The sequence below is a fragment of the Lissotriton helveticus genome, chromosome 10, assembly GCF_964261635.1.
Source record: "Lissotriton helveticus chromosome 10, aLisHel1.1, whole genome shotgun sequence".
Classification (NCBI taxonomy): domain Eukaryota; kingdom Metazoa; phylum Chordata; class Amphibia; order Caudata; family Salamandridae; genus Lissotriton; species Lissotriton helveticus.
Window position 1 is genome coordinate 207,221,737 of NC_136071.1, and position 1,153,433 is coordinate 208,375,169.

A 1,153,433-nucleotide genomic window follows, 5' to 3' on the forward strand; every position below is an offset into this window, starting at 1 on the left:
AGATTGGCTTACCGTATGGTAATACAATATTATGTTAAAAAGCACAAAGGCTAAAATGACTTTATAGTTAGGATTTGCAATTATATCCTATTTTATATTTTAAAAAACCTTAGAAATTCACTAAAAAAAACAAAGGTTATAGGGACAGTGTAGTTAGGTCAAAACGTTGGCTAAAACATGCCGTTTTAAACAAAGAACACCACTGAAATTCTCCAGTTATAGTTATCTATAGTAACTATAGCTCTTGCCCTAAAGGAACTATAAATCGTACCCTCCTCATGCACTGGTAATTACCTCACATATTATATAACTCATGATATGTTTAATGACATCATTGATAACATCACTGTAACTTCTGAAATGATATGACTGATAACAACACTATGCATGGTGGGCCTGTCCAAGGATCTGGAAGGGTGGACGGTGGTCCAACTCCCCTTAGTATAAATTGTCGGTCCTTGGGAATGTCGTTCCCAGGACTGTGCAAGGCTTGGGATGGAGGGACCGCATGCCCCCTCCCCCAAGAAATATGTATGTGCCGCCCCACTGAGCCCTGGCCCACTGGGGCGTTTATTAAAAAGAAAAGAGGGACACCAACACATTTTTTTTATTGGCTCCTCGGAAACTTTGCGGCTCTGTGTCACCGATTAAAAAACGAATCGCTGCTTTTGCCTCTCAGTGGGTAGGGTGGTTATTCTGGGACCACCTACCAGGCCTGGGGTCATGGTATCCCTATCCTGCTCACCTATATCTTGTTCACACTTATTCTAAGGACAGGAGGCTCCAATAGTCTTTAAACGGCTGCCATCACATCTTTTTTGATGTGGTTGCTGCCAGTCCTATCTTATGATAAGATTTACAGGCTCTGCTGATTCTCTGCGGCATTAAATTTGGCAGAAAGCTAGATCTCACCCAGAAAGTGTGCTTTTTGTGATTTGGTGTAAATCCATTCAGTAGTTTTTGAGAAATTAAGGTTCCACAAATTTGCATATCGGGCAGTCCGGTTCGCAAGACTCTCGCAAGAGTCTAACAGTCGCGCAAAATAAAAAATAGAAAAATCTGATTAGTCGAGAGGCCTTTTTTCCCTAGACGGTCATCATGCCGTTTCAGGTGGTGTAAAATACTTATGATCTGATTGGCTGGTCGTAGTGTGAAGAGAAATGTTGTGGCTGCCATTTCAGGACACAGGGACTTGGTTCCCATGTCCTGAATTATTTTTAAAAATACGGTATAAGAGGACAGTCTAGGGGGTACCCTAACTTCCTGGACCATGTGGGTGGTCCCTCTGATGACAATTTCTAAAAACGTATTTTCTTTGGATTTCTGTGATCCTGCAGGTGTCCAGCAGGAGACAGCCTGGGCACCTTTTTTAAAGGAGGTGATCCTGTGTGTCTATGGTGGGGTGCTGGAAACAGCCAATGGCCGGGCGCGGCATGGTGTTGGCTGCTTATTAGGGGCCAGGGGGGCTTTGGCCATTCACTGCGGAATGTTGACCTAACATATGATGATCAGATATTACTTCACGTTAAAAAAAACAAGAAATTCACTGGATGGCCCGCCTGACATTCCTAATACTGACAAAAGTTACTCAATACAAGGGTTGTAATGTGTCTCAGAATGTGATCTGAAATGTGTAGTATGTTTCATATGCCTCAAGCCACCTTGTATTAATATAATGATGATAGCATAAGCATATGTGCAAATGTATAATCTGTAATTTCACAGTGGTTAATGACCGCTTCCCCCCCACCCATATAGACGTTCCTGCTTTCTCTCCTTGTCCTTCCCATTGGTGTTCTATATGGTAGTTTGATCGACAAGTTGGTCATAGAGATATAGGCATTGTATACTTGAAGCTAATATGTACACGCACTGTATGATTGCTTTGTGTTTCAATAAGGAAATGTATCCACATTGGAATGACTTTATTTCCATGATAGATTAAGGGTAAGATCAGTTACGTCAGAGAGACAGATAGATGATATTTATGTGTCCAAATTGTTGTTTTCATGTGTTGAATACTCTGTTCTGGAGCTTGTCTACTGGTTCTGTTGATAATGTATATGCCTAATAACTGCATGACATATGTAAAAACCTAATAAACAGATAAAACAAAAAACAAAAAAAAACAAAAAAAACGAATTCACCAGGAATAAAAACAAATCTTACCGTCAAGTTATAGTTAGGTATGGTAAACATATCTCACTTTGCATTAATGAAAACCACAGAAATCCACTGAAAAAACACATGTTAAATTGACGTTATAGTTAGGTAAAACTGTCAGTTTAAATGTCACGTTTTGAACTAAAAAACCACACTGAAATTCAAAAGCTATGATTATTTCAAGCAACTATAACTCGCCGAGCACTACTTCTGACTTCACATATTGTAATACTGTGGCATAATTGATAACATTACTCATGACAACTGAACTGATATCATTAACGACAACACTGTGTGTGGCGGGGGCACAACTTTTAGTTATTGAAATAACTATAAACATTTAATTTCAGCGGTTTCTTTAAAAAAAAAAATATATATATATATATATATATATATATATATATATATATATATATATATATATATATATATATATATATATCAAAGCACCAAGGTTCCCACCTGTTGGAGACGCGCTCTGACATCCACTGCAGCAACCTTCATGAGGTAAAAGCCGGATCGGCGGACGGATCCAGTTCACAGCATGCCTGTCGATTCATGCCTGACGCGTTTCGTGCTCATTGTACTCTTCAGAGGCGCGACAGTCATTTTGGCATAGAGGCCACACCTCCCACTTAAAAATATGAGCCCTCCAATGGGCGACTCGAATGAGTCTGAGTTGGTTTGTGGGTCTCCAACAGCGGCACATAACTGAGGCACACACTACAAGATCCACAAACCAACGTGGACTCATTTGAGGCGCCCATTGGAGCGGTCATATTTTTAAGTGGGAGGTGTGGCCTCTATGCCAAAATGACTATTGCGCCTCTGAAGAGTGCAATGAGCACGAAACCCATCAGGCGTGAATCGACAGGCATGCTGTAAACTGGATCCGCCTGCCGATCAGGCTTTTACCTCATGAAGGTTGCTGCAGAAAATGTCAGAGTGCGTCTCCAATTGGTGGGTGTGAGAAGTTGGCCTGGTATATGATGTTCACTATTCTAGTGAGCACCTTGCACCAGTCCAAACAACCCTTATGGTGATGGTTGTAAAGTCAACCTTATAGACCAGCTATCCTAGTGGTAGCATGGACAAAAGCAGCCTTAGGCTAAACTCAAGAGGGCATGTGAAGACAGCTGTTTTACCATATGCAATCCCTTTAATACCAAATGAAAGGACACCACACAGGTTATATATTCAAAATATATATATATATATTTATTTCTAAAACAATCCTCTGTACTCTTTATGAGAACAGAAGCACAAGCGCATAACAAGTTACTTAATATAACATACAAAAGTTGCACAAATATGGATAGGTCCTGGTGGCCCGCTAAACCATATACTAAAATAGTGGTGTAAGAACCACGTCACGAACAATGGTAAGGCCTAGGGCCTTGGGAATCGCTTGGGCTACACTGGACTAACAGTTGTTAGGGAGCAGGAGGCCCACGGGATGCGGGTGCAGTGTCTAAATGCACACGCATGCACACATAGAAGTCAATGGGAGCGTAAAGTTAGAAAGTTAAAGGTTTAGGAGTCTTCCGAATGGACTAGAAGCTAACCACTTGAAATTAGGACACTAGGAGAGTTACTCTCTACAGGAGCAACGCAGTACTCGCCTTACCTCACCCACAGGAAGCGGGTGCATAGGTGTCAAAGTGTGTCGGGTTTCGTCGTGGAGTTCTATGGAGCCTTGGAGAAAAGATGCTGCAGGCGACCAGGAGAGAAGAGTCCGGTTGGATCCAAGGGTGGCTCGAGGATGAAGAGTACCTGAAAGCAGAGGGGACAGAGTCTGGGTCACTAGCCAGTGACCAGGAAGGAACCAGGAAGGAACCAGGCGATGTTGGGAAGCAATAAGGTGATGTCGTGAAGCTCGTCTCTGCAGCCACGTGGACCAGGAGGTGTCGACGATGACCAGGAGCTGGATACGGACGGTCTCACGAAGGCTCTCGCTGTAGGCGGTGTCGGTTCTCGATTCGGAGTCAACAGGCCTAGGCAAATGCAACCCACGCAGGAATCGAAGATGGCTTCTGGATCAGACCAGCAAGGTCTGATGGGCTGCTCCTTTTCAGGGGAGCAAGGGCCAGTCTGGGGCAACCGGACCAGCATTGGAAATTCAAAGGTTCGTCGTCACAGAGGCCCCTAGTCAACGGGCAAGTGACCGGACAGACGCGTCGAGCAGGAAAATGCAAAAGGGCCCCACGCAGCACTCGGTGAGTGTGGAGAGGTGATCTTTGGTGCAGTTGGTGCTCGGGGCTGGGGCTTCTCAATCCCCAATGCACAACTGCGAGGGTGCCTCAGAAGTTGCACGGAAAGCAATTCGCTGGCTTTCCAAGATGGCCAGTCCCACGTCTCTCGTCGCCTCCACGGGTCTCAGCTTTGCTGTGGCTGTGGATCGGGCTGTCGGATGTCTGGAAGTCTGGGTCTTGTCAGGCTCTGTCTTCAAGCTCCGGTGGGAGCAACGACAAAGCAAACCGTTGAGCGCTTGATGGTGCCTGCTTGCACAGGGTGGTCACTCCTTGAACACAAGGGAGATTCTTCAGTCTTCTACGTCGAGTAGGATGTCGAAGGTCCAGAGTTTCGTATCAGAGTTTCAGTCAGGATATATCTAAAGTCTTGGGACTCAGCTCCTACCTATATACCAAATCTAGGGGCTGGATTACCTGCTAGGTCCCTCCTATGGGTGGGACCCAGGAAGGAGGTGGTTCCACCCCTTTCCCTTTGTCCAGTTTTGCGCCAGAGCTGGGGCTGGAGTGCCCCAGCACCGGTTTGAACTGGACTATGCATGGAACACCTTGTGTCCCCCAGGCAGTGTCTCATTTCATCCAGCCCTCCCTGCCCCAATACACTATAGCCTGTCTGGGGTGGTGCTAGCACCTCCGTGTGACAGGAAACCTATTGTCCAAGCCTCCCTCGCTGGAAGGACTCCCAGCAGCAGGAGGTCAGACTTGTGTCTGTGGCAGCAGCATCCATTTTGTTCCATTTTGTGATGCTGAGGTTCTGGTTAACTTTAACCGGGATTTATGGAAGTAAGATGTCTTCTCCCTATAGAATGGTGGAATGCTACCCCTGTCGCCAGGACTGGCGAGGGGGTAGTATTCCAAAGCGTATGACACCTTACACGACATGTTTTGATAAAACCAAACCAAAGTTAGCATCTGACCACGAGGTACATAATGCACTTAAGAGTATATGGTATGGCAATATCCTAGAACAGCTATAAGGACATGTTTCCGAAAGCTGCAGACAGGCTCAGCTCATGCTAGAGCACCATCTCACATAAAACCAAGCACTCTGCCTTCAGGATTGTTAAGGCCTGCCATAGGAGTGACTTATAGGTGTATATGTGTCTAGATATAAGGTTAGACATAGGAATACTATATCTAAGCAAGGGGTGATTACACGACCTTGCCCCAGCTGAGTGATCAGCCAGTTATGTCAGTTTGGATGGCCAGCCAGGGGTGGCAAAAGATATGCTGCAGTCCGTGGTAGGCCTTGGGTGCACCTATGCCCTGGGTACCTATATTACACTGTACAGGGGCTCATAAGGTGACCCAATATCCAATTAGGTATGTACCTAAGGTACATGGAGAGCAGATAGCCTGGGACCCTGATTAGCAGGTTCCCAGGCCAACTAAGTCGAAAACCAGCTAAACACAAGGCAAAAAATCTGGGGTAACCATAGTCAGGTATCCACCTTCCTACAGTGGGAACCTTGGAGCTTTGATTTATACGCGGCCTCCCAGCCGCAGGAGATGCACCACCCGGAAATTTGGGGCCATGGAGCTCCGAATCACGGAGTCTCAATGTGGAGGCATCCATGCAGGATTGACAAGCTGGATGTGCAAGTGGAGGCCCATTGGTGGGCTTGAAACGTCTCAGACAGCGGCACATAACTGAGGCACACACTACAAGACCCACAAACCAACGCGGACTCATTCGAGTCGCCCATTGGAGGGCTCATATTTTTAAGTGGGAGGTGTGGCTTCTATGCCAAAATGACTGTTGCGCCTCTGAAGAGTGCAATGAGCACGAAACGCGTCAGGCGTGAATCGACAGGCTGCTGTAAACTGGATCTGCCCACTGATCCGGCTTTTACCTCATGAAGGTTGCTGCAGTGGATGTCAGAGTGCGTCTCCAACTGGTGGGAACCTTGGAGCTTTGATTTATACGCGGCCTCCCAGCCGCGGGAGTTGCACCACCCGGAAATTTGGGGCCATGGACATCCGAATCACGGAGTCTCAATGTGGAGGCATCCATGCAGGATTGACAAGCCAAATGTGCAAGTGAAGGCCCATTGGTGGGCTTGAAACGTCTCAGACAGCGGCACATAACTGAGGCACACACTGCAAGACCCACAAACCAACGCAGACTCATTCGAGTCGCCCATTGGAGGGCTCATATTTTTAAGTGGGAGGTGTGACATCTACGCCAAAATGACTGTCGCGCCTCTGAAGAGTGCAATGAGCGCGAAACGCGTCAGGCGTGAATCGAAAGGCATGCTGTAAACTGGATCCGCCCGCCGATCTGGCTTTTACCTCATGAAGGTTGCTGCAGTGGATGTCAGAGTGCGTCTCCAACTGGTGGGAACCTTGGAGCTTTGATTATATATATATATATATATATATTTACTTAAACCAAATGCTGTGCGCAGAAGTAATTTCACTTTTTTGCACTGAAGAAAGCTACAGGCTGAAACGCGTCTGCACTTAACAAAAGCTGAACTTAACTCATCCCAGGAGTGCCTTGCATGTGCCGAAGTTGCGTATGTTGGAGCTGTAATATATATATATATATATATATATATATATATATATATATATATATATATATATATATATATATATATATATATATATATAGAGTTAGTTTATGATTTGAGTACACTTCATAAATAAATGTTACATTATGAAACAGTTCTTGTGGTGGTATCTGGTGACTGAAATACAAATATAGAAGTGTGTGCACTCAGTGTTCCACAGTTTAGGAGTGCTACTGATATGCTTTAGTACTCTCCCTGTAAAAGTATGCAAGTCTAGCTGTGAAGGGCTGGTACTCTCCATTTCTAATGAAAGACGTGCAAGTGTTCCTTAACTGTAAGTACCCACCTACTAACAGCACTAGTTATATCTCGTATGTTGCGTTATCTCATTCTTATTTGATTTGATTATTTATAGAGCGCAACAGATGCCCAAAGGTGTCTTGGCACTAGTGTCTGCGATATCCCGTACTAAAATAGCAATATTTATAGGAATCTATAGCGAAAGAGAGAGAAAAGCCACGAGTTGAGATGTTTCCTGAAACAGGTCAGATTCTAATGACATCTAAGATGTCAGGGCAATCAATTCCAAAGATGGCAGGGGGAGTGGACAAAGCTTCTACCACCCCAGGATGCTTTCTGGATTTTAGGAACTATAACTGTTTTGGAAGCAGCAGAGCGCAGGCATCTTCTTGGAGTGTACTATAAGAATTTCTTCCTTAAATACTCCGGACCTATACCGTTGAGAGACTTATGTGCTTAGCGCTTTAAAAGACACTCTCTTTTTGACTAGGAGCCAGTGAAGCTCCTATTGTGTCTAAGACTGATTTCAACTTTAGTATTCCCATAGAGAGATGATGGGCAGCTCCATTCTGCAGCCTCTGTAGTTTATTTAAAGAGCATTGATGAGTGCCCAAATAAAGTGCATTACAATAATCTAGCCTCGACAAAACCAGAGAGATGATAACTGGCTTCTGTATATCAAAGTGAATAAATGGCAAAAATGTCCTCAGTATTCTTAACAGAGAACAACAAGAAGAGGGTAGTTTATTGATCTTATCAATGAAAGAAAGATTAGAATCAAAGGTTACCCCAAGATTCCTGACTTTAGGTAGTGCCATCGAAAGAAGGCCCAGGGTCTGAGGCAACCTAGATTGATTCCAAAATGAGATGTCCTTGCCAAAATAGAGCTCCTCCTTTTTCTCCGAAACCAAAATAGCGAATGACCTTGGCTAAGGGAGCCACATAAATGTTGAAGAGTGTAGGATTCAGAGATGACCCTTGCGGGACACAACAAGGGAAAGAGAAGGATATGGAGGGACATTTTCCAAAGGTGACCGATTGCTCTCTGTTAGTAAGAAGTGAGCAGAGAAGATTGCAAGTCGAACCGCCGATCCCAATCGCCACTAAGCGCTTCATCAGGACAGAATGGCTCATGATATCAAAGGCTGTGGATAGTTTCAAAGGGACCACCGCAGCCTTCCCTCCATTGTCCATGATGTGTTGTATCTTTTCGGTAGCCACTCCCAGAGCCGACTCGGTACTATTGCTTTTTCTGAAGCCAAATTGTGCTCCATCCAGGATCTTATTTTTATGAAAGAGCAATATTAAAATGTCTCTCAAGGATTTTTTACTGGAATAGGTAGGCGCGAAAAGGGGTGATAGAGATTTTCCTCATTCGTAATGAAATAGGGTTTTATTTTTAGCAAAGGGAGGATGGAAGGCTTTTTCCATTGCGTGGGAAAAACACCTGCATTGATAATGCTATTTAGTAGGGTGGTTAAGGGATAGCTGCAGTTCCAGCTACGTCGTGAATAATTTTTGGCAGGCACAGGTCAGAAGGGGTTCCAAATTTAGTATATCCGATTAGTTCTGACTCTCGTTCCACAGTGAAGAGTGGAAAATTGTGGAGCTCAAAGTTGTTATGACCAGATGTGCCCTTCCCTAAAAGCGGAGATCTTGCAGAACGGCTAGCATCAGATTCCCCATAGACTGCCTCTACTATGTTTTTGAAAACTTCTGCAACCTCATTGCAGAATGTTTGACCAGGAACCAAGGCATTAACAGTGGATGGGCCAGAAAGCATCTGGACTGTTTTAAAAAGCTCTCTGGTGGAGTTTTTGGCCAAATAATTTTTTTATGGAAAATACTTGTTTTTCTCCAAAATAATCATTTGCTTCTAGTCTTGATTATGTTGTTTTTACCTACTACTTTCCTCTATGCAATAGTTACTTTTCCAAACTTTCTCCTGCCTTCAACGTTTATGTTTCAGTTCCCTAAGCTTGGGAGAAAACCATGGTGGCTTAGGCCTGCTTCTGTGATTTTCAGCTTGTCTTAGAGGAGCCAAATTGGTAACTGCCGCATTGATCCAATCTGAATATTTCACTGCGGCTACGTTGGGCCAAACACTGAGTGATGGTTGAGTCCCATTTAGAATGTTTGTCAGTTCTGTCCTATTGATTCTCTTCCAATGACAAACCATTTTGCGCAGCCCAGCTTACTTCACTGAAGGTTTTATGGTTGGTATATTTAAACTAAAACTAACTGACAAATGATCCGACCAGGTGATTGGAAGTACAGCTTCCAGCTGTAAGTCTGGATAATTTGAATAAATACCATCTAAGGCGTTCCCCGCTATATGAATGGCAGTATTCACCAGATGTTTTAAATTAAAGTTGCTCAAATTATCAATTGGTAGTGCTGATATCTTTGTTTTTTAAGTCCTCCAAATAAAAATGTATATCATCCAATATGATATCCTAAAATTGCATACATTATTCTATAACGCTTAATTCATCTAAATTTTTTGCTTCAGGGCTCAGGGGTCTGTAAATCGGTAAACATGGAGATGTTGGTCAGTTTTATATTTAAAAGAAAGGGCTTCACAATCTGCTATTTTAGAAGGCTCACATATGATCTCAAGATGATTGCGGTATACAACCGCTAGGCCTCTGCCGCGTTTGCCAACCTTGTCCAATCTAGTAATGGCATACCCTGCTGGCAATGCTGCAGCTAGGTGTGGATCCGAAGACTCATCCGCCAAAGTTTCAAGAAGAAAAGCTTTATTGGGGGAATGAGTATCTGAATGATCCAAGAGATCATAATTAAGCTTCCTAGCTGAGTGTGTATTAATCAAAATACAGTTCAGGTTAGTGGTATAGGAATCCGGCGCCACAGAATGAGGGCGGAGAGGATGCAGCTTATGCAAGCCAGCTGACAGGAGAAGTGCAATTATTACAAATAAAATTTCTTTGTCCCTCACAAGGGTTAAAATTACTGCACGACAAATGCATACCTGACGCCTTGAGCTGAAGTAAAAGATTTCTTGTGTACTTTTGCAGAAGAAATTGGCCAGGGGTCCCGGCGCAGGGCGCAGTCCGGCCTTGGACATGCGCAGATGAGCTGTTGCGCTCTGTATTTGAATTTCATGCCCGGCATATGGCGTGGCCAGGGGTGTGGCTAATAGTTGAGTGTGAATCAGCGATACAAATTTAAAATAAGCATTTGCAATGCTATAGGTCCCGCATTTGCGAGAGTTTAAGCTATTGGCATGGCAAATGACAATGCCTTTTATTTGTCTATTTTGATCATTACCTCTTGTAAATGCGAGAACTATTTAATTTCAAAGAAGCGGCGGACATTGTCCCGGGCTGTTTGGAAAGTGAAAGCACGCATGTTGCAGGAAAGCATGTTGTGCCTGCAGTAGGAGAAACTTGTCAAAGAAAATAGTGCTTACAGACTAAATATGACATGCCGTGTAGCAACAGAACTAAAAGGGCCAGTCCTCATGGGAGGTTACAAATGAAGACAAGGCGGTACTAAGGATGGGCTAACAAGCCTATTAACGAATCAGAAGCCAGCATTTACAAAGGATGATGACACAAGCCAATAAAAAATATGGGTGGAGAGTGGACGGAGCTTCACATGCATACTCAAATACAGCATGCCTCGCAGAGCAGCGCTTGCGCTGCCCAAGCACAACCTAAAAACAATGGAATTAAGACAAGAGCAAACCAGAGGCCAGCAAACCCTGACTCCTGATTCAGGCTAGCCTGAACCAGGAAAATGCTAGGAAAGAAATATACAACAGTGAAATAATAAAATTTAAATAACCAGGCCAAGCCCTTTCCGTGTGGCAAGCATAGGAGCCAGGCACCTCCTGAAAGGGACACACAGGTGTCATACAAGGACAACAAATATTGCCAGTAGAGCAGATAAGCTGACAGACTGGCGCTCCTTTAATATAAATCTGTTGTGAAAGGTGCACATGTGCTTCAATTCATAATAATTATATGTAAGCGAACAGACAAAGAAAACAGTGCCAGAAAGAAAATGGCTGTGCTTGCATGGGGGCTCACATTTCTATAAATACCAGAACAGCTCTGGAAAAATAGTGCCACATTGCAACCTGCATTTAGCTTCAGCTTTGTTGTGCTCTTAACTGCAAATTAATACTTTTCACATCATCTTCAAATGCATTGAAAATACACGTGAGGATGTATATTTCTGCACAATTTTAGAAGGTCCCAGAAAGCAATCCAGGAATTCAATGCAATAGAACAGCGCAAACTACTGCTCAAGTCAAATACGTTTTATTTTTAATAAGTAACATTTTACATCTGATATAGGACAATGAAATCCTTTATTATACCCTACTACTCCAGTAGAGACCAACAGAGACCTCAAGGCTCACGTAGCTTTATTTACACACAGCAGCTGTGTGTAAATAAAGCTTGCTGGCAAAGCGTTCAGCTTTGACACACACTCCCAGGCGCTAGAATGGCAGCAGTCAGGTTAGTCAAGCACCCTATCGAATGTTGACACCTTTACAAGAGAAGTTTACTAGTTTCAAGAGTCTCCAAATGCCTGGATATGATACCAAATAGAACTGAAAACAAAATATTATTTGTTTGTTAGTAACATGCCATTTCTGTACTTGTTTACTTTAAGTATTAGTCATGGATCAGTGCTAGAACACATTTAAAAGTGCTTTCTATTTATATTTGTTCTTTGAAGTTTTTACAGAAAAAAAAATATATATTTACCAGCTTTAGGTGATTTTTTTGTACCAGCAACAGAATATCTACCCTCTGTTCATTCCATCTCTGTAGCATGTGATCACCTGTTGGGGTGCAATAAAGTGCAATGGCATGGGGGTGTGAGACGTTTTATGCAGTGGCGGCCGGCACAGGTAAGAGCAGTTGGGCAGGGTAAGGGACAGGTAAGTCAACATACAACGGTAGAAGAAAAATTTAATTAAAAAAACAACAAAAACACTTACCTTACGCTCTCCGCCTTACCGCTCTTACCTGTGCCGGCCGCTACTGGTTTTATGATGATCTATTTACTTTTATACCTTCTGGATAGAAAATAGTTTTGTATCAGTGTTTTAGCCTTTCCTTTCAAGTCAAGCGTTTTGAAGCAGTTTCAAGATAGTTTAGGGCTTCTCGTTGCTCAAATGGGTGTAATTTCTGATATATATGTGTTTCCTCTACTTTTGCTCGCGAGAAGTTGTCACTCATAGTGGTAGAATGTCACTCATAATAACACTGAAATTATGAAAATGTCACGCATATGCAATCAGCCTGCACAGTGCAAGGTGCAGGCCACTGACCTGAGGCCAGCATGCACTGCGCAGGGTGCAGACCACTGACCCGAGACCAGCATGCACAGGCAGCATGCACTATGCAGGGTGCAGGCCACACTGACCTATGACCAGCATGCACTCCGCGGCTTGCACGCGCAGCCCTGATGTCCTCGCACGCAGCATGCACTCCGCAGGGTGCACGGCGCCTTTAAGAAGGGGATCCCAGCCTGGCAGCCGGCCTCGGCCGGGGCGCATCACATGACTGCAGTCTTGTGACTACCTCAGCAGCAGAGCACGGCCGCTTCCTCCGCTGCTGGGAGTTTGCTGCGAGTTTGTGGCTGCCGTGGAGCCGGGCGGGGAGCAGCAGGTGAGGTCCGCGGGGAGCTCCTGGGGGGCACAGGCGGGAGGGAGAGGGCCGTAAAGTTGCAGTTGGGTGGATGTGGTGAGTTGCCTCCCTGAGCCTCACGCCCTCTTTGTGTCTCCCTCCCCCCGCAGGATCAGCAGGTAGTAGTGCCCGGGGAGGCAGCGGGACGGAGCTGCCGGGAGGAGCATGGATAACAAGCCCCTGCTGGAGCAGCGACCACCCGCCTACAGCCCTGCGGGGCAGGAGGGCTACGCGCAGCACACCTACGGGGCCATTAACCCGCCGCCGCCGGGCTTCCAGCCCGCCCAGCCGGGCTTCCAGCCGCCGCCTCCGTACCCCTACCCCGCGGCCTCAGGTGGGTTTGTATGCAGCCTCTCCAGGAGGAACCCCCTTCCTCAGCACCGAACTCCCGCTCTGCCCCAGAGAAATGTATTTATTTTTTATTTATTTAATGCGATTTTATATAGCGCGAACATAACCCGAAGGTGTCAGAGCGCTTTACAGAAGAACCAGTTGCGTTAAATAAGGACTTTGGATTACATAAGCGAATCAAACAGAAAAAATTGCAAATATACAAGGTGTAAAGTCACTCAAGGAAGAGATAAAAACAGGGATAAATTGCACTAGTACAAGTTGAAAGTCGCCCAAGGAAGAGATACAAACAGAAACTCTAAAATCACATCAATCCGGACAACCTGCGAGGGACCCCTGCCTCGTTCACTAGATCCTTGCTGACCTGTTACCCCTATTCCGGCATGGAAGCCCCAGATCTCTGCTCATAAGCCTCTGTCAGCAGCGCTCCTTTCTTTCCATTATTCTGTCTCCCTCATCTGCACTACTTATAACACTTCCACCCGCAAGAAAAACACTTCACTTAATTTTACCCACCCCCCGCTCCATCTTTAACTCTACTTTACGATTTACAAAATTTTGATTTACCTCTCGTTATCTTCCAACAGGGAACGCCCTTTTTTCTTGTCCCAGGTAGTAACAACCTCGTTTCCACTCGGTGGGAAACACTGTTCCTTATCTACTACCTTGTTGTCTGCAGCCATGGAGTGTGATTACGTGCATAAGAGACGCAGTACTGGCACACGGTTCTGTTTGTCTTGTTGTGTTGTGTGTGTGTGTGGTTGGCATGTAGTGTTTGCCCTTCTTCTGTCTTTGTTGCCATTTCCCAGGACAGATGGATGAGTTGGTCTAAGAGTTGAACCTGCCTCTTTTCAGTATTTGATTCCTAAGTCACTAGTGTTGCTCTTACCTTACTGTATTTGAGGCGTGAACCTGTAGTTATGTTAGGATAAAGTGTTTGGTAAAGTGCCGCAGATACCCCTATGGGCGCCCCGGCACAAGGAGAGGTCTGAAAGCAGTGCAAGTCCAGTTAAGAGTTTGTTTTCAAGACATTCAGAAATGCTTGTTGTCAGAAAATCCACAATAAACTGTCCTATCCGGGCATATGGCACTATGTAGCAAACGACGATTTTTTTTTTATGCTGCAAGTAAAGTCAAATAATATGGCTCAGTCTGTGGCAGTAATATTTTATAATTTTAATATCTATTACTGAAGTAATAAAAGATATTAGTCAATAAAGTAAATCCCGTTTAGGAAACTCAATCATACACCTCAACACATATATTCAACCCGTTGGATTATCACCAAGACATAAAATCCTACCAATCCTTTACCATCAAGGGGCCATGTGTCAACAAAATTAAAATCGACATTTTTATTATAGTCTTTACCAAACAAATGATCGTTCATAGAAAATATTTCCCATTTAATATTTAGAAAAAGACAATGTGTTAAAAAGCCTATTAAAAAAACTTCAAAAAACTGTTGCACATTACACATAGTTTAAAAAATAATGTACAAACCACAATTGTACATCCACAAGCAAATCAGTGCACATTGGGAGAATCTGCAAGAAAAATATTTCTAATCATAAAGGCGCAAACATCTGAAATGGATCTTTTAATACAGTTAATTATTGTTCAAATAGTTCAATAATTCAAAGAAAAGAACCCCACAGTCTAGACTGTGCCTTTTTCTGTGAGTATCAACACGTTTTGGTGGGTCCTATTATTCAACCGACACCTTCCAAAGGGGTGAATATGTGTTGAGGTGTATGATTGAGTTTCCTAAACAGGATTTACTTTCTTGACTAAGGTCTATTTGGTACCCTACCCCTTTGGTGTTGATAGGGCCCCTCTCATTTATTTGAGGTAGTAAAATATATGCCTAATATCTGCCAATTTAACACCTAATAGCAACAATAGGTGATTGATCAACCCTTCAATCAGGGGTTTGAAAAGCGCACTATTTGGCCATTAGGGTCTCAAGGTGCTGCAGGGGGGGGTTCCAGAGGGGGTGGTTGGAGCAGCTCAGTTGGGGGTCATCTGAAGAGCCAGGGCTTGAGGTCTTTTCTGAATTGGTGCAAAGTCAGGCTTTGCCAGAGGTGGAGGACGTTCCAGGTCTTGGCTGCGAAGTAGGATAGGGACTTTCCACCCGCTGTGTTCCTGTAGAATCGTGGGATGGTGGCTATTGAGAGGTCGACTGAACAGAGGTTTCTTTCGGGATGGTGACTGGTGAACCTTTGTGAATGGTCTGCAACTGTACAGCACCATGTGTGGTGATTTTTGAGTAACTTTTTATCCATTAGACCTAAAAAAAAATAAGAATCTGCAAATGGTTGATTATGTGGCAAGCGCGGTAAAGCTGTAACTATGTAGAAAATACAACGGGTGCAAAATCACAAAGTAACTTTCCTACTGTTCCTTGAAGAGAAAACGAGGCGATGTTGCGGGTATCCTGAGCAGTGCCCTTTCTGGGTACATCTGACTTTGAATTTATCAAGCCATAACTCAATTAGGAAGTTTTGAGACTTCATTTCACAACTGATTCAACAATAGGTTTGCTGGTGAAGGACAAGGCCACCTTATCTTTTCTTCTATAGCAGGTAGGTGAGCCAGAACTCTGTATGAGATGGCGGACCTTGCAGGCCCGGATTGTGTGCGATAATGATAGACCCATGACGATGAAACTCAAGACAATGAGGATAACATGAATCCAAGGAATCTGTTAATTGTGATCGGCAGAGTTTACTGTAATCAGCTTATTACTCTTGGCAGTGTCTCCTATTTGGGCATGAAATTGGTGTGTTTGAGCAGGAATTGGTGTTTTAAAAATCTAATCCTCACATTCTGTTCCCAAGGGCTGCTGCATTTTGTGGGCATTTGTAAACATTGACTATTTGAGAATTAGGTAAAACATATCCAGTCGGAATTAAAGAGGTTAAGTTTACTTAAGCAGTCTGCAGTGAACTGTGTGTAGACCCATGGTCACATGTTTGAATCTTGGTTTAATTCTGCACTTCTGAGACTCTTAAAATGAGTACCATTGGGTTGAGTAACAGGAAATACCTGTTAAGTACGAGTAGCTCTAAGAGACACCTTACTGGTTAATGCACTCTACAAAAATGCCTGTTATGTTAAAATTACTAGGTTCTGGTGCTGTGTTTAGGAGAAAATCCACTCAGAGCAAATATACTTTTTCTAAATAGTTTGAAAATAACACATTTTTTTTTTCTCCTGGCAATTTTTAATGAGTAGCTCGTAATCTAAACGATCGTTGATTCAATGGAGAGAGTATATTTTTTGAGGTGGTTGGGAGGACGGAGAGTGATATTTATCCCTTAACAGAGAATTGTTGTTTATTCATGAATATCTCGTGTTCGCTATGTATGTGTATTAACATATATATTTAATCTAATGTGACCCTTTTTATAGATGAAACGATCTATTTCCGATTGTTGGATCACAGTAACATGTCCCAGGCCACAACTAAAGCCTAGACTGTAAATTGTGTATGCAAAAAAGGTTGATCAAAGAGATGACACTAGTTAGTCAAGTTTTATTTATTTGTCATCTGTAATGTGCTCGTGCAGCTGAAACCTTTGTCTCAGAGCATGTATGTGAATGGAACAAGACCAGAAAAACAAAATATATATTCAGTATGCAAGATGCTGCTGTACAAGAAATAATCTCTACAGAATCACAGCGACAATGCTAGCATAAAACCAGGCTACAAGCTTTTCATGTTTAGCTTGTTGCCTATGCTGTTTTGGTATACCACATTGCGAAGTCATATTCTTGTAAGAAAGTATATAATATATGGGATTCTGTAATCATCAACTTGTAACGCACCCAGCCGCTGATTATCAATAAATGACGTCGAAACTCAACTGTAATAACTTATTGCAGTTGAGTTCTGGCATCACAGTGCTGCTGCCAGCAGCCGAGGGGAAAGGCAGGTCAAGTCAGAGCATAAGTAAAGCAGCAGTTTAAAGAACGAAAAGGAAGCATTGCGTTTCTTTCTTCTGCTCTTTTTTTTTTTTTCTAGCTGTATATTGACAAAGGAATTTTTTTGGGTAACATGTTTAAATTTTGCAATCCGTAGGTTATTGTAGAAGAGTGAGACTCTTTCTGCTTGTTTCTACACATTCTCAGCTGAAACACTGTTTCTTTTTTTTTTTTTAACTGATGTGTATTGAGCTTTTTCAAATATCTTCTTGCAATACATTTCTAACAGCTTTTTTGATACATTTTTACACTAGAGATTCTATTTAAATTCATGTTTGCAAACCTGCTCTTTCGTATGAAAGAGCTACCCACCGAGGTTTTAAGTGGTTTGTGGGAAAGGTGATGTGACCATGCATTATAAAGAATAAAGTACCCCTGCCTGATATAACTATATTGCGAGTCACCTTGAAGTTCCATAACCTTAGAAAGGAAATGTGCCTTTGGCCTCATTCATCTATATGGCCATGGAACTCCTTGGCGACGTGCTAAATCATTATAGTTAGGCAGGGCGGCCACATAAGACACATTGAGCTGGGTATGGCACACCCAAGACCATGCATCAGGACATTAAAAAAAGTAGTAATTCTAAATTGATTATAGACTACCATACCAACAGAATACCCATCTATACCTCAAAGTATCGATGCACGTTACAGAAAAGGAGCCTATAGTATTTTAAATTGCTACACGTAATAAGGGCGCCTGCTTATTTTAGAAGCATACTCAAAATTTGGTTTGAAACGTGTCCTTCCAATGTTCAAGGATACCTCATTTTATAGAAGACGCATGCTTGACAGTTCCAAGGACCATCGTCCTATTCACATTATTTTACTCTTTACATCATTGACGATGATTAGCCTTTGAGAGTGTCGAGGCGATACATCAGTAACAAAGTGAATTCTTGGCTTCCACTTATTGTTGACCAAGCAACAATTACAGTAGGACGATATCAAGACTCCTAATCTTCCTCTAGTTTTACATCCTACTATGAGTTTAGTTACCTCAAATATTTTCAACCACACAGGCAATAAAACTGTATGGATGATGTGTGTTTTTGTTTTTGGGGTCTTTTTTTTTTTTTTTTTTTTTTTTTCCGATGGTTACATACAAAGTAGATCTTTGACGTCAACCTTCCAAGTTTGATCCCTTCAACTCCAATACATCATGTTTTTGTGTTGACCAAAAACCTATCCGGTGCCTGGTGGCATTATGCTTATTAATAACAGATGCATCTAAATCCAGCTCTATTTGCATTATTGTGATTCATGAAGTAGGCATGGGTTATAGATCTGGCTCGAATTTAGGCCTAGGGCATTGACCGTCCTTTGTCTCTAATCCACAGATCGCCCGTGGAGGGACAGACCATCGGATATAATCTCTACTATGAATTGTTAATTGTATAAAACGTGATTGAATCCGGACTCATGCTTCATTGTTTTATCATTTGTTGCACAGGTCACTTTAGAGTTTTTTGCTATTTTAATTGGGCAAGTGTGCAATTGAAGATTAATTTCCTTTAGTATGTATGTTTACACTATTGCAGTAGTCACTCTAGGGTTGTAAGACACTTTAACTGGACAATGCTCCTATATCTAACCCAGATATAAGATTTCAATATGAATCTACTTCTAATGGGGCATTTGGAATGTTTCATAGTTGTAGGGAAAGATCGGGTGTTTGCCAGTGTCAGTGAGTTTCCACCCAGTACAAGTTTCATAAAATAGATCTATTTCCAAAGATCATTTCTGACTTTAAATTGCTCCTGGGATCTCCTCCAAATTAGGAAAGACATGTTGAGCATCCAAAATTGTTGTACCACTGCTTTTAAACTTTTTAGGTCTCGCCTACGTAGCACGCATGCGCTGCATAGGAGACCTGTAGCCGTCGTGCAGCTGTTTTTCAAAGCACTTACTCGTGCTTGTGGCGGCATACAGCTTGCTGGAGTGCGCAGCGGCGCGCCACAAGCACGAGTATGTGCTTTGAAAAAGAGCTCTACCCAGTATGCAACGCTGCAGCTACTTTCACTTTTTGCCGCCACATGCGCACCAGTCGCGGGACGCTGCAGACGCCGCGCGCACCACTCGCGTGACGCTCCCTGTTCTTTCCACCAGTAGTCGGTCGCTAAACCTCCTCTCTTCCTCCTGCCTCAAATGCAGGTTCAGCCATTCGCCTTCCCCGTCGCTTGTTGTTTTTGATACTCTAGAGTTGGGTCTGTTTCATTTCTTGTTTTACTTCCAGTACCCTCCTTGTTATTGAATGTTTCTTTTACTGCATGATATTTTATTAACTTTAGTTTTAAGATAAACTTCTACTTGTTGATTTATTAGCAAAAAATAAATGCCGGTGTCCAAAGCGATGCTCAGACAAACACGGCTGGCGCTATGAAATGTCAGAGCACAAATAACATGGGTGTGCATTCATGAGTCTACCTCAGGCCTCTTTAATTCGTTGCCAGGCACACCCTGCCCCGTTGTCTCATTCTTACAAGTTTCTGGTTTCTCCCTTGGTGATGGATTTAATGTATTTCCTTTCCTCCGTCTTTTCGTTTTATTCCTTTTTCCCTCTGTTGGTCTCGGGAAATGCCTGATGGCGGGAAGTAAGTGCCGGTACCCAAAAATAAGTGCTGGTGCCCCCCGCTGGCTCAAATCAAGCACTGCTTACACTTGTCAATTTCAGTTTCAACTAAATCATAATGTATATCTGGGCATCTCCAAAGGGGTTCCTTTGTGACAAATTGTTGATTGGCATTTCTAATCCTTTTTCCAGTTCATCGGCTTCCCATACCACGTTTCCATTAGGTTGCCTCTGCCTGCATCTTTCCTCCTTTTCTTGTTTCTCTCCTTGGTTTGTTCCTTTTGTGTGACCTGTTCTCTTCATCTGGTTGGATTCTGATCCAGTTTTAGTAGGTTAATTTTGTCTGAAAAAATAAACCGAAGTGCTTTTATGATTTTTGTGGCATACATGCCTTCCTCACACGATTTAATTTCAGAGCTATCCGTGCTCTCACTATCCTTGTTTGGGCTGTGAAGCCCCTCTTTCGCACCGTGCCTCAAACCATTTGGCCAACGTATATACCTGCCTATTATCATCATTTTTATTCTCCATTTTCTTACTTTAACCATTTCCTCATGTTTTTTTAAACTTTTCACCATTTTGTTTTGTTTTCCGTACTATTTATTCCTTTTTTCCAGATAATTATTTTTCACGTGCGCTTCATTTTTGAATCTAGAGCACACCATGTTGTCATCACTCAATTATTGCAACTTATCTGCACTACTCATCATGGTTGCTCTGCATTAGCAAAAATATCAAAGCCTCATGGATTCCGGTTTACTTCCAGGTACTTTTCTAATTAAGTGATTTCCTACCAATTGTTTATTTCCTTAGTTTTTATGGCTGAGCTTGACAGCACAGCTGTTGTCAGGACACTTGTGTGTCACCAGGAGAGGGATGGCTTTGGTTCCACCCACACGTTGGGAGCCAGGAGTACATGCTTTAGTTGTGAAGAACTTGTGCATCTCCACAAAAAAGTGCTTGCCCTACAGATAGCTGTGTTCATTTTCTTTATTCATCCTGCTGCCTGAGCCTGACCTTTTAGGGGCACGCACATGCCATTGCAATGCTAATGAAGATTCTTCTATAACTAGATAATTTATGGCACTTCTCTCTGGCAGCAGTACAAATCGGAGAAGAGTAGTTATTAACGTACATGGATTTTTAGGTATGGCTAGAAGCCAGACCAGCTGGCAGTGCCAATGCTTGTTGACCTTGCTAATAGCTTTACTATCTGTTGTCAAACTCATCTGCAATCCGTTTTTCTTTTCTTATCAAAGTCCTTAAATCTAATCCCTTCTGTCAGTTTTTTTTAAATCAAACAGTTCTGTTGTGGCTCACGACCTCCCAGCCTTCCTAGTCTCCAGGTAGCCATTTTTTAGGTTGAGCCTCCGCAGTGCATGTGCTGCTCTGACAGGCATGCTGTACTGTAGTGTGGACTTGAAGTCCCGCCCACTCTATGCCCATATCTGTAATTTACTTGTCATTGTCCTTGGTAAATACCGGCTTCTGAATCATTAATAGGCTTGTTAATCCCTCCAAAGCACAGCCTTGTCTTTATTTGTAACTTCCCATGAGGACTGGCCATTTTACTTCTGTTGTTACAAGATATGTCTGTAGGTCTTGCCTTTGGGACCTTATAAGTATTTAGTTATGCAGCACAATATCCTTACTGCAACAACATTAACTGTTGCATGGTGACAACAATTCACGAGACAAACCTTCCCTGCAGCAACTGTTCTGTAAAACATACAGAGTCCTAGGCAACATCACCATTTTAGCTACTGCCAAACGGCCCATAAGAGATAGCGGGAGGGTGTTCCAGAAGGAGACAGAGCGCTGGAGGGACTGAAGCACCCTATCAATATTGCAGGCCAGGGATCTCGCCTCTGTGGGTGCCACCTGAATTCCTAGGTAGCGAAAAGAATCGGTTTCCCAACGGAGCCAGAGGTCCGGCAAGTCGGACTCCGGGACCGAGTCAAATCCCGACAGTGGGTACACCAAAGACTTACGTCTGTTGAGACACAGCCCCGACGCATCTCCAAACCTGTCCAATTGTTCGAGCAACAGAGGGAGTGCCTCCCTCGGGGCCCTCAGATAAAATAAGGCATCATCTGCATACAGGGAGACGACGTGATACGTATCTCCCACCCGTATGCCCCACTGCGACATCTCCAGACGAATTCAGACAGCGAGAGGCTCTACCGCTAGAGCGAAGAGAAGTGGCGAGAGGAGACACCCCTGTCGCGTACCGCGCCCCAAACACCATTCCTCCGAGAGCGCCGTCCCCAGCCGCACCCATGCACTGGGGGAAGCATATAATATACGGACCCAACGACAAAAGTTCGGGCCCAGGCCCATTACCAGGAGAACCTCCTGCAGGTAAGCCCAATCCACGGTATCGAACACCTTAGCCAGGTCGACTGATACAAGCTCCATCTGCTCCTCCGACCCCCGGGCCTCGTGCATGACATGATTCAAACGCCTCAAATTCATGGCGGTGTTACGTCCGGGAATAAAACCGCATTGGTCTGGATGAACCAAATGCGACATATGAGGGGCCAAGCCGGTGGCCAACAACTTAGTCAAGATTTTCAGTATTTATCATGGTGATAGGGCGGTACGCAGAAGGGTGAAGCTTGTTTCCCCCCACCCCCCCCTGGTTTCAGAATCATACATATGTCCCCACTGGACATGCTCGGCGGGAGCGCCCCAGTCTCGAAGGCCTCAGCGTAAACCTGGACTAGAAGAGGCGACACCACGTCCCCGAACTCCTGGTGAAACTCCGGCGGGTATCCATCATTGCCCGGTGTCTTTGCCCGTGGCAGGCGGGCAAGAGCTGCTCGCACCTCTGCTACTGTTAGCGCCGCATCCAATTCCTTCAGAACGGGCGTGGAGAGAAGGAAGGATCAATAGGGGAATAAGAGGCCTCGGAGATGGCCGGGTCCGCGGCATACACCCGCCGAAGATGGGACCCAAAGGTCTCCAAGACCTTTCTCCGAGTGGACCACCACGCCAAGGGCGGCCCTCAGAGCCAATATACGTTCCGGGGTGTGCTCCCTATGGAGGATCCAGGCCAGCAGATGCCCCGATTTGTCTCCCTCCCTGTGAAGTCTCTGCCGGTATTGGCCGAGGGTGTACTTGTCCAGTCGGTCCAGTATGTCTTGTACCTTCGCTTGGGCCTCCCGCTCGTCCTCACGCCGGAGGTCGTCAGGGAACCCGACAGACTGGGCACGCAATAGCTCCTCCTCTGCCGACTGCAAGTCCCTGATAAGCTGTTTACGTACTCCATACGTCAATCCCATACAGGCGCCCCTCACCACGGCCTTCAAGGCCTCCCATTTAGTGGCCAGCGATAGGTCCCCCACCTCCCAATTGAGATCTACATAGTCTGTCCGGGCCTTCTCAACATGTGCCTTGCCCATGGAGTCACTGAGGACGTCCGCGGGGAACCTCCAAGTACGTGGACGGGAAACCTGAGCCCCCCCAATTTACCAAGCAGGTTACCGGGGAGTGGTCGGACAAATAGCGCGCCTGATGTGTCACCACCACGGACATGCTGCTCACCGCATTAGCAACCAGCACCCTATCCAGGCAGCTGGTATAAACCGGTATAAATCTGCAACGCCGGGTTGGCCTGTCGCCAAATATCGACAGCCCCTATGTTTTCCATAACCGCTCGTAGCTGTCCCGTCATTCGGGGTTTCGTGCCCTCTCTCGGCAGGGACCTATCTAAGACCAGGTCCAAAACACAATTAGTCACCCAGCCAGAAAAGTGGCGCTACTAGGTCATCTACCAGTACATCCTGCAGCGTTAAGAAAAAGCCTGTGTCATCTAGATTCGGGGCATACGAGTTCAGAAGGACGACCTCCATACCATCCAGCCTACCCCTGAGGAGCAAATACCTACCCTGAATATCCGCCTCCACATACTGCAACGCAAAAGGAACCCCAGGCGCCACCCAGATCAGGACCCCTCTAGCATATGAGGAATAAGAAGAATGGAACACCTGGCCCCGCCTTTTTTTAGCCAATTTCTGCGCCCCCTCAGTGAGATGAGTCCCTTGCAAGCAGGCAATCGAAACCTTATGTCTACGAAGCCAAGACAGTATTCTATATCTTTTCGTGCAGGTACCAAGCCCCCTCACATTCCAGCTGACCAAGTTGTATCCCATTGTCCTTTTATGCATACCACCACCCCTCCACACAGCAGACTCCGCGTCCTTCCAATCCTGCGCCCAACGTGTCACACATGCGATGACATCAACTCCCCCCAAAACCTTCCCCCTTCACCCCCACCCACGAGCAATATACTAGCAACAACTAAACCTGCCGATATGCCCTCCCCCCGCTGGTGCCAGGACGTAAACAGCTGCCCCATCAACCTTCTACAGAAAACGAACGCAGAAGCAAAAGAAACCCTGAAAACCAACTACCCCCCCCCCCCCCCCCCCCACCAGGTTGCCCAAGTATTTCTATGGGAGATTGAGTTTGTGTGGGGGTGGCTGGAAGGTGTGTGACTCTGTGCATAGATGTGTGAGCAGTTTATTCACTAGGTGTATGAGTTCAAGAGTGCATGTGGAAACCGCTACATGGGCAGTTGACTGTGTGCATGAGTGTATTGATGAGTGAATGGATATCTCAATGCTACATGTCATAGTAAGTACATATGTAAAACACAGTACATGTGAGAGTTGGCATATATAAATAACTGTGCATGAGAGCCACTGAATGAGTGAGTGGTTGTATCGATCATTGTGAACTTGTATCAGGGATTGTATAAGAGAGTAAATATGTGTTAGTATATGTTTCAATAAGTAAGGTGTGTATAACTGTATAGTTGAAGAAATGGAGGTGAGATTGTTTCTTTGCATGACTGACTGGGTGTGTGAGTAACTCCATGGATGAGTGGCAGTGTGTGAGTGTCTGTATACACTGAGTGTATCTAAGGTTATATTAGAGTCTGAAGAGGTTTATCGTATTAGCACAAGAATGATGTCAAATGAGACGTCATCAGTGATGTCATCAGTGATGTCACTGACCATGTCATGAATGATGTAATATGTGACATCATCAGCAGTGGATTGCGGGTGCGCGATATATAGTTAGTGCAACTAACTATATATGGAATTTCAATGGTTTTGTGTGAGTAAAATAAGGTTTTTTAAATGCTAATTCCTAACTATATATGGTCTATAACCTATGGTTTTTTCAGTGAATTTTCAAGGTTTTGTAAATGCTAATTCCTAACTATATATGGTCTATAACCTATGGTTTTTTCAGTGAATTTCAATGGTTTTTTAATAGCAAATATCATAAGCTGTCGAATGTCAAGTACGTGGTAAGTAAAAACATTTTCGTGTTTATGCACACTGATCTGCTTTGAATGCTGCCCCCCACCCCTCATTTCTATTAGGAGTACTCTCTCTTTGCAGATAGTGAAGGGTAGTTAACGCAGGCCTTTGCCCCCGTTGTAATCCGTCGTGCCTGCTTCTCTCTCCATTTGATTGATTGTTCTCTTTGGTTCATTCTCTATTTACAAACAAGCACAGAGTCGCAATACTCTGTTTAGTCTTTGCAGATAGCGAAAAATCGTGTAAAAAAACAAAAGGAATCGAGCAAAATCAGTAGGCCACTAATGGGATCTCTTTTTGACCTCCCTAAAATAGAAACATTAGGAACAACCTGTTGATAATACCAATGTGTATGTACATAAGCGGCGTTCATTTGTGTTCACAGTACCCCTTGTTGATTGTTTGAATCGAGCATTGAATTGTTCGAAGTTGGTTCTCTTAAGAATCTTCTCTGCCTGCAAACGAGGAAGAATAGGAATATTCTCTCTCCCTTTGCAGATAGTGAAGGGTAGGTAACGCAAACCTTTAACACGTCGTGCCTATTTCGTTCCTCATTGATTGATTGTTTCCCCAAACATTGACTGTTTGGGAATTGGTTCTTTTTGGAGGTATTCCCTGTTTGCAAATATACGTAGGAAAATCTTTGCAAATAGTGAAAGGGTACGTAATGCGGACCTTTCTCCCCCGTTGTAATCTGTCATGCCTATCTACTCCCCACTGATTGATGCACCTGTTTCACCCGGACCATTTACTAGAGATAGGTCATCTGGCCCGACCAGAGAGCACCCCTAGTGAAAAGGACATATGCAATAATAACGAAGTGATCACTGTATCCTGTTAACAGAAACTTTAGCATGAAACAACCTGGAAAGAAAAGAATAGGAAAACGAAAATCAGTAGGCCACTGATGAACATGAACTTTTATTAAACAACGAACAAAGAAACGATAACATAACGTAATGATAAAACCTATTAATGTCCTAGAAACAAGAAAACGTTAGAAATATGCCAGTGGTGAGAGACCAGAAAAACAGTAAGAGAAACCAAATCACCCCTCGCTGTCCCACCGCCTGCCACGCCAAAAAAATCGATAGACTAGGGAAAATGCAAGTCAGTAGAACATCCGCCCCCACTCTGGAAACTTCCAAGGTGGGGCAGGGTTGCGGCTACGCCCAGCCGGGAGCAGCCCATATAAGGCGGGTCCTGCTGCCACGCCTCGGCCAGGAGATCCTAACGTAGGGTGTAGCCGGAGGAGAGGCCGAGGCCAGCGGGACCCGGCCAGGGGATTGCCTTTACAACGCTGAACAGTTGCAGGGGGGGGGAATGTCTCCTCGACCCTCCCCTCTCTCTCCCAGTCCGGCCGCGGTGGCCCTTGACAGTTTCAGGTAGTCCCGCCACATGCTCTTCCGGTCCGGCCACCAACGGTCGGGGGGCCGAGGCCGACGGGATCCGGCTGCAGCCGATAAACCAAGAAACCCGTTCATGGGGCCAGAGCCAGGGGCGTCCGGCCGACATCTACCGGAAGCCCGGCCCGAAGACAGACGGGACACTTCTTCTTTCTTGAATAATGGCTGCGACAACACTGGGGGGGGATGTCTTGCACATGCCTCCGACCCCCCCCCCCCCCCCCTCGTCATCGCCTGGTCCGGCCATAACAAATCTCAAGCGAGACGCCGTGGGGTGCACTGGGAGGGAGAGACGGTGCGAACAGGCCTCTCCCGCCTCCCCAGGTGGAGGCTTCCCAGCTGCACCCTCAGCGCTCCAGGCGCCCGGAAAAGGGTTCTTCTACTGTGGCCATGCTGCAACGTCTCGCCCGGCAGGGTGGAGCCCGTCCGCTCATTTGACCCCGCGATCGCCAGTAGCTACCGAACTCTCAAAATGGCGGTCGACCTGGCAAGAGCGGGCCCAGCATAAAGAAATGGCCCGGTCACTGGTTGACTCCACCACCGTAGTCCTCCACGACCTTGAAGATTCTAGAGGAGCCGCGGGAGTCTCCGACCCCCGATGGGGAATGACTGCCATGATCGCCCGTGGAGTGACGAAACTGTATCCGCGGGACGTCGGCGCTCCCATGCTGGCGCCAGCCTCACTTTGAATTACTAGAATCCTGCAGACCTCAGTTCCGGTGAAAGCACAGTGTGACCCGGTAGGAAAAATTGTTGCACCCCCTCCCCTTTTTGACTGATAGTTCAAACCACCGATCCTTTCCTTTGCCCTTTTAACGGAACTTTGGACTGCCTCCCCCTCTTTTACATTTTCTAGAGAAAACAAAACATTAACCACTACATTAGCATAGCAGTTGACACCAGAACTGTATTCAAATTGAAAACCAACAACATCTTCAACAGAATCCTTTTTGTTTCTGCTGTGACCCTGCTACAGCACAGGCATTGTCCCCAGCAGTAATTCTGCAATGCCGGTAAGAATAGCTGTGGTGCCTACTGGACTCACTCACCCCCGCGGCGCCCCACGCCGTTATTTGCTGGGCGGCAACTTACTAGACATCACTTTCGTGCCATCTAGATTTCAGCGCGTTCTGCTGCCTTGGAACTATTCGCACAACAGACTGCTACTGACGACCCACCCCCAGGCAACATCTTCTGAATTTTCATAATTTGAAAGAACTAGTAACATGTCCTCATCAGGAATTCAAAAGAAATTGCCACGGTCTCGTCGTTGTTTAAATGTTTTTACTGTTTTTGTTTTGTTGTATATATTTATATGTTATTAAAGTTTTATATTCCTACTACTTTGTTGGAGTGCTATATATTTTTAATGTGACACATAATTGTAAAAACTTTGATGTACAAAGAGTCATTCCTGGAATCTTCCGCTTCAGGCTCGGTCCCCTCCCCAATCACAATACAGGATGGTTTTCAGATAGTAGGAACACGTGTGGTGTGACGGATCTCATCGGGTGTGGGCCTTGATCTACTATAACTCCTTTGAAGAGGGGTGATTCTTTACAGCTGGGGCCATAAACTACATCTGCAGGGCTAGATGATAGCCTGGACAATCGGACACAGAGGAAGAGGAGTGTCGGAGGGTGCGGTAGTGAATAGGGCGAAAGGGAGGTGTCGGGCGGGCACAGAGTGTGATTTTCAGGGAAGAGCAGCGCAGATGGGGGGAGGTTTATTGCCGATGCATAAGACAGAGAGCGGGGGTGACCAGTGCCTGGGGAAGATGCTTGCGAGGGTGGGGAGCCATGCTACGAATCGACAGTGTGCAGAGAGTGGGTCTGGTCAAGGCATCTAAAATGGCTGCCGTGCACGACAAAAGTGTGGCATTTCAAAAAAGGCAAGATGGCGCAGACAATGTTTTTCAACACTTCCTCATTTCCTTCGAATCGAACGTTAACAGACGTTGGTGCATATTACCAAAGTTAAGCGATATTTATCCCTAACGATGCTTAGCAACGAATTTTTTACCGCTAAGCATCGTCAGAAATTATCGAAGATAAACCTTGCTATTATCAAGGTTTATCGCAAATGCGATAATAAACGGCCGCAATGCATGAATATCGCTAAAAAGTCAGCGATATTCATGCATTACCGAGCTAATGCTCTTAGCCATGTTATCCACCTCCCATTGGATAACATGGCTAAAAACTGCTCAGGGCAGGTGTTACTTTTTGGAGATATTCGCGCTTAGCGCGAATATCTCAAAGTTGGTAATAGGAGATAGATATCTTGCATGTTGTAATGCAAATTATTGTGGTATATGGAACTCATACCATAATCTCTCAGGAAAGCAGAAACTGATCCTTTTGGGACCGCCTAAAAAGGCCTAGGGGGTGAGGGGTACTCTACTTTGCCCCCTTTTCACGTTCCGAACTATTTTATTTTACTCTCTTCTGTAATTACACAAAATAGCAGCGATAAGATGCATCGGAGACACACAGTGAGAGAAAGGAGGCCGGAGATGAAGAAGAGATGTCAAATACACATTGGAGATAATATAGTGGCAGAAGGGAAGTAAATATGAGTAAACTTACCATGTAACATAAAAATGTTGCACTCTATACTATAAGTCTCATTTTATACTACAATCACTTCGCTACAACCTCATAAATTAAAAATAAAAATGAATAATGTCTCAAACAATTTTTGATTTCTAAATATAAATTTATTCTTCAGAATTTTCTAAATTTGAAAGAACTAGTAACATGTCCTCATCAGCAATTTCCTCATGAAAAGTCTGCAATGATGATTCTTGTAACTCTATGGTCTCCAAACATTCGATAAATTCGCCATCAACAGATTGATCAAAAAAATCATTCAAGTCATCTCCTCCTTGTGACAATATTTCATTATTGGTGCTCTCAATTTCAATCAATGTAGTGGAATCATTCAAGTCATCTCCTTGTGACAATATTTCATTATTGGTGCTGTCCATTTCAATCAATCTAATGGAATCATACAAGTCATCTCCTCCTTGTGACAATATTTCATTATTGGTGCTCTCAATTTCAATCAATGTAGTGGACAATTCAAAAGAAATTGCCACGGTCTCTTCATTGTGAGCCATTTTATTTTGAAATTGCTTGCTGTAAATTGCAGAAAAAAATAATCACTTTCATTTATCGTTTTTAGTAATACATAATATAAAACTAACTTTATCAAGTATTTAGTATAACAGAAGGACTGCAAATAAATAACAGAAAACATTTTTTCAAATTATCTTTAAGTGTACAACATAGTTCCCCTTACAAATTAACAACTCACCTTTTTAAAAGTAGGAGAAGTGTTAGTACTGTGTAAATCAAACACCAGAAATTCACCACCAAAAATTCCTCACAAATGTACCTCAGACAGTAGTATCACAAAATGGCTGTGGTTTCCTCTCATTTGACATATATACATAACCAATTAACTTTCATCACACACAAATACAAAACCAAAGTAACATTTTAATTGGTTCTAAATTTCAACACTTTCAAATGTGTTTTCCCCATGCAATTTTCCATAGGACATTTACATACGTCTACAGCCTGAATGGCTGAACGGAATTACACCAAACTTGGCAAAATGGTACATCAAACCTAAGAGGTCAGGAAGGATCTACTATGCCCCCTTATGGTCATTTCCCCCTTCGCTTTGGCCTCCTCTTGTCTCTCAATCCTACCGAGAGACAAGATGGCGGCCGCTACGGACTGTTTGGAATGTTGACAGACGCCGGAGAACCAATCAGCTTCGCAAAGCTCCGTAACGCGAAAAGTACGCGAAGCGGAGCGCTGTTACAGATATATATCTTTTTTTGAACGTTAATTTCTCAAAATCCACTGGAGCACACATATTGAGACCTAGCAAAGGCACATCGGGCTACCAGTCCCTAATATTTAACCAAGTTTCGTGCAAATCCATTCAGCCGTTTTATTATTATTATATTTTTTTTAAAACCTCCACATCAAACCTAGGGGGTCAGCGAGGATCTACTATGCCCCCTTATGGTCATTTGCCCCTTCGCTTTGGCCTCCTCTTGTCTCTCGATCCTACCGAGAGACAAGATGGCGGCCGCTACGGACTGTTTGGAATGTTTAGACGCCGGAGAACCAATCAGCTTCGCTTCACAAAGCTCCGTTGCGCGAAAAGTACGCGTACTGGAGCGCTGCCCGGTCCGCTGTTACAGATATATATCTTTTTTTAAACGTTAATTTCTCAAAATCCACTGTAGCACATACATTGAGACCTACAAAAGGCACATCGGGCTACCAGTCCCTACAATTTTGCCAAGTTTCGTGCAAATCCATTCAGCCGTTCGGGCTAAAAGTGAGGCCAACCGCCCTATGGAAAACTCAATGTTAAAAACACGTTTTGGGACCCCCCTTTTTTCTCGACCCCCCCCTGGACGAACCCCCCCCCCAATTTTCAGGGGCTGCTCAGAAACAAAATGTGCCATTTTCCTGAAAATTTCAGCCAATTCCGTCCACAAACGCCAAAGTTATTTGACATAGGATTTTTTCTCTATGGGATTTTTGAAAATTCTAACTATATATACCTACTGGCGACCGCCAGTAGGTTATATATATATATATATATATATATATATATATATATATATATATATATATATAGTGATTATCTTGCGTGAAGAACTAAATGTATTTCCTGTTTAACAGATGTTAATGCAAGATACAAGGCATTGGCTCAAGCACATATTCACAAGAAATCTCCCAGGTTATTCCCAGAACATACAGAGTAAGAATTACCCATTGGTTATTGATACTTACCAGCCTAGAGTGGGAAATAGTTATTAACGATTTTCCTGTCTTGTTTATAAACAGAAAAACAACGAACACCTAATACTACAATACTATGTTCTACCGTCCAGAGAATCAAATTTATTTTTTTTTTGTAAATATGTTTTTATTGCAGGAAAACAAATAAAATCACATTATTGGCACCTGGTAAGTGATCTAAATCAGTGCCGGCGACACTGGGACGGACTATACACGGCCATTCAGCCCACAACCCGGGGGTTGGGCGGCGTGTGCCATTCTTTTGCAGTGCATATCCCCCCGTTCTGGCAGGGTACATCAGGTGGTAAGAATAAGTCTCTTCTGCTTTGCCAAACAACCCAAATGAAATACCCTCCCTTCCTTAAACAATCCTACCCCCCCCAGAGGATTGAATTGTCATTCTCTATGGTACAGAGCTCTGATGCTTGATGGAAGCTAATGATGCTCCCTTTCCTCTATCCCCCTCCCTCCTCCCCTCTCGTCATCGGTAGTTTATCATATGGTCGAATAGTATGTGATAAGAGGCGTAGTTCTCCTTATTGTGTATAATTCACCAATAGCATGTTATTGGGATCTAGGCTGTTCCTCATCCGTACTGTCTGAGTCAGTATGTGTGTTATGGTCGCGCAGGGCCTGCACTAATGTCTCCCAGGCTTGCGCCGCCTCTAGAGCCTGCTCATCTCGTCGTCGCCTCGCCTGTTGGTATCTCAGCGTGCTCTCACTCCCCGCCCACTTGAGAAGTTCATTGCGCCACTTAGTGCCTGTTGGACCAACTCGCGCCTTCCAGTGTCTGGTGATTTCTCGTTTGGCCAGAAGCAATCCTAAATCGATAAATTTACTAGTAATTTTATTTTTAGGGGTATGTGGAAACCAGTGTAAAATCCCTACAGCCGCATCTATCTGCATCGGTCTTCCAGTCACTTCGGACAGCGTGTCTCCTACAATCAACCAGTAGGAGGTCAGCATAGAACAGAACCACAGCATGTGAAAAAGGTCCGCTCTGGCTGTCCTGCATCTAGGACAGGCTGCCATCTCCAGGTCGAAATATTTCTGTAATTTCTCCAGGGTCAGATAGGCTCTATGTAATATATATAGAAATGGACCAGTTGGAATCGGGCACTACGCGTGCCTTTCCAGGCCCGCCGCAGTAGCTGGGACCACGTGGGTTCTGGAATTTCCTTCCCTATGTCAGCCTCCCATCGGGCCTTAAGGACCGCTAGGGGGGTCAGTCTCTCATCGATCATTCTGGAATATAAGCATGACACTGCTTTAACCGTCCCCGCGGACATCATGACGTACTGACACGCCGCCGACAGCTGTGGTTCCTCATGACCAGTTTTCCAGTGTGCCTGGAGTGCCCTTGTGACCACCGCGTGGAGCAAAAAGTCGCCTCGAGGGACGTCGTAGCGGTCCAGAAGCGCCTGGAAGGGCAGCAACGCTCCGTTCTCGTAGAGGTCACCTATGGTCTGTATACCTACCTCTTCCCAAACTACCAGTCACCGCCATGGGGCAATGCAGTGAGCATTCCCAGCGGGATCTCCGGGGCATAGGGTCGCGGCCTTCCCAGTTTGCGATGCACTCGGTTCCAGCACGAGCGTATGGTGCGTTCCTCCTGTGTGAGGTCCCTCAATTCGAGCCTCTGTTGCAGCGCAATATATGATAAGACATGTCTGGGTATGCCACTGCCCCGTGATTCTTCCGGGCCCCGACACTCACGCGCCACCTCCTGGGTATAGGTCTGTAGCTGGGCAGCCAAATAGTACGTCTCAAAGTCGGGCGCCGCCAGCCCTCCTTCCGCCCTTGGTCTCAACAAGGTCCTGAGCGCCACTCTGCGGCGGCCCGAGCCCCATAGGAACGCCACTATCATAGTCTAGGCCCTGGAAGCTAGATCTAGGGATCCATATCGGGAGTGTCCGGAAGTAGTACAGTAGGCGGGGCAGTGCCACCATCTTCAGTAGTGCTATTCGTCCCGCCACTGAGAGGGGTAGGGTGGACCAAAAGGACATGCTACCCTTGAGCGCCCGGATGCCTCTGGAGATGTTACCCTCGAGTGTGTCAGCAGGGAGATGGTAAACATGCACCCCCAGGTACCTAAAAGAAGCCGGCTCCCATCGGATTTCTCTGTGAATGTCCGGCTGGGGACTATCACTGTGGACCGGAAATAGGCAGGTCTTAGCCCAGTTCAACCGGAGTCCCGACACCTCACCAAAAGTCGTGAGCACTGAATCCGCTCCAGCCAGGGCCGTTCTAGCGTCTTCGAGGAAAAGCAGTAGGTCGTCAGCATACAGGGAAATGTACTGGTGACCCGACGGAGATTGCAACCCCCTGTAATGGGCCCCCGTGCGGATCGAAATGGCCAGCGGCTCTACTGCAAGGGCGAATAGCAATGGGGATAGCGAGCAGCCTTGTCTCGTGCCTCGTTCTACAGGGTATTGTTGAGAAATCAGCGGGCCCGATTTCACCCTAGCTACCGCCGATGTGTACAGCACCGTGGTCCATCTCAGGAATCCCTCACCTAGGCCGAACCGCTCAAGGACCCTGTGGAGATAAATCCACTCCAGGCTGTCGAAGGCTTTCTCCAGGTCTATCGAGAGGATCATAGGATCGGGAGCATTCGAGTGATCACCCTCTAATAGTCTAAACAAGCGTTGGATGTTCATCGTAGTATTGCGCCTGGGGATAAAGCCCGCCTGGTCGGTATGTACAAGAGAACTCATGTGCTCCAGCAGTCGTGCGGCTAATATGCTGCTCAAGATATTATAGTCGACCGTGAGCATTGAGAGCGGTCTATAAGATGCTGGTTCTGCGCCCTCGCGATCGGGTTTAAGTAGAGATATCACCAGTGCCTCTCGCATCGAGCCCGTTAGTCGTCCCAAAGTCTTCGCTTGTTTGTAAACCCGTAGGAGTTTGGGGGCCAGGAGGTCTATGTATGTGGAATAAAACTCCACAGAGAGTCCGTCGAGGCCCGGCGTTTTATTTCGCGCCATTTTTTTAATGGCGCTTTTGATCTCCCCCAGCTCCACATCTCGTCCCAGGTCTTTCGCCTGTTCCGATTCCAGAGTGGGGATCGGCAGATCGCTCAGGAAGGTGTCCGTCGGGGTAGTATCCGGCGGTAAGCGACTGCGATACAGCATCTTATAGTAACTCCAGAAGCAATTAAGGATCTCGGGCTGAGTATAGACCTCTTTATTCTCTGCAGTCCTCATTGCCACAGTGGGCGAGGTTCGTCTCGTTGGGTTAGCAAGTCAAGCCAGCAGCGTACCCGATTTGTCGCCCTCAGCCAACGATCTAGTCAGGTAAGCTTTGTGGTCATAACTGCGTAGCCGCTCAACCTCTACAGCCACCGCCTCCTTTGCCGCCAGGGTCTGCTGTTGAAGCTCCGGGCGGCCAGGGCGGGTGATTTCCAGTTCGCGGAGGACTCGATCAGCTCTAGCCAGATCTTCTAGGAGTACACGGCGCACTCCAACTTTCTGCGTTATACAATAGCCTCTAACCACAACCTTAAAGGCGTCCCATTCCGTGGCTCTCTCAGCAGTCGTGCCCTCGTTTATCTCAAAGTATCCCGTGATCTTGTCCTCCAGGTCCCCGCGGAACACCTGGTCTTCCAGCAGTTCGGGTCGCAATTTCCAGGTTGGCACACAGGGGGTGCACTGGAGCCACCGGAGATCAATCAATAACGGATTGTGGTCGGAGATAGTCCTCGTCAGGTATTCAGACCGCACAGCCGAAGAAGCCACTACTCCCGACCCCAACAGGCCATCTAGTCGCACATGCAACTCGTGCATGCCGGAAAAATGGGAGTAGTCCCGGGTATGCGGGTGTTGTGCCCGCCAGATATCCGTCAGTCCCCCCTTAGTCTGCCAGTCTAACCTGCCCCTGGCCACCCGATGTGTCGGGGAGTCCGGGAGGGGAGGATGAGATCTATCCAGGTGAACGTCGAGCACCGAATTAAAGTCGCCCCCTAATAGGATGGGTCCCCCGAGGTAGCGGGCCAAGGATCCCGATAACGCATTTAGAAAGGCGAGCTGGTCCGTGTTAGGCGCGTAAATGCAGCAAATGTTCACATCTCTTCCCCCCCCCCCTAGTTTCCCTGCCAATGCGACGTACCTCCCCTCTGGATCCACAGTGTGACTATCGACCTGCAAGGGTACCCCGCCTTTATCCATATTAGCGCGCCTCTTGCATAAGCTGAATAGGTGGTGCTGTATACCTGCCCTCGCCATCTACGCTGTAGCGCTAGTCCCTCAGATTTGGTGAGATGTGTTTCTTGCAGCAGTGCGATCTGTACACCTCTGCGCACCAGATAAGCATGGACTTTATGTCGTCTGGACATGGTGTGCAGACCCCGCACATTCCAGGTGATACATTTCAGATTTGAGAGATCAGCCATTGTCCCATGTCGTATCTTCCTGTCTCTCCGAGCACACTGCAGTCATGGGTAAGCACCCACTGAAATCCGTACCGATGACGAGTTCCCCCCTCAACAACAATAAATCAACTTTCAATCATGAAACCCCCCTCAACCCCCCCAGAACAGGTTCCAAATAGTGCAATCTAGTCCCCATCCAAACTGTACCCTCCAAAAACCCCCCTCCTAGTAACCTGACGGTAGCCACCGTAGGTGTGCCTTAAGGGCAATGTGGGGGCCGAGCGTCGATGTGGGGTCCCCCCACTGCAAGCTGTATTGCGACCGAGCCCTATAACATCAGGGTCAATATAGGGAATTCCCGCAACCCTCCTTGCAGTCAGTGAATTAACAGTTCCCCTGATGAGTCCCATCCCCCCCATGTAATTGCCCCCTCCTTCAGCCCCCCAACCAGAACTGGCTCACCCGAAAGCTTCATTGTTCATCAAGTAGACCTTCTGCTGTCTCTGGGGTGACCTTCGGGAGCTTCACGCTATCCGTTTCAGATCCCTCCGTGTCCGAGTGGCCTCCACTCTCTCCAGGTTCCGATTGTGCAGTTCCATGGCCTTCCTGAGGGCCAGACATGGAAGAGACCATCTCCAGCACACCACGTCGCTCCGCCGCAGTCTCTACCGTGGAGGGATGAGTAGGCCTGCCTCTGCGATGTCTGAACCTCTTAGGTTTCCGTTGTAGTATGTCCTCCGTCGTGGATTGGGAAGAGGTCCCAAAACCATCTTTGCCCGCCCTGTATAATTCAAGCCAACTACACGCATCGTCCGGGGTGTCTAAGAACTTGGTGGAATCGTCTATGATGATGCGGAGTCGTGCCGGAAAGAGTAGGGAGTACTGGATGCCCTCAGCACATAGTTCCCGTTTGACGGCCAGGAAGGAGGACCGACGTCTCTGCGTCTCATAAGTATAGTCCGAGAAAATATTCACACGGCTGTTGTCCACCTGATAAGGTCCCTTCTGCCTGGTGGCCTGCAGTAGGAAGTCTCTGTTGCGGAAATGGAGCAGCCGCGCCACCACCGGACGGGGTGGTCGGCCTTGTAACGGCGGTTTGGCCGGTACTCTGTGCGCACGTTCCAATGTATAGAAGGGGGACAGCCCCTCCGGCGCCACCGCCGTCCACAGCCAATCTTCCAGGAACGCCACCATGTCCCCACCTTCAATTTTTTTCCGGAAGGCCTACTATCCGAATGTTATTTCTCCTGTTGCGCCCTTCCGCGTCCTCCCCACGTTTCTCTAGGGCTTCTATTCGGGATAGAGCGTCCTTCACCGTTGCGTCCAAAGCTTTCTGCGCGGGTTCCAGGTGTCGCACCGAACCCTCCACCTCCTTCACCCTGTCGGAGAGCTTACCATGATCAGCTCGAAGCAGTCCCAAGCCCGTCGCAACTTGAGCAATGTCCTCTCGGAGGGCTGATCTAGTCTCAGTGATCGCCAACAGGATTTTGTCAAGTTGTTCCTGAATATGTGGATTCCCTGGTCCTTCTAGGTGTAGGCGCTCTTCGTTGTCAGGCGGCTCCGCGTCAGATGCGGTCTGGGTGCCTCCCTTAGGTCCCCTCGGTTTACCCATGGTTTTCAGGGTCTGCAGGAGAGTCACAGCAGGAGCGGGGGACGATCAAGCCGGGGGTCGTCGTCGTCGATGCGGCGCAGCCACCAGAAACGTCGTTGCTCAGCAGCCTGTTCCCTCGTGGCCCCCAGCAGCCCCCCAAGAAGAGCAGGTCCCCAGATGGCGGTCAAGACGAGTGTCTGCCGGTAGGTCAGTCCGGGACCAAAGAGCAGGGCGCAACGTCGGCGGGTCAGATGCCCCTCGCTACTTCAAAGCGTTGATCAGACGTATGCGCTCCGTCTCAGCATTAGGGGCAGGGGAGGCCCCGGATGGGCGTGGGGAAAGTTCAGGGAGCAGTGTGCCTCCAAAGCGCTCTGGGTCTCTACCTCGCCGTTCGGCTTCCCCGTGGTGTGCCTCGGCACTACGCAGTGTGACCTTGCAGCTGTGGGATGATGGGGCCGCTCCACAGAGCTCAACAGCGACCCCCTCTCAATCAAGTCAGGGGCCAGTGCTAGAGCGACGGGCCGCCCCGGCAACCACCTCACGGTGTAATGGTTTCCAAGCAAGTTCCGCCGGAGCGTCAGGAATCGATGAGTAGTCCACAGCCTTCCTCTACGGCCTTCTGACTCTATCAAACACTAGAGTATCGAATGGCTCACCAGGGGAAAACAGGGAGACATAACAAGGAAAGTGGGGGAAAACAATAGAGCTTGACTGTGCACTTCTGGTTGGATGCTGGATAACGGGTAGGCTGAAAAGGAATATAATTATTATTATTATTATTATGGAGGAGGAGGAGGAGGAGGAGGAGGAGGAGGAGGAGGACCGTCGCTCTAGCACTGGCCCCTGACTTGATTGAGGGGGGTCGCTGTTGAGCTCTGTGGAGCGGCCCCATCATCCCACAGCTGCAAGGTCACACTGCGTAGTGCCGAGGCACACCACGGGGAAGCCGAACGGGGAGGTAGAGACCCGGAGCGCTTTAGAGGCACACTGCTCCCTGAACTTTCCCCACGCCCATCCGGGGCCTCCCCTGCCCCTAATGCTGAGATGGAGCGCATACGTCTGATCAACGCTTTGAAGTAGCGAGGGGCATCTGACCCGCCGACGTTGCGCCCTGCTCTTCTCGGGGGGCTGCTGGGGGCCACGAGGGAACAGGCTGCTGAGCAACGACGTTTCTGGTGGCTGCGCCGCATCGACGACGACGACCCCCGGCTTGATCGTCCCCCGCTCCTGCTGTGACTCTCCTGCATACCCTGAAAACCATGGGTAAACCGAGGGGACCTAAGGGAGGCACCCAGACTGCATCTGACGCGGAGCCGCCTGACAACGAAGAGCGCCTACACCTAGAAGGACCAGGGAATCCACATATTCAGGAACAACTTGACAAAATCCTGTTGGCGATCACTGAGACTAGATCAGCCCTCTGAGAGGACATTGCTCAAGTTGCGACGGGCTTGGGACTGCTTCGAGCTGATCATGGTAAGCTCTCCGACAGGGTGAAGGAGGTGGAGGGTTCGGTGCGACACCTGGAACCCGCGCAGAAAGCTTTGGACGAAACGGTGAAGGACGCTCTATCCCGAATAGAAGCCCTAGAGAAACGTGGGGAGGATGCGGAAGGGCGCAACAGGAGAAATAACATTCGGATAGTAGGCCTTCCGGAAAAAATTTGAAGGTGGGGACATGGTGGCGTTCCTGGAAGATTGGCTGTGGACGGCGGTGGCGCCGGAGGGGCTGTCCCCCTTCTATACATTGGAACGTGCGCACAGAGTACCGGCCAAACCGCCGTTACAAGGCCGACCACCCCGTCCGGTGGTGGCGCGGCTGCTCCATTTCCGCAACAGAGACTTCCTACTGCAGGCCACCAGGCAGAAGGGACCTTATCAGGTGGACAACAGCCGTGTGAATATTTTCTCGGACTATACTTATGAGACGCAGAGACGTCGGTCCTCCTTCCTGGCCGTCAAACGGGAACTACGTGCTGAGGGCATCCAGTACTCCCTACTCTTTCCGGCACGACTCCGCATCATCATAGACGATTCCACCAAGTTCTTAGACCCCCCGGACGATGCGTGTAGTTGGCTTGAATTATACAGGGCGGGCAAAGATGGTTTTGGGACCTCTTCCCAATCCACGACGGAGGACATACTACAACGGAAACCTAAGAGGTTCAGACATCGCAGAGGCAGGCCTACTCATCCCTCCACGGTAGAGACTGCGGCGGAGCGACGTGGTGTGCTGGAGATGGTCTCTTCCATGTCTGGCCCTCAGGAGGTTCACGTCAATGGACACCGTCTCGATCTGACGTTCCAAGGCCGAGTGGGACCCCTGTATAGCCTTCAACAATTCCGCCCGTGATGGCTCCTCTGGTGCCGGACCCCCCTCCTCCTGCACCGACTGGCGGGTGAGTCTCTGCGAAGGGAGCCTCTGTGTAGTGTATTGTGTAATGGTGTTGGGCTGCACCGCCCAAGGTGTTCTGTCCTTGCGCATCATGTATTGTGGCGGCGGTCCTTCCAAATGTCTGCAATCCGCTAGCCCGTCGGCACAGCAGCCCACTCAGATGTCTCACAAAGTCCAGGCACCAGGCTCACTATATCCTCAGCTGGGCCCCCCACTGACCAGGGGCGTCACACGTGCAGCTCCGGCTTGCGTATCCCCTGAAGAATCGTCCCGTAGGGGCCGGCACGTGGGGCCACGGCCACCTATCCGAGCTAACCCGCACTCAAGCCGGCCAGGTCAGGAGAGGGCTGCGGGGATGCGTCCCAGGATCCGACCTACCACACGGAGAGGCTAGGTCCAGCCACTGAAACCAGTCCCGAGCGGCGCTATGCGTGGGCAAACACCACAGACACCCACCTCCATTAGCCGTAGGTCAGTCTCCTCCAGGGTTCCTCCTCCAGGCCACCGGACATCTAGATGCCCTACCCCAAAACTAATGCCCCAGGTAGAGACCCAGTCCAGGGGGCTTAAAATGTCACTTCCAGTCTGGCCACAAGTGGCCCCACCCTCGGGCAGTTGAGATGTAGGCCTCCTCTGATCCGCCGTGCACCAGTACTTATAGGGAAGGGGGAGAGACCCCTGATGGCGGCAACTGCCCCGAAGACCCCTCCCCCGCAGTCGCAATGGGCAGGTTCAGCTCCGGGCCCCAAGCGCACTCGGCCCTGTCCTGATGTGAGCAGGCTGCTCCCGCGCCGCAGGGCTGGGGCACCAAGTCCAGGACCGGGACCCAGACAGCAGGATGCACCACGCCGGGCGGCTCCCCAGTCGCGGCAGAGAATCTCGGACCAGGCGGGTTCCACCCTCACCAGGCTGTCCGATCCGGCACTGCCACCGGCAGCTCCTCACCACGTCTCTCAGGCCAGGCGGTACGGCAATCCAGGCTCCTCCCACTGCCACTGCAAAGGTCCTTGATGGTGGTGGGGCCCTCAAACAAGCCCGCATCGCCTCCGCAACTAGGCCCGATCCCCGGCCTCAATTTACGATAGCCGCTGCCTCCACAGCGGGTCCACAGCCGGTCAGCATGGATGCCCCACCTGGGCACCCCTACTCCCGATGGTTCCAGCGCCACTCCAACTCCCCGGCAACTGCGAGGGGGGCCTGATGGCAATGCGTCCCCCCCGTGTCCAGACCAGACGACGGTCAGGCCAGGCCGCAGTCCCCGGCCTAGATTACAAGCAGGCCCAGCGTCCAACCGGTCAGGTCGAGCCCTCCGACAATCTAGGCGCCCACAACGTCCAGGGCAGAACCGGAAGGGCACGGTCTAGGAGCACAGGAGCTCAAAACAGCACTCCGAGGTGGGTTGTAAGGATCACTTATTCAGGATGTAAGCGGCGGCCGGCAGGGAGCCGAGGGAGCTCACGTCCTGTCGGCCTTGCTGCTTGGCCACCGACCTCTCAATACTTAATATGATCATCCTCTCCACACTCTTTGTGAAAGTAAAATCCGGACCCCCTTGTGCTCCAGCACAACTGCTGCATAAGGTAAAAGAAACCATACTCCCTTCACTATTGGAAGTTCTCAACCTGTCCCTATTTACCGTAACCGTACCATCAAGCTGTAAACATGCCATGGTCAAAGCACTCCTGAAGAAGCTCAACTTTAATCCAGAAACATGGAGCAACTACCGTCCCGTATCTCTGCTCCCCCTGGTCAGTAAGATTCTGGAAAAACACGTAAACACCTCCCTCTCAAACTACCTTGAAGTCCATAAAATTCTACACACTTCCCAGACAGGGTTCTATCCCAAACGCGGCACAGAGACCGCTCTGATAACAGTAACTGAGGAATCGAGGAAAGTCCTCGACTTGGGGGGCACGGTGGCACTCATCCTATTGGATCTGAGTGCCGCATTTGACACGGTACATCATGGCACTTTACTAGACCGACTCAAGGAGGTGGGAGTGACAGGAAATGCTTTTTTCTGGATCAAGTCCTTCCTAACGGACAGAACATTCCAAGTATTTGAAGGCAATCATACCTCAAGGAAGATCCCACTCACCTGTGGGGTGCCTCAGGGGTCCTCGTTGAGCCCCACCCTATTCAACATGTACTTGAGACCCCTTGTCGATCTAGTCATCCCATATGGAGCCCAGATAGTAACATACGCCGACGACACCCAACTGGTGGTAGCCCTCAACCACCCTGATGGGAGCACAATTGACTTGGAAGAGTGTCTGACTAAGGTGGCCATCTGGATGGACCAGTCTTACCTGAAGCTTAACGGGGATAAGACTGAACTCATGATCCTCGGTAATACAGCTAGTGGCCCTACGGACTTAAGCTGTCCAGCATGCCTGGGACCAATCCCTGAACCCAAGGATAGAATAAAGAGCCTTGGAAACTGGCTGGATAAGTCACTTAAACTAGACCTTCAAGTGGTACAAGTGGCAGCCACATGCTTTGGCATTCTAAGGCAACTTAGGAAAATACTACCACTTTTCCCAGATACCGCATGTAGAACGATGGTACAAGCACTTATACTCCCCCAGTTGGACTATTGCAATGCACTTTACCTGGGCAACCCTAATTCCGTAATAAGAAAACTCCAAGTGGTACAGAACTGCGCAGCCAGACTATTATACAACTTCCCCAGAAACCAATCAGCTAAGCCAGCACTGAGAACACTGCACTGGCTCCCCATATCAGAGCGCGTTATGTTTAAATCACTCTGCATTGCACACAGGACCCTCTGGGACACAGGCCCAAAAATTAATTCCACCCTTGTCTCCTTCCACCACCCCCTGCGCACTCTGAGATCTGCCAATCTGTTCCTAGCCAAAGATCCGGAGGGTAAGAACGGGGGGGACGTATGTTTTCATACAATGCATCCATTCTGTGGAACACACTCCCCCCAACAACTTAGATCCACATCACAGCACCTCTTTCAGGAAACAACTAAAAACATGGCTTTTCCAGAAGCTGCAGTAAAACAGGAACGTGTTGTGCTGTCGCAACCAGCACTGGGATACTTAAGGGTAGCCATGCGCTCTACCAAGAACCAAACCAGCTAATAACGCCATTGTGATTCTCAAGACAACAGACTACAACAACAAATGCCTACAGCAACTGTCTTAATATAGATACTAAAGACACCTTGCTATTGATCCCAACTGACACTCTTTTGACCAGGATAAAGTCCCTTTTGAATTCGGATGGATCACAGGGATGGACATCTTTAAAACGAAGCAGGGTTCCTGATCAACACAGATCCGAGGGTTCCTTACTTCAACATCCTACCCAAAATTCATAAGTGGATTCGACCGCCTCTTGGACGACCCATCAATTCGGACATAGGATCTCCCTTGGAACCGCTGAGCAAATTCTACTTCCTTCAATCACTTGTGAAGAAAATTGAGAACATCTCTTGTGTCTTGTAGATTGAATGCAATCTGATCGCCGACAGAGACCGGAACAACGAGATTAACCATTTATCTGATCACTTTAGATGTGGAGGCTTTATACACCAACATCCCCCAGGAAGCAACTAACTGTAGTGGAGACATGCCTGTTGGCTGAAAACTGGACCTCGCAAACCCCTGTGAGTCTCATTATGGAATGTACCACAATAGCATTGAGAGAACATTTCTTCCTATTTCAGAATACCCTCTACCACTAGATCCAGGGGACTTCTAAGGGCAGTACATATTTGACCGTCAATACATGGCATTGTTACATCGATGACCTCTATTTGCATGATGATGAGATCTGTGACTCCTTCAACGAATGGATCAAATTACTCAACCCATTCCCGAAGTTTACGCGCACTGCTTCGGACAAAGATCAATGTCCTAAACCGGACGATCTCAATGAGGGACGGCCAGCTTTAAACCACCTCGTTTAAAAAAAACCTACAGATTGCAACAACTTGTTGCGCTATAACAGCCCACATCCTAAGCCCTTTCGGGATCAGCTACCCTTCGGCCAGTTTTTATGCCTACGCAGAAATTGCAGATCAACATCTAACTTTGACAAAGAGGCTGAACTACTCGGCAGGAACCTAGAAGTCGGGAAATATCCAACACCTGTGATTAACAAGTCACGTAAGAGGGCCAGAAATAACAGAGTGGGCTCTTCTCGAATATAGAATGAAAGAAAAAGAAGACCTGATTACCTGCATCACAACATTCACTCCCAACTCCAATCAGATCCAGAAGGTGATACATAAACACTGGCAGATTGTGCAATCAGGGACCCTGAACATCCCTATGTCATGATTGGCTTTCAAGAGTACTAGCAACCTCTGTGACATTTTGGTTCATACATGTCCAGCAGCCAAACTCCAACCATCCCAGAGAGCATTATGGAAAATAACACCCATCACTGGACACTTTCCTTGTGGCCAGCGTGGCGTATGCCACTCGACGAAACCTTCTAAGGAGGTTACTCTGAACAACAACCAGATATGGACTCAGAGAATGCATACAAACTGCAATATAAGAAATTGCATACATCTCATTGAATGTCCGTGCCAACTTGGATACATTGGCATGACTACGAGTCCAGTCAAAACACGGATAATCTAACATCGCAGCAACATTCGGCACCAGAGAAATACAACCAAAATGAGCCCACACTTCATCAAACTCCAGATGACATGAGTTGGACCGTACTGGATACCAGCACCTCATGGCACAAAAGAAAACTGTTTGAAATAGAGCAACGTTGGATATTTTGTCTTTCTTCACAGACCAATGGGTTGAAAGACGAAATTCCGTGGCATGAACTGAACCAGTAAAATAACACCTCTGATAATCTCTTTGCACAGGTGTCTTACATTTACCATCTAGAAGTTATCTATTAGGACATAACCTTTAAAACTGGACTTGTCTGGTATGTGGACTGCAATGGCTCTGCTCAGTGAGTGCTTTAGCGAGTGCTGGAATATGTACCTCATACAACATATGAGATTTCAACTTTTTACTCCCTATCGCGCTTCGGGTCTGTCACCTTGATCACCGATGTAGAACTTAAAGGACCGTATTCATTTTGAATTTGTCTTAGCACATCTGGTATTACCGCCATGGACGGAACACCATGTGTTTTTGTGTAAATGGAAGCAAAGACTGTGCCCCAAGTGTCACAGTCCTCCACATGTGGTGCGATCCCCATCGGAAGACAGATAGTCAGATTTCTGTGTTTCTCAACAGGGGTAGTATCTGGAAACACTGCCTCTATTTGAGCGATTTTTTTGTGCTAGCCAGAATGGAATTTGTTACCGTTTTATGGGTACTTTACCTAGACATGACTGTATGTTCTGTGGTGTAATTTTATTTGTGTTCCCCTGATGCGGGGTCAGCTGTGGAATGTTAATAGCTGGTTGGACTGTTGAAGTCCGCATTACATATTGGACTAATTGTCTATGTATTTTAATCAGTTGTTTTAGCTGTTCTAAAAGTTCTGGTATCGACATTTTTTCGATGTCTGGATGTGGTGTGTAGCTGGCTAGTACCGGCCACGTTGCTCCTGGTCTACCTAGTGGACAGAGCCTGGTGATGTGATTATTATGTTTTAGGGCGCCTTTAAACCAGAGCAGGTGCTCTTGGTATTTTAATGGGATTTCCACCTCCTCAAAAGGAGTGTAGTCATCCGGAGGTTCCTCTATTTTATAATAGTGGAACTCTTTTGTGACTGCGTTTGCTGCTGGAAAGTTTATCCATGAATAGAATACCTCTGTCTGCCGACATTCATGTGCCTCAATTACGAATATGACTGTACCACCTCTCGTATTAGTCCATTTTCTATAAGTTTAAGAGTTATAGTTTTTCTTATGTTGACCGGGATGAGTATTGCATCCGGGTCAGTCTGCAGGAGACTTGTGTCATCCGCTAGCAGTTGAGCTGCTATTCTAGCTGCCTCCCTTTCTCCTTCGTTGTCTGACATTTTATTGGCAGGAAGATTTTTTTTTTTTGTTGCAGATCAGGTTTCCAAGGAGACAAAGATTAGGTGCACAATATTTTGGAACACTGTATCCTTCAACGTTGAATAAACCAAAACCCATACATAGAAATCTCTTTCTACTAAGTTCCGGCGGATTTTAACCTTTTACCCACTCCAGACGTCTTTGGAGTATTTACGGGAAAAAAGGGTCTGTGTGAAAAAGCACGACTGAGTTACTCTAATGCCTTGCGTTAGATTTATCGCCTTACCAAACCGTTTGGCGCCATGTAGTGTAGTTCCTATATTCCCAATAGGCTCTGCGCATTGAAATATCTTCAGTAGTGTAGACGTAGGACAGAGGTTAACTAGGTCTTCTACTGACTATATTAGACTTAAGTTTTGTGTGCCAGCTAGCTCAGAGTTCACTAGAAACTTTCTCGAATAGGCAGGGAGGAGTTTAACCTCCCTGGATAGACAAGAAGGGATTTAGTTTCTGACAACCATAGAACATGACAACTTTGCTCTCCCCTAATCAAGAGTGTATCTCTAGAGTCGTGTGAAAACAAGACCGCTATTTTACTCAGTCAATACGTGCATACTTAGTTTCACCAGATTGCAGAGAAAAGAAGACGGGCGTTTTCAATAAAAGGTGTTATTTATTGAGCAGTCACTTTTCTCATACAAGAGAAATGAATCGCTACAATTGCAATACTTAGTACTTGCGATACACCTATTTCTAGTGCCCCATTACATGATGATTTTCCCATGTATGTGTGTGCATGTATGTATGTATGTATGTATGTATGTATATGTGTGTGTGTATGTATGTGTATATATATATATATATATATATATATATATATATATATATATATATATATATATATACTTTTTTTTTTAATACCTCTTTACAATCTGTAAAAATCTTATTTCTTCTCTGACACTTTACTATTCCGACTCATCTTACTTGTGGCCTATTACATTTAACACAGTGCGAGTGTAAATTTCATCTGGACGGGCCCGTTTACTTAATCACACCCACTCAATACGGCCACCCATTTGGCCTGAAGTCCTTTGAGCAGCAGCGGCTTTCCGCGGCTCGCACTATTTTGACCTTTTTAGTACCCGTCTACATGATGTCAACTTTAAGACTGGCTCTACATTACGTGCCGTCTCGCTCTGCCCCGGTGTTTACAGGCAGTTCGGAGGAGAGTAGGTTGAGCGGCAATGTCCCGGACCACCAAGTGAGTGCCTGCCTGATTTACTAATGTGTATTGTAGGGCTACGAGTCTTCGCAACGGGGGTTGTCCAAAATCCTCAAGTACACATTTGTGTGTGTTTATATACGACCATGTCCCTACCCCGTTCAGTAATTGCATGCCAACTTCACTAATGTGCATTCTTGAGCTGCGGTTTCTAGCAATGGGGCATGTTTAAAATCCTCAAGTACACGTCTGTGTGTGTTATTCTACAACAATGTACTGGACCCCCCTAAGTGAATGCACACCAGCACCACTAGGGTGCATTCGTGGGCTGTGAGTCATAGCAACAGGGGCTGTTTATAATCCCAAAGAACATGTCTGTGTGAGTGTATCTACAACTCTTCAAATGCATGGCAGTGTTTGCCTCTTTCTTTCTCTCATGTTAAGATGTCCTGTAGTTTCACCGGGTTCCTCCGCCTTGCCTAAGGGGGTATTTCCTGCTCACCTTGGTAAGTTTATAAAACAGTTGTGCGCGTTCATACAAAGTGCACCAATTTAATATGTCTGATGGCTGTCCTGCGCCAATCATTATACCGACTTGAGAGATTCTGGCATCAACACATGTCTTCATGTGTGGCAGAGTTTTCACAAGAGTGCTTGCCATGAGATTTTTAAACTTTCTTCTCACTTGTTGATCATGGAGACATACACCATTACTGATGAGTGCACATATTAATGATCAAAATCATTTGTACTACTGCATGTTGGATATAGGTTCCCTTCCTAATTATGTTGCATTCTCTTTTTGGGCACACCTGTAGGAGACGGGGACTCCTTTTGTGCATTCCAATGTTAGTAATTAAGGTGCGACAACACAAACATCTTTTTTTCATTGGTAATCCATTTATGAATGAGTTTATTTCGTGAGTCACATATTACATCATAGTGACTTGCTTGATGTCCCTATGCATTTCGGGACGTGGCCCTTCCTCAGGGGACAATTCACAATCAAATGTTCTGCGCGGGACGCGCGCAATCGGTCTAGCCAGTAGGTCGACCTACTTGCTAGACCGATTGCGCGCGTGCCGCGCAGAACATTTGATTGTGAATTGTCCCCTGAGGAAGGGCCACGTCCCGAAATGCATAGGGACATCATCAATACAATCGGATGTTGTTGATTGGTAAATTGCGTGCACCCTTCTGCAACAGTCACTATGATGTAATATGTGACTCGCGAAATAAACTCATTCATAAATGGATTACCAATGGAAAAAAAGAGGTTTGTGTTCTCGCACCTTAATTACTAACATTGGAATGCACGATAGGAGTCCCCGTCTCCTACAGGTGTGCCTTAGGAAGTAGTACAAGTGACACCTGCACTCCCCTTATTCTTGAGTAGAAAATTCGAGCCCCTACTGGCCGGGAGGGACTCTTTCCCTGGCACCCAAAGATACGATCACCACCGTATTGATACTGACCTATTTGAACGCTTACCCAGGTGTGCCGCCATCCCTATATAACTTGTTGATGCATGCTCTTTTTGCAAATTTTTTTTGTTCTCCCTTAGGTGGAATTATTGTGCTGCAACCATCCAGGTGCAGTAGTGTACTCATGGAGTGGCCACCCTTTACTAGAAAGGGGATCCCCTGCCCCTCATGGGGCAATATTCTACTGTTATTTCTTAGTTAGTTAGTTCCCTTTTGTCTAGTTGAGGAGTGCTGTGGGTAGAGCGTTCCAGGTTGAGGGACCAAGAAAGGAGAAAGACCTACCGCCCGTCTGGGCTAGTTTGAATGTAGGGACGACGAACCTTCCTTCAGTGGCAGAGCGGAGATTTCGGGAAGGAAAATAAGGACCGACCAAGGACTAAGGTTAACGAGGGGCACAACAGGATTTAATTTTGTGCATGTAACTCAATGCCTTGGACTTTATTCGATTTTAAGCCAGTGCAGTTTGCATTGATAGGTCGAAATGGAGGTGGTCTTAGGGACTCCGCACAAAAGTCTGACAGCAGCGTTTTGTACCATCTGTAGTCTATGGACTACAGATTTGTTTGAACCCAGATAAAGTAAATAGTCGAGCCTCGATGTAATTAAGGCATTGACTACGGTTTTTATGGTAGACTCCGGTAGCATCCAACAGATTTTCCTTAACCATTTGAGGATGGTGAAACAAGTCGCTGCTAGAGAGGAGGGGGACGGAAGATCACACATTTCACATGGCCAGTGTTGGGGGATCCAGAGATCTATTTTTTTTTTTTTTTCTTCCGAACACCAATATCTCAGTTTTCTCATCTTTTAGTTTAAGAAAATGTTGCTGCATCCAAGATGCTATTTTGTTTAAGCCAGTTTTGAGAATCGACGGAGCATTTGTTTTCTGTGAGGAAAGGGAGAAAATGATTTGAGAATCATCTGCGTAAGAGAAAAGGGATAGCCCTGATTTCTCGGCTACCTCAGCCAGTGGTCTTACATAAAGATTGAATAACAAGGGGCTGAGGATGGATTCCTGTGGCACTCCATGGGCAAAAGAATGGACTTCAGAACAGGCTGTTTGTGAGAACTGGGAAAGTGCGTTTTGAAAGGAAAGCCTTGTGACTTGTGTGTTAGCACAGCATGTGACACCGTATCAAAGGCAGTGCTTAGATCTAATAAAATGAGCGCAACGGTGTCCCCATTGTCCAGATGTTGCCGTATGCTTTCAGTGACCCCAAGTAAGATGGTTTTGGTAGAAAAACCCGCTCTGAAACCTGACTGAGAAGGATGAAGAAGACCGTGTGTTGTTACAAACTGAGTCCGGTGTGAGTGGATATGTTTGAAAAGACAGAAGTAAAGATATAGAACGGTAATTACTGGACACATCAGGGTCGGCATTTGCCTTTTTTAGAAGGGGATGGATCATAGCATGTTTCCATGATGATGGAATGATGGCTTCCTGTAATGAGGCATTTAGGAGATTCGTTATCACAGGTAGTGAAGAAGAGCTCAACTGCTTTAATATTGAAACGGGTAAAGTATCATTTGGGGATCCAGATTTGATATTGTTTAAAAGTGTTATTAAACTTTTTGTTGTGAGTGGAGGCCAAGTTGTAGAGAATGTTCAGGGAGATCCAGTTGTTCCGCTTGATTTAGGAGCGAGTCAATATTTCCAAGAGGGTAGAGGTGAAGGAGCAGCGGAGACATTTCTTGCCTGATCAAGCACAATGTCTTGATATATATTGTCAACTTTTTTAACAAAAAAAGAGGCCAAGGCCTCACATTTAGGTTTAGTTAGTGCAGGGGGCTGTGCTTGAGTTTTGGAGCCCGCAAGTTCCTTGACCGTATTAAGAGTTTTGGAACAGTTTACGACATTTACAATAGTAGTGGAAACCTAGTCTGCTTTAGCTAGTTTGCAGTGTTTATGATAGATTTTTTAAGGCATTTTTGTAAACCGATTTAGATAAGGAAGTGTAATTCATTCTCCACTTTCTCTCAAACTTTACAGTTTGCTTTTTCAATTTTCAGTGACTCATTGAACCATGGAGCCGGTGGTCGATGGTTATGAATTTCTTTGTTAGTAAGAGGTAAACAAGTGTTTATGGCATCTAAAAGCCAATTTTGCACTGATAACTGGATTACTTGTTGCGAGGAACAAGGTTTGTGGAAGACCAAAAAAGTATTTAGGGCAGCGATGTCTAACTTTTTCCAATTTCTATACTTGGAGACTGGCATGCTGGAAGTAGATGAAAAGTGTGCTTGTAGTGTTAAGTTGAATTTAATAAGATAGTGATCTGACCAGCTTGTTGGAAGGGCCGGAGAGCAAGAGATCTCTGTAAGGTCTGAGGAAATGCGGGCCAGGAAATGCCCTGCTACATGTGTAGGACCGGAATTTAGTAAATGAATATTCAAGGAGGCCAAATCTGAAATAAGATTAAGGCTGTTTTTACATGTAGTATTTTCTAAATGGAGATTAAGGTCTCATAGAAGTGAAAAATTAGCTGTTTTCATAGCTAATGATTAAATACCTACTGACCCTTTGGGCGAGTAAGGAATGAAATATGTCAACCTTACTTTCATAGCGTCTAGGTACACTTTGACTGAAGGATAACACCACTGTTTAGATCTCGCTGATCTAATGTGCATGCGTTGATATGCGTGAGTTTAGTAAGGGACTTTTAAAAATGCTCCCAAAGTCTGCAGGCGGATCGGGCACAGTGCATGTGCGCCCGGCGCGTGCACCGTTTGTCCGCCTGCAGCTTTGGGAGCAATTTCGCCGCCGCTTTGATGTTCTCAGTGAGCCGCGGCGGCCACTGAGAACATCAAAGCAGCTGCAAAATGCTCACCATTTGCCACCCCCTCCCTTATCCCACTTTCTGCTTGTAGTCTGCTGCAGTGAAAAAAAAACAAACTCTTTGGCGATATATTTTCTTTCATTCTTCCTGCATCTGTCGTCTCCGTTCTTTCCTTTCTCACGCTGTCTCATTATATCTCCTTTCATTTCCTCTCTCTGTCTCGCTTTGTTTCACCCACAACCTTTCTTTTTCTATAATTCTTTTCTTTGCTTGTTGTTATTCCAGCCCGCGGGTCACGGTGCCTCCTGTGTTTCCTTGTCCCCGATGCCTTTCCCTCTGTGCACTTGTGTACATTAACACTATGCTTCAGGATGCATCTGCCTATTTGTAATTGTGCCCTACACCTTAAAACGGTCGCCGTCCTTCGTCCCTCTGCTGCTCTGGTCCCATGATCTCGGGTCGCCTTTCCTCTTTGTGCACGGCTAATTGTATTCTGCCTGCAGCCACGCAGGCCTATTATAGATGCACAGCTCCCGCAAAGCCTGTATTTTGGGGAAACTTGTTTGGTACATCAGGCTCCAAGTCTGGAAATGTGAGCATCCTTTATTTTGAGTTATGGCCACAGCGTAGTGCAGAGCAGATGTGGCCATCATCACTGCAAAGGTAGACCAGAGACTAAGTACAGTGCCCCCCCCCATTGCGAAGTATGCTCACATTTTGTTAACATGCGTTTACAGTGTATTGTGAAACTCATTGCTTTGAATTACCAGAAGACATACTTTGCTCCCAGAAAGTGTTGTTTACATTCTACTGCTAAATGTTACATTACAGGAAATACACTATAGCGTGGAATGGAAGCTATGGCACGCATCTCCCGCGCTGATCTGGCATCTTATACCAGAGAAGGCCTTGCAGTGATCTGTGTGAACTCCACGAGTAGAACATGCTTCATTTAATTACACTGCGGTTTCGGATGAATAGGTGATGCGACGTGAGGGCCGGCACTAGCAGAAACGGCAGGCTGGTCACCCATGCCACAGCCCTTAAAGGCCAATCTCAGAAGCAGGCCTAGAAATGTATGAGGCAGGACACATAGAATGATGGCAATGAAACTGCTGTAACTTTCAAGGAAGTGACATAATCTTTTGGCAATGTTCCATGAAACATCGCAAGGAATGTAGAACATTCTGGCTTAGTGTATTTTTCAACCAACTAATCTCTCACACACCCGCAAATACACATACTCTTACTCTGCTAAAAGCATTGTGGGATTTAAACAAAAAAATAGTTCGGCCTGTTTTTTTGCAGTTTTATGTAAAGCAAATTCGTCCCGAAGGTATTGGAGCGCTTCACACAAGCACCAGTTACATGACACTAGGACATATCCTTTTGTTTGAGACTTGGGCAGTTTTAAGTGATTTGCCCACAATCGGATGATGATGAGCTGACGCCGAGACTCCAACGGGGTCTCCTAGTTCGATAGATCTGGCCTTTACCCAATGCTCACATCCTCGCCCCTTGTTCCCTTAATTGTCACAGAACTGTTTGTACGACTTTAAATAGTTTCGCTCTCAATTTGCTTTTTATTTGCGTATTTGGAAACGTGATTTGCTCGAAGGTTCCTCCAGATCATGTGGCTTTTTGTAATTATGTATTCTCCTCTTTCTACAGAACTATCAATTGAGTAATTTGAGCTTGTAAAAGAGTGCAATTAACTCTGCCACACACACACAACCCCCCCACACACACACCCCCCCACACACAACCCCCCCCACACACAACCCCCCCCACACACAACCCCCCCCACACACAACCCCCCCCCACACACAACCCCACACACACACACACAACCCCCCACACACACAACCCCCCACACACACAACCCCCCACACACACAACCCCCCACACACACAACCCCCCACACACACAACCCCCCACACACACAACCCCCCACACACAACCCCCCACACACAACCCCCCACACACAACCCCCCACACACACAACCCCCCACACCCCCCCCCACACACACAACCCCCCACACACAACCCCCCACACACAACCCCCCACACACACAACCCCCCACACACACAACCCCCCCACACTCAACCCCCCCCCACACTCAACCCCCCCCCACACTCAACCCCCCCACACACTCAACCCCCCACACACTCAACCCCCCACACACTCAACCCCCCCACACACTCAACCCCCCCACACACTCAACCCCCCCACACACTCAACCCCCCCACACACTCAACCCCCCCACACACTCAACCCCCCCACACTCAACCCCCCCACACTCAACCCCCCCCCACACTCAACCCCCCCACACTCAACCCCCCCACACTCAACCCCCCCACACACTCAACCCCCCCACACACTCAACCCCCCCACACACTCAACCCCCCCACACACTCAACCCCCCCACACACTCAACCCCCCCACACACTCAACCCCCCCACACACTCAACCCCCCCACACACTCCACCCCCCCACACACTCCACCCCCCCACACACTCCACCCCCCACACACTCCACCCCCCCACACACTCCACCCCCCCACACACTCCACCCCCCCACACACTCCACCCCCCCACACACTCCACCCCCCCACACACTCCACCCCCCCACACACTCCACCCCCCCACACACTCCACCCCCCCACACACTCCACCCCCCCACACACTCCACCCCCCCCCACACTCCACCCCCCCCACACTCCACCCCCCACACACTCCACCCCCCCACACACTCCACCCCCCCACACACTCCACCCCCCCACACACTCCACCCCCCCACACACTCCACCCCCCCACACACTCCACCCCCCCACACACTCCACCCCCCCACACACTCCACCCCCCCACACACTCCACCCCCCCACACACTCCACCCCCACGCAACGCCCCCCCCCCCGGCGCAATGCCCCCCCCAGCCTCTATCGATCTATCGCCCCCCCCTATCTCTATCGATCTATCGCCCCCCCCTATCTCTATCGATCTATCGCCCCCCCATATCTATCGATCTATCGCCCCCCCATATCTATCGATCTATCGCCCCCCCCTATCTCTATCGATCTATCGATCTATCGCCCCCCCTATCTCTATCCACCACAACATCACTGAACGCCACCATTCAACAACTGCTGGCTCTAATATGTTCTCTCAATGTTTCAAGCTTTATTACAAATGTCACAAAAAGATGTTAATATTTCACTTCTGTTCTTGGATTTTCGTCACAATAAAATACACTGAACATTATCTTCACAAAAGTTATTTACAAAAGTTTAAGCTATTGCCATTATAAATTACAATCACTTTTATTTAAGTATTTAAAAAAAATTAAAAGCCATTGTTTATTTGTAATATCAATACATCTAAGTCACGTAAATACAACACATATTGCATTACAAATGCTATAGGTGTCACAAGTTATAACTATTGGCATTGTAAATGACAAAGCTATTAATTTAGCTATTTTCAAAACCAACATATAAATAAAAAATTTCATTTACAATACCAATAGCTCAAACTTTCCTAATGAGAGACCTATTGCATTGCAAATGCTTGTTTTATTTAGTCCTGGTACACCTACCCCATAAAGAATTGTTTTGGAGTACCGGAGTCTATTTTAGACACACTTTGCTTTTCACCAGAAACACATCTGTACTGTCCCCTCTCATGCATTCACCTAAATGGTGTATTCGGATCAAAAGATCTCCGACAAAGAGCCACCAGGCATTGCAGCGCTGGCCAGACTAGGAGCGCCCAGTGATGAAGCCGGACACCCCAAAAGGTCTGTAAGGGCATTAAGGTCTGGCCTTCTGGCCCCCTTGCGACGATATTGGCCAGCCTTGTGGCTTTACCCTTTGCGTATGAGTAAATATAGAGCTCTTCATCCCTTCTACTTGATACTAGTAGCTGTGATAGTCACATTTTATAATCTGCCTGGGAGGCTGCAACTCTCCAAGACAAACACCCGATGAAGGCCGAGTTTGGAGGCTGCGCTTGCTGTGATTACCTTGCTTCACTGAGCCTGGGAGGCCGCACCTGCTGGAGACCAACGCTGCCCTGCAGGCCTTCCTTTGCTGATTCCTGCTAATGGAACTCAACTGAGGCTAGTGCTATGTAGGAATGGGTTTTTTGAGTGTCCGTGAGCTCCTCTAACGACTAAGCTCCACCAAAAAGGTTATGCATAAACAGACTCAGCAGGCAGAGGAGTCTGCTTTGTGAGCACTAGATTGTCTGCATGAACTGTAAAAGCCACCAAACTGATCTACGCATTTGCCAGTTGGATAAAAGCGCCAACTACCCCTGTGCTGGAGTTATGCTGATGCCCATATGTCTTGTAGGGGACAATGGGCATTAGAACGCCTAAAGAGGGGAGAGGCCACTGGATGATGCGCAGCACCTCGCATGTAACTGTACCATTATTCAACTATGCGCTATATCATTTTGCTATTTGATTAAAATACTTTATTTTTAACTAAAGTTAAGAAGTGCTGGGCAGGACATTTCAATATTAGGTCTGTTGAATGACGGCTGAGTTCAGAGCTCTTCCCCCAAAACACTACTTTCCTGAGAAGCAAGTGACTGCTTGTCCTCACGACCCTGGCAGTCGAGTTCCAAAGGGTTCAACTTAGCCTAGTTTGCAGAGTCGTGCTTGGAAGGACCCAGTGGCAAACCACTCCAACCACCACAGTTTCGTCCAGTAACCTCTGTTCGCCCTGTGCCCACAGATTGGGGTCTGGCAATCACCCGTAATCTTTGTGCTCACCCAAAACAGCTAAACTTTCTGTATTTTGCTGTCTCATTAAAAAAACTTGGCATGCAAAGACATGTATTTAGTTCAATGCTTCTTCGAAGTTTTCGCCTTTTAGCCCCATTGTCTGGAATTTGGTCGAAAAAGCATGTTTTTTTTATTTGTCTCGATGACTGCTTTTTGCTTTATTTTCCTTCTCCACTTTTTAGAAAGTTATTGAAAAATATATTTCTTCCCGTAAAATCACGTCTATTTGGGAGAATTTTAAAAACTACAGTAATAAGTCTTGACTGGGTAGCAGCGTCCTTCCTCCTTTGTCACATTTTATGCACCTTTTCTAGGATGACATTATTCATTTTCTCTGGGCAGCTAGACCACTTAGCAGGATGCTTAAAGACCCCATCCCCAAGCTTTCTGCTTCCTGTACCTCGGTTATTTTAAGCATAAGCTGATCGCGGTTTGATTTGCCTGTAGTCCAGAAGTATTTCTTGTCAACCAGTCCTCCTAGTCCAGCTTCAGCCCTCCTGTGCCCGGAAGCAATCCTGAGCTTGGCCTGCAGAGGAATAGATTAGTATGTTTCTCAAAATGCCCGAGTTGAGCCTTCAGTCTGTGAAAAACTGCCCTCCAGAGTTTTCAGCGCCCTTCTCGCCAAGTGCCGTTCACATATCCGCTGTCTTTGAAGGATAGAATTGCCTAATTGCCCCAGCTCCGTGGAAAGCCCCCTCTCGACTCCTTGACCAAGTTTTACTCTGAGACTCTTTATTGTGTGGAGAGTTGTGCCTCTGTTTCTTGTAGTCTGTGGACATTTGGCTAAATTAAAGTTCAAGTGGCAGGCAGTTCTGGAATCCTACCAACTACTGTTTAGTTGAAAATGACTTCACGTCTTTATAAACTTTTGGAGAAGTGATTGTGCACGGAAACGTTTTTTTTTTTTTAAGCCACTTCCTGTTTTTGGAGAAAAAAAGGGCGTTTCTCCGAGTGAGTTAACGCTGCTATTTTGAGTTCTCAGCACAGAATAAAAGGCTGTGCTCTGAGTTGTGCTCCTGTACTGGAGTTGGGAATGTTTTTAGGCTGGTCGGAGTTTATATCAAGTAATCGACCAGCTTCTAGATTGACACAAGATAATGTTTCACTTATGCACATTTTCTTTCAAGCTGACATCCATTTAAATAGTAAGATAGTGTCAGTTTGAGTCGACATCCCAAACCAAGTTTGAATATTACATTCTAGTAAAAAATTTTAAGCAAATCTTTTGGGGAACATAAGACCTGCATTTCTTAAAGCTGCAGATTTCTCTTACATGGTTCTCTATAGGAGCAATACTGCTGTGTTGCTTGATGCTTAACTAGGATGGTGTTGCACTTTCAGAAAAACCCAAACAGCACAGCCGACTTTAGTCCTGTCCACACTACATTACAAAAACATGCACCATTCCTGCGTCCTAGTGATAGCCTGTCATTGCTAGACTCACAGCATCAAAATCCGTAAGCCCTTGTTTAGCCGACAAACGCAGCCGATGTCCCATGATCTGCCTAAACCTTTTCAGCAAACCCGAAGACCTACACCATTGCTTGCATGGCAGCCCATACATCTGACATCATTCACGAAATGCAGCACATGGTTACTTCACATCAAATGTGTCAGTTCAGACATGTTTCCTTGGTCTTCTGTGTCGAACGCAGATTGTCGTTGGCCGGGGTAAATGATCAACCAGGTTAGTCAATAGTCACTTAATTTTCTTTGTGTCACACTCAGCCGCCACTTCACTCACAAAGTTTTGAAAATAATTCCCTAGTTTACCGTTGCCAAGAATAATAAAATAAATTGTTCAGTAGATGCTTGATACTTCTTGAAAAACGTGAGTACAACTGAAGATCCCTTTCTGCTCCTTCGGCTAAATTAATTGCCCCTAACGACAACGCGAGGTTCCAACATCAGGCCTTCCTTTGTGTCCAGGATTGCAGTGGGGCTGTACAAGAATATACAATAATAAAACGTGTTTTTTGTTTTTTTTCTCGTAGAGTTTGCTTTGTGTTCTAAGGCAGAATCACGACCGTCAGGCATTTTCATCTACCGGTAATAAACTTGGACACCTGAGTTTGCATTGACTCTTTCTCAATTCAAAATTGAAATAATTGTGTAACTTAAACCTAGGTGCTCTTTGGTTCAGAACCGTGAAAGGAGACTAGATTATGTTGACATGTTTGAAATACACATGGAAATAAAACTCGTCTATCCTCTACATTTTATTTTTTAGAAAAAAAATCTGCCTATCAGTATCGTCGGATGTACAAATGAGACAGCCTAGCTCCTAATTCTGACGTGTGATGTGAATATTTTTGGTTCAAAACAAATTAAAAAAAAAAACACGAAACATTAATTTTGAATTTGTAAGATGCATCCATCATTTGAAACATACTTTCTCCTTTTCAGATAGCTTATTTTATAAATGTGCATATTTGTTTTGATTGTTTTCTTTGATGTAACAGCGTAGTTCAATGCATTACAGGTATACATCGCCATTTATCTTCCATATTACATTTGCAGTTGTTTACAATGTCATGCACCTATTGCATGCTCTAAAATAAGCAACACAGTCACACAACAAACAATAGCTGACCAGAAGTTCTTCAAATGTGTTCGACGCAGCTCATAAAAACACAACCTCAACAATAGATAATGAGATACAAAGTTATTTTGGCCAATTGATATCACCGCAACTCAGTGAGGAGTTTGGGAGGCTCTGTGGGTTGGTAACTCACCGGGTGGGTTCATGCCGCCTTTTCATCACACGTCTGCACTAGGCTAATTACCGACCCTGACATCTGCAGGTGCCATCCCTGGGTATGGTGTAGTGGGGACATTGATCCGCACAGATTCAATGCTGCAAAGGCCATGACCGGCGATGGCTTTGCCTACATTTTAGTGTTGGGGAGAGGATTGCTGATTGCTTCAGTCTGTACAAAACTGTGGGCCTGATTTAGAGTTTGGCCTATGGGTACTCTGTAACAAATGTGATGGATATCTACTCCGCCCACTGGCGTAACAACTTGAGGGCCCCCCCCACTGCAAGATACGTGGAGTGGCCCCTTCTTAAATATTTGGCTATACAATCTTAGTCGTGGAAAGTGTTTGTCGACTTTGTATGCATTGGGAGGAAATTAGTAATTAATTGTACATCTAGAAAGCGACAACACTGCCATTTGGAGAACAGTGATTACCATGCAAGTATGGCGGCAACGTTTGATTTACAAAGTGAGAACACAGTCCTTTTATGATAGCCATTTATTGAATTTTCCAATGGGATCAACATTTGGAATCTTTTTAAATTGTGAAATTGGCTAATGCTTGTTGTAATCCAGGCATTGATAAAGGCATTGCCCTAAACATGTCTGTTTTGTGGATTATCAAATAAATGCATTGGACGTCCTGTGAGTGCCCTGAGCTATCTGTGTATACTACATGTTTCTTTGCGAATCCTACCTTCATGATTCTTATACTTCACGTATGTTCATTTCCCAACATTTTTCCCAGAGGATCTTTAGTCCTCTTTGTTTGATGGTGATCCAGCGGCCTATAGGAAATATATCATAAACAACGCCACCTAACTCTATAACCTACTTCATAATTTACCACTCTAACTCATGGACCCATTAACCAAATATGACATATTTTGGCCTACTGAATCAGGTGGTCAAATTAAACCTATATACACCTTATTTACAAATTATATACATCTATATACATCCGCGGTAGATGATGACAACATATGAACAGAACCTAACTATTTAAATGACCACCATGGCGATGACATCTAGCTAATAGTAACCTGCGCTTCTGAATAACCAAGACCAGCTTGAGTTCAAAAGTAAAATTTTATTAACTAATTGTAGATATTTCAAAATATAGTTTCATAAATGTAATTTTATTAGCATTTAAGCAAGCATGTATGAAAAGTATCATGAGAAAATATAGTTTAAGCAAGAAAATATAAGTTTAGCATTTCTAAAATCTAAGTCCCTAACTAAGCTAAAATAAATGGAAATAAAGTACAGTTCTTTGAGGATTCTTACGTGCTCCACGCAATGTCCATCAGCACGACACCCTCATCAGAAAGTCAGAAAGCAGCAGCCAGCCCATCCCTAGGGGCATGGACTTTTATACCTTTCTATGCTAGCTAATCTAAGTAAAGGAACATTTTCTGCAAACAACGATGTCTCATTGGTCCGAGAGTGACAAGTGACATGTCACCCACATTTCAAAACTTCCATTAGGTCATATTCTTTAGGACCATTGTCTTTCTTGTACGTGTTCCAAAACTTCCTTAGTTTGCAACAATTTAAGACCACTGTTCTCACTGACTCCATTCCACTTCCGCGGATTGCCAAAATGATCAAAATTGTTCTTTTCTACCGGTTTCTGACCTTGGCCACGTCCGACAGAATGATGACAACACATCAGCTTTTGTTCAGTGAATGCGACTTTGACGAACACTTTTTTTCAAAATGGACATCTCGTGATCCTTGCAGAAGTAAAATTCATCTTTTAGCAAACTCGAGCAAACTAGGCCCAAAAGCAGGCAACTTATTTTTCTAGTATAAAACAAACACAAGAAAAGTATTAATGTAAGAATTGTCATTTATTCTGTATCCACCCTTCATTTACTAATTGATTAACCCACCCAATTAGTCTAATGTTACCTAGCACCAAGCAACATATAAGCAGCATTTTATATCTACCAGTCTTCATGAATCCATGAAACCTTATGTGCACCTAGAATAGTAGAAATGACATCACATAGACAAGGAAAGCAAAATAAGCACATGCAACTTTTATATTTGCTGCAGTTAGTAATGACAAAACGAACGACAAATTAATTTATTATTTTGCACGAACAAAAGATGCAACGTTTATGCACGTTTATGAGCACACATGTTACCATCCCCATGTAATGAGTTTAATCTAGGTTGTGTTAGCAAAACATATCACAAATCATTAATATTATTATTTATGTTATGGAAATGTGACTTCACGAGATCAAACAGATTTCTGTTTTCTATCTCGCTCCATCAATGGCTCCTGTGCCCCCTCTGCTCAGTTTTAAGGAGCTACTTTTTTTTTTGTTTAAGCACTACATTAGAGTGCATGTGATTTCCAAAGATCTCCCTCGCGCGCTTTTATCCCCACCACTGAGTCCACTTGCTTCTCTCGTACCACCCACACTTGTGTTGCTCTTTTGCCCTTGTGCTTCTTCACCCCCACTCCACGTTACTTTCTTTTGCCCATTTTATCTCCCACTTGTTGCTTTTTTTAAAAAGCTCTTTGAGCTCCATTTTAAAACCACCCGTTTGCGCTACCTTTTTATTTTTTATAACCAACTTATCCATCTCAACTTGGTAAATAAAAGGAAAACGGTGCCTTTTTGTAAGTGGGTGCATTTGTGTTGAATACATGTGTATGCCTACAAAATGATGCAACAGTCATGTTTTCTTTTTTTTAATTTGGGATTTTTTTTCTTCTTGTGCGAGGCATCCATGACGCTCTTCAACATGGCTAAAAACTTTATCAAAGCTAATGGGCCATAGACCATCTGGATGTAACAATATGGGGTATAGGAATTGTGTAAAGCTGCGGAATGCAGTGTGGTGAGGGAAGCCGCCATGCAACGCCTAAGGAAGATTGAACGGGTTTCTCCCCATGTTTTCGAAGCTTCTTCCCTCAGCCTAATTCAGCTCTTATCATTGAACTTGTGTGCGTTTTTTGTGTCCATGTTGTGTGTCTACCCATTTGTTTTGAAAGTTTTGATCAGGGGGGAGAAAACGAGTCCGATTACCTCAGACAAAAAAAATCCTCATTCTGTCCATCACTTGGAGCCTTGTTTCGATGGCGATCAGACAAGTGCACGACAGCCATCTCAGCTGGATGGATACCGGCCGACAAGTCGTCAGCAGTTCCACCCTCCATATTCAGATGAGACTCCAGTGTAGGCAGTCAGAACCATGCCTTTTACTACTGCGGCTTGTGCACAAGCCGCAGTAGTAAAAGGCATGTTTTTAAACATCCACGCACCATGTGGTGATTTGTATATGGTGCGTGGATGGTTTTTTTTGGGGTGGGGGATGGTGCACACCACATGTATACCACCCACCCCCCGGCCACATAGCAGAGGCCCACGGTGGGATGGGGCCCTGCTAGTGGCCCCCCCCCAAGCTCATTTTGTGGGAAATGGACATCGTAATACCTACGGCGCAATCTGCGCAGGCACTGCCTTCATTGTAGGGATTACTGTCCGACTGCCTCCCCGACAGGCTCCTTGAGCATGTCGGAGGCGGCGGTCTTTTGGCCCTGCCCGCTGCACTCTGACCACTTGTATCTTAATTAAGCGGCCGGCTGTTGCCCTTGATATCAGGAAGACCGTTGCCACGGATGTTCTGTTGGTGGCGCTCCGCCCGACGACCAATGAGGTCCTTGGTGTCAGTTAATGAACTTAACTCTTTTTGATCAGTCTTTTTAATTTTGTGTGAGGAAGTGATTCTTCATGATGAACTATTAGGTTGATGAAAACAAATAAACCGTAAAGAGTATGTACAATATTTTGATTCCTAAGCTAGATGCAAGTTGATTTGCATGCAACTGAGAGCTTTTTTAGGCAATGTTGTAAAGAAGTGTCAAATTACCTGGAATTCTACATCAATCTGATAAGCTGGACTTCTTCCTTGTGTATATAGTATTTCTATAGCGCAAACCTAGCCAAAAGGCAGGCGAGCAATTTACATGGTCAAAAACTAGAATAAAGTTGACGAGTAATATGAGGGATCTGGACATTTAATGCATTGTGATGTACTTCAGAGGCAAGGCTTCAACTCTTTCCTGAATTGGAGCAGTGTTTGGGTCCTGATGGATACAGGGATGTTGTTCCAGATTTTGTGTGTCGCAGGCGGTGTCTTGACTTTGTGTGTTGAACCACCAGAGATGGTGAGTTTGTCTGATGGCTTTGTAAACGATGCATCTGGTTTTGCGGATGGTGCGGGACAGAAAGGAGAACCAATGGAGTTCCATCAGGAAGGATAACAAAAGCTGTTGGGCGGGACTTGAGTTCAAAGTTGGAAGGACTCTTTGACAATGAGGGGGCTGAATTTTACATGTCCACCATTTATGAGAGCAGGAGTGCAGCCAGAGAGGATATCGTTTTCTTACGTCTGTGTGTGAAGATCTGTGTGCTTGGGGGCAATGCAGTGAAGTGTTTTTATTTGGTTGGCTAAGAAAAAGCACAAAGCCTGGTGCACAGCACAGTGAGATAGCTGTCTTTTGAGATGACTGCAGGATTACTACATGCTGTTTGTGTTGACTAGGCAGATGAATATCTCTGACAACCTTTTATCAATAATTTATGCTTTCGGTAATTAAATTTGGTTTTACCTTCACTTGGTGAAATGCATAGAATATTATTAATTGGTAACTGGTTTCAGATAAATTGGTCTGATTTAAAGTGAAACAAAACGCACATTGGCCTGCAAACTATTTAGATTAGGTATAGCAGGTTTGTTTAGTATTGGATTGTATTTCAGCATGTTCGAGGCATATGAGCTGCAGATCGTACACTTTTGCAATAGATCACCACCTGGTGTTGGACTCTGATGCTTGCAGGTTGTTGTCTTCTTGGAAGAAGTCTTTGTAGTCACGAGATAGGGGACTCCTCCCTTGGACAATACTGCGCATGGTCATCGACTCCATCCTCAGATTGGTTTTTTCCGCCACTGGGTTCGGATGAAAGTTTTCCGCTCCAGCTAGAAAAGACTTTTCAGCAACTTCGAAGCGTAAAAACTTTATAAAAACATTATAGACATCGAATAGACTACTTTCGACATCAGCTACATTCCGGTGCGTCGACGCGGGCCGTTGGGCCTATCTGCGCCGTACGGCCTACGCCTCATGGACAGAACTCCATTCAAGAGATGCCCGGTATGTCGAGCAAAATTCCCTCATAGCGACCATCACAAGGTCTGCAAACTCTGTCTATCGCCGGAACACGACAAGTCGACCTGCACAGCTTGTGCATCCTTCCGATCGAAGAAGACCATCCGGGATCGGAGGGCACGTCGACACGAGATGAGATCAGCACCAGCACCGGAGGCCATCTTCGAAGAGGAGATCGTCGAAGAAGATGTCTCCAAGGACGAAGATCCACTTGGAAGACATCTCCGAGGACGAGGCTCCAATCGTCGCCGAGGAAGACTCGCCTGATCTCCAGATCATATCGGGGGCAGAGGACTCAGACGACTCGATTCCATCTGCAACCCGTGAGTACTCTTGCCCCTGCACAACAGACACTACCAAAGGCAACGGTCAGCACTCCGCCCATGGGGCCCAGTCGAGACCGAAATATCCCCTCAAACGCCCCGCCTTCGGGCTCGGCTCCGAGGAAAACAACTACGCCTTCCGGTGCCTCGGCACCGACCAAAACCACATGTGCCAATTACACCTCCTCCATTCCTTCCGGTTCCAAAAATAAAGATGGAAAGCCAGAGTCCGGCGTCGCAAGGCCAACGAGACCTGTCTCCACTCCAAAATCTCCAACCTCTGTACCAAAGACTCCAAGGCCTGATACAGAGACACCTAAACCCTCTAACAAGCCTACCAAGCCTACACCACCTTCGGCACCGAAAAATTTGCCACGGGACTCAATAACGCCTCCTACAGCAAAAAACACAATACAACCCCTGTCGGCACCGAAAAAATAGACGCCGAAGAAGGTTGTAGAGGAGGAAGAACTGTTTAGACCAGATCCTAAACAAAGAACAGTCCATATCAATCCAAAAACTGGACATGTGGAAGCTATTCCTTACAAGAAGAGACCAGCAGACGCCACTTCTACCTGTGGTTCCTGCTAAAAAGGATTGTGCAACTTCTCCAATGCACCCTTCCTCTCCTTCACCTTCTTCCTCTCCTATCCCTCCTTACATCAAACCTACAGTTTCTCCTGTTCAATCTCTTGCATCATCACACCACACTGACGAAGAGTATGATCTAGGTGGGGGAAATGACATACCAGAGCCACATGCATACCCTTTAGATGAAGATGTCAATCTAGAATATCCTAAAGATGACGATATATATATGGCTTCCCACCACACAATGTGCCCGACATTCCTGATCCTCAGTCCTACCCAACAAAACCTTCCCCTTCAGAAGATAGTATTGGGTTTAATCATTTCTTAAATAGAGCTGCCCTTTACCACAGGGTTTCAATGCACTCTGATGCCATTGATGAGGATTTTTTACTTGATACATTTGAGCAGTCACAAAGGTCTACGCAAATACTACCTATGATCAAAGGAGTCATTAAACATGCTCCAGAAACATTTAAAGACCCGGTACGATGTTAAATCCAAGAATAGAAAAGAAATAAAGACCAGCACCATCTGATCCAGTCTATAGTAAGGGACATCTGCCACTAGACTCTTTAGTAGTGTCTAATGCACGGAAAAGAGCCAATTCCCCAACTTCCGGTGACACGCCCCCGCCTGTCAAAGAATCTAAAGTTATTGATGCGTCAGGGAAACTGATTGCTGCGCAGGCTACAAATATATGGCTCATAGCAAATACACAAGGCCTGCTCACGCTATGACAGGGCTCACTACGACCAATTAGAAAAACTGATGGAGCACCTCCCAGATCAATACAAAGATCAGGCAACAAAGCTCATACAAGAAGGCAAATTAATATCCAATGCCTCAATTAAATGTGCACTAGATGTAGCTGACACAGTATCCAGAGCAGTCAATACTAGTGTTATACTCAGACGACATGCGTGGTTTCGCATTTCAGGGTTTAAAACAGAGGTACAGACTACCATCTTGAACCAGCCCTTCAATCAAAACCAATTGTTCGGGCCGGAAGTAGACCACACACTAGAAAAGATGAAAAAAGACACAGCTAAGTCTATGGGTGCATTACAATCCACACAGACTAGAAGTTCTTTTCGCCGCTCCTTTTATAGAGGAGGCTCTAAGCAAACCGGCGCAGATACATCTTTTAAAACGCACACACAGACCTCCTCTAACAAAGGCTACTTTAGAGGAGGATACAGAGGCAATAATAACAAGGGAAGAGGTAGAGGTAATAACAACAACCGCACCTCTTCCACTCCCAAACAGTGACTTCCCTCTGCTTCCCCTACAGCATTCCACTCCTGTGGGGGGCAGATTATCACAATTCCTACCTGTCTGGAATTCCATCACAACAGACGGGTGGGTGAGACAGATTATCCAACATGGCTACTGCCTAGAACTCACAGCAACCCCTCCAAACATACCTCCCAGGCAGCGTCCAATGTCCACAGACCACATGACTGCTTCAACAGGACGTTCTAGCACTTCTACAAAAGCATGCTATTCAAGTAGTTCCTTTTAGAGGAACAGGGAACAGGAATTTACTCTCTGTACTTCCTAATTCCCAAGAAGGACGGGACATTACGACCAATTCTCGACCTCAGGCCTCTAAACCATTACATACAATCAGATCATTTTCACATGATCACTCTGCAACAAGTACTCCCACTTCTACAACAAGGCGATTTTCTTTCAACACTAGACCTAAAGGACGCCTACTTTCACATTCCTATACATCCTACTCGCAGGAAGTATCTAAGGTTTGTCATACAAGGACAGCACTATCAATTCAAAGTCCTTCCATTCGGGTCACAACAGCACCACGAGTGTTCACAAAGTGCTTAGCAATAGTAGCGGCACATCTCAGAAGACAACAGATACATGTTTTCCCTTACCTCGACGATTGGCTCATAAAAGCAAAATCGTTCAGCCAATGTGTACAACACACAAAGCAAACAATTCAGACATTGCACAACTTGTAGTTTACCATAAACTACACCAAGTCGCACCTAGAGCCTTCGCACGTTCATCAGTATCTAGGAGCTACCATAGACACATCTACAGCTCTAGCATATCACAGTCCAGCCAGGATACAGCGCATTCGGACCTTCGTCTCCATTTTTCAAAACCAGCAGTCTCTCCAAGCCAGTGTTCATGAGACTAATAGGCATGATGGCGTCTTGCATCTTCATAGTTCCACATGCAAGACTGCAAATGCCCCCATTACTAGAATGTCTAGCACAACAGTGGAATCGGGCTCAAGGTCAGCTCACAGACCTGGTGTTGGTAGACAGCCTTACATATCGCTCTCTGCAATGGTGGAACACCAAAAACTTGACAAAGGGACGGCAGTTCCTAGAACCTGTTCCACAGATAGTGCTCACGACAGACACATCCCTCACAGAATGGGGAGCCCATCTCTTACACTATACCACACAAGGCCAATGGAACAACAAACAAAAACTGTTCCATATCAACCATCTAGAGCTGCTAGCAATTTTCCTAGCACTCAAAACGTTTCAAGTGCAAATACAAAACAAAGCAGTCTTAATCCAGACGGACAATATGACAGCCATGTATTATATACAAAAACAGGGGGGGGGGGGGGGAACACACTCTCTCTGCAACTGTCCCAGCTCGCACAGAACATTTGGAGATGGGCCATTCCGCAAAACATACAGCTGACAGTAGAACACCTTCCAGGAATTCACAATCAGATAGCAGATCTGTTGAGTCGACCGTCAAAACAGATTCACGAATGGGAGATACATCCACAAGTTCTTCAGCCATTCTTCCAAATGTGGGGGCATCCACAGATAGATCTGTTTGCCACCCATGAAAATGCAAAATGCCCAACCTTCGCGGCCAGGTTTCCACACCCACGGTCGGAAGGGAATGCAATATGGATGAACTGGTCAGGCAGATTTGCGTACGCTTTTCCGCCTCTCCCACTCATTCCACTAGTAGTGTGCAAACTCAGACAACAGTCTCTCAAACTAATACTAGTAGCTCCCACATGGGCATGTCAGCCGTGGTTCACCTCACTGGTTCCACATCAAAAATTACGGCTCACACCCTCCCTGTTAACACAGAACCATGGAGAAATGAGACACGCAGAACCAAGCCAACTGAATTTGGCGATCTGGCTCCTGAATTCTTAGAGTTTGGTTACTTAAACCTACCACCAGACTGTATGAACATAATTAAAGAAGCTAGAAAACCCACTACCAGAGCCTGTTATGCCGCTAAGTGGAAAAGATTTGCAATATATTGTAACAATAATCACATTGATCCACTGGATGTTTCCATCCAAAATATCATTTGCTACCTTCTACACCTACAAAGGTCCAATTTAGTTTATTCTTCCCTACGCCTGCATCTAGCAGCAATTGCAGCCTATTTACAGAATAGACAACCTCGATCTCTCTTCAGGGTCCCTGCAATCAAAGCATTTATGGAAGGATTAAAACAAATAATCCCACCTAGGTTGCAACCTGCTCCGGTATGGAATCTAAACGTTGTCCTTACAAGACTTATGGGACCCCCTTTCGAGCCTTTACACAAGTGTGAATTACAATTCTTAACATGGAAAACTGCTTTCCTTGTTGCCATCACTTCTCCCAGAAGAGTTGGTGAAATACAAGCATTCACAATACAAGAACCATTTTTTCAAATACATCCTAACAAAGTGGTTCTTAGGCCTAATCCAAAATTCCTGCCAAAACTTATCACTCCTTTTCACCTTAACCAATCAGTGGAGCTACCTGTGTTTTTCCAAAACCCGGACTCTGTTGCAGAAAGGGCTTTACACACCTTAGATGTTAGAAGAGCCCTGTTATACTACACAGACAGGACTAACCTCCAGATTCATCATTGTCCTCTTTTGCGAGTCCTTAATAGCGATTATTAAGGAATCTCTATTAAAGACTCGCAAAACGGGATGCATGTAGAAATCACAATTAATTTTGCGATTTCTACTGCTTCCTTATTTGCGATTCGCTAATTGCTAATCGCAAATAAGGAATGGCTTTCCCATTCATTCCTATGGGCCTCAAGGCCCATAGGAATGAATGGGGAGTCATTCCTTATTTGCGATTAGCAATTAGCGAATCGCAAATAAGGAAGCGATTTCAAGGGTGCCAGGGTGTCCAAAGGACACCCTGTAGCACCCCTGAAATGCAAATGTACACTGGTGTTGCGCACACACATGTCCAAAGGACATGTGTTTGTGTAACATACAACTTACAAAAATACACTAAAGTGCATTTTTCTAAGTTTTCGCTATTTACCACGAAGTTACACTTCGCGGTAAATAGCGGCCCCATATTGCGAATTCGCAATTTTAAAAAGGTTCATGAATAGCATTTAAGGAATCTCTAATTGAGATTCCTTAAATGAGATTCTTCGCAATATAGCGATTCCTAGTGTAGCGATTTTTTGCATTTGGGATGATGAATCCCAAATGCAAAAATAGCGCTCGCAAAGGGCCAGATTCTCAGAATCTGGCCCTTTGCGAGCCGTTTTCAGCTTGATGAATCTGGCTGTAAATCCTTCAGAAAGACAAACCAATTATTTGTATCTTTCTCTCCCCCACACAAAGGCAACCCCATCTCTAAGGGGGGAATTGCCAGGTGGATTGTAAAGTGTATACAAATATGCTATCAAAAAGCTAAACGTACACTGACAGTTCCTCCTAGAGCGCACTCCACTCGCAAACTAGGAGCCTCTATGGCTTTCTTAGGAAATATACCACTAGAGGACCTATGCAAGGCAGCAACATGGTCTACAATACACACCTTCACTAAACACTATTGTGTTGATGTGCAAGCCAAGCAGCAAGCTGCAGTAGGCCAAGCTGTCCTTAGAGCACTGTTTCAGAATACTGCAACGGATACAAGCGACCACCGCTAGGGGAGACACTGCTGCACAATCGATGCAAAAGTGTACGATCTGCAGCTCATATGGCTCGAACGGAAAATGCTACTTACCAGTATGCATCTGTTCTTGGCATGTAGAGCTGCAGATTCGTACACGCCTTCCCACCTCCCCGGGACTTGTATCCGTTCCAGTTCTCATCTTACTTAGATGCACACGCATGGACATCCTTTTCTCTTTACTTCTACTAACTCCATCATTTCCCATCATGGCGAAAAGCAAATCTGAGGATGAAGTCGATGACCATGCGCAGTATTGTCCAAGGGAGGAGTTACCTATCTCGTGACTACAAAGACTTCTTCCAAGAAGACGACAACCTGCAATCATCCGAGCCCAACACCAGGTGGCGATCTATTGCAAAAGTGTACGAATCTGCAGCTCTACATGCCAAGAACAGATGCATACTGGTAAGTAGCATTTTCCTTTTATAGCGCTTACTAGCCCTCAGTGGTCATTGAAGCGCTTACCTACATGTGAAGTAGCAAGCCGTGCCATATCGGTTGAGTTTCTGAAAGGGTTTTTGCTTTGTTTTGTTATCCTACATAGGCAGTGCTTCTCTGTCGTGATTGAGGACCCTGAGGTGTGGTTATCTTGTTATGGGACTCAGTTCATAGCAGTGTGGTGTACATGGTTAGATTGGGATCAAAAATAGGTTCGGGCTCGCAAAAAAAAAGTGGCCCCTATTTGCATATTGCTTTCCCCAAAACACTGATTCAGCAAAGTTTTATGAAAAGGGGGAAGGCCTCTGGCAGAGGCAGGTTTTCTTAACTACATTTATATAAATAAATAATGCACGGATTTTTTCACACTGGTGAAACACACCTGAATGCAAGTAAGGCCACTTCTGCTCAGGCCCCCTTGTCCCCGCTCAATCTGCATTAATTGGCCGGGCCAGCAAGAGAAAGGGAGTGACACCTCTGCCCTGTTGGTAAAACCGAGGTAACCGAGGCCCATCTGTCTCCAGAAATGCCACTCTGGCTCCCACTAGGCCGCTGGTGGCATATGAACATGACAGACCCAGCCCAATTCCCCCCCCCCCCCGCCGCAAAAAGCAGCACACAGCTGGAATTCGTAAAAAAAACAAATGTAAATCCGTATTTATTAATCGCGAACTACTCACCCTTCCGGCGCTGGGGGCTGTCGTGGAAATTAAGTGAGCTATTGCCCAGAGTCACATGGTGCTCAGCTGCCACCGGAGCCGGGGATCGAACCTTGAACATTGTGCTCCGAAGGCAGCTGCCCTGGCCGCTGCACCACACCACACACATCTCCACGGTATATACCGGCCCCTCGGATATTGCCTGAGTGCCCGCCTTACCAATCTGACCCCGAGTGGTGGGAGACAGACGCACAGTTTTATGGTTTTTCAGTGTGCTGGCAGCTTTGAAAAGCTCTGAAGGTCCCGTTGTGGTAATTATAAAGTCTGTTGAACTGGTTACAGCACTGGGCTGTCCAATCTGAATTATTGGAGTTCTGTGATGGTAAATTAGAGTTTAAAACCTGATGGTGTGGGGTTTTTGTTTGTATGACTACACATATTTAGAAAATTAAAACTGCCCTGGGTTGCAGGCCATTTTGGATGTAAAATTGTCCGTAGTCCAGAACAACTAGACTTTCGTTGTCCACATAGTTTGTGCTCGTTCAGAAACAATTCATAACCAGAGTTAAGTTTCAGACTGGAGTTAGAATATTCCCACAATGTAGTTCAAGAGGAGCTTTCCATGACATTTATTTGAAATTTGCCTTTCTTGCTGGCAGTGTACTATACTATGATGGTGCTTAAAAGTGTGTGTGTGTCTCTCTCCCTTTCAGGGTATGCTACTCCACTCCCACACCCGCCATATCCAAGTACATATACGATCATTCAGCAGCCGACTACTACCACCTCCGTTGTTGTGGTTGGCGGATGCCCTGCATGCAGGTACACCAAACCTTTTTTTTCTGTTACTTTAAAATAAAATACTTTTTAGTATATTATGGTTGACATTCAATTTTTAAATGTATGGATGGTTACATCGTCTTCTTTTTTTTTTTTTTTTTTTTTTTTTTTTTCATGGCAATTTTTTTTCAGCTTGGTTTTGTCAGAGGATCGATTTGAATGCACAGTTCCTGATTAGTTGCAATTAACAATTTTTTTTGGTTGAATGTAGAGCTCTACATCAATAGGCCAGGAGTATATCGGGGACATTTTAATCCTTTAGCCATTGCTGTACTTATATGGCTGCTAATGCAAAATGAAATTGGAAACTGCATTTTGAAATGTTGAATCTATTTTAGATAATTCTCCTATTTAGTAGTTGTGAATGGAAGTATTGTTAGAAACAATGTTTTATTTTGGTTGTCACAATGGGGCAGAGTCGGTATAACTCCGCAAGAAGAATCCCACAGCTCAGGAATATGTATTGGCATTTCCATTCCTTTTTGTACTGGTGAGTTCAGATGTGAGACCGGGCACTTTGGATTAATAGCCTGCCTCTGTGCTTTCCAAATTTTTTAGAACCACAACCCAATTTTTTGAAAAGAAAAACATTTGTATCCCATTTGGCTTTAAAGGACATAAGACATGTTTTTTTTAATATAACTAAAGCATAGTGTGATAGCTCAGTGTTATTTACAAAGAGCATGTTTTATTTTGAAATAGCTACTAAATGTGTACAGACATGTAGTTTCACTGATAAAACTACGTTGCACACATTGTGTGTGAACATTGGGTTTCAATGAATATTTATCATGTGTGCTTCACCAAGTAAAGTGTCTTGATTTGCTTTGCTCCTATTAAATTCTTTGTTTCCATCACACTTAAGAATTACAAATGTATTTTACTTAATTTGTGCTTTCCTTACTGCTGATTGTTTCCAGTTCATTTACAGGTATATACATTATGTTGTGTGTTACAAACAAATGCCATCCTAGGGCCTTTCCTATCAAACTCCTTGTACCCCAGCAAGATTGCCTTATATGTCACTTTACTTTTCTTTCTCTGACTGCAAAGGGAGAGCAGTTTGTCAACACCAATTACCATGTTTAAAAAAACGTAAGCAGCAATTTGTCAGAAGACCTATGCTGACATTTGACTACTGTTCTTTGAAGCACAGCAAATGTGACAAGGTAAAGATAGAATTCAAAGACTTCTTTATTTATTGTTTGAACTTTTGCGACCCACCAAAAATCGTATCACGACTCACCAGTGGATCGAGACCCACAGTTTGGGAAACACTGATCTAAATCAAACTCCAGACAGAAGTCTTCAACCATAGGAGATTTTGGTTTGGTAATCCAAGTTTTGGGCTAATAGTTTTCTCAGAGGCCCTTCGCCAAAATCTGAGGGTTATAGTTTATGGAGAACACTCCTTTACATTTTGTCCTAGTTGTCCCCAAAGTATGCAGCTCCTAACGAGCACTGGGGCTTGCATCTTAAGCCGACCCTATGACCATAAGTTTGAGGGTTGTGCAACATGCTCTTTTCCTTCCCTCCCTTTGAAGACGATGATTCAGGTGGCATTAAAGGGTCCAAAGCGATAAAGGGGGAACTACTTCATGAATCCGATGTTAGGTTTACCACATCAGACAATTTCGAATTCCCCAAACCTGTGAAAAAAAGGAATTTGGTAGACTTTGAAATTGGCCACAGCATGCAGAGCCTCTGAACAAAAAAGAAATGGTGCTTTATCATTAATTTTCAATAATCAAGAAATGTACTGAAAAGACAGTTCCCTCGGAGTCAAAACAAGTACACCAACATGGTTTAATGAAAAATACCTGTTGTACTTTGAATGGTTGAGTTAAAAAAAAAAAACTAAGTTGCACCTCCGTCTTGCACATAAAGATGCCAACATCTTCGAAGTTTGAAAAGGCTTTGAAATTGTTATTTTGTCTCCAATATGGGAGTTTTGCTAAAAAGGAGTTTGATTACGCATAAAGTGTAGTCAAGATAACTACTCAAATGGAAAACATAGGGAAGAACCAAACAGGGTAGGGCTGAAAATACAGGTAAATAATCTCACCTCCATGTGCATTACATTGAGTGCATAATGAAGATGAAGCCAAAGGGGGGGAGATGGTACAGCCCAACTCGGCAATGTGAAACTTACCCGGTGGGCAAGAGGAGATCCACATATGGCAAAATATTGGAACTGCTCCTCCACATTAGGAGATGGGACAATATCCATTCAGACCTTTGGCACAAGATGATCTGGCAGTTTTATTGTGTTGTATTTTTGAGAGCAGCTGAAAGAGTAACAAGGCGGAATCATTTACTACCGAGCAGTCTCTCTACATTACCTTCTGTGCTAAACCTGAAAACTGCAGCTACTTCCAAAGCCCTGGGAGTGTTAAAACACCAAAAAATAAAAAAAGCCTTCAGCACAAGATCCCTTACATAGTAGAAATTGTTCAAAGGCGGGCTACATCACTGAAGAGACCAAACGGCAGCATCTGGGCCTCCTAGTTATAAGTAAAAGATTGGAGTGAAAGTTGCAAGAGCAGCAGCCATCCTTTTAATTCTGAGCAAAAACAGTAAGCCAGATCGCAATAGCTAGTACGCAATCTAAAAATAACTGATTGCGTTAGTCTGTTCCTAGTGGCTTAACATCAAAAGGGTGGGCACACTGAAGAATTACGTGAAGAAATGGCATACATTCACCTCCAACAAGTGAATATTAAGTATTATTAGATTTAGCTACACCATAGAGTTGGTGAAGAAACCACCTACAGTAAAATTAAGACATTAAACAGAACAGATCACATTCCTCTCCTACAGTAAGATACAAAAACTACTGGTCATAGGAGGCATAGAAAAAGTATAACACAAGGAAAGAAACACCAGGTTGTATACTTAATACCAAAGCATGACCACCATTTCTAGATTTGCACTTTTGATCAACTTAGTGAAGACAGTCTTTAAATGACAAGACCGTCTTCAGATGACAACTGTGCAACATGCTATCCACTCTCTCCCTCCCTCTCAGCATTCATAGTTGTCAAAGATGTCTACATACGGATACCGATGGATAGAGAACACCGAACACATTGCAGGTTAATGATGAGGGTTCAGGATAAGATCTCATCGTGTTGTGTTTTGGGATAAAATCAGAAGAAGTGTTTACAAATCACTTGGCACCGGTGACTGCACATCTAAGGTGAGAGACCATACACTTGTGTGTATCGACACGTGTCCATATCTGAACAACTGGTTGGAGAAGGGAATCTTGTTCCTGCAATGTCAGAACAGCATCAGTCGGGTGATAAATCTCCTGCACCAAGCCAAGTTTAGAGGAAACATGAAACATTTGTCACCCAATCCATTAAGACGTTCCTACTTGCATAGATGAATATGGCACAGCAGTGGTTCTACCAGCAAGCAGGAGGTTGGCTAGATTTCAGTAACAGCTTTACCATTGCTGGACACCTCCACCTTAGACATAGAGATCTGTGATGAAGTTTGGAATGATATCAAGATTGCAAATGCAACCTAAAAAAGAAAGGTTGACAAACCAGTGGTCAGACATTGGTGGGCTGGGAGGATCTAGAGGTTGTCACCAGCAAGGTTCTGCAAAAACTGAAATGGCAAAAGGAAGAAAGTTTAAATAAGTAGTGCCCGAATTTAAAATGCCAAATGTTTCACACATGGTGTGGATGTGTGCAGCTCAAAAGCCTACAACTCGGGAGTCGGATTAACCAGACAACATGATCAAACATATAACTGTTCTAGAACGTGAAATTGTATTATTGCATCTAAAAACGGTCTGATGTCCAATTCATAGCAAACTAGTCCAACATGCATACATACAACACCATAGCAATGCTTTACATAATCAAGAAATGAGAACTAAAATCCTGCACACGTGCAAGATTGACACAGGACATTTAACACCAGATTTAATTTGTGCCAATAACTGCCAGACAAACCAAGAGTAACGGCAGGTATACGGATAGGCACTTCCCATGAATGACAACGCTATTAAAAAATTGAACGCCACATCTTCTCAATAGGTGTAAACACTCTCTCCCCCCCCCCCCCCCCCCTTTACACTTTGCATTACCACAAAGGTGCGACTGTCGTAGGGAAGCTGCAAGCTGCGCAGCCGTGTTGTGTGCCAAAATGAATGTTCTTTATAAGGTGGGGATAGGAACAGTGACTTTCAAACTTCGATAGGATGAGTTAACATTAGTTACTTTGTATACTTAATAAATGCCTAAACGTATTTTGTTTCACGTATTGGAACACATACCTGCGATTGCATAATACACAAAGGGTGTCTCAGAGAGCGACTGATTGGAAGGCCAGTTATTCCGAGATTTCTTGAAAGGAGCAAATGAAGTGTCCCTCTTCCCTTATAGTTTCTACTCCAACTTGAACTTAAATTATTATTATTATTGGGATACAAAGTATTGCAATCTTGAGACCTTGAACATGTCCTTTTGAATCCATGTATAAAGCAAGTCTAAAAAATAACTTTAAAGACTGAATTTCTAATTGCTATCACATGATTAGAGAGGTTGGTGAAATTCATACTCCGCACAAGAACCTTAAATTCTCAAGTTCAAGGTGGGTACAGGACAATGTGAAATACATTTCTATGGTTGTATCTAATTTTTATATGAATCCAACAATTCATTTACCTTCATTTTTCCAGCTTCCAAGTACACTAGATGAAAATGTAGTACATAATATTAGTGTCACCAAGGCTGTCATCTGTTGCATGCAGAAAATGAGAAAAATTAAGTGTTTGTGTGTCTGCCTCTGGTAAGATAAAACATGTTAGATGGATTGTACAAACCATATAGTTAAGCTACTCTCTAATTGGTCAGGCTGTAGAAATTAAGCGAAAGCCACACAACGCGCAAGAAGGGGGAATCATTGGCCTATATTGGCAACTTCTCCATTAATGGCATTTCTTTAGCAGCAGCACGGGCCTCTATAAGCCGGTTCACAAAGCACTGCTGTGCTAACAATCTCAAAGCGGGGGCTCTGCAAAGTATTTCAGGTGGTTTTAAAATATTTTTTGGGTACTGATCACACTTCACTCCCTTAACCATGGATAAAATGCAGTGCTATTGTCTTTGCATAGCAATTAAATCTAGACACGGTTTGCTGCAAAAGAAACCAGCTAATTATCACCACCAGTAGTTTCGCAACTTGAAACTGCTAGATTCACGTGATCATCTTGGTGAAAGAAGTAGTCAGTGGACAAAAATGGAAACCAGATTTAAAATAAACAGTGCAGAATCGGGACATACATTCATCAACAAAAAAGAGAGAGAAGTCAGATGCCCTCTGGATCACAGTGGGCCTCTGGTCAAGATCATAGCAGGTCATGCTGACTCTGCCTATAGTCGACACCCAAAAATAAAACTTCGTTTCTTTCAATTAATATTTCTGAACCATGCTGTGGCAGCATAAAGCACAGCATGTGACTCTAGAAACACTTTCTAAAAAAAAACATTGTCATCAAGAGGGTGAGATGAACAAGTAGAAAGACCAGGCGAAAACTTGGGTATATGATCATGTTAGAATTTCAAGCATTGGCTACCTTAAATTGATCTAAAGACTTAAGAAGGTTAAAACATGGGATGGTTCGACAAATACCTCTACTTTGTAGCGAATTGGAATCCGTAAAACTACATGCAACAAGTGATTGAAACTAAATTGCCATCCAGGTGAATAGTGCAGTAAATATTGTGGTAAAACTGATTGTGGCAAGAGCTAAAAACACTAACTTTGTATCTGAAGAAGTACTGTCATCATAGGTAGACCAGGAGCCAGAGATGTAGTCAAGTAGATTTAATAGTGATGTAAGATGGTACAGGGTGCACCACCGGGAGCAGCATCCTGCTGCTCAGTCTAACTGACCATTCCTTCAAAGCATGCACACACAGCCAACATTCTATGACCTCACACTCATGCAGGCGGAGCAGCCAGGACTAGGAAGCATAGGATATAACACTATGATCATTTTTAGGGTTTTCTAAGTCTTAGAATGTGCTAAGACTTTCTGGCATTCTCTGTCAATATTTACATAAGGGAATATAGTCCGTTTATGTGAGCAAAATCTGTCTTTTTATTTTTTAATTATTTAGGAGATACATGTCTGATTCAACATTGATGCGTTCTGGGTCATGTGGGTGGGATACTGTCACAGAGAGAGAGTAAATGTAGTCGAACAAGAAATCTACTTCCCAGCTGGATTCTATGCTCAAGTCTTCAATTCGAATTATCCTTGAAACAGACTGTGCCAATCTGGCCATCTCATTGCTCATAGGAAGAACAACCAATTTACAGCTAAAAGTCTGCCACTGCCATCCAGGTAGCCAGATCCATTAACTCCAATCTGCACGTCTTCTGCAAAGTAACACTCCCCCGAATTTACTCGGTCCGTGCAGCAACCAATGCATAGCAAATGTGATTCTACTCCAAGTTTTCCAAGGGTTTTGATCCATCTGCCCACTTACTGATCACTTTGAGGTCATTTACATTTTCCCGCGGGCGGAGCAATAAATGAAGGAGGCACACCCAATGCTATGAGCTGGTATGGGGTGGGTTGGTGGTGGGGTGGGCGTTATTCCTCCCCCGCCCCTCAAATCTCCCATGTGTACACAAAGCGTGTGGCCCTTAAGCAGAAGTTTAAGATGTATCCGATCTGTGTTTTTAAGCACTAGACACCCGCAACTCCTCGACAAATGGAGCGCAGGACTGCCTAACGCCCTAATGTGCTACCAATCACCATAGCTGGTTTGCCTGTAGCGGCAAACAAGTGGCAGTCTTACTCGGTCTGTACTGCAGGGTCCCAAAACGTGGCAGACATCAGCATCACCCAAGTTATTTTGTACTGTTCGGTTTGAGCAAGAGCTTCGTCCAAATTACCACCGTTTATTGAGCGCGCAGAGCAGTGTGGCTTCCCACACACACTCAATCCATTTCCCAAGCAAATATGTGTCTAGTTTCCTCCGTAACGTTAAATGTGACTGGATTGTCCGTTTTTAATTTTTTTTTTTTTTTAATACATTTGATTCTGAAGGTTGAGCAATTGGCGTCTGTTAATTTACAGTGAGGTAAAAAGGGAACATCTATGCTGTCAAAGGATGGCAAAGGAGATGTGGCTACTTCTCTACACAAGTCACACAAGGCCCTGCAATGTTTAACCATTGTCATTGTGGGCTTTCCCCTAGGGGCGTGAAATAAAAGCGAAAAGATGATAGCTGCTTTATTACTATGAAACGCAGAATTTTCCATACCCATTATTTAGTTGTTACTACTCTAGGCCACTTCCATATTCTCTGGACCACGACTGGCTTAATAAAAAAAATATAAAAAATCTGCTAATTTTATTGATACAGGTTTGGAGAAACTATTTTTATGAACACCTTACATCAGTTTTACATTGATTTTCTGTTAGAGGATCTACATTGAATGAGGGTAGGTAGCTTGTGTTTTTAGTTTTTTATTGTTCCGTTCATATTTCCTTTTATGGTAAAACAAATGAGACCAACTTAAAAGAACAATCGGTCATTACAAATATGAAACTACTGTAAAGTAGTTTTTTAAAAAGTAAAATGACTATTACATTAAAACCTCAACGAAATTTAAATCAAAATTGCACGAAAAACTGCAAAATAAATCACACCATAAAAATGTTCAACCATAAAATTGAGGCAAGCCTAGGGGTCATTAAAATGTACATAATCTGAAAGAGACACGTTAGTATTAGATTCCTTACCTTAGAATATCCCCAGGCGTCAGACTGGATCCGGAAACTTTTGCGTAGCAGTACCCTTGCGTGTCGTCTGCGGCTCCGCGTCCGTCGTCGTGGACGCCGTGATGACGTCGTCTGAGTACTTAGACGCCGCCTCCGCGTGCTGACGTCAGTTCTTCTTTTTTCCGCGCCAGCAAGCGCAGATCTGGAAAAAGCAGTAACCCGTAGTCAATTTTTGACTAACTTTTTGGATCTTTTTGATCATTTTTTGAAGTCTTCACGACTCCGATCGTGCCGTAGGGATGCCTGGCTTTAAACACTGCGAGGATTGCGACCGCACGATGTCGGTCACGGACCCTCACCACCTGTGTCTAACTTGTCTAGGCGTCTCAGACACCAAAGTGAACTTCTAATCTTTTTGTAGCTTTTGTTATGTTAGAGATCGGATCCTTTTCCTTCAAACTGCAGAATAGGCATGAGAGGGTGCAATTAAGGGCAGACTCTTATGCTGTAAAGTTGTGGTTGCACTTCTTCGTTGTTGAGGTAATCGCTTCAGGTTTAACTGCGCCCGGGTAGCCGCCATCATAGTGTCGGGCAACCTGAGTTTTCTACTAATCTGGGAGGTGGCGGTCTGCAGGGTGGGGTGCCCCCCCCTCATCACTTGTTTGCCCCAGGGAGGGGACAGTTTCAGGGACGCAGGGTGCCGCATGGGTACTCCCCGCATATTTTTTAAAACCTGTCCCTGGGATTTGGCCCACACGGGGCATATTATAAAAGACGTGCTGGAGCCCACGAGTCTTTTTAAAATTATTTTGCAGCGAATATGCGTAGTTTTTAAAAAAAAAAAAAAAAAAGAAAAAAAAAATGTTATTGCTTCAAAACGCCGGCAACGGTATCCGAGAAACTCTTCCCGACCCCATATCTTTGGTGGGGGGGGTGTCTGGGTATTCCTACCTTTTCTTACATCTGTACTTTGTGGTACTCTGCTTCAAGCAGAATCCCAAGATGGCTGCCAACACTTCCTACTGGAAGTGTGGGCAGTCAATCAAATTTCAGTAGGATTTGGGCTCCCAGATATCATCTATATATTTTTTTTCCACTTAAATCGCTCTGAAACTACTGAACCGATTTACACCAAATCACAAAAAAGCACGCTTTCTGGACCAACATCTAGCATTCTGCCAAATTTGGTGTAATTCCGGTCAGCTGTAGTCTTGTTTAAAAATCAATATGAAAAATCCCCATAGACATAACATGGGGAAAACTCCTTTTCGGATCCCTCTTTTTTCTAAGCCCCGGCTTAACAGATCACCCCAAAACTTTCAAAATAGCAGCTGAACTAAAAAAGGGAAGTTTTTTTAAAATTTCATCAAGCGGCGCCAAAAGTGTAGGCAAAACCAAAAACGCTTTTCCTATGGAAACTTTGGTCCCAACTATAACTACCTGATGTCAATGGCCAGTAGGATATATATTTCATTTAGCAGTCAGTTGACTTCCAGCTGCTGGCTGCTCATGTGTGAGACACGTATGTTCTTTATCTTAATAAGCATTTTATCATTTTTTTTTGAGAGTTTTTTTATATAGCGCGAACTGGAACTGAACCGAATCAGTTATCAGAGCGCTTTACATAGCACCAGTTACGTAACATGATGACACACTTTCATTTATTTTTTTTAATTATTTTTTTTTAGGCACGGGGAGATTAAGTGGTTTGCCCAGAATCACAGGGGGTTTTTGGCGTCGTTACCGAGACTCGAACCAAGTTCCCCAGGTCCGAGGTCGAGCGCCTTAGCCATCAGGCCAACCCCTCTCCTCTAAAGGAAACTGCTTTTATTTATAAGGGACATGGACAATGTCTATTTCCATTTTTTTTTTATGTAACAAAATTTAGCAAAATTGTTTTTTAGGAAAATGACAGTGTGAATAGAACCTAAAGTGGTTTATCGCCGATATTTCGAACTAAAGTACCCAATCGGTATAAATTATTTTGTGAGGCAATCTGTGTGTTCTTTTTAGCCCTTTTAACCCATTTTTTTCAATCTCTGCATAAGTTCATGATTTACTTTTTTATGTTAATTATAGCCTTGAGAAAGGTCTTTCTCAAAAGACATCTACTGTAGGAGCAGAGATACTGCATTTCAGAAATGTTAGGTTTGGTTTCTAAGAGTTTTCAATAAAGAAAAATATGAAAATAAATAGGATTAACACAGATTTATGGACTATGGATTGATGTGCACTAATTGCTTCATAAATTGTGATATGGATAAAAATAGTTGTATGAACCTCGAGTTACTGTACATGATTGAAAGAACGAATTCTTTCAGGTATATGTTGACTAGAAGTGTTGTGAAAGTGAATCCTTGTGGAATACTCATGACAGAAGTGAACTGAGAGAACGCAATTTGAGGGAGGGTAATTATCCGACACTTTCTGTCAGGCAAGAGTTTAGATCCTCTGTAAAGCAGTACACAGTATTCAAAGATTACTCAATCTCTGTAATAAATTCAGTAAGTGAGCAGTATTAAAGGCAGAGAAGAGGTCCTGTAGTAAAAGGGCAGTGGCTTAGTTCAGGTCAGTGGTGGGCTTGAGTGATGGCTAATGAGAATTCCATGTCCTGGCCAGTACAAAATCCAGTTTGGTGGTCTGAGAGTAGGTTTTCTTCGACGGAGATAGAGAGCAGAATGGAAGCTAACAAGTAGCGGTCTGCTGGAGATCAGCCTGAAGTCAGCCGAGTCAATCCAGCCTTGCTTCTTGAGGAGGGGTTTGATACCTTGATTTGACATGGAAAGGTGTCACGCATAAGGGGACGTTTGGGCTATCGATATTGAGAGAAAGATTTCCTCAAAGATGTTTGAAGAAAAGGGGTCTACCATAGAACCGGCTGTGCTCTTTGCGTTCTGCTTTTAGCGGTTGTTCATAGTGAGCAAGTCAAAGGAGAGGAATTTGGGTGCTGCACCAATTTGGGTGTTGGATGTAGTGTGTGTTTTTCAAGGTATGTGTTCTGGTGTTAACAGTCCACGGCTTTGGGTGATGAGGTAGGCTGTCAGAGAATTGCAGGATGGTTTGTGACTAGATCTTACTTGGCTAGTGCATTCTATATTCAGGAAGGCTATGTTTTTATGGATTTTGTGTCTGGACCGGTTATGTTGGCGAGTTGTTATATACAGAAACGTCCTTGATTTTTGTGAAGGAGACCATATAATGGCTGCTGTGCTGTTGGAGGCCCAGCGTGTCATTCCTTTTGTTGGTCTTCTTCCTGGTTCTTTCTAGGGCTCTATTTTCAGTTTTAGCTGCCTTTTTGTCCCCAGAGAAGATGTTGCGCTGGTGTCTGTTTCACATTCTGTTGATCTGTTGAAAGTGTCAGCCTGGTGCTATACTGTTGTGTAAACTGGTGTTAGAAATTGGGTTATTAGTTCAGGGGGGTGTTAATCCTTGTCAAGCAATAACCACAATCCTAGTTGGGAAGAACCACAAAAGTCTCTAAAAACAGTCTGTGATTAACCCTCTGGTAGCTTGGCACAAAAGCAGTCAGGCTTAACTGAAAGGCATTATGTTAAGTATTTAGCAGCACACAAACAATCAAGTGAAAGCACAACACAGTAAAAATCCCACACCGATTCTAAAATTTAATAAATGTGAGACCAAAAAGACAAAAGTCCAGTCAGTAGAACCAAAGATATGACTTTTTAAAGCTTAAAGTGAATAATGGCACCCAAAAAATCCAAAGCTGGCCACGTGAGACCAGGGCTAAGTTGAGGCTGACTGTGATGGAGCACAGTTTGACCACATGGAGTGTAGTGGGCCTGGTCTCTGCTTAATATCAGACTTAGACTTTTTTCTTCAAACTTTCTTCTGATAAGGTAAAGTCCAAGACTCAAGGCAGCTTTCGGGAGGAGGCATCAGGAAAACCGCTGCATTAAGTCACAGTGAAGATTTCTACATTTAGACTTTGTCAATTCTCTGGGGTGTTATGAGTCTCCAGGGGAACACAGCTGCAGATTGTAGCAAAATAGGGCTCTCAAGTCCGGATACTGTTCCAGAGAGGCGCTGTTGAACAGGAGTTGCTGGTGAGGAGGAAAACGTATCTGAAGCTACCGCAAATTCAGGGTCACCGGTGATGCACCTCAGGAGGATCTGGGAGCAGGTAGGTACCAGCCTTCTGTCAGTTCTCAGGCTGCTTTTTAGTAGAAAAGTCCCATGTTCTGGTATTTGGCTGTTTGGGCACCTGCTGCACCACTTCCAAGGGTCCAGGACTGGATGATCACCACTTGGAAGGCATGACTCACTTCAGGCGAGGTTCAGGGTTCAAGTGATTAGAGCTTTTTATGTCTCCGAACAGAAGGCCAGCCAACAATCCCTTGGAGTCCCTCTGATAGTCCTAGGTTCAAGCAGCAGGACAGTCATCTGAGGGTACAAGGCAGGCTTCAAAGGACTACCCTGCTGCTGCCAGAGGACTGTCCTGCTTGAAGTATAAAGCATAGCTCAAGCAGGTCCGCCCTCTGAAATACAAGCCAGTGCTTAGGAGAGTCCTCTGTAGTTCCAGGAGTGATATGAGGAGGTGGTCTGAGGCACCATTATTTATACCTGGTGCCAGCCTCTGAAGTGGGAGAAACTACTAGACCCTACTACTGTCTGGTTCTGGGAATTTCCCCACATTTTGTAGGCCTCATTGACCAGGAAGGCCACTGCGGCTTGGAACACACTGCCCCTTGTCCTACGCAATATTCAGGACCCGGCGGTATTCAAGACAAATTGGAAAACCTATCTCTTCGCTTAAACAGACACTTCTCCCTTTGTTGGTTTCACGCCGGGACACTCTTGAGTATCCGTGCACATAATAAATCAAAATAACATAACATAACTTCCCCTGTCCGGGATCCAAGAGGTCTAGAGTGAGAAACTACTGGTGTCATGTACTTTGTAAGTGTGCTGGAGGCTGCTCCTTTGAAGTGTAAGTGGCGCAGAGAGCAACTGCACCCCTTTAATCTTGCCGAAACCTTGTCCCCTCTTTTGCTTCACTGTCTGGGAGGAATACACCAAGGCCAGCTAACCACTACACCTAGTCATGAGACCCAGGACACAGCCAGCAGGCACCAAATGGTCAGGGCAAGAAAATAACTTTCTGAAAGGGCTTTTGCAGAATTGTGACTTTAAATCAGACATTAAAAAGGATTTTATGTCACATTTCATTACAGACCAAATTTGTCCTATCTTTTCCAGATAAATTTGCACTAATACAGTAACCCAATGTCATTGTATGGGAGAGATGGGTCTTGCAGTAGCGAAAAACTAATGTGAGTTTTTCACTACCAGGCCATGTAAAACCTAAAGTACATGTCCAATTTCTTAAATACAGGGCACACTGCCCTATGGGTTGTTTAGGCCCTACCTTTGGTGTGACTTTTAGTTGTACTAAAAAGGAAGGTCTAGGCTTTGCATCAGTTATTTTGACAAATTGAAGTAGCCGTTAAAACTGCTCACCTTCTACAACGGCAGGCCTGAGATGTGTTTTGAGGAGCTACCAAAGTGGGTAGCAAAAGTGCTGCATTCTCACAAGGAGATGATGGATGGACTTTTAAGACATTCGTGAGAAAAGGAATCCCTTGGGGACAAATACTTACGACACACAATGGTATTTAATTATCAGTTAAGCCCATATATTAGAAATAGCTGTCCACAAACCAATCAATAAATTGTATAGTTATTCTTTTTTTTTTTTTGTTAAAAAACGTATTTAAATTTTACCACAAGATTAAAAACAGTACATTGCAAATGCATTCAGAAACATATACAAAAACATTACAGTACATTTTTTTTTTAACTAAAAAGGACAATCCTTTGTTGGAGGAATTTGCCAGTACATAAAAATAAGCAATACAAAATCATAAACAGAGGTAAGGAGAGAAAGCAGCAGACAATCCTATTTGTCATATGAATACATATCAGGGAACCTTAATGTAAAACACTACTCCAGAACACACTCTGATTTTGGTGTCTATGGGGTAAGCTCTGTCCCTTGATTATGTGAACCAGGCGTCGACGCGTTTCGATGGTTTAAAAACAATCGACCATCTTTTTCAAGACCAAATAGATATGTCTCTCCTGTATCAGGCACTGGATGGTTGCCAATTTTGAGGAAATCCTTATATCCTATTCATTTTATATTCCATTTATTCTGGGTTGCATTTTTAGTTCTTGTGATCCTTATTCTTAGTTTTTCCGGTCATTCACATTGGGTCTTCTATTTTAAATTTTCCAACTTTTTCTGAATGTTTCCTCTTCACTCAAAGATTCTGGTCGATCACAAGAACTAAAAATGCAACCCAGAATAAATGGAATATAAAATGATTAAGATATAAGGATTTCCTCAAAATTCGCAACCATCCAGTGCCTGATACAGGAGAGACATATCTATTTGGTCTTGAAAAAGATGGTCGATTGTTTTTAAACCATCAAATCGCGTCGACGCCTGGTTCACATAATCAAGGGACAGAGCTTACCCCATAGACACCAAAATCAGAGTGTGTCCTGGAGTAGTGTTTTACATTAAGGTTCCCTGATATGTATTCATATGGCAAATAGGATTGTCTGCTGCTTTCTCTCCTTACCCCTGTTTATGATTTTGTATTGCTTATTTTTATGTACTGGCAAATTCCTCCAACAAAGGATTGTCATTTTTAGTTAAAAAAATGTTAATGTAATGTTTTTGTATATGTTTCTGAATGCATTTGCAATGTACTGTTTTTAATCTTGTGGTAAAATTTAAATAAGTTTTTTAACAAAAAAAAAATAAAAGAATAACTATACAATGTATTGATTGGTTTGTGGACAGCTATTTCTAATATATGGGCTTAATTGGTAATTAAATACCATTGTGTGTCGTAAGTATTTGTCCCCAAGGGATTCCTTTTCTCACTATTGACTAGTACTCTAATCCCCTGGGTGTAACAGGGTCTCTCTCAAATTCTTTTTTTCTTTTAAGACATTCGCCTGCACTCACAGATCTGGGTTAAATCCATCATCGTTTTTTAGCTAACTTTGCCATCTCAGTTCAGACCCAGCTATATGCAAATCAGTCTTGACCCTGTGCCTCATGGGAACAGTCCAGCCCGAACTGCTAAGTCCGGTCCTCCCTGAAACGGAAACAAGCATCCTGGGACCGGTTTCTGGGTAACACCCTTCAACAGCCAGGCTAGCTTGAATCCAGTGGCAATGTGAGCAAGGGACCCACGTCTGGGCATACGCTGCCAACTTAGGGCAAACACAAGGAGATGATGGACGGAGCGATGAAAGTTTTCAGACAGTCACCCCCAATCACAGATCTGGGTTGAATCCATCATCATTCTTGCAGGCCTGAGATGTTTTGAGGGGCTACCAAAGCGGGTAGCACAAGAAGTGCTGCATGCCCACTAGTAGCATTTATTTTGCAGGCCCTGGGTACCTAAAGAATACCACTCTACTCCGGCCCGGCTCCAGGAATTTTTATTTAGGTGGGCCGAGGGGGCATTTGGGTGGGCCACTGCGGGCTCGATTTGTCCGCATATATGTCTGGGCATGCTGGTTCAGGGCCCTCCTGTATCTCTTCTTAGTCTTACAAGGCCCGGTAAAACGCGCTCTTTTCCAAATCATTCTAAATATTATCACTCTCAAAAAGTGTTTTTTCCATGTAATGTTCCATTGATGGGAAGAGGAGGTTTCTGAGGTGGGACTATCAGGCAGGTGACACATCTCGGGCTCCCTCTGTGCTAGCCTTCAGGGAGAATCCCTCTTCATTACCACCTCCACCTGACCCCGGACTCTGCAACCCACTCCCTTACAGACTTGATTATCCACTACTCCTCTCCAGTGCACCTTACCTCACAGCTGACCTTGGGCCCCAGCCCCATATCCGGCACCATCGGGCTCCACTTTCATTTTTCCCGGTAAAAACATTAGTAAAATCACCTTCAAGTATGTTCCACAGTAGCCCCTATGACCCGACTGCTAATGAAATAAACAAAGACAGGAAGGCCATGACCGGGCCGGCTTTAGCGCTGATGCGAAAGTCTTTTGGCGCCACACCAATAACCTCTTTCTAAGTAAATACCTTTACTACCACCTTCTAACTAACAGTACCCCTCATCCCTCCATGGCCCACCCTGTGACCTCCTCCTCCTCTGATTCCCTCACTGCCACCCTCCAAAGCGCCCCTCATCTCTCCGTAGCCCCCCACCCCTTGACCTCCTCCTCAGACTCCCTCACTACCACCCTCCAACAGTGCCTCTCATCTTTACGTAGCCCCTCTCTCATATGCATTTCATTTGTTGTATAGCACTACTCGTATCCGTGTAGGGTGCCACAGTACTTTACATCACGCGCACATTATTCAGAGACAATCCATCATACAAGTATGTTAATCAGTCTACAGGGAATGTCACATAAGCCAATGAGGATTACAAGGTGTCGGAATCACCTGTCATCCAAACTGGTGGGCAGTATATTTTAAGAGGGTTTGGTCTGGGGAAACACAAGCTTAGGATTTAAAGAGTATTCCATGGAGGTAAGCTTTACTGATAAAACTGTATATCTGCCCAAACATACTCATTTTAGCAACATTAGAATAATGAGACTGAGGAAGTTCTAACTATATCACAAAACAAAAAAAAGCTTTCAAGTTTGTATGCAGCTCTTTCGTGACAGTTCATTGGTCACTGTCATATGTTAGGATTGTACCTTCTGAACTGCAAGTAACACCAGGATCTCTGTGACAAAGGCAGTAACCCACTGAGCTATCCACATAAAATACAGTTCATCTGCATTTAAAAACTACTAACTTACAAATGATTGCTCATTAATCACCAGCGTCATCTGGGCATTTTGTATTGTCTTATTGTTGTCCTGCACCAGCCATGATAATGATAAACTGTTTAAATGAATCGCACACGAAGTATGTGTCCTGCTGGGCCTGTGCAGATTTAAAAAAGAAAATCAAATAGTAACACATTCTCTTACCTACTACTCCATTAGTCAAACTTTGTGTCACAGCCTGAGTGATAAGCAGCTGCAGGGGTCAGGAAATGTGAATAGGAATAAACAAACTTCTTTTCTCCTGAGCTGCATAGAAAAAGAAATATCCACACCGCAGAACAGTAGGCAAAGATTATTGTTTTCAAAGAAAGGATTTGTTGCCTTTTGCCATGTGGTGATGAAGGGGTGAAAAAATAAACAAAGCATCCTTAACATGTAAATGGTCTTTTAAAGACCTGTGAAGTACTCTGGTGTGGCTGGGATCATCTCAAAAACTGTCTGTCTGCCCCCAGGAAGCTGTCTCAGCCCGGGTGCAGGCACACACAGACAGCCCTTTGAGCACAATGGCGTTGCGCGCCTGCCTTCAAGCCATCACTGCGAGGGCCAAGGCATCTGTTTGGGTGGGCCAGGCTCATGTTTGGGTGGGCCTGGCCAACCCGCTAGAACCGGGCCTGCCTCTACTAGAGACTTATAAGTAAATTAAATGTGCTAATTCGGTTTAAGCCAATTTTAACATGTTTTAAGAAGTGAACACAAGTACTGTAGTACTGGTTAGCAGGGGTAACATGCACAGAGTCTCAAGGCCAGCACAAATTATTTCAGCAAGGAGGATGGGAGAATGGAAAACGTTTAGGGGAATGGGTCTAACAACTGGTATTTTGAAATTCCAATACAAAAATGTACATGCTAATTGTGGCTCCGGTTTTATTTTATTCAATTTCAATGCACATGTTTCCCCGGAGCATAAAGATAGCTTTCAGAAGACACTATCTGGGTCAGTGGTCAAGCTCGTGACAAGAAGCATGACTCTGTAGGGGAGACTCGTGATGCCTTGCAGATCTTCACGCAGCGTTTAACTTGAACTTGTTGAGAAATCCTGGCCTCGGGGCTGTCGGTTCACTGTCCTTGTAGAGCAAGAGGTGACTGCCTGTCTAATTGACAGCGGTGACGTCAGCCTGTGCTCACTTCAGCTTTGGCTGTTTTGTGTGTCTGCCTGTTTTGGAGAAGAAGGTTGCTAAGGAAGTGTAAGGTCGTTGAGGAAGTTAATTACTTCTAGAACAAAACACCCAGTCTTGGGCTTCGGTTGTACTTAATCCAAGTTACTTTTAAAGTGCATGTCGATTTTTAGCTCCTGGTTATACTCTGAGGTCTCCCCCCCCTTTCCCTGCCACCATAATTTCATCTTAGTTTTGGGGAAATTTTTCTGATTCAGCCTTGCACACACTTGATAGATTTTTTTGTTGTTTGTCATGTAAGCTATGACCTTGATGTAACTTGTTAAACTTCCCTAAAAGATTAGCTGCACATGCTTATGTTTTTTAACTCCTTGATCAGCTCATTGCTCGGTCTATCTTCCCTTTGTGACATAGGCTTTTTTTTGAGCGTTTGATCTTATCTGATATATATTTTTTTCCCCTGCTCCATTGAGAATCTGAAATAAACTTTTTATTGAAGTCTCGTGCACAGACCTTCTAGTTATTAGTTAAGCTCTTTCTTCTAAATATTCTTCTCTCCGTGTTCTCCACTATCCTCTGACCATTTTATTCCTGCTGTCCCCATGACTTTAAACACCTTGCTTCTTTTATTGGCATGCTTTCTCATTCTTAGATGGAATTTTAATGTGATGCTTAATCCATGGGTTTTAACATGGGGGTTTATGCGTGTGTCGATATTTATGAATATATATATTTTTGTAAATGTGTGAAGTGCATTTTGTGAGAACAGATAAAGTACGTTGCCCATGATTGCATGCACAGAGCTCACTACTCTTGCATATTATATGCCTTCATCTCGGCTCCTATTTTTTCTTTGATCGTAGTAAATCTAATGTCTATGCCCGGCTGGGTCGCTGCCAGAGACATAGAGCTTTCCTTTCTTAATCTGAAATCTGGATTTTCTCCTCCACCATCTTTTTGGGTGTAGGTCGGTCTACTCCTCTGCGTCTCTTTTAGGGGATCCGCTGTTAGCTCATCGGCCTCTACATGGAGATACTGAATCTAACAGACTTACCGGGCAGCTGAGCCAGACCGAGCCAAGGGTCTCGCTTGGCTATTGGGGCCAGTGCATGAGCAGAGCCCTGAAAATGTTTGCCATGCAATAATCATGTAAAAGCAGGGCCGGACTGGTGCCCAGAGCAGCCCTAGCAAATTTTGTTCGATCAGCCCCTGTAGGGTGCATAGCAAGTGAGCCTGACCAAGACCGGGAACCCTTAACGACATGAAAGGGTTTTATCCTTGCTGGAGGTGCAAGTCTTGCGCCTTCAGCAAAAGGGTTTTAACATATAAAAACAAGGGTTTGAAACCAGATGGAAAGATCAACAAATTTATGACGTGCCAAACAACGCATGCTGTCTATTGCCTAAAGTGCCCCTGTTGACTTGGATACATAGGGAGCACACTACACAGTGTGAAACTAAGAGTGTTAGAACACATGCGTGCCATAACTAAAAAGGATTTTAATTATCCAGTGGCATGCCATTTTGCCATTAAACACAGAAGTAACAGGGACCTGTTACGGTATTTCAGCATCGATTGTGTACCTCTAAATACCAGGGGAGGTGATAGTGTTGACATTGAGGAGACTAGAGTCCCGATATATCATAGACTTGCAGACAAAATCCCCCAATGGATTGAATAGCGGGGAAGAATTGACAGTACATTTTGGGTAATTAACTAAGATGCTGCTAAGAAGGGTTGTTGCTTTTATTGCTATGTTATGTTATTAAAATTTCTATAGCTCGCAGCTGCCCCAGCAAAGGGGCGTCCTGGCGCTTTTAGACTAACAGAGGAACTCCAGCTGTAATGTCAGAGGCAGAGTAGCACAGCAGACTGGTGCATGTTACAGAATCAGGGTTTAAGAGGGAACAGATGGGTTTTTATCGCCTTCCTAAAGGGAAGAAGATGATCCAGGGCACGGATATGAGCTGGTAGAGAGTTCCAGAGTTTTGCCGCTAGTACCCGGAAGGAACGGCCTCCGGCTCTTGATCGTTTAAAGCGCGGAACTTCCACCAGATTTTGTCCTGAAGACTTCAGTGAGCGAGAAGGCGCATAAGGTGTCAGCAGATGCTCAAGGATTTGGGGGGAGGCCTGTTTAAGAATCTTAAAGGATAGGCAGAAGGTCTTGAATTCTATCCTTTGCGCTACAGGAAGCCAATGTAGCTTCCGGATGGTATCTCTCGCTGAGCAGAATCCAGGGAGGCCTACTAGTACTCTGGCTGCGGCGTTTTGAACGCGCTGCAGTCGAGCTACTTCAGCTAGGTTGGCTCCCAGCAGAAGTGAGCTGGCATAATCCAGCCGTGATGGTACCGTGGCTTGGATGATGAGTTGTCTGGTTGAGGCATCAAAGAATTTCAGGATAGGCCCGATTCCGCGCAGAATGCCAAAACACTTGGCCGCAACTTTTTTTGTGTGTCCAGCGAGACTGAGGGTGGGGTCTAGCCAGACACCCAAATTTTTTACCTCGTTCACTGGAACGGGGGCCTGACCCAGAGTCGCGGGCCACCACTGATCTCCCCATAGGTTAGTGTGTTTACCTACGATCATAACCTCGGTTTTGTTGGCATTGAGCTGGAGGCAGTTAGCTGTCATCCAACTAGCCACTGCCGCCAAGCCCTCCCTGAACCTGGAGGCCTCCAGGTCAGAGCCCCCTGAAAGCGTAACCGCCAGCTGCGTATTGTCAGCATAAGAGACCAAAGTCATGCCCCAATGCTTGGCGACCGCAGCCAGCGGCTGCACATACAGATTGAACAGCGTGGGGCTGAGCGCAGACCCCTAAGGCACACCCTGTTCAATAGGATAAGCCTGTGATTTATATGGGGGAGTGGCGACCCTGAACGATCTTCCAGAAAGCAAAGACCTGAACCACTCAAGGGCATGATCAGTGACCCCTGATTCCTCCAGACGCCGGAGCAGCACTGCGTGTGAGACCGTGTCAAACGCGGCACTGAGATCGAGTAACACCAGTGCCGCAGTCTGACCAGAGTCCAGCACCCAGCAAAGATGTTCCGTCATAGCAAGGAGAGCAGTCTCGGTGCTATGACCAGCCCGGAACCCATTTTGTGAGGGGTCCGGGATGTTGGCAGTCAGCAGATGTTTAGAGAGCACGTTGTTAGCATGTGCTTCTGCCACCTTGGCTGGCCAGGGGAGAAGGGAAATGAACCAATAGTTTTCCACTTTCTTGGGATCTAAAGTGGGTTTCTTCAAGATCGGGTTGACATAGGCTTGTTTCCACTTAGCCGGAACAGTCCCAGAGGCAAAGGACAGGTTAATAAGCTGGCGAAGAGGAGGTAACAACGTCGCATCTCTAAATTGAGCGGGTCTAAGCGGGTCTGCAGGAGAGCCCGATTTTTTACTTTGGATGTCAACCTGTAAAATTCTACCTCCGTGAGTTCAGGAAAGATGGTAAGACAGTTGTTATTGATAGCAAAGGAGCTCTGTTTTTCATTCACGGGGTAGGTGGTTGGGAATGAGCTATAGATAGTGCGCACCTTCTCGAGGAAGAAGGTGGCAAGATCTTCGCAATGTGTGGTTGCCAAAAGAGCCCCTATGGCTGAGATTTGTTCAGTGAGATCTTTAAGGACTTTAAAAATCAATTTAGAAGGATTAGGGCTGCGTTTAAATTCAGTGGAATAATAGGCAGCACGTGCTCTACAAATGGCTCTATTGACCCAGAATAATTTTAATGAGGAAGTCTTATTTACTGTTCTTCCTTATTATCGTTATTTTTCTTTTTCTTGAACAATTAATTATGGGCCGATACAGGGCATTATTACATGGAACATAGGGAATATGCCTGCAACCGGCATAATAGGTTGCGAATGCCGATCCACGGCAAGATTTATTTGTTGTCAAACCATTTGTGCAATGCATTAAATAGAAATATTCTAGGTCCGGTTTTCATACACATTCCTTGACGTGCAATATGGTACAATTGTGTGTTTGACTAAAACAGTTAGAGATTTACTTGCTTAAGATGGCGCACGCTATGTAGCGACTTTGCGCCAACCCTTGTTTGAGTCCATGAAATTTTGCATGATGCTTTAACCCCTTCGGGGCTGATGACGAGCTCAGCTCGTCATGGGCGTAACCTGCCCTACGCTGATGACGAGCTGAGCTCGTCACGTAACGCGGGTTTTTTAAAATCGCAGCGCGCAGCGGGAAAACCGCTTGCGCGCATGCGGTTAAAGATGGTGCCCGCTAGTGTGTTTTATAAACAACACTGACGAAGGAATGTCTCCGAAACTCGTCTGTTCTTTGAAGATTAAACTACTGCTGTAACAAAGCCCTGTGAGTGTCGTTTTCCTTTTTTCGGATGTGAAAGGAATTTGGAGAGTGAATATTTTTGCGGCGCATCACCGCAAGACCAGCACCCGTCCCCAGCGTGCCCCGCGTTTGATGCAAATTGGAGCGGTGTATATGTGTGTGTGTGTAATATATATATATATATATATATATATATATATATATATATATATATATATATATATATATATATATATATATATATATATATATATATTCAATTAAAAAATAAAGGTTACAGTGACATTATAGTTAGGCTCAGATTTCACTCCTACAAAACCAGTGACACTCAGCAGTTTTATTTATCTGAGCTAACAATAATTTACGTGCCTCGCAGTGCACTGCTTATGAACTCCCATATTACAGTCTTATGCATGCATACGCCTTATGGTGTTTGCCATCATGCGCCTTTTACACCTCTTGTTAACGAGAAGAAGCCAGTAGCCCAGAAAGATGTGCAGCGGCAGCCTGGACTCCGCTGCTGTGAGTGGCCCTTGAGCCTTGAGCAGGATGCACCTCACTGAGCCAGTAGAAGGATGTAAGTGAAAGTACAGGCACAGATGAAATGGAACAGTATTGGCTTTTTGGCCTACTAAAATATGCCCCTTTCACTTACAGCTACAAACTCAATGACTGTGTTTTTTTATTTTTTAAAAATGTATATATACATTTTTGCTGAGATTCGTGACTCTGTTGTGATTTTGCGGCAACATTTATAAAATAAAAACTTTTTGACATGTCACGGTACTTGGAGCACCCCAGCATGCGTACAGGGGGTCAGGGTATTCCCACCCTACCTCCCCTCCCCCTTGTATTTTTTTTTTTTTACGTGACAGGATTCCAAGATGGCTGCCAAGACTTCCTGTTGAACGTTGAAGTGTTGGCAGCCAATCAGATCTCAGCACAGGATCAGGAGGGTTCGCAAAGACTTTGTCCCTTGATATCCAAATTAGATTTTTCTGGAATATCATCCAAACTATTGTACGGATAACACCAAATAACTAAAAGCACTCTTTCGGCACCAAGAGCTACCTTTCTGCCAAATTTGGTGTAATTCTGTCCAGCAGTTTAGACTGTAGTCGTGCTCAAAATCACTATAGAAATTAACATTGGATAAACACTTTTTGGAAAAACGAGGAGGCAAGATGGTGGCCGCTCCATCGGCTGAGTAAGCACTCGTAGATCATCCCCCTTCTCTTCCCCTCTCAGCATGTTGGAGAACGTTTTTGTGAAAGAAATCCGTCCAGCATATGCTTGCATATTGCGGCTGACTTTTAGTTACGTGTATAAGGAATGCTGTGGACTATTTTCACCTCTCGGTTGGCTGTGGTTTCGCTTGCTTGTCTGGCTTGGCTCCGTCCTCATCGACTCCTGACTGAGAGCCAGTCTCCCAGCTCTGCTGTAGCTACTATGCCACCGAAATCTGCCAGAAGGGGCAAGACCCCTGCCGCTGAAAATTCCTTAATTCTCACAAAGGTCATGGAAACGGCCCAAGACAAACCACGACGTGGAGTGGCTCCTAACACCGATGTCGTTCCGGGTAATGAAAGCAGTCTGCCTAGCGGGGGAAAAAGACCATTCCTGCATTCTTTTTGCCCCAGAGAAAAGAAAAGAATTCCAAAGCAGAGGGCTTTCAACTGGAGAAGAAAATTCCTACTGCCAATTTGGACAAGGCGAGTCCTGATAGTTTGGGGGATACCGGAAGGGGAGTTGATACGGAGACAATACCGGGCAAGCAAGGGAACCTAATTGTAAATGTGCCAGGGCATGACATAGCTGGTAGACCAGCACAGCAAATAATGGAAGGACCCTCTAATTATACTCGGGAACCCATATCTGCTGGGTCAGCAATGGACGTTTCCCAATCGAATGGGGGGGGGGGGGGGGAACAACACATTTTGGATTTTAATGTCCCTTTGGATTTACGTGAGGCTGGCATTGGCAACACTGGCGAGTATTTCTGTTCCTTATCGGACCATTCCAACTCATTAGGTGATGAATTGTTGCAGATGTCGAAAATGCCCTCGGGATTGGGGTCCCCAAAGGGACATTGGAGTGAGACCTGTAGCATACAACAGGATGAGGAGGAACCGGGAGCCCGAACTATGGAACTGGAAACGGGTACTGTCTTCACTTAATCTGGGAGTGGAGCAAGACGAAGGGGCGGGACAAGGGCAGGTCTTCGCACTTGGAAAACATTTCTCTTGCGTCATATGAGTCTATTATGACACCTAGAGACGAGACTTGTGTTGAGTCAAAAAACAGTGTGTGTTTCGTAGGTTACTAAATTCACTTTTCCGTGTAGCTAAGTCCTGTTCGGAGTTCGCTGAGAGGATAATTGAAGCAGAAAATAGGATCTCCACAATCGAGGATTAGAGGACTACTCATAAAGCCGCTACAGAGACCCTGGTGGCACAGAAGAATGATATAGCTTGGAAACTCAAGGACATGGAAAATCGCCTTCGGCGAAATAACTTGAGTTCTTAGTGTACCGGAGGGTGTCGAAGACTCAGATCCTCAAATTCATTGCTGAACTTTTTACTGAAGCTTTCCCAGAATTGACAGTGGACTTGGGATATGGTGGTGCAACGGGCACATTGGCTTCCTCTTCGACAAAACAGTCATTCTGGCTCTAGCCAAGCTACTCCACGACCTAGAGCATCTAGCCAAGCTACTCCACGACCTAGAGCATCTAGCCAAGCTACTCCACGACCTAGAGCAATTTTGATATGTCTGTCTGACTTTTTGTCTAGGCAAGCGCTATACGATCTGGCGAGGTCTGATAGGAAGAGAAAAAGAAATGGATTTGAGTTTTTTGTGTGACCAGATTACTGTCGTACTCCTGTGGAAAAAAGGTGGCAACTGCAACAGTTAATTGATCCTTTTCAGAGTAAAAATGCTGAAGTGTTCTTCCTTTATCCCACCAAACTTAGTTGTATATAAAGTCAAAAAACATTTTTTTACCTCTGAGGTTAAGGCTAGGGAATTCTTACAGGGCATTAAACCGTAGGAAGCTTGTTGATGTATGATAGGAACTGGTGGGTCTAATATTGTATGCTGAGGACGGCTATGTATAAAATGGGGCGGGTGGGATTGTCTGTTACGAGGCTTCCATCACTCTAGACCCATGGGTCTGTTGGCCTCTTTTTGTGGGGTGCGAGGGGGCGCTTCTGCTAGCAGAGGAAGCGTAGGGGTGGGGGTTGGGGGGTGTTTTGGGGGATTGGGCTGCTTTAGGGTCACAGGGTGAAAACTGAAAAGAGCCAATAAACGATTTACAGCCAATACGTGCAAATAGTGTGATGTTGGGGTGTGGAATATTTTCAAAAATGTTTTAAGATGGGGGAAATGTGGAAAAGTAAATTTTGCCATGTTCTGTGTCCCTACGTGTTCCCCATCTTATGTTATATGTGCATGATTAATATGCATATGTATTCCCTTATGATCGATTAAAGACGCAATTTTAGTTGTGTCCATCTCTAGTATGCCAGTTTTCAGTTCTCGTTAAAGCTACGAGTATTAGGCCTATGTAAAGTTATGTTGCCACGTTTTACAGTGTGCACGTTAATTCATTGAAAAGTCTCCGTTTCTAGGCCTCAAAAGGGCCCGGACACCAGATTCAGCTCCTGTCTCCTGAACCCTCGCTGAGGAGCGATACAGCCCCCACCTGTATCCCTGACCCTTCACTTACTTCCTGCCTCACAGTGCCGGGCTCGGCCTGGCTCTGCCTGCCAGTCTGCCAAGAGTATGTTATGATTCTAGTTATCAGTCCAGCCCTCCTTCTCTGCATTCCTAAAGCTACTGAATCGCATCAATAGTTTCAGTCATCGTCTAGCCTTTACGTCTCCATGTAAGAGAAATACTGTATTAATGGTCATTTAATATTCCTCAACACGCACTACATATAGAATGATGCATGCACCAGTCTTAGAGTCTGTTAGCCTTTACCCTGATAACTTTTGGATTCTATCAATATGTTCTCTAAACATCAGATACTAGATAGTGTTTAGGTACATGTTGCTCTGACTCTCCAGACTTCAGTCTCTTCTTCTAGCACAGAAGTCATAGCCCCCAGTTCCTCCTAGTAACACGTCATTGCCAGTTTGCGCGCACCACTAGGTTAAAGGTCCCAGCTCCTCAGGTAGCCCCCTCCATGTTTCCGCCCCGTTTATGACATATTCTGTTACGTTTACATCACATGTCTATGTATACGCCTCTTGTTCCACCCACTTTATGCCTTATCTTTCGCGACTGCTATGAACTCCACCCACTGCTACGCCTACTATACTGAATGTAATGCAATTGTTTAACTATAAATATTGTGCACTGTTATTAAAAGTTACCCCTTATGCTCCCAGATCCTGCCCCCCGGCAGCTGCCATCCCATTCCCATGCAGGTTGTCCTGTTCCTGTCCTTTATGCCTGATTAAAACCTGCAAACTCCAGCTACCTCGAATCTTGACTCTTATTTATTGAGCTATCTGTTATTGTATATCTAGTCAAAAATAGAACAGGTATTTAATTATTTATTTACCACATAATGGCGCCCGAACAGGGACTTGCCCTTTCCCCACGTGCCGGAGAAGCCTGCCAGCCCCCTGACCCTCTGCAGCCGTGACGGAACCATACCGTGCACGTGCAGATATTTCTGCTTCAAGTATCCCTCAGGCCCACGGAGGAGACGGAGGTTGCGGTCCAGCATCCAGACGAGGCGGTGGAGGAACGCGGCGAGTCCCGACCAGAGCCCAAGCCGAGAGTCCAAGGTCCGAGGTATCCGGAGGCCCACCCGTAACTGAAGTCCGAAGTTCGTAGTCCGTCGTCGTAGCAGTCCAGTCCAGTCCGAGGCCTTCCGTTCTTGCTGCCCGGTGAGTACCGTTGCTGGGGTAGTATCTAGACAGGGTCAATTAATTTGTCTCTGGTCTGTGGGTTTGGGTACGCAAATCCAACACGAAGTATCCACCTAGGTGGATGCGGGTCCTGACGTGTCTCTTTATGAGACCGGTATGTTTCGTACTGTTTCAGCAGTGCATCTAGTAACTCTAGTAAGTTCTAGTCTCGAGAAATTCATGTGTTTCTGTTCTCAAGTATTCCAGGTAATGTTTCTGTTCGAACTGTTATTTTAAATGTCATTTCAATGTGTTTTTAATGTCGTGGTATGAGTGATCAGTCTCAAGTCATTATTGTGTTCATTGTGTATTGTATTGTGTCCAGATCCCAGTTCACGTCATGCCTCTGTTCTCAAAATTACGTCAGTTAAGAACTAGAAAAGGTCTGCTCGAGGAAGCAGTTCCTGTCCCACCTAGGGACAGTCCAGGTCATTTTATGTATCATAAGCATGGCATAAGTGCCATATTATATCTAGACTTATGGGTCGAGTACACTAAGGAATTAGAAGAGAAATATAGATGGCCTGTATCAGGCACATGGGATGCCGAGTGCATCATGCGAGTAGAAGAAGTATTATGGAAAAAGAAAGCCAGACAGTCACAGAAAGATGCCATCGAGTTATGGCGCAAAGAATCTCATAAAAGAACCGAAAAAGAAATCAGAAAGTCAGAATTAAGTAGAGAATCCTCAGAAAGAGCCCAAGAAAGGGAATTAATCGAAATAGGTGAACGAGTTAAAACCGAACAGTCAGACAGACAGAGGAATGCCCTTATTAAGGGTATGTACCCTCTTCTTGCCGAGGGCTTGCCAAAAGCAACCCCGGAGGCATCCAGTAATTTTCCGCCACCCTTAGTTCCGACCAAGCTATGTCACAAACCGACCGCAGCTGATATTTTTCTCTCGTCCTATTTGGACGACAGTCCCAGAATATGCAAATCCTGTTCCGCCAGCTCCTGTAAATAATGTAAATCCTGCTCCTCCAGTCACCGGGGCACCTGTCACAGCACCTGTTACGGTACCCCCGGTCCAGCCTACATTACAAGTACCCGCTACACTGGTCACTCTGCCAGCACGAAGAGTATCAGTCGACGATTCCAGTTTAGGGGCCGCGGGAGGAGGTCCTCCGGGAACCCCCCCGCCACACAAACGTGTAACGTCAGTCGAGTTACATGAACGTGCGTTACAGCGCACGCCCAAACATCAGTCTGTTGCAGATATCAGACGAGCTCTTACCGAATGCCGTTATGATCCGGTCCCAGGTGATGATAGTATGGTTATATATTCATTACGTGTAAGACGGGTGACCGAGTATTTGGACACCCTACCAAATATGAAAGAAGATCTAGACAGAATATATCGTTTCATTCGTACAGGAACAGACCCAGAAAGTATTGGCGAAGTCATGTTTCTAAGAAAAGCTGAGATTCAGCTCATGCTATTAAAGTTTCTAATTAATTGTTTAATAAGGGAACAAGATTATCCGACTAAAGATCCGACCGAAATGAAAGTCCTGACAAGGTGGAGTGATAATATAGCCGAGGGAAGACACAGGACGCTCAGTTGTATAGAGTATGTACAAGAAAATTCGTAAGGAAATAATAAGGTTACACGAGAAACGCAAAGCAGCACAAGTAAGCGAGAAGGAAAACGACTCTTCTACTGAAGAGGTAGACGACGAGAATACCGCCAGAATAGCGTATGTAGGTAAAGCTAGACTTCCCGACCGACATTCACGTCTAGAACACAAGAAAACTGTTCCTCTTCCAGCACCAGAACAAGGTTCTCTAGAGCAAGTATTTCAAGCTACCGATCACATTCTGAAATCACGAATCGGTTATAGTGAACTTAGTACCATGCATGAACAAGAACTAGCCCGATCAGCAGTCCGATGGGCTACTGATTCTACCACTTTTTCAGACGAAATAGTGGCACAAATGTTTCTGAAACTGCCCCCAGCCGAGCAGCGACTGGTGGGTATGTATATGATCCAGCACCTCATTACATTGTATGAGGGTCAGCATTCCGATCCAGGTCCGTTACATGATGTTCTGAACGAGTTACTCCAGTATAAATGGAGAGGTCTAGGTACCGACTTAATTAGTATCATTCTAGAACAGCGCCACAAATATAGAACGTTTCTGAACCCGCATTTTGTTCACGTCTCACCCCCAGAAAGTAAACCCTTTTACATAGACAGACAGCATCCGTTACGAGAAGTACACCCAGTTAGGACAGCGGGTGGTGAAATGCAACGAGTATTTGTTTACACCCCGATTACAAAGATGGAACTCTTAGAGATGAAAAAGTTAATTCCCTGTCACGATAAAGATCCAGCAGGGTTCCACCGTGAATTAAAAGACATGCTCCGTATGGGAGAATACACGTATCCAGATATAATTAAAATGTTAAAGGTCCTGTTGCCCGCGGGCATATATGAAAAACTCAAGGAGAAAGAATGGGAGGTGGGAGAGAAAAAGATAGATTGGGCAGCTCTAGAAGCTGAAGAAAATACACGTGTACCAGGTACCGGTCAAGGAGATAAATGTAAAGAATTACCTGAACTGTTAATACAAGTTTTGCCAAGATTACTAGCCACGAAAAAGGAAGACTGGGATGCAATCTCAGCCTGTAAACAGAAACAAGACGAAGACACTAGTGATTTTTATTCCAGATTCGAGAAATGTTTTATCATAAACAGTGGTTTAAAGACGAGTAGTGAGTCATACCCTCATCTTTTTGTTACTAAACTAGTCGAGAATTCAAGTCCACAAGTTAAGAATCGAGTTTTGAAAGTCGAGAGTACCTGGCAAGCTAATACTCCGTCCCAAATGCTCCAGATGCTCCAGTACCACCAGAATAGAATCAGAGAAGAGCAAGAACACGAGAGAAGACGTATGAAAGACACGAAAATGAAAGTATTAGTTGCACAATCTGTTCCACAGGACAGTCAGAAGAGGGGTCCAAATCAAGCCAGTCATCCTGCAGTTCCTGTTAAAGGGACCTGCAATTATTGTAAACAGCCAGGTCATTTTATAAACGAGTGTGCAGTTCTGAAACACAACATAGCCACTGGTAAGACTAAAGAAAGACCACGTCCGCCTAGACAAGAACAAGTTTCACAGACTTCCCAGTTACCACAGAATACACCACAGACAGTTACAGCACCGCAGCCTATAGCTGCAACACAGCATGTTACACAGCAGATGTACCAGTATGCACAGTCCGAGTATCCAGAGTACCAGCCGTATTCATGAAACAGCCTAGAGAGGGAGGTAGGCTTGCCTCTCATCGAGATTCCTGTAGATCAAGAGGGTCCCTATGTTCACAGTCAAGTATTAGGGAAAGACAGAAAGTTTCTGATTGATACAGGGGCAAGTAGGACTACTATCAGTCATGACGAGGTTCCAGGGGCTCCGCTCTCAGGCTCTAGAAATGTTTCCCTTGGATTTTCAGGAAAGCCAATTGTTAACGAGATTTCCAAACCAGTTACTCTAGAAGTAGGTCCATTGTCCCGAACTACTGACCTGCTACTCACGAAATCATGTCCAGAAAATGTGTTAGGCATTAAGACATTAAAAGAATTAGGTGCAGTTATTTGCTGCTCCCCAGAAGGAATACGTTTGTTTTTACGTGACTTTAAGGGTCACTATGTATTACGTGATTTTGATCCAAGATTATTGAATGTTCCGCAGCATCTATGGGCACAAGGTCCAACTGATGTTGGTTTTATGCAAATCACACCCCATCGTGTGACTCTCAAACCAGGTGTAGTGTTACCACGAGTCAGACAGTACAGATTGCCACCTGAGGCTGTAGCAGCCTTATCCAAAATTATTGACGAGCTCATTGCTCAAGGAGTAGTTGTAGAAACTGACTCCAATGTATGTAATTCTCCTATCATTCCAGTCATGAAACGTACTGATCCAAATGCACCTCCAGTATATCGATTAGTGATTGACCTTCGAGAACTTAATAAATGTATCATTCCCCAGTACCCAGTTGTCCCAGATATTTCTTCCCTATTGACAGCCATTGATTCTGAGGCTACATTTTTCACAGTCATAGACCTCAAAAACGCATTTTTCAGTGTCCCCATTCATCCAGACAGTCCGTTTCTTTTCGGATTCTGTTTAAATGGAAGGAGCTATAAATTCACACGAGCTCCTCAAGGTTTCACAGAAAGTCCTAGTATTTACAGTCAAGCACTTAAGAGACAACTAGACAATATTCACATGCCAACTGACACTGCCCTGCTCCAGTATGTCGATGATCTACTGATCACAGCCCGTTCTGAACGTGCCTGCGAGCGTGCGTCACTTACAGTCCTGTATTTCCTAGCCGAGATGGGGCACAAGGTGTCCCCTTCGAAGCTTCAATTCTGTGTCCAGCAAGTGATCTACTTAGGCCACTTACTGTCCAAGAGGGGTAGGCAGTTGACACCTGACCGTATCCAGTTAATAGCGAGTCTTCCTCAGCCCAAGACCCAGAAGGAGGTACGAGCTTTTATCGGCCTCACTTCTTATTGCCGACAATGGATTCCTCAGTATGCATTTCTAGCCAAGCCACTGATACAGTTAACGACACAGGAGGCAGCCGTATCGACTGTTCTCCCTTGGACATCTGAACATACACTTAGTTTTAATAAGTTGAAGAAAGCCTTATGCCAAGCTCCTGTTCTAGCTACTCCGAACTACAGTAAGCCTTTTACACTTTTTGTCACAGAACGTAATGGTACAGCATTATCTGTTCTCACACAAGATCAAGCAGGACAATACAAGCCCTGTGCTTATTTCTCGAGCACATTAGATCCAGTAGCCCAGGCTCTGCCTGCGTGCCTCAAGTCAATTGCAGCCACAGCACTAGCTATCAGACAAAGTGATTCTATAGTGTTAGGACATTCCCTGACAGTACAAGTTCCACACTCCGTGGAAGTTCTTTTAAACCGAACCCAGACTCAGCACTTGACCATTGCACGTTTAACAGGTTATGAATTGACACTGTTCCAGCCACACATAGAAATCAGACGCTGCAACGTTCTAAATCCTGCTACACTGTTACCGTCAGTTACTTCAAATCCTGCCACACATGACTGTGTGGAAGTAGTTAACACCATGACAAAGCCAAGACAAGACCTGACAGATATTCCATTACCAGATCCCGACCTGACACTTTATGTGGATGGTTCATGTATGAGAACAAGTACAGGAGAACTAGTAGCTGCGTATGCAGTGACTACTGAGACTGAAGTTATAGAGACACACTGTATTGACACTCTGTCCGCTCAAGCAGCAGAGCTAGTTGTTCTGACCCAAGCCTGCATACGTGCCAAAAACCTGAAAGTTAACATTTACACAGATTCACGTTATGCATTCGGAGTCGTACACGACTTTGGAGTGCTCTGGCAAGAAAGAGGTTTTATGACTTCTCATGGAACCAAGATTCAGCATGGTCTCCTTATCCAAGCTCTGTTAGATGCAATACATTTACCAACAGCTATCGCTATCATGAAGTGCAAAGCACATACGAAAGTCACTGACATTATTTCCCAAGGTAACGATCTAGCAGATCGAACAGCCAAGTTTACAGCCCAGACTCCAGACATTCCAGTTAACGCAACACCGACACACACTCCAGATCCGACTACATGTATGACAGTTAAGGACCCCACTCAAGATGTCATAGATATCCAGTCACATGCTACTCCCGAGGAAATCAAGAAATGGTCCGAACAAGGAGGGGTCCAGACAGATCAGGGATGGTTGACGAAGGGAAAAGCCACATGGTTTCTCCCCGACTCAATGGTTCAAGTCATTATTAATACCGCACATAGTCCTGCCCATTTAGGAGAAAAAGCCATGTTAGACAGTATCCAGAACATTTGGTTCAACAAGCATTTACGAGCTGCAGCCAAGCAGAAAGTCCGTACCTGTATGATATGTTGTCAGTTCAATCCAGGTAAAAGTGTCCCGGTGGAACAAGGGGGATTCCAGCCTCCTGACCACCCTTTTGAGGTCCTCCAAATGGATTACATTCAGATGGAGCGATGTCGAGGTTTTAAGTATGTCCTTGTAGTTGTATGCGCTTTGTCCAGGTGGACAGAGGCATATCCAGTCCCAGATTACACAGCCGCGACCACTGCCAAGCAGCTGGTTCGTGAATTCTTCCCCCGTTATGGACTCCCTAGGGTCGTGTACTCAGATAACGGCCAGCCATTCTCATCAGAGTTGATGAAGTATGTTTCCCTTCTGTTAGGGTACCAGTGGAAGTTTCATTGTGTACGCCATCCTGAAGCAGCAGGTCTCGTAGAGAGACATAACCAGACATTAAAAATCCGTCTTGCCAAAGTCTGTAAAGAGAAAGGTGTAGACTGGCTAGTAGCTCTGCCAGTCGCCCTATTTTATATGCGCATGGTCGCACATTCCAGATCAGGTCTGTCCCCTTATGAGGTCGTATTCGGCCGCCCCCCGAACATGTGGGGTACACCTAGACCCCGAAGTATTACAGATGTTTCCAGTAATATGCTGACAGATTACTTAGCTTCCTTGATGTCTGCCCTACACTCTTGTCGTTCACAGGTTGCCGCCGCATTTCCAGACAATACCGAGGTGAAACCACATGAGGTCATTCCAGGCGACCTAGTCCTTGTGAGGAATTTTGATCGTTCAAGTCCGCTGGAGCCCCGCTGGAAACTGCCTCAACTTGTCCTTCTGACCACCCGCACGGCCGTGAAGCTGGAAGGCCGCAAGGGGTGGGTCCACCTGTCTCACGTCAAGAAGTTTCATGGACTCCGAGAAAAAACTTTTTCCAAGAACATTTTTAAGGACTGCCAGAATTCTAAAAACTGCCCTATTCTCAAGGACTGTCCCGCTACAAACTTTGATTCCAAGCCTCCCCTGTTAGAGGAAACTCCGCAGCAGGAGTATAAACAGAAGCTCCGGTCTAGTAAAATAAGTCAGCCAGTTTAATTGTCTAAGTCCCCCTCGGGTGAAACGGTTAGACAGGTTTCTGACATGTATGAGATAGACCCCCATAGTGAGAGAGTTAGTCAAAACTCCATCAGATGTATTGTTATTTTATGTTTTCTTCTATTTTTGAGTTTGATGGTTACCTGCACAAGTTATGCATTGCATTTGTTTTTCAATTTCTCATGTAAATAAGTTTTCTAATGCTACAGTAGAACACACATTTAGTGATCTGCCTCCTCACGAGCTATCCTATCGTCTTGCTATGCGCAATAACACATTTATCCGTATGTTACACTATTCACACCAGACCAGCAATGCCACTAATTGTTGGGTGTGTGGTCGACTCCCCCCTTTCCAGACACCGAAGGGAGTTCTGCCACTCTTTCCTTATCCGTTTTCACATAATGGTTCGTGTGGAGCGTGGTCCACGTTAACGTCATCCTCAACTGATATGTCCCTTCTGAATAGTACATGTTTTCCAGACAAGCAAGGTCTCACCCATAGAACCGGGTTAGACCTAGAAAATGAAGTTTATAATTTAGGTAATTATTCTTCGAATTTTATGGTCCTGAATGTTCAGTCTGATACTACTCCAGATATACCTGCTATTTCAGTACTACCAGTCAAAGGCGAATTATGTGTCCGAAAGAATGGTTCCACACATGTAGGACATAGTGATTGTACTACTATTGTCAAGTATAGTGACAGTGGGAAATCTATTTTCAAAGCCTCACGTCATTCTTATTTTGTTTGTGGTCAGACCGCATATGTTCGTCTGCCCCTCGATTGGGATGGAACATGTTACATTGCCTTCCTACTGCCACCAGTTTTCCTAGCCCCATCCGATTATCATAGAAACACACATCTAGTACACATTAGACATAGAAGGGAGATTGAGTCCCCGATTGTCGATCAAACTGAAACTGCTCTAGAACAGTATACAGACTTCAATAGAGGTTTCTTCTTCTTTATAGGACCTATCCAGAATAGTAAGTTAATCCGTAGGTTAACCAGAACCCTTGAAGCAGTAGTGAATGAGACTACTTCTGCTCTAGGTAACTTAACCGAAGAGCAATCTGCTATGAGATTTGTCGTGCTCCAAAATCGTCTCGTTCTTGACGTCATACTGGCCGATAGAGGAGGAGCATGTAGAGTCATCGGATCTAGTTGCTGCATTTTCATTCCTAATAACGCGCCGTCTGTTTATTCAGCTATAACCAGACTTCATAAAATTGCCCATCAGTTACACCAGAATCCAGGCACCTGGACATGGTCCGGTTGGCTCTGGAGTATAATCTCTGCCTGGGGATGGAAAGTATTGTCATTCCTAGGTATAGCAGTAATGATCATTTTCAGTTGCTGCCTCTGTTTACAATGTGGCCCTGCGATTTGCGGCATTTGTGCTACATCCTGTATTCCAAGTCCTAGTCCTAAGTCCCGTTCCAAGACAATTCGAGACGAGCAAATGATACTGTATGAAATGATAGATGGTATCATGAATATTGATGTTTCCTGATGGAAACGTAGTGACAAGGAGGGAATGTGGAAAAGTACATTTTGCCATGTTCTGTGTCCCTACGTGTTCCCCATCTTATGTTATATGTGCATGATTAATATGCATATGTATTCCCTTATGATCGATTAAAGACGCAATTTTAGTTGTGTCCATCTCTAGTATGCCAGTTTTCAGTTCTCGTTAAAGCTACGAGTATTAGGCCTATGTAAAGTTATGTTGCCACGTTTTACAGTGTGCACGTTAATTCATTGAAAAGTCTCCGTTTCTAGGCCTCAAAAGGGCCCGGACACCAGATTCAGCTCCTGTCTCCTGAACCCTCGCTGAGGAGCGATACAGCCCCCACCTGTATCCCTGACCCTTCACTTACTTCCTGCCTCACAGTGCCCGGCTCGGCCTGGCTCTGCCTGCCAGTCTGCCAAGAGTATGTTATGATTCTAGTTATCAGTCCAGCCCTCCTTCTCTGCATTCCTAAAGCTACTGAATCGCATCAATAGTTTCAGTCATCGTCTAGCCTTTACGTCTCCATGTAAGAGAAATACTGTATTAATGGTCATTTAATATTCCTCAACACGCACTACATATAGAATGATGCATGCACCAGTCTTAGAGTCTGTTAGCCTTTACCCTGATAACTTTTGGATTCTATCAATATGTTCTCTAAACATCAGATACTAGATAGTGTTTAGGTACATGTCGCTCTGACTCTCCAGACTTCAGTCTCTTCTTCTAGCACAGAAGTCATAGCCCCCAGTTCCTCCTAGTAACACGTCATTGCCAGTTTGCGCGCACCACTAGGTTAAAGGTCCCAGCTCCTCAGGTAGCCCCCTCCATGTTTCCGCCCCGTTTATGACATATTCTGTTACGTTTACATCACATGTCTATGTATACGCCTCTTGTTCCACCCACTTTATGCCTTATCTTTCGCGACTGCTATGAACTCCACCCACTGCTACGCCTACTATACTGAATGTAATGCAATTGTTTAACTATAAATATTGTGCACTGTTATTAAAAGTTACCCCTTATGCTCCCAGATCCTGCCCCCCGGCAGCTGCCATCCCATTCCCATGCAGGTTGTCCTGTTCCTGTCCTTTATGCCTGATTAAAACCTGCAAACTCCAGCTACCTCGAATCTTGACTCTTATTTATTGAGCTATCTGTTATTGTATATCTAGTCAAAAATAGAACAGGTATTTAATTATTTATTTACCACAGAATGACAGTCTATTTGTTCATTTAACATACATGGTCTCAATGATAGAGATAAGTGGCTAAAAGTAGCCCAGGATTTCAGAATGATGTGCTAGGATGTGGTTTGTCTACAAGACACACCTACCATGGTGTAATTGTAAGGTTATCACTGAATTAGGGTATAAGCTTTTGGTATCTATGTCGCAGGGAACTACTTTAAGAGGTCTGGCTATTCATGCCAGGCCGAGTATTTTACCCTGTGGCAGGGCTCTGGCGGACAAAAGTGGGCGGTGGGCAATCGTTGAATGTTCATCCGGTAATAAAGAAATTCATAGTATGTTCTTTATATGGTTCGAACTACGATGAGTCTGAGATATTGGAATATTTAAACCTAGAACTGGCCTCTTGGCCATCTCCTTTGATACTCTGCGGGGATTTTAATATTCAATTAGAGGAAGTTACACAATGTCCTGCTGGTAATAAATATGGCAGTCGGAAAACCAATGTTTACAAAGCCTTACAACAGCTTTTGTATGAACATGGTTTAGTAGACGTATGGCCTAGGTTAAAATACCCTGATCCGGGGTTTATACACTATTCTTGTCCGCATCAAAAACTAGCTAGACTAGATTATTTTTTTTGTAACCAAAAATTATTTAGCGGAGGCGCAGATACAAATCTACCCCAGGGTCACTTCAGATCACAACCCATTGTCAAAACTTGCAATGCAGGGCTTGGGTTCGGAGCCATGGGACATTTCATTTGATAGAAAGCTAATTTTTCATCCTTTTATTTCTCATGTTCAACAATGGCTAACCCAATTTCTGTCTACTAATAGTATTTCTACCACTCATGGCATGGTTTGGGATATTTAAAGGCGGGGCGCCGGGGGGAAATTCTGAGTTTTGGACTGCATGATCAAAAACAGCAGAGACCGGTCACACAGGAATTATCTGCAGATCTTCAGAATGCAGAATAGGCTCTTATTCAAGCCTTGCAGGCAAATCTTGACATTACCCAGGTACAAACGGAGGTAGCTTGTTGCAAGGCTAGGATTAACGCTCTTTGGTCAAAAGAAAAAGCTAAGAAAGATCATCTTTTTAGAAAAGATTGTTATGAATATTGTAAGGTAACAGGCAGCTGCTTGGCCAAAAAAATGAGGTGCAAGGAGGTAAAATGTACAGTTACTGCAATTGAAGATTCAGCTGGGAAATTAGTTGAATCACCCACAGAAATACTTGAAGTTTTTAGGACCTGCTATGCGGAATTGTATAAGGAGGGTTCAAGTAGTCTGGAGAAAACGCAATCCTTCTTCAAAGATCCTTTTAGATGGAAGCTTTGTTCAGATGACCAGAAATATCTGGAAGAACCTATAACATTAGAAGAGCTTGTGGAGGCTGTTGTCTCGCTAGCTTCAGGCAAGGCCGCCGCGCCGGACAAACTACCATTTGAATTATACAAAGCCTTTTTGACTAAATTAAAATCAGATATGGTCAGCGTGTTTTTGGAAGCACAGAAAGGTGATGCACTGGCATTATGGGATGTAACTAACCTCATCATTTTTAAGAAGAAAGATTAAATCGCCCTTCCCGGATCATATAGGCTTATCTTACTTTTAAATTGCGATGGGAAAATATACGCGAAGACTCTTGCCACGCTACTCTCCAGAGTGATTACTCCCTTAGTTTCAATGCGTCAACATGGTGTTATCCCAGGAAGAGGCACGGTCAACCTCGTTAATAGGATGGTTGCTTTGCTGGATTACGTGGCTGTTCAGCAAGCCTCATGCGGAATAATCTTATTAGATGCAGAGAAAGCATTTGACCGTGTCTCCTGGGAATTATTATGGGCAACTATGCGGTGGCAAGGGTTTGGTCTTGGCAATAAGAACTGTGCATAAGTCTCCTGTAGCTTGAATATGCGCGATGGATCTTGAATCTGACTAGGTCCCAATTCTTAGAGGTTCTAGACAAGGGTGTCCATGCTCCCCTTTACATCAATCCATTGTTAATCTTACTGGAAAATAGTTTAAACATTCCATATATGAGGATTGGGCAAGAGTATGTTAAAACACTAGCCTACTCTGATGTTACCGTAGTTTCATCAGATCCAGCTAAGGCTGTGGTGGATATCGTGCGGTTAGCAACATTATTTGGGCAAACTTCTGGCTATAAATTAAATATAGCCAAGACACAAATAATTTGCTCGACGCATGCTCTATTTACTGATTGTAGGGTTACTGAAGAGGCCACTTATTTAGGGATTTGTGTCAATGCTTCTTTGGATGAAATGGTACTCTCCAACTGGGACCCCATGGTCCGTAAAACAAAAAGGAGCTTGATCGGATAGAAAGTCTACACCTTGCAATAGTTGGTAGGTGTAACGTTTTAAAAATGAATATTCTCCCCAAAGTTCTATATTATTTTAGGTCTGTACCCCTGGAACTTACCAAAAAGCAGCTTCAAAAACTATAGTCTATATGTAGCAGTTCTATGTGGGCTCAAGGTAAACCTTGCAGAGCAATAAAATATTAAAATCTACCACGATCCCGAGGGGGCTGGTCAGTACCCAATTTCCCTTTTTATTATTGGGCATGTTTACTTCCGCATATGGGAATATTATTGATGGGAGAAGGAGAAGCTGTAGTAGCGGAGCTTCCTCAGATCTTTCTAATGCTTCTAGGCTCTGAGGCGGAGAGGGGCTTTGTATTAAATATAGAGCCTAGTTACTACAAGAAAACTCACTTTAAGGTGGTGCGCACAATAAGGTATGGCTTTGGGTGCGACGGTATATGCAGATAGGGAGGATTCATTTTCATACACCCACCGTATCGTCAGCCCTATTGCCATCCATTTTTTTGGACACCATAATGGCTAGATGGAGACGGAAGGGTGTTCTAACTCCGGGAGATTTAGTGGCTAGAAGTGGTATACGGTCTTACTCCTCGTTGGTCTCTGAATTTGATTTGTCAAAGGCTGACTTTTTTTTACATATCTGCAAGTCCAGGATTATCTGCTAAAAAAACAAATGTAGGATTTTTATCTCAGAAAAACAACTTATTAGAGACAATTAGGGGGCGGGGGAAGATTGGTACCTTATATCAACTTCTCATTGAGGTGCAATCTGATGATTTGGAGGTGCAGAATTTAAAATAGAATGTCAGACTGTTGCAAGCTGGGGATTTATTACATGACTCAGTTACTTTGGTTGAAAAGCTTTTGGTATCGTCCAGCCTTCAGACATAGCATTACAAGACCATATTTAATTTATATTACACCCCTGCCAAGATAGCACGTTGGGGTGGGTTAAATAAGGACAAATGTACATGGTGTGGGGGGAACCAGGCTGACTGCTTACACATGTTTTTCATCTGCCCAGAGCTAAAGCATTTGATTTGGAGGATAGAGGCCTCCTTAACTGAGGTTACAGGAGTTCAGATTCAGATTACTCCTACTGTTATGCTACTGGGAGTTTTGGAAGACTCCATGGTTAGTGGCGCGATGCATAAATATAGGTATCTGGTATTTATAGCCGTAGCAGTGGCGCGATTATGCATAACGACACTATGGCGGCAGAAAGAACCACCGCCATTTGAAATGTGAAGAAGGTTATACTCTATCTGTAACCTAGAGTACAGTTTGTATGCTCTCAAAGGGTGGCATAAACCGTGATTGGGTATGAAGATTTGGGATTTGACCGTTGGAACGAGTCCTGGTGGCCTAGGAGTCTAGGCACCGCCCCTGCCCCATAACCTGTAGTGAAGAACTTAGGTGTTTGGTTGAACGCGTCACTCAATTTTCAGACTCAATTTAAAAAGGTGGCGGGAACCTGCATTGGTCTGTTGCGCAGACTCAAACCCATTTTGGGCTTTTTGATGCCCCTACTAGGCAGATCATTATCCAGGCTCTGATTATGTCAAGACTTGACAACGCCAGTTCACTGTATCTGGGAGCCAATACGTCCGATACAAAAGCTACAGAGAGTCCAGAATGCGGCCGCAAGAGCTCTACTCGGCCTGCACAGAGCCTGCTCAGTGACCAGTGCCATTCGTTGTCTTCACTGGTTGCCTGTTGCTAGGCGTATTGAGATCAAGGCACCTTGTATAGCCTTTAAAATCCTGAAAGATGCATCTCCGGAAATCTTAACTGATTTACTTCTACCCTACACTCAAACGTGTCTGCTCCGCTCTATGTGACAATGCCTGGTAGTGGTCCCTCGCGTGCGTAGGGTTCGCGCCGGAAGTCGTTTCTTTAGGAGTAGAGCTGCCATCCTTTGGAACTCTTTGCCGGCCCACATTCGGGGGCTCACTAACTATCTTCAATTCAGAAAAGCTATCAAAACTTTTCTCTACCCCCTTCCTGTTGCCCTTCTGTGCGTGGTCATTTCACTGCCTTTCAGCGTCTGGACGTCTCTTTGCTGGGGCAGCTGTCGCGCTTTACAAACCTATAACATATACCCCCCTCCCCCCCGGATTCTGAAATTGTGTACGGCTGTTGTGAATATTTTGTTTGGTAAATGTATTCCATGTATTATTGGCTTATCAATAAAAAAAGGAAGAACACTTTATGAACCCCCATCCCCTTTTTGGGGATTCGCCAAAGATGTGGGCAAATCAAAACAAAAATTATTTGGGAAACAAAGGTCCTAACTAGTAACTACCTACTGGCAAGTGCCAGTAGGATATATGGTGTGATCTATATTCTGAGTTTCTATCAAAAGTAATTTTCAGTGGCCTATATCCTTGGGGTCGGTTGAATCTCCTTGAAATTTTCCAAACAAATTTACCTGGTACTTCAGACGCAAGCCTACAGCCCGTAACCACTGGACGGAATTACACCAAATTTGGCAGGAAGCTCCTGCGATGTTCTGGGGTGCCCACCCACAGGACATAGCTGTTTGCTGTGGCTTTGTGGGAGCTTTACTGCTCCCTCCAAGCCACAGCTTCCAGCAAGTGAGAGCATTGAAAATGCTATCGCTTACTAGAAGCGGAGCAGAATTTCTTTCACAGACCGGGAGCTGCCTTCCCAGCAGCTCCCTGTCTGTGAAAGCAATGCTGGCTCCCACAGGGGGCAGGGAGCTGACTGGGACCGCATGTGCCTTCAGGCTCCCGACCCCCAACATCCAAGGGGACTTAATCCCAACCAGTAGTGTGCCAGGAGGTGAGTTAACAAAGTGGTGGGGAAGGAGGGTGTGGCCTCTGAAGACCCCTCAGCAATCCAGCTGTGTGGGACTTTCTGCAAGTAACAGTTGGGGTTGTTGGCCCCAAAGAACCCTCTGCAGCCAAGAGGACTTCATCCCCCAACTATTAATGCACCAGGTGGCGCATTTGCAGAGTGGTGGTGAAAGGGGAGGGAGCCTCATACAACTTGCTGAGGCCTGCTTTTTTTTTTTTTTTAGAAGGAAGGCTGAATGCCCCCTTTTCCTGGGCCAATTTTGGCCCTGGGGAATCTAATCTCATGGGGCCCAGCCTTTTTTGGAACTGATTGTTGTGGCTTGTACCGGAGACCTGCATCACCTCAACCCTGCAAGAGTACAACCCAACTCGACCTGCAAGTCACTGCATTGTCACCAGTGGTGTTTGCCATTGACCGCAGTCTTATCTTTTCCATGTATTATATTGCACGGATTTAATATTGCTTCAGCAAAATCAATAACTCCGGTTTTATGCATGTTATTCCGTTCCTTTTGTTGTCTACATTAAGATAACAATATTTTAATTATAAACTGATGTCAGTTTTCTATCAGGCTGTATTAATTACTTACGTTCCATAATGGTGCTGTAAAATGCTTAAGAGTGACCCCTGTTCCTCTATTAAAACCTGACAGATTAGCCCTGTTAGTGTCAAAGAGCAAAAGATTTAAGAGTGTGAATCCAAGGACCATCTTTGGGGTGTTCTGATATCACGTGCTAATGCTACCCAACCATGTCACATAATATTCTACATTGCCCAAGTAGCATTTGCTCCAAGCAACAACAACAAAATGCTTTGCAAATTAAATTTGACCTTTTTTCTTCATCACCCCTGCAGAGTTTCTGCTATACTCGCGTGATGGGTGACTGCCCCTTCACTCGGAGTAGACATTTGAACAGCTAGTAGTCTGCAAGGAAATGTTAGATGTATATATATATTTTTTAATGTGCAACCTGAATAAGATGCACTTCATATGTAGTGTCACCTGGTTGTTAGACGTCTATGTTCTTTCCTGCTTAAAAACAAATAGCCCTACTTCTCTGTTCACCTGATTTCTTGGAAACATCACTCTTGCGTTGCATGTCGTGACTTTTTAAAAATTATTATTAAAGGTACAGTTGATTTGTTGCTTAAGTCCTTTTCACGGGTCAAGTTATTGTAATAGGGGAAATGAAGGAAAACTAAGGTGCCTCATCTTTTAGATTCAAAATACAGAAGTGATGATGTTTTGAAATATATAGTCCGCATTTGTTTAACACTCAACCTAAAAGTAGTTGACTGTGCTTTACATTCAAAGTTTTGCTTTACTTGAACGTTCAGAAGTGTAATGTTGCCAATGAACCGAAAATTTCGGTATTTCATGGTAGCCATGAACCAAAGAGTATCCCTTTCCTGCCTGATGTGGTATAGTTAAGAAAATAATCTGCCCTGTAAATGACCATCGCTCATAACATGCACACATATTTGCAAAATTGAGCTAATTATCAACGCACTTTAATAATTCCGCTCGAAGGGACCTCATGCGGCTTTACTTATTAAGCTACCAACAGCGGTTCTGGTAAGGCTCGATCACGTGTACTTTTGGAAACGTGAACTTTTGAACCAGCCAGTAAAAAACAAAAAACAAAAAAAAACTGATTCTGTGCTTGTATCACCCTAATTATGCTGACTTTCATTTTCATAATCGCGGTTGTATATGTAACTTGTTAATATGTACATTTCACCACGAATACCTTATGTAACTTACTTAGTTCTATTTTGAAGCGCTCCGACACCTTTGGGTAATGTTCGCGCTATACAAAATTGCATTAAACAAATGTAGTCCTATTTAATGTAACAGCGCCATCTTCTGGCTCTAACTTTCTTCACTTAGTTCTGAGTATTTTCCCCATATTTGTCGCTTATCACGCCTTCTTGACTGAAGGAGGTCTTTGGGCGGATAGCTTGCGTCTACGGATTCATGATGTAGGATGTGTAGGCGTAAAAAGTAGCTAGGTTTCGTATATTTTGGTCGCCAATTAGCCTTTTTGATAATCCGCATCCGCCATCTTTTTTTTTTTTTTTTTTTTTTTTTTTAATAAAAACTTTTTATTGTTGCATTGAAAGTATCACAAATGAAAAATGAGCACACGGACTGGCTTCAACATTCAGCCTTGTCCGTCAGTCACGCAACTTTTTCTTTTTTAGTGTCCCTGGATTCCACATGTGTCAACAAAATGCGTGGATCTTTAACAGACAACATATTAAGAACGTAGGAAAGGAAAAACAATCCCCAAAACAGCAGCCCCCATGCCCACCTCCTCCCCCCCTCTCCCGGGTCCATCCCACCCCCCTGATATATTCCCACTCACTGTTCGTATCGCATCCGCCATCTTGACCTCCATAGCCACCCCTCCCCCCCTTTTGGTGCCTCTTGCATAATATTTTCGCAACACAGAATCTGCTCAACTGGAGAAACTAGGTTTAGACATCTATTTTAGCAAGACTTAATTTGACAGACTTTCTCTCCTCTGTTTGGAAGTAAACATCTGTGTTCTTTGTGTATCATGTTTATTTACATTATTAATAAAGTTATTACAAAGCCTAAATACATTAACAAGATGGCCTAGTATGAACCTACAGTTGCCAAACAGCTTTAATTTAGCACTCAAATATTTTATTAATAGTGTTTTTATATATTGCCCCTCTTTCAAAGTTGATGTGTTTTGGATAATATAACAATGCGCAACGCTTTATAAGCATGTAATCCACCCCAACTTTTTTCCCCTTGTCCCACAGGGTTGGCGTTTTGGAGGATGACTTCACCTGCTGCGGGATCCTGTGTGCGATAATATTCTTCCCTATTGGGATTCTCTTTTGCCTCGCGTTAAAGCAGAGAAGATGCCCCAACTGTGGTGCAACCTTTGGGTAGGGGTCGTGGACAGACCAGACCTCTGCGGCCAATACTGCTGATGTACTTTTTTTCTCCATCCGATATAAATGTCCTGTTCTGTGTACACTATTAATTGATTAAAGATATTTCTATTGGAAAGTGTGATTTGATAGTTACTGCATGCGAATCCATTTGTTTCACCAGAGCAGTTGTGATGCACACAAGCAAGCTGGTGCTGCCACGTATAAATTGTGCCTTTCACATGGCTTGTGGGGGAAAAGGAGGGTGGGTAAAAAACTGTGTCTGCCGATGATTGCAGCTCAGCCCCTCAGAATTTCCATAGGACAGTTTTTAGAACTAAATGGTGGAGTTTCTCTTTGATGGGGTTTGAAAAATTGTAAGTTTGCATGATTGAAGTCCCTTTACAACATGGATAAAATGTACAGTATGAATTTTTTACGAAGCAAACCTTTTTCAGATGTTAATGATATTTCGATATTAATGTATGTTTATGTTAACTGTGATTTGACTAAAGTTGAGTACAAAGAAATTGTTGATTGGTAACTGGTGTTACGGATTTCACGACCTGCCTATGAAATAGGACGTGTTTAATAGGAATATTTGATTTATTTTTCTGCATTTTGAGACTGTTTCGTATGCCCTGGCATTTGGCCAACCTGGGTGGCAGCGACCGCTAAATGTCGCTCTAAGAAGAACCAATAGCAGATGGCGCAAATACAATTCTGTAGCATCCAAACTGATATTCTACTATTGTTGACTGCCCACGAAATTTAGAAGCAGTAATCATTTCATAAAAATATTCAATGAATGTGAGCTTGCACTTTTATTTTTAAAAACCACAAATGTTTTGCTTAGTTGCGTTATAAATGTCAAATTTTATAAGAATGTTTAATAAACATTTCAAACACTATTTCTGCATTTTATTTTAAGCCCAGAATGGTAGTTTGTACGGCTGTAAATATTCACGTCGGTGGGGGACCAATGTTCAGTCATTTGTAACAGAGCATAATCGTTAGACTAGTGTCTCTTGAATTTCTTTTTTGAACAAAAATGTATTTTTTTGTCATTTACCTCTTCAAAGGTCTAAAAAGAAAATGCCCTTCCAAAAGGCTGCTTTAATGTATCCACCTGAACTATAATGAAGCAGCATGTCTAGTCGATGTTCTGTGCAATTGACACCTCATTTTAATGCACGTTTTTTTGTTTAGGTTACAAACTAAAAACTTCATACAGATTAGTCTGAACAAGCTTGAAGTACAGGATGCCCACTCAGAACAGGTGTGTAAGAAGTGTACTGCAGTGGTCCCACAACAAAGCTAATGAAAAGGTTTAGATAAATATAGACCAGGAATCAGTACTATATTAATTATTGTCCAGCCGGACAATAGAGTAGTATAATAGTTTCAAATACATTTATTCTGACAGAAAAATATGGTGAGACACAAGCCTGCATCCTACCAACCATATTTGACAAACAAGGGAAGAATAGCAAAACAAAATTGTGGAATTTAAACAAAATACATACAATACAAAAATTATTACGTAAAAATAATAAGCAAAAAGGACAAAAGGCTCAGGCAGGAAATTTTCTGTTTGCAATTTGAAATGAAAGTAAAGCAAACGCGTATGACTTTCATACACTAATATACATAAAGAATGCTTGAATGAGCAGGTGTATAAGGTGCGCATATTGGTCAACAACGTTTCGATCCCCTTTACAGCAATAATGGTATCATCATCAGGACATTAGTTTACATGCCTGAATATAAAGCCGTATCAGTTTAGGAGGGGGATGATGAACATTGGCCACATAGGTACAGGCCGTTGTGTAGGTGAGAAGGGAGACGCCTTTTGCTAATACTCCACTGAGAGGTCGACCGAGACCTCCTGTGGTCCTGAGACCGCGGACGCGGCTCCTACGGACTCTAATGCCTGACAACGATCAGCAGATAAATCGCTACATGAGGGCGTCTCCCTTTTCACCTACACAACGGTCCGTACCTATGTGGCCAATGTTCATCGTCCCCCTCCTAAACTGATACAGCTTTATATTCCTGCATGTAAACTAATGTCCTGATGATGATCCATTATTGCTGTAAAGGGGATCGAAACGTTGACCAATAAGCGCACCTCATACACTTGCTCATTCAAGCATTCTATATGTGTATTGGTGTGTGGAAGTCATACGTGTTTGCTATACTTTCATTTCAAATTGCAAACAGAAAATGTCCTGCCTGAGCCTTTTGTCCTTTTTGCTTATTATTTTTTCTTAATAATTTCTGTATTGTATGTATTTTGTTTAAATTCCACAATTTTGTTTTGCTAATCTTCCCTTGTTAGTCAAATATGGTTGGTAGGATGCAGGCTTGTGTCTCACCATATTTTTTCTGTCATAATGAATGTATTTGAAACTATTAAACTGCTCTATTGTCCGGCTGGACAATAATTAATATAGTACCGATTCCTGGTCTATATTTTTCTAAACCTTTTCATTAGCTTTGTCGTAGGACCACTGTACTTAAAAGCTAATGATTACCCAAGGTCCCGGACCATACATTTTTGGGTTCCCTTGTTTTGTAAAACATAAGAAGTGTACAACACGAAACAGCAGTCTCGTTATAAGGTATATATGAATGGAAACACCACAGATATCCAATTTACAGTTCCTCAGAAAATGTCAAGATGTGTCTCCCAACAGGCAATTCAAAAATGTGTAAGGCGTTCCCTTATACACCTGATAAGGTGTTTTGCTTCATCCTTATGCCTCCTCATTTGCTAAGAATTATATAATGGCGGATGGGCTTGATGTGTGCGTAGAAAGCACTTGGTAAAGCAAATAAGGAAGATGGGATCCATCACAGGAGTGAAAATGGACCTGAGCCCTTCGAAACTCAAGGGGCACTCTACCGCGGCAGCACTGGATGGCGCGTCAGACTAGGAAGAGTCGCAATGCTCCTGAGCAACACAGGGAGAGGAAGGCACCGAATTGTGCTCATTCAGCATGTGCAGACTGAGTGAAAAATATCATAATTTTTCTGTACAAGCGCCTCATTTCGCCCTTTCATTTTAAATAACGTCCACGCCCATTTCTTTGATGACCTGCCTCTATAGACCGTGGCGCTGCTGCCATTATGTTAAAGCACCTAACGGGGTGCTTGTAAAACCAGCAACACGGAACGAAAACCGAAAGCAGCCCGGGCTGAGTGAGAGGGCGGGGGCTGCCCGCGCATGCGCGCTCCGAGCCCCGGCGCCAAAGCGGAGTGCGGCATCTGAAGTCCCGGGTCCCAGGAGGGGGCCCGGGTGAAGACCAGCGCTGCGGAGGATACACGGAACACGCTGAAAGAGCCCGGTGAGTGGTGGTGGTGGGGGGGGGGGGCGGGGGGGTCTGTGGTGTGTGTGGTGTGTCTGCCTGCTTGTGCATGTGTTGTGAACAGCCTGCCGGAATCGGAGCGCGTGTTCACGCGCGCGCGACTTGATCCGATTCCGGCAGGTTGCGTGCGCGTGCCAGTCTCTTGTCCAAGTCCTTTTACTCCTTGAAAGCTGACACGATCGCAATAGGCTCGCTTTGCGACCAGGGGCGCTTCGCCCCTGCAATCGCAGTGAGACCTAATCAACTAGGTGTTTCAAGTATCCCTTTTACTCTGGCGAGTTCCTAGGGGATGGTTAAAAGTATCATAGTCGTTGCATCAGAGGGTATTTAATCCTGCATCATTCTGGTCGATATGTTTCTGCCCAATGGGCATCAGCTGCATTTGTCAGGACCAGGATCCCTTCTATTTGAAATTTTGACAACCCATCTATTCAAACAGTCAAATTGTTTTAGAAATGTTAGCACATATAAATCACGCACATCTTTTTCTTTCTCTTTAATTCTTTCTCCCTCCAGTGTGTCCACTACATCTTGTATATGTTTATATATGTATGTGTATATATATGTGTGTATATGTGTATGTATATATATATATATATATATATTGATTTAAATGAGCACAAATTTGTGAACTAATATTACTGTTTGAATCATGACACCTGGACAGGTGTGTGAGGTCGCTCCTTACCATTTTTTGATGAAGATGCATCCAATAAGTTTTGTCTCTGCACGTTTTGTTGCTTTTTCCACTGAAGCCCTTATTTAATTTTCGTTTTCCTTGGCTCGTGTTTTGCCCTTACAACTTAAACGCGCTTATCTGGTTTTCGTTTGCGTTGGCTCGTGTTTTAGGATTGTAGTTGGCATGGCTAGCCATGTTGTTTTCCCTTAGAAGTGGCTTCTCCTTGAGGCATTTCAGGCTGTCTGAGTTTAATTTCGGCAGCCCCATATCCCGGAATTTAATTTTGTCCTCTGTGTATTCTGAATATTTTAGATCATTTATGCAAAACGCATAGGCAGAATAAAAGTCAAGCTTACAATTCACAAACATTCTCTAAAGTGCATCAACAAATAAATCTGTTGAACTTTCCCTTCTTCCTTCACTCTTCATTTATCAGTCGGAGGGTGTTTGAATTGTCAGAGCGCTTTCATCTTCAGAACCCTGTGACTTTTGACGACATTTTTGTTAATACAAAGGAGAAATATTACAAGAAGATGTTTGTATGTATGAAGCTGCAGCATCCCCTAGTGGTATGTAAGGTACTTTGTTTAAATTCAGTCTAAAACCTTGCATAGTGGCTGTTTTCTGATGTGTAAGTTCTTTGTTTTTTCCCCGCATGTTATTGCGCCGCATTTCAACCTCGGTTTTCCTTTTCCTCCAGTTAATTACTAGTTATAGCAGTTTTTTGTAAAAGTCGTTTAAATGAGGAACCCATCAAATGCACCTAACAGGACTCGAAAAATCTACTCGCCCGCCCGTTATGGCGAGCCAGACTTATTCAGGAGGAGCTATTTTTAGGACCTACTTTCTCTTTCTGGCGAGTAGGAAGACAAACTGACTTTTGACTTCTGCCTCTGAAAGTGCAGCAAATCTGATAATAAGTTTTAAAGGCATTTTTATTGCTCACAAAGTGAATGAGCAATAAATATGCCACTAAATTGTGTTATCTTGTCACATTTGTTTGGCTTTCAGAGACGGAGGTCAAGTACGTTACAGGTGGGTTGAGTTGATTTTTCAAGTTACTAGATTTGCAGGTCTAGTAAAACTTGTATGATTTTTCGAGCCCCGACTTATTTTTGAAGTTAATTTAATGCATTCACACGCAAACAGACTTAGTAAAATGGAGACAGAAAAATAGAATACACTTGTCATTAATCCTCTCATTTGGCAACAACATCTTGCAATGCAAAATGTCAAATCATTTCAAAATTCACGATTTTACTTCTCTGAATGTGACCGATCTATAGTGACACGACCCATCCGCTATTGCAGTGTTTCTAAGCTACTACCATATGACGCACATCCATTATTTTTCTCATTTGTTAATGCTTCCTATACAACATGCACGCTTTTAGGGACATCATAGTGATACACCGTGCTCTGTCAGTACTTTGGCAGGATGACTTTCCTTTTAAATTATCATTATTTGGAGACGTTGAGAATCTGTAAAGTCAGTGTTTCATCACATTGCAAAATTAAGGGAGGCTTTCCACTAGATGTAGCATTTTTATATCAGCAAATTAATTGGATTCATTGTTCTCCATTTTTTTCATGGTAACCATTTAAGATGGTATAAGGGTATTCGCAATTCACTGAAAAGTCATTGTGGGCCTAAATCCGACCAAATTCGCTTTTTGCAATAACAACCTCACGCAGATCCAGTTAGTTTCTCATTGTGTATAAATCGCGCCTTTCAGTCATCCCATACGAAATATAATACAGAGGGAAGCATGTAAGTCCCAGAATTAAAGTATGAAACTGCAAGATTTGTTACTGTACACTGAATATTCTCAAAAAATTACTCTCGGATGCTATGGTCGCTAAAAAGGAGACTATTAATTTATATCCTTATTGCAATATACTTGCTTCATTCTTAGCAGTGTTGCTGTACTCCAGTTGTCTTAAATAAACGATCACAGGCTGGGAGAATCTGAAAACAGACTGGTGTATGTCTCTTCAAATGCAGCATGCCTTTTAAGTAAAATGATTCCCCTTATTAATCGGGGTCTGATGTTTAAGGTAAAGCAATATACAAATAAAAATGTTATAGCTTCTAATGTTCTCTGATAGGACTGGTCTTCTTGTGCCTGTTTCAACCAACTTTTATGTATTCATATATGCTTCTAAGTGTCAATACAAGGACATCAAACCTTCTACCACATGGCGTGGCAAGCGTCCTCATTGGGTCTGTTCTTACTACACCCCTTCACCTCATCCAGCCTACACTGCCACATACGGCCCTACCACACATACACCATACATTGACACCTTCCTTGCACTACCTATGTGACCTCTAACCCAACTCTGTAAATCCTTAGCTTACAGCAGCATCATCTCTACCCTACACCAACGTCACTACCAGCACCATTGTAGGACTACATATAATCTTAAATGCACAAAAGGTGATGGGAGTAATAGTTACAAATAGTCTAATTACTAGCAATCGAGTGGGGGTAGCATTCCAACTCCACACATGTTTTTTCCCCCACCATGCCACCTCAGCTTAGACCCAACCATATAAAAATCTGTCTTGGTCCTCCTCTAACACGAACTGTCAAGCCAGGTCCTCTCCCAGCCAGAATACAAGCAACCTAAGACTGGTGTCGGCCTATTTTGGCCTTTACAGTAAGGTGAATCTTTTGTGTGTTTGACCACATATACCCATAGAACATGCACCGCCACAATAAATCAACCCCTTTACAACATTTCCCACCACAGTCTGCATGCAAAACTTATCAACTATTAGACAGAAGCTTAATGCCTACCAAAACAAATCCCATTCAGAATAACTAGCACACATCTTTTATCAAAGATAAAGAGTCTCACAGGGACCTCTCCCTGCCTCGTTGGCCCCCGCGCAGCCGAGGTAGACGCTGCAGCGGGTTCAGGCTTCCTCGCTCGCTGCCATCAGCGAGCCGCTCCCCCAGCCACGCCCACTTTCACCTGGCCACGCCCTGAACGATACTACTAATCATGTGTTTCCCCCGTACGCGCAGCGGACGGGCGCAGCGGGCGTGCCGTTTGCGCGCCTAAGGCAAGCCCGTCTGCGCCCGTCCGCGACCGGCCGGGACCAGGGGCCATAGACCCTGCCCAATCTTTGTCATACACATCTGCGCAACTATCTGCACTCATGGTCCCCAGCCCTCTCTCTCCTTCACTGGCGCAACATCTCGACACACTTGGTGTCCTCGCATCCCACCCCCCATGCTCACACCCCCTTCCTCATCTTTCCACCTCCTCCCTTCCCGCTTTCCCGGTAGCATTTCCCTCCCAAACTCCACCATCTGCAGCTTCTGCTCTTCTGCTTAACACTCGGTCGGCAGTTAAGCACCAAATCGAGCTTTTCAATCTTTTAAGTTCGGATTCTCCCGATTATTTATTCCTCACCGAAACCTGGTTCTCCACAGACTCACTTCCCGACCTCCTGGCTATTCTCCCCGACACTCATTATGCTCTTCGCGCGGACCGCCCGGCTGGAAAAGCCGGTGGTGGCGTGGCAATGATTATTCGCTCCTCGCTTAAATTCCAGCTTCTCGATCACCCACCTATACCTAATGTGGATTTCCTTGTAGCTCGGTCTGTTAACCTTACTGATCCCCTCACTTTCGTGCTCATGTATCGTCCTCCCCTGTCCATGTCTCAGTTTGTTCCCTCGTTACAGGACCTCTTGGCCACTTTGGCGGTAAACAACTCGTCAGTTGTCCTACTTGGGGATTTTAATTATTGGCCTGATGATCCCAGAGAAAGCTCTGCATCTAAAGACTTCTCTGCTACTCTTCAGTCATTAAATTTTATCTCTCACATCACTGCCCCCACCCACGATAAGGGCCACACTTTGGACCAAATTTGATCATTGCGTCGCCAAATTTCTCCTCCTTCTATCCTTCCGTGCATTTGGTCGGATCATTTTATTATTTCTTTTAGCATTTTGTCTGCCTCTTCTGCTAAACCCCTTCTTTCCAAGAACGTGTTAGCCCGTAGCTGGAACCAGACGGACCTTATTCTTCTTTCCTCTTCTCAGCGCCTGATTTGACGGATCTCCCTCTCGAATCCCAAGCTGACGCCATCAGCACTTGGCTTTCTTCCTCCTGTGATATGGTCGCCCCCTTCAAGAAAGTCAAATCTGTCCGGCCACATGACGCACACAGATGGTTCACAAGTGAACTTAAAGATCTTAAACTTAGTCTCAGGCGCTCGAAGCGCCACTGGAGGCGAAAATATTGTCCCCTACTCCGCGCCAAATACAAACTTCTGCTTAACAGCTATAAGAAAGCAATTGTATCGGCCAAAACACACTATTTCTCAGAGAAAGTTGCTCTTTCTGTAAACAAACCCCGTGAGATTTTTTCCCTTGTTAAGCAGCTTGCAACCTCCGATCGCACGAACATCAGCCCCGCCCCCTCCCAATCATTCTGCCTTGTACTCAATAACTATTTCATCGACAAGATTGCCACCATTAAAGCCAATATCCCCGCAGTCTCTCAACCTCGGGCACCTTCCCCCTCCCACCGCCGCCTTCTTTGCTGGACCACTTCCCTCCTATCTCTATTGAAAGATTTCTTCTTTTGCTTGCTAAAGTCAAGTCCGGCTCTCCGGCCGACTGTGCCCCGGCCCGGATCCTTCAAACCCTTTTCACCTATTGTCCTGAACCCCCTCTCACTCTTCTTAACTCTTCGCTGGTTTTTGGTTCCGTCCCTTCTTCTTTTAAAACCGCAATAGTTCTCCCCATTATCAAAAAAACTGGTCTGGATCCCTCCCCCCCCCCCCCCCCCTAATTTCAGGCCCATTTCCCTTCTTCCCTACTTGGGGAAGATTTTGGAAAGCCACGTCACATCTTGCCTGTCCTCACATATTGAGGAACACTGCCTCTTGGCCTCCCATCAGGCGGGTTTTCGCCCGGGCCATTCCACCGAGACCGTGGTCACCGCTGTTTTGGATGAGCTCAAGGGAAAAGCGGACTCTAATCTTCCCCAAGCCCTGGTGCTCCTTGACCTGTCGGCTGCGTTTGACACGGTCGACCATGCCATTCTTCTCGACCGTGTCAGCGCAGCCGGCATCAGGGGAGTGGCACTTTCTTGGCTAGCGTCCTTCCTTCAAGGCAGGTCCCAGGCCGTTCATTTTGCAGGATTCTCCGCCCCCCCCGCTCTCTTGTGTGTGGGGTCCCCCAAGGTTCCTCTCTCTCTCCTCTTCTTTTTAATCTATACATCTATCCTCTCATTCTTTCTCTTCGTGAGCTGGGGGTCTCCGTGTATAACTACGCGGATGACCTCCAGCTCATCTTTGATCTTTCTACTTCTGATTCTCCTCTCTTTCTTAGTTCCACCCTAGTCTTTATCTCGGAATGGATGACCATGAATCATCTTAAGCTGAATCCGGATAAGACGGAGCTTGTCCTCACGGGTGGCCCCACTAATCCCTGGTCCCAGACTCATTGGCCCCTTTCCTCTGGCCCCACCCCCTACCAGTTCCCTCCGTCCGTACCCTTGGCATCAAGGTCAGCAATGACCTTTCCATGCATGCTCAAGTCAGCTCCGTCGTTTCATCTTGCTTCCTATCCCTCCGCCTCATCCGAAAAATCTCCCGGTTTTTCTCCACAAATGCCCTCAAATCCATCGTCATGGCCCTCATCACCTCCCGCCTCGACTACGGGAATGGTCTTTACGTGGGCATTCCGGCTTTTGAAACACGACTGTTACAGGCCATTCAAAACCAGGCAGCCCGTCTCATTTTTCACCTTCCCAAATCCTCTCACATCACGCCTGTACTCAAGTCCCTTCATTGGCTCCCTGTGCACTTTAGATCTTTTTTTAAATTGGCTTGCTTAGCCTTCCTGGTTTATACCCACTCTGCTCCCCTTTTTATTGTTTCTTTAATCACTCCCTACACCCCGGCTCGCACCCTTCGCTCTTCATCTCTCTTTCTTCTCCAAGTACCCCGTTTCCGTAAATCCCGAACTGGTGGCACCCGTTTCTCGGTTCTGGCCCCCCAGTTCTGGAACAGCCTTCCGCTGTCCATTCGTTCTATCCCTACTTATCCCTCCTTTCGTAAAGCCCTAAAAACTCTCCTCTTTTCCCAGGCCTTCCCCTGTTAGCCCCCTTGGTTGCTTTGTAGAATCCGGTTCCCACCCCCAGCGCCAGGAAGCCGCTTGGCCGCAGTGCGCTTTAGCAAGTTTCTTTTCATTTCATTTCATCAAAAAATAATATACACAACACTACATACTAACAAACATAACACAAATAAACAGCAACTCATTAAATATTATTGGATTAACAGAATATACACTTAATGTCCACTTAACTACAGTTAAACAAAGGAAACAAAACAAAAAAGCTGAGGCAAAGGCGAGACCTATTGACTTCTGCCAGTGCTTTTTAATACCTATGGCAGGCGAGCCAGTGGTCGAACTGCAAAGGGAAAAACCACACAATAGGCCTAGGTACTGTGGGAAGTTTGTCCCAGGTCTTCAAGAGAAAATCGACCTGGGTATTGTCCTCGAACACACTATGCTTTTGAGGTGAGGGACCAATCCCCGATTTTGGAATGCAAAAGCCTTACAGCAGCTGAAACAAATGGATGCTTGGAGGTCAATATTCCCTTTTATGTTTATTAGGAGTAACCTTACTGGCATATCGTGGAGATCTCTGATTTGGAAAGCCCAGCGCATGGAAAGGATAGGCTCAACATTTTGGGTTTATGCGGTGAAAAGGGTTTATAGGATACATATTACATGAAAGCATGTCCCCTGAACAGGCACTGTTTAGATTTTCCTTCATTTGTTTAGTGATAATCAGCAATCGCCCACAGGTTTTACCATATTAAAATGCCTTGCTTAATCCTCTGCCAGAAGAAAGCCAAGTGTAATGGTGAAGAAAAGAAGAACCCCCCCCCCCTCCCCCAATTGCTGAACTCAAGAATTTCTGACCGCTTAACAGCGATAGTGGAGATTGTTGAATAGTGCTCTTCCCTACGTGCCTTGGAACAAAACACTGCTCTAAAGTTAATGGTGGCATTCTCTTGATGGAGAAATTCAGGTAATAGACACTTGCTCTTGTACCGTGTGGTTGAAGAGCGCAGAAGATGTTGGAATTCGTGGCCACCTGGAGAAAACCAAAATGACCACTTATAGCTGGGTATTTCTCTTATCTGAAAATGTGCTTCTTTGTCTGGAAGAGTGTAAAAAGGTACAATAGTCAAAGCTGATACTGCTGCGAGAAATCTCAGGACTTGGCTCTGGAAATTGTGCTGCAGACCTCAACTTGATACTTCTAATCACAGAATTCCCACTTTTAGAATATATTGCACTGGTAAGTGATGTTGTGCAACTCCATAACACACTGGAATTGAGCATGTGCTATGTAAGTTCCTTTCTTTGCACACTTTCCAATGCTATTCCACAGATCTGCTCCCAACTTTGTTGGTCTTCTGATTAATCCCAAAAACGGTTCACATTAAGGCAAAGCTGTACATCGCCAAACATTAGTTGTCACAGTTCCTTCTTCAAGTCCCTGGCCTGGTTCCAGTCACAAGACCATTCCCGTGACTGCTCCACTTCTCGCTCAAAATCTTCAGGTAAGTTGAAGTCTGATTCAAAACACAAGCATAAAAAAGTGAAGCTGAATTCTGTCCTATCCCGCTACTCTGGTTCCCAAGCGAAAGCACAAGGGTGTCAATAAGGCACACTTCTTGGAAGTCATTGTCTGCAAAACTAGTAACCCTGATCTGCAGCTGAACTGCTCATGTGCCGGGAGTTCAGCAGGTTGTCAAACAAGTCTAGGCCTTCAACGAGACTGCGCAAATCTTGTGTTTCTGGTGTGCCTTGGGACCCATGAACCACAGGGGCCTCCAGTCAGCCCTCCATCTACAATCTCTGTCCTCCAAGAGACCCTTTAGAGGGCATTTAGTGACTGGTACAGAATTCCCCAATGACCAGAGATCCACATCCAATCCCTGATGCCAACACCAAACTCCAGTGGTGCTGTTAGATGACTTTGCTCAATACCCATGTTGAATGCAGAGCTCGACTGGCTACATAATAACCAGTTTTGCTTTCGTGATCGTGTAGACCGATGTCTCACTCTATCCCAGTGCCTCTACCATGAAGCAGCTATCAGCCGGGACGCCATTCTTTTTGCTTCGGACTCTGATCCCGAACAGGAAGCACCCAGGATACTCCTGGCCTGCGAGTTCTTGCCCATGGTTCTGGAAGAGCTTAGGGCCTCCTTTGCCCAGACTAGCCATGATGGTCAGGATGCAGCAAAATAATCAGCCCCGTAGGCTTAGACACCACAGATCCACTGACACAACCGGATATGTCAAACCAAATATTCTGGCAATGATCAGGCATCGCTGATGGACATACCCGTTGATGGGTCTCTTCTCTAGAGAGAAGGCAGACTCTGCCCCGGAACAGTTTAAAGATAGTACAGCCGTAGCAAGTTCTTTAGGACTTTGGACTCCTGCAAAACAATTCCTTGATCAGCTCTACAAATGTAGGGTTTCTCCGAGGGTCTTATCCTGTAGGCAGTAGCAACCTTCCCTGCCTCTGATGCAACAGCCAGCCCAGTCCTTTTTGGGATGCGCTATTCCATATAGCGCACAGGCCAGAAGGGGCACCAGTTCTCAAGCTGCTCTTTTCCCTGCTACAACACTTCATCCTCAGTGGCTCTCATGTGACTGGTGGGAGGCAGGATTCCTCCCACGTAGGCAATCTATCACGACTCACAGATGTATCCGTCTAGAATGCACAATGAGAATGGTTTTGCATGTTGGAGTGCAATAGTTAGGGCACGTATTCCTGGAATGGAAAAGGACTCCTGTCCAACTTTTCGCTGCTACCTTTCCAGGCATGAGTACCAAAGCTAATGGAAAACAACTGACCCAAGTCAATCTAATTACCCTGGAGTGGACCAAGTTAGTGCGGCACTCAGAACTCCTGAGTATGAACATCTGCACTCTGATCGGTCTGCCACTTTGGAGGTCCTCCCGTGTCCACAATAGAATGGGTATCTTCATACAAAACTCTACAACTCACACCTCCATGCAAGGACATTGAGCAGTGGCAATTGACTGATTGAGGTGGTAGATGTAGTCCTTGCTGACAGACACCCTTCCACAACACGTATCTGTTACACCTTGCACCATTGGCATGGGTCTCCTTTCATTTTTGCTGTTGCCTCATGTATTTTTGCTGGTGTTAGATGCTTTGGGCACTGTGCCACTGCTGTCCAGTGCCACAGTGCGAGTGCTCCCTATTGTAAACGAAAGAATGGATTAGTGATTCCATGATTGGCTATTTGGTTTACTTGTCAGATCCTAGTACAGTGCACTGAGTGTGCCCAGGGCCTGTAAATCCAAATGCTGCTGGTGGGCCTGCAGCACTGGTTGTGCCACCCACAGAAGCAGCCTTGTAAAATGTGTCTACGGTCTGCCATTGCAGAGCCTGCATGCAGTCTGGTACTGTCATGCTGACTGGGCAAGTGCACCCACTTGCCACTCCCTAAACCTTCCCTTTTCTTCATATCAGACACCTCTATGGTAGGCCCAAGGGCAGGGTGCATTGTAAGTATAAGGTAGGACAAGCCTGATGTGTGCGGCATGTCCTAATAGTGAATTACAGCTATTTTAGTTTTTCACTATTGCAAGGCTACCTGTTCTCCATAGGCCAGAATGGGCTGTTAAATTATTACATTTTTATAATCCTAACTGACTCAGAGCACATGGTAGAAATTCGAGTTTAGTATGCCTGAACTCAGAATGATAAAATACATCTTTTAGTGAAGTTGGTTTTAACATTCTGTGTTTGAAAATACCACTTTTAGAAAGTAGGTATTTTTAACTATCCAAAGCCTGCCTCTGCTAGGTTGTGTATTCCTTTGTCTGGTTTTGTGAGTGACAGGGCTGGGGGATTCAAAGAGACAGGATGAGTCAGCCCAGTGGTGAATAGAGAGATCTGCATCTAGATGGGAGGGAGGAGTTGCACCTGAACCTTGAATAGGGCTGTGCCTGCCTTCCACAATGCTGGCTCCACCTCCTGGGGTGCGGCTGATGTCTCTGCCCTGCACACTGAAAGAAGAGAAGGAGTCCTGTCAGCAAAGTGCTCCATGGCTGTATTTGCCTTCCACAATGCTGGCTCCACCTCCTGTGGGGCGTCTGATGTTTCTGCCCTGCACTGTGAAAGGAAAGGAGAAGTCTGGTAAGCAGAGCGCTTCAGAACTGGTTTGGGCTGGGCAAAGGCCCATCTCCCCTCTGAGAACAAAGGATTTTGGGGTATAAATATTGGGACCCTGATCCCATGAAATTAAATCACTTTTGGACTACAAGAAGAAACCTTTACTGAGGAGAGGAACCTGAAGAAACTGAGGAAATACTATTCCTAAGATGAAGTGCTGCTTGGGGGGATTGGCCTGCAGTGGTTGCATGACTGCCAAAGGAAGGAGAAAGGAACTTTGTGTACTTTATTTTCAACTTGTGAAGGATCTCCAAGGGCTTGAAAAAGAGCTTGCCTCCTGCTGAAGTCTCGGGTACAACAGACTTCAACCCCCAGCTCTCCAGAGTTCTTTTGGAAGTGCCTGCTGCTCTGTTGGGCCTTCTGAGGGACTGCGTGTCGCAAGGAGCTGGAAGCGATACTCAACAAAGCCGAAGCGTGTCGCCGTCGCATTTCTGAACAAGGGTGTTGCCGCTGGAGTTGTCGCACTGCACCGCATCGAGAGAAGCGTCTCGCAACGAGGAGGAAGTGCGTCGCCGTTGCTCTTGCTGCCATCTAACTTCTGAACAAGGGTGTCGCTGCTGGAACTGTCGCATTGCACTGCATCGAGGAAAGCGCCTCGCATCCCCCGAGAAGCACGCCGCTGTCGGAGCTGCTGCCGTCGCATTTCTGAACAAGGATGTCACCGCTGTAGTTGTTGCATTGTGCGGAAGCTTCATGCAAACGAGCGAAGAGTGTCGCAGCGGAAGCTGTTGCCGTCGCACTTCTCAACAAGGGTGTCGCCGCTGCAGTCCACGCATCGAACCGAGAACTTCTCGTATCCCCAGAGAAGTATGCTGCATCTGGAAGATCGTCACGTCTTTATTTCTTTGCAGCTGAACTTTGCTGCATTCCTATCGCTGCAACATTGCTTGTCGTGGAAGCGCAACGCATCATAGGGTACATTGACGCAAAGTGTCTCATCGTAAGAACTAAACTAAGCTAAAACTACCATCTTAAAGTAACAGTATTGTGTATTTTTGTCGTTTATGGTCTTGTGGTAAATCTATATAAAGTATACTTATTTTTTTTATATAAAACCTTGTGTGGTGTCCATCTGTAGTGTTGTCACTGGGTTACTGTATGTGGTCACAAATACTTTACACACTGCCTCTGAGATAAGCCTTTCTGCTCGTGCCAAGCTACCAAGGGGGTGAGCAGGGGTTATTTTAGGAGTGTACCCCCTCACCCTGACTAGAGGCAAGGGTCCCTGTTTGTCACAAGTGCCAACTAGAGACCCCCAAATCTAACATCTATGCTGTGCACTGCTACAAGTTAGTTAACCTGGTTTGGTGTCTGGTTCTCTGACCCTTTACAGTCGAAACTGTCTGATGTTCTCATGTTTGTTCTGTCTTTAACCCTGCACAACACTGTAAAAGGGTTCTTGTCTGCCCTTTTAGCCTTTCTATGTTTGCCCGGCAGACCATACTTGTTTAAATCCTCAGTTTTGAGGTGGTTTATTTAATGTTTAACATACATGCTCCTTCCAAAACCATTTGTGCTGCCCCAGTCGGACCTTAACGTGATCTTGACATATCTTGTGAGTACATTCTTTGAGCCTATACTTACTTGTGGACTGTTTTTCTGGACTGTGAGAACGGTCCTATTCATTCTGAGTAAGCTAATTATGTGAGCGAACTACAGGCACTTTTCAGTGAAACTGCCCTACTCAAACTTCTTGTCAGACAAACTAGTGCTGAGCACTATGGTGGCTTTTTTTAACCTAATAATGTGACTCACTTCTACGTTGGTCATTTGATCACTTTACCTACATTCTTTGCTTCCCGCCCTTGAAAGAGAAGAGTCTCTATCAGTTTGACTTCCACAGGGCTCTAAGTTTTATATGGATTGTGCCAAGGTCCATCGAGTGGACAATCAGCTCTTTGTGAGATTTCGTGGTGTACAGAAAGGGAGGGCTGTGCAGGTGATAACCATATTGAGGTGGATAGTCTTCTACATTAAGATCCTCTACGCACTGTCCAAGAAGCATCTCCCTATGGCTATCCTTGATATCTGCCAGGCTGCGACGTGGGCACTATGCACACGTTCACGAAGCACTACTGCTTTGACAGTCTAGTCTGGCGTGAAGGACTTTTAGGCCTCTTGAGGACTTTGTCATTGAATTTGGTATCTATTCTAAAGGCAAGACATCCACAGTTAGAAGTATTCATCAAAAGAACAAGCTGGTTACTTTTGGTAACGCTCCTTTCTGTTGACTAGTCTATCTAACCACAGAATCGTCACAGCCCTCCCATATCACCATTCTGTGGAGTGACCTCTGCTTAATTTCTGAAACGACCCTAGTTAAAGATCAGCACTCTCAGCAATTGTTTTATGGTCCACATATTGAGGACACAGAAAGGTAAAAGAGAAGAAACTAACATCAATGTGCAGGGGTGGTGCTTTGTATATGGCTGTACTCAATCACTTCTGAAGTGGTATGAAGTCAACGTGGGGCAGTATGACCTGTGGGAGCTTTGCTGAAAAAGTCTTCTGATCCACTCTGGCTCCTGGGGGATTTCTAAAGCTGACGAATCTGTGGCGGCTAGATAGAGTATATACTTGACAGAGTGTAATAAGGTAATTAACTTCTTCATCTACAACATCAAGAATACTTTGTCAGAAGGTAAAACATTTTTCTGTCCTGAGCGATTAACTTTTACCCAGCCCCAAATTCAGCAGTGCCAGCTGCGAAAGTTACCTAGGTCCCTTCTGTACCATACCTCATAGAATAACATTGGATTATCACTTTTCTATTTTTTAAAGGACTTGATTTTTGATATAGCCTTTGATTTCCAGATAAGATTGTCTTAGTTTTTTGTGACAGCATACTTTTTTCTGTATCTAAATTGGCTTGGCTTTTTACTGTATAGCTGTTTTTTGTCATGCATTTACTGCATATATATTTATGTTCTCCAGCAAGGACAACTTTGCTGGAATTAATACTACCAAAGATGAGTTATTCTGCAGCGAAGCAAGTTTACCCCTTAACAGGAAAAATTTGTTTGGGGTACAGTGGCCATGCACATTGAGGTTGTAGCTTTTCCACCAAGGTTAACAGTGCAATGTCCTACTCATAAGAATGGGATATATTGGGTAATATTACTAAAATCACTTTTGTTGATCAGTTTCCTAAATATTCCCCCCCCCTCCGGGGTTAAAGATCTGGATATACTTTGTGGAACTAATATAATTCCAATCAGACAATCCTAGTATCTGTAACCCTTTGGGTCAGTTAACCATCTTAGTCCGTGAACTGGTGAAATGACTACAGTATTTGCAGTCTTCGAGGTTACACTTACATATCCCTAAACCAAGCCTGGTACAGCTGCCCTAGTAGTGGCCACGATCCTGTTAAAATATTTTAAAGATGTAGGATTGTCACATAGGATTTTTTGGGTGGGGCGGGGGGACTACACAATTACCAGAGCAATCTTTCTCGATGGAAGAAGGCTTCCAAATAAGTATACAAAAGTCAAGGTCGTGATGATCCAGACTATATTAATATTGCTCCCCAAAATAATTCAATCATTCCAAACATTAACTCACTATAGGTGTAGGACATCTATCATTGTGAGGACTTTGACAGCTGATTGTGAGCTGGCTCTAGCTAGGATGCTCATTGGTCCCAGAAAAATATCTAAACTGCCCTGTGTCAAGTTATGACTATTTTCTAACAGATGTTATGGAGATTGTTGCCATAAGAACTGTTTAGTAAGTGCTATATTCTCAAAGCAGAAACTTTAAACTATGCCCATGGTGAAAGCAGAGTTGACTATACCGAATCATTATTAATACTCCTTTGTCAAAAACATTTTTACATTTCAAACTATAAATTAAAGTGAGAGTTTTTTTCTTCAGTGCCTATGGAAGCCAGTGATTACTAGAGGTAACCAAGGAGGGGTGCTGTTGATTGCCATTAAAGACCTCCGAGTATTTCCTTGGATGCAGCCATACAGCAATTGAATTCAATAATTAGTAATTTTAAAGAAAACTAGTTCTTCTGTAACTGTGATAGGGCCCTACATGTTCTGCTGCATCCACATTCCGCTGCTATCTACTAGTTTCCATGAAGGTAAGGGCAAAACTATGGAGATGTATCACAAAGGCTTCAACAGTTTTCGTATCCCCTTCTTTACAGGTTTGGGTTCCTATGCTATAGGTAAAGGAGTGGATCTGTCAGGTAAACTACCGCACATCTCAAAGGGCTGTGTTAAACTTTGTTTTTGAGTGCATAGTGATCTAAATTTCTAGGATCCGTAAAAGAGGAAAAACCTACAGTTGGTACTGGATGAGCAGCAACAGCTAATGCGGTCAGGTTTTTAAAGCCTTCTTCAGTTTCCAGTGATTAGCGTGTCTTTGTAGTGAGGGTAGTAGGCATGGAGGCAGAATTCAAAATGCTAAATGTGCAAATAATTCTAAAAAATTCTCACTGCATTTTGTAAACCAAATTGCCTAGAATGAGCTCATCCCAATATTCAACAATTCACAGACCAACTGGTAAATCATTACACAACCCATACAGACACGTTTGACTCCTATTTAAAACAAAGAAAAACCACCAGCTCTGACCAAAAACACCTCCAAAAGTAGGCTAACCCAGCCTCTGCATTAATTCCAACAAATAACACACAATAAATTTATGGACCTGGTCAAAAACAGCAGGCCTGCCGGCATCCTTTCTGACCCATGTCCACCACAAACCTTCAAGAAAATTCTTCCAACTACCTCCGCTCCCATACCAGTAAGAAGAATCATCAGTAATTACTAAACTACAGCAATATTTCCAAAAGACCTAAAAAAAGCCATGCACACCACCATTATTAAAGAAAACAATCCTGGGCCTGCTTAACCCCAACAACTACAAATGGACCTTTCCTGGGCAAACAGAGAAAAAGCAGCATTCGCCCAGATGTCACAATTCATTGAAGATAATATATAATTTCAGATATTATTCTGTCCAGGAAGAGGCACAGAATCTGCCCTCATTGCCATCTGGGATGACCTTAAGAACACAGTTGACAGCAATGGGGTTGCTGCACTACTCTTGGACATCTCAGCTGCCTTAGACACAGTTGACTACTCTCTATTGGATCACATCGTACCTTCAAAACAGAACTAATGTCATCCATACCCCCGTCCAAAGCGTACTTCACAAAAGCAGGGATTCCTCAAAGCTCTATCATCTCATCTAAGCTTTTTAACATCTACAAGTCATTACCAGCATTGATCAATGAATTTCACCTCATGTGATATAACTATGCAGATGACACACACATTCTCCTTAAACTGGAAAGCCCCAGAGGCATTAGAAACTCACACATTTTCAGTTGCCTCAGAGCCGTTGATCAGTGAATGACATGGAGCCATCTCAAGTTGAATGCTTCCAAAACACATACTCGCATGTAGTGATTGGAAACCTTATGACCCGCTTGGCCTGACTATCTGGGAACACTGCCTAAAGTATTCAAGGAAGTAAGGGGCATATCAGCAACGCTTTGCGATAACTATCGCAAAGCGTGCTTAGCGCTCCTTTCCCTAACGCCCACTATCGCAGGTTTTTATCGTGGAGATATCGTGTTATTAGCAACGCGTATCTCCAAGGCGATAAAAATTCCTGTCATAGCGGGGAAATCGCTGTTTTGCAGAGAACATCGCTGGTTTTCCAGCGATGTTCCCTGCAAAACGGCGATAACCTTGCTGATACGACCCTGTGGTTGTATCAGCAGAATCCACCCCCTATGTTATGGGTGGCTAAGTGAAGCATTTAGCAGACGTTAGTTTTTGGAGAAAACTGCAGTTTTCTCCAAAAACTAACGTCTGCTAAAATGCTAGGGCATTCTTGCTGATAGCACGAAGCCGTGCTATTGATGTCCTGACATGTAGTGTATGTCAGGAACGCCCACTTTGCATCTGCTTAGAGATGCAAAGGTAGGCATAGTGCAAAAGGGTGCTAACATGCGAATATGCATGTTAGCACCCTCTTGCTGATAGGGCGATGGTTTTATCTCTGCATTTCAAGCCAAAAAAGCTAAGATAAAGCCCTTGCTGATATGTCCTCAAGAAACCTCTGAATTACATGGACTCCAAGCTATCAATGAATGCTCAAGAAGAACAATTAGCAAGATGCAGCTTCATTACTATGAAACCTCTGTGAGGCATCTTCCCCTACCTGGAATTTTCACACAACGGATTCAGAACTCTGCTGACAAACTACTCCTACATCTAAAGCCACAAGCCCACATTTTCCCTGCCTTGAAGGCCCTACATTGGTTACAAGTTGCCAGAAGATCCACATTCAAGCTGCTTTGTATCACCCACAAAGCAATACATGGAACAGGGCCACTCTTCATCAGGAATAAAATTACCAAAGATTTTCTACATAGGAACCTCACAGTAGATTGGCACCTCGCCTCAATATCAAGAAGAAAACATAGGTGGCACATCCTTCTTTGTCCAAGCAGCCAAACTATAGAACTCTTTACCACCAAACATAAGTGCCATATATAACTACCTTATCTTCAGAAGACTACTCAAGAGTTGGCTCTTCCCCACATAACCAACATACTCAAACATGTAGTTATATTGATTGTATGTGTGCCTGGATAGGTATTCTATTCAATCAATCAGTGCTTGTTGAGCGCGCGTACTCACCCGTGAGGGTCTCGAGGCGCAGGTGGAGGGAGGGGGTTGCAGGTCTGACGGGCGCTGTGGTTTATTTGAAGAGCCAGGTCTTGAGATCCTTCTTGATCTGTCTCAGACGGGTTGAGCCTGAGGTGGAGAGGCATGGCGCTCCAGGATTTGCCAGCAAGGTAGGAGAATGATTTTTCTCCGGTCCTGGTCTTGCAGATCTGACAGACCATGGCAAGTGCCAGTTGGGAGGTGTCTGCGTGTAATCGGAGGTGGCGGTGCAGGTATACTGGCCTAGCATTGTGGAGGACTTTGTAGGCGTGTGTGAGGAGATTGAAGGTGACCCTTTGTATAAATGTGTATAATAATCATGTGTCTAACTATATAGATATTTGTTAGTTCTGCTTAACAAATGTACATATCACTTATGGTTCTATTATTCTGTGTTTAAAATGTATATAGGTCTCTGCATAAATAAGTGAATTTTTATCAAAACTATATCTACAATTGCTTCACTATTGAATAAAAAAATGAATAAATTAGCTTAAAGTACAGCAACACTTGAAAGTCTGAGTTTATTAAATACAACTTAAATCAAGATATATTACCTTACTTATACATATGGACCTTCCATGTAGTTGTGTTTTTATATTTATTACTGTACTCCTAATTCAGCATCTCCAGTGCACTACCCTATATCGCACCTATACCTCTCTCAATCTATCCTCTACTTCCACTCATCCTAAACCTCAATGTACTACCCTATTTCTCACCCTACACCTCTCTCAATATATCCACTACCTCCACTCTGACTCATCCCAAACCCCATTCTACTACTATGGTCCCCAAACTAACCCTTTCTAGACTATTCCCTCCTCTACTCCTTGCATCATCCCAAACCCCCCCCCCCCCGCCCAAACCTCCTCCTGCTGCTATGATCTCCAAATAAGCAAGACTCACATGTCCATTCAAATTTCCCTATACTAATTCACCACTAATCCTGTTTGGGCTCCGGAGTAGTATGCTACTAGTCGAAAAGCCCTTTGGTCCCTCATCGGGGTACCAAGGGCTTTATAAAGGCAAACTCGCCCCTCTTCTATCCCTCCACTATCCTTTTTTAATCATAATAATAGACTTGCATGTCCACCGCTCAAATTAATTTTCGTATTACCCTATACTAATTCACCAATAATCCTTTTGGGTTCCGGATTTGCGGGCTACTCGCCGAAAAGTGTCTTAACGCCTCGTCAGGGGTAGTAAGCGCTATATAAATATTAATAATAAAACCATTTGTAGAGCGCATGGTTACACTATAACAGTGTGTCCCCGCGCTATGGAGGAAAAACCATCCAGCAAGCAAGACCTTCAGCACTTGGTACCACAAGGGAGGGAAGGGGTAAAAGTACTGGGCTTAGGTTTGAGGGAATAGGTATGTTTTCAATTTAAGTCGGAATCTTGCTTCCAATGGTTCCATGCGGAGTTCGATAGGGAGCTCATTCCATCTCTTGCAAGCTAAGTATCTGAACAAGCGACCTCCCATTCGTGCTTTGAAGATGCGAGGAACCTGAAACAGCATGCTCCCAGATGACCTCAAATTGCGTTTTGGGCGATGGATCGTAAGAAGCGTTTGAAGATAGCTTAGCCCTTTTCCCTGGGCTACACAATGTGTAATACATAGTGATTTGAATAGGATACGTTCCTGCATGGGTAGCCAATGGAGGGTCTTAGGAGCCTGTTTCCCTGAGGCTCTTCCAGACAAATTCAGGACCAATCTGGCAGCCGAGTTTTGAACGCGCCGCAGCTGTTGTAACCCTTTCTTACTCAGGCCAATAAACAGGGAGTTTCCATAATCCAGGTGGGGGGTAACTAGTGCATGTATGACAGATTTCCTGGTGTCAATGGGTAAATAGTCGAGTACTTTACGTATGGTTTTAAGGACTCCATAGCATTTGCCCACAAGCCTTCCAAGTGCTGTCCATAGGATAGGCTGGAGTCCAAGAATACACCGAGGTTCTTCACCGTTTCTGAGGGGGAGGGTGTGGGCCCCAACTCAGATGGCCACCAGGCTGATGACCAGATTGTGGGAGCTCTTCCAATCACCAGTAACTCGGTTTTATCGCCATTAAGGCGTAGAGAATTGTCACTCATCCACTCAGATACCTCCTTGAGGCAGGAGGAAAAGTTCATTGCTGCCTCATTCTGGCCTTGGGCGAGGGTGATCATCAATTGCGCATCATCTGCGTACGTCACGATGTCCACTCCGTACGGTGCCACAATTCTAGCCAGGGGTTCCATGTATATGTTAAATAGCGTCGGCTCAGACTCGAGCCCTGAGGAACGCCATGCCTTAACCATTTAGGGGAAGATTTAAACGGTGGACAGTGAACTTGGAAGCTTCTATCTTCTAAAAAGGATTGTACCATTCATGGGCCGGTCCTTCCACTCCTATTTCTGTAAGGCGGGTCAGCAGCGGGGTATGAGATACGGTGTCAAATGCCGCACTCAGATCTAATAGTACCAGCGCTGCCGTCTGTCCCTTGTCTACTATTTGTCTAAGCCTCTCTGTAGAGAAGAGAAGGGCTGTCTCGGTTGAGTATCTAGCCCTAAACCCAGACTGAGACGGGTGAAGACGCTGGCCCTCTTCCAAGAACTCCATGAGCTGAGTGTTGACAACTTTTTCCACCATTTTCATACAGAACGGGAGAAGAGAAATAGGGCGAAGATTTGCAAGCTGAGAGATGTGGAGGGTAGGTTTCTTTTTCAGGGGTATCACCTGAGCCCTCTTCCATTCATCTAACACGTGGCATTCCTTGAATGAGAGAGCGACCATGTTGCTAATATGGTCTATTACCACCTCAAGCTGGTTCTTAAGACGCTTGGGTAAAGCTGCATCACAAGGGGAGCCTGATGAATACTGTTCACTAGTCTCAGCATTTCCTGTCTGGGAGGTACTGTTAAACACTTTAAATACATTTCTTTGACAGGTGTCGTTCTGTTGTTAGAATGATTAGTAAGCCGATCAGTCTCAGCCGGAAAGGAGGTGTATATTTTCTCTACTTTATTCACGAAGTGGTCCGCAATTGATTAGCAGATTTCTTCGGAAAAGATGTCTTGGGCTGTTATCCTAGTTGGAGCCGTAAGCTCTTTGTATATAATAAACAGTTCCTTGGATGAATTATCCGCGGATTCTATCCTCTCCTTCGGGAATGCACCTTTTGCTATTTTTATGAGTCTATGGTATTTTTTCAGACTGTCTTTATATTGCTGTTTGCACTCTAAGTTGTAGTTTTTACGCCAACTACTTTCAAGACATTTGCACGCCGCTTTGGCCGCCCCTAGCTCTTGATTAAACCACGGCGCAGTTTTAGTCCGCCTGGCCCATGCCTTCGTTGTCCAAGGCGCAACCATATCTAGGGCCTTCGCCATCCATTCTTCATGGACCCTCCAAGCCCCGCTCAGGGTATCACTCAAAGGTGGTGCCTCCTTAAGCAGTGCCAGTTTATAAGCTTCTTGACTAAATTTTTTACACTTCCTACGTTTAGGGTGCGGGAATTTCGACTCCTCCCGTTCTACTTGGCCTAGATTCAGCCTAAAAGGAATAAGACAGTGGTCCGACCAAGGTACACTAATGGGGGGCGAGACCTCCACTCCCTCCCAATTCGAGAAAATGGGGTCCAGCAGGTGTCCACATTGGTGCGTGGGTATAACTGACTGAAGTTCCAGCATTAGGGGTGTCATTGCCATCACGACCTCCTGCGCCTCCCTACAGTTTGTATCCTCAAGGTGAAGATTTAAATCCCCCAGGATTAGGAACTTGCTGTAGCGTAATGCAGGCTGGGTGGCAATCTCTGTCAAGCTATCAGCAAACTGTGAGGTCGCACCCGGGGGTCGGTATATCAAAAAAACAGTAATCGTATTTTTCGGGGAGATTTTTATGGTAAAGAACCCCGCCTCGTTATTCGTGATTTTTATATAATCCAAAGTGCATGGTAACTCCCTTTTGTGTATCATCGCAATACCACCACCCCGCTGAATCCCCCTATCGACTCTTAACAAACAGTAGTCTAAAGGGAGGGCCTCCAGGATTTCTGGGGTGGATGTCTCGTCCAACCAGGTTTCGGTTAGGAAAAGCCCATCCAACCGGCGATCTAATAAAAGGTCGTAAATTTCTACTTTGTGCTTCTTCAGTGAGTGGCAATTTAACAACGGCATGCGCACCTTATCAGCCTCCTTCTCCAAGCCCTTAGGAATATGAGGGGTAAAGGCGCAGCCAGTGCACTGGAACGGGAGACTATCCACGTGCATCTTGTGCTTACATTCCTCTTCAATCCTGGGGCGCAGTTTCACCAGTTGTTCTCTAGTGTAGCAGTCTTTCGGTCCCTCGCATATCACTGTGGGCATGGGTTCTGGCCCCTGGCAGCGACTGGTCGCAGACGGGCGCAGACGGGCTCGCCGCTGGCGCGCCCGCTGCGCTCGTCCGCTGCGCGTCCGAGGAAAGGTGAGCATCTTATGCTGGTGAGGGTGGGAGGGCCGAGCAACTAGTCAGCTCACCCTCTACTCACCCAAGATGGCGTCCAAAGGGAAAGCTCAGAGGCAGCACCTAGTCGGCTGCTGGGGGGGCAAAATTAGCAATACAGGCAGTGTATGCACCAAGGGGAATTTTAAAAGAGCAATTCAGTGCAAAAGGAACACAAGTGAGTAAAAAACGAAACTATTACGATTTGTACAATTTTTAAAATTAAAGCACAGTAATTACGTTCCCGGCTTCCGCCTCAGGAACCAACAAACATTCTGTCTGGCAAGCTAATCGCGTGTGAACCAGCCCGATTTTTATGCTGGTGAGGGTGGGAGGGCCGAGCAACTAGTCAGCTCGCCCTCTACTCACCCAAGATGGCGTCCAAAGGGAAAGCTCCGAGGCAGCACCTAGTCGGCTGCTGGGGGGGCCACATTAGCAATACAGGCAGTGTATGCACCAAGGGGAATTTTAAAAGAGCAATTCAGTGCAAAAGGAACACAAGTGAGTAAAAAACGAAACTATTACGATTTGTACAATTTTTAAAATTAAAGCACAGTAATTACGTTCCCGGCTTCCGCCTCAGGAACCAACAAACATTCTGTCTGGCAAGCTGCTATAACAATTACTGCAAACAAAATGCTATTGAATAATATAGGAGTGTAAATCTCCACCTCGCCTATCTTTTCTATTGGAGATCCTCACCTATGTAAGTTTGCTACTTAGTAATAACCATGGGAGGGACCAGACGGAATGGCAGGCAAAAGGAGGAATAATTACTACTAAATGGGAGGGGTTTAGAGTAAGACCTGCATGTACTCATCCAAGAGTAAGCCAAATGCTAGTCACAAATCGCACTTATAAAGTTAATAAAGCCAAAAGGGGACTTAAAACAGCAGTAAATTACTCGGGCGCAAAACTGGAGTCAGTGGAACACCAGACATGGCCACCCAAAAATATAAATATAATTTCATGTTTGAAAGAGATTAAAAAATTAAAACATTTATTATTTATAAAATATTTAGAATATAATATTTTGAATTTATAAATTCATGTAACATTAGGGGTGGAGATCTAACTATGGTTAACTATAAGAAAAATTTAAAACGTTTTTTAAACTCGAAAGAAGTTAGTAAAATATTTTCATGGTAAATATTAATGAACTTTGATGAGGTCAATTCTAAGGACACTATATCATTGGTTGAGTCACTTGGAGCATGTGATTTCGCCCAGCTTGTGAATAGTTCCACCCATTTGGCTGGGCATATACTTGACGGGGTATTTTCTAATGATACCAGGCTTTCTACTGGTCCCCGTTACCGTTGGTTTGGACAGATCACTATGCCGTGCCACTGGAACTTTCCCTTCCTGTCTCAGGCTCTATTAATGTGGTAACCTCGCCATTCACCTTGAGGAGAAATTTTAGGAATATCTCGGATGAGGCTCTTGCCCCTCTTGTTTCCACCCCTGAATCTCTATCTTCAAAAGATGCAGCCGATGCAGCTCAAGATTTGATGGACTCCATCTCTAATGCTGTGGAACAACTTGCCCCCTCATCTCTGCGCTATGTAGCTCGCCGAAAGCCTACGGCACCTTGGTTTTCTGATCAGTTGAGACTCTTGAGGCAAGGATGTAGGAGCAGTGAGAGAATCTGGAGGAAATCTTGGGACTCTAATGATCGAGAGGCTCACAAGTTTGCACTACGGGAAAACAAACGAAGAGTGGTAATAGAGAAACAGGAGTACTTCTCTAATCTCACCAGCTCTCTCTCCTCTTCCAGGGAGCTCTTTAAAATCGCTGACACCTTATGCTCCCTGCAACTCCCAGATCCCGTAGTCAGTTCACAAGAACTTTGCAATAGTATTTCTGACTTCTTTCATAATAAATTTTTTGACATACATGTCTCTCTGGAAGCCCATTGCCATGCTCTGGATCAGAGTATCCCGCCTGTCATTGCCAGTCTTGACTCTTTAGGTAAAGGTCCTTCCCACTTACTTATGGAATTTCCATCTCTATCCCTTGAAGGACTGAACTTGTTACTTGACAGGATTAAATCTGCTTCCCCCCTGGATCCTCTACCTCTGAAAAAACTGAAAGAGTGTAGAAACAGCCTTCTTCCTCCTATGCTTGAGACTATGAATAAGGCTATTACCCAGGGCTCTTTTCCGCCCGTATGGAAGAAGGCGATTGTGAAACCTCTTCTTAAGAAACCTTCCCTCGATCCGGCCCTTTTGAAAAACTTTAGGCCGATCTCCCTTCTCCCTGCTCCTGCTAAGATGCTTGAGGCGCATCTGAATCTTCATTTGTCTTCCTTTCTTGATTCCTCTGAATACCTCGATAACACGCAGCATGGTTTCAGAAAACACCACAGCACTGAGTCCGCCCTTACTTGTGTGGTCGATAACATCCGACGCAAAGTGGACTCTGGCCAAACTACGGTGCTGGTTTTGTTGGACCTCACGGCCGCGTTCGACACCCTGTCCCCCGCCATCCTTACATCTCGGCTTAGGGAAGCTGGTGTCATGGGGACGGCCCTGAGTCTCCTCAATTCCTTTCTGTTGGAAAGGGAGCAGAGAGTGATGCTTGGGAACTACCTCTCCCCTGCTAAATCATTGCAGTGTGGGGTGCCACAAGGGTCGGCTTTAAGTCCGACCCTGTTTAACATCTATGTGGCTCCCCTGGCAAGACTAGTTAGATCTCAGGGGATGGAGGTGGTGTCCTACGCAGATGACACCCAGATTATGGTGTCACTGGCTCACTCCCCCGTCAGGACATCTGCCGCCAGTTTTAGGGTATGCATGCAGTATGTGGCAGACTGGATGACTATAAATTCCCTCAAACTGAACGGCGAAAAGACGGAGGTGCTGATTTTTGGGAAGGACCAAGATGTTTGGTCGAGTGAGTGGTGGCCACCTTCTCTTGGCATCTGCCCCACTCCATCCCAATCTGCCAGAAACCTTGGTGTAATATTTGACACCTCGCTTTCTCTATCCCTTCAAGTCAACAGGACCGTGGCCACCTGCTGGGGTGTGATTAGGATACTGAACAGAATCCGCGGGTATCTCTCCCCCCAGGCGCGCAAACAGGTTGCAGTCGCCCTGGTGGGCTCGAGGTTAGACTATTGCAACTCTCTGTATATGGAAGTCAATAAGAGTCTTTTACACCGCCTGCAGATTGTTCAGAATGCTGCAGCGCGTTTTGTTCTGGCTCTTCCGAAAACCTCTTCTGCCACTGCGGCTAGGAAGGACCTTCACTGGCTTCCTGTCCAGCACAGAATCTCTTTTAAAATTCTGTGTTTGGCCTACAGAGCGCTGACAGAAGGTTCCTCGAGTGCTATTGGCTCTCTTATTACGTGTTATGTTCCCACAAGAGGTCTTCGCTCCGCGGGACTTTGTCAACTTGTCGTGCCCCGTGTCAAATTCGCTAGATGGGGAGCCAAAGCCTTCTCCGTGGGTGCCCCCAGCTCTGGAACTCTATTCCTATTGAAATAAAAACTCTTCCTTCATTAGAGTCATTCAAAAAAGCTCTTAAAACTTATTTTTTTAAGAGTGCCTACTAATGAGAGAATGCTGCAGAGAGGAGGTCTTAGCTTCTATATTTGATTTAGGCGCCTTGACGCCCATCGGGCTAAGTTTGCGCTAGACAAGAATCGTTTCATCATCTTCTTCATCATCAACATTCATTTTATCTTTTAAATTGAGAACAAAAGCAAAAAAAGCTACAGCATTATTAACAAATTTTGATAAAATCTTTAAATATATAGAATTTAAAATTACTTTCCAAAGTTTAAATAAAAATAAAAAAATTCCTCTAAAGCAAACATGTTTATTATGGTATCCTGCGAGGACTGCGACCTGTCCTTAAGTTCTTCGACCCCCCCACGCGGCAACTGGTGGTTCAGGCCTCCATCTTGTCGCGACTGGACTACGGGAGTGCTTTGCTACTTGGAGTGAACCAGGCTGAGGCTTCTAGGCTTCAGATTGTGCAGAACGCTGCTGCACGCGCCATCGTGGGCCTCCCGAGACGATGTTCTGTCTCCTCTGTCCTGATCTCCCTTCACTGGCTTCCGGTTAGACAGAGAATCAAATTTAAGGCTCTCTGTCTGACATTTAAGATTCTGAAGCTTTCCTCCCCTCCTGCTCTTGTGGGCCTTATTTCTCCGTATTTCCCCACACGGTCCCTCAGGTCTGAATCTCACCATCTGGCGATTAAGCCTAGGTTCAGACTGAGTAGGATGGGAGGGCGCTCTTTTCGTGTTCTGGCGGCTGATTTATGGAACTCCCTCCCTGTACACATCCGTGCCCTGGATAGCCTTACTCTTTTCAGACGCGCCATTAAAACTCACCTGTTCGCTTCTGTTAATTGATCTTTCTTCTTTTCAGCTCTGACCTGTTATGTTGTGGTATCTGATCAGGCGCCAGGACGCCCCTTCGCTGGGGCAGCTGTGCGCCGAATAAAAGTTATTAACATAACATAACATGCATCGATAACTATTAAAATTGATGTGCAGCATTAAGTTATTTAATTATATTTTATTATTAAGTGTTACATTAACTTCTCTGACAATATTTTATATGGTTATTAATCCACGCGGCTGGCCCCGAGGGGTTGTAAGCTGTATAAGACGCATTTTGTACAATAAAGGTCTTTAAAAAAAAAAAAAAGTGTTACATTAACTTCTCAATTAAATGGTAACATATTTTAGATCGTTTTTATTTATATATGTTTGAACATTAAATTATATTTATTTTTAACTAATTTATATAATTTACTATTCCCCATGGGGTTTTATTTTGAGTCCCTTCCTCTGTAATATTTTCTATGGTAGGGTGTTGCAGGTTCAGTGGTTGGTGATGTGTTAAGATGGACGTACCATTTTTTTTCTTTTAGTTGTTTATAGGGCTCGAACAGGTTGTTGAGCCCTAATGGGTCATTGTTCATATTGGTGATTTCTGGACCTATCTACTTTAGCATGTAAGACAGGACTGCAGCTATCGGGAAAGTGATTTACATATATGCTTAATGTTCACGTATCTTTGGAGCAGAAGTACAGTCCTAATTGAAAAACTATGTATGGATAAGACACCTCTTTCACTGAAAATCCAATCAAATTTTTTTACAAAATAAAAATAGGACAATACAAGCATTTTATGCTGGGAGCCTAATAGCATTTTTATAAGAGGTCTACAGAAGTATGAATCTAGTGTATAACATTTTCTTTAAATTAAGGTTTACTCGTTTGAGGAGCTTGTTTCTGCACAAATATCCATGTAATATTTTTCAATGAAGTCCTGCATTTATGTGAAACCCTCCGCTTGTGACGCTGGGATGCCATGTTTGGTCGCTGCTGCCACCTCGTGGACATACTGTGTATGATGTTTAAACCAGTTCTCAAAACAGTATTTCCTTATCGCTCTGAAGTTGCTTGATAATTGTAAAGTATTGTGCTGAAGCCAGTTTGAAAACGATGATGATTTGTATGCATTTATTTTTACTTACAAATTTGAGTAAAATGCATTAATTTATTATGCCTCAATTGTTTGCATAGATTATTTTGTTATCTGTAATTAGCCATGAAATTGTAATGTTCCTTGCCCCCACACTGTACACTGAGTCTCAGTAGGTGTATAATATTCTTTATTTCCTCCAATAACAAGCAATCTGAGCATAAGGGCGCCGAGCGTCTGCACAGTGACAGCTCCGGTCGCCAACTGCCGTTCTCCCCGTTCGCGCCTTTCCAAACTCGCCTTCTGCGCATGCGCGCGTATCGCGCTCCTGTCTATAGCGTGACGCGTCATCGCGTTCACGCTCATAGACTAGAGCGCATCCTACATATCTCCCCTTTTCAACAATAAACAAATTAACTTTTCTCAAACTCTACGGTATGTCCATGGTCCCCAATGTTCTCTGGCTGGCCCACATGTCTGACACGCCTATGATTAATGTCCACTCATTTCAAAGTCTCTATATCGAGAGGGCACAGTGACTGCCCTGCCACTACGGGTGTGTCTTACCGGCATGTTCTCTTCCACCTCTCTTTCTCCGCCTGATCTCGCTCCATCTCTCTGATCTCCACTCTGTGTTACGCCCGTCGGTGTACCATCTCTGGCTGTAAACCCTGTGCTGGGATTTTCCATCTCACTGTCCTTTCCTATTCCATCGGGAAGGACTTCATCACCTTGCTCTGGTTGAGGCCTGGTTTCATGGGAGTCCCTTTGTGTCTCTATCTCCTCCAGCTTGGGCCATACAACTATCTTGTTTACTCTGGCCATGCGGTCTTGGGACCACACCCTGCCATCGCTGAGGAGGGCTGCTCTGCCTCGCACCTCCTTGACTTGTAACGGCTGACTATATTTGCTGTCACCTTTCTTTTGTAGGGTAGGGAGTTTAACCCTAACCCACTCTCCTTCCTCCAGCTCTGTTCCTTTCACATTCCGACGTTTGTCATAGTTTGCGGCATAGATCTTCTGGGCCTTTTCCAAGTTGTGCTGAACCACCGCAGGGGACCATTTGCTGGTGATGGTCTTCTCCCTCCATACTACATTGTCCCGAGTGAACGGATGCCGTCCTCTCAGCACTTGAAATGGACTGTACCCCACAGCCGTGGGGGTGATCCTGTAGGACCACAGCATACTCATCACCTCGGTCTCCCAATCCTTTCCCTGCGTGATGGCCGCCTGTATGGAGCCCATTAGCACACGGTTGAACCGCTCCACTTGACCATTGCATGCCGGATGATATACTGCCGTGTGTTTTGACTCAATCCCATTCCTCCTCATAAACCTAATCCATTTGTCCGAGACAAACTGCGGGCCATTGTCACGGAGGATAGTTTTGGGAATGCCTTCTCTTAAGAACACTGTCGTCAGGAATTTCAGAATCGTGTCAGTATCCATGGATTCTTGAATGTCCAGCTCAGGCCATTTGGAATACTTGTCCATTACCACACATAAATACTTGTTCACTCCTTTGCTGTCCAGGACAGGCCCTAGTATGTCGATGGCCACGTTCTCCCAGGGCCCCTGTGGCGTGTCAAACTTCCCCAAGGCCGGTCGGAGTGGTCTAAGCACTTTGTCAGCGCCTTGGCATTGGCCGCACTCCCTTACTTGCCTTTCAATGTGGACATCCATGCCTGGCCACCAATACATTTGCTTGACACGTGCTTTGGTCTTTACAATACCTAGGTGGCCCTCGTGAAGTAGAGTTAATAATCTGGGTATTAGTGAATCTGGCGGCACGACCCTCTCGCCTCTGTAGATGAACACTCCCGAGTCACTCAGGGACAGTTCCTCTCGTATTTCATAGAACCTCCGTACTCCATCGGTGAGCCTCCTTTTGTCTGGCCAGCCCGACGTCAGATGACTCTTTATCTCCACCTTTTCCACGTCCTGATCATAGGCGGCCGCCCATTCCTGGATACTTATTGACCTCTCATGATCCTCCATGCTTGCCACCATCTCTTCCTTATCCAGGGCATCCTCCGGCGCCACTTCCATCGCCGCAGCTCTGCTGAGATAATCCGCGACCCTGTTCTGCGTTCCTGGCAGGTATTCGACATCATAGGTGTAATCGAGCAGCTTCAGAGTCATTTTTGCTATTCTCGGGGTCGCCGTCTCATGACCCGAGGAAGTCAGGACTTTGATCAGGGGTTTATGATCAGTTTGCAGCTTGAATCTTGTGCCCCAAACGAACTGCCGGAACCTGCCCAAAGCCCAGGTGACTGCCAGCATCTCTTTTTCAATGACGCTGTACCTTTGCTCCGTCGGAGACAACGCACGTGAAGCAAAGCTGATCGTTTCAGTAGCTCCATCATCCCTCACCTGTGCCAGAACAGCCCCTAAGCCCTTATCACTGGCATCTGTCGTCACCACGGTCTTGCCCGAGGGGACAAACCCTTGCAATGGAACGGCATGGCTGATGCAGTCTTTGATCGTGTCAAATTCCAATTGCGCTTCTGAGTCCCACTCAAACTTTGTCTTGTCTCTGATGAGTTGCCTCATTCTGTATGTCCTGGTGGCGAAGTGTCTCACAAACTTGCTATAATACTCGGCCATTCCAAGGAACGACCGCACTTCCTCCTTGGAGCTGGGAGCCTTTGCATCCTTTATGGCCTTCACGTTTCGTTCCTTGGGTGAAATTCCACTTGTACTGATCTCATGCCCCAAGTATGTCACCGAATGGGTCCCAATCTTGCATTTGCTCCATTCCGCCGTTAGTCCCTTGTTTTGCAGCACTTCCAGAACTCTATGCAACTTCCTGTCGTGATCTCCTTTGGAAGAGCCCATCACCAGGATGTCATCCTGAAAGTACTGTACCCCCGAAATGTCCTTGAACAGCCGATGCATCAGCTTCTGAAAGACAGCCGCTGCGGATGCCAGGCCAAAGGGCATCCTCCGGAACTGGTAGCACCCAAATGGTGTAATGAAGGCGGTGTACTTCCTGCTCGATGGATGCAGCTCAATCTGATAGTATGCAGACGTGAGATCTATGGTGGAGAAGTGAGTTACACCTTTTGTCTTGGCGAGCATCTCCTCAATTCTAGGCAGGGGAAATCTCTCCACAATGAGATTTTTGTTGAGCTCGCGGAGGTCAACGCAGAGACGAATCTGTCCATTGGGCTTCTTGACCACTACCAAGGGGGATAGCCACTCCGCACTGTCCACCGGCTCTATGATGCCTTGCTCCTCCAGCCTCAGGAGTTCTTGTTGTACCGCTCCGCTGGTGGACATGGGTATGTTCCTGACTTTGTGCACCACTGGTACTGCGCCCTCCTTGAGGACCATTCTGTGGACGAACCTGTCCAGTTTCCCAACTGAGCCATCAAAAACTTTGGGGTATGCAGACTTCCAATCTTCATCTCTCGTGAGGGGCCACTCGTCCGTCAAAAGAATCTGCTCTTTTCCTCCCGGGTTGAGTATGATTCCGAGATCTCCTGCGTCTCTCCACCCCAGCACTGAAGGACCTCTCTCTGCTACATACAGGGTGCACGTGGCTGACCTCCCTCTGAATTCGAATATGAAGTCTCGGCACCCCACTAGTGGAATGGCATTCTCAGTATACGAGATGGGTCTGATGTCCGGCGGCCATAGGTTTGGCCCCACCACAGGCACAAAGTCTTCTTCCCATATGGATCTTTGCACGATGGTCCAAGGAGATCCTGAATCGACGGCCACATGTACCTTCACTCCCCCTATCAGCATGTCCGTGCGAGGCTTATCTTTTCGCTTCCCCGTCACTTCTAGCACTTGGTCCTCGATGCATAACACCAAATCGTCGTCTTCCAGGTCATCCTCCCCGCTGACGTCCGCTGTGGCCGCATCGACGCACTTGACCGTGGATTTCTTCCCCTTCTTGCGGCACACCTTTTCAAAATGGCCGACCAGGCCACAAAACGAGCATCTGGCGCGGAACGCGGGACAGCGTTTATCCTGCGCCGAATGTGCCGTGCTGCCGCATCTGTAACACGCAAACTTGTTGTCTGAGCCAGGGCGGACCGTCTGCTTCCCTGTCCATCTCGAATCCTTCCTCTGGTCTCCATGCATCCCTCGGGGTTTGCTGGGCTGGGGTGCCTCGTCTATCTTGTTAATCATCTGTCTCGGTGTGCTCTCACGTTTGGCTGCTTCAGCACCGCGTTTTGACATCTCAGCCTTTTTGACCATAGCAACAACTTCTTTAAGCGATGTCTCGCTCTGCGCCCAAAGTTTGTCCTGGACAGCCCTGCACGTGGTGTGCATGACAATCTGGTCTTTGATATACTCCTCCTGAAGACCACCGTACTGGCACGTGATGGCCAGGCGTCTGAGCGCCGCCACATAATCATCGATCGATTCACCAACCTCCTGCTTCCTCTGTTGGAAATTATACCTGTCTATGGAGACACAAACTGCTGGACGGTAATGGCTGTCCAAGTCATCCAGGGCATTTTTAAAGACATCTGTTTCAGTCGCTCCCCTCTCCTTGGGCACCAGGTTCTTGAACACTCTCACCCCCTCCGGGCCCAGGTTGTGGAGTAACAGTCTCTTCTTCCTTTCCGGGGTGAATGCCCCTTCATTTTCATCTTCAAGTGCTTCAATGTAGTTTTGAAAGTATTCCTTCCAGTCTTCCCATTTTAGCTGTGGTTCACCCGGTCTAGGCAGAAATGGGACGGGGGCCATCAGAGCCGACGCTTGATTCGCCATCCTGGCCTCGCCTCTGGGGTCTACCACCTGGGCACTGTGCTGAATGGGTACACCGGATGCTCCTGCACTCCCTGCCGTGTTACCTTGCCCTCTGGGACTACCTGGGGTGCTATCCCTTGTAGCCTGCGTGGGGTTGTCGGTTTGTGCCCCTTCCTCTGTCTTGGGGGCGATGCCTTTGGCTGCCAGGGTGCTGGCTGTGCTCACCTTCTCTAGCCCGGCACTGACCTGGTTATTGGAGCTGTATTTGGTTGTTTTCGTGCTTTTCCGCTACTGCCACACCCTCTGCTCGTCTCTGTTGCTGTTTGTCCTTCTGCTGGTTGGTGTGGGGCTGTCGTGGAGTGCCTACTCCTGACCACTGTACTCCCTGGTGTTCGTGGTCCCAGCCTCGTCGCCAATGTAATGTTCCTTGCCCCCACACTGTACACTGAGTCTCAGTAGGTGTATAATATTCTTTATTTCCTCCAATAACAAGCAATCTGAGCATAAGGGCGCCGAGCGTCTGCACAGTGACAGCTCCGGTCGCCAACTGCCGTTCTCCCCGTTCGCGCCTTTCCAAACTCGCCTTCTGCGCATGCGCGCGTATCGCGCTCCTGTCTATAGCGTGACGCGTCATCGCGTTCACGCTCATAGACTAGAGCGCATCCTACAGAAATGCGTCGCCATCATTCGCACTGTGAACGAGGTCGTGGCAAGGACAAGAAGGTAGCTCTTTAAAAACAAGATAAAGAAACACGAATAACTGACGGGTGAGGAGGGGGGATAAATTAGGACACGCAAACAGTACCTGAGTCAGCACGGGTGCACTAATTAAAACGAATACATCTGTGGTGGGGCTATGCGCCCCAGACCAAACAGGAAGTGGCGCCACGGCCCATACTGGCCAAGTAGGAGACCGCAGGGCTTTAAGTGGGCCGGGTCTCAAGGGGTCTGAGCACCGGCAGTTTTTTTCAGGGGGCCTCGAAACGGGTCTCTATCGGGCTCTGTTTTGAGCCCTGGCGCAGGCGGTCCGTTTTTCCCCCAGATTGCAGTGACAGCAGTTTGCTGTCACTGCAGTCCGGGGAAAAAGTGCCAGGATGCAAAACAAAGCCCGATAGAGACCTGTTTCGAGGCAGCAAGCACATCAATGTGCGCTGCTCACACTGCTCGCTATTGGAGAAGTTATGGCATGACGTCATGCCAGGTGAGCGTTGTGGAGGAAGGGAAATCCTTTAAAGAGTCATTTTCTTTCTGGATTTCCCTTCTCTTTCTAAAACGCAAGAGCAGCAACATTGTGGTAGGGTCACCAGGGCTTTAATTGGAAGCTTTGTCAATATTATATACAAGCCATAGTTGCAGCTTATTTATCTTCTGCAACTAATAACCATTGACAAAGCCAGTAGTCCTCACTTGTTGTAGGTATGACGTTACTTGTTGTATCACAGATCTGGATGCCATGACCGAAACAGCAAAAAAACAAGTCGGGCGGCACAGTATGCTAAGCACAGATTTTAAGTGTGTGTTTTAAAGCCACGCCCCTAATTACACTGGCCACGCCCCTTTGAGAGACCCCCCAGTTTTTTTCATCCCACTTAAAGCCCTGGGAGACCGTAACAAGTATTTGCAATGCAATAGGTCTCCAATTTCCGAGAGTTTAAGCTATTGGCATTGTAAAAGACAATGCCTTTTATTGATCTGTTTTGCTAATTAACACATAAGGCATTATTTACACTGGCAATAGCTCAAACTCTTGTAAATGCAAGATCTATTCAAAGAAACCACCATTGGCTCGGTTGCTCGGAAAATGAAAGCACGCATGGCGCGCTGAATGTTGCAGGAAAGCATGTTGTGCCTGCAGTAGGAGAAACTCATTAAAGAAAATAGTGCTTACAGACTAAAAAAGACATACGGTGTAACAACCGAAGTAAATGGGCCAGCCCTCATGAGAGGTTACAAATGAAAAGAAGGTAGTACTAAGGAGGGACTAGCAAACAAATTAACGAATCAGAAGCCAGCATTTACCTAGGACAATGACAAATATGGGCAGAGAGTGGGTGGAGCTTCTATTCCATACTCTAATACAGCACGCTGCAGAGCATGCGCTGCTCAGGCTCGACCTAAAGAGTGGCACAGGGGCCAACGAACGATAATCAGTGGGCGGGATGCAAGCCCCGTACTGAACACAACAGCTTCTCGAGCGCTGCTCACACAGGCTCAGCCCGAAAGACTACCGAAAGTAGGCTTCCAGAAGAAAATGCAAGTTTTATAAATGCCACAAATGGGAAATCAAAAACCTCAAACCAACTGCAAAGTACAGCAAGATGCAAATGTCAGCCAGCAGTAAGGCCATCCCACACTCATAGGTAGTTAAACGGGACGAGCACCAGAGAACCCTGAAAAAATATGCCATCATATTACTGTACAAAACAACAGTTGATGGACAGAATGCAGAACAATGTCATACATTCACCCCAGTACAGAGATCTGGGCCTAAATCCATCGTTTTTTTGCACTCCACACCACCCCAGTTCAGACATGGCCATATGCAAATCAGCCTTGACCCTGTGCCTCATGGGAACAGTCCAGCCCGAACTGCCAAGCCATGTCTTTCCTGGACCGGAATCAAGCATCCTAGGACCGGTTTCTGGCTATCAGCCGGCTTCAGCCTGGATAGCTTGACTCCAGTGGTGTGGAGAGCATGGGACTCACGTCTGAGCATACCCATCCCACTCGGGGTGACAAATGCAAAACAACAGTTGATGGACAGAATGCAGAACAATGTCATACATTCACCCCAGTACAGAGATCTGGGCCTAAATCCATCGTTTTTTTGCACTCCACACCACCCCAGTTCAGACATGGCCATATGCAAATCAGCCTTGACCCTGTGCCTCATGGGAGTTAGGGCTGGACTGTTCCCATTTTGCATTTGTCACCCCGAGTGGGATGGGTATGCTCAGACGTGAGTCCCATGCTCTCCACACCACTGGAGTCAAGCTATCCAGGCTGATAGCCAGAAACCGGTCCTTGGATGCTTGATTCCGGTCCAGGAAAGACATGGCTTGGCAGTTCGGGCTGGACTGTTCCCATGAGGCACAGGGTCAAGGCTGATTTGCATATGGCCATGTCTGACCTGGGGTGGTGTGGAGTGCAAAAAAACGATGGATTTAGGCCCAGATCTCTGTACTGGGGTGAATGTATGACATTGTTCTGCATTCTGTCCATCAATTGTTGTTTTTGCATTTGTCACCCCGAGTGGGATGGGTATGCTCAGACGTGATTCCCATGCTCTCCACACCACTGGAGTCAAGCTATCCAGGCTGATGAAGGCTGATAGCCAGAAACCGGTCCTTGGATGCTTGATTCCGGTCCAGGAAAGACATGGCTTGGCAGTTCGGGCTGGACGGTTCCCATGAGGCACAGGGTCAAGGCTGATTTGCATATGGCCATGTCTGACCTAGGGTGGTGTGGAGTGCAAAAAAACGATGGATTTAGGCCCAGACATCTGTACTGGGGTGAATGTATGACATTGTTCTGCATTCTGTCCATTAATTGTTGTTTTTGCATTTGTCACCCCGAGTGGGATGGGTATGCTCAGACGTGAGTCCCATGCTCTCCACACCACTGGAGTCAAGCTATCCAGGCTGATGAAGGCTGATAGCCAGAAACCGGTCCTTGGATGCTTGATTCCGGTCCAGGAAAGACATGGCTTGGCAGTTCGGGCTGGACTGTTCCCATGAGGCACGGGGTCAAGGCTGATTTGCATATGGCCATGTCTGACCTGGGGTTGTGTGGAGTGCAAAAAACGATGGATTTAGGCCCAGATCTCTGTACTGGGGTGAATGTATGACATTGTTCTGCATTCTGTCCATCAATTGTTGTTTTTGCATTAATCATATTACTGTACAGCAAACATATCTACAAAGTGAAGAATTTACATTTCATGTGTGGCACTTATAATGTAAATCCATAAGGGATGTGGTGGAAATACTATAGAAAAACTCCGTCTTGTTTCAATGTCTGAGAGCCACTTCTCACAGTCATTCAAGAATACAAAAAAAAGAAATCAGTTGTCAGATCAGACATATTGGGACATATTTACAATAAAATGTCAGAGAGCTGAGCTGCGCTAAATTTGGCAGAACTGCACTCTGACATTTTGAAAAAGTAGGGATACGCCGTATTCACAAGAATAAGGCGCACCTCTGTTTCCCCTAGCGCTGGTGCAAAAAAAGCTGCCTCGCGCCAGCACCAGCACTGGCACCCTGCTGCCATGTTGCGAAAGTGCCTGCGCTGCAGGGACGATTATTTATGTGCCGAAAGGGACACCTTCCTGCACATAAACACTCACCTTCTATGTGTCCTTCAGAATACAGTACACATGGAAAGAGCAAAAAACGAGGAGAAATTAATCATTCCTCCCCGTATCGTCATTCTAATACCTGGTACTCCATGGTGTTAGTTTTTGGCGCTGCCTCAGCCTTGTAAATCTGAGGCAGCGTCAAAAGACAATGGGTGTTGCGATGGAACACCCAAAGCAAAGCCCATTGCATACCCCTTTGCGGCAGAGGATTGTGGTGGAAAGGGACATATTTACAAGGGGACGTTAAGCCAAGCAAAGTGGCTTAGCGCCACCCTGTAAATATGGAAAATGGCACTGAGCCACCGGAGCGCCAAAAAAAGTGGCGCTCCGGTGGCGGTGAGGGCTTGTAAATATGCCCCATTGTGTCCTTATAAAAATAGGCTGAAGGGGTAAGATCCGATAAATCATCCATGCGAATGTTAATGATTTTTTCCTATTTCCCCTGGACCTTGTTTGGTCACTAAAAACCACCCACAGTGCACATATGTCATGAATTGTTTTTTTTTTTTTGGTAGCCTTGTTTCGTTCTCTAGGCAAATTTAAATAAGCAGTCGCAAAGCCAATAAATCTTGCCTTTATGAGTGTGCTATTGTTGCTTGTGCAGCATTACATAAAAATCTCAACAAAAAATACCATTCAAAATACTGGAGGAAAAGCAAACATCTGAAGGCATCTCCGAAATGTACAATACATTCACTATTTTCAAGCTTTACAAATGGCATGGTTTATATTTCAAATACTATTCACTCGGGAAACTCAGCAACAGAATTTAAGAAGGATCGGAAGTTTACACACTTTCCAAGGGCTAATTTACTTTCCACAAGACTCAGAGCTGAAACATGCTCCAGCCATTTGGTCTTCTGTAGTGGACTAGGGTGTATATATATGGGCCTCCAGGAGAAGACACATCTACTTTTCAGTCATGCTAATTACATCTTTTGCCTCAAACGCCAGCTTAGTGAGTGCAGCAGCTGGGCTGTCAACAGCGCCGTAAAATCCTTTGTGCGCCAAGGCCTGAGCTTTTGTGCAGGACTAGGAAGGCAGAGATAAAACAAACTACCTGTAAAGACTGCTCTTTAGTGATCCCCTGGAAAAGTAGACCTGTTGCTGTGTGTTTACAGACAAGCTGAGGAGGACCACGTGTTAGCAGTTTGTAAAGCACCTGGTTACTCCAATCTGGAGTGTCCCCGTGCTAGATTTCAATCACCACAACTGAAATCCAGATTCCCTCAGTTGTTTAATGGGCATGGCCCTTTCTGAATACCAAAGTTTTTAGATGCTTCTCAAAAAGAGCCTCCGAGGGCTCCAATTTAAGATGGGAGGGCAAACTATTCCATTGTTTTGCTGCCAAAAAATCTAAAGAAGCAGCCTCCAAAATGCATTCTACGAACTTTCAGGATGTTGGATGGACCTATTCCTGCTGATCGCAAGCAGCGGTTGGGGAGAGAGGGCTGAATCAGAGGATAGAGAAAGCCAGGGCCTTTGTATGACAGATCCTGTGAACGAAACACATGGTGTTGAAAGAAATCCTTCCCTCAATGGGAAGCCAGTTGAGTTTTGTTAAGGCTAACCCCGTTGGGGCTTGTCTGGGTATAATCAGCAGCAGATAACCTGCTGCCTTTTATATACTGTAGAGCATTAAAAGGCACCTCTTAGAAGCCCCTAAGTAAAGAACGCAGTAATCTAACCGTGCTATCACGAGTGCCTGGACTGCAGTTCTTTTCGCAGAAACCGGGAGAAACCCCCAAATCTTCTGGAGCATTTTCAGGGAGCCAAAAAACATATCTACAATAATTGAGATTTGATCTCCAAACGATAGAGCGGAGTCGAATCAGACTCCTAAATATTTCACTTTAGGTTTCGGAGTCAGCAGCGGGCCTAATTATTCTGGCCACCACGATGAGGACCAGATGGACGGTTGTTTACCTACCACCAATATCTCAGTTTTGGCCGCATTCAGTCACAGACAGCTGTTCTTCATCCAGTTGGCCAGTTCTACTAAGCAGAGTTTAAAATCATCCGCTGCTTGGTTGCTCTCCTGAGCCAACATGATGATCAGTTGGGTGTCACTCGCATAAGTTACTGTTCGAACGTCATGTTCCTCAATGAGAGCAGCCAAAGGTCGCATATAGAGATTAAAAAGAGTCGGACACAGAGTAGAGCCCTGACGCACTCCCAGCCGCAGTGTCCTAAACTTGGATGAGTGAGACTGTTGGGTGACCCGAAATGTGTGGCCCTCCAAAAATTCCACAAACCAACCCAGCACGGTGCCATCCACCCCTGAGTTTTGTAACCTATCTAACAGCAGTCCATGAGAGACCGTATTAAAAGCTGCACTTAGGTCAAGCATGACAAGTGTAGTTGTTTTGCCTTCATCAGCTGCTTGGCGGAGAGATTCTGATGCAGATAGCAGGGGAGATTCAGTATTAAAGAGTGGACTAGAACCAGATTGTGTATCGTGGAGAAGAGCTTTTTCTTCCACAAAACTCATCAGTTGTTGATTGACTAATTTTTCAAATGTTTTAAATCTTGGTAAAAAAAAGGCAGCAGGGATATTGGTTTTAAACTCTCAGGTACGGAGGGATCTGATTTGTGGGTTTCTTTAGGAGTGGAATCACTGTATCGTGCTTCCATTCCTGAGGGACCAGCCCAGAAAGAAACGATAGGTTGAGCACCTCAGTGAGTACGGGTACAATGGCTTCTCTGACTCGCTCGAGTATAGCCAGAGACGCTTGGTCTATAGGTGATCCTGAAGTTATTTTAGACATTAAGCTGTGGGTCTCAGCCTCTGGGACATATAGTGAGGGGCTAGTATTTGAGGGAGAGTGGGAAGCTTCACACTAGGGAGATATTTAAGAAAACACATGCACTCTCACAAAGTGTTGAATAAAAAAAAAAAAGAACATCCCCAATTGTGAACAGTGGAAGGATACAAGTCAGCCAGTCAAAATAATGGTAAAAAGGCTATGCTCTATGGGAGGGACAAACACAAGAAAAGGAAGACAAGTCATGGAATAAGAAACAAGCAAATAAGTGACCATAAATATAACTCATGGTAAGCAATGGGCAGGCTCCAAGCCCACTCACCTCGATTTTGTTATGGCCACAAGAGGCTTTCACCTATAGAGACCTAAAAATACTTTTCCTGGAGCGTCCCCTGCCCAGCTTTGTCAGTTCTACGAAGCACTGCACAGCCTTTGTGGGCAGCCGGACTCCGCAGGTGAGCCTTTGAAGCCCCATGGACTCGGCTGGGGGCCCTAGGCCTTGGATGCCGGCAGCTCCGGAGCCCCAGGGCCCCCATGGATCCAGGCCTGGATCCAGATTAGTGCCGGTCGACCTCACAGTACCTTCCCTGGTGCAGATTCTAGTGAAGATGCCCCCGGCACCTTTTGCACTCCCAACTGGAGTCGACCTCGGCCTCACCTCCGAAATGGACACGGCACTGGACTGACGTCAACCGACATCGGTACTGGCGCCGGAGGGTACTTTCATCCACTGTTCATTCCTGGTGTTCCCTATCACCCTGACTGGCAGCCAGAGGAGGACTGGTAGGGGTCTGGTGACCCTCTAACTGACCAGCTTGAGAAGCCGGACTGGCGAGATGAGTTGGGTGATGCCAGTGGTTTGGATAACTCCCCAGACCTTGGCATGCGCTGCCCCCTACCGTGGCCACGGAGGAGGCAGCATCCTACGCTGTGGTGTTGTGTAGGGCGGCTGAGGCCTTGGGCCTTGAGCTTCATATGGTGTCAGGACTAACGTCTTGACTGAGGTGCTTCAGCCAGCAGCGGCCTCTTCGGAGCCCCTGCTATCGTTCAATAAGGCCCTTACAGACATACCTCTGGGCACTTGGTCCAAGCCTTGGACAGGGGCTCCAGTGGATAGGATGATTGCCCAACGGCACCGCCCTGCCCTGGGCGACCCACTTTTCCTTTCCCAAAACCCTACTCCAGAGAGTTTAGTAGTACAAGCCTCTACCTCCAAAGGTGCGTTCCCTACTGCTCCCCCAGAAAGGAAATCCAGGAAGCTGGACCATCTTTGGAAGATGTTTTCTTCTGCCAGCTAGGACTACGGTTGGTTAACACCGCATGTCTCTTGGGCTGTTACAACCACTCTATGTGGGACATGGTTGCACAAGGGCTGCCACAGTGCCCAAGGGAGGCCCGGGCTGTACTCTCCTGTGCGGTCACAGAGGGTACAGACACAGCAAAGTTCGCCATCCGATGTGGGCTGGATACCGCAGACTTGCTGGGTGGAACAAATTCTACGTCAGTAGCCCTGAGGTGCTATGCCTGGCTGAGCTCCACTTGCTTCTCTGGGGATGTCCAATCGACCATTTTGGACATGGCCTTTGATGGCCGTCGCCTGTTTGGCAACAAGGCGGACAATGCGCTGGAGCACTTCAAGGATTCTAGGGCTACGGCCAGATCCTTGGGCCTCGCTGCCACCTCTCGTCCAGTGCAGTCTGCCTTTTGCCCCTTTTGTGTCTACGGAAGGGGTGCCCACCACGTTCTACCCACGGCCACAGGCCTGCGCAAGCTTCCCAGCCTCTGCGCGGCTGGGAAGTGGGACCCAGCGCCATGGGTCTGGGGGCCAGCGGGCAGGCCAGTCCACTAATGCCCCCTCTGCAGCAGCCTCCAAACCTTCCTAGTTCGACCTTTCAGGGCCACCACTTGCTTGTGGGCGGCAGGATCCGCCATCACCTCCCCCACTGGCGCACCATCACGTCAGACAGGTGAGTTTTGCAAATAGTCTGAAGGGGCTACTCCCTCCCCTTTGAGATTAACCCTCCCTCCATGCCACCTACACTCCATCACATGTCGGAGGATCATCTGGCCCTTCTCCGTCAGGAAGTTATGGCTCTCTTGGCCAAGGGTGCCATTGAACGCGTCTCTGTGTCAGAAGTAGGTCATGGTTGCTATTCCCACTATTTTCTGGTACCCAAGAAGGACTAAGTCCTGCGTCCCATCTTAGACCTCAGGGACGTCAACCGCTTCCTCCGCAAGGAGAAGTTCAAAATGCTGACTGTAGTTCAGGTCTTGTCTGACCTCGACCCTGGGGACTGGATGGTAGCGTTGGACTTGCAGGACGCTTATTTTCATATCCCCGTCCAGCCTCCCCATCAGCGTTACCTACGGTTCATAGTAGGCCACAAGCATTTCCAGTTTACCATGCTCCCCTTTATCCTTACCAGTGCCCCTCGGGTGTTCACGAAAGTGATGGCGGTGGTCGCAGCTCATCTGCGCAGATCAGGGATTCCAGTCTTCCCTAATCTCGACGACTGGCTGCTGGAGGCGGGCTCGCTCCAGGCGGTCGTCTCTCACCTCCAGACTATGGCAGACCTCCTGCATTTGCTGGGAATCACTATCAACGTACCGATGTCGCACCTCATTCCCTCTGTGAAGCTCTATTTTATTGGAGCAGTTCTGGATGCAGCGCAGTTTGGGGCCTATCCTCCCGAGCAGCGAGTCCGGGATAATCAAGCTATGATACCGATGTTTCAGCCTCTATCCCAGGTTTCGGTGAGAATGACCAAGAGGTTGCTGGGCCTCATGGCCTTCTGCATCCTGCTGGTAGATCATGCCAGGTGGCATATGTAGGCTCTGCCGTGGGAACTGAAGTTCTAGTGGGTGCAGCATCAGGGGAATCTTTCCGATGTTGTCCAGATCTCGGAGGGGGCTGCAAGTCAGTTGCAGTGGTGGCTCATGAACCAGGATTGGGTCAACAGCAGATCCCTCTCCCTTCCCCATTCCAACTCCACAGTAGTGACGGATGGTTACTCCCGGGATGGGGTGGCCACATTGGAGAGGCGGAGATTAGAGGACTCTGGGCTCCACACCAACCTTCTGGAGCTCCGGGCGATTCTTCTTGCACTGAAGGCATTCCTTCCATCTGTCATAGGAAGAGTAGTGCAGATGTTCACGGACAACACCACTGCCATGTTGTACTGCAACAAACAGGCATGATGGGGTTGTGGACCTTATGTCAGGAGGCTTTTCGCATCTGGACATGGCTGGAACATCAGGGCATTACCCTGGTGGTTCAACATGTGGCAGGCTCTCTGAACAGCAGGGCAGATAAATTCAACCATTGGTGCCTAGTAGACCACGAATGGCGTCTTCACTTGGAGGTAGTGCAAGGTCTCTTTCAGCGGTGGGGACAGTCTTGGTTAGATCTGTTCGCCACAGAAGAGAACACGCAATATCAGCAATTCTGCGTGTTGGAGTTTCCAAGGTGGCGCTCGCTTGGCAACACTTTTCGTCGCGAGTGGAGTTGCGGCCTCCTGTACGCCTTTTCGCCTGTACCACTTCTACCGAGAGTGATGAAGTAGATCAAGCGCGACCGGGCCCAAGTCATTCTTGTGGCTCCTTTCTGGGCATGAAGAGGCTGGTACCCCGAACTCTTGAGCATGGCCATTGATCCTCTGATCAGACTGCCTCTTCGGGAGGGTCTTCTGTCGCAGCAGCAGGGGACGGTCCTCTCCCCACACCTGTCCAGCCTCCACCTCCTTGCGTGGAGATTGAGCGACGACAGCTGACAGCTTTCGACCTTCCTCCCGAAGTCTGTAATGTAATCTTGGCAGCCAGGCATCCCTCCACTAAAAAGGTATACGCCTGTAGATGGAACCCATTTTTGGCATGGTGTACAGCAAAGGCTGTGGATCCCCTTTCTACCCCTCTTTCAGAAGTTATCCTCTTTGTTCTTTCTTTGGGGCAGCAGGGCTCCGCTCTGGGTACTCTTAAAGTCTATCTTTCGGCCATTTTGGCCTTTCTTCGCATTCCTGATCATCCTTCTCTTTTCAAGCCCCCTATTGTTAACTGATTTCTGAAGGGCATTACTCATCTCTTCCCTCCTTCTCCCTTCGGAATGCCCCAGTGGGACTTGAACCTTGTTCTCACTTTTCTTATGTGTGCTCTCTTTGAGCCACTACATAATTGTCCTCTTCGTCTCCTTACATTGAAAACTGCTTTCTTGCTTGCCATGACCTCTGCTCGCAGGGGAGTGAGCTTGAAGCCTCATTTTCAAAGCCTCCTTTTCTTTCTGACCATCTGGACAAAGTTGTCCTCTGTACTAGGCTTTCTTTTCTGCCCAAAGTGGTCACCTCTTTCCACATAGGTCAGACCTTCACATTGCTCACCTTCTTTCCGCCTCCGCATCCCTCCAAAGAGGAGGAGAGACTCCACTGTCTATTCCTAAAGGTGGGATGTCTTTCTACCTTGACTGCACTGATGCATTTCGGGTGGACGATCAACTCTTCGTCGGTTATGTGGATGCCTAGAAGGGTCAGGCAGTGCACAAATGTACCATCTCTAGATGGGTTGTACTATGCATTGAAATATGCTATTCTTTAGCTAAAAAGGAACCTCCAGTAGGACTGCATGCCCACTCTACCAGGGCGAAGGCGGCCACTACTGCTTTGGGACGAGGAGTTCCCTTACTTGACATCTGCCAGGCTGCCACGTGGGAATCCTTGCACACTTTTACAAAGCATTGCTGCCTGGACAGCCAAGTCCAGAGAGACCGCTTCTTCGGCCGTTCTGTTCTCCAGGACTTCGTGGTGCGAACTTGGTTCGCAGATCCTGTAGGAAGGTGGATACCCGACTATGGTTACCCCAGATTTTTTGCCTTGTGTTTAGCTGGTTTTCGACTTAGTTGGCCTGGGATCCAGCTAATCAGGGCCCCAGGCTATCTGCTCTCAATGTAAAATGGACTCCATGTACTTTAGGTACATACCTAATTGGATGTTGGGTCACTCTTATGAGTCCCTGTACAGTGTACCATAGGTACCCAGGGCATAGGTGCACCCAAGGCCTACCAGGGGCTACAGCATATCTTATCCCACCGCTGGCTGGCCATCCAAACTGACACAACTGGCTGATCACTCAGCTGGGGCAAGGTCGTGTAATCACCCCTTGCTTAGGTATAGTATTCCTATACCTACCATTATATATAGACACATATGCACCTATAAGTCACTCCTATGGCAGGCCGTAACAATCCTGAAGGCAGAGTGCTTGGTTTTATGTGAGATGAGGCTCTAGCATGAGCTGAGCCTGCCTGCAGCTTTCGGAACCATGTCCTTATAGCTGGTCTATGATATAGCCATACCATATACTCTTACCTCGCGGTTGAATGCTAACTTTGGTTTGGCTTTATCAAAACATGTCGTGTAAGGTGTCATACGCTTTGGAATACTACCCCCTCACCAGTTATGGCGACGGGGGTAGCATTCCACCCTTCTAGAGGGAGAAGACATGTTGTTCCTACTAATCCCGGTTAAAGTTAACCAGAGCCTCAGCATCACAAAATGGATTCTGCTGCCACAGACACAAGTCTGACCTCCTGCTGCTGGGAGTCCTTCCAGCGAGGGAGGCTTGGACAATAGGTTGCCTTTCTTGGGAGGTGCTAGCACCACCCCCAGACAGGCCATAGTGTATTGGGGCAGGGAGGGTTGAATGAAATGAGACACTGCCTGGGGCACACAAGGTGTCCCATGCATAGTCCGGTTCAAACCGGTGCTGGGGCACTCCAGCCCCAGCTCTGGCGAAAAACTGGACAAAGAGAAAGGGGTGTAACCACCCCTTCCCTAGTCCCACCCATCGGAGGGACCTAGCAGGTAATCCAGCCCCTAAATTTGGTATATAGGTAGGAGCTGAGTCCCAAGACTTTAGATTTATCCTGACTGAAACTTGAAACGAAACTCTGGACCTTCGACGTTCTACCTGAAGATAGAAGACTGAAGAATCTCCCTCGTGGTCAAGGAGTGACCACCCTGTGTAAGCAGGCACCATCAAGCGATCAACGGTTTGCTTTGTCGACGCTCCTGCCGGAGCCCGAGCACAGAGCCTGACAAGACCCGGACTTCCAACAGCCCGATCCACAGCAAAGCTGAGATCCGTGGAGGCGACGAGAGACGTGGGACCGGCCATCTTGGAAAGCCAGCGAATTGCTTTCCGTGCAACTTCTGAGGCACCCTTGAAGTTGTGCATTGGGGATTGAGAAGCCCCAGCCCCGAGCACCAACTGCACCGAAGATCAGCCCTCCACACTCCACAAGATCTGCGTGGGGCCCTTCTGCATTTTCCTGCTCGACGCGTTTGTCCGGTCACTTGCCCGTTGGCTAGTGGCCTCTGTGACGACGAACCTTTGAATTTACACCACAGGTCTAGTTGCTCCAGACTGGCCCCTGCTTCCCTGAAAAGGAGAAGCCCATCAGACCTTGCTGGTCTGATCCGGAAGCAATCTTCGATTCCTGCGTGGGTTGCCTTTGCCAAGGCTTGTTGACTCCAATCCGGAAGCCGACATTGCCGACAGCGAGAGCCTTCGTGGGACAGTCCGTATCCAGCTCCTGGTCATTGTCGACACCTCCTGATCCACTTGGCTGCAGAGTCAAGCTTCACGACATCACCTGATTGCTTCGCGACATCGCCTGGTTCCTTCCTGGTCACTGGCTAGTGACCCAGACTCTGTCCCCTCTGCTTTCAGGTACTCTTCATCCTCGATCCGCCCTTGGATCCACCCGGACACTTCCCTCCTGGTCGCCTGCAGCGTCTTTCTTCACGGCTCCATAGGATTCAGCTACGAAACCTGACACACTTTGACACCTATGCACCCGCTTCCTGTGGGTGAGGTAACACGAGTACTCCGGTGCTCCTGTGGGTATTAATTATCCTAGTTTTCAGTGGCTTTCTCCTAGTCCATCCCGAAGTGACCTAAAAGAACTAGTTTCCAATTCTTTCGTTCCCATTCTAACTCTATGGTAACTCGCGTGTGTGTAAAAACACTGCACACGCATCCCGTGGGCCTCCTGCTCCCTATCCTTTTGTAGTACAGCATAGCCCCAGCGATTCTCCAGGCCCTAGGCCTATCCGTTGTTCGTGACATGGTCCTTATACCACTATTTTAGTATATGGTTTGAAGTGCCCCAAGGGCATTACTGTATTTTGTGCAACTTATTGTATGATAATTAAGTATCTTGTTATGTGCTTGTGCCTCTGACCTCAAAGAGTTCAGAGGATTAATTTAGTAATAAATACATATATATTTTATATATATAACCTGTGTGGTGTCCTTTCATTTGGTATTAAAGGGATTGCAAATGGTAAAACAGCTGGCTTCACATGCCCTCTTGAGTTTAGCCTAAGACTGCTTTGTCCATGCTACCACTAGGATAGCTGGTCTATAAGGTTGACTTTACAACCATCACCATAAGGGTTGTTTGGACTGGTGAAAGGTGCTCACTAGAATAGTGAACATCATATACCAGGCCAACTTCTCACAAACCCACCTCCGGGGTTAGTATTGCTGGGGTATCTATTCTAAGGTATTGAATCTATAACTAATAGTCTCTTTCAGATGAGCAAGTTACTTACCTTCGGTAACAATATATCTGTAAGAGACATATATTAGTTATAAATTCCTTACCGCCCCGCCCCACCCCACCCCACCCATCCTCCCCGTTCTGCGAACTGACTTCTAGGGATACGTACTCCCTTCCAGGGCCCTAGTTTTGTGCACTAGTTGTCAGTGTCTTGCATGGCTCTGCGCTTCTGGCATGGAAAGTAGTGTCAGAACTGACGTCAGCGTGCAGGGGCAGCATCTAAGTAGACACCGCAACGTCATCCCGGCTACCACGATGCCGACGGAGGAGTCGACGGACGCCACCTACCGACGCACAAGGGTACTGCTACGAAAATATTTCTCCGGATCCAGTTTGACGTCTGGGGTAGTTCTAAGGTAAGGAATCTATATTTATTTTATGTCTTTTAAGGATATATTGTTACCAAAGGTAAGTAACTTGTTCTTTAATGTAAGTGGAAAACACGGTAGTGGGCAATACCATAGAACACATGGTCCGCACATACTGATCAAGGCTGATTCCTTCCGCACATACTTAACATCACGCCAGAACTGAAAAACTCTGCAGTCACCCTAGAGCTTCAGGCAGAGCTGGCTTTAGCACTGGTGGCGGCCTGTGTGACAATCTTTTTTGGTGCCCCCCATATGACCTCCTCCTCAGATTCCCTTGCTACAACCCTGCAAAAGTGCCCCTCATCTCTTCATAGCCCATCTGTCAAATACATTTCACTTGTTTTAAAGCACTGGTAAAAGCTGGCTTTACTAATCCACTCAGCAATCCACACAAAGTACATAACTGTTTTTTACAGCGGGCATATTAACCCTCCACGCTACTTTATGGAGAGTCAAAACTGCCACTAGACAAAACTCTGAACTCTCTCTCTAGCAGGAACATTGATCACAAGAATTATCTTGACATTTTTATTTCTGCCCGAAAGCTGGACACACAAGTTTGTCATGAGTCACAATGGAGCTGTGCTCATGACGAGCGGGTCTCGTCATAACGGCTCCGCCTCCCACGCGCGATTGATTCCTCGCCTATGAAGGAGAATGAATCAGTGGGCAGAGTCGTGACGAAACCAGCTCGTCATGAGCACAGCTCCACCGTGACTCATGACGAGCTGGTCTCGTCATGAGCACCGCGCTCACCCCCCCACCCCCCTGTACCATGGGGGAATTACCCCCGCAGGGAAGGGGCTAAACACAGCACCCTCCCCTGAAGTCAGTCCCCCCGCTAGGTCAACACCCAGTGCGGATGCACCAGTCCCACCGCTCTAAAGCCGGCCCTGGAGTGCATCATAATCAGCGGAACATCAGGGGAGTAAGGGATTTTAGTTTGTGTTCCGAGTAGACATCTATGTCAACAATGTCTTATGGTTACAAATTCCATTGTTTCATTAGCCCTGGGACGAGAGATGCTAAAGTAGTGCAACTCATTGATCAGTACCAGGTAGGGCTGGTCTCTTGTTTCTCTCAGTGGTCAGGTGCCTCTTGATCTGTTGTGTGAACCACTGTAACTGAGTATCTATTTAGTATGTCTCCAAGTTGGGGAACGCCAGCCCACTCATGCCCGTCGGCCGCTGGAGCATGGTCTGAGATAACTGTCTTCGACCGGAGCCCCATAGGAACGCCACCTGCATGGATTCAAGTTCTTTGAACATTGTACGTGGGATTTTAACTGGCAGTACTGTAAAGTAGCACAGCAGACGAGGTAAAGGTGTCATTTTTAATAACGCTACTCACCCTATCACTGAGACAGGGAGAGTGTTCCAAAAATCCATGCTCTGCTGCAAATTTCTAATCGTCTGTTTGACTTTGCCTTCCAGTAAGTCTTTAGAATCATGAAACATATGTACACCCAGATATTGGTGGGCACCCTTTTCAAAATGTCTAAGCCCCTCAGTGGGGGTGTACCAGCCTGTGTTGGAAAAAGGCACAACTTTTGCCAGTTCCCTCGCAGGCCAGAGACTCTACCAAGTGATTTAATAATTGTCTGGCTCCATTTAGATCATCAAGGAGTTAATTGGCATATAATGTTATGTTATTTTGAGTCTTATATAGCGCTCAGCTACTCCGAAGAGTGTCCCGGCGCTAAAAACCCGAAGCAGTACAGAGCATCCTATATGATGTTCTCCTCCCTCTGTTATAATTCACCGATACATGTCCCCCTCTGCTGCCGTAACAAGCCAGGGGCTCCATCGCCATTGCAAATAACAGCGATGACAACATGCCTCCCTGTCTCATAACGTGCTTCACGTCATAAGTCTCCGATATGTATCTCCCAGTCTTAATCCTAACCTTGCAGGCTGTATAGAGTAGTTTAGTCCATTCGAGGAATCCCCTTCGCATGTGGAAGGCTGCTATGACCTCGCAGATAAAGTCCTATTTAAGGCTGTCAAAGGCCTTCTCTATATCTAAAGCAAAAATCGCAGAATGTGAGCGAGAATCTTTCTCCAGAATTGTCAGGAGACAGCGGATATTAATCGCTGTATTCCTACCTTGAATGAATCCCGCCTGATCCTGGTGTATTGATCTAGGCATGATTGGAAGGAGTCTGGAAGCTAAAATCCTACTGAGTATCTTATAGTCGAAAATCAATATGGAAAGGGGGCGTTGTGCTCTTTTGTCCTGGGCCGACTTCCCAGGTTTCTGAAGTGGAACTAGGAGGGGCTCTCCAGTGGAGGCTTAAAGGGATTTTAAGGTCCTAGCCTCTTTGTATAGAATCCACTAATGTGGGTGCCAATATATCTGCGTATGTTGCATAGAACTCTACCGTGAATTCTTCAGTACCCAGAGTTTTCCCCCTAGCCAAATGCTTACTTGCTGCCCGTACTTCTGGTAAAGTAATGTTGCCACCCAGGATATAGGCCTTATCAGGAGTCAGAGTGGGGAGTTTCAAGGGGAAGAGGAAGTTTTAATTCCTCTGTCATAGCTGCACTTTCATATAGAGTAGTAGGTGTTAAATTTCCTATTGATATCAGTTTGTTTATACAACTTGACCCCTTGATCAGTCTCCAGTTCAACAATTACTGTACCCCATTTAGCAGGGTTTGCAAGCCATGCTAGGAGTTGTCCGGTTCGATCCCACTCTGCTTAGGCTTTGAGCATATAATTCCTGTAATCAAAATAGTGGAGTTGTTCTATGTGATCAGCCACCCTCTCCCTTGCCTCTAATAAGGCTGGTTGTAAATCCAGGGCATTTGGTCTTTTGATCTCCAGGGACCTCAGGACTGTTTCAGCTGATTCAACCTCTATCCGTAGGGTCTTATGATTCTCCACAGATACAGTTATACATCTGCCGCTCAAAGTTACCATAAACACGTCCCATTCGACGCTCAGTCAAGTTGAAGTGGCTAAGTTGTCCTCAAAGTAATTAGTAATTCTCTGGGCTATAAGATCCCTGTAGATTAGGTCTCATAAGGTCTCTGGTTTCAACTTCCAGGTGGTAACACAGGGTGGAGCAACTTCCCAGTTCAAATGCAGCAAAACGGTGTCATGGTCGGAGAGTGTCCTAGTGAGATATTCTACAGTATGAACTAAGTTGTGGACATCCGGAGTGTAAAGGAATGTGTCAAATCATACATGGAGATCATATAATGAGGAAAAGAGTAGTCCCTGGTCTGTGGGTTATGCGTACACTACGAGTCAATTAATCCCCAATCTTTTTGCCATTTATAGAAGACACTGGCGTTTTTTAAGACTGGGGAGTCATGTAGGGGTGGATGAGAGCAGTCTAACGCAGGGGTTGCCATACAGTTTAAAGTTTCCTCCTATAATAACATCTCCTACTAGGTAGGGAGCTAGTTTTCTGAATAGTTTGAAAAGAAACCCTGCCTTATCTGTGTTTGGGCATAAATGTTAAATATGGAAATGTCCCTCCCATCCAGTCGACCCGTGAGTAGTACATAGCGACCGTCAGAATCTAAGAGGTCCCATATATGTTGAAATGGGCACCCCAGTTTGATCCCTATCAGTTTCCCCCATAACGAACACTGAGTAGCGTGTATAGAAGGCATGGCCTCACCACCTCCTAGATATGGCTGCCTCTTCCTTAGCATCTAACTGGGTCTCTTGAAGGAGTGCTATGTGGACCCCTCGTCTGGCCAGGTATGAGAAGACTGTACCGTTAAGACATTGTGTGTATGCCAGTCACATTCCACGATAGCTTTAATTTAGTATGGGTAGTCATTCTAGAGGCTTGGGGTACACATTACAGTGTAATTAGCGGCTAGGTGTGAAAACACCGGTGCGGCTCGCCACTTCCTATAATCCATTGTGTTGCTCTGGTGCACGATAAGCAACAGCATCCCCAACATACAAAGATTAAACATCCCAACTCCCCAAGCCCAGGACAAGCATTGTACTTCACCCATCCAAACTAGTGTCAAAGAAATCTGTATAGGGTGTGCCCACTGAAATATAAATGGGGGATGCAAGGTGGGCGGGCGGCACACTTTCATTGAGTCCCTCCCCATCAGTGCATTTAAGCAGTTGCCTGCACTGACCACGTAACAGGTATATAACATATGAGCAGTTGGAAACACCAGCGAAATGGCAAGACAGCGCTTAATATCGCTCCGGCGCAGTTCATATAAAATCATCTCTGGTTCCTGGCGTCACCACCGGCAATTCAGGATCAGAGCCATCAGTTGAGCTTCCATCAGGTTCAGTTATTAAGACTTCATCATCTTTGCTCTCAGCTACCCAAGCGGAGGGGCGACTACTTTTGCACCAGGAAGGCAAGCAATTGCCTCCAGTGCTCGCTGTTAGCCTGTATGTATCTACGCTTTTGACAGTGTCTTTCCATGGGGTTCCATAAGTATATGCTGCTGCTGCTGACATTTGGAAGATCTTCCAGAGGTGCTTTGGCTGAACTCTACATGTGGGTTCTGTTCTATCAAGTCCCACGCTTCCTGTGGGGTGACAAAGAATGTACTCTGTCGGGTGTGACCACCCTGAGCAGGGCAGTCAAAAGCATTGTTTATATCATTCCCATCTGTCTAAGGTGGGTTTTTACTGCTAGGAAGGTGGCTCTCTGTCCTAGTAAAGTCCGGGAATATCATTATCCTGCTATTGTCAGCCGACAATTCTGGTGTCTTCCAGGCTTGTGCTGGTATACAGTCTTGATCTCTGCAATAGAGCAATTTCGCCACCACAGGACGTGGTGGAGACCTGGACGAGGTGGGTGGAACAGCACCCTGTGTGCTCTCTCAAAGGCATAGAAAGGCGACAAGTTCTCCGGAGCTAAAACTTCTGACCCACTTCTCCAGAAAGGCTACAATATCCCTGCCTTCAATTCGTTCCGGTATACCTATCACTCATACGTTATTCCCCCTACATCGATTTCCAGCGCTTTCCATTCCTTGGTCAAGTATCTGGACTTTCCCCTCGATGTCAGTCAATTTCTTGTAAAAGACTTAGCATTCAGGGTAGAGGTCTAATAGAGGTATTTCAGTAGTGATACTCATTCAGCGAGCCGCCTGTGAGCGTCTTTAAGTATTTTAAATTCAGCCCCCAATGTCTCAATATTCGTTTCTTGGGCTTCTCTCATGGAGGTGATTGCCTGAAGTAATTCCTGCAGCATGGGGCTGTCTGAGTCTACTCTGTTGTCATCATAGGTTTCGGGTCGTGCCTCTGAGTTTGTGGGCTTGTGCAGTGTGGAGGGTCCTATTCCCTGAACCTTTCTTATGGTCATTTTACCCATGGTAGTAGTGTTTGTGGGCTCTTGTAACCCTCTGTGCCCAATCGCAGAGCTCAGCTATAACACCGAGATAGGGTCCTCCGAGGAACACATAGATGTAGGGTTGCTGTTATCAAGAGATTTCTTGTCGGCAGGTAAGTACAGTTTTGCTAGATCGCTCATCCGCTCAGCACACTGCTAGAAGGGTTGGTACTCAGTTGCTATCCGAGTAAGCAAGAGGGGTGAGAAAGACAACACCTCCTCTCAGGGCATTCCTGTGCCTGTGGATATTCAGTTTCTGGTGTTGTGGTCCTCACTTAAGCCAAACCTCCCCAGAACCCCGGGATAGTCAGGACCCCCTATTGCTTTGCTTGGAAAGAGTCAGGGAGAGCACCAGAAATACATCAAATGGAGCTCCATATAGGCCAGGGTTTTACATCCAATGTTCGTCCTTGTTATTTCCGGGTGGGAGTCACAACCGATCCAAGTGATAGCCAGGAGAAGGGCATGCAGTGGTGGCTCAGTCGTTCATGGAACAAGTGTCTTTCATGGGCCTGTGATAGCCCGAGTGGATCTGAGAAAATAGCAGAAGGGTCTCGTGCCTACTCATCACCTTGCCATGCAGCCATAGCCAATTTGGGATGGAATCATAGAGGTTTATAAGTTCTAGTGAGCGCTTATGAGTTATGATTAGGGCTCCCTGTTTTCCATTTGAACTGATTTTTACAGATAAATACAGACAGAAAACCATTTATTTTCCTGTCTGTATTAATTTTAAAATGTGGATAAAAACGGAAATTGGGTTATTTTTTTGAGCGATTCTAAATGCTGTCAATCATGACTATCAGGCCAATAGCTCTGTTGATCTAAAAGTAAGAGGGTTAAAACAATAAAATAATTTTAGTAAAGAGCCTTAAACAGCAATATATATGCTTGTATAAGAAAACATGCACATTTTAATATCAAGGTTGTGCATATTTTATCATCCGAGTGTTTTTATATGACTGAAAATGGTCAGTCTTTCAGGCAGGAGTGCATATTTATCAGACAAATAAATGTGGAAATACACTCATTTCAGATTCATTTTGTCACAAAACCCAAAATATATGTGGATAAATACAGATACAATTATTAAAAATAAATATGGTTAAATACAGACGGAAATGCTAAAAAAATAAATACCATCAAACCTGGAGCCCTAGTTATGGTGTAGCCAGCCGTTGGAGAGGCGGTGGGGGCTGTTGACTATGTCCAGGACTCATCAAATATGTAGCGACTGCGGTCTTTCAGTCGTACCTGTAGTGAGATATGCAGTTTTGGTGCAGGTTATGGTTATGTGCCTGTCGCCCACAGATTGTGGGTCCAGGTGATCAGGTCAATATCACCCAGTGAAGGAAAGAGTCAGTAGGTGGTGCGCTGATCTTGGGGCTCACTCCTACCTCTCGGTGGCCCTCTTCGTGTGTCCCCACTGGCAAGTCCCCAGGAGGGGTCTAAACCTGTCCTGGAGTAACCAGGTCACCACCTAGCAGACCCTATTCTCCAAAGGCCCTCTTAAGTGGTACAGCACATCTCGGAGGGACCACTCCCAAATTCTCTTCCGCCAGGTTCCAGCACCGGAGGCAGTCAGGCTCCCTCGCCCGTGGGATCTCCTTCCAAGCATGCAGGCAATCTAGAGCGGAGTCTCTCTGATGCCGCGGTCCTCTGTGAACCCTCGCCGCCGCCGCCATCAGCCCTGCTCATCTCTGGGTATACCTAGGAAGGTTGATGGTAGGAATGGTAACGCTGAGGTAGGGCCCTGTAGAGGGGGGCCATCAGGCCTGCATAATGCAGGATCCCCCACCACCGGGGCACTGAAGGCACATCGCAGAGTCTCTGCTCATTCTCTGCCCCGGGAAAGCCCACGGGCAGTACTAGTCTCCCTCTCAAGCACTGCTGCCATTTTCCAGTGCGCCATCGGCACGGACAGAGCTCGTAAGGTCGTTCGAACTGACTGGATTTCGTGCCAATCCAAGATGAAAAATTATGACACAAAAGAGGCCAGATGATATTGGGGGGGCGGGGGAGGAGGGGTTTGGGTGACTCAGCAAGGATATTGGGGCTTTGTAATTGAAGGATGCACAGGATTTGCAGGAGGATTCCAGTGGGCCCTGGCAGATCCCAGAATTCCACAACTGCTCGTGCATCCATCTTGGCCATGGCCCTAACATCCACCCTTTCAGTTGATTCCGTACTTAGAATGGTCTACCTTTAATATAGAAGCCAGAATGGCCTTTAGGACTAACTGGATCGCTTGAAGCTACCAAAGCTTTAAATGACTCTGCTCCACCTGGGATCCAAGAACTCTGGTTTTCTCCTCTTCTAGGAGACCTCCCCAACTCAGAGATGATTCATCAGTCACTAGTGTTAGCTCCAGAGGCAGCAAGGAAAATGGTCTGCTGTGCATTGGATTGGGAAGGCCTCCAGGGTGGCCGTGGGACAGAATGTCCCCGGTAAAAGGAATCATCTCCACTAGTCAGATTTAGGCATGTTTCTGGAGAACCCCAGCATGGACAATAAAGGCAGTGTTTTCTGTAGGTGGGCCAAGGCGAACTGAGTCGAGCATGCATTAAGCAGCTAATTGTTGAGGAACAGAAATAAATGTAAGCCTGACCTTAAAGAACAAGCTGCAGATTCCCAACCTCTTGAATATTCCACAGCTGTAAGACTTGATCCAGAAACTTTTAAGAAGTACCTCTGGGTGCAAGAAGGTGGTGCCATGAGGCTCTGCACTGACATCCTTCCTTTCTGGAAGTGACTTTTGGAGCTTATATAGGCACCACTCCTGCGCACTGACTTCTGAAAGGCCCCCCAAGGGTGAATCCTGGGTAGATTCTGGAGCGCCAAGCAAGCCAATGGTGTTTTACAAGTCAATATGAAGTCCAGCATCTGTACAGTGAGGAGCAAGCAGATTTTCTATCCCCTGGTTGTCATTCTCATCATGTGGAACATATTGGATGCCTTGAATGGCATTCAAATCAGATCCCAAAAATGTCTCCATCTATGGGAAGTACTGCTGCCTAGGCAGAGAGAGTTGAGGTATCCCCAGCGCCGGCGGCAGAAAGAGCTAACTTCACCTGGGGTCACCTGTTGCTGGGGAAGGACCAGCAAGCGGAAGTTAGACTTTTTGAGCAATGTGGCAGAGGTGGCCAGAAAGCATGCCTGAAGGACGCAAGACCTTTTTGAAGATCTGCAGCCGGCCTCCTTCAAGGTCTATTTACTGCGGAGACGATGATGGCCCAGGAATGCAGACTGTATTATCTCTCTCAAGATTATGAGTGTCTATACATTGATGAGCTCTGGATACACTTTTTGTACTTGTATGTTGACTTGTCTTTCAGCTTAATTTTTTTACGTACCTGAAGGAGCACACCTCAAATGAGATCATTCCATTTCATAAGTCCCACAATGTGGAGCCTAACCTCCCATTCAATGATGACTTTCGGGTGAATGAGGGAACACTTCATGCAGGACTTGGAGTCATTATTGGACCCAGCATCATGTGGGTCCGTTGTCAACATCTGCTTTTGACATGTGTGGTATGATTTGAATGCGGTCTTTGGTGGGCAACATCCCTGCACACTGCCAAAACAAAATTGTAAGATTTGTGTAAAAAAACAAATTGTTTGGAGAAGAGCTCCAGATACGTCTCTTCAGGTGCAGAAGCAGAGGAACTGATATCAGTGCACCACGTGGCACCTTTATGTGGCTTTGTGTGATCATGTCCGAGGAGGGACAGAGGTTTATGGCACCACCAGTGGTGAACAGGTGATATTGTAAGAGATTCCAGCTGGTGTCGAGGAGATTCACTAGGTGAGGAATCCGCAGTTCAAAGCATCCATCAGAAGAAAAGAGTTTTATGATTCTAACTATTTAATACAATAAATAACTGAATTGTTATCTTGTGATTTCCATTCTGAAGTTCAACTAAAATAGTGATACGATTCTCCTGAATAGCAGAAGTCGGAAATGTATGCATGTTATCACTTCATTAGTCTGCTATTTTGAGGAAAATTATAATTGGAACCAAAAACCATGTTTTTATAACCTACACTGAAAAACACTAAATGGAAATACTCTTTCAGAGCACCGATTTTAATTTACTAATACACTGGCTGAATACATAGACGTTTCTATCGGTTAATCTTTGATCCTTTATTTAACATTGTTTTGGCGTTATCCAATGGATTTGCAGGCAAATCTTGAACCCCAAAACGCCATAGAAAAGTTCAGAATTCTGGGTTTATATGTATTTATTTGTAATTTTGAAATATTAACCTATGAAAGTGTTTTAAACAATTTTCTTCCACCTGATCGCAAAAAAACATGCAAATAATGGTGCATTTTCAACAGTATAAATATTTATTGCTGTTTTCATCATATTACATAATTTACTTCAACAAATGACACCAGCCACACAGTAACAGTTTAGGCATGAAACTCAAGGCATTAATTTCTGAATTTTTGGTATAATGAAGCATCTTATCCATATGGCCTGACCCCTGATTTGCAAAATGGCATTTCAAAACGGAAACTGTGGAATAAATCCGTGATTCTGCTTTACAATAGTTAAAGAAGGAGTTTAAAAATAGGACTGCTAATAATTACAGCATTTTTAAGTTTTCTATACAGTATATCAACACATTTTCTAGAAAAACAAATAGTAAAATTATGCAGAAGTAGTAACTAAATCTAATGGCTTAGCTCAATTTGAAGACAGTATAGATTAACTGAGAGAAAATGCCCTCTCAAAATTCTGGTACTGTACAATCATGTAAACATAATAAAAAACAAAGCAAAAGATTTGAGAAAAACAATCCTCTGTTGCAGATCAGTCAAATTAAACTGTATTGGCATATTAATGTGATATACCACTTAGCAAAGCAAAAATATATCTTTGATCCTATACAGGTTCTTCTTTAAAAAAAATATATCCAATTCCTTAATGGACACTGACAGGATTTGGGGCAATAGGAACATGCGCTATGTTACATGATGTAAATGTTGTACTCCTGAAAGTGCTCACACATGCATGCAATCAGTGCACTGTTTCCATTTGCAGTCATTATTATGTATATACATACACATTAGTAACTGGAAGGCTTGCATAAAACACCTATTTCCAAAACGCATACTAGAGGAAACATCAAACAATCTGCAATAACGACTCTGGGACATTGGAATGTAATAACTTACTGGGCTGCTGTTTAGTATGCTACCGACTGGTACGAACAGTTCAATTAATAAAAGTGTAAATTAACCATTTACAAATCAAAATCCAAGCCACTACACGCGCACCCAGGCCATGATACGGAATGGTACACCAGTTTCATCTGAATTGGAATGAGGAAGAAGGTATGTCACTAAACAATACAACGGATAACATAGCTCCAAAGTCATACTAAGAGTAATTGGGATTTGCCAGCTCGGAATTCCTTGCCCACATAAAGGGCAAAGACCATGCAATCCCATGTGTCTATGTGGGGGCTTTGGATATTTTTTTTCTATTTATTTATAGATTAAAAAACTTAAGGGTCAACTTTTTTCATCGGATGATTGGAGCTGATCTATCATTCGTCACTGTGGGTCGAAGCTTCACTGTAGCAAAAGGATTTTCTCCACTGTAAAAAATAAAAATTAAATCTCAAATTAGTGACAAATATACGAACGAACAATATAACAAACAATCATCACAGTGCAATTTTTTTTATAAACTGCAAAAAAAACAAATGAGAACGTCTCTCCTGCTGTTGTATTTTCTTTGCTTGTCTAATTTACATTAAGAAATATATTTAAAAAAACAATGTACACATCATAGGACTATTCTTTACATTGGCGCTAGTCAATACCTCTTGGATCTTCTCTGCCAGAAACACTATAACACAGAGACAATTAATAACAAGAGCAACTGGCCAACTCCAAAGTTAATACAGATAGCTAGCAGAACATTAATGTGTCGCCTTTTTCCTTTACAGCACCCGGTTTTCACTATCTCTTGAATGCCCTTCTTCAAGTCTCCTTCACTTCACCACCTCCAAACACACATTGCACACACACAAATGCAAGCTCTACATTTCTTATAATTCTCCTTGTCAATATTTTTGACAAGTATGCAACTTCTCACACATTTGCCCAGAATCACAATTGCTACTGGAACACTTAACCATTGGTCTGTGTGCTGTGCAGACAGGCCAAGGATTGGATGACTATGTATTCTGAACATCTTTCTGACCCACTGCATTTTTCCTTCTTTTTCCTGCAATTTCACACCTTTATTGCTCATCATATGGTGTAATGCAGGCTTAAAAACTATTCATTATGGCTCATCAGTGTATCTCCAGGAAAACATTTAACCCCTGATGTGCTATTGCAGGGTGTTGCTCATCATAAGGACAGATGGACCACGACACTCTGTACGAAATTTTGATGGACAAAATACATCTATGAAAAGTGCGTCAGGGTTGACACATGCAGTGGGGAATTATTCTAGTATTTATGACTATCAATGAAGATCCTACGATACAGAGCCCACTGTTTCACCAGAGACACTGGACCGCCCTAGCACCATACATGCTACACAACCAAGGCAAAATGGCACATGTTCACACTGGAGAAACTAAACCCAGCCTCTGTGAAGGCAGCTCCAGAATGTCAATCTAAGCTACAGTCCCTCTGCACATGTACGGAGGGAGCAATCTTATCATCAATCCCCCTGCCTCTTCATTTGCACTACAGTAGGGGGCACCAGTGGCGTAACAAATCCAGTCCGAGACTCTCAGCCCAGGGAGTTGCCAGTGCCAGAGGGGGCCCCGGAGCTTGCCGCCCCCCCCTCTCTCACACACACATCGTGGAGGCCTTTGTTACACCATTCTGGGCAGACTGCTAATTATCTCAACAAAGAACTGAAAGAGCACGCCCTCAAACATGAAGAATCTGCATTGTCCACCCCTTCAAGCTGACATCATCTTCAAAACCTGCTGCACCATCTTCAAAGAGCAAGAAAGGGTGTGCAACATACCAGCCATAAAACCTAACATGAGGCGACCAAGCAACACAAAAAGACAAGATATCAATGGATTAGACATAAACAAGTACACAAAGGGCAAAGTAGAAGTTAAGCCTTCTGCTACTGTGCACAGAGGGTATGGAACAACATTCAGCCCACATCTCACTTGCATTTTCACTCGTGCTGTTCAGAAAGAAGTGATGGCCCAACTCTTCTTGAAACCATATAAACCTTAATACGGCCCAGCGGTCTAAGGCTTACAACATTTAAAAAACGCCCCTCCCTCCCTCTCAAACTATTGTACACAAGTTGAATAGTCCGTCAGTCCCAGGACTCAGCTGCTTTTTCTATTCCCATTGCTCCCTAGTTCGGCTCAAGCAGCACATTAATACATAATATTTTATTTTAAGTGTACGCTTGTACCTCAAAAACGGGGGTTTCATGAGTCCATTTGCGTTCGGTTGCTGTAAAAGAACAATGAATGACATGTATTAAATTACTGGAAGCCACATAATCAAAACATTTTTGGAAGAGCTCGAAGGGTTCCATGTGTATAAACTGAGTGTATAGCAAGCTTTTTCTGGTAGATTCAGTATCTGCCTGTGGATTCCTCGCCTTGTGAATATCCCCCTGCGTCAGCAACGCTCGGAAAACTCTTTTGTAGCACGCCGGCGTGGACGACGTCACAGGAGCACGGCCTCGCGCGCGACTCCGGCTGACGTCACCGACTCCTTATTAGGCCTATGTCGGTGTGATGACATCAGTTCCGCCCTTTTTTCCGTGCCTTCGAGGCACCCGGACGGACCAATGACAGTAGATATACATACATACAGTGTACATAGTACATACAACTCAAAACTGCACACATAGTGCGAAGCAAGGGTATGAAAAACTCAATATATATACAAATATAAATACAAATATACATAAAAATACATAAACCCAGGTATAGCAGAGTGGACAACGGGGAGGCGGGTGGGGTCAGTGAGGAATCCACAGGCAGATACTGTATCTACCAGAAAAAGCGTTACCGAAGGTAAGTAACTTGTTCTTCTGATAGATACATCTGCCAGTGGATTCCTCACCTTGTGAATAGAGTCCCACAGCAGTCCCCTCTCCCAGAGGAGGGTGGCCACTCTCCTATACCAGAAAATCCTGGAGGACAGAGCGCGCAAAGTGGCCGTCCCTCCTCACCTCGGCATCCAAGCAGTAATGCTTGGCGAACGTGTGGAGGGAGGCCCAAGTCGCGGCTCTGCAAATATCCTCAACGGGTACACCCCTAGACAAAGCAGATATAGCAGACTTTGCTCTAGTAGAGTGAGCTCTTATACCCTCAGGAGGGTCCTTACCCGCCAGGGAGTAGCAGATCTTGATGCATAATATTATCCATCTTGAAAGAGTGCGCTTGTGCACAGATCTTCCTTTCCTGCAGTCAGCAAATCCAACGAACAGCTGGTCATCCAACCTGAACTCCCTTGTTCTGTCCAGGTAGAAGCTCACCCCCCTCTTAGGGTCCAAGCGATGAAGCCTCTCCTCCTCCTTGGAAGGATGGGGGGGAGGATAGAAGGTAGGAAGGGTAACAGACTGCCCCAGATGGAAAGGAGTTACCACCTTAGGCAGAAAAGCAGCCCTGGTCCTGAGAACCATTCTATCCGCATGAATGGTCAAGAACGGGGGCTTAGAGCTAAGAGCTTGAAACTCACTAACCCTCCTTGCCGAGGTAATTGCGACCAGGAAGACCGTTTTGAAAGACAAAAGTCTCAAGGGACATGAGTGTAAAGGTTCAAAAGGAGAACCCATCAAGAATGTAAGAACAAGGTTCAAGTCCCATTGAGGTACAATAAAAGGTGTAGGAGGAAATTTATTAGTAAGGCCCTTAATGAAACGTAAAACAATTGGAGATTTCAACAAAGAGGGCTGGTCAGGCAAACAAAGGAAAGCCGATAAGGCCGACAGATAACCTTTGATAGTTGCCACTGCAAAACCCTGCGGGGACAAAGAAAGTGTAAATTGTAAAATATTGGACAAACAAGCCCTTAAAGGGTCAATGGACTTCTCCCCACACCAAGCAACAAATTTAGACCACCTATAAGAATAGATGGACTTGGTGGAATCACGCCTGGCTGATAAGATGACATCCACCACATCGTGAGGGAGAGAAAAAGAACTCCGGTTGCCCCGTTCAATCTCCAGGCATGAAGGTGTAAGGTCTGGAGGTGGGGGTGTAGAACCTGCCCCTCCAACTGGGAGAGGAGGTCTGCCCTGTGAGGGAGACAGAGCGGCGAGCACGAGGAGAGGAGGAGAAGATCTGTGTACCACACCTTTCTTGGCCAATCCGGGGCGATCAAAATAACTTGGGCCCGGTCTTGGCGAATCTTCCTCAGAACCCGAGGAATCAAGGGTATGGGAGGAAAGGCGTAAAGGAGTTGCGAGTCCCAACTCAACTGAAACGCGTCTCCCAGAGCTCATTGCATCGGAAACTGGAGACTGCAGAACGACGGGCAGTGAGCATTCTCGTGAGTGGCAAACAGGTCCACCTGAGGAGTTCCTCACGTCTGGAAGACATGACGAACCACCACCGGGTGAAGCCTCCACTCGCGGTCGGCCGAGAACTGCCGACTGAGACTGTCTGCACGTATGTTCAGAACTCCGGCCAGATGATTTGCCATCAGACAAATCTGATGGTCCTGAATCCAGGACCAGAGACGCAGAGCCTCTCTGCAGAGACAATGCGACCCTACTCCTCCCTGCTTGTTGACATACCACATCGCGGTGGTGTTGTCCGTCAGGACTTGAACCGACCGACCGACCGCGAAGGGAAGGAAGGAAGGAAGGCCTTGAGCGCTAAACGTATGGCCCGCAATTCCAGAAGGTTGATGTGAAGCAACCTTTCCTCTGGAGACCAAAGACCCTTGACCTCCTGGTCCCCCAGATGTGCACCCCACCCTAGAGTGGATGCATCCGTTATCACTGTGGCCACCGATGGAGGCAGCTGGAAAGGCTTTCCTTGAGACAGATTGCCTTCCACGCCCCACCAAGACAGATCCGCCGCAGTTTATCTGGAGATCCTCACTGACTCCCTGAGATCTCCGTTGTGCTGCTACCACTGCCTGCGGAGAGGCACCACTGGAGTGCCCTCATGTGCCAGCGTGCATGGTTGACCAACAGAATGCAAGAAGCCATCAGACCGAGCAGACGAAGGACCTTCAGGACTGGAACGACCGCTCCATTGTGAAATAAAGGAAACGTTTCCTGTATGTCGCGAATCCTTTGAGGAGGAGGGAATGCACAACACACAGTAGTGTCCAGTACTGCACCTATGAACAGGTTGCGCTGGGAGGGCCCCAGGTGAGATTTGGGTAGATTTATTGAAAAACCCAACCTGTGCAACAACTGAGTTGTCTCTTGCAAATGATGGAGCACCTTCTCCGGCGACTCTGCCTTGATCAGCCAGTCGTCTAGATAGGGGAACACTAGAATCCCCGACCTTCTGAGATGTGCCGCCACCACAGCCATCACCTTGGTGAAGACCCGAGGCGCAGTAGTAAGTCCAAACAGAAGGACCGCAAACTGGTAGTGTTGCGAACCCACCGTAAAACGGAGATACTTTCTGTGAGACTTCAGGATCGGAATGTGAAAATACGCATCCTGCAAGTCGATTGACACCATCCACTCTTCTTCCAGCAGCGCTTGAAGAACCTGCGCAAGGGTGAGCATCTTGAACCTCTCCTGTTTGAGATAGAGGTTCAAAACCCTGAGGTCCAGGATTGGACGAAGTCTGCCATCCTTCTTGGGAATCAGGACATACCGGGAGTATATATATATATATAAATCTTTATTCGGCTTGTTCACAGTGGAAAAAACCATAAAAGAACACAGAATAACATACATTTATAAAAATACACAAGTTACAGACAATTCAGATAAAATTCATTTCATAGTTAAAAGAGAGAAAGTTATTCAAAGTGTGCAAGGTGCCGGTTGTGATAGATATGACATGGTTTTTTTTCTTTTTTTTTTTTTTAGAGGTTTTTTCTATGTTTCACGATACACTTTAGAAAGCTGCTGACAAAATAACAGACATTCACTGTTTCTAACATTTGTAGTCTTAAAAGAGCAGGTCGACACTGTCTCAGTCCCCAAGATTTGAGTATCGGTAAAAGCCAGATCTTTCTATGGGCTTGATGGTATTTACAAAGCAGGATCACATGCAAGTTCGACTGCGCTGATAGTCCGTCGCAGGAACAAGGCGGCAATATAGCGTCCCAACAGTTTTGTGTCGGAAAAGTGACCATTCTAAAAAAGATGTTTAGCCTAAATCTCGTAATTAACATTCTCTCGTAAGTTGTTAACTGTAATTCAAGATACGGGTGAATGACAAAGGCTACTTGGATCATGTTTGCATGGATCACTGCCGTTTTCGAGGAATTGGACGCAAGTCTTAACAGTTCGAGGTGACTTAGTGCTTTCTGTTTCAGATCTTTTTTTGAAATGTCCGTAATGGAAGCCGGATCAAGATAATAATTCTCAAGGCCTAAATCATTGAAAAAATTCCTGACATATAAGAGCCACTTTATTTTCAGAGAATTATCCAGACTCATTGAGTCTGCGATGATAGCTTGTGACAAGGCATTTTTATTTGACAACCAAATGCGGCGCCACAGCATCAGAGGTTCGATTTTAATTAGATCCTCCAGGTAAGGAATGGCTAATTCTAGGTGCATTGCGTAAATTGAGGTGCCTTTGGGGGTAGCTAACAAAAATCTTAAGAAGGTGTTTTCCACCTTCTGGATGGGACTGGTGTCTGTATACCCCCAGACTCCTGCACCATATGTTGCAATTGCCTGGCATTTGGCCTTGTATATCTTGAGGAGCTCTACTGATGGTCTTTTGCCTAATCTCTGGGAGAAAGATATTAATGCGGCAATTGATCTCCTAAATAAGAGTGCCCTAGTGTTAATTGCTTGCTTCCAACTAAGTTGATCATCTATCATGACCCCCAAGTAGGGATAGTGGGGGGTACGTTCTAGCTTTTGGTTATTCAGCAGGGTAGGGTATGTACGTTTTCGACCTCTGCCAACTGTCATGACGAACGTTTTTTTCACATTCACCTTTAAATCTAAGTTGCCCATAAAGGACGTGTATCTGCTCACTGCTTTCTGGAGTTCTCTGGGGGTTCGTGCTAAAATAACCGCGTCGTCCGCGTAGAGCAGGGCGGGGACCAGGCGGTGATTTATGCGTGGGAGGTCCTGGGCCCCCCTCAACATCTCCCCCTCTAAGCCATTGGTGTAGAGAGAGAAGAGGAAGGGGGCCAGGACACATCCCTGCCTGACCCCACGCTCTACACTAAACGGGGACGTCAGCTCACCATTAACGCCAAAGCGAACTCTGGCTGTGGCCCCTGTATAGAGCTCTCTGAGGAAATCCAACAGGGGTGGATCTACTCCTAATTGGGCTAAGACCTTCCACAGCTTTGTGTGTGAAACACAGTCGAAAGCTGCGGAAAGGTCTACAAAGACCATATATATTTTGGTAGGGATGGCCTGTGTATATTTCCCCATTATTAGGGTGAGGTTGAGGACCTGCTCCAGGGTACCAAAGCCTTCTCGGAAGCCAAATTGGATATCCGAAATTATGCCCCTGTCCTCAGTCCACTGCTGGAGACGCTCGAGTATCACTCTCCCCACTACCTTTCCGAGCGAGTCCAGCAGTGAAATGGGCCGGTAGCATTTTACGTCTTGCCGGTCCCCCTTTTTAAAAATGGGGACCATTATTGACTTTGTCCAGGAGGTTAGAATTCCCTCACTCGCTGCTGCTATACATACTCTAGTTAAAATAGGTGCCCATAGATCTTGGTTGCTTTTAAAAAGGTCCACCGGGACCCCATCGGGTCCTGGTGCCTTACCTGATTTACTGCTCTGCAAAGCATCTATGAGGTCTGGAATGTCAAAGGGAACCAGAATGGGATAGTTCACATTAGGGGATAGGGATTCTGTTGGTAGGGTATTTTTAAAAATTTCCCCAAAGTGAGAGACCCATGTATTTTCGTCGATGGCGACCTCTATTTTCGGGGTATCCTTTTCTGTAAGGTACGGGGATCTGACTGTACGCCAGAACAGGTCACTGTTTTTTGAAACTGCGCCTTGATGGAGATCGTCCCATAGTTTTTGTTTAAGTTGGGCCGTTCTCATCTTTCTTTCCCCTATATATTGGCGCCTCAGGAGCTGGATCTGGACCACATCACGTGGGTTATTTTTAAGTGCAGATTTTAGCTTTGATAAGGCCACTGTGCAATTATGATTGAACCACTTTGGTTTGTTGTCACGATTTGACTTAGGTTTTGAAGTAAGTAGGTCCTTTATGACATCTAATATTAAGTTAAAATTTCTAAGGACTTCCTTATGGCTAGTTGTAAGATCCAGGCATTTCACTATATTAGGATAGGACCGAGTTATTAATTTTTTCATTATGTCTGCTGGGTTGATTTTGGCCCATTTAATAGTCAGTCCATTGTGTTTACCAACCTGGATCCTATTCTGCTTAAGGGTGATCGCCATCTCCAATTTATGGGAGGCATTAGCTGGCACGGATAGTGTTATTGTTAAGGCTGCATGGTCGCTGAGAGGGGTGACTGTGACCTCAAATTCCTTCATCTTCGTCATTAGGTTTTGGGAAAGAAATATAAAATCTACTGTGGTCTTGTGTCCTCTACCCACATAAGTCGGAATAAATTCGTTCGGGTCTGCTTTTGAATGATTGGCAATCTGAAGATCCAAATCTGATAGGGCGATATTGATTATATTTCCTAGTTTGGTGTGAGCGAAGTGGGATAATGGAGCGTTAAGTTCGTCCACTATCCCACAACACACCAGATCAGGAGCTGTGCAGGGATGGAGATTAAAATCACCTCCCCAAATTATATTGGTTGCCTTATTTGCAGGGCTCCGATGATGAATTTGTTTCAATTTGTCTGTTAAAGTGGTAAGAAGAATTATGAAATTTTCATCGGACAAATTGTTATATATGTTAACCAGGATGATTGTGTCCTTATTGGGAAGGGTTAGTGCTAAGATTTGATGATTGGGGTCCTGGGAGAGTGTGGCCACCTTGTTAAAAGGTAGGGAATTTGAAATGTAGGTAGCGAGACCAGCTTTTGGTCTACCCATAGTACTGGTTGTTGCTGGGACGTTATAGGTTTTGTAGCCTTGTAGATGTAATTCTTCTACAGACCATGTCTCCTGGAGACAAATTATTTGATTTGGGGTTAGAAATTCCTGCGCTGAGCCATCGTTGATTTTATTTCGTAGGCCCGCAATGTTCCAATAGGATACCATAATATGTAGGGAATCATCGCCAGAATCTGCTTCTAGGGTTGTGGAATCTTTATTACCAACAGCTTGGAAAGTGATAGCAGGCTGTGGCGAGGAAGATAGTTGAGTATTAGTAGAAGAAATTTCTGATAATGGTCAATCGACCAATTCTAGGCCACTATACCTATTATTTAGCGGGATGTTAAGCCATGGGTCCCATCGTGATTGTTCTCTATGTGGGGGCCATTGCGTATAGGGTCTTCTGTCATCCCACCTTCCTCCCTGATGGCGATGTCTCACTGTATGCCAGGAATAATCTGGCTCATAATGATTGGGAGGACCGTGATATCGGATGTTTAATTGGTCGTCCTGCCTAGGGAAAGGGATGGACCAAGGAGGTTCCTGCTCCTGTATGTATCCGTCCACTTGCCTAAAGGGATAAAAGAAGGAGAGTGACTTGATCTTGATTCCTCCATTTGGGGTAATGTCTTCCCAGGCACAAACATAGTCCGCTATTCGAGGATCCTCGAAAGTGATTGTTATGCAGTCCCCAGGAATTGTTTTTCTAGTATTACCCACCCACGGTACCCTGGCTACAGATCTAATTCTTCCGCGCCAAGAAGATGGAATTGGGCGGTTGGTCTGGAGCCAATGCTGGGCCTTATTTTTTAAGGACCAGACCGGTTCTGAGGTAAGATCTGTTAATTCAGGAACTCCAGCCATGACCACCACGTAGGGTGAGGCCTCAGGAGGGAACTCTGCTGGGAGTCTTGGAGGACCAGGATTCCTCGCAGTATTCCTCTTGGACCTGTCCACAGGTGTTTTTGGCGGTACGGGTGGAGGGGGTAGGGTTTTCGTTGCTGTTTTATTCGAGTTTTTCGCTGGGGTTTTATTGGCTGTAGTGGTAGGTGCCTTCTGGGTCAAATCAGTGGTCGCGGCCGCAGCTGGGGCGGTCGAGGCATTTGTTTGTTGTAGGCTACTAGTGGAACTTTGGGCTGACGCTGTTTTTGTGATTTTAGTCGAATTAGTGGTGTTTTTGTTTATGGGCAGGTTTGGGGTGGTTATTCGGAGGGTCTTTTGTTGTGGATTGGGCATAGATGGATTAACATTAAATACATTAGTGTTGGTTGGTTTATTACTGTTATTACCAGCCGGTTTTTGAGGACATGGCGGAAGGAACTGCTGTTGATTTTTTAATAGTTTAGAGATTTGCGATTCTATGACTGCTAACCTGTGTTCTAAAGGTAGTAAAGCATGTTTAACTACATTAGCTATGCTAGGGAGAGTTAATTCCTGGGCCTCAGCCAAATTCAAGTCAGCTTCAATTTGTTTAGTGGGTTGAGGGTCCAGGATTATCGGGCAAGATAGTTCCTTCTCTACCTGATGGACTGATGCTAGGATCTCAATATGTGACACCCTATCGTCTTGAATTATTGGAATGATTGGTGATATTATCGGGTTTACTGTTGTATTTGGATTTCCGGGTGCCCTGTTTTTGCTAATTGCTCCCTCCCTCCTGCCCCTTTCAATTCTTTTTTCTAGTGAGGAAATTTGCACAGATGTTGTTGGAAACAGTTCTGGGGTTTTCTCTAGGTCATAGCTAAGTTGAGAATCCGCTATTTGAGAGACTGACAGATCTACTGTATTTGGTAGGCTGCGTCTCTCCCTAATCGGCACCAACTCAGCATTTGAAGCTACTAATGTTGGAGATCTAGCTTCCGCCAAGGTACCTAATGAGGATCTTTTTGCGAATGCCAGATCTAGGGAGACCCTTTCTTCGATTATTGATATACTTTCATCGATGAGCGTGTTGGCCTTCGCTAGAAAATCGTCCATGGGGCCGAGCATTTTGCCCGCTGCAGTGGGGGCTTTGGTTTTGTTCCCTCTCGTGAGGACCATTACTATTACTATTGAGTTATGGATCACAGGGGATGCGTAAAATAGTACAATGGGAAAGAGTCAAATTAAAATATAAATATCAGGGGGGTGGCCCAGTCCAGTCTCTACCAGCCTCTAACGGCCTAAAACGGCCCGGTCTTTGCCCGGGTCTTCGCCCGGGTCTTCGCCCGGGTCTTCGCCCCGGGCTGCGACCCGCGGCGCGACCCGCGGCGCGTTAGAGGCTGCGTAAAAATAGAGGGAGGAAGGGGGGCGTGGCCGCCGGGGGAAGAGGCGCCGGCTGCAAGGAGCGGTGGTTCCTGGGCCTCGCAGTCCCCCGGTAGGCTTTTCCAGGGCACAAGCAACGCACTGCAACCTGGGCGGGTCGCGCTGAGAGCGAGATGAAGAACTGCCGATTGCAGTCACGCTCCCACCAGCCGACCTCCGCCTCAGGGAATGCGGGTTGGGAGATGGATAAAAAAGCAGTTCCTCAGTTGGACACAGAAAGCAGGTCAGTGAGCGGCACCCGCGCAGCGGGTGGCGCGAAAGGTTTTTAAAGAGCGTTCAGTTCAGTGGGCGTGGCCGCCGGGGGAAGAGGCGCCGGCTGCAAGGAGCGGTGGTTCCTGGGCCTCGCAGTCCCCCGGTAGGCTTTTCCAGGACACAAGCAACGCACTGCAACCTGGGCGGGTCGCGCTGAGAGCGAGATGAAGAACTGCCGATTGCAGTCACGCTCCCACCAGCCGACCTCCGCCTCAGGGAATGCGGGTTGGGAGATGGATAAAAAAGCAGTTCCTCAGTTGGACACAGAAAGCAGGTCAGTGAGCGGCACCCGCGCAGCGGGTGGCGCGAAAGGTTTTTAAAGAGCGTTCAGTTCAGTGGGCGTGGCCGCCGGGGGAAGAGGCGCCGGCTGCAAGGAGCGGTGGTTCCTGGGCCTCGCAGTCCCCCGGTAGGCTTTTCCAGGGCACAAGCAACGCACTGCAACCTGGGCGGGTCGCGCTGAGAGCGAGATGAAGAACTGCCGATTGCAGTCACGCTCCCACCAGCCGACCTCCGCCTCAGGGAATGCGGGTTGGGAGATGGATAAAAAAGCAGTTCCTCAGTTGGACACAGAAAGCAGGTCAGTGAGCGGCACCCGCGCAGCGGGTGGCGCGAAAGGTTTTTAAAGAGCGTTCAGTTCAGTGGGCGTGGCCGCCGGGGGAAGAGGCGCCGGCTGCAAGGAGCGGTGGTTCCTGGGCCTCGCAGTCCCCCGGTAGGCTTTTCCAGGGCACAAGCAACGCACTGCAACCTGGGCGGGTCGCGCTGAGAGCGAGATGAAGAACTGCCGATTGCAGTCACGCTCCCACCAGCCGACCTCCGCCTCAGGGAATGCGGGTTGGGAGATGGATAAAAAAGCTGTTCCTCAGTTGGACACAGAAAGCAGGTCAGTGAGCGGCACCCGCGCAGCGGGTGGCGCGAAAGGTTTTTAAAGAGCGTTCAGTTCAGTGGGCGTGGCCGCCGGGGGAAGAGGCGCCGGCTGCAAGGAGCGGTGGTTCCTGGGCCTCGCAGTCCCCCGGTAGGCTTTTCCAGGGCACAAGCAACGCACTGCAACCTGGGCGGGTCGCGCTGAGAGCGAGATGAAGAACTGCCGATTGCAGTCACGCTCCCACCAGCCGACCTCCGCCTCAGGGAATGCGGGTTGGGAGATGGATAAAAAAGCAGTTCCTCAGTTGGACACAGAAAGCAGGTCAGTGAGCGGCACCCGGAGTAGCATCCCTGACCCCTCTCCTGCTCCGGAACCACCTCTATCGCACCCTTTCTGAAAAGAGCCAGGACTTCTTCCTGCAAGAGGAGCAGGTGGTCCTCCGAACAATAACCTTGGCAAAGAGGGTAATTGGGGGGAAATTCCCGAAAGGGAAGAGCATACCCATTCTCTATGAGATTGAGAACCCAAAGATCTGATGTAACCGATTCCCAATCTCGTAGAAAATAGGTAAGCCGACCCCCTACAGGACCCGCATGATCCAGAATGGTGGATCTAGGGCTGCTTTGCTGATGTAGGTGGGGGGTGGGTATTAGAGGAGGAAGTTGAGGAAGAGGAGGCTTGACGACCTCGGGCACAACCCCTTTGTTTACCTCTGTAGGACTTGTACAAAGGATTCTGCTGTTGCTGCTGCTGTTGGTGGTTCTGCCTATAGGCACGAAAAGTAGACCTTCCAAAACCCCTGAATTTCCTGGTGGAAGAGCCTCTAGCCTGTAAGCCCAAAGACCTTGCAGTCACCCTGCTATCTTTAAACCTTTCTAGGGCAGCATCAGCCTTCTTCCCAAAAAGGCCAGTACCATCAAAAGGCAAATCCATCAGAGCAGCCTGGACATCAGATGAAAATTCAGACGATTTTAACCAAGCGGCCCTTCTAGTGGGGACTGAAGATCCCATTATTCTAGCCACAGAGTCCGCCGTGTCCATGCCACTCAGAATCACCTGGCGAGCTGCAGCCTGCGTGTCAGACACAACCTCATTGGGATTCTTCCTATCCTCCTCCGGAAGATTAGATGATAACTGCTTAACCGTGTCCATCAAAGCATGTACATATCTGCCCAGCAGACAAGTAGCATTTGTCGATTTCAAGCCCATGCTACTTTGACGAGAATAATTTTTGGGCATTCTGATCCAATTTTTTCGAGTCCTTATCACCTGGAACCTGGGGAAAAACACCAGCTGACCTCTTTGAACAAGCCGCCTGAACAACCAGACTTTCTGGTGAAGGATGGGAAGTTAAGAACTCAGGGTCACCAGGTGCCACCCTATAGCATCTCGCCACAGTTCTAGACACCGCAGGAGCAGTCAGAGGCTTTTTCCAGACTTCCATTATTGGTTCAGTAAGAGCCTCAGTGAACGGGAGAGTCGGCTCAACAACAGAAGAAGGTGAATGTAGAACCTCAGTAAGGATGTTAGATGTAAACTCTACAGAAGGCAAAGTCAAGTTCCGCGGTTCTGCAGCCTTTTTAATCACAACATGGTATGGAGCCACATCCTTAGAGGGTGCATCAAAAACTGCAGGCAACCCCCACTCTGGTGAAAATTCCAAACCACTTGCACTATGCAGATCCTCAAAATAATCTTCCTGATCCTGAAGTTCTCCTTCCTCTACTTCTGGATCCTCATACTCCTTCTCTTCCATGAGACACTGTGCTCTATGCCTCGACCACTCCAACCAAACCGAAGTCATCGGATCCGGTAATGACTCCGACGGAGTCGGGGCCGGCGTCGAGTGAGGAGCTGGAAGAGCCTGAGGATGGGAAGCTGGAACAGGCGTCGAATCTCGAATCCGATCCCGAGGTCACTCCGGAGTCGGCGAAGCCGTGTGCGGAGTCGATGACCTCGGTGGCGCCGAACCAAGCCATGGTGGATATGGCATCGGTAAAAACGGCAGAAAAGGCGCCGGGCGTAAGCTTAAGGAACGCCCAAGTTGTAAGATAATGGACTCATGGGACCAGCCGGTGCACCAGTGGGGTACATTGCCCTGGCATACACGCCATACATTGCATTAAGGAAATGCGAGGGGTCCAGGAAACGGAAGGTACGAACCCACTGGCTGCCCCAGAGGAGGCTGCACCGGAACCGTTTCTTCTTGACCCTCCTGTTCTTCTGGGTGATGCACCGGAGACGCCGGAGCCTGAGGATCTTCAACGTCATCCTCCTCATGCGCAGAAGACTGACACGGATCCAGAGTCGGATTCGGTTTCGGATCCGGAGATGGCCCTCGGGACTGAAAAGGTGAGGCTACACCTTCATGCTCACGAGATGGTGATGGAGACATGAAGTCCTTATGATGCTTACAAGATGAAGACCTCTTCTTCGAATCCGACTCCCTGCCGGAATGATGCCTCGAGCTATGCTTCTTCCTCTTATGTTTTTTCTTCGAGGATCCCGAAGCATGACCCGAAGCTGACTTCGACGCCGACTCCGATCGGGATCTCGACCTCGATTTCGACTTCGGCTTTGACCTCGAGCGTCTGGATCTTGACCTCGAAGACCTCTTGGCATCCTTTCCTTTTACCTTGGCCAGAAGTAGTTTAGCCTCTCGTTCACGCAGAGCCTTCGGGTTAATTTTGGAAAAGGATCGACAGCCTCCGACATCGTGGTCCGAGCCCAGACACCACAAGCAATCATCATGCGGATCGGTTATGGACATCATCCTGGCACACGAACCGCACTGCTTAAACCCTGTCTTCTTCGACGACATCTTCGGCGAAAGACAGTGGCTCGAGAAAGATACAATAACACACAAATAGCAAGAAAGTTACTATCCGCAACACAAGAGATCCCAAAAAACCATTCACGTCGATGACGCGGAAAAAAGGGAACTGATGTCATCACGCCGACGTAGGCCTATTAAGGAGTCGGTGACGTCAGCCGGAGTCGCTCGCGATGCCGGCGTGCTACAAAAGAGTTTTCCGAACGTTGCTGACGCAGGGGGATATTCACAAGGTGAGGAATCCACTGGCAGATGTATCTATCAGAAATTAAAGCACCTTACAAGGGCACACGAAAGCAGATGGGTAGGGTGCGGTACATTGATGCATACACACATGTACGAGGTTTAAACAGCTGTAAAACTAGTTTCAAGTACTGCAAAAAGGCAGCAGGGACACAGACAGGCAGAGAATAGGAAAGAGTGAGGACTAGAGAGTGCACTGCATCACTGTAGTGCATTACTGTTAATGCATTGGCAAACCGTTTCAGAGGATAGGGTTTTAGAGACCACATGAAGATAGGTTTGACAGTTAGCATGCCACGCTTAAAGGTCATACAAGTAAAAAAGAGTCTGCCTCTTCACACTCTATGAACATAAACTACTATGTTCAGTTTTCTTTGTTAACAGTATTCAGGAGAGATTGAAATGTCACCTTTATATTAGTTCATATGTGCTTTTTTTTGCCTTAATTTTTTACAGATGCAAAGACACCACTTGCGTCTACGTTCTTCTCCATTCATCTTTCCTCGCCCCCCCCCCCCAACCTGGAATGACCTCCTAGTGGCCACCCCCACCTGAACTGATCTCCTTGTGGCCACCCCCAGCTGGAATGATCTCCTTGTGGCCACCTCCACCTGGAATGATCTCCTAGTGGCCACCTCCACCTGGAGTAATCTCCTAGTAGCCACCCCACCTGGAATAATCTCCTTGTGGCCACCCCCACCTGGAATGATCTCCTAGTGTGCAATCATTCCGAAAAAAGGGTAGCCTCAGCTGCAGCTTTGGATCAGTAGATGGATATTCGACCAACCTGTAAGAGGTCTTTGGGCCCTGTGAAGCAAGAGACTATCAACCTGGATATGGAATGGCCGCACAGGTAAGGAGGAGTCAAGCTAGGTGTATTAGCATTTGGCAAAACCAGATTCTCTTGGCCAGAGTGTCCTCGTTGCTACTCCCTGCCCAGCAAAACATAATTTGTGTTACTATAAATCTTGATTCAGTGTTAGAATATGTAGGAAGAGAATACCACTTTTTATCACTGAACACACAACATACATACAGTTCCCATTTACAGGGACAACATTGAATTTTCAAGAAAAATCTTCTAGAGCAAACTTATTGGTGTCCTTCACCAATAGTATATGGGGAATATACTAAAATGAGCACACACTCGTACTTTTAGATATTTACAGTCAAAATGTTGTTGCATGCTTCGCGTTTTCTGCTTATGTTTCCCTGCTGCATTTATTTATGTCCTTGACTGCACAGTTCTCATTTATAAATGCTTTTCATTTAGTGTCAATTGTACACATTTATCATATAATGTTTGCATTATTATGGGTTGTTAGTGCACCAATTGCTCACATATCAATATGAATAATAGGTAGCAGATTTTAGTGACTATGCAACAGAGGTGCGCATTAATTATTTCATTTACATCATTAATCACAAGAACTAGCCTTTTTATAATAACCAGAAGAACGAGTTACTTACCTTTGTTAATGTTCTTCCTGGTGGATAATCAAACTGCAGATTCGTCACCTTAGAATACCCCTGATCCGGCAGACTAGACGACAGACACAGAGCAGAACAACGCCACCTACCGGCCCGCAGGGGTACTATTTAAAAATGAGCAGATTCAGTCTGAGGCCTAGGGATAATTCTAAGGTAAGGAATCTGAGGCTAGAAGTCTTTCTCAGATGCGATTGCGCGAAGATAAATATAAGCGTCAACCGTGCACGCTGAAGTCAGTGTCTTGCTCGTCTCTTTCCGCACCCGGAGACGCAGAGCATAAAAAATTGATAGGATAGGACCAGAATGCAAACTCTTAACTTGGGAACTTTTTAGATGTAAAAGGAGGCCACTCTATAGAAGGTGGAGGTAGGAGAGCAGTGAGGAATCTGCTGCCACCAGAAAGAGATTACCAAATGAAAATAACTTGTTCTTCTAATGGTTACTTCTAACCGTATCCTCATTTTAGAATACACACCAAAGCAGGACCTCCCTCTGTAGTCTGTGGAGTGGACTCAGACCAAAAGGCCTTGTAGGACTGAGCGGGTAAAACCCTCCCACTGGATCTAGCTGTCAAGGCAGTAGAGCTTGGTGAACATATGCATTGATGCTCACATTCCAGCCTGGTAGACCTCAAGGGTTTGGCCCTCTGCATGACTACGAAGTGGTAGCAACTGTAACCCTGGTGGAATGGGCTCTCGGACCCAACCTTGCTGGTTGAAGCTGAATACCTGATTCTGTAATTTGATATTTAGATTTGCACCAGTCTGGCCACTTGCCTATTTACCAGTGGACAAGAACAGAACTTTGAAAGGTGCCCATTAAGGTATCAGTCTTAACCTCATTGAAAGGGATAAAGCCTTAAATGTGTATGGCCAAGGCAATAAGATTTCCGAGAAGACATTATTATTAGTTTCAATAAATGGCAGTTGTAGGTCCAACACCTCAGTTTCTTGTCAGACTAAAACTGTGAATTATACACTCTCTTCCATTAGGCTGCAGAAATTAGAGTCAGTTCTGACCTGGTTCGGAAGGCATACTGAAGCTTGCATTTCTTCCCCAGCCTAGCAATCAGTATGCATCCAGTTTCAGGGTTTAGCCTACAGGAAAGGCCATTTTCTCACATGTAATCCAGGACTGGCATTGTCCGGGTTACACTTTTGTTTTTTTCTTTAAAGTCGGCCAAAAAATACTTGTTTCCAACAGTGGCCATTGGCAAATTAAACATATGAGCCACCCTATCCACCAGAAAGGTGGCTAAATGCATCATGTGACAAAGTCTCTCTTGGGGCTGGTTATAGACTTCGCTGCACTGAGGGACACAGTCCGCCCACTCACAGTCTATAATGTCATAGAAACTTACTAGTGTAACAATCTGAGTGCCAGTCATTTTCATCCTGGGCATTGACGTATGATGAGGTCATGGTTGGTATCCATGATGAGAATTTGAGGCGGAGTAACAAGCTCTTCTGATGGTAGTGTCCTCAGGCGGGATATGTGCTGAGCCTGCGATGTTGTAATTGGTCGTGGATTCAAATCTGATGGTGTTGCCTTTGGAGTGTGTGTGGTTGTGCTGGAGCAGTCTACCATTGAAGTCCTTCATCATCGTCTTCAGTGAGCGCAAGATGTCTATTGGCACATTTGCCATTTGTGAACTAGAAGTCAATGGGATTTCTACTTCCTGACGATGACCATAACAGGTTGGCTTGCTGTGAACATGCGCTGGGAACGGGGGGTTAGATGTGGAGATAGCTATTGTGTGTCATTTCGGAGTGAATGGATTTTATTAGTGGTGCCGGGGGGCGGGGCACTACAGCGGGAGAGCAAGGCCCCAGGGGACGGGCCTGAAGAAGGGAGGGACGGCCAGGGGTAGGCTGCAGAGTAAATGTATATCGTGCCTGGTCAGGCAGAGTCCCAGCCAGTACGATGTGCATACGGAAGGGTGAGCGGGGCATTCGCCAAGTAACTTTCTTAAGGGGGCAGTGTATCATATCTGGGAGTCGATGACAGCAGCTGCCAGAAATCAAACCAGGGCTCTGCTATCTGATGTTTCTGCAGATCCCTGCTCTCCTCCCTGTGGGGTGCCTTGCTTTCAGCCAGTGCTCATCTCAGCAGTTCTGAAACCCAGGCTGTTATGGCTGGCGTCGCCGTGGATACCCAGTGGATTGTCATTCGCCCTTTGTGTCAACAGAAATGCTAGGTGAAAATGTCTTACGTTTTGGAGAGCGTTGGAAGATCCCCAGGGTCCAATGTTCCCAGGAAGGTGCAATGAGTACAACACTGCAATGTCAGAGTCTGGAATACCTGAGTCCAGAAAGCTGTTTTGGAAGACCCAGAGCATGTGGTATAGGTCTGCCGGGGAGTGGTGCATCCCAGGAAAAGTGTGATTGAGCCACGCTGGGGAGTGGTATGCTCAGTGGAGCACATAGACATGGATCAATTGAAACTTTGCATTGCGCAAGATGGTGCGTGGGTATTCAAGGGTGGTGGTCCCTTCTTTAATTTTTAACCTATGTTGGAATCCAGTTGCCCATGTCTCTCGAAACATTGCAGAGGGGGTTGTGAGCTGGAGTTTTGTAATCTATAGAGTCAACTAACACAGTGTCTAGTAATGCCTATGTATAGGGTGTGAGTCGGTTGGTGTGTAGTTGGCTCTTTAGCATCAATTGCACATATGAGTGTGAGTCGGAGGTGGGCGTACATTAAGAATTGGCCTTCGGCAAGTGAATAGTTTAGGGTAAGGTCTTGGAAAGATGGTAGTTGGCTCTTTTCAAATAATTCTTCAACTGTGTTTATTCCTACTTCTGTCCAGCGCATCAGATGTCAATTGTCTAAGTGTGTTTGTTGGTGTGGGAGGCCAAGAAGTGGAATGTTGAGGGCGTATAGGGTTTGAGATTTTGTAAGGGTACAGAGCCGTGTCAGGGAGTTGAAGGCCACATCGACCAAATGGGGGGAAGACCCCCAGGAAAAAACAAAACCAGGAAAGTGAGGTTATATATCGTAGCGGAACAGCGGAAGAGGAGTTCCAGTTTCCTCTAGGCCCTGTCCCGTGAACAATCTGTAGAGCCTCTGGAGTTGGGCTGCCATATAGTATGCTTCAAAGTGGGAGGGCTGGGACATCCTGGATGTTGCCCTCGGTTCCTCCCACACCTTCGGGAAGGCTTCATGCATCCAGTGTCTGACAGTGGCTGCCGGGTCCATGAAGAAATATGATTTCTGGTTATAATTTTGAGGCAGGCGAGGAATATCAAGGAGTACTGAAGACTATGCTCTCAGAGATGCTCCTTAACCCCCAAGAAGGAAACCATCTGGAGTTGGAGAGCTATTCTATAATCCAGGACAAGCATCAGACGAGAGCCTTCTTTCATCAGTGGAGCAGCCTGCCGTGCTGCCCGCAAGACTGTATCAAGGTCTTGATAATGACGGATACAGTCCACCAAGGGGTGCCGTGGGCCCTGGGATAGGAGGAGGCAAGGGGGTGAGGGCCGGCACCAGGTGGGCATTCTCGATGGAGAAAAAAGTAGAGAGGGTCGTCGGTGGTGTGAAATCCCAAAACCATGCCTCTAGGAGTGCCACCGCATCCAAGCCCTCGGTTCCTCATAGGCCTTCAGGAGGGCTTCATGCATCCAGCATCTGACAGTGGCGATGTTGTCTGGGCAGCCATATGCACCCACCCCTGAGAATTGGCCCAGTCAAATGCCGCTGTCGGACCATGAAGAAGAAAACCAGTTACTTACCTGTAACTACAGGTATCCAGTATTGGGGTTTTTCATAGATGCACATGCCTGAATCATTCCCCGTTGCCGAGGTGGGAGTCCCACCGTAAATAAAATAGCAGTGCCAAAGGTAAATAACAGTAGTAGGCCCTAAAGAAAAAGGCCTGAGGCCTAACTCTTAGTAGCCTATCTACATCATTATGCTAAACAGCCAAACTTTTGGTACAACCAATCAGCTATCAGCATCCTCTAGAACCCTCTCTGCAGAGCCAGTTCTCCTCAGATTTTCGTTAGCACAAGTGGGAAATAAATATCCCAAAATAGAGAACTGACTCTCCGGGGAGGAGGGTGGGTGCATGTGAAGAAAACAAGTTACTTACCTGTAACTTTGGTTCCCCAGTATTGGTAACTTTCATAGATTCCCATGCTTTTGTATCATTCCCCGTCGTCGGAATGGGAGTCTCGCCTCATTCCCTTTTGTAACATATCAGCCTCTTTTTGTAAAAGAGACCAAATCTTAGGCATCAGCCAATCAGAAGAGCCTCACCCCTGGAACCTTCCTGAAGGAACCTCAGAGCCTCAGATTTTCGTAGCCGTTGTGTGCTAGACACCCTACTTGCTGAAGGCTGAGCTTTCCCCGGGGAGGTGGGTGGGCGCATGGGAATCTATGAAAGTTACCAATACTAGGGAACCAAAGTTACAGGTAAGTAACTTGTTTTCTTGCCCCAGTATTGGAACTTTCATAGATTCCCATGCTTTTGTATCAGAATAGCAAGCAGTAAACCATCATAAACACATTTTGTAAATAAGTACCTCATAACATTAGAAATGAAATCACAAAATGTGTTACCAAAGGAAGGTGGGATAGAAAGGAAAGCTCACCAATCACTTGAAGAGGTTCCTCAGGACAGCCTGGCCCACCGCCGCATCATCCTGCTGCGATGACTCTAAGCAGTAATGCTTAGTGAAAGTGTGCACGCTGCTCCAGGTAGCAGCCCTGCAAATGTTCTTTATATGTACCCCCGCAAAGAGGGCTGTTGAAGATGCCACTGATCTTGTTGAGTGAGCACGGATCCTGCCCACCAGAGGTTTTCCTGCTATGTTGTGGCAATGTAGAATAGCACTCGAAATCCATCTTGAGATCCCCTGTTTGGACAGAGGGAGACCTTTGCTTGGACCACCAAAGGCAATGAACAATTGCAAAGTCTTTCTAAATTCCTTGGTACGGTCAAAGTAAAATTTTAGACATCGTTGTACATCCAGAGTGTGCAATGTCTTCTCCGCTGGAGTGACTGGGATTGGAAAAAATTTCTTTAGAATTACTGGTTCATTTAAGTGAAAGTCTGTAGGAACTTTAGGAATGAATCTTGGGTTCGTCCGCAAGATGACCGTGTTCCGTTTGAACTGTAAAAACGACTCTTGGATAGTAAGAGCCTGCAACTCCCCCACTCGCCTAGCCGATGTCAGGGCTAAGAGTAGAGCCAATTTCCATGACAAGTATCACAAGTCTGAGCGGTGAATCGGCTCAAATGGTTCCTTCATCAGTTGAGCCAGGACCAAGTTTAAATGCCAAGTTGGAGGAGGAGGTCTCACTGGTGGATAGACCCTGAACAGGCCTTTGAGGAATTGTTTGACGATTCTTGAAGACCATAATGAAGGGCCAGAGTCAGATCTCCTGAATCTTGAAATTGCCGCAGAGGTGCTCTTGCCTGGGAAAGGATGTCCTTGATCTCCTTGGAAAGAGGGACATTCATGAATTCTCGCTGGTCAGGAGCCATGCAGTCAGGTGTAATGATTTTGGGTCTGGATGCCAAACCTGTCCTCCGGACATTGTCAGAAGATCCGGAACCTCCTCCAGAAGGAATGGAGGAACTACCGACAGCAGATGTAGTTCTGTGAACCAAAATTGTCTCGGCCATGCTGGGGCTATTAGGAGTATTTTGCATGGTTCCGTCTTCATCTTCCTGATGAGGCGTGGAATCAGGGGAATTGGTGGAAACGCATAAAGAAACCTCCCCGTCCAGGCTATCGAGCCTTGATGGTGGAACCTGCTGGCATATAACCGGCATTTCTTGTTGGTTGGAGTTGCAAATGGTCCACCTCCAGTGTGCCCCATGTTTGAAATAGTAGATCCAGAACCTGCTGTTTTAGTTCCCACTCGTGACTGACTGAGGATAACCTGCTCAGTCTGTCGGCGCCTTCGTTCAACACTCCTGGTAAGTGCTCCGCCTTTAGTGAAATTCTCTGAAGAATTGACCATTCCCATATCTGTTGAGCTTCTCTCGACAAGAGGAGTGATCTCGTTCCTCCTTCTTTGTTCACATAATGCATAGCTGTGGTGTTGTCTGTCCTGATGAGCACTTGTGAACCCTGGAGTCGCGGAAGAAAAGCTTGAAGAGCTAGCCTGATCGCTCTCAGCTCCAACAAATTGATATGCAGTTTTTGCTCGCGAGGAGATCCTGCATCACTGCTCCCCATCCCTCAAATGACGCATCTGTCGTTAGTATTTGAGGCGATGGTACGCTTGCGAAGGATAGACCTTGGCACAAATTGTCTTGATGTGACCACCAAATCACTGCCTCCTTCATCTCCCGAGTGACAACCACCTTGTCCTCGAACGATCCGTGCACTTGTTTCCATTGGAGGTCCAGTTGTTCCTGCAGGGGACGCATCCGCAGTCTGCAGTGCGGAATTAAGGGAATACATGATGACATCACCCCTAGCAGCGACTTGTAACTGCGTACAGAAAGACACCTTTTTACCCGAAGGTTTCGTGCCAAACGTTTCAGTTTCTCTATCCTCTCTTGAGTAGGAAACGCCCTCGAGAGCTTTGAATCTAACACTGCTCCTAGGAACCGTGCTCTTCTTGAGGGCATCAGCGAGGATTTTTCTCTGTTCAAAGTGAGCCCCAGATTCTGGAACAGATTGGTGCAAGCCTGCACAGCGTCCTGCGCTAACCTTCTGGATGGGGCCTTCAGTAACCAATCGTCCAGATAAGGGAAGACCTGGAAGTGGTTCCTTCGCAGAAATGCTGCCACCGGTGCTAGCACCTTCGTGAAAATCCTTGGGGCAGAGCGAAGTCCGAACGGCAGAACCCTGAACTGAAAATGGCTCTTGGCTACTGTGAAGCGTAGGAACCTTCTGTGTGCTGGGTGAATCGGGACATGGAAGTACGCGTCCTCCAGATCGAGCGTGGCCATGAAATCTCCCGGACTGATCATCTTCAATATATCCTGTAGGGATATCATCCGGAAGGATAGGGAGACGAGATAGGTATTTAGCTCCCTGAGGTCTAAGATGGGGCGCCATTTCTCCAGCGTCTTTCTCACCTGGAAGAACCTGGAATAGAAACCTTGGCCCTGTTGTTTGGAGGGGACCGGCTCTATCGCCCCTTTGCGGAGCATGTGTTGTACTTCGAGCCTTAGGAGACGCAGATGTTTTGATGGAACGGCTGCAGGGGGCCTGGGTGGAGGGACTTCCATAAATTCCAAAGTATGTCCTCGCCTTATGATGTTATTCACCCAACGGTCCGATGTTATTTTGGACCAATTCTGAAGGAATTTTGACACCCTGCCTCCAACTGGTGATTTCTTGGAGGAGGGAACAGTAGGCAGAGCCAGGAGGCCGCTATTGGCGCTTGGACGTGTCCCGTCCACGGGCAGCCTGCTTGCCCTTACTGTAAGGCCTCGAATAACCCGAAGATTGGCCTTGCCTTTGCTGGTATGACTGGCGATTCTGCTGGTATCCTGAGCTGTTCGAAGAATAGCGTTGTTGCTGTTGTTGGTATGAACCTCTATAACCACCTCCTCTGCCTCTCGAACCTCTGAAGGGAGATTTGCGATACTGGAGGGTACCTAGAGACCTGGCTGTTTCTGTGTCTTTTTTGATCTCTTGAAGAGTATTATCTATCAATTTCCCGAATAGGGCTTCGCCATCGAAGGGCAGATCAAGGACCTTGTTCTGAATTTCCGGTCTAAACCAAGTCGCCTTCAGCCACCCATGGCGTCTTAACACTGCCGCTCCTGCCAACGCCCGAAAGGACGTTGTGGCAATGTCCATGGCACAGTCTATAATTTCCATAGAGACCGCCTCGCCCTCTTGTAAAGTCTTCTTCGCTTCCGCCACTGACTCAGGTGGAAGCTGTTCCAGATATGGAGCTACATCACACCATAATTGGCGATCATATCGTCCTAATATCGCCAAAGCATTGGCGGCACGTATTAGCAGGCTAGCCATCGATGAAAAACGCTTGCCCGTGTTATCCAGTCGCCGTCCATCCTTGTCAGGAGGGGCCGTTAAAGGAGCAGAGGGGTTCCGCGACTTCCTCTGTGCTGCCTGTGAGATGACAGAGTCAGGTTTTGGATGGCCCGTCAGCGCTGCAGATCCATCATCTGGTGCTTTAAACTTCTTATCTAGACGTGGTAGTACAGGGACCACCGTCGCTGGGTTTTTCATAGCTTTCAAACCTTCCTCCCACAAATGATCCACAATTGGAATCGACCTTGTCGTCTTGCGGTGTGTTTCCTTGAAATCATACAAGAAACAGTCCGTGGTTTGAGTGGGCATTACCAGCTTAAATCTCCCGGCTGCACGTTCCATCAGCTGGTGAAAACTGCCGATGTCAGCAGGAGGTGAGTCCACCAAGTCTGGATGAGGCAAAGCTTGGTCTGGGATGACGTAGTCATCATATTCATCCCCATCACGATCCGACTCTTGGTTATCATTGGATGATTGATCATCATCGCCATCCCCATCCGGGTCATCGGCTGGCTCTGACGGAGCCTGAGGCACCGGCCGATGAGGTTGAGGTGGCGTCTGTATCGGAAGTACCGGAGTGACTACAGATGAGGGGTTCCTCACTGGTGTCGAAGGAGCAGACCTACGTGGTGTTGGTCTTTCTGCTCTTGATTTATAGTCCTGCAACATCTTGTGGAGGTCATGCAGGAATGTTGTGGGAACCGAAGTCATGTCTTGTTGCACATAGCCCTTAGAGTGGGCCATGTGATGATATTCTCCATCCCCTTGGTCATATGCCCCTTCTGAATCTGTCTCTTGACTCTTGATCAGTAGCTGAGACGGGCTATTGGCATAGTCATAAGCATCCTGTCCGTCTTCCTCAGATTCTCCCTGGTCCAACAACAAAGTTGGTGGTAAAAGGGCCACCCTTCTCGGGGATGTCATCTCAGGAGTGATTCTCGTTATAGAAACCGTCACTCGTCTCTCCGTAGCCAGTATCGTCGATGGTTCCGTCGACGCCGGAGATATCCTCGCCGACGATATTGGAATTACCGATGTCGTCGTCGACACTGCCGTCGACGAGCCCGCCGACGTTGTAGATATTGTTATAGTCGTCGATGCACTCGTCGACGACACCACCGTCGTCGATACCGTCGTCGACGCCGTCGTCATCGCCGTCGACGATGATGATGGTTTCCTCGTCGACGATGTTAATGCAACCGTCGACGGCGCCTTCGTCGACGATGTCGTCGGCACATCTCCCGTCGACGGCACATCTCCCGTCGACACTGCCGTCGACGATACCTTCTTCGACGACAAAATCTTCGTCGACAATTCTCCCGCCGACGAGCCCGTCGACGGGACCAACTGGAGTTTGGGCTTCATTTTCTTCGTCGAAGGACCCACCGTCGACGATGTCTTCGTCGTAGAGGACTTAGAACTCCTCTCTGAAGAATGTGAGGAGGGTTTTTTGAAGGCTGGGTCTGTCTTCTCACCCTTAGGAGGCAAAACCAGTTCTGCCTTATCCTTCCCACTGCGGTGGGGGGAACTTCCTGAACCCCGGCTATCAGACTCTCTGGGGGTCTTTTTTGAAGCATTTGAGGGGCGCCCAACAGAGGAAGATAGGGAACCTCTACCCCTTTTCACTGATCTTTTTGAGGAAGCAAATGAAGAAGATTCTTTCTCATCACTGGAAACTCCATGTTTCCTCTCCTTCTGCCTCTGTAGCCATGTAAGCAGTCTTCCAGCACGATCTCTCAAGGTCTTGGTGGAGAGAGTGCGACAAATTTTGCAGTCCCCCGCCTTGTGATCCGGATAAAGGCAGTAAATGCAATCCTTGTGTTTGTCCTCCACAAACAGCCTTTTCTTTCCACAGGTGGAATAGGGCTTGAAAAGGGCTTTCTTTATCTCAACTTCAGACATCCTTAAGAAAAGGAGAGATTTTGGAAGTAAAACTGAAGAAATCCTGAAGAAAAAACTGTAGAAATATACTTGAAAGAGTTGAAATAGAGCAGAGCTCAATGGAGACTCCCTAGCACAACGTGCGGTAGAAAATCTGAGGCTCTGAGGTTCCTTCAGGAAGGTTCCAGGGGTGAGGCTCTTCTGATTGGCTGATGCCTAAGATTTGGTCTCTTTTACAAAAAGAGGCTGATATGTTACAAAAGGGAATGAGGCGAGACTCCCATTCCGACGACGGGAAATGATACAAAAGCATGGGAATCTATGAAAGTTCCAATACTGGGGCAATCTATGAAAGATACCAATACTGGATAACTGTAGTTACAGGTAAGTAACTTGTTTTCTTATCCAGTATTGGGGTATCTTTCATAAATTCACATGCCCGAATCAGAGTAGCAAGCAGTATACAACGTATACAGTTGGTTGCGGATGGTGGGAGACCTGTGCTGATTAACTCCCAGTTGCATCGATCATCTGTTAATAGAGGTATGAAAAACCAAACCTTAAGATACTACATTAGAGCTCAGAAAAAGAGACATGTCTCGTAATATCAATACATGAACATGTAAGCCTTAAGCACATATTATGTATATATATATATATATATATATATATATATATATATATAAATACATATATAAACATGCATGAATAAAGACAATGATAAATAATATCTTTAAAAAAGAGTGGTGTCACACAAAAAGGTGGCATAGGACAGCCTGTCCAACTGCCAAATCCTCTTGACATGCAGATTGAAGACAGTAATGTCTGGTGAAGGTGTGGACATTTTTCCATGTCGCAGCTCGACAGATATTTTCTAGCGTCACTCCAGCGAATATAGCTGTTGCCGCTGCTACAGTTCTTGTAGAGTGGGCCTTGACCTTCCTTTGCAATGGCCGGTTAGCTTTGTCATGACAGAAATGGATAGTAGACGCTATCCAACGGGCAATCGTGGCCTTAGTGACTGCAGTTCCCAAAGTTGCTTGACCATAGGCCACAAATAATTAGTCAGATTTTCTAAATGTGCTTGTTCTTTGTAGATAGAATTTTAAGCATCTTTTGAGGTCAAGAGAATGTAAAGCTCTTTCTGCTGGTGTAGATGGATTTGGGAAGAAAGTCTGCAACTTTATTGCCTTTTTTTGCCTTTTGCGGCGCGCCAAAGGCAAGCCCGTCTGCGCCCGTCCGCGCGTGGACCAGGCCCAGGGCCACCGCCCCTGATCCATCCAGCAGATTTCCTAGTGCTAATCCAATAGTTTACACGACAGAACATCTTAAAACATTAATCTCATCCTGCAACTACCCCCGTCCTGCCCTATTTATAACCTTGAAAAACCTGTCCACTATCCCATTTCATGCTGCCCTAACTATTATTACTCCTTAGACTCTCCTCAGTCACACTACCCTCCTTCTAACACTATCTCCCTTCATGCAAACATCCACGCTGCATTGATAAACACCGCTCCCTACCAAAGCATAAATACGAAATTCAGAATTTCATTGAAAATCATAATTTGGCCCTCCTGTTTATGACTGAAACTTGGGGTGACCAGGCCTCAGGGCCCGACTTCTATACAGCCACACCAGAAGGCTTCTCCGCCTGTAGATTCGATAGACAAAAAAGAAAGGGTGGCGGCCTTGCTATCTTTTACCGGGAAACTATTCTATTAAATCAGAACTTGTCCCCACCAATATCTCCGAAGCATGTTGCTTCTCGATAACAATCCCTCACCTTTTAAAGGGATTCTTCTATACCGTCCCCCAGGATCTCGTACAGAATTCCTTTCCTCTCTAGGTTGTCTACTAGAATTGGTGGCAGGTGAAAATAACTTCTCCATTTTAGGAGACCTTAATTTCCATTTGGAATTGAAGGATGACCAAGACACCTCAGCCTTATTAGCCGATCAAGATGCTGTAGGTCTTACACAAATGGTCACCTCTCCCACTCATTCAGCCAGACACACTCTAGACAGACTTTTCTCCAATCACCAACGCATGGTCCTAGGAGATGTTCTAGCACTACCTTGGACTGACCATCATGCAGTACTTTTTCATATTCAACCCAACACAAATACCCTCCCCCACACAAATCCCTCGCTCCCTAGAAAGTTTAAAGCCTGGAGCAAGATCGACCACCTGGAGTTTCAATCTTCCTCACTCACACTTCAGCCTGATTTTCCCCCAGATGATCCTGAGCTGGCGGCTAATCTCTATACACGCTGGATTAGCAATACAGTTAATAACGCGGTACCTACCAAACATAGGTCCATCAATCGGCTCATGGTCTCTGCCCCTTGGTTCACTGAAACCCTTAGGTGTGAAAAGCAAAAATGTCGACACCAAGATCGTCGCTGGCGTCTAAACTATGATCCCACACAAAAAGAGCTTTATAAACAATCTCTTGGTAATTACAAACGCCTTCTGATTGCAGCCAAAAGCAATTTTTACTGCAATCAAATTGAATCTGCAAAAAACTCTGCCAAACAACTCTTCCAAGTGGTATCTAAGCTCTCGGAGCAAGGATCAACCCTCCCCATCACCGCTACCCAGACACTCTGTAACTCACTAGCCACACATTTCCAAAAGAAAGTCTGCACCATATACAATAATTTTTCATTAAATAAATCGTCTACCACCTCCCAGAACCGACACCAGTGAAGCCATTATCCCCACAGGCTCCCTTTTCCCTTTAGATTCTACTCTCACTAACACAGTTCACTCCCCAGTTTTCGATGAATTCAATCAAGTTTCCCCAGATTTCATTATTAATTTTCTTTCCACTATAAAATCAGGATCCCCAGATCCGGGTACTCTTAAACTTAACACTGCTATCATAGGATCCAACCTGGCCAATATAATTAACTCTATGTTTAAAACTGGTATATACCCTTCCATCTTGAAAAAGACGGTCATTAAGCCCCGCATCAAAAAGAAAAATCTTGACCCAACAGACACCGCTAGTTACAGACCTATTGCATCTCTGCCATTACCAGCAAAAATTGCAGAGAAAGCCATGAAAGGGACACAGTACGGAAACCGCCCTCATTAAAGCTTCTGATGAAATTTTTAAAAATCCTGGATGCAGGAGTAGCAGCGGTTCTCGTCTTGCTGGACCTCTCGGCAGCATTTGACACGGTCGATCACGCCATCTTGATCGACCGTGTCGCTGCCTTGGGTGTCAGCCACATGGCCAGAGCCCTTCTTGCATCGTTCCTGTCTAACCGCTCACAAACAGTCACACTGGGTAACTTCACCTCCCCCCTTTTTCTTTCCCATGCGGTGTTCCTCAGGGATCCTCGCTAAGCCCGACACTGTTTAATATCTATGTGTCGGACTTGGCGAGGGTCATCAAATGTTACAATCTGGGCCTAACTTCCTATGCTGACGATACCAAACTAGTGTTGGCAATACACAACGACGGGACAAGGGTTGTAGCCAACTTTCAGAAAGGAATGTTGGCCATAAGTGCCTGGATGGCTAACAACTCCCTCAGACTGAACTCTAGCAAGACGGAAGTAATGATCTTCGGTAATCTTACACCTTCTTGGTCCTCCCTCTGGTGGCCTGCAGAATTAGGACCACCCCTATCACCAGTCAAAGAAGTCAGAAACCTTGGAGTAATCTTTGACACTAAGTTATCATTCATGCACCACGCCAAATCAATAGTCTCATCAGCTTTCTATATCATCAAGATCATAAAAAATGTTCTCCCATACCTCCCTTCTGCAGCCGCCAAAACATTGATCAGTACTCTAGTCATGTCCAAAGTAGATTATTGCAACAGTCTATTCATCAACACGCAAGAAAGAGTTCTCAACAAACTACAACTAATACAAAATGCTGCAGCCAGGCTGCTGACAGGCACTCCCAAATTCAAGCCCATCTCCAAAGTAGTTCGCCATCTCCACTGGCTACCTGTCAGAAGCAGATCCAAGTTTAAGGCGCTTTGCATTGCTTATAAGGCCATTTATTCCATCGGTCCTGACTTTCTTAGACAATCCCTTCGCCCCTACAATCCGCCCAGACAACTACGTTCCCCCTCTGCTAATCTTCTCATTGTTCCCGTACAAAAAAAGTATCTTGGGGTGAAAGATATTTACTTTGCGCCACTACTAAACTTTGGAATATTCTTCCCCCCCCCATATCAAATCCAGTCCTACCCTGCCTACCTTTAGGAAGCAGATAAAGACATGGCTTTTTAGTCAATAACTCACCTATATACCCGATTGCCGTCAGTCCTCAGCGCCGAGACACCTACGGGTATTTGTGCACTTTATGAAATGCAAACTAAATAAAAAGAATTGGCTCATTGAGGTGAAACTGTGACGGTACCTTAGGTATAAATGTAGGATTAGTTCTTAAAGTCAAGTAATCCTGAGAGAAATGTAAAAATGGTTCCTTCACTATAAATGCCTAAATTTTACTTACTCTTCTGGCAGCTGTTATAGCTAGAAGTAAAGCAACTTTCCATGTGAGAAATTTGAGCTCGGCTCTGTGGATGGGCTCAAACGGATGTTTCATCAATTGTGTGAGGACTGTGTTAAGCTCCCATTCCGGAGGAGGGGGTTGCACCGGAGGAAATGCCTGGAACAGAATTGTTTAATTAATGAAGATGAACGTAAGGAAGGCCGTGCATCACTTTTTCTGAATCTGGATAGTACGGCTAAATGGACTTTAACCGATGAAAAAGTGAGTCCAGATCTCACTAGATCCAGTAGATAGGGAAGAATTTGTTCCACAGGAGCTTCTGTCGGATGAACCTTGTTATTTTCACACCAACAGCAAAACCTCTTCCATTTAAGACGATAAGTCTTAATTGTGCTTTGAGCTCTTGATTTAGCTAGGATGTCATGACAATCCGGAGGTATGTCGAGGTCCTTGAACTCAAGGAAATCAGGAGCCATGCGTGTAAATTTAAAGACTGAGGATCTGGGTGAACCACCTGTCCGTTGTTCCTCGAGAACATTGTGGCTGTTGGAAGAAGACTGATAGGCTGGTCCTGGGACAACAATAGAAGCTCTTGAAACCAGTACTGACTTGGCCATCGGGGTTAAATCAGGTTGAGACGGCAGTTTTCCGATTTTATCTTGCGTAACACTCTTGGGATTGGAGGTATTGGGGGGAAAAGCGTAGGCACAGATCCCTGACCATCGCATGGACAGGGCATTCCCTCTTGACCCCTGTTGCGGATATCTGCTGGCGTAATATCGGCATTTCTTGTTGTGTTTCATTGCAAACAAGTCCAACATCGGTTTGCCCCAAGTCTGGAATATCCTGCTCACTTGAATTTGTTCTAGATCCCACCCGTGACAGTCTGAGAGGGACCTGCTGAGTGTGTCCGCCACGGTGTTGTTGAGGCCTCTGACATGCTCCGCCTTGAATGTTATGTTGTGTAGCGTCAACCATTCCCACAAGTCTTGAGCCTCTCTTCACAGAGTTGCCGATCATATCCCTCGTTGCTTGTTCACATAAAACATGCTGGTGGTATGGTCTGTCCGAACCAGCACTGATGAGCCGGCAATCCTTAGAAGGAAAGCTTGCAGGGATAGAAAAATTGCTCGCAATTCTAGGCTGTTGATGTGTTGTTGTTTGTACTGTTGCGAGCATTTGCCTTGTATCTGCAAATCTTGGAGATGACCTCCCCATCCTTCCATGGAGGCATCTGTGGTCAGAACAAAATCCGGAACCTCTTGCAGAAACGTGAGACCTTGTGCCAAACTGACTCTCTGTGACCACCAATCAAGAGTGTTTACCATGCGTGGTGTGACCTTGATGATGCTGCTGAAGGAACCTACTGCTTGTTGCCACTGAAGGTGCAGTTCCTCCTCTAGAGGTCTCATTCTGAGTCTTGCCAAAGGGACGAGATTTATGGCCGAAGAGCCCATCCCAGGAGTGAGGCGAACATGCGGACCGAAACGGACTTTCTTATTGAGACCCGAAGTGCTAGCTTCTGAAGACTAAGCTGTCTTTCTTGTGACAAGAATGCTTTGCACTGAACCGTGTTCAGACAAGCCCCAAGGAAAGGAAGAACTTGCATTGGACGTAACTGGGATTGGCTTTGGTTCACAGTTAGCTCCAGAGAGTTGAAGAGATGGCGACACATTGCAATGGAAGTCCTGACCGATTGCTCTGAAGGACCTTTGTTTAGCCAATCGTCCAAGTAAGGGAATACTTGGATTCCCCAGGATCGCAATGCTGCCGCCACAGGAGCGAGGAACTTTGTGAAGATCCTTGGAGCAGACTTCCGTCCAAACGGGAGCACTTTGAACTGATAGTGGACGCACCCCCGCAGTGAAGCGGAGAAACTTGCGATGTTTGGGATGTAGAAGTAAGCGTCTTCCATGTCCAGAGAAGCTAGAAAATCTCCCTCGTTTAGGCAACCTAGGATCTCTGAGAGGGTGACCAAGTGAAATCCTTGTTTTTTGAGGAATCTGTTCAGGTTGCAAAGATCCAGGATCAGTCGCCATGCCCCTGATTTCTTTTTGATCAGGAAAAAACGAGGATAGAAACCTGTTCGTCTCTGATGTACGGGGACCTTCTCTATGGCGTTCTTGAGGAGCATTGTACAAGCTTCTTTGAACAATAATTGAAGACGAGGGGGAGGGGGTCCCCTGGGCGGAGTGGTAGGTGGCTTGGTGACAAATTCTAGGGTATGCCCATTTTTCACCAGCTCCAGATCCCACTGATCAGTGGTAATTTCTCGCCACCTGTCCACAAATGTTGAAATCTTCGTGCCCATGGGAAGGGGAGAAGGTGTGAATGGCGTCCTGCTGAGATCACTGCTTCCTGCTAGAGTCTCGCCCTTGGTTCTGGGAGCGTTTTCGACCTCCCTGGCGAGAGAATCTAGCCGTATTGGATTGGCGATACGATGATTGATAATTCTGCCTATATTGGGGCTGGTCCTGCCTGTTCTGCTGTTGGTAACCTCCTCTCGAGGAATAACCACGCCCCTTAGCGCCTCTGAATGTTCCACGTTTATATTGTAGGGAACCTAAAGATCTTGCAGTGTCCTTATCGGTTTTAATTGTTTGGAGGGCCTCATCAATGTGCTTGCCAAACAACGATTCGCCATCATAAGCCATGTCCAATAACTTCGTCTGGACTTCTGGTCTGAAGGTGGTGGCTTTAAGCCAACCTTGACACCTGAGAACCGCAGCTCCAGCTAGCTGTCTAAAGTTCGTTTTTACGATGTCCAGTGTGCAGTCAATCGTTTCCGATGCAGCGTGTTCACCCTCCAACAAGATCTTCCGTGCTTCCTGCCTTTTGTCTTCAGTAATGAGATCAATCAATCCAGCCACATCTGACCACATTTGGCGGTCATAGCGTCCTATGACAGCCAAGGAGTTAGCAGCTCTGGTGGAAGCAGCTGCCATAGTTGAAAACTTCTTCCCAATGAGGTCTAATCGACCTCCCTCCTTGTCCGGCGGTGTAGTAATTGGTGTTGCCGGATTCTTAGGCCTTTGTTGGGCAGCTAGGAGATTACCAAATCTGGTCTAGGGTGACCAATGAGACAAGATGGGCTAGTAGCTGGGGCCCGATATTTCTTGCCTATGCGTGGAATCACAGCAGGCACAGATGCAGGGTTTTTCATGATCTTGACACCTTCATTTCATATGTAGTCAATTATAGGTACGGCCCTGGTGACCTTTCTAGACTCTTTTATAAAATCATGAAGGAAACATTCCGTGGTTTCCACGGTGACCCGGAGCTGAAATCTGTCAGCAGCTCTCTGCATGAGATTGTGAAAACCCCCTATATCTTCTGGTGGTGAATCAGATGGTTGGGGAATAGGTGGCGAAGGCATAGGGATAATACATGAATCCCATGGATCCACATGAGGTTTCTCTTGTAATTCTCCTTCTTCAGCTTCCTCTTCAGAGGATGTGTCTGGATCCTGAGGAGGTTGCGAAGGTTGACGTTCCTCAGAAGGCTCTGTACACGGAGGCATAGTTATTGGAGCCTCAGGTGGAGGTAAAGAATCTGGAACTGCCACAGGAGGAGGTGGAGGGATCACCTGCTGTGGTGAAAATCATTGTCTGTAATCTGCAAGCATGGCTTGTAAATCCTGGATCAGATTAGGAGGCAGATGGCTGGTGTCAGACTGATGAACTTGTCTATGATTCACCTTATGGTGTGGAAACACAATGTCCTTCTGGTAATAATGCTCACTGTAATCCTCTTCTTCTTCCTCTTCATCTTGACACTTTATATGTAGCTCAGAAGGATGATCTATTCCAAAAGGTCCTTCTTCATCCTCGTAATCATCATCCTCTTGTGCATATGTATCTAAAATATGCGACGGAGTAAGAGGCGAAATAGTACAATATTCATGTCTTTGAAATGTCTTCAGTTGAAAACTCCTAGATGGAACAGGAGTTGAGTAAGTTGGAGCTGCAACTAAAGCCTTAGCTGTAGCAGGCAATAGCATTGTAGATGGCATGGTCGTCGACGGGATCTCCGTCGATGGACTCGTCGTCGACAGGCTCTTAGTTATCATTTACAATGGAAATGTCGTCCACAGGCTCGCCGTCAACGGAATTGTCGACGACGAGATGGTCGTCGGCAGAATCATCGTCCACAGGCTCGATGTTGACGGACTAGAGGCCTTCGTCGACGAGGCAGTCGTCGAGGGAGTAGAAGGTACCTGTGTCGTCGTCGACGGTACGTCCCTCGTCGACGATACAGGCTTCGTGGATGGAGCTTTCGTCGATGTATGCTTCGATCAAGACTTCGTCGATGGGGCTTTCGCCGATAATTCTTCGACAGCGGTCTTTTTTGAAGTCACAGCAATCCTCGTTGACAAAATAGGAGATGTGATTGACGAAGTAGCTATAGTCTCCGTCGACGAAGGAGCAGAAGAAGTGACAGAAACGGTTGACGATGGAGGGAAAGCCAGAGATTTAGAAAGGCTTTTACTCACTGTTTTTTAAGATTGTTTGTGAGAGTGCTTGAGAGCAGAAGTCTGTGGAGACTTTGAAGGCCCAGAGGACGTAGGAGGAGACCTCTGAGGAGGGCCAGAAGTAGAGTGGGAGAACTTTAGATGTTTTCTCCCCTCACTAGAAGAACTGTCCTGAGATCTGTCTCTCTTGCTGGACGTTGAGGCTCTGTCATCTTCTTCAGCTGAGGAGGATTTAAGCCACAGCAGGACTTTTGCCTCCCTATCCCTCAGAGTCTTAGAAGGGAAGGGGCAGTAGATTTTACAATCTTTAGCCTCATGCTTGGGGTAGAGGCAGTAGATACAGTCCTTATTTTGATCATCAACATGGACTCTGTTCTTGTCGCAGGTTCTGCAGGGCTTGAACAAGGCCTTCTTATCAGACATCTTGAAGAAAAAACTGAGCTGGCACTCAGGAGGACTCCCTTCCACATGACGTGCGGTGAAAATTTGAGGAGAACTGGCTCTGCAGAGAGGGTTCTAGACGGTACTGATAGCGGATTGGTTGTACCAAAAATTTGGTTCTTTTAGTATAATGATGTAGATAGGCTACTAAGAGTTAGGCCTCAGGCCTTTTTCTTTAGGGCCTACTACTGTTATTTACATTTGGCACTGATATTTTATTTACCGTGGGACTCCCGCCTCAGCGACAGGGAATGATTCAGGCATGTGCATCTATGAAAGATACCCCAATACTGGATAGATAGGATTTCTGCTTGGGAACAATTTTGAGGCAGGCAAGCAATAGCAGGGAGTACTGCAGGACATGCTCTCTGGGGTGCTTCTGAAACCCCATGAAAGAAACCATCTAGCGTTGGACAGCTATTCTATAATCCAGAAATAGCATCAGCCGAGAACCTTCTTTCCTCAGTGGAGCAGCCTGTCGCGCTGCCCACAAGACCATATCATGGTCTTGATAGAGATGGATACAGGCCACCAAGGGGGGGCGGTAGGCCTTGGGATAGGGGGAGGCAAGGGGGTGTGAAGGCTGGCACCCGGTGGGCCTTCTCGTTAGAGAAGAAAGTAAAGAGGGTCATCAGTGGTGTGAACTCCCAAAACCATGCCTCGAGGAATGCCACTGCATCCAAGCCCTCAGTTCCTTCAGGCATTCCTATAATTCGAACATGATTGTGGCAAGACTGCCTGCCCCTCTGCATCCTCAGCCCTGTGTTCTGGGACCTTAACTTTCTCCTTCAAGGAGTGGACTTGTTGGGTAATCTACCTTGTTACGGGTTGGATTCGTGCAAACTCCTTTTTGGTCTGGGAGAGTCTGTCCGTCAACTTCCAGCGATCGTCCCGAATAAGGTTAATGTCAGTGGTGATGTCATCTATTTCCGATTCCTGCAGCATTTGTGATGTTTTAATGGAGAGCTTAGTTTAGTTCAGTTGGTCATGTTCCGTTGGAGGGGTTACGAGAGAGTTCAAACTGGACGGAACACAGAGCTTCGATCTAGTGAGACCTATTTTTCAAGGGATGTTCAGTAAGTACTGGGTACAAGTCCAGGAGAGAGGTCTTAGAGACTCTGGAGACCCGCTTGCCCACATGATGAGGGGGGGGGGGGCGAGGGGGGAGGGGCAACATGAGCAAGTAGAGACAACAATGATTATGGATGTTTGATTTGATATCTTGAAGAAGATGAAAGGATAGGATCAGTCAGTCCAGTGATGGACATGTGGTGTAGTGATTCCGGTCCCACTTGCTCCCCCACATGGTTAGCTGGGGGCAGCACAAGCAGTCTCCAGTATTCCCAGGCACAGTGGTACAAGTGATTCGGGGGGAGCTCATGCAGCATCCTCAGTATGAGTAGTGTGGACTTGGAATACTGGTGAGGACCTCTGGCTGCGTGCCCTATGGTCATGAAGGACATTAGGAAGTAACATACATCAGGCTAACGAACAAGTTACTTACCTTCGGTAACGCTTTTTCTGGTAGATACTATATCTGCCTGTGGATTCCTCACCTTGTGAATATCCCCCTTGCGTCAGCAACGTTCGGAATTTTTCTTCGTAGTACGCCGACGTGGGCGACGTCACAGGAGCACGGCATCGCGCGCGACTCCGTCTGACGTCACCGACCCCATATCAGGCCCATGCCGGCGTGATGACGTCAGTTCCTCCCTTTTTTCCGTGCCTTCGAGGCACACGGACGGACCAACGATAGCAAATATGCAAATATACAATGTACACAGTACATATAGAACAAAATCAATACAATAGTATAAACCATATATACAGAAAGACCAGGTATAGCAGAGTGGACAACGGGGAGGCGGGTGGGTCAGTGAGGAATCCACAGGCAGATATAGTATCTACCAGAAAAAGCGTTACCGAAGGTAAGTAACTTGTTCTTCTGATAGATACATCTGCCGTGTGGATTCCTCACCTTGTGAATAGATTCCCACAGCAGTCCCCACTCCCGGAGGAGGGTGTCCACTCTGCTACACCAGGAAATCTTGGAGGACAGAGCGCGCGAAGTGGCCATCCCTCCTCACTTCGGTATCCAAGCAGTAATGCTTCGCGAAAGTGTGGAGGGAGGCCCAAGTCGCGGCCCTGCAAATATCCTCAACAGGTACACCCCTAGACAAAGCAGATGTTGCAGACTTTGCTCTAGTTGAATGTGCTCTAATACCCTCAGGAGGGTCCTTACCCGCAAGGGAGTAGCAGATTTTGATGCACAGGGTTATCCACCTGGAAAGAGTGCGCTTGTGCACCGCTCTGCCCTTCTTGCAGCCAGCAAAGCCAACAAACAGATGGTCGTCCATCTGGAAGTCCTAAGTCCTGTCCAGATAGAAAGACACCGCCCTCTTAGGGTCCAGGCGATGCAGTCTCTCTTCCTCCTTAGACGGGTGAGGGGGAGGATAGAAGGTAGGAAGGGTAATGGACTGCCCAAGATGGAAAGGAGTCACCACCTTAGGCAGAAAAGCAGCCCTGGTCCTAAGAACCATCCTTTCAGCATGAATGGTCAGGAATGGGGGTTTGGAACTTAGAGCTTGAAGCTCACTTACCCTCCTTGCCGAGGTGATTGCAACGAGGAAGATAGTTTTAAAAGAGAGAAGCCTCAATGGACACTTGTGCAAGGGTTCAAAGGGGGAACCCATTAAGAAGGTCAGCACAAGATTCAAATCCCAATGAGGAACAACAAAAGGAGTAGGAGGGAACATATTTATGAGACCCCTCAAGAATCTTAAAACCACCGGAGATTTAAAGAGAGATGGCTGATCCGGCAAACATAGAAACGCCGATAAGGCTGAAAGATACCCCTTAACCGTGGCCACAGCCAAACCTTGCTGTGCCAGGTAAAGAGCAAATTGTAAAATATTAGATAAATGAGCCTTCAAAGGGTCAACATCTCTCTCCCTGCACCAAGAAACAAATTTTGACCACCTATAAGAATAAATGGACTTAGTGGTGTCACGCCTGGCAGAGAGAATGACATCCACCACCTCGTGAGGGAGAGAAAAAGAACTCAAGTTGCCCCGTTCAATCTCCAGGCATGAAGGTGTAATGTCTGGAGGTGGGGGTGTAGAACCTGTCCCTCCATCTGAGAGAGGAGGTCTGCCCTGTGAGGGAGACGGAGCGGCGGGTGAGAGGAGAGGTGGAGTAGGTCCGAATACCACACCCTTCTTGGCCAATCCGGAGCGACCAATATGACTTGGGCCCGGTCTTGACGAATCTTCCTCAGAACCCGAGGAATCAAAGGTATGGGAGGAAACGCGTAAAGGAGTTGATCTCCCCAACTCAACTGAAACGCGTCCCCCAATGCTCCTTGCATCGGATACTGGAGACTGCAGAATGACAGGCAGTGCGCATTCTCGCGAGTGGCGAATAGATCCACCCGAGGAGTCCCCCACATCCGAAAGATGTCGTGAACAACCTCCGGGTGAAGCCTCCACTCGTGGTCGGCAGAGAGCTGCCGACTGAGACTGTCTGCACGAACGTTCAGAACCCCGGCCAGATGATTTGCCACCAGACAAATCTGATGGTCCTGAACCCAGGACCAGAGACGCAGAGCCTCTCTGCAGAGACACTGCGACCCTACTCCTCCCTGCTTGTTGATGTACCACATCGCAGTCGTGTTGTCCGTCAGGACTTGAACCGAACGACCGCGAAGGGAAGGGAGGAAGGCCTTGAGCGCCAAACGTATTGCCCTCAATTCCAGAAGGTTGATGTGAAACAACCTTTCTTCCGGAGACCAAAAACCCTTGACCTCCAGGTCTCCCAGATGAGCACCCCACCCGAGAGTGGATGCATCCGTTATCACTGTGGTCATTGATGGAGGCAGTTGAAAAGGCTTTCCTTGCGACAGATTGCCTTCCACGCCCCACCAAGACAGATCCGCTGCAGCTTCTCTGGAGATCTTCACCGACTCCCTGAGATCTCCGTTGTGCTGATACCACTGCCTGCGGAGGCACCACTGGAGTGCCCTCATGTGCCAGCGTGCATGACTGACCAACAGAATGCAAGAAGCCATCAGACCGAGCAGACGAAGGACCTTCAGGACTGGAACAACCGCTCCATTGAAAAATAAAGGAATCATCTCCTGTATGTCGCGAATCCTTTGAGAGGAGGGAATGCACGACACACAGTAGTGTCCAGTACCGCACCTATGAACAGGTTGCGCTGTGAGGGCACCAGGTGAGACTTGGGTACATTTATCGAAAAACCCAACCTGTGCAACAACTGAGTTGTCTCTTGCAGATGATGGAGCACCTTCTCCGGCGATTCTGCTTTTAACAGCCAATCGTCCAGATAGGGGAATACAGGAATCCCCGACCTTCTGAGATGCGCAGCCACCACTGCCATCACCTTGGTGAAAACTCGAGGCGCAGTAGTAAGTCCAAACGGAAGGACCGCAAACTGGTAGTGCTGCGATCCCACCGTAAAACGGAGATACTTCCTGTGCGACTTCAGGATTGGGATGTGAAAATACGCATCCTGCAAGTCGATCGACACCATCCAGTCTTCTTCCATCAGCGCCAGAAGAACCTGAGCAAGGGTGAGCATCTTGAACTTCTCCTGTTTGAGATAGAGGTTCAAAATCCTGAGATCCAGGATCGGCCGAAGCCTGCCATCCTTCTTGGGAATCAAGAAATACCGGGAGTAGCACCCTTGACCCCTCTCCTGCTCTGGAACCACCTCTATTGCACCCTTTCGAAACAGTGCCAGGACTTCCTCCTGCAGGAGAAGCAGGTGGTCCTCCGAACAATAACCTTGGCAAGGAGGGTAATTGGGAGGGAATTCCTGAAAAGGAAGTGCATACCCATGCTCTACGAGATTGAGAACCCAAAGATCTGATGTAACCGATTCCCAATCTCGTAGAAAATGAGTAAGCCGACCCCCTACTGGCCCTACATGATCCAGAATAGTGGATCTAGGGCTGCTTTGCTGATGTAGGTGGGGGTTGGGCATTATTGGAGGAAGTGGAGGAAGAGGAGACTTGACGTCCACGTCCACGACCCTTCTGTCTACCTCTATAGGACTTATATAGAGGGTTCTGCTGCTGCTGTTGGCCTTTCTTGAAGGGACGAAAAGAAGATCTACCAAATCCTCTGAATTTTCTAGTCGTCGACCCTCTCATCTGGAGACCCAAAGATCTTGCGGTGGCACGGCTGTCCTTAAACCTTTCCAAGGCTACATCAGCCTTTTTACCAAAAAGGCCAGTTCCTTCAAAAGGTAAGTCCAGCAATGTAGACTGCACATCCGCAGAGAAATCCGAGGACTTTAACCATGCGGCCCTCCTGGTTGCAATAGAGGAACCCATAATTCTGGCAACAGAATCCACAGTGTCCATGCCGCTCTGAATGACCATGCGCGCAGCAGCTTGAGTGTCAGAGATCACCTCATTAAAGTTCTTCCTATCCTCCTCAGGAAGTTTAGGTGACAATTGCTTCACTGAGTCCATTAGTGCATGCACATACCTTCCTAAAAGGCAAGTAGCATTTGTTGACTTAAGAGCCATGCTCCCAGAAGAGAAAGTTTTCTTCGCAGACTGATCTAATTTCTTTGATTCTTTGTCCGCTGGCACTTGAGGGAAAGAGCCTGCAGCCCTATTAGAGCAAGCCGCCTGTACCACAAGGCTTTCTGGAGATGGATGTGAAGAAAGGAATGCAGGGTCATCAGGAGCCACCCTATAGCGTCTTGTAATAGCTCTCGAAACTGCAGGAGCAGATAATGGCCTCTTCCAAATCTCTTTTATTGGATCCGTCAAGGCATCAGTAAATGGCAGTGTAGGTTCAACAATTGAAGAGGGAGAGTGCAAGACTTCAGTGAGTATGTTGGGCTTGTACTCCACTGTGGGCAGCTTCAAGTTAAGAAGATCAGCAGCCTTCCAAATAACCACGTGGTAGGGTGCCACATCCCTAGACGGAGCATCAGAAGTCGAAGGTAGACCCCACTCAGGAGAGAGTTCCAGACCACTAGCATCCCGAAGTTCATCGAAGTCATCATCATGATCAGGAAGCTCGCCTTCCTCCACATCTGAACTTTCATCATCCCTTTGTTCGAGAAGACGCTGAGCTCTTCGTCTCGACCACTCCAATCGAATCGAAGTCGACGGATTCGGTAACGACTCTGACGGAGCCGGTTCCGACGTCGATCGAGGAGCCGGAGCAGCAGGACGAGATTCATGGGCAGGTGTGGTACCTCGATCACGACTACGAGGTCGATCCGGAGTCGGCGAAGCCGCATGCGGAGTCGAAGACCTCGGTGGAGCCGTACCGAGCCAAGGTGGAAGAGGCGCCGGCATAAAAGGCATAAATGGAGCCGGGGCGTACGACTGGGGAATGCCCAAATTGTACGATAATGGACCCATGGGACCAACAGGCGCTCCAGTGGGGTACATCGCCCTGGAATACACTCCAAACATCGCATTGAGAAAATGCGAGGGATCCTGACCAGGACCAGGAAAGGGAGGGTACGGACCTACCGGATGTTCCAACGGAGGTCGTTCCGACACATTCTCACTCTGACCTTCTGGGTCTACAGGAGTCTCCATTGGAGTCGGAGCCTGAGGAATCACCTCTTCTTCCTCTTCATGTTCCGAAGGATGCGAGGATACCGGATCCGGTTCCGGTTCCGGAGCCGGAGAACCTTCGATTGACAAGGCAGGCGAAGGAGAGACAAAGTCCTTACGGTGTTTGTGAGACTTTTTCTTCGAGTCAGAGGATTCCTTCCCTGAATGATGCCTTGAACTGTGCTTCCTCCTCTTATGCTTTCTCCTCGAGGAGCTCGAAGCGTGACCTGAAGCCGACTTAGATCTAGACCTTTCTCTGGATCTTGACTTCGCTTTAGATCTCGACTCCTCTCCAGATCTCGAACCCGCTCTGGATCTCGACGCCGATCTCGACTTCGATCGAGACCTTTGCTTCGACTTCGATCGCCTCGACGTCGATCTCGAATATCTTCCAGTATCCTGTTTTACCTTCGCTAAAAGTAGTTTAGCTTCACGCTCCCGAAGCGCCTTTGGGTTCATTTTAAAACAGGAACTGCAGTTTTTAACGTCGTGATCCGAACCAAGACACCACAAACAATCCTTATGTGGGTCAGTGATAGACATCATGCGGGCACAAGACCTACATTGCTTAAAGCCTGTTTTCCTCGACGACATCCTCGGTGAAGAATTAAGTCGTAAAAGAGAAACAGTGACAATTAAATAACAGCTAGATACTAAGTATCGCAGAAGATCCCGAAAACCGTTAGCGTCTAAGACGCGGAAAAAAGGGAACTGACGTCATCACGCCGGCGTGGGCCTGATATGGGGTCGGTGACGTCAGACGGAGTCGCGCGCGATGCCGTGCTCCTGTGACGTCGCCCACGTCGGCGTACTACGAAGAAAAATTCCGAACGTTGCTGACGCAAGGGGGATATTCACAAGGTGAGGAATCCACACGGCAGATGTATCTATCAAAAAATAGGCACAGCCAGTGCCAACTATGAACCATTTCCAGCCACCACTCACGCTGTCAGTGAAAAGAGGGAGCAGCATGAGCGGTCTATGGTACTCTCAGACACAGAAAAAAGAGTTGTCTACTTGCAGCTCCAATAGTGTCCAATAGTGAGCTGCCCCTGGCCAAGCATGGGGGACAATAATTGTAAATGTGCATCCAGGGGTTTGTGGGGACTAGTGTGGGGGCCAATGAGTGACCAGGCCAGTGACAGACTCGGACTGCTTGCCACCCCCAGTGTTTCGCAAGAAAGGGCACAAGCAGTCCACAGTTCCTCCAGCAATTGGGAAGGCATTAGGAGCAAAATGGAAGTAGAGAATTGTCTAGGGCGCCGGTGATCGCAGTAAGGGACAGTCACTCCTGGGGCTCACTTGGCACCAAGCCACCGCTGTCCCCCCTCTCAGGGCGTAGTCAGCACTGGGGAGATCTCCAGAGCACCAAACCATACAGGGGGAGGGCAGGCTGGTCAACAATTCCACACCCTCAGCAATCCAGGGGCAGAGAAGGGGCCCAAGTTCCACCCATTCAGGGGGGAACCCCAGTCCTCAAGTGCACCCCGCAGCACCTTCAGACCATTGGGTTTATGAGGGTTCACATAATATACTCTTGCCTGCATAAATCAATGATGTCAGGAGCTAAGATCCCTTTTGTTAGACTTCGCATCTTTGGCGTAGTTTTCCCTGACGTTTTGCCGCTACATCCTGTTTTTTTGATGCTGTGCTAGATTTCGTTTTTGTTGGCTTCGATACTTTGGGCAATTTGCAACTGCTGATCAGTGTCAAAGTGCAAGTGCTCCCTGTCCTAATCGTCCTTACAATTGGTTCTCCCTGATTGGCATATTTGATTTACGGGTAGGTCCCTAGTAAAGTGCACTGAGTGTGCCAAGATATGTAAATCAAATGTGCCTGACAAAAATGAATGTGTCCTCATGTAATGCCACTGGTGCTATGTAAAGCGCTCTGATACCCGATTCTGTTCAAGTTTGCGCTATATAAAAAAATGCTACTAGTGGGCATGCAGCACTGATTGTGCCATCCACATGAGTAGCCCTGTAAATATAACTCAGATCTGCCACTGCAGTGTCTGTGCGCAGTTTTGAACTGCCATGTCGACCTGGCTTGTGCACCCACTTGCCAGGCCCTAACCTTCCCTTTTCTTATATGTAAGGCACCCCTCTCGTAGGCCCAAGGTACCCCCAAGGACTGGGTGCAGTGTATGTGAAATCTAGGGCATGTACTGGTGTGTGACATATCCTGATAGTGAGATACTGCCGCTTTCGTTTTTCACTATTGTAAGGCTATCTGTCCCATAGGATAGCATGGGAGATACTTTGTAACATCTTACAAGTATAACTTCCCATTGGGACAAGATGGAGGAATGCAGATTGGGCTCTCTGAACTCAGAATTTCATTACTCAAAACACCTTTTAGTAAAGATGGTATTTAAATTGTGTGTTTGAAAATGCCACTTTAAGAAAGTAGGCATTTTCTTGTTTAACCATTCGGTGTGCCTCTGCCTGTCTATGGATTGACTGTCTGGTTTTGGAGTGACAGGGGCTGGGGGTGTGCATTCACTGTAGACAGCCACTGGAGGGGTTGAGGTGTGCCTGTCCCTTCCTGGATAACTCTGAGCTGAGCTGAATAGACCTTGGCTGCATTTAGAGTAGGGGAAGGAGTGTTCCTTGCACCTGAATAGGGCCTGTCTCCCTTGCACAATGCTGTGTCCACCCCCTGTAGTCATACTGCACCAGTGAGGACAGAACTAGTCTGGACAGGGCTCAGAGACCCTTGCACAAAGACGAACAAAGACAAAATGGGGTAGAAGTAGTGGACCTTAAACCTCAGAACGTTAGATCACTTTTGGACTCAAGAGGAAACTTTAATAAGGAGATGAGCTGGAGAGCTGTGAGGAGGAGTACTCGCCCTTTGCTGTGTGCTGTTTGGGGTAGGCATGCAGTTTCTGCTTCTGCCAAGGAAAGGACAAAGACTAGAACTTTGCTGAGAAACCTGCTTGAAGAAGAATCTCCAAGGGCTTGTGTGTGCTGGCCTCCTGTTCTGAAGTCTCAGGGACACAAAGACTTCACCCCCAGCTCCCCTAAACTCTAGAGATGTAGTCCTTTCTAAATTAACAGGCCCACTCTTCAAGCCCATTTGCAAAGCCTCATTGCAGCACCTGACTTGGAAGACCACTTTCTTAGTGGCAATTACCTCTGCTCCCAGAGTGAGCGAGATTCAGGCCCTATGTTCTAAAGAGCCTTATCTCATTTTCTATGCTAACAGAGTAGTCCCGAGAACCCACCCAAGGTTCCAGCCTAAGTTGATCTTGAATTTTCATATTAATCAGACTATTACTCTCCCCACCTATTTTCCAAATACTACCATCCCCCCTGAGAGGGCGATAACATTTCCTTGACCTAAAAGGTGTTCTAAAATTTTACTTGGATAAAACTAAGAGCATGAGAAAGTCGGATCGTCTCTTTGTGAATTATGGTCCGATGCGTTCTGATCTCCCTTCCTCTAGTCCAGTCAATCTCCAATTGGATAGTGTCTTGTATCACTTTATCTTATCAATTAGCTAACAAACAGCTCCCTGGTAGACCGAAGGCTTACTCCACAAGAGGCAAAGCCTCCACTACGACCCTTCTCAGGAATGTGCCAATTCAAGAGATATGTAAAGCGGCTACATGGTGATTGGCACACACCTTTGCCCACCATTACTGCCCATATTCTAACACTCAGGCAGAAGCCCAGTTTGGGCAAGCTTCCTTGACAAATTTGTTTGGTTAACATGTTGTTCAGAGTGTGCTAGCTATAATTGTGTTTGTTCGCAGGGTCCGGGGATGGGCTTGCTACTCTATTCAGTGCTTTTAACTATTGATGAGTATCTCCTGGAAGAGAAGGATATGCTACTTACCAGTAATCCTAGTTCTCTTCCAGGGGTATACTCAAAGTAATAAGCAATCCTCCCTCCTCCCCGGACGAATACCATCTTTATAACAGCACTCCGTCTCCTTAGGATCACTACACAGTGTAACACGCCGTTAAAAAATACCTGACCCGTCACCTGTGGGGCATGATGGGAGCATGGAGTCTTACAGGCACAGCACCTGTTTTGTTATGTGTATTCCATAAGGCAGACTTCTTGGCTAATTTGCCTGCTATTACCTTGCCTTTTTCATTGAAAATAAAGGCTATGTTCAAACAAGATCAGAGTAAATTTCTCTATATTATGGAAAAAGTTGCATTTATGTGTTTTATTTTAAATGAAAAAATACAATGCAATATTGGCATTTTTTAGCATAATTTGCTGTTTAGGCTGCATATATGTGTGTGTGTATATATGCATAATATATAACTATTGATGTATATTTCCACAGGACTAGTCCTTAGATTTGGTTAAAAATGCATTTATATGAACAAGTTACTTACCTTCAGTAACGTATCTGTAAGAGACATAGAGACATACATTAGTTATAGATTCCTTATCTTAGAATTACCCCCAGGCGTCAGACTGGATCTGGAGAATCATTCTGTAGCAGTACCCCTGCGCTTTGGCAGGTGGCGTCGGTCGACTCGGCGCCTGTCGTCAGTGTTGTGGTCGCCAGGATGACGTTGCGGTGTCTACTTAAGACGCCGCACCTGCGCCCTGACTACAGTTCTAATACAACTTTCCGCGCCAGAAGCGCAGAGCCATGCAAAACACTGACCACTGGCGCTTATAACTAGAGCCCTGGAAGGGAGTCCCTATCCCTAGAAGTCAGTTCGCAGAACGGGGAGGCTGGGTGGAAAGGTAAGGAATCTATAACCAATGTATGTCTATGACAGATACATTGTTACCGAAGGTAAGTAACTTGTTCATTAGAATAGATAACCCAGCAATGCCAACCACGAGGTGGGTCTGCAAACTAAGTTCACACCAGGAAGTCCTGGAGAACAGAACGGCCAAAAAAGCCATCCCTCTGGACTTGGCTATCCAGGCAGTAATGTTTTGTGAACATGTGCAGGGATGCCCAAGTGGCTGCCTGGCAGATGTCAAACAGCAGAACTCCCTGTTCCAAAGTAGTAGTGTCTTCCGTCACCCTGGTAGAGTGGACACACAGTCCTACTAGTGGTTACTTTTTTGCCCAAGAATAGCAGATTTTAAAGCATAGGACAACCCATCGAGAGTTGGTACGTTTGTGCACGGCCAAACCTTTCTTGGCGCCCACATAACCCACAGAGAGTTGATCGTCTACCCAGAAATCTTTAGTGGGAAGGGTGCGGAGGCAGAAAGAAGGTGGGTAATGTGATGGTCTGACCTAGGTGGAAAGAGGTAACCACTTTGGGCAGAAAAGAGGGCCTAGTGCGAACGACCACTTTGTCCGGATGAACAGCAAGAAAGGGAGGCTTGGAGGACAGAGCCTGAAGCTCACACCCTGCGAGCAGACGTGATGGCAAGCAGGAAAGCGGTCTTCAAAGTAAGAAGACAAAGAGGACAATTATGTAGTTGCGCAAAGGGAGCACATATAAGATAAGTAAGGACAAGATTCAAGTCCCATTGGGGCATTACGAAAGGAAAAGGAGGAAAGAGATGAGTAATGCCCTTTAGAAATCTATTTACAATCGGGGACTTGAAAAGAGAAGGCTGATCAGGAAGGCAAAGAAAGGCAGATGGCCGAAAGATAGCCTATAAGGGTGCCCAGAGCAAATCTCTGCTGGGCCAAAGATAGAATGAAGAGTAGAACCTCCGAAAGAGGGGCAGAAAGGGGATCCACAGCCTTTAATGTGCACCATGCCATAAATGTATTCCATCTACAGGCGTATGCCATTTTAGTGGAGGGACGCCTGGCTGCCAAGATGACATTACAGACTTTGGAAAAGAAGGCTGTCAACTGTCACTGCTCAATCTCCACGCAAGGAGGTGGAGGCTGGACAGGTTCGAGTGGAGGACCGTCCTCTGCTGCTGCGACAGAAGATCCTCCCGAAGAGGCAGTCTGATGGGAGGTTCAATGGTAATGCTCAAGAGCTCAATGTAGTAGACTTTTCATGCCCAGTCCAGAGCTACAAGAATAACTTGGGTCCGGCCGCGTTTGATCTTCTTCAGCACTCTGGGTCGAAGTGGTACAGGCGGACAAGCGTACAGGAGGCTGCAATTCCACTTGCGACGAAAAGTGTCGCAGAGCGAGTGCCGCCTTAGAAACTCCAACGAGCAGAACTGCTGACATTACGCGTTCTCTTTGGTGGCGAACAGCTCTAACCAAGGCTGTCCCCACTGCTGAAAGAGACCTTGCACCACCTCCAAGTGAAGACGCCATTCGTGATCCATCATGCACCAGCAGCTGAGTTCATCCGCCCTGGCGTTCAGGGAACCTGCCATGTGTTGAACCATCAGGGATATGCCCTGATGTTCCAGCCATGTCCAAAGGCGAAGAGCCTCTTGACATAGGGTCTACGACCCCACCCCGCCCTGTTTGTTGCAGTATCACATGGCTGTGGTGTTGTTCGTTAACACCTGCACTACTCTTCCTTTGACAGAAGGAAGGAATGCCTTCAGTGCAAGACTGATCTGCCGGAGCTCCAAAAGATTGATGTGGAGCCCGGACTACGCCAGAGACCAGAGATCCCCGATCTCCACCTCTCCCATGAGATCGCCCCATCCCAAGAGTGACGCATCTGTCACCACTGTGAACTCTGGTTGGGGAAGGGAGAGGGATCTACCGTTGACCCAATCCTGATTCGTGAGCGACCACTTCAATTGACATGCAGTCCCCTCCGATATCTGGATGATATCGGAAAAATTCCGCTGATGCTGCGCACACTGGAACTTCAGTTCTCACTGCAGAGCCCGCATATGCCATCTGGCATGATCTACCAGAAGGATGCAGGAGGCAATGAGGCCCAGCAGCCTCAGGGTCATTCTCACAGAACTCCGGGATAGAGGCTGAGATATCGGTATCATTGCCCGAATATCCCCGACTCGCTGCTCGAGAGGATAAGCCCTAAACTGAGCTGTATCCAGAACTGCTCTGATGCAAAGTAGCTCCTGAGAGGGCATCAGGTGTGACTTTGGCATGTTGATAGCAAACCCCAGCAAATGCAAGAGGTCTGCCCTAGTCTGGAGGTGGGAGATGACAGCCTGGGGCGAGCCCGCCTGCCCAAAAGGATGTTGGCTAGGGCTTCACTGATTGGCAGCAGGGGCTCCGAAGAGCTCGCTGCCGGCTGAAGCACCTCTGTCAGGAGGTTAGTCCTGACTGCCACTGTAAGAATCTTAAGGTGGAGAGCCTTGGCCGCCCCTCGCAACACCATTGCGTATGACGCTCCCTCCTCTATAGCCACGGTAGGAGGAGATAACATGCCAAGGTCTGAAGAGGTATCCAGACCACTGGCATCCCCCAGTTCCTCTCTCCAGTCCAGATCATAATCCAACAGGTCGGTCAAAGGGTCCCCAGACCCATTCCAGTCTTCCTCACCTTCCTCTGGCTGCCGATCTGGATGAAAAGGGCCAGGGTAGGACAAAAGTACCCATCAGACCCGGGTCCTGCGTTGGCCGACGACTGTCCAGCTCCTTGTCCACATCGGGACAGAAGCCGGTTTCACACCGGCTGGGGGCCACGCCGGCTGGGGGCCCAGCCGGCTGCCAGTGGAGGTGTTATGAGGTCGACCGGCGTCACAGTCCGTGGGGCCCAAAGGCGCGCCGGCGGAGTCTGGCTGCCCAAAGATGGCATGCATCGATTCGTAGAACTGACGAAGCTGGGCAGGGGTCACTCCCGGGAAGGGAGGGAAGGCCTGAGTCGACCCTGTAGGCTCTGCACGTGGAGCCGCTGGTGGGGCACCACCCACACCCTTCATCCCGTCGGGCGACGGACGAGTGGAAGTCGAAGAGCAACAATGCTTCTTCGACGACTTCTTATGCTTCGACTTACCTGACCTCGAGTGAGAAGACTTAGAAGAGGAGTGATGATGGTTCTGGTCCTCCCACACAACCGAGACCTCGAGCGACGTGGAGCCGACTGCCAGGCCTCGAGTAGCTTTCGGGACCGCTCCCGCGAAGACTTCGGGGCCATGGTTCGGCAGTCGGAGCACAACTTGGGGTCATGGTCGCACTCAAGGCAGTAGAGGCGCACGCGGTGCGGATCCGTCACTGACATCAGTCGGTTACAGGAATCACAGGCACTGAAGCCGGGCATCCCTAGTGCACCAGGATTTGATGGACTCAAAAAACTAAGTCGACAAAAGTCGAGAAAAAGTCAGTAAAAAAGTGACTGGAGGTACCACTCTCTCCGGATCTGCGCTTGCTGGCACGGAAAAAGAAAGAACTGATGTCAGCATGCGAGGGCGGCGTCTAAGTAACTGCTGCGATACCGACGGTGAGCCGACCGACGCCACCTTTCGACACGCAGGGGTACTGCTGACGAAAAACTTTTCAGATCCAGTCTGACGCCAGTGGGTAATTCTAAGGTAAGGAATCTATAACTAAATGTTTCTTTCAGATCTGTGGGTTTATGACTGAGTGGACTTCAGGATGACCAAGCAATCTATAATGTTGGAGGTTTATACACCGAGGATAGATCTGCTGAGGTCTCATAAGTGACCCTTACTTCCTGGAGGAGGTGGGCTGTAGACTGTTGTGAAATACTATACAGGAAGAAGTTATTATTGCTATGGTAGTTATTTGTGAAAGAGAAATTTAGAAAACTTAAAAATAATAAAGGTAATTCCTTGCTTTGCATTGACACCACCACACAGAAACTTTCCTGGAGTGGAAAAAGAGTGTTCATAACAACCGATTGGTGGTGTTTTTCTTCAGAATTATTTTAGACCGGCTACTGGGAGTACTGGCAAAGCCAAAGGTTCTGGCTTTTAATTAGTGAAAGTACTTGGTAACTAACGGGTGTGCTTATGTGTATGGGTTTGTATGCATGAACTTGTCACTGGAAGCAGTAGTTATGTGAGTGAGTATCTGTGGATGGATAAATGGGTGGGTGACTGGATGAAAGGCTGGATACGTGGATGAGTAACAAGCAGTAGCAGCAGAATGGAGAACAGCTCTTGCTATACACATGACTATGACCATCCATGAACTCCATCGATCCATCTATTCATTCATTCCAGTTTATGTTAATGTATTTACTCTCATATTCATCCATTCATATAGGCACACTTCAATCACACATTAATGCATACATCCAGGCATTCATCATTTAATCCATTTGTGCATTCACTCTTTTAGAATTCTGCAAGATGACAAAACAAATTGGAAACGTAGAAATACTTTTTTTTTCAGAAGCCACACCTATTGGCTATGCCAGTGCCTGTTGTTTAATTGAATTGGAGCCACAGCCTTTGATAGCAACGGATATGTACTTCTTGCTCCATATAGTCTGGGCAGAACTGATGCAGGAGGGGCCTTGACCTGGATGGCATTATGGTAAATACTCAGGACTCAGTGCCACTGACAGACTGAACTATTTACCTTGCTGCAGTATCACCCTCAGGAGGGGGAGGGGGAGAAGGAGGCATTGCTGATTGTTGCCTACCTACGTTTCCCTCAAAGACTGACTTCTGTTGCCCCTCCTGCCTTCTTTTGGATTGCTTTTTGAGCTTCTAAGGCTGCCTCTGCTGCTATTGTAGCTTTAAAGAAAGGGACAAATCCCTGTGGTGATATCCATTCTCAGACTATCAGTAGTAATCACTTAAACACAACCCACTAGATCCCCTTAATTGACACTAATATTTTTACTTCACTCTTGGTTACATCCATTTGTCACATGAGCAACTCTTTCTTACGGTAATTCAAAATTCCCACAAGAAGGGGGAGGGGTTCTTGCTGCTTTGTAAGTTGACGCAACTTAATTATTTAATTTTGAGTGTTCGAGAGCCTTTAAGTTCACAGAAATTATTCCGCAAGTGATGAATATGGCAAAGGTTGCTTGAAGGACAAACACTAAACACTGCTTCTCATATGAATTTAAACGCTGACTCAATTCTGCCTTAAAGTCACCTGTCTGTGCAATTTAACCTAAAGCCAAGCACAAAGTAAGTCATTGCTTGGTGGTTGTTCTCATTAAATTACAATGTGTGTACAAAGTTGGTGTTTCCATACTCGGAGGTGTCGGAAGAGGCTTTTGCAACTTTTAAGGGATGCCTCCGAGATGTGGCCAGATGGATGAACGCCAATAAACTTAAATTGAATGCTGAGAAGACTGAGGTTATCTTCTTTGGCAAGGGGTTGCCCCCCCTGCAGAACTATGGTGGCCGATGGAAATGGGAACACCTCCGTCACTGAGCCAGAGCGCGAAAAATTTGGGAGTCCGCTGGGATAGCAGTCTCTCCTTCGCTTCCCATATTCAGCAGGTTGCTGGTTGCTGTCTTACCAAGCTGAGAAACCTACGCAAGATCTTGAGACTTCTGCCAGTAGAGTGCCGCAAAATGGTGGTCCATGCTACAATAACATCGAGGCTGGACTACGCTAACGGACTCTATCTGGGCCTCCCCCGTTATCTAATCCAGCGCCTTCAGACGGTGCAGAATGCGGCTGCGAGACTGCTGAGGTGCATTCCTTTCAAACACTCTGTCTCTCCGCATCTACGGGCAATGCACTGGCTACCAGTGGCCAGCCGGGTTAAATTCAAAACCCTGACGCTGGCCTTTAGGTCCCTGTTTGGCACCTGCCCTAACTACCTGAAAGTCAGACTCCCCAGGTATCACCAGTCTCGATCCCTCCGCTCCAACGGGCAGGTGAAGATTGTGGTTCCTCGAGTGCGAAGGGCACGGTTGGGCGGAAGAACGTTCTCGGCCAATGTGGCGGGGCTATGGAACTCTCTTCCTTCCGCTCTCCAACAGGCCCCTTCTGAAGCCTGTTTTAAACGATTGCTAAAAACCTGGCTTTTCACCTCACAACGCTAAGCTATGCCACACAACTTTTATGGCCATTCTGTTCCTACAGCGCCGGGATACCTCCTTGTGAGGCAACTGTTCGCACTCTATAAAACTCTTTATTATTAATGTGCACTTCTGGATTCAAAATCTGTACAGGATACTGGAAGTGCTTATGGTCAATAAAACCAGTGGGTGACATTAGTTTAACTGATTTGGTCTGAAAAGTATTTTGGTTCTGTGAAACTTATTTGCAATCCTTCAATATTGCCTTGGAAACTCAAGAGGTATGAAACAGTGGCAACATTTAACTTTTTGGAGAACAACACATCCCCAATATTTTTTTTATTTTTTTATTTTCAATGCAGCATATAAAAACATTTCACATTTCCATTTTCTTTTCAAATATTGATATAAAGTGCACATAGAGATCAAAATTCATACCGTTAGCTAATATATGATAAATCCTGACAGAATTGCTCATAAATATTAAAATATTGACATTAATTTCATCTGCATATACCTTGTCAAATGTCGTGATCCTCTAAAATTTATTTCCATTCCTTCCATATTCTATTTAATTTGATTACAGAGCTTCTTGCCCATATAGTTTCCCGTTTAAAAAAATTCTCTGCATTTTAATTAGCCAATGGGAGATTGTTGGTATTGTTACTGATTTCTAGTTGGCAAGAATTAATGATCTTGCAACCAAAAGAAAAATAAAAATAAATTGGCGTTGAGCCAAAGTGGGTTCATCTCGAGCTTCTACTCAGCCTAAAAGGGCTACAGAGACCTTGGGAGGAAGATTGAACGGCAGCCTCCAGTCGATTTCTGAGAAAAAAAAATCCAAAAATTCATTACATGGGTGAATGTAAATACCACATGTAGCCAATCTCCTATTGCCTGTTGACACCTAAAGAATCGAGGATCAACTGCTGGATACATTTTATGGAGTTTGGCTGGAGTATAATAAGTCATCCATTTGCTAAAGAATGCCATCCTCCTTAAATTAGCCGCTCTTGCTGCCTTACAACACATTTTGTTACAGACTTGCCATTGTTGGAAATTGAGGAAACAGCCAGTTGACTCAAAAACTCTTTCTAGGTGGCTTGACACCATTTGTTTATTCGGAGTAGACTTGAACAATTTATACCAGTTCCCAGTTGCTCTGATTCTCAGCATAAAGTAAGCTTTGCTCAAAAGAGAGCCTTCACAGCTGTCGAAATTTATTAACCCTGAACAAAAATTTTTTATCTGAAAATAACTTAACAAAAGGGACATCTTTATGTTGTTATGTTATGTTATTGAAGCTTATAAAGCGCACTTCTACCCAAGGGTGTCCTGGCGCTACACACTGACTCACTGTAAGCTGGGGTGCCTAAAACGAGAATAACCAAGTCTTCAGCCCCTTTCTGAAGGAAAGGAGCTCCGAGGCCCTCCTTAGATGCACTGGCAAGCTGTTCCAGGCTTTCGCCGCACAATAGGAAAAACGTTTGCCTCCACAATTGGCCTTCTTTATTCGGGGTACGGCTACTAGTCTTCCATCGGTGGAGCGCAGTGCTCTGCCCGGAACATACCATTCAAAGCAGCTGGTCCAAACTTCCGGGCCATTGGCACTCAGTGCCTTAAAAACCGTGCACAGAGCCTTGAATTGTGATTGTTTTGTAACTGGTAGCCAGTGCAGTTGCCGGAGACCATCTCGAGCAGAGGCACACCTAGGTATGCCAGTTAGCAGTCTCGCCGCTGCATTTTGTACTGCCTGTAGTCTGACCAGATTTTTTTTTTCAAGTTCAGGTACAGACTATTACAGTAATCAAGGCGGTACAAAATGAGGGCTGAGACTGATGTCCTGAAACCATCTACTGAAAGGAGAAATTTAACTTTTCTCAGTATCCTAAGGAGATAGAAGCAGGTAGACACCACACCGCTGACCTGGTCCCCAAAATCGAGTTTATGATCCAAGATCACACCCAGGTTTTTAGCTTTCTCTACAGGCGCTGGAAAATTTCCCATAACCTCGGGCACATGTCAGGAGACCAGATGTGGGGATTATTCCCAAATATAATGACCTCGGTCTTGCCTGCATTCAGTTTCAGGCAATTAGAGGCTATCCACCCAGAGATCCCTTTCAGACAGTCATGACATCTGGCGGCCATCATGTCTTTGGTCCCTCTTTGAATGGACAACACAATTTGTGTGTCGTCTGCATAAGATGTTAGTTGCAGCCCGAAGGACCTTATCAGTGCCAACGGACTGACATAGACATTAAAAAGCATGATGCTCAGGGAGGAACCTTGCAGCACCCCGCATGGGAGGGTAAAAGGTTTGGATTTGTCCTTCCCCATCTCAACTGTTTGGATTCTGTCCGCCAAGAAAAATTTCAGGAGGTGCCAGGCCCTCCCCTCCGACCCGACCTTCGACAATTGGTCCATCAACACAAGGTGATGGACCGTGTCAAGGCCGCGGACAGATCCAGCAGGATCAGGACACTACTACACTACTTTATACTACTGTTCCGCTCTATAATTTCCTGCCAGGCTAGCAAGCTTTCGTTTTTAAAAAAAAATCTTGAAGCTTGAGAAATCCGAATTTTGCCCAAAGTTCACAGGTCCGAACAGACATGCACAGTCCCAGCGGAAGGCAATATACTAATCTCAGTTGAGGGTGTAGCAAAGGGATTCTGAAGGCCTCCCAGATCTTTTGGAACTGAGAGGATATAATCCTAAAAAATTTATACCGCAATTATTTCGGGAGTATGGGAATTTGCAAAAAGGGAGATAGGGCAATCTTGGTTGCCTCCAGCATTATAATCAAGAAAAAATTAGTGGAAGATATTTCTTCTGCAATATTATAATTCAACAAGTTGATAAGTGAGGCTTGATACTACAATCGAAAATTAGGTAACGCGAGGCCTCCATCTTCCACATCTAGTTGTAATGTTTCTAGTTTCAGTGTATGTTTTCTACCCTGCCATATGAAGCACCTTATTTCAGAGTTAATCGGGTCAAAAAAGGACTGAGGGACTATCAAATAAAAAAATAGAAAAAAAAAAGAGGTAGTATATTCATTTTAATAAGTGCCACTCGTCCCATGATTGTTAAAGAGAGGTCCTTCCACTGTACAAGCAGTTTCCGCATCTTATTAAGTGTACGGATAAAATTAAGCGAGAACAAGTCTTCCAGGTTAGAGGTGACAAAAATCTCTAAGTACCTTATTGGCTAAGTCATTGAATATTTATGTCCTCGCATTGAAGGAGGTAATATATAAAAGGAGCAATTAAAAAGCAGGGCCTCTGACTTTGCATGGTTTATTTTATATCCCCCAATAGCCGTAAATTCACTTATTTTAGTAAGGGTGTGCAAGATGTTAATTTTCCTCTGCCGCAAAGTACAAAGCCATGTCATCTGCGAACAGCAGATGATATGGCAGGATTATACTATATTACCCCCGGTTGCAGGTTATCTGAAACAGCAACCGTGGTTAAGATAGTATAATCCTGTCTTATTGCACAGGCTAGTGGTTCAAGAAATAAAGAGAAGTGTGTTGGAGAGAGGGGGCAGCCCTGGCGTGTCCCACGACTAATAGAGATGTTACCGGCTTTATTCCCATTTATAATGATGGTCGCCCGAGTATAAATTTCTCACTAATTGACAGAATTCAGCTGGAACCGCAAATTTATGCAGAATAGCGAATAATACATTCCACTGATTTCTGTCAAATGCTTTTTCAGATTCTAACATTAAGATTACTGCTTTTATTTTATTAGTATTAAAAGAGTCGATCGATTGACATAAGTAGTGAGTATTAGTGGCTAGAAGTCTGCCATGGACGAACCCATTCTGGTCCCTATGTATAAGGGATAGAGTCGCATGAATTAATTGACTAGCAAGGACCTTCGAAAAAAATCTTACAGTTGCTGTTAAGTAAACTTATCGGACGATTAGACTTGTCCTCCTCCTCTGATTTTCCTTTTTTAACAAAGCTGACTACTACAACTTGAGTAAAGAAAGCAGGCACTGATTCACCTTTAAGAATTCCATTAAATAATATTCTCAAAAAGGTGGTAAGCTGAGGTACAAAAAAACGTATAAACCTCACTTGGGATCCCGTCAAGCCCGGTTGTTTTTGCAGATGGTGATAGCATCACTTCGCGATTAACTTCCGATAATGTGATATCCGTAAGCAAAAGATCTCTTTGCTCCAGCGAAAGTAAAGGGCTGTTAATCATGTTAAGCCAACTAGCAGCTTCCTCTATCGAAGTATCGAAGAGCGCCATGAAACCACTTGGTGACCGTGCGCGGTAAAAGTCATTTTAACATAACATAACATAACAAGTAGTGTGGGGGACAGAATAGTGCTCTCTATAGTGTTCGAGGAAAATAGCTGGAATTTCCTAAGGATGAGATATAAATCTCCCAGTAACTGGGACTTTTATTTTTTTTTATACTATTCTTATTAGCTCTACGTTTTACTGACCAAGCTAGTTATCTGCCAATCTGATCATTTTCTTCATATTTTGTTCCATGAATGCAGTCTTTGTGATAAAATATGTTTTGTGGTAATTCACGTTCTTTCACTTCCCATTTGTATATTACAGATTTCTGAAGCATGCCTTTAATATATAAGATCTCATCCTATGAAAGAAAGTAACTGCATCATGAACAAGCAGCACCAGTCACAAAAGTTTACACTGTATAATAAAGTCAGTAGTACTGAGTGTTTCCTTTCCGGGTTTTACTCACTTGAGGCGCGCTGCTAGGTAGTGGTGGGGGTGTCACTTTGTCAACCGTCCTGTCAATAGATGCTCTTGGACTGTCAGTAGAAGCTCTTGTTGACGGCTGATCCAGGTAATCGGGCGGAGGGAGCACAACATTGCTTTTATCAGTCAGGTTTATTGTACTGACGCTTCGGATTGCTGAAGGACTAGATAGGAAACCGATAAAGATACAGTATGTTAAAATCAATCAGCGTGGTCTAGCAGTAATGCAACACCTAAATGAAAAACAAAGTGCAAAAATATGAAATAAGAAAGGATTACAAAAGCGGTTTCTTGCCCTAAAATGGCTTTCCGCTAAACCAAGTCTTGACCAGATAGCCGGAACAATGGATTCCAACCATCCTTGGATTAAGGAGTCCCGGACAGGTGTGGGAAGCTTGCTAAAACTGCAATCACACTCTGAAGGAGGAAATGACAACACTTACTGCTTGATTATACCAAACACCCTTAGGTGCCGATTAGGATCGCGGTGAATCCGCATCCTCCGGGCCGGCGGAAGCCACCGCCGGCCCGGAGGATGCGGATTCACCGCTACGGAGGCTCCAAAGACCCACTGCCAGATTAGGATGGCTGGTGGGTCAGGAAGCCCGTCCGCCGCTTTTCCGCCGCGGTCGCATTCCGACCGCGGCGGAAAAGCTCTGATATGGTGACGGTGTCTATCAGACATCGCCAGCCATATTAGGATGGGGCAGAAGACATGCTTTTCCGCGGGGGCTTTTCCGCCGCGGAGAAGCATGTGGTCTTTCGTTTTTGGGGGCTCGTTGCGAGCCCCCAGGGTGTTGGGGGGTGGGGGGGTGCACATGGGGGGTACCTATGGTACCCCCCTGCATATGCATGCACAAAGCGGCAGGCACCGCGCGGTGCCTGCCGCTTTGTGCATGCATGTGCAAAGACTGCACTTTTAACCTTGCGGCGGGCGCTGCTTCAAGCAGCACCCGCTGCAATGTTAAACATAGGGTATGTGACCGCCAGGGTGGCGGTCACATCCTAATCTGCATGGAGTGAACGCCGCAGCCCCTGCGGACGTTCCCTCCACCTCGGGGGTGGCGGACGGAAGCCTACACTATACACCTCTTTTAGCTGTATAGTTGCCAAAGGCCTTTTATTGGCTATACCAAGAACCAACATGGGGCTTAGCGCAAAACCAGTGCTTCGATTGGTTGGCTTTGTCACCCTTTTTCCTGTGCTTCTTATTCAATGGCTCTTCTTTCCCTTCTAGTGTTTGCCACTCCAATGGAACACACCCTTTTTGCCATCCTTTCGACTGGCAGACTTGTATCCTTCCACTGCTTACTTTGAGGGAACTACTGATTTCTTTTTGTTAAAGATCTCCATTAGAGTGCATATGTTTTGAGGATCTCTCCCTTATGTACAGCTTCCTCTCCCCCCAAATCCCTGCACTGCCTTCCCCGAGTGTTGTGTTGCTCTCTCACACCTAGACTTACTTTCACCTGTATCCTGCTTTTTATGCCACCCAGACAACACACTACGTGTTTTGCAAGGGGAATATCGTGTCCTTGGGTGGGCTTCCAGCTTATGAAGAGATGCAGGGGGAGGTGACCTAATCCAATGTGCAAAAATAATTTAGCAATTGCCCCCATTGTTAAGCTTATTAGAGAGACAACCAATAAGTAGGCGTCCCCTAGGTTTTCTCACCGTCTCGTTTTTCAGAAAGAAATGCTAGAAAAGTGCAAAATAGACCAAAGAAAAAGAGGAGTGCAAATAAAAGCATAATCGTATTAAAGAATGGCATTGGACATGAACAGCCAATATCAAAAAATAATTTTCGGGAGGGTAAATAGGAGAGCTAAGAAGGGGAGTACTGGACTAACAGAACAATTGCAAGAAGGTCAAAGTGGGTATGGGTTATTTCATGAATCTGTAAATGATAATTATATTCTGCTAACACAAGATCATGCATTCAATACTGTGACAAAAAGGCAAGGGCCCTAAAACCTCTACTATTCGAACCAATTTTGGTAAACCATAAAAATCATAAACATGATTTCAGTCCTGCATGGAAGTCTGATTTGGTGACAAAGGTTTATCACATTACATTTAAACTGCACTGTGGGTTAATACTATTAATAACACATTGATTTTTGTATAGTGCTTCTGCTGCTTCTAACCACTGTAAGTATGTAACAATCATCTAATTTAACGGAACTTAAACTACATACCTCTGAAGGGTGGATGCATTACCAGGATTACAACTCATGACCTGCAGATCGCGGCAAAGAACAATAGTTACTTACCTGTAATCTGTGGTTCTCCAGTATTGGTGTATTGCATAGATTCACATGCCTGAATCATTCCCCGTATTCGGAGTGGGACTCCCACTCCGACGACAGGGAATGATTCAGGCATGTGAATCTATAAAAGACACCCCAATACTGGAGAATCTCAGTGCCATGTTTATTTTACACTGAGCCACCCTTCAGATGCCCCGGAGCGCCCAGTGGCCATAAATCCTGTCCAATTTGCGCCAGACTCCTGTAACCTAGTTACCTACTCATCCGAGGAGTTACACCGGCTCAGAGGTAATTCTCTTACCTGTCCGCTCCCCGACCTATTAGTAAGCGACCTGGCTAAATGCCCTCACTGTAACTTCTCCTTCAGTCAGGAAATTATGTCCACAGTGCCTTTGACCTTACCTTATAAATTTTGGAGCATTAACTGCCGATCCCTGTCAAGAAACAAAGATCAAATTTTTTGATCTCCTGTCCTCTGCCCTGTTCTTGACCGAAACTTGGCTTCATGCCAGTTCCGGCCCAGATGTGGCTAGTGCTCTACCAACCGGCTATGTCATTGTCCGACAAGACAGGGACACTGGGAAAGGTGGCGGGATAGCGATTACTTTCAAGGCTACTCACTCTTGTCAATTGGAAGCTCTTCCATTCCCCGACTGCGAAGCCGCTCTATTTAAACTCGCAGTCTCCTCCCAATTGACACTTTCGGGAATACTTATCTATCGCCCCCCGACAAATCCACCCGATGGCTATCATCATTTGCTGAACGAGTAGCCCCGCTTGCACTGAAGTCAGCCAATTTTACGATCTTGGGGGACCTAAACCTCCACTTAGAAGATACTCAAAACAGCTTAAGTAGTATGCTCTTATCTGATTGTGAGGCTATTAATTTAATACTTCGCAATCAGGGCCCGACTCATCAGGCTGGCCATCTACTTGACCCAATCATCTCAAACATCCCAGTTGACTGCAGCACCCCTGCTCTTCCCCATGAATGGTCAGACCACTTTGCTATCTTTTTTAGCCTGATTGTAGAGAGTACTAGGAAAGCGTCCCTTCCTGTTACTATGAGCAGTTATAGAGTCTGGTCCAAACTAAATATTCCTGCGTTCAATGCTACACTTCTTGCCAGCCACCCTAACTCCAACTTAATGTGTACTTCACTGAACCAGGAAGTCTCTCACTGGCTGTCCTCCAACATTAACCGTCATCTGCCGTTAAGCTCCAGACGTCCCATCACCCATCACCCTCCAGCTCCATGGTTCACAGATGATTTGAAAATCTTGAAGTCCAAATGCAAACAGCAGGAAAGATCCTGGAGAAAGACGTATATCCTAAATGATAAATTAATTTATCGTTCTGCACTTAGGCAGTACCATCGAGCCTGCAGAATGGTGAAAGCCTCTTATGTCTCGGAGTCCATCAACAGCGCCACTAGCCGGCCGAAAGCTCTATTCTCAATGGTGAAAAATCTAGCAGGTTCAAATACCTCCCCTACCCCACCGGCTTTGGGGGAAACCCAATGCAACGAAATCGCCGATTTCTTCATCTCTAAAGTTGACACGATCTACAAATCGCTCTCTTCGACTTCCCCCGGGACATTGCATTATCCTCCCACCCCGGGTATACTTGGCCCTTTACCCTCGGTGGCACAGATCTCAGAATGGCCCCAGTTCCATCAGAGCTCGCTTCGTGACTGCATGGCCAAGGTAAATTCAGGCTCTCCCCTTGACCCAATTCCCATTGATATTCTCCGACAGCTCTCTCCAGACCTACTCCTGGTCATTCAAGAGCTCCTGAATTCCTCATTACGTGAATCTATTGTCCTGGACGAATGGAAAAGAGTCATGGTGATTCCACTCTTAAAAAAACCTGGCGCTGATCCCAAGACATTTTCCAACTTCCGCCCCATTTCCCTGCTGCCAATGTTTTCTAAGATTTTGGAGAGGCATATTAATATTCACCTTACCTCCCACATCGAGGCTACAGGCTTCTTACACGCGTCTCAATCCGGGTTTCGTACCCATTTCTCCACAGAAACCACCCTTTTGGGGGTTACTGAGAACTTGCGTTCCCGCCTCGACCAGGGCAAAACCTCGGCGCTTATTCTCTTAGACTTAAGCGCCGCATTTGACACGGTTTCACACCATGATCTTTTAAAAACATTGAAGGCGGCCGGGGTGACTGGCCCTGCATTGGCCTGGCTTTCCTCCTTTCTGAGCGGTCGCTCATTCCAGGTCTTCTCTTCCAACTCTGTCTCCTCTGTTCGTTCGTCTGCGCATGGGGTGCCCCAGGGGTCCTCACTGAGCCCTATGCTCTTTAACATCTATGTGAGGCCCCTGGCAAGCATCGTGGAAGACTCTGGTCTTTCCCTTTACTCATACGCAGACGACACTCAAATCATCTTCTCCCTCTCCCTGGCTAAGACGTGTTCCCCCGTCTGCTCTCAAACTAGGGCTTAGCCGAGTGGCGGAGTGGATGCAGACTAATCTTCTGAAATTGAATGGAGACAAGACGGAGGTGGTCATCCTAGGTAAAACATAAACATCTCTGGGGCCCTCAACATTGGCCACCAGAAATGGGCCCACTTCCCCTGCCTGTCACGCAGGTACGGAACCTTGGCTTTGTTCTGGATGAGGCACTATCTATGCGGCACCAAGTAGTCAGAGTGGCAGCCACCTGCTTTTCCATCCTAGGGTGGCTTCGCAAAATCCTCTGGATGCTCCCGGACTCGACAAGGCGCACTGTAGTCCTGGCTTTAGTTATTTCGCGCCTGGACTACGGTAATGTACTTTACCTTGGAGCCACGGCGGAGTCTCAGAGGAAACTCCAGCTTGTCCAGAACTCGGCCGCTCGTCTACTTTGCAAAGTTCCTTGGAGATCCCCCATCTCCCCTTATCTTAAAGATCTACATTGGCTCCGCATCGAAAGCAGAATCAAATTTAAGGCCCTCTGCTTTATGCACAAGATCAAGCAGGGGTTAGCCCCAGCCTACCTCCAGTCTCTCGTTCAACCCTACTCTCCCTCCCGCCTTCTCAGATCTTCGTCCCAAGGGAATTTTCTAATTCCACGTTTCAAACTGGCAAGAATGGGCGGACGCTCTTTCTCCTGTCTTGCCCCCAAACTGTGGAATTCTCTTCCAGATCCACTAAAACTCGAGCCTTCCCTGACGAAATTTCGTAAAAAGCTCAAAACCTTGCTTTTCCGTCAGTGAGGATTGCCTGACCCTACCACTACTACCTCTAGCTGGCGCCGGGAGACCCCATGCGGGTAGCTGCTCGCATTATAAGTTTAATTACAATACAATACAATACAATGTCTTGTGAAGTGTGACAGACTTTGATGATTCAGGGTAGATTTTACACTCACAACTCCAACCCGAAAAACCATGTCTTTTTAGAGTCAAGCCACCGCACAGACCAGTAGAATCAATAATTGTAAATTCAAGCCGTCATAGAGAAAATAATGCTGGAAGTTCAAACGGTTTGAAAGAGTATAGCAGTTATGAAGCGAATGAGGATGTAGGACAGTAAGTGTCAGGTGTCTAGAACCAGAACCAGAAGTTGGGAACAGTGAAGAAGTTGGTCATAGATGTCAAGGTTTTTAAATTAATGACTGAGGACAAGGATCAATTAATGCAACAGGTCTTCCTTTTCATGGGCCTTCTGGGGAAGAAAGGCCAAGCAAGACACAGTATTTAGTTTAGCTGCCTAATAGAAAAACGGTATGCTTACGACTTCATGAAATGAAGAATGCTCTACTGGACAAGGCAGAGTTCCCTAATACAGCCACTGAAGATAAGAAATTGTATTCCAGACCCATACTGACCAATAAAATTCTGGTTAAAATCAGGGAATGAAGGAAAGGAAACTCTGAAATATTTGGACTCAGAAACTATGAAACCTCCCTTTGTAGGTGGTAGATAAAACAGTTAAAAGATGTTGTGGAACTGTCTCAAGATACTGGAGATACCAGGTAGTGTCCTCCATATTACCTTTAATGTCTTTCCCTCCTTCTTGTATTAGGTAGATCCCTGGGTCTCCAGTGGTGTAAAAGTGCAATGTCATACCATCAGTATGGAAAGTGGGGCCCAATATAAATCTGAAGAGGCACCACAAAACTGGAAGCCTCTCTCAGGTTACAGAACCACATATACAAATAGGGGGAAGTGAGAAGCAGATATGGGGATGCAGAAAAGAAATGTGCAAAGAGTGCTCTACTCGCACAGTTCTAACCCAATGAGCCAGATAAAAAACTCATACACCAGAAGCACGTCCAAAGCGGTTACATAAAATCAGTCTCCACCATGATGAACATTGCCACAGTTTTCGCGCATATGTTGGATTGTTCTGGCACATGTGGTGGACATGCTCATTGAGGGAAGCCTTAGCTGATTTGCCAGATGGGTACTGGTGTTCTTGGGACTGACTCAGAGCAGAAAAGAGAGTTAGGACATCACTAAGTTGTTCAGTCCAGGGCTGATGCTGGTACTATGTTACTATAACCAGTAAATCTAGTACAATGCCAGTAAATGAATGCACAATTTATGTAATTGGGTCATGACAGCGAGTAATGTGAGAGATAAATAGGTACACAATGAACAAGGAGGGGGGATACGGAACATAATGGATTTCCCTTCTGAAAGATTACCCCTGTGAAAAATAAACTGTCATAATACCTGAGCTCCTTTTTAATGAGATGTATTTTAATGCTGTCTAACTAGATACCTTTGACCACCAGACTATAAAATTAGCTTCTGTGGTAGGGGATATCTGTGTATAGTCATAATCTAGAGAATAGTCCCGCCCATGTGCGTGGACCCCGGAGCAATCAAAAATAATCTCTTAAGGTGTCGAAAAATGCAGAACTGCACAGACACTTAAGAGAGAATTTAAAGACAGATAATGCAGCCTATATCCACAGGCTACACTGTCCAGTACTTCAACTAGAAATTCCACCAAAAATACACAAACAGCAAAGCCTGTCCAGATTTCCCTTGCTTTAACAGCAAAAACCCCTCTGGAATGATAGAGAGGAAGACATGGACAGACAAGCCCCATAGGCTGCCATTATGTGGCTCAGAGCAGGATACTGTTCCTTTAAGAGAACCTTCCAGAACTTCACAGTATCCCAGAATGCACTGCAGGTCCCTTTTACTTTCAGTTCTCTTTTCCGGGTCCTGCAAGAGGACCCTGGAGCATTGAGCTCTCCCTTTTCAAGGGTTTATTGGTGATTTTTTCACTTTTTTCAAGTTATTTGAGTACTTTTCTGAAGTACTTTTGTGGTTTTTCTTCCTGTTTGTCTTTTGGTGCACTCTTTGATTGTCGAAATGCCTGCATTATTCGACAAATGCCCTGAGTGCTCCAGGAAGAAGGCCAAGTCGGACCCACACGAGGTGTGTATCATCTGCCTTCCTTCATCTCATGTCCCAGAGGAGTGTGACATCTGCCAGGGTTTCTCTGGCAGGACCCTGAGGGATAGGATGAAGATCAGGCTTCAGGGCCTCGAAGACAGAAGACTGAAGGCACAAGGTGGGTCTGGAGGGGCTTCCTCTGCCCATGCTGAGGCCTCTGGGGGGCTCCCCAGGGGCAGGAAGACCAGCAAACGTCCCCATTCTCCACCTGCGTCGATTGCACCGACGACGGCGTCGAGAGGGATGACTGCAGTCTGTTCCCCGTCTCCCCAGGGCTCTGGGTCGAAGCGACATCGACGTCGAGGGAACTGAACAGACCGCCGTCGAGGTCTCCGGTGACGATTTTGTCGTCGTCCTCGTCGAGGACTCGACGTCGAGAGGTGGACTGGCGTCGGCACTCGCCGTCACGCCGACACCGCCGTCGTCGAAGAGGAGAAGGTCGTCGTCGAGGGATCCTCGACGTCGAGGAGAAGATCGGTGCCGAGGCGAAGGTCGCCGTCGAGGCACGGGAGATCGCCATTGAGGCGCAGGAGGTCGCCGGCGAGGTGTAGAAGGTCGCCGTCGAGGGGCAGAAGGTCGCCGTCGAGGCGAAGGCATTCGACGTCGAAGAAAGGGCGCTCGCCGTCAAGGAGAAGAAGCTTGACGTCGAGGGGCCGACGCTCGCCGTCGGGTCGCCGTTCTTCGACGCCGAGAAGGCGTAGAAGGAGTCAGTCTGGCAGGCGTCAAGTGCCTTTGGGAAACTCTCCAAAGTCCCAGCCTGGTAAGGAGGGCGGGTCACCGGGCTCGGTGTACTCTGTTGTGTATACCCCTGCTAGGCCGAAGACGGTTACGCCTCCTCCTCCGTTACCGAGAGGACTTCCTCCGCGGGCTCCCACCCCGCCTCCACTTCCGCCGCTTCCTCCTCGTCCTCAGCCTCAACCTCAACCTCAGCTGCCGGCTGACAAGCCTCCTCCGATTCCTCCGAGGACGGGTTAATTACCACGATTTCCGACCCCTCCTAAGGGGACCCCTCGGCCGAGGGCCCCAGCCAAGCCAAAGTCCCCCGGTCGAACCAGCAGGGCGACCGAAGCCAAGGAGGTCGCGATCCCGCTCCGGACGGAGGGGGAGATCGCGCAGTCGTCACAGATCCTCCACGAGGTCAAGACGGCGCCACAGGAGGCGCGGATCACGGTCCTGCACGGACTCTTCCAGGACCAGGTCCTACTCACCGACCTTGTCGGACTCCCCGGGGACGAGAGTGTCTCCTGTGGACGACATCAGCACGTTCCAGGATGTCCTCCTGAGGGGTGCAGCAAAACCGGGAATCACGGTGACGGCTCCAACACCTACAACGTCAGTGATATTTGAGACGCTACATAAGAAGCATTTGTCTCGCCCTTTACTACCGCTCATACCAGGATTGGTAGAGCCTGCGGAAGAGCTGTTCCTCACGCCTGCAGTGACGAAAGCCGCTCCATCCTGGCTCCTTAAGAAGTACAGGGCCCCGGATTCCGACCCGGCTTTTCTGCGGATAGACCCGATTCCGGACTCAGTTATTGTGACGGCAGACAGGAAACAACACTCTACCTCTCCGTCTTCTACCGTGCCTCCTGATAAGGAGAGCCGATGGATCGACTCAGCTGGCAGGAAGGCCTGTGGGACGGCATCTACGGCCATGAGGGCCTCTAGAGATGCGGCTTTGCTGGGGCGGTATAATCGTGCCCTGTGGGAATCCCTCCAGCAGTTCACGGAACTCCTGCCACGAGATAAGAGGGAGGATTTCCTGGACATCCAGAAGGAAGGGATGCTGGTTTCGAACCAGGTCATCAGCGCGGCCGCTGATGTCTCTCTTTTGGCGGCCCATGGGTATTGTCATGGGATCAACCAGCGACGCCATGCTTGGCTCAGGCTCACGTCACTCAAGCCGGAGGCCCAGCAGCGAGTGGCCAATCTGCCCTTCTCGGGGGAAACCCTGTTCGGCAAGCATGCGGACGATGAGATGGCCCGCATGAAAGCGGAGGCCGAGACTCTCACGGGTGTGGGTTTGGAGAAGCCCAAAGAAAAGAAAGCCTATCGCCCGTTCCAGAGACGGTTCGGGGCACAGGGCAGAGGGCTAGGACAGGCTTCGGGACAGCAGCAGCACCAACAGCAGCAGTTCCGGAGGCCCTTTCAGAAGTGCCAGAAGGGTAGAGGAGGTCAGCAGTCCTCTACAACGAACAAGGGCGCGGCCGGGTCTCGACCCTGAGCGGTTACTTCCACTACATCCGTTACCCGCTCCGGTGGGGGGAAGCGTTCAATATTTTCTGGCAGAGTGGAGAAAATTACTCAGGACAAGTGGGTGCTGAATATTGTTTGCAATGGATACAGTCTTCGATTCACCAGCCCACCTCCATCAATTCCGCCGGTCCGCTCGCAGTTTCAACTGCGCGAGCTCCAGGCGGAGGCAGATATTCTGTTAAGGAAAAGGGCGATAGAAGATGTACCTCTGTCTCAAAGAGGAACAGGTCTGTACTCCCGGTTCTTCCTGGTTCGCAAGAAGGACAAGAACGAGTTCAGGCCCATTCTGGATTTGCGACAAGCAAACAAGTGGATTCGCAGAGAGAAGTTTCGCATGCTGTCGTTGCATCAGATACACTGCGTAGCAATCACAGATGTGGCAATTGTCACGCCTGTGATTCAGCTATAACAAGTGATACCATTCGATACAACAATATTAATATAACATTAAAATCATTTACTAACTGTAGGAGTAAAAATGTTATATATTATATTGCCTGCCCATGTGGACTTGCATACATTGGTGAGACAGGGAGAGAGTTCCGTCTTAGATTCAGTGAGCACAAGTCAGCTGTAAGAACTCGTAAACTGACAGCACCCCTGAGCCAACATTGTCTTGATTTAAACCATAGTGAATCTGATCTCCAATGGTGTATTTTGGAAAAAGTCCTCCATAAAAATGGAGAAACTATGGAAAGGACAAGGAAAAAACGGGAATGTTTTTGGATTTTTCATTTGGACACAGTGAGAGTGGGCCTCAACGAAAACATTTCTTGGTACATAACAGGATAAATTTACTGTATATATAGAGAGCGTTGAGTTCCTCACAATGATTCTAAAAACATAACTGTAGTATAGATCCGGATAGACCAGCATATGAGGCCTAGGACATATAATACTGGATACTAACATCAATAGATACATAGGCCTTGTAAAGTGATAACCAGCAAAGTGTAGTTATACTCACTAACCCACGAAATATTAGTAATAAAAAATCAGATGTATTGAAAGAACTTCAACAACTGATGTAAACTCTCCATCTAATAATATTCGGTTTTGTGAATAAGCTAGCAAATAACTGAGTCTGTCGTGGTTTAAATGTAAACTACAATAACAAAAAAAATATATCTTTTTGTGGAGGATTAGGGCATTTATGCTGTACCTCGTCTTTGCAATATCGCCCATTTAATAATGGCGCACTCTTTTAACCGCCTGCATACAGGTTGGTAATGGAGTAATGAATTCCAGTTTCCCATTTAACAATGGCGCTTGTGGTGTAACTTCAGATACATCGCTTGAAAATGGTGATACAATGTATATTCACCATTCGAAAATGGCGCTTATTTTACTAACTTCATCCGCCAATCAGGGATATGTCAATTACTGAGGTGCGCTACGTCTCACTTTTGTTTCAAAGAGACGACTTACAAATGGCGCCATAACGGTAAAATGGTGTGTATTATTCTTAGTCTACCTGGCAAGCAGGGATATGTTAATCACTGATGTCAAGCGTGCTACGACGTGTTTTAACCACAGGCACACCACTTAGGAATGGCGAGACTATGTTTCTACCATTCAAACATGGTGCGCAATAAGCTCACACCACTTGCCAATTAAGCGAATGTCAATTATTGACATTTGGCGCGCTGCGACTTTCTATTTAAAGGCAAGATATGGATCCGTAGCTTCGTCTGTTGGATCCACATGTGAGGAGGCGTTTGTAGGCGGCTCGTTATTTTCACGAAGGTGAGTGCGATACTTGCACATTAGGTTAAGACGCCGCAATCTTTTTTAGGTTTCTCCGTTGTGTTTGGTGCACCATGTGTAATACCGAGCTGGGTTGTTGCGAGAGGCATTTCTGGAACCGCGTAGGTAGAATATGAGTGTTCTTAGAATTAACTTACCGGTAGTTTTTGCGATTTTAAACTTTGGTGTAATAATCATCCAAAGTAGGAAGCCGCATGCGATATGACTGCTTAAGTTTTGTCTCATTTCTAGTTACGCGACCCCCAGCCTATTGTGGACACAAAAAGACACGCCTGGAACCACAAGCCGACTTAGCCGACTCGGATATACCTGGCGGTTACTTGAAATACATGCAAAGACAGATTGCGTTAAGCAAGGTTAGTAATCGCTGCCCTGAGGTGACATGTTGAGAGATAGGTGTAGAACCATATCCAGGATTGAATTCATTTTGTGAATAGATATATATTTATATCGTTTTCAGGGAATCCACCCATCTCTGGACGCTCCTCATTTCCATGGAAATTTATAAAATCCAAATAGCAAGTTGTTGACTTGCAGGTAAGATCTGCAATCTTTTGTGGACCAATGCTTAGTAATGACTGACTACTACCGAGTTGTCAAACAAGATTTAATTACTGGAAACAACTAGAAATGTAGTAGAGAGTCTTGTCCTAGTCGATTAGAACCATGATAAGATCTCGGTTAATAAGATATATAATCTTTTCTCACGCAGAGTCGTATATTTATATTTTTTTAGTGGATGGCTTGCATTTGGTGCTCAAGCCAAAACCAGAACAGACTAGTGGAACCACTTTCCTGTATTTCTATAGGTGAGGATTGTATTCATTTTTTCTCTTTCTTTATGCTGATCTGATGTACACTGGGAGACTAGTGATAAACTGTGGAACATCCTTTTTAATTATGCCTTCTGTGCCTTTCTATTCTTCTTCTTTTGCAAATCTCCTGTTTCCCCCAATTTCTCTTAATAAGTGAAAATAAGGTGCCTTCTTTGCAGTTCTGGAGCTATCTCATAGAAACTTTAAAAGTAATAAAGTATAATTGTTCTAACTGTTATGATAGATGCACAAGGTGATGAAAATATGTAAACCAATGGAAGAAATTATATATATCATGTACTGAATGTTATTTATTATTGCAGATATCGATACAGAAAGTTTTATGTTTTGCGGAGTGAACGATTGTGCTTTCAAGAGGTCCTGAGGAAGGTGGTCACAAACCCACCGAAACGCGTCGACCTTGCGTATTAGATCACACAACCATACGTGATCCCTCTAACATAGATTGCAGTATGAATGCTGTATGAATGATAATGAGTGTATGGATGTATTATAAATGAATATTTAGGTTTCTTTTTCTTTTTGTTTTGTACGATGTCTATGGATGAATTGTTCTAAAGATTTTAAATGCTGTTTTGTAAATCTATGTCTCTGTGAAATGAACAAATAATCTACAGAAATGACAAAAAATGAATAAATAAAATAAAAATTTAAAAATAGTTATATTTTGAGTCACCTTGTGTATGGTAAATAAGTGGATATAAAAGTGTCTGGTTGAAATTGTAATAGGTCGTGAGGGAAATATTGTATTTTGTTGTTGTTTTCCCCTCTTTCCCTGACCTAGAAAATATTTGTAGAGGGGGTCCCATATTTATGCTAATACATTCACGGTTTTTTAACTGTGGGATTCAGTTGGCAGATCAACTGACATCAAGAGAATTAGTTTTTGTGAATAGCTCCTCTCAGTAATTTGGCACAATCTGGGGTTAATGTGTGGTTTACAAGCGGTTATCTTCTCCTGAATCTTGTGATTAAATCTTGTGATTGGGTGTATTATCTTTTCTCACTCCTTGTCTTTTCTCCCTTTTGTGCTTTCCTTTCTTTTAGTCAATATCGAGAAATTAACTTATCCATTTTTGCATAATTCACAATATAAACTATGGAGAGATTGGAAACCTTTGGTTTTTCAGATGCAGAATTCAGTTCACTACTAGGACATGTAGTCGATACAAACAGTACCACCGACACACTGACAGGTGATAATGGTGAATGGCAGAATCTACTCAACCTTAGGAAAAGGGCCAAACGTATTGAATCCCACGCCCACTATATGCGGGAGTACTTGATTTATTTTATTTATTTATTTTATTTATTTATTTATATGCTTCTATAGCGCATGAATAGACCCCCGAAGGGGTATCTCCGCGCTTTGCCATACAAAGGAGACCAGCTACTCTGCCCATAAACATTTTTAGTGGGTGGTAGGAGGGGAGTGAATTAGATGCTGGAAAAAAGGTACGTTTTCAGGGTTTTTCGGAAAGACAGGTGATCAGTACTAAGTTTTAATGCGAGGGGCAGGGTGTTCCAAAGAACAGGCCCTGTGTATGCTAAGGCCCTGCCTCCTTGCCGAGTTTTTTTAATTTTTGGAACCTTAAGGAGCTGGAGGTTGCTTGATCGTAGTGAACGTCCAGGAACATAAGGGAGGAAGGCTGAGGTGAGATATTTCGGTCCTTTCCCCATCAGGCACTTGTGAATTGTACACAAGATTTTGAATTTGGTCCGCAGTCGCACTGGCAGCCAGTGAAGTTCTATCAGTAGTGGCCGGGAGGGAGTCCTAGATGGAGCATTCATGACTAACCTCGCGGCCGTATTCTGGACCACCTGTAGTTTGTTAAATTGGCCTTCATTAGCTGACAAAAGAAGGCCATTACAGTAGTCCAGTCTACTGACGACCAGAGCCTGGACCAAGGTCTTTCTGTGGTGATCTGGGAGAAAAGGAAACACCCTTCTCAGCAAGGAAATAACCCCGAAACAGGTACCAGCAACCTGGTTGACGTGTTCTTTAAAGGTCAGTGACTGATCAAACAGCACTCCCAGATTTCTTATGGTCTGTTTAGGAATAGGGGCAGGTCCTAGTTCAAGCGGCCACCACTCATTGGACCATAGTGTTACTGCTTCCCCATAGAGTACAACCTCTGTTTTGGTCACGTTGCACTGTAAGCAGTTGTTTGTCATCCATCTGGAAACTGCCCTCATGCCTTCTGCGAAAGTTCTTTGTAAAGCAGGAGAGAAGGTCTTAAAAGGGAACAGAAGTTGGGTGTCGTCGGCGTAGGACACCGGTATAAACCCATAGGATCTCACCAAGTCAGCCAGGGGGGCCACGTATACATTAAACAATGTGGGGCTTAGGCATGAGCCCTGTGGCACACCCCTGGTGAGCTCCCTAGCGATGGATTTATGGGAGCCCAATCGGACTTCCTGAGAGCGACCCGAAAGAAAGCTCTCCATCCAGGACAGGGCTGTACCTCCCAGTCCTATCTCTCTCAGCCGACAGAGAAGCAAATCGTGAGACACCGTATCGAAGGCAGCGGATAAATCCAATAGCACCAGAATCATCGACCCTCCACTATCAAGCGTCATCCTGATGTTATTGGTGACGGCCAGTAGGGCGGATTCGGTGCTATGGTTGGGCCTAAACCCAGATTGTGAAGGGTCTAGGCCACCCGCTGTCTCGATATAGTTAGAAAGGTGGGTGTTCACGTGCTTCTCTGTTAACTTGCCGATGTAGGGCAAGAGAGAGATAGGTCGGAGGTTAGATAAGTCCGTCCAGGGTAGGGTCGCCTTCTTCCGGATTGGGTTTACTACCGCAGTCTTCCATTCCATGGGGACTTGGCCTTTGGCCAGGGAGGTGTTGATAACTGCCTGGATCGAGGGGCCTAAGATGGAAATCAAAGGGGCCACCATTTTGGCAGGAAGGAGGTCGCTGGGGGAGCCAGTTTTCATATGGCCAATGAGTGTTGCCAGATTTAAATCTGTGACGGGGGGAATGACAAACAGGGAATTTGTGGCCTGAGTGCCGAGTTTAGCTTCAAGAATGGGTGTAGTAGCCCCACCCTTAGAGGTTAAAATTTTGTTATAAATCAAATTAATTTTTTCCTCAAAAAACTCAGAGATTTCGTCACAGAGTGGTTGAGAAGCATCATCGGTACTTTCAGTGGCTGTGGGTTTAATAAAATCTTTTAGAATTTTAAATAATTCGCGCGGACAGTTCCCTGCCTCCTCCAGTTGCGCGGAGAGGTGGACTTTCCTGGCTAGTTTTATATTTTTATAATATGCTGACTGAGCCACGTGAAAGGCTTCCCTGGCCTCTTCATTTTTTGATGTTCTCCAAAATTTTTCTAAACGTCTGCATTTTTGCTTTTCTTTCCTAAGATCAGCTGTATACCATTTCTCCTGTTTGGTATGGAGAAATTGTTTGTGTAGTTTAAGGGGGGCAATGGTGTCAATAGCAGATTTTAGGGATTGATTAAATTTCTCTAATGCAGACTCAGCAGTATCTGTCTCCGTGATGGTCGGTTGCACCCAGTATTTGTGCAAGTTGGTTACTGAGATTTTATGCCATTCTCGACGAAGAATAGGCGGGGGCAAGGCTTTCTGAGGTCGATTGATTGGTCCAGCCAGATGAAACTCAATCAAAAAATGATCTGACCAAAGGATGTTTTTAGCAGGAAAACAACGTATTTTGGGACAGTTTGAGAATATAAGGTCGAGGGTGTGCCCACCTATGTGTGTGGCACCGTTGTTGCTTATATTGAGCCCCAGGTGGGATAGGTCAGTAGTCAGATGAGTGGCTTCCGGCAATTCTGGGACGTCCATATGTATGTTAAAATCCCCGAGGAGGATAAAATCCTCCTTGGCTTTTATATGGGGAGCAAGTGTTTCCAGAAGGAGCAGGGCGAAGTCCGGATTGGGAGTGGGTGGACGATACAGAAGGGCTCCTCTCCAGGAAATATTACCTAATGTGATTTTAAAAATCATGATTTCCAACATTGGACTACATATTTTATCTAAAATAGTTGTCTTAAACGTGTCCTTACATATAATCGCTAAGCCACCTCCTGTTTTAATAGGCCTATCAGCATGCATAATTCTGTATCCTGAGGGAACACCCAACACAACAGCAGGTGTAGTGTGGGGTTTCATCCACGTCTCAGTAAAGAAACAGAGATCAGGTTGTTCCGCGTGAATGAGATCCCAAATCTGTAGTTGGTGCTTAGGCATGGAACGCACATTTAAAAGGAGACACTTAAGTTCCAGGGGAGTGGTGGGTATATTATCTTTGTCGCAAAAGCTATTTCCTGTCGAATCTGACTGAAAACGGCATTGGAGGCAAGAAAAGCTCCCTTCGAGCTGTTTATATAGTAACCGAGTATCACACTTCACCCTTGGCTGTAACAGTCGGAGGGTGTGGGGTGAGTAGGTAACAAGGTTAATACCTTCACTGTCGGGAGGCATCGTGGGGTCGCCTTATAGCCTCTGTTCTGCCTCGTCCTGTCGCGGACGGGCGCAGACGGGCAGCTCTTTGGCTGGTCTTCGGCGTGGCTTCGGCGACGCTGCGCGCGAACGCTGCGCGCTCACAAGGGGCGATGGCTAAATAGGCCCTCCAGATAGGTGCACTAGAGCGCTAACCGCTCGTGGAGTGTCCCGGCAGGAAGTGACTGGCTCTCCCTGGCCCGCCCTCCGCGCAACGGTACTGGTTACCGCGTCGGAACGGGGCGGGTCAGGAGGAAAGACGAGCACAGGCTTCCTTGGGTGAGTAAATATCGTTCCCCTCCTCCTTGTATTCAAGAAAAGGGCTATGGGGTTTTTAATCTCCCCAGTGTCAAATACGTGCGTGGTGTAAATGAAATGCGAGTCAAGTGTCAGTGCTCAGTTAAAAAAACATCGTTAGTGAGTCAACAGATGTACTTTTAAAAACGAGTTATTAAAAGACAGGCAATTCGCGTTTTACACCCACCACAAAATAGAAACATACACGGGCACAATTGCGGTAGCTTTGAAAGGCTGAGCGGCGTAGAGACTCTGCCACCGTCTCACGTCCGCAGCTCACCTGAGTCAGGGCTCCGCCTAAATAGGCCCTCCAGATAGGTGCACTAGAGCGCTAACCGCTCGTGGAGTGTCCCGGCAGGAAGTGACTGGCTCTCCCTGGCCCGCCCTCCGCGCAACGGTACTGGTTACCGCGTCGGAACGGGGCGGGTCAGGAGGAAAGACGAGCACAGGCTTCCTTGGGTGAGTAAATATCGTTCCCCTCCTCCTTGTATTCAAGAAAAGGGCTATGGGGTTTTTAATCTCCCCAGTGTCAAATACGTGCGTGGTGTAAATGAAATGCGAGTCAAGTGTCAGTGCTCAGTTAAAAAAACATCGTTAGTGAGTCAACAGATGTACTTTTAAAAACGAGTTATTAAAAGACAGGCAATTCGCGTTTTACACCCACCACAAAATAGAAACATACACGGGCACAATTGCGGTAGCTTTGAAAGGCTGAGCGGCGTAGAGACTCTGCCACCGTCTCACGTCCGCAGCTCACCTGAGTCAGGGCTCCGCCTAAATAGGCCCTCCAGATAGGTGCACTAGAGCGCTAACCGCTCGTGGAGTGTCCCGGCAGGAAGTGACTGGCTCTCCCTGGCCCGCCCTCCGCGCAACGGTACTGGTTACCGCGTCGGAACGGGGCGGGTCAGGAGGAAAGACGAGCACAGGCTTCCTTGGGTGAGTAAATATCGTTCCCCTCCTCCTTGTATTCAAGAAAAGGGCTATGGGGTTTTTAATCTCCCCAGTGTCAAATACGTGCGTGGTGTAAATGAAATGCGAGTCAAGTGTCAGTGCTCAGTTAAAAAAACATCGTTAGTGAGTCAACAGATGTACTTTTAAAAACGAGTTATTAAAAGACAGGCAATTCGCGTTTTACACCCACCACAAAATAGAAACATACACGGGCACAATTGCGGTAGCTTTGAAAGGCTGAGCGGCGTAGAGACTCTGCCACCGTCTCACGTCCGCAGCTCACCTGAGTCAGGGCTCCGCCTAAATAGGCCCTCCAGATAGGTGCACTAGAGCGCTAACCGCTCGTGGAGTGTCCCGGCAGGAAGTGACTGGCTCTCCCTGGCCCGCCCTCCGCGCAACGGTACTGGTTACCGCGTCGGAACGGGGCGGGTCAGGAGGAAAGACGAGCACAGGCTTCCTTGGGTGAGTAAATATCGTTCCCCTCCTCCTTGTATTCAAGAAAAGGGATAGCTGGCGTCATACCCATCGGCCTTAGAGTGAGAAATGCTCCGGCTCTCTTTATAGAGATTAGAAAATTCCTGGAGCGATGGTCACTAATATCCAATAGATGCTCCAGGGATTGGATGTTGTTGATAATAGAGACAGCCAGAGACATCCTTATTTCAGTCAATGAGGAGATCTCTAGGCTGGAAGAGAAACTCAACTCATCTAATGCTGTTGAGGAAGCAAAGAACAAATTGGATAAAATTCAGACCGACATGAAAGACTTTGAAACTTACCTTATGAACAAAAAAACTGAGAAACTGAAAAATGACATTCGTTGGTTCTCGAAAGAGAAGATTTATCCCTACTTAAATCCGAATTACTATCAATCAGGAAATCAGGGAGATCACATCTCTAATCCTAATCAGAGAAGAAATTACACCAACTTCTCTGATACTGGTTCATCAGACTCAGATAATGACAACTATGGACATCAAGGTCCAAGGGGAGGGCGCTTTAACTCAGGATCATTCAGAGGAAGACAGGGCCAACACAATTACCAACAGAGAGGTTTTTTACCGAGAGGCCCCTACAGGGGCAAACAGGTTCACTGGCAATCGAACAGAGGTGGCCCCCAGACGTCGAGTCCTCAACCTCAGCAACAATACGTCAGAACGAGAAACCAGCAATATTGGTGGTAGAGTCAGGAGAAAATGACAACCCATGTAGAGATCAACTCCCTATTTACAATCTGTCATCAATGACACTCAAACCTGTAGAGTCATCGGTGTTGAGTAGGGGACTGTCCTTTGTTCCTTTTACAACCATTGATAAATTTAAACTTCATACGGACCTTCATGCCTTCTTCAGGAAGGTTAGATTAAAGAAATTTTTTGAAGGTAGAGAGACAAGGGACGAAACCGATAATTTGTCAAAATGTAAGCCACCTTCCACGTTCACTCCGACCCTGGACATGGTCGGACCAGAAGTCCAAATTTTTGAACGCCAGATACTATCAGAGGTTGGCAAACTGCTATCCAAACCGCAAAAATACAATTTCAATCTAAGTAAAGAAGAGAATCTGGCTCTGACTGACCTTGAGAATAACTCTCAGCTGGTAATCAAACCATGTGACAAAGGAGGGGGAGTATCGGTTTTTAACAAATCGGATTATGATAACAAAATGAAAATTATGTTAAGTAATTTGGAGCACTATAGACCCGCCAATATGAGAGAAATACAAAGACTTGGAGCATCCATAAATGAGATGACACATACTGCATTGGAAGAAGGATACATTTGTGAGGAAGAATACTTATTTTTAAATAAGTCATGTCCGGTCACCCCAGCCATGTATGGCTTACCAAAAACACACAAAAACGCGAGTGATCCCCCAATGCGTCCGATTATTTCAACCATAGGCTCTAGTACCGAACCCCTCTCCAAGTATGTTGACTCATTTCTGTGCCCGTTGACACAAAAGTATGAGTCCTTTGTCCGAGACACAGGAGACATGATTGGGAAGATTGAGGGTTTGGCATTTGATTCAAGGAGTGACATCTTAGTAACGCTTGACATTGAGGCGTTGTATACCAACATTCCTCAGTGTCAAGCGTTACAGGCAGTCACTGCACTCCTACAGAGACACCCAGAAAACAGACCAGACCAATTTATCGTTCAATGTTTGGAGATAGTTCTATTGAACAATTATTTCGAATTCGAAGGGACCCTCTATAAACAGATCAAGGGCACAAGTATGGGAGCATCTTGTGCCCCCAGTGTGGCAAATACATACATGGGAGAGTGGGAGAGGAAGAATATTTATAATACAGCTGCCCCTTTTTTTGAGAATGTTTCTGTGTGGCGACGATTTATTGATGATATTTTTTTCATTTGGCATGGTGATACAGCACAACTGGACGAATATATTTTATGGCTCAATGCGAGTGACAGCAATCTGAAGTTCACTTCGAACTACAGCCATAGCAGAGTAGAATATCTGGATATTGTAATTGAGGGAAAAGAAGGCATGCTGACTGTGAGTCTTTTCCGTAAACCAACGGCCAAAAATACAATTCTGGAATTTAATAGCTTTCATCCGCATTGCCAGAAAGACTCTATCCCTTTTGGGGAATTTCTGCGTATTCGTCGCAATTGTACCTCCCTATCTGACTATAATACTCACAGCTTAGCTCTGAAAAAACGTTTGGTCAATAGAGGATATCCACACCGTCTGGTACGTCAAGCTCTAAAAAGAGCCAAGTACTATGACAGGGATGCCTTACTGAACCGTGGAAACAGGAAATCACAAGACAAAATAACATGTGTGATAAATCACTCCACCTTAAACTATAAGATAAAAAATGTAATCAATAAAAACTGGAGAATTCTCGAGGTCGAGAATGAGAGAGCTTGGGAACGACCACTGATAGCCTATAGACGCAACAGGAACCTGAAAGACCGGCTGGTCCACACAAGGAATAAAAGCAAGGTACGTGAATCCCAAACCACCTTGACAGGCTTGGATACACTGCGTGGCAATCACAGATGTGGCAATTGTCACGCCTGTGATTCAGCTATAACAAGTGATACCATTCGATACAACAATATTAATATAACATTAAAATCATTTACTAACTGTAGGAGTAAAAATGTTATATATTATATTGCCTGCCCATGTGGACTTGCATACATTGGTGAGACAGGGAGAGAGTTCCGTCTTAGATTCAGTGAGCACAAGTCAGCTGTAAGAACTCGTAAACTGACAGCACCCCTGAGCCAACATTGTCTTGATTTAAACCATAGTGAATCTGATCTCCAATGGTGTATTTTGGAAAAAGTCCTCCATAAAAATGGAGAAACTATGGAAAGGACAAGGAAAAAACGGGAATGTTTTTGGATTTTTCATTTGGACACAGTGAGAGTGGGCCTCAACGAAAACATTTCTTGGTACATAACAGGATAAATTTACTGTATATATAGAGAGCGTTGAGTTCCTCACAATGATTCTAAAAACATAACTGTAGTATAGATCCGGATAGACCAGCATATGAGGCCTAGGACATATAATACTGGATACTAACATCAATAGATACATAGGCCTTGTAAAGTGATAACCAGCAAAGTGTAGTTATACTCACTAACCCACGAAATATTAGTAATAAAAAATCAGATGTATTGAAAGAACTTCAACAACTGATGTAAACTCTCCATCTAATAATATTCGGTTTTGTGAATAAGCTAGCAAATAACTGAGTCTGTCGTGGTTTAAATGTAAACTACAATAACAAAAAAAATATATCTTTTTGTGGAGGATTAGGGCATTTATGCTGTACCTCGTCTTTGCAATATCGCCCATTTAATAATGGCGCACTCTTTTAACCGCCTGCATACAGGTTGGTAATGGAGTAATGAATTCCAGTTTCCCATTTAACAATGGCGCTTGTGGTGTAACTTCAGATACATCGCTTGAAAATGGTGATACAATGTATATTCACCATTCGAAAATGGCGCTTATTTTACTAACTTCATCCGCCAATCAGGGATATGTCAATTACTGAGGTGCGCTACGTCTCACTTTTGTTTCAAAGAGACGACTTACAAATGGCGCCATAACGGTAAAATGGTGTGTATTATTCTTAGTCTACCTGGCAAGCAGGGATATGTTAATCACTGATGTCAAGCGTGCTACGACGTGTTTTAACCACAGGCACACCACTTAGGAATGGCGAGACTATGTTTCTACCATTCAAACATGGCGCGCAATAAGCTCACACCACTTGCCAATTAAGCGAATGTCAATTATTGACATTTGGCGCGCTGCGACTTTCTATTTAAAGGCAAGATATGGATCCGTAGCTTCGTCTGTTGGATCCACATGTGAGGAGGTGTTTGTAGGCGGCTCGTTATTTTCACGAAGGTGAGTGCGATACTTGCACATTAGGTTAAGACGCCGCAATCTTTTTTAGGTTTCTCCGTTGTGTTTGGTGCACCATGTGTAATACCGAGCTGGGTTGTTGCGAGAGGCATTTCTGGAACCGCGTAGGTAGAATATGAGTGTTCTTAGAATTAACTTACCGGTAGTTTTTGCGATTTTAAACTTTGGTGTAATAATCATCCAAAGTAGGAAGCCGCATGCGATATGACTGCTTAAGTTTCTTGTCTCATTTCTAGTTACGCGACCCCCAGCCTATTGTGGACACAAAAAGACACGCCTGGAACCACAAGCCGACTTAGCCGACTCGGATATACCTGGCGGTTACTTGAAATACATGCAAAGACAGATTGCGTTAAGCAAGGTTAGTAATCGCTGCCCTGAGGTGACATGTTGAGAGATAGGTGTAGAACCATATCCAGGATTGAATTCATTTTGTGAATAGATATATATTTATATCGTTTTCAGGGAATCCACCCATCTCTGGACGCTCCTCATTTCCATGGAAATTTATAAAATCCAAATAGCAAGTTGTTGACTTGCAGGTAAGATCTGCAATCTTTTGTGGACCAATGCTTAGTAATGACTGACTACTACCGAGTTGTCAAACAAGATTTAATTACTGGAAACAACTAGAAATGTAGTAGAGAGTCTTGTCCTAGTCGATTAGAACCATGATAAGATCTCGGTTAATAAGATATATAATCTTTTCTCACGCAGAGTCGTATATTTATATTTTTTTAGTGGATGGCTTGCATTTGGTGCTCAAGCCAAAACCAGAACAGACTAGTGGAACCACTTTCCTGTATTTCTATAGGTGAGGATTGTATTCATTTTTTCTCTTTCTTTATGCTGATCTGATGTACACTGGGAGACTAGTGATAAACTGTGGAACATCCTTTTTAATTATGCCTTCTGTGCCTTTCTATTCTTCTTCTTTTGCAAATCTCCTGTTTCCCCCAATTTCTCTTAATAAGTGAAAATAAGGTGCCTTCTTTGCAGTTCTGGAGCTATCTCATAGAAACTTTAAAAGTAATAAAGTATAATTGTTCTAACTGTTATGATAGATGCACAAGGTGATGAAAATATGTAAACCAATGGAAGAAATTATATATATCATGTACTGAATGTTATTTATTATTGCAGATATCGATACAGAAAGTTTTATGTTTTGCGGAGTGAACGATTGTGCTTTCAAGAGGTCCTGAGGAAGGTGGTCACAAACCCACCGAAACGCGTCGACCTTGCGTATTAGATCACACAACCATACGTGATCCCTCTAACATAGATTGCAGTATGAATGCTGTATGAATGATAATGAGTGTATGGATGTATTATAAATGAATATTTAGGTTTCTTTTTCTTTTTGTTTTGTACGATGTCTATGGATGAATTGTTCTAAAGATTTTAAATGCTGTTTTGTAAATCTATGTCTCTGTGAAATGAACAAATAATCTACAGAAATGACAAAAAATGAATAAATAAAATAAAAATTTAAAAATAGTTATATTTTGAGTCACCTTGTGTATGGTAAATAAGTGGATATAAAAGTGTCTGGTTGAAATTGTAATAGGTCGTGAGGGAAATATTGTATTTTGTTGTTGCATCAGATTTATCCTCAGCTGCAACAGGGAGACTGGCTGTGTGCTATAGACCTACAGGATGTGTACTTCCATGTGCCCATTGCACACAAACACAGGAAGTTCCTGCGATTCCAAGTCGGCGCCAATCATTATCAGTACACAGTACTGCCATTCGGGCTGAAGTCTGCACCCAGAACATTCTCGAAGTACATGGCAGTGGTAGCTGCACACCTAAGGAAGAACAAGGTGTTTGTCTACCCGTACCTGGACGATTGGTTGATCAAGGACTCCTCCTTCTCGGAAGCTCAAGCGCACTTCCGGAAGACGTGCGTTCTCTTGAACAAGCTGAGGTTGCACATCAACATGTCCAAGTCTGTCCCGACTCCGGTCCAGTGCATACAGTACTTGGGAGCCTCCATCAATACACTGTCGGCAAGCGTGTCTCCTTCGGAGGAGAGACGATTATCACTCCTTCGGAAGGCTCAGGCTCTTATGACCGCTCCATCTACAACAGTGAGGACGGTGTCTTCTCTTCTGGGGTCGATGGCCTCTTGTATCTTCCTCACGCCACACGCACGGCTGCACATGAGACCATTGCAGGAGTGCTTGGAGGATCAGTGGGATCAGAGGAAAGGATCTTGGGACGACAGGATACGACTGTCTCTGCATGCTCTTCAGTCTCCGAAGTGGTGGTGTTCAGCGGAGAATCTTCTCAGAGGGGATGCGTCTCTCCACGGCTGGGGGGGCGCACTCCGGATTCACAGATTCAAGGGACGTGGTCCCCAGCGGAGTCCACGTACCACATCAATTTCCTGGAACTCAGAGCTGTCCACTTGGCACTGAAGGCTTTTCGTCCGTCCTTCCGGACCAACTCTCTGCTTGTTCAGACAGACAATACGACCACGATGTATTACCTCAACAAGCAGGGGGGGTCCAGATCGCGCACTCTGTCGCAGGCGATCTGGCACTGGCTTCTGGCCAGAGGACTGACGATCACGGCTACCCATCTACCAGGTGTGCAGAATGTTCAGGCAGACACACTGAGCAGACAGATTCAGGAAAACCACGAATGGGTCATAAACGACGAAGTACTAGGAGATGTCTTCGCAAGGTGGGGGACTCCAGATGTAGATCTGTTCGCCACCGCCGAAAACAGCAAATGCCGAGACTTCGCCTCCAGGTACTACCAGCCGGGAACGCTGGGGAATGCGTTATGGATCAACTGGTCGAACAGCTTTCTGTACGCTTTTCCACCCATTCCCCTGATTCCGACGGTGCTCATCAAGCTGTCCCAGTCCAGGGTGCGGATGATTCTGATTGCCCCGGATTGGCCCAGACAGTGGTGGTTCACGGACCTGCTTCACCGGTCTCTCCTTCCTCACATACGGCTGCCGTGCAGGCCGGACCTTCTCACGAGGTTCGGGGGGCAGATATTGCACCCCAACCTCTCGTCTTTGAGTTTGGCGGCATGGCTCCTGAGATAGTGCAATATGGCCATCTGAATCTACCAGAAGATTGCATGGACATACTGAAGGAGGCTAAGCGGCCTTCCACTAGGACTTCTTATGCTTACAAGTGGAAGAGGTTTTGCATCTGGTGCAAGTCCAAGAACTATGACCTGACGACATGTAAGGAAGATGTCATCCTTCCATATCTTCTACATCTGGCGCAGTCTGGCCTTAATGTCCATTCCATTAAGGTTCATCTGGCTGCATTGACTGACTACAGGAAATGCCCTTCACAGACTTCCTTCTTTCAGAACCCTGTGATCAAAGATTTTTTGGAAGGCTTGAAGAAAGTGTTCCCTCCTGTCCGGCTTCCTTCGCCTTCATGGGAATTGAATGTGGTGCTGTCCAGATTGATGAAGGAGCCTTTTGAACCTATTCATAAGGCTTCGTTGCAGCACCTGTCCTGGAAGGCGGCGTTCCTCTTGGCCATTACATCGGCCCGCAGGGTGAGTGAAATTCAGGCGTTGTGTTGCCAAGAACCTTATACTGTATTTCATGCTCCTAAGGTTGTTATGCGTACTCACCCTAAATTCCTTCCTTAAGTTATATCTGATTTTCATGTTAACCAGACCATAACTTTACCTACGTTTTTTCAGAATCCTTCCTCTCCAGCGGAAAGGTCCTTGCATTCCCTGGATGTCAGGAGGGTGTTAAAATTTGATCTGGATAAAAGCAAGGATATTCGTAGGTCAGACCAATTGTTTATCAATTATGGATCAGTCAGGACGGGTCTTGCTACCTCTAAACAGTCCATTTCTAGGTGGATTGTGTCCTGTATACAGTTGTGTTACCAAAAAGCTGGTAAGACCTTAGGGGGTAAACCTAAGGCTCATTCCACCAGGGGCAAAGCTGCCACAACTGCTTTGCTCCGTAATGTTCCAATTGCAGAAATCTGCAAGGCGGCCACTTGGAAGTCGGTCCATACCTTTGCTAAGCATTACTGCCTGGACTCTGATGCCAGGGCAGACGCTCAGGTTGGGCAGGCTTCGCTGCTAAATCTGTTCGCACAGTAGTGGTGTTATTTTCTCTTTTCTCCACCGCCGCTTTGGTGCGGGGATGGGCTTGCCATTCTATTCACTAGATTAGGACTATACACAGAGATCCCCTACTACAGAAGGAGTTGTTTCTGTCCTGTAACTCCAGTTCTGTAGTAGGGGTATCTCTGTTATAGTCATAAGCGCCCGCCCTCCTCTCCGGTGGGGAGAGATATTCATGTAAGGAATGCTACAGGTCTGGCGTTTTACGCCTTCAAAAAGAACTTAAAGTAAAAGGGACCTGCAGTGCATTCTGGGATACTGTGAAGTTCTGGAAGGTTCTCTTAAAGGCACAGTATCCTGTTCTGAGCCACATAATGGCAGCCTATGGGGCTTGTCTGTCCATGTCTTCCTCTCTATCATTCCAGAGGGGTTTTGCCTGTTAAAGCAAGGGAAATCTGGACAGGCTTTGCTGTTTGTGGATTTTTGGTGGAATTTCTAGTTTAAGTACTGGACAGTGTAGCCTGTGGATATAGGCTGCACTATCTATCTTTAATGTCTCTCTTAAGTGTCTGTGCAGTTCTGCATTTGTCGACACCTTAAGAGATTATTTTTGATTGCTCCGGGGTCCGCGCACATGGGCGGGACTATTCTCTAGATTATGACTATAACAGAGATACCCCTACTACAGAACTGGAGTTACAGGACAGAAACTACTCCTTCCTTATGTGTGGAAACTATCACATTTGATTTTAGAGGTAATTCGACCTTAACCTGTCCCAAATCTGCAATAGCCCTACACACGAAAAAGGCTCAATCCTTGATCTAGTAATTTCGAAAGCAGACTCAATCCAGCTGGAATCGATTCTCCCTTGCGATTGGTCCGATTATTACATAATCACTTTCCATATCAGGGAAATAGTTAAACTACTCTCTGTACAACCATCAAGGACAACAATCTGGAAGAGGAACCTATAAAACATCAATCCTGCCCTATCTCGCATCTGCCAGTCACATCCTCACACCCCCACCCGATGGTTCCAAGGATGTACAGGACATAACCACTAACTTCTTTAACTCCATGAACAGGGTACTTGACACCTTAGCTCCCATGCAACTAAAAAGAGTCACCACCAAAATCTCAAATCCCTGGTATGATGGTAGATTAAATGAGGAAAGAAGATCACAGAGCTATTGAAAGGCAATGGAGAGCCGCCCCATCCGCTACCCACCTTAAAATACTAAGAAGCACCAGAAATACCTACTACAGAAGGATTAGACGCACAAAAGCTGATTTCATATGCAAACAATTAGACCAAGCAAAAACCGCCCCAAAAAATTGTTTGAAATAATCAAAGCTCAATCTAAGGATGTCTCACACTCCCCCCAAACCAATCCGGATACTCTCCCCAATTACGAAGATCTTGCCTACTTTTTTACAACAAAAACTGAAAACTTAAAGACTGACCTTCTAAAACGACCTATTATCCCTGACTGACCCACACTCAATCTCCTCGCTGTCCACACCTGGGACACCGTTGAACTGCTCTACAAGGCTCGACCTCAAGAACAACGTCTCCTGGACCACCTTCAACTACTATAGCGAAGAAACTATCCTAAACACGCTCACTATTTGAATCCCTCCAATCCTTTCACTGACCCTCTCCCAGCATCCAACTTAAGGACCCTCATTCCACTGCTGGTGCCCCTATGGACTAAGATTATAAATACCCCTCTTGTACAAGGTACCATCCCAGACATCCTCAAAGCCGGTCAGGTTTCCCCCATCCTAAAGAAAGCAACAGCAGACCCTTCACACTTGAACAACTATCGGCCAATATCGAACATCTCAACCCTGGCCAAACTGCTCGAAAAATGTGTGCACATGCAGCTTAGCAACCACATAGACCATTTCAACCTTCTTGATCAATTCCAAACAGGCTTTCTTGCCGGGCATAGTACCGAATCAGCCATGACCCACATAATAGATGACGCATCACAAATACTGGATCAAAACAAAGCCTGTTTGCTAATCTTACTGGACTTATCCTCAGCCTTCGAAACAGTCAAACACGGCAACCTACTGGATCTCTTGAAGCAAAGAATGGGACTATCTGGTCCGGTGTTAAACTGGTTCACCTCCTTCCTCCAAAATAGAACACAAAGATTCAAGATTAACCAATCCTTATCGAACCCCACCCCAGTCACCTTGGGAGTACCCCAGGGATCTTCCCCAACACTCTTCAATGTATTCATGGAACCACTCACTGAGCTTCTCAACTCCGCAAATATCAATTACCACATGTACGCCCATAACACACAGCTCTACATTAAGGTCCACTCTCTCGAAGACATCAAGTCCCTTAACTCTATGCTCCAAAAGACACAAACCTGGCTAGCTAGGAACCACTTAAAACTAAACACACTAAAGACAGAATTCCTCTTAATCGCTCCCCCCAACCAAACAACCACCATCCGCGATTGGATGAAACACCTAACTGCACTTGACGGTCACCCTCTCATCATCGATTCCGCCAAATCCCTAGGTATAACAATTGACAATAAACTAAATATGCAGAAGCATATCAGCGCTGCAACTAAAGGAGCACATTTTCAGATAAATACCCTGAGAAAACTGAAACCCTTCATACCCGCAAATGACTTTAAACAGGCAGTCCAAACTCTAGTAATTCCCAGAATTGATTATGGAAGTGTCGCTCTCTGCGGCCTTCCTAAATCAACGAGCGCTCCGCTAAGAACCGCAGTCAATACAGCTGCTAGACTAGTCACTGGCAAAAAAAGAAACTGACACATTTCACCTGACCTGCAGGCCCTCAATTGGTTACCTTTTGAGGCCAGAATCCACCTAAAAATCGCCAGTATGACTCATAAGGCATTGCATTAAAAAACCCTGAGGTACCCAGCGGAGAAACTAGTACTATCGGGTGGTAACAGATCTACAAGGAGTTCGGATAATCTTCTACTTAAACCACAACGTTTTTCCAAGAAGAAAACATATAATCGTACCTTCTCAGGAATGGCTCCCAGGATCTGGAACGCTTTACCCCCAGAAACAAGACTAATTCCGTCCGAAGCCTTTTTCAAAAAAGAAGTGAAATCGATACTCATGTCTAAATTCACTTGAACTGTTACTTGTACATTCCTATAGATATATGCTAATTTTTAATATTTATCAGTACTGTACTCCCATAATTCTGTGTTTTATATGTATTTGTCTTCCTATATTTGCCTTGTAAAGCGCTCCGATTCCCACAAGGGTCTTGTTCGTGCTATACAAAACCGTCAAATTAAATAAAAATAAAATAATACTATATCTGATACTGTGACCTTTATAGTGATCCCATAACCTGTAAGAGGATATGTTTCAATTTTTGTTGTTTTACTATGCACTTAAACAATGCAAACATTTGAAAGAAAGGCCCTTGCAAAAAGCAAGTATGCCCTTTACAAAACAAATATACCATTGCGAAGTGGGTTGAATACACAAGGCGTTCTGCCAGCAAATTACAGTCTGCGTAGAAAGAGCACTCTATTTAGGAACTAGGTGAAACAGCATCTGTTTGTGGTTTCGGCCTGAATCATCCAAAGAGCACTGGCTATTTGAATGTTAAAATATTTCATAAGATGTGTAGTCTGGAAAGCAGTCCCACTGACTAATAGGCGATAGCTCAGGTACTGATTATGATGTCAAAACATTGCACTGGTGGAATTTTTGGTTCTTTTCAGTGTTGGTCCGAGTGAGCCCAATTACTTAATGCATGCATTCTGAGCAGATACTTTTTCAAAAAGTCTTACATTTTGGTAAATCCTAAATTTGGAATACTTAAAAAAATGCTAAAATGAAGACCATAGTGAAGAAGGCACTCAAACATTAGTTAGATGTATGGTTATTTGGCCATACCAGCAAAGGAAGGATGTATGTATGTATTATTCAAAGCAATATCAAAATAAGTCGTCCCTTACATATTTGGTAGTTTAAAAGGCTCATTATTCTCAAGTGCGCAAGTTTTTCAGATAATTCTCCATTGTTAGTAATTTTAGTGTGAACTAAAGAGATCCACAAACCAGAGCAACTACTTCGAATATTCTCAGATTACCTCCAAAAAGTTAAATTGATATGAGATGGGCAACTGAAGAATTCTTAAAGTAGAATTTTGAAAAACAACTCCTGGAAGATTATTTGGTTATGATATTAGGGAATTAGTTTTACTAAAAGTAATATAGAGAACAAAAGCAAATACAGTGTTGGAAGAAAAAGTGCACTGATGTAGTAAACAACACGAAGTAACTGTAGGATCAAAATAACCACAACTAGGTCTCACAATGGTTTAAAAGGAAGCCATTCATAAAAGGAAACAGTAATTTACATATATAATAGCTTTGGGGAATAATAAATGGTTGTGGAAAAACAAGACCGGCTCTGGTACTACTGGTATGAAAAAAAGAGAAAATAGGATGGGCATCATAAAGAATCCCCAAACATAACAAATATTTAATGATTCTGAAAAAACTGCTAAATTACACTTGTGGCATAATAATAAATTATACCCAGAACACATGACGAAAAATAACTTGAAGGGAGACTGATGCAAGTTAAGAATTATTTTGCTAGATTCAACTTGTGAAAAAATACCTAGAGAGATAAAGTTAGGCTGGCAATGTATCAAATGCAAAACAACATGTTGGGAGAAGACCTTATTACAATCTCGGGCCCTGATTCATGAAGGGCCTCCGCAGTCATGGCAGAGGCCCCACAGTAGCGTGGGAATCTCCGCACTCGAGCAATATCTCCACCATGAGAATTGCCATTGCGGAGATTTAACCCCAAATGTGGAGACTCCCCAATGACTGTGGGGCCTCAGCCATGAGCGCAGAGGCCCTTTGTTAATCAGGCCCAAGGTTTATAAGAATATGGAGGCAAAATGATACCTTCGATATTGAGAAGGACTAATCATGAAAAAAGTAATGTGGAATTTCCTAAAACTCTCCAGGCATGGGGTGAGAATATTCTGAAGCCCAGGAAGCCGAAAATAAATGCGGTTCATGCAGCCTATTACATTATTAAACACAGATTGTGAAACACTGGCCAAAATAATAGCTAATTGTTTGGTATAACTTATTTACTTGTCCATACACAAAAGCCAAGTTGGGTTCCCACCATGCAATCTGTGTTAAACAGACAATTCATCACTAAGACTATTCATTAAGCTCAAATGGAAAAAAACAGGTGTAATACAGTAACTATCCAAAATACAGAAATGCAGTATTATGTTTAAAACGACATAAAATATGACATTTTCATCCCAGCTCGCCAAGGTGATCTCCTCGCTTTATTGTAACTCAGAAGAAGACACAGCCTGTTGTGGCTGGGGGATATCAAGAGCACCCAAATTGCATGCAAGAAGTTAAATGTTGTCTATCCTCTGAGTTATTTATCGAGTCTTCTTTGCAAAACTTACCTCTGCAAATGAATTCTAAAACTTGGTCAAATAAGCAAAGGTTACTTACATGTGATGTAAGTTCTTCTTACTGGGAATCTTCATTGAAGTCAAGAAAATTGAATAGCTCTGTTCGCACAAAGAAACCCTGACCATATTTCTTATTGAAAAAAAATATATATATATATATATATATGTCACACCACTCCCTCCGAGGAAGAAGAAGAGACCACAGACGGGGAATCTTGGAGGCATTTATTATCTGGGGCTGTAACATGGCAAATGCATTTTGGCTTTCAGCAGCCTTCTTCAGTGCCGGAGGTGTTCGCAGTCAATAGGCGCATTTCACAGATTCAAATATCCCGCCCTGACCTGTGGCTCGTCACTTGCCCCGCCCTCAGGTAAGTTTTTGTGCGGCTCGGTGTATGAAGCCTGCAAGTCCCAGAGTGCATTGTTCAAGCTCTGCAAGGAATCACGGGGGGGGGGGTGGGGGGATTGTTATAACGCCACCTGTAATAGGCCCTCAATGAATGTTGACAACTTCAGACAGTCAGTGTCTCCTCGGGTCCCCAAGACCACATCACCCCCAATCCAACGGGATCCTCTTCGGCGGGGGCTCGGTAGAAATCCACCATGCCTGACGTGCAGCTGAATGGCGGCAACACCGCCTCAATTTTCTCCCAGGACCAGGGGGGACCTACGGCAATTCCAGTACCCTGGATACACAGCAATCCGCTGAAACAGTGAGCCAGCAATTCCGTGGTCAACTTGGCGATGTGGGGGTCTCCAAAGCGTGTTGCTGGCAGACACGCGACAATATGTCACACCACTCCCTCCGAGGAACAAGAAGAGACCACAGGCGGGGAATCTTGGAGGCATTTATTATCTGGGGCTGTAACATGGCAAATGCATTTCGGCTTTCAGCAGCCTTCTTCAGTGCCGGAGGTGTTCGCAGTCAATAGGCGCATTTCACGGATTCAAATATCCCGCCCTGACCTGTGGCTTGTCACTAAGTTTTTCTTACGGGGAATCTTCATTGAAGTCAAGAGAATTGAATAGCTCTGTTCGCACAAAGAAACCCTGACCATATTTCTTATTGGGAAAACATATCTATATATCTATATATATATATATATATATATATATATCTATATATATATATACTAAATATTTTAGGGAGGCCATTATTAAAACAAAAATATAGAGTTGATCTTCTATCTGCATTCTATATTGTCCCTGTTTCTGTCAGTGACTACGAAAACTATTTCAAAACACTTTTGAAAGAAAAACAGGGCAAATTTAGCTTGACAGACTGTAGCCACTTGAGACTACAAACCAACATCATACCTATTTAAGAGAGCTCAGTATCTCTTCATGCACACTTTGTGGCAGTCATATCAGTTCAGATTTAGGATCCTGGTTACTAATCAACAACTTCTATGTTCTTTCCATCAAGGAGAAGGGGGTTTATTTATTACTTTAATGAAAATATACCAGAGAAAGGACCAGGATTACAAGTAAGTAACTCTTCCTTCTCTTTCGGGGATCTTCATTTAAAGTTATATACTTTAAACAGAGTAGTAAGTCTATCCTTTGAAAACAAGGTGGAAAGAAACACCGACCCAAAGACGTCCTTAAACGAGACCTCACCTCCTTAGAATCAGCACTAGAATTTAAGTCCAGACAGTAGTGTTTCATAAAACGTTACTTGGATCTCCAGATCTCTGCAATAGGTATGTATCTTAACAGGGCAACAGACTTTGCTGTAGCCCTCTCAGTAAACCCATTTAAGTCTTAACTGTGTTTTGGTAGCAGCAGATGTTACAAGAGACTCCCCATCAGGAAACTCACTTTTTTGACATGGCAAAACCCCTGGAAATGGGCCAGTGTTGACAAATAAATGCTTACATTTCATACTATCTAAAAACTATCATAGAATCCTGCATACGAGAAGAGCTGTCAACCAAAGAGGTAGTGTTTTGAAAACAGGTTGGCTAGGACATATACTGGATAACACTGAAGTGCCGAACTACATTAGGAAGAAAACATGGTAAATCCTCTTGACTATCCTTATTCTTAGGGGATATTGAATATAGCTCCTGAGAGTATAAAACTTCAAGCTCTTTTACTCTATGTGGGTGAAGCGATAGCCACAAGAAAATAATACAACGTTCTAAATAAGCTTTGTGGATATGTTTAACTTCAGGATGCAGGGGGCTTCTAGAGGACTAAATTCAGGGATGACAAAGACTTGTGATTGGAAATTTTTTGGGGTATATCCTCAAGAAAATTATTAACAGAATTGTGGAAAAAATAGGGTAGTGAAGGATATTATCTGTGTGCACTAATAGCTTCAAGGTGTATATTCATCGTAAAAAATCCAGCCCTGACCTAGTCAAGTGGAGTATATATGGAATTGCTCTTTCTTCTTGACATTTGGTTAGATCAAAATTCATCTGTAAGCATCAGATCCAGAATTACATCCACTTGAAGGGCTAGGAGGCCCTTGTAGCTGGATGTCTGGCATCCTCTACTGGAAAAACCACCAAAGGGTCAGGGCTCCCAACGGCACAGCTTGCCACATCCTTGGCATCCTCTACAACATTCATGCACTTCTGTGGCAGATTCACATGGTTTCATAGTAGGAGTTCAAGAATCATTCTACCAAGAGCAACAATGGAATGCTGGGTTGGAGGATCTGACCCAGAAACTTGTGAAGGAAATGAAGGAGATGTGGTCTGCAAGGCAGCATCTAGTGTGGATGTCCCAAGAGATGGAGGTGGATGGAGAGGGAATGGTTTCTTATCTGTAATCCTAGTTCTCTCTTAGGGGAATCTCCATTGAAGTCATAATCAATTAAAAGTTCAGTCCAAGCATTGGGATGCCGGGGCACTTTTCCATAATATATGTTCTTAAGTGTAGATATTCGCCTTTCTTCAGGAAGGCCCGTAGAAACACTTAAGAAAAATACATTATGTAGCCTATACGAGCAGGCTACAATAGCTAAATTCTTCAGATTGTACTTAAAGGGTTAAGAAACCTATATACATGTATAAATCTGATAGAGACATCTAGCCGCCGATTCCTTAACTTAGAATATCCCACAGGCTTCAGTCTGGATCCGGAGATTTTTCACCAGTACCTCTGCGTGCCAGGGGACGGCATTGCATGGCTCCGCCCTGATGTCTTCCACAGGTATGACGTCAGTGGAGCCATAAAAGTCCCTCCCGATGCGCTGACGTCAGTTTCCTTCTTTTCCGCCGCTTTAACACGGATCCAGGAGAAGCGGTTCCTCTGGCCCGTTTTTGTTTTCAGGCCTTACCAACGCCTTTTAGCATCCGGGAACAGTGTGTGATGCCTTCGGGCTTCAAGTTGTGAGAGACCTGTATGCGGCAGATGTCGACGATGGATCTACACACCATTGGTTTGTGGGGCTTGGGAGAGCATTACGACTCCGAGGAGTGCAACCCCTGCTAGCAGCTGAAGTCGAAGTTCCTGCGGGAACGTCGGATGGATTGTTGTCCTCCGGGTGTCCTGTTCGGAGTCTGCGAGTCGCCGGTCTCCGTTTCGAGCTGGGGCTCCTGTTCGGGACAAGTCACAGAGTCCTTCCTGCGGACGTCACTCGCTTGATGCAGGTAAGCACAAGAAAAAGTCACAGAGGTCGTCGACCTCACACAGACGTGATGCCGGGGCCTGCTGCTCCCTATTTTCGCCAGCCCCAGGCCCTCAGAAGTCGGACCCCACCTACCCACCATTTCCTGGCGGCGGGGCAACTAGGACCCAGATGGAAGCCTATTTTCAGGCTTTGCAGGCCATCTTTGTGTCACCCCTCTCTCCCGGGCGAGCCTTCGGGCCTCACAGAGGGGGTAGGGACTCAGATTGGGGATTCGCCAGCGGCGTCAATTGAGTGCCCTGGCTCTGGTTCCGGAGTCATTGCGACATCGGGACACAGCCCGGAGGGGCTTCCCAGTCTGACATCAGGCCGCAGTCCTCCTGCTGCGCCACCACACAGCCCTGTGGGTCTCACTGCGCTGACATTGGATGCGGCTGTGGCAGAGGGCTTGACTCTGAGTCAACGCCGTTCCACACCGCAGTCTCCCATCTCGGTGGATGTTGAGTTGATGCTGGCCCGATGCCGGGCGGTCATCGGATGATGACTTGACAAGCTAGTTGTACAAATATGGATCTTTCTTTTGTCCTTGAGTGCCATAAAGTGGTGGCACCGGTGGCCACGCACTTCATGAATGTGCAGGAATCTGACTTTAGTGTGAAAGGAGTGCTTTCAGTCAGTAGTGCTGCCCTTCCACATGAATTCAGAGAAACTGCCTGTAATTCGGGTATTTTTGGCATGGAAATAAGCGTCTGTGTGATCCAGGGAGTGACTACCCTTCCTGAAGCCCCAGAAGGACTTCCTGCGTAGTGACCTTCCAGAAGGAATGCTTCTTCATAAACCTGCTCAGTTCTTGAATATCTAGGACTGGTCTTCTCCGCTCTGTTCTCCAGGAAGAACTAGGAATAGAAACCCAGTTTACTTTGGTATTTTGGCACTTTCAAGATTAATCTTTTTACAAAGAGGAGAAAAATTTCTTGTTGCAGTTCTCGCAAATTCATCTGAAACTCCATCTTGGGTGTACAACAGGCTTTTCTAGAAATTCTAGGGTGTCCCCAGATGAACAAGTTACTTATCTTGGCTAATGCTGTTTCTGCTAGAGACTATCTAACAGCAGATTCCTCACCTTTTGAATAGTCCACAGACATCCGATTGGATTCGAAAACTTTTGAGCAGTACCTCTGAGCGCTGATAAGTTGCGCTGTGTGGCTCTGCATGGACGCCGCGCCACACTGGAAATGGCATCAGAGGCCTATATAGACACCAATACCGTGCACTGACGCCAGTTGCTTTCGAGAATGTCCTTGCCCCCAGACCCAGAGCCACTGGCTTTTACTTGGGATCTCATTAATGGATAGAGACCAAATCATAGAACATGGAGGGTGGGATGGGCAGATAGGGATCTGCTATTAGATAGTCTCTACCTGAAAGTGTTATTGAAGATAAGTAATTTGTTTTTCTGATAGAGACTTCTAACCGCAGATTCCCCACCTTTAGAAGAGATTTCATAGTAGTACCTATTTGCAGGAAGGTCTGTGAATTGGCTCAAACCATAAAATCCTGTAGGACTGAGCAGGCAAAATACCCCTCTAGGCAAACATAACTATCCAGAAAATAGTGCTTCAAGAATGTATGGAGGGTCACCCAGGTAGCCGTCTGGCAGATGTCAGAACAGGAACTCCATTTGCCACCCCTTGTTGCACCAACTTAGGCCCTGGTGGGATGATTATAACCAAGAGAGCAGTGTTGGCCTTAGGAGAACCGCACTTGTGTCAATTTCAGCAATATTAGACAATGGTGCTCAACTTCCTACAGCCCCACTGCTTGGAAACTTTTAGAATTTGTACACAACCTTATTTGAAGATGGAACACTGAATATCACACAATTGTATCCTTCTATACAATTTCAAGAAAATTCAGTGCAACATTTCCAGCTTTTGTTCTAAATATGAGGACCACGCGACTATTTTGTTGGACCGATCCCATAGGGGAGAGAATACTTGTGCACGGTCACATAGGTACTGATTGCATTTGGACTGCTGCATACCTTTATATTAATTGCCACAATGGTTTCCCATTTAAAGCAACTAGCCTGATATGGATCATTACATGCACTTTTGCGAACGCTGATGAAGTCCTTGACAGAAAGTGACACTTTGGCTTGGCTGTTTAAAGTTTTCAGTATTGATGGAAATTAATAAAGATGTTATTTTTTGAAAAATCTAATCTCTGCTCCCTCCTCCTATTCGGAACAGAAGCTGGAAATGTTGCGCTGAATTGTTTTGAAATTGTATAGAAGGATAAAACTGTGTAATATTGAATGTTCCTTCTTCAAATAAGGCCCTGGTGGCATGAGCTCGGAGTCCTTCTGAAGGCTCCTTTTTCATAACCCGCAGGGTATAGCGGAAAAAAGGATACGTTACTTACCTGTAATCCTAGTTCTCTTCCAGGGGTATCCTCATCAAAGTCATAAGCACTGAATATTCCCGCCCATGTGCGGGGATCCCGGAAATAATACAAAATTATACATGGAATACCTATTTAAACAGATATATATATATATATATACACACACATACATATATCATTTTTTCTCATACCAATGCAGCTCCCATCTAGGAGGCTAAACAATGTAATAACACACATAAAAACTGCATTTGCAAGACGCAAGAGGGCAAGTAGTACTTGAACTCTGATTTTAAGGAGTAAAACTCATGAAGAAAAAACTGCAAATAAAGCAGACATTGTTAGCCTACAGGCTGCATTTTAAACCAATATCATAGAAAATGAAAGCATTTTCATACAAAAACTGGCACGGTGCCTTTAAGGCAGCCATGACCCCTAGCTTCCCATCATGCCTCAGGGGTGACTATTAGGTCAGTTGTTCTTTGCGTAACTCTGAAGAACATAGCACAATGATATTGCTTAACCATGAGGAAAATCTCATTTGCCTGGGTAGGAGGGTGTGTTGCTTATGACTTTGATGAGGAAATCCCAAGAAGAGAACTAGGATTACAGGTAAGTAACTTATCCTTCTCCTTCCAGGGGATCCTCATCAATAGTCATAAGCACTGAATAGAATAGCAAGCCCCATCTTCCACCTGCAGGCAAATGAGAGTAAAATGACCCAACAAATTATAACAGCCGCAAACAGCTGTTGAACAGATTCCTCAAGGAGGCCTGGCCTACTTGGGTGTCTGTTCTGGTGTCTGGATCTAGACAATAGTGCCTCGTAATGTATGGACGGACCTCCAAGTCGCCACCTTACAGATTTCAGATATAGGCACCTTATGAAGAAAAGCAGTCGTAGCCGCTTTTCCTCTGGTAGAACGCGCCTTGGGAGTAAATCCAAGGGGCCTTTGTGCTAACTGATAAGCTAGCTTGATACATGAAACTATCCATCTGGAGATGGACCGCTTTGAAGCTGGAAAACCCGTTCTGATCGACCCATAGTTAACAAATAGTTGATCAGATTTTCTTGTGGACTTGGACCTATCCAGATAGAATTTTAAAACTCTTCAGGTCCATGTAGTGTAAAGCCCTCTCAGCTGGAGTGGAGGGATTAGGGGAAAAGGTGGGCAGAGAAATTGTCTGACTTACATGAAAGTCTGGCACCACCTTAGGGAGGAAAGAGTTATGAGTCCTCAATACGACCCTATTAAGATGGAAGACGGTATAAGGTTCCTTAGAGCTGAGGGCCTGTATTTCGCAAGCTCTGCGAGCTGACGTGATCGCTACCAAGAAAGCCGCCTTCCAAGAAAGGTATTGTAAGGTTGCTTTGTGTATGGGTTCGAAAGGCGGATCCATCAATTTTGATAGCACCAGGTTTAGCTCCCAGGGTGGTGAAGGAGGACGGACTGGAGGGTAGACCTTCTTTAGACCCTGTAAAATGTTTTTAACAACCTGTAATGGAAAGAAAGAAGGTTGAGAAGGTGATCGTCTATATGCAGTGATAGCTGCTAAATGAACCTTAATGGAAGAAAACTTCAAGCCTGCTTTCACCAGATAAAGCAGGTATGGAAGGATGACCCCATCCTGTCCTTTGGTTGGGTTACAATTGTTTTGAACACACCACATATAAAAACGCTTCCACTTGCACGCATATGAGGGTCTCGTGGACAGCCTAAATGGCCATACTGGAGGACCTCAGGAGCCATGCTGCCAAGTTCAGTGAGGGAAGGTTGGGGTGTTGAATCCTCCTGTTCATCTTGGACAGCAGGTCCAGTCTGCACGGCAGCCTCCTGTGAGGGCATTCCGACAAGTGCAGAAGGTCCTGGTACCACCATTGTCTCGGCCAGTCTGGGGCAATTAGTATCATCCTCGTGTGGGAATGAGACAGCTTGTTTTTTTTTTTTTTTTAAACCTTTATTTATTGGTATTTTCTTTATAGCTTACATTATATACATATGCATCCAAACAGTGCAGCAAGAAAGTAACAATCCCTTTATCTAAGCCCCTTCTTTTTTCAACACGTCGTTCAGTTCTAACCTTTGTGCGCTCCCTCCCCCCCCAACAGTCCAACTTACAACTCCCGCCCTCCCGCCTTCCCCTCCCTCCTCATTTCCGTAGGTCTTACAAGAGGTATTCTCCGCGAGTTGAGCAAAGTCTGGCTTCGAGTCTATGACTTATTTCAGTACATAAGTTTGTTATCCTGGGTGCTAGCGAGCGTGCAATGCTTCTTGATGTGCACCTGTCCATTCATCTCACTGCATTTCAATTTTATCCATTCCCCCCCCCCTCACTATGATCTCCCCCTCCCGCTCGCCCTATTCCTGGTCCTGATCCAGCCCTTCCTCTTATCACACATCAGCGTTCTCTTCCCCCTCCCCTGTGTCACTAGTGTCCTCCTCAGCTCTCTGCTTAGCAAGGTATGTGATCAGTGGCTCCCAGATATCTTTCGGCCAGGATTTTAACGGCAGTTGCTCTGCATAGGCTTGTAGATTTTCCTGCCAAGTGGTCCATGTCTAATATCCAATGTTTGAATATGGGCACCCTTCCCCTGCCCCACCTACATGCCACCTGCCTGCGTGCTAGCATTATGCCCATTATGAGGAATTTGCGATGTGGTGTTTGGATATCCGCCACCAGGCCCAGTAGACCCCTGGTGGGCAGTGGTTCGATTTGGATCCCCAGCATTTCAGTAAGGCCCCCAAAGACCTCCCCCCAGTATGCAGCAACTGAAGAGCAGTTCCAGGCTAAATGCATGAAGTCTGCCGGGCATTGCTTGCATCTAAGGCATTTGTCATCGTCCCTGAGGTGGAGTTTGCGTAGGCGTGCCGGCGTGTGGTATAGTCGGTGCAAGAACTTAAAATGCAGCTCTCGTAATCTACTACTGCCAGACACCAATTCCATCTGCTGACACGCCCCCTCCCATTGCTCATCAGTAAGCGGTTCGGTCAAGTCTCTATCCCACTCTGCCCTAGCCCTGATTTGCGTAGTAAGGGGGGGCGAGCGTACCCGGGCATATAGCATTGAAGTGACATGTGCAGGGGCTTCCTTCTGCAATACCAAATGAAGTGAGGTATATATCTCTGGTTCCTTTGGGAAGTCAGGCTCTTGGCTCGTACGCTCTGTCGGAGTCTGGTGTACAGAAATAGGTCCATAAATGTGTATGGCGCTTCACCAAAGAATTGTTCCTTAGTGCGGAACTCTCCCCCAACGTACAGGTCTCCACAGGTACCATATTGTAATCTAGTCAGTAAGTTCTGGCAAATTTTTTCAGTTGTGACTAGTAAATGTAGGCTGTTACATAGTGGTAATCTCGGGGAGTAGAGTTGAGTTACCCCTCCCTTTTTTGCCAGCCAGTGCCAAGCTTTGATCGTGCAGTCCACTGTGGTCGGGTCTCTGTCTCTCTCCTTATAAGGCATAAATATATATCCCGATGCGGGGATAGGGGCCATGTGACCATCTTCCACCGCAAGGTGGGGCATATAGGGAGGAGGGTGATACCAATACACCGCAAAGTGCGCCTGCGCATTGTAGTAGTATTGCTCAAAATCAGGCACGTCAAATCCTCCATACCTATATGGCAGCGTTAGTATGTCTAGCTTCAGCCTCGCTGGCTTCCCTCCCCATATCAACCTGATTAACTGAGTTCTCAGTGTGGTGAAAAAATGCGCTCCCGGATAGTAGGATATGTTGATAAATAAATATAAGAATTTGGGCACAATCACCATTTTGATTAATGAAATCCTTCCGGCCATCGATAGGGGCAATTTGAGCCAACTTGTGATGTTATCAGTCACCTTATTCATGACTCGCCCATAATTAGCTCTCAGTAAGGTGTCCCTGTCCCTAGAAATATGAATCCCCAAGTATTTAAATTCCTCGTCCTCCCACTTCAGCGGGTAATCCAGAGGGAATGGGGTAGTACTGTCTGTTAGCGGGAATTTAGCCGACTTCCCCCAGTTCATTTGTACTCCTGCAATAGCTCCGAATTTGGTGATTTCCCGCAATACAGGATTTAAGTTGACTAGCGGCTTATGTATGTAATGGGTGATATCATCGGCGTATAGGGAAACCAGGACTTGCCTGGAGGGGTAGATAAGGCCTCTAGGATTGTGGTGCTGCCTCAGCTTAGCTGCCAGGGGTTCCGCCGTTATAGCGAACAATACAGGGGAAAGAGGGCACCCCTGTCTCGTCCCTCTGGTAATGGGGAAGGCGTCCGAGCGGGACCCATTTAGGAGAACTCTAGCCCTCGGTGCAGTATAGAGTAGCTTGATCCAGCTGAGGAACGCCCCCGGCATTCCCATTCGCGCCAGTGTACCAAACACATAGTCCCACTCCACTGAGTCGAACGCCTTGGTGGCGTCCAGAAAGACAGCCACCGCGGCGCATTTGGGGTCTATGTCCTGGATGATTGCCAACAGGGTCCGAAGGTTGTGGGTTGTGGCCCTGTTGGGCACAAATCCTGTCTGATCCGGCAGCACTAGTTTTTCTAGGAGGAGGATCAATCTGGTGGCAAGTACGTTAGCAAGAATTTTAGTGTCACTATTCAGCAGGGACAGAGGGCGGTAGGAGTCGCATAGATCTGGGGGCTTACCGGGATTGAGCAGAGACAAGATGTGAGCTTCTCTCATGGTTTCAGGCAGGGCACCTTCTTCCAGCGCAAAAGACCGCTTTGAGAATGGGGGCTAAAATAGAGACGTAGGCCTTATAAAAATCTATAGGTATCCCGTCCGACCCAGGAGATTTACCTGACTTCATACTCATTATAGCCTCAGTGTTTTCATCAACTTCAAGATCCAGAGCTAGGAATTTACGTTGAGTATCTCCAAGCCAGGCGAGCGCTATATCCTCAAAATAGTCCTCAAGGTTTAGCGCCTCTTGTCTCTGTGAAGTGTATAGTCTTTTGTAGTAGCTAGTGAGTGTGGACAATTGATCCAGCAAGGCCCTGCAAGGAGTGCCTGTTCATTTTGCAGTTCAACTACATAATTGCGAAATCTAGGAGGTCGTACCGCTCCTGCTAGAGATCACCCTGGTCTATACCCTTCTCCAAATACCCTGGCAGTGTAGTGCTTCCCTCGGAGCTTACACTCCCTCTCGGCTGTCTCTTTATACTCCGTCATTTTCTCCCTCATTTTAGCCTTAAGGGCCCCTTGACTCGTCCCGGCTGTGGATCTCCCTCTCAAGCTCTTTCAGCTCTTTCTCCAGTGTGCACAGGGTCCGACGCTGGTCTTTCAGAATGCCTCCCCGCTTGGCTATACATCATCCCCGCACAGTCACTTTGAAGGCCTCCCAAACGGTCGTGAGGCTATCTAATGATCCCGTATTCCTAGGGAAAAATTCCAGTATCTCCTGCTCTATTTCTGCCTTGAACACAGCATCCTGCAAATGTAAAGGATTAAGTCTCCAATTGCTATGCGGTGCCACATCCACAGGAGGTGTCACGCTTACTATCACCGGGGAGTGGTCTGAGAACGTTTTGGCCAAATGAGTAGCCTTTCCCACCCAGTGTACCATGCCCTTCGCGACAAACACATAATCTAGTCTGGCCCAGGTGCCATGCATAGCTGAATGGTGCTTCCCTTCCATACTGGATGGGTGAGTGTGGCGCCAAGTGTCAACAAGTCTGTCAGTGGCTACTATGCCCTGCAAGGTACGCTGCGCTGTGGTATGGTGCGCAGCAGTGGCTAGGGATCTATCCAGGCTAGGGTTAACTACGGTGTTAAATCCCCCCCATACAGTGTAACTATAGTTGAGTGTATGCAGCTTGCCCTTTAATGAAAGCATATGATGCGTGTCGTCAATGTTCGGGCCGTAGTAGTTTGCAAACACTATGTTGTGTGCATGAAGCCTACCCCACATCAGACAATATCTCCCTTCGGGGTCTAAATCTGTCCCTCCCTCCACAAATCTAACTCCACGCTTAATTAGTATGGCTACCCCCCTGGAGTATGATGCAAAGCAGCTGTGAGCTGCCCATCGGGCTGCGAAGCGGGGTGTGCTCCCTTTTGCCAAATGTGTCTCCTGTAGGAGGGCAATGTGGACATGGTGCCTACCAAGGTAGCCTAGTATCTTTTGCCGCTTCCTGGGGTCATTCAGCCCCCTCACGTTCCAGGAAATGATATTGAGATCTGTACTGTCCCTACTCACATCAGTCATGGCTGTCAGGATGTACCTGCTGCGTAAGATCTTGGTCTCTTACTCCACTTACAGACTCACGGTAGAATCCCCTCTCATTATTTCGCCCCTCCCCCCATATCCCACACCAGCTACCCCAACTCGCCAGGAAAAAACATCCCTCCCCCATCAGTACCTACCCATAAACACATCTGCTGAGCTATTAGCCCCTGCCCCATTTAAAGAACACCAACACCCTCAAGGGGAAAACCCTCAATATGGGGGCCGCTAGGGGCTCCCGCCTTTACTAATCAGCCTCACTTTCTCACCCATCTACGACCTCCCAACTTCAGGGATCGTTCCGACGGGATGGAGGCGAGCAGCCGGGCGGCTGTCTGAGTACTGTCCTCAAAATCACAAGTTATACATCACCAGTCAGCAGAGCTTCCTTTGAGCGATTCCATGTCCAGCCGTAGAGTTGTCAGCCCTCCGTGTTCAGCAAGCTTCAGGAGGGTTCCGCCAGCGGCGAGGAGGATCTCGATCGGCGTCTTGCGTCTTCGTCCCTGGAAGTCGATCGCCTGTCGTGCTTGTGGTAGTCCTCCGCCTGCTGTGGGTTATTAAAGATGTGTTGGCGTCCTCGGTGGTGTATCCGCAACCTGGCAGGGTATAGCATTGCATACTGAATTCCTTGGGACTGCAACTTTTTCTTCACAGCAAGAAATTTGCGTCGTGCCTCCTGTACTGTTTGGGTGAAGTCGGGGTAGAATGATAAAGTCGTGTTCTCGTACTTCACTTCCATTTTTTCTCTCGCTAGCCGCAGCAGTGAGTCTCTATCGCGAGAGTTTAAAAATCGCATTATAACCGGGTGTGGAGGAGCGCCCGGGGGAGGCTTTTTCGCTAATGATCTGTGGGCTCTTTCAATGACCAGTTGGGCAGAGAACGCGTCTTTCCCAAACAGGTCCGTGATGAGGTACTCCATGAAGTCTTCCAGCCTGCCTGTATTGGTGGTTTCAGCCAGGCCTAGCATGCGTACGTTATTTCTCCTGGAGCGTGCTTCCAACTCCTCGTTCTTATCAGCTATAACTTTCAAAAGCTTATCCATTTGCGACAGATGCTGCTTACTCGACCCCGCTTCGTCCTCCAAGTCCGACACCCTATGTTCCGCCTCTTTCAGCCGCTCTTCGTGCTTGTCCAGCTTAGCAACAACGTTATCCAGCCTGTGGCTCATCGAGTCAATTTTCGAGTCTATGGAGGTGAGACTCTGCTGCATACCCACCAGCAAGGCCTTCCACCCTTCCTCTCTCGTCTCCGGAGGGTCATCGTCATGCTGATCCTTAGATGTGGAGAAGGGTGTCTTTCGGGCGTCGAACGCCAGCTTGGACTGTCGTGGCTCCGTCCTACCCATGCCAGCGAAGTGTCCACGGTCCGAACCTCGGCTGCAAGTCGGAGGGGTAGTCACCCAATGTACTATACCAAACGCTCGAGTCCAGCCCTCAGAGACTACTGGTCACCAGCTCCGATATCCCCTGTTGAGCCTAATCGCAGGTGGCAACAGTTTGTTTGGTAATAATTCCTGGCCTCGGGGGGGTCCTGCAGCTTTTAATCTCAGTGTTTGCCCTCCTTCTCTGCCCTTGGGCGCCGACCTCTCCCGCTGCTAGCTTTCACAAGCCTTCCGTTGCTAAAATGGCGGCTATCTTCAGTCTCTACAGAGACTCTATGCAATGTCTCGGGCTCAATATACTGAATTAGGGGTGATGAGCCCCCACAGGGTCAAAGTCTTTATATCTGGGCACCCCCTGGGCCTAAACGCGTTTAGAGTGCCACCTCCCAGCTCCAGTGCGCCAACTTCGGGATCCTCAGCGTGGATGCGCGAACAGACGGAAAATGGTGGCTGTCTCCCGTGTATCCCGAAGCCAGCTACTCTCACCTCCTCCGTTCCGCCCCTCGCTGCCCGGCACAGGTTCTCGTCCCCTCGCAGATGCGTCTGTCCGGCCTCGGAGGGATTCCCCAGCGATATCTCCGCGGCCGTTTCCGAGATCAGGCCGTCCCTGAGGCAAGGTGCGCTAGTTGCAGGCTCAGTGCGGCAACGTCAGCAGGGCCGCACAGAGGCCTCCACAGCCTCGGCCTTGTGTGATCTCCCCAGCCGCCGCCGCACTTCACTTCGCTCCACTCTCTCCTCCAGCGGCAATTTTCATCAGCGGGTTGCCGCCTCAGGCTATCGATGTTCGGTTTAAAATTCGCCTCGTAGCCACCAGAGACCCTCCCGAAGGTTTTTGTGCTGACTTTTGAGGATTTTAAATTGCAGGATGGGGTTTATGGATGAAAATGCTCCCGGCCCAGCGGGAGCTCTACACCAGGGCAGCCATTCCTGTCCGGCGCCACCTAGCGCCCCCCCAATGAGACAGCTTGTTCACCACCTTCGGGATGAGAGGAAGGGGTGGAAAGGCGTACACAAATGCCCTTGACCAGTCTATCAAAAGGGCATTCCCTTTTGACCCTGGTCGGTAGAACCTTGAGGTGAAGTCTCAGCATTTTGTATTTTCGTCGTCCGCAAAGAGGTTGAAGGTGGGACGACCCCAAGCCTGGAATATGTCTTTGACAACCTCGTCGTTGAGAACCCAGTCTGGTCTGTCTTCGAAGGGACGACTGAGAGCATCCGCTCTCGTGTTCTGTTCTTCCGGCAGGTGGACTGCTGTGATTAATAGGTTCAGTGCCAGGAGCCAATGCCAAAGAGTTTGAGCTTCCAGTGACAGTGTGCGTGAGCGAGTTCCCCCTGTTTGTTCAGGTAGTACATGGTTGTGGTATTGTCCATCTGTACTAAGATTGAACTTGCCTGAATCGAGGGGAGCAAAGCCTTGAGGGTCAGGTGAACTGCTCCCAGCTCCAGCATTTTGATATGAAAGGACCGCTCTTTTGGTGACCATAGACCTTGTTTCTGGAGAGATCCCATGTGGGCTCCCCAGCCCTGGAGGGAAACGTCCGTGATCAGCGTTTGAGAGGGAGGAGCTTGATGAAAAGATATCCCGACTTGCATATTGTCCTTCCTCATCCACCAAGGGATGGAAGCTCTTGCAGCATTTGAGAAACTTATTTTGTCATCCCAGCGAGCTGTCTGCTGGTCCCACTTGTCCTCCAGATCCTGCTGAAGAGGACGCATTCGTAGTCTGGCATTGGCAACCAGGAAGATGCAGGATGCCATCAACCCTAACAGGGAGGCAATCCGACAAACCGACAGCCTTCTGTTGTCCAGAACTAGCTTGCATTTCTGTATGATGGAACACTATCTCTCCTCCAAAGGAAACACTTTTCCTATCTCAGAGTCTACCAGAGCACCTAAATAATGGATTCTCTGTGTTGGTTGTGGAGTTGGTTTGTTGAAGTTTACATGAAGGCCCAGCCAGTGACAAAGTTCTAGGCATTGCAGGAAATGACTCCTCATGCTGTGTGGTGAGGACCCTTCAACAGCTAGTCGTCCAAGTACGGCTACACGAAGAAGCCTTTGCGGCGCAGTGCAGCTGACACTACTGCCATGCACTTCGTGAACACTCGGGGAACTGACTTCAACCTGAAGGATAGTACTTTGAACTGGCAGCGAGAAGATCCCACCAGGAATCTCAGGTATTGTCTGTGATGCTGATTGACCACGATGTGAAAGTATGCATCTTGCAGATCCAGCACACACATCCAATCTCCCTGCCTGTTATGTGGATATATTTGATGGAGAGCCAACATGCAAAACCTCTCCTTTCTGATTGATTTGTTGAGTGTTCGCAGGTCCAGAATGGATCGGTATTCTTGTTTTCGACCCTTCTTTACCAAGAAGTATCTTGAGTAAACCCCTGTCCCTCTTGAGATATTGTCACCTTCTCGATGGCTGACTTTCAGAGAAGGGTGGCAACTTCGTTCTGTAAGATTTTCAGCTGGTGACACGATGATGGAACGTAGCTGCAGCGTAGCTAACACCCACTGGTCCTTTGTGATAGCTCGCCACTCTTGGAGATGATTTGCAATACTTCCCCCCACTGGAGTGGTGCACGGCGATGGAGGAAGTGGGCACTCATTCTTTGGTCTGCGTCTTCGCGGAGGTGTTAGCCTGACGCTGGTTTCCTCTTCCTCTGGAGGAACGCCTGCCCTGATACTGAGATCTTTGCTGACCTTGCTGATTGTGATTTTTCTGCCAATGAGCGGTTTGAACCCTCTTTTGGGAGGATAGCCGATTGTAAGGCCTGAATCGTTTGCAGAATTCTTTCTTTTTTTCTAGACCCACGGCCTTTAGTGTGTCCAGCTCTGTTTTCATCTGGGACATTTCTTCATCCGTGTGAGCCCTGAACAGAGAGGAACCGGAGAAGGGAAGGTTCAGGGTGCGTGACTGCGCTTCTGGCTTGAGCGCTGCGAGTCGGAGCCAAGATGTTCTTCTAGCGCATATTCCATGCGTATAGGCATGGGCCAAAAGAGAAGTCCCATCAGCTGCAGTGATGATAACTTGGTTAGCCACCAAGCTGCCTTCCTGCAAGATCTCTTCAAAGTCCTTGCGGTCTTCCTGTGGCAACTTCTCTGTGAATCTCTGTAGAGAGTCACACAGAGACCTGTCATACCAGCCCAAGAGAGTCGATGCACTGGAGATCTTCAACAAAGAGGCTGAAGTGCCACAAACCTTCCTTCCCCACCAATCCTGCATTTTACTCTCCTTTTCTGGTGGAACAGTAGAGGAGGAAGCAATAGCATGAGTCTTTTTTGCTGCAGCAATTATCACAGAATCTGGAGAGGGATCAGATCTAAGGAAGAGTGGATCATCTTCCGGTGAGCGGTACTTCTTCAAAATTCTAGTTGGCGCAGTCTTAACTGTCGATGGCGTGAGAAAAATGGCCATCACTGGCTCTATGAGGCCCGGTACCAATGGTAGCAGAGGTCTAGATGCTGCCCTTTGGTTTAAAGTCTCAAAAATCACAGAGGACTTACTCTGACGAGTCAGCATAGGAATGCCTAGATTTGTTGCCCCTCTGCCAAGAATGTCCTGAAAAGTGGTAACATCATCCACCGGAGAGACCATGGACGGCGGACTCTTAGGAAGGGTAGGCGAGTAGTCTCTGTGAGACGTGCAAGTGAAAGAGGAGGATGGAGTTGGAAATCTGTGTCTTCTCCTCCTGCTTCTAGATCTAGACCTCCTTGTGTGGGAATGCGCAGGAGTGCTGCTGCGAGCTCTGGCTCTTGAAGGATGGCGTTCCCTATCCACAGCCAGTACCAGACGAGCCAACAGAGATCTGTGAAGAGGGCACGTATAATGCTGCGCCCCTGTGGCTGTTGCCGTGGCCCAGTGATGTAAAGGCCTGTTCCATCGTGGCGAAAGATGGATGGAAGGTGATCTTTGCCTCTCTCGCCCTTCAGGAGACTGTGTAGTGGGAGGAGAGTTTACCTCTTCTGGTGCAGGTCTGGTCAGAGAATCTTGGTGTCTTCTGGACACTGGACTGCCAGACGTCGAGATCACCAACTCCGGAGACCGTGACGTTGAGCCTCTGTGAGAGCTGGGAGAACCTGTTCTAGACGTGGGTGTTGGTGATGAGGACAGGCTTACTGGACATGAGGCCTCTTTGGACTGGTGCTTCGACGTTGATCTGGAATGCCTTTGCACAGATTGTCTTCTCGACCGAGATGCCTGCCTCAATGTCGACTTTCTCCTCTTGGATGGAGGGCTCAATCTTGTATTCGACCGGCCTCTCGACGTCGGACGTCTACCTGACGCCGACGGAGTACCGTGTTTCGACGTCAGCTGCCTTTGCTCTTAAGACCGGTGTCTCGACGTCAACTGGCGGTGTGCTGCCATCGACGGAGATCTCTGCTTTGACGTCGAAGATCTTTGCTCTGACCTCAACGGAGATTTCTGCCTCGACATCGACGAAGGTGTCCTGTGCCTCGACATCGGAGAGCTTTGGATTGATCTCGACGGAGAGCTTTGGATTGATCTCGACGGAGACCTGTGTCTCGACGTATATCGCCGTTGACGAGGCGACGACGGAGTGATGTGTCTCGACGTCGATCGCGTAGCCGGCGTCAACGGAGACTTGTCCCTCGACATTGATCGTCGCCAGGTTGACGTTAACGGAGGACCTGTTACCTTCGCCGACGTTGATCTTGTTGTCGATTTCTGAGAATGAAGCGCCGGCATCACCGCAGTCTTCGATGCAGATTTCTTCGTCGTCGGCAGCTTCGACGTGGATACAGACGCAGATGAAGAACAGGTCGGAACCTTGCCTCTAGACGTTGACAGAGTTCTCTTTTTCTGCTGCCTCACAGGAGACCTACCTCTTTCAGAGAGGCCATAAAGTCGAATTCTCTCCATGTCATTGATGGTCCTTCTCGACAACTTCTTACAATGATGGTAGTTGGTAGAAGAGTGAGAATCAGGGAGACCGAGAATACACACAGAGTGTGTGTCTGATCTGGCCTTCTTGCCACAGGCAGGGCAAGGATCAAATAAAGAAGGCATTTCTGAAGAAAATAAATCTTTTGTGGAACTTAAAAAAAGGTATCATATTTATATATAGCTGTATATATATATATATATATATATATATATATATATATATATATATATATATATATATATATATATATATATATGTTTTCCATATATAATGTTTTATTATTTCCAGGGACCCCGCACTTGGGCGGGAATATTTTGTGCTTATGACTATTGATGAGGATCCCCTGGAAGAGAAGTAGGGAATTTTGCAGCAACATTTAGAGAGATTCTGTGGCACGCTATGATGTTTTTAGGGAGCGTAGTTGAGGCACTTAATTTTTCAATCCTCTAATAATTATACATACTTCTGGTTTGTGATTTCAGTTTAAATCATGAACCATTGTTATAGCTGATATGTGATTAGTCTTTAATCTACATAGCTGACAAATCTCGTGTGAGACACCTTATGATAAACAAAGGTGGTTTAGCCACATGCACTTTATATGCTGAGATTTCAACCCTGTATTTTCAATTTTAATAGTGAAAATATAAATCGCAAAATGCCCAGGCCAATGGTGTCACATAACATGAGGCCACTTGGCAACTATGGTTTGCCTTTATGTGAATGGGGTTTTGCTCGCCACAACTGGATGAAATAATTCAAATGAGACTCCCCTGTGTAAATTAAAAGCGAAAGTTGTCAAACACCTTAATGTGAGCGTACACATGTGGCCAGTAATCTGAAAGCATTTCATTTTGGTTCGGGAACAGATCCCTTTCGAAGGTCTGGCACTGGAGGGGGATCCCAGGTGGGGGAATTGGATTCTCTCCTTAGTGCACTGATGCTTGAATTGGACCTGAATAATTGGAGAACTATCTTCCCGGTCTGCACAGAGGCTGTCAGCATGGTGGTGCTATGAGTGAGATAATGTGTGACAAACAGAGACATTTATTAGTCAGAGGGGCTGATGCATTACCATCCAGCATACGAACACCAATGGGGATTCCTCAACACCAAACAGCGTGGCAATAAGGAGAGATTGACGAACAGAATAGCCAATGGTGGGAACTATTGCCAGTGACTGAGAACATGCTGTGATACAGAGGCAGCAATCAGACGTCAGTGGTAAATCACCCTGGCTGTGGATATGTTGCAGAAGGAAAATAAACAGCGGAATAGAAAAAAACTGGACTTATTTACTGCATATAATCCACATTAAAGGGGGTACATGATGAGGTTCAAAGGGTTCCTGACCCTGCAGATTATGTATTTCACAAGGTTGAAAACATGAGGATGGTGGTTATAGATGGACCTTCAGTCCCCCAGCTGATGGAGGTGGAAATGACATCTATGCAGGAGGTGATGAAGTTCAAAGGCTGCATGCTGACGAACAAACAAGATGTGAAACATCTGGACAAGTATGTTTCTAAGTTTTGAGACAGAGAAAAGGGGAATCAAGACACCAAGAGTCAGGACACCAAAATGCTTTTGAATAATGTGACACTTTTAGAATGGTGTGGGTGTAATTGAACCTGAATGTACTTCTATAAGTTCTTCTGTGTATATATATATATATATATATATATATATATATAAAAACGAATGTATGTCTGTCTGTTTGTCCTTTATGTATTAGTACACCATTCATCTGATCGCCATGAAACTTTGGGAAGTTGTTGAGTACACTCCCGCGAAGGTTTATGGCATAAATTGTTTTTAAAGATCGGCCCCCAAGGGCCCTCATAATCTTTCGAATAAAGAATTTGCAACTGCGACTTTGCAACGGTACAAGACTTTCGGTGAAAAAGATGATGAACAATGTAATCGAAGCTACAATTTTGAATGGGAAATTCAAGGGGGAAGATGTACTGTTGCCACATATTCCAATGATCCCAAAAGATATGCCATTTGAATTCAAACGTTTCCGGTTTCCGGTGCGACGCGCTTTTGCAATGAGCATCAACAAAGCACAAGGACAATCGCTGCAAATGTGTGAACTAGATATGGATAATCCGTGCTTCTCACATGGACAACTGTATGTGGCCAGCTCACGCGTCGGAAAACCTTCTGATTTATTCGTGTACGCACCAGACGGAAAAAACAAAAAATATTGTGTATCCACAAGCACTCGAATAAATAAATAGAATTAAAACAACACTTTGAAATGTTTTACATATTAAAATGAATAAGTTTCAATAAAAATGACACAATGTAAATTGAATGTTATCATACCGAGTTTACTTGAATTTCCTTTCTTCTGAGATTGCAGCAATGCGCGACGGGTAAGCTAGTTCTTAATAAAACTGTGGCAACCCTACAAAACAAGTTACTTACCTTTGGTATCGCCTTATCTGGTAAAGACTCTATCTAGCTGGATATTCCTACCTTAGAATTCTTCCCAGGCATCAGACGGGATCCAGTTTTTATTTTGTGAGCAGTACCCCTGCACACCAGTAGGTGACGTTATTCGCTCCGCGTGGCGTCGTATGCATAGGAAGTGATGTGCACTGTGATTATATAGGCTCCACAACAACCAGCTGATGTCAGTTTCGTTTCGCGACTTTCCTCTCCAGAAGCGTTGAGCCACAAACAACACCGGCCACTGGTGCATGAAAGTAGGCTCTTAAAAGGGAAACATCCTTTCACCCTTAATTTGTTTGCAGAGCGGAGAGGATGGGTGGGTCAGTTAGGAATCTGCAGCCAATTATAGTCTCTACCAGATCAGGTGTTAACGAAGGAATGTAACTTCTTAATCTGAAAGAGATTTTTAGCCACAGATTCCTTACCTCAGAATAGATACCAAAGCAATACCTCCCTAGAGGTGGGACTGCAACACAGATTATACTGGAAAGTCCTGAATGACCGAATGGGCAAAATGCACATCTCGATGGACATGACTGCCAAAGCAGTAGTGCTTCATAAACATATGCATGGAAGCCCACATTGCTGCCTGCCAGATATCTTGGATGGATTCTCTGCACGCTAACGCAGTGGTCGCAGCCTTGGCTCTGGTATAGTGAGCTTGCAAACCTTCAGGAGGTTGCTTTTTGCCAATGCATAGCAGATTTTGCTGCAGAGCACTATCCATCTTGAGATGGTCGGTTTATGCACCGCCTTTCATATTTTGGCTCAGACATACCTTACAAAGAGTTGATCATCCACCCAGAACTCTTTTGTGTGGTCAAGGAAGAATGACAACACTCTTTTTTGGTACAGGCAATGGCTCTTCTTTAGAGTGGTGAGGCTAAGTGGAAGAAGTAGGCATGGTGATGGACTGGCCTACATTAAAGGGAGTGAACAACTTCGGTATAAAGGATTCCCTAGTCTGAAGGAGCAGCTTGCCTGGGTAGATGATCCGGTATGGAGGGTGAGATGAAAAAGCCTATAGCTCACTGACCCTCCGGGCAGATGTTTTTGCCTCTAGAAAGGCAGTTTTTATTGTTAGGAGCCCGATAGAGCAGTTGTGTAACAGCTCGAAAGGAGTGCACATGAGAAATTTTAGGATTAAATTAAGGTCCCACTGTGGTATAATGAAGGGTGATCTATGAACAATACGGGATTTCAACAAAGATGGCTGATCTGGCGCAGAAATGCGGAGATGGCAGAAAGATAGCCTTTTAAGGTGTCCAAAGCAGAGCCCTACTGTGATAGAGTAAGAATAAACAGAAGAACCTGGGAAAGGGGTGCAGACAGGGGGTCAACTTGCTTATCTGTACAGCAGGTCATAAACTTGCTCCAGGAGTATACAATCTTGGTGGAGGTACGCCTGGCTGCCAAGATAAGGTTGCAGACTTTGGGTGGAAGGTCGAAAGCTATCAACTGTTACCGCTCAGTCTCCATGCATTAAGGCAAAGCGTTATCAGGTTTGGGTGCAGGACCCTGCCCTGTTTCTGTGACAGAAAATCCTCCAGAAGAGGCAGGTTGATCGGAGGACCCATGCATATGCTTAACAGCTCAGGATACCAGACTTTCCCTGCCCAATCCGGAGCCACCAGAATGATTTGGACCCGGTCATTCCTAATCTTCTTGAGCACCCTGGGTACAAGTGGTATTGACCGAAAGGTGTACAGGAGGGCCTGAGCTCCATGCAAGATAAAAAGGATCTCCGAGTGAAGCCGCCTTGACAACTCTAATGCCAAAACTGCTGACATTGTGCATTCTCGACTGAGGTGAATAGATTCAACTAACGCTTTACCCATTCTTGGAAGAGACCTTGCTCCACCTCTGGGTGAAGGTGTCATTTGTGATCAGCTAGGCATCAATGGTTGAGTTTGTCCGCCCTGGCATTTAGAGTGCCTTCCAGGTGTTGAACCACCAGGGCAGGCCACGCCCTGTTGTTCCAGCCATGTCCAGAGATGCAGAGTCTCTTGACAAAGGGTCCATGACCCCACCCACCCTGTTTGTTGCAGTATCACATGGCAGGCGTGTTGTCTGAGAAGCCCAACCATGATGGAAGGAAGATCTTAAATGCCAATCAGATTGCTCAGAGGATGATGTGGAGTCTGGCTTCTGCTGGAAACCAGAGTCCTCTGATCTCCACCTCTTTCTCATGGTCGCCCCAGCCCTGAAGTGGGGCATCTGTTACCATAGTCAGCTCTGGGTGGGGAAGGGAAAGGGGTCTGCCACTGACCCAACTGTGGTTCATGGCCCACCACTGCAGGTCTTTAGCGGTTCCAGGTGAGATCTGGACCATGTCGGAGAGATTCCCTGATGCTGTGCCCACTGGAACTTCTGGTCCCATTGCACAGCCCTCACAAGCCAGCGAGCATGTGCCAGAAGAAGGATGAAGGAGGCCATGAGGCTCTACAGCCTCAACGCCAGTCTCACTGAAATCTAGGCTGAAACATTGACATCGTAGCCTGAATATCCTGGACTCACCGCCTGAGAGGATAGGCTCAAAACTGCACTGTATCCAGAACAGCGTTGATGAAAAGGAGCATCTGAAAGGGACTCTGGTGTAACTTTGGCACATTGATAGTGAACCCTGCAAGTGCAGGTTCACCGTAGTCCAGATTTGGGAGACAACTGCCTAGGGTGAACTTGCCTTCAACAGCCAATTATCGGGGCAGCCTTCGGATGTTTTGCAGAGGGATCTAACAAAAATTGTACAATGGAAAATATCTCCATTGTACATTGTATTGGAAGCACAATCCATTCTGGTGGCAAAGGAGGCAGCACATGCCTTCCAATGCTTTTATGGTCAATCCTGATGGCCTCTTTGAAATTCTTTCCGTCCCTGGCAGCATAGTTTTTACACCCTTCTCTTTCCAGTACTTTAACGCCTTTTTTATAGTCACAAAGATGTGACTCAAACCAGGATGTAGGAAATGTAACAGTGGTTCTAGGACAGTTAGTGAGTGGGACCAGCATGTTTAAGGAAGTCTTGAACCACTCTTTGATGATGAAATCAGCTTCAGCTGCCAACTGACCAAGATCAGGTTTGGATGATAGTAACATCAAGCAAAATTCCGAAGGATCACACCTAGGCCATACTTTTGAGGTGTTCATCAGAATGGCCATGAATAAAGATGGACAGTGGAGAGTTACAAGGATAGGCACGGCAGAATGATCGGTCTATATCAGGGGGCACAGGAAGATCAACTTTCAGCTCAGACAAATTTGAAAATACTGGGCCTAACATATGCACACCCATGTGTGTGGAGGTGTTTACAAGCTGCTTCAGCTGAACAGTTTCTAAGTCCTGAATAAGGTTACATTTCAAAGAGCAGTGTGTCGGCTTAAGATGAAGATTCATATCACCAAGAAGCAGGACATTAAAAAGCTGGAGTATGTATTGGCAATAACCAAAGCAAAGCTTGTAAGAATACCGCAGTGGAACTGGAGAGGGAGAGGCAGTATTATCAGAGCGCCAGAAAATGATAAGATTGATGAAAATTTCAAGGAGAAAACTATTGCCTCACAGTTAGACACTGATAATTCTGCTGAGTCACATTTTATGGTTGATTGATGTTAATACCACCCACTTCCATATCAATGTCTAAAGGCTAGAGCGGTCGACTTCGGAGCTGGGGAACTGGGTTCAAGTTTTGGAAGGGACGCTCAATATCCTGTGATTCTGGGTAAGTCACTTAATTTCCTCGAGCCTTACAAAAATGAATGTGTCCTTCTGTAACGCAACTGGTACTCATGTAAAGCGCTCTGATACCTTCTGGTCTAGTTCGCGCAATATAAAACTCAAATAAAAAAAATAAAACTGTACAATACCCCTCTGGAATTCCACAACAACATATGGCAATGGTCTCTCATTTAACCATGTTCCTGTTAATGTCACTGCGGATCACGTAGAGGTTCACAGAGATTCTGTATTATAACTGAAGAATGGAAAATTACCCTGACGAAGGGCATTGTCCGAAATGCACTGGGATTGAGTTAACTGTGATTGAGTGAACTGTTGACTCACTGTGATTTGTGTTTCTAAAAAACACTTTTAATGAACTTTTTCAATATAAAATTGGTAGACACCAACTTGATGAGTTAAATAAATACTTTAACGAAGTGTACACAATCTACTGAAATTTATTTTGGAGTGCCTAGCGGGGCGTTGTTCTAGTCTTAGACGGCGCAACTGTTTCTATATTGTGTTCATGCCCTGGATCAGAGGGCTATACCCACAGGCACCCAACACCTTATTGAATTGAATACTTGATCAAAACCACATACCTGGGAGTGCCACAAATTCATAAATTTCATCTGTTAAAAACAGGTCATCAGTCCTCAATGAAGCTCAGAATGTCAAGCTGGTGTTTCACCACAGAGCGGCAAGTACTAGAAAGCAACCAGCTTTTTAACTTATGGGCCGGATTTTTGGTACTTGCATATAGGGTAACTGCAAGGAAGACGAGGAGTATTTGACATTTAAAGAATGCATGCAGAAGCTTCAACAGCCTACACTAAGAGCCAGCTTGTCTATGGAGGAGTAAGATAAGTCGTTCTTGGTTTGACCAGGGTTTATGACCTCCGGCACCGGTCAGTCTGAGCCAGGCTGTAATGGCAGCTGCCCGGGGCAACGCCAACGCCTCTGTCCAGTCGTCATCCTTGAGTACCCACATCTGTTACCCATGTAGCCTTAAGGACTGAAAAGGTGTCCGGGTTGTTTTATATATGTGTTTGGTAAATCTTGGCAACTTTATGGTCTCCCAGGTCGCCAATAAAGAGTTCTCCCTCTAACAACTGCTTCAGGTTTAATGACAGATCATACAAATATACACAATTATGACAATAAATATGTTCAATGACTAGTATTCAACATAGCGGTTAAAATACAAATAACCTCTAACTCTTTTGCTTTTAACCTAATAAAATCGAAATTATATTATGATGGTAAAGTCAGAAGAGTGTTTCAAATTCACAGTATAGAATAGTATTTTAAAGGAAGGAAAATAGGCTGCCAGTAGTATTTTTGTTTAACATACACAACCTCTTGATAAATCCAAATATTTTACCTTGGCACATGCACTGTTTCTTGAATTGTGTCGGTCAACATCCGAGTGTATGATGAAGGAAACCAACCTCTCCTGTGAAAGATATAAAGCAAGTGAAATATTTTCATATGTTTTCCATATACTTCAAATGCTCTTAAAACAAACACATTAATGCACAAGTTACTTCCCTTCAGTAACAATATATCTGTAAGTTAGTTATAGATTCCTTACCTTAGAAATACCCCCAGGCGTCAGACTGGATCAGGAAAGTTTTTCGTCAGCTGTACCCATGCGCATCGGAGGGTGGTGTCTGTGGGGCTCCGCGTTTGTGGTCGGCGGGATGATGTCGTGGCAGCTACTTAGACGCCGCCCTCGCGCGCTGACATCAGATCTGTTCACGACTTTCCACGCCAGTAGCGCAGAACCATGCAAGACACTGACCCCTGGTGCACAAATACTAGGGCCCTGAAAGGGGAGACCTTAACCCTAGAAATAAGTTCGCAGAACGGGAGGATGGGTGGGGCGGTAAGAAATCTATAGCTAACCTATCTTTCTTACAGATATATCGTTACCGAAGGTAAGTAACTTGTGCATCTGAAAGAAACACTTAGTTATAGATTCCTTACCTTAGAATAAATACCCCAGCAATACCAACCCCGTAGGTGGGTCTGCGAACCAAGTTCACACCAGGAAGTCCTGGAGAACAGAATGGCCAAAGAAGCTGTCTCTCCGGACTTGACTGTCCAGGCAGTAGCGAGTAGTGAACGTGTGCAGCGATGCCCATGTAGCCGCCTGACAGATGTTATTAAGAGGGACTCCACGTCCCAAAGCAGTGGTAGCTGCCGTCGCCCTGGTGGAATGAGTGCATAACCCCACTGGAGGCTTCTTCTATGCCAAAGAGTAGCAAGCTTTGATACACAAAACGACCCATCGATATTGCTCCGCTTGTACACGGACGACCTTTCTTGGCACCCACGTAGCTTGGAATTGTTTTGTGTGATTCAAATAAAATGAAAGCGCACATTTTTGACCCAGACAGTGGAGCCGCTCTTCTTTTGAAGGGTGTGGAGGTAGAAATAAGGTGGACAAAGTGATCGTTTGGCCAATGTGAAAAGAAGTAACCACCTTTGGTAAAAAGGATGGAAAAGTCAGGAGGACAACCTTGTATGGATGGACAGCAAGATAAGGAGGTTTTGAAGTGAGAGCTGGTAGCTCACTCACCCTGCCTGCAGAGGTAATGGCCACCAGAAAGGCAGTTTTGGGAGTTAAAAGTCTCAGAGGACAGTTATGTAGCAGCTCAAAGGACGCGCACATAAGATAGGTAAGAACTAAGTTCAAGTCCCACTGAGGCATTACGGATGAGTAATGCCCTTAAGAAAGCGATTACAACTTGAAAAGAGAAAGCTGATCAGGAAGCCTGAGAAAGGCTAAAATGGCAGAGAGGTAGCCCTTTAGAGTGGCCAGAGCAGTGCCCTGCTGGGCCAAAGAAAGGAGGAGAGCAAAAAGGGGATCCACAGCCTTTGCTGTGCACCATGCCACAAATATGTTCCATCGGCAGGCCTATACCATTTTTGTGGAGGGACACCTGGCTGCCAAGATAACATCACAGACATCAGGAAGGTCGAAAGCGGTCAACTGTCACCGCTCAATCTCCACGCAAGGAGGTGGAGGCAGGAAAGGTTCGGGTGGAGGACAGTCCCCTACTTCTGCGACGGAAGATCCTCCCGAAGAGGCAGTCGGATCGGTGGATCGGTGGCCATGTGCAAGAGCTCGGCATACCAGATTCTTCGTGCCCAGTCTGGTGCCACAAGGATGACTTGGGCCAGGTTGCGCTTTATCTTCTTCAGCACTCTGGGCATAAGTGGTATAGGCGGAAAGGCATATAGTAGGCCGCAACTCCACTTGCGACGAAAAGCGTTGCAGAGCGAGTGCAGAATTGCTGACATTGGGCGTTCTCTTTGGCGGCAAATAGATCTAACTAAGGCTCTCCCCACTGTCGAAAGAGAACTTGCACCACATATGAGTTCAGACGCCATTCGTGATCCATCATGCACCTGCGGCTGAGTTCAGAGGCCCTGGCGTTCAGTGAACCTACCAGGGGTTGAACCACCAGGGATATGCCCTGATGTTCAAGCATGTCCAGAGGGTCCACAACCCCACCCACCTTGTTTATTGCAGTACCACATGGCGGTGGTATTGTCTGAACACCTGCACTACTCTTTTCCGGACAGAGGGAAGGAATGCCTTGAGTGCAAGACGAATCATCTAAAGCACCTGAAGGTTGATATGGAGCCCGGACTCCGCTGGAGGCCAGAGTCCTCTGATCTCCTCCTCTCCCATGTGGCCGCCCCATCCCAGAAGGGATGCATCGGTCACCACTGTGAACTCCGGTTGGGGAACCGAGAAGGATGTGCCTATGACCCAATACTGGTTCGTGAGCCACCACTGCAGTTGGTGAGCAGTGCCCTCCGAGATCTGGATGCAATCGGCCAGGTTCCCCTGATGCTGTGCCTCATGGAACTTCAGGTACCACTGCAGAGCCCGCATATGCCATCTGGCATGATCTACCAGTAGGATGCAGGAGGCCATCAGGTCCAGTAGCCGGAGGGTCAGTCTGACCAAAACCCAGGATAGAGGCTGAAAGATTGGAATCATAGCCCGAATATCCCGACTCGCTACTCTGGAGGATAGACCCAAAACTGTGTTGTGTCCAGAACCGCTCAGATGAAGAGGAGCTTCTGAGAGGTAGTCAGGTGTGACTTTGGCATGTAGATGGAGAACCCCAGCGAATGCAGGAGGTCGGCCGTACTCTGGAGGTGGGAGATGACTGCCTGGGGCGAGCCCGCCTTCAACAACAAATTGTCAAGATAGGGGAAGACTGAAACCCCTGAACTGCGCAGATGAGCTGAGACCACCGCCATCACTTTCATGAACACCCGAGGAGCGCTGGTAAGGCCAAAGGGGAGCATGGTAAACAAAGTGCTCGTGGCCTACCATGAACCGCAGGTAACGCCGGTGGGCCGGCAGGACGGGGATGGGAAAATAAGCGCTCTGCAAGTCCAAAGTTACCATTAAGTCTCCAGGGTTGGGGGCAGACAAGACCCGAGTGAGAGTCAACATTTTGAACTTCTCCTTCTGGAGGAAGAGGTTGACATTTCTGGGATCCAAGATAAGATGCAGGTCCTTGTCCTTCTTGGGCACCAGAAAGTAGTGGGAATAACAACCACTACCTACTTTTGGGGCAGGAACGCGCTTGATGGCTCCCTTGGCCAAGAGAGACAAAACTTCTTGTTGGAGAAGGGCCAGGTGATCCCCGACCTGCAATGGTACTGGGGTGGCATGGCTGGAGGGGTACTCTCGAGCTATCTGCAAAACCCACTGGTCCGAAGTGATGGTGCGTCAGTGGGGTAGGTGATGTTGAATCCTGCCGCCCACTGACGTTTGATGGCCCTGAAAGGTCAGACTAGGAGGGTTTGGCAGCTGCTGCAGAGGGAGGCGGTGGTGGATTGGCCCGCAAGCTGGCCCAGCGGAACCACGTCGGTTCCCACGTCCCCGGCCGCGCTGGGTCTGAACAGTTTGCGCCGGACCGTGGTTCTGAAAAGAACGTGTTGGGGCACCCCTTCCATAGCCACAAAAGGGGCGAAAAGCAGACTGTGCAGGGCATGTGGTGGAGAGGCCGAAGGACTTGGCCATAGCCCGAGAGTCCTTGATACTCTCTAGTGCACTGTCTGCCTTGTCGCCAAACAGGTGACCACCATCAAAGTGCATGTCCATTAGAGTGTTCTGGACATCCCCCGAAAAGCCAGTCGATCTCAACCAGGCGTGACTGCGAAGCGCCACCGACGTTGAAATGGCCCTACCCAGTGAGTCGGCAGTATCCAGTCCACAGCAGATTGTAAACTTTGCGGCGTCTCTCCCCTCGCCAATGGCACGGGAGAGCATGGCCTGGGCCTTCTCCGGACACTGAGGCAGCAGTTGCGCCACCGTATCCGGCACGGAGTGGGAATAACAGCCCAATAGACATGCGGTGTTTACGGACCGCAGTCCTAAGCTGGAGGAAGAAAACATCTTCTTCCCAAGCTGATCCAGCTTTTTGGATTCCCTATACGGTGGGGTGTATAGGGCATGTTCCCTACACCCCGGCCCATCGCCATCCCTCTGGACAGTTTTGTATGTATATCATTACACCTTAACGTTGTTTGTACTCCTCTGTATATCCTGTAAAGCGCTCTGATACCCTCAAGGGTCAAGTTCGTGCTCTATCAAACACTAAAAATCAAAATAAATGAGCTCTTGGACGTGGAAGCTTGGATCACCAAGCTTTTGGGAGAGGGATGTTGGGAAAGGAAAGATGGGTCGCCCGGAGCCGGGCGGAGGTGTCGGGCAACCATCCTATCCACAGGAGCACTTGTGTTGGGCCTGGACCAAGTGCCAACAAGGATGTCAGTGAGGGCAACATTGAACAGCAGCAGGGGCTCTGAAGAGCTCACTGCAGGCTGAAGCACTTCTGTTAGGCAGTTAGTCCTGACTGCCATTGTAGGAAGCTTAAGGTTCAAGGCCTCGGCGCACTTCGCAACACCACTGCGTAAGACGCTCCCTCCTACGTAGCCACAGTAGGAGGAGACAACATGCCAAGGTCTGGAGATGTATCTAAACCACTGGCATCCCCTAGTTCCTCTCTTCAGTCTGGGTCATACTCAATCTGGTCAGTTAAAGGGTCACCAGATGGCTCCCAGTCCTCCTCACGCTCCTCTGGCTGCCAAACTGGCCAAAAAGGGCCAGGGTGGAACACTGGGACAAAATGACCCATCTGTGTCCGATCCAACATCAGTCGATGATTGAGGCCAGGGTCAACGCCGGCTGGGTGTCCAGCCGGCAGCGGACATGGTGCCGGTGGAGTTGGAACAAGGTCAACCGGCGCTGATCTGGATCCAGGCCTGGATCCAAGGGGACCCTGCAGGTCTGGAGCCGCCGGTGCTGTAGGCCTAGGGCCCCCAGCCGAGTCCGCTGGGCCCGAAGGCGCACCAGGGGAGTCGGGCTGCCCAAAGATGGCATGCATCGCTTCGTAAAACTGATGAAGCTTGGCAGGGGTCAAGTTTGGTCCCGGAAAGGCCGGGCTCGACCCTTGAGGCTTCGCACACTGAGCCGCGGAAGTGGCACCACCTGCACCATTCGCCGCTTCTGCCGACGGGCGAGGGAAATTCGAAGAGCGACGGTGCTTCTTCGGCTTATTCTTATGCTTCGACTTCCGTGACCCCGAGTGCGAAGGCTTCGACAACTAATGATGATACTGGCTCCGCGACCGGTCCCATGACCTCCCACGGGACCGGGACCTTGAACGGTGTGGAACCGACTGCCGAGCCTGGAATAGCTTTCGGACCGCTCCCAGAAAGACTTCGGACCGTGGTCCGGCAGTCGGAGCATGACTTGGGGTCGTGGTGGCGCTCCAGGCAAAAGAGGCACATGCGTTGGGGATCCGTCACCGACATCAGTCGGGTACAGGAACCACAAGACTTGAAGCTGGGCATCCCTACGTGCATCTGGAGTCAATGACCCGAAAAATTAAGTTGACAAAAAGTCGCAAAAAGTTCTTTAAAAAATGACTAGAGGTACTGCTCTTCCTAGATCTGCGCTGGCTGGCATGGAAAAAGAAAGAACTGACGTCAGCAGGCGAGGGCGGCGTCTAAGTAGCTGCTGCGACGTCATCCCGGCGACCACGACACCGACGAAGAATGCGGAGCCGACTGACGCCACCTTCCGAAGCACAGGGGTACTGCTGACAAAAAACTTTCCGGATCCAGTCTGACGCCTGGGGGTAATTTTACAGTAAGGAATCTATAACTAACTGTTTCTTTCAGATTGGTAAAACATATCAGTGCATGTTTCACTTTGTTATGTAGAATATCTTATATTGTACTGTGATCATTTAATGACTGTAAACTAGCAATGACTTATAGTACAAGTTACTTGTGTTCGGTAAAGTGCTTTGTGGTGGATACTCTACCTAATGGCATATGACTCACCTTTTGAATCTTCCCAGGCATATACTTGATTCGTAACTATTTCATAACAGCTTCTGCACACCAGCAGGTTATGTGTTTGTTGGATTCTGCCTGGACCAGCTCTACTGCTGGAAGTGACAGGGAGAGCTGTATATATATTCTCCAACCCAGAGCAATTATGCCAGTATATATTGGACGTCTTTCTCGCCCTCCGATGAGAACCACCCGTGAGAAAATTTAAGAGTGACAGTGTGAGAGCTAACGTGAGATTTCTTTTAAGCCCTAAAAGTCCATTTCACACAACATGAAGGAGGAAGCATGGTGGGGGATCAGTGCTTAGGCAGAGTATCCATCAAAAAGAGCATTACCAAAGATAACTTGTTCATATAACCACAGATTCCTCAGCTTTAGAATAGATACCAAGCAGTAACTCCCAAAAGGCAGACTATCTGAGAAGTGGACTTGCACCAGGAAGTCTTGTAAGTCCAAGCAAACGATATTAATGCCTGGTAAAGGTGTGTACGAACGTCCATGAAGTCTCATGGTCGATCGCCAACACCAAACAACCTGTCACCAACTTCATGGTGGAAGTCTAGGCGTTAGTGCAAAGGTTCTGAGGGTCTTCAGGAAAAACCCTTTTTAGCCAGGGAACAGCATGTCTTAAGGCACACAAAAAGCATGGTTTGTTTCTGGCCTGCCTTTGCTTTCTTAGCACCAGCAAACGCAATAACAAGCTGGTCACCCACCGTCTTTTGTGTTCTTGATGTACAAGCTAAGAGATCCTTAGGGGGGTAAGAAAAATCTAAATCAAGCTAGGTGCGGTGAACGATGTATTGTCCTACTAGTAAGGACAATACCTCTTTTGAAAAAAAGGAAGCACTAACTCACAACAGTAAATAATCTAGGAACAAGGTAATGTGAAGGCAGTTGCACTGACAGTGCCTGAAGCTTGCTGACATGGAGCACAAAAGTAACTGAATTGAGAAATACCGTCTTGATGATCAGCAATGAGCTTGAAGGGCCAGCACACTAAGAAAGAAAAGACCAATCTAAGGTCTTACTGATTAATGAACGATGAGGGGAGAACGCGTGCAAGAGCCTTAAAAAATGCATCATAATTGGTGACATGAATATTGAAGGGTGAGCAGGCAAACATAGAAAGCCCAAAAGGACAATGCACACCGCAAAGTCTTGCTAGGCCAGAGTTCAAAAACAGACCATCCAACAGTTGGGTCTGCAGAGAGTCAAATTTACTATCTTCGTACCAGGTAACAAACTTCACCCAACGACTGGAATAAATGGATTTGGGAGATTGGCGTCTAGCCACAAGCGTAACATCCACTACTTCAGCAAGTAAATCTAATCCACTTATTTGGAACTGCTCAATCTCCACATAGCGGTTTAGGTTTTGGCGATTTAGATGCATGACACTGCCTCTTGCTAAGACAGCAGTCCTTGAAGAAAAACGAGGCAGACCGGGATGGGTGGGGGTGCAAATGCTTTTGCTCAGCAGATCAGAATATCATACTCTCCTGGCCCAGTCAAGAGCCATCAGGATGAGCTGAGACCAGTCTGCCCTGATCTTCAGAACTCGAGGCAGCAGTGCCAGAGGTGGGAATGCCTGTCTCTCACTGAAGGCAGAATGCATCTCCCTGGGAACATTCCAACAAAAATTCCAGTGCGTAATATTAATGGCAGTGGGGAAACAATCCAATAAAAACATGTCCCACCATGCTCTTGGTCATCTCAGGATGGAAATGCCATTCGTGGCTCACCAGCCAAACTCATCTACCCAGACGTTCAGACATCCGACAAAATTATTTGCCTATGCAAAGATCCCCTGAGTTCACACTGCTCTGCTTGTTGCAGTACCACATGGCGGTTGTATTCTTCATTCAGATCTGAACCGGCTTCTCCTTAATAGATGGGAAAAAGTCTTCAGGGCCAACCAAATGGAGCAAACGTCTCCGACTCTCTAGGGGAGTGAAAGTCCCTGAAATCAACCATGTCCAGTCTCCTTTGAAGTTACTCTCCTGCATAGGTTGCAGCTGGGATTTCAGCTTGCTGATGAAAACCCCAGGTAAAACAGAAGGGTGACCATCTTCTGTAGGTGGTCCACTACTTATTGCGGAAAGCTCGCATTCAACAGCCAATCATCGAGATAAGGGAACCTGGGACGTAACCACCGCCATCACCTGCATAAATACACAAGAGGCAGAGGTAGGGCCAAAGAGTAGAATAACAAACTGGAAGTGCTCAATCCTGACCTATGACCCCAGGAAGCATTTGTGGGACAGCAGAATGGGTACATGAAAGCACGCAGCCTAAAAATCCAAGGACACCATACAGCCTCCTGATTCCAGGGCACAAAGAACCTAGGCCAAAGTTAACATCTTAGTTTGTCCTTCTAAAGGAAGGTGTGGAGAAGATGATGGTCTAGTACCACGCCTGAATATGCTTGTCACGTCACAACAGAAATTGGCTAATATCAAACGCAAAGGTGACTCTTCCCCAAAAAATGCAATTGCAACTGATCTCTCAGACTATCTCCAATTAGATAATGGCTTGGCACTAAAAACCCATCCGATTACACAGTCGATATTACACAACATCTATGATTTACTTTTGCGGATTTCAAAGCACTGTATACATTACTTGATGCACAGCTGTTTAAGCAAAACCTACTGACTACCATAATTTCTTTTTTAAAGCAGCTGCCTTTAAAAGCCTACATCTCTAAATGTCACAAGAAAACAGGAGGTTTGTGAATTTGCCTATGTGGTAATGCTTTCACCAGGGTAAGGGAGATGAGGGCCACATGCAAGTCCCACTGCACGAAAACATTGGGCCTGTCACACCCAAACGTAAAGTAATATCATAGTTATAGGACTAATGCTGTTGTACTTATGCTGAGTTTCTATATGGCAAGGATGTCCCTGTAGCTCTTTATGGAACGGAAGTATGAAGGTGGGAACTCTCAAAAGGACCACTACTTTTTGGGCAGATGCCAGATAAGCTTAAACCCTTCCGTGCGGCCGCGATTCCCCCCGTGTGCGGCCGCCGAACGAACAGGGCGGGGCCGTGACGAACCCCAGCCGTCATCAGCACACGAGCACCGTGGAGCGTGACGGCTGGGGTTCGTCACCAGCATGCAAGGGGTTAAGGGGAACTTTTAGCACTTAGAGCATGAGTCTGACATCACGGAAAAGCCTCCTCATGTTACACTGCCTTGTCCATTGTAAAATGTGGTATATTTATTCCCCAGAAGCAAGCGCTGGGTTGGTGAACTGGAAATGGTTATTCAAAGGCTTTGTTAATTAGTATGCAAAATGTGATTTTAATCACATGGGCAAAATCTATCAAAAAATGTAATTTGTTATTGTTTTGTCATTGGTTTCAATATTTGCATTTTATTTGTAAGACAGCTTGTTTGCTGACAAACCTGTTACAAATAAATGAAAACATGAATGCCAAAGAAGAACCCAAAAAAGGCATTTTCATTTTTTTTTCTCTGCCTGACTCAAGAGTTGTGAGGGAAACATTAGATACAACTGGGAGACATTAGGCCAAAAGTATAGCGCTGCCAATTCTTCTTAGTTCTTAGCAGCCCTTATGATCTGGCCAGATCGCTAAAGCAGTCTATAATATTTCAAAAACACTATGGGTGTAAATACTCATGAGGATGTTGGAGAGCTAGCGTTTCTCGCAGCAGTGGCAGATATTCCCACCAATAGAGGTCATCCTACTGCTGCCTTTTTCCACAGGAGCTGATGAAGTAGAACACAGTACTATAGTGCTTCCTAGCTTCTGAGACAACCACAAGAATCTGAGTTTCTTTAAGAAAGAAGGAGTCTGATCATGGAGCGCTACATTTGTTTTCCATGAGCCAGATTTATGGATAATAGTGTCACAAATGTGGGCATTGTAGGCTAAAACTAAGGTGACAACTGGCCTGGTTTGCACCTTAAGTAGAAGTATTTGAAATATTACTGAGGTTAAACCTTTTGACATCCACTAAGATCTTTTTTGGATGCACGGGCCGCACATTTAAGCCTTTATAGCTTTTTTCCACAAAAGTTATCCACCCCAAATTTGTGTCCTTTTTTCCCTAACATTCTAGGGATTGTGAAGGTACCCAGGGTTTCAATATTCCCCTGAAGGGAACTGAGAACATAACCAAGTATATATCATTCTTGTTATTGTAGGAAAAGTGGGAAAAAAGTGCTGTGCAACAAAGCATCAATAAAATATTTGCTGTGCTGTGTATCTCCCCAGCTTTCAGGAACAAACTGAGTTGTATATATAAAAAAAAAAACATTTTCACAGTTGTTGCATTTTTCTAAGAGGTAGTTTATTTTTCCTAATTTATGTGGTTTCAGGTTACTTGCAGTTTGTGGTGGAAACAGGTGCGATAACCATGGGTGATCCCGGAGAGCTATACATTTCTGAAAAGTAGACAAAATTCTACATTCAGCAAGGAGGTATCTATGTAGATGGAGCCCTTCAGGTTTTTCCAAAGAAACTAACCCCTTGTGGCAACACCCATTAACCCTAGTTTGATTCATTCCTGTTGCGGGCACTAAGCCCAACTAAATAAGTAGGGTAGGGTTTTTAGCGGGACAAGTGGGGGAACGCTAGGTGGTAGAACCTGACCAGTGGCAACTGGACCAGGACTGGAAGTGCCGTTGGGCTCTGCCTGACGACATGTGAGCCTCTCAGTGACTCACCAGAGATCCTGAAGTGTACCCATGTGGTGGCTTGGGACTTAAAAGACTGGGTCAAAAGGTAAAATATTTGACCAGGACAAACCTGGTAGGTGTATCCAACCAGTGCTACTTTGTGGTCAGCCTCAAATTGCACCTTGGTCCCAGTCTACAGTGACCAAAGAATATCATTGGCTATTCCTACTTAAAACTTGAAAAATTCATATCTCTGGTTCCAGTTATTGGATCTATTTTGCATTTTGTTTCTCAAATTTTACTCTATTTTTCTAATTCGATTTGGGATTTTTATCTGTATGCATTTTAACCTTATTGTTTTGGTACTCCAGCAATACTTCACACATTGCCCTAAGTTAAGTCTGGCTGCCCAATGACATAGCTACCAGGGGGTTGCATTCAGGTTAATTAAGTGATTTTAAGGTTTCACCCTGACCAGGATTGTGATTATTCCTTGCAGTAGGTAGCTGCTACTCCAAATAATAATACAATTCGAAGCTTTTTTTCTCTGTATTTGATTCTGCCACTAAGCACACATAGTCACTACTTATCAGTTCTTCTAACATTACAATGATCTAGAACAAGGAGTGCAAATAGATTAATGACATCTAGATGAAGACTCAAACTAATAATATTCGAAAGCGTGGCAGCACTCTCACATGCAACATTATTTATCAGGAGTTGATCATTGATGCACTGCCTTCATGTAAGTGAACAAACAAATGAGGAAAAGGTAGAGGGCACTTCCTCAAAAAGATGTCTTTGTTTTGGGTCTGTTAATAATTAAAATATATGACACTTTTCGTTGGGCCTGTGGTAAATATAGAACAAACTCAAGAATACCCAATACTTGAGAGATTTGGGAAAGTATGCCTTGATGATGCTAGGATTAAAGTCTAGAGTACTTCAGCACCGTGGAGCTCTACGTAGATGATGGTATAGCCCATTAAAATTTATTTTAAGAGTTATTACAGCCTGGAACCTACTCTTAATTCCCATACCTGCTTTAACTGTTTAGTTTTATGCAGAGGGATATCTGCTACAGATACATAATAGATGTGGTGCTGCCTGTGGCTATCACCAATACTGTAGCCAACAATAATAGGAATTAGGCCTTATTGGTTAGGCAGTCTGTTTTATTCCTGCACAGTGATACATAGAAATGTGTCTTCTAAACATCATCTTCCACAATACTTTTTTATATAATAAAGCAGGAAGCCCTTAAGGAGCAACGCATTATCCTTCTCAGTCAATAGCAGGGCTGCAAGGGTCATCCATAGTAGGATTAAAGAAATGTAAAGAACTAGTCCCCAGTTATTCACATCCTTTCTCGTCGATGAGAAAAATCCTGAGAAGAACTCTCTCTATAGAAGCAGCCCAGCAGTAGAGTTTCCCAGGACATAAAAAATAACTCTCCAATAGAACTTCCTTTCCCGTAAAATGCTAAACAATCTTATGCTACTATTTTGAGGTAAAGTGGTCATCAGAATAAGTCCAAATCTTTAAGCAGAGTACACAGGCTTTCCTTATGACTCTTTAGCATACAAGGTACAGTAAGAAAGGATTAGTTACTTACCTGTAATCCTAGTTCTCTTCCAGGGGTATCCTCATCAAAGTCATAAGCATTAGAATATTCCCGCCCATGCGCGGGACCCCGGAAACACTATATTATATGTGCCCCACATATATATAACCATATATATATATATATATATATATATATATATATATATATGTATATATATATATATATATATATATACATATATATATATATATATATATATATATATATATATATGAAAGCTCGAAGGTACCCACAGGTAAGGAATGCACTCATCCAGCAGTCCTAATTTAAGCGGGTAAAAGACATCACCGCATCCCAGTCTGCAGCTTCTCATGTCTCGGTTAAAAGCCTGACGCGTTTCTGAGCCTACGCTCGTCTTCAGAGGCTCGACTTGAGTTTCTGACGCTTAGACACTCCCACTAATTAGTCAATGAACCGCCCTCCAATGGGCGATGTGGGACTTGTAGTCCGTGTCTCTTCCCTGTATGGGTGCGTATTCTGCCATTTCACAGCCCTGGATGGGCCCCAGGATGTGGATTTCCATAGATCCCTCGGCTGCTGCTTCACAGTAGGCTCGGCGGCTTCCGGCCCGTGACCCCCTATGATTATTCAGCAGGGGGTGCACACCTTCGCGGCTGGGCTGCCGCCTGTAAATGAAAGCTCGAAGGTACCCACAGGTAAGGAATGCACTCATTCAGCAGTCCTAATTTAAGCGGGTAAAAGACATCACCGCAGCCCAGTCTGCAGCTTCTCATGTCTCGGTTAAAAGCCATATATATATAAATATAAGCAATAGCAGCCTACTAAACACTGGAGCTGAATCATGCTGTAAAGAATTTCCACCATACATGAACAAACATGCATTATAAACATGAGAAAACAACAATAAAGTTTGTTTTAGAACTGTTTTAATGCCCCGAAAGCAGTAGAAATTCTTATAAAACACTGAAAGCATAGGAAGCTCCCAGGCTGCATTGCAAATCCCCAGTCTAAAAAGACTGGAAAGCTAACCTGCAGCTGAATGCAATAAACTGACACCGTGCCTTTAAGGCACCCATGACCCCCAGCTTCCCATCATGCCTCAGGGGTGACAGTTAGGTCAGTTGTTCGTTTCGGAGACTGAAAAAACCATGAAACAATAGGTTAACAATATCTCCAAGTTAAAGTAGTCCTTTGCCCGGGGAGGCGGGAGGGTTGCTTATGACTTTGATGAGGATACCCTGGAAGAGAAGGATTAGTTACTTACCTGTAATCCTAGTTCTCTTCCAGGGGATCCTCATCAATAGTCATAAGCATTAGAATAGAATAGCGAGCCTCACCTAATCTCCCTGTGGGCAAAGGATCAATAAAACAGTATATAATTCATGAGCCTAGACAAAACTAAGCTCGAACAGGCCGCAGGGTACCCAAATAGATTCCTCAAAGAGGCTTGCCCTACTTGAGTATCAGTCCTGGAATCAGATTCTAGGCAGTAATGCCTTGTAAAGGTATGAACTGATCTCCAGGTTGCAGCCTTGCAAATCTCTGACATAGGGACATCATGTAGGAAAGCTACTGTGGCCGCTTTCCCCCTAGTAGAGTGCGCTTTAGGTGTCAACAGCAAGGGCTTGCCCGCTAGCTGATAAGCCAATTTAATACAGGAGACGATCCATCTGGAGATGGATCGTTTGGCAGCTGGAAAACCCGTTCTTAAGGAACCATAGTTGACAAAAAGCTGATCCGTCTTCCTAATACTCTTAGTATTTTCCAAATAGAACTTAAGCACTCTTTTGAGATCTAAAGAATGTAGCGACCGCTCAGCAGGGGTCGCAGGGTTTGGAAAAAAAGATGGAAGAGAAATAGACTGATTAATATAAAAATCAGACACAACCTTTGGTAGAAAGGATGGATGAGTCCTTAACACTACTCTATTGTGGTGGAAAATAGTGTAAGGCTCTTTTGTACACAATGCTTGGATTTCGCTTACTCTGCGCGCTGATGTGATAGCAACTCAATTTCAAATCTTTATTTCGATCATGAAAGATCATAAAAGATATTCACAGAATAAAATAATCATTAAAATGCATATAAAACCCAATAAGAACAGTATATGGATATAGTTAATACAATACAAATCTAGAAAATGGGTGAGCCCAAGTAAAAGGGGAGGAGAAGAGGTATTCACAGTGTTGTGATGCCCTTGATTATACGAGCACGTGCCAGCCACATTACAGTCAGGAATTTTGCCATGGCGAACACTGTTGGCGGAAATAGATCCGACTTTAGTACTCTATAGGCCGGAGCATATGTTCTGAAGCCCAAGTTTTTTAGATGATGGACCAGCCAATGTCTTCTAATTCTGGTATAGGCTCCACAGAACAGGACCACATGTAAGTCATTCTCCGATTTATAAGCACATGCCGGGCACGCCCCTGACTCCGATCCACCTACCCAAGCCTTTGTGAAGGACCTTAAGGGGAGAGAGCCATACCTCCATTGCAGAAAGATCTTCCTTGTAAGCACCGGTGTCATGCCATCCAGGACACATTCATGGCTGTACGAGTCTTTGATTTTAATGAAGAGGTCTGTTAAGGACCCCTCCCGAGTGGTATCCAATGTTTTTTGGAGCATGTGATTGTAGAACAGAATAGTCAGTGCTTTTCTGGGCATCCTCGTGCACGCACTTTCGGGATCTGACCATAAGTCAGGCACTCCAAGAGTCTCACACATTCTCCTTAGCAACTAAGAAAGCGACCTTCCATGATAAATTCTGTAACGTTGCTTTGTGGATAGGCTCAAAAGGCGCTCCCATCAACTTGGATAATACAAGATTCAACTCCCAGGGAGGTGAAGGATTTCGAACAGGGGGAAAGACTTTCTTTAACCCCTGCAGGAAGTCCTTGACCACTTGCATCTGGAAGAAAAACTTTTAAATTGGCGATTTCCTATACTCTAATGGAAGCATACTTCAAACCAGACGGTGCTAAGGAAAGAAGGTATGGAAGAATAACATTCTCTTGACCTTTAATAGGGTCAAGATGATGTTCCCTACACCAAATATAGAACCTCTTCCACTTGAACGCATATGACGCTCTTGTGGAGGGCCTCGTAGCTTCCTTTAAAATGCGCATACAATCAGGAGGCAAATTCAGATGACCATACTGCAGGACTTCAGGAGCCATGCCACCAAGTTCAGAGAGGGGAGGTTGGGATGTAGAATCGTCCCGCTCATCTTGCTCAACAGGTCCGGGCTGCAAGGTAGACGTATGTGTGGACACACAGACAGATGAAGAAGGTCCGGATACACCACTGCCGTGGCCAGTCCGGAGCTATTAGGATCATCTCCATGTCCGACTTGAGGAGCTTGGAAACCACTTTCGGAATCAGAGACAGGGGAGGAAATGCGTAGGCAAATGTCCCTGACCAATCCATCAAGAGTGCATTCCCCTGCGTCCCTGGGCGGTGGAACCTGGACGCGAAGGCGTGGTATTTTCTGTTTTCGTCGTCTGCAAACAAGTCTATGGTTGGACGACCCCAACAACGAAAAAGCTCTGCCACTACCTCGTCGTTGAGCACCCAGTCTGGTTGATCTTCGAAGTGCCTGCTGAGTGTGTCTGCCTTGATGTTTAGCTCGCCTGGAAGGTGCACTGCTACCAGCGAGAGGTTCCGGGCGAGAAGCCAGTGCCAGATCGCTTGGGACTCCAGAGATAGAGGGCGTGATAATGTGCCGCCTTGTTTGTTCAGGTAGAACATGGTGGTCGTATTGTCTGTCTGCACCAAGACCGAGTTGGCTTTGATCGCAGGGAGAAAGGCTTTGAGAGCGAGATGCACCGCTCGGTGCTCCAGCAAGTTGATGTGGTAGTTCTGCTCTTGCACCGACTACCGACCCTGTATTTGAAGGCACCCCATGTGTGCCCCCCAGCCTTGAAGGGACGTGTCCGTCACTATTGACTGAGTCGGAAGAGGTTGGTGAAAAGGAACTCCCACCAACAGATTTCGAGGTCGAGACCACCACTTGATAGAAATTTTCGCTGCCTGGGAAAGACTGATCCGGTCTTCCCAGCATCCTGATGCTTGGTCCCACTGGTCCTCAAAGGCCGCATCCTCAGTCTGGCGTGTGGTATCAGAAAGATGCAAGACGCCATGGAACCCAGCAGGGAGGATACCTGACGGACTGTTGGACTTCGGGTCTCGAGCAGAATCCTGCACTTTTGCTGCATCGAAAAAAGTCTCTCCCCCGAAGGAAACGCTCTTCCCAAATTTGTGTCCAAAACGGAGCCTAGGTAGTTGATGGACTGGGTTGGCTGCTGGACTGACTTTTCCATGTTGACATGGAGGCCGAGATTGTGCAATTGTTGTAGGCAAAGGTGGAAGTTGCTCCCTACTTGCAGAGGAGATGGATCTTTTATGAGCCAATCGTCTAGGTACGGAGAGACGAAAAGCCCCTTTTTGTGAAGAAAAGCTGCTACCACTGCCATGCATTTGGTGAAGACTCTCGGTGCTGATTTGAGCCAGAAGGGTAGCACCTTGTATTGGTAGTGTTTGTTGTCGAAAACAAACCTCAGATACTTGCGATGATGCAGCGCAATTGGAATATGAAAATATGCATCTTGCAGATCCACCGAACAAATCCAATCGCCTTCTTGTAGATGTGGACATATTTGGTGAAGAGCCAACATGCGGAATTTCTCTTTGACTATGACCTTGTTTAGCAGACGAAGGTCTAGGATGGGACAAGAAAATATCTGGAGTATACTCCCATTCCTCTTTGCGAGGGAGGTACTTCTTCTATAGCTCTTTTTTGAAGAAGAATTTTAACCTCTCTCCGGAGCAGATCTAACTGGTGAGGACGAGATTTCTTTGGAGGAATGTTCTTTGGGAGAGCACGGAAATGAAGCCTGTATCCATTGCTCAGTATATTTAGCACCCAACGATCTTTTGTGATGCTGCGCCAATCTGCCAGTTGTTGTGAAGCACTTCCTCCCACTGGAGTGGGCAACGGCGCCAGAGGAAGCCACTGCTCATGACTTACCCCCCTCTCGTTAATGTAGAGGATTGTTGCTGATGACCTCCTCTACCTCGGTTGGATTTACCACCTCGAAACTGGGTCCTTCCCTGATTTTTGTTCTGGGACCACTGAGGGGTTTGAACCCTCTGTTGAGCCCCTCTGCCTCTGTTGATCTTAAAACGGCGCTTGAACTCCTTTTTCTTCTCTAAACCGACTGCTTTGACTGTTTCTTGCTCGGCTTTCATTCTACTCATCTCCTCGTCAGTGTGTTCACCGAAGAGAGAGGAACCAGAAAAAGGAAGATTTAAGATGCGCTGCTGTGCATCGGACTTGAGGCCTGTCAGGAGCAACCAAGACGACCTTCTGGCGCAAATTCCATGGGCATAAGAATGTGCTGCAAGAGCTGCGCCGTCCGCAGCCGTGCTAATCATCTGGTTCACCACCAGACAGCCTTCTGTTAATGTCTCTTCAAAGTCCTTCTGGTCTTCTTTCGGCAGTTTGGACTTGAAACGCTCCATGGAGTCCCATAAGGCTCTATCATATCTACCCAACAGTGCAGCTGCACTGGAGACTTTCAGTGTAGAAGAGGCAGAGTTGCAGACCTTACGACCCCACGAGTCCTGTGATCTGCTGTCCTTATCTGGAGGGACTGAGGAGGTAGCCGTGGCTGAGTGTGTTTTTCGTGCTGCTGCTACGATCGCTGAGTCTGCAGGAGGGTCAGTCTTGACAAAGACCGGGTCAGAGGTCGCTGGATTGCACATTTTTTGGATGCGAGCCGGCACCGCTTTAATGGTCGCTGGAGCCAGGAATATGTCTTTGACAGGGTTCATAATCCCCGGAACCAATGGCAGCAACGGACGAGAAGCAGACTTCTGGTGAAGAGTCTCAAAAATCACTGTGGTAGTGACTTGCGGTATGGACTGTCGGGATCCAGCTGATGCGCCTACCTAGACAGGAATTTTGACTACCGAAGAACTAGGGACTACAGGTCCCAGAAAGCTTAGGGGCAGGAGGAGGTAATTTAGGCAACACGCGCGCACGTAGCCGTGCGCGTAATTCTGATTTTGAATTCATCAGCGGTCCGGGAGGAAGACGCCGACATCCGGAGGGAGCTGTTTGGTCTTCGTGTTCTGGGATAGCGTGAGAGACACTGCTGGGAGAACAGCCTCGAAGGAGAAAACGGCTTCAGGTAGGAGAGAGGAGCGGCTGCTCTTGCTCTCTGTTCAGAAACTGGGACGAAACGTTAGAGAAAGCTGCTGTCGGCTTCGTGAAGGAACGAAAGGTCCGAACTGCTCAGTAGCTCCGTAGCTCTTTGGCTGCGCTGACCGAGGAAGGCTGATCATGTCTCAGTGAAGTTAACGGAGGGGAGGAGAGCCTGGTTGGTGTGCTAGCCTCGTAGCGTACTCACACTATATTGTAGTGGAAGCGTGTTGATCTCCCAGAGAGGAGGAGCGCTTGGAATTAGGTTTAAAGAGAGAGACTATTCCTTGGAATGCGTGTTGATTCCCATAGAGGAGGAGCGCCCACGTTTTGGTACTAGGAGCAAGTTCTTCTCTTTGGAACTTAGTACTCTGACCTCTATGGAGAAAGTCCACTGGGAGAACTAAGGACACTTAACTAGTGCCAAGACGCTTACTTTATTGGTTGATTATAATACTAAAGGAGGGAAATAACCTTGAGTCCTTATGAGCAAATATTAGGACTAAACTATATGCAGGTGGATTATCGTCACGAGTGGTGATGACTTTTGTGTTGTTTCTTTTTGAGTAGCAGAGGATCTGCTTTGAAGGTACCCTATTCTAGCGAGAATAACTGAGAGTAGTCATTTGTGAAAGGAATGAGAGGGGTGTGCTAATCTTGTTTTGCTTATGTTTTACAGATCCTTTGTCCCTGCAGCCCTTTCCCGTCCTTTGTCCCCTGTCCGATCCGACCGCAACTCAGTGTGATTCGTATTGAGTTCGGAACGATCGGGAAGCGGAACCCTTTTAGCATCACACCGATCCTGAGGAGCAAGAGGAGCCTAACAGAATTACGCGCCTACAAATAAACCGCTCCTCCTGGTCGGGTGGTGGCTATAATGACGACGCTCGAGGACCTAATGCAGGCCTTAGAGGTAATGCAACAGGAACTAGCGGCATCAAGGTTAGAGACAGCGGCCTTACGTGAAAGAGTGGACAGAACCGCTCGTAACCCTTTTGATGTCAGTGCAGCGGCTATACCCCCTATACAGGTTTCGGTAGCCCCCCCTATACCCCTGGCGACACCTGAGAGATTCACAGGGGATCCGCACACGGTGCAGGTGTTTCTCACCCAGTTGTTGATGCACTTCTCGTGTCGACCTTCGTCATTCCCAACCAATCACTCGAGGGTAGCCTTCGCTATCTCATACCTTAGCGGAGATGCAGCTAACTGGGCGGTGCCCTTAGTGAGAAATAACGACGAGGTTTTGTCGGACTGGGAGGAGTTTAGACTCGCTTTTGAAGGGGTATTCGACCGGAGAACTACGTCCTTTAGCGCAGACAAAGAATTGTTGACATTACGCCAAGGTAGAGGGGATTTGGTCACCTATCTAACACAGTTTAACAGACTGGTAGCGGAGGCAGCGTGGCCTGAAGAGAAGCGCATGTCTCTTTTCTATCAGGGCCTATGCGGAGAACTCAAAGATGTGATAGCCAGAATAGACCCCCAACCGCGCACTTGTGCGGACTTGGTCAGCTTAGCGTTGCGCCTGGATGGGCGCATTCATGATCGAGGTACCGATAGAGGTACCAAAAAAGAGAATACCACTAGCGAAACAGGTCCTGAGCCCATGGAGTGAAGTGCGGTCAGGGCACCCCTTTCGCGCACTGAGAGAGAGAATAGGCGAGCACAGGGCCTGTGCATGTATTGTGGAAAACGAGTTCACTATGTGAGGGAATGCCCATCGAAACCTAAGACGCAGAACCCTTCAGTGAGACCGAAACGAGCCGCAGCTTCCAGTATAGGAGCAGAAGTTGAGAGACAGGACAAAGGCTCGTTCGGAGGAAAGAACAGTTATGAAGATACCTTCACAAGCGTCAGACCTTACGTCACCCTCGGAGGCCCACATAGTGTTGCATGGAAGTCTGGTGGTAGGTTCTAGGGTCCATGAAGTATCGGCTATGCTCGATTCAGGGGCGACCGGCAATTTTATAGATAGCGGGTTAGTCAAGGAGTTAGCTTTGGGGATAGTGGACCGGAAGTTTCCTGAGAAGGTAGTGGCGGTAGACGGAAAACCCCTTAAGTCAGGCCTGATCACTACACAAACTGAGGTTCTAGAATGGACTCTAGTAGACGGAAAGAGAGCCCATGTGGAAGAGATAGCACTGACCATCATAGACGCCCCCCAATACGAACTGATTCTGGGCATGCCATGGTTTTGCAAGCATAACCCAGATATCAACTGGGCAGAAAGGACTGTGAGCTTTAAATCCGAACTCTGTAGAGTACAGTGTCTTAGAGAAGGGGGAACTATTTCTCTTGCTTTGGCCTCGTCTTGGTGTGTGGCTACAGTAGTAGAACAGGAAGTGGCGCTGCCTGAGGAATACAGTAGGTTCGCGGAAGTCTTTAGCAAAACCAAGGCTGAGGTTCTTCCTCCACATAGGAGGTACGATTGTAGGATAGACCTGATAGACGACAGCGTGCTACCTTCATGTAGAGTGTACGCCCTCTCTGAACCCGAAACGCAACACCTCAGAGCATACTTGGAGGAATACGTAAGATTAGGGTTCATCCGTCCCTCCAGATCCCCCGCAGCATCACCTTTGTTTTTTATTTCAAAAGCGAATCGTGATCTTAGGGCGTGCTGTGACTATAGGATGCTAAACAAAAATACGGTCAGGAACAGGTACCCCCTGCCCCTCATAAGTGTGCTATTAGATCAGGTCAGGGAAGCGGTGGTATACACCAGATTAGATCTAAGGGGTGCTTACCATTTGGTAAGGATAAGGCAGGGGGATGAGTGGAAGACAGCCTTCAAGACCAGGTATGGGCTGTATGAGTACCTGGTCATGCCGTTCGGGCTGTGCAACGCCCCTGCGGCATTCCAGTTTTTTTTTAATGAGGTGTTGGCTGAGCTCGTGGATGTCTTCGTTATTGTGTATCTAGATGACATACTTATTTATTCACACCGAAAGCAAGACCACTATAAGCATGTGTGTGAGGTGCTTGAGAGGCTTCAGCAACATGCCCTTTTCTGCAAGCTGAGCAAGTGCGAATTTGGGGTGCAGGAAGTAGAATTCCTAGGGGTCAACCTTAGTCCATCAGGATTGTGCATGTCAGAACGCAAGGTAACAGCTGTGCTGAACTGGCCGGTGCCAAAAAACGTTAGGGATGTCCAGAGCTTCCTGGGGTTCGCGAACTTCTATCGCAGATTCATAGGGGGGTTTTCCTTAAAGGCAGTCCCCATCACGAGACTGTTAAGAAAAGGAGTAGAATTCCATTGGGACTCCGAAGCAGACCAGGCTTTCAAGGTCCTGAAGGAAGTGTTCACATCGGCACCGATTCTTAGACATCCAGACCTGGAAGCTTCATTCGTGGTGGAAGCCGACGCGTCTGATATGGCTATAGGAGCGGTACTCTCTCAAAGGGACAAAGACACCGGAAGCCTACATCCAGTGGCGTATTTGTCGAAGAAATTAGACTCAGCCGAATGCAACTACACCATCTCGGAGAAGGAGCTCCTCTCAATCAAAGAGGCGTTCCAAGAGTGGAGGCCTTATCTGTTGGGGGCACGCCATCGGATAACTGTGTATACAGATCATAGGAATCTCCAATATATGCAGTCGGCTAGGCATCTCACCCAGCGCCAGATGAGATGGACTTTGTTTTTTGCGGAATACGACTTTTTCATCACGTACCGTCCAGGAGTGGAAAACCGCAAAGCGGATGCCCTTTCTCGTCAGGAAAGCACCGAAGCCACGGAACGACATGCGCCCATGGCCATCATACCTACAGACAGAGTGGTCAGTGTGGTGAGAAGCAAAGAATTCCTTACAGACCTACAAAAGAGCCGTTCACAGGAACAGTGGGAAAGTTGGGTAAAAGCCGGAGTAGATAGGAAGTTACGAGATGGGTTACCGTTTGTCAAGAACAAGTTGTACATCCCCTCTATAGAGTTAAGGAAGAAGGCGTTTCGTTGGTGCCACCAATCCCCGTTAGCTGGGCATCCAGGGGTAAAGAAGACCACCGAACTGATACAAAGACACTTTTGGTGTGAAGACATGACCGTAGCAGTCAAGAAATGGGTAGCGGAGTGCGAGACGTGTGCTCGCAATAAGTCGGATCACACGAGAGCTAGAGGAAAGCTCATTCCCATGCCCACACCGCCCTTTCCATGGCACACCATCAGTCTTGACTTTATCACGGGGTTACCCATGGAAAAAGGGAATTCGGCTATAATGGTAGTCGTTGACAGCCTGACGAAGATGGGACATTTCGTGCCTTGCAGGAACCTACCCACAGCCGGACAGACGGCTCAGATACTGATGGAAGAAATAGTCCGTCTTCATGGGTTGCCGGAGGTGATTGTGTCAGACAGGGGCCCACAGTTCGTGGCTAGCTTCTGGAAATCTTGGTGCAAGGCCTTGAGGATCGAGACAGCCACATCTACAGCGTTCCATCCGCAAACAGATGGGCAAACCGAGAGGCTTAATCAGTCACTGAAAAAGTACTTGCGATGTTACTCAGAGGAGGCCCAAGAGTCCTGGTCTTCGCTGCTGTGGCTAGCAGAGCTATCGTATAACAACGCGTTGCATAGCTCCATTGGGGTTTCTCCATTTATGGCCAACTATGGATACGCAGCCAAGACCCTTCCGGTAACGTTGCCTGAGGAGGTAAGAAACCAGCCTGCAGTACAAGAACGTGTTCGTGATCTGTTGCAATTGCATCAGAAAGTGGCCAGGAATCTAAAGACGGCTAAGGACGCGTACAAAAGTCGGGCGGATAGAAGGAGAGTAGATGGGCCTGACTACAAGGTGGGCGACCGGGTCTGGCTGTCCACCAAGAACATCACGTTCAAACTCCGGAGCGTTTTTCATCCAAGGTTCATAGGCCCTTATGTGGTGGTGAGAAAAGTGAACCCCGTAGCCTACAAGCTTCGACTGCCCGGTAGCCTGAGGATTCACCCGGTTTTCCACTGTGGGTCGCTGAAGCCAGCGGGGCCGGTGAGGCGAAAACCTGTTCCTCCGATTCACACGTCGAGAGGTCTAGAATATGAGGTGCGGAAGATAAGGGACTCCCAGTATCGCCGCGGAAAGCTGTGGTTTCTGGTAGCGTGGAAAGGCTACACGGCGGAGGAAGATTCATGGGAGCCCAGCAGTGGGGTGCATGCCCCCCGGGCGGTTCGGTCCTTCTACGAGAGGTGCCCCGGGAAGCCTGGTTGTAAGAAGGCGCTGGGAAGGGGGGCCTACTGTCGGGATCCAGCTGATGCGCCTACCTAGACAGGAATTTTGACTACCGAAGAACTAGGGACTACAGGTTCCAGAAAGCTTAGGGGCAGGAGGAGGTAATTTAGGCAACACGCGCGCACGTAGCCGTGTGCGTAATTCTGATTTTGAATTCATCGGCGGTCCGGGAGGAAGACGCCGACATCCGGAGGGAGCCGTTTGGTCTTCGTGTTCTGGGATAGCGTGAGAGACACTGCTGGGAGAACAGCCTCGAAGGAGAAAACAGCTTCAGGTAGGAGAGAGGAGCGGCTGCTCTTGCTCTCTGTTCAGAAACTGGGACGAAACGTTAGAGAAAGCTGCTGTCGGCTTCGTGAAGGAACGAAAGATCCGAACTGCTCAGTAGCTCCGTAGCTCTTTAGCTGCGCTGACCGAGGAAGGCTGATCATGTCTCCGTGAAGTTAACGGAGGGGAGGAGAGCCTGGTTGGTGTGCTAGCCTCGTAGCGTACTCACACTATATTGTAGAGGAAGCGTGTTGATCTCCCAGAGAGGAGGAGCGCTTGGAATTAGGTTTAAAGAGAGAGACTATTCCTTGGAATGCGTGTTGATTCCCATAGAGGAGGCGCGCCCACGTTTTGGTACTAGGAGCAAGTTCTTCTCTTTGGAACTTAGTACTCTGACCTCTATGGAGAAAGTCCACTGGGAGAACTAAGGACACTTAACTAGTGCCAAGACGCTTACTTTATTGGTTGATTATAATACTAAAGGAGGGAAATAACCTTGAGTCCTTATGAGCAAATATTAGGACTAAACTATATGCAGGTGGATTATCGTCACGAGTGGTGATGACTTTTGTGTTGTTTCTTTTTGAGTAGCAGAGGATCTGCTTTGAAGGTACCCTATTCTAGCGAGAATAACAGAGTAGTCATTTGTGAAAGGAATGAGAGGGGTGTGCTAATCTTGTTTTGCTTATGTTTTACAGATCCTTTGTCCCTGCAGCCCTTTCCCGTCCTTTGTCCCCTGTCCGATCCGACCGCAACTCAGTGTGATTCGTATTGAGTTCGGAACGATCGGGAAGCAGAACCCTTATAGCATCACACCGATCCTGAGGAGCAAGAGGAGCCTAACATGGACAGCTCAATGTTGAGCTTCTGAGCTCCTCTTTGCAGGACATCATGGAAAGTATTGATGTCATCAACCGGTGAGACCCTAGATCAGTGGTTCCCAAACTTTTTTGACCCATGGCTCCCTTGACCTAATTGGCAGTTGGCCGTGGCTCCCCACCATTCTTTTACCGGTGGGCGGGAGTTGGGGTGTAAGCACGAACACGGTAGTACTTCCTGTCAGCTTCCTAAAGTAATTGGGATGCAATGAAGGTATTATAATCATATTTGTAACAAAATAAAAAGATAACAGTGGCAGGTTTCTTCTTCTAGCTCACGACCAAGAAGGCATCTTTGGAAAGTGTGAGCATCCTTTGGTAAAATGGCCTGTATCCCAGAGTAGGGGGAATGTTAATGTGTTAGATCCCTGGCTCCGAGTGACCACTGACTGTGACACCTGTACTACTGGAATTAAGATGTTTTTTTCTCTTTTTCACCTTGTGTCACCCCTAATTGGCAAGCCATAAATCTAACGCATTGGACCACCAGAGCGTTTACGTATACTCCCCAGCCTGCAGCCATGTCCTTGAAGTAAGGGCCCGACGATGGGACATTGTTTACATCTTTCAGAACTCTTATATATGATTAGTTTCATTTTCAGTGTGTAAATTCAGTAAAGTTTCCTTTTCACCAGTCATGATACTAGCCTTTGTATCCACACCCCCTTTCTTCAGGTGCAGTCATTTTCAGAGATTGAGGCGCCTATAAGCTCGTCTGGTCCTACCTGAGTAAAATGAGTTAGGGGGGTGTGTATGAGGCAGCTCTGCTGACAGTTTGCACGTGGAGCTGAATCAGAAGGGGCCACTCGCCTTTCATTATTTATTTATTTAAAACCTACAGACTCCTATTGCACCCAGGCCTAAAAGTTGAGGTTTTGAAGCCTCACAACTTCCCCCAGTTAAAGATGTAAAACAACACCCATTACAAACTCCTCAGGACACTTGATGATAGAGGTAGAGGTGAGCTGTCAGATTTTGGTTGTCAAACAGAATTCAAAGGCTCAAACAACACAACCATGACATGAAACAACTTAAAGGGACCGACAGTCTCAGATGCAACATATTGAGAGTATGGAAAGAATTTATTAGCATAGAAATAAAAGAGAGAGACATGTCTTTCAAGTTGAATTTACATTCACCATCAAGAAATTCCGGACTGTGTAAAAGGATAATAAAAGCACCATGATGCCGTGGATGTCATTTAGCGGTCACCAGGAGCCACAGCTGCAAGCCCTGTCTTGCCCTTTGCATCCCCTGCCACTGCCTTTGCGACCCCTGGCCCCTCGCAAATTCAGTGCCTGAAATACAGAAGCAGCTCACCCTAATGGACATGATTTGGAGCTCAATTTTCATGGTTTTCTGTCAAAACGTTTATTACACAAATAGTTAATAATATCATTCATTATTAGTATTCTAAAAAATGGAGTATAATTAGCTGGAATATGACCCCATCTGACAGATAAGGTAAGAACTAATGCTTTTAAATGTATGTTGTATGCATATTTTTAGGTGAGTTTGTTTATCTGAGAATGTGTAAATGTGTGTGTATGTTTAGGCATGTGCGTGTGCGTGTGTGTGTGTGTGTGTGTGTGTCCCATCCACTCCATCAAGTAGTTAAAAGCCGGCCATGGTAATTTCAACACCAACGTACTTTGAAGCAGAGGGACAATTAACGCAAAGTTTAAACACTTTCCGCAAATGCCAGCATAGATTTATTAAAGGAAATCCGGTTACTTCCCCAGCAACTTGTGGATGTGCCCTCCAAATAATCCACTTCTTCATTCAGGCACACGTGGGTTTGGACTGGGTTGGGGAGTTTAACTTGACACCACAGCGTTGTCGTTTATGATAAGGCACATCACACTTACACAGGATCCAAACCAATTGAAGTTTATTGAACAGCTGCCCACTGCAGCCCTCAGTAGCATCCTCCCCGCAACAACTGCCAGCAGTGCAAATCCCAACATTAAATGAGCCCGTATGTCCAGCGAGCACGAGTTAAACTTTAACACTCACTCTGTGGAGCCCGCCTTTTTACAGTACAATTATTAATCAAATGTCATGCCGATCTTCCCACAACCTCCGTTTTACACCCGTATCACCAACATTATTTTTACTTACAGTAACAATAATGATCGTGATACGAGTATAAAACGGAGGTTGTGGGAAGATCGGCATGACATTTGATTAATAATTGTACTGTAAAAAGGCGGGCCCCGCGGAGTGAGTGTTAAAGTTTAACTCGTGCTCGCTGGACATATGGGCTCATTTAATGTTGGGATTTGCACTGCTGGCAGTTGTTGCGGGGAGGATGCTACTGAGGGCTGCACTGGGCAGCTGTTCAATAAACTTCACTTTCCTACAACGTGAGCGCGGCGCCCCTGGCACCTCATAATGGCGCACCGGGGTGCCGCGGCGCACAGTTTGGGAACCACGGCCCTAGATATAGGGCTATCCGTGAGTGTGGGAGAATAATCTCTCTTGGAAGATCGGGTAGAGGAGGTAGAAAAAGTCGATGGTGTCCTCCTACTCCTGCGCTGAACACTGCGCCGCCTTTCGCGTGATCTTCCTGAACATTCCTCCCTTCTGGGAGAACGAGATCTAGTAGGCCTCCTCACAGGCGATCTCTCAGCTTGCACTCTGCGTCTGTCCCTTTCCTCAACTAGTCTCTGAAGCGGAGATCTATGTGCAGAACTGGCGTAATCTTGCATTCGCCTCGTAGCCCCTGAATCTCGCCAATAATCTAATGGCAGATTCCATCTAGGGGACAACCTCACATTCGCAGAAAAGGGGTCTCGCAATGGTGAATTGCGGGCAGGGCTTCTAGACTTCGAGGCAGCTCGGCCAGGCGAATGCGAAGACGAGTGCCGGGAGGCTGATTCTGTCACTAGAATCACCGATTCTCTGGATCTTCTTGAAGCGGAGTGCCTCGACGCCGATCTAGACCGCTCATGATGTCTCGACGTCGGGTGTTCTGACGTCGAATGCCTCGACGGCGAGCGATGCAAGGATCGGCGATGACTCGACATCGAACGGCGATGTGAAGCCGACGACGGAGCCCTCGACGCCGAACGCCGCTGGGGCGATGGCGGAGCAGTCAATCTCGATGTCGAATGTCTACGCGACGACGGCGGAGGGGTATTGGTCACCCTCGACGCCGAAAGCCTACACGACGTCGACGGAGATCTCTTCCTCGACGCCGATCGACGTCTGTCTGTCGACGGCGGAGGATTCTGGACTCTCTGCGGCAGCAGAGGTGAGCCTCTCCTCGAAGGCGAACGTCGTGACGATGACGACGGCGGAGGGTCTCTGCTCCTCGACGCCGATCGTCGCCAGGTTGACGACGGCGGAGAGGTCACCGTTCTCTACGCCGATCGTCGCCTGGTTGACGACGGCGGAGGTGTGACGGTCCTCGACGCCGATCGCCGCCAAGTTGACGACGGCGGAGGGGTCTTGGTCCTCGACGCCGATCGTCGCCGGGTTGACGACGGCGGAGGGGTCTTGGTCCTCGACGCCGATCGTCACCGAGTTGACGATGGCGGAGGGTCTTGAATTCTAGAAGTCGACGACGTACCTGAATTTTTTCTTCTCGACGGCGAGCCCGTCGTCGAAGGTCGTTTTTTCGATAAATGACCCACCGGTAGTTCTTTCCTCAGCGCCGAGCCCGACGCTGAAGCTGAAGGCTGCGTAGACTTGTCCTTTGAAGGTGTTCTAGCCCTCTTGGAGCACTTCCTTACCGGAGACCTACCTCTGGAAGACTTTTGAGCTAGGCCATAGATGTGAATCCTCTCCCTGTCCATCAGAGTTCTTCCTGACAGGGTTTTGCAGTGAGGACAGGCCTTTGGGTCATGATTGTCAGGTAGACAAAGAATACAGACTTCATGGCTGTCTGTCTTGGCCTTCTTGTTGCCACAAGAAGGGCAGTTGTCAAAACGGGAAGGCATTTTAGAAAAAATACCCACCAAGCTGTCAAGAAAAAGACAGATTCTTACTTGACAGGATGTAAAATGTCAAAGTAAGTAAAAAACTGTGAAAAATGAAGCACATTTCTGTCAGAAAAACAGAAATGAGTGGAGCTGTGTTGCCAGGATCCTTCCTGAAGGAGCCGGAAAGAACAACTGACCTAACTGTCACCCCTGAGGCATGATGGGAAGCTGGGGGTCATGGGTGCCTTAAAGGCACGGTGTCAGTTTATTGCATTCAGCTGCAGGTTAGCTTTCCAGTCTTTTTAGACTGGGGATTTGCAATGCAGCTTGGGAGCTTCCTATGCTTTCAGTGTTTTATAAGAATTGCTACTGCTTTCTGAGCATTAAAACAGTTCTAAAACAAACTTTATTGTTGTTTTCTCATGTTTATAATGCATGTTTGTTCATGTATGGTGGACATTCTTTACAGCATGATTCAGCTCCAGTGTTTAGTAGGCTGCTATTGCTTATATATATATATATATATATATATATATATATATATATATATATATATATATATGGTTATATATATGTGGGGCACATATAATATAGTGTTTCCGGGGTCCCGCGTATGGGCGGGAACATTCTAATGCTTATGACTATTGATGAGGATCCCCTGGAAGAGATTTGAATAACTCTTGAACTGAGGGATAGACACTACAATCTCATTTGCCTGGTCGGAAGGCCCCAGCAAGCAAAAGGATGAGGTATTGTGTTAAATTGGTTACTTTTGTACTGCCAAGTTAAATGCAGCAAGTATACTCAGCCTTACAAAGACAAAGATTTCAAAGCATATAAATGATCCAATGCTGTAGAAAATAACCCACCACCATGAAGGACAGCATACACATAGTGCCATTTTCATGATATTTGCAACGGAGATCAGATGCACACGGATTTAAAAGAATACACCAGAGCAATGTTACCACAGCGAAAATACAGTGATACCTCTCTCCGACTAGATCCTCTCAAGAGGACACTGTACGGAGCCATTTTTGGATTGAAATTATAGCTAGATTAGAAGTATATGTGCTAGATTACGGCCAGCTTTTACTTCTGTGCATTTGGAGATCTCCATTATTCAAGTGTTGGTCAAATCAGTAGAGGATTCCTGATCTATTTCCTAAGGTATTAAACACCACCCTGGTGAGAAGAAAATATGATCTGGACTATACATTGAGAACCAGGAACGGTATGCAATGTTAAGCATGGTGTCCAAGGCTGCCATTTATTACAGCTTCCACCTGCATTTCAAGTTAGTAGCCTAGAGAATATCTTACTCATAACCGATTTCACCAATCAGTAATGGAGCAATCATACAACTGAGGAGAAATATTGGCCCTATATTGCATTTCCCTACAGTAGCTTCATTTTGGGATGTCCAATATTCTGCCTGCTCTGCTGAAGCAAATGACTAGACCAATGGTTTGGTTATTTGTCTGGAATTTGTTGCCCAAGGCACCAATCTTCATAAGGAGATTGTTGCTTTGACATTTCCCTTAGTAAAATATTAATGACAATTATTCATATAACCCTCATGTGGTCACGCCAGGTGCCCCAGCATCCTGACACCATGTCCTGGCACAAAAAGGATAAGTTACTTACCTGTAATCCTAGTTCTCTACCAGGGCTATCCTCATCAAAGTCATAAGCACTGAATATTCCCACCCACGTGCGGGGACCCCAGAAATATTATAAAAATATATATGTAAATTACATATAAATAGCTCCACAAATATGTATGCACATATATCATTTTTTCTCACACCAATGCAGCCCCAAAAATGAGGCTAAACAATGTAAATAATCATACATGCACTGCATTAGCAATGATACAATAAAACCACATTAGGACAAATAGCCGTTGAACTCTGTGTTTTAATGAGCAAAAGACTCATAAATCCTGAAAATTGCTAATTAATAGACATTGTTAGCCCACAGGCTGCATTGTAAATCAATGACATAGAAAATGAAAGCATTTTCAACAAAACTTGCACCGTGCCTTTAAGGCAGCCATGGACCCCTGGCTTCCCATCATGCTTCAGGGGTGACAGTTAGGTCAGTTGTTCTTTGCATAACCCTAAAGTCAGGGCTCAGCCATAAGCCAGAAACACACAAATCTCATTTACCTGGGGGAGGCGGGTGGGTTGCTTATGACTTTGATGAGGATACCCCTGGAAGAGAACTAGGATTACAGGTAAGTAACTTATCCTTCTCTTCCAGTGGATCCTCATCAATAGTCATAAGCACTGAATAGAATAGCAAGCCCATCAACCACCTGCAGGGAAATGAGAAGTACATGACCCAACCAAATAAATTGCCACAGCCGAGAACTCAGCTGTTAAACAGATTCCGCAAGGAGGCCTGGCCTACCTGGGTATCTGCTCTAGTGTCAGAATCAAGACAGTAATGTCTGGTACATGTATGGACGGACCTCCAGGTCGCCGCCTTACAGATCTCAGACATGGGCACATTATGGAGAAAAGCTGTAGTAGCAAAACCCTAGAGTCCTATGCGCCATTTGGTAGGCAAGTTTGATACACAAAACTATCCATCTTGAAATAGAACGTTTCGAGGCTGCATGACCTGGTCTGATCGAAACATAGTGGACAAATAGTTGATCAGACTTGCGTATAGACTTGGACCTATCCAGATAGAATTTTAAAACCCTTTTCAGGTCCAAAGAATGCAAAGCCCTCTCAGCTGGAGTAGAGGGATTGGGAAAAAAGGTGGGCAGAGAGATGGTCTGATTTACATGAAAATCTGACACCACCTTAGGAAGAAAAGAAGGATGTGTCCTCAGCACCACTCTATTCAAATGAAACACAGTATAGGGTTCCTTGGAACAGAGAGCTTGAATTTCGCTCACCCTACAAGCCGACGTGATTGCTATCAAAAAAGCAGCTTTCCAGGAAATATGCTGCAGAGTAGCTTTATGAATGGGCTCAAACGGAGGACCCATTAATTTTGATAGCACCAGGTTCAGCTCCCAGGGGGGATAGACGGAGGGCGCACTGGAGGGTAAACTTTTTTCAACCCCTGCAGGAAGTTCTTTACAGCTGGCAACTGGAAAAAAGAAGGTTGTGAAGGTGATCGCCTACAAGCTGTTATAGCAGCTAAATGCACCTTAATAAAATTAAACTTTAACCCTGCTTTAGCCAGAAATATTAAGTAAGGCAGAACAACTTCTTCCTGACCCTTAATAGGATGATGACCATTCTGCATACACCACATATAGAAGCGCTTCCATTTACATGCATAAGAATGTCTCGTGGAAGGACGTGCCGCTTCTTTCAGGATGGACATGCATTCCTGCGGCAGCCCTAGATGGCCGTATTGTATGACCTCAGGAGCCATGCTGCCAAGCTCAGTGACGGAAGGTTGGGATGATGAATCCTCCCATTTATTTTGGATAACAGGTCCGGTCTGCAAGGCAGCCTCTTGTGAGGAGTCACTGACAGGTGAAGCAGGTCTGTGTACCACCATTGCCTCGGCCAGTCGGGGGCAATGAGGATCATCGTTGTACAAGAGTGTGTCAGCTTGCTCACCACCTTCGGGATCAGTGGAAGGGGTGGAAATGCGTACACAAATTCCCCTGACCAGTCTATCAAAAGGGCATTTCCTTTCGATCCTGGCCAGTAAAATCTTGAAGCGAAGTCTTGGCATTTGGTGTTTTCGTCGTCCGCGAAAATATCTATGGTGGGACGACCCCAAGACTGGAAGATGTCTTCGACTACCTCATAGTTTAGAACCCAGTCTTCTCTGTCTTCGAAATGCCAACTTAGCGCGTCCGCCCTCATATTCTGTTCTCCTGGGAGGTGGACTGCTGTGACTGACAACTTGCGAGCCAGAAGCCAATGTCAGATGCTCTGGGCTTCCAAGGAAAGAGTTTGTGAGCGTGTTCCCCCCTGCTTGTTCAAATAGTACATTGTGGTGGCGTTGTCCGTTTGTACTAGTACTGATGCTTCTTGAATCGAGGCAGGAACGCTTTGAGGGCTAGGTGGACTGCTCTCGACTCCAACATGTTGATGTGGTAAGTACGTTCCTTGGAAGACCACAGACCCTGCACCTGGAGATGACCCATGTAGCCCCCCCAGCCTTGCAGAGAAGCATCTGTGATCAATGTCTGTGCAGGAGGAGTTTTATGGAACAGAACTCCCACCTGCATATTCTGCTGTTTTGTCCACCACGGAATGGAGGCTCGAGCTGTTGCTGACAGAGTAATTTGGTCGTCCCAACGAGCTGACCGTTGGTCCCACTTGTCCTCCAGATCCTGCTGAAGAGGACGCATCCGAAGCCTGGCATTCGGGACAAGGAAAATGCATGACATCATCGGCCCTAGCAGGGAGGCAATTTTTCGCACTTTTTTAACCTTGTTGCGGAGTACCAGTTGACACTTCTGAGCTATAGAACACTGTCTCTCCTCCGAAGGAAACACTTTTCCTACCTCGGAGTCTAGCAGAGCTCCTAGGAAGTGAATCTTCTGGGTGGGCTGATAGACTGACTTGTTGAAGTTGACATGCAATCCCAACCGGTGACAGAGCTTGATGCAGGTCAGGAACTGATTTCTTACACTGTCTGGGGAAGGACCTTTCAACAGCCAATCATCCAGGTAGGAGTACACAAAAACACCCCTGCAGCGTAGAGCGGCCGCTACCACTGTGACACACTTCGTGAACACCCGGGGAGCTGACTTCAACCCAAACGGAAGGACTTTGAACTGGTAGAGGGAGGTCCCCACCCGAAACGGAAGGAATCTTCTGTGATTGAGGTGTATCGGGACATGAAAGTAGGCATCTTGTAGGTATAGCGAACACATCCAATCTCCCCTCCTGAGATGTGGATATATTTGATGAACCGCCAACCTGCGAAACCTTTCTTTTTTGATATGCAGGGTGAGTGCTCTCAAGTCCCGAATGGGTCTGTATTCTGCCTTTTGGCCCTTTTTTCTGACCAGAAAATATCGTGAGTACACTCCTTTCCCCCTTTGAGAAATTGGCACCCTCTCGATGGCTGACTTTGAGGAGTATAGCCACTTCTTTTTTCAAAAGGTTTAGCTGATGATTTGATGTTGGCATTGGAGGAACGGGTGGAGGCAGATCTTGGAAACGAAGACAGTATCCATTCTGAAGTATAGTCAACACCCATCGGTCTTTTGTAATGGCTTGCCACTCTTTCATATGATGCGCGATGCTTCCCCCCACTGGAGTGGTCAACGGCACTGGGGGAAGGAAGGACTAATTGCTTGGACTGGGCTTTGCTGGAGCTGTTGCCCTGGCGCTGATTTCCACCTCCTCTGGAATTGCGCTTGCCTCTGAACTGAGACTTCTGCTGCCCCTGTTGGTCCTGACCCTTCTGCCACTGAGGGGTTTGAACCCTCTGTTTAGAAGAGCCCTTATTGTAGGAGCGAAACCTTCCCCTAAACTCTTTCTTTTTCTCAAGCCCTACGGCTTTAAGAGTGTCCAACTCTGACTTCATTCGCTGCATTTCTTCGTCAGTACTTGCCCCAAACAATGATGTCCCTGAAAAAGGCAAGTTCAAGATCCGAGCCTGAGCTTCTGGTTTTAAGGCTGTAAGACGCAACCAGGAGGACCTTCTTGCAGATATCCCATGCGCATAGCCATGCGCTGCAAGGGTAGCTCCGTCCGCTGCGGCGCTGATGATTTGATTGGAGACCTGGCTGCCCTCCAAGAGAATCTCCTCAAAGTCTTTTTGGTTGTCTTGCAGGAGTTTCCTGACAAAACGCTGCAGAGAATCCCACAGGGACCTGTCATACCGCCCCAAAAGGGCTTCCGCGTTGGACACCTTGAGAAATGAGGCTGAGGTGTTACAGACTCTTCTTCCCTTCTTCCCCACGAATCCTGCAATTTACTTTTCTTATCCGGAGGCACTGTGGAGGAGGAAGCTACAGCACTGGATTTTCTCGCCGCTGCGATAATGACCGAGTCTGGTGGTGGATCGGCCCTGAGGAAAAGAGGATCCTCTTCTGGCGAGTGGTACTTTTTGAGAATCCTCGCTGGGACTCCCTTTATTGTCGCTGGCGTGAGGAACACCTCCATCACGGGTTCCATAATCCCAGACACCAAAGGTAACAGAGGTTTGGGTGCAGACCTGTGATGTAAGGTTTAGAAGATCACCGAGGTCTTGACCTGGGGAGTTGTCATGGGAACTCCCAGTTTAAGAGCCCCTCTGCCCAAAATGTCCTGAATAGTAAAGATGTTGTCTATTGGAGAAATTCTCGATGGAGGACTGCACGTCAAAGTCAGAGAATAATCTCTATGAGAGCGGGTCGGAGAAGAAGAAGAAGTAGTAGTCGGAGATCTGCGTCCAGCCTCCTGCTCCTAGACCTGGACCTCCGTCTGCTGGAGCGCACCTGGGAGCGTGATCGTTCTCTGGGCCTAGAAACCTGCCGCCTTGATCTTGCAACCTGGACACAGTTTCCTTGTCTGGAGCCCAGTGATGAAGAGGCCTATACCATCTTGGAGATAGTCTGATGGGAGGCGACTTCTGGATGTGCTCCCTCGCTGGTGAACGCGCCGGAGGCGGTAAATTCGTCTGTTCATGCAGCGAACATGCAGGAGAATGTCTTGACCTCTCACTGTTGGATGAATAGATGACCACATCCGGAGACCTATTGCGGCGAGAAGAACGAGAGCCTGAAGTGGATGAGGAAAGGCTCACTGGAGGCGTGTTTTCTCTTGAAGGGTTCCTATTTTATTTATTTATTTAACTTATAAAGCGCACTGTCACCTTGCAGGCATCCTGGCGCTGACTGGCTCAACGGGCAAACAAGTATCAGACAGGGCATGACCAAGCAGTAAGTTACTTAGGAAACAACCAGGTTTTGATCTTTCTCCTAAACGGGAGAAGTTCCGTGGTTTGCCTAATCTCGAACGGGAGCAGATTCCATAACTTGGCAGCGGTCACCTCGAAGGTTCTGCCCCCTGCTCTGGCCTTCCTGAATCTAGGTACCTTCACCAGCCTGGCCGCTGAAGATCGAAGCAGCCTGGTTGGTGTATACCAAGCGAATTTCGATTGCAGGGAAACAGGGCCGATTCCATGGAGAGCCCTGAAAACCAGGCAAAGGGCCTTGAATTGTATCCTCTGTCGCAGAGGTAGCCAATGCAGTTTCGCAAGGGCAGCCGGCCCATGTGCTCTTCTAGGAAGCCCCAGGGCCAACCTAGCAGCCGCTGATTGCATCCTTTGAAGCCTATCCAACAGAAACTCAGGGGACCCCAGCAGAAGGGCATTGCAATAATCCAATCTACTGAGGATTGTGCACCTTGCCACTTGAGCACATGCCTGGAATGGTAAAGGGTATCCTAGAGGGGGATCTTGTGTCACTCCGAGAAGCACTATCCTCTGGAACTCCCTTCCTTTTAGCAGGATGGCTCATGCTCACTGGAGAGTGTTCTACCGCTCTAGACCTTCTCCCTGAGACTGATTCTCCTTCCGCAGCTGAAACCGATCTTGGAGACCTCTGTTGCGGCCGAGGCGTATGACCTGGCGACGGAGTTGGCAAACTCGACGTAATGGTTTGTTGGGTCGAAGTCGACATGGGCAGAGACGGCCTCGACGCTGTGGATTGAGACTGTGCCGAGGGCTGAGAGACTTGCCTCGACGTCGAAAGCCGATGTTTTGATTTCGACAACAGATGCCTCGACGTCGAACGCCGGTGGTGTGACGTCGATGGAGAATGCCTCGACGTCGAACTATGGTGATGTGACGCCGACGGAGACCGTCTCGATGACGTCGATGACTGGGCGCCGACGGAGGTTGCCTCAACGTCGAACGCCGATGACTGGGCGTCGATGGAGGAAGCTGCGACGATGAAGACTGGTGATAAGGCTTCGCGACGGCTGTCTCGATGTTGAGCTCCTATGCTCAACGGAGACCTCTCTCTCTATGCTGCACATCGCCCCGTTGACGGTAGAGGAGGTACCTTGTCTCTCGACGCTGAAGTCTTCGTCGTCGAAGGAATGTGACTCTTCTTCGTCGTTGTGGACGGAATCTTCGACGCCGATCCAGACGCCGAAGGAGACCTACCTCTCTCAGAGAGACCATACATCCTAATCCTCTCTCTATCTTTGAGGGTTCTCCTGGACAAAGCCCTGCAGTGTTCACAGGTGTCTGCAGAATATGTCTCAGTGAGACAGAAGATGCACACAGGATGTGTATCAGTCCTGGCCTTCTTTTTCCCACAGAAAAGGGCAGGTGTCAAAAAGAGAAGGCATTTTGACAAAAATTATCCTTTTTTGAAGCTCAAAAAAGGCAGCACTAACCCTCTAAGGTCAAAAGCTGTCGAGTGAAAGCAAAAATTGAAGAAATTCACCAATAATTTTTGACAGAAAATCAAAAAAGGTGGGAGCTGTTAAACCAGGGTCCTGACAGAAGGAGCCGGAAAGAACAACTGACCTAACTGTCACCCCTGAGGCATGATAGGAAGCCAGGGGTCATGGCTGCCTTAAAGGCACGGTGCCATTTTTGTTGAAAATGCTTTGATTTTCTATGTTATTGCTTTACAATGCAGTCTGTGGGCTAACAAGGTCTATTAATTAGCAATTTTCAGGATTTATGAGTCTTTTGCTCATTAAAACACAGAGTTCAACGGCTATTTGTCCTAATGTGTTTTTCTGGTCTCATTGCTAATTCAGTGCATGTATGATTATTTACATTGTTTAGCCTCATTTTTGGAGCTGCATTGGTGTGAGAAAAAATGATATATGTGCATACATATTTGTGGAGCTATTTATATGTAATTTATATATATATATTTATAATATTTCCAGGGTCCCCGCACGTGGGCGGGAATATTCAGTGCTTATGACTATTGATGAGGATCCCCTGGAAGAGAATCTGAAGTATTGTGATTACACCCAAGAAAATGCACACTCTGCACTCTGTAGCCTATCAAGATAACACACCAAAAAACTATTTTTAAAATATATATATTTGGCTGATACCAGAGGGAATCCCAATCAAGTGGCAAATAATTCCATCTAGCATCATCTCTCCATAACATGACAATGCAGACACACCACCGTTCTATTATCACTTTCTTTACCAACAATATTATGAATCTGAAAAGAATGATAGCCGAATATGAACTGCAAAGCACGCAAATAGTTTTTCATTTCTTTAATTGTATGTTTGTTAGATATATTTCACACAACTTCAGGAACACCCAATAAATTCATACGTTTACATGTAACCACATTAGTGCAAGTGATGCTACATGCATACTTTGACAATAAAGCAACTGAACTTACGATTTGGTACTTTCGTGTTCTCCATACAGCCAACCATCCTTATCTTCGGAAATAAGAAGTGTGATTATATCTCCTTCTGCAAAACTGAGTAATGTCTTGTTGTTTCCAGGGTTATGTGGAAAAATTGTTTTAACTTTTGATCTCTTCATCATGTTCAATCCTGTTGCAACGGACATGGATCTTGGTAAAGCCACTTCCTCCGAATTATCTATGAAAAGTTCAGTGGAATTAGTACATTGAATAAAACTACTTGACAAAAGAAAAGCTGGTCACCATTTGACTTTCAATGAAGCCCCTATGCCTCTTAGCTTTAAAAACTGCTCGGAATACTGTAATGAGCAGAGGCTGTAAAAGCAAATTTCACATGAATAACAGCTTAAATTCAGTGTTTCTATTTTGACCACTGACCAGTGAAAAGATTAACTATCCTTTGGAGTTACCACACCTGCCTCTCAAAGCTATTATTGTTACTTCTGGAAGCTAACAAAGCAAAAAAGCATTCTTCCCAGACATTGGAGAGCTTGCTCCACATGCCTCGGAATGAATTACTTATTAACACTGAATTTGCAGTTTGAAATCTGGTACAGAGTCCTATTCCTTGCATTATTGTGCACACTAAAGGATGAATTCAGAACCGACACAATTTTATGAAAAAACATTAGCAGTTCACTGAGGGGGGTGTCTGTAATTACACTCTTTCTGGTTTGACAGAATCATTCCAAAGGCCATCCTCAGGTTGTAGAACAGGATTGTTTTGTAAGGTGAAAATTTGACTAACCACTAACAATGGTTGCTCTCCAGCACGAGTATCCCTCAGCAGATTTAGAAGTTTTTAATGTCTTCTATGCAGACAAGAAAGATGGGGAAATCGTTTTTGCCACACATTCTCTGTACAGCGTTCATCCATGTAAACACGTTGCTAAACGCAAGATGTACACTTTCCCTTTAAGAGGTACCCTTGGTGTTAATGTAAAGGATGAATCTCAGGATGTAGTAGTGCAACAATGCATTTTCTCCAGTTTTTATTTACAAAGCACACTGTCAGGGCAGGCTTCAAAACTGCCAACTGACATACATTTCTGACCATTTTGCACGTTTCCAGCAGTTTTAGCTTTCTTATTTGTCTCAGTTTATTTTCACCACAGTATGCATCTACGAATTTTCCAAACTTTTTAACACGAATTCAATGATATGAGATCTGTATAAGAAATAAAAGTATATAAGACAGGAATGTGCGAGGAAAACATTATCTGTAAGTATTTCTTAAGCATTGGTACCTTTTATAGAATCACACCCTATACTCAATTAGTCCCATATAGGTTGGGCATCCTGTAAAATTTCATAAATATAGCAGAATTGTTCAACAGCGTTCAACAGCAACCTCATCCTGTGGACTTGCACTGTAGCCACTGAGGTAGTGAAGTAAGAGGCTCTATTCTATATAGAGACTATCATAACTTTTCTTTTCATTGGCCAAGGGGGACTTTGGTATAGCCACATAAAAAGGGGAGGTTACTTGGTTGCATGCATATCCGTGAGATACCAACAGTAGATAAAGGGAAGTAGTTTACCTACAGCAATAGGTCTCCATCATGGATATACCACTGAGCATCACTACCAACGTGCAGGACGAGATTTACAGCAGAAGAGAAAAAACTAGCCAAAGAAACCACATATTACTGCTTATGTAAACGCATTGCTCTTGCTCGAGTCTTTACCTTTTATGCACACTTATTTATGTATTCATTTATGGAGAACGATTTTAATGAAAGGCATCTATTTGCTAAAAGCAGTAGAGCTAAAAGAGTGGAAGAGAGATAACGAAAAGACAACAGGCAAAAAAGATGGGCAGGTCCGATGTGGCAAAGATTGGTGACCTAGTGTACCTTAACGGGAGGCAATACAAAGCTGGTGACCAGTGTCCTTAAGTTCCTACATCCAATGCAAACATTCCTAAAACGGGGCCCTTCACAATATCAACAACACTAGAGCTTCAGACAGAAACATGAAAGAATATAAGAGGTCAGGATCCTTCACAAGAAGGAGGGATTAGTCTAAAGAAGGCTTTGTGTGAAAAAAGTGCTTTCTCTGTTTTATCAGAAGCCAATGAACGAAGAGAGGTACCTGCTTTATGTGGTATATAAAGAAGTTCTTGAGTCATAATATATTTCATGTAGTTTTATTTATAGATAGTTACAGGTCCAATTCTTAAGGTAATTAATAAGAGACCCCATCAGGAGTGACCTCCTTGTCACTCAGCCTGCCTGCAACTGTCAGTAGGCTTAGGCATTCACTATAACATTCTATGATGTCATTAGGAATTATTACATTGACATCAACAGAGCAACAAGGAAATGCATAGTTAAGAGACAGAGACAAAGTCCCTGTACAACACTTTACATGGCTCAAGTTGTGCAGCTGCACACAAGACTTCCTGGTATGTTCTATAGGCACTGAAGCGTAGCATTACGGTATTCCTGAAGTCCAATATGAAGGCAGTGCAATAATCTAAATGAGAGTTCAGACAAGCATCCAATCATGTGGCACAATTTTTGAAATGGATGAAGGGAAAAACCTTCAGCATTTGAAGTCAATGAAAACCAGTGCACCAGTCCTTTTAATTGTGTGGTAAAAATGATACAGTGATGTGCAAAATAAAGGACACCCTCTTAAGATTCTGTATTTATATATGTTAAAAAGTATCTGACGTGCATCTGCGTCATAACAATAGATAAAGTGAAATTCAAGAGATAAATAACCCACATACCTTTTAATTTGTCATATTGTATTAAACAAAAGAATCAGCTCAAGGAACTAGGGCTGGTACCTGATTTGGCTACCCTTTTAAAGAAAGGCAAACAAAGATTTACCCACCATTTCGGGTTCTGGTCTATTACAAAGGAAGGAATGCGGTCTTGGATTTATCTCTTGACTTACCTTCAAATCCATGATTTAGCAATTATATTAATTGCAAATACGGAGTCCCAGGGTCTACTTCATTACACTAAACTGGCGCCTCATTGCAAAGCAAGGAATAAAGTTCTAATCGATAATTCTTCCAAAACTCCAGCACCAGTGTTCCTTTACCTTTCTTCTCTCTCAGAATCTTTTTCCATCACCCTTATTACCTATTACATTTATTCCAAGCAATGGGTGAAGTTTTCATTTTTATTTCATAGCCTCAATACACCAATACTATGTTCCTTACTTCTTGTAAATGTTATTAGAAATAGTATGAATTCACTTGTTTGGTAATAGTTATTGTAGGTTCTAACTTTCCAGGTAGGTAGGAAGCTCTTTTCATACTAAGGATTTATGATCCTTACACTCCTGCCAAACCGTGAAGTTCGATTTAGGTCTGAGCTAGATACAGCTTAAGCTGTCTCTCAAGAATTATTGTAAATAATTCACAACATACATATTATGTAATATACATAAAGAGGGACTTTGTGTCAGCCACTCTTTGCTGGAAGTGTCATTCATATTTTTGTTCAACGCCTACCATTGGCATCTGGAGTATCCGACATTGTGAGTGACAGCATGCTGCCTCATAAGACAGCACTAAAAGGGAAGAGTCCCCTTCTTTCACACTGCTGACCACGAACACACCGTAGAGAGGAATGGGGACGCGCTGATCCAAGCATCTCTTATTATAGTGAATGCATTTCCCATGAGAAGCAGCACAAGCAGGATGGAAAACACAAGCCTCTTGGGAGGATGGAATGGAAAACGCTTTCCCGGATGGCTGCTGAGTTTAATATACTTCTGAAAAGATGACCACATATTCTTACCGGCTGCTGTATTTTCTCCGTCTTCTCTACTTCACATTTGCTAACAAGTAGTAGTACAGTCAGTTTCACAAGTTATTTCGTATTCCAGACCTTCACTCTGTCTCCATATCAAACTAAACAACCCAGAATCGTGCGTCAGCTGCCCAACTGAAGAGCATCTTTCAATAGGAAGGCCTATACGCACAGAACGGAAACAGCACGTATGATCCCTGACAACGCGTGCATATCACGTCACTCTCCTCGTGCAAGGGAAAGCTGCGTTTGTGGGAATGGGATAGACGAGCGGCAATGGCCAGTGCACGCTTACACATGTTCACTAGTGCACATTGGGAAGGCAAGGACCATACAGTGTGTGGCATTTCTCGAATCCAAAGGTCTGCAATAACTGCTCTCTTCTGGCACTGAAGCACTTTAAAAGTTCTTTTATGGAGTTCATTTACCTATAAGTTGTACTATTGTTCAAAGCAGTGAGGTCATCGACGATGTCACGTGATCTCATAAAAGGTAATCAATGAAGAAATGCGTTACTTACCTGTAACAGCAGTTATCCAGTATTGGTGTCTTTCATAGATTCACATGCCTGAATCATTCCCCGTCGTCGAGATGGGAGCCCCGGTAATAGAAAAGTAATGTCCTATAGACATACATAGAGAAAAATAGGCCTAAGGGCCTTGCCTTAGTAGCCTATCTATGTCCTTTTGTAAAAAGGACCACATTTCCAAAGGTAGCCAATCAGCTACCACCTCCCTCTAGAACCTTCCTGCCAGGAGCCTCAGTCTCTCAGATTTTCGTACGCACCAAGCTAGGTAGACGTAACATATGCTCTGTAGTGAGAGATGAGTCCTTCCTGGGGAGGTGGGAGGGTTGCATGTGAATCTATGAAAGACACCAATACTGGATAACTGCTGTTAGAGGTAAGTAACGCATTTCTTATCCAGTATTATGAGTGTCTTTCATAGATTCACATGCCTGAATCAGAATAGCAAGCAATACATTATGCACATATGCGATGGAATATAACAGTCTGAGATAATACATATCATGTGACTAGATACCATCAGTAATATAAAGAGTAAAGTAAATAAATGTGCATACCATTGCAGGACGGTGGGAAGTAGGAAGGCTCATCTTACTGGAAGAGATGGCGAAGTACAGCTTGGCCCACAGCTGCATCCTGCATCAGTTCCGTGTCCAGGCAGTAGTGTCTGGTAAAGGTGTGCGGCGATTTCCAGGTGGCCGCTCTGCAGATGTCCAGAATCGGTACACCAGCGAATAGTGCTGCCGATGTGGACACAGCTCTCGTGGAATGTGCTCGGACTGAGGAATGTAATGGACGTCCGGCTTTGTCATGACAAAATGCAATTGTTGCCGATATCTATCTGGAAATGGATTGTTTGGAGAGTGGCATGCCTTTTCTCGGCCTGCTGAAGGCAACGAAAAGTTGTTTGGTCTTTCTGAAAGCTTTCGTTTTGTCCAGGTAAAATTTTAGACATCTCTTAATGTCCAAAGAGTGAAGAGATCTTTCCGCCACTGTGCCTGGGTTCGGGAAGAATGAGCGAAGCACAAGTGGTTCATTGAGATGGAAGTCCGAGGGGACTTTAGGAATGAAACGGGGGTTGGTTCTCAATATGACTCTGTCCTCTCGAAATTGCAAGAAAGGATCCTGTATCGAAAGAGCTTGCAACTCACTGACTCTTCTGGCTGATGTTAAAGCTAAAAGAAGTGCAGTTTTCCAGGAAATGTATTTGATTTCAGCCCTATGGATAGGCTCAAATGGATGTTTCATTAATTGATTGAGTACAATATTCAGATGCCACGTTGGTGGTATTCGTCTTGGTCTAGGGAAAGATCTGTAAAGCCCTTTAAGAAACTGTTTTATCAGTCTGTTGGACCATAGTGAAGGGCCTTTTGAAGACCTTGTGAAGCGTGAGATTGCTGCCAGGTGTACCCTGATGGAAGCATGCGCAAGACCTGTTTGGGCCAGATGCAGGAGATAAGGAAGTATCTGCTCTGGAGTGATCCTGAAAGGGTGTATATTGTTGTCTGTACACCAAATACAAAATCGTTTCCATTTCAAGGAATAAGTTTTGTTCGTGCTAACTGCTCTTGCTTTAGCTAGGACTTCCTTGCACTCCTGCGGGATGCTTAGGTGACAGAATTCCCGGTACTCAGGAGCCAAGCCGATAATCTGAGAGATTTCAGATTCGGGTGGAGTATCTGGCCTTTGGACATCGAGAGTAGAGAGGGATGTTGAGGCAGTTGGATTGATGGACGGACTGAGAGGCGACGGAGGTCCGCGAACCAATGTTGTCTCGGCCAGTATGGGGCAATGAGAATCAATGTGCAATGCTCCATTTTCATCTTCCGGATGACTCTGCTTATCAGGGGAAATAGCGGAAATGCGTACGCAAACACGTTGCGCCATGCGATGGAAAATGCATTTCCTAATGACCCCTGTTGGGGATGCCAACTTGCGAAGCTGTGGCATTTTTTGTTCTCCTTGGTGGCGAAGAGGTCTATTTGTGGTTTTCCCCATGCCGAGAAGATGTTGTCTAGAACTTGTTGGTTCAGTTCCCATTCGTGGGACATTGACCTCTGTCTGCTGAGAGCGTCTGCTATGACGTTGTCTTTTCCTGGGACATACTCTGATGTTAATGTGATGTTGTTGAGCAGAAGCCAGTTCCAAATTTTTTGTGATTCGCGAGACAGCGTCAGCGAGCGTGTCCCTCCCTGCTTGTTTAAGTAGTGCATTGTGGTCGTGTTGTCCGTCCTCACTAGCACTGCTGAATTTTTGATGCGAGGGAGGAATGCCTGTAGGGAGTGAAGGACTGCACGTAGTTCTAGGAGGTTGATATGCAGAGCCTTCTCTTGCTCCGACCATCTGCCGCTGATTTGTAAGTCTTGAAGGACTGCACCCCATCCTTCGAGAGATGCGTCCGTCGTTATGACGTGTGGAGTTTCTGGTAACAAGAACGTGAGACCTTTGGATAGGTTCTTGAGCTTCATCCACCAACCCAGCGTCTCGGATATTTGTCGAGTGACGACAATGTGATCCTCGAAGGAATCTGTACATTGGGTCCACTGTTTGGTCAGGGCCTCCTGAAGGGGGCGCATTCTGAGCCGACAGTGAGGGATGAGTAGAATGCAGGAAGACATCATCCCTAGAAGAGATTTGAAAATCCTTACTTTGATGGTTGGGTTTGAAGATATTGCGGTAGCTAGAGTCATCAGTTTGTTTTTTCTTTCCAGAGACGGGAAAGCTTTGGAGGAAATGGTGTTTATAGTGGCCCCCAGAAATGTTATTATCCTGGTGGGTTGTAAAGTAGATTTTTCGAAGTTGAGAGTCAAACCTAGGTTCCGGAAAATATCGAGACAGGCGTTGGAAGACAGCTGCGCGTCGGTGAGAGATGGTGCTTTCACCAGCCAGTCGTCCAGGTAGGGGAAGACCTGGTGATTCTGTTGTCTCAGGTAAGCTGCCACAGGAGCCAGGCACTTTGTAAAAATGCGAGGCGCTGATTTGAGGCCAAATGGGAGGACACAAAATTGGTAGTGGAGACCTGCTACTTCGAATCGTAGGAATTTTTTGTGTCGTCTGTGTATTGGGACATGGTAATATGCATCTTGCAGGTCCAAAGATGTCATAAAGTCTCCTTCCTCCAGGGAGCCTAGGATTTCCTGGATAGTCACCATTCGAAACGATTGGCTTTTCAGGAAGGCATTGAGCGCCCTGAGATCTAGAATGGGCCTCCATTTCTTCTTTTTCTGTTGGATTAAAAAGAAGCGGGAATAAAATCCCTTTCCCTTTTGAGCTGATGGGACTCGCTCTATTGCTCCCTTTTTTATCATGGAAGAGATTTCCTTCAGTAACATACGAAGGTGTTTGTGATGATGTTTGTGAGGAGGGGTTAACGGTGGGATGGAGTTGAATTCCAAGGTGTGACCGTGTTGAATCAATTGTAGTACCCACCGATCCGTCGTAATCATTTTCCAATTTTGGAGGAAATGTGTCAGCTTGCCACCAATTTTGAGCGGACAGGACGGTGGGGGGACTGGCTGCGGGAAATGGTCATTGTCTTCCGCCAGCCGTTTTCTTTTGCGATTTGCCCCTGAAGTTCTGTCTCCCGTAGGGGGTCTGACGACTTTGTTGTTGCTGTCGCTGCGGATATTGTGAGCGATTTTGATTATATGAGTATGTGGATTTGCCTTGATAGGATCCTCTGTATGTGGATTGTCCTCTTCCTCTGTGCCCTCGAAAGGACTGGTTTCTGAATTGTAAAGTCCCGAGGGCCCTTGCAGTATCGGTGTCTTTCTTAATCGTCTGCAAGGCTTCATCTATTTTAGCTCCAAATAGTTGTTGTCCGTCATAGGGCATATCTACAACTTTGGTTTGTACCTCTTGCCTGAAGGACGTCGCTTTGAGCCATCCTTGTCTGCGCAAAACTGCGGCGCCTGCAAGCTGTCTGAAGCCTGTCATGGCGACATCGACAGCTGAATCTATGATTTCTGATGCTGACATTTGACCTTCATGAAGGAGTGCCTGGACCTCATCTTTCAAGTTGTCAGGCACGTGCGTGAGATATGGAGCAATATCTTCCCATAGTTGCCTATTGTATCTGCCCAGCAGAGCAATGGCGTTGGCCACTTTGACCGTCATGGCTGACGTTGTGGAGAAGCGTTTGCCTATGCCATCCAATTTCCTGCCCTCCTTGTCTGGTGGTGCTGACAGTGGCGAGGAAGGGTTTCTGGAGTTCTTCTGGGCGGCTTGAGTGACGACCGAATCTGGTTTTGGATGTGAATTAAAACAAGTGGGTGCCGTTGACGGAGTTCTATATTTTTTGTCCAGTCTAGGGACCACTATTGAAACAGATGCAGGAGTTTGCATGAGTTGTAGCCCCTGTTCCCAGATATGTTCTATTATGGGAATGGACCGTGCCTCCTTCCTTATGGGGTCTTTGAAGTCATACAAGAAACAATCCGTTACTTTTGTTTCCATTGCCATGTGAAATCTAGTGGCCGCTCTCTCTATTAAATTGTGGAATCCACCGATATCCACTGGTGGAGAGTCTGATGTGCTGGGTTCCGGTGTGGCCGGAGAATGAGCAACGTAATCCTCATCATCTCTGTTTTGAGAGAGGTCATCTCTAACCTCACCTTCCTCAGGAGGTTCGTCGTCATCATCAGAGGATTGTATGTTGTGAACCTGTTCACTATCTTGAGGAATAACCAAAGGCGCTGGTCTTGCCCTTGGTGATCTTTGCTGTTTGGAAGATTCTTGAGAATTGTCATGTGAAGGTGTCGCCGACGATTCTGGGAATCGCTTTTTATAGTCTGTGATCAGGAATTGAAGATCATTAACTATCTCAGCCGGCAATACGATCATTGGAGTGACTTGAGTATGTACCTGAGCCCGAACAGTTTCTTCCGTAAAAATAACATCATCTCCGTCATCGTCAGTACTCTGGCATTTGACATTGAGATCTGACGGGCTAGTAGCTTGTTGGAATTGTTCATCATCTGATTTGTCAGCTTGTAGTATGTGAGAAGGAAGCAGTGATTGAACCCTACTGGGTGATGTCAATTCGGGCGTAATAGGGAGTTTGGTGACCTTTTTTGATGGAATTAACTCCGCTTTTTTCCATGGCGTCGATGATGTCGTCGTCGACGATGTCGTCGACGGTGTCGTCGACGGTATCGACGTCGATCGTTTTTCAAGCGTCGAGTGTCCCTTCGCCGATGAAGCTGTCGTCGTCGACGCGATCGTCGACGGTGCCTTCGCCGTCGTCGATGCGGTCGTCGACGGTACTTTCGCCGTCGTCGATGTGGTCGTCGACGGCAGTTTTGTCGTCGGCGGCGTAGTAGCCGTCGACGGTGCATTTGTCGTCGGCGGTGCTCCTACCGTCGTCGGTGTCTTCGTCGACGATGCGGTGGACGTCGACTGAATTCTCGTCGACGATGTCGGTGTTTTCTGTTTTGTCGACGTCGACGGTGATGACGACGGAGTTTTGACAACGATTGCTGTTTTTTAATAAGTACAATCGACGATATTGGCTTACCCGTCGTCGACGAGTGGGTGGTCGTCGTCGTTGAAGTCAAGGCTGACGATGCCACCGTCGTCGAGACTGTCGTCGTCGATGTGGAAATCGTTTTTCTTGAAGAGAATGTCATGGAAGTAGACGACGAGGACTGCGATGGCTTTCTGAAGGTTGCAGCATCCTTCACAGACGTGTCAGATCTTGCCTCAGAAGACTTTGAAGTAGTCTTTTTGTGAGGGACGTCTGGATGGCCAGGGGAAGCCTCCCTTGGCCTTTTTAAGGACAGTTTTGAGGAAACTGAAGCCATTTCACTGCCCTCCGAGGAGAGCACCTCATCATCTCTGGTTTTGAGTCTGTTTAACCAGAGGAGCAGTCTGCCTTCTCTATCCTTAAGTGTTTTGGTAGAGAATGTTCTACATACCCTGCAGTCCTTTACTGTGTGGTCAGGGTAGAGGCAAGTCTCATGCTTGTCGTCGACGTGCAGTCTCTTCTTGCCACAAGAAGAACAAGCTCTGAAGAGTCCTTTTTTCTGTTGTTCAGCCATAGTTGAAGTATAATCCAAGTTTTTTTGAAGAAAAGTAGAGAATTTGAAGAAACCTGAGGAGAGCTCAGGTGGGGACTCCCTAGCACAACGTGCGGTAGAAAATCTGAGAGACTGAGGCTCCTGGCAGGAAGGTTCTAGAGGGAGGTGGTAGCTGATTGGCTACCTTTGGAAATTTGGTCCTTTTTACAAAAGGACATAGATAGGCTACTAAGGCAAGGCCCTTAGGCCTATTTTTCTCTATGTATGTCTATAGGACATTACTTTTCTATTACCGGGGCTCCCATCTCGACGACGGGGAATGATTCAGGCATGTGAATCTATGAAAGACACCCATAATACTGGATAAGTTACTTGATATATCAGTACTGTCATTATAAAGTGCCATCAGTGAATTCATAGCAGGGCGGTGAGTTACAGTTGAATAAGCAGCCAATTTCCATGGTTTTAAGTTTTTATTTCATAAACATCAGACACTGTTACCGTTTTTCTTCAAGCAGTTCCTAACTTGTGTTTCAAATACACTACTTTTTAGAAGCCATAAAAACCCTACATTTTCCAGTGATTTCTTTTTATCCGATATACTATATTAAAACTCCCCTATTTTCAACGCTGTGAAGTTAATCCTCTGCTCATTTAGTATTGGCGTACTGCCTCCGCTGCAGTCTGCACACTGGGCAGCCACCTGTGCCGCACACAGCTTCTGGTCACACACTTTGGGGCCTGGCTGTTGTCCGGACACTCCGCTCAACCTCCAGGGCAGTTTACCGCTTCTGCCACAAGGCATCCCAACATACTAAGCCTGGGATGGCGACACTGGAGGTTAAACACTGGGTTTGGCCATCTGGGCCCTGCTATACAAGGCTGATTGCTTTGCGATAGTGCCACATGGCGTCAATTTTGATCCTGGTATCATTAGAAATGGGTGCCGTTGTGCTCCTCCTTCAATTGTCACTCCTCTTCCCCGGCTTACTGCATGCAGCCCAGAAACACTCACTCACTAGAAGAAGAGGTGCAGAAGTGGGGAAAAGCACAAGGGAGACTGTGGCCGTTGAGGGGTGTGGCAGTCTATGCAGCAGAAGGCTACCGGATACCCCAATACCATGGGAGGAGCTGGAAGTTGCTGGAGGCAAGCTCTGCTTTTATATTGCAACTCACTCTAGTGGAGCTCCACACAGCACACCTAAAACCAATCAGGGAAAAATCTATAGTAAAAAGAAACAGCCACAGAAGGGCAGAGTCTTGGCAAATTCCTCACTAATAGATGATTAGCTAAGACTGCTCCGATTGACCAGACCTGCCCCTACTTCCTGCCTTGACTGTTCAGATATTTACATTTTGTACTGATTGTTTTTCTGGTTCCTACCTTAAGTTCCTTCATCTTTAAGAAGACTTCCGTAGTTCTTGTTCCTACCTGCCTTGGATCACTCCACTGCCATCGATTATGACTAATTTTAAATTCTGATCAGTGAAGCTATCCTTCTCTGAGTGATTACACGGACTTGCGTTAGTGCCAGTTTACAATCTGGAGGGATTTATCATAATTTCTTTGAAATTGCTGCTTGGGATACCGATTGAGAGCAGTAGCAGTACATTCTGTATCAGATCCCTTGGAAGGTCTGCCAGGAGGAAGGGTGGTTGACTTACCAAGAAAATATACTAACATTGCACTATAAAGGTAAAACATTTTACTGATTATTTCCCTTGCCTAGTTTCAGCTCCCTTAGTTGGTGTCATCGATATCTGTTCCTGTACCCCTTGGGTTGGGGATAAGGCATGGGTTCCACCTTGCTGTCCGATATACTGGTGAGCAAAAGACCATAAGGATGTAGAAAGGCGCCTCTTCAGATCTAATAATGAGTACATTTATTTCCAGTAGCTGGAACTGGACAAGTATACACCTAGAATCCATAATTCTTCACCAATTAGACATCAACGTTTTGTAACAAACCTCCTATCAGAATGCAACAGATTCTGTGACAATATTAAAATGATGTTTCTAGAAAGTGAGAAAATCGAAGAAACAATGCTATATTTTAACTAATATCGCCCGGTCATCAAATTAGATGTTTGTGTTTGTTTTGGGTTGTTTCTTTCAATTTCTTTATGGCGTTTCTTTATTAGACTTTAGTAGCAAATTGCTATTTCAAAACTACATCGCAACAATTTTCACAATAAAATCGATGCTGCCCAATATCGCAATGCCCAGCCAGTAATCTTGCTTAATAAGAAAAAGTATGTACATATACCATTACTTAATATTACACAAATATATGGAACATTGGAATGCAAGGATATTACTAATATACTATTATCCAGAACTTAAGGAAATATGCGCTCCATTGGAAAAAATGAGGAAAAGTGCTGCTTTGTTAAGTGGGCAGCCTTCTGTAAATTCAATGACTCTAGGGGTAGTATCTGTAATAGATTGTTTGCCAACAAATCTAGTTTGTTGCAGTTCTTCAGCTGCTTGGATGGGAATATTTGATGCACAGTAAATATGCAGTTTCCCCTGCACTGAGTGCCTGAATGATGATACTCTGACTTTTGATTTTTGGACCTGGAGCTACAATAATGTAGCGGGTGTGCAGACGCCCTGGACAATCCCCGACTGAGTAAATCCAAGTGTGCACTCATCTGTTGATAATGGAATTCAATCTCTGTCATGAGCTTAGCATATAGAGCTGTAGTGCCAATAAACTATGTTTTGAGAATCACCAGTTTGACCAGACCTTTTCAACTGAGTCAATGGAGTGAATGCCTACTGGCCCATTTGTGTAAAGTTCTACTTCTATACGCTTACACAGTCCTTTGCACTAACATCCTGAGAGCAAGTTAGGCTTGTTGATGTGTGCAACCTGCATAGTTCATGCATGACGTGAGCGGGAACCAGAGTAATGGAGACTAGTGGGATCCATTCTGGATTACCTTCCTGGCCTTGTACAATGATAGAGCTGAGGACAATGTTCCATGTCAGTGAAAGTGTAATGATCCCCTTCCTGTAGCTGGAAGTCCGTCAACAGTCACCTGACCCGCTACCTTGAGGAGAACAGCATCCTGGACCTGTCCCAGTCCGGGTTCCACAGCAACCACAGCACCTAAACTGCCCTCATCGCCGCCACCGATGACATCAGGGCTCTGCTGGACAACGGCGAAACCGCGGCCCTCATCCTCCTGGACCTATCAGCCGACTTCGACACTGTCTGCCACCGCACCCTATGCACACACCTTCACAACGCAGGGATCCAAGACAAAGCACTGGACTGGACCACCTCCTTCCTCTCCGGCAGAACCCAGAGCGTCCGCCTCCCCCCTTTTCGATCCGAAGCCACAGAGATCATCTGCAGCGTACCTCAAGGATCATCCCTCAGCCAGACATTGTTCAACATCTACATGGCACTACTCACTCACGTCGCCCGACTGCACAACCTCTACATCATCTCCTACACCGATGACACCCTGCTGTTCCTCTCCCTCAACACGGACCCCCTCACCACCAAAACCAACCTTCACGAAGGAATGAAAGTTGTTGCCGAGTGGATGAAGAACAGCCGTCTGAAGCTGAACTCAGACTAGACGGAAGACCTCATCCTCAGCTCCTCCCCGTCGGCTTAGGACGTCTCCGCACTAGGAGCAGGACCGACACCCAACGACCACGCACGCAACCTAGGCTTCATCCTCAACTCAACTCTCTCCATGACCAAGCAAGTCAACGCCATCTCATCCTCCTGCTTCAACACCTTCTGCAAGATCTACAGGTGGATCCCCACCAAAACAAGAAAAACGGTCACCCAGGCCCTTGTCAGCAGCAGGTTAGACTACGGAAACACCCTTTACGCAGGAGCCTCAGCCAAACTCCTGAAACGACTACAACGCATAGAGAACACCTCTGCACGCCTGATCCTCGACATCCCCCGCCGCAGCCGCATCACACCCCACCTGAGAGACCTGAACTGGCTTCAGGTCAACAAGAGGATCACCTTCAACCTCCTCACCCACGCACACAAAGCACTCCACAACACCAGACCGGCATACCTCAACAGACGACTCACCTTCTACAGTCTGAACCGCCAGCTCCTCTCCGCCGACCTCGCCCTCGCCACTGTCCCCCGCATCCGAAGAGCAACCACCGGGGCAGATCATTCTCCCACCTCGCCGGCAAAACCTAGAACACCCTCCCTATCCTCCTAAGGCAGACCCAGGACCTACTTACCTTCAGGAGACTACTCAAGACCTGGCTATTCGAGCAGTATCAGCACCCCCCCCCCTGCAGCACCTTGAGACCCTCACAGAGGAGTAGTGCGCTTTACAAATGTTTGATTGATTGATTGAATTAAAGAATGAAGTGAGGGCAGAGGAGACAGACCTTCCTTCTATATATTATTATATCTTTTGCTATAAAGGAACTGCTGGTCAGTCTACCTGAACACTGTCAATTGGTGGATGGTAGTGGTGACGGGTGGGTCTGCAGATTCTATTGTGAATGATGGGGAAACCTTTAGATGAACCTTGCCCTTTTCCATTCCCCTCATTACTACTTCAGTTTGACTGATGGCAACTGTTTGCGGAAGTCACAACCTGTTATGTCTCTGTTTGGGTTTCCCAGGGTGGCGATGACCTTTCTGTGAGGAGCATTACTCTACACTAGGGTAGAGCCTAGAGAACAGCCTGGAAAAAACATTTGGAATGTGAACCACCCACAACCGATTCTACAGTTTCAGACAATGGATTTGCATCTTCTGTCTGCCAGTTGGTAATGAAAGAGGGACACGCAACCTCATTTGTTTATTCCAGTTCCAAGTCTTTTATGGCTGTGGAAGGGAGTGCTCCACAGAGTACTTAGAGGGCTGCTGTGCAACCAGGGCTGGTGTCTGCCTGAAAACCAGTCTCTCAGAGGTGACCGCAAATTACCTGAAGTCTGGATCTTTTGTTGGACAAGCTGTGCAACATTCCTGATGCACCTAGAAGCATGTCTACCTTGCTGCTGAGAAAGAGAAGGAGGAGCCTGCCTACCTTGGTGGAGGAGAGACTGCCCAGGAAGGAGTGAGGTGCAATAGGTCCCAGAAGGCTGTGTGCCACCCAGAAGAGCAGACTGCTGGACAGTGATCTGGGGGGACCCGAGCATCACATGGCATCGCCAAATTCTGGTTCCAGGAGGGAACTGCGAATTCTGTGACAAAGTATTACTTAGGCTTGGTTAGGGTTGTGATTGTGTGTTGCCATTCAGTCCGAGATAAGGTTGCATCTACCTAAACGTTTGCAGGGCTGAAACTGTTGAAGTTGTGATTGGCTCATGCTGGGTTGTAACTACTGACGTTGTGACGGGCCCGTGCCAAGCTACAACTACAAAAGTTGAGAGAGACCCCTGCGGGGCTTTATCTGTGGTACAGCCAGCCTGGCCCGGATTGGCAACTACAGAGGCCCAAGGGATGACACTCATGACCCTGTAGAGGTTTGCTCAAGACAGCTGCTTTCTTGACCCATGTGGAAGAATCATTGAGGGCATGTAGCTCAGCCCAGCACCTTAGGCAAGAGGTTCTCTAGAACAAATTGCTGGTGTGCTGCGGCTCCTCTGTGTAACCAGGCATGTCCAAGTGTACCTAGTTGCCTGGGAAGTACACTGAAACAATTCATCTGTAAACTGGTAAGAAACTAGGATTTAGCACACATTCTGTTTAAAAGAGTCTGAACCAAACGTGTGCTAGAGTCACAAAGTTCCTGCTTTGCGGCAGATAATGAGGAAATATCCTGGGACACGACAGAGAGCCTACGGAGTGGAGAACGGAGACAGAAAGGGGAGGAGGGAACAGGAGACATGGGTGCAGTACCTGTCAAAGTAGCAGCTAGGGGCACAGACTTGATTTGCTACTAGTTGCATGTAGTATTGAGTAACGTTGTGTCAATAAAGTACTGTCTTTGTTGAAAAGTTAAGCACAAGGCTGGGCTTTCACCTTATGGGGTTGTTGACTGTAGAACTCTGAGCTCAAGCACCACCATTCTTTAGCTCACTCCGCCACCCCAGTTCAGACATGGCCATACGCAAATCAGTCGGACCCTGTGCCTCATGGGAACAGTCCAGCCCCGAACTGCCAAGCCATGTCTTCCCTGGACCGGAAACAAGCATCCTGGGACCGGTTTCTGGCTAATCAGCTGTCATCAGCCAGGCTAGCTTGAATCCAGTGGCAAAGTGATTTGCATAAGGCCATGCCTGAACTGGGGTGGCGGAGTGAGCTAAAGAATGATGATGGATTAAACCCAGATCAGTTGACTGGGGGGTGAGTCCATGCAAAGTTCAACACTCCGTCCATCGTCCCATTTGGTTTTGCTTTGTTCGCCCTAAGTTGGCAGGGTATGCCCAGACATGGGTCCCTTGCTCACTTTGCCACTGGATTCAAGCTAGCCTGGCTGATGATGGCTGATTAGCCAGAAACCGGTCCCAGGATGCTTCTTTACGAATGGAATTGGAATTGTTTTGTGAGGCAGTAGAAATGCTGTACAGTAGGACAGAAATACTTTTAGGATGTCAGTCAAGCAATAGAAAACTTAGCATTTGTAAGATATAGACATTCAGTGCAATAGGCTAAAATGCAATGGAATTCCATAGCAGGAAAACAGTTATATGTACATAACTTACCCTTTCAGTCTTCAGGGGTTTAGACCAACACTGGGCAAGGTTCAGTGTAAGGTTGGCTCAGGCACTTCCACTAGCTGGAGATGCCCTGGTCAGCAAAACAAAGGGGAGGAAACCTTTAAGGCTCAACGCCCGAATGCTGTTACTGCTTGGGGGTAGGCGAGAAACACCTCCATCCCAAGCAGGCTTTGTTCCTGACCCACGAGAGCACAAGGGCTCCCACATCAGGGGGTCAGAAAATTTGTCTGTGTGTGCCAGGCTGGTGCAGACCTGTCCGCTGCACACTAGCACGTTTTTCAGGGGGTATCTCTAAGATGCCCTTCGAGTGCATTTTGTAATAAATCCAACACTGTCATCAGTGTGGGTTTATTATGCTGAGAAGTTTGATACCAAACTTCTTAGCATTCAGTAAAGCCATCAAGGAGTTGTGGAGTTCGTAGTGGCAAACTCCCATCCCAAGTACTGACATGGACGAATAATGTAAATATTTCTCATTGAAAGATTAGAAATATATATTCTTATCGCATCACGAAGGCTGATACTCTTGGTAAGCAAAAGGAACAAACGATGGATGGAATGCTGAACAATGCAAACTCTCCCCCTCAGTCACAAGGATCTGGGTTTAATCCATTATTCTTTTGCTCACCACACCACACCAGTTTGGACCCAACCATATGCAAATCAGTCTTAAACCTGTGCCTCATGGGAACAGTCCAGCCCAAACTGCCAAGCCAGGTCCTCCCTGGACTGGAAACAAGCATCCTCGGACCGGTTTTGGGGCATCATCCCTCATCAACCATACTAGCTTGAATCCAGTGTCGCATTGAGCATGGGACCCACTTCTGGGCATAATCTTCCCACTTAGAGAGGCAAAAGGAACAAATGATGGATGGAATGCTGAACAATGCAAACATTCACCCCCAGTCACAAGGATATGGGTTTAATCCATTGTTCTTTTGCTCACCACGCCAACCCAGTTTGAACCTAGCCATATCCAGATCAGTCTTGACCCTGTGCCTCATGGGATCAGTCCAGCCTGAACTGCCTTACCAGGTCCCCCCCCGGACCGGAAACAAGCATCCTGGTACCCGTTTTGGGGCATCACCCCTCATAAGCCAGGCTAGCTTGAACCCAGTTAAGAGCAGAGGTCTAGAGGCTTCTCTTTTCACTTGATGTGCAAAAGAAGGAGATATGTCAGAGAGTAGAGCTCACATCCTCCGTTATTGGATCTTTCATAGATTCACATGCTTGTATCATCCCGTCGTCGTAGTGGGAGAGAGAGTGGGAGAGAGAGTGTGTGAGTGTGTGTATGTATGTATATATATATATATATATATATATATATATATATATATATATATATATATATATATATATATATTCACTGAAAAAACCATAGGTTTCACACTCGTTATAGTTAGGAATTAGCATTTAAAAAACACCTTTGAAATTCACTGAAAAAACCATAGGTTTCACACCAGTTATAGTTAGCTGAACATTTTACTCATACAAAACCATTGAAATTCCCACGTTATAGTTAGTTGGCCTCACTATAACTCGCGCGCCCGCAATCCACTGCTGATGAGGTCGCATATTACATCATTCATGACATGGTCAGTGACATCACTGATGACATCTCAAATGACATCACTGATGACATCACTGATGACATCCTCCATGTGATAATACGATACACCTCCTCACACTCTAAACTAACCTTTGATACACCCAGTGTTAAATACAAACTACCATTCCTGAAATTATTGACACACCAATACCCTTAACTACATACGCACTCACTGATTCCTAGGTCTACACACACATCCACTCATTCACCCATACAATCACTCATACATACAGTCACTCATCAATAGAACACTATCATATCCACTCATACACCTATACAGACACTCACACGCTGACACTCATCCACAAAGTTACTCAAACACCTACTCAGTTATGCAAAGAATCAATCACACTCCCATTTCCTCAACTACACAGTTTTACACACTAAACGTTACTTATTCAAACATATACTAACACATACTTACTCTCTTTTACAATCACTGATACAAGTACACATTGATCCATACAGTCACTTACGCAATCACAGGCTCTCATGTATAGTCAATTATATATGCCAACTCTCACAAGCACTGTGTTTTACATATGTACTTACTTGGACATGGAGCACTGAGATAGCTATTCACTCACCAACACACCCTTGAAGACAGTCAACCACCCATACAGCTCTTTCCACATGCACTGTTGAACCCATATACCAAGTGAATCAACTGCTCACACATATATGCACAGTCACACACCTCCCAGCCACCCACACACACACTCACCCTCACATACAAATACTTGGACAACCAATCAATAACCCATATAGCCACTCATATAGCTACTGATCAACACATGCAGCAGCTTACACAACAACAGACATAATGATGCACACATTCAGACAGTTTAGTCACTAACCAATGCATTTAGTAAGACACATTTAATCACTCACTCATACAGTAAGTCACGCACCTACTAAATCCTTCATCCAGACACTCATACATCCACTCATTCTTCAATATATAAAACATATATTTACTTTTCAGAAACACACATTCACTGGATGATGTCATCAGTGATGTCATCAGTGATGTCATTTGAGATGTCATCAGTGATGTCATCAGTGATGTCACTGACCATGTCATGAATGATGTAATATGTGACATCACCAGCAGTGGATTGCGGGCGCGCGAGTTATAGTGAGTCCAACTAACTATAACGTGGGAATTTCAATGGTTTTGTATGAGTAAAATGTTCAGCTAACTATAACTGGTGTGAAACCTATGGTTTTTTCAGTGAATTTCAAAGGTTTTTTAAATGCTAATTCCTAACTATAACGATTGTGAAACCTATGTTTTTTTTAGTGAATTTCAAAGGTTTTTTAAAAGCTAATTCCGAACTATAACGTTTGCGAAACCTATGTTTTTTTAAGTGAATTTCATAGTTTTTTTAAAAGCTAATTCATTTGTATATCGACTTTGTAACCTACGATTATTTTTTTTTGTTAGCTGTTTTTTACAACAATTAATTATATTTAAAAAATATATATATATACTTGTTCAATGTATATATATATTTTTTTACATTTTTTCCTGGTGCGCTCAGGGTGCGCGCACCGGTAAGCTCTCCCGAGAGTGCACCAAGAGCGCTATTTTTGCGTTCGTAAAAAAAAATATGTATGAAAAGTAAATAATAATGGAAGACATTTAGTACCATACTTATAAAAGCAGTATTTTTGATTTACGAAATGAAAATGATTTTGCATTTCGGTAAAGCTATCAAAACGTCACTCAGACGCGCCGCGTTAGCCCCCCCCGGAAGCGCCTACGTTCGCGCTGCGTGAGCGCCCCCGGAAGCGCTCCGGTGCGCGCAGCGTAAGCGCGTCAAGTCATGTGACCTTAAAATAACTCTATTCATTGGTTGCTAACAGTTTTTTTTACAAAGAATGAAATCCCCACCCATTTCCTTCACTTCTTCTTTCACTTTTGTGACTGCAAGACCTGTCTTTTTGCTATCGAATCTATCTTGGATTACCATGGCTGCCAGAGCATCCAGCAGTGAAGATGACAGAGAGGGATTTATTGATGAAGAGGTTCCTCAGCCGAAGATAAAAGAACACTTCATATGGAAGTTTTTTTCCATTCCAAATGATCAGAAAAAAGTAAATGCTCCAAAGGTGGAGTGCAGGATTTGTCACACTGTCCTGTCACGGGGTGACCCCACCAAGAAATATTCATTCGGAAACTCCACTATGATTCGCCATGTCGAGAGGAGGCACCCCCCAGAACTATGCCCGGGAGAGTGTCAGGGCTCTGGCACGAGAGGCTCCCAGTGATGGGGCCTCTACTTCAACCGGAGGACCAACTACATCAGTGAGGGGGCGATCACAAAAGCTGATCCCTAACATTCAGCCTGCTTTTAATAGAGGCGTACTTAAATGCAGCGATTGTGATCAGCTACTTTGCTATGGGGAACAAAGTGTTCTGCTCATGGTTCGAGCATTGGAGAACCATCGCTGCCGTTCCCAGCACTAATTTTTATTTTATTTTTGCTCCTGTTGAGCAGTTTCCCATTCCCTGTTTTTGTTAAAAAAAGGAAAAAAGAAGAGAAAAAAAAGTTCTTTTCAGAACTACCTCCAAATCTCATCAAAGAGCTGTATTCTTAAAAAATGAAAAAGAGTAAGTGAAGTGGAGTGCATTGAGAGAGGAGAGGAAAATGAGTGAGAAAGCAAAGAAAGGGATGAGAGGAGAGGGGAAGTGAAGTAGGGGGACTGAAAGAAGGTGAGTGTGGGGAAGGAGAGTGAGGAGAAGGAGAGTGAACATGGGGAATGTGGATACTTGAAGAAAATGTAGTAAAGGAACGGGGGTGTGGAAGGGTAAGAAAAGAGCAGTGATGTTTAGGAAAGAGTGGAGATACAGACTAGATAAAGACAACTGAGTGTAAGACCAGGTAAGTAAGGCAGTGAAGAAACAGAGAAAGTGAAAGAAAAAATAAAGAGTAGAAGACTGAACGCCTCATTTTTGCACCTGCCTCACAGCAGGCGTAACACTGACGCAGGCCCTTTAACATGGGCCTGGCCCCATGTGGAAGGATGCATTGCTGGGGTTGTGTCACTTTTGTGACACACTCCAGCAATGCATCACTTTTGCGCTTACAGATACGTCAGAAATACTGACGTATCTGTAACTCCTCGCGACATAATGCGTCATACATTAAATATGACGGATGAGTAGAAGACTGAAGGCCTCATTTATGAGGCCATGTGCCACTTTTACGCCACCGGTGTGTCACTTTTTGTGACGCACCAGTGGTATAAAAATTGCACCTTGTTGAGTCATATTTACAAAGTGACACATCTACGTAGATGCGTCACTTTGTAAACCCTTGCGCCACATTATACCTGCGTCAGGTGTAATATATGCAAAGGGGGCGTATTTACGCAATAAAGGGTCGTAGAGGTGACGCAGTGTATTCTATGAGATTTCACTGTGCCATTTTCAGGACACCGTTGTGTCAAAATTTTGCCCCTGCCTTACAGCAGGCGTAAGACTGACGCAGGCCCTTTTACATGGGGCTGGCCCCATGTGAAAAGATGCATTGCTGGAATTGCGTTTCTTTTGTAACACACTCCAGCAATGCATCACTTTTGCGCTTACAGATATGTCAGAAATACTGACGTATCTGTAACTCCTTGCGACATAATGCGTCATAAATTAAATATGACGCATGAGTAGAAGACTAAAGGCCTCATTTATGAGGCCATGCGTCACTTTTACGCCACCGGTGCGTCACTTTTTGTGACGCACCAGTGCTGTAAAAAATGCACCTTGTTGAGTCATATTTACAAAGTGACGCATCTAGGTAGATGCGTCACTTTGTAAACCCCTGCGCCACATTATACCTACGTCAGGTGTAATATATGCAAAGGGGGCGTATTGACGCAAAGAATGGTCGTACAAGTGACGCAGTGACATCTAAGAGATTTCACTGCGTCACTTTTACGACGCCGTTGCGTCAAAATCTTGCACCTGCCTCACAGCAGGCGTAAGACTGATGCAGGCCCTTTCACATGGGGCTGGCCCCATGTGAAATGATACATTGTTGGAGTTGTGTCACTTTTGTGACACACTCCAGCAATGCATCACTTTTGTGCTTACAGATACGTCAGAAATATTGACGTATCTGTAACTACTTGCGACATAATGCGTCATACATTAAATATGACGCATGAGTAGAAGACTGAAGGCCTCATTTATGAGGCCATGCATCACTTTTACGCCACCAGTGCGTCACTTTTTGTGACGCACCAGTGCTGTAAAAAATACACCTTGTTGAGTCATATTTACAAAGTGACGCATCTAGGTAGAAGCGCCACTTTGTAAACCCCTGCGCCACTTTATACCTGCGTCAGCTGTAATGTATGCAAAGGGGGCGTATTGACATAAGGAAGGGTCGTAGAAGTGACGCAGTGACATCTAAGAGATTTCACTGCGTCACTTTTATGACGCTGTTGTGTCCAACTCTTGCGCCTGCCTCACAGCAGGCGTAAGACTGACGCAGGCCCTTTCACATGGGACTGGCCCCATGTGAAAGGATGCATTGCTGGAGTTGCATCATTTTTGCGACACATTCCAGCAATGCATCACTTTCCTCTAAACACTCTACATTATTTTTTTTACTCTAATTTTTTACACTGTTTTTCCCCGTGGTGTGCTCAGGGTGCGCGTACCAGAGAGCGCACCCGGGAGCGCACCCAGCGCTTACCCCGCGAAAATAAATAAAAAAAAAAAGTTTTTGCCCTTCAGGGTCCTTCTAGGCCCCCCTCAGAAAACCTAGGGGGTGTCTACTATGCCCCCTTTTAATTATATCCCCCTTTCTTTTTCACCTCTTGTGTCTCGATTCTACCGAGACACAAGATGACGGACTCTCCGGACTGTTTAGAATGTTGACAGACACCCGACAGCCAATCAGCTTTCCGCTCGCGCACTCCCGTAGCGCGCCGGGTGCGCTCCCTGGTACGCGTACCCGTGAGCGCTCGGAGCGCGCCTATAGATATATATGTGTTTTTGAAGTTAATTTTCAAAAAAACCACTGGAGCAATTTTCAGCAAATATAGCAAAGGCACATCTGCGTACCAGACCCTACAATTTTGCCAAGTTTGGTGTAATTCCGTTCAGCGGTTCGGGCTGTAGACTTGTCAGACCGTCCTATGGAAATTAACATGGGGAAAACACGTTTTGGGACCCCCCTTTTTTCTCAGCCCCCACTTCACGAATCTCCCCGAAACTTCCAGGAAAGAAGCAGGGCGGAGCTGGCCAACATTTTGGAAAATTTCACACAAATTCCTCAACCGGCGCCAGAGTTATTCCCAATAGAATGTTGCGGATTTCCTATGGTAGCCAATCCTAACTATAACTACCTACTGGCGACCGCCAGTAGGTAATATATATATATATCCCAACAAAGAGCAAATCAGCGCGCTCTCAGGCAAGGAGACACAGCAAACTCCAAAAAGTGTCAAGGATGTTTGATCCTTGACACTTTTTGGAGTTTGCTGTGTCTCCTTGCCTGAGAGCGCGCTGATTTGTTCTTTGTTGGAATTATTGAACCTCCGGTTCTCTCCGCCGGCGTGCGCGCCACTCTTCACGGGTCCGGAGTGGTCCACAAGGAGTAACTGTGTGTTTGGATATATATATAGCTACTTTCCAGCACCTCCTTTCAGCACATGGAATCAATGGACCACCAGGCAGCTTGAAATAGCAGGTAAGTTTTTATTTCTCCTTTTTTCTCTCACTCCTCGCATGACGCGTTTCGGTCAACGAGTGCCTTTGATCATATATATATATATATATATATATATATATATATATACACACACACACACACACACACATAAGCAGTACCAAATTACCGTAGGCTGCCATGCAATGAATGGTCAGTGCCATAGCCTATCCACCTTCTTTTGTATAAAGAACCAAAACTAATCAACAGCCAATCAGGCAACAGCACCTTCTAGAACAATCCCAAGAGAGGCTACGTTCCTCAGATTTTCTACCACACATTGTGTAAAAGGGAGTCTCCCTGAGCTCTGCTCAGTTTTTCTCTGTTTTCTTCAAATTTCTCTCAATATTTCTTCAAGAAAGGTCTTTTCAGGTCGTGTGGATCGTGTGGAAAGAAGAGGCTGCATTCAGGTATGCAGGACTTTTTCTACTAAGACTCTCAAAGATAGAGAGGGTAGATTTGACTTCAAAAGCTTAATGCAAAATCTGATGTTCTCTCTGAGGATGAGGAGAGCTCTACCTCATTGACATCTAGAGAAACGCCTAAAAGGAGAGAAAGATCTCTTGATTCTCCTGAGGTGTCAAAAAAGAGAAGGCTTCAAAGAAATCTCGCCATGAGGAAGAAAGTACCTCACAAAAAGGAAAGTCAACATTTCCTGCTGAGGAGAAAAGCCTTAAAAAAGACAAGGAAAAATATTCTTCTTATCAGTCAATGGAGATATCTGTCTCTAAGAAGCTTTTGCCACCGACGGTGTTAGTTTCTAAGGCTTCGTCGTCGAGGAAATCATCTCTAAAGCAAGTTTCTCCTTCATCGTCGACTAAGAAATTTCCATCGCCGCCGACGGTTTCGACGACGATCCAGTTGACGACGCTTCAGGTGACGATGAGAGCTGTGCCGCCAACGATTTCATTGTCGACGACAACATCCACAACGACAACTGCAACTTTTTAGTGGGTGTCCTAGTCGACGACGGGGATCTCGTGGACGATGGTTATCCCGTCGACGACAGTGATTTCGTCGATGGCTGCGTCTACGGCCATGACGACGACAATCTCGTCGACGATACTGACAACGGCTGTATCTTGTCCAATCATGTCCTCGTCGACGATGAAGACACCTTTACTGTGGACAAAGTCGTTTTACACAATGCCTGGTACCAAGTGACCATCTTCTCTTCAGATTACACTGTTATACAGACCGTCGACGTTCTCGTCGACGATGCAAATTTTACAGAATCCAACAATAATTTCTTCTTTACCTCCTTCAACATTCCTGGAGGAATATGATGAAGATGAAGGAATGTTTGTACAAGCAGATAATCCATCACAGTTACATGTGAAGTATCAGGATGATGATGAAGAGGATTATAGTGAATACTATTAAGGAGAATATCGTCCTCCACAAGCAAGGATTCAATATGTGGAGCCGGTCTCCGAACCTATGGTTCGCATGCCTGTTGCAATGATTCAGGATCTGCAGGACCTGTTACGAGACTATTGTACACGCTTTCCTTTGGCTCCTGTTCCTCCACGTCCGCAACCACCATTGACTGCTGCTTCTCACAACCACTAGTCAATACTCCACCTCAAACTTCTGTGCTGGTATCTGTACCATCCCTGAGAGGAGGTACTAGTGTACCACAGCTACATCCAGATACCTCTGATGAAGGTCAGATCGAAGATATGCCTCCTCAGAAGGACGCTCAAACAGGAGACGAGTGGGATGATCATATCAAATCTACACCAGCTTCTCCTTCTCCTCAAATGGTAGAATCTCCGCCAGAGGACATCAGTGGTTTTCACGCCTTAATTGAGAGAGCAGCAACAAGCTTCCAACTGTCTCTTTCAGTAAAGCAAACAGATTGCTTTCTTTATGATTTTAAAGACACTGCTAGGAAGTCGATTGGATCTATCCCTATCATTGATCACATATGGGAGGAAGGACTGAAAATGATAAAAACACCAGCCACTGTTATTCCGGTTTTGCCTAGAATTGACAAAAAATACAAGGCTCTGGATGATGCGCCAGCGTGCCTTGTAAGTCACACTAAGCCTGAATCTGTCATCTCACAGCTGCGCAGCGGAGGTCGAGGAATCCTCCAACGCCTGTCACTGCTCCTCCTGACAAGGAAGGGAGGCGTTTAGATAATATTGCAAAGAGATTTAGGACCACATATTGGGCAACTGGTAGAGCTGCAAATGCTATTGCGATTCTGGCCAGGTACGATCGGCAGATGTGGTCGGATATTGCTAAATTTTTAGAACCAATACTGGAGGGCAAGTGAATGGATGCAAGAAAACTACTTCTTGAAGGAGGAAGGTAGGCCTCCGAGATCATAGACACATCCATGGATATAGTGTCTCTGGGTTTCCGCCATTTGGCCGGAGCGGCTGTTTTGAGATGTCAGGGTTGGCTAAAGCCAACCATGTTATGCCCTGAAGTACAAGGAAACATTTCGGATATGCCTTTTGATGGCGAGTTACTATTCGGCAAGCATGCTGATGATGCTTTGCAAGCAATAAAAACAGACACGGACACTGCGAGAGCCCTAGCAGCGCTACAATACTTGAAAATACCATTTCGTGGAGCGCGTGGCTGAGGAAATTATTCCTTTCGAGGAGGTTATCAAGATACCAACCTCAATTATACACCTCTTAGAGGCCAATTTATCAGCAGCAACAACAATGTTGAGTACCACAACTGGCTGCTTATTCCAGACAGCCGAGGAGAAAGCAACAGGTTCAATCTAGAGACACAAGCCGTAAGCAGTAACAATGCTTTGCTGTCTGCCGCTCTTCTGTCTTCCAAAAAGAAAGTCCCTCTCTCCCTTTTCTTGGACCAACGGGAGAGTATAACATCAGACAAGTGGGTCCTGGATATAATAAGGCATGGCCATACCCTAGAATTTACCACAACGCCACCTCATCACCCTCCCAAAAATCGACAACTTATCATCTCCATTTATTAAAGAAGGAGGCTTTAATAATGCTGCAAAAAGGAGCAATAGAGTTTGTCCCACGTTTTCAGAAAGGGAGAGGATTTTACTATTGTTTCTTCCTCGTAAAAAAGAAGGAAACTGGGGATTGACGTCCCATTTTAGACCTCAGAAAACTCAACAAATACATGTTGAAGAAATCCTTTCGCATGGTCACCCTTCAAAAGATTTTACAGCTTTTGAATCATCTGGATTTTCTAACGAGCCTGGATCTGGAAGATTCCATATCCCGATCCACCCCAAACATTGCACATTTCTATGGTTCACAGTGGCAGGCGGCACTATCAGTTCATTGTCCTCCTATTTGGCCTTAGCTCAGTTCCACGGGTTTTACCAAGTGCCTTTCCCCAGTGGTAGCCTTCCTGAGACTGAAAGGCTTACAAGTCTTTCCATGCCTCGACGATTGGTTGGTAAAAGCTTCTTCTCTTCGTCAGGCTTCGGAAGACATCTCTTTCTGTCAACAACTGTTCTGTTCTCTGGGTCTGGCAGTCAATATCAAAAAGTCCATTCAAGTTCCTTCTCAGAGGATAACGTTCCTAGGAGCACTGATAGATAATCTACAAAACAAGGTATACTTGTCAACGGAAAGAATGAACGCCATTTTGTCTCTGGCTCACGACAGTCACAGAAGAAGTGCGCTTCTGTTCATCTTCTCAAATCCTTTCTCGGAATGTTGTCTTCCGCCATTCTCATGGTTCCTCATGCTCGGCTGAGAATGAGACCACTTCAAGAACAATTGGATGCTCTGTGGCTTCAGATATCAGGATCATTCGACGACATAGTTCGGATAACTCCGATCATGAAGGAAGCACTTCTTTGGTGACAATCTCCTCTCAATCTATCTCTGGGTCAGTCATTCCTTTCTCCTCTTCCAGAATTTGTTCTGACAACAGATGCATCTTTGGAAGGTTGGGAAGTTCATCTGCAAGACCTGCAAATCAGTGGCAAATGGAGTCTCTCTCTCTCTCCAAAATGCATATCAATTTTCTGGAGCTACGGGCAATTTCTCTAGCCCTTCAATTATTCCTACCAAAGATAAAAGCATCCTCAGTCCTCATACGCATGGACAACACTACCTGCATGCATTACCTCAACAAGCAGGGAGTGACGACATCCCCGATTCTATCTTGGGAAGCTTAGAAGATATGGAAGTGGGCATTACAGCACCAGATAACCATCAAGGTATAGCATCTCCCAGGAATAAAAAACAACCTAGCAGACACATTGAGCAGGTTAACTGTATCGAATCACAAATGGCAACTAAACCAAATGATTCTCAACCGCATATTTCGAAAGTGGGGAACACCCAACCTGGATCTATTTGCATCTCAGGAGAACCAGAAATGCCGGTTCTATGCCAGCAGGAATCCTCAGCCAGGGTCATGGGGGAATGAGTTTTCAATAAGATGGTCAGGGATCTTTGCGTGCGCTTTTCCCCCATATCCTCTAATCTCCAGAGTGTTGATGAAAATGAAGAGGGAACCGTGCCAACTCATCCTCATTGCCCCACATTGGCCTCGTCAGCACTGGTTCACAGAGCTATCGCAGTCCAGTCCTTATCGCCTTCCTCCATCTCTCACGTTGTTGACAATGAACAAGGGACAGATCCTGCATCCTCATCCAGCTTCACTGCAATTGCATGCATGGAACCGGAGCACAATGAGTACAAAGATTGAGACATTCCTCAAGATTGTAAATTTATCCTGACAAACGCAAGAGGTGAATCGACGTCACAAACGTAGAGACTGAAATGGAAACGTTTCTGCTCTTGGTGCCATCGCAACAGTAGTCACCCCTTTGACTCTACCCCAGACAAAATCCTGCCTTACCTTTTATCCCTGGCAAGGTCAGGTCTTGCTTATGCTTCAATAAGAGTACATCTTGTGGCTATCTCTCAATACAGACGAACATCGGATACCTCTTCTCTTTGCTCTGCTTGCATCATCAAACAGTTTATGAAAGGCCTTTTCAGAACTTTTCCTCCTATCAGGCCTCCTCTGCCTGAATGGCGCCTGATTATTGTCTTATAACAGTTAATGAAGCCGCCTTGTGAGTCAGAGCTCAAATATCTCTCATTGAAGGTAGCTTTGCTGCGTGCGCTCACATCTGCTAGAAGAGTGAGTGAAATCCAAGCATTCACCATCAAGGAACCTTTCTTACGTTTCACAGAGGATTTTTTAATGTTGCGAACAAATCCTAAATTTATTCCAAAAATGCCATCCCAGTTTCACCACAATGAACCAGTATTTCTGAGCATCTTTTCTCCGCATCCTTCATCTCCGGCAGAGAAATCTCTTCACTCTCTGGATGTAAAAAGGTACCTCAAATTCTATTTGCAAAGAACTAGGAATCTACGCAGAACAGATCAACCGCTGGTATCCTATGGTCATGTTAAGTTGGGATCTGCTGTTACTAAAAGGACTGTCGAACGTTGGATTGCTTCTACTATCCAACGATGTCATGTGAAAGCTGGTAAACCCCTTAACTCCAAGACCAAGGCGCATTCCACAAGAGCAGTTTCTTCTTCTGCTTCTCTCTTTGCGGGTGTCCCTCTTGACAAGATTTGCTGTGCCGCTACTTGGAAGAATGCTCATACCTTCACGAGGCACTACTGCCTAGACATGGCATCTTACAGCGAAGCAGCAGTGGGGCAGGCAGTCCTACGCCACAGGTTTCAATAAGGTAGGCCTCTATACGTAGAGATTTTTTTTGTTATCTAATGTATATATATATGTTTATATATATTTTTCACTCCTCCGAATCAACGAAAGTAATGGGCGCACACGCGCTGCCTTTCCACAATTGAATTTATTATTAATTATTCCAGCATGAAAACAAACAAACGATCAACGCGTTTCAGTGCCTGATCCAATATTGGAGAAGAAAATAAGTTACTTACCTGTAACTACGGCTCTCCAGTATTGGTATCTTTCATAGATTTACATGCGACCCACTCTCCTCCTTGGAGAGGCTTACTTTATTCTCTAAGGTTTCTACTTGCACACTTGTGTGGGAAAATCTGAGGAACCTAGCCTCTCTATGAAAGATACCAATACTGGAGATGCATAGTTACAGGTAAGTAACTCATCTTCGCCTCTCCACATCATTGGCTTTAGTTTGAGTCTCAAAATATACTGTACAAGGTGCAAAGTTAAATGAGTTTTTAATCTTTGATAATTCTTGCAAAGGATTTCCACCCTCGAGAGGGGAACAATTTAGGCACATTAAATATGCAAGGTAAGTGATGGTGAATAACTATTTATTAGGTTAGTTGTCTAAAACATACAAGTCGAGAATTGGTCCTCCAACACCTAATTTTCCTACACTTGGAGGAACAAAAGAGTCCAGAGCCGTTCAATTAGGAGGTCAGTTCTTTATTTCATGTTAGACCCTTGGGCTACAGCCATAGTTCCTGTTAGGGATCAATTCTAACTATAATTGTAATCAACTCCCAGGCATCCTTCTTCAATCTTGGGCACAGTGACTGCTGCTGACTCGGCCCGTAATCTTGGCGTCATGTTCGGGCCTAGCCTGCAGCTTGACGCTTTTGTTAATAAAACCACGACGACCTGTATTCTCCTGCTCCGTACTTTACGGAAGATTCTTCCGTTACTTCCAACTGCGGCCAGGACAGAAGTGGTGCGTAGTACCATTCTCAGTAGGTTAGACTACTGCAACGCACTGCTTCAAGGAGCCCCTAACATCTTTGGTTTCTAAGCTGCAGAGGATTCACAACATAGCTGCCAAGCTGGCCCTCTCTCGTCCACGCTCAGCGTCATCGTCTTTGGCGCTTTCGGACCTTCACTGGCTGCCTGTTCAGCAACGGATTTACTTCAAGGCCTCTTGCCTTGTTTTTAGGGCCTTACATAGGCTGGGGCCAGTGATGTTACAAGATCTCTTCTCCTGGTACTCAGCCGCAAGACCGCTGAGATCTTCCTCAGCCTTCCTGGTAGTTGTCCCCAGGATTAAAAGGGTGAGGATGGGCGGCCGGTTGTTCAGTTTTGCAGCTGCAAAACTTTGGAACTCCTTATCTCTGCCCCTGCGGAGCTGCCAGGACTTGGCGGCTTTTGAAAAGGGTTTAGAAAGCTATCTCTTCCCAAGAGTAGTGTAATGCGTAACATCTGTCGGTAATGTTTTGGTCACAGCGCCAGGATACCCTTTTGGGTGACAGCTGCGCTTAATAAATACGTATTACATTACATCCCCCACCATGACAACACCAATATTCCATGCACCATCACATTGTCACTGCATCCTCATTCAACATTATAAGTATGCCCGCTCAGCCCATACATACACAGGCACACTACAGTTATCATACAAGAACAGACAAGCAGATGACGGAAAAGTGAGGTGCCTCTGGAAAGAGCCATAGAAGCGGAATGGGCGCCTTTCTTAGGCAGGGCATGGAAGATTTTGATAATGAAGAAGACGCAATGAGCAATGGTGCTTTTGGACATTGCATTGCAGTTCTTGGCTACAACGCATTCCCCAACAGCTGAACATTTACTCTGTCTTGATGAGTGCAATCAATGTAGTAGGATACTGCATGCCTGGGTTCCAATTTATGCTATCTTTCCTTCTCCTTGTTGATTGGATGAAGAGGAGGGAAGATAATTTTAAGAGTAATTTTCTGGGCCACATGAAAGACAGAAACCACACTGGGTAAGAAGGATGTTCAAATGTAAACAACCAACTTATCTGGATAGAAAACTACTGTGAAGAGGGGGCAAAACAAAAGGGCATGAAGTCTCCGACCCAGCAAGCAGAAGTAATCACCACCAACAGAACTAGTTTTAGAGCGAATCGCACAGCTGGAAAACTGTAAATCAGCTTAAATGGAGATGCCATCAAGAAAGTCAAAACAAGATGCAAGCCCCAATAAGGGACAATTAATTGAGTGGGAAGGGACAATTAATTGAGTGGGAGGGAACAAGTGAAGAAAGTCTTTCAGAAAACATGCCCCTAGTGGAGACTTAAACAAGGAAAGTTGATCAGGAAAGCCCATAAACAAAGACAGAAGCGAGATAGCTTTCAACCATAGTCACCGCCATATCTTGATATGAAAGGGACTATGCAATCCCCAATGTATAGAACATTCAAGATTTAAAATTATTGACACCCAACCAACTCCACGGTACAAATCTGATTCAATAGTCTGTGAAGATCTTTTTTTTCCAGGCTTTTGGGCCACCAGGATGACATTTGTCACCTCAACAGGAAGGCTAAAGTATTCCAGAATGCATTGCTCCATCTCCCCGCATACAGCTGCAAAATCTGGAGAGATTGGAGTGGAAGACATGACCATCCTGCTATGAGAGCCAGTCTGCTCTGTGTGAGGTGAAGAGGAGGCCAAATGATTAAAGGCAACAGATTAGCATACCAAATCCTCTTTGCCCATCCTGCAGTAAGCAGAATCAGATGTGTCCAATCCACCCACACTTTCTGCAATACCCCTGATACAGCAGGCCCAAGAAAAGCAGAACCTGATGTAATCCTAAAGCGAACCACCAGCAGGAAATACATGGCACAAAATGAAGTACACTTCCAGTTCCCAGCTGCAGAGTAGTTACTTTCGCAGTCACATTGAGTGTAGCTTCCACTCTCCAGTGAGAGGTGACAGAGAATCTGCCCTCACAGTATGGGAGCCAGCCAGATGAGCTGCCACCAGAAAGATTACCATCTCTGTACCCACCCCCAAAAGTGAATCGCCTCCCAAAATAGGGTCCACAATCCCACTCTGCCGTATCTATTACTTAACAATAGTGGTGATATTATCCAATAGAATGTTGTTGAGAAAGGAGGAAGGAAAGCCTTCAGGGCAAGCTAGACCACCCGAAGCTCAAGCACATTTATTTCTAGTTGCTTTTTTTACATGGACCAGAGGCCCCTTGCTTAGGCGTCTGTGGCCATGATAGCTTGAGCTTGTGGTGGTCTGAAAGCACAACCCCCTTTAGAAGGATGGAGGAGTCCATCCACCAATGCAGATCTAAATGCAACAACTGGAAGATCTTTACCTGAGCTGAATGGATACCGTAATATTGAAGTCACAAACTCGTCAGACAACAATGAAAGGACATCACCCGCCTTATGGCACGATGTACCAATAGGATGCGAGAGGCCATGAGGTATAACAGTCACAACAGCTTCAGGTCCGGGATCCTAGCTTATGATAGACGTATTGGAGTGATCTCTGGGACAGACTGGTTCTGTAGGGAGGATAAGAAGAGAAGTACATAGACCTTCATGTCAGTTGGATGACCCATCAGTCTTTCATGACCACCTTCCAATTGGTAACAAAAAAAAGACACCACCCCCAAATAGAAGATTGTGGGAAGGAAATCAGAGAGGCTTAGAGGAAGCAGAGCCCATACAGGACACTGTGGACTTGGTCTACTACTGCTGCCAAAGCTTTCCAGATCCAACCCTGGCTTAGGTGTGCTGCTGGGACAGCTCAGTCTTAGAGTAACCATAGTGGTTACAATATTGTTGTTAGACTTGCAGGTTTCCCCATCGCTCGGGCTCAAGCTGTCACCTCCTGTCCTTGAAGCACTGCGAGAACACTAAGCTGTCTCCCCAAATAGTCATTCTCCATTAAATTAAATGAAAAATAAATGTATATAGTGGCCTAACCCCGCAGGTACCAAGTTGCTGCATCTGGGATTTCAACCCCCCCCTCCCAGGAGACAGCTGACCTAAAAGAGAAAAGGGAGAGAAAACAATGACCCCAATTAAAAAAAATAGATGGAAGAAGATAAGCCTATAATCCGCCAGGACCAGGGAAATCTAACTAAAAGGAGAAGAGCCAGGTTTTTAGGTGTTTTCGAAAGGAGGTGTAGGAGTCAGTCTCTACAATGTAGCTTGGCAGGTTATTCCATAATTTAAGTGGCTGGCAGGCCTATACAAATGAAAGGATGACCTAATGGCCAGTGAGCCTGTGCCTTGCGGATCTAGGTGGACTGTGCCAAGCGCCTTAAAGATAAAGATCACCCGCTTCTTGTTTGGGAGCCAGTCGAGATTTCAAACGCCTTCTCTCACTGAAAGGTATTTCGAAGTGTTGAGAATGAGACGTGCAGCCACATTTTGTACTATCTGAAGTTTGCTAAGGGAGAAGCTGTTTAGGTTGAGATACAGATCGTTACAGTAGTCTAATCCCGAGGTGAGCCACCGATTTACGAAATTCCTCTGGGTTAAAGGGAAAGTTATTCCTGAGGGATCGAATAATGAAGAAACAGGTGCTTGGGGTTCAATTTACCCGCAGGTTGAAGTTGAGGGAGGTATCAAGCAGAACCCCTCAGTTATATACTGACTCAGCTGGAGTAGGGAGGGGCCACAAGATTCCAGCCATTGATGAAGTGAACCCTGACAACTTCTGACACTGGGCCACAGCCAACAAAGCCATAAAACCAGCAGAGGCTTTCACCCCCTAGGGAATAGCCCAAAGAGTTGTTGGGCTATCCTGAAAATCCAAGATAGCTACCCAGATGGCCTTGACCTGCACTGGGGGACTCTGGCTGCAACTTCTTAGATGCCAGGGGTTCTCTCAGACTTGAGGTAGAGCCCACAATCAGCAAATGGTGTAGTTCCTCTTAATGGTTCACTGAATGGGATCCTTTCATCGAGGAAGAAGAGGATTCATCCTGTGGTGCTTTGTGTGGGAAGATCTCCTAGGGGAACGTTACCTGCACAGTGACTTACCTTTAGGAGATCAAGTCTGCCTGGGGGTGGGATTGAGTGGGGGCTCTTCCTCAGGGACTCAGGAAAGAGTAACTTGACTGCATGCTCCCTGATAACCTTGAGTTGCAAGTGTCACAATCTGTGGTGTCGTGTCCCAGCCCCAGAGACCATATTCAGTCATGAGGATCCATAAACAACGTCTTACTCCGCTGTCAAAAAGGATTCAAGTCTCAGGAGACATTTGACCTTGTTGGAGTAGAATGCTGGGAATTTCTTTGTGGAGACACCAAGCAGCAGCGCCAGGCTGTGTCCATGTGGTGCAGAAAAACAGGAAATGACGTTAGGGCACCAGTTGGCATATGATATACCTTTGTGGCATCACATACAGAAGTGGAATCATTGCTGGAGTCAGATGGTGCCACATGGCTATGCTGGGGTGTTATTGCTGTGGAAAAAAGGTTTCCAGAGCAGGCTGAAGCCTGTGATGAGTCTTCATAAGGTGAGAAAACTACGGGAGGATGTATCCACCAGGGCCGCATCATGATGGGCTTTGCAGTCTCAGAACCGACCAGAGCTCCTGTATTTGTATGAAGTGTGTAAAGTTAATTGATTTCACCCAATATTTCTCAATGTAAGTGCAATGTTTTCGATAACACCGCTTAGAAAAAGAAAGAGACAAATACTGCTCACTATTTCCAAGCCATACTGTCTGAATATGAATCCCTGACTCCGAGAAATATCTGGTTAAACGTTTTATTGTATTAAAAGCACCATATATGGCTACTCCTTCAATCAAACTCCTTCTGACCAGAATTTCTAAAAAGACAAATCACACAAAAAGGAGCCCGAACAAATAGATAGGCAGGGGTAGAAGAAACACGTAATACATCTAGCATGAACCCCACTGCCTGAAAAGTATTACGAAAAAGTGCTAATCGTCACTGATACAACACCAAAACAGCAATGTCACATCCCCCCAGGATAGACAGTACAGTGTGCTAGAGGCCAGGGAGGCCACACGTCTTGCAAGGTACTAACAAACTTCAACCATGTTTTTTGATAACAGTTATATCAAATTTATTGTAACAAATCTCAGAAAAGCCATACTGAAAGTAGTCGATCAGTATTCAATAATATACAATACAATGCAAGAAAACCCCAGCGCACCACTCATACTAAAAACCACTGATTCTTTCAGACCAATTCATACTCATTCATTCGCACTTACCTAAAAATCACACGTGTCCTACAATGTCCAAATCCCATCTGTTGGTCACCCCCCACAGAAAGCTTATGACAATATGGTACCTATTATAAACCACAAAGTGCTATGTGATATAATAGTAGTACCGTCAAATCAATCTATCATAATATTATTTCATTGGATTAGGCAAAATTATTGACACTATTTGTTTAAACATTTCAATGAATGCCACAGATAGATAATCTTGGGGTGACCGTCCTGTTCCTAACAGAAGCGGTCGCTCCTCACGCTGCTCCCCGCTCTGCCTGCCACCTGGACTGCTGTCTGATACCTCGCCTCGCTCTCACATTTACCTCTGCCTGCTCGAATATCGCAAGTACACTGTAGCGCTAGACTGCTAGTTTGCTAGTTTGCTAATTAGTTTGATCATTTAAAATCGTAGCGCTTTGATTGCCGAAGTACGCTTTATTTTTATTTTAAATATTGCTGCGGTGCCTGTAATATTGATTGCTGCCTGATTGTGCCGGTGCCACTGCCATCTGCTTCGCGTTCACGCTGTTTGTGCCCCAATACTGTAGCACTTTTGGCTCGCTGCCATTTTGTTGTTGTTGTGGTGCCCCACTCACCGGATCTTCACCCCGCACCCGCCTCCCAGCTGATCCTCCCTCGCCCCTCCCTTTCCACTATCCACATATGACAGATGCCTAAGCGCGCAGCGTTCACGCGCAGCGGTCGCGCCCCATGCACGCCGAAGGTGCGCCAAAGGTAAGCCCGTCTACGCCCGTCCGCGCATGGACCGTGCCCAGCGCCAGACCCCCTGGTCCTCGCAAAACCCTTTCCTCCCGCATTATATACGACGCCGCTACGCTCTCAGCACTCAACCCCAGCCCACTCCTAAACTGCTACCGAGCCGCTCCAGGACACACCCATGGACCCTTCACCTGCCACTCCTGCAAGTTCGACTGCATCAAGACCCACACCAAATCCACAAACTCCAAACAGATCTCGGATACTAACCACCTAAAGTGCTTACTGCTCAACACCCGCTCAGTCCACAGACACTCCATCGAACTCTGGAACCTACTCGACACCACATCACCGGACGTCGCCTTCCTTACAGAAACCTGGATGAACGCCTCATCAGCCCCCGACATCGCCATTGCCATCCCGGACGGCTACAAGATCATCCGTAAGGACCGCATCAACCAAACAGGAGGAGGCATCGCCATCGTCCATAAGAACACAATCCGCATCACGACCAGCTCCGACGATAACCTCGCTACCGCCGAACACCTTCACTTCCAGATTCACACTGACCCCAAAACCACACTCAGAGGCACCCTCATCTACAGACCACCAGGACCCCGCACACAATTCAGTGAAGACATCGCTGACTTCATCAGCCCACATGCCATCCCATCCGAGAACTACATTCTACTGGGAGACCTCAACTTCCACCTGGACAATAAAAACAACACCACCACCACCACCCTCTTGGACAACATGGCCAATCTCGGACTCAAACAACTCGTTGACACCCCCACCCACGCTGCCGGACACACGCTCGACCCTATCTTCACCTCCAGCAAGCACATCTCCTTCGACCACACTACAGCTCTCCATTGGACGGACCACAGCTGCGTTCACTTCCACTACAGAAAACCCTCGACCCATAACGCCCCACAACCTATCCCCCGAAGAAATTGGAACAAAATCACCACTAACCAGCTCTTCTCTTCAACAAAACCCTCCTGCCAATTCAGCGGACCCAAACCAAGCAGCCACCAACCTCACACAATGGATCACCCACAGCGCAAACGAACTAGCACCCTTGAAAAACCATCTAATCAAGCAAGGTAACAAAAAAGACCCCTGGTTCAACGATGACCTTAAGAAATCCAAGAAGTTCTGTCGGACTCTCGAGAAAACCTGGAGAAAAAACCCTACCACTGACAACCTGGACTCCTTCAAGAACGCCACCCGCAAACACCACCAACTCATCCGATCCACAAAGAAATCAGCATTTAAGGATCGACTTAACAACAATGCCCAAAACAGCAAGGAACTATTCAACATTGTCAAAGAATTCACTAACCCCTCCGCAGGCACTAACGACATCACCCCCTCCCAAGACCTCTGCGACTCTCTATCATCTTTCTTCCACAACAAAATCGCCGAAATACATAACAGCTTTCAAAACCATTCCGATGACCAGCCCTCTCCACCCACCTCCGAACCTAAACCCCCCTCTAACAACCTCTACGCCTGGAACCCAATCACCACTGAAGACACCACCCGCCTGATGAAATCCATCCACTCAGGATCACCAACAGACCCTTGTCCCCACCACATCTTCAACAAAGCAGACTCCATCATTGCACCCCAGCTTCGAGACATCATCAACTGCTCCCTCAAGTCCGCCACCTTCCCGGAAAACTGGAAACATGCCGAACTCAGCGCCCTTCTGAAGAAACCCACAGCTGACCCAACCGAACTCAAGAACTACCGCCCCATCTCGCTCCTCCCATTCCCCGCCAAAGTCATCGAGAAAGCCGTCAACAGTCAGCTCGCCGCCTTCCTCGAATCCAACAAATCCCTCGACTCCCCTCAATCAGGCTTCCGAGCCAAACACAGCACCGAAACCGCCCTCATCGCAGCAACAGATGACATCCGAACACTACTGGACAACGGAGAAACAGTTGCTCTAATCTTACTTGACCTCTCAGCAGCCTTCGACACAGTCTGCCACAGCACCCTCATACAACGCCTCAGCAACATCGGAGTTCAAGGAAAGGCATTGGACTGGATCATATCGTTCCTCACCGAAAGAACACAGAGTCCGCCTCCCCCCTTTCAAATCAGAGGCCACCGAAGTTATCTGCGGCGTTCCACAAGGATCATCACTCAGTCCCACCCTCTTCAACGTATACATGAGTCCCCTCGCACCCATCGCGCGCCAACACAACCTCAACATCATCTCCTACGCAGACGACACCCAGCTGATCCTCTCCCTCACAAAAGACCCAAACACCGCCAAAACCAACCTACACGAAGGAATGAAAGAAGTAGCCGAGTGGATGAAGAACAGCCGCTTAAAACTAAACTCTGACAAAACAGAAGTCCTCATCTTAGGACCATCCCCCTCTGCCTGGGACGACTCATGGTGGCCACCGGCCCTCGGAATCGCACCCATACCTACGGACCACGCACGTAACCTGGGCTTCATCCTCGACTCCTCCCTCTCGATGACCAGACAAGTCAACGCCGTCTCATCATCTTGCTTCAACATCCTACGAATGCTCAAAAAAATCTTCCGCTGGATCCCCACCGAAACAAGAAAGACAGTCACCCACGCACTGGTCACAAGCCGATTGGATTACGGCAACACCCTTTACGCCGGAACCACAGCCAAACTACAGAAAAAACTCCAACGCATCCAAAACGCCTCAGCCAGACTCATCTTGGACATCCCTCGGCAAGCCCACATTTCCGACCACCTGAAAGACCTCCATTGGCTCCCTGTCAACAAGAGAATTACGTTTCGTCTCCTCACCCACGCACACAAAGCCCTCTACGACCTAGGACCCGAATGCCTCAACACGCGTCTATCCTTCTACACCCCCTCCCGCCAACTACGATCGTCCAATCAAGCCCTCACCGCAATTTCGCGCATCCACAGATCCACCATGGGGGGAATATCCTTCTCCTACTTAGCGGCTAAGACCTGGAACTCTCTCCCCTCCCACCTCCGCCTCACTCAGAACCACCTCGCTTTCAGGAAGCTACTTAAAACCTGGATATTCGATAAGTAAATTCATCTCCCTCCCACAAGCGCCTTGAGACCCACTGGGTGAGTAGTGCGCTATACAAATTTTTGAACTTGAACATCGAGAACCGAGGACTCCAACGCCAACGCGAGTTTTGGTGTATGACCCCAATTTCGTCAGGGCGCAGAAAAATATGATGACTAGGTGAGAAAAGAAGGAGCGCCTGAGTTTCCACAAAGTCAATCGAACGCAATACAAAGCCAGTGTCATCCTGGTATAAAACGAAGTGAAATGATTTAACAATATGCAGTGAAAAAGGAGAGCAGTCACGCGGTATTATAAGAAAAATGGTCTGCCGCAAAGGACCACCAGCGTCAGCCCAAGAACCAGGGAGGTTAGAACATCACGTCCTGGGTAGTAGCACCCATCTCTTCATGGTGAGGAGAGGAATACTCCTATCCAGTGACGTCCTTAATAGATACACCCAGATAAGGGACTCTATGTAGATCCAGGACATGCAGATCAAACAGTCCTCAGAGATATGTAAGGACATAGACAGCACGGGCTGGATAGGCACTGCTGTTGCTGCTATCATATAATTCAATCAGGTGACTTAAGTTAACCACCTTTGCCGGGCTTGCACTCCGATGAGGCTAAAAACGAAAATATCAATTCCCGTACGGATACACGGGAAGAAACCGCCGGGAGGCCGCGGGATCACATTCCCTCCTGTGTCAATAATTTTGCTTCATCCAATGAAATGTAGATTGATTTGATGGTATTCCCATTATACCACATAGCACTTTGTGATTTTTAACAAGTACTAAATTGTCATTAGCTTTCTGTGTGGGGTGACCAACAGATGGGATTTGGAGATTGTAGGACGTGTGATTTTTAGGTATGTACGAATGAATGAGTAGGAATTGGTCTGAAAGAATGAGTCGTTTTTAGTATGAGTGGTGCACCTGGGTTTTTCTTCCATTGTATTGTATGTTATTGAAAACGTATTCTCTATTTGTAGTATGGCTTTTCTGAGATTTATTACTGTAAATTTGATATAACTGTTTTCAAAAAACATGGTTGAAGTTTGTTAGTACCCTGCAACACGTGTGGCCTCTCTAGCCTCTAGCACACTGTACTGTCTATCCTGGGGGGATGTGACATTGCTGTTTTGGTGCTGTATCAGTGACGATTAGCACCTTTTCCTAATACTTTTCAGGCAGGAGGGTTCTTGCTCGATGTATTACAGAATTTCTATGCACCAACAACATAGAAACTCTAGAGAGAATTCTACACCTCACTCAGCTAGAACATTACATCCCAGCACAACACAGAATAAAAAAAAATGAGCTAGGATCTGAAGATGCACTTAGTAGGATTTCAAAGCTGCTGTGCTCATTCATTAATGGAGACCGATTGTTTTCATACAGTGGTCCTAGACTCTGGAACAGTATTCCATTGTACATACGTTCTGAATCTGACCATTTTAAGTTTAGAAAAATTGTGAAAACTTTCCTCTTTCAGTAGGTGCCTCGTGGTTTACCTGGTCTCGTAGCGCTGGGATGCCCTTGGGTGACCACGGCATTACAAATGTTCCTTCATTCCTGTGTCAACCCTCATATGAGGGTGAATACCCGAAAGGGTTAAAGCTACAGTACTTTCCTGACCAAATACATAGTTCTTCAAAGCGAACAGTGGTAATGTGGAAGATAAGACAGCCTTTGTAGATCAGATCTAAACAAAAAAGTGTTAGGACTATGTTGCATGCTGCATTCCATTGATTAAAAAAGCGTGAGGATACTTGCCTTCTTTCTCTTTTAAGGTGAGGAGTATTTGTTTAAATGTTAGCTAGCCCAATGTACCAATGATACACTTCAGGTGGTCAAGGTTTTTCAGAATGAAGCATGCTTGGACGTGTAGATTCACTTTTAGTTACACAAGTGGGTCTGGACGCCGCAGCATATTTAGTGCTGTTGGCTGAAAAACAAGCCTCATTGAAAATTACCCTCAATACATGGTTCTATTGACTGTCATGTATCAAAGTCTCAGATGCTATTCAAAAGCTACCGAGAAACACACAATTGCTCTCGTCCACCAAAAACCGCTATGATTTAGCTAGAAGAAAGGCAAAATCAAATTATACTGTACACATTTAGGAACATGCCATTTTTCCTGGTTGTATCCAGTTACTCGATTAGACAATGTAACAGTCACTTTCCCGAAACATTAAAAATACAGTTAACGCGAAATATGTTTCACCACCATTTGAAATATTTCATGCAAATGTTCAGTATTAATAAAATAAATCAGAAAAATAATAACCTGGTATTTTTAGTCTTTCATAGGAATGATTCTTCTGAACGGGTGGTGGATCGTTAAACATATCAACTAAAGGACTTGTATGTGCTTTGTTCTGTGGAGCTGGGGGCATTCTTGGAATGCTTTTTGACATGGAATCATAAACATTGTCAACCTACGTATAAACAAAAACACAATGTTATCATTGGGAGACACATTTAAATACTTTAAAGCAATCAATCCTAGAGAAGAAAACTTAAGATTTTGCAAAAGAAATACTCGTCCTGGATATGTTACCGTTTGCACTACGCGGTCACTTTTTGAAAATCTAATAGACTTCTGTTAGCTATCAGCCTCTGATTTCTTTGCTCCTGAGCTTGTGGCACATTTTTAAGCATCTGCATCACTGCTAGGTTAAGCAATTTAATTTAATTTCAATGAATTCCAGCTTGGTCTGGAAGCTGTGCCTTCTCGGTATCAGTCGAGAAAATGGTGACGAAAAAACATTTCAGATATCGGCCAGAGAAGATTATGAGAATAATCGTCATTTACGCACAACACCTCTGCTCCCCAAATAAATATAGTAAAACATTCACGAATCGCACAGAGAATACTGCACACTCCGAAAACTCACATACATATGGATTAGGAAAACTTCATTGTCACAATTCCCTATTTTGTTTCTGATCCCGCTTTTATTGGTTTTTTTTCACTCTGGTTCTCTCTTCTTGAAGGCCTATGTACATTAAGGCTGGCATGACCGGTAATGCAAATTTTTGCTGACTGTGCCAGTTGGAAGTGCTAGGCAGGCAAGAACTGTGCGGATTCAGAGACGTGTGTGATAAGAAAACAAGTTACTTACCTGTAACTTTGGTTCCCCAGTATTGGTAACTTTCATAGATTCCCATGCTTTTGTATCATTCCCCGTCGTCGGAATGGGAGTCTCGGTAACAAAATAACATAGCAGTAGGTACAAAAGAGAAAGAAAAAGGCCTAGGCCTCATTCCCTTTTGTAGCATATCCACCTCTTTTTGTAAAAGAGACCAAACTAAGCATTAGCCAATCAGAAGAGCCTCACCCCATAGAACCCTCCTGAAGGAACTTGTTTTCTTGCCCCAGTATTGAAACTTTCATAGATTCCCATGCTTTTGTATCAGAGTAGCAAGCAGTCAGCAATAAACACATTTTGTGGCATAAACATACATTGCAATAGCCATCATTACATGAAGATACAAAATGTGCAGTAAAAAAGGAAGGTGGGATAGAAAGGAAAGCTCACCAATTAGTGGAAGAGGTTCCTCAGGACTGCCTGGCCCACAGCCGTGTCCTCCTGTGTCAAGGATTCCAAGCAGTAATGCTTTGTAAAGGTGTGCACGCTGCTCCAAGTGGCAGCCCTGCAAATGTCTCTGATGTGCACTCCCGCGAAGCGAGCTGTCGAAGAAGCCACCGATCTTGTGGAATGAGCTCTTATTCTGCCGGTCAGCGGCTTACCCGCTGTCGAATGGCAATGGAGAATGGCACTGAAAATCCATCTCGCAATACTTTGGTTTGAAAGAGGAAAGCCCTTGCGAGGACCACCAAAAGCAATGAACAATTGGGAAGATTTACGGAATCCTTTGGTGTGATCCAAATAACATTTCAAGCACTGTTGTACATCCAGAGAATGCAGTGACCTCTCCGCTGGTGTGGAAGGGTGAGGAAAGAAAGATTTAAGAATAACCGGCTCATTCAAGTGAAAGTCCGAGGGCACCTTGGGTATGAACCTAGGGTTAGTCCTTAAGATTACTGTATTCCTTTTGAATTGGAGAAACAGTTCCTGAATTGTGAGAGCCTGCAACTTCCCAATGTGTCTCGCCGATGTGAGGGCAAGAAGGAGAGCCAATTTCCATTAAAGGAATTTCATGTCCGTTCGATGTATTGGTTCAAATTGGTCTTTCATGAGCTGCGTGAGGACCAAATTTAGTTGCCAAGTAGGAGGCGGAGGCCTCACCGGGGGATAGACACGGACCAATCCTTTAAGAAACTGTTTAATTATCCTAGAAGACCAAAGAGAAGGCCCAGACGCAGACCGTCTGTACCGAGAAATCGCTGCCAAGTGAACTTTTATGGAGTAATGGGCCAGCCCCGTCTTAGCTAAGGACAAAAGATAAGGCAGAAGTTGATGAGGTTGAGAAGAGAAAGGGTCAACACCTTCTTTCCTCCACCAAATGCAAAATCTTTTCCATTTGAAACGGTAAGTCTTATTCGTGGCAAGAGCTCTAGCCTGGGAGAGAACCTCTCTTATTTCATTTGAGATGGGAAGGTTCATGAATTCTCGCTGCTCAGGAGCCATGCTGTCAGGTGCAATGAAGCTGGATCCGGATGCCAAATTTGCACCTCGGACATTGTGAGAAGGTCCGGAATGGTTCGCAAGGGAAGAAGAGGAACAAGCGACAACAGGTAGAGTTTCGTGAACCAGAACTGTCTCGGCCAATCAAGGGCTATCAAGATCATCTTGCATGGCTCCACTTTGATTTTCCTGATAAGTCTCGGGATCATTGGAATGGGGGGGAAAGGCGTAAACAAATGTCCCTGACCAGGCTATCGAAAGAGCATTCCCCAATGATCCTTGATGGTGAAGCCTACTTGCATAAGACCAGCATTTCTTGTTGGTCAGTGTGGCAAATAGATCTATTGCAGGCTTGCCCCACTGTTGGAAAACCTTGTCCAGAACCCGCTGGTTCAGTTCCCACTCGCGACTGACCGAGGATAGCCTGCTTGATCTGTTGGCATTTTCTTTTAAGATCCCTGGCAGATGTTCCGCCTGCAGTGAAATCCCGTGAAGGATAGCCCATGCCCAGATTTCTTGAGCTTCCTGAGATAACGGAAGAGACCTGGTTCCTCCTTCCTTGTTTATGTAATGCATTGCCGGGATGTTGTCCGTCCGGATGAGAACCTTCGAACCTCCTAGTCGAGGGAGAAAAGCTTGAAGAGCCAGTTTGATTGCCCTGAGTTCCAAGAGATTGATGTGAAGCAGACGATTCTGAGGTGACCAATGTCCACTGACATGCAGATCCTGCAGTACTGCCCCCCAGCCGTCCAATGACGCATCCGTCGTCACAACCTGAGGAGACGGATCGCTTACGAAGGATAGACCTTGGGACAAGTGATGGAGCAAGGATTCGCACGTAAAGCGACTTGCTTGAACTCATGAACCTCGAATAACGGTAATTAACTAATCAATATGTTTGACTTATTAATTTGCTCTTTTCCGACACTTTTGGGGTGTCCGAGTGAAGCTTGCTTATGTGTTTACTAATCCTAATACGCTTGCAACCTAAAATGGCTGCTGCTACGCGGGAATTTCTACTGCGCATGCGTCGGTCATCATGAAATTCAGATGTTCCTTTTCTTTACCCTCCTTTAGCCGAATTAATGCGTTTATTTTGAATTTTTAGCGTGTTCCATATTTTTACCTTTCCCTTAACTTCATGGTTAAATCAGTGTCGTCATCAAAATTTGTGTTCCTTTTCTCTTACCCATCCGTAGAAGAAATTAAACCGTGACTATTAGCATGTCCCTTATCTACCTTGTCCTTTAAATAATCCATTCAAGTCTGATTTCTGTGAGTTCATTACAGTATGTTCCCTGTTCATACCTTCCCTTTAGCATTCTAAATGGTTGGTATAATATATCTAATACATGGTTATACTCTTTTTATGATTCTGGTTATCGATAGTTTGCTTGCTGTAAACCTTATGCTTTCAACACTTGACGAAGATTAGATAAAGGTTTTCAAAACTTCTCGAGTCTGTGGTTATTAGAAAAAGTGCAAATGTTATAAATATTATTTCACTGTCTTTCTTTACAACTAACTCCCTGATCCATTGTGGTCATAGGCACCAGTGACAAGGATTGGTAAGTTAATGGTATAGAAACCAATAGGAATTAGTAGGATTAAAGAACTGATAGTAGAGAGTAGGTTACCCGATTAGATAAATATGGTGAATTGAATTATGGGCCCAGGTGTGCAATTGGTAAAATTATAGTCGGGTGACCTGCGCGCTCTATCACAAGTTCTCCTGCTTAGTCCGCCACAAGGCAGCTTTTCTCATTACCGAGGTGATGGTCACTTTGTCGTCGAACGAACCGAGAATCTGTCTCCACTGGATGTCCAGCTGCTCCTGAAGAGGACGCATCCACAATCTGCAGTGTGGAATTAGAGGAATGCGTGAAGAAATCACTCCTAGAAGAGATTTGTAACGGCGTACTGAAAGACACCTTCTTCTTCTTAAGGCTAGCGCCAAAGTTTGTAGTTTTTCCTGCCTCTCCAAGGTTGGGAAAGCTTTTTTGAGATTCGAGTCCAAAATGGCCCCCAGGAAGCGAGCAGTCCTGGACGGAACCAGAGATGACTTCTCCTTGTTTAGAGTGAGACCCAAATTCTGGAACAGGTTTGTGCATGCGTTGACCGCTTCCCTCGCAGCCTCCCTGGACGAAGCCTTCAGCAACCGGTCGTCCAGGTAAGGGAAGACTTGAAAGTGATACTTCCGTAGAAACGCTGCCACTGGTGCCAGCACCTTGATAAAGATTCTTGGGGCTGAGCGAAGACCAAAGGGTAAAACCCTGAATTGAAAGTGGCTCTTGGCTACTGTAAATCGTAGAAACCTTCTGTGTGCTGGGTGAATCGGTATGTGAAAGTACGCATCTTCTAGATCGAGCGTGGCCATTAAGTCCCCTGGATTGATGAGACGTAGTATGTCTTGAAGTGAGACCATCCGGAAAGATAGGAAGATGAGATAGGTGTTGAGCTCCCGGAGGACTAAAATGGGGTGCCATTTCTCTAGCGTCTTCCTTATCAGGAAGAACCTGGAATAGAATCCCTCTCCTCTTTGGGCGGAGGGGACTGGCTCTATAGCACCTTTCAGGAGCATCTGATGAACTTCGAGCCGCAGAAGACGCAGATGTTTCGATGGAATGGCGGTCGAGGGCTTGGATGGTGGGATTTGCGTAAATTCCAAAGTATGGCCCTTTCTAATGATGTTTAGCACCCAATGGTCTGATGTTATCTTGGACCAATTCTGAAGGTATTGAGACACCCTGCCTCCTACTGATAATCTTGCGGAGGTGGGCAGAGTAGGAAGAGCCAGGAGGCCGCTATTGTCTCTTGGACGTGTCACGTCCTTGGCGAGTTTGCCTTCCTCTATTATTAGGTCTTGAGAAATTCGAGGACTGGCCTTGTCTCTGCTTATAAGGCTGGCGGTACTGTTGCGAACCTGAGCCATATGATGAGTACCTTTGCTGCTGGTAAGAGCCCCTGTACGAGGTACTCTTGCATCTGGAACCTCTGAATACGGTACTGAAGCGTACCCAGAGACGTAGCCGTTTCAGTGTCTTTTTTAATATCCTGGAGAGTGTCATCTATCAACTTTCCAAACAATGCCTCGCCATCGAAAGGTAGATCCAGGATCTTATTCTGGGTTTCGGGACTGAACCAAGTCGCCTTGAGCCATCCCTGGAGACGAAGAACTGCAGCACCAGCCAATGAACGAAAAACTGTTGTGGTGATGTCCATGGCACAGTCTATAATTTCCATTGACGTTGCTTCCCCTTCTTGTAAGATCTTCGTCGCCTCTGTTTTTGATTCTGGAGGAAGTTGATCTAAATGTGGCGAAACGTCGCACCATGGTTGGCGATCGTACCTGCCCAATATAGCCAATGAATTTGCTGCTCGCACCAAAAGCCATTGAAGAGAACCTCTTCCCGGCGTTGTCTAACCTCCTGCCTCATTTATCTGGAGGAGTTGTCAAAGGAGCTGAAGGGTTGCGTGACTTCCTTTGTGCCGCTTGCGAAATTACAGAGTCCAGTTTTGGGTGTCCCGTCAAAGACGCCAGACCGTCATCAGGTGCTTTGTATTTTTTGTCGAGGCGCGGTAGTACAGGGACCACCGTACTGGATTCTTCATTGCCAGCCGCTCTCTCCATCAGCTTATGGAACCCCCCCTATATCCGCTGGCGGGGAGTTCACCGGATCCGGGCATGGTAAAGCTGGGTCTGGGATGACTTACTCGTCCCATTGTACATCTTGATTAGGTCTGCCACCAAAATTTTGATCCTCATCCGAGGAATCATCATGAGTGTCCAGTGGTATCAAAGATACCTGTGGGACCGATGTCTGCGGCTGAGATGTCACCTGAGCCGGCACTTCTGGAAAACCACTGTAGGAGCCGCAGGGACAGGCAGGGCATGCGTAGTCGGAACAGCCGCAGGCTGTGAACATCTAGATTTGTAATCCTGCAGCATGTTGTGGAGATCCTGCAAGAGAGAAGATGGTACAGACACCATGTCTTGCCTCGCATACTGTTGTGGCTGGGCAAACTGATGATACCCATATTCCTGCTGGTACGCCCCTTCGGAATCCATCTCCTGGCATTTAACCATAAGCTGAGATGGACTGTTTGCATAGCCATATGAGTCCTGATTATCATCATCTGATTCGTCATCATCCTCCTCTAACAGCAGAGCTGGAGGCAAAGGGGTAACTCTCCTAGGAGATGTCATGTCAGGTGTAATTCTTCTCATAGAAATATTAATTCTTTCCGTCGACGACAGACTCGTCGACGATGGAGCTGTATGTGGTAATACTACCGTCGGCGTCGAGATGGGCGTCGTCGACGAGACAGTCGACGCTCCTGCTGTCGTCGTCGTCAATGTTGTCATCGTCTAAGCCCTCGACGCGATACTGTCGTCGCCACCGTCGACGTACTCCTTGTCGTCGCCGACATCTTCGTCGTCGTCTCTGCCGTCGACGTCGCTGACACTGCCGTTGACGACTCCATCCTCGTCGACGATCCCGTCGACGTCGATTGTACCGTGGACGAGCCCGTCGACGGTACCATTTTAAGCTTAGGCTTCAGCGCCTTCGTCGACGCAGCCTTTGCCGACGAAGCCTTCATCTGCGTAGTCGACAACTTGGAGCTTCTGTCAGAATTCCCAGAAGACTGAGAAGGTCTTTTGAAGGTTGGATCAGTCTTCATCCCAGAAGAAGGTGTAGATGGTCCTTCCCTCTCCTTTTCACCATGGTGAGGAGATTTGACCGGACCCTGGCTCTCAGACTCTCTGGGGGTCTTTGTTGAGGCCTAAGATAGACGCTCCATAGAAGGAGAAGGGGAACCCTACACATTTTGACTGACCTTCTTGTAGATGAGGCTGTAGAAGAGTCTTCACTGTCACTGGAGACTGTGTCTTTTCTGGACTTCAACTACTGGAGCCAGGTAAGAAGCCTACCCTCACGATCCCGAAGGGTCTTGGTAGAAAAGGTGCGGCAGATATTGCAGTCCACAGCCTTATGATCAGGATAGAGGCAATAAATACAATCTTTATGCTTAACCTCAACAAACAAAAGGGCCTTCTTCTTCTCCTTATCAGACATCCTGGAAGGGACAGCCAACAATTCTGAAGAGAAATCCTGAAGAAAAACTTCTGAAAAGAGTAGAAATTGAGCAGAGCTCAAAGGAGACTCCCTAAGCACAACGTGCAGTAGAAAATCTGAGGCTCTGAGGTTCCTTCTGGAGGGTTCTATGGGGTGAGGCTCTTCTGATTGGCTGATGCTTAGTTTGGTCTCTTTTACAAAAAGGCGGATATGCTACAAAAGGGAATGAGGCCTAGGCCTTTTTCTTTCTCTTTTGTACCTACTGCTATGTTATTTTGTTACCGAGACTCCCATTCTGACGACGGGGAATGATACAAAAGCATGGGAATCTATGAAAGTTCCAATACTGGGACAACAGCATCTACTAATCTTTACTGGAGTCTATGTTGCCTTGGCAGGAGGCTGACCACTGGCAAAGATTTTGCTAGGATTATATCATGGCCCGTATTTGTAAATGCTGCTAGGCATGGCAAGACTTTGCTATTCCACACTGTGGTGGGCTGCAGATGGCGAGGAGATATTCATTCAGCTTTTCCCTGTCCTCAATGAGATTATCCAGTAGTTGGTACCACCTATCTAGATAAATGTGGGTGCTGGTGCTGACTGCTCTGCCATTTGCTATCCATCAGGGTGTTGGACCTTTTCGTTGTCCTGTAGGTGGTGGGCCTCCTATTTCTGAGAAGGAAGAAGGCCACTCTGAGGGTGAGTTGCAAGGGCCTACTAATGGAGACTGTTAGCTTTATTTGGTTTCACCAACTGTCTACTGTTTAGATGCATTTCCAGAGTTTCCTACTGTCAAGGAGGGCGCCCTATCAATAATCTACAGGGCAGGACTCATATTCCATTTATCTGCACAGTTGAAGCACGTCTCTTCCTGTCTACTAATGGGGTGTGCTGCACCACAATGTGCTAGATGGTTGGCTCCCTGTCAACATGCTGGGAAAGAAATACGATTTTGGGACAAGCATGCTCAAGTGTGACACTTGAACTTTGTGGGTGACAGGACAGGGGGATTACAAATTGTTTGATAAATAAAAGCTTGACTGTGCTGAAGTAATAGGACACATCAAAAGCGAGCAGGGTCATTAAAGATTATGCTTCACACTTTCAATTCACCCGAGATGCAGGTGGTTCCACTATGAAGCTGAAGGGGACGGGAATGAATCCTTGACAAGCTGGGTGTCTGTCTAGGTAGGCACAAAGGCCAACAAAGTTGACTCGTTCTAGACAGCAGCAATGAGTTCCTGTCAGGCACCATGCTTCAAAGCATAGCCACCACCAGGCGGATCTGAATTTGAGCTAAAGTCCATTGTGACCATCACCAATTATATATACAAGCATGCAATTAAAAGACCTGTTCTTCACCCTGGGGAATCATCACCCCCTGCTACCAATGGATCTGAAAGTCACTCGTCATCTTTTTCTAGAACCAGGTAGGGTGCCCACCAGAAGACTCGTTTTGAATTCAGTGAGCCACCATAGGACGACACATCACTGCAGTTTGGACTGTTGGTGCTCACACGCCACACAGAAAGAGCAGGTCTTAAAAAGATCTCAACCCAAATAAAATCAGCAGCCATACAGTGTAGGTGATTGTAGGGCTTGACACCTAAATATCTCTTCTCCCACTTCACAGCTGATGCATGGCTTCAGCTTACACTGGAAATGAGGGGTCCACACACAAAACATACAAATGTGATAGTTACCTCATTAACACTAATACGTTAGCCTGCTCACAATCCCTCAAAGAAGTGACTGAGCCGCTCTGTGTCTTTCCCCAACATTCAGGGACGTAGCGACCATTGACTATATTTCTTCATCAGAGACTCACTGATCACTAGACCCAGCACCTTTGAAGTGGATGACAGGATGGAAAGAGAGAATATACCTTGTGATTATCTCTGGAGCTTGCCTCTAAGCAATCTGCCAAGTTACGGGAAGTAACGGGGCAGATTGCTTAGAGGCAAGCTCCAAAGATGTGCTCACTGCTTGAGCTGAGCTTTGATTTTTCCCTCGTTTCTTTGCCACTAGGAACCAACAGGTGAAGAACTCCTCAAAGTCCCATAAAGAATCAAATGGAACGACAACTCCGGTGCAAATCTGGATAACTGGATTGCATCAAAACAGACAGACGTCTTTGCGCTTAATGCCTTATCTCTACTACAACGCTGGGACAACAGCCTGGCTTATATTAATTTTACCCTTGGTGAAGGGTCTGGGCCCCCCCCAGAACAAGTCAAATCTCATGACCCGCTCCTCTCCAAATATTCTCCAAGGAATTATTCATCAGCAAGTGTAATATCCGAAGAGCCCTAGTGGCCCACAAACAAGGTAAAAAAACAAAGCTCAGCTCAGGCAGTTAGCACATTCAGAGCACTACACAGGCAGAATGTTTGGCACCTGAAACGTAAGAAGGCCAATCCCGATTGAGGGGCATCGTAACAAACTGAACCATTTTTCCCAGGAGAACGGCGTGACTGAATGGAACTGGATAATGCGCGTAAAGAAACTATACACCAACGACCAAGCAAACAATCAAAATCTTAACCTGATGAAAATTGTTCCCAACTCTTCTGATCAGCCAACCAACCCCATTACAAAAGCCACCATTTTAGCAGCAATAGGGAAAATGAGGAATGATGGTGCCCCCAGGCTCAACGGCCTCCCTGCAGTAATATTTAAATCACCGCAAGACTTCTGGACAAGGCCACTGACCCCACTCTTTAATCTGTCGTTCACCACTACCTCGACCCCTGAATCATCGAGGGGCTCTATCATCATCCCAATATACAAAAAGGGAGACTCCTCTCACCCCGCCAGTTATCAGCACATCCTTTACTAGACCTGGAAGCGAAGGCTTATGCACGATTTCAGTTAGAAGAATTTGAGACCTGGGCAAAAGAGAGCATCCTTTCTTTTTTCAAATGAGGGTTCAGGGCAGCGGCCTCCACTGTTAATAACATCACAGCACTTGTCTACCTGACAAAACAAGCGCCAGGGAGAAACAGATGCAGCGTTTTTGCTGCTTCATTGACTACAGCGCCGCTTTCAACAGGGTGGACAAAGCAACACTGGAAGAAACTACTGACATTGGGGTCCACATCCCCACTCCTAAAAGCAATAATGGCCCTATAACAGGGAACCTGAGTTTGCATGAAAACTGGCCCCTCCACAGCCACTGCCAAACTTAAACCAATAGTGGCCTTAAACAGGGATGTGTGCTGGCCCACCTCCCCTTCAATCTTTATACTGCTGACCTAGGCAAAGCTCTTGAATGTGTCAACTTAATCACTCCCAGGCTAGGATCATCAAGACTAACCACGCTGCAGTATGCAGATGATGTTGTGATCATCACACACAGGCAGGCCTGCAGAGAGCACTAAATTCACTTCCTAGGTATAACGAGGACAATAAACACCAGGTGAAGCAAGGCAAAATGAAAGTCATCATTTTCAGCAAGTACCCATAAAAACAATATGCTCATTGGCAGCTTGGGGAGCTACAAATAACCAGAGTAACGAACATATCATCATTTAGGAGTCTGGTTCTTAAAAGGGGCAAAACCAACGGCACACCTAAAGAATGTAAATATCAAAGGGTGCTGGTGTCGTTCTCTGCCTAAACCGCCTTAATAGCTTCCTGCAGAGCCAGTCTGCGTAACCCATATTAAGAGTATAAAAGGCCAGATTGATTCCATCTTTAAACTACGATCATCATGCTTTCCCCAGTACGCAATCAACATTACAGCTTATACAAAAATCTTCCACGTACCTCAGCACGCACACGGGATGAGGCTAAGACTACAGCTAGGCCTCGTGAGACAAGATCTGGAATGCCAATGTGCAGTACTGAAATATTATATTAGGATCTTGCAGGTTCCAGAGAACTCCCTAATGGCGTGATTCAATGCAGTTTTTGAACTAGCCGGCAACCAGTGGCATAACTACCGAACATAAGCCGTTGAAAACCGAAAAATGTATGCTCGCAATATTAAGTGCTCTGACACCGACCCGACATCGACCCCAACACCACCCTCAGAGGAACCCTTATCTACAGACCCCCCCGGACCCCGATCACAGTTCAGCGACTCCATCCCTGACTTAGTCAGCACACACACCCTCACCTCCACGGACTACATCCTCCTCGTGGACCTGAACTTCGACCTCAAGAACAACGACGACACCAACTCCACCACCCTGATCGACAACCTAGCCAACCTCGGACTCAGACAACTCGTCACAACACCCACCCACTCCGCCGGTCACACGCTTGACCCCATCTTCTCCGCAAGCCCCCACATCGCCTTCAACCACACCAACAAACTCCACTGGACCGACCATCGCTGCATCCACTTCACCATCAAGAAACCATCCACCTCACCCAACAGATGCCTCGCCGCTGGTGGAGCAAAGTCACCAAAGACCAGCTAAACACCACCCTTGCCCAGAGCCCACCGACCGAACCCAACACTACCGCCCGCAACCTCAGACAGTGGATTAACGACTGCGCCAACATCCTCGCCCCGATCAAGAAACCCTCCAACAGTCACACCAGCAAGAAAGCCAGCTGGTTCACTGAAGACCTCTGGGCCTCCAAGCAAACCTGCCGAAAGCTGGAAAAGATGTGGCTCCGTGAACGAACACCGGGCAGCCACACAGCTCACAAGAACGCCACCCGCAGACACCATCACCTCATCAGGTCCGCCTAAAGGGCCTCCTTCAAAGACCGCCTAGACAACATCGCGCGCAACAGCAAAGAGCTCTTCAACATCATGAAGGAACTCTTCAACCCCAGCTCCAACACCAATGACGTCCTACCTTCGCAAGGCCTGTGCGACTCGCTGGCCACCTTCTTCCACCGCAAGATCGCAGACATCCACGACAGCTTCAACACCACGACCGCCCCGACAACCACAGACCTCCGCCCCCACGTCCACCATCCGCACCAACCGCCTGCTCTCCTGGACCAACATCAACTACGACGACACCATCAAGATAATGAACACCATCCACTCCGGATCTCCGTCAGACCCATGCCCACACCACATCTTCAACAAAACCAGCACAGCCATCGCACCCCATCTCCGGAAAGTCATCAACACCTCTTTCGAGACAGCAACCTTCCCGGAGAGCTGGAAGCATGCAGAGATCAACGCCTTACTCAAGAAACCCAAGGCGGACCCCAAGGACCTCAAGAACTTCCGGCCCATCTCCCTGCTCCAGTTCCCGGCGAAGGTCATCGAGAAGACCGTCAACAAACAACTGACCCGCTACCTTGAGGAGAACAACATCCTGGACCCTTCCCAGTCTGGGTTCCGCAGCAACCACAGCACAGAGACTGCCCTCATCACCGCCACCGATGACATCAAGGCCCTGCTGGACAACGGAGAAACAGCCGCCCTAATCATCCTGGACCTGTAAGCCGCCTTCGACACGGTCTGCCACCACACACTACGAACACGCCTCCACAACGCCGGGATCCAAGAAAAGGCCCTGGACTGGACCACCTCCTTCCTCTCTAGCAGAACACAGAGCGTCCACCTTCCCCCTACCGCTCCGAAGCAACCGAGATCATCTGCGGCGTACCCCAGGGCTCATCCCTCAGCCCAACGCTGTTTAACATCTACATGGCACCGCTCGCCCACGTCGCCCGTCGGCACGACCTCAACATCATCTCCCACGCCGATGACACCCAGCTGATCCTCTCCCTCACCAAGGACCCCCCACACTCCCAAAACCAACCTTAACGAAGGAATAAAGGCCGTCGCATGAATGGATGAGGAACAGCGGCTGAAGCTGAACTCGGACAAGACGGAGGTCCTCATCCTCGGATCCACCACTTCGGCCTGGGACGACTCCTGGTGGCCGACCGCACTGGGAACCGCTCCAACACCCACCGACCACGGACGCAACCAAGGGGTCATCGCCGACTCCACCCTCTCCATGACTAAACAGGTCAATGCTGTCTCCTCCTCCAACACCCTCCGCATGCTCTGCAGGATCTACAAGTGGATCCCCACTAAAACGAGAAGAACGGTCACCCAGGCCCTCGTCAGCAGCAGGTTGGACTACGGAAACGCCCTCTACGCAGGAGCCTCGGCCAAACTCCTGAGACTGCTCCAACGCATCCAGAACGCCTCTGCACGCCTGATCCTCGACATTCCTTGCTGCAGCCACATGACACCACACCTGAGAGACCTGCACTGGCTCCCTGTCAACAAGAGGATAACCTTCAAGCTCCTCACCCACAAGGCACTCCACAACTCAACGTACCTCAGACGACTCCGCTTCTACACCCTCACTCGCCAGCTCCGCTCCGCCGACCTCGCCCTCGCCACAGTCCCCGCTTCCGAAGAGCGACCTCTGATGGCAGATCGTTCTCCCACCTCGCCACCAAGATCTGGAACACCCTCCCCATCCACCTACGGCAGACCCAAGACCAGCTGACCTTCAGAAAACTCCTCAAGACCTGGCTTTTCGAGCAGTAGCGGCAGCATTCCCCACCATCCAGCGCCTTGAGACCCTCACGGGTAAGTAGTGCGCTTTACAAATGATATGATTACATCTCATTTTCAGCCTGCAAAAAGATAGCGAATGCTCAGGTTAGAAATATCTTGCTAGAAGAGGACTTGAGCAGACTACATTGCTTCTTGTACACGGATGCACTTGACGCTTCTTACATGGTCGGGAAAGCGCAACCCTATATGTATCCATCGTTAGCTGGCCATACTCGCAGTAAAATTCTATACACACTCCTCCTTGCCCTTCTAATTATGGACTTCAACCCCCTCTTGGGCATGGGAAGACGAAGAAATAGCCTGCAGGCTGTGCAACTACTGCAACAAATCTTGGCCTCATCTGATGTGCTGCTGTCCCAAATTTGACCGTGACCACCATCGCCTGCCGATTCCTCTACTATTGGCTCAAGGGACACACTCCTACCAGGTGGCCAAGGCCTTGTGGGTTTCTCAAACCACTCCTGCGACCCTAGCAAGGTTTGGGAAATTTACCAATGCCATCTGTTTGTCATTTCATCTTTCGCAGGCTGGATCCAACGGTAAAGTCTTCATCTTACTCCTGTTTTGCACTGTTAGACCTGTCAGCCTTAGGGTGGTCCTCCATCAAACTTTTTGCATCCTTACCTCCTCTTTTTGTTGATTCTTTTTGTTGGCCTTAGGACCCTGAGCACTTTACCACTGCTGATCAGTGGCTAAGTGCATACGCTTCTCCACTAAAACATGGCAACAAGGGTTTATCCACAAATTGGATATGTATCTGCAGGTCCCTAGTAGGGTGCACTATCTGTGCCCAGGGCCTGTAAATTAAATGCTAGTGGGCCAGCTGCACTAATTGTGCCACCCATACAAAATAGCTCTTTAAAACATGTCTCAGGTCTGCCACTGCAGAGCCTGTATGCACAGTTTGACTGGCATGTCGACTTGACATATAAGAGCCATTACCAAGGTTTACACTCCCCTTTTATTGGCCATAGGTCATCCCTAAGATACCTAGGTAGACCATAGGGCAGGGTGTTGTGCATGTAAACTGTAGGACATGTACTTTGACGTTTTGCATGTCCTGATAGTGAAAAACACCTACATTCATTTTTCATTGCTGTGAGGTCTACGCCTCTCAAAGGGTAACATGGGGAATTCCTTAGTACACGTTTAAGAAATAATTCCTGATTGAGAAGGAGTAGCCCTATCATGTTTCATATAATTGGAATAGTAATGATAAATCATCTTTGCTAGAAAAGTCGGATTTAAGATTACTATTTTGGAAATGCTACTTTCAGAAAGTTTGCATTTCTCAGCTCTGAAATATGTGTGTGCCTTTAGCCAGTATCCAATACATGTCTGGGGTGGGTGACAGCTTGACTTTGTGCATTCCCTCTAGACAGCCACACACAAAAGAAGGGCAGGTGTGTCTGAGTGTCCATCTGTATTCTGATGGCTCATCCTGGGCAGGATAGGAGAAAGGAGCCGACATACCTGAATGGGCAGTGTCCTGTCCCCACACAAAAGACTGATTACCCCCCTGTTGTGAGTCTTGAGCCAGGGCTAGGAAGAAAGGTTCTCTGTGTACTTCAAAACACCTTCTTTGAAGACACCCACACTTCAAAGGCACAGCTGGTATTGGGCCTCTAACCCCACAAAGAACCTTTTTTAGAAGAACTGCTGTGCTACTACGACTGTCACTCTGCTGGACTGCTGCTCCGGAAGAACTTCTTTTATGCTGTGCTGCCCTGCTGTCTGACCCAGCTGAGTGAGAGCTGGATGTGCCTTGAACCCATAGTGATCTCCCAGGGCTTGTTGGCTTGCCCTCTGTTTTCTGAGACTCAGGGGCATCAAGATCTCAACACCTGTTTCTGTGCCTGGTCCACTGGAAAACCGACATCTGCAGTCTGCGTTTAGCAGATCCGGCACATCGACCCTGTAGCACTTCACACTCTGAACCAGTACTTCGCCTAAAGAACAGCTGCATCGCCGCCGCTGCAGTGTGGTAAGACGGATGCATCCCCTCGACTGCATAGAGAAACCTGGAGCATTGTCTACTCTTGGCTCGGGCATCATCTTTGGAACTGGCCCATCGCAATCACAGCATAAAGAAAATCGATGCATCACCTCGCTTGCGGGATCAACACTGACGCATCACTCGTCTGCACCCCACATCTCAATGTTGCAACCACGATCAAGGTACTTTGTTCAGCGGGCCTTACGTGGCTCCTTTATCCGGCTCGCGCTCAATCGCGATTGGCCTGAACCTTTCACTTTTCCTGGGTCTAGTGCGACAAGATAACCCACGTAGGCGCTTACTGCATCAAAGTGCTACTTTTACATTTAATCTTTAAAAAATCATATCCCAATTTCTACTAATTGTATCATTTTGCTCTTGTTTTATTTATAAAATCGTAATCTATTTTTCTAAACTGGTGTTGAGTATTTTGTGGTGTTTTCATTCTGGTACTCTGTGTTGGGATGCACAAATACTTTACACATTGCCTCTTAAGTTAAGCCTGCCTGCTCTGTGTCAAGATACCAGAGGGTGAGCACAGGTTAATTTAAAGTATGCATCTGACTTACCCTGACTAGGATTGTGGTTCCTGCTTGGACAGAGTGCATACCTCTGCCAACCAGAAACCCAATTTCTAACATGCACCCCGGAAGGCCAAGGAAATGAACTTTAGTTAAATTTGCAAACATGCCTCTCAATACCTGCACTTTCTCAAGGTAGATCTCTAATCCTGAGCACTTTCTATCTTTCTAAAGCCATTTTAGACACCCCTAGTTTATCTATGCATTCTATATCGCACTCAGTACTTATTTAGGTGTCATATTATTTCTTTGAACTTTAAGTATCAGCACTTTAAAGAGAGTCACTACTTTTACAAAATATACAATGACGGTTGAAATCATTTTAACTCTCTTGTCTATGCAGTCTTGAATGCACTCATATTAATTTCTTAAGAAACCTTGATTTTATATTTCTTCTTTTGATTTTAGCAATATCTCTGGGTTCGCTTTCATCAGGTATCAATTAAAATAATTATTGAACATGAATAAAATTGGGTCAAGATGGCGGCCGCTGTGTCGGCTGTGTGAGCTGCCGTTCCTCCGCTCCTGGCGGCCGCTGTGTCGGCTGTGTGAGCTGCCGTTCCTCCGCTCCTGGTCAGAAAAGGAAAAAAAAAGCTGTTGTTCACCTTAGAGGTCCTTTAACGATGGCTGTTGAGTGACTGTATCCCAGGTTTTGCTTTGAGACTGAATCGAAAAGTCAACGTGAAGTTTCTTTGGCGTCTCGGCGTTCTGGCATTGTATGGTCTTCCTGCTGCTGCTTACCGGCATTTTGCATTTGCCGGTGTGGCGTCTTTCTCCCCTCCTACCTGGATTGTATTCGACTAGTTCAGCAGGTTTTAGGACAAACATGCCACCGAAACCCCCCCTGAAACCCCCAGTCACTAGGAGTGTTAAAACAAAGGTTCCCGCACAGTTAGACGCTGCGGGTCCCGAGGACGATGCTCGAGTGGCGGGTGAGTCTGGGGAGACGGGTGCAATGGTTAATTCACCAGCTCAGCTACAAATTATGCCAAATCAAAAGAAAGGAGGGGAACGAGCTAATAAACCCTGAAATGTGAACCAGGCTTTACAAACTGTACCTGCGATGTTTGAGAAATAACTCATTAAAAATACTCAGCGTCCTGAGAGCTCGGCAACGGATGTTATTGAGGATCCGGTGACTGGATACTAGGGAGATTCTCAGAGTGGCATGGTCCAGGATGAGCTTCCCTTGGAAGTATCGGATGATATACCTATGGAAACGTTATTGCTTGATTCCGAAAAAACTAATGGAAAAAGACCATCCAGAGGCATTGTGGGAAATGAAGTCCGGCTGGTTTCGGAAGTAGTTACTGAGAGCTCCGGTGGTTTGAATCACCTACCTGAGGCAGCAATATTATCAGCATCAAATGAAGCTATATGTCCGGATCTTACAGGTCTTCAAGAAGTCGCGGATAGACTTTTCTCGATGTCAGACCACACGTTGGATGAAAGCATCGACAAAGATTGGGCAGATTATCCTGGTGATAGTAGTATGGACGATGAGTCAAGAATTAGTGAGACTTCTTCGGCTCTGCCATAACCATTAAAAAACATAAATTCGGAAGACACAAGGCACTAGAAATAAATCTCTTGACCCTGATGGCATATCACCTGAAGCTGGACCTCAGTCTGGTTTTCTGGAAGAAGGGCACACACGCTCTGAGGAATATAGCTCTGATCAGGAGGTGACATTAGCTATGATTTAGAAAACTATGATGACACACAGAGCAGAAAAAAAGATCAAAATTGCCCGTGGACAAGCTACGTTTCGTAAGGTCCAGAATGCTGTAAGACGAGTCACAAAAATCTGTACTGATATTTCTTCCCGGGTCACCGAAGCCGAGACTACAATATCCGCGCTGAAGGACGAAGTGGCTGCACAGAAATCAGAACTTAGCTCCATAAAAGAACAACGAGATGATATTAGCTTTAAGCTTACTGAGTTAGAGAATCAGTCACGTAGAAATAATTTACGTATTTTGGGTGTTCCAGAAAGTTTGGGTGGACCAGATGTGCGTAAATTTGTGTGTGAGCTTTTTTCCGAAGCATTCCAAGGAACTAACATTATGGGACTGGTCACTTGTAATTGAAAGGGCACACCGCTTTCCTATTACAGTTAATAAGGTTAAACAAACAGAGGCTGATCGCCCAAGAGCAAAATTGGTTAGATTCAATAACTTCTTGGGGAGAGAAGCCGTTTTTGGTCTGGCTAGACCTGATAAGAAGAGGATTGCGAAAGGCTGTAATTTTTTTGTAGGCCGGACTTCTTTCAAGCCACTGTATCCAAACGATGGCATTTGCGTCAATTAATTGCTGGAATTCAGGAAAAGGGGGCAATGGTGTATTTGCAAAACCCGGCTCAGTTAAAAGTTATTGTAAAGGGACAAACAAAGCTTTTTTTCTCTGAAATTGTGGCAAAAGAATACTTTATGACACTATAACATTAATTGAAGATGATGTTGTCCCTTTATTTTCTGAGAACCTTCTCTGTGAGGAGACCATGCAGGGCTCTGCAGGGTCTTCGTGGACCAAATATTTAAAATTATGTTTTTTTGGAGTGCGCCTTTTGTTTCTTCAATAAGGTGTAGTGTGTTTATCTAGGTACCTATATCGATACTCCTATTTCTGACCCTTGTCCGGTTAATAATTCACTAATATCCATACAACGGCACAGAATCCGGTTTTCAGATTAAGTCATAGCGCATGCTGTCACATTAAGCAAGCCCTATTCCTCCAGCCCCCTAGAAAGCACACCGACTTCTCAAAACAAACCAAACCTCCAGCAGACCTGGGAAATCCCCCGTAGCTATTGTTTTGATTTCGTTCGAGAACTCCTGTAAAGAATGCAAGAACGACCAGTTCTTATGACATCCTTACTGACGTATTATGTCCATCCTTACGTCAAACACAGCACCTTTCAGGTATAAATATACCAACGCTGCCCTAAGCAACGACACGGTGGTGATGAGCTTGGAGCAGCGCTACTTGCCGGAGAGCCCAGCTGACGCAGGAAGCCCACGGACGCTGCCCCTCCCTTTTGACGCGCTGAGAGAGACACTGTCTTTTCTCCTGCCGAGAAATCCAGCCTCCGGCGTTCCCGGCTTACCTTCGCGGGTAACTGGGATACCGAGTCCTGAGAGAGAGATACCAGCCCTCCTGCCTTCTAAATCCCAGGTACTGAACTGACTAACCCTTTACAGAGAATTCTTGAGTCAGATTCTTGGCAAAACAAACTTAACTTAAACTGCTACTTACTTACTCCCTCCCACGTATTAGGCCTAGGTCAGGTACACCGGGGTAGGCGTAGTTAGAAGCACCAGTTGAGTACGATTTGTCAATGTATATATGTATGTATATCTTTTATCCATTTTAAAGTATCATATGGCTAAGAAACCATATCAATGCTTTTACAGTATTATTTTATTATCCTGCTTTTACTGTATGCACTTTACTTAACCTTAAGTATTGCTACTGTAGCGATTAATTTCTCTTGTATGAGAAAAAGAGACTGATCAATAAATAAACATCTTTTATTGAACACGCCCATCTCTTCTTTCTCTGCAATCTGGTGGAACTAAGTATGCACATACTGACTGAGTAAAATAGTTGTCTTTTGTTTTCACACGACTCTGGAGATATACTCTTGATTAGGGAGAGCAAAGTTGTCATGTTCTATGGTTGTCAGAAACTAAATCCCTTCTTGTCTATCCAGGGAGGTTAAACTCCTCCTCGCCTATTCGAGAAAGTTTCTAGTGAACTCTGAGCTAGCTGGCACACAAAACTTAAGTCTAATATCGTCAGTAGAAGACCTAGTTAACCTCTGTCCTACGTCTATACTATTAAAGATATTATTCCAATGCGCAGAGCCTATTGGGATAATAGGAACTACACTACATGGCGCCCAACGTTTGGTAAGGCGATAAAACTAACGCAAGGCATTAGAGTAACTCAGTCGTGCTTTTCCACACAGACCCTTTCTCCCATAAAAAACTCCAAAGACGTCTGGAGTGGGTCAAAGGTTAAATCCGGCAAACTTAGTAGGAGGAGACTCCTATGTATGGTTTTTAGTTTATTCAACGTTGAAGGATACACTGTTCCAAAACATTGTGCACCTAATCTTTGTTTCCGTGGAAACCCGATCTGCAACAAAAAACCTTCCTGTCAGTAAAATGTCAGACGGTGAAGGAGATAGGGAAACAGCTAGATTAGCAGCTCAACTGCTAGCGGATGACACAAGTCTCCTACAGCAAGACCCGGATGCAATACTCATCCCGGTCAGCATAAGAAAAACTATAACCTTAAAACTTATAGAAAATGGACTGACATCAAGAGGTGGTACAGTCATATTCATAATTGAGGCACATGAATATCGGCAGACAGAGGTATTCTATTCATGGATAAACTTTCCAGCAGCAAACGCTGTAACAAAGGAGTTCCACTATTACAAAATAGAGGAACCACCGGATGAGTACACCCCTTTCGAGGAGGTGGAAATCCCACTCAAATACCAAGAGCACCTGCTCTGGTTTAAAGGCGCCCTAAAACATAATGATCACATCACCAGGCTCGGTCCACTAGGTAGACCAGGAGCATCGTGGCCGGTTCTAGCCAGCTACACACCACATCCAGACATTGAAAAAATGTCAATACCAGAACTTTTAGTACAGTTAAAACAACTGATTAAGATACACAGACAATTAGTCCAATATGTAATGCGGACTTCAACAGTCCAAACAGCTATTAAAATTCCACAGCTGACCCCTCATCAGGGTAACACAAATAAAATCACACCACAGAACATACAGTCCTGTCTAGGTAAAGTACCCATTAAAAGGGAACAAATTCCATTCTGGTTAGCACAAAAAATCACTCAGATAGAGGCAGTGTTTCCGGACACTACCCCTACTGAGAAACACAGAATTCTGACTATCTGTCTTCCAATGGGGATCGCTCCACATGTGGAGGACTGTGACACTTGGGGTACAGTCTTTGCTTCCATTTACACAAAAACACATGGTGTTCCGTCCATGGCGGTAATACCAGAGGTGCCAAAACAGATTCAAAATGAATACGGTCCAGAACCTGCTTTAACTCTAGGTATGAAATTATTGAAAGACTTCAAGCAGGTCTCGGCAATATTACTAGCCAACATAAAGGGGGAAGCAGCAACTGTGGCGATCCGCCAAAGATTGAAAGAAACAGATATAGCAGAAAAACCTTTTGAACTTGCCAGAATCATAGAAAAATCCTATGAAGAACTAGGAAGAGATAGTTTGGGTGGAAAACCAGTGAAACCCAACTAACTGAAAATCCTGAAAAGGTATTTATTAAAAATAATCTAAACACTCCAAAAAAGAGCTGGGATGGAAATAAACAATCCACTCCCAAAGAGAAGAAATTCCAGTCCAGAGGAAGGTCTCCTCGGCGGAGAGAAAGATCTCCAGACCAAGGACACAAGTCTCCCCAGAGGGAGCCCTCTGAGAAAAAATACAACCTTAGAAATAGGGATAATTTGAAGAAACCTGATAGATATCAAGATATTGATACACATCCATCTCGATCTTTTCAGACTTCCTCGCAGAAATCGGAAAGAAGAGGACGGTCAGAACACAGGGTAGAGCACGTCAAGACCAAAGACAAGGAACCTGCTCATCAAAATAAAAAGTTACAATTTCCAAAGTAGAAGGTAGCCAGTATTAAAGTAATCAAACATGCCGAGGATCCTGAGGACACAGCTGAAAAACGGAGAGTGGGCTCAGACAATGCTAGACAGCGCAGCAGAAGTGAGCATAGCTCGCAAGATCCTGATGAATCATCTGGAGACAGTGGACACGAATTAGTACATTCAGGTGGAAACTGCAGATACCAGAGTTAGCAAACCTCATAAAATATATGAAATAACTTTACGTATAGAGGGAGATAAGACTAGGAAAATAAGGGGTCTATTTTGGGATAATCTCTCCAAAGGCTATGAGATCCTTTTAGCTGAAAAAGACTGGCCACCAGAGTTTGTCAGGGAGTGCCCTCATGGCGAAGAAATGATTATGCCTGCCTTCTCAAATCACATTCCAATACATAAAAAATATACACTTGCAAGAAAGTGGGCAGTAGCCCAAGCTCCTGCATTATATAAAAACCACGTAGGATGGGATGAGGACTCACCTCCTCACAAAATCCAGTTAAAATCTCAACCAACTGCACAAAGGCAGTACCCAATTAAGCAAGAAGCTAAAAAACAGGTCAGGGAGATCTTAGATCAACTTGAATAGCAGGGGGTGATTGAAACATGCACCTCACAAATGAACAATCCTTTGTTTCCTGTCTCCAAACCAGATGATTCATATAGTCTAGTTTTGGACTACAGACACCTTAACTCATGCTGCAAAACCTTTGCAGTACAAAATTCACACAGTGCAGCACTAATGAATAGCATAGTGCGCAAAAAATACAAAACAACATTAGACATCTCTAATGGATTCTTTTGTCAAAATATAGCACCTGAAAGCAGATATTTGACAGCTTTTTCAATAAATGGCTCGCAGAAAATTTCTGTCGTTTGCCCCAGGGGTTCAAGAACAGCCCAGGATTATTCTCAGCGAGAGTAACAGAGTTACTACAAATGTATGATGACGAGGCATTATCTTATGTCGATGACATCTATCTAACAGATGATGACTGGGATACTCACTTGAAAAGAGTGAACACCATAATACTTGGGTTCGCAGCAGAGGGTTACAAATTCAACTTCAAAAAGTCAAGAATTGCCCATCTGACTGTCCTATTTTTAGGATATGAATTATCAAGTGAAGGCAAAAGCCTGGCAGACAATTTCCTGGAGAAATGTGCTGTAATCCAAGCTCCAAGAACGCTGAAAAACTTACAATCAATTCTAGGTTTCCTGAATTTCAGAAGAACATACATTCTAAATTACGCGGAGAGGGTTAAACCTCTCTATGACTTAATAAGACCAGATTTTAAAAGAATCATTTGGACTCAAAAACACACAGGAATTTTGAGATCTTTACAAACAGACATGTTAGTTAAAACAAAACTGCAAACACCCGATAGCACACGCAACCTTGTGATTCGGGTCATCCCAGGAAGATGCGGATTCACATACTTAACCTCTAATGAGGGAGAAACGGTACCCATAGCATACAAATCACATTTGTACACAAAAGCTGAAATAAAATTTAGCCCGACGGAAAAAATTCTAACAGCGGTACAGACTGCTGTAGCGAAAGAAAGATCCCTAGCACAAGGTAAACGAATAATCATCGTTAAACCAATACCAGCCCTAGAGGCGGTAACAAAGGCAAGCATTCCAAATGCTAAAGCTTTACATCCGAGATGGATACAGTGGGTTAATTCTCTTGCTGCAACAGACGTGGTATACGAGTTTGATCCTAATTTAAAAACACAAGAATTTCTCCAATATGAATTTGAATGTACTCTGCCGACCGAAATCCTGACTCTAGAACATTACGGCTGTATAATATATACGGACGGACCAGCACAACCCGCAGTTGGGGGTAAACAAGCTTACAGTGCTGCGTGCGCGATTGTTAAAGGTCGCTGGCACAAAGGAAAATTTAAAATACTGGTCACTAAAACGCAATCACTAGGAGACTGTACAGCTCAGCGAGCTGAACTACTAGCATTTAAGATGGCGCTTGAAAATACGGATCGCGAATTCCCCACACTCATAGTGTGCGATTCATATTATTGAGTTCAGTCTTACAATGAATACTTGCAGATCTGGATTCAGAACGGTTTTAAAGATGCAAAAGGTGGCACAATCAAGCATAAAACGCTTTGGGAACAAGTAGTTCTTTTACAAAAGGAACTACAAAAGACTCACGTGATACATACACTGAGTCATCAACGTGATGGCGTTCACGTTGTAGGGAATTCATGGCTGATGAGGCAGCAAAGTCAGCTGTCCTAACGGCTTCCGTAGCTGCCATCACCCGGTCAAAAACAAAAATAGACAGCGAAATATTGCAGGCTGTCAGCGCTACAGAAAAAAATGCAATAAAAACACTCCCGAAAGGCTTTCCAGTAAAGTACTCATACATAACTGATGCGAATAACGTTCCATTTGCTCGAATCCCTGGAGTGGGGTATAGGGCAATTCCAAATATGGAATATAGGTTAGGACTCATTATAGCGGCACACGAAGGGCTTGCTTCTGTACATGCTGGCGTTTCAGCCACAGTATCTTTATTAAAACAGAGATACTGGTGGCCACAAATGAGAAGACAAACTAGGAACTATGTTCTAGAATGTGAAATATGTCAAAAAATGAAGGTATCAACAGTGAAACGACCAGCACAGACGCCCCTTCTAATCTCAGATAAACCATTAGCCTGTGTTTACCTGGACCACTGCGGTCCCTTACAAAGGGACGGTAACTATAAATATATCATGGTCGCAGTGGATTCATGCACGAGATTCATTTGGATGTGGCCCCAGCGCTCGGCTGACGCCAGAACTGTTATAAGAGATTTGCGAGTCTTTATCGGCACATACGCAATTGGCATGCTACATTCTGACCAGGGTCCTGCGTTTAGCTCTCGAGCTTACAAAGAGGCCATGAACAGCATGGGCATTGCATTGCGGTACTCTTGTCCCTTTCATCCTGAGGGAAACGGAATTGTGGAAAGAAAAAACCGTGACATAAAGCAATCTATAACGGCAAAGGTATTAGGTTCGGGGGCTGGGTGGGTCAAACATTTAATAAGTGTCCAACGTAGTCTTAACAATCTGCCAAGAAATTCTCTGAGGGGTCTTAGTCCATACGAACTATTGTTTGGGACTAAAATGTTAATCCAGGACCTCGACAGTCAAACTTCAGTGGTTAAAGAAAAATGCTTTGATATCAAAGATCGTTTGGCTATTTTACAGGACTTAAACGAAAAAAGAAAAGACCTGAGCAACATAAAGTTGAAGCAACAGCCAACAACCACTGAAGAGCAACCACCTGTCCCAGCAAGGCCTGTCTGGATTCCAGAAATCGGGGATCTGGTCAGAGAAAAGATCGCGGTAAAGAAGGAATTTGGGCCTTCTTACAGAAAAGCAGTACCTGTCTTGTCTGTCAACGGGACAAGATCAGTGGTATTACCGCCCCTTGCTGTTAAAAAGGAGAACCGAGTTGTATCCATCGACCTGGTTAAACCACAATCATGTGGCCGATAACAAGTAGTAGGCCAAGTGGACTCCCAAGAAGTAGTAGAACACCAAAGTTTGCTACAAATACAGAGGTTCAAACTGAAAGATTAATCACAATTGATAAACCTACAGTGAATCAACAAGGACTATGCAACAAAGCCATGGAACTTAAACCTCTTGAAACCCAAATCAAAATTTTACATCAAGAAACACCAATCTACAATGATGTAACCACGGACTATGCTAATGAAACAAAACGAATTCAAAAAGCAAAAAAGAATCCAGAAGTAATTGAAACAATTGACAGAACAGCATCTGGCTACTTCATCAACTTCGATGATTTTTCTGAAGATCCAAGTGAACCTGAGGAAGAACCAACAACAAAAACTTTTAAAAACAAAACAAAGGAACTCTTTCATCAACTTAAAGAAACCTATCTGATTTCTCCATGGATTGAACTCTGGGTGGCACTAGGAGTATTCATCCTCATACTTTGGCTCATCATGGTACTATGCTTGGGACATTTCATTGAGGGAAAATATGTTACAATGGACACAGCAAGTCAGAATATCAACTTGGTCCTGAAACCACGCAAGTCTTCACACATCGAGAAATGAGAACTTTCTTCAGTAAACTTCACAGCCAATCCTATACCCGGTGGGGTAGCATGGGACAAAACTGATTACGAAATCTATGGTCCGTTGAGCTCCTGAAGTATCCCCATCAATTCAAGATTTCATTGAGTGACTTTGTAAAACCAAGCACATTCGCTGATGATTGGGACTTTGAAAGTATTAATGATATGATGTCAGATCTAGTGATGTCAGCTAAATTTACAGGACATGATTATTTACAAGGTTCATCTAATTATGACCTGATGTATTGTTATAACCACTATGGTAACCATTATCTACATAAATCTGCTCAACCTAGAAATGTTTTAAATTATAACCAATGGGAACATTGTGCTACTCCACCAAAAGGTAGTTCAAAAACATTTTATGAAAAAATTTCTTATTTCTCAGGGTTTAACACAAGTGATGCAGAAACATTTTATTTCAAATTGTTAAATAAGATAGAAATGAAAACCATGCTTACAAACACAAAATTGATCTATTCAGAGACATTTTTTTAAAAAAATGAAAACATTTGGTTTTGATTTCTGGAACAATAATATTGAAACAAAAACGATCTGGGGTACAAAAGATTGGCAAGTGCAAGGTTTAGAATCATTATTTAGAGCCTGCATGATCCCAGCACAAATTATATTTCTGAATGATACAATTCAATAGACAACCCTGTCTTGGCCTAGCCAAAATTAAAGACTTAAATAAACCGTCTATTCCAAAACCAACACCCGACAGTAATAGCACTACAGATGTTGAGATAGACGTATCCCATATTTTAAACCAAGGCCAGGCCAGACACCCTAGATATTCCCAGAGACAACATCCAGGGATTATAACTACTTACAGTGTAGGGAAACTCTGCTTTGAATGGCTACAAACATCCACACTGGCAGAAATTAAGCAGCACGTGACTTTACTTAAAGAAGGTGCTGACTTGCGTGATTTCATTATGGGACCACGCAAACAGCGTCGAAAACGTTTCATAGCGGCCTCTATATATGCAGCTTACAATGAAGCTTGGAAAGTAACTCAAATTGAAACAGCAGAGAAAATACGGGAAATTGACCGTGTTAATTTGGAAAAATCACTTTCTGTTGTGGACAATGGGTTAATGACTCTGTCTTCCAGAATATATTCACTGGACAGCATTGTATCATCTGCAATCGATATAATTGAACAAGACTTACTGAAGTTACAACACGGTCAGTCTCAATTGCGTTCTATTGTACAGCTTGGCTGGACGTTACAAAATCTGCGTTCAGCCTACGTGCCTTGCGTTTAATCAACACAACGTCATTATTCAGTATCTTTAACCTTACTGATACACAAATCAGTTTGGCACAAAAGGGTGCAGAGTATACAATTCTGAGCATTGAAAAACTTGAGAGATTACCATTGACAATGTCAGAGCGACCTGTCATTGAATGGATAATACATGGAATAATAATTATTCTGATAACAACTTTCCAGTTTCGATACTGACAAAAATATATACAGGCAGGCCAGTATGAAAGGTTGGGTAAAGGATACATTAAGTCAACATGGAACTTACCATATACACACACATGTTACAGTAATAAGGGACAAAGTGTATTTCTTAGTGGTAATAATTGTGAAAAATCACTAAGTGGTATACTTCTGTGTCAGGGCATAAGTTTACATGGGGCCTGCGAGGGGACTTCAAATAACCTTTCATGCCACCAGCTCGGCACACCTGCAGCACGAATAGAACCATTCTTTAGAAGACTTTCTAACGGGAGTTACATTCTAATTGTAGATCACAGATGTTGTGGCTTGCTGCCAGGAAAACCTTATCTAGTAAGCGTGACTTCCATGGTAATTTGCTGTGAACGAGTATTGTTTCCGAATGACACTCCTGACAGGGAGGGAAAAATTTGGCCCAGTTTGAATATCTCTTCTATTCGAATTGATACTTTAAGCAGAATGAAGACTGTGCTCCTACAGACACCAACCCATTTGACGTCATCAAAAGAAACGTATGATCTCCAAGTTGCAAGGACAACGGGTGAGATACATGCCTTGTTATCAACAAATTGCCCCCTACACTTCGCAGAAATGCTAAACGAAATCTTAAATATTTCTGATACAAATGGTATCGCGAGTGTATTTAAGACCGTTTTTTTGGGACTGTTAACCCCATTCAAAGCAGTCCTGGGTATTTTTCCAAATTTCGTCCATTCCATCTTTGGCGGACTTCCTCTCCTGTTGGGACTCGTAGCAGGCATTCTATTTTTGCTACTCTTGCTTCGTTATGGCAAGCCATGTCACAGACAAGACTCCAGCAACAATGGAAGAAACGATCCTAGCTATACGCTACCGGGACCGCATAACTAAAGTCCTTGGATTAGCCCGGCTAAGAGATCTAAATATGACCTGGTTTCTTTCATTCAGACCCATATGGCAGAATTGTCTCTTACCTGTATTAAGATGCATGCTGTGCGGCGAAGAATGCGTGTTGGACACCTGTCTTACACTACAATCAGAAGTACCATTGGATGCAGATACTTTGTTGGGTCCAGTAAAGGCTCATGCATCGTGCTGTCCCCAGCGGCTACCTATCCTGATGACGGCATTTGTGGAGACTTCACCACTACGATTGAAAAGTAGTGAAGTACAGGAGGAGAGCAGCATCAACCAGGTACGACCTTCTGTAAGCAGTACTGATCTAAACATCACTGAAAGCGAACATGCGCATGACTGCATGATAGCGACATTTTCCAACTTGGTCGAACTTTCACCAGAAGCGGTAGACTGTTTTTTCGAGAGTCTGTCTGAAATGATGTTTTCACTCGACCAGAGAGAATAACTTTAAACAAACGAACACACAGCGTTCCCTGAACTCTGAATTTGGCCTTCAGCTTTGGGAAAACAAAGCTACTGTGAACTATTTTTCTCTCCTCTCCCCTGAAATGCGAAAACTTTTCTCCCAAAGATCCAAAATATTTACTTTTTTTTAAAGCACGTGTCTTCTGCTTACAGTAGAACTATTCTTAGAGAACGGAGATTCTATTTTTAGGAACTCTAGGGACAATACGTTACCTCAACCTCTAGCTTATGTACAAGTAATTGTATTTATATGTGATGAGATGGTCTCACACTTTTTTTTCTGTATTTAGAGCCATTTCATGTGTAATTTCGCAAATCATTCATGCTGATATAAAATGTGCATCTCCTTTTTGAATGATTATACTGCTTGAATGCATACAGTACCTATACTCATTTTCGTGTATTTCGCATATGCCATTTTTTCAAAATGCAAAAACAAAAATGTATTTTGGGGCGGTTCGGTATACACATGCACTATTAGTTATGTTTACTATTGATTAGTTAGTAAATATGGACATAAAAGCGTGGAGTGGGTGTAGTGTGTTTATCTAGGTACCTATATCGATACTCCTATTTCTGACCTTTGTCCGGTTAATAATTCACTAAAATCCATACAACGGCACAGAATCCCGTTTTCAGATTAAGTCATAGCGCATGCTGTCACATTAAGCAAGCCCTATTCCTCCAGCCCCCTAGAAAGCACACCGAGTTCTCAAAACAAACCAAACCTCCAGCAGACCTGGGAAATCCCCCGTAGCTATTGTTTTGATTTCGTTCGAGAACTCCTGTAAAGAATGCAAGAACGACCAGTTCTTATGACATCCTTACTGACGTATTATGTCCATCCTTACGTCAAACACAGCACCTTCCAGGTATAAATATACCAACGCTGCCCTAAGCAACGACACGGTGGTGATGAGCTTGGAGCAGCGCTACTTGCCGGAGAGCCCAGCTGATGCAGGAAGCCCACGGACGCTGCCCCTCCCTTTTGACGCGCTGAGAGAGACGCTGTCTTTTCTCCTGCCGAGAAATCCAGCCTCCGGCGTTCCCGGCTTACCTTCGCGGGTAACTGGGAAACCGAGTCCTGAGAGAGAGATACCAGCCCTCCTGCCTTCTAAATCCCAGGTACTGAACTGACTAACCCTTTACAGAGAATTCTTGAGTCAGATTCTTGGCAAAACAAACTTAACTTAAACTGCTACTTACTTACTCCCTCCCACGTATTAGGCCTAGGTCAGGTACACCGGGGTAGGCGTAGTTAGAAGCACCAGTTGAGTACGATTCGTCAATGTATATATGTATATATATCTTTTATCCATTTTAAAGTATCATATGGCTAAGAAACCATATCAATGCTTTTACAGTATTATTTTATTATCCTGCTTTTACTGTATGCACTTTACTTAACCTTAAGTATTGCTACTGTAGCGATTCATTTCTCTTGTATGAGAAAAAGAGACTGATCAATAAATAAACATCTTTTATTGAACACGCCCATCTCTGGGGGTTCAGGAGGAGGGGTGGGAGGGTGGTGATGGTGGGGTGTTGGTGGTGGGGAGGGTGTAAGTCAACAGCAGTTATCATTGAATGGAAATTCGGTCAGATTTTTTGTAAGTTAGCTTTAAGGGTGAAGCTCTTTTTTTCTTGGCATGAATCAAAACAGACAAGTTATGCTCATTTTATATATGACACAGAAATGGATAGGAAATTGAAGGTTTGCACGCTGAATATTAATGGCCTTAATGACTAAGAAAAAGGGAATTTTGTGTAAAATGATTGAGTTACTACAAATAGACATTCTGTGTTTACAGGAGACGCATATCGCTTGGGAAAAGAGGGACTGGTTAAAAAATGTAGGCTTAGATTTGTTAGTATGCTCAAAGCAGGCAGGGATTAAAAAGGGGGTTGCCATTTTTATGAAACGTGGTTTAGGGGTATGTGTCAAAACTTTGGCAGACAAATGGGGGAGATGGGAATTGGCAGAGCTTAAGATTGATGAAAACAGGTTTACTATCTGCTCACTGTATGGCCCGAATATAGAGGACTGTGAATTAATGAACTTTATTAATTTAGAACTGGCTTCATGGAATCAACCGATAATCCTTTGTGGGGATTTAAATATTCATATTAATGCTGGGTTTGAAATCAGGCAAAGTGGGAAGTATTTGGGTAGAAAATACCGGACTTATAGAGCTCTCCGTGAATTAATTCTAGGAAATGGGCTTATTGATGTTTGGAATACTTTGCGTTCAAACAAACCTGGATATAGCTTTTTCTCTGCCCCACATCAAAAAATTGTTTGTTTGGATTATTTTGTTATCTCTCAATACTTTATAGAAAAAGCCAACATTGAAATTCTCCCAAAACTAATATCAGATCATAACCCACTAATACTCGAAATACAATTGTCGTCTAAAACTAGGGGCAGCAAAACTAATTGGTCATTCCAAAGGAACTTACTATTGGAAGACGATTATCTCCAAAATATGACTAAAATTATCAAGGAGTTCTTTAATTGTAATAATGACACTGCCTCTGTTCAAATTGTCTGGGACACCTTTAAATCCATAGTTAGGGGGAAAACCCTTAGCTACTCGATGTTTCAACAGAAAGCCAGACAGAGTAAGTTTAGGGAGGAATCCGACATGGTAATGAAGGCAGAGATAAAGCTAGCCGAAAATATTCAAATTAGGTAGGGGTATTGATGAAGCCCAATTAGATCTGACTCTTAAACGGAGCACAGTTTATTCTCATATAGCTGACCAGATTGCACTTAAGCACAGGCAATATAAGACGCAGTGCTATGAACTCAGCAAGCATACAGGGAGAGTGCTACCTCAAAGATTAATGCAGAAGGCAGCATCTAATGATATTTTAAAAATTTGCGATTTGAACGGTATTATGCAGGGATCGAAAACGGAGGTATTAAAAGCATTCTGTGATTTATATCAATTATTATATAATGAATCTAGTGATGGTATGGATGTAGAAAGGAATGCTTCAAAGTATTTTGAAACTCTTGACAGTGTAGGACTCATGGAAGTACAGAAAACCATACTAGCTACCCCTATCTCATGGGAAGAAATTGAAATAGCCATTTTAGGTTTGGCTTCTGGGAAGGCAATGGGACCAGACAACATACCCCTTGAATTTTATCGTACCTTTGGTAGACTGCTAACATTTGAGATGCTTAAAGTGTTCCATCAAGCTTGTTTGGGCTATCCCCCTGAATCATGGTCTCTGGCCACTATAGTTATTTTTTTTTAAAAAGAGTAGGTGGATACTGAGTTAGGGTCATATAGACCCATTTCTCTTATTACTGCGGACAGTAAGATTTTTTCCAAAATGTTGGCTAACCGGCTAAATGACTTCATGCCAGCCTTGGTTTCAATAAGACAGCACAGATTTATTTTAAACAGGGACACAACAGATGACGTGAAGAGGATCATTGGACTTTTGGACTGGGCCCAAGCCACAGGATCACCGGCCGCGGTGGCCCTGTTGGATGCTGAAAAAGCATTCAACAGGGTCTCCTGGAGGTTTTTGTGGTCAATACTGGTTTGGAAGGGATCTTCCAAAGAATACATCAACGCAATACAGGCATTATATAGTCATCCTAAGGCAGCAATCCGAATAGCAGGTGACGCTTCTGATAATTTCACAATAACAAGGGGGACGAGGCAAGGTTGTCCTTGTTCCCTCTTGTTATTTGCGCTGTACATTGAACCTTATCTAAATAAATTAGAAAAAGAAGCTGGAATTGTTCCGGTTAGGATACACCAGACTGATTATAAGGTGTTTGCGTACGCAGACGATATTTCCATTACCACCTCAGATATTAAGCGAGCTTTACCTAAAATAATTGAACTGGCGTAGGAGTTTGGTGGGTACTCGGGATATAAATTTAACGCTTCAAAAACTCAGTTGATCTATTCGGAAGAGGGTCGTCCTAATGATTTAGTTTTTGCTTCAGACGCTCTCTATCTTGGCATTGTAATATCTGTAAAAATAGACGATATAGTACGGCTTAACGTAGATCCTGTACTAAATTCAGCTAATAGAACTTTGGAGAGGTTGAATAATTTACATTTTTCATTACATGGCCGCACTAATATACTAAAAATGCTAATTTTCCCGAAATGTTTATATTTGTTTCCTACGATACCTTTGTTGTTTTCATCCGCTTTTTTTTGCAAGATAGATAGAATGTCCTCCATGTTTCTTTGGGGCTACCACAGATCTAGAAGAGCTTTGAAATGGTGCACTCTTCCAAGACTTAAAGGTGGCTGGGGGGTTCTGAATTTTCGTTTGTATTATTGGGCTATTCTACTGAGATATATGGGTTTAATCTTTCAAGATGTCAGGCTGGGAGAAGCGGTTAGCCCTTCAATTTACGAAATGCTATTAGGGAAGGAGGCTAGGCAATGCCTAGTAAGAATAATTGAGCCTAGCTACTACAAAAAAAACAAATTAAAAATTATAACTGCCTTTCAAATATGGAAGCAATTAAAAAAAAGATTTGGTCTGTCTCGCTTTGAGTTATTATACGCCCTTAGCGAATAGTCGGTTTTTACCCGAGATTTGTAGGGACCAAGTAATGTCAAGATGTCATTCTGCAGGAGTCCGTACGTTAGGAGATCTCTATCAGGGGGTCCGGTTGCTTCTTTTTCTAATTTACAGCATAAATGTAATCTTTCGAGAATGGATTTTTCTCAAATTTCTTCAAATACGAAGTTTTTTGGATTCTAAGGGGCTCCTAGACCACCCTCTGATGAGCAAAATTGACGTACTTGAAGTTAGCAGAAGGGAAAAGAAAATCGGTTTAGTGTATCAGACGATGATAAACAGACTCCAAGATGACTTATGTTTATTTGAAAACAAATGGCAAAGAAAATTGGAAATAGATAAAATAGATATGTCCAGAGCAATTGAACTGTCAATTAAAATATTATTTAATGGCTCACTAAAAAGCAAACATTTTATGTCCATTTTTGATCTATATTACACCCCAGCAAAACTGGCAAAATGGAAATCGAGAAATGGTGATGGATGTAACCGGTGTGGTTATACTGCTGCTGACTCTATTCACATGTTTTTTAATTGTCCTAGACTATTTCAATTTATTACGGGTGTCCAATTTTTTTTAAATACTAGTTTGGGATACATGTACAAATGTCTGCAGAACTGGTCATTTTTGGACTTCAGACAAATCAAATTGGAATTAGGACAGCAGCAGAGGAAGGATTTTTATTTATCTGTATGTCAATATATCGATCTTGTATCACCTCTCGATGGGTAGACTCTGATCCACCAGTTTTTAATAACTGGCAACTGAGATTATTATCTATATATCAATTGGAGATCGCAGTCTATAAATTGAAGGGGGTAAAAAGAAAAATACTTGGTCGAAACGTTTGGGCTACTATTTCAAAATGGATTTTATTTTATCTTCTGATTATTGATTGACTATTTCATGAGCCCTTAATGCTATTTGTTTTCTTTTGTCTTTTTTTTTTCTCTCTTTTTTTATGTTATTGTATATAATGACTGTTCACTTGGATCCTTGTAAAGTGTGACGTATTTCTTTCTTCTCTTCTTTTGTATAACTGCTTGCTGATATAAAATCAATAAAAAATATATTTAAAAAAAAGAACATGAATAAAATTAATCATCATCACTGTGATGGTTACCTGTCAAAAACATTAAGTTTTCCACCTTGAGGGCCAATACACACCATAAACCACTCAAGCTAGCATCGGGTAGTATGCACTATATAACTGATGCTGTTTTCCCACTGTAATTTGCGCAACTCCACCGGACTGACTGTCGCCGCTGCCCCGCTCTGCAAGGTCCGCAGGGGGAGTCTTGGGTGAGTCACTGCCGGAGGCGGGTCCCTGGGGTGTGGCAGCGGCACCTTTTGTTGTGGAGATGGGCCCCGCAGGCCGACAGCCCTCTGCAGGTGGGGTCTGGGGGTTCCTCAGCGCAGGATCCCTGGGCTGACTTTTGCGGGCTGTGGGGAATGCTGGCACCGGAGAGGTAGGCTGGCTCTCCCGGGCTGCCTTCCTCTTTGTGGGAGAGGCGGGCAGTGGGGGCTGCTGTTTGCTTTTGACTGAATCACCTCTAGGCGACACTTTCTGATTAGCCTCTGCCTTGGGATTCAGCTTGCTGGGCTCAGACAGCTGCTGAGGATATTTTGCGCTGCTCTCTGGAGCCGCAGCTGCTTCTTTCTGCTCCTCGGGAGGAGGGAGGCCTTCGTTGACCGCTTCTTCCACCGAGGTGGACTCCCACGGGGGATGATCATCGTTCTGGCTCGCGTTGAACCTGAAAGATTTCCTCTTCTTGCCAGACTTCCTACCGCTAGATCTCCTCCCCATCACCAGATCGGCGTCACCAGCGCTTTCTTTCGGGGTGAGGGGGTCAGGTGGATCAGAGGACTCCACAGCTTTGGTCAAATAAATATCCACTGTTCAAACTTTGGCAGGATTTGTGCTTTCACCTGCAATGTCAGGGAGGTCCTTAACCTCCGAGGTCTTCTCCAGCTCCACATGGGTGTGCTTGACCGAAGAGGCCGGGGTATCCTCAGTGGTCAAGTCCTTTATTCACTCGAAACACTGGCTTGGCTTTTCGGGTTTCTGAATTTCCCAACAACAGTTTTGTATTGGTGGCAACATTTAAGACAGGCTTTTTGTTGGTCGTCAAGGCCCTGCTGGAGGTTCTGTTTGTTTCTTTAGCTGTACTTACGTCTTTTCCCTTGGTTGCTTCACACTCAGGACCAGTTGCTCCATTCAGAACACTGTTTGCAATCTTGTCAGCTAAAATGGAGACCCGAATAGACGCAGAAAAGTTGCTCTGACTTTGTGCTTGCAAGGAGCCTTTAGAGGCTGTGGCCAGGCCAATAGTGGATTGCTCAGAACCGGTTTCTTTTTCTGCACTAGCAGCCTGTAGGCGGAGAATCTCCTTCAGCTGATAGTCTTGCAGTCTCTACACCTATATACTGGGACAGACCAAAGGCAAAAGCATGCATCTCTTAAGTACCTGTGAAGAGAAAGCAAGCTGTGTGCCTTTGTTTCTCTCTGTGGCATTTACATTTGTGTGAGGTTCCAGCTCCCTCCAGTCAAGATATTCAAACAAAAGGAGGTCTGATGGTTCCTTAACTTCGGCCTGGCTGGAGGTGGGGAAAAAACAAGCACTTGCAAAGCCAATAGGTCTCGCCTTTGTGACCTTATATCCAGCACAATATCCTTGGTGCAACAACATCAACTGTTGCATGGCTAAACACTTATAAGGTCCCAAAGGCAAGACCTATTGGCTATGCCAATGCTTGTTTTATCTTGCACATGCTCTTCTTTAATAACATTAGCTTCGCTGGGCGAGTTAAAAACCGGTGTTGCATTGCCTGCCATAGTTTATCTCACGAATCCTCATCATTAGGAGTCACCATGATATGTGCTCCCTATGGTGCCCAGCTTCCTTATTTGAAGTGATGTGTGTATATATATATATATATATATATATATATATATATATATATATATATATATATATATATATATATATATATATATATATATATATATATATATATATATATATATATATATATATATATATCTATATTCACTGAAAAAGTCATAGGTTTCACACGTTATAGTTAGCTGGACATTTCACTCAAACAAAACCTTTGAAATTCCCCCGTTATAGTTAGTTCAGCTAACTATAACTCACGCGCCCGCAATGCACTGCTGATGACGTCACATATTACATCACTCATGACATGGTCAGTGACATCACTCATGGCATCACTGATGATATCTCAAATTACATCACTGATGACATTATCCAGTGAATGTGCGTCTTTCTGAAAAATAAATATTTTTTTATATATGTATACCTAAACGTCGATGGAAGAACAAACGGTTAAATAAGTGTCTAAATGGATGTTTTTTTTTTTTAATTGATTGTATAACTGACTTATTAAGTGTATCTTACTGAATACATGTATTAGCAAGTAAGAAAACAAGTTACTTACCTGTAACTGTAGTTCTCCAGTATTGGAAGCTTTCATAGATTTACATGCCTGTCGAGACAGGAGTCTCCGGTACATAAAAAAGCAATGTATAGTCATAAAGCAAACTGAAAAGAAGGCCTAGGCCCATTTTCCTTTTGCAACCCATAGTCTTTGTTATATAAAAAAGGCCCAAACTTTTCTCTGAACCAATCAGCTGTCCTCACCCTCTAGAACACTCCTGAGAGAACCTCTTGCCCCTCAGATTTTCGCGCACTTGTGCATAATAAACACTTGCCATGCTAAATCCGAGGTGAGCTTCTCAGGGGAGGAGGGTGGGTGCATGTGAATCTATGAAAGCTTCCAATACTGGAGAACTACAGTTACAGGTAAGTAACTTGTTTTCTTACTCCAGTATTGGAACTTTCATAGATTCACATGCCTGTATTAGAATAGTGAGCAGTTATATCACAAAGCACATTTGCTTCTTACATTCCAACCAGTATGCAATACAACTTGTACAGTACAAATCTCAGTACAATATCATAAATGTGACTTTGTGCACAAGGTAGAAGGACGGAGGGATGTAAAGAAAGCTCACCGTTAATGGATGATGTTTCTCAGCACCGCATCTCCCACCGCTGGTTCTGTTTCTGCAGCTGCTTCCAAGCAGTAGTGCCTGGTAAATGAGTGCGTGGATGACCAGGTCGCTGCTCTGCAGATGTCCTGTATAGGCACTCATGCAAATAAGGCTGTGGATGTGGCCACAGCTCTTGTCGAATATGCACGAACCCTTGTGTGCAGAGGTTTTCCCGCAGCTTGATGACAGTAAGTAATAGCACTGGAAATCCATCTGGCAATCCCACGTTTTGATAAAGGGAAACCTTTTCTTGGTGCACTGAAAGCAACAAAGAGTTGAGGAGATATCCGAAAGTTCTTTGTTTCTTTGAGATAAAACTTGAGACATCTTTGGACGTCTAATGAATGCAAAGTTCTTTCTGCTGCTGTAGAAGGTTGAGGAAAGAAACGTTTTAACACCAATGGCTCATTCAAATGAAAGTCAGTCGGAACTTTAGGAATACATTTCGGATTAGTCCTCAGAACCATTGTGTCTTCTTTGAACTGTAAAAAAGGATCTCGAATTGTGAGAGCCTGAAGTTCTCCTACCCTCCTGGCTGAAGTGAGGGCAAGAAGAAGCGCCACCTTCCAAGATAAAAATGTAAGGTTCGCTCCGTGAATAGGTTCGAAGGGTTGTTTAATTAATTGAGACAATACCACGTTGAGATTCCACCTCGGCGGTGGTGTTTTTACTGGAGGGAAAACTCTGAACAATCCCTTCATAAACTGTTTTATGATTCTTGCTGACCACAAGGACTGCCCTGATGCAGATCTCCTGTATCTAGATATAGCCGCCAAATGCAACCTTAGAGAAGCATGAGCTAATCCCGATTTGGCTAGTTGTAAGATGTATGGTATAATCTCTTGAGGTGCCGCTGTCAGAGGATGGGTTCCATTTCTTTGACACCAAAGACAAAACCTCTTCCACTTCAATCTATAGGTTTTGTTTGTGCTGTCCGCTCTTGCCTTTGAGAGGATGTTTCTGCACTCCTGTGAGATATTCAGATGTTGGAACTCACAGTCTTCAGGAGAAAGGCTGCTAACTGCAAGGATTTCGGGTCCGGATGGAGCACTTGTCCCTGGGACATTGTGAGAAGCGAGGGAATCGGCTGGAGGCGAATTGGCTCCGTTTCCGAAAGCAGCAGGAGCTCCACAAACCAGTGTTGTCTCGGCCACCACGGAGCTATTAGAATCAGTCTGCACTGTTCTTTCTTCGCTTTTCTCAACACTCTTGGAAGGAGGGGAATTGGGGGAAAAGCGTAGGCAAAGACGTCAGACCATGCCATTGAAAACACATTCCCCCAAGATTCCCTTTGGGGAAGCCAGCTTGCGAAGTACCGGCATTTTTTGTTCTCCTTTGTGGCGAAGAGGTCAACAGTTGGTTTTCCCCATGTCCGAAAAATGCTGTCCAGGACTCCCTGGTCCAACTCCCACTCGTGGCAGGAAGTTTTGAGCCTGCTGAGAGTATCCGCTGTGGTATTTTTTCCCCTGGCAGGTGTTCTGCCGATAGTGATATTCCTTGTTGTAAACCCCATTCCCATATGCTCTGCACTTCCTTTGAAAAGGAAAGAGATCTTGTGCCTCCCTGCTTGTTCAGGTAGTGCATCGCAGTTGTGTTGTCTGTTCTTATCAACACTGATGAATTCCTGATTTGTGGTAGAAAAGCCAGTAGCGCGAGGCGTACCGCCCTGAGTTCCAGCAAGTTTATGGGTAGTTGCCGCTCCTGTAACTTCCATCGACCGCTGACCTGAAGGTCCTGCAGAAATGCTCCCCATCCTTCTAGGGATGCGTCCGTTGTCACCACTAATGGGGCTGAGTTGGTGAGGAATGTAAGTCCTTGAGAGACATTTTGCCGATGTGTCCACCACTCCGCTGCTTGCAGCATGTCCAGGGTTACTTCCACTACATCGTCGAATGATCCCTGAGCTTGACGCCATTGGAGGTCGAGCTGTTCCTGTAATGGCCGCATTCGTAATCTGCAATGAGGCATGAGGGGGATGCAAGATGACATTATCCCAAGTAATGATTTGTATCTGCGTACTGAAAGATACTTTCTTTTCAGAAACTTTTAGAAGTGAGACACTATCTTCTTTTGTCTTTCTTCGGAAGGGGACGCCATGTTTCCCTCCGTATCCAAGATTGCTCCTAGAAAAGTGATCTGTTTTCTTGGATGAAGGGATGACTTCTTCACATTTAGAGTCAATCCTAGTTGTTTGAACAAATCCATGCACGCCCTCGTTGACCTTCTGGCGAGTGCTGCCGTTGGTGCCTTGACTAACCAGTCGTCTAGGTAAGGAAATACCTGATGTTTCTGTCTCCTTAGAAAAGCCGTCACTGGAGCCAGGCATTTTGTGAATACTCTTGGGGCTGATTTGAGATCAAAAGGTAAGACTCTGAATTGGTAATGCTCTTTGGCTACCAAAAATCGAAGGTATTTCCTGTGTGCAGGATGAATCGGGACGTGAAAGTATGCGTCCTGCAAGTCTAAAGCGGTCATATGATTCCCCGGGTTTAAAAGTAGAAGGATGTCCTGAAGAGAGATCATACGAAAAGATTGTCTTTTGAGATAGGTATTTAGGGATCTGAGATCCAGAATTGGACGCCACTGTAAGATATTTTTCTTGATCAGAAAAAAACGGGAGTAGAATCCCTCTCCTTTTTGGGAGTTTGGAACCGATTCTATTGCTCCCTTTCGGAGCATTGTCCGCATCTGCTTCCGGATTTGATGTAAATGATCTATTCTGTGATGCATCGGTGGCGTACAAGGGGGTGTTTGGAGAAATTCTAGAGAATGGCCGAATTGAATAATGTTGAGGACCCATCGGTCCGTGGTTATTTCCTGCCAATTTTGAAGAAAACGGGTAATCTTTCCACCCAGGGGAACATATGTCCGAGTTTCCGGTGTGTCTGGTATCAGTAACCTGTCATTGTCGTCGGGCGTTGTCTTTGCCCTGGCGACCTCCTCTACCTCTAGGAGTAGATTTGGAATATCCTCCTGATTGTCGCTGCGAATACTGCTGACGGTAGGGTTGAGAAGTGGAGGTATAGGAAGAGTACCTTCCTTGCGGATAACCTCCTCTGTATGAAGCTTGGCCTCTACCTCTAGAGCCACGAAAAGGAACTTTTCTGTACTGCAGAGTTCCTAAGGCTTTAGCAGTATCAGTATCCTACTTGATACTCTGCAACGCGTCATCCACGTGTTTGCAGAACAATTCTTCGCCATTGAAGGGCAGATCCAAAATGTTATTTTGGACTTCCGGCCTGAATGCTGTAGCCCTTAACCATTACTGTCTGCGCAACACCGCCGCTCCTCCGAGAGACCTGAAAGCTGTAGTTGCTATATCCATAGCTCAATCTAGGATTTCTGATGAAGTCCTTTCTCCTTCTTGAAGAATTTTTATGGCCTCCTGCTTCTCTGCATCCGGAACGTGATCCAAAAAAGGTGACAGGTCACACAACATCTGCCTGTTGTACCTTCCTAGGATAGCAAGCGCATTCGCAGCTCTCACCAATAATGCTGACCTAGAGGAGAATCTCTTCCCCGCGTTGTCCAGCCTTCTTCCTTCCCTATCCGGGGGCGCTGTAATTGGAGCTGACTGATTCCTTGATTTCTGTTGCGCTGCTTGTGTGATCACGGAGTCCGGTTTCGGGTGACACAAAAAGGCAAGCAGGTGCGTCCGCCGGCGCTTTATACTTTTTATCCAGTCTTACCAGCACTGGTGTAACTGTCGCTGGCAATTCCATCACCTTCAAACCTTCCTCCCAAATGTGAGTTACAATCGGTAAAGGTCTCACCGATTTCCGAAGGCTGTCTTTAAAGTCATATAAGAAACATTCGGTTTTATCCACTATCATGGTAAGAGAGAATCTTTTAGTGGCTCTTTCCATTAAGTTATGAAAACCCCCAATATCTTCAGGTGGGGAATCAACAGGTTTAGGTGAAGGAGATGACGGTGAAGGAATGAGGTAGTCATCCCACTCCTTGCTAGGATCTCTAATCTCGCCATCCTCATGTTCCTCATCAGTCGTGTCTGGATCTCTCTGAGGTCTTGGAGGTGGAGACTTGGGCAGAGGCTCTGGCAAGATCTCTTGCCTACGTACTGGTGTACCTGGGACAGAGCGCAGCCTAAGTGTTACATCCGGAATGTCTTTAGACGTTTGAGGTGTAGGATATCTCCTCCTATAATCCTCTAGCATGGATTGTAGATCTCTTAATAAAGAAGAGGGCACACTTGTCATCTCTTCCCCTTGTTCTTGATTGTGACGCTCTTGAGGATGACCCTGAAAATCCTCATACTCATCCTGTGAATCCACATCTTGGTATTTCACCTTTAGTTGGGATGGGCTACTTGCATACCCAAAAGGACCATCCTCATCCTCTTCCTCCGAATCTTCCTCTTCTAGCAGATGAGAAGGTACCAATGGTAAAACTTTACTTGGAGAAGTCACTTCTGGTGTTATTGTCCTTTTCCAAGCTGAAAAACGCTTTTCTGGAGTTTTTTCCCTCGTCGACGAGATCGTCGTCGCCGTTGACGAAATCATAATCGTCGACGCTATCGTCAACGTGGTCGTCACCGTCGTCGTAGTTGTCCCATTGTTGATGCCCTCTCGTCATCACCACTGTCATCGACGAAGGGCTCGTCGTCGACGGGGAAAGTACTGACGGCGATGCCGATTTTACCTTACGGCTTATATTTCTTTACCTCAGAAGGTGTAGAAAATTATTTTTTAATGGTAATCCTTACCGTTTGAGGAGATTTAGACGGCTCTGTAGCAGGTTTCTTAGCATGTTTCTCCTCAGAAGCATGACCCTTCTTCTCCTTAGACTTTCCTAAAGGAGATTTTGAGGGACTGCGACCCGAAGACCCTGGAGTGGTCTTTTTAGGGTTTTTTTCAGGCCTCTCACCTGAGGCATGAGCCTGTGGAGATCTGCTTCTTTTCTGAGATCTCTTGGATGTTGAAGACTCTTCCTCACTGTCGCTTGAGAGGATTTCTTTCCTGGCTTTTACCTTCTGGAGCCAGAGTAGAAGCCTTCCTTCCCGTTCTTTCAAGGTCTTATTGGAGAAAGTGCGACAGATTTTACAATCCTTTGCCTGATGGTCCAGGTATAAACAATATATACAGTCCTTATGAGGGTCCTCTGTATATAATCTTTTCTTAGAGCAGGTGGCACAAGCTCTAAATAAACCTTTCTTCTCCTGGTCAGCCATGGTAGAAGATCAATAGTAGTTTCCAAAAAAGCAATGTAGAAAAAGGGGAACCCCAAATTCTAGTCAGATACAGCAGAAAACTGAAGAGTTTGAGCAGAGCTCAAAGGAGACTCCCTAGCACAACGTGCGGTAGAAAATCTGAGGGGCAAGAGGTTCTCTCAGGAGTGTTCTAGAGGGTGAGGACAGCTGATTGGTTCAGAGAAAAGTTTGGGCCTTTTTAATATAACAAAGGCTATGGGTTGCAAAAGGAAAATGGGCCTAGGCCTTCTTTTCAGTTTGCTTTATGACTATACATTGCTTTTTTATGTACCGGAGACTCCCGTCTCGACGACGGGGAATAATACAGGCATGTGAATCTATGAAAGTTCCAATACTGGAGTAATGTTTAAATATTTAAATATCTGTATCAGTGTCTCACTTTGTGTATAGATGGCTGCATGGGTTGGTGAGTAGCTACACGAGTGTGTATATGGGTTATTAGTTGTTTTTTTTAGTATCAGAATGAGTGTATGGTTTGGTGGGGGGTATTACTTAGCACACAGATGCACGAATGAGTGACTCACTGTTTGTATGTGTTTTGAAGACAGCATGTGTGCAGGACTGTATGGGTGGATGAGTGTGTGTATGGGTGTGTTAGTGAGTGAATGACTATGTCAATCATATCTTTATGAGTAACTACATATGTTTTAAACTAGTATATGTGAGTATTGATGTATATAAGTGAGTATATGTGAGAGTGAGAGATTGGAAGAGTTCCTGTATAAATAAGCATGTGTTTCTATAAGTGATTGTTTAAGAGAGTAAGTATGTGTACGTTTCTGAAGCAGTACGAGTAGTGGTGTGTGTATAGCTGTATATGCAAGTAAATGGATGTTTTATAGTTTATTTGCATGTGTGAGTATGTGTGGGAGTAACTCTATGGATGAGTGTCGGTTTGTAACAGGATGTATAGGTGTATGAGTACATATGATGAGTGAGTACATGTATGAGTGACTATATAGAACTGTTGGTGAATGAGTGGATGTGTATGTAGATTTTGGAATTACTGAATAGGTTGTTGTAACTGGTATTGGTATCTCCGTTGTTTTGAAATTTTTAGTTTCTATTTTTCAATGTGTGTATCAAAGGTTATATTACGCTGCGAGGTCTGCCACTCTTTCACAAGGATGATGTAATCACTGATGTCATCAGTGATGTCATTTGAGATATCATTAGTGATGTCATGAGTGATGTCACTGACCATGTCATGAGTGATGTATATGTGACATCATCAGCAGTGCATTGCGGGTGCGTGAGTTATAGTTAGCTGAACTAACTATAACGGGGGAATTTCAAAGGTTTTGCGTGTTTTGCACGTTTGTTTCACTGCTTTCTCGTGCCTCAGTTCTACCGAGGCACAAGATGGCTGCCAACACTTCCTGGTTTGGAGTGTTGACAGACAGTTGACAGCCAATCAGCATGCCATGGGCCCCAGCAGCAGCACGCCCCTGGTAGATTCTAGTCAGGAAAAACAAGAACATTTTAAATGAGGTCACAGCTTCTTTTTATACACCATTTCCCTTTGTTTCCAAAGGTGCAGGCAAGGGGCGAACCAGATGCAACTGGTTCCTGAGCACTTTGTTTTGCTCAGCCCCTCTGCCTATTCACAGGGGGGGTCGGGACATCAGCCACACCACAGGGGGTGGAGCCAGCATTGTGGAGGGAAAGCCCAGCCCTATTCAGGTCCCAGGTGCAGCCCCTCCCTGCCATCAACATGCAGATCTCCCCATTCACCACCGGGGCAGACCCATCCTGACTCCAGGAGCCAGGCACACCAGCCAGCTCCAGCCAATCACAAGCCAGCACATTCACTGCACTGGCACACCAACTTCTAGAAGTGGTACTTCCACACTAGACATATTAAAGCCGCACACATCATCGCGCAGCATTCAATCTCACGAGTTCGCACACACCAAACTCGACCCTGCACTTCCCACACATCAGGAACTACCATGGTCAAACATATTCCCCATGCATTCCTATGGGAGGGCAGGTCAATCTCACACACCCACTCAGAGAGCGCACGCACTTTACATTGGGCTACAGTGAAAAAGTGCGCAGAGACCTAAAATCACCAACACCAGGTTACAGAAACAGGCTAGGCAACATGCCAAAAGGGCCAGGTCCAACACAACCCCCTTCCAGCCAAAACGCAGGGTAGACCAAGCACTCCCTTGATGGGCTTCCCTGCTTGGGCTTTGGGCAATAGAACACGGACGCGGGCCCGCACGATAGGGACACCCTCCCATTCTACGCCATTCTGAACCCACATTGTTTCCTCCAAACAATAACTCTCTGGCCCAACTAGGATACCCCACTGGTACTCTCTAGTTGTCCACGGGCAGGACCAGGCCCTAGGCCATCCAGATGTCACAGGTCCTGACCAAGTCACAGAGTGGGGGGCAGTAACCCCTGGCACACAATAGCCATTCTCCACTCTCCCTCTCAGTGTAGCTACAACTAACACTGATTCTTCAATCTAGGGTCCGCACCCTCAGGCTGTCCAGAGGTCACGGGCAAGAATGCCCTACCCTATCTCTACTTCTGGGGTCCTGCACCCTCCCAGGGAAGCACCCACCAGAAAACAACTCTCCTACCAGATCAGGACCTCTCTCCATCAACTAGTCTACCGCCTGGGATCTACATTCACCGGATGCACCGGGGTCAGAGGCGAGGACTCCCTCCCTCTGCACCCCCTTCCAGAGTTCTGCACCCTCCCGCTGTAGAGCAGGGTCCCTTTCCTTTAAGATGGGCCCTCCCTACTCTCAGGGCAGTACTACCCTAGTCAGCCAGGGACCCTAAGGATCCCGGCGAGGCCTGCACCACCCCTTCTGGGCAACACAGGGTCTCTTCACTTAAGATGAGCCCAACCTGTGTTCACAGGGGTACCCTAGAAGGCAACCCGGCCAGACACTGGTTACAGATGCCCTGCCTTCCAGGTCAGGCTACAACCCGAACCTGGTCTTCCCCTCCTCGGGGAAGGCCCGGCAAACCAGGACTTCACGGGGAGCACGCATGCCCCCCCCCCTTGAGGGTGACACATCACAAATGCGTCGGCGAAAGTCTGCCGGCCTCAGAACAGAAGTGGCGTCACCATGGTCACTCACGGATGGCCCAGCCCTTCTGGCTGGCCCCTGACCCACTGGCTTTTCCACTGGGGCTTTTTTCCCCCACTCTGCCCTTAACCAGGCCCTATGCACCCTCCACTCAGAAGCGGTACTGCCCAATACTAGGACCGCCGGAGTTCTGGTTACAGAAACTCTCCATCCTCTAGACACAGGAAGATCCTCCTCAAATGACCTGCCAGTACAGCCTAGGACCCCGACCTGGTGCTCCCTTAGGGAACCCTCCAGGCCCTGAAACAGGGTTTCGGCGCTCATGGAGACACGCAGTCCCTCCCACTCCTCCTCCTTCAGAGACAGGACATGGGCCCCTTCAACCCTCCCCATTCTACTGGGACCTAGCTGGGCTACACATGAACCTCTTCCTCCCATCAGGACTAGAAGATACACAAGCCTTTCTTGTTGGAATCACTCCCCAATGCCTCTGCAAGACCTCTAGCACACCGCCAGAAGCCCACCTTCTTGTCCAGTGCCTCTGCTGGACCTCGAGCACGCCAGAGGTACACCTCCAGTGCAAGCCTATTGTCAAGCAACCAGCTCACACCTACTCCTCCAGGGCCTCTGCAGGACCTACCACACCCCACTGGAGGTTCACCTCCCGTGTAAGCTTATTTAAAAAAAAAAAACTCACACCAACTCCTACAGTGTAACACACCACTCATCCACACACTCCCCCTCCAGGCTGGTAAGACAGTTTTTACCGCCCCTGATTTCTCAACCTGACTACCACGTGACACAGGTACCATTACTCCTGGAACGGGAAACACATGCACTGGACGTATATGTGTGTGTATATATATATATATTTTTTTTTTTTTAGCTGCCACCACTGGATCTTACCCTTACTGGGGAATCCAGACACACATACTACACTCCGGGATAACCACCCTCCTGGGCTAGCCATTTCTCCTCCCCTCCCTCCTCTATCCACACCTCTGGTGACAGGAACGGGGATTGGACACTGGACCCAGGAAGAAACTCCCTATCTACTGGCGTCCCGCCCTGTAATTTTCTCTCTTCTGCCACTAAACATAAAGCGCAGGAACGCCAATGCAGCGCCAGTCAGGGGTGCTCTATCTGCACAAGCCCATTGCAGCTGACCACTACTTGCTGGGCAGCTGGGGGACAATAACAAGGGGCCTAAACGCTGCACCTGGCACTAAGTGCTGCGCATCTGGGGAAGGCCAAGGTAGGGATGAAGGAGTGCGACTCACTCCTGAGTCCAAGACATGTCCCTAGAAAGAAAAAAACCTAAACGGTGCAGGTGCCCACTACTTGCTGGGCAGCTGTGAAGCAAACTGCGACAGGGCTCTCACTAGCCCTTTGGACAAAACTGCGCCAAACCTTGGGAGCCCTCCAGGCTCTAGAACAAACATATGGTGGCACAGGTTGGAGCCATCTAGGCTCTGAATCAATACTGCGGCACAGGCTGGAGCCATCTTGGCTCTGGACACAGCTGTGCCCCAAATCACGTGAGAGCCACGTAGGCTCTAAACAAAAACAATGCCCCAACACGTTGGAGCCCCGGGGGCTCTGAACAAAGAATGCCCCAATCACTGTGGGGCCCATGGGGGCTCTGGGACAAAGGCTACGGATCGGCGGAGCCATCTGGCTCTGGGGAATCATAAATGCAACGTGGGGGCAGCTCACTATCATCCGGGGCCGCCCTAAATGCTCCCCTGACGCGGTGCCCTTCTCAGGCACCAACCTGAGCTCCCAAAGAGCCCCCCCTGCCCGTTTCACTCACCGGGCTGCTGCGGCTGGCGGGGGATCCTCCGGCGGCAATGGGATGACTCTGGCGGTGGGATCAGGCACCGGCAATGTGCCTCGCGCCCCCCCCCCCGCTGCTGGCTGGCGCCCATCTTCACCCGGTCCCCCATCTCGGGACAGGGACTCAGTGTGGAGCCGCAAGGCTCCGGGTCAACTCCTTTTCCGCGGCTCCCTCCTGGTAATGGGAGCCCCGCAGCATTCGGCGAGTCGTCTCTTGGCGGCCCGGGGCTCTTCACAGCTCATGGGAGCCCCGGGCGGCCATCACTCGGCCTGCTTCTCCTTTTTCCCTACCCGGGAGATCCCACGCAGCCCAGCTTTCCCCCGGCGTATATATATCCACTCATTCTTCAATGCAAATTGCTATATATATAATGCATATTTAAATAACGAAGCAAACCACATTCACTGGATGATGTCATCAGTGATGTCATCAGTGATGTCATTTGAGATGTCAACAGTGATGTCACTGACCATGTCATGAATGATGTAATATGTGACATAATCAGCAGTGGATTGCGGGTGCGCGAAATATAGTTAGTACAACTAACTATATAGGAGCAATTTCAATGGTTTTGTATGAGTGAAATGTCCAGCTAACTATAACACCCCTAAAACTTATAGTTTTTGAGTGAATTTCAAAGGTTTTTTAAATGCTAATTCCTAACTATATAAGGCCTGAAACCTATGTTTTTTTCAGTGAATTTCAAAGGTTTTTTAAATGCTAATTCCTAACTATATAAGGCCTGAAACCTTTGGTTTTTTCAGTGAATTTGCAAGGTTTTTCTAAATGCGAATTCCTAACTATATAAGGCCTGAAACATATGGTTTTTTCAGTGAATTTCAATGTTTTTTTAAATGCCAATTCCTAACTATATCAGGCCTGAAACCTATGGTTTTTTCACTGAATTTCGAAGGTTTTTTAAATGACAATTTTTAAATGTATTAATTGTTATTTTTTTTATACTGATTTACTACATTTTTGCAGGCAGGTGTTCAGAGGGCACGCCCCCTTTTTACAACACTCTGCAGCGCAGCTCCATGGCGCTTACTGGAGATACCTGTTGGAATAGTTCCCTCTAGGGGACCTCTGGATTGAACAGGAATTAATTTCCCAACTTAAACTGTGCAAACTCACCCTGTAGAGTGTTCTAAATTGGGGGATTAAGTTCCCTTGCATACTAGGGGTCCCTGGGGGCCAACTAGTCCACCTGAAACCTCCAGTATGCGCCAGGGGGCTGCATTGCAGAGAGGTGTAATGAGGCCACACCCTTTTTTACACCTCTCTGCAATGCAGCCCCCGGGCGTGTTTGCAGAGGGGGAACTAATTCCCCTTGCATACTGGAGGTCCCTGGGGGCCAACTAGCCCACCAGGAGCCTCCAGTATGCACCAAGGGGCTGCGTTGCTTTGCCACGGGGGGCGGAGGTCCCCGGGGCAGTGTGGGGGGGGGATTGGGGATCCCCCACACTTCTTTATCACTATGCCCCCGTGATTTGGTCCCCCCCGGGGGTAATTTTCAAAAAAACAGACCGGGTTTAAAAAAAAAAAAATTCGGGGCACTTCTTTGTCCTTGTTGGACCACCTGGGCAGGCCTAGGGGGTCAGGGTGTGTCTACCCTGCCCCCTTTTTGTGTTCTACACGTTTGTTTTTCTGCTTTCTTGTGCCTCGGTCTACCGAGCACAAGATGGATGCCAACACTTCCTGGTTAGTAGTGTTGACAGCAAATGAGCATGCAGCTTTCTTGGGAAGGCATGCTGATTGGCTGCCACTGTCTGTCAACACTAGCACAAGATGGATGCCAACACTTCCTGGTTAGAAGTGTTGACAGCCAATGAGCATGCATCTTTTTCTGGAAGGCATGCTGATTGACTGCCACTGTCTGTCAACACTCCAAACCCGGAAGTGTTGGCAGCCATCTTGTGCCTCGGTAGAACCAAGGCACAAGAAAGCAGTGAAACAAAGGTGGAAAACACGCAAAGGGGGAGGGTAGAAGCACCCTGACCCCCTAGGCCTGCGAAGGGGGTCCCACAAGGACCCCCCAATTTTTTTTATTTACGGGGTGCGCGCACCTATGCGAGGTACGCGTATGGTGCGCGTACACTGCGATTGAAATTTTTTTTTAAAAATAAATACATTTTTGGGCCTTGGGGGTCCTTGTGGGACCCCCTGAGCAGGCCTAGGGGGTCAGGGTCCTTCTTCCCTGCCCCCTTTTTGAGTTCTACACGTTTGTTTTTCTGCTTTCCTGTGCCTCAGTCTACCGAGGCACAAGATGGCTGCCAACAATTTCTGTTTTGGAGTGTTGACAGACAGTGGCAGCCAATCAGCATGCAGCTCGCGCACGCAAAGGTACGCGCATGAGCGCGCACGGTACGCGGACCCGTGCACGTACGGTGCGCGCTTATAGATATATAAATTCATAAGTTCCTGTATAACTAAGTATGTGTTTCTATAAGTGATCATTTAAGAGAGTCAGTATGTGTATGTTTGTGTCTATAGCTGTATATGCAAGTAAATGGATGTTTGATAGTTTATTTGCATGTGTTAGTATGTGTGTAAGTAACTCTATGGATGAGTATCGGTGTGTAACAGGATGTATAGGTGTATGAGTACATATGATGATTGAGTACATGTATGAGTGACTATATAGAACTGTTGGTGAATGAGTGGATGTGGAAGTAGATGTTGGAATAGGTTGTTGTAACTGGTATTGGTATCTCCATTTTCTTGAAAATGTTTGTTTCTATTTCTGAATGTGTGTATTAGAGTGAGAGGAGGTCTGCCACTCTTTCACAAGGATGATGTCATCAGTGATGTGATTTGAGATGTCATCAGTGATGTCATGACTGATGTCACTGACCATGTCATGAGTGATGTAATATGTGACGTCATCAGCAGTGCATTGCGGGCGCGCGAGTTGTAGTTAGCTGAACTAACTATAACGGGGGAATTTCAAAGGTTTTGTATGAGTAAAATGACCAGCTAACTATAACTGGTGTGAAACCTATGGTTTTTTCAGTGAATTTCAAAGGTTTTTAAAATGCTAATTCCTAACTATAACGTGTGTGAAACCTATGGTTTTTTCAGTGAATTTGCAAGGTTTTTTAAATGCTAATTCCTAACTATAACGTGGCTGAAACCTATGGTTTTTTCAGTGAATTTCGAAGGTTTTTTAAATGGTAATTCCTAACTATAACGTGGGTGAAACCGATGGTTTTTTCAGTGAATTTCAATGGTTTTGTAAATGATAATTTTTAAATGCATTAATTGTTATATTTGTTATACTGATTTACTACATTATTTTACATTATTTATTTTTAGATATTCTATTTTTTAAATTACATTACATATTTTTAATATAAATTGAAAAAAAATGTTTTCACACCTCTCTGCAACGCAGCCCCCTGGCGCTTTTGCAGAGGGGGGAACTAATTCCCCTTGCATACTGGGGGTCCCTGGGGGCCAACTAGCCCACCTGGAACCTCCAGTATGCGCCAGGGGGCTGCATTGCAGAGAGGTGTGATGAGGCTATGCCCCTTTTTACACCACTCTGCAACGCAGCCCCCTTGCGCGTTTGCAGAGGGGGAACTAATTCCCCTTGCATACTGGGGGTCCCTGGGGGCCAACTAGCCCACCAGGAGCCTCCAGTATGCGCTAGGGGGCTGCGTTGCTTTGCCCCGGCGGTCCCCAGGGCAGTGTGGGGGGGGATTGGGGACCCCCCACACTTCTTTATCACTATGCCCCCGCGATTTAGTCCCCCCGGGGGTAATAAAAAAAAAAAAAACAGACCGGGTTTTAAAAAAACAAAATTGGGGCCTTGGGGGTCCTTATGGGACCACCTGGGCTGGCCTAGGGGGTCAGGGTATGTCTACCCTGCCCCCTTTTTGTGTTCTACACGTTTGTTTTTCTGCTTTCTTGTGCCTCGGTCTACCAAGCACAAGATGGATGCCAACACAAGTGTTGACAGCCAATGAGCATGCAGCTTTCTCGGGAAGGCATGCTGATTGGCTGCCACTGTCTGTCAACACTCCAAAACAGAAATTGTTGGCAGCCATCTTGTGCCTCGGTAGACTGAGGCACAGGAAAGCAGAAAAACAAACGTGTGGAACTCAAAAAGGGGCAGGGTAGAAGCACCCTGACCCTCTAGGCCTGCTCAGGGGGTCCCACAAGGACCCCCAAGGCCCCCCAAAATTGTTTTTATTTTTTCGAAAAATCGCGGCGTACTCGCACGGTGCGCGCTTATAGATATATACATTTTTTCAAATTCGATTTTCTCAACAACTACTGGAGGGATTTACACCATTTAAACAAAAGAGCGATCTGCGAATCAGGTTCTACCATTTTGCCAAATTTGGTGTAATTCCGTTCAGCCGTTCGGGCTGTAGCCGTGTCTAATCGTCCTATGGAAATTAACATGGGGAAAACACGTTTTGGGACCCCCCTTTTTTCTCGGCCCCTGCTTGACTAATCTACCGGAGACCTTCAGGGAAGAAGCAGAGCGGAACGGGCCATCTTCTTTGAGAAATTCGCGAAGATTCAACAACCAGCACCAAAGTTATTCCCAATAGAATGTTGCGGATTTCCTATGGAAACTAGGTCCTAACTATATATACCTACTGGCGACCGCAGTAGGTAATATATATATATACATATACACACACACACACATATACACGCACATACACATATATATATATATATACACACACATACATACATATACACACCTATACACACACACACATATATATATATATATATATATATATATATACACACACACATACACACACCTATATACACACACATAAGCATATATATACACACACATAAGCATATATATACACACACATATATATGTACACACACACACACACATATATATATATACAAACATACATATACACACACACATACACATATATACACACACACATACACATATATTTACACAAACATACACACACACACACACATATATATATCACACACACCAGGCCCTGCAGCCCCTGCTGTTAACGGCTAAGTGTAGCGAGGATCAGTTCCCTGCGTCGGGTCGGATGCAGGGCCTGGCAGCAGGCATGTGGTTGGGTGCCCGCGTGTAGCTCGATGTAAACCCAACTTGAAATAAAATCAAAACACCACTGAAATCCACTGGGAAATAAAACAAAGGTTATAGTAACAATATAGTTAGTTATGGTAATAAGCTTTTGACTTACATTAAGAAAATGTCATAAGTGATATAACAGATTAGGTCATAAGCAGTGTATGACACTGGCACAAGATATTAGTGGTTCAGTTAGTTTGGTGTTTAAACGTTAGATATAGTCTAATTTCAAAATCCAAAAATAATGCCACTGTTAGGATCCTGCATGCAGGTGGGTCGTGGGGAACTAGAAGAACCTGCTTAATCTATCTCACAAATGTATTCTGATGTTGTGTTAAACTAATGTTTGAAAATAAACACAAAAATTGAAACAGAGCAAAAATCATGCTTCGCTACATGATGGCTGAGAATGCGACTGACTTTTATTTCCTTTGGATGAGGACATACGACTCAGAAACTGGCCTTCAGTGTATCATATCTATCAAGCTAACTGTCTGAGAGGAGTGTTTTTGTCTGTATTCATGGAGGCAATCCAGCTATTCCAAGATCCCTGGCAACCAACAGTTGCAAACGGGGAAATGGGAGATTGAGGACTGATCCAGCCTAAATGTAATTGTGTTGCTCAGATGGATTAGAAACCTACTTAATTTTATTAATCTCTGAAATACATTTGTATTCAAACATAACTATATTGGTATTATTTAAACCTCATTGTAATGAAAAGACATCCTGCCTGAATAATAATGTAAGTCTGCAAAAAAGGCCATATATGGAGGGCAGTTGGCATAGGAAATATTTCTTAAAAGACGACATCCTGAGGAAAAACTGTTGCACGCAATGTTATCTAATTTTTTCCTGGGTAATAAAACGAACTGAGTGGCTCTGGTTATTGTTGGTGGTAAGGAGAGGACCTGATATTGCAATAAAAACACAGTGGTGAAATACGACACGAGGAGCAATTCAATGTACTAGGAGGCTTTGTAAGCAACAAAATAGATAGGCAGTCAGTTTTCCACAAACAAGATTACACAAATACAGGACAGTTGGAATTATGGGTACTATGGCACAATTTGGCAACAGCAGTGGCAGTTTCAGTGGTTTGTTACTTATCCCTAGAACATCTAATAAAAACAGCATCAACCAGCATCTTAATTTTCAAACACTTGAAGTGAGAGCTACAGATAAATGCGGGGGCAAACCGTAGTACCAACTACACTTCCGTTTTAATCCATTATAACTACTTTGAGATTAATATTAAATGTGAACTTCAATCCACAGAAGAACAACACATATACAATAGTAAAGCAGTAAATACCAGCTTGTTTCTTCCCACAATGGGAGAGGGCTGTGGAGTTCCCGAAATTGGAGTAGTACTTGGAGTCTTCAATTCATGTACCATACCAACAACTGTGTCTGGCACTTTTGTAGCATCACTACATGTGTCCTGCCACTGTGACAACTTGTCATTAAGCAATTCTGCAGCCTGAAAAACATTTTATTGCATAATGTTTAAACCATATCAAAAATGTCAAACTTGTCACACAGACGTTGAAAGAAAAAAGACAAAGGTCTATTATTGACATATGAGTAGCTGAATTTAACTGCATACTTTGTGCTATTTTATAGAAGTTTCATTGCTACTAGCGTGCCCTTTTAACATGACCTAAAGCAAATCTGAACTCTCAAACATTTCAAATGGCTACAGAGAGTAACATAACAATATTTGACTTAGCACAATGAACAATAGTTACTTACCTGTAATCTGTGGTTCTCCAGTATTGGTGTCTTTCATAGATTCACATGCCTGAATCATTTCCCGTCTTCGGAGTGGGAGTCCCACGGTACATAAAAAAGCAATAATATGCCTATAGAAAAAACAAAACCTTGGTAATAACAAACCAGGAAGTAAAGTAGCCCTAAACTACAGAGTACAACACTTCCACACTCATGACTATCCTAGTCATTTTGTATAGACCAAACTGCAGCCAATCAGGCAACAGCACCCACCAGAATGTACTCCTCAGAGGCTCAGGCTCTCAGATTTTCTACCGCATATCGTGTGAAGGGAGTCTCCCTGAGCTCTGCTCAGTTTCTTCTTACTTTGGTTGGGTTTTTACCTTCTAAAGAGGTCTACTTCAAGATCCCTCTTTAGGGCTTGTGATTCTTGTGGAAAGCTGAGGCTGTTTAAGGAGGATCCTCACAAGAAGTGCATATATTGTTTATATCCAGATCATGAGGTAAAGGAATGTAAAATCTGCAGAACCTTTCCTCAAAAAACCCTCAGGGACAGAGAGGGTTGTCTTCTCCTGTGGCTCCAAAAGATCCAAGGACCAGGATAATCCCGTTTCTGAGGAAGGGAGTATGGCCTCGGGGTCTACTATGTCCTCTAGAAAGAGGAAGTCTGAGGTTGAGAAGGCTATTCCTGGGGCAAAGGTGTTCAAGAAAGCCCAATCCTCTCAGGATTCTGGCGTGCCTTCTACTTCAAAAAAGGCTTCTCCACCTGTAAAATCTGGTCCTGGTACGCCCCCAAGGAAAACTGGAAAATCTTCATCTTCCAAGATAGCTTCTCATAAAATTTTACCTCAGAGTAAGACTTTGTCCACTTCAGCGTCGAGGACAGCTCCACCGTCGACATCTCTTCAAGTCAGCGCTTCTTCAACATCTACGGTGACATTCTCCTCACCAAGACCAGCTATGGTGATGTCTTCAGCCTCCTCACCGTCGACGCTGGTTCACGTATCAATTCGTCCCATCTCGTTGACGAAGATAGTGCCATCGATCGTCGACGCCCCTCCGTCGACGAAGATTCTAAAGGCACCGTCGACGAGTACTTCGTCGTCGACACTGGTTTTCCTCCGTCCACGACACAGACGACGGTGGCGCCGTCGACGCCTCCACTGTCAGCTTGTACAGAACTGCAAGTGTGGTCAGCCAAGCCGTCTACAATTCCTTTTCCTTCACCGTCTACCACAGCTTCATTGCTAGAAAGACATGGATCATCCCTAACGGCTCTATCTCCATTAAAATTGCCAGAGCAGTTGTTAGACTTTGAGGAGGAAGAGGAGGAATCCTACGAGGATGAAAGTTTTCGGGCAGCCAGAAGCCCATCTAAGCTGCTTATTAAATACCAGGATGAAGAACACGAAGAAGAGAAACAATTCCTTGAGCCTTCTGGTCGGGCTCCAGTGTCGGTGCCTTCTGCGCAGATGCCATTGGATCTACTACATAACCTTCAGTATATGCTGAGTGATTATTATCGCCGATTCCCACCTTCAGAATCAGGTGATTCACGCCTCTCAACGCCTATGCCACGAACATCCACAGCACCATTAAGACCACCAAGACAATCTTCTCTGCTGCCAACTTCGGAGACACAACCTCCAATACCTCCCTCTCCAGTACCATCTCATCACACCCAGGATGATGTTACTTCTGATGAGGAAAGAGAAGAAGGCGAGGTAGACGACAAGTCAGTACTGTCGGAGTGGGACGAGTATCAAGCGCAGACTCCTTCTCCAGCTGGTCCACCTACGGCGGACTCTCCGCCGGTAGACATTGCGACTTTTCATCAAATTATGGACAGGGCAACGAAAAGGTTTCTTATCACCATGGAGGCTAAACAGGATGATTGCTTCCTATATGATTTTAAAGATCTGCCACTAGGACAAGTGAAGACCATCTCAATAATTGACTTTATTTGGAAGGAGGGTTTAAAGATAATGGCTATGCCAAACTCTCTGCCGGCAGTTCTACCTCGAGTAGATAAGAAATATAAGGCGCCTCTCACTTCACCGGCATGCCTTATTGGTCAAGCTAGAACAGATTCAGTTGTTGCCCAGGCGGCTCAGAGGAGGGCCAGAAATCCTTCTTCGCAAGTCACTGCTACCCCGGATAGGGAGGGAAGACGTCTCAATTCAATAGGCAAGAAGGTCTCGACTACAGCGGCAACTAATGTCCGTGCTGCGAACTCCCTAGCGATACTTGGGAGGTATAACAGGCAGATGTGGTCAGACATAGCGCCTTACATTGAGAAGCTTTCTGAGCCGGAGAAGTCTGAAGCCAAAAAGATATTGCACAAAGGTGAATGTGCATCGGCTGAAATAATTGATGCTGCAGTGGACGTGGCGGCTACAGGTTTCAGACAGCTGGCGGGTGCAGCTGTTCTGAGAAGGCAAGGATGGCTAAAATCTACATCCTTTCGCTGGGAGGTCCAGTCTAAGATCATGGACATGGCCTATGATGGAGAGTTCCTTTTCGGGCAACACGTGGACGAGGCTTTACAAGCCATAAAGATGGACACGGAAACAGCGCGATCGCTGGGAACTCTGCAATTCCGTGAGTCTTCCTTTCGTGGTGCAAAAGGAAGAGGAAATTTCTCAAACAGAGGAGGTTACTCGCAGCAGCGTTCATATATCAACACGCAAGGTAACCAAAGATACCAACCGTACAGACAACAAACATATGGTCAGAAAGGAAACAATTATTCCCAGACAAGAAGGAAATCCTCTTATCGAGGAAGAGACACCAACAAAAGCAAGTGAGACGTACAAACTGCCACCACTTCTACCCAAGCCAAATTTACAAATTGGAGGAAGAATATCCCACTACTTATCAAATTGGTCCAAGATTACTACGGACAGATGGGTCCTGGACGTTGTATCCAGGGGCCACATTCTAGAATTTGTCAAAGCCACTCCAAATTCTCCCCCAAAAGGTCCACCAACAGCTCATCTCAAAGAGCTGTTCTCCCAAATATATTCAATGATTCGAAAAGGAGCAATCGAGAAAGTACCTTGATTGCAAAGAGGGAAAGGATTCTATTCGAGGTTTTTCCTAATTCGCAAGAAGTCGGGGGAATGGCGCCCCATCCTCGACCTGCGTGCCCTCAACAAATACCTCAAAAAATGGACCTTCCGGATGTCAAAACTTCAAGAAATCCTCTAGTTTCTCTCAGAAGGGGATCACATGGCAACACTTGACCCTCAGGACGCATACTTCCATGTACCCATTCTTCCCAGACACAGGACGTTTTTAAGGTTCAGAGTGGCTGGCAGGGACTTTCAGTTCAAAGTTCTCCCTTTTGGACTGCGTTCAGCCCCCAGAGTTTTCACAAAGATATTAGCTCCGCTTAGGGCTACTTTACTTCCTGGTTTGTTATTATCAAGGTTTTGGTTTTTCTATAGGCACATTATTGGTTTTTTATGTACCATGGGACTCCCACTCTGACGACGGGGAATGATTCAGGCATGTGAATCTATGAAAGACACCCCAATACTGGAGAATTATAAATATCAATAAATCATGCCATCCATCCCAGGCGAGCGCTTTGCAAGGAACATATAACTTCTATTACCTTGTAACCACACTTTGGCCAATTTAATAGACAGAGTGTTTAGCATTTGATAAACATAACTGTATGCCACATGATCCATTAAAGAAGTGGCTCCATTAATGACCACAGGAACTAAAGGGCTAGCCGGTGAATGTGCAATAATAGCAGTGAGAAGAAAAGAATGAGGAAGAAAGCATAATTTCGAATAATTGCTGTGAACATTCGACCCAAAAGCAATCACCAATGGCAGGCAGGCTTTGTGAAGACAGGATACAATCTTGTTAATAAAATCAAATATATAGTCAACCTAAATTTATCATACATTATCATAAAAACTAAGGAAATCTTTGATAAATGGTGCAGTTTGTGTTTGAATTGGTTGGGTACAATTGAGAAAATAACATTATTTTACCACACTTAGTATATTTGGTGACCATATCACCATTTCAATATATAGAATAATGTTTGGGAAAAACTCACTGCTTATCAACCTTTATTTGGAATAACAATGTCTAGAATAGCTATTGAAAAATTCAAAACTTTAAAGAACGATGTAGGTTTACCAGATTTCATTATGTACCAGACTACCTTTCTAGTTCCTACAAAATATGTCTACCACTTATCCATCACCTAAATTTTCCCAGCAACCACATGTACAATTACTCTGTTACCACCCTTCGCCCACTAACACCACAACCATTTTGCTGTTCAGACTGGACTATTGAAACATGTCTATTTTAACCGAGACATGGCTCAACGAAGCCTCTAATCCAACTATAGCTAAAGCCATCCCCACAGGTTCTCAGTTGGTCAGACGACACTGCCCCAGTGGTATGGGTAGGGGCATAGCAATCATTTAGAAAAATCAGTACTCTTGCATTGTTGTTCAGGTCGATGATATCGTCGGGGCTGAAACCTTGGGGTTTCATCTGGTGGTATCTCCCCACTAATCGCTGGGGGGTATCCTACTGTACAGACCCCCCGGCCCTACCGGTCAGTTTTTGGAGTCTATTAGCAACGCAGGTTCACACATGGCATTGAAATTCTAACACTGCCTGATGTTAGGTGACTCCATTGTCCACCTAGATAAACCCAACAACCAGGACGTCTCTAGATTAAGAGAATCTCTGGACATTTTTAGGTTGACTCCTTTTATTCAGTCCCCAACACATGAGCAGGGCCACACTCTCGACCAGATTTTCTCTTCAGTTAATATCCTCAGTAGCCCTCCCCTCCCGCTTGTGTGGTCAGACCATTTCTTCATTGAGTTTACTATCAACCGGGAGCCCTCACATTCTAACTCCCATGGTAAGCCCCGCACGGGTGAACAAGTTACTTACCTTCGGTAACGCTTTTTCTGGTAGATACTATATCTGCCTGTGGATTCCTCACCTTGTGAATATCCCCTTGCGTCAGCAACATTCGGAAATTCTTTTGTAGCTTCGCGCCGACGTGGATCCGGACGTCACAGAGGCACGGCATCGCACGCGACCCCGCTGACGTCACCGGCGCCTATAACAGGCCCACGCCGGCGTGATGACATCAGTTCCGCCCTTTTTTCCGTGCCCTCGAGGCACACGGACGGACCGATGACAGTAGAAATATACACAGTATACGTAGTATAGAAAACAAGGTAACACACACAGTGTGAAGCAAATGCAATAAAACATTTGAAATAGACAAATCCTTGACCATAAAATAATACATTATATAAACCACTGGCATAGAAGAGTGGACAACGGGGAGGCGGGTGGGTCAGTGAGGAATCCACAGGCAGATATAGTATCTACCAGAAAAAGCGTTACCGAAGGTAAGTAACTTGTTCTTCTGATAGATACATCTGCCGTGTGGATTCCTCACCTTGTGAATAGAGTCCCACAGCAGTCCCCACTCCCGGAGGAGGGTGTCCACTCTGCTATACCAGGAAATCTTGGAGGACAGAGCGCGTGAAGTGGCCGTCCCTCCTCACCTCGGTATCCAAGCAGTAGTGCTTCGCGAAAGTGTGGAGGGAGGCCCAAGTCGCGGCTCTGCAAATGTCCTCAACAGGAACACCTCTAGACAAAGCAGATGTTGCAGACTTTGCTCTAGTCGAATGTGCTCTAATACCCTCTGGTGGGTCCTTACCAGCCAAAGAGTAGCAGATCTTAATGCAGAGCACGATCCATCTCGACAAAGTCCTCTTATGGACCGCTCTTCCTTTCTTGCAGCCAGCAAAGCCAACGAAGAGCTGGTCGTCCACTCGACAGTCTTTAGTCCTGTCCAAGTAGAAAGACACCGCCCTCTTGGGGTCAAGACGGTGTAACCGCTCCTCCTCCTTGGAAGGGTGAGGGGGAGGATAAAAGGTGGGAAGGGTAATGGACTGACCAAGGTGGAAAGGAGTAACCACCTTAGGCAGAAAAGCAGCCCTGGTCCTAAGAACCATACGTTCAGCATGAATGGTCAGGAATGGGGGCTTGGAACTAAGAGCTTGAAGCTCACTTACCCTCCTTGCCGAGGTGATTGCAACGAGAAAAACCGTTTTCAAAGTCAGAAGCCTCATGGGACACTTGTGAAGAGGCTCAAAGGGAGCACCCATTAAAAATGTCAAAACTAGGTTCAAATCCCACTGAGGCACAACAAAGGGTGTAAGAGGGAACCTATTAGTAAGGCCCTTCAAAAACCTTAAAACAATGGGAGACTTAAAAAGAGAAGGCTGGTCAGGCAAACAGATAAACGCCGACAGCGCAGAAAGATAACCCTTCACCGTGGCAACAGCAAGCCCCTGCTGGGCCAGAGAAAGGGCAAACTGGAGCACATCAGATAAATGGGACCTCAAAGGGTCTATAGATTTCTCCCTGCACCAAACAACAAATTTAGACCACCTATAAGAATAGATGGACTTAGTGGAGTCACGCCTGGCTGACAAAATGACATCCACCACATCGTGAGGGAGAGAAAAAGAAATCAGATTGCCCCGCTCAATCTCCAGGCATGAAGGTGTAAGGTCTGAAGGTGGGGGTGTAGAACCTGCCCCTCCATCTGAGAGAGGAGATCTGCCCTGTGAGGGAGACGGAGCGGCGGGTGAGAGGAGAGGTGGAGAAGGTCTGAATACCACACCCTTCTCGGCCAATCCGGGGCGATCAATATGACTTGGGCCGGGTCTTGGCGAATCTTCCTCAGAACCCGAGGAATCAAGGGTATGGGAGGAAACGCGTAAAGGAGTTGATTTCCCCGACTCAACTGAAACGCGTCCCCCAAGGCTCCTTGCATCGGAAACTGGAGACTGCAGAAAGACGGGCAGTGAGCATTCTCGCGAGTGGCGAACAGGTCCACCCGAGGAGTCCCCCACATCTGGAAGATGTCGTGAACCACCTCCGGGTGAAGCCTCCACTCGTGGTCGGCAGAGAACTGCCGACTGAGACTGTCTGCACGAACGTTCAACACTCCGGCCAGATGATTTGCCATCAGACAAATCTGATGGTCCTGAACCCAGGACCAGAGACGCAGAGCCTCTCTGCAGAGACACTGCGACCCCACTCCTCCCTGCTTGTTGACATACCACATCGCGGTCGTGTTGTCCGTCAGGACTTGAACCGACTGACCGCGAAGGGAAGGGAGGAAGGCCTTGAGCGCCAAACGTATCGCCCGCAATTCCAGAAGGTTGATGTGAAGCAACCTTTCCTCTGGAGACCAAAGACCTTTGACCTCCAGATCCCCCAGATGAGCACCCCACCCCAGGGTGGATGCATCCGATATCACTGTGGCCACCGATGGAGGCAGTTGGAAAGGCTTTCCTTGAGACAGATTGCCTTCCACGCCCCACCAAGATAGATCCGCCGCAGCTTCTCTGGAGATCCTCACTGACTCCCTGAGATCTCCATTGTGTTGATACCACTGCCTGCGGAGGCACCACTGGAGTGCCCTCATGTGCCAGCGTGCATGGTTGACCAACAGAATGCATGAAGCCATCAGACCGAGCAGGCGAAGAACCTTCAAGACTGGAACGACCGCTCCATCGAAAAATAAAGGAATCATCTCCTGTATGTCGCGAATCCTTTGAGGAGGAGGGAATGCACGACATACAGTAGTGTCCAGTACCGCACCTATGAACAGGTTGCGCTGTGAGGGCACCAGGTGAGACTTGGGTACATTTATCGAAAAACCCAACCTGTGCAACAACTGAGTTGTCTCCTGCAGATGATGGAGCACCTTCTCCGGCGACTCCGCTTTGATCAGCCAGTTGTCTAGATACGGAAACACATGAATCCCCGATCTTCTGAGATGAGCTGCCACCACTGCCATCACCTTGCTGAAGACTCGAGGTGCAGTAGTAAGGCCAAACGGAAGGACCACAAACTGGTAGTGCTGTGACCCAACCGTGAAACGGAGATACTTTCTGTGCGACTTCAAGATGGGAATATGAAAATACGCACCCTGCAAGTCGATCGACACCATCCAGTCCTCTTCCAACAGCGCTTGAAGAACCTGTGCAAGAGTGAGCATTTTGAACTTTTCCTGCTTCAGGTAAAGGTTCAAAATCCTGAGGTCCAGGATTGGCGGAAGTCTGCCATCTTTCTTGGGGATCAGGAAATACCGGGAGTAGCACCCCTGACCCCTTTCCTGCTCTGGAACCACCTCTATTGCACCCTTTCGGAACAGTGCCAGGACTTCTTCCTGCAGGAGAAGCAGGTGGTCTTCCGAACAATAACCCTGGCAAGGAGGGTAATTGGGAGGGAATTCCTGGAAAGGAAGAGCATACCCATTCTCTACAAGATTGAGAACCCAAAGATCCGATGTTATAAATTCCCAATCTTGTAGAAAATGAGTAAGCCGACCCCCCACTGGGCCCACATGATCCGGAATAGCGGATCTAGGGCTGCTTTGCTGCGTTGGCCGGGGGTTGGGAAGGAGAGGAGGAGGAGGAGGAAGCTTGACGACCTCTAGGACGGGATCTTTGTCTGCCTCTGTATGACTTGTACAGCGTATTCTGCTGCTGCTGAGGCTGCTGCTGGGATGATCTGTATGATCGAAAGGTAGATCGGCCAAATCCTCTGAAGCGTCTTCCGGTAGTACCCCTGGACTGAAGGCCCAAAGATTTTGCAGTGGCCCTACTGTCCTTAAAACGCTCCAAGGCAGTATCAGCTTTCTTTCCAAACAGACCTGATCCATCGAAAGGTAAGTCCATTAACGCAGACTGGACATCAGCAGAAAACTCTGAAGATTTGAGCCAAGCAGCTCTCCTAGTAGCCACAGAGGAACCCATGACCCTTGCCACCGAGTCTGCAGTGTCCAGACCACTCTGGATGACCTGTCTCGCAGCTGCTTGGGTGTCCGAAACTACTTCTTGAAAATCCTTCCTGTCCTCCTCAGGAATCTTTGGAATAAGCTGCTTGACAGAGTCCATCAAAGCATGGATATATCTCCCCATCAGACACGTAGCATTGGTTGATTTTAATGCCATACTGGCTGATGAGAAAACCTTTTTGGCACTTTGGTCCTGTTTCCTGGATTCCTTGTCTCCAGGAACCTGTGGAAACGCTCCAGCAGATTTCTTAGAGCAGGCAGCCTGCACTACCAAACTCTCAGGAAGAGGATGCGTTGTTAAAAAAGCAGGATCCTCCGGTGCAGCTCTATACCTCCTCGCCACCGTTCTAGAAACCGCAGGAGCCGATAAGGGTTTTTTCCAGACCTCATAGACCGGTTCAGACAATGCCTCGTTGAAGGGCAACATAGGTTCGATCACAGATGAGGGTGAATGAAGCACCTCAGTTAAAATATTAGGCTTATAATCAGCCGTATGTAGAGTAATGTTTAGCAAACTCGCTGCCTTCTTAATGACAGTGTGGTAAGGCACCACATCCTTAGATGGAACATTCGATACAGAAGCTAACTCCCATTCAGGCGATAGCTCAAGCCCACTGGCCTCGCACAAGTCTTCAAAGGGATCCTCAGAATCCTGCAATTCTCCTTCTTCAGTATCAGAATACCCATATTTCTCCTCTTCTAGAAGTCTCTGGGCCTTTCTCCGAGACCTTTCTTTCACAACCGAAGTCAAAGGATTCGAAACCGACTCCGACGGGGTCGGCGCCGGCGTCGAACCAGACGTCGGTCGAGGTCTCTCGACACGAGGTCGGACGAAATCTTGCCTCGGAGTCGCGGGTATCGGCGTCGATGGGATCGGCGTCGATGGAGCCGGCGTCGTGCGCTTCGGCGTCGACGACACAGGTGGTGTCGGAAAATGCCAATGCGGTGGTAGAGCCGGCATAAAAGGCATGAAGGGTGCAGGGGCATAAGCCTGTGGAACCCCTAAGTTAAAGGCCATAGGACCCGTGGGACCAACAGGTGCACCAGACGGGAACATTGCCCTTGAATATACACCAAACATGGCGTTCAGGAACTGGGTAGGATCCTGACCTGGAGTCGGAAACTCAGGATATGGACCTCTTGGTTGTTCCTGGGGAGGCGGAGTCGATACGACATCGACCTCTTCTTCGGGCGCCGGAACCGGAGTCGATGAACCATCAGGTGCCGGAACTTCGGCTCCACCAGCCCCCTGCTCCTCACCTTCATCCTCCTGACCAGAAGGATTGGATGGAATCGGAGAATGGACCTGTTCTTGAGGTTCGGGTGAACCCGGATGCGAAGCCTCTTCATGTTCCGACTCCGAAACCTCCACTTCTTTACTCGTGAGTTTGACTTGGGACTTCGGTCTTGAGTCAGAGTCCTTCCCAGAGCGATGACGTGACTCATGGGTCCTCTTCCTGTGTTTCTTCTTCGAAGACTTCGAAGCGTGAGCCGAGGATGACTCCGAGTGCGACCTCGAACGAGACCTCGACCTCGACTGACGAGATCGAGATTTCGATGACTTCTTAGCTTTCTTGCTCTTGAGTTTCGCCACGAGAAGCTTTGTCTCCCTCTCTCTCAAGGCTTTTGGAGTCATCTTTTTGCAGCAGGAACAGTCCTCGACATCATGGTCGGAGCTCAAACACCAGACACAACATTCGTGAGGGTCGGTGATTGACATGGTCTTGCCACATTCACCGCAGGCTTTAAACCCAGTCTTCTTCGACGACATCCCGAAGAGAATGAAGAAAGACACAAATATATGGAAATAGTAACAAAGTTACTGTAAGCTACTACACGATCCCTGAAAACCGTTAGCGTCGACGATGCGGAAAAAAGGGAACTGATGTCATCACGCCGGCGTGGGCCTGTTATAGGCGCCGGTGACGTAAGCGGGGTCGCGTGCGATGCCGTGCCTCTGTGACGTCAGGATCCACGTCGGCGGGAAGCTACAAAAGAATTTCCGAATGTTGCTGACGCAAGGGGATATTCACATGGTGAGGAATCCACACGGCAGATGTATCTATCAGGAATCTTCAGACCCTTTCATCACATGACTTCTGAGACCCTGAGCCCCACTCTTGATAAATACTCGATCATCCAGAATGGCACACTTGAGGATGATGTTTCCCGTCTGGATAACTGGCTCCAGCTCCGAGCTGCAGAACTTGCTCCCCCCTCCTCCCGCTCAGTCAAGCTCGCTCGTGCCTCTGCCCCCTGGTTCACGTCTGTCCTCAAGGAAAGTAGAAGTGCCTGCAAGCGCCTAGAGAGACCTTGGCGTAAAAACTATAGTATCAAGGAGAAATTAGCTTACAAACAGGCCCTTAAGTCCCACCATAAATGTATTTTACTAAGAAAAAAACAATTCTTTTCCTCTAAAATTGAGGAGGCTGAAAATAAAAGCAAGGAGATCTTTAAGATAGCGAGAGAATTCTCTTCCCCTAGACCGGTGGCACGAACTTTCACTCCCTCTGAGTCATGGGTGAGTCTCATGGCCACGTTCTTCTGTGATAAAATCAAAAAGATTCAGGACACCATCCCTACTACTCGCCTCGCCCCAGCACCAGACACAGAACCCATTCGCTCCTCTCCCTGGATCAGGGCCCCACTCTTTACAGAGTTCCCCCATCTTCCTACGGCATTTAGCTCGAAATCATGAAATCTCTGAAGTCAGGCGCTCCTTCCGATCCATGCCCAGCCTCTATCCTAGCTTCAATAGCTGTGACCATCAACCCAGCGGTAAACCAGATCTTGAACATGTCTCTGCAGCAGGGGCTGGTCCCTGCCAGGTGGAAGAAGGCGCTAGTACTCCCCCTTTTGAAAAAGCCAACTCTGGACCCGGAGATAGCCTCAAACCACAGACCTATTTCTCTCTTACCTTTTTTTTCCAAAACTTGAAAGGTAAGTCAACTTGGTCACCACCACTTTTGTTGAAACCAGCCACATACTGCATCAGAGCCAACCAGGTTTCAGACCTAACCTTAGTACAGAAACGGTGCTCCTGGAGATCTCAGAAACCATCAAAGACGTTCTCGACAGAGGCAGCAGAGCCTCTGATTTTTCTGGTCTTACTGGGGGCTTTCGATACCGTTCCCCGCGACCATCTTCTGCTGAGGCTCCAGGAGTCTGGTTTCGGTGGGACAGTACTAAAGTGGTTCACCTCCTTTCTGTCAGATCGCCGACAAACAGTTTGGGCTCTGCCTTTTTCGGCCCCCATTCTCCCCTTAAAGGTGGGAGTCCCATAGGGCTCCATTCTCAGCCCCACACTGTTTAATATTTACTTGTCTCCCTTAGCACACACCTGGCCAAGACTCACAGAGCAAAAATAGTGTCACATGCGGATGACACGCAGTTGCTCTTTACCTGCAACAGGGACAAAGATTTCAATGGTGAAATGATCAATTGATATTTATCTGAGGTATGTACTTGGCTCCTGCGGACCAATTGAAATGTAATTCCGAAAAATCAGAAATCATTTTCTTTGGTCTGCACCCTAACAATATGTGGTGCAGCTGGTGGCCACAGGATATGCAACCCCCCCCCCGGAGCTCAGTCAGAGCAGTTATAAACTTGGGGGTGAAAATGGATGAAATCTCAGATCCAAGCGGTAACGGGCCAATGTTTTGGCCTTCTAAGAATGCTGAAGCAGTTTCTACCTCTTCTTTCGGTCCCCCACAGGAAAACAGTGGTCTAGGGCCTGATCGGATCCAGGCAGGACTATGTTAACATTCTTTATTTAGGACTGCCAGAGTATTTACTTACTCGTCTTCAGGTGGCTCAAAACGCCACAGCCAGGGCGATACTTCTACTTGGCCCGAGAACGTGGATGTCTTTACAACTTAAATCTCTCCACTGGCTCCTGATCCGCAAGAGGATCTTTTTCAAAGACCTTGTTCTGGCCTTCAAGGCACTTCACAATTATGGAGCGCCTTATTTAAGGAAGAGAGTTCAATTCTATCTTCCTCAGCTCTCCCTAAGATCCGCCTCCCAGTTGCTGGCACGGACCCCTGTGTTCTGCCAATCTCGAATAGGAGGTCAATCCTACCAGGTTCAAGCTGCCCACTGTGCAACTGTTTGCCGCCTAATCTAAGACAGATGCAAGATCTCCTCCCTCTTAGGAAGTCTTTGAAAACTTGGCTGTTCCAGCAGTAGCCTTTGCGCCCTCGCTTTCAGTTCAGCTCCCATACTAAACTAGTGCTGGGACACTCTGTTGAGTATTTGTGCACTCTACAAATACCCCGATAACATGATAAACCCCTCGTATAAAGGTCTCCTTTTGCCCTCACAAGCAAGCTTCAATGCATCCAAACTAAAACCTGAATACTGAATCTAAAAAGAAAATTCAACATATAAGCCTGACATATAAATACTCTGCTAGCTGCCTGTCAAATCCAGGCTGACGTTCAAGATTTCATTCATCGGGGGTGTGGCCAGCAGCATGGCCGAATAGCCGCGTCTGCTCAGAGCTCCGGCAGCCCACATAATATGCTGCTCATAATCCTGTTCTTCAGTCGCCATCGAGCATATCAGAGCGATGCCCCGGAGAGAGGGAATCATACAGCAATAAAATGGCTGCTGAGATCCAGATACAGGCTCGGGAGATGCCCGAAAGCGGAACAGCATCGGTACGGATACAGTGCCAGCAGGCCCACGATGTCCCTGGGCCAAAAGAGAACAAAGGTGGAGGAGTGAACGTGGGGGGTCGATCAGGTGAACTCCACGAAGCGTGGGTGTACGAGAGAGCCCCGCCGGTGGGCTGGGGGCTTGAGAAACACAACAGTCCTGCTGATCCGAGTGACGGAGTCTACGGTAGGCCATGCAGGTGACCGGGGTTGCGCGGCCAAACGAAATCCAGTCCTGCTGCCCTCTGAGGAAGACACTACTGTCGTGAGAGGTGGGCATGGTGGAGGAGACTGAAGAGGCGAGCCATACTGCACTAGGTAGAATCCAGTCCGAAGCCGGAGCTCTGACATGTCTGGGACCTGTCGGGAGAGGCTGGGCCCGGTAGGAGTGGAGGTCCCGGTTGGCTTCCGAATACAGGAAACAGAGAAAGAGGCCAGACTGGATACCCGGGATCCAAGACATACGGAACGGCAGACGAGGAAGACCCCTTCTAGATCCTTAAAAATGGCTGCATGTGGGGAGCACTGAGAGGACCGTGGGTTCCCTGGGCAGGCCTGCCTAGGCTGGAGGTGCTGAAACGAAACAAGAAGTGGCAAGAAAGGAAGGAGAGGTGCCCAGACTGAGAATTAACCGCCCTCCCCCTTATTTGCTGGACAAACATGCATTGCCGCAGGAAAAGCCAAAGGATACCCGGAGTACATAATCTGATCGATACAGCGGAGGGTGAGCCACATTTGGGACGGGGACTTATCAGTGAGGAGGGTTCACCCTGCCTGTCCACTGGGAATAGACTTGAAAAAGGAAAAAACAGTGGTTGCGAGGTCCCTCCAACTTGAGTTGCTCCTCGTACACAGAGTGGGCCACGGAAATAGGTCATTACACCCACAGGGTTCAAGCAGTGGAGAGAGGCAAGGGGACAGACTAAATTCGCCCTGCTGAACACACTAAAAAAGACCAAATACCCCATATGGACAGAACAGATACTACTTGGCAACACGCACATTAACTTGCAGAACTATTGCGTGAGACAGGCGGTAGCTGAGTCCTTGGCCCCAACGGGAAACCGGAGCTACTGTTCCAGGGTGGAGGCGCAGATCCTTAATGAACAATCATGGCCAGAGATAAGGAACCCAAACCAACAAAGCAAGGGAAGATGGATAGATATACAAAGGCGATGCCCCCCCCACCTCGGCACGGAGGGAGAAACAACAGTTATACCAGACAACGCGGCCCTTCTACAGGCAATCCATGCCTCTGGAGAGGTACTGGGGATGAAAATCGTGGCGATCCACTCGAAGGGGACTCTCCTGCCTGAAGATATATGCAATGCTTCAGAGAGAGTAACACAGGCTGAAAATCATATATCTGAAGTGGAAGACACATCACACACACTACACAAAGACTTTTCTGGACTGACGGCCTCCCTGGGAGAAGTTGAGTGGAAGGTGGACAATGCAGTAAACCAAGTGCACAGGAACAGCCTATGCTTCATAGGCTTTCCAGAAGGGATGGAGGGAACGGATGCGGGTGCTTCTGTTCCACATGGCTCAGAGACTCCCTCCCAACGACTTAGTTCTCTTTCTGCCTCATCATTGAAAGGGCACACAGAATGCCCAACGTTATACCACCGCCTGGGGCACCCCCGCAGCCCTTAATTGCCCGCTTCCTCAATTTTCAAGATCCCGACTTAATACTTTGAGAAATTAGACAAAAGGGTGAAACCAGACATGCTGATGCCTAAGTAATGGTGTTCCTGGACTACTCCCGGGAGGTGCAAAAGCAATGACGCACCTTTGACTCTGTCAAGGAAAAGCTGAGAGCCCTTCAAATTCAATACATGTTGCTCTTCCCAGCAAAACTTAGAGTAAGCACTCTCCACCAAGTGGGGGCAGGGGCACGACGGAGACCTCTCACCCTGAATCCCAAAAGAAAACTAGACCCAGGCAGCAGAGAGAGAAAAGGACGCACCGTCACACCCAACTACACAGGAGAAAACAGGAAACACCTTTAAGACTGGAGCTACTCACGGAAGATAGGGCCTGTAACACAGACTCAGAGACTGAAGGGTCGCAAACAACGACGAGACGGAGACAGCCTGGGACCACAGGGCTGCCCGCCTCGGACACATCCAAACACAAACACTCAGCAGGAATGGATAGTGACCCCCCAATCCTCCAAAAGATTGCCCATATGAAAGCACCAACACCAGTAGACAAAGCCTTGGAGATACCGCAAAAACAACAACAGGAAAGCAGCGAGGAAGACTGAGATGTGAGGAACTGCTGGCAGCCAATGGCACAGTAAGACGGCATTAGGTGCCCCGAGATATTCACAAGTGGCATCTCATTGGTGCCTAGTTTAGTGTAAGGATAACTCTTAAGGGTTAGTATAGGAACTAACTAGGAGGAGGGAGGGGACACAGACCTCTCAGACTAGACCTACGACACAGTTGTCATGTTGACCAGTTAAGGAAAGTGCGTGGGCAGCAGGAGAGAGTGGGGAGGGGGGACTTGTTTTGAGATTTAACACGTTGGGCTCACCAAAGAAGGGTATTTATTTCACCAAAAAGAGGAAGAGGGGACAGTGAAAACACGAGCAGCAAGGTAGAGTCCAGTCATCACAAAGATACTAGCCATACCTACCAGATATGGGGAAATATTTAGTATTGACATGGAATGTCAGCGAACTTGGGAGCAAAATAAAGAGGGGGCTGGTAGCCAGATATTTTAGAAGGCTCAAACTCAACCTTACATGACAATTACTACATGCAACCCAGTGAACAATAGAATGGAAAGGCGTGGAAAGACAAATGCAATGGGACAAGAGATATATACGGGAAACCCCATTATGGGAAGGAACGAAATTACCAGAAATCTGCAAACTCTAGGGTTTTGGGCAATGGCACACAATCTGGATTTCTAGGCTGGAAGACCTGGAGAAGGATGACCCAATTTAATTTAGCTCACTCCAACGGGAATTCCAACAGTTAGACATCACTGGCATTTCTGAATTCCCACCAATAGATGGAAGGTTACTACAAGGGGAAATACAGGAATAGGCTGTCTCGTGGACATATAAAACCCTGATTAACAATATCCCAGATAGGAGGACACCACTTGGATGCGAGACCGGGACAAAGCCAAAAGTTAAGGATGACCATGATGGGGCACAGTTTGGATACAGGAGGTGGATTGGGCCCGGTCTCTGCTTACTTTTGGACTTAAAAGAAAATTTGAAGAAAAGTACTTTAGGAGGTAGAGTACAGAGGGGCAAGGAAGCAGACTGTGGCTGAGTAGTCGTCGCCAGGGAGCAGTGGATGAAGTCTTGGTGAAGAAGTCTATGATGGCAGGAAAAATCTGAGCGCAAGAAGCTGGATTTTCAGGCTGAGGATGCTGTCTATGGAGAGCCTATTGCTGTCAAAGGCAAACAATAGTTACTTACCTGTAATCTGTGGTTCTCCAGTATTGGTGTCTTTCATAGATTCACATGCCTGAATCATTCCCCGTCGTCGTAGTGGGAGTCCCACGGTACATAAAAAAGCAATGATATGCAATAATATTCTTAGAAAAACTTGGTGAAAACCAACCAGGAAGTAAAGTAGCCCCAGCTATCAGAAAAAAAACTTCCACACTCAAGACTATCCTAGTCATTTTGTATAGTCCGAACTGCAGCCAATCAGGCGACAGCACCCACCAGAATGTTCTCCCCAGAGGCTCAGGCTCTCAGATTATCTCGTACAGGATTGAAGCTAAAACTTCCCAAGCCTAAAGCCTCTGAGGGGGGGTGGGCGGGTTGCATGTGAATCTATGAAAGACACCAATACTGGAGAACCACAGATTACAGGTAAGTAACTATTGTTCTTCTCCAGTATTGGGGTGTCTTTCATAGAATCGCATTCCTGAATCAGAGTAGATAGCAGTACCAAAAGAATGCTTTGAAGACGCCATTTGTAGCATAGTTTGTACATAGCAAGTATATTCATTTACATAATAAATTGCCAACATTCATATAAGCATGAATCAACTTGCAATCACATGAGAATGTACTCAATAATAGGCATGGAATAAGCGTCTGGAAAGCAGTACAGAGGAGGAGGGAAACAGAGGCTCACCTTATCTGAAAAGATTGCGTAGAACCGCTTGACCCACTGAAGAATCAGCATCGCTGGTCGCATCCAAGCAATAATGCTTGGTGAAAGTATGTCTGCTGGACCAGGTAGCTGCTGAAGGGGAACTCCAGCAAAGAGAGCAGTCGAGGAAGAAACAGCTCTTGTAGAATGAGCTCTTGGCGTGGTCTGTAGAGGTCTTCCCGCTTGTATATGGCAAAAATCAATAGCTGCTGAAATCCATCTCGCTATGGTTTGTTTAGTCACTGCTTGTGATTGTCGCATTTTTCCATAGGCAACAAACAGTTGATCAGATTTGCGGATGACCAAGGTCCTTTGCACATAGAATTTTAAACATCTTCTGATGTCAAGGGTATGTAATGCCCGCTCCGCAGGGGATTGCGGATCAGGAAAAAACGTCTTTAAGATAACTGGTTCGTTCAGGTGAAAATCCGAAGGCACCTTAGGCATAAACCTTGGGTTTGTACGTAGTATCACAGAATTGGATGTGAATTGCAAGAACGGGGACTTGACTGTGAAGGCTTGAACATCACTGACTCTTCTGGATAAAGTCAATGCCAGCAGAAGAGATACCTTCCATGTAAGGAATTTCAAATCCACCTTATGAATTGGCTCAAATGGGTGGCGCATGAGCTGCGCTAACACTACATTAAGATGCCATGAAGGAGGTGAACGACGTACAGGAGGAAACATTCTGACTAGCCCTTTCTAGGAACTGTTGTATTATTCTTGAAGAATAAAGAGAGGTGGTCCCATCTTGTCTGTACCTTGAAATAGCCGCTAGAAAGACTTTCAAAGTTGCATGAGATAAACCTGATCTTGCCTGGAAAGGGTGAATCCCAGCAGATTGACACCAAACGCAGAACCTTTTCCATGTAAGCCTGTATGCTTTTATCGTTGCAGGAGCTCATGCGTTAGCTAGCACCTCCTTACAATCCGCAGAGATATTCAGATGCGCGAATTCAAGGTGTTCAGGTGCCAAGCTGCTAATTTCAGAGAGGCCGGATCCGGATGGCAAATCTGCCCATTCTGGATTGAGAGGAGATTCGGTATTGGTCGAAGCTGTATTGGTTTGCACTCCGAGAAGAGAAGACGTTTGGTGAACCAGTATTGCCGAGGCCACCTGGGGGCATTGAGAATCAGGCAACACGGTTCTCTCTTCATCTTCCGGAGAACCCTGGGAACCAACGGTATCGGAGGAAAAGCGTAAGCGTATATTTGAGACCAGTTGATCGAAAAAGCATTCTCCTGAGAGTCTCTGTGGGGATGCCAGCTTGCAAAGAACAGGCATTTGCTGTTCTTCTTGGTCGCAAAGAGGTCTAGATCGGGATGACCTCACTGCTGGAAGATCCGATCTGTTGTTGCTTGATGTAGCTCCCATTTGTGGGTGGACACCGTTGATCTGCTGAGGGTGTCTGCCAACACATTTGCAATTCCCGGTACATGAACAGCCAAAAGATTGATCCTGTGTTGTATCGCCCATGTCCATATTTCTTGGGCTTCCTGAGATAGAAGAGCCAACATCGTTCCTCCCTGTTTGTTCAAGGAGTGCATACTTGTGGTGTTGTCTGAGCGCACCAATACTGTGGCCCCTTGAATGATTGCCTGAAAGGATTTGAGAGCTAAGAAGATGGCTCTTAGCTCTAGCATGTTGATGTGCCAGCTCTTTTGTTGAGGACTCCATCTCCCGCTGACCTTCAGCCCCTGAAGATGTGCTCACCAACCTTCGAGAGATGCATCTGTGGTAATCGTGTAACTCGGTGCGTCTTGAAGGAACGCACATCCCTTCTGCAGATTTCCGTCTTGGATCCACCAGAGAAAAGCTTATCGCATCCGAGGAGTGATGTGAATGAGATCCTTGAATGAACCCGAGACTTGCAGCCATTGAATGTTGAGTTCTTCCTGCAGAGGCCTCATTCTGAGGCGGAAATTTGGAATCAACGGGATGCAAGAAGAAACCATTCCCAAAAAAGACTTGAACTGTCGGACTGAAACTGACCTTCTTGACAGCAACCTTTGAGCCATGTTTTGTATTCTTTCTTGCCTTTTGTCCGATATGAAAGCACGGACCAGTTGTGTGTCCAAGGTTGCTCCCAAGAATGTCTGTTTTTGGGACGGAACAAGGCGTGACTTGTTGAGATTGATAGAAAGTCCCAACGACTGGAAGAGAGACAGACATCGTTGTACATGGATGTTTGTGTTTGAGAAGGAACTCGCCTTGATAAGGCAATCGTCCAAGTAGTGAAATATTTGAATTCCCTCCAGCCGGAGGTACACTACTACCGGAGCTAAGACCTTTGTGAACACTCTTGGTGCCGATCGTAGCCCAAAGGGGAGGACTTTAAACTGAAAATCTCTGCCAGCCACTCTGAAACGCAGGGACTTACTGTGACGGAGTAAAATGGGAACGTGGAAGTACGCCTCTTGAAGGTCCAGGGTGGCCATGTACTCTCCTGCCGAAAGAAGATGCAGTATTTCTTAAAGCGAAAGCATCCGAAACGATAGCTTTTTCAAATACTTGTTGAGGGAACGAAGGTCTAGGATCGGACGCCATTCTCCGGATTTTTTCTTAATGAGAAAGAACCTTGAATAGAATCCTGTTACTCTCTGTCCTTGAGGGACTTTTTCGATCGCTCCTTTTTGTAACATCAGATTGATTTGGGAAAACAACTCTTTGACATGAGCTGGGGGTGGACCTTTTGGAGGGACATTTGGAGGAAATTTTACGAACTCGAGAGCATGGCCCCTGGCCACAATGTCTAGGACCCACTTGTCCGATGTTATTGAGGACCAACAGGAGTAAAACTTTGAGATTCCTCCTCCAATCTTTACATGGGACTGTGACAGTAGTTGTGGCAGGTGGTGACACTCATTGAGTCTTATTGGAATCCTTTCCGCGGTAGGCAGGCTTTTTCTTATTCTGGGAATAAGTGGTGTTGAGCCTGGCCATAAGATTGGTAACGCTGGGACTGGTAGCGCTGATTCCCTTGATTAGACCTGTAGGAAGACTGTTGACCATAACTTCCCCTATTAGAGGACGATCCACGTCCTCTCGCACCCCGAAAGGGCGGCTTTCGAAACTGTAAGGTGCCAAGGGATCTGGCTGTTTCTGTGTCCTTCTTAATTGTTTGCAAGACGTCTTCTACCTGCGGGCCAAACAAATTCTCCCCATCGAAGGGCATATCCAAAACCTTCGTTTGCACCTCCTGGCGAAATGAAGTCGCCTTAAGCCAGCCCTGTCGTCGTATGACAGCAGCCCCTGCTAGCTGCCTGAAACCCGTAGAAGCCACATCCACTTTAATCTCGGGTGAGGTTCTCTCTCCTTCCTGCAGTATTTTGAGAGCTTCAGATTTAGCAGGTTCAGGAAGCATATTAATGTATGGAGAGATGTCCGACCACATCTGCCGGTCGTTACGACCCAGAATGGCCAAGGAGTTGGCCGCCCGGACCGTTGTTGCTGCCATCGTAGATACTTTTCCCCCAATAGAATCTAGACGCCTGCCGTCTCTATCAGGCGGGCTGTAATCGGCGATGAAGGATTCCTGGACCTCTTTTGTGCAGCTTGTACGATCACCGAATCTGTCTTGGGGTGACCTATAAGGCAAGCTGAGCTCTTTTCCGGAGCCTTATATTTTTTATCTATACGTGGTAATACTGGTGGGATAGATGCAGGAGTAGACATCACCTTAAGGCCCTCTTTCCAAATGAAATCAATAATTGGAATTGTCTTTACTCGTCTCCTCGGATGGTCCTTGAAGTCATAGAGGAAACATTCCTCCTTCGTAGTTTCTATAGAGATATGGAAACGTTGAGTCGCTCTTTCCATAAGGAGGTGAAAACCCCCAATGTCCACTGGAGGTGAATCAGCATGAACCGGAGGCGAAGGCGAAGGTTTTTGGATTTGATAGTCATCCCACTCCGACAATAAGGATCTGTCATCCACTTCCCCTTCCTCTCGCTCCTCATCTTCTGATGATTGATGTTCCTCAAGTTGATGAGAAGCTTCTGGCGAACGAGGTGTTGGCGACTTGAATTCAGATGTGGAAGCTTGAACCACAGGTGTAGGTGGTACCGAATCCGCTGACTCAGATGGCGGGAAACACGGTCATAATCATCGAGCATGTGCTGAAGATTAGTCAACAATGTCACAGGCTTCTGGGCTGTTGGAACACTAGTTATGGGTGACATCACCTGTTCAGACGAAGGTGGATCATATTGATCCTCTTCCTGGTATTTGATGAGTAGTTCTGAAGGACTAGTAGCTGCTCCAAACTTACCATCCAAATCAGAGTCTTCATCACTGTCCTCGGAGTCAAGCAATTTTTCAGGGACCTGTAAAGGTACTGTACGAGTTGACAGGTGCAATGGAGATAAAGGTTCTAGTCCAGAACCGCGCCTTTGTAACAGGGAAGGCTTCGCCGTAGACAGCGTAGATGTAAATACTGTAGACGGTGACCAAACTTGCATTGTCGTACATGTAGATAGTTGTGGCGTCGACGGAGGAACCGTCGACTGGCCCATCGACGGAGCTGTAGTTGTGTCTAAATCCCTATGAGAAATTACATAGGGGAAGCGCGTTTTGGGAGACCCCTTTTTTCTCGGAGAGGGATATATATATATTTTTTAAACAAAGGATGCGGCACTCTTGAGCAGGATTTTGCTTAATTTATTATCAGATGTCCACTCCACCAACGCGTTACAGCCTGACTCGGCTGAAAAAACCTGTGTCAGGCTGAAACGCGTTGGGGGAGTGAACATCTGCTAATAAATTAAGCAAAATCCTGCTCAAGAGTGCCGCATCCTTAGTTAAAAAACGTATTCAGGGCCAGGATCCGGCCCCTATGTTGAGCACCCGGTGGCGAGCGCTTTCATAACTCAAGGATCACTTTGGGGATGGGGATGGAGATGGATGGATGGATGGATGGATGGATAGATACTGTTTCACATGTCAAAAGCTAAATCTTATGAGAGCTAATAACAGATTCTGGGGGGAAAAAGAAGGAACCAAAAATGTATTCTGGGATCCCTTCACAACTACCAGAAAATACTAGAATGATGGATGTTCCTTCACAACTACCAGAAAATACTAGAATGATGGATGTTCTGTTTACGGGCATTCAGAGTGTTTCCTGGTCCTCAGACAAAAAAAGAACTGAACAATATTTTGCTTGATACAGCCTTTGCCTAAGTATTTTTCAAAAAAAAATATTCAAGTATTTATGCGATCAATGGGATTAAAGCCAAAGTCAAGGACCCATGATAGACAACCTACCTTTATCACTCGCCCGTGCTTCAAAGTACTGCCACCAACACGATGGTTGGTGTGGTATATAAATAAATAATACCGGATCTAGGTTTTACTGGACATAGCAATAACAGATAGCTCAATAAATAAGAGTCAAGATTCGAGGTAGTAGGAGTTTGCAGGTTTAATACAGCATAAGGACAGGAACAGGACAACCTGCACAGGAATGGGATGGCAGCGCTGCCGGGGGCAGGATCAGGATCGGCGTAAGGGAATGGGTAACATTTAATAACAGTGCACAAGCATATATACTAAAACAGTTGCATTACAATGAATACAGTAGGCGGAGCAGTGGGTGTGGTCAATAGCAGTCGCGAAAGATAAGGGTGAAAGTAGGTGTAACAGGAGGCGTATACATAGACATGTGATGTAAACGTAACAGAGTAGGTCATAAATGGGGCGGAAACATGGAGGGGGCTACCTAAGGAGCCGGGACCTCTAACCTAATGGTGCGCGCAAACTGACAATGACGTGTTACTAGGAGAAGCTGGGGGCTATGAACTCTGTGCTAGGAGTAGAGACTGAAGTCTGGAGAGTCAGGGCGACATGTACCTAAACCCTATCTAATGTTTAGAGGACATGTTGATATAAACTAAGAGTCAGGAGGGGAGAGGCTAACGGACTCTAAGACTGGAGCATGCATTATTCTACATGTAGTGCGTGTTGAGGAATATTAAATGACCATTAAATGCGGTATTTCTCTTACATGGAGACGTAAAGGCTAGACAATGACGGAAACTATTGATGCGATTCAGTAGCTTAGGAATGCAGAGAAGGAGGGCTGAACTGATAACTAGAATCATAACATATTCTTGGCAGACTCGTAGGCAGAGCCAGGCTGAGCCGGGCACTGTGAGGCAGGAAGTAAGTGAAGGGTCGAGGATACAGGTGGGGGCTGTATCGCTCCTCAGCGAGGGTTCAGGAGACAGGAGCTGAATCTGGTGAATCTGGTGTCCAGGCCCTTTTGAGGCCTAGAAACGGGGACTTTTCAATGAAATAACGTGCACACTGAGAAACGTGGCAACGTAACTTTACATAGGCCTGATATTCATAGTATTCACGAGAACTGGAAACTGGCATACTAGAGATGGACACAACTATAATTGCGTCTTTAATCGAACATGGGGAATACATATGCATATTAATCATGCACACATAACATAAGATGGAGGACACGTAGGGACACAGAACATGGCAAAATTTACTTTTCCACATTCCCTCCTTGTCACTACGTTTCCATCAGGAAACATCAATATTCATGATACCATCTATCATTTCATACAGTATCATTTGCTCGTCTCGAATTTTCTTGGAACGGGATTTAGATCGGGACTTGGGACTAGGAATACAAGAGGTAGCACAAATGCCGCAAATCGCAGGGCCACATTGTATACAGAGGCAGCAACTGAATATGATCGCTACTGCAATACCCAGAAATGACAATACCTTCCATCCCCAGGCGGAAATTATATTCCAGAACCAACCGGACCATGTCCATGTGCCTGGATCTTGGTGTAACATATGGGCAATTTTATGGAGTCTGGTTATAGCTGAATAAACAGACGGCGCGTTATTAGGAATGAAAATGCAGCAACTAGATCCGATGACTCTACAGGCCCCGCCCCTATCGGCCAGTATGACGTCAAGGACGAGACGATTCTGGAGCACGACAATTCTCATAAAGGATTGCTCCTCGGTTAAGTTACCTAGAGCAGAAGTAGTCTCAATCACTACTGCTTCGAGGGTTCTGGTTAATCTACGTATCAGTTTACTATTCACAACAGTACCTAAATAGGGGAAAACACCTTTATTGATATCTATGTATTGTTCTAGAGCAGTTTCAGTATAATCGACAATCGGGAGGTCTCTTTTGTGTCTAGTATGTACTAGGTGGGAATTCCTATGGTAGTCAGGTGGGGCTAGAAAAACTGGTGGCAGTAGGAAGGCAATGTAACAGGTTCCCTCCCAATCGAGGGGCAGACGAACATATGCGGTCTGACCACAAACAAAATAAGAATGACGTGAAGCTTTAAAAATAGGTTTCCTACTGTCACTATACTTGACGATAGTAGTACAATCACTATGTCCTACAGGTACGGAACCATTCTTGCGGACACATAATTCACCTTTAACTGGTAGTACTGACATAGCAGGTAAGTCTGGAGTAGTATCAGACTGAACATTCAGGACCATAAAATTCGAAGAATAATTACCTAAATTATAAACTTCATTTTCTAGATCTAACCCTGTTCTGTGGGGAAGACCTTGCTTGTCTGGAAAACATGTACTGTTAAGAAAAGACATATCTGTTGAGGATGACGTTAACGTGGACCATGCTCCACACGAACCATTATGTGAAAATGGATAAGGAAAGAGTGGCAGAACTCCCTTCGGTGTCTGGAAAGGGGGGAGTCGACCACACACCCAACAATTAGTGGCATTGCTGGTCTGGTGTGAATAATGTAACATGCGGATAATAGAATTATTTCGCATAGCGAGACGATAAGAGAGTTCATGAGGAGGCAGATCACTAAACATGTGCTCTACTGTAGCATTAGCAGACTTATTTACATGAGAAACTGGAAAGTACAAATAAAATGCATAACCTGTGCAGGTAATCATAAGGCTGAAAAACAATATGAAACTTAGAAAAACGATACATCGGATTGAGTTTTGACTAACTCTCTCACTATGGGGGTCTATTATATACATGTCAGAAACCGGTCTAACCGTTTCACCTAGGGGAGGACTTAGACAATCAAACTGGCTGACTTATTTTACTAGACCTTAATTTGAGCTTATACTCCTGTTGCGGAGTTTTCTCTAACGGGGAGGGTTCAATATCATTGTCTTTTGCGGGACAGTCCTTAAGAATAGTACTTTGGCAGTCTTTAAGATCCTCGGAAATGTTCTTTGAAACAGGCTTCAATCCCAAAAATCTTTTCACATGTGACAGGTGGACCCAGCCCTTCCTGCCTTCCAGCTTGACGGCAGTACGGGTGGCCAGGAGGACCTGTCGGGGTTCCTTCCAGCGGGGCTCCAGCGGATTTGAACGATCAAAGTTCCGGACAAGAACCATGCATCCGGGAACGATGTCATGCGGTGCCACCTCGGTATTGTCTGGAAATGCGGCAGCAACCTGTGAACGACAAGAGTTGAGGGCAGACATCAAGGAAGCTAGGTAATCTGTCAGCATATTACTTGAAACATCGGTAATACTTCGAGGTCTAGGTGTACCCCACATGTTAGGGGGGCGGCCGAATACGACTTCATACGGGGACAGACCTGATCTGGAGTGTGCGACCATGCGCATATAAAATAAAGCGACTGGCAGAGCTACTAGCCAGTCCACACCTTTCTCTTTACATATTTTAGCAATGCAGATTTTCAGGGTCTGATTATGTCTCTCTACGAGACCGGCTGCTTCTGGATGGCGTACACAATGGAACTTCCACTGGTACCCTAACAAAAGGGAAACATGTTTCATAAGCTCAGATGAGAATGGCTGGCCGTTGTCAGAATATACGACTCTAGGGAGTCCATAACGGGGGAAGAACTCACGAACCAACTGCTTGGCAGTGGTCGCGGCTGTGTAATCTGGGACTGGATATGCCTCTGTCCATCTGGACAAAGCACATACAACTACTAGGACATACTTGAAACCTCAACATCGCTCCATCTGAATATAATCCATCTGGAGGACTTCAAAAGGGTGGTCAGGGGGCTGGAATCCACCTTGTTCCACCGGGACACTATTACCTGGATTGAACTGACAACATATCATACAGGTACGGACTTTCTGTTTGGCTGCAGCTCGTAAATGCTTGTTGAACCAAATGTTCTGGATACTGTCTAACATAGCTTTTTCTCCTAAATGGGCTGGACTATGTGCGGTATTGATAATGACTTGAACCATGGAGTCGGGGAGAAACCATGTGGCTCTACCCTTCGTTACCCATCCCTGATCTGTCTGGACCCCTCCTTGTTCGGACCATTTCTTGATTTCATCGGGAGTAGCATGTAACTGGATATCTATGACATCTTGAGTAGGGTCCTTAACTGTCATACAGGTAGTCGGATCTGGAGTATGTGTCTGTGTCGGATTAACTGAAATGTCTGGAGTCTGTGCTGTAAGCTTGGCTGTGCGATCTGCTAGATCATTACCTTGAGAAATAATGTCAGTAACTTTCGTATGTGCTTTGCACTTCATGATAGCAATAGATGTCGGTAAGTGTATGGCATCTAACAGAGCCTGAATAAGGAGACCATGCTGAATCTTGGTTCCATGAGAAGTCATGAAACCTCTCTCCTGCCAGAGCACTCCGAAGTCGTGTACAACTCCAAATGCGTAGCGTGAATCTGTGTAAACATTAACTTTCAGGTTCTTAGCGTGTATGCAGGCTTGTGTCAGAGCAACTAGCTCTGCTGCTTGAGCAGACAGGGTGTCAATACGGTGTGTTTCTATAACTTCAGTGTCAGTAGTCACTGCATACGCGGCTACTAGTTCTCCTGTACTTGTTCTCATACATGAACCATCCACATAAAGTGTCAGGTCTGGATCTGGTAATGGAATATCTGTCAGATCTTGTCTTGGCTTTGTCATAATGTTAACTACTTCCACACAGTCGTGTGTGGCAGGATTCGAATTAACTGATGGTAACAGTGTAGCAGGATTTAGAACGTTGCAGCGTCTGATTTCTATGTGTGGCTGGAACAGTGTCAATTCATAACCTGTTAAACGTGCAATTGTCAAGTGCTGAGTCTGGGTTCGGTTTAAAAGAACTTCCACGGAGTGTGGAACTTGTACTGTCAAGGAATGTCCTAATACTATGGAATCACTTTGTCTGATAGCTAGAGCTGTGGCTGCAACTGACTTGAGGCACGCAGGCAGAGCCTGGGCTACAGGATCTAATGTGCTCGAAAAATAAGCACAGGGCTTGTATTGTCCTGCTTGATCTTGTGTGAGAACAGATAATGCTGTACCTTCGCGTTCTGTGACGAAAAGTGTAAAAGGCTTACTGTAGTTCGGTGTAGCTAGAACAGGAGCTTGGCATAAAGCTTTCTTTAACTCATTGAAACTAAGTGTATGTTCAGATGTCCAAGGGAGGACAGTCGATACGGCTGCCTCTTGTGTCGTTAACTGTATCAGTGGTTGAGCTAGAAATGCATACTGAGGAATCCATTGTCTACAGTAAGAAGTAAGGCCGATAAAAGCACGTACCTCCTTCTGTGTCTTGGGCTGAGGAAGACTCGCTATTAACTGGATACGGTCTGGTGTCAACTGCCTACCCCACTTGGACAGTAAGTGGCCTAAGTAGATCACTTGCTGGACACAGAATTGAAGCTTCGAAGGGGACACCTTGTGCCCCATCTCTGCTAAGAAGTACAAGACTGTAAGAGATGCTCGCTCGCAAGCACGTTCAGAACGGGCTGTGATCAGTAGATCATCGACATACTGGAGCAGGGCAGTGTCAGTTGGCATGTGAATGTTGTCTAGTTGTCTCTTAAGTGCTTGACTGTAAATGCTAGGACTTTCTGTGAAACCTTGAGGAGCTCGTGTGAATTTATAGCTCCTTCCATTTAAACAAAATCCGAAAAGAAACTGGCTGTCTGGATGAATGGGGACACTGAAAAACGCGTTCTTGAGGTCTATGACTGTAAAAAATGAGGCTTCGGAATCAATGGCTGTCAATAGGGAAGAGATATCTGGGACAACTGGGTACTGGGGAATAATACATTTATTAAGTTCTCGTAGGTCAATCACTAATCGATATACTGGCGGTGCATTTGGATCAGTACGTTTCATGACTGGAATGATCGGAGAATTACATACATTGGAGTCAGTTTCTACAACTACTCCTTGAGCGATGAGCTCGTCAATAATTTTGGATAAGGCTACTACAGCCTCAGGTGGCAGTCTGTACTGTCTGATTCGTGGTAACACTACACCTGGCTTGAGAGTCACACGATGGGGTGTGATTTGCATATAACCTACATCAGTTGGACCTTGCGCCCATAGATGCTGCGGAACATTAGACAATCTCGGATCAAAATCTCGTAATACATAGTGACCCTTGAAGTCACGTAAAAACAATCGTATTCCCTCTGGGGAGCAGCAAATAACTGCACCTAATTCTTTCAGTGTTTTAATACCTAACAGATTTTCTGGACATGACTTCGTAAGTAACAGATCAGTAGTGCGGGACAATGGACCTACTTCTAGAGTAACTGGCTTAGATATCTCGTTTACAATAGGCTTTCCTGAAAATCCAAGGGAAACATTTCTAGAGCCTGAGAGCGGAGCCCCTGGAACTTCGGCGTGACTGATGGTCGTCCTACTTGCCCCTGTATCAATCAGAAACTTTCTGTCTTTCCCTAGTACTTGACTATGAACATAGGGACCTTCTTGATCTACAGGAATCTCGATGAGAGGCAAGCCTACCTCCCTCTCTAGGCTGTTTCATGAATATGGCTGATACTCTGGATACTCGGATTGTGCATACTGGTACATCTGCTGTGTGACATGCTGTGTTGCAGCAATAGGCTGCGGTGCTGGAACTGTCTGTTGTGCATTCTGTGGCTGAGAAGTCTGTGAAACTTGTTCTTGTCTAGGCGGACGTGGTCTTTCTTTAGTCTTACCAGTAGCTATATTGTGTTTCAGAACTGCACACTCGTTTATAAAATGACCTGGCTGTTTACAATAATTGCAGGTCCCTTTAACGGGAGCTGCAGGATGACTGGCTTGAGTCGTACCCCTCTTCTGACTGTCTTGAGGAACAGATTGTGCAACTAGTACTTTCATTTTCGTGTCTTTCATACGTTTTCTTTCATGATCTTGCTCTTCTCTGATTCTATTCTGGTGATACTGAAGCATCTGTAACATCTGGGACGGGGTATTAGCTTGCCATGTACTTTCAACTTTCAAAACTCGATTCTTAACTTGTGGACTAGAATTCTCAACTAATTTAGTAACAAAAAGATGAGGGTATGACTCGCTACTTGTCTTGAGGCCACTGTTTATAATAAAACATTTTTCAAATCTAGAATAAAAATCACTAGTGTCTTCATCTTGTTTCTGTTTACAGGCTGAGATTGCATCCCAGTCTTCCTTTTTAGTTGCTAATAATCTGGGCAAAACTTGTATTAACAGTTCTGGTAATTCTTTACATTTCTCTCCAAGACCGGTACCTGGTACTCGTATCTTATCTTCAGCTTCTAGAACTGCCCAATCGATCTTTTTCTCTCCCACCTCCCAATCTTTTTCCTTGAGTTTTTCATATACCCCTGCGGGCAACAGAACTTTTAGCATTTTAATTATATCTGGATACGTGTATTCTCCCATACGGAGCATGTCCTTTAATTCTCGGTGGAACCCTGCTGGATCTTTGTCATGACAGGGAATTAATTTCTTCATCTCTAAGAGTTCCATCTTGGTAATCGGAGTGTAAACAAACACTCGTTGCATTTCACCATCTGTTGTCCTGACTGGGTGTACTTCTCGTAACGGATTCTGTCTATCTATGTAAAACGGTTTACTTTCTGGGGGTGAGACATGAACAAAATGCGGGTTCAGAAACGTTCTATATTTGTGGCGCTGTTCTAGAATGATCCTAATTAAATCGGTACCTAAACCTTTCCATCTATACTGGAGTAACTCGTTCAGGACATCATGTAACGGACCTGGATCTGAATGTTGACCCTCATACAGAGTAATGAGGTGTTGGATCATATACATACCCACCAGTCGCTGCTCGGCTGGGGGCAATTTCAGAAACATTTGTGCCACTATTTCATCTGGAAAAGTGGTAGAATCAGTAATCCATCGGACTGCTGATCGGACTAGTTCTTGTTCATGCATAGTACTTAACTCACTATAACCGATTCGTGATTTCAGAATGTGATCGGTAGCTTGAAATACTTGTTCTAGAGAACCTTGTTCTGGTGCTGGATGATGAACAACTGTCTTGTGTTCTAGGCATAAATGGCGATCTGGAAATCTAGATTTTCCTACATACACTATTCTAGTGGGATTCTCGTCCTCTACCTCTTCAGTAGAAGAGTCATTCTCCTTCTCGCTTACTTGTGCTGCTTTACGTTGTTCATGTAACTGTATTATTTCTTTACGAATTCTCTTGTACATACTCTCTATACTACTGACAGTCTTGTGCTTACCCTCGGCTATATTATCACTCCACCTTGTCAGGATTCTCATTTCGGCCGGATCTTTAGTCGGATAATCTTGTTCCCTTATTAAACAATTAATCAGAAACTTTAATAGCATGAGCTGGATTTCAGCTTTCCTTTGAGACATGGCTTCACCAATACTTTCTGGATCATCCCCTGTACGGATGAAACGATATATTCTGTCTAGATCTCCTTTCATATCTGGTAGGGTGTCTAAATACCCGGTCACCCGTCTTACACGGATGGAATATATTACTGTACTATCATCACCTGCAACCGGATCATAGCGGCATTCAGTAAGAGCTCGTCGGATATCTGCAACGGACTTATATTTGGGCGTACGCTGTAACGCACATTCATGTAACTCGGCCAACGTTCTACGTTGGTGTGGTGGCGGGGTACCAGGAGGACCTCCTCCTGCGGCCCCTAAACTGGAATCGTCGACTGACACTCTTCGTGCTGGCAGAGTGGGAAATTGTAATGTAGGCTGGACCGGGGGTACCGTAGCGGGTACTGCAAAGGGTGCCCCGGTGTCTGGGGGAGCAGGAATTGCCTGATTTACAGGGACTGGCGGAACAGGATTTGCATATTCCGGGACTGTGTCGTCCAAATAGGACGAGATGAAAATATCAGCTGCGGTCGGTTTGTGACGTAGCTTAGTCGGAACTAAGGGTGACGGAAAATTACTGGATGCCTCCGGGGTCGCTTTTGGCAAGCCCTCGGCAAGAAGAGGATACATACCCTTCATAAGGGCATGCCTCTGTCTGTCTGACTGTTCGGTTTTGACTCGTTCACCTATCTCGATTAATTCCCTTTCTTGGGCTCGTTCTAAAGATTCTCTACTTAATTCTGACCTTCTGATTTCTTTTTCGGTTCTTTTATGAGATTCTTTGCGCCATAACTCGATGGCATCTTTCTGTGACTGTCTGGCTTTCTTTTTCCATAATGCTTCTTCTACTCGCATGATGCACTCGGCATCCCATGTGCCTGATACAGGCCATCTATACTTTTCCTCTAACTGTTTGGTATACTCTACCCATAAATCTAGATATAATATGGCACTTATGCCATGCTTTTGATACATAAAATGACCTGGACTGTCCCTAGGCGGGACAGGAACTGCTGCTTCTAGCAGACCTTTTCTGGTTTTTAGCTGACGTAGTTTGGAAAATAAGGGCATGACTGAACTGTAACTTAGACACAATACGCAATTACAATACACAATGAACACGATAAATACTCCACATTCATACCACGACATTACAATACATGAAAAACATTTAAAATAACAGTTCGAACAGAATACTACCTGGAATACTGGAAACAGAATACATGAATTTTCTCGAGAACAGAACTGACTAGAACAGAAACTAGATGTACTGCTAAAACAGTACGAAACTCACCGGTCTCATAAAGAGACACGTTAGGACCCGCATCCACCAAAGTGGACACTTCGTTTTGGGTCTGTGTACCACCAACCCACGGACCAGAGTCAATTTAGATTGACCCTGTCTAGATACTACCCCAGCAATGGTACTCACCGGGCAGCAAGAACGGAAGGCCTCGGACTGGACTGGACTGCTTCGACGCCGGACGGACGAACTTCGGACTTCTGTTACGGGTGGGCCTCCGGATACCTCGGACCTTGGACTCTCGGCTTGGGCTCTGGTCGGGACTCGCCGCGTTCCTCCACCGCCTCGTCTGGATGCTGGACCGCCACCTCCGTCTCCTCCGTGGGCCTGAGGGATACTTGAAGCAGAAATATCTGCACGTGCACGGTATGGTTCCGTCACGGCTGCAGAGGGTCAGGGGGCCGGCGTGGCTTCACCGGCGCGTGGGGAAAGGGCAAGTCCCTGTTCGGGCGCCATTATGTGGTATATAAATAAATAATACCGGATCTAGGTTTTACTGGACATAGCAATAACAGATAGCTCAATAAATAAGAGTCAAGATTCGAGGTAGTAGGAGTTTGCAGGTTTAATACAGCATAAGGACAGGAACAGGACAACCTGCACAGGAATGGGATGGCAGCGCTGCCGGGGGCAGGATCAGGATCGGCGTAAGGGAATGGGTAACATTTAATAACAGTGCACAAGCATATATACTAAAACAGTTGCATTACAATGAATACAGTAGGCGGAGCAGTGGGTGTGGTCAATAGCAGTCGCGAAAGATAAGGGTGAAAGTAGGTGTAACAGGAGGCGTATACATAGACATGTGATGTAAACGTAACAGAGTATGTCATAAATGGGGCGGAAACATGGAGGGGGCTACCTAAGGAGCCGGGACCTCTAACCTAATGGTGCGCGCAAACTGACAATGACGTGTTACTAGGAGAAGCTGGGGGCTATGAACTCTGTGCTAGGAGTAGAGACTGAAGTCTGGAGAGTCAGGGCGACATGTACCTAAACCCTATCTAGTATCTAATGTTTAGAGGACATGTTGATATAAACTAAGAGTCAGGAGGAGAGAGGCTAACGGACTCTAAGACTGGAGCATGCATTATTCTACATGTAGTGCGTGTTGAGGAATATTAAATGACCATTAAATGCGGTATTTCTCTTACATGGAGACGTAAAGGCTAGACAATGACGGAAACTATTGATGCGATTCAGTAGCTTAGGAATGCAGAGAAGGAGGGCTGAACTGATAACTAGAATCATAACATATTCTTGGCAGACTCGTAGGCAGAGCCAGGCTGAGCCGGGCACTGTGAGGCAGGAAGTAAGTGAAGGGTCGAGGATACAGGTGGGGGCTGTATCGCTCCTCAGCGAGGGTTCAGGAGACAGGAGCTGAATCTGGTGAATCTGGTGTCCAGGCCCTTTTGAGGCCTAGAAACGGGGACTTTTCAATGAAATAACGTGCACACTGAGAAACGTGGCAACGTAACTTTACATAGGCCTGATATTCATAGTATTCACGAGAACTGGAAACTGGCATACTAGAGATGGACACAACTATAATTGCGTCTTTAATCGAACATGGGGAATACATATGCATATTAATCATGCACACATAACATAAGATGGAGGACACGTAGGGACACAGAACATGGCAAAATTTACTTTTCCACAAGGAGGTAGCGCTTTGGTTGCATGATTGCATCCTGTACATGCCTGGACACCCCCCTGGAGACAGCCATCTCCACGGCGGGTGCACGATGCGTACTATAGTGCAGAAGCCTAATTAATTTAATTCAGCTACTGTCTGACCACCATGCTGAAAATCAAAGGCAACTAATTACAGGGTTAACTAGATGCCTCTCCCACCTCACCACCATTGGTCCTGCACTTTCTGACATATTCGCTTTAATGATGCCTAATGATAGATATGCATACTGAGAGGGTCCCCATGTTTTGATGAAGGCCCTGCGACCCTTTGAGGGCAATACCCTTTGGGCAGACACTTGCAGATTGCCTTACAGAGTCAAATATTTTCCCAGCATTTTTAATTTACACTACTAAGGACACACATAAAGCCTATAGTGTACAAACTGTCAGATAGGACTGAAAGCATTGACAGCTCCCAGGCTGCATTGCAGGAAACATAGCCTAAAAAGGCTGAAAAGCTAACTCATAGCAACATAGAAATAAACTGGCACCGTGCCTTTAAGGCAGTCATGATCCTCAGGTTCCCATCATGCCTCAGGGGTGACAGTTAGGTCGCACGTTTTGCTCCCCTGGAAGGTGCACTGCCAGGATGGAAAGGTTTCGAGCCAGTGCCAGATCGCTTGAGCCCCCAGGGATAGAGGGCGAGAGCGTGTACCACTCTGTTTGTTTAGATAATACATGGTGGTCTTGTGGTCTGTTTGGATCAGGATCGAGTTGGACGGGATTGATGGCCAAAAAGCTTTCAGAGCAAGGTGGACTGCTCGTAGTTCCAACATGTTTATATGGTAGGACTGCTCCTTGGTGGACCACCGGCCCTGCATCTGAAAGCACCCCATGTGTGCCCCCCATCCCTGCAGAGAATCATCTGTTATCAAGGACCGCACCGGAACTGGTTGATGGAAAGGGACTCCCACCAAGAGGTTCTTCGGTCGAGTCCACCATAGAATGGACGACTTTGCTGCTTGAGAGAGCACAATTCGGATCTCCCAATGACCCGTTGCTTGGTCCCACTTGTCCTCTAGATCTTGCTGCAAAGGTCTCATTCTCAGCCTGGCATTGGGAATGAGAAATATGCAGGAGGCCATTGATCCCAGCAGAGATGCCACTTGCCGGACTGTTAGGCAATCTGTCTGGAGCAGAGTTTTGCACTTCTGTTGCATTGAAGAAAGTCTCTCCTCCGAAGGAAACGCTCTTCCTTTGTTTGAGTCTAGAGTGGAGCCCAAATAATGGATTGTATGGGTGGGCCGGTGAACCGATTTTTCCATGTTCACATGAAGCCCTAGTCTACGGAGCAGATTCAGACAAACTTGAAAATCGTTCCTTACTTTCTGGAGGCCTACTGAACACCTCCAATCTCCTGCTTGTAGATGTGGACATATTTGATGAAGGGCCAACATGCAAAACGTTTCCTTCACAATGACTTTGTTCAGCAAGCGAAGGTCCAGGATAGGTCTGAATTTGTGCTCCTGATCTCTTTTGGGCACAAGAAAGTACCTGGAATAAACTCCCTTCCCTCGCTGAGCGGGAGGAACCTCTTCTATGGCCTTTTTTCGCAGAAGGGTTATCACTTCCTGTCAAAGCAACTTTAACTGGTGAGGACGAGATCTTTTCGGAGGAATGTCCTTTGGAGGCACACGAAAACATAGTGCGTATCCATTGCGCAGTATACTGAGCACCCAATGATCTTTTGTTATGCTGCACCACTCTTTCAGATGATGTGAAGCACTTCCTCCCACTGGAGTGGGCAACAACGCCAGAGGAAGCTGCTCATTGGTTCCCTGTTGATCTGGCCGTGTTAGAGGACTGCTGCTGATGACCTCCTCTCCCTCTATTGGACTTACGGCATTAAACTGCGCTTTGCCTTGGTTCTTGTTTTGGGACCATTGTTGGGTTTGAACCCTCTGTTGGTAGCCCTTCGTTGTTTGGGCCCATATCTTCGTTTAAACTCCTTTTTCTTTTCCAATCCAACCTCTTTGAGGGTATCGAGCTCGGATTTTATCCTACCCATTTCCTCATCCGTATGTGAGCATCTGGCTTGAGAGCGGTTAGTCTCAACCAGGAGGACCTCCTCTCGCAAATCCCATGCGCATATGAGTGCGCTGACAGTGTAGCACCATCCGCTGCTGTGCTAATCACTTGGTTGGCTACAAGTAACCCTTCCTTGATGACCTCCTAAAAATCCCTTTGATCTTCTTTTGGCAATTTTTCCTTGAAGCGGTCCAAGGAGTCCCATAAGGCTCGGTCATAGCGGCCTATTAAGGCTGCTGCACTAGAGACCTTGAGTGATGATGCTGCAGACCCGCAAACCTTCCGCCCCCAAGAGTCCAGGGACCTACTTTCTTTGTCTGGCTGGACTGACAAAGATGCAGCTACTGCATGAGTTTTCCTCGCTGTCGCAGTTATCACAGAGTTCGCAGGCGGATCTGATTTTAAGAACACAGGGTCTGTTGTTGCAGGCTTGTATTTCTTTTGAATCCTCGCCGGTGCAGCTTTACTCACAGCTGGTGTGAGGAAAATGTCCATCACCGGTTCCAGAAGACCGGGAACCAGAGGAAGCAACGGACGAGATGCTGCTCTCCGACGTAGAGTCTCAAAAATAACTGTTGTTGCCACCTGAGTGGACATTTTGATGTTCAGCTTCTGAGCCCCTCTTTGAAGTACATCATGATACGTGTTAATGTAATCTATCGGTGATACTCTTGACAAAGGGCTATCTGATAGAGTGGGTGAATAGTCCCTCTTCAAGGATCGAGTGGAAGAGGAAGACCACGTAGGTGACCTCCTTTTGAGATGGGAACTATGTCTGCGTTCCCGTGACCTGCCCGCACATTCTCCTCGTCTGGGCAAGGGCGATCTATCCACTTCCTACACCAATCTTTGCAGAGGTGATCTATGAAGAGGACTGGTGTATTCTTCCTCCCGTCGGGATGCTCCTGTATCTTTACTCCAGTGATGGAGGGGAAGGAGCCATCTCGGAAACAAATGAACAGCAGGGGTAGCCTCCCTGTGATGTGAAGGGGATCTATGATGTGGTATGTCTGAGTGCCTTTCTGGCGAGGCAGATGGTGAATGCTCCGCTGAAGGGTGTCTCGAAGAGTGAGAAGATGAGTGTTGTGACGCTGATTCTGTCACTAGAACCACAGAGCCTTCTCCAGACCTCACTGATGTGGGCCTTGACGTTGGGCGCGTGATCTGCTGTGACTGAGCCCTTCTCGACGCCGACCTGCACCTCCTTCTCAACGTCGATTTCCGGCCTGGTGTTGGAACTGGTCTCGACGTTGACTCCCTGTTCCTTGACGTCAAGTGCCTTACAGACGACGCCAGAGTACCTCTGTGCCTCGCCGTCGAACGTTGGTGAGCCGACGAAGGTGGAGGGCTTCTGCTCCTCGACGCCGATCGTAGCTGTGTTGACGACGGTGGAGGGCTCTTCTTCCGCGACGCCGATGGGCTCTTCTTCTTAGACGCCGATCGTCATCGAGACGACGACGGAGGACTTCCGATCCTCGACTCCGATCGTCGCTGGGTTGACGACGGTGGAGGACTCCTGCCCCTCGACGTCGATCACCGTTGGACTGACGGCGGCGGAGGGGTACCCACTCTCGATGCTGAACGTCGAGATGACGACGCCGGGGGACTTCTGCTCCTCGATGCCGATAGTCGCCGGGTTGATAACGGAGGAGGGCTTCTACTCCTTGACATCGATCGTCGCTGAGTTGACGACGGCGGTGGGCTTCTGCTCCTCAACGCCGATCGTCGCCAGGTTGACGGCGGCGGAGGATCACAATTCTTCGACGTCGATGGTGAACAAAGAGATGTACCTGAATGACGGTGTTCTCTCGACGGAGAGCCCGCCATCGATGGTCTTCTTTTGGACAAATGACCCACCGGTGGTAGATTTTTCAGTGCCAAGCCCGACGCTGAAGCAGAAGAGCGAGGGCTTTTGCTTCTGTATGAATATCTCGCCCTCTTATAGCCCTTCCTCACCGGTAACCGGCCTCTGGGAGATGTCTTTTCTGCCAGCCCATAAAGACAGATCCTTTCTCGGTCCTTTAGAGTCCTTTTGGATAAGGACTGGCAATGAGGGCAAGTCTTGGGGACATGGTCCTTAGGCAAACAAAGAATACAGACTGCATGAGAGTCTGACCTGGCCTTCTTTTTTCCACATGAAGGGCAGGAGTCAAAAAGAGAAGGCATTTTGGAGTGGAAAAAATGCCAAATTCTGTCAAAAAAAGACAGAACCTTACTTCAAAAGATTGAAGACGTCGAAGTAAGTCAAAATTTTCCAGAAAACTGAAGAATATTTCTGAGTAAAATCGGAAAGAAGCGGAGCTGTGTAACCGGGATCCTTCCTGAAGGAGCCGGAAAGAACAACTGACCTAACTGCCACCCCTGAGGCATGATGGGAAGCTGGGGATCATGACTGCCTTAAAGGCCAGTTTATTTCTATGTTGCTATGAGTTAGCTTTTCAGCCTTTTTAGGCTAGGTTTTCTGCAATGCAGCCTGGGAGTTGTCAATGCTTTCAGTCCTATCTGAGAGTTTGTGCTAAGCATTAAAATAGTTTTCAAACATGCTCTGCTGTTGTTTTTCCCTGTTTCTAATGTATTCGTTATGATATAATAGGGAGTCCTTACAGCATTATTCAGCTCTAGTGAGTGTAAGGCTGCATTTGCTTTTTTATTATATATATATATATATATATATGTGTGTGTGTGTGTGTGTGTGGGTCACATATATGATTGTGTTTCCGAGGTCCCGCGCATGGGCAGGAATATTCTAGTGCTTATGACTATTGATGAGGATCCCCTGGAAGAGAACCAACTATTACACCACACATGGATGCATACACCTACAAATAAGAGTCCAAAGAAGTTCCCAATATTTGGATAGTAGCCCACATTGGTAGGTACGCTTAGCCAATGTGAGGAGGAGCCCTTTGAAGAAGCATGCCACCTTAGGCTGAGTCAGGCCTTTCATCTTTAAAAAGTAAAAAAACAAAAAACCTTTGTCTCTCTTATTAGGTTAGAGAAATTATTCCTTTCCATGTGCCCTGAGTACTTGTGGTTGTAGTAGGGTATTGCTTTTAGAGAGTGTATTCTGGGGGTTTTCCTCTCATCTCCAGTTCGGTTTAAGGCTGTTGATTCTTGAACGTTGTGACAGAAATACAAGTCTTCTGATGCAACTGTTATACTGATGTAAAATTCTTTCAAGTGGAAAGGTAAGTCTTTTTTAAAGGTGCATGGTGTTTCAATGGGATGAAATGTAGCGCCATCAGTACATAATATCTACATGCAGTACATTGTAGAATTTGAAGATTGAAAAAACTATTAATATTATATGACAGACATACTGAAAATTTCTACTTGGTGTGGTCAAAAATGCAAGATAAACTGGAACATAACGTACAAAAACGTAATACATTTTTATTAAAGATAAGAACGTTTCATATACAATATTCAGCAATATAGCATAACATTTTAGGATGTGAGAAGAAGACAAGTTACTTACCTGTAACTGTAGTTCTCCAGTATTGGAAGCTTTCATAGATTCACATACCTGAATCATTTCCTCGTCGTCGAGAGACCTTTTATCGGAGACCGAGCCAATACGTCTTCGACCAATTCCAACACTGCTGACTATGGTGAAGGGACAAGTATCCAGACCCGACATCATTGCAATTAGCGGCCTGGCTCCTGACCACGGAGAATTTCAGCACTTGAACATTCCAGCAGAATGCAGAGAGATTCTGGCAAAAGCAAGAGCGGAAAGCACTGATAGAACGTACAGGATGAAATGGAAGAGATTCTTTTTATGGTGTCAGGAGAATGCCTTACATCCTCTGCGGGCAGAGGCGTATCAGATTATCCCATATTTGCTAAAATTAGAGAAATCAGGCTTAGCCCATGCATCTATTAAGGTGCATTTGGCGGCAATTTCACGATACAAGAGAAACTCAGCACGTCCTTCTCTGTGGTCTGAGAGAATTATGAAGCAATTTATGAAGGGGTTATTTCGAGTTTACCCACCCATCCGGCCTCCACCACCTGTATGGACATCGACGGCGGCGGAAAGGACTCTCCACACTCTGGATATCCAGCGTTGCCTGCAGTTCTATTTGCAAAGGACAAAACCGTTTAGAAAGTCAACACAATTGTTTGTGGCACTTAGTGCCCCCAGAAAAGGTTTCCAGTTGTCAAAACGAGGAATCTCAAGATGGATCTCGAGTGCTATCCAGTTCTGTCACCAAACAGCGGGAAAGCCATTGACTGTACGTGTTTGTGCGCATTCCACAAGAGCGGTATCAACTTCAACTGCTCTATTTTCAGGCGTCTCCATACAGGACATCTGCAGAGCAGCCACTTGGAGGAGTATGCATACATTCACCAGGCATTACTGCCTGGATGCTCATGCAAGGAGCGATGTAGCAGTGGGACAGGCAGTGCTGAGGAACCTTTTCCAATAACGGTGAGCCTCTTTCTCATCCCTCCTTCCTTTTCTTGGGTAAGAAAAGCACATTTTATTGTTGATTGATATTGGATATGTCATTGAGAGGAAATATGTCTATGTATATATTGATGTGGTTGCTACTATGTGCAAGTATCATGTGTTGAATGTTAATGACAACAAGGTGACAAAGACAAAATGTGCTATGATTTACTGCTCGCTATTCTGATTCAGGTATGTGAATCTATGAAAGCTCCAATACTGGAGTAAGAAAACAAGTTACTTACCTGTAACTGTAGTTCTCCAATATTGGAAGCTTTCATAGATTCACATACGCCCACCCTCCTCCTCTGAGAGGCTCACCTTGGATTGGGTACGGAAAGTATTATAGCACAAGTGCCCGAAAATCTGAGGGGGAGAGCTTCTCTCAGGAGGGTTCTAGAGGGTGGGTGCTTCTGATTGTCTAAGAGAAAAGTTTGGTCCTTTTTTACATAACAAAGGTTATGGGTTGCAAAAGAAAAATGGGCCTAGGCCTGTTTTACAGTTAGCTATACTGCTAACCATTACTTTTTTATGTACCGGAGACTCCCGTCTCGACGACGGGGAAATGATTAAGGAATGTGAATCTATGAAAGCTCCAATACTGGAGTAATAAGTGAAATTAAGGAACCACAGGCCACGAATATTTACACTAAACCCACAAATTAAATTAAAAAAAATTCTATTGGCATCGAGTTTACATTCTAAAAGAGTAAAAATAGTTTACCATTCTGTCAAATGATAGTAATTAAAAAGATGATATCCCAAGAGGATTAATTTATAAAAACAAACAAATGTTCTGAAAGAGAATTTTGTGTAACAGGGATGTGACACCGGAATATCAGAAAAAAGTGGTAAAGCAAGTCTAAAAGATAAGCACTACGGATTTGTTAGCATATACGGAAATAAACAATAACTGGTTATTCTATGTAACAAAATTGTCTTACTAATCCAAAAAGATAATGAGCATAATTTACGTCAATTGAACACTAATCTGTATTATATAGAGTTATAATAACTGCTAAACGACTGACATATTTTGTAATATAAAAATGGAAAGTTTCAAGGGTTTTAACTCCAGTAAAACCCCGGCTGAGAAAATATTCAAAATACTCCCTGGAATATGGTTGAGCGATCCTGTTTGTTAGGTACCAGGTTGAAACCCAATTACGAATCATGCCACTAATAGAGTGGGTGAGGGTCTAATAAAAAAACCTTAAGGTTTCCCGATGCAGAGTTTACATTCTTTTCCATTTCTCGGTTCAAGCTACATTATGGTAGACAGTTCTAAGAGGTATCACACAGTTAATGTATCAATACTATTGGTGTAATAGATGCCCCCCAAGCCCCTGGCCTTAAATTAAATGTATACAGGAACTCTTTGGCTTCCTGACTATATAATGAAAGCTGGAAAACCTTACAAAGGATAAAAAAGAAAAAGAAAAGAAGAAAGAAAGAAAGAGGCAAACATGTTAAACACGCTGTGAGGATATTCAACAAAGCATATTCAATTAAAACAAGAACATAGAAGATACACTAAACAGATGCACAACATTTTTGACCATGCAGAGAGGTGGAATGAAACAGCTGAACACAGGAAAGATCTTGGCATTATGGTGAAAGAAAAGGAAAGGACACAAGACAGACAGACAAATATTGTGTATTATGACTGGTTCCATTTTAAATATATGTGCTTGGGGCAGACACAAGAAGAGGATTTGCTTAGGGGTTGTTTATGTATAATAGGATATTGATGAGATACATTGTAATTTTTTCACAGACATTCGTAAATGAGTAAACAATCCCCCCACAAAATGCATTGGGGACAGCTGTACGTGCATTGAAAGGAAATACGTTTCTTACCTGTAACTGTAGTTCTCCAGTATTGGAACATGCTTGAATCATTCCCAGTCGTCGAGATGGAGCTCCCATCTTAACCTTAACAGTCTTTCCTTGGAAAAAAGTGCTCCACTGTCCTGATGAAGACCCCTTTGTGAGGCAACCACTCACCCTCCTCTCCGCAGGGGTCGAAACATAGACTGTCTCACTAATTACTCCCACATGCTCATAGAATCAAATGTATGGATTTCAAATACCCCTATGAGCATTGTATATAAAGGAACTAATCTAACCTAGATAGGCTGGAAAGGTCTATTTGTAAATATTGTGTATTGTTTTTCATGTCACAAACACCTTTACCTTGTCCCTCACTTGTCAACCCACTATCACCACCCTAAATCCTCCTTCCTCTACACCCATGAGCACTACCAATAAGAAATGTTGAGTGATCCGCTAATGCTTTGAATTACAATCGCATTTTGTGCTGGTATCATTTGGAAATTAAATTTGTTTTTTTAATTCATTCCCAGTTTGTGGTGAGTTGTTGTGTGTTTGCTTTTAATCCAACTGAGTATATATTTTGTATTCAAAGGATCTGACCATGCCGAATATCTGAGCACCTACGACTTAGAGATGGATTTGGAGATCTTTGTTTCTCCACCACACTAGCTGGACTTCAGGTCACACAATGAAGTGGACAACAGGTAGCCCAAGGCTATTTTCAATGTTAAATGAGTTTATATGTACACTTCTATGTGAAAAGTGACAGCACGCGGATGGTTAAAATTTAAACAAGAGAATCTATGAAAGATTCAATGTTGGAGAACATACAGCTTTTTAATATATTTATGTGAATGCTGAGCTGCAAAATAATTCCTTGAGCCCCCTTATTCAAAGAATTCCCTGATAAGAACCACTCTGACCCCCAAACTGCCACAGAGCTCTCTTGGTACAGTCCTTTGTTTTAACACAAAGTGTCAGTACATAGTCTTATCAAGCACTACCAATTAATTCACTAACTGCAATTTTACTATTGTAGTATTTTAAATAATTGAGAAGCAAAAATCCTTAAAGCCATTCAAAACAGTGAGTACATATTTTGGAACAAATATGAATGACTTATATGGTGTTTAACACTGACCTGTACATGATAATGGTTCAAATGAATGGAAAAACTGCAGTGTTTGTCAGCCAGGAAACAAAATCTTCTTTTCTCTTCCAGTAATGCCTCTTTGCAACCTTCTGCAATAAACTTTTGAATATCACTCTGCCGAGACGTTATGGTTTGCAAATACTGAAAAAAAGGAACACAGCAGAAAGCAGAAGTAAAATCAGATGCTAAGGTGTTATGGAAAATATTACTTGTGTGGGAGGCACTATTGTCATCACGGAGCAAAATTTTGTTAGATAACACACTTTATCTGCATTAAAAATAAGCAAAAATGGATCAAACTACAAACTCAATAATCAATGCTTGAAAATTGGTTGTTTTCTAATTTTAAGTCAACTATAGTGCAGTCGGAGCGAGTGCAACCCAGGCAAGGTCATCTTAGATTGACCAAATGTTGAGAGTGACCACAAAACACAAACGAAGCATAACCATGAATATATATATATATATATATATATATATATATATAGGCTTTGTTGCTCATGTTTCCTGTCGCAATATAATATAAAACTGTGATATGAAATTAATCGTGTGACTATTACGTATCTTTGAGTATATAATGGCCACATTCCAATATAAAAGTTTATCATTTAGATCCCTGCTAATAGTCAAAGATTACCGTAACTAAGTTGTAGCTTGGAAAAAAAACTTTAACTAAATTTTGTTGCTAGCTACAGTCCCTAATATTGACACTGTTGGTCAATCAACATCCTCCAACCCATCTAAAGCAGCAAATCTATTCGATGTCAATCATGGAGGTCAAAATGCAGTATGAATCAAATTTTTTGGACCTCGTCTTAAATGAAGCATGTGATTTACTTATTAACTGATCTTTTGCTGAGGGTCTATAAAAGTAGCCCAGAGGAACTACGTTCATATAACAATGTACTCTGTCTTTAATGTTTGGGATACTGAAAAGATAAGCTACTTGAGTAGAGCGCCAAGTACACGCGCTGTAGAGCACGCCACGCTCCTGTAGTCATGTAAGCCGCCAATGATCTGTTTCTGCCTGGGAAGAGCCGTGCTGTGCTGGGAAGAGTCCAACTCCCTTCACCCCCTGCGCCAAGGACTCACGCTGAAAAGCGTGCCACGCTCCCGCGGCACAGGACACACACGGGAATGGGCCCAGGCCAAGGGCGGGCCGGTCCATGCCAGTCGGAGCCCAGAAGAGGCTGGGCTGGGCCCCTCTCTAGCATATTGTGGAAGGGAGCCTGAAGACGAAGAAGAGGTCGTTGAAAGGATGGGGAGGAAGAAGACACCGCATCCGCTAGCGGAAGAGGTAGCTCTTATACCTTTGGACACATTCCTTGCAAAAGCATCATCAGCCAAAGCTATAGAGTATGCCTGTGGGGAGAAGAGATTTTCGATAGGTATGGCAAACGATACATTTAGGGATACGACTCGAGAGACGCTTAGTGAGATTGAGTCACTCCTACAAGTGTTGCCCCCCCACTCTCATGCTGGAGGAAACAATACCTAAAGTTGTACTGTCTGTCCACAAAAGAAAGAGGCCCCTCCAAAGCTCCCTGCACCAGTAACTCCAAGAGACCCAGAAAGTGTAAATTACATTTGATAAATACATCAGTTGGGTACTTGGTAAGGGTGGGCGTAGCTCGCGAAGTAGCGCTACGCGTAGCTAAGCAAAGTGCACTTCGCACTACGTGAGCTATGCGTAGCACTACGCGAACTGCGTAGTAGCAATCATTGAAAACGGCATCTTGCACAGTGCGAGCTGTACTTTTCTAGGGCTCGAGTAGATTTGTACTCGAGCTGCAGCATTCTCAACGCGGACTGGTAGTTTCTCATCGCGAGCGGTCGCGAGCATGCACGACCATTCGCAATGAGAAACCTGACATCCCTGCATTGAGAATCTCGCCGGGAGGTTTATTTTCCACGCTCGCGATCGGCAACTTGATGTTGCTGATCGCGAATAAGGAAAAAGTCTCACAAGGATGTTATTTTGCTTGCTTGCGGTCGCCAACTTGACGTTGAGGACCGCGAGCAAGCAAAAAAAATGACAGTTTGCACTGTGGTACGTGCAGTTCGCGTAGTGCGAAGTTGCGCAAACTTCGCAAACTACGCGAGCGTAGCGTAGTGCTTTGCCCTGGGTTAGTACTTGGCAATCTCACAACCCGAGCCTAATGACTGGTCACCAAAGATCTTGAATTTGAACGATCTGTTTGATAAAATCCCTGGGTTTAGATGCCATTGAAAAAGCAATAAAGGCGCTAGCAGCATCGAGATGTGTTACCTCCGGAAGAAATGGCTAGAGGTAGATTCTCAGGGCCAGATCAACACATCCAGGAGGTTGATAATAACGGAACAGTCAATAGTGGCCCAAGCGATTTACCTCTGGCTAATCGACATTTGCACACTACGGCCCTATCGCACAAGTTACTACTTGTGTAACGATATATCTGTAAGAGACATTAGTTAGTGATAGATTCCTTACCTTAGTATATCCCCAGGCGTCAGATTGGATCCAGAAATTCTTTGCGTAGCAGTACCCATGCGCGTCGGTAGGCGTCGTCCGCGGCCGTCATCCGCGCCGTGATGACGTCGTCGGAGTACTTAGACGCCGCCTCCGTGTGCTGACGTCAGTTCTTATAAACAGCTTTTCCGCGCCAGAAACGCAGAGCCATGATAGAACCAACACTGGTGCCATGAAACTAGGGCCCTGAAAGGGATGACCTTAACCCTAGATATCGGTTCGCAGAACGGGGAGGATGGGTGGGTCGGTAAGGAATCTATCACTAACTAATGTCTCTTACAGATATATCGTTACACAAGTAGTAACTTGTGCATCTGAAAGAGACACGTTAGTGATAGATTCCTTACCTTAGAATAGGTACCCCAGCAATACCAACCCCAGTGGTGGGTCTGCGAACCAATAATTACACCAGAAAGTCCTGGAGGACAGAACGGCCAAAGAAGCCATCCCTCCGGACTTGGCAGTCCAGGCAGTAGTGTCTTGCGAACGTGTGCAGCGAGGCCCACGTAGCTGCCTGACAAATGTCCTGCAAGGGGACTCCCCGGCCCAGGGCAGTAGTAGTCGCCGTGGCCCGAGTGGAGTGGGCCCTCAGCCTAACAGGAGGTTCCTTTTTAGCCAAGGAGTAGCAAGCCTGCATGCAAAACATGATCCACCGAGAGATGGTCCGTTTGTGCACCGCCCGTCCCTTCTTAGCGCCCACGTAACCAACAAAGAGTTGGTCATCCACCCTGAACTGGCGTGTGCGATCCAGATAGAATGAGAGCGCACGTTTTGGGTCCAGACGGTGGAGCCTCTCTTCCTCTTTCGAGGGATGCGGAGGCGGAAAGAAGGTGGGCAAGGTGATGGACTGCCCGATGTGGAAGGCTGTGACTACCTTGGGCAGGAAAGAGGGTCTCGTCCGCAACACAACCTTGTCCGGATGGACAGAAAGGAAGGGTGGTTTTGAAGAAAGAGCCTGGAGCTCACTCGCCCTCCTGGCAGATGTGATGGCAACCAGGAAAGCAATCTTAAGGGTAAGAAGACAGAGAGGACAGTTATGAAGTGGCTCGAAGGGAGCGCACATCAGATAAGTGAGTACAAGGTTCAAGTCCCACTGGGGTATCACAAATGGAACAGAAGGAAATGTGTGTGATGCCCTTCAAAAACCTATTTACAATTGGGGACCTGAACAAAGATGACTGATCAGGAGCCTCAGGAAGGCAGAAAGAGCAGAAAGGTAGCCATGATAGTGCCCAGAGCAGAGCCCTGCTGGGCAAGAGAAAGAAGGAAGAGGAGAACCTCAGAAAGGGGGGCAGAGAGTGGATCCACAGCCTTTGCTGTGCACCATGCCACGAATCTGTTCCACCTGCAGGCGTATACCGACTTTGTGGAGGGATGCCTGGCTGCCAGAATTACATCACAGACTTCAGGAGGCAAGTCAAATGGCCTCAACTGTCGCCGCTAAATCTCCAAGCTTGGAGGTGGAGACCGGACAGGTTCGGGTGGAGGACCGTCCCCTGCTGCTGCGACAGAAGGTCCTCCTGAAGAGGCAGACGAATCGGGGGATCGACAGACATGCGGAGTAGCTCTGGATACCAATATCTTCGTGCCCAGTCCGGAGCCACAAGAATAACCTGGGCCCGGTCGCACCTGAACTTCTTCAGCACTCTGGGCAGAAGTGGTATAGGCGGAAAGGCGTACAATAGACCGCAACTCCACTCGCGACGAAAAGCGTCGCAGAGCGAGTGCCGCCTTGGAAATTCCAACGCATAGAACTGATGACATTGCGCGTTCCCTTCTGTGGCAAATAGATCTAACCAAGGCTCTCCCTACTGCTGAAAGAGGCCTTGCGCCACGTCCGAGTGCAGACGCCATTCGTGATCCATCATGCACCGACGGCTGAGTTCGTCCGCCCTGGCGTTCAGAGAACCTGCCAGGTGTTGAACCACCGGAGTCACGCCCTGATGTTCCAGCCACTGCCAGAGGCGCAGAGCCTCCTGGCAAAGGGTCCACGACCCCACCTCGCCCCGTTTGTTGCAGTACCCCACATGGCGGTGGTGTTGCCCGTGAACACCTGAACTACACTCCCCCGGACAGAGGGGAGGAATGCCTTTGGTGCAAGCCGGATCGCCCGCAGCTCCAAAAGGTTGATGTGGAGCTGGGAGTCCGCCGGAGACCAGAGGCCTCTGATCTCCGCCTCTCCCATGTGGCTCCCCAGCCCTGGAGGGACGCGTCCGTCACAACAACGTGCTCCGGTTGGGGTAGGGAGAGGGATCTGCCGCTGCCCAATCGCGGTCCGTGAGCCACCACTGCAACAGTCTTGCAGTGCCCTCCGAGATCAAGACATGGTCGGACAAGTTGCCCTGATGCTGGGCCCACTGAAACTTCAGGTCCCACTGCAGAGCCCACATCCGCCACCGGGCGTGATGCACCAGAAGGATGCTGGAGGCCATCAGCCCCAGAAGCCGCAGCGTCAACCTGACCGAGACTCGGGATAAAGGCTGAAAGATCGGAATCAGAGCCTGAATATCCCGAACCCACTGTTCGGGAGGATAAACCCGAAACTGCGCCGAGTCCAGAACCGCTCCGATGAAGAGGAGCTTTTGAGAGGGACACAGGTGTGACTTCGGCACATTGATGGAAAACCCCAGCAGGTGCAGGAGGTCGGCCGTAGTCTGGAGGTGGCTGACGACTGTCTGGGGCGAACCCGCCTTCAACAACCAGTCATCGAGGTAGGGGAAGACTGAAACCCCTAACCTGCGCAGATGAGCTGCGACCACCGCCATCACTTTCGTGAACACCATTGGGGCGCTGGTAAGGCCGAAGGGGAGCACGGTAAACTGAAAATGCTCGTGGCCTACCGTGAACCGCAGGTAACGCCGGTGAGCCGGCAGGACGGGGATGTGAAAATAAGCGTCCTGCAAGTCCAACGCTACCATCCAGTCTCCAGGGTCTAGGGCAGCTAAAACCTGAGCCAACGTCAGCATCTTGAACTTCTCCTTCCGGAGGAAGCCGTTGACCTTCCGTAGGTCCAAGATAGGGCGTAGGCCCCCTTTGCCCTTCTTGGGTACCAGAAAGTAGTGGGAGTAACAACCACAGCCTACTTCTGGCCCAGGAACGCACTCAATGGACCCCTTGGCCAAGATGGCCGTAACGTCTTCTTGCAGAAGTTGTAAGTGATCCCCCGACACGCGATGGTACTGCGGTGGCATGGCTGGAGGGGTCGACTCAAAGGGGAGGGAGTAGCCCCTTTGGACGATTTGCAGCACCCACCTGTCCGATGTGACAGTGCGCCAGTGGAGGTGGTGATGGCGAACCCTGCCCCCCACTGGCGTCACATGGGCCTGAAAGCACGGACTAGGAGGGTTTTGAGGCGGATGCTGCAGGGGCAGGTGTGAACTGGCCTCGCCACCGCGCTGGATGGTAGTCTGCGGCACGTGGCTGGCAGAACATGTGGGGCGCCCCTTCCTTGGCCACGAAAGGGGCAAAAGGCAGCCGTTTGCTTGCGTGGGGTCGAGAGGCCCAAGGACTTGGCAGTAGCCCTGGAGTCCTTAAAGCGCTCAAGCGCATGGTCTGCCTTGTCGCCAAAGAGGCGACGGCCATCGAACGGCATGTCCATAATCGTGTTTTGGACATCGGACAAGAAATTGGCGGACCTCAACCAGGCGTGACGACGAATCGCCACCGTCGTTGCCATCGCTCTGCCTAGAGAGTCGGTAGTGTCCAGCCCACACCGGATGGAATACCGTGCTGCATCTCGGCCTTCCACAAGGGCCTGGCCGAGTTTAGCCCGTACCTCCATCGGGCATTCTGGCAGCACGGCCGCGACCGTGTCCCACAGAGAGTGGGTGTAGCGGCCCAAGAGGCACGCGGTATTGACTGACCGCAATCCCAAACTCAGGGAGGAGAATACCTTTTTTCCATAAGTCTCGTACCTCTTGGATTCCCAGTCGGGGGGAGCCGACGGGAATGCGGTCTGGGAATTGGAGGCCTGGATAACCAGGCTCTCAGGGGTGGGGTGGGTAGACAGAAAGCAAGGGTCACCCGGAGCCGGGCGGTGGCGCCTGGCCACGTTCCTATCCACAGGCTGCGCTGTGGCGGGCCTGGACCAAGTGCCCAAAAGAACGTCTGACAAGGCCTCATTAAACGGCAGCAGAGGCTCGGCCGAGCTTGACTGCGGTTTGAGGACCTCAGTGAGGAGGTTAGTCCTCACGGCCGCGATGGGGAGCTCAAGGCCCAGGGCCTTGGCCGCCCTCATCAGCACCACGCTATAAGAAGCCCCCTCCTCCATAGCCACGCTAGGAGGGGAGACAAACCCAGTGTTGGGTGAAGTGTCCAGACCACTGGCCTCCCCCTGTCCGCAGAAGACTGACACTCACGTGCCAGAGGGTCGTCAGACCCCTCCCAATCCTCCTCATCACCCACCGCCTGGTACTCAGGCTCAAAAGATGGGGTCGGATCATGGAAATAAAAATCTCCCATCGGCGTCGAGAGCGGCGCCGCTCCGGCGCCGGACCCGAATCGAGGGCAGGACCAGGGACGACGTCGTCCTGGGACGGTGTCGGGGGCGACACCCGTAAGACCGACGCCGGCGAGGTCGTGAGGTAGACCGGCGGCGACTCGGATACGGAACCGGACCCAGAGGGGCCCTGCGGCATCGGGACCGAAGTCGCCGACGGCCGAAGCCCCCGGCCCGCGTGGGGACCCAGTCGGAGCCGCTTGGCCCGAAGGTGCCGCGGAACCAGACGGAGGAGCGAGCGACCTCATGGCCATGAGGAAGTCAGCAATCTCCCCCGGCATCGCGTCCTGCCCAGGGACCGGCGGGTGTGGAGCAGGCCGCGACACCTGCGGCTCCAGCGGAGCCGCGTGGGCGGTGTCGCCTGAACCCCCGGTCACGTCGCTCGAGCGTCGGGGGGAGTCAGAAGAGCGATGATGCCTCTTTGACTTCTTGTGCCTTTTACCTGAAGACTTCGAGCCTGAAGACCGATGACGACTCCCGGAACTGTGGTGGCTCCGGCCCCGCGACCGGTCCCTCGACCAGGGTGGACTGCCGAAGCTCGAGTCGCTTACGGGACCGCTCCCGTCTAGCCTTAGACGTCAGGGCCCGGCAGTCGGAGCAGGACTTGTCGTCGTGGTCCAGGCCTAAACAGTGCAGGCACCGGTGATGGGGGTCGGTAACCGACATCAGTCGGTTGCAGTCGGCGCAGGGTTTAAACCCGGGCATCCCTACCGGCACCGTCGGAGTCGAATAGACTTCAAAAATGGATCAAAAAAGATCTCAAAAGCTTATTCAAAAAGTGACTAGGGTACAACTTTTTCCAGATCTGCACTAGCTGGCGCGGAAAAAAGAAGAACTGACGTCAGCACGCGGAGGCGGCGTCTAAGTACTCCGACGACGTCATCACGGCGCCCACAACGCCGACGACGGACGCGGAGCCGTGGACGACGCCTACCGACGTGCATGGGTATTGCTACGCAAAACATTTCCGGATCCAGTCTGGCGCCTGGGGATATTCTAAGGTAAGGAATCTATCACCAACGTGTCTCTTTCAGAAAACAAAGACTGCACCCCAGATCACGGACGCTCACCCACCTCTGGGTTTAAGTACGAGACGAACCGCAGAGTCAGCGACGGCCACCCGATTCCAGCCTCAACCACAAGATGTAGATTAGGGTATTTTTGCCCCAAAGACAGGGGGCCCACGCCTTGCACAGGGGACTTATGATGGGCCAAGGTTAGAACTCCCATCAGCTGCATGTCCCTATGTGGTTATTTTGGAAAAGACCCCTGAACTAAAAAGCGATCAATTAGAAACCACCACCCAATTAATCCACAAAGCCAGATATTGGATTCATAAAGTTATCAACAATCAGACAGAGGGGCACTTTAAAATCTTAATGGCACGAAGAGTTACCTGGCTGGGCAATCAAGATAAATCTATTTTGGGGAACTGTGTAGTTTTAACTCTTAAGACACCGACTATGGAAGAAAAAAGACTACATTTATTGCCTAATATGCCGACAGCAACAACACAAATATTTGCCCTATCACTTGGCTTTTTTCTCTAAACTGTTCTTGCATCAGTCATACACAAATGGAAGAGGGGACCACATTTCAATTCTACCCTCGTCGGAAATCCAAACGTGCACAAGATGTGGAGTTTCTAAAGCACCACTTGTACCAACCTCCAACCGATTCATGGTGTTGTCGGACTTGGATGCCTGTGACTGACGAAAACCAAGGAGGGGACTCAAATTGCAGTAGTTATGGGTACCCCTGAATGTCTGGTCTCCCAAATTCCACTCCCAAAAGATACAGATAAATTTACAGCCATCACATGGAATGTTGCAGGCCTGGGACTAAAACTGTTGGATCCAGATTGGCTAAAGCACACATCTACCTTTGATTTAGAATGCCTCCAAGAGACTTGGGTAGTTAGACCTATCCACATAGATGGTTACAGATCGTATTATACCCCGCCATTGCCTCCGAGTCTGGTCAGGCAAGGGGTGGCATTGTGACACTATTAAAGAATACCTTAAGATTTGAAGTACATTCCTCCCACAATGATTCTCATTATTTTAATATGCCACACTTGAAAGGTCATGATGGCAACACTGTTGTATAAATTAATTTCTATAACAATATTTTTTGGGGGGGAGATGTATATGGTTGCAACCTTAGTGGAGGAAAATATAAACTTGTTAATTAACTCTTGCAAAAAAGATCTAGGAGTGTTATGGATGGGCAATTATAATGTACACTCAAGCCCCTTTGCTTTAAACTCAATATGTGGCCTAACAGGCGAAGACGGAGGGGGTAGTGTGCATTTATGCCATAACCAGTATGGTAATGTATTAAATCAGCTCATTATCACAAAAAAATTGGAGATACTGAACCCTTTGTCAGAAATCACCAGCCTTCCGTTAAATACCTTCCGCTCTAGTCTGACTAGTTCCACTATTGAATTTATAATGGCATCAGCATCCCTGAGGGGGGCCTTTAGTAACACTACGGCTACATTTCTAGGCTTTAGCAACCAGGCAGCCGTACACTGCCAAATGTGTTGGGAGGGAATCTATGGTTCCAATATCACACATATAAAACCATACGTCGCAAGGAAGAATGGGATAATACTGAAGTGGGAGAGAATTGATAGGGCAGTTTTCACCCCTCGGGTAATAGCGAGCAGGCAGAAAGAAATTGTAATTGTCTAGATTGAAATCCGGTCCCAACGAGTACCATCGTGGCCTTTGAATCCATTCTGCTAGAAGTAAAAAAGAACCTTACGAAGAGTGGTGGGACTATGAAAAGTAAGGGACAGAAAGAGCTTGACCGGCACTGCACTAAAGCACATACCAACTCACAGAGAACACTCAAGGGCGTCCCAAGAAACCCAACCCTGGTTAAACAGACCCGCCTAATGTATACCACAGATAGAAAGAATAGGTTAAAAAAACTGAAGGAAGAAGTCTGCGAAAAACTACTCCAAGCATCGGCCACAAATAATTCCAGGGACTTCAGGGCAGTGGTTAACGCCCCTTTTTTTAAACCACACACAGATCCCAACCTTGACAATTATGTGGAGGAGGACGCCTGGGTGGAGCACTTCAGAACATTTTTATGGAAAAAGGGAAGGTTCCCGGGCGCTGGGGGACGATTTCGTAGTGACATCCAATACCGTGCTTTCTGCTAATTATTTGGAGATAAGCAAAGCCCTAGCGCAATGCACCAGTAACAAAGCTTCAGGTCTAGCTGGCACCCCAAAATACTTTTTTTATCGTGAACTCTGGGGGCCAGTGCTTACTAATGTGTTTAATGCAATAGCCAAAGTGGGCCCGCCTGTATCATGAAATAGAGCGATTTTCATACCCATCCATAAAAAGGGAGCGGAGTCTGACCCCAGAAACTATAGGCCAATGTCCCTCCTTGATAGCACGGCGAAACATATGGGCAAAGTATTATTAAATATATTGGAGGCCAGGGCAGCGACAAATATAACATTCAGGTCCAATATGGCTTTAAAAATGGTAGAGGCATACAAGATCAATGTGTTAACCTGAATCTGCTTACAGCAAAGTATACCCGTGCCAAACAAAGTAATTTATATATGGCCTTCATGGACCTAAGCGCAGCTTTCTACTGCGTTGCCCATTCCCATCTTTGGAGGATCATGAAGGAAATGCAGGTAGACCAAGCAATAATCACTTTTATAAAGGAGTTGTGTTTAAAGGCCGAAGCCTGCATACGCCAAGGACAACAGGGGGAGTGTGCACCAGATGGTTTCAATTACTCAGGGGGTCCACCAAGAGTGCATCCTCTCCCCTTTTTGTGTTCTCCTTATATACTAATGGAGTAGAGGCCCAATTGTTAGTATCAACCCTGGAAGTCCCTACAATAACCAAAACGCATATTCCAATCCTACTGTACGCAGACTATGCATTTTTAATCGCACACAAGGAAAGGGCCCTACAAAAATTGCTAGATACTTATGTGAACTTCATGCAAAGCCTGGACTTACAAACAAACACGGCTAAGTCCTTTATTTTAGTTGCAGGTCAAAACCTGAACAATCCCCCTTCCTTATTTCCGACCATAAAGCGGCTCAGAAGGAGCTGTTTTCATACTTTGGGGTGACCTTTGACCATAGGTTATCATGGTCCAATATGGTGTCAAACCGAGGGATTATGTTAGAAATGAGCATTGATGCTATTTACTTGTTTATAAAAGAGCTGGGCTCAAGACATTTAGATATGGTTAAAAAAGTATATGGGGCAAATTCAAGTTCCGTAGCATCTTATGGAGCCTCGGTATGAGGTTATGCGAATGTAAAGTTGATACAAACAATCAAAAACTCCTTCTGGAAAAAAATGATGAGCCTCCCAATTAGTTGTTTTAACTTTAATTTACATCATGAGCTGAATATCTCCTACATTACTGATCAGATAAATGTTGCACCAATTCTCCTCTGGTACTCCATATGGAGAAGAGAGACAGTTGACCTCACCTAACAGATTATTGTGGATTGTTTGTCACTAGAGGATACCGTGGTTGACGTATGTCAAAAACACTCTTCATGCATTGGACCTAGGTACTTTGTAAAATAACAGAAACATGCTTGATTATATCGAAAAAAGGCCTAAAAGCCAGATTTTTAAAGTTCATGTCCGAAGCTAGACTCACTGCCCGGATCAATAAAGCCACGGTTCGAGAGTACCTGGAAGGCCCACTGTAGAGTGAGGGGAAATCATCCTATTTAACATTGTTATAAACCCTCGCCACAGATTTATCTTAATTAGATTTCGCCTTAACCTCATCTCGTGTATGTTGGGCTTTCCGGTGGGCACTTACTCTACCCATGATCTTTCATGTTGTCCTGGCAATGGTTCCTCGATCAAATCTGATTTGCACATTTTCATTTTCTAAAAATGTTATTGTGAACACCGGGAGAGATTTTTACTTCCAATTATGAGCATGCATAATTTTAGACAATGTCGCGTGACCCTGTACTTTTTACTAATGTTGTCCAATCCTTTAACCTACTTCTTTGTTGCCTTCTTTCTTTGTCTGTCGCTGAAAACCAGGAAACTGTACATTTGCTGAGATGAATTGTTTTTTAAATATTTTTAAATATTTCTAACTGGCTTTTAACTGTTCTTATTGACGTTTTTACTGTATACATTTGTGATGTATATATGAACTTTTATGATTAATTTGCATTAATCGAATAAAGTAAAAATTTGACTTAACGCTACTTGAGTAGGCTGTCTACATGTGATAACAATCCAATCTCCATTTTCAGCCTTCTTTGTTCTCCTCAACCATCCAAATCTACTCACCATATTAACATCTGCATAGGTAACCAAGGAATGTTCACAACACTTGAACTGAAGAGTAAGTGGATAGATTTACTCTTTAACAGCAAGCAGTTTACAATCGCAGGGACTGTCAAATGGGGAACATTCTTTAGAACTATTCAAAGCGGCTGCTTGTGGAGGTGGGGGGATTTATAGTATTTCCCAATCTTCCAGTTCTGGAAAAGGTGCACGAAAATGTTGCATATGTTTGTCCACATCATTCATCTTATACGTCAAGTCTTTTGATTTCTTCTCCAGCAGCCATTTCTTTTGATCAAGCACCAAGGGTTGTATACCTTAAACAGGGTAGCTAGAGTTTTAAGATGAGCATCTTACATTGATGCATGAATTTTTTCAATACTCTTCTCTGTGAGAGCTTAGCAGGACAAGCATTGGCACGAGGGTGAGTTGAGCTTCAACGGAATGGGCATAGTCTGAGGCCGGGCCCCTGCAGACGGGTGCTAGATTTTGTTTTACCGTTCTTAATATAAACTGAAAGCTGAGTCGAGTTGTTGAAAGCTGGAGGCAAGTGCTCTGCATCATGATCTTATAGTATGGCTTCCTCCTCTGTATCACATGGATTGTGGGCCTTGAAAATTGGAATAGATGAAGGATTATTCTTTTCCATAAGATCCTCCAACACGCAGCCCTGCATACTCTTGTTTAGTTTTCATTTTGCCAGTCTCATGGCTTTCATCTTCTCCGTATCCGAATCTGTATCAACTCAGAACCCTGCTCCGAGATTTCCGACAGAAAAAAGGAAAGCTTCCAGTTGTTCTATTGACTCTTGAGAGTATGAGTGACTGGCTTGTGAGTTCAACTAAGAGGGTGGTTGTACAATTTTAAGGTCTGAGGAAATCTGAATTGTAGATGCTTGCAAGATGTTTACTATGGATATCACTATAGAGAGTGTATAGCCATCAGCTTAACTCGGCACGAGGATGGCAGAGGAGGATCTGAAGGGGGTGTTACTAGGCCCACTGCAAAACCTCTGTCCTTTGTGCCTAGTCTAATATAAATGGGTCAATTGTTGTATTAATTATATTTTCAGTTTTTTTTTTTTTAATTGTCCTCAAGTCAGCATGGCATCTTACAGGTCAAGGACCATTTCCTGGTGCCCTTATATCGTATGGACCCTTGCCTTTTCTCAGCCAGACAGTTCTTTCATCCAGAGGGATAGACATCTCTGCCATATTCTGCTGTAATCATAGGACTCTGGGAGAAGAAAAAAAGAAAGGAGAAAGCATCTCAGCTAACTTAGCCAGTCCACAAAAACCTTCCACAAATCCCTTGTTCGGGGTACATTGCCATCTGTTGCAGTTTTGCATGTCCACCTGGCCGCTGCCAACCAGGCACTAGGGTGTGGTGGTGCAGAATCTGTCCAGTGTTTACAGATCTCTTGTCTGGCCAGCAGTAACAAGTAGAAAAGCAGCCCCCTAGATTTACCATCTAACCTTATTTCCAAATCATGATTCACCCCGAAGAGCACAAGAGCCGCTGTCAATGTTAGTGGTGTCTTCAAGATGTCACAGACAGTAGATTCTACCACCTTCCAATATTGCTCTATTTCAGGGCATGTAAAATTAATATGACTATCATTGGCTTTTGGTGTTTTATATCTGTTACAACTAGGAATTGGATGAAATACAAACGTGGCTATTTTCTGTGGTGTCCAGTACAGTCCATTTATTGTAAAAAAAAAAGTGATGCCCTTTGAAATTTGCTGGTGTAACTAAAGAGTATAGCATTTTTAGAGAGCTCTTCCAAATTATTTGCAGGTCTTCTTCCTGGAGTGCATCCTGCCAGATGGTAAATGGGGGGGGGGGGGGGGGGGGAGTCTAATTTTCTATCTTCCGCTTCCATCAGTTGCATATACCACTTGGAGACTTCTTTATTTTTTGCCCTTGTGTCTTGGATATCTTTCTCGAAGTCCCATTGTGACCCTATCGCTCGAGGTATTGTAGAGAGCCAGGAAGTTAACTGAATACATTTAAATTTCGATAAACTATTTTCGGTTTTGGCTTTCAGTACTTCCCAGGGGACCAGTTTCCCTTCAAATAGGTTTTCAGCCCATTAGTCATCCCGCTTGCTTCAATGGTAATGCCAAGCCATCTTTTAGACATTCCGATGTACCGGGAGAGTCCCAAATAGGGGAAAATTTCGAGTAGTACCCTATATTTAGCATCTTCCTCATTGCAAACCATAAATTTAAGGATGCTGTTAAAACTTTTAATCTTACGTCCTTAACAAATTTCTGAGCTCCAAACTTACACAAAAATGCTGTCCCAAACTCATTTGTCATTTCCCGCAATATTAAGCCCCAGGTGGTTGAGTCGGGGTCCCCTATAAGCTTTCAAAAGTTTTTAAATTGGAATGAATGCCATATAGTAAATCTTGAGATCTGGCAGAGCAAAACCTCCCCCACGGATCCGTCTTTTTAGCTTCTTCCATTAGAGACGTATTCCTCGAGATGCCCAGATAAAGCTAGTTATTTTCTCTTGTATTTTGCTTATCATTTCTTTAGGGAATTTTGGCGGGATGCAGTTAAATATATATGTCGATTTGGGGAGGATGGACATTTGTATTAAGTTCACCCTCCCGTAGATAGTAAGAGGGAGGTTTTTCCATCTAGCAAGGGTCTCTTTTCCCACTCTAACTAAATTCCGGGCCAGGATATCACTATCTGTTTAACTATATTAATCCCTAGATATTTCATCTCAACGCACCCTCTATCGTCCCACCCATCTAAGTTCCAAGCCATCACCTCCATTTTGGTAGTGTTTACTAGATAACCAGAGATTTCCCAGAATTCCTTAGTTAGTTGTTCCATCCTTAGTATCGTTCTATCTGGTCGGAAGTATAGATTATAAGATCATCTGCAAATAGGGCTATTTTGCTACAGAAACCAAGCAAATGAATAGGGATTATCTGCTCATCCTTCCGCAGGAGCTGGGTTAGGGGTTCAATATAAATGTCAAAGAGGAGGGGGAGACAGTGGACAGCCCTGCCTCATACTTCTAGTGATCTTAAAAAGCTCAGTCTAGGCTCCATTCACCAAACTCTTGGCTGTAGGTCCTTGATATTGATTTTTTTATAGCCTTTATATAGCCCTTACTAATACCCATTGATTCCAAAACCGCCCACAAAAATACCCAACACATGCGATCAAATGCCTTGGCAGCATCTATTGTAATTACAGCCAAGGTAAACGATTGCGTGGTTGCTAAATCGATAATCCCAATCAAGAACAGGGTCAGTTCCTATATCTGTCTCTTGGTAACAAATCCCTTCTGGTCTACGTGGTTTAGCTGGGGAGCTACCTTGGCCAATCTCCCCGCCAAAATGCCAGCATAGATTTTATAGTCAACATTTAGCAGGGAGATGGGCCGGTACAAATACGCACTCTTCGGATCTTTTGTAGGCTTGAGAATCATCGTGATTATGGCTTCCTTCCATTAAGCTGGGATTTCTTCCTCCCCCTTATAAATCGAGTTGAACAGTACTACCATATCTGGATTTATTTTGTCAACAATTGGTTTATATAGTTCTCCTGACAATGAGTCGGGCCTGCTGCCTTTCCACTTTTTAGGTATATAATTTGTTCTCTAATTTCGCCCTCGGTGATTTCGGCTTCTATTATCTCCCTGCCATCAATTGAGAGGACTGGAACATCCAATTTTTCCAGCCAATTTTTTAATGTCCCCTGTTGTGGCCTAATTTCTTCAGTGTATAGTTCTGAGAAAAGGGAGACCAGGCGAGTCTTAATCTGGTCTTCCTTATTTGAAATATCCCCCTGGGCATTAATAATTAGTTCTCAAATATGATTCCGGGGCCTATCGGTCCTGGCCTTCCAGGCTAGCAGCGCGACGGCCTTCTCCCCATATTCAAATAAATCCATGTTACCAGTCACCCACTTCTCATTGTACTTGGTCTCAAGGGTCACTCTATAATTTAGTCTTGCCTCTTTCAATTGTTTGATTAAGGGCTCCCTGTTCTGGGAGGGATCGAGAGACTGCACCTTTAATTCCAACTCACCGACTCTCCCTTCCCGACACTTCAGTTTGGCTTTATCACGTTTATTTAAATACGATGCTTGATTTTGCAATACCCCTCGCATATATGCCTTAAAGGAGTCCCATATTATATATAAGGGAGCGGACCGGGCATTCTCAAAAAAGAACTCCTTAGCCCTTTCCCTCACAGTAGCGGACACCTCCGCCTTTAATAGAATTGATCTTTTTAAGGTTCATCTCGTGTTAAAGCCTACTCTCACTCCGACTAGTGGAACACTTACCAGGGCATGATCTGAGACATGAACTGGTAAAATATTTATATCTTTAAGTTTCCCTGCCCACAATCGGTCTACTAATAGGTAATCTAGTATGGAAAAATGGGAGTATTTTTTACTATGGATGGTGTACCCTCGTTTTTTCCCTTTTAGCTGCCTCCAAATGTCCACAAAACCCATTTCGTAAATCATATGCTTCAGGGCCTGCCTTGTCTTAGGTGCCTGAACCTGTCCACTAGCCCTGTGGGTGGATCTATCCAGTAATGGATCTAATGGGGTGTTAAACTCTCCCCCAATAACAATGGGAGTGGTGACTCCAGCTAATAGCAGGTGTAATTCGGTTATATACTGAGGGTCATCTACATTAGGCCATAATAGGCCACACATGTAAATACTATACCAGCACACCTTAGAGTTGCTATAACCCACCTTCCTGAACTGTCGATTTTAAGGCAATTTAATCAATTCCAGAGCCCCCCCAATCAATATCGCCCCCCTTACAATACTCTATTTGATCTGAGACTGCATAGCCCTCTATCCACTTTATATTTGTATACACTTCCCTCCTTTCACTTAAATGGGTTTCTTGTAGCATAACCGCGGCGGCGTTCCATTGAGTGGGCGGGGCCGTGTCAACCAACGGACGTGCGCAGCACTACGTAGGTAGTGCTCGCGATGGCCGTCGGCCGACGGGCGCAACGAAAGGGCTAATGACTTGTGCTTTAGACTACTCCAAATATTTCAGTACTAACCTCCGCCTACCCTTGAATCTGCGACCATTTATATTCCAGGTTAATACCTGGAGAGTGCTCTCACGCCCTAGGCAGACAACCCCACTAGCAGAAATATTAGCCGTGCCTTTACTTGCTTGGAGCTCTGAAAATTACCAGTAGGGACCAGTCTTTCTCACTGGCTTGTAGTGATACAGAGACAGGGACTGTTAAGAATGCAGGTCTTGCGGATCCTGGGCTCTTGTGCAATCAGAGACAAGACAAGTGTCAATCTCCCAGCCCTGGTGCAGCTGAAGTGCTGGATCAAAAATGAGAAAAAAATCCTTCAGTGCCTGTCTCCTAGCAGCAGGGGCCATTGAGGACTTAGGAGATGCAGTTTCCAATGGTCCTGATGCCTCTATGGCTGGAAGTGTGGAAGTGTGCAAGTGAGGATGATGCGGTGCTACCTTCATTTTTATTACTCCTTCAACAGGTCAAGAAACAAGGTCCCTTACGTTTCATGGGGGCTGCGGCAGCTTTCCATGAGGAACGGTGTTTTCCTTTGGTGGATGGAGAGTGCCCTAGAAGTTCAGAGGTAGCAGTGGGTGGCTGCCAAGACTAACAGAAGTGAAGCTGCGAGCCAATGTCAACATAGCAGAATAAGTTGAGCTCACAAAGGGAAGAAATTTCATTTTTGGACTCATGGAAGGCAGCAAGGAGTGGGACAATAAGGGGGGCATTTACTACTCAGCACAGACACATCATTTCATGCTGCCATCTTGAGATGGCAATTGCAACAGTCGATTATGCTAGAGCTTTTACTAAATGCAAATTAAGGCAATTAACATGTAGAAATAACGTGTAGGCCTTAAATGAGAAGCCACATTTTAAAAATGTCAAATGGGAGTACTAGACTTTCATAGTGAGCCATGTTACTTAGAAATGCTTTTGAATGCAGTTTTTCTTTTCTTTTACGGATCTTAGGCCAACATTCTTGGTAATATGAAGATGTGAAGAGTACAATGAGAGAAGGTGCTGAACTAGCTTGATTAATGTTAGGAAGGATAGTTTTTGACCTTCCCATAAATAGATTACTCAGACTACAATAGTGTAGTAAATAATGTCGTTAAAATGTATTTAGATGTTTCTTTATAAACATGACTTGTGAGTTAGGATATTGAAAAAGTGATGATTTCATGTATGTAATGTCAGACCTAACCGTCAACTGTTTTGTTGAGAACTGAATAGTGAGCACTAACCTTCTATGAACTGTTTTGTTGAGAACTGAATAGTGGGCACTAAACTTCAATTTGTACAATATTTTAAAAGGTCTGTAAGACATTTGTTTAAACGTAACTTAGACAGTAGAAGCTGTCCGTTCCAATGAAGACATTGTACTCTGATTGGATAAAGAGTCTCGACTTCAGCAACATTTGTATTAGCTGTAGATATCGAAATATTATAATAGTGCCTGTTTCCAAGGCTGTGTGGCAGACGTTCCCAGGTGACTTCCCTGTGAGCTTCCTTTCATACCGTTACCCATATTCTCTGCGCTCTGAGCAGACTTTTCCAAGCTCTTCATCGAGCTATTCACTGAGACCCATATATTTCCCCATTCACCAGAATCTATGCTTTACCTTTGAAGACTCCACTGAATATTCTAAACTCCTCTTCATGGGAAGTGTTATTTGTACTGCTTTCAGCTTTATGCTTACACCTGTCGATTTCGAACTCTTTATGGTTCGAACTACCTTTCTTGTCTCAATTCTTAGAATAGGGAATTACTTATGGAACACGCTTTATATGTTATATATTGTATTGATAAAAGGATATTTACTAAAGGATTAGCATTTAACCCTTACAACTTACATCAAATCTCATTATTGACTCCTAAGAAATGATTATTATACAGAGGTAATTACAATTATTTTGATGTGCAGCTTTCATCTTTGCCTGTGTTCAAGGTCCGGAGACCTTAGGGCCCAGTAGACTACAGGGACTTTTCTTTCAGAAATGCAGTGACAGAAATGTGGATATTGTAAACCAAATATTTTTCAAGTCTCTGCACCACCAATCCCTTCCTTCCAAGGCCACAAGAGCACAATCTTTTTACAGGAACTGATTCAGGTGAAAACTGTATATAAGACTCATCCTTTTTTCTTTGTTGCAATTCAGATACTTTTGCCACACCGGCACTTTTGGATCACTGCGCGGTTATCCAATGGCGACTGAAAACTCAGGGCAATTAACTGCCTTTTTTCTTTTTTACTATCTTCTCCTCTTCTCTTTCTATATAGGCGGTTAAGATTTGTTTTCTTTCCACTCATGGAAGAGGTATATAATCTCCCTCTTTAAACGCACCTTTTAGGGAAGAAGGAAGTTATGCTCAAATTTGGTGGTAGCCCACATTTGGTAGGAGAACCTCCAGGGGTTTAGAAATCTTTGTTTGGGTGGGTACGGGTGGACTTGGGACAGAAATCGGTGGGAAGGCATTGGGTTACATCAGAAAAAATGGAAGGCAAATTCTGTGGCAACACCAAAATGATCATACATATAGTTCAGTGTCAATCGTCTACAACTTCATTTTATTGCATTAGAATGTTATCTTGAGATGTTAATACTCTGCAATCTGTTGGTAAGCTGTGGAATGTGCAGAATGAGCTCAGATATATTGTCCTGAAGTTTCAATGTCTTCAAGAAAAACATCTGATAGAATATGATAGACACAAGCAAAGACAATTCGCTTTTACAATCCTGGAGGCAACTCACAAGATCTACCATTCAGGAGGTTGGCGTTCTTAATAGAGTCAAGACTGGCAATGCATCAATGTCAGTGACAGCTGGCTTTCTGAGAGAATGTCTATTAGCCATGTCTGCTTTATGCACCCAACACTTGTGACATATTTTTTTGAAAAGATCATGCTTGAAAGAATGTCATTTGGGAAGGTCCCAATATCATTTGTGGGGATGTAAATGTAGTTATTCATCCCAATCTTCACAGAACTAATCCTAGGGGCTCCTCACATATGGAACATACCGTGCTTCGCCACATAATGACTTCATATGGGGTTAAGGACTGCTGCCATCATTTTCACCCAAATTATCCAGGCTTTACATATAATTTATTCTGCTCCACACAAAATGTAAGCATACAGTGATTTTTTCTTAGTCGCACAACATATGTGCCCCTTCTACTCAATTTAATAATAGCCCAAAATAATGTTGGATCTTAACCCATTTTGATCAAACATTTCAAGTGGACATTTGACAGAAACCTTCTCTCTAGCCCAAAGTATCAAGCATATATGTTCAAAACCATCACTGATGGAACTAAACTATTTTAAACACCACATTCATGGAGTGTGATTTGCCTAAACGCAGAAAAACCAAAGGTGGCGATGGACGGAGCGTTGACAATACAAACACTCAATTTGCCTAAACGCACTCAGAGGTCCACCACTTACATTTTCAATACCTAGGGTTAAACTGACAAAATGGGGTGCAGCACAATTTAGAATATCTGTTCTTAATCTTGAAACTGAACACACATCCTCAATACAAACCAATTCACCGCCCTCTAGGAGGGAAATGATATACAACAAAAAGAATACAATTAAAATGATGCTCAAAAAGAACCTATAGGACAAAGCTATTCGGACAGCTACTCAGCTCGGTCTTAGTTTGCTTCAGGACAGGGAATATTTGAAGAATCTTAGACTTGAAGCTCAAGAAACAATCTATTGGTAATAACATGGAGGTTATACAAGATTCAAAGAGGTCAGAAATCTGGGACAGAAATTGCATCATTTCAGTCTTTCATAAATATTATTCCACTCTATATTGAAATGATGGTCTGGGTAGTGCTGAACTGATATAAACTAACTTACCTCGGATCATCAATACTCAAATCGTCCTACTGGAACCCACAATCACCCACCAAGCATGAAATCAAAAAAGCTATTTCAAGTCTTGACCATGGGTAAGGCTTTAGGTCCAGATTCTTCCCACCTCAGAATTCTATGCAACATTTTCAATTGTTCTAGTAGCCTGCATCCTACAAATATCGAACTTGTTTAAAAAATACTTTTCCATCCTTCATAGAAGGAGACTCATTTTGCCATTTTGTTTAAAGGATAAAGATAGCAAAGACGGTGGGTCATATCGCCATATTTCACATGTTAAGAGTTATCCTAAGATCTATGCTAAAATCTTAACCAATAGACTATCACCCTGGATAAATGTATGGGTAGATTCTACGCAGCGTTGCTTCATTCCCGCACAACATCCTACCAACCACACTAGCCCTGCCACACCATTTTTGAAATAAGTATAGTAACTAGACGGCCAGCTGGGATGATCCTGCTGAATGAAGAAAAAGCAGTGTCCTGGCCATTCATCTGGCAGATTTTAATTACATTTGCTTTCAGTCCCTTACTGTAATTGTATTTATATAGTGCTTACTACCCCTGACGAGGCATCAAAGTGCTTTTCGGCAAGTAGCATGCTACTTCGGAACTCAAAAATGATTAGTGGTGAATTAGTATAGGAAAATATTAAATTAATTTGAGTGGTGACATGCAAGTCTGTTAGTTGGTTTGAAAATGATAGTAGAGGGAAAGGTCTAAAAAGGGTTTATTTGGAAATCATAGCAGTAGAAAGATGTTTGGGAAGAGTAAAGGAGAAGAGTCTCTAAAAGTGGATTAGGGAGAAAGATGAAGTATCGGATGAGTCTAGGATGGATACATGAGGGAAGGGTTTAGAAAGGCTTGTTTGGGAGATCTGAATAGTTAAGGAGGTTTGAGATGATGCAGGGTAGTGTAGAGAATGGAAGAGTCTACAAAGGGTTATTTTGGGGATCACCGTAGTAGAATGGGGTTTGGGACGAGTCAGAGTGGGGAGGTAAAGGATATATTGAGAGAGGCATAGGGTAAGATACAAGGTAGTGCACTGGAGATGCTGATAAAATATAAAGCTACAAAAGTACACTGAAGGTATATATGTAGAGGATATATTGAGAGAGGAATAGGGTGAGATATAAGTTAGTGCTTTGGAGATGCTGAATTGGGAGTAAAGTAATAAATAAAAAGATACATAAGTACAGGCAAGGTATTTATATTCCAAAACAGTATTCAACCCCTAGATAATTGATTGACAGCCCATACTGTCTGTTTGGGAACGGTGTCATATACATTTTCAAGCCCACCTTTGCCAGATTTCTTTCTGGAGGAACAGCCAGAAAACGTACAACACTTGGTCGATAGTTGGACTGATAAAATGACAGAGTATTACGGAAGATTAAATTATTCAAAGCACATATATATGGGTGATAACATTATGAGTGTTTCTCGCCTCCAGGTTCATCATTTTACATTTATTCAAGAGATCTATCACACCCAAAAAAATATATGCCTTGAGCAATCGCCATATCCCTCAAGGTTTCAGATGTTCCACGTTAAACGTTGATACATTCCATATCTTCATAGACTGTTAACATTGAAGGCTTCTGGTCCACAGTCTTTCAGGAATTAAATAAGTAGCTCTGCACTCCTATTTAGTAGTTAGCCAAATTGATAGTGTTAGGCGTTTAACCTGACATCTACTCTAAATAGGACGATACCACATTTGTTGCAATACTGTTGGCTAGCTTGTGTGTACCTAGACATTGGCTAGGTAGAATTCCCCAGCTATTTGTGAATGGCACTTCAATTCCTAAACATGTCTGGGTTAGAGATGACTATATTACACAACACTTGAAGGTAACTGAAGCACATGTGGGAGCCAATCAGCTCCTGGATGCAGGCACTTCTTCACTGAACTGCTTCATATCTGGTGTATTTGTTCATACTCATTTATTTAACATTATTAACATTATATACATTCTATATCGCTCAACTGAATTACGGCAAACCCTGTAGGTTGCATCATCTCTAACAATTTTTTTTTTTAAACTGAAATAAAATAAACTGCATTTTAAAGGAGCAAAGGAAGCAGTCATGCTCCAAGAAATTACTTGACATATTTTATTTTAATCCTTTACTCTTTTCAAATCATTACAGTTAATGCTTTCAGCTTGATGAAGGGAATCTGTATTCAACCTCTTAATGCCAGAGAACATGATTTTGACAGTGTAACAAGTTAAAGGCACAGCAGTTGTAATTTATTTTTCTCCGTTGGTGTTGTTCCATACAGCATTGCTTACAATGTCAGTTACTTAATAGTTACTATGGAAACTCTAAAGTGAAAAATGACCAGTGGGGTCACTTCAATCTCAAACCCATTCAACCTTTCCCTCCCTTTCTCAACCTGAAACTTAACTTTCCCATATCAAAATCAAGTACACTAACTGAAGTTAAATAAAGAGAATACAAAGGCAAGCATACCCTCAATTACACATGACAAACTCTAGCTTAACATATAAAAATACAGAATACAAACCTCAGCTTCTTTGTGATCATATTTTGTTGCATTCCTCGCACCTTGACTTTTCCGCCTGAGTTTTTTTAGGTCTGCTTGGGACCGTTCCAAAGAGTCTACCTTACTTCTGTGGTCAGTTTGGTACTTTTTCAGAGTTGCCTATAATAAAAAATGAAATTATTTGCTTATAGGTGCAAATAGATTTAACATTTATCAATACTCCATGGCACTGACGTTAATTGAGTAGATAGTTTTAAATTCCAAATGTTCATGTTACACTGAAGTAAAACAACTTTAACTGCACAACTGACTGAAAGTCCTACATCAGTAAATCGTCAGGCTCTTCTATAAACAATGCTTTAAGCTTTGGACTCTTTGAAAAGCCCAATATCCACCATGTCTCATCACCGATTCTACTGTCTATGCTCTTCAGGCATGGAAGGTAGGATTAAATACCAGTTACCCTACTCTTTTTGTTGGCACAGAGGCAGCAAAACTACACACACCTGTGGAAATGCTAGGGCCGAGGTCAAAGGATGGTTAAAGAAAGGCTCTATTCTGGACTGTAGAGGGGGGGGGGGAGCACTCCCATCACTGTATCTCTACTACTGGAGTTTCAGAACTGGCATTTTAGACCCATCAGTCCAACCGCAGCAGTGCTGGTTTGACTTAAACATGGGGGGCGACTGGCAGTGATCCTATTTTCAAGTTACCTGGTTTGTCACAAAGAGGGATCAGCCTGGCTATTTGCTCTATTCAGGGCCAGTACTGCTGCTTCTTTACTTAGTTATAGAACACAAAAGCAGGCGTAGCCAACTTTTGTGATATAGTTTCAATAAGTCAGGTAACCTCAGCTACCATAAGGTGTCACACAATTGGGTTCAGTGATCAGAGCCCCACAAAAGCTTCTGATAAGATTGTACATTGCAGCCCCCGCGTCCCTCCCAGCAGTTAATTTGGGGTGGATTTGTAGTGAGGACTGCTTCAATTTTTTTTTACTTAAATGGCAGGCCAATAAAGCAGTCTTATGCTCCTATGAGTCTTGCATTAGGCATAAAGAACAAGTTACTTACCTTCGGTAATGCCTGCTCTGGTAGAAACTATCTATCCACAGATTCCTTACCTTGGACTAATCCTCAGGTATCAGACTGGATCTGGAAACCTTTGCACGCAGATAGGTGGCGCTGTTCAGCTCCGCGTGGCATCGCCGGAGCTGAAGTGATGCACACAGTGTCTCTATAGGCCCCACCCCAGGAAAAGAGACAATACACTGCCACCACGGAAAAAGCAAGAAAGAACATGCTATTGATGCAGACTTGAATTTCCACCGCCGGCGCCTGCCCAGCAATGGGCCACAAATGCCGAAAATGCAACAGAGAAAACCACTTTGCAAGCGCCTGCATGAGTGGACAGTTCAAAAGCGAGCGAGGAAGACCAGCAAGACCACGGACAGTGACAAGCAGACATGCAGAGCACATACAAACACAGAATCGCAGTCCCTTAGCTGAATCGGATGGAGTAAACACGCTAGAGGCTGCGGAACAACTGTATCTGATGTCTGATGCACCAACGGAAGACCGCGCGCCAGAACACATTCATCTCGTAGAAAAACACCAGATAAAGAAAACAGGGACGGTGAACGTTGAGTTAGGAAGACACAGCACAAGCTTCGTATTAGACAATAGAGCTACATGCACCATCATGTGATGTCAGAATATGAGAAGATGGAGGGTGAAACAGCCACTATAACCATCAACTGTTGATGTATTCACCTGGGGCTCAAGAAAACCAGTGGTGAACATGGGGAAGTTCACAGAGACACTAACTTACAAAGTAAGGTCGGTCAAAGAGGAAATAAATGTAGTAAGAGGAGACATTCCAGCATCCTGTCTGCTAAGCAACATTATCGCACAGGTGATGGGTCTCCTAGCAAAGACCTACAACATGCCAGAAAGACAGAACATTCTGAGGGAACATCCAGCCATACTACAAGGGCTGGGCAAAGTAAAGGAAAAGCAAATAACACTACATATCAATGAAGCTATCAAACCCGTGGCTCAGCATCACCGAAGAGTGCCCATACAACACAAGTGGAAGAAGAAATACAAAGCCTGCTGGTGCAAGATATCTTAGAAGCCAGCTGAAGGACCGACCCCCCGGGTATCTCCAATAGCAGCAGTACCAAAGAAGAACACCTCAAAGATTCGCATAGGAGCTGACATGAGAATACCAAACGGGGTAATCGAGAGGGAAAGGCACCCAGGACCTCACCTCAATGACACGATCAGCTGTCTCACCGGCGCATGCAGATTTTCAAAGCTAGATCTGTGCGAAGGATATCATCAACTGGAGCTTGATGCGCAATCACGGTACATCACTACATTCTCCACTCACATGGGTCTTTTTCGCTACAAACGATTCCGCTTTGGAATATCATCAGCAGCAGAAGAGATATTTCAAGAGATTATACGGCAAGTAATAAGGCCGGTGAAGAACAGTTTGAATTACAGTGATGACATCCTGGTATTTGGCCGTTCAGATGAGGAGCACAACAAGCCTCTACGTGAGTTCTGCAACCAGTTGGAACAAGCAGGCCTGACTTTAAATGAAGACAAGTGCGAACTGTGGAGAAGGGAACTAGTATTCTTAGGACACATCTTTTTAAAAAAAAAAAAAGGGATGAGGCAGGATCCCAGCAAAGTGGAGTCACTGGAAAAAGCAAGACCTCCAACAGAAGTAGCAGAAAAGAGGTCAATCCTTGGTTTAGCAAGCTACTGTGCTTGTTACATAAAAGACTTTGCCACAGTGAGCACACCACTACGGGACCTAACAAAGCAGGGTCAGAGATTTCTTGGACACAGGAATGTGGTAGGGCTTTTGAGGCCATCAGACACGCAGTAATGGCTGTAGATCATCTTGCTTATTTCGACCCATCACTATGGACTGAGCGGACTGTTGACTCCAGCCCGGTAGGCTTAGGAGTAATCATAGCACAACACATGTCTGGAAGAGACTCACACAGGCAAATTGTCGCATATACGAGCAAGAGTTTGTCGGACATTGAAAGGGCATAGTCCCAGCCCGAGAAGGAAAGTCGAATAGTGCTATGGGCGTGTGAACACTACAACATGTTAATTTATGGAAAACCATTCACCATCGTAACAGACCATTAGGCCCTAGTAACAATATATGGAAACCCGAACGCAAAGATACTGCCAAGCATTGAGAGATAAGGGAATAAGACTGATGGATTATGATTTCAAGATCGTGCACAAGCCGGGAAAGGAACACAACCCAGCTGACTACATGTCACGACATCCCCTACCGCAGACACCAGAAAATACATCAATGGCAGAAGAATACTTACATTTTGTGCTAAGGCAGAACACTCCCGCACCAATAACCATTGCAGAGCTGGAACAAGAAACAGCAAGGGATGCCACTATGCAAGCAGTCAAACTGACAACACAACAGAAAAGATGGAGACACGTAAACACCAACAGCAGCATGGGAGAAGGAGTGAACGGGGAAGAAATGCTGGCATTCAAAAACCTACACAAGGATCTTTCAGAAACAGAGAAAGGAATCATACTAAGAGGAACAAGGATAGTAATGCCAAATGCACTACAGCGGCAGACTGTAGACTTGGCACACGAGTCCCACAGAGCCATAGTAGCAACAAAGACGATGCTATGGGAAAGAGTATGGTTCCCAGGCATGGATCGACTGGTGGAGGACACTATCCTAAACTGCCACTTATGCCAAATAACAGGATGACCAGCGAAGCAAGAACAGCTACAGATGTCGAAGCTTCCAGGGGCAGTGCGGACAACATGGGCAGCTGACTTCTATGGGCCAATGGACTACTTGCTAGTAGTCATTTTGAGTACTCCAGATTTCCCATAGTACGACACGTTTTGTCAACATCAGTAACGACAACATGGCAGATATTTGATAACATTTTTGCAGCCTGGGGCTCCCCACAAACAGTGAAGACAGAAAATTGAGGAGTTTCGCAAGTTGATGGTTTTCCTCGGCATTCACCACCGGAAAATAATGCCCCTATGGCCACAAGCAAACGGCATGGTAAAAAGATTCATGGGGAACATAAGGAAAGCAGTCCCAAGAGAAGAACTGGCGCAGATCTCCATAGAACAGGCGCTCTGTCAAATATTAAGAGACTACTGAAACACACATCACAGCTCCACTGGTGCTAGGAAGGACTAGCAGAACAAGATTGCCCCAACTAGAGGCAAAAGCGCCACCAGAACACAACAGCATTGCAGCAAGAGATCAGGAAGCAAAAAACAAGATGAAACTATACACGGACACCAGGAGACATGCCACATCCTCACACCTGAGAAAAGAGGACTCCAATTTGGTGCGCCAACGGCAATCAAGAAAATCAGACAGTCCGTTCTCAGGTAAGCCGCAGACAGTAATCAATGTCAAAGGGCCAATGATAACCGCGGCAGCGGGCCCCTACTGGATCACTAGAAATAGCTCTCACTTCAAGGGACTAAAGTCATTGGATGAGGAAGGAGGAAATACAGCATCAAAGAAAAACGGAACACATGAAAGAGAGAAAGTTATGGGCAGCATGGGAAGAATGGCACACAGCAGCGAGAGACAAGAAGAGGTATCAAACAAAGAAACGAAAGGGTCATGTCCAAGGAGAATGACCAGAAGGCCAAAGAGACTGATTGAGGAAATGTAATGGTGAAGATCTGAAACACTCTCCCTCGCTCTCGCACTCTCTCTCTCTCCATCTCTCGCTCTCAATACCTTTTCCGTCGTTCTTTCTATTCTTTTCACAAAGGGGGAGATGTAGTGACCTGGGGCAGAGGGCACTAGGACCCTGTAACCTAACATGGGGAAGGAGACAGCAACCGGACACCACTTCCGGTCAGGGACTGGGTAGGGTATTCTGAGGAACGAGGGCACGGGGACAGAAATGCGTGTGGACACTGAAACGAAGAAGAGTAATAAAGCATTATCACTGACCTACCTGTCTCCGCGTGATTCCAGAGTACGACACGACAAAGATGATACAGCCATCCATTTTTATTTTTTAAACAATGGAGGCTGTCACAAAAATATGTCATAATTAAAGTACCCGCTCCATCTCAGCTGAAGACGGATAATCATAGTTTGTCATATGTAGACATTCCCTGGCAGAATAAAAGGGCTATGAGTTTGAAAGACCCCCAGACAAGGATCTCTAAACAAGGTCATAGTGGAACATGGATAAAGAAGCATGCATAAAAATGTCTGACTGACTAAAAATAGGAACAAGGACTGCTAAAATAAAGACCTATCCTTGAATAAAAAGAAAGACCGCTAGAGTGAACAGCGAGGCTCACCTAGCAAGTAATCCCACAGAGGTGGAAAAGATGAAAAACAGCACATATAAATACGCTGCAAGCTAGAAAAGACGTATCTAAAATCCAATACCAACTTCTCCGAACAGAATGGTAAAAATGATGCCATAAATATGTGTAGCCACATAAATACAAAACACCTATGCAAATCTGCACATTCATTGTGTACATCAATATAAGGACCCCATACATAGAAGGACCAGTGAAGAAGACACTCACTGTCAGCTACCCAGTGACGAGCAAAAAATATTGCTACATAATCTGTACCCTTACAAATAGCAGAATTATATCCAAAATGTACAACCAGAAACCTGCCTGTACATAGAAATACGTACTCCCAAATAGAAACGAGTTGGAGCTCCACAACATGACATAACAGAGCACTGAAGGGAGGGACCAAAAAGAGTTCTTCAAATTACTATATGGCTTTAGTCAGTCTGTACATCAGACGAGGATCATTCAAAATGGAAGGGAAAAAACCTGCCACCTCAAAAACCGGTATTTGGCAGCACTTCTCTGCTTAACCTTTTAACTTAAGAGTGATAAATGTAACATGCTCTCAAAGGAAGAACTCTAGAAAAGATGTTTCTTGTAATAGAAAACCACCAAAATGAAACACAAACAACATAAGTGTGAGAGACACCAAGAATTCCCCATGAATGGTTACGCCCTTTATCCTACCGGAGGAGCATGGTAAACCTGCAGGAATAAAAATACCTTGATGCCATACAATGGAAGGCAACAAAATTAAATGCGTCCCAATCTGCAATGATTGAAGTATACACCCCCGAAACAAAAGGAGGAAAAAACAATCCAAAAGGAGGGAACTAGAAGCTGTGTACCATTACATATAAGGGATACAACTTGCAGAAATAAGGCAAGAAGTTACCGAGAGAAAACCATGCTCCAAGAAATGGAAGTTCCAATGAAATAACAGGACAGGTCCAGTACCAACAGAGACCCATTCTTAGAGAAAAGAAAAGGCAAAAAGCATATTGCAAATGCTTATACAAGCAGATAACACAGGTAATCAATCTCACATGAGAAAGAAAACATTGCAGGCTCTCCTCAGCAGAAATAACCAAAAAACCTACCGAAGGGTAGGAAAAAACCCATGTAGGACATCAACATCCTTTCATTGACAGCAAAAGTACCCAAAAAAGTAAGACCTGCAAAGGCAGGAACACCACATCGGGTGACGTTACACTGCAAACAGCATACCATAAAGCAGTGTTGAGCCAAGTTACAAACCAAGAGGAGCCTTCTGCACAGGAACATCCCCCTTAAAATACAGTAAAAGTTGAAAGAAGGCAACCGGGCTAAGAGTCACTAAACCTATGCAAAGCGGAATCTGCATGGGCACCAAACAATGTACGCCATCAAACAGCATGCCAATTAAAACTGACTGGAGTGCCTCTGAAAATCCAGTAGTACGAGGCCAAGCTCGCCGGTGTAACGCCACAGATGACGCCATGGCTTTCGACCAATCGAATCTGTGGTGTCCATTCCACAAAACAAACAAGATGATGGACGGAATGTTGCACAATGGCAAAACATTCACCCCCAGTCACAGATCTGGGTTTAATCCATTGTTATTTTGCTCACCAAGCCACCCCAGTTCAGACATGGCCATATGCAAATCAGTCTTGACCCTGTGCCTCATGGGAACAGTCCAGCCCGAATTGCCAAGCCATGTCTTCCCTGGACCGGACTCCAGCATCCTAGGACCGGTTTCTGGCTATCAGCCGTCTTCAGCCAGGATAGCTTGACTCCAGTGGCGCAGTGAGCACGGGACCCATGTCTGGGCATACCCTTCCCACATAGGGTGAACAGCAAAACAAACAAGATGATAGCACTGGCTCCATCCCGGACTGATCCGGATGAAGAACCTCAATGAGGGAGTCTGTAGGTTTCTCCACTGCAGAGTCAAATGTAGAACATCAGCCACCCTTTCTAAGATATCCGCTAAGGAAGAGCCAGCTTCCGAGGCAAGGCCAGGAGGAGACAGAAGGCCAGAAGCCGGTAATAATTCTAATCCACTTGCTTCACCTAACTCAGAAATCTGGCTATCCATCATAGGAGGATCTGTAGGCACTGGCTGCACAAAAAGAACCCCTTCTTCATTTCAATCCACAAACTGTTCTTGTGAAGCCCTCAGAGAACCATGAATGATTGGCTCTATAAACGGTGTTGATCGACGCAGACACTGCGTCGTATTGACCTGGGATGAGAACTTGGAAGGGCATGGGACAGCGCAGATGCTGACAAAATGAGGCAAGTAAATGTCGACTCCTCAAGAGTGTCAGCTGGGTCGTGCATTGAATCCGGATCTGAAAAATATTCCAGAGACACAACCTTAGTCGCTCTAGAGTCAGTGGACGCCACAGGTGTGAACCCCGAAGGGGTGCGCACCAGCATCACTGCGTCTAAGGGCCTTAATGCAGCTGAAGATGAACCCATCGGCAAGGACACAGTCAGTGCTCCCATCACCTCCTGGGGGCACGGAGGAGCTCCAGGGGAGAGTGGGGACCCAAATATGATATGAAAAGCATCATAATACTCTTTCATCTGGGCCCGAGTCACCCTGGCTCCAGGAATTTATGGTTTACTGTTATTCTGTACTACATACCCTGTTATCATCCTGTGGGTAATTTAGATCCATAAGGGGTGGACGTAGGGGTGCGAGGGGTGCTGCAACACCCGCAGAAATAAACCATGGCAAATAACCATGCCGGAGTTCAGAGAGTCAATTAGCAATACAGATGTCTTTAAATGTGATCTGTATCTTGCCACATATGCTGCGAGTTCAAAGACAGAGGTCATACGTCAGGCTCTGTCTTCTGACAAATTGCTGCTTACTACTTTAACATGGAGATTGGGTTTACTTTCCTTTCTCTGACTGCATAGTGAGAGGATTTTGTAAAGTGAAAACTATGTGATAATCTTGTAGGAGTATGTGTGTCAAAGGAAAGGCTGTATGATGTCCATGCTTTCTAACACACCCTTTAAATACATGTAAATGGACAGTACATATATTTCAAAATATAAAAAATATATATTATATATATATATATATATATATATATACACATATATATATATATATATATATATATATATATATATTAGCAGTTAAGAAAGCACAAATGAAACTTTCTGTAAATCTGAAGTGTGATGGAAACACGGATATGTCCTACCACACCATGCTTTATTAATATAAGGGTGACAGTGTGCTTAACATGCACCACTGGCTACCTCATGCTTCTGAATGGATGCGGCTAATTTGCTTTGTGTGATTTTTGGATTTTTCACAATCACTATAACTTCAGTGATCTAACATTGATGGCAACACCCCAACTCTGTAAATTGCTCCAGCACCAAAGTTTACCACATAGCTGGAAACTGATTTTTAACTAAAAAAAAGAACAATCTTTTTAAATTGCATCAATAATTTAGGCAAATTTATGGGTGCCAGGCTGATATTCACTTATTCATTCATTCATTTTCCTTCTCTCTCTCTCTCTATCTCTCTCACACACAATCACACTACCTCTCTCTCTCACGCTGTCTCTTCATCAAAAGAGGAGCCAATGGGGGGGGAAAGCCTATGGAATTACAGTATCACAGATACCACAAAGGTATCTTTATCCTACTCATTAGTCCTGGTTCCTTCACAGGGTCAAAATGTTTACAGATTTCACAGCAGGTATAAATAATAACTCTTAGGCCATGGAATACATGTTGCTAGAATTTATAGGACCAACTTAGCATTTCTCCAGGAAAAAAACTCAAGAACATAGTGTCAACAGAATGCATGTGAGATTAGCCCACATAGTTGCAAAACATGTTGCAAGAGTAGGGAATGCCACAGACACCGCCTTAGTGGTGGAGGGGTGTGCCCCAACTCTCCATGGAGGTTTGACTCTACATAAAGTGTAGCAATGTAACTGACATATTGTCAGTCCTCCTTCACACTCACAGTAGTGAAGGAAGTTGACTAACGGAGTCCTCGTTATAGATTTCTTGAATGCGAAAGAGAAGGTGCATGTCTCCTATCTCAGCAAGGTTGTAATACCACTTTTAATTATTTTAGGCGTTTTATTTTTCACACTTTTCTTTTAAGTTGTGACATGATTTCCTAGATGATACAACCCCTAAGCAAGCTTATCAGCTCCAACAGGACGGGCTAGATTCTAGTTCAGCTTTTATTTTTCCCTACCTATTTTGGTCTTGCATGCTTCAGAGCCCTATTTCCAGGGTAGCCTAAATCAGTAAGGAGGTGCTTGTCTGTGTAGTTGACAAAATCAGAGGGCACACCTTAGGCAAGCCTGTTTACACCAGTCATTGCCCCCTTTGTCTCTCTACCCTTTGTCCTGCTTTAATGGTTGCTCACTTAATTTATTCATCTAGCCAGCTTTACAAACTAAGGCTCTAAGGTATACTAGCAACCACCTCCATTCTCCATCTCTTCATGTAATATTCTCCTGTGTGTGCTGTAGTTTTTACTCCTTGAACTGCGATTTTAACACATCTTCTTCCTTTACTCCAACTGCGTTGTCATAAATTGCAGGTACATTCCCAGATATCAAATGGACCTCTGACTTTCTTTATACTGTTTATCCTGATGTTGTATTTCTGACTGAGACATGGCTACACAATGCTTCCTTCTCCGATATCAGAGCATCAGTGCTTCCTGGCAATTCCTTTTCAGACCAGAACAGCACTGGCAAACGTGGTGGTGGACTTGCCATTATTATCTGCTCACAAATCAGCTGTCTCCTAAAGCCTATCCTTCTTTATCCACCTGTAAGATGCTGATATTTATGCTTAAATTCAACCCACTGTATCACTATCTGGAGCTTTGATCTACTGCCCACTGGGTCCAAAGGGCAATTACTCTAATAAGTTCCTGACACTGTTCGTTCCCCCTCATCCTTAAGTCCGCCTGGGTCCCAGTCCTGGGTGATTTGAATATTCATTTTGACAGGGAGGACAATCCTAATGCCATTATATTTACAGATCTAGACTCCAGGCTTGTGCTCAAGCTTCTTTCCAAACATCCCAACATTAGAAACGGGCATCTTCTAGACCCCCTTTTTCCCTAATTACCTCACTATTATCTAACAGCCTCCCATTACTTTAGGATGGACTGAGCCGTTTCTTTTACCTTACCAATTCCTCTTCCTCTGCAACCTATCCTAGCTAATTGTATGTCATCATCCCTCCTGTCCATTTCATTAATGCAGCCAATTCTTTTGACATTTGAATATCAAAGAACCTCACTTTTGTTGCCCCCTGCACGCTGTGTACAAATTACCATATGCATCAAGGCCCCTTGTTGTTTAATGATCTCAGACTGGAAGCGCAAGAGTAAGAAGCTGGAACGTCAGTGGCATAGTTCCTATAATCTTCTAAGCAAAGGTGCTCACAGAGCCCCCGTAAAACACTATCACCACCTGATGTATCAAGTCAGAGCTATATTTTGTACCACTAGAATCGAGATTTCAGACTGTTCAATGTGCAAAATGTTCAGTATTGTTAAAAAAAACTGCTACAACCTCCAGTCTCCAACAATTCCATCACTCCTCCAGAACTCTGCTCCAAATTCTCAGAATTGTTTTCTCATTAGATAATTACCCATTCAGTTTGTTTTAAAGCAACAGGTACTATTAGGAATGACCTAGCAAAACTCACGCCACTATGAAGGGGTCTTATTTTCTAATTTTCTTTGAACACCTTATATAAGACAAGATTGTCTGATCTGTTCTTTCTACAAACTCCTACTCTCTGCTGAACCCATGCATCCTTATATCATGGCACTAATCTGGTCAAACACTTACTAACCTGTGCAATTCTTCTATTAGCTATGCCTATTTCCCTGCTTCCTCTTCCAACCAAGATTCTCAAACAAAAGAAACAGTCTACTATTTTTATCTGGAAAGAACAACCTACTGGACCTTCTCAATTGTGTTTCAGGTCTCAGAACATAATCTGCCTTGCTGAATGTCAGCAGTGTCATCCGAATGCTGCTGGATAAAGGACACTTTGCTCTCCATATCCTGTTTGATTTGTCAGTAGCCTTTGACATGTTCTATCAAACTATTCTAATTAAGATGCTTCTCCACCTGGGTGTCTACAAGAAATCTATCTTCTGGCTAGGTTCCTTCCCCTCTGACAGATCCCAAACTGTGTGCATGCCCCTGTTCAAATCTTATGTGGTGTCCCTCAGGGCTCGTTCCTAAGCTCAACCTTTTTTGATATCTTTATACCACTGGCTGCATTGGTTCGGTTTTAATCTGGTTTCCTACTCTAACAGCACCCAAATAATGGTATCTATTACTGACAATCCACAGCTAATTAGATCTAACTTTTGGTACAGCTTGAGGGCAGTCACTTGTTGGACAAAGTAAAACTGCCTCACGCTTAGCAGTGATAAATAGGAAATCCTACTTTCCAGCAAACAAGTAAAGGCTATTTGGTTCTCAGGTTCGTGGCCTGTCAAGCTTGGTTCACCCAGTGCCACTTCTACCCAGGTCAGAAATCTGGGTATAATATTACTGTGACTTGTCATTTGCCAAACACATCAACCAGGTCTCTGCCACCTGCTTCAAATTAACTGCCAACGCTCAGACAAGTCTTTCCTCTGTCTCCGGCATCTGTATGCAGAGCCATAATCCATGCCCCCATACATCTTGCTTTGTTTAATGGTAATGCTATCTGGGCCTCACTGACTACCTGATGATGTTCATGTTACAGATAGTCCAGAATTTTGGAGCAATGCAGACAGTTAGCCCTCCTCCGGGTGTGCACATCTCAGGAGCCTCCATTGGCTGCCAGTTAAAAACGTTCACAATTTAAAGCCCTCTGCTTTGTCTATCTAGCTTTTTATAAAACTGCCCTCTATATTTCAAATGTATTGTCTTTCCATTCGCTTTGAGTTCTTCCTCGTCTTTACTCTTAATAGTCCCAGTTATAAAGAAGGTCTGATTGCAAGGCAGTTTAGTTATATCGAAAATAAATAAAAGTTTAAACGGTATAATAAAACTTTTGTCAATGAAATACACACAAGGCACATTAGACTCATATACTTTCAGCAAATAATGAGATGTCGTTTTTATATCAAAAATGGTTACACTAATCACACGAAGAAGGAATGTCAAAACCACCTTCAGTTCTGTTTCATATTACCCCAGACACACTAGAATTTCCTCAGTCCCTCATAGAAAGACCCTTACAAATTTGGCACATTGTTTAAACATTGAGGTATGTAACCGTGTTGGAAGATTTCATAAAACATAATACTTTCAACAGAATACACATTTCAAGGATTTTATTTTGCCCCCAAAAAATTAAAAGGTAGTTTTTTCCATGGAGTATAATTAGCTTCCTCGACCATCAAATCCAAATGTAGAGTCTTTTCATTGTTTCTTTTATAGTATGCAAATGAAAAGCTAGATATTCAATTCTTTCTCTAAAACATTTAATTTTCCAATTTTTATAAAAGTACCAGGTAATAAGCATGATTAAGTGGGAAAACCTTGAATTTGCCCCAGTGTTTTGCCAAGACACTTCTACTTCCATCAACTGTAATAAATAGTGCCAATTTTATCTGTATTGTTGATCACATGTAGCAGGTCATCAGCTTTCAAGTGCCATAAATATTTATTTTCGTATCTAAAACCTCACATAAGAGGATCCGGTCAGATCCTAATGCCTAATTGTTGTAAAGCTCACAAAAAAGAATGGTGACCAGCAGTCACCCTTTGTATTACCCCTCTAAAGATTAAAACATTTTAATTGAATCCATTAATAATTCCTGTGGTTCTAGGATGGAAACCAGGAGCTCAAAATAATTTAGGGAAATTGAACCAAACTTAAATTTACCAAACACAAACTCCAGATATGAACCCTTAACTACTGTCAAAAGCTTTTTCAGATTTCAAACATATTACAACAGTAGGAGCAGTCATCTGTTTGTACTGCAATGATATTCATTTGGAGTAGTATGTTATCGCTACAATTACTCCTCTCCAGTAAGGCCCACTTGATCTGAATGAATGAGCTTTGGCAACCGTTTGGTTATAATTTTCCCACAATTAAATCCAGGTTTTGCTATCTACATTCAGCAGGGAGGTAGGTCAAATGTTTTCACATTTTGTAGGAGATTCTAGAATTTTTGTAATTAATGCTTTCTACATACAGATAGGTTGTTTAGTCTCCCAGATTTAGCAGTTAAACAGGTCACATAAAAATGTGATTAATTGAATAGAAAAGGTTTGATAAAATTCTGCAGCCGCCGGCGCCTTATTTCTTTTTAGACTTTCAAATGATTCAATTACCTCTGCAATTGGGACACTACCTAGGACATTTGCTTCTTCAGGTGCAACAATTGTGAAAAAATGTGCTCTAGATTAATACACAGTGAGTGTAAGGTCTTCTCATACAAGTATGAATAATCCTCTGCGAATGCATTGTAAATATGCTTCTTTGACATGAATACACAGCTTTTTGATCTTGAATGGATACAAAAATGTACAGCTAGAACTATTTATTATAATGAATATGTGTACTGAGTCTTGTTGTGAGAGATACTGTCTTTGCTGCTGCTTTTTCAAGAGCCTTCAGAAGTGTTAATGCTACAGGTGACTTATGTTTTTGATCTGTGGTGTACAAAATAAACAGTAGGTTGGTCACACATTGAGGCAGTAGGGCGTTACCTGCGATCCCACGCTGTCCATGAGCCATCTCACATGTAGTGCCATGGTGCCATTGCTATCCCTTTCAGAGACACCATTAAAGTCTCACTTATTGAATCCCTCATTAAGGACTGGGTAGAAAAGTTTATTTTTAAAATGGAACTTTCATCGTATAATCACTGGAAAGGCACCTTGATCTATCTCCCTCCGGGGCCCAAAAAAGATTTTAGTCATAGGCTTATTGAGAATATTGCCACTCATGTGATATCTGCCCAAAATCTTTTATTACTGGGCAATTTTAACTATCACTTAGGCAATCCTTCGGACACGGATACATCCCAGCTTCTAGCCAACTTAGGGACCTTGGTTGTGCATCAGAAAATCTCGGGGCCCACTCATTCAGCGGGCCATACTCTAGATCAGATTTTTACTGATTCTAATAACTTGCAATGTGATCCACTTATTCCCCTCACGTGGACTGACCACGCTTTGATTGGTTTACAGATTATTAATTCAGATACACCAGATTTGAGACAGTAACAATGATACTAGAAGATGCTGGCATCGTGTCTCCCCCGTTCCTTCTCTGAAGTCTTTGCTCCACCTAATATTAGGTCAGATTCAGAAGTCAACCAAATGTTGGCGGAATTTCAAGTTGCTCAAAATTTAGCCTTCAACAGTCTAGCATCCTCAAGAATAGGTCAAATATTTCACACAGACCACCCGCACTCTGGTATACTGCAGAATTAAAAGAAGGGAAAGCGCTTTGTAAGAAAGACGATGGTGTCGCAATTACGATCAGGAGGCCAAAACTGCATATAAGGAGGCCCTCTTAGTATATCGCAACAACAAAAAAGCATGTAAAATGTATATTTGCATACAAATTGGTCAGGCAGACAACTTTTTCAAAGAACTGTTCAAGATTTACTCATCCTTCTGCCTGTTCCCAGCCACTTCTAGCCTCACAGGAATTATGTGATTCTATTGCGGACTACTTAGAAGATAAGATCAAGTTGGTCTATCAAAACTTTCAGAGTTTGTCACATCAACTGACTGTGGAGCAAATGGATTACCCTTCCCTTAATTCCAGGTGCAATAGGCTGGATAATTTCCAGACTTTTACCCTGAAACAGGGGCAATATGTGCCTGAAAGAGCTAAATTTGGTTCTCCCATTGACCCTTGTCCGCCTGGGATGGTAGCCCTGCTGGCTAGCCAGATTGCTCTGACAGTTAGATCTCTATTCAACCTCTCCATCGAGTCGGGAAAGATTCATTTAAGGTGGAAATCAACTCAGATTATTCCAATACAAAAGAAGAAGAATTTGGATCCCTCTATTCTTTCAAATTACTAGCCCATCTCTTTACTCCCGCTCTTGGGAACTGAATGAATATTTGGAACTGAATACGATCTTAGATTCTTCACAAGCAGGCTTTCGAGCCAAGCATTGCACCAAGTCTTCATTGGTTGCCGTGACAGATACCATCAGATGCTCACTAGATATGAACACTTTGTGCTCGTAGACCTATCTGCAGCTTTTGACATGGTGTCCCATGTGAAGCTACTTCAAAGACTACGAGAGATAGGGATTAATGGGTCTGCCCTGGCCTGGTTCCAGTTTTTTTTTTTTTAAGACGGAGTGTCTCCCTGGGACCTTCTGAAGCAAGGCCTAGGCTGGTCAACAAAGGTGTCCCTCAGGGCTCATGTCTGAGCCCTACATTGTTTAACGTATATGTGGCACCTTTGGCTAAAGTCATCAGAGCATATGGTTTTGAAATCCTATCATATGCTGATGACACTCAGTTGGTTATTTCCGTTGATGAGGATTTTGAGAAAATGAAGGACTGCTTTTCAGCTGGAATGAAGGTTATCACTGAGTGGATGGCGAATAGCTTTCTCCAGCTGAATCCAGGGAAAACATAGATCACCTTATTTGGGAAAGCTCAAATCTTGTAGACTCCGGGTTGGTGGCCACCGGAGTTTGGCAGGGCCCTGTCTCCTAGCAAGATTGTAAAAATCTTGGAATCAAGGTAGATTCTGAACTTAATATGAAAGCACAAGTTCTATCCACAACCAGCACTTGTTTCCATATGCTCCACTTACAGAAGAAGGCTTTGCCATTCCTCCCTATGGAGGCCTGAAAGTCCCTGGTACAGGCTCTTGTTGTGAGCCGGCTGGACTATGGTAATGCTCTACTGGTCGCAGCCAATGAGTCATTATGGTCAAAACTGCAGGTCGTAGAAAACCCCAGCAGCACAGTTGATTTGCAACTGACTGCCTGGTACTGCCTGCGCTCCTCTCTTAAAATCACTACATTGGCTCCCAATAAAGAAAAGAGTGGTGTTCAAACTGTGCAGTCTAACCTATAAAGGTCTGCAAGGTAAAAGTAACATATACCTTAGCCATAGGCTGAAACAATATCACCCCACTAGGAATCTGCATTCCAGTGATGAGTTATTGGTGGTCCCTCATATTCGACATGTTAGATTAGGTGGCAGGTCCTTTTCTTACTTGGCCTCCACCCTTTGGAACAAACTACCGTTCACAGTTCGAACCTTCCTAGTATACAGAAAATTCAGCAAAGCTTTAAAAACGGCACTACTTTAAGATTTAGGGCCAGATGTACGACCAGCAAAATTGCGCCTCGCAAATTGTGCCTCATTTGAGAGGCGCAATTTGCCATGTACAACAGTGTGTTTAACATGGTTTGCGATTCCCAATGGGGTTGCAAATTGTGAGGCTCATTAATATTAATGAGCCTCTCGCAATTTGCGAGTCCATTGGGAATGACAGGCCCTTCCAGGTATGGTGGCCTCCTGGGCTCATCAGACAACCATGTATGGGACTGCTTTTAAATAAAGCAGTTTTTAAAAAGTTTTTTTAAAAGCAGCCCGTTTTCCTTAAAGGAAAACAGGAAGCATTTAAAAAAAAAAAAAAAAACGTTTTTGTTACATTTTTTAAGTGCAGGTAGTGGTCCCTGGGACCACTGCCTGCCATTAAAAAATCTTTTTAGAGACAGTCACAAAGTGGAAGGGGACCCCTTCCAAATTGCGACTGCATTACCACCCTCTTGAAGAGGGTGGTAATTTGCGACTGTTTTACGACTACAATTGCAGTCGCAAAACATTCACACATGGGTTAGAGAGTCGCTATTCTTGCAAGTCGCAATTCATTTGCGACTCACAAAATTGTGTTACTACATGGCCATACCAATTTTAGAATACGCAAACGGGCCGCTAACCTGTTTGTGCATGCTAAAATTGGTTGTACATCTGGCCCTTAGACTCTGTGTTCAGCATTTTGTATTAACTGCAGTGCTGAGATACCCCGTTCGGGGTGATTAGAGCGTGTTATCAAATTGAATCATTCATTCTTTCATGGCCCAGTCCATAAGAATAAGTAGCTTGAAGCCTGCAGAACGTCAGTATACACCTTATGTATACACCTTATGTCACTGCATACATGACATTTAAAAAAAAACGATACATACATGCACTGGGTGCACTTCTCCCACAATAACAAGTAGAGGACTTTGATGAATATGGACGACATTTACTGCATCGGGCCATGCAGAATGGTGCAGGGCAAGGTACACAAAGCTAGGCCTTATACGCCCACTATGGTTGATACACCACTGAATTGTTGAAGATTTCTCTAGAAGGCATCAATAACTGAAAGTACGGTTTAAAATTTGTAATTTGAAATTCAATGTTAATGCTGTTATAGTTATTGGGCTGTGATATGATTGGTGCACTATCACAGGTTACTCAATATAGGAAATCTCATGGCATCAACTGACTGTTGTTCAAAAAGATGCACCCTATTATTTCTTATCTTAGTTCAGACTCACTGAAGTATTTAAAGTACTTAAAATATATCAAAGGGAGAGTTTCATTGTTTGATATGTAATGTAATATTAAGCACAATTTTAATATTGACTCTACAGGGTGGGGTCGGAATTGAAATTCAACCTGCTAATGTCTATCCTAGGAATCTATCATTTGCATTTCCTTTCACTTGTACATATTATTGCTATCATACATCTAATGAATGATGATGAGCTTCCCATTGCAAGAAATACTTTATTTGTTTATCTACACAGCTCTTTTATTTTATTCTGCTGTAAGTCATATTGTTAAGTGTACACTTTAAACAAGGTATGTTCACAGTGCATTGTACTTTACGTTGGTTTATTGAAACTTTAAGTATTATTTTATGTGGTATAAATCGGTCTGTAGGGATTGGATAGGCTCCGATCGTGGAAATGGGGCCAAGCAGGAGCTACGGGACCAGAGCTATGAGGCTGTGGAAATTTGAATTTTTGTCCTGGGCCTGTCTCACTATGGCTGTGCCATCTGAACAAAGAACAATCCCTTCCGCATGCAACTCTCAGTGATGGCAGGGAGGTTAATGTGGGGTAAAATGAGCTCATAATAACTTGAGTTACCAGCCCAGGACTTATCTTTGTAAAAGAGAAGTACGTTAATATACAATAAAGCTCAGTCCTACACATTGTCCTACGCACTACAGAATATACGAGGTTCTCTAAAGGATCTTTCACACTCTGACAACAGGAACTGCAGTTCCACCCTTCTTTATCATCCACAAAATGCATAACTCCATGAGACTAATAAACTGATGTCTGAACTACAAAAAAAACCTCACTGAATTTCTAAAGGGAGACTGTTTCCTCTTTCACTACTTCCACACACCAGTGTCTAAGTAACCTCCTACCACTTTCAGGAATGTCCACATTGATCTTTCTTTCTCTGGGAAAGTAACCTCACCCCCATCGTGTTCACATGAACAGGCCAGGGGGTTCCAAAATGGAAAGCAAAGGCCTTACTCACTCTGATTCACTCCGAAATGTACAATGTGTGTAACACACAGACCACACACATGCAAACATATACACATGCACTCGGGATAGAAATGCAAGGCACCGGGATCACCAGTAACAGTGAAATTTCACTTGGGTGGGTCAGTATGTCACCACTGCTTTGACACAGGTGAAAATGACTCGTCACACTAGGACTGCGAAAACACGGTATGCTGTCACCAAAAAGCGTGAGGCTGGTGCCAAGAATACGTTACTTACAGTTGGCAACTCAGGGCATGGGACAGGGACACAAATGTATAGCATGCAGGGTCAGTCACATTCTAATAGGATTGTTTATATGTCAAATAGTTAGATGCGTTTATTCATAACGTTTCTATATTGATAAATCACTGAGATTTCGGTCCTAGAGTATGAATGCCTTAATCGCCTTCTTAAAAAGGAAGAAAATGACAAATGCAATGTTTCTCCAATAAACACACCTTTTAATCGATAATGGAGAATATATTCTTAATAAAAAATATCCTACCAATATATCTAGTCATAATAATACCAAACAAAAGGCGCGACCATTATACTTAGAAACAGTTGCTGCATTATTAAAAAAATAAAAGTAATCTCCGATTTTGAAGGTAGATTTTTTACTAGAAAGTAGTAATTTAGGCAAAGATATTTTATTAGCCAATATATATGCATCTAATGTTAACTTAGATGCACTTTATAAAGACCTTTAAAACATTTGTTTTCCAATTTGTTTTCCACAGTTAAAAGTTCCTCCTATTGAACAAATAATGAGGCTTCTTTGAATGACTAATCGGGAAAGGCAGCCAGTTTAGTTGCAATTTCTGCAGCCCATAGAGAAAGCAAAATTTGGAAATTATGTTCCCAAGAACCATATACAATGTTCCATAAGAAAAGAGCACTGATTACATCTTTCAGGCGGTTTTCTTTTTTTTTTTAAATAAAAATAGGTCTCTGATTTTCATATCATTTTAAATGCAATCACACTTCCTTTTTTTACCAAAATCCTTCTCCTCCAAGGGACAGATGTACAAAGAGAGTAATAGTGATTTCTAAATAGCAATTTTATCCGAATCGTCATTTGGATATCGCTATTGTGTATGAAATAGTTTCATACTTGCGATTCCTAGTGGGTCCTGGTGGGTCGCAAATCGGTTACCCAATGAATATTAATGCAGTAGGTCACAGCTTGCGACCCATTATGGATGCCTGCTATCACAGGGATGGTTGGCTGTTGAGGTGAGCAGAACACCATGTCTGTGATTGCCTTTGGATAAAGATTTTGTTGTTGATATGCAACCTGCTTTCCTTAAAGGAAAATGGAATGAGTTTCAACAATAAAAAATTAATTGTTTTGTTTTCATTTTTAAGAGCAGGTAGGCATTGGTCCGTGGGACCACTGCCTACTCGTAAAAAACGTTTTACCAAAATTCACTAAGGGGAAGGGGTCCCATGGCGAACCCTTCCAATTTGCGAGAGTATTACCACCAACATTAGAGTTGGTGGTAAAATATCAAGGTTTTTCAACCGCATTTCGGTTGCAAAACTTTGATGCATAACACTGGAAATCACTATTTGGAAGGGACGTCCTACACATGCCCCTTCCAAACAGCAATTTCTACACCCAAACTGCGATTCTGGAGAATTGCAGTTTGGGTGTTTGTACATTTGGAAAAGCATTTTTGCCGTAGCAAACAGCCCAATTTTGCGAATTGGACCGTTTACGACGGCAAAATTGCTTCGTACATTTGGCCACAAATCTCTGCACAGGCTGTATTTCAACGGAGCCTTTTGCTTTTAACTGGAAGATACGACCAAAGACCTAAGAACGAACAAACACCAAATTTATGGGTCAAACCACACCGGTTTAGCAACTTCTAAAACGTGGTTTCTAAGGTAAATAGTTTTTCTATATAGTTCAATGTTATCAACAACATAAAAGGACTTTACATGGAGGACCAGAAGGAGCAGTGTTGTGATTGGGTATTATGTAGCGCTGGCCTATCTAACTGTATATGGGTTTATTTCTTCCATTCAACAGGGCATCTGAAATGTGATACCTGTCGTATAGCCTTACACTACAATTTATTAATTTAATTGGCTACTTTTTCAATAATAGGCAAATGAAACTCACCCAACACTGAACAGATTTGAAATATTTAATTAACTCAAAATGTTCGTCTTAACAAAAAAAACAACGGATAGGATACATTATAAATGTGCTCTGTGATCTTGTCCATGAAGAGGATTATTTAATGTTCATGACAGTCAATGAACGTCCCATGGTGAAGAACAGCGTGAAAGGTTCAGAGGCGGACATTTAGAGCTTGCTTATGCAGATTGCAGATGTTATGGCACCATAAAAGAAGTCAGATGTGAGAAGACTCACTTAGCAGGAAGAAATTCATTCAAATGGATTGTGCATTAACCAGGCAATGTGAAAAAGAAATCCAGGCATCCACTGAACAAGAAGGTGGGCTGGTCTTAATTGTTAAGGTCCTGTGGCAGAACCTCAGTCATTTACTCAAGTGGAAGATCTCCTAGTTGCCCCAGAATCTCCCAAGTTCTAAGAGGAGAGGCCCATATCCTAAAAGTAGTCTTCTCAGGATCGAAAAAGCCGAGTAATGGTACATAGGGCAGAACAGCAGTTTCCCTAGTTTGCTGAAAAGAAGGCTTCTCCATTGGTGAGACCAGGCTGGTGCCACCAGGGTGACTAAGAACGAACGACACTCCTTGCTCTTCTGAAGAACCCTTGATATCAAACAGGCTTGCAGTGGGGGCAAGGGTGCGGGCAGAAGGCATAGACCAAGGCTCCCATGTGGTCTCAAATAAGTGCATCCCCAAGTGTTCCCGGTCATCTTGAAGCATATCTGTTTTACTTGCTGTTCAGATTAGTTACAAAATAAAGTGTATGCTGACTATACCAGGTTTTGAAAATGAGGCCAAGGACCTCTTGCAGAATCTCCGATGCATAGGACAGGTGGAGAAACCGGCTTCAGGTTTTTTGTTTTGTTTTTAAATCTTTTTATTAATTGTTCATTGCAACAACATGGAAACTAAAAAGAAAACAATAAGACAACAAAATAAGAAGGAAATGCATGTGGAAGCAACATCAATAACAAGTGGAAAGGCCAGCAGTACTGGAGCCATCACCGCAGAGAAAGAAAAACATAGGCCTATGTTACCATCCCGCCCCTCCACAAAACCAATACACCAACCACCATCACAGTGAAATGAAATGAAAAGGGGATTTGTAGAGCGCGATTGCTGCCCTGGGGCGTCCAAGTGCTATAAAGAAATGGTGTTACCTGCTAGACACAGTCATCACAGAGAATTAGTTGTGTATATTAAAAAGAAAAGTTTTGAGTTGCCTACGAAAAGAAAGCAAATTAGGGTTAGCCCTAAGTTGGGGCGGAAGTGAGTTCCATAGCTTGGCCGCGTTGTACAAAAACGACGTGCCACCTGCTCTAGTTCGCCTGATTCGGGGGACTGTAGCCAGAAAGGCTTGACTTGAGCGAAGCTGTTTACTAGGGTGGTACGGAGTGATCAACGCATGGCTGATCACCGGGCCCGTCTGCCAATAGGCTTGGTGGGAAATGCACATTGCTTTGAAATTAATTCTTTCCCTAACCGGGAGCCAATGTAGGCTCCTGAGCCCGGGTTTTGCTGACATCCTGCGGGGCAGCTGAAGCAGCGTACGTGCAGCGCAGTTCTGAATAATCTGCAGTTTCCGCAGTGTATAATCCGGTGCACCTAGGTACAGGGCATTATTAAAGTCCAGTCAGGACTGGATCAAGCCCTGAATGACTATCTGTTTGGCTTCGCAGGGAAGAAGTGGAAGAACTTTTCTCAGAAGCCTGAGAAGACCAAAGCAAGTCGCAGATAGCTTGGTTGCCTGGGTATCAAAGGTCAAAGACTTATCCAACCATACACCCAGACTTTTTATATTGTCTTTGGGTGTAGGTGGCGTGCCCAGACTGGGGGGCCATAAAGAGGCAATAGTAAGTAAGGCAGGAGGACCAAGGAGCATCAGCTCAGTTTTGTCTCCGTTGAGCTTGAGACAAGATGTTGTCATCCAGCTTTTTACTTCCTCCAGAAGGTTCATCAAACCACTCTGTGCTGACTGGCTGTTTTCCTGCGCGAGTGAGACCACTAGCTGCGTATCGTCCGCATATGTAATGATCTTTATATCATATGAACGGACGACCTCGGCCAGTGATCTCATATAAACATTAAATAGCGTAGGGCTCAATGATGAGCCCTGTGGTACCCCGGAGCTCAGGGGTTTACTGGAAGAAACAGTATCGAATGCTGCACTCAGATCGAGGAGGACCACTGCCACTGATCCCCCTCGATCCATAATCCTTCTAGCTTCCTCAGTGACTGTTAGTAAAGCGGTCTCCGTCCCGTGTTTGGGGCGGAACCCCGTCTGGGTGGCATCAAGCAGTTGGTTACTCTCGAGAAAGTTCGTTAAGTGTATATTAATATGTTTCTCGAGGATTTTACTCACCCAAGGAAGCAAAGAGATAGGGCGGTAGTTGTCAAAATTGCTAGGGTCTGTGTTAGGTTTCTTTAAAAGTGCGCGCACCATGGCTTGTTTCCAGGTGGACGGAACTATACCGGAGGACAGTGAAGCGTTAAGTAAGTTCATAATGATGGGAAGAACAACATGGATTACCGAGACCAGTGTGTTGGGGGGGGGGCTAGGTCACATGGGGAGCCTGACTTTACCAGACGCATCATCAGTTCAAGGGTCTCCTGATCTAATAAAGGAAACTGCTCCAAAGTGACTGAGGGCAGATAGACATTTTCTGACGGCAATGTCCGTACATGGGCAGAGGAGTCTGCGTTGACATCTGTAAATGATACATAGATTTGATGTACTTTTTGGTAAAAGAATTCTGCTAGATCGTTGCAGTGAGCCACTGTAGTACGGTTGGACACAGGAGGAGGAGAAAGTTTGGTAAGACTCTTTACTATTTGATAAATTTCTTTTGGTTTTGATTTAGCCAGCATAATTTTTCCTGTAAAGTAGGCAGATTGCAAACTTTTTATCTCTTGTTTATATGCTCTAATCGCCTCTCTATATAAAAAAAATTCTGAGGCAGCGTATTCCAAGCGCCACCTTCTTTCAAGTTTTTTGCAGTGTCGTTTTTTCTCCCTGAGGTCTACTGAGTACCAGGGAGCGGTCTTCCCTAACCGCTTAGGAGTTATTCTACCCAAGGGAAGTGTGGCATCGAGAGAGTTCAGAATCCACTCATTATATTCCCTGTTAGCTGAGAGAGGTTCCTCATTTAATAGGGGTGTGGAGGTCATGAGAGTGTTAGTCCACTCTTTCACTGGAAGTTTGGACCAGTTTCTAGATTTCCGTGGAGTAGAAATTAAAGAAGAAGATTTGCATATAGACCAAATAAGAGGGATCAATTAGTGGTCAGTCCAAGGAAGGCAGATAGTAGATCCTACCTCAAGCTCAGTGCAATTACTAAAAACGGGATCCAGAAGATGACCCTTAATATGGGTGGGGGATACGACCAATTGTTCCAATTGAAGTGCAGCTAAACCATCTGCCAGTTCCACGGCAGTACGATCGGAAGCAATATCAAAATGGAAGTTAAGATCGCCAAGCAACGTGAAGTTGGCGGGAGTAGTGACCAGATCAGCGACGATTGATGGTAGAGCCTTATTAAACTGCTTTGGAGGGCCTGGGGGACGATATATAAGAATGCCCGAAAAACAATTGTTCGGGGAGAAATCAATGCAGAAGGACATACTCTCACAATCTGGGATAGGATCAGAGGTACATCGGCATGAGTACTGTTCTTTGTAGATAATAGCCATGCCCCCTCCTTTCCCAGAGGCGCGATCTTTCCGCATAATCTGAAACCCCGCCGGTAGTGCTTGTACTACATCGCGTTCAGAATCTGGCGTCAGCCAGGTCTCTGTTAAGAAAACTACATCGGGCATATATTCGTCCAGCATAAGTGCGAGTTCTAGACTGTGTTTAGGCAAAGACCTGCAGTTTAGAAGGAACATGTTGATATCCAGCTTTTCATTCTGGTACTGCATAGTGTTCAACTTATGTTTACAGTGAAAGCAGGCTGCAGGCAGCTCTAAAGGGTAATAGGAGTGTGCGCAGCTGGCCTCCTCAATAGGCCTCATAGTAAAAAGGAGTTCGGAGCTTTAGTATCTTCTTAGTCCAGCAAAAGATGCAGGGGGAGTGGCCCCTGGCCCCAACCGGCCGCGGACGGGGGGGAAACGGGCTTGCCTTAGGCGCGCCTTCGGCGTGCCCGCTGCGCGCGTGCACTGCGTGGCCGGCGTAGGGTGCTCATAATATACGGAAATAAAGGGAGGGGCCGAACAACTAGTGCGACAACCGGGACTACCCCCAATATGGCAGCGTCTTTTTCCCCGTCCTAGTCCCAGCACCTAATCGGCTGTGGGGGGAATCTGCGGGGTTACGAATGAGGAGAGGTAGGTCTGCGTGTTTTTAAAATCACAACAAAATACAAAAAGAATGCAAAAGAATACTAACAGTTTTGAAAATATGACGAGAGCTAATTCTCCCGGCTTTCCGTCTCAGGAGATACCACCAAGTTCTAATTAACGCGCGTGATAATCTGCGCGATTTAAATACTGCAGATAGGGTCGGGAGGTCCCAACAGCTAGTGCGGCAACCGGGACTACCCCCAATATGGCGGCGTCTTTTTCCCCGTCCCTGTCCCTAATCGGCTGTGGAGGGAATCTGCGGGGTGACGAATGAGGAGAGGTAGGTCGGCGTGTTTTTAAAATCACAACAAAATACAAAAAGAATGCAAAAGAATACGAACAGTTTTAAAAATATGACGAGAGCTAATTCTCCCGGCTTTCCGCCTCAGGAGATACCACCAAGTTCTAATTAACGCACGTGATAATCTGCGCAATTTAAATACTGCAGATAGGGTCGGGAGGTCCCAACAGCAAGTGCGGCAACCGGGACTACCCCCAATATGGCGGCGTCTTTTTCCCCGTCCCCGTACCTAATCGGCTGTGGGGGGAATCTGCGGGGTAACAAATGAGGAGAGGTAGGTCTGCGTGTTTTTAAAATCACAACAAAATACAAAAAGAATGCAAAAGAATACTAACAGTTTTAAAAATATGACGAGAGCTAATTCTCCCGGCTTTCCGCCTCAGGAGATACCACCAAGTTCTAGTCAAGTCACCTAGGTGCCCATCCACTCTCAGATGTACCACAGCATACTCAAGCATTTCATGCTACGCCTGACCTCCGAGACTGACTGAGTCCAAGACAGTTTGACCCTCGACGACAGGCCTTCATTATAGCATCCCATGCAGGCTGGATGGGTACCTTCCACACTCCTCAAGCCTCTTCCCTGAAAAGTGCCTCCCTTTCACATTCCGCCCAACTCACCAACTCCAACCTCCCATGTAGAAATATCTGGCCCCAGAGCCGATTTCCAGCTCATCGTTATCTGTCTAAGAACAAATATCAGAGCCAGATCCAGAAATCTATCCATGGCCTAACGGGCCTCGGCATGGCCGTGAAGGCCCAGTAGACACAGCTGTGCGCTAAGCTCAAACTCCAGATCGACAGCACCATGAACCACCTGGAGGACCAAAGTCCAGTACGGCGGTAATAAGGGGCAGGACCACACCATATGTAAAACGCAAGTTTCCCAAGTAGCACATCAAGGAAACGTCACAGCCGCCACAGGAAACATGGCGTGTTTGAGCCAATGGGGTAAGGAAGGCCTGGTGTAGATAATATAATTGAATTAATTGAAGCAAGCATTTCAGGATACCTTTGAGGTGCACTCCAGCACCCGCATTCAAGCCTGTTCAGTCAGTGGCGACCCAGTATTCATGTCCCACCGTGCATAGAGCTCCGTAAGATCCAATCAGCTCCCCTGCAGGAAACTCCCATGCAGCAGGGTGACTTTCTTCGTTCTGCCAGTGATGAGAAAAAGAGTGCGAAGGTAATCGTGCTCCAGTGGCTCCGCCACCCGAAGCTCCACTACTAGCAAATCCTGTGCACCAATGCACCATGCAACAAGAAATGTCCAGCTGGGAGGTCGCAGGACTCTCGAAGGGTCAAGAAGGGCGATGATTCACCACCTACAAAAAGATCACCCAACTCCACGACCCCAGCTGTCCTTCAGCAGTGGAGACCAGACCAACCCGTTTGGTACACCCAGGTGGGAGTCACCAAGCGCAGGAGTTCGTGTGTATATGATGTCATGGTAGTGTCCTCATAAGGGCCCTGGCCCAGACATACAGTGCCACCCATTGTAACTGCCCCACTATACGTTGTGCATGTAACATCTTTTATTTAGCACAATGTTTTGTTAAAGGTTTTGCTTGCGCTAAGATTGCTCTACAGAAATGTTAAGGTTGTGGAATTCATTGTATACAGGAGTCAGGCATGTAACTTCACCAAGGCTAGATCTGGATAGAGATTCTGGCCATTTGATTTAGTCTGCAGCTGTGATATTTGTGTTAGGCATATGTCAGCTGCTTCCATGAAATAAAACGATCTGAGCCACACTTGAGCTATCAAAATTAGATGGCATGCTACCTTCTCATTTTGTTTAGTACTTTATGGGGAGAGGGCATATGTGCAGATTTTTGAACATGCTGTCAAAAGGCAGTCGCATCCCACCCCTCCACGGTCCTGGTAACATTTGCTTGCTAGCGAAGTACTGTCATTTGCAATTGCTATTCATTGCCCCATGATAAAAAAAAAAACCTTGTTGAGTTGGGTCTCTCACTCATGACAGTCTTTCACATTTCAAATGTGTGCATTCACAGATTGGTTTTCTTCTTCTGACAAGTGTTCTGCTGTTAATAACAATTTGGTGTTGGATTCTCCGATTTGCTAAAGCCTGGGTCTCTTTCAACAAAATTCTTGGTTGTGTACCTTCCTGTTTGTTCATATGAAACATGTTATCGTATTGTCGCTATGCATTAGAACAGATAACGCATTTATTCTTGGGAATAAAGTTTGAAGACATAGTTATTCTCCTGGAAGCTCCAATATATGTATGTGTAGTTGTTGTTCCTGATGAGACCACTTGTCATATAGCCAACTCTTGGCAGTGCACTCCAAAAACATTAATTGAAGCATCGGTCGTACTAGTCATGTTTGCGGTTCCATGTGGAAATTTAGAGCTGCAACCATTTATTTCATTCTCATTGTCACCTTGACTTGGTCCACAAACGGACCATATACTTGTGCCCACTGAATGTCTAGCTCCTCTTTTAGGACCTCATGTGCAAACAACAGTTCAATATAAAGGGAATGCAAGAGGATATCTTACCTAAAAGGCATTTGAACTGATGCAGTGTGACCATTTGCTTGTTTTGTTTGTACAGCTAGCTAGATCTTGTAATCGCAGAAGTTTCTTCCAGGAGGAAAATGCATTTCCTAATCCTGTGTCTAGTATAGCGCTTAAGAATTTAATTCTTCTGCTAGGGGTGAATGATGACTTTTGCACATTGTCCGTTTCCCCTATATCTTTGATGAGCCTCAAAAGATCAGCTTAGATGTTGTGGTTGAGCAATATGTGACTCCCTTTACCAACCAGTCATCCAGATAAGGAAACACCTAATAATCTTGCTTTCTTAAATGAGCTGCTATTGGTGATATGTATTTCATGAATATCCTTGGAGCTGAGACCAAAGGGTAAGATTTTGAACTGGTAGTGGCAACTATCCTCCCTGAAACATAACTATTTTCAATGTTCGGTGTTAATAGGGATACAGAAATAATCGTCTTGCAGGCCCATGCTGACCATAAACTCCCTTAACACCTGAAGGGTATCCTGCAATAGCACCATTTTGAATATTTGCTTCATGAAGTACACCTTCAAATGACAGACTTCAAAAACCAGTCTCCATTTTCCTGATATTTTCTTGATGACAAACTAGAAGAGAAACCTGAATTGTAGTGGGATTTGGGAAGTCTTTCTGCAGGTACTTTTTTTTATAAATCATGGAGAGTATTTCCACTGTAGATGTTGATGATCCATCTTGAACAGTGGCACTAATAACAATTCTCTAGAAACTCTACTGCGTGACCATTCTCTACTAAATATCGTGCCCAAATGCCTGTCAGAATTTCTTTTTAGTGCAGCAGGCAAGATGAAATTCTCCCTCCCACATCTCACTATTTGTAACAAGGAGCTATTGTGGCCAGTGCACTTGCACTGTCAGCACCTTCTGACCATATCTGGGAACTGAATTGACCAGTTGCTCATTCATTGATATTGTTTTTGTTGTGGGAGCATGACTGTATTGTGTCTGACACAATTAACCAGACCTCTGATGGTGAGCATGGTATGACCTCTAGCTGTACCACTGATATCCTCCTTTAAATGCTGGTTGCCTGTTCTTCTGTATAGTGAAATAAACTACTGCCTATGTTGCTGCAAGACTTCCAGAGAGCCAGTGACCACCACGTCTGATTTTATACCCTGAACGGCCTCATCTACATGTTTCACAAACAACAATTCCCTTCGAAGGTCACACCCACATTTCTGCTTTGCACCGCGTTTCTGATACATATATAGAGAAGCCACCCTTACATCCTCATTACTGCTGCTCCTGCCAGTTACATGAAAGTTGCAATATTCCACTGATGTATTGACTATATATGCTGATGCTTGTTCTTCCTGTAGAATTTTTTTTGCTTTCAGCATTACGTCTTCAGGAAAATATTCTAGGAGAGGTGAGATGTCTCATCAGATCTGCCTTTCATATCGGCCACATATTACTAGCAAATTCTCTGCTCTGATGTAGGTTGCCACCATTGCGGACATTCTCTTTCCAATTCTGTCCAGGTGTCTACCCACTCTTTTTGGTGGTGCAGTATTAGGAGTTGAAGGATTTCTCGATCTCTGCTAATCAGTCTGCATTACAACAGAATCAGTTTTAGGATGTCCAGTTAAGTATGTATGACAAGCTGAAAGATCCTCTGGTGGGAAATCAGAGGAGTTTGGAACAAAAGAATCAGGTGGTGGAGGTATACAATCATTCCATTTATGTATAATTTTTGGCTGTCATGAATGCCCTGTGATGGACTTCTCCATCTTCCTGGTCGGACTCAGTCATGTACCCTGTTTGGTCTGGTGATACAGCAGCGATGTTGACTGTTGTGCTATTAGACTCACTGGAGGTGATACTTTCTGAGGTGCTTGTTGTCTTGATATTGTTAGCTGTTGAGGTTTCCCTAGAAAACTTTAGCAATAGTCAGGCATCATCATTTAGGAATCCTTTACTAGTGCAACAGGAATTTGTATCATTGACGGGTCTGAGTATATTACTTCCATATAAGAAGGGTTGTAACTGTCCTGCGCATGCCACTGATGTGGATCTGCCTTTTTATAGAATGGTTCATGGATCTCCTGTGTTAAATCTCTTCACACGAGCCTTCCATTAGTGATGGGATATTATTCTTCCTCATCCTATTCTTGAAATTGTATCCTCAGTTGTCAATTGTGTGGGGCCAAATAGTCCTTCGTATTCCGATTCCTGTGTCCAACAAGCTCGCTGGAGTTTGAACTGCACTTTATTAGAAGATATTGGCTGAGGCAGTATAGAGGATGGGACTTCAGTCTCTGAGATCAATATTATGGGTGCCATAGAAGGTAACCTCGTCAGAAGTGTTGCGACAAAGACAGCTTCTTGAACTGCTTTGTCGCTGATGATGGCTTGATGTCTGTTTTCTGTCTTGTCACTGGAAAATGTAATTGACGGTGTCATCGGTGGTGGCTTGCTGAGCAACAAGGGCTTGATGGAAAGATACTTACTTGTGGGTCTTTCTGCTTCAGTAGCTGTTGGAAGTTTCTTGCTCATAGACGCTCCAGAGGTTATATGAAAATTTGTCAGCCAGAATTTTGCTTAATTGGTCACTGACCAGGTGCTTTAGTATTTATAGAGGCACTCGGCAGGGTTGCCCCTTGTCTCCTCTAATATTTAATATTTATATTGTGCCATTCGACCAGCTACTTAGAAGGGATGTTCAGGTTACTTCTATTTGCTCCTCCCATTCCAGTAATAAGATTGCGCTATATACGTCTGACCTGATTATCTATACAGCAGATCCTGCCCAGACTGTCCCAATGGTGGAAAGCTTGGTGGAGGAATTTGGGGCTTTCTGATATCTAGTGAATAATTCCAAGTCGGAGGTGATGGACTGTAGCAGATTGGAAGGGAGAGGCACAGGGGAGATTCAGTATGGATTAGTTACTTACCTGTAATCCTAGTTCTCTTCCAGGGGTATCCTCATCAAAGTCATAAGCATTAGAATATTCCCGCCCATGCGCGGGACCCCGGAAACAATATATTATATGTGCCCCACATATATTATAGACATATATATAAATATATATATATATATAAAAATAAGCAATTGCAGCCAAATAAACAATAGAGCTGTAATATGCAGTGAAGAATTTCCACAATACAGTGAATTCTGTATTAGAAACATGAGAAACAACACCAATGCTTGTTTAGAAACTGTTTTAATGCTCAGAAAACAGTAGAAATTCTCATAACACACTGTAAGCATATACAGCTCCCAGGCTGCATTGCAAAATCCCAGTCTAAAAAGACTGAAAAGCTAACCTGTAGCTGAATGCACTAAAACTGACGCTGTGCCTTTAAGGCACCTCTGCCCCTAGCTTCCCATCATGCCTCAGGGGTTACAGTTAGGTCAGTTGTTCTTTTCGGAGACTGAAAACCAAACCATGGTAATAACAGGTTAAAAACCATCTCCTATTTAATAAACAAAGTCCTTTGCCCGGGGAGGCGGGAGGGGTGCTTATGACTTTGATGAGGATACCCCTGGAAGAGAACTAGGATTACAGGTAAGTAACTAATCCTTCTCTTCCAGGGGATCCTCATCAATAGTCATAAGCATTAGAATAGAGTAGCGAGCCTCACCTCATCCCTGCGGGCAAAGGAATCAACAGATAACATTTATATCCGTAGACCCAAAAATAGGCCTTATTCTACCCAAATAGGTTTCTCAAGGAGGCTTGCCCTACTTGAGAATCCGCTCTGGAATCAGACTCTAGACAATAATGCCTTGTAAAGGTATGGACTGATTTCCATGTCGCAGCCTTGCATATTTCTGACATAGGAATGTCATGCAAAAAAGCTATTGTGGCTGCTTTCCCTCTAGTGGAATGAGCTTTGGGTGATTGCAACAAAGGTTTGCCAGCCAGCTGGTATGCTAATTTGATACAAGAGACAATCCATCTGGAGATGGATCTTTTGGCTGCTGCAAACCCGGACCTCATTGCACCATAATTGACAAAGAGTTGGTCTGTCTTTCTGGTGTCCTTCGTTCTTTCTAGGTAAAACTTTAGCACCCGTTTAAGATCTAACGAGTGCAACGACCTCTCAGCTGGGGTCGATGGGTTAGGAAAGAACGAAGGAAGGGTAATCGTTTGATTTATATGAAAATCCGATACCACTTTTGGAAGAAAAGAAGGGTGAGCCCTCATTACTACTCTGTTGTGGTGAAACACAGTGTAAGGTTCCTTGGTGCAGAGTGCTTGAATCTCGCTAACCCTGCGCGCAGAGGTTATTGCCACCAAGAAGGCCGCCTTCCAAGTGAGATGCTGCAAGGAGGCCTTGTGTATAGGCTCAAACGGTGTAGACATCAGTCTGGAGAGAACCAGGTTCAACTCCCAGGGAGGAGAAGGATTTCTCACAGGGGGATAGACCTTCTTTAATCCCTGAAGGAAATCCTTCACCACCGGGACCTGAAAAAACGATGTTTGTGTAGGTGATTTTCTGTACGCTACTATGGCAGATAGATGAACCCTAATAGAAGCGTATTTCAACCCTGATGTCGCTAAGTATAGGAGGTATGGTAGGACTACCTCTTCTTGCCCTTTGGTGGGATCAAAGCCATGGTCCTTACACCAAATGAAAAATCTTTTCCACTTGAACGCATAAGACGTCCTTGTGGAAGGTCTCTTTGCCTCTCTTAAAATATTCATACATTCCGGAGGCAGATTTAAGTGTCCATATTGCAAGACCTCAGGAGCCATGCAGTCAGGTTCAGCGACTGGAGGTTGGGATGCAGGATCCTCCCGTCCATTTTGCTCAGCAGGTCTGGCCTGCACGGCAGCCGTCTGTGTGGACACAGCGACAGATGTAACAGGTCTGGATACCACCATTGTCGCGGCCAATCCGGAGCAATTAGGATCATGTCCATGCTCGATCTGATGAGCTTGGCCACCACTTTCGGAATCAGTGCCAGAGGGGGAAAAACATAAGCGAACATCCCTGTCCACTCCAGCAGGAGAGCGTTCCCTTGCGTCCCTGGCCGGTGGAACCTGGACGCGAAGGCGTGGCATTTGGCGTTTTCGTCGTCCGCAAATAAGTCTATGTCTGGACGACCCCAGCAACGGAAGAGTTCTTCGACCACTTCGTCGTTTAGCACCCAGTCTGGCTGATCTTCGAAGTGCCTGCTGAGTGCGTCTGCTTTTGTGTTTAGCTCGCCTGGAAGGTGCACTGCCACCACCGACAGTCCCCGAGCCAGAAGCCAGTGCCAGATTGCCTGGGCTTCCAGAGACAGAGGGCGAGATCGAGTTCCTCCCTGCTTGTTCAGATAGAACATAGTTGTAGTGTTGTCCGTCTGAACCAGGACTTTGTCCGTTGTTATTGCTGGAAAGAACGCTTTGAGCGCCAGATGAACTGCTCGAAGCTCCAGCATGTTGATGTGGTATGTCTGAAGGTTGGTCGACCAGCGACCCTGTCTGAAGATGACCCATGTGAGCACCCCAGCCTTCTAGAGATGCGTCCGTCACCACAGACAGCGAAGGAAGAGGTTGCTGAAAAGGGACTCCCTGCAGGACATTCCGAGGGCGAGTCCACCACTGTATTGAGGTCAGCGCTGCTTGAGACAGGATGATTCGATCCTCCCAATCTCCATTCGCTTGGTCCCACTGATCCTCCACCGACTCTTGTAGAGGCCGCATCCTCAACCTGGCGTTCGGTATTAGGAAGATGCAGGACGCCATGGAGCCCAACAGAGACGCTACGTCTCGCACCTTTGGACGAGGAATCTGAAGTAACTTTTTGCATTTTCGTCCCATGGAAGAAAGTCTCTCTTGCGAAGGAAACGCTCTTCCTAACTTTGTGTCTAGAACTGCTCCCAGATAGTGGATAGTTTGTGTGGGCTGCAGGATCGACTTGTCTGAGTTTACATGGAGGCCGAGCCTGTGTAGCTGTTGGAGACACAGGTGACAGTCTTTGGTGGCTTGTCGAGGAGATGGACTCTTCAGGAGCCAGTCGTCTAGATATGGATACACAAAGAGACCTTTTTTGTGTAGACACGCCGCTACCACTGCCATGCACTTGGTGAAGACCCGTGGTGCGGATTTGAGTCCGAAAGGAAGCACTTTGAACTGGTAATGCTTGGACCCTACCAGGAACCTCAAGTACTTTCGATGACCTGGTGTAATAGGAATGTGGAAGTACGCGTCTTGTAAATCCACCGAACACATCCAATCTCCGATCTGTAGATGAGGACATATTTGGTGGAGTGCCAACATGCGAAACTTCTCTTTGACCACCACTTTGTTGAGGAGTCGAAGATCCAAAATTGGTCTGAATTTGCCTTCTTGGTCTTTTTTGGGAACAAGGAAATATCTTGAGTACACTCCTTTCCCCCTTTGGGATAGGGGTACCACTTCGATTGCGTTTTTCTTTAAGAGGACGCTCACTTCCTTTTTGAGGAGCTCTAGTTGGTACGAGCGAGACTTTTTTGGAGGAGCCGGTTGTGGTTTCTTCCTGAAACGTAGCGCATATCCATTGCGCAGTATATTCAGCACCCACCGATCTTTCGTGATGCTGACCCACTCTGCCAGATGATGTGCAGCACTTCCTCCCACTGGAGTGGGTAACGGTGACAGAGGAAGCCACTGCTCAGGCCCTGCCTCCTCTAGGTGTGGTAGAGGACTGATTATGTCCACCTCTACCTCTGCTTGACCTTCCTCCTCTGTATTGCGGCTTTCCTTGCGGCTTATTTTGAGACCATTGAGGGGTTTGAACCCTCTGTTGGCCTCCCCGGTTCTTGTTGGTCTTGAAGCGTCGTTTGAACGGTGCTTTCTGTTTCTCCAGACCTACTGCCTTTACTGTGTCTAACTCGGTCTTCATCCGGGCCATTTCCTGATCGGCATGCTCCCCGAAGAGTGAAGATCCGGAAAAAGGCAGATTGAGGATGCGCTGTTGGGCATCTGGCTTGAGCCCAGTTAAACGTAGCCAAGAGGATCTCCTCGCACATATCCCATGTGAGTAGTTATGTCCAGCTAGAAGGGCGTTATCTGCTGATGAACTAATCATTTGGTTTGCCACCAAACAGCCCTCCGTCACGGTCTCCTCAAAGTCCTTCTGGTCCTCCTTGGGCAATTTCTCTTTGAATCGTTCCATGGAGTCCCATAGGGCTCTATCGTACCTTCCCAGAAGGGCTGATGCACTAGAGACTTTTAGGGATGAAGCTGCTGTGCTGCATACCTTGCGTCCCCAAGAATCTTGCGTCTTGCTGTCTTTGTCAGGAGGAACTGACGAAGAGGGAGCGACCGTGTGATTCTTCCTAGCTGAGGCTACAATAACTGAGTCCGCTGCAGGCTCACCTTTAACAAAGATAGGATCTGAGTCAGCCGGCCTATATTTTTTTGGGATACGTGCCGGTACTGCTCTGATCGTTGCTGGCGTGAGGAAAACCTCTTTGATTGGGTCCATTATTCCTGGGACTAATGGGAGCAACGGCCTTGCATATGATTTGTGATGAAGAGTCTCAAAAATCACAGTAGTGGACACCTCTGGAGTGGTCATTTCTATATTCAGCTTGTGAGCACCCCTTTGCAAAACGTCCAGATACATGTTGACGTCGTCCAGAGGGGAAGCTCTTGAGCGAGGACTGTCTGCCAGCGTCGGAGAGTAGTCCCCTTTCGAAGATCTAGGCGAAGATGGAGGGGAGGATGAAGGAGTTCTTCTACTCCTGTGGTGAAAACGCTCCTTCCTCACCGGTGATCTCCTAGGTCGTTCCTCCCTTCGAGGAGAACGTGATACCCTCTGATGTACTGGAGATCTCGATCTCTCAGTTCGTACCTCCTTTCTCGGTGTCCGAGATGTGGGTTGCTCCCTCCTTGGCGATCGGGAGACCCTAGGGGCATGCGATCTGTCCGCTCTTCTCTCTCGTGCGTGTGATCGCTCTGCCTCTTCTGGTTGCTGAAGCGGAGACCCGTGGATTGGACTCAGGTACCTTTGAAGTCTCTCTGGTGCCTTAGAATCCTTCCAATTACTCAACGGAGCATACCATCTTGGAGAGAGTCTTATATGTGAAGTGTAACCCCGCTGGGGATTCTTCTGAATCGGACTCCTACTCCTAGAAGATGACCCCGTTGACCCCGAGGCACTTGAGGAGGAATGGAGTGAAGCAGATTGTGTCACTAGGATTGTCGAAGGCACTGAAGGCGATCTCCGTCTCACCGGTGTTTGAGGACGTCTCAAAAGCCTTTCCCTCGACGTCGAACGCCTCTGCGGCGTCGACGGGGCGATAACCTTCGGCGTTGAATGCTTCGACGATGATCTGTGGTCCCTCGACGTCGATCGGTGATGATGCGCCGACGGCGGAGTCATATCCCTCGACGTCGAACGGCGTTGTCTTGCCGTCGACGGAGGTCTCGACGTCGAACGGCGTTGTCCTGTCGTCGACGGAGGTCTCGACGTCGAACGGTCTAGTCCTGCCGTCGACGGAGGTCTCGACGTCGAACGGTCTAGTCCTGCCGTCGACGGAGCTCTCGACGTCGGCCGACGTTGATCTGTCGGCGACGGAGATGTCATCGACCTGGCATGTGGCGACGGCGGAGGATCTGACATCCTCGACGACGAGCGCCGACGTGCCTTAGATGATCCCTTCCTCGACGTCGATCGTCCGAGGGGGCTCTTGCTCCTCGACGCCGAGCGCCTCCGTGGAGACGTCGACGGAGGTGTTACACTCTTCGAAGCCTGTCGACGTCGAGACGACGGCGAGTGTGATCTGTCTCTCGACGCCGACCGTCGCCTGGTTGACGGCGGCGGAGTTGACTTATGTCTTGACGCCGAACCTCTCGTCGACGGCGATCTCGTGGCTTCTCTCGATGCCGATCGTCGCCTAGTTGACGACGGCGGAGCTTTCTTCGACCACGGCGAACCTCTTTTCGACGACGATTTCCTCATCGACGCCGATCTCGAAGTCGACGGAGCTTTTTCTCTCGAACCGTCCATCAGATGTCGTTTTTTCAGCGCCGAGCCCGGTGCTGAGGTTGATGGACGCTCTGACTTGCCTTTGGAGGGAGTTCTGGGTCTCTTTGAACTCTTCCTCTCTGCAGATCTTCCTCTCATGGATCTCTGGGCCAGACCATAGAGCCTGTTCCTCTCTCTGTCTTTAAGTGTTCTGTCAGACAGCTTTTTACAATGAGAACAGCCTTTAGGATCATGATCCTCTGGCAAGCATAAAATACAGACCTCATGAGAGTCCGTTTTTGCCTTCTTGTGGCCACAAGAAGGGCAATCATCAAATAATGAGGGCATCCTGAAAGGAAAACCTCACAAAAAATTGACTGCTAAGCAGTTATTTACTTGACTATGATGTGAAAAGTCAAAGTAAATCAAAAAATTGTTCTTTTGAAGATTTTCTGACTGAAAAAGGCAGAAAAGTGTGGAGCTGAGTATCCAGGGTCCTTCCTGAAGGAGCCGGAAAGAACAACTGACCTAACTGTAACCCCTGAGGCATGATGGGAAGCTAGGGGCAGAGGTGCCTTAAAGGCACAGCGTCAGTTTTAGTGCATTCAGCTACAGGTTAGCTTTTCAGTCTTTTTAGACTGGGATTTTGCAATGCAGCCTGGGAGCTGTATATGCTTACAGTGTGTTATGAGAATTTCTACTGTTTTCTGAGCATTAAAACAGTTTCTAAACAAGCATTGGTGTTGTTTCTCATGTTTCTAATACAGAATTCACTGTATTGTGGAAATTCTTCACTGCATATTACAGCTCTATTGTTTATTTGGCTGCAATTGCTTATTTTTATATATATATATTTATATATATGTCTATAATATATGTGGGGCACATATAATATATTGTTTCCGGGGTCCCGCGCATGGGCGGGAATATTCTAATGCTTATGACTATTGATGAGGATCCCCTGGAAGAGAACTGGGCATTATCATTGTCAATCCTCTGGAAGTGATACCGCAGTATAATCTGGGGAGGGTGGCGAAGGAGGTGGATGATTTACTCGCTAGATGGAATAACTTGCCTTTGACAATTTATGGGCGGATGAACTTGATTAAGATGACGATTCCCCCCAAATTGACATATCCTTTTAACTGTATCCCTCTTACATTTCCAAAATCGGTTATCAACAAGATCCAGGGAAAAATACCAAGTTTTATATGGGCCTCAGTCGGAGCTAGGCTAATGTGGAAAACGTTGAGGCGTAGGCTTGAGAAGGGTGGTCTAGCTGTTACGAAATTTAATTTGTATTGTATGGTTTTTCGGTTCAAAAATTGAAGGATGCTTTGGGGTAAGCCGGATTGCTCAACTTGGGGGGTATTACTGGCAGATATGATTAGAGAGCTGTGATCCAGTGGTTTCTTATACAAGTTCGGTGATCTGAAATTTTTCAAAAAAGTTCAGCTAAAGGTTCAAAAGGACGCAACTGAGGTCATGGCTTAGAGTCAGGAGGATCTTGGAAATCGGTTACTATTTGAATTTTGCACCCATCTGGGGTTCCCCGGGTACCCCAGAGTGTCTGAGTGATGGGTTAAGCATTCAACTACGGAGGAACTGTCAGCAGTGCAGGGGCTATTATCCCGGGAGGTTTTTATTGCTAAGACTGGTGGCTCCCTATTAAGTTTTAAATATCATCAGCCATGATATGAGAGATATTGTCGTAGGCGACTGAGGAAGAGACTTGTCAGTGATGATGACAACTTCAATTAATGTGAGAAACAAACAGACAGTGAAAATTGAAGTTTCTGCACCTCAGGACATGTAGAAGGATTTTTGTAGCTAAAGGAGAAGATTTGCTTCCTCATCCTTAAGGGTTTTAGAAGAAAATTTCTTGCAAAATATACAACGTTTAAGTTTGTGTTCTGGGTACAATTAATAAATGCAGTCCTTATGCGGATCATCTGAGAAAAGTTGAGGGCCTTTTAGTAGATTCTGCCACATTAGAAAATCAGTCAGATTCATTCTTCACAAGGAAAGTCTGTGGACGCCTTGAAGTAAGATGTAAATATCAAAGACAAAAAGGAAAAGACTTATCTGAAGTATTCTGAGCAAAGACTTGAACTTGCATGTGGATGGGAATAATGCCCTGCTCCATGGCCTCCCAAACTCTGCCACACTGACAACCCTTAGGGGCATCCTACACATCACAGCACATCTCATCCAAAGCCTTAAGAAATATGATCACATTATCCTATCCTCACAGAATTTAATTGGCTCCCCTTGCCAGTCCACAAAATCAGCAGCACCATTTACAAAGTCCTCTCAACCAGCACCACCACTTACCTTGCAAACAAGCTCACCTTCTTTGGTGGTTCTCAGCACAACTGCAGGAAGGACCCCCCTTACCCCCCCCCCCGCCCCCGGCTGCAGACTAAGAAGTGTTAAAAAGAAAAACAAGACAGCAGGCATTTTCCATCTATGCACCCAGGAACTGGAACAACATCCCTGTATCCATCAAGACCCCCCAACACTTATTTTATTTTATTTATTTTTGGCATTTGTACAGTGCTCTGTTACCCGTAGGTGTCCTGGCGCTAAGTGTCACTCCTGAAGTAGAGGCGGCTCAGGAATCAGTTAGTAAACAGCCATGTCTTTAATGCTCTTCTAAAGGCCATAAGGTCCGTAATTTTTCTGAGGGCATGGGGCAAGGCATTCCAAGCTTTGGCTGCGCCCAGCACAAAGCTTCTGCCCCCCCAGCACGCTCTCCTAATACAGAGATAAACCCCAGGTCAGCTGATCTAAGATTTCCAATCGGACGATACCAATGAAAGTACTGCCAAAAGAATAAGGGTCCCTTGCCTTGTAAGGTCTTAAATACTAGGCATAATGCTTTAAATAGAATCCTCTTTCGCATTGGGAGCCAATGGAGTTTAGCCAGCTCCTGGGACACAGGAACACATTTTGGGATCCCCACTATGAGCTTGGCAGCCGCATTTTGTAATACCTGCAATTTATTGAGTACCCCCTCTTGGGCACCAAGAAATAGACTATTGCAGTAATCCAGCCTTGCCATGACCAGCGTCGTGACCACTGTTTTTCTGTCACTGCCTGGAATAAATGGAAGGATCTTACGAATGGATTTGAGCAAATAAGCCATAGAAGAAGATAGTGCATTGACCTGGGGACAAAAGGTGAGTTGATCATCGATCAACACCCCCAGGTTTTTCACCTTAGCCACTGGGGTGGGGACCTCCCCCATCTGCTCTGGCCACCAGTTTGGGCTCCAAAAGTTAGTGTTTGACCCAAACACTATGACTTCAGTTTTAGCTGAATTTAATTTGAGGCAGTTAACTGCCATCCAGTTTCCAACCGCCAGCATACAGTCCTGGAAATTCCTTGCTACTCCTTCTTCGATCCCTGGTAGTATAGACACCACATCTGGGTGTCGTCAGCATATGATGTAAGATCAAAGCCAAAGGCCCGGATTAGTGGTGCCAATGAGCTGACATAAACATTAAATAACGTGGGGCTTAGGGACGAGCCCTGAGGGACTCCACAAGGCAGGATGAAAGGTTTTGATTCATAACCTCCTAAGGCCACGCTCTGGACTCTGCCGGACAGGAAGGCTTTAAGTATGTCAATCGCCTTCCCTTGTACTCCGCAGGCCTTCAGACGGTCGAGTAAGTTCCCATGGTGGACCGTGTCGAAGGCCGCGGAGAGGTCCAACAGCACCAGGGCAGCCCTCCCTCCCACGTCGGTCACCGCTCTAATCTCCTCAGTTGTTTTAATGAGGGCGGATTCCGTGCTATGGTAGGGTCTGAAACCATGTTGGGAGGGGTCAAGAGTTTGAGTGGCTGCAAGGAAGGAGCTTAATTGCGCATTCAGGGCCGTTTCTATTAGTTTAGCTGGTAGAGGGAGCTTTGCTATTGGGCGGTAGTTATTTGGGTCCCTGATATCCACTCATCTAATTCAGCAAAGAGTTGAACACTCACCTCTTTAAAAGCACTACAACACAATGCACCTATCAGAAAAATGTTGTATTGTTTTGACAACTGTACTTTTGAAAATATTTTCTTAATTTTACTACATTAAACCTAATGATTGCCTTGAGCTGGTTATGGTGAGAAGTTAATGATACAAGTTAAAGGCTTGATGAGCTCTTAGGGAAGAATTATATCAGATGCCTTACATCAGATCTATGTATAATGAAAAGTTATAACAATGGTAGAAGGTCTATTTTGTTAAGAAATGCACATGCTTAAGCAAATAGGCCTTTAAAAGAGTAGCACTAGTACGCTATGGCATGTTAAAGCCTGCGTTTGTATTTTGTTGTTACATGAAATCTCACAGATTAGATTAGTAGGTATGGATTTTGGTGTTGACTATCTCCTTTGGCAGACCCTATGGTATGAAGATTTGTACTGCAACAATACTTGCTGGCATCTCTTTGGAACGTCCAACAAGCTTAGTTGTCTGCCAGGTTATTGCAATTTAAGAAACACACACACACCCTTACTGGGTCTTTGGGCCAGCTCTCTTCTGCCATTTGTCGGTATGAATGTAATTTACACTCTGCTCCTATCCATGACCATGTACAGCATGGGGTAATGGTTCAGCCAATTTCAGCCACCAGCTCTCTTGCCCTGTTTGTCACATGATGTGTCTGATCACATGCACACATCCACCTGAACTGCATCTGCTTCCAGGACTGATGGGCCATCCCTTTTGTTTTTCATTTTTGTCTTTTAAAGGTCCCTTTTTCTTTCTTTTCATTTTTAGTTAACACTACAGTTCCTCAAATAGTGGGGTTTTTTTGGAAAATTTCTTTATTAACAGGATAAGTTTAGTTCTTAGTCGACCGTGCAGTATGTTCTCATTTTACATACAAAGTACATATATGATATTGTCGTGAAAGTAGGATGCAATCATTACCATATTGTTATTTAGGAACGGTCCAAACATAACTCCCCCCTCCCTCTCCCTCCCCCCCATGGCACTGGCCTACTTGACATTGTGTTCGCTCATGGTTCCAAGCTCTCTAGTCATGGACACTGCTTATTATGATCCTACTGTAACCGTATTGAAGGTATACAGAATTCTTCACTCATATTAGATACTTCTCGTGCGCCTGGAATTACGTGTACTAGACCCATCCCGATCAGGTCAAGTCCAATGGGGAGCATCGTAGCTCTAGTATAAGCATCACTCCTGTTGCACTATAACTATTGTGTGTGGTCTGACTCTAAGTCGCTTCCTGTCTCAAATGACCCCAATAACGCGTTCCAATCCAGGGAAATGGGGTTTTTCCTAAGCCCCCTACGTTCTTCGCGGTGCAATGCTACGCTCTCAGCCTTCCCCCATCTCACCACCTCCGCCCTCCACACCTCAGAGTCCGGTGGCCTAGGCGACTTCCACTTCATGGTTATGGTACGTTTCGCTAGGATCAGGACTAAGTTAGCAAATCGTGTGCCTACACTCTTTTTCCGCTCCACAGGGCCCAGTCCCAGTATGGTGTATTCCAGTGTGGTGTATGGTTTGGCGGGGACCAGCCTAGCTAGGTCATCCTGTATCGTAGTCCAGTAATACCCTAGTTTGGGGCAGGTCCATATCATGTGTACTATACGTGCATCCTCCGCCCCACATCTTGGACATGTATCAGGTGTGTCGGGGAACATTGTGTGCAGGCGGTGGGGTGTCAGGTATGCCCTGTGTAAGAGCATGAGCTGTATGAATTTGAATTTCTGGTTTCTCGACACCTTCTTAGGGTATTTCAGAATCCGGTCCCATTCCTTGTCCCTGAGCGGCCTCCCAATATCATGTTCCCACTTATCTCGTATGGGTTGCAATGAGACAGCCCTGCCCTCCCTTATACCGTGTGTTAACCATCTGGTCAAATGGCTTCCCGATCCCATCAGGTACTGCATTGTGAGTAGTGGGTTTGCAGGCGGCTCCAACCCGTCCGGAGCCCACACCTGTGTGATGTAACGTTTCACCCCTGCGTGCAGCAGAAACGATCCTCCAGGTGTGAGGTGTGTATTACGGAAGTCCTCGAACGCCATGATCCTGCCATCACTAAATAGGTCCCCTACTTGTGACACGCCCGAGGCATGCCATTCCGTAAGCATTGGAGTCGAGATTGTTCTCAGTCCAACCGGGAGTCCTAGCAGTGGTATCGTGGGGGCATAAGTTGACGTGGTAGACGTATATTTCACCGCCCGTTTCCAGTACGCGATCGCTATTCGGAGCAGGGGGGGCGTTGACCTCGGGACTTTCGCCCTCGGGAGCAGCAGGGTGTGGACGCCTCCCCTGTTCCATTCAGTGTCTGACATGCCAATTTCGTGTAGGTTGCGTCCTGCCAGCCAGTAAGCCAGCCATTGCAATTGGCAGGCAAAGTTATATGCCCGGAGGTCAGGGACCCCCATACCACCCGTGTCCGTGGGGAGTTGCAGTTTATTCAGGCTAATTCGTCGCCTCCCAGAGCCCCAAATCAGTTCAGTCAACAGCGTATTAAGCGTTTTGAATATGGAGGCAAGGACCCTCAATGGCAATCCAGTAAAGTAGTACAACAAGCGGGGCAGAACCACCATCTTGGAAATGGTCACCCTGCCCGCCACCGCAAGCGGCAGCGTAGTCCAGAACTGCACTTGTGACCTCAGTGTCGTTATCGCCCTCCCCAGGTTGCCATCCAACAGATCCCTCGTCTCTCTGTAAATCTGTATTCCCAGATAGCGGAAGGTGGTCTCCGCCACCTGGAAAGAGTGAGGCGCAAAGAGTAGGTGGGTTTCCGCTCTGGCTGCAGAGAAGAAAAACCTGTACGATTTGGGTTCGCTGAGTGTAAGACCCGACACGGCGCTGAAGCTATCAAATATTTCAGGTACAGGTCTCAAATCCCCCCCCCCCCCCCCAAGTCTCCAAAGTAAAGGATAATGTCATCCGCATACGCTGACACCACATGGGTCACCCCGTCCCTCCGTATGCCCCTGTGCTGTGCAGACTCGCGAAGTCTGCACAGTAATGGCTCCAGTGCCAGTATAAATAATAGCGGGGATAATGGGCATCCCTGCCTCGTGCCTTTCGCTATGTCCAATTGCGTAGAGATGCATCTATTCGTGCGGACCCGTGCCGTCGGCTCAAATAGTGTTAACGGTCTGCTTGCAGCTCATTTCATTGGAGTGCTCTACATCCTAGGCAGCCACTTCCTTTCAGCAAATCCACAATCACGACATGGTACTGGTCATAGTGTTTCATTGTTTTACCATTCCAAGATGTTAGTTCTGAAGATGGGGTCCTGGCTGGAACTTTAATAACCATTACACTATGTATAATTAAATTTCTAGACAGCGCTTCTATGTGTATTTTTAATTGCAAGCATATGCCCACCATGTTTAGGAGGCAGCATGTTTTCTTTTTTCTACTTTGATCTTTTTAAGCTATCTTGCATATGTTGTTGTGTTTGTGTGCTTTTAAGATTTCGTTTGCACATCGCGTGTGCTGTGCTTGAGAAATCAATTGTTTTTAATATAAACTTAAAAGGGACTTACATTCCGCCTCCTCTCTTTCCTGGATTCTCAATGGTTCCTGCGTGCCAGTTACCTTTCCTCCATATCTATTGGCTGTAGCACATTTACCAAAGCTTGTTCCTCGTCTGCTTCTCTTATCAGTTTCCCACTGCCAAAATACTGTTAACATCCACTTTGGTGGAACTATATTTTCATAAAGTTTTGCCTTTTAATATTACAGCATATTTATATAACAATTTATCGCCCAGAGAGCTTAGGTGATTTGAACAGAATCACAGGATGTTGCGTTGCGCAGGCGAGACTCGAACTGGTATCCCTAGCTTTCGAGTCAGCAGCTCTGGTCGCTGCGCCACATCCTATCCACTCCCATGTTATCTGTCAGGAAGCTCTTTCCTTCTTCCGGACGATGATTGATAAAAACAACTCTTTATTCATTACATAAGTGAAACCGATGCATTACCAATGTTTGCTATTAAGGTTGTGTAAGTAAGTAGATCTGTGAATAACTTGGTGGGTGGATGAACAGATGCAGAAGTGACGAGTTCAAGTAGGATGACTTTTGAGAGCCTAAACCCATCAATGAATTATTTGGCACTCATTCGTACGCCAGACGCTGCATTACCAATGTTTTTTCAGCATTTATTTTTATTTATCAATAAGGCAAATGTATAGCACATGTATAAATGTTTACCAAATCATACAGCTAGCAAAGTAAATATTTCCAGAGCATTTAAACTAAACCTACAAGGTCAAACAGCACCTGTTGACAAACGTCTTCCTATGATTACATAGCAGGCGACTGGATATTTTTAAACTTGACCAAAAGGGCCTATGCTAACTAACATGTGTGTAGTGCATCACCATCCCAGATGTCGGGAAGAGAAGTGGGGATAGTCGAAGGGGCACATTAGGTATGGACAATGCCACTAGTCAAGGCCAATGTAAAGTTTGTGTAAGAAACTGCAGCACACGTCAAAAATCTGTATGTCTGGATCGAAGAACTAACAGGGTAGTTTTATTTTTGATAATTAGTAAGCATAAACAGTGTGTAAGAAGAAAAGGGAGGGTCAGCGGTAAGATCACAGACAGGCTCAGGTTTTGTCTACTCAACAGGGGACTTGAAAGGTTTTCTAGAACAAGATTTCAGTTTTTTAAACCCCGAGCACCAAGTTCTCTGTCGATATGTTACCCCCGAATCAGAAAACCAGTCAGACTTCAACCATTACACAAACCAATGAGGAACGTCTGTGTAAGATGTATTTCTGCTGGTGATCAGTCCCACGGAACATGAAAAAGGATTTAGTGCTCCACTAAGTATCCTTGCCTTCAGTGAATCACCGCTCAAGGAGCACTAGAAAGCAGTATATGTATTAAAAACATTTTTTTAAAGATAAACTAAAGCATATGATACAATTTGTAACCACACAGAAGGTTAACATTATGGCAGCACAGAGGTTTACAAACAGCATGAACTGCAAAACATATTCTAACATTATTATTATATAGATAGAACCAACACCCCCATTTGCAACTCCTAGGCACCATGCTAGCTCTAGCAGTCTAGTAAATAAAAAGTATATCTTGAGTTTCAAAGGTGCTGCGCTCTCGCATATCTGGTTCAGAACAATATGGCTTACAGCTCTATCTGAATATCAAGCCTGTCATTTCATTCACCAGGCAGTTGTGTATGTCGAGTGATAAACACAGCCTCTCCGCTCGCGTCACAGCTGCCTTCGGTTAAGGTGGGCACTGAATTTGTCCCCGGTCGGTCCTGATAGTCCTGGCATGAAGGTCCTCTCTAACCATCTAGCACCCTTGTCACAGTTGTTTAGGAGATAATAAATCGTTTTTGAAAACTGTTAACATAAAAAAACAACTACAATAAGAAGTTGAGGCATGACCTTTAAGTTGCTTTCATTCTACTGGACTGTATTCTTTTGGAAGGGCAACTAAATGAAATGTGTATTTCTCAATTTTCTAGAAAATCTATTATTTCATAACGTTATAAAAATTAAACGATCAGCTTCAATGATTAGGTACTGCGAATTAATTCATGTAAACTTGATTATCAAATGTACAGAACAAAAATACAAGAAAAGAGTTTGCACTTGATATTATCATATGCCTTCACTCCCCGATTCGATTGAAAATCTTTATTTGATTTTAAAACCATAAAAGTACACATAACAAGCTCATTGTGTATAAAACGTACCTCATCATAACATTACATCTGGCAATTAACACGAACAATAAACGCAGCGAATAGCTAAATTCATTACACCATTTCAAATCTCATCAGAGAAAAGGTATACAACGATAGCGAAATATAAAAATATAAAACTAAAATAACACAATCAGAGGCAATAAATGCAGAATATCACATGATTCATATGACGTTTCATAACTCATCAATAGGGAACAGAAAATAGCAACATAAACACTACAATAGCGGGCGATAGGACCAGCCAACTCATTGAAAGTGCTAGTGCGTTTAGTGCATTCAAACAGTCCCATAGGGTCAGAGTGCTACAGCAGAATCATACATTTAAGTGGGTCTAAGGCTTTGCATGGATTCATTTAATGAACACATGATATTCACAGAAAGCACGAAGGGAAAGTCCTGGAAAATTTCTACCAATTCAATTTGCCATTTATCTACGGTCATCTATCTTGAGAAACATAATATACAAGCTTTATGTGCCACTAGCGACTTTGCCAACCATGTGTGTATGTGATGATATACTAATGATATATATAGCAGGGTGATGCACGAACTGGGTCCCTGGAGTAATGCAAAAAGATCCTATCCTTGAGAGCTCTGTGCGCACATTTGTCCAGTGCACTTATAGACTACGGCAATTCCACAGGATGTGCAGTAAACGACGCTCTCATGACTACTCCGGCATCCAGAAAGCTGCTTAGGGCTTACCCTCTATGACCTCCAGGCAGACCGTGCAACATTTTGAAATAAAGAAACTTGAGTCTGGCGTCCCTCAAGTGTCTGTACTGCAGTAATGATGGCACCGACCAGTCATACACCGGCAATTCTTTTCTTCCGTGATTTGTCAAGATATGGTTTTCGACCGGTTTGGAGTATAATTCCCTTATAAGGACTCCATAAAGGATAGGGACCACCCCCATGATGGTCCTACATCCTGAGGAATTCTAAAACAGGCGACAGTGGTAGATAAATAGGTAGGAGGGCAAAACAGTTCCTCAAGTGCTCATCGATTGTTTGTAATGCCTGAAAAGCCCGAGGCATAGGTAACATTTGAGAGTTAGAAATTGAAAGCTTTCTGAAGCTCTGCTTGCAACTAGGTAATTCCAAAGGGATAGGTCCCTCTCATACTAATCCCACCAGGTCAAAGGTTTCCTGTCAGTAAACAGGCCTACATTTCACATACAGGGGCTAAGCAAATCAAAGAAGTGGTAGACTTTGAGCAACTTGTGGGGTACTTTCTGTTCTGCCAGCATACACTGGATTACAAGGTTGAGTTGTCTAGGGCCGAACTTAGTAGATTTACCAGCAGGCTGCCCCTCTGGCAGTTTATTGTCAACCCACATCAGGGTTTAGACCGCTTGTAACAGAAAACAACCCACTTGGGATAATAGATGGGTATAGTAATATCACTCCAAGTGAGGCAATCTCAGACCCCCAAAGTAGTAAGCATCAATATTTGAAATGGTTCCAGTCAATCCTACCCCCACATCTATCGGTTGATATTGATATCAATTTACTTCAGTGTGTCCTTGTGGACTTTTGAAGGGAAGGGAATCATTAATATGCCAGAATAGTACTTAGGTTGTACATTCCCTCTGACAGTCTGTGCGATACCCCACATTCATCAGTCTATTTGGGAGTATCTGGTAAAGCTCTTTTTTGTACGACTATGAAGGGAGTCTGGGTATCATCTTTCGTTCTCTCAAGGATCTGGATCCTGGGGTTTTAACTCTAGGGTGACCCATTTTATCGTGACAAGCACAAAGCCAGACTTTTGTGGTGAGGAGTGACAAGGGAAGAGATTTGCACTTTCCTCAGCTACTTTGTAGCCTGAAAACTGGGACAGGAGTCTATGAAGGCCATCAGTGCAGGTTCTGAGGTACTCTGCCAAGTGAGTGTCAAAAAAATATTACCAGCATACAGGAACATGTTTCGGGGGCTCACTGCTGAGGTCACCCCATGGAAGTTTTTGGCTTGTCTAACTGAAGCAGAGAGGGGCTGACGAGCTAGTAGAAATGAAAGAGGTACTTTGGACATCACTCTCCAGTACCACACTTGATCTTAATCAGTCTGGACAGGAACCCATCACAGTTAATACTCTTAATCAGAGATTCATATATCCATCGGAACTTGGATACAAAGTCCTGTCCAAGGCCAACTCTCTCAAGTGCCCTAAAAAGATAACTCTACGATATGTTGTCAATGGCCTTCTCTGCGTTAAGTGAGGGGGTCAACGTCTCGGACTGTAGGTCCTCTATTTAAAACACTGGGTTTCTGGCTGACGGGGGTGTGAGCGCTGGTAAAGCAGCAACCACAATCCATAACAGTTTAAGCCACAAGCTAACCCCAAATTAACTTGTCCTCAAGCACCTGGAAGCTTGGCACAGAACACTTAGGCTTAACTTGGAGGCAATGTATAAAGTATCTGTGCAACACCTCAATCAGTAAGTTAGTGGAAAAAACACACAAAAAGATCCAACACCAGGTTAGAAAGATAGAGATTAATTTAATAAATTAAACAAGACCAAAATTACAAAAATCCAATCAGTAGAATTGGATTTATGAATTTTCAAAGAATAAAGTGTAAAATAGTGCCTAAAAGCACAAAGCACCAACTAGGGCTATCTCGCCGGGCAGGACCAGGTCAAAGTCAAAGGTTCAGGCCAACCACAGTGGAGCACAGGTTGGATACAGTCCCAGATTAGCCCCGCTAAAGTTTGACTCTCTCAAGTTTTGTGCCAAGAGTCCCGTTCGCATTGAAGGTGGTCGCGGAGAGCACTGCAGAGGGCGTGGTGCAAAGAGCAGGAATGGGATTGCGAACGGGTGGGGACTTCGTGATGGCAGTCCCACACGGGCTGTTGATGTTGCCGTGCTAAGGGATGGGCTGGCTACGGCTCGCTCTGGATTTAGGTATGAGCAGCGCAGTTTTGGTTTGAACGGGCCCATTTGTCGTCGCAAAGAGCCCAAAAGCTTGATTTAATGGGCCAGTGAGCCCCAGCAAGGGTCCAAGACCTGAGGGGGCACTACTTGGAGGTCAGGAACTTGCTGCAGCTGGGTCCAGGAGCTAGTTGGGGGGGCTTTTATGTCCTTGAGGCTCAGCTCCGGAGGTCAGCAGACTAGCCCTTGGGAGTCCCACGGGTTCTGGGTTCAAGATGAAGCTGCATGTCTAGTTCTTCTTCACTAGGCAAGAGAGTAGCAGATTGGCACAGCAGAGCGGCAGTTCCTTTAGAACAGCAGTCCGGCAGAGTGGCAGTTTTTGTAGCAGCACAGCAGTCCTTCTTCCTGGCAAAGTATCCACAGGTCCAGAAGTGTACTGAAGTGGTGGTGTCCGAGGTCCAGTATTTATACTCAGTTGTGCTTTTGAAGTGGTAGAGAAGTTTCTAGAGGTTTCCCTTTGAAGTCCCCAGGCATTTCCTGTCCTGGTTCTAGACTAACTACAGGGGGTATGCAGCCCTTTGTGGGGAGGCAGGACACAGTCTATTCAAGTGACAGTGGGGCTGTGGCCAGCTCCTCTCTACCATCTTGCCAGTGATAGCACATCCAGGCACACTTAAGCTCCCTATTGTGTGTGGCTGTCTAGTAGGAATGCCCAAAGAGAGGAGAGCGCACACGCACTTTAGCACTGGTTAGCATCGGTAAAGTGCACAGACACAGAGTCCTAGATCAAGCAAAAACAGAATCAGCACAAAAATGGATGAGGAAGGAAAAAGGTTGGATGGGAGACCACCCTAAGACTGACAGCTCTAATACGGTTTGCCACAGAATGTGTGATAAGGTCCAAAAGTAGTTTCTTAATATTGATCTGGTACTCAGAGGAGTAAATCAGGGATGGGATCACTGTGAAGCCTACTGGCAGGATTATGGACAAGATCTTTACATCAACAATTAAGGTGATGGAGAGTTAGCTTGAACAATCCAAAGGGTCTTTCATTTCTTTTGGGATAAGTGAGATGATGGCAGTGTTCTAAATAAGCAACAGGGTTGCAGAGTACCTCATTAAATGCTGCCATAGAAGAAGCCCCAAAAGAGGTTTCCCTGTTTTGTAACATTCTCATAGAAAACCATCTGTACTCAGAGATTTACCAGTAGTAAACCGGAAATTGCTTCTTCAATCTCATCCAAAATGATTTCCCTATCTAGCAATTTTCAGACTTTTTCATTCCACCTGGGTAAGCTTAGGAGTCTTCCTCATCTCCTGGCATGCCAGAGGCTTCGGAGACCTCGCCGGTTGTGCTTGAGCATCCCTTTGTCTCAAGTGAGCAATTAGTAACCTACTTGCTTTCTCTCCCATTCCACAGTTTCCATTACAGTTGTAATCAAAGCCTTCTCTTCTGCCTGTATTAAGAATGAGTTGACAAAATGTTTCGCAGTTTCAAGTTTGCTTCTTATGATAGGGGAGGAATCTGTATTATACTGTTATATCAGGCTCTGACATTCACTTCTAATGCAGAACATTTCAATTGCTGCATCCATTTGACTACGGTCAAGTCACCATGCCAGACCCACCATGATGACCTGCCTGTGGGCATAGCGCCTACTGACTATCTGACCCACTCGTCTCTTTTCAGTTTTAATCCCTCAAAAGGTTTGTCATCTGGTGTAATGCAATGTCGCCCATTTTTGTTTTAAGGTAATGTTTTAATGTACTGTAGTACCTTTTTTTCTGGAGAATTGGTGGCCCAGGAAATATGATGTACTAGGGTAGTCTCCCAACACAGTTTCAGGATCTGATGCAGTGCACTCTTAAAAGTTCCAGTGGCTCCTCTAACTCTGTGCCACGAAGCTGTGGGTGCAGATTCAGTCTTTTTCTCTTTTCTTTGGGATTGTCGAGAAGCGGACGTTGCCCTACCTAGTGCCATGTTCCAGTTCAGCAGGTTTGCTTTGAAGGTGCCAAATGTGCAGCTCGCAATCTGAATATTTGTCAAGCCTATCCTCCGCTTTGTCCAGCCACATTTCTAAGGGGTCTATGTGTATGTTAACGTAGGGAATGTCAGAATGCCTGCTTTATTTCAGAGGCCAGATCAGACATCATAATATCGAGTTTCATTGTCATTGTTCTGATGGTGGAGAGTTGTATCACTATCAATTCCAGAATTACTTCAGGCATTGTTGCATTATAGACTTGATTACAAGGTTGAGTTGACTTGACACAGTGACTAATCCCTGAAGAGAAGTTGTGTAGCCAGGTCTAAGACAGCTATGCCACATAGTAGTATCATTCTTATGGCTCAGGGGAGAGTCCCACATCTTCAGCACTAAGGTTTTACCTTATTACAGAATGTCCTAGGGTATAGGGACATGACCTGGCTCTACTGCGGACCAGGAACAATAAGCAGCTCACCACCATGACAAAGTACGCAAGTGTCCCAACAGTTCAGTACATCTCTTAGAAGTAGATACGGTGGATCTAGTGCACAGATGCAATGTACTATGGACTCTAGTAACCCTGCTTTTCAGGCGCTCATCAAGGCACCAAATGGCGGATCTGCATTTGGACTTACCAATTTCAGAATTAAGTGATTATCTCAGCAATGAAGAAGTCGTTCAACGCGGTTGGAACATTATTATCAGTGCTCATGTTCCATACCATGCAGTCCTCTCACCAATCACTGCAGTCACTGAGTGTGCACTGAAATCATGGTTTCTGCAACCCGCAGTAGGTGCGAGTACCACTCCAATGGCCAGGAGGCCATGTATGCCGAATCCGGCATGTGTCTAAAGCCGGGCTTGGACCACCTATGTGTTCAGCGGACCACAAACACAAGCGCAATTACACTTCAAACCTAAAATGACAGAAGCGCTATTGCACATCGCACCCAAAAAAGAACAATCGCTGGCGCTAGTTAGTCAGGATCAAATCTTTAAACTTTGGAAATGCTTATGAAGTGCCAGCTCGTATTTAGTTACTACTTTTCCCAATCACTTCAAGGTTTAGCATCATTTTAAAAACTATTAAACATTATTTTCTATTCATTTCAAATTAACACAGTTCTGTATTCAGCGAAAAGCCCTATAAAGGAAAGATCAACTCTATGTCCTGCTTCTGTAGATTCACTACTTAACAGCTAGCTTAGTCTCGTCAATGGTTTAATACTATTTTGAAAACTAAATTGTATTGGTTAGCTAAATTTAAATGAGCACTCACGTTCATATATTTAACATCTTGCTCGGTCTTCTTTTCAAGCTCTGCTATAATTTCTTTATGGAATTTTCTAAACTTAAAAAGAAAATGACATATTTAGTAAGAAGGGCGCAGCAGAGCGTACTTGCGGGTATATGTTATATGCAAAATAATAGTGAAAAAAGGACTATACATACACTCTCTTCTAGGTAGTCATTCAACTTCCTGTGCGCATTTGAAATGTCTATGAGGACACGGCCTGAAAAAAACAAGAAAAATATTAAATGATGGAGTAGACTGGCGTTCGAGTGGATGAAGTGTAAATAACTGGTATGCATTAGCCAAGACATACAAAAGACACAGCGGAAATTGGGGGAGTCTTGCTGGTGGTAAAGGACAGGCGCCCGGGTCATCTCACATGAATTTCCCCTTGCACCACCTTCTGAAGAGTTTCCGAAAGCTTGTGCAATGTCATTAGGGTATTTTATTTTCAAGTGGCCCAATAAAACGAGTAATCAGCCTGCTTTGAATTAGAGGGATACACACCACAAATAAACAACTGGTCAATGAGGGGTTGTTCTCATTTTACCATGCCAACGTTTAAAGGCGTGCATAAGTGCTGTCAGTTTCACGTGTGTATGCTGAACCATCTCCTAACATCTTCTACCCTAAGCTATAAACGAAACCATTTTTCTGAAGTACAGTTTTATGAGCCATGCACGAAAACAGTTCTGTAATAAAAGCCATCTTTCATGCTGTTACCGGTCTTAACAAAAATAAATTGGACCTTCACGCTTAAGTAGATCTAAGGTAATAGTAACTTATTAGATAGAGGTCAAGAACATAGCACCGAAATGAGGAACAAAGAAAGGTTCACTGAATTCAATAAACTGACTTCCCGATTCTCACTTAGCAACGCTACCAAAAATGTAATACCGGCTTAAAAGTTCCATTCATGGTTTATAGTGACCTTGACTATTCAAAAATGTGCATCTTAGAAAATCACGGAGCTGAAACCCACCGTGGATAACATGAAGTAGCACTTTGAGAAACATGTTTTGCGTCATGAAAAAAAGTCTTATTGGACTTATTTTTGGACACATTTTAGAACAGCAAAAAAAATTGAGCACAAAAAAATGTGATTCCTCTAAATAGGTAATGTATTAATTTTGCGAAAATCATGTAGTAGAAATATGAAATAATGTACCCAGAAATCACGTGTTTTAATGTTACTGCAAGTCGCTGAGAAATACCTTCTGGAAAAAACTCATCTGAAACAGGCCCTAAAGGTAGGAACTGTTTCTTTGATAGAATCTACACTTTTTAGGTCTCGCACCTGCGATACAGGGCGAAAGCCCTGTCGCAGCGAGACCTATTGCTGTCGGGTCTGCTTACAAGGAGCCAAGAGGGAGCCAAGAGATGGGCACGCACAGCATGCCGGAATCGGATCAGGTCGCGCGCGTGAACACGCGCTCCGATTCCAGCATGCTGTACACACACAACACAACACACACACGCGCGCACATCCCCTACCTCTCTCCCCCCCATCCCCACTCACAGGGGTCTTTCCGCGTGTCCCTCTCCCTCCGCTGCGGGTCAGTCTCGGCAGCAGGCTCCAATTCAGACTCAGAGCTCGGCGTGTCTTCTCCGGCGATCCTCAGCTTGCGCCGGGACAGCCGATGTGCACACTCACAGCGACTGCGTCTCGTGCGCTCCCACCGCGCTTACAGTTTTGCGCCCGGCGATCCTCAGCTTGCGCCGGGACAGCCGATGTGCACGCTCACGGCGACGGCGTCTCGTGCGCTCCCACCGCGCTTTCAGTTTTGCGCGCTGAGACAATGCCCCCGCTGCACTCCCGACGACTCCGCAGGCTCAATATTTTACAGTACCTGGAGGGAAGGGGGCCGCACTGGGTGCCTCGAGTGGTCCTGACTAATGTTCCTCTCACAGCCAAGCACACTGGAAACATGAGTTTCAGATGTGTCAGCGATGGGCCATTGCTTGTTTACAAGGCGGCAGGGAGAGAAGGGCTGCAGATCAGAAGGCGTGCTTCCGAAACACGTACTTTAATCTTTGGGAAATTCTGACGGAGAATGTAAACACCTGGAGTGACGAGGCACTACCGCCCATTGATACAGCGCAAACTCGACCCGAAGGTATTGGAGCGCACAACATAAGCATCAGTTACGTATTACAAGGACACGTAAGCATGGGGTAATTAAGTGATTTCCCCACAAAGACAGACTCTTCGCGCAATGTTCGTATGCACACCCTTGGTTTCACCCGGATGCCAGAATCCCACATCTGAGACCGGAGGCTGATACTGCGCTCCCAGTGTCACTTAACGCAATCCTCCCCAAGGGCCTCCCTCGTGACCCACATGACATACACCCGCTGTCCACCACTGTCTGGGCATGGGACAAGATGAGGCGATTACTACACATAGACAAATTGTATTCCTCTGCTCTCCTTTTACCCAACCCTCACTGGCTCCCCATCACCGGCGAGGCGGTGATTAGTCGTACTCTGTCCAAATTCCAAATACTCACGATCGGCGACCTGTTCCCTGATGGTCATTCTTTCTCTCTGACAGAGGACTCCCGCTTCACCGACCGAACATTCATGGATGCCTTCACTTTAATGAGACTCCGCTCGATGTTACGAGCTGAATTTCCCACATTCCCCCTTCCCCCTGCAGACAACCCCGCACTTACATTTATAATACAAAACACGTCAGGGGCGCATGTGGTGTCCAAGCTCTATAAACTGTGCTTGGCCTCACTTCCAACCTCAGACGGGGTGGTGCGCGCTGCGTGGGAGCGAGATCTGGGCACACAGATTTCGGATGACCAATAGGAGGCATGTTGTACTGTGACCCGAGATGTATTCATGAACAGTAGACACAAGCTCATACACTTTAAATTCTTGCGAAGAATGTATCACACTCCGGCGCTTGCTCACAGAATTGACACCAGTAGGCCCCACTGCTGCCCCAAATGCAACGCCCCGCAAGCGGACTTCGCACACCTATCCTGGACCTGCCCAAGGTTACACACTTACTGGCTAGAGGTTCACCGGGTGTTGGGCGACATGTTAGGGCTGACACTGATTGCTACTCCTGAAATTGCGTTGCTGGGCTACGTCACAAATTTCCCCCGCCATCTTCGCAGATTGGCGTCCATCTGCTTCCTCTTGGCCAAAAGGGAGGTGGCACTGCTCTGGTGCGCACGACGCGCTCCGACGCTCACTTCATGGCTCAGGAGTGTGGCCTGCAGCAATGTGAATAGTGTGGAATATTCGGAACAACTTCCAACTTCTTCCCGCCCAACTGACATTTGGGGTCCATACCGACAATACATTGCGAAACTCACTCAGGAAACACCTTCCCAGTCACTTCATCCTGTCACGCCTACAGGGGTGGGCTAGAACCAGAGCCGCTTAGTGACCGCTCTCGACAACACATTCCTGTGAGTGCTACTTGCGCTTGCCCCATGCCCCACGCGGCTGAGTGTGTGTCGTCTGGTGGTACTATGTCCTCTACAACAATTATTGTGTCCCGACAACCATTTATTGCTCACGCGTTCCCTATGCAGATTAGGCCACGCCGCCGACAAGGGATCGCTCAGGCCGGCGCCCCGGGCAGTATACCTGGGTACATCTACCTGTACTGTTCACTGCCTTTTCTTGTAATGCTCACCTATGTTTGTGATTTCTTGATGCCTATTCTAAGGGATGCCGGGGGCCTTGTGGCATTTGTTGGTTCTGTACTGCTAACGTTGCCCATGGTGGTATTTGACACATCGCGAACTGGCTGACTGTATTGGTCTTGCAATCTCGTAGATATGATTTTGTTTTTTGTTTATATTTTTGTTTTACATTTCTGTGATTTTTATTTCTGTTTTATGGTGTTTTGTTGCTGCATTTCAAAATATTGCCATTGTATCATTTCAATGTTAAATCCGCAATCCTGATGAGTACACCAGACTTCAACGTGGATATTATATGTGGCATCTGATAATTCCTGTAAATGCTATGTTATTGATTTTTTTTCCACTGTGGATTGCCTATTACGCTTCAATAAAATATTTTACAACAAAAAAAAAAAAGACAGACTCTTGAGCAGACAACGAGGCTCGAACCTGGTTCCCTAGCTCCAAGGTCGGCAGCTTTGTCCCTAACGCCCCATCCTCTCACCCCTTGTGTTTCTGTGCATGTCATCCCGCCTAGTGTATTTCCAGTGCGCATTTGATTTGTTCGAGACTAAATGATCAGATAGGAGGCCACCAAATGCCATGTCTCATACTGAAGTAGCCTTCTATTGGAAGGTGCATCTCACAGCCTTCACAATGCGCATCCCAGCCTAGAGCATCATTGATTCACTGAAGGCGTCACCAGTCATCATTCATCAATTAGACTGAAGGAAACTTGTTTTTATATAGCGCCCATTCTGTTATAGGCGCTGTACACACGATGATATTAGTATTACATTCACATTTGGAAGGTACTTAATAATGAATGCTCATTTGGTATTATTATAGGTCATTAAAAGGCGGTTTTGGTTCGACCTGGCGATAGTAATGTATCTGCTTTGAAACCAGACTTTCGGTCCCAGCCAGTGTGGCTGGTTAGAAAGAAAGCGTGTTACCGGATTCGAACGGCCAAGGCACAGGGTCTGGCAGCATCTTCTGTTCTTGAATATCTATCAGATTCACAAACGAGCATTTGCAATGCAATATGTCTCGCATTTACGCGAGTTTGAGCCATTGGCATTATAAATGACAATGCCTTTTATTTATGTTTTAAAAAACGAAAACAAACAAAAAAAGGCATTGTCATTTACAATGTCAGTAGCTCAAACTAGCGTAAATGCGAGACCTATTGCATTGCAAATGCTTGTTTTCTAATTTTAGCTGTAAAGAAGACACTCTGGCCAGATCGATCAAGTATCAGTTGTGACAAAGGCACCCACAGAATCGCAAAACGGTCTTAGCCTATATAAAACACGTGTTACAAAGTGTCAATACAGCTCCAGATGAAAAGGTATGTGGGGAGTGACAGTGAAGGCGCCACTTACACACAGAGGCCCAGGGATTACGGATAAAAAAAACACTGAAATACTGCACATTTGAATAAAAATCAGAGAAGATGCTCACAAAGCAGGCCAACAAAACCTTACCATGCACACATCCCAACACATACAACCTGCCAGGACAGCAGCTGTACGATGCACCTCACACATAGCAATGAATTGAAGGTCGTTGATTACACTAAGCCAGAGCAGCAACCATATTGTCCCCAGCACATGTATAACCAGGATAAACAGTAGAGGAGTGTATCACCAGGGTGCAAATGTTAGTAGGTTAAAATGCGACCACAAAGGCACGGGGCACAATCGCAGCAAAATGTAGCAAGAACAGTTTTTACAGACAGGCTAACATGTAAGCAGGTAGCTGATCAAAGAGAACAATAAACCCAATACCCAGGCCAGCAATCTGTAATAAAAGGCCGTTCTGCTCGCATACCATAAACGTGTCTGGCTGCAGATAAACCTAAAAACTGGTGTGAATTTTCAGAAATACTAAAAGAATTAAAATATCAACGAAAAAAGTACAAGACTTCATTTGTTCCCACAAGTAAGAATTTCTGAACTAATAAAACTGTTTGGAAATAATAAGAAACGCATACTTACCCAGTTCCTTCGAAACTGGTGATACACGAGTCATTTCTCCAATATTTCCAACACAATCGTAATAGGCTCGTCCTGCCTGTATCATTGCTAAAATAAATACATATTATATATTAATAGTTTACTCGTTGACCCATGATGTAAAATAAACAACTTATGCAAAACCCGATAAGACATCGTAGGTTACTTCTAACAAAGGTCATGAGCCTTTAGTCTTCAAACTAAGGTTAATTAAGGAGGATAAAACTCCCTTTATGGTGACCATGCTACCCAACCATAGTCACTATCCTTACATTTTTGTCCTACTACCAAGGGGACAAATGTAGCCTAGTGGCAAGAGATGCCAACCTTGGCTCTGAGAAACCAAGGTCTGATCACAATGATGGTGGGACCACCACAGAGAGCCCGGGTGGCGGTCCCACTGCCATCGTAACACTGTTTACCGCCCGCCACATTACAATGGAGGGCGGATGGTTGGCGGTCGGACATACAGACCGCCACGCATCTGATGGGCTCCTTGAACCTGTCGGTGCATCAGAGGTAGCCGCAATACCTACAATGGTGGCGGTGCCTGCCAGGCACCGCCGTAGGGATTACGATGTCCCTTACTGCCAGCTGTTTCATGGCGGTTTACCCGCCATGAAAATGCTGGTGGAAAGGAACATTGGTGGCCCTTAGAGGGCCCCCCTTCACCCCTGGTGCTCATCTTTGGTTACATATCCCTGCACCATGTGGCAGGTACTGCATCGTGCCTGCCACATGGTGCAGGGATATGTATTTTTTATACGGCAGCGTGTGCTGCAGCCCGCAGCACCCGTTGCAATATAAAACATACACATCGCGACCGCCTTGAAGGCGGTCACATTGTAATAACTATGGTGGGACTGAAAATAGCAAGTCGGGCGGTCCCATTCCCGATATGATGGCAGTCGGACAAAAGTCCGACTGCCATCATAATTGGGCCCCAAGCTCGAATTCTGGCCTCAGCTGAACATCAAGTGAATCTGCACAAATAACAATCGGATTGAACCTATCAAAAACTTAAATATGTGTAATGTAATCTGGTTCACACTCTAAAGCCCACAGCCCAGGTTCACAATATCAAAAAAATGTAATATCTAGTCAAGAAGTAGTGAGATTTGAAACTACCTCTCAAAGTTGGGTCAATTAATGGAGAGAAAAAGAGGGAGCGAGCAAGAAATAGTGAGTGAGAGATTTCACACAGCTTTGCATGCCCCTCTTTCACCCCTGGTGGGTGCACACCTTCACAAATTCTCTCTAACTACAAACAGTTGGGAACACAAAGGAATATTTTGGACTAGCAGTAAAAGAATCAACACAATGGTACCTTCTTCCTAATCCCATTTCCTGACTCTCTACTATTCTACTTGTTGGAAGATTTCATGGCAATATAAAAGGAAACTGCGAAAGAGGCAATGATTTAAACAAGCAAGGTTCTTTTGACCACTTGCTCAAAACAATCATTGTCTTTTGAGAAAGATTACGAGAATAGTGCATGCAAAATGCATGTCGGAGGGCACAGATAGTCATTTTGCATAGTTCTCGGTGAGTAGCATTAGGAGACAAGGCAGCTAAGCTACATAAACTCTAGCGTAATGTGCACTCATTCAAGAGAGGGACACTCCACTTTAAGCTTAACAATGGAAAATACAGTAGGTAATCCTTCGGGCATCAGTGATTTTAGAAGCAGCTTGCCCTGCGTGTCGGCCCTTGTATGCAATTAGGTAGAGATGATAATGTAAATCCCTGGTGCTGTCCAGATAAATATCAAGTATGTGCCTCACATCAACGTTCTACAATATCTCCTTTTTTTCTTCAAGATTGAATAGAGAATGAACACCATGATTTCTCTGGTCCTCTGACAGCACAGAAAAACTTTACAGCTCCCAATAGTATTCTCCTCATTAAGTGTAATGGTAATGATTGAACTTGTGGCTGTTACAGTAAATAACATCCTGACTGGGTTTAAGAATACATGCATTATAGGTGAAAAGTGCTAAGTGACAGAAAACAGACCTGGTCGCCTTCCATGGATTTATACTCCTCGTGCAAAAGGTCTTTATGAGGACACTATTCCCCCAAGAAGTATTTGAGAGAACCTGGGGGTGTGGTGAGGATGTGAGGGTGGACTTCGAGAGTTTATGAAATTTACACCTATGGAAGGGTTTGTTGGCTAAGATGTTGTTACTTGGCCAACTCTGAAACCAAAGTCTTACAGTTAACAGGTTTCTACAATAGAGTATGCAGATCCTTCAAGTCACCAATAAAATAAGCAGGTAAAGCAGTAAGACGCTATAGGTCTGAGAAAGCAGATGGGGGGGGGGGGATCTGATTGCTCAGAAGCAAGAGTCCTCACACACCCAGATGGGTGTCATGCTTCATCTTCGGGCAGCTACTGTAAAGCCCAACGGGCTCCTCAAGGAGGCTCTTTGCCAGAGGTCTTTTAAAATAAGACCCAATGAGGAAGTGCAAGAGGAGGTGCTGTGTGTGTAGATTGGTCTAAGTGTGGTGTAAATATAAGTGTGGTGTAAATATATTAAGAGACCCTTTAATAAGTGGGACTTCTTGTCATAAATAAAAACAAAGGGTGGCTGTGTTAGAGACAATGATCCGGTACAGCTCACGGGAAAGTAAGAAAGGAAAGGGGAGGGCCGCATCGGCCCCCTCGCACGTATAGCGGGGTGCCGGCCCCCCCTTCCCCTTGCCCGCAACCATGGTAGGGCACGTCCCCGCCGCGTCAGATGACGCGCTCGGCGTGCCCCACCACTGATTGGTGCGCGGCTCCCGAGTTGCTCCGGAAGCGATAGAATCGCTTCCGGGTCAAAGGGGGGAGCCAAGTGGCAGACCAGTTGTGACTGGTTTGCCGTGGAGGGCTTAAAAGACCAGGGAGCATGGGAGGCATTCTCTTGTTCCCGCGCTCCCCAGGCCTGCCCTTTGCCCCCCAGCCTCTTGAGGCTGTGACAATTTTTCTTCTTTTTCTTCAAAGAGCCGGACGTCGGGCTAAAACTGGGCCCAGGGACGTCGGAGTTGCGGCATCGTTTTCAGGCTGTTACAGGTTGGGCAGAAGCCAGACGAGCGGGCAGGAGCTTCCGGTGAAAGAGAGTGTGTATCTAGCAGCCGATTGTTTGGTTTGGGCGCTGCAAAAGGTCGCGTTGATATCTGCACGGTAAGGCGGCGGGGGAGACACGTGCAGGGCCCATGCCGAGCAGGGCACTCGGGGGCAATTCCCCCCCCCCCGCACGATTTCGACAGAGCAGCCGGAAACAGTTAACGCCCTGTCTTGGTAGCGAAGCAAGGTCGGGCCTGGCTAGTATTTGGATGGGAGACCGCATGGTAATAACAACAGGAGCTGTGGAAAGTTAACAAATAGCACAGCGCTAACAAAAAACAATGGGTCGCCAGAGGGGCAATGAAGCTGCTCTTAAACAAGGGTTTTCGCTGCGCAGGGGGCATTTTAAATATAAGTGTGGAAAACTGAGGATGGCAATATTTTAAAAAAATAACAGTTTAGAAAAATTGAGGTGTTCTCAAAGGCATTGAAGGTTGAATAATTCAGAATATCCTAATGTTTTTAACACTTCCGTGATTTAACTGATGCTCATGTAAGAGGCTTTGATACCTAGTCCAGAGGGGATTTGCCTTGCATTTGAACAACATACAAAGTTTATTTTGAGTGGCTGATTCTGGAGTGCACAGCTTTAAGTGTGAATAATTTTTGGCGCCTTGTGTGGCAGTGCTATATGCTAATCTTGTTTTCATCGTAGGACCTCATTGAAGTGGGCACTGCTTGCTGAGACGACGGGGAGGGAAGCGGTGGACAACACAATCAGGGGACACAGGCAGGCCTGCACTTCACTGCTTCTGGTGGGCCGTGGGGCTAGAGTGCGCTCGCCCAACACCCAGACTAGCTGGTGTGGCACGGTCCGAGTTACGTGGTGCTTACGGCCAGTCTGTGTACCCCCAACTTTGTGCAGGTAAAAGCCAGGTTATGTCCTGGTGATTGCAGGGATACATTGTAAATATATTAAGAGACCCTTTAATAAGTGGGACTTCTTGTCATAAATAAAAACAAAGGGTGGCTGTGTTAGAGACAATGATCCGGTACAGCTCACGGGAAAGTAAGAAAGGAAAGGGGAGGGCCGCATCGGCCCCCCCGCACGTATAGCGGGGTGCCGGCCCCCCCTTCCCCTTGCCCGCAACCATGGTAGGGCACGTCCCCGCCGCGTCAGATGACGCGCTCGGCGTGCCCCACCACTGATTGGTGCGCGGCTCCCGAGTTGCTCCGGAAGCGATAGAATCGCTTCTGGGTCAAAGGGGGGAGCCAAGTGGCAGACCAGTTGTGACTGGTTTGCCGTGGAGGGCTTAAAAGACCAGGGAGCATGGGATGCATTCTCTTGTTCCCGCGCTCCCCAGGCCTGCCCTTTGCCCCCCAGCCTCTTGAGGCTGTGACAATTTTTCTTCTTTTTCTTCAGAGAGCCGGACGTCGGGCTAAAACTGGGCCCAGGGACGTCGGAGTTGCGGCATCGTTTTCAGGCTGTTACAGGTTGGGCAGAAGCCAGACGAGCGGGCAGGAGCTTCCGGTGAAAGAGAGTGTGTATCTAGCAGCCGATTGTTTGGTTTGGGCGCTGCAAAAGGTCGCGTTGATATCTGCACGGTAAGGCGGCGGGGGAGACACGTGCAGGGCCCATGCCGAGCAGGGCACTCGGGGGCAATTCCCCCCCCCCGCACGATTTCGACAGAGCAGCCGGAAACAGTTAACGCCCTGTCTTGGTAGCGAAGCAAGGTCGGGCCTGGCTAGTATTTGGATGGGAGACCGCATGGTAATAACAGGAGCTGTGGAAAGTTAACAAATAGCACAGCGCTAACAAAAAACAATGGGTCGCCAGAGGGGCAATGAAGCTGCTCTTAAACAAGGGTTTTCGCTGCGCAGGGGGCATTTTAAATATAAGTGTGGAAAACTGAGGATGGCAATATTTTAAAAAAATAACAGTTTAGAAAAATTGAGGTGTTCTCAAAGGCATTGAAGGTTGAATAATTCAGAATATCCTAATGTTTTTAACACTTCCGTGATTTAACTGATGCTCATGTAAGAGGCTTTGATACCTAGTCCAGAGGGGATTTGCCTTGCATTTGAACAACATACAAAGTTTATTTTGAGTGGCTGATTCTGGAGTGCACAGCTTTAAGTGTGAATAATTTTTGGCGCCTTGTGTGGCAGTGCTATATGCTAATCTTGTTTTCATCGTAGGACCTCATTGAAGTGGGCACTGCTTGCTGAGACGACGGGGAGGGAAGCGGTGGACAACGCAATCAGGGGACACAGGCAGGCCTGCACTTCACTGCTTCTGGTGGGCCGTGGGGCTAGAGTGCGCTCGCCCAACACCCAGACTAGCTGGTGTGGCACGGTCCGAGTTACGTGGTGCTTACGGCCAGTCTGTGTACCCCCAACTTTGTGCAGGTAAAAGCCAGGTTATGTCCTGGTGATTGCAGGGATACATTGTGCTCTTAGCGTTAGCACAGATAACTGTGGATTAACAGTTGCGAGGTGAAAGAAGATGGCCAGTAGACATGGCGGCAAACGTTCCTGCATGGAACACATGCTGCAGGGTATGATGCGTAGTATGGCAACAATGAACAGGAGATGGGGGCAAGTAGATCAGATAAGAAAGTGTGGCGGAGCTCAGGCAGAGGTTGGATGATCAGGCTGGGTCATCTGGAAGGCCCAAGCGAACAATAGTACCCCCAAAACCAAGGGGCGAATTGGATCCACTACCCAAGCTAGCCAGAGCCAAGAGGGGGAATGTTAGAGTCCCAAAGCAACATGGGGGAGAGGGTCCTTCTGGGGGGGACCCTGAAGGGGGGCTGGTGCCGCCGGTGATCCCTATACCTACTCCTCAAATCCCGGCAATTATACCTGTAACACCGGCACCTGCCGCACCTGTCCCAACACCAAGCTCAGTGCCTCTGGTGGTCTCAGCGGTAGTCCCGGTGGTACCCACGTTTAACCCCACGCCAGTCCCAGGGAGTCCTGTCCCAAGCCCAGCAGCCCCCGACCTGGCCTCAGCACCTGCAGGGGTTGGTCAGGTCTCACCAGAGCTAGCAGCACAGATAGCGGGAGTTCCCCCGTGGCTAGGAATAGGGGGGATGTTACCATCTTCAGTAGGCACGAAGGAGGTGGGGGAGGATCCTTTGGCAGAGGCACATAAGATGGGTGCAAGGATCATGACTGCCCAGAGTAGCAGGGGGGGGGGGGCAAGTACGCCTACTCCTCCACAAGCAGCGTGTCCAGGCAGCAATCCCGGAAGTGGGAAGATGGTAGAACCAACGCGTGCCGGGGAAATTGGTAAGGAGGTGGCATTACCAGTGCTGGGCGAGGGTACAGTACCCTCCAGGAGGGAACATTTGGCTCAGCATGTAACAAAAGAAGTGAAGGATTTAATTTGGGCGGGCAAATATGTCATGTTTTCTTTGCTTATGGATAATAGGGAAGTGGAGTATGCTAGGAAGCAGAAGGATTGGATGTTGCCTAGCGAATGGCGGGTGGAGATGGCAAGATTCAGGGTGGAAGAGACACTGAACAACTGGATTAGAGCCTTCTCTGTGTTTATGGCGATTACAGCAGAGCGTTCCCCTAACTTGCAGGCAGAGATGGCGTGTTATCAGAGTAGGATCAAAACTTTCCATGATAAATTTTGGGGGGGAAAGATGGAAGGACTAGGACATGAGTTGTAGGAAAGCTAAAGAGTTTAACTCCTCACTTTCCTGGGATCAGGTGGATTCCATTTCATGGTATGGACAGTTTATAGCAGGGCAGCCTGGTGGGGCAGGGCCGAGTTGGAACAGAAGCTACCCCCCCAAACTCCAACAGCCCTTTCGGCCGGCACAGGGCGGTGGCGCGGCCCCTAGGGCAGGGAGCAGTGGGGGGCGAAAAGGTGTGTGATGGGATTTTAATAAGCAAGCATGCACCAGGGCACAAGGCACATGCAAGTTCAGATACGCATGTTCCATTTGTAATCAACCTTCCCACCCAGAAACAACATGCCACAATGAAGGTAACGCCTCTGGAAACAGGGGAAGAAAGAAACAGGAATAGGAAGAGAGTACGGCTGGTGTCACATTCACCCATTGACGTTCTGGCTACGACTCCTTGGCTGAACGGGTACCAGACCATGCCTCTGCTAGGATGTTACAAGAAGGTTTTTTGCAGGGCTTTAGGATCCCAGCGGCGGGCTACAACAGAACGGCAGAGTGTAGGAACCAACTATCTGTTAGGAACAACCCAGAGGTGGCAGCGACAAAGATTGCAAAGGAACTGCGCCTAGGCAGGATAGCGGGAGATGTTGAGGACTTTGGGACCTGGAGACTTGTTGGCAAAGTTGGATATTGAGTCCGCTTTCCGGCTACTGCCGGTTCATCCTCTAGATCAGCATCTGCTAGATTTCTCATTTCAAGGTAAATTCTATATGGATAAGTGTATGTCCATGGGTTGTTCTGTTTCCTGCGCCTACTTTGAGAAATTCAGTTCTTTTTTGGAATGGGTTTTTAGGCAGAAGACTGGGCACCAACATGCCATGCATTACCTGGATAACTTTCTCTTTTTCGGGTCGGCGGGCTCGCAGGAGTGTGGGTGGGCATTGCAGGAATTTTTGCGTGCTCATGCGGGCTTTTTGGGCCCCGCTGGCACCGGGAAAGACTGTGGGTCCAGCAACCACATTGGAATTCTTAGGCATTGAATTGGATTCAGTAGAGGGTTGTTTTAGGTTACCTAAAGACAAAATCATGAAATTTAGAGCAACCCTCCAGCAATATTTGGCCAAAGACAAAGTGACACTACATCAGCTACAGCAGACTGTGGGCCAGTTGAACTTCGCACTGAGAGTGATACCCATGGCGCGACCATTTTCCCGCTCAATCTCGCAGACGATGACAGGTCTGCGGGAGAAGCACCATCACACGATACTGCCGGCCGAGGTCCGCAAGGACATGCAGATTTGGATCGCATTTCTGGAGGGCTTCAACGGCAGGGTAGTGTGGCTCGGTCCCCACACTACGTCAGCAGAGTTAGGTTTATGAACTGACGCTGCAGGCAGTGTGGGATTTGGCGCCATACTTGGAAACAAGTGGGTGGCACAACAGTGGGCGGTATGGTGGGAGGAGAGTGGTCTGACAACTAATATAGGTTTCCTGGAACTATTTCCAATCTGGGTTGCATTCACAGTTTGGCCTAATCAGTTGTGTAATCAATCTGTGATTTTCTGGTCTGATAACATGACAGTAGAGGAATGTATCAATCAGCAGGCGGCACGGTGTAAAATGATACTTGGCCTACTAAAGGAAATAGTGCTGGTATGCATGAAACTTAACATACAGTTTAGGGCCAAACATGTCCCAGGGGTGTTAAATAATGCAGCTGACGCACTCTCTCACTTTAAGATGCAGGTATTCAGGGAACATCTACCATCCGCAGAGGCGATGCCTACACACTTCCCAGCAACGCTCTGGCAGATTGGTGCCCCCAGCTACAGAACCTCGTGGCAGCTAGCCTAACGCCCAGGACTAGAACCGCTTACGAAGGGGCGTTTTTGTCTTGCTGCACTTTATTGGGACAAGGTTGGGCAGAGAGATGGGTTCAGGCAGGGAATTTCACTCAGTACCTAGATGCATTACACAAGGAAGGGCGCTGCGCAGCGACAGCCAGCTGACACGTGGCAGCTGTTTCTTTCTTTGCACAGATTAGGGGTACCAAAGATCCCACAAATACTTTCATTGTGAGGAAGGCGCTGAAGGGGTGGCGGCGCCTCCAAGCAACCGTCACGGACACGAGGCAACCGATAGGTTTCGAGCGGCTGGTATCATTATTAAATGTCCTGTGTCGCATCTGCAGTTCATCGGGGAAGGTACTATTGTTCAAAGCGGCCTTTACACTAGCCTTTTATGGGGCGTTCCGGGTAGGGGAACTGGTGGCTAGCAATAAACAGGACCTGCTAGGTGGACTTCAGTTTGAGCACACAAGGATAGTAGGTGATACACTGTTAATTACCATCAGCAAATCAAAGACTGATCAGGAAGCCCATGGTGAGGGGCTGCTACTCCATCGGGCACAAATTAATCCATGCTGCCCAGTGATGCACGTGGAAGCCTTCCTCAACCAGAGAGTAGGCGCACTAGGGGGGGTATTATGATGCATGCAGATGGTACCCCACTTACCAGGTTTCAATGCAAGAGAGTGTTGGCTATGACAATTGACAAGGCAGGCTTAAATCCGAAGGATTTTGGGACACATTCGTTCCGTATAGGTGCTGCCACTGAAGCAACTGCTAGAGGGTTACACAAAAGCAGTGTGAGGAGAATTGGGAGATGGTCTGCCAACTGTTACAAGCGTTATGTGCAGCTGCACATGTTGTGAAGGTGGCAGAATAATTACGCTGATGCCAGTCTTGTTTGTTTGCTTGTATTTCAGTTTACCGAAAATGTCACGCAGGACGGAAACTGCCGTCAAAACATCACCAGCAAGTATCTTCATCACGGCGGACTCATGCACAGGAAAAGGAGACACAGTTTGTATGGGTTATTTGTCATTATATGAAACGTGCTAAATATGTTTTTCTTACTAGTCATTACAGACAGAGGGCGGAACAGGGAGGTTTCAGGGTCTCATTTCATGGTAGGGGGTCTCTGCCTCAGTCAGTTGAGGTTGTTCGTTAAGGAGTTGCTCAATAGACACACCCCGCCGCCCACAGTCATGATCTTACATTGGGGCGGGAACGACTTGGTAAAACTGGGCAGAAGGGTCCTGATGGAAGAGAATCTCGGGGGTAGGTTGGTTAGCTAAAACATGCCAGGGCTGCATCATAGTTTGGTACCGGGGATTCGGTCAAAGCGTTGAATCACTCGGTAAAGAGGATCAACAATAAGATAGAGAAATTGTTTCGGTCACCTCAATTACAAAACATACCACATGGGTGTGTCAGGGTGGAACAGTGCTTCTTACAAGATGGGGTTCACCTGACTAGTGCGGGCAATTACTTATTTTTAGAGAACATCTTGGCATGGTTAGGGGGTTTTAGGTCTGGGCATGACCTTGTAGAGTAGGAGGATAGGGGGGGGCAGATAGATGGGCAACTATGCTGGCCTGTGGCGGTAAGGTCATGATTGGTGAGTAGTCAATTTAAGGTCCTTAGGGGGCGGCGCCATTCTTGAATGGGGTCGCCCAGGGGGAGGGACAAGTGGTCTCTCCTAGAACTCCAGGGGCAGTACATCCGGTTGGTTGGATGGGTGCGGGGTAGTCACGCTTACCTTAGGCTGGTTGGCCACCCCGCACGTGCACTATGGCGTCATTAAACGGCGCAGAGTGCAAGGGCCCCCTTTTGGTTAATGGAGTTCATGGAGCGTACGGGGGTAACCGGGAGGGGGGTAAGTACCCTCTCGGTAAACGGGCCCTCTGCGCATGCGCACTCAGACATGAGGGCGTGGCTGTTTGATAAGGATCTGACACCGGTTAGCGACCTTGCCGTAGGCCCAAAAATAGAATATGCAGAAAATTAATAATGTGTGATCATGATCCAAAATGTTAGATTCGGATAGGAAATATTCTGTTTTAGAAATATGTTAAGGTTAGCCCTTGGATACCTGTGTACATGGATTGTAATCTAATGTCGATTGTGTTTTTCTGCATAAATGATTGTGTAAATATTGTTTATTTCAAAAATGTTTTAATTTGTTTTCAAGTGTTAATAAATACGGCCGGGGGGTCGTGAGACCCCCCCGCCTTCCCAAGAAACTCCTCTCTCATGTCCAATTTTTAATAAATGTGGGGGCGCACAAGGCAGGGGATGGGGATCGACGGTAGTCCCTGACCATACATCTGTCAACATGTTCTCCAGTAAAATAAGACGCCGCGATGAAGTGTGAGTGAAGGTTTAGTTTGTGTAGATTGTTGTGATAATTGAAATACAAATAACTAAAGAATTTTAATTCGTGGGACCTTTTATTATAAGTAAAACCAAAGGGTGGCTGTGTTGTACACCATTATCTGGGACAGCTCACAGAGAAGTGAAAACGTCGGTCAACATGTTTGTTGCCATGGATAGCACCTGCTGATCTGGGCAGTTCATCAGGACCGTGCAGCTTAATCAACAGATGACTGGTGTTATAACAGGGGAAATTAATAACAATGCCCAATCACAATAAGTCACCCTAAAAGTGTAGTAAGTTACCCAAAATCTGACCTTCAAGGAGAAGGAAACAGAGTGAGAGATAAAAGCATACTGGGTAATCAGCTGGTCATACCCCATAATAACATAGCAAGGCATTAGGAAATTGTAGAAAATTCATTCTGTAGGCAGAATTACGCCTGTCAGTGAGCAAGCAAAAACATATAAAGACAAACAGACAGGTAAATAGGCAGGTGATATTTCAGTGATGTTAACAGACACAAATCCCATAAGCCACACACAAATGTGGGTAACCACTGTCTTGGCTAGTCTAAGATGAAAAAATGCAGTAGAAGCCAGCATGAGCGGTAAATCTTACCCTATTTGGGTAAGCAAATGGCCTCTTAGATTATGACAGAGACCACGCTAGCTGAGGAATAAAACTAATAGAGAAAGACAACAGTCAGCACTGGAGTGGTGAAAATAGGTGAGTAAAGTAAGGATTTATCAGGGCAGCCAATGCGTGCAGCACACTAAGAGAGTGGGGACCTACCCCTCTCTGCCACCACGAAGGTAATGAGAGAGCAGAGGAGGTGGTTTAAATGCTGGAACGGATGGTTATCATCACTCGGAGGTGTAGCTAAGAAAAGAGGTGTATGTAATCGCCACAAAGCTCTGCTTCGTTAACCTGGTGCCATCAGTGTCAATTACGATGCCATCTTGGGTTGGAAAGAAGTAAACTTCCAAGCTGTCTCACTCTCAATATAAAGTTTGCAGCTGGTAAATATTATCCCCCACTTGGGGGTTGCGGGCGTCACGTGTATTCCTAAGCCTAGCTCCTGGATGGCTGTCTACAGCGAAGCCTCGTGGTAGCAGGGGGCGGGTGCGGTGTCCTTAGGTAAACTGTTTACTCTTTTGACTCTTAACTCGTTGGAACTCCTTTACTTTGAGCATGAGTGCTGCTTTAACAGCGGTTTAGAAATATTGTAATGGTATATGCTATGTACATTAGGCATTATGGTTTCTCACATTTATAAAAAAAATTCATTTAAACCAGCATCAATTGTGGGGGAGGTTTACGCCGGAGTGTCAGCCAATTGGGCAGGACTATCTGACCTAGTCAATATTAGTGTGGACATGAAAATGTGATTACATGTCCGTGGCATCCAATGTTGGTTAGCATTAATTCATTTTATTATGTGTTACACTATTTGTTGCACAATGTGCATTTGCAATTTGAACCTTGGTTATGAATCTTATGGTCTGAACCTGAGCCATGACAGCACAGACGTTCCAAATTGCAGCGGATGTGATTTGAGTAACATCCGGGGTCCTGGTTGCATGACCAGTAACCTGCATCTTATTCACTGTAATGTTCCCTCAGCTGCCCACTTGGGCAAGATGATCTGTTATCACGTAGCCCATTGCGGTTTGTGAAGAGCAGACAGACGATGGTCTCTGGCTTGTGTGCTTGGGGCTATTTTGCATACATATTTCCAATAGACGCAGTATAGATGCAGAACATATACATTTGTAGCTTTGCATATTTCTGTGCATTAATTATCCATGTATTCTGAGTTCCTATTTTATTCCACAACAGTATGGACTTTTCAAGATGGCACGGATGTGTTTTGTTAATATCTGTGGTCCTGATTGCATGATGAGTACTGGTATTTCATTTACTGCTACTGTTCGCTCCGTTCCTTAAACATGCACTTCACTGTTGTCTGCAGTGCTAGCACACTTGGGCGGTATGGATGTGTAGTATTATTATTATGGTGGCCATTATTTGAGCGATCCTATGTCTCTGGCGAATGAGCTTGGGATTATTTCTTATGTACATGTTTTTTCAATACTTCATGTGATGCATAACAATTACAACTGTATCTTGTCCATTATACAAATTAATTGTCTTATAGGTTCTGCTCTTTCGTGATGGTAGAAACAGAACTTTTAAGAAGGCGTTGATGTGTAATGATTAACATCTGTGGTCCTTTATGTTTATGACACTTTATGTGTTTAAATGTCCGTTTTCATTGACGAGTGTAACCTGTGATCAAGGAAACAGTGATTCTAAAAACTCTTTGAGTGTGTGTCTGTCAATGCATTACATTTCACTGGTTTTCATTTCCTGGAGTGTGCGTGTTTCTTTTTGGTATCAACAAAGTTTATGCATTGGATATATCAGGTTCTCACACCCGCATATGCGTCGCAATCCTTGAGGATGGAGGCAATGCTGGGACAGGTAGCAAGCAGGGGTAAGAACCTGCTGAGGGGGTAGAGGGAGCCACGATGACCGAGAATCCTGCTAAGGGAAGTGAGGTGGAGGCTCACGCTATAAAGCATAGCCTGATCGATTGGAAGCATGCAGGGGAGGCTCCTCCGTGGGGCACTTTGTTGGTATAGCAGTAGGGAAGAGCACAAATCAGGGGGCTCCGACAGTATTGGGGGGCCCGGAAACATCAGGTAATGTGGAAACAGAAGTAGCTGCAGTGTCCGGTGGCAGGCTTTCCCCAAAGAAGAAAATTGGCTCTAAGGATGAATTAGACAGCAAGATGGTTAATATGCTGGAGGCAGATGCAGAGGGGCCTTTTTTCTCATTATCGGATCATTCTATCTCATCTGGTGATGAATCTTTGCAAATATCTGAGGATCCTTTTAATCTAACAAATGGACGCTGAAGTGAGACCAGTAGTGTATACCAAGATGAGGAGACCCCGGGGAGACACAATAGAGTATCCAGTACTGGGACAATAGGCCAGAAACATGGTTCACATGCATCAGAGCGGATTGATAGAAAACCAGCTCTAGGGCAATATCCTAAGGGAAAGGCTGGGAGCGGAAATAATAATGAGCCATCTGTGGGCAGACTGGATCAACAGAACATAACAGGACAATCAGGAGATATTTCACTGTCACTCATATACGAGACAATAATGGCCCACAGAGAGGAAAGTCGGGCCGAAAGCCTAAAAACTACAGAATTCGTTACGACGGATGGTTAAAACTTGCTCTGAAATTGGGGAAGGGATAACGGGAGCAGAGACTCGAATCTCCACCCTAGAGGACGAGATGGTAACACAGAAAACGACAACTGAGGCCCTAACATTGCATAGTGACAATTTATCTTGGAAGATCGAGGATATGGAAAATCGCCTAAGGGGGAACAATTTAAGAATTTTGGGTATACCCGAAGGGCTTGAGGGGACAGACCCCCGCAAATTAGTAGTGGAACTCTTCACCAAGGCTTTTACGGAATTAGTGCAATGGTCATGGGACATCGAGATACAACAAGCCCACAGACTCCCCTTTCAAGTGAAACAAAATCAAGCTAATACTAGGCCAAGGGCTATACTAATATGTCTATCTAACTTTCTCTCTAGGCAGGCATTATATGATTTAGCCAGACCGGATAGACTGAGCAAAGCGGGGGGAGTAGAATTCTTTGTTCGCCATGATTTTTGCCCCACTACTGTGGAAAAACGATGGCAACTCTGACAACTAATTGCGCCGTTTCAAGAGAAGGGGGCACAAGTATTTCTTTTAGCTCCCGCTAAATTGAAGACTATATATAAAGAGAAAACGAGGTTCTTCTCCTTGGAGGTAAAGGCAAAAGAATATCTTCAAGAGATAAAGCACTAGGGTCACAATATGTAAGGGTGGGGGGTTCCAGGTAGCACAAGTAATAATAGTTTTTGATTCGGTCGTACTTTCTTTCGAAGATAGAGTGTGAGACATGTATTGATCTATATGCCCTAGGGGAAAAAAAAAAAGAAATCAGTTACTTGTGTAAAATGTTTTCTTAGTTTGTGTTACTTATGGGTGAGACAAGGGTAGTATACATGGGGGAGACACAACAGGGTTGGCTACGAGGCTCGCCATCACTGTAGACCGCTGGGTCTATTAGCTGTCTGCTTGGTGCGGGCCATGGCGGGAGCGGGCTGTCTCAGCGATGAGCGAGGAAGAATGGGGTCTATTAGCCTCCTTGCTGGGGAAGGGGGGGACCTCCACTGGTAGGGGAGGCAAGATAGGGAAAGAGGGAGGTGGCTGCAGCTCAGGGAGGAGGGTGACAACCAAGGGGGGTGTTGAGGGGGTAAAAATCACAAAAAAGCCAGTAGTTATTACAGAATTTACGAAAGCAAGAAGGATGGAGTCAAGATAGACAGGAAATACCATCTACTACGCTATTTGCTATATCAACCAGGATAGATGGCAGGTTTAACTGTGTGTACATTTAATGTGCGGGGACTTAATGATAGGGGGAAATGTCAAAGAGTTGCTCAGGAAATAAGAAATATATCACCTGATGTCATTTGTATCCAAGAGACCCATCTTTCTTGGAAAAAACAGAATTATTTGAAAGAGCTTGGATTTGAGGTACTGGCCTGCACTACTCACGGGACTACCACTCGAGGGGTAGCTATACTGGCTACTGGCTAAAAAGGGTCTTTTAAAAACCATGAAAACATCTGCAGACAAATACTGGCGATGGGCCATGATTGAATGCATCATTGCAAGTAAGAAATGTACAATATGTTCTGTATATGGCTGTAATCCCCTGGTTCCTCAGGATTGGGGCAGCGCTACGGCTTCACCCGTTTCTTAGCCCACAACAGAAGACAGATAGGCAGGTTGACGTAATCAGCTTTATTAAGTTATAAGTGGATAATCACGCGTAATATCACACAACTATCACGGTGAACCAACAGCCCTGGGAAGGTCTATTTTCCAACCGTCCTCTGCACGAATGCCAGTCCCGACATTCCCCAACAGAGGACCCCGTGCTAAGCAGTGGCCGACAATGCCACTCGATACGAATCTGGCGATGTACTTCCACAGATCGTCCTCCGCATGAGTGTCGGTCCCGGCACTCACCAACGGAGGGCAAGCACGCGTTGGAGGAGGGCTCCTTGATGGAACCGTGTCCTCACACTCAAAACCCTCGAGCGGGGACAGCGTCAAAGTTTTGGCAGCTTTAGCGTCTCTCACGCTCGATAAACCCTCGAGCGGGGACAGCGGCAATATCTTGGCAGCCTTAGCGTCTCTCACGCTCGATAAACCCTCGAGCGGGGACAGCGGCAATATCTTGGCAGCCTTAGCGTCTCTCACGCTCGATAAACCCTCGAGCGGGGACAGCGGCAAAGTTTTGGCAGCCTTAGCGTCTCTCACGCTCGATAAACCCTCGAGCGGGGACAGCGGCAAAGTTTTGGCAGCCTTAGCGTCTCTCACGCTCGATAAACCCTCGAGCGGGGACAGCGGCAAGTCTTGGCAGCCTTAGCGTCTCTTACGCTCGATAAACCCTCGAGCGGGGACTGAGGCTCGCTCGCTCGAATACCCTCGAGCGGGGACTGCAACAGGGAAACAAGGTAGGTCGAGCAGTTCTCTCTCCGTCAACCTCGAGCGGAGGTTAACGACTGTGAAGGTGAGCGGTCCGTGGCTCACGCACACTCGAGCGGGGATGGGAAGGTCTTTGGACTGTGGCGGATACCCCACGGCTTACCCGTTCAGACGGCTGACTGTCGGTATCCTTGGTTAGTCGTTGGTGCTCTCCCTCTGCACGTCTCGGGGAAGGGTTCTGCCACTGGAACTCAAAATATCCGGCGCCGCGTCCCGCCACCGCTGTTTGTTTTAAGGCGGCGCCAGCTTCCGTCCCGCGCGGTGCCCTCCTGGGTATTGTAGTTCTTGTGGAGGGTGTCTCGGGAATCGTAGTTTTGTGAACGGAACGCTCCGGTCGCTGGACTGTGCTGCAGTGTGTCCTAACAATGGCTCTAATCATGATGAGAATCAAGTCATTGAATATTTAAATACAAAACATGCCAACTGGGCAACCCCTTTAATACTATCTGGGGACTTTAATGTTCAATTAGGGGAAGTTACTAAGGGACCAGGGGGAGATAAGTATGTGGGTACGAAACCCAAGGTACACAAAGCTCTGCTACAACTCCTCCATGAACATGGTCTAGTTGATGGATGGCCCAAAATAAAACATCTCGATCCTGGCTATATGCACTACTCGTGCCCTCATCAAAAATTCACCAGGCTAGATTATTTTTTTATAACTAAAACTTTCTTAAAAGATGCACAAATATGGATTTCTCCTCGTATAACATCGGATCACAATCCAGTGGTGCTAAGAGTTGCAATGCATGGCCTAATGCAAACTAGAAGTCTATTTTCTTTTAAAAGGAAATTACTAGTGAATGAGGAGTTTACTAGTCATATTCGTAAATGGGTGACACAATTTCTGTCCATAAATCACGATTCTGCTAAGATTGATATAGTCTGGGATGCAATGAAAGCAGGACTCAGGGGGGAAATACTGAGCTTTGGACTACACGTGCAGAAGCAACTTAGACAACACCAGTTGCAGCTATATGAGGATTTACGTCAGCCCGAATATAATTTGATAGAGGCAGTTCGAGGCAAGGCGGATATTATACAGGCACAGACAGAGGTGGCATGGGGCATTGGGCAAGGCTAGGATTAACGAGGAATGGGCCAAAGATATCCCCCAAAAATATCATCTGTTTAAGAAAGAGTGCTAAGAGTTTGGGGAAACAACAGGTAGATGCCTTGCGAAAAAAATCAGATGCAAGGAGGTTAAGAACTCTATTGCAGCAATTGAGGACTCAGCAGGGAACATAGTGGAAACACTGGAGGGGACTCTAGAAGTGTTTAGGACATTCTATGAGAAACTGTATTCTGAAGACACTGATACCTCAAATGGCGGGAAAGAGTTATACAGCGATCCCGATAGGATAATCATGGATGAGGAAGATAAGAGGATGCTAGAAGACCCTACCTTGATGCAGGAATTGAGAGACGCCATAGGGTCATTGGCTGTGGGGAAAGCTGCAGGCCCCAATCGACTGCCATTAGAAGTATACACACGGTTGCTACCAGAAATACAGGCAGATATGCTCGTGGTGTTTCGAGAGGCTCAAAAAGGGGCTCCCCCGGCATCCTGGGATGAAGCTAGTATCATTGCGTTCTTAAAAAAAGACAAACCTCCCATACTGCCTGGGTCATTTAGGCCGATATCACTTATAAACTGCGACAGCAAAATTTACGCAAAAATATTAGCATCACAGCTATCTCGGGTTATTTATTTTTTTTAATTTGTTTTATTGATGCATTGTTCAAGAAATATAGTTACAGATAATCAATTTCAGCATTATATATCATATCGTTCCTTTTCGTGGGCATCAGAAACAGTAGAACAATGTAATTTTCATTTTTGTCTGTTTCGTAACATGGCAGTACAACTTACAACAACTCCCACTTCCCTCCCCCCTCAGCACTCAGTAAGTATAGTATTCCATACCAGTCGGGTAATGCCTCTCATCTGTATATCTACAAGATCGACATATCCGCCATCTTGTCTTCCCTTTACATATCAAATGTTACATAATAAATCAGCTATTTCTGCAACCCGAGCTGTAAGTGGGTCAGTGGCCCTGTCTCCAACATCTGTACAGAGGTATCAGAAGGTATCACAAGGCATTTAGTACAAGCGCTCGGTGGTATTATACTTTTCTCCATTATGGGTACTCAAAATGCGCCGCGGCACAGGTTTCAAACTCTACTATTAATGAATTCCAGACTAGTGAAATGTGTGTCTTTCTAAGGCCCCTACGTTCCTCTCTTTGTAATTCCAGACCTTCCGCTTTCCCCCATCTCAACACCTCCCCATGCCAGGTCTCAATGTCCGGCGGTTTAGACGATTTCCACCTCATTGCTATCGCTAGTTTAGCCAGCAGCAGAGCCAGGTCTACAAATCTAGTGGTGACACTCCTCTTTTTTTCGATGTGGCTCATACCCAAAAGTCCAAACAGCAAAGACGTATAAGGCCTTTCCGGGGCCACTGCCCCTAGGATCTCATGAATCTTTACCCAGTAATACCAGAGCTTGGGGCATGCCCAGAACATGTGTATCAGTTCTGCATCGGCCCCGCCACATCTGGGGCAGGTATCCGCCGATTCCGGGAACATGGCATGTAGTCTGTGTGGGGTTAGGTATGCTCTATGTACTATCATCAGTTGGATAAACTTAAATTTTGGGTTGCGTGCCACTTTCTTGGGGTATTTCAGTACCTTCTCCCACTCGCCGTCCCTGAGAGCTCTGCCCGCTTCCTCTTCCCATCGGGCCCGGAGCGGCTGCAACGATACCGCCTTGCCCGCCCGAATTCCATTGGTCAGCCACTTCGTCAAATGACTACCCGACCCCATCAGGTACTGCATGGTAAGTAGCGGGTTTGTGACCGGTTCCGTCCCATCTCGTGCCCAGTGTGTGGTAATGTAGTGGGTTAGTTGCGCATGTGTGAGGAACAACGTCTTCGGAGTTTGGTGCAATCTGGTAAAGTCAGCATGTGTCAGAAGTGTGCCCTCTGAGAAAAAATCCCAAATTTATAGTACTCCTGCATCGTGCCATGGCTTTAGTCTGCGTTCCGTGAGAGTACCTGTCCCTATGGGAATTCCCAGCAACGGGATTGTGGGCGCGTACAGGGAGTGTCTATTAGTGTATCTCACCGCGGCCTTCCAGTGCTTAAGTGCTAGTCTAAGCAAAGGTGGGGCGGAGTCCGGTATCCTTGCGTGTGGGAGTAGTAGGCGGTGTAATGTTCCTCGTGCTCTGTCTGCGTCGGACATATTAAGTTCATGGAGGTTGCGTCCCGCCAGCCAGTATGCCAGCCATTGGAGTTGACACGCATAGCTATATGCGATCAGGTCAGGAAACCCCATTCCGCCCCTGTCTGTTGGTAGCTGCAATTTCGCCAAGCTGATACGTCTCCTGCCTGCCCCCCATACTAGTTCCGTTAGGACTGTGTTCAAAGTTTTAAAAAAAGGGGGGGTATTGTATCAGTAGTGGTATATTCGTGAAATAGTATATCAGTCTAGGTAGCACCACCATCTTGGAGATCGTAACCCTACCTGCCACTAAGAGCGGTAATGTGTTCCAGAAGCGAACTTGTGATCTCAGGGCACCAAGTGCCTTACCCAGGTTGCCCTCCAACAGGTCCTGTGGTTCCCTATAAATCTGTATACCCAGATATTTGAAGGTCATTGGCGCAATCTGGAATCTGTGCGGTCCAAACTGCATCTGCGTGTCTTCTAGAGATCCATGAAAACAGAATCCATAGGATTTGCCCTCATTAATCACCAGCCCTGACAGTCCTCGGAAAGTACTGAATATCTCCGGTAACGGTGTGAGCGGGTGAGTCATATCTTTGAGGAACAATAGTATGTCATCCGCATAAGCGGAGATGAAATGATTGGTGTTGAGTCTGGTTATGCCCTTATTAGCCGCCACAGCTTGCACCTTCACTAGCAAGGGCTCTATGGCGATAATGAAGAGTAGAGGCGAGAGAGGGCAACCCTGCCTAGTACCCTTCTCTATGTCAAACTGCTCAGAGATACAAAGGTTAGTACGGACACGTGCAGTGGGTCCGGAATATAATAGTCTCACCCACGCAATGTATTCAGGTGGAATGCCGAATTTGTTCATTACCACAAACATGTAGTCCCACCGTAATGAGTCAAAAGCTTGTCTGAGGTACAGGGATATAAACCCTTCTGTGTCTCCATTCCCACCACCCTGCGACATTAGCTGACTCGGCCTTCGTAGATTTAGTGCAGTGCTCCTCCCCGGTACAAAACCACATTGATCTGGGTGTATTATGTCTGTGATGCATTGTGACAAGCGGGTTGCCAGTATTTTACTGAGGATTTTGTAGTCCGTATTCAATAGTGACAGCGGTTTATAATTCTCTAGTCGTAGGGCGTCTCTACCAGGTTTCAACAGAGACACAATCAGTGCCTGCAGCGTTGTTCCGGGCAGTTTGCCACCTGCTAGGACTTCCCTGTACATCATGAGTAGTCTCGGGGCCAGGGTATCAATATATGTCAAATAAAATTCAGCCGGTAGGCCATCCGACCCAGGGGCTTTATTTTGTGGCATCGCTTTAATAGCCTGTCTGAGTTCCGCTAGCGTGATGGGTTTTGAGAGTTCTAATTGCTGTGCAGGTGTTAGTTGTGGGTTCTGTATGTCGGAAAGGAAGTGTTCCAAATCATGTGGTGCAATTGGGGCATGTGACCCATATAATTCGGTATAGTAATCTTTAAAGGCAGTGTTTATGTCCATTTGAGTGCGCATGAGTGTCCCGCTTTTGTCTATCACCTCCGTTATATGGGCGCTCGTTGGGGCGTCACGTATCAATCGTGCCAGGAGAGGCCCCGCCCTATCGGCTTGTGTGTGTTGCCTATTGGTATATTCCCTGCAATCTATCACTCTTAGCTCCTCCAACAGCTCCGCCTGTACAATGTGCGCTTCTTGGAGCTGGGTGAGGTTGCCATCCGTGCCCACCGCTTCATTCTCAAGCAGTGTCAAGCTGCCCTCGACTGCCTTGAGTTTGTCCAATACCGTGTGTTTGATACCCACTTTTGTGCTCATTGCTACTCCCCGCACAGTCACTTTAAATGCGTCCCACTCAATTTGTCTAGAACTGGCTGTGTTCTCATTCTCGTTAAAATACCTAGTGGTGGCGTCCAATAAGGTGGAGCGAAAGACCGAGTCTTCCAGCAAACTTGGCGATAAGCGCCACGTTGGTATGGGGGCAGGGAGCCTCCCCCACTGCAGTGACAGTTCCACCGGGTTATGGTCTGATAAAGTCTTACCCATGTGTATTACTGACGTTATGGACCCAGTCAACGGTCGGGAACATAAGATACGGTCAATTCTAGTGTGCAATTTATGAGGCGGGGAGTAGAACGTGTATTCTCTATTAGTCTTATTCAGTATCCTCCACGCATCAATAAGGTCCCATCCATTCGCCCAGGAGGCCAGTGCCTCAGCTTGCCTTCTACTGTCTATTGCATGTAGTGGGGGGTGTGACCGATCAGGCGAGATATCCAACACCGCATTGCAGTCTCCTCCCACCAGCCAGTCATGTGCCACCCAACCTGACAACACCACACCAATATCCTGAAAAAACTTCGATTGGTCCGAATTAGGGGCATATATACACCCCAGTACTATGCACATACCATCTAGCATTCCCCTTATGAACACAAATCTCCCCTCTTTGTCAATCCTATGCTCTAAGACTTTAAAAGGGATGGCATTTCTAATCCAGATGGCTGCCCCTCTGGAAAACGCAGAGTATTCTGTAGCAAACAGTTGACCCTTCCACTTACGTAGTAACTTAGCTCCCTCCTACCTGTTCAAGTGGGTTTCCTGGAGGTACGCCACGGATATTTGACGTCTATTTAGCTGTGCTAGTACCCTATGCCTCTTGTGCACTGATCCCAAACCTCTCACATTCCAGGTGCATATTTTATACGTATTAGGGGTCGACATGGCAAAAGCTACATTTCACATTAGGCATTGCCCCTGATCGCAACATAAACCACATTTCTTTAGACAGTGAAAGTGTTACATTTGTGCTGAATACCCCAACTATAAGGTCCCTCCTCTTGAACTGTGAAGAACCAAACCCAATTACCCAACCGGGGTAGAAACAATTCGCAATAGTGCCTGCGCTCGGGGGAGTGCGTCTAGCCATTGCCTTCTATCAGGCAACCTCTAGAAGTCCCAGCTGCACAACACCCCATGTGCACTATGTTACTCGGCACCTTTCCCCACCCTCCAATCAGTCATGTTGGTGCAGGGCTAAGTTACCAGACTCCGTCTGCAATACCAAGGCTCATAGGTCCTCTGCCATCTGCGCAGTAATGCGCGGGAATAGCTGTACGCTCGCATCCGTATCTGATGCCACAGTATGGGAGCTGGCTTGACTGTTCGTGTCCATGTCATTACTCACATTATGTTCTGCCAGTGCATCGGTTGTCAGTTCCGCAATGTTTAGGGGGTTCTCCTCTTCCGCTCGGTGTTGCCTATTATTGCGCGTGGTCTCCTCTGCCATCGTTGCCTGCCGGCCCAAGTGCGCACCCGACGCTTTCGGTGTGTGTCCACTACGCTCTCTTGGATGATCTCCGCGGGGCCGGGGTGGCGTGAGTGATACCTTCATCCATTACGTCGCCTCTTCCGGGGTGTCGAAGAAAAAGGACTTGCTATCATGCATAATTTTAAGTCGCGCGGGAAAGAAGAGTGAATATTTCATGTTCCGCTCTCTCAACATCGGTTTCACTTCCCAGAAAGAGGCTCTGGCTTTCTGTACTGCTTGAGTAAAGTCAGGGTATATTGAGATCGATCTGTTCTCATATTTGATCGGTTCCCTCTCTCTTGTGGTTTTCAGTATTGCATCCCGGTCTTTAAAATGTAACAGTCTCGCTATTAGTGGACGCGGGGGAGCTCCAGGTTTCGGTGGTCTGGGGGGTACCCTGTGGGCCCTCTCCACACTGTACATCGGGGTGAGGTCATCAGGGTTCATAATTGTCTTCAGCCAGTCTTCCACGAAATTGGTCGGATTAGCCCCCTCGCTACGTTCCGGTACGCCCAAAATGCGTATATTGTTGCGGCGGGAGCGCCCTTCCGCGTCATCCACTCTCTCTCTTAAGCCCTTGATTTGTTTCTCCAAGCCCTCAAGTTGCGTGGAGTGCGCAGTCTGTTGTGGGATCAGATCAGCCAGTGCGATTTTATTCTCAGCTACTTTTTCTGCCAGTTTTTTGTGGTCATCTTGTAACAGTGAGAGGCCAGTGGACATTGTGTCTATCCTCATCTCAAGCGCCTCCCTTGATGCCCTAATTTCGGACAAAATAAGGTCCAGTTTGGCGTCCTGCGGTCCCAGTCCCGTCGGAGGAATGATATCGTCTGTGGAGGAGGCCAGGGGGTCATCCGATCCAGAGGAGGGTACCACCAGGCGCGGCGCTGGGTCAGTTCTGCGGGTTCCGTTGCGCACCATCGTGTGGCCGAGATTCGCCCTTTAAGCAGAGACTCCGCGCCTCGAGGGTCCACTAAGTCTCCGGCTGTTAACCCCACCGCGTGTACCCCTTTAGCGGACTCGTAGTATGGGAGCCCTGCCGCTTGTCCCAGGGTATTCGCCGCCGTAGCAGGTAGCGTTCTCCGGATCTTCCAGTGGGCTGACAAACGCTCGCCAGTCAAAAGGTGCAAGTGCTCATGGGGTCTTCACCTTCGCCCCCCACCGAAGGACGTATGGCTCACAGTATCCCCGTTCTCTCTCACTCACATCTGCAGAGGGCGGGGGGAGATCGGCGATCAGTGCTCTGGTTACGTCTGTCCCCGTTATGTCGTCCACCATCTATCGCCTCAAGCCCATGCTGCAATACACCCACAGATTCAAGTCCCAATAGTCAGGCAGGGCTCACCAATATCACGGAGCAATGGCCGTCGTTTTCGTTCGTGGGCGTGTCCTGGACCGGGTCCCCGCCACAGCACCTCCACGTCTGCCTGGCCCTCCCGGGCACCCAACACCATGACCAGTCCCACCACAAACTCACTAATTTGGCTCCCTCGAGGTGTGTATGGGGGGGGGGAGGCCGGCCTGCGTCTTCTCCGCTCTTGGTGTCGGGTCGCGATCCCACAGGCGCCGCTGGTCCCACTCTGTGCGTCCGTGTGGCAGCACAGCCGGGTCCCTCCAGTAGGTGATCGCAGAGGGACACGGGGGGGGGGGGGGGGAGAGGCACAGCGCCTCTCCCGCAGTATTCCGGCAGGGGCTCCGGGGGCCACGCCTGGAGGGGAGGGGGAGCGGATATGAATCTCGCCCGTCCCCGCAGTACTTCCGGTCCGCCGGCGTGTGCACTGTGGGTCGGGGAAGCCGTCCTGTAGTTAGGCCCCACCGCGCTGCCGGAGTAAAATTGTCGGCGGTCAGCCCCCAGTGCTCAGATGTTCCTCGTTTTGGGGCCAGTAGGTCGCCCTTGCCCAGTACGGTCAGGGATGAGGTCAGCAGGTGCCAAGTTGCAGGATAATTGCCAAAAACAGGGTTTTTCAGACGGAGCTAGTGTGGCTCACGTCCTACATGCTCCGTGGCTAGCCACGCCCCCCCTATCTTGGGTTATTACGCCATTAGTCTCGGTACACTAACACGGGATCATACCAGGTAAAGGCACGGTCAACCACATAAGCAGAGTAACAACATTGCTAGACATTGCTAACACGTGTAAAAGGCCTTGAGGGGTGATATTATTAGACGCAGGATAAGGCCTTCGACTGTGTCTCCCGGAAATTTTTGTGGGTCACACTGAGGTGGCACAGTGTTGGTGTCGAGTTTATCCAGGCAATTAAGATGATGTATAGATCTCCAAAGGCGCAAATATGTGCACTAGGGCTAGAGTCACGCCCAGTAATGGATATCAAGAGGTACCCGACAGGGATGCCCGTGCTCCCTTCTGCTATTTGCACTATATATCAACCAGTTCCTGAACCTATGGGAACAAAGACTAAATGAACAACTATTAGGTTCCAGGCCAGAACGGGTTGATATATTTGCATACGCAGATGATATTGCAATAGTTTCACCGGACTCGGCTACCACACTTGTACAGACTGAACAACTGGCTGCAGTATTTGGGAGGAGTTCAGGCTACAAATTAAATCTAGTAAAAACGCAAGTAATCTGCACTGATCAAAACTCAATTTAACGATTTGAGAGTTATGAAAGAGGCATCATATCTGGGGATCCACCTGAACGCATGCTTGGACTCAATGGTTAAGTCCAACTGGGAACCTCTTCTCAGCAAGATTAAAAAAGATCTGGACAGGATGGAAAGTCTTAATTTATAGATGCTGGGAAGATGCAATGTTCTCAAGATGAATGTTCTCCCAAAGATTCTCTATTTTTTAGGGCAGTTCCACTTGAAGTTACAAGGAAACAAATGCAGAGACTGCAATCTATCTGCAACAGCTTTCTATGGGCACAGGGGAAGCCCCAGCGAGCATGGAAATGTATGACCCTTCCACGTGAGAGAGGGGGATGGGCAGTCCCTAACTTCCAGTTTTATTATTGGGCATGTTTATTACAGCATATTGGAATTTTGTTGGTTGGGACTAATGATGAAAGTGTAGAGGACGTGCCTCATATACTTCAGTTATTATTAGGCTCAAGGGAGGAGAGAACTTTCTTGAGCCCAGTTACTATAAAAAGACTTGTTTCAAGGTACTTCAGGCCTGGCATGGCTTCAAATAAGGAGACAGCTGAATATAGGCAGGATTAATTATTATACCCCCACGGATGCTATAGCTCTACTTCCAGCTATTTTTTCCGATGGCATTGTGAATAGATGGAGAAGGAAAGGAATTATAACCCTGGGCCAGCTGGTAGATAGTAATGGTGTTAATACGTATACCTCATTGGTGGCTAATTATGATCTCCCCAATTCAGATTTTTTTTAAATACTTACAGATTTGGGAATTTCTATGTAAAATGAGTGATTTATGCTGTCTAGCTGAGAAAAGTAAGCTTTTAGAAATGGTGAAGGATTGGGGAAAAATTGGGAGTATATACCAGGCATTCATTGATCTGCAAAAAGATGATGTTGAGGCACAGAATGCCAAATGGAATAATAGTTTTCTGGTAGAAGGTAATATTCTAAATGAATCTATTCTTTTAGCCGATAAACTTTTAATATCTTCAAATTTGAAAACACTGCAATATAAAACAATGTTTAATTTATACTATACACCGGCTAAAATTGCGCGCTGGGGAGGACTAAATGAGGATAAATGTACTTGATGTGGGGGGGGGGGGACAGGCAGATATAGTCCACATGTTCGCTACATGCGCAGATTTAAAAATGTTGATTAACAGGATGCAGATCTTCCTAACTGAAGTCACAGGGGCACATATTGAGATAACTCAATAGTTATGTTGCTGGGGGTGGTAGAGGAGGGAGCAGCAGCACATGGTATGGATACATGTAGATACTGAGTTTATATTGCGGTTGCAGTTGCAAGATTATGTACAGCCTCGCTTTGGAGCCAGAAAGAACCTCCCACTTTTGAGATGCGGAGAGGAAGGCAATTTGCCATCTGCAAACTTGAAACTAACTTGTATGCTCTCAATGGGCCACGGAAACGAAGTCTGGGGGACAAAATCTGGGGGGCTCTAACAGAATTTTGTGACACCAGTAATACAAGTTCATAATTAGCCCTTTCTTGCTTGGGAAGTTTCTATTTACTCACTTATGTTATCAAGGGGCTCACTGTCAAAGATCGGATCATATATATATATATATATATATATATATATATATATATATATATATATATATATATATATATATATATATATATATATATATATATATATATATGTGTATCTGTGTATAACAGGATGTGTATATGCTATCTGTTTTATGATGTTGCCTAACTCCCTAAGTAATAATATGTTCTTGTGGTTTTTTTTTGTTTCTCAAATCCTGTGTTGGCCTCTGTACCTGTCTACTGCCTTATTAAAAAATGTAAAGAGGAAAAAAAAAAAGGAGCAAAAATAGGAAATTGCAAAAATGTATTGTTTATCCTAGCTGCAAAAGAGTATAAAGGTACATTTACAAGGCATAGTAGGGACAAAACGAATATCTAAAGCATTAATTGTCAAACATTTATAGAGTTATAGAGATTACAGGAGAGAAAAGAAAACAAGTTACTTACCTGTAACTTCAGTTATCCAGTGTTGGTATCTTTCATAGATTCACATGCCTGAATCATTCCCCGTCGCCGAGGTGGGAGTCCCACGGTATATAAAAAAGCAGTGCCAAAAGTAAACCATAGTAGTAGGCCCAAGAGAAAGGCCTGAGGCCTAAATTGCAGTAGCCTATCTACCTCCTTATGCCAAAAGGACCAAGAACTTTGGCTCAGCCAATCAGCTTACAGCACCCTCTAGAACCCTCTCTGCAGAGCCAGTTCTCCTCAGATTTTCGTTCGCACAAGTGGGAAATTAGTATCCCAAACTTAGAGAACTGACACTCTGGGGAGGAGGGTGGGTGCATGTGAATCTATGAAAGATACCAATACTGGATAACTGAAGTTAAAGGTAAGTAACTTGTTTTCTTATCCAGTATTGGGGTATCTTTCATAGATTCACATGCCTGAATCAGAGTAGCAAGCAGTATGCCAAGCAAACATCGGTTGAGGATGGTGGGAGACTTATAGTGCTACACTCCCATAAACATAAAATGCAACAACCAACAACAGTGAAGCAAGTACATTACTATTGATAAACATGACTATATCCTAAAGAGTAGTCATATAACATCAATGAAGAAAATTAATATCATACTGTGACGGGGTGGGGTTGCAAGCTCCCGCCAAGGGGGTCCAGACTATGGACTGGTGGTCAGCCACCTCTGTTTCACGTACCTCCGTTCCCTCCATGCAGCACCCTGACCGCCCCAAAGGAGAGGACTGGAACACCGGAGACCTGGAGTACTGGTGGCCGACGAAGGAAGGAAACATGCCCTACGCCTTTAAGGGATGGGAACACTCACCAACAGCCCCGCCCCTATCGACGGACGCGCCGGCGTCAAAAGAGCCCCGGAAGCAGGAAGCGACAGACAGTGTGTCCCTGGAGAGGAGTGGAGCCGAGGAGCGAGTGAGCCGTGACACCGAAGCTGAGGAGAACCTATCGAGACCAGGAGAAGAGTCGGGGAAGCCAGGAGGCCATCGGAAAAACGAGCCGCCCCGCCACACTCCCACGGGAGGAGTGTGGCTCCAACAGGTACGGGGTCGTATGGCGGGTTGGATGGGACAACGAAGCCTGCCTCCCGTAGACTAAGTGTACAGACCCGTGTACAACTGCCCTGCATCCCCGCCATCACGTGCACCAAACCCTCACGAGTCACTCTTTTGTAAAATACACCAGAGCACTGGTTTTCCTCACTCCCGGTCCCTAAAAGTATAGAGCCTGAACGGTCCTAACACGTACTTTCTCTTCTTCCACACGGTGCGGACTGGTTCCTGAGAAGACCGGACCCGAGACCGAGACATCCTGGATCCTCCCCGGTCAGCGTCCTACGATCCTGCCGCGTTTGCCCGAGAGCGCATCACCAGTAGACAGAGAAAGACTTACACGCAAATAAAGCCCTCTTTGAAAAGCTTATTTAAGTTCTCTGCCTCTTCTTCCGGTGAACCGTCCCTCAGGGCCTCAACTAGACCAGCAGCAGCTAGCCCTGTCCCCAAGCCCTCTCTCACCCCTCCACACATACAAAACCAATAAGTACTCTGTAACACATTGAACATCTTTACATATACAGCTGTATTGAAAAGCATAGAGTAATTATAAGATGAATGAAACCTTGGTTACCTGAAGTTCCTCTTATGGAAACAGATGACGTAAGACCGCCTGACCAACTGCCGCATCGTCTTGACTTGCTGACTGCAGGCAGTAATGTCTTGTAAACATGTGGACATTCTTCCATGTCGCAGCACAGCAAATATTTTCTAGCGTCACTCCTGCAAACAATGCTGTGGATGCCGCCACAGTCCTTGTAGAGTGAGACCCGACAGTTCTTTGCAATGGTCTGTTGGATTTGATATGACAAAATTGGATCGCAGAGGCTATCCATCGAGAAATCGTGGCCTTAGTGACCGCTTTCCAAAGCGAAGCTTGGCCATAAGCCACGAATAATTGATCTGATTTTCTTAAGTTTTTAGTTCTTTGAAGGTAAAACTTCAAACATTATTTGATGTCCAAAGACTGCAATGTTCTTTCAGCTGGAGTTGTAGGATTTGGAAGGAAAACTCGTAGTTTTACTGGTTCGTTTAGATGGAACTGCGAAGGCACTTTGGGTATAAAGGTTGGATTCGTTCGAAGAGTGACGTAATCCTGAGAGAAATGCAAGAAGGCTTCTTTTATAGTGAAAGCCTGAATTTCTCCTACCCTTCTGGCAGATGTCAGAGCTAGAAGTAATGCGACCTTCCATGTCAGGTACTTGAGGTCAGCTTTGTGAATCGGTCAAACGGGCGCTTCATCAGCTGTGAGAGGACCGTGTTGAGCTCCCATTCCGGTGGGGAAGGTTTAACCGGAGGATAAGTCCGGAAAAGACCTCTTATGAACTGTTTTATCAAGGATGAAGAACATAGTGAGGGAATGTCAGCTACCTTTCTGAACCTGGATAGAGCCGCTAGATGCACCTTTATTGAAGAAAAGTAAAGACCCGAGCGAGCCAAATGTAAAAGGTAAGGAAGAATTTTTTCTGCCGGAGCTTCAATCAGGTGTAAAGTGTTTGAGACACACCAGGAACAGAATCGCTTCCATTTAAGACAATAAGTCTTCAATGTGCTCTGTGCTCGTGCCCTCTTCAAGATGTCCCGGCAATCCTGAGGAATTTGGAGGTGCTGAAACTGTATGAAGTTGGAGCCATGCGTGTAATTTCAGAGATTGAGGGTCTGGGTGGAGAATCTGACCCTCGTTGCGCGATAGCAGTGTTGGAGCCGGAAGAAGTTTGATTGGAGGCTCCTGTGATAGCAACATGAGCTCTTGAAAACAATACTGACAAGGCCACCTGGGAGCAATTAGGATGAGACAGCACCTCTCCAGCTTCATTTTGCACAACACTCTCGGAATCAACGGGATCGGAGGAAAAGCGTAAGCATAAATCCCTGACCATCGCATGGACAGGGCATTGCCTCTTGATCCCTGTTGAGGATATCTGCTGGCGTAATACCAGCATTTCTTGTTCTGTTGAGTCGCAAATAAGTCCAACATCGGTTTGCCCAATGTCTGGAAAACCGTGGCCAATTGAGTGCTGTCCAGCTCCCACTCGTGGCAATCTGCCAATGATCTGCTGAGCTTGTCCGCTAGGGTATTGTGGAGGCCTCGGACATGCTCCGCTTTGAGAGTTATGTTGTGAAGTGTCAGCCATTGCCATAGATCCTGAGGAATCTTTGAAAGCGTAGCTGATCTTGTTCCTCCCTGCTTGTTTACATAAAACAAAACAGGTGGTATTGTCCGTGCGGACCAGGACTGAAGACCCTGCGACTCTGGGAAGGAACGCTTGTAGAGAAAGAAAGATGGCTCTCAACCCCAGGCAGTTGATGTGGCATTGTTTGGACTTCTGCGACCATTTGCCCTGCACTTGTAAGTCTTGGAGATGACCTCCCCAGCCCTCCATGGACGCATCTGTCGTCAGAACGAAATCCGGAGGAGTTTGTAAGAATGCGAGTCCCTGCTTCAGATTGCGTAGTTGCGCCCACCATTGAAGAGTATCTACCATGCGTGGGGTTACCTTGACGATGTCGAAGGAACCTGTCGCTTGTTCCCACTGAAGATGTAGCTCCTCCTGCAAAGGCCGCATCTTCAGACGTGCTAGTGAAATTAGATTTATGGCTGAAGAGGACATTCCCAGAAGTGAAGCGAACAGGGGAACCGAAAGTGACTTTCTTGTTGACACTTGCATGGCCAATTTCTGTAGACGGAGTTGCCTTTCTTGAGACAAGTATGCTTTGCATTGTATTGTATCCAGACGTGCTCCTAGGAAAGGCAATATTCTTCTTGGAAACAATTGGGATTTGCTCTCGTTCACAGTGAGACCTAGGGATGCAAAGAGATTGCGACACATTGCTATGTCTTTCTGTACTTTGCACTTTGATGGACCTTTAATTAGCCAATCGTCCAAGTACGGGAACACCTGGATCCCTGAAGAGCGCAATGCTGCTGCTACCAGAGCCAGGCACTTCGTAAAAATCCTTGGAGCCGATTTGAGACCAAATGGGAGCACTTTGAACTGATAATGGGCGCCAGCCACAGTGAAACGGAGATACTTTCGATGTTTTGGGTGAATCGGGATGTGAAAGTATGCGTCTTCCATGTCCAAAGAAGCCATAAAATCTCCCTCGTTCAGGCAGCTTAGAATTTCTGAAAGAGTAACCATGCAAAAACCCTGCTTCTTGAGATATTTGTTGTGGTGGCGCAGGTCCAAAATCGGTCGCCATTCCCCTGATTTCTTCTTTATGAGGAAAAAACGGGAATAGAAGCCTCTCCGCCTCTGATGAACTGGAACCTTTTCTATGGCGTTCTTGAGAAGCATTGATTGAGCATCCTTGAACAATAAGTGAGGGGGGAGAGGGTCCCCTGGGCGGAGTAGTTGGTGGTTTGGTGACAAACTCTAGGGTGTGTCCATGTTGAACGAGGTCTAGCACCCATTGATCGGATGTAATCTGTTGCCACTGGAGTAGAAAGCCAGATATTTTCGCGCCCACAGGGAGGGAAGGAAATAAGGTTGGTGCCCGGCAGATCTCACTGTTTTCTGTGGGTATCTCGCCCTTGATTGTTTGAGCGTTTTCGGCCTCCTTGGCGAGAGAAAGTAGCCGTACCAGACTGGCGGTAAGAAGACTGATCATTCTGCTGATATTGAGGCTGATATTGTCTGTTTTGTTGGTAATAGTTCCCTCTAGAGGAATATCCACGTCCTCTAGCTCCTCTAAAAGATCCTCGTTTGTACTGCAGGGAACCCGGGGATCTTGCGGTATCAGTGTCCATTTTGATTGCCTGGAAAGCTTCGTCTATGTGCTTCCCAAACAGAGACTCGCCATCATAGGCCATATCCAGAATTTTAAGTTGGACTTAAGGCCGAAAGGTGGTAGCTTTTAGCCAGCCCTGACGCCTGAGAACTGCCGCCCGTGCTAGTTGTCCAAAATTGGTATTTGCGATGTCCAAGGCGCAGTCGATGGTCTCTGCAGTCGCAAGCTCCCCTTCCATCAAGATTTTACGAGCCTCTTGTCTTTTATCTTCTGGGATTAGGTCAATCAGACCAGCCATGTCTGACCACATTTGGCGATCATAACGTCCTATGATCGCCAAAGAATTTGCAGGCCTTATCGAGGCAGCAGCCATGGTGGAAATTATTTTACAGATGAGGTCCAAACGGCGTCCCACTTTATCTGGTAGCGTAGTAATGGGAGTGGCCGGTTTCTTAGATCTTTGTTGTGCGGCCTGCGAAATGGCCGAATCTGGCCGCGGTGTCCAGTAAGGCATGAAGGGCTTCCGAGAGGAGCACGATATTTTTTGTCAATCCGTGGAAGCACGGCAGGTACAGAAGCAGGATTTTTCATTACTTTAATGCCCTCCTTCCATATATAATCTATAATAGGAATGGCTCTGGACACCTTCCTAGTTTCTTCTTTAAAATCATGAAGAGAACATTCCGACTGCCCCACTTACCGGCAGTTGAAATCTAGTCGCAGCTCACTGCATAAGATTATGAAACCCACTTATGTCTTCAGGTGGTGAGTCTGAAGGTTGTGGAGTTGACGGAGACAGCATGGGGATAACATAATCATCCCACGGGTCTAAAGGAGGATTATCCGGTAACTCTCCTTCTACCTCTTCATCTGAAGAAGTATCCAGAGTCTGGGTAGGTAAATCAGGTTGCAGAGGTTCTGCGACCGTAGAGCTAGGTGTTGGAATCTCAGGTTGAGGGATCGATTCCGGAACTGCTGCAGGTTGGGGTGGAGAAACAACCTGCTGTGGCGGAAAGCGCTGTCTATTGTCTGCCAACATGGCCTGTAAGTCCTGGATGAGGCTCGGTGGCAAATGGCTGGACTCTGAAGTCCTAGACTGCCTCCGGTATGCTGCACGATGAGGAACTACAAAGTCCTCTTGGTAAGAATGTTCAGCATAGCCATCATCCTCGTCATCCTCCTAACATTTGATGTTCAACTCCGAAGGATGGTGAGCTATTCCAAACGCTCCCTCGTTGTCATCATCCTCATAATCATCCTCCTCCTCTTGAGCATAAGTCTCTAGGAGATGAGATGGCGTAAGTGGCGAGATATAAGAACATTCTTGCCTCTGGTACGATGTTAACTGGAACGTTTTTGAAGAAATAGGCGTAGAAAATGCCTGTATCGCGACTGGAAGCTTTGTAGAAGCAATGTCCTTTGACCTTGGCGACTGGATTATTGCAGGCATCGACACTGGCTTCGTCGACGGGACCATCGTCGACGGATTCTGTGTCGACGGACTCAACGTCGACGGAACCATCGTCAACGGGACCACCATCGACGGACTCAACATCAACCTCGTCGGCGGGATCGTCGTCGACTGACTCTTCTTCGTCGACGAGACAGTCGTTGACAGCGTAGATGTTTGCCTCATGCTTCGGATAAAGGCAAAAAATACAGTCCTTATGTTGGTCATCAACATGGACTCTTTCCTTTTCACAGGTCCTGCAAGGTCTAAACAAGGCCTTCTTCTCAGACATGCTGAAGTAGAGAAAAAAACTGAGTAGAGACTCAGGGAGACTCCCTTCCACACGACGTGCGGTGAAAATCTGAGGAGAACTGGCTCTGCAGAGAGGGTTCTAGAGGGTGCTGTCAGCTGATTGGCTGAGCCAAAGTTCTTGGTCCTTTTGGCATAGGAGGTAGAGAGGCTACTGCAATTTAGGCCTCAGGCCTTTCTCTTGGGCCTACTACAATGGTTTACTTTTGGCACTGCTTTTTTATATACCGTGGGACTCCCGCCTCGGCGACGGGGAATGATTCAGGCATGTGAATCTATGAAAGATACCCCAACACTGGATAATTGAAAGTTATTGAAAGTGAATGTAATTCTTCAATTATAGTAGTCCAGAGACTACTAAATCAAAGTACAAAATCATTGATAATCTTTTTGAGGCAACAAGTAGTCTGCTGAGGTCACCTCCTCTTGATGTTGGGGTTACAGCAGGGAGGGAACAATATTACATTGAGTTATGCTAGTCCACCGTTGTGCTTAGGCTAAAGGCCTATGAAATGGCCTAAAATTCATATGAGTTCTCATTCAGAGAGCAATTTTCCAATGCCACCTTTTCTGGGTGGGGTGTGGACCACTACCACTACCTGTCATTTAAAGTCACTCTGACTTTTTCATCTCTATGAACAAGAGACGAAAGGAGCATTGAGAATATTACAGTGGATTCTGCTGCAATGCTGACATCTTTACTTTTCACATTTTGACTTGCTTGACCACTGTAACAGAGACCACAGGCAAACAAAATTGTGCAAATCATATTTTGGTAATTACAGTTGGAGAACATGGCCACTACTGTTGTTCTCTTTTTTTAAAGTTGAGTTTAAGTTAAGTTTTTAAGTTCTCTGTAATTACAAATAGAACTAAAAAAAAAAAAATCACAAAAAAAAAAAAAAGAAGAAAGCTATGAGCCCTGGCCAAAATCGTAAAGGCATGAGTATATGAGTTGCCATGTCATGGTTGCTTCCATGGGAAGGGATTGATGAGGTCTATTATGGAGGGACAGAATAAGTAGTGCATCAATCCAGTTCACACCAGAGAATATCATCGTTGACGCCTGTCCTGTGTGTGGCTAAACAAAAAATACAATTTTGTTCCCTCAGGAAAAGCCTATGTCTGTTCATGTTAAGATGTGATTCTAGAACAGTCCAGCGTATATCATCTGGGGTATGATTGTAAGTGAGAAAGTGAGTACCCATTTTGTGGTAGTTTATCTGCATCGGTTACCACTATAATATTCTGTAATCCTCACCTTGACAGGTCTAGTTGCCATGCCAATATATCTTTGGGTGCAAGGGCAAGTGACCATGTACACACAGTACATGGTATTAGAGTTAGTGTGATTCTTTTGTGTCCATGTATCGGCATGGTCAAGAAATAATTCTTTAGTAGGTTCAGTCAGGTCACACACCCCACAAGAACCGCATGGGTAGTGTCCTGTGATGGGGGTTAAATCCCAGAGAGTACGTTGTTATGATCTAGATGTTCTCCATGGTCTGGTGTGGACAACCATGTTTCTAAGGTTATGTGTTTGTTTAAATGCAAAGCAAGGTGTGGGCAACTCCAGTGAGACTGTTTGCAAGATGGCCCAGTGTTTGCATATGATTTTGTGTATCCAGTTAGAATTCGGAGTAAAGGTAGTAGTAACACAGGTGATGGTATTGTCCTGTGTTCTAGTGGAGGGTTCCAATAGTGGCGCCAGTTTGTTGTTCCTGGCCCGTTTCTGTGGTATATTGATGGAGTGAAGTGAGTAGTGGCGTGCGGTCAGGCTAGTGGTCAACTGACGTGCTTGTGGGTAAAAGTCAGCAGCCTTGCTGTAATTATGACGTAGTCACAAGGACGGGCCATAGGGAAATTTCCCCTCAGTGCTTTGGTGTGGTGGCTGTCGTACAGTAGAAGACTGTTACAGTAAGTCAACTTTTTGTACATGGTGGTCGCAAGTTTCCCATTAGTAATGGTGAAGAATGAATCAAGGAAAGGGAGACCTTTGTAGGAGATGTTTTTTGTGAACCATAGAAATGGATTAAAGGTATTAATCCATGTATGGAAATTGATACAGTCATCAATACCTCCCCATGTAATCACACAGGAGCTCAGAGGGAAAAGTAGGGTACCTACGGGATAGCCCTCCACTCAACGAGATTCAATAACAAAAAATCCCTGTACCCTGGATTTAAGTTAGCAACTGTCTAATCCACATGAGAACAAAAACTGATGGACCATTACTTGGATTCCAACCACACCTCCTTTCAATTTAGGATTAGGTGTACGTTCTCTAATGTCATACTATCCATACCAAACCACTGTTTGTAAATGTAAGTAGGAGACTCCGGGTAGGATTCAACTCGACACATCCATTGATGTCTGTCTCCCTGAAACAGTTCATCCATCCACACTCAAACCATAAAAAGATGAAAAAATGTGTGGCGGAGAGGAAGGCACCTCACGGGCGAACAACCCCCGGGGATCTTGGCAGATGTTACCAATACTCAGCCCCCTTTCTCATCATTGGTTGCCATTCCTTTTCCAAGAAAAGAAAAGTGTCAAAGCATAAATAAAGATGCTAAACAGGAAGCTCAGGCAAATAGCTCCCTGATGTGACAAACAAAGAAAAGTGAAAGTTAAAATCAACAGACACATCAATTGTACAACTTTTATTACTAACTCAGGTGTGTGCTGGTGAATTAAAAAGGCTGGTAGCTTACTGTCGCATACCACATGCTGTGGCACTATGTGTATATCATACATAGTAGTGCACATTAGAGTCCAAGTTGCCCAGGGGGACTTGGCCACTGTATACTCTTTTAAAGTTAGACATATAGGGCCATATGTAGGAAGCCTAATTGCGCTTGCAAATGCTGAAATTCACAGAATTTCTGCATTTGCGATCGCAATTAGGGCAGTGTGCTATGTAGCACACAAAAACCCACATGCAAAATAAGGAATCGCAAATTTTGCGATTCCTTATTTTGCTATTGCATTTAAGGAATTGCAAATTGCGATTCCTTAAATGCACTGTAGGAAGCACCCAAGTTGTGCAAATTTTGGCTTAAGGAATCGCAAAATACCACCAACTTCAGGTTGGTGGTATTTTGCGATTTCTTTGAAAAATGCACTTTTTGGCATTTTTCAAAGTGCCATGTGAATCACATACATGCCCTTAGGGGCATGTATGTATGTATGTATGTATGGGACATGCATTCTCAATTTGCGATTCTCTAATGAGAAGCGCAAATTGAGATTGCTGTCTTACAATTCAATCCTATGGGCCTTCTAGCCCATAGGAATGAATGAGAAGGTATTCCTTATTTGCGAATCTCAATTTGCGATTCGCAAATAAGGAATAAGTAGGATTCGCAAAAAATGTTGCGAATCCTACCTACATTGCGTTTTGCGATTCTCTAATTGCGATTCCCTAAAAATCGCAATTAGAGAATCGCAAAACACAAATTACCTACATATGGCCCATAGAGGCATGTCAGACTTGACGCAAAGGTACTCCCCATAGAAAGTACCTTGTGCTTTGTGATAGGGTCGGTCTCCAAACTGGACGAGGTTTTCTTTAAGTGTTATGGCAGCAAATTTGGTACTGAAACTGATTGGTGCGGATGAGAACCAGATTTCAGACAGGAGTGTGTTCTCTACCACTTTAAGTGTAGCATCTTGAAAGATGTTCCTGTAAAGAGCCTTCATGTCAAGCGTCACCAGGAGGTCAATGTTACTGATGTTGTTTGCCCATCAGTAAGGTTAAGGACATCTCTCGTGGCCTTAGGAAAAGATGGTGTTTTTGTAACCAGAGGTTGTAGGTAGTGATCGCAGAACTTAGACAGCAGTTCCAGAAGGGAACCTATGCCTGATACAATGAGTCTACCCAGAGGCTGGGGTAACCCCTTGTGTAGATTAGGCAAGATATAAAAGTACGGAATCTTGGGTGGGTGTTCACGAAGGATTCCGCCTTGGGTTTCAGCTGTCAGGACTGTGGACATGATATGAGTAGTAAACCTTGTAATAGGGTCCTGGCTAATGGGGCTACAATGTCTCCGGTAAGCCAGTTGGTGGAGGCACTCTTTATTGTAGTCTGGAGTGAACATAATGACAATCACACCACCTTTGTTGGCTGGTTTGATTGTAATCGAAGAATCATTAGCCAATGAATTGACTGCTGCCAGCTCCTGATTAGACATGTTGTGGAAAGGGTGTCTCGAATTTGATACTCCTATATCTTTGAGGACTGCCTGCTGGAAGGTGAGGATTTCCTGTGGAATTATCTCCGCTGAGGGAGTGAATCCAGGTGGGTTGTATAACCCGGTATCTGTCACCTCAAGAGTGGGTTTGTCATGAAAGAAGGCACGAATCCTGATCTGCCTAGAGAAATTGTGGAGCTCACAATTAGTCTGAATTTATCCTCGGTTGGTGTGGGGACAGAGCTCAAGCCCTTTTGGTGGACATTAACCTCATCTGTTGTAAGTTGCCGTTTCTAGGTGTTTTGCCACCCTAGGCGAGAATTGAAAAATGCCGCCCCCTCCCTTTTACTACCATCACTCTCTCCCCCTGTCATCCAGGCTAGAGAGGCACACCCTCTACTGCCAAACCCTTCTATGTTACTCTCATTTACTATCAGGAAACACGATCAGCAAACGACCTCAACGAAAGGCCCAGGCCAGACCGTTACAGTGGCCATACACTCACAGAACTATGTACACCGATGCCCAATAGAGCCTTGTGTTTAAATACCATGAGGCGTCCAGTGCACCTCGTTTTCAAAACCAGAAACAACAAAAATAATAACTTGCTCCATCGTCCAAGGCCAGACCTAGTGGTTTTGCCACGCTTGTTTTTTTTTTCCTTTCACTGAGGCACCTAAAATAGTTATCCTCTACCATTGTATCCATTAATTAGAGGCTGATCACAACAATTAAAAGATTTCCACGTCAGGGAGATTATAGTTCATGATGCTCAAATTTGCGCTAATCAGAGACGTTAATAAAGTTTGGCATACAACACAGAATGAACTGGTTCTTGGCGCTGTGAATAGAAGTTATTGACAAGCTTGTGCGTGGTACCGCTATAAGAGTAATCCTGACCAGAATTTGAGCCGGTGCAAGGCAGAATGCACACTTCACCATAGTTTACAAGTGGTTCCATGTGGTGGAACACCTTTAACCAATCCCGGGTTTGCGGCCGCCTGTGACCTGCATTCTGGGATTTGTAGTCTTACTTTTAACAGGTTAAGCACTGGTTCAAAAATACCAGCGTGAACATTGACGTTGGCCTAAACGGTCACTACCGGTTGACGGTATCGGGCATGACACTAGGCTAGTGGTCAGTTCTTCTTTTTTTTTTTTTACAGAGTTTTATATACCGCTAACTTGACCCAAAAGTATCGGGTACCAGAGTGCTTTACACAAGCACAAGTTACGTTACACCATGAGGGCACATTCATTTTTATCAGGCACGAACAGCCTATTATTATGACAACAGGCGCAAAGTTCCCTGAGCTGCCAATATTTCAACCCAGAATTCCGAAAGAGAACAATAACCCCTTTGAATAGTTCAAGGCATGTTAAAGATGAAGCCAACTTAAGTGAAAATCTCTAATCATTCAGTTGTTAAGCCATTAACCAGTTACCAGTAATGAAATGTGTAAAGGTTATAGGATAAGAGGCAATCGGCACGCGGTTACTCTGCTAAACCTTCCAACAATGTCTTAAAAAAGGTACTGAGCGATTAAAGAAAAATATGAATACGGATTCAGAAATAACTCCGGCGCAGACCTAGCACCGTGATAACTTCCACACGTGAGTAGCCAAGCATGAGGAGGTGCTCGCCCACTCCTCCGGGTTGGACAGAGATGATGAGAAGTTCCCCCATAACTTTTTAAACCAAGTGGACTGTAGTGTAGTTCCTATCATCCCAATAGGCTCTGCGCATTGGAATAATACCTACAGCAGTAAAGGCCTAGACCAGACGTTAACTAGGTCTACTACTGTCGATACTAGACTTAAAGTTTTGGGTTTGCCAGCTTAGCTCAGAGTTCACTAGAAACTTTCTCGAATGTTCAGGAAAGAATTAACTCCCCTGATTAGACAAGAAGGGATTTAGTTTCTGACAACCATAGAACATGACAACTTTGCTCTCCCCTAATCAAGAGTATATCTCGAGAGTCGTGTGAACAAAAGGCAATTTATTTTACTCAGTCAGTACGTGCATTCTTAGTCTCATCAGAATGTAGAGAAAAGGAAGAGACGGGCGTGTTCAATAAAAAGGTGTTATTTATTGATCAGTCTCTTTTCTCGTACAAGAGAAATGGATCGATATTATTGCAATACTTATAGTTAAGTAAAGTGCATACATTAAAAGCAATAGTATAAAATAATACTGTAAAAACATTGATATGGTTTCTAAGCCATAAGATGTTTTAAAATGAATAAAATATATTACATACACATATACATTTGACTAAACGTACTCAACTGGTGTTTCTAGATACGCCTACCCCGTGTACCTGACCTAAGCCTAATACGTGGGCGGGAATAGAAAGTTACAGTTTAAGTTAAGTTTGTTTTTGCCAAGTGAATAACTTAAGAATTCTCTGTGAGGGGTTATTCAGTTCTGTACCTGGAAGTTAGGATGAATGAGGAATGGTATCTCTCTCTCTGGTCTCGATATTCCAGGCTGCCTGCGAGGGCTACCCAGAAACGCCGGGGCTGGATTTCTCGGCAGGAGAAGTCAGCGCGTCTCTCAGCGTGTCAGGAAGGCGGGGCTGCTGCCAGCGGGGTCTGCTCTGCTCTTGGCTTCGGCAAGTATGGCTGCTCCGTCTCGTCACCACGCGTGTGTTTGCATAGGGCAAGATCGGTAATATTTATACCTTTAAGGTGCCGAGATTGACGTAAGGATGGACATAGATACGTCAATAAGGATGTCATACGACTTGCTCGTTAGCACATTCTTTTACTGAAGTTCTCGGTGAAATCAAAACAATGGCCGCAGGGTTTTGCCCAGGTTGTCATAGGTTTGATTTGTTATGAGAACTCCGTATGCCTTATCAGGGGCTGGAGGAATATCGCTTGTCTAATTAGATCGCAAGCGTTATGACCTAATCAGATAACACGTTCCTGTGCCGTAGTGTGACTGCGTCAGATAACGGTATCTGCATCATGGGGATTTTCTGCCTCATGGGTTGATTACTAGTTAACTTGTTAGTTTACTAACCAGAATAGGGTCAGGAATAGGGGGATCGATTCAGAACCTATAGGAATACATCACACCCACTCCACGCTAACTATGTACATATTTACTAATCTATGCATAGTATAACATAGTACAACATACTATAGAGTATAGTGTATACCTTACCACCCCAAAATACATAAATGCATTTTGAAATTTTTCAAATATACGGAAAAATTGCAGACATATGTATTGTATGCACTCAAGCTGTAGAAAAATGCCAAAGTAATCGCATTTGTATACAATATTGCTTATCTGGTATATGAGAATTACACATGAAATGGCTCTAAATACAGGAAAAAAGTTCGAGACCATTCCATCACAGAATAAAATATTTATGAACGTATCAGCGGGCAGCTAATGTCTATAAGCTATCTAAAATTTAGAAACCTTAGTTCTTTAAGAATAGTTCTTACTTTAAGCAGAAGATAGTGTCCCGAAAAATATGCAAAAATATTTGGGGCTGCTGAAAAATTGCTGTCCGTGAACTGGAGGGAAAATTGTTCATGTGACTTTGTTTTTAAAGTTGAAGGCCGAATTCAGGGAACGCCGTGTGCGAGCTTGCTCAAAAGTCTCTATTTCTGTTCTGGAAAGAACATCATATCATTCAGGCTCGAAAAAACTGTCAACAGCTTCCTGGGAAAGTTCCACTAACTCGGAAATAGGTGTAATCATGCATTCTTGCGCATGATTGTCTCCATTGACATTCTGATTTGTATTACTGACAGAAGGTCGTACCTGTTCGATGCTGCTTTCATCTTGAACTTCACTACCCATCAATCGTAGTGGTGAAGCTTCCACGAATGCCGTCATCAGGATTGGTAGCCTTTGAGGGCAGCACAAAGCATGAACCTTGATCGGGCTCAACAATGTTTCTGCATCCATCGGCGCATCCGATTGTAGCGTCAGACAGGTGTCTAACACGCATTCTTCTCCGCATAGCAGACATCTCAATACAGGTAAAACACATCTTTGCCACATTGGTCGAAATGATAGAAACCAAGTCATGTTTAGGTCTCTAAGCCGGGAGAGTCCCAGGATTTTTGATATCCGGTCCCGGTATCCAATGGCTAGGATTGTTTCTTCCCTTGTCGCAAGAGTTTTGTCTGTGACATGGGTTGCCATAGCGAAAAATAAGGACTAAAAATAGGATTCCTGCAATTAGTCCCAGGATCAGGGGAAGTCCGCCAAAAATCGAATGGACGAAATCTGGAAAAATACCCAGTATGGCTTTGAATGGTGTTAATGCCATCGAAAATACTGTCTTAAACACCTTTGAGACCCCATTGGTATCAGAAATATTTAAGTTTTCATTCAGGATTTCCGCGAAATGTACGGGGGAATTAGTTGATAATAATGTATGTATCTCTGCAGTCGTCCTTGCGACTTGTAGATCATACGTTTCTTTTGATGACGAGAGCCTGGTAGGCGTCTGAAGAAGCACTGTTTTCATTCTGCTTAAAGTATCTATTCGAATAGAAGTAATTTTCAAATCGGGCCATGCCCTTGCCTCCCTGTCTGGGAAGGAGCTGGGGAACAATGAGCGTCCACAGCACTTGACCTTCGCAGTCGTAGTTACTAGATAAGGAGTCCCGGGCATAAGACTACAACATTTGCGGTCTACAATAAGAATGTAACTCCCATTATAGAGTCTTTGAAAGAATGGTTCTATTTCTGTTGCAGGTGCGCCTTGCTGGTGACATGAAAGGTTGTATGAATTCCCTTCACAGGCTCCATGCAAACTAATTCCGTTACACAGAAGCGTGCCGCTTAGTGACATCGCACAATTATTGCCACTAAGAAACACTTTCTGTCCTTTATTACTGACACATGCATGTGAATAGGGCAGGTTCCATGTTGTTTTAAGGTATCCTTTTCCCAATTTCTCGTACATGCCAGCCTGTATATATTTTTGGCAGTATTGAAACCTGAAGGTTGAGATTGGAATATTTATTATCCCATGTATTATCCATTCACTGACAGGTCGTTCTGACATTGTCACTGGTAATCTTTCGAGTTTTTCAATGCTCAAGATTGTATAATCAGCACCCTTTTGCGCCATACTGACTTGTCTATCGGTAAGGTTAAAGATTTGGAATAGTGACGTTGTGTTGATTAAACGCCAAGGCACATAGCCTGAACGCAGATTTTGTAACGTCCAGCCAAGCTGTACAATAGAACGCAATTGTGACTGACCGTGTTGTAATAACAGTAAGTCCTGCGATAATATGTCGATTGCTGAAGACACAATGCTGTCCAAAGAAAAAATTCTGGAGAACAGAGTCATTAACCCATTGTCCACTACAGAAAGTGATTTTTCCAAATTAATACGGTCAATTTCCCGTATTCTCTCTGCTGTTTCAATTTGAGTAACCTTCCAGGCCTCATTGTATGCTGCATATACAGAGGCTGCTATGAAACGCTTTTGACGCTGTTTGCGTGGTCCCAAAGTGAAATCACGCAAGTCAGCACCATCAGTAAGTAAAGTTAGGTGTTGCTTAATTTCTGCCAGTGTGGAAGTTTGTAGCCATTGAAGGCATAATTTGCCCACACTGTAGGTTGTTATTATCCCTGGGTGATGTCTTTGAGGATATCTAGGGTCTTGCCTGGTCATTTTGAACCCCTGTGTTTTGTTCAGGAATCTGTCTTGACAGTTATTAGTATCTGTGGGCCAGATCAACCACTGTTTCCAATCAGGATGTGTTCTGTTTTGGTTTAATATATGGTTTACGTCTATCTCTTCATCTGTAGAAGTGTTGCTAAACATTGTTGGCTTCGGAATAGACGGTTTATTTAAATCTTTGATTTTGGCTAGGCCAAGACAGGTGGTTTGTTGAACAGTGTCATTTAAAAATATCATTTGTTCTGGGATCATGCAGGCTCTAAACAAAGCTTCTATACCCTGTACTTGCCATTCTTTTGTACCCCAAACACTTTTCAATTCAACATTTTTGTCCCAATAATCAAACCCAAAAGTATTCATTTTTTCAAAGAATGAGTCTGAATATAACAATTTTGTGTTGGTTATCATGGTCTTGGTCCCTGTTTTGTTTGACAATTTAAAATAAAATGTTTCAGCATTACTTGTGTTAAAACCTGAAAAATATGAGTATTTGTCGTTAACGGTTCTTGAGCTCCCTTTTGGAGGTGTTGCACAATGTTCCCATTGATTATAATTTAAAACATTTCTAGGTTGTGCAGATCTATGTAAAAAATGGTTACCATAGTGGTTATAACAGTACATACTATCATAATTTGTAGAACCCTGCAAATAATCATGTTTGGTAAATTTAGCAGACATTACTAAGTCAGACATCATATTATTAATGCTTTCGAAGTCCCAATCATCAGCAAATGAGTTTGGTTTTACAAAGTCACTCAAGGAGATCTTAATTTGGTGTGGATATTTCAGGATTTCGACCGGACCATAAATTTCATAGTCAGTGTTGTCCCAGGCTACCCCACCCGGTATCGGATTGGCTGTGAAGTTGACTGAAGAAAGTTCTCTTTTCTCGACGTGTGAAGATGTGTGTGGTTTGAGGATCAAGTTGATTTTCTGACTTGCTGTGTCCATTTTAGCATATTTTCCCTCAATGAAGCGTCCCAAAGTTAGTACCATGATGAGCCAAAGTATGAGGATAAATGCACCAAAACCCACCCAAAATTCAATCCATGGGGAAATCAGATATGTTTCTTTCAGTTGTTTCAAAAGTTATTTAACTTTATCTTTAAAGGTTTTTGATGATGGCTGTGTCTTTGATTCACTGAAGCCTTCAGAGGAATCATCGAAGTTTATGAAGTAGCCGGATGCTGTTCTGTCAATTGTTCCAATTGCTTCAGGATTACTGTTTCTTGCATTTTCACTTGGTACTTCATTATAGATTGGTGTGTCTCTGCTAAATGTTTTTATTTGGGTTTTCAGAGGTCTGAGTTCTATTGCATTGTTGCATAGTCCTTGTTGTTCTTCTGTAGGCGTTTCGAATGTGATGAGCCTCTTCGTTAGGACCTCTGTACTGGTAGCAAACCTTGGTGTTCTGCTACTTATAGGGAGTCCACTTGGCCTACTGTTTGTTATCGGCCACATGATTGTGGTTTTACCAGGTCGATGGATACAACTCGGTTCTCCTTTTTACCAGCAAGTGGCGGTAGTACAACTGATCTTGTCCCGTTGACAGACAAGACAGGAACTGCTTTTCTGTAAGAAGGCCCAAATTCCTTCTTTACCGCGATCTTCTCCCTGACTAGATCCCCGACTTTTGGAATCCAGACAGGTCTTGCTGGGACAGGTGGTGGTTCTTCAGTGGTTGTTGGCTGTTGTTTCAACTTTATGTTGCTCAGGTCTTTTCTTGTTTTGTTTAAGTCCTGCAAAATAGCCAAACGGTCTTTGATATCAAAGCTTTTTTCTTCTACCACTGAAGTCTGACTATCAATGTCAGAGATCAACATCCTAGTTCCAAATAATAATTCGTACGCACTGAATCCCTTCAGAGAATTTCTTGGCAAGTTATTGAGACTACGTTGGACACTTATTAGATGTTTGACCCACCCAGCTCCCGAACCTAATATCCTTTCCGCTATAGATTGCTTTATGCCTTGGTTTTTTCTTTACACCATCCCGTACCCTCAGGAAGGAAGTGAGAAGATTCCCGCTGTGCTATGCTCATTTGGCCATGTTTCCCATCAGGCTTGAGGGCTAGAGTGGAGACAATGGTCAAACGTAGCATGCTCTTAGCGTATATGCCATTTAGACTCGCAAATCTTTGTATAACAGTCCGGACGTCAGCCGAGTGCTGGTGATTTACATTATAAGTGGAACTAGCCTGTATATGTTAATCGCAACCCTTCATTTTTACTCCTGATTTTTCCTGGAGTAGAACGACGAGGTATTAAGCTGTTTCTCTCCCCACTGCGATCTCTGTTGCAGTTTGGGCAGTTTTTGACAAACATGGTGTGATGCAGGCTCATGCCTGGCCACCAGTACCGTGATTGTAATTCTTCCAGAGAATCTTTTAGTTTGAGGTGTCTGAGACCCTCGCCCATATGTGCGTCCGCGATTAACAAGTTTCTCCTGTCCATGTTTGGAATCACTCTATCCCCCACTCCAGGGATTCGAGCAAAAGGGACGGAGTTTGCATCGATTATGTATGTATAATTGAGTGGATAGTTGATCGGTAACGCTGAGCAGTCGCCTTTTGATGACGTTTTCACTGCCAGCACTGTTTCACCGTCAATGTATTTTAATGTACGCTTTTTCCGATCTACGGGAGCCGATTTAGTGGCTGCCGCTGTGGCTGTCTCAGCCAATGAATTCCCTGCAACGTGAACGCCATCACGCTGATGACTCAGTGAGTGTGTCACGTGAGTCTTTGGTAGTTCTTTTTGTAAAAGAACTATTTGTTCCCAAAGCAGTTTTTGCTTTATTGTTGCACCTGTGTCATCTTTGTAACCGTTTTGAATCCATGTCTGCAAATCCTTGTTATATGATTTGACGCAGTAATATGAATCTGACACTATAAGTGTCGGGAATTCGCGATCCGCATTATCTAGCGCCATTTTCAAAGCTAATATTTCAGTTTGTTGTTCTGAATTAGTTTCTACTGAGTGTGTTTTTGTTAACAGAGGTTTTAGTTTCCCTCCGAGCCACACTTCTTTTGTAATCTCACATGTGGGGTTGTATGCTTGTTCTCCCCAAATGGAGGGTTGAGCATGTCCGTCTGTATAAATTACACAGGCGTAATGTCGTAAAGGCAGAATATCGATTGGCAGAGGATATGTTTTTTCATATTCTAGATTTTTTAATTCTTCTAGTTCTGGATCAAAGTAGTAGTACACTTTGTCCGTTGTGATTGAATTCACCCATTGTATCCATTCCGGATTCAATGTTGTTGTTGGTAAATTACACGGTGTTGTTAGTGCCTCAAAGGCTGATTCTGCTGTTCTGACTGTGATATGTCTACCGTCCGCTTGATCTTTTTCTCTAGCTATTGCGGTTTGAACTGCATGAACAATTTTTTCTTTGGTGCTGAATTTCTGTTCAGCTTCTGTGTACAAGTGTGATTTGAATGCAATTGGTACCTTTTCTCCCTCATTAGAGGTCAGGTATGTGAATCCGCATCTCCCTGGGATGACTCGAATCACAAGATTGCGTGTGTTATCACGTGTTTCTAATTTTGTTTTAATTAGCATGTCTGTTTGTAGGGATCTCAATATTTCTGTGTGTATTTGAGTCCAATTGGATTTTTTAAAATCTGGTTTTATCAGATCATAAAGGGGTTTGACCCTTTCTGCGTAATTTGCAATGTATGTTCTTCCGAAATTTAGGAAGCCTAGAATCGACTGTAGGTTTTTTAGTGTTCTAGGTGCTTGGAGTACGGCACATTTCTCTAGGAAATTGTCAGCCAGGCTTTTGCCTTCACTTGATAACTCATATCCTAAGAATAGGACTGTCAGATGGGCAATTCTGGATTTTTTAAAGTTGAATTTGTAACCCTCTGCAGCGAACCCAAGTATTATGGTGTTCACTCTTTTCAAGTGAGTCTCCAAGTCATCATCTGTTAAGTAAATGTCATCGACATAAGATAATGCTTCATCATCATATAGTTGTAGTAATTCGGTTACTCTCGCTGAGAATACCCCCGGGCTGTTCTTGTACGCAGTTAAATATCTGCTCTCTGGTGCTATGTTTTGACAAAAGAATCCATTAGAGATGTCTAAGGTTGTTTTGTATTTTTTGCGCACTATGTTATTCATTAGTGCAGCACTGTGTGAGTTTTGCACTGCAAAAGTTTTGCAACATGTGTTAAGGTGTCGGTAATCCAAAACTAGACGATATGAATTGTCTGGTTTGGAGACCGGAAACAAAGGGTTGTTCATTTGTGAGGTGCAAGTTTCAATCACCCCCTGGTATTCTAGCTGATCTAGTATTTCATTTACCTGTTTTTTAGCTTCTTGCTTAATTGGGTACTGCCTTTGTGCAGTAGGTTGTGATTTTAACTGGATTTTGTGAGGAGGAGAATCCTCATCCCATCCCACGTGATTTTTATATAAAGCAGGAGCTAAAGCCACTGTCCACTTTCTAGCAAGTGTGTATTTTTTATGAATTGGGATATGATTTGAGAAGGCAGGCATAATTACTTCTTCGCCATGAGGGCACTCCCTGACAAACTCCGGTGGCCAGTCTTTTTCAGCTAGAAGGATATCATAACCCTTGGAGAGATTATCCCAAAATAGTCCCCTTATTTTCCTAGTCTTATCTCCCTCTATACGTAATGTTATTTCGTATATCTTGTGAGGTTTGCTAACTCTGGTGTCCGCAGTTTCCACTTGAAGATATTCATTCGGACCACTGTCTCCAGATGATTCATAAGGACTTTGCGAGCTATGCTCACTTCTGCTGCGCTGTCTAGCATTGTCTGAGCCCATTCTCCGTTTTTCAGTTGTGTCCTCAGTATTCTCGGCATTGTTAACTACCTTGATACTGGCTACCTTCTTTTTTGGAAATTGTAATTTCTTTTTTAGTTGAGCAGGTTCCTTGTCTTTGGACTTGGTGTGCTCTTCTCTTTGTTCTGATCGTCCTCTTCTTTCCGATTTCTGCGAGGAAGTCTGAAAAGATTGAGAGGGACGTGTATCAATGTCTTGATATCTATCAGGCTTTTTAATATTATCCCTATTTCTAAGGTTATATCTTTTCCCAGAGGGGTCACTCCTGGGGTGACCTGTGTCTTTGGTTCGGAGATTTTTCTCTTCGCCTAGGAGACCTTCCTCGGGACTGGAATTTCTTTTCTTTAGGATTGGATTGTTTGTTTCCATCCCAGTTCTTTTTTGGTGATGTAGAATTATTATTAAAAAATATTTTTTCTGGACTTTCAATTAGTTGCGGTTTTACTGGTATTCCACCTAAACTATCTCTACCTAGTTCCTCATAGGATTTTTCTATGATTCTGGCAATTTCCGCTGGTTGGTCTGCTATATCTGTCTCTTTTAACCTCTGGCGGATCGCCACGTTTGCTGCTTCACCTTTTATGTTGGCTAGTAATATAGCCGAGACCTGCTTGAAGTCTTTCAGTAATTTCATACCAAGAGTTAAAGCGGGTTCAGGACCATATTCGTCTTGAATTTGTTTTAGCACATCTGGTATTACCGAAATGGATGGAACACCGTGCGTTTTTGTGTAGATGGAAGCAAAGACTGTACCCCAAGTGTCACAGTCCTCAATGTGTGGTGCGATTCCCATTGGAAGACAGATAGTCAGAATCCTGTGTTTTTCTAATGGGGTGGTGTCAGGAAACACCGCCTCTATTTGGGTAATTTTCTGTGCCAACCAGAATGGTATTTGTTCCCGTTTAGCCGGTACTTTACCTAGGCAGGACTGGATGTTCTGTGGTGTAATTTTATTTGTGTTCCCCTGGTGAGGGGTCAGCTGTGGAATTTTAATCGCTGGCTGAATTGTTGAAGTCCGCATCACATATTGGACTAATTGTCTGTGTATTTTTATTAGTTGTTTTAGCTGTGTTAACAGCTCTGCTGCAGACATCCCATCGATGTCTGGATGTGGTGTGTATCCGGCTAGGACCGGCCACGTTGCTCCTGGTCTACCTAAAGGACCGAGCCTGGTGATGTGATTATTATGTTTTAGGGCGCCATCAAATAAGAGCAAATGCTCTTGAAATTTGAGTGGTACTTCCACCTCCTCGAAAGGAGTGTACGTTTCAGGAGGTTCCTCTATTTTGTAATAGTGGAAGTACTTTGTTACAGGATTTGCTGCTGGAAAATTTATCCATGAATAGTATACCTCTGTCTGCCGATATTCGTGTGCCTCAATTACGAATATGACTGTGCCACCTCTAGGTGTCAGTCCATTTTCTATAAGTTTTATGGTTATAGATTTCCTTTTGATGACCGGGATGAGTATTATATCCGGGTCTGCGTCTTGCATGGTAGCATCAGCTGCTGCGAGTTCAGTTGCTAATCTAACTGTCTCTCTTTCTTCATCACTGTCTACCATTTTACTGACAGGATGGTTATTTTGTTTGTTTGCAGATCAGGTTTCTTATGGAAACAAAGTTTAGATGCACAATATTTTGGAACTGTTTATCCTTCAACGTTGATTATACCAAGAACCATACATAGGAGTTCCCTCCTGCGAGGTCTGGCGGATATAACCTTTCACCCACTCCAGACGTCTTTGGAGTATTGTGGAAAAAGGGGTCTGAGTGAGAAAGCACGACTGAGTTACTCTAAATGTCTTACGTTAGTTTTATCGCCCTTTCCAAACGCGTTGGGCGCCATGTAGTGTAGTTCCTATCATCCCAATAGGCTCTGCGCATTGGAATAATACCTACAGCAGTAAAGGCCTAGACCAGACGTTAACTAGGTCTACTACTGTCGATACTAGACTTAAAGTTTTGGGTTTGCCAGCTTAGCTCAGAGTTCACTAGAAACTTTCTCGAATGTTCAGGAAAGAATTAACTCCCCTGATTAGACAAGAAGGGATTTAGTTTCTGACAACCATAGAACATGACAACTTTGCTCTCCCCTAATCAAGAGTATATCTCGAGAGTCGTGTGAACAAAAGGCAATTTATTTTACTCAGTCAGTACGTGCATTCTTAGTCTCATCAGAATGTAGAGAAAAGGAAGAGACGGGCGTGTTCAATAAAAAGGTGTTATTTATTGATCAGTCTCTTTTCTCGTACAAGAGAAATGGATCGATATTATTGCAATACTTATAGTTAAGTAAAGTGCATACATTAAAAGCAATAGTATAAAATAATACTGTAAAAACATTGATATGGTTTCTAAGCCATAAGATGTTTTAAAATGAATAAAATATATTACATACACATATACATTTGACTAAACGTACTCAACTGGTGTTTCTAGATACGCCTACCCAGTGTACCTGACCTAAGCCTAATACGTGGGCGGGAATAGAAAGTTACAGTTTAAGTTAAGTTTGTTTTTGCCAAGTGAATAACTTAAGAATTCTCTGTGAGGGGTTATTCAGTTCTGTACCTGGAAGTTAGGATGAATGAGGAATGGTATCTCTCTCTCTGGTCTCGATATTCCAGGCTGCCTGCGAGGGCTACCCAGAAACGCCGGGGCTGGATTTCTCGGCAGGAGAAGTCAGCGCGTCTCTCAGCGTGTCAGGAAGGCGGGGCTGCTGCCAGCGGGGTCTGCTCTGCTCTTGGCTTCGGCAAGTATGGCTGCTCCGTCTCGTCACCACGCGTGTGTTTGCATAGGGCAAGATCGGTAATATTTATACCTTTAAGGTGCCGAGATTGACGTAAGGATGGACATAGATACGTCAATAAGGATGTCATACGACTTGCTCGTTAGCACATTCTTTTACTGAAGTTCTCGGTGAAATCAAAACAATGGCCGCAGGGTTTTGCCCAGGTTGTCATAGGTTTGATTTGTTATGAGAACTCCGTATGCCTTATCAGGGGCTGGAGGAATATCGCTTGTCTAATTAGATCGCAAGCGTTATGACCTAATCAGATAACACGTTCCTGTGCCGTAGTGTGACTGCGTCAGATAACGGTATCTGCATCATGGGGATTTTCTGCCTCATGGGTTGATTACTAGTTAACTTGTTAGTTTACTAACCAGAATAGGGTCAGGAATAGGGGGATCGATTCAGAACCTATAGGAATACATCACACCCACTCCACGCTAACTATGTACATATTTACTAATCTATGCATAGTATAACATAGTACAACATACTATAGAGTATAGTGTATACCTTACCACCCCAAAATACATAAATGCATTTTGAAATTTTTCAAATATACGGAAAAATTGCAGACATATGTATTGTATGCACTCAAGCTGTAGAAAAATGCCAAAGTAATCGCATTTGTATACAATATTGCTTATCTGGTATATGAGAATTACACATGAAATGGCTCTAAATACAGGAAAAAAGTTCGAGACCATTCCATCACAGAATAAAATATTTATGAACGTATCAGCGGGCAGCTAATGTCTATAAGCTATCTAAAATTTAGAAACCTTAGTTCTTTAAGAATAGTTCTTACTTTAAGCAGAAGATAGTGTCCCGAAAAATATGCAAAAATATTTGGGGCTGCTGAAAAATTGCTGTCCGTGAACTGGAGGGAAAATTGTTCATGTGACTTTGTTTTTAAAGTTGAAGGCCGAATTCAGGGAACGCCGTGTGCGAGCTTGCTCAAAAGTCTCTATTTCTGTTCTGGAAAGAACATCATATCATTCAGGCTCAAAAAAACGTTCAACAGCTTCCTGGGAAAGTTCCACTAACTCGGAAATAGGTGTAATCATGCATTCTTGCGCATGATTGTCTCCATTGACATTCTGATTTGTATTACTGACAGAAGGTCGTACCTGTTCGATGCTGCTTTCATCTTGAACTTCACTACCCATCAATCGTAGTGGTGAAGCTTCCACGAATGCCGTCATCAGGATTGGTAGCCTTTGAGGGCAGCACAAAGCATGAACCTTGATCGGGCTCAACAATGTTTCTGCATCCATCGGCGCATCCGATTGTAGCGTCTCAAAGGGTCCACATTTGTAAAGCGCACAATCACCCGTAAGGGTCTCTAGGCGCTGGGGGGCCGTCGGGGAGATTAAGCGAGCTATTGCCCAGAGTCACATGGTGCTGGGCTAACCTGCCGCCGGAGCCGGGGATCGAACCGTGATCCCCAGATTCCAGCGTCAGTCGCCCTGGCCGCGGCGCCACACCTCTCCCAGGTGTCTAACACGCATTCTTCTCCGCATAGCAGACATCTCAATACAGGTAAAACACATCTTTGCCACATTGGTCGAAATGATAGAAACCAAGTCATGTTTAGGTCTCTAAGCCGGGAGAGTCCCAGGATTTTTGATATCCGGTCCCGGTATCCAATGGCTAGGATTGTTTCTTCCCTTGTCGCAAGAGTTTTGTCTGTGACATGGGTTGCCATAACGAAAAATAAGGACTAAAAATAGGATTCCTGCAATTAGTCCCAGGATCAGGGGAAGTCCGCCAAAAATCGAATGGACGAAATCTGGAAAAATACCCAGTATGGCTTTGAATGGTGTTAATGCCATCGAAAATACTGTCTTAAACACCTTTGAGACCCCATTGGTATCAGAAATATTTAAGTTTTCATTCAGGATTTCCGCGAAATGTACGGGGGAATTAGTTGATAATAATGTATGTATCTCTGCAGTCGTCCTTGCGACTTGTAGATCATACGTTTCTTTTGATGACGAGAGCCTGGTAGGCGTCTGAAGAAGCACTGTTTTCATTCTGCTTAAAGTATCTATTCGAATAGAAGTAATTTTCAAATCGGGCCATGCCCTTGCCTCCCTGTCTGGGAAGGAGCTGGGGAACAATGAGCGTCCACAGCACTTGACCTTCGCAGTCGTAGTTACTAGATAAGGAGTCCCGGGCATAAGACTACAACATTTGCGGTCTACAATAAGAATGTAACTCCCATTATAGAGTCTTTGAAAGAATGGTTCTATTTCTGTTGCAGGTGCGCCTTGCTGGTGACATGAAAGGTTGTATGAATTCCCTTCACAGGCTCCATGCAAACTAATTCCGTTACACAGAAGCGTGCCGCTTAGTGACATCGCACAATTATTGCCACTAAGAAACACTTTCTGTCCTTTATTACTGACACATGCATGTGAATAGGGCAGGTTCCATGTTGTTTTAAGGTATCCTTTTCCCAATTTCTCGTACATGCCAGCCTGTATATATTTTTGGCAGTATTGAAACCTGAAGGTTGAGATTGGAATATTTATTATCCCATGTATTATCCATTCACTGACAGGTCGTTCTGACATTGTCACTGGTAATCTTTCGAGTTTTTCAATGCTCAAGATTGTATAATCAGCACCCTTTTGCGCCATACTGACTTGTCTATCGGTAAGGTTAAAGATTTGGAATAGTGACGTTGTGTTGATTAAACGCCAAGGCACATAGCCTGAACGCAGATTTTGTAACGTCCAGCCAAGCTGTACAATAGAACGCAATTGTGCCTGACCGTGTTGTAATAACAGTAAGTCCTGCGATAATATGTCGATTGCTGAAGACACAATGCTGTCCAAAGAAAAAATTCTGGAGAACAGAGTCATTAACCCATTGTCCACTACAGAAAGTGATTTTTCCAAATTAATACGGTCAATTTCCCGTATTCTCTCTGCTGTTTCAATTTGAGTAACCTTCCAGGCCTCATTGTATGCTGCATATACAGAGGCTGCTATGAAACGCTTTTGACGCTGTTTGCGTGGTCCCAAAGTGAAATCACGCAAGTCAGCACCATCAGTAAGTAAAGTTAGGTGTTGCTTAATTTCTGCCAGTGTGGAAGTTTGTAGCCATTGAAGGCATAATTTGCCCACACTGTAGGTTGTTATTATCCCTGGGTGATGTCTTTGAGGATATCTAGGGTCTGGCCTGGTCATTTTGAACCCCTGTGTTTTGTTCAGGAATCTGTCTTGACAGTTATTAGTATCTGTGGGCCAGATCAACCACTGTTTCCAATCAGGATGTGTTCTGTTTTGGTTTAATATATGGTTTACGTCTATCTCTTCATCTGTAGAAGTGTTGCTAAACATTGTTGGCTTCGGAATAGACGGTTTATTTAAATCTTTGATTTTGGCTAGGCCAAGACAGGTGGTTTGTTGAACAGTGTCATTTAAAAATATCATTTGTTCTGGGATCATGCAGGCTCTAAACAAAGCTTCTATACCCTGTACTTGCCATTCTTTTGTACCCCAAACACTTTTCAATTCAACATTTTTGTCCCAATAATCAAACCCAAAAGTATTCATTTTTTCAAAGAATGAGTCTGAATATAACAATTTTGTGTTGGTTATCATGGTCTTGGTCCCTGTTTTGTTTGACAATTTAAAATAAAATGTTTCAGCATTACTTGTGTTAAAACCTGAAAAATATGAGTATTTGTCGTTAACGGTTCTTGAGCTCCCTTTTGGAGGTGTTGCACAATGTTCCCATTGATTATAATTTAAAACATTTCTAGGTTGTGCAGATCTATGTAAAAAATGGTTACCATAGTGGTTATAACAGTACATACTATCATAATTTGTAGAACCCTGCAAATAATCATGTTTGGTAAATTTAGCAGACATTACTAAGTCAGACATCATATTATTAATGCTTTCGAAGTCCCAATCATCAGCAAATGAGTTTGGTTTTACAAAGTCACTCAAGGAGATCTTAATTTGGTGTGGATATTTCAGGATTTCGACCGGACCATAAATTTCATAGTCAGTGTTGTCCCAGGCTACCCCACCCGGTATCGGATTGGCTGTGAAGTTGACTGAAGAAAGTTCTCTTTTCTCGACGTGTGAAGATGTGTGTGGTTTGAGGATCAAGTTGATTTTCTGACTTGCTGTGTCCATTTTAGCATATTTTCCCTCAATGAAGCGTCCCAAAGTTAGTACCATGATGAGCCAAAGTATGAGGATAAATGCACCAAAACCCACCCAAAATTCAATCCATGGGGAAATCAGATATGTTTCTTTCAGTTGTTTCAAAAGTTATTTAACTTTATCTTTAAAGGTTTTTGATGATGGCTGTGTCTTTGATTCACTGAAGCCTTCAGAGGAATCATCGAAGTTTATGAAGTAGCCGGATGCTGTTCTGTCAATTGTTCCAATTGCTTCAGGATTACTGTTTCTTGCATTTTCACTTGGTACTTCATTATAGATTGGTGTGTCTCTGCTAAATGTTTTTATTTGGGTTTTCAGAGGTCTGAGTTCTATTGCATTGTTGCATAGTCCTTGTTGTTCTTCTGTAGGCGTTTCGAATGTGATGAGCCTCTTCGTTAGGACCTCTGTACTGGTAGCAAACCTTGGTGTTCTGCTACTTATAGGGAGTCCACTTGGCCTACTGTTTGTTATCGGCCACATGATTGTGGTTTTACCAGGTCGATGGATACAACTCGGTTCTCCTTTTTACCAGCAAGTGGCGGTAGTACAACTGATCTTGTCCCGCTGACAGACAAGACAGGAACTGCTTTTCTGTAAGAAGGCCCAAATTCCTTCTTTACCGCGATCTTCTCCCTGACTAGATCCCCGACTTTTGGAATCCAGACAGGTCTTGCTGGGACAGGTGGTGGTTCTTCAGTGGTTGTTGGCTGTTGTTTCAACTTTATGTTGCTCAGGTCTTTTCTTGTTTTGTTTAAGTCCTGCAAAATAGCCAAACGGTCTTTGATATCAAAGCTTTTTTCTTCTACCACTGAAGTCTGACTATCAATGTCAGAGATCAACATCCTAGTTCCAAATAATAATTCGTACGCACTGAATCCCTTCAGAGAATTTCTTGGCAAGTTATTGAGACTACGTTGGACACTTATTAGATGTTTGACCCACCCAGCTCCCGAACCTAATATCCTTTCCGCTATAGATTGCTTTATGCCTTGGTTTTTTCTTTACACCATCCCGTACCCTCAGGAAGGAAGTGAGAAGATTCCCGCTGTGCTATGCTCATTTGGCCATGTTTCCCATCAGGCTTGAGGGCTAGAGTGGAGACAATGGTCAAACGTAGCATGCTCTTAGCGTATATGCCATTTAGACTCGCAAATCTTTGTATAACAGTCCGGACGTCAGCCGAGTGCTGGTGATTTACATTATAAGTGGAACTAGCCTGTATATGTTAATCGCAACCCTTCATTTTTACTCCTGATTTTTCCTGGAGTAGAACGACGAGGTATTAAGCTGTTTCTCTCCCCACTGCGATCTCTGTTGCAGTTTGGGCAGTTTTTGACAAACATGGTGTGATGCAGGCTCATGCCTGGCCACCAGTACCGTGATTGTAATTCTTCCAGAGAATCTTTTAGTTTGAGGTGTCTGAGACCCTCGCCCATATGTGCGTCCGCGATTAACAAGTTTCTCCTGTCCATGTTTGGAATCACTCTATCCCCCACTCCAGGGATTCGAGCAAAAGGGACGGAGTTTGCATCGATTATGTATGTATAATTGAGTGGATAGTTGATCGGTAACGCTGAGCAGTCGCCTTTTGATGATGTTTTCACTGCCAGCACTGTTTCACCGTCAATGTATTTTAATGTACGCTTTTTTCGATCTACGGGAGCCGATTTAGTGGCTGCCGCTGTGGCTGTCTCAGCCAATGAATTCCCTGCAACGTGAACGCCATCACGCTGATGACTCAGTGAGTGTGTCACGTGAGTCTTTGGTAGTTCTTTTTGTAAAAGAACTATTTGTTCCCAAAGCAGTTTTTGCTTTATTGTTGCACCTGTGTCATCTTTGTAACCGTTTTGAATCCATGTCTGCAAATCCTTGTTATATGATTTGACGCAGTAATATGAATCTGACACTATAAGTGTCGGGAATTCGCGATCCGCATTATCTAGCGCCATTTTCAAAGCTAATATTTCAGTTTGTTGTTCTGAATTAGTTTCTACTGAGTGTGTTTTTGTTAACAGAGGTTTTAGTTTCCCTCCGAGCCACACTTCTTTTGTAATCTCACATGTGGGGTTGTATGCTTGTTCTCCCCAAATGGAGGGTTGAGCATGTCCGTCTGTATAAATTACACAGGCGTAATGTCGTAAAGGCAGAATATCGATTGGCAGAGGATATGTTTTTTCATATTCTAGATTTTTTAATTCTTCTAGTTCTGGATCAAAGTAGTAGTACACTTTGTCCGTTGTGATTGAATTCACCCATTGTATCCATTCCGGATTCAATGTTGTTGTTGGTAAATTACACGGTGTTGTTAGTGCCTCAAAGGCTGATTCTGCTGTTCTGACTGTGATATGTCTACCGTCCGCTTGATCTTTTTCTCTAGCTATTGCGGTTTGAACTGCATGAACAATTTTTTCTTTGGTGCTGAATTTCTGTTCAGCTTCTGTGTACAAGTGTGATTTGAATGCAATTGGTACCTTTTCTCCCTCATTAGAGGTCAGGTATGTGAATCCGCATCTCCCTGGGATGACTCGAATCACAAGATTGCGTGTGTTATCACGTGTTTCTAATTTTGTTTTAATTAGCATGTCTGTTTGTAGGGATCTCAATATTTCTGTGTGTATTTGAGTCCAATTGGATTTTTTAAAATCTGGTTTTATCAGATCATAAAGGGGTTTGACCCTTTCTGCGTAATTTGCAATGTATGTTCTTCCGAAATTTAGGAAGCCTAGAATCGACTGTAGGTTTTTTAGTGTTCTAGGTGCTTGGAGTACGGCACATTTCTCTAGGAAATTGTCAGCCAGGCTTTTGCCTTCACTTGATAACTCATATCCTAAGAATAGGACTGTCAGATGGGCAATTCTGGATTTTTTAAAGTTGAATTTGTAACCCTCTGCAGCGAACCCAAGTATTATGGTGTTCACTCTTTTCAAGTGAGTCTCCAAGTCATCATCTGTTAAGTAAATGTCATCGACATAAGATAATGCTTCATCATCATATAGTTGTAGTAATTCGGTTACTCTCGCTGAGAATACCCCCGGGCTGTTCTTGTACCCCTGGGCTAACCGACAGAATTGTTTTTGAGTGCCATTTATTGAGAACGCAGTTAAATATCTGCTCTCTGGTGCTATGTTTTGACAAAAGAATCCATTAGAGATGTCTAAGGTTGTTTTGTATTTTTTGCGCACTATGTTATTCATTAGTGCAGCACTGTGTGAGTTTTGCACTGCAAAAGTTTTGCAACATGTGTTAAGGTGTCGGTAATCCAAAACTAGACGATATGAATTGTCTGGTTTGGAGACCGGAAACAAAGGGTTGTTCATTTGTGAGGTGCAAGTTTCAATCACCCCCTGGTATTCTAGCTGATCTAGTATTTCATTTACCTGTTTTTTAGCTTCTTGCTTAATTGGGTACTGCCTTTGTGCAGTAGGTTGTGATTTTAACTGGATTTTGTGAGGAGGAGAATCCTCATCCCATCCCACGTGATTTTTATATAAAGCAGGAGCTAAAGCCACTGCCCACTTTCTAGCAAGTGTGTATTTTTTATGAATTGGGATATGATTTGAGAAGGCAGGCATAATTACTTCTTCGCCATGAGGGCACTCCCTGACAAACTCTGGTGGCCAGTCTTTTTCAGCTAGAAGGATATCATAACCCTTGGAGAGATTATCCCAAAATAGTCCCCTTATTTTCCTAGTCTTATCTCCCTCTATACGTAATGTTATTTCGTATATCTTGTGAGGTTTGCTAACTCTGGTGTCCGCAGTTTCCACTTGAAGATATTCATTCGTGTCCACTGTCTCCAGATGATTCATAAGGACTTTGCGAGCTATGCTCACTTCTGCTGCGCTGTCTAGCATTGTCTGAGCCCATTCTCCGTTTTTCAGTTGTGTCCTCAGTATTCTCGGCATTGTTAACTACCTTGATACTGGCTACCTTCTTTTTTGGAAATTGTAATTTCTTTTTTAGTTGAGCAGGTTCCTTGTCTTTGGACTTGGTGTGCTCTTCTCTTTGTTCTGATCGTCCTCTTCTTTCCGATTTCTGCGAGGAAGTCTGAAAAGATTGAGAGGGACGTGTATCAATGTCTTGATATCTATCAGGCTTTTTAATATTATCCCTATTTCTAAGGTTATATCTTTTCCCAGAGGGGTCACTCTGGGGTGACCTGTGTCTTTGGTTCGGAGATTTTTCTCTTCGCCTAGGAGACCTTCCTCGGGACTGGAATTTCTTTTCTTTAGGATTGGATTGTTTGTTTCCATCCCAGTTCTTTTTTGGTGATGTAGAATTATTATTAAAAAATATTTTTTCTGGACTTTCAATTAGTTGCGGTTTTACTGGTATTCCACCTAAACTATCTCTACCTAGTTCCTCATAGGATTTTTCTATGATTCTGGCAATTTCCGCTGGTTGGTCTGCTATATCTGTCTCTTTTAACCTCTGGCGGATCGCCACGTTTGCTGCTTCACCTTTTATGTTGGCTAGTAATATAGCCGAGACCTGCTTGAAGTCTTTCAGTAATTTCATACCAAGAGTTAAAGCGGGTTCAGGACCATATTCGTCTTGAATTTGTTTTAGCACATCTGGTATTACCGAAATGGATGGAACACCGTGCGTTTTTGTGTAGATGGAAGCAAAGACTGTACCCCAAGTGTCACAGTCCTCAATGTGTGGTGCGATTCCCATTGGAAGACAGATAGTCAGAATCCTGTGTTTTTCTAATGGGGTGGTGTCAGGAAACACCGCCTCTATTTGGGTAATTTTCTGTGCCAACCAGAATGGTATTTGTTCCCGTTTAGCCGGTACTTTACCTAGGCAGGACTGGATGTTCTGTGGTGTAATTTTATTTGTGTTCCCCTGGTGAGGGGTCAGCTGTGGAATTTTAATCGCTGGCTGAATTGTTGAAGTCCGCATCACATATTGGACTAATTGTCTGTGTATTTTTATTAGTTGTTTTAGCTGTGTTAACAGCTCTGCTGCAGACATCCCATCGATGTCTGGATGTGGTGTGTATCCGGCTAGGACCGGCCACGTTGCTCCTGGTCTACCTAAAGGACCGAGCCTGGTGATGTGATTATTATGTTTTAGGGCGCCATCAAATAAGAGCAAATGCTCTTGAAATTTGAGTGGTACTTCCACCTCCTCGAAAGGAGTGTACGTTTCAGGAGGTTCCTCTATTTTGTAATAGTGGAAGTACTTTGTTACAGGATTTGCTGCTGGAAAATTTATCCATGAATAGTATACCTCTGTCTGCCGATATTCGTGTGCCTCAATTACGAATATGACTGTGCCACCTCTAGGTGTCAGTCCATTTTCTATAAGTTTTATGGTTATAGATTTCCTTTTGATGACCGGGATGAGTATTATATCCGGGTCTGCGTCTTGCATGGTAGCATCAGCTGCTGCGAGTTCAGTTGCTAATCTAACTGTCTCTCTTTCTTCATCACTGTCTACCATTTTACTGACAGGATGGTTATTTTGTTTGTTTGCAGATCAGGTTTCTTATGGAAACAAAGTTTAGATGCACAATATTTTGGAACTGTTTATCCTTCAACGTTGATTATACCAAGAACCATACATAGGAGTTCCCTCCTGCGAGGTCTGGCGGATATAACCTTTCACCCACTCCAGACGTCTTTGGAGTATTGTGGAAAAAGGGGTCTGAGTGAGAAAGCACGACTGAGTTACTCTAAATGTCTTACGTTAGTTTTATCGCCCTTTCCAAACGCGTTGGGCGCCATGTAGTGTAGTTCCTATCATCCCAATAGGCTCTGCGCATTGGAATAATACCTACAGCAGTAAAGGCCTAGACCAGACGTTAACTAGGTCTACTACTGTCGATACTAGACTTAAAGTTTTGGGTTTGCCAGCTTAGCTCAGAGTTCACTAGAAACTTTCTCGAATGTTCAGGAAAGAATTAACTCCCCTGATTAGACAAGAAGGGATTTAGTTTCTGACAACCATAGAACATGACAACTTTGCTCTCCCCTAATCAAGAGTATATCTCGAGAGTCGTGTGAACAAAAGGCAATTTATTTTACTCAGTCAGTACGTGCATTCTTAGTCTCATCAGAATGTAGAGAAAAGGAAGAGACGGGCGTGTTCAATAAAAAGGTGTTATTTATTGATCAGTCTCTTTTCTCGTACAAGAGAAATGGATCGATATTATTGCAATACTTATAGTTAAGTAAAGTGCATACATTAAAAGCAATAGTATAAAATAATACTGTAAAAACATTGATATGGTTTCTAAGCCATAAGATGTTTTAAAATGAATAAAATATATTACATACACATATACATTTGACTAAACGTACTCAACTGGTGTTTCTAGATACGCCTACCCCGTGTACCTGACCTAAGCCTAATACGTGGGCGGGAATAGAAAGTTACAGTTTAAGTTAAGTTTGTTTTTGCCAAGTGAATAACTTAAGAATTCTCTGTGAGGGGTTATTCAGTTCTGTACCTGGAAGTTAGGATGAATGAGGAATGGTATCTCTCTCTCTGGTCTCGATATTCCAGGCTGCCTGCGAGGGCTACCCAGAAACGCCGGGGCTGGATTTCTCGGCAGGAGAAGTCAGCGCGTCTCTCAGCGTGTCAGGAAGGCGGGGCTGCTGCCAGCGGGGTCTGCTCTGCTCTTGGCTTCGGCAAGTATGGCTGCTCCGTCTCGTCACCACGCGTGTGTTTGCATAGGGCAAGATCGGTAATATTTATACCTTTAAGGTGCCGAGATTGACGTAAGGATGGACATAGATACGTCAATAAGGATGTCATACGACTTGCTCGTTGCACATTCTTTTACTGAAGTTCTCGGTGAAATCAAAACAATGGCCGCAGGGTTTTGCCCAGGTTGTCATAGGTTTGATTTGTTATGAGAACTCCGTATGCCTTATCAGGGGCTGGAGGAATATCGCTTGTCTAATTAGATCGCAAGCGTTATGACCTAATCAGATAACACGTTCCTGTGCCGTAGTGTGACTGCGTCAGATAACGGTATCTGCATCATGGGGATTTTCTGCCTCATGGGTTGATTACTAGTTAACTTGTTAGTTTACTAACCAGAATAGGGTCAGGAATAGGGGGATCGATTCAGAACCTATAGGAATACATCACAGGACCAAATCCATTTTATTTCAGCTCCTTGATGAAAAATAATTGAAAGTTTTCACACCGGGACGTCTCGAGCGCCACAAAGCCCAACAGGGCGCTTCGTGAAAGGAGCCAAGGAAATCCAAAATATTAGAGTAACTGAAAGTGGGAACTACCGCCCAGCAGAGAAAGAAGAGAGCGAAGTTTGGTTGGCAGATTCCGCCCACCCCTTATTTAATTGCACTTTTTTCAGCAATAAAGGAGCCAGTTAAACTGACAGTACTGCAAAGAGCAAACGATGCCCCTAAGGGCCCGGGCGGCTTGGCATCATTCCTAGACCCTGGGGATGTGCTCATTGTTGTGCCCTGGGCACTGAGGTCGCAGTCTAGGGGCTGAACAAAGGGAGGTGTGGGGCGGAAAGACAAAGCAGGTTTTCATTCATCTCCGTAGTGAAGTGTTGCAGTAGGAGCACGGCCGTTTCTACCATTAGGCAAGATTAAGTGGCCACCTAGCTTTACTTTTGTAGGTTCAAATAAATAAAATAATCCCCCTTTTGCCTCCCCCTCCCTTTTGCCGCCCTAGGCGGCCGCCTAGTCTTGCCTAATGGTAGAAACGGCCCCTCTAGGTGGATAAGCTCACTATCAAATTCTTTTTGTTTGACTCCTCATCTGCATCTGGGGTTCAGGTTGATGGCACTGGACCGGTTTTTGCCCCCATTTCCTTTGCCTCTGTCAAACCTCTTCTTACAAAAGTCTGGTTAAAGGGTTGAGGAAAGGTAGTTTGGGGACCGTGGGGGAACATGGGGTAGTGATTTGATTTGGGGTGGTGAACATGGGGCTCCCTGATTTGGGGCCACCGGAAACCCATACAGAGGAAGTAGGGGGTCGCCCTGTCGACCATCATTGCTTCCCACCTTTCTGTGCTAGAGTTGCTACTGAATAAAGTGTTCTTCCTAGGTTGGTTGGTACTACGCTCGACTGAGGAGATGCTGCCCCCTCCTGCTGAGAAATCCTCTTTAATATAGGGGGTAGACCTTCTCCTTATCAAATATTTTGATGCCCTTTTGGAGGTTTGATATTTTCTCCTGCATCAAGATATTTTTATGTTCATGGATTTCCTTATTGATCTCTGTCGGATTGGATTTGTAGGCTGGATTCAACACTCCTATTTTTAGGGCATGTTCTGCAATATTGATCTTGATGATCACAGCCTCAGAGAGGTATTTGGTATTGATTATTAAGAACAACCAGTCCCTGGTACACTTCCAGGTGATCTGGTACCACTCGTTTCCAAAGATGGCATCTTCTAAGATACATGGTGCATTTGTCACTAACAGGCCATTTGGAGAAATATTCCCTCTGAGGTATTCGGTCATGATTACTCCATGAAGAGCTATTTTCACATGTTGTTTCTTGAGAGCAGTAATAGAGCTCTAGTTCTCATTGTGGCTGGCTGATGGGGTAGCCCCATCAGCTCCCAATAGGGATGGGGTTCTAAGACTTTCAGCTGCGATGTCATTGCTGTAACTGAGGCCCTGATTATCGTCCACACTCAGGGTAATGTGTGTGGAGGGAGTTAGACATGCCTGTCGGATTGGAAGTGATCCGTAGGGAGAGAGAGGAAGTATGCAGATATCTGTGTAAGAAAGAAGTCTCGACACAGGATATAATACTATTCTGTAGCTTCTATAAGTAGATAAACAATGTCAGACTCCTGGGTCGCCATACAGAAGTCAGAACACAAAAATGGGGGGACTGGGAGCTTGCCTAGGTCCAGCATACAAGCTCCCTGAATGTCTATCAATACCAATAGAGTATGCAGTTCCTACAAGTTAACAAGAAAAGAAGCAGGTAAAGCAGTAAGTCTAAAAAGACCAGAACAAGCAGATTCATGGGGGAGGGATGGTTGGATTTCTCAGAAGAGCCCTCACACATACAAATGGGTGTCATGCTTCATCATTAGGCAGCTCCTCATTAGGCTGTCACTGTGATGCCCAACGGGCCCCTTGAACGGCCTCTTTGCTGGAGGTCTTTTAAAAAAGGGCACCGTAAGTATGTGTGAGTGGAGGTGCAGTGTGTGTGGATTGGTGCGAGTGTGATATAAATATAAGTAAGAGAGATCCTAAGGAAACTTTATACGTGGGGCCTCTGGTTGTAAGGAAAAGCAAAGGGTGACTGTGTTGGAGACAATGATCCGGTAAAGCTCACTGAGAAGTAAAAACGTCAGTCAGCATGTTCTCCAGTATTGGATCTTTCATAGATTCACATGCTTGAACTATTTCACGTGGAAGTGGGAGTCCCACAGTACTATAGAAAGCAATAGTCAATGACATTCGTAGCAGTTAGTGCTGAAAAACATTCACTTTAATAGGTTATCCTCATCATTTAAGAAGAAACAATGTTCAGCCAATAGCACCCTCTAGAACACTCACCACTGAGGCTTTAGTCCCTTGGATTTTCTACAGCTGTCATGTGATGGGATTCTCCCTGAGCTCCGCTCAATTTACTACAGTTTTTCTCTATTTGGAGGAAGATTTCACTCCAAGAAAACAATCAGACCTACATATACAGATTCTGACTTAACAACCATATCAGAACCAACAAGGAAAAGTAAAGGCAGCACTCAGAGGATTCACACAAGGAGTACAACTACTGTCCACATCTTCAACATAAGGTAAAGGGCTGTAAGATACGCCATATATTTTCTCAAAAGACATTAAAATACAGCGAGGGAAGACTAATAATTTGAATGCAAAAACTAAAATCTATGGACAACCCTCTCTCCGAGGAGGATACTGATGATTCCTCAAAGACTGAAAAACCCAGTAAAAGGGCTAGGTCGAGTGAGAGAGTGCCTCCTAGGTCACAAAAAAATGCAATGAAAAAGAGCCATCATGGGTCATCAGGACAGACAAAAACGTCAGAGAAATACTCATAAATCCAAAAAAAGAAAAAATGTTGTCCGAACAGTTTCAGTCTAAACCTACTACTCCTTTATTAAAGGAAATGCACTTAAAAAGGGGAGATTACGGATTCCTAAGGAATGGGATGACTACCTTATTCCAACATCATTTCCACCAGTGCCACCACCAGTGAATTCTCCATCGGAACAACATCGGAGGCTTCTACAATTTAATAAAAAGTGCAGCTAAAAGGTTCCAACTTTCATGGATGACTAAGCAGTTGGATTGCTTCCTTTACGACGTTAAAGAGCCCATGAAGAAATCGGTTAGGGCCATTTCTATCATTGATTTGATTTGGAAGGAAGGCATTAAAACAATGAAAAATCCAGCTACAGTATTGGCAGTGCTGCCTAGACGAGACAAGAAATATAAGACACCTGATGATTTAACAGCAATTTTAATAAGCAATCCCAAGCCGGATTCAGCCCTAACGCAAACGGTCCAGTGTCGCTCAAAGAACCCTTCTGCTCCCATTTCCATGCCACCAGATAGAGACGGACGGTCGTAGATTCGATAACATTGGAAAACTCTTCTCCCCGTGGCAGTCACTACTGCCAGAGCAGCTGATTCTTTGGCTATACTAGGCTGCTACGACAGGCAGAAGTGGTCCGATACCGCCACATATATTGACCTCTTGCAAGAGGGTATAAAAGGAGAGGCAAACAACCTTCTACAGGAGGTGGAGAGAATCTCTCCAGAAATAATCGACTGTGTAATAGACATATCGACAACTAGCTTCAGACAACTTGCTGGTGCACCCGTCTTAGGAAGCAGGGATGGTTAAAGGCAACATCATTCAGGGCAGAAATACAAAGCAAAATTCTCAACATGCTGTATGATGGTAAAGCACTATTTGACATGCATGCAGACTATACTCTACAAGTCATCAAAACTGATACAGACACTGGCAGATCTTTAGGAACATTGCAAATAAACACCACTCTCAGGGAGCAAGAGGGGAGGGCTATACTACTACAGAGGAGGTTATCAACCATACAGGCAGCAATAACAGCCTTGTCAGAGCCAATATTGATCGATCAGTCTCCTCAGGGGGAGACACGACCAGAAAGCAGTGGCCATTCACCGGTGCTCGTTGCCCCCTGCAATTGACTGAAACAATTTAGGGGTCGAATCTCAATCTACTTGCCTCAATGGTCATAATTAATGAGCGACAAATAGGTGCTAAATTTAATCACTCATGGACACACATTAGGGTTCACCATAAAAACCCTAAATACTCCCCTAAAATGGACACCTCCTCCACATCTACATCTACTCCTGCGAGAAATATCAACCATGCTCCACAAAGGGGTAATGGAAGAGGTTTCTGTTACCCGGAGGGTAATCAGGTTCTATTTTCATTTCTTTCTGATAAAGAAAAAGTCAGGAGACTAGTGCCCCATCCTAGACCTTTGGAAACTCAACAAATATTTTAGAAAACAATCCTTCAGCACGGTTACCCTTCAAGCTATCCTGCATTCTCCTCAATCATGGAGATCACATGACAGCGCTAGATCTCCAAGATGCATACTTCCGTATCACAATTCACTCAAAGCATCACAAATTCTTAAGATTCAAGATAGCCGTCTGACACTGCCAATTCAAAGACTTCCCATTCAGATTCAACTCGGCACCCCGTATTTTACAAAAATGTCTGGTTCCACTGGCAGCTCACTTGGGGGTAAAAGGGGTACAGGTATTCCCATACCGAGACAATTGGTTGATAAAGGCAGCCACGTCTCTGCAGGCAAGAGATTCAACAACCAGTCTAATACTTTTCAATGACCTGGGTCTTATCATCAACACGCAAAAATCCTCTCTCAAACCTTTAACAAAGTTCACTTTATTGGGAGCAGTTCTGGATACGAATCAAGACAAGGCAATTACCTCACAAGAAAGGTAAATACGTATTCAGCAGTTAGCACAAAAGTTACTCTGAAAAAAGTCTGTTTTAGTTTTGCCGCCTTCACATGAGACCCTTGCAAGGAAAGTAAGAAAGGCAATTATTACAAATTCAAGGATCATTCAACTATGTCATTCAGATTACTCATGACATTCATGAGACATTCATTAGAACGTCCTTGCAATGGTGGATACAGAGAGCAAACTTATCCCAAAAAACATTCTTAACTTAGGTCCCCGAATTTGTAATCACCACAGAAGCGTCCCTGGAGAGATGTGGCACTAATCTCCGGATTTAACTATCAGCAGAAAGTGGAACCACTTCCAGAGGAAAATGCACATGCAATTGCAGGAACTCAGAGTCATAGCATTGGACCTACCCTCATTTGTCTACTACAGTTGCCTAATTCATTGCTATGTTACTTTGGGGTATGCCTAGCTAAATACCCATCATGGTTTTACCTCTCAATCTCTGTAGGTTTCTTTCTCCTTGCAGGTCTGATTTTAGGTATCTTATAGGTATACCCTACACTTTTAGGGTGACATTGTGATTGGGTATTGTTGTTAATTTCCACTACTATAACCCCCATCATCTGTTGATTAGGTTACATGGTCTTGATGAATTGCCCGGATCTTCAGGGACTCTCTATGGCAAGAAACATGTTGACCCACGTTTTTGCTTCTCTGTGAGCTGTACTGTCATATAGCTACTGTTAATCTGAATACTGTGTTAAGTTAGCATAGGCTCATTATAAGTTCAAACGCCATTTTTTCCTTTTGCTGCTTCTGCACACGATACATAATTGTTGATTTAGCTTTCAACCTAGTAGTTTACATGAGAATAATATGTTATTGCTCTCAAATCAGCTTTGCTTAATAAACTATGTCTGTACAGTGAGTGCTGAAGCTACAAGGATAACACGACACAGATTGTTGTGAGAACTGATCTCCGCACCTTCATAGACATAACATAAGTGCAGCTCCTGCCAAATTCTAGCTTTAGGCGCGTTTTATATTGCAATGCTTGGAGCGCACACACACACACTTGATGCAGTTCGCATGCAGAGAGCTGGTGGAAGCAGATGTGATCTCTTCATACTAGGATCTTGAGGTATGGGCCCGCCCTGCTAAAACCCAAAGAGACCTTCTTATATATTAATATAATATACTAGTTAGGGAGGGTGAGAATTAGGTGTGGTTAACGCTTATTCATTTCAGCATAATAGCATGCTGTCACCTTTTGCTTTCTATGGACTGGTAACTATGCTGAAAACTTTGCTTCTGATAATATGTTTCCTTGTATTATCTAAGATACTTCGTTTGAGAAAACGGCATTAGTAAATAAATATTTCAAATGTGCACGTGTCCTCATTTACTCCACGTTCTGGGTTGAAATGATTGAATAACGAAAGAGTGTTCATGTGTTCCACGTAACCCGAGGTATTGTAAGTTCATGTTCTGGTTTGTCTAAACATTGGGAGTGTTGTTATGACCAATGAGACACTGTAGCTAGCTCGGTAAGGGGATTTCGGGTACTGAGGTGAGTTTTGGGTCACCCTAATTCGCCAAGGTTCCAAATCTCTGTGCACAGTTCTGTGGGAGAACGGAAACCCTGCTACAGTACCGGATCATTGTCTCCAACACAGCTACCCTTTGTTTTTATTTAGAGATCTCACGTATTAAAACCCCCTAGGGTCTCTCTCAGTTATTTTTATATCGCACTCGCACACAGCACCTCCACTCACACTTCCTCACAGAGTCTTATTTAAGAGACTTTCCTGCTGCCCGGGCGTTGCAGCTTTGGCCCAACAAGGAGCTGCCCGATGAAGCAGGACTCCCATCTGGGTGTGTGATGGCTCTTGCTTCTGAGCAATCATATCCCCCTGATGTGCTTGCTCAGACCTCCCCCAACTTACTGCTTTACCCGCTTCTTTTCTTGATAACTTTAAGGAACTGCATACTTCATTTGTATAGATGTACATTCAGGGAGCTTGCATGCTGGACCTAGGCGTGCTGCCAGTCCACTCAGTTCAGTGTTCTAACAATTTAAAGGACCAGAAGAGAAGTACAAATGTTATGAAGAGATTTTGTTTTAAATAGTTCAAACTCACCAAAAACCTTCAAGCCATCTGAATTCCAGAAGAACTGTAAAACTCCAAATCTTAAGTAGGCCTTTAAATTCAGTGTTGCAGGGAACCATGCCCCCCAAAGTGAAAAAAAGGCAAAACAGTTTTGTAGCCAAACCTGGTGTCAAGATCTTACAAAATGTGATTGAACTACACAAGAAACAATTACACATCAACATTTTTAAACCAATAGTTAAATCAAAAACGTACCAGTCGCAGATTTTTCATAGACTTTTCCTAGAACAACTAAATTCCGCAATCCTGGATTAAACTGTTCCATGACATTCTGGTGGAAGACAAACATGATAATACATATTTTATTTTATACTTCTAATTGAAACATTATTTTTTCTGTTTTCCATGCCTCATAAAATGTTTAAAACTTGTGCATAACAAATATACTAAAAATGCATACTGGAATTGAGACAATACCACACAAAGCCAATAATTAGCTGTATCTAAATTTGTTCTCAACAACACACTCTTTTCAAGATTAATTTAGCTAAGGCACTTGAAATACCACTTGTATCTTGTATGGGAGATAAAAAAAAAAAAATGTTTGTTTACCAAGTTTTAGAGCGTCTAGCAAGTTGCAGCTCTTTTTGTCTATTCCTGAAAAACACTCAGCATTGCAAAATCTACTGTTGGTACCGTTTCAGTTCAGAATATAGTGCACAAAATTAATAACAATCACTGGCAAAATAAACATGACTGACTTTTCTATGGTAAAGCTGAGCTGAGATCTTAAGCCAGAAACAAAATAAAAATATGTGAGCAGGAGAAGAGAAACCTGTACACTCATACACTTTTAGTGCACCTGACACCACCCTCTAGGCTGGCTTATTCCCATTGCTTTGATGCTAGTGCGCTGGCGCCAAGGCTTTAGAGGAAGAGGCACAGTGTAGGGGAGGCCAGGGCATAGCAGGAGCTGGGATCTACCAAGAATGAGTAGCCATTTTGGGGACAGGTCACTCATGAGTAAACATGAAAAAATGAATTCAGCCCTGTTGTGGGAAATTGGGTTGTCGGTTGAGGGGGTTGTGAGCCCTTCTCAAGCAACAGCCACAGGGTGAACCACAAGTCACTAAATTAACCTGTGCTTAACCCTCTGGTAGCTTGGCACAAAACCAGTCAGGTTTGTCTTAGAAGGAATATGTAAAGTATTAATGCAGCACTAAACTCTAATAAAGTGGAAAAACAACACAAGAAAAATCCCACAACCAATTTAGAAAAATAGAGTAAAATTGAATAAACTATCTGACACCAAAACAAAAGAACTCCAATCAGCAGAACCGGAAATAATCAATTTCAAAGATTTAAGATAAGTATAGCACCTAAAAGCATCACTTGTAGGTATCTGGTCATGTGAGAACAGGTGTAAGGCACAATATCAGGCTGACCCTGATGGAGTGCAGGCCAAATACAGGGACAAAGTTAGTCCATCTGACAAAGTTACCATCTAAATTCCAGTGCAAAGAATTCCGTTTGCAGTGGAGGAGTCTGCAAGGACCAGGGAGAGCGTAATGGATAGTTATCGCTATAGCGCAAAGATCTCGTCAGACATCATGGATGGTCGTTGATTAAGATTTGCGCTGGCAGCCACCATGGGCTGCCAAGGATGTAGAGTAAAGTGCAGATCTCAAATTGTCCGGTGTCAAAGATGGTTGCTGTAGAAAGAAGAGCCGGGTTCACCAGAACTTCGCGCTGGCGGGCCGCAAGATCTTGGTGCAAATAAGCCTGTTCGCAAAGAGCCCAAAACTTCAGTATTTCTACTGTTTTTTGAGGAGGAGCTCAAGTGAAGCCACGCCAAGGGTCCAGGACCTGGGGGCACCTTTTGGGATAAGAAACTCAATCCAGCAGGGCATAGGCAGGGCCAGTTGCAGAAGTTCAGCTGGGTCATTGCAGAGAGGCCTCTAGAGCTGGTTATGTTCCTGTAGCTCAGAACACTGACCATTGGAGTCACGTCATCCTGGGATCAAGGGAGCAGGTAAAGTTTTCCTTCTCAGCAAGCAGGGCAGGCATCAAGCAGCAGGGCATCCTTCTGTAGTATCCTTAGGTCCAGGAGGGTACTGAAGAGTGTGTCTGAGGGTCCCCTTTTTATAACTGGTGCTCACTATGAAGTGGGAGAAGCTTCTTAGGTGGAAGGAGACAGCTCCGCCTCCCCACCCCTTAAGCTAGGATGGCCCCTCCTGCCAACGACCTCCATGGTGATGCTGTTTGAGGAAATACACAAAGGCCAACTGCCAACTACATCTAGTCATGTGACCCAAGAACTGGCTACAGGCATCAAATGTTTAAGACTAGAACGTACCAACTTTGTAAAAGTGGCAATTTCAGAATTGTGACTTAAAATGCAACTTTACAATTAAAGAGGGTTTTAAATGACTATTCCTCAGACACCAAACACGTAATTCCTACCTGCTTACCACACAAACCTTATCACTTATTAAATGCAATAAGGAAACCAATGTTATCCTATGAGAGGGGTAGGCCTTACAATAGTGAAAAACGAATTTGAGAGTTTTTCACTACCAGGACATGTAAAACTTTCACTATTAGTGCAACTTTTTTAATACAATGAACCCTGCACTACAGGCTGTTTTGGAACTTCGTAGGGTTGAATTATATGAAATAAAAAGGAAGGTTTAGGCTTGGCAAAAGGTTTATTTTGTCAAGATAAATGGAAGTTTAAAACTGCACACACAAGCTGCAAAGGCAGGCCTGGCACATGTTTTAAAAGGTTACTGAAGTGGGTGGTACAATGAGTGCTGCAGGCCTATGAATAGAATTCAATTTAGCAGCCCTGCTGTTATCTCCAGCTAGTTCCACACAGCACTTGCCCCCGCGTGGCCCACCTCCCCGAATAAAAATAAATATATATATTTTTTTAAAAGGCTGAGTCCCGGGAGATGGGGCCTCCAGGGCCGAAATCAGCCAAGGGACGGGAGCTGTGCGGGCCCCCTCCCCTTATAAAAATACATTGTATAAAAAATGCGGGGCCCTGGGGAATGGGGTTCCAAGTCCCATTATCGGGAGGGGTGCCGCACAGCCCCCCTCCCCCACTGCCAAAAGGCTGGGCCATGGGAGATGGGTCCCCCCGGGACAGAAATGGGCCGGGGTTGTTTCCCTGATATTTTTCTTTACATTTTTTTAAATAAATAATAGGCCAACCCTGGGGGAATGTCACTGGAGGGCCCTCCCCCTATTTAAAATTACACTGCAAAGGGGGCTCCTGGTGCACAACTTGTTAGGGGATGAAGTCCCCATGGCTGCTGATGGTACTTAGGGGCCAACAATCCCTCCTGTTACCTCCAGTAGGTCCCACAAAGCAAGATTGCTGAGAGGTCATCCAACGTTCCACCCACTTTGTCTACCACTCTGCTAACGCACCTCCTAGCGCACAGGTGGTTGGGGGATGAAGTCTCCTTAGATGCGGAGGGCCCTTGGGGGCCAACAACCCTTCCTGTTACCTCCAGTAAGTCTAACACTTCCGGATTGCTGAGAGCTTGTGGGAAGCCCCGCCCCCTTTCTCCACCACTCTGCAAACGCGCCTCCTGGCACACTACTGGTTGGGGGATGAAGCCCCCTTGGATGGTGAGGCTCCTTGGGGAGCCAAGAACCCCTCCTGTTACCACCATTAAGTCCCACACAGCAGAATTGCTGAGAGATCAGAGGCTTCATCTCCTTTCTCTACCACTCTGCAAGTGAGTGGGTGTGTGAGTACTTGTATGTGAGTGTAGGTGTGAGTGGGCGTACAAGAGGTTGTATGGGTGTGAGTGGTTCTGTGGATGATGTCATCAGTGATGTCATAAGAGATATTAATGACCATGTCATGAGTGATGTAATAGGTGAGGTCATAAGAAGTGCATTGCAAGGGCGTAAGTTATAGTAATCCCAGGTAACTATAACTGTCCCTGCAACTTTAGTTTTTTCAGTGAAATATATATATATTATATATATATATATAATATATATATATAATATATATATATATATATATATATATATATATATATATATATATACACACACACACACACACACACACACACACACACACACATAAGCATACACATATACTGAGGCACACAAAATTAGTCCATCTTGTATCATAGGCAGTAACCAAAGTAGTTATCAAAGGGAGTCTGTTTCAAGTAGTCATTTCTCTTTATTTTCTTGTTCTTTTCATCTCAAAACTCATATACAAAACACTGGCAGCCGACACGCGTTTCGTCCAACTGACTTTTTCATGGTCAAGAGGTATACGAAAAACGACTGGCACCTTGAAGCACAACGCACTGGTAAGTAATGCGTTAAGGAAGATTCTGTATATCTGTAAACGGACGTAGGTTTTTCAAACTAGTCATGCGTAACTTCGAAATCATGTACCGGATCACCATATGTTTTAGATGGTAATGAAACCCAAATGTTAAGAGCAGTCAGTAGCCTGCAGTTCCAACAATAACTAACTGTACCTGCATGTAATCAAATTGTATCGTAGGAATCCTTCCCGATGTCAATAATGGCGAGCACTGGGTCTTATTGCCACTTGGTAGAAATGTTTTGCACAGACCTGTTATATGTGGTATGGGAGTAATACCAACGAACCCCTTAATAAAAAAAAAATCAAGTAGTGTTGCTGTCAGCCGTGAAGTACCACGGTAACCGACCAATCCAAAGCCTTAGTAAGCCTGAAGCAAAAGTGGCCCTTCAATCGTTCAGTAGCCTGAATATATATATATATATATATATATATATATAACCACCAAAGTAGTCCAATGAAGTGGGCATGTTGCACAGCTGGTGCAGGTGTCAGGGGTGGACTAACCCCAAATATAAATATATATAACAATAACTCATCATACATGAAATTCAATCTCACTCAATGAAAAAGAGGACGTAGAACTGCCTGACGCAGTGCTGGGTCAGGTTTTGAAGTAGAGTCCAAACAGAAATGCTTGGTAAACATGTGCACATTAGACTAAGTGGCTGCTCTGCAAATCTCGGGTAAAATACTCCTGTGAACAATGCTGTAGAAGCAGCTACACTTTTTGTAGTGTGTGACTTGACACTGCCAGTCAATGGTCATCCCATTTTGCTGCAACAGTAGGAAACGGCAGCTGAAACCCATCGAGCTATACTTCCAATTCGAAATGGCATAACGCTTCCTAGGTTGAGAAAAGGCTATGATATGCTGGTGTTACTTTCTGCAAATCTTTGTTCTTCCTATATAAAATTTCAGAGATGTGACATCCAAAGTATGTAAAGGTTTCTCAGCCATGGTACATGGATCTTTGTAAGACTTCCACGAGTCTATCAGCTCAATTAAATTAAAAGGCATTGGTACCTTCGGAATAAGCGCGAGTCCACAATATTACTCTGTCATCTTTGAAAAGCAAGTAGGCATCACATCTAGTAAAGGCTTGAGTTTCACTAATTCTTCTGACTGAAGTAAGAGTTAGTAAAAGGGCCATTTTCAATGAAAGCTATTTCAACTCAGCTTTATGAATACGTTTGAATAGACTTCATTAGTTGAGATAAAACGGTCTACAACTGCAATGTGATCGCTGGTTACTTAGTCAGAGGAAGAATTCTAAAGAGGCCTCTCTTGAACTCTTTTATCAGTCTGTTAGACCAAAATGAATCCAAATTACTCCCTCTGAGGAACCTTGATATTGCTGTCAAATAGACTTTAATTGAAGTATGAGCCAAGCCTGATCCTACAGCAAATAAGTAAGAATTTCTTATGGGATAGACTGAAAAGAGTATAGGTTGTTAGATAAACACCAACGACAAAATCTAGTCCTTTTTTTGCTTTATAGCATTGGTCTGTAGAGATGGCCTAAGCATGTACCAGCATCTCTGCGCATTCTTTAGCAATATTCAGAGAGGCAAATTCATTGTCTTAAGGAGACATGCTGATAAGTTAAGTAACTTTATCATTGAATGAGCCACTTGTCCCTTGTCCATTGCTTAGAGATATGATGTTGGTCTGAACAGAATGTTTGCCCGTTTGAAGAGGAGAAGAAGCTCTATGAACCAATATTGTCTTGGCCACGCTGGAGCTATTAGAATAGAACAACATCATTCCTGTCTCATCTTTACAGGACCCTGGGAACCAGGGAGAAAGGAAGAAAAAATTCCTGTCCAGGCGATTTGGAATGCGTTCCCCCAAGAGTGTTTCTATGGGAACCTGCGTGCGAACAAACAACATTTCTTGTTCTGAGCTGTGGCAAACAGATCCAAATTCTGAGTACCCTATTTACAGAAGATTTCCAATAAGTGTGACTGGTTTAATTCCCATTCATGGCAATCTTTTGATGTTCTGCTTAAGGAATCTTCCCAAATATTATCCATCCCTAGAACATGTTCCACTATAAAGGAAATTTTGTGAAAAGCCCATTTCCAAATTAGTTGAGCTTGTGTTGATAGCATTTTTGACCTTGCTCCACCATGCCTGCTTTGGTAAAACATGTTGGTGATATTGTCTGTGCTAACTAGCACCTAAGAATTCTTTATATTCTTTATTCTGGGTAGAAAAGAATGAAGTCATAGCAACAACACCTTCATCTCCAAAAGGATGATGTGCATGCAGGCTTCCTGAGGAGACCATTTGACTTGAACTTGTAGATCCTGCAAATGTGCTCCCCACCCTTCTAATGAATTATCAGTCATCATTGTAAAACGAGGGTGAAAGCGAATATAAGACACGCCTGGGGAAATGTTGGCTTCTCTCTTCCGCCATGCCATTGCTATCTCATGGGTGATAAAATGTACACTATGTCCTCAAAAGACCCTTGCGAGTGAACCCACTGAGAATCCAGTTGTTGCTGTAGCAGCTTGATTTGTAGCAGGCAGTTTGGTAATAATTCCCAGCATGGACTTGAACTTTTTCTCTGAAAGGGATGCAACCAGATGTATTAAACATTCTATTCGTCCCTTCCTGGGGCATGCTTTGCATGTCTCCGTATTTAGATTCGCTCCCAGGAACTTAATTTATTGGGCTGGCATCAGAGAAAACTTTTCCTTGTTTAAACAGAGCCCTGGAAGAAGTTCCTACAAACCATCGTAGACCTTTTTGAAGATCTGAAAGAAGGGCCCTTGATGAGTAAGTAGTCTAAGTATGAGAATACCTCGTGACTAATTTCTCTTTAGAATGCTACTGCTGGTGCCATACATTTGGTGACATTTCTGCGAACAGATCGAAGTCTGAAAGGAAGAACTTTGAACTGATAATGGCATCCTGCCACCTCAAACCTCATTTATTTTCTGTTTTACCTGGCTGTTAAAATAAGCATCCAAAAGATCTATGGAAGTCATAAAATCTCCCAAGTTTGGAAGTTGTAAGATCCCATGAAGCGAAATCATCTTGAACGGTTGCTTCTTTATGAATTTATTCAAAGATCCATACCCTGTCTCATTTTCCCCCGACTTTTTCTTTATGAGGAAGAAATCTGAATAAAATCCTTTGTTTCAATAGACATAGCTCCTTTGGGAATAAGAAGAGCTATCTCTTGACATAGAAGAGCAAGATGTTGATGGGATCTCATTTGTAGGGGAGGCTTTTGAACAATGTCGGCATGTGACTATGACAGGTAATATTTAGAACCTCTTTTTCCGATGAGATATTCTTCTCTAGTCAGTCATAGTAAATGGTCAAGACCGTGAAAAAATGTGTTACTAGGTGAGAAGAGGTGACTGGTGCCTGAGAAATGTTACTGGCATCTAGATGCTTCATGACCCTTTCTTCCCGCTGAAGATCTCCGGAAAGATGTCCGTCTCATATATGATGCAGCTAGAGGTGCTCTATATTGCTGCTGCGGGGCATACTGCTGTCAAAATCCCTGTTGCAATGAAGGGTAAGGTTGATACCAGTATGACTAGAATGAGCCTTTACAGGAGAACTGACTTCTTACTCCATTGCCTCGAAAGCTCTAACAGTGTTGCTGTAGCAATCCCAAGGAATGTGCCATGCCTGTCTTAATGGATTGTAGGGAGTTTCAACATGCTTTTCAAAAGGATTTTCCCCATCAAAAGGCATGCCCTTATTTTTTGCCTGGACCTCCGGAAGGAACGAGGTAGCTTTCATCCAACCTTGGCAGCGTGACAACGCAGCACGGCCATTTGTCAAAAGCCTGAAGAGGCAACATCCATCGCAGTATCGATCTCCGAGGAGGCCCTTTCTCCTTCTTACAGAAGATCTATAGCCTCGTTCCATTTGTCCTCAGGTAAGAGCTCGAGGAAGGGAGCTATAGCCGACCACATTTGCCTGATATAGCTCCCCAATATGGCCAGTGCATTCAATGCCCTTATTTCTGTGGCTGCCATAGTCTCGAATCTCTTCCTCACATTGTCCACAAGTCTCCCTTCTTTATCTGGGTAAGCTGAACTGAAAGTCGAAGGGTTTCTGGCTCTCCTCTGGGCAGCCTGCATTACTAACAAGTAGACATGAAGGTGAATTCTCTGGAGCTTTGTACTTTTCAAGCCGCTACTGAAGCTGTAGTTCTCATCATCTTCAGACTTTCTTCCCAAATGTGATAGCTATGAAAATAGACTTTACTGATTTACTGGCCAAGTCCTTAAAGTCCTACAAAAACAACTTATTGGTAGGTCAAACCATTTCGAGGCTCTCTCGAATAGTTAATTAAGTCCTACAATAGCCTCAGGAGGAAAACTAGTAGGTGGTGGCTTGTGAAAGGCCGAAAGGGGGCTATATAATGATCCCATTCATGCCTCGAGACTGAATAAGCCTGAATGAGCCGGAGGAGCTCATCCTCTTTGGGTGGTTCTTCACCATTACTTTCTCTATATAATCATCATGAATTGTGATCGGTGGCAAGACTCGAGTAACTTTGCGAGGCTGATCCCTTTTTGTCCTTTGGAGTCTCCACCTTCTGCTCATTGATTATGACCTATTGCCTGTATTTATAAGTATTGGAAGGCATGTGCACTTTGGGCAGCATCTCCATTTCACAAGAGACACTACGGAAACGGCTGCACCTCAATACTATTTGGGGCAATCCCTTCGCCAGGCCTACTCTGGCCAACCCTGGGGTCTGCTCTCTAATGTTTGGGTGGTGTCCTCCTCCTTACTTGTAGAATTCTAGGCACTTGGGGATGAACTTACCTGTCTTATCAAAGAAGCCATTTTTCGTGTGGTCAGACCACCATTTTAGGAGTGCCCAAACCTAGAGGGCTTGAGACGGCAAGCGAGACACAGGCGGCTGGTGACACCTTGGAAGATCACCTGATTTATTAGGAAAATTAACTACTATATAGTGTACCATACCTCTGAGATCCGTGACTGCACCTGCATTGACTAGGGCCCTGGTAGGGATTTTTGCCCAAGTGGGGTTCCCCAAGAAAGTGGTCTCTGACAAGGAGCACCAACTTCATGTCTGCGTGCATGAAGTCAATGTGGGATGAGTGTGGGAGTAAGCTACTGGTTCTCCAAACCCTATTACCCCCAGGTAAATGCGCTTGTTGAGAGATTCAATGAGACCCGCAAAGGCATGATTACGGGCCTCCCTGAGCCAATGAGGCGGAAGTGAGATGTCCTCTTACCATGCCTGCTGTTTGCCTATAGGGAGGTGCCACAGAAGGTAGTTGAGTTTTGCCCATTTGAGCTCCTCTATGCCCACCCTGTTAGCAGACCTCTCAGTCTGGTGAAGGAGGGATGGAAGCAAGCTCCCCAAAAGCCCACACTATCAAGATGTAGTTAGCTACATGCTAGCTCTCAGAAACCAGATGTAAACATTTTGGAAGAAGACTTCTGAGAACCACAAAGGGCAGTCAGAAAGTAAAGAAACTCTGGTGTGACCAGAAGGCCACTGTGGTAGTGATTGAGCCTAGACGGAAAGTGTGAGTAATTAAGCCAGTAGAGCTCAGGGACCTCCAAAACCGTTGGGAAGGGCATAATGAGGTGAAATGGGGAGGTCAAGATCCACAGGAATACCTTAAGGGAACTCCATGTGAATCACCTCAAGCCACACTATGAGAGGTCTGAAGTCACTATGCTCCTGGTGATGGATGATGGGTCTAGTGGAGGGTGTCAACCTCTTCCCTACCCTAACCCCAGAGCAGCAGAGAGATTGTCGCTAGTCGTTGGGGGTGTTTGGCTCCCTGTTCTCCCTCACTCCTAGACTTACACACTTGCGTACCATTGACACTGCTACTGGAGACTGTATGCTTGTGAAAAATAAAATGCACAGGTGAGAGCTATCATTAAGTAGGAACTCTCTAAAATGCTTGACTTTGGGTTGATTGAGCACTCATGTAGTCCTTTGGATTAAAGAATGCCCTTGCCACCTTCCAGAGGTTGGTAAACGGAGTCCTCGTCCAGATGGAGTCCTTCAGAGCTGCCCACTTGGATGACATAGCTGTCTACAGCAGCAGCTGGGAGGACCATCTGTTTCACCACCAGAGAGTACTTCAGGCCCTGCAACAGGCACGCCGGACTATCAGGCCAGCAAGTGCAACATGCAGCAGGGTACTGTGGTGTATCTGGCACATTTCCTGGGTGGAAGCAAGATGCAAACCACCAAGCCAAGATAGAGACAGAAGTGAGGGCCTTCCTGGGCCTCACTGGTTGTTATAGGAGATTTGTTAAGGGCTATGGCACCAGTGTTGTCCCCTTAAATAAGCTAACTTCTAAGAAGCTGCTCAAGACATTTATATGGACAGAAGCCTGCCATAAAACCTTTTCTACCCTCAAGGATGCCAGGTGCATGGCACCTGCGCTTCAGGCCCTGGACTTCTCCCAGAAATTCAGTGAGACGGGTGCTTCAGAGCATGGCATCAGGCTGTACCATCACGGTTAAATGAGGAGGCCTAGACCAACCTGTAGCCTTCATTAGCAGAAGGTTACTCCACAGGGAACAGAGGTGCAGTGCTATTAAGTGTGAAGTTTTTGCTGTGGTCTGGGCACTGGAGAAGCTGAGACCATACTTGTTTGAGGCTCACTTCTGGTTTCAGAGAGACCACAGGCCACTCACTGGCTCATACAGAAGAAGGGTGGAAATCTGAATACAAAATTGTTGAGGTGGGCCATCTCCCAACAGGGAATGGACTTCACAGTGGAAAAGATCTTGGAACCAACCACGCCAATGCTGATGTTTATTCCAGATTCTCCCACCGTAGTGATGAGAACTCCCATGATGTTGAGTAGTTCTCCCCACTTTCAGCTGGAGTGGAGACACACGTGTTTGACCTGACTTCCTAGGCGCAGTTTTCCCCCAAACGATTTGGCTTTGCTACTCCTGTTTTGTGGAATTCATTTTTGTTGGCCTTGCACTTTACCTAAGCTAACCAGTGCTAAAGTGCTCCCTCCTTTAAACATGGCAAAACTGGCTTACAGCAAATTGGCACATTTAATGTACTTATAAGTCCCTAGTAAAGTGCTGCTACGTGTAACCAGTTCAGAAAAGGGGGTGGTGATGAACAGAGTGTCTGAATTAAGCAGACCACTCTTACCCAGTCCAAAGATCAGGGCTTGATCCATCACCGTTATTTAGCTCGCTGCCCCATCCCAGCTCAGAACCTGGCTATATGCAAATTAGTCTGTCCCTGGCCCAGTGCATCATGGGAACAGGGCAGACCAAACTACCAAGCCAATTCTTCACCAGAAAGGATACAAGCTACCGGGGACCGGTTTCTGGCATTTCAGCCTCTTCGGCCCGGCTTGCTTGAATCCTGATGGAGCAGTGAGCAAGGGACTCATGTCTGAGTATACCCTGCCACACCTATAGTGGCCAAAAACGATTCAGAAAAGGGGGTGGTGATGAACAGAGTGTCTGAATTAAGCAGACCACTCTTACCCAGTCCAAAGATCAGGGCTTGATCCATCACCGTTATTTAGTTACCAGTGCTAAAGTGCTCCCTCCTTTAAACATGGCAAAACTGGCTTACAGCAAATTGGCACATTTAATGTACTTATAAGTCCCTAGTAAAGTGCTGCTACGTGTAACCAGGGCCTGTAAATTAAATGCTACTGGTGTGCCTACATCACCTACCCTGACACCCACTTAAGTAGGCTTTCTTCAGTCCTGCCACTGAGGCCTGTGTGTTGTTTTAACCTGCCATTTTGACCTGTGAAAATAAACCTTTGCTAGGCCTAAACCTTCCATTTTAATACATATGAGTCACCCCCAGGGTAGGCCCTACACAGCCCACAGTGCAGCGTGTAGTGTATTTGAAAAGTGAGACATGCGTTTTTAAGTTTTATGTGTTCTAGAAGTAAAAGAAAACTTCTACATTTGTTTATAACTACTGCAGGGCTTACCTTTGTGTTACCTTATTACATTTATTAAGTGATAACCATTTTAGGGGAATCTGTAGAAATCTCATGATAACACTCAAATGAACTAAATGTAAAACCTTCTTTAGTGATAAAGTCGAATTTTCAGTCATAAATCTGAAAATGCCACTTTTAGAAAGGTTTCATTTTCTTGTCCTTACCATTTGGTGCCTTTCAGCCTGTATCTTGGGTCACATGACTAAATGTAGTTTGCCTTTGTGTATTCTCCCAGACAGTGTCACAAAGGGCCACCCCAGCACACACAAAGAACTTCACACAAGCCTTTTGTGACTCCAGACATCCAGGTTCGAGAGCAGGGAGGAAGGAATTACAGAAGCATCTGTCAGCTGTGTATTGGGGTGGAGAAAGGGGGAGATATAAAAATAGGATCCTCATACCCACTCTTCAGTACACACCTGGACCTGTGAATGCTGCAGAGGAAGGACTGCCCTGCTGTTGGAGGCCTGCATTGCTGTCTGAGAAGGAAGACTTGACCTCCCCCTTCATCCCAGGCTATATGAGTGACTCCAAATGTCAGCTGACTGACTTCCTTTCATAGATACAGGCACATAAGCTCCAGAGGCCACCTTGCAACTGCCCAGTCGCACTGGACCTGCAACTGGACCTGCCCGAGCCCTGCTGGTCTCTGCAAAAGTGAGTCCGATTGCTAAGAGGCACACCTCCCCTGGTCCTGAGCCCTTGGTTGGCATCAGAGTGCATTCCTCTAAAAAATAGGAGAAATTCCTAAAGTTCTGGGCTATTGGCAATCAGAAACTGGGCTGTTCATGCCAAGATCTTGCCACCCGCTAACGCAAAGTTCAGGTGAACAAGACTCATCACGCTACAGTGACAACCAGCGACATGACATGCACCTCGTGCTACAGCATCAACAGCCCGCAGTCGCTGCCAGTGGGAAGCTCCAGCAACAACTGTCTGCGAGGCCCAACAGGATCTTTGTGCTAAAGCGACGAGCATCCGCTAAGCCCAGCCTGCTCTTAGTGCTACAGTGAGGACCATCAGCTCTCTCTCTCTCTCCCAGCTCTTCGCGGCCTCCTCCAACGCGAACTGGGCTCTTCGCGCCTTACTTTGAGAAGGTAACTTTTTCATTGGGATTTATCTGGTCCCCGTATCCGGCCCACGTGGAACCGCAGTTGACCTGAACTTCGGTATAGCATGACCAGATGACAGCAAGTGGCGCTCTGTGCTTTTAGGCACTTTACTTACCTAAATCTTTGAAACAGCACATCTCCGGTTCTACTGATTAGATTTTTGTCATTTTGGTGGTAAATAATGCATTACATTTTATTCTATTCTTCTACATGGTTTGGGATTTTTCTAGTGCTGTGTTGTCACTTTATTACTGTTTGAGTGCTGCATAAATACTTTACACAATGCCTCTAAGTTGAGCCCAACTGCTACTGTGCCATTCTACTAGAGGGTTAAGCACAAGTTAATTTAGTGACCTTCTTGTGTTTCACCCTGCAAGTATAGTGGTTGTTATTTGAGCTAGGGTTTCACCTCCTCAACCAATTACCCAATTTTAAAACAAGCCTAGACATAGAGGGACAGTTGGATTCTGCATGCCCGTACATCAAAATGGGGGGGGGGGGGGGGTTAATCAGAGCAGCCTCAGTGATCTATAAAGCAAATTGTGCCAGGCAGAGATGCTTTCAAATTAGCAAAAACCTTTTATTTATTTTACGCTGTCGACTGATGAATAAAGGCATTCTATGAAGGAAGAGCGATATGGAAGACCAATCAAGGCTGGCAACCTGAGCATATATCACACAAACTTTAAAAGTGACTTGATTCTATCTACTCCTGCTAGGCCAAAGGAAGCCCAGATTAGAACAGGGGTTCATGCTCCAAGCCTCTCTTAGGCTCTTAAAAGCAGACAAGCACCAGTCGATGGGCCCTAGTCAGGTCGTATTTGGGATCCCAGAAAAAGGGGAACCTTATTATTCGAGTGTGAGAGATGAAGTGCTTGGTAGATTGCAATGCTTGCATTGTTTTGGCCTGGGGCCAGGCTCCAGGCTCCTTGGTCACCAGGAGGTGGGGGGAACTGGTTGCCATGCCATCCGGGCACATATACAGGACGCCATGGGACCCACTGTCTGCATTGTTTTTGCCTGGGACTGGACCCCAAGTCTCAGGCTGCTTGACCGCCAGGAAGCGGGGGCGACGGTTATTAACACTAGTCAGGCGCATATAGGATGATGTGGGAACCTTCTGTGCGAGACGTGCTTGGACAAAGACCAGGCCACGAGGAGGCCCATCTGCACCCGTACATAACTGATCGAGACTGGACCGGGCCCACCTCCAACACTGGTTATACAATTACGCGAACAATGGGGAAATGAAAGCTAACTGTTCCTACTTGGCCTCTGTTAATTAACTTTATTGACACGGCTGAGCCCAATCACGGTAAGTCCAGCCATCTATTTTGCTTGTCATCAACGGTTGGGGCTATTAACGAAGAGATCACCAACGTCAAGGAGGAGTTGGCTCCTCAGGCCTCCGCTGGTCATAACAATCCTAAGCCTGGTACCCATAGCCCTGGTGTGGTCTCCAAGTATGGTCTTGCTTCAGCAAATGGGCCTCAGTGATCCAGAGAGGGGGGTCCATTTTGTGGAGGAAACCATGCGTGTGTGGAAGTCCACCAGGCCAGTTTAGAGGTAGACCCTCCCTCTGAGGAGACACTTTCGAACTCTCAGCCTGGAAGAGGAAAAAAAGGGAGTAGGCAGCTTCTAAGGTTACACTATCAAAAAACATACCAAACAGTGATAATGTATTAATTATATGAACTGGACAACAATATGGTCCACAATCTATTGGAAAAGTTGCATTCTAAGTTTGAGCTGCTTACCAATGTTTTATTAGAGTCTTATGGCAACCTTCTTGTCAACATCAAGCAATCTCTCTCAGAACTAAGGCAGAGGTAAAATTGCTCACCCAAACCCAGACTGTCAATGAAGGTCGAGGAGCTACTGGCACCATCAAGGAGGTTAAAAAAGTTGAGCTGACCACCAGGGAAAGTATTCAGGTGCCTGTGCGGGGTGATGGTGACAAATGCTGCCATAGAGAGGTGACCCTGACAAAATCAGCAACTGAACAAGGTAGCAGGTTGAATCAGGTCCTATCTGAGGCCATTTTCGAAAACCAAACTAACTGAGAATCTCCCCCTGCTGTATCAACCGATGCCTTTGAGGGAGCAGACCACTTCTAGACCCAACAACCCCTAAACCATAAGGCAGGGAGTCACCATCAATCTAACTTGAGGCCACTTCTTATGTGGTAGTATTAGGAAAGATTCCACAACTGAATACCAATGCAAGTGAAAGTTATCTGCATTTAAAAATAAGGTTACCCATTACATAGGAAAGCCCTCCGCTTGAAGGTCTAATATATATGATCAAAATGATATGGTCTGATGGGTAGGTTGGATTGGGAAAGATAGCAAAAATATGTGTTGGCAATTGTTTTGTGGTCAATTTTAACTTTAACCGGCCTGGAGTAGAGGTTCATGTGCTGGCTTCCGCAGACTGTCTAAAGCCAGCAAATATACATCTATACTGGCTAATCCTCTGGGTATTTGTTCCCAGCCTGATGTGGTGTATTCTGAAAATGTGCAATTAACAAGTCACTTTGAAAATCATGCTAGGGTAGCTCCTCTCCTCTCAATCTTTTTTTATTATAGCATCTGAGAACACTGGATCTTTGCGATTTGCTTAAAATACAGAAACCAACATTTCGAATCAAACGGACTCCTGCCACACATAGTTACGGTATAGCTTTCAGAACTAGCTCAAACGGACTGGAACTTACAAGGAAGCGAACTAGCTTAATTTTATCATGAGCTTTACTGTGATCAGCTTACAGGAGACATGGGTCACAAACAGTTTTTTCCTGAACAGGCATAAGCCCTTTTCTTGTCCCTGCAACCAAGTATAGCTAGGGTAGGGCCAGAGGAGGCGTGGCTACATTTGTTTCCAGGGCCCTGAAAGGAAAATTTAAGGAGATAGTCACTGGTGTTCACACCCTTCCGGCCCCAAGAATGTCCTTCTCTGGTGCTCCTAAATTAATACTGATAAACTTTTATAATGCTAACCCATCCTCATATAACTAAGAGAGCTAGAGGAGGGGAACGCAACCGTTGCTAATTTAATTTGAGCAGCGGATTTTAATATTCATTTGGGTGGGAGCCAGGAGACGTTGTTGAGCGCGGTATTAAGTTGCATGGCTGTGTGGGTCTACAAATGGAACATACCAGGCAAGGAGACTGGCTAAACTCTCTCATAAGGGAGTTTAATTTAGCTTATTCTCTTGATTAATTGGTTTCTTCTTGGTCACCTTCGGTACCATGAACTTTTACTGATCGGAGTTGTGCCTCTGTAATTGAATTTGCATTGGTTTCTGTACCTCTATTCATTAATATTAATGATATTAAAATCCTGCTGAGCCAATTTAGTGACCACAACCTGGTTTCTCTATCTTAGAAGTGGACGCATTCTGTTAAGATGGAAACACAAGGGGGCAACAGCGAGTGGGCAGCAACCAATCAGGGCAGAAGACTAAAATGGACACCGGTGGCCCCCAAGGTCTTTAAGAGGAAGTTGTTCTGTAGATGTGCATTAGAGTTTACCGTTTGTTTAAATTAGGAGTCCTCCCATAGTGAGGTTTTAGAGGCTTTTTCTAGAATGTCCTTGGATGCGTTCGAACTTCTTACCATCCCATCCCTCCCATCCAAGATGAAGTCTGCTTTTAAATGTTTTTATAGAGTGTTCTCAAACACTAAGAAGATTTCAGAGAGCTCTAAAGTCTAAGCCTTGAGACACTGCATTAGCAGTGGCATGCCGAACTAACTAAGATAGAACGTAGAAGGCAAAAGAATTCTATTGAAAACGATGCATCAGAAAACTTTTTTCAAGCTAGTTGCCAGAGGAATAGCTCCCTGTTCTGGAGTATCATTAACCACCCTTGTTTTGCTTCAGTTGATAACAGGTCTCTATGTCATCATGTTACCCCGGACAAATGGGTCTCACATTTTGTAGGGATTTAGAATTATGTGGCTTCTGAAACTGAACCAAACCTAAATCAAATGTGAAGGTGATTTTACATTTAGTATTTACTCTAGAGAAAGTTAAAAGAAGTGGGTTAAAAATAGGGTCTCTAGTTGGTAGTAGTTTACACCCTGTCCAAGTAGGGACCACAATCATAGTTAGGGTAAGCTAGAAAGATAACCTGTGCTCACCCTCTGGTAGTTTGGCACAAAGCAGTCAGGCTCATCTAAAGAGGCAACGTGCAAAGTATTTGTGCAACACATGAATCCAGTAACACAATGAAAACACCACAAAAAGACTCCACACAGGTTTAGAAAAATAGAGAATATTTATCTGAGTAAAACAAGACCAAAACGACAAAAATCCAAATGAGTAGAAACTGCGTTAAAGAATAAACTAAAAATCCTGCTTCGAAGTCAATAGCATTAAAAGGTTACTTGAGGTCACACTAGACTGGGAAAATCCAAAGTTCAGGCTGACCGCAATGGAGGGCAGGCTGGCTACAGGAATCAAACAGGTCTTGCTGACAAAATACCTTTGATGGAGCAAAGCATCCTCGTCAAGAGTACGATGCATTGATTCTGATTCACGCAGACGGGTCGCTGCGCTGATGTCCAGCATCGCAGATGGTACCTCCGCGTTGTCGTCGAGCCACGCAGGGATGTGTTCAGAACAGCACTTCGGCAGTTTCAATCGGCGTGGTGGTGACGATGCATCAATTTTCTAGAACAACATCTACAGAACCAATGTCTGAGTCCCAGGACTGGAGGGGGCACCTCAGACAAGGGTAGGACTCACAGATGGCAAAGTCCAGCAGCACCAGCAGAATTGCATGAAGTCTTTTATGACCCTGAGACTTCAGAAAACAGGGGCAAGCCAGCAAGCCCTTGGAGTCACTCTGGGTTCAACGGAGATGGATCAAGCCTTTATCCTCAGAAGGGCAGAGATCAGCAGGCAGCAGGGCAGCTCGGCACAGCAGTGAAGCAGTTCCTTAGAGCCGTCAGTCAAGCAGACTGGCAATCTTTGTTCCACAGCAGTCCTTACTCCTGGAACAGTTTTTCATAGGTCCAGTAGTGTACTGCCTTGGTAGTGTCAGAGCACCAATACTTATACTCAAAACTGCTTCATTATTCTCTTTAGAAGGTGAGCTCGTATTTATGCCTTCACCTTCTTCTTATCATTCTACAAACACTGATCTCTAAAACATACCCATTTTTCTTCTTGAACAGAAAATACAGAACTGTTCCTTTGTCCTGATGAATACCCCACTGTGATGTCATTCATACACACACGTCTTATGGGGTAGAAACGTCGACGTTCACAATTAAGCGTCGTTGCCCAACTAAACCCATACAACTAAGGAGATGAATTATAGGTCTTGCTAGGGCTTCTGTCACAGATTATACAACGCTATGAAATGAGAAAATTGATGTTCCATGTACTATATTTGTTATGTAAAGTTTGTATTGTTGAAACGTGTACAAAAACCACTTCAGTCAATTTCTTCCCTTTTTTTTCACCATTGTAGATTATCACTTATGTTTGTTGTGTATACTGGATATGTGTCCCGTTATGTCATTTTAGAAAAATACATTATTTTTTCAATATACAAACATTTTTCAAGTCAATTGTCTTTTTGTTTGCAATATCAGTGTTGTGTTCTACTGAATCAGTAATTGCAGTCCCACCCGTGGGAGGACTAGGAATAAAATGTATTGATGTGGCAGAACCATTGTCCACATAACTTACCTATCCCCAGGTTCTGCACGTTACTGGGTTACCCCATTGAGATTATCAATGGTTCTATACCTATGGCCTTTATAGACCTTACCTTGGCCTTCAATAGAGTTAATCAATCAAAGAGTCCAATTATGAATCATTCATTTGATTATGTGGGTTGATCCTGATATGATATATTTCTTGAGGGGTCTCCCTGCTAACACATCAGTGGTAGTCCGATACATAGAGGATTTCTTTGGTACTCGATCGTTTAATACTGGAAGAGGGGTTCGGCAAGGGTGCATTCTTGCTTCTTTCTTATTAAACACTGTATGTCATTAGATTACAACCGGTATTAGTGGCAACAAAAGTGGATTGCCCCTTAATAGAGACATGCCCTTTGCTTTATGCAGACGTTACCATTCTGATATCCAGAACCGCGAGTGGTTTGCAAATCTTTTTGGAAGCATTAGTGACTTTCATGGATGAGTGAGATCTAGCAACTCTTTTAAATAAATCCTTCATAATGTTGGCGCGACCATGACTAACCAAACCGAAAATGTTACTGGTGAGAGGTCAAACCTTATCAAAGGCTCCAGCATTTTCCTATTTAGTAATTTTGTTTGACTCCGAAGTGAGCTGGAGACCCCTGACACTAGTTAATAACATTGAGTTTACAATGGCCAATGCTGCAGCCTCTAATTTTACCATCCCCACTCGGCAGGAAACCACTGAAGGCAATACTGAAGGTTTATCAGGCAAAATGTCTTCCTAAAGTTGTCTGTGGTAGAGACATATGGAGGTATACTAACATTATTCAACTACAGATTATGGAAAATAAATTCTTTAGGTGCCTGCTAAGTGTTCCTCAAAACATTCCATTGTATATGGGTCACGAGGAACTGGGGTTGAGTAATTTTACCAACATAGTGGCCCTTTGTCCCCATCTATACTGGGGTAAATGGGAAACATCCATTACAACGCAGTCATTACAACGCACTACCTGTCAAACGCAGCTGTTACAACACAGCAGCTTTTACATTGAATGCCATTACAACACATCCATTACAACCCATGTCTCTACAACGCATGTCACTACAATGCAATCCATTACAGCACATTAGAAGGTAAGTAGTGGGGATTTTTTACGTTTTAGGGTGGGTATGGGTTTTGGGGTACATGGGAATAGTAATTTTTACTCCTACACTATCCAACACTTACCCTACTGTTGCACTCACTGGAGTGGGAATATTGTTTTTTTACTCCTGCACTATCCAACACTTACCCTACTGTTGCCCTAAAAGATTTATGTGTTGTAATGGTATGCGTTGTAAATGTAGTTTCTAAAAATGCGTTGTGATTGCTTGCATTGTAAAATCATGCGTTGTAAAAGCATGCGTTGTAAATGTTTGAGTTGTAACGTGTCCTATTCGGGGTAAATATATGGACAAGCGCAGAAACTAAACTTAACACGAAAATCTTGCAGGATTGTATCTCCCTTGACAATGCTAACCGCATACCGTGGCTCAAGTACATTGAGGAGTCTTTCTAGAACATTGGAGGGTAGATCTATTTACCAATCCTTGGGGTCTGGTTAAGTCCGACTAGACATGGGCTAAAAACAAAAATGTTAACGCAAAGGTCAACATATATGGAAAATCAGGAATTACAGAAATCTACAGTTTGTGGCTTTATCTTGTTGAAAACGGACAAGTTGATGGAACCTTATCTTATTTTTGTGGACCAATAGTACCTAGAGCTTGTTACTTATCAGATTCTGGCTACACCTGTTCCACCTATTGCTAGTTGCCCCAAATGGATGAAGTGATCTAAAATTGTTGGGATCTTGAGGCTGTGATTATGCGTCTTTGCAAGATACCTTACATTTTACAATGTTCTGCACATTTTATAAGAAACCCAGGAAAGTCTTGTTTAATCCTATGTTGAAAGATCGGAATCTTACTAAAGTGCGTCCTGCCTTATTGTTTTTAAAATTATTGTCTGATTAATTTATTACTTACAATGCTGCTTGCTTTTTAAGTGCTGCTGTTAAATTGAGCCTCGCGCCGGGGGACTGAAATTATGTGTGTACTTTTAACTGTGTACATCTTATTTATCGGTGTCTTTTATGGTTAACCTTTTTTTAACCAAAATAAGAAATGTTGATGATGACTTGGTTGATCAGTGCCTTAACAGCACAAGACGAATCCGCCTGCTTTGTGTTACCCAGCTGTCGTAATCCTTTCAGGAGTGTCAAATACTTTTTGTGGATTTCACAGACCCTTGCACTTTCAAGTTTACATAATGAGATGTTCTTCTAACCTCCTAGAATTGCACTTACCACTAAACATGGTAAAATTGGCTAACTCATAATTGGCATACCTAATTTTCCAGTAAGTCCGTAGCATATGGAGTAGGGAAATACACCAAATAGCATGGAAAACTTAAATGTCACCTGTGGACTGTGGCACATGTTGTGCTATCCAATAGGCTGACAAAGAAAACATGGCTACAGGCTAAGCGGGGTTGCCTGTAACTTTTAAACCTGCATGCAAATCTGTTAAAATAATCCTTTCAATAAGAAAGACCCCTATTTTTAATTATTAGATAAGTCATCCCTAAAAAAGGCCCTGAATCCCACTAGGCAGGTTGCCTAGAATTTAAAAGTGGCACATACAAGATTTTAGTATGGACATGTGCCTACTTTCACTGTAAAAGGGAGGAGCTGTTCTATTAGCAAAAACTAAAGTTCAGTATAAAATCATAACTCTGTTTTCTTTGGTTTGGGGAAAACAATTAGATTCATTCACTCACTATTTTGAATGCTTATTATTCTCCAATTCGGTGATAAAGTTTGCTTTGAAATAATTATTTATGAAAAGCGAATTTTAAAAAGCTAGACTTTATCTCCCAGAACCTCCAGTAAGGTGATAAGCATTCACCTGCCAGAAGCTGGCCCCTGACAGCGTCTCTCCCCAGGTGTGAAAACTGCTATTGTAGCAGAAACAATGGTTTAGGCCTTTTGGCAAGAAGACATGGGTGTGAAGTATGCGACTCTTTTTGGCTCAAGAAGGGCAGCTGGGGAGGGTTCAGCAACCTTAATAACTTCCAATGGACCAGGGTGAGGCTTGCCTGTTGATTGTGAACAGAAGCGTTTTGTTTCCTTGTCTTTCAGTGGCCAGTTGGCTCTAGCCCAGTCCCAGAAGCAGTTTGCTGTAGTTGAGGAGCAGGGAGTGCTCATTTCTATAAACAAAGGAGCAGTCTCCAAGGCTGGAAAGGAGGGCCAGCTTGGATTTGCCTCACAATAGTGCAATGTGGTATAGTTTGCAGTAAGGCAAACAGGCTGTGCTGCAAACGTAGTAAGGGTTGCCCATAAGAACTTTTTTCCCACTGGTTCAGGAGTGTCCAGGAGTCACCTCTACCTAATGATTAGTACATCTTACAAAAGAGCCACCTTACCCACAGCTCATCAAAACTCTCTGGACTTGTGGATGAACAGAAGAAGCCTAGACTTGCTCTTTGAAATCTATGTGGAGACATGAAGAGTTGGGCCTGCTCCCACTTGTACCAAGGACTTAGAAGAGGAATCCAAGGGTCAGTTGGGTGACCCTCTGTGTGGATACAAGGACACCACAGGCTGGAAGAGGCCTTTTCTCCGAAGTGTCTAGCTGAGTAGCAGAAACTTGTGCTGGGCTGGAACCTGCTGCTGGTCCCTGCTGGAGTGAGTCTGAGCCCAACTGTTTTGTCCCCGAGGTCCTAGAAGCCTGAGAAAGGACCGGCAGGAGCTGCTCCAGAAAGTATGAAAAGTTGAGACTTAGAACATGTTTGGATTTCCAAAACCTCTGGTGTGTCAGTAGGACCTCTTGGCAAAGGTGTCCAATTTTGTGTTGACTTCATCAGATACTGCTTTAGGCTTGCTCCGCTTTGAGAGCCATAACAAAGACTATGACTGAAAGTAGAAATCTTGACCAGGTGAAGGCGCGAAAAGTATCCGCCCAACACAAGCACTTCAGCAGCAGCAAAATGTGAATTTCTCGTGCTTGAAGCTATTCCCACCGAAGCAAATGGCTTCAGCCAGACGTCATCTATTGGCTCTCTGACTTTGACAAGACTTCATCAGATATTGGCTGCACCTTACCCCGCTACAGGATTTCGACTTCAATTTCAGAGACTAAGTCAGAAGGTGAGATCTTTGATCAGGAGGACCCGCTTGGTGGATCTGAACCCCCTCTATGGAAGTTGGCACCTAGGTCATGGGTAACTTCTAACTGCCAATTTACTTTTTTTTAGCACTTTCTTCTTTAAATCTTTAAACATTCATATGTCCGGTTCGCCATGATATTTTATTTTGTTTTGGTGTTCTTTTGCTCATTATATTGTCCTCTAGTTTTAGAAATTGGTTGTTGGATTTTTTTATGCAATGTTTTGCCTTTTTAACTATTTTGTTGCCATTAAGTACTTTACAAATATTTCTACGTTAGGCATGCCTGCTCTGTTTCATAGTTACAGGAGGTGAAGCCCAGGTATAAATTATTGAAACAGTGTTTTGCCTTGATTAGTTTGTGGCCTTATTCCTTGTGGTGGATTGGCATCCCACTTTCTTACAAATCTGATGAGTGTGCGTTTGTGAGGGGCTGCGAGAGTCTGCCTTTTCTGTCACACTTGAAAACATCAAGGCATCAACAACACTACATCAATCAGCAGGCACTGCACTGCTGCTCTCCCTCCCCTCTTCAAGTAGTAGTGAATTAAACACCAAGAAACCAGATTACCAAATCAGCCCATACAGGCATAACAAAACATTTCACATTGATGTATTCAGACAGCACTTCTGCAACTGACCTACTGCGAGACTGATAACTTCAAGCCTGCATAGATCTAGCGGGAGCCAACGGATAGCTTTCACTACTTGTTTTATGTGATTCAGTCAGGAGTTCAGGGACATTCAGCCCCTACGACTTTGAGCCTGTGTAACCTGTTACAACAGTCTAAGCATCTCGTCACAAAGTCTCTCACCAATCCCTTCAATTGGCTGGTTACCCCTTCAATGGCTGGTTCAGCAGAGTGGGAGGTTGTTAAGAAGCTGGGAGTCACTCAAAGGGCAGAGAATTAAAATATGATCTCCCCAAGACCATGGTCCAAACCTGTGCTTTATTCATAGGAAGCATTCCTTCAAATAAAAATACAGATATAAGGAAATTGAGCACCTAATTTAGTTATGTGTATAATACGACCAAAAGCTACAGAGTGCCACAGAAGATTTATTGCTAATATATTTGGATAGCACCATTCCCCTTATCATCTCAAATACTTAACTGTACCAGACAGTAAATAGTGCTTAATTTGAGCTGTGAGCCAACTAGAACTCATTTTGGACATCAGCACTTGTTCCTCACAGACATTTCCAGAAAGCAAGAGAGGGGAAACACAAAGGGGAAAGAAAGACAGGAAAACCATCACACAGAGAAATCATGGACCTGCAAGAGTAAGATAAAGGGCAGGGTGTGTTTGGTAGTGAATTAGAGAGCCATAAGGTGGACTTCAGACTGTACAGCCTTGGCATTCTGCACACTGACACTTAATAGTGCCAGCCGCAGGCTTCTGAACAGAGTTTTGGGCACTGGCACACATTCTTTATAAATTAGGCACTGCACTGCACTGCATAGGCAGTCCTCAATGAGAGCCCAGTGACTGTGAACCAGGTTTACATGGTTTCTAATAGGTGAAGGCTAGGAGTCTTGACAGTCCAAGCTTAACAATTATTTTGGATAGGCGGGGGGAGGTAGCAGGGCACAGTAAAAAGGGCAGTCAAAAATTGTAAAAGTGGCGCGTGGCTACACAGCATAGGGTGATGGCTGCTAGTTAGGTCCGCTCTGTCTTACTCTCCTCATCCCTGTATAGCAGTCACATTAATCCGGCCCGAGGATAGCATAAGTAAACGGAGTACCTGCTGATCCAATCGGGACAAGAACCGCAGCTGAGAGACTCCTGTGGCCGAAGTTCTCGCCATAGCCATTTGCGGCCTGAACGGGAGGTGCAGCCGGGCAGTGAAGTGATCACCATAGCTGAGGGTGTAACGACGCCAGGCGGTGAACTTCTGAAGCGGGCCTGGGCTCTGGGGCCCGCAGACTGCGAATTGAATCGCCAAAGCTCCTGGGAGAAGATAGACTGTGAGGCCCATATCAGAGGAGCTGAGGCAGGCGAAGTGCCCGTGACCAGAAGTGCAACCCCAGACCACAGTGGGCCTTGGCACAATTCCATGGGTGGCAAGGTGTATGAATCAGCCGCCGGAGACTCGAAGACTGGGCCTCTGCCCCGTTACACTGACAGTAGTGTGCAGCCCATAGTCACTTGCGGATTCCTGAGAGAGGGTGGGTGGGCGTCGTGGCAGGCGGCCCCCAGTACTGCACAAGGAGCTTCCTGCTTTGAGGAGGTGAGGAGGTAGCGAGGCGTCGTTGTGAAGGCCCTGGCTGGCTTAGACTCTGATGATGGCATGAACACCTAATACGCCAACACAGGGTGCGCCTCTCCCTCACCCCCCTCCAGATACTTGTGGCACCATTTATGCTGCGGCAGTGGGTGGCTGCAGTACCTGCGCACTGAAGCCCCAAGACCTCACCGCTAACTCGCTCCTGACCCGATCTGGAGAGCTGAGTGACCTGGGAGGCAGGGACGGGCCTGGAGAGTGGGTCCTGTATAACGGCGGTGCCTTCTTCCTACAATTGGGCGATATCCTCCCATCTATACCTTACCGATCTGCCGCACTCGTGACGCAGGGACCCAAGGTTGACACACCTCCTAGTCGGTACGCTGGTATAAAAGGGGACTTAGAATTGCTGCACACCACCTCGCCAGTCAAGCACTGGACCTGAATTGGAGAAAACAAAGATGTCCGGGGCAAAGGGTTCCAAGGTAGTCCAGCAAAACAAACTGATACTCAATCCCCAAAGCATCACTTCAGAACCAGCAGGTCATGGACAAAAAAGGAGGGGGACCGGAAGAGAATCCCCCCGAACCGACACTTAAAGACGTCATAGAGGCCATATCCAGGGTCCGATTATCTCCGGAGCAAAGGATGGACATGATCTCCTCAGAAGTAACACTCATCAGGGTGGACCTATAAAAAATTAATGAAAAAGTCAAGCAACTGGAGATCACAACAACGAGCTTGGTGGAGGACACTTCGCAACTCTAAACAGAGATCCGTGACCTACAGCTTTTCAGGAAACACGCTGAAAGTAAGCTAGAGGACTACGAAGAACGCACCAGCCGTAACAACATACGAATCCTAGGGGTGCCGGAGCGGGCAGAGGGGCAGATGACAGATCTCTTTGTTGAGGAACTCATTCTTACTCATCTACAACCCAAAGGTCTGTCCAAATTATTTGTGATTGAGAGAGCGCACAGGGTCCCTGGGGGACGAAGCGAAGCCCGGGGCTCCCCCGCTGCCGCTGCTGGCGCGGGTACTGAACTTTCGTGACAGAGACGTGATTTCACAAAATGCCAGAGTGGCTTCGCCGCTCCGGTATGAGAACGCCGAAATATCTTCTTCCCGGACTTTACACAGGCAGTCCAGAATCAGCGAAGATCTTTCCTAGCCGTCAAAAACACGCTACGTGAAAAAGGTGTGAAGTATGCCATGCTGTTCCTGGCTCTGCGTGGAGGCTTAAGGCAGGGCTTGGTTCTTCGACAATCCGGAAACTGTGGCGGAGTGGTTGGAGGGTTGGCGGGGAGCTAAGGAACATAACTCCCATTGAGAAAACCAGCACGCCCGCTCATGTGGGCGACAGGACTCCGTCTCAGGGCGCGGCGGGATCCATTGTCTCATCGAACTTTTCCCACATTGGCGGGTGACACAGGTACCATGCAACAGAGACTGCTGCTGGCTCATTGGGTCCACACATGTTTGATGGGGCCATGACTCCTGGGGCTTGGCCCCTCTCGGGGACTGTAGGATGTTGATTGACTAGGGAGAGAAGAAGAGACGAGGCACCCACTTCACCCCCACGTTTCTACTTTTAGTTCTTCAGTTGGGTGACAGGCACTCTACATAGTTGAGTTTATGGGTGGTCCAAGGCCCAGAGTGCAGGGGAGCAGGGAGGGGGGTTGTTGGGATTGGGACATTGAGATTTGTTCTGTTTTTGTTGAATCTGCACGAAAAGATTGTGTTCTATGGGAGGAACCATTAACCTACACACATTTCCATGAGTGCACAAGGAGACAGCAGCATTAACATTTTGAGCTGGAACGTCAATGGGCTTGGGGACAAGGTTAAGCGCCGTGTGATTTTACAATATATTAGGAGGCATGCCCCGGACGTAATCCTTCTCCAAGAAACACACTTGGTGGGAAATTCCTACAAGGTACTAAACAGGTGGGGTTACACACTGGTGGCCCACTCAGGCTTCACTACTGACTCAAGGGGAGTGTGAATAATGATGCGAAACTCCTTCCCCTTTATAGTCCACTCTACATATTCGGATGACCTGGGAAGATATATTGGCATCACAGGGCAGTGAGAAGAACGTACGCTCACTTGCATGTCTGTCTATGTACCACCAGGCCTTCAGAACCGTTCATTCAAGGACTAGGGTTCTATACTACTCTCACTTCCGGAGGGTCTGCTGATGGTGGGAGGGGACTTCAACTCCGTGATTTAAGGCACGCTGGACTGTTATCCCCGCGGGACACTGGGGCATCAGCCAGATGGTTGCCAGACTTCCTAGAGGCCCTCGGTCAAACAGGTGCATGGAGAGCATAACACCCAGATTCTTCCTAGAGGCCCTCGGTCTAACAGGTGCATGGAGAGCATACCACCCAGATAGTTTCCTTTTTTTTTTTAAACAGTTTTTATTTGAGTTTCGAGCTTAATACACATTTGAACCCCCCACACACCCCGCCCCCGAAGAACAGGTTTCCATCGGTTTTTCTTTTTGTTACAATATAGGAAATAATAGCAAGACAGTTTTTAAAGCAAAGAAACATCATGCAATTGGAGATATATCACATTTATAACATTTACAATATTTACAGCAGATGGTCCATGTGTGGTGTTTCGGCTCTTAAGCGTCCTTAATCCATGCTAGCAGTGGAGCCCAGATTTTCAAACCCCTATTCCGCTTATCCCTCCCTTTGTTATTGTATATTGCAGTCTCCAGGCTGCAGTTCGCAAGCAGCCTGGCTCTCCATTCTGAGAATGAAGGAGGTAACGGATCTATCCATGCTGAAGCGACACACAGTCTGAAGACTGCCATGGCTACAAAAATCAAGCCTTGTATTTCATGAGGTCGTGCGATGCTAGTTATGCCCAACAGAACTTCTTCAATAGTGATGTTGATCCTGCCATGTGCGATGCTCGAGATAAAGTCGGAAATTTCTGCTAAAACTTTAGTTAGATTTGGGCATGATGCAAACATGTGAGTTAAATTTGCAGCAGGATATGCGCATCGTGGACAGGATGTTCCTTTCCCAGTTCCCCATTTAGATAGTTTCCCAGGAGTATAATAAAGGGAGAAGAAAGTTTAAAAAAAATTGTGCCTGAAGTTTCATTGACATTAAGCAGGTGAATGACATTTCGTAAGCTTTGGGAGCGATTTGGGGATGGACCCCCACCCTTGTCCGCCATGCCACCCCATGTTTATTCATATCATTGGGTAATAATAAATTCAACCCTGCATATATTTCACTGATTCTCGGTGAATTAACTAATCTTAGTTTATCTATGATTTGAGACTGTTGAAATTTGATACGGCCGCCCACCTTCTTTGATATAAAGTCCCGCATCTGGAGGAATTTTAAAAAATCCCGGTTTGTCAGATCATAATCAGTTTTCAGTTCGTCGAATGATTTCAATCCGTTAATAGAAAAGAAACACCCGAGCTGGGTAACACCTAATACAACCCATCGCTGCATATATGCATCTTGGAATATTTCAGGAAGATCCATATTCTGTGAGACAGGGGTGTAAAAGGAATACTGACCTAGGCCTACTAGTTTTTTTACGTTGCCCCATACTTTATAGACACTAGAGATAGTTTTAAACTTCACTTTTTTTAAATAATCATCATTAATGTGGCGCCACAGACAGCCAGCACTTCCATCACCCAAGACAAGTTCTTGCGGTGTAGGGATATTACGGCCAAGTGAGTTGGCCGCAAGTAAGTTAACACTGTATTTTTGCACTGTGGCCCAATAATATAGTTTAAAATTAGGTAGTGCCCAGCCACCTCGTTCTCGGGGTAGAGTAATTATTTTGAGTGCTCTGCGTGGTCTGTTGTATCCCCAGAGAAAGCGTGAAAACATGGTGTCTATGTTTTTAAAAAATTCTAAACATATGGCTCGAAAGAAATATAAAAACTTGGGAAAAAATAACATCTTGACCACGCTAGTTCTGCCACCGATTGTTAGGTGCAAATTATGTAACCGACGTAATTCTTTCTTGGTGCGATATATAAGGGGCTCAATGTTATCATCAACGATGTTTTCAATTTTAGCACTAATACTGACCCCTAAATATATTGCCTTGTCAAATATCCTCGGGTCATTCATCGCGATTTTATTATTCAAAACTATCTGAGTTTTACTCGAATTCAGCTTATATCCTGAGACATACACAAAATCATGCGCTTCTTTTTCAATTATTCTTATAGCATTGTTTGGGTCACTAGTAACGATAGCTATGTCGTCTGCATACGCCATACATTTAGTCTCTAAGTCCCGTACTTTGATTGGAGAAATTAAGGCATTGTTTTCTAAGTTATGTATGAATGCATCAATATATATGGCAAATAGGATGGGCGAGCAGGGACAGCCCTGTCTTGTGCCCCTAGTAATAGCAAAGCTTTCAGAAAGGACCCCATTAATCAGAACGCGAGCACTCGGGTTTACAGAGAGCCGTTTAATGGCAGTTATGTATTTTTCTCCGATCCCATACTTTGTCATGGCTGCCCATAAATATTTCCAGGAGACCCTATCGAACGTTTTTTCCACGTCAAGCAGTATAAGCGCCATAGTGTCTCCTGTCACTCCCTTGTAGTCAAAAAGAGAAATGGCTCTTTGTATATGATCAGTAGTAGATTGACTAGGGATGAACCCGTGTTGCCGTTCCGAGACTATTCTATGACTAATAGGTGCCAGCCGTGATGCCAATATTTTAGAGTATATTTTCGAGTCCCGTTGATCAAAGTAATGGGGCGATAAGAACCCATTTCTTTGACATCCTTGTTCTTTTTAGGAAAAACAATTATTTTGGCCGAAGACCAAGATTTTGGTGGGTTCCCCCCCTGAAAAATATATTGAAAGAGTGATGTTATGGTGGTACTAAGTTGTGGAGCAAATTTGGTGTAAAATTCAGTGGGAATCCCATCCATACCTGCCGCTTTTCCCTTGGCCAGACCCTTTATTGCTAGTAATATTTCCTCCCAGGAGATTGACCCATCTAAATGTTCTTGGTCGTCAGTCCCCAAGCAATTGGGGGTGATTAAATCCAAATATGTTTTAGGGTCACCGCATTCATTTTCGTCCTCGTAGTATAGTTTCCTATAGAACTTCTGGAAGGCCGTTCTTATTTCAGCGGGTTCAGATCTTAGCCCTAAATCGGGGTCCCTGATTTCTTTTATTAGTGCAAATGACGTCTCTTCTCGGGTTCTAACGGCTAGTTGGTGTCACACTTTTTCGCTCAGCTCATAAGTTTTTTCCCTATTAATGTTTGCTCTGGCAACTGCCCTCCCGACTAATATTTCAGAGATGTAGTTTTTTGCGATAGCCACATTGCACAACTCACTAGTTGTCGGCCGTCCTTCCTGTACTGCTTTAATCAGTTCCTCTTCTGCTCTTCGCAGATGTAGTTCTAAAAAGACCAATTTTTGTTTTTCTATTTTGTTGTATTTGCAGGAGAATTTCATCGTCTCCCCCCTGACACAAGCCTTCAGAGCATCCAATACCAATTGAAGTAGAGCCTACGTTATCTTCTAAAAAAGCAGGGATCCAGGTTCGCATTTGCTGGCAATATGCATCATTATATAATAATGCCCTTTCAAAAGTCCATGTTTTTATATTAGGTATCTCTGCGACATTCGTAAGGCTAAGCTCCAACGGATTGTGGTCTGAGAGAATTCTAGGTAGTATCTCAATTTGATACTTTGATCTCAGTGAATTTGACAAGAGCACGTCGTCTAATCTAACGTGTCTTGAATACGGATGTGAATAATATGTATAGCCAGGGTCCCCAGGATGTTTTGTTGACCAGCCATCTAATAACCCATGAAGCATGCACATGTCTTTTAAGGCGTAAAAAAACTTTTCGGTTCCTACCCTGGTATTTGAAGCCTTGATCTGTAGACCATTCGCTAGGCAGGTGAATATTTAGATCACCACATATGATTAACGGGAGAGGCCAATGTGTTAATTCATTCGAAACCTTAATCAACACATCTGGGTCATCGCTGGTATTTCCGTAAATGGTACATATTGTTAGCTTACCTCCCCCATTATTATAGTGACATTCTGCTATTACAAATCGTCCCAATGAATCCGCTATAGCCCGTGGAAATAGTAACCCCCCCACCTTTTGATAAGATAGCAACCCCCTAGTCTGTGTCCCCTGTGATGTAGCTATGATGAGGCGATATCCAAGAGTTTTAAGTAAATATTGCTGTGACCCCTCAATATGTGTCTCCTGAAGGCAAACGACATTTGCCCCCAAGGTTTTAAGACTCTCCGATACTTTCTGTCTCTTCTTTAAATCATTAAGGCCACATATATTCATGGACAGTATATTGATCTTAGCCATCAAGCTTTTTCTTGGACCATCTCCAGAAGCGATTTATTTTTCTTAATCTTTCTTTCTCGCTGATCTCTAAATATTTCATAGGTCCTTTGTAAAAATATTGAGTCCTGTTCTCCCCCCCCCATCTTACAGTCCCCCTCTGCCCTCTCTCTCCCACCCCGGCTAAACCCCCCCACCCTCCGGCCCCCTTACACCCAGATAGTTTCCAACACACGTTTCACTTCGGGCACACAATAGCCTTTCCCGTATAGACTACTTTATCATCCCTGCATCCCAAATCGCATATATCCACAAAATCAGACACATGGCGAGAGGCCTCTCCGACCACTCCCCGATATGGGCTCACCTGGTACTAGGTCAGGGAAGAGTAGGTATAGCCCATATAAATCTATGGTATCGCAGTGATCCAGGTGTGCGCAAAGCCCTGCTGCAAGCCATTGACCATTACTTCCAAGAAAATGAGGGCACTGTTGACTCCCCATAGACACTGTGGGAGGCATTTAAGTCGGTAATATGAGGGCAGGCACTCTCCCTGATAGCTGGGAAACGCAAGGAGAAAATGAAGGAACTAGTGGATGTAGAAAGTGCAGTCCTCAGACTAGAAGAAGAACTGGGAGAGGAGGTTACACAGGAAAAGTTCAATACCAACTCAAAAGGGAGGAGTATAAAGCGATAGCCACGGACAGGGCCCGATCGCTTGGGAGGGAGACGGCAGGCAGAGTGTATGACCTTGGGGATAAGGCAGGGAAACTCAGTATGATTGGATAGAAAAGAGTTGGCGTCCAGGTTGGTGCCAGAATTAATAGATAAAGATGGCCAATCCATTACAGATCCCCAGGTTATTGCTGATATGTTTGCTGCACACTTTAGCGACATCTATCGCACCCATACATCTTTTACTGACAAGGATTGCCAGGTCCTTCTCAGGGATATTGACCTTCCCACCCTGCCGGCTGATGACCGGGAACTATTGGACAGCAACTTTACCAACGACGAAATTGCACTAGTGATTAGGAATCTCCAGTCAGGCAAGGCGCTGGGTCCCAACGGCCTTTCCATTGAGCACTACAAATTAGGACAAACTTGCCACTTACCTGCGGAACATGTTTGCAGATAGCAAGAAGCATGGGACACTCCTGATAGATCAGAGGGTGGCCACGCTCATCCCCATTCATAAAAAGGGCAAACCTAAGACAGAATGCGCCTTGTATAGGCCTATCTCTCTCCTAAATACGGAACTCCAAATCCTCGCTAAACTGCTTGCCAACCGTCTCGTGAAAGTGATCAGCGGATTGGTAAACCCAGACAAGTCGGGCTTTATGCCCCAGCGCAATACAGTGCTGAATCTCCGCAGAGTGCACGGTGTGATGGGAAGACTAGCCACAATACAAGAACCGGCGATTATAGTCTCTGGTGTTCGATACCATCGAATGGCCATACTTTGTTGCTGTGCTAGCAAGGATGGGGTTTGGGACTGGGTTTATTCACTTGATCAAGTTCCTCTACTCTACTCGGAGCCCCTGGCACAGGTTGTAGTGAACAACAAAAAATTTGAAGTGTTTGCGCTGGATCGGGTGACCCGTCAGGGTTGTCCGCTGTCCCCCCTCCTCTTTGCCCTTGCCCTGGAACCCCTGGCGGCATGGGTCCGTAGAGATCCAGTTATACGTGGCCTACGATGGGCAGAAACATGGGAAGGCCGCATCTCGCTATATGCGGATGACATTCTTCTGTTCTTGGCCTCTGCAAAAGCGTTTTTGATCGCGGTGTTTGACATCTTTTCAAGCTTCAGCAGATTCTCTGGACACTCCATCAACTGGGGTCGATCTCATACTTCCTCAATGAGGACCCGCCTGCTGTACCCAGGTGCAGCCCTATACAAATTACCACGGTGGGCTTTAAATACTTGGGGATTTTTGTGACGTCGAATCAACAACTCCGTTATGAACGCAACCTGCTCACGCCACTGCAACGATTGAAGCGCGACATAATAGCCTGGAAGGAGCTTCCTCTCTCACCGTTGGACAGGGCAGTGCTTTTTAAGATGATAACCCTGCCTCGCTTCCTCTATGTGCTACAAAACTACCCCGACCCAGTACCTACTCATTACTTCAGGGAAATAGAGGGCCTACAGAGGGACTTGCTGTGGTGAGGGAAACCCCAAATAGCACTGACCAAACTCACCCTTGACTGATATGACGGTGGGATCAGCCTTCTGACCTTAAGAAATACTATGGGGCGGCTCACCTTGCGGCTATTAATCATGGCACATATCACCACATAGACGACCTGGGCTATACCATAAACCGGTGGCTCCTCCCAGGAGGGAATTACAACAGAGCCCTTTATTCTAGACCACAGCGGTTCCCCCTCACTGGGCCGACCAGAAACTCTGTGCAGGTCTGGCACGCAGCAACCAAAAGTCTGGGATGGGAGCAGAAATGTACGCTAGCAACACCTCTCTGGGACTCAGAGATGCTAGGTGATCTATGGAAGTTAAAAGGGTTTGATAAATGGGACCTCATCGGGATCTCAAATATTGGAGAAATGTGGGTAAAGGGTGACATGGTGACATTTACCTCCTTACAGCAGAAACATGAGCTCGCTAACCCAGAATACTTTCGTTACCTCCAAGTCAGCCATGCACTACAGTCCCATCTAACTAAAGGCTCCTCCCCGCACAGAATCCTCACCCCTGGAGGATAGAATGCTCGATGGATACCTACCAGAGAAAGCAATCTCCCTGACATATAAAAAGCTGATATACAACACTGATGACCCCCTCCAGGGCACCAGGGCGAAGTGGGAAAGGGATGGCCTCTAACTGGACGATGAGGATTGGCAGGAGGCACTGGCCTCCCCAAGGGAAGTTGCAAATTTGGTCAGACTGACTCGTTCAGCTCAAAATATTGCATAGGATGTACGTAACTGGACCTTGCCGGGTCCGCATGGGGGAGTGCGGGGGGGGGGGAGGATTGCAGACAACAGTGTGGTTATGAGGGCACGTTTGTGCATATCCTGTGGGAATGTGATCTTATTCAGGTGTACTGGCACCAAATGCATGCTGTTTTTAGCGAAGTTTTGGATCTGGTCATCCACCCTGAAGGAAAAAGGTGCCCTTTGAATGTATGGGAACCCAAGGATCTGAGCAGAATTGGTAAGATCTGGGTCACGCTAGGCCTCATGGTGGCAAACAGGAACATCGCTCAGCTGTGGGGAGCCACAAACCCACTCACCATAGCAGAATGGAAGAAACACATGGACTTGTGTATGTTCCGGGAAAAAAACGGCCTATTTTGCAAGGGGCTGTCCAAAGAAGTGGTCTCAAATCTGGGGGGCATGGAACACATACTGAGGGGAGATCAGTAGTCCCCCACGTAACTCCATTTCTGATTATCTGCCCTCACCATAAATGCTGTATCCCATGATGTATCATTGCTCTGTCCCTGTAGCTAATGTGATTATCACTGTGTTGTTGAATGAATTCCTCCTGTCTGTAAATTGTCAATCTGATTCATGCTACCATGCCGATTCATGTTGTTCAATAAAATGAATTATAAAAAAAAATTTAAAAGTGCAAATGAAGTATCATTTCAGTTTGACACAGGCCTAATAAGATACAATGAAGACTGAGTCTCAGTCAAAGACAAGTGATATTCACCATGATATACCAATAGGAAAACTGGAGGCAAAATATCTCAAGAGGCTTTTTGATTTAGTGCAGATACAGATCGTCAGTAATGGCATGGCACTTAGGTAAAGACAGTAGGTGCCCAAAATAAGGAGGAATGGCACAAGATGTTCGCTCTTGATACAGTTCAGAAACTCTTTTTTCATCCCAAACTCTAACCTGTTTAGAAGAATGCTCTTCTTCCCTTTTTTCAATCATTTCAAATGCATTTTGCACTGAAGAGTGGGTAATTGCACCCACAATGCAGCTATAGCAGGCTTCTCCAATGAGTAGCTCATGAGCTACTGGTAGCTCTCCACCTAAATGTAAGTAGCTCTTAAATTAGAAGCTTTTCCTTGGTTGAATTAATATAAGTATACCAAAGATTAGAGTGGGTATTAGAGTTGAAAATGAGAATATTTTCAGAACTCATGAACTGATAGTTGAAGGAAAATGGCTGAATTTCCAAAATATATTTAAAGCTGATATTTGAATGATAAATCATGCGGTATTATTGAGCTGACTTTTTACAAATGTTATTACTTTAGTACCAGTGGTATTGCTGCTATTGATTACGCATGTAGAGGCATTCCATATTGACAAAACCTTTTTAATTACATTGCTGCTGGCAACCATGCAAACAGTGACCACTGTTATAACATTGTCTGATGTGGACAATGTTACGAGACTAGTAACACTGGTAGCTCCCGATGAGTTTCACTGAACATAAGTAGTTCTTGTTACAGAAAAAGTTTGAAACCCCTGAGCTATAGAATTATTAAAAACTGAAAACAAATCATGCCCACCTTAGATTCTATACAAACAATTACAGATCTTTAAAGATGAGAGGTGGCATGCAATTCTTTTTGATACTATGTGTATGTATAGCTATTAAGATACTGATGCAAGATTCCCTGGTCATTCCTTTCGAAGTGAATATTGAATTTTTTAATTAACTGCTTTCAGATACGAATCTATCAATTGGAAATTGTAGTCTAGAGATGCTCTTCTACAATGTGTCCATGTGAGACGGTTCGTGTTAAGTGAACTAAGACTTGATAACTCATTGTCACACCAGCAGCTAAGGACACTGCAATTGTCCTTCACGTTAATACTGATTTGTGCTACTGAAGTCAAGTATCCACGCTCTGTTACTATTTCATGAAGCTATATTTTGAAGATGAAGTAATAAAGATACCCGTTTACATATATGCAACAAATGATGTATTTCTTCTTCAGCTTCGGCAAACTTTTTCCTTGGTCCATGATGCGGCAAGCAGTCCGAAATTCGGAATGATTATCAGTGTGTCCTATCAACCAGGACAGTAAGCAGTCGGTCTGTTGTGGATAAGTGGCATTCCAAGCTTCCATGACATTGTATAGTAGATTGGTTGACACATTTAGACTTAGAACTGAGGAGGTGGCCTTAAAATTGAGACCATAACAGAATGGACAGCTTTCAGGTGTAGAGTAAAGGCATAAAATCAAGTCTGGGTGTTACTTGGTATAAACAGAATACCTTAATTAATCGATTGCGTATATAAATTAATGTAAAGTAAAAATAGAAAACGAAACAATGGGAATCACACAAACCTATACTGCAACGAAAATTTCACAAAAAGATTAGAACAGCGACACTTCGCTCATATATAAAACACATAAATGTATGCAATCCTTACTCCACCAACAAAGTGCGGTTTGTAATTGCGAATACGGAGGATTGCGTTGCTCCTGCGGAAAAAAATAGTTCTTAATGCCCTGTTCATGATCGCTAGTTGATCATATATGAAAATAGCATAGATGCACAGTAAAATTATATAACCAGGGAGAGGGACGAAACCCCGATTATAAAGCAGTAACACCAAGAGTATTAATGTGCGTGAAAAGAAATATTTGATTAAAAAATCTGTTTTGCCTCATTGGGTTTAAGGTTCCTGGGAACGTTAAAATCTCTTATGCGCCAAGGATACTAGCAAAACTGGGTCAGCAACCACATTTCTGGTAGGCACTGGCACCGATATGTCGCAGGGTTGTGGGTCCATCCACAAAAATGCAAACACTGATGATGCTAGATCCCTTCCAACTGCTGAAGCAGGCGAACGTGCAATCCAGCCACACTTTTGCAGCTGAGCGGCGATAAACCTCTTCTCATGCTTGATATAGGGTAGTGCATGATGGAAAGACCGGATTTGGGAGGGGAGGGGGGGGGCAGTTAACAACAAAGCAAATGTCGGCAGCCAAACGAGTCGGCTTGCCAGACAGAGTCACCACTTAGCTCATGTGACAAGCATTTAGATGTGCGTGCTTGGTGTCCTCATCACGCACTTCTTGGGGCTTCCATGTAGGCACGTTCACATATTGTAGGACAGGTCTGCAGAACATCAGGCGTAACCCTAGATGTGTAGAAATCAGTGAAAAGCAAGTCTAATTTCAGCAAGCACTGCAGCAGGGTCCAAACACATTTCTGTGGCCAGCCCTCCGATGGAGGGGGATTCAGCTTATATATTCAGACCCAGGAAGTTTGACCACAGCCCACCGTCAATGACTGCCAGCGAATTCCAGGTTAAAAGGATATTCCATACTCCGTGAGGCTGGTGGGAAGAGCAGAACTGCCCCTGGGCTTAGAATGCACTACGAACACTGATGTCTAAGGGAGATGCATCCTCCAGCTTCCAACTTTGGTGGGAAACCTTCTGCATTACCTCCTGACCAATCCAGACATTAAAGGAGTGGAGAGGAAAAACAAGTGGGGTGCTGGAATGTTCCTGTTATTTCTCTACAGGAAGCACCTATCCTCCATCTTTCATGGAAAGGAATGTTCATGGCCCTACTTTATTGACAGACGCACCAAAAGTGACCACATTTATTCTTAAGTCATTGCTCATTCCGATGTTCATAATTACTATTGCCAAAGCACTCCAGATAACGTTCTCCAACTTTACAACAGAATTAACAAGGAGCAGCCCTTTCACCACAGGTCACTGTGAGTAATTTATAAGGGGGAGACAAATCAGCTGCATCCCTGGGTGCAGCTACTGCCTGCCCAAAACTACAAATAGACAGTCAACGGCCAGGAATTGGGGTATGGTCTATCCCCTTGAGACTAATGCATGGGAAGATCAATTTGGGGTTCTTCTGTGGCCTAGGGTACAACAATATTGTTTGTAGTTAGTGACTGGAGTGTCCCCTGGGATTAGGGACTACCCAACCGCTAGAAAGAAAAGGAAAAATATAGGAACTGCTGCACAAAAGCCTTTTGTCTGTACAATATAACTGCAACTGTACATACTTTAAGACCAGAGATTTCTTTGCGGACCTGTGCACTACATAACAAACAAGTATTGGCAAAGCCATTAGGTCTCGCCTAAGCAAGAGCTATTGGCTTTGCCAATTTATTTTAGCCATGTTGTACACCAGGGTGGTTGCAGTTCAGTCTGGCTAAAAGTTAGTAGCTTAGAGTGGAGTGGCATAGAGTGGTGTAAAGTGTTGTGTAGATTGTCACAGAGTGAAAGGGCATAGAGTGGAAGGGTGCAGAGTGTAGTAGAGTGTTGTAGAGCGAAGTGGAACAGAGGGTCGTAGAGTGAAGTGGAACAGAGTGGAGTAGAGGGAGTTCAGTACAGGGAAGTAGAGTGGCATAGAGTAGAGTCATGGAGTGTTGTGGTGTGTCGTGGGATGTCGGAGTGGAGTGTTGGAGTGGAGTGTCATAAAGTGGCGTGGAGTAGAGTAAAGACGAGCGGAGTGTCGTAGAGTGGAGTACTACTGTATACTGAGTGGAATAGTGTTGTGAGGTGGCACAGACTGTTGTAGAGTTGAGTAGTGAAGAAGAGTGGACTAGTGGGTATTAGAGCAGAGTGGGTGGGCATAGTGGGAATGACAGTGTGGTGTGAGCGGAGTGGCATGGCGTAGAGTGGCATAGAGTGGAGTGCCGTGGAGGGGCACAGAGTGTAGATGGGTGGCACAGAGTAGAGGAGACTAGAGTAGAGTAGATTTGAGGGGCGTAGAGTGAAGTAGATTGTGTTAGAGTGGAGTGGCATAGATTGTCGTAGAGCGAAGTGGCACAGAGTGAAGTAGAGTGTTGTAGAGTGGAGTGGCGTACAGTGTCTTGGAGGGAGTAGAGTGGAGCAGTGGGAGGCGCGCAGAGTGGAGTACAGTGGAGGGATGCAGAGGGGGAGCACATAGATCAGATTTGAGTAGCGTAAAGAAGAGTGGGGTAGCGTAAAGTGGAGTAGCGTAAAGTGGAGTGGCGCAGAGTGGAGTAGACTATCAAGGAGCAGAGTAAAGTGATATGGAGTAGAGTAAAGAGGCGTGGAGTGTCATAGTCAATCAATGTACCAATCACATGGTATTTGTATAGCACAGCTTATCACTTCTGTGGGTATCTAGGCTCTGAGGTCCGGAGGACCTTAGTCGAAGAGCCAGGTCTTGAGCCTCTTCTTGAAGTGGGTACGTGAAGGTGAGGTTTGATAATGATTGGGAAGGTCATTTCAGGACTTGTTGGCGTGGAAAGAGAAGGAACGACATTCACTGCAGCACCGACTGATGCGAGGGGATGTGGGCGAGGGAGGTGGAGCAGGGTTGTCTGGCGTGTTGGTGAAAGGTAAGGTAGTGGTTGGTGTAGGTGGGTCTGATGTTGTGGAGGGCTTTGTAGGCATGAGTCAGCAGCTTGAATTGGCATCTCGTCTGGATGGGGATCCAGTGGAAACTTCTGAGGTGGGGGTGATGTTGGTCCATTTGGGAAGGTTGGGGAGGAGTCTCGCTGCAGTGTTCAGTATAGTCTGGAGTCGTTTGAGGAGTTGGGTGGTGGTTCTGGTGTAGAGTGCATTTCCATAGTCAAATCAGTTGGCGAGGAGGGCTTGAGTGACTGTTTTCCTGATGTTGACAGGGATTCATCTGAAGAGCTTTAGGAGCATGTGAAGGGTGCGGAGCAGGAGGAGGATACTCTGTTGACCTGTCACTTCATGGTGAATTGGCTGTCTAAAATGATGCAGAGGTTGCAGGTGTGGCCAGGGTAGGCATGGGTCAGAGTTCAATGGACCACCAAGTGTTGTCTATTTCCGTCTTGTCCATGTTCAACTTCAGGCAGTAGGACCTCATCTTGTCGGCGATGTTGGTCACCATGTTCCGAAAGTTGGAATTGGTGGTGGAGGTGTCTTCCGTGAGGGAGATAAGTTGTGTGTCGTCGGTGATTGAGATGTTGTCGAGTCCATGGGTGCAGACGATGTCGTCCAGCAGAGTCATGCAAGTGTTGAAGAGGGTGGGGCTGAAGAAGGAGCCTTGGGGGATGCCGCAGATGATGCTCTTGGGTTTGGAATTTCTGAGTGCGTCCTGTGAGGAAGGAGGCGATCCACTTGAGGGCGTTACCACAGATGCCAATGTGGTGGAGTCTGGGTGATGACAGTGTGGTGGAATACTGTGTCAAAATTTGCTGAGAGGTCAAGGAGGATCAGGGCTGCTGCCTCACCTCGGTCAAAGAAAGATCTGATGTCATTGGTTGTGGCAATTAGGGTGGTCTCAGTGCTGTGGTTAGAGCCGAAGCCGGACTGTGAGGTGTTGAGCAGTTTGTTTTCTTCCAGGTGTTTGGTGAGCTGGGGATTGATGGCTTTCTCCAGGACCTTTGTGGGGATGGGGAGCAGCGAGATGAAATAAACGAGATGGGTCAGAAATTATGGAGTTCGCGGTGGGAGTCGGCAGACGGTTTCACCTCTGTTTGCTTCCAGGCGTTGGGAACAGTGGCAGCGATGATGGGTGAATTGAGGATGTTGGTGAGAGCATTGCCTATTTCCTTCCATCTCAGGTTGAAGAGGTGGTGGAGGCAGGGGACTGTCAGTGCTCTGGAGTGAAACGATTGCTGTGGTGGCCAAAGCCATGAGCGGTTTTCAATCGGTGAGCTGGGGGCTGTGGGTAGCATCAGTGTCAGGAGGTAACGGAGGTCGGCTGGTTGTGGGTCGAAGTTACTGCAAATGTCTGATATCTTGTTGTGGAAGTAGTCTGCAAAGTTGTTGCAAAGGGCCTGGGAAAGGTAGATCGCACTGTCGATGGCTGAAGAGTTCCTGTGTGTGATTGGTGGTTGTCTCGATGCAGTGGGTTAGGGCGTCCTTCTTAGTCTCCCTGAGACGATGGTGGTTATCATTGAGAGTGGACTTAAAGGTGGCGAGGTCTGTGGGGTTCCCGCTGGAGCACCATTGTCTCTCCAGTTGCTTGCATTAGCACCGGAGGGGCCAGAGTTCGGGCGTGATTCTGCTGGCTGGAGTAGAGTGGGAGAGTGGCACAGAGTGGAGTAGAGTAGAGTGGCAGAGTAGAGTAGAGTAGAGTAGAGTAGAGTGGCAGAGTAGAGTGGAATAGAGTAGAGTGGCAGAGTAGAGTGGAGTAGAGTAGAGTGGCAGAGTAGAGTAGAGTGGCAGAGTAGAGTGGCAGAGTAGAGTAGAGTGGCAGAGTAGAGTAGAGTGGCAGAGTAGAGTGGAGTAGAGTGGCAGAATAGAGTAAAGTGGCAGAGTGGAGCAGAGTAGAGTAGAATGGCATAGTGGAACAGAGTAGAGCGGAGTAGAGTGGTAGAGTAGAGTAGAGTGGTGGAGTAGAGTAGAGTAAAGTGGCAGAGTGGAGTAGAGTGGCAGAGTGGAGTAGAGTGGCGGAGTAGAGTAGAGCGGCAGAGTGGAGTAGAGTAGAGCGGCAGAGTGGAGTAGAGTGGCAGAGTGGAGTAGAGCAGAGTACAGTAGAGAGGGAGTAGAGTGGTAGAGTGGCAGAGAGTAGAGCGGCAGAGTGAGTAGCGCGGCAGAGTGAGTAGCGCAGCAGAGTGAGTAGCGCAGCAGAGTGAGTAGCGCGGCAGAGTGAGTAGCGCGGCAGAGTGAGTAGCACGGCAGAGTGAGTAGCACGGCAGAGTGAGTAGCGCGGCAGAGTGAGTAGCGCGGCAGAGTGAGTAGCGCGGCAGAGTGAGTAGCGCGGCAGAGTGAGTAGCGCGGCAGAGTGAGTAGCGCGGCAGAGTGAGTAGCGCGGCAGAGTGAGTAGCGCGGCAGAGTGAGTAGCGCGGCAGAGTGAGTAGCGCGGCAGAGTGAGTAGCGCGGCAGAGTGAGTAGCGCGGCAGAGTGAGTAGCGCGGCAGAGTGAGTAGCGCGGCAGAGTGAGTAGCGCGGCATCAAGTGGAATGGCATCAAGTGGAATGGAGTGGCGTAGTGTGGCCTCGAGTGGAGTGGCATAGAGTGGAGTAGTGCTGTAGAGTGGAGTAGCATAGAGGGGTTGGAGTGTCATTGAGTTGAGTGGCATAAAGACACATGGCGTTTCATGGAGTGGTGTAGAGTGGTATGGAATGTCAGAGTGGAGTCTCGTAGAGAAGCATGGAGTGGTGTGGCGTGGAGTGGCGTAGAGAGGCGTAGAGAGGCATGGAGTGGCGTAGAGGCATGGAGTGTCATAAAGTGAGTGTTTTTGAGTGGCATAGAGTGTTGTGGAATGGCAGAGTGGCATAGAGTGGAGGAGAGGAGTAAAGTGGAGTAGAGTGTCATAACGTGAGGTAAAGTGGCGGGGAGTGGTATAGAAGGTGTTCGGAGGGTGTTGTAGATATGTCACAGAGGAGTAGAATGCCAGAGTGTTGTGTTGTAGGAGAGCAGAGTAGAGTTGTGTTGAGTGGGGGCAGAGAGGATAGAGTTGCGTAGTGTAGAGTGTTGTGTCGTAGAGTTTTGTTGAGTGAGGGGACGGAGAGAGTAGAGTGGCGTAGCATAGATTGTTGTGTCATAGAGAAGAGTTTTGTCGAGTGGAGGGGCCTGTGGAGGGGCCGTAGCGTGCAAGGGGGCCGTGTGGCAATCCTTAGTGCTTGTTGAAATTTTGACCCTCAGCCTACCATAATTGCCAGAACACAACACACCACAGATTCCCCTTCTTTTTGGTCTCCACAAACATGATGGAATGCTAAGATCTTGTTTTTTCCCCAGTGAAACACGTTTTGAACCGGAGAGCATAGGCGTGCTTTTTGGGCAGATTCTTTCCTCGAATTTATTGGGGCCGTAGAAACTTTGCTATTGTAGTGTATGTGCGTGCCCTTCGTGGCCCAAAAACCCTACAGCAAAGTGCAGTTTAGCTGAAGCATAGCGAAAAGCTGCCCTTGGCTCATTCATCTCTAGACAGAGCACACAGCAAAGTGGTGCCTTACACCACAGGGCACCGGGCGGAGATAGCTTTGGCTGTCACTAAAGCCATTTTCTTTCTCATCTTCAATTTCCCCTGTCCTGGCTGTAGCTCCATATTAGACCAGCATTGGCAAAGCCAAATATCTGGCTTGAGAAGGTTATTTTAAATTGCAAGCATATGCCACACAAATTAAAAGAAAAAAAACATACAACCACCTAAAAAAAATAGTGCCCAGATCTTTGCAATAAAATGTTGTAATTATAATTCGATTATAATTTCAATAGAGGTGTATCTGTGCCTTCTAGCAGGCAGTGTATTACTGTAAACTGAAAACATGGACTAAGCAAAAAAAAAAAAGCATTGTCAAAGTAAGTAAAGGGTAAGCCCACTAGCCTTGGAACTGCAGTCAACTGCTTTTAAGGCAGCTATATACATGTGATCAGGCATAATGTAGGCACAACAAGAGCAAGAGATACAACAGCTGGTGGGCTGACCCGTTACTCCATGAAGTTTACTGTGGTGAGCCAAAGCAAAAAATGAATGAAAGCTGAAGAGACCAATGGAATACAAAAGATTTCCAAAGCTCCTCTATGTATGTACATATGTATTTTAAAGTCTTTTGTATTACATGAGGCTGGTGAAACAGCCAATTGTGTCTCCAGGCTAGACCTAATGACGATGCTTTGAAGTGATAGGGGCAGGCCATGGGAAATAAGCAACATATGGGCCTTCAGGAGCCAAAGGGAACAATTCTGAGTTTCTTCTAAAGCCTGAACATTCAACAATGGCTGAATAAGCATGCTTGACGGTGAGGCTTACAACAAGGTTATTTAGTCGAAATTACTCCTACTTAATAGGAAGCTTAAGACTTCCGTCCAGATTCCTAGCGCTCAATATAGCCCGAGGTATCTTTTAAGCAACCGTAGCAGATATTCTTCATGCGCCTTCCCCTGCTTTTTTAGGTCTCGCCTATGCAGTGCGCATGCGCTGCATAGGCAAAAGACCTTTAGCAATGGCTAAGGCTTTTCAGCCAAACACGTGCAGGCGTTCCATTGCCTTCAATGTCAACGCGTGCACCTGTGGCGATTCACTTGCGGGAGCGAGCGCCGCCATATGGTAGCAATTATCGCTCCCGCAAGTGAATCGCACAGACCACCTCAACTCCTTCCCCACTGCTGCCGCTCGCGCCTCCCTCTGCTGCCACGCGAGCTTGTTTTTAACATGCTTTCGGTTTAGGCAGTTTCGGTACTAAGATGTACTTTCAGCTGTGTACTTCTAGCACTGACCTAGTTAATGATTTTGGACCAGTAACGTGAGTGACACATCCTGTCCAAAATAAACATGCACACCCTCATCGAATGACTGCAGCAGCAGTAGGGTGGTGGCCGCTGGTTTGGCTTGGTGGGGAGTGCAAATCAGTGTCTGCGAGCTTTAGAAACGACGGTGGTCCGGTGAGCGCGCATCTGAGCGGCTACCCACACCCAGTATCCTACTCGGGGAGCTATACGTGTCCTCTTTGCTGAAAGCGAGCTATAGCGTCCCCTGTGCACGCAGAAGTCTGCTGCTCCATCCTCCCTCCCGCAGAGCACAGCCCAAGACTTACAAGACAACCGACCCCGGGAGAGTTAGCAGACTGAGGGAGGAACACGCTCTGGGCAGCGACGACGCCGGCAGCTAGGCTCCAGGGCAGCCAGAAATGCCAGAACGCTTCTCCGGGAGTCTCTTCCCCTGGGGACTGCGGGCTGGCCTCCCCCACTCCCTCCTCCTTCCTTCTTTACCCCTGCTGCTGCTCCCTGCCTACTCCTCCTTTGAACCCTGCATTCCTTATCTCATGTTTGGAAGTTGAATAAAGCTGTGCAGACGGGGGTGGCTTCTGTTGTAAGTAAGGCAGGAGTTGGGTTGCTATGATGTCAGCTTCGCTTGGAGTTCAGGAGGGAACAAGCGTTGCTGCTGGGGTCCAGATGCGAGTTAGTGACGGCACGCAGCATGCCCAGCCCAGGTGAGTGACATTGGCCTGTGTCTGTCACGTCCCGGCAGAGTGCAGTGCTCACCCCTGTGTGTGATGAGTGAATGGGGCCACACTGCACAGTACTCGGCTTACTTTCACTCGCTTGCTCACTCACCTACCTAGACATAGTTGTTCATGCTCACCCACTCTCAAACACGCATTCACTTACTCATTCACTCAGTCACAAACCCACTCACAACAGGGCTCATTCACTTCCAAGCCCAATCACTCATCCACTGGTTCACTCATTTACACGCCCAATTACTCACTAAATCGAGAACTGGCATAAACCCATTACTCGTCCCTCACTAAGCTGAAGGGTGGTCCCAAGGTCCCCAGGTGGCAGACAGGAACCCCCATTTGGTGCAATGGCCAGAGCTGCTGATTTTGGAACTGGGGAACCAGGTTCCAGTCTCGGAGTCGGCTCAACATCCTGTGATTGTGTGCAAATCACTTAGATCTATCTCCCTGTGCCTACAACTTCAGTACCCGGGAAGCTGAGGTGCTCAGCCCTTCCTACTTGGAACTCCTCCGACTGACCGTACTTTTGTGCAGCCTGCCCCCACACTCTGGGCACATGCCTGGGCAGCAGCGAGGTGGCAGAACTGCCACCGGCAGAGGAAGTCTGTCCACAGGATGCCTACTGACCGTCCGGGATCCGCCCGCACCACTGAGGTTAGAAAGTACAGTGCACGTGAGTGTGCAGACCGCAGTTAAGTGTGAGACGTGCTTTACAGTATGATTCTGGGTTCCAAAGCCAGGACCCCGTCTCACGGTGGGCCTGCAGCTGAGAGGGGTAAGTGCAGTCCGGGGGCCACAAGCCACCCCAGCTGCACCGCTGTCCCTCCAAAGTGCAGACATTCCCCTTATATCTGGAAAGAATTTAGAACAAACCCTCCCGCTAGATCAAAGGCCAACACATATCCACGGAAAATGCATCTATATCACCACCATATGCCTCCCAAACACGTGCCATACCGCTGGCACATCCTAACCTTCCTTCTATGCCCACACCCATCACTGCCCTGTGCATCCCCACACCTGGAGGTCCACGCTCGCTGAGAATACATCCGGCATCTGCAGACTGGCTGCGGACTTCCACACCCCGCTCATGCACTCTGAACACTGAACACACCTCCCAGGTCGGTGTCGGCCACACATGCCCCCGGTCCACTGTGCGCCCAGTGCAATGGGAATGCCTCCAGCCGGCGTTCTCTGCCCGAACGCCCCGCTCCCTGCTCCCGACCCACTGCTCTCCCAGATAACACCCTCTCCCCTATCACATCACATCTATCTGGCTGCCACCACCACTTCATAAGACACATACACAAAACAAAGCGCCCATTCCATTTACCAGCTCTCTTGTGTTTAGAGAAAATACAGTGTGTGTAATGTGGACCATACATATGCACATGGCAGGCTAGAGGGGCGCTCCTCTGCTGTCGTCGCTGCCTCCTCTTATGGAGTGTTTGCTCTGACAGCTATTTTTATCTTCTCAGGGAACCTAGCAGTTCTAAACACTTATAAGGTCCCAATGGCGAGACCTATTAGCTATGCCAATGCTTGTCTAATATACAGTAAACAAGTCTGTTGAAGTCTTTAACCTGTGCTCTTGATATAGTAGGAAAACTTGTATAAAGGATCAACAGACAGGTTCCCCCACCCCGTTCAGGTCCACAGGCCACCTGAACTGCCCAGCAAAGACTCTTCCCCGTATGCCCCACTGATTTCTAATTCACCACTCCTGTTTCCCTAATGCCCTTCACACATACCCCCTTCATGGCTAGGCATCTACGAGTTCAGTTCATTGATCTACTATCAAACAGTAAATTTGTGTGAAACTAAGTGTGCAAATAAAGCATTACAAGATTACTAAATTGGGGCATCCCTTACATGTCACCATTGGTGATCATACATCAGAAGCGCAAATAAAGCATTTGTTTTAGCTATGACTGTCAATTAGGTCTTTCGAAATTGACCTTCCGCATTAAGCACCCATAGCCTCATCCCTGCCCCCCCACACATACACACCCGTTGTTGACTCCAGTCAGTGTCACACAGGCTGCAAGTGTGAGAAACATTGTTAAATGTAGAAGAATGGTGTACCAAGCAGGAGTAAAGTCTGCTGTTGGGTGTCAGAAGCCACCCTCTCCAGCAGCGGGTGTACCCTACATCGAGTTCCATTACAGAAATAGTAGCATTCATCATGCGATTTCAGCACTGTCAAATTGAATTGTCCTATCTCCTGCTTCCACAATGAATAAAAGTGCAAGAACCAGTGCTCTGAAGTGGCCTGTGTGATGTGTAGCACAAGGTTATGATACGCAGATTTGCAGAGCACATTATCACTCTGAAGAGTATCCTGGACCTGAGCAAGTGTGAGTCTAGCCATACCTAATGCCTATTTGGATAATAGAAAAGCCAGATCTTCAGCTTCATGATGCACTCAAGAAATTAGGAGGAGGTACTTATGAATAGCGGCATATCATTTCACACTATAAGAGCGATGTAGGAGAAGGCTTGACTGCCGGATCTGGTTTTCTGTATATGTTGGATTTGGGCAAGCAGGAGTCCGGGTAAGCAGGGGTGTCTCGAAGGTTTGTGAAAGCAGATGCGGTTATTGAGGTATGCGGAGCCAGTGTTATGTACTGCGCTGAAAGTGTGGGAGAGGAGTTTGAATTGTGCTTGTTTGTGAATGGGAAGCCAGTGGAAACCCACGGTGACAGAGCGCTTTAAAAGCTCCCCTTAACATAACATGTGTGGTGCAATGTTAGTGAGGCATGGGAGGCTGAGTGATTCTGGCAGCCGAGTTCTGAATGGTCTGTGCTATATAAATCTCTTAAATAAATACAAACTGGGAACAAGTGGATTTAGAGGAGTAAGAAAAAATCCTGGTTATGTGCTCTCTTTTTACAAGATAAGTAGGTGCAACCAGCACATGGTTAAAGATGACCTGCACACTGCACACCTTCGCCCTCCCATAAGACAGATCGTGATGCGGGCTGAGGATGTTACAGCCTGAGCCCAGCCGCCACCCACATCTTCTGTCCCTGTCAAAAAGAAGAGCCAACAATATTTCGCCTTACATGTTCGTGGGTGGCACAGAAGGAAGGAGCTGCGATCATTGACTCGAAGGAGGCATTGCCACTGTGGTGTCTAGGGTCCCTGTGCAGTGCGTACAAGCTTTGGGATGCCTATCATTTTCAAGTGCACACATGAACGGAATGTAGGCGGCTTCAGGGACAGTATTTTGGGGAATGGGGCACACATGGCTCAGCATGAGATGGAGACAGTTTTAATTCCATCAAGGTGCTTTACTTTTATAAAGACACAAAGGGGCTGGGGTCTTATGCTTAGGCATTAAAAAGGTGATAAAACCCTTAACTAAATGCAAGAATGCCTCCCTTTAACAAAACTCTTCTTTCAACACGTTTAGCCCCCCACCCCTCCCCCCCACTCCATCAGAAGACACTCCGAAGACAACTCATGTGCCCGAGGTTGGGAGTGGTGGGACAGCAGGGGCAACCTCAGAAGCACCATCCTGAACATACCTGCCAGTGGTTGAAGGTGGACACATGCAACCATGCCCATCAATTGCAAACATGTGGGAGGTGGGGTCAAAAGGATGCTTCACAGGATGCACTCCAAGTGTTGGTATTTCTTCTATGATTTTCAAAAGCCAGTTCCTTACCAGCAAAAGTGACAATAATGCTGTTTGTTTGCTCTGCCCTACCCTTCCATTAGTTCCGCTCAACATGCACAGTACGATTATTACTGTAAGGAGGGTTTTCAGCTGAATGGCTAGGTGTGTGAATGGTCAAAGCAGGTGGTGAGAACCGTTTCCCAGGGATATTCCAAGACTGTTATGAGAAAGATGTGGTTGAAAAAGTTCAATTCGCAAAACGACATTATTTTTAACCTGAGCCAGCTTTAATTACGTGGATTTTAATGGGCAGATACAAGTAAGTATTTGCTAAATACCTGTTCGGTGCTGATCTCCGGTATATGCCACTGAGTGCTTATATGTATCTCTAGTGGCCCAGTCCTCCACCAGAGAGATGCCTTCTATGTGATTAAGGATCTCCTCTGTCCCCCTCCGTGCCCTAGACCCCGACCCCATTTACTCGTGGTCCCTGGTCAGCCCCGTTCCTCTCCTCCCTGGTGTGGTTAATCGTCAACTACTTCTTGATGTTGCCACTCTTCACCCTCTCTTTCTTGATGTGGCCAGACCTCTTTCCATGATCTCTCGCTATGGAGGCCTCAATCCCGCTGCTCCCTCCACTATATCCCTAGGGGTAGTACCCTGCCATTGACTCCTGCCATTGACCTAGCTATTTTCCTATATGTCAACTCGCTATGGGAGCATGGATGGCTCCTACTTTATGGCGGAGGAGCATCACACCACTGCTGAGAGACAGCAGAGGCAAATGTGAAAAATGAAATGATAATAAAACCATTTTATTATCATTTTATTTTTCTTAGGTAGCCAGAGCCAGCCGAGTCTTAGGGCGGGCCATCTAGGGAGCATCACTGCGTTAGCAGGAGAGAGGAGTGGTGGGGGCACTGTAAGTGCACATGATAGTTTGGCCGCCCATCTTAGGACGGCCAAACAGACATGCGCACTTCCATTTCTCCATCCCAGCTGTGTTGCAGAGCTAAGTGTAGAAATGGCACAGGCTCCCAGTGCCCGAGCAAGATTAAAATCTGCCCGCTCAGGCCAATCAAGGAGCTGCTCTCATGCTAGTACATAGTATTTCCAGCATGAGAGCAGCGTCTGAATTGGAGTATGGGAGCCTGTGCAGGGAATCATAAGTCGCAATATCCCGTCTCAATCTTAATGTGGGGGGGAGCAGGTTGTAGTCGTAACGGTATTTGGGATCAGTGTTAATGAATATTACCAAGTATTTAAAACCTGTCTTCGTGGTTTGTATTGGGCAATCCCTGTGGGGGGGGGGGATCTCTGCAGAGGACATACATTAGGGATTTACTCCAGTTGATGGAATACCCGGGGAATCTGTAAATATATCAAGCACTCCACTGAGGGACATTTTAGGGGAGGCCAAGTATAAAAGAAGGTCATCTGCATATAGCTAGGTGCGGTCCTCCCACTTTTCTAACCATCGAAGCCCACATATCACTGGATCTTTACGGATCCATTCTGCTAGTAGCAACAGGGAGAGGGCAAAAAGTAGGGGGGATTGTGGACAGCCTTGACTGGTCCCACAACTGAGTTTAAAGGGTTCAGATTTGTTATTGTTGACCACCACTTGTGCGAGAGGCTCAGAGTAGAGGAATTTGACCCATCCTATAAAGCTCAGCCCAAAATCCCATTTTTGCTAGTACCGCAAACAGGTATGGCCATTCGATGGTGTCAATCGCCATGGAGCCATCTAATGAGACAATTACTGCCGCCTCCTGGATGGTTGCCACCCTGCTCAGCACTCCGTGCACTCTACGCAAGTTTAGCGCCGTGTTACAATGGGGTATAAAGCCCGATTGATCAGGGTGCACCAGCCCACTGATGACCTGCGTGAGTCGGTATGACAGAAGTTTCACCAATATTTTGGGTTCCGCGTTAAGCAGAGCGATTGGTCTGTAGGAGAGGCATTTGCACCTTGGTTTGGCCTCCTTGTGGATGGTTACCAGCATTGCTATCCTCTAATCTGGCGGAAGTGAACCTACCCTCTTGCTTTCTAGAAACATACCACACAGTTACAGGGCTATTTTATCTGGTCTTAACTTATAGAGCTTGATTGGTAGGCCGTTAGGGCCAAGGGATTTCTCGGCTTGAAGATTTCTGATTGCTTGCGCTATTTCATCATTGTAAAATCCCTATCTAGTGCAGCCACTTCCTCAGCCGAGAGGGCGGGGAGTCGTATGTCTCTGAGCAGTTCTGGGAGTCAATTTCGAGCAAGGGGGTGCTTGTTTGGTAAACTATACTATTGTGAGCAGCAAATTCATTTGCAATTTCCTGAGGGTCCGTGATTGTCCTGCCCTCATCGTCTACTTACACTGGCACTAGCCTGCTCGCCATTTCTCTCTTGTCAAGCCAGGCTAATAGTTTCCCAGCTTTGTCCCCCAGATCATACATTCTGCCATCTTTTTCCCTCCCCCATGTCCTGGCTCTATCAGTGGCTATGGCTTTATATTCATTCCTTTTTAGTTAGCTGCAAGATATGCAATTTCTCCGGCATGACTCCCTCTCGGATTTCTTCCTCCAGCCGGAGGACCTCATTCTCAACAAGGTCTCTCTGCTTCTCTTTCTGTGCCCCAGCTATCAGAGAGAGTGCTTGCCCACTTATCACAGTTTTGAAGGCTTTCCATAACATTAGCGAGGACTCTACTGACTCCTCATTTTCCTGGAAATAATGTTCGAAGGCCTGGAGCAGGGCTTTTTTAACCATGGGGTTGCGGACATGCCAAGGGTTTATGGGGATAACAGTTCCCATCCTTGTGGCCCCTAGGAACAGCCGTGCCCACACTGGGGAGTGATCTGAAAAGCCTCGTGCCATGTGTTTGATTTCTCTGATATTAGTAATTTGTGACGCAGGTACAAGCAAATAGTCTATGCAGGATAGGCTATTATAAGCTCCTGAGTGGAAGGTATATTGGCTATCATCTGGGTGGTAGGCCTGCCATGTTTCAGATAGTCCCAAGGCATCCAGGAAGTCCTGAAGCCAGCGAAAGGAAGGGCTGATGTCCTGTGGAGGGTAGTGATCTAGTGATCCCGAGACTACTGAATTGAAGTCTCCTACCATCAGGAGACCCTCCGGGAAGGAAAGCAGAATGGAGCCAATGTCTTTGAATGTAATGGTTTGTAGGCCAGGTGGCACGTATACGGACATCAAAGTTAGTGTGCTCCCTTCCCATTGTCAAATGACTGCCGTGTATCTGCCCCTGTCGTCCGACCATGTTTACTTGTATGGAAAGGAGAAAAGAGTTTTTGAGCATGACACCCACTCCCCTAGAGCCAGTCATAAATCCTGAGTGGGCCACTAGTTTATACCCCCATCTGTTCAGCGCTTTACAAGAGTGGCCCATTAGGTGGGTTTCTTGGAGGAGTACTATATCTGGGGAGTGTCTTTTGAAGTATTGCAACCCCAACTAGTCTGGAAAGAAAAGGATATCCCCATTTTCATATAGGAGAGGCAAGGCCACCCTGGCATTTTGCAATATCACATCACGGTCATGAAAGTTGAGTAACCTGGCCAGCATTGGGCGCGGCAGGGGACCCGGCCTCTGCCTGCCTCCATGGGCTCTATGGGCCCTTTCAACCACAAAGAATTTTGACAGGCCCTTGGCCTGCTGGTGGGTTAATAGGAGGTCCTCTACAAAAAGGTCAGTTGCCTGCCCTTCTGCCTTCTCCGGTACACCAAAAATGCGCACATTATTGCGCCTCGTACGCCCTTCATAGTCATCCAATTTATCCTCCGCAAAGTTCCTGAAGGTTTTCAGTTCTTGAATTTTGAGTTGAATTTGGGAGGTGTCATTGACTAGGCTAGCCATTGTAATCTCTACCTGCTTGATTTTCCCGCTCATTTTGACTAGATCCGCCCTAATAAGGGATACCTCCGATGGGATGGCGTCCATCCTCTGCTCCATCAAAGTTCTGACCCCGGAGATCGCTTCTATAACCTCTTTAAGAGAGTATTCCGGGTCTTTCCCCTCCGCCCCCCCAATTAACTTGTCCCTGCCTTGATGTTCCTGGATGATTGCTTCTGGGAGCGTATAACGATCCAGCTTGCTCTGTTGGGTAGTTTTGGGGCCCCTCGTTCCCAACATATTGGTCCGCTCCTGGGTACCTGCCACCTTGTTTCTTGCCAGGGTAAGGGCGTCAGCTCTGGCGTAACATGGTGTGACACTATGGGTGGATGTCCCAAGAACAGCAGGGGCTCTGAGCGCACAAGGATTATAAGCCCTGCAGGGAGGGGGGTACACGCCGGAGGCCTGTCTCTGGGGTGACACCTCTCAGCCAGTGATGGGCAGCCATAGATACTACGATGCAAACAGTTGTCCCTGATGTGTCTTTCCAGCCAGCTAGCAGGGCCCTCCGGCTCCTAACTGCCCCCCCTCACCATGCCCCGGGTGGGCAGTGACTTACAGCTGAGCAGCCAGGACGTGCAGCGGGTGCCCCCTCCGACCTCGAGGCACATCAGTTCCCTTCAGTGCCCTCAGAGAACGGTTGCCTCTGGCCTCATGCGCAGATCTACACCGCCTCGGGGTGAAAGCTGTTGTGCGGCTCCCGAATGCTGGCCGCTTGAATGACCTTGCATCTGCTTCTTAGAAGCACCGCGTTGCTCCCAGGGGATCAAGCCAAGGTCTTGTTGCGGCGGTCGCATCCCCTCTAATTCAGCCGATCGCGCTGTGTGCTGAGCCTCTAGCGGGGAACTGAGCTCACCTGGCACATCTCCGTTGCTGACGTTCCCGGTGTCCCGATGATCCTGTTACGCCTCCGCTCATCCATCAGGTCGTGGGCCCAGAGAGCGGTCCCGCGCAGTGACCGGGACCGCACCTCGCCACTCCCGGCTCAGCACAGGCGATCACGGCAGGGTCCCGCCTGAATGGATGAGAAGGCCGCAGAGGGTAATGGACACAGCTCCATTTTCGCTGCTCCCCGGGCCCCGAACTTGGGCTCGGTGGATTCCCCACACTATCCGGCAGCACGTCCGTTGTTCAGGGCTAGGATGAAGTTGTCAGGATAGGCGGTAGTGAGACGGTTCGCCGGAGCTACTCTATATCGGGGCCATCGCGCTAGGCTGCGTAGCCACGACTCCACTGAATGCATTTTTAAACATAAGTGGTGAATATCAGTGGTTACACATTTAAGCCTCAAACATAACTTGTGTTGATCTGTGCTTTTTTCCAGTAGATTTCATTGGATTTTTTATGATTTGCTAAATGGTCAAAGCCCTGCTCCAAACCTGTACATTCTCTACTGTTATGGGAACTTCAGTTCGCCAAATTACCATTTGGCTGCTCTTTAGCAGATGAAGCCAGGACCTTTGCACTGCATTTCCATCCTTTATAGACTTGCTGACCATATGCCCGCTTGCAATTAGTAAAAAAAAACAAAAAAAACAAAAAACAGTGGTCTCTATAGCCTCTGAAACCCCTTTCCCATGACTAAGATGGTTATCATATTTTCAGTAGACATTCAATTCAGTTTCCAGATTAGGATTTATTGTTGCAATTTAAACAGATACAATGAAGACGCTACCATCTGGGCCATGGTAGTATTAAATGTTTCCCAGGCACTATCTAAGCTGGATTTAGTTGTAATCTTCAAAAACAGAAAAGGATATGTTGATCTGAATACGCCCTGCAAATGCCCTATTAATAAAAAAAAAGACTTAACAAATCTGTGTTTTTTAAGTGTGATGTTTGCAGGGCATTCGGGGTAAATCAGGTAGTGGGTTCCAAACCACCCAGGAGTTTCCCTGTGGTCTAGTTTGCAGAAATATCAGAAATTGGGTTGGTCGGCTACCCTAAGTGCCAGCCGACACTGTACCTAAATACTGCTGCTACATGCCTGCATAAAGATTAAAATTCAATAGACAAGTCTTGATGTCTCAATGTTGTGTATTGGTGGCTTTCTTGTCACAGGTGATTGGCTCATCCACACACGAGGTACTATTTTTTAATCAGGTGAAGTGTAGTAAGACAGAACAGTAGGACATTTGTTATTATCAATTTCTCTCTATTTTTTACTCCAAATGTAAGCTAGTGCACAAGAAAGACCAAGGGATAGATGTACGACGCGCAAAATTGCGCCTTGCAAATTGCGAGTCTTTTGCGACTCGCAATTTGCTAGGCTCAATATGCCATGTGCAACAGTGTGAAACACACTGTTTGCGATTCCCGATGGGGTTGCAAATTGCGAGGCTCATTAATATTAATGAGCCTCTTGCTAGAGCCCATTGGGAATGACAGGCCCTCCAATGTACGGTGGCCTGGTGGGCTCAGCAGATCACCATGTCTGGGACTGCTTTTAAATAAAGAAGGTTTTTTTTTTTATAAATGCAGCCCGTTTTCTTTAAAGGAAAACGGGATGCATATAATTTTTTTTTTTACAATTAAACGTTTTCATTTCATTTTTTAAGGGCAAGTAGTGGTCCCTAGAACCACTGCCTGCCCTTAAAAAAATATTTCCAGAGACAGTCACTGGTCCAAATTGTGACTGCATTGCCACCCTTTTGAAGAGGCTGTGTTTTGGGACCGCAATTGTCGTCACAAAACATTCATACTTTAGATGGCGGTCGCTATTAGGAAGGGAACGTCCCTTCCTAATAATGAATCGCTATTCCTAAATAGTGAGTCGCAAATAAATTGCAACTCGCTATTTAGGAATTGTACATGGTACATGGCCATTTTGTATGTGCAAATGGGTCGCATACCCGTTTGCGCATGCAACTTAGGGTCGTACATCTGGTCCCAAATGCCCTCTGAATCACATGATATTACAGGCAACACCAAATATCAAGTTTTACAAATAATCACTATTCCTAAACTTAGTATCTTGCCACATAGAACAAATGCATCGCTTTCCTTCATTATTATTTTCCATTCATTAGATTTTACCACATGAAATGATGCATGGCTGGTACACAATGAAAACTATTTGTAGGCGGCAGCTCAGTTGATGGCTCTGGGCGTTTTAAAACAACCAGCAAACACAGTTTATTGCCTCAACTCTAAACTTCTGACAGGCATAATTGCTTATCACTTTTGAAAATTATCCATCACAGAAAAAAAGGACAACTGAAAACATTGTCACCTATTTAAATTTTATCCTACATTCATTCGTTTGTGTGATACACAAATGACTGCTGAATTCAGCCTAGTTTTCAGAATAGCTTCAAAGTTCACCAACATATTTTCCACCTCTTTCCACCAAACATCTGCATGGAGGGTGAAACCACAAACATAGGCAATGTTAACTACCAATTAGAAAACTGCAAAAACTGTGGGGAAAATAGTATTTTGTTTTACATCTTTGTCTATTCATGTCTCAGTACCTTCCAGGGGAACTCACAAATCGTGTATACCTTTAGAATCCCCAGCCTATGGGGAAAAAGATGCATAAAGTTTGGAAGGGTTAAGAGGGAACTCCCCTACATATCAAAAAAGTGCTCAGCACTGGTGGTAAAAGGCCTCTGCACTAAAGAGGTTAAAGTGAAGAAAACAACAAAATAACAGTTTCAAACTAATGTAGAAAAACAGAAAAAACTTTAATAAGCAAAAGGACACCAAAATGTTTAGCATATAATACAGGAAACTAAAACAGGAATTTTAGAAGTTGTGAGGCAAAAAGTTCAGATGAAAAATAAAATGCCGACAGTTCATGTCTGATCAGGACCTTGGAGATATTAATTGCTGACTGCACTGTGCAGAGGGTGGAAGGCCGATACACAAAGCAGGTCTCTCCTCTCAAGCGTTTATCTTCCAACGTAAAAACAATTCTGGAAGTCAGATTACTCTAGCAGGGCAAGGTCCAAGGCTGAAGCCAACAAGGGTCCTTAGAAGTTGGATATGTTGCAATTGGGCCTTTACCCTTGGACTTAGTCAGTTTGTTAGTTCTTTACATCCTGAAGCAAGACTGGAAGCTCTAGTTTTACAGTCTTCCATGAGGCCAGGTACCTTTACCTCAAGGCCCTGCGGAACACATTTTCAGCGCGGCAAGAAGCTCAGAGCAGGACAACCTTGATTTTCCTGGATGCCTTTGGTTCCCGGGGTAAGACTCAACATCTTGTCCAAGTACTCGAGAGGTTAAAAAAAAAATAGTTAAGTCCCACTTTTTAGGTCTCGCTCTCGAGACCTATTGTCGTCGAGATGCCTCTCAAGGGAGACAGACCGGGGCACGCGCGGCGATTCTGGTCTGTGGACGCACACGTCCAGCCCGGCGCCGTGCACATCTGTTGCTCCACATTCACACTTACGGAAGCACACACACACGCCGCACACACACACACACACAAACACACACACACGCGCCGCACACACACACACACACACGCCACACACACACGCGCCACACACACACGCGCCACACACACACACACGCGCCACACACACACACGCGCCACACACACACACGCGCGCGCCACACACACACGCCACACACGCGCGCACACACACACACACACACACACACACACACACACACACACACACACACGCACCCCCGCCCCCCTCCCACTCACCTGCCATCTAGGAGATGAGGGACAAAGGGTGGGAAGGACTGTCACATCTCACGAATACACGAACTTTGATGACAGGCACCAGTGTCTGCTTCGTATTTAGATGGATCGTAGCTCCGCGGTTTGTGGCAGCGAATCCTTGCTATTGATCGCTGGAGGCACCGGTGCGTCGAGGTCTCCCATTATCCGGCGGTGCATAAAAACACGTAAACAAACTGCACAATAACCATTACACCCTGGGTCAAACAAAGACAATCTGGGGTACATGCGATTCTCATCCATAGCGCACCAGTACCATAAAGACCAAACCAGGAGATAGCAGACCGGAGGTTGGGGGCCCTTCGTCCTTTATTTATTGCCCCCCCGCGCTCCCCACCACCACTCCCCAGGCCCCCCCCCCAACATGAAAGGTGAGGGTTGGAGCTCCCTGCACGCTCATGAATACTCTGACCTAACAGAGCCGTTTGCTCAGGGGACGTGCACGCTAAGAGCACGAAATCACAGACACACATAGCCAGACTGCTCCTTTTCACCTACCCCATCTCTGCGCCAGGCTGCTGCACCTTCTTGTACTAGCACCGCTCCCAGCTCTACAACGAGCGCGCGCACACACAACAGCATCGCCACCAAGACGGCCACGCGCGAGCCTCAGCCAATCAAATCGTAAGCAGTAGGCACGGCAGACACACCGCTACAGCAAGGAAGAGGGCGGGCCTGCTCTGCTCGAGGGGCGTGCGCAGCGTCCAGCTGACAACCCTGCTGGTAGAAGAGATCTTTCGTAGAGGCTCTGCGAAGAACGAGAAGCTAGATGGTTACACAAAACACCGCCCACGATGCCCGAGCAGCCGGGAGACTGGCCCGTGGCCAAGCTGTGAGACTTGGGGCGCGCTGAGGCAGGGTGAAAGGTCAAACCGACTATCACCAGGGAGGAAATGGCAGTCAAGCAAAGAAAGGGACATGAGTAGACGACAGAGTGAGTAGGAAACAAGCTGCTTCCCACATGTAATGACACACACACTGGCATTCACACTGTTTACCACACAGGAAGGAAATGGCCTGACTGGACATTGCGGAGATCCCGAGAGTAAGGGGATACAATTCAGCCATCGCAGGGCAACCGCCTCCACAACAGCCCGTCACAGCATTCTTACATGCACAGTCCTCCACCCATGCCAGACACAGCTTTCATGCACATCCCCACTAGCCTCACTAATACTGTATACAATTTGAAATGTAATTAACACTTTATTTACAAAAATAGTTAAAGGCTTCACCGTAGAGCTCCACGGGCACTCTTTCTACGGACTAAGTTTCACCCCAAAAACTTCATCCTGGTCCAAAACCTATCCTGAATTAGATTTAAACACCCCTTCTAAACATTTAATACTCTTGCATCGAATAGTGTAAGCAAATGCATGGAGATTGGACGGGAACAATGAAACTTTTCAGACACTCACCCCCAGTCACAGATCTGGGTTGAATCCATCATCGTTCTTTAGCTCACTTTGCCACTCCAGTTCAGACCCAGCTATATGCAAATCAGTCTTGTCCCTGTTCTTCATGTGAACAGTCCAGCCCAAACTGCAAGCCGAATCTTCCCTGGACCGGAAAAAAGCATTCTGGGTCCAGTTTCGGGGTTTCACCCCTCATCAGCCAGGCTAGATTGAATCAAGTGGCATAGTGAGCAAGGGACCCACGCCTGGGCATACCAAGCCAATTTAGGGAGAATAAAGCAAACACAAGGAGATGATGGACGTAGCGCTGAAAGTTTTCACTCACCCCCTTGTTTGCCCTAAAATGACAGGGTATGCCGAGTCGTGGGCCAAATAGTCAGCTCATTACGCTCCCTCCATGGGCAATTCATTTTGATAAAACACTAAACACAAACATGCAGGTTGTAAACACAATGCTAAACACTGACAACTGAGCGAAGCATCTCATTTTTTTGCAATGCCTTACCAATAGTTTTGAGAAGTCTTTTGATAGGAGGTCAGACCTCTAAAGTGCACCGTTTCCTGTAAAAAGAATGACAGCCTACCTTTTTAGGTGTCGCACTTGGCGACGGAGACTTATTGTTGTTGTTTTCCCTCCCAAGTGGTACACACCCGTGCACGAGCCAATCAGGTTCTCTGGACGCGCTTACGCATCCCGGCTGAAGGCGCACACATACACAGACACACACACACGCGCCACACACACGCGCCACACACACGCGCCACACACACGCGCCACACACACGCGCCACACACACACACACACACACACACACACACACACACACCATCTAGGAGATGAGGGACGGGCGTGCCCGCCCCTCTGCAACCACGCAACCGTATTCGCTCTGGCTGCGGACCTCAGGAGGGGGAAACAAGATGTCCGGGCAGAGCATCACAGACCGCATCACGGCGGCGCAGCACATCGTAGCGGGTTCGGCTGTCACCAAGACGGTGTGTAAGGCCACCACACACGAGATCATGGGTCCCAAGAAGTAGCGCCTGGACTGTGAGTACCCAGCGCGCGCTGCTGACGCAGGGGGGAGGGCAACGCCCACCTGGAGGAGATGCAGCGTCACCTGCGCGAGGAGGGCTGTTGACATACCCTGGCATCTGGGTGCTGTTGCGAGTGTAGTTGTCCATCCTAGGGCGCCTTCATAAAAACGCTCAGCGCTTCTGGTGCATTCACTTGTGTAACAAACTGTCACTTGCGACCAGCAATACGTTGTCTACTTAATAAAATCGTATTTAATTTTTTTTATTTTGTGGGGTGACAGAGAGATGTTGAGGGGTAGATAGAAAGAAAGTTTAGCTTAGTAACCCATTTGAAGTTTCTCACTTTTTTATTATTACTCGACTCTTGTCCCTAACTTTAATTTGTTTGCAGTGACACGTTAAAGCAGCCTCACGGTCCAGCTTTTTTGGCATGGAGAACATTTAGTGAAGAATATCTCTTAAAATGCACAGTTCTCGTCCCTGCTGTATGTCACAATACAATTATTATTATTTTTTTAATCCACAGTTTTATGGGAGATCAAGTTATCCTCTTCCCAGATGTCAAGTGTCTCTTACTGAACACTCCATCAATTGCAAGTCGGCCAGGGTTGGACTGGGACAGAAAATAGGTCCGGACACTAAAATAAAAGTGGCTCGCAGACCATAAAACAAGGTCACAACCAACAAGAAAACGGCACACACACACACTGACTTTCAGACTAGCCCACATGTCACTGACTGATTGTGTGGCTTGTCCGACCTTGAAGCCTCCTTTTCTCAAACTTCGAACATCCCAAGTGCTACCTGACGCTTAGTGTAATCAATTAACATTTCTCAGCACTTACATAAAAGAGCATACATAAATTCACTGGATGGAATAAGTGGCACCTAACGGTTTTCCACATTTGTCTGTAGCCATACTCTGTTGCAGTCAACCAATATTGCGGATGCACCCTTTTAATTAAAAACGTGTAGTCATGCGCATCACCATTTTTGTTGAAACGTATATTTTATGGTTGTTACTGGCATCTTCGGAAAATACATAAAAATCGCTGTTTTGTCCTGTTATGACTGAAAACTTTCTAAATTCACAGGATATGTATGTATGGCAGTTTGAGGTTTTGATTACCCCTGCTAATTACATAATTCCTGGACACTTTCGTTAAGCTATTTCTACATTGGACCACATTATGTGCATGCACTACTGGCGGGTAGCAACATATCAAAGGAAATATTTTGAGGGAACCGTGATTTCATTTGTAATTTACCAAGACATTTTGAACCAATTTGCTACTGAAAACTGGTAATGTAGCTTGAAGGCTCATCCAGTGTTCATCTTTAGCTGTGAACTTTCAACTTGCATAGAATGAAGTCATGTACAATGTTCTCTAACTACATTGGCTTTGTTGCTCTCATACAGCGCTTACAACTCCCACATCATCTAAATTGAAGAATGTGTGTGTGTAGCCTGTGTTTTTTGCTCAAGTCTTAAGAAAATTTCTGCTGCAGAATAGTTCTTAGGTTTGCTCAAAACAAAGAGACGATAAACCTGGAAATGTGGCCCCAAACAGAGACAAGTGCCAATAATATCTTTAGTGAATGTAAAATCAATTTCAAGCTACTTGGTCACAGGTTCACATTCGAAAAAGAAAACATTATTTCAAAAATGAGTTCCCCATAGAAAATTTTGGATGAATCTTTTCTCCAAGTTCAAGGACCATGACAAGTACATTATATAGAAACCAGCGTCGTAAAGACCTAGCAGAGGACTGCACAAGCAGAATGTGTAGCTCTCGTTCCATTACCTGACTCTCCTATGCAGAACTGTCACCACCTCCTAAGCAAGGGTGGTTATGTTTTAAATGTCTGATATTACTTTCAGTTGACTGTTATTTGATATATTAACCTACTACGAATGCAAAGATTTCTCAAAGACAGCTTGTTGGATTTCGATTGCCTATTTACGTGCAGAATAACGCCTGAAGCCACTTTTCTATGGGACGGCAACTAGTGATGGTACTCAGATGAGTAGAGTAAAGCAGGTTACCATTTGTTGCGCTTTGTGTTTTGTAGTCTCACTGTGGCGTGTTTAGTTATAGGCTGCGATTTATCTGTAGATTTGTTTACTTATTTATTTGCTTATTTATTTCTGTGCCTTGTAGGCCACACCTACCATATGATCTTCGTGCTTGTTATGTTAGAATGGGATTTTCCATTAAAGCCCTCCCCGGACATACTTGTCAAGCTTCAGAACTACTGTTCTTTTTGGGTAATAATCAGCGAGGTTTTCCTCAAAAGTAACCACCATCCTTTCTTATTTCCGGAGTTCCAGTCACTCCTTTGTGTGCCTATATGCGAGTGGTGTGACTAATTGCAAGAACCGCTAAAAGGTATGAAGGTAAACAGACTCACAGTCAATTTCAGCAGCCCCACTCCCTTCTCATTTCTCTTGTGCACTACTGCACTCCTGTGCCTCTGTGTAGTGGATATAAATGCCAGCATAATATTGAATCCAGCAAAATCTAAATTTGGAACCAGCTATATACCGATTTGCAATTAATAGATCGTAATTATAAATGGGCACGCATTCTTCCAAAACTGGTAGATGTGAGTGACCCTGCATAAACTTTTTTTCAACCTAAGTGAAGAGTAAAGAAGATATCAAGCACTTCTGAGAATTATACACTCTGTGAATTGCTAGCCAGCAGGACACTTGGGGACAGTATAAAGGAAAAGCACTCGTGGTCCTTCACTAGCACATTACAAAGCACCTATTCCTTTTGCACTTACCATGCCCCACACAAGAGCTCCACTTGGTTGCTACTATAATCTTTAAGGAACTATACACTTAGGACATTTAACAATATTTGCTGTATGTACTTGGGATCTTCGTACATACAGTAATGTTCTCGTCTGTGCACCGGCCTACCTAGAGTGAATACTAAATAAAAACGTAATTGGAGGCTAATGACAGTACTGACCCATCCTCATCACCATTTCTTTATTTGTGAAAAAAAGTATATGGTATGCCATAAAGCTTTTCTTGGGAGCCCACTAGCGCTGCTGTAGAATACCGGGGTCACCAAATACCAATGACTGACTACTAAGGCTGCCTAGTATTGATTTCACCTCGTACCTCTTTCTCCTTCCACGCCGCACCCCCTCTCCCTCTCACACACACTGTCATGCTTTTCATCCATTCTTTTTCCCTTTGTCACCGTTCTCCGATCTCGCTTACTAGTCCATTCTGTCTTTCTCTCTCTTGCTCGGGGTCAAAGTCTGGTGATAAAAAGTACGTTCCAGTCTAGATAAAACAAGCATTTGCAATGCAATAGGTCTCGCATTATTAAAGTTTGAGCTATTGGTGTTGCATTATTTAGCAATGCCAATAGCTCAAACTTTAGTAATGCGAGACCTATCGCATTGCAAATGCTTGGTTTACTCTTCCCTCTGCTCACTTCATATTCTCTGCGTTCCCTTTGTATTATTTGCCCGTTCCCTCCACTATTTCATATGTTCCCGCTCTCCTTTTCTATATCTTTGGACTGTCCATTCCCTTCACATCACCCCACCTCCTTTGCATATTCAGATCGTGCGAACTCTATACCCCTTGTTTCTCCTTTATTTTCATGTCCTCCCCTTCTCAGCCTCTCAATATTTGCTCTCTCAGTAGACCTTTACGCCCTCTTTCGTTGCACGCTTCTCCTTCCCCTTTCACCTTGTATTCTCTCATTCCAGGGATCCCCAACCCCTGAACAGGCCTTTTCTCGTTCTCAGTCCCGGGATATCCCTTCAGGGCAGGATTTTGGGCAGAAGCCTTGCCTCTCTTCTGCCCACAGACAGTCACCGCAGCTCCCCCACCCTCTTTGCCCACAGAGCATGGCTCTGCCTTCAAGCTGACACCACTTGTAGCAGGCTTATCGGAAATTAGCTTTTTCTTCGACATTTCGTCCAGCCAGCAGGGGTAGGTGGTCGTTTCACAGCGCGCTCCGGAAGCAGAAACCAGCCCAAAATAATGAATCACCCCAGGTGCTTTCCTACCTGAAGCTGGGTATGTGACAGCCCCATACGGAGCACTGAGGGCTTTCAGACAGCGTAATGTGCACATGTGCAAGGACGGAAACCGGCCCATCTATCCCCTAGTTTTAAAGTAAAAAACATCCAAATTTTATTTCTGAATCACGGTCGAGGAAGAGCAAACTTTTCAATGTAATCAATGCACAAATAAAGTCCACAAAGACTAATTTCTATATTCTTTCTTTATTCTTGGCTAAAGATACAACAGAAACAGGTAACGCATGTGGTCCCTTCTGACTGTGGAACTTTTTGATTCATCACATTGAACTTCTGATGCACTAATTCCTTGTCCTTGTTCACCGGACACAGAAACCACCAGCCATCAGTGCACGCTTCCACCAGGCACACACAAACAGACATAGTACACACTTTCACCAGGCACACACACACCATCAGCCATCAGTGCACGCTTTCACCAGGCATACACACACCACCAGCGCACAATTTCACCATTCACACACACACCACCAGACGTCAGTGCACGCTTCTAACTATCGCCCTCACTCTATCTATCGCCCTCACTCTATCTATCGCCCTCCCTCTATCTATCTATCGCCCTCACTCTATCTATCGCATCACCACAGCATCACTCAGCACCACCACAGCATCACTCAGGGGCACCACCACATCACTATGTTCTACCACAGCATCACTGAACGCCACAGCATCACTCGTCGCCACCGCATCACTCAGCGCCACCACAGCATCAATCTGTACAACCATTCAACAACAACTGGTTCAAATATGTTCTCTCAATGTTTCAAGCTTTATTACAAATGTCCCAAAAAGATGTTAATATTTCACTTCTGTTCTTGTATTTTCATCACAATAAAATACACTGAACATAATCTTCACAAAGTTATTTACAAAAGTTTAAGCTATTGCCATTTTAAATTACAATAACTTTTAAGTATTCATTATTTAAAAAAAATAAAAGCCATTGTTATTTGTAATATCAATACATCTAAGTCACATCAGCTGTGCATCCTGGAGTCAGGAGCCCTTCTTCATTTTTGGGTCCATGTAGTAGGTAAGCCACCTGACACTTGGGAGAGCAGTTTCTGCCAGGCAAAAGTCTTCTTTCTTCCGGTAAGGCTGTCTTCTGAGGGTGTAGTCTTCCGGGGTTCAAGAATGTTCTGAGGAGGTGGTGGTGACGTGCTAGTCCAATCCTATGCATTACCAGTGAGTGGAGAATTTTTCTCATCCAATTCTGTGTTTTTCTTGCACTGTGTCCACCTCTTTTTTCAGCTCTTCCTTTTAGCTTTACTGTAAATATTCCTAAAAGCCCTAAATCCAAATTGGCCAGCCCCTTGTTCCACCAAAAGGGTATCTGACTCTAAAACACACCCCTATTTAGATGAGGTACCCTGCAATTGGTCATGGTCAAATTGGTTTCCCTCATGCTGGGGTTGGTGTCTGGAAGTCTAGGGAGCAGATCCTGTTAGCCCCATTTGGTACATTCAAAGAGGCAGTGTTTAGGTAGTTTTTTGTTCTGCCAACTCTTCCTATCCCCTCTCAGCTGGCTATTCCCTGCTAAGTGGCCAATGTTTTATAAACCCCCTGTCTCTTGGGCCCAGGCGCCAAAACATTCTCCCCTGGAGAGCAGAGTAATTAGCTTAAGCCAAGAATGAGTAAAGCGCTTCTGGAGCTCAGGTGGGTGGCTCAACTGGCTCCAAGACAATTTTGGCTCAGGCAGTACATACATTGTCCGCTGAAATTATTTAAAAAAAACAATTTTACAATTAAATCAGATCATGAAAACTGAATGGAATTTAAATTATCCACTTTGCTTGTATTTACTCAGATGGTGGTTTTAATTTAACGATTTTAATTTAATTTAATTTTACCTAAGCTTCTTCCGGGATAAAGTAGCCTAAACCTACAGGATGAAAGCAGGTTTTTGGGCCTTAGGTCAAGTTTTTGGGACAAGGCACGTTTGCTCTTTATGCATCACAACGGTGCGTTTATGCTCGAGCCCTGCCTGAGTACAGTGGTGCTCCTACTAGCGATACATTTTTGTCATACATGCGGGCAATATAAATACACACTGCAATCCAATTATGACATTTAACTTGAATGCCATTAGTGTACTTTTGCACCAGTTACTAGGATTTTCAGGACAATTAAATAAAAACTGAGTGATGACTAATTTGAACAGTACTATATTGGCACCAGAGCTCACACTCTGAAGAGCAATGTCTCAGTGGACAACGTCCTCATACAAGCAAAATCAGGACCCAAAAAGGTGTAAGATCTACAATGACCATAAAGAAAAGGTGGATTCCCTAAATTAGCGGACACAGATTTACAAACATCTGACAGGACTTCCAGGATCTCCATTGAATTTTTCAGGTGCTGCCAACTGATTAGACGTCGACATTCAAGAGGATGAGGAAACCGCCCCAAGTACTGACAACTCTTGCACAGCTTTCAATCTGTTTTTTTTTTGGGGCACTTTATAACCAAGCTCTAAAGAATCCACTTGTTCTTGGAGGCTGCATAATACACTATTGGTCAAAAAAGGTCCATTCTGCTCACACCTAAGTATTTCTTTGCAATCTGTCGGAGCTAGGACAAGTGAAAGTAGTGGAGCATAACCTAGGGGTCCTGTTGTGTCTGAGACATTTCACAGCAGACAAGGCAACATTTACTAAAGCAAGGCATACCAAGGCTTGAAGTTAATCTAGATGGAAATATGACTAAGTCGCCTTGATGTTGAAAGGTTGAAAAATTCAGAGCTGACGGAATACATAAAGAATTTACTGAGCTCAGGGATGAGCAACTGAAAGGATAGCAGGTGGAACAAAAGAGCAAAAACGCCAGACGAGAAAAAGAGGAGCTTTTGGGCAACACGACACAGCTGTAAAATATCTTCCAACTGACAGGGAAACTACTTTTATAGTTTTCGGAGTAGAAGCATGGACAGTGTTTCAAGCACGTCTCGTTCATAAACCGCCACTATCCTGGGTATACACACATCTGAATAAGAGGGCGTTCTTTGAACTCCGACACCAGTGTTGGACTGCCACGGAGTACATTAGCTCAAGAAAAAGAAATGTACGTGAGGAGCATCTAAAACAACCTATAGCTCATAATCTATGTGGAAAGACAGAAAATCATACTTAAGATTAATCTGAATTGGGATGTACCAAGTGGCAGCACTTCTATTACTATGTGATTTATTCTGCAATCTGGCCGGTATGTGCACTTCTTTAATTTGAAAAGACAGTACCAACGCTTATCAGCAGTTAAGGGGGCCTAGAGTAGGGAGGCAGGAAGGCAATGCTTCTAACAGGAGCATACGCACAATTCTCAGTAATATGGGATAGTTGGTACCTGAACTTTTATATTTGCACTGCAAGTGTTGCATTCAGGTATAAAGGACTCATATAATGGGAAATGCAAAAGCAAAACATTAGGTTTGGAATAACCTGACATTGCGCTGCAGTGGGTAGAGCTGTAACCAAATCTAATTTGCCAACCCTAGGTTTATACACATTTATCTGTGTAGCCTTTTTCAAACTTGGATTTTCTTACCATTACAGGAAGTGAACTGATAACAATTTAAAGAATGCTATTTAGGTGATGGTTACAGTATGTTTTCAGTATCATTCTTGCCTCAGGTTGGATGTGAGGACACAAGAGGAGTCTAAGCTGCCCCACATATGGTTTCTTCCCTCATTCTGTAGTGGGAGTACCAATCGACTCATTCCGGGGAACTTACTGTTATGAATGTGTAGCAACCAACTAACTTAGATGTGTGATATGGTAGGGATCCCTTAAACTCCTCCTGAGACATACGATTAGTATTAAAATTGCTGTAGAACTTAGCTTGCCTAATCAATCTTCAGACACATGCGCTTAGTAGGAATGCTTATATGCTATGGCTTGCACATACTGCCAATAGCAACATAATTGGCTACATTTGCATTTTTCTTATTGAACAGCTTCTCTCTGTACTGGCTCAGTCCGCTAACTTAACACAAATACTCCTTACAAGATACAGCAGGGTTGACCACATACACTTTTGTGGGTTATGCTACTTCTGCAGCACATTAACGACTTTTAAAACAAATTCTTCGAGGCAGAAAGGGTAAAAAAAATAGGAGATCAGAGTGTTGTTAAAGAAATAGACATTCAGTTCATTGGCTCCTGTGGATCTCTTGCAGACTTACAAATGAGACCTTTTCAAAAACAACGGACAAGGAACCATTTAGCATGTTAGTGTAAGTATAATAAATGGTCTTCTAGACAACACCTGAACAAGAGACCCAAAGGCTAAACTATTGGACAATATTTTAGGACTAAAAGAATGACAATGGCACACCTATTCCAAACAAATCACGGAAGCCTGCTACCAGTAATGTCTGTCACCCATATCACACCATTCATCCTTATATGGCTTTATGATAATTAGACATGACGACCTGAACCTCCATGCTGTCCGTAGGTGCAAAGAGGAGTGCCTCCAGTATTATAAAGTATGTTTGTTTAATGATTTTCTATGATTGCGTTGATTTGCCAACACAATACTGCAAAACAACAGAAACAAAAAAGAAAATTACACTGTGTAGTGAGACTGGCAAGTGTGGTTCAGTGTACAATATCAATGTTTGTCAATGTATTAAACAGAGGTGAACATGTGGTCCAGTAAGAGTATGCTACCATTTCTACCTGGCAGTGATTGGGCTGGAAACAAGCCTACTGCAGTAATTGGGATTCACTGCACAGATATTTAATCCGTCGGTCGTTTGAATCTTTGTTTAATGAATTTTAGTAATTTTATCACATGAAGGTAATGTTGCAATCACATTACATTACATAGTCATCATATCCAATCTTGAAAACATGTTTTTGGATAACAAGCCCAATGCATTTCGGGCGGGCCCTTCATCAGGGGCTAATTCCTTCCGGTTTGGTCATAACCGCTTGTATATCCTGAATAAGGGAGTGCAAACTGGGGAAGTTTTTTCCACTGAGGGAAAAGCATCATAAATGTATATTGTTTAACATCTTGAGCCCAGGAAACTATACCCATCTGCACCCAATATAAGATAAACTGATCAAGAAATTAAGTATACAATCAGAAGTGCGACTGTCTATTCCTTTTCTGGTCTAATTTACTGCACCAAAGCACAGTTATTATAACTTCACCTGGTCTCCCACGGCCCAGAGAATATAATTTCCAGTGGTATCATATAGGTGACAATCAGTCATACACATTCCCACAATATTGATAGATGCTTTTCTGAGGATACATAATTTCATTACCACAGTACTAGTAGTCGGCACAGCTCATACATATGAATGGAATACAGTAAGTCTCATAACCTATCTAAAAATCAGTTCAGTACCACCACTTAGGAGTGGCCTCAAGAGGTATAGCTTCAAAGTTTTAAGTTGCAGAAACAGTGATGCACAAGCTACTGTTAGACCCCCACCCCAAAGCCTAGTTTTTTAAGACCGGAACTGAGGAACATAACTGTACATTTTAAAAACTTTGAGAAAAGAAAATATATAAATCTGAATTACCACAATGCTTTAGTAACACACAAAGATAGACTTGGAGAATTAGGTGAAATACCACCTACAACCTGTTGGGAGGTAAACTTCACAACAGACTATTGCAGAAATAAAACTTATCTAGAATTATACACCAAGATTTAATTACGGCTATGAAAACGTATATCTCTGCTGACTGCATTATTCTATTTTACCATTGAAGATCATGAAAAACCGCCACTGCTTACTTTCCGAACACCTAAAGGACTGACAATTTAAAATCCTTACTAATCAGATAACTCTGTTATAAAGGCTGTAAGTGGTCAGAGACATGTAGAGTATTACGTATTTCCTTGTCGATACAAGTATCATTGTGTAAAAATGATGTCACCTACAGAAGAATATGTATCAGTTGACAAAAGGTGTGCGTTATAAAGAAATACAGTTTAATCAGAAATCTAAAGGAAGAGTGAAAAGAAAACAAAAATCACTTTATGTTGAATACTTTTATCCCTTTATCCTTCCACAAACAAAGGAACTTTAATAACGATTTTTACAATGTATCGGATTTCAGAGTGGAGAGAGTCTTTGATTTACCATTCTTTTTTGTGGAAATTCATTGGTACAGCAATCAGCCACAAGTAAAGAATGTTGTGAATTCTCGTTTTATCTTTTATTATGAGACAGACAGAATTCAGAGACATTCTTCTACAACTGTGCGGAGTAAAGATAACAATCATATGAAAATCCATGCAGATCTCACCAAACATCTTCTTTTAACTTTAGATCTCTTAATGTGATTGTTGAATGATTCATATTTAGATGCTCCCTAAGGATAGCAGTTACTCCTCCTTAGGTAAAATAAATATTTTGATATCTGTGCTATAGAAGCTCTATGGATATAATTAAGGGACCAAGTAGTATTTGTGCAACAATAAAATCATGAAGCTCACACTATGTGGAGGACAGCATAGGCTACATTAGTTGAAAGAGTGTAGTTTAGCTTAACTACCTGTTGTGGTATTTATAGACTTTCTTGTTGACCCTCTTTGTGTGCAACAACAATTAAACCATACAATGGAATCAGAAACTTCACCTACATAGGTTGGCGACAGAGAAGAATCAATATTAACAGCAACGAGTTAATCAATGAACTATTGTAGCTTTTGTTGGGCTGTCAAATGTTCTTGTTGTCACGAGGTAATTTAAATGTTGCAGAGCTGATGAATCCATGTCCAATATCTAAGCCTCTCAGAACTGGAAGATTGATCAAAATGCATCTTACCTGAAGTACTGGTAGAAAAGTCTGAGCGTGTAAATGATTTGTACTCACACAATTCAAACTTACATGATGATTCTGCAGTACTCAACTCTTCTATACCTATAATGGTTCAGATTTCAGGTTCTCACTATGGGCCTTATGACGGACTTGGTTAGTTTGTACATCATGTTCAATAGATATGTTCTCTAAAAACGTCACAGTGGGTCCTTCAATATTCTCCAAAATCCAAAGAATGTGAAATCCTATTCCACTTACAATTTTCCACATTCCCAAAGCTATCATTCTGCTCACACCCAACATGCTATTGGCCTTCTTAAAGACACTAATTAGTTTTACAATTCCTTAAAGGCCAAGTGACACATTTTTAGGTTTGATTTCTATAACATTTTATGATTTTCTGTTGCAATTTACAGGAAGGGGGTACCTATCCAAAAGTCGCAAAAGGGGAAGATAGAGCAGGCTTTAATGGCAAGAACTTAAAAGCAGAGAGAGGATATTTTAAGATCTTTTATTCAAAATGGGAACAAACGATAACAGTTGGTATGTTTGGTTGGCTCCTGGCGTCCTTTTTTTTTTGGCTCCCGACGTCCTTTTTTTTTATTTAAAGGTTTTTATTAAAGTTATTTGCAGTCTTAAAATCAAATACAAAAAGAAAAATATAATTTGTCACAACTGTACATTCACATTCTTAATAGGGTAACAAAAAATAGAATTACTCAAAAAACTGTCCCCAAATCTTTTCAAACTTTTTTATCCCCCCCAACTCGTTTTGCATACAATTGTTCGCATTTCCTGACCCTTTTCATTTTGTCAAGCCATTCCTGCACCACTGGAACTTGTGATGATCGCCAGTTCTGCAATAAAAGTGGTCTAGCGACGGCCATTGCAATATAGACAAATTTAGCCAAATATTCTGAGAGTTGGCAATCAGAATCAAAACCAAACAGTAATAGTTTAACGTTACAAACAATTGGAATTGCGTAATAAATTTGAAAAAAATCAAAGATTGCATCCCAGAAAGGATTAATTTTAGAACAGTATGCCATAATATGAGACCAGTTAGCTGGATCACATTGAAAACATGTAAAACAATTTGCAGACGTATGGATGTATGACATTACAACGCATGCTTTTACATCGCATGCTTTTACAACGCGATTTTTACAACACATACCATTACAACGCATAGTGCTTTTAGGCGCTGGATAGTGAATTGTTTAATTTACTATTCCAACTCCAGTCCCCGTGGATAGTAGGGAAGGTGTTGGATGGTACATTAAACATATTTCCTATCCTAGAGCGCCCCCCAGCGCAATGCGTTGTAAAAGTTGCGTTGTAAAGGCAATGCGTGGTAAAAGTTGCGTTGTAAAGGTTGTTTACCGGTTGAAATTTGCTGTAATCAACTCTGTGAACTCTTTTTCAGCGATGTTGAATTCCCATTGTTTGGCATCCGGGACATACTGTTTGGCATCCCAACAAGTATGCATGTTAATTTTGTCTATAGGATAGTGCCATAGAATGGTTGTGAATCAAATCCTGCAAAGACAAGATGTGCATCCATATGCACAAATGGTCAACATGATATGTATGGCTCATTACCAATAAGCCTTCATTGTTAGAGCAAGCGTTCTCGGGAAATACAGTGATCTGTAAACTCAGTTTACATTAACAACAGTAGTTTCAATATAAATATATGTACACAATTTGTGGGTGTTTATAACACAGACAAAATGCTCCTTGCAAAAAACGCAGAAGAACTAAGGAAAGACTGGTGATTTTATTTTGAAAGCAAGCAATATACCGAAACACATTTGGTGCTTAAAAAACAGGAGAATGCAGAAGTTTTTGCTAAATTATAGTATAATTTAACACCTTTAAATAGGTTTCTTAAAGCATCATTATTTAAAAAATAATAATGGAGAATCAATGCAAAATCAAATGGATAGTGAAAGAAAGTCTGATTGAATACCTATTTAATTTATGCTACAGAAAATGTATTTGAATTGATAATTTCATTTCAGGAAGTTTTGCTACAATGAATATTCAAATATACAACACCACAATCATCTCCTACATAAATTATTCTTGAGAAAATCACCACATACTATATTCTAAAACTTTCTCTAACAAAGATGGTAAAACTTTATGGGTCATTTTAAATGCAAAAGTACCCTTGTGTTTTTTACGCCTTGTGTAATGCAGAAACCTTATTAATTTTACAACAGCTTAAATAAGCATGATATATAGCCGAATGATCGGAAATATTACTGTCCCAGACACCATATATATGTTATTTCTAGGAGACAGCTTTCAAATAATTAGTACTGATGGCCAACTTTCTTCAGAATCTACTGGAATCCCATTAAATGAAATAATGCCATCACACTAGAACTAATTTCAACCATCTATTGGTTCATTCAAATAATGTGATTGAATACTAGAAAGAAATAAAATACAGGACTGAGCAAATCTATTATCCTATGTGACACCATCCTTTACAAATACAAGCTCAGTGTCACAGAATTTGAAGTGACTTGCGACAGCAATGTGGGCACTTCTACTCGGGAGAAAAAGTATCTGCAAACTAAAAAGAGATCACTGGGAAAACAATTTCACTACACAAGCACTTGTGGAATATGCTTCCTAAATAACAAGGAATTAATCAGCAATGTTGACCCAATGCTGCGCACAGCTCGTCATGCTGCACAGTGGAGCTGTGCTCATGACGAGCTGAGCTCGTCACGACTCCGCCCACTCCCCTGGAATGTCCGCACAGGAGGGGAATTAGCCCCGGTGGGCGTTCCGCAGCAGTTATGACGAGCTGAGCTTGTCATGAGCAAAGCTCCACTGTGCCTCATGATGAGCTGAGCTCGTCCTAAGCGCCGAAGGGGTTAAACATTATAAAGGAACGGCTACGAGCCAAACATGGCGGACGTGTAGCGTACTTGCTCCGTCGCTAGCCCAACATCCTAGTTAATCATCCTGTTACCCAGTGTCCCCACTCACCAGACTACGACCCAGGGAAATCGCCGTGTGGGTATGGGTCCTGGCGACGGCGTTGCTGACTCCCGTGACACCAGCTGAAGCCGTGTGGGACCATCGACGCTGCTGAGGCCTGGATCTCCGAGAGAAGCCGCGGCCTGGATTTGAGAGGCGGGCCTGACTATCGGCGACCAGAGCTGAGCCGGAAGGAACCGGAGGGGCGGGGCATCGCTCGGCTCTGCTGCAACACCCGGAGGACGGCGCAGAGTCATCCTGAGCCTACGTGGAGGATCCCTAGGCGGACCGCCGTGCTCGCGCCCCCTGGTCTGGCCCCGGTCCGTGACTGGTAACCGGGCTGGACGGCCGCTGCGACCCGAGCTGGGGGCTGCATGTACGCGCGGCCCTGGGCGCCTGTTGATAACACTGGGGGAAGGTCTCACGCTCTGCGGAAAACAGGGGGCCTCGAGCGGCGCCCTCTCCTACATGGTGACTGCACCTGAGGGAATACTTGTTTTTGTGCCTGCTCCGCGGCGTGTGCCGCCATATCGGACTCACACCATCAGCCGGAACTGGGAGGCTGAAAACGTGGCGGCCCTCTCCTGACTGCTCTATGTTCCTGTGCCTGGAGCAAACTCAGATGCCACACGCCCAATAAAAAACGGAAACAGAACCATTAGCCGCACGTTGCAAGGCTTCCCCGGCGAGGGAGTTTGAACATACGCCAGCAGGTCTCTTACGGAAGTGCCATTTTTGGGGACAGACTGCAGTGGAGCGCGAAGGTGCGGCGGCCTCAGCCTGATGAGACACAGCGCTGGAGACCATGGTGAGCGGCCGCTGCCTGCATCGCTGAGCTGCCTTGCGCCGTGCTCCCTCGAATGAGACAGGGGGCCACGGACCGCGACACTATCCACAATTGTTAGCCTGTGACACAGACCCACCACCCAAGCCCGAGCTGACGCCAGCCCCGAAAACCCTGGCCTGCTGCACACGCCGTGGATAGTAGTTACTTGCGCAGAGTGGGCAGACAGCCGGTAGAGCAAGGTATCCTCATAGATGCCAAGTGGACGACCGGATCCAGACCACCGCTGCCCTGCAGACGAGATCCATGGGGAGACACAGGACCAAGACCCACGAACAGGGCACGGCCGCAGACATGCAATCCACTGGATCGGCTGACCCATTGGCCTCCTCCAATGCGGAATTCATCCCACCGACGGGCAAAGGCACACAGGATGCAAAATTAGACCTTATACTGGCTGAAATAAGGGCAACGATGGAAGCGCTAGAACTACGGATGGACAACATGGCCACTGGACTGTCGCGCCTGAGGGCGGACCACAACACGCTAGCTGAGAAGGTCACGGAGCACAGGATTGCGCTCGACGATTTAATACCACAGCAGACGGACCACTCCACGAAGATAGGGGGTATGGAAAAGCAAATAAAGTTACTGTGGGACAAGATGGATGACGCAAAAGGGCGGGCCCGCCGCAATAATGTTAGAATTTTGGGTATGCCGGAATGAAGCGAGGGGAGGAATCCCACACAGTTTGTCGAAGACTGGCTCAAGAAGATCGTGGGCCCACAAGACCTGACTGCTGTATAGCGTAGAACGTGCACACCGAATGCCTGCCAAGCCGCCGAAGCCAGGGGCACCGCCACGGCCACTAATAGCACGCCTCCTTAACTATAAGGACCGAGACTCAGTTCTACGTGTGGCACGAGAAAAGGCGCCGCTAAGATATGAGGATAAAACTATATCGGTGTACCCAGACTTCACCCCAGAGGTGCAACGAGCTAGATCTACGTTCCTAGGTGTGAAACGAAAACTGCGGGACAGAAATTTGAAATATGCATTGCAGTTCCCTGCTTGCCTCAAAATACTTTATGACAACAAATCGCATTTCTTTGACACCCCCGAGGAAGCAGCGGAATGGATGGAGGTGACCTTAACGCTGCCGAACTCACAGGACCCGCTTGAAGATGACCAAGGTGGAGGACCTTCACGCCGGGATGACCATCTTCCTGCACCCACCACGGGCGACAGGCACGCCGGACCTACGACTTTGAAGACAAGACAACATCGGACCATTCTGGGAAAAGAGCGACAGTGGTCCAACTGACGGAGGAGGCCTTGGCTGCACACTATGCCAGAGGCACGACTGTTCTGGGCAGCACTTCTGGCACACGCACGGAGGTGTCCGGCTCCGCGGATAGCTTGCAGCTTTTTCCTAAGATTACGGCGCAAATGGCAGAAGATCTCTGACTGAATCCTTTGCAGACTCCGGGTGGTAATGTATGAAACGCACACACAGGAACATAACGGGGAGAGTGGAACACGGGGGGCAAACCAGAAGTGGGCACACTGAAACACCACTGACAGTTACCTGGTAGGTGTACGTGGACTACACCCCCATCACATAGAAATGTTCTGGATTGACTTTCCCACGTCGGGCAACATGGTTTGGACCTCAGGTTTTTCTGCTTGGGGACCTTTCTGTTAGGGAGTAACACGTTTCAAGGGGACTCGAATCCTCGACTATTGTACATATGGCCTACCTGACTAGATGTCTACTGGGCATGCACACCACGATCAGACATGGGGACACTTAACACCTACAAACTGTGCACCTGGAATGTGCGAGGCTTGGGATCCATTCATAAGAGACACAGATTATTGGCACAGCTCAATCGGAGAGGTATCATGTTGGCCTGCCTCCAGGAGACTCATTTGAACGGTGCCGAAAGCGCCAAACTGCTCAAGAAATGGAAGGGCCAGCTCTTTACTACCTCTTACTCTGTATTCTCAAGGGGGGCGGCCTTATGGCTCAGGAACTCATTACCTTTTAAGATGTTGGAGCAGAGAGTGGACAAGGAGGGCAGATATGTTTTTGTGCGTGGGCTGCTGGATGGCTCCCCTGTTGTGCTTGGCAGTGTGTATGCGACGAACTTTGGCCAATCAGATTTTTTGGTGACCATAAGTGGAGTGCTGGCTGACTGGGCGGAATACCGGTGGATCATAGGCGGGGACTTTAACGCTGTATTGGATATCTCACTAGACAGGTCACACCCACCTCTGCACGCGACTGAGAGTAGAAGGCAGGCAGATGCGCTGGCTCACTGGGCGGAGGGGTGGGATCTGGCGGATATATGGCGCAGCAAACACTTGTTGAACAGAGAGTACACATTCTACTCCCCGCCGCACAGATTACACACTAGAATTGAACGAGTCTTTTGCACCAAGCCACTATTGGAGGCGGTATTTGAGGCAGAACATATGGGCAAGACCCTCTCAGACCATAACCCAGTGGAAGTTACATTGCATTGGGGTAGGACCACGACACCGATACCGACTTGGCGCCTAAATGCGGAACTGCTGGAGGATACTGCCTTTAAGGCGTCGCTGGCAGATTCCATCACCACTTACTTTAATATAAATACGGGCTCGGCTAGTTCCAGGCAAGTGGAATGGGATGCATTTAAAGTGCCCATCAGGGGGGAGGCAATTGCCACGAGGGTGGGCATGAGACGTGAGGTTATTGACAGCCTAAAGGTGCTGGAGGGTGGCCTAGCCATGCTGGAAAGTGAGGCTGCTGGTACGAACCTGCCCTTTACACCGCTGCAGGAGGCACACATACGTCACGCTGAACTGCTGGAGGAGCTCAGATTACTAGACTACAGGGAATACACCTGCAGACAACACACACAAGCGGACAGGTCAGGGCCCCTGTTGGCCCGCATAATACGTGATGCCCTGGCACACATGCCTATACTAGAAGTTGCTGACCAGGGGGGGGTCCATAGCCACATCCCAGCTCGATATCAACACTGCCTTCAGAGATTACTATGCCACATTGTACGGCCCACACCGACAGCTTTCACACACAGCATTTGAGAGGTTTATGGAAGGGATCGACCTGCTGCAACTTGACAACCGTCAAAGTGAGGACCTAAAACGCCCCATAACGGTTGCAGAGGTTCGACAGGCTATACGTGCGCTACCGAGGAATAAAACCCCGGGGACAGATGGCCTGCCGGCTGAGTTCTACGACGCTTATATTGACCTCCTTGCCCCACGCCTACAAGTAGTGTATCAAGAGGCGCTAAAAACTCAATCGCTCCCACATTCATCCTTACAGGCGATGATAGTCTCCCTTTAGAAGCCGGGTAGAGACGGAATGCAACCGGCCAATTACAGACCCTTGTCATTAATAAATACAGACTATAAAATACTGAGCAAGATACTGGCGACGAGACTAGCCCTGTATGTGCCGCAACTAATACATATTGATCAATGCGGGTTCGTCCTGGGCAGAAGTACTGCTATGAACCTTCGAAGGTTAAGCCAACTCATGCTTAGCAAGCAAGCGAGAGAGGGAAAGGAGGGATGTATTTCCCTAGATCTAAAGCAGGCCTTTGATTCCCTTCGCTGGGATTTTATGTTTGCAACGTTTGAAAGATTTGGGATTCCGGCCGAATATATTGCCTGGATCAGACTGCTGTACACACACCCGACAGCTCGGGTACGCACGAACAGATGCATATCGGCGACCCTGACTGTTGCGAGGGGTACCAGACAGGGCTGCCCACTATCCCCGCTTCTGTTTATCCTAGCGCTTGAGCCGCTGCTATGCAGACTACGGACCCTAGCATCACATAGGGGCATAAAATATGTGGTGTCCGCATATGCGGACGATATCATTCTGTATCTGCGTGATCTGAGGGGTGCCCTGGACCCCATACCCGAGATCTTCGAGGAATTCCGTACGTTGTCGGGCCTCACCATTAGCAGACCTAAGTCCTATGGGTATTGTTTCAATACCGCTGGCGCGACCGCCCCGCTACCCTTCGCACCACATACTTTCCAGGTGGCCGACACTACCTTCCGATACCTAGGGATACAGATATACAGAGAAGCTAGGGACATGATCCACGGCAACCTGGGGAGGTCGATAACAGCGCTGAAATCACAGACAATTCTGGACGGCACTGCCGCTGTCCGTGGCGGGCAGAGTGGCCATTTCCAAGATGGTTGTTCTACCTCGCCTGATCTACTACTTCACGAGCCTCCCGTTCATGATTCCGGCTAGATGGTTTAAGACGCTGGACAAGATACTAACGGAGCTGGTGTGGGGCTCGGGACGGAGGCGTATCGGCATGGCCAAACTACAGCTCGACACAGAGTCCGGCAGCATGGGGGTGCCGGACTTTCGAGCCTACAACTTTGCCTGCCAACTACAATGGCTTGCCTACTGGCTGGCAAGAAGAAATTTGCATGAAATTGACATCTCGGAGGCGGACTGGTCGAGGGGGAAGGTCCATACGCTGTTGCTACCCCGTTCAGAAGTCCCAGCGGCGTCCCCTCCGCTACTTCGGCTAGCGATTAACTATTGGAGGAAAGCGGTGAAATACACATCACCGACAACCTCATGCGCCCCCACAAAGCACTACTGGGTGTCCCAATGGCCACGGGACCGCTGTCGAACCGCACACTCACCGCATGGCATGATGCGGGAATACTACAAGTGGGGGATCTATTTGCGGATGGTCGAATGCTGACCTTTGAGGACTTCCGTACCATGCACGCACCCCAGGTGGACTGTTCCTTTTGCACGCTGGGGTGCGACGATATATAGAAAGGACGTGGGCACCGAATGGAGAGGAACCAGTTACAAATCCGCTGTTAACGATGCAATATTTTATGGGAACGGGCAGCCACCTCACCAAATGGATTACCAGTGGAATTAGAGCAGGAAAGGCGACATCATTGCAACCTCTAAAAACAAGATGGGAGGGGGACATAGGCAGACCGATCCGGGACAAGGAGTGGGAACGCATCCTGAAATTCCCAAAGAAAGTGTCCAGGAACCCGAGGTTCAAATTTATACAATTGATGGTCTTGCATAGGGCATACCTTACACCCCACCGCATACACGTTATGTTTCCTACTGCTGCTGATAGCTGCCCTAGATGTGGTGCGGAAGACGCAAGGTTACTTCATATGATATGGAACTGTCCAAAATTGGGCTACTACTGGCATACCATACACGAAGAGCTGCTTAAACTGGCTCCTTCTAAACCGATTGACACGATAGAATACGCCATACTGGGCCTGGGACCGGTAGAACGCCGTAGAAGTGTAACCACTCGGTTCACGGACATGGCGTTGCTCCTTGCAAAACGCACAATAACGACGAGATGGAAATCGGCTAGACCACCTGACCCAGAAGTGTGGAGGGCGGAGGTGCTGCGCTGGGGTAAGGCAGAGGGTGCAGCGCTGCAACGTAAAGAGCGCAAGGGCCTTAGGAAAACCCCGATCTCATTAGACTGGTACACTGCACTAGGAACATTTGAAACTGGAGGGGATGGCGACTCTACCCCATCATCTGCTGATGGATAGGATGAGGATGATACCCACAGGTTGTATATAGATTACTATGTGGACGGTGCTACCGCACATACAGGTGAAAGTCTACGATTCCAAGCGCACTGCATAATCACAATACACAACTATCGCATATAAATCCCTAGGTGATCAGTGTTGAGCCTGACAGCCATATAGGCCGCAATAGGTAGAGTCATGTGTCAAAAAGTTTGAATGCAATTGCTATGATTGCCGGGGGTGGGAGGGTGGAACAGGGGATGTTAACTCACTTGAGTACTGTTTAGATGAAAATGAAAAAGGAAATCTATAACTGTTGACCCTGTTACTAGAAATATGTACACGCCTCAGAATACTGGACAACTAACTGTGTTATATTATCTGTATGTGTACTTCTTCTCCTGCTAATAAACAGATTTTCCCCCCCAAAAAAAAAACATTATAAAGGAACAACTTATAAAGCTTTCGGCTTCCAGAATGCTCCCAGATTGGATGTGAATACTTGCAGGAGCTTCAAAGTAAGATTGAGGAGTCTTTCTTTTCAAAATAAAATATACACATAAAAATATGCAACTAGAAAAAAAAGTGTTTTGCTATAATACTGTGTAAAGTTAGGTACCATCTAATTGAAGCGTCATTAAGTAAAACATGTTTTATCAATACTGGTATTTCCCAAAAACATAGAAAAAAATGGAAAGTGAGTGTAAAGCCAGACTCTACAAGATTATGCCAAACATAAAAATAAACAAACATTTGCAAAAACAATAATGTTGGCTTTGGTTCACTGCTTTTTGGATTTGCTAACGCACGTCATATTTTGACAAGCTTTTTGTAAAACCTTATTGTTGTGATAGAGGGTAAAGCTGTCACTACAAAGCACATGGTTCCATAGTAGTGCCTGGCACTGATGAAAACTACTTTGTGTGCCGATGTGCCCATTATGAAAGAGCGATACAAAAGGGGATGATGGACGGAGCGTTTGAACAAATCAAACACTCACCCCCAGTCAAATGATCTGGGTTTAATCCATCACCATTCTTTAGTTCACTCAGCCACCCCAGTTCAGACATGGCTATATGCAAATCAGTCTGACCCTGTGCCTCGTGGGAACAGTCCAGCCCGAACTGCCAAGCCATGTCTTCCCTGGACCGGAAACAAGCATCCTGGGACCGGTTTCGGATTCATAATCCTCATCAGCCAGGCTATCTTGAATCCAGTGGCCAAGTGAACAAGGGACTCACGTCTGAGCATACCCTGCCACACTTATGGCGGCCAAAAGCGGTACAAAAGGGGGTGGTGATGGACGGAGTGTTTGAACAAATCAAACACTCACCCCCAGTCAAATGATCTGGGTTTAATCCATCACCATTCTTTAGTTCACTCAGCCACCCCAGTTCAGACATGGCTATATGCAAATCAGTCTGACCCTGTGCCTCATGGGAACAGTCCAGCCCGAACTGCCAAGCAATGTCTTCCCTGGACCGGAAACAAGCTTCCGAGGACCGGTTTCTGGCATTCCAGCCGTCTTCAGCCCGGCTTGCTTGAATCCAGTGGCAAAGTGAGCAAGGGACTTCATCTCCAGCTCCTCTCTGAATTTCCTTGCTGGGAATTCGGACTACAGACATTTGCGTGTCACTGGAAGCGCGACGCATCGAGAGGAAGCGTGTTGCCGCCGCAGATGAAATCATCGCATCGCCGGAGAAGCGAGCCTTTGCCGCATCTCCCTGGAAGTGTGTGTTCATCGAAGCTGCCTGCTGTCGCATCACCGGCAAAGTGTGACGCCATCGAGAGAGTCGCCATCGCATCACCGGAGAAGCGTGTCACAGGGCCTGTCATGGCTCCAAAGTACAGAGTCGTCGCAAAGGCTGCCAGGGCGTCTACGCATCGTCATCACATCACTGCGTCAAGGGTGCCATCTTCTCACATCGCAACATCGTATCGCATCAAGGCGCCAGGCCCGCAGGCCGAGAATCTACGCATCACCTCCGCACCGGTAAGGATCACGACGCATCCCCTACTCTGCGCAAGCATTGAGGCACGGCACATCATCTCCCGCGGATCACGGAACCAACGCATCTCCCCTTTTGCGAGCCTTTTGTTTACTTTGCGTTACTCATCCAGGTACTTTGTTGCATTGATCATCAACTTGAACTAAGTAACTTATCATCTTTAAAGCAATCTTAAGTGTAGTATTGTGGATTTTTGTCGTTTGTGGTCTTGTGTTTAGGTCTATATAAAGAATACTTATTTTTTATAAAAACCTGTGTTGTGTCCATCTGTAGTGTTTTCACTGTATTACTGTGTATATTCACAAATGCTTAACACACTGCCTCTGAGATAAGCCTGTCTGCTCGTGCCAAGCTACCAAGGGGGTGAGCAGGGGTTATTTAGGAGTGTAACCCCCCTATCCTGACTTAGAAGTAAGGGTACTATTTGGATAAAGGTGAATACCACTGCCAACTGGAGACCCCAGATCTAACAATAAGACGAACCAAGATGAAAATATTAAGGGGAAATATGACCACTGAAAATAGATCAAGCATGAAAGGCAAGAATGCTATTACTGCTGTAGTGGTGCCTGCACTGCCCTCAATCATAATATTGGTAAGTGTTCGGATATTCTTGCAGTTTGCACAAGATCCTACAACAGGTTTTTAAAAAGTGAATTAGAAAATGATCTCAGCAGGAGAGGCTTCACAGGAAACGGTCACACTGTCCTTCAAGGCATGGTGGATGGTCAGCTAAGAGTATGACAAAGGTATCCCTGATGTATCACTACTATTACATGTAGATACCGTTTCTCTTTCTAGATCATTAGCTCATCACCACTCACATATTCAGAAGCATTAGCAAGAGCATTTACAGCCCCACAGTTAAGGTTCAAATATCTGGCAATGGCTGGAATGCCAGTAAATCTGATAATGAGTTTTGTGGGATCACAGACTAACTTTAAATAAAACCCTGCCAGAAAAATGCTGGGGTGAAGCTGTTATACACAAGTGCATTCTATCGCAGTCTGATAAGCCTCAAACGTTTACTAGACTCTCCATACGCATAACGTGTCCCTTTTGTTGCAAAACAACCACATCAGGGCTGTCATATGGTACGATACATATACTGCAGAGGTAGAGGGAGATTTAGTTAGGGTAGGTTAGGAGTTAGTAGGTTAGGCATCGTATGTCAGGTATGCTCGTTAGGTATACTATAGGTATGTAGGCATAGTAGGTATGGTATCTTAGGTTAGCAACGGGAAGTATGTTAGGTATGATAGCTTAACAAGAGTAAGCAGGTATGGTAGGTTACTTATGGAAGGTAAGTATGGTATCAAAAGTAGGCATAGATGGTAGTTCTATTAGGAGTGGTGTTCTAGGTATAGTAAGTAGATAGTTTAGTTAGGTATGGCAGTAGATAAGTTAGATATGGTAAGTATAATAGGTTGGGTAGGAAGCAGGTATTGTAGGTAGGTTTGGTGTTCCTGGTAATAAGGTAGGTAAGATAGTCTAGGTATGATGGATGGTTACGGTATGCTATGTATAGTACGTTACGTATGGTGGGTTAAATTTGGTACGCAGGCATAGAAATCATAGGTTAAGTATGGTAGTTAGGTTTGGAAGATATGGTAGGCCATTTATAGTGAGGAAAAGTAGGTTAAGCAAGATTTGTAGGAATGGAAGGTAAGTTTGGATCATGTAGTAGTAAGAGAGGTATTATAGCTTAGGTCTGCAAGGGAGGTATGTAGATTGGAATATCAAACTACATATGGTAAATTAGCTATGATAAGCTAGGTATGATCTGTAGATTACATATGTTAAAATAGGTATGGCAGATAGATAAGTATGTATGATTGTTATGATAGGCTGGTATCGTAGGTAAGTAGCTCAAGTAAGTAGGTATGCTATGAAGATTAGGTAAGCATGATATGTTCAGAGGTGTCAAGTTTAAACTGAAGTGACTGACTGGGGCATTGGGTTGATGTAACCCGATCGCCTGACTGTGAACTGTAATGGAAATACAACTATAGACTTTGTGGGCCCACAGGTTGGGGGTGTATGAACTCACTTCACACTACTCGGGGGAGGGGGGGGCTGGAATGGGAAGGTGCATAGGAATCCACTGATCTAGGAAAGGATATGAGATATTGCACATAAAGCAGGTACCCTTACGAAAGCAGGCCTTTCTAGATATCTTGGAACTTGACGGGTATAAAATCTAAAGCATGCGATACTGAGTGGGGCTCTTACATAGGTGATTTTGATGTTTATGCATTCCAAGAAATCTGGGCAGTAAAAAAGGTGTCTATTAATGGCTTCACTTCTTACAATTTGGAAGCCAGAACACCTGTGAAATTTGGGTGGCCGCAAGAGAGTTGTAAATTCTTGTAAAAAAAAAAAAAACTGTCCCCTGCATGCATACATCATTGAAAGTTGATTCAGCAGATTCAATGTGGGGAGGGGAATCAGCATCCTGTTTCCCTCTAGGCTGAATATAGCGTTATTCAGTGCTTATGTGAGATCAGCGCCTATTAATACTGACTCACCCGTCTTGGAACTCCTTGATGAGCTTATTGATTTGTACCAAAAATCAGCTAAAATCATAGTTACTGGAGATTTCAATGTATGTTTTGATCCTTCAAATAATGCTCTGACTGAGCAGGAGAACGAACAGTGGAGTATACCACTCTTAATAGGTCAATCATTGAGCTATTTCTCAAATATAGCCCTCCAGCTAGCTTTAACTGTAGTCGGCCGGGGCCTAAGAGCATACTGTGGCAGTACTCGACCCGACCAAGAAGTGGCACCAACCTATACAAGGGAATCATATAAGAGCATTATTGATTATGTGCTTGTTGACATAAGGCTATGGACACTTATTGACGACATGAAAATTGTCAACCGTGTAGATAGTAACCACAATTCTCGGACTACATTTTTAAACAGGGATGTTCTTAGTGTACTTTCAACCTCTTGTTATTTGAAGGTACCAGCACCTACGCTAGCTAATAACCACAGGTGGGTAGCATGGCAAGTACTGCCTGACTGCAAGTTGTATTCTGAATTCTATCACTGGTATGTTGTCCACATGTCTGACTTTGTAAGTTTCTCCAAGGATGAATTTCCTATTTTAGAAATTCACAAAAGGTTCTTCAACAAACTACGAGACCCTTTTTTACAAAAAGGTCATACATAAGCAAATATTTTGTGTGTAGGCGAAACTGTGGTTTAATTCTGGTTGCAAGTTATCCAAATGCTTACTAATAACGGCCGTCAAAAGGTGTTCACGATAGGAGACTATAGAGGCTCGACGAGACTACAAATGGCACTTGTGAAAGCTAAGAACAATTGGCATGAAAAGAATTGGCAAGATCTACTTTGTGCTTCTGAGTCAAACAATAATAAAGCCTGTTGGCACATAATCTCACAAGGAAGCCTGGATAGTACAAAGTCTTATCACCACATTCAACCTGAAAAATGGGGTACACATTTCTCATTCTTGTATGCCCAGCCGACTGATTATCTGTTCGTGTGTTCAAGTTCTGGAATTTCCTTCACACCTTACTCCAATGTTAATATATTGGAGGTTAGTGAAATCTCCTTTAGTATATCTGGCACCCTAGATGCTATAAGCTGCCTTAAATTAGCTAAGGCACCTAGCTCCGACAAGAACCCTGGAGATTTGTATACATTTGAGCATAAAGTCTGGTACAGTTATATTAATCTTTTATCAAACGCTATTGTGGCTGGTGGGGAAATCCCCGAATGCTGGGGAGGAGCCGAAATCATCCCCTTTTACAAGAAGGGAGATGCTGGTAATCCATCAAACTGAAGGCCCATCAGTCTTATAGACAACCTGCAGAAGGTTTTTGCTAGGCAAGTCCTTGATAAGCTGTCAAATTGGGTAGATGAGCATCACAAGTTGTCTCCATTTCAAGCTGGCTTTCCTGAGAATACCAGCACCATTGATCAGGTGTTTAGATTCCCAATACAGTACTGGAAATATGTGTTTATCAACAAACAAAATGTGTATGATGCTCTTGTCTCGCAGAAAAATGATTGAGTGTCCGGGTGTCTCTGTGAATTTGATTAACTGTGCACAGGTCTATTGGGGAGGTAAGGGAGAATTCACTGAGCACATCCCTATACTACAAGGACTTCGCATGGGGTGTATTTTAGCACCAACTTTATTCACTCTGAAAAGATATGATGTGGCCAAAGATCTACTGGCATCCCTCAACAATTCACCAACCCTAAACGGCAATAAGATTCCAATCTAACTTTTTGCAGAACTCTTGCTACTTGTCTCCAAGACACCAGTGGGCCTTTAAAACTTAACTGATTAATTTACTAATTTCTGTGATCTAAGAGGCCTTGAGCAGAATGTATCAATAACAAAGTTCATGGTGTTTGGGGCTAGACCAACCAGAAACTGTTTTGTGAGGGTGGGTGCCAAGGTGCTGGAACGGGTCCAAAGCTTTCACTATCTGGGGGGTAAAATTGTCTGAGAAGTTCAAGTGGGGTCCTAACTCAATAAGAGCTCCCGACTCATTCGACACAGGTCTAAAGCTATTTTAGAAATGCACAATACAACGTGCTCTTATTCCATTTCTCCTGCCCTTGAAGTTTATCATACTAAAGCGCAAAACGCTGCTCTCTATGGAACTGAACTGTGGGGCTATGAATACATGCAGAAGTGAACTATAGCTGAGAAAAATGTCATAAGAACCTTATTTCAGTTCCATCTAGTACTCCCCATGTTCCTTTATTTTTTCATAATGGTGTTAAAAGAATCCCTGATGCGGCAAAGCTGAAGCCTTTGGTTTATTCGGTATGCCTATGGTCCTCCCCAGAGCTAACCAATTATACGGCTCCGTAAAGAAACTACTGAGTATTACGAATGCACTGAAAGTTCCAAGGCTAAAGTTTGGATTAAGTTGCTTTCCAAAGCTCGGCCTAAACAAACTGTGGCAAAACCCGGAAGGTATCTGTATGGCCGAATCTGCAGCCCTAAAGTCACGCTACTGCGCATTTGTCCTTGAACCACTATGTCCTGAATAGGAACAATCGGTATTTACTTAACTCGTTTTTAGCGTTCAAGATTACCCCGCAATTTAAACCATTTCTAGGCATTATTGCACCTCCCCTTGCCAAAAGCTTGTATGTTCACTTTAGAGTGGGTAAATTACCACTCAAAACGCTTACTAACAGGTGGAATAAAGGACAGTTATAATGCGAGCTTTCCAGATTTAGATGTACAGTAGAGAATGTTACACATGTTATCTGGTGAGGTAATGGGGTCCTGGAGGAGAAGTCAATGAGTCAGAATGTTCATTGGTAAAGGTGCCTGGCTTGACAGGCACATGCTGTTTATCTGTTATCAAACTTAAGTGAAGGTCGGCCACTGTTGTGTAATAAGTACAAATGTTTTTCTGGTGACGAGGATGGGATGCCGCCAGGCACTTTAAGGGCATTATGGTGAAGTGTCAGCGCATAGCCTGTGTCGACCCAGTGAAGAGTAAGCAAGAGATCTGGATCTGTACGTCTCGCTACTTTGATACCGAAGCAAGTGTAGTTGCGCATTAGAGGATTCAACTTAAATGGAGTGAATAGCTTCACTTTAAATGTGTTTTTGTAAAGACAAATCGAGCGTGATTTCCTCAGCACTGTCATTACAGCGTAATGCCTTGATCATTCCTGTGGCCCAGTCGCCCAGCTTGAAGATACGTCACGCTATTAATTGAGGTCAGCACGTGCACCATGCATTTTCAACAGCCAGCGTGAGTCCAAAGAGAACTGCTGAGCATGCGTGCCATCAACGGTCCTGCTGGAGCGTGTCTATTTCTCACGGCTTAGCGCTCCGAAGCAGTGGCAGGCTTGTGTCACAGTCACAGGCAGCGCAAATTCCCTTTCCCGAATGGTGTGAGGTGAATGTGTATGGAGGCGAGCGTGCATTTCCTGTGCTTCAATACATCGGGAAGGCATCAGGTGCAGCATCGCCAATGTTATTGAAGGCGCGGTGGAAGGATTGTCGGGAGAAACAAGGATTTAGAGAAATGCTGGCAAGTCTCCCAACGGAGAATGTAGTGGAGCATGTACTAGATCACCGGGGAAGATCAAAGGAGATTTACACGAGGTTGTGGTGTCTCCCAATGAATAGTGTTTTAAATAAAGAAGGTTTAATAAAAGGTACACACATTTTGGCAATAAAGAAATGAATGCAAGTCGCAGTCTCAGTAGAACACAGCCATCCCTCACTGTTTCTCTGCAGTTACAGCCATATCTCAGCATTTCATAGGTGTCACAAGCAGTTTTGCTTCTTCCTTTCAGTGGTCATGTGTAACCGTGCTTACAACTATCTCATTTCTAAATGCATAATAGAAAGAGTCATTGATTATTTTCAGAACATTAGGTTCTTTTGGTCTTCTTCTGTGTAACCATAGCAGAGCTTCTAGTTTATATAACTCTTGTTAGACTGAACTTCTTTAGAAGTTGGGTCTTCCAATTGCAACACTATTTCTATAGCATGGTTCTAAGAGTAGTGTACTTAAACCGGATCTCTGATTTGTGAGTTAGCTACCAATTAATGGTTTTCACTGGGTGGCCAACAGTTAAACACCCTGATTTCTCTCCCCTAACTACGACAAAGAAAGGTCCATCAGAGGGCCAATGCATCTATGTGTGAAGTATAGAATTTAAGTGAAGTGACTAAGTTAGTAAAATAACTGTATGGGTCCAGTGATAGAAAACCAAAAACAGCTTCTGTTGCAACCATAGCACATACCATACTAAAAACAGATACCTCGGGCTGCATTGTATTCGCTGTGAGACGATTCTTTTTAAACATCTGGTATAAGTGGAATGAGGTTTTGTGCCAGCCATCATTTTATTAACTATGATTGAAGGGAACAGACTCATCTTGGTACGTTGAAAGTGCAATGTTTGGCTAATTAGGTATCCATGCACTATACTGCACTTTAACATGTTTGCGCACTTTATGACATTTTCTCCTCGATTTTTTGTAAGTGCTTTGTTTGGCTAATTACGTATCCTTGTACTTTATAGCACTTTAACACATCTCTGCACTTTATAAAATATTCCAGTGCTTTATGATTTTTGACAGCAATCTTTAGATAGCGATCGATATTAGCCATTATAGATGAGTTCTTAGGCTTGGGATTATTGTGGTTGCTTTTTATTTGGAACCTGAGAGCGTTACATGTTTCTTAGAGTAATTAAATGCACCATTTTGTATTGGTTTTCATGTGGTTTTAACTTTCATTTTTGTAGAATATGATTGTTGTCAAATAACTAACTGTTTTACTTTTGGAAGTTATGTATTAATATGTTTTTGCTATTGTGCTTCTTAACTGTTGCTTTTATGTTTACTTTGATGGTTATGACAACTGAATGAAGAAGTGGTTCCTAAACTGTGCGCCGTGGCTCCCCGGGGAGCCGTCAAACCTAGCCACGGGAGCTGTGCACCAAACACTTTAATAAATTTAATGTTGAAGAGTCTGTTGGCTTCAGTTAAGCTAATTCGACTTAAAGGCATGATGTCGATGATTTGTAAGTGACATGCCTAAAGCTGTAAACGTTGTGCTTAATTGATGGCATCTTGAGGGAGAGGACCTCCATATTTCACTGGATCCCTATGTTCCAACACTCCCAAAATAAGCGGAAGATGGCTGAATTATTTTGTTAGATTCATTAATAGTATCTTTTTTTCCAAATGCATTTTACACCAATGAAAGTTATCAGGAAAGGACAGTTGTCCTTTCTATTAAACACATTAAGTATTATTAAGAATTATTAAGTATTGATACTTGTATTTGAACCATAGGTACTTCCAGTACACATTTCTTTCAGTACACACATTTCTTGACAGGCCTGCTTTCTCCTTGATTTTGTTGAAACTTTAGGAAAGTCTATGTGTGTACCCATCCTTACTTTGTGTAAAAAAAAATAATAATAATAAGTATATCCAACAACAGCAAGGTAAAACAAATGAATGCTCAAGGGTGTTCAGTGGATAGCACTGTGCCCTAATTTTATGACGGAAGTAGGCATCCAAACAGCAAGCTGGAAAGCTATAAATCAGCAATTCAAATGTCATTGTGCCAGTAAAATGAATACATCAAATAATACGCATTAGGATACAGTTCCAATCTACACATCATGTGGCATCTGCAGTTTAACCTTTTCAATCCGTTGGACGGCAACAGTGGCCGTGTGCATCGGACGGCCCCCAAACTGCGCATGCGTCGCAATCGGCCGCACCCTGCCGGAATGTCCACCGCGGCTAATAGGTTAATAGAAGAAGCACTTGTTGCAACCATCTTGGATTCAAAATACCATGGTTTCGCAGAAAGCACATCCATCCATTCTTGGCTACAGGTTTTTTATACTTCTTTTTGATGTACCAGTGACAAGAGCTCTCAAAACAGACAGCTAAAGCTGTTTGTAGTGAGATCTAAAAAGGTATTATATCTAGACATGAAAGGGTTTAAATTCACATCACCTCAAAAAAGAATTCACAAGAGACATAAAAATCTTAAAATATTGCTGTTCAGCACTTACGTCCACCTACAACATTCCCCTCATCTATTTTTATCTTGCTCCATAACATTCCATATGAAATACTTCCAAAACAGTGTAATAAATCCTTGTTTTCGATGTACTGGCTTAGTACTTGTAAAGCACACTGATTCAATCTGAGGGTAAGACCTGCACCATTAAAAAAAGGCATAGGTAAATGTATACTCTACAAATCTTTGCCAAATCACTGCATGGCACTGCTCTTTTTATGAAAGTTTGCTGCAGATTGATCAAGCGGGGGCGGGGTGTAAAACCACCAGGAATGCCAACTTTAACTAAAGAGGAACGGATGCTGCCTCTGTAATCTACAAAGGTTTACTTCCCAAAGTGCTACTTCTTATAAATAAAAGAAACCTCACTCATGGTTAAGTCATGTAACACCTTCACTGTAAAAGGAAACAGTGCAGCTAAATATGCCCTTTCTCATCACAACGTGATATACAGCCCAAAAAGGACAGGCATGCTATTACTTTTAATCAATGCCAAACAATAAAAATGCTTGTGCGTTTTTGCTTCCATAGAAATTCAGGACATTACTCAGCATAACTGAAGTACCTCCTGGGTAGGGTATGTAATTTAGCTTTAAAACTGCCAACAAGGGTTCCCTGAAACTATGACTGTTCCGCTAGTTTTCTCACCTGACCAGTGTGCAATATACTGGACCATTATTTCATCTTTCTATGCTTCAGTTCCCATATCTGTCCACAATACCTAGCAATGGGTTGAATTCCAAAGGACTATGTCAACAATTGTACTGGACAATATGGGATAAAATAACGACGGCAGTATAGTAGAACGTTTTTGCAGGTCACCGATGAGCTATATGACTCGATAGAGGAACGAGGCCTTAGGCTGAATTCTTTCATGAAGTCATGGAATTCCAAGGTGACTTGTCTTACCCTAACAGCGAACAGCAGGGGGTACTTTATTCATCACCCTTACCAGAAACTGCTTAATACCTTGGAATGTATTTATGTGTGTATGTGATATTTCTCTAACATTGCCAAAAGGCAGGAGAGCGCCATACAGGGTCAAAGGCAAGCATAAAGTCAACAAGTAATCGAAGTGTTAACTGGTTTGTGGACTGCTTTTGCACTGTGATGAAGTGCTCTTTAATGAGGTGCATCTTCAACTCTTTCCTAAATTTGAGCAGTACTTATTGACACAGGTATGGAGTTCCAGATCCTGGCTGCATAAATGGAAAAGGCCTGCTGCATTGTTTTTTCTTTTTTACACTTCTTAGTTTGTAGTCTGATGGTGTTCTGGCTGCAGGTGTGGCAAGATGCACCAGATATGGTGAGCTTGCCTGCAAGATACGTGGGCTGCTGTCCCTCATGACTTTTTAAAGCATTCGGCTTGTTTTGAAGATGGTGCAGTCCAACAGGGGAAGCCAATGGAGTTCCATAAGGAAGAAGGTGATGAAATCCTGATTCTTCAGGTTCTAGAGGAAACACGCAACGGCATGCAGGATGACCTGAAGGGGTGCCAGTGTGAACTCTGGGAGGCCACAGAGCAGGTGGTTACCACTATCCAGATGTTAGAGTACAAGGTCGTCTAAAGCAGCCCTGCAGTCACTTTCAGGAAGAAATTGTGTAACTTTCTTTAGAAGAGAGAGCTGGTGCCAAACAGTCTGTTTTTTTTTTGGCAATGCATTCCTTGAGCTTGAGGTGACTTGGCATTTGTTGAAGAGTGGGGTTCAAAGCTATCAAGGTTTGTGTCATTGCGCCAGGTTTGAACTGTTTGGTATTCTTTAAAAATAAAAAAAATTGTCTTGGTTGGGTGGAGCTTCAGATATGGGCTAGACATCCAGGTCTGGATGATGTGCAGGCAGTGTTTGAGGCATGGGTTGTCTCAATCAGTGGGTAGCTTCAAGTAGAGTGGAGTATCATAATCCAACTGGTAAATCTTATTGCTGTTATCTCTGTGTATAGATCAAACAGGCTACCTGTAGAGGTTGAAGTGGACAGCATGGAACACTTGGGGACTCCGCCAGCAATAGGGATTCTTTTGGGACCTGGTGAAGCCCATGTGAACAAACTGTTGGTTGGAAAGGTAAGAGGAGAACCAGTAACTGACTTTTCCAGTGAATCCTATTTGAGACTCTAGTAGAGAGTGTGGCCAAATCAACCATATGCATGCAGCATAAAGAAAAACATAAAAAAAAAATAACTACGTGGTATTTCACTACATGTGACCAAAAGCAATGTTTTGAGGCTTCAACTTGTGCTGGAAGGGTTGTGGAGAACAAGGCACTGTGGTTCACAAGTGGTTGTCCTATGGCAATGTACAAAGGTATAGGGGTGAAACAGTGGCAGGCATCAGCAACATTACAAATTCCATCATGTGAAGAAAGAAGTTCCTTATTGGGCACATTTTTGCTGAAACGTTTTCTGTACTTTGAATTACTCCCATTAAAAAAAAAAAGTTGCATGTTTGTGTTGTAGATGTAAGGCGAAAGGTATGTCCTGTGCCACGAGTACAAATGACAGAGGCTCTCAGTCACCCATACACATATAACCCATTCATTCATCCAAATGTTCATTCATCTCCACAGACCATGCACTCATAGGCACACATTGCAGCCCTATTGTAGTACCCTTAGCCACAGTATTTTGTTCAAACCACAGTATCAGACCCCATGGACATTAGGTTTAAAGTCAATAAAGCTGGGCGAGGGGGTGTCTGGTATTTTCACTATTTAGAAGTAGCTCTCATTACAGAAACGGTTGGAGACCCCAGGTCTAGAAACGTCCCTGCTGAGAGAGGGAATGAGCCTGCCTGGCTCTGCAGGAGGAGAGAATGTTTAGAAGGAGAAGCCGAACATGCTCCTGGCCTGAGGATCTTCCAGACAAAGTAGACTGTTTGAGAGATGGAAGCCAGAAGAGACCATCCTGCAGATGGTCTCCTGGTCTCCCATAAGTTCACTGTAAGGAGAGTGAAATTCTACATATATCAGAATATCAGCATAAGGCTGGCTGCATCTATGTTACCACATATAAAGGCCCAAGTAAGGGCTGCATCTGCCAAGCACGTGCTGCAACTATGGGATGGTGTGCATTACCAGCATGTGCACTGACCCAGGCTGGGGATGCAACTGACATGATTAGCATTAGCAACAGCCAAGAAGCAAGCTAAGAATGCCAGGAGCGCCTGCACAGTTGTGCAAGGGCAGTCTGAGCAACACCAGACCATCTTGGGAGACTGCGCTCAGAAAATATATGAGCATGCCTGACTCCCTCAACGACTGCCGCTGAATCTGCAGGCAATCACAGCAGGCCTCTGCCTGAGGTGAGGTGGGACTAAACGACGGAGCTCGCAATGAACGAAGTGTAAAGGACTAGAGAATGATTTCCTACCCAGTACGAAATTGGGGATAAATACCTGTGGAAACAGAGACGTATTGCGTATTTGACTTGGTTGGAGAGGGAGGAGGGAATGTAAACAGCACCTAAGCCTTATACATGCATTTACCCTGGTTTTGCTAGGGTTCGCATCCAACTATAAAATTGAGAGAGCATAGACTGTGCGGTAAGGGTGTAGCATTTACAAGTCATGATTTGGGGTACCACTGTATGCTGGGTTGAAATGTGTAGTAAGGAGTACTGGTGTGTAACCAAAAGGTGTGTTATGTTGTCTGTTAGTTGACTGTTGAGTTCTGAGCTTGTGCACACTACAGTACCTTCCTGAGAAGCCTGTGACTGCTCACATTTGCTACTCTGAGAATCAAGTGCAGAAATCGTTGTACTTGTCCCGGTTTGCAGAGTCACATTAGGATGGACCCCAGGACACCAGTAGCAGATATCCTCAACTACCACAATGGGGGCCTAGTATCCTGTCTGCTCTGTGGCCCTTGGAACAGTGTCTAACAGTGCCTTCCCTGAAGGAAAGGAGAACAGACTGCCAGCCAGTCCATTAAGTTTCACTGGCTACTGGAGGGGAAAAATGGTGAAATAAGGACAGGAGGAGCCACAAACGTGTGCTAAGGAACTGAAGGAGAGTGCATCATCTAATGACATCCACTGGTGTGGATAACAAGGATCCTGGAACAACATTTGTCTGTGACATCAGAGCAAGTAGTCCTGAGGAACAACCTAAATGGGCTCAATAAAAGAGGAAAAAGACATTGGCGGTCCTAAAAGAGATCTTATTCTACTCCACACAGCTATGGACCCGCCCCAAAAAAGCCAGCCATGACGAGCGGAGATAGGGGGCCTCACGAAGGGAAGAGAGATAAGACGGCTTAGTTGAAGATCTTGAATAAGAAAGCAGAGTGGATTGTCCACTGGGTAGCAAGGGTGGGAGCCAAGCTGGATGGACTAAACCAAAAGAAGAAGATAAAATTCTTGAGAGAACCTCCAGAAGACTTGAGAAAAAGTATCTACTGGATGGACAGTCAAGAACATTTTACAGAATCTCAATAGTGTGCACAGCTTCTACATGACATTTAGGGAAAATGGCTAAAAGCCTTGACAGTTCTGCTAGATCATCTACTACTAGAGTGATAAGCATGCTTGTGGTTAGATCAGAAGATTACCTACTGTAAATCATGAAGACTTGATAAGATACAGGCTGTGTGCTAAGGTAGAATTCTAGGCAAAAAACGGTAGAAATAACACCTTTAACCTTTCATCAAGTGAGATGTATGCAGCTGGCTGTGGGGACAACAGCCAATAGACAAAAGGTGTTTGACGCATTGTCACGGCTTGATTGGCATGGACAGAGAGCCCTCTGCCTAGAGTCCATGGATACTTATACTGGGGACTAAGTATATAACAACACAACATAAATAAATAAATGAAAACAAAATAAATGGAAACTAAAGTTTTTTACTCACATTGCCCTATAAAGTACTCTTTAACAAAATCCAAAGAAATGTGCTTAAATAATTTAGCAGGAGACATTATAGTTACAATCTAAAACCCTAAATCTTCAGTCATCAGTTGTGATTTGCCAGGCAACCATAATGCCCACACCCCCATGGCAATGCTCAAGACATTACATATATTCACACGTACAGTTACCACTAATAATATCATTAAATTACATTGGATTATCACTGGCATCTTTAATGACACCAATAAAGCTACAAACGGTTGCTCTTTTATATTTGTTCACTTACATCTATAAGCATCCTAGACAAAGACAGATACTGAAAAGTCAAAGACCATACTCAGTAAGCTATGGAGCAAGTGGTACCGTGGCTGGACCCTGCATGCAGAGGCTGTTGTACGGATGAATGCCCCAAGACCATTTCTGCAGCGATTCCATCCCAATAGTTTTGTCCTGTGTCTTGGTGTTCCCTAGCACATCTTGTATTTTTTGGCACAGTTTATGGAGCTCGTTACCCAGAGTAACCAATCAGACTGCAGTTCTGGTTCTTCAAAAAGAAACCTGTGCATTTTCCCTGGAGGTTAAAAAGTCCCTCCATTGATCTCCCCACAACTTATTCTCAAAGGGGTAGCTCTCTATATCCTTTTGTCCAGGTCCTAGATGGTGGCAGAATTTAGATGTCAAGCAGTTGCATCCTGGAGTGTTATTTACTTTCCTCCCATTTAAAATGTATTACAGTGAGCTGATGTATATAGGCCCTCTTAATATGTATTATTTTCATAATAAGTATTAATGTTTGAAAACATTACGTGGATGAGTTTTGTAATAGCTATCTCAAACATCAAACATGATTACCCATAATATAAGTGTGTGATCAACTTCAGTGCACTGTTGATAGAGTTACCCTCAAATGTTCATGAACATCTTTGGGCATCAAATGGTAAGCGCAAGATGGTAAATGGCTGTTGTCTCCTTCATCTTGTTCCTCCTTACTATCGCCAAGATCATCTTAGGGGAATTTGCAAGATTTCCTGTTGTAACATGGCAAAGGAGATTGTACATGAACTGTTGCTATGATGAGTTCGAGTCCCACATTTGCCGGGACAGTATAGTTGTTTTACCACTTCTCCTGACAAATTTCAGTAAATTTAGGACGTATCAATTTTCAGAGAGGGTCGACTGACGCTTAATGATGCAAGTTTTCATTCGTTTCAGTACAAAATTAGTTAGTAGTCCCTAACAAAAAAAGAGTTTAGGTAAAGCAGATGCTACTGTGTGTACATGAGGGATGTCACTTAAGTCCTTTGGTGCCCCTGGGTCGATGCAAATATATATTCCTATTTCGATGTTTGCAAAATGTCCTGGTTTTTATTTTACAAAATCGGGTCACCCTACCTATGGCACTGTGGCACTGGACCCCACCATGCACTTCAGGATAAGAGAAAGTGATGCCTGGTTCCGGAATCCTCTCTGAAGAGGATGGTTGGATTTCTGAACAGGAGAGATGTGCTGGAACTAAGAGAAAGATTTACTGCCAGAGGGCCAAGAACTGGCCACGAGCAGGGGCTACATCCCAGAGAGAGGCAAAATCAGATGTACAACAGGACCATGGTTCCCCTGCTGTGGTTCCTCCTAAACATGTAGCAGAATGCTATCCATTTCCTCAAAATAGGAAGAAGCCTGAAAGCCCGGTGACATTCTTTTGGTATTCCCCAATGCTGCTACCATGCATATTGCCTACAAACCACCAATCAGCCCAATTAGTCCAAATAGAGCCTTGCTTCTCCTCACCAGAAAAGAGGGAGGCTGCATGAAGAAGCTACATATACAAACGAAGGTGAGCCGAGTCCTTACTCTGCCTAGTAAGCATGCCCTCCCCACCCAACAGGAACCTTTATTTTTTCTGTTTTGCCTGTGACTCTGCCTTTTCAAACAGCAGACAAACTAGCAATCCATGCTGTATTAAAAAAGTCCCACTTTGTGCAGATTGAGCTCACACAACATTCACGTCCAAGAGTCGGACAGCACTCTGCCATCCTTTTAATGATGAGGTTGGTGCCTTCCTCTATTCGCCGCCTCATCCATGTATGGAGCCACAGACCCACAGATAATAGGACCCTCAGTACATAAGATATTCACATTTTAAGGGATTAACCACCCCAAGCTTGCATCTGAAAATAAGATGATCTTTTGTTGCCAACTCAGACATCAAGACATTGTGCTTTCATTATTTTGATTTACTGTAACACCATTTTCCAACTTGTACCTGAGTTTTCTCATGCCACACACAATCACTAGTATCGTAATTTGTAAAGATTTGCCAACCTGTTACACGATAGCCAATTAATGGCGGGTGAACTGCAACTGTTCATGTTAGAGCATGGTGTTTGCAGTCAAGTTATGATCATAATGGCATGTATTACAAAACATTGCAGGGTTGGATGGAACCATCTAACTATTTTTATAGTGACTGCATTAGGTCACATTTGAGTTTATTTTGGGAATGTTACTTGTTCCTGAACATTTAATGGGTTCTTCGTGGTACCCATATTTACCACTGTATTAATCTAGTAAATTTCTATAGGGTATTTGATGTGTGTGGTACATCTGTATATACATTATACAGCCATGCCGGGCAAGGTTGGGCGCTCAGTCTTCCTGAATGCCAGGCCCTCCATCCAACCCCTGCTGTGCACGGCTAAAGGACAAGCTCATTGGGGATGGGGTATGCAAGAGGCTGGATGCAGAGGATCGTAACAGCAAGGTCATGTGGCCAACCCTTACAGATAGAATTGGATGCACAGAAGGCATATGGCCAGGCTGAAGGCCATTATCATGCAGAGCTGGGTACACTGGATATTGGTCGAAGCACCTGTCTGGTGGCCAGACCCTACAGCCACTCCTTACTGTATGATGGAGGGATTAACCTACAGCAAAGTGATATGAAGTATCTAAAAAATAATCACTGAAAACCTTTGTTGACGGTAGTTTGTGATTTCTTCTGCACATAATAAATTGAGGTAGGTTTAAAAACCTCACAAATTCAGTTTAAAAAAAAGAAGTTTAACCTCCTGAAATGGCCAGGCATGGTTAGCTGAGCAAACTAACTCACGCACCCAACTTGCAAAGCAAAACTCATACCCTAAATGCAAAGCTCATGACCTGACAAAGTTCACACCAATAAATAACAGGACAGAACGAAAAAGCCTTAAATAACATTATTTACCTAAAGAGATGATACTGTAGCCAGAGTGATGCCATCAATATTGTCAATGCTAAGGTAATATGTAAGGTCACCAGCTGTATCATTGTCATTTGTGGTGTCATCACTCACATCATCAGTGAGGTTGCGAGCCAATGCATTGGAGGTGCGAGTTATAGTTTGCATAGCAGGGAGCAAGTAATGGTTTCCTCAAATGTCAGGCAAAACGATATTACACTAGTTCTCCTAAAGTTAGTTGTAGTGGGTTTTCCGACAACTAGTGCAGGTGTTCCAATAAGTACCCTAATTAAATCTGAATCCTGTCAAATGGAGAATCCTTGATCCTGAGAGGACTGCAGGATACTGGCACGATGTGGCTGGCTGACTGAAATACAGGCTTTCTTTTGTTTCAGTCTTGAAACTCAAACTGGATGTTCAGACCAACTTTGTCATCCTAATTATGGAAGCTCAACATACATCTACCATGGGATGTGTATTGAACCTTAAAATCAAATGCTTTCCCAACAATATACATCTAAAATACATGCTACCCATTCTTCGTTGTACAGAAATACAATGAATTAAAAACAAATTCCAATACAATTATTTTCATTAAACACTCAAAGTTGTAAACTATCTGAAAAATAATTTATCCTAAAATATCGGAAGTATCAATATTCCTATCAATAATACCCCTTTAAAGGCAGTACATATTCTACCATTCTGCTTTTTATCATTGCACAACATGTGTGTATTTCTCATCAGTACATGGTACGATTTCCAATAACAATGCTGATTTTGAGTTTTCAGACTTTTGTTGCAGTGTCAATTACTGGATGCCAGCTACTAAATCCTGCATCCTGAAAAAACAGGGATAGAGGGGATATACGGATGCAAGGGGAGTAACCATTAACAGGGATCGGTAGCTCCAGAGGGACAGACACTGCCTACAAAACTAATACAAACGGCCCTGATTTTCTCGCAGATCTAATTTCATGCCAACAGATCCACAATTGTTTTAGAGATGGTGTATTTTATGTTTAAACCCTAAAATGGCATTAGAGCAACAACAAAAAGCCACAATGCGAATGTAGACCGTTAAGGTCACTCTGGATGCAAGGGCTGGGTCAGGGCCAGGTCATATGCTCAGAGTCTGCAGTGCATGGCCAAAGGTCATGTACTGCAGGTCCACTATGCAAGGCAGGCCTTGGGCCACTACTGTGTAGCACACAGAACAAGGTTGTATATAGCTAGTTCCGCGTAGCTGGGGCAGGCTTCAAGACTAAGCATAGATTCTGCTACGAATGCCAGAATGCAGAATGCATGCATGTCTGTTACACAGAGCAGCAGGGGTAGTAACCGCAGGAGATTCAGTGTACAGCCTGTGTTCAACCACGCCCATGCGGGTGAGGTTGGGAGTGAAGGAGACTGGACACAGGACATGGCAAGAGACCAGGCCCACCGGCCAACACTACTACACACACCCTAAGACCATGCGCAGTGGGAAGTTATGTGCGCTGGGCCTGGCCACATATCTGACCTTGTGCCAAATCCTCACAAGGGATGGCCAGAAGCCATGTTTGGCTCAGCCAGAGTTGGGTGCTCAGAAGGATTGACATAGGGCCTGACCAAGGGCATATGCTGCCTTTGTTAGGTACATAGAAGGTTGGGCAAAGTGCCTGCTCTGTAGCCGTCCTTTGCGTCCCGCGTTAGTGCCCAGACCCGGAAGTGAACGCGGGAGTGAGCGTGTGACGTTGAGCGCTGAGCGTAGAATGATGACGGCATCCAATGACACAACATCAGAGGGGCGTTCACTGGATATTCACGAGGCGAGCAATCTGTAGGTCAAACTTACTTACTTGGTGCTAAAAACAGACTAAGCTCCATTCAGACTTCCATTCTGTCTTGCTCTGCTGCTGCATATACTCCCTATGATGAGTTTCTTGTAGGCTCAGTGATATCCCAGTTCTCTGGGCAGCTAATGATGGTCTCCGAGAGCTTACCTCAGCTTTATTTTATCCCCATCGCCGTCTTTGCCTTCGTGCTTCGATTCCTCCCTTGTGAGATCTTGGGGATCCCCAGGCACAACTTGTGTTACTTTTGTTGGGCTATGGCAGCTTACAATTTATTCTGTTTAGTGTCCAGATCGGTCTCTGCTCTCATTGCTCTCCCGTGACAAGTTTCATGTTCTATGCTCAGCAAGATCTCCAGGCCTTAGTCTGTGTGGGTGTAGCTGAGCTCTGGCAACTGTGTGGCTCCTGTGAGCTCTTTCAAGGATGATGTAGCTCACAGGCCTCTTTTCCTCGATGCGAAGTGCCTGCATCTAGGTGCTGAGGGTTCAATATGCTGGTAATTTTCTGTCTCACCTTGCAGCTGACTATCATGAAGACAAAGTGCTAGTCTACTGCCAACTAAGCGGTCAACATCACATTGCATTCAGGTGTAGGATCACCAGCTTGCCAACTGTGAAAATACATTCTAAAAAAACAAAAACATAAGTGTGATCCCATGGTTTAAGTATTTCTCCCTGCTGCTGTGGGTTAATGCACACAGTCTCTACAGATGGATCCCGACAGATACAAGAAAGACAGTCACCCAGGCCCTCGTCAGCAGCAGACTCGACTACGGAAACACCCTATACGTGGGAGCCCCCACCAACTCATCAAAAGACTACAACGCATCCAAAACGCCTCGGCATGACTGATCCTCGACGTGCCACGCCACGGCCACATCACCCCCCACCTGAGGGACCTGCACTGGCTCCCCGTCAGAAAAAGGATATCCTTCAAGCTCATCATCCATACACAAAAGGCACTCCACAAGACTGGCCCAGCCTACCTCAATAGACGGCTCTCCTTCTACATCCTCAATCGCCAGCTACGCTCTGCCGACCTCTCTCTCGCCACCGTCCCGCGCATCCGAAGAACAACCACCGGTGGGAGATCCTTCTGCCACCTCGCCGCCAAGACATGGAACACCCTCCCACTGAGCCTACGACAAACCCAAGACCTGCTGACCTTCAGGAGGATGCTCAAGAACTGGCTGTTCGATCAGTAGCACCCCCCTCAGCACCTTGAGACCCTAGCAGGTATGTATTGCGCTTTACAAATGATTGATTGATTGATTGAGTCTCTACAGGGGCGAAGGCAAGGAGATGTGAGGGGAAACACAGGGGTAAGCATGAGCCATACAGTAGGATGAGGTGGCATGCAGTGAGCATACATGAGAGCAGAGGCAATTCATAGGAGAGAGGGGAGACAGGGGAAAGAGGAGCAAATGCTTAGTGTAGTAAAGCCCTCGGCACGAGGTTGCAAATAAACAGCCAGAGGTGTAATGCTGCTATCTCCAGCTCTCACCTCAGCTCAGACACCATTGTCACTCTGCTATAAGGTCTAAATAGGGATCTGCAAAATATGAACCAGGTGGGCCGGTTCTCACCGGTACGGAGTACGGGCACTTCTTGGATTTGTCACTCTGAGTACTGGCACTTCTCTACTGCCGAGGAGAGTACCGGTACTCATGAAAAGGTAGGCTCACTGGCTGAGAGTGCTAATGAGCAGAAGTGGAACTGTCTGGCAGCCAAGGCGCCACTTCTGTAGCCCCGATCTGAGCCCCTGCCGAGCTATTCAGCAGGGCTCATTTGAATAATTTCCGGTGCTCACCATCACACTGTGCTTGACAGAGCAGGGTGGAGATTCATTTTACCTGCTAGTGTGCGCGTGTGATTTTCAAAGCGCAGCACTTCAGGTAGGGAAAAGTCAGTGCAGGGTAATACTTTAAACATAAATTTTAGCATGGCAAGAATGGCGGACTCTCACACTTCCTGTACTTTCTCTTGATCGGAGGGTTAATGCCCAGACAATGCGAATGTAGAGGCTCCTTGAGCGCTAATATAACTACTTTCTGCACTGAGGCACCTACCTTCCTAACGCCAAATGCCTCAATTACCTGGTCTGTACATAGAAGGCTTTCTCTGATGACACCGCAGCAGGGCCGCTGTCTGACTCTGAAGAAGAGACAGGCTAGCGATCCACGCGGTGCCAAGACAGCAGATCCTCTCGGTGGATCGTTCTGACAGCTGTAAAGAGATTCAGGTAAGTCGGGTATTAATTTAAAAATTTCCTGCTGCTGACATTTAAAATGTTTGTTACAGAAATGATTTGGGGGCTTCAGCATGGCAGAGGGACTTGCAAATAGGCACACTAGAGTTGTCTGTCTGTGCTAAAAATGCGCAACGTTCTGTCTAAACTAACAGTTTTGCTGATTTATCAGTAGTGCAAAGGGTTTAACATCCCTGCTCCACAGTGACACTACGAAGCAGCACACTTTATTTTCTCAGCACAGTTACACTTGCCAAGTCAGAGATAAGTCATGTGATTATTGTTCCCGCTGGAGAGAGGTCAGAATTTTCTCTACTGGCAGTTTTCACTCCCACCATTAAATAGGGTAGAGAGTTAATATGCCTCCTTCAAAAAAGCATATTGTATTGTACTGTATTGTATGTGGATAGCTCAGTGAGTTGCTGTTTTTGTCACAGAGATCCCTTTGTTACATGCCATTTGGCCGTACCTGAAGCTGAGGTTGGGGTGGAGGGTGCTGATTTTTTTTTTAATTAAATAATAGCTTCAAAAGCACCTGCTGCAGTTTGACTTACTTGTTTCTCAAATGATTGTGATTTCTGATATTTGTCGATTTCCATGGACTTCATTCCATGATTTTGGTGGCAAGAATGTGCCACTCTAAGCGTTACACATCTCGTTGTTGGCTGACTCTCATAAATCCACTGAATCTATGAAAATGTCACACATAAGCAATCTGAAACATTAGGCGCTAAACTCAAATGAGTGTCATTTCTGATATTGATATGATTCCCTCGTTTTCATTGCTTAATTTTGCTCGCAGAAAAGTGTCACTCATAGTCGTTGAAACGTCACTCATAATTACAATGAAAATATGAAAATGTCTCACATAAGCAATCTGAAACCTTGGCAGCTCTGGGGTCCATTCAGGCCCTGTGCTGTAAACCACATTCACACTATCCTCTGCATTTGCGCAAACACAGGAATCATGGCAGTCCCCTGGCAGTGGCAATTAAAAAAGCCACGGTGAAGAGTATAACATGGCTTTTAACATACCGGAGTCTTTAGTGTGTCTGCTTATGTTTGTGTGTTTGCCTGCATTTGTATGCCTGTTTTCTGTAAGAAAAAAGTGAGAGAGAACCAAGACACTCTCAGGAGGTATTTTAAAAGAAATTGGGGGCACTTTGTGTTTACATGTCTGTGGCGACAAAGGTTGATGAATAATGTAGTAGGGAGGGTTGGTGAGGGAGTGAGTGGATGGATGGATGAGTGAGCAAGGGTGGATGTATAGATGGATGGATGGATGGATGGATGAGTGAATGGATGGATGAGTGAATGAATGTATGGGCGAAAGAGGGTGGATGATTGGATAAAAGGGTGGATGATGGGTGGATAAGTGAAAGATTGGATGGATGAACGAAAGGGAGGGAGGATGGATGAAAGGGTGGATGATGGATGAGTGAAAGGAGGGATTGAGTGAAAGCGTGGATGGATTAGCGAAAGGGTTGATGGATGAGCGAAAGGGTTGATGGATGAGTGAAAGGGTGGATAAAGAGATGGATGAGTGAAAGGATGAATGGATAGGTTAAAAGATGGAAGGATAGATAGGTTTGGATATGACGGGTGGACAGACGGAATAGTAGAAAAACTGAATGATGGATGAAAAACTGAATAGACGACAGAATGTAAAGGGTAAATGGAGGGCATCAGCAGGTAAATGGTAGGATAAAAGGATGAATGGATAGATTGATGGAAGAGACAAGAGCGATCTTCTGGGGAGGGTCATGATGATTTGCTTCATTTGCTTGTTGCCATAAGAGCTTTGGTTTGATGAGGGGGTATTTTCAGTTTCTTCCTACTCACGTGCTCAAAAATATATAGTATTGTGCCAAACAACATCAATTAACAGTATGGCATTAAGAAGGTGCAACTATTGCAAAAATAGGAAATGTTAACATATTATCGCATTTCTCTTTCTTTTTGTGTAATGAGTTAACCTGCTTTGTTTATATAAACACATTTATCATGTGTTTTGGTGTGTGCTGCAACTATTATGGAAGTTGTTAAGTATCATTATGTCTTGCCCTTAGCCCTGCCCACTTACTACAGCTCTAGCTCATTTTAATGAGTACCTGCACTTATATTTTCCCATTTAAAGCAATGGTACAAACCCCACTTTATGAGTCACAAACGTTTTTCCACACAGCAGAACTGGGTTTTGCAACCAGTGCTGAATCATAATTTAGAAGGGTCATTCTTTACAAACTGCAATTCAGTACGGAATGCATCAATGGTTTGAAACCACAATTCAAGTTGGAAACCTTTGAAATGTGGTAACTAATTCATAAAGGGGAAGTGGCCTTTGTTTCCTGAACTGGCTGGCAATCCTGACTACGGAGAAGGACTTTCCCTAGAGACTTTGCACATCGTCGGCTGGTGATGCTGCCCACACTATTCTTGGGAACCGTGATGGCAGCCTTTGAGGAGTAGACAGTGGCCCCAGGGACCACTGCCTGCTCCCCTGATATATACCCCAAACAGAAAAACTATATATATATATTTTTTTTTGAAGCAGCATTGGTTACTTTAAGCAACTGATGCCACTTTAAAAATAATACACACACACACACATTTGGGAATGCAAACACGGGGATGCCGATTAGTAGGACCTTGATTTCAGGCCACCATCCCTTTTATTTGTAGCTAATCGTCACAGGGGGGGTCACACACTCACCTATCTAAATAACATTCATTCATGCTCTGCCACCCTTGTTGAATGTTGATGTTGCCATGCTATTAGTACATTGGTCGCTTTTCTAATTGAAAGTCATTTTGCAAACAGTCTGTGCACAATTTGCAACCACTTTTTGTGAAAAAATTCTTAGTACAGTGGACTGTGTCTTGTACCTGATAAATCCTAAAATAGCAACAAAAGAGCCGGACTCCAGTAGACAGCCCAAACAACATGAACTTTTTACAAGTCAGTTTAACACAGGAAGTTTTTATCATCATGTAAAAATATGTTCCTAAAAAAAAAAAAAAGTACAGGATAGGTAGAAATCCGAACTAAAAATTTTAAACAAAAAAATACTATGGTAAATTGGTCCAATAAAAAGGTTTCTCTCACAGAGCTCAAGCTGAAGACACAGTCCAGGCGAAATGTAAATAAAATGCAATTAAAAATAGACTAAAGAAAGAATATTATGCAAAACAACCAGAAGACCAGAATGAGACAGCATGCAAAGTAGTTAGAGGAAACAACTTTGACAATAAAGTTTCACCACCAAATCCACAGATTTTCAAAAGTAATTCTGATTAACTTATAGTCAAGTTTGTTCATCCGAAAAAAAAAACCAAGATTCAGTACCCAGGCTGCCACATGCAGCCAGGCTGCGGTAAATGCTTCCTTTCCCAGACCACACCCGTCTGGAACAATAAGCAAATAGATACAGGAGAAGTGCCAAACCGAGAGGCACACGTTTAACCTTGCAATAACAGCATTAATCTGGCACAAGAAAACTCTGCGTTTCACCTTTGGTGACCTTTGTTTTCAGAATCTGTAGATAGACCACAAGATTAATTAGAAAGGCGTTCAAGAACAATGTATATCACACCACTGGACCACACATTGCCTCACCTATTCCGAAAGGCAATTTGTCCTTCGTTTATATTGGACAAGATCGGACTATTTTCTTTAGTCTGAACTTCTGTCCCAAAAAATACCGCACTCGGAAATATTACTGCAAGGTATAACTGACTGATTTCAGAGCTGAAACCTTAACACGTAGAGCGTGTTACCACAATAAACAGACTTTCTACACGAACTAATAATTAAGCAGCTGCCTGGAACTTTCCATTGAATAAAGAGGTTTGCTGCCATTTGATAGGATAAAGCTTACACAAATTGTCTTAATATTGAAGTAAAGAATTCCAAATATTACATGATTTCGACAAAAAATATGTCTATCGACGACTCTGCATTTTATCGAGTAGACCAAATCTGAAGTAAATAAGATGCACGCACATACCGAAACTAAAGTTCAAAATATTTGTGCAATGCACTAAAGGTGCAGAACATCCTCCTCAAAGAGATGTGTCGTACGTCTGACACTAACGATAGAAAACGTGAACCCTTACTAACAATTTGCATAAGGAGCCCCATTCTCGCACTGTAATGCGGCATGAAGCTACGGAAGGTCAAAGTGATAAACCCCTTGTAGTATTGCTTAAAATGACAATGTAAGCGACCTATCTACCGACTCAAAACTTGAATATTCTTTACAGAAAAACAAACATAACGGAACAGCTGGTTTGTAGGACATTGAAGTTTACATCCGCTTTCACACACAGCCTGCAGGGCTAAAGTTTGAGTAAGCCCTCGCTTAGCACCCTTCAGGCCCTGGCCATCCACACACAGCGTGCAGTTCATTGCTGTCCACTCTCAGCGATACTTGTGCTGTATGAACAGAGAGCCCTGATTTACACACTCGGAGCCGGAGCATTAGCGTAGCAAGGGAGGCAGTGGGCACAGGGCAAGCGAGAAAAATGGGACCTCCTGCTCCCCAATTCTGTAGAAAATTTCTGTCATAATTACGGTGTGTTAGGCCCTTCGCATCTCTGCCCCGGTGCCACTGCACATACTCCACAATTGATAGCTACTTCCTCAGCCGGGCCAGACTCACACATGCAGCCCCAAGGTCCTGTGATTGTAACTGATGGAAAACAAGCACTACCTGTATATGTCAACTCAGTCATCCCTAGGCTGCAGAGCTAACCCTGCACATACACAAACAGTAGTAGCAGACTATCAAGACTCACCCACGTGATCCAGTGGCTGGATATGACATCTGTGGTAATCACTTGAGGGCACACCACCCACATGCATACATTAGAACACTTAAACATTCGTGGTACCAGAGAAGTATCCATAATCGCCCACATGCTGCTGGGCCAGTGCGTGGGTGTACAGTGTACACCCACGCACTGGCCCAGCAGCATGTGGGCGATTACAGGCTGAGGCTCGTAGCCTGAAGTGTCTGGCTAGTCACAGTAACCCACATGCAACAGCGTCTGTGTTTGACTTAGCTTACAGCACGAGTCACACTCACACGCAACCGTCATGCAGGCCGAGGTTATCCATGCAGGCCCAGGTTATCCACACTCGCTCACAACATGAGTTGCCTGTCCACTCACATGCTACCAGCCCAATATATCTAGTTATACACAAAGTGCAGTGCCGGTATATTCTCAATCTGTCGCATGCTGTGGTTCCCGATTGTCCACTGACAAATAGGAGGCCCGGCTCGTGGTGGATGCCCATTCATATCCTGAAGTGCCCATGTATGCTGACGAGTATTCTAAAGGCCCTGCCTATCTACACTCAAAACTTTCAGTACCAGGCAATCATGTTACCCACACGGTGGATGGTTAGTACTGCGATATACACACTCACTGGCATGCTCCTGGGCTAACGACAGGACAAGTACTATATCGGACTATAGATAGGCCGGGCCACATGAATTATGTGAGTGTGCGGCTAATGAGGTGCAGCCAATGCTCCGACAGTGTTGCCAAGTTTAAAAATGACAAAATACTAAAGTAATACTGTTACAAAATGTGCAGCATTAGTTGCCTTTTCATGCCGCATAATTCACATAACCCTGCCACATAATTTGTTCCTCTCCTGCAGCATAATTTCAGTGGCCCCGACTATAGGCTCACGGGCAGCGGTGGCAGTGCCACACATACCCAATCAATCAAAAAATACTATTATTTGATTTCATTAAAATCATAAAAGGGTGGACCTATCACCATGTTTCATACACAAGAAGCTGTATGCCAAGGCCCAGGGTGTGATTTACCACTCACACAGGCCGGATATAGGTGCTCACTTTCAGTAACCTGCACATGCAGTGCCAAAGTGCACTTGCAACCTGCAATCCAACCAGCCCAAATTCACATTTAAGCACCTGCATAGCCACACTCATAGCCGGCACAGCATGGCCATCTACGCTCAGAACCCCGGTTCAGAGAGATCCCTCCCACCGCCCGCAAACGTTGGCTCACTACGTGCTTACTTTGTAGGTGTTCTCGGTCACCCTGTTCACCTCCTCGGGATCCCGGGACATGGCTGCAGTTGTGGATGTAGTCCTGGGGTGAGTCTCTTCGGGGGGCGCACCTGGACGGGAAGCTCAATCTTCGGGTGGTGTCGCCTGCCTGGCCAGTATCAGATCCGCACATAAGCTCCTTGGTGACGGGAGCAGGGCTCTGTATTTCCGGAGTGCAGGAGGTAGAGGCAGCACCCGGTGTCGCTTCCCTGTCCCTGGCCGAGCTCACGCGCCGCCTCTGCCCGGCCCCTCCCGTGGCCTCCCGGCTCCGCACCCACACCGACGCTCACCGGCTCCCACCAACTGTCAAAACTTGCCGAACCAGCAGCTCTGGCGGGTAGAGGCGGGGCCTGGCGACGTCAGCGCAGCGCCGCCCCGCACGCGCACCTGTGGCGGAGGAAGACGTGTTCCCCTGGAAAGATGAGGGACGCGTGACGTCAGAGGTCGCCGGTGTTCGGAGGAACAAGTGCCACTTCTTCGCCTCGGAGCGGTGGTCTTTTCTGTCCCCGAGCCCCGGTCTACCGCCCGGTTTCGCCGTGGGCGTCAGGTGTCTCGCCAGCACCTGCTGCTAGCAGTCTGACTGCGGCCTCAGATAGACACGGGCGTCGCCCGCGGGACGGGAGGTGACACACGTGGCAACACGGAGAGTTGGTGACAGAATACCAGCTTGGGTCGATGCCAGCCAAAGTGATTGCCTTACCTCAGTAGTTTCCCATGACATCATGAAATATTCTTTTGAACTAGAATTTGGCAGAATTATATGATGCATACGTGGTAATCTGATCACTATAAATGTATCGCTCTAGGATGATTTGGGAAGTTTCCATAAAAATTCTCCAGGTGAGAGAGAGGCTGAGTGGCAGAGCAGATCAAATGCAAAAACAACAGTTGATGGACAGAATGCAGAACAATGTCATACATTCATCCCAGTACAGAGATCTGGGCCTAAATCCATCGTTTTTTTGCTCACCACACCACCCCAATTCAGACATGGCCATATGCAAATCAGCCTTTACCCTGTGCCTCATGGGAACAGTCCAGCCCGAATTGCCAAGCCACGTCTTCCTTGGACCGGAATCAAGCATCCTAGGACCGGTTTCTGGCTATCAGCCGTCTTCAGCCAGGATAGCTTGACTCCAGTGGTGTGGAGAGCACGGGACTCACGTCTGAGCATACCCGTCCCACTCGGGGTGACAAATGCAAAAACAACAGTTGATGGACAGAATGCAGAACAATGTCATACATTCACCCCAGTACAGAAATCTGGGCCTAAATCCATCGAGCAGATCAAAGCCAGGGATCAGGTTTTAAGTGCCAAATTTAGAGAGTTTTTCAGATAAGAAAAAGTCTATTTTGGAAGCTTGTATGTCACTTTTTAGCACATTAAATTACGATTAAGCAAGTTTTAACATTAGGCCTGGGCAGTGTTTTAAATGGAAATCTAGAAGTGCAGGTACTCGCTACTAAGAGTACCTCTTTGCTCTCCTACTAAATGTATAGCAGCAGTGCTTGCTGAAAAGTGCTGGTACTCTCCCTCTCAAATCAAAGAAATGCAGGTACTGAGTACCGGACAGTACCGGGCCATTTAAAGCACTGAGCTTGAGAGAAAGTGTAATTACAACAAAGGAATTGCTCATTACTCTTGTAATACGAAATTACGCTATTGCTTCAGTTTGAGTAATTAAGATATATTTTGGGCTAAAATCCTACCGCTGTAGCACTGGAACAACGATCCAAGAGAGATAGAGCAACTGCTAGGTACTGTTGTCCATGACCTAAAGTATTTAGGGCCAGATGTAGGTAGCCAAATACCGGTCGGTAACGGCCTGAAATCGGTAAAATTGGCCGTTACCGACCGGTATAGCGAGAACGAGATGTAGGTGACAAAAAAAGACCGATTCGGTAAATATGAATCGGAAAAATACCGACTCAGTATTTACCGAGTACATAATTACCGAATCGTAATTTACCGATACAATAATTACTGAGTCCTTATTCACCGATTCGGTAAATAAGAAATCGGAAAACATGGCCATCGAGATGTAGGAAAGGCCAAAAATACCGAATTCATAGAAATTCGGTATTTAAGAGTCGGTATTTACCATGGACTGAAAGCAGGTGGTAACCATGTGCATGCTATAAAAAAGGGCCCAAAATGCAACAGTGTTGGCAAAATGGCGGCACTCTATGTGATTGCGAGGAGGCAAAGGCTACAGGCTGCAGGTCTGAGGGTATGGCAAAGGGAGGAGCAGGTGTACAGGCAGAGGATCACTCTGTTCCAATTGACTGAGCCTGAGATACTCCAGAGGTACAGGCTGCACCCCACTACCATCATGGACCTAATAAGGGACCTCCACCCATACCTGGATCATCCAACACCCAGGGCCCACGCCATCCCTCCCCATGTCCAGGTGCTGTGTAGCATACACCTGCTTGCCTCTGGGAGCTACCAGAGTGTGATAGCTGCAGTAGGAGGTGTATCCCAGAGCTGTCTGTCCCGTTTTTTCAGGAAATTCCTGGATGTCATGACTCAGAGAATGGGACATTACATACAGTTCCCTGACACACCTGCGGAACTTGCCAAAACTAAAACAGACTTCTATGGACTGGCACACTTCCCGCATGTGATAGGCTGCATTGATGGCACCCACATTCCCCTATGCCCACCTGCAGCCACCTAACACATATACAGAAACCGTAAGTCAACGCACTCCATCAACGTGCAGGTGATATGCAATGCAGGGAACATCATCACCGACATAGTTGCCAAATTCCCTGGCAGCACACACGACTCCTACATATTCCAGAACAGCGGAATATACACCCGGCTACTGAATGGAGATTTTGGAGATGGAAATCTGCTAGGTAAAAATGTTGTACACACCCTGAAATGGATCTCATCTAAATGTGAAATGTGAATGTAACTCATGTACCTCTCCTTCTCTCCCAGGTGACAGTGCATATGCCCTGCGTTCCTTTGTGCTGACACCGTACCTCAACCCAACCAACAGAGCAGAAAGGCGATACAGTGTGGCACACAGGTCCACCCGCAACGTAGTGGAGAGAACCTTTGGACTCCTGAAGAGCAGGTTCTGTTGCCTCCACAAAAGTGGAGGTGCACGACAGTACACCCCCATCCTGTGTTGCAAAATAATAGTCACCTGTGCCATTTTGCACAATATTGCTACCAAGGAAGGCACAGAGGTGGAGTTGACACATCATGAGAACATAGATGACGACCGAGAACATGCAGGGCCCCAGGCAACAGGACCTGCCGCACTAGATGGTAGATTGAGACGGACAGAAATAACACTACGATATTTCTAGGTAAAGTATGACACATACACAGGTATACTTCATGACATGAGTAGTTTAATCAGCACTACCTCACCATAGTCACATCTGAAGTGGATCCATAAATGTACGTCAATGTCACTGGCTGCACATTCTCAGTTTCAGTCACTGTGTGCAGTTGAGTCTGTCTCCCGCATAGGTCAGTGCTTGCGTCCTCGCACTACATTGCGGGATTTTGGTGCCTGTCCTTCAGTTACCCTGCTGGTGCCTGACTCCGCATGGCTGTGCCTGCCACTCCGGCGCACCTCCGGTACAGGTGTACTGGAGCCACTCCTGCTGGTTGACCCCTCAGTCTCCTCCACACCCGTGTCACCAGCATTGCCTGTGTTGGAGTTCAACATCTGCTCCATCGCAGAGGTCACTCTACCCATGCCCCGTGTTAAGTCTGTGCAGCAGTGCTCTATTGCTTCCTGCATTGAAATGGAGCGTCTGCAGAGGAGTGCTGTATTGGTTGCGAACCTATTCACGGCCTTTGTCTGTTGGCGCATGTCATGTCGTTCCCTGGCACGCTGGAGATGATCCCTGTCCAACTTGTCGGAGAGAACTCCCATGTATGTTGAGATGTCTGTGATTCCTTGTGCAATCACCTCCATGCTAGATGTCATTTGGCTTATGCCCTTGTCCATGTTGGACATTTTGGTGTTCATACAGCGAACCTGCCTATGCATGGCTTGCAGTGATTTGGCCTGCTGGCGTTGTACTTTCACCATCGTGCCCTCCAGGCCACAGAAGACGCTCTCCCCTTCCTGGCCCTCCCCACCCTCACGTGCCCTCCTGCCAAGGACACTGGTGCGCGCTGCGCCTGCTCCAATAGTTGGTCTTGGCCTGTCAGCCACTGGTGCACTCTTTTGGGGGACATCTTCCTCATCCTCTGATTCAGAGGTCTGCAGGATCCTCTGTGGGGGCTCCACATGGCTACTTTCCCCTCCCGGCATGGACCCTCTGGACATTGCACTGGGTGTGTCTGTGAGGTCAGGAGTTCCAAACAACAGAGGGGACATTGGGACAGGTGTAGTGGGTGGGTTTGGAGATGATGGCTCATGGGTGGGATCGTTCCCTCCTTCTCCTGCGCTGTGACAACTTTTCCTCTTTTCTTTCTCCCCTCTTTTAGTTGGTGCTGCCCTCTCCTCCCTCGGCGGTGCTGAACTGCGTGACGACTCTCCTGTGGATTCAAATTGACATAGGGTCAATGTTGTTGATTGTCTGTGTGTGGTTCTTAATTAAATAGTCTGCACACCTTTGCACAGTCCACAATGCTTGTTTGGTGATGTGTGTGGCATGCCTTGCTGAGTCATGTGTGGTGTACTTAGCATCTATGTATACATGACTACGTCTACCATGATGCATTGCTGCTACAAAATCTGAGCTCTTCTGCAGTGTGATGTGTGTACACAGTGGGGTACAGGGTTGGGTTGCTGGGGGTGGATGTGGGAACATGCCTCTTACCTTGTTTCTTGGCTGCTTTCGCTGTGCTATCTAGGTCTCCTATCCCATGGATGCATTTTGCCTCCATGGTGGTTTCCACTAGCTCCTCTATTGGTGTCAGTTTTGGTGCTTTGCTCCTGCCACCTCCAATCAAACCCACATCCTTTTTCTGTGCAGCTATTTTTTTCTTCGTCACGATGCGCAGGTCATACCACCTCTTTCGGATGTCCTCAATCTCCCGGTGGCTGACACCAACGGAATTGACTTTGGCCTGAATGGCTATCCAAATGTTCCTCTTCACAGTCTCTGCAACATGCAGAGACTGTCTCCCAAATATTTTGCTGTAGTTGCTCACTATTTCATCCACAGCCACCTGTAGTTCCTCTGGGCTGAACTTTATCTTCCTTTTCCTCTCACCACCATCCTTTTGGCCTTCCTGTGCCTCCATTCTTTCACTCTGCTTGCCTGTGGATGCTCTGCTCCTCTCTCCTCTGAAGAATTGTTTGTTCTGTTGGTTTCCACCTGCATGGGTGTGGCCACTCCCAGGTACTGGGGTGGGGTGCTTCACTCTCATTGGTTGGATTCACAGGGCCTTGGTTGTGGGGTGTGTAGGCTGTCCCTGATTGGTTGGCAGGCTCACATGGCATGTTTCAAACTCCTGATTCGGTAATTACCGAATCGGTGAATTCCGAATCGGTAAATTCCGAATCAGCTTTTTCCGATTCGGTGAATCCTATTCATTCCTATGGGCCATGTGGCCCATAGGGATGCTTGGGTTTCACCGATTCGGAAAAAGCTGAATCGGATTATTCCGATTCGGTAATTACCGATTTTGGTTACCGAGTCATAACGATTCGGTAACTTTTACCGATTTTTTTCCTACATACCATTTACCGATTCAGGAATACCGATTCGGTATGAGTCGGTATTTATGAATCGGTAAATGGAAATTACCTACATCTGGTCCCTAGTCTTATTTTCTTAGCACAAATTGGCCCATTTTGGACGCAATGGTTCATTTTGTACGATGGAAATAGCTGGATTATGCGTCTCATGAAATTACGCATAATTAAAAGTAATTTTGCAGTAATTACAAGTAATTACACTAGAGAGAACTACGCCAGTTACACCCACCCCTAATTAACATCTGTTAAACGTTAGTGTTTTTAAACCTGAACCTTTCCCACCCTAATGCCCTGCCTATGCTTATTTAAGTTAACCACAAGCTTCTAGATTGTCATGTGCACTGGATATTTTTAACTCACCATTCCTTCTTGCACTCGATCTGGTGACTGGGCACCTCCTAGGATTACCCGTGCAGCGGATCTTAGCGCTGACACGCGGCTCTTTCCCTTTTGCCGCCATCTCCCAGGGCCACGCACTAGCCATGCCCACTATCGCTAGGCCACGCCCCTAACTGTGACGCCTATAAAGTAACGCTGATTGCGAGCGCGCCCAGAGAAGTCCTTTACTCCTGAGGCGGAGAGCCGGGAGAATCGTTGTCATTTGCTTTTAAAACTGTGTCTGTGTAATACTATATTTTTAACTCACCATCCCTCCCTGCACTCGATCTGGTGACTGGGCACCTCCTAGGATTACCCGTGCAGCGGATCTTAGCGCTGACGCGGGGCTCTTTCCCTTTTGCCGCCATCTCCCCGGACCACGCACTAGCCACGCCCACTACCCCTAGGCCACGCCCCATCCCTTCTTATAATCATGTGCCTCGCAAGGACGCGCAGCGGACGAGCGCAGCGGGCGCGCCGTCTGCACGGCGAAGGCGCGCCTAAGGCAAGCCCGTCTGCGCCCGTCCGTGCCTGGCCGGGCCCAGGGCCTAGGCAGAATGGAGAAATCAATAGCTACACTTCCCTTGAACTCCTCTCTCGGCAACATTCTGGCACCCCCTACCTCGATCCCGCATCAGTCACCTGCTTAAAGGCTAACAACATCTATCCCCTTCACCTAATGAAGGAGAAATCTTATACCCCACCTCAAAGCTCTAACTCCACTAGCTCTATCCCAGGCCCAAAAGCCTTGACCCTTCGCTGTCTATACCTTAATACCAGATCTCTGGTTAAACACCAACTAGACATCTTCTTATTACTTAAATCCGATAGGCCAGATATGCTGTTTATCTCTGAAACCTGGCTCACGGCAGACTCCTTACCGAATATTCTTACAGCTTTACCGGCAGACTATTACATTCTGTTAACAAACAGAGAACCAGGAAAACCTGGGGGTGGCGTCGCCGCCATCATTCATAAAGATCTTACGTTTTCCGTTCTACCCTCCTTGGACCTACCGGACACGGAAAATCTTGTAATTAAATCCGATTCAGACAAAGGAACAATGGTGTTGGTATTGATTTATCGCTCACCCAAAACTATGCCTACATTCCCAGTATCTCTGACTGAGCAAATGGCCAGCCTTATTGTTAATTACAATAAGGTCATGCTGATTGGGGATTTAAATTATTGGTATAATGACCCAGAAGCGGGACCCCAGGCCACAGAACTTTTTGAGCTTCTTTCCCATATGAACTTCTCTCAATTAGTTCTGACCCCCACCCATGAAAAGGGACACATTTTGGACCAGATATGGTCTCATAATGTCCCACTATCCACCCCGACGACAATGCCTTGCATATGGTTGGATCATCATTTACTGCAATTTTCCATCACCTCTCACAGCCATCCGAAGGCTCCTGTTTCTGCGGGGGGGCTAGTGAGGAAATGGAGCTCACTAAATAAACAAGATTTTCTGTCCACTCTGGCCAACGCTCTCCCAGCATCTTCCCCAGACATTAACCTTATGGACAGATATCTTACTGACTGGCTCCTGGCTGCCAGCAACGAGCACGCTCCGCTAACCAAGTTCTCATGTGCTTGCCGCATGGACGCCCATAGGTGGTTTACTGCAGACCTAAAAAATCAAAAATTAGAACTGCGCCAATTGGAGAGAAAATGGAGACACAGGTACTCTGACGAAGATAGATCATCTTATACTTATGCCCACAGGAGGTATAAGAACTCCATTTTATCTGCCAAGGCAGTTTTCTTCTCCGAAAAAATCTCAAACGCCCAAAACAAATCCAGAGAAATTTTCAGGGTCGTGAATGACCTATGTAACGATGTCAGAACCGCCCCCTCTCAAGTGCCCACTCAAATGTTGTGCAATCAGCTCAATGACTTCTTTAAGGATAAGATTGCCACTATAAGAGACAGTATTCAGTCCAGCTTGACCACTGTGGATAGAGTGGACATCTGCAGAAATCCCCACGAACTCGAGGTTATCCCTCCTATAGACCAATCGAGGTTAGCAGAGTTGATGAACCGCGTAAAGTCAGGGTCTCCGAACGACCCCTGTCCCCCGCACATATTAAAGGAAGTTTATTCAACACTCCCCCGAGGAATACTTCCCCTCCTGAATGAATCCCTATTACAGGGAATAGTTCCCAATTCATTTAAAAACGCCACGCTGGTCCCATTAATTAAAAAACCTGGCGCCGACCCGTCCAACCTATCGAACTACCGACCCATATCCCTCCTGCCTTTTGGTGCAAAGATCCTAGAAGCCCATGTAGCCAGCTGTATCTCTAGTTTCATAGAGACATCTGACTTCCTGGAGCCCAACCAAGCCGGCTTTCGCCAGGCACACTCTACCGAGACAGTGATCTTAGCTGTCCTGGACACACTGAGGTCTAATGCTGATAAGGGCATACATCAGGCCCTGGTGCTCCTGGACCTGTCGGCAGCGTTCGACACGGTGGATCATACTATCTTATTACACCGTGTCGAACAGGCCGGCCTGCGGGGTGCGGCCCTTGGATGGGTCAAGTCCTTTCTGAATGACCGTTTCCAGGCTGTCAAGCTGGAGAACTCCACGGCGCCCAAACTCTCCACCACCTGCGGCGTTCCGCAGTGCTCGTCATTGTCCCCCCTCCTGTTTAATTTGTACCTCAAACCGCTGTTGCACTCTTTAAAAACAGGAAGGTCACAATATATAATTATGCGGACGACCTGCAGCTCATATTCCCACTTAACTCCACGGACTCCATCGAGGAATTTCAGGCCACTATGCTGCACATTCAAGGGTGGATGGAGATGAACCAGCTAAAACTCAACCCTGGAAAGACCGAGCTGGTACTCCCAGGTACAAGTACAACCAGCTGGGGCCCTCACTTCTGGCCGCCCTCAATGGGATCCCCCCGTCTCCCTCCTCATCGGTAAAAAGTCTCGGGATCACTCTTAACACCGATCTCTCCCTGAAAAGTCAGGTGGGAACTGTGATCTCTTCATGCTTCTTCCAGCTACGGAAGATTAAGAAAATCGCTCATCTGCTCACGCATTCTGCCCTCATCCAGGTGGTAATCGCCTTGGTCCTTTCCCGTTTAGATTTCTCCAACTCCATTTATTTAGGCCTGCCCTTGGCTCTCTCTAGTCGCTTGCAGATTGTGCAAAATCAAGCGGCCGGACTAATATTTAAATGCAACGGCAGGACTTCGGCGAAACCACTGCTGGCCATTCTTCATTGGCTACCAATAGCCCAACGGGTAACCTTCAAAGTAGGCTGCTTGGCCTTCAAGGCTCTTCATGGTAAAAGCCCCAAGTTTATAAACCATCTAATAAACAAACATGCACCGACTCGTAATCTCCGCTCTGCCCACCTGTCCCTCCTCACCTTGCCCCTCTTCAAAAAGAATCGCCTCGGCGGATGCCGATTTGCTTATCTGGCCCCAAAGATCTGGAACTCATTCCCCCTGTCACTACGGAGCTGCACTAATCTAATGGAATTCAGGTGTGCACTGAAGACCTGGTTGTTCAAGCAAGCGCACGGTTAGGATACTGCTTACCATCTTTCTCTCCTCTAGCGCCATGAAACCTCTGGGTGCCCGTGCGCTTTATAAAATCCGAATAACATAACATATATAGCCAGTGTCATTGTTTGTGGAGCCTATTATTGTCTGTTAACCCGTAATCAAGTGAGTTGTCCACACAGTGTGCTGAACTGAATTACTTCAAAGTGGTCTCATATCTGCCATTCAATCACCATGATCCAAGGAGAAGTAAAGTGATGTGCATAGGATCACACAAGTTGGAAAAGTAGGGAAGCCAGGATCTGCACCCTGGTTCCTGGCAACACGTTTTGCAGTACAGCTACTGGGGAATGCCCATGTACTCGCCGGTAATCTTCATTACCCTTGGTCCATCTAGTCCTTATAACAGTCATTACCAAATGAGGTGATGTCACTTCATTATAACAAAGAACAAGAGGCTCCTTGACGGCTAGCCTCACCCACCTAACCCAGGTGACAAAAAGGTGGCTGGCCTTCCTGGCTATTCCTGTATGTACCCAACCCCTTGTCAAAGGACTGAAAGGAGGGTGGCTAGGCGGTATAGAATAACTGTGATGAGGGAGAGATGGACAGAAAAGACAAATCCCCAGAAGTCTCAGACAGTTTAAATGACAAGATCAAGTCAAATTCAGCACCTTCTTCCCTTCCCAATGGGGTGGAAGAAGGGTGCCTGGAGCCTTCAAAGCTTAAGCCAACATGTCTGGAGGGGTTTCTGGCAAGAGTTATCCCTTCTTCCCATCTAAGAGTAGGGGGAAGACTCAAAGAGCTGTTGCCCGTCTGGCATATGTTAACAAGCAATACATGGGTTTTGTAGACCATGATGGTTTCATGTATGGAATTTTATGATACTCTAAGGCAGACCTCGCTACAGAGGCCCTAAATATTTTAACAGGATCACTGTGCAGTGGTGGATCCAAAAGTTGCAGATTTGAAGCCAGTTGGGTGATAGTGAGGTCGACTTTTCATCCCAGATGTTTTGCGAGCTATCTGTTTTTGGTCCAGAAGAATGAGACAGGGTTTCAGCCCATGGTCAACTTAAAGGAGTGCAACAATTGGTTGGTTTAGAACCATTTCATGATCGAGGGGATCCAACTTCTGAGGGAAATCTTTAAGCAGAATGACTGGATGTTCAGGTTGGACTCAAAGGACACTCAACTGACCCGTTGCACAAACAGTATAAAAAAATTTCTCCAGTTCTGCTGGTGCATCCAAATCTTCAAGTTCATGGTCCTGCCCTTTAGGCTGTTGTCGCTCCGTGGTGCTTTATCAAGCTCCTGTGGCTGGTTGCAGAATTTCTAGGAGTCAGGTGTCTCAGGATGATCGTTTAGTTGGACCAGTCAAGGGCCAACTTCGTTCCCACTTACGTTGAGGGTCAGCCTCCTACAGGGACTGGGATTTGTAATAAAAGAGAAAAAATTTGAGTTGGAGCCCAGCCTGAGCATTATGTTTCTAGGGTTTATGATCTAATCAGCATCTTTGCATCTTCTGAGGAGAAAAATAGTGGCCATGAAAAGGGAATCAAGGAGGTCACTTCTCTTGGACAAGGTTTCACTTCTCAAGGTGGCCTGATTGGTGGGCCTCATGCCTTCATCCATTCACACATTGCTCTTGGGACTATTACACTCAGTCCCTACTGAGACTCAATGCGACATCTTCAGAAGGCTCCTGAGTACTCCGATCTAGTATCCCTCTCACAGGTAGCCAGGTCAGAACTCCAATTCTGGAAAAGGAGGGCAATATTTGGAAACATCACGAATCTCGTTCTAGGGTCAGATGGCAGCCTATGCGGTCGGGACGCTCACGCAGAATGGAAACAACATATCATTTGTATCTACTCCTGCGCCTGACCTGACAGCAACAGCGCGCTTCAGGGCTGACCAGCTACTTACGCGATAGCGTTTTTAAGAATTCCCGTTTTGTATTTTTGTTTAATTATAATTGTATTTACCTGGCTTTTATGTGCTGCGCCGTCCTCTCACCTGCACCATAATTGTGAAGCACCGCACTTTGGCGGGTCCCCGGATTCACCTCTCGCTTTGGCCGCCATCTTGGGGGAAGTTTTGGACGCCTGGCGGCGCCATTTGGGTTAGCAGACCAGCTGTCACAAGGACACGCTGACCTGCATATAAGGTGGGCATTCTAGGTGGGCTCTCCTATTAGTATCTACTCGTGTGCTTGACCTGACAGCAACAGCGCGCTTCAGGGCTGACCAGCTACTTACGCGATAGCGTTTTTAAGAATTCCCGTTTTGTATTTTTGTTTAATTATAATTGTATTTACCTGGCTTTTATGTGCTGCGCCGTCCTCTCACCTGCACCATAATTGTGAAGCACCGCGCTTTGGCGGGTCTCCGGATTCACCTCTTGCTTTGGCCGCCATCTTGGGGGAAGTTTTGGACGCCTGGCGGCGCCATTTGGGTTAGCAGACCAGCTGTCACAAGGACACGCTGACCTGCATATAAGGTGGGCATTCTAGGTGGGCTCTCCTATTAGTATCTACTCGTGCGCCTGACCGGACAGCAACAGCGCGCTTCAGGGCTGACCAGCTACTTATGCGATAGCGTTTCTAAGAATTCCCGTTTTGTATTTTTGTTTAATTATAATTGTATTTACCTGGCTTTTATGTGCTGCGCCGTTCTCTCACCTGCACCATAATTGTGAAGCACCGCGCTTTGATGGGTCCCCGGATTCACCTCTCGCTTTGGCCGCCATCTTGGGGGAAGTTTTGGACGCCTGGCGACGCCATTTGCGTTAGCAGACCAGCTGTCACAAGGACACGCTGACCTGCATATAAGGTGGGCATTCTAGGTGGGCTCTCTTATTAGTATCCACTCGTACGCCTGACCTGACAGCAACAGCGCGCTTCAGGGCTGACCAGCTACTTACGCGATAGCTTTTTTAAGAATTCCCGTTTTGTATTTTTGTTTAATTATAATTGTATTTACCTGGCTTTTATGTGCTGTGCCGTCCTCTCACCTGCACCATAATTGTGAAGCACTGCGCTTTGGCGGGTCCCCGGATTCACCTCTCGCTTTGGCCGCCATCTTGGGGGAAGTTTTGGACGCCTGGCGGCGCCATTTGGGTTAGCAGACCAGCTGTCACAAGGACACGCTGACCTGCATATAAGGTGGGCATTCTAGGTGGGCTCTCCTATTAGTATCTACTCATGCGCCTGACCTGACAGCAACAGCGCCCTTCAGGGCTGACCAGCTACTTACGCGATAGCGTTTTTAAGAATTCCCGTTTTGTATTTTTGTTTAATTATAATTGTATTTACCTGGCTTTTATGTGCTGCGCCGTCCTCTCACCTGCATCATAATTGTGAAGCACCGCGCTTTGGCGGGTCCCCGGATTCACCTCTCGCTTTGGCCGCCATCTTGGGGGAAGTTTTGGACGCCTGGCGGCGCCATTTGGGTTAGCAGACCAGCTGTCACAAGGACACGCTGACCTGCATATAAAGCAGCCATTCTACGTGCAGTGTTTTCGCGCAGCGTTTGCGCCGTAGTGACGCCGGAGTCACGCCAGAGTCCAGCCCGTCTGCGCCCGTCCGCGCTAAGGACGGGCTGAAGGGCGGTGATATTCTGGACTTTGGGTGTATTCGACATGTCTCCCGGGGCAGGACCTTTATATTCCTATCACAATCCTACTCGTTTGAGACCCGTTCGGCTTCCATGCCATTTCTCCTGTTCTCCGGACACTCTCCGTGATGCTTTTTACTGTAATTGTTTTAGCACTCATGGTAAGCTACCGACTGCTTGCTCTTCTAGACCTCCCCTTTCACCTGTTACCTCCCCTATGTTGCCTTCCCGGAAGGAATTGGGCTTTTTGATTAATACTAGATCTTTGGTGAAGAATAACATCGCCTTTCTGGATTTTGTTACAGCAAGAAAGCCCACATGGGTGTTTCTCACCGAAACTTGGGCAACTGAGTCTTCGGGACCGGACCTGGTAGAAGCTGTGCCGGATGGGTACTCTTTAGTCAGACTGGATAGAGTGGGGCGTAGAGGAGGTGGCCTTGGTATTCTTTACAAGACCTCTCATACTTGCCATACTATTCAACTCTCCAGGCCCTCCGATTCTTTTCAAGCCCTTTACTATCTTATAAAATCTCCGGAGGCTGCTCCTTTTGTGGGCATCTTGGTGTATAGACCCCCCGGGCCCAGGACAGATTTCTGCCAGTCGCTTCTTGATATCCTAGAGCCCTATTTTGGATCCGCCAATCTGACTGTCCTGGGCGATTTAAATTTTCACTTAGACAATCTTGACTCTAAAGACTCCTTGGCCCTTCTGGACTCACTATCCGCATGTGATCTTGTGCAATTGGTCAAACATCCCACTCATCAGTTGGGTCATATATTGGATGTGGTATTCTCTAATGATGACAGGCTTACAATAGAGGCGCCCATGCCATTGGCCTGGTCTGACCACTTTGCCGTCCCCTTGGAGTTGCAGATTGCCCCATCACCGGCAAAGATTGGGGCCCCCAGTAAATTTACTTCTAGGAGGAACTTTAGAAGCATTACGATCCGTTTATGCAAAATTATAAAGCGGACCTCTCTGAGGATGTTAATCTTGCCGCCGCGGAACTGTCCAATGCCATCAGAGCAGCAGTCGACGTGTTGGCTCCCCTGTCCTCTTGTTACTCTGCGAGAAAAAAACCCTCGGCACCCTGGTTCTCGGAGCCTCTTAGGCTCATGAGACAGGGGTGCAGGAAGCAAGAAAGGGTGTGGCGGAAGAGCTGGATCATGAAGGAGAGGGACAAACACAAGAATCTCCTCAAGGAGTATAAGAGGGAGACTATCAGAGTGAAGCAAGAGTACTTTGCTAACCTGCCAGTCGCTCTTTCCTCCCCCAGGGATCTTTTCAAAATAGCGGACACGCTCTGTACGTTACAGACGCCGGACCCTGTAGTAAGTTCCCAGGAATTCTGCGATGAAATCGCAGGATTCTTTCATTCAAAGATCGCGGACATCTACTCGGATCTTGAATCACAAAGATCCGCTATTTCTCTTCCGCCCGCCTCCTCCGTCCTGCCCTCGAAGGAGGTCTTACCCACCATTTCGATGACTTTATCTGAGTTTCCGCCCATATCGTATCAGGAGCTTGATTTGCTTTTAAATAAGATAAAGTCTGGGTCCCCACTTGACTCATGCCCCCTTAAAGTCCTGAAGGAGTGCAGAGACAGTCTACTGCCCTCATTGTTGGATATCATGAATAGGGCTAGGAGAGAGGGCATTTTTCCATCTCAATGGAAGAGCACGGTGGCCAAGCCTCTTCTAAAGAAGCCTACACTTGATCCCGAGGTGCTTAAGAATTATCGCCCCATCTCTTTGCTTCCAGCACCGGCAAAGATGATGGAGACTTATCTTAATCAACATATGGCGGTTTTTCTGGACTCATCGGGTCTTCTGGATCAATCCCAGCATGGCTTCAGGAGGTACCATAGTACCGAGTCGGCCCTTACGGTCGTTTTGAATAACATTCGTATGGAGGCCGACCAGGGACACACCACCATCCTGGTCCTTTTGGACCTGACAGCCGCCTTCGATACCCTGTCGCCCTCGGTTTTAACATCACGCCTGAGGGAGATAGGGGTGAAAGGGACGGCTCTGAGTCTGCTGGCCTCCTTCCTGGACCAGAGAGAGCAGAGGGGCAAGTTGGGAAAGTTCTTATCTCCATCCCTACCGGTGCAATGCGGGGTCCCACAGGGGTCGGCATTAAGTCCGACCCTGTTTAATATCTACGTGACCCCGCTTGCCAGGCTTGTAAGATCTTTCGGGATGGAGGTAGTCTCCTATGCTGACGACACACAGATCTTGGTGTCCCTTTCCCATCTGGGCAACTTGTCACCGTTCAGCTTTAGGAACTGCATGGAAGCGGTTTCCTTGTGGATGATTCACAATTCACTTAAGCTGAACGGCGAGAAGACTAAGATTCTGGTGTTCCGCCCTAACCAGAACATCTGGTCGCCTGATTGGTGGCCGCCCTCTCTGGGAGCCTGTCCTACGCCTACGGAGTCGGCGCGGAACCTGGGAGTGCTGATTGACCCCGCTCTCTCCATGACTTTGCAGGTAAATAGAACGGTTGCCATCTGCTGGGGTATTATTAAAATACTCCGAAAAATAAAACACTATCTGTCCCCTCAGGCGCGGAAGCTTCGCGACTTGACTACTGTAATGCTTTATACATTGGCATGAATAAGAGCTTGGTACAGCGTCTCCAGACTGCCCAAAATGCGGCCGCAAAATTTGTTCTGGACGCTTCTAGATCAGCGTCAGCAACAGCAGCTAGGAAGGCTTTACACTGGCTCCCCATTGAATCAAGGATAACATTCAAAACTCTTTGCCTTACTCATAGTGCCCTTTCTGGTAAGGGTGCTGGGGGTGTCAAGAAGCTGCTCCTACCATACGTATCGGGTAGAGACTTACGCTCCTCTTCAAAGAATCTGCTTGTGGTACCTCGTTTCCGCAGGAATAAGTGGGGTGGTAGGGCTTTTTCCTCAATCGCCCCCAGGTTGTGGAATATTCTCCCTTGTGAAATTAAATCCAGTCCCTCCGCTCTGCTTTTTCGTAGGGCTTTGAAAACTTGGCTGTTCGCTAGGGCGTACCCGTAGTTACTTTATATTTGTTCTCATGCTTTTGTTGTTAGGCGCCTTGATGCCTTCGGGCTTAGTTGCGCGTTATAAGATTCCTTTCATTTAATTTCATTTCATTTTGCCTCAAATTGCTAATGGGATTATTAGCAGTGAAGTGTCTGACAATAGACCGAGTTACGTATCATGTATTGTTAAAAATGGACAGTGTATCAGCTGTACATTACATCAACTGACTTTGGAGGGAACAAGGTTCAGGAAGTCGGCTGAACTGGAAAAGGATTATTGGTATAGACTAGCACAATGGCAGCAGTGGACATAAGATACCCGCACATCCCCACATGAATGTGGTCAGTCTTGGAGTATGATCAAGTAAGGACTGGTGTTACATTAGGCAACACTCCTGCTACCACAAAGTTTATAAAGAGAGATTGCATGCACAACTCCCAATATAAAGAAAAAGCAACAAGTCTGGAGAACACAACAGCGTAATGTAAGCAGTGTAACTCGTATAGTTAATAAGTTACAAAAATGTTTTCCCAAAATTTTAAAACATGTAGTAGACCTCAGAGATGTGTGTATGCGCCACATATAAAACAACAACTCAATATATTATACAATTAGAACAATAACAGAAAAACAGTGTGTGTCAAAATACAATAACAAAAGACAGATGTAAGGATCCTTTTAAATCTTTGGTGCAAATTCAACTTGGTTCTACATCGGTATCTTAGACATAGTGGATACCAGAATCAGCCAGCACGTGTTTCATGAAACAGGACTAATTGCGAAATCATTTTGTAACCTAAACACATGCCAATAACCCAATACCTGAGAAATTCAATTTCATTGAAGGATCGACAGACACTTTCATAGAAGTCTCAAAATGTGTAGAAAGAGATCCCAGTTCTGATTAAATGCATCGGTTGGAGGCCGTCCTCCCAAAAGTATCAGAAAATTCAGACTGTACATTCCATCTGATGCCGGTATCCCCAACTATGGCTCATTGGTGATAAAATCTCAAACGTATTTAGCCCTCATGAAGTCTATTTGGCGAAACACATGTTTGCTGTTTCTGTTATTAATAGCATTTAAAATCTTATCAATTATGCCTAAAATACTGATATAGAATCAAGTTGAATTCACACCAAAGACTATACTTTGTTGTTGTATATAAAAACACAGGGCCTGATTCAAAACATTTTTCAGTATTCACAAACAAACAATTCATTAGTAACTTTACAACTGCAGAGACTCAGCAGTCAGGGCAGAGAACTCCGCACATAAAAACATAGGTCTATCCTAATTCCAAACTTGAAGGATTTTTGGCATATTTGTCTAAATAGAGTTTGGTAGTGGCAGAGCATCTGGACTGTGTGGACAAACTGAAATTCCAGATACGGGTAGGATCCCAGGAAATGGAATTTGAATCCAGTTGCCTTCAAGAGACTGATGACCAAATGTGGGCTTTTTAAGGTAGACCTTTTTTGTCTCCCACCTTCCTCAACAACTGGAGAGATATTTCAGTTGTCACCCTGGGGCCTGGCAATTGATGCTTTTCTCCAGGACAGGGGGAGAAACTGCAATTATGTGGTTCCTTTGTGCACATTGATTGCAAGGTTTGCAGCCCAAGTTCACAGACAGGAGGCAGAGGTGGTCAGGGTGACGTCCCTTTGTTTCTGATGGGACTTTCTACAGATTTTCCAATCCTTCCCCATGATCACAACATTCTGATGGATTGGAGGGGGTCATCTGCACCAGTCGGTTCTAGAGGTCTCTCTCCATCTGTTGGTGTGGCAGATTTCAGGGGTCATTTGTGATTACCAGGCCTTTCAGGAAAGTTTGAGAACTTCATACAGAAAGCTGGGGCAGACACAACTCATAAGTGTTATAAATCCACTTGTAGAAAGTGTTTTGTGTTTGCAACAGAGTCTGTATCCTGATTGGATTGGACTGGCTCACATAGCTAACTCACTTATAGTGTTAGCAGAGATGGTGCTGGCCTCCAAATCTGTAAACCCTGCACACTCTGGTATTTCAGCTAGGCATTTGCCCTATAAGGTCTTCTGACAGGGCAGCATCCTCTGATTTATAAGCTATTGAGGGAAATACAGTTGTTCAGACCTACAGAGCCCAAGCAATTGGTACTGTGGGCTGTCAAGTTAGTGCCAAGGCTTCTTTTGTCTTGACCAGATAACGTTGCCCTTATGAGGAAGGAATGTTTGCCTAATCTGGTAATACTTCTTTGTTTTATTTCTTCCATGCACTTATCTGATTTTAGGGCCCTAGATTTGGCTGTTAGGGTCTTTACCCTGGACGGTGTAACTTTCACGATTGCCAGTTGGACCAAGTCAAACACCAGATCAGTCTCTTAACCATCCTTCCCTGAGTCTCTGAAGCTCTGCATGAATTCCTGTCTTAGAACATACATGTCTGTGTTGGCAGACCTATGACAGGCCAATGCCCAGTAACTACTGATTTCCATTTTGAAGCCATTTAGCCTGATTTCCTCTTCGACTATTGCCAGGTAGGATCAATGGGTCCTGTTGGAAGCAATTATTGATAAACAAGGATTTGGGGCACTTTCAGCCTGTTGCGCCATTGCCTCAAAGATGTTTCCTGTATGAGGTGGCCTTGAGGACATCTTGAACTCTGTTGATTGGTCTGCAGAGTCACCTTCAAAAAGTTCTATTTTAAGCTGGTGGGAAATGTTGCCTTACTGTTGGTGAGTAAGCTTTGAACCAGCATAATCTCGCCTCTGGTTCTAAACTAGAATGTAAAATGTACTACCTTTCATGACATAAAGTTTCAGTTCTATCAATGGCAAGAAGGCAAAGATTATTCCCACCTGGACAGTAGACTATACTAACTTTCACCAGTCAAGAGTCGTAAAGTATTTCAATTTGGGGACATTTATTGCAAGATTCTGTTTGACTGTTGTAAAGGGTAGATTTGTCTGTACACTAAATGGTGTTTGGTTAGCTGCAGGGTTTTTCTAATGTGGGTCCTTGTTTGATTCAGTGCGGAAGCTAAATAAGAGTTGCAAAGCTGTTGAAACAGTTTCAGAACTGTAGTATGAAGAAAAGAGGATGAGTAAGGAAAGAGAGTCCTGGTTGTGGAGAGAACGTTGCTCCTGACTGATGGATTCAATGGAGTCTGACAGGGCTCTTAGGATACGTTGTCAGTTATAGACTTGTTTGAACTATGTTTATGATGAGAGTAAACAAAATATTAACTTTGAATGACCTGTCTTTTGGCTTTAGTTTCCAATACTTAAAGAAAGTAAGCATAATCATTGCCTCTGTGATCATAATGGAATTGAAATTTCCCATCACAAAAGCGAGGAAATTGACTTGAGGGGCATCATTGGAAAGGAGAGAGGCTCCCCTTTTCATGGTGTCCCTCAGTAAAGGATTCCTGGTTCTAGATCGCAATCCTCAAAGCAGAGTCTTTCCTTTTGCCACCTGGGAATGTTTATTTTTGATGATCCCCTTCTCCTCAGCACAATGGTCTCAGGGTTCCAATCTGCCATAGTTACATTATTGTAATTGCATTTGAGCTTGCCTTGTGGATGTGTGTGTGTTTCAATGTGATGTCATGTCTTCATTTTCCTTACTAGTTTTGCAAATGTGAGTTTCCACAGAATGGTTGGACCCAGCCGCGGTCGGTAGTAGGTGTACCTGCAGGGCGGTGACGTGGGGAGGGGGAGGGGCAGGGTGGGCGGTAGTAATCCCCAAATGCGATGCAGTGCGCGCAACAAAATTCGTTTTATTTATTTATATGCTTACTTACCTGTAAAACTCCGTAATCCATAGATTACAACCCCCCACCTTGCCCCTCCCAACGTCACCGCCCTGCAGGTACACCTACTACCGACCGCGGCTGGTTGGACCTGCCTTTTTACCAATGAGACTGCATCTGAGGTTGGGGATCAGGAATCTGAATCTAGGAGTGATTTTTGAATTGGAGGAGTTCCATCAAATGATGGCTTCTCTTAACGTGGATGTGAAGTGCATGGTCCTACTGCACAGCAAGTCAGTTGTTCTGCCTTTTCACAAGTGCAATCTGTGCCTTTGACAGTCAGTGAGAATCAATACAGAGTCCATAATGGTGCATCTCAGAGTAAAGCAAGATTGCTCATTTTTCTGCTTCCTAATGAACCCCAGCCTGTAATTCCTCCTTTCACTTGAGATGATAAATATAGTTATTGCTGCAATTTTTGTGCCCATTATCTACTTCCGATTATTTGTGAATGATGTGTTCCTTTTGGTAATTATTCAGCAAACACATTTGTGTGCCAAACTGTTTTTGAGGTCACTGAAGGTACTCTGCCACCTCATTATAGGCCACAAGAGTGGACTCCCACCTCACTTGGGGAGTTAAAAAATGTTTGAGGCTTTTATCTCACTGATGGGAATATTGCACAAACTGTCACTATAGTCTTACGGGTTTACTTGGGCCTCACCCAGCTTCCCATCTGTCATGATCAGAGATTGTTTTTTGATTCAACATCATCTGCTGCATTACAATAATTCTGCATCATTGTAACAGAACTATCTAGTCCATGGCAGATTATTCCAAACTAAGCATTTCTCTGCAGAGTTTTCTAAGATGTATACTCAAAGGTGGAATATAGGAGGTCAACGAGTCTTTCATTCTTTACAAAGAGCGACTGTTGTTCAGGCAGTTTATACCAAGTACAAGATCTCAGTACAGTGTCAATATTTATTTGTTGTACAGCAGTTCAACTGCTTACAAACACAACCTAACAATGTATACTTGATAATACAGTCTATGTCTTGCAAGTTGCCCTTCCTTATTAGGAATTAGTGAAAGGATTGTGTGGCATCCTGCTCAGACAGTCATAAAGTTTATAACCTTTATGTGGACAATTTCTGCACAGCTGTTGAACAGCGTGGTCAACATTGGGACAACTCAGATACTTCAAAGGAATTCCTCTCACACATTGTTTTTAAAGAGCTCCAAAATCAATCAGCAACGTGCCTTGCATTGTAAAAAAAACATGAATTTTTCAGACATATGGTAAGTACATGTGCTCAAAATTCATGATGAGAGCACTACTCTGGTCACAGTTTGGGGTTAGTTGGCAGAAGTGCATATGCCCAACTTAATACATGATTAAAAGTATGAATTGATGTGTTTTATGTTGGAATATATTATTGAAACTAATGCCATGCTGTTTAGCTTGCAACCATTTTCCATGGCCATGCTATATTAATGAGTTTGAATTGCTCTTGCCTCTGATGAGCACAGCCATGTTTTCATGCTTTGGCACTGCACAGCAAGAATTCTCAACCAATCTAGCTCAGCATCTAAGATCTTCCATGTTGTATGTGTGTCTTTTTTCAACGTCTTTTGTGTTCTTCTCATGTGAAGGCCAGGCACCTGTTAGTATCATTATTTAAGTATTGCTTTTTGTCACGTGCATCCTCCTATGGCTGCCTATATGAATGCAATACATAGAGAATGGGGACATTTGAGGAAGGGCTAACATTAGATAGTAGCTTGGGGAGGCAAAGCTCTGTCTCTGTGTGCTGTAATATGAAAATATTGTTTGTTTTTGCATAATAAACGTTTTAAATGTAAGTAGACTAAGAGCTACTGTTTTCTTTCACACAGGTACATGGAAAGGGTTTGATAAAACTTAACAGCTTCTTCAGCCATATGATTCAACTCATAAAACATACACGTGGTGCAAGAAGTCGGCTATCCACCTGATCAGTTTTGGCAACATATAATCATATGTTGTCTATCATCATACTAGTTGACCATTATCGGTAATGACACTGCTGTAGAAGGAGTAGCCTCTACTTCATCTGTTGTGGAGCACATTGGAAAGCTAAAGTATCAACATTTTACAGAAGGCATTCCAGCAACAGAGAAGAGAACTCAACCATATTGAAGTTTTTACCCATCAAGGAATGAGAAAATCATTATTTCTGATCTCACTGCCCATCTAAGCCTGGCCTGTGCTTTCCAAGTTGCTTCATTTTGTACCACAGAAAGGTGAAGTTCTGAGAAACGGACTGAAGCGGAGCAGTAATTTCATATTTAGAGGTAGTGTGTGATTTTAAATGGCTGTGAATGCATATATTCCTGCCACTGCCCATTACTTGATTTACTTATTCATCCTCTAAAATTTTTCAACTGATAATGAAAATATTTCTAATAGTTCTCACCAATAGAATTACCATCACCCATACCAGTTTTTCTTCACAAATCAGAAATGAGCCGCTGTGTTTTTACTGCCTTAATTGAATAGGCACACGTTGTCATACTTGTGGCCTACAGGCTACCTCCATGCATTATCGGCTATGTGCCTTATTTGGAGTGTGGTGGACTGGGTGTTCTGTCAATATGTAGTGGCTGTTCTGTCCTCAGTAATAACAAGTGCATTATATTTAATGGCAAATAGGACAAGACATCCGTCATGTTTTGAGGAAATGCCCTGTCCACCAAACTACGAATAAAGTTCCAAGTCTTTCTAGAAATGCTTTTTCGAGAATTTTGGAGAGTCTTCCCCATGATGTTTACCATAGTTTTCAAATGTAAATCTGTTACACTGTCTGAGGAGTGGGTCAGATGTTGTCAGATACTGAGTTTCCAATGGCATGTAGTAGAAGACACTGGATTTTGGCAAATGGCGACTGGATTTCTGGCATGTTTTGACAAGTTGCCATTTGGAAACCTAAATCAACCCTGACAAGAGATCCTAGTAAACCAAGTGTGCAAGTTAAAGACTCAAGAGAGTCTCCCTAAGCCTAACCAGGGTGCGTGAGGAGATGCTAGTAAATATTAGTCAAGTCTCAGAACTAGACAGAGGCATGAAGAGACACCTAAAGCTTAGCGTAGGCTTGCACAGGGATCTCATATGTCGGTAGAAGTCAGGCAGAAGGTCATGGTAGGAGTGACACATTGACCACTAAACACACCACTACTCATGGGTCATACTAGAAACTCACATCAGCATTCACATGGAGGTCTCCCTGTGGTCACTCCACACTAATGCCCCTTCTGTACTATACAAATGCCAGAAATTACAATAAAAGAAAGCTTCCCGTCCTATTTGGGAAAATCAGATGATAAAGCATGCTACTCTGCGTGGATGATGGTCTATTTTCCTATTCAACTTCTCTTAGGCTAGAGAATAAAGGAATATGCAATAATGAATTGGGAAAATGTAATTTCTATACCATCAGTGGAATTATGCATCTCTGCTCTAAAGCACTTGTTATTGTAAATGAGGATTGATACATCATTCATTTTCTCAACTTATCCTGACTAAAAGTATATCCAACATATATTGATGTGGTTTTTGTTTTCAAGAAGAAAGGGCTGACACTAAACCAATGTGCAGTCAAGGTTGACTTTTTGTACGCTTGAGTGTTTGGGCCCCAGGTCAGCCTGCACCTATAGAAATCTACAATATCCAGACTTTTTCAAAAAAGTATACACTTCCAGGTGTCCAGGGTGATGTACTCGGCATTTGTACATGCACGTGTTCTTACCGAAAATACACTGCAAATGCCATAGTATGTGTGAAAAAGGCAAACTCCAAGCATTCATAATACATAAAAACTCAGGAACATACAGATAATGGTAAAAACCTTACAGTCCTGCATTTCCATACGTCGCCTGATGATACCCCACATGTGTAAGGGCCTTTGCTTGAGACAAGAATGCAGCACATTGACTTCATATGGTAACTGCTTGCTTCTTTTCCTGAACAATAGCAAACACACAAAAATGGGATAGCATTTTTATTTGGAGGAGTGTGGGAACACTGTGAAGTAGGATTTATGTAAATCCTTGCAGACTCTGGAACGTTCCTCTCAGAGAAGTGCATACAATCTGGCATTTTTCCTAATGTTTGAGAGTTGCAGGGTATTCTGAGCAAAGAAAAAAGAGATGGGATCCATGTGGTGGACTGGGTTTTTTGTCAATATGTAGTGGCTGTTCCATCCTCAGTAATAACAAGTGCATTATAGTTATTGGCACAATATATATACAGAATACACCTGGATTCCCCCAGGTGTCTAGCTTTTAGGAAGGTGTAGAGTTGTTAGGTTTCCCTGGGTGCCGGTCGACCCCGGGCTTAAATACTGAAGCTACACGCATGCCCCAAAAGAATGAAATTTCAAGAAAAAACCTGTCTGTCTCCACATTTTATTATGAGGCCTTTGCTGTCGTGGGTGATATGCACACCCACATACGTGGGCTACTGTTTGTATTGGGAGAAGTGTGGAAATGATGTGTGTGAAGACTGTTTTGATCCCCACACAATGAAAAATTAACTCTACCTAAAAGACACATTTAAAAACCGAGTTATGTTTCTGGCTCAAGCATATAAAATCTCTGAAATTCACCAGTTATGCTTTTGAACACAGCACATTACATAACTCTTAGTCGTCCACCATACACATAATACATATTTGCCAACAGCACAGATACAAGAAACAGTCCTCAACTGACAGGGTGAATGCTTGCAGGTTTTAAAAGAATATTTATATATACGTATTTATTTAAAAACATTTTTAAGCCAACCCTTACTTCCAAGTGCCAGGGGTGCCTACAATGCAAAAACAATTACAAAAAAATATAACTGAGAGATTGGACAAAATATTTCTAGATTTCCTCAAAATATACTTGTATATTTGTGGGTATGATATGAGCTGTTTCTTTTTATAACATCTTCCCAACTGTGCATGCTGTAATGACACATACTGTGTTATATGTATAAAAATAAAAATGCATTTGATCATTTAAAAAAAATAAATGAACAACCTTGGGGATGACCATGAGTTATGTCGTGTGCTGAGTGCATTCATAAAAAGAACTGGAGAATTTCTGCGGTTCTATGCTTTTCTACTAAAAACATAATTCTGTTTTTAATTATTTTTATTCAGTGTATCTATCTATCTATCTATCTATCTATCTATCTATCTATCTATCTATCTATCTGTCTTTTTGTTTTAATTTTTTTTATTTATAAAGTTTTATATAGCGCGAACTTGATCCCGAAGGATATCAGAGCGCTTTACAATTTGAGGCAAAGGTAACAAATCAGAACATTAGTCTAACATGGGGAATCTAATGGCCATTGAATCAACTAGTACAAACATAGCATTAGCATTAAACACCAAAATGTGCATTTTATTCCCCCATCAACTCGAAAAAGGTCTCATTTATCACACCAGATAAATAACGTGCCACGTGGTATCATTATTAATCAGGGGTGATAAATAATGTCTTCACTTGTAATCAGGCCAACTGTCTCTTAAAAGCTCATTAGCAGACATTCAGTCAAAGTCTGAGTAAAGAAGCTGGCTACATTTTGTCAGCAGTTCATCAACTGGGACTTCACTGTGTGTCTCTCCCTCTCTCTCACTCTCTCTCTCTCTCTCACTATATATATATATATATATATATATATATATATATATATATATATATATATATATATATATATGTATATATATATATATATATATATATATACATGTATATTTTCTTAAAAGGTACAGTGAAAATAGAGTTTTAGCTATGAATTAAAATAAAAAAACACAGACATTCACAAGTTATGGTTAGCTCTGCAATTCCTAAAGCTCACAATAGCCCTGCAAGCCATAACTTGCACACCAAATGCAATACTCATGACCCCACCCTTCATGTGACTCATGCAATTATGCAGGATATAAACAACAATACAGGTAAGATTACTTATCACATTAGCATTAACACTACCAGTGAGACAGCAATTAATATGTTATTTTTGTTTTTAAATTATTTTTTGTTTTTATGTTTTGAGTATATGTTGTCATGTTTTTATGTTGTGCTTTTATGTGCTGCTACATATTGGCTTTATTTTTGTGACATAAGCATATCTTGAAAATTTTGTCCATGTGCCACATGGTTTGGCTCTTGGACCTGGACTGCGGGCAGGCCTTGTGTCCAACCCGCTGCCGGTGGCCATATCCTGCTACACACATCCAAAGGTTATGTACAATAGAGGAGCCAACAGCGCCTAGCCAACCCATTGTGGGTGGTCAACCCCTAGTGCACATGGCCTTTGTCCAATGAAGCATGGACTGGCTTCTTAATCTTTTTTTATATTTTTTCCTTTTACTGTATTTTAATAGCTATTATTATTTATATTATTATTTATATTATTATTATTGTATTAATTTTTAAGGAGTTTGTGGATCCGGTAGTGGTATTTACAAACTTTTGGAGACTCATGGATTCCTGTGGACCTCATATCGGCTTCACAGACCAAGTACCAGGTCTGATAATTCTGCAGACTTGCCGAGAAGTGTCCAAGAGCCCATGCTGTGGGATTGCGAATGCCGAGGCAGAGTTTGCGGACCTTGAAACCTCACTGAAGTCTGTAAACCCTGCTTCTAGGTCTGTGAACTCCATCTCTAAATATACTTTAAAAAGACAAATCTAAGGTGGGAGTCCCTTGGAACCTCAACCACACCTGGGCTATGGGGTTGGTGCAGTGTAAAAATGGCCACACCTTTACACGTCTCAATTTCATAATGTAAACATGCACTTAGCAAATGTTTCTCATGTGGGCTAACAACATTATAATAGGTGTTTCACTTGACATTTATTTGTGAAGTGCTTTTACTGTAGGACTAGTCAATTTACTAAAACTATGTGCTTTAACCGTATTAAAGGAAATATTAATAAACTATCCTTACTTACTTAGTAGGTATGTACTCACTATAAGAACGAATTTGATTTACATTATGTGTGCTTGAATACATGAAATGACATTTACTGTTCAGATGATTGAATAGAGACCATCCTAACCCATGTAGAATGTGATTACTATAGAAACTAGAAAAGTTTATGTAATATGTGCACTAATGTTTTATAAATTGCTGTAAAATGTAGTTCTTAGACACACCTACACGTATACCTTCAAAATTTTACTATACGCCACAAGTAATATGAATCTAATGTACTGACATTTTACATTTACTTGTGTTTACATGTGCACACGCATATTAATTGTGCACCATTGAGTTAATACTTTAAGTTGACATATTAGGCCTACATTTCCATGATGCATAAATATTGTTTTCCATTTTCTGCTAACATGACTTTTCTTGCAGGTATTCACACGGAGTGTTAGTTGAAGAATAGATACATAACTGTACTAGTGATAGAAGGAGAGAGCCTGAAAAGAAAACCTTGATTAAAGAACACAGAGAGCCAGAGCGTTAACTGAAAGGTCTATTCAGCAACGTTACCATCTAGCTTGAGTGAGAAAGGACAATGTTGTTCCCATGTCCAGTGAGGGATACTATGTTGCAGTCTTCAACATGAGGATGGAGAAAGGCAATGTACCCCATATCATGCGAACAGATGGGTGTTACCTGAATGATTTCCCCTGGCATTTGAGAGGTTTAGACCTCTATGCTTCCCTTGATACTTTCCTGAATGTGGCTTAAGCTAACACCTACTTCCCTGATCCAAGAAGACTGTTGAACTAGCTTCTACAATGCTGACACCTTCCAGCTTAATTTTCCTGGCCCTTTCTATTTTTCTTTATGGAATCCCCAGATTGTTTAGATCCTTTAGGCTCTAGAACCATCTTCTTAGCTTGGACTTTACTTTAGTTGATTTAGATTTACCCATGTGTAGACGAGAAAATATAAGACTCTTCTCTGAGCACGAGGTACTTTTGTTAATCTTTTGAATTGCTGTGACTGACTCCTAGTTTGTTTGATACTGGTCCGCCTGAACTTCTATAGGAGGTTAGGCTTCCCATTGGTTATTCTGTATCTTTATAGCATGGTGCTGAGTGTTGTCTACCTCAACTTGATTGCTGATTTTTTAATAAATCTTCTTAACCATAGTTACTGATTCCTGGTCCCTATTGTGTAGCCAAATGGGTTACACTGTTAATTGAACTTTGATTGATGTAATGTTAAAGCCCAACACCTTTCAGTCGGGGGAAAAGGTCCATAGGAGGACCAATGGTAAGAAAGCGGGCCCAGAGCACTGGATCGGAGTCAAGGGATGCTACCCTGCCCCCTAATGGTTTCTTTACATTTATGTGTTTTATGATGCAGGGACAGAGACCTGTGCTTTGAAATGGCAGCCCCAACAGATTTTCCTCTTTTAAGACCACCCAATTAGAGCCTTTGGGTCTGCCAATCCACTTATCGGTGCATGGACTGAAATGGACGGCGAGAAAGAAAGATCCCCATCCAATCAAATTTGATTCTTTTTTTAAGCATAATCCATGGATAGGCACCGAAACTATGTTGCAGACCACATGTGATCTAGGGTCCAGATATCTCTAACTCTTTCACCCTTTTAAGTGCACCATAAAACTTTTTAAACACTAATTTCTAGAAAAGTACTTAATGGAATCACACCAGCACAAGCAAAGACATTTCCTTGAGTGAAGTTCTCCTTTCATGCCAAGTTTAGTTTAACATCACGATTTGAGGATGATAGTGCAGCTCCCCACAAGGACAAGGACTATAGGAAGCAATCCCAATAGACCACCTGTTGCGGCCAAGGTACTGAATAATAATACGCCTGTAGGGAATATGTGAAAAGCTCTTAGGATTGTGCCACTGTCCTCTAGAAGAAGGTTTGAATTGTTTGCGTTGACTATACTTCTATGATCCTTCTCCTGCTCTGCAGAGCCACAAACTCCACTTCTGTTTAAAATGCGTTAGGTTCAAATGTGTATAATGTATGCTAGAGTTCAGGAGTCAACGCATATACATTTGTAAATTAAATAAAAAATAGCTAGACAAAAATCTCCAGTCTTGTGCATTCCATGGATACTTCCAAATCTGCTGAGATGACTTCTTCAGGCACTTAGGTCCAAAACTACTAACAAATGACGCCAGTGCAGACTGTCATCATTGATCAGGCTGTGTGCCATTGTGTTGTGTACTGATTCTTAGGGAGGGGATAGTATATGCAGACTGCTTGTAACGCTGTCTCTTTTTGGCCAATTGTGCTTTTGTTTGCACTCCGTGTCATTCCATCTTTTAATTTCTTATAAAGACCTTTTTCGTATGTGACATTGCATTTAAGTTTGCAAGGATGTCATTACACAGTGCTGCTTTACAATTTACAAAAAGTGTTTGTTCCCTCTGCAATGACGATTTCAACCTACTCCTCTGTAAAGCACAGTTTCCTAATTCTCTCATTGACACCCTTTTTGCACGTATCTCCCACCTTCTCCAGGCTCACACACTCTTCCTGGCTTCCACTACCCATATACGCTCCTTAACAGATCACTGGGAGATTTTATTTTTCACTATGGAGCGCCTTAGCCGCCAGCCTGCCCGAGTCAGGAAAAAAGAGAGCGTGTCTTCTGCTGCCAATCTCCTCTGGAGGACTGGAGCAATGACTGACTGGGTGCTCCAAAGTGCACATGTCAGTTTGGCCGGCTGTCTTAGGCTGGCCAAACAGACATGCGCACTTTTTTCCTCCAACCCAGCTGTGTTCCAGGTTGGAGAAAAGTCACAGACTCCCTGTGCCTGAGCGTGCGTCCGGCTAGCCCGCTCAGGTCACTCTAGGTGCTTCTCTCATGCTAGCATGAGAGCAGTGTCTGGATTGGGTGGAGGTCCATGGACTGCTGGGAGGTTGGAGGAGAGCTGGAGAGGAGCAGCGAGGCAGCGTTAGCGCAGGTAAGTCTTTTCTTATTTATTTACTTGTATTCCCCTAACACCCACGAATCCTTGTCTTCCCCTCCACTTTAGATTGGTGTCAGCAGCCCCTACACAAGTGTGAGACGTACTGCACAAATGAGTCATCCACACATTTGAGGTTCACTATAAAAGTGCATGCGGTGAAACTCCGAGACTGACTGCGCACATACATCACCTGTAGGTCTGCGACTCACTGAGAATTACATCAGTTGCATCACTGAGGGTTACTGTCATGCCCCGACGTCCCACTCGTACTGTGACCTTAAGCATGACACTATATAAGACGCCTAGATCAAAGGAATGCCGCTTTGCGTTCTTGCGTCTAGCCTGACTTCTGTCCCGATCCGGTTTGCCTGACTTCCGGTTTCTCGTTGTTACTTCGATCCTGTGTGTTCCGGCCACCTCCTCCGTGAGGGTGGTTTCTTTTGGCGGCTTTCTGCAAATATTCCTCTGTAATCCTTGCCGCCCTGTCCCTTCTCGTTTTACAGTCAGTTTATGTTGTGTGAATTGTCTTTGTCCCTTTGTTTCTAATTAGCTCACGTAATTCGTGCTCCGCCCGGCGGCCGGGACCATTCCCCGCCATCCGGCCGGGCACTGTCACTCCTTCCTCGACCCCATTTCTGGTGGCCGGGTTTATCTCCGCCACCCGGCCGGGCACTGCCGAGCGCACTGCAACTTCATACTCGCCCCCATTTCTGGTGCTCCGCCCGGTGGCCGGGTCTTTCCCCGCCATCCGGCCGGGCACTGCCGAGCAAAAGTGTCATGGCTCCCTGACCTAGCTGACTCCCATCGTGTATATTCTCACACCATTTACCCCTCTTTTTGGAATTCTTTCGGGGAACTTGCGTGGACCAAAGTGTGGTGTGATTTCAGGACTCATCGCCAAGAAACACGCTAACAGCGCCTTGCGCTGCTTTCATTACACTTTACCAGGGGGAATTACAAGAGTGGATAACTAATTGTGAATCTTATGTGGCAGATAATCTTGTACAAATGGAAGGTAAAGACTCGTATTCACGTATCCAGCCCTGAGAGGAGAATTGAATGTTCTTCCAGATTTATCCAGAAACTAGCAGAAGTGAGATCTCTACTCTATTTCCTTTTTGTTACACGATAAGTAGGTTGGAAAAGAGTATTGATTATCTTTTGTCTTATTGCACACAGAAACACGAACACCTTCTACTACTCTTCCACCATATCCAACAGTACAGAAGTTTAGATGTGATAGGTGATGTTCTTATTTATGTATTAGACTTTGTGCAAATACATTGTACCGTTATTAAGTGTAGATGGTAATATCTCCTTCCTTTACAGCCTGTGTTTCACCAAACGTCCACTCTGAAGTCCACAGTCAAGATCTACTGTCTTCCCCAACCTTTCCTTGTTTTGTTTCCCTGTTTTCCCCTGGCGAGCCATTCGGTACTCTAGAGACTGATAGAGTCGAAAGGCCGTAGGGGAAGGCTGAGGATTATTCTCCGGATTCCTGACGCTCCTGCGGAACCAGACTGGAAACCATTACAGTTACTGCTCAAAGATATCATGCATATATCTGAGGCTAACATCATGTATGTCTCTGAGGCTAACTGTATAAGAGAATCAACCACATATCTGAGGCCATTGCACAAGTATAACACCTGCAGATGTGAGACTTACTGCACAAGTACATCCCCTATGGATCAGAGGATAACTGCAAAAGTGTACCGTCCACAGACCCAAGCGACACTTCAAAACTAATGTTACCTGCAGATATGATGTACTCTGCATTGTTACATTACCTAATGATATGAAGCTCAATACACAAGTGAAACTCCGAGAGATCTGAGGTTCCAGGCACAAGTGCCCCAAGACGTGCTACACTAGTGTAATAGGGATGTTAGGCTCACTTCACGTGTGCATCAGCCACAGATCCAAGGTGCTCTGCACATTCTCATAGCCTGATTGTCTGTTGCTGACTGTAAAAGAACATCTTCCAGATCTGTGGTATGCTATATAAATACATCTACAAATTTGAGGCATGTTACAAAAGTGCATCTTTTACAGGTCTGAATCTCTCTTCACTAGAACATCACCTGCAGATCTGAGACTCCTTACACAAGTCCATCGCCTACACATATAAGGCTCACTGTACAAATGTGAAACCTATAGATCTGAGCACAGTCTACAGATGCATCAATGACGATTTGGAATTGGCAGCACAAGTACATTAACTCCAGATCTGAAGCTGATTCCACAGGTGCATCACCTGCAGGCCTGTGTCTATTCAGTCCACAAGACCACCATCTCTGGATCTGATTGTAGGAAAGTGCCCTTCTTGACCTGGTCACCCCCACTGTTTGCCTGGTATTTGATGTGATTTTGACCCAAAGTGCACTGGGTTCCTGCTAACCAGGTCCATAGTGCCAGATCTCTTTCCCAAAAACTGTGTATGTTTACCTCAATTGGCAATACCTTTGGCACTCCCTGTAAGTCCCAATTAAGTGGTGCACCTGGTACCTAGGGCAAGAAGGCTAAAGAGAGCCCTTAAGGGCTGCACCCCAAAGGACCCCTCACTAAACACATACAGACTGCCCCTGCAGGCTGCCGCCTTGGTGCAGAAAAAAGTGAAAACCCAACATGGCATAAATTCCTGTGTGCCATGCCCACAGACACTGCATGCAGTATAGGTAAGTCTCCCCGCCGGCAAGCCTTACAGCTCTAAGGCAGGATGCACTATACTACATGTGAGAACCTATCTGCAATGCAGTTATGCCACTGTGCTAGTTACTATTGCTGCCAGCACAAGTGAACGGGGAAGCCATTTGAGTACATGTGCTAGACCCTGGTGAAAACGAGTTCCCAAGCTACATGATGGCTTCACTGAAAATAGGGATGATTGTTATCAAACATCTCATATTAATAAACCTACGCTGATGCAAGTGTTGGATTTATTGATACATGCACACAGAGTGCACCGTAGAGGTACCCCCTGAAAACCAAGTACAGCAGCCGGTACTGATCGGGGGGGAGGGGGGTGTAAGTGTGAGTAAAAAAAAGAAAAAAAAGTACACCCTAGCCGCACCTCTCTGCTGTCGTCCCGCTGTCTTCTATCCTGGCCGGTCTTCCAAACAGGAAGCACCCAGGTTGCGGCTTGCCTGAGCCAATCACAATGCTGCAATGCAGCGTTTTGATTGGTTCCCATAAGCCATGATGGGGGCCTGGGCATGTTATCCACGAAGGCTGTAATGCAGCCTGCATGGAAAACATGCAAAGTGCGCATGATGGTTTGGCCGGCCCGAGAGGCCGAGCCAAGCAGTAATGCACACTTTGGAGTGGGCAAACCACTCCTTCCCTGCTCCTCTGTCATCGGAGCAGCCCCGCCCCGCCAGCAAAGCTGCCGGCAGGAGGAAAAAATAAAATGATAATAACCTCGAAGTTATTATCATATTATTTTTCCTATCTTTCAGTGCTGCAAAGCTGTGGGGCGATGTCCTCAACCTTAGCGGAGGAGCCGCCACTGCTGAAAACCTACCAGCTACTGGTGTGCTGATAGACTGGTTTTCGCCAGCCTGCCACCAGAGACAGGTTTCTGACCATCAAGGGTGAGGGCCTTAGGTCTCAGCAGGCCAGAAATCAAGTCTGCTAGGGTAGAGGGTTCTTACACCCCCGCCCAAAGGATGGCCTACAGATTAGCATTCCAAGGCAGGAAAGCTTCAAAGAGCCCACCGCCTTTGGTATGTGAAGCTGGCTTCGGTCACAGGATAGGAAGCCGACCCCTTTTGTCCAGAGGCCTTTGTCACCTGGAAAGGCGGGAAAATTAGCTAGTCAGATAGGAGTGTCCACCCTCAGGCCAGTACCATCCTAAGGTGGGTTACTTGAGGTGGAGGTGACTTTTCAGAGTTAGCCATTTTTGTGCTGCAAACTTGGGAACTCTGGGACAGGGTTATACCCACTCCCCACAGGAAGTGGTCATACAGGGGGCATAGTGACCCCAGGGGTAGGTAGACCATTGGCTACTACCCTAACACCCTATATTCAGTATTTAGGCATCCAAAAATCAGATCCTGATGACCTACAAAGAATAAGGACACTGAAGAGCCAAGAAAGCAGAAGACTGAAGAAGAGCAACTGTCTTGACACCAGCCCTGCTGGCCTGTCTGCTGTTCTCTGTTGAACCTGCGCCAAAGAAGTCTTATCCTGCAGCTGTAATGTCTCCAAAGCCTGGGAGGATGGCCTGTCTTCAATAAAGATTCAAGAAGTCCTGTGGAGTGGCGGACCTGCTCCCCTGCATCTTGCAGTCACCCCAAGAAGACTGAGGACTCCAGAACTGCCAAAACCCGCCGCCGCCTAGCACCACTGCACCCGAGCCCCCAGCCCGAGTCAAAGTAGGCCAAAGGTGACAGTGTGGTCCCCAAGCCCTCAAGAGACAGAGTACACTTTGGGATCACCCCTCATGAACTCCCCGACGTCACCTGCAGAGTCTGCGTGCAGGCCCCCTCAACCGAGAGAGCTCCCAGACGAAGAACCCTGACATCTCAAAGATCCTCTGTACACGGTAACCCCAGCCCGCGGAGAAGAGGACCAACTAGGTGCACACATGCCCTAGCATCGCAAGACTTGAATCCTCCCATTGTTTAAGCCCGAATGGCCTACCTGTCGAAACCTGTAGCTTCTTTTCACAGAGACCAATCCCCATAGACTAACCTTGGGCAACTGACACTGTATTTCACCACTGCACCTGCCACCCTAGTGCCGCTGGGGGTGACCGGCTAGTGCTGCCTTGGATTTTGCCCAATACTCACCTTAAGTATCGGAGATTGGTCTCATAAATCACTGTACTCTACCTGAATGCTTTCCTTTTTTTTTATAGCATAGGATAACATCGCAGTTTCTGAAAAATGCACTAAGTGTTGACTTTTTAAACATATAGTATTTCTTTTGGAAAATGTACTTACCTGACCGTGTTGATTCTGGTACCTAAACAAATATAAATATGTGTGTTATTTGTAGAAGTTGGTGTGGATCTCCTTATTGAGTCGTGTGCATAAATTATTGACTGTTGTGTGTATTTGCAGATGTCTAACACTCCTATCTGATAAGCCTAAGGCTGCTCGACCACACTACCCCCTACAAGATCTCCTTGGGATTGCTAGAGCAAGCCCCTGAACACTCATAAGGGAACCCCTGAACTCTTTGGCCAGCTTCCTACACTAATGTTGTACCATGGCTTCTCTGGCAATAAGGGACTCAGTGAAAACCTCCAGTAGACAAGAGGGCTGATTCATGGCACAATGGACTGTGGGCTTCTCACTCCATGCAGAGCTGAAGGCATATCTGAGAGTGTGGATCGCAAATTTTCCAAAGGCGAAGACAGGATTTAATGCTGTAGATAAATTCTCATCCACTTGATTCTTTGCAAGACACAGTAGCATTGGAATGTTTCATGAGTACCCTTTCTAAACTACCTATAAATTCTACAGATTTCTGGACATTTGTGCTGCAAAAATAAACAGTTGGTCCTATTTGTTTACAGAAATTCTTTGTGGAAAAAACTCAACCTTACTGCTTGTCAGGACTCACCTGAGAATAAGCTTCAAATGCCACTTTTCAGGCTCCATGTGGTTGTAGGTGCATGGGAGCATCAGGTGAAGATAAAGGCATGGGATGGTAACTTGGCGTCAATGGCTACTAGAGAGCTGGAGGTTGGGGAATCATGCATGCAGGTGGGGAAACATCCTTTACACCGCGGATGTTTCAACGCGGTGCTGTTACGACGCGTCCTTTACAACGCAAGTCGTAACCACGACAAGTCGTAACCACGACTTGCGCTGGAGGGCGCTACAGGATTAAGAATAGTTTATTTACTATTCCAACACCTTCCCTAGTGTCCACGGGGAGTGGTGTTCGAATAGTAAACTTGCGTTGTAAAAAACACGTTGTAACAGCACGCGTTGTGACGGTACGATTCGTATCGTCATATATCCATGCAGGTGTATTGGTGTCTTAACCACTCCAAGAAGGTGGAGGCTCAATGAGCAGAAAATAAAAGTCATACCTTTCCAAGATGGTGATCGGATTCCTCTTCCATTTCACATTAGGAAAACCCACATAAAGGACTCTTCATTTGAGTTCATACCTGACTACCCTACAATTTCACCTATTGTTGTTTCCTTGCATTGCTACAGGTAGTTCCTCACAGGCAGGACTTGTTGCTTCTATTGCTTCTTAACTTACACTTTTCCTCAGTCACTTCCAACCATCCTGGAATCGTTGGATTCACCCTATGGGTGAAACTGTCGCATAGCTTCCAGGTGGGAAGTTGCCTTATAAATGCTGTATTTCTAAATTTGCAAAGATAGCTTGTTTGCTCAGAACTGTAGAATCTATTTAAATTTGATTGTTTAATGGCCCTATATTACAAGTAACGACTGGGTCTTAAAACATTATGTGTATATCTTCCATGCCATTCTCTTTTGGTAGTAATATACCTACCAAGACTTCTATTCTTCAGGGATGTTTGGACTCAACTGCTTGGATTCGAAACCTATCTAAGGTTGTTAGACTGGTGAAAGATGGACTTAATCCCTGTCGTTTTTTGGTGCAATATCTGACTGATGTTAATAATTTTGCAATGCCTCCAGTCCAGCGTTGACTGGGCAGCAGCTGTGCCAATCTGCTTATAGTACTAAAAACTGAAAGCAAACGCTCAGTAAATTAAATGTTCTTATCATTTGTGCTAGACCTGGCAGCCTTAGGGTGGTCTTCCCCAGATCTCGTTTTGGTTGGCCTTAGGACAATGTGCACTTTACCACTGGTAACCAGTGCTAAAGTGTGTGTGCTCTCTCTATGAAACATGGTAACATTAGCATGCCCCCAAGTGGCATATTTAATGTATTTGTAAGTCTTTAGAACAGTGGCATTACATCTACCCAGGGCCTGCAAACTAAATGCTACTAGTGGGCCTGCAGCACAATGCCAACCACTGACGTAGCCTTTTAAACATTGTTCAGGCCTGCCATTTCAGCCTGTGTGTGCAGTTTAAAGTGCCATTTCGACCTGGAAAATAAACCTTTTGACAGACCTAAACTTTCCTTTTTTAATACATATAAGTCACTGTTAAGGTAGCCCCCAAAAAGCCTATAGGGCAGGGTGCAGTGTATTTAAAAAGTGAGACATGCACTATTTAAGTTATACATGTCCTGGTAGTAAAATAACCTTAATTTAATTTTTCACTACTGCAATGCCTGCCTCTCTCATAGGATAACATTGGGTTACATTATTACATTTAACAAGTGATAACTTTCAATTGGGTGAAGTAGGAATGTTGAGTTTGGTGTCTATTGTAATTTAAAACCCTCTGTAATGGTAAAGTCAGATTTTAAGTCACAAGTATGAAAATGCCACTTTTACAACGTTGGCATGTTCTTGTCCCATCCATTTGCTGCCTGCAGCCTGTATCCTGAGTCACATGTTATGTTATGTTATTTGTACTTATAAAGCGCACTGTTACCCTGGGGTGTCCTGGCGCTGAGTACTGGTTACATGACTAGATGTAGCTAGCAGTTGGTCTTTGTGTATTGCTCCCAGGCAGTGAGACAAAAGGGGAATAGGTGTTGGCAGGATGAGCTGTCTCCTACCACACATGCACATCAGAATGGCTTTGCCGCAGCACACTCACAAAGGGTTTGACACTAGTCTTTTGTGCCTTCAGACAAGCTGGGGCCAGGGCGTGAAGGCAGGAAATTCCAAAGAACTCTTGGGGTAGACACCTTCAGATCCTTCTACTTTAAAGCTGGTACCCAGTATAAATATTTGACCCTCAAACCTAACTCTTCAGTACACCTCTGGACCTGTGAAGTCTACAGAAGGACATCTGTGCTGCTCTGCTACTAGAAGGACTGCTACCCTGCTGCTCTGCAACTCTGCTGTCCTGCTTGCTGAGTAGGAACACTGGGCTTGCACCCTTCAACCCAGGCTGAAGGGTCTCCAAGGGTCAGCTGACTGATCTCCTGTTCTGAGCTACAGGGACCTAACAAGCTCCAGAGGCCTCTCTGCATCTGCCCAGCTGACATGCTACCTGGATCTGCAACTGGACCTGCCTGAGCCCTGCTGGCCTCTGCTGGAGTGAGTTTCAAGAGGTGCCCATCAGGTCCATGACGCTTGGCGTGGCATCAATTGAACTCCCTCTCCAAGAAAAGGAGAAATCCTCAAGTTTTGGAGTCTTCCGGACTGTGACGGGCCTGATCGCACCAAGATCTTCCCCACCATGCTGCATGCTAACAAGAAGCTCCAGTAAACCTGACTCTTTGCGGTGCAGCATCTGCTTACGACGCCCATCGATGTGAGATCTGCACGTCGCACTACAGCAACAACAGCCCACTGTGACCGCCAATGCGAATTTCCAGCAACGACCATCCATGACACTGGAGCAGATCTTCATGCTACAGTCATGACCATCTATTATGTCCAGCCTGCTGTTCGCACTACAGAAACAACTATACACGATGCTCTCTCTGCTCCTCGATGCCCCCTCCACTGTGAACAGAACTTTACGTGCCGGACTCTAGAAGGTCACTATTTCAGCATGACTTACCTGGTCCATGTGCTCAGCCTGTGCTCTATCACACTTGGCCTGATCTTGTCACTTTAACCTGGTTTCACACGACCATATAACCATGAGTGGCACTTTGTGCTTTTAGTTCTTTGAAATTGCATATCTCTGGTTCTACTGATTGGATTTTTGTTGTTTTGGTGTCAGATAATTTATTACATTTTAATCTATGTTTCAATATTGGTGTGAGATTTTTGTTATGTTTTATTTTCACTTTTTTACTGTTTGAAGTGCTGCATAAATACTGAACACATTACTTCTAAGTTAAGCCTGACTACTTTTGTACCAAGCTACCAGAGGGTTAAACACACATTAATTGTGATTTGCTTGGGTTTCACCCTGAGAAGATTTGTGCTTGCTGCTTAGGTAGACCTTCACCCGCCACAACCAGTAACCCATTGTCCTACATTTTCCATGTGTCATTGATTTTTGGGGGGGAATCTTATACCTTCTCAGTTTTCTTGATGAAACGAAGTACTTCTATTTAAATATGTCTCTTATTTCCCTTTTGAGCAAATCTAGTAGTCTATGGTGCAAAGTCTCATTTACCTGACTTTTAAAGGGGTGCCAGGAAGATAAGATTGTCATCACTTGTCCTCCCAAAGACAATGTTTGTAATCATTGATTGATAACCAAGATGTAAGTCTGTAGAGGAAACGAGAAGGGGATAAGAAAACAGCAGTTGGCTTCAGCGCAGCTGTCTTTCCTTGGAGGTAGACATAAACACACAACATAAGTTTAGTGCTGGTTGTTGTGTGAACTAGGGATCTTGTCTGAGAAATATTTCTATAACCTCACTGATCGTGTCTTTCTCAGCTGTCTGCTTCTTGTGTAAAGAGTAAACTAGAAGGGATAATTTAGCATTTCATTGCAGTATTTAAAATATTCATATTAGTGGTCAGTTGTAGCACAGTTGTTACAACTATGAACATATGAACATATGAAGCCTAAAGTTCTATAAATAAGTCTTTCAGGCAAGATATTACCAGTATTCCTTAATAGCAGTAAATTGAACCAGTTTCTCTCTACAGCTTTTCTTACATATCAGTGATCCCCAAACAAACAACAAATAAGGGCCTGCTTTAGTGTTTGGTAGAGATGCAGTTCTTGTCAATGTAGAGGGATGTCCATGGGGCTTGCGGACATATCTACCTTTTGTGGATGACATCAGGGAGTTGGAGTAAAGTACTCCGCCACCCTGATAGACTTTAATCCGTCCACCAAACTCTAAATCAGGGCCAACGTATGTTCTCTAATTCTGTATAATATAGTCTCTAGAGCATGTTATATGTTAGAAGCTGGACATTTTCAACCAGGACTGGGGAATCTGATCTGAAAGTGCAAAGAAAAATGCAAAAATATGATGCTTACTAAATGATTTATCACATTCAAGTGTAAGTAATGCAAAAGTCACCAAGCAAAGGAAATGTGAGACGAAAATAACCTGATTCTAAAAGGACATTCTGGATACTTGTGCTGATGCTGGAAGCAGAACTCTCAATAAAGCCGCAGACAAGACCATTTCCTCAGTGGTGGGGCCTTCACTTGAACCATGTGTATCAACTAGAAACAGCTCGTCGTAAGGAGAAATGCAAATGCCATCACAAAAATACTGCTCATCAATGGACAACAATGGCGAATAATTTATTCAAAGAAGGCAAATGAAGAAAAAGCCAAGACCAAAGCTTCTTCCTAATAGAAAATACTCCATAATCCCAGAACATTGTGAGTAGAATGTCCTTCTCTCCTGGGTTCTTTTCAATGTTGAGCTACAAAACTACTAGAGTGTAATGCCTGGAAAGTCTGTCAGGTGATTAGCTGCGCTTTATAAATCCTGATTGATTGATTGATAATGCTCTTCTTCCAATGTGGGTCCTATTATCACAGCAGCTTCTACTTCACATTAGCTTCTACTTTAGAATGTTTCCGCTCATAACGTTGTGGTCCAAAAAATATCCTTTGAAGATGATTGTGTAGGGAAGTTTCATCTCTCTGGCTCATGAGATAAAGGTAAATAACTTGAAATTATTTCCATAGCAACCCAATTCTTTTTACAGTTATGATTCTTTTTCTATTAACCTATTAGCAAGCCCAAACCAAAGGGCATTTTGGAGTACAAGAGTAGTATTTTTGTAGGGCTCTTTTACATACTCTTACATGCCACTGAGAATTGGCCCCAAAACATCTAAAATTCGAAAAAAATGGGAATTTGCAGAGGAGATTCCTGCGCAATTAGTACAAATATATAGGAGTGTGTCACTTTTCATTTTTCCGAACAGAGTTGGACGTTCCGGTCTGTAAAAGTGCCCTTCCCTTACCACTACTTTCCATACTTATAAATGCTTTTGTGAATTGGCCTCTGTGTCTTTATTTTACTTGTGGGTACTCGAGAAGGTCGTTTTAGGTCTAGGTAGCAAACAGTTATCCAAGCAGATATGCATATTTCTCACATTTACCCAACATACGCCAAAATGCCCTACAATTTCTTACTAATGCATTACTGGCTGTCCTGCAAGTTAAGAGAGTGATGCAGGCAGGCCGGACAGAAGGGCATAACAAGGGCTACTAGTCTTTCTTGTTATCCTGGTCATAGTCCAACTCTTATTGGTCTTCCTAGTCGTGCCCTCCTCCAGGTTCTGGTCTGATTCTCGATCCTTCTGAAATTGGTTCTGTTCCTAGTCCTCCTAGGACTGGCCCAGGTCCTTGTCTTCCTCATCCTGTTGCGCCTAATCGTCCTGACGCTAGTCCTCATGATATTGATCTCATGGTCCTGTTTTTCTGACAGTGTTTCATATGACTGCTTCCCTGATCCTAGACCTCCCGGTGTTGGTCATCTTGGGCTTCTGCTTCTTGATCTTCTGGTCTTATTTTTCTTACTGTTCCTGGTCCTCGTGGTCTTTGTCCCCCCGGTCCACCTGGGGGTGTGTGTGAGTGTGTGTGTGTGGAGGGGGGGGGGGTGCTGCGGTCCATGTCCTGCTTGTGATCTTAGTTCTTCTCATGCTCCTCATTCCTTCTCCTTGTTTTCCCGAGTTAGAAAGGTCAGCCCTCTTTAACCATTGTAAAGTATACAAAATAAAAAATGGACCGAATGCTTGAATTAATCTCAGAAACTGGTAATTACTCGGGCTGCAACCCAGTCCATCATCATTTTGCACACCATGCCACCCCAGTTTGGACCCAGCCATATGCCAATCAGTCTCGACTCTGCTCCAATGGGAACAGTCCAACAGTACTGCCAGGCCAGGTACTCCTTGAACCAAAATACAAGGAACCCCAGACCAGTTTCGCTCGGGTACTCCTTGAACCAAAATACAAGAAACCCAGGACTGGTTTCGCTCGGGTACTCCTTGAACCAAAATACAAGGAACCCAGGACCGGTTTCACCCTGGTTCGAGCTTATCATCCAGCTATAGCTTGATTCCAGTGACACAGTGTACAGGACCCACGTCTGGGCATACCCATCCCACTTAGGGCGACACACACTGAAGTATACAAAAAAGTTATGGATGGAATGCTTGAAATATTTCCAGACAATGGTAATTACTCGGGTGGCATCCCTGTCCATTATTATTTTGTACACCTTGCCACCTCAGTTTGGACCTACCCACATGCAACTCAGTCTGTACCCTGCTCCAATGGGAACCATCCAGTCCGAACTGCCAGGCCAGGTACTCCCTAAACCAGAATACAAGCAAACCATGACCAGTTTTGCCCTTTTCTATTGCCCTCTTCTGTCATTGGTCTGTTCAACCGTCAATCACGTATTGCTTCCACCACCACCACAGTAAACAGCATTGCGCAGTGTCAGACCATTTCAGCCACTGTCTCTCATGCACTGTAAGTGATAGCATTTTGCCTGATTACATGTGCACAATCTGAATAAAAAAGATATACACTTTGGTGCCAGGGTAGGTGGACCAATGCTTAATTTGCAAATGCTTGGTTTCTTCCCCTTTTTATCTTTTTATTTTTTTGCCATTACTGTCTGTGTAAACTATGTCATCTGATTACAGTGATTTAAAGATAACGGTATCATTTATCTGTGCCTATAAAAATCATATTTTCCCGAGATGTCCATTATAAAGAAAAAGGGCTGCTATACCTGTTATTATTAGTCCAACTCTGTGCTTGGAAGCACTCATGCTGAAAAAATAAATAGATGTTATTTATTTTATTGTAAGCATATGGCTGCCAGATGTAGGCATGGCAAGGTATATGGTTGCAATTAATCAAAAAATAAAATAATCGTACCAGCTTCTAAGGTCTGGCTCTGTTAATGCTTGTTTTCTTTGCTGGCATTCAGTAATGTTCCCACTTCAAGGCATTGGGTGTAAAATGTAGGTCACAGACTTGTGTTTTATGTAAGATAGCTCCGTAGGATAATTACCTTTTTGCAGGGTTCCTGTTGTTATCTGCAGTTCTTGAGTTACAATCCAGCCGAGATAGTAGAATGAGTAATTCCATCGTCCAAGAGGTTGGTTTGATAAAAAAAAGTGTAGACAGGTCCAATACAATCTTCGTCTTACCTTAAAGTCAAGTCCCAAAAAATAGGTCAAATAAGAGAAGCGAGATTAAATTATAAGAAACTATTAAAGGATAGAAAAGCGGCCTTAAGGCAGGAAGCTTGGGATAACCTCATAAACGCTAGTGCAACCAATGATAACCTATTTTTCTGACAAGAAATTAATTCTCCTACACTACACTAAGGGCCTCATTATGATTGCGGTGAGCCACCGCCGGCCCGGAGTATGCGGATTCACCGCCGCAGCCACATAGAACACCCACCGCCGGATTAGGATGGCGGTGGGATTGCGGTTGGACCAGCGGTGGACGGCAGGTCCGTCCGCCGCTGATCCGCGGGGTGGGGAGGGCTATTTGGTGACGGTGTCTGCAAGACACCGTCAGCCAAATTAGGATTTGCACGGAGACATGCTTTTCCGCGGCGGCTTTTCCGCCGTGGAAAAGCATGTGGACTTTGGCTTTTGGGGGCCCGTTGCGGGCCCCCAGGGTGTCGGGGGGTGGGGGGTGCACATGGGGGGTACCTATGGTACCCCCCAACATTTACATGCACAAAGCGGCAGGCACCGCGCGGTGCCTGCCGCTTTGTGCATGTAAATGTAATAAATGCATTTTTAACATTGCGGTGGGTGCTGCCTGAAGCAGCACCCGCCGCAATGTTATTAATACAGGATGTGACCGCCACCCTGGCGGTCACATCGTAATTTGCACGGAGGGACCGCCGCTGCCCCTGCGGACGGTCCCTCCTACTCTACATCATAATCGGCCCCTAAGTGCGGGGCTGACAGTAGTCCAATGGTTAACTCATTTTCCAGCCGCTGCAGATAAGAGCGGTGGGGAGGTGGGGCCAGGTGAGGGGGGTTTTCGAGAGACAACCACAAAGGAAAATGTATATAAATAATACATTTTCCCTCGTGGTCATTTCTCAAAATCCCCCCTCGCCTGGCCCCACCGCTCTTACCGGCAACGGCTGTATTTTTCTACAATTTTAATGAGGAAAATCCCTAACAAGAAACTTTAACGCAATGAGCGCAGAGAGATGAACCAGCCTATATGTAGTATGAAGGATATAGAGATAGCAGAGGAAGAGTCCTCTAGCAAAGGTGGCGGGCCAGATGGGGTACCCTTAGATACTTACTAAAGCAACCTAGGTCTTTGGGTACCATTGTTAACCAATGTTTTCAATTCAGCAAGAACAGGCCTGTTTAGAAACCTGGTCAGACTCTATTATATTCCCAGTCTTTAAAAAGGGGAATTGGTCTGATCCCCGTTGTTACTGTCCAATCTCCTTACCTGACTCATCAGCCAAGATCCCTGGGAGGGTCTTACTACACAAACTGGAAAATTGGGCAGACCAAAATGAGGCTCTTTCGACTAGCCAATAGGGGTTTAGGAAACGTTTAGGCACAGTGGAGCAATGCCTAAATCTAGAATTAGTAATTGGCAAATACACCAAGGTTAAGAAGGGATTTCTCTATTTCATTTGTATGGACCTGAGCAGTGGTTTTGATTGTGTCTCTCACCATATGCTCTGGAACATTATGAGATCTACAGGGTGGACAAGTCTATACACACTTTGTAAAGCCAGTTATACCAACATGCTTCTGCCCGAGGCGTTTTGGCTCTAACTGTGAATGTTCCAAACCTTTTAAGATCAGAAGGCTGGCCAGACAGGGATGTTTCCTGGCCCCTTGTTTATTTACCTTATACATCAATGGTTTGTAAAGTGCCCTTCTTTAAACTAACATCAACATGCCCAAGATAGGTCTGCGTAAAATATCAGTTTTACTGTATGTGGACAATGCTGTTCTTCTCGTAGGAACTCTATGGTGCCTTTAGAAGTTGCTAGATACTTTCGCATATTTTATAGAGGACCTCCACCTGAAAGTCCATATATCTAAATCTTTTACTATGGTATATGGGAAGGGGAACCCTCAAATCATTTAAATTTACAATTAATGGTGGTATAATACCTACGTTTGACATGTTTTCCTGTTTGGGAGTGTTGTTTGATCATTTGGGTAATAGGAAATGTCTTATTACTCGTAAAGAACGAATTATGAAAATGAACAATGGAGGAATTTTTGGTTTTGCTACTGAACTAAACACTAAACTATTTAAAGAAATGTGTACAATTTATAGAAGCAAATGTGTTTCATCTGCAATTTTCAGGACTGGTGTTTGTGGTTATAAAGATCCTCAAACTCTCAAGACAACCGTAAACGGCTTTGCTAAGAGGTTGATAGCAGTCCCCAAGAATACCTCCACCACTATTGTACACAAAAAAATTAGCTTTGCCATATCTGGAGGTATGATTAAAATATGCCGTCTTTTCCTATGGCATAACATCTGGAATACACCTGAACCGAAGTTAAATAGGGCATTACTTGCAGATTGCCTAACTCTTGAAATTGCCATGAAGATTCCTTGACTGTCAAATATTAGGGAAATGCTCAGGAGCATGGATTTATTATTAAATATAATGACCCCTAAAGATTCATCCAAGATTACCAAAATTGTTATAAAGAATAAAATAAAGTCGATTTTGCAATGGAGAGAGACCATACTGAGTATGGTAAAATCACTGTAGTTTACCATGAACCGTTGATTATAACTTCTGATATACAACCTTACCTTATAGCAGTGGCCAATGCGTGTGATCGTTTCCTACTGACTAGTTTTTGTCTAAATATGATACACCATTTAGCAGCTTTTCTAATAATGGGTCAATGGTCTAAAGACCCGTGAGTCTGTGCATGTGACAATAATGTCTTTACAAAGTACTATGGACTTTGTTTGTAATCCAGCTGTGTGAAGCCTTTGGTACAACATTTCAGGCATTGCAGACCTACTTTGGTTTTCTTACCAAAATTGGAAACTTTATCCCTGTGTGTGTCCCTGATCGCTTTTCAGAGCAAACCCCTTTGTAAAAAGAAGCTGATGTTTGGGATTATAAGATGCTTCTTGATAGGGTAATGTTATGATTTTAAACATGATAAATCCCACGAAATATATATGAATATAGATGTTGATGAAGATAATCTTATGTTCTTTTTTTAAATGATTTTTTGAGTGCTTTTATGATTGTTCAGTCTGAAAACCGAATACAGATTTGAAGTAATGAACAAGTCATTCAGCCACTTCTAACAGCTTCATGTAACTTGCAAGGCATACGTTTGAAACCTTGCATCAAGTTGATGAATGGATTCCCATGGAAGTACTAAACAGTTATTTTTATGTGACAAAATGCATTCAGTTGTATTGTTATCAGTGTACTTACACAATATAGACCTATTCTCATATAGCATGCATCTTGAAAAAAAAGTATCAAGAAAAGATTTCAGATCTCAGCTTAACTCTTGCCAACTTGTTAAATGTTGAGTGTAATCTACTTTCCTCTGATGGGCAGGTGTTAGGATCCAGTATGAGGTTCAGTTACTCCAAGCCAGGAACAGGTGTAAAGAAGGTGATCTACAAGTAAAGGATCCATTTGCATTGATCCTCAGGTGACGCAAACTGTGAATCTTCACTGGCTCCCTTTCCCACTGTCTGCACTGGAACACAAATGGGAAGATTCCTTGGGAACAGTTCGGATCACTGATCCTGCTCAAGAATAGCTGCCGGAACAGGAATTTGGCTGTATCCCTCTGAATTCCAGCAATGGATAGAAACGTAAATATATGCAGTGACATGTATGGGGTTCATCATGGCCGACAAATGCTAAGACTAATAGCTGCAGTGATGAAGACCTGCCATCTTAAAAAAATATTTCACTGTGTGAGTAGGGGGTGGGCCTTGAAGAGGTGACACCAAATGCCCCTCCTCCAAAAACAGAAAATAGCCTGCTGAGGCTGGTGCTGATGTCCTGGGGTGTTTTCACACCCCATAATGGGCATCAGCTATTCAAAGCCTCCAAAAAGCCAGCTAGAAGACCACTCATTCAGTGTGGTTTCCAAATATTTTCCCTGCCACCATGTGATAATGGTCCCTCACCATGTGACTATGTGAAGGGAGCTGCTATCATCTGAGTTGGCAGGTCTGGTGATGTGGGAATCAACATTGGAGCCTCAGTAAATCCTCTGAGGAAATGCATAACAGAGCGGTGGGTGCGCACTCACTGCAGAGAGGGCTCGGCCAAAAATGCTGATGACTGTCTGCACTTCGAAAGCCCCCACCATGAATTGGGACCTATGATTTCGGAATCTAAACCTGCTTATTTGCGGGGCTAGGGTTGAGGCTAGAAATATACAAGGGCAATTTTGTAAAATTGGCCACTTATTTAAATTCAACCTGCGGTAGTAAGACATTTAATTGATTTCAGGCAGGTTACATAGGGTGCTTGCAGGAGTTTTTATCACCCAGAATGTCAACCTTGAATCCTCTGTACACTGCATGCCGCGTTCACTTAATATAAAGGTTTTATACCCAGTTTCATGGTTTCCTATTTATATGAACTTAATATGATACTATTTGCACCGACCCTCCTATTTAGTCTGTATAAATCCCTTTTGTAATTCTCTTTGTTCACGTGTTCTGTCTTTCCAAGCTATGTAATGCAGATTTTCCACAGTTTTAAGGGGTTGGAAATCATGATTTTATTAAAGACATGGAGGCTAATATTATACATAACTCCTTTATTACTACTCCATCACAGCAGCAAGCAAGAACCTTAGAACGTCTTTAGAATCTAGAACTCTAATAATATGCATAATATCCTAGAACACTCAGCCCTCTTCCTTCTTTTTTTTTTTTTTTTTTTTTTTAAGTTCAAGAGAATTTTATTCAGCAATAACAAGAGAAAAACAAGGTGTCAAAACCAAAGTACATTGAAATATCAACATTGAAGACTATGGTAAATAAAACAAGCATATAATTACGAATAGCATCAAGAGGTAAATCTGGGCAATGAAATAAAAGGAAAAGAACAGGAGAAAGCAGTGAAAACAATAACCATATTAAGCATGAAAATATTCGAAGGATAAATACAGATGATACAATGAAGAAAAATGGAATGTAATGAGCATTTAAGGAGGCTTAGGGACTTCTTGTTGCGAAGGCAATGGACGAGGTAAACGATTAGCACAGGCATCTAAATACAGCGTGACAGGGGACCATAAGTCCATATGCTTTGCAGCCATGCGAGCCGGAAAGACAAAAGCAGTGTCAAGTCTATGGTTATGGCATACATTAAACCACCACGCCTTAAAGGAGATATTGGAGAAGTCCTTCCAATTTACCGTTATCTTTTGGAATGCAGCAGCCAGTAGTAAATCAATAATCTGAGGCTTTAGTTCAACATTATCCCAGCATGGGGAAAGACTGCCCAGAAAAATGTGTGAATGAGAGAAGGGGATACATGTGTGAAAAATCAAATTAATTTGAGCCCAAACCTGTAACCAAAAAGCATGAACAGAAGTACATAGGAATAACATGTGAAATAAATTGGCTTGTGGAGATGAGCAAGACCAGCATATGTGAGAAGTATCTGGGAAACGTTTATGAAGGTCAAAGGGTGTATAGAGTAGTCTATTGTAAATTAAAAATAAAGACTGTGTCAAAGTTGCCGCTCTTGAGGATTTACGAATCTTGATCCAAAGTTTGTCCCATAGTGAGATTGGCCAGGACATGGAGAAATCAAGTTCCCAACAGTCCTCCACCTTGGATTTAGGTCTAATGGAGTCAGTAGCATGAAGGTATTTGTAAATAGCAGAGGCCTTTGGGGTGTTGCGTATAAAGGAGTGAAGTGAGGAGATGGGAGTAGGAGAAATGGGAAGGGGACATAACTGAGAGAGCCGAGTATAAGTTGTCAGTGCTGCCTCCTTAAGTAAATGATAGTTACGGATAAAAGAGGAAGGCAAGTCATAGAGAGAACGAAGAGCGGTGAAAGATAAAAAGGAGGATTGAGAAAAGAGTTGGGATATCCATATCAACCCCTTGCGATGCCATGTTTTAAAAAAAAAGGGTCTGTTACGAATAAGTAAAGCAGTGTTATTCCAAATAGTGGAGGAAAGAAAATCAGCAATGGTCACGGGAGAGGGATGGGAAGAAGATAGGAGTAATTTGGTAGTAAATTTATGAATGGGAGTGGAAATCGAAGAGGGTTTACGAGAGAAAGATAGATATTCAGCAAAGGAAAAAGGAGAAAGGAGGAGGCGTTCAAATTTAGTCCATAAAGGACAGAGAGTACTGGGATCTTGCAGCCAGAAGGAGGCTTGTCGTAATTGAAATGCTTTATGGTAGGTAGGGAAATCTGGAAAATTAACTCCACCCTCCATCTTAGGGCGAATCTTCCTTCTTTTCTTGCTGGGAAAAATCTTCAAAGTCCCGTAAATAATCCATCCTCTGCAAATCCCACCAATCTTCTTCTTTCCAAGTTCTTCTGTAACGATACTTCCTTTAATTGGTCCTGGAAAGAAGTGAGAAATCATACTTAATAATGGGTGGGCAACATAGGGAGGGATAATATTAGCCTCTGTGTCTTTAATAAAATCATAATTTTCTACCCATTAACACTGTGGAAAATCTGCATGTTATGGCAAGGCACAGAGCCAACGCATGTTTAAAGCTCATCCACAACCTTTTGAACAGAATTTTCCACAGGTTTAAAGTAAAACCTTTTCAACGTTGGCTCTCTTGACCAATCAGCAGCCTTCATAATTGAACTTAAACACCCACTAGTTACAAAAGCATTACTTGCCATATTACCTCTTACCAAATGTGCCCCAAACACAGATATATCAATCCCTGCCTTTTTCATTACCTCCTTTACTCACCTAGCCAAAGTAGGTGCCGAAACTGCTCTAAAAGGCTCTCTGTATAAAATTAACAACTGCGTATTTCCCTGACTTCTCATTCTTCGTGTTCTCTCTTCGTACTGCCTCAGACACCATACTACGCAAAGCAAATTGTGTCCTTCAATTCTTGGATAGAAAATCGTTCTAGACATAGACTTACTATGTTTGCGTAACACAAAATACAAACCCTCTAGTTGATAACTCCTGGCATTCACCTCCAATGTTCTTATATCAGACACCCTCCTAAATGATACTAGACAAAACAAAACCGCCATCTTCCATTACAACAACTTTAAACACAAAAACTCATTGTCTCGCCATCTTTTAATCTCTTTTAGCACCAAAGACACAACCCAAAAAAGGAGCATATCTAGCCTTAGGGGGAACCTCCATACACACAACTTTCACAATCCTCTTAACTAACGGATGCTGATCAATTGACTGACCATCCACCAACTCATGCCCAGCTGAAATAGCTGATCTGCTCAAATTTACTGTATGATAAGGAAATCCTTTCTTAAACAATTCTGACAAATTATTTACTACCTCCACTACATTTGCTGATACAGGATCCATCGACCTTTCTGCACACCAACTAGACCATCTTCCCCATACCGACAAGTACGCTCTGGAAGTTCCTGGAACCCACGACTCCTTAATACGCTTAGTAGCCTCTTCCGATAATCTTGACTCTTGCCAAACTCGCCTGAACTCCTCCAGCCTATTAAAACCAACTGTCCTCCTATAACCAGCTAGTGGCAATTCCCCTTGGCATCCATCAGCAGTTCCTGAAAACATAGTAACAACACTGGATCCTTTATCAACAGATTCATCACATCCGGAAACCACACCTGAGATTTCCAAAATGGAGTTATCAACACCAACTCCGCTTTCTCTTGCCTGACTTTTATGAGCACTCTCTGAATCAAAGAGAATGGAGGAAACGCATACATTTTCCCTTTCCCCCAATCCTGTAGGAGTGCATCAATTCCTAAAGCATGTGGGTCCGGTCTCCAAATGTAAAATCTCACTAACTGGGTGTTCAACCTGTCTGCAAACAGATCTACATCCAGAGGACCCCCTCTCTTCTCCAGAATCAAAAATACTTCCCTGTGTAACCTCCAACTGCTTGCATCTCTCAGATTTCTTGTGTTCCAATCTGCGTCTACACTGCTCTTTCCTAAAGGGCCACAGCACAAGCCGGCATGTAAATTAGCACTTTCTGCACATCCATGCACCGTGTGCCATGCACCTTGTGGTGCACGCCACACAGTGTATGGGGGGGAATGTGCTCCCTGGGTCCCTTTACAGTGGTCCACGATGGACGACGGCCCTGCCTGTGGCCCTCACAATCTGTTTCTGGCATCCTTTTCATGACGGTCATTCCGACACACAAAGGCTGTCGGAAAGGGATATCATAATCCTTACGGCAGTGCCTCCATTTGGTATTAGGATTCCGATTCCAGTCGTCACCCTGACAGGATCACTGATCCTGTCGGATGCGGCGGTCTTCCCCCCGACCAGCTAGGGTCCGACTGCCAGGATTGTAATGCAGTGGTCAGCCCAAAGTGCTGTCGGCGGTCGGACGGTCAGACTGCCATTCACAGCATTAAAATCAGCCCCATAGTAACATGTAACATGAAGTCCGATCTGATATTAAATTCCCTTTGCTTTTGGGCCAAAATAAGAGCACACAAAAACATATAGGCCACAAAATGAAGCTCTGGGTATTACAGATTACAGAGAGAACATTATGATAGAAAGGTATCAAATTAGGTGTAAAAGGAGTGCATTAGGAAAGTGGCTGTGAGGTGCAAAAACGACCCTTAATGGGTCATTAGCATGAGTGTAGAGAACATAAGAGCACATTTATAAGCAAACTCACATTTAGGAGCAAAATTCACTGTTATTCCCAAAATCAACTTAGGAGGAAAGCAAGGAGGATTGCATTATCATACTTACAGAACAAAATCATACTTAGATGCCAAAACACAGTTATGTGCAAAATCAGAATTCGGTATAGCATCAATCTTAATGAACCATCAACTGGAGTGTGTAGACACTCTTAGTTGCAAAACGCAACTATGAGTACAACACATTTGGGTGCAAAATCACTCCTTTGCAAAAATCAGTATAAGTATGGTATCACATTAAGGGGCAAAATCACCCAGGACAAAGAGATACTGCAGAACTAAGATGTTACATTAAGTTGACAAAGTGCATCAGTATAATATCACTTTTGGTTGAGACCACATAGAGTTGCAAAATAAGCATGATTGTGGAAAACCGTTTGAGGCACAAATCAAATCTGGGTGCCACATGACAGTTGGTGCTAAGTAAGCAGAAATGTGACACCACATTTAGGTGAAAAAATCCCCATACAAAAAGCCCATCGGTACACCTACTTTTAGGAGCAGAAAGCACATTCAGGATAAAAACATTAATTTGCAACATCACTTCTAGGTGCAAAATCACTTTTCAATGCAGCATAAGCAGGAGTATGGAAACACCTGTAGGTGCAAAATCAGATATAAGTTCAAAATCACATCCAGGTGCAGATCGTTTTAGGTGCACAATCTGCATGAGAGTGGATACACTTTAGGTGCAAAGTGATTTTAATAATCTCTAGTAATATGTTTATATTATCTTTCTGCAACCTTTAAATACATTAACAGATTATTAGGAAATCATTTATCTTTAAAAAAACAAAAAATACCTGTTATAACACATTTACAATTTTGAGAGGGTTTTCCACTTGGAACACAAATCAATTCTAAAAGTAAATTGCAAGACTTTACTTTCCTACATCGGAAGTGAACATATAATTGCTTTTATAGTCTAACAGTCCTTAAACAATTTGCCCAAAGTAATATTGGCAGCCCTTCACGTTGAGCAACATTTTCTTTCTGGTATTTTATTCATCATCATTGTGGCTTTCAAATTGCACTAAAACGTAAACAAAATAATAGAACCACCTCTAGAAAAGGGAAAGTAAGTCAGATACTACCTATCACTGCATGTAGATCCTGTCACTTTTGAGAAGTTTAGTTAATGTAAAATACTGAAAGGGGTTCACTCGCTTTCTTTGAAATAAAAGAAGAGTGTGGACTGTGAGCTTGATGTCGCCTGCCTATTTAAAGCACTGTATACAATGAATAATGCAATAAGCATGCCAAGTGACCATAGAAAAGTGAACACGCTGAGCCAGTGAGGGTTGTGCACGAGGACCGGACACACAGACAACAAACATTTCCCAATGCAGAGGTCCCAGGTCACACATGAAGGCACACACCTACCAGAACATAGCGAGCGACCATAGCCTGCACCAATAACACTGACTAGTCTGACGGGTAACGAACAATAGTGGGATCTTATGGGCCAGTTTCTACAGCCCTACACCTTAGCTTCAGTCGGATTAAAGGTGCGCTTATTGTGGCATGTAAATCAAAAGCAAACAAAATGATATATATATGTATTAATATGGAGCCTTCTCTAAGAAATAAATAATGTAAAATGCATGTATTGGAAAAAACAAATTAAAAGCAATACGTTTCTTGGGGAAAAATTGAAAACCACATGGCAGTTATGAATAAAAATGCTTTTAGAAGAAAATATATTATAGATTATTAACCCATAGCAAGACATAGGGAACACTGGGCCGGAGTTAGAGTTTGGAGGATGGGTTACGACGGCAAAAATGTAACGAATATCTTGTCCGACGAATTACAAGTGCCATAGAATATAATGGATTTGTAATACAGCAGATGGGATATCATACCCATTTGTGATGGAGTAACACGTCTGCCAAACTCAATTCAGATCATAGTCTGCCCCAAGGTAGGGAGAGTGTTACGAGGAGCAAGTAATGTATGGAAGCCACTTCCCAAGTAACATAGGAGTGAAAAGAAAGCAGGAGGCATCAGAAAGTGAGCGTTGAGAGCGGGGGTAATCCTATAGAATGGCAGTTTAAAAAAGGTATATGTCACTATGTCACAGGACTTCTTAAGCAAAGGGGTGAAGAGAGAAAGGTCTACCCAATTCTTGTGGATGCACCACTTTACAGAGAATCTATTTTGAAGATAAATGGCAATAAAACATATATAACGTGATAAAAAAAAGGCGTGCTATGAATTGGTTTCCATCAAATGGAAATGGAGTGGTTTCTCAGTACTGATATTCTATGAATGTGCTTTTCATGCCACCATGTTCAACCTTTGTAAATACATGAACGGCTTCCCTATTAATCAGTGTTGGAAGGTGGATTATTAGTAGGGGTATGTATGCACCTTCCACCAGCAATAAGGCCACCAACATAATATAAGGTCCAGACAAGGTCTTAATAAATTATTCCCTTGCTCAACCCTTGGTAGCTGGCAATGACCATACGGGCTTAAATTAGGAGACAGGTATGTGAAGCATTTAAAAACACCAATCCATTAAATATGTAAGAAACAACACACAATAAAAATCTGCATCCCATTTATAAACATAGGAAATAAATGTATGATTAAAATGACACCAAAACAACACAAAATCTAATATAGGGACAGGAGGAATTAATTTTTAAAGAATAAAAACTTTCTAGTGCTTAAAATAGCACCAACTTGGAGCATTTGGTCACGCTTGACCAGGACAAAGTCAAACTTTGAGGCTGACTGCGATGGACCATTGGTTGGATACACTAAGCGGGAGGCCCCGCTCAAAATGTTACCTTTGCACCGGAGGATTTTCTCTTGTCGTCAAGCAAGGCTCCTCTTCAGCCCGAGATTCGGGTTGATGGCAGTGGCTTTGCTCATCACAAGACTTCAGTTAAATCTTGAGCTCCAGAGCTTTCAGCGGGATGAATCTGAAATCCAGGCCGGCTCGCAGTTCGACATTGGCGGCCTGACTTTCCCCGACGGGTTGGCCACCTTATAGTGCTTTTTCCAAAAGGTGCTCCAAACTTCTGGAACTTCTTCCTGAAGTTCCTCTTGAGGTTTCAAAGTGTCCAAAACACAAATCCAAAGAGCTAGAAGTTCTGAGATGGTCCTTGGAAGTTTGGACTACAGTTCCCATAATGTACCTGGCCAAATCCTTAAAAGTCCACTGAACGCACTCCAGGCGGGGTACGTTTTGGAGGAGATGGTGCAGGGAAGCTCTGTTAACCTGTTGCTTTCAGGGAGTCCACTCCTTAATCCTTTTTTGAAGCAGGGCCCTCAGGACTGTAGTTCTAAGTGTGCAGCAGGCGCAGTCCTTCAGGGTGCAAGCCTTTGGGGTGCAGACCAGAGTTCCAGAAGGGCAGTCCTTCCTCTCCTTCCAGAGTCAGGCAGCAGATCTGAGTTGCTATGCAACTCTCACATATTTATTCAATGTTCTGGTGTGACAAGTAGGGGGCACCCCTGACCAAAGGGGTGTAGGGTACCACCAAAAAGCATGACAGATCCTCCAAAGTATGGCCTATTCTTGTCCCACAAAGCACTGCACTTTAAAATTCAAGATGGATACTTTCTGTCATTAGGAGTAAGACCTGGCTAAGTCAACCCACTGGTGTGGCTCATTTTCCTTAATACTCTCTTTCCAGACCTCCTGCAAATTCCATTCCTGGATTTGCCATCTGGCTTGGGGGTACAGGAAGAGGGGGTATGTCTGCTGCACTCTTTGTTGTCCTGCTCTCTTTGAAGTCCAGTTAGATTTACCCTGCCCCTGTTGTGGCCTGTTCTCTACAGAGCCCCTCCCACCAGATAACCCCTGTCTCTGTACAGGCCACTTATCACCTCATCAAAGCAGTTTGGCTCAGCCTCTTAAGGTTAGTCAATCGGGAGAGGCTGCTAGAAGACTGGAATTTGGCTCACAGAAAAGAAAGCTAAATTCAACAGTGACATGTTGTTGGACTTATCACTACCAATTCTTCAAGCCCTTCAAATATTATTTTAGCTCACTCCAATTTATAGTTACACTGTATTACAGTATTCCCCTGTTAGCCTATGGAGCTTAAAGTGCTACAATCGGGGAAAGACAAAGTTGGGAGTTTTTTGTTCACCAGGGCATATAAAACATCTTTTAAAATGTCCCTGCTTATTTTTTCATTGCTCCTTATCAGGGGGCACCTAGGGTAGACCTTAGGGGTGACGTGTATGTAGAGATAAGGTAGTTTAATACTTTGGAAGTACCTTTAAATCCAAAGTTGAATTTGCATGTATTTCCAATTTAAAAGCAGCTTAGAAAGCAGGACTGACTTTTAAAATGACAGCAGGCAACCCAGCAGTGCACACTTAATTGCCTCTAAACCTACGTGCCATACCATAACTAGGGACTTACAGGTAGGTTGTCAGTGTCAATTGTAATTACACCTAATTATCATTTACATTTTTAATCAGAGCACTGGCTCTGGACCTGGCTAGCAGAGCCCAGGGTGCAGTCAGAGTCAGTTACCATCAGTATCAGTCAAAAGATTGGGTTGATCAGTGCAAAAATGATGACTTTCTCACAATCAGCTATTTGAATGTTTGAACTTTAATTGATTTTGGAAAAAAATATAAAGGAAATAAAGATCTAAAGGTGACATTTAGGCCAAAAAGCAAAATTAATTAATTGTGCTGCGCAGATAATTTGTGCTTTTTACCAAACTTCCTATATTCAGGTAGCTCATTACTGGGGAAGACATACATGTATCTAAAGCACCAGGACTTTAGGAGCTCAAGCTGTGTGTAAATAAATTTGGGGATGTTTCTTCTTAGTAGATAACCCAAGTTCTACTCCCTAAAATGTCCAGATCTTAACTCCCCTTCCCAGTGATCACTCACTCCATTCACACTCAGTAGTAAAACTAATAAAATTGCAGTCCTTGTGAAAACCTCTCATGCCATTAACCTTCTTCTTTCTGACCTCAAACAAGAAGGCTTAGTGAGTTAGGGTTAATCACGGAGACCTATTTCGATCTGCTGGAAGCATGATCCAGTCCTGATAAAACCTAAAGCCATCCATCCACCCAGTAAACTGAGTACCATTACATTTGGCAATAATATCAGCTGTTACATGCAGCTCTTAGAAACCTCGGGGTGTGATATGATGTGCTATATTACAAATCTTACCTGATACCTCCTCTTAAGCCCACTTACACCGCACTGCTTAAGATCCACACAGTACAGAAGGACTGCAATGTTTGATAGGTTTTTCTCCTGAGAAGGTGAAGATTTGGAGCATTATTACTGCACATAGTAGATTGATCTAGATCACTTCTTAGGTTAGACTTTGATGGCACATTACCCCCAGTTGGACCGAATGTATTGTTAGTGACGAAACGTGCAAGGGATATTCAAGGATACTTCTCATTAGTGCTTCAGTACTGCCAGTCCTGGAAACATTTACCTAGTATGATCTTTTATAATGAAATGGTGAAGAATTATTGTTAGCTGTTCCATACCCCACATAACAGAGTAAACGTTTATAAAAACAAAAGTGAATGGCACATCACTAGTGTCCAAAAATATTAACCAAACCATGTGTTGAATGGCACATCACTAGTGTCCAAAAATATTAACTAAACCACTGTTTATTTTATAGGCAACTCTTTGATGCAATATAATACTTTAGGCTTTGAAATATTATCCAGGACCATTAACCCATGAGCATGATATGTCTACAGGAGCACATCATGTATGTGTCATTCAGAAAAATAATTGTTCAGTGTATGCAAAAAGCACTTCCTCTGGTAGAAAAACACCTTATTTACTGCCAAGCAATGTCTTCCTTAATAAATACAGCAAACACAAGGAGATGATGGTCGGAGCACTGAAACTTTTCCGACACCGACCCTCACACTCACCCCTACTCACAGATCTGGGTTGAATCCATCATCGTACTGTAGCTCACTTCGCCACCCCAGTTCAGATCCAGCCATATGCAAAACAGTCTAGACCCTATGCTCATGGGAACAGTCCAGCCCGACTGCCAAGCAAGGTCGCCACTGGACCGGAAACAAGCATTCTGGGACTGGTTTTAGGGTAACAGCCCTCATCAGCCAGGCTAGCTTGAATCCAGTGGCAAAGTGAGCAAGGGACCCACGTCTGGGCATACCCTGCCAACTTAGGGCAAATAAAGAAAACACAAGGAGATGATGGACGGAGCACTGACATTTTTCATACCCTCACCCTCAGTCACAGATGTGGGTTGAATCCATCAACCCTCTTTAGCTCACTTCGCCACCCCAGTTCAGATCCAGCCATATGCAAATCAGTCTTGACCCAGTGCCTCATGGGAACAGTCCAGCCAGACCTGCCAAGCCAGGTCTTCTCTGGACAAGAAACAAGCATCCTGGTACCGGTTTTGGAGTGACACCCTGTAGTAATAACGCACTACTCCAACGTGAGTTCCAAGTATAACTTTTAATCAGTCTCTTCAAACAGGTGCTCCCAGCTTGGCGGCATAATCACTTTCCCAACATTCTAACCCGCACTCCCGGATGAAGCGCGGACCATACCAAGTGGCAGCCCAAGGGAGGGGGGAAAACAGGGGAAGGGAAGAAGTAAGGTTACAACACACCTTCCTCCCTAAGGAAAATGGAGGAGGGAGAAACTTGGGGACTCCACGCAAGGGGTGCAAGAGGAGTGGGAAGGGAGAGAGAGAGAGAGAGAGAGAGATGGAGAGATAGAGAGAGAGAGAGATAGTGCACCGCAACATTGGGGTCGAGAACAGAGAACCCCATGGCAAAATCTGAATAGTCGAGCAACAAAGACTTCACTGTTAACTGTGGTACAATAGGTAAGAACAGTAAGTTCAAGTTCAATAAACGTGAGTGGGAATATACTTTAGTCCCTTGGTATACATTGTAAGAGTTTCATGAGTGGCCCATGTCCAAACACTTGTCTGCGCAAAGCAGGATAATGCTCTTTAAAATACCAAATGCAACAGGAAATGTTATAGGATTAAATCAACCAACACTAAATCAACTGTAGCTGTCTGAAGCTACGGGGTGTGCACAGATATGGTGTGGACCTTTCAACTCAATGAAAGTACGAGTCGGTTCTGAGGCATCTTGACATGGGTAGAACACCGATTTATGTATCACAACCTTTTAACCCTTGGCTCCCCTATGTATGAACTTGCCACACTGTCTATTTCACCCTCGGATTCCGAACTCCTCATGCTAGTATAACCATCCCCTTCCGGAAGATTGAGAATGGCTGCAATGTTCTTTTCCTTGGGCAGTAACTTGGACCAGGGCACACTCCGAAGACTACCTCTGACGCAATTTGCCTCACTTTCCTTGTCCTTATCCATGCCTGGACTAGGCGCTCTTCTGCCCTCATTTCCTTGGGCATAACCAGGATTGCTACCCATATCGCGTTTCGTTTCCAACAGCCCCATACCATCTGCCTGAGCCTCGTCAGCCCTAAGTATGTCCTCCTGTTCCCTCTTGGGCTTGCCATAAAAGGACTTATCTGTGTTTTCTGGACCATTACACTTCGGCTTCCACCATTGCTCATAAAGTAGACCCTTCTTCCCTGTCATGACTTTTAATGGAGGTTCCTTTATATTTCTCTGCGTTTTCTTACTCTCACTCTCCATCTTACCACCATCGAAACCTTGAATGTTTAATCCTTTGCTCTCTCCCTTTGACTCCATATAACTTGAACCCCTCTCTCTTTCAAGATCAAAATTGTCCACAAGCTCCTCTGCCATCTTGTTCCTGAACTCAGCCAACTTATCTCTTTGTCGCATCTCATTACAAATGGACTGGTTACGCTTATACCTCTGCCATCCGCGCACTTTGGCTGTAGTATTTGAACACTCCACCACCCTTTCAAATTCGTCATCAATCACAACTTTTTGTTTACTACTGTTCTTTCTCTCTAGTTTCTTTCGTATTTCGTCATCAATCACAACTTTTTGTTTACTACTGTTCTTTCTCTCTAGTTTCTTTCGTATTTCTCTTACCTCCACTTGACTTTGATAAGTGTTTTGTTTCTTGTTAGGTTTGTCCCTAATAGCTTCTTTTCCCCATTCTTTATTGCTTGTCGCTCTTTCAAATACTGTCAAACTCTTAGCTGGCTGCATGCAAACCTTGACTGTTCCACCCCTGGTATCTTGTATGCTTTGAATCTGTGTCTGCTCAATCCTGTGTCCTTTTTTCCCTTTATCTAGTGATATCTTCAACTTCTGTTGATCTCTCCACCCTAGCATGTTGAGACCACCTTCCGTTATGTAAATAGTACTCCTCGTATTGTTTTCCTCATAAACTACATCCATGACTTGGTAGCCAATAGCCCGTATGTCCTTCCCTGCATACGTTTGAAGGACTATGTTGGCCTCTTTCAATTCATTACCATATTTTTTTGCAAATTTTCTGTTCCAAACACTCTTGCTTACTACACTATATTTTGAACCAGAGTCTGTGATTATTTCTGTCTCAATTCCACCTATGAGAACGTTACAACTCTGGAATATGTTACTGGCATTAACTTCCTCTTTGCCATCCCCTCTTTCCTTGAACCCTTCATCTCTTTGTACCTTTCCACTTGCGGCTTGTATATAATATTCATCCAACACATTCAAAATGTTCTCATAAATGTTTCTGTCAGTTCCTTTCATGAATACCTTTTCCATTTTGTGATACATATTCCTTCCTCCCGTACCTAAGCTGTGAAGTAAAATTTCCGCCTTTACTACCGGTGAAAGAGATGCTTCCTCTTCCTCCCATACGGACAAATAGTTTTCGAAATACACTTTCCACACCTTCCAATCGGCAACGTTATTATTAACCTCCTCCATGAACGGCACAGGTGGAGGGAGATTATCCATTCGGCTGCACCCCTTGTTTTGTGTGCTGCAATGCCCTGGAATTACACAGGCGGATGCAACCACCCACAGAAATACCGCGCAATGGTAGGCAAACTGGAAACAACTGAGCACCGATTTTTTATTTAAAATTAAACACGTAGCCCAGTTGTACCCCTGGGGATGTTAAACTCAAGTGTTTGATATGTATGGGGATTAGGGCCAGGCTTCTAGACAGAGTGCTAGGATATCCCTTCAGGAGAATGACAAGCAAAACAAACTCAGGCTGGTTTGCTGATGTGAGATAGTCTGATAAATGACAACGGAGGACAGAGTGAAGAATGATGCTATAATGTGTGCTTTAAAAGAATAACGTCTCTGGGCCCCACCCCGCTTCCTTGGAGGGGTATGGTATTTACTGTACTGTTTATACTGAGTAGGCTTAATATTGGGGAATGTCTCCGAATGTAGCTTCTGAATGGTGCAGTTAAATGAGAACTGTCTCCCTTAGACCCCCTTGTTGACACTGGTCCCACCTATGAAATTACAAAACGAAGCAGGACCTAAACAATGAAATGGTCCTACTACTTTAAGTACCTCTCCTATCCTTTCTTTTAATTAGACAAACCTTCCTGATCCCTTTACTCCAAACTTCTGACACGTGGCATGAAATTGGAGCCGGTGGTAGTTAGTCAGATTGCCTGGTTACTCAGCGTGCTGAGGGAAAAGGATAAATCTACAAGAGGGGAAACCACCCTTTATTTCTCTCATGTCTTCCTCAAATTAATTTCAAGTGCGCACCTCTGATCGCATAGCCTTTACACTGTACCTCCTCTCGGGTGAAACTTTATCCTTCGTTTACCGTAGCATTTCAGGTCAGAGTATATTTAAATGTCTCATTTGGGTTTCCTTTATTCTGAGTCGACGAGGTTGTCCCTCTAACACTTCCAGATGAATTATCCCCCTGTTAGGTTTACTACTTGGAATACTTTGACAGCTCTTTACAACCGCTCCCGCTACTTATCAGTGCTCATACTGCTTGAAACTGACCAACTTGTCACTAAACTGTGGATTCGTTGACCGCTGTTGCTAACGGGTCCTGTTTTTCTTCTTAACGAGCACCAAAGAATGGCGGTGCTCCCCAGACCTGCTCCGACAGTTGTGCTCGATTCCTCGCTTATATCAGCGCGCTGCCCCGCAACGTCTTCCCTCACTTTGATGGCAGATACAAGCACCTCTTCAGGATCACTCACCACTTTACGCGTTGCGCCCGGCAGCTTCAAATCAACATGCCACCGCTCAATCTCAGATCCGTGCACCTCTTCAGGAACGCTCACCAAATTACGCGTTGTGCCCGGCAGCCTCAGAACGACATGCCACCGCTCAATCTCAGATCCGTGCACCTCTTCAGGACCGCTCACCACTTCACACGTTGTGCCCGGCAGCCTCAAATCAACTTGCCGCCTCTTAATTACAACTACGTGCACCTCTCCACGCGTTGTGCCCGGCAGCTTCCACTCAGCATGCCGCTGCTTATTCGTACGTCCCTTTCCTCACCTCAGGTCACTACAAAAAGGGACAGTCATACCAGGCTCCACTAACGCCTGTGACATCAAACGAGGAGGCAAGATTCCTCTCCTCCACCCAGCACCAGCTCACCGACTCCAATTCTTCCAACGTTCCCAAAGCGGATGCCTCACGACCCGTCAGTAATCTTCTCGGTAAATACAAACTGGTGCCGGAATCCTCAGTTCACTCGAACCGCACAAGCTTAAAGTTCATCCCGGGGAGGGAAAGCACCTCACTGACCCCGGCTCAGCTCCCGGTCCTCGTCGCCATAGAATGTAGTAATAACGCACTACTCCAACGTGAGTTCCAAGTATAACTTTTAATCAGTCTCTTCAAACAGGTGCTCCCAGCTTGGCGGCATAATCACTTTCCCAACATTCTAACCCGCACTCCCGGATGAAGCGCGGACCATACCAAGTGGCAGCCCAAGGGAGGGGGGAAAACAGGGGAAGGGAAGAAGTAAGGTTACAACACACCCCTAATCAGCCAGGCTAGCTTGAATCCAGTGGCAAAGTGAGCAAGGGACCCAAGTCCAAGGAAAGTTAAACTATGTAATATATTATGTGATTGGAGGTAATTTATGCACGATAGTCTGTGGCAACCTATGCTTATTCAGCACATTCTATTTGAAATAGTATTCCTCAAGAATGAACTATTTTGTCTTGGATGGAAGCAAGGGAGAACCATTTTATTAACCCTGTCCCCCCTACTTCTCCGAATTAAATAGTTTGTAAAATATACACTATCTTGCACGTGGAAGAAGGTAAGCCTAATTGTGCACACTTTTTGTGATGAAATGTGTGCTTCCTTTATTATGCGCTTACCACTTATGACCTAAAGCCTGTCTTTGTATGTATTGTGTGTTTACAATGTAGGACCTCAAGGAAGTTTCCCTTTCCATTAAGAAACAGCTCTACAGAACACAACACTTATTTATTATTTACATGTCTAATTAGGAGGCTCTAAAATAGATGGAAGATATTTGGAATTATACCTAGCTTGAATGACTTCATGAAGTAACTGTTGAGTAAAAAAAATATATATGTAATGTATTCACATGCATAGTAAAATATTAAATTTTCACGACAAAGAAGGAATGATTCTTTTGAATTACACTTCAGTATGTGAGGTTTTAGTTTCGTGCTGCAGGCAAATCCTTTTCTTCGTGTCAGACTGTTGGTTACGTTAATACCATCTGGGCAAAACTGTAATACCGTAAATGCCTGACATGTTTGTCAAGAGCTTAAAGCCGACCAGTTAACGTTTGGAAAGTGCCTTATGTAACGATGTACCCCATTTGCAGAATTGTAATAGTTTTTGTTTTAGCTGAAGTTTTTTGTTCAAATCTACACAATATGCAGCAGATAATGAATTGTTTGACAAATGTATATTTACACAGAAAAGGAACCTTGCTGTGGCATGGCTTGTTTCCTTGAGCGGTACAAGTGCTACAAGTTATGGAGATCTACATATAATGTGAGCAACGTATAAATGGTTTAGTAACGTGGAATCTGTGAAGGATTGCTTAAAATGTCCAACTCCCAGAGAGCTGACTCTATTGTGTCCCGGTTGTATGACAGAGGCACGCATGTCTAAACCACCTGTGCCTCTACAACACTGCCCCAAGGTGTCTGAACAACGCATTCCTTTACCACACATGTCTTTACCATGCAATTTCATGGTAAAGGCATGACTTGTAAAGGGATGATTGTTAAGGATCACACCCCAGGCCCCCTGCCCTGAGCCCTAAAAACTATCCCGACCGTCCCTGAGCCCTGAACACCACCTCAACCCCACCCAGCCCTAAAAGCTACCCCCACCCGAGCCCTAAACACCAACCCAACCATCAAGCCCTAAACACTACCAGACCCCCTGAGCCCTAAGCACTACCCTGACCCCCCCTTAGTCCTACACACTACCCTACCCCAGCCCTAAAAACTACCCTGACCACCCCTGGGCCCTATACACTACCCTGACCCTCAAGCCCTAAATATTACCACGACCCCCCCCCCCCGATCCCTAAAAACTACCCAACCCCCCTGAGCCCTAAAAACTATCCCAACCCTAAAAAACTATCCACACACCCCATAATCCAGCCCCACTTACCAAACTGTGTCCTCACCCAATCCTTCCTCTTCGTGTGTCCATCCATCTCAACATCTACACCTTGCACTGCCTTACCCACATATGCGTGGTTAAGGCATATGCGTGGTTAAGGCATATGCGTGGTTAAGGCATATGCGTGGTTAAGGCTAGCGATGTTCTGCTTGTGGGGAAACAGCATGCTTGGCGCAGCCTGCATTATAAAGGCCACTTCCCTTGTGTCCCATCTACGTGATTAAGGATGTAGAATACGAGTCATGCCCATGTTTAGTCTCTGAGTTTATCTAGGTACTTTATTTATTGTTGTATGATCAAATGATGGAGGTCGGGTCATTAGCCGATGCACAAGTAGTTGTGAAGGAAAAGTGCGACCTTGTCCAGCTGTGCTCTCCATTTACCTGAGAAACTTACAAACTACAAAGAACGAAATCAGACAAAGAGTTTTCATACAGTGCCTAGGACCACCTCTCCCCTTATCAAGTAGCACATCCATGGCCATCTTGGTGTGTCTTCTTTCATGTCCTTGGGAGGCTCAAAAAATCAGAATGAGTTAAGACAGAGCAAAGCCTCCAAGGCGAGGTTTGTACTGTTCCTAGTTTCCCCTGTGAAGAAGGAAAGTTCTGTGTGACACATAAGGTTACTACCACGATCAGAAGTAGGAAGCAACTCATAATGAGGACTGAATGATGTACACCATATAGTGCTTAGTTTGTAAAATAAAAAGTGCTGGCGCCCAAAGCTCTGCCCTGAAGACCGTGGATGGCACTACTAAATGTCAGTGTGCCCCATACCAAGGCTGCACAGTCTTCAATCCACCTCCAGCCTCTGTGATCCACTGCCAGACACTCCCTGCTCCTTCATTTTACTCTCGCCGGATCCTGCCTTCTCCCTTTGTGATGGTTTTTCCATCCTTTCTCTTCCTCCTTCTTTCTCCTTTATATGTGTTTCCCTATCATGCTTGCGGGAAATATCTGATGAAGGGAAATAAGTGCCGTCACCAGAAATGAGTGCCTTTGGCCCCCACCAACATCCACCGGCTGAAATTAAGCACTGATCATGAACTGAATTGTCTCTTGCTGTTTACACAAGTCATATTTTGATAGCACTTACCATCGTAAATGTGTATATTTACACTTACTACTACCCAACTCAGTAGTACTTATTTAAATAATATCAGAATGATACAGGACTGAGCCAGCCCTTCGGGTATTCAAATCTATGATCAAGCTACACAGACATCTTTACAGAAGCCACAATATTACCTTGTGGGCAAGGTCGGAATGGGGAAAATAATAGACCAGGTCACCAAAATAAAAGTGCACCAATTAGTGAATTAGGAAGCTAAACAAGCATTGGCAAAGCCAGTAGGTCTCTCCTATGCGAGCTCTATTGGCTTGCTCAATATTTTGTTTGCCATTTAGAATAACAGCGTGGCTGCTGAGCAGCATGACTAAAAGTAGAAAATAAAAGCTAGATGATGCAGTCAACGCTGGCCGTGTCATGGCCCTATTTTTTTTCTTTACTTTCAGCCATGTTGTACAACAGACGCGCTGTGTAACGTCTAATAAAACATTGACAAAGCCAATAGATCTCACATAGGCAAGACCGATTGGCTTCGGCAATGCTTGTTTTTTTACAGTGGAATGCAAACATGGGAGGAAGGTTGAATCAGGGAGGCCTACACGGACAACAGAGGGTGGGAGAATGGTGTGGGCAGGAAACAAAAATGGAGGGAAGTACAGCAGGCAACAATATGAGGGAGTAAGTGACAAGGAGGGGGGAGAGAAATATGAGAAAGACGCACACAGGTAGGGGTGCCTAAGGGGGGGCAGGGGATGTTGTAGATAACAATATGGTTTTAAAAAGCGCTTTAATGTGGCCAATGCTGAGTACTTCATAGTGCTTTTTAGGTCAACATTGAAGAGACAGGGCAGGTAGGAGTGGGAAAGAAAGAGGCACATGGTGAGAAGAAACTGGCAGTGGGTGTGGATAAGTTAATTAAAACAAGAAAAAAAATGCAAGCAGGTAGGGGGAGTCAGAGGGGAAAGAAATAGTACCTCTACCACGCCTTGCGCAGTGGACGTGCACAGATTAACTTGAATCTGTGCTTTGTCTCTGCTCCACAGAAATTATCAAAGATTAGGTTTTGGCTGCACTGGCCAATTAAGTCGGCTGCAAAGACGAGTAATGTGCAGCCAACAAATAGTAAAGCAACGGGCGGGCTCCAAGCCCTTTTTGTGTACAATAGCGTCTCTCAAGCGAGACGTAGCAATAGAGCATGCTCTCGCAGGCTCGACCCTAAAAAGTGGCCCATGTTTGCAAATCGTGACAGTTGTGAACTTGTGAAGACAGGCTGTATAAGTGTATTGCAAGGTAAAAGAGACTGCATGGATTTGGGCTTGCTGCAGGCATTGTTTGTAGTAATATCAGGGAAATCAACAGTAAAAACTGGCCTAATTGTTCATATAAAAGGCCCACAAACAGCTAAAAAACGGCCCACACACTGAACTGTCAGACCAGCCCATCAGGAACTGCCTGATTGCCCTACAGGCCAATCCAACCCTACTTGTGGCACACTAACCATTTGCCAGGGTTCAAGTGGAAATCAGTCACTTCCTGTTACATACAACCTCTTCATTTGCTTAGCAGCTGCCATTCACACATGATGTGCCTCATCAATATGCGTGAGGTGAGCACAGACGCATACGTATGGACGAAGTACTGCGTGGGACAGTAGACCTTTGGCCTTGCTTTCGCTTTCACATTGACTAGTATTGGGACATTGGTCTCTGGAAAGACAGCCTTCTTAATGATAATAACCATTGTAAGGAGCACCTTGGTAAACCTGAGGGAATGTTATCTGCTCCCATAATGCTGCAGCCAAAGGTCATGTTGTCGGTCTTGCGCCATATCTCCTTGTGAATGGTTAACGCCTGCTCAGGGCAAGCAGTATCCGTTCCCACGCTTGTGACTTTATGAGTTATTATAAACATTTGCAGCATGCCATTCATCTGTTTAACACATTGGTATCCTCCTGTTAGTGAGTGGAGTGCAAAAATGCTGAGGCATATTTGGAATGCACTGTTCACCGCAGCTTTGCTAGGGTGCAGATTTACCATGCATCTGTGCGGGAGCTTGCACGCCCATATCAGCACTACGCAATAGTGGCGTAACAAAACTTGAGGGGGCCCCGCTGCAAAGTACATGGAGGGGCCCCCATTCAGACTCACTCTGGAGCTCTCAGGTCAGGGTACTGTGCTGAGGGGGTCCCCTGGAGCTCGGGCCTACCCGAATTGCAGACCTGTGGGGGCCTTTGTTACGCCACTGCTATGCAGCGCAGAACAGTGCACGCAATGGAAAATGGTGCACACAATGCAGAACGGTGCAAGCAATGCAGAATAGTGCACGCAGTGCAGAATGGTGCACGCAATGCAGAATGGTGCACGCAATGCAGAATAGTGCAAATGGCAGTGCCCCCCAACTTTCTACCACAAAATTTAGGTAAAGAGCTGACACAAACGTAAATCCAAATGGCATTTAGTCACATAGCACTTAAGCTCTTATAAGGAGTGGAAAGGGGGTGCAGTTGGGTGGCAACAGTGGAAGCACCCTCAGGATTCTATGCAAAGCCTAATCTACTAAGTGCATTCTAACTTCATGTAAAATGCATGCACATGTTAATTTTGTGGCAGACGTAATGGGCAAATGGAATGTTGATTCCCATGCATAACACGTATTTCTTAAAAATAACGGTTTTAACATGGCTTACACTTAGGAAGTTGTCATCGCATAGAAATGTGTACTACATGCTGTACCTCTATTACAAATGTCACATAAGACATCGCTGCCTCGACTTTGCACCAAGGCACAGCACTTAGGGGGTGATTTACTAACATTTTGTGCTGGGCTGGGTCATAAAAGTGAAGAAAACCAGCACAAAGTGTTTTTTATTATTTACTTTAACTGCAAAACTTGTTTAGTACTGGAAATGGACTAAAAGTAACTCAAAGTAGCCCAAAGTGCTGTTTTTGTGTTACTTAGCATTAAGGGGGCTTTACATGGGAGTTACTATGCAACCACCTACCCTTTTTGACACAAAACACTGTGTACCAAAAATGTGAGATGGGGTTTTGCGTAAAAAAAAAAACGCCTTTTAAAACCAGGTGTTACAAGGAGGAATGTTCACAGTTTTCTTTTCTTTTCTGACTTTATGGCACACATACAAAGAAGGAAAAGTTTTAAAAGTTGACGAGGCATATTATTTTGCACCAGAGGGGAATCCTTCCAGTACAAAACCTATGCTAGACTCTCACCCATACCCTTGCACTGTGGCGCAAAGGTGTGTGCGTGAGGCCCATCAGTAAAATTCTGCGCCCGCGCTAGGGAGAGGGGAAGATAGACCTATAGCTCTGTAGATATGTGGCTCTCCTGCTCCCTCCCTGTAACGCAAAGCAGCACAGCCTTTTTGGCTGCAGCACTGCGTTGGGTGACACTTTAGTAAATCTGCCCCTTATTGTCCTGCTAAACCAGCATTATTTTGCACAACCAGAGACATCATCAGCATGCAACTCTTTATAATTTAAGAGCTGTGCAGATGTTTGGCATTTGTTGCAGGGCTGTGCTGCAGATTGCCATGCAGCGCTCCGTTGTGCTGACCGACTTTTATTAAATCTGGTCCGTAGTCCCTTGCTGTTTTATCAGCCAGTACATGCTGTTATCAATCAACTAAACAGTACTTGTACCTGCAGCAGAAGCAGGAATAGCTGAGAGTTCCCTGAAGTGATTCGAACACATTATCTGCAAGATGCACAAGAGATTTCTGCTGCCTGTGTTCAATGAGATAGCCTGCCAGTTAGTAGGAGTCATATTACCCAACTCAACGATAATCCTTTAAACATATCAGAAAGAGAAATGACAGAACTGCCACGCCTATGTTACCTATAACTTACATGAATATCCCTGCAAGTAGTCAATTAAATAAAAAAGGTGATTAGCTAATAAATATAAACGTGTACTTTGCAACATTTTTGGCAACTTATTTAATCGTTTATAAAAGGTTTTTTTAAAGTTACATACAACATTTACAAATAATCCCAATCCCAGCTTTTAAAGACATTTAGTAATTTATGAAAATCTTTACCCTCGGTGCTAGAACAGTTCCAGATATCTAAATTTCTATTTAAAAAAAAAAAGCATCATGTTATAAAAAATGTGCTAAGATGGAAAAAAAAAGAGAATCCATAGGCTATGTCACATATAGAACCCAAGAAACGAGTTCAATTGTCATATATGTTTCGTATGTAATGTAGAATTGGAAGGGGCCCCATGTTTTTTTAAATGTCACTAGTTGTCATATATGTTTTGTTTGTAATGTAGAATTGGACGGGGCCCTATGTTTTTTTTAAATATCACTAGTTGTCATATATGTTTTGTTTGCAATGTAGTATTGGAAAGGGCCCCATGCTTTTTTAAATGTCACTACTTAATATATACGTTTCATATGTGCTGTAGAATTTGAGGGAGCCCCAGGCTTTTTTTAAATGTCACTACTTGTCATATATGTTTTGTATGTGATGTAGAATTGGAAGGGGCATCATGCTTTTTTAAATGTCACTAGTTGTCAAATATGTTTTGTTTGTAATGTTGAATTGGAAGGGGCCCCATGTTTTTCTAAATGTCACTACTTATATATGTTTCATATGTGCTGTAGAATTGGAAGGGGCCCCATGCATTTTTAAATGTCACTACTTGTCATATCTGTTTAGTATGTGATGTAGAATTGGAAGGGGCCCCATGTTTTTTTAAATGTCACCATTTATTATATATGTTTCATATGTGCTGCTGAATTGGAAGGGGGCCCATGCTTTTTTAAATGTCACTACTTGTAATATATGTCTCAAATGTGCTGTAGAATTGGAAGGGGCCCCATGCTTTTTAAATGTCACTACTTATTATATATGTTTCATATGTGCTGTAGAATTGGAAGGGGCCCCAGGCTTTTTTAAATGTCACTACTTATTATATATGTTTCATATGTGCTGTAGAATTGGAAGGGGCCCCATGCTTTTTTAAATGTCACTACTTGTCATATCTGTTTTGTATGTGATGTAGAATTGAAAGGGGCCCCATGCTTTTTTAAATGTCACCATTTATTATATATGTTTCATATGTGCTGTAGAATTGGAAGGGGCCCCATGCTTTTTTAAATGTCACCACTTGTCATATATGTTTTGTATGTGATGTATAATTGGAAGGGCCCCATGCTTTTTAAAATGTCACTACTTGTCATGTATGTTTCATATGTGCTGTAGAACTGGAAGGGGCTCCATACTTTATTACATTTCTTTACTTGAAGTCTTCTCCATGCCATGTATGTTTCAAATTAAAAGCAAGGGTGTTTCAGGAGAGCTCCATGCCTAATCCATTCAGTGTGCCAGTAGGAGGAAGGAAGATATGAGTTTGTCTGTGATTGAACCCAATCAATATGTGTTAATACCTCTAAATTGAGCAAAAAGTCTTTTCACAGACAACTGCTACCCTTTTATCTCTTGAATCTGGCGAAAACCTCCATCCTAAAAGGTTTAACCATGTCACATGTTATCCAAATATGAGGTATGATTCGGTGCAACTGATGTCCTCTAAAAAATAATGTAGATTTGTCATATGAAAATAAACAACCTAGCAAGGGTCAGATACCAATGAAAGCATAGCTTGAAGGCGTGTGCTTTGTGTTGCGTGCAAATACATATCTTTATAGCTCTTGCCATGTTGTTTGAACAAGAATCCTTTGATATTTCTATATAATCCATTCATCCATTCCAGCATATATTTATATCCGTAAGGGGCAGAATGATTGTCAGTTGCCTTTTTGAATAAGCTCTGAGTGAACACTTGATGTCCATCTATGAAGGGGATTGTTTCAGACATTGGGAAGCGTACCATGATGGCTCAGTCAGCTCTGAGATGACCACATGATAGCACTATAAATACACGCCCAAGTTAGAGCAGAAGCAAATCTTATCCCCCTTAAAATATCCTTTGGAATTGCAGAGAAAGCACAGTTGGAATTGGGTCAGCTTTAAGATAATGATGACACCTTGAGTGACTTTGTCTCATATAAACAGAGGATATATCTAACTGAAAAATATAGTCTCCAGTACATTCACTTAGGTATTGGATAGTCCAGGCAGAGATAAAAGTTATTGATACTTTTTTGAACCACATGAACTTAACTAGTCAGTCAAACATTTTATTAACACTTTTTCTTTGTATAAAAGTGTATACATCACAACCAATATACACATAAGGCAACGGATAAAATATCTTAAAAAATCACAATAAAACCATACTGAATTTAAATGAGATAAAACACAATTCATTTTTAGCTCAAAGGCTTTAAGCGTCAGCACTTAACTAGTCTGTTTTGAATATAAGGACAGAGTGTGTCACAAGAATCAGCAAGATTTGGATTTCATGGAGAAATCTGATCAGGGAGTTCTTCTTAATGCACTTTATTCCAAAGAACCAGGAAATTCTAGAGCCCCCTATCTGTTAAGGACCTGGAACAAAACTCTCAATAATTCTGAATTGGTCCACTTAATAAAGTAAAGCTGCCAATCTAGGCACATAGAATTCCAAATATTCAACAATCTTCTAGTCCAATTAGAAATCATAAATCATCGCTGTGTGAAGAATGTCATTGTTTCTTCTTTTATGTGCAGTTCTTTTGACACCTCATAGTTTATTTTGCAGAAGGACACTGCTTGGAATTGCATACACTCATCAGACAGGCCTGGAAAGGAGCATTCTGTAGTAGCCACGGTACATTGTATGTTGTTAATACTCAGGGATGTTGTGGCCTCCATAAGGTATGGGCAACGTCTTTCAGCTGCCATTGTGCTCTTACGTGATTTTAGTTAGAGCATGTACCTGCAGAAGGTCAACTGAACTGGAGGAAAAAGCCAAAGTGGCAAAAAAACCTCGAGGGCAACATGTTGGTGGTCTAGGGAGGTGACCAGAAGGGTCTTTCCTCTGAAAGTCTGCAGCATGAAACTAAAGTTAGACACGTTGTGGGGCAGTGATTGTCAGATGTATTTGCTACAGAAAAGGATAAAAAAAGTTGAGGAAACTTGGAAACCAGACAGCCTGCTTGCTGATGCCTGGTGCCCTTCCCACAAACATTCCGGCAAAGCAAAACTGTCATGTGCACTACATTCTAACCCGAATGTTCTGGCTAATGTCCTCATGGTTACCAGTAGTACATCTTACCACCATGTGAAGACATTGTCTCTGAACTCTGTATCAATTAACAGACTTGCAAAAATGAGGTGGAAAGATACTATGTGGGGATCACTGCAATGGTTTCTATCAGAAGTATTTAATTATAATGGTCATCTTCAATCTTGTCCTCTTTCTTATTGCCACCTTGTCTGCAGTCCTTTCTTTGTAGGTATAATGGCATGTTCACTTCTCAACACGAGGCACCACTCAGGAATGGGCTAATACTAATTCTCCTTTCATAGTAAAGTTTTGACCTCCTCCTTCCTAGGGGTGACAAAGATTTGTTTGTCCTGAACCAGAAAAAAGAGTGCCTGGTTGTGAAGCCAAATTCTTTTCCATACTTGTGATATGTCCTTGAAGATGGATCATGTGAAACCTTTCAGGTTTAGGCTAAAATGCAAGGGACTCATGTCTTCATCAGCACCGAAGCCCACACTCCAGCTGGGTCAGCGGTGTTCCCACTCATAGCTGTGCCGGTAGCCCAGTTACATTATCATCTCCAGTAACAGCTCCATAGGAGACTTCTCACCGGTCTGACTACAAGTACAGTAAACATCTATATGCTAGTCCTTGTATTACAAAAGGCACAGCAGCAGACCAAGGTCAAGCACATTAATTCTGTCTGTTTCAAATATATGCTGGTGCAACTTCTCCCAAACACCCGCTGCCAGAGGTTGTATAAGAAACCAAAATGTTCATAGAAAAAGGAAGGTGCACTCCAATAAAGTCAGTTGGGCAAAAGATTTTTTGAAAGTTCTGTTCTTTATTCATAATTCTTCTTTCATAAAAACGGCACAGCCAACGCGTTTCGTTCCCCTATTGCCACGGGAACTTCATCAGGGCTTACACAGAGAGCACCTTGGATATGGTGATCTCAATCAATTATGTAAGAGTCCTCACTATGCTGTGTCACCAGGGTGAAGTCGTTATGGGTGTTCGCAGTCTCAAACTGGCCATGCAGTCCGCATCGAAGGATGCTTCCAAAAATAGCATCAGCATTCAGTGTTAGATAGTTATTTTCTTCCTGTAACGGGAGTCCTCCTATGTTTAAAATAATCAAGGAAAATCCCAAAGTTCTCGCCGTATCTTATAAAGAGATCCGCAATCAAAAGAAGAGAACCGGATTGGTGAAAATATGCCTCAATAAAAATAATAGCCCGTGTCTCAAGGTGTTTGCCCAAAGGTGCTAAATTATTACAAAGACGCGCCGCTTCCAAAGGTTCATGCGAGTAGGACTACCGTCACGTAATTGCCTAAAATAGGGCACCGTTGCGAGAATGAAGAACAGGAACAGAAGGTGGAAGAAAGTTTTCTCCCGCGTTACAAACCGGCTTGCACCAAGTAAGTGTCAAGTCCGTAATATTTGTAACGCGGTAGAAAACTTTCTTCCACCTTCTGTTCCTGTTCTTCGTTCTCGCAACGGTGCCCTATTTTAGGCAATTACGTGATGGTAGCCCTACTCATATGAACCTTGCTGAGGGTAGCTGACATGTAATGATGAGATGTGAAGCAGTCTTCATTGAGGAATAACTGCTATTTGCATTTGTATTCAAGGTGCCCCATTCCAACACTGGTTGGAACACTCTCCTTGTTATCATTATCACTGGTAGTGCGCTTGGCTACTCTTCGGGTTTCCCAGCGCTAAGCATAGAAAGGAGGGACTGACTAGAAATTTAAAAAGCCAGGTTTTAAGATTCTTACGAAATAGCAGCAGAGATGTGCAGTGTCTTAAGGAATCAGGGAGGGCATTCCAAACTTTTGGGCATAGATACCCTAAGGAAGGGACTCTTGTGCGTGTCAGACGGACTCTGTGCATACGGCGTAAAGAGTCCCTGATCTCAGCCTCCAGCTGGGCTGGTAAGAAATTATCAGATCCTGAATGTAACATGGGCCCAGTCCGGCCCTAGCCTTAAAAATAAAGCATAGGGCTTTGAACTGGACCCTCTTGTCAACTGGAAGCCAGTGCAGTTTAGGCCTTACCTGCGCTATGTAGGGGGTAGGACTAATATCTTAAAATCACCTACTGCCTTAAACACAACAAAGAAATACAATTAGAGAGCCCTCAAACGCAATAAACAGGTCTTAAAATAAAAATTTTAAATAAAAATTCAAATGTGGGAAGATCACACCCACACCAAACCTGAGTCACGTGGACCTAAACAGGCCCCTGTGAGTGGCAACCATGACGAAGTATTACGAAGGTTGTTCTGGCTACACCTCTTCATCTTTATTCAATAATAGAAGCAGATGTGCAGCATTCAAGTGATTTTTCATGTCTTGAAAGCTGAAGCTAAATGCCTAATGCCCTGGGTTACCAGGTTGGGTTGTGTAGGAAACCCACCTCTCTATATAGTGCACCACAATGGGGTACACCGTGCAGAGAGGTCAAGGAGACCCTTATTGGTTTACAGAGGCAAAAGTAGATAATACTAACGCTCTATTTTGTGGTGGTGTGGGTATCAGAGGGTAGTGCGAAGCATTTGTTGTACTCACAGCGGCAATAAATGAAACACACTCAATGAACGAAGTCGAGACCAAATTACAAAAATAATACTTCTTTTTGTATAAATATTTAGACCAAGAACTTTGGGTACACGGTAAATACTTTTGGCAATATAGAAAATCACAATAATTGCAAAATTCACAGTTGTGCGCAGTTATGCACAATACATTCCCTACGGAAGGAAAAAGGCAATAAGAAAATCAATGCAATACAGTTATGTTTGTGGTACACCTTTTGGGTATCAGAAGCTTTGGGGGCCAAGGTCCAAAGTTCCAAGGCCAAGTTCTCGGGAGCGTCCCGGATTTCACAGAGAGAAAGGAGCAAGGGGACTTTGTAGCTTGCACACTACGAAGACAGGGGGCCACCTACAAAAGAAAAGCCAAAGAGGGACTTGTAGGCAAGTCTGAGGGCTCTCCACAGGACCCCAGCTGGTTTGAAGATGCCCCTGCTGGGTGGGCTGGGTGCAATGAGAATGTGCAGCTGGGCAAAGGAGCGCAAGGATACACTTCGCGGTCAGGGGCTGGCACCCTGGAGCGCCGATTCTGGAGCTGCTGTGCCACTCCTAAGGCGGATCACTGGAGTCCTGATGTCGCTCATCAGGTGCTGGCTCACTATAAAGTTGGAGTCCGCCTTGTCTGGGTCTCGGAGATTTTGTAGCTATGGTTCGGTACTTTGGGTATTTGTGCCTTTCAGCTCCAGGGAGTCCTGGGGCCTCAAAACTTGGTGCAGAGGCCGAAATAAACCTCCAGAGCAAGTGTACATTTGGATGGCACTCAGAGAGTCGGTCGGGCTGGAGAGCTGGATGGCGCTGGACCGGACTTCACTGTTTGTGGTGCCTGCGGCTGCAGGAAGATAGCTCCTCTATCGTACGGAGACCTCCATGGTGATTTGTGAAGTGCTGATGATCCTCTGGGGTTTGTGGAGACCACACAGTGATGAGATGAGCTGGAGGATGGCAACGGTTTTTTGGTTCTGTGGCGTCAGCAGGAGCTTCCACCCAAAGTCCACCATGAGGTCTGTAGTTCTCGGTCCAACAGCGTTTTGACGTTCGTCTTCTTCTTGTGCCAGTGGATACTCTAGTTCAGGGTCTGAGGTTGCCACCTAAATACTAAATTTGGGGACGTTTACAAGGGTCTGGCAGGTAGTGGCCAATGGGCCCCTTACCGGGGGTGTCGGCACTCTTTATTATGTCCAGCTCCCGTGGGAGGGTGACATAGCCCTTTCCCTGATTGGAAAAGCCCCACCATCTTCAATATGGTGGGCTCTGAAAAATGTGCTTCACCTCACCGCCATCACCGGAGGGGTGATGTTGGCAGAGGGGGGCACACCTCCTATTCTTTCTTCGTTTTCCCAGCTGTCTTACCGCCAAAAAGGGTGAGGACGGGAGGGGGGTAGGGGCTGCCCTTTCTATCAGGAGGGGGTTGGGTCATGTTTCGTAGATGGCAAGGACTTTGAAGCTTCCAGCCTCAGATGGCTCTTCCTGACCGGGGGAAGGTGTGAACACCCCCGCCCGGGGCAGGCATTATTTCCGATCATCTCTGAGCACGCAGGCACTCACCCCATGAGGTCAGAACTCTGTCTGGTGGTGACAGGCTGGCTCAGGCTAGTCAGTGACCACACTAAGGGTTGGTAGATTTCATGGCACCCCTCTGAGGGGTTCATGTCCACGCAGTTATTAGTAAATCTGACACTGGAATCAGTGTAGGTTTATTAAGATGAGATGTTTGATACCAAACATCCCCTAACACAGTGAAACCATCATGCAGCTGGTAAACTCGTAATGACCATGTGCTCCCTATGGCTTCCCTGTTCACTTACACTATCCGGGAGTCAACATGGATATTGCAGGGGCATAGCTGCTCATGCAGATATATCCTCACAGGAGATACAGTGCACCCTGCCTTTGGAATATAGGGCCTGCTATAGGCGTGTCTTACCTACATCCCATGCAGTAACTGTGGGTATGGCACACAGCGAGGTGTGCCATGTCGACTCTTTGGTTTTGTCTGCACCAAGGCACACAGTCTGCAATGGCAGTGTGCATGGCCTTGGTGAGAGGACCCTAGGGGGCACAATTCATGCTACTACCCATGGGGTCCCTCCTCAGTGTCAATGCCCTAGGTACCAGTGGCACCATTTACCTGGGACTTACAAGTGCCACGGAAGTTGTGCCAATTGTGAAACAAAAGCTACATTTTAAGGTAAGAGCTATGGCACAGGGGATCTGGTTGGCAGGGAGACTGCACTTCCAGACAAAGTTACACCATTTTCCAGGCAAAAAGTGGGGGCTAACCATGTCCAAAAGAGGCACTTTCCTATTGGTTGTCAAAAGCCCATACACATGTAGGTGGGGCCACCAAACTGTTTGATGAGAGCAGAGACAACTGAGGACTGCCATGGCCTAGGCCCAGTCACAGGTTCAATTATATTTTACTGTAGAAGATCATTGATTCAGCTTCTACCTGTGTCAGTAAGTGAAAACTAATGTCCCTGGAAGTGTTCTGGAGTCTAATTTGTTTGTTTTTTCAACATTTTCCTGGGACTTTAAATACTTCATCGGATTGATTTTAGGTTTAAATCTATCTTATTGGTTTTCAGAGGAAGAAAACCTTATACAGAACTGTAACCTCATCTACATCCAATGGCCGGTGAGGGGAATGGGAGTGGGACAGGAGTGTGAACTCCTGTCCGGAGGAGGGATGGGGGCACCGGAAAGAGATACAGATGAGTCCAAGTGTCCAGTGATAGGAAATGGAGGTAGGGTAGAAGTCAGGAAATGGTAATGAGTTGTGCGCGTCAATCGCCACCATCCCCAGCAGCAGTAGTAATTAGAATGTCTCAGGACAGATGGTGAGTTAATCGGTGGTGTACTTCGTTGCAGTGAGGTGAAGCACTGGCATGTAAGCTGGACATCGTTAACTCACTGAAGTTCTGCGCAAGGAATCGGATGCATGGTCCCCAGGTTTTGTCAAATTGTGGGGGTGCGTGTTCAACAGAAGCTGTCAGTTTTTCCATACCAAGGAGTTCCCAGAGTTTACATAGCCAGTCAGTGTGGGTTTGCACCGTCTCTATGCCCCATTTCGACAAGAGGACTTGTTTGGCTGCACACATGGCTAGTGTAATTGCCTTCCCTCTTGCTGAGCAAAGTGTATAGGTCAAAGCATTGGGGGGTCCTATCAAGATATAACTGGGGAATTGAGGTATGTCAGTGCCATACATGTTGTCAATGTCCCCAAATGTGTCAGTCAGGTAGCAGTGAACTTTGGAGCAATGCCATAGTGAGTGAGTCAGTGTTTCTGGCTGGACACATTTGCACCAGCATCTGCCATTGTCATCTCGTTTCCACTTCTGGTCCTGGCCGGTGTATAATGCCAATAGTGTGCTATTTTAAGTAGGGTTTCCATACCGGACAGTTGGAGTCTTGCCAGGGCAGGAATGCCGTACCATGCATATCAGGGTGGTAATCTAGGCAGCCTATAATAGGAATTTGCGATGAGATAGGTGTGGAGAGTTTATTGGCCACTTTAACCCTGTCACATGTACCGATATTAGCCTCCACGACTGGGGAGATATATACCTATGGGGTGGTGTTTTTTGTGCAGCCATTGTATTTTCCATATGTGTATGTCGGCGATCGCTTGGTGTATAAAGCACTGGTGCTTTTCTGTGCACAGCCTGTTCCATCCCACTATATATCTTAACTCGGCCCCTTGATATTAGCGTGCTAGATGAGGAATACCCAGGCCTTTGTCTACCATGGGCAGGCAGACCCTTTTTTGGCTATGACCACTCTCTAGCCATCCCACATATAGGTTTAAATCAAATGCTGGAGTTTCTCAAGTACGTATGGGAGTGGCTGCAGGGGAAAGCAAAAGACACACAAATGATGGATGGAATGCGGAACAAATCAAACATTCACCCCCATTCAAGAGATCTGGGTTAAATCCATCGTTCTTTGCTCACCATGCCACCCCAGTTTAGACCCAGCCATATCCAAATCAGTTGTGACCCTGCTCCTCTTGGGAACAGTCCAGCCCAAACTGCCAAGGCAGGTCCTCCCTGGAACAGAAACAAGCATCCTGGGACCGAATTCGGGGTATCACCCCTCATCAGCCAGGCTAACTTGAATCCAGTCGCACAGTGAAGGGGGAAGGGTGTGCATTAAATTGAGGATCAGCGGAAGAAGAGTCATCTTGATCACTGTGATCCCACCCAACCAAGATATGGGAGCACACCGCCAGGATTGTATGTCTGAGCAAGCGTTCGCTAGCAAAGCTGCTTAGTTATGTTCTGCTATCTTTTCTATGGTAGACTGAATTTGAAAGCCTAAGTATTGGAACCCTTGAGTTGCCCATGGGAATGAGAAGAGGCTCTCCTGCTGGGTTCTATCACCCTGAGGTATAGTGACATTGGGGGGCCTGGGATTTCTGTATGTTGACCTTAAAGCCAGAGACTCTGCCAAAGGCCTCAAACTCTTACAGGAGTGGAAGCAGAGAAGAGCGGGATTATGTAATCACAATCATAACATCATCCACATAAAGAGTGACTTTATGTTCCTGATGCCCCATAGTAATGCCCTAGATCAGGGTGTTCTCGCAAATCTGTTCCTCTAGGGGCTTCATAACTAGAGCAAATAATAGTAGGGACATTGGGCATCCCTGCCTTGTTCCCCTTGCTATGATAGGTCACATAGAACAGTAGGCCATGGACCCTCTCTGATGCTGTGGGACCAGTGTAGGTGCACCAAATCCAATTGCGGAAGCGGGCGCCAAGTCCCGCCCTCGCAGGTACAAGTCAGAGAAAGGGCCAATGTATACCCCCTTTTTTTTCTTTTTATTGTTAACTCAAAACAACATTACAGCGTACAAACAGCATAGAGGAAAAGGCACGTATACGCCTTCTCAGTGTCGATTGATAGGAACAGAGCTGGGACTCGAGAGCTGTTTATCTTATCTATAAGGTGTAAGAGCGATTTTGTGTTGTCGCTTCAGCTTCTCTTGGGTATAATCCCCGCTTGGTCTGGGTCTACCAGACTTTGCATGTATGGGCCCAGCTGGTGGGGAGTATGTCTGTAAAGACGTTAGCGTCCACATTAAGGAGGGAACTGGGTCTGTATGATGAGCATAAGGGAAGATCTTTTCATGGTTTGGAAATGGTGTGATAGTAGCAGCCTTCATTGCATCCGTGAGGGTGCCCTATTCACCAAAAGAGTTGTTGAAGCGAGTGTGAGCAGGCGCCAGCTGTATAGCAAATGATTAATAGAAAGTGGACATGAGTCCATTTTGCCCAAGTGCTTTATCTATTTGAAGCCTTGCTAAGACCACAAGGACTCTTCCTCCTTTATGTCCTGCTCCAGCCAGAGCGCAGGAAAATATGCTACAACCAATAGAAATGGAGGAAAGGTAAGTGGAATCAATGAGAAGCCAGGAAAGAGAGAAGGCGGGATGTAAGTCCCTTTAAAGTTTATGTAAAACACAATAAGTTTCTCAAGCAAAAGCACAAGCGCAAGCGCTGTGCAGGCGAAACCTAAAAATGTATTGTAGAATGCACCATTATTGCCATTTGTTTCCATATTTTATTGGAGGGAGAACTGACAAGCCCCCCTTACGGTAGGCAAGCTCACTCACTCCGCTTACTTGCTAAGCAACACATGAGGGCTGGTCTCAAATTTTGCCAGGGCTGCTTTGAGTTCCCATTCCGGCCCAAATTTTATTTGAAATGTATACGCGCTTACCATAGCAATATTTCCTTGACCTCTCACAAGGAAAAAGTGGCCCGGGAGTAAGTTGGTTGAAAAAAATCCTGCTTTTTCATGACAGTGAAAAGGGTGACATTTGGCCAAGCTTGCTTTTAGATGCTAATTTAGCCGACCTGTTCTGATGCCTGATTCCTTAGAATCAACAGATTGACAGCAATACACGCTCTTTGGAATAGGAGAAAGCATCTTTGGCAGTACTGGCCGTTTCATTTTATTTTGAATACGTGGCCTAGCCACATATTGTGCTTTTCAGTGGTGTTTGGCAGTGTGCAGCGCGGCTTGGCCTGGTTTCAGTTTGCAGAGTCGCGTGGCATGGTCAGGTGGTGTTTACACTGGACGGAAAGCCCAGAATCTACCCTCAGTGCAGTCTCCTTTGCTTGCACCATTACCTACAGTGCAGAAGGAGGAAGAAGTAGAACACGTTTTAAACTCTGCCAAATCCTAAATATTCATGCCTGGATGCTTCCATTACAAAGTTCACAAAAGGCGCCTAGGTGGCAGAAATAAGAAACGTGCACCAACTCCTCACGCGTGCGCAAAGGACTAAATTAATGTTTTCAAAGCTAAGAGAAAAGTAAACCATTGACAATAAGGAACAAGTCTTTCTTTTATTTGATTAATAATTTTAGAGAGGAAGTGCCACATGTAGCACTAGCAACCTATTTTGCATTCGCAAATGATGTGAATCGCTAAATTCGAACGTTTGCAAATGTAAAATAAACTTTCAAGATGTATGAAAGGCTTTGGCAGTGCATTTTATGTCACCGTAATTCCTTGCGATTACCTAAAATTGCGACTCCAAAGAGGTAATCGCAATTTGCGCTTCCGTAAGCACATGTACATAGCATTTCCTGAATTCAAACTGGGCATTTAGGGAATTCTATTACCATCAACTCCAAGTCGATGGTAACTATGTGCAAATTTTGAAAATGCATTTTTCAAAGTGCCATGTATTGCACACATGCCCCTAGGGCATGTGTGCACACTACGTGTGCAAATCTTTTGGGGGGGGGAGGGTGCTTCAGTGGGGCCTTAGGCCCCTGGACACCCTTGGTTTTGCATTTCCTTATTTGCGATTACCAATTAGGCAATCGCAAATTAGGTAATGCAAAACCATTCGCACCTATGGGCATTTACGGCCACATGCATCATTGTAGGATTTTGCAATTCCTAAATTGCGAAAACTAAGGTTTTTAGGATTTCTTAATTTTCGGTATTTGCGATTCCTTAATTGCGAATCGCAATTAAGGAATGGCATTACATTGATTCCTATGGGCCTAGAGGCCCATAGGAATCAATGGAAAGGCATTAGCTTTTTGCGAATTTGATTTTGCGAATGACAATTTGTTGATGCATTGCAAGGGTGCTGAGGGGGGTCCAAAGGACCCCCCCCCCTGCACCCTTGAAATATTTTTTTAGTGCAAGTTTCACACACACATGTCCAAAGGACATGTGTGTGTGTAACATGTCACTTTCAAAAATGCATTTTTGAGCTTTTTTGCAAAATTTCGCAAATTAACACGAGGGTCAACCTCGTGTTAATTTGCACTTCCTATTTCCTAATTCACATTTTTTTTAAATTCATGCATTGCATTTAAGGAATCGCACAAATGCAATTCGCATTTTTAAGAATTGCAAAAAATAGCGAGTTTTCTCAAATTATTTCATGCATCCCAAAAAGTGATTTTGGAATCGCAAACGGACGATTTTTCCGATTCACACCGTTTGCGACTCCAAAGCCACTTGATGCATGTGGGTGTTAGGCCCAAAGGGATGAATGGATTAGCATTTCCTAATAGCGATTCTCTAATTGCGATTGCGACTCTGTAGGAATCGCTAGTAGTGAATCGCCATTTTCTTACATACCTTTTTGCATTCCTTAAATAGTGATGACCTATAATTTGTTATTTAGGGAATGTAAAATGGAACTTTGATGCATGTGGCCCATAATGTTTGACACAGGAACCCAGCATGTACGTCATTAATCAGTCTTTGCTGAGGGTAGAATAAGGGTTTGATTTGGCTGAAAACTCAGCTCATTGAATTGATGCACTTGCTATTCACATCTGACGCCAATATAATGTAAGTCGCTTTGTGGTGTTTATTAGCAGCTGTTATTATGATCAAACTATTTTGATTTCTTTTGTTTAACAATAAAAATACCGCAGCCTACTGCAGGCGCTTGATATGCTTCTTCTATTTCTATTGGTCTGTACTCCAAATACTGTTATATTTCTACAATGTCTGTAGCTGTGGTCTCCTACACTAAAGGTGCCCCTATGGAGTTTATCATGCTAGCCCTTTTGTCTGTCCAGTGTCAGCTTTCACTGTTGCCTGATCTCATCAACACAGAGATTGATTGAGATTTGGGTCAGCCCCTATTTCTCCATTGCTCATTTGAAGTGTTTACATTTTTTTAATCATCCTACAAGAATGTTGCTTACACTATGTGTGCAGAGTGTGGGTAAACCAGAGTGTCTGTATGTTTTTCTCAAATCATTCATTCAGAAATGACATACATGAATACAATGAAGCACATGCGAAAAGATCAATTTAGAAGTTAGTAAATTATTTTACTCTTTGTGTTTTCAGTGTTTCGCAAACTGGTTACACGTTGATATTCTCAGATATACACATTTCAGTCATATTTACAGCCAATATGGTGTCCTTGTGTAATGTAACTGGTGAACATGTAAAGCACTCCTATACCTTTGGGTCGAGTTCGCGCTATATAAAAAAACTGCAAAAAAAAAAGTGTGTGTTTTATCCAGTAATAAATTGATGGCTTGAGGCTATCTCAAGGCTTTAGAGAGAGTTTCTCGGGTTGTACACTCCGTTCGAAAACCTTTGAATTATCTCTGAAAACGGACATTGTTGTTTAAGGTTTTTGTGGTACTGGTGGCCAACAGTGGGTGTCAATAACTGCTCACACAATTACATTTCTAAAAGCCATCCAGTCTTTTGACTCAGTGCTCCCATCGCACAGCGTTGTCTTTTAAAAAGACCGCTCAATGTCAACAATGTTTCATAAAAATTACAAGGGCACGTGGCATCACTTCACTATATCAATCACATAGGGGGAAAGGAAGGGAGTTATTAAAAGGTCCAGAGCACTTGCTCCCAAGAAGAGGCATGAAAACACTATGAGGGTAACTGTGCCTACGAAAGCTGTGGTTGGTTGGATAATGGCAGGAGGGATTCTTCCTTATTGGAAGGTAGTGCCTTCACACACCTGTGTGGGTGTCATGCTTCATCATCGGGCTTAGATCCTCATGGGGCCGGCGCTGCAGTGCCTCATGGACAACCGTGAGAGGGCTCTTTGGCAGAGATTTTTTGCATTTAGCTGTGATGATGAGTGCAAATAGGTGGGGTGAGTGGGATGGTAAGACGAGGTGAGATAAAACTACCTATGGGGTACCGTGAGATATATTTAATCAGGGGGCCCCTTGGTAGGGTTAAAAATTAATGTGTGGACTGTCAACTCTAATTATGAAGAATGGCAATCTCTCAATATGGGAATGTCGACATGTTTCACTCCTCAGAGGTCCTTTCGGACCAAAAAATAATAAGTATCCCTACCCTTAGTCAGGGCTAGGTGCATAAAGCCGCAATATCAAATGAGTCCAAAAGCGACTGAATAGGGAAGCACGTCAAAAAGTACCTACACTGAATAATCCTATTAACGTCTCCCAATCAAACGCGAGCAGAGTTAAGGGTAGGTTAACACGCTTTTGGGAGAATAGCCACTCAGCTACCCTGCCTTAAATCTGTGACCTAACCAAATTTGATTATTGTCAGAAATGGCCAATGCACCCTTTAAAAGGCCTTTTCTGCACCAATGAACAGCAGCAAAGCCGCATTTGGACTGCATTTAATTGTGTCCTAGGCAACGCTTCTCACATGAACATTGGGTGACATGCCTCACTTGGTCTCTGGAGGCTGTGCATTTGATGCATGATGTCAGAACCAGGTATGGTGCATCAGATGAGTACTGGTCAATGTATGGTTCAGAGGCACAGGGTGATGTGCAGCACAGGATGCAGGGTGAAATTCATCGGTGGCACTTGGTCTTGTACTGTACAGTGTGTTATATATGTGCCAAGGGATTCTCCATGTCAAGTAAGAGCAGTTCATAACGTCCTTTCCCCCTTTGTAAATGTGGGATAACAAGTGCCAGAATGCCAACAAAATATGGAGACGAAATATGCCACTCTTAGCTGAAACATTGGAAGATAAAGTGGAACCTTTTCTGCCTTTCTTTGTTATGTTGCTCTGTGGCTTGTTTAGAGAAGCTGAAAAGTATTTGTGGCTGTTTTTTACATGCATCCTTGCACACATCTAACACACAGAGTCATACGCAAGACTCAGAAAACTCACAAATATGCATTGGTAAAGCAGCATATGGCCTCTGTGACACCTTAGCATTATCATTTGCCATCCTGCGATTTTTATTGTCATGCCTAACAGTGCAGCATTCGCCAGACAATTATGAGTACCACTCGAGAGGGGCTTTGGCTCCGCCGACATGATGGGAGCCAGGAGTACAGGTTTCGATTGGGCGGAAGTTGTATGCTTCCACAAACAAAAGTGCTTGCCCTCCACCAGCTGTGATCATTTTGTTTATTAATCCAGCTGGCTGAGCTTGTTCCTTCAGGGGAACACATCGTATCATAATGCTGTAAAAGTATCTTAGGTAACAAGCTAATTGATGGTGTTTGTCTTTCTTTGGCAGCAGCACAGATGAGAGGAGGACAGTCATTAACCTACATGGATTTGTAGATCTGGCTTCACAATGTAACTGTCACCTTACCTTTTAACCTACACCATTATTATTTTATAGCTCTTTGCTTCCACACAAATACATATGGTATATACTTGTAATGCTTCACGTTACCTTACACATTCCTTATAAGCCAGACCTATTGGCATTGTACATGCTTGTTATGCATATAGTGGCAAAAGCTACACTTCAAGTCCTAGAATGCAACGTAATGTTACTTAAAAGACAGCACTAGCTGAAAGGGATTACATGTGGCATGGTCGACTCTGCAACTACACATATGTACATGTGGATAGGAAATTTGTAAAATATATGCATTTTGATGGGTCTGCATGTGTAGGTGGTGGAGATGGTGGTTGAGAGTGAATTGGTGAGCTGTGTTGTTTTTATAGGCACAAAAGGGGTGGTGATGGACGGAGCATCTGAACCAATCAAACACTCACACCCAGTCAAAAGATCTGGGTTTGATCCATCACCGTTCTTTAGCCCACTCTGCCACCCCATTTCAGACATGGCTATATGCAAATCAGTCTGACCCTGTGCCTCGTGGGAACAGTCCAGCCCGAACTGCCAAGCCATGCCTTCCCTGGACCGGAAACAAGCTTCCGAGGACCGGTTTCTGTCATTCCAGCCGTCTTCAGCCCGGCTTGCTTGAATCCAGTGGCAAAGTGAACAAGGGACTCACGTCTGAGCATACCCTGCCACACTTATGGCGGCCAAAGCGGTACAAAAGGGGGTGGTGATGGACGGAGCATCTGAACCAATCAAACACTCAAACCCAGTCAAAAGATCTAGGTTTGATTATGAATCCGAAACCGGTCCCAGGATGCTTGTTTCCGATCCAGGGAAGACATGGCTTGGCTGGACTGTTCCCATGAGGCACAGGGTCAAACTGATTTGCATATGGCCATGTCTGAACGGGGGTGGCTGTGTGGGCTAAAGAATGGTGATGGATTAAACCCAGATCAGTTGACTGGGGGTGAGTGTTTGACTTGCTCAAACGCTCCGTCCATCATCCCCTTTTGTATCGCTTTGTTCGCCCTAAGTGTGGCAGGGTATGCTCAGACGTGAGTCCCTTGCTCACTTGGCCACTGGATTCAAGATAGCCTGGCTGATGAGGATTATGAATCACTCAAACCCAGTCAAAAGATCTAGGTTTGATTATGAATCCGAAACCGGTCCCAGGATGCTTGTTTCCGATCCAGGGAAGACATGGCTTGGCTGGACTGTTCCCATAAGGCACAGGGTCAGACTGATTTGCATATGGCTATGTCTGGACTGGGGTTGCTGAGTGGGCTAAAGAATGGTGATGGATTAAACCCAGATCAGTTGACCGGGGGTGAGTGTTTGATTTGCTCAAACGCACCGTCCATCATCCCCTTTTGTATCGCTTTGTTCACCCAGTCCCTTGCTCACTTGGCCACTGGATTCAAGATAGCCTGGCTGATGAGGATTATGAATCTGAAACCGGTGATGGATTAAACGCAGATCAGTTGACTGGGGGATTTGCTCAAACGCTCCGTCCATCATCCCCTTTTGTATCGCTTTGTTCGCCCTAAGTGTGGCAGGGTATGCTCAGACGTGAGTCCCTTGCTCACTTGGCCACTGGATTCAAGATAGCCTGGCTGATGAGGATTATGAATCCGAAACCGGTCCCAGGATGCTTGTTTCCGATCCAGGGAAGACATGGCTTGGCAGTTCGGGCTGGACTGTTCCCATAAGGCACAGGGTCAGACTGATTTCCATATGGCCATGTCTGAACTGGGGTGGCTGAGTGGGCTAAAGAATGGTGATGGATTAAACCCAAATCAGTTGACTGGGGGTGAGTGTTTGATTTGCTCAAACGCTCCATCCATCATCCCCTTTTGTATCACTTTGTTCGCCCTAAGTGTGGCAGGGTATGCTCAGACGTGAGTCCCTTGCTCACTTGGCCACTGGATTCAAGATAGCCTGGCTGATGAGGATTGTGAATCCGAAACCGGTCCCAGGATGCTTGTTTCCGATCCAGGGAAGACATGGCTTGGCAGTTCGGGCTGGACTGTTCCCATGAGGCACAGGGTCAGACTGATTTGCATATGGCCATGTCTGAACTGGGGTGGCTGAGTGGGCTAAAGAATGGTGATGGATTAAACCCAGATCAGTTGACTGGGGGTGAGTGTTTGATTTACTCAAACACTCCGTCCATCATCCCCTTTTGTATCGCTTTGTTCGCCCTAAGTGTGGCAGGGTATGCTCAGATGTGAGTCCCTTGCTTACTTGGCCACTGGATTCAAGATAGCCTGGCTGATGAGGATTATGAATCCGAAACCGGTCCCAGAATGCTTGTTTCCGATCCAGGGAAGACATGGCTTGGCAGTTCGGGCGGGACTGTTCCCATGAGGCACAGGGTCAGACTGATTTGCATATGGCAATTTCTGAACTGGGGTGGCTGAGTGGGCTAAAGAATGGTGATGGATTAAACCCAGATCAGTTAACTGGGGGTGAGTGTTTGATTTGCTCAAACGCTCCGTCCATCATCCCCTTTTGTATCGCTTTGTTCGCCCTAAGTGTGGCAGGGTATGCTCAGACGTGAGTCCCTTGCTCACTTGGCCACTGGATTCAAGATAGCCTGGCTGATGAGGATTATGAGTTCGAAACCGGTCCCAGGATGCTTGTTTCCGATCCAAGGAAGACATGGCTTGGCAGTTCGGGCTGGACTGTTCCCATGAGGCACAGGGTCAGACTGATTTGCATATGGCCATGTCTGAACTGGGGTGGCTGAGTGGGCTAAAGAATGGTGATGGATTAAACCCAGATCAGTTGACTGGGGGTGAGTGTTTGATTTGCTCAAACGCTCCGTCCATCATCCCCTTTAGTATCGCTTTATTCGCCCTAAGTGTGGCAGGGTATGCTCAGACGTGAGTCCCTTGCTCACTTGGCCACTGGATTCAAGATAGCCTGGCTGATGTGGATTATGAATCCGAAACCGGTCCCAGGATGCTTGTTTCCGAACCAGGAAAGACATGGCTTGGCAGTTCGGGCTGGACTGTTCCCATGAGGCACAGGGTCAGACTGATTTGCATATGGCCATGTCTGAACTGGGGTGGCTGAGTGGGCTAAAGAATGGTGATGGATTAAACCCAGATCAGTTGACTGGGGGTGAGTGTTTGATTTGCTCAAACGCTCCGTCCATCATCCCCTTTTGTATCGCTTTGTTCGCCCTAAGTGTGGCAGGGTATGCTCAGACGGGAGTCCCTTGCTCACTTGGCCACTGGATTCAAGATAGCCTGGCTGATGAGGATTATGAATCCGAAACCGGTCCCAGGATGCTTGTTTCCGATCCAGGGAAGACATGGCTTGGCAGTTCGGGCTGGACTGTTCCCATGAGGCACAGGGTCAGACTGATTTGCATATGGCCATGTCTGAACTGGGGTGGCTGAGTGGGCTAAAGAATGGTGATGGATTAAACCCAGATCAGTTGATTGGGGGTGAGTGTTTGATTTGCTCAAACTCTCCGTCCATCATCCCCTTTTGTATCGCTTTGTTCGCCCTAAGTGTGGCAGGGTATGCTCAGACGTGAGTCCCTTGCTCACTTGGCCACTGGATTCAAGATAGCCTGGCTGATGAGGATTATGAATCCGAAACCGGTCCCAGGATGCTTGTTTCCGATCCAGGGAAGACATGGCTTGGCAGTTCGGGCTGGACTGTTCCCATGAGGCACAGGGTCAGACTGACTTGCATATGGCCATGTCTGAACTGGGGTGGCTGAGTGGGCTAAAGAATGGTGATGGATTAAACCCAGATCAGTTGACTGGGGGTGAGTGTTTGATTTGCTCAAACGCTCCGTCCATCATCCCCTTTTGTATTGCTTTGTTCGCCCTAAGTGTGGCAGGGTATGCTCAGACGTGAGTCCCTTGCTCACTTGGCCACTGGATTCAAGATAGCCTGGCTGATGAGGATTATGAATTCGAAACCGGTCCCAGGATGCTTGTTTCCGATCCAGGGAAGACATGGCTTGGCAGTTCGGGCTGGACTGTTCCCATGTGGCACAGGGTCAGACTGATTTGCATATGGGCATGTCTGAACTGGGGTGGCTGAGTGGGCTAAAGAATGGTGATGGATTAAACCCAGATCAGTTGACTGGGGGTGAGTGTTTGATTTGCTCAAACGCTCCGTCCATCATCCCCTTTTGTATCGCTTTGTTCGCCCTAAGTGTGGCAGGGTATGCTCAGACGTGAGTCCCTTGCTCACTTGGCCACTGGATTCAAGATAGCCTGGCTGATGAGGATTATGAATCCGAAACCGGTCCCAGGATGCTTGTTTCCGATCCAGGGAAGACATGGCTTGGCAGTTCGGGCTGGACTGTTCCCATGAGGCACAGGGTCAGACTGATTTGCATATGGCCATGTCTGAACTGGGGTGGCTGAGTGGGCTAAAGAATGGTGATGGATTAAACCCAGATCAGTTGACTGGGGGTGAGTGTTTGATTTGCTCAAACGGTCCGTCCATCATCCCCTTTTGTATCGCTGTGTTGTTTTTGTAGCGCAGCCTTGTTTTGCAGTAGGCATGGAGATGTGAAGTTGTCAAGACTGACGTGGTTTCTTTTGTTTGCGTCTGTTATGGGGTGGAAGGTGTATGAGTTAGGGGTGGTAGTGCTACGCATGAGTTATGGTGTAATGTTCTAAATTGTCCAATGGATGTGAGGTGCTTAAAAGAGAGTTGCGTGTTGCTGTTTATGTGTTAGGTGTGGGGGGGGAGAGAGAAAGCTTGGCAGTGGATTTAGTTTAGGGTGTGTATTATTTGTGTAGTCAGGAGGGTGGGAATGGGTGTATGTTTCTAGTTTGTGATGGAAAGTATTATGAGGTAGTGTGTGTGAGAGATTCATACAATGAAGCACAGGCACAAAGCTCCCTTTAGAAGCTAGTAAATTATGTTACCCTTCCTGTTTTCAGTGTTTCACAAACTGGTTAGACGTTGATATTTGATGACAATTTGATGTGTGTTTTGGTTGATGCTATAAAGTGTTCTTCTATTGTATTGGTCTACATATTTTAACAAAAAAAGGCTTAAGGAACACTTTTATGTATTTTCATCCACATTGTTCCAAATGATTCCAAACTCATTGTTTATCGTTCAGCACTGGCATAACACTTTCCAATCCATGTAATAAATTGAAGTAATGAACTGTGCGATAGATAAGAAACTCAATAAGCCTCGATGAAGCAGTCTGGTTCGAATTATTTCTTTAAAGACTGGACATTATAATGTGCACCATACAGGGTTGGACTGAGACAGAAAATAGGCACCTAATTAAAAGTGGCCACCAATTAGGATATTAGATAGTTAAAAAAGTGGCCTACATTTGCAAATCAGGGTGAGCTTAAACTTTTAAAAACAATTTGTTTTGCAACATATGGGAGACCATGTTCGTTTGTGTTTGCTGCAGGCAATGGTTGTGCTAATTTCACAGAGCTCAACAGTGAAAACAGGCACACCAGACCCCAAAACCATCCATAAAAAGCAAAAAACCCAGCCCACACACTGACCTCTAAAACCAGCTCGTCGGGCACTGCCTGCTTGCAGCAGTGGCTCCTCCCCAATGGCAGAAGAATGTCAACCCACTGCCTGGGGAAATACCAGCAAATGTAGAATAAAACGATGTTCTTGCACCCTTTTATTTTGCATTTGCCGGCTCTTAGCCAGTGCTGTAGGGAAGGGTGGGCCTAGGCATGGGAGGGTGGGAGGAGGAGTGTTACATGCACTCCACTCCCTAAGTGCTCATGTGTGTTTAGCCAGCTGTCTCAGGTTGACCAAAACACACATGCGCACTTAGATTTTCTCCAGCCCAGCTGCATTGAGCTGCTCTGCAGCATGGGGATTGGATGGGAGTCGGTCAGCCAGCTGCTAAAGGTAAGGTTTTTTTTCATTATTATTTCTAACCCCTCCCCCTGTGCTTTCCCTCTCGCCTCACCACCTTTTATTTGTAGCTGCCACCACTGACTGATTGCCCTCTAGGCCAGCCCGATCAAGTGCATCAATACTGATTGGTACATGACTTATCTCCTTCAGAAGCTAAGACCCATGTCAGAAGCATGAATCTGGAAGCTCAACCAACTGGAAACCAGAGATTCCAATTCTCCCATGATCAGAGACAATGTTGCAATGTTACCTCTCGTAAGATTTGCCTGTGAATACCAAAGGTGACACTAATAATGCTAAATCTAAATGCAAGCTAATATTTTAATGTAGCCAAGCTTCCCCTGCATGCCTAATCAGGTTCTTGATTTTTATTTTTTTGATAAAATATGTAAAGCACTGCCTAGACACAGGGCAGCGAGCATTGAAGAAGTCGGCATATGGATTAACACAAGAAAATACAATGATGATAAAAAATAAATATACTGCCAAAATAAAACATAGGTGGTTGATTGGATGTGGGGCAAAGGAAGAAAGAAAATACAAAGTCAAAAAGATAAAACCATGCAGAAGAACTTTTGGAAGATCATCAAAGAAAGTAACATCAGTCTATCATTGTACTATCTGAGCTACATAACAAAGGAGTGCCATACATAATAAACTATAGAAAGTAGATCAACCGTAGCATGAGTGGTGTGTGTAGAAAATGGAAAGATTTAAAAGTAACATTAGTAAGGGATGTGATCTGAGGATGGGAAATGGGTTTTGGGAATCTAGTGGTCAAGTCATTCACGACTCAAGATCTCTTCAGCAAACAATAATTTGACAGGCAAAGATTAAGGTTTTCTCACTTCCCAAGTTTAACATAAATACAAATCCCACAGAACTGAAGTTAAATTGTTTCAAGTGCCCTCTAGTCTCGCCTTCCTATCTGAATGAGTTGCAATTGAACAGCCAGCGGCATAATGTAAAATGACGGGCACCCTTCGACAACGTGATAAGGGGGCCTCCAGTCTCCTACATCTTAAAGCAATTCATTGGCCTTTGGCTGAATAGGGAGGCCCCTGGAGGCTTCTGGGCAACACAGAGTCATAGGGTTGCTGTGGCCTGTGTTACGCCCCTGTAAGCAGCCAGAATTACCACTTATATGAGTCCCACACCCAATCACCTGATGTTTTCCATCTGGACTCTTTGGTTTCCCTCTGCGGCCCAATTCTTTTACATCTGCCCAAGCTACATTTGTTTTCTAGCATAGGAGTTCTACTTCTTTTCTGCATTGCAATGCTGAGCTGCCCATGAAACTAAAATAGAACTTCATTTGCTACCATTTCACTTCAACAAAGATTCCATCCAAGGGAGCTTTTTCTGAACATGAAAACTGTGTATAATACTTTTAAAACTTTACTATAATTTTGAGGTCAGAAATGGGATGATTCTTATTCCGGCAGTGGACCTTAATAGTGCAGGTGACATACCCCCTCTTAGGTACCTGATAATCTGTAAGAGGAAGAAAGCTGTGCGACAAACAGGGGAAATGGAGCCTGAGTTGCCTATTGAGCGTGCTGTTAAGCAGGAGTGTAATTGTCTTTATCTTGGAAATGTAGGGTAAGGATACCACAAGTCATCTCTCTCTTTTTGTGGAGCCTATGTCCTAGATACACATCTCTTGGCAGATGTATTCCCTTAACAGATGTAGCTACTCAGGGTTATCCCAGAATATGTATCAGATATTTTAACTGTGCTGAAGGCTGCTAGGCGTGGTCTTTAGGGCTTTGGAATTTAAGCTTTAAACGTTCTAATTCTGTAAAAAATATAGGTGTATAACCGAATAGATCCCAGCTGGATATTCATCTCCTTTCATTGTGAGCCATCTTTTACTTGCCTCTGAAAGGATATGCAGTGCACACCTGTAAAAACAGATGTGTTTACCCTTTGTTCTTTTAGGGATGCATTGGTACTAAATTTGTGACACTCTTCAACCCTCTTGTAACACTTTATGCAACACCAACCACAATCATGAAATCAACTATTTAAGGCCAACAGATCATCTACCAGGTGGTGGTCTACGCAGTAATTTAAAAAACACAGTGACGGCCCCTCAGACACCTTTGGTCATTTGTAAGTTGATGGGAATCCTGCAAGCGAGAAGTATTGAACATTCAAACTAGGCATGCATAGAAATATAATATCAACATTACATTCATGAGAAAAAAAGGAAACTTTTGTATTTTACGTCATATAAAAAGCTTCTACTTCAAGGTAGGACTGCAGCTATAACCATGGGCATTGGTGTAAACCTGGACTTTCAAAACACCTATGAACTATGGTCAAGGACACCGACCATCCCCCTCCCCGCCTTGGGCACCACCACAAGTTAAACAATTAAAGCAATTTAGACATGAGAGGAGTTTCTTTGGAAGGCGGGGGTCTCGCGACCCCCTGGCCGTATTTATTAAAACATGAAAACAAACTTAAATTGAAATAAACAATATTTACACAAGCATTTATGCAGAAAATTCGTGACATTAGATTACAATGAATGTAGACAAGTATCAAAGGGCTAACCTTAACAAATGTCTAATACAGCGTGTTTCCTAACCGAATCTAACATCCTACTTATGACTTTTTCTGCATATCCTAGTTATGGGCCTACGGCAAAGTCGCTAACTGGTGTCAAATCCTTATTAACCAGCTACGCCCTCACGTATGAGTGCGCATGCGCAGAGGGCCCGTTTACAGAGAGGGTTCTTCACCCTCCCGGTTACCCCCATACGCTCCGTGAACTCCATTAACCAAAAGGGGGGCCTTTGCACTCTGCGCCGTTTAATGACGTCATAGTGCATGTGCGGGGTGGCTAACCAGCCCAAAGAAAGCGTGACTCCCCCCTCCCCTGCACCCATCCAACCAAGCGGATGTACTGCCCCTGGAGTTCTAGGAGAGACCAGTTGCCCCTCCCCCTGGGCGACCCCATTCAAGAATGGTGACACCCCCTAAGGACCTTAAATTGACTGCTCACCGATCATGACCTTACGCCCTGACCAAAGACTATCAATAAATACGACAATCATGTAACCTGCAAACGGGAAAAAGGCCTAAGGAAAATAGAGTTTACACAAAACGAGTACCGTACAACAACGAGCATAACTTGCTACTAGCGCCTGTAAACGGGAAAAAGGCCTAAGGAAAAAACTTACTTCAAACACAGTTACAGTGAAAACGACCCTACAATTCGTACCACAAATCCTTAAAACACACTCCCAAAAGACTGCTTCAGGGGCTGGTGGGTGGGCAAATTAATCTTTCGCCTCGCTGAGGCAATGTTCAAGCCTGGGGAGCGCGGGGACAAGAGGGCGCCTCCCGCGCTCCCCCAGCTTTTTAACCCTTCTGGCAGCAACCAGTTGTAACTGGTCCACCCCCTCTGGCTCCCCCCCTTTTGACCCGGAAGCAATTAGATTGCTTCCGGGTCAACGCTGGAGCCAGCACCAATCGGGGATGGGGCACGCCCGCCGCGTCATCAAAACGTGGCAGAGGGGCCCGCCCCACCACAGAGAGTGCGGGAGAAGGAGGGGGTCGGTGCCCCGCCATACGTGCGGGGGGCCGAGTGGCCCCCCGTTTCCTTTTGACGGTCAATAATGGCTTTTAAACAGGCAATCTGAAAGGCCTGAAATTATTCCCAACTTCTTTGGATAGCCAAATCAAAAACTCCATACAGAAATATTAAAGACAGGGTGCTCCTGAGTTTGATCTATTGTGTAAATTATTACCAGCTCATTGGATTTCTCTTAACAAACAAGCAGACATATAATGTAAATTTTCCTAGTGTTAGTGACGGAAAGTCTTAATTTTATTTAGGACACTGGGTCTGATTTAGAGTTTGGCAGACAGGGTTATCTCTCTCCAATGCAAAAAAGTAACCTGTCTGCCAAACCCTCGGTCCACCTGCCTTATTAAGAAGCAGACGGACCTTAAGTTTTCTTTCAACAGATCTCTCTTTGGCTTTATTGACTAAAAACTCCCCCCGACAGCCCGAAGAAGTAGGGACCATCAGAGCAAGGACATTATACCATCTGCCCTATTTAGGGTGACCGTAGTAATGTCTTTTTTTACTGTCTTCCTGACAAAGAAGGACAGAAAAACACATAATGAGCCCAACACCCTGGGAGAAAACTCCCTGTGTGTGAGTCATTCGATTTTTTTTTCTGAAACAAACTCCTAGTTTTGGAGTTTGTTTCTGAAAAACTAATAAAAGATTAAAGGTTTGGTAAATGGCCATCAAAAGCGATGGCAGCTGTCCAAGAGGCTCTCAGCTATCTTTAGGTTCTGATCTAATGTATTGAATCCAACTAGCCTGAGAGGCCAACACATCAGTACAACAATCACAAAAATAAATACCTCTGCACAGTCTGGGAACCCCCATCTGGCACATGAAAACCCTCAAACTGACAACACATGTATAAATTGGTGAATCGGTGAATCAGTTCATGACCGACTTCCATGAGCGCTTTTTTCCATGAAAAAGTTTCAGAGCTGGGGTCTGGGAACAGGAGCAGTCATGAGGATCCCCACTTTATCTCTTTCCGCTGTGCCACTGCCCTCAAGAGTTAATCTTTTACGTCAATTTTCCAGACCATCGCCAATACAGTGGCACCAGTGCCTTTTTAGTGCACTTTCTATTGATGGGTCGTACGAATACCTTCATCATAATGTCCCTTTTTCCATCTTACCAAGTCCCCAAAAGTTCTACACGGGTGGACTGCAGCTTAGTCTTGAGGGAGTCCTCAGAAACATCTGCTGGGACCCGAGCACCCCAATAAAAGTGCCTCTCCTCCAGTTATCCAATGTATCAATCCTGCCCTCCGGTTAACTTGGGGTCCACAGCCTTAACCTCAAATGATTTTGCCTGACCCTCACATGACCCTCCAGGGTCTGTATCTTGCAATATGCTCCCTTCATTCTTTGCTCCAAAGATAGCACTCTAGATGACTGTCCCTCCAACTTCTTTTCCACTTCCCTCAGGGCCCCTTTAATGATGCCCATCTCTTCTTCCATGTCATTCTGACAAGCTTTTATGGAGTGAAGCAGAGTCCTTTCACTTGGGTTAAGGTTTTGCCTTCACCAGGTAGGGCAGTTGCTCTTCTCTTGCCGCCCTTAACTGTTGCTTTTCCAGCGTTAAAGAAATCCTCCTTGCTCCTCCATTGTGCTGTTGTGATCACTAACAAGATTAACCTTCACTGGTCTACAATCTACTCATGCTGTGTGCTTCAGTCTCTGGCTTCCTCCTTAAAGGCAGAGTTAGGTGTGCCCTAAGCAGTTGGCACTTCTATATCCTTGCAGAGGGTGCCGCTTGCAAGGAGGCCCTCCTAGCGTGCAATTTCATTCCAGTTCTGGCCCATATGTAATTGGGGCCCTGGCTGCCGCAGGAGCAGCGCTGCACTCCTATGGCTCGCTTCCTGACACCAGGTCTCTACCCTTCGCCACAGCCATGGAGTTTGCAGTCACTTACATAGGACACATTAGACCACCGCCTCCTCTGTTTGATTATGGGCCACTTGAGATGTACCCTCGCTCTCACTCGGGGGGGTCTGACCTACTTGAAGAGGGCCCCCCAAGTTACTCCAATGCTGGAAGCACTGCAGTGCCTCAGCAGACCTCTCTAAGGTACTGATGTTGGGCCTAAAACAGTCTCAGTCATTCTCTGAGTCCCAAAACACTCTCCTGGTGCAGGCACTAAGTCCTCTCCTCCGTCCTGGACTTGGACGGCACCAGTGTGTCTGATGCGGCTGTGACCATCTTGGTGCCCAGAAGGCCCTGCCCACCCATTGATTTGGGAAAGATTTTGGACGGGGGAAATTGAAGGATACAGGAATTGGAATTGGTCATGAATCTCAGGAATTCCAAGGATTGAGAAGAAGTGAGATGCGATTTTTTTCAAATTGATAATAAATCACAAACTTTGAAGTAGATATGTGGGTAAGTGACTAACCCAAGATGGGCGTGAAGCACTGTAGTTATTATACCAGGAAGAACATAAAATTCAAATAAACCAACATGTGGACAGTCTGAGCTCTCATAGAGGCTGAGCAAAGCTTTAACAATTTCATGAAACACCCCTGAGCAGGGGACAAATCAACCAAAGGAGTAGCAAATGGATAGAATTTTCCTTGCCAAAAGAGTTGATGACATTTTATGTGATGATGCTCTATAGGATACAAAAGATATGCATCTTTCAGATCTTATCGGGCCGTCCAATCGTTGGCCTGCTGTAATTCTCTTGTAGGTATGATTGTTTCCATTTTGAAGTGACAGTACAAAACAAAGACATTGATCTGTCACAGGTTTATATCTTGTCTGCTCTTATAGTTTTTCCTTTTTTACTAAGAAGTATATCATGATAAGAGAAATAAATAGGTTTTGCTAAAGATCTTTGAACAGGGGTAGCATCGAACTATGTCTGAAAAACCTCGAACAGTTTAGAGTACCCAGTGATCTGAGGTAATCTTTTGCTAGTTGTTGAAATGAAGACCACTTTTACTCCCCAATTTCTGTGAGTATATGATTAAAAAGAGGTTTGTTGCACCTCAAGATTGTCCCCTGGAATTATGAGCGGCACAGCGAAATTGGAAATCACCTGACTGCACACTTGAGGAAAACTAGGATTGACAGTCAGACATGAAACAGTCATCAGGGCATCCTCTGCATCTACCGGTTGGAACAAATGGAAAAGAAGTTATGGATGTTACCATCAATAATAGAAGATTGATTATGTCGAGGAGGAGTGGTGGGCACAGGGCACCACAAGTGCGCATGACGGTTTGACCGGATGACTTAGCATTGTCAAACTGACATGTGCACTTGGCAATCCCACAAGTAGCAGGGATACCAGAATTGGTATGCCTGTCCCCCCGGGCACCGATATGTGCTGAATGTCCTGCTCCAGATTATTCAGTGCAAACTCATATATCCAATATTTAAGAAATAATGCTTCTTCTCAATGAAGGTGATATCATGCTTTCAATTTATTTCATGTCTGATCCAATGCATTTCGGCAGTTTATACTGCCTTCATCAGGGAAATGGTTTCTACAAAAATCAAAGCATAAACGATAATCAACATCAACAAATTCATTAAATTCATGATTATGTCGTTAACAATGTAAAACGTTTTACTCAATACATTTATTCAATACATTTTTTGGGTCCTTTCACTTATGCCAAAGTTCTATTAGTGCGCTAGAGATACAGGTGGTTAATGATACAAATTTCACTTTCTCAATGAGTTATAGGTTTATCTCGCGTGTAACTATGAGCGGGTTTGTTGTTAGTGGTCGTTAAACCCTGTTGAACAAGTTTACCACACTGCGTGCGCTCGATGACGTTTTTTAAGTAAAACTCCCCATGGTAGGGGCTGTTAAGCTAAAGAAACAAGCAAATAGTTTGCTTTCATGCTACGCCTGGCTGTTTTATCGCGCTTACCTTCGCTTGTGTGGCGCGCTGCCCTGCGGCTCACTCGCGGGTTCGTTTCTCTTCCGGTTGAAGTGCTCGGAAGTTTGCGCATGCGCACTTATGGTGCCATAGCGGTTTTGTTTTTTTTTTGGGGTTTATTTTGATGTAACTTTATCGGCAATACGATATTAAAGGAGATCTGCCAAGGAGCTCGCTCCCAATACGATTTAAGGGGACATAAACCTGATGTCCTACTATTTCACACAATGCTACAATTATGAAAAATAACATACAGTGTTATGAAAATAACCTATGAATGAATTTTACAGGTAACATAGAAATTCAGTTCTTTCATTTAAACCCCCCGGTTTCAAGCTACACAATTTATAAATCCAGTAGTTTTCTTGTTTAAGGAGGCTGGTTTTGTTAGCTGGTCCTTCTTTTTTTGGTAAAATTTCCAACACACAGACTCGTAGCTGGCTCACATTATGCTGTTTTTGTGTAAAATGTTCTGCTAAGCTAGTCTTGGATGATTTCAGTCTGATGGTACTTTTGTGTTCGTTCATGCGTATTTTGAGTTTCCTTTCTGTGTGGCCAACGTAAACATCACCACACGGGCACTTTATCATGTAAATCAAATTGGTTGAATCACAGGTAGCGTTTACTTTTAATGAAATGGAGTAACCCTTTTGGGGGTGAGTTATGGTGGGTCCTTTCATGATATTATGACATGTGTTGCAATTATGGCATGGTAATGTGCCTCGAAATGGAGGGTTTTTTTCTTCAAGTTTTGGTTTAAGAAAGTCAGCCAAGTTTTTAGAACGAGTGTACGCAAATATAGGTTCTTCCGCAAAGATTCCACCAAAATCAGGTTCCATTCTTAACATTGCCCAATGTTTCTTGATGATGCGTTTAAACTGCGTACTCACTGTGGAGTATTTGCTTACACATGTGATGCGATTACTGGATTTTTTGTCGCTTCTTCTCAAGAGGTCCATCCTTGGTTTTGCTTGGGCCCTTGTTAGGGCGTTTTGAGTAAGGTCATTAGGGTATCCCCTTTCACTGAATCTCTGTTTCATATTGTTAAGTTGTACTGTGCACTGTGAAGCCTCTGATACTACTCTTTTCACCCGTAGCATCTGTGAATACGGAAGATGTTTCTTAAGTGATGGAGGATGATGGCTGTTATACATTAATAGATTGTTTCTATCAGTACTCTTACGATACAAGTTGGTGGCAAATTTGTTACTAGTTTTGGTAATTTCCACATCCAAGTATTGAATTGTAGTTTCATTGATGTTCCATGTGAAACCTATTTGGTCTACCTTGGTATCCAAAAGTGTTAGTGCTTTTTCCAAAGATTCTTTCGTGCCGCTCCATAAGCAAAATATATCATCTATAAATCTTACATACATAGTTGTATGCTGATTCCAGGTGGGGTTGTGGTAAACATGTTCCTCTTCGAATGCTGCCATGAATAGGTTAGCATATGCCGGTGCGGCGCAATTTCCCATGGCAGTGCCATGCTTCTGGATGTACCATTTTTGGTTGTGTTCAAAGTAGCTATGTAGCAAGGTAAACTTCATCAGTTCTAGGATGAAAACTTGTAGATCTTGGGGGTATTCACTGTCGAGCAAAGCCCTTTCAATGGCTTCCAAACCACTTTGATGGGGTATTGATGTATAAAGTGCTTTAACATCAATGGTTGTCATGATCAAATTGTCATCAGGGTCAATAGAGGACAGTTTTACTAAGAAGTCTGTAGTGTCCTTCAAATACGACTTGGTTTTAAGTACTAGAGGTTGGAGATATTTGTCCAAGTACTTCCCCACTGGTTCGTGGATGCTTTGTTTAGTTGACACGATTGGTCTGCAAGGGGGTCGCTGTAAATCTTTGTGTACTTTGGGTACCAGGTAAATCGATGGCGATTTATAGTTGTCTTGAATGAGGTACTTTTTGGTTTTTTCCGTTATAACTCCCAGATCATAAGATCAATAAAGAATATTACCAAAACAGTATGATGGAACATCTAAACGACACGAACTTATACATGGAAATGGAAATTAATCCCACAGTGGAAATCAAATACACCTTATCCACCATAGTCAACAAAGCTTATGATCTGGGAGTTATAACGGAAAAAACCAAAAAGTACCTCATTCAAGACAACTATAAATCGCCATCGATTTACCTGGTACCCAAAGTACACAAAGATTTACAGCGACCCCCTTGCAGACCAATCGTGTCAACTAAACAAAGCATCCACGAACCAGTGGGGAAGTACTTGGACAAATATCTCCAACCTCTAGTACTTAAAACCAAGTCGTATTTGAAGGACACTACAGCCTTCTTAGTAAAACTGTCCTCTATTGACCCTGATGACAATTTGATCATGACAACCATTGATGTTAAAGCACTTTATACATCAATACCCCATCAAAGTGGTTTGGAAGCCATTGAAAGGGCTTTGCTCGACAGTGAATACCCCCAAGATCTACAAGTTTTCATCCTAGAACTGATGGAGTTTACCTTGCTACATAGCTACTTTGAACACAACCAAAAATGGTACATCCAGAAGCATGGCACTGCCATGGGAAATTGCGCCGCACCGGCATATGCTAACCTATTCATGGCAGCATTCGAAGAGGAACATGTTTACCACAACCCCACCTGGAATCAGCATACAACTATGTATGTAAGATTTATAGATGATATCTTTTGCTTATGGAGCGGCACGAAAGAATCTTTGGAAAAAGCACTAACACTTTTGGATACCAAGGTAGACCAAATAGGTTTCACATGGAACATCAATGAAACTACAATTCAATACTTGGATGTGGAAATTACCAAAACTAGTAACTAATTTGCCACCAACTTGTATCGTAAGAGTACTGATAGAAACAATCTATTAATGTATAACAGCCATCATCCTCCATCACTTAAGAAACATCTTCCGTATTCACAGATGCTACGGGTGAAAAGAATAGTATCAGAGGCTTCACAGTGCACAGTACAACTTAACAATATGAAACAGAGATTCAGTGAAAGGGGATACACTAATGACCTTACTCAAAACGCCCTAACAAGGGCCCAAGCAAAACCAAGGATGGACCTCTTGAGAAGAAGCGACAAAAAATCCAGTAATCGCATCACATGTGTAAGCAAATACTCCACAGTGAGTACGCAGTTTAAACGCATCATCAAGAAACATTGGGCAATGTTAAGAATGGAACCTGATTTTGGTGGAATCTTTGCGGAAGAACCTATATTTGCGTACACTCGTTCTAAAAACTTGGCTGACTTTCTTAAACCAAAACTTGAAGAAAAAAACCCTCCATTTCGAGGCACATTACCATGCCATAATTGCAACACATGTCATAATATCATGAAAGGACCCACCATAACTCACCCCCAAAAGGGTTACTCCATTTCATTAAAAGTAAACGCTACCTGTGATTCAACCAATTTGATTTACATGATAAAGTGCCCATGTGGTGATGTTTACGTTGGCCACACAGAAAGGAAACTCAAATTACGCATGAACGAACACAAAAGTACCATCAGACTGAAATCATCCAAGACTAGCTTAGCAGAACATTTTACACAAAAACAGCATAATGTGAGCCAGCTACGAGTCTGTGTGTTGGAAATTTTACCAAAAAAAGAAGGACCAGCTAACAAAACCAGCCTCCTTAAACAAGAAAACTACTGGATTTATAAATTGTGTAGCTTGAAACCGGGGGGTTTAAATGAAAGAACTGAATTTCTATGTTACCTGTAAAATTCATTCATAGGTTATTTTCATAACACTGTATGTTATTTTTCATAATTGTAGCATTGTGTGAAATAGTAGGACATCAGGTTTATGTCCCCTTAAATCGTATTGGGAGCGAGCTCCTTGGCAGATCTCCTTTAATATCGTATTGCCGATAAAGTTACAATAAAATAAACCCAAAAAACCCCAAAACCGCTATGGCACCATAAGTGCGCATGCGCAAACTTCCGAGCACTTCAACCGGAAGAGAAACGAACCCGCGAGTGACCCGCAGGGCAGCGCGCCACACAAGCGAAGGTAAGCGCGAGAAAACAGCCAGGCGTAGCATGAAAGCGAACTATTTGCTTGTTTCTTTAGCTTAACAGCCCCTACCATGGGGAGTTTTACTTAAAAAACGTCATCGAGCGCACGCAGTGTGGTAAACTTGTTCAACAGGGTTTAACGACCACTAACAACAAACCCGCTCATAGTTACACGCGAGATAAACCTATAACTCATTGAGAAAGTGAAATTTGTATCATTAACCACCTGTATCTCTAGCGCACTAATAGAACTTTGGCATAAGTGAAAGGACCCAAAAAATGTATTGAATAAATGTATTGAGTAAAATGTTTTACATTGTTAACGACATAATCATGAATTTAATGACTTTGTTGATGTTGATTATCGTTTATGCTTTGATTTTTGTAGAAACCATTTCCCTGATGAAGGCAGTATAAACTGCCGAAATGCATTGGATCAGACATGAAATAAATTGAAAGCATGATATCACCTTCATTGAGAAGAAGCATTATTTGTTAAATATTGGATATATGAGTTTGCACTGAATAATCTGGAGCAGGACATTCAGCACATATCGGTGCCCGGGGGGACAAGCATACCAATTCTGGTATCCCTGCTACTTGTGGTTTATTACTTTATCGCCCCAGACGGGGGACGAACCCTGGAGGCACGTAAAAAACAGTGAAACACTTGAGTAACAGCGGCGCACGGTTCTAACCTTAAAGCACTTGGCAATCCCCACATTGTTGCATGGAGAGCAGCAGGCACAGTCTCCCAGTCCTTGCTGGAACACAAAACCAACCCTCTCTGCCCAATCCCAGCGCTTCTCTCATGCTGGGTAATACCACCATGAGATCAGCATCTGGAGTGGCGCAGGGGAGTCTGGGAGCCTGTGCATTGGGAGCTAAGCACCGAGGTAGCTGTTACGTTTCCTTTTCTTTTTTCCATATTTTTGTCCCCTGCGCTGCCCTTCCACTTTTTGCTGCTAGCAGCTGCCAGTGCTTGTTGCGCTTGCCCTTGGACTGTTCTTGGTTAAGCTATGCGCTCAGGGCACCGTACAGGGGCTATCACCATTGACATGCACTAAAATTTACCAGACACTGGAGGGTGTTTGCCTGCCCTTACCACCACCCTTGCTGCTTCAGCAGCCTGTCTGGGCTCAGGATTAATCATATCAAATCCCTGCCATTCCCCAGCGAGGAATCCTTTAGGGTGCAGATAATTCAATGAGACGATGCTCCATTCCCTTGAGTCCCTAGGACCTTCCGATATCTGGGTATACAAATCTTTCACAGGCATACTGAACTTTTGGAGGGAAATTTGGATAAGGAAGTACGGGTTCTCAATTCACAGCTCGCATTCTGGATCACCTTGCCATTATCTTTGTTGGGATGAGTAGCGGTTGCTAAGATAGGGATGGTGCAGCAACTTCTTTACTACTTTTCTAACATTCCACTCCAATTTCCCTCAAAGATGTTTAGGGAGCTGGATGGACTCCTTACCACTCTGCTCTGGGGAACAGTATGCAGGCAGGTTGCCCTCTCCAAGATTTGACTTCCAATCATGGAGAGTTGACTGGGAGCCCTGATTTTCTGGTGCAGTATCTATCTGCACAACTCTAGTGGTTGGCCTGTTGGCAGGCAGGTCATCACTCATATGAAACAGGCTTCTCTGAAGCTCAGTTCCTGGAGGGTGCTCTTCACAGACTTCCTTTCCTTAGCCTCTGGCCTGTGAAGTGGCCCTCTGCTTCTCTCCTTGGACCTGAGCTGTTACAAGAATAGCATTTCCCTCATGAAGGTTCTGCGCCCCTTAGCTCTGGCAATGCCCCTCATGAGCTCGCCCACCCGGAGAGGTGCCCTCGTGCCTAGAGACTTGGAATTATGGGTGGAGGCGAGTATCGAGGCTTTCTGAGACCTGTTTTCACACAGATCCTTATTCTCCTTTCAGGAGCTGATAACCCTGTACTCCCTGACAGTTGGTACCTTCCTTGCATATTGGCTTGTGCTGGGGTGCTTAAGAGGCATTGGAAGATCCGGCAAACCAAACCTGAAATGAATGCGCTTCTTCATACATTATACACTATTGGTGACGACAGGAGACTAATCACGTGGCTGTACAATTCCATTCACCATATACCGTATTGAGCCTCATTCCACTGAGAGAGAAATACGAACAAGACATAGGCCAACCTCTTTCAGATAAGTACTGGCAAGGAATTCTAGAATACCCTCATAAGATTTCCCAGAATGCCAGGACACCAAGTTCAAGTGTATACAATTACATATCCTCTGTAGGACATCCATCACTCCACACAGGTTACACATTATTTACCCCGTAGAACTTGATGTTTGCCCTAGATTTTGTACCTCACTGGCTGAGCTGATCCACATGCTCTGGACCTGACCCTTTCAAGCTTCATTCAAGCAGATGTACTAAGGGATATCGCTGACATGACTGATCACATGGACATTGATGGTCCCCAGGCCTTTGTCATCTGGCTTTTCCCCAGTCCAAAAACAAAGGTGGTTATAACGAAATTTGCTGAGCTGGTCCTGGTGATTGCTAAACATGCTATAACATGAGATGGAAAACCACTTTCCCTACTTGCTACCTGGAGGAGAGAACTCTTGCGTTGGGAGCTCTCTGAGGGTACTGCCCGCTGCAGCGAGGAAAGGAGGGGTATTCAGAAGCGAACTATGGTGGGTACTTGGGACATTCTCCTGCAGAAACTTTTAGAGCCAATCAAGGACAAAAATTGACCCCCTTGATTGTCTCTGCTACAAAACTGAGGACTGTGCCTTCACTTATCTGGACTCCTGAGCCCCCCCATTTCTTGAGACTCCAGGGTCACCCCAGAAGTGGCATCAGCACAACGTTAACTCTCAGCTGGATAAATGGTACCCATGGCCTCCTAGCCAAGTCAACCCGTTAAAGAGACCTGCAATATTCAGTCGACACATATTATCTGTATCCAAAGCCAAGCCATTCTTGTGAGCTCCTTCCTTCCCCAGAAGATAAGGTGGCTTCTACATTAAGCTTTGGTATTCCTCCTAGGTGGGTGGGGGGATATAACGTCCTCTTCTTCTTTTTTTGTGCTTTATTTTCCCTTCATCTGACTAACACCAGCCCTAAGCCATTGTTTGCAGTGATTGCCGTGCTAACTCATAACGCTCAATCTCCTCGCTGACGCCCTATGTTTACCTCGTAGTTGAACTATATGCTGTTTATGTTTCATGAAGATCCTCCCAATGTGTCTGGGCGGAGTGTATGATCCATGTGTATTATACTGTTATTAATTCGACACTATGACGTGCGAGCATTTCAAGCCAGTTAGTTCACTGTGATGACTGTTTTTGTTTGCATGAAAAAAACAAGAAAATAATTTAAAAAGTCATTACTTAAGACTGATGACATCTTGAGTGTTGAAGGCCAAGCAGTATTGTAAGATAATTCATCGAGTTCCAGGTATTATAACTACTTTCTGGTGAATCAGGATAGCGGGGAGCATTGTTACTGTTCTGTCACCTGATTGAACCTCTCTGCCTACTTATCACTATGAGGATGATGCGCTGATGATGACTAGAAGGGATGGACTCCAGTCTGTGGAGGGGGAGCTGGATAATCGAGTTGAGTGAAGAAAATCGCACCTGTTGTGCCTTTGATTTATTAAGCTTTCAAAACAAAAGTACTCAATATTAACCATCATTTGATGGGGCCTGCTGTCTAAATATTGCCTCTAGACAGTAAAGCCATCTTTAATTGGCAGCGCCTCTTTCTTCTAAAGGCGATGCCGACATTTTAGAAGAGGAAAGCAGGAGATTTAAAAATAGTAATCATGAGAATATATTTCTCCCGTTGAGTTTCATGAGGCCTGAAGCAGGTCTGTTGGCATGTATGGGACTTGCAAGTGTGATGTTACAGGATCGGATATCAGAAATTCAAATTTTTCGTGTTTTCCTTTCCTGTCAGTAGCATTGAGAACGCAATGGCAGGCAAGGAGAGCGTGACAACAATGCATGGTCAGCGACTAGCTGCCGCCTCCCCCCCAATCCGGCACCCAACACCCAGGAACGTGGACACGAGACGTGTTTTACTTTTTGGAAGGCGGGCGCTAGTCGCCCGGCCGTATTTATTAAAGTATGAAATTAAAAAAGGTTTTAATTGCATAATCAACAATGAATACAAAATCAGCAGGACATTCAGTTATACAATTGTTATCAACAAGTTTGAGAGCCTGACCTTAACAAAACTCTAATACAAGTTGTTCCTAGCTTAAACTAAACATCCTACCTTGATTTTGTACATTTCTGGCCATATGGCAGGGTCACTACCGGTGTCAGGTCCTACAAGCTGCGCCTCCCCCCTAGAAGTGCGCATGCGCAGTGTTACCCCGGGAATTGCCCGGTCTACGCCCCAAACTCCATTTACCCACTAAAGGAGGGCCCTTACTCTGCGCCGGTGGCGTCATGAGTCCACGCGCGCGGGGTGGCTACCAGCCTAAGGAAAGCGTGAACTACTCCTACCCGCGCTCCTTTGCATATTACCTTGCCCCTGGAGTACTGGGAGTGGCCCGCAGGCCCCTCCCCCCGGGCGGGAACCTCCATAGGATGATGCCCGCCCCCTCAGACCTCAAATATGTGCTCACCGATAATGACCTTACCGCATGCCCCATACCTAATAAATACGACGACCTATGGAAAAAATTCTAAAGGACAACTACACTGGCTAATAAATAACAGTATCCACGCATAGCTAAAGGGGAAAAAAGGCCTAACGACACATGGCATAAAATTACAATTCGGTTCACACATGTTACTCAAAATCACAATATCAACGTATAGCTACAAAGGGAAAAAAGGCCTAAAGACACATATCTTCAAATACAGTTCACTTCACACATCACTTTTCTACAAAGGGGAAAAAGTCCTGACAACAGATCACAAAATACAACAACAGCCTACTCTCTCCCGCGGTCCATACCTTTGAAACTTACCATTAAACCGGACATAACGCTGCTTAAACTTTGTACCAAGGGATGGTGGGTGGGAAACAAAGAAGCCCCGAACGCGGGGCACAACGTTCAGCGAGGGAGCGTCCAGGGACAAGGGGGTCTCCTGGGCGCTCCCTTCCTCTTATTCCCGAGGGGCCGGGTGGCCCCTCCTAACGCCCGCCCCCCCCGACCCGGAACCAGTCCATTGAATCCGGGTCAGGAGGGGCGCCGGCCAATCGGCGGTGGGCCGCGCCCCCAGGGCACGCCCCCACCGTCGAAGGACCCGAGGGGAGAGGAGGTGAGACGGTCGCCGCGCCGCCATGCGTGCGGGGGGGCCGAGGGCCCCCCTTTTCACATGGTCAGCGACTAGCTGCCGCCTCCCCCCCAATCCGGCACCCAACACCCAGGAACGTGGACACGAGACGTGTTTTACTTTTTGGAAGGCGGGCGCTAGTCGCCCGGCCGTATTTATTAAAGTATGAAATTAAAAAAGGTTTTAATTGCATAATCAACAATGAATACAAAATCAGCAGGACATTCAGTTATACAATTGTTATCAACAAGTTTGAGAGCCTGACCTTAACAAAACTCTAATACAAGTTGTTCCTAGCTTAAACTAAACATCCTACCTTGATTTTGTACATTTCTGGCCATATGGCAGGGTCACTACCGGTGTCAGGTCCTACAAGCTGCGCCTCCCCCCTAGAAGTGCGCATGCGCAGTGTTACCCCGGGAATTGCCCGGTCTACGCCCCAAACTCCATTTACCCACTAAAGGAGGGCCCTTACTCTGCGCCGGTGGCGTCATGAGTCCACGCGCGCGGGGTGGCTACCAGCCTAAGGAAAGCGTGAACTACTCCTACCCGCGCTCCTTTGCATATTACCTTGCCCCTGGAGTACTGGGAGTGGCCCGCAGGCCCCTCCCCCCGGGCGGGAACCTCCATAGAATGATGCCCGCCCCCTCAGACCTCAAATATGTGCTCACCGATAATGACCTTACCGCCACAGGCCAGTATTGTTAACCGACGATCTGGCCTCCCCCTCTAGCCCCTGCCTAAGGACACACTCCTCCTACCCCAGCCCTCTAGCCAAGCCCAGATATTGTCAGCCCATAGTACATTACCCTCTTCTGTCAAATGAACCCCGTCCTTCAAGTAATACTTGTGACCCCAGATGCACCCATGAGGTATTGACTGTAACACGGGGGTTCGAAACAACCTATCCAACCGTGTGTTGATCCTCTTTACCGAGTGATTCAACGCCCTGACCGAATGACCCCCCCGCCACTGAAGTCGAGGTATTAGTTGTGACCATACTAGTGTGCACCCGGGGCAGGTCCTAGCTATCCAACCCGCTGTTGAGATAATCTCCTCAATCAAGATGCGCCTGCCCAGTGTTGCCAAATCGTTCTCCCCAAGATGAAGTACCACCACTGACGGTGGAGCCCGCTGGCGTGCTAACAGCCCTTGGAAGAATCCCCTAAACTCGTGAAGACACAACCCTCCTCTGCCAAAGAACGTGATATTCAACCCTAGTTGTGCCGCCCTTTCTTTCTTGTCACCTGACAGGAAGACACATTCCGCTCGCTTCACATATGAATGACCGACAATCCAGACATTGTTCTTTGTTGTTTCCTGTTCGCCGCTCCGTGCCGATGAATATTGGCGGTGCCCGACGACAAATTCCTCCCCTGCGTAACAGGTCTGAGAAACTGTAAGAGAGCGGAAAGAGACCAAGCGTGAGTGACAGGAAATCATAGCATGTCAATCCGAACATAACGTTTATAGCAGTCTGACGACCACCTCCCAATTGTCTTCACTCTTTCCACTGGGAGGCCCCCCGCCACCGCCTCAGTTGCTGCCCCAATCCTGAAGGAATGAGATCCAAAATCTCTAGGATCAAGACCCGCTTTTGTAACCCCTATTTCGAACACTCTCCTGAATTGATACCTGGTCAAGGGGCTCCCGTCGGCGTGACAGAGCAACGCCCTGCCTGCTGAACCGACCAATAGTCCCATGAGTGATTCTACGTGCCTCACCGGGCAGCACGGGTTGGCGGGGGCCCGTTGCAGAACTATGGTGTGACGCCTACCTTCCTGATCGGTCTTTGATTTCTGGATAGCCACCCACATGGTGTCACCCCTTATCGTCACCCCAGCCTTCTGCAAGCCACCTAGTATGTCAGACTTGGATCCTGCCACCAGTTCACTAATTCTCAGTGCCCCATAAAATGCCAGGGAGAATGCCGCCCTAAAGAGAAGCACTTCCCACTCCGAGTTACAAACAATCTCCAGCATGCCCAGTAAGGCTGTTAGCCGGGCCAACCCCATGGGCTTCCTCTTATCCTTCTGGTGTCCCTGAATACGGCGCCATCCCCTTAAAGCCTTGCGTATCATAAAGGTATTAGTGGGATCCCGGAAGCCCCTAGCTTGAGCGAAGAATGACACTGCTGCCCTATGTCTGGTTGCCGCTGCCACCGAGCGCCCCTCCTTGTGCATCCATTCTAAATAAGCTGCAAACCCATCCTCTTTCGCCCAAAGCACTTCCCACTGTGGCCCCAAGAAAGAACAATAAGACAGAAACGCCCCTTCGTAAGCCGTCTTGGTCCTGGGGGCTAGGCTAGCGACCACGAGGTCTTGTAATCTGGGGCACCAATCTGCCAAAGTACTGCTGGGAAGTGTGCTGGCGAGGGGTCTGCTGTGGGGAGATGTTCCCTGAAAACCTGCATTTTGAAGCGAGAAAGGGAGTCAGCAGCATTGTTTAAAACACCAGGGGACATGTTTGGCTCTAAAATTAGCATTCAGTTTAAGGCACCGCAGAACAATTTCCTTGATCAGACGAAGTATGAAAGGACACCGCGCCCCCTGCTGATTGATACATTCCACCACTGTCATGTTATCTGACCAAAACACCACTGATTGGTTACATAGGTGTTCGGGCCAAACCATCAATGCCACCCATATTGGAAAAAGTTCCAGGAAGCCAATGTTGCTGAGCAAACCCCATGTGTTCCATTCTTCTGGCCATCGTTGAGCGACCCACCTATTCCCTAGGGTGGCACCAAAGCCCACACTACCGGCCGCATCAGTCCATAGTCCCAACTCCGCTGATGTCGTGAGCGGGTCGGGCCAGACCACCCTACCGTTAAAATCCTCCAGGAATGCCATCCAAATAAGCATATCCTGGCGAATTTCAGACGATAGGCGCGTGCGGTGGTGCTTTTCCCTCAGCCCCTTCATCGCGTGCGCGATGGAGCGAGAGAAGGGGCGAGCCATTGGGATGATTCTTAGTGCGAAATTCAGTTGCCCTACCACCTCCTGTAATTGCTGCAAAGTGACCTTCTCCTTCCGGAGGCATAACTGTAGCGATGTCTTGAATTTGCACACCTTGTCCTTAGGTAGTCTAAAACATCTCTCCATTGAGTCAATCTCGATGCCCAGAAATTCCAAGCAGGTGGTCGGGCCCACCGTCTTCCCAGGCGCAAGCGGGACCCCAAACGCCCGCATGAGCACGCAAAATTCCTGCAATGCCAGTGCGCACTCCTGAGAACCCGCTGTACCGAGGAAGAGGAAATCATCTAAGTAATGCATGACCCTTTGATGGCCCGTAGCGGTACAAAAGGGGGTGGTGATGGACTGAGCATCTGAACCAATCAAACACTCACACCCAGTCAAAAGATCTGGGTTTAACCCATCACCGTTCTTTAGCCCACTCTGCCACCCCAGTTCAGACATGGCTATATGCAAATCAGTCTGACCCTGTGCCTCATGGGAACAGTCCAGCCCGAACTGCCAAGCCATGCCTTCCCTGGACCGGAAACAAGCTTCCGAGGACCGGTTTCTGGCATTACAGCCGTCTTCAGCCCGGCTTGCTTGAATCCAGTGGCAAAGTGAGCAAGGGACTCACGTCTGAGCATACCCTGCCACACTTATGGCGGCCAAAAGCGGTACAAAAGGGGGTGGTGATGGACTGAGCATCTGAACCAATCAAACACTCACACCCAGTCAAAAGATCTGGGTTTAACCCATCACCGTTCTTTAGCCCACTCTGCCACCCCAGTTCAGACATGGCTATATGCAAATCAGTCTGACCCTGTGCCTCATGGGAACAGTCCAGCCCGAACTGCCAAGCCATGCCTTCCCTGGACCGGAAACAAGCTTCCGAGGACCGGTTTCTGGCATTACAGCCGTCTTCAGCCCGGCTTGCTTGAATCCAGTGGCAAAGTGAGCAAGGGACTCACGTCTGAGCATACCCTGCCACACTTATGGCGGCCAAAAGCGGTACAAAAGGGGGTGGTGATGGACTGAGCATCTGAACCAATCAAACACTCACACCCAGTCAAAAGATCTGGGTTTAACCCATCACCGTTCTTTAGCCCACTCTGCCACCCCAGTTCAGACATGGCTATATGCAAATCAGTCTGACCCTGTGCCTCATGGGAACAGTCCAGCCCGAACTGCCAAGCCATGCCTTCCCTGGACCGGAAACAAGCTTCCGAGGACCGGTTTCTGGCATTACAGCCGTCTTCAGCCCGGCTTGCTTGAATCCAGTGGCAAAGTGAGCAAGGGACTCACGTCTGAGCATACCCTGCCACACTTATGGCGGCCAAAAGCGGTACAAAAGGGGGTGGTGATGGACTGAGCATCTGAACCAATCAAACACTCACACCCAGTCAAAAGATCTGGGTTTAACCCATCACCGTTCTTTAGCCCACTCTGCCACCCCAGTTCAGACATGGCTATATGCAAATCAGTCTGACCCTGTGCCTCATGGGAACAGTCCAGCCCGAACTGCCAAGCCATGCCTTCCCTGGACCGGAAACAAGCTTCCGAGGACCGGTTTCTGGCATTACAGCCGTCTTCAGCCCGGCTTGCTTGAATCCAGTGGCAAAGTGAGCAAGGGACTCACGTCTGAGCATACCCTGCCACACTTATGGCGGCCAAAAGCGGTACAAAAGGGGGTGGTGATGGACTGAGCATCTGAACCAATCAAACACTCACACCCAGTCAAAAGATCTGGGTTTAACCCATCACCGTTCTTTAGCCCACTCTGCCACCCCAGTTCAGACATGGCTATATGCAAATCAGTCTGACCCTGTGCCTCATGGGAACAGTCCAGCCCGAACTGCCAAGCCATGCCTTCCCTGGACCGGAAACAAGCTTCCGAGGACCGGTTTCTGGCATTACAGCCGTCTTCAGCCCGGCTTGCTTGAATCCAGTGGCAAAGTGAGCAAGGGACTCACGTCTGAGCATACCCTGCCACACTTATGGCGGCCAAAAGCGGTACAAAAGGGGGTGGTGATGGACTGAGCATCTGAACCAATCAAACACTCACACCCAGTCAAAAGATCTGGGTTTAACCCATCACCGTTCTTTAGCCCACTCTGCCACCCCAGTTCAGACATGGCTATATGCAAATCAGTCTGACCCTGTGCCTCATGGGAACAGTCCAGCCCGAACTGCCAAGCCATGCCTTCCCTGGACCGGAAACAAGCTTCCGAGGACCGGTTTCTGGCATTACAGCCGTCTTCAGCCCGGCTTGCTTGAATCCAGTGGCAAAGTGAGCAAGGGACTCACGTCTGAGCAAACCCTGCCACACTTATGGCGGCCAAAAGCGGTACAAAAGGGGGTGGTGATGGACTGAGCATCTGAACCAATCAAACACTCACACCCAGTCAAAAGATCTGGGTTTAACCCATCACCGTTCTTTAGCCCACTCTGCCACCCCAGTTCAGACATGGCTATATGCAAATCAGTCTGACCCTGTGCCTCATGGGAACAGTCCAGCCCGAACTGCCAAGCCATGCCTTCCCTGGACCGGAAACAAGCTTCCGAGGACCGGTTTCTGGCATTACAGCCGTCTTCAGCCCGGCTTGCTTGCTTGCTTGCTTGAATCCAGTGCTTTGATGGCCCGTCACTTGTCTCATGGCCCATTCAAGAAATGAACTAAACATCTCAAAGTAGGCGCAAGAAATAGAACAACCCATAGGCATGCATTTGTCCATGTAGAACCTATCCCTAAAGGTGAAACCTAAAAGATGCTGGTCCGCCGGGTGGACTGGGAGGAGGCGGAAGGCGGACTCTATGTCTGATTTCGCCATCAGCGCCCCGGGTCCAGTGGCCTGCAATAAGGTAACAGCCTGATCAAAAGAGGCGTACTTAACACTACAGATACCTTCGTCAATGGCATCATTCAGTGAGGCCCCCTTTGGCGCTGACAGGTTATGAATCAATCTGAATTGCCCCTTCTCTTTTTTGGGGACAACTCCCAGTGGGGAACACACAAAATTGGGCACTGGCACTGCAGAAAAAGGGCCAGATATCCTGCCTAAGGAAAGCTCCTTGTCAATTTTGGCGGCCACAACAGCCGGATTGTGTGTGACTGATAATTGATTTCTACAGTGCGCACTGCCTGTGTATCCCCCGGCCGGGATCCTAAAACCTTTAGAAAAACCTTCCTGGAGTAGGGTGGCCGCTTTGTGGTCAGGGTATCTGTTCAACAATGGAATCATTGCCACCACATCCACTGGAGTGGGGGGGCGTGACCTGTCTGACTTATAGTGGCTTTCCCCTACCCCTCTGTCCTGTGTTCCCTTGCTTGGACCTACAGGTAGTTTCTGGATGAGAGGGGTGCCCACAGGAGGCACATGCATGCCTAAACTTACACGCGGCCCTTGTGCAGGTACGCCTATTAAAATCCCAGCACACCCCTTTCTTCTCCGGCCCACCTGCCCTAAATTTCCCAGGTACTTCACTCGTTTGGGGGGGCCGAAAGGGCTGCTGCGGTCTAGTGAACGCCTTGACCGCACCGAACTGAGGGGGCGGTGCAGTGTCAGAGAACTGTTTGTGCCAAGCCATGGAATCTACCGAGTCCCATGGCAATGATCTATTGAATTCCAATGCCTTCCTAAAGTTGACATCATAACCCTTCCATGCTTCCCCAGAATACTGTTGACTCCACCCCACAATCCTGCTCGAGTAGCAAGCCAATGCAGCCTGCAGATCTGGAGGACGCTCAGCCTTAACTGCAGTGAAAACAGCCCATGCTTGCATCCAATTATTGAGATTTTCCTCAACCCTGAATCTAGTACACTGCGCCCTCCATTCACTTGGGAGCATCCACTCTTTCAGTGCTTTTGCCTGCTCCATTTCCCTATTATCCAACAATAAAGAATAAATGTACACGTATTTATCAGCCCAAATCATTTCTTTCACAGCTAAAGACACATGCTGAGCTAGATTTTCGCTCCTGGAAGGTATCACACCGTCCCCCAAGAGCGGCAATGCCACTTCCTTACCAAGTGCGGGCACCGGGGGCGGCTGCCCTTTTACTCCGTCCAGCTGGGGAACACTTGGACCTGCAAGGGGAGAAGAAATTGGCAATGCAACACTGTCGGCGACCGGTGCCGATCTGATTTTTTCTACAAACCTTGCCGCCTCTGCCGCATGGTCTGCAGAATTCGGGAAGGCTCCCCCTTTTTGGAGCCATGGCATCATGGCCGTTAACTGAGATAACAATTCGGGTGGCATTGAATCTATACTACCCCCCGGGACAACAGGTACCACTGGGGTTATGCCCAGTGGTCCTGGCACAGCTGGCAGGGCGGGCGCCGGGTGTGGGCCGCCTGTACCCGGGATTGTGGGCACCGGTGCGGGAGCAGACCCAGCGTCTACTGGTTGACCTGCCGGCACCGGCACCACAGGGGCAATGGGTGTAGGCACATGCGGGGGTGGGACCACCGCGGGCGGTGCGGCGGGTAACGGATCCACTGGGCCTGGGGTGGGGACCGCCTCCTTGGGTCTCTTGGACCTAGGTTTCCCTTGCGGGGTGACAAATTCCCCTCTTGGCACTGGTGCCACCCTCTTGCGGATCGGTCTCCCGGACGGGCCCGGTGCCTCGCCCTCTCTGTCCTCCAACCGAGCTTCCCGCTCCTTAATTTGTCCTAGCTGTTGTTTAATGTCGCTCATCTCCCGCATCATAGCCCGCATCATAGCCTCCATGTTGGACCCCCTTTTTCCACCCCTTGGACCTGGCATGACGCTTACCCCAAAAAACACCCGCTGCCTACTTAGTTCCCAACCGGTCAACTGTGTGTACCTTTCAGATGGAGGGTCACCAGGGGGCTTTCAGCACCATGCAACGGCGACCGCAACACTAGCGGCTTGTCCGCTTATGTAAGGGGGTGAGTAAACCTAATGTAGAATCACCCGGCGGCCACCTGGAGCAATGAATGCTAGCCCCCCGTACCCCTCTTACCGACCAGTCCCGTGCACTCGGCGGCGAAGATGACCTGCGATCACAGCCCTCGCCACGTCCTGTGCCCTGTCTGCGAGTGAAACGTGCCAATAACGTAATTAAGGTTGCCTGAAATTGAAAACAGGTATTAATCCCGTGTCATAAAGCAAGAAAACGTTTTATAACACCAAACCTCAACAGTGAAAACTTTTAATAAATTGCCACCTTGTTTGTCTCTTGAAAGCAATTCATTCAGTAGTTAATAAAATGCCACCTTGTTTGTCTCCTGAAAGCAATTCATTCCTTAGTTAATAAAAAATGCCACCTTGTTTGTCTCTTGAAAGCATTCATTTAGTAGTTCATACCCTTCAGTAATGAGACATCCCCTCAACAATGTGCACCAGACCCAACACATCAAATTACAAAATTCAATGCACCCCTTATAACCCACAGCTACTATCAAACAAGCATCAAATCATATGATCAATAGAAAGCTTTTGCTTTGTCCTAAACCACTGCGCAGTCCCTCCACTGGTCTCCCATCCACGTGTTGGCCCTGCCTCGTCATCCACCGTACGTGTAAAAGACCGGCACAACCACAACTTGCCGAGTCTAGGGTGGAGACAAGAATAAAGAATCAATCGTGCACCCGCGTTCAAATGCGGCGGGGTAGAGCGTCTCAATCGCTAAATTCCTAAATGCCCCCGAATTGTAGACCCCAACACAGGCTGATGTAGCCGACCTTTGTTTAACTGAAAGCCTTGTAACTGTTCACAAACCCCATAGACGCGTTGCCCAAACCGCCCGCACCCGGTACCAGACGGAGCCTCAGGCCTGTTCTCACTCCGCTCACCCAACACTCACTTGTGCGCCGCTCACTGCAATAATGGCGACGTGGGCGCCAAAGCGAACAAACCGACGATCAGGAAGCGGCTTTAGCCTCCGTCCTCCGGCACCGACGATCAACAAGCGGCTTCAGCCTCCGTCCCTCAGCGCGAGATCCACGTCCTGGGAACCCTGTAACCCTGCAGGAAGACAACAGGGGAAAGTCTCCAACACGGCTACCTCGCGTCCATCGCCGATCCCAGACCGATGTCGCTCTCCTCGAAGTGCTCAACCTGAAATATAAAAGGCGGGAAAATTAGAAAACAAAGAAGCCCCGAACGCGGGGCACAACGTTCAGCGAGGGAGCGTCCAGGGACAAGGGGGTCTCCTGGGCGCTCCCTTCCTCTTATTCCCGAGGGGCCGGGTGGCCCCTCCTAACGCCCGCCCCCCCCGACCCGGAACCAGTCCATTGAATCCGGGTCAGGAGGGGCGCCGGCCAATCGGCGGTGGGCCGCGCCCCCAGGGCACGCCCCCACCGTCGAAGGACCCGAGGGGAGAGGAGGTGAGACGGTCGCCGCGCCGCCATGCGTGCGGGGGGGCCGAGGGCCCCCCCTTTTCATTTGCACTGGCCTGCAGTTACTGGCAGTGCATGGTCTGAGTCACACAAAACATGTCTCTGTCTCTGTCTTCAGGCCCCGAAAAATCGGGGTTTTTGAAAGCAGGAATCGAGAGGCGGGAGACTAGCCTTGAAATCGGTAGTCTCCCGCCTGAATCGGGAGGGTTGGCATGTTGGGTGTAATCAGTCTTCGAAAGTGCAACGCACCGAGAGCAGAAAACCACTGGGTGAAAAATAAGATTTTAAAATAAAGGGAGAGGCCCTGCTATCCAAGGGACAGGGTGCCAAAATGTATAACAAATAGAAAAACTGTATTCCCTTGAATCCAACTGTCAACCAATACATCACAATCAGCCACACACTAAGAATGAACGAATACCTGCAAAACACAATCTGCAATTATAAACCACACCAAAACTTTTTTTTTTTTTAAAGAACATGAATTTATTCAATATTCATCATACAATTATCAATACATGTGTTAAAAGAAGGATAACCAAAAGTGTTCCTAACTCATAAAAACAATGCTAATGGGGAGTCAGAATAAAAAGAGACAAAAGGCAAGTGACTAGACGCCTTTGTGAGATTAAATTCGAGGAACTATTGCGTCGAAAACGTTTTATTTGTATTGACCGCGATATAGATTCAATCGAATTAATGTTTTATTGATGACTCTTAATTGGCCACTTGCCATTGTGATTTATTGGTTGACAGTTGGATTCAAGGGAATAGAGTTTTTCTATTTGTTATAAAAAATAGGATTGCCACAAGAAAAATTCCAAGAGCCCCCCCCCCCCCCCAAGAATTTCTTCTCAGGTTTCGCATTACTTTCAGGCCCTTTTCCCGCTGATTTCAGCGGTACTCTAAAATCTGCTTAACCTCACCTCAAGAGCGGAGCGTAGATACCAGCAGTGCCGTGGGTGCAGTGACACCGGGGTCCGGAGGTGTCAGAGACCCAAGCTGTAAGGCTCCTGTCACCCTTGCTACGTCACCGCGTCACCTTGTAATACGACTGTGATTATTCGGGCACAATAGGGTGAATTCGGTCCCATAGGGGCAGTGGCAGACCCCGGGACCGTACTAAATGAAGGGCGGTATTACTAGCGATCATCAGCCTAGGCAACCCGTCTAACCTCTCCAACTTTGGGCCTTAAAGGGTAAAAAATACAGCAAGGCATGGTCCTTCCCGCTGAAACAAATTCTGACAGCCTTGTTCGAGGGCCCTTCCTGCCTGGGGTTGTGTAAAGTTCACTTTCGAAACGAGAACACAATTTTATTTAGTTTTACTTTTGCGAAATCAGGGCGGTTTCTCCGTAGAGAATATACACCAAGCTTTTTATTATGACAAGAAACCGATTTAACCTTCACAATTCAGACTTATTATATATATTTTTAACAACACTTTCTTATAATGCACAACTTTCCACACAACTTTCTCCTGTTTTTACGTTCCGAAATGCACATGATGTTGTTGGGTCTTGCACGAAAGCAACCGGAGTGACAGTGACCCATCTACCTCTCCCTGTTTCCTGCTAAACTGGAATAGGCGTCATATGGGTGAGGCTGAAGGAAACATATCAACAGCAGCAGTTTGATGTGAGCAATCCGCAGGGTTGCAGGGAGGTTGTGCACACACTGTCTTCAGGGTGTGGCAGCTGTTGCCGACTCATGACTTCACATGCATTTATTTCATTGTTTAATAAAGAAAAAAGCCAGCTATTAGCCAGGAAAGGCGATGTGCTGTCATGACTGGTTTAGAAAAGCTGCCCCACCCCCACCGCAGGCGAAGTTACCATCCTTGCCTGGCCATGAGAAGCCCTTTTTAAAAGAAAACTCTCAAGAGCTCCATAAACAGAAACCAAAGGAAAAACAGCAAACAAAGAAGTGGCATACAAACCAAATGCAAAGCGTGACATGCAAACATCTAGCAAAGGCAAAGCAAACAGTGCCCCGTAAGCTGTATACAAAGGTGTGTGCAATGTATGGTGAAATATGAATCCATCATTTTCCTATTGCGGACCGGATTGGGAACAGAGGACTCTGGAGTCCAAATCAGAGCAGCAAATATTCAGCTTACATATGATAAAAGGGCATAGAGGGATAAAAGGGCGTGAGAGGGATAAAGGGGTGTGTGGGGTGTAGTAGGCAAAGCAGGTGAGTTGGGAAAAATGGTAGTTGTAAGGGGTGCATTTGTATGTACATCAGGGGCCTGATTCATAAAGGTAAACTCACACTTCAGTGTAGTGTAAGTTTTTTTTTGTATTGACGAACTGCAAGTTTAATTTCACTAATAGTAATTTTGCGACTGCGGAGACTCCGCATATACAAAGATAAGAGAGGCCAATCTTACGACTGCGGAGACTTCTCATATACAAAGATAAGAGAAGCCTATCTTATGACTGGGGAGACTTTGCACAAACAAAGATAAGTGAAGCCTATCTTACGTCTGCGGAGACTCCGCACATACAAAGATAAGAGAAGTCTATCTTACGACTGTGGAGACTTTGCACATACAAAGATAAGAGAGGCCTATGTTACGACTGCTGAGACTCCGCACATACAAAGATAAGAGAGGCCAATCTTATGACTGTGGAGACACCACACATACAGAGATAAGAGAGGCCTATCTGATGAATGCAGAGACTCCGGACATATAAAGATAATAGAGGCCAATCTTACGAATGCGGAAACTCCGCACATACAAAGATAAGAGAAGCCTATCTTACGTCTGCGGAGACTCCGCACATACAAAGATAAAAGAAGCCTATCTTACGACTGTGGAGACTCCGCACATACAAAGATAAGAGAAGCCTATCTTACGTCTGCGGAGACTCCGCACATACAAAGATGAGAAGCCTATCTTACGACTGTGGAGACTCCGCACATACAAAGATAAGAGAGGCCTATGTTACGACTGCGGAGACTCTGCACATACAAAGATAAGAGAGGCCAATCTTATGACTGCGGAGACACCACACATACAAAGATAAGAGAGGCCTATCTGACGAATGCAGAGACTCGGCACATACAAAGACAGGAGAGTCCTATCTTACGACTGCGGACACTCCGCATGTACAAAGACAGGAGAGGCCTATCTTACGACTGCGGAGACTCCTCACATACAAAGATAAGAGAGGCCAATCTTATGACTACAGAGACTCCTCACATACAAAGATAAGAGAGGCCAATCTTATGACTACGGAGACTACTCACATACAAAGATAAGAGAGGACAATCTTATGACTGCGGAGACACCACACATACAGAGATAAGAGAGGCCTATCTGACGAATGCAGAGACTCCGGACATATAAAGATAAGAGAGGCCAATCTTACGACTGCGGAGACTCCGCACATACAAAGATAAGAGAAGCCTATCTTACGATTGTGGAGACTTTGCACAAACAAAGATAAGAGAAGCCTATCTTACGACTGTGGAGACTTTGCACATACAAAGATAAGAGAGGCCAATCTTATGACTGCGGAGACACCACACATACAGAGATAAGATAGGCCTATCTGACGAATGCAGAGACTTGGCACATACAAAGACAGGAGAGTCCTATCTTACGACTGCGGACACTCCGCATGTACAAAGATAAGAGAAGCCTACCTTACGACTGTGGAGACTTTGCACAAACAAAGATAAGCGAAGCCTATCTTACGTCTGCGGAGACTCTGCACATACAAAGATAGGAGAAGCCTATCTTACGACTGTGGAGACTTTGCACATACAAAGATAAGAGAGGCCTATGTTACGACTGCGGAGACTCCGCACATACAAAGATAAGAGAGGCCTATCTGACGAATGCAGAGATTCGACACATACAAAGACAGGAGAGTCCTATCTTACGACTGCGGAGACTCCGCATGTACAAAGACAGGAGAGGCCTATCTTACAACTGCGGAGACTTCTCACATACAAAGATAAGAGAGGCCAATCTTATGACTACAGAGACTCCTCACATACAAAGATAAGAGAGGCCAATCTTATGACTACGGAGACTCCTCACATACAAAGATAAGAGAGGCCAATCTTATGACTACAGAGACTCCTCACATACAAAGATAAGAGAGGCCAATCTTATGACTACAGAGACTCCTCACATACAAAGATAAGAGAGGCCAATCTTATGACTACGGAGACTCCTCACATACAAAGATAAGAGAGGACAATCTTATGACTGCGGAGACACCACACATACAGAGATAAGAGAGGCCTATCTGACGAATGCAGAGACTCCGGACATATAAAGATAAGAGAGGCCAATCTTACGACTGCGGAGACTCCACACATACAAAGATAAGAGAAGCCTATCTTACGATTGTGGAGACTTTGCACAAACAAAGATAAGAGAAGCCTATCTTACGACTGTGGAGACTTTGCACATACAAAGATAAGAGAGGCCAATCTTATGACTGCGGAGACACCACACATACAGAGATAAGATAGGCCTATCTGACGAATGCAGAGACTTGGCACATACAAAGACAGGAGAGTCCTATCTTACGACTGCGGACACTCCGCATGTACAAAGATAAGAGAAGCCTACCTTACGACTGTGGAGACTTTGCACAAACAAAGATAAGAGAAGCCTATCTTACGTCTGCGGAGACTCTGCACATACAAAGATAGGAGAAGCCTATCTTACGACTGTGGAGACTTTGTACATACAAAGATAAGAGAGGCCTATGTTACGACTGCGGAGACTCCGCACATACAAAGATAAGAGAGGCCTATCTGACGAATGCAGAGATTCGACACATACAAAGACAGGAGAGTCCTATCTTATGACTGCGGAGACTCCGCATGTACAAAGACAGGAGAGGCCTATCTTACAACTGCGGAGACTCCTCACATACAAAGATAAGAGAGGCCAATCTTATGACTACAGAGACTCCTCACATACAAAGATAAGAGAGGCCAATCTTATGACTACGGAGACTCCTCACATACAAAGATAAGAGAGGCCAATCTTATGACTACAGAGACTCCTCACATACAAAGATAAGAGAGGCCAATCTTATGACACGGAGACTCCTCACATACAAAGATAAGAGAGGCCAATCTTATGACTACGGAGACTCCGGACATATAAAGATAAGAGAGGCCAATCTTACGACTGCGGAGACTCCGCACATACAAAGATAAGAGAGGACAATCTTACGACTGTGGAGACTTTGCACATACAAAGATAAGAGAAGCCTATCTTACGACTGTGGAGACTTTGCGCATACAAAGATAAGTGAGGCCTATGTTACGACTGCGGAGGCACCACACATACAAAGACAGGAGAGGCCTATCTTACGACTGCGGAGACTCCGCATATACAATGATAAGAGAAGCCTATCTTACGACTGTGTAGACTCCGCTAATACAAAGATGAGAGAGGCCAATCTTATGATTGCAGAGGCACCTCACAAACAAAGATAAGAGAGGCCTATATGCCGAATGCAGGGACTCCGCACATACAAAGACAGGAGAGGCCTATATTATGACTGTGGAGACTCAGCACATACAAAGATAAGAAAGGCCTATCTGAGGAATGTGGACACTCCGCACATACAAAGATAAAAGAGGCCTATCTTATGACAGCAGAGACCTCGCACATACAAATACAGGAGAGACCTATCTTACAACTACAGAGATTCTGCACATAAAAATTAGGAAATGCCTATTCATGGCGCGGAGACTCCGCATGTAAAAAGATAGCACCTCACCGGTCCCACCATCATGTGTGAGGGGGACGAGCTGGGCGAGCATTCTAGTGCTCCGCCCCGCCCGCCCCTGACTCTACAAAAGCTCCTGACACCCTGCCCTCGCTGATTGCTAGCGCGGAAAGAGTGGAAAGAGTGCTGTCCTGAGGCGGAAAGCCGGGACTGTTGTTTTGATCATAAATTGCTGCTACTATTTTTAAAAAACTGCTGCTATTTGTTTTATACAGACTGCGTGTATGAATAATGTCCCATGTGTTTTAAAACGTAAAGTGGAGAGTGCAGGGCGCGAACCCCCGATCCCACCTCACCGGTCCCTCCATCTTGTGTGAGGGGGACGAGCTGGGCGAGCATTCTAGTGCTCCGCCCCGCCCGCCCCTGACTCTACAAAAGCTCCTAACACCCTGCCCTCGCTGATTGCTAGCGCGGAAAGAGTGGAAAGAGTGCTGTCCTGAGGCGGAAAGCCGGGACTGTTGTTTGATCGTAAATTGCTGCTACTATTTAAAAAAAAACTGCTGCTATTTGTTTTATACAGACTGCGTGTATGAATAATGTCCCATGTGTTTTAAAACGTAAAGTGGAGAGTGCAGGGCGCGAACCCCCGATCCCACCTCACATGTCCCGCCATCTTGTGTGAGGGGGACGAGCTGGGCGAGCATTCTAGTGCTCCGCCCCGCCCGCCCCTGACTCTATAAAATGTTACCCTGGCCTAGGAAGCGCAGCGGACAAGCGCAGCGGGCGCGCTGGGCGCGCACGAAGCCGCGCCAAAGCCAAGCCCGTCTGCGCCCGTCCGCGACCGGACACGGCCCAGGGCCAAAACCCCTGGTCCTGTTACCCGGATCCTTTGGAGTAGGGACGAGCTGTTAAATCTGTCCTCCGCCACATGCAGGCCCGGCCTTCACATCTTGCATACAGGGGTGGACACAGGCTGCAGATACTGCCAATATCGGTTTAGTACTGCAATGTCAGATATCTGGGGCAGCCCCTCCCTGTCGTGCGGCTTGCTCAATGTGAGATCGTTGCGCTGCCATAAGCTCGACATCCACGACTTACTCATGGATAGACAACTGGACCTGTTATTCCTCACAGAAACATGGCTGGATGCACACTCCGACCCTGACATCATTCAGGCATTGCCGGAAGATTATCTGATGGTTAGATTGGATAGATCTGAGGGCAGAGGAGGAGGCATAGCGCTTGTATTTAAACACCACCTGGCCTGTCAACTGGAACCAGTCCATCTGGCGGCAGGTGAGGTGGGGGTGTTTACAATAAAAATCAATGGGGGCACCACTGTGAAGGGTTACTTAGTCTACCGCCCACCTGGTCCCCTGGCAAGGTTCAAGGGCACTCTTATAGAATGTGTCACGGAGATAGCGCTGCGGAGAGACAAGTTTCTGCTACTTGGAGATCTTAATATGCATCTCGAAGATTTGTCAGATAAAGGAGCGAGGGAGTTCGTGCAGGAACTTCAAGCACTTCAACTCGAGCTTAAAAGCCAACTTCCAACACACCAACATGGCCATCTACTTGATCCAGTATTTGCAAACTGGGAGGAAGTAAGTGCGGCTCCCCCAGTGCCTCTCCCGTGGACTGATCACTTCTTGGTACCTTTCGATATCTCTCTCCCCAAGCATAAGGCGACCGTTCCCACTCCTCTCAATTATCCCAGGCGCAAATGGGCTAGGTTCTCCCTGCCCAAATTCCATGAGGCTCTCACAGCCGATGGCCCCCCTGGAGGCGATGACGCGGATTTGGCAAATAAATTGCTCAACGACCGCATCACGGCTGCACTGGACCGCACGGCCCCATTGGGTTATCCTAAGGAGGGCGGGCGTAAACAAAGTACGGCACCCTGGTTCAATGAGGAGTTGCGCGGTGCCAAGAGGGAGTGCAAGCGAGCGGAAAGGCAGTGGAGGGTAGCCTATGACAGTCAGGCGAGAGAGAGATATCTCGTCAATAGACGAGCATATCACAATCTGATTAGGAGAACTAAAACCGCCCACTATACCAGAAGAATAATGGATGCAGAGAGCTCAGCGAAAGAACTGTTCTGTGTATACAAATCTCTGGCTGTCCCCAAATCCTCAGCTGGATCAGACGACTGCTCTCGGCTGCCTGCAATCGCATTGCCGAGTATTTCGGCGACAAAGTGTCCAAAATTTACTCCGCCTTTCCCGCCCAACCAATGGTAGGAGGAGAGTTCGAAGCACCAGTCAGAGAGGTGAACGGACATAATCTGCTGCTCAACTTCTCCACCCCATCAGCAGAAGACCTGATCAAAATATGTAGATCAGTAAAGTCAGGCTCCCCACGGGACCCAGCGTCTCCTAAACGGTTGGGTGACAGCTTGGCGACACTAAAACCATATATCAGGCATCTCTTGGACATTTCCTTCAGGTCCAGCACCTTGCCACGGGAGTGGAAACAGGCAGTTGTGCTCCCCCTCCGTAAGAAGCCTAATATCAGCTTCGAAAAGCTGGAGAACCTGCGTCCCATCTCTCTCCTACCCTACTTCTCAAAAGTAGCGGAGAAGGTGGCAAATTTGCAGCTAATGCAGTTTGTGGAAGAGACAAATCTCCTCCACCCCACCCAGTTTGGATTCAGACCTCGACACTCGACTGAGTCGGCGCTCCTCATGGCATCGGAATCCATCAGACAGGGGGCCGACGAGGGCCAGACTATGGCCCTGATCCTGCTGGATCTCAGCGCCGCGTTCAACACTGTAGCACATTCCATCTTGCTACAGTGTCTGAACAAAGCAGGGGTGGCTGATACAGCGCTAAAATGGATCCAGTCGTTTCTATCTGGCCGAGGTTTCCAAGTCAGGCAGGGCGACTGCTACTCCAGGCGAGTGGCGCTGGATCAGGGGGTACCACAGGGCTCGTCCCTAAACCCAACGCTTTTTAACCTTTACGTTGCCCCGGTTGCCTCCATAGTTGAGAAGCATGGTCTGCGCATGGTGTCATACGCTGACGACACGCAACTAGTCATCTCCCTATCGCGTGCACCCGGTCTTGCGGCGGACATCTTCAGAGCATGCATGCAAGATCTTGCTGCCTGGATGTCTGCCAACTGCCTTAAACTCAACGGCGACAAGACTGAGATGCTGGTGGTAGGGGGAGACCGGGCGGCGTGGACGTCAGCGTGGTGGCCGCCCTGCTTGGGACCTGCACCTACTCCCTGCCGGGAGGCGAGGAACTTAGGTGTCTGGTTCGATTCCGATCTGACCTTTGGCCCCCAGGTAAACAGGGTGGTCGGCACCTGTTTTGGGATCCACAAAACCATCAGGAAGGTACTGGAGCTCCTTCCCACCAAAGCCCGCAGAACACTAGTGCACGCTTTAGTCACGTCTAAGATGGACTATGGCAACCTGCTCTATCTGGGAACCCTCGAGAAGAACCTGAGCCGCCTACAGGTCTTGCAAAATGCCGCTGCCCGGCTGGTGCTCAGACTGCCTAGAAGATCAGCCTCGAAAGCCGCGCTCCAGGCCTTACACTGGCTCCCGGTCAGAAGCAGGGTAGAATTCAAGGCCCTCTGCACCTGTCACCGGATCATTAACGGCAGGGCACCCCTCCCACTTCAGGGTCTCCTGACACAATACGAGCCTTCACGCGCACTCAGGTCCTCTGGATCATTTTTGGTCAAATTAAAATTGTACTTCGTGAATATCTGAAAATTACTGAACTTACACAAATGTGCAAGATTACTTTTGTGAATCAGGCCCAGTGTCATCAAAATTGGCCAAATCTTTTTATATGCAGAGTCTCTGCAGTCGTACAATTATTATTGGTAACATTAAAATTGTACTCCGTGGATATCTGAAAATTAGGGAACTTATGCAAATGTGCAAGTTTACTTTTGTGAATCAGGCCCAGAGTCATCAAAATTGGCCACAACTTTGGAGTATTTAAACCTTATAATTTACTAGTGACCTTTTATTATTTTTGCTGAGATGGTTTTCTGAAATCTATAAGTCAATAGTTCAGTGCATTTGTAAGGGCATCATATGAGCAGATTGTTGGAGACAGATGTTTTAAAAACTGTGCAAGAAATGCTACTTTACCTCTTCATTTCCTTCCACGTCCCATTCTTTACTCTACGAGGCTAAAAGGCTATGCATGCACCCATTTTATAATTCCCTAAATGCTAAAAAGAACCAAGGTTTTCCACACTTCCTGAACAGGTCACACCCCTAACACGACCCCATAAAGGACAGACCCGCCCAATCCACCTCCTGTTTTGTTGTGCATTCATCCATGGATGGGCACCCTGGACTCTGGCTGGGTTGGATCTCCTGAGAATATATTCACATAAGCTTCTTGCAGCCACCCTTACCCACTTCAAGTTCAGACGTTTCTACATTTAGGTAGGTGCACATGGAGGAGGGTGGCCATGAAGGTTTTCGGTGTTGGACTTAGGTTCACTGCAGTTCCACCCCTTCCCTTCTTGTGAGCAGTGTGGTAGACCTGTGTCTGCAGGGTCTTAACAGGGGGGTGCACCTTCGGTTCTTCTTGCTGCTTCCTCTTGTGGTGGTTCCCTATTCTGGCTTCTCTTTGCCTGTTTCTCACTTGGCAGTCTCACCACCCTAGCAGTAACTGTGATGTTAAGGATGTCACCATCGAAGGAGACAGAGGAATACCTCAGGCTCCTCCCATTGGGATTGGCTGGGCCACCATGGGTTTGCAGTGGGTTTGTATCTGGAGGCTACATGGGCTGCATGTTCGGCCGCCCGGGCTGATTTAAAGGGTGGCGTGCTCTGATCCTCATAGCATCTCTCTCCTTTGCTTCGAATATGGAGAGCTGCTTGATGTCCCTTTTGCATCTAGTTTACCTTCCTAATAGAAGTTTGAATGAATGGTATGAGTCAGTGAATGTGGTCTAAGGAAAGGGAGTTTTGACATTAGTGAATTCACTTTGAGATCCTGTCCCTTTCTGAATAACAGGGCACCTCTCCCATTTCTGTGAAGCCTTTCGCATCCAGACCAGTTAGTTTAACTGGAAGGTCATGACAAAGCAGACATGAGAGCAGACGGACAGTAACGGATTCAGGTGCCACTGTCATAAAACAGGGCCATGTACATGCTAGAGTAACACTAGAGGTTTACTGATTAACATTTCAGACTCTCTCCTGGAAGGTCAAGGTTCTAGTCCATCTAACACATTATCATATTCCTGATTGAAGGCCTCTTTAATCTCAAGGTGGTTTCAAATTTCTCTCTAGAAGTCAATAGCTTTCCTATTGGAACAGGTGAGTGAAGAGTCAATTGGATTCTTCTACCTCATAGCCGGGTTAGCTCATAATGCAATACCATGGACCTGCTAGGAGTTGGATGGTCCATTGCTAAGTGCATTCAGCCCCAGGGTGACCTCTGTAGGACTTTTCTAGCTGGCCTACTAGCAGCTCTACCATCTACTTTGACCTCCAAGATGTGTGCCTGGCCTCCTCTGATAGCCGCGTGTGAAAAACATTGGTTTTATTCAGCTGTCTATTGTTTTTATTCATAAGTTTTTCTGAGATATTCCCATTCCATAGTGGTAAGGAGTATCAAAGCCAAAATACCGACGGCTCACAACATAGTGGTCAGAATTTTAAGGGATGAAATATCAAACAGGTAAGTGCTCAGATGGAGGTATGGATTTAATACTCTTTCCTCTACATCTATATACCTTGAAGATGTATGTATCATCAAGGTTCGCATATATGGAGTTAGGAATACATAATCTTTAGAAACTTCGTTTTCGATATTTTGTTCCTCGATAGTATGACAAATTGAGTTTCTGGTTTAGATATTCCCAGTCTTCTCCTCTTTCGGATTCCTCATCTTTAGTTTTTACCATGGTGTGATTGGTTGTCTCAGGGTTGGCTGTGCCATTTAGTGACTGCGGAAGTAACATTTTGGAGGACTTCATAACCGACGGGCTTAACCCTCATCTTTTCAGTGTGACCCAGTGTACCCCGATTTGTGCGATGATCACAGGTACAGGTGGGTTGGGAACTCTTTTAGTATTTATGAATGTTGGTCTGAAATAATATCACTCATTGCCATTCACGTTTTATCCTCTCCTGAGTGTTATTTGTTTACACGAGAGGGATCTTCTTATTGGTCTACAGTTCCATGGGAGGTTAGGTATCCTCACTCAATTTTCTACACTTTTCCATGTAAGGTTCTGGGCACCTGGCGTGGATTATTGTATAGCGGCCTTTATTGTTCTCTGTTAAAATGGTGACGTGATAGGGTTTGGCTACTGGGGCAGATAGAATTGTGCACACTGGTTGCTTCAGCCCACACTGATGGCCTGCTCTTATTAGCCTGTCATGGACAAGCTTCTGTTAGATTCTCCACCCCAGTATGTTTGCAGTCTTGGTCTGAAGGTGATCACGATGAGCCCCAGATCCTTTTATTTCATTAGAATGCTGGATTGGGATCCTTAACTTGGATAGCCATGTCCTTTTGCATGGTAGGTGCTGTCAACCAGGCTCCTGTTGACGGTTTGTGAAGACTTGTTTCTTTTATAGTTGGTTTCTATGGCTGTTGGGCATGCCAGAGTTGCTTAACTATGAACATGCTTTCAGGTATTATTTTCTATTCCCTCCAGCTGGTGCTGAAGTTCGGTTTTGTGTTTTATGCTGAACTTCTTCTCTCCGTCCTTGAGATTTTTTGTCAACAATTGCTCTTTCTCTTTTCATGGATAATGGGTACCTACCAAAGTTCTCTTTTGGGAATCCTTGCGGTTAGGGTTTATGACGTTTGGTATTAACTTTAAAGGTTTCACTTACATGGTTACTCGAGTGGTATGTCTTCATAAAGTCTGCTCTATCACTAAGTGGTTCAGGAACTCTTGGTAATGTTATCTTCTTTTTTTTGTTACATGTCTTCATTTAGTTGCCTGGATTGGTGTTGGTTGGCGAGGATGGTTTATCTCAGTTGGTGATCCTAATGCTTATAATATCCTCTGATTAGAGTCTATTCTCTTCCTCCTTCTTGTTTACCTTTATTAGGGTAGAAAAAGTTACTGGAATTGCAACTCTGCAATCTTGTTTTTGATGAGATTTATGTTACCTGTTTAAGTCTCTCCCATTGTATTTCTTCTGGTAAGAAGTCCTGGTGGAATGAGAATTAAAGTCATGTCCTTGCTCATACAAGCTCTTTGATTCATCAATTTAGATCTGAAATTCCACCAGTACCCCTCAAATGGTCTTTTTGGTCTCTATTCCACCAGTGACACTTCAGTTTTTATTTTTAACAGTGTCACGACCCTCGTTACCCTCTCCCTTGGGGAACAAAGTCTAAAAGAAGTTGATATACTCACTTTTCATATTATCTTAATGTTGCTGGACCATCCAATCCCTTCTCCAGCTGCTGCCTGACCACTGGACTTGTCCTGAAGGCCAATCCGGTGATGGTTACTGTGTGTTTTTCACAGGTTATCCCATGCAGTACCTTAGTTTCTAACGTAGATGATTTAGCCTTAGTCTATATCTTCCGTTTACAGAGTTTGGATAACCCAATCTTGGTTATCTCGCTTCTGTTTCCATGAGTCAATTGGTGTGTTCGAAGTCCTGGCCTGTTTTTGTTGCATGAATGTTTGTTTCTGCAAATCGTTGAGAACTGGTACTTGTTAAGGAGAGCTCTTGCTCTTTTCCCTCTCACTAGGTGCTGTCTTCTTGGTAAAAAATTTTGCGCTTATGCAAGGCTAAAATGCAGGTACACAAAACATCTTATGCTACTCTTGATGTAGTTGAGCATGTCATTTTTGTTTGTTTTCAGGGCCTGCTATGTTGCTCCTTGCTCAAAACTGTGATCAGGTGTACTTTTTTGACCTATTTTTGCTGCTGATATTTAGGTTCAGGGATGTTACTCCACTTTTGTCATTTTCGAATCATTCGTTAGTCATGGTTAGTAGCTCCTAGGAAAGAGGTGCAACCTTGCGACCTGCTGTTTTCGAACCTATGCTTGTTGTGATAAGCTGATATGATTATCTTGGAGGTTTCCTTCAGTCTTGGATCAGAAGGTGAAGCATGTGTGATGGTCATCCTTATGGGAGCAGGTTGAATCTTCAATTCCCGTACAGTAGACCTATCCAGTCAGACCTGCTAGACAGTAGGTGTCTATCCTCTCTTGAAGTGTGAAGGTTGGTCTGGACAGAGCACCCATAATCTTCTCCAGAAGATGCAAGCGCTAACTCTTGTTCCTATTTATTTCTAGGAAGATGCAAAGAAACCCTTACTTTTTGCTGTTCCTCTCATGCTCAGGAGCATGTCCCCATGTCTTTCTTATAGTAGAGTGGTATCGGTGTTACACTCTGTTATATTTCCTTTTCTTTTTGTTGACCAAGTATGTGAAGAGATACTTGTGTGGTCTTCCTGGAGCTGTCAAATATTTTTGGATCAGCTTGTGCACTGCGAGGTTTAGGTATGGATGAATATGAGTGTTCCGTGCTCCTGGGTATCACCCTCTGAAAAGGGTGTGAACGATATCACTTCAATTGCATCCCATATCCATGGGGTATGTCTCCCGGGCACTGGGATAGTCCTCATTAAAGGTTTCAGTGATTTAGTAACAAATTCAATGAAGTTAATCCATCAGTTCAAAGTATTTTTAATATTGTGGTGTCATCACAATATTGTTCATGAACTTCAAATCCCAGAAAGCATTATTCCTGGTGTGTGGTTCAATGATTTCTCAAAATATCTTTTACTCCCAATGCATTTCGGCCTTAGGCCTTCATCAGGGGTTTATCTCTGAATGAATATCAATGAAACCTTTAACGAGGACTATCCCAGTACCCGGGAGACATACCCCATAGATATGGGGATGCAATCGGAGTCTTCCTGGAGCTGTCACTTCTGGTGTAAATTTTTCTGTTCTGGTGAACTGGTTTGACGTTACCCTTCATGTAGCTGATAGCTCTACTGGGCAGTTTTTCTCCTGTTTTTCGTCTGACAACTTTCAGCAGCGCCTGATTATAATTATCTCATATTGGTCTTTATTTCTTGTTGGCTGTTATTTTTATATTTTTGACCCTATTTGCTTTTACACTGTTGTTTTTCAGTGTCACATCACTTCAAAGGTTCAGTCACTTTGTTTGTTACTCTTGACTGGTTTGGATCTCAACAAACCTATGCCACTTTGTCATATCCTTGTAGGGTAAGGAATAGGATGAGTAAACAGATGAGGATGTAATGGTTGGATTATTTAGCGGTATATTTTATTACTCCAATTTTCCCATCATCATTCCAGTGCATGAAATGACATGTCATTTATAAGGCACTCTACTATTCAATCCTTGGTGTCCTGATACTGAGTAAAGCCTCTAAAACAGGAAAAAGGAGACAAGCGAATATATTATGAGTACAGGAGAATGATATTTAAGAAGGTTCCTGAAAAGCGAGTGGGATTCAATAGCTCAAACCATAGCATAGAGGGGAGCTCATTCCAAAGTTTAGCAGAGCGGTATTGGAAAGCACAACTGATGTTTCTATGCGAACAACATGGGGAACAACAAGAAAATTGGCAGTCGCCCGAAGTAAAGGGTTTTTGCTGAGGTGTATCTACATAAACTTTTCAGCAGATATTTAGGGTCACCTCTATGGATAACTCTATGACAGAGGCGAAGTCCCTTGAAATAGCAACACTTAACAATAGGCAGCCAATGCATAAAACAATAAGTGGGGAGTGATGTGACAGAATTTTCTAAGATTGAGAATGAGACAGGAAGCTCTGTTGTGGACCAGCTGAAGTCGGTTAAGTAGAGATTTAGGGAGTCTGATGAGAAGGGCATTGCAATAATCCAGTCTTCCCGAATTCAAGAATTGGACCATTGCTTTTCTGTGATCTGTTGGTAATTAAGGAAAGGACTTTTTCAAGGTATGTAGCTGGAGGAAACAAGAGGATACCAGATTGGAAATGTGATGCTGGAAATAAGAATGGAGTCACCGACTACTTCAAGTTTTTGGGCTGAATAAGAGGGAACGGTGGTGGGCCAAGTTCTGAGGCCCACCAATTGTTGTTCCATGGAGAGGGAGACCCAAAGATTAGAACCTCAGTTTTGGCACAATTCTGTTTGAGCTACAATGCATGTATATGAGGATGGGCGTAGGGGATGCACCTCGTAGGACTGGATAACCCTCCGGACCCCGTTGTCTGGAAATCCTCAAATTCTATGAAGCGGCCTCAGGCATCTGAGTGAATAAAGCGAAATCCCAGCTGGTCCCAGTACGGGGAGACTGAGCTCTTGCGGCTGATGGTTGGCAAACCCTGTTTTTCACTTGTCATTTCAGTATTTAGGCATTCATATATCCCTGCTGCCGGAATTGACAAGGGGCCAGATGTACGACCCTTTTTTGCGGCCGCAAACGGGAGACGCAAAATGCAAAAAAGGGTAATAGCATGTACAAACGCTATTTTGCGAGTCACTCACTCGCAAAATAGCATTTGCGACTCTCGCTATTAGCAAGGGGCGTCCCTTCCTAATAGTGAGTCAACATGCTATGTAATAATGTTTTGCAACCAAAAAACACTCGCAGTTTACCACCTACTTCAAGTAGGTGGTAAACCACTCGCAAAGGGGAAAGGGCGCCCAAGGGACCCCTTCCTCTTTGTGAGTATGCAGGAAAATATTTTTTAAGAGCAGGCAGTGGTCCCAGAGACCACTGCCTGCCCTTAAAAAAGTGAAACTGAAAGGTTTTGTCTTTCTTTTTTAAAAACATCCCGTTTTCCTTTAAGGAAAACAGGCTGCATTAAAAAAAAAAGAACTGCTTTATTAAAAAAAACAGTCAAAAACATGGATGTCTCCTGAGCCCAGAAGGCCACCATCCCTGTGAGTGCTAGTCATTCCTAATGGGGTCACAAATTGTGCCTGCCTCATTAATAATAATGAGGCATGCAATTTGCAACCCCATTAGGAATCGCAAACATTGTCTGAGACACTGTTGTGTATTCCAATTAGTGAGTTGCAAATTGTGAGCCGCAAATTGGCGGGTCATTCATCTGGCCCAAGGAGTCTTAACCTGACACCCCTGGTGGCTACTATGAGAATGGATCTACAGAGATGGAGACATCTTCCATTGCATGTGATGGGACAGGTGGCCCTCTATAAAATGATGATGATGATGTCATGCTTTTATATGTTTTTCAGAATGTTTCCCTTCCAATCTTTAGGCAGTGGTCAACAACTCAACTTCATGCTCCGGAAATTTCTGTGGGCGGATGGGCACCACCGTATAGCAACAGCTCACTATAGGAAGACCTACGACAATGGACTGGGAATGGCGGACCTCCAGTTGTATTATGTGACAGCACAACTTGTCATACTCAATGATTGGTTTAATGGGGGCGGGGAGGGGTAGCATATGAAGTGAAACTTACTTTGCTGGACTTGGATACAATAATGGCCCTTCTGTACAGGGCCCGATCTCACAAGACCTACCAGTAATGACGTGGGTGGTATTCCTCAGCTGGAGAGTGGTGGCTCAATTTCACGGGCTGTGATGGTAAACTAACAGGGATGAATCCCCTCTGGTGGGGGTACTGGTTGCACTACAGGCTTAGAAGGGTTCTCAAGATGAGATGCCATATGTATCTTACATCTCTGATGTATGTCTTGGTGACCATATGTAGATGTTCCAAGAAATCCAACAGGACTTTCAGTTTTCACACACTCAGTTTCACAAATACCTACAGCTGCAACACACCCTCTCTGCCAACATCTCTCCGGATACAGACATCTAAGAGTTCAGCCCTCTGGAGGCTAAATTGCTAACAGGGAAGCTCCATATAGGTGGCATCTCCCAAATGTACCCCAATGCACCGGATCATTTTGACAGGCTGGGACGAAAGTGAGCAGCATGGGTGGGCGAGTTGGATGACGCAGAGTGGCAAGAGGCCAAGATGGCCACCTGAGAACTGGCCATTTCAACCAGGCTCAACCTGGTCCAGCTCAATTACATGCATGTCAAATAAATGAATGCTGAGTAGATATACTCGCCCAGGTGACATGCTTTTGCTGCCGCTCTCTAAAAGCAGATTTTTTTCATGTGGTGTGGGCTTGCCTGGTTATAGCCAATTACTGGGGGAGGATAGAGTGAGAACTCTCCCACATCCTGATTTGACAACTGGAACTTTTAGCCAAAATGGCTCTATTGGGCCTGATGGAGGACTTGGGTGGTCCAAGGGTGGAGCGTCTGTTCCTCTGGATAGCCTCGTTGGTCGCTAAGATGGATTTTGCATTGAAGTGGAAATCCATGACACCCCTATGATGGCTGACTGGTGGGCGGGAGTGGACTCATGCGCCCAGCATGAAAAGCTGGTTTATGAAGGGAGGGGGACTCCACAATAGCACGGAAAAGTGTGGAGCAAATGAAGGAAACGTCCTTGTTTTGGACGTTATGACTGGATAATTGATAATGAACAGATTCTGTTCTGTTTGTGATATCTGGCGGGTGAGGGATGACTGTAGAAGCGGTACCTGTTCATGTCTGTTTTTCTGTTGCTGGTAAAAATGCCATAAAGTTGGTTTATCAAATAAAACCTTGGTAGTGGTGATAGGGATTTTTTTTAAAAACACAAACAACATTCCACTTGCAGGATTACTGAAATTTCTGCTGAGTTTTCACTTGCTCCCTTCAGATTATTTCTGTACCGGCACACCGACTCACTCAGTGATGCTTTCGCCCTTCAGAGCTTTGCTTCTCCGTACAAGAGGATCTTCTGATTATGGCAGGGTTGTGCTATCTACCATCCCCTGTTGGCTCCTTCCTCATACTAGGTTATCATCTCAATGCCACATAAATGTGCATTGATTGACAATATCAGGAATACTCATATTTATTCCAATCAAGTACATCAAGTATGGCTTATGCCCCTGCAACCATGAGTCCTGACGATGAACCTTCTAATCATTGTGGATCAAAATGACGGCAGCACTTGCTGCAATTGGACCTTTCTTTAAATTTTTAATTTACTGCTCCCACATTTACATAGATAAAGCAGCCTTGGATGTGTAGCCTCTGTCTGCACTTTCAGAACCACTTTATGGCTGTTCTCTATTCATGTGTCCCTCTCAGGCTGTCTTCCAGACTCAGCCTTTGGGTAGAGTGATGCTCCTCGCAGCAGGATTGTCTCCAGGTTGGAGCATTCACAAAAGAGACACAAAGGAATGTCAGCATTCTGCACCTGGCATTCAACAGCCAAACATACTGGTGATTAGGAAGAGCAATGAAAGGCTTGTCTCACCTAGACGACCCTTCGCACAAAAACAGAGACTTCCCTCTCACCTTTTACCAGAACAAAAAGGCAGTGTTCAGGAAGACCCATCAGAAAAAAGACCTAATCAAATTTTGAAATGGGAAGCCAGTCTCCTCTTTTCTCACCTCCGTGTCTATGTCTTCTCCAGTCAACTTCAGGAATGACAGTATTACACTTTCACCATCTGGGAAAAAAAGACATCTCCATCATGTGCACATGAATGGTCAAGGGGCTTCCCAAATAGCCTCCATTGCTCTGATTCACTCATATATGTGATGCATGCACTGTCAAGGTAACATAGACATACACAGAAACATGCACAGGGATTTAAGTGTTAAGACCTTGGTTAGTATGTAGCAGTGGAATTTAACGCAAGTGGGCCAGTAGGCCTCCATGCCCATGAAACACATAAAAAGGTCTGGTAACATCTACAAATTCATAAAACAGGGTACGCTGCCACAACTACGCTACATACTAAACCCATGACAGGAAGAATAGTCCACTCTCTAACCAATCACACCCTTCTTTGTGACTTCCTCCAGGCCATGGACAGGTCCAGAACCTTTCTCAGGTCTGTGGCCAGACTCAAGAACCAAGATGCCTGAGACTCACAGTTGGGTACTTGGGCAGGAAAACATAACTGTTCCCACCAGTTTTCCAGTTGGTAGGACACTGTAAATACCTTTACATGTGTGTAGTGATTTGTGATACCCACCCATCAAACTAACAGTTTGCTCTAAATGTACGCCCACCCGATCTGATGTTACCCTATGCACCATTATTTTGTGGCTATGTGTAGCTTTGGTTGTACAAATGCTATGTTACTCAAACAAAAAGACTGATTTTTTTGTTTAAATATCCTTTATTGATGTCACAGGAGGAATGAAAACATGAATGCTACAACATACATATCTCTACATCTCAAAGATGTCTGTCATGTTTGCGGGGCATGTCATACAATGCAATAGTCCTCTGCTTCATACATCATGTCTGCGATTCATCACGAATGTTCCAACCATGTCGGTGCAACAAAGGAAATAACATTCTGAAATAAACAATGAAGGAAAACAAAAGAGAAGGGGAAAAACGGAAAGGGGGTTGTGGTCATCTGATCTGAAAGCGTGGTGTGGGTGTGAAGTCGAGGGTTCATCAATGCAGTGGGGGCGCATAGTCGTTAATGGATAGGGACGAATGGCACAAGTATGGCTCTAGGGAGGACAATGGGTCTGCCGTGGTAGGCATTCAAAGGAGGGGAGTGTTGGGCAGGGTATCACCATGTCTGCTAGTGCGGAGTGTTAGGAAGGGGCGCATCGATGGCGGTGTCTGGGTGGCCGTCCTGTGTGGGATTCTGAGCTTGTTGACATTCCCTACATAAGGAGCTTAGCATTTCATCCCATAGTACTGCAATTGGGAACTGGCGTAACCCTGCTGTTTCCTCGCTATGGAGGGTGGTGCTTTCCGCTCTCGCCCAGTTGTCTAGGGACACGTGCCAATGTGCCGTCAGGGGTGGAGTGGCTCGTTTCCAGTGTTTCGTGAGCAGTCGCTTGGCCGTGAGGAGGCCAAGGTCCCAGAAGCGAGAGGGGACTCTATTTAATTTGGTTCGCCTATACAGGCCTAGCACGCATGCCTCCCATGTGTGTGGTATCTTCATGGCTGTGCAGTTATCTAATGCCGTCAGTACAGTCTGCCAGTACATCTGTATCCATGGGCATCGCCACAGCATGCGCAGCAGGTCCGCTCCCTCCAGTGCACACCTCGGGCAGCCGGCCACAGCATCTGGGAAGTACTGGTTAATTTTGTCGGGTGAGAGGTACGCTCTATGCAGTATATATAACTGGATCAGCTTGAAGCGAGCGTTGCAAGGAATGTGTCTGGGGCCCATCAGTATCATCTGCCATTCCTTGTCAGTCCAGTCCCCCCCTCTGTCTACTGCCCATTTGTCACGCAACGGCTGTAGCGTGTGTTGTGTGTGTGTCAATAGTGCTTGATTCAGCCAGTGTACCACATGTGTGCCGTTCCCCATTACATGTAGGCTCTGTATTAATTGATGCGTCGGTAATTCCTCAGCAATGGAGCCCCACTTTTGTGTGTATGCCAGTATTATGGAGGTATGTTGCAAAAACTGTCCCGCTGGGAGACCCGTGTCAGTGGCTAGTGTCGCAAAAGGTATCAAGGCACCATCAGCGTATAGGTCCGCCATGGTGTCCACTCCAGTGCGCGTCCAATGTTCCAGCACCGCTTCCGTGACAATAGAGGCGGTCTTGGGGGTGCCCAGGAGCGGGAGTGCCGGGGCATATGGTTTGATGTGTTTCGTGAGCCGTAAGCTTCTGACGTAGCATCGCACCACCACATCTACATGCAGTTGTGACGTTCTCCTCGGGTGTGTCAGGGGGTGGAACAGGGTGTGTATCTGTGTGAGGGACAGTACAGATGCTGCCGTGGCCGTGTCCTCCAGGCGGTTTCCCGCGAGTCAAGCGGTTACCCACTGGAGCTGTGCTGCCAGATAGTAAAGTTCAAGGTTCGGTACTGCAAGGCCTCCTTCACTAGTTGGCGTATATAGTTTTTGCAGGGCTACTCTGGGCCTCCCAGTATTCCATATTAGGTCCCTGATCATGGATGCGAGTTCTTTGAAGGTGTGGACCCGTACGTATACCGGGATGTTGGCAAAATAATATAGGAGTCTGGGGAGGACGATCATTTTTGTCAATGTTACTCTGCCCGGGACATTGAGTGGCAGTGATTTCCAGAAGGCAATCTGGGATCTTATGGACGTTATGGCGCGTGTTAGGTTGCCGTCGTGGACATCCGAGGGTGTCCTGTAAATATATATTCCCAAGTACCTGAACGTGGTTTGATGCCACGGCAATCGCTCGCCATTGATCCTGATTTCAGGGTCCAGAATATCAGGGTTGAACGAATACGCCCCTGATTTGGCCCAGTTGACCTTGAGGCCAGACACGGTCTCAAAGGACCGGAAGATCTCCGAGAGTTCCGGCGGTATTCGGGTGAGGTCCCTGACGTATAATAGTAGGTCGTCCGCATACAGCGAGACTATGTGTATACCATCTGCTAGGGGAATGCCCCAGCGTGTGCCCCTGGTGCGTAGTATTTCCGCGAGGGGTTCTATCGCCAGTGAAAAGAGCAATGGGGATAATGGGCAGCCTTGTCTGGTGCCACGCCGTACCTTTATGGCGTCGGACAGCAGCTTGCCCGTGCGGACTCGCACCACGGGGTGTCTGTATAGCAATCCGACCATTTCAATAAAGGCTTCCCCAAGCTCGAACTTGCACAACACAGCTAGTAGGTAGGGCCACTCGACCGAGTCGAACGCCTTCTCCAGGTCCAGAACTAGGCAGCCTGACCGAGGCCAATTTTGTACTGCGTATGTTTGCACTCGGAACAGTCTTCGTATGTTGTGGGAGGTGCATCTAGTGGGTACAAAGCCATTCTGGTCACTGTGTATCAAGTCGGGCACCAGACCCGCCAGTCGCCGGGCGAGGGTCGATGCCAGTATCTTGTAATCTGTATTCAGCAGCGCTAGAGGTCTATACGAGCCAAGGAGTGTATCATCTCTACCCGGCTTTAGAAGGGATGCTAGTGTTGCCTCATTCATTGACTTGGGTAAGGCCGAGTCTTCCAGTGCCGCTGCATAAACCTTGAGGAGCTCTGGAATCAGGATGTCAGAGCAGGCTTTATAATATTCCGCTGGCAGCCCATCAGGGCCAGGGGCTTTGCCATTTGAAAGGGCAAAGATGGCCTCGCGGAGTTCCTCTGCTATTAACCGCGACCCTAGGTCATCCTGTTGGTCATCCGTAAGGGCGGGTAGCTCAACGTCGTCTAGATATTCAGTTATGGTAGGTTGTGTGGTTAGAAGACGGGACACATATAGCGCTTTGTAATGTGTCACAAAGGCCTCATGAATCTTCGCCTGGGTGCATACCTTCGGGCCAGTTACCGGTTGTATCACCGTTACTGGCGCTGTGCGTTCTTCGCGCTGTATCAGCCAAACCAGCAGTTTGCCAGGTTTGTCTCCGGTGTGGTGTGTGCGGGCTGAGTGGGCCCTGTAATTAATATTTTTCAGCCTGTCAATCAGCCTACCGTGTTCTGCCCGTGCCTCTAGTAAGTCCGTGTCCGTGCCCGCGGCTGCCGTTTGTTCCGCTCGCAACAGGTCTGTTTCTAAGCGCCTGAGATCTGTCTCCAATTGCCTTCTGGAATGGGCTTGAGTGCCCAGACACTGCCCCCTGAGGACCACCTTGAAGGCGTCCCATTCAACCTGTGGTGTCGACGCCGTGCCTGAGTTGTCTTCGAAGTATTGTGCTGTTTGCGTGCATATTGAGCCTCTAAAGGGGCCATCTAATAATAGGTCAGGTTGCAACCGCCAAGTGGGTATTGGGGGCCTAGGTTGATCCCACGCCAGTGCCAGCAGATGCGGGTTGTGATCAGAGTGTGTGCGGCCCATGTAGCATGTATCCGTGACATGTGGCAGGATCTCAGTGGTCACCATGTACCGATCAAGGCGTACATGCAAGGCGTGCGCTCCTGAATAATATGAATAGACTCTGGATTGCGGATTGCGAGTGCGCCATGCATCATGTAAACCCCATTGTGTGGACCATGTCTGTAGTGCATTCGCCGTAGTACGTGCCTGTGAATTGGGTGGGGGAGGGAGGGAGCGGTCCAGTGCTAGATCTAATGAGCTGTTGTAGTCCCCGCCAAGCACCCAGGGGACCCCATGCCAGGGGGCCAAAGCGTGTGACAGTTGGGCAAGGAATTCTGCCAGCCCTGCGTTAGGCACATACACTGAGGCCAATACTAGCGGGCTACCATCCAACCTGCCGTGGACTGCCACATATCTACCATTGGGGTCAATTTGTACGTCCAGTGTAATCCACGGAGTGCCCGGCCTGACCCACACCAGCGTCCCTCTAGCATATGACGAGTAACCCGTAGCATGTATTTGTCCACGCCACCGCCGTCTCAGTGTGGGGATTTCTGTGGCGCTAAGATGTGTTTCTTGTAGGAGGGCTATCTGTACGTGGTGGCGCTTTAGGTACGAGTAGATTTGGTAACGTCGGGATGGTGTGTGTATACCTCTCACATTCCAAGTACAGATCTTAATGGCTGACATTACAGTATTTTAATAATAACAACCCTCGCCCAGTCCTCCCGCCATCTTCCCAAGCATTCCGTGCCACCCAACATGCTAGCGCTCCCTGCAATCGAATAATCACTTAAATTGTCACACCACTTCCCTGAGACCACATGAGGGGAAGGAAACATGGCTAACGGAACAATAAGCCAGTGAACGTCACGAACATTCAAAATACCAAAAGGTCGGATGCGAAACATGCTCCCGTCCATACTCTCTAGGAGAGCAACAAAATTCAAATCTAAGGGGGTGTTTGTGCTATGCGCAAACAAAAACACTGATAAATAAAGGTGTCTGTGCTGATCTGCAATTCTAACTTTTCTCCTTGGAGATAGCCCTTTTTTGTGCATGCTTTGTGCTGGACATACAGAGTCAAATGTCCATGAACTCTTATTCCATGATTGGGTCCAAAAGAAACCCATTATAATACATAAGAGTCCCCAGTTCCTGCATAAAAGGCTGGCCCTAATATCCTTTTTACAGGCAACCTCTGACTCACCTAGTCGCCTGTAATATTTATTTATTAATTTTATGCGTTTTTATATAGGACGGACTTTTCCCGCAGGTGTCAGAGCGCTTCACAATAGGAACAGTAGTGATACATGAGGAGAAAATTACAAGTGAACAAATTACAAAAGCAAACGTTAAGTTACATGAGGCAAAAGTGACAATTGTGAGCAAACAAAATACAAGAGGTAGCAAACGGTACATTACAGGAGGAAAAAGTGACATGTGTGCAAGTTACAAAAGCGTACAAAGTACGAAAAGAGAGAGGAACATGGCGGCAGCGAGCTAGCTGCCGCGGTACTCCGCTCTGAACCCTATCAGAGCGTCTTGCCGTGAGAGCTACGAGAAACTAGAAGCAGGCGTGAAAGTTCTGAAGAAAAACCCGATGTTCCGTTTTTGAATCGCAAGATCATTTTGAAGCTTTTTAAGCTTTCTTTTGAAGCTTTTTTCTTAATCCTGGTGTATGAACGCCTCTGTATTGCGGTCTTTTCTCCATGTCTATGTGCTTCCAGAGGGGCGTGCTTCAGTCAGGCCCGGAGGCTCCTGGTGTTCCCGGCGTTCCAACGCATCCGCCGCCACCACGACCTACGGGTCTGAGGCCGTGGCATCAGGCCGCCCTGGAGCTCCGTCGAGGGAGACACTTGCGGTGTCTCCGGAGAGACCCTCGTTTAAGCGTGGTTACGAGGCGCGGTAAGCCGCTTGAAGAAGCCGAAGCAGTGACCTTAACAGCGGCCATAACAAAAGACGTGAAGGGGAAGCCGGTGGGGGGGGGGACAGCGGAGTGTGAGCCGGTCCCGTCTCCTGCAGTGGTGGTATCAGACCTTGGATAAGGTGCGGTGCGGGGGTTGCACTATAAGAGTCGGCACACGAGCTACCACTCAAAGAGAGCTTAGCCTAATTTCAATTGAATCCCCCTTCAACGTGCAACCTTCTCCATCTGATTCTGCTACCAGGGCACCACTGTTGACAACAAGTCAGGGGACACGGGGTAAAGACAAAGGCAGGGGGGGCAAATTCTGCAAAAGGAAAGAGGGAAGGAGGGGGCGGACTGCTGAGTTGGCTGTACAAGCTCTTTCAAGGCTGGATTCTGGGGTAACCATCCAGGGCAGCGCCAAAGGGGGTCGGGAGCTGATTAAAACGCCTTCTAAGACGCCTTCCAAGACCTCATCATATTTGTCTACTGAGGTGAAAGCTAAACGCGCAAAAAGGACTAACAAGTCAGCTAATTTAGCCAAGTCTGTCCTTGATTCCAGCTCTAGGATAACGCCTTCTCTGCGCTCTTATTTCAAAGTCATCCCTCAGGTGTTCGACTTGGTACAAAGTTACCCTCCTCAAGTGTGGGGTCTCCCTGCTCCACCAACAACTCCTGTGATTCCGGCTCATTCTGATCTTTTGGGCTTTGCCTACCCTCTAACGCCACCCGTTCTTGCGTCACCCTCTCGATCAGTTTCTCTATCTGGCTGCACACCCACTGTTGCTTTAGCTCTGCCCTCAATTGCAAACATGGAGGAGGTTTGTAAGGAACTTCTACCTGGGGTGGGAGACGCATCCAACAGCTCCCCTATAAAAGACAACTCTGCCTTGTCTCCAATACCACGGACAAAATCGCCAATAAAATCAAATGTCAATGTCAATGTTAATGTCAGTGTCCCCCTGGCAGCGGTACCATCGGTGCCCAGGATCGAGCTGAGGAGTGAGGCAGCAAACTCCAACACTCCAAGTAGTTCTGTCGCAATAGGAGGTTGCAGTAGTTTCGATGGGCATAGCAACGATATATGCCATAAAGAAGGTGCGGATCTAGAGCCAGATGGCCTGGGGTGTCAAAGCCAGGAGGAGCCCCTGAATCTAAATATCTCACAGCAAATCGTTTACAATACATCTCTTACTATAGATAGTATCAGCGCCACCCCCACAATCCCTTCAGCCACCACCGCAAGCATGCCTCTAAATCTTCCAGTCTCCTCCTTACAGCTTATGTTTTCCACCTTGTCGGCTGATATTAAACGGGGGTTTGAAGAGTCAGCATTAATTCAGAGAGAGATTAGAACCTATTGTGAGTCCTTAGACAGTAAGATTGACGGTCTTTTCTCAAGAACTGGAGTGTTGGAAGAGACAGTCACGGGGATGTCTGTTCAACTGGATAATGCTAAAGAGGAAATCGTGAAATTAAAAAAAGAGGACATTGCTTTGGCAGAAAGGATGGAGATCTTGGAAAATAACGCAAGGCGCAGCAATATTCGAATTTTGAATATACCAGAAGGTAGCGAAGGATCAGACATCAAGCGCTACATCATCCCGCTGCTAAAGCAGTCTCTCAATCTGGATCAATCTGAAGAGGAGCTAGCAAATGACATTCAGCGGATACATAGGGACCCCTTTAGGCGTAACCCACAAAGGTCAAAGCCAAGAAAGATCCTAGTGAATTTTCACGCATATTCGTTAAAATACCACATTCTTAACCTAGCCCTCAAGCAAAAATCCCTATCGGGAGCAGGTTTTACTTTTCAGATAAGATCTGACTTATCGAGGGTTACCCTGGAAAAACAGTGGGAACTGGGTAGGAGAATGGAGGCTTTTAGGAAGTTAGGTGCAACAGTGCAGTTGGGCTTCCCCGCAGCTCTGAAAATAATGTTCAACAATAAAATGTTTAACATCCGTTCAGTTCAGGCGACGGACTAGCTACTGATGTCCTTTGGTGGGGCCGACGGGGGGTCCGGCTGAGAGTGTGGGTTTCTAAGGTAGGAGATTAGGGTTGTACAACTCCTTGACTCTCCTTTTGTCTCCCCGTCCTTTCCTTCCTTTTCTTTTTTCTTTCTCTTTTGCATGACACATGGTGACAAGGTTAGAGGTATGGGAAAGAAAAGAAAAAAAAAACAATAAACAAAAAAAAAAAGGGGGGAGGCACGTAAAAGAAAAAAAAGAAAAAAGGAAGAAATTAATAGACGAAAGTTAGGTTGTACCTCCGCAATTAAAACTGGTTTTAGTTAAGCGGAGGGAATACAGTAGGATAAGTATAAAGGAACAATAATCTAGTTCTCAACTTCAAAGTTAAAGGCACTCTGTAGGGGCACGGAATGGGTAAGGGGTACCACCGACCGGACATGTTCGGTCAGGTAGTACAAGGGTTCCTCATGGGAGGGGGGGTGGGGGTCACTGGGGTGAAGGGGGTTGGGTAAAAAAGCAAACAATGTTCCTCATTTCCGGTTTGGTTGTTGATACATTTTTTAACATGGTATGGGCAAGGATCACACTACTGGTAATAGCTAAGGGCTATATGCCTTCTTTATATAGATATAGAGGATGTGGTACTATATATGAGTAATCTCAGGATCCTCTCCTGGAATGTTAATGGCCTGCACACCAAACCTAGAGCAAACAGGATCTTACAATATTTGCGGGATTCTGAGGCGCAGGTCATTATACTCCAGGATACACATTTAGTTGAGGCTGAGCTACTTGATTTGGTTAAAAAGAACAGATGGATAGATCTTTCAGTATCTACCTCCCAATCAATTATTATAAGGGGTGTGACTATTCTTTTAAAAAAAACGATCACCACAAGATTAATCATGCAGAAGGTAGATTCGGAAGGTAGGTGGGCAATCACCACTGTGGATATACGTGGTTCACTGCTAACTATAGCTGGTTATTATGGGCCCAATCAGGATGATCCCTCAGCTTTAGAATCCCTATTCTCTCAACTTTTGCACTTCTCAGAACCTATCATAATAGCAGGGGATTTTAACATCGTGCTCGACCACTCTCTAGACAAGACTCCATCTAGTCGACAACAAATATTGTCCAAATCTAGAGCTTTCTTACTCAAATGCATGCACCAATATGGCTTCATAGACATCTGGAGGGTAAGGGCAGGTCAGCAGCCTGGCTTCTCGTTTCAGAATTTTAAATATCACCACCAATCCAGGATCGATTTTTTTCTAATAAGCCGAATTTTGGTCGATACTGTAAAAAATGTTAGCTATTTACCGTCGCACCTGTCGGACCATTCTTCAGTATCTTTAGATCTTGTCGGTGTTATTCAATCCCTGACTAGGTCATGGTCTTTTGACCGGTCCCTCCTTTCATCGTTGGACGATGTCTTATACATCAAATCAGAAGCACGGGAATTTTTGCGAATTAATATCGGCTCTGCAGGCTCTAGTACTGTTTGGGATGCCTTTAAGTGTTCCCTGCGAGGGGTCATTAAGAATAAGACCGTATTTCGCAGGAGGCAGTACACGCAAGAAGTTGCATCTATTGAGGCTAACTTATTAGCAACGCAAGCTGATCTAGATGCTTGTAGTAATGTTCCCAACCACACTTTAATGGCCAAGCAGGAGAAACTGCTGGAACTTAAAGGGCAATTGGCTTCTGTTCTAAATCAGCGCATCCTTCAGAAATGGGAAGCGAGCAAATTAGCCCATTTCGAATTTGGAGAAGGGGCAGGCAAACTGTTGGCCTGGAAGTCCAGAACCGATCAGGCGCGCAATAACATTGATTCTATTACAACTAGTGCAGGGACCGTATCATCTGATGTAGAAATCAGATTGGTCTTTAAAGAATTCTTCCAGAATATATACCAGGAGGACAAGAACATCTCCCCTGAAAGCATAGGTGAGTGGATGAATGGTATTTCATTACCATCGCTATCCCTAGAACAAAGCGCCTCTCTAGATAAGTTGATTACAGAAGAAGAGGTGGTGATGGCGATACAAGGTAGCAAGGGGGGTAAGGCTGCAGGTCCTGACGGCTTGCCAGCCGAGATCTATAAGAACCTTGTGGGAGAAATAGCTCCCTTCCTTGCTGTACTTTTCAATCAAATATTGCAGGAGGGGGTACTCCCCCCAATATCCTGGAACAACGCATCTATTACGCTGATTCTGAAACCAGGTAAGGCTGCTACCGATTGCGGTTCATACCGCCCCATATCAATCCTTGTGTAAAGAAAAACAGGAGTGAAAACCCATCAACCTTGTTGGGTTTGGGGTAGAAAGATATGTGCAAAAGACAATATCCCAACTGGTATTATTTATAGACAAGTATACAGGATATCTATACATTATTATCCATTACAGAGCAAGGAGACTCAGTTCAATTTTCATATGTGCTCAAAGCATCATTTTTATCAGCATTTCAAAATTCATATAGGACAATGGTGATTACAGTTAGTATCAGCACTGCAATTAATCAATAGCAAATGACAGTCCAAAATTGTACAAGGTGCACGAGTGCAAGGTGAGTGGCACTACGGCGACGCAAGTGACAGTGAGAGCAGCATGGACGGCGCAGAGTGTAATGTGAATAATTATATACAGTGCGTAAAAACAGAGTGATATGCGAACAATTCAGTTTTGGTTTTCCATTTTTTGAGAACCACTGAGTGAAGGGCGCCTAAAATTTCGCTGGGGGGTCGACGGCGTTTCGATCCGTAATTATTAGGATCATCATCAGGACTGGGTGCTGGAGGCAGTGCTGTATGGGAAAGAAGGGAGGGAGAGGATGAGGCGGACAGGCAGAGACAGAAGTCCATAGGGCTGAAAAAGTAAAGGGGATGAAAAGCACACCGTCTGACAACTGGTGGATGATAAGGAAGGGGTATAACAGGTGAAGGCTCTGTGCGGATGTCTTGGGGGACAAATACAGGGGGGCTATTCAATCCGAGATAGCAACCGCGGTCTCATGGGTGCCTGTAAATTGGGGAACAAGATGGAGATCCCAATCAAGAAGAAGGGCTCGGAGGTCGAGTGTACCATATCAATCCTTAACGCAGACTATAAAATCTTTGCGTCGCTCCAGGCTAAGAGGTTGGGTCAGGTTGCTCCCGCAATTTTACATCCCAACCAGGAGGGCTTTGTGAAGGGTCGCCAGCTCTTCGAATTAACTTACGATCTTACAGGAGCAATAGATATGGCGACCACGACCTCAATGCCACTGGCTATCCTCACGTTGGATGCCACCCAGGCCTTCGACAGGGTCAATTGGTTGTACCTGTCAGGGGCCTTGGCTAAATTTGGGGTGGGTGAGGCTTTTCGCAGAGCGGTGGAACTCCTGTACCATAGGCTGACCGCATCTGTCCTGGTTAATGGAGGTCGGTCCGAAACCTTTGTTGTTACAAGAGGAACACGGCAGGGCTGCCCTCTATCCCCGCTACTTTTCGATCTCTATATAGAGCCATTTGCTCAAAAAATACGTAAGGATAACACCATCACGCCTTTTAAGTATAGAGACTGGGAAAAGAGGGTGTCCCTGTATGCGGACGATGTCATGATTATGACGTCAGAGATTAGTACCGCGTTTCCTGCAGCTATCAAGTTAGCCTTGGAATTTGGGAAAATCTAAGGGTATGAGGTAAACGCCTCAAAGACTGAAATAATGGTGTGGAATAGCAATGAAACAGGATTTAACGAGCAACTAGGCACAAATTTGAGATATCTTAGATTAAGAATTGTTAAAGATATTAATCTGATCGCTTCCACCAATTTTACTATAGTTGCTAAAGAGTGCCGGAAGTTAATGGGGTCCTGGGGACATCTTCCCCTGACTGTTTTGGGTCGTGCAAATTTGGTGAAAATGTCCATTCTACCTAAGTTGTCCTTTTTATTTAATACCATTCCACTTTATTTTGATACATCGATGATGGCGAAGCTACAGGGGGACATCACTTCATTTATTTGGAATAATAAAAACGTAAGGATTGCTTGGAAGAAAATAAGGCGTCGTAGGGAGAAAGGTGGTCTGGCAGGCCCAGACCTTCAGATATATGCGTGGGCATTTCAACTGTCACACGCACGAATGCTGCTAAAAATGCCAACAGATCAGGGTATAGGGACGATGTTCTCGGCCTTATTGGAGGGTGAAGGAGTTGGGCAGTCGGGTTTCCTGTTTAAGTTTGGCGACCCCACATTTTTTAAGAAGGTTAAACTGAAGGTGCTGCCGGGCCTGGGAAGAACTTGGTCTAATCTCAGGTCTTCTATAAAACTGGGGTACTATTCTAACAGATCTCCCATATGGGATCTCTCCGCTGCTCCAGGTTGGGTGAGTGATATACTAGCAATTCCACTAAAAGATGCCGGAATATCAACATGGGGTGATTTGTTTGTGGAAGGGACTTTGCTTCCATGGGAATATTTAGTGAGCAAAGTGGGCCCCAACCTTTCAAAACTTAAATATTTGCAAATATTAAGTTGGGCTCAAGCCCTTTACGCTAAAAACCCCCGTTGTAACAACTTGCCTCTAGGGGGAGGCAGTCAATTGGAATCTCTCTTGCTGGATAAACCCTCTGTAACAAAAGAAGTTTCTTTATGGTACAATTCAATCCTGGAAGAGATTGATGGGGAATTTCATCTCCCCGAGCTATTGTGGGGTTCCTTGATGCCTAGCCTGAACTTGAACGACCTGTGGCTAACGTCTTGTAATGTTTTGTGGGATATGGTTAAACCAGCCTAGCTCCGTAGGAACCATTTATTTACCCTACATAGGGCCTACTACTCTCCTCAGAGGTTGTCTAAGTTCTCCGCTGGTGCCCCGGTGGCCTGTGCCCGGTGTGGACTAGTTGCGGCCTCGAACGCACATATGTTCTTTGATTGTCCTCACTTGACGTCTTTTTGGGATTCAATCAGCAATAAACTTACATCTTCCCTGGGCTTTACAGTGGTTATGGACCTTCGCCTCGTAATCTTCGGTGTAGTGGATCAGAATCGAAGCCCAGCCAAGAACCTTTTGTTCTATTCCATCCTGGTGGCTCGCAGAGAAATCTGTAAGCGATGGAAGGAGGCCTCCTCTCCCTCTCTACATGACCGGTGTGTATCAATCCTCCAAATATCGAAACTGGATCTCGCCAGGGCTGGGAAACCAGATAAGAGAGCTTTCTGGCATTTACTTGACTGGTCCCACTAGTCACACTGGGTTTTTTTTTCTTTTCCCCCCAGGTCCGATGATTACGTAGCCATGGTACATTCTCCCTGCTAAGCCACTTCGCCTCTTTCTTGGCACAATGGTGGATATAAGCAATGGTGGTAACTGGCTTATGGTTAGTATCTTCCAACCGAGCAACAAGGTGCCAAGATCGGTATGGTGTATGTCGTAGCTGTTGGGTTATGGTCGCTCCATTCATCTCTAAAGGCAGCACGTCTGGACCACCTAATGCCTTTCTTCCTTGTTCAGAAGTTCAGCAGATCACAACCATGGTGGAGATGAGGACAAGGAAAAAAAAAAACGTACAAAGTACAAGTAGAGGTATAATACTGCAATAAATGGCAGACACTCAAACACAAGAACAAACGTTACGTAGGCAATGGTGGCACTTGTGCAAGTATTTAAGGCAAACAAAATGTAATAGGTGGCAAACAATGTGTTACAAGAGAAAAGTGACGTGTGCATGTTACAAAAGAGTACCAAACACAGGTAGAAGGCTAATACTGCAATAAATGGCAGACTCTCAAACCACAAGAACACACTAAAGAAATAACGTAGCTGCTTGTTGGTCATAACGTATTACAGTTGAGTTCTGAGGTAACAATGCCTGCTGCCAGAGCCTGCAGCCATGTGGAAAGTCCGGTCATAGAGCATAATTAAAGCTGCACTTTAGAAGACGTAAACAAACCTTGGCTATTCCTTCTTCTGCTGCACTTTCCATGCTTTGGTAATTATAGGAAAGATAGAAGCTCTCTGCATGTTTCCACACATTCTGACCCACAGCATTTCTTTAAAATCGGACTTGTATTGAAGTGATTCATGTATCTTTGTGTGAAAGATGTCTTTTTTTCGTATGTTTAACTTTGCACAAGAGTTATTTTGACATTTTATTGCTGCCTTAAAGCTGAACACACAAGGAACAAGGAACTCTGCAGCAGATGCTTTTAATTCGTAAGTTTCACCTCGACCCTTGTCCCTGTGATGCCATCTCATTACAAACCACTTTACACGTTATGTTTTTTTGTAGATTTTATTCTACGCCCAGAGCATGTACCATTAAAGCCCTCTTGAACAAACACTCCTTAAGACACTACACGCATGCACTTTACTCTCTCCAATGTTTAACTTCCAATTAAACCATAATGAATTTTATAACTATGTAAGATTGGTAACAGAGATCAGGAGGTCCCAGGGGAGTAGTAGGGATGCTACTCCTGGGCCCTGCATTTACAGACACTTCACAAGAGTATGATATCGCAGCTCTTCACAGGAGCGGCCAGTGCAGGTAAGAGTTGTGGGACGGTGGTGTGTGGTTGCAGGGGATTCAACAGAAAATGACTTGAGAAAATGAAATAAATAATTAATTTTCCCTCGTCGTCTATAGATCTCACTCACCCAGTGCTTAATTTGTAAAAAAAATTAAGTGCCAGGGCCCTTCTCGGAAGGCCACAGCAGCCTGCACCATGCATTGCCCCTTCTTGCGTGGCAACGACAGTACCAGCATAATACCTAAACATTGCACTCCTACAAGTGTGAAAATTCACATTATTTCGCATATAGCTATAATAATGGCATGAGAGGCTGATATTATTCATTTTCATTGCCATTTGACTTAGTAACCACATTGTTGTGTATATCTCAGACAGTGTCACCATATGGTGGACTGTCAGCAGCGCCGGTGCTGACAATTAAGTGCCGGTGCCGAGCACCAGAAACCACCAGCTCAAATTAAGCACTGTCCTCACCCCACTGCCCCACCGCTCTTACCTGCATGGGCTGCTCCTGGCTTTTCGCATCCTCCACGTATTTTGTATTCTAGATATATTTTAATGCTTGCAGGAATAACTCTTGTATTAGGGGGGTCTTATTCTGACTTTACACATTATAAACGTATTTTTCTACAGACTTGTGCTTGATATGAGTTCACTGTTTCTATTGATTTTTAATATTGTACTGCATCACCAGCACTTTAGTCCAAGTCCCTTCATTGCCCATCTGCCATTCTAAACAACACAAGGCTGAGGGCTTGTGTATCTCTCTCTCGAAAGAGTTGTAACACCAAGATTCTAGGCTCTGGGGATGTGGAACCAAAATCTTGCCCGCTATCGCAGGTTGCACTTTTGATCAAGTCCATTACCTACTTTATATAGTCTCACACCTGCGGTGTGATGGTCGATTGGTATTCCCCCCAAGCTTATCGTAGATCTCGCGGCGGGGTTAGTTAGGTAGGTAGAAATTCAGATCGGACCCTTTGTTGATGTTTTTGTCCTCCTTCCTTTCCTTTTGATGTTAAATTATTTATGGAATTTTGCCCCCAGGAGAATGTGTATTGGGGATTGTCAAGGAGTGATAGTGCCCTTTTAGAGTTCCTTTTATGTTTTTTTGTTAAAGATACTGTTGGATATTATTCACATTTTAATGTTTGTTTCTCAGACTGACTTTTATGGTCTATTTATTTAGATCGAATAAAGTTTATTCTGATTCTAGATTCACAAGTTATTGCTAAGCACAGCGCTACCCCAGGTCAGCACCCAGTGCGGCCGCACATGTCGCACTGCCCTAAAGCCAGCCCTGATTGAACAAGTCAGAGAATATGTTGTTACGTTATGTTATCTGCCAAATGTATAGCACACAACTGCCACTAGTGTGACATAGTGGCCTTTTGCTTGCTGGAGTGATTACAGAAAGACCTGCATGTCTGATTTCAGAAGTGTGGGGTTAAGGTGTGGCCGGTGTAGAAGAGTCGGTTTAGGGTGAATGATGTGCTCTGGTAGTATCACAACAAGCAAGGCACTGCTCATGTGCCTGCTTATGTTTATAGAGTGAATAATATCATTAACTTAATTGTGCATAACCTGCATCCACCAGTAACAGCCATGTGATAAAGGATTACTGAATGTTTTCATTCTGTAGGACGCAAGAAACCCCTAAAGCACACTTTTTAGAAAAATAACTTGAGATCGTGGTTGTTAAAGAAGCAGTTTGCTGCAGAAACAGACCAGCGTAGTGAGGATTCCTACTCCACTCTGTGTCCAATCACACAGTTCTATTTACTCAGCACCCAGGAACCAGTGGTGTGGGTACACTATATCACCATTTATTAACATAAGATAACACAACAAGGAGACAGCCTCACACAAACCAACCCCAGTACCACACTAGAATGTATTAAGCAAAGGTACCTTAATAATAAGTACCTTTTGCTACAGCTACCAATACGGCATCTGGGCAGAGAACCACAGGCTTGCGCATTACAGTGAGAGAGCGCTAATGAAAGTGAAATTTGTAGGGGTGCATTATATGTACAAGTAGTCAGCACCCGTATATATAGAGGACTTTTATCATGTTTAGATGCAGTGTGGGATAGATGAATCACAAATCCACACTTGCTGTTTAACCTAGAGATGTTGCTGAAATGAAATCTTTCACTAATACGAAGTGCCTTTAAACGAGCACTATTGTGCATTTAGATCTGGATATTGAAATATAACTGTGCCTTTTATATTCGATAACTAGTTTAAAGTAGAAAATGCATTTGCTGTAAATGTTAGAGGCCTAGAGAAACAATGGATTGTTAATGTGAAATGTTGGGCCTATAAATCAAGCAGAGGCCTAGTTCACAGAAATGGTGCAGGCCTGTTCGAAAATGTCTTGCTTAAACATATTAACTGTAGAATTGGTTATAAAAGATGCCTTTAGAAAATGTTGCAACGTTTATGGAATGAGAGCCTATCTACGTGTATTTCTTTGCAGGTGCACCACTGTGTAGACAGCAGAGTAGAAGGGCCCATTGTTTATGAGTGTTAGATTTGTTAGACCCAGACATGGAGGAGTAGACCAGGAATTCAAAGAAGCAACTTGAAACGATGGAGAGTCTGGGACCCAAGGACGTCTACACGGACAAGGATGGACAAGTGCCATATGGAAAATTACTGTAATCCAGCACCTTCGAGAGGGGCGTACTGGAGGGCGTGTCATACACATTGTGGGGTTTCGTATTAGGGACAGCAACCCGAGGGTGGAGGCAGAGCAGATGGGCTGAGGAGCTAGAGAGAGCAGTTGGTCTTGGCAAAGAGCTTAGCTATGACTGATGGTTCTCTAGTCTTAGGGAGAAAGTGAGTGACCTTCTTTGGAAGTCACCACTGCTGACACCTTTGGTTAGGTTGGGCTATTGCTGAGTAGGGATGTCTCACGTAGCATAGGATAGGGACAGACTAATCTGAATTCATGTCTATTAGTCCAATGAGAACCAGAACACAGGTTATAGCAGTCTGATGATTCTGGAATTGATTCTCGTTTTATTCATCAGTCGCTTGAGACTTTTCCGTAGGATTATGTTTGTATTAGTACCTGTTTACCTTTTGAACCTCTTGCTGAGGTGCTTGTACCTTCAATTGTTTTTGGTTATGTAATAAACCTTCAAATTTAGTCCTTGGTCAGTGGTTCTTTGGGGGAAGCAATTGGGAATCTTGGAATTAAATTGAATTAAGTGAACAGGTTGCCTAAATCACTCTATGACAGGTAAAAAGGTCTAGTCGACCTGTGACGGGATTCTGGAGAATGGTAAGCAGACTCTAGAGGTAAAATCCCGCCTTTCCAGTTGGTAGCAGAGTAGGATGGTTTATCTTCTGGAGTGAGGGTAATCTAGAAGCAGGTTGAGATCTCCCCGAGGCCCATTGAGAACCAATGAAGAGTGTCCAGAGAGTTGCGGACGGAGGTTGGAGTTCCATGGAAACTGACGGAGAGTGACAGCGCGGCAGAAAGCAGCAGGTCGGAGGAGAGTGAGTATGAAAAGGGTCACGCGTCGTTAGATTGCGGTTATGTTATGTTGTGTGTTGTATTGTCAAGCGGAGTTGAGTGCCTGTAGTGTGAAAGAGAACAGGTTGTGAGCGCGCGCAACCGGAGGAAATCTTAAGCTCGAGGGGAGTTTAAGTGGTTCGGGTGTATCGAACACCCAAAGTAATTGTCGACCATTGTTAAGGGGGTCATGAGGTACCATTGATCGCCCGCAGGACCGAGATAGGGGGAACGAATGTGTGAGTGCGTGGGTAACGGACGCTGGTCGGAAAGTTACCGTGTGTTTGAAACCTATCAGTTGAGGCGATTGTCCGGTCGTTCGCGGACAGACATTTGCCAGTTGGTGACAATTACAGTTAGACTGTGGCCGTACAGTCAGGGAAGTGGTTGCTTGGTCGGAAGTAATCATTTTCAGTGTATGATTGGGACGCATGCGTAACCGAGAGACGAGCGGAGAGAGGAGGGAAACTGCTGCGAAACGGAGGTGAGTGACGTCAGAAGGAGCCGCGCTGGGATAGGGCAGTTAGTGAGAAGCCACGCTGGGATTGGTGGATTGTCACCAGGAAGTAAACGAGTGCAGTAAACAAGAAAACGTTGTGGATTTTCATCATGAAATGTTTTAAAGTGTTGCGGAAATGTTTCAAGGGCGACAACATGATAGAACCTCAGGGTGGAGAGGAGGCTCCACCCGAGGATACTCCAGCTTATTATATGGCAACGAATGTTGGGTTACACACCATATTGTGGCTTGATACCTGGTGTAAGATGACAGACTGAAACGAAGAATTGACATTTCCTAAATATGGAACGTTTAGACTAGAGGTGTTATATCAGTTGAAAGCGATTATGGCTGCGTTGCGACCTTTGCCCAGACCAACACAGTTTGAAGCGCTAAATGCATGGATCAGGGCAGCCCACGAAAAAAACAGAGATAGGAGACAAGAAAGGGTGAAGCGATCAGTTAGAGCGGTGCAAGATGCGAGATGGGATGCAATGGCCAAGAGGTGGAGGGTACAGACCATTGAAGGAGATAGGTTGTACCCGTTGCTGGAAAATACAGGGGACGCGCAGAGGAAAAGTACGGAGGATGAGGAAAGCGAGACAGACGACAGCCTGATAGAGAGGCTGTTGTCAGAAAGACCACCTCCATACAATCCTGAATTAGAGGGAACGCAGACATCAGCAAGGAACCAGGAAGAATCAGTAGGGGATGGTGGGGTCCAAATGGTGAGTGGACCGAGCACCTCAGGGGACAAGTTTGGCCCAGCGGAGGGAGAAAAGGCACCTCCACCTTCCCCAGTGACCAGAGTAGTGGGAAGATTTACAGTACAAAAAGTTCGGGTAGAAGAGGGTGTTAACTCACAGAAACTGCCAGATGCTCTTATGGTACCAGTTACCATAGGTCCCATAGTATCAGTGTACAATCCAGAACAGAAACAGGGCGAGAGTCCGCCACGAATGGGGAGCGAGAGATGTGCCAGTGAAGACATGAGTAATGTGGTGGAAGGGTGGAGACCGATACCAAGCCCCGTAGAATGGAGCACTCCTTTGGCAGCATCGGCAGACTCCTCAGAGGACCAGCTGGGTTGGAGGGGACCAATGGATCTGAGGGGACCAAGGCCGAGGTCGATGAGAGAATTAAGGCCTGATTTGAGAACTTGGGAAACAATTGTGGACACTCAGAGCAACAGATCAGCGAATGAATTTGGGTCTGGAAGCCAGGAAAGTAGGAGGGTGTCTCACTGCGCGCCTAGTGAAAGTAGGCAAGAATGGGAACGCGGAAGTGTGGAGAATAGGGGGGCATCCCACCACACCTCCGGGGACAGTAGACAGGAATGGGACCGAGAAGGTTGGGAAAACAGAAGGGTTCCCCCTAACACACCTGAAGAAAAGAGACGAGAGAGTCAGGACTGTGGCGGGAGGGACTCTAATGGAACTTCTGGCCAAGGTACATTGAGGGCTGCAATTAAGGCAAGAAGGATAGATGTGCTTAGACTAAAATCAGAGGTGGAGGAAATCGTGGAAGGTACATTGCCACTAGAAAGAATTGAACTCTATGAACCAGACGAGCTGTTGTTTGTGGCTAAAGATGTTACTCGGAGGGCCAGGACTGTTCATGAGAAACTCTCTGAATTAGCAAACAAGTATGGGGTGGATTTGACAAAGACAAAAGCATTACAGGGTGGCCATAGGTTGCAGTACTCGGACCAAGACCTAGAAGAGAAGAGAGTGATTGGATTAAAAGCCCACATCAGGGAACTGGTTGTGGGAATCCGAACGTGGTCCAACTTGGAGAAGTGGGAAGAAAGGTGGTCAAGGAAAAAGACTGTTAGACGAAGTACTATTGAGACATCCCCGGGAGGAGGGTTGATGCATACTGAGGCGTACCCTTTGAGGGAGGTGGCTCATGGGGGTTATGTACATGTGCCCTGGAGTAGGGGAGATCTGGCTGCCTTTACGAACACATTTCCAAAGTTGCGAGAGAGTCCAGTGGAATGGTACAAACAGGTAGAGAGGTTCGTTAAAATCTCAAAGGTGCTGTGGATTGATTTAAACACGCTGTTTGACATTGTGGTCCCAGGTGATCTGTGGATAGCATGTAAGGTCAGTGTTGAATGGCCCACAGCGGAGCCAGAGCGAGATACTGCCACCAATGGACCGTCGCCCAGGGTGATAGCAAAGTATGAGCAGGCAATCACCTGGTTAAAGACTAAAGTACCACCACAAGACATTGACTGGGTAAAAATAGACCGGACTAGGCAGGAACCAAAGGAGACAGTACATGAATATTATGAGAGATTATTGCAGATTTTTAAACAGTACAGTGGGTTAGATGTGATGGACCCAAAGGACATGGGACAGTTTGTGTCCAAATTCGTTTTGGGATTGAGGCCTGATATCTGTCTCATGATACAGCAACATTTAATCTGTTGGCAGAACAAACCTCTGGATGAGATCTTGAGGTACGCGAGATACTGCAGTGATGAGATAGACTCCAAGACGAGGAAGCTTAAAGATAAACTGATGTTAGTACAGATGCAATCAGGAGGGCAGGGCCAGTCAGGAAGTGGCACACTGGGGAGGAAATCAGGGGGACAGAGAAGGGACAACGAGGACAGTCCGAGACCAAGGATAGATATAGCAACGCTGAAAAAGACGACCAAGTGTCATCAATGTCAGGAGGTGGGGCATTGGAGACGCGAGTGTCCCCATAACCCCGACAATCAGGTACAGGAAGAAGAGGAGGAGGAGGTTCAAGCCCCTCCGGCACGGAAGGTAACAGCGACAAAGTTCCAGACGGCTAAAGGGGGGACTTCAGCCCCTAGGGCTCCGGTTCCCCAGCCGCCGAAGATTTCAGCAGGGAATAAGGTTTACAAGCAGATGCCTTTCATAGTTGAAGGGGACGAGTGTTATTATTTTGACCCAGTGACAGGACGGTACCTGGATGGGGAGGAGGGTTGTACTCTGAGAGCGGTGCTGGAAGTAGATCAGAGGGGACCTTTTGTGGAGGCCGGCGTGGATGGGCATCCCACCACCTTCTTGGTTGATACTGGTGCTTCCCGTTCTACTGTGCGGTCTGCGGTAGTCCCCAACCTACCCCTTTCAGGACAGACTATACAAGTTGTAGGAGTCGCCAACAGAAGAATGACAAACCCCCAGACTGAACCAGTCCCAGTGAAGATCGGAAGTTTCAGGGACAGACATCAGTTTGTAGTGTGTGATTCCAGTCCCGTGTGCCTGTTAGGAAGAGATCTTTTGTGTAAACTCAATTGCACCATCTACTGTACCCCCAAGGGAGTAGAGTTGCAGACAAATGATGATGATGCAGACTTTAAGGTTGCAAATACGCATGTGTGCATTGAATTGTACCCTGCGTTAACAGTGGAGGAACTCCCTTGGGACCTGAGAGATTCAGTCTCACCGCAGGTGTGGGACTTTACCGGGGAGGAGATCGGATTGATCAAAGGAGTAGAGCCGGTCAGAATTCAAGTGAGACCGAATGCTGAATTCCCGAGAACACCCCAGTATAAGTTGACCCCAGAAACACTTGCAGGAATAAAACCCGTGATTGAGTCCATGATTAGACAGGGGATCCTGACGGAGGTCATGGGCAGCCCCTGTAACTCTCCGATAATGGGTTTGCAGAAACCAAGTGGGAAGTTTAGGATTGTGCAGGATTTGCGAAAGGTAAACAACATAGTCGTTCCATGCTGTCCAGTGGTACCGAATCCATCAGTGATACTGTTTCAGATACCGTTCCAAGCTGAATGGTTTTCTGTGATTGATTTGTGTCAGGCTTTCTTTTCCATCCCATTGCATGAGGAGAGCCAGTTTCTTTTTGCGTTCAAAATAGAGAACCGCGTCTTAACATGGTGTCGTATCCCTCAAGGGTATACAGAGAGTCCATCGATCTTTAATCAATTGCTGAAAAGGAATCTTGAGAGTCTGGTACTGCCGCAGAATTCTGTTCTTGTGCAGTACATAGCCGACCTCCTTGTTGGGTCAGACACCGAAAATGCTTGTAGGATCGACACCATTGCCTTGCTGAACCATTTGGCAGAGAATGGACACAAGGTATCCCCCAACAAGTTACAGTACTGCCTATCTGAAGTGCAGTATCTGGGTCACCGAATAGAGAAGGGAAAGAGAAAAGTGTCGCCTGACAGGATTGAGACGATCATGAGAATGACGGTGCCTTCGACACAAAGGGAGGTTAGGATGTTCCTGGGCATGGTTGGCTACTGCCGACAGTGGATTGCTAACTTTTCTCTGAAGGCGAAACCACTGCAGAAACTGACGCACAAGGACGTGAGTGATCCGGTACCATGGGACACAGATTGTATGATGGCCTTTCTCGAGCTGAGAGAGGACTTGTGTCGTGCTCCGGCTCTGGGAAGGCCCGATTACACTAAATCATTTGCATTGTTCTGCAGCGAGAGAGAGGGGTGTGCTTTGGCAGTCCTAGTGCAGGATCATGAAGGAGTCCATAGACCAGTTGCTTACTTCTCGGCTACCTTAGATCCAGTAGCCGCAGGGTTGCCCGGATGTCTCAAATCCGTTGCTGCAACAGGTGTCAGCATTGAAAGATGTGAAAGTATCGTGATGGGATATCCACTGACAGTGCATGTACCCCACTCAGTGGAATTCTTGATGACCAGGACCAAGACGCAGCACCTGACTAACAATAGGCTCACACGCTACGAGCAGGTTATACTTGCTGCGGAGAATGTGACTCTCAGGAGGTGCTCTGTCTTGAATCCTGCTACCTTGTTGCCATTACCAAATGATATAGAAGATGATTGGGAAGACCATGATTGCCTTGATGTGACTGAACTATGTACCAAACCTAGACCGGATATTGTCGATGAGCCATTGAAAGACCCTGACGAAATTTACTTTGTGGATGGCTCATGTGTAAGAGACAATACTGGTCAGTTGAGAGCAGCGTTTGCTGTCTGTACTATCTCTGGAATAGTTGAAGCAGCCTGCCTGGAAGGAGTACACTCCGCGCAGGTGGCTGAGATAATTGCGTTGACACGTGCCTGTTTGGCAGCCAATGGGATTAAGATCAATCACCATATTCACGGACAGTCAATATGGATTTGGGGTGGTTCACGACTTTGGGCAATTGTGGTCTCAAAGGGGTTATATGACATCATCGGGTTCCCCAATCAGGAATGGAGAATTTATCAGGCTACTGCTGGAGGCTTTGCAAGGTCCAGCAGAGATAGCCATGGTAAAATGCATGGCCCACACCAAAGGTACTGATTTCGTGTCCATGGGGAATCGTTATGCTGATGAAGTCGCACGTTACTGTGCGGAGAAGGGATACTCTTTCCCTGAGCAAGCAATTGAAGGGCCCAGGGAAAGAACTGAGTTAAGCATGATGCTTGAGGTGGCAGACACATGGGAGGAATTGAAGTACATGCAGGGACAGGTGTCAGATTATGAGAGAAGGGTGTGGGAATTGGCTGGTTGTGTCAAGGGAGACCTGGACATGTGGGTCTCGGCTGATGGAAGAGCAGTGTTGCCGAATGAGTTGGTGAGTTCGATGGCACGACAGATACATGGTCCTGTGCATTTGGGAAGGGATGCGATGATGCGTGTGTTCAGGCAAACGTGGTACAATCCGAAATTCAGACAGGGTGCGGAAGCAGTATGTCAGAGATGTGTAACATGTCAACAGATGAATGTTGGAAAAAGAACACCAGTTACATTGAGTCACATTGGGAGGTCTGGTGGACCTTTCTATAGGATGCAACTGGATTTCATTGAGATGCCGAGGTGCAACCGCCTCAGGTATGTTTTGGTGATTGTGTGTGTATTCTCTAGATGGATTGAGGCATATCCCACTCGTAGGTGCGACACACTCACGGTAGCAAAACTGTTGTTGAGGGAGTTGGTGCCACGATTCGGGGTTCCGACCTCTTTGGAATCGGACAGAGGAAAGCACTTTAATAGCGAAGTTGTGAAGATGCTCTGCTCTGCCCTGAACATTGACCAGAGACTGCATTGTAGCTACCGACCAGAGGCTTCTGGGATAGTGGAGCAAATAAACGGAACTCTCAAAGCCCGAATGGCAAAAGTGTGCTCATCCACATCCCTGAAGTGGCCCGATGCACTGCCATTGGTACTGATGAGTATGCGTAGTACACCAGATAGAAGGACAGGACTCTCACCTCATGAAGTACTGATGGGGAGGGCTATGAGGCTGCGATCTATCCCTACAACTGCCTTGCTAAATATCACAGATGATCTGATTCTTGATTACTGCAGGGGACTTTCTGATGTCATCCGTTCTGTGTCCCTTCAGGTGCAGGCTGCTGAAATCCCTGCTTCTAGCGACCTTTGTCACGACCTGTGCCCGGGTGACTGGGTCCTGGTGCGGAAGCACGTCAGGAAGAGCTGTCTGGATGTGCGCTGGAGAGGACCCTTCCAAGTCATTCTGGTGACAACAACTGCTGTGAAGTGTGGTGGTCTGCCAAATTGGATCCATGCTTCTCACACCCGGCGAGTCCCAGCACCCCTGGAAGATACAGCTCCTCTCGTAAGGGGAAATCCGGACGAGGAGGAAGATCCAGAAGAGGGGACAAGTCAAGCTGTGGGGGTGCCGGTGGAAGTTGGGGACTCCCCTGATCAGGCAGGAAATGACCACGACTACAGTGACACTGAATCTGCCTCTGAAGGAGGAAGTGGCGAAGAAGGTGACCTGAGCGCAGAAGAAGCTGAAAGTGAGATTGAACAAGGGGTGCAAACGAGGAGCAGAAGAGCTAGAGGTGCAGAGGCTCATTGGCCCGAGAGACGGAGGCGAATGAATGTGAGATTGGCTTACGAAAGAGATCTTGCCCCTGTGTCAGAGGATTCGGAACTGGAAGAGGGAGATCAAGAATCAGAGCAAAGGGGTCCGAGAAGATCAAGGAGAGTGAGAGTACCTTGTCGAAGATACGCCACTCCTGAGTGGACCTACCCTTTTACAAATGCCAGGTGTACTGAGGTCCAGGAGGGTGAGGTCAGTGGCAGTGACCAGTACGATCCCAAACATTAAGTTGGAAGTGATACTGTTGGTACCTGGACTTGAAATCGAAGGCGTACTGACACTCACAATTCCTAATCCCCCTCTTCTAAGCAAGATTCGTGATTTACTCCTGGATAGACTGATTTTTCCTACATTTGGTCCGGATACACCATCTTATGACGCAGTTGTGCTCCGCATGGAACTTTTAGACTATGTGTTGCAGGCAATCGGATCAAGTATCATCATTGATTATTAGAGACTTGTAAAGACTTTGAAAAGACTTTTGTAAATAGTTGTTGAACTAACCTAGAGCCGAGTGGACGAAGAAGAAATTTAGGGACTTTCCACAGAGGACGGAGAAGGGTTAGGGCTGTCTGTTGTTGAAACAAAAGAAGAACTGAAACGGGGATTTCTGCTGCCAGATGTGGTTCGAGAGACTCAAATAACAAAGAGCGAGACCTTGGGTGATTTCCGAGAACGAACTACTTTGTGCTGAGACCATGGCGGCTGGAGACCCGAATCGTAGAGCTAAGTGCATAGTAGGCACCCTGTTAGGAGGAGTGATACTCCTTATAGTTGTAGTAGTTCTAGTTTCCTACTTTGCACCACATGAGCAGGTAGTGAAGGCTGAGGGGACACCGACACCCACTACCCCCAGCCAGAAGGAAGACAGAGCAAGAAGAGAGAAGGCTTTGCTGGCTGCAGAAAGTCGTAGGTTACATACAGATCTGTCTAAAGGAAATTTTGGGCAGAATGCAAATGCAAAGTTGTTGTATGAGTACATTGATGCGATGGATGCGAAGGACTGTTATGTGTGTATGCAACTGCCAGCTTCAGTAGATGAGGGCATTAGATACCATCACCTTCCATTGACATATGGAATTTCATGTAGCCTGCTGCTTAGCATATTTTATGGGCGAAATCATTTTTAATATTTCTTTTCGAATTATGATGCTGTGTTACCAGAAGTCCCTGCTTATAAGCACTTGAACAAGTGGGATTATTATAAGTCAGAGGACAGACTTGGATACTTTTTCATCCCCACACAAGAGCTAGACACCCCGTATGCACACCGACACAATTTGACATGTTTGTTATCTGAGACAGAGAAGAAGTTCATTGAACAAGTGGAAGATAGGTACACAAGGCAAAAACAGTTGCGAGATTCAGGGCAAGGCAAGGTAGATTGGACGGAAGAGGAGAAGAAGCACAAGTCAAGGGGGAGTTATGGTCCAATAGCTCTAGATGAAATACAGAAGGGGAAGTTGTGCCTTCACCGACCACAGACGTATTATGAAAATGTGTATGTGGGTCACACTACATGTGAACACACCTTCACATTGGAATATTACACGAAAGATTTCTTGAAGAGTGTGGTGCAGGTGATTCCTACTGTGTATTTTGTTTGCAGAAAGAATGCGTATGTGAGACTGCCGGAGAAGTGGTATGGAACCTGCTATTTAGCGATTATTTTTCCCAAGATTTACCACACTGAGGATTTTGCACTCTTGGAGGGAGGGCCTCAAAGGCGGGTGAAGCGAGGGGAAAGTGCTGGAGCAATTGTGGGAGATGTGTTTGGAGCAGCGATACCTATGTTGGGAGTCATTTTGAATGATGTGAAAATACGACGGTTGGCAACTGTGGTGGACGAATTGTCAATGAATACTGCTAAGTCATTAGTGTTGGTTGAGGGTGAGATGATGTCGATCAGGACAATGGTTCTACAGAACCGTCTTGCTCTAGACGTCATTCTAGCAAAAGAGGGCGGGGTCTGTAAACGTTTGAAGGTCCAAGAATGTTGCACCTATATACCAGATAACTCTAAAGATCTGGAGAAATATATAAGCAAGATTACTGCAATCCATTATGAAATAGAGGATTTGACTCAAGAGAATGCATGGGAGACAGTTGGCAAAGGGTTTGGAAAGGTTGGAACCTGGTTTGCAAACTTAGGGAAAAGTTTCCTTGGGTTTGTACTGAAACCCCTCATCATAGCAGTGGCGTGTGTGATTGGATTGTGGGGTTTGGTGAGATTATACAAGTGGTACCGGTCGACTAGGTTGGCGAGATCGATGAAAGTGCAAGAAATGCGAATGGAGAGACTGCAAGACAGTCAATATCGCAGTTTGAGAGCGTTGGAGATGCTCAAGAGAGGGAAAGTGGCCACAAGTTCGGTTTAGCTTGGTTCTTACCCTGAGGATGATGTGAGGGTGGTGATGACACGGGTCATCAAAGGGGGGAACTGAGAGAGCGCTAATGAAAGTGAAATTTGTAGGGGTGCATTATATGTACAAGTAGTCAGCACCCGTATATATAGAGGACTTTTATCATGTTTAGATGCAGTGTGGGATAGATGAATCACGAATCCACACTTGCGGTTTAACCTAGAGATGTTGCTGAAATGAAATCTTTCACTAATAAGAAGTGCCTTTAAACGAGCACTATTGTGCATTTAGATCTGCATATTGAAATATAACTGTGCCTTTTATATTCAATAACTAGTTTAAAGTAGAAAATGCATTTGCTGTAAATGTTAGAGGCCTAGAGAAACAATGGATTGTTAATGTGAAATGTTGGGCCTATAAATCAAGCAGAGGCCTAGTTCACAGAAATGGTGCAGGCCTGTTCGAAAATGTCTTGCTTAAACATATTAACTGTAGAATTGGTTATAAAAGATGCCTTTAGAAAATGTTGCAACGTTTATGGAATGAGAGCGTATCTACGTGTATTTCTTTGCAGGTGCACCACTGTGTAGACAGCAGAGTAGAAGGGCCCATTGTGTATGAGTGTTAGATTTGTTAGACCCAGACATGGAGGAGTAGACCAGGATTTCAAAAAAGCAACTTGAAACGATGCAGAGTCTGGGACCCAAGGACGTCTACACGGACAAGGATGGACAAGTGCCATATGGAAAATTACTGTAATCCAGCACCTTCGAGAGGGGCGTACTGGAGGGCGTGTCATACACATTGTGGGGTTTCGTATTAGGGACAGCACCCCGAGGGTGGAGGCAGAGCAGATGGGCTGAGGAGCTAGAGAGAGCAGTTGGTCTTGGCAAAGAGCTTAGCTATGACTGATGGTTCTCTAGTCTTAGGGAGAAAGTGAGTGACCTTCTTTGGAAGTCACCACTGCTGACACCTTTGGTTAGGTTGGGCTATTGCTGAGTAGGGATGTCACGCAGCATAGGATAGGGACAGACTAATCTGAATTCCTGTCTATTAGTCCAATGAGTACCAGAACACAGGTTATAGCAATCTTGTTTAGTCTGATGATTCTGGAATTGATTCTCGTTTTATTCATCAGTCGCTTGAGACTTTTCCGTAGGATTATGTTTGTATTAGTACCTGTTTACCTTTTGAACCTCTTGCTGAGGTGCTTGTACCTTCAATTGTTTTTGGTTATGTAATAAACCTTCAAATGTAGTCCTTAGTCAGTGGTTCTTTGGGGGAAGCAATTGGGAATCTTGGAATTAAATTGAATTAAGTGAACAGGTTGCCTAAATCACTCTATGACAGGTAAAAAGGTCTAGTCGACCTGTGACGGGATTCTGGAGAATGGTAAGCAGACTCTAGAGGTAAAATCCCGCCTTTCCACAGCATACAAAAAATATATATAAAAATATACACAATCCCTTACACCATCACACCAACAGCAGCTGCACAAGCGCTGCTGGCATGGATTCATTGCAAAAGGAAGCAGTGGGAGAACCTAGATGGTCCAGTTAAAGCTCACTGAAAAATAGCAATATAGGTGGTCTCTAGTTTCCAGCCCACCAATCGAAAGCTGGAAAAAATGACTGCCTCTGTCTAAAACATATTGTCAACATCAGGGTGATGTGGGGGAATTGTATGATAACAGAGGGAGAGATTGCGAAGTAAGCACAGTAGAATAACTTGAGGTCTAGAGGACACGGTCTAAGAACTTCCTGATTTCATCTATTATCTTTCAATCTTAGTTTTCTCTTACTAGGTCTCTCCTTTCAAGCTTATCAAAATAGGATGGAGTATTTACCACTTGTGGTAAAAACCATTACCTCAGAAAGATGTATTTCTCACAAGTGGTAAATGCCTCCTATTCCGATTCTTCAACGGGAAATTAAGGGATATCACGAGGAATTGGTTTCTAACACTAAATTCAGCAAGTTTTGCTTTTTTCCTGAGACTTTCCCTCCCCTACATCTCGGAAGGTTTGACGTGCCGAATATATCAGGGGAATACTGCCAGGGTGTGATAATTACCACACAATTCCTAATTCTGATCCCCCCGCAAACATGGTTTGCACAGAGATCATAATATAGCACTAAACTCGTACTGAGAGCCGTAGTCTTCTAATTTGGCTGAAATAAGCTATCTCTGCAGTACCTGGGAACAGTGCTAAACCCAGAGTTCCTACAGGAGGTCCACTGTCAACAGAAGTATTGACCGAGTCATAAGCTGATGGTTTTCTTTGTAATTATTAACATTAAAAGCTTCTGAGAGCAGGCCTTGAAAGAAAGGATTGTATAAGGCCAGGGAAAAGCTTCCTCTTTATATAATACTAGTTCTCAATTTCTGTCTAATTTTTTGAAGATACATGCATTGGAGGTGTTTTCACATCAATCAATCAATCAATCATCTATTTGTGGTTAATCTATTTTAAGTTTCTTTCTTGATAAAAGACAATTTTTCGAAAGGAACTTAGACAGCAACACAAGAGATCACCATGCAGACCTGTGTGCCATGGTTAGCGGAGACGTAGACTGCATTTTTACACATATTTTTCTTCTACACCCAGAGTGGATGTTTCTATGGCTAAAAGGAAAAGAGCAAAATGTAATCAGTTGTCAACATGATGGTCACTGGACTAGGTTCTTGAGTGCCACTAGGATGCAGTGTCATGTGGAGGAGGTGTGTTCCTTGAATGTGCCATAGTTACATGTATTAATAGCCATAGGATGGAGTACAAATGGTGAGTGTTTTGCAGTGTGATTGGTTAGTGTGAATGGACATCGATTAGAGTTGGCCTGTGCTAGCTACTGTGGATTCGGCTTGCTCTTTGATACCCCTAGAACTCCCCCTAGTAATCGTTGATGTCAAGGGTCATGAGAGCTCCAGCAGGAACAGAGGTCAACAAGACTCCAAGAGCCCTATTTAATTTCTGAAATTTGCACATTTTACCAATCAGCAGCAAACACAAGACTTTTGAAGGGCTGTTGACGCAAAGTCATTCTTATTTATTTGCACTTTATAAAACATTAGGTTGCAACATGTTTAATCATTACTTATTTGCATGCACACTTTATATTAAACTTAGTTTTTGTGGAACAAGTGGGTTATATGTTTTTAATTAACTCTAGTTAAGATCCTAACATTGACATGAGTGGGCCCAGGTGCCCAAATTCATTTTAAAGTCAACGTATTTTTGTTTGGTGTGCATATCTTTCTTTATGTTTCAGGCACCGGAGTCATTGTGTTCTCCTTAAAAATAATTTCTGTTAGCTTGTTGTGTGAAGGTCATGTTTGTTGCAATTAATTGGTTGTATGATGATTCTCAGCACTTGCATGCGGTGGGAGTCAGAGGAGGTGGATAATACTTTGCAAAAAATCGTGAAGGCCACGATGATGGAAAAACCTGCCATTGTATTATACGAGAGGAGAGGCCGACACCAGGTACAGCAGGAACACTGATTGTGATTGGTTTCTACTTGGTAAGTGGTGGTGGAGTGTATTTCTTAGACTTCATGTTTTAACTATGTGTCGCTGATTTTAGATAGTCAGCATTTGCCTCTCTCCACTTTTTCAGGAGAATGTCCTCTCTCCCTCTCTTGAGACCCAATGATCCTTATATTTCTGGTCATAGACTTTCTAGAGAAAGTGCATTTCTCCTGTTTCTCCATTTCTCCATGTCACAACCCAGAACCATCCTCACTGACCATGAACTCCCAACATACTAAAGCTCGTTCCCTATCCCACACCCATCAAAATTCTTCAATTGCCTCTGGGTCATTGATCAATGGACAATATGGATCCACCTCAAATTGAATGATTACAAAACAGAAATTCTCACCTGACCATATCTGCGCCTGGCCTGATGATCTAGGTCACCAGAAATATCTGAGGAGGTGAGAAACCTCAGAATTAGGATGGACGTCAAGCTGTCAATGAATGTGCAAGTGGACAAGGTAGCCAAATCAAGCTTTCTCACAATAAAAACACTGCAACGCATCTTCCCACAGCTAGGATTCCCTTTCAAGGTTCAAGCTACTATCTTGCTTGTTCTATCTAAACTAGATTACAAGAATGATCTGTATCACGGCTCACCTCTGCCAACTATGAGAAGATTACAGATAATTCAGAACACTGCTTCTTGATTCCTCGTACTTGAAAAGCCACATGCACACATCTCCTCTGCCGTATCGTTTTAGTTGGTTTGACTTTTGCTTTCATGCACAACCTTACGTACGGCACTGGTGACGGTTTGTGGTGTTCTTCCCTCACTCCCTAGCCCCACGCACAAACAAGGACAAAAAGAGTCCTGTGTAACCTTGGTTTTTTTCTTTCTTTGTTTTTTTTTTGTGTGTTCGGAGTTCCAAGCGTGACCTCCCGGAAAGGAACGGCGGAGATTGCCAGCACAGACGCCTAGGATTTAGGACATCTCATAGCTAAACCAAACTTATTTTGTTTGGACTGATTCATTTTGATTTGAAAATATTACCGAGAAGATTGAATAAAAGTCTTCTGAGCGCAATTTTGAGAGTCTCACTGATTGAATCCCCACATACTGCTTCTGTGCACATATAGGTATTTATATAGAGAGGTTCTCTTATACAACCCTACCGAATGTCGCGTGCATATGCATATGTTTGTTTCGTTTTTTTAATTCTAAAACAAATCCTCCTTTAAACCTTTTTCCAATCCCTCCTCTCTATGACCCATCCTAAACTTTTCTAATTACTATGAAGCCCCAAACTTTATTCTCAAAGTTCACCTTATTTCTTATCCACGACCACTACTTACAAAAACAACTCACTACTTCCCCTTTCAAATCTATTCTAACCATTCTATTCCTACTGTAAACTCTACTAAACATACAAGAAATCAAGAGAGTAAACCTAAGACAACTAATGCACTCTAGCCTTGGGCTCTAGTATAGCATGCTACTCACCCCAAAGCACTGTAACACCTTGCCTGGGGTAGTATGCGGTATATAAATACATTTTACAACTACAATGCCAATTGTAACATTCATTTGGTTCTATCATTGTGCCAGGTCTAGTGACTCAGTAGACTAAAGCTTCAATTGCAGGGCCCTCTGTTCGACCTCATGGTCACAGGTTCAAATCCCGGTGGGTCCACTTAGCCTTTTATCCATCTGGGGTCGAAAATGTGAGTACCGTTGAGTAACAATAAACATCTGTTATTCGGCACCAAGATGCCCTGATGGGGGTGAATGTGCGCTTTACAAGTACCTATGTTATATTTGATGCTATATTTGAGGACAACAGCTTTTTCAAATTTTACGGCTTACCCCCAACCTTATCACTATAGAGTTTCCCTTTATGGGAATGGAAGTTTAGCCCACTTTCCATATACTGTCTTTTATAATGTGTACTTGCATTTGATCAATTGAACTGCCTGGTTTATATTCATACATGCTGTATTAAGGTGACTATTGATATATGCTTGCTGATTTTAAACTGTAATTTTTAATTTGTTAATATACCTCATGGTTTGCAAACGTACTCCTCTCTGTAGTTCCTGTGGGGAAAATACTGCCTCACTGTCATTGGTATATGGCTGAATTTAGGATTTTAGCCTCACTTTGAGATAAAGGTCCATCCTATTGGACAGAGCTGAGTTCCATGTTTGAGCAGTGCAAACACCATCATTATCTCTCCCGCTATCAAGTCAAGAAGGTATTAGAGGATAGTTCTCACTGAGAAGTAGATAGTTAGAATGGTTCCAAAGAGATTGGAAGTTAGTGGTGTTACGTATTGTCTTGTCATTTGCTGAGAAGCGCTGTTAATTTCAATTGACATTTAATTGAATGCGGTTTGTATCAAATATAGAAAATAGATGATATTGTTCAAGAAATTAGGGGCTTTATTTAGGGATGATGGAAGATACCTGTCTGAGAAGGCGAGGAAGCCAATACTGAGGGTAAGCCTGATCATTACACGGCAACCAATGTCAGTTTAGACATGTGTATTTGGCTTAAACAATATAATAAGATCACAGCAAACAAAAGATCTGTCTAAATTCCTCCCCTCTTAGTACTTTAAATCTGAAAATAATTGATAATCAGAGGTGAGTGTTGTACAAAATGAAGCCCCCACCTAGACCAGCTCAATATGAGGTCTTGAGTGTACAGGTGAACTGAAGTCAATCGTCAACAAGGGGGCCATTCATAGAATGGAGTACACGTATTCCAGATGTTTAGGGGTCTATAATATATAACACATTAAACCAAATCATAGAAATTCAACACAATTAAATGTTTAACCGTATTAAAGCAAACACACAAATCAATTGTACTGGATTAACAAAATAAATCATGAACGAAACAATGAATGAAAAACAGGCATACAAAAATAAAGATATTGCATTCATTTTATGTGTGTTACAGTATAACATACATTACTAGTGGTACAAAGAAAAAAACAATCAGTCACACATATGTCCAGTGTTTGATTTGTCCATGTTGTTCCAATAACCATATGTGAGGCAAATATATGTCAACTCCACTCTCAATAAACAATCAGAAGTACTTACCCATGAGCTGTAGAATTAATTCTTATGGTAAGTAAATTACAGAGAAATAGTGGAACTGTATCAACGTTTCGGTCTCTATAACATTAGGTACATGAGACCATCCTCATGGCTAATTGCATTTGTGAAATCTGAGGTCCCCTAAAATGTGTCATTCTTGGTGGGTTGATAGAATTGACCAGAACTGATTAATTTTAATTGGTAAAATATGCCCAATAATAGCAGAGTCCTAAGGTGTAGTTTGGTCAGGCATCAGCTCTGGTATGTACCTGCTACAAATTTGAAGAAGGTGGTGCTAGTGTGTTTTAATCACGGTTGTCCACTGGTGCAAGTTCTTCCACACCATACTAGACCTTATGCCTATCCAAAATACAACTTACATCTCTGCCATTATTGGGCATATTTTACTATTAAAAACTAATCAAATCTAGCCCATTTCCCCTACTCAGTAACATTCAATTGCGGAACAACACCCAGAAAAAGAAAGGGAAAGACATTGAAAAGGCGACAGAGGGGGCTGAGAGTCATAGTGATTCTGAGGTCAAAATGTACCCTTTGAGAAAAGTACATGGAGGGGCTCATGTGCATGTGCATTGGGGTTGTGGTGATATTTTAACATTTGCAAACCAATTTCTACAGTTGAGAGAGAGCACTGATCTCTGGTATACCCAGGTTGACAGGTTTGCAAAGATTTCAAAGGTACTTTGAGAGGATTTGAACACCTTCTTTGATATAGTGATCCCCATTGATTTGTGGGCTGAGTGTAAGGTAGCGTCAGCAGGCAACTGCAGAGCCGCCAAGGGATGACACAAACCCGGCCTGCTGTGGTCGTGGAAAAGTATCACCAGGTGGTTAACTTTTTGAAAACTAAGATTCCTCAGAAAAAAATCAATTTGTTAAAGATCTCAAGGACTATGTAATGATCCAAAGTGTCAGAGCATGCCTATTACGAAAGGCTGATGCAGGTCTTTCGTCACTATAGTGGCCTAGAAAATCCAGAGAGAGGAAATCTCAATAATTTTGTGTGACAGTTTACTCTCAGGATACATCCTGAGATTCATTCACACATCCAGCAGAATGTGATTTTTTGGCAGTCCAAGCCTTGATATGAAATTCTACAATTATACCATACTAAAAATATTGCAGTGATGATTTGGAAGCCTGGCAAAAGAAAATGAAGGAGAAATTCACTATGGCTCAGGCAAAGTTAGCTCAGAAGGGATTTCAGATGGGCCTTACCCGGCAAATTCTGGCTACAGTTCTAGGGGTGATAATGGAATGCAAGGAGTTGGATTTCGAGATGGTGGTCAGATGATGCAGGGTGGGAACGGTGTCCGACTCAGTATGCCTTGCCTTTATTGCAATAAATTGGGTCATTGAAAGCACGAGGGCAGATCAAATCCAAATCAAATACAGTTTGATGGCGAAGGGCCTAATAATGACTGTTATGCCAGCTCCAAATATCCAAATGCAAAGACATCCTAATCCTGACATGCCACAACACAAATGGAATACCCCGGGGTTTAACGGTGATACTAGTTCCAGAGTTCTACATAACTCATTCCTGAGCCCCGATTCCTTCCAACAGTTCCTAATCTTCAATACTTTTGGAGATACAGGGTCTGATCAATCACAATGATGGTGCCTGAGAGGGGAGGAAGATTGTATGCTTGGTGCAGTATTGGAGGTAGACCATAGTTGCCCATATGTAGGAGTGGTAAATGGTCACCCTGTGTCCTTTTGTGCTACACGTTCTACTGTAAGGACAGAGGAAGTCCCAAACGTACCCCTCTTGGGAAAGCAAGTCCAAGTTGTAGACATTGCAAACAAACAGGCAGTAAATTCAGTTTTGATAAAGGTCCCTGAGAAAATAGATTCCCTTGGAGAGGACCATCAGCTTGTAATATGTGACTCTAGCCTAGGTAATCTGTTAGGTAGAGACGTTTTGTGTAAACTTTTTTATTTTATTTGTTTATTTGGTTTTTACAGAGTAGAGTAACATTACATCACTGGTAGAGGAGAAAAACTTACACAGTGTGTGCATATCAAGTTAGTTACAGCACAACAGGTTATGTGACAGCATAGTTAACTGCATAGTTATCAGCATTGAAAAATTAAAGCACAGATCGACTCGACTGCCAACATATAGAGCACAAGACTTTATAAACCATGTATAGATGGGACAACTCCCGCACAGCGGGCATAAACAGGAAGGTGTAGTAATAGTGGTGTAGCCAAGTAAGTGTGTTATGCATACCTCCTAGGACTAGGTGCTTTCCTATGGGGTCCATCCTTGTAGAGCAAGATAGGTGATCAAAGGGGGCCTAAACATCTTTGGGTCGTGAACTTTTTGGCATCATCTCCCAATATGCTTCAAATGTTCCTAACAGTGTTCCGTGTCCTGAAGCCAGTCCTTGAGTTGGGGAGTGGAGTTCCTGCCCCAATGAACAGCTACTCTGCACTTAGCAAGGAGAAGCAGCACTGCGGTCAGTCGTCGTACCCCATATGGAACATCTTTCATAAACCCCAAGAGAGCCAATGGGGGAGGGGGGGAATCGCTGATGGCAATGGTCCGTGATCGATGCAATGGCATTGTAGACGTCACTCTAAATTGGATGACTGCGGGGCAATTCCAAGCAGGTGTAGAAAAGTAGCTATGTTAGCAGCGCATCTCAGACACGTGCATCCTCAGAAAGCCCCATCCCATATAGTTGGGTAGGTGTATGATACATTCTGTGTAGGAGAGTAAAGTGTATTAGTCCGTGTTTGGTGAGAAGGCACCGGATTGAGCACAGTAGTAGTGCCACTGTTCTACAGTTTAAGGAGGTTCTATATCCACCTAGCAGGCAGATTGAGCTCCCAGGAAGCACATGGAGTGCTCTCCTGCATTTTTGCATATAGGCAGGTGATGAGTTTATAAGGGAACAGGTTTATGCTCATGGAGTGTTGGAGGGGCCTTTGGAAAGGTGCTGTGTAAGGTGTGCAGGGCAGAGTGGAGCCTGATGATGCATAAGGACATATAGGGCTATATGGGATGGGTCATCGAAAGTACTTTGTGGAAGGAGAAATTGTTCCTATGGATAGAAGTCACTGAAAGTGTGGAGCTGCAGTTGTTGTAATTGATGGTAGGCGCCGTCATCATTCATTGTGGGGAGCATGGGGTTCCTGGCCAGAGGTATGCTCGGTACGTAAAGGCAATCGAGTTGGGTGTGCAAGCGCAGGCGGCGCTTATCCCTTACACACGATGTGTATGCCATGATGTCATTTCCTGCTCGAGGCCATTGGACAGATAGGTACAAAGCAGTACTCAGAGGTCCTGGAGCTACATTGTCAGACTCTGCCGCAGTGTGTGGTTGGGACAAAGATTGGTGTACAGTAGTGTGCAAACTCTGCTTGAACACAGTAAAAGTATAGGTCCAAATCAAGGGGAGATAGGTCCTCGTTTCCCATGTCATTCTTTGCTTTTTGCTGGCCAAGGCCAAAGCTAAAATATTGGACCAGAGCAGTTTGAGAAAATGTACTGTGAGAGGAATGGGCATGTTAATAAACAGGTAGAGGAACTTGCGGACAACTACAATTTTGGCAACTGCAATTCTCCCTACCATAAATAGTGGCAATCTGGACCAGACCGGCATGCATTCTTCCAGCTAAATCAGTAAATTGCCATAATTCACCCCCTAAGGTTCCTCAGTATTCTTGCTGATCCATATTCCGAGATAACTTACTGGTTCCATCACCCATTGAAGTGAATAATTGGTTTCAAACGAAACCATTGCAGTGGTAAGCACAAATATAATAGATTTGGACCAGTTGATGAAGATCAATTCATGCCCACCAAATCAGGTGATCTGTAAAATTATAGGAGAGATGTTGATCTGAGATTCTCTGACATATACATTGTCTACCTACATGGAAACGAATATCCTTTTGAAAATAAAGGTAGCCTGGTTGCTAGGGGTAACCTAGCAAATAGGATGGGTGATGATGGACAACCCTGTGTGGTGCCCCTAAAAATAGGGAAAAGAGGATTGATCTCACCATTGATGCCCAAACGTACGGTGGGTAGAGTGACCTTTTGTGTAAAATTATCTGTGTGATTTGCTGTACTCAGAATGGAGCTTCAAACACATGATGAAGATGATGAGTTTAAATTAAGTACTCAGAACCCTGTTGCTGGGTTATTGCCTGTTTTGACTAAAGAGGACGTGCCTTTAGACTTAAAAGGCTCGGTCAAGGAGGAAGTCTGGAATTACTCTGCACAGGATATTGACTTGATCAAAGGCGTTGAGCCAGTAAGGAGTACAATTAAACAGAATGCTGAATTCCCCCCGAACGTATTAATATAACCTCCAACCAGAGTTAGTGGCTGAAATTACCCCAGTAATTGAATCCATTTAAGTGTAGGGCATTTTAAAGGACATTTTAGGGATTCCTTGTAGTTCCCCAATTATTGGGATACAGAAACCAAACAAGGACCTATAAACATTAATAATATTGTTATCCTGTGTTGCCCTGTCGTACCAAACCCTGCTGTAATACTGTTGCAGATTCCTTGCTAAACTGAGTAGTTCATGGACATCAACCAGTGCCAAGCATTCATTTCCATTCCATTACATGAAGACACTCAGTTCCCATGGCAATCCGGTTTTAAATTAAGGTTCTGGCCTGGTACTGACTTCCTCAGGGGTATACAGAGAGCCCCTCTTCAACAAGATCTTGAAAAAGAACCTCCAGACCATAAATGTGCTGTATAACTCAGTTTTGATCCAATATATTGAAGACAGATTGGTGGCATCAACAATGCAAGAGGCATGCAGCCAAGATTCCATAGCCTTGTTGAATCCCTTAGCTGAGAATGGGCATAAGGTGTCTCTAACCATGACTGCCTCGATGGGACCGAGTGTGTACTGAGCCAAGATTCCATATTTGAGATGTCCCTATGAAAGAGCCTAATAATAAGTTGTTTGTGGACCGGTCTTGTTTAAAAGACGAATGAGAGATTTTGAAAGCAGCATATGCCGTTTGCATCTTAGAGGGTGTAGTGGAAGCCACCTCTTTGTGTAATGTAACCTCCACACAGGTGGCAGAACTGGTCACTCTAACTATAGCCTGTTGTGTCTCTCACAATTTGAGAGTCCCTATCTATACCCATAGCTTGTACAGGTTTGGCTTGGTCCACAATTTTGGTCAGTTGTGGTCCCAGAGGGGTTTCATGACCTCTTTTGGCTCCCTTATCAGAAATGGCACTATGTTATGGAACTTTTTGATGCATTGCAGATGCTGCCTACAGTGGCTGTTGTAGGGAGTGCAGCACACAAGAGCTGAAATGATTTCATAACAGCTGGCAACCTCTACTTAGATGAAATAGCCAGGTATGGTGCTGTTGGGTCTTGCACCTTCAATGAGGATTATTTATATGAATCTGAATATGACATGACTATGAGCCTTTTGCTGACCGTTGCTGATACTTGAGAAGAGAAGAAGAGATTGCAGGAACAGGCACCAGAATGTGAACAGGAGAGGTGGGTCAAAGCAGGCTGTACTACGAATGAAGGTGAAGTGTGGGTCTCTGTGTGTAGTCGTTCTGTGTTACCGACTCAATGTTGCCCCCTGTGGCACAATACTTTCATGGTGCTACCCACATAGGCTGAGATGCAACGATTCGTCTCATTTGCACTGAATGGTTCAACCCCTGGTTCTGTGTATTTGCAGTCGAGTTATGTGACCGATCAAAATTCACCAGAAATTAAGATTTATTCAGAAAAGCACTAATAAGAGTTTCGGGTAGACAAACATCCGATCCAGCAGACTGTCCCCAAGCAATAGTGCCTGACAGAAGTTGCTTTCCTTAGATACAGTAAACACAACTCCAAATTCTACTTTTTGAAGTCATGCAGCGACAGTGCTCCAGAAGCATATTTTATCACTTAGTCACTAGTGAAATAAATCTAAGCCGGTGACATGTGCCTCTCCTTCCCTCCCTCAGGCTCTTACTCCATTACACAGGTTGACTGATCATCTTAAGTTTCTTCGGTTCAGCCGCGCCCACAACAAAGATCTAAATATAACACCTGCCCGGCTGTGCTATGTGTAAAGACAGTGACGTCAGCCAATGAGAGTAATTTATGTTTTTAGTACAGGATAGCTGGCTTTGAATTTTGGAAAGCTTAATGCACATATTTTTTCTTATTTTTATTTTTCCTGTTTCCAGACAATTTTAAAACACTTTTTGAAAATTGTTTCTGTATTATTTTGGATTACGTAATCCTTGTGGACAGGGTAAAGGACACACTAACAAGCCTTTTACTGTTGACTAAAGGCTGCTTTCTTAGCACCAAGTTGAAGTTCATAGGTTTGCATATTTGGTTCAATGGGCCATACTCACAAATATGCCCTGATCACATCCTTAAACGACCCAATCCCTGTAACTCCCACATCCTCTAAATGAAACAACCAAGCCCTGTAGACTCTAACGCCCCGCCTCGATTTTCCAACTTTTTCATGCTCCTGCTTTTAACATTCCTGTGTCTGCCATTCTAGCATGTTAGCCTAACTACTTTGTTTTATCTTAAAGATCCACCATTTTCCTGGATTCCTTATCTCCTACACTCGCTCTATCACTTCTATCTGCCACTTTAAATAGTGTAACGGAACATACCATTCTACCACAATCTTTGTTCTCTTATCATTTTTACCACCATCAGACAAAAATTCCCCATTAATGGAGTACTTAGTTATATCCCTCCTATTCCCCCACACAACCATCAACTACACAGTGTCAGTCTGTCCCAACCACCAACAACTGAACCCAAGCCGGCCAAACAACCCCAGATACCTCTACCTAGTTTATGCTGTTTCAACAAATTCAATGTGCTCAACTTGCATAACCCCAACACCTCTCTACGAACTATCTACCAGGCCCAATTAATGATCAGCAACTCATAAGTCTTTCCCGAAAAGACTACACTGTAGAAAAATAACACACTAGTTCATCACCTAGCCACGTCTTTAGTATCACCCACCACTACCTTCACTGTTCGCCGTAAAAGATCCAGTCAATTACGCAGAGCATATTAATCACATCCAACTGGACACCCAAGTCGCCACTGATTTTCAGGACAATCATTTCAAAGGGTTGTACGATGGTACAACGCAGGTAAATACATTTCATGTCTTTGCCACGCAATTTTTAGCACGCATGTTTTTACCACGAATAAGCATTTACAACGCATGCCAATGCCACACATTGTTTTTAGATTTAAAAAAAATTTTATTTGTGGGGGGAGACCCCCCCACTCCATCCAACTTACCTTAAATGCGTGGTATTGGCATGCGTTGTAAATGCATTTTCCCAGCAAAAGAATGTGTGCTAAAAAATGCGTGGTAAAGGCACAACAAGGTAAAAACCTAGTTGTAATGGCTGTTTCCCATTTCAAAGTCAAAAACAAAGGATTATAGACACTGTACAAGAAGCAGAATATAAGCTTTAAACATGATTACGTAGAGAAAAATACCTTGGGGCGCTCATCCATGACTGGCGTTGATTTAAAGAAAGTGGAGAAAGCTACTAAGAATGGGTCTGATTTGTTACCTTTGCCTCAAATTGTAAAGCGCTCTGATATCCTTCGGGATCAAGTTTGCGCTATATAAAACTTTATAAATAAATAAGGAAGACATTGCCTAAAATCTATAAAATAGGAAACCAAACAAGCTAATATACTCCCAGTTATCTCAAGCTCCTTCTCGCATGATTAAGATGGTATAATTAACTACATGATATTCAGCAGGGATATCCAGGGAGGGCAGTCACCACCCAGTCGTTATATAGGTATCATCCAACATTGAAACCAATATTGCCCCAATCCTAATGTTGCGGAGAACTGTGATCACCCATTCCAAAAGCTTGCCTTGGGATCAAAATGGAGAAATATGTCCAAAAATGAATTTCACAGAGTTACATGACATGATGTTTTAAAGAATTGAGTTGGAGTGTCTCATTTAAAAATAACAGCCAGAATATATGATGTCAAGAATTAATTAATTCCAGTGAGAAGCAATTATGTGGTAACGGAATATAATCCTGCCATAAAAGGAACTGGAAAAGCCACGTGTCAAACATAATTTTAGAAAAAATGATTTAGATAACTGTTTTATTTCAATTAAAACAGGCACAAGGAGCTAACAAGCACCTCTTTGAGGAAGTTTCTGGACTTGGGCAAGAATGATCCTTAAAGGATGTATTAATTCTTGTACACTGTTCAGAACAGACAAGCAATGTGCCTTAAAGATTCCTATGAAGGAATAATTTCTTTAGTTCTTTAAAAGGTTTATTCGTTTATTTAAATTATGCAACAATGAATGGCATTTCTTATTTATAGTGGTTGTTAACTTATCTGGTCAACGCATGTGTCAGTGACCAGGTTGGCTTTAGTGGTATTTTAACAATCAAAAGCTTTAATACCGTGCCTGGAGTGATAAAATGCTTTATCATTTTTCAGCTCGGGCTGGATGACAGTAGCTAATCCTGTGCTTGTAGACTCCCTGCTTAAATGGCAAAAGATTATGGGGCTTATTACAACTTTTAAATGCCTCAAGACCGCAATACTGGTGGTCTTAAGACAACTGCATTACGACTGGACCGCCAGGCCAGCGGTGTGCCGGCCGCGGTCTCGCGCTGTCTGCATGCTTAGGCTCACTGCAGCCGCCCAGCAGCGCCTGCATTATCGTACGTGCACTGCTGGCATGCACCATGTTGTGCATGCCACACCGTGCATGCACAACAGTGCAGGTGTAAGGGAGCACAACATGTATTATATTATAATTGCATTTATATAGCGCTTACTACCTCGGACGAGGCGTCAAAGAGCCTTTTCGGTGAGTAGCACGCTACTCCGGAACCCATAAAGGATTAGTGTTGAATTAGTATAGTGAAATATGAATGTAATTTGAGTGGAGGATAGGTTAGTCAGTTTTTTGGATTCAGAAGGATAGTGGAGGGATAGAAGAGGGAAAAATGTTTGCATGTATATAGCGCTTTTTAGCCTTGATGGGGTGTTAATGCGCTTTTTTTGATGAGTAGCACGCTACTCCTGAACCCATAAAGGGTTAGTGGTGAATTAGTATAGTGAAATATGAAAGTAACAGTCACATACCAGAACGGACAATGACGCCCGGGGTACCTGTTTGGGCCCCCTCATTGCCATTCGTCCAGCTTTTCATGGCGGTTTCAGCTCTATGAAAAGGCTTGCAGAAGGGCAAATCATAATTTGGATTGCAGTGCCGGGCTCGGCATCGCCTCCATTCTTCCTCACTATGAACACAGCCAGCACCGTAGGATTCAGGATCCTGGTGGTGCCGGCAGTGTTGCAGCGGGCTGGTGGCAGTCTGACCGCCAGACTTGTAATCAGGCGGTCGGACTGCCTAGGTTACGGTGGTCTCAAGACCACCATAAGCCCCTGTGTCAATTTTCTAGCTCTGTGTGAATGCCACTATGCTTATCCTATACTTAAAAACTCTGCTAGATAAAACCGACATTTGAGGTGAGCAGTTGTAGAGTGTTGGTGGAGCTGTAGAGTGCTCCATATAAATGAGCTACTGTCCACCTAAAACTTGGGAACTAACCTGGGTTTCATATTTTTCTTTTCACAATTTATACAGCATTCTAAACCTGAAAGGATATTGGTTTGACTTATACTAGATGCGTCTTTGTAGCTGGACAAAGCTGTGTCTCTCAGACAAGCACTAATAAGGTTGGAACACATGTCAGAGACTGCCATTATTCATTCCTGGTTGGTATGGGTGATATTTTACCAACCTAAATCTGTAACAATGTGCCTGGAGTCGTAAAAGCATTTTTTCATTTTTCAGCTGGGCATAATTGACACTAGCTAATCCTGTGCTTAAAGTCTCAGCTGCAAAAATGGCAAAAGACTTTGTTATTTTATAGCTTGGCTTGGATGGCACTTGGCTATTCCTATGCTTAAAAAACTCTACTAGAAAAACAGGCATTTGAGGAGAGCAGGTTTAGAGCATTTGTGATGTTGTACAGGGAGCTGTCCCTCCAACGAAAACTTTGGGACTACCCATGTTTCCCTATTTTGTTTTTTTGCATCTGGACTCGAAGTCTGAAAGGGTATTTGCTGGAAATATTTATAGGACCGGGGTTCCATAGAAAATTAGATGTTTTGGTTTGCTAATAGCTTTGGCACTGTATAATGAATCTTCACAAAACTTTTAAAAAAGGTTCATCCACCTTAGCACCATCCAGGAAGGTTTTAGGGTGATATGTAAAGTAAGGGGCCAAGTAAAAGGGGGGTGTCCTGAAACTCAGGTAATTTCCAACAGGAACTTTAGATAATGCTACAGCCTAAATGGCCGAACCAAATGACACCAAATGTGCCAGAAAGCTAGAAATTGATGCAGAAAGTGTGTTTTGCGATTTAGTGTAAATTTGTTAAATCATTTTTGTGAAATTTAGGTTAAATAAGTATAGATATTTCAGACTGTAGTACCTTTGTGGTACTACCCCAGTGTAGGAGTACTACCCCAGCGTTCCCCGGTACTGAGAGCTCAAGGCACGAAATCTGACTGGCTGACTGAAAATAAAGAAAAAAGCTGCCATTTTACGACTCGGGGACTGGGTCCCTGTTTACTGAACAACAAATGAAAATAAATAAAGCATAAGGGGGGCAGAGAAGGGGTATCCTGAACCCATGGCCTTTGTATGGTCAAAGTGCAAAAAAAAAAAAAGACTTTTTTTTGTGTTGGAGCGGGCTCACGGTACTCTCATAATACTCAGTGGATCCGCTGTGAACATTTGTGTGAGTATGGCAAATTAAATTACAGAGGGATCCCAAAAAGAAAATTGGTCTGGTGTCCAAGGTGTGTTTCGTGAGTGTCGAGTGTTGTCCAGCAATGAATGGTAAGCCGTCTGTGGGGAGTAGGCCACAGGTCCTGGCCGCAGGGCAGGCCCTCTGCCTAACATCCAGCAGGGCACGGAGGAAGGGTGTGAGCTGCTGGGTAGGGGGATTGAGATAATTAGGTATGGTAATAAAATCTTACTTGGGGGCATATTAGCAAGGGCTGGCTATAATATTATTGCCGCTTTAGTGTCTGTTTCTGGGTGAAAAGCAGTAATATTATCGCTCTATCTACAACGACATGCTAGTGCGTGTTTCCTTGCATTAGCGCCCAGTTACTTGATGTCTCGCCTCGCATCCCTATTGAGATGCAAGGTGGGCGTGCCTCGTGATACTCCATTGTGAAATATCGCTAATGGGGCTTCGTGATATTTACAACACCGCCCCGTCTGTCGTAGCAATATTCTTTTGAGCGCTACCTTGCCCTTAACGCTGCTTCCAGACATCTGAAAAAACATGAGTTATGTATGTTTTACATTGGGGGTGGTGTGAGAAGTTGGCCTGGCATATGATGTCCACTATTCTAGTGGGCACCTTGCACCAGTCCAAACGACCCTTATTGATGGTAGGTTTAGACAACTTTTATAGAAAGCTATCCTAGTGGTAGCTGTGGAGAGCAGCCTTCAGGCTAAGTCTTGAAGGAATGTAAAGCAGCTTGTTTTACCAGTCTATAATCTCTTGAATGATCAAATGAAAGAGCACCAGGTATATATATATAGAGTATATGTAGTTATTCTAAATACAACCCCTCTAGTCTCTCTATGAGGCTAGAGCCAAAAGTACAAGACAAGAACTTAAATAGCACACAGTAGCACAGTATGGGCCAGATGTAGGTAGCCAAATACCGGTCGGTAACGGCCGATTTCGGCCGTTACCAACCGGTATTTGGCTTTTGAGATGTAGGGGGACAGAAACAGGCTCTTTCGGTATTTTTACCGAATCTGTAAATATACCGGTCGGTAAATTTACCGATCGGTATTTTTACAGATTCGGTAAAATTGAGATGTAGGTGGGACTCTTCTGAGTCCCACAAGCCTTACAGAATCGGTATTTTACCATCAAATTCAATTTGATGGTAAAATACCGATTCCGGTGTGCATGCACCTTAGGGCAGGTATGCATGCCACATGGCACCCGAGCCTCTTTTGGGGGTGCCAGAGGGTGTCAAAGTGACACCCCCTGCACCCTTGTCAAATTCGGTATTTACAGATTTGGTAAATACCGATTCGGTAATGCCCATAGGAATGAATGGGCATTACCGGTCGGTATTTACCGAATCGGTAAATACAGATTTTTACCGATTCGGTAAAAAAAACATCTGGATGGTCCTACATGTCCCCCCTTCATATTTACCGATTCTTAATTACCGAATCGGTAAAATTCGGTAATTAAGAATCGGTAAATAAATCCTACCTACATCTGGCCCTATATGTTTTGCCCTAGGGGCCTCACAAACCATATACTAAGAAAGTGGTATAAGAACCACGTGAGGGATAGAAGTTAGGCCAAGGGCCTATAGAACCCCTGGGGCAACCAGGAACCACCCAAGGTAGGGAGGCAGGAGACCCATGAGGACGCGTGCAGTGTCTAAACACAGCCGTGAATCACCATTGACTTCTATGGCGAAAGTTAAAGTTACAAAGTTACAGTTTAAGGGCACATAGGAGTGGACTATGGTAAAACCCTTTTAGTACTGGACACTTCGAGAGTCAAGACCCACGGGAGCACCAAAGTAATTGTGTTACCTCACCCAGGGAAGCCGGGTGCATAGGTGTCTTTTCGTGTCGTGCTTCGTCGTCGATTCCATTGGAGAGCTGCAAAGAAGTGCTGCAGGTGTCCAGGAGAAGAGTGTCCGGATGGATCCAAGGGTGGATCGGAGATCTGAAGAACCTGAAAGCAGAGGGGACAGAGTCTGGGTCACTAGCCAGTGACCAGGATGGCGACAGGAAGATGCCAGCTGATGTCGGGTGCTTTCAAGTGAAGTAGGTGAAGCTTGACTCTTCAGCCACAAGGTCCAGGAGGCGTCGACGACAACCAGGAGCTGGATTCGAGCTGTCCCACATTGAATGTCGAATGCTGCAGTGTGGGTATCCAGAATGGACCCAACAAGCCTTCGCAACAGCAACCCACGCAAGATGACAAGATTGGCTTCGGTGCAGACCAATAAGGTCTGAGGGACTCACCCTTTGGAGGGAAGTCAGGGCACGTCTGGAGCAACCAGGAACCTGGGAAATGCATAGGACACCTTGTGTGCCCCAGGCAGTGTCTGAAAAGCATTCATTGAATGCAACCCACCCTGCCCCAATACACTAAAGCCTGTCTGGGGAGGTGCTGGCGCCTCCCTGGAACAGGAAACCTATTGTCCAGGCCTCCCCTGTCGGAGTTTCGTCCAGCAGTAGGAGGTCAGACTTGTGTTTGTGGCCGCAGCATCCAGTTTGTGATGCTGAGGCTCTTTTAAACATTTACCGGGTAAGTAAGTGTGTACATGTCTTCTCCCTCTAGAAGGGTGGAATTCTACCCCCGCCGCCAGAATTGGTTGGGGGGGGATAGGATTCCAAAGTGTTTGACACCAAACACGACATGTTTTGATAAAGCCATTCCAAAGTTAGCATTAACCGCAAGGATTATAATGCACTTAAGAGTATATGGTGTGGCTATATCATAGAACAGCTATAAGGAAGGGATTCCGAAAGCTGTAGAGGGGCTCAACTCATGCTAGGGCACCCTCTCACACAAAACCAAGCACTCTACCTTCAGGATTGTCAAGGCCTGCCATAGGAGTGACATATAGGTTAATATGTGTCTATATATATAGGTAGATATAGGTATACTATATCTAAGTAAGGGGTGTTTGCACCACCTTACCCAGGCTGCAAGTGCAGACCTGTGGTGCCATTTTGTAAGGCTTCCCTAGGGTGGCATAATACATGCTTCAGCCCCTGGTCGGCCTCTGGGGTACCTATGCCCTTGGTACCTAGGGTACCATATACTAGGGACTCACAAGGGTAATCCAGTAACCAATCTGAAGTGTACCTAATGTACAGGTAACCAATTTAGAGAGAGAATGGCTAGACTGTGGTCCTGATTAGCAGGGCCACAGCCAGACTAAAGTCGATAAACCAGTGAAACACAGCAAAAAGTGGGGGTAACCATAGGAAGCAAATCCTACTCTCCTACAGGTGGATTATGGTGATACGACCACAGGGTCGTATCAGCAAGGTTATCACCGTATTCAGGAGATCAACGCTGGTTTTCCAGCTATGTTTTTGCCATTTCCACCCTATCGCTGGAATTTTATCGCCCTGGAGAAACGTGTTGTTAATAACGCGCTAACCTGGCGATAAATTCCAGCGATAGATGGCGATAAATAAAAAAAGCTAAGCGAGCCTTGCGATATTTATCGCCTTCTATTGTTGATATGCCCTTTCATGTCTAAAAAACTTGGAAATTCATAGTAAAAACAGAGGTTAAAGTGACATTATAGGTAGGTATAGCAACAACATTATATTTTTTAAAAAACTTAGAAATTCACTGAAAAAACAAAGGTCAAAGCGACGTTATAGTTATGCGTAAATGTCAGTTAAAACGTAACATTTTAAACTGAAAAAAACCTGTATTGCTTTTGACCTCACATGTTACATCAGGGAATTTGATTCAATAAATTTAAATATATATGTGCATTCACAGACTAAAGGTCTTAACTCTGAATCATTTCCAATAATTCAAAGAGTGGAATTAATTGTTAGGATATTTATCATCCCATAACAAATAAAAAAGTTAAATGGATATCTAACTCAGCATTTCGTCTGTATTTCAGTGCTGGGAAAAAACACTTTTACAACGACAGTGCTGTTCTCAGAGCATAACCACCACACCTCACAAACTCACCCTTGCAAGCATATAGCAATGCATCATCTCCAGCGTGTGAAAATAAACATTGTAAACGCTGAACTCTGCCAGTAAAGAGTTACACTGTCCCACATTGCACATTTTTTTCCTTCTTGATACATGCCTTGTTAAACCTACTTTATAGTGTCAATGTATGACAAAAGAAAGCACACCTTAGAAGACATGTTTTAATTTCCTTACAATGTATTTGCATATCAAATTGTAAGAAGCAGTCGGGCATTGAATACTTTTTTTCATTTTTTTAGGTCGGAAAATCCAATGCTGTAGATGAGATATAATATACTTAGTACATTGTAATGATGGTTAGGTCAGATATTCCATTATCAAGGATTTTCTTTTTGCTAATAAATTTGGTGCCGTTCAACAACTCTGCACAAAACTCCCATAAGATTGTTTGCTCCTCATACAGAAAAGAACAGTGTACAGATGTACACCAAACGTCACATGTAAGTACAATCTTACACAATGAAGAGTGTTTGCTTAGAGTGGTGTAAATCCATGCAGTAATTTCAGGGAAATTAGCATCTGAAATGTGTTCTGGTCTGGTAATAAAAAGGATACATTTTAGAAATATCGGCACCATTAAACGGCAGATATATGGGGCACCACAGAGGAGTCTCAAACCATTTTTAAAAACTAAAGGCACACCTTTAGACTAGGGAGATTTTTTACCATTGCCCATTGCGGATTTGCCGTGGGCAGTGCCGGTGATTGACTGGCCGTCATAGACAAAACTTCTTTAACAGGCACCACTATGCTGCAAGATGCGCTAAACACCATTGTGGGAAATAAAAATCAACAAGCATTTACAATGCAATGGTTTCGCCTTTTGAAAAGTTTGAGCTATTGGCAATGTAAATGACAAAATTTGTATTTATGTGTTGGTTTTGAAAACAGAATAATAAATGGCATTGTCATTTACAATGCCAATAGTTTAATATCTGGCAAATGCCACACAAAAACACACAGACCCACACACACACACAGACCCACACACACAGAGCCCCGCTCCCCACACACACACAGAGAGCCACACACACACACACAGACCCACACACACACAGACTCACACACACACAGACCCACACACACAGAGAGAGACACACACACAGAAAGAGCCACACACAGAACCACACACAGAGCCACACACCCACCCAGAGCCACACACACACACCCAGAGCCACACACACACACACACCCAGAGCCACACACACACACACCCAGAGCCACACACACACCCAGAGCCACCCACACCCACCCAGAGCCACACACACCCACCCAGAGCCACACACACCCACCCAGAGCCACAGACACCCACCCAAAGCCACACACACACTCAGGAGAGCAAGCACAGCGAGGGGGCAGGGAAGCAAGCACAGCGAGGGGGCAGGGAAGCAAGCACAGCGAGGGGGCAGGGAAGCAAGCACAGCCAGGTGGCAGGGAAGCAAGCACAGCCAGGTGGCAGGGGAGCAAGCACAGCCAGGGGAAGGGGAACCAGGGGGCGGGGGAGCAAGCACAGCCAGGGGGCAGGGAAGCAAGCACGGGCAGGGAAGCAAGCACAGCCAGGGGGCAGGGAAGCAAGCACAGCCAGGGGGCAGGGAAGCAAGCACAGCCAGGGTGCAGGGAAGCAAGCACAGCCAGGGGGCAGGGAAGCAAGCACAGCCAGGGGGCAGGGGAGCAAGCACAGCCAGGGGGCAGGGAAGCAAGCACAGCCATGTTTCCAGTGCTTGGCTATTCTGAACAAACCATTGGAATCCGGCCTGCCACTCAAACGAAAACAACTACCATGATATCCTTCTATGAGCATTGGTACCCAGGAACCTGCACTAGCCTAACTGACTTGATAAAGTAACAGTGACCAAGTGGTCTCACTAGTGGTGTGACACCTTGAGCCAGTTCGGACCTTTTATACAATCGCACTTTTGACTCTGGGAATAGTGAGTCGTTGACTTGTGACTGCAGTATGTGGCTACAGATCCCTACGCACTTCGCTACAGCTGGTAAACGTCAGACAGTATAGTGCTAGAGGTGAGTGACCTCCGGCACAGGACCGAGCATCACTTATCAGGTCAGGTACTTCACCTTCACTCGTGATGCCATGATGCTACCTTTGTATTTCCAGTTCACCCACACATGGGCACAGCACCGCCTGCACCCGGAGCCGTTATAGAGACACATTAACGCCGCACACTGTTCTTTCCCCGTTACACAATTCCATTGGTCCTGCTCAAAATATAGGGGTTAATATGTAGACTATAGAACCAGGAGACATGAGCTTAAAATCTCGGCATCCACACTTTACCAAACATGTGATCTGAGGCAAGCCACGCAATATCTCAGGACCAAAATTCCTATATCTGACCACAATAGAAAGAACCAAGACCTGAAGTTCAGTCTGCAATGTGAAGTGCAAAAAAACAGCTGCTCACTCACCTGTCCAAGGCTATGGAATAGATGCTGGCAAAGACAGCCAAAATGGGGAAAAAGTTGTGGAACTTGCAGTAGAAGAGGCCGTAGTACCAATCGTTGTGGATGCCATAGGTGAAGCTGATGACAGTGTTGAAGGCGGCCATGGAGGCCTCGGCGAAGGCCAGGTTCAGCAGGAAGTAGTTGGTCACTGTCCTCATCCTTTTGTGGGCCAAAATGATCCACATGACAATGATGTTGCCCACCACGGAAACCACGACGATGATGGAGTACGCCACTGCCCAGAGGGCGATCTGCCAGCCCGGCTGCACAAACGGGTTGGGGATGTCCTCAGAAGAGTTTCCGGGTGACGGGGTCACATTGTAAGAATCGTACTCTGAGACCGTGAGGTTATCCATTCTCAGCGGGAGGGAGGACGGACTCACGGACAGTGGAAGGGGGGGACGGGCACACAGACAGCGGGAGGGGGGCGGGTACACGGACAGTGGGAGGGGGGACGGGCACACGGACAGCGGGTGGGGGGACGGGCTCACCGACAGCAGGAGGGGGGGCGGGGACGGGCACACGGACAGCGGGAGGGGGGGTGGGAACGGGCTCACGGACAGCGGGAGGGGGGTGGGAACGGGAGTAAAATATGCCGCTTACCTGCTAGCAACTCTTGGAAAGTGAAATCGCGCAGCCCACCCCTGCAAGGCACACGTTGGAAATGAAACCAACATGCCGATACAAAAAAAAAACAACCGCCCACCGCCGCATGACGCACGAAAATGGGCGGGATGAGTAAAAATCGCTGGAACGCCCACTAATCTGCTCGGGGAATGAGTGACGCATCTCTGTTCCAATGGCTAGCCTCCATTTATGGAGCTAGCCAATGGAACAGAGAGGCGGGACAACACACACATACAGTTGACATAAGATTTCGCCTGCGCGAAACGCTGCTGCGCAGCTGTTCGCCAGTCGAAACCTAAAAAGGGCATAAGGGGAAGGGTGTGCCTATCTTTACCTCCTGGCCCATATTGGGGGCCTCAAAAGGACTCCCCTGGTATTAAACGTAATATTTCATTCTAGACCCTCCCATTGTCTTGCAGACCTTCCTAAGGTCTCAGGGTTTGTGAACCTTGCACAGGATTTACAAATCCTGAGAAAAAATGTAAATATTTTTTTTAACTAGAGCCTTGCTTTGTCAATCCCCGCTATGCACAACCTTTCACACTGTGCTGGTGGGGTTGGCCACCTGTGCTGGTTTGGGTGGAGGGTCTCCCTGCAATACTGCTGCGCATGGCCAAAGGCCATAAGCCCTGCACTGCTGCCAACCCCATCTTCACACAGCCAAGGGCCATGCGCCGCAGGGGTTGGTCACTCATGACAGTTTGGTTGCAGCATTTGGCAAAAGGCCAGGCAGTGCTTGTCAACACCCACTGCCCATAACCAAGGCCATGTAAAGTGAGGGTGCTGGCCACCCGTGGGTAGTTGGTTGCAGGGCCTGACTCAAGGCCATGCACAGGGAGGATAGGCCTCCCACTGTGCGGTACAGGTTTAGGCCAAAAACAGGCCATGTGATCAACTCTTCCAAACCATGGCCAAAGGCGCGGAAGGGGCTGATCATTCATAGTAGGTTAGGACCAGGGAACAGTTGGCTCTGGTTCACTGTAAAAAATCTCCAGAAATTCATTAAAAAATGAAAGTAAAGTTATGGCTAGCTTTGGTTGTTAAAACTCAGAAATTAACTGAAAAAGCACAGTTAAAATTCAGATATAAATGCAAAATGTAACCGAAAAAACACTGACATTCACCATTCATGGTTAGGTACACTAACCATAACTCATACCCCCATTATCATGCACTGCTTATCAACATACATTCGACATCACTCATGATGTTAAATGCCATCACTGATGTCAGTCTAATTTATGATACCAGACTGGCAGTGCTCTCTATCTAAATGGGTGGTTCTTCTGCCCCAATTAGAGGTGGGTGAACCACTGATGGATCATCTGCAGGATCAGCTGCAGGTGACTGATTGGCACCAGCTATCAACAACAGTTCAACCACTGTTGGTTTTTCAGGAGGTCCAGCCTATTTACGGCAGGATTACGTGCACCGATGTCCCTGGCCAGGCAGGTAAAATCAATAGTGGCACTAAGATGCACATAAAAAGCAACCGGTGTCTCAGAGGGAAAGGCGCTCTTTCGTTGAACCAAACTCCATTTATGGGGTGATATTCTCAGTTGTGTTTATCAGTGCAGGTAAGGAACATAGAGGATCATTTAGAGTTTGGCGGGAATATAGCACTTTACTATGCAATGTATTACATTGCGTGCTATTACAACACGGTTGTTACAAAGGTCGCGTTTTTAGTACGCAATGCATTTACATCGCAAGTCTTTGCAGCGACTTCCACTAGGGGGCGCACTGGACTTAGGAATAGTATTATTTACTATTCCTACTCCAGTTTGTGCAACAGTAGGGAAGGTGTTGGAATTCATTTCCAATACCTCAGCGCCTCTAGTGGAAGTCGTTGTAAAGACTTGCGATGTAAATGCATTGCATGCTAACAATGCGGTCGTTGTAACGACCACGTTGTAATAGCACGCAATGTAATGACAGCGTTGTAAAAGCGGTTTCCCATTTGGCGGAAGGGAAGCTTCGCCACAGATTGGCAGAGAATTTACTTCATCAAACTGTTGGTTTCCACTTATTTACAGGTAGGGAATCTGCTATTTAGCTGTTGGTGGACCCTACTTCGGCTCTGCCTCCAATCAGTCACTGGCTACAGCCCGTCTACAACTGTTCTTCAGCCTCAAGCTATCATGCAAGGGAGACCAGCCAGGAATTCAATTTTGACTCCCTAGTATTTCCTGATGTATCTAATTTCTCAGAGTTATAATATTGTTCAGTCTTGTGACTGTACAGTGGCAATCATTCAGTATTCTCTCTTTCAATCCCTCCCTGCAAAACAAGCATTGGAAATGCAATAGGTCTCGCAATAGAATAGTTAGACATTTTTCTTTTTGCAAATGGAAGAGTGGCGTTGCGTGGATGAGTGGCGTTGCGTGGATGAGTGGCGTTGCGTGTATGAGTGGCGTGTGTGAGTGGCGTTGCGTGTGTGAGTGGCGTTGCGTGTGTGAGTGGCGTTGCGTATGTGAGTGGCGTTGCGTGTGTGAGTGGCGTTGCGTGTGTGAGTGGCGTTGCGTGTGTGAGTGGCGTTGCGTGTGTGAAGGATTGGTAGTGCGGGCACTGCTGCTTGGGGTATCTGCGAGATTTGTGTAAGTAAATGGAGAGGGGGGAGAGAGTTGTAAGAGAGAGTGAAAGAGGCAGAATCGTTGAGAGGAAAAGAAAGTGCGAATCTGTAAGCTGAGAGATGTGGCATAACAGAAGGATTGGTAGTGCGAGCACTGCTGCTTGGGGTATCTGCGAGATTTGTGTAAGTAAATGGAGAGGGGGGAGAGAGTTGGAAGAGAGAGTGAAAGAGGCAGAAACGTGGAGAGTAAAAGAAAGAGCGAAGGAATCTGTAAACTGAGAGATGTGGCATAACAGAAGGATTGGTAGTGCGGGCACTGCTGCTTGGGGTATCTGCGAGATTTGTGTAAGTAAATGGAGAGGGGGGAGAGAGTTGGAAGAGAGAGTGAAAGAGGCAGAAACGTGGAGAGTAAAAGAAAGAGCGAAGGAATATGTAAGCTGAGAGATGTGGCATAACAGAAGGCTTGGTAGTGCGGGCACTGCTGCTTGTGGTATCTGCGAGATTTGTGTAAGTAAATGGAGAGGGGGGAGAGAGTTGTAAGAGAGAGTGAAAGAGGCAGAAACGTTGAGAGGAAAAGAAAGTGCGAATCTGTAAGCTGGGAGATGTGGCATAACAGAAGGATTGGTAGTGCGGGCACTGCTGCTTGGGGTATCTGCGAGATTTGTGTAAGTAAATGGAGAGGGGGGAGAGAGTTGGAAGAGAGAGTGAAAGAGGCAGAAACGTGGAGAGTAAAAGAAAGAGCGAAGGAATCTGTAAGCTTAGAGATGTGGCATAACAGAAGGATTGGTAGTGCAGGCACTGCTGCTTGGGGTATCTGCGAGATTTGTGTAAGTAAATGGAGAGGGGGGAGAGAGTTGGAAGAGAGAGTGAAAGAGGCAGAAACGTGGAGAGTAAAAGAAAGAGCGAAGGAATCTGTAAGCTGAGAGATGTGGCATAACAGAAGGATTGGTAGTGCGGGCACTGCTGCTTGGGGTATCTGCGAGATTTGTGTAAGTAAATGGAGAGGGGGGAGAGAGTTGGAAGAGAGAGTGAAAGAGGCAGAAACGTGGAGAGTAAAAGAAAGAGCGAAGGAATATGTAAGCTGAGAGATGTGGCATAACAGAAGGATTGGTAGTGCGGGCACTGCTTCTTGGGGTATCTGCGAGATTTGTGTAAGTAAATGGAGAGGGGGGAGAGAGTTGGAAGAGAGAGTGAAAGAAGCAGAAACGTGGAGAGTAAAAGAAAGAGCGAAGGAATCTGTAAGCTGAGAGATGTGGCAGAACAGAAAGATTGGTAGTGCGGGCACTGCTGCTTGGGGTATCTGCGAGATTTGTGTAAGTAAATGGAGAGGGGGGAGAGAGTTGGAAGAGAGAGTGAAAGAGGCAGAAACGTTGAGAGGAAAAGAAAGTGCGAATCTGTAAGCTGAGAGATGTGGCATAACAGAAGGATTGGTAGTGCGGGCACTGCTGCTTGGGGTATCTGCGAGATTTGTGTAAGTAAATGGAGAGGGGGGAGAGAGTTGGAAGAGAGAGTGAAAGAGGCAGAAACGTGGAGAGTAAAAGAAAGAGCGAAGGAATCTGTAAGCTGAGAGATGTGGCATAACAGAAGGATTGGTAGTGCGGGCACTGCTGCTTGGGGTATCTGCGAGATTTGTGTAAGTAAATGGAGAGGGGGGAGAGAGTTGGAAGAGAGAGTGAAAGAGGCAGAAACGTGGAGAGTAAAAGAAAGAGCGAAGGAATATGTAAGCTGAGAGATGTGGCATAACAGAAGGCTTGGTAGTGCGGGCACTGCTGCTTGTGGTATCTGCGAGATTTGTGTAAGTAAATGGAGAGGGGGGAGAGAGTTGTAAGAGAGAGTGAAAGAGGCAGATACGTTGAGAGGAAAAGAAAGTGCGAATCTGTAAGCTGGGAGATGTGGCATAACAGAAGGATTGGTAGTGCGGGCACTGCTGCTTGGGGTATCTGCGAGATTTGTGTAAGTAAATGGAGAGGGGGGAGAGAGTTGGAAGAGAGAGTGAAAGAGGCAGAAACGTGGAGAGTAAAAGAAAGAGCGAAGGAATCTGTAAGCTGAGAGATGTGGCATAACAGAAGGATTGGTAGTGCGGGCACTGCTGCTTGGGGTATCTGCGAGATTTGTGTAAGTAAATGGAGAGGGGGGAGAGAGTTGGAAGAGAGAGTGAAAGAGGCAGAAACGTGGAGAGTAAAAGAAAGAGCGAAGGAATATGTAAGCTGAGAGATGTGGCATAACAGAAGGATTGGTAGTGCGGGCACTGCTGCTTGGGGTATCTGCGAGATTTGTGTAAGTAAATGGAGAGGGGGGAGAGAGTTGGAAGAGAGAGTGAAAGAGGCAGAAACGTGGAGAGTAAAAGAAAGAGCGAAGGAATATGTAAGCTGAGAGATGTGGCATAACAGAAGGATTGGTAGTGCGGGCACTGCTGCTTGGGGTATCTGCGAGATTTGTGTAAGTAAATGGAGAGGGGGGAGAGAGTTGGAAGAGAGAGTGAAAGAGGCAGAAACGTGGAGAGTAAAAGAAAGAGCGAAGGAATCTGTAAGCTGAGAGATGTGGCATAACAGAAGGATTGGTAGTGCGGGCACTGCTGCTTGGGGTATCTGCGAGATTTGTGTAAGTAAATGGAGAGGGGGGAGAGAGTTGGAAGAGAGAGTGAAAGAGGCAGAAACGTGGAGAGTAAAAGAAAGAGCGAAGGAATATGTAAGCTGAGAGATGTGGCATAACAGAAGGATTGGTAGTGCGGGCACTGCTGCTTAGGGTTTCTGCGAGATTTGTGTAAGTAAATGGAGAGGGGGGAGAGAGTTGTAAGAGAGAGTGAAAGAGGCAGAAACGTTGAGAGGAAAAGAAAGTGCGAATCTGTAAGCTGGGAGATGTGGCATAACAGAAGGATTGGTAGTGCGGGCACTGCTGCTTGGGGTATCTGCGAGATTTGTGTAAGTAAATGGAGAGGGGGGAGAGAGTTGGAAGAGAGAGTGAAAGAGGCAGAAACGTGGAGAGTAAAAGAAAGAGCGAAGGAATCTGTAAGCTGAGAGATGTGGCATAACAGAAGGATTGGTAGTGCGGGCACTGCTGCTTGGGGTATCTGCGAGATTTGTGTAAGTAAATGGAGAGGGGGGAGAGAGTTGGAAGAGAGAGTGAAAGAGGCAGAAACGTGGAGAGTAAAAGAAGAGCGAAGGAATATGTAAGCTGAGAGATGTGGCATAACAGAAGGATTGGTAGTGCGGGCACTGCTGCTTGGGGTATCTGCGAGATTTGTGTAAGTAAATGGAGAGGGGGAGAGAGTTGGAAGAGAGAGTGAAAGAGGCAGAAACGTGGAGAGTAAAAGAAAGAGCGAAGGAATATGTAAGCTGAGAGATGTGGCATAACAGAAGGATTGGTAGTGCGGGCACTGCTGCTTGGGGTATCTGCGAGATTTGTGTAAGTAAATGGAGAGGGGGGAGAGAGTTGGAAGAGAGAGTGAAAGAGGCAGAAACGTGGAGAGTAAAAGAAAGAGCGAAGGAATCTGTAAGCTGAGAGATGTGGCATAACAGAAGGATTGGTAGTGCGGGCACTGCTGCTTGGGGTATCTGCGAGATTTGTGTAAGTAAATGGAGAGGGGGGAGAGAGTTGGAAGAGAGAGTGAAAGAGGCAGAAACGTGGAGAGTAAAAGAAAGAGCGAAGGAATATGTAAGCTGAGAGATGTGGCATAACAGAAGGATTGGTAGTGCGGGCACTGCTGCTTAGGGTTTCTGCGAGATTTGTGTAAGTAAATGGAGAGGGGGGAGAGAGTTGGAAGAGAGAGTGAAAGAGGCAGAAACGTGGAGAGTAAAAGAAAGAGCGAAGGAATATGTAAGCTGAGAGATGTGGCATAACAGAAGGATTGGTAGTGCGGGCACTGCTGCTTGGGGTATCTGCGAGATTTGTGTAAGTAAATGGAGAGGGGGGAGAGAGTTGGAAGAGAGAGTGAAAGAGGCAGAAACGTGGAGAGTAAAAGAAAGAGCGAAGGAATCTGTAAGCTGAGAGATGTGGCATAACAGAAGGATTGGTAGTGCGGGCACTGCTGCTTGGGGTATCTGCGAGATTTGTGTAAGTAAATGGAGAGGGGGGAGAGAGTTGGAAGAGAGAGTGAAAGAGGCAGAAACGTGGAGAGTAAATGAAAGTGCGAAGGAATCTGTAAACTGAGAGATGTGGCATAACAGAAGGATTGGTAGTGCGGGCACTGCTGCTTGGGGTATCTGCGAGATTTGTGTAAGTAAATGGAGAGGGGGGAGAGAGTTGTAAGAGAGAGTGAAAGAGGCAGAATCGTTGAGAGGAAAAGAAAGTGCGAATCTGTAAGCTGAGAGATGTGGCATAACAGAAGGATTGGTAGTGCGGGCACTGCTGCTTGGGGTATCTGCGAGATTTGTGTAAGTAAATGGAGAGGGGGAGAGAGTTGGAAGAGAGAGTGAAAGAGGCAGAAACGTGGAGAGTAAAAGAAAGAGCGAAGGAATCTGTAAGCTGAGAGATGTGGCATAACAGAAGGATTGGTAGTGCGGGCACTGCTGCTTGGGGTATCTGCGAGATTTGTGTAAGTAAATGGAGAGGGGGGAGAGAGTTGGAAGAGAGAGTGAAAGAGGCAGAAACGTGGAGAGTAAAAGAAAGAGCGAAGGAATCTGTAAGCTGAGAGATGTGGCATAACAGAAGGATTGGTAGTGCGGGCACTGCTGCTTGGGGTATCTGCGAGATTTGTGTAAGTAAATGGAGAGGGGGGAGAGAGTTGGAAGAGAGAGTGAAAGAGGCAGAAACTTGGAGAGTTTGGAAGGGAGGTTGGGAGGCAGTGAAGTGAAATGTGAGGAGGCACTCCGATTACCTCTTCAAATTGTAAAACAGACGGAGGGCATTGCTGTGGGGAGGGGGTGTAGGAGAAATGCACACGGCGGGCAGGGGAGGGGGCGGAGCGGGGAGAGCGGCATGTGGGTGTGAAGAAGCCGGGGCCTTTGAAGTGAAGATAAGCTTCACTTCAAAAGGTGTCTTAGGAATGCGGGTGAGGGAACAGACGGCGATTGCGGCTGAGGGAACTGATGTGCACGCGCTTTTAAGCTCAATGCACATGCGCATTGAGCTTAAAAGTCACGGGCACTGCAAGGAATCGCCACGATTCCTTGCTTCTTAGTTAAAGGTTGTTTAAGCCGCAATAGGCTCGCAAGCTCGATGCGCATGCGCATCGACAGGCGAGACCTAAAAACCACAGCTTCCAATTGTAACTTTTCTGTTTTGCAATAAATCACTCAGGGGCATTTGTAGGTAATTTCCATTTTGCGATTCCCAAATAGCGATTTTTAAGGAATCGCTATTTGAGAATAGCAAAATGGAATGTAGGTAAAAATTCGCAAATTTTTTTGCGAATCTTTAACATTCCTTATTTGCGATTAGCAAATTGTAAATCGCAATTAAGGAATGAATGGGGATACATTCTCAAATTGCGATTTTCTGTGTGAAAATCGCAATTTGAGAATCGCAATTCCAAGGGTGCCAGGGTGTCCAAAGGACACCTGTTGCACCCTTGGAATGTGCCTGTAAGTACATGTGGCGCACATACATGCCCTAAGGGCGTGTCTGTGCACCACATGGCACTTTGAATTTTTAAAAATAATGCATTTTTGAAGGAAATCGCAAAATACCATCTACTTGAAGTAGGTGGTATTTTGCGATTCCTTATGCAAAAATCACAATTTTTAAAGCACCCCTACATAGCATTAAGGAATCGCAAAATTGCGATTCCTTAAATGCTATAAGCAAAATAAGGAATCGCAATTTTTGCGATTCCTTATTTTGCTAAGTGGCACCTACATATCAAAACGCCGTTTGCGATTCGCAAACGCCGAAATTCGCTGAATTTCAGCATTTGCGAATCGCAAACGGCTACCTACATATGCCCCTCAGTCCAGTATTTTGCACATTTATTTGGGACCCATCTTAGCAATTGCCTCCGGTTTCACATCCCCTTTCTCCTTGCCTCCGAATATAGTAGACACTGATTTCTATCTTCTACAAGTCTTCTCATCTGCATAACAAAATACATATTACTGTGAGTGATTTATCCAAATATGAGGGTCTTTCTTATTTGGTTTCAAGGCCTGATTTAGAATTTGATGGACGGGTACTCCATCACAAGCAGTGCACCCTACTCCCTTAGTGCAGCAGGTTTTCAAAGAAAAGTACCTATTTACAACACAGACCAAAGGAACACCAACAATGCTAGTTCCCAAGACCGAACACTTTGTGTGTAAACTTTCCAAGGAAGCAAAAACTGCAGGCAAACCTGTAAAATGCATGAGTCACAAGCCTCCTGCATGTCATTTTTGGGACACTCTAGCCAATATTCCTGGTTCCCTTAATGAATCGGCAGACATGCTCTGCTAGAGCTAGAAAGCAGCACTTTATTATCCATTTTGTTTTCCAATCGCAGGAGGGCCATTATCATGTAAAACATTAATATAACTAATTTGCATAATCATTAATAAAGACTGATACCGATGCTGACGTTCACTCTACTTAATATTTCTGTTTGAGGGAGAAGAACGACTATTTGCATCTGTCCTTCTGCCAACTGCTATAGCTATTCTGGCAACCTTGCTCACAGAAGGGACTACAAGGTGTAGGATTCACATGTCCTCCATACTAGTAGGCATTTTTTTGAGGGCTTAGTCTGGGGAAGCACAAACTCAGGGTACAGAACATACAACAGTGGTTAGGGTTGACTTTACTAATGAGATTTTTTTTCTACCCTAACAAACCCTTATTAGCAAATCTAGGATAATGAAATACTGGGAATAAGCATAACTTTCTAACCTTAGATTATGACTGTAACTTATTGAACGCACAGAAACAAAAGGATCTCTGTGACAAAAGCAGAAACCCACTGAGCTAATCACATAAAATTATGTACTGTGATCTGCATAGTACATGCCCTTTGCAGCAGGCATTTTAAGCCTCTGCGCTGCCTTAGGTGAATCAAAACTGCCACTAAACAAAACTCCATCTCTCTTCAGCAGGTACATTATTCACCAGAGTTATCTTGCCACTTTTATTATTGCCTGAAAACTGTTGGATATGCAAGGAACTCTGCATGCTTTTAAAACTGCTGCACTGCTACAAAACCGGCCTCCAGAAACGAAAGCGGCTTCCTACCCTTCCAGCCTCCCGGGTAAATGCCAGATGCCCGGTACAGCCAGTACAGCCATGCCTCGAACACTTCGCCAGGGTATACATAGCTCATACATAAGGTGATCTGAGGCCGGGCTAGGTATCTCATTCCATTACCCTGTATAAGATGAAGATCACCATTTTGACATGTCACTGTGATGTGGCGGCAGTATCCTCTGGATCCTCTATTGTTAACGGCAACGGCAGCTCCTCCTCTAAGGTGGAGGAGTGTCGTCCCAAAAGAAAAATAAAATGATAAAAACAACATGTTATTATCATTTTATATTTCAGAAGGGTCTGAAGGTGCAGTGCAGGCTGCTCACAGAGCAGGGGGATGAGTGGTAAGCACTTTCTAAGTGCGCGTGGCGGTTTGGTGGGCAGTCTTGGGCTGGCCAAACAATCATGTGCACTTAGCATGTTCTCCACATCGCTGTACTGCACAGCCTGGGTGGAGAACATGCACAGGCACCCACTGCCTGAGTACTGAACCACGGCGCTCAGACCAATCACTAAGTTGCTGTCATGCTGGTGACAGCAGCGTTGTGATTGGCTAGGGGAGTCTGCTTCCTGCTTGACCAAAGAGGACGGAGGAGAAGCGGCGGCCGCAGGTAAGTGATTTTTCCTTTTTTTCGTAACCCCCCTGCCCACTCCACCACTACTGCCCCATAGCAGTAGCCACTACTGGTTAAGGGGCTCAAGAGGAATCTCAAAAAAGCAGTCATGGGGTCGCTGTGATGTCTGTGCTTCTTCATCAGCTCATCACAGCCAGCCCCCAAATTCTAGTTCACCTCAGAAGGATCAGGAAAGAGGAGCCTCCCCGTGAGCGCCAAGCAGATGTAACCACTCTGCAGTCAAGCTCGTCCCACCCCTGAATAGGTCAGTTAAAAAGTAAAACGTGTGCTAAATACGGAATTTGAAAGTAATGTTTCATTCCCGGCAACCCAAAGGATACATAGAAATAGATAACATAGCCTCCTAAAGAGAACACAACAAAGAAAATTACTCATGTCATGCGCTTGTCAGTGGCTGAATTGCATTCAAGGTACTACAAGATGAGACATATTAAAACAACAAATGGTAATATCTGAAATGCTACAAATAGTCTCAGCTCCTGGAAAAAGCTCTGGCTGGATTCCAGTTCATCATTTGTTTCCCACTGTGCCATTCCAGAAGAGGAGCTACCATATCCGAAACAGCCTCGCTCCCGCTCCATTCATAACAGTCCATCTTAAACTGCCAGGTCACACCCCCTCTGCACAAGAGCATGTAAAAAACACAGACCGGTTTAAGACTTATTTGGCTTCATCTATAAGGTGCAGCTTGGATCCAATGGCACAGTGAACACCTTTTGTTTTATCAATGTGACACCCACAGAGCAAAGTCTAAGTGTGGCAGACCAGATATGCCCAGACGTGTGTCCTGCTCTCACTGTACCAGAATGTTCTCGAAATGTACATTGCTCATTCTTCTCAGAGCACACGGAGGGCACCAACAGTCGTAAGGTTCTGACTTACGTCTTACTGACTTGCGAAGTGCACTTTATGTGACACTGCACCCCCCAAATTGGTCAGCAAGTGCAAATTCACTCTTTGCAGGGGCTGAGAGATATAAATGTCTACTTATCTGTTTGTATCCAACTGCATTCTTCCAGGTGCCTCAGGGCCACATGATGCATGCCATATGATGACGCATGGCTCAGACTATGGGTCTGATTTAGAGTTTTGAGGACAGGTTACTAAGTTACAAATTTGACAGATATCCCGTTCGCAATATTAGAAGTACATTATATCCATTGGCAATTGTAATACGTGGACCGGATATAATTTTTATTAGGATGTCATCATATACCATAATGCAAAAACATAATGCTATCGAGTGCCATATGTAGCAAGACAAATCACATTTGAATAGAATGTCAGTGTCGCTTGGGAAAACATTCCAACTTCAGTACTATAGTACATACATCTTCTGAACAATCCAACCCATCAGGACATATATGGAATTGTTAGTAGGTAGGCCGTAAGTGGGCTCCAAACATCATTTGGTTTCCAGGGCAGTGGCAATTCCTTGGCAAACAGTTGCGACTGCTCTCTGCACTGTACCATGTCAGTGAGACACTGTTTGATTGTGGGTACAGCTCTTTTGCCCTAGTGCATGGCCATTCTCTGTTTCGCCAGCTGTAACGCCACTGCCACAAACTTGCAATGGGCCAGCTGTAGATGTTTAACTAGGCCAAGTAGCAAATCTGGGGGATGCAGTCAACCAGCTTCATTGTAATGTACACTAGGGCTTTCACCACCTGTGCCCAGAATTGCCGGATAGGAGCACATTGCCTAGCTAGGTGTAGAAAGTCTGCCTCCAGTACCCTGCACTACAAACAGGTTGCATCATACCTCAGACCACATCTGAACAATTTGACAACAGTATAACACATTTGTTGTAGATATTTAAAATGAATAATTTGCAAGTTATAATTGGGTGTGAGCATGCCCGTTAGTGTGCCACAGAAACCCCAGTCCCCTAGTTCCTGTGATGTGACAAGGATCGCATTCCATTTTTCAAATGCAGAGTTTGGGGCTGTCCACCTGTCTCCCTGTGCCACACTATAAACTCTTGCAAGAAGGCCCATGCGCGTGGCACTAGTGAGTAAAGTTTGAAGAGCATGAGGCTCTTCAGAGAAAGAAGGATACAGCTCTCTAGGGCAGCCCAAAGAGGATAGCATATGAATGTCAATTGCAGGGTCCAACACTGCATATAGGAGATGTCAGCTAAGGCAACAAAATGCCCCTCAGGATACGCGTCCCCATTGTACGCAGACCCACTTTGTCCAGCATGGCGAGCGATTCAGCCTCATGTGTGACTGATATGGCCGGGTGGAACAACAGAGGGAGGGAGGGAGCATATAAAGAGTCTTTTTGGACTCCCACCTGAAGTGCCCTCCAGGCCCTCGTGTTCCAGTGAATAGTGTTAATCTCCAATCAAGAGACATCTGAACGTTTGTGCAGCCAAAGGGCTTTGAGTGCAATGAGATGTGTGTCATCGTACTCCTCCTCCAAGTGCGATGTATAGTTGGGGGAGTGATACGAATAGTGTGCAAACTGTGCTTGAGCACACAAATAATACAAGTTTAAGTCTGGTGCACTAAAACCCCCCATGCATATGGTAGGGTCAGCGTATCCCTGCTAATCCTACGCTTCTTACCCGCCCATGCCAATGGTATCATGTGGGACCTAACTGTTTTAAAAAAAGTGTTGCACAGAACGATAGGTATCTTAATAAAGAAATCTGGGGAGCTCTATCATTTTCATGACAGCCACTCTGTCTACTAGCAACAGGGGCAGTCTCAACAATCTGGCTACTTGTTCCTTCAATTTGGAAACATCTCTACCATAATTATATCGAACAACTGGATCCAGATCCCCAAATATTTAACCGGGCCCTTGCTCCACTCCAGTGGAAAGTCCAGTGAGTGTGGCTACGCACTCTGGGTCAGAAGTAAAATTATCAACTTCAACCAATTAATACTTAGGCTGAGTAGCATTCCAATCGGATAAACTGCCTGATTACTGGTGAAAAATGTTCGTCGGGGCTGCAGACATAAAACATCATGTCATCTGCATAGAGAGACATATTGAGAGGCTGCAGCTGGAAGCGTAATGCGGAAGCGGCAAGTTGCTGGCGAATCCAAATGCCAGGGGCTCTAGAGTGCAAAAGGAACATTTGATGGACGGAAAGCTGAACAATACAAACATTCACCTCCAGTCACAAAGATCTCAGTTTAAGCCATAGTTCTTGTGCTCACCACGCCACCCCAGTGTGGACCCAGCCACATGCAAATCAGTCTTGACCCTGTTCCTGATCGGAACAGTCCAACCTGAACTGCCAAGCCAGGTCCTCCCTGGACCGGAAACAAGCATGCTGAGACCGGTTTCAGGGCATAACCACTCATCAGCCAGGCTAGCTTGAATCCAGTGGTGCAGTGATCACGCAACCCCGGTCTGGGCATACCCTTCCTATACCAAGACTCATTTGCGTATGGCTAGGTCTAAACTGGAATGGGATGGCGTGCAAAAAAAGATTGGTTTAACCCAGATCTGTGACTGGGGGTGAATGTTTCATTAAATCAGCATTCCGTCCATCATCTGTTCTTTTTGCATTTGTCGTCCTAAGTGGGAAGGGTATGCCCAGACATGGGCTCCTTGCTCTCTACACCACCAGATCCAAGCTAGGCTGGCTGATATGGGGAATTACCCCAAAACCGGTCCCAGGATGCTTGTTTCTGGTCCAGGAAAGACCTGGCCTGGCAGTTCGAGCTGGACTGTACCCAAGGGGAACAGGGTCAAACTAATTTGCATAGGCTGGGTCTAAATTGGAATTGTGCGCAAACAAATTATACAAAATGAAGATGCTGTGCCAGTAGATCTGCAAACTCCTTATATAATTTGCCTGTTAAGCCATCCAGGCCCAGAGCTTTTACGTTGGGGAGCGAGAGTATTGCATCCTTGACCTCGTCATTGTAATAGGTTGAACCAAATATTCCCGCTGTAATAATAATAATAAGGGAATTTTATAAAGCGCCTGGTTACGCTCAGATGGCGTGTCCCCGCGCTGTAGCCGCTGTTAGCAGGCTGTCCCAAGGACAGCCCCACTAGGGCCACATCACCTAAGTATTCAGCAATCCCTGCCTCCAAAGTCAAGCAGCAGGCAGCATTTTGACGTGTGTAAAAGGGTAAACATTGTTTCTATTGCATGCAACACAACGCATGCCATTACAAAGCAGTCATTACAACGACTGCGTTGTTAAAACGCATGCCATTACAATGCAAGTCGGAACAACACCTTGCATTGTAGCAGGTTGCTATTGTTCCTAAGCCTGGGAGTTATTCACACTACTCCCTATGAGGGCAGAAAACTGTCTGGTGGCCAGTGACTGTGTGAGATCACTGGACGAACTGGGTCACAGAGTGGCAACTTTTTGAACATTGCATTTCTTCAATCATGACATTAAATTTGAATTGAGTATCAAGTCGGGTTTAATGGCACGATTAACTTGATGCCTTACAGTACCCATCTCATTAGTCCCCATCAGAAGTTAGCTGGGTTGAGTGGTCAGCTGGTAACTCTATGTTAGACAGTGGGACTATTAACTCTCTCACAGCAAAATGATATTGGAGTGTTGCTGCGAGGACATATATCTAAAAAACGTGTCCCACTTGATAATATACAGCTCCCTTCCTTAGGGCTCAATAGGCTTTCCTTAGGGGAGACTTACATATAGCGTCATGGAAAATGTGGCTTTGCCATTGGTATAAATGGCAAAGTTGAACTAGATGTGTTTCCACTGCCCTTCCAGTCTGCAGTGCTAGGCTGGGGGCCATTTTATACTTTGACACCTTCAGGGTGGCACAATCAGTACTGCTGCCCTCGGTGAACACTTTGCGTTACATGCCCTTGGTACCCAGGGTAGCATATACTAGGGACTTATAAATAAGTCGGTCCCTGCCTCCTGGGGGTAACCAATTCAACAAACCTTTTGTATGGTGTTAGGACACTGGCACTGATGTCTGGTTAGCAGGCCTCTGTACACTCTCAGAGTCGTGAAACCCGCAGCTAGCAGTCCAAGGGCCAGATGTAGGTGTCAAAATACCGGTCGGAATCGGCCGAAAATACCGATTGTCGGCCGTTTCCGACCGATATTTTGACATTGGTATGTAGGGGCACTGAAAACATACAGATTCGGTAATTTTACCGAATCATTAATTTTACCAAATCGGTAAAGTTACCGAATCTGTATTTTCCTATGTTGGTAGCACTTCTAACAGTGCTACAGGGCCTTTAGAATTCGTTATTTACCATGTAATACAATTACATGGTTAATAACGAATTCTTGTGTACATGCACATCTGTGCATTTACACCTGTGCCATGTGGCACACACACATGCCCTAAGGGCATGTATGTGTGTCACATGGCGCACACGCCAGTTACAGGGGTGCAACAGGGTGTCAAAGTGACACCCTGTCCCCCTTGTAAATTCGGTATTTTTACCGATTCGGTAATTACCGAATCGGTAACTGCCATTGAATCCTATGGGCTTCAAGGTAAATACTGATCATACCGATTCGATATTTGTTACCGAATTTCTACCTACATTTGAATTACCGATTCATGAATACCGAATCGGTAAAATTCGGTATTTATGAATCGGTAATTCACATTTACCTACATCTAGGCCCAAATGTGAAAAAAGTGGGGGGAAACTTGCAAAGAACCTGTTTCCTTGCAAGTTTATATTATGTTATGCCATAGGTGTGCTTCAAGGTTTAGTGATCCTCTCAACACCAAACTGCCCCCCACCTTCTCAAACACAGTTTGTCCCTACTTCCTCCCTGCACCTGCTCTCCTACTCAAATAATGAGTTACTGCAGTGACTTGATGCCTCATTTGTTGATATTCTGGGGGCTGTCCTATTCTGCAAAGTCCAAATTACCTGCTAACCTTTGTATTATCTGACTAGTGAATCTGTAAGCTCTTCTGCTGCCTAGTCTACTAATTGTGCCTGATTAGTGCCTCACTGTGTAGACAGGAAGTGGTAGAACTCCTAGGTCCCTGTCTTGAATTTCAAAGGGCCCCTCCAGTGTTGGGAAAAAAGAGTTCTCTCTAGCCAGTCGCATCTCTTACAATCTTCAACAATAAGAATTTTAAACTGTTCCTTTGATAATGCCTGCTGGGGTTTTGGATCTAATCGGACATCACTCATAGGATGAGAACTCTAAGCAAGAGATGTTAGGGGTATACCTAATTTTCCACTGGAAAATTCAAAGGAAATATTTCCCTATTGAGCCGATGGGTGCCTTCACCAAAGAAGATGACACTTATCAGACCACAGGAAAGTCATCTAATACAATTTCTAAATTGCTGGCCTGGCTCTTAATCCCAGCATCGCACTTGACCAAACGTCATGTGATTCTGGGCAAATCACTTTACTTCCTCGTGTTTCAAATCGAAATACAAGCAATAGAATGTAATTTCAGCAATACATGTTTAACATCTATCAGCTGCGATTAAAAAAAAATCTGTGTGAAGAGCACCTTGCCAGTGCTTCTTGGTGCACCGAAAATAAATTCCCTCTACCTTTAGGGGTTTTTAGTCAATGGTCTGACACCTGGATTGAACTGCTTCTAGGCACCTGGAACTCTCTTCCTCTCTCGACCTCCTTGCAGTTGGAAGTAGAGACATAGGTGGGGAATCTTCAGCTCGGGTTTCCAGTGGACAGATTAAATAGTTCTTATTAACACTACTTAACTTCTATCTGTAACTCGCAGGCCATAAATCGGAAACAGTAGCTAGTAAATAATACTGCAAGTGTGGGGTGCGGATAAAGGGTGGCAATGGAATAAAACATGATTAAATAAAACAAAAGATAAAATAATGAAATGAGAGTCTGAAAGAAGGAAGGAAAGTGGAATGCAAAGAATGAAAGAAAGATGGAAAGAAGAAAAGAGAAGCACAAATCCAGTGGGCCATCCTTAAAAGAGTTGGGATTGTGGGTTTCGGAGACTGATGTAGATGTGTTGTGATATGGTTCCAAGTGGAGGTCTTTTATTTTTTTGTATTTTATTTTTCTGACTGCTTCTTTGTGGAGAATCACTCACTGTTGGAAACAACACTTAAGCTACGTAGGCCCTTCAGTCCACTTCTCCGTCTCGACCTGGCTTTCTTCCTGTATCCGCCCCGGCTGAATCATTAACTCAATGCAAATATTCCAATAAAAGAACAAAGCCTGCAGCAGGTCAAACCTTCTGTGGTGTATCAGTGCACATACAATTGGCATTTTCCAAGAACGCTCTCTGCAGGTTGGAGAGGTTCCACCGTGACCTTCAGCGCAGCCGGCCCGTGTCTCCGCGTCCTTTGATTTTCAAGCTGCGCCACTGTTCTCCTTACAACTCGTTCTGGCAATTACGTATTCGAGGCTCCGGATTTGTCGTCATGACATGAAGCGCTCGCGCACGCCAGCAGGCCTTCTCGTGCCTGGTGCTGGCGGTCACGTGCGCTTGGTGGAGGTACCTCCCAGGTTTAGGGGATTGGGGTTGAAAATAGGCCCAGGTAGCCCAAAAAACACATAGGCCTACATCTGCGTGTTCAATTGCGCCTTTTCACCAAACCACTGCTTCAATGTTTTAAGTAGGATAAGAAGGAGAGGGTGGGGTTTCTCTAAAAGAGGCAGGTGTTCTTAAATTCACTGAGGTAAAAAAAATACAAATGTTGCCAGGACTTTTTGCGCATGGATTAGTTCACAACGGTGAACCACCCCTGAATATAGGTGAGGGCACTTCTGCTCAGGGCTTCTGCCCCTGCTCACTCTGCATACATTAATGTGTCCTTAACCAGCTCAAGTAAGATTGTTATATCAATTGCCAGCCCAGTGGGGGACTGGCAATGACACCTCATGCCCCTTGGTGAAAGGGGGCAACATTGGGAGGGAGGGGGGCAAGCCAACACAAACACCCATTTTGTGTGTGAAAAAAGCTGCTTTATTGAAAACAGGTGCATATCACAATGTCCAACCTAGGCTATTGCCTTACAAACTAAAACCTCACTATACATAAATTACATGCAACTCCATTTCCCCTCCCCCACCCCTAGGACCCCCATATAAATCCCCCACCCTGCAGATAACATAACATTACATAAGATTCCATAACAATCCCAATACACAGTATTGCAGTACCCAACTCCTCCCTCTACTAAAAACCTAACCCCTACCTGCCTTTCTGCAACTGTAACTAGCTAACCCCTAATCTAAACTTATTTTACCTGCCTTAACTTCCCTTGGCCCTGCCCACAAGCTTCCAACATTTTAATTCAAAACTTCTGCCAATGTAGCCAACTTCTTAACAACCCTGCAACACCTGTTTCCAGCGACAACATATACAAGTTCAAGTTCAAGTTCAAAAAAGTCTTTATTGCGATTGTTCTTCTTAAAAGACAGGACAGTCAATTAATTACAAAAGGTTACAACCATATATGCACCGTGATTTTACATAAAGCTAGCTTTACATAATTTGTCAATACAGTTTAAGAAAATAAATACATATATTTACAATTTAAAATCAGTACTTAAGAAGAGATTAAATATATCCCACGCTTTCTTACATTGCCGTCGCCTCTCGGACAGTGCTGATGTAAACCATGGAGCTGATGGGCGAGAAGAATTTTTACGAGCGGCCATGGGGGGAGCTAATTCGTCCAGACGCCGAGCAAACCATGATTGCAAGAGGTCCAAATCGACCTCTAAAATGCCGGACAGCTAGCAGGGATGAGATAGCAAGGCCTGAGCGAGCATATCAGAGGAGACGCGATGGAAGGCTCGTGTAGTCGAAGATTGACGTCCATAGGCACTCGAAGATGTTCTGTCCAGGTGAGTGATCTGAAAGTTCACCAAAAAGTGATCCGACCACAGGACTGGTACTGGAGTAGTTGTATCAATAGGAATAGTAGAAAAGACATTAACCACAAGCTCATGTTCACGGCAAAACACCTCAAAACGAGACAGTGCCAACCGCAACCCCTGTCTCGTCTTGGATAATATCAGGGTGTCATCCGTGAACATGAGCAAGGGCACTTTCTGGCCAGCTAAGATTGGCGCATCCGTTGGGTGATTAACAAAATACTGCACCACCCCATTAATAAATAGGGAAAACAGGGTGGGTGCCAGCACACACCCTTGTCGGACGCCTTTCCTTACCTCAAATTTCTCAGTGACCTCACCTGGTTTACCCCAGTGAACCTGGGCATAGGTAAATTCGTGGAGTCTGACCAAGAAGGAGACTATCTCTTTTGGCATCCCTATTTTTAATAAAACCTCCCACAATTTTGCCCTTGGGACGAGGTCAAAAGCGGATTTTAAATCCATGAAAGCAGCAAAACGCATTCCCCTACCCAAAAGGACCTCCTTCCAATAAAGTAAAACAAATCTAAAGGCTTTATCCAAGGACTCCATATGAGACCGGAACCCCGCCTGTAGAGGTGATAAAATGTCATCATCAGACATCCAACACTGATTCCTGCCCAGTATCAAGCGTGCTGCTTCCTTTTGCACCGCATCAATTAAGCTGATGGGTCTGTAGTTGGCCGGAGCATAGCGATCACCTTTCTTATAGATCGGAATAATTTCCGCTCCGAACCAATATAAAGGAATTGGTGCTTGACCAGCTAACGTATTGACTAAATTAGTAATGTAGGGGACCCAAAAGTCGGAATCCTGCTTAAATAGATCTGCCGGAATGCAATCAGGCCCCGGTGCCTTACCACTTGGGAAAGACTTCAGCACTGTCTCTACCTCTCTAGCGTTGAACAACAAGGGATCTTCAATTTTAATGTGTGGAACAACCCCAATACTATCCGTGGTTATTTTAAATTGGGCTTCAAAAAAGGCAATCCATTGCTGTGGATCAACATGGTTATTCGGGGTTATCGACCGCTGCCCGTTCCCCCATTTAAGTAGATCCCAAAATTGGGTCATATTCCTACCCTTACAAGCTAATAATAAACCTCTCCATCGATCCTCGTCCCAATCTCTCTTAGCTTGTCTTAAGACTGATTTGTATATTGCTCTACACAGCTTAATATCACCATGGGACCTAGATTTAATAGCTTCCACTAGGGCTTTATGGGCTAACCTACACATGTTGTTATACCACGTGTTTGGCTTATGCGAACTGATCTTTTTAGCTGGTTTAGCATTTATAAAGAACCTTTGTGACAACATATACAATAAACTCCCTTGCCCTATGCACCTGTCCTCAACTCCGGCCATGAACCCAAAAATCCGAAAAGAAAACCCCAAAAATCACCCCCGTCAAACCTCTCCTCTAGGGTGGGAGGGAGGTACAAAGCTTTCCCTGCCTACACGCCCAGCCACCAGGTCACCAGAACCTAAAATGGTGGTTGAGGGCAGGTGCTGGGGACCCATGTAGCCGTTGGGCTACAAAACCCATAGGGCTACTTTTGGGCTATACCCACGTAGCCCAAATGCACAAAATGGGCGGTGAGGCCGCACCTCCCCTTCCCAAACTGCCCGTGGGGCGGACCTCGCGGGGCTCGGCTGCCCCCCAAACCCCCCGTGACCCATCTGCCTCCAACTACAGGCCTTTCGAAAGGCTGCTCAGGCCCCTGCTAGGTGGCAGCCAGGAGCTGAACAAAACAGACAGATCTCAAATCGGCCAGCACTCTTCCCCCCCCCCAAAAAGCATCCCACAGCTGCAACTCGGATACCGGCCCTTTGCCTGAGTACCCGCCTTACCAATCCGAACTTGCGCTTAGCTGACAACAAGGGGCATCCAGCCCCTGTAGCACATTGCACTCTCATAGGCTGTTGTTTTCAGTATGGCAGACACTATTTAATGAGTACGTAGTGCAACCTAAAAGACAGAAGTACTGTAAACCTTCAGTGTTATATGAGGTATTCTACCCAAGAGGGCCTATTCACAAAGGCATTTGCAGTATGCAAAGTAATACTCCTGTAGTCCTCCTTTACATTTCGATCCCTGCCAACTTGAAGAACAATAATAATAATAATAATAATAATCCACATTTGTAAAGCGCACAATCACCCGTTAGGGTCTCTAGGCGCTGGGGGCCGTCGGGAAGATTAAGCAAGCTATTGCCCAGAGTCACATGGTGCTGGGCTAACCTGCCGCCGGAGCCGGGGATCGAACCGTGATCCCCAGATTCCAGCGTCAGTCGCCCTGGCCGCGGCGCCACACCTCTTCCATAATTGGGTCCATAACAATCTCACTGTGTGAGTAGGGGGTGGGCCTTGAAGGGGGCGGGGCCTCGTGCGGCGAAGTACCTATGAGGCACTTTTGAACCTCACCCCGCCCAAATCCCCCTCCTCCCCAAAAAAAGAAAAAAAAAGCTTGCGGAGGCCGGTGTTGACCTCCTGGGGATTTTTCACACCCCTTAATGGAGGTTGTCAGTTTAAAGCCTCAAAAAAGGAGCTGGAATACCAGTATTTGCATTGGTTTTCAGCTTGTTTTCCCTGCCACCGTGTGATATCGGCTCCTCACTGGAAGAGCGTGTGATGGGAGCAGATATCGTGTGTCTCTTTGGAAATTAGGTGAACAGAACATTGTAAATTGTATGGTCTTCACAAGCATTTTATTGAAATCATTTCCTTCAGTCACACACTCGAAATGCACTCTTGTCAACGACAGCAATACATCTGTACTCATGGTGGAAATAGAGAGGGAATGCTAAAAAACCCCAGATAAAAGCAAAGTGGAATAGGTTCTCCACTGGAAAAATATCATACAGTTGAAGAAAAAAAAGTTTAATAGTAAAATTGTGCTTTAAATTTATGCATTAGTAAATCCACATTGTGAGGAGTTATACATTGATAAAAGTTAACATGCCACACGAGTAGCATGGATTTAAAAAAAGATTCACAGCTACTAGTGTGAATTAATGACCGTCTCAGAATCCCCAGTTGACTTCTGGAATCCTTTGGGAATTTAACGGTATTAGAAAATTTACTCCAAAATAGGATGAAACCTGTCGGTGTGGGTAAATCTCCCCCCCTTCCAAAGTGCACTGTTAGCAAATACCTGACAATGAACTTCGGTATTTGAGAAACATCTTACACTGTAGCACCACCATCGACCTGCACTGTTAATGCTTTATGTGATTCTCTGCAATGTATCTGTTGTAAAGTGCTCTGATACCCTCGGGTAGGCCAGCACTATAAAAAACTTCTTAAATATATAAACTTATGAACTGGCTTGCCTTTAACGCCTTAACGCTGTGGTTTTTCCGCCGCGGTGCGGGCGTTCTACAGAGTGGGCGGGGCTTCCTCGGCCATTGGCCGACGGCAGCACCCCAACTGGAGCACGCAACAGGTTAAACTCCTTCTCTCAGTTCAAGATGTATTTCAGGAAACCGATTTCCCTGATTCCGAGGACTATTCCATTGACAGTTACCATCTGTTCTGTGGCTTTCCTGACAGTGCTAGTAAATATTAAAACCTTGGTTTCGTTTAGGTTTATAATCTGTTTGTTAGTTCTTATATAGTTAAAAGTATGAAATAACTAAGGGTGCAGACCTATGCATTGCTTAAGTTGTAACATGATGAGTGCTAGTGGTCAAAGCACTGCTTAGAAGACAGCGTCCGGTGCTATTAAATGTCTGCCTGCCGAATACCAAGGCTGCATAGTGCTGAATCCACCCCAGGCCTCTTTAATCTAGGGTGACCAGAAATTTAAAGCAAAAAAATGGAACATTCACAAAAATAGAAGAAGGTCTACATTTTTACTTCGACCAAGCACACACGATGACAGCGCTCCGAAGCAGAGAATTAAGGAAGGAGTAGTAAGAACACAAATAAAAAGCAATTTCTAAAGCCTATTTCATGCCTGTTAATTTAATTGGTTTCTTATAACAGCTGCTAACGATCCCTGCTTTGGAAAACATAAAAAGACACATCCCTTTCTAAAAAACAGGACATGGGCTACATTTCCCGCAATCTGCCAGGACAGCTGGTGAAAAACTGGGACTGTCCCTGCGAACCCGGTACGCCTGCTCAGCCTACCTTTATCGCACTCTTGCAGACTTCTTGCAGGCTTCTGCCTTCTTACTTATTGATGTTTTTCCCATCTTCTCTTCCTTCTTTTTTCCTGTTTGCGTGTTTTCCCCTGTGTTGTGTTGTTCTCAGGGAATGTCTGCTAACGAAAATAGGTGCCGGTGGGCCCTATTGGCCTCAAAGATTTGTGCCCGTTGGCCCCACCGGCAACCACTGGCTCAAATTAAGCACTGGACCTATGAATGCCTTATCCAGTAAAAGGTTACATTCCAGGCTTTTACTCTGGACTATATACATTCCAATAAATGTCATCAAATACACTAGCGAGATCAATAAGGGGTGCAAATATTTTTCTTATGCTAGAAACTATGGGACATCATGGGATTGCTCTATCAGAAAGTCACTTTTATCGACGTTCCAGTGGCACAATGCCCTGCACAATGTTTACAAAGCAGCTTTAAGCCACTTTGCATGGCTTAACATTGCTTTGTAAATATAGTACCTTTTCACCCAGGTGCAATGGGTGTTGCTGTGGGTGTTCCACCACAACACCCATTGCTTTATGACGCTGCCCCAGATTTATAAGGATCTGTAAATCTGCTCTCAAAGCAGGCGCCAGATTGTTGCACCAAGGAGAAATTCTTTTATTTCTCATTGTTTTTGCTTTTTCTATGTAAGCAGCATTCTGCTGCACACATAGAAAGAGAAAAACACAATTAATGATTGTTTTTGTGCAGGAAGCGATCCCTTCCTGCACAAAAACGATCATTAGATAATGGTGATTTGCTACTTCTATGTGTGCTGCAGAATGCATCAAACATAGAAGAAGCAAATCACCATTATTAATTGTTTATGTGTAGGAAGGGAAACCTTCCGGCACATAAACAATCATTTCATTTCTGTAATGCAGTCACCCTTGCTCTATGGCGCAAGGGTGACTGTGTTGGGTGCTTGGCAGCAATTTATAGAGCGAGCACAAGGGAAAACATAGAGGAGGGCCATATTCTTGTTAAAACGTTGCATCCGTGTGTTTTTTAAATGACACAGTGCTGAGCTACAAAATGTGCCGTAGTGCTGCGCCAGTTCCTTGTACATATGCCCCTATGTTGCATTATTGTTCTTAAAGCTAATCTGTTACCACTATACTATACTAGGCATTTGTAAAGCGCATGGCTACCTATCAGGCCTCCCAGCACCCCTTGTACCACTTTTTGTACAAAATCCCCCATGATCCACTGATGTTAGTTGTTTCTGCTCCAGCTTGCAAATGCTGGGAAAAACATTTTTTCAAATATTTTTCCTGAAGCAACATACAAAGCTATCAGTCGATATTTACCTGGTTTTGATTTGGATCTTTTTTTCATAGATTGGGACAATTACACTCCCATTCCAGGAAGTAGGAGCAGTCAAGTTATTATACAATCAATAAATATTCTTCAAAATATCTTTACCCAATAAAAGCATAACATTTGGTGGAAGGTAATTGGAAGACCATCATGGACTGGTGTCCATCCCTACTGCATTGATCTGAATAATTTGTAATTAACAAAAGTCTCCTATTGAGAATCTGGGGAAGGGCAAGGAGTTTGTGGTAGCAAATATCTTTGAGTAGGAAAGGGATACCTGCCTCTGTTATGATGGTGCAAGCACTGATGCTCAATGAAACTGTTCAGTATGGGAAAAGAGGCAGTGTAGATGGAAACGGTCTTAACGACGAATTGTTTACAACGAGTAGCCTTAACAATGACTCCTTCACAACGACCTGGACCTTAACCATGACCTCCATAACCACTCATTTATTTATAACAACTGCTTGAACTATGATTTTCTAAGGTAAGTTTAATTATTATTTTTTTGATTAGTTTTGACTAGTTTTGTTTAATATAATTAATTGTTACTGTGTGAGGAAGCATGTTACATAGGGACATGAGTCACAAGTTTTGTTTAGTATAATTAAATGTTGCCGTGTGAGGAAGAGTGTCACAATGGACGCAAGGCACCGTTCATATGACTCATCCATGTGCTTTACGATCTGGGTGAGCCCCGGAGCCTGTGTTTAATAAGCAAAGATCTGTTGGACACTTGTTGCCATGTGAATTGTCTGCAGTGAGCATATTTTGATCAGGAGATTTCCACTTCATTTTTTTAATGTTGGAGGTCTGCTCGGTACTTTGTGAAATCAGCGGTGAGTGCATTTTTAAAATAGCACAAACATGCATTAGATCTACTTACCTCGAGCCTTAGGAGCTGTGTAGGAGGGTGGATTCTCCTTTCTTCTGCGTGAGGTTCCATGGATCTGCGCACCGGCTCAGTTGTGGATGTCGTGACGTTTCCTCTTGTCTTCATCTGACATGCGCAGGACTTGGATGCATCAAACGAATGGTGCCTTGCGTCCCCATATAACACACTTCCTCACACAGCAACAATAATTATATTAAACAAAACTAATCAAAACTAATCAGAAAAATAATAAAATAATATTAAAACTTACCTTTGGAAATCATAGTTCGATCAGTCGTTGTAAAGAAAGTAGGTTGCTCATCGTATGTTCTGTTTTGAACGTAGTGGTAGATTCGGGTTATATGTAAATTCAATATTTTTCTTGGTTCAGGAAGTCGTGGTTCAATACATTAGTGGTTTGCCTTTGACCGTTGTTCAGCCTTCGTGGTTTAGGCACTCCTGATTTACGAGTTAGTTATTTGATCATACAAGTGTAGATGGATCTCACTCATTCACTAAGCCGCTCACTGTGAGAAAGTCATTTTTTTGCCGAGGTCACCCCCATTTTTTGACTGATACTGGAGGTAACTCACTGACTGAGCCCTGGACCCTGCTAACCAGGCCCAAGGCCAGAGCTCTTATTAAACAGGTATATGGTAATTATGTGTAATTACAATTGGCACTACAACCTACCTATTAGTCCCTAGTATATGGTAGGGCATGTAGGGTTAGACGCCCAGCAGCTTTGAGACACTCCTGATTGGCCAGCCCTTAACAGACTTAGCCAAACTGCTTTGATGAGGTGATAAGTCGCCTGAACAGAGACAGAGGAGGCAGCTCTGAAGCTGCATTGCACAGGCCAGGATGGGGGCTGGGTAAATCAAACTGGGCTACAAAGAGAGCATGGCAGTAAGGAATGCCAGCCAGGCCTACCCCCAGCCATATGGCAGCTGCAAGAGTGGAATTTGCAGGAGGTCTGGAAAGGGAGTGTTAAGGGAAATGAGCCACACCAGTGGGTTAGTTTAGCCAGCTCTTACTCCCAATGAGAGAAAATCTCCATCTTGAATTTTCAAGTGTAGTGCTTTGTGGGCCAAGAATATACTATACTTTGAAATAGGCTGTCATGCTTTTGAAGGGCACCCTGTACCCCACTGGTCAGTGGTGTCCCCCTGCTTGTCGTCCAAGTACACTGAATAAATATGTGAGAGCTGCATAGCAACTCAGATATGTTGCCTTAAACTACAAGAAGAAGAGGGACTGCCCTGCTAGAACCTTGGCCTGCACCACGAGGACTGCACTCTGAAGGACTGTGCCTGTGAACACAAAGGAACTACAGCCCTAGGAACATTACCTTGCTTCAAAAAGAGAAGGAGTGGACTTCCTGAAAGCAGCAGATTAAAAGAGCTTCACATGCATCATCTCCAGTAAGAAGAACCCAGTTGACCACCTTCAGCTGGACTTTAAAGGATTTGGCCAAGTGCATTGTGGGAACTGTAGTCCTAACTTCAGAGGGGCAACTCAGGGACTCTGGAGCCTTTGATCTTGTTTGTTGACACTTTGAACCCCCAAAGGAACTTCAGGAAACACCTCCTGAAGTTTGGAGAACTTTTGTGAAAAAGCTTTATAAGGTGAGAAACCCGACGTCCAGAGTCAAGCCGACTATCTTGCACTGTGACCCGGCCTGGATTTCAGGTTCGTCCTGCTGAAAGCTCCGGAGCTCAAGACTCCCAGGAGTTGACAGAGGGCTCCCACGAAACAAAGCAGATGAAGTTGCTGGGAATCTGGCCTGCTGGAGAGGGTTGATTGACGTTGAGAGAAAATCCTCCAGAAAAGTTTCTCAGTTCGAAGTGAGCCCAGAGACGCTTCATAATTTCCTGGTTCCCCACCCTGGCCCCAGCTTGTCTGGAGTCGCAAAAGACTAGTGTCAAAACTCTTTGTGATTGTGTAGGACAGAGCCTTTGTGATGTGCGCAGGTGAGAGGTGACAGGTCCTCTCTCTCATCACGCCAGAGATGGCCCATCCCGCCATCTACAATTCCCCTTTGTCTCACTGTCTGCAAGCAATACACAAAGATCTACTGCCAGCTACACCTAGTCATGTGACCCCTATGCAGGCTTTAAGTAGTGAATGGTTGGGGAAGCAAAATGACAACTTTCTAAAAAAGTGGCATTTCAGAATTCTGTTGTAAAATCTGCAGTAACCATTAAAACAAGGTTTTAAATTACAATTCTTTAGACACCATACTCAACTCTCTTACCTGCTCCCAATTGGAAGTTATCACTTATTAAATGTAATACATTTATCTTTATCCTATAGTAGAGGAAGGCCTTGCGGTAGTGAAAAATGAATTGAAGACTTTTTCAGAATATGTAAAAGTGAAAAGTACATGTCCAATGTTTCAAATAATGTGCACCATGCACTTTGGGCCATTTAGTGCCTACCCTAGGGCTGCATATGTATTAACAAGAATTTGCAATGCTATAGGTCTCGCTTTTGCACGCGTTTGAGCTATTGGCATTATAAATGACAGTGCCTTTTATTTATGAGTTTAGAAAATCTGCAAGCGGTGCATTAACACACACTTTGATCTTCTAGTTGTTGCTTATGAGAAGCAAGGCTGGCAGGAAAAGAGGCGCAATTACTGCCAGCCTTGCTTGTCCGAAGCGAGGACTATAAGTACAAAGGGCATTTTTACGCACCACTTGTAGGTTTTCAAACACATAAATAAAAGGTAACAGTATTGTCATTTACTATGGCAATAGTTGAAACTCCTGCAAATGTGAGACCTATTGCATTGCCCATTTAAGCTAGAAACAGGTTATGCAGCTGAGTATGAATTATGTGGAACGTGCGGCAAACCCATAATTATATGTAAAATGCTGCAGCTGTGGAATCACAAAATCCAGTGACTGTGGCTAAACCTATGTCTTGCCGTTTGCCGTTTGCGTACAGGTCTTAGTGTTAAAAGCACTTACTGATCTACAAAAATCTCATCTGCATGTTACAGGATGTACATTAACCCTCTACGCTGCTTTAGTAGTAGTCACTAGACAAAAGACCGTTCCCTCCTGCAAGTGCATTAACCACTAGTTATCTTAATATTATTCCCTGAGATTTACTGGGAACACAAATATATCCACAGCAAGTGCCTTAAACCCATATAATATTTTTTAAATGCAGCGTTTGTGCCCAAATATGACATGTCTTAAGATCTGATGTCACTTCTTGTGATTTCACTTCCTTTGTGGTTATGGGGTGTGATGCCAATTCCTGTGATATCACAGGCAATGTCACACACTGTAATGTCACTTGCATATTGACTAACTTGGTTAGTCCCCGCAACTTTTTGTTTTAGGACTTGTGCCCTGATGTGGTTAATAATTTGCAGATTACAGTAAAAAAAAATGGTGTCTAATTCAAACATATGAAAAAAATCACAAAAAATGTAGCAAAGCATGCTGCCGTACAGTGGAAGGCCCTTTACAGTTCTCTACTGGTCACCTTTCTGTTGTTTATTTTTTTATTTGGGTGTCAAAGTGGTATTAATGAGGTGAAAAGTGTGTCTAGAATGAGTAAGAATGCCAAAATAATGAGGTAACGCTAAAACAAAATGTGCTTTGTTGCGTTACATAATTCCACTCATCTTGCCACATAAGTTAGGTCAACACTGCCACATAATTCCAGTGGTCCAGCCTACACCCTCAAAATTGTAAAATGAGACTATTTCTATTTCGCTTGCACAGCAGCAGGTGTCTACATAACTGGATTAGATATACAACAAAAAGCGAGTATGTTAACCTGAAAAAGCTATTGTTCTGGTATTTCCGAATAATATTTTGGATTCCATTTTGAAGAGTACTTCAATCACCTCCATATATTTCATCACAAGTTATTAAGGCAATGCTTTCCCTTAAATCACGATTTTCATAAAGGACTTTTTGGAAAAGTGTAATTGTAATGAAGGAAGTCATATGCACACACCTAGTCTGCAGCTACAGGTTTTTTTGTAAAGCACATAGGAATGCCTGCAGTCCACTGAAATACCAAACATACATTAAAAACGTTATCGGCGGTGTCGGATGAACTGATTTGGAAAGGGGTAATTTAAGGAAGATTGTAAGAAGGAAGCGTGCGCCAGACAGAGATGAACACATGCACTACGTGGGCGCAATAAAAACACATTATCGAGTATGGCCGGCATTGTTGCAAGTGAATGACTTACTGTGAAAAGCACCCTGTCCCGACCACTAAGCCTGGTAAAAGCTGCATTTCGAGCTATTATGTTGAAATGGGTAGGATCTCAGCGAAAATGACGCAAAAAAAGTATTCAATTCACATAACTCTAGAGCAATGTGCACGTAGTTTACATTGTAGACTGTTGCCACGGGCTGCACTTAATGTGAACCATATGCTGTGCTCTACAGAGAATGCACTTTTACGTGGTACAGCTTGTGTCCTTCTTGGAAAAATGGGAGGTCTGTTCACTGGATGGTGAACAAACTTGTCAGCATCAAATGAGTTACACTATGTTCCAATGGGACTACCTTAACAGGTGAAAGTTAGAATGATAATTGCCCAAAATAAGGAGGAGCGCTCCTTTTTCAAATGGACGATTCACTCTTACCGGGTGACTGTCTATTGCATTCAGACTCACATAATAAAAGGTAAAGTGAAATCAATTTTACATAAAGGACTTTAGAAGTTTCTTCTCCAACAACCTGCCCCACACACAATACCAGTGACGGGGCGAAGTTCGAAACGTTTCCTAAAATGAAATTCACCAGAGTGTAAACCACAGTGGGTAATCCAGAGATAGACAGATAAGCAGGAAGCCAAGACAGCGCTGCACACTTCCACTTTGAAAACAAGCACTGCCAATTGAAAACAAGCATTTGCAATGCTATCGCGGCACTCGTGCTTTAGCTGTAAACATCTTAAGCTAAAGTGCGGGTGCCTCGATTGCTTCAAAAGTAAAGAAATGTCTTTACTTTTGAAGCAATCGAGGCACCCATGCTTCAGCTTGAGATGTTTACAGCTAAAACATGAGTGCCGGGATTAAAACAAAAGTAAATAGTTTGGGGGGTTTTTGCACGGAAGGTGGTGCTAGCTTACTTTCTGTCTCCATTTCTTGATAACATTGAGGAGATGCGATAGAACTGGCTAAAAGGAATGTGGGGAAAGTGATCTAAAACGCATGCAAATGCTATGGGCGGTGTAGAAGTGAGGTGGGGCAGCGCAGCTCCAAAAATGCCATAAAACCATCGCCTTACCCACGGAGCTACCCACTATTTTCTTACAACTGGGCTCATCATTCTTACCTTAGATTAATTTACTCATTTAATCTGCTCCAAGGATTCAGTAATAAACTAAAAGAGGAGTCGCGGTGCTATAGCGGAGTGCCTAGACTAAGTTTATACATTATTTACAACTGCAGTTTTATTTCTAATACCATGGTTTCTGTAAGAGGAAATTTTATAAACGCCCCACTATTCATTTATTATATTTGATCTGCTAGTAAAAGTTAACTATGGTCATAAAGACCAGCTTAATTCTCCATTTATTTAATTTCTATTTAGAGATTTAATCTCCTAGCATGACCTCTACGTTTTATTAAAATGAAAATAATTCAGTTATGCAATAAATCCAGAAAGAAAAATTAAATTTCAATAACATTCATTTATTAGCATGACAGCTTTAAAGAAAATAAAAGGCATATTACCCAAACATAGAAGCGAAGACATCAGCATAGAATGTAATAGTTCCAAAACGAAAACCTCTCTGTCTTTCTTTCTCTCTCTCTCCCTCTCTCAGGACTTCGCACCCATTCAGAAGCTAAAGTCGAGAAAAATGTCAAAGTCCCTGCGCCATAGGAAAATTGCGCAGACCGACAACATCTCGGGGTGCAAAGATCAAGTCAAAAAGCGAGCTACCTTCAATGTCCCAAATGTCTTCTTTTATACCCTTTTTCACTAACTTATCTATCTAAATTTGTAACTCCTAAGTTCTAGAATGTCTGTGATTGGTCAATTTAGAGTCGGATGAGCATCACCTCATGGTCTTTCATTATAATTTTGTGCCTAGTCTTCTTCACATTGCGGCAAACTGTGGTGTTATTGTCCAAACTTTAACTTCCTTCGAAGTGTCCTTTAAATTGTTGTTTGTAGGATTTTCCCCATGAACCAAATGCTGACTTCACTGCCTTTTGGCTTAGGCCCCACAAAATGGCCACGCTGGTCTTGACTAATACTGCTCAGTCACAGGCAGCTCGCATCTCCGATCTTGCATTTGCGCACTTCTACCGCCATCTCGGAATTTCAGTCAGCGTCCATCTTTCTTTTACTCGCATAGGCCTCAATTTAGGAACTATTACGGAAACAAACTCAAATAAGTATAGATTTACTAAATAAACCCCTTTCTGTTTACCTCCCCCTTTCTAATGATAACCTGGTTAGTATTTACCTAGCTTTAAGCAACATATATGCGCGGTTTGACTTACCAATCTTCATGATATATGCCACAAATAAACAGACAAAAGCACATTCATGCAATTCTCAATTAGTTTATAATAAATGCGTACTCTTTATGACACAATATACGACAAATTAGTAAATCATGCTTTGCAAATCCATGCAAATTAGTATCCCACGTGTATTTTTGTGTGTGCATTTTACTCTATGTTGGTTAATTTCAAAACCACACATTTAGTACGTATTACTGGTATTGAAAGGTAATCTTACAAGGGATATACACAAAATGTTGTTTCCACCTTGCTCCATCAGAGGGGAAGTGGGAGGGTGCATCAGATAGTACCTCAATTACGTCGGAAGTAGCGGATGAGCATGGATTAAACTTGAATTAATCTGTGCTTAGTCCCTGCTGCACAGCCAGCGTCGGAAGTGACGTTTCGCCTCACTGCCTATTATCAAGCCAGTAAATTAGAGTGATGTGAAGACAACAAATGGTAACTCACAGACGGGCTCTAAGCCCTTAACTGAATACAGCAGCGTCTCCCAGCGAGATGCATGCACAAGCGCATGCACTCGTAGGCTTGACCCTAAAAAGGAAGGTTTAGGCCTGGCAAAAGAAATATTTTTTAAATCAGATTAACAACAATGAAAAGCAACATTTTCACGATGGAAACCGTCAGCATTTATGAACGATTATAAGAGACTGATGAATTTGTCTACACTAAGTTGTTTCACCATATCATAACGTATCAATTACATGAACAGCGATTGTTTTCACTTGAAACCACAATGAATATGCATGTACCGTCAATTCAGCAACCTCGTTTTGCCTTTATTTCAGTCATGTACATTTTTTAACATTTAACGATCACTGGAGTTCAGCACCTTTAGTTTTATTTTTGTTAATTTGCTTCTGAATGTCCATATATTTTTTCAGAGTTTATATGGTGTTGTAAAGGGATAGAGAATTATGGGAGGTGTAGTTTTGGAGAGGATAAAGGAAGGAAAGTCAGGCTATTGGATAGAGGCACGGGTGCATAACACTGAATTAGATGCAATCCAGCTGAGGTGATTAACTAAAATGAAGATAGTGGCGCGAATCTAAATGTTTAAATAGCGCAGCTAGCAGCCTCAGAGTTGTTTAAGAGCATGATAAATGCTGTAGCACTGACGGTGTGCCGATAATGTTGAGAAGCAGGTGGGTCTGAGCTCTTTTGAGAACCTAGGGTAATGCAATTGTTGGATGAAGGGACAGGAGGGGCGCGAGGTAAAAGGATTTGAGGAAAGTATTGATTTCTAGAAACAAAGGGTATGAGGTACACGTTTTTTTAAAACAAATGGGGTGTTTAGTGTTTACTTAGTAACGCGATCATATGGGCAGGTTTTACATCGAGGAAGGAGTAGGGGAGGTTAGCGCGTTCGGTAAACCATGCATGTTTATAGAATAAACACTGAGGGTTAGGGGTCAGTTTATTATTATTTATTGGGTGAAATCAGGAATACTGACAATTCACAATGTTTAAATAACTTGTGGGGAATATTCATGATATCGTTGTTGTATGGAGGATTAACATGGGCTTTTCCTTATCTTTCTTAATCTGAACAGCTTCCCCTGACGAAGGGCCAAAAAAAAAAAAAAAAGGGGCTCGAAATGCATTGGGAATTTGACTATAGCTGTTGTCATAAATTATATGTTCTTAACGTGAAGTAGTACGAAGCCTGGATTGGCACAACTATTTTATGTGAAGCGAAAAAGAACATTTGGACTGTTTTCATCGTGTTTAAACAAGACAAGTGTGATTACATATGGAGAAAAACGACTGAATAAAACAAACTTTAATCAAAAACAAGGATGTGATGTGCTCTCTAGAAGCTGTGCGATTGGTTCTGCACCAGAGTTCTGCTGCAAAGGTTTTGAAAAGAAATATTTTGCCATGTCCAAGTGGCAGATTAAACTGTACACACAGGCTGCGATGGCATACCTCAGACATGTTTAAATGTTAAAGGGCTACTTAAGTGGGACACACAATCAGTGCTGTGTGTGCTCTAGTAGCATTGAATTTACAGCCCCTGGGTAAGGTAGTACTACTTTACTAGAGACTTACAAGTAATTTAATTGTGCCATTTGGGTCTAAGGCAATTTTACCATGTTTAAAAGGGGGGTGAGCACGTTAGCAGTGGTTAGCAGTGGTAAAGTGCAGAGAGTCCTAAAACCAGCTAAAACAAATTCAGCAGAAACTGGAGGATGGAAGGCAAAAAGTTGGGGAACAAACATGCCATGGATGTCAGTTCCAACAGTAACCATGTAATATGGTAAAATATTGCCATTGAGGGGTTCTTGTGACATCAAAAACCACAAGGCCGAAGTCTGTGAGTGGTATGTAAATATCACCAGAAGTCGAAGACATCAATATAGGCCATTTTACACATGTTACTCAGTATGTATTTTTTTTATATAACATGCTAATTTTTTGTAGTTCACTTGAAAAAGCAGTTTTAAATTCATGAATAAATTATAAATACATCTATGGCAAAGGTTAAATGTAGTAATTAGGTAATTTTGTGGCTGCACCATTTATCACTTAATTACTCAACTTACCACATACTTTACGATAAATTCTCCACCTATTTTTCCAATAGTTTAGTTTCTGCCAAAAAATTTGGAATTTTCCATATAATTTAGATCACTGTGCCAAGTAATTTGGTCTACCGTGCTATATCATCCAAGAAATCTCAACAATACTAAAGATCTGCAGAGTGTTTTTTGGGCAGTCATTACGATCAAGTAATCCATATTTCGTATCTGTGAAATTTTTTTCTACATTTCAAGCACACAGACTATATATATATATATATATATATCTATATATATATATATATATATATGATTTGCACACGAACAAAGAAACTGCACTCGCGGGGGTCAAATCCAGAACGGATTTATTGCACACAAGAAATGAAGGTCAGACGCGGTTCGGCGGTACGTCTTCGTCAGTTACAGGCGGCCGCCACAACGCTGCAAAATATAAACACATTGCCTCATCAGATCTCACGGGAATAGTCTCGCCAGGACACCATGTTAACATCAGGCAATTTCACTGGCTTAGGACAGTAAACATATATCGACTTTTGCACTTAGTGTTCGCAGAGTTATGGTGAACATTATTTGCAGATATGATCAAACTTGTAATAATTGGTAATTGTGTAGCATGGATAAATATAATGCAAAATACGGGGAACCAAACAATGCATAAAAATTGATCGTTAAAATACATAAATCAAATGCTTGTGATGGCTATAACCCCTTATAGCAAGTAAGAAACTGTTGAAGCCCTCAAATTGGCAAATCAAATAGTTCATCCAAAGCAAAGGCTATCATACACAATACAGTCTCACTGTGATCAAACTGGTGCTACAATACCCTGACTAAAAGATGATATATACAAATATACAAGAGCTAATATGTACAAAAATCAATATTAATTTGAGGGAAAACTTCTCTTAGTTCAACTCCAGAGCTCTAAATTCCCAGGGTGAGGCAAATAAAAAGAAATATCAGTTGATATATACAACCTATGCAGTATTTACAGGTGTACCTTCAACTCCTCTCCCATATTGAGACCCAAAAGCATTTTTGTGGCCAGATCAATGATGTAGCGAGACTCCAATCTCCTGAGGTGTTTTTCTTGGTCCCCTCCCCTGGAGTCTACAGCTACATGGTCAAGACAGAAATAACTCAGAAGTCTGCGATTGCTATTATGATGTGTGTGAAAATGACGCGCTACTGGGTAATTACTAGCGTTGTTCTGTATCGCTCTTTGATGTTCCGGGATACAAATCTTAGCTTGATGTTTAGTGCTCCCTATGTATCTGAGGCCACAAGGGCAACTCAGACAATATACAACATAGGGTGTCAAACAGTTCATGAATTTTTGAATCACTACTGGATCACTTTTGCCCGGTACCTGGTAGCTGGTAACTTTTTTGCTATCAGTGCATGCCTTGCATTTGTTGCAGGGATAAAAACCCTTAAGGCCCTGAATGCCTCTGCTGACCGGTGCCAGGTGACTTTGTACCAATAGATCTTTAAGTGATCTTGTCGTACGGAAGGTTATGGATGGTTGTGCAGGTATATCACAGCCGATGATTGGGTCGGATTTAAGAATTTTCCAATTAGAGAAAATTATTTTCTTCAAGCTCTTTGCAGCATTAGAAAAATTGGTAATGAGCCTGAGATTGGTATTCGAGACAGTTCTATTCTTTGGCGTATCTTTAATTAAGTCAGTTCTGTCTCTACTCTGCGCCTTTTTCCATGCCTCACTTAAGACTCTCTCTTTGTAGCCACGCTGCCTGAATCTTTGAAGGCTCGCTTCCCCTGTTTGTTGAAAATCACTTGGTCTGGAGCTATTGCGCTTAATGCGCAAAAGTTCCCCATAAGGAATGCTGTTCTTGAGGCTTGTGGGATGACTACTATGTGCATGAAGCACGGAGTTTCCCGCAGTGGGCTTTCTAAAGAGTGATGTTTGCAATTTGTCATCACTCACAAAAACTCTTACATCAAGATAGGTTACTTCAGTGTTGCTAATTTCCCCAGAGAACCTTAAGTTTAAGTCATTACTGTTGAGATGTCTGATATATTCCTCAACTGACTTTCTATCACCTTTCCAGACCAGAAAGAGGTCATCAATATAACACCTCCAAATTATGGTCTTGTCAACCCAATGGTCACAGGAGTCAGACCATGCAGCCTGCTTCTCCCACCAGCCATCGAATAAATTCGCGTAGCTGGGGGCGAAGCAGGCTCCCATGGCCATCCCCCGTTTCTGGCGATAGATCTGTTCCTGAAAGATAAAGATGTTGTTAACCAAACAGAAACAAAGAAAGTCAATGAGCATCACACTATGTTCTCTGAGTTCATGCGGTCTTTGTTGCAAAGTCTGAGTAATAGCGTCTAGGCCTTGTTCATGAGAGATGTTGGTATAAAGGCTGGCTATATCTAGGGTCACCATTAGGAAATCAGGGTCCCATGGACTCCCATCGATATAACGTAGGAAGTCTTTGGTGTCTCTTGTGTAGCTGGTGAGTTCCTCCACAAATGAAAACAAATTAAAGTCTATGAACTTGGACATATTTTCCAATAGTCCTCCAATTGACGAAATTATTGGACGCCCTGGTGGTGTCATCCGGTCTTTATGCACCTTTGGTAGGTGATAAAAAGTTGGTATCCTTGGTTCGGGAACCTGCAGAAATTGAAATTCCTCCATTGACAACATGCCTTTATGATGCCATTTCCGTGTCAATGCTTCATATTGTATGATGCTCTCCAGGTAATCCTTCGTGGTGATAGGAACATAATTATCACGATTACTCAATTGTAGAAGAGCCTCATTGTAATAGTCCTTTCTGGTCTGCAGCACCACGTTTCCGCCTTGTCAGAGGGTTTAATTATTATATTTCTATCTGCTTCAAGGTTCTTTAATGCATTCCTCTGTGCAATTATCAAATTCCATTGTGGTATGGAACTCTCCAACGGGTCCTCCCTCATTTTCCTCAGATCAAGTATGACCCTTTCGTGAAACAAGTCAATCATATCCATGCTGGTCGGCGGGACAAATTTGGAAGTGGGTTTGAATGGACTTGGTTGTCGTTTTTGAACAACATTGTGGGGAGATTCGGAGTTGCCACGTTCTTCTTGGCTTGCTGTGGCGCCTTCCACATTGAGGTCTTCCATGATGGCCAAGAGCTCCAACTCATTTTCATTAATAGTGTGCTGGTTAGAACTTGTCGAATTTTCCATTGTATTTAAATTCTTAAGTTTGAAGAATTTGTGTAACTTAAGTTTTCTAACCAGTTTAAAAATGTCTATTCGTGTCTGCACGAACTCAAAGCTGCTGGTAGGGCAAAAAGTTAATCCCAATTGCAGGACTGATATTTCCGAGGATGTCAGAACTTTCGGAGTCAGGTTGGTGATTGGCAGATTCTCAGTGTCATTTGTCATCATAGTAGGCATTGCTGTTACTGGGTGGTTTACTTCTTCTTTTTGTTGAAGTTGTTTGCACCTCTTTTGGGACGGGTGCCCCCCACCTCTCCTTGTGCGCCTGTGGCTGGTTCGGGTGGTCTCCCTTTTCCCCCTCTCAGCCACGCTCGTCTGACTAGTTCGATTTCCTCGTGAAAATGGGAAGTCGCTGGTGTATTTGTTCCTGACGCTCCTCCTGTTTCGTTGTCTGAGAGTTCAGTCCCTGATACCTCCGATTCCGAGGTTACCGGAGCAGTTGGCAGTTGTTGTTGCCTCAGACGTTTCTGTCTCAAATCTCTCCTTGGAGCGTCATATTTGCGGGCAAATGTTAGAATTCTGCCTTGCTCGTAATCCTGCGCGTCCCTTTCGAATTTTTGTTGTTTACGTTGTTTAATTTTGCCCTCATAGGTCTCCAGTCTCTTTTTCATTGAAGCTCTTAGTGCCTCATGTTCGTCCTTCTCCCCTTCTTCAGCAATTTTTTTCTCAAAATCGCTAATTTGGTCCAGAGTTTCTTGTCTATCAATATATATATATATATATACATTAGCTACTGGCGGTCGCCAGTAGGTAGTTATAGTTAGGACCTAGTTACCATAGGAAATCCGCAACATTCTATTGGGAATAACTCTGGCGCTGGTTGAGGAATTTGTGTGTAATTTTCCAAAATTTTGGCCAGCTCTGCTCCGCTCCTTCCCTGTAAGTTTCGGGGGGATTCGTGAAGTGGGGGCTGAGAAAAAAGGGGGGTCCCAAAATGTCTTTTCCCCATGTTAATTTCCATAGGACGGTCTGACAAGTCTACAGCCCGAACCACTGAATGGAATTACGCCAAACTTGGCAAAATTGTAGGGACTGGTACGCAGATGTACCTTTGCTATATTTGGTGAAAATTGCTCCAGTGTTTTTTTGAAAATTAACTTCAAAAACACATATATATCTATAGGCACGCTCCGAGCGCTCACCGGTACGCGTACCGGGGAGCGCACCCGGCGCGCTACGGGAGTGCTCGAGCGGAAAGCTGATTGGCTGTCGGGTGTCTGTCAACATTCTAAACAGTCTGGAGAGTCCGCCATCTTGTGTCTCGGTAGAATCGAGACACAAGAGGTGAAAAAGAAAGGGGGAAATAATTAAAAGGGGGCAGAGTAGACACCCCCTGACCCCCTAGGTTTTCTGAGGGGGGCCTAGAAGGACCCTGAAGGACAAAAAAACTTTTTAAAAATTTTTTTCTCGGGGTAAGCGCTGGTTGCGTTCCCAGGTGCGCACTCTGGTACGCGCACCCTGAGCACACCAAGGGGAAAACAGTGAAAGAAAATAGTTTTAAAAAAGAATTGGAGTGAGGGGCACTCTCTGTTACCCACATTCTCTCCGTCCTCTTAGTGTCTCACTCCTTTGTTATCACGCTCACTCCCTATAACTGAGCCATACTCCCACACTCACCTTCTTTCAGACCTTCTCCTTTACTTTCCTTCCTCTCACTTCCCTTCCTTCACTCCTTCACTGTTTTCCCTTCCCTTACTCTCCTTACTCCACTTGACTAATTCCTTCTCTTACTCCCTCTGTCCTCTTACTTCTACACTCCCCTTCCCTCATTCTCTCTCTGTTAGCCTCATTCTCTCTGACCCCTTAGTCTGTCACTCCTCTTCTATCACGCTCACTCCCTATAACACAGCCACACTCCCTCACTTATTTTTCTTTCCTCCCTCACTCAGTCTTCCACTCTCACTTTTTCTTTCACATTCTCTATCTCTTCACTCACCTTGTCTCACACTCACTTGCCTTTATCCAGTCTGTATCTCCACTCTTTCCTCAACATCACTGCTCTTTTCTTACCCTTCCACACCCCCGTTCCTTACCTACATTTTCTTCACTTATCCTCATTCCCCATGTTCACTCTCCTTCTCCTCACTCACCTCCCACATTCACCTTCTTTCAGTCCCCCTACTTCCCTTCCCTTCCCCTCTCGTCCCTTTCTTTGCTTTCTCACTCATTTTCCTCTCCTCTCTCACTGCACTCCACTTCAGTTACTCTTTTTGATTTTTTTTAAGAATACAGCTCTTTTTGAGAATCGGAGGTAGTTCTTAAAAGAACTTTTTTTTTCTTCTTTTTTCGTTTTTTTCTCAACAAAAACAAAAACAGGGAATCTCAAACTGCTCAACAGGAGCAAAAAAAAAGAATCAAAATTAGGGCTGGGGACGGCAGCGGTGATTTTCTCTGGTTCGGACAATGTTCAAAATACTTTGTTCACCATAACAAAGTAGTTCACCACAATCTTTACAGTTGTTTGTGATGCCATGAAAAACAGGATGATTATTTGTAATCAGCTGTTCTGGTCACCCCCTCACCGATACAGTTGCTCCTCCAGTTGAAGTAGAAGCACCATCCCTTGGAGCATCTCGTGCCAGAGCTCTGACATTCTCCCGGGCATAGTTCTGGGGGTGCCTCTTCTGAACGTTCCGAATCATGGTCGGATTTCCAAAAGAGTATTTCCTGGTAGGGTCACCCCGTGAAAGGATAGTATGACAAATTCGGCACTCCACCTTTGGAGCATTCACTTTTTTTTTATCTGCTGGTATTGAGAAAAACTTCCAAATGAAGTGCTCTTTTACCCTGGGCTGAGGAGCCTCTTCTTCTATGAACCCATCCGAGTCCTCACTGCTACTGTTGGGTCTAGCAGCCATGATAATCCAAAAAAGATGGAGCAGGAAAAAGACAGGCCTTGCAGTCACAAAAGTGAAAGAAGAAGTGAAGGAAAAGGCTGGGGTTTTCATTAGTTGTAAAAAAAACTGTTAACAACCAATGAAAAGAGTTATTTTAAGGTCACATGACTTGACGCGCTTACGCTGCGCGCACCGGAGCGCTTCCGGGGGCGCTCACGCGGCACGAACGTAGGCGCTTCCGGGGGCGCTTACGCGGCGCGCCTGAGTGACGTTTTGGTAGCTTTACGGAAATGCAAAATCATTTTCATTCGGAAAATCAAAAATACTACTTTTATAAGCATGGTACTGAATGTCTTGCATTATTATTTACTTTTCATACATATTTTTTTTACGAACGCAGAAATAGCGCTCTCGCTGCGCTCTCGGAAGAGCTTACCGGTGCGTGCACCCTGAGCGCTCCAAGTCAAAATGATATGGGTAAGCTTATCGGTGCGCGCACCCTGAGCGCACCAGGGAAAAATGATTAAAAAAAAAGAAAAATACATTGAAAAAATTATTTTTAAAAATAAATTAATAATAATTAATACTTATACCAAACAGCTAATAAAAAAACACTAACAATCGTAGGTTACAAACTCAATATGCAAAGGAATTAGCTTTAAAAAAAACCAGAGGTTTCACAATCGTTATAGTTAGGAAATAGCATTTAAAAAACCTTTGAAATTCACTGAAAAAACCATAGGTTTCACATTTGTTATAGTTAGGAATTAGCATTTAAAAAACCTTTGAAATTCACTGAAAAAACCATAGGTTTCACACCAGTTATAGTTAGCTGAACATACAAAACCATTGAAATTCCCACGTTATAGTTAGTTGGACTCACTATAACTCGCGCGCCCGCAATCCACTGCTGATGATGTCACATATTACATCATTCATGACATGGTCAGTGACATCACTGATGACATCATCCAGTGTATGTGTGTTCCTGTAAAGTTAAAATGTGTTTAACATATTGAAGAATGAGTGTATGTATGTATGAGTGTCTGGATAATGGATTTAGTGGGTGCGTGACTGACTGTATGAGTGGGAGATTAAATGTGTCTTACTGAATGCATGGGTTATTCACTAAACTGTCTGAATGTGTGCATCATTATGTCTGTTGTTGTGTAAGCTGCTGCATGTGTTGATCAGTAGCTATATGAGTGGCTATATGGGTTATTGATTGGTTGCCCAAGTATTTGTATGTGAGGCTGAGTGTGTGTGTGGGTGGCTGGGAGGTGTGTGACTCTGTGCATAGATGTGTGAGCAGTTGATTCACTAGGTGTATGAGTTCAAGAGTGCATGTAGAAACAGCTATATGGGCGGTTGACTGTGTGCATGGGTGTGTTGGTGAGTGAATGGATATCTCAGTGCTACATGTCCAAGTAAGTACAAATTGTAAAACACAGTGCATGTGAGAGTTGGCATATATAAATGACTATACATGAGAGCCAGTGAATGTGCGAGTGGCTGTATGGATCATTGTGTACTTGTATCAGTGATTGTATGAGAGAGTAAGTATGTGTTAGTATATGTTTGAATAAGGTGTTGTGTGTATAACTGTATAGTTGAGGAAATGGAAGTGTGATTGATTCTTTGCATGACTGACTAGGTGTGTGAGTAACTCCATGGATGAGTGGCAGTGTGTGAGTGTCTGTATAGGTGTATGAGTGCATATGATAGTGTTGTATTGATGAGTGACTGTATGTATGAGTGATTGTATGGGTGAATGAGTGGATGTGTGTGTAGACCTAGGAATCAGTGAGTGCGTATGTAGTAACTGGTATTGGTGTGTCAATGGTTTCAAGAATGGTAGTCTGTATTTAACACTGGGTATATCAAAGGTTATATTAGAGTGTGAGGAGGTGCATCGTATTATCACATGAATGATATCATCAGTGATGTGAGCAGTGATGTCAAATGAGATGTCATCAGTGATGTCATCAGTGATGTCATTTGAGATGTCATAAATGATGTAATATGTGACATCATCAGCAGTGGATTGCGGGTGCGCGAAATATGGTTAGTACAACAAACTATATAGGAGCAATATCAATGGTTTTTTAAATGCTAATTCCTAACTATATAAGGCCTGAAACCTATGGTTTTTTAAGTGAATTTGCAAGGTTTTTAAAATGCTAATTCCTAACTATATAAGGCCTGAAATCTATGGTTTTTTAAGTGAATTTGCAAGGTTTTTTAAATGCTAATTCCTAACTATATAAGGCCTGAAACCTATGTTTTTTTAAGTGAATTTGCAAGGTTTTTTAATGCTAATTCCTAACTATATAAGGCCTGAAACCTATGTTTTTTCAGTGAATTTGCAAGGTTTTTTAAATGCTAATTCCTAACTATATCAGGCGTGAAACCTATATTTTTTTTCAATAAATTTTAAAGGTTTTGTAAATGCTAATTCTATTGGCGGATAACGTTTATATATGTTATTATCCTTCTGGGACCACCTGAGCAGCCATCTTGTTTCTCAGGAGAAGTGAGGCACAAGAGAGCACAAAACAAGAGTGGAAAACGCGAAAAGGGGGCAGGGTAGAGACCCCCTGACCCCCTAGCCCTTCTCAGGGGGTCCCAGAAGGACCACCAAGTGCAAAAATGTTTTTTTTTTAATCGCGGGGTACACAATTTTTTCGATTTTTTCTTTTTTTTTGCCCTTGGGGGTCCTTTTGGGACCCCCTGAGAAGGGCTAGAGGGTTGGGGGTCTCTACCCTGCCCCCTTTTCGTGTTTTCCACTCTTGTTTTGGGCTCTCTTGTGCCTCAGTTCTCCTGAAAAACAAGATGGTGGCCAACACTTCCTGGTTTGGACAGTTTAGAATGTTGACAGTCGACTGCCAGCCAATCAAAAACTCGCTCGCGCACATAAGGGTACGCATACGGTGCACGTACGGTGAGCGCATATAGATATATAATTTGCTCAAATTCAATTTTCTCAACAACTACTGGAGGGATTTTCACCAAATATAGAAAATGCACTACTGCATACCTGTCCCTACCATTTTGCCAAGTTTGGTGTAATTCCGTTCAGCCGTTCAGGCTGTAGCCGTGTCTAAAGGCCCCATAGAAAATGCCATTTGAAAAATTTCAAATTCAATTTTCTCAAGAACTACTGGAGGGATTCTCACCAAACATAGCAAAGGCACATCTGCATACCAGGCCCTACCATTTTGCCAAGTTTGGTGTAATTCCATTCAGCCGTTCGGGCTGTAGCCGTGTCTAAAGGTCCCTATGGAAATTAACATGGGGAAAACATGTTTTGGGACCCCCTTTCGGCCCCCGCTTGAGGAATCCCCCCGAAACTTTCAGGGAAGGAGCGGAGCGGAGTTGGCCAAAATTCTGGAAAATTACATGCAGATTCCTCAATCGGCACCAAAGTTATTCCCAATAGAATGTTGAGCACATATAGATATATAATTTGCTCAAATTCAATTTTCTCAACAACTACTGGAGGGATTTTCACCAAATATAGAAAAGGCACTACTGCATACCTGTCCCTACCATTTTGCCAAGTTTGGTGTAATTCCGTTCAGCCGTTCGGGCTGTAGCCGTGTCTAAAGGTCCCATTGAAAATGCCATTTTAAAAATTTCAAGTTCAATTTTCTCAAAAACTACTGGAGGGATTTACACCAAACATACAAAAGGCACTGCTGCATACCAGTCCCTACCATTTTGCCAAATCTGGTGCAATTCCGTTCAGCCGTTCGAGCTGTAGCCGTGTCAGAATGTCCCTATGGAAATTAACATGGGGAAAACACGTTTTGGGACCCCCCTTTTTTCTCGGCCCCCGCTTGACGAATCCCCCCAAAACTTTCAGGGAAGGAGCGAAGCGGAGCGAGGCAAATGTAAGGAAAATTACAAACAGATCCCTCAATCGGTGCCAAAGTTATTCCCAATAGAATGTTGCGATTTCCCTATGAAAAACAATCCTAACTATATATACCTACTGGCTATCGCCAGTAGGTAATAATATATATATATATATATATATATTCACTGAAAAAACCATAGGTTAATGACATCACTGATGACATCACTGATGACTACATCCAGTGACTGTATAATTCTGTAAAGTTAAAATATGTCTTACATATTGAAGAATGAGTGGATGTATAAGTGTCTTGATGAAGGATTTAGTAGGGGCATGACTGACTGTATGAGTGACTGATTAAATGTGTCTCACTGAGTGCATGGGTTAGTGACTAAACTGTCTTAATTTGTGCATCATTATGTCTGTTGTTCTGTAAACTGCTGCATGTGTTGATCAGTAGCTATATGATTAACTATATGGGTTATTGATTGGTTGCCCAAGCATTTGTATGGGAGACTGAGTGTGTGTGTGGGTGGCTGGGAGGTGTATGACTCTCTGCATAGATGTGTGAGCAGTTGATTGACTAGATGTATGGGTTCAAAAGTGCATGTGGAAACAGCTGTATGGGCGGTTGACTGTGTGCATGAGTGTATTGGTGAGTGAATGGATATCTCAGTGCTACATGTCAAAGTAAGTACGTATGTAAAATACAGTACATGTGAGAGTTGACATATATAAATAACTGGGCATAAGAGCCAGTGAATGTGTGAGTGGCTGTATGGATCATTGTGAACTTGTATCCAGGATTGTATAAGTGAGTAAATATGTTTTAGTATATGTTTGAATAAGTAAGGTGTGTATAACTGTATAGTTGAGGAAATGGAGGTGTGATTGATTCTTTGCATGACTGACTAAGTGTCTGTGTAACTCCATGGATGAGTGACAGTCTATGAGTGTCTGTTTACACTGAGTGTATCTAAGGTTATATTAGAGTCTGAAGAGGTTCATCGTATTATCACATGAATGATGTCATCAGTGATCTGATCAGTAATGTCAAATGAGATGTCATCAGTGATGTCATCAGTGATGTCATTTGAGATGTCATCAGTGATGTCATTTGAGATGTCATAAGTGATGTCATCAGTGATGTCATTTGAGATGTCATCAGTGATGTCATCAGTGATGTCATTTGAGATGTCATCAGTGATGTCACTGACCATGTCATGAATGATGTAATATGTGACATGATCAGCAGTGGATTGCGGGTGCGCGATATATAGTTAGTACAACTAACTATATATGGAATTTCATTGGTTTTGTGTGAGTAAAATAAGGTTTTTTAAATGGTAATTCCTAACTATATATGGTGTATAACCTATGGTTTTTTCAGTGAATTTTCAAGGTTTTGTAAATGCTAATTCCTAACTATATATGGTCTATAACCTATGGTTTTTTCAGTGAATTTCATTGGTTTTTTAAAAGCTAATATCTATAGCTGTAAAATGTATTCTTCTTTAAATCCAAAAATATATTTTATATGTTTATTAATAATTATTTTTAAATATTTTTTTTTGTTTCGCTCCCGGTCCGCGAACCGGAAAGCTTCCCGTTAGCTCAAATTGATGCCGCGACCCGGTCCGCGAACCGGTAAGAAATCAACATAGTGACGGTATCGCGTTGCCGCGTAATGCGTCTTGTGACGTACCGCGTTAGCGCACCCGGAAGTGCCCCGGGGCGCGGACCGAGGCGCGAAACGCAGCTCCCCGGAAGCGATCCGCGGCGCGTCGCGAAAGCGCGACGTATCGCGTTGCCGCGTAATGCGTCTTGTGACGTACCGCGTTAGCGCACTCGGAAGTGCCCCGGGGCGCGGACCGAGGCGCGAAGTGCAGCGACCCGGAAGCTAACCGGGACGCGTTCCGCAGCGCGTAACATGAGCGTGAGAGGTCATGTGACTTGTTAATAAAACTTTTCATTGGTTCATTTCACTTTTGGTTTCATAATGATGTAAGGCTAGGTCAGGTGACCTAAAAATAACACTTTTCATTGGTTTAGAACTATTTTTTTTCCCAAATGATGAAAGCCCCCACCTTTTTTCTCACTCTGACTTTCAACTTTGAGAAAGGAAGACCTGATCATTTGCTCTGATTAAAAAATGGCTTCAATAGTAGCTTCAGCTTCTGCACCCCCACCACCACCACCACCACCTCCTCATAGGAAAAGAGGACCACCTGCACAGTTTATTGGAGACACAGAGGAGGAAGAGGAAGAACAAGACGGAGAGGAAGAAGAGGGACCACGATTTGTCAAAGAGTTACCCCGGGTATCTCATCGCAAAGTTAGCTTTATCTGGCAATTTTTTTCCCTTCCACCAGGAGAGAAAAAAGTCAATGCACGCCATGCTACGTGCCTTATCTGCCAAGATAAGTTATCCCGGGGCACTAATAAAAAATACAGTTATGGAAATCACACGATGCACCGACATATGCAGAGGTGGCATCCAATGAACTATAGTCGTGCAGAGATGCGTGAACTACAACAGAACCCCCCAACTTCGGTGACAAGAACATCTACTGATATCTCTCTCACAGTTGGAGAGGCCAACGAAACAGTGCCAAATATTCAAAAAAATGTTGTCCATATGAAGCTGACATGCTTATATTGTGGCACTTTAATTTCATGCGCAAACATGAGTCTGAAATTAATTAATTTGGCTTTCGAGAAACACCGATGCTCCAAACGCAGCAAGTTTTAATTTTTTTTTTGCTCCTGTTGAGCCTTTTTCAATGCCTCTTTCTGTTCTTTCCCTTTGAAAAAAAACAAAAAAACAAATAAGTGTTCAAAAAATACAAAAAAAACAAATAATGTTCAAAAAAGAAAAAAAAAATATAAAACAACAAAAATATTTAAAAAAAAGTTATTTTCAGAACTACCTCCCCGTTATTAAAAAATTGCTAGAATGTTTAGCACTCTGGCAAGCTCTATTTCTTTTGGTTCGCTTCCCGGTTAGCTTCCCGGTACGCGGACCGGGAGCTAACCAAAAAAAAAAAAAAAATACAGTAAGTATAAGGAAAGTAAACAGAGAGTGATGTTAAAAGAAAGACAGCTATAGGGACTAAAGAAGAGATACTGTTTAATAGATCTATTTACCGAAGAAAAGACGGAAGAGGGTATAATTGTGAAAAACAAAATAGATAAGGAAGTGAAAGAAAAAAAAGAGAGTAGAACAATAACAAAGAAGAGTTTCTTGGACAATGTGAGTGAATGTTCAAACTCAGAGTAAAACATGTGGAATAACAGAGACACAGACAGTGAAATGTTAGAAATGTTATTAAATTTTGAAACACAATCACAATAATAAATAATTGCTTAAAAAATAAAAAAATTAAAAAATAATCAACAAAACCAACAATCAATTAACATACAGTATTTGAAAAAGTCTATCATTCATTTTTCATTGCAGTACGCTGCCCAGAACGCTTCCCGGTTCGCGGACCGGGCGCTACCCACGCAAAAAAAACAAAAAAACTTTTTTTTTTTTTTGCCCCGCGGGGCCCTTTTAAAACCTCCACATTAAACCAAGGGGGTCAGGGAGGATCTACTATGCCCCCTTATGGTTATTTCCCCCTTTGTTTTGGCCTCCTTTTGTCTCTCAATCCTACCGAGAGACAAGATGGCGGCCGCTCCGGACTGTTTAGAATGTTGACAGACACCGGAGAACCAATCAGCTTCACTACGCGAAGTTCCGTTACGCGTAAGGTCCGCGAACCGGGGCGCTGCCCGGTCCGCTGTTACAGATATATATCTTTTTTTAAACGTTAATTTCTCAAAATCCACTGGAGCACATATATTGAGACCTACAAAAGGCACATCGGGCTACCAGTCCCTACAATTTTGCCAAGTTTCGTGCAAATCCATTCAGCCGTTCGGGCTAAAAGTGAGGCCAACCGCCCTATGGAAAACTCAATGTTAAAAACACGTTTTGGGACCCCCCTTTTTTCTCGGCCCCCCCTTGACGAACCCCCCCCAAATTTTCAAGGGCTGCTCAGAAACGAAATGTGCCATTTTCCTGAAAATTTCAGCCAATTCCGTCCACAAACGCCAAAGTTATTAGACATAGAATTTTCAAAAATCCCATAGGGAAAAAATCCTAACTATATATACCTACTGGCGACCGCCAGTAGGTAATATATATATATATATATATTACCTACTGGCGGTCGCCAGTAGGTAGTTATAGTTAGGACCTATTATCCATAGGAAATCCGCAACATTCTATTTGGAATAACTTTGGCGCCGATTGACGAACCTTCGCAAAGTTTTCAAAACTTTGGCCAGTTCCGGTCCGCTCCTATCCTGAAAGTTTCCTGATGGTTCATCAAGCAGGGCCCGAGAAAAAAGGGGGGTCCCAAAATGCGTTTTCCCCATGCAATTTCCCATAGGACCTTTAGCTGCAGCTACAGCCCGCACTGTTGAACAGAATTACACCAAATTTGGCAAAGAGGTAGGCCTTGGCTCAGACTCGCGCCTTTTGCTTATTTGATGTAAATCCGTTCAGTAGTTCCTGAGAAAATGACAGTTAAAACCATTTATATATCTATGGGCGCAGTGGATTCGCGTACCTATCCGCGTTCCCTAAGCGCAGCCTACGCGCACCCTGCCGTGCTTGAGCTGTATTTTAATTGGCTGTCAACACTCCAAATCAGGAAGTGTTGGCTGCCATCGTGTGCCTCGGTAGAACCCGCCATCCCACGGGGCTTCTTGAATTGGGTGGGGGGGCTCTCAGGCCCCCCAGCCCCGGGGACCGCCACCCCGGGGCTTCGAATAAATGTGGAAAGTCGCGGGGTACGCTTACGGTGCGCGTACTGTACGCACACGGTACGCGTACCCGTACGCGTACGGTGCGCGTACCTCATTTTTTTTAAAGAAAAAAAAAGATTTGGGGGCCTTGTAGAAACACCCTGACCCCCCTAGGGCTGTTCAGGTGGTCCCATACGGATATTAACATATATAAACGTTATCCGCTAATAGAATTAGCATTTAAAAAACCTTGCGAGTTCACTGAAAAAACCAAAGGTTTCAGGCCTTATATAGTTAGGAATTAGCATTTAAAAAACCTTTGAAATTCACTGAAAAAACCATAGGTTTCACACCAGTTATAGTTAGGAATTAGCATTTATAAAACCTATGAAATTCACTGAAAAAACCATAGGTTTGACACCAGTTATAGTTAGCTGAACATTTTACTCATACACACACACACCCCACACACATACCCCCACACACACACACCCCACACCCACCCCCCCACACATACCCCACACACATACCTCACACACCCACACCTCCACCCACACCCAAACACCCCACACACCCACACCCACACACACACCTTACACACCCACACCCCCACCTACACCCACACACCTCACTCCCCCCCACACACACACACCTCACAGACACACCCCACACATCCCCCACACACACCTCACCCCCCCACACACACACACCTCTGACACCCCCCCACACACACACGCACCACACACACACCTCACACACACACACACACACACACACACACACACACACACACACACACTCCTCACACACACACACCCACCCACACCCCCACACACCCACACACACCCCACACACACACCCACACATCCTACACACACACACCCCACACACATACCCCCCCACACACACCCCACCCCCACCCCCTCCACACACACACACCACACACACACACTCATTATTTTTTTTCTTTCTTTTTTTTGAGGGGGTGCGCGCCCCGGTACACGTATCGGTACACGTAGCGGTACGCGTACCCTGGAGAAAAAAAGAAAGACAGAGTTTTTTAAAAATGTAGCAGTTTTATATAAATTGGAGGTAGTTCTGAAAATAACTGTTTTTTTATTCTTATTGTTGTTTTATATTTTTCTATTGTTTTTTTGTACCCCGCGACTTAAAAAAAAAAAATATATATTTTTTTGCCTTGGGGGTCCTTGTGGGACCCCCTGAGCAGGCCTAGGGGGTCAGGGTGCTTCTACTCAGGCCCCTTTGCGAGTTTAACACCTTTGTTTCACTGCTTTCTTGTGCCTTGGTTCTAACAGGGCACAAGATGGCTGCCAACACTTCCTGGTTTTGAGTGTTGACAGACAGTGGTAGCCAATCAGCATGCCTTCCCGAGAAAGCTGCATGGTCATTGGCTGTCAACACTTCTAACCAGGATGTGTTGGCATCCATCTTGTGCTAGTGTTGACAGACAGTGACAGCCAATCAGCATGCCTTCCCGAGAAAGCTGCATGCTCATTGGCTGTCAACACTTCTAATCAGGAAGTGTTGGCATCCATCTTGGGTCTTAGTAGACTGAGGCACAAGAAATCAGAAAACCCAAAAAGGGGGCAGGGTAGAAACACCCTGACCCCTTAGGGCTGCTCAGGTGGTCCCACTAGGATATTAATATATTTAAACGTTATCCACTAATAGAATTAGCATTTAAAAAACCTTTGAAATTCACTGAAAAAACCAAAGGTTTCAGGCCTTATATAGTTAGGAATTAGCATTTAAAAAACCTTTGAAATTCACTGAAAAAACCATAGGTTTCAGGCCTTATATAGTTAGGAATTAGCATTTAAAAAACCTTGCAAATTCACTGAAAAAACATAGGTTTCAGGCCTTATATAGTTAGGAATTAGGCACAAGAAAGCAGAAAAACAAACATGTAGAACACAAAAAGGGGGCAGGGTAGAAACACCCTGACCCCTTAGGGCTGCTCAGGTGGTCCCACTAGGATATTAATATATTTAAACGTTATCCGCTAATAGAATTAGCATTTGAAAAACCTTTGAAATTCACTGAAAAAACCATAGGTTTCAGGCCTTATATAGTTAGGAATTAGCATTTTATTTATTTATTTATTTGCGGGTTTGTAACGCGCTGGATTCGACTCCCGCAGGAGTATCTCCGCGCCTTTGGCGTCTAACAGCATAGAAGAAAGGACAGACCGCCAGATGGCGTACAGAAACTAATTAATTGGTAGATCTAAAATAGGAAAGTTTTAAGGAGTTTTCTGAACGGGAGGTGGTCTCTGCATTGTCTGAGAAATTTAGGGAGGCTATTCCATAGGGTGGGGCCTGCCACAGATAAGGCTCTGGTGCCATGTCTGGCTTTCTTTGCCCTAGGTACGCAAAGCAAACTTTGCTCGCTTGACCTAAGAGAGCGGGTAGGGACATAGGGGATGAATTTATTTGCCAGGTACACTGGCCCAAGTCCGTTAATGCTCTTGTGGATAATACAGCATATTTTAAATTTGGCTCTCTGTTTAACTGATAGCCAGTGTAATTTTAGCAGCAAGGGTTTGGATGGAGTACGTGGAGGGGCGTTCAGTACCAGGCGAGCGGCGGTGTTTTGGACTACCTGGAGTCTGGCCGTCACCCCTTCATTTACAGACAACAATAAACCGTTACAATAATCTAGTCGGCTCAAGACCAGTGCCTGTACTAGTGTCCTTCTGGTGGAGTCTGGGAGCAATGGGAACACTTTACGTAGCAGACCGATGATGTGGAAACAGGAACCCACTACCTGACTGCCGTGTTGTTTCAGGGAAAGTTCCTGGTCCAGTCGTATTCCCAGGTTTTTCACTACCTGTTTGGGCTCGGGAACTGGGCCAAGGTCTAAAGGCCACCAGTCCGGAGTCCACAGAAGTTTGGCTTCCCCGAATAGCATAACTTCCGTCTTTCCAACATTGCATTGCAAATAGTTGGAGGACATCCAGTATGCCACCGCTTTCATACCCTGGGAGAAGGAGTTTCTGACCTCAGTGGTGAGAGATTTGAAAGGAAAGAGGAGTTGGGTGTCATCCGCGTATGATACCGGGATGAAGCCGTATGTTCTCATGATGTTAGCTAGGGGTGCCACATAGATGTTAAAGAGAGTTGGGCTCAGACAGGAGCCCTGTGGCACCCCTTTAGAGATCTCCACCTCCTCTGACCGATATCCTCCCATAGACACACACTGGGTACGATTGGACAAGAAACTCTTTAACCATGCTAATGCCTTATGTTTCAGGCCGATGTTAGTGAGCCGGGTAGTCAAGATGTCATGTGACACGGTATCAAACGCCGCGGACAGATCTAGTAGCACCAGGATCACAGAAAAACCTCTATCCTGGTACATATGTAGATCGTCCGCGACTGAGAGCAAAGCGGTCTCGGTGCTGTGTCTTGGCCTGAAACCTGACTGAGAATGATCCAACCCTCCTGCTGACTCGATGTATTTAGACAGGTGTTTATTAACAAACTTCTCAGTGAGTTTGCTTAAAAAAGGGAGCAGGGAGATGGGTCTGAGGTTTGACAGTTCAGTCCAGGGGATTTCGGCATTTTTCCTTAGTGGCCTGACCAGTGCCCTTTTCCACCTTAAAGGAACTTCTCCTGTACTAAGAGAAAGGTTAATTACTTTCTGGATCCCAGGACCCAGATCGGCAGCAAGTATTGGCATAATACGGGCAGGGATGATGTCTGTTGGACATCCACTCTTGATCTGGTAGATGGATGATATCACCTCCTCAACGGAGATAGGAGGGAATATTGTGAGAGAGTGAGTGGAATAGGATTGTTCTTCCTTACTTTTGGAGCAAGTAATGGTTTCCTCATGTGATTGATTAGCCCTAATGATTTTCTCATATATGCCATCTATCTTTACCAAGAAGAACTGGGAGATGTCATCACATAATTTCTGCGACGCCACATCTGCGGTCTCGCAGGCTGTAGGTTTGGTGAATGATTGTAAGATTTGGTATAATGTTTTCGGGTTATTACCAGCCGCAGACAATTGTAACGCAATGTGTTCTTTACGTGCAGCGCGAATGGCTTTATGATAAATTGACAGGGAGTCCTTATAATTTTTCTTGTTTTCATCCGAACGAGATGTTCGCCATTTCTTTTCTAGTTTTCGAGTCATTTGCTTTAGGGATCTTAAGTGCTCTGAAAACCAGATTTCTTGTTTGTGGGCTGGGCGCGGTTTATATGTTTTTAGCGGGATTGTATCATTAATGGAGTCAGCAACTGCATCTTCAAGTCTGGTCAGGGCAGTTTCTACGTCCTCCATGCAGCCAGATATCGGTTCATTGTAGCTCTTTTTAAAACCCTCTGTGGTCAATTTATGCCACGGTCTTCTTTTCATAGGGAGGGCAATAGGCCCTGGACGGGGTAAGTTGGTGGTGGGGATGTAGAATTCCATGACGAAATGATCCGTCCATTCCAGCTGGTATGGGGGCAAGCACTTGATATCGGGGGAGTTAGAAAGGATTAAATCAAGAGTATGCCCTGCTTGGTGTGTGGGGCCACTGTCGATTTGTTTTAAGCCCAGTGAGTCGAGATCCATGAGTAACATCTGCGTCTCATAAGAATCCTTTTGCTCACCGTGGACATTGAAATCCCCCAGAAGTAGGAAATCAGTACTGTCACGCACATAAGGTGCTAAAGCCTCCATGAGTAAGACAGAGAAGTTGGTGCATCGGCCAGGCGGTCGATAGACCAAGGCTCCTCTCCGGCTCTCTTTAGACATAGAGTCGATTTTGAATATTAATAGTTCTAAGTCAGGAGTACACATCTGGTCAATCATAGTGACATTGATTTCCTGTTTATGTACAACTGCTATCCCCCCACCTGTCTTAATGGGCCGGTCAAGTCTGATTATTTTATACCCGACTGGAATGGCCAGGGTTATAGCCGGCACTGAGTGGGGCTTCAGCCACGTTTCTGTGAGGAAACATAAGTCCGGTTTTTCTGATGAGATAAGATCCCATACTTCAGAGGCGTGTTTTGGCAGAGATCTGATGTTGCAGAGCAGATTTTTACTCCCGGAGGGTCTGCAAACAATCGTCTCTTTATTAGGGGCTGGGTGGCCTTCTCTTAATGGCCTATCAGGTGGTTTAGGAACGGAGTCAACATTTGCTCTTAAAAATTGTGCTTTGCAGTAGCGACAAGCAAACGGGCCCTCTAAGCTGGTTTCTATCCTACAATCACAGGTCACTTGGGAATGCGCTTGTATGTTTTTGAGTACTTGCGAGGAGTATGATCTCCGTACAGTGCTGGGAATCCCAGGGGAGTCAGAAAGTCCCATCATAGCCCTCGCCCCTCGCCACGTCCTGTCACGGACGGGCGCAGACGGGCAGGTCTTTGGCTTGTCTTAGGCGCCGTCCAAGGCGCCCCTCTGCGTGCAACCGCTGCGCGCTAGTGTCGACGAGGGGCTAAATAGCCCTCAGATTTGGGCAGCTAGAGCGCTAACCGCTCGACTTCCTGTGGGCGTCTGGCTCTTACCTGCCCCGCCCTCCGCACAACGGTATTGGCTACCGAGTCGGACCGGGGCGGGCAGGCTGAAATATTGAGCACAGACGACTGGCAAATGCAATGTGAGCCTTTAGCGGTACCGGCGAGGTGCAAATGTGCAAATGGCAAAACAAAGTAAGTGCAGTTAAAATTAGCAATCAACTTTAACAGCTATTCGCCGCTAGTGCTAAAGTGCCGGGTTCAGTTAAAATGCAGTTTTTAAAATTAGTAATCAATTTTAAAATTAAGCGATTTAAGGAGATTAAAACAGTTTTCAGCAGAGCATCCGCTCTAAGTATGATGCAGGCGCCAAGCGGGGTCAGGAGATGCTGCCACCGTCGTCCCTTACCGCACTGGCTTCTGTCTCCTCGTTGCCTAAATAGCCCTCAGATTTGGGCAGCTAGAGCGCTAACCGCTCGACTTCCTGTGGGCGTCTGGCTCTTACCTGCCCCGCCCTCCGCACAACGGTATTGGCTACCGAGTCGGACCGGGGCGGGCAGGCTGAAATATTGAGCACAGACGACTGGCAAATGCAATGTGAGCCTTTAGCGGTACCGGCGAGGTGCAAATGTGCAAATGGCAAAACAAAGTAAGTGCAGTTAAAATTAGCAATCAACTTTAACAGCTATTCGCCGCTAGTGCTAAAGTGCTGGGTTCAGTTAAAATGCAGTTTTTAAAATTAGTAATCAATTTTAAAATTAAGCGATTTAAGGAGATTAAAACAGTTTTCAGCAGAGCATCCGCTCTAAGTATGATGCAGGCGCCAAGCGGGGTCAGGAGATGCTGCCACCGTCGTCCCTTAAAAAACCTTTGAAATTCACTGAAAAAACCATAGGTTTCAGGCCTTATATAGTTAGGAATTAGCATTTAAAAAACCTTGCGAATTCACTGAAAAAACCATAGGTTTCAGGCCTTATATAGTTAGGAATTAGCATTTAAAAAACCTTTGAAATTCACTGAAAAAAACCATAGGTTTCAGGCCTTATATAGTTAGGAATTAGCATTTAAAAAAACCTTTGAAATTCACTGAAAAAACCATAGGTTTCAGGAGTTATATAGTTAGGAATTAGCTTTTAAAAAATCTTTGAAATTCACTCAAAAAACTATAAGTTTAGTGGTGTTATAGTTAGCTGGACATTTTACTCATACAAAACCATTGAAATTGCTCCTATATAGTTAGTTGTACTAACTAAATTTCGCGCACCCGCAATCCACTGCTGATGATGTCACATATTAGATCATTCATGACATGGTCAGTGACATCACTGATGACATCTCAAATGACATCACTGATGACATCACTGATGACATCATCCACGTGACAATCACATACACCTTTTCATACACTATTACAATTTTTCATCACTCTTTGTAAAATACAGAGTATCATATTTAAATCCATTGTCACAGCAATACAAGTATCTAAAAATCCACTCAGTGATTCATAGATGTATACACACATCTAATTAATTACCTATGGATTCACTCATACATGCTGTCAATGAACAATAGAACACTATCAAAAATACTTATACATCTATATCGACATTAAACAACAGCACGCATCCTATTCACATATGAAGTCATCCTACTCACTTATGCAAACAATGGATCATACTTACATATTTACTTAGCAAAACACTTATACAAACACCACTTCTTCTATTCATTTAGATAGTAAGTCATACTTAGTGAATTATAAAATCATTATTACAAGTATACAGTTATCCATACAGTCACTCACACAATCATTGTGTCTTATGTATACTTATTTATATACAACAACTGAAACATACACTGCCTTTTATTTTTCTAGTTTGTTGGACCTGTACCTTTGAGAAATATATTTGCTCATCACCACACCCATAAAGAGATTCCCTCACCCAAACTGTTAGAACATGCAGTTTTAACTTCATATATCTACTGAATCAACTATTCACACATCTTTGGACAGTCACACACCCCCCACCGAACCACACACACTTTCACACTCTCATACAAATACTCAGTTAACTAATCAATAACTAATATAGACTTTCACAAAGCTAGTAACCAACTGTAGAATCAGTTTACACAACAACTGACAAAGTGATACAGATATTCACACAGTTTAGTCACTATCCACTATATTTAGTGAGACATTATAAATTGGTCAAGTAAACAGTAAATTACATTGCTACTAAATCCTCCATCCAAATATTTATTTATATATATCCACTCATTCTTCAATGTAAATTGCTATATATATAATGCATATTTAAATAACGAAGCAAACCACATTCACTGGATGATGTCATCAGTGATGTCATCAGTGATGACATCAACCAGACAGGAGGAGGCATCGCCATCATCCACAGGAACACCATCCGCATCACGACCAATGCCGACGACACTCTCGCACCCGCCGAACACCTGCACTTCCAGATCCACATCAACCCCAAGACAACCCTCAGAGGCACCCTCATCTACAGACCCCCGGGACCACGCACACAATTCAGCGAAGACATCGCCGACTTCATCAGCCCGCACGCCCTCCTCTCCGCTGACTACATCCTCCTCAGGGACCTCAACTTCCACCTGGAGAACAACAACGACCGCAACACCACCACCATGCTGGACAACCTCGCCAACCTGGGACTCAAGCAACTGGTGAACACCCCCACCCACTACGCCGGACACACACTCGACCCGATCTTCTCCTCCAGCAAGGACATCGCCTTCAGCCACGCCACAGGACTCCACTGGACGGACCACAGCTGCGTCCACTTCAGCTTCAGAAGGACCACGCTTCACAACCACCACCAGCAACAGGTTCCCCGCAGAAGCTGGAACAAGATCACAGCCGAGCAGCTCGCGACTTCCCTGAGCAAGAAGCCTCCCCTCAGCACAACGAACCCCAGCCAAGCGGCCACCAACCTCACGAAATGGATCAGCGACTGCGCAGACGACCTCGCCCCCCTGAAGACCCCACCGAGCAGACCCAGCAGCAAGAAAGCCCCATGGTTTCACGACGAACTCAAGAGCTCCAAGAAGAACTGCAGAGCACTCGAGAAAACCTGGCGCAGAGACCCAACACCGGACAACATGACTGCCCTCAAGCTCGCCACCCGAAAACACCACCAACTCATCTGCGCCACCAAGAAAACCGCATTCAAAGAACGACTGGACAACAACGCACACAACAGCAAGGAACTCTTCAACATCGTGAAAGATCTCTCCAACCCCAACGCCGGAAACAACGACATCACCCCTTCGCAAGACCTCTGCAACTCCCTCGCCTCCTACTTCCACAACAAGATCGCGGACATCCACAACAGCTTCAGCACTCAACCAACGCACGCCACGACAGAACCACCGTCCCCCACCACCACCCTCCGCGCCTGGACCCCGATCAGCCTCGAAGACACCACCCGCACGATGAACTCCATCCACTCCGGATCTCCGACAGACCCCTGCCCTCACCACGTCTTCAACAAGGCCGACACTGTCATCGCACCCCACCTGCGGGACATCATCAACACCTCCTTCGACACCGCCACCTTCCCGGAGAGCTGGAAGCATGCCGAACTCAGCGCTCTACTCAAGAAACCATCATCCGACCCCACCGACCTTAAGAACTACCGCCCCATCTCGCTGCTCCCGTTTCCGGCTAAAGTCATCGAGAAGACCGTCAACAAGCAACTGGCTGCCTTCCTCGAGACGAACGGTTCCCTCGACCTCTCGCAGTCTGGCTTCCGGGCCAACCACAGCACCGAGACCGCCCTGATCGCAGCTACCGATGACATCCGAGCCCTGCTCGACAACGGAGAAACGGCGGCCCTCATCCTCCTGGACCTCTCCGCGGCCTTCGACACCGTCTGCCACCGTACCCTAGTACAGCGCCTCAGCAACGTCGGAATCCAGGAGAAGGCACTGGAGTGGTTCATCTCCTTCCTCGCCGGAAGGACACAGAGAGTCCGCCTCCCCCCGTTCAGATCGGAGGCCACCGAAGTCATCTGCGGCGTTCCTCAAGGCTCCTCGCTCAGCCCAACACTCTTCAACGTCTACATGAGCCCCCTCGCAGCCATCGCACGCCAGCACAACCTCAACATCATCTCCTACGCCGACGACACCCAGCTGATCCTCTCCCTCACCAACGACCCCGCCACCGTCAGAGCCAACCTACACGAAGGGATGACAGACGTAGCCAAATGGATGTCGAACAGCCGCCTGAAACTGAACTCGGACAAGACGGAAGTCCTCATCCTAGGATCCTCACCCTCCGCCTGGGACGACTCCTGGTGGCCCCCCGCCCTGGGCAGCGCACCCAAACCAACAGACCACGCACGCAACCTGGGCTTCATCCTGGACTCCTCCCTCTCCATGACCAGACAAGTCAACGCCGTCTCCTCGTCGTGCTTCAACATCCTGCGCATGCTACGCAAGATCTTCCGGTGGATCCCTTCCGAGACCAGGAAGACAGTCACCCAGGCCCTCGTCACCAGCCGTCTGGACTACGGCAACTCCCTCTACGCCGGAACCACCGCCAAACTCCAGAAGAGACTCCAGCGGATCCAGAACACCTCAGCACGACTCATCCTGGACATCCCCCGCCGCAGCCACATCTCCGGACACCTGAGAGACCTGTACTGGCTCCCGGTCAACAAGAGAATCACCTTCCGGCTCCTCACCCACGCACACAAAGCCCTACACAACCAAGGCCCAGGATACCTCAACAGCCGCCTCAACTTCTACGCTCCCAAACGCCAGCTTCGATCGACCAGCCACGCCCTCGCCGCCGTCCCCCGCATCCGAAGAGCCACCACAGGAGGAAGGTCCTTCTCCTACCTGGCCGCCAAGACTTGGAACTCCCTTCCGACCCGCCTCCGCCTGACCCAAGACTACCTCGCCTTCAGGAAGCAGCTCAAGACCTGGCTGTTCGAGCAGTAGCGGACCCCCTCCCCCCCCAGCGCCTTGAGACCCTCCGGGTGAGTAGCGCGCTATATAAATGCTCTGATTGATTGATTGAGTGATGTCATTTGAGATGTCATCAGTGATGTCACTGACCATGTCATGAATGATCTAATATGTGACATCATCAGCAGTGGATTGCGGGTGCGCGAAATATAGTTAGTACAATAACTATATAGGAGCTATTTCAATGGTTTTGTATGAGTAAAATGTCCAGCTAACTATAACACCACTAAAACTTATAGTTTTTTCAGTGAATTTCAAAGGTTTTTTAAAAGCTAATTCCTAACTATATAACTCCTGAAACCTATGTTTTTTTCAGTGAATATATATATATATACACACACACACCACTAGGTATTTATAGTTTGGCCTGCTTTTCCATAGACAGAGCGTTTTTTGGTTTGTTAATAATTTTGGCCCCCTTTGACAAATTTTCACAAAACTTTCCAAAAAAACCCTTCATCCACCTCAGTCCCTTCCTCGAAAGCTGTGGTGTCATCCGTCAAGCAGGGGCAGAGAAAAAAGAGAGCTCCCAAAGCATAAAATCCCCATGTATTTTCAAAAGAGTTTTTTTAAGACAGGTTATGCAAAAACTGCTGAATGAAATTGCACCACATTTGGAAGGAAGCTAGATCTTGTTTCACACATTGTGCTTTTTGTGATTTGATGTAAATCCGTTCAGTAGTTTTTGGGCTATTAAGAGTCCATAATAATTGCATATTTTGGCAGTTGGACTGTTTAAAAACAGAGCGTTTTGATTGTCCCAGGAAGCTTTATTTCCCTTGTACCATCTTGCATCTGCGTGAGTGAGACTCAAGCGAGAGCGAGCGCTCTGATTGGCTGCCAGCAACTTAAGAAATCTTTTGCTGTTAGCCAATACAGGACTGAATGTTCTATGATTAAATGATGTCATAGAACATGTCATGAGTAATTTCATATGTGAGGTCATAAGCAGTGCATGGTGGGGGCGCAAGTTATAGTTAGCACTGCTAACTGCAACTGGTGAATTTCTGTGTTTTGTTTTACTGTAAAACGCTAATGTTGTCACTGACAAATTCACCAAAATATAACATCACCTTAGCTTTTGTTTTTTCCAGTGAAAGAAAAAAATGTATATATATATTTTTATTTATGTATGTGAAGAAGTGCAGAATGTAATATAGAATTTCTTATTATTGTTGAGTGTGGGGAGAAACTCACAAACAGTGATGCCTCGAGTGTTGCATCATTTCCTTCCCTTTCCTCCGCAATGGTAATATACCATATTATACTTTGCACATCTTTAGAAATGGCTTAAGCCATTGCATTTTCATGCTATTTTGTCTCAAAACATAGTGTATAACCAAACTCAGAATGCAAATGTTTACGTCTGTGCAGTAAGGTAACATCTCAGTGAACAGGGCTTGAGAATGTTAACAGTCATTTCCCTATGCAAAGTCAATGTAACAAGCGCTATGTGAGACTGTAAACACTGTTTTTCTCAAGTAAACTTCACTGTACTGGGGTAAAACTTGAAATCTAATATGTGCACTAAAGCAATAAATGTCTGAATCTGTGGTTGTTGTTACAGTTGCTCCAGAGTCTAGATAAGGTGTGTCATTGAGCTACATTCTTTAATTTCTGATTTTAGTGTCATTTATAGGGAAGTGGGTTATTAGTAGGTGGGGGTATTCACCCTCAGCTAGTAATATCACCACAATCACTAATAGGTCCAGCCAAGCTTCAATGAATTATTTTTTTCTCAACGCTTGGTAGCTTAGCAAATGAGTAGTCAAGCTTGATTTAGGAGACAGGGACAAGTAAAGCATTTAACCATCAAAAGAGTGGATAAGTAAAAGGTGCAAAACAATAACAAACCAAGACCTATTTAAAAAATAGAGAATATTTTTTCTTCAAAACAACACTAAAATGACAACTATCCAATGTAGGTTACCGGAGACATGAATTTTTGAAGATTAAATCAAACAATGTGCATTCTTGTTCCAAAAAGCTTGAAGAACCACTCGGTCTGATCACACTGGACCGGGACAAAGTCAAAGTTTTAGTCTGACTGCAATATATAGGTGAGGGCCAGGCCTCTGCCAAATGTTACCTTCGGACTTAGTCTTTTTCTTGGAGCTTTTCTCTCAGCGATGAGTCCTCGGGTTCCTTGATCCGATGTTTGATTGGACGACGGTGGCCTGCTGTAGCATGATTCCTCAGTGAGCCTCTGGAAATCTTTGTTCTTGACACTGAGGGTGAGGAGCTCCGGAGCTTTCACTAGGACAAACCAGTACCATCAGGCTGATTTGCTATTTGACGGTGGCAGCTTGACTCTTAACCTCGAGTCGGTCCCTTCCTGGAGCTTTTATGCACACATTTGTGGAAAGTTTCCAAACTTTGATATCTTGTTGGTTCTGAGTTCCTTTGGGGAAAATTAATGTCCACTAGCTCAGGCCAGGGGGTTATAGACTCTGGATTGCCTCTTGTGGGTTAGGACTCAATTTCCCACAATGTAGCTGCACAGTCCAGGAAAATTCCAGCTGAGGTTGTTCCTCTCTTTGTCTTTGCAGGTGACTTCTTTCAGCTCTGATGTACCTGTTGCTGATCGGTGAATCCACTTATTTTCCTTTGAGTCAGGGACAGAGCTTTCTTTGTGAAGCCTTGTGAATGCAGCAGGTACAATCCTTCGGAGTGCAAGCCTTCTGTGGCGCAGTCTAAGTGTCCACCAGGGCAGTCCTTCTTCTCCTGCAGCTCCCTCACATTTATCTTCCATTCTGAGCTGGCTTAGGAGGAGGGGCACCCTAGCCAATAGGGATAAAGCTACCTCCCTCTGATCTAACCGCTTCCTGTGAAGTGTGGTATATTGTTGACCGAGAATGCACTGTTCTTACAAAAATCAAAAACAAGACATTCTCTCCTTGGTTTCTGTCTGGTAACACAATCCAGAAGTGTGGATATGAACAGACTACATTTCCTTTTCAGACCCTCTTCTAATCTAATTAGAGGGACTCCCATCTGCCTGGAGATCAAGAAAGTAAGGGACTTTCCTGCAGTAGTTACATTAATTCCAACTTTGACAAGAATTTATTGTGACCGTTAGTGTGATACTTTGAATGGTATTTCTAGCTAGTTCCAATGCAAAGATAGACTTTAATATTTTGAATAAAGCCTTCACCATGTTAGCATAGGTCTAGCAGCACTACAACAGGGATAAATGACTCTAACTGTACTCATAAAACATCTTTTATTTTAGTCCCTGCTTTTTATAACAATGCACACTACCCTTGGGACACCTAGGGCAGACCTTAGGGATCACTAATAAGTTTTAAAAAGGTGGTTTTGGTCTTTTGAAGTACTTTTAATTCCAAAGACTAATATGGACATAGTTTTTTTTTTAAACCAGCCTCCAAGGCAGTTCTGTCTTTCAAATGGCACCAGACACAACTGCAGTGCACACTTAAGTGCATTAAGCCCACTGGGGTCTCTAAACCTAGCTGCACTACCACATACTAGCGACTCACAGGTAGGTTGTCTTTGCCAATTAGAATGATTCCAACTACTATAAACCTTTGAAGGACAGATAACTGGTCCTGGACCTTGTTAGCAGAGCTCAATGCAATTACAGAGCCAGTAACCACCAGCATCAGCCCAAAAATGCTGATTATCAGGGCAAACATTATGAGTTTCTTACACCAATAAATTGAGTTTATATATACTGGAAAATGATAATATCCCTAGTGTTGACTCCAGGTGTGCGTGGCCTTGAAGCAGCAACACAAATTGCCCTGACACAGAGTGCTACATGCACTTTGGCACTGAAAGTGTTACTAAAATGCATCCCAAGGTGGCTATACAGAAGCCAAGAACGCAAGACAAACTACAGTGCAGAGCACTGAAAGCCTGTAATTTTTCAGTTTCCCGATATTCTGAAAGTAACCAAGCCACTACCTGTCAACTGACCCCCAGACAATGGAGAACTTCTCACGCTGGGCTTTGAACAAGTCATGGATCCTAGATTTTCTGGGGCTACAGATTTTCCCTTGCCCCTAAAGTGCTAGCTTCAGCCATTCACAATAGGAACACAAATTGAGAACTACAGCAGCATCAGCAGGATTAAAACATACGAAAAACTGTCCCAGAAGAATTGCTGGTGCCACTGGAGAAGCAGGACTCAGGCACCCATAAAAAAGGGGCACAATCTACCACTTAGGTTCCTTTCACTGCTAAATCACATCTCTGTATTTATGTTATTGTATTTATTGAGGTTTATTTGGAGTCTCAATATAATAGCACAAAATCTCAACCACAGAAATTAACAAAGTGTGACACGACTCCCCCTCCACAATCTGAATGATCCCATCAGTTATGTGATGTGCTCATTACAATGCCTCCTGCAGGTGATTGTTTTCAGTTCTTGTGTCTTCCAGATCTGTGGCTCCATCTCTGTATCATGATACACAGGGGAGATCAGGGAGAACCAAAAAGGAAAACCATGATCACCAACACTAACATGACTTTGCCCGGCCAGGTGGCAGAGCATTGCCATCTCCAGAAAGACACAGAAAATCAGGTTTTGGAATTGAGGAATGGAGCATGAATACTCAGGGAAAGGGTGGAAACTTATTTGGTCTATTTTCTAAAATGCATATAATGTATAGAACATCTATATATTTGTAAATATTTTTAAATGTAACAAAGTGCACAGCAGGCCAAAGCAGCAGGCATTCCCCTGAGAGTACTTTCAAAGGTCCAGAAAGTGAACTGAAGAGTGGGTCTGAAGGTCTTATTTTTTATACCTGGGGCCTTCATTGAAGTAGGAAAAGTGTCTAGAGAATTACCTTTGAACTATTTTGAATTTCCTGCCTCCCCTGCCCAGGGTCCTGGCTGGCTGCCTGAACAATGAAGTGGTGGCAAGTCCTTTGTGTGAAGGCAGTGCACAGCCCATTGATTTGCAAGTGAGGCTGCGTCCAGATCATCCCTATCATCCTGCTAGTTATGACCCAACCAGGCACATCTAATCCCTCTATTGTGTGGCTGTCTGGGTAGAATAAACAAAGTCCAACTGCCAACTACACCCAGTCATGTGACCCAGGAACAGGCTGCAGGTACAAAATGTCTAGGGAAACAAAATGCCAAAGTGACATTTTCAAAATTGTTACTTAAAATCTGACTTTACCAATAAAGATGATATTAAATTATAATTTCTTAGACACCAAACGTATAATCTCTACATGTTCCTAATCAAAAGTTAGAGCTTATTAATTGCAATAAGGCAATCCAATGTTATCCAATGGTAGAGGTACACTCGCAGCAGTGAAACATTAATTTAGAAGTTTTTCACTACAATGACATGTAAAACTTAAAAGTGCATGCCCAACCTTTTAGTTACAACATAACCTGCACTATGGGCTGTTTACGGCATACCTTAGGGGTGACTTATATTCAATAAAATGGGAAATTAAAGCTTGGTTAAGGGGTTATTTGTTTATCTTCATATTCTGTTAATTGAATATATAACAGACGACAAAGATCAGACAAACTGAGGACTAGGGGTGGGCGGAAGTCGCGTAAGGGACTTACGCTGAGAGGCACGGAGGTTAAACCAATCTCCGTGCCTCCCTGCATATTTCCGTTACGTGACGCCCACCTGCTGCCCGCCCGCAATATTAAATTAATTTAAGCCTAAAATAAGATTTAAATAAGAACTTACCTTATCGCGGGGTCATCTTCCTTGTCCAGTTAGCCGTCTTCTTGGAACTGCGCATGCGCGGGAGCCTGCGCATGTGCATTCCTGGGGGATGGGCCTTTCCGGAAAAGTCACTCTCCTAAAAGACTCTGGTAGGTGTTGTCCTGGTTACCAATGTCGGTTCTTGATTGCTGTTATTACTTGCTAGGAATTCAATTCATTCTATGTCAGTACTTCTAATTCTTTCCAGTGATGGTACTGCTTTGCACAATTTTAAGATGTTTCCTTGATTCAAGATATCGTTGTTACCTCTAGATTTATATACTGGCGTACAAATTACCTGTATTGGTCCCTCTTTTTGACCATGATTTTTTATCTTAGTTTGTTGTAGAGGAGTTGCATCTTTTTCTTGATTGCGGTCAATTTGCTTACCAGTGTGTTTACATAACTCCTGAGAGTATATTTGTTGTTTAAGTGAATTTTTCCCTCAATTCCCTGATCTTGTGAAGTATTACTATCCTTCCGATTTTCTGGCGATTCTGTACTCTCATGAGCCACTCTAATGCTCTCTCTTTTTGCTCTTTTCTTTTGTGATTACGCTAGTTTACTTTTCACCGTTTCTTTACTTACTTCTGCATACGACATACCTGAAAGCTGATTTTTTTCCTGATCTACCTGTTTTGTGTTATCTATTGACTCATCAATGACTTTGTTTTTTATGAATGTATGTACTTCTGCCAATTTTTCATTGAACAAAGGATAGAAAGATTTTGTGGTAAAATTTCTTTGACATCTTGTGCCTGGTTTGGTCTTTGTTCTCGCTTATTTCCTATATTTATTATCCGAGATAATTAAATGTTTGGTTACTTTTGAGACTTTATTAATAGCTTTCCGTTTTTTTTCCTCTGTCTTTTTGATAAATGAACTTCTGGTGATGTCTTTAAAGATGTTGATTGTGACGAACATGGAATTTCCACTGCTTAATCATTTGTTTTATCTGCTGTTTGATCTTTTAAACTTTCCTTAACTACAGTATCATCATTACTTGTTGTCATGTCTCTAGGAAAGCAATTGCTCTGGTTGGCTTTATTTCCAACAATGAATACATTTCCTCTCACATCATCAATTATTGTTTTTAAAACTTCAGTAATTGTGGTCAGTTTATTCATTAATGGGGCACAATTGCACTCTGTATGAGAAGATATTGGTTGTGATTGTGCCCTTATTACTAGGTGGATTAATGTTTCTATCTTCTGGTCAATTCCAGCTACAGAGGATGCCATGGCACTCAAAAGAACTATTTGCACCTCCTTTTTATTGGACCAATATGTTAAAGCTTCAAGTGTTAGTTGCGTAGTTCTAAAAAACAGATCCCAAATTGACCCCGAGTTCCATTTTCCTGTTTCTTGTACTTCCGGGCTTTGGCTTTGCCCATTTATAAATGACTGTTCTTTGTAGGCTTCACTTACAAGACTTTGCTGATCATGCCCAGTTAGAAATGGGATCTCTGGTTGGCTAAGTCTTGCGCCAAAGCCAGGCAGAGACCACAACTCTAGTCAGGGCAAGGTAGTTACACACCAAAGATAACCCCTTCTCACCCCCTTGGTAGCTTGGCACGAGCAGTCAGGCTTATCCCGGAGGCCATTTGTAAAGCATTTGCGCACGCACACAGCAACAACATCCCAGGCACTCTACAAAAGGAACTCCACACAAGGTTATATCAAAAATAGGCTTTGTATTCTCAAAACACATTAGAATAGTAAACACATAATATACATGGTGCCGCCTGGCACTGGGTCATATCTACAAGGGATTATATACAACTGACAGGGCCCACTGGACCACTGACAGAACCATCACACAGCAAACTTAGTAAAAGTAAAACAGATCATAAACGTACGACCAGTGACCACTGGTAATCACTGTACTTAGCATCAGCCTGTAACATAAACTACATTATGCACAGCATCACATTAGGCGCAAATTACATTCTGCGCCAACCTCACCAGCATAAACATATTATGCAATCCTCTCACAAGTCTAAACACATTAGACCCTAACCTCCTAAGCATAACTCACCTTAGGGGTATAAATCACACCCCAGTTAGAGGTATAAACCAGGGTGCGTAAATCATACTACGTACATTACAATTCCTAGCACTCTATGACTCACATTAGGGACTGGCGCCCTATAATCTTAACAATTCCCCTGGCCAACTGGCCATCTCTAAAAGGGGCTCAAATGCCCTATGTCCAACAGTCAGGGCACGCTGCCTATGCAGTGAAAGTCAAGGGTGCGCAACTGCGCAGACCTAAACGTTGCAGCTGCCCACTACTTGCTGGGCAGCTGGGAAAAAATGGGGCAAAGGAATGCATCTCACTCCTAACTTAACAACATGCCCCCAAAGAATTGCGGCCTAAACGTTGCAGCAGGAGTTGGCCTAACGGCTAGGGCGCCCGACCTCGGACCTGGGGATCTGGGTTCGAGCCTTGGTAACGACGCCAAAAACCTCCTGTGATTCTGGGCAAATCACTTAATCTCCCCGTGCCTAAAATGAATGTGTGTCCTCATGTAACGTAACTGGTGCTATGTAAAGCGCTCTGATACCTAATTCAGTTCGGGTCTAGTTCGTGCTATATAAAACTCGTCAAAAAAACCAAAAACAAATAAAATACTTGCTGGGCAGCTGTAAATATCCAATGAGGCCTGGCACCTCTGTGCCCTTTGATTCAATGTGCCACCATTGGAGCCACCTAGGCTCCAAGGACAATTATGCCAGTGGGGGTGACCTGGGTAGAATAAACATGCCCACCATGCTGGAGCCACACGGGGCTCTAAACAAACAATGGCAGCAACGTTAGAGTGGCCCGCTCTCCTGGCGGGACCGCTCAGACTCTGGGTCCAAAATGGGGAAAAGCATGGGCCCCTCTGGCCCTTTTAAGGACACATCACACCAGAAGTGCCCCCAAGCCCCCTGTGGCCTATAACAAAATAGACACTGCCCCTCTCGTTGGAGCGGCCCGCAACGGCAGGTCCGCTCAGCAAGCAAACAAAAGGGGACATCCTCGAGTCCCCTCTTACCGGCTCTCGGCGGTTGTCTTCTTCCAGGTTGGCGGCTCCATCTCCTGGATGTCCTCTGGTTGGCACTGCAGGGCTCTCCTAAGCTCATGGGAACTCCGCCTGGTTGCACACGGCCTCTTTCCTGCTGTCTGCTTCTTTAGTGCGGCGGGGGCAGGCTCGGCGGTGTCTGGGGAGCTCCTGCTCCTCAAGGACTCTGCCACAAGCGGGGCTCCCTCCCGATCACAGGAGCCCTGCTCACCACGCTGCCTTCCTCTCTTGGTGGAGTTCTCCAGCGCGGGGTGGGCTCCCGCCAGGATTCTTTCACTCTCCTAATGTCTAGCGTGGGGTGGGCTCCCGCCTGGATTCTTTGGTTTCTTCCTGGGACCCGGGGCTTCTTTGGGCACAGGCAGGGCTCTTCCCGGCATAGGGGAGCCCCGGTCACTGGCGCCATGTTCGTGGCTCTCCTTCTTCCGGTTCCGTCCATCAGTCCCCGCCCACAACCAGGCGGTTCGCAGGCAGCAACGCAGATCTCGTTTCTCTGTGGCAGGGAGGGGTAGGCTCCCTCTTCCTTAAAATATCATAAAGTGGGGTGGGCACCCCCTAGAGCCACGAAGAATGCGGGGTGGGCACCCGCCTGTAAGCAAAGAAATAAGCGGGGTGGGCACCTGCAATAGGCACAAGGCGGGGGAATCCCTACATTGGGGATTCCCTCCCACAACGGACTGCAGCTGTGCGCTGCGAAGCCAGCGCTCTCCATCAGCTGGGCACATTAAAAAGATAGGGCTCACAGGGAGCCAAGGAATGCTGCTAAAGGTCCTGGGGGGATAAATAGAAAGTCCTTTCAGGCATCAAGGTACAATGCAGGGCCCAGGGAGGCAAGCCCTCCTGGCTGCCCCTCCCTGGGCCCCAGCAGCAGCGCGCCCCACAGGAACATAACCAAAGACTGAACATCTTTATGGGGACACAGCCCCTATATTTATATGAGTAAAACCCTTTGTGTCACAGCACAGGGCTGGGGGAATACCAGTCAGAACTGGTATAGGGGAGCTTTGGAGCACTTTGTTTTGCTCAGCTCCTCTCTCCTTTGTCAGGTGGGGGCTCAGTGATTAGACGCACCACAGGGGGCTGAGCCGGGATTGTGGAGGGAAGGCACAGTCCTATTCAGGTCCCAAGTCAAGTCAAGTCAAGTCAAGTCAAGTGATTTATATAGCGCGCTACATACCCAGAGGGTCTCAAGGCGCTTGAGGAGGGGAGGGGGAATTACTTGTCGAATATCCAGGTTTTAAGTTGCTTTCTGAATGTAAGGTGGTTCTGAGTGAGGCGAAGGTGAGTGGGAAGTGAGTTCCAGGTTTTAGCTGCCAGGTAGGAGAAGGATCTGCCTCCCATGGTGGTTTTGTTGATGCGGGGTACAGTTGCCAGGGCTTGGTTGGGGGATCGTAGGAGGCGGGAGGGGGTGTAGAAGGAAAGTCGTGAGTTGAGGCATTCGGGTCCAAGTTCGTAGAGTGCTTTGTGTGCGTGAGTTAGGAGGCGGAAAGTAATTCTCTTGTTAACGGGGAGCCAGTGGAGGTTTTTCAGGTGTCCAGAGATGTGGTCTTTACGCGGGATGTCTAGTATGAGTCTGGCTGAGGCGTTCTGGATGCGTTGGAGTTTTTTTTGGAGTTTTGCGGTGGTACCGGCGTATAGGGCGTTTCCGTAGTCCAGGCGGCTTGTGACCAGTGCATGGGTGACCGTTTTTCTGGTTTCGGTGGGGATCCAGCGAAATGTTTTTTTGAGCATGCAAAGAATATTGAAGCAAGAAGATGAGACGGCGTTGGCTTGTCTGTTCATAGAGAGTGAGGAGTCCAGGATGATACCTAAGTTCCGTGCGTGGTCCTTCGGGACAGGTGCTTTTCCGAGGGCCTCTGGCCACCAAGAGTCGTCCCAGGCGGAGGGGGAGGTACCAAGGATGAGGACTTCAGTTTTGTCGGAGTTCAGTTTTAGACGGCTGTACTTCATCCATTCGGCTACTTCTTTCATTCCTTCGTGAAGGTTGGTTTTGGCGGTGTTAGGGTCTTTGGTGAGTGATAATATTAGTTGAGTGTCATCAGCGTAGGAGATGATGTTGAAGTTATGTTGGCGTGCGATGGCCGCGAGTGGGGTCATGTATACGTTGAAGAGGGTGGGACTGAGTGAGGATCCTTGTGGCACGCCGCAGATGACTTTTGTAGCTTCTGATTTGAATGGTGGGAGGCGGACTCTCTGGGTTCTTCCGGCGAGGAACGAGGTGATCCACTCCAGTGCTTTTCCTTGGATTCCGATGTTTCTGAGGCGTTGTATTAAGGTGCTATGACAAACTGTGTCAAAGGCTGCGGATAGATCGAGGAGGATGAGGGCGACCGTGTCTCCGTTGTCTAGCAGAGTTCGAATGTCATCAGTTGCTGCGATGAGTGCGGTCTCAGTGCTGTGTTTGGCTCGGAAGCCGGATTGTGAGGGGTCGAGGGATTTGCTGCTTTCGAGGAAGGCGGCGAGCTGGTTGTTGACAGCTTTCTCGATGACTTTGGCCGGGAATGGAAGGAGCGAGATGGGGCGGTAGTTTTTGAGTTCGGTGGGGTCAGCTGTGGGTTTTTTCAGAAGGGCGCTGAGTTCGGCGTGTTTCCAGCTATCTGGGAAGGTGGCGGAGGTGAGGGAGCAGTTGATGATATCTCGGAGGTGGGGTGCGATGATGGAATCTGCTTTGTTGAAGATGTGGTGAGGGCAAGGGTCTGTGGGGGATCCTGAGTGGATGGAGTTCATTAGGCGGGTGGTGTCCTCAGTAGAGATTGGGTTCCAGTCACTGAGGATGTTCAAGGGGGTGGGGGTCCTGCAGAAGGTTGGGTGGGTTGGTCTACTGACCTGTTGTCGAAGCTGTTGTGGATGTCAGCAATCTTGTTGTAGAAGAACGAAGCTAGGGAGTCGCAGAGGGCTTGAGAGGGGGTGATGTCGTTGGAGTTGGCTGAGGGGTTAGTAAATTCCTTGACGATGTTGAATAGTTCCTTGCTGTTGTGGGCGTTGCTATCTAGTCGGTCCTTGAAAGCGGCTTTCTTGGCATTCCTGATCAGTTGGTGGTGTATACGGGTGGCGTTTTTGAAGGCGTCCTTGGTGCTGTTGGTAGGGTCTTTTTTCCAGGCCTTCTCAAGGGAGCGACAGAGTTTCTTAGATTTCTTAAGATCATCGTTGAACCAGGAGGCCTTCTTGCTACCTAGTTTGGTATGACGTTTTTTCAGAGGTGCTAAGATGTCGGCGCTGTTGGATAGCCATTGGGTGAGGTTAATGGCTGCTTGGTCGGGGTTTGAGGAGTGGGCAGGGGGATTTTGAAGAAGCGATGAGGCGATCTGGTCGATGGTAATTTTGTTCCAGTTTCTTCGCATTGTAGGTTGAGGATGGTTGTTTGTTGTGGTCTTGTTGTAGGTAAAGTGAACGCAGCTGTGGTCCGTCCAAAGGAGAGCAGTGGTGTGGCTGAAGGAGACATGTTTGCTGGAGGTGAAGATGGGGTCGAGTGTGTGGCCTGCGATGTGGGTGGGGGTAGTGACAAGTTGTTTAATTCCGAGGTTGGCGAGATTGTCCAGAAGGGTGGTGGCGCTGTGGTCGTTGTTCTTTTCAAGGTGAAAGTTGAGGTCTCCTAAGAGAATGTAATTCTCGGAGGGGAGGGCGTGTGGGGTGATGAAGTCCGTGATGTCTTCACTGAATTGTGCACGGGGTCCTGGTGGCCTGTAGAGGAGGGTGCCTCTAAGTGTGGTCTTGGGGTCGATGTGGATCTGGAAGTGAAGGTGTTCGGTATTGGCGAGATTGATGTCTGAGCTGGTTGAGATGCGGATGGATTTCTTATGGACGATGGCGATGCCTCCTCCTGTTTGGTCGGTGCGGTCCTTACGGATGATCTTATAGCCTTCCGGGATGGCAATGGTGATGTCAGGGGCTGATGTGGAGTTCATCCATGTTTCTGTTAGGAAGGCGACGTCTGGGGAGATGGTGTCTAGTAGGTTCCAGAGGTCGATGGCGTGCCTGTGGACTGAGCGGGTGTTGAGCAGGATGCATTGTAGGTGGTTGGAGTCAGATATCTGTTTTGTGTTGTTCATGGTGAAGTCGAGCTTGCAGGAGTAGCATGTGAAGGGTCCATGGGTGTGTCCAGGAGCGGCTTGGGCGCAGTTGGGGAGTCGGCCTGGGTTAAGGGCTAGGAGGGTGGAGGCGTTGTATGTAATGCGGGCGGGCTGGGCATTGCAAGGACCAGGGGGTCTGGCGCTGGGCGCGGTCCAGGCGCGGACGGGCGTAGACGGGCTTACCTTTGGCGAACCTTCGGCGTGGCCGGAGCGCGTGGACGCTGCGCGTGTGGACATCTGACATAAATGGAGAGTGGAGGGGGCGGAGCGTGGGAGGGGCAGCTGGGAGGCGGTAGCGGGGAGGCGGTCCAGGGGAAAAGCACAACAAAAAGATGGTGGGGTAGCTAGGAATCGAAACCGGGTGGGCGCAATGCAAAGCCTGTTAACGTGGAATGCACAGAACTAACAGCGTGCTCACTCAGTGTGTCCCGGTGAGAGCGCTTACAAATTAAATCAAGCTGCGCTCCAGAGCGTTCTTTAAATAAACAGTACAGTGATTTTAAAGCGCTGCCTATAAGTACTGCACAGAGCGCTATAATTAGGTCGGATCAACGATACCAAACACTGCAGGTGAGTCACGAGGCAAACGAGTATCAGCTGTGAGCTGTGGGCGCTGCACTAGGCTGGAGTCAGGAAGCGTGGGGGAGCGGCCGTTCAGGACGATGTCCAGGCGGTCACAATCTGGCCTGGGAGGTGGAGAGCCCTCTATCCGTGGGTGGGAGGGGCAGCTGGGAGGCGGTAGCGGGGAGGCGGGCCAGGGGAAAAGCACAACAAAAAGATGGTGGGGTAGCTAGGAATTGAAACCGGGTGGGCGCAATGCAAAGCCTGTTAACGTGGAATGCACAGAACTAACAGCGTGCTCACTCAGTGTGTCCCGGTGAGAGCGCTTACAAATTAAACCAAGTGCAACTCCTCCCTCCCATCTACATGCAGATCTCCCTATTCACCACTGGGCAGACTCATCCTGGCTCCTGGAGCCACCCACAACATCCAGCTCCTGTCAATCACAAGCCAGACATGCAATTCACATCAGGCAGGCAGACACACAATACACAGAAATGCCAACTTCTAAAACTGGCATTTCTCCACCAGTCACCATAAATCTGCGCACACCATTGCGCAGCATTTATCCTCACAACTTCATACATACCAAACTCGCCCCTGCACTCCTCTCATAACAGGAATTACCATGGACACACATATCCCCCATGCATTCCTATGGGAGGGCAGGCCAGTCTCACCACACATACACAGAGAGCGCACACACTTTACACTGGACCACAGTGCTAAAGTGCTCGGAGGCCTAAAATCACCAACACTAGGTTACAGAAAAAGGCTAGGAGAACACAAAAAGTTCTGAGGTGAACCTGCCAAAAGGGCCAAGTCCAACATGCCACTTATAATTTAGACCAGTAAATTGTAGCCTACTGTTCCGTTCATCTTTTTGACAAGGAGTACTCCAACGCTGCAAGCTTTCTGGTTTCCTGATATATTCATCCATATTGTTTTGAGACCCAATATTTTGCTTAGAAATCTCCTGGTCCAACTTTTGGACAATATTCATTGTAGTCAGATTATAACCTCATTGCTGGTGATTAGGAGGATTTTATCGTCCCTTGTGATTTTATCCCAGTTGACCCCTTCTTTTGGAGATTCTTGCTGGGGCTGGGTTGTTTGGGCCTGACTAATTGGATCCCCGCCACTGTTGGCTTTTCTTAGCTTTACTTGCACTTCGATTGGCATTGGCAGCCCTGTGGTTAATAGTTGCTGAGTATCTCCCATCAATTGCCCCATGCAGTTTGGGACCTCTTGTTGCAAATGTGTAGTTAGGGGAATAGTTAGCTGCTCTAAGTCTGTTATTTGACCCCATTAGTTGCCTAGTTCTTCAATAAAATTTGACCTTAGCTCCACCTCTATCTCATACTGGTCGAGTTCCCTTACTCCTTGATTAACGGATGTTGTACTTGATTTAATTGATTAGCTCATTGGCTTAATTGGGGTTTGGAGTCCGCATGAGTTGGTTATTAACATTAACATGGCTCCAGTTGGATCTTTCATAAAATTAAGTTTTGTTGGGGACTTTGCCAGATTCTCAAATATATACGAACTATAGATGATTTGAGAGACTGGATATCTACTGCTTGTTTTATTTTTATTTTATTTAGAATTGTTGATTGCTGTATTTTTTTCTTCTGCTTAGCGGGAGGGAAAGGTGGCCGCTCCTTTCCCGACCTCTTAATGTCCACTTTGTAGAACAAGAAGTGTCTTCCTCCTTAACAGAACGGCAAGTAGTGACAATTCAAGCCTAAGGCACAATTACAACAGAGCATGGTATAACGTGACACAGTAGTGAATCTTAGATTGTGCTATAAATTAAAAGACCAATCGCTCTGTTGCTGCTGCCCGAGATTTGCTCCTCCACAGGACTCAAGGCGGGGTCCCAGAAGGCTGTGAATTTGCCTTATAACCAAATCTCCAGTGCCAATGCCTTGTTCTCCCACAGCTACTTTAGTGGCAAATGGAGAGGCAAAGGAGTAGTGAGACGATGCGAGGCAATATGAAGCACACCCCAGATTACAGCTGTAGATGGCAAATGGCAGGTGGCAGGTGGCAGGTGGCAAGTGGCGAGAAGCAGGTGAAGTGAGAGTGAAAAAGTGAATAAGGGGGGCAAGTGGGCACACTTGGTGTGGATGCAGGCTGCACCCGATCTTATCGGGCCACCTCCGCTATCCGAACAAAGGCAATTATTCAATGCGTCCACCCGCTAATGGCAGCCGCACTTGCCATTGCAGTACGGGTTTTCAGCTGGTTCTGTAAACACTGTAACGGAGCTCACAAGTACTCACAAGTACTCACAAGTGCTCACATGTGCGGTCGAGGAGCCGCTTGACGCCGCTTGTCTCACTCACTGCCTGCCGCCTCTAGGGGTTAAAGGACAGGTCAGCTAGAGGTATACTGACTTCTTTGGAAGAGTGTTAAGGAGCACCCTTGGGTGAGATTTGTAGGGAGGCCACATGGGTTGTTCTGTACACATTTCGTAAACACTATAGGGTCAGGCAGGGTCCTGCAGTGGAATTTTTTTCGGGATGAAAGGTTCTGCCTGGGTTGAAGTCTTGTTCGAAAATATATTCCTGATTTAGCAGAATGATCAGTTATCCTGGCTTTATTAGCTTGTATGTATTTTAACTGAAGTAGTGTATCTAAGTGAGAGAGATGAGGAGAAAATACGGTGATGTGTTACCTGTAATTTCATTGCTCCAAGTACAACTCTTGCTTATCTTAATTACTCTGTCTCTATCACCCCTGTCATGCCACACCAACTGTATGATTATGGGCTCTGTGACTAAACCGGAAACAATGAGGGAGGTTCTTTTATGCTTTAGGGGGGAGTGTCTCAGAGGCACAGGAGCCCCCACTGCAGTTATTAATCTAAGTGAGAGTTGGACTTGGAGAAACGCAATTACAGGTAAGTAATCATTGCTTTACTTGTAATCATGGCCTTTGTGTCTGATTAAATCTGAATTGACCTATCTACCAAGGTACTACATCATTTCTGTAATAAATTGGGTTACTAGCTATCTTCAATTTAACCTGTGCTCAGCCCTCTGCTAGCCTATCTGATGAGGGGTTATAACCTGAAACCAGTCCCAGAATGCTTGTTTCCAGTCCAGGGAGGACCTAGCCTGACAGTTCGGGCTGGACTATTCCTATGAGGAACAGGGTCATGACTGATTTGCATATGGCTAGGTCCAAACTGGGGTGCCATAGTGAGCAAAAGAACAATGGATTAAACACAGATCTGTGACTGGCGGTGAGTGGTTGAAAAGTTTGATCATTCCGTCCATCATCTTGTTGTGTTTGAAACTTTCTAAAAGTGGAATTTTAAAAATTGAAATTCAAAATCCAGCTTTACCACAAAAGAGGATTTTTCATTATGCTTCCAAAAACGCCAAACATGCAAGGTTTACCGGCTCCCATTTGGAAGTTACAGTTAATAAGGTAACGCCAATGTTATCCTATGGGAGAAGCAGGCCTTGCAGTAGTGAAAAACAAATTCAAGAGTTTACACTACCAGGACATGTAAAACTTACAATTACATGTCCTACTCCTCAAATACATTGCATCCTGCTCTGTGGGCTGTTTAGAGCCTACTCTAGGGGTAACTTATATGTATTAAAAAGGCAGATGTGTACCTGGCAAAAGATTTATTTTGCCAGCTTGAAATGGGAGTTTAAAACTGCACACACAGGCTTTAATGCCAGCCCTTAAACATATTTAAAGGGCTTCTTAAGAGGGTGGCACAATCAGTGCTACAAGCCCACTAGCATAATTTAATTTAAAAGCCCTGGGCACATGTAGTGCCACTTTACTAGGTACTTACAAGTAAATTAAATATGTAAATTGGTGAAAGCTGCTTTTACCATGTTGTAGATGAGAGAACACAAGCACCTTAGCACTGGTTAGCAGAGGTAAAGTGCACAGAGTCCTCTGCCCAGCAAAAATGAATACAGCAAAAAAGGTGGAGTGTAAAGGCAAAACAGGGTGACCCTGCAGAGAGAGCCTGGTCCAACAATTTCATTTTGTTTCCACCGAATTTGATCAACCAAATCACTTATTTTCTCTATCTGCTTAAACAGCTAGTTTCCTGATTAGGCATAGAAGACTGTAAACACAACATACTGGATTTTGATATTTGACTGTAGAAAAAATTCACATTTTTTTCTAAATGCAATACCATCTCATAAAGCTTTTGATAAGTAGACACAAATATATATATATTTTCCTTACCCAACATGCCTGTGTATGTAGCAGCCCTTTAGTATCGTTCATAAAACACACGGACCTGACTTGGTTTATTCGCAAATGTCTCCTATTCTCGCAGGTGCAACTTTCGCATGTGAGAATACACAGGTGCAAATCATACACACCTCATTATGTTTTTCTAAACTCTACTTGTTCGCATTTTATTGTCTGACTTTTATTCTTTTTACCTTTTTTTTATCGTTTTCTCATTTCTTTTGAAAGTTTTTTCTTTAACCTGATCATACACCCGCTCTGTAAAAGCTGGCATAATCGGTGCAATTTCCAACAATTTAGCAGCGTTTTCAAAAGATTTTTTCGGCGTGATGAAAGTGTTGTAAAATGTGTGAAATGCGCTTAGACTTGTAGGATTTCCCGGACTAAAGAGGCGTAAATTACAAATGAAAAGGGCATTCGTAAGTATATGGCGTTTCATGATGGCAGGTTTGTGCATTTCGCAATTGAGTAAAATATGTCATGTTAGATTCATAAAAGCTCAAATTTATATGCTAAAATAGCCATTTATGCCTTCCAGGTTTTTTACCTGAATTCAGAAGTGGCAGGCGTAGTTTACTACCCTTGGATAGTGCAACACATTCTGACTTAATAACTCACAGCGCAGAACATTTCCACAGGCTACACCTTCTTCATAAACATGTTGGCTTTTTTAAGTCATTGCCAAAGGTCAAAGTGAGTAATCTTCTCATCTGTGGGCTGGAATGCGTACATCATTGCTTTTCGAATGCTACACCATTTACCAAAAACAACGCAGTTGTGAAAGGGCGTGTCCAAGAATCCGCGATTAGATTGTTGTACACACAGATAAATACATCACCTTTTACAACCTCAAGGTGAAAAGACCAGCTTTATGGCCCCTGCGCTCTATGTTTGGAATGTTATTGTAGGCCTCAGAGACAAGAGCACTCCAATGAGATAAGAGTGTGATAAGACATGCATTTCGAATACACAAGCCCTCTGGAGCCATATTGTATTTGTATGTACATAGCGCTTCCTACCCCTGACAGGGCGTTGAGGCGCTTAGAGCAAGTAACACCCTACTCTGGAACCCAAGGTTAGTGGCTAATCCGGTGGTTACAGTTGGTTACTGTGAATAGTCATGTACTCTCCAGAAAAAAATGCATTTATTCTAGTTGCGTTTGATAGATTGTACAATGCCAGTTAGGTGTGGTCATTAGTGGGGCTATGTGGTTTCAGGTGAATGGTTGGTGAGAAGGGGAGATATGATGGGTTGCTATTCAGAGACAAGTACTTCTAGCATTGCCAAAAAATCCTTAAATTCAATTTATAATGTATTATGGTGGTTTATATACCCTTTTATGATTTTTAATGAAATCAAATAAAAGTATTATGACAGAGACAAGTGTTTTTTATGAGCCTGTGGTGTATAAAGTGAATTTATTTTACCTGACATTTCTGCGAGTTAGTGTATTATTTTAGACAGCACAGCTCACAAAAGAAAGGGACAAGCCCTACTCTTCCTGAGCTGTACTGTCTGAAAATCAATCTGTAACTCGAGTTTAACATTACAGAAGAACACATTACTTCATTAACTATACCACTCCCTGCAGATGTTTACACCTGTTTACATGTTTACAGATGTTTACATACAATCAGTTAGAATTTCGCTTGGTCACACCACTTTTCCTAGGTTCCACAGAAATGCACTAAAACAGAGCCAGTATCATAGTGCAAGTATAATATGTTCATTGCTGAAAGCATTGCAACACAGCAGAATTAGCAATATAATGAATATAAGCCTGCAATCCGTGTAAAAAAGTCGCAAATTTGCTTACTACAGGCTACTTGTGAGTAGGTTATTACAGTTTACTTCTGACGTGACAATGCTTGATGCTAGAGCAAGCAATTCAGAGTGAAAGGAAGGCCCTTAAACATAATGACAGCTGCAGTTTTAAACAAGGAAAGTTGAACAGTTTTTCTTCTTCTGATGTATTTTTTTTAACAAGAAAAAAAGATTTTTATGGCACCACGCTTATGTTTTGCATGTTTTAGGTAACTACGGGAAATATACGATCTTTCTGCATGTTTTTACAACTTCTAAGCTACAGTTTTCTAAAAACAAAATCTGACTTACAGTCAACTGATTTTAGTATCTTTTTGGAACAAGTAGCTAAATGTTTTTTGAGGTGTTAAATGTTGCCCTACAGATTCAACTTTTACTCTTTCTGTCTGCAAACATCCCTTCTCCTTCATATGAAAAAAGCAATACACCACGGGTGCTAAAGAGTTTGTGAGAAGGGGGATGGTGAGCCACCTGAAAGATCAGAATACATTCTAAGAATATTGCAAGACTCCTCAGAGTTCCATGACCTTATAAGAGATCTTCGGCTTCCTTCCTCTATATGGTCACGAAACCTCTCTGTGACTTGCAATATCCCAACAATATACAGCAAGAGGTACCTTATCCCATGTACTTATTATAACACATTATTAAAAACATATAGTGCAGGAATATCAAGATTATATTGCGATTTCCCTATCCCTTTTCTCCATTTGGCTGCTTTGGGGCATTGTTAAAAGAGACAGCATCATAAATCCACAACATATGGAAAAAGCCCACTCAAGTTCATTATGCTATTTTTAAATGAGCAGGGCACCTCCACCCTTAGCTATATAATAAACCTGATGCACACCGGGTTGCCTTCTGGCCTTAATCTAGGAACGCTTGGGTTGTGTTTTCATCAGCAAGAGTGAAAAGTTTACTTCTATACCAGGGTCACATACCATTGGTACAGCAGGTTCAGTTGCACCGTCTGGGTGACAATTTTCCTTGCTTACACTACGGCCCCTGCCACCTTTGAGAATGCACTGTTCTATTTTTAACTTTTTAGCTCGGGCAGGTAAACAGTCAGCGTATTTTTATTATCTTTGCAGTTTACTGCCGGCTGATCTGTAGTTCCTAGTTCCAGTAAGTCAAGGGAGCAGCGACTTGGTCGACCATAAACAGTCTTTTAATGATCACAATGCTAACCCAGAGTCGGAGAATAGAAACTTGAGGCTAAATTAACCGTTTGAAGGTGTGAGTTAAGACTCTTACGTCTACTGCACTTTTCCTGAATTAGAAATGATCAGATGCGATAGATTTTTGTTTCACAAGTCTGAACCAATGAAATTCTTTTTACGAGGAGGACCAAAGTGCCCAAATGGTTTTACCATCACATTAGAGACTAGGAAAACAAACTGCTGTGTTAGCTTTACCATAAGGTGCTTCTGTCTCCAGTGTTCGGAACACAATTCGAGAAAGTAATCTTAGCTGCCATTTTATAGTAGTCAAAGGGCCTTATTACGACTTTGGTGGTGCAGTGCCGGGTCTGCCCCGTGATCCAGCGGGCTATAGAAAATATATCATAAACTACGTTACCCAACTTCATAACCTATAAACAAAATTCTATACTAAACATGGACCCATTTATGAACCTGATATATTTTGGGCCTACTGAATCAGGTGGTCAGAATAAATCTATATACACATTATCTACACAATATATACATTTTTATACATTTGCAGAAGGAATATTGTCATTAGAATAAAACCCAACCATTTAAACGACCACCATAGGCGACGTGATCTAGCTAATGGTAACCTATACTTCTAAATAATCAAGACCAGCTTGTTTGTCAAAAGTAAGATTTTATTTTCTAAATTATGGTATATATGTTGTAAGTTTTATAAATGAAATTTATTTGCAATAAAGCAAGCATGATAGTAAGAAATAAGAAAAATACAAATTAAGCAATTGAATCAATTTAAAGAAATTATATAAAGTTTAGCATTTCTAAAACCTATTTCCCTAACTGAGCTAAATAGACAGAAATTAAAGTAAAGATCTTTGAGGATTCTTACGTGCTCCACGCAAAGTCCAGCAGCACATCACCCTCATCGGAAAGTCAGAAAGCAGCAGCCAGCCCAACCCTAAGGGCATGACTTTTTATACCTTTCTACGCTAACTAAACTAGCGAAGGAAAATTTTCAGAAATACTCGACGTCCCATTGGCTGAGAGTGACAAGTGACATGTCACCCGATTCTTAAAAAGTTCCACAAAATCATGTCTTACAAAGACCATTGTCTCTTCCACGTGAAGCCAGAGGCTTCCTGCGATTGCAACTTTGTTTTAAGTCATCCTCGCAGCTTCCATAGTCTTACAGTGCAACTTCCGCGGATGCCAAGTTAAGGACTGACAAAAAGTTCACTTTCGACCTTGGCCATGTCCGACAGAATGATGTCAGCTCATCAGTTTTTGCTTTGTGAATGCAGCTTCAATAAACGTTTTAATTCAGAATGGGCGTCTCGTGACTTTCTGCAGAAATTCAGATCAGCTTTTATTTTGCGGCTCAAATAGCTAGGCCTCAAAAGCAGGCAACTTATGATTTCTAGTATAAAACAAACACAAGAAAAGTATTAATGTAAGAAATAAAGTATATTCTGTATCCACCCCATGGTTTACTAAATAATTAACCCACCCGATTAATCAAAATGTTACCTAGCCATTGCAAACAAATAAAGCAGCGTTTATATTTACCAGTCTCCGTTTTTCTATGAGACCCATATGCACCTAGAATAGTAGAAATGACATCACACAGACAAAGAAAAGCAAAACAAGCACATGCTTATTTTAAATATGCAGCAGTTAGTAATGACAAAAACGAAAACAATAAATTATTTTATTATTTTGCACGAACAAAAAGATGCAACATTTATGCACGTTTATGAGCACACATGTTAGTCCCCCCACGTGTAAAGTTTAATCTAGGTTGTATTAGCACGACATATCACAAATCATTAATAATTTTATTCATGTTATGGAAATGTGACTTTGCGAGTTTAAACAAAATTTTGTTTTCTATCTCGCTCCATCAACTCCCTCATCTGGTGATTAACAAATCACCACACCAGCACTCAAAATTTTGGTAAATTTATTTTATAAGAAATCGATTCAAATTCATTGTATTAGTAAACCTAAAAGTCTGTTTCAGCATAATCCTTGCAATTAACATGACGCTCTCTATGTAACTCCTGCAACTCAATCTCCCTTTCCTCTTCTTTTCTGAGTTTATAAATTCTCTTCTTTTCTCTTAAATGCTTCTTTCTTTTATGCAACAAACAACCTACTTTAGTCAAAATAAAAATGAATATAATTATAATCAAAGGTGCCAGAATCTTGCCAAGAATTGAACTTCCGATATTATGAAACCAGTTTTTAATTGCTTGAAACCTATTTGAAAGTTTCCCAGTAAAATCTTCTTCTTCTAAAGGAATTATTTCAGAATGCATTTGTGTAATATTCTTAATATACATTTCAATATTTTTACTTTCATCCGGTATATATGTACAGCAATGTTGGACATGTAAAATGCCACAGACTCCTCCCTCCTTTGCTAGGAGTATGTCTAAAGCAAGACGGTCTTGAATTACCATGGATCTAATTGCAATAACTTCAACATTCACTAATTGAAATCCATCAGCAGTGTCAGTTGATAATCTATCAACTATAGTGGATAATTTTCTGATTCTCCCTGCATTTAGGGTTATACCAACAAAAGGTATTACAGCTTGGAAAATATCTCCCAGAACTTCAGTAAAAGTTTCTCTTTTAGCTCTATTTACATAATTATGAATTTTAAATAATCCTTCTGAATCTCTGTCAACATGAAACACTTTAGGAAAAACAATTCCCACATAACAAGTTCCATACCAATGGTCTGGAAGGTTGTAGTAGGCTTTGTCACCACAAACAAAATAAATTCCAGGAAAGATAGGATCTTTTCCACCTTTAAATCCCCAACCTCCCATAATCTGATAAGTATCTTCACAGTTGCTTGCACCTACAAAATAATTATCAAAAAGTGTGTTATCTCTTCTAATGCAAAGCTTTCCACTAACAGGTTTGTCTATGTGAATTGCAATATTTTCAAGCATTTTGCCATTTAGTTTCTCATCCTCTTTTTGCCAGAATGATGACTTAGTCTGCTTGACTAATTCATTTCTCTTATAAATTGCTCTTCTCTCCTCAACCATATTCAAAAATTTCTTCCCTTCAGCACTTAATTTACATGTTAAATTATTCTTGTAAGCATACTCATAAGTGAGTTCGTTAGTAACAAGAAAATATTCTCTCAATTGTTTAGCTTTCTTATGCTTATTTAAAGCATTATCAATCTTGACATTAGCAAAAATCTCATCATAATTTGAATAGTAATATTCTAAACGACCGGTTTGATAAAATAAACTAGTTAATACACTACATGTAACAGCATAAGTGAGAGGAAGCATATTATATGTTACTCCCTCAGAAACAGAAGCGGGCAACTTAACGCACACATAACAATCCTTTGCATCCATTACCTTTACATATTCACTCAAAAGCTTTGTGAAAGTATTGCTTGAAAAATCACCTATTGATTTATCTTGATGAATGTTAGGCTGATGATCAATTACTTTTGCAGATGCACTATGTTTAGTTTGGCTAACCAGAGCTTTGCTTGTTAAATTAACTTTGTGTAATTCTCTATTCATTTCTAAAGGTATAATCACAGCTAGTACCAACCAGAGCAGAACTAAAATGAGCAGACACACCAGAGTCATCTTACAGCATCTTTTAAAAACAGAGCATTTTGAAGTGCTCTCCTTAATGTAAGGCATTTTTAGGTTAGTTTTAGCCTCAAAAATAAAATAAAAAATAAAAATAAATTTTAAAATTTATATACACCCCCCTTTTAAAATATTTTTCTTTTTATAACCCTAAACAAGATTTCTTCGACCTTATGTCATACATAAGTTTTTCTTCTACTAGACAGTTTTTCTTCAACCTTGTGTCAACTAACAGGATTTCTTCAGCCTTATGCCAATTTAATAATTTGTACTTCAATCATTGTCACTAATTTCTTGGATTTCGTTTTCTTCTTCACTACTATCATATATGTCAATAACAGGTGGAATCACTAAGTAAGTCCACTCAGGAGACTTGTATTTCTGGTTTGGTCTAATTATTCTCTTCCCTTTTCTTGATATCACTTCTATTTTCCTTCCAACTCCAACCTCTTTTCCAGGACTCTTTTGACTACTGATTTCTTCAACTTGTTCTATTGGCTTTTTGATCAATCTGACTCTCAATCTTCCACCAGGCCAGTAGTCTGCTTTTCTCACGTACTTTTTCTTTGGTTCAGAATTATTCGATTCAGATTTCCAAGTCCTTTTCTTTCTGCTTTCACTTCCACCTTCCACGTCACTTTCCTCAGTTTCGTAGTCTGAAATTTCAATTGACTCAGGAACTTCTCTATTCGGCAATTTCACTCCTTCAGGAACTTCACTTTGTCTTCCATCACTGGTACTCGGTAATTCGTTCTCTTCCTCTTCCTCAATTACCTCTAGCTTCCCAGATTTCGGAATTTTGTTCCTTACTTCAGAGCTTGTTCTCTGCCTTTCGATACTCTCCTGGTCTGAAACTTCCTTTGGTTCAGCTTCTCTGTCTTCAACATAGACAACCGAATCCTCAGTTATCTTTCCTTTTAGCAGATTCTCTTCACCTTCAGAATCTATTTCAATTATTTCTAAGTCTTTTCTTGTCAGATTTCCATTCACTGGCACAGTTTCCAGATGTCGACTTTCTTGTCGATCTTCAGAATCTGGAATTACTTCACCTTCTGTTCTGTCTTCTGCTTCAGAATCAGAGTCATCTGTGGTATCACTTTCAACATCAGAACTCTCAGGAGTTGGTATTGGAATAGTATGACTTGGATGAATCCAACGCTTCAATCCTCTGCACTTTACAGCATTAGTAGTGATCAAGATTACCTGCCTAGGTTTCTGCCATCTAGGAGATAGACAATTCCTCCTCCGATGTACTTTCGTTCTGACCCAGTCTCCAGGTCTCAGATCATGTGTCAAAACTTTGTCATTTGATTGTGCTTCAGTTCCCACCTGATTAGACACAGAAGTTACCATATCAGATAACCTTTTACAGTAATCCAAAATTGCACTGTCATTTATGCTCAACAGTTTACCTACAGGTACAAAAGCTTGCCTCATAACTCTTCCCATCAAAATTTCATGAGGACTCAAACCTGTCTTTTTATCTGGTGTACTTCTTATTGACATCAAAACAAGTGGAAGAGCATCAGTCCACTTAACTCCTGTCTCTAGACACATTTTCCCAATTCTGTTTTTGATAGTTCCATTTATTTGTTCAACTACACCTGATGCCTCTGGTCTGTATGCACAGTGTATTTTCTGCTCAATACTCATAGCTTCGCAAATTAATTTCAACAGTTTGTTATCAAAATGACTTCCTCCATCACTCTCAATAGTGACTGGAAAACCGTACCTTGGGATGATTTCTCTGAGCATTAGTTTTGCTACTGTAATTGAATCACAATGTCTTGTAGGAAAAGCTTCTACCCACCTTGAGAACAAGCATACAATTACAAGTACATATTTCAAACAGTTGTGTAAGGGCATTTCAATGAAATCTATTTGTAACCTGGTGAAGGGACCACCTTCTCGACCAATTATTCCTGTCCCCACCACTGATTTTCTGTTAGGATTCATTTGTTGGCATGATAAACACCTTTGACAAAAAGATTCTGCAATGGTTCTAAATTTGGTATTGAACCATGTTTCTTTAAACAGTCTGACCATAGAATCTCTTCCTAAATGTGCAGGACCATGATATAATCTGGCCATGTCAGAAATCATGCAATTTGGTAAAACTACTCTCCCATCTTTGTAAACCCACACTCCATCTTCATCACGTTGTCTACAATCTGATCTTAACCACTGATCTTTTTCTTCATCATCTGCTTCGTTTTGTAAATCTCTAATCTCATTCCATGTTTCTACAATAGTTGTTAGCATTAATGAATTTGAATCAGTTTCTGTACTTCTATTCCGATTGTAAGAATAATTTTTCCTTGCGCAGTACTTTGCTATTTCATCTGCGAAGGCATTTCCTTTGGAAATATAATCAGTTCCTCTAGTGTGCGCTGCACACTTGACTATGGCAATTTCTTTTGGCAATTGTATTGCTTCAATTAATCTTCTAATGAAAACTGCATTTTTAATTGGTGACCCTGTTGATGTCATGTATCCTCTCTGTGACCAGAGTTGTCCATAATCATGCACAACTCCGTACCCATACTGACTATCAGTAATGATGGTAACTCTTATATCCTTTGATACTTCACATGCACGAATTAAAGCAATCAATTCAGCTACTTGAGCTGAACGAACTCCTTCAAGACATGATGCTTCTTTAATGTTTTCAACTGTACAAACTGAGTATGAAGCTTTCAAGACACCACCTTCGGATCTTAAGCATGAGCCATCTACAAAATAGACAAAATCCGATTCAGGCAAAGGTCTGTCTTTGATGTCTTTTCTTGGTTTTGTGCAGAATTCCATGACATCTAAACATTCATGTTCTGTCTCAATGTCATTAACGATTTCAGAATCAGGCAGTAATGTAGAAGGATTCAGATTCAAACATCTTGAAATCGAAACATTATCTGCTCCTAGTATGATTTTCTCATACTTTGTCAATCTGCTACTTGTTAAATGTTGAGTCTTACCTCTTGTCAGTAATATTTCAACTGAATGAGGCACAAAAACTTTGACAGGAAATCCCATAATGATTCCTTCACTTTGTTCAAGGCTGATACTTGTAGCTGCAACTGCTTTTAAACAACCTGGTAATGCTTTTGCAATTGGATCAAGAACTGCAGAGAAATATGCAATAGGTTTCTTTAGGTTTCCATGTCTCTGAATTAACACAGATAATGCACATCCTTCTCTCTCACTGCAATACAGTTCAAAATCTTTCTCATAATTTGGCATACCCAAAGCAGGAGCTTGGCATAAGCTCTTTTTCAGGTTCTCAAAAGATTCCATCTCAACATCATTGAGAATAATTGGATCTTTTACATCTGATTTGGTCAGTCTTTGTAGTGGTTTCGCAATTACTGAAAATCCACTTATCCATTGTCGACAGTAACCTACCATTCCCAGGAACATTCTGACCTGTCTTTGTGTTCTTGGCGGTAACATTGCTTGAATCATTTTTATTCTCTCTATTGTTACTTGTCTTTTTCCCTTTGCAATTCTGTGACCAAGATATTTCACTTCCTGTTTGCAAAACTGTAATTTTGCTGGGGACACTTTGTGTCCTTCTTCTGCAAGGCGATTTAACAGAATTATTGTGTCTGTTACACAATTTTCTCTTGTCTTAGCAGCTATTAACAAATCATCAATATACTGCACCAACGTAGACCTACCTGGTAAGTCTAAATCTTCTAATGATCTTTTTAACAGTTCGTTAAAGATTGAAGGACTTTCTGTATAGCCCTGAGGGATTCTTGTCCATCCAAGGGTCTTACCTTGGAATCTGAAAGCAAAGATTTCATAACTGTCTGGGTGTAGAGGAACAGTAAAGAATGCATTGCAAAGGTCAATGACTGTGTACCATTCAGCATCATATGGAATCTGAAATAGAATTACTGCTGGATTTGGAACCACAGGACAACATGGAATAACAATTTGATTAACCTTTCTCAAATCTTGTACGATCCTAAATGTTCCGTTAGCCTTTTTAACTCCCATGATTGGTGAATTACAAGAGCTACTCTTCATTTCTTCCAATACACCTTGCTTGATTAATTTTTTAATTACAGGTGTAATACCTTCAATTGTCTCTGTTTTCATTTTATATTGTGGAGTGTTTGGAAATTCTATTCCCTGCTTCAATGCAATTTTAACAGGATCTACGTTTTTCATCAGACCCATCTCATTCCCAGTAAAATCCCATATTTCAGATTTCACTGTTTCTTTTAGCTCTTCAGGTAAATCTTTTTCTTCAAATGCAGGAAACAATTTTGTTTCTTCTGCTTCCATCATCATCATTGTCATTCTGTACAAACCATCTTCCTCCATTGTTTGTAATTCAACTCCTTCAGGAGAACAATATATTCTGCAATTCATTTTACATAGTATGTCTCTACCTAATAGATTTACTGGACTACTATTACAAACCACAAATCTGTGTTTGTCTCTGTAATTTCCAATTTCAACTGGTACTGGATCAGTTAAATCTGTTTTAATTTGCTGATTACTTACTCCGACAACTTGGATGGTATCCCCAGAGAGAGGTAGGTTTTCAATTTCCACTGATCTAACAGTAGAACGGGTAGCACCAGTGTCCACTAGAAAAGTGATGTCTACATCATTAACTTTCCCGTTTACATAAGGACCAGACTGGTCAACCTCAAGAGTGGCTCCAACAACACACTCTTCCTCCTCTCTCGGGCACCGTCAGCAATAATCATCAGAATCACTGTCTTGGCTTTCTGTTAATAAAAATTGTTGTGAAGCATTTTGCATTTGAACCCTTTGCTGCTTTTGCTGTTTTTGTGGTTTTATTACCTGTTCACATCCCTGAAATCCCACGTTTGGATTATATTTTTGAACTCCCCCACAATTCGGAAAAGGTGGTTGTGGCAACTGGTCCTGTCGATTATTCACCTGTTGTTGTTGCTGTTGTTGTAATTGTCGCTGAATATTAAATTCATTTAACCCCTGTTGCATCTGTAGCTGTTGCTGCACGTTAACACCATTCTGCATCTGTGGATTCAATAAGGGATTCTTTAAGTTTCTAGGAGGATGAGGACACTCGTCCCTCCAATGTCCAATTTCGCCACAATTAAAACAAGGTAATCTTTGTTTCAGCTCTTCTATTTTTGGGCTAAATTTCTTTTGGAAATTATTACCTTTAAACTTTCCTTGTATCTGGTTCGTATTTCCAGTTTGAACAAAATTAGTGTTCTTATTTCCCATGCTGGCAATCTGTTGCTCAGCCACTTTTACCTGTGCCCACATGGCTTTCTCCTTCAGCTTTTTCTGTTTTACTTCTAATTCATCGCTACAATATTTTGCTTTTCTCAGAATATCATCAATAGATAGTGCTTGCCATCCGACAATACTAGTTCTGATCATTTCTCCAATTTCAGGCTTTAGTCCATAAACAAATCTATAGATAAAATGACTCATGTCTTTCTCGTCTAATTTTTCATAACCACTGTATTGTTTAAAGATTAACAGTAGTCTTTCATAAAAAGAATGAACTGATTCTTTTGTTTCCTGCTCTGTTCTTTCTATTTTAACCCAATCAACTTCTTTGGGTGGAATTTTGTTTTTCATCCAAACAATTACTTTCTCATAAAAATCCATTACGAGTGGATTTGGGGCACCTGTTTCTTTAATTCGCTCAGGTTCTGTTTTTGGCCAACTAATAGAAATTTTACATTCTGTCCAAAGATCAGATGGAACAACAATGTCAAAAAATCCATCCAAATCAATCCACAGAACTTTTGACACTTTGATAAATCTATCGACTTGCCTGTACCACTCAACAGGTTTCTCTCTTAATTTTGGAAAGTCATTTGTAAATAACAGAATGTCCTGTCTCGACCATGGGACATGAACATATCCTCCACCTGCAACTTCTCTCATTGGAAATTGTTTTGACATTCTTTCTAATCTTTCATCTTCCTTCCTTTTAGTCCATTTCACTCTCCATTTGTTCAGTTCTCCTAGCTTTTTGATATAGACAATTAAATCTTTAATGTGAACTATTCTTCCCATTGAGTTCAAACTCTCAATGTCGCTTTCTGAGAAATCTAATCTGTAATGTTTTGCAAAATTCTTTTGTTTACTCACATCGATTTCAAGTTCTGCAGCTAGATCCTCTAATTGATCATATTTATTTTTCGTTTTCCATTGAATACTTTTGCAAATGAATAATAGTTCATCATCCCGATAGTAATTTAAACTATCTGGGCCAATTGTTCCAATTATTAATTCTTCAATATTTGCTTTTAATTTGGCCACATCAAGCTTTGGTGTAGTTACCCTGACTTCAGGACTTCCTACATCTGACATAGCACCCATTGGTGTTTTTGGAGATAAATCCTCATTAAAGGTTAAATCAGGCATTCTCGATCTAGAAGTGTTTAATTCAGTCAAGTCTGAATAAAATTTTTCAGCAGGCTTTTGAATTTCTGTATTTAAAGGAATAGTTAATCCAGTTTTGTTTGTATTTCTTTGATCAAATACAGGTTGAACAGGACCTATTGTTACTGGAACTGTGACAGCTTCCATGCCTTTTGTCATTCTTTTAATTAATTCTTCTTTAGACCTTAAGTATTCATTATAATCATCCTCATCAACATTTCTTGTCTCTCTTGTATAATCTTTTGGAGGTTCCCTTGCTCTTGGAGTCATTGAAAAATGTCTACCCTCATTTCGAGCATTCTCAAATTCTGGTCTTCTAGGAGTTTCAGTGATTTCACAATTATTTGGATAAAGTTTAGGAGCTTCACTAATTGGAGGTGCACTCGGTGAAGTTTCAGTAGAAACCACCGGAGTAGACCATGATCTAGGAGGTCTCAAAGACTGATTAGGCTGTTTATTTTTAGCAGTTGTATATATTTCTTCCATAATTGCATCCTCAGATTCACTTTCCATAGATTTTCCTGTAGGAGAACCCATTACCATTTCATGAATTAAATACAATCCTTCACTCATGTTTCCCTGTCTCCACATTCGTAATCTATCTTCATGAGTTTCTCTTTTCCATGATGGATTTTTAGAAGGTCTTTTAATTCCACTAGCTTCTCTTTGTAACTGATACATCTCATCTTCCCACTCAACTAAAGCTTCAAATTGAGTTGGTCTCGGTTTAGGAACAAGAGCATTCATTTTCTCTCGTAAGTTTCTTAAAACTCTTACATTAAATGAACCATCATCAGGCCAAGCCAAAACACCATCGTTTTTAGTATAACGTTTCCAACTGTCGAACCATAAGACAGTATGATATCCGTATTCACCTTCCATGTACGCTGCAGGTGTTTTATACTTATGAAGTAGTTTACCACCTCGCGTTTCGATTTTCTTGTCAGGTGAAAATAAATTCTTAAATTTTTGAAATAATGTTGTCTTTTTCTCAACATGTTTAAAATGATAACTCATTTTCAAAAGTAAAATTTAATTCACAAAATCGTTCGTAAAATATTTCCGGGATGTTCCGCAAAACAACCAATCCGTGCGCGAAACACACCAACAAGCCAATGGCAGTTGAGCTACGTCAGTTTCCTGCTCAACCAATAATTTTGGAGATTTTCCTAAGGACCAATCAGCTCACAGGCCGTCAGAGACTCAGGAGCCAATCAGAATACAGCTTGTGACGTAGGTCACCCAATCCCAGCGCGGCTCTGTGACGTACACAGCAGCTGCGGTTTCTCACTTCTCACTCCTGGCGCTTACCCCTCCTTCACAAAATCTTTTCACAGCGCCATTTTAAGAACACTTTTCAGTGTAAATTAATTCTTAACAATGACTATAAAGACAACATCTGTTCGTTTCACTAATTAGGATAGTTTACACACATTCAAGTATCCACACTTCGGAATAGACGGCGCTATTCACACTAAGGATAATATTCAATTGTCAGTAGAGTAACCTTACCCCACCCTTCAAGCAAGTATAATTATGAACTCGCTTTGCTCTGAACCCACCGCGAAGTGAAAGTTCTAAGAGTTCCACTTGAACATAAAATACAATTCAAACTCGCACTTTTACACGGAAAATTCCCTAAATTCAAACACACACGAAATCCGTACAGGACTCTCACCTGTTTATAGAAATCATGCACCGTTAGCAAAATAACGACGTTATCCGTACAGGGCTCTCACCTGTTTATAGATATGAAACATGTACCCGTACAGGACTCTAACCTGTTTATAGATAATCATGCACCGACGTTAAATTTTACCCTTCACTCAAGCTTGGATATAACTAATACTCTCATCACAGTGAGTTTTATGGAAGGCGCTTTGTCCCTATTCTCATGCTGCTTTGATTTCTTAGAAATTCCTCACTATACAAGATTCAGACCTAGCCCTAAAACTGTGCTGCTCGGCGACAACACTATGGTACACGGCGATACCTCTTGTGATACTCGGCGATATCACTACAAACGAACAGATGGCTTGCGTGACTAATTTCTCGCCACACAATCTATACCGGTATAGCTTACAGATAGGCACGAAAAACGAACTTAACAAGTGTTAAAACATTAATCCTATTTGCATACCATGACGCAATCCTTAGCAACCAACATGTTACCTTGGTTACCGCTTAGCAACCATCAATTTCTGCTACCAGATAATTGATCCAGCGGGCTATAGAAAATATATCATAAACTACGTTACCCAACTTCATAACCTATAAACAAAATTCTATACTAAACATGGACCCATTTATGAACCTGATATATTTTGGGCCTACTGAATCAGGTGGTCAGAATAAATCTATATACACATTATCTACACAATATATACATTTTTATACATTTGCAGAAGGAATATTGTCATTAGAATAAAACCCAACCATTTAAACGACCACCATAGGCGACGTGATCTAGCTAATGGTAACCTATACTTCTAAATAATCAAGACCAGCTTGTTTGTCAAAAGTAAGATTTTATTTTCTAAATTATGGTATATATGTTGTAAGTTTTATAAATGAAATTTATTTGCAATAAAGCAAGCATGATAGTAAGAAATAAGAAAAATACAAATTAAGCAATTGAATCAATTTAAAGAAATTATATAAAGTTTAGCATTTCTAAAACCTATTTCCCTAACTGAGCTAAATAGACAGAAATTAAAGTAAAGATCTTTGAGGATTCTTACGTGCTCCACGCAAAGTCCAGCAGCACATCACCCTCATCGGAAAGTCAGAAAGCAGCAGCCAGCCCAACCCTAAGGGCATGACTTTTTATACCTTTCTACGCTAACTAAACTAGCGAAGGAAAATTTTCAGAAATACTCGACGTCCCATTGGCTGAGAGTGACAAGTGACATGTCACCCGATTCTTAAAAAGTTCCACAAAATCATGTCTTACAAAGACCATTGTCTCTTCCACGTGAAGCCAGAGGCTTCCTGCGATTGCAACTTTGTTTTAAGTCATCCTCGCAGCTTCCATAGTCTTACAGTGCAACTTCCGCGGATGCCAAGTTAAGGACTGACAAAAAGTTCACTTTCGACCTTGGCCATGTCCGACAGAATGATGTCAGCTCATCAGTTTTTGCTTTGTGAATGCAGCTTCAATAAACGTTTTAATTCAGAATGGGCGTCTCGTGACTTTCTGCAGAAATTCAGATCAGCTTTTATTTTGCGGCTCAAATAGCTAGGCCTCAAAAGCAGGCAACTTATGATTTCTAGTATAAAACAAACACAAGAAAAGTATTAATGTAAGAAATAAAGTATATTCTGTATCCACCCCATGGTTTACTAAATAATTAACCCACCCGATTAATCAAAATGTTACCTAGCCATTGCAAACAAATAAAGCAGCGTTTATATTTACCAGTCTCCGTTTTTCTATGAGACCCATATGCACCTAGAATAGTAGAAATGACATCACACAGACAAAGAAAAGCAAAACAAGCACATGCTTATTTTAAATATGCAGCAGTTAGTAATGACAAAAACGAAAACAATAAATTATTTTATTATTTTGCACGAACAAAAAGATGCAACATTTATGCACGTTTATGAGCACACATGTTAGTCCCCCCACGTGTAAAGTTTAATCTAGGTTGTATTAGCACGACATATCACAAATCATTAATAATTTTATTCATGTTATGGAAATGTGACTTTGCGAGTTTAAACAAAATTTTGTTTTCTATCTCGCTCCATCACCCGCCACACCGCCAAAGCCTTGGTTAGACTGCCTGTTAGATTAGGAGTTTCCTCTTGTCCGACGGGTTTTGTTTTTGACGTTCCCATGGCGGTGCCCTGAAAATAGGCACCGCAATAGGAACGCCAAAAACAGTTCCTGCATGGCATGGACTATAAAGTCCATGCCGCGCATGAACTGGTGTGCACACACATGTGCCCCCTGTGTGCATCCACAGGGCGTGAGGCACCAAAGGGCCTTGTAGGGCCCCCCTTATTTCCTCTCTGCCACAGTTTTCATGGTGGTGGAACCACCAGGAAAACCGTGGTTGAGATGAAACTTGTAATATGCTTGACGGGACCGTGGTGGGTCACTGGCGGCTGGGGCAGCTCAATGGCGGTCCATCCGCCCTTGTTGTTATAGGGTGGTCGGGAGACCACCATTGGTGCACGTCCACGAGCATGACGTTCCGTGGACAGCCAGACTTGTAATCAAGGCCTTAATATAACCATACCAATGAGTACTAGGCAAATGTGGAGCAAACCACAAGCATAAAAGATCAAATTTGATTTGTATTGAACCAAGACTTGCACTGGAGGGCGCTGGACCTAGGAATAGTATGATTTACTATTCCAACTCCATCCTACATTACAGCAGGGAAGGTGCTGGAATAGTAAATCATACTATTCCTTAGCCTAGAGCGCCATCCAGCACAAGCCATTGTAATGACTTGCGTTGTAATGCCCGCGTTGTAAAGGTATTGCGGTGTGAACACTGCGATGTCACCGATGTTTCCCCACAGGATAAATCCAGGCTCCTGAAAAAAGTTAAACACTACTGGAACACGAGCAGAAGACTGAACATGTAATCGGAGTGCTGTTGGCCTGGTTAGTCTTCAGTATTGTGTTGCTGAAACAGTGAGGACTACAATGCTTGTGCAATAGTGTGAAAGATTACGTTAAAAATTATAAAACAAGGCCTAAACAAATGACAAATTACAGACTTTTTTACAAATCACAAATAATTCCGGGTGAATTTATAAGTGAAACCTTTAGATATTCAGAAACATAAAAGGGGCTACCTTTCAGATTGGGTAAGTGTACTAAAGAAGTGTATTTGCGTTTGCTGATTTTTTTTTCTTGTTTTCCTAAAGAGATCCCCGATCTCCCATAAACCCACACATTGGGATTGTGTCTTTTCCCCTTCCCGAAACTGATTATGGATTTACTCCTTCCAGTAACAGAAGTAAATCTCCAACGATTTTTATAATGAGAAACTATTTGCAACTATTTTAAGAATACATACAACCTTGCACGTTTGTTTGTGTTCAGCACTCTGAGCAAGGGCTTCCCACAGGAATGCCCACAACGACCTCTATGAGCTAAGTTTACTTGCAGAGCCCTAAATCGGAACATTAATTTATAGGACAAATTAAAAATAATTGAAGCAAAAAAGGTACACTTGCTTTCAATTATTATATGCTTACTCAGCAAGCTGATTTCCATATTTTCTTCTGGCTCTGCCGGAAGCATTGTGCTATCACAACTCAACTGTATTATATATTTACAATAGAGTAGTGCTATCACTTTCTTAGGTGAGCAGTGATGTCACAACACAAATGTTATGAGAATGTTAGAAGCAGCTTTTTATAGCGGAATTGCAAATATATCCTACATTTATATAAACTTTGCAAACACAAAATCAAGGAAAGCTAATGGAATTTTTATTCTTTCTGTGAAATTATATTTGCACTAATCACTGCAAACCCTGATTTTAGTTTCCTTCCATTCCTGGGTCAGTTAAATAAATTACTATGAGCATCCTCTGTTAAGCAACCATTCATATTTAAGGTGGCGTTATGAATAGCAGGATCCTTATTCTATACTGCAGCTATTACTAATATCTCAAGTCTTTGAACCATTGTCTAAAGTAATCCACTGCCCATTTACAGATATCAGGTGTAAAGAAACACATTCCAGTAATTACCCTGGGGGTGTTGTGCTTAGCAGATTCATCCAACTTTTCCTTTAAGCTAGTTTTGAAAATAGATTAAATCAGCACAAAGTTTAGTGGCCCAGCACATTTTGCCTAATGGCAATCTGTTCATACATTGTACTTAATACCCCCGGATAAAGTCTTAAAGCTATTCGTAGGAAAGTGCCTCTTTTGGACAAGGTTGGCCCCCACTCTTTGCCTGGAAAATGATGTAGCTTCAACTGGAAGTGCACAACGTCCCTGCCAACTGGGTCCCCTGCCCCAGATCCTTTTCCCTAGACTGTACCTTCCTTTCCATAATCGGCACACCTTAGCTCACATATAAGCCCCTGGTAAATGATAGCCCTGGTACCAAGCAGATATGCCCCTGCAATATCCTTGTCGATTCCTCGATATTGTAAGTGACCAGGGTGTCATAGTAAGTACAAGGATTGTGCACTTGTCATTATGAGTTCCCCAGCTCCATGATGGCTTCACTGAAATATGGGATGTTTGATACCAAACATCTCAGCATAATAAACCTGTGCTGATCCCAGTGTCAGATTTCTAAAAATGTGCATACAGAGGGCCCCTTAGAGGGGGTTCCCTAAAACCTACCAATCCTTAGTGTGGTCACCAACTGGCCAGAGCCAGCCTCCTACCACCAAACATTGTTCTAACCTCATGGGCAGAGTCCCTTTGCACTCTGAGGCTTGGAACAATGCCTTTTCTGGGTAGAGGGGTTCACACCTCCACCTGACCAGGAAGAGCCATCCGTGGTGGGGAGCTTCAAAGGGCTTAATGCCTTTGTAATGTGACCCCAGCCTTTCCTGTTAGAGGTAGCAGGCCCCTTCCTGTCTTCACCCACAAACATAGAAAGAATAGGAGGTGTACCCCCTATGCCAACTCCAAGCCTGGGGGGCTGGAGTCGTGGTGAAGGACTCTTTTCAGTGACCATCATCTTGACGATGGTGGCACTCCTCCAATCAGGATCAGGGATATGCCCAACCCCCACGTGGGGCGAGAATTTAGAGGGTGTAGTCATCCTTAAGGTAAGTAGCCCATTGGCTACTACATGGATCTCCCTTTAACCACCCCTAAATGTAGTATTTTGTAAGCCCTGAGCTTCAGTTCCTGATGATCTAAGAAGAACCAGACACTACAGAGTCACACCAGCAGAGAAGATGGCAGAGACCAACTAACTTGGCCCCAGCCCGCGAAGATCCTGCACCAAAAGACGACTCATCCTGCAGCCCAGTGACCTCCAGAACCCTGAGGGACTGAATGCCTTCAATGAAGATTAAGACTCCTGAGAACAGCAGACCTGTTCACCAAACAACCATCTTCAAAGAAAGGTTTCTGTGACCAGAAGAGCCACAAAGCCGGCCCTGGTTCCACTTTTGCACCCAACGTCTCCGGCCTGAGTCCAAGTGGCCCACTGGTTTTAGCAAGGTTCCCCAGTATTCCATAGCCTGACTCCACAGTGAGCTCACCTCTCCTGGATTCCTCGACCTTGCCTGCATCTTCTGCACAGAGACCCCCCCCAACTGTGACCTGCTACAGTAAGCCATTTCCAACACTAAAAGGTACCCCTGCACCCGTCGGCCATGGGCCTTGGTGAAAAGGAAAAAAAGATGTCCATACATTCCTGAGGATCACAACTTACCTCTGCTGCTGTAGGTTTACTGTGACTAGCCTCCTGGCCTGAGCTTGCAGTCCTTGTTCGATGTGGCCATTCTCCATTGCCTTGCATTGGGCATCCGATGCTGTTTTGGCACCCGGCACCTGGCTGCCCTTATGCCACTGGTGGCGTTGTGTTGGCTCTGCTTTAGACTCTGTCAAGTGTTTGCTTCAACCCCCGGAGACTGGCCCCCAAGCCACTGCTACTCACCTGTAAGCAGCCACTAAACGATTGCCCGAATTCTCATTGATTTGCATTGGGTGCCCGACCTCAAATGTGCACCCTTCACCAGGCCACCCCTGTTCCGCTGGTGGTGCACTACTGGTGCTAAACTGAAACTTGCAATACTGACCTTAACTTCTGAAGACTGATCTTGTAAGTCAATGTTATCCCTATGTATGCTGAATGCTTTCTTCCTCCTGTAGGTTAACATCTCAAAGTCTGAATATTGCACTGCATCCATTTTTGAAACTGAAAAGTATTTTTTATTGAAAACGTAAGTACCTATGATGAAGGTCTGTGGTTCTACAAAAAAAATATAACCAAGCGTTATATTTATATATTGGTCTTGGATTTAGTCATTGAGTATGTGTCTCATTTATTGCCGCTGTGTGTACAACAAATGCTTAACACTGCCATCCTGTAAATCTAGCTGCTCTCCCACACTACCATAAAAGAGAGCTTTTATATGATCTATTTTAGCCTCTGTAAAACTTCTGGGGATCCAGTGGACTCTCTGCATATCTCATTTCGGTATAGTATATAGAGAGCCACTATGCAAATCAATTTTCTAGATTGGTAGGTAGAATTCTGTACCTGACTTTAATATCAGTTCAGTATATGATGTGATGGGATCTTCATTCTGGGTAGATTAATATACTAGGACAATGAATGATGCAGTAAACTATTTTATTCTCTTACCCTTGTACAGTACCAAGGACATATTTTATTTCCATAGAGGTCTGAATATGAACGTGTTTCAATTTTCATCTGCTATTTCCCTGCATATTAGTTTTTTCTTTTAAATATATTTGTATTAGTTTCACTAATATACAACTATAAAACTGCATTCAAAGTCAACAAAATTACAATATTCACTTTCATCGTAGCCCAGCCCTCATCGCCATAGAAGTACCATGCTCCCAATGTTAAATCATGAACATAACCAATCTGTTTCCTTTATCCGTGGATTTACCAGAGTGCCCCCAGCCCCACCAACGCCTCATCTCCTCAGCCTCATAACTACCCTTACAGTGCAGTGGAGTCTATCATATCCATTCAGTCATCCCCTGTCACCGCGTCTGTGTGTTGTGTACTAGTGACTGTATTCTGTGATTGTGTTTCCATCACTTTGCCATCCATCACGTCTGGTCTGTCTGATGTTCCTCCTCTGCCAATGCCCACTCAATCGTATCCCTACTCCACAATGAGATCGAGAGGGCATTCTTTCCCAGCCACCCTATAGCTACCCGCCTTTTAGCAAGGACCAGCGCAAGCTGTAGGCACTTCTCTCTTATTTCCCCCCCTGCAGTGTTTCTTAATTATGCCCAGGAGGCAATGTCTTGTGGAGTCTTCAATTCCAAATCCAGTCACCCCTCCCCCGGTCTCGTTTCCACTGTTGCCCAAAATGCCTGTACTGTTGGACATAGCCAGGCAATGTGCAGAAAGGAAGCCTCATTTGATCCACATCTCGGGCAGGTTGCTGCCCTCCGCCATACAGTCTGTTCCATTTGATTGGCATCAGATATGTTTGATGGACATAATTAAAAGGTATCAATTTGAAACTGGTTTTGCATGACACTTTTTTTGTTTATCAATTCACATGTCTCCATCAATTCTTTATCTGTCAACGTATCTGTTAAGTTATTCACCCATGCCTGTTTGGCTTTAAAGATCTCACTGATCCTATACTTTTTAAGTGCTTTATGATGCATACACCAAACGTTGTGTTGTCAGACGGCTGGGGGGTTTTCAGGGAACCCCGTCCCGATTTCCTGTGCTGTTCCTGAAATTTTAGCATACTGTAGGAAAGGACCAGTCTCCACTAAGAATTCCTCTCATACTTCCTCAAATGTAATGAAACATTCTCCCAGGTACATGTATCCCAGCGTTCTACACCCACCCTCATTCCAACGTGCAACTGACATATCCTTAGTGGTACGTTTAAACAGCACCGGTGCCCACATATCCAATTAAGCCACAAAACAAAAGGGGGTTGTTTCATGACTCTGTTAATCACCCTCTCCCAGAGTCCACCGTTTTCCCCGCATGTGCCCCTCAGCAGTCTCTTCTCCTGGTTGTCTTTTGTCGCAGTTTAGTTGCATAATAATACAACTCGATATGAGTTAATCCCATGCCTCCCTTCGTCCATATCCAATTTAATGGTGGCAAGCCCCATTTTAATTTTTTTTAAACATACTGGCTCTGTTTGCGTGCAAGGTGTTTAGAGGCTGGGGAAGGAGTGGTGGCACCCTCATTTGGGCGCTTGAATGTTTGGCTGGCCCTCTGGGGCCGGCCAAACATTCATGGGCACTTTGTATGAAAGAGGACGAGAGGACGGAGGAAAGGCAGTGGCCGGCTGCATCCAGGTAAGTATTTTTTCTTAAAATGTAGTCAGCTATCCCACTGTCAGTCTGCCTTGCACACTTCTGCCCCACATAGGGTTGGTTTTGGTGCTTGATGTGCTCGAATAGGTTTTGTGGTTTACGATGTTGGAGCCTTGCGAGTGCTGATCTTCTTTGGTCTGCTTGTTTTGGGTTGAGGTTGGCCTCTACCTCTCTTCAGGCTCTGTGTGAGGCTCTTGGGGGCATTTGGGTGTCCGTGCATTGGTTCTCTGGTGCCTCTTGTGTCCCATGTTTTGGTCTCTTTTGGGATATGGCACCCTGGGCCTTTGGTGGCAGCACCACCTTGGGTTTTTTGCCTTTGGGGTTCTGTGTTGGGCAAGGGGAGTGTTTTTTTCCCCTATGGAGTCAGATGAACTGCTATTCCCGGTCCTTGCAGTGGTATTTTGGTGGCCTCCTTGTCTGCCTGATACCTTGGTGTGTTGTGTTCTCTTCTGGTTGTAGGCCCTTCTTTTGGTGTTTTTGGCTGCTGGGTTGGTATTGAGGCTCCACTCCGCGTTGTTCCTGTTGTTGCCTCTTGTTTTCAAGTGTATGCAGTGGCTGTGCTCCCTGTGTTTTTTTGCTGTGATCCTCTCTCTGGGGTCGGGGTTATGTTCCTTCTATTGGGTGTGTTATTCAGGTGTGGTTGTTTTGCCGATCCCATTCTGATTGGTGGTTGTCTTCTTTGTACCTTTTGGCCCAGTGTTGTTTGGGTTGTTTCCCTCGGACTCTACTCTAGGGGGTGGATTGTGCAGTCTCTTATGTTGGACTTCTGCTTCCCTGGGCCATGTTGTGGTTGGATTTGGGCATGGTCTGCTGGTTCAGTGGGCTGCTTCTTGGCTTGCAGTCATGGGGTTGTCCATGGTATGAGTATGTGTTGTGGCCTGTCGACGTCTCCCCCTACCTTATGGTCCGCTTAGGGTTGGAGGTTGGTGGGGGTGCATCTGTTGTTTGCTGATTCGGTTCAACACTATGTTTTGGTGTTGTTTTTATGTGTGGGAATGTGTTGTGCTCTTTTTGGGTTCTACTATGTTCTACAGTTTCTTCCTTTAGATTCTATTTTCATGATGAATCCTATTCTTGCTTTGGTATCTGCTCATTATGTTATTACTGTCATGAGGAAGACGGACAAGGAGGTAATGCCCTGGTTACTTACCGGTAATCATAATTACTCCGAGTCCTAGTTTTTCTCGCCACAGTATAGTTTACCATCTCTCCCTGCCCTGTTGTGTATGGCTTCATCTTTTCTTTGTTGTGGCTTTGGCAACAGAGAGTACTGTGGGTGGACTTCCTCCTTATAGGAGGAAGAGGCGGCAGGCCATATTGGAGGGATGGGAGGCTAGTATGCTAACTTTTGACTTGGGAGATTCTGTGGGAGGCTAAAGCTCATTATGTAATTACTGTGACAAGGAAGACAAGGACTCGGGGTAATGAAGAATACCGGTAAGTACCCAGGGCATTAGCTAGAGCCAGGTTTTGCTAAAAGCGCAATCTTTAGATTTTGCTATTGGGGATGCCACCATGCCTGCTTTGGCTGCCACGTCGAATGAAGACACTATTAAAGCAGAGTCGCTGTTTTCCTGATTTTTCAATTCATTCAAGTCATTTAGAACTGAAAGGAGAGAAGAGCTACTGTTCACATCATTGTATGTTATTTCATCAGAAATCTTCAATAACAATATTTGTACCCTGATCATTGAGGATAATGTCAACAGGCTGTGAAACTGAGTTAAATTCCCTGGTTGTTTATCAGTTCACACAGGGTATTGTCTTATTTAATGGCAGATTAATTTTCACCTGATCTCTTACATTCCCTTTTACTATCTCATCTGTATTTCTTGCTGAGACTTCCTTTGCATATAATTTCCCTAGCATCGAAATATGCTTGTTCTCATGGAGACCACGGGGAACCTAGCCACTGGGGAAGGGCGGGCTCCCTTGATGTTTTTTTATTGCAAGATGAACTATGTTTTTTTTTTAAATCTTGTGAAATCGTTTATTCTTTATTTAATTTCATAAATCTCCCGCTCATTAGTCCTTTATCAATTTCAGACATTTCACAAGCTTTATTTCCCCTATATATTTCCCATTGATCCCTCCCTTGCCAGTAACTTATTATTTTTGGCTTATATTTTGGTGTAGAAGAGGCTTGTGAAGGCTCGGTAGTATTGGATTTGTGAACAGATTGATGTTTTTAATTGATTAGTATGGGTGGTGTAATGATGAGAGGAGTATAATTACGTGAGTAACTCCTTTATTAGAGAGCAAGCAGCTAATACAACTGACAACTTGGACAGCTCTCCTCTTACTGTCAATGTCCTACTATTCTAGAATCCTGCTCCCTGGCATCACCCAGTAACTATAGAACTGGATGCATGCACCACGGCTATGATACCACATCTTCTCCCTTTACATTGAACAAGAGTAAATAATAAATAAGTGTGAAAGATAATCCTAATAACAAGAGAAATTGACAATTATTAATTACCATTAGAATGAAGAAAAAACGAATTAAGAAGGTGCAGACAATGTCATGCAGCCCTACCTCCTATTTAACAAACTTATGATACTTAGTGTCCAACGAAAATATAATAATAATAATAATAAAAGAAATGAACTACATTGCATAACTCCTGTATTTTGTTGGTACTTTCACCGGTCTGCCAGCACGTGTTACTCTAGAACTGCTGCAAGAAGGTTGTTCTGAACAAAATGCTACTCTTGCAGCTACGCTTGTGATACGTGAATGAGATGAGGGTTCTTTCCATAAATCCATAACTTCATCCCACATCCAATCCATAGGTGATGTTCCTTTAACTTCTTTGTTTGTAATTCTATAATTCCCTTTGCATTTCGCGATTCTATGGTGATGCCAAACCTTTTTGTCACTCAATTTTGCGGACTTAGAGTAAGTCTCTAACACTTGTAATGGTGCAGAGTATTTACTCTCTCCTTTTTTCACTTTAGTGCCTAACTTTATTTTCACGCAATCACCAATCATAAGATCACCCTCCTTAGTAGCATGTTTTTTGTCTAAATTATCAATGTGTGATTCCTGTATACTACGTAATTTTGAACGAACTATAGCAGGAGACCTTTTCCCACACACTTGTTTGTTATTCAATGCTACATTATCCTTAGTGAAAGGTTCCCTTCCCCTCAGAATTCTAAATGGACTATAACTAGTGCAAGCAGGAGTTCTTCTGTACACACAAATGGTGCTAAACAACTCTTTTTCCCATTTCTTCCCTGCAATGATAGACGCTTGTATAGTCCCCATGATAACTCTGTTAAACCTCTCAACTATTCCATTCCCCGCTGGGTGGTAAACTGGGGTTTTCTTTTCAGTGATGCCAATTATCGGAAACAAACTGAGGCCCATTATCACTAAGAATATATTTGGGAATTCCTTCGTGTAGAAATAATTTTTCTAAAATTTTACAACTTCCTTAGAGTCACACTTGTTTGTTATCTCAATTGCTGGCCATTTCAAATAGTTGTCTGTGACCACTAAGATACATTTCTTATAATCCCGATCATCTTCAATGGGTCAAGCCAGACTATGCTCAAATCCTCCCATGGGTGCTCAGGAATACGTCTACTACCTATGGAAGGTTTAAATACTCGCTGAGCCTTGTCAGCATTGGCGCAAGTGGAACATTGCTGAACAAATCTCCCAATGTCTCTATCTAACCCCGGCCACCAGTAAAACCTTTTCATCCTACACTTCAATTGAATTATTCCTAGATGTCCTTCATGATTAATGTCTAATATTCTGTCACGTAAATTATTGGGAGCGACAACTCTTTCACCTCTACATAAATGGCTGCCATCATCGATGCTTAATTCATCTTTATTCTTCCAAAAGCTTCTTAAATCTCCCTGTAAGCTTGACTTACTGGGCCAACCCATGATAACACATCTGGCAACTTCACATAAGGTTTTGTCATTCCTACATTCTTTGTCCCACTCTTCTCTTGAAATAGCATGTACCATGCCTTTACCAAGTTCTTGAATACAAGCCACATTAAAATCATCACAATCAGTGAAAAAACATCTTGTGTTTGTAAAGGAGATCTGCTGAGGTAGTCCACAACTTGGTTTCTCTTCCCAAGCAAGTATTCGACATCGTATGTAAAGTTTAAGGCTCATCCTGGCTAACCTGGGGGTGGCTTTGAGTATGCCCTCAGGTGTTAATATTTTGAGAAGGGGTTTATGATCAGTCCGTAAGATAAATCTAGTACCCCAAATGAACTGCCTAAATTTTTCCATGGCCCGGACAGTGGCCAACATCTTCCTCTCTATTACAGAGAACTTCTCTTCAGAAGATGTTAGAGAACGAGATGTGAAACCAATTGTCCTTTCAACCCCATCACAACTAGTTTGAGAAAGAACTGCCCCAAGACCTTTCCCACTGGCATCAGTGGTGATGACACTATGGGCCATATTGTCAAACGCTTCCAATGGAAAGGCAGACACCAAATTGTGTCTTATTTTATCATAATCCCTTTGAAGTTCCTCATTCCAATGAAAGTCTAGTTTGACTTTGAGGAGTTGCCTCAAATTGTAAGTTTGGCTTGCAAAGTTTTGTTCATATTTGCAGTAAAACTCCGCCAGTCCAACGAAAGACCTTAAGTCAGCCTTTGATTTGGGAATGGGAGCGTTCTCAATTGCATTTATCAATTTTGTCTTAGGAGAAATTCCATCACCCCCAACTTCATGCCCTAAATACGTTACAGATTTCATACCAAATTTACATTTCTTAAGTTCTGCAGTCAAACCTTTCTTGGCAAGAATATTCAATACTTTAGTAAGTCTTTCATCACGCTCTTCTTTGTTTCTGCCCATAATCAAGATGTCGTCTTGAAAATATGTGACTCCTTTTTGATCTTTAAATAACCTATGCATCAGCCTTTGGAAAACTGCGGCTGCCGAAGTTAACAGAAAGGGCATTCTGACAAAGCGATAGCAGCCAAAGGGTGTGATAAAAGCAGTCAAATTCTTGCTGGACTCATGCAGTGGTATCTGGTGGTAAGCAGACGTTAAGTCTATTGTTGAAAACCATTTGATGTCTTTTGTTTTGGCCAAAAGTTTGTCTATTCTTGGTAAGGGAAATGTATCTATTAAAATATTTTTATTTAGGTCCCTCAAATCCACACTTAGATGCAAACGGCCGTCCGATTTTCGTGCGACGACCAATGGGGCGGGCCACTCTGCACTCTCTATCGGTTCAATCACACCTTTTTTCTCCAATGCATCCAGATCTGCCATGACTCCATCTCTTACACTAATAGGTATGTTCCTTGCCTTATCACTAACGGGACGAGCGTTGTCCTTTAACACAATCTTGTGTGAAAAGCCAACTAATCTTCCGACTTCCCCTGAAAACACAGTAGGAAATTGTTCAACAATGTGATCCATGAACTGCTTGTCGCCTTCATCTAAAATCATTACTTGGTCATCATTTTTTGGATTGAGTACAATCTCAAGTGCACCATGGTCTACCCATCCTAGAACAGAGGGTTCTACTTATGCCACATAAAGTTTCCCAAAGCTTTCCTACCTTTGAATTCAAATCCTTTTTCCACAAACCCAACCATAGGAATCCTTTTGCTCGTAAATGTAATGGGATGAATGTCAGGGGGTTGTAATTCCTTATTTAAAATATTTGCAAACAAATCATTCCATACTCCTTGCTGAATGATAGTGTATGGAGATCCTGAATCTGGATCTATATGTACTTGTACACCACCAATTTTTATATCACAAGTAGGTTTCTTCTTTGATTTATCACTAACATTTGAAACAAAATTATCTCACTGGTAGTCGTCAATTATGCACAAAATCTCTTCCTCACTGGAATAATCAGAATTATTCTTCTCCTCTGTGTTGTTATCACTAATGCACCCAACTACTTTTTTATTCTTGTTTAATCTTATCCCACAAGCCGTAATATGTCCTATTTTTCCACATTTGTGTTATTATGTGCATTTAGATTTTAATGCTGGACATTTAGTGTCATTGGCATAGTGCCCATTATACCCACATCTGTAACAACATGTCACTATATCCCCTTTAGGTTTGCTGACAATATTACATTTTTTCGTTGTATCAACTGAAGAACGTATCTCATTCCTTTTTGTATGGCTAAAAACTTTATTAACAGTTGATCCATCCTCATTACCTTTCAAGGCTACCTTTGCGCACCTCTTAGACATCTCAGCTTTTCTCACTATAGCAACGGTTTCATTTAAAGGAGCATCTCCACATGTCCACATTTTCTTTTGGATCGCTGAATTGTTACAATGCATTATCAATTGATCCCTGATAAAACTATCATGAAGAGTGCTAAATTCACAATTAATTGCTAATTTCTTTAAAGAAGCAACGTAGTCTTCCGCAGACTCCGATTTATCCTGCTTCCTATGGAAAAATTCATACCTACTGATACCTACACACACAGGTGGGTGGTAATGTGAATCAAGATCTTCTAAAGCATCAAGAAACACGTTACTACCGGAAGCTCTTACTTTCTTTTCCATCTAATTAAAAACTCTGTTACCTTCCGGGCCTAAACTATGAAGGAGCATTTTCTTTTTTCCCAATCGGGTGAATTCGTCATCACATTCTTCTTCAAGAGCAGCAACAAAGTTCAAGAAGTAGTCCTTCCAATCTGACCATTTAATTAATGGTTCATCAGGGCGTGGTAAAAATGGTACAGGAGGATTCAATCCACTTTGTGAAGCCATTGTAATATAGTTTAATAATAACCAGAGAAAGCCAATATAATTAATAAAATGAAAATTAGATAGTGCACACAATTTTTTTTTTATTCACTATGACCCACGGTTGCATGTACGTCCAGGGTGCATAATATCGCATCCAACAGCACATGTAAGTCGTGTAGCGCAGAAAAGAAAGAATAGTCCCGTTCCCCCGGATGCTGCGCACACCACGAATTGATTAACCCCCATCTATCCTGCCAATTTCGCCTACTTTTGGAAAGCTTATGTATGGGCGCTTATGGCAATGGTGGGTGAGACCTATCCAGACCGATGCCCGTTATTGAATTAAAGTCGCCCGCCAGTATCACTGATCCAGTCAAGATCGGAGCCAACCTCCCAGATAGGTGGGTAAAAATGGCCGCCTGATCCACATTGGGGGCATACACACTGCACAACGTCACATCCTTCCCTTTCAGGTGCCCTGCCACCACCACAAACCTTCCCTCTGGATCCACCAAGTGTCGCATCGGCTGAAAGGGGATCCCTGCCCTTACCCATATCAACACCCCCTTTGCAAAAGCTGAGTACGTTGTATAAAAAAGTTGCCCTCATCACCTACGCTGCAGCGCCAATCCTTCCGATTGATTAATATGTGTTTCCTGCAGGAATGCAACCTGAGCCCCTCTACGCACCAAATAGGAGTGGACTCTATGACGTCTCAACATTGTGTGTAACCCTCGCACATTCCATGTAATACATTTCACTTCAGGTAACGTCCCCATATTGCAGTTGTAGTCTCACGTAGGGCTGCCTATTCCCCTCGAACACACTGGTGGTCCCCAATTTCCCTACAATCCCCCCCATCCCCCAACCTCCGCACCCAAAAACACCCCGAACCCCCCTTACCCTGACAGGCACTAACATTCTAGTTCCTGTCCAAACCTAGAACCCAACCTACCTATAAATTCCAAGCACATTCTGTTAGAAGAGCTATGGCAAGTAAATCCTTCTTAACAGATGGTAAGTAGGATGACATATTTGAGGCAGCTCACTGGCCTAATGCAAACACCTTTGCAAAACACTATTATAAACCAATCGAACATATGTCAGATGTCGTATTACAAAGCTACCAACATGCATAATGGTAGCCTCTGGTCTTGTAATGAAATCGCGATTCTCCTAATAAAATGTCAAGAGATTCCGGATTTCATTAAAGACACGGAGGCTAACATTATCTCTCCCTGTCCCTCCCCACAGTTGAACAAGAATTTAAGAAAGAAGAAATATATTTTACGAATTCAACCTTTATTGATTGTATTATTGCTAAGCTTATACAACATTTACTGAATGAATTTAAATTTGTCATTACATGACTCTTTTGATGTCTTAAAAGTTTTTTCTTTTAGTCAATAATACTGTTTTCATTTTAGATAACTCAACATAAATAATTCGCCCAGCGTCACCACCTTGCAGAAGTAAGATCTTCGGAAAAGAACCAAAAGTGACACTTACGCTAAAATCTCCTCATCCTTCTCCCACTGAAATACAAAATTAGTTTAAAGAGAAAGTTACTTCTTAAAAATGTTCTAATATATTTCTTCGCATTTAAAAGAGGCAGAGTGTTCTATGCTCATGGCTAGTGTACATGAAGAAGATTCTTTTCTGAAACTGTTTTACTTCATGATGTATTGCTTCTAAGTGGCTGCTTGCAGTTAGCATAAAAAGAATATGCATAATGTTAGCCTCCGTGTCTTTAAAGAAATTCAGATTCTCTTGACATGGTATTAGGAGAATGGCAATTCCCGCGCCGAGCTGTTTGTGGCAGGTGCCAGGCTCTGTGCTTGATATTTCATAGGTCACAGCCATACCATAATTTGTAAATCAACTCATACTATAGGAAGTGTTTCCTTTCTGTTCTTACTCTTTATTTTGTTCCAATACACCTGTTTCTAGAACTTAAAATGCTGGCCTGACTTGTGAATTGATCTCAATGGGTTTGTCTCGCAGAACTTTCTTCCACTAGTATTTGTGGTTCACTCCTGAAAATGCAGGAGTAAGTCAAACCTGAGTCACACCTACCGAAATGAAGAAACTCGGTAAATAAGGCTGCACATTCATTTGGTGTTTATATATGTATTCTCTTATTTACTTCATTTAATTGATATGTTTGTTCAAGTTATATTCATTTAAGAAATAACTTTTGTGACTAATTGTAAACGTTTGTTTGGGATTCCAATTATTTTATTAGCCCTTCAATTACGATGACCAAATCTCTCTCTACTTCAATTGCGATCTCTTTACAGTTCCGATTGATTTTCAGATAATGTAATTTGTTTGGTAACCTCTAATTAAGGTTTGCCATGTCATCATTCCTGTAAGATGAATCTCTTCCCTGCATTCTCAGTCTCTTTTAATGATGCCATGGCATTTCCTTTGTACTTTGATCCCATAAAGTATACGAGGCCTGATTATGTTTTACAGCTGATTTAGGTTTAGCTATAGAAAGCTTTAGCTGGTCGAAACAACCTCACGTCATTTATTCTTCAAAAAAATCACATAAAAAAGAATAGAGACAGTGAGCTTTGGCCAGTGTTTCCAACTGTTGGATTCCATGTGTTTTTCATGGTTGTTATTGCTTTGCTCAGCTCTCTGTTGAGGCTATGGTTTTTCATGAATGGTTGCATTGTCCCATTTGTATTCACGTTCGATTTTGATGATGGACCATCAAGTAGCGCTTTTGTTAAATTACAGATGTAATGTGATATGTAACCTGCCTTGTATTTGAGAGGGAATACTTATTCTTGGGTTTATTTAATTTGCGTAAACAAAGACTTTTAATTGCTGATGTTTACTTTTTCTTTAACACCTTAGGAGCTTCGTAAACAAACCTCCCCAGTGCTGCGCTGTCCATTATCCAGTGCTGAACTGGACGTCCAGCGGTCGCACGCAGCACTGGGGAGGTAGTGCCCGTGACGACCGTTGGCCGACGGCAGCACCTAAAGGGTTAAGAAGTGCTTGCTATTTGAACGTTTAGCCTGTCATAAAGACACATTGCTATTCACTAATAGCAATGTCAAATGCATTGACTGTCCTTTGTTATCATGATAACATGTTGAATTTAGAGATAAAATGTACACTACTGTGAAAATATTGACTTTGTCAAACTTTTTCCAAGCGTGTCTTTTAAGTTTTCATATACAAGCGCCTTGACACCTTCTGGTATTTGTTTACGCTATAGAAAAAAAGTAATTCATTCATTCATTCAAGTATTATCTTCTGACTCATCTTCATAATTTTTCTTTGAGGTGCAGCTGTGCTCTACTAATGAAGTACGTTTACCACCACCATCTTTACAATCACTCCACTGTACAATCACAACCACAACCAATAATGGTACCACTATAGCCATCACCACCATTACCACATCACCACCAATGTTACTACTACCACCATTACCGCCATTAAAACTATTACATCACCTTTACAAGTACCACAATTACTACAACCACTACTACAATTACCACTACTATTATCACCACCACCATAACGACCTACACCATTATCACCGCCAAAACCACCACCACCCTTACCACATCACTATTACTGAAAATGTCATTAGCACCACTATTACACCCACCATTGCTGCCATTATCATTAACTCCATTACTGTTAAAACCAGCATTTAATTACCACTGCCACCTGTGCTACCAGCACAATTACTATAGTGATTAGCACAGCAAACTATTATCACCCTCACCATAAACATCATCATTATCATCTCCACCACCATTGCCAAAGCAACCTTTGCCACCACCATTTTCATCACCATTATCACAGCCATTAACACCTCCCAGTAATAATAATAATAAAGAAATTTTTAAAGCGCATGGTTACGCCATCCCGGCGTTTCCCCGCGCTGAGTGAGAGGGAGGAGCAGTACCTCGCAGCAGGAGGCCACCACATGCTGCCGGAGAACAGATAAGTTTTAAGCATCTTTCTAAACTTGATCTCAGAGCTTTCCAGCTCGAATTGTTGTGGGAGCGTATTCCAATTCTGAGCAGCCCGGTACCTGAAAGACCGACCCCCCATCCTGGCCTTCTTTACCTTAGGGATCACAATAGACCGGTGCCCGTCGACCTCAGCGATATCCTTGGCGCATATCTGGTGATCAAGTCGTTCAGATAAGACGGGCCAGCATTGTTAAGAATTCGATGACAAGTGCATAGTGTCTTAAACATAACTCTTTCATTCACTGGCAACCAGTGTAATGAGTTATGGGCTTTTTTTTAAGCCGCCCTCCTAGGCTGCCTAAGGACCAGCCGGGCGGCGGTGTTCTGCAGAACCTGTATTCGTCCAAGAGCCTTATCCGTGGCCCCAAGATAAAGTATGTTGGCATAATCGTGTCGCGATGTTACGAGCGCGTGGACCATGGTCTTATTTGCCCCTACCGGAAGAAGATCCAGCGTTTTACGCAGATTTTTGAAAACACCAAAACACTTTCCAACTACCTTTCTTATGTGTCCTTCATAGGAAAGAGCAGGATCTACCCAAACCCCCAGATTGTTCGCCTCGATGCACGGTACAGGGGCAGGCCCCAAGCTCGAAGGCCACCATTCCGTCGACCAGCTCGAGGTACTGCCTCCCACTACCAGCACCTCGGTCTTGCTGCCATTCAGTTTCAGGCAGTACGTATCCATCCAGGAGGCAAGCTCCTGCATGTACGCCCTGAATTTGGATGCAGCAATCTCTGGAGCCTGGGATAGGGAGATCAACAGCTGGGTGTCATCCTCATAGAAGACCACCCCAACTCCAAAGCCCTGCACTATCTCTGCCAGCGGCGACATATATAAATTAAACAAAGTGGGACTCAGTGGGTCAAAAAGTTTGACCACCACAGGTATCACCACCACCATTACCATCACCTGTAGTACCACCATTACCAACATCAACACCATTACTGCTATTATCACCACAACCATTAGCATCACCTCCATTACCTCTGACAGAATTGCCATCACCACCACTATCACAGCTAAAATCACTAACACTACTGAAATTCATTATCATTATCATCACAACTGTCACATCTGCCACTAAGACTACCACCACTACTGCTACCACCATCACCATCACCAACTACCAATAGCATTACTATCACAACAACAACTATTTTCTCCACTGTCATCACTACATCACCACTACTACCACAATCACCATCACTGTCACTACCACTGTGACCATTACTGCTACTGTCTCCACCATTCTCACAATTATCCAGTTACTATTGATGGAGCGAAAACCCCATTTCATTTGTAGGGGTGCATCATAAACATGTGTAGAGCGCACCCGCATATAATCTTGCAATTGTGTAAATGTGCAGTGTTAGAATTTTGGAATGTAATAACATAAATATGTGACAAATTTTAGGCTATTCACAAGTAACATGGAGAATAACGTGGAAAAAATAATGTAACTAGCAGAAGCATTAACACATAGAATTTCTGTTGTGAAACAGACAAACACCCATGCACTACATGTGCTTATTAATTATGACATTTCATACTTAGGCAAATGCATTAGCTGAAAATGCATAAATGTTTATGCAAACTCTTGAAACTTACATGGTTCCTTCTAATGTTTGCTGAAAATTATAGACCTGAAATGTAAGTCCCTGACAACTCTCGCTTCAGAATTAATAGTTGAAATTCATGTGTGCTGTGGAATCTGTTCTTTCTCACTTTTTTTTATTACAGGTGAAGAAGCGCACTTTTAGACAGAATAATGTCTTTGTTTTACTAGTTAGGCAAGGAGGGAAGAAGTTACAATCGTGTGGCTTGAGTCGATAAAGGAAGGTCATTACGTTTCACTCAAGAGAAGGTCTTGGAACTAAGGACAAACTGTTGTGAGGAAGGTACATGGACTACAACAAAAATACATCCAGGACCATACACAGAGTGGATGGCGTGAGCATGGTGCATTATGGGAACTCTACCTGTGGATAACTGTTTGTTAGATCCAGAGAAAGTGCCCCACTTCTTTCTTGCCTTCAGAGAGAGAGCCTCCTAGACAAGCTCTTCCCTTGCGATAGCAGCTATATGCAGCTTGACCCATTGATGACAAAGAGACTTCTTAGGAAGACTCCACGCAGTGACACCTTTTATCCTTTATCCTAAGAATGCTTAAATAGGGATGTCACCTTAGTGCTAGAGTAGTGATAGATTTAATGTTTTTCACTCGCTAACTATCGATGCAGGGAAATTTGGACTCATGCTTCCTGATTTTCTGTATCTTACCTCTTGAATACATTCTTTAATTCATGTTGCACCGTCTAAATTAGATGCGCAGATTTGGCTTTTTGTTAGTTCCTTTGTATTTCTACACCCTGGTGTTGAGGTATCTCTATGTCCAGGTATTTTTGGCTTTGAAATAAACAACCTAACCTTAGATTGTGGTCCGTGGGTTATTATGTGCCAAGGAGAACTAATGGCTTTTTTCCTAACAACTGTTCTCCCCTTTCCACTATGACCATGCAAAAAAGAACCATTGGAGTGTGACTATAGAACAGGTCTTGAACTTCACTATCATCATCATTGTTACTCCCACCACCATTCCCGTTACTCGCAGCTACTATGATCACTGTTGCTAGCACCACTACTACTTCTGGCACCACTACGAGCACTACCACCACTACTGCCATCGCTACCACCACTGTGATGTTTTTTTTAACTTACTTTATTGATAACCAAAATGGGATTGCAACATGACATAGTACAATTGGCATTTTGTTTTGTTATTTCCCCTTCTATGTACAAATTACATCTTTACACTGTGATGATTTTTGTGTGCAAGAGCATTGTGTGTTTGATTTTGATTTTGTTCTTTGTGTAAGAGAATGGGAGATATGGCATATAATGCGTGAGAGTCATAGTGGGTTTCCTACAAGAAAAAAGAAAGGCTTGACTTGTTGGTATTGCAAATGCTTGTGCTTTTTGTTACTCTGATTGCATTCACCTGTACTTTCTTCTTATTGTTCTTCATCTACGCTTACTATAGGGAGACATTTTTCTTTCTTCGGTAAGAAGACTGTTACATTTTATTGTTAGCTACGTCAAGATATACAATAAGGTGATACAGAAAGAAAATACGTAGTGGCGCAATCATTCATAGGAGAATTTACAGCGTATATCTATCGGACTAGAAATGTCAATAGGTAAAATGTGCTCACAATTGCTGGCCATAAAAATACCGAAAGCAAAGCTATTCACGGGTATTTGCCAACCAGCACATGTGTGCTACCCAAGACTTTGATACGTCCAAGATATAATAAAAACTGTTCAGATAACGTCAACAGCCTCACGCTGGCCTTGAATCCAGAACACAAAATAGTATTTAGTTGTAAAAACCTTATGAGATGTGGGCTAGAAACACTGATCTTCTATGTTAATGGTGCAATATCATACCATATGAAGGGTGCACAGGAAGTGCTAAGGTAAGACAACCTCTATGCCACACTTTGGGCTGGTTGATGGCTTAAATTGTTGATGAGCTGGAGCAGCGGTGTTTTACCACCTTAAGGAGGAAAAAAATTATTTCAGAGACTGATGTATAGCATCAAAATCTGATTTTGCTCAATAGAGCTGGCACGCGGCTCCTTCTGGCAGTTAGTGCCGTGAAGCAAAGAATCTTATTTGTGGATCGTTCGGCAATTGTCACTGTTTTCTTCTTGCGAAAAGTAAAGGTCACAGTTCCATCACCCTGACAACCAAATGGACCTTTTTGGTCCTGCATGAAGCAGTCATCTAGGACTTGATGGGACACGAGGGAGGAAAATTCAGAGTAGAGATAGATGCAATATTACATGCTTCAGTGAAGAGTGCTCATATTTGGCATCTTGGAAGGCTTGTATGTTGCTTGTTCACTCTTGCAGCTAAAGTCTAGTCTGGCGTTTGGAATATCCATTGCAGGCAAAGCAGATTTAACATGAGATTAAATCAGTTTTATAAACACAAATCCAGACAACCCAAGTAAATTGCAAAAGTAACCTTTGCCTTCAGAATTGTTTTACCACCACCAAAGTTTTGCAAGGTTCCAGATTCTGCATTAGTGAGATGTGCAACTTTTCCTGTTTTAACACTGGCTCCCAAGCACAGTTCTTTCCTGTACCATTGTTTTAGCGGATAGATCTTCCACAATCCTGGTTGCAGAAAAAAATTCTAGCCACATCCATTGCCTGCAAATAGTTAAAAACGTGGCAGATAGATTCCTTTGCATAACCGTTTTGTAAATCAACATTTGTTACAAAAACTGATTCCTAATTTCAATTCATGCAAAACATATCGGGCCTAATTTAGAAAAAGTAGTATTCGTGGTTATTGACAGTCTTATGTAAGAAAAAGTATGGCTTACGTTTGTATAAATTGAGCCACATTTATGAAAGTTGCAGGAGCCCCCATAAAGCTATGAAATGCAAGGGCATCACCAACTGACTTTGAATTTTTTAAGACAAAGAAAGGCAGTAGGGCTATACAACAGTCTCATTAGTAGTTATCCATAATATTTCCTTAGTTAGACCCAGACACTCTACTGTTTGTGATTGTACAGCCAACGAATCACTACACAAAACTACTTAACACATACAGGACAGGAGTGTCTATTATCTGCACATGTGTTATCATTGATACCATTATTCTTTTTTTAGAAAGATCACATTTCCATCATTGATGATGCCCAGACATCATAATTAATATAGACCAAATATATAAATTATCCAAACCGTAATTACGGGTGTGTACATTGGTAATACGCAGGAGTCACAGAATCTTGATGAAAAAATCTTGATTTATTTTTATTCTTTTTGTGGCTGTAAACATGAAATCAGCCCAGCCCAGCGCGTTTCGTACTAAATGGACTTCATCAAGGCTGAAAAGATTAAAACAAATACAAAAAAGTTTTCATCAGATTTTTGCTTTATACATACACGTTTTCAATCTAAATCATTTCCATACATTAATCAACAAATAATCAATACAAATAGACCATGACTACACCTACACCAATGGATCATGTGTATAGATCATGTGTATATTCATAAAGGATCAGATATCTATAATGAATATTTCTAAAATGCACTGATACATATTGAAGACCCAATTTAGAAAAGAAACAAAACAATGTGATTTTAAATAGATTCCTACAGTACAGATCAGTTTACCATGACACAACATTTCTTACTGTTGGCAGAAAATCAATTTTCATGACCTCAAATAATATAATCCTATTCCATAAATCTCACTTGTAAGTAAATGCTCAAAACCTTGTGTATCATCTCTAGTTAGGCTTTGAGTTGTAATTGTGTGGATCCCAGATGATAGTCTGATTAAAATATAGAATACAATGTTTCAGGATCCCTAAAATATTAATTCAATCGTATTATGATTAGATAAAGTTCTAGTGTGTAATTTTTTTTACATCAAATAGGAGTCATCAAATATTCTATGTTCAACTCCAGTTTATTTATTCCAACCCTCCATCTTCCTCATCAGAAGTGAATTCATTATAATCAACGACAAAAAATATTTATACAAGATAAGACATAACCTATCCACAACACCCAGTGATTAATTATCATACAACCCACACTACCTACAAGACACTTTTAAAAAGCTGTAATCTACAGCTCACCTGTGGAAAGAACCACAACAGATACAGATGGCCATCACTCCACAAAAAAGTATAAAGAATATATCTGTTATTTAAAACAACAAAAAAACACTTGCTACTGGCCCCTTAATAAACAATATTACATGTTTCTAAATACTACACCAACATTCATTCCGCTATTTATACAATATATTATGAACAAAGCCTCAAACACAACTACCATTCTATCATTTGGAAAAAAGAAAAGAAAAAAAAAGGCCAAAACACTTACTTATATTGCTCTTCCATGGATCCAGAGATACAGCTACCATCTACAGAGTTCAGAGTGTAACTGAGCCAAGACATACGATCGTTCTGTTAAGCCTGTTGCGCGACCAATACCATTCAAGTATAGAGAAGAACCAATAGGCCTACTTGTAACAAAAATAAAAACATATGATGTTTCCACTCTGGTCCATCAAATCAATCCCCCTATCAAATGCTTGCTACTAATGTCAACAGAGTTTATCTTGACATGATGTAAGGTGAATGTACCCAATTGGTCAATAAATGGGCCAATCATAATCTCTAGCACAGTAAGAAAACAAACCTGTCACCTGGCCAATATCATTCAAGGATAGAAAATAACCAATAGGGTTTCTTGTAATGAAATAATGATGTATGGTGTTTCCACTCTGGTCTGTCGAACCAATCCTCCTATCAAATGCTTGCTTTTAAGGTCAACCAAATTCATCTTGACAAGATGTGAAAAGAGAACACCCAATTTGTCAGTAAATGGACTAATCGTAATCGCAAGCTATCTGTATAGCCAAAATGTGCAGTCCCATCTTAATGATAGACAGCCAATCAGAAAGTCGTATTTGCCTTTTTAGCCAATGGTGAAACAATGTTTCAAAGAAACACCTTTCCCTCATCATACATTGTGACCAATCAAATAAACATGTTCACTTTCCGTTAGTCAATATTTTCTCATTCAATTATACTCCAGAGGAAAAGTTAGTTTATTAAAAAAAAATCTTTTTTTAAAGGTTCTGAATCTAATTCAAAACAATTATAAAATAGTGTCACCTGCCATTCTTACCTATCTAAATATCCACCTATTACTAATCACATACATATATTGACTACAGAAAACAAAACCATAACATCACACTAAGCTGTCCAATTGTCCTGTGGAGTAACCAATAAAAAATGGAATATTTACCTATTTGAACCAATAATGAAACATTGCTTTAAAAAGCCGCCTTTTCCTCATCCAAATTTATATATGCCTGTAAATGAATAGTGAACAACCCATCCAACTATCAACTACAGTCTGTGGACATATACAGTAACCACAAAGTACCTGTATCCTGTTTCGACCATAGAAAAAATCCAGTGTAACTCTGATCAAAGAAAGTAGTGGAACTAATTTTCAATGTTCATTCCTAACTGCACTCTTCTCAAATGACAAATCCATTTGGTCTCTTCTTGTCAGAGTTTCAAGATCCTGTATCCTCAGCTTTCATCTTTATCTACTCTTTGAATACCGTGGAATTTGAAACTGCGACTATTTGGATGACTCTCCTTTATATGTTGGGCTAAATGTGAATGTTCATCATCATTGCAAACTGATCTGCGATGTTCATGGATTCTCAGTTTTAACTGTCTTTTTGTACTTCCTACATATATCTTCGAACAGTTACACACATCACATAAACCAGAAAAGCTGTGTTACCATTAATGAACTGTTTAATGTGTGCTTTGAATGTTTGCCCTCAGTTACTCTTGTGGGAACCTCGAGTCTTTTTAGAAAGTGGTCAAAGAAATCATTTGAATATGTGGTGACTAGCCATAAAGATGTAACTTTGCAAGTATTCACTCTTTTACTATTGTTAGCATGCAGAAAAATGCCTCTTTCTGTATGGCAACCACCATTTTTTTCTGGACTGATGCTGCAAGGTCTTCACTCTGTGCACAAGGACACTGGTAGCCATTCCGAAGTGCATTTGTTCTAACCCAAAAATCATGTTGAAATTGACTTCACTCCTGATTGATATGTTTAAGTTACCTATAAGTCCCTAGTAATGGTATAAACGTGTACCCAGGATCTATAAGTTAGTTGTCGATAGTGGACTGCAGTACATATTGTACTAACATTGAAGTGACAATGCAAAGCATGTTTCCAGGCCTGCCCCTCGACCCTGGGTAGGCAGTTGTGAAACTGCCAATTCCACCTGGCAAAATAAACATTCTGCTAGAAATAACCCTTCCTTTTTAGGTTGGGCTTTGAGACCTCTTGTATATACTTCAGTATTTACTTCTGTGTGGGCTTAAAGCCCATCCCCTGCTTTTCATTTTCTTATTTCAGTGTCCTTTAAACATTTTTGCTTGCTAGTGGTCAGTCCTGCCTCTTTGTCCCTCCTTTTTGTTTTTCATTTCCTCCCACAGAACAGAGACCAAATACTGCATCTTTACACTTTAGTTGTTTATCTGTTGTTTTGTGGGACTATTTTTCTCTTTGATTCATGCTAGTGTTACTGTGTGCATTTAGGTTCGCTTAATCTCCCGATGCCATCAACAGACTGAAGAATGCAGCATAGGGATTACTCCTCAAGGCTTCCTACATATAAAAGGCCTGTAAATATTGGTCTTTTCTTGTCAAATTAGCCCAAGGGCACCCAGCATGTGCTATCAATACAAACTTGTTCCAGGGAGGCTCTTTATTTTCTTTCCACACGTTTCACCTGTGACCTCACCCTGCAGCAGAGGGCATTTTACCACCTTTTAAACTTTCTGGTTTGTGGGGAGGAACCACAGGACAGTAATTTGATTTTTTTTTAGATTACCTTGTTTTTGTTTTCAAGCAATCCATGTGAATGCTTGTGCTTCGTTTCCATCCCACCCCTGTGCCCACACCTTTGTTGTTCTCCCACCCTCGCCGCGCCCTTGTTTCTGTTTCTTCTCCCTCTTCATCTGCCGTCCTGTTTCTTCTCCCCCTCCATGTAGCCTGTGACTGTTATATTTGTGCACCTCCATGAGTTAATCTTTTCGACACTGAACAACGATATCTTTGTTGTAGTCCCGTTTGTCACCATCAGTGTTTATCATCCTCACTGTTATTATTATTATTAATTCTTTATTGTTTGATTACTTAAAATCTTACAATATTATCGATACAAAACATATACTATAATGTTAAAAACCATTAAAAACAATTACATAATAAATACATTACAACTTACTAAGCCTCAAATTTGGACTTAGTCTCCCAAATTTGCCTTAACTCTCAGTAAAAATTTTACGAAGGCAGAGTTCATACTTATATCGTTGGGGTGCAGACACCTTATCAGTGCGTGCCTACGTGTCCTTATTCCTCGTATATTAAAAGATGGTTTCAGTAAAGTTTTTCTTTCAATCTGAAGTCCAGGACAGATACATAGCAGGTGGACAATATTCTCCTCTCCATTTTTACACAATCTGCATAGTGTACACCCTTCCATTTTTTTCCACGGGGGAAGATGACTAAGGCCCGGGAGTATGCCAAATCTTGCTTTAACAAGAACTTGCTTATTTTTTCTGACCAAGGTATTTCCAGATACTCTTGTATCTTCTTTTTTGTATATCCATTTATTATTGGCCATGCATGTTTTCTTATTGCCAGCATTTCTTTGTCATTTACAAGCGACAGTTGGTTTGTTGTTTGGTTAATTATCTTTTTGAATTATGCTTTGCTTATTGTGTTGTTCCAAATTGGCATTACCACAAACTCTTCTAGCGCTTTTTTAAGATAATTCCAGGCTGGTGACTTTGCATTGTTATTTATTTCTTGCCATAGTAACTGTGACAACTGATTCTCCTGGTCGTTTTTTATCCGATTCCATGATTTGATAAATTGGCCCATTCTTGCATAGTACTGGTTATTTAGTCCAAATTCTAGTCTAATTTGTGCAGGCGAGGCATTGTTTGGGAGATAAAAAAGAGATTTGAATGTTTTGGATAGAGCATTATTTATTATTACAGAATCTTTCCCAATTAATGCCTCGCTACAGTACGTAAGGGTCGGAAGAAGTTTTGCCGCTATAATCTTTAAGAGGGGACGATATGTGTGATTACCAAGTGATTTCTGCAGCATCCTGAATGCTGCCATCAAAGCATTTGCCTTCCTTTGTATGTCCATTATTTGTGGGTGATAATTTCCCTTTTCGTCGAATAATACACCCAAATACCTATATACTTCAACATGTTCAAGTTGGGTGTTCTCCATATACCATTTGCTTTTGTGTCTTAAATTTACATTTTTAGTGACCACCATGATTTTAGTTTGGTTTCATTTATCACCATTCCGTTTTCCTTTGCTTATATGGATATTCGATTAATTAGACGCTGTAATCAAACTTTAGTTTGGCTTAGAAGCATGGCATCATCTGCATATAATAGATTAGAAATTTGTTTGCAGGCTAGTTTTGGCGGGTGTGCGTTTGTTTCATCCAGGAGCACTTTCAGAGCTTAGCTAGAAACAAGTTAAAAAGGAGGGGGGCCACTACACATCCCTGCTTAACCACATCACTGCTTAAGAGTTTCCCCTGCTGTGCTGGACAGCAACGAAAACGGGTGTGGTCATGACGAGCTCAGCTCGTCATGAGCACCTGAGAGGTATATGCCATGACGAGCTGCTCGTCATGAGCATGGAAGGGGTTAAGACCTACAGTTGTTGGGATTTCTTTTGTTAATGTTCGGCCATCCCCCATCCTTGCTCTGACCCAAGTTTTACTGAAGAGAAGTTGAATCAGTTTTATTAATTGTGTTGGAATATTTTTTTGCTGCAGCTTCTTTCATAGGAGGTTTCTTTGGACGCAATCAAAGGCAGATTTAAAATCTACAAAACATAAATACAACGGCTGTTTGGCTCTGATTGATTTGTTGATTAATAGAGATAATGCTAGAATGTTTGTTGTAGTTCCAAGGCCTCTAATAAAGTCAGTCTGGTTCGGAGGCAATACCTTATTTTCTATTGCCCATTCATTTAAATTGGTAAGTAAAATCCCTGCAAACAATTTAGCGTCTGTGTCTTGTAGGGTGATAAGCCTATAATTTTCAGGGAGCGCCCAGTCTCCTTTTTTAAAGATTGGCTTGATTAGAGATCCTCCCCATGATTCAGGAATAACGCCTGTCTGTACTATATCTTTAAATACTTTTACAAGATATCCTAACCATAGATCCGGATTTTCTTTATAGAGAGCAAACGGAATTCCATTTGGTCCTGGTGCCCCGTCTTTTTGTTTCTTGATTAATTTCATTAGTTGAGTTTTTGATATATCAATTTGATCTTCAATCTCATACTCTGGTCTATTTATAGGCTGTGTTTCATCCTTTGTTTTTATTTTTTATTTTAGATTTAGAGGTTTTTCAAGGAAACTAACCCATTCTTGCTTCGTTAATGTCGATGATACCACCAATTTATTTGGTCGCACTAGGCCATTTATGATTTTCCAGAATTCTCTTGAGTTTGCTTGATTGCTTGAAAAGAATAGTTTTGACCAGAACACTTGTTTAGCTTGCTTTTTTTCATTCCATATTAGTTTCTTCAAGTTTTGATTTATAGTTTTTAATTTACTCAGTATTTCGTCATTATCCGTAAATTTTGTAATTTGTCTTCTTAACTTATTACGAGTTCTTTTCAGTTTAGTTATTCTAAATGGAAGATTTATATATGGCTTCATTTCAACTTCTTGCTTAGTTTGGTTTGTCTTATGAATTTGTGTGCGAGCTTGAGGCTTGACCATCTTCCGGGTGATATTTACCCACTGTTCAATCAGCGACTCTGACGTTCTATCATTAAAGCAATTCTCTATAAGTTTCTGCACTAGATCATTCATCTCGTCCTTGTTCTGGACACTCCAAATAAGTTTCTTATAATTTATCGTTCCAATCTGACCTGACACAGTTTGGTATAGCTGGTATGTATTACTCCTGATGTTTGCAGTAATTATCTGTTGGCAATGGTCGCTGTCTGAAACCTTCTCCTGTTTGTATGAGGAGATATTACGAAAGATGTTAAGTGATGCCATCGTGTTGTCAATCCTTGTCTTTGCATTGTGCGAATGATACGTATATGCTGGAGGAGTATCTGATTTAAATCTCCCATTAAGGATTCGTAAGCCCATCGCTTCTATATCCTTGATAAATTGTGTTCCGATTTTGTCTCGTAAGGAGTTTGTTTCCATTCCTAAATCCTGATGGGGGATTGCCCATTGATGATCTTGTGATTGGGTAATGTCATCTCTGATAAAAGAAGCTAATAAATTCAAGTTAAAATCCCCCGTCATCATGTAGTCTGCTAATGGGTCATCCAACATTTGGTCCAGCAACAAGTTATTAAGTGTTGCACACGATGATTCTCTACTACTTCTTGTTGGATGTATATATACATTAATCAAAATTAAGGTCTTTGTTTTCTGAATTCTTGTTTTGTATTTCATCTTGACTATTAGAATGTCAGGGTTAATTGAGTCCAATTGCTCGTGTTCAGCCAGAAGGTCACTAGAGATAAATATTGCTAGCCCCCCACTTGGTCGGCCATATTTATGAATTTTATTTGCGTATTCAAAGTAACCTTTGTAGCCCTGTAGTATAAATGGATTGGTTTCCCATGTTTCCTGTAATAGGATGATCTGGCATGGATGTGGAATAGAATTTATGTGAGCATTATAGATCTTACTTCCTACTACGTTTATGTTCCATGAACAAATCATAATTTTTCCGAGATCTTTTCCGTTCTTTGTCGGGACAGTGATTATATTCCGTCATAGGTCCTTATTGCTATGTAATGCCAGAGCAATCCATTTTTCATTTATTCCTGAATTTTTTTCCATTTTCCTTTGCGGTGATGTTGCTTCTACATTATAATCAGATCCACCCGGGCATTTTTTAGTACAGTACAATTTTGCATGTTACACTTTGCCTTCTGTGCCTGATCTACCTTACTAATGAGTGGTGTTGGGTAGACCTTTGGTGCTGGCTTACTAATAACTATGCCCCAGGCATTGAATATTTTCCGTTCATTTATAACTTGTTCTGCTATACATTTTGAGTTTAGTGTAATTATTGTTGGTGCCTGGAGACCATCCTTATTAATCATAAATTCGATGGAGTCGATATCTTCACTCGTGATTTTAGCTAGAGACGGGATTGATTTAAATAGTCGAAGAATGTTCCCTCTTTTTAATATGTCTTGTTTGCCTCTTGAGTCAAATTCTGGTTACAAAATAAGTTGTACCTTCTCATTAGGTAGATGATCGTCCCCACTGTTTAGAAGGCGTGAAGAAGTGGGGGTGTGATCAATGCCTAGAATGGTGACACTGGTGTCCCCCCTGCAGCCCCTCAACTTAGCCCCTAACTCTGGGCTTCTGTGCTCTGCCTGTGGGTTCCTGCTCATCTGACCCAATCAGACCGAGTACAGGCACGGAATAATACTTCCCCTGCATGCAAGGGTTCTTCTGCTGAGCATAGAAGTCTGGCCGGGACTTGTATTGTGTTGTAATTCTATTTGTATAGTGCTTAGTTCACCCAACGAGGCGTTGATGCACTTATTTTGTGAATGAAGTAAACATTATGGCCCCCATTAAAATTGATGTTTCCGGATTCGGCCGGAGGTATTGCATTCAGTGCCCCCCCCTCCAGTGCGACGAACATTGTACCACCAGTTTCTACACTCATTAAATCATTGATTGCACCACTAAAACCGTCACTTCACCAACCACGCCGCTGAAGATATCATATGACGCCGGCAAAAATATTGTAGACTTAGTTTTGCTGATCTCATTTATCTTCCCCTCCTGGCAACTGTGAAACTGACTACTCCAATGCATATGGCCTGGTACTGCCTGAATCCCCTTTTCTTTAAAACCCAAGACCACCCTGGAATGAGGACTCCCTCCCTCCTCCAAGGCAAGCATTTCAGCCCACATGTTTTTGGATTAAGGGGAATGACCCCCCCAGCCGTATTTATTACATAATTTAAAAAAATTATATTATTTACATTATGTACAATTACGCAGAAAGTCTGGGTATCTTGATCGATATATGAGGTTACTTGGCTAACCTTAACATGTTGCTAATACATCATCATTCTTTTGGTCATCTACGCATGTATATGCATTACTTTCTGCGTGTCCCCACTAGACCCTACGTCAAGGTCAATGACTGGCAGCCCCAAATCCCGGTAAGACGACAAAAAGACTCCACTGGAGTTGGCCTGCATAGGGGGTACAGCTTATCAGACGGATATTTTCTCCCGGCCCCCCCCCACGCCCTGAGCTTTAAGTCCATAATGGGGGCTGCAATTCTGCATATTTGCACCCTGATGCGCATACGTGTGCTAGGGTGGCCACAGGCCTCCAAGAAAGAGAGACTCCCCTGGCCCCCGCACCCCGACAGCCTACCGACCGGCTGGCACTGCCCCTGGAGTTGTAAACATTGCGTAGGGGGTCCAGCTTCCGGATGGATATCTCCCCCGGCCCCCTATGCCCTGAGCCTTAACACCATAAATGGGCGCTGCAATTCTGCATCCTTGCGCCCTTGTGCGCATGCGCGTGCGGCAGCCTATCCAATGTGAGACCCTCTGTCTCCTCCTCGTGGGTCGTCCCCAATTTGATAACTGGCGATGCCCGCTACGAACCAAAACTATGCTCACCAATCATGACCTTACCGCCTGACCAAGGACACCAAACTAAAAATACGACAATATTACCTGCAACAAACATACAATCTACTGACACTTTTAATAGACATTACCATAGCAAAAACACATAGCTTTAAATTACACATTACCTTTAACTCAAAACGACATATACTGACACTTTTATTACACATTACCATTCAAACCATAACTTTACCTTACATATTACCTGTAACTCAAAAAGACATATACTGTCATTTTTATTACACATTACCAAATCATCAAGACATAACTTTACATTACACATTACCTGTAACTGAAAATTACATATACTGACACTTTTATTACACATTACCATAATGTCAACACATAACTTTACCTTACAAATTACCTGTAACTCAAAAGACATATACTGACACTTTTATTACACATTACCATAGAATCAACACATGACGAGACGCTACACATTACCTTTAACTGAAAACGACATATACTGACACTTTTATTACAAAATTACCAAAATCATCAATAATCCCCATTTTTTCTTAACCCTGTCCCTCAAGATACCTGCAACGAAATTTAAGAAAACAAAGCCATACACCTATGACTGCAACACTCATATGAACTGCCTGCCGTAGGGGAGGGTGGGTGGGGAAAAACAAGTTACGGGCCGAAAATGGGGGACCCGATAATGCGGGAGCAAGAGAACAAGATACTGTTCCCGCTCCCCTCGCCCTCTTTTAAAAGAGGGGGCACAGGGCAGACCGGTCTAAACCGGCCTTCCCAGATGTCTACAGGTCGCGCTGAACCGGAAGCACTACAGTGCTTCCGGTTTGCGCTCCCACAGGTACAGTCATTGGTTGTTCGTGGGAGGTGGGGCCCGCGTCAGAGGGCATGTCGACCCCCCCACCTCCTCCTGGCCCCGGGGACTGGCGGAACCGCCATAATGGTGCCCCGCGCAAGGTAGCGCTAGCCTTGCCCATTCTGGTAATTGCAGATTTGGTGAAGTAGAAAAGTTAATCAGGGCACGCTTGTCCCACTTGACAAACATAGGGCTGAATTTGTGAGTCATTCTCTTCAATGCCCGTTTGGCAGTGACTATTCCTCAGTCTCAGGCTGAGAGTCATCAGAGTGATAATGATCAGAGTGAGGGGCGTGTGGCAGTCTAGAAACCCTCACTGCCCAATGCCCTTTATTTGTATCTGGTTTATTAAGCAAATACCATTAGCAATGAGTTTTGCCCCTTGTAACCGGCCTCCTCCACTTCTTCTCTATTCACAGTATCCCATTGCTGATCCTAATCGGCTGCCTTTTTTTTCCCACAAGTCAGGTCCTGTTAAATATATCAGTGCAGTTACCGACCTGTGAACACACATTTGCCCATTATGCCCTCAGTGAATCACCTATTCCGTTGCTAAACTGAAGGTGAGAATCCATGGGGGTGTGGGGGGCAGGCGGCAGAAGGAAGGTGGAGTCGGGACAAAGGGGATTAGTTAGGGTCTAAAGGAAGTAAAGATAACATAATTGTATAGGCAGTGTTGAGAAGTCAATGGCACTTCAGATTTCATAGCTGGGGTGTGTATGGCCCTGGCACTCATGGCATTTGTAGGCCCTACACATCTTGGTAACAGTTCTATGGGTGTGGACTGGTTTCAAATATTATCTAATTTTTTTTAAATTCTATCCAACCACCCAATGCAGGAGAGAAGAACTCGCTTTCTCTAGCCTCCCCCACCTCATTATGTGTTTCTCAAAGTAATGCATTTCACATTGTTCATTAGTCCCCACAAAATTGTCTTTGCATGGCATCCTATCGGAAAACACCTCATTTGAAAGATTAATTTATGAACTCAAGGGAGGGAATTGTCTGAAAATACCTAGAACAAATTAATCATAACTATATTATTTCTTTCATGTTCAAATTAACAAAGTAACCCGATTCCACGTCACTGGCACCTGTCATTTGATTAGCAAACAGAGTATCCATTTTTAATTCCTTTCACTACGAGGAGTTTCTTATTTCCAGCCCTCTTCCTACTTTTGCAGTCCGGGCACATCTGACCCTGGTTCTTTATTATTTTGTATTAAAAGGGGCACACCTTTTACACTCTCTCTCAGCCCAGCATATTTATTATTTACATTGCCTTCCTGCCTCAAACCGCATTGTTTTTAATATGCATTCAACATTTTTTGCTCTCGCCTTGGAACACATTTCCCCCATGTTGTGCCAGGATGCACCCACGAATAGCCTGTGACATGTTCTGCACCCCACTTGGCACTAAAGGGTCTGGCCCACAGAGCTAAATCTGTGCATTTGATCTGTTATCTCCGCTCCCCTCCTCCACCCTCAGCAGAGTTCTCACCTCGCTCACTCTTGCTATGCATAGCACATAGACTGTCCTGGGAGGCGGTAGGTTCCTGTATTGTCTGCAGCAGCTCAGTTCTCTCAGAAGAAATACTTAGAGAAAGGGGCCGATAGATGCCACTGGGCACTCAAGTCTACCAATGTGTTCAGTGTGCCCGGTCTCCAGCTTTACCCTCGTTACTTTGGACAAGTGACCTTAAGTCCATTAAAGGTCAATCCAAAGCTGTTAACACATCACATTTATCTTCGCCCTCCCCCAAGCATAACAAACTGTGTGGTGATTTGGAACCCGCAACCTCTGCCTGTCTTGTTCTCATATGCCCCTCTCTTTCATCTCTTTACTTCTCTCCATTCACCCTCGCTAGATTGCCGCCTCTCTCTCCATCTCTGCATCATCCTCAAACTCCAAACATGAGAAATAGTTAGAGGTGATGAATGAAAAACTAAAAAGAGACGGAGTTCCTGATGAGAGAGTTCGCCGACATCTCTAGTTCACCATGCCCCTCTCCTCTCTCCCTTTTCCTTTCTCCTTCTACCAAAATTTTCTTTATCTCTCTTACCACACACTTTCTCTCCCTCTTTGTCTTTGTTCCTCTCAGCCTGCCCTGGCCTAACTCCTTATTAAGCAATTAAGGGCTAGATGTAGGTAATTTAAATTTACCGATTCGAAAATACCGAATTTTACAGATTAGGTATTTTCGAATCGGTAAATGCTATGTAGATAAAAAATCGGTAAAAATTACCGAATCGTTAAGATTCGGTAATTACCGAATCGGTAACCGATTCGGTAATTGCCATTCATTCTTATGGGCCTGAAGGCCCATAGGAATGAATGTCAATTACTGAGTTGGTAATTACCGATTCGGTAAAATAGGGAAAGAGTCAAGGGTGGCAGGGTGTCACTTTGACACCCTGTTGCACCCCTGAATAGTGCTTTTGTGCACATGTGGCACACATACATGCCCTAAGGGCATGTATGTCTGTCACATGGCACAGGTGTAAATGCACAGATTTGCATTTACAGAGGTATTCGTTATTTACCACCAACTAATAGTTGGTGGTAAATAACGAATCCTGTAAGCACAGAAGCACTCTTCAAAGTGCTTCCTACATTTCATTTACCGATTCGGTGAATACCGAATCGGTAAATGATGATTCGGTAAATACCGAATCGATAAATACCGATTCGGTATTTACCGAATCGGTAAATTTGCCATCTAATTAGGAAAAGCCTATTACAGGTCGGTAACGGCCGATTTCGGCCGTTACCGACCGGTAATGGCCTTCCTACATCTGGCCCTCAGTCTCACCCTCCGTAGTAGTTTTGTTTTACATTTTTTCTTGGTCCGCTTTCCCTATCTATGTTGTCATCCCTGTCCATGTTGCTATTTTCCCTCCTGCCTGTTACTTCTCCCCACCCTGCGTTTTTCTTCACTCCATGCAACTCCACTCAATGCAGTATTCTCTATGCCACTAACATTTAAGTTATGCTGAACAGCAGCCACTGTGGTGTAAACATGGCTAAAACATATTGGCAAAGCCAATAGCTCTCTCATAGGCATGGTCTATTGGCCAATGCTTGTTAATACTTATGAGCTACCGCTGGGTGGGCCCTAAAATGCCCATAGTGCAGGGTGCTGGGTATTTAAAAAGTGGAACATGCGCATTTTATGTTTTACATGTCCTGGCAGTGAAAAACCCCTGAAATCCTATTCCGCTTTTGCAAGGCTGGCTACCCTAAAGGAAATCACTGGGTTACATCACAACACCTTATGATGCTTAATGCCAGTTTGGGAGTAGCTAGAAAAATGATTTAAGTACTCATTTTAATATTAATTTAAAATCCAACTTAATGGTCTAGTTGGATTTCATATTAAAACATGTTAAAATACTTTTGTAAAGTTGCTATTTTCCTCCTTGAGCTAAATGTGCCTTCCTGCCCTATCATCCATGAGCCAAATGAATCCTCGATTAGGTGTGAAGTGGCTACCAGAGCTGAAACAAAGGGAGAAGGGGTTGATCCTACCCTGAGATAATGGCCATCTGAGCAGTGCACAAGAACTTAACTTCAAAGAGTGCCTATTCTGTTACAGGAAGATGTAGCTCATACATAGGCCTGCCCCCTCTCTTGTCCTGCTAGAGAGCCAGACACCAGTCCAAATGGGAGAGGAGCTGCCTCCAGAATCACAAAGGAGGATTTTCCCATTATCCTAGCCTCACATCTGGATAGGCACAGGGAGCAGTGAAAAGGGAAAGAACGTTTCTGCCATCTTGGTGGAGAAGGGCACTTTGGGATACTGTTAAGAAAACAGACAGAAAGTGCACGAAACCCCTGGGAAGTTTAACCCCATTATAGGGGGTTTCCTCTGCCCACAGACTGGCACTGAATATAAATGTGGCACCCTTTTCTTCACCGGTAAAGAAAGAATTGAGTAGAAAATGTGTTCTCCATGGCCTGGTTTTAAAGAAGCACCATATAGTGATAGGGTGGCTTAGCCTGCTACTCCCTACATATAGGGCATGGTAGAAAGATGTTTCTGAGTGGTCAGTTGTGGAAGACGTATGCATGAGACACGTACACAGGGATGATGTGCTCGAAGACTACTTAAGAGTTTGGCCTGCCATATTATTTGAATTGAAGAAACCACATGGTCTGACCTCCTTCGGATATGGGCCCACATTTTGTACTGAAAACACCCTAAATTTGTTGAAATGAGAACCAGGGATACTCTGGACTGCAGAGGGTTACACCATGGACGCCCACACACCATTTATTATGGAATTATTTTACATCAATTGCAGGGACCAAGCACAGGAGCACGGGAAGAGTAGGGAGGGGGGTTACTTTGTTATTTTCTTGGTTTGTTCTATGGACAGCTGCTTGATCCAAATCCCTAATGATACCCAGTTGTAACTTTTGTTGGTCTCCTTATGATAACGCTTACCTTGTGTATGAGGATGGACCCTGTAAAAAGTGTTCTTTCTCACTTCTCTCCAATATGCTGAACACTGATGTGAATAGTATGTGACTCACATGAACTACATTTTAAATACATGTTTATATCTATGCTTATAGATTATGTGCAGTGGAAATCTGCACTATGTACTAAGTACTGTAAATCCTTCACCAAACATTTTTCTATGATATTACCCAAAATCAAAATAGTTTATTGGGAAAATTGTGGCACCCCCTGTATCATCTTCAACCCGCCTCTGGACTTACAGAAGGGCTGCCTGCTGTTGTGAGCTCCAGCTACATTCTTCTCTCCAGTAGCATATCCAATTCAGTGGGCCCAATGCCAAATGGCATCTGATGCTGTTGAATCTTCTCTGGCTACAGCCTGCAGCCTTGTCTTGTTGGGTGAATCAAACTTCCGAAAAAGAGAATAACAACCTAATTTACAGTTCCGCAGATGGGATACTCCATCACAAGTGTGACAGGTATTCCATCCGCTGTATGAGAAGATGCCATTGAATATAATGCTCTTGTGATACAGTGGATGTGAAATCAGTCATGTTTGTGTATGAGTAACTTGCCAGCCAAACTCTAAATCAGGCTCTAAGTCCTATGGTAGAAAGTTTCTTCGGATCCATCCTGCAACCTTGCTCCGCTCAGTACTTTAACGTCTCAGAAATTTTCTAAGTCTGAGAGTAACTCTTTGATTGGGACCTGCCTGGGCCTTGTATCTGACTCACGCTCTATCGCAGGCAGCCTTAAACCTTACCTGTGTCCCGATCTAGTGTGACCCATTCCCTGCAATTGGCACTTTGTGCTTTTTGGCACTAAAATGTAATTCAAACTTTACAAATTCATATCTTGGGTTCCCCTTATCAAATGTTTTTTTTTTGTGTCATCTAATTCGTTGAAATATCCTCAATTTTTATATGTGGGATGTTTATTATGATGTGCTTTTGAATTTTGTTTTAACTGTTTCGGTTCTTCAAATTGCTTTACACATTTTCTTAAGTTAAGCCTGCCTGTTCTGTGCTAGAGCTACCGGGGTTGAGCTCAGGTTTAAATTACTGCAACCTTTACTGGGCCTAACAAGAATAGTGACATTTTACTTGTGGTGGTCTGCCAACACCCCAACTAATAATCCACTTTCTCACCCAGCATATCTGATACTTTTCAGCAGAGCTGACCTGCAGGTCCAGGTGTATGTGCTCCATAAAGTGCAATTACCCGGGGCTTCCAAACCACTACCCTCACCTGCATTTTTAGTTTACTTTTCTGCAGCCCTCCTCTGATCTGTAGGCTTCTTGTTGACTTCTGTACACATAAGGTAAGCAGAAATAGCAGGACAGGCCAGTAGAGCTTTGGCAGTCTTAGAGTTTGGCAAATGGGCTACTCTGTCAGAACTGTGATGGAGATCCCATCCTCCTTATTACAAATGCCATAGGATATAATACACTTGTGATGAGACAGGATACCTGTAACATTTGTGATGGAGAACACGGCATGCCGAAGTCTAAAACAGGCACTTTGTCCGAGTCTATTGATACTGACTGATGGAGCTCCAAGTTCAGAAAGGCACTAGTGTAGATTCCTAGAAGTTCTTGTTGACGTAAGAGTTTTCAATGAGCCAGTTCATTGGAGCTGGGCATCAGCTTCCTACTAATACCAGAAATAGCGCTTTCTTACAACTTGAAAGGACTAACAATCAGGTGATTTCTGGGTTCATGGTTCAGCTATACGTTTTTTGGAAGATCTATGGTAAAAGGTCAATGCATAAGCTCGTGAGAGCATAGTTTAGAGTCTTTCCTAAGAGGTGCCAAGGTGGTGATGCAGAACATCAAGTTTGCATTTTGACAGAGAGAGAGGTTCCTTAGATTAGTAACCCCTCAAACGGCAAAATAATTCAAAAATAGTGCTAACAAAGGTTGTTTACATCAAATGACGGTCCTATGAGACAAAGTATTAAACAAAACTCAGTCCCTAAACAATTTGTATGGCTTGTATTTGAACCCTTAGATAGGACCAAGGATCAAAATAACACTTTAAATTTCACTAGCCCATAGAGATTTTGGGCTTAGTCATAAATGAGGCATGCAGGATTCATGCAGTACATATCTGGGGTTACTGTTCACCAACCAGTCAGTAAAAAATAACTGTCCTTGTGTCCCAAATATGAAAGCACCTTGAACCACTGCAGAACACTCCATGATCAAACTGCAGATTTCACACAGTACTAAACCATTTTCGTTTGCAAACAATGCTTGCAAACTTAATGTATACTTTCAAAACCACGGGCAAGCCTTTCCAATAATGGGCACAGGCTCATTAGTTGGAGATTGCCAGTATAAGATTCACAAGTAGTGGTTTAACGAAACATCAGGGGGGCCCCCCATGCAAAGGACATGCATGGGGCCAGCTCTCAGGCCAGGTACCTGCCAGTGCCGGAGCAGCCCCTGGAGCTTCCCACCCCCCCACCCCAGGGGCTGCGGCGGCTTTTGTTAGACCTTTGTTTACAAGGCCATCCTTGCCAGCAAAATTGACTCTCCTATTATTTTTTTTTGTTTAAGAAATTTTTATTGAAAGATTTTACAGATAAAACAAAGTGCATGCCAAACAATTGAAATATATGGACAAGAATAGGGAAATATAATCAGGCAGAACATTATGTAATCAAACATATCAGGAAATACTAAAAAGGGGTATGCAGGGGAAGAGGAAGGATACGAGAAAAGGAGAGAAAGAAAGGAAAGAAAGAAAAGAAAGAAGATAAGAGAAAGAAGAGAGAAAAAAGAAAGAAAAGAAAAGGAAAAATCGGAGAAAACTCAGAAGGCTAGAGTAGTAGAGGAAAGATAGGAGACAAAGGGGAGCCAGAGAAGATCAGATTTTATTTTTTGAGAAATGGAGGAAGAGGAGACAGTAGAAATTCTGTGTTCATCACAAAACAAATTCCACCACATGGAGAAAGATAATTTAGAATTATCCTTCCATGATGATAGAATGACTTTAAGAGCTAGAGCAATAAAAAGGTCAAACAGTCTAGATTCATATGAGGCTAAATCTATATCAGGCGAAAGGGTACCTAGAAAAACATGCTTAAAAGATATAGCAGTAGTAAACTTAAAAATCGACATGCAAACCTTCCAAACTGAATTCCAAAAGGAGGAAACCGTATCACATTCATATAATAAATGGATTAATGTTCCTGAAGCATTAGAACAAGACCAACATAAGGGAGAGGAATCAGGGGAAAATGTACAAATACTAACGGGAGTAATAACCGCTCTACAGTATACAAAATAAAGGGATTGAATCACATGAGCAGCAGCAGAAACTTTAAATAACTTGGACCAGATTTTCTCCCACATATCAATAGAGAAGGATACAGATAAATCATTTTCCCAAATAACTTCAACATTTGATTTCAAACGGAGGTGAGAAGCAGATAGTAATATGTTATAAACAAGAGCAGCCTTAGGAGTGTGGGTAGAGAATAAAGGATATAAAGGAGATGGAGGAGTAACAACGGGAAATTCAGTTGGAAGTGAGAAGGTAGTTCAGTGGGATTGAATAGCAGTGGCAATAATAGTGTATTAAAAAAAAAGAGCATCAGGAAGGTCGTAACTAAGTTGTAAATCGGGGAAGGGAATAATATTGAATTGATGTAGGAATTGATATACAAAAGAGACATTCTTTTCCTTCCAATATTTGTAGTAAAAAGATTTACCCTTATATTTGAGAAATTTATTATACCAAATAATGGAAGATAAAAAACAGTGCAAAGGGTTTACATCTTTAGAAAAGGTAGTAGAAATAAGAGTTTGTGAATATTTTAAAATGGGATATTGAGAGATAAAGGAACAGTTGGACATAAAAGCAACATGTTTAAAAGGAAAATCCTTCAAAAGTAAACGTTCAAAAATAACCCATTTGGGGACTGGCATGGTTTGAAAACCATAAGCTAAGGAAAATGATTGTTTAAGAAGAAAAGCGGAATGGTAGGTTTTAAAAAAAGGAAAACGAACACCACCTTCATTTTTAGGACGTGTAAGTTTAATCAAGGCAATTCGAGGGCGTTTATTATTCCAAAGGAATTTTGTACATATAGAGTTTATACGGGAAAAATATACATTGGGAATTTTGATGGGCAGCATAGAGATAGTATACAACACATGCGGGGTAATCATCATTTTTATAGTATCTAGCCTACCCCACCAGGAGAGAAAAAGCGGGGACCACAGGAGGAGAAGAGCTTGTATTTTCTGGATCAAATTATTAAAGGTAAATTTGATAGTATCAGTAAGGGTGGAAGAAAACCATATACCCAAATATTTAATTTTGGAGGGACACCAAGTAAATTCAGTATCACTAAACATGAAGCGGGAGCAATCAGAGTTTAAGGGTAGAACTTCGGTTTTAGATAAATTAAGTTTATATCCAGAGATGGAGGAGTAAAGTTGGACTTCAGTCATAAAATGTGGCAACGAATCAACAGGGTTAGACATGTAAACCAAGATATCATCCGCATAAGCAGAAATTTTTGCATCAGTAGAGGAGAATTTAAGACCAGTAATCATGTTATTATTGCGAATGTGTTCCAGGAAAGGCTCAAGGCATAGGATAAATAATAAGGGAGAAAGGGGGCATCCTTGCCTAGTACCACGGGATAAAGAAAAGTATTTGGAAAACTGATTATTGACAAAAATACTGGCACGGGGACAGGAATATAATAGTTTTACATATGAAATAAAGGAGGGCCCAAAACCAAACCATTGGAGGGTCTGAAACATAAATTGCCAATTGATTCGGTCAAAGGCTTTTTCTGCATCTACAGAAAGAGCAGCGAGAGGGTCTTTATATTTCTTGCTAAGGGAAATAATGTTGGCAAACATACGTGCATTGTCCGAAGCAAGCCTACCCTTTACAAAGCCAACTTGATCCGTTTTAACCAAAAGGGGGATAATATTATCAAGGCGGGAGGCGAGGATTTTAGCAAAAATTTTACAATCATAGTTGATTAGGGAAACAGGACGGAAATTTTTACAGTGAGAATGGACCTTATTTGGTTTTGGGATAATAATGATTAATGCTTCCATGAAGGACCCGGAAGCCTTGGATTGAGCAATAAAGGAATTAAAAAGTTGTAAAAGTTTAGGGGCAAAAATCGAGGAAAAAGTAGATTAAAATTCAACAGGGAGGCCATCAGGACCAGGGGCTTTAGATATTTTCAAAGCATGAATGGCTGAAATGACTTCTTGAAGAGTAATATCTTTTTCTAAGGAGGCAAATTTGTTAGGAAGATTAGGAGGGGGGGAAGGCCTGAAAAAAAAGAGTGATGGTTTTGGGCAGAGGGAAAGTGTCATCTGTATAAAGGGATCGATAATAGTCATGGAAAACATCAGCAATATCTTCATCAGACGATACTAACTTGTTAGTATGTTCATTAAGAACAGGGCCAATGGTTTTACGCTCAGACTTTACTTTCAAATAATTAGCCAACATCTTGCCTGCCTTGTTTTGACCCCTGTGATATTTAGATTTGATTTTGAGTAAAATATTACAAGCTTCAACAGTAGCTAATTTATTAAGGTTAGTTTTCGCAGCAATGAGGGTGTGAAGGGCAGCAGGATCTTTAGAGGTAAAAAAAAGTGTGTTCTAGTCGTTTGATAGTTTGCAATTGAGCTTCCTATGTAGCTTTAGCAGCTTTTTTCTTCTTGGAGATGAAAGCCAGGACAAATGCTCGCAAGCATCCCATGTGTTGGGAATAGAAGTATCCGAGGGAACATTAAAAGTAAGAAATTCATTAATGAAGGCAGTGACATCTTTGATAAAAAGTGGGTCAGATAAAAGGAATGTATTAAATTTCCAACGGCTAAATTGTAGGGAGGAAAGAAAAAAATAAAGTGCAGCAAAAACAGGGGCATGAGCCGATATAAAAATGGAGCCAATTTCTGATTTCTGAATAGAGGGGAGCAAGGATCTACTGACCAAAATGTAATCTATTCTTGATCTAGTATGCTGCATGTTAGAGAAAAAAGTATATTCAAAGGAATCAGGGTTACACGTGTTCCATACATCAAATAATGGACGAGAGGTAATGGCCGATTGGAATGCTTTATGGGTTTTGTTAGGTTGGAATTTTCATTTGGAAAGTCTATCAGAATAAGGATCTAACCATTGGTTGAAATCACCAGCCATAACAATGTTAGGGCAATCAATAGAGGATAAAAGAATTTTAATATCAGACCAAAATTTGGGATCAGGACGAACAGGGCCATAAATATTCAATAAGACTAACGTCTTATTTTGGACTAAAATCTTGGCCATTACCCATCGTCCATCACCATCATGTTCAGTAGAAATAATTTGAATTGACAAAGCCTTATGAAATAAAATAGCGACACCGCCTTTCTTATTAGAAGCAGGCGAAAAAACAACTTGCCCCACCCACTGTCGTTTTAACTTTAACGACTCAACATCAGAACAATGAGTCTCTTGTAGAAATGCAATTTGAGAGTGAAGTTTAGACAAATGGGACAATACCTTTTGACGCTTGACAGGGTTTCCAAGACCACGGACGTTCCACGATACGAGATTACACATGATGAAGGGCTGGAGAGATACAAGACAAAGGTAGGGTAAACACTGCAGGCAGGGGACTACAGAATAAAACACAGGAAACAAAAATGTTGGAAAAGGGTAAATCTACAATAGAAACGACATAAGTAAAACACGTGAACAACAATAACAATAGCAACATCAAAAAGGAGGAAAGAAAAGACCAGAATGACCAACACGAAAGAGTAAAGAGAGAGAGGAAGAGAGAGAGAAACGAAAAGAATACAGAAGAAGTAGGAAAGGATAGAGGAAGAAACAGATCAGGACAACAGAGTCCGATCTGTAAAAGAATAAAAAGACAATGAAGACGGAGCATTGTGACAGACGGCAAGGCAGACCACAAGCATTGTAAAAAGAGATAAAGGCAATATGATTTAGAGACAAAACTGGAAGGAATAACTCAAAGAAGAAGAAGCCAGAAGAACAAGTTATAAAAGGTAGAGGACAGCAAGCAACAAAATTAGTTAGAAAAAGTACAAGAAAGAGAGAGAAGCAAAACACTTAAACGCTTGTATCCATTTCTGTAGAAGGGAAACTCTGTAATAATAACTTCAGTTTTACAGGATCATCAAAAGTACGTGAACGTCCATCATGAGTGACCTTGCATAAGCAAGGATGTAGGATGCCATACTGAAGATGAAGATGTCTCATTTGAGGTCGTAACTTCAGGAATTCCTTGCGTCGAGCGTTGGTTGCATTGGAGACATCCTGTGAGATGAAGATGTTATGTCCCGACCAATTAAGGCGACGTTTAAGCTTCGCAGCTTTCAGGACAGACATAAGTTCGGTGAACTCCAGGAAGAGCATAATGATGCCTCTAGGTCTAGCAGAATTAGTAGCAGATCGACCCAAGCGGTGTGCTCTTTGAATATTTAGGGGCGTAGAGGAGGGCGACAGATCAAGAAGTTCTGTCAAATTTTTTTGTAGGAAAGCAACCATGTTAGGCCCCTCAACATTTTGTGGCAGACCATAAAGGCGTAGATTATTTCTACGATTTCTATTTTCAAGGTCCTCTGTGTGCAGCTTCAGTTTATGAATTTCCTGCTCAAGGAACGGTATTTTAGTTGAGGCATCCTGAATAGAGCTGACGCGTTGTTCTAAGTCCAGAACCTTACTCTCCATAGTAATCCATCTTTCCTCCATCTGCTTCAATTTCTCATTAGTTGAAGACATAAAAGGTTGAAGACCTCGTACTTCATCGAGAATGGAATCTAAAACTGGATTAGGAGAAGCATGGATTGGGGAAGGAGGGTAATTTTTCAGTCTCTTTGGCTTGGTGCCGGTAACAGATGCACGAGCAGAGTGAGAGTCATTAGCCATCTTAAAGGGTGAAGAAAAATACACAATAAAACAAATAGGTGTAACAACACACGGGAATCCAAAGAAGAGCAAAAAATCAATGACGTTGCACTGCCAAAAGAAAGGGAACCATGCACTCAGCGGCTGAAAAGGGAAGCGGCCGCACACAGAACCAATCCAAGAGGAGTGGGCAACAGAAGAAGTGAAGATGGAAACAATCCGGTACAGTTTATCTATTATGGAGGAGAGCCAGCAGGACAAGCAGCACAGAGGAAAGAGCGACGAACATGGTCGCCTGAAGATAATAGGGAAGGAAGCAAGAGGTTGTAAATTGTAAGTATCAGAGGGCAATACGGCTGTGACTGAATGAGGCAGGAAAAGGGCGCGAAAAACTGTATATTATAATAGAAGAAGCGGTAGAAGCGTCCCTCTCAGGAAAAGAATGGCATGAACATGGAGGTGAGCCTCAGTAATATATTGCCGTAAAGAGCGCACATATCAGCATGAGGAGTGAGTCATTATGGCAGCAAAGTTAAGTAGCAGGCATTGAGTGTCGGGCTTACCGCCAGGTGAAAGAGCCGAAAATGGCGTCCGCTCGCATCCGTTCTGTGGAGGGCGCGTCACAGGCACGAACTTGTGCTGCAGCGGGAGTTAAACGCGGAGAGAGCTGTCCCTCAAATCACCGCATGGTCCGGTTTCAGATTCTGCCGGTTGCGAGGCAAAATGTGGATTGGAAACTGCAATAAATGTGAGGAAAGCCCCGCAGATTCGCAGAGCTTATGCCGGGTCCGCCATCTTGCCGCGGCGTCCAAGCCACGTCCCTCTGACTCTCCTATTTTGTATGTATTTTTTTTTTCTCACTCACATACATTCACATACATGGACACACATGCACACTGATGCAGACACAGACACTCACATACCCATTCAAATACAGAAACACACACACTCAATCATCCACAAACTCACATATACCCACACTTCTTCTGTCTTTCTCTCTCTAACACACACACACACACACACACTTTTCCCTTTGTCTCTTACTCTCAAACACATGCATACCCTCTCCTCTCTCTTTCACAGACAACCACTTTTCTACATTTGCGTCTGTCGTTAGGTGGGGTTGAATGAAGGGTCAGTGGTGTAATGGTACTTGAGGAGACCCCCCTCCATAATACATCAAAGAGCCCCCCACCCTCTGGACCTAGTCCGAAGCTCTCTGGCCATGGGCCTGCCAGTGCCAGATGGGGCTCCTGGAGCTCGGGGGCCCTCCCGCACCACAGGGGGCTGCAGGAGCTTTTGTTAGGCCACTGTGAAGAATTGGTATAGGGGAAGGGAGGAGAAAGCATTTTCTGGCAGTTGTGAGCATTGTATGTTCTCATCTATCAGAAAAATATGGGAACAAGATTCATGCAATTTTCTAGCCTGTCCGTTTTTCCCACACCCTGGTGTAGATAAACCTAACGTCTTTGAATCAGACAAAGTGGAATTCCATGAGGTAATTTTACGCCAAATACTACCCATAATCTACCTGTTTAAACTCATCTCTCTTGCCACTTTAAATATTCATTGTGCTGCTTTTTTCTGCACCAAGCGATTCGGTTTCCAGAGACACACCCCACAGCACCACTTTACCCCATCTAGTATCACAAACATTGACTCATTTTTTGGTCCCCAAGGAAGATGGACTATCATGCCTTGCTGTCTTTTCTGATGCTGCAGCACATTTTTAGTGTGTGACATACAGAATGTAAAAGCCTGGGCCTTCAAATCCAGAATAGTCATCTAAGGTTTTGGAAAGCCAATGGGTTTAAAGAGTTAGGTCATTTTATAGTTGGTGGGAGATGTAATACTTGGCAAGAGGTCACAGCAAGGTGTGGTGATCGTAAGAAGCTTTTTTTGGGTACCTCCAGATTTCACATTTGTTAAAAAAAAGTCCTGCTTTCCATCTAGTACAGATCCCACACCAATTACGGCTGCTCGCTTCAACGCAAAGTTAAGGGGGTGGGGAATTGGTATCACCTTCCATGGACCCAAGTGAAGTCCCTGGTGTTTAATACATTTCTAGAAAAGGTGACTTAGGAAACGCAATGTACTTTCTCAGATCTGGAGTGGCATACCATCTTGCAACTGAGTAGCAAAGCTTTAAGAGCGGCACATTTTTAAAAGAATGGCTTTTTTGTCGTGCTTGATGGCCTACTATACCCCCAAAGAACTCCATTAGATGCATCCAGAAATGTAGAATAGATGCTTTTGCTGTCAGTTGGCGGGTGAGGGAGGTTGGCTTCTTATTTACTTCACATGTCCGATGTTCGGACAGTTATGGGGGAGAGTTTTTGCCGCTCTCAGCCTTGGATTGCTGAAAAGATTTGATCCTGAGCCCTCAGTAGCACGTTTTGGCTTCATCAGCTAAAGACTAACCGTAGCAATGTCCAGAGGGGAGGAGACATTCGTAGTGATTTCCTCCTTTGTGGCACACTCTCTGATTCTCCAGAACTGGATGACTACCAAGGTACCAGCCTATTTAGAATGACATAATAAAATGATTAGAACAAGAAAATTCAAAGTAGCCTATGCTAAAAGAGTTGGTGCTATTAAAAGATACACCAATGTATGGAAATATATGGAACAGGTGGAAAATCGGCAAGTGTAGGGGGAGAAAAAAAACCTATTTCATTTTTAGTATTGAATTGAATGCACTTTATTAATATGTATTTGAACACACTGCACTTTATTACATTTTATTCGAAGATGCTCGATTAATGTTTAATATTGCATATAGATGATGAATTTGCACGTGGCACTCTGGGAATGGAAGCCATATATTTCTGTCTGTTTTGTCCATGACTGACATAAAAGTACAAACATAGAGGAAGAGAATGGCATGCTGGTTGTATGTCAGAATATCAGGAGCAAAAAAAAACACCCCACAAAATAATAGTATATATATATATATACATATATATATATATATATATATATATATATATATATATATATATATATATATATATATATATATATATATATATATATATATATTCGTAGATTTACTATTCCTAAATCACATCTATGGACTTGAAACATACTCATATCAAGATATATGTGGAGTTATGATTAATAAATCAGCCTTCATGATATTGTGGTAGTTGACATTTTGGCAATGATAGTATTAAAATCTCAATATTTTGATCGAAAACTGCACTGATATGACAGTGGTCTTCAAACTTTTTAATGTTGTGTCGCCCTCAATAAAATAAAAAATTGTCGGCACCCTCAGAATTTTTCACAGTTATTCTGTTACATTTTCACTGTTTAAATATATCTAAACTTATTTAAACATTTCATTGGAGTTTTCATACTGGTTTAAAAATGCAATCAAATACATGATTGCCAAACATATATTCTTGTCATGCAGGCCTTACTAACGTATAAAAGTATTCACAGTGTGATTAATAGAAATGGGTAAGAGAGTTTTGAAGAGTATTTGGAATCCCTTCCCTCTTGACACATAGTTCCAGGTAGGATATTAGTGACACAAGATGTTAGTGATGGCCCATTACAGAGCAGTTTAGTACCACTAGCTTAAAGCAAAGCATTGTTATCAGCATAATGCTTCTTTTGGCCTGAGCCTGGTGCCCCCCGATCCCACCCCCTCCGATCACTTGAGGCCCCCCAGGACAGCCCCGCCTCCAATTTGAAGACTTGTGCTATCTAGGGAAAAAACATTCCAGCAACATGCACCACCCATGCTGCATCAAAAAAAAACCTGCTTATCTACCAACTCACACAGTGCCACCGTGTGACACACGATATCAGCTCACATCACACGGTCTCCCGGTGAGCAACCCAATTCACATGGTGGCAGGGAAAACTAGCTGAAAACTACTGTAAATAATGGTTTTCCTGCTCATTTTCTGAGGCTATGAACAGTCGACATCCATTAAGGGAAGTAAAAACACCCCAGGACATCGGTACCAGCCACAGCAAGTTTTTATTTTGGGGGTGGAGGGGGCTTGGAGGTGGGGTGGGGTTCAGAAGTGGCTCATAGGTACTTCTCGGCATGAGGCCCTGCCCCCTTCAAGGCCCAACCCCCTCCTCACATGGTGAGATTGTCAGGTCGAGCCTAGAGGCAGCGCTCATGCGCTGCTCTGAGAGGCATGCTGTATTGGAGTATGCCCTTAAAGCCCCGCCCACTCTCCGCCCATATTTGTCATTGGCTTGTGCCATTGTCCTTCGTAACTGCTGGCTTCTGATTCAGAAATAGGCTTGTTAGTCCCTCCTTAATACCGCTTTGTCTTCATTTATGCCCTCCCATGGTGACTGGCTCTTTTACTTTGGTTGTTACACGGTATGTGTTGTTTAGTCTGTAAGCACTATTTTCTTCATTGAGTTGCTCTTACTGTAGGCAGGACATGCGCTGCTTCAGCTGGAACTGCTTGTGTTTTTTTAAACAGCACCGATGCCCTTTATCTTAGCTTATGTTTTTTAAAATCAACAACATGGGCACACTCTTTCTCCTTAACAAGGGCGCCCACTTTCAATAACCTGAGCACCCACTTTCAATCACATGTGCACCCGCTTTCAATAACAACACAAGTGCCCACTTTCACTTTAACATAGGCGCCCTATTTCACTGTAAAACGGGTGCACGCTTTCACTGTAACTCGGGTTCCACCTTTCACTGTAACCCAGGCGCCCACTTTCAGTGTAACCTGGGTGCCCGCTTTCACTGCAACCTGGGCACCCGCTTTCACTGTAACCTGGGCGCCCGCTTTCAATAACTATACGGGCGCCCGCTTTCACTTTAACCCGGGCGCCCGCTATCACATGCACCCCCACCCCACTCTTCCTAGTTTGCTAGCTGCATTCCGTTTGGCCAGCCGCTTTTAAGAGCCCAACATTTTTTCAATCCCCCACCCACCCCGTCAGTGCCTTATCTCGATCTCTTGCCCTCGTGCCTGTTTCTCCCCCCCACCAACCAGACCTAAAGCCCCACCTCCTCCATGAGACCATCTACGTTTTCTCTATCCTTGCTTGGCACAAACAGACAGAAGCAGCAGCACATCGAACGGAAGATTAGCTGTGAGCAACAAGTAAGGCTTTTTGTTTGCAGAAATCTCCTGATATCCAGAACCTGATTATTCTTTCAGGATTTCTTTTCCACTATCCAGCAAACCTTTGAAGTTTTTGTAACATCCAGAATGTTTATTAAAAGGTCGGTGCGGGTTTTTCCCCCCTGTTAACATTTTGTTAATCTTATGGAAGCTTTTGATAGGGTTATGATATGTGGATGGCGTTTGGTAACCATTTGCTTTTTAATGGTGAGATCTGACAGGGTGTTTTTTTAGGTTACGACTAGACAGTGCATGCGCTGTCTCTGCGAGAGATGCTGTATACAGTATAGCGGGGGAAAGCTCCCCTCACTTTCTGGCTATACATTTGATTGGCTGCATTGAGAAATCCTGCATTTTGATTGGTTTTTGGCATCTTAGTCCGGCCTCCTGACTGCCAGGGCGTAATTTTTCCTCTTCCGAGGCTATCAGTCCCTTTACTATTAAAACCGTTTTGTTTCCCTGCCTCTCCTCGCTCCCTCCCACAATCTGTAATTTTTTGTACCACAACTACCCCCCACCCCCTCCCGTTTGTGCCTTCTTTCATGCCGGCACTTCCATTGAAAATGTAATAGGAGTCAGGTAAATCCGAGTCCTATTGTATTTTCAATGCTTTTTGTCCCGTGATTGGTAGGGGACTTTGCACTATATTTTGTCTGACCTGTCCTAATGACATGCGCACTACAAATAGCTCTCGTACGCTGCCTTATATTCCATGCATGCGCCAAAAGTCAACGCGCTCGTGGATTTCCCGGCTCACCCGGGAGCTGCATCTCTAATCGCTCTACCTGTCAGTGACAATCTTTATTTTTTATTTATCGGTGTGCCAATTGCGCTGAGGGCGATGTGGTTTTAAATAATTTGTTTTTACAATGCACGTATAGCGCGAGCTTAGCCCAAGGACATTCAAGTGCTCTACACGTGCATCAGTTTACATCACGCAGTTAGATTCTCGTTAGCATGGGGGATAAGTCATTTTGCCTAAGATAGGAGGATGTTGGACCAAGGCCAGCACTCAAACCTCTTTTTCAGTGCAAGGCTGACAGCTCCCCCCTTATACTCTTCTCTTCATGTGTAGGATGCTCCTCTGCGCAGATGTCTCCCCCGGGTTAGCTACCACCGCAATGGTTTATTAGTCCTACCTGTGGTACTGTTAACGCGGGATTTCTGGTTACTAGTTACCTTACCAGATCCCAAACCAAGTCGACTGAATCGTTGGTACCTGTCGTTGAGTAAAAGGTAATCTAACAATAAGTCAATCAATGTAAGAACTTACACCACTCTAAATGACCACTGACCAAATTTAAGTTTCAAAGATTTAATATAAAGTCAAAGATAACTGAAGGTACAAACTTCTCAAAATGAGATTCAGAAGATAAATTGGTATCACTATGAACATGAACTTTTTCAATAGTCTGAGTCTGAAAAACAGAATAATGAGTACAATTTCAAAAAGCATAAGCGTTGCCAAAATGGATACAAGTTGCAACCTCAAAGTCATTACAGAAAAGAAAAAATTAAGGTTAGTCTATCCCTACACTACACTAAGTGACATCCCTACTTAACAAGATCTTTACCCCTCTAGGTGTCAGCCGTGGTGATTTCCTAAGAAGATCACGCACTTCTCTTTGTTTCTTCTCTGATGATGGGTCTCTCCTGATCAGCCTATCTGCCTACCCATCCGCTTCCTTAGGCTCCCAAAATCATCTGCTCTGCTCTCCTCCCGGGTCTCTTTCCTTGATATCAAATCACATTTTCGATAGGAACGCCCCTTGGGACGCCCCTCACGTGGTACATCTTTGCGCGGTAAACTCCATGATGGTACTCTTCAAGACCCTCGTTATAGTTGACCTTGGTTCCCAGGCTTCTTCTCCAGTGCGCTGATACCCCCTGAAATTCCTGGAAACTCCTACAGGCCTGCGCCAAGCGCCACTGAACAAAGCCCCTTTCATTCTAGCTGATTAAGACCCTCGCACCTGCATACAGTCCGTCCTGCAGTGGGCCTCAAATTCCAGACTCCACCATATCTATAGGTCATAAAATATAATCGAAGCTCTGTACTTGGCACCTCTCGACTTCTCCTCTAACGAGCACATGGCACATCAAAGAGACATCACTATCAGTTCAGGCCTACTTGATTTACATGAAGCGGGTCCCTGCACTCTGAAAACATTTTACTTGATTTAAACAGCATTCTCAACCAACATACATTTCTTAAAATACACATCTATAAAGCATATATTTCAAAACTAAATTCGATAGTACATTTTTGGAAGAACCACGTTAACCCCATCTCACATTATTTTAGCAGCACGTTTAGATTTTCTGTGAATTGCCATGAGGCCTACACATTATACTGGTTTTGTAAAGCTCTATTCAACTCTAACATGATTCCTTTAACATGAGAACATGAGGTTTTCATATTCATCCCAAACATTTCTACATTAGTCTCACACAGTTATGATTATTGTTACTCTACTTAAACATTCTATGCATTTCACCACTGAATATAAGACACTCTGTGTATTTCACTCCTAAATATAAAACACTCGTGTGCAAAAGCATGTTTAAACTAACTACGTGCTTGTAAATATGGTGCACTTATACATTTTTCAAACTTGTGCTCTCTCAATCCCCCCTTTGATGACCTTCAGGGGTCATCACCATCAAGACACCATCACAAAATGTAGAATCTTTCAAAGTGAAGTCGTGGCAGTGCCACCTCTTTTCATTGTCTCTAATGCCTTTAGACTCCTGTATTGTGTATCCTGCATCTCTGTCAACTTTTCCTCCTGTTTCCTCATAGTTCTCTGTAACCTATTTGCTCTATACCACTGATACAAACGCACCAATCCCCACAAAGTGATTACACAAATCACAATTATGATGATGGGTTTCAGTATGTACCAAACGATACCTTTTCCTAAGTTGGCAAACCAACCTCCAACTTTACCCATTCCATGACCTACTTTTTCCCACATGTTTATCTTTGTCAGATCCTCAATTTCGTAGTGTATGGCAGTGATGTTTCGTATATACTTCTCTAGAGGTTTTGAATTGTCTGGAATGTAAGTGCAGCACTCCTGGACCTTCAAAGCCTTACAGACTCCTCCCTCTTTAGCTAACAGAACGTCTAAAGCAAGTCGGTTCTGAAGAACCATTGCCCTAATCGATTGCATCTCACCTTCTATCAGCATCAATGATCTAGCAGTACTGGCAGATAGCCTATCTACGACTGTAGCTAACCTCCTGATCTTAATGTCATTCAATATCAGTCCTAAGAAAGGGAATGCAGCACCGAGTACATCTCCAACTACTTCTGCTGCACCCAGCCCTCTCTTCCACCTAGTTGGTATTTCTTTCTTTGTCGTTTCTAAATTCTCAACATGATATATTTTAGGGAAGACAACAGCCAGATAGCATGATCCGTACCAATTATCTGGTAGCTTCACATAGGCATTTCTTCCACATACAAAATATACATTTGGAATTGCTTGCATCCCCTTCAAAAAATCCTTAGAGTAATACTCCAGTTGAAAGGCATGTTCACAATTGACTTGACCTACATAAAAATTCTCATAATAGGAGTAACTCCTGTGGATGCACAGTTTCCCCCGTTTCTCCTTATCTAAAGCAATTGGACCAATACTACCCTTTCTTTGGTGTGCCCTTTCCTCCTTGGTCCAATCTGTTTCCCATTGTCCTGAGGCCTTCAGAATCTTCTGCCTCCTGTATCTAGTATCCACCTGCCCTATAAACTTTTTCTCAATTTCTGACACTTGACAAGTCAGATTATTTCTTCGGGCATGTGAAGTATCTAACGTTTTCCATGGAATAAACCATTTGTGTAATCTGTCTTCGCTTTTGTAATAGTCCCACTTGTTCAAATGCTTGAAATTCGGGACCTCTGGCAATGTCGAGTCGAAATTCGAGAAATAATACTCAAATCCATCTCGTCCATAAAATATGCTCAACAACAAACTACATGTAATTCCATATGTCAATGGAAGATGATGGTATCTGATACCCTCTTCTACCGAAGCTGGTAATTGCATACAAACGTAGCAATTCTTCACCTCCATGGCGTCAACGTATTCATAAAGCAATTTAGCATAAGCATTTGACTTGTAATTTCCCTGTGACTCATCGGTGTGTAACCTTTTTATTTCTGCATCTAACAACGCCTTGTCTTTATCATTGATGTTTCCCTTATCATTAACAATAGGAGTTCTCGGTGTTGACACTCCCTTGTCCTCCTTCACTGCAGTTGCATCTCTCTCGTGTCCCACTATGTATGAGACAGTAACCACTAAAACTATCAGGGAAATCACCACTCCCAACAGTGTGCCAACTATACATTTTGCCCTGCGGTTCGGGTTGCCAGCCTCCATGTTCTCAAACAGTGTAGTTTTTGACTTTCTTCCAGCATTCACTTCTTCTCCTTTCTGAGCCAAAAGTCTTTCTTTCTCGCAATGTCTCTCTTTTGAACACTTGGAAGCTTGACAATTTATTTCCGCAAAACAGTTCAAAGTTCGGTAGAAACAGACAACCCTAGCCCTTCTCCGTCCGCTAAAAGGAAACCCCTACCACTTTTCTTCTTCCACTCGGCTTTAGGTTATCTTGCAGTAATTTTTACAAAGTCTTTTCAAGAGTCTTATATCCGTCTGAAGTTATGTATGGTTCAAGGAGTGACACTACGTCTTCATAAATGTCCATACGAAGAAACATTCCCTCAAGTATTGGGCATTCCTTGCAGCAACATGGGAATTCAACTGTCTCTAGGATTATTCTCCTTATTTCACTCTGGACCAGGGGACGAACAAAATGAAGAGTTAATGTCTTTTCAATCTCTACTCCTGGTACTATCAATTCTACATCCACAGTTACAAAGGGGTCCGTTCTGACCAGGATCACCTTCTTCACTTTCCCAGTTCTACGCCCCTTTGAAGACATTTACAACAAGGTATTAATCGACGACAACAAGTGGTCCAAGAACTTCCACTATTCGCTCAATCATTTCTAGTCGAAGAAGAGTTCCCTCCAACACTGGATATCGTGAACAGCAAACCGGAAATTCAACAGTCTCTAAAATCAATTTTCTTATTCCGCTTAGGAGAGGAGGATAGACGATGTTGAGTGTCAGCAGTCTTTCGGCCTCCGCCCCCGGTAGCAGGAACAGTATTTGTACTGTGATTATCGGATCAGTTCTGATCAGGTTCACTTCCCTGATCCTCCCGGTCCTGTGTCCCGCCGACATCTGCAACGAGGTAGGTCCAATCAGGAGAAGAGTATCTTCTGCTAGGCACTCGTACCCTCCTTGACCTTCTAAGACCCTCCTCAGCTTGATCCTGAGTATCTTCTTCTTGATCCGAGTCTTCGGATATAGGAGCAAGCGTTTCTTCCTGAGCCGACCTCAAACTTAGCCTCCTGTTCCTTCCCGGCCAAGTGGCAGCCTCACACCTTGATCTCCTATATCTCGTTCTCACACTCGGTTCTTGATCACTCTGGTACTGATCTGTGTCGGACTCGTATGCACTGCTGTTCTCTCCTTCGGTTGCGTCCTCAGTCTCACTGCCGTCCTGCCTTCGCTCTTCTTCTGAATCCGATGCGTTCCCAACTTCTTCCGACACCCCCTCAGCTGCTGCAATCCCTTCTTGCGACCCTTCTTCCACTTCCGGGCTTTCGTCTGGGATAGGAGCTGTTTCTTCTAGAGGTGCTGGAACTCTTCGAGTATGGGATGCATGGATCCAATTTGGCAGCCCCCCGCACTTCACCGCGGTGTTCGTTATCAGGATTACCTGAAAGGGCCCACGCCAGCGAACATCTAGGCAGTTCTTCCGGACGTGTTTTTTAACCAACACCCAGTCCCCTGGATTCAGGTCATGACACAGGTTCCTCGATGCTGGAACTTCAGCCGCATGCACCTGAAGGGACACAGAATGGATGGCGTCAGACAGTCCTTTACAATAATCCAAGATCAGATCATCTGTAATATTCAATAAGGCAGTAGTTGGAACTGTGGGAAGTCTCATGGCCCTCCCCATCAGAATCTCGTGTGGAGAGAGACCTGTCCTCCTGTCAGGGGTGCTGCGCATGCTCATGAGCACTAAAGGAAGAGCATCTGGCCAACTCAAAGATGTGGATGCCACTACTTTAGCCAATCTATTCTTCAAAGTGCCGTTCACTTGTTCCACAATTCCTGAAGCTTCTGGTCGATAACTACAATGCAGCTTTTGATCGATATTCAATGTGGAGCACAACATCTTCACTATTTCGCTGTTAAAATGTTTTCCTCTGTCCGATTCCAAAGAGGCAGGCACCCCGAAGCGCGGTATCAACTCCCTGAGCAACAATTTAGCCACTGTGAGTATATCACACCTACGTGTAGGGTACGCTTCAACCCATCTGGAAAATACGCATACAATCACCAACACATACCTAAGACGATTGACTCTTGGCATTTCAATAAAGTCTAGTTGCATTCTATTGAAAGGCCCCCCTGACCTCCCAATGTGACTCAGTGTGACTGGTGTTCGTTTGCCTACGTTCAGTTGTTGGCAGGTAACACATCGCTTACATACTGATTCTGCTGCTATTCTAAATTTAGGGCAATACCAAGTTTGCCTAAACACTCTCATCATAGCATCCCTTCCTAGATGTACTGGAACATGTATTTCTCTCGCCATGGGATTAGCTAATTCTTCAGGTAACACAGCCCTCCCATCTGCTGAAACCCAAAAATCCATTTCGCTTCGCACACAACCTGCTATTTCCCATGCCTTTTTCTCTGTTTCAGGTGCGTTCTCCTGCATTATTCTTAAATCCTCCCAAGTGTCTACAGTTTCTAACATCATACTTAATTCAGTCTTTTCTTCTGCACCTTCTATTTCCACCTTTGAGAAAGAATAATTTTGTTCCGCACAATAGCGTGCGACTTCATCAGCGTATCTATTGCCTTGTGACACAAAATCTGTATTCTTAGTATGAGCTACACACTTTACGATTGCAATGTCAACTGGACCTTGTAATGCTTCTAACAATAATCGCACAAATTCTCCATTTCGAATGGGCGAACCAGAGGAGGTCATGTAACCCCTCTGAGACCACAACTGCCCGAAATCATGAACCACACCGAAACCATATTGGCTGTCAGTGTATATGGTGACTCTCTTTCCGTTTCCTGCTATGCAGGCACGAGTTAGGGCAATGATTTCTGCTACCTGTGCGGAATGTACTCCTTCCAGGCAAGCGGCTTCCACAACTCCAGTAATGGTACAAACAGCATAAGCTGCTCTCAACCGACCAGTATCGTCTCTTAAACATGAGCCATCAACAAAGTAAATTTCATCGGGGTCAGACAACGGCTCATCCACAATATCTGGTCTGGGTTTCGTGCATAGTTCAGTCACATCAAGGCAATCGTGGTCTTCACATCCTTCGCCTTCTATTACAGTAGGTAATGGCATTAAAGTAGCAGGATTCAAGACAGAGCATCTCCTGAGGGTCACGTTCTCCGCGGCAAGAATAACTTGCTCGTAGCGCGTGAGCCTACTATTGGTCAGATGCTGCGTCTTCGTCCTGGTCATTAGCAATTCAACTGAATGTGGTACATACACCACTACTGGATGTCCCATCACTATACTCTCGCTCCTTTCAATGCTGACACCCGTTGCAGCAACGGATTTGAGACATCCGGGCAACGCTGCGGCTACTGGATCTAATGTAGCCGAAAAATATGCAACTGGTCTACGGGCATTTCCGTGGGTCTGTGCCAAGACTGACAAAGCACATCCCTCTCTCTCACAGCAATAGAGTGAAAAGGATTTCTCATAATCGGGCATTCCCAGAGCCGGAGCACGACATAAATCGTCTCTCAGCTGTAAAAACGCCACCAGACATTCTTCATCCCATGGTACCGGATCACTCACCTCCTTGTGCGTCAGTTTCTGTAAGGGCTTTGCTTTCAGTGAAAAGTTAACTATCCACTGTCGGCAGTAGCCCACCATTCCTAGGAACATTCTAACTTCTCTCTGTGTTGTGGGCGCATTCATCTTCATTATCGCCTCAATCCTCTCTGGGGACACCTTGCGTTTTCCTTTTTCTAACCGGTGCCCCAAATACTGTACCTCTGTCAGACAGTACTGTAACTTGCTCGGAGATACCTTATGTCCATTTTTGGCTAAATGGTTCAGTAAGGCAATTGAATCTGCTTTACAGGCTTCCTCTGTCTCTGACGCAACAAGTAGGTCATCTATGTACTGGACCAGAACCGAGTTCTGCGGCAGTACTAGATTTTCGAGATTCTTCTTCAACAACTGGTTGAAGATGGATGGGCTGTCTGTGAATCCTTGTGGGATTCGACACCATGTTAAAACGCGATCTTCCATTTTAAAAGCAAAAAGATACCTGCTCTCTTCATCCAATGGGATGGAAAAGAAAGCCTGGCAAAGATCTATCACTGTGAACCATTCTGCTTGACATGGTATTTGAAACAATATCACTGAAGGATTCGGTACCACGGGACAACATGAAACGACTATGTTGTTAATTTTTCGTAAATCCTGCACTATCCTGAATTTCCCGCTAGGTTTCTGCAAACCCATAATCGGGGAGTTACAAGGACTACCCACGATTTCTTTCAGTATTCCCTGTTGTATCATTGACTCGATCACAGGTTTTATTCCCGCAATCGTTTCCTGGGACAATTTGTATTGAGGCGTTCTTGGAAACTCAACATTTGGTTTTACCAGAATTTTTACCGGTTCTACCCCTTTAATCAATCCTATATCTTCTCCTGTGAAATCCCACACCTCTGACGCCACTGCATCTCTTAAATCTTGGGGAAGATCTTCTACAGTCAGAGTAGGATATAGTTCTACACAGGATTTTGAATTGGCCACCTTAAAGGTAGCATCATCGTCGGTAGTCTGTACCTCCACTCCTTGCGGGGTGCAGTATATGGTGCAATTCAATTTGCACAACAAATCCCTTCCTAACAGACATACCGGACTCGAGTCACAAACCACAAACTGATGTTCGTTCATATGATTTCCTATTTTCACAGACACTGGTTCTGTCAAGGGACTAGTCAGCCTTTTGTTCGCGACTCCTACCACTTGAATTGTTTCCCCTGACATCGGCAAGTCTGGAACCACCGCTGATCTCAGAGTTGATCGGGTAGCCCCAGTATCCACCAAGAACGTAGTGGGACACCCTGCCACCTCTGCCTCAACAAATGGCCCTCTTTGATCCACTTCTAGGACTGCCCCGAGGGTACAGTCCTCTTCACTGCTCACACGTTGTCCTGTCAATGGATCAATGTAATAACACTTTTCTTCCTCGATGAAGAGAGGCATCTGCTTAAAGACCTTACCCCCTGTCGCTACCTTCGGTGGCTGTGGGAACTGGGCCCGTGGGGCCGAAGTCCCCCCTTTGGCCACCTTGCCTCCTGGAACTGTCACCTTTGGAGTTGGGACTTCTTGAACCTGCTCTTCTACTTCTAGCTCTCCATTTTCAGGGTTAAAGGGACACTCGCGTCGCCAATGCCCCACCTGGTGACACTGATGGCACTTTGTCGTTTTCTTTAAAGTGGCAAAGTCTATCCTAGGTCTCTGCCCTTCTTCATTATCTTTGTTCTGACCGTTTGGTTTTCGTCCCATCCCCTGCTTCTGCTGGCCACCCTTCCCAGCGGACTGCATTTGCACCACCATCAATTTCTCCTTTAGATTCTTGGCTTTAGAATCTATCTCGTCACTACAGTACCTCGCATAACGTAAAATCTCATCTAGTGGTTTGTTCTGCCAACAGATTAAATGTTGCTGTATCATCAAACAAATATCAGGTCTCAACCCCAAGACAAACTTTGACACAAACTGCCCTATGTCTTTGGGATCCATTACATCTAGTCCACTGTATTGCTTGAATGTTTTCAATAATCTTTCATAAAACTCATGAACTGTCTCCTTGGGTTCCTGCCTCGTTCGGTCTATTTTCACCCAATCTATATCCTGCGGTGGTACCTTATCTTTCAACCAAGCTATTACCCTTTCATACTTTCGCATGACAATCTCGGACGGTCCATTAGTCCGAGCATCCCTCACTGGTTCAGTATTTGGCCATTCAACACTAGTCTTGCACGGGGTCCACAAATCAGATGGGACCACGATGTCAAACAACGTGTTCAAATCGATCCACAATACTTTCGAGATCTTGACAAACCTTTCTACCTGTTTATACCACTCAACTGGATTGTCCCTTAACTTCGGAAATGAGTTGGTAAATGCAGCTAAGTCTCCTCTACTCCAGGGTACATGTACATAATTTCCGTTTGATATTTCTCGCAAAGGGAATGCCTCCATATGCATTACCCTTCCCTCGGGGGTCATCACATTTGCACTTCGTCTAACTGTGCCCTTTTTCGACCACCTTTCTCTATCCAATTGCCTCTGTTCTTCCTCTCTATCTCTCTCAGGGTTATAGATCGATACTATGGGACCTATGGTAACAGGCACTTGAAGAGCATCTGGCAATCCAAAGGACTCAACCCTTTCGGTGGCTGGCGTTTTCTGCACCACAAACCTTCCCACTACACTCTGTACCGTACTAGGTTGAGGTGTCTCCCCACCTTTGATAGGTGTCCATTCCGATATAGGGAGTGGTGTATACCCCTCAATGGCATTCCCATCTTCCCTTGCGAGCCCTCTATCTTCTATCACCCCCACTCTCGGAGGTGGTCTATCCATTAACAATCTGTTTATCAGATTGTCTTCCGACTCGCTTTCCTCGTCTTCCTCCATGAGGTTTCCTCCTCCTGCCACCTCCCTCATCGGATACATTTTTTCCACCTCAATAACCTGTACCCTCCACCGCTTTGCTTCCTCATCCCATTTAGAATCTCGCACTGCTCTTACCGATCGCGTCAGTCTTTGTTGACGCCTGTTCAAATTTCTGTTGTGTGCCGCCCTAATCCATGCATTAAGGGCCTCAAACTGTGTAGGTCTAGGTGAGGGTTTCAATGAGGACATAGTTGCTTTTAGCCGATGTAACACCTCTAACTTAAACGTCCGTACTTCGGGAACTGCATTTCCTCATTCCCTTCCGTAAGCTTATTCCAAGCCCCAATCCATAATATCGTATGCAGCCCCACATTCGTTGCCATATAATGAGCTGGTGTACCCTCCGGCGGAGCCTCTTCCCCGTAATAATGTTCCCTTCTTTTACGTTTAAAAATCCCTTTCAAACACTTAAAACACTTCATGATTTCGCTCTTTCTCTGCGTTTGTTTACTTCCTGACGATATTCCACCAATCTCAGCCCCGTTCACACTAACTGGCCTATCCGTACGCGACTTTCCTCCGACGTCACTCTAGCCGCCCAACCAGAGCGCGGCTCTAGCTAACGTCACACCAACTGCTCAATCACAGCGCGGCTCTATCCGACGTCACCCGTCCCCCTTCGCAGCAGTTCCCCTCCTTTCTCAGCTCGTCTCCTCGGTCATGCACGCGTCCCATTCATACTCTGAAAAATGATTACTTCCGTCCAAGCGATCACCTTTCTTGACTGTACGCCCACAGTCTTTCCCTGTAGTTGTCACCTTCTTGGCGAAATGTACAATCGCCTTCTCTGATAGGTTACTCACCCGCAGTAACTTTCGACCAGCGTCCGTTACTCATACACTCACTCTTACACTCCCCCTATCTTGGATCCACGGCGGTCAATGGTACCTCGTGACCTCCGTACTATGGTCGACAACTACCCTGGATGTTCGATACACCCAAAACCACTTAAGCTCTGGCCTGAACTTAAGATTTCACCAGTTCACCCGTTTACCAGGTAACCAGCTTACCAGGTTGCGCGCGCTCACAACCTTCTCTCATTCACACTACAGGCATTCAACTCCGCAAGACATTACAATACAAATACAACACAAAACACCGCAATCTGTTCACGCATGACCCTTTTTATACTCACTCTCCTCCGATACTGCTGCTTTTCTCGCACCGTCTGCACCTTTCGGCACACGATTCTTCCGCTGCTCGTCTCTCGACGTCTAAGGGCCTTGGGGTAAACTAACCTCTCTAGATTACCTTCCTCAAGAAGATAACCATCCTCTGCTACCAACTGTTAACGCGGGATTTCTGGTTACTAGTTACCTTACCAGATCCCAAACCAAGTCGACTGAATCGTTGGTACCTGTCGTTGAGTAAAAGGTAATCTAACAATAAGTCAATCAATGTAAGAACTTACACCACTCTAAATGACCACTGACCAAATTTAAGTTTCAAAGATTTAATATAAAGTCAAAGATAACTGAAGGTACAAACTTCTCAAAATGAGATTCAGAAGATAAATTGGTATCACTATGAACATGAACTTTTTCAATAGTCTGAGTCTGAAAAACAGAATAATGAGTACAATTTCAAAAAGCATAAGCGTTGCCAAAATGGATACAAGTTGCAACCTCAAAGTCATTACAGAAAAGAAAAAATTAAGGTTAGTCTATCCCTACACTACACTAAATGACATCCCTACTTAACAAGATCTTTACCCCTCTAGGTGTCAGCCGTGGTGATTTCCTAAGAAGATCACGCACTTCTCTTTGTTTCTTCTCTGATGATGGGTCTCTCCTGATCAGCCTATCTGCCTACCCATCCGCTTCCTTAGGCTCCCAAAATCATCTGCTCTGCTCTCCTCCCGGGTCTCTTTCCCTGATATCAAATCACATTTTCGATAGGAACGCCCCTTGGGACGCCCCTCACGTGGTACATCTTTGCGCGGTAAACTCCATGATGGTACTCTTCAAGACCCTCGTTATAGTTGACCTTGGTTCCCAGGCTTCTTCTCCAGTGCGCTGATACCCCCTGAAATTCCTGGAAACTCCTACAGGCCTGCGCCAAGCGCCACTGAACAAAGCCCCTTTCATTCTAGCTGATTAAGACCCTCGCACCTGCATACAGTCCGTCCTGCAGTGGGCCTCAAATTCCAGACTCCACCATATCTATAGGTCATAAAATATAATCGAAGCTCTGTACTTGGCACCTCTCGACTTCTCCTCTAACGAGCACATGGCACATCAAAGAGACATCACTATCAGTTCAGGCCTACTTGATTTACATGAAGCGGGTCCCTGCACTCTGAAAACATTTTACTTGATTTAAACAGCATTCTAAACCAACATACATTTCTTAAAATACACATCTATAAAGCATATATTTCAAAACTAAATTCGATAGTACATTTTTGGAAGAACCACGTTAACCCCATCTCACATTATTTTAGCAGCACGTTTAGATTTTCTGTGAATTGCCATGAGGCCTACACATTATACTGGTTTTGTAAAGCTCTATTCAACTCTAACATGATTCCTTTAACATGAGAACATGAGGTTTTCATATTCATCCCAAACATTTCTACATTAGTCTCACACAGTTATGATTATTGTTACTCTACTTAAACATTCTATGCATTTCACCACTGAATATAAGACACTCTGTGTATTTCACTCCTAAATATAAAACACTCGTGTGCAAAAGCATGTTTAAACTAACTACGTGCTTGTAAATATGGTGCACTTATACATTTTTCAAACTTGTGCTCTCTCAGTACTGCTATTTACAATCCCAGAGTTGGCTGGAGATGTGTATTCTGCTGCAGCTAGTGCTCCAGTGTGTTGCTCTACGTACGAAGCAGAAGATGAAAGGTGAGGTGCAGTATTGTTCTCGGCTTACTTTCACGTTTGGTTGCGGCGCTCCACAGCTGAGAGAGCGGCATCTCTCAGCAGAGTAACATCTCATGGAAGCCCAGCACGCCGCGGCCATAGCTGTCTTCCAGCCACTAAGATGATAGATGGTTAGTGTTTCATTAGCGTCGTCAACCCCGCGCTTCATCAGCTGGAGCGGGGTGATGTTAACCGTACCCACTGGGTCAAGAAAAGTGGGCAGCAAACTCACTTTTACTTGTCTAAATCCCAACTCCATCACACCACAGTGCTCCTTAGTGCGGTAAGCCAAACAAAATAGGTTTAGTAGACTTATGAGCAAGTAATCATTGTAAAAAGGGCTTGGCTTCACGTTTCCACCCAAAACCATGTCTGCCAGCATGTGGGTTTATCACGCTGTTAGTAGGGAAATCCTTGAACCCTCTGGGAATATAAGTAAAAATACAAGAAGTCCCCATGTGTGATTACTTTAAGAATACATTTGATTTTTTCACAAACCCGATAGCACTTTGTTATCGGGATTCATTTATAATATTATGGTCTACTATAAGGAGTAGAGATATGGTATAAAGTAGGCAGCAGGGAAAATAAACTACGGATTTCCCTACAGGAGGGCTTGGAATATTTATTGTGTCCTGGGAACTTGTGCTATAGTTTGCAGCATTAAATTATGCTGTCCACTTGTCTGGATTATTACTTTATGGCAGGCGTTTTGGGGGTGGGGTGGTTACAATTTATGCAGTGAGGGGGCTATTATTTTTTGTCATGCGGTTGAACCGTTACAAACCTCGGACCTCATTACAGTACCCCATTCCTTTGAGTAGAGCGCTGTCATTTCTCAGCTGAATCCTGAAAATCTACGTCTTCTGCTGTGCTAGGTTTATTCTCAGTCTTCAGTATTTACTCCTCCCACAAATCCTGGCCCGCTCGTTGTGAGACGTGCGGCCACAATAACACTAGTGCTTGTTGCAACTGCTTTTTAAAGCACGTTTAGTATATGACACTCTGCCCTTCAGAATTTGTCAGCAAAGTGCACTCAGGGTCAGCTTCAGTGGGCTAATGCAAAATAATGCCCGCACCCCTGCAGAAGGTGAAGAGATGGTCCTTAGTCTCCCGCATCTCACTGATACTACTTGGCCTTCAGCTGAATTGTGCCCCCCTAAAGGGTCGAAGTGGCTCCTAAAAGTTTGTCCCCTAAACCCCGCACTGCAAGGGCTGCAGGGTCTTGTTTTACATCCCTGCACAGCTCACATGTCCAGTTTGGACACATCATGTAGATCTGACTGCACACAACTGCATTTTTTGATTCATAACTAGGCTTGATCGAGGGATGCCTCTGCCGTTCAGCAGAAGGGCACCGTTATTGAAAAAAACCTTTAATTTGTGAGCCAAAACCAACCTTTTTTTGACCACGCTTAATTCTTCTGGCTTTGAACCTATCAACCTGTTCTCTTGCAAGTAAGTTAGTGTAGCCCTCTACTGAAGGAGCCATCCTATCCAACTTCTGTGACCTGCACTGGAACACAGTCTTTGGGCGCAATTTATCAACCTCTTTAGCCTTGGTGGCTGTTGATAACCAAAGCAAGCTTTTAGACCCATTGACATTCCAGAGGGTGTAATACCGTAGGCGTCCCTGGTGTTGCCTATTAGCTGAAATTTGATGTTCATAGTCTAACCTACATATGGTAATAAATGTAATTTATGTTTCTTTGCTGCGAAAGAACTGAATTTAGTGATCCAACTGGGCCTGTTGTTTGACTTTATATTCTGCTGTTGCATTCTTTGCGGTCTCTAGTGCTGTCGATGTCTTTCTTTCGTTTTTTAGCACCCAAGATGATATGCTACATTGCTTAAAACGTATAAGGTCCCAAAGGAGAAACCAGTTGCATTGCAAATGCTTGTTTGTTTTGAGTCTTTCGACAGTATCTTCAGCCGAATTCGGGTAACAAATGCCAGGTCTTTTGAAATTCCTGGCAGCTTCATGCCAGTAAAATGCAAAGCAAATTTGCTATGCAATAGGTCTCCCAATTGAGAGATTTTGACCTATTGGCATTGTAAATGACATTGCTATTTATTTATGTGTTTAAAAAACCCTGCAATAATAAAAAGGCATAGTCATTTAGAATATCAATAGGTCTAAATTTCTAAAATGCGAGACCTATTGCATTGCAAATGCTTGTTTTTCAGGTTGGCAGGTCTGAAGACAGCACAGGACACAAAGCAACGTGATTCGTTGAAAAATACAAGGAGGGGCAGCAGCTGTGCCTTGGGAAAGCATAGAACACTTACCAAGGTGAATGGTTTGATGACACAAAATGAACTATGGCCTGAATGCATGCACGTAGAGTGACTGAAACAGGTATGAGGATGTTGTGCTGTACAACTACTTACAGTAAATGCATAACAACGATCCAGGAACGAGGAAATAAAGTTACAAAAGAAAATCCAGCCCTGCTAGTTCGAGAGCAGCATCGAAAACTAAAATTGAATTGTGCAACAATTCAAACAGAACTGTATTTAGCATATAACCTAACAAAAAGCATAGAGCTAAAATAAACAGGGCAAAAAATGAAGCGCAAACGAGTAGCCAGATAAATCAAATCCCCCCCCCTCACACACTTTGAACCAGACAGCGCTACATGAGTGAGTGAAATATGCAATTCCCACCCTTTTAAGGCTAGTCCACTGGTAGCTGCCTATGTTTACCTTTCTTCTCTTTTCATCTTTGCGTCTTTCTTTCTTTGCATTCTTCTTTCAGATTCTCATTCAGTGAGCTTCAGAGCTTTTTTTTCTTTCCACGTTGTATCTTTTCTCTTTCTTTAACCTTGTACGGTTGCATTGCCACCTTTTGGCCCCCACACGTGCAGTGTTATTAATTATATTCTGTTTCTGTGTTGAGGTTGGAAAAAAACCTCAACTTTAAGAAGGGTGAATAAGAACTATTTAATCTGTCCACTGCCACCCCCCACTGCTGAAGCGGCTGATCTGCCTTTGCTAAAGTATAACCAATTCTGAGTGGTCTTGGAAGTAATGAAATATTGGGGGAGTTACCTGCTGCAAGTTCTCATCCACTCAGCCTGAACGTCAATTTACCAAAATGCCAGCGGAAGTGACATTACAAACCTTTAGACCCCAATGACATTACAGGGACATGACATCACAGGAAGTGACATCATAGGATCTGATGTCTACCCCCACAGGTGATGTTACATGACATTTTACCCTGATAACATTACCTGAATTACGTCACTAAAGTAAAGAACACTACAGTAGTTGCAAGAATAAAAACATTCCACAAGAGGTGCTAAAGAGGATATATATCTAGTTTATTTTCACAAGCTATCAAAAATATTTTAACTGATTTACAGTCATAACATGTCAAGAGTCCACCAACTACCTACCCATGTGCACACAGTAAATGCAAATACAGTCGTATGCAATGGCAACCTAAAACATCCAGGCTCAATGAGTGAATGACTATGTGTTCGGACACAATTTTTTAAAACAAAGAATTCAGATCTAATAAATTGTATGAAAACTTTCAACCCCATTTTATATGATAATCTGGATGCAAATTTAGCAATATAAACACTTTGCAATATAGAGTACTTCCTTTAGTTAGAGCTTCTTCTTGCTCTGACAGAATGATGAAAGCTAATGATGGACTGAAAAGAACGTTGTACTGTGGACACCCTGCTTCCAATACCCACAGCAAGATCCTCAGACACAGTCCGCAAACTCCACAGCTAAGCGACAACACACAACCGCACTGCCACAGCAACCAACATCTCCAGATAGATCTTCCAGTGCTTTCAAAGTCTATTCATCAGTGAGCGTGCTGCGCTTTGATGGTCTGCTTGAGATGATAGAGACTTTAATTTGGCCAAATTCAACAGCATTTATATTATTCACTTTGAAAGGGTGGAAAACTGAGAGGGTTTGCTGGAATTCAAGTCTATGTGCTTGGGGATGAAACACAGATCACTGTAGTGGATGCCTTAGTCCTTGTTACCACAATTTCTGGTTTATTGTAATGCTCAGTTACAACACTTCTTAGCAGGGTTATTATTCTAGAAGTGGACAGCTCCCACAGCACCCAGCACTGGCACTTCTGAGCAAGGTGAGTATAATAGTGATGGAAATAGCCAACACGTCTCGGTACACATCCTGTACTTTTAAAGACACATTACTAGCACCTTTCAGCAAGGCGGACATATGTATAATGGGAAATAAAACATAAACATGACCAACACTTCTCTGATGGAACTAGTATTAGTTCATTGTATCTGTCTTCCATTTGTAGCAGCTGGTGGACTGTTTACACCATGACACAGTAACTAGCCCACACACCCGTCCCAAGAACCCAGTCTAGAATCATCTCCATATCTCTGCCTTTGACACTGCATGGTACTACTATGCCTTTCGGCTAAGTTTCTGCTATACACATTACACATTCATATACATACTGAGAAGGGCTAAACTTTACACATATTTAAAACCTTTACATATTGCATGTTACACTTTAAGGTTTGAGACAATTAAACATGTATTCTCAACACTCCTTTTCTCTAAAAACGGATGTATGACATTACAACGCATGCTTTTACATCGCATGCTTTTACAACGCGAGTTTTACAACGCATACCATTACAACGCATAGTGCTTTGGGGCGCTGGATAGTGAATAGTTTAATTTACTATTCCAACTCCAGGCCCCGTGGATAGTAGGGAAGGTGTTGGATAGTAAATTAAATCTATTCCCTATCCTAGAGCGCCCCCCAGCGCAATGCTTTGTAATGGTTTGCGTTGTAAATACCGCGTTGTAAAGGCACTACGTTGTAAAAGTTGCGTTGTAAGTGTTGTTCACCCTAAAAAAATACTGTATGTGTTCATAATGCTGTCTTCCATGACATAGCATATAGGAACTCCTTCCTGCCCTCATTCCACATTATATCAGGAGACCACATGTGGGGGCTTAGAAGCCAACAGCTGGAGTGCATCAGTGTGCATATCCTTCCATCAGCCAGCATAACTATCTAACCAGTTGTGAGGCTTTTGTAATAGCAACAAGTAATGAGTGGATGCCATGAAAGTGCCTTCTAAATGAAGTTACTAGTTTTGTCAGGGTCTTTTCGTCTGCCTGTCCCCTTCACCTCACATGTCCTCGTCAGGGAAGCTGGGGATTTCAAGCCCAGGCTGGGTATAACTAGTGTGGAGACTTAAGAAAACAATGCAGCCACGAAAGGCAAGTGGAGATGCAAAGATTTTCTGGAACTGTTTACTAGCTTGTGTATCAGTCATTGAGGTATCCATCATGTCTTCCCCTGAGCCCAGCCCACAAGCAGAGTTCTTAGCTTCTCATTACAGATAGCACAATAGCAATGTCAAAATGAGTCCTTGAAGGCTCCCTACAAGTACCATGAGATGGGGTTCTCATTTCCTAACATTGCCACCCACCTATGCAATATCAAGAGGAGTTTAAGAGATATTTTTAGGTTCAAATAGAAAACTGATAACCATGCACTGAACGACAGCAGGATGAAAATAAAAGTGTTTCAATTGTATTGATTTATGAATAAGAATTCCATTTAACTGGTTTATACATATGGTTTGAGAGGGTCACTGAGTGTGTTCCTAGCCTCCAAGAAAGATAACATAATACAGTCCGTTCAAAAGCAGATATAGTATGGGCGGCTACTGGTTAAGTCTCCCTAACACAAAAGTCATAGTGACACCAGTATTACGTGCATTTCTTCTTCATAAAAAAGGCACCTCAGCGTAAACAAGCAACAATGCAGTGTTCTCTCACTGCTGTGCAATCCTCATTCACCCAAAACTGTAGGAGACTCATTTGAACTGGCCCACAATTCACAAATCAGGCTGTAGTGGGTCTGTAACGCTAGTGAGGCCCAGCCTTTGTCTTTTCCTGATTGCTCCTTCAGTTTGGCTGATGACAGCCAGTGCAGAAAGCTCACATGCAGTGCTTCTTTTGTAGTTGCTACGGCAGGAGACAACCCTGCTAGGAGAAACATTACTCTACATAAAGACTGTGTTTGGAGAGTAGCCGGATTAGGATACTTGAAAAGAGAACCACAGAAACTGCTTCTGAAACTGTAGACAGTGTCACTTTTGGTGTATGGAACTAGGACCTCCAAATACCCACTTATTGTTCCACTTCCATGTCATCTATTACCAAGAAAGGAAGGGGGATATTCTCAAGAACGTGTGATAATCATTGCAAAATAAGCGTAACGCAACTTTGCACATCGCAGTCTATCGCAAGAAAATAACGCTGTGCTAACGTTGTATTCTCAACACGGTGGTACCATGCGATTGGCTCAAAATAACACGTCAATTGTCCGTGTTATAATCAACGTGACACCGAAAAAAACGTGAAACACGAACGCAAAAATAGTAGCGATGAGGCCAATCCGCGATACAAACATCAGCGATAACCAGTGACATGCCTGCGATTCCCACGCGTCATGCAGTAAAATGCTCCATAAAAGCAGAGTACAAAAATGGTGAGATGACAATGTACGAGCACAACCCCTCAGCCGTGACATAGAACAAATTACCATTGTCCTGCATCAGATAGGCATCTCCTCACAAACTGTCACAATGTACATTGACATGCATTCTGTAAGTAAACTGCGCCAATGCGGAAACATACATGGAACACACTGTGAAACTACACCTCCCCTTCAAATTGCAGAGGGACAATCAACACCACCTGCGCGCAGATGTGCCATGTCCATGATCAAACAATCTTGCTCACCACCCCCTTTTGTACCACAAACAATCATGAAAGCATGGACGAATGTAGGGGCAGCGACTCCCCCTTATGTACATGTCGTCCATGTCGTGGGACTTGAGTCACAGGGTACATCCCTGCATCATGGTGGTACATATCTGAGCCCAAAAGAAGCCCTGTTGACACTTGTAGGCCACAAATGACAGCCAAAATGGAATGATTTGGGACACATGTGAAACGCCGAAGAGTGGGATACCGTACTGTGACACACAGAGCTGGCAGTTCGAATACGTGACACCCTAAACAGCCTCTCTGCAGAGAGGTGACACACCCACCATCGATTAACAAATTTCAAAATTGCTAGCACTACATGTCGCACTCACACTTGTCTGAGTGATGTGCCTGTACAGATGAGTGACATGCACACAGGGAATGTGTCTTGGAATGCATTCATTTGCACATGATGTGCCTGTGTTCATTCATCTTACTGTCCCATGATTTCTAAGGACTGTCACACTGTGACGTTAACATGAGAAGAAAATGTCAATGATGGTGTTCCCATGAGCTATTCCTGCTGCAGCTGCAGTGGGGTGTGGTCCACCTGCCTTATCTTCATCATCATCGTCCGGTGCATCCGGCACTTCTATCCATGGGGCATTGCTGCGTACACATATGTTGTGCAACACACAGCATGCAACAATCATCTTTCACACGATGCCTGGGCTGTACAGGAGCCTTCCACCTTTGATGTCCAGGCACCTGAAACGTGACTTCAACACACCAAATGTGCGCTCCACGATGCCCCTGGTGCGTTTTTGGGCCAAATTGTGCTGCCTCTGGGCCTGTGTGTTCAGGGCTCGGAGGGCTGTCATCATCCAAGCGCAGCGTGCATATCCTTGATCACCTGTGACAGTGCAGAGAGACATGAGTCAAGACTTCGTACTGCATGATGTGTAGGCAGGCTCACTGGTACATTGGTGTATGATATGTGTGACTTAGTGATTCCTGTATGACATGTACTGCTTGTTGCAAATGAGTGGCATCACTGCTGCTCCTCCCTCCCCCAAGCCTATTCACTGGTGTTTGCAGCGTGATTGCATCACTTGCACCCCTACGGCACACCATTGTCTTGCCTGTCTGCGCATGTCCACAAGCCTGACTGCGACACAGTGATGTTGTGCGCTGAAGGTGGCCGGCCACGGATGTGTAGGCCTATGGTAAAGACAGGGTGGACACAGATGTAGAGTTCATGCCTGGCTGAACTCACCATGTGGTTGACCTTTGGCGCATGCTGCGCTAATAGCAACAGACACAACAGTTGGTATGTGTGTTCCCTGACCCCGAGCGGGCTTGCGTTCCCTCGTTTGCCCCTTTGTCCGAGGCTGCACTCCGGGGGCATGCTACATAGCAACATTGTCTATTGTGGGACGGGTGGTGCAGACACCACAACAGAGACACACACATTAGTTACTTCCTTGGCAAGGCCTAAACTTAACCATGCCCAAGGCCACGTGTTGATGAACCACACCCCTATGCTCTACTGCCGTATGCCTGCCCACTCCACTTACGCTCACAGGGGGGTACGACACAGCAGCATGTCCCAGGTCTTCCCCACTATCTGAGGTGACAAGGTTGCGGCCGCTGTACACATCACAATGTAATGTGGTATGGCCTGTGGCCCTCATGCATACATAATGACCACACCGTCACACTTAGATAGTTTGTGGAACTGGCTACGGGCACGTGCGCCCGGCCCCTTTTATTGCCAGTGTCATATGTCCAGTGACGCCTGTGCAGGATGGGTGTTGGGTAGTGTAAGCCACCCCTCAGGGGTTGGTTGGTGCTGGCAACAACTACAACAGTGATCAGACAATCAGAAGTTCAAAGTTCAAACAGCAAGGGTCTATGACTTGAGCTGCATAGAGTTAGTGGCCCCGGATGCACTGCATCCAGCACAGGCACACCACCACGGGACAGTGACTTGCGGTGCACTGAGGTAGGGCCACGCGAGCTGAGGTGGCCTCTTTGATGTCCAAGGAGAATGTCGCGGAGTGTGACAGGGGACAGTGGAAGGTGTCCTTCCAGGGCAAGATGTAGAGGGCAGAAGCAAGCAGAAACAGGCACATAGAGGAGTTGAATGCTACAGACTCCTTTTTACCACCATGTCAGTATCAGCTACATGATGAGGAAGACAACCGCCAGGCCATAGACTCAGTGTTATGATGTTGTATTATTATTATGTTGCTGTGTCTCTTTAATGCCGTGAGGTCAGAGCTACAGAATGTATGTTATGATGTTCTGTGTTCTTTTGGTCAGTTAGAGAAGAGCCCTTGGATTGTATGCTGCTCTCCTGGCACTCACCTGTTGTATTCTTATGCTATGATTTTATATTGAATAAATACTTATTCAATCCACCTGGACTCATCACATCACTCAGACGCCACCAAAGTTCAACCAGAGAGTGTCCATGGCTTTCGTGGCACAACGTTAGTGGCTCCAGAGCTGGAGGGGATACAGTCTGCGATGAGGCATATACAATTATATAAACTCTGCCATGAAGAGATCAAGACACAGTTCTAATTGTGTGATCTACTTGACCGCAGTGTGTGCCGGAGGCACGGTCAGCAGTGGCCCACAGCCACGTGTTATAGGCTTGCGATGCACAGAGTTAGTGGCACCAGTGCAGTCATTGGTAGTGTTCGATCATCTCCGTCATGGGGATCCTTTTTTCCTCCGGACTGAACTGCGTCTTCCTCTTACTCATCTCCTTGTGTACTGTGTCATGAACTCTACCATTGTGTAATCAAGACTCAGTTCCAAATGTGTGACCTACTTGTCCGCTGTGTCTGCCAGTGGAGTACGTCAACGAGAAAGGAGTACTGCGGGCCCTGTTCGCGGAGTCCGTGATGGTCTGAGGAGGCTTCCAAGGTTGTGGGCCTCTGGCTTGGAGCTTATACCGGCACATTTTGGGTCCTCCGTGACACACGCCGGTGTCGACAGATGACCAGTGATGCCTGGATGCGCTGGGGTGGGCAAGACTGGTTCGGGGACCAGTGGCCTGGGCAGGTTGTCATCTGACTTTACGCCAGGTCAGAGCAGGTGTTAATTTCCTGTTGCTAACACACCTTATTGCCTGTTTTGTGATCGTATCGCCGATCTGGCTGGTCATTGAGAATGTTGGGGAGTGGTGTTGTCGCGGCTTTTTGCACGGGAACGCCTAATCTGCATCTCTTTAGCGTTAGTTGCCAGGGTCATCTGTGGCAATGTTTTTGTGGCTGCTATTGTAGGAAAACTGGTGATATGGGCTGTTAGCAGCAGCTTGTGAATGAGGCGATAAATTTATTGCGACTTTGGCTTCGATAAAGTGCTGATAACTCGGTGATATATCCTTGAGAATATGCCCCCAAGTGTTCTGTAGAGCACCCAGAGGACTGCTGTTCCATTAGAGCAGTGGCTGCATGTCAGCGAGCTCCCAAGAGGCAAGGAAACATCCCAGAAGAGAGTGGGGGGCTTGAGACAACAAGGCTGGTCAGCTGCCCAAATGGACTGAAGAACTGAGCATATTTGTTGGACTTGGCCCTTTTTGCAGGGTTATCCCTGAACTTTTTGCCTTCCTCCTGTATTTTGTCTGACCTGTTTTTGTTGGTTTTATGACTCTGGGCACTTTACCACTGCTGATCAGTGCTAAAGTGCATACGCTCTCCCTACTATAAATTGATTTATGGATTAGTGACTCCATGATTGGCTTGTTTGGTTTACTTGACAGACCCTAGTACCGTGCACTGAGTGTGCCCAGGGCTGGTAATCCAAATGCTGCTGGTGGGCTTGCAGCACTGGCTATGCCACCCACAGAAGCATCCCGTAAAAGTGTGTCTAAGGTCTGCCATTGCAGAGCCTGTGTGCAGTCTGGTACTGCCATGCTGACTGGGCAAGTGCACCCACTTGCCAGTCCCTAAACCTACCCTTTTCTTCATGTCAGACACCCCAATGGTAGGCCCAAAGGTAGGGTGCATTGCAAGTATAAGGTAGGAAAAACGCTGGTGTGTGCGGCATGTCCTAATAGTGAATTACAGCCATTTTCGTTTTTCACTATTGCAAGGCTACCTGTTCTCCATAGGCCCGAACGGGCAGTTAGATTATTACATTTTATAATCCTAACTGACTCAGGGAACATGGTAGAAATTTGAGTTTAGTATGCCAGAACTCAGAATGATAAAATACATCTTTTAGTGAGGTTGATTTTAACATTCTGTGTTTGAAAATACCACTTTTAGAAAGTAGGTATTTTCATGTCTAACTATCCAAGCCTGCCTTTGCTAGGTTGTGTTTTCCTTGTCTCGAGTTTGCGTGACAGGGGCTGGGGGATTCCAGGATCAAGGGATAGTCAGCCCAGTGGTGAATAGAGAGATCTGCATCTAGATGGGAGTGAGGAGTTGCACCTAGGACCTGAATAGGGCTGTGCCTTCCCTCCACAATGCTGGCTCCACCTCCTGTGGTGCGTCTGATGTCTCTGCCCTGCACTGTGAAAGGAGAGAAGGAGTCATGTCGACAGAGTGCTCCAGGGCTGTGCCTTCCCTCCACAATGCTGGCTCCACCTCCTGTGGGGCGTCTGATGTTTCTGCCCTGCACTGTGAAATGAAAGAAGGAATCATGTAAACAGAGTGCTCCAGGACTGAACGGAACTGGTTTGGATTAGGCAAAGGCCCCTCTGCCCGCAGAGGACAAAGGATTTTGGGGTTTACGTATTGGGACCCTGATCCCAATAATTTAGATCACTTTTGGATAACAAGAAAAAACCTTTGCTGAGGAGAGGAACCAGAAGAAACTGAGGAGAGACAATCCCTTTAAGGAGAAACTGAGGACAGACTATTTTCTTTGCTGGAAATGGCAAAAGACTTTGTCCTTTTCTATCTTGGCGTGGATAGCACTGTGCTAATCCTATGCTTAAAAACTTTGATGGAAATGCAGACATTTGAGGTGAGCAGAGTGTCGCTGGTGTTGAGAGTGATCTATACAGGAGCTGCTTTCCACCTAAACTTGAGAACTACCCAGAGTTCTCTACTTCTTTTTTGAATAATTTATTTGTCACTCTGTGCCTGAAAGGGTATATATATATATAAATATATATATATATACCGACGCGCTTCAGCCTTGCGGCCTTGGTCGCAAGGGTGCAACGCGTCGGTGTGCAGACTATGCTGCGTTTAAATAAACCTTAAAAATCTTAAAAGTTCCTGAGTGCGGCGTTTCCTTGATAGAAAAAAAAAATATATATATATATATTTATAAATATATATATATTCTAGCTGTACCCTGCCATGCGTTGGTGTGGCTCAGTCCGGTTAAATGGAAGAGAAAGAAAAGAGTAAGCGCACATTTCTAATATGTTTAATTTCACAATGCTTGTGGGCACACAATATGTTTTTGTGACTATTGTCACGTTGTGTATATATAAACATGCGCTAATGTTGCAAAGTGAACCAACTCCTCCCCGCTCCTTCCACTCACTTCCCGGTCTGCCATCCTGACACCAACTGTCCATCCTAATATATGTAGACTATTGTCTCTATGCGTCCCTTGTAGTTGTAGCGCAGCAACCAAATCGATAGGGTCTGTTCGGCCTTTCGATTAAAAACACGCACGTATTGGACACGCGTGTATTCGAATCCAACGTTATGTATATATAAACAAGTGCTAATGTTGCAAAGTGAACCAACTCCTCCCCCTCCCTCCACCCACTTCCCGGTCTGCCATCCTGACACCAACTGTCCATCCTAATATATGTAGACTATTGTCTCTATGCGTCCTTTCTTAATGTTACAAAGTGAACCAACTCCTCCCCCTCCCTCCACCCACTTCCCAGTCTGCCATCCTGACACCAACTGTCCATCCTAATATATGTAGACTATTGTCTCTATGCGTCCCTTGTAGTTGTAGCGCAGCAACCAAATCGATAGGGTCTGTTCGGCCTTTCGTTTAAAAACACACACGTATTGGACACGCGTGTATTCGAATCCAACGTTATGTATATATAAACAAGTGCTAATGTTGCAAAGTGAACCAACTCCTCCCCCTCCCTCCACCCACTTCCCGGTCTGCCATCCTGACACCAACTGTCCATCCTAATATATGTAGACTATTGTCTCTATGTGTCCTTTCTTAATGTTGCAAAGTGAACCATCTCCTCCCCCCTCCCTCCACCCACATCCCGGTCTGCCATCCTGACACCAACTGTCCATCCTAATATATGTAGACTATTGTCTCTATGCGTCCCTTGTAGTTGTTGCACAGCAACCAAATCAATAGGGTCAGTTCGGCCTTTCGATTAAAAACATGTGCGTATTGGACACGCACTTATTCGAATCCAACGTTGTGTATACATAAACACATGTAAATGTTGCAAAGTGAACCAATTCCTCCCCCCTCCCTCCACCCACTGCCCGGTCTGCCATCCTGACACCAACTGTCCACCCTAATATATGTGGACTATTGTCTCTATGCGTCCTTTCTTAATGTTGCAAAGTGAACCAACTCCTCCCCCCTCCCTCCATCCACTTCCTGGTCTGCCATCCAGACAACAACTGTCCATCCTAATATATGTAGACTATTGTCTCAATGTGTCCCTTGTAGTTTTTGCGCAGCAACCAAATCGATAGGGTCTGTTCGCCCTTTCGATTAAAAACACGCGCGTATTGGACAGGCGCATATTCTAATCTCCCGTTGTGTATATATAAACACGCGCTTAATCGAATCCAACGTTGTGTCAAAATTTCAAATCAATCGGTGAAGAACTTTCGGAGATTTAAGATTTTGAACAAACATACATTGCCATTTTTATATGTCTGTTCGGGCTTTCGATTAAAAACATGCGCGTATTCGACACTCGCGTATTGGAATCCAACGTTGTGTCAAAATTTCAAAGCAATCGGTGAAGAACTTTCGGAGATTTGCGATTTTGAACAAATGAATAATGTTGCAAAGTGAACCAACTCCTCCCCCCTTCCTCCACCCACTTCCCGGTCTGCCATCCTGACACCAACTGCCATCCTAATATATGTAGACTATTGTCTCTATGCGTCCCTTGTAGTTTTTGCGCAGCAACCAAATCGATAGGGTCTGTTCGGCCTCTCGATTAAAAACACCGGCCGTATTGGGCACACGCGTATTCTAATCCCACGTTGTGTATCTATAAATACACGCTTAATCGAATCAAACGTTGTGTCAAAATTTCAAATCAATCGGTGAAGAACGTTCGGAGATTTGCGATTTTGAACAAACGAACATTTACATTTTTATTTATAAAGAAGATGAAGATATATTGTCAAGGTACATATATGCGGAGTTAATTATAGTAAAACTTTGCTTACCCAAAGAAACTCACCTTCACCACTACATTCCTGTCCTCCGTATTCTTGACATAGTGATTTGGACTCGCTATTTTGTCCAAACACCACACAAGCGATATGGAATGCTCTTCCGTTATCACACACCTAGTGAACAATGCTTCGCTGCCACTTGCCAGCAAAAACACTAATACAAATGTTGTGTCAGTTGAGGCATCAGAGATGGGTCCCTGTGGCATAGATCCCAGGGACTATTATGAACACACTGTCCCACTAGTGGTTAACGTTATTATACTATCAAAACCCTAATAGACCTGCACTCCTAGGAGCCATTATTATGTCCATAAATGTAAGCATCTGTTACTTCAGCGATACATTTAAAGGGTGTATGTTGGATCTTAATCACTCTCAGGCTTGGATATTTCACAGAGTCACTGGTGAGTGTCACAAATGACTTTTTGATAGAACACCTGATATAATGGACGTGCAAAGCACAGGCTCATGTATTTTCCGAAAAAAATATGGCATTCATTTTATCACCTTTGGAAGGATGAAAGGCTGAGTGCACCCCTCTGGATCCGATCTCGTGGCCGTGGAGTTAAATACATGTTCCTAGAGAGTATACATTACACCACCGAGCCACCAGACCAAACTAATGGCTCAGATTAGGTTCAATACCTAAATACTCATAGCTTGATCTGCTAGAACGTTTTTATTGATTTCTAATACCTATGTTTCTAGTCCGGTCACTTATGCTGGGCCTGCTGCTGATGCATCTGTCTGTATAACTTGGTATTTCTTATACATTGAAGGGCAAATCTTAATTTCAGTGGGAGGATAATTAACACATACAACTTGGACCAATCTGCATGAAAACATATGCCTTGTGCATGTACATTTGCATACCAGGGTTTGTTTCCGCCAGCTTTGAGTAACAACCTAAACCCACAATCATGGCTCTCCTTGTCTTGCTACCAGCATATAAGTTAACACTTGTTTTGTAGAGTATTCCTTCTAATTGAAGGATTCAATGTGTGAGATATTATACTGGTCAACTTAAAAATACCAGATAGACTTTTAGGATGCACCACTGATCTTTACTCTTCCTACACTCATCAACATGCTTTCACGCTACCTGGCATTCTGAATCCAGAACTATTGCTTAACATATTGACCCCCATGGCAAGCACAGAAACAGAAATAGTCAGGTCTATTCCTGGACTAAACTTTCATTCAGTGTTTCATTCAGTGTTTAGAGACCCACACATATTGCAGAAATTCATATGCAAATCTGACCTTAAAATTCTAGCTGCAATTTACATGAATCAATGAAAATGACTTAATTTCATTGCACAAGCTATGAGTCCAAATCGAAATTCCAACCCTCAAGAACATAATGGCGCTCCCGCAGAAGCCGTAGCCTCCACCAGCCTCAAATGTCGAGCCAATAATTTGTTTCCAGCTTGCTATTGATGCATTTAACAAAGCATGACAGAAGTGATGTCCGTCTTTGTTGACACTGTTATGTGCGCATAAATGGGGTGCCTGTTTGGCCAGTATATGTCAGCTCACACTTTGAGGATCACGACTCCAATGCCCATATAGGCGAGCTTCAATTTACAAGAGTAGGCATTGTCATTGCAATATTATAGGCCATAGGTCGCAAGGGTAGTGACGGGCGTAGCAACGGTTGTATGACGTTACAACGCATACTTTTACAATGCATACCATTACAACGCATTCCATTACAACGCATGCCATTACAACGAATTTTTAAAAACTACCTTTACAACGCATTCCATTACAACGCATACTACCCTTACAATGCATACCATTACAAAGCATACCAATACATTGCATGTATGGTAAGTATTGGATAATGTAGGGGTAAAAATTACTATTCTAACTCCAGGGGGTGCAACAGTAGGGTAAGTGTTGGATAGTGTAGGGGTAAAATTTACTATTCTAACTCCAGGGGGTGCAACAGTAGGGTAAGTGTTGGATAGTGTAGGGGTAAAATTTACTATTCTAACTCCAGGGGGTGCAACAGTAGGGTAAGTGTTGGATAGTGTAAGGGTACTATGCGTTGTAATGGTATGCATTGTAATGGTATGCGTTGTAATAACTGTGTTGTAATGACATGAGTTGTAATGCGTTGTAGTGTCATGCGTGGTAATGTTTGCATTGTAAGGGATGTTGCGTTGTAATGAATGCGTTGTAATGGTAGTGTGTTGTAAAAGTTGCGTTGTAAAGGTTGTTTCCCGTAGCAACGGACAAGTCTGGGCTGACACCTGGTGAGCCCTAAATGACATCCATGGGAAAGGAAGGAAGATTCTGTATGGAATATGATCTTCATTGTTACAATCATAAAACACTCAAAGCCAGTGGACATAACATTTGGCGACTGCCTCAAGAAAATGTCCTGGAGGTTTATATGCTATTGCAGTGCAAGTAAATGTGAACAGGGCTGGATATACAATAGCTTCTTAAATACAATATGCATGACACCATGCCAGTAAAAACACCAGCAGAGAAAAATTTGGTCCCTGGGAACTCTTAAATGCGTGTTGTCACATTTAGTAACATCCTAGTTGTTTTGGGTTGAAAGGGCCATCTAGTGACTGATGCGTCTTTCATTCTAAAACCCATAGAGACATCCTAAATGCTAGGGCATTCTGGAATGTCTGTTGTGAAAGATTAAGGGTGGTCCACTCATCACTCTGCTGTGATGCTGCCTAGGAGGAATACACAGAGGCCAACTGCCAACTATATCTAGTCACATGACCCAAGAACAGGCTTCAGGCACCAAATGGTTAGGACAAAAATTATCAACATTCTAAAAGTGGCATTTCCAGCATTGTGACGTAAAAGCCAACTTTACTAGTAAACTAAAATTCCTCAGACACCAAAGGTGACTTTCCTACATGCTCCCAATCAAATGTTATCACTTATTAAATGTAATAATGTACCTCAATGTTATCTTAATGGTGGGGTAGGTCATGTAGTAGTAAAAAACATTTAAATAGTATATGCACCTTGGGGTATGGACTGTTTAGGGCCTACCCTAGGGGTGACTTATGTGTATTAAAAAGGAAGGTTTATGCCTTGCAAAAGGTTAATTTTCCAGGTCGAATTGGGTAGTTTAAAACTTCACACACAGGTTGCAATGGTAGGCCGGAGACATATTTAAAAATGCTAGCTAAGTGGGTGGCACAATAAGGGCTGCAGGCCTTCTAGTAGCATTTCATTTACATGCCCTGGGTAGAGGTAGCACCACTTTACTAGGAACTTACAAGTACATGTAATGTACCAATTGAGTGTAAGCAAATTTCACCATGTTTAAAGGAGTGAGCACAAGCACTTTATCACTGTTCAGCAGAGTCCTAATAGGCAACAAAAATGGGTTCAGAAAACTGGAGGATTAAGGCAACAACTTTGGGGATGATCCTGGAGACAGGGCCAAGACTATCATTGCCATTCATGAGCTATATCTTAATAAATCTGTACATTCTGGGAGATGTAGTCATGATTTACTTTACTAGTATCAATTGTTCTATTGCAACAGATAACAATGATTGGTAAAAGCAGAAGCCAAGGACTGGGAAGGAGGTGTCCTAATGATATGCTATTTTATGATATATGTAATGTTATGGCACATATTTTGCCAGTGGTAACTCAGTTATGTGGCTTAGCAGTGAGGCGGGCCACACAGGCACATACAAACACTCACTCACCCACATGCACACCACTCACACTCAACCATTCACAAGTGCACTCCCATACACCCACTATTCACAAACAGAAATGCACACACCCATTCACCCCACGCATTCGCAAACATGCATACAAAACTTTTTAAAGCAAGTACATACCTGACTGTGGCTGTGATGGCAGAACAAGCATGAGGGGAAGCAGAAGGTACCGGAAAGAGATAGATGCTTTGTGCAAGGAAAACAAGAATATCTCACCGATTACTCTTACAGGCTGACTTTGTTACAGGTCAACCAATGAGTCTTCTCTCACTTGTCACAAAGTGGAAAGGTGACAGTGAAAGTTGCTGACATGATTGACAGTCATCCCTCTGCATTTCAGCATTTTAAAATTAAGTGTACAGTCATACCTCTGCATCTCAGCATTTTAAAATTAAGTGGAAAGTCTTTGGAGTCTTTTGGTGATGTGCTCCCTCAACATGAGGGGCAGGGTCTCTTAGGGCTTTGCCGGGATGAGGAGATCACACCGTTAGGGCTAAGAAATCCTAAGCCCGGCAACGTTTTTCTCAGGCTGCCAGGCATTGGCTCAATTAGGGCATATATTTAGCACTTGGCTACCTACCTGAACATGATGAGTTTCTTTTCAGGCTCACCTTTAATCAGCCTCTCATACCAAAAAGGTTGGGGGTGCAGGGCCTCTCCACCCTTAATCATGCACCAGGACTGGTAGGGCCACACAGGGCATGGATCTATCTGATCATTCATTTTTACTTACTACTTTTGTAGTAAGACACAACTTCTTTAATTCGTGGAGCCTATTAACATAAAAGAGCCAAGTATTCAGTTGACAAGCTGATTTCTCTGCTGGCATACAACTTCATGAAGTTTTGCAATACTCTGTCAACAGAATATGAGCTGCTGAGCAACTATAAACACAAGTAACTATCTCTGGAATGTGTGAAGTGTAGAGAATATCTTTTTTAAACTAAAGAACATCACTGAAGAAACACTTGCTCACAGTGGGGAATGGAGGTGGGTGTTCATGGAATTGCTGATTCTGATTCACTGCAGGTGCAATGTGGCGAGTAAGAAGGTCAGTAGTTGGCATAATATACTTCTATTCACCACCTAACATTCACTAACAGAAGAAAGTTATTGGTAGATTACATTTTTGTATGTGTCTTTGTACGTTTAACACTTTTGCATACTATCAAACAGTGATTTCAGACAAACCACGTTTACCCTTTTGAGTGGATGTTAGGCGGACAATATTCTGGCCCCGTTCCTTCTCCTCCTCTGCTCCACTGCAAATTCAGCCCAAAGACAATAAGAGTACTGCTGAACATACAACTTGTGAGAAAAACATCGTTTGGAAGTTTTTTTCCATTTCCGGTTGTCACAACCCACTGTACATATCACTGCACACCCCTAAACTGTCAGTTAAGTAGTCTGTTTCACAGATATACATCGGTACTGGTTCCAGTGAGCAACCTGGGGTGCCATAGGGTTGGGGGTGGCAGGGTTAGCCCTTACTATCCCAATGCCTCCTACCCCCACCGCTCCATGTGGGCTGGGGCCTGGACTTGGAACCAAAACCAGACCTGGCGAAAATGTTTATGTGATCCCCACATTGGACCTTGCAAGGAAGTGTATCGAGCGAGCTTGACTCTGCCTAGTGGGTTTGGTAGCTACTACCCTACAGATATTTATTGACAAAAAAGGTCCAAACACTGGTGTGCGACATGGCCTTGTCTAAAGGGTGACCCCCAAACTTTTTGCCTTCACCCCTCCTGTTTTCTGAACTTGTTTTTGTTGGCCTTAGGACTCAGCATACTTTACCACTGCTAACCAGTGCTAACATGCGTGTTCTCTCTCCTTTAAACATGGTACCATTGACTTATACTTAATTGACATATTCAAGTCCCTAGTAAAGTCCTGCTACATGTACCAAGGGCCTGTAAATTACATGCTATAAGTGGGCATTCATTAGTTGGATTGTACAACCCAATTAAGTAACCTTTCGAAACATGTTTCAGGCCTACCACTGCAGCCTCTGTTTTCAGTTTTATACTGCAATTTCGACTTTGCCAGGCCTAAACCTTCTTTTTGAATTCATTTGTCATCACATCAATAAATCTTTATTCGGCTTAACCAGCCGTAAAAGAGTACAAACAATGTTATTCGGTGCATCAACAACAGCAGCATTGACTTCAAGCCTAGGATAAATGACCATACAATAACCTTACATACTTCACTCAAATTCATTCGCTGATGGCTTCAAATGCCAACATACAATAATTAAACAGACACTTCAAAACATCACAAAGTGAAACTATGAGCCATGCCAATTCCTACGTTAACATGCTTTTCTAGTGGCCTTTATGGCAGCTGAATAGACCTCCAACATTTTCAAGTTGATTAAAATCCATAACCTTCAAAAGTGCATATTACTTAAAATTTCAATCAAAATAATTCATAACACCATGAGGATTTACAAAAACATTATCACAGCATATAAACAGTTCTGAACAATAAGCTAAAAACTTCATAAAATACCAGGGGCATGCGACTGACTCTTTTACGGTGAGACAATTCAGGGAATTCTTACTCATAACTTTTCCTAATGGCCAAAGATACTGTTTATATGATTGGCTACTGCAATACAAATTTCAGGGGTAGCCAGTGAGTGCAAGAATTTAAAACCATCAATTTATGTACAAGGGCGAATTTTCTTTAAGAGTGGGATTAAAAATGTACTCCTGGCCGTTTTACATAAATTGCAGAATAAGATACAGTGCAAATTGCTTTGGCTTGTAAGATTATCACATGGACAAGGTGAGAGATCATTCATTCAACCACTCTGGCATGGTAACGCCAGAAAAAATGCACAGCACCTACCCAAAATCTAGTTAAATAAAATCTAATCTGCAGATTAGTGGTGAATGCTAAATAATATTGCAATGGGGCCGGAGACAAGTGCATGGGACCGATCTCATCTTGGTAAGGATAACGCATTTTCCCCCTTGAATGTAATGCCTCTTTGATAATGACTTTTGTGTTCAGTAGGATGCTTTCAGAACTATCACAGAAATGCCCCAATCCTATTTCATAATATTTATTTTTCACGAAACGAAGCCATGGTATTTTTAGAGAGTTGGCCAAGTTTTGACAATCTTTTATTATTTCTGGTGAGAATTTTAGTTCTTGAGTTAGCCAAATTTTAGCCCATATGAGTAGAGGGGCACAAGATATGCAATCTTCCATATGCTCTAATCCCAATTCGTCATGACATAGGTGGTTAGGGGCACTATTAGGCGTCATCATAAGCCTTTTAGTGAATTTATTTTTCACTATTTGTAGCTGGCGGATATTGTGATGCCCCCACACCCCCTGCGCAATATGTTGCAATCGAGAGGCATCTTGCTTTGTAAAGGGTGATTATTTCCCTAACAGGCTTATGGCCTAATTTGTATGCAAAGTGAAAGAGCCCATCCACAGCCCTAGTTTTATAGTGGGCTCTTGCGGTCACAAGTGGGTCCCAACTTAGCCTATTGTACCCCCTAGGGTAGGCCCTAAACAGCTCATAGCAAAAGGTGCGTTGTAGTTAAAAAGTTTGACATGTACTATTAAGTTTCACATGTTGTGGTAGTGAAAAACTCTTAAATTAATTTTTTACAAATGCAAGGCCTACCTCTCCAATGGGATAACAGTGGGTTACCTAATTATATTTAATAATGAAAACTTTTTCGAAAGTTGGCATTTCTTTCTCCTAACCATTTGGTGCCTGCAACCTGTTCCTGGGTCACATGACTAGATGTACTTGGCAGTTGGCCTTTGTGACTCACTACCAGACAGCATCACATTGGAAGATCTGGGTGTTCGCATAATGTGTCATCTTTGGCAGGTTGGGGGGAGAAGCAGTCACCTGCCATACTTGCACTTCAAAGGCATTGTCAAGGCTTATGCACAAATGACCTCAAACTAGCCTATTGTGACCCCAGACTGGGACTAAGGCAGGGAGGCAGGGAATTCCAGACACCTCTATCGGGGGAGAAAGCCAGAAGATTCTCCCTGTTCAAAGTGATCACAGATATAAAAATAGGATCCTCAGACCCACTAGCTACGTGGAAAGATGTACCGGGACATTTAAAGAATAATGAAGGTGCAAAAAGCAGTAATTGAGCGTTTTAGAGCATTATGTCACGGTACCCCTGACGAAGGGAAATATACCGAAATACATTGAGTGAAATTTTAAAATAAAGTCGTGATATGCTGAAACATCTCCTGTTTCTGAACATTGTTAATTTGAATAAGGAAATGAGTACAATAAATTGATGAAAAACGGTCAAGGTGAAAACGTGGAAAATGAAGGAGTAAACAATGTGGATGAAACTGAAGAATAGATATATACAATTGATTTATTTGATTCATTAGCAACGGATATAGCTGTGCGGCTGGAGTGTGATCGCGAAAAGGTCCCTCATGTATCTGTTTTATATTGCCAGCGCAACTGGAAGGCGCGCGAATCCAGCATGCACGCCAACATGTGTCTGAAGCAGTTACTTATGGTTCGATAATGGAGTACAAAAAACATACAAAGAGGTGTGCATCACACCACTATTAATGTTGCTTAAAAAGGGCTCGCAACCCCTCAACCGACAACACAATTTCTCCAACCTGGATATTACAATTTTGTTTTTCAAATATATTGAGTTAAGTGCTTTCAAAGCGAGGTCATGGCAGCCCATACATCAATAAAAGCAGCCCCAACTTTGGAAAACTCTGTGAAAATGCCAGAAAGCACGTAAGGCCAGTCCAGTTCTGCTGGTGCAAACATTATGTCCCTGACCAGGACATGACTCAACCTTCTCAACCTTGTCTCTGATCTGAGGTTAAACTTCTAGTAGGCTACCTAGTAGCGTTGAGGCAGATACTGTCCTTGTAGTTCAGTTCAAATTCAAATGGATAGGACATCCCTTACACGCTCTCTATTCCTTTTGGGACCTAATTATAAGATCCAATTGGAGACCTATTCTGTCCTTGTAGTACAGAACTAGGAAATTTTAGCTGGTCTGTGTTCCAGCCTAGACAAAGACCTACAACTAGAAAGATCTGATGGATGAGATAGAATTTGTTCAATTTATGGATCCACACACACATTCAATATGTCTTATGCTAAATTTTTTCCCTTAGGGGAATCAGGGCTCTCTATCTACAGTGTCAACGACTACCTTGACTGATTGACTTGCAACAGCTCTGGCCTCCATCAAGACATCGGCGCCAAGGCCTTTTTACTGAAATCAATAAAAAGATCAGCAGCCATATTTATAAAAAATTCACACAACACAGCTAGCCACCTTGCTGCGTGAAAGGGAAAGAGCAGCAATACACCATATTTACCATTATACTGCGAATTCCTGTCCTTTTCTAGCACCAGAGCCCTTTTGGCTGCCTAGCGCCAACACAGACACCCTTGCATCATGTTGCAAGGGTGCCTGAATTGTGCAGGAAGGGTGACCTTCCTGTCTAAAAACAATCCTCAGAATGCAGCAGCACACTTAGAAAGAGGAAACAACGAGGAGAAATAGAGATAGTTCTCTGTGTTGTGCCTCTGGTGGGGAGGCATACAATTCTGATACATTGAAAGGTCTACCAATGTTGGTAAATCTGAGAATGTATCCATGGGTGGACGCGAAGGACAACCACTCTCCACCCATGGCACGTCTCCCTGCTGCAGAGTAATGCAAGACAGCGATTTGCGCTCTTAGCTTTACTTTGGATTTATCAAGCCACTCAGGGCCTTGCAAGGTGCCTTCTGTGGCTTGATAAATCTCATTTCAGTTTTGCTTCACCCTTGTGTCCCCTTGCGTGGGACAAGGATGACACAAAACCTTGATAAATATGCCCCCAAGTCCCTTCAGACAAGCTATACCCTCGTTGTCAACACTTGAAAAATGGTAACACCTACTTCCTGGATTTCAGTTCTAAAGCTTTGGAGATGCATATCAGAGAAACTCACGATATTTGGTGAAATCACACAGTCCCATAATTTATTGTTGATTTGAAAAAAGGAAGAAAATAAAATCCAATAGTAGACAGAACTTGGGTAAAACATTGCTGTATGAGGAGAAAACGCTCACTATGCTTGTATCCAAACATGCGCAAAACAGATTTCCAACAAATCATCTGCACACATAGCAAGCCTAGGGGATGGTGTGAAAGAAGTTAATAATATACTCTTTCTATAGGAAAGGGTTATCTCATCAAATGTGTCCACACTTAACATGGCTGACTCCCTTCATGTTTGCGTGTCTGAATGGCTGACAATCTCCAGAACATATGCACTAGTATTGGAAATTTGCCCTTTCTGCAGGGTCTCTCAGGATTTATTTTGCATTTTATTGAACCCTATTTTTGTTGGCTGTAGACATCTGTGCATTTTACCCCTTCTAACCGGAGGTAACATGCTTGTGCTCTCCCTGTTAAACATGGTAAATGTGGTATACCCCTGATTGGCACATATAATGTACTCCAAGTCCCTAATATTAGTACTACATGGACCCAGGGGCTTTAAATTAAAGGCTACTAATGAGCTGCAACAGCCATTGTGCCACCCTCTAGCATGGCACTGTAAAACATGTCTCCAGGCCTGCCACTGCAGTCTAAGGGTGTAGTTTTGAACTGCCATTTCGCCAGGACAAATACGCTGTTTTTCAAGACTAAACCTTCTTCTTTAATACATGAGTCATACCCATGGTAAGCCCTAAATTCTTATAGGGCAAAGCGCATGGTATTTAAAAACGTAGGGCATGTATGTTTTTTGGTAATCAAGAATTTATGAACTGAACAACAAGGATAACAAGTGGTACACGGTATAGAGACTTCTGGTAAACAGGTATGAGACAAGGTTATAATGCTTGGTATTACATCACCACCTCCCCTAAAACTTCTTGTGTTTATGGAGACAGCCCCAGGCTAAGTAGATGGGCTCCTCCTCCATGGAGCACCAGTCCATCATGAAACACCATTTGGTTAGTGTTGGCGGCTTTAAGGATTCCCAATGATGGGCAATATTAAGTTTGGCAATCACTGTGAGTATGCAGACCAAGAAACCACCAATCCACTTGGGGTCCTCCCACGGCCTGCAGAACACTCAGCATGATGCAGGTGGACCAGTAAACCAGCCTCTATAGGATTCTAGACAGTGTGGTGAAAATCAGAGACCGGTACAGTGCGGAAACTGGGCAAGACCACACCATCTGTGAGAAATAGCTGTCATCTGGAGCATGATGGGTGGGATTATGCCCATCTTCCAGAGTTGCTGAGGGATAAAATATGAGACATGCAGGTATTTTAATTGAACCAGATGTAAACAAGAAAGGATGAGCAGTTCCAGCGGGACCAACCTGGCATCTTTCTAGTCGATGTCTTCCAGAGGGCGAATCCAACCCGCTAACTTAGCTCGAAGGACAAAAAAGGAACCCGAAGAGTTGATGACCAACGATCAATACAAGCACAAAATTCTACCATGGCTTAGCGGACCTGGGCTTCAAATGGGTTATATTCCAGCAATTCAAGCAAATGTGATTGGTACACTATCAGTGCGTGCTGCAACTGCAAATATCTATAACATTAGGGGCCCGATGTAGGTAAATCCCATTTACCGATTTTGAAATACCGATTCTTACCGATTCGGTATTTCAAAATCGGTAAATGGGATGTAGGTCCCAACATCTGGATTCGTTACCGAATCCTTAACAATTCTTTAATTACCGATTCGGTAAATACCGAATCGGTAATGCCCATTCATTCCTATGGGCTTTGAAGCCCATAGGAATGATTAGGCATTACCGATTCGGTATTTACCGAATCGGTAATTAAAGAATTCACAAGGGTGCAGGGGGTGTCACTTTGACACCCTCTAGCACCCCCAAAACGGGCATGTGTGCAATGTGGCACACAGACATGCCCTAAGGGCACGTCTGTCTGTCACATGGCACATGTGTACATGCACAGATGTGCATGTACACAGGAATCGGTTTTTTACCATGGAGTTGTATTCCATGGTAAAATACCGATTCTGTAAGCCATGTGCTGATGGAACATAGGCTACCTACATTGCATTTTCGGTAATTTTACCGAATCGTTCTCATTTCCGATTCGGTAAATATTACCGATTCGGTAATGATAACGATTCGGTAAAATTACCGAAAATGTGCACCTACATCTCGATAGCCCTTTACCGATCGGAAACGGCCGAAAATCGGTATTTTCGGCCGATTCCGATCGGTAAAGGGCTACCTACATCGGGCCCTGAGTCTTTTGGAGCTCAAATTCCCCCTGAAGGGCTTGGAAATACTGATTAGGACTCACCCCTCAAACTCACGCAGACCAGAGACCTGTGAGAGCCAGCTGCCTTGCTGCAGGGGTGGTGCTTCCATAGGGCTGGGGCCCCAGCACATCCAGTATAAGGCCCACTATCAGCAAAGGGGGTAGCACTCATAGCCTTGGGGATGAATTAAGGAAAGGGCAGACATGCAGGAAGCATAAGACCTTTTGTAAAAGTTCAATCCTGGAGTATGTGTTAGAATTCAATAATGCTTGGAGATAACTTCTTGCTTCCAGATCCAGCAGTCTGTGTATATGAACATGGGTCAAACCCTTTAAACCCAAACAGTGCAAAGGTATCTAAAATATACTATGTACAAGGGTTCAGCGGGATTAATCTATAGGTACACTTCTATACATTGTACCTAAAGATATTTTTATTGTTCTTTATTTAGTTGTTATCATCACACCAGGATTGAGGGACAAATAGGGGAAAGTTCTTCAGGGCATACAGCAATTTTGTTAGGGCATTCATTTTGAAGAGCGCAACTCGGCATGGAGCACTGTTTGGCAGGTTAGACCTTATAGCTGTATCCTGACGAGTTTGATATAGTTGTAGCATGACGTTGAAGGCTCAGGTAAGTCCTGGCCCTAGATCAATGAACACCCTAACGTATTGGAACCTACGTCTGGGGACACAGAGACAGGACTGCCAGTCAATGGCCTTGTGTCCCATTTGTAAGGGGACCAGAAGTGATTAAACCAACTGACTATAAGCCCAGATGCTTCATCACATGGATGAAGCAGCTGGAGGAGACTCAGCCCGGTGAGGTGTGGCTGATAGAGGGATAACAATGCATCATTGACATATAATGTGATATGGTCTTCTGGGCTATCCCGCCACTAAAAACCCCAGATTTGGGCATCACAGTTCACCCAAACCACCAAGGATTCAATCGTCAAGGCGAAGAGCAGGGGTGAAAAGGGGCATCGCTGTCTAGTGTCTTTAGCAAAGGGGAATGGAGGCGGCAGAACGCTGTTCACCCTAAGCTTCGCTTGGGGTGGGCAGACAGCACTTTGACAAGTAAGATAATTTGGGGTCTGAATCCCATCCAGGAGAGGACTTGAAACAAAAACACCCAGTGAATAGAGTCAAACGGCTTTTTAAAGTTCAGCAGCATGAGTGAGGCTGGATCTTTGAGTGCTCGGCAGTGCGCCAGAGGGATGTAAAGCCACATTGATCCAGGTGGCAAATGGAGAAAAAAATTGGTAAGAGGCAAGAATTTTAGCAAACATTTTAATTTCCACATTGATAAGTGAAATCGGGTGATAAGAGGAGCAGTCATCGGGGTGGGGAGGTCACACTAGTTTATGAAGGACCACCATGGGAGCAGGGTTGAAGTGGGGAGGGACGTCTTAGTAAGAATTCAGAAGGTACAGCTAGAGGATTGGTGCACATTTCTAGTAATAATCAATTGGGAAACCATTTGATTCAGCGTCTTTCTTGCCTGATTGCAGGCCGCCAAAGGCATCGGCCACCTCCCCCACAGTCAGGGCCTGGTTGAGGACTGCCCTGTTCGTTGCTGTTAGAATCACCATCGGGAGGTCAGTCATCAGGGGGATGGCACTCTCGTGTGCCGGGCAGTGTCTCTGGACGTTAAGCATACTGCAATAAGAAGCCAAAAGTGGCAACAACTTCAGTAGAGGTGTAAAGGCACTGTCCTGATGTGATGCGGTTCATGGGAATCGGTCTAGGGGCTGCAACACGGGTCGTTGTCTAGTATAGAAGGTGCACAGACTTGTTCCTTCACTCATAAATGCTTCTACTGGAGGCTATCCAGCACTGCTTAGCGTAGAGGGAGGATCTGCAGTTTTCTATCATCGGCAGGAAGTGGTCATCCCTAAGCCCTTTGTATCTGCCGTTGAGGGACAATTCATCCCCTTCAAGATTGGAGATATGCTTGATTGTGTTTGGTTTTGTCTGTGGTGGAATGCCCTGGCCCTGCCCCACAGGACCGCCTTCCCAGCCAACCACAAATTTCCCTTGGATTCAACCAATCCAATTTTGAGGGAAAAGTAGGCCTTTAATTCTTGAAGCAAGTGGTCAGTGCATAGTGCATCAACCAGGCAACAGACGTTGAGGTGCCATAATAGCCTGTTGCCCCCAGTATGTTGTCCCATGTGAAACACAACTAGGGCCTGGTCAGAGATGCCCGCAGGCAGAATGTGGGTAGCTCCCAAGACTGGGATATCTGTAGCGGGCAGAAACAAATATTTGAGTCAGGACATGCTACCTTTGGCTGTGTAGAGTTAGGTGTACTCAGTTGCCTGTAAGTGTCATGTCTTCCAGGCATCACAGAGGCCCAGGAGGTGCCCAGTTGGCAAGAATGGATGGAGATCATGGCTGTGATGCCCTCGCTCCGGTGGCATCTAGGTTGGGGTCCATTACAAACACTGCTGATAATGACTGGACCCGGGGGCAACCTCAGGATAACATCTCAAATGCACTCCAAGAAGGATCAGGCCAAGTGCAGAAGGATATGCACGCTAAGGAAATTATAACATTTATCCTCTAGGATGCCCTATACACAGGCTTATGTCCCTCCAGTGTCGGAAGCTGAATTAGTAACAGAGAGAAAGGTTTTGTGAAGGAGTACCTCGGTAGCCCCTGGTGGCCAGGGGCATAACACAGGCCCCTGCAGCCCACGCGGTGCGGGGGGGGGGGGCCCTAGCTCCAAGGGGCCCACTTGGTACTGAACTCTGGCAGGCAGAGCTCCTGATTGAGCCCGGAGGGGGCCCCCCTAAGTACCGTGCAGGGAGGCCCCCTCTCTTTTCGTTACGCCAGTGCTGGTGGCCTCCATGAAAGACTGTTGTACCCGACCTGAGAAAGAGCAGGACACTAGGTTCAGTGGAGCTGTGTCTCTAGGAGGAGCGGTTATTGCGGGGGAGTGGTGCTTGGTGAAGTGGAGAACTGTGATTCTTTGAAAATGGTCATAGAGGACTTTGACATTCCATGTCAATGCACTTAAAACTGCCATTTATGAGGTTGACATAGGGCAGACAAGATTGCTTTATTTGCTCGGCCGAACGGGGCACCCGGATGTTTAGTGGAAAGGGAAGGAGACAGTGGGCCCACAGTATGTAGGACTTGGAGAATGTATGTACTGTGTGGTAGAACAAACAGGGAAAAAGTAAGAAAACAAGACAAACAAATCCCAATTAGCCCCCCAACAACCTCCAACCCTACACTTCCACTCCAGAAGCACAAGAACTCCCCACAGAACATAAACAACAGGTAGGGTGCTTCTGGCTTGTCAATATGTAAGTCAAGAGGCGTTGGTGGGATGCAAGTTCTTGCAGCTGTAACATTGTTGTTGGGTACTATAGCCAGACTCCTGGGAGAGATGTTCTCAGCCCTCATCCTGGTCCCCTCAGAGCTAGGGGCTTGGGAGACAGTGGGATCTTGTTGAGATTGGACGTTTCATCCGCTGGTGCCGCCATGATGTTCACTGGCCGAATCAGAGGAGCCTGGTGTTCCAGTGACAGCCCCCTTTTGCCGTCTAGAGTGCTGCTGCTTACCTTCACCAACGCCCGCCACACCAGTCCCAGCACAGTCAGGGCGAGAGGCGTCCGATCCTTAGAAGGAGGGTGGCATGTGACATCTGAGTCAACAGAATCTGTTACCACGCATCCTAAAACAACACGTGGCTTAACAACGCTGTCAATACCACAAACAACGAGTGGCTTAACAACCCAGTCAATACCACGACTGTGTCGTTACAACGAGTTCCATTACAATGCAAGTCATTACAACGACTTGCTTTAGGGAAGCTCTGGACTTGGGTGGAATGGTTTAAATTACTATTCTAACTCCAGTCAGTTTATCAGTATGGAAGGTGTTGGGCTTAAAATTCAACACCAGTCTAACACCGCATTACCTAAAGCAAGGCATTGTAATGACTTGCATTGTAGTGGAACTCTTGGTAACGTCGCAGTTGTGGTACTGACTGCATTGTAAAGGCACTACATTGTAATGCCTTCTTTGTGAAAGATATTTCCCATGAGGTATTTACACTCTATGACCCAGTCCCAGGCTACCTCCGGTGAGTCGAAGAAAAAGCAGCAGGGTTTAGTAGAGGACCTTTAACTTGGCAGCAACATCAGCATGTAGGAAAGATTCATTGCCCAGAGCTTTCGTTTAAGTGAAAGGTTCTTCATTGTTTTTGGACCAAACAAGTGTCGTCCGGGAAGCCGAGTATGAATTGATTGGAATAGGATGGGCCCTCTCGCTCCTTTAAGGATCACGTCTCTGTACTTGAAATTGAGGACTTTGGCTATGATAGACCTGAGGGAGGGCCGATGGAGGTTGCTGTGCCAAGGAGTGTTTGGCACAGTCCAGCACAAAACAGGCTCATAGCTAGCCCGCTGGAAGCCTAGATGTATTTCAGTCTTCAAGATCTTCCTGGAAGCCAATGTATTGAAGGTTCTTCCTGCGGGAGTGTCTTGCAGCATCTTCAGTGCATTCCTCCAAGAGTTTTGAGAATGTGGACAGATGAAAGATGGTGAATTTGAGCTCACTGATGGTGTCCTCAAGTTCTGAGATAAGGCCGTCAGTATTGGTGACCCTGTCCACGATGTTGCGCAGGTCCTGGCGCATGGAGAGCAATATCAATTCTTACCTCACCGACCTTAGTCTCAAGGACTGTCCGAAAGGTTTGTATGGCTTGTAGTATGGAGTAGGTGCCAGCAGTGTCTGGAGGTGTTGGAACCGCCGGGGGGGGGGGGGGGGCACCATTAAAATTGGCAGCTTCATTCAAGTAAGTGGTGAACCTATCCATTTTTTTTTTGCACCTCTGAGGATGTTGGACAGTAACTGCCGATGAGGAGCTCTGTATTGACGCTTGACACCACCAGATCACTGTGGGGCTGAGGGCCAGCCTGATTGTACCATGGGTTTGCAATATGCATGGGCAGCACGAGCAGCCGACCCTTCATGACTGGGAAGGTGTTAGGCATGTGCCACCTGAGTGAGAAGAGCTTGCAGGCAGGTTGAATTCCACTGCTTGGTGCTGCACAGGCATGCAGAGGAGGTGCCAGCTTCAAGGTCAGTTCCCTTGCCCCTGAAACTGGAGGTAATTCTGTATTTGGCTGCGATCAGACCCTGTGTCTCCATCAGATCTGGGCGTGGCTAGAAGGGGTCCCTGCTGATCATGAGGGCTCCTGTGGTATGCTCCCTAGCAGGCCCCAGACAGTTTCTGCCTCATTGGGTGGCTTGTTGCACCCCACATGGTCTGCACCCACTGAGGTCCCAGGTACATGGCCCAGTCTCTGGGGCTACAATTGCCTGAACCTCCAGCAGGGTGCCAGCAAAAGGACCCCAGAGTGAGGTACAGGGACACCACAAACTTCCAGAGGCCTCCCTCCCTGCAACTGACCAGTTCTGACTGGACTGCCCTGGACCCTGCTGCTGGATTCTGTTGTAGTGAGTTTCCACCCCCAAGTGGTGTTCCCAGGTCTTAAACTCAAGGCTTGTGTTATAGTGTACTTCTCCTATCCCCAAACTGCATAACAGCGGACTTAGAAACATTTTACCAACTTTCTCCCTGGAGAACTGACAAAGACCGGGATTGCTGCAGAAGCTAAAGATTTTGCTGTTGAATTGCTGTCTGCCTCGCCTTGCTAGTTTTGCCCCACTGAAAGAGATCTGACCTCCGGAAAAGTTTCTAAGTCTGAATGTGGAGAGCTTCTTCAGGACTGATGCCAAGCTGCATAATATCAAAGTTGAGGCCTTCCAGAGCACAGCCTTTGGACTAAACCCGCTTAGAGCTTTCCCACTTTCATCGACGACCGAACCAAGACACCGCTCTCTAGAAGCCCATCGTCATCAAGCTCAACTTCAAATCCAGCTTGCCTTGCCAACAACTTGTTGACGACCAATTTTTCTTCATAAAAGTTTCTAAGTCTCAAGGTAAACTTTCCACTGAGATGAACCTGGTGCCTGTATATGACCGGCGATCCATCCCGGCCAGACTTAGCTTTTGACTTTGACCTTTGACTTAAAGTTCCAATAGTCCCTGAAGACCTGGCTATTCGGCTAATCAACTGGACCCTGCCAGTGCCTGGATACCCTCATGGGTTATAAGAAGTGCTCTACAAATCTACTCCCTGAGGCATTTTATAAAAAGGGCCACCCTCCCTTGAAAGACAATATTGAAAAAAAGAAAAGGCATAGCCCGTGGGATGGGGTCCCCAGGGCCAAAATCAGCCTGGGGAGGGGGGTCATGTGACCCCCCTTCCTAAAACATAGAAATAAAAACATTTAATAAAAGCCGCCAACTCGCCAGAGGTCCCAACCCCTTTCTTCATCATTATACAAACACGCCTCTTGGTGCACTGCTGGCTGGGGGCTTAAGTCCCCTTGGCTCCTGAGGATCCTTAGGTGCCAACAAGGCCTTCTGTTACTTCCAGTATGCCCCGTACAGCAGGATTGCTGAGAGGTCGATGAAGGTCACACCCCCTTTCTCCACCACTCTGCAAACGTGCCTCTTGTGCACTACTGGTGAGGGGATGAGGTCTCCTTGCCTCATTAGGGCCTCAGGACTAAAGTGGAATTCTTACCCCAACTAGTAGTGTGCCAGGAGGAGGAAGGGTGTGTGGCCTCTGAGGACCTCTCAGCAATCCAGTAGTGTGAGTCTAACAGGCGATAATAGGAGGGCTGGTTCGCCCCAAGCACCACTTGAGAGCTAAGGGGACTTCAACCACCAACTATCAGAGCAACAGGAGGTGCTTTTGGAGAGTGGTGGAGAAAGGGGTCATGACCACTGAAATCCTCTAAGCAAATCCACTATGTGGGACTTGCCGGAGGTAACATGAGGAGTAGTTGGCCCCTAAGTGATCTCAATAGCCAAGAGGCATGTTTGCAGAGTGGTGGAGAAAGGGGGTGTGGCCTCCTACCAGGTGTCTCTAATCCTGCTGTGTGGGACTTATTGGAGGTAGTAGAACGGGTAGTTGGCCCCCAAAGATGTCCTTTCTCCACCGCTCTGCAAACGGGGCTACTAGCCAAAAAAATTGAAATTCACTGAAAAAAAATCAAAGATTACAGGAATGTTATAGATAGGAATTAACATTTAAAAAAACTTAGATATTCACTGAAAAAAACAAAGGTTACAGGGATGTTACAGTTAGGGTCAGATTTCACTCTAACAAAACTAGTGAAATTCAGCCGTTATAGTTAGCTGAGCTAATTATGACTTGTACGCCTGCCATGCACTAATTATGACCTCATATATTAATCACTCATGACATGGTCTGTGACATCGCTGATGACATTCCTCATGACATCTCAAATGACATCACTGATGACATCACAGAATCTCTGATGCACCCACTCACACCCCATATAACCTTTAGTACACCCACTCCATCTTCCACACTACCATTCTCAAACCCATTCACACACCCACACCAGTTCTTACACAGCTACTCACTGATTCATAGATCAGCACACACATCTACTCACTCACCCATACACCCTCTCATACACCCACTCACTCACTAATATAGCCATTAACATATATACTCATAAACCCATACAGCCGTCCACACACCAAGGCAGTCACCGATACAGTCAATCACACAACCACTTACTCACCCGTACAGTTACACACACACACACACACACTTTCTTACTCATACAAATACTAACATGTACTCACTCACCTATACAGTCACTAACAGATGCACACACACTCACCCATATACCCACTCTCACATTCACTTACTCACCCATACATTCACTCATATACAACATCACTCAAATATACTGCCTTTCATGTACCCAGTTACTCAGCCACATACCACTGCCACATCCACTCACCCACACAGCCATACACACACTCACTCATTCATACATCCCCTCACACACATAGTCACTAACCTATAGAGCCACTGATTTTCCATGCAGGCAGGCACACACCGCTTCACCCACTCACACAGACACTTAGACACCCATACAGGTTCTCGGTCAACCAATCAATCACTCATACTGCCACTTACATATCCGCTCACCAGCTCATACAGCCACTTCACACAACCAGTCACTTACCCACACATTCACCGAGACAGCTAACCACTCACTTGTACAGTAAGGCATGCACCCACTGATTCATCCAAACAGGCACTCTTTCATGTGTTTATCAGAAAGTACATTAATATTTTATTATTTTTAAGAATTCTTTGAGTCTGCACAACATTGTTGCATTTACTGTGGAGAATCTGTGATCAGCAAATGTATTTCATATACTGAAAAACACACTTAAAGGCATCATTTAATCAGAGCCATCAAGAGGCTAAAATTATGTTCATTTTCTTATCAAATAATGTTTGTTTTTTAATTTTAAAAATCTGCAATGATCGCGAGCACGTTGTGGAAAAACAAAAGGAGACATTCAACGACCACCACCACAATAAAAAATGTTTACTTAAAAAATTCATTCGAACTATTACAATACACCTATTACTAACCACATCACTGCTTTAAAAACATATTTGCACACATATATTTGTAGTAATTTTTTTCAAACCTTGTTTGAAACCTACTTCCTGTTTTCGCGATTACACCGAGAGTTGCAATGACTCCGGTAACCGCGATGATTGTGGGTGCAAAACACATATATGCATACATTCTACAGCATTTTAGGCACTAAGGGATTATTACCGCACTGTTTAAAGTCATATTTTTGTATGGAGTTTGCATAAAAACAACCATTTAAACCGATTTGCTGTTTTGCAGTGACGTTGTGCGTCGCAATGATATCGGTAGCCCCGATCGCTGCGAATATGTCGTGAATAACGAAACAAATACAGGCATTCAATAGCTGCCACCACATTCAAAACTTATAACTGCAAAATTAATTATAATCAACATACTAAACACATTATTATCAAAACAACTGTATAATAGAATGTACAACTCCCTTAATATCTCTATAACACAGTGCCTAACTTTTTCAGTGTAATCTATGACTGAATGCATCACTGTATCACTAAGTTTCTCAATCACTGTATAAGTATTTGAGGGGATCTGTAAGATGATGCATCATCTATCCATACCACTGTAACAAAATGCGTGACGGCCTCAGTAAATCTGTGAGTGGGTGAATCAGTGTCACAATGGGTCTGTGACTGGTTGTGTAAGTCTCTCACTCAATCTGTGAGAAGGTGCATGAGTGCTGTTGGGCATTTGTAAGTAAGTATATAACAGTGTGACTGGATCTGTGAGTGGATACATGAATGTCTAAGTGGGTGTCTGAATGGGTGGGTGAGTGGGTGCATGAGTGTCTGAGTGGATCTGTGAGGGAGTGAATGAGTCTCCCAGTGGGTCTATGACTGGCAGCATGAGTGTCTTAGTGGTTCTCTAAGTGGGTGCGTGGGTCTGTGAGTGTGACTGTGCGTGGGGACATGAGTCTCTGAGTGCATAACTAACTGGGTGCATAAGTCTCTGCATGGGTCTATGAGTGGCTGTGTGAGTGACTGTATGGCTGGGTGATTGTCTGAGTGGGTCTGTGAGTGGATGTATGAGTGTCTGAGTGGGTCTGTGAGAGGTGTATGAGTGTCTCAAAGGGTCTGTGAGTGAGAGTATAAGTCTGACTGAGTAGGTTAGTGAATGGGTTCATTCATCAGTGTCTGAGTGGGTCTGTCACTGGGAAGGCGAGTGTCTGGGTGGGTCAGTGAGTGGATGCACGAGCCTTGACTGGGTGAGTGAGTGGATGCATGTATATCTGAGTAAGTCTGTGAGTGGGTGTGTGAGTCTGAGTGTATGACTAGGTGACTGAGTGCATAAGTCTCTAAGAGGGGCTGTGACTGAGTGTGGGAGGGACTGTATGGGTGTGTGAGTGGGTGTATGACTGTCTGAGTGGACTTGTAAGTGGGTGTATGAGTGTCAACTGGTCTGTGAGTACATACGTGAGTGTGTGAGTGGGTCTGTTGTAAGTGAGAGTGTGAGTCTCTGAGTGAGTCTGTAAGTCGGTGCATGAGTATCTGAGTGGGTCTATGAGTGGGTACATAACTACCTGGGGGGGGGGTCTGTGAGTGGGTGTAAGAGTCTCTAAGTGAGTATAAGACTGTGCGCTTGAATATATGTGTGGGTCTCTAAGTGGGTGCATGGGTCTCTGAGTGAGCCTGTACATTGAGGCATCACTCTCCAAGTGAATCTGTAAGTGGGTGCATGAGAACCTGAATGGGTATGTGAGTGGGTGCATGAGTGTCTGAGTGGGTATGTGACTGAAGGTATAGGTGTGTGAGTGGGTATGTGAATGGGTGCATAAGTGTCTGAGTGAGTTTGTGAGTGCGTACATAAGTCTGAAATTTCCACCAATATTCACGATTTCGCTGCAATAGTCCCTGCGACGGTAATTGGGGGCCCGTGCAGGCGGTTGCGTAGTGGTAGTGAATATCGTACGCAATTAAAAAAATTAATTTTGGACGCATAACTTGTGTCACTAACACATCCATTTCTCAAACATGGGGTCAGAATATCTCCACTCTGGGCCCTTATGTGGCTTTTCACACATGTTTTCAGTCCCGGGAACTATTCCCGGATGATAAAATGGCAGCCGCAACTGTCTGTTCAGGTTGCGTCCAGCTAATTAGAGCATTTCCAATGGCAGGCACATTCGCGATTCATCGCAAAACCATCGCAAACTATTTTTTCCTATAACCTGTTTCATTCAATTTTTCAACTTTAATAACATTACCCAGGTAAAATTCTCCAAAATGATAAAAAAAAAACCTTCTTGGCGAAAAATGCTTTTTAGGCATGATCTAGAGGCAGTTGTAGCTGTTTTACCAGCCTTGTGCTTTCTAAAATACAAAATAAACATACATACATGTATAAATGCATACAGGAGCTGAGCTGTCAGTTAGTCCTTTTCGGTCATTGGATTTTAGAAGTGTCATTCACATTTTGTTTCCACCCACAACAGCATACACGATGGAGGCATGAGGCCGTCCCCTTCAGCCATTTATTTTCATTGATAGGAGTGGCAGCATTTTTTTTTCACATCCAACTGAAAAGTAGTCAACCACGCCCAAAGTTAGTTTGCAGTTTATTTAGCAGTGACTGATATTTATATAAGGGTCTGGTAACCATCCTCAATAAAACATACAAGACATTTGCCAGAAGCAGCAGTGTTTATCATCATGAACCAGTTTCGGCATATTTATTTAGTCTGTACAAAACAAGAACCAATTGTTAGGTTAACAAAATCAAATATGCAAATTTATCTTCTGAAGCCACTCCCTTTCAGTGGTGAAAACCTCTAGAAGGAGTGTAAGTAACTTTTAGTTGGAGGATGGCACTTTTTTTCCCCTAACTTGCAAAAGATGAACTGATCATCAGCTTCACATTTGGACGGAGGACTGCAAGTTTAATGGGGAGGTAGATCTGCTTATTTATAGCAGTTCCCAGGGACCACTGCCTGCCCTTAAAAAAATGAAACTGAAAAGTTTAATTTTTCTTTTTTAAATGCAGCTTGTTTTCCTTTAAGGAAAACGGGCTGCATTAAAAAAAAAGTGCTTTATTTAAACAGCAGTCACAGACATGGTGGTCTGCTGGAGTCCCTGAGAGTGCTAGCCTTTCCCAATGGGGTCGCAAATTGCGCTTGCCTCATGAATATTGATGAGGCATGCAATTTGCGATCCCATTGGGAATCACAAACAGTGTCTGAGACTCTGTTGTACATTCACTTTAGCGAGTCGCAAATTGTGAGTCGCAATCCGGTGCGATTTGCAACTAGCTAAAGTGAATGGTCGTACATCTGGCCCGTAGGGCTTTATTTAGAGTTGGTGGATGGGTAACCCTCATAAATGAGAAGAATATGGAATCCGTGGTATTACCATAGAAATATATCCTAAGGCACTTGTGATGAGGTGGAAGGGATATCCGCCATATTAGTGATGGAGTAACCCATCTGCCTAACTCTAAATTAGACGCTTAGTGGCCTAAAATTCACCCTAGGAGATCCAGTGGTGCAGGGGAGCTGCGAGCTCCATGAGGCCCCCTCCGGCACTGTGTACGGGTGGCATGCCCCAAACCTGAGAGCTCCTGACTGTGTCCGGAGCATGGGGGTCCCCTTCATGTGCATTGCAGGGGGGTCCTCTCAAGTTTCATTATGCCACTGCTTAGTCGTCTCACTAATGTTTGATTTGCTGACTGTAGCCAAAGAAATGAAAGGTGCCAGGCAGAATGTGAAGGTACATCTGACTTTTGTCTTGGTTGCTTTGTGAATGTTCATTCAAAGTAGGTGGGGAAGGATAACTCTTTAGAATTGAGACCATTTAGCTAACAATCTGCATAATGTCACATAGCCCAAAAAAGTTTCTAACATCCGAAAACCACCAAACAGTAATGAAGTGAGTTTTGCACCAAAGGAAAAATGTTTTGTTTAGTACCCAAGCAAACTGGCCCAATGCCAATATTCCTGTGTCCTGTTTTCAGTACTGCAAAAGCCACACAAATGATGGACGGAATGCAGAGCAAATCAAACATTCACCCCCTGTTTACAGGACTGGCAGGTTTCATTATTCAGTTATAAGGGAAGGAATCAAAGGACACCATACAAAGGGAGGCCAGTTAGTGCTCAAACTGGTATCCAAGGTCAAAGACGTAAACTGGGGGACTTCTGGTGCTTGGACTGGGTTCGTACAAACAGTAAGTTCCCAGAGGGTACCACATTTTAGGGACCCATACATGAAGAATGACTGGCCATAGTCACAGATTTAACCCCTCCCATGCTGGTGACGGAACCGCTCCGTCACCAGCCTCGGACACGCTGTGCTGATGACTGAGCGGATCCGTCACGGCCCGCTCGGCGCGCCTGCGCTGCGCTGATTCCGCACCTGCACTGGATGTTCTGTTGAGCAGGCGGGGCCGTGACGGAACCGCTCCCTCATCAGCACAGCGCGCCCGAGGCTCGTGACGGAGCGGTACCGTCACGAGCATGGGAGCGTCGCGCGGCCCCCCCTCCCCCCTAGCGCTGCGGCGGAATTGCCGCCGCAGCGAAGGGGTTAATGTAGCAGGAGGCATCCGCCCACTGGACCCGGGGATCCACTGTACCCACCAATTTTCAGCTTTATCTGAGGAGTAAGGGTAATTTATGTCTTTAACCCAAATTATGGCTATATGGCTATATTGGAGAGAACGTTGGATCAAGTGATACTGGAAGCTGGGAATCGAGCATCAGTGTATTGGACAGTACACACATTGGGCCGTATTTATTAAAAAGTCATTCAAAGCAGCGCAGCAAGTCGCCTAGGTCCGCTGCGTTCACACGGATAGGGCAGGAATGCGCCTTATTTATTACTATACGTCATATTCCTGTCCTTTTCCCAGCAATGGCGCACAATGTGCTGCCTAGCGCCAGCGCAGGCACTCTTGCACCCTGATGCAAGGGTGCCTGCGTTGCATGCATGATTGTTTTTGTGCAGGACGGGGCACTTCATGCACAAAAACAATCCCCTGAGACATATTCCTCTAGGAAGTAATGAGGAGAAATAAAGATATTTCTCCTTGTAATGCCTCACCTGGGAAGGTGTAGCATTTTGGCACATTCTCAGGTCTACCAACAATGCTAAATCTGGGAATGCACCAAAATCCATGGGAGTTGCGTAGTAGCACACACACAATGCCCATGAAGCACCTTCCTGGGGCAGAGTGTTACAGAAATTGGTTCCATGTTTCATCATCATGAATGGGGTCTTAACCACATCGCTGCAGCGGCTATTCCGCCGCAGCGCTAAGGGGGCGGGGTGGCTGTGTGGCGGGCGCATGCTGGTGACGGAACCGCTCCGTCATCAGCCGCGGTTGGGCTGTGCTCATGACGGAGCGGTTCCGTCATGGCCCCGCCCGCTCAATAGAACGCCCAGCGCAGGCGCATCATCCGCGCTGCGCAGGCGCGGCGGGCGGACCATGACGGAACCGCTCCGTCATCAGCACAGCGCCACCGCAGCTGATGACGGAGCGGTTCCGTCATCAGCATCGAAACAGTTAAATAAAGCTTCTCCTCATATATCTACTTAATCAGTGTTTCTTACTTCCTTACACAGAGTAACGCAGCGCAGTGATTTGCGCTGTGCTGGGTTACTCATGATTTATCAAGCCACTCAGGGCCACGCAAAGTGGCCTTGCGTAGCTTGATAAACCCCATTTTAGGGGTTGCGTTGCGCATGAACCACGTTGCATGGTGTGAACGCGACGCAAACTGTTGATCAATATGCCCCATAGGGTCAAAGAAAAACAAAACATTGCGTTCCTCTCATAGTTGGGAACAGGTGATACAGGCTCAAACAAAGTCAGTGAACGGTCTGGGTGACATGCCAGCAGGCCCTGTGGCCTTTTAAGGGATTAGCGCCATGCTCATGGGCACACGTCTCCTTTGACATCAACGAGGTGACTTGGGGTCTAAGAGATTAGCGAACAGGAGAACTTGTACCTGTGATTTTGAGCTGCGGCTAGTAAAGTTCACAGAGCCTTCAAATATGTGCTGTTAATGAGAGGCAGCAAGGGGAAGACGGAATGGAGGCTGTCGCATAGGGCACAATGGCAGCTATCTGTTGCAAAATGTGAGCACGCGTCACAGAACCGTCAACACCAGGAAAAATCTATAGCTAAAAATGTAATGTCATCTTTGAATGGTTATGTGCACCTGTGGGCTGACTAAAATGTCTAACCTAGCCACCTGAACACCTGCCTTTTTCTCCTTTTCTCGCCTTTTGTCCTTTTCTATCTATTCAGCAAAAGTCTGTTTCAACAAGCCTCTGAATATTGATATTAATTATCAATATCTGATAACTGAATCTTGTAACAATGAACTGCTTGATATATATATATTTCTTGCAGCTTTACTATTCTATTTTGTTTCTTGCCACTTGGTGGCGGCAAAGTCAAATTGTTTGCACCGCTATTACTTCGTGCAAAGAACCCAAAGGGAGCTGCCTGCTACTCTGATACCTAGGCAATAGGACTCAAGAGAGAGAAGGGAGGGAACGTGGTTCTTATAATATCATCACCATGAGAACAAAAGGGAGATGTTAAAGCATGTTTTAAGGGAAACTGTTAATGTTTAGACCACCCTAACCGAAAAAAAGGATTTGGTTAATACGGCTTTATCACAAATCAAAAACACAAATGTGAATGCGGTGACATTGTAATTCCTATCGATATATGACTACTGCTCTTAATCATAATAGCAACAACAATAATGAAAACTACATTTTTAATAATAACAAGAATAGTAATAATGATATTTCATGTATAACTGACGGAGACGAAGAAAAAATACAATAAACTATTGAGTGTGTTCTGCACGCTACATAATAGTCAATATTACCATCATAGATGGGTCAACATTGCGATGTTTTAAGCCATATAGGAATGAGGATTTTGTTTAATGTGTAATTCTGGTGCTGAACTATCCATAGACGTTCCAAATTTGGCAGCCAAGAAAAAAAGGAATGGTGAGCTCAGTGATTTGCCTAGGATCACACAGTTTGATCAATTAGACGAGCTAGGATTTGAGCCCAAGTCTACGAGTACCACCGTCTGCAATTCAGCCACTCGACATACATGCAGATGGGCATGTTATTTTATGTTATGTGCATTTGTAAAGCACACTCAGAGGGCGTAGCTTCAGGGCGCTGTCTGGGATGTTACACCCCCTAGTAAATGTGTTTTCTGGTGAATAGTTGGGTCTAGGTGCTGTCAGTCGGGTATGGTGAGGTGTTTGTTGGATTTCACCAGGATTTGTTCCATACACACAGATAAAAATGCACACACACTCTCTCCCTCTCTGTTCTAAAAGTGTTAAAAAAAATGTTGGTTATTTTACAAAATATTGTGTTTTCTGTCACTTTGTACCTGTACCAATCTTCATTCGTCTCCCTTTCCACTTCCCCTTCAGCCACTCTCATGCACCCTGCTTGTCGTATTATGTATTTTAATATTATTTGCCAGTGTGATTGTTGGGAAATCTGAACCTCGCTCCACCCCCCCCTCCCCCAATCTTACTGGCCAAGCTTCACCCCTGAGCACACTGACACCCGCAAGGGTTTCCTGGAGCTGAGCAAGTGTGTTCCTGGCCCTGTCTATGGTAGGTTGGTTAATTGAAACACCAGGTCTTCAGCTTCTAGCAGAATTCAAGAAGAGAGGAGGAGACTCTGATGTGGAGTAGGAGGCCATTCCACGCTTTTGGTGCGATGCAAGAGAATGCCAGCCCTCCTGATCTGGTTCAGTGTATGCATGGGATGTGTGCGAGTAGGATTCTGCAGAAAGGGGTGTATGGGTGGTTTGTGGAAGTGGATGCGACTGTTCAGGTAGGTGGGGCCTCGGTTGTGTAGCGCCTTGAATGTATGTGTGAGGAGGTTGAAATTAGCGTGCTTGTGTATTGGTAACTATAAGAGCTCCCTGAGGTGTGATGTGATTTATGTTCTGTGTGGGAGGTTGAGGATGAGTCTGACTGCAGAGTTCCTATAGTTTGTAGTCTTGTAGTGAGTTGCTTGTTGATACCGGCATAGTAGGTGTTTCTGTTATCCAGCCTGCTAGTGACTAGGGGGCAAGCAACAGTTTTACTAGTGTTGATTTGGAGCCATTTGAAGATCTTGCTCAGCATCTTCATGGAGTGGAAGCAGGATGCAGTGATGCTGTTGACTTGTGCGGTCATGTCCAGTTTGCTGTTGATTATTCCAAGGTGCTTGGCATAGGTGCTGGGTATGGGTCCCAGTCGGCCAGCCGCCAGTTGGTGTGCACTGTTGAAGTGTTCTTGCAGAAGATAAAATCTGTCTTGTCAGTGTTGAGCTTGGGACAGTTTGCTTTCACCCAATTTGTCTTGTCCAAGACGGAGAGAATGAGTTGTGTATCATGGGCATAGGATAGGATGTTTATCTTGTGTGCGTGGATGACGTTGGCCGGGGGATTATGTATACAATGAAGAGGGTGGAGCTGAGTGATGTACATGGAGGTGTTTTGTGTTTTAGAGTTTTTTATATAGCGCAAACTTGACCCGAGAAACCGGGTATCAGAGCGCTTTACATGAGCACCAGATTAATTACAGATGGACATATTCATTTTCTTTCTTTTTTGTTAGGCACGGGCAGATTAAGTGATTTGCCCAGAATCACAGGATGTCGAGCACCGTTGCCAAGACTCGAGCCTGGTTCCCCAGCTTCTAGGTCGACACGCTAGCCGCAGATCAGTTTGTGTGGTGCTGAGGAGTATGGTGCCAGGCTGACAGTTTGTGTTCCTTCCATTAAAAAAGGAGCAGTTCCAATGGAGAGCGGATCTGTGTAAGCCAATCCCGTGCAGGCACCTGATGAGGATGGGGTGTGAGGCCATGTCAAAAGCTGCATAGAGGTCCAGAAGAATAAGGGATGCTTTGTCTCCTCTGTCAAGGATCATGTGGATGTCATCTGTGATGGCAATGCGTGATTTTTATACTCTGGTTGGGTGAAGACAGACTGGGTGGCGTTGAGTAGCTCATGGCTGCTGAGGTGGTTGGTGAGCCATTGGTTTATTAGTTCTTATAAGACCTTTGCCAGGTATAGTACGAGGGAGTCCGGCTGTAGTTGGTAAGTGTGCCTGTCTCAGTGGATGGTTTCTTGAGCAAGGTTGTGACGGTAGCATGTTCCCAGATGGTATGGAATGTGGCTGAGTCGATGGAGGCATTGAGAATGGGTGTTAGGGCTTTGCTGATTGGTAGGAATCCTTTAGTGTAGGCATGTGGGGTGGGGAGAGGCCAGGACTAATGAGAAGAGAAGAATTGACTGAGTTATGATGCCCCTTTCTTCACTTAAAAATGGCAATTAATATACTATTGCACTCTCTCCGTCAGCATATTTAGTTGGTGCCATGGTGATTTTCATGTGCATTTCTTATATTTACTGAAACAAGGATGCAAGGGGATACATGTGTACATTATGACAAACTGATATTGAAGAAACCTAAAGACTACTGGGACAATTGTTTACTTGTGTAAAGTCTTTGTAGCATCTGTAAGGCAGAAAAGTATGTATTTCTTCATTCTCGTTTTACAGTACAGTAGCAATACTGCTCAATTTGACCTTCATACTGTAGTAATAAATGTGAAAATATGTATCTATTACTACAGTTATTTTCTAAATGGCATAGATAAACGCATCAGGCTGAAAGACTTTGCTGTGGAAAGTAATTTTTCCTTTATTGCAGCTTTCATTAAAATATTGAAGCAATACCAACCTGTTTGAGGGCTCTTCCGTTGGGGTAACTCTTGTGTTTGGATTTGAACGGCTGACCCAGCTGTGGAGGAGACCCGCCGTGTGGTACAGACCCTAGCGACACCAGCTGGCGTGAGCGGTATGGGACAGGTGCGTGCAAGATGAAGCCGACTAGGTGCAACATTCGGACAAAACTGAACCCAGCCACCCACTGTGGATCAATTTTGTTGAACACTGACAAGATTACAAGCCAGCTCACTGGAGTACTACTATTTGTAACTACAGATCCCAGAATGCCGTGAGAGCGGCCACGCCCACCAGGGCTAGAGATCGCATTTGAATGTAGAGGCACCTGAGGCTTGTCAATCATGTAACTGAAGCCTTTGAAAAAGTGAAATATCACGAAACGCATCAGGCTGAAATACTTTTCTGTGGAAAGTCAGATTTCCTTTGTTGCAGCCTTCATTAAAATACTGAAGCAATACCTACCTGTTTGAGGGCTCTTCCGTTAAAGTAACTCTTGTGTTTGGATATATATATATATATATATTAGCAGCCCGTCCCGACGTTATCCGGGTATGAATTGCTGCCGGCCAGTAGTATATTGTTTTGTAGGATTTCGTTTTGATCGCATTTCTTATCTGTGACAGGCCTTTGAAACGCTCCGATTCACAGTGCACTGCTGATGCACTTAAGAGTGCGCGTTCAGTAGTGTGTGAACTTGAGTTTCCCTACTTTATTTTTCCTTGCAATATTATATAGCGCAAACTCGACAACATGGCATGAGCACAATTTACATTACAGAAGAACACATCAATTTGTGGTAGGCACGGGGAGACAAAGCGATTTGCCTCGAATCACAGGATGTTGAGCTGATGCCGAGATTTGAACGTAGCTCCCCAGCTCTAAAGTTCACAATTCTAGAACTTGTGGCGGGAGGTGTGTCTAAAAGTGTATGTCGGTCCTGGCCATCAATGAGAGAGACCTGTGCATTTTTCAAATGGGTGGTGAAAAAATATGAGTATGTTGCTGGAGATGTGGGCTGCCGTGCCACCAATGTACTTAACGGGGGAGGGTAAACACCCATTATTCCGCAACTTTCTTTCCGCATACCATCACTCCGCATACTTTCATTACGAAAGGACCATGACTCCGCAATGCCATTATAACGCATGGCATTACATTTTATATGTTTTTACCATGCATACATTTACAACGAAATTCGTTGTAAATGCATGAATTGTAAAAGCATGTTTTTTTTAATGTTTGGATAAGGTAAGTATGGGTATAGGGGTATATGTTTTGGGGTACTGAGGTATATGTTTTGGGGTGTTTGGGTATTTTAAGGGTTCAGATATAGTTTTGGGTTATGGGGTACAGGGGTAGTTTTAGGGTTTAGGGATAGGTATGGGTTTTGGGGTACAGGGGTATTTTCAGGGTTCAGGGCTAGGTTTGGGTTTTGGGGTATAGGGGTATTTTTAAGGTTCAGGGGTAGGTTTGGGTTTTGGGGTACAGGGGTATTTTAAGGGTTCAGGGCTAGGTTTGGGTTTTGGGGTACAGAGGTATTTTTAGGGTTCAGGGCTAGGTTTGGGTTTTGGGGTACAGGGGTATTTTAGGGTTCAGGGGTAGGTTTGAGTTTTGGGGTACAGGGTTATTTTTAGGGTTCAGGGCTAGGTTTGGGTTTTGGGGTACAGGGGTATTTTTAGGGTTCAGGGGTAGGTTTGGGTTCTGGGGTACATGGGTATTTTAAGGGTTCAGGGCTAGGTTTGGGTTTTGGGGTACAGGGGTATTTTAGGGTTCAGGGGTGGTTTTGGGATACAGTGGTATTTTTAGGGTTCAGGGATAGGTTTCGATTTTGGGGTACAGGGGTATTTTTAGGGTTCAGGGGTAGGTTTGGGTTTTGAGGTACATGGGTATTTTAAGGGTTCAGGGCTAGGTTTGGGTTTTGGGGTACAGGGGTATTTTAGGGTTCAGGGGTGGTTTTGGGATACAGTGGTATTTTTAGGGTTCAGGGATAGGTTTCGATTTTGGGGTACAGGGGTATTTTTAGGGTTCAGGGGTAGGTTTGGGTTTTGAGGTACAGGGGTATTTATAGGGTTCAGGGCTAGATTTGGGTTTTGGGGTACCGGGGTATTTTTAGGGTTTAGGGATAGGTTTGGGTTTTGGGGTACAGGGTATATTTATAGGGTTAAGATGGGTTAGTGTTTAAGGGTGTTGGGGTATTTTAAGGAGTAAGGGTGGGATTAGCACACTATATGAGACATGGCATGAAGGGCGGAACGTACCACACGCCCCCAGCGTTTGTCACGCCCCCAGCACACGCCCACAGCACAACGCAGACACGCCCAGAAGGGACTACTTTGCTGGCACGGTTCTTTTACCTTTTAAATGTATATGGTGGGCGTCTGCATAGCCTATGTCCTTCTGCTGCAATTGCCCTTTCCAACGCTGTATTTGGTGTTGTGATTGGTGCTGTGGTTCCTGAGATTACCCGCCTCAAAGGTTTGGGCTCCCTATTTATTATATTAGTATATATATATATATATTCACTGAAAAAACCATAGGTTATAGACCATATATAGTTAGGAATTAGCATTTAGAAAACCTTATTTTACTCACACAAAACCATTGAAATTCCATATATAGTTAGTTGCACTAACTATATATCGCGCACCCGCAATCCACTGCTGATGATGTCACATATTACATCATTCATGACATGGTCAGTGACATCACTGATGACATCACTGATGACATCTCAAATGACATCACTGATGACATCACTGATGACATCTCAAATGACATCACTGATGACATCATGACACACCAATACCAGTTACTACATACGCACTCACTGATTCCTACGTCTACACACACATTCACTCATTCACCCATACAATCACTCATACATACAGTCACTCATTATTACAACACTATCATATGCACTCATACACCTATGCAGACAGTCACACACTGCCACTCATCCATGGAGTTACTCACACACCAAGTCAGTCCTGTAAAGAATCAATCACACTTCCATTTCTTCATCTATACAGTTAAACACAGAACACCATACTTCAGTGACATCACTGATGACATCACTAATGACATCTGAAATGACATCACTGATGACATCTCAAATGACATCACTGATGACATCATGACACACCAATACCAGTTACTACATACGCACTCACTGATTCGTACGTCTACACACACATTCACTCATTCACCCATACAATTACTCATACATACAGTCAGTTATTATTAGAACACTATCATATGCACTCATACACCTAGTCAGTCCTGTGAAGAATCAATCACACTTCGATTTCCTCATCTATAGTTAAACACAGAACACCATACTTTTCACACATATACTAACACATACTTACTCTCTTATACAATCACTGATACAAGTACACATTGATATGCACAGAGTCACACACCTCCCAGCCAGCCACACACACACTCAGTCTTCCATACATCCACTCATTCTTCAATATGTAAAACGTATTTAAACTTTACAAAAACACACAGACACTAGATGATGTCATCAGTGATGTCATTTGAGATGTCATCAGTGATGTCATCAGTGATGTCACTGACCATGTCATGAATGATGTAATATGTGACATCATCAGCAGTGGATTGCGGGTGCGCGATATATAGTTAGTGCAACTAACTATATATGGAATTTCAATGGTTTTGTGTGAGTAAAATAAGGTTTTCTAAATGCTAATTCCTAACTATATATGGTCTATAACCTATGGTTTTTTCAGTGAATTTTCAAGGTTTTGTAAATGCTAATTCCTAACTATATATGGTCTATAACCTATGGTTTTTTCTGTGAATTTCATTGGTTTTTTAACAGCTAATATCTGTAGCTGTAAAATGTATTCTTCTTTAAATCCAAAAATATATTTTATATGTTTATGAATAATTTTTTTTTAAAATATTTTTTTTTCTTCGTTCCCGCTTCGCGAATCGGGAAGCTTCCCGTTAGCTGACCTTGATGCCGCGAAATAGACCGCGAGCCGGTAAACGTTTCTTTACCGCAAGTGCCGCGTTAGAAAACAACATCGTGACGCCTCCCGTCCGCATGACGTTTCACGTTGTCGCGTGATACGTCATATGACGTGCTACGTTAGCGAACTGGTACGCGAAGCGAGTCGCAAAGCGCAGGTTTCTGGAAGCAAACCGGGAGGCCCTGCAAAGCGCTTAACGTAAACACAGCAAGTCATGTGACTTGGTAATAACACTTTTCATTGGTTCATTTCACTTTTGGTTTCCTAATGATGTAAGACTAGGTCATATAATCTAAAATGAACACTTTTGATTGGTTGAGAACTCTTGTTTTTCCCAAATGATGAAAATCCCTCCTTCTTTCCTCACTCTGACTTTCATCATTGTGAGAGAAAGACCCTTTGTGATCACTGAGCAATCGCTTCTTTAGTAGCTTCAGCTGGTGCTTCCCCACCACCTCCACCACATCCAAGGAAGAGTGGACCACCTGCTCAAGTTATAATTCAACAAGAAGAGGAAGAAGAGGAACAGGACGACGAGCACGAAGAGAGGCAGTTTTTGCCTGAGCAGCCCAGGACGTCTCACCGGAAAGAAAACTTCATTTGGCAATTTTTTTAAATTCCCAAAGGTCAGAAAAAAGTAAATGCAAGATACGTAACTTGCCTTATATGTCAAGATAGACTGTCCAGAGGAACCGAGAAAAAATACAGTTTCGGAAACTACACAATGCATCGCCATATGACTAGGTGGCATCCTAACAACTACAGTGCTGCACAGTTTCGGAACGACCTAGATAATCTCCCTATTATGGCCAGAAGATCTGTTGTACCGGAAGTAACGGGACCAGAGGGCAGGGAGATGGTGCCAAATATACAAATGAAATTTGGTGAAGTAAAACACATCTGCGTATTTTGCGATGGATTCATTTCCTACGGAGAAAGAAGCATCACTCTGATCAACAGAGCTATTGACTATCATATGCAAGTTTGTACGAAACGCCCAAAATAATAAATACTTCTTTTTTTGTTTTGTTGCTCCTGTTGAGCCCTTTACAATGAATCGTTTTCATTGCCCCCTCCAAGAAAAACCCCAAAAAATATAAAACTGTTCAGAAAAATTCAAAAAAAGTAAAAAAATGTTCCGAAAAATAATAAAAAAAATATAAAACAACAAAAACAATAAAAAAAAAAGTTCTATTCAGAACTACCTCCCCGTTATTAAAAAATTGGTACAATATTTGGAACTGTGCCAACCTCTATTTCTCTTAGTTCGCTTCCCAGTTCGCTCGCCGGTACGCGAACCGGAAGCGAACCAAAAACAGTAAGTATAAGGGAAGGAAACAGACACTTATGTTAAAAGAAAGACAGCTATAGGGGAGTAAACTAGAGATACTATTACCCGTAATCCACTGCTGATGATGTCACATATTACATCATTCATGACATGCTCAGTGACATCATCAGCAGAGGATTGCGGGTTTTTTGGCAACGTGCCTTATCCACGGTTTAATAACGCTGCCTTTTGCTTTATATAAGTTTTCAAATTGTATGAAATATATACCAATAGGTCGTTATGAACCTTTAGGTAGTGCTTTTCTTCATGAGGTCTGGTCGCTTCCATACACATACAGATGTTTCAAAGATGATCAAGAAGTTTATCTGAATGGAGAGGAATGCACTGAGACGCCAGATCATTCACTAATGTGTAGGCACATACAGTTACACGGTTCATGCAACAAACACCGACCAAATATGGCTTGCGTGTTGCAAGGCACGCCAGTTCCTGCTATCATCCCCACGTTCAAGTTGTTGGAAAATGGTAGTTATTTGATGCTCAATAATGAAGATTGTTCTGAGTTAATTAAAAGTATTCCTTTTATCGTAACAGTAAGTGAACGGGTTATTTGCTGCAGAAATGTACTATTTCCTCCCACACATGAACATAGGGAGTTTTCAATCTGGCCACAAATACCAACCTTGGGACAGATTTCAACGGCATGGCAAGAATAAGAGCTCTTTTGTCTCAGAGAGAGGTGGCCTTGAGTTCGGCCCGTGAAACTTTCGTGCTTCACATAGCGAACACCCGTACAGAGGTGCAGACCCTTTTCAATTCAGATTTGCCTTTCAATTTCAGCAAGATGGTTCCGACTATCTTTAACGCATCCTCCACAAAGGCCCTGGCGCACTTTTTTAAAGTTGTTACCAGTGGTCTCGTGACTTCATTTGAGAAAATCTTTGGAGTCATCCCTGCTTCCTTTCATTCTATTTTCTCCACTCTGGTTCGTGGATTGGCATTTTTACTTGCATTACCAGCGGACGCTCTTGTGCTTTTTTACATTTTTAAATATGGATGTCCCTCCTATGCAACCTCCCACCCTGCAGCTGCTGACACTGTTCCGCAATCGCATGCTAGAATATTATGGCACAATGGCGTTGGCGATATTAAGCACGGCATATGGATTATCTTTTCGATTCTCCTACTTCACCTGTGTCCAGCCTGTATTTCACTGCCTGACCTGTGATTTCGATTGGGCCATTGATTTGTGTCTCTGCGGACCGGTTTCTCCTGACGTCGACTTTAATCAGCTGATGACTCCTATCATTACTCACGAGTTGGTTTGTCCTGGCGAAAGGATTATGGCTGTGGCATTGATGCATGGACTACTTGGTCCCTGGAATTTACTGGCGGCAGCACAGTCTTTCTTGGAACAGAGCTTTCTTGAAAACCCACCGAGCTGTCCTCTGATGGTGATAGAGGATCCGGTGCTGGGAGAGCACGTATGTTCTTTTCCGCTTTTAAATTGGATGGCTGAACTGTTTTCGGATGAAGACGGTGACTTCCTATTGGAGGCTGTTGCAGCTTATTTTGCATACACAGTTATGTCATAGACCTTTTTCATGTTTGATATGCTGAGTACTAGCATTTCATTGACAATTCATTGACTTATTTGTCAAGTTTTTATTATTTACCTTGCCTATTGGCTTAAGACTCGATAAAGTACTTGGCTGTTTTATTTTTCTTTAGCATTAAATTTTCCTAGTTTTTAATGCTTTACCTTGCGGACCGTCCACATATAAACTTGCAATCTGCTCTCATGAGATGGCACTTCTATTATCTTATTCAGTTCGTTTCCGGATCATGGGGAGGTGTCATCTAGGTCCTGGATATCTTTACACCGTGTTAAGTTAGCATGGGCTCATTACCGGTTTAAACGCCATTTTTCCTTTTTTGCAACTTCTGCACACGACACTTAGTTGTTGCTTTAGCTTTCCACCTAGTAGTTCATCGTGGTTTACATGAGAATAATATGTTATTGCTCTACTATCTGCTTTGCTTGTTAAACTATATCTGTACAGCGAGTGCTAAAGTTTCAAGAACAACATGATACAGAATTGTTATGAGGTCTGATCTCCACGACTTCATACTCATAACATAAGTGCAACTTCTGCCAATTCTGGGCATGAGGCGGGTTTTATATTGCTTTGCCGAACACACATACACAACAGTTGATGCGGTTCACATGAAGAGAGAGCTGGTGTATGCTGATGTGATTCCTTCAAATCTAAGACACTAAAGTATGGGCACGCCCTAAACCAACACAAAGAGACCTTCTTAGCAAATAATATAATATGTGTATTAGGGAGGGTGAGATATAAGCAGCCGCGGGCCGTGGAGGGAGTTACGGTGAGGCAGGGAGGCGGGGAGGGGGAGAAGCAGGGTGGAGCCCTCTCTACCTTGCCCCTCCCCCTCCCCGCCTCCCTGCCCCACCGTAACTCCCTCCACAGCCCGCGGCTGCTTATAAGTGTTGCTAACTCTTATTCATTTACAGCATGTTAACATACTGTCACCATTCGCTTTTTATGTACTAGTAACTATGCTGGTAATTTTGCTACTGATAATATGTGTACTTGTATTCTCCACCCTACTTCTCCCCCTCCCCGCCTCCCTGCCTCACCGTAACTCCCTCCACGGCCCGCGGCTGCTTATAAGTGTTGCTAACTCTTATTCATTTACAGCATGTTAACATACTATCACCATTCGCTTTTTATGTACTAGTAACTATGCTGGTAATTTTGCTACTGATAATATGTGTACTTGTATTATCTAAGATACTACGCCTGAGAAGACGGCATTAGTAAATAAACATTTCAAATACACATGTGTTCTTCTTAACTCCATGTTCTGGTTTCTAAGAAATATATAACGACCGACTGTTCATGAGTTCCACGTATCCTGAGGTACTATAAGTTCATATTCTGGATTGTCTAAACATTGAGAGTTTGTTATATCCAATGTGACACTGTACCTAGCTTACTAAGGAGTTTTTGATTACTAACGTGAGTTTTGGGACACCCTAATTCGCCGAGGTTCCAATCCTCTGTCCACAGTTCTGTGTGAGAACAGAAACCCTGCGACAGGGGCACCCCCGACCCTTGCTGGAGCTTTATCACACTTGCGATACAACTCCAGCAATGCGCCACCTTTACGGCACAGATACATCACGCATCTGTGCTGTTTTTGCCCCATGATGCGCCGCATTGTAAATGCAGCACACCATAGGTGACGGAACAGCGGCACAGAATGACTAACACATCCCTGGTGATGCGCCAGTCATCATAAATGTATCCCTATGCTTCTTATCTTGTTAGAGATGAACCGCCATATGTATCATCAAAGTTTTTTGCATTTCCTAAATAGCGAACTTTAAGGAATAAATAGCGATTCTTTACCATTCCTAGTTTGCGATTAGCTATTTGCTAATTACAAATTACCCATTCATTTCCTTCATTTCCATAGGGCGGTTGGACTCACTTTTAGCTCGAACGGCTGAATGGATTTCCACGAAACTTGGCAAAATTGTAGGGACTGGTAGCCCGATGTGCCTTTGCTATGTCTCAAGATATATGCTCCAGTGGTTTTTACGAAAATTAACTTTGAAAAATATATATTGGGCTACATTGGCCTATATATATGTTGGAGCCCAAATGTAGCCCAATGTAGCCCAATGAAGCCCAATGTAGCCCAATGTAGCCCAAAGATGGCCGCCAGACACACAAAAAAACAAATGTAGCCCAAATATCAGCCAGATGTAGCCCAACTATAGCCCAGTGACAGAATGACCAATCAGCTTCGCAAACCTCCGTTACGCGAAGCGGAGCGCTGTTACAGATATATATCTTTTTTTGAACGTTAATTTCTCAAAATCCACTGGAGCACATATATTGAGACCTAGCAAAGGCACATCGGGCTACCAGTCCCTAATATTTTGCCAAGTTTCGTGCAAATCCATTCAGCCGTTCGATTATTATTATTATTATTTTTTTTTGCCCCGCGGGGCCCTTTTAAAACCTCCACATCAAACCTAGGGGGTCAGCGAGGATCTACTATGCCCCCTTATAGTTATTTCCCCCTTTGTTTTGACCTCCTCTTGTCTCTCGATCCTACCGAGAGACAAGATGGCGGCCGCTACGGACTTTTTGGAATGTTGACAGACGCCGGAGAACCAATCAGCTTCGCTTCACAAAGCTCCGTTGCGCGAAAAGTACGCGTCCTGGGACGCTGCCAGGTCCGCTGTTACAGATATATATCTTTTTTTAAACGTTAATTTCTCTAATCCACTGGAGCACATATATTGAGACCTACAAAAGGCACATCGGGCTACCAGTCCCTACAATTTTGCCAAGTTTCGTGCAAATCCATTCAGCCGTTCGGGCTAAAAGTGAGACCAAATACCTTAGATGCCACAAGGTATTTCAGCACAAGAACAGGAAAGTGTTGATTCAGCAAATCTGAGCGGCAGGACAACATTCGGCCCTTCGTGTGTACACCCACTTGGGATCCACTATTTAACACATTCGGTTTGAGACCAGGCTACTCACTGTAGAAGCACAGCAGCACTACATCGACCAACAGGCCACAGGGGTGGCCACGCCCTGTTTGGGCGGGGAACAAACACTTATGAGTGCGCGAAAAACGGCCTTCCTCAAACAGAAATTCCCCAGCACCCCATGAAGAAGTGCTCCTTCACAGCACGAAACGCGTCGGGAGGGAGAAGAAAGTTACCGCGATGGCTGCAGATTGCCACTGCCTTTGCTGAATAAATGGTTACAGAATCAAGAACTCTCCTGTGTGGTGTCATCTCTACTGCAGGCAAACTTTGTTCTGGATATATATATATATATATATATATATATATATATATATATATATATATATATATATATATATATATATATAATATATAATATATATACATATATATATATATGTATAATTCAGCAATTGTAGCAATAAGTACACATGTATACTAAATAACAAATATATTTATGTCATGGAATTGAAAGTAAGTGTGGCCCCAAAAACATCTTTTTTGGAGCAAGTGTAGGAATAAACAGAGAATATTTTAATTGATCACTACATTGCATACACAAAATTCCATGCTCTTAACACCACTTAATAAGGCCTGGGCGGTAAATTCCGTTCCGCTCGCGGAATTTGGGTAATTTCCCGTTCTGCGGAGAACACGAAATTGCCCAAAATTCTGCGTTCCGCGACTTCGCGAAATTTTTGGCTTGTTTGCGTTCTCAAATGAGCACTAGTTTTGTTTAAATAGCTATGGACTTGATTAAACTATTGCAGACAGAGTAGTCACCATTGGTCTGGTGTAGGACTTTACGTCGGCTAGGCTGAGACTACTCTGTCTCTCAAATTTATAAATGACTGCCTAGCAGGCAGACATTTATAAAGGCATTGGCAGGAACCGCTGTCATGGTGGTTCCTGTCAATCCATTTTACTGTCTGTTACAGAGCTGCATCAGAAGGGCACAAGCCTGTACCAAACAGTAATCTTTTTTTTCTTTTCAAAAAGAAAATTCCGAAATGTGTTTGTCTTTTTGTAAAGAAAAGCAGTTGTGCTCCCTTCTCCGTTGGAGACTTCTCCTAAGGCGGGGAAACCGTTAAAATGTTTTTACTTTTCTTTACTGCCTGGTTTTACCTGGCGGTACAAAATCATAAAAAATTTGCACTTATCCAACCATCCAAATTGGGTGGGTGGACATGCAGTCATTTCTCCTATAGCCCTTGCTTCCAAGGGCCATTGGAGGGGGTTAATCACGATGAAGAAAGAGTATTCCCCGCTGCAATTAACCATAAGGTCTGCACACATCTAAATATGGTGAGCAGATGGCATTCCTTTTTTTTTATTTTTTTTTTTTATTGATTTTATGGCAGTGGAAAGTTGCACAGTACATAGAGAGAAAAAAAAGAAAAGAAAAAAAAGAGCGAAACACAAAAGTAAAAGCAGATGGCATTCCTGATGGCGAAGATACTCCATTGTGACTGAGTATGCTTATAGCCAAGAATTAAATCGGGCCCTATGTCTTAACTAGTGCACGTGAAAGAACAGCACTGCATAAACAATACATGCAAGTTGTGTAGAGTTGAATAGGCTATTTATTACCATGGTAGAGGAAGATATGAGGCAGCATGCCCCATTCTCTTGAGACATCATCTCTTGTGAGTCTTGGCCCCTCCTCTTGCTTAACAATGGTTTATAGATAAGTAGTCAGATTAAACATGCATCTGAGTCGCTTCTCATATTACAAAGCTGAGTGCAAGTAAGACAGAGCCCTCCATGTATATGGCCTTACCACAGAGATATTACATGATATGGTCAATCTCTCAAAGGAGGCAATTAAATTAACTAGCCAAACATTGCTACAGGTCCCCAAGACCTTGTCGTCAGGCTACAGGTTTCAATCGAGTACGTCTGTAAATGGCAGTTGAAGTCTGTGAATGCACTTGCTCTACATGTAAATAGCAATTTTAGTGGAAGAAATGCAAGTAAAGAAAATGCCTACTATTCCAGTGGTTAGGCTCCCAAAAATACAGCTGAAAATGGGGTGCATTAAGCTGTGCACTCTTCTTGGCACTGGTGCCACTGCACATGCTGCACTAATGATAATTATTCTGCTGCTCGCCTATATCTCTTCACTCCCCAGAAGTCCAGCATAATTCCTTGAATATCGCCAGGCACTCCCTCTCCTTCTTGCCCACCTCTTATCTTTTGCTGTCCCCCTGCACTTGTCTATCTCCTCTTTCCCTTCCCTTCCCTTCTCCACTCTCCACTTATGTTTAAATGGCTAGCAATTCTCTGTCTCCCTTTTCTCCTGCGTCTTTCCAGTCCCTTTCACTCTGTCTTCGGTATCTCTTTACTACTCTTTTCTATTCATCACATATTACTACATCCTTTCATGTGTGTCTCCATTCTACCTTCCTTTAGTTTCCTCTGTATCTCACTATTTTCAACCTTTTACCACCCCCACTACCACTACCATCTGCATCTCTTCACTTTCCCCTCTCTCCATTCTCCATAGATGTTTCCATTCTGCACAGTATCTAGCCCACCCTCCTGTTTTCTTTTCTCCCGCATAACTCAGGTCCGTTTTTATACCCTTCCTACTCTCTGTTCTCCTCACTCTCCCCTACTCTCCATTCCAGTATCCCCTACATCTGTGTATCTAGCTGCATCCAGATATTTTATAGCTATCTCTCCCTTTCACTTTCTCCAATATCGATAGGCTCTCGATCTTTTCTTACAATTCTTCACATTTCTCTTGATTTCATTATAAGACCAGAGGCTATCATTAGGCATAACCCTTTATTGCTGCCCCACATGCAGCCCTTTAAAGAACCTAAACACATCACAAAATAAAAAGTACCATTCTGGAATCAGAATACAGTATATGTGCCCATGAAACACAGCTACCCTCCTCTTTTATTAGCTGTTCCCTCACAAATAAGTAGACTACTGTTTCTTGGTACTTTATTATTTGTTCAATGTATATCTTTTATTAGAATAAATTGTGACGAGTGCTAAATATATACTGCTAGAATATATATGCTGTTAGAATTTAAGAAAGTTATTCCAATCTATGGAGTAATTCTTAGGTTTCACATGTCTACCTTCCTATTTCAGGCCCTTTCTTATGGGTTAATAAGGAGTCAATAGTGAGAGAAAGAGTCACTGGTGACTCAATCTGAACTTGTTCCTCCAATGTGACAAATTAATCGCTCAAGCACTTACCAGCTGTTTGGCTTCAATTAAATGTGGCTTTGCTGGTGAACGGATCGCTTGTGTAAGGATACGACTCCTTGGCAGTGAGAAATGCACACATTTGGGAGCCTCATGGTCTGGTGGCTCCAAGGCCTACGCACTCGGAATTCCCCAACTAGTCTCTCCCAATGCACTAGAAGTGCATGGAGACTCGGCTGGGAGTGGGAACATGAAAGCACATGCGTGTGGCCCCAGCGGTGATTGGAGGTCACGGTGGGGATTAAATCAGGTGTGCGATCGCACAGATGTGGTAGCTCGGCTGCGGTGGGGATTTCATCAGTTGTGTGGACGCAGGGACTCAAAAAAGAAAAAAGAAAATTAGAAGGCAGACTGAATTTAGCTGCCGTTTTGTATTTTGCCAAGGCAAGCAAAACTGGCTGCCATGGCAATGCCATGGGTTCAAAGGCGATTGACGTTGGTCTCATCCGCCGTTGAGGCATGTGATTAACTTATCTCTCTCAACTGCCATTGTTCCGAGCACCTGGAAACATACTAGGGTGGTCCCCCTGCTAAAAGAAACTAACATGGATGCTGCTAAACCAGAGAGCTTCCGTTCCATCTCCCTCCTGCCCTGGGTTTCTAAAATTGCAGAGGTCTACGTCAATACCATCTTGACGGGGTATCTGGAGGAAAATAACATACTAGACCCCTCTCAGAATGGTTTTCGTCCTGGTCACAGCATAGTATCTGCTCTTCTTGCTGTTACCGAAGACCTGAGATGGTCCCTGGATGAGGATCGTACCTCGGCACTGATTTTGCTCGATCTTAGTGCCGCGATCGACACGGGCTCCCACCAGATCCTGTTGAGGCGTTTGGAGGAGGTGGGCATAGTGGGCTCTGCCCTGGATTGCTTTGCCTCCTTTCTCTCCAAGAGGTCCTTCCATGTAGCGACCCCACCCTTTGTCTCCAGAGTTTATACCACGAAGCAGGGGGTATCGCAAGCTCAGCCTTGATTCCTACCCGCTTTAACCTGTATGTCCAAGCACTGGCAATGGTGGCTAAGAACAGAGGGCTCATGGTAGTATCATATACAGACAATACTCAGTTGGCAGTCACACTCTCCGACGACATCACTCGGGATGCTTGTAAGTTCCAGAGCGATCTTGAGGCCGTCGCAGAGTGGATGACTGCCAACTGTCTCCAGCTTAAAGCCAGCAAGTACTGCTTGTGGGGAGGGACTCGGAGCTGTGGTGTGAGCACTGGTGGCCTGCCAAGTTGGGACCAGCACCTGCCCCATAACAGGTGGTAAAAAACCTGGGGGTTTGTATTGATACTGCCCTTAGCTTTCAAACCCGAACCAAGAAGGTGGCAGGGACTTGTTTTGGGTTATTGCGGGGGCTCAAACCTCTGTTGGGTTTCTTCGATCCCCCCAATCAGGCAGTTTATCATCCAAGCTCTGATCCTGTCATAACTGGACTATGCCAGTTCCATTTAGTTCGTGGCCAACCAGTCCGAAATTGTCAGACTTCAAAAGGTCCAGAAAGCTTTCCTTGGCCTGCATAGGAGGTGTACTACTTCAGATGCCATTTGTCACCTCCATTGGCTGCCTGTGTCCAAACGCTTAGAGTTCAAGGCCCTCTGCATTAGCTTTAAAATACAGAATTTTTCAGCTCCATGTATTCTGGCCAATCTGCATACTTTTTACATCCCCTCTCGCCAACTTCGATCTATGGGACCGAATCTTGTGGCCGTCCCTAGGGTGAGGAGGGTCTGTGCTGGAGGGTGCTCCTTCCGTGTGCTGGCCTTGAAACTCTGGAATGTGCTCCCCACTTCCATCCGGAGTATAAAGACCTATCTTCCTTTCCGTAAAGCTGTAAAAACATTCCTCTTCCCTCCGTTGTAAGCTGTCTTTTTGTTACAAGCTGTGCAGTTTTCTGTTTTCAGTGCCGGGACGCCCCTTTGCTGGGGCAGCCGTGCGCTTTATAAGTCGTTATAACAAAACATAACAGAACTGTTATTACTCACACACTGATTTGGCTGTTAGCTGGCTGGTGGGGCCCCTTCATTTCCCCTGTGAAGTGACTTATTTTTCCACCATCATTGGACTCAAGTGCCAAACCTCCCAGTAGAGTCTAGCATAGCCGGCTGGTAGCTGGTAGGTAGCACATAAAAATATAAAGGGTTTACTAGATTATTAGAGGATTGTGCAATATTTGGAAATTTAGTAAATTTATGTTTATAGTTTGGATATTTATTACACTAGATAACAGATTCAGGTTTAAAATTTTAAAACACAATATTAGTTAATATTTATCAGTATAGTCTATTACTGGTTGTTTTCGGTAGTGGAATGGCTGAGGAAAGGGAAATCTCTCAGATAGAGGTAAGTGTAGAAATGTTTAGGAGGTACTTTGAAGAGGGGGCTAAAGACCTCTAGCAAAGAAGCGGCGGAGGTCACTATGTCCAAGAGGAAGAGTAGCACTCCCTCAGAGGACGAGTGCTTCTCAGAATCTGAGGAAGAAAGACCCACAAACCCAAAAAAGGGTGAAAAGGCCCTAAAAAAGATGAGGCATCTGAACAAACCTCTGAATGCTAAGGTCAGGGACAAGGGAGGAAGAACCCCTGTCCTGCATGAGTGGTAGCCATTGAGCTACAAGCGCCTGGGATAGCCTTAGCGCTACAAGAGAGGATGGTGTCCGGAGCAGCACGAGAAGGAGTGGTGTCCTCAGCGGCACAAAAGAGAACCCGGTCTCTCTCAACCTGGATGATATTTTTTACATCAACAACGATGACAAAGGGTTTTATGAGTACATACTTGACCCTGATGAATGTTTAGATGCCTTTGAGAGTCTAGACGATTACTTCATCCACAAAGCCAGTCAAGGATCTTCGGGAGAATATGTTTAGCCCAGATGCCATAAGTCGTTCACACAGCTCTGAATGGTGGCCACTGGCACACGTGGCAAAATTGATCAAACCATAGGTGAGAAAACTCCTAGAGAGACAGCATCGGAATCTGATGCGGGCTGAATGCCCCGGGAATAGATAATAAGGGGTGTTATATACCCAACCTGTACCCAGATCTGATAGCATTCCTATTCAAATCAGATAAAGACCCTAGGGAGGGCTTAGCATGGTGCCTGACACAATGACAGGACCGACTTCAAGATATTCTGGGCCTTTTGGCACGCATATTAGACACTGGTGTATTGAAACTTGAGGCCCCCCCCCCTCAAAGGTACATGGAGGGGCTCCCTCCAAACTCTATCTGGAGCTCTCCCACCTGAGTACTGTGCTGAGGGCCCCCCACTCCGCAGGGGCTGTGGGGGCCTGTGTTACGCCACTGATATTAGACATGGCTGAAGAGGCACATATAAATAACACAGAGATAGACGTGGCTGGAGTCTAAGGGTGGTCTGTATGTTGGGAAATGCCAATGCAGGCCATATAGTTTTTTTTTTTTTGAAGTGTAAGTCTTTTATTCCACAGTTTGCAATTAGATATACAAAATCACGCCTACAACCCCAACGGGCCGGCTGCATACATAAATAGCACGTTCTGGGTGATGTGAGATGAACACAGCCATTTAGCCGACATCCATGGGACCGGCGGCGCAGTCACGTGCATCCTGTACATGTTAGTGTCTTGCAACGTATCCTACAATGCATAGTTAGTCACTTACATTTTACTCCCTTTTGTTCCCTCATCTGTAACTATGAAGGAAATTGAAAACAAAAAACAAGAAACCAGCAAAACTATTATCACTGCATCACAGCAATCTCCCTCCGCAGTCTGACGTTAAGAATAAACCATTGAGCACCCCTTAAGCACTTGCATAACACAGTATATAGGCTGTATCATTCAGTCGTGTCCGTTGGTTGCGCCTGTAGGTAATCCCTCAGATATGTCCAGTAATCCCTGGGACGTGATTTCGCCGGCAAGTCCTCCTCATAAGTCGCTAGGGTATCTCTACAATATGTTAAGTCAACCAGCCAGTCTTTCACTTTTGGACCCCTTTTCCCATTCCAATGCATTGCCACTCTCCTTTTGGCCATTAACAGGGCTACCACACAAAACTTTCGCTTCGTCGCTCTGAGACTTGGGACCAGACCCAGCAGACAGCTTAGTATCGTGCAGTCAAGTGTTTCCCCCAGCATTGCATTCAGCAGTCGCACCACCTCCCTCCAGTACTCCCCCACCATCCCGCACTGCCATGCCAGATGTAAGAAGTCCGCGTTGTCTGCCCTGCACCTTGTGCATCTCGAATCCTCACGTAAACCGTATCTATGGAGGCGCTCTGCCGTGTAATACACCTGATGAATGTATTTATAGTATATTATCCTAAGATTTCCATTAGGAGTCAGCATACTAGTGAGTGAACATGCCGTCTCCCAGTCCTCCTCCGACAGTGTGTCGCCCAGCAACGCGTTCCATTTACCTCTCATTCGTTCAGTGTTGACCCCGATGTCTTTCTGTAAGCTTACATAAAGTCTGGACACCAAGTGGGCAGCTGTAGGAGCTTCTAGTATCAGTTGCAGTGCGTTCACTGTGTGGGGCTCTTCCGGGAATGTGGTAAAGTGATCCCTCACTGCTCTTTGTAGCCTGTAGTAATTGAAGCTAAATAACAGTGTGGGATGCTGTATGTACTGTAGCTTGTCCAGTGTTTGAAATACCCCCTCCACGTACAAGTCCCCCATTGTGTCGATGCCAGCATTCCTCAGCAAGTCCATTCCTACCGTTTCCTGCGTGACCGAGAGTGATGGATGATTGGCCAGTGGGAGTTTCGGAGCGTAAATTGGTAATTTGCCAGCTACCTTTCCCATCAGACGCCAAGCCTCAATTGTGGTGTTCACTGGGTTTATGTCTCGGACGTGTAACCTCGGCCTCATGTGTGGTAATATGTTGACTAGCGGGATTGGATCTGCATCACCTGTTTCCACCGCTACATGTGTTAGAAATGGTACTTCGTGAAACCAATAGTGTACGAATTGTGCTTGAGCGCAAAGGTAATACAAGTACATGTCAGGAACCTTGAAACCTCCTCTTTCGTATGGTAGTGTCATAGTTTTCAATTCTATTCTAGCGTGCTTTCCTGCCCAGAGCAAGCTCAGTACTATTCTGTTTATGTTTCTGAACACCTCTGCCGGGGGTTTAATGGGGATGTTGGTAAATAGGTATAGGAATTTGGGCAATAGTACCATCTTCACAATCGCTGCTCTATCTGCTAACGATAGTGGTAGTCTATTCCACCTTTTTATTTTATCCTCCAACGATGTTATAACTCTGCCATAGTTAGTTCTAATTACTTGCTCAGGGTCCCTGTGGAACCACACCCCCAGATATTTAGTAGGTTCGTCCTGCCACTCTAGTGGGTAATCCAGTGTAAATGGGGAAGTGCTGTCTGTCAGTGCCAAGACTAAGGATTTTGACCAGTTTATTTGCAGTCCAGAATGGTGGCCATATTTTATGTACTCCCGTATCAGGGGATTGAGATGTTGTGCCGGGTTTTTGACGTAAATCACCATGTCATCTGCATATAAGGATATGTGAATTGGGCGCGTTGGTAGTTGGATGGCAGAATAGTGGTGATGCTGTCTGATTTTACAGGCTAGTGGCTCTAACACTAGAGCGAATAGCATCGGGGAGAGCGGGCATCCCTGCCTCGTACCTCGGCAAATAGCTATGGGTTCTGAAACATGTTTGTTAACCCGGATGCGGGCCGTTAAATTCGTGTAGAGCATAGCTATCCACTGTGTAAATATGGGTGGAAAACCCATCTGCACCATTACTGTGCGTAAGAATGTCCAGTCTATCGTATCGAAAGCTTTGGCGGCGTCTAAAAGTACCACCACCGCTTTCACCTCTGGTGTCAGATAATGGGCTAGGGCAAAGAGAGTGCGTGTGTTGTGTGTAGTTGACCTGTCCGGTATAAAACCTGATTGATCCGGTCTCACCAGAAGTGGCCTTAGTGGTTTAAGTCTCGCAGCCAGGAGGCTCGCTATTATCTTCGTGTCCACGTTTATGAGGGATAAGGGGCGATAAGAGTCGCAGTGTTCCTCATCCTTCCCAGGTTTTAGTAAAGCTATCAGCATGGCTTCCCTCATAGATGCTGGCAGTTGTTGTGCCTCATGTGCTGCACCGTATAGTCTGACCAGGTGCGGGGCCAATAGATCAGCGAATGTCTTATAAAATTCAGTCGTGTATCCATCTGGACCCAGTGCCTTGCCGTTAGGTAAATGTTTGATAGTGTCTATTACGTCTTCTACTGTGACAGGGCGGGCCAAATATTCCCTGTGACTGTTCGATAGCCACGCTATCTCTACATCATCCATGTATGCCAGTATGTCCTCTTGTGACAGCGAGGGTCTCGCCTCGTATAGTTGCCCATATGTAGACATGAATTCACCCAGGATGGTCCTAATGTCTCGAGTGATCGTTCCCTCCCGAGTCTTGACCGCAGCTATATGCTGTGGTGGTCTGCCTTTGCAAATTTTCTCTGCCAATGTCCTGCCTGGTCTACCAGCCTCGCCATACATTCTGGCCGTCTTACGTTTGCTTATGTAATTAAGTTCATCCATAGCAAACTGTTGATGCTCCTGTAGGAGCGTTTGAATATCCCCCAATAATGTGTTATCCCTCGTTTGTGCGTATTGCTGTTCTAGTGCCTGTATAGCTGTTTCACGCGTATTCAATTGGTGTCGGATGTCCTTTAGTATACCCGTGGTAGTGCTAATGCATACTCCCCGTATTGTTGCTTTAAAAGCTTCCCATAGGAGGCAGGGGTCATCCATCGTGGGGCAATTTAGTTCAAAGTATTCTACTATCGCTTTGTGAAGAGTGTCGGTGTATATCGAGTCTCGCAAAGCACTAACATTAAACCTCCAAGTGAAAGGCGGAGGTACAAATTGTGGGATTTGGAGCACCAAGAGTACAGGGCAATGGTCCGATAGTGTTCTCGGCAGATGTTTAACAGAGATGGTCCAGGCAACCACTTCTCCTGTACCCAACCAGTAATCCAGTCTGGACCAACTATTGTGTGATGCAGTGATATGCGTTGCCTCTATCTCCCCTGGTCTGGGAACTCTCCATATATCATCCAACTGCAAGTCAGTGAGTGCGTCCCGCAATGTCACCCTCGCTCGTGTATGCGGTTCTGGTGTGTTTTGTGATCTATCTAACCCATCTTGCAGTACTATGTTAAAATCTCCACCCCAGATGATGTGGTCGGTCTGAAGCTGTGCTATTTCGTGCCATAATTTTGTAAAGAAACCCGGGTCGTCCGTGTTGGGGCCATACGTGTTCACCAATGCAATCTGTTGTTGACGCACTGTGCCAAGGACAATAACACTACGCCCTTCTGTGTCTCTATAAACTGTTGATATCTCAAAATGCACTCCCTTCCGTATTAATATACTGACACCACGAGAGTATGTGGAATAATTGGAACTGGTTACCGATTCCGCTTATCTAGCTCCCAATGTGGAGTCGGCGGTAGCGGCCAAATGTGTCTCTTGAAGAAACGCAATGTCTATATGTAGTCTATCAAAATAAGCAAAAATCTGTCTTATTTTCTTTGGATTTCCCAGGCCCCTAACATTCCAAGTGATGCATTTTAAAGCTGCGAGGCGGTCCATGTTAGAGTAATGTGCCATCATCTTGGTGTCTTGTGTTACTAAATGCCTCTGGTGTGACTTTTTGTGATAGCTCAAGTGTAGATGTTTGATCACAATGGTGTATATATGTCAATGGAATGACAGAGGTTGCATTGCTTCTTAGATACAGTGTAGTAGTTCGAAAAACAACCAACTCCCCCCTCCACCCCCACCCACTCCAGCACCCAAACATTGCCAAAGCCATCCCCATTCAAGAACAAAACATTCAATAGAACCGTAGTAGGAGCGCACCCACCTGGGGGTGTCACCAGTGGCACACTTCTCCATCCACATAGTGGATGTGGACAGATGCATTTCAAACATTCCTAAATTTCGTGTTTGTCCTTCCCGTGCCCCCACCGCCAACCTCCCTTTACAATCCGGTCAGTAATACAAACGAGAAACAGTCTCCTATCCCACACCCTACTGTTTCAGTGTGTCTTTGTGACTTCGACCGTGGAATATTCCATAGTCTCATTCCTCCCTCCGTCCCTCTATGCTCCGTGTGGACCATGCGGTTACTCACTGTGCAGGATGCGCGGATGGTACTTGCGCCCCCTGTGTTTCCGTCTATTCAGCACCTCTGCGCATGTTCCGTGTTTGGTCAACCTTTCAATTCGTTCGTGGCTTGTCACTTAGCTATGTATATAGAAATGTCTCGTATCCAAACCACTCAACCTGCGGCACTTCTAGCCAAGTGTAGACCGTCACATTAGTATTCCCTTGAGTCCATCGACTACTCATTCGTCCTCACTCCCTTGTTCCTCACGGTCCTGTGTTTTTCGTCGCCGTCCCCTTTTCTTGATATATTCGTGCGCTGCGTTGACAGTTAGGAGGATGACAGGTTTGCCCGCATTGGTGATCTTGAGCCGCGCTGGGTATAACATAGCATATTCCACACCTAATTCCCGCAGCTTCTTCTTTATTGGCGCAAATTCCTTTCGTGCTAACTGGACAGCCATGGTGTGGTCAGGGTAAAATTGAAGGGTGTTTCCCTGATGCGTCACCGTCCCCTTTTCTCTAGCAAGTCGAAGAACAGTGTCCCTGTCCCTGTAATTGAGCATTCGAGCGATTATCACACGTGGCGGTGCGCCCGGTTTCGGCGTGGGAGCCAAGGATCGGTGCGCTCTTTCCACGAGAAAGACAGATGATAATTGTTCCTCTCCAAACAACTCTTTTAGCAACTTCTCTACGTAGTCTTCCATCCTTCCCGTGTTTGTGGATTCCGGCAGGCCCGCAATTCTGACGTTGTTGCGCCTGGACCTAGCTTCTTGATCCTCCACCTTGGCACGCAGTGTCTCGAGCGTTTTTCCCATGTCGCCACATACTTTAGTTGCAGTTGCTGACTCATCTTCCACTCTTGATATTCTTTGTTCTGCTTCGACTAGCCTCTCACCATGTTTATCAAGTTTTGCGGCCATATTGTCAACTCTCAGTACCACAGTATCTAATTTATTGTTCATGTCAGTCAGGCTTTGTTGGATAGCCCGCAGGACCTTCTCCATACTTGTTCCATCACATGTTTCACTGTCTCCCTCAGTGTCCGATGTCCTCGTAGCGGTCTGCAGTTGCTTCTTCGCCTCAAACTGCAGTTTGGATTGTTGTTTTTCTGGTTTACCCATGTTGGAATAACGTGGTAGGGCGTTTCTCCGAGTTTTTTCTGTAGCGGCACTCTCTGGAGCTGATGTCGCCTTATGCAATGGGCTGTCCTTCGGCGTTACCGTCTTCCTACGAGTGCCAGTGCTAATCATTAGCGTTCCAATTGGTAGTCTTTGTTAGTATGGCGGTTCTGACTATAAAGCATGAGATAGTACCCCGAGGAGTCGTGTTACTCTATGGAGCCTTGGCTGTCATCACTCGACCTCCCTCGCTGCTTCATTTGCAAGGTCCGACGTTCAATTTCATGCTCTTGTATGTGTAGCGCATCAATGGCAGCTCCCTTCCTCGTTGTAGGGCAAGTTGTGACAAACTCCGTCCAGCGCTGTGGGAACCGAGCAGTTTGGCCCCACTCGCCGCTTTATTTCACAGGGAGGGTCGGTGCGCCGCTCGCGCCCGCGGTGTAGCAGTTGTGTGGTTCGTGAGCCAGGCAGCTATTTTCTCCAGGCAGCCTGTGCGTACCCGCAGCCACCAATATTCGTTATCTCTCCCACCTGCAGCAGCATCTTACCTCGGCTCGGCGAGTCGGCGCACTTATATTCCCCTGGGAAGCAGTCTTGTGTGGTATTTCACGATCGGCGGATTCTGCGTTCCACTGCAGCCGCCATCTTGTTAGTCGTGGAACGCATAGCCGTAGACCCGTGTCCCGATGCTCGTGTCCCCTTGTTTCTGCCAGGAGAGTAGTGGAGACGATTGCCTTTTCTTGTGGCAACTTGTGAGTCAGGTCCGCACCCCTGGCATGTCCTCGTTCCACCTCAGTAGCCGGTAGTCTCAAACTTCGGAATCCGCCATTTTGAGTCGCAGCGCTCTCTGATACGGTATTCCTGCAATAATGTCCCCGTATCCAATTTTTAGTCCACTGCAAGCACACCAGTTTGCAGATATCACCTTCCGATCCAAGTTGATGTCATTTGCGGAGGTCCAGCGGCATTAGCACGGATAGTTATCGTTTCTCATGCATCTATCCGGCGGAGCTGACTCACGAGTAAACCATCCCGCTGTGAGCCCTCTAGCGCCCCCATGCAGGCCATATAGTTGAAATAAAAAGGCCATCCTTATGAGGATAAGCCCAAAACTTGCTGAGTTTGACAATAAGGAATCGGAAGTCGAACTCAGGGGCCTCCTATTCCATCTCAACTTAATTAAGTCTCTGGGCAAGTATGTGTCCACAGATACAACCTTGAATAAGGCTCAATACAACATGAGGCGTGTGTCTGGGACACATGGTTTTGGAATGGCCGACAGGAGGGGACTGGCTGCCGGCCGAAGTGTTAGAAGGTCCTACTATTTTACAAAAACACAGTACTCCCAGAATGCAAGGGGATATGGCAGGGGCTTCCAATCTTCAACAGGATTCTACTCTCAAGGAGGAAGATCTATACCCAGAAGGGGCAAAGTTAGATCTCAAGGCTCAGGACATGAAGGTGAGTGCCAAGGTTTTCATTGCTTCGTCCCAAGTTAAGGCAGCTGGAAGGCTAAAACTATTTGTACACAAGTGGGTACAAGTGACAAGCGTTACGTAGATGCAACATAATGACCAGAGCTGATGACTTTGGAGCTGGGGAACCAGGTTCGAGTCCCGGCAACGTCTTAACATCCTGTGATCATGGGCAAATCACTTAATCTCACAATGCCTACCAAAAATGAGTATGTCCTTGTGTAACATGTTTTGTGCTCATGTAAAGTACTCTAATACCTTTGGGTCAAGTTTGTGCTCTATAAAACTGCAAAAAGAAAAAAAAAGTAGGAGTGAGGTTCCGTGAATTCTGAACCCACTTTATAAATGTCATGGTTTTGTTACGAATTTGATAGTAGCGAATCGTAACTAGTGAGTGCGACAAGTACGAGTGATTTCGTCATGTTAGATCGATGGATTCACTATGTATTTGGGGATTTCGTTCTGAACCCTGGGTTCCATTTTGTGTATGGCAGCCATTTTGTGGTTGCCCTCACATAGGCCGATGACTGCGGCCGAACGAGTCTTTAGTACATGTACACTTTAGCTGACTTCTGAATGACCTGAGTGAACTGACCCCGTTGCCTGAAGCTGATCTTGTTAGGCCAGTTCCTTGCCCAGTAGCTGATCAACATTGAGGATCAAAGCACAGGACATTGTAGAGTTTGGTATGCACACACACACCCCTTATCCTGCTTCTTAACTGTTTTCTGTTCCTTCTTTTATGGTCTGGTTATGATATGGGTTGTGGTCCTTTTATTATGGGTTTGTCCGGCTTGTGTAAGAAGGAATGTTGGGCTTTTCTGTATATTTAATGGTGGGCCGGACAACTGAAAAGTGGGTTTGTAGTCATGCGATACCTTGCGTAATAATACCTATGATTGGACAATTGTAAATAGTGGGTGTTTGTCCTATTGGCTAATGTTTGGCAGACCTTGCATGTCCATGTTAGGCATTTTGCATGCTTGCAAAAGCAAGGACTGCCCCTTACTTTTATGCTGAGTTTTGTAACCCTGAGCATATATAAGGCCTCTGTTCTCTGTACTCCTCAGACTACCTCATTCAGTTGCTACGGCTTCTGTGTGACGTGGCCTCACTTATTAAATTTAATAAAGATGTCTTTTCATATTTCAGCTTCTGTGCCAAGTTCTTTTTTCTATTAGTAAGTATTCCCTGAGAATGAAGATTACATTTATTCAAATGGCGCCCAACGTGAGGCTTCGTCAGAGAAGTGACTATCTGTGGGAGTGATCTTGTCAGAGGACTGAAATCTACTGAGTAGGACAGAACAGGATTCTACTAAGGAGGTACTCTGTGCACAGGGATTCTGGAGATTCTTTGTTTCTGCAGCCCAGTATATTTCTGATCTTCCTGATTTTGATCCTCCACATGATGTCACTCCTAACTGAGAACCTTTTTGGCGTGAGTATTCTAAAAAAGACCGTTAGGTCATGTAGAACTTGACAGTTAGACTTTGGATAACCTTTTGATTAGTAAGAATAAGAAGTACAAGTGGGTCGCTCCCACGACTTTGTTTGGTGTCTTGGTTTTGATTTGGTTATTGCAATTACCAAAGCCGAGGGGCTCGTATATTTGCGAGTATATCGTTTTTGATAACCCCTTGAAGTTTGAAGCTAGATTAGTGAGCTATAAGATGCCTGGTCTTAGCAAATTTAGGACTGTAACTTTGGAATTTTGGAATTTGTGTTGGCCAACTTTAGATATGTTTTGGATTTTGGATATGCAAATTGCAATTTGTATAGGCAGGTAATGATGAGATTTTTCTCTATTTGGTTTTGTTGAACGGTGCACGTACGAAAAGTACATTAAGCACTACTTTGATTATAATATTTGCATAATTCTGCAAATATTTTTGGCATGCCTGTTTTCTAAGCTCACATGGAAAAATGTGTTGCTTTTTCTTGGCGGTACCATAGTGTGATGTGAAATTAATTAGCCGGCTCTCCTAGAAGTTTAAGTATACAAACATATTTCTTCCTTGGTGATTTTGTATCCCCAGGGAATTAAAATATGACATAATACAAAACAAGGATCCTTTGTTCTGCGCAATTTTATAAATGAAGATATGCAGAGTGATTTTTGGTGTTCTGCCAGCCAAAGCTAGTGAATTGAGTGTGTCAGAAAAAGGGGTCAGACAGGGGTGCATTTTGGCACCCCTATTGTTCACATTATATGTGAATGCTTTGGAGTCTGCCCTAAGGGATGTGACCCCGGATATTCCGCGTGCAGGGGAGCAGGGGATTCCTGTCCTCCTTTACGCGGATGACGCGGTACTCCTTGCGCGTACCGGGGTGGGGCTCCAATGGCTTCTGGACGCATTTGAAACTTTTATGGGGTCACTTGACTTAAAAATAAATGTGAAGAAATCCCAGATTATGCTCATGGGTAGTATAGCAAGGAGAAATTGTAATAAAACCTTTTTCTGTGGACAGGAGAAGCTTACTCGAGTAACTTCCTTCCCCTATTTAGGGATCACATTTGATGAAAAGGGAAACTGGGGACCCCAAGTAAAGAATAGAGTAACCTCGTTAGCAAGAACATCTTCAGCTCTTCAGGGGTTCTCTAAAAAATTGGGGGCCAGGCCAATCGCAGCCATATTGAAAATCTATAGAGCTAAATGTATTTCAGTGGCATCCTTTGGCAGCTCAATATGGGGTTATAGGGGACTGGATCCCCTGCAGATTATGGAAAATAATTTTTTTAGATCTGTTCTTGGTGTTCCTCAATCAACTCCGTCCTACACTGTTCATTTGGAACTTGGGGAAGGCTACATCACAGACCTGATAAAAACAGCACCTTTAGTAGCATGGTTAAAGATGTGGTTAAATAATGAAATCCCCTTAAATCATATTATTATGGGAGATTGCTTGTGTTTGGACAAAGTTAACAACATTAAATGGTTAACTTACATCAAGGAAAATTTTTCCAGGCTAGGGAGGCCAGAGTTATACTCTGCAATAGAGACTATAACACCCAAAGATATTGTGCTCGTAAAGAGTGCAATGAGAGAGCTTTTATCTCTGGAGAGAGAAGAGAGTGAGCTGAAAAAACCCTGTGTTAGGGCCAGCCTATTATTATCTATACCTGGCGGCCCAGAAAATTACCTGAATAAGGTGACTCACCCCTACCACAGGTTTATTTTAACTCGTTTTCGTTTTAATCTAATACATTTTAATCTTGGTTTTTATCCTGTATGGAGTACCCCTGAAAAAGCGTTACCATGTTCCTGTGATCATTTCTCCGAACAAAATACTATGCATCTAGTGATGTTTTGTAGTCATTACATAGATGCAAGGAGGAAGTTTCTAGTGCCTATTCTTAAGGAGGTTGGTTTTATTCAAGTCAAACCTGCCCTTATTTATTTACAGCTTTTACAGACTCCTAGGATCATGTTCCATGTGGCTAGTTTCCTGGTGAGTGCTATAAGGAGCAGGAACAT

General features: G+C 45.0%; 2 protein-coding genes across 2 annotated transcripts; one reads left to right on the forward strand and one right to left on the reverse strand.

The window, feature by feature from the left end:
* Positions 1 to 12,744: 12,744 nt before the first annotated feature.
* On the forward strand, positions 12,745 to 116,560 carry BRI3 (brain protein I3). Its single transcript, XM_078665167.1, has 4 exons — positions 12,745 to 12,879; positions 13,008 to 13,231; positions 71,577 to 71,685; positions 116,289 to 116,560. The coding sequence occupies exons 2-4, from the start codon at positions 13,063 to 13,065 to the stop codon at positions 116,419 to 116,421; spliced, it is 411 nt and encodes a 136-aa protein (XP_078521293.1). The 5' UTR covers positions 12,745 to 12,879; positions 13,008 to 13,062; the 3' UTR covers positions 116,422 to 116,560.
* Positions 116,561 to 176,804: 60,244 nt separating this feature from the next.
* On the reverse strand, positions 176,805 to 735,645 carry BAIAP2L1 (BAR/IMD domain containing adaptor protein 2 like 1). Its single transcript, XM_078665168.1, has 14 exons — positions 734,984 to 735,645; positions 625,856 to 625,931; positions 555,618 to 555,704; positions 550,126 to 550,187; positions 549,953 to 550,024; positions 496,924 to 497,061; positions 473,133 to 473,285; positions 428,985 to 429,152; positions 374,680 to 374,830; positions 332,373 to 332,580; positions 294,319 to 294,390; positions 236,005 to 236,185; positions 179,895 to 179,935; positions 176,805 to 178,086 (listed from the first exon to the last, which is right to left on the reverse strand). The coding sequence occupies exons 1-14, from the start codon at positions 735,032 to 735,034 to the stop codon at positions 178,011 to 178,013; spliced, it is 1,536 nt and encodes a 511-aa protein (XP_078521294.1). The 5' UTR covers positions 735,035 to 735,645; the 3' UTR covers positions 176,805 to 178,010.
* Positions 735,646 to 1,153,433: the final 417,788 nt, after the last annotated feature.

Bases quoted from the DNA above. Each gene is read 5' to 3' on its own strand.
- BAIAP2L1 (XM_078665168.1), bottom strand. From the start codon at position 735,034: ATGTCCCGGGATCCCGAGGAGGTGAACAGGGTGACCGAGAACACCTAC. The intron at 555,705-625,855 runs GTACGTTTTTGA...TATTTATTTTAG, and splicing joins CTATGAAAAATCTGCGACTG to CAATGATACAGGCAGGACGA. The intron at 332,581-374,679 runs GTTATTATTTTT...AACTTTTCATAG, and splicing joins TGAAAGACTAAAAATACCAG to ATAATTCGGAGGAAGTGGCT.
- BRI3 (XM_078665167.1), top strand. From the start codon at position 13,063: ATGGATAACAAGCCCCTGCTGGAGCAGCGACCACCCGCCTACAGCCCT. The intron at 13,232-71,576 runs GTGGGTTTGTAT...TCTCCCTTTCAG, and splicing joins CCCCTACCCCGCGGCCTCAG to GGTATGCTACTCCACTCCCA. The intron at 71,686-116,288 runs GTACACCAAACC...CTTGTCCCACAG, and splicing joins GGCGGATGCCCTGCATGCAG to GGTTGGCGTTTTGGAGGATG.